The 871,508-nt window shown below is 43.1% G+C and overlaps 1 protein-coding gene and 3 long non-coding RNA genes across 7 annotated transcripts; 2 read left to right on the forward strand and 2 right to left on the reverse strand.

Annotated features, from left to right (window-relative positions):
• Positions 1-143,918: 143,918 nt before the first annotated feature.
• On the forward strand, positions 143,919-347,709 carry LOC116662722. Of its 3 annotated transcripts, none has more exons than XR_004318730.1 (10): positions 143,919-143,938; positions 149,898-150,717; positions 150,847-151,002; positions 179,089-179,215; positions 207,687-207,828; positions 217,972-218,109; positions 219,576-219,667; positions 221,033-221,196; positions 342,572-342,701; positions 347,583-347,709. It is a non-coding gene; the product is annotated as an uncharacterized LOC116662722 (long non-coding RNA). The 3 variants fall into 3 exon arrangements; XR_004318729.1 differs by lacking the exon at positions 219,576-219,667 and adding an exon at positions 345,535-345,681; XR_004318728.1 differs by lacking the exon at positions 219,576-219,667.
• On the reverse strand, positions 334,844-804,606 carry SPOCK1 (SPARC (osteonectin), cwcv and kazal like domains proteoglycan 1). 2 transcript variants are annotated; one of them, XM_032476824.1, is made up of 12 exons: positions 804,444-804,606; positions 803,635-803,820; positions 596,541-596,549; positions 590,547-590,592; positions 480,047-480,161; positions 458,791-458,917; positions 416,513-416,627; positions 349,679-349,795; positions 347,691-347,912; positions 344,515-344,577; positions 338,792-338,929; positions 337,817-338,387 (listed from the first exon to the last, which is right to left on the reverse strand). In XM_032476824.1, the coding sequence occupies exons 2-12, from the start codon at positions 803,818-803,820 to the stop codon at positions 338,197-338,199; spliced, it is 1,329 nt and encodes a 442-aa protein (XP_032332715.1). In that variant the 5' UTR covers positions 804,444-804,606; the 3' UTR covers positions 337,817-338,196. The 2 variants fall into 2 exon arrangements, with proteins under 2 accessions (XP_032332716.1, XP_032332715.1); XM_032476825.1 differs by lacking the exon at positions 596,541-596,549 and having other exon boundaries at positions 334,844-338,387; positions 804,444-804,605.
• Positions 560,968-567,977, reverse strand: LOC116662725. The gene is made up of 3 exons (XR_004318734.1): positions 567,967-567,977; positions 565,479-565,480; positions 560,968-561,144 (listed from the first exon to the last, which is right to left on the reverse strand). It is a non-coding gene; the product is annotated as an uncharacterized LOC116662725 (long non-coding RNA).
• Positions 584,895-587,963, forward strand: LOC116662723. Its single transcript, XR_004318732.1, has 3 exons — positions 584,895-584,904; positions 585,023-585,025; positions 587,789-587,963. It is a non-coding gene; the product is annotated as an uncharacterized LOC116662723 (long non-coding RNA).
• Positions 804,607-871,508: the final 66,902 nt, after the last annotated feature.

An 871,508-nucleotide genomic window follows, 5' to 3' on the forward strand; every position in this document is an offset into this window, starting at 1 on the left:
TCGGGCATTCCATAACCAACAATTGTGGCCGTGCAGCCTCCTTGTCTCCAGAGAGGGGTAGGTGTGACGTGTGACCTGTACCATCTTAGGAGCTCCCCTCTGGGACTGAGCCCAGGCTACCTTCCCTGGGACTTGGCTCTGTTTCACATCCTGTCCTGACCTCTCTCCTTCCCAGTTCCTGCTTCCCCTTCCCCACTTTCTTGAGAACATTTGCCCTTACATCAGTTTCACACAATTGCTAGTTGTTGGATCTGCCTCTGGGGAATGCTCCCTAAGCCACATATAACAATATTTAGAACTTAAAGTGTTATGTCAGGGAAGGTCCCTTCATATTGTGAGCTCTAATGGCTAATGATAGCTACAGTAATTAATGTTTTTGACATTTTACTATGAATCTAGCACTATACTACCTATTACAGCATATGTCTATTTCTTTCCCCAGATGAGAAAATTAAGCTTAGTTCCCTTATGTTTACATAGAGTCTCAGTGGCCAAAATGGGATTTTGAGTCTGGCAGACTCCAGAGCCCAAGCTCTGTAACCACGATGCTGCTCTGCTTCGTAAGAGGCTTGGTGAGCTTTGTGGCAGGCTCAGAAGTTCTTCTCAGGACCCCTGGGCATTCTTGGGCACAATTCTAAGGTGCACACACAGTAGCCAGTCAGGGCAGTGTGTGACTCAGTGTTCTGCTGGTTTATTCTCACATCTGCGCAAGTTGCCTTTAAAGGTTACCCTTGTTTTTAGCTAAGTACAATTTTGTAGGAGAAAGAGAATATGAAAACTCTTTGGCGCAAAGTTAGGATGGAGACATTATTTGGATGGTATAGAACCTGGATCATCAGGGATTTTTTTTTTTTCTTTTCATTTAGTCACCTAAGTCTTCTAATAAAGCAGTATAAATTACAGTTATTTATATGCACATGAACATAGCATGTAAATAATTTTAACTTATTTAGTGAGATGATGCTTTCATTTTGACTTTAGCCTATAGGCTTGGGTCAAAAAAATACTGAGATTTAAGAGACTTCTGTCCATTCTAACTATTTTCTTTTTAGCTAACACAGTCTCCTAGTTTAGAAATCTTTACTTGGAGTGTGCCTGACATGAGAAACACCACCACCACCAAATGCCCAGTTGAATTTGAATTTCACATAAGCAATGAATAATTTTTTAATATAAGAATGTTCCATGTAGGTGGGGAGTGTATAGCTCAGGGGTAGAGTGCATGCTTAGCATGCACAAGGTCCTGGGTTCAATCCCCAGTATCGCCATTAAAATAAATAAATAAAAACCTAATTACCTCCCCCACCAAAAAGAACAAAATAAATTAAAAAAAAAATGTCCCATGTAATTTCCTTCCATGAAATATTTGGGATGTACTTATACTAAAAAACTATTAATTTTTGATCTGAAATTCAAATTGAACTGGTCATACTATATTTTTATCTGGCAGTCCAACTTACTTGGACACCCACCTCCACAGCAATACTCCCTGTGTTACAGCTTCTCTCATGGCTATTCTCATGTACTAAAAAGTGTCCCTGCTCAAGACAGCGGTCTTGGTCACCACATAGAACCTCTTACTGGGTCCTATGCTTCCAAGTTGCTGTCTATAAAGTATCCATTCAGCTGTCTGAATGTTCCAAAACTTAAATCACACCACTCCACTCCTTAAAACCCTTTCTATCACATTTAGAACAAAATCTAAAGGGCTATGCACATGGTCTACAAATATTCACCTGACTCAGCCCTCCTTTGTTCACTGACCTCTTTTCCTGTCCCTCTCCCCAAGCACAGAGGCAATTCCAGGTTAAGTTCAAGCCTTGCCTGATCCCCCAGCAAATCAGGAGGAGAGTCTTTCTCCCCTCAAAGGAGCTGGGCTTTCGTCCTCTTGCAGCAGTGAGTCATTGGCTATGGTTAGCTCCAGGAACACGGTAACTCCCTGGATTTTAGGCTCTCAGTATCTGGGTGAAGCAGCTTCAGTAACTACCAGGTAGTTCTCTGATGAAGATTTCTAGGAGGTATGATGCACTAGGAGCAAACAGTAGGAAAGCTGAGGAATGGGTCCACAGAACTAGTAAGGGGATCTGATTCCAGCAGCATCCACTACCACAGGACTAGGACGGAATCCTAGAGGCACATTGGCAGGGGAGTTTGGCTGCCTTCACTGCAAGTATGTCGCTGACTCTTGGCAGCAGCCTGTGGGATAGTCAGAGCACCTAAACAAGTCGTGGAGAACGAATGGTACATTCTAATCACTCCCAGGGGCAGGGAAAAACTGACTAGTATCTACTTGGTTTCGTTGTGAGACAGAATGAGCTGCTCTCTGGCTGGGCTTCTTTAGGGGAACAAAGCAGAAGTGAGTTCTGTACTCTTGGAGGTTAGCATTTGCAAAAAGGCGTTCAACAGTATAGGGTGCAGAGTATTAAGCAGAGCTTCAGGTGATATAAGCCGGAAGAAGCAGAAAGTAATGCCCTCAAAGTTCTGGAAGTGGTGGTTGAGAAAATTCAGAGTATTTATTATTTCATAGTGGAATAGCCGTATGTAAGAGTCCAATAGGAATATCTACATGCTCTTAGGAATTGTATTACAACTCGGATGTGGGTCTAATCTTAAAAACTGCAGGATGCGTACATATCATCCACCAGAATGTAACAGCCAGACAGGATGAAACCATACTTAAGAATCCTTGACGTATACATCTAAAAACATGCTGCTATGTTTTGTGATCACTGCTTTATAATTGCTATAATCCTTCAGTTTAATATTGTCATGAAAAGTTCTAATAAATCATGACTAAGTCACAACTGACAAGATAGGAATAGCATCTCAAGCTATGCACCGAGTCCCAAGAATTTATTAGCCCATTTATTTGAAATGGATTAAAATTAAAGATCCTTTCTGAATGCTATTTAAGTGGCTTTGGGCAGAATTTTGTCCAGTGTTCAATGAGGAATTTCTTTCCAGGCTGAGTCTAGTTTGAGAGATTTTATTGGAAAACTATTCTCTTCTCCATCTTCTGTCAGAGAGGTGACGAGCCTGGGCACACCTGGTAATGCTCCCATCCTCTGGACTGTGTCCACTCCTGACTATAGCTGGGTAACGGGTACCAAACTAAATAATTCAAGCATTTTCAAGGTAGAAGTTCCTTTTGAATGACATTTTCAGAATTGAATAGACTGATTTTTTTTTGATTAAAAAATCCTCTCGATCAAAAAGGAACAATAAGTGTAGGCCACTCTTTAGAAATCAATTTCCTAAACTATCCTCTTAATCAGAAACTTTGGTTCTTTATTTTTATCAGGTATTACTATTTCAAAAGGCCAGATGTCTGAAATAAAAATCCCTCCGGTTTATGACAGTCAGACTACTTCATATGCCTATTTCAAAGTATTTTTTTCTACAGTTGAATCCATGCATCTGGCTCATTTAGAATGGTATGAAATTATAAAGGCATATGTTTTAAAAATGGGAATTCTGTTTTAAAATCAATAAAATACACTAGTAAACATGTGCCGAGACCCTCAATCTTACTGGTAATCAAAAGAAAATAAACTACAACAACAATGAAATACTTTAAAAGTCTAACAGTGCCAGGTGTGGTAAAGAATGGACTCAGCAATCTCCCTTCTTCCTCCAGACACATGCCAGAATGCAAGTTCCATGAAGTCAGGGGCCATGCTTGTTTAAATGGGAGTGCAAATTTGTGCAAGCAATTTGGTAATAGCTACTAAAATTTAAGATAAGTAAACCCTATGAGCTAGCTACTCCATTCCTGAGAATGTGTCATAGAGAAGTTCATACACCAGGAGACCTAAACAAAGATCTGTTTGTTCCAGAGTTACTTGTTTGCAAAAACTAATAACAACTCAAATGTCTTTCAGTAGATGAAAGGAGAAAGTAACTCTATATTCATGAAATGACATACTATGATGCAGTAAAAAAGAGGAAATAGATCTATTTGATCAATACAGATCTCAAAGACAGTATTTGGTTAAAAGCAGATTTCCCCAGGCTATGTACAGTATAATATGTTTTATATAGAACTGTTGTTAATTAAAGCATGGATACATAGTTAGGTATAAAATGGCCTGGATACACGTCAAATTTATGATAGGTGCTGCCTCCAGGGAGGGAGAATGGGAATGTAACATGGTAGAGAACCAGCTTTATTTTCAGAGTTTTCTTTCAAAAATATGGAGCAAATATGATCTAAAAAAAAACTTAGCATTTGTTTCTCTGAGTGGCAGGTACATAGATTTGTATTATCCTTTGCATTATTCTGTAATTTAAAAATTTCATAATGAAATAGTCAATAGGAAAATAGCAATCACCCCAAAAGAAATGGGAAAAGAACATAAATGTGGAATTTCTAATGTTGCATAAAGAAATACAAATTAAAAGATATGTGCTTCACTTATGAGACTGCCAAAGATTTAAATGAATGATGATACTCAGGACTATAGAAGGTATAAGGAAGTATGAACTCTTAAACATGGCTAAAATTGAAGGAAGTTGATACAATATTTCTACAAGGTAATTTGGCTATCTCTTAATGATAAATAGTTATGTGGATAATTAAAAACTGTGTTGATCCAACAGTTTTTCTTTTATAAATTTATAAAATAACAAGAAATGTATTCAAAATTTGTGCAATTATATGTGCTTAGAAATGTGGAGAGTATGTATTGAATGACCCACAAAAAAGTGGTGAATATGCCTCGAAAAGGGGATGGGGCAATACAAGTTGCAGTGATGTAGGGAATTTTCATTGTATATATTTTTATATAATCTGATTTTTAAGTCAAGTTCATGCTTTCCTTTATAACAGTTTTATTGAACTATAACTCATATAACATAAAACTCACTCTTTTAAAGTCTATGATTCAGTGGGTTTAGTATATTCAGAGTTGTGGAACCATCACAGTTATCTAATTTTAGAATGTTTTCATCAGTCCCAAAAGAAACCTTATACCCATCTCCCCCTTCCCTTGGTGCCTGGCAACAACTACTATATTTCCTCTCTCTATGGGTTTACCTATTTTGGACATTTCATCTAAATGGAATCATACAATGTAGTCTGGGTTCTTTCATTTACCATGTTTTCAGAGTTCACTCATGTGTAGCATGTAGCAGTGCTCCACTCTTTTTTGCACCTGCATAATATTCCATTGTATGGATATAGCACATTTCATTTATCTATTCATTGGGACAAGGGACATTTGAGTTGTTTCCACTTTTTGGCTATAATGAATAAGGCTGCTGTGAACATTTATGTACAAGTATATACATGGCCAAATGTTTTCATTTATCCTGGTATGTAACTAAGGAATGAAATTTCTGGGTAATACATTAACTGTATGTTCAATCATTGAGGAGCTTCCAGGCTGTTTTCCAAAATAGCACTTCATTTTACATTCCCACTAGAAGTGTATGAGAATTCTAATTTCTCCAGATTCTTCTATAAGTTTGTTATTATCTGACCTTGATGTAGCTCTACTAGTAGGTGTGAAATGGAACCTCGTGGTTTTGATATGTGTTTCTGTTATAACTAATAATGTTGAGCGTCTTTTCATGTACTTGTTGATCATTTATATATCTTCTTTCATAAAATGTCTTAGATTAATTTCTCATTTTAAAAATTGGATTATTTGTCTTTTTATTGTTGAGCTATCTGACTTCTTTATATATCCTGAATACAAGTCTCTTATCAGATAGATGATTTGAAAATATTTTTCACCATTCTGTGGATTGCATTTTCATTTTATGATGATATCCTTTGAAGAATACATTTTAAAAATTTTGATGAAGTTCAATTTATCTTTTTTTTTCTTTTGTTGTGTTTGATGTCATATCTAAAAGAATTTGCATAACCCAAGGTTACACAGATTTTCTGGTAAGTTTTCTTCAGGGATTTTTAGTTTTACACTTAGGTCTGTCATCCTATTTTGAATTGATTTTTGTATGTGGTGTATGGTGTAAGGAAGTGGTCCAATATCCAGTTGTTTCAGCACCAGCTGTTGAAAGACTGTGATTTCCCCCAGTGAATTATTTTGGCAACTTTGTCCAAATCAATTAATAATGAGCGTGAAGGCTTATTTATGGACTCTTAATTCTATTTCATTGATATCTATATCTATTGTTAGGTTAGTACCACACTCTCTTAATTATTGTAAGCTAGTTTTAAAATAGGGAAGTGTGAGTTCTCCAACTCTAATTTTTTTCAGAATTGTTTGCTATTTGGTGTTAACTTGCGTTTCCCTGCGAATTTTAGAATAAACTTGTCAATTTTGACAAAAATGCCAGCTGAAATTTTGTTAGGGATTACAATAAATCTAAAAATCAATTTGGGGAGTATTTACCATCTTAAGAATATGAAGTTTTCCAGTCCATGACCATAGAATGTCTTTCCATTTATTTAGATCTTCTTTATTTTACCAGTGTTTTATAGTTTTCAATTTATACTTCTTTTGTTAAATTTCTTCCTAAATATTTTATTCTTTTTTGATGGTATTATAAATGAAATTGTTTTCATACTTTTATTTTGCATTGTTCATTGTTTGCGTAGAGAATGACGACTGATTTTTGTATGTTGGTCTTGTATCCTGAAGCCTTGCTGAACTTGTTAGTTAGCTCTAATAGTTTTGTTTTTGTTTTTTTAATGTAGAGTTTTTAGGATTTTCTATCCAGAAGATTATGTCTTAATAAATAGAATTTTTCTTCTTCCTTTCCAATCTGGGGGAATTTTGTTTCTTTTTCTTGCCTCATTACCCTGAGATCTACTAGAATAATGTTGAATAGAAGTGATGGGAGCAAACTTAGACATTCTTGGCTTGTTTCTGATCTTAATGGAAAAATATTTCATCATTAATTAAAATGTTAGCTGTGGTTATTTGTAGATGTCCATTATCAGGTTGAGGAAGTTCCTTTAAATTCTTAGGTTTTTTGTTTTTTGGTTTTTTTTTTTTTGAGAATATTCATCTTAAAAGAGTTTGCATTTTGTCACATGTGTTTTCTACCTCTGGTGATATGACCTTGTGGTTTTTGTCCTTTTGTTTGTTAATATGGTATATCACATTAAATGGTTTTTGGGTGCTAAGCCAACTGTGATGGTTAATTTTACATATCAGTTTGACTAGGCTAAGGGATGTTCAGACGGGTGGTTAAACATTATTTCTGGATGTATCTGTGAGGCTGTTTCTGGAAGAGATTGGCATCTGAATAGGTGGACTGAGTAAAGATCACCCTCATCATTGTGGGTGGGCCTCATCCAATTTGTTAAAGGACTGAATAGAACAAAAAGGTGGAGAAAGGGAAAATTTGCTCTCTTCTCCTGAGCTGCAACATCGATCTCCTGCCCTTGGACATGGGTGCTTCTGGTTCTTGGGCACTCGGACTCAGCCTGGAATTTACCCCATTGGCCCCAGCTTCTGATTCTTGGGCCACTGGACTTGAACCTACACCACTGACTCCCCTGGTTCTCAGACCTTCAAACTTAGATTGTATTATACTACCACCTTTCCTGGTTCTCCTTGCAGATCCTAGATCTGCTATTTGCAGATCTAGGCCTTCATAAAGATGTCAGTTATTTCCTATAATACATCTTCTTATATACATCTACGTGTATCCAACTGCTCTTTTTTGCTGGAGAATTCTGGGAATTAACCAAAGACTTGGAATAATACAACTAGGGTCTACTTGAGAAAGATGACTGAATCTCAGTAAGAACAACAAGCTTTGTGGAGTTTATTTTGTACTGTTCCCATCCCCGTCTCCTGATATCTATAGTAACCTTGATACAGAAGCCTCACAACCACAGATGTTGAAAACCCAGCAGCTTAGCAGCCACTGGAGGGGGTAACATGGGTTTGGAGCACTCCACAAAGTTCCATCTCCCGAGATTGTCACTATTGACCTATCTGGCCACTCCTTGGAAAATCCCCCATCCTAGCATGTGTCTTCATTTGCCCTGACTCAGAGATGGCTAATCACCCCCAAGGTGTTTATTGCCATTCTAGAGGTTCTTCTCTACATGCATTACTTTTGCAATGAAACAAGTACTTACTTTTTTAAATGTCAGTGCAGGATAATTAAGAGTTATCTATAATAGTGACCAACTAGGAACAACATAAATGTTTAAAAATTGTTTTAAAGAGTGATGTATCCATATCATTTAGAATGAATGCATATGTGTGAGTGTAGTGTGTACAGTATGTTAAATAATAATAATTTTACATATGCCTATAAAAGTGACAGATAAACATATCCCTGGATATTAACATTGGCTATTGGGGAAGAATTGGATTATGAATGATTTGTTTTTATTTTTTTATTTTTTAACTTTGTGTTTTTCTAAATGTATGCCTATGTGTTAAATTTTCTGCCTTAAGCATGTATTTCTGCAATTAAAGATTAATATATCTAAGATAAATTTACTTCTAATCAAAGGGATGCATTCTCTTATAGCACAGTTCTTTTAAAATAAATTGATATTAACTTGCCAGCTACCTGTAATCCATAACTGGACACATAACACTGTTTGATGGGAAATTTTCAGCCTTTATTTTTCCTCTGGAAACCTGGGTCAGGAAAAAGGAAAAACAAAAAGATGCTGCCTCTTTACTGCTAGGTAGAGGATGTTACTTTCTTTGTGTTGTTTAGCTGGGCTCCAGAGACACTGTTACCTACTCTCAGAACTACTTTTGCTTTTAGAATCTGCACAGATCCCTGGGAATGTAAAACTTCTTCATTGCTTAGCAACCATTTCATTATTTTCAGGAACTTGTTAAGTGAATGAATGCATTTTTGATGACAAGACAGCTTTATTCATGTCACACTCTGGGCCACCATGTAATAATAAGAGATAACAAAATGAAATATTGCAAAGATCATGTCCCTAGTCACTCTGCCCACAAAAACCCACAGAAGGGCTGGGATGGAAAAGAAACATTTATGCAAACAGATTTTAAAAGCTAATAGAAAAAGCATATTGATTCTGAAAAAATTATATTGTGGACACACACATTCACTTTTTATCATTTATTAGGTGACCCTCCATGAATAAAGTACAAACAGAAATGCTGTGTGGACATCAGTTTTTGACAGTATCAAAATCCCTAAGATGACTCTGGTTTCCCTGGTACTGTTGCATGTTATAAACTCAGACCTGTCTTGGAAGATAATTGATGATGATTTCCATTTTAAACAAGCTCAAACATTTGGCCAGGAAAGATTGCAGACTGGAGTAATACATTCTACAAAACTAGTTCCTTTGTAAGAAACAAATGCTGAGTGTTAATACCCTGTGAGTAGAAATAAAAATTCTAAACAATTATACCTTAAGATATTTACATTCTGGGTTTGACTCTCAGAAAACTCAGAGCAAAATTTTGGTGCCTAAATTCCAGTAACAAATTTACCCTGAAGTCCTGACAAATCTTATTTCCTTCTAAAAATATCTAAGAAGACATACACACACACATACACACAAAGACTCACATGCACACAGTGAATGACATTGACAACAAATATGAAAAGTCTAAAATGTACTAAGTTATAAGATTATGTCACCTAAAATGTATATGATTGAGCAATGAACTTTTTGGAACTAAATATGTTCTTAGACTTAAAGTCAAGGAGCAGGGATAGGGCTTCATAGTCTCTCTGCTTACTCTCTTCTGTTTAGCTCAGGGAAGCTTTAAACCTTGTTTAAGAAAGATCCAGTGCTGGGAATCAACATTTCTTCTTCTGGTTCATGCTCTTGCAACTCACTGTGCTCCTCTTCCTGCCAGAAATGTTAAAACTCAGTTTTAAAAATAATTTTGAGTTTTCTAAGTAAAACTTTTGTTGTCAAACCTAATACCCTACAAAGGTATGTGGAGTAAAAATGAACCTCTCTCTTGGATTCCTCACATGTGAAATTTTTATATACGTTTATAGTTCTTCTCTTGGTACTTAAGAGAATAGCAAAAATATACTTTGATTATGTGACCTAATTCAAGTTAACAGTTAAATTCCACACCTTGTGTTCACAAGCATTACCATTTGGAAGTGAGGGCAGGGGATGTACAGACGTGTGTGTCACAGTTCTTGTCTTTGATGAGCTTATAGGCTGTTTTGGGAGATAAAGCATAGACAGGATCACAAATACTGTCAGATGTGTAGTTTGAGAAGATTCTGTGTAATTCCGAGAAGGATAGGTCTATTAATGCATGCCTCATGAAGGAAGTAAATTTTTGGTGGGTCTTGAAAAATGGGTAAGATCTGGAGAAGTAAAGGGAAGAAAGAAAAACTCAGAGACAAATTTTAATCTTCACACTACATTCTTTCCAAAAGGATTGTAGTGTGGGTTATAACTACTTAACTTCTTTGTGCCTTCCTTAGTTTTGTCCTTGATAAAAGGAGATAATAAAAATAGAATCAACTTCATAGAGCTATTGTAAAGATTAAATGAAATTCTAGATCTAAGTAGCTTAGAACAAGTGCCTGGAAGATGGTAAGCATTCAGTCAGTGTTCACCACCAATATACAGGGCCACATATAGCTTTGCAAATGTTTCACTCATTTCTGTTCCTCACCAGGGTGAACAATGACACTAAGTTTAGTTTGATTTAGGCACTTGAATGTGGAGGTGATTGCTAACAGAGGAAAAGAGTTCAAATCATAGTTAAAATACCTAGCTACTTCATAGAACATGATACAGGATTTCTTAATACCAGTTACTTTTTTCTGTTGCACTTGGGACTCAAAAAATCCTCAACCTGTCCTGAACTCTCCTAGCTTAAAAGCCATGTCCTTTAGAATTTAGATTTAGGGTCAGTCCACTGAATATCTTGATATGTTGCCTACTTAGACCTTTGAAACCCATAGAGGCTGAGCTCCAACACATTGCATGCTCTGGCCTGAAGTCCTTGAGCTGGTCATCTGTTGAGACTAGACCCAGTGCCTCCTCTCATCTTATATCCTTCCCAGCTCTGTGCACACATCTTTCCTAGTATCATGGTTGCCTATGTTTCCAGTTCTGATAGTCCTTTATTCAGATGTATTAATGAAAACAATAAACCTTGCTGTTACCATATTCCTACTGCAGAAGCATCCTTGAGTCAAGGGTAACTCAGAAAGCTCACGATTACTTCTGCAAGAGCAGACCAGAAAAATCAATCTGTTTCCTCTTAGAGAAATAACACTTAAGTGCAGTCACCTATAATGTGAGCAAGGAAACATTTCTTTAAGAAGAAAAACATTAATGATTTAAAATGGTGGGAATAGGGGAGCTTCAGATCAGCAAAGAGGGTGGCAGTGACTCCAGAGGTGACAGATTATGTCAGTTAAAATGTCTTAAAATGAGCTGCTTATCAAGATTTTTTAGCCTGAATTTGAAAGCAAGAGTTGCATTTTTTTTGCCTTTTCCTTCCATAAACTTGTTTTTAAACCATTTCTATTATAGAATATTGTACACATATAGAAAATGCATTAAATATACTTGTTTGGTTTAACAAATTATTATAAAGCAAGTCATATGTAACTACCTTCATCCCAGAACATTGCCAGCACCCTGTAAGCCTCTCCCAGCCTCTACCCATTATGACCACTTCCCTCCCCCTCCCTACTTCTCTTACTTTTATGGTAATCATTTCCTTGGTCCACTTACTAATTTTATCCCCTAAGTATGAATCTCTAAACACTGTAGTTTAGTTCTGCCTGTTTGAAGTTGGAAGTAAACTGAATCATACAGCATGTGTTCTTTGTGTCTAGCTTCCTGAGTACAACATTCATCCATGTTGTTGTACGTAACTGGGTTCATTGCTTTTTATTGCTGTGTGGCATTCCATGGTATCTGTTCTCCTGTTGATAGACTTTTGGGTTATTTGAAGTTTAGGGCTGTCACAAATGCTGCTGTCATGAACATTCTTGTACATTTCTTCTGCTGCACATGTGCACACATCTATCTTGGGCATATACCCAGCAGTAGAATTGCTAAATCATGGGATAGATAGATCTTCAACTGAGTAAATGATGCCAATGTTTCTTCCAAAGCAGTTGTCCCAGCGTACACTCTCACCAACAGTAGGTGACAATTGTCTCTTGACTTTTAAGGGAGGAAAGAAGATTTGTCAGTTTGTTGAAATATATTGAAGTATATGAAATTTGACTATTGCAGAAATATGGTGAGTTTTGTGGACAGAGTTCCTGCAAATGTTATGAGGGCTGTGCTCAGTAAGTGCTCTTGCTCTGGTCTCTGACACCCCTGAGTTCAAATCTTGGTTCTGCCACCTACTTTCTGTGTTACATTGGAAAGGCGTTAAATATTTCTAATTGTTTTCTTATCTGTGAAACAGGAGTGAAAATAGTATGTAATTCAAAGATTGTTGTGTGAATTTAACAAGATAATACATTTAAGGTGCCTAGTGTATTGTCTGGCCCATAGAAAACCTGAATATAAAAGTTGCCATTATATTGGTTTTATTATTATTATTATTGCTATTATTTGTACTCAGTTTCCTTTCTCATCATAGCAATGAGAAATGTCAGGAAGCAGAAAGTTAGACTTGATCATCTCTATTTGTATATTTTCCAGTAATGTCCAGCCTCAGGAGATAGTCTCAGAGAAGGAAAATAAGGTTGTTTACATGCCAGGAATCAGTTTTCCCTCAGCGGCTTCAGGACTTTGAGCAGATGGATGTTGAGAGAGGACCTCCCAGGTCACTTTGAGCATTCTGCATTTCTTGGCACCTCAGACAAACTAGTCAGAACCCTGAGCTGTTCACCACCTGGCCTGGGAGCTCAAGTACTGTGTTGCCCTCATTCCAGGCACAGCCACCTGGCCTGCTCCTGACTTCCGAGACCACAGCTATGCTAGCAGCATGGCTGCCACATCCAGTTGGGCCTCTGTTCACCAGTCACTCTGGATGCAGCTGCCAGGAGCTGCTCCCAGAAGACCCCAGGGGCTGGTAGCCAGCAGTACTGAGGAGCTGAAGTCACAGAATCCAAAATACAGGGTGGAAATTATTGTAAAATATCCTCCGCTAAGTGAGTGGGAAGGCTGCCAGTGCAACTCTGCACCGAGGTTAACTGATCCCACAGCAGCTTCTCTTCAGCACCTGCTCCTTTTGTCCCTTTTTCTAAGTAGATGCCCAGCGGACATCAGGAGGATTTCATACTCTTGAAACAGGGCTTGATAGTCCTTTCCATGAGAGACCCATCATGGTTTCATGGTGCAGGGCCCTGGGCTGGAACTCCTAAAGGGAGGAGGGCTACGACACCACAGTTCTTGTCCTTTTAAGGTCAAGCTTTCCCACTCCTGACTTCTTTGTTTTAGAGCAGTGATGTACTAGGAAGGACTCAAGAGTCTGCTGGTTAGGGAACTTGGTCTGGGCCAGCCAAAAATCTCAATCAGAACACACACACACACACACACACACACACACACACACACACACACACACACACACACACACATTCAGTGACTCTAAATGGGCTAAATGAGGTCTTGTATTAGAGGATCTATTTAATAAATCTTGGAACCACTCTTAGACTACTCATTCTTTTCATACTGCATATCATATATTTCTCCACTCGAGTCATTTCTCTCTGAAATGTCCCCCCGCAGTGTTTCCCCTTCTTCTTACTTTGAATCTTGTCACCTTTATTCCTTTGTTATTGCAAAGATCTCTCACTCCAACCAGTCCTTTATAGAGCTGTCAATTTAATATCATTAAAACAGTTCTTTTATCATTTCATGGTGAAAAGCTCAAAAGGACTCCCATTTACCTATGCAGTAATACCAGAATTCTTCAGCCTGGAATTTAAGCTTCTTCACAGTCCATCAACTTTTTAATTATCATTTCCCATCATTCCTCAGTAATTCCTCATTTACAGTCATATTAGAGAACTCACTATCCTTATAACAAGCTACAGCCTCTCTTCTTCCATGGCTTACCATTCGCTTTCTTTCTCTCTTTTTCCGTCAAGCTCTGTATTGCCAGCATGTGGTATGTGTATCTCTGGCGTTACACCAGATTGATTGATTATATGATTATCTAATTGTCTAATATCATTAAATGGTAGGACAAACTTTTAAAATTTTTATGTCATATTTTAATCAATATATGTATTAATAAACACATTATCACATCACACTCATGATTTCATGGATATCTTTCTCCAGGATAGGCTAGAGCAGGTAATGCCGCAGTACCTCACTTTTACAGATTGCATAATTATAGGTATTCTGTGTTATTAGGATATAAACAACATAGTCTCAGATCCTTAGCCAGGCTAATAGGTTCAGGAAGGAGCACATGGTTCAGTTCACTCCAGTGAGAAGAGATCTACCAGGGACTTTAAGAAAGAAATTTCCTCACTTGGAAGAGCTAGCCAACAGAAGTAATAGCCTCCCCTCTCTTTTACCGGTTGTAGAGGCTGCAGATCAGAGGACTGAAACAACTAGAGTTACTTTCGTGCCAAAAAGGCAGGCAGCCTGAGGACAAATTCAGCTCCCATGGTGAGGACAAGGTTGAGAGAAGTTCAGAGAGGTCTGCATTAAACATTAAACCAATTCTAGGTGGACTTTTGTGACATGTGCCAACGCATTTCCTGCTAGTCAAGCCAGTTTGTGCTAGTGTCTCGGCCACTTGAGTCCAAAGCATTATGATTGATTCAGTGTGGATGATATAGGTTGCTAATAAAGATCCATGCTTCCTCATTTTTTTTTGACCTGATGACCATAGTAGAAAAATGGCAAACTTGAAACATACTGGTGTAAATGGATATTTGCTCATAATCAGAGGGAGAGGGCCTGGGGGCATTTGGCAACATTAGCTCCACAGAGAACTGAGGGGTCAATATCCTGGAAACTTGTAATGCATTTGCGGTGAGTGTGACAGTCCAGCAGTTGGGAGGCTCTGCTGTAGACAGTCCATGTCGCTGGTTCTCTCTTTTCAGAAATGTGTGGAAATTTCATTTCTGGAAGCTGTCATTTGTTTAGCAAGTGAAACAGAAACATTAGAGATAAGATTTTATGCTTTGTGTTAGGCCCATTAGAGACCACTGGTTAAAAACAAGGTGTTCACAGTGTCAAGGTGAGCCTGTATTGGAACTGTAAGTCCTGGTAGTGCCTGGCGTTTGAATGATTGCCCTGGAAGTTACATCTACTGACCGCTGTGCTCTAGCAAGCCTTATGGAAAGGTCAGTGCACACTAAAACAACTTCTGTTTTGTTCTGAAGTTCTTGGGCTTTTGGATAGGAAAGTCCTGAACATCTATTACAAATCAGTTCTCCACCTGTAGCCCAGCACTCCTTCCTAATCTGTCTGCCTCCACAAAGTAGTGAAAATATGTATGTTTTGGGCAAGCCATAAGCTTTATTTATTTAGAAGATTCTCGCCAGAAAAAAGATGAAGAATTGGGTAAATGAGGGAAATTTATCATTTTTTTCAGCTGCAGGGACAATTTGCTTTAGAAAATAAATGTGGTCCCAAGTAGCTGTGAATGAATTCAGCATTCCTGGGGAATAGAATATTTAAAGAAACCCCATTTATCACATTATTTAAAATAGCCAAGATGAATGGATAAAGAAAATATGATATATCCATACAATTGAATATTATTCAGCCTTTAAGAAGGAAATCCTGCTATCTGTGACAACATGGATGAAGCTGGAGGACATTATGCTAAGTGAAATAAGCCAGCCACAAAAGGACAAAGACTGCCTGATTCCATTCACACTAGTGGTCAAACTCATAGAAACAGAGAATACACTGGTGTCTTCCAGGGGCTGGGGAGGGGTGGAAATGGAGTGGTGGTGTTCAGTGGATATAAACTTTTCATTTGTGCTCAGTGAGTAAGCTCTAACGCTCTGCTGCGTAATACGGTGCCTGTAGTTAACGACACTGTATGCGCGCTTAAAAATCTGCTGAAAGGATAGACGTCATGTTAAGTGTTCTCACCACAAAACAAAAACAGAGTGACAGAAGGAAACTTTCGGAGGTGATGGATATGTTTCTGTACTTGATTATGGTATTGATTTCATGAGTGAGTGCATCTCTCTAAAACTCATCAAATTATATATATTAAACATACCCAAAAGTTTTAGTGTATCAATTGTACCTCAGTAAAATTGTTTTTTTAAGAAATCTCTTTTAGAATCTTTTTCATACAGAATCATATTTTCGAATATGTATGATTGCTTTTTATAAATTATAGAATTTTTATATTTAGCTTGTTTTGTATGCAGTCGGCACAGAAAAGTCTGACTAGAACAGGTCAAGGCTCTCAAAGGGAAAATGTTGTATTATTAACGGTAAATAAATATAACTTCTGTGACAGATAACTTTGAACTCCCAGTGATTTTCACGGTACAATTTATTTCTCTCTTGTGTCATAGTCTGATGTGGATGACGGAGGGTTGGTCATTGAGGGACCTAGCACCACCCTCTTCTGGGTCCTAGGAGTTCTTTCCAGCCCACCAGCCAATGGAGAGGAAGAAAGAGAGACACGTATGGGAAGTTAGGGCAGGACTGAAAATGGTGCATGTCACTGCTGCTCACTTTCTATTGGCCAGAATTTAGTCATAGGACAGATTAGCTACATGCCAGACTTTGTGCCAAGGAAGTAAGGAGCTCACTCAGGAATTTTGGTGAGGACCAGCTTTCTCCCAGTTGTAACTAAAAGCTATGTACACAAATTGGCCAACCTTTACCCACTCTGGCAAGGCACCGTGCCAGACAAGTCCGAGCCCATCATGTCTGTTTACCATGAGAATGCTCTAGGGGCTACAGTATCCTGCTCGTGACTCCTCCCACAGAGTGACAGGATCACAGATGCTTCCTCTTTGGAGAATCAAGGCCTAAGATGTGATATAGCCCTTGAGTACTCGACCTAGGTCACGTCTTTCCAACAAGAGTAAAAATTGTTAGGTGTCAGGCATAGGCTTGAGGGATAAGAGAACCCAGTTTGTTTTCAGAATATAAAACATAGGAAGAAGGCATAATGTCTCTAAAGCTTTCCTGAGACTTCTCAAGATACTAGGCTCTGGACAGTCTGCATGTGCTCAGCTTGAAGCTTTCCTGAATCAACTATGGTTCTGTTTTTCTTTCAAAGTACTTCTTGCTTAAAGATGTGTTTCCTCCTGCTGCTTGAAAATAGAAGTGTAAAGAAGAAATAAGAATAGTGTTGCAATGAAAGGCCAAGGCACACAGCGATGATTGAGGAGGGATGTAAGCTGTGATAGCACAAGAATGCGTTTTACCATTTCCTTACTTTACGGAGCATAATTGACTGAGAGCCCCAGATGCTACTCTTCAAAAATTTTCTTTATTTTGTGCTGAGGTCACCCTTCGCATGAGCAGCTTTCTGCTTCTCACAGCCACCATTGTCTCAGGAACTCCCTGATGGGTTTGTTGAACTTTCCTTTGACTTCATGAAAGAATCAGACATTTCTACCCAATTTTCTCTCACCTGGGGTCTGACTTGCATTGCAGTCTGTTGGCTCTCCAAGCCTATCCTGGCTTCTTTATTTCCTTTTACATGGGGCATTTCCCTTATAGAGTCCCTGCACATCCTTCTTGGCCCCTTCTTCTTGGGAGACCCAGACTGACACAAAAGCTTATGCTTAATATTGCTTTGTTAACTACCATTTACAAAGAAAACACATACACAAACATATACACACCACACATTTCCACAGAGATCACTTCTAATACATCTTTCTTTAAAACTCCCGTGAATTAAGAGAGGAAACTGAATGACCGCGAACTAGCAGAGAGGACTGTAGGAGCTATCCTGAGGCGTGGGCGCACTGTGACGTGGTATTTGGTAGGGGAACCAGGGAGCCTGAGTTCTGTCTCAGAGGTCCTTAAAAAGCAATGGCAATTGGGTAATAATGTACTACTTTAGTATTTATTATGTCGATTATTGGCTGGCCCAAACACAGTGAAGAGATTTCTGGCAGGCTGGGCTGGGCTTGAGCACCCCAGCTAGCCTTAAGGCCTAATGGACTCTTCAAAATCTTTACCTCAACCCTAAATTTCAGAATCTACTTATCTTGTGGCCAGACACATGGACAGGAGACAAGAGGACAAAAATACCCAAGCCCATGTGTTTGAAGAAAGAGAGAGCAAGATGGCTGCACCTCCTCCCACATAGGAGTAGATTCTGCCTTTCTTCACTGCCAGATTACTATTTCCTTTTCTCAAGGGAACAGAGAGAATAAGGAGGAGCAGATAATACTCTGCCTCCTGAGGGAGCATGCCTCGATCCTTGCTAAAATGGACATCAGTCAGCTCAGAGTTTCATTGTGTATGTGTGTCTTACAGGAGGCAGTCTCTTCCCTTGAAGACTTGAAATTTTAATGGGAGATGAAACAAATACAGAACATTCAGATAATTTAGTGCTCAGCTCTGTGGTTCTGGTCAACAGAGTGGGTGGGAACAGCATGAGCCAGACTGACTAACCTGAGCTTCCTAGAAGAGTTGGGCCTGAGCTGCACCATGGAAGTTGCACCAGGGTCAGAGAGATGGGAGAAGGAGGCAGTGGTTAAGTGCTCGGGTCCTGGCATGCAACAGATCAGGGTTGAAATCCTGGCTCCACATCTTGTGAGATTTGGCAGGTTCCAGAATCTTTCTAAGCCTCAATACCCTTATCTATAAAATAGGAATAATCATCTTATGTGACAGGTTGTTGCAAAGATTAAATGAGATAAAACATGGAAAGTGCCCAGCCTTTGTGGTAGACAACCGCTTATCATAATAGGTGGAGGGGAGGAACCATTCCAGCAGAGAACAGCAGTAGTAGCTGAGACGCATGTGAGTGACCTGGAGAGCAGCTGGCCAGAGAGAAGAATGCACTTTGCAAGGTCCTGGAGAGTCAGGCTGGCTGATGCGATGGGCCTAGGTAAAATAAATAGCTGTGCAGGGCTGGTTGATATTCCAACTTGATGCAGAAAGAAATAAGGAAATAAAGAAGGCTTTCCAGTAAACAGTGATGGTGACAGGGGTGGGTGTTTAAACATTTAAATCCCTGGGAACAGTAGGGTAAAAGAGTTCAGCTGGACTGAAGTCAGAAATGAGGTTTGCATTCTTCCTCCTCTAAGGGTCCCCCACAAAGGATCTAAAGCGTGGAAGAGAAGGTTGCACTTCTTCCTACCAATCAATCAAGGAAACTGGCTATTAGGGAAACTTACAGAAGACCAAGTGGAGAGTTTGCCTGTTGCAGTACTAATTGCTTGCAGAATTGTTTTCACTTCCCATAGCTACAGCTGCATTTGCAAATAAGATATGTAAGGAAACTAAATGCAAAGTGAGAGTATGGAGTCTTATTGAAAAGTTATTTCTTGAAAATTTAAAATTTGCATTTGTTTAAATCAGTCACAGCAAACCCCTATAAAGGCTTTTGGCCTCTAATTTGTATTCCAACCTAATTACAAAATGACTAATCTATTTACTGAGCTCTTAATCTTTACCCATATTTTCATATTCCCCCTCAACAGTCTAATACACATCCAAGCCTGTTTGGTTCTTGGACCTACACAGGTGTAATTTTCTATGTTATTTTCACATTAAGTCAAGTATGCTTCGTCCTTATGGCCTTCCTTCTCCATTGGTTTAATCTTGATTTCATCCTAGACTTGACATGCTTGGCTATCTGTTTTTATTAAGATATTTTGGTCTGCCCTAGAAAACAAAAATTGCATGTGATGTAGCCCACTGGGATTTTAATCACAGCGAAAATGACAACAGGATTAAAGACTCGCAGCTTGATTTAAACAGCCTTGTGAATAAACACTCCCCCATCCCCAAGATTCATTCCAGCCAGGGAACACAGGCAGTAAAATTGGCCAGCCCACATCGTTTGATCAAGCATCAGTCTCCTTTTCCCCTGGTTCTGGGCTAGTGGAGAGAAAAGATCTTCGGCCCCACGACTTCTCTGCTTTTCAGTATATTCTGGCTGAGTCCAATTCTAAGTCAACTTGATGGCTGTTTTTGTGGCTAAACTTGAGGGTCAGATTTCTTTCCTGACTATCCCAGTCTAAAGCCTCAATACCACTCCCCACGCTGCAACCAGGGATGCTCCTGAGCCAAGAGAATACAGAAGCAGCACATGGATTCCTTACTCATGGATGGCTTAGCAGAGACATCAAGACTGATACAGATATCATATGAAGACAGTTCTTAGGATCCATCCAGAGCATGCATCAGAATGGTTTAGGCATAACCATGTACCAGTATTGCTCAGTAATTTTCTTTCTAAGTGCTTGATAAGGAAGGAAGGAGCTGTACATGATGGAGCTCTGTGGTTGCTACCAGGAGAGAGAGGAGCGTGAAACTTGGATCTGGTTGCTAATTATGCCCAAGGCTAATTGTGGCTTCTTTGACCACCTGCACAGCCTCATGAAGGGTTTTCCACAACCTCAGAAGCCCCTGGTTGAGAAAATCTGTGCCCAGGAGTGGCTGTGTGCTAGGAGAGGAAAAGAAATGCAAAGAAAATGGAAGGGCATGAACATAAGAATAAGGAAAAGAGGGAGAAAAAGAAGGGGAAAAAAAGATTTATGTCATAGGGAAGAATAGAGAAGGGACATCCAGTGATGTCCACTGCTGCAGCCTTAACTTGTTCTGACCTCCTAGATTGAATGGACATGAAGACCTTTGCACTGGATTTTCCAGGGAAATTTTGATTTCAAATCATTATTCTTATTGTCAAACTATGGATCTTAAATTTAAACTCAGAAAAATAGCCATCAGCTGGAAAGTACATGAAAATAAATGCCCTCCAAGTTACATGGACCCCACAGACATATTTAAAAACCAACCTCTGGTCCTAATGAGCATATTGAGTGTAACCCATTATTGAGAATGAGTGAGTTATGTATCTTACAATAGACAGCATTAGCTCTGGTGATTGCTTTTCTGAATTAATTATGGTTGGCAGGGATTTCTTGGAATTAACTTGTGCTTAGGGATTTTTCTCCCCCCTTAGGGATTCTGTGAGCCTTACTTAGCTGGCATTTCTAATGCCTTTAAAGTTTAGAAGTCAGACTCCTAGTAAGATTGGATAATGACTGGTATGTAGACATCGGTACTTTGGGTTTTCATTTTAACCCAATAGATGCCATTAAAGGAATAACAGTTTTTTAAAAATTTGCAAAATGAATAAATGTTCATTGCAGAAAATTTTCAACATGCAGAAAAGCACAATGAACAAAACAATATTACCAGTAATTCACTCAAGAATAATAACTACTAACATTTTGGATTTTTATTTGTGATCATCTAGTCTTTGCTCTAGTTTGTGTGTGTATGTGAGTGTGTGAGTGAGTGCATACTTCTTCTGTGCTTATAAAAGTTAGGTTCACGTCCTATATACTACTATTTTGTGGGCTGTTTTTTCACTTATGATTGTTGTGAATTTATTTCCATATCATTAACTTTGTTTCCGCAGCATATTTTTTTAGGTTTTTTTGTATATATATTCTTTATTGAAGTACAGTCAGTTTACAGTGTTGTGTCAATTTCTGGTGTACAGCATAATGCATCATTCATACATGAACATACATATATTCGTTTTCATATTCTTTTTCACTCTAAGTTACTACAAGGTATTGAATATAGTTCCTTGTGCTATCCAGTATTAACTTGTTGTTTATTTTATATATATTACTTAGTATCTGCATATCCCAAACACCCAATTTATCACTTCCGACCCCTCTCCACCCCCCGGGTAACCATAAGTTTGTTTTCTATGTCTATAAGTCTTTTCTCTTTTGTAAATAAGTTCATTTATCTTTTTTTTTTTTTTGATTCAACATGTAAGTGGTATCATATTGTATTTTTCTTTCTCTTTCCGGCTTGCTTCACTTAGAATGGCAGTCTCCAGGTCCATCCATGTTGCTGCAAATGGCATTATTTTATTATTTTTTATGGCTGAGTAGTACTCCATTGTATAGGTATACCACTTCTTTATCCAGTCACTTGTCGATGGACATTTAGGTTGTTTCCTTGTCTTGGTTGTTGTAAATAATGCTGCTATGAACATTGGGGTGCATGTATCTTTTTGAATTAAGGTTCCCTCTGGATGTATGCCCAGGAGTGGGATTGCTCCATAGCATATTTTAAATAACTGCATTTTGTTTTATCATAAGGATATACTATAAATGAAACAGTTTTCTGTTACTTGACATTAGGTAATTCTCAGATTTTTGTTTAAAAAATACTGATGTACATATCCCAGACTATCAACTTGAGGTCACATGGATGATTTCCTTAGAGAAAATGCCAATCATTGAACCTTCTGGGGCAAATGTTATTGGCATTTTAGGGTCTTTTTTATGTAATATCTAATTAACCTCCAGAAAGAGAACTGAACTTCAATTTCAGACTTACAAGCAGTGTGAGCAATTGCCTGGTCACTGAACTTTGCCAACATTAGATATTGACCATTGGTATGTTTTCATGTCTTTATTAGTCATATTAATTTAGATACACTGGAGGATTATGAAATAATAATAGCTGTACCCTAGGTCCTTTCTCAGGCTGCTGGATCTCAAGCTGAAAAGATTAAACATAAATATCTCCCTTAAAATTTCCATCCATCATAGGTGTTATTAATATCTCTATCCTTCAGATAAGAATATGAAAAATGGTTAAGTAACTTGCCTAAACTCTCACAGCTAGTAAATGGCAAATTTGAAACTGGGATTGTCTGACTTCAAAGCTTGAGTTTTTACTGACAGAACCATCCTGTTTCAGTAGCATAAGTTTTTAGATGCTACATGAGCTGTCTTAGGTTGGTTCACCAGAAAGGGATTCAGACTTTAAGATTTAAGCACAGGAAAATTATTGGGGAGTACTCTTGGAAACAGTCCCAGAGGGTGCAGGGCAAGGGCAGAGAAGCAGGATGGGCAGAAGGAAAAGTTAAGTAGCAAAGCAGTTGTGACAAAGGCCTCAGTTGATCCCACAGTGAGTTCTGGAGCCATAGTTAGGGTGGGAGATGCTTCAGAGCATCCTGAGTTGGGGCTAGAAGACCAAAACTTTGTCACCCTGTCATTGAATTGTGGGCTTGACCAGGTGTTGGCTTAACTTTGGATGATGCAGCTCCTTTGCCCAAAGGCAAGTCCCAGAGGCACTCAGCCGTGGGCTGTCAGGCAGGCAGTACCCCTGGTGTCTGGGGGAATGAGTGCCTTGGTCCTGAATGGGGTTTGGGGCAGCACACTGCACATCTACTCAAACCAAAAATAGTTGTTCAGGGGACTGATCTGATGAATCAGGCATTGACCCAGAGTCTTGCCTGTGTTTAGCCCTTCTGGGAAAAGTATACTTTCCAAGGAGTTTTGCCTGCTTTTCTAGGAAAAGCTGGGGAAAGTCATTGTCTCAGGTATATTCAACTTCAGAACACTGGTGGTAAGGGTGGAGGAAAGAACTGATGCTATGGTCAGTAGGAATCCAGTGGGTCAGTACTCTTTAGCTGCTGATGTCACCAAGGGCCTTGTAGGAGACAGTTTCTGGTGGCCTGTGCCAAACCCCTCTTTCACTTCAGGAATCATCCCATTCCATTTTCAGTTCATATGGTTCTATGGGGCTAACCCTCTCCTCAGCCCTAGGAATGGGCAGAGGACAAAATGCCTCTGGCTGCAGTGATTGGTTAAAAGATAAACAGGTGACTTCCCCAGGCCAATGAGAGTCAGGCCTGGGACTTTGGGTGGAGCTTTTGGGAAAGAGATTCTCTTTCTACCAGAGTTGCTTCAGCCTAGAGTTGCTTACAGCTGTCTTGGCCTTTACTTGGAGAGTACTCACTGGGAGAAAACTTGAGGAAAAGGACACATGGAGACAAGAGACAGAAACAAAGAGACACAGGACAGAGAGGGACTGATTTCAATGACATGATCTTTTTTTTTAGCACTTGAATTCAGGCACGTCCGGAGTTATACTTTCCTTATCACCATCCTTCAGACTTTTCAACTACCTTAGCAAATAATTTCCTTTTTCTCCCTCTTAAGAAAGTTTGTCTTGGATTATGGCCTTAGCTTTTGACAGAGTTCTGATGATAAGAGAGATAGCTGAAAGTCTCAAAGCACAGAAAACAGGGCTTCTTTGCCACCAGTGGCAGTGGAGTGGGACGGTTATAGTATCCTTGAGCACCATACAGGGCTGTACTGAGGACCAGAGAAAGGACAGCACTTACCAAGGGTCACACAGGTGCTGGAAAATCCAGTCAGAGAACATACCTCTCCACATGCAGAGAATGGGCTTAACCTTCTCCCAAATATTTATGCAATAAATGACACAGGTATTGATGGCTGGCTAGGTGAGATGGGCTCCGTTATGTGCTGAGAGATACAAAGATGAATCAGTCATGACCTCTGGCCTCGAGGGGCTGCCGCCAAAGTTTCTTTCTTAAACTTGATATATTTGAGGTAGAATTAACAAGATTTGTGAGTATCAATGGAATGGAAAAAAGTAAAGGAGTTATAGAGTTAAGAATGACTTTAGCCAAAATGATCAATTAAGGTGGGGAGTACAGGAGACTCTGATCAACTGAATTCTAGTTAACTGAGCCTTACTCATTGTAGGAAGAGCTGTGAACCATGCAGGCTGGTTTCCTTCCTTCCTTCCTTCTCTTCCTTCTCTTCCTTCTCTTCCTTATACCAGAAGTAGATACTCATGAAGTCTAAGAGGCCAGGATTTGGAGTACAACATGTGAAAGTGAAATGGCAATGTCATAAAACTGCCACTGCTAGATTCCAGGAATGAAATAGTGTGTATTTGTACTGATTTAAAGTTACTTATATTTATTTGCTTTTCCATCACTTGCTATTTTAAATAAAAGAAATACTTAATGTGTCAAAGATTATTTTCCTTAATACACGCCTCTTTATTTACCACTCTCCTTCAACTTCTCTCTCTCTTCCCTGTTCCCTCATACTGAAAGCCAAACATGGATAAGAAAGTAAAAGAAAATATAGAAGTTGTGTCTAAATAAACTTAAATTGTGTTCATTTCCCCCCATTTTTAAGATTGTCCAATTTCATCAGACAATGACCTCAATCTAGCCTAGAATAATAAAGGCAATTATCAGCTACTCTGCTGCATGAATAAGCCCTAGTTTTACTTTGCCAAGCATTCCATTAACTGTTTGCTGGAGTCTTCCATTTTCCTTCCTTATGTCAGAATCAAGACAAGCATCACAAGCCAAGTAGCAGTACTGTGGGCTGGAAGATAAGTGAAAAGCCAAACAAGGAAAACAGACGAGGGGACAATTAATTTTCCCTGAACTAGAACAACCTACTCTGATCAGAGAAGACCAGCGTCACTTAACATTTGACAAACCATTATCCACAGAATGAATTACCGTGGTAACCCAGGGCCACAGAGCACAAAACTTCTGGATCAGCCCCATTTTGTGCTCATTGGTCAAATCTTGTGCCATCTCTTACTGAATGTCTGCTATGTGTAAAGAAAGCATGTAGTGAAGCTTATCATTACTAAACAGAATTTGGACAAAATCCAACCACCCTTTCCAATTCAAAATGTACCTTAGGAATATGATTGAGCAGAAATGTTTTTCAGTTCCGACATCCAGAGACTGTGTCCACTTGGAATGGGACAGCGCACATCAGGCTTGGTCCTGATGCTCTAGGTGGGCCCACTTCAGCTCACTCTAGGGGATGAATCCAAAATACCAGGTAGATACAGACACGTGTCCAATTGACTACACGGCCAGAGAAAATACTGGAGAAAAACCAAGCTTAAAGTCAAGGCTGTCTCTTCAGAGGTAGACGTAAACCAGTCTGTTTTTTGACTATGGAATTGGAAAGGATCCTTGGACTTGGCTGATGTCCATGAACCGCAAAAGTTGGAAAAGAACAGGATGACGCTAGGCTAATAGTAACCTTACCTTCAGGGATGTGTGCCAAGCTTTTTGGTCTTCAGTAATTCCCACGAGGAGCTCTAGCCCTGTGGAAGTCCTGCCAAATCCAAATATTCAAATCTTACTGAGGATTCACTATCAACCTGGCACTCTGCCAAAAACTTTATCTCACTGAAACCATCCAGTGATTCTATAATATAGTTTGAAATCAGTCCCATTTTACAGAGGGGAAAACTGAGGCTCAAAGAGGTTAATCAAATTGACCAGAGTCACAAGCTACAAGATGGTAGAACCATCTTATCAGCTCTGCTTTGCTGCCTTAATCCCCAGTTTCTTTACTTAGCAGGGAAAACTGGAAGACTGTGTGTATGGACTGCAGGGCTCACACAGAAATATCTTCCTTGAGCTATCCTCTGATACTGCTCCCCCTCCTTTGCCAGAATGTAAATGAGAGACTAACGTGGCTGAATCATGCTCTTTTATCCTTTGTGGAAATGTGGTAAAATGTATTTGTTCCCTGCTATTCATTAATCTAATACAAGGATTAATTAAATTTATTTCTAAACAGTTTTACAAATTAGTTTGGAGGCAGTGTGCTGTAGCAGTAAAGAGCACAGCCTTAGGAATCAGCCTGCCTGGAATAAGTACCAGCCCTACCTCTTACAGCTAACCTACCTGACCCGCAGATCCTTTATCCTTAGAGTAAAGATGAACATAGTTTCCACTTTGGATGAGTGCTGTGAAAATAAAAATAAAGTACTGAGACATGTGCTGAGCATAGAGTTAGCCCTCAGTTAGCTATTAGGATTATTGCTCTGCTTGCTGTTTTCAGAAAGTAAGTGCAATCCCAGAATCTCTTCCCCAAAAGTCTTACAGCCAGATATGGTTTGGAATTCAGGATTTGGGGGATTTTAGAAGGGTAACAGGCATTTGTACTTATACGCACTATGATGTAACTTCCTCAGTGGGGTCAGGGACAGCACACCATGATCAAATGCCAGGCGTATTTCAGCAGCAAAATGTATGACTTACTCTCAGTGGGATAAGTAGGAATCATGAGACATCTCATCTCAGGTTTTGTGGCCAAGTGAGTTTGCCTGGCACTACAAATAAGTAAACAAACAATTGGGCTTGCTTTCAGGACTCTTTGCCTTTGAAAATTGCGTACAAGAGACTGTAGGTCCTACCTACAGGACGAAAGTCTCACTGGGCATCCGATCCCACTCCCAGCTTCAGCCGTCTCATCTCTGAAATGGACCTCCCATCAGCACTTCCAGGACTCACTCGCATGTCCAAGTGCAGAAAGGACCGCTCCTGGTCGCTTTCTGTTGGCACTGCAGGCCTGACTTATTTTCTTCCCCACCAGACCTTCTCCTCCTCCCATATTTCCTGTCTTGATTAAGGGCATCTCTGGTTGCAGCTCTTCAACTAGTCAACTGCTCTGACCTGCTGCTGATGGCTTTTCCACTCTCTCCAAGTCTCTCCCCCAGTGCCTGTCCGGGACCTCCCTCCGTGATTGGTTGTCCCAGCCTGGCGATCAGACACACGCCTCTGGGTCAGTCTCCCCTCAGTGCTGCTCAGATCATGATCCTCCACATTTGAAAAATCTCTGTTGCTTTCAGGAGAGTCCTAGCTCTCGAGCCAGCTCTTAAACATCTATGGAACCTCCTCTCAACTTCTCTTTCCAGCTTCCCCTGCCCTTGTTCCTCCCCATCTGTGGACTTGCTGTTTGTCCCATGCCCTGTGCACCTGTCTCTGTGTGTTTGCGTGTCCTCACCCTGTGCCTGCTCTACCCTGCCCCATCTCCACCTTTTGAAGTCTTATCCTCCAAGGATGAGGACACTTGCTTGCTTTCTTAAAACTGCTTCGATTGCTCCAGCAGGAAGTGTTCCTCTCCTCCCCTGTTGCCCTTCCGTTGTTGCTTCTCTCATTCTCCATTTGCTCTGTTAATCATGGGTCCGTAGAGAGGATGCATGGCTTCACGGTCAGGGTCCCGGCATTACCTCCTCATCAGGTTGTTTTCAGTGCATTGGCTGGTTTGCTGTTTGTACAGGGAACCGTATAGCACAGTGCCTTTGGGACAGTGAGTGCTCTATCAGTGTTTGATTTTTTTGTTTGTTTGTTTTTATTTCATTATACCATGAGCTCCCTCATGGAAGAAACAGGTCTCATTCAGTGTTCAAATCCTCTGCAGTGCTTTCCATAACCTCTTGCACAGCATGGATAAAATGAACATTTGTCGAATGGAATTCTTATACCTTCATACTCTTCCTTTTTAATATTTAACTTTCCTGCAGCCCTTTTTGGAGTGAAGGTCTCAGAAATGCAAGAGAATGAAAAGGTAGAGCCAAAGTTAGAAGATCCGGTTCACAGATATATTTATCTTTATATACGTGTGTATTGTTAGTATTTATCTGTGTAGTGTTTTGGTATGTTTTAGTATATATCTGTGTTTTAGTATATATAGTATTTTTATTTAAATATGCAAGAGTCACAGGGACTAAATCCATCTCTCTGAATAGCTCAGCCTAAACAAAGTCTGGAAAAGTCTATACCCATCAGTGCTGCTGAGGAATAGCGTGTGAAGAATGAATGAGAAATAAATCAGTTTGAGATACAAGAGAAGGACCACCTGGCAGACGCGATGGGAAGCTTCATTAAGGTCTGTTAAGCCCCAAATACTAGGTCAGTACAGGAGGATTTGTTTTGAGCTCTGTAAAACTATAAGTATGTTTAATTGCACTGTGTAATCCAGTCAGAGCTTTGACCTTTCTCAGATGCTCTGCTGTCAATCCAGCTGCTGTTCCAGCTGTTTTTCTTCATCTCAGAGCTGCTGCCCCAGGTTCAAGTTAGCCAAGGCAGCCGAGGAGATAAAAGACTTTCCTTTTCACCAGAAATGGATGCTTGTGTGACAGACCCTCTGCCACAGCCCTGCAGTATCTGACTAGATCACTTGCTACAGTGGCTATGGGAGGGGCAGCTGGGGAGACTAGTGCAGAGGCATCACAGAGACCAAAACAGAAACACTGCATCTAATCCACATTATCAAATTCAAAGGGAAATACACCCTTTACAAATACAGGGCTTTTAGGCAGTTAAGTTGCAGTGTGAGCAGAGAGCGTTTGCCTTCATCCACCATCTCCAGCCCTTAGGGGTAGCGGGGCACTGCCAGGAACTCTCTCAGAATTCCAAACTGGACACAATGAGGGTTTAAATATGCCTCCTGAGTGCAAGGCTTTTGCTGGGACATTCCTCCACTCACAGTGCATTTCTAAGAGTACCCCTTCTGGGGAATTACTGCATTCCACAATGTGCCATCGTGATGTGATGATAAATCCAAAGCATGTGTCCTCCAACTTGCAGTTGCAAATTCCAAGCCAAATCCTTCAGCCTTTGCTTTGATTCTGCAAGCATCCTCATTGCCTTCAGGAAATTCCCTTTCTGCTAAAGTTTGCCAAAATAGGTTTCTATGGCTTTTAATCAAAGAACCCAAACTCAGACCCTGTCTGATTGATGGCATCTGAACAGAGATTTTTGATTTTGGCCTTTCTACAGACACCATTTCCATTCCTTCTTGTTCTTCTGTGAAAGGTTTTCTAATATAAGGGAGCATTCCCCAGGGAAGAGGACAGAAACAGAAGACTCCCATAAGCCAATAAATCAGGCAGCTAGCTGCAGGCAGTAAGAGCAGCGGGTTTGCGCTCACTCAGCGTCTCTGGAGCAGCGCAGGCTGACTGGACTCTTGGGAATGTGCAGGGTGTGCTATCAGTTCACTGAAGGTTCATCCTGCCTAGCATCCAAGCTGAGTTTATGCCTTTGGGTTGAAAACCTTTTCTAAAATTTGCTGATCTGTTTTAAATTTCTGCATCAAGCTGTCACACAGTGGTGCCCTCAGCGCCCATTGCTTGGACCCCTGAAGATATTTGCCTCTCTGCTAATTCCTGTGCTACTCAAGTGCCTCTGTGCTTTTTAGTCTTTTCGCTCTCCCCACTTCCTCGATTTTGAGTAGTTTTCTCTCACTTCTCATCACTAAATGTATCTTCACACTGTATCACTCTTAATTTTCTGTTGACTTAGAAACCAAAAAGGTCAGGCTGGTTAGAACTAAGTGTAAAGCAAGAGTGAAGACTTTGGTTGTGAGTAAAATACATCTCAGCACATGGACTTGTGGCATCACCTTTCCCCCTATAAGAGGAGCTTTCTGGTGTATTCTGAAATGATGAGGTTCTGAGAGCTGGACTCCAGACACAACAGATGTGACTGTGCTCAGAAACAAATTTTATTTCTCTTGGATGTTTCTTCACTTCCTCAGCTGCTTCCCCCTTCCAATGGACTGTTAGTCATCTTGACAGAAATTGGTGGCAGTCACTGAGTTCTTACAGGCTGTTCTTGATTACATGGACACACCAGAGTCCAGTCTTGTCAGAGATGTATTGGGTACCTTTTGTTACATAACAAGCCACCCTGAGATGCAAGAGTTTAAAATAACAATCTTTGCCTGTTGGTTTGTTCCTGATTCTGTGGATCAGAAATGAGAGCCAGACTTAGCTGGGGTGGCGTGTTCCTGCTTCACTTGATGTCACTTGGGGACTTTGGCTGGGACACCTGGGATGGCTGGGAAGGCTGGCCCTCCCTCACCTCATGGCCTCTCATCCTCCAGGAGGCCAACTCAGGTCTCTTCCTGTGGATGCTGGGTTCCAATAGGGTGAGGATGGACACTATGAGGACACTTGAGACCTAGACTCAAAGTCCCAAATTGTTACCTCAGCCATATTCTGTTGGTTAGAACAAGTCACCAGACTGGTCTGAACTCAAGCTGTGGAGAAGCAGACTCCATCTCTTGATGGGAAAAGTTGCAAAGAATTTGTGGTCATTTTCAATCTACAACAGCAGAAACCCCAAAATTCATTATTTTATAAAGGACCAGTTAGACATAAACTCTTCTAATTCCAAATTAATCATCTTTCCTTGGCCTTGTCCAACTTCTTGTTACTTGATTAGTGCTTGTGGATGACCAGATTGCTTTCATGCTCTGTATTTCAGTTATCCACATGACACACTTTTCAAGTGTGTCATCTATTTTCAGTAAAGGATTAGAAGCCCAGAGAAGTTAAGGACTCACTCAGAGTCCCACAGCTATGAACCAGGACACCTTAAGTCCTGTGCTTTCCCCCCACACTGTTTTTATGAGGAATTCTATTTACTTCAAGAGGTTGGTCTGCTTTATATTTATTATCATGTTTGAGATCAGACTGAAGCTAGTTCTTCTCCGGGGCTAAAGATTGCTGGTTCAGGGCCACCACTGAATCATGGGAGGTGAGCTCACGTTCGTCTGGGATGCACTTCTCCCTAACCCCAGAGCTGGGCTTGAAAATACCAGATGTGCTTCCAGGGGGCTCTTTCACACGAGCAGCTAGATTGGCTGAAGTGTGAACAGACGTATGTATGGTTGGCACTCCTTGCAAAAGCAGGACTAATAGCCATCTCACTGAAAAAAGGGTAGCAGCAGTTTGGGAACTTTTATGGCTTCTAAACATATATAGTGAAAAATTTTAAACCTGTTTCCTTCAGAAACTACAGCATCTAGCTATCCCATTCAATGAGGTATGCATGCCATGGTTCTCCAGCACAAGTGGAGTTTTGAATTGAGCTGAACACGTTTCAGCTGTTGAATACTCATCTTCCCACTTGCGCCTCCCAAAGGAAAGCTCTACCCTCTCTCTTGAGAATCTTGAAGATTTACTAAGGGGGCGCTAAAGAAATGAAATATTCATTAATCAAATTGTAGAACAGAGCCTCCACACTGGACAGAAAGTTCAAGGATACGTAGAGGGATCAGAGGTCATTACTGACAGCCTAAAGGAGTGTCAGCCTTAAACTGACTATGCTGATACATTATTTACTTGTTGTATTTCTGTGCTTCCTCTAGTTTTTCATTTCAGATGCCAAGGAGTCTGATGGTAGGGTTCTTGGACAATCACATGATTTGTGTACCATGTGGCATTTAGTGGTGTGTCATCATTGATGCTGCTTTCAAGCTTCACATTTTACTGTATGAAACGTTCTTACTTGTAATTTCTGTAATTATTCTCAGTTCTATGAGAGAGCCAGGGCAATTTTCCCAGTGTCTGCATGAGAAAGCTGAGACTATGAGAAGTTAATTGACTATTCTAAAATCATAAATCTTGTCAAGTCAAAAGTGAAGGTAAAACCTATATTATAATTCCATCCACCTATCATATGGCTGGCTTTTAAAAATATGTAATAGTTTAGTGGTTGTTATCTGAATATAAAATAAATAAAGGCTCCTATAAATAAAAGTCTAAACAAGAAAATAAAAATTATTTAAGATCTCACTATCCAGAAATGCCCAGTGTCCTTCCATCATCTGATGACTCTATTTTCTTTGTCTTCAGTATCACTGGAATTATACGTGTATACAGATTTTTATCTTGGTTTTTGTTGTTTAGCTTGTTTTGCTTAAACTTAGATCAAGAGCATTTTTCAGTGTTATTATAAAGTCTTTGAAAATATGACTATAAAATGCTGCAGTGATACTCTGTCATATGCATATTCCGTAAATCATTTACTCATTGTCCCCTTGTTTGACACAATATCATGATACTGTCTTGTTTTTACTCTAGTAAATAGCAGTGGGATGGAAAATTTATAAACAAATTTTCTTTTGTATTTCTGAGTTTCTCCTTAAGACATATTCTTATGGGACTATAGGGTCAAAAGCCATTATGATTTTTAAAGTACTTGATATTTCTTAAATATTCATTCTCCCCGTTAACTTCAGGTAAAACTCAGACTGTGCAAGAGAACTTCCAGTAGTAAGCACCAGGGTTCTGTCTACTAGAAATTCTCTTCTAGGAGAGGCAGGAATATAGTCGATGGATAGTGGCTGCGTCTCACAAATTAGACCCTACACAGAGATTGGTAATAATTTCTTTAATGGGCTTTGCGGTCTTTCTTTTGCTCCCTGTGTCCCTGTTCTAAGATTCTGCTATCAGTGCTACAAAATTCACCATGATGAGTCTATAGGGTGGGAGTGTGAGGAGGAACTGAAGGGCAGAAGGCTGTTGGAATTCTCCTGGGCCTGCCTTCCTTTGTATCTGTTCCTCTCACCTGGAAAACTCAGTACAACCTGTTCATTCAATTACTCAGCTCACCTTCGAGTATCAGCCCTCTCTCTCCTTCCTCTGGGAAGCTTACTCTGTCCTCTCCCCACCCCCTCAATAAATCTCACTGTTATTATGGCTTTGCAGTACTTGCTGCTTAATTGTGGTATTTATCACATTTGAAATTTTACATTATTTGAATGCTTATTTAGTCAGTATCTGCCTCACCTGATTCTTGCCCATTACTGTATCTTCATGCTTGGCATATAAAGGTTTAATAAGTATTCATTTAACTAATAAGTGAATGAGTGAATGGATGAGTGAAAACAGGCTGTATAAGTATCAAAAAAGAAGAAGTCAGGGGTCAGGGAGAGGGAGGGTCGAGGGATATGAGTGTGGCTGTAAAAGGGCAATACGAGGGATCCTTATGGTGATGGATTGTTCACTAGCTTGACTGGGTCAGTGTCCATATACTGGTTTGGCAAGATGTGAGTAAAGGGTAGACAGGATCTCTCTGTGTTATTTCTTACAACTGCATGTGAATCTATAGTTATTTCAAAATAAAGTTTAATTTAAAAAATAGAAGTAATGTTCAGTCTGTGGAAGCTGGCCTAAAACTCTTGTCTGTTCACTGAGTTAAAAGGTGAGGAAGGCTCCATGCTGTGAATTGGGCTGCTGGCAGATGTGCGCACTAAGTGATAGTAGAAGAGTGGAAGAGCTGTGCATGTCCCCATGCTCCTGTACGTGCTGGGCTGCAGAAAACCCAGATGTGCAGTTTCTGAGACTTAGAGATGGTATCAAAGTTGAATGGAAGGTTTATGAGCAATGTTTTGTGAGTAGTGAAGGGTGCTAAACCGTCTATAGTCATGGTCTGGCTTTGTTTGCGTTGTAACACGTGAGTATACCATTCAGTCCTATCTTGAAATATCTTGGAGGAAATATCTTCTCCTCATGTTTTTTTTCAATAGAGATTTATTAATCTATGATGCAAGTGACTGTTACTAAGCCCTGATCAGAATGTTGCATGGGACCTACAATAACCAAGTATTTGCTGTTGGTTTACAAAGCTGGGAGAAGAGAACTTTCAAGATGTCAGTGGTAGCTCGGCTGTTCCCTTGGGAGGGAGAAAATTATTGCAAAAATCCCTTACTTAGTGAGAAAACTATTTGGGACCAGATAAAATAGGAGAGAGACCTTATCAATATTAGGGTCATATCTAGAGATTATCTTTTTTGGGGGGGTAATTAGGTTTGTTTGTTTATTTTTTAATGGAGGTACTGGGGACTGGACCCAGGGCCTCATGCATGCTATACATGTGCTCCACTATTGAGTTACACCCTCCCTGCCTAGAGATTATCTTTTGATCTTTCTTTAAAAATACATATATACATATATATATATATACACACACACACACACACATATATATATATATAATATGTCCTGTAACGTGTGTATATATATATACTTTTTAAATGATCTTTCTTTAAAAACACATTAGGCTTTTCTTTCCCTTTAGATTTGTTGTAGTAGTTGTGGGAGGATTCCTTTTAGCTTTGGTCAGTGTCTGCTTAGTCTAAATGTGCATGTTTCTTTTCTAAAGGACAAAGAAAACTTTGTTTTCAGTTCTTATAAACTACATTTTCAAGAATAAATTTTTTTGTGTTTCTTATATAGTTCTTTGAGTATTTCTTTTGATTTTTCTCTCAACTCATGGCCTGCCTCTTTCTTTCTTCTATTTTCTGTGGTTACTATCCTCCCATAGAATTTGCAGGACAAAATAAGGTAATTATAGGTTTTAACTGCTCAATAATTGCAAGCATGGTGCTTGAGTGCATCACACAACAGGTTGGTGCAGAAATAGGACCCCTTCAGATCATCTCTACTGGAGATAGTTATCAGATGTGAATACAATCATCTGGAAATTTTTTTTTAATTAATTCAAAGGATGTTGGGTGAGAGTAGCAAAAATCTCATGATCCACAAACCTCCTAGCAAATGAGAATAACAGAATACAGAACACACAGAAATAACACTTGATTGATGCTAAAGTGAAGGATGGTTCTCAGGAAGAAGGCTGAAGAGCACAGGGTAAGAGAAGTCATGTTGGAGTCTGATTACAAAGAAATAAGAAGGAGTAAACAGCCTATTGGATTAAAGGGCTAGTGGGAACCAATAAGCTGCTCTCTGAGCACAGTTGCCAAGGCAGTAATAAAACCATTGAGATGTACTGAGAGACGGACATAGATCTTATAGCAGGAGAAACAAGAAAAATGGCACTGAGGATTGGCAGATATTTTCCTGCAAACTTGCAGAAGTTCTCTTCTTTGCAACTAAGGGGTAATGTGTTAGTCTTTATAAAACTGTGCTCAAGGTAAATTTTATTTTCCTTGTATGAGGTATTGTAGAAAATTTGACTGGAAAACAAAACATCACTAAGGAAAAGACTTGAAAAACTTGGGGAAGATTTTACAGATAAGTTGTCTACACTTTTCTTCAAAATCTTTGGAATTAAGTGATAATTATGGTAAGGCCACAATACCATATGTTTAGAATGACAGTAGGTCAGTTGAGCTATCCAGTCTGAAAATAAATGAAATTAGAAAATATTTTGAGATGAATGAAAATGAAAATGCAACATATCAAAACTTACAGGCTGCAGTTAAAGCAGTATTTAGGGGGAAATTTATAGCTGTTGATGATTGTATTTAAAAAACAAGAATAAAGATATCCAATTAGTAAGCTAACCTTTCATCTTAAGAAACCAGGGAATGAGGAACAAATAACTCAAAGCAGCAAGTATGGCAGGAATGAAGATTAGAGCAGAAATAGATTAAATAGCAAATAGCAAATAGAAAAACAAAAGAAGTCATTCAATAAATGTATTTGAGCGTGTTGATATGCCAGGCATGGTACTAGGTATAGCTAACACCTTGTGTTTCTCACCCCCTTGACTGTGAGTTCCTTGTGGTAAAGAGTTGGAGTGAATTGCCCTTGTGGCCTCTGCAGTGCTTTGTAGGTAGTAGTCAGTGATGTTTGTTAATGTGGCCCATCTGACTGAAAGATGAGTACTCACTCACATCTTATTTCTATCAACAATACTCAGAGGTTCCTACAGTCTGTGATGCCTCTTTGGGTAATAATATCAATAGCTAGAAATCACTGAATACTTTCCAAGTGACAGACTCTACCTTGTCACTGATGTTCATAGAAATTTTGAAAAAAGTATGAGTATCAGCCCTTTTTATAAATGAGGAAAGTGAAAATTGAGGTGTAGTTCACACACAGTAATGTGTGTTAGAGATGAGTTTTGAACTGAAGCCTGCAGTCCTTTTCCCACCCCACCATGGTGAGTTCTAAGGAAAGCATCACTTGAACTGGACTGAATATTGCATGACAACAAGTCACTAGGGATTCCATGTCCTAGTGGGCCAAACTGCACGACCTGTGAGAACAGCTGCCCAGGTAGCACAGCTGTCCGAGGGGGTACCCCGGAATGTCCTCTTACAGTAGCTGCTGCCTTTCTTGCAAGGCGAGCTTTCAGATTTCAATACTGAGAGCTATGTAAGACCTTCCAAAATTGATTTTTTTTCCCCCTGTATTGGCTTTTGTACCCTTTAGCAACCCAGGCTTATTTTTTGATTGAACTGGACTCTAATAATTTCCAGACTAAATGGGTTTCAGAAGTTCCAAAAGGCTGAACTGTTTGAAAAATCTACAGCCTACATGTGGCCACAGAGGGACTCCGTGTCTTGAGCCAACTGCATTCTGAGTATTGAAATGCCATTTTCCCAGCTAATGCCATTTTTCCAGATGGATTAGTTTTTCAGAACTGGTTGACATTAGCAGAAATATAAATTTTTGTTATTTAAAAACATTTCTTTGAGTTTGAAACAAACCAAAATTAGACATGATATTCTGTGAGTGGAAATGTGAATTAAGATATCTCTAGTGTCACTTTTCCCTGATGCAGTTTCCCTGAAAATGTTATCAGCAAGACACTGTGATTCTGCAGAGTAGGGAAAGGGCTACCTTTTAATACCTAGTAATCTTTCCCCAGAGTTAATTCCATAAGGGTCAGTCAGTATATCCATTTTGGCTAATAACTGTAGTACATGGTATTCATCTGAAATAAGCACTTTTTTTTGCACTTAGAAGGCAAATTTGAAAGCTAAATTCTGGATTTTACTCTTGGTGATGTCTCTTTTTGCAGTACTCTGTGATCTAATTATCAAGTGTTTGTATTGCAAAGCTTTGATTTTAACTTCTTGATTGAGGCATAACATGTATATAGTTAAATGTATAAACTTTCAGTGAACAATCCAATAAATGTTTACATATGTACATACCTGTGTAACCACCAACCAGATCAAGATATAAAACATTTCCAAGCACCCTGAGAAAGCTTCCTTGTTCCCACTTTCAGCCAATAACCTCTTTAGAGGTAACCACATTGTAAATTCTATCACTATATATTTATTTTGCCTATTCTTAAACTTCCTAACCGTGGAAGTCATGTAGAATGTACTCTTTTGTTTCTGGTTTCTTTTGTTCAATATTTTTTTCTGTGAGGCTCATCCATGTTGTATGTAACACTAGTTTGTTGTTGTTCTGTGTGGTATTCCATTATGCCACATTTCCTTTTAAGAATCATAGCCAAAAGGACCATAAATTTAGTCAATGTGATATGCAAAGAACTTATTAATGCCAGAGGAAGATAAATTAAATAAAAATTATCATATGATCTTATCTCATCTTGCAGAAAGAGAGCGAGAGTGAGAGTGAGAGAGAGAGAGAGAGAGAGGGAGGGAGAGAGGGAGAAAGTGTCATCATCTCTCCAGAAGAAGTTCATCTCTCATAGGCTGACAAGTCAGCCCTTTCTTGGGTCTGGGCAGTTTCACTTCACAACTGCCTGTGTGATGATTTGCAATACTCATCGATCCCTGATAAGAAGGTAGTATTGTTAATAGGCAAGCATGGAAGAAAATGTTACCCCTTTTGGTTCAGCATCAGTAAAGCCTATTTAGTCATTTAAACATCATTGGTAGTTTCAAGAAGAGGCAGTTCCTAGGAGCAGTACACTTGGGACAAGCACTCTTGGTATGGAAGCCTGAGTCACGCTGATGCTCAGTACAGAGTTCAGAACACTCAGGACCTGGGTGTATGAGGACCATCAAGAAAGAGGCTCGATAGGTAGTGCTCACCATAGACATGAAGGAGCAGAACAAAGTGAGATAGGTGAGGAGGTTTAACGGAACAAAACTTGAGACTAATGGTAATTTTATGTAAAAATGCAATAGTGTGGTGTGTCTGAACATGTGTCACAGTTACGAGGGGGTGGAGATGAATAGAGAAACGGAAACCACTGTCGCAGATGAGGAGCCTGAGCCACAGGAAACTACAGAGAATCTGTACTAGCTGGGTCCCTTAATCACCTAGCATTGGAGGGTGTTTTATGATCTTATAGGGGAGTGAGGCATTCTGAGTTTGTTCCAGCATAAAGTTTACAGAAGTCTCTACCTTATCAGTGCATTGTCTTGAGCCAACCATCCCAATAGTCACAGTAACTAGAAGCAGAGAGGCATTGGATAAAATAGTCTTAAAAAAGGAGAATGATATAGGATTCATAAATCGTGAAGGATAGAACTTGAGGAGAGAGTATAACTTTTAAACTGTTACAGCTTCACCATTCCAATTATATCATTAAAATAAATATGTATTTTGTCTACATTTCATTCATTCATTTATTCATTTGTTCAACTAGCTTTTGTTTAGAAAGCAAAACGAATGTGCCAGAATTTGGAAAGAGACTTGCAGGTAGCAATGCCTATTGCCAGTGACAGCATCCTGAATCAGCATCTTAGCTATTTTCCAAGGACATTTTATCCCACAGCTGTTTCTGCTGCTTGTACTTTCAAGTCTGTGGCTATATTTGCAGTTTTCTTTTTGCCTTTGACATTTGCACTTCTCAACTCATTGCTTCAGTAACTCTGCATGCCCTTTTCTTATCCCACAGCTGATAACTATGCTGCTTACTTAAGAAAAATAAAAGAATCTTGAGTTGGGAATTCATTGAGAACTATGAGCCAGAAGCTCCTAAATCCTAACTATGCATTTTCTGAGCATGCTTTACAAAGGGAAAGTGTCTGGGTTTACTTGGTTATGGAGGGAAGAGAAAGTGGCATCTTCCTGAACTTTGGGGTGTCTGTAGTGAAGTTCCTTCACTATCAGGGACTGCTACTGTAAGAGGGGGATTTGGTTTTCTTCATCCTTTAGCTTCAGATGGGTGAAGAAATGTATCTATTATCCAAGTTGCTCACTGCCCAGGACAGGAAATTCAATAAGAGGTGTCATTCAGGAGCTGAATTGGGTTCACTTTGGGTTGAAAAAGAAGGTCCATAGAGGAGAAAAGGAGAAGATAAAATGGATCAAGAGAACAAATCTCAAAGGAGAGGAAAGCATCTGACCCTAGTTGAGATTACAGTACTACAGCAGGGCTCTGGTTTGTGAAGCACTTTCTGTTTGTCAGACCCTGTGCCACTCCCAGGGCAGTATCTGATTTAAGCATCCCAACAATCCCACCAGATATCTCCTATTAATTGTGTCATATTAAGAAGAGACGGAAGATCAGATACTTTCTCTAGCTCACAAAGCTGATACGCAGCAGATCTGGGATTTGAACTGTGGCCTGAGTGACCCCAGAAGCCATGGTTTAACCAGGTGGCATGCTGTCCTCAGCTCTACCTGTAGGTTGAGATAAGGGGAGGGCTATAGGACAGAGTGCTTTTCACTGGAAGGTGAAGATAATCAGAGGCAGGGGTACCTGCATGTTTGGAGATGGAGAATTGGAAGGGACAGGTCCTCAAGTTTTGTAAAAACCAGGGTCTCTGCAAACCTCAGAATGTTCTAGGATATCAGATAGCTCTGTACTTGAAGGGGTCAGTATCACTGCCAGTCAGACCTGGATATGTGCTTCTCTGGAACTCTGATTTTATTATATTCATTTCTCAGTCACTCGGAAGCTAAACAAGGACCTGCACACCTGGAAAAGCTCCGTAACTTTCCAAAAGCTCTGTTCTTGTGATGTCTCATCTGCATGTCACCAGGCTTCTGGGGGATACTGAGCATGCGTAGTTACTCCACTGTCGCAGATGAGGAGCCTGAGCCACAGGAAACTGCAGAGAATCTGTACTAGCTGGGTCCCTGCCCCCTCCCGTCCCCCCAGCCCAGCTCAGTTGTTTGTGCTTCAGTCTGTGTGACCCGAGACCAAAGAACCAGTGCCAGTTCTTGCCAGAATTTAGATTCCAAGGGTTCACAGGTTTACTTTCCCCTTTTCTTGTCTTTTTTCCCCCTCCTTTTAAGGAAAATGGTCTTGAAGACTTGATATATTCAGTCATTTGTGCCCTCCCTCCTTAGAACCAGCTCCATAAGCTGTTTCTGAGAAATGCAGAGAGGGTCTCACCCCGCCTCACTGAAGCCTCTGGGATGGGCAGAACAGCCAAGGGCCCCTTAGTGATTCTGGAATCATTAACAACTGCACAACTTTCCCAACTGGCTCCATCTGTGGTAGTCGGGCTGTCGTTGTGCCTTGCTTCCTAAAAAGCATCAACTGTTTATTATGCTGGGCATTATGCTGTGTGCTGGGGATTTAGAGTTAAATGAAACTGTCCTGATCTTTGAGGAGGTCATAGCTCAAGTGAAGTTTGTATGGGAAATAAACCTGTTAACAGCTTGCTCTTAGTAAGTCGTGGTTAAGCATGAAGCCAACTGCATGAATAATGCGCTCCAGGATTTCTGAGGAAGAAAGAATGAATTGTGCTGTGGGTAAGGGGAATGAGTGGGGCAAGCTGTTTGCATTAGGCTTTGGGCCTGAGGAGTGTTTTATAGCAGGGACATTATAAGCAAAAGTGAGAAAACAGGAATAGTTTGAAAATAATCATTCCAAAGAGGGTTCTGTGATTTTAATTATTTCTTTAAGACCTTATTCATTTACTTGCTTGTTCCGTAAATATTTGCTGGGTTGCTGCCTGTGCCAGGGCCTGTCTAAGCTCTGTGGGTGCAGCAGTGAGCGAGGCCGGCCAGCCCCCTGCCCTGTGGAAGATGAAAATCTCATGGAGGGAGGCAAAGGAGAATCGGCTACTTATACCTCTTAAGTATACAGGTACTTAACAATCATGATAAGTAACAGTAAAAGGGTACCAAAAATGTGCCTTAAAAGGGGCCTGAGCTTGTCTTTGCAAAGTGAGGAGGCAGTCAGGATGGGCTTCTTTAAGGAAGTGATGTGTACGTTGAAATCCAGAAGATGATTAGGAGTTAGTTAAGTGAACACGAAAAGCATTCCTGATATAGGGAGCTGTAATGGGCTCAACTGTGTCCCTTCTCAATTCGTAGCCCTAACTCCCAGCACCTCAGAATTTAACTGTATTTGGATATAGGGCCTTGAAAGGGGTGATTAAGTTAAAACGAGGCCATTGGGATGGGTACTAATCCAACCTGACAAGTGTTATTCTAAGAAGAGGAAGTTATGATACTCAAAAAGATGTCAGGGGTGCAGGCTCACAGAGGAGAGATGTGAAAACACCACGAGAAGACACTACTTGCAAGCCAAGGAGAGGGGCCTCAGGAAATCAGCACTGCCAACACCTTGATAGTGGACTTACAGCCCCCAGAACTGTGAGACTATAAATTTCTGTTGCTTAAGCCACCCAGTAGGTGGTATTTTGTTACGGCAGTCCAAGCATCTAATACAGGGTTAGGATGTGCCAAGGCCCTCGGGTGTGTAGGAGCTATGTTTGAGGACTGGAAAGGTGGCAGGTGTAGCTGATGACACTCTTCTACTGTTGACCTGGTTAAGTCTGTCCCCTCCCCCTACAACTCGAGTTCTCTTCGTGTAAGACAAGGGTCCTGGACTGGCTGACCATCTCTGAGGCCCCTCCTGGGTCTGCGATGCTATGAATTCAGTGCATTGAATCCTTATAATCCCAGGACCCTAGGGAATAAATGGGCAAGATGATTATTTGGGGATCTTTCAAAACATTCTTTTTCCCTCAGCTTTACTGAGGTATAACTGACAAATAAAATTATATACTTTTAAGTGTACCATGTGATGATTTAACAAATGTATACTTTGTGAAATGATTACCGCAATCAAGTTGATTATCACATCCATCATCTCACAGTTACCCCAACCTGTTTTTTTCGTGGTGAGAGCACTCTACTCTCTTAGCAAATTTTAAGTATGTATGTATGTATGTATGTATTAACTGTAATCACCATACTGTACATTAGATTCCAGAACTCATTCATCTTACAACTGAAGGCTTGTACCCTTTGTTTAGCATCTTCCCACAAACCCCAGCCCCTGGTAACTACCATTCTATTCTCTACTCTATTTCTGCGAGTTTGATTTTTTGTTTCTTTTTTGGATTACACATATAAGTGAGCTCATAGAATATTTGTCTTTTCCTATCTGGCTTATTTTGCTCAGCATAATGTCATCTACGTTCATCCATTTTGTTGTAAATGGCAGGATTTCCTTCTATATCGTGGCTGAATAATATTCCATCCTCTGTCTCTGTCTCTGACTCTCTCTTCACACCACTCTTCTTTATTCATTCATCTGTTGACAGACACTTAAGGTTGTTTCTATATTTTGGCTTTGTGAATAATGCTGCAGTGAATGTATGAGTGCATATGGAGATACTGATTTCATTTCCTTCAGAAATATAACCAGAAGTGGGATTATTGGATCAAATGATAGTTCTATTTTAAATTTTTTGAGAAACCTTCATATTTTCCTATAAAGGCAATAACAATTTATATTCACATCAACAGTGTAAAACGTTTCCCTTTTTTTAATATGCTTGACAACACTTTCCTTTTGTCTTTTTCATAAAGCCATCCTAACAGATGTGAGGTGATAACTCACTGTGGTTTTGATTTGATTTCCCTGATGATTAGTGATATTGAGCATGTTTTTATGTACTTGTTGACCATTTGTGTGTCATCTTTGGAAAAATGTCTATTCAGTCCTTTCCTCATTCTTGAATTGTTTGTTTGCTATTGAGTTGTATCAGTTTGTTATATATTTTGGATGTTAACCCATTATTAGATATATGGTTTGCAGATAGTTTCTCCTATTTCATGGGTTGCCTTGTCATTTTGTCAATTATTTCCTTCGCTATACAGAAGCTTTTTAGTTCGATGTAGTCCCACTTATTTTTCTTTCTCTTGCCTGTGCTTTTGGTGTCATATCCAAAAAATTATTTCCAAGACCTATGTCAAGAAAATTTTTCCTTATGTTTTCTTTTAAGAGTTTTTCAATTTCAGGTCTTATACAGCAGTCCCCCATTATCCATGGAGGATATGTTTTAAGATCCCTAGTGGATACTTGAAGCCATGGATATTATCAAACCCTGTATATACTATGTTTCTTCCTATACATAGGTAACAATAATACAGTTTAATTTATAAATTAGGCACAGTAAGAGATTAACTACAACAATAATAAAATAGAACAATTATAGCAATATACTTTAATAAATGTTATGTAAATGTCATTTATCTCTTTCCCAAATATCTTACTGTACGATAGTCACTCTTCTTCCTGTGTTTATGTGAGATGATATGCCTATGTGATAAGATAAAGTGAGATGAATGGTGTAGGCATTGTGTCAGGACTACTATTGACCTTCTGATGATACATCAGCAGGATCACCTGCTTCAGGTGCTTTTGGGTCACTGAATCATGATGGTTGGATGTGAGGAGCAGACAATGTCGATGGTTGGGATCCCGAGTAAGACGGAGCAAGATAGTATAAGTTTTCATCATGGCTATTCAGAATAATAAACAACTTGCGAATTGTTTATTTCTGGAATTTTCCATTTAATATTTTCAGATTGTGGTTGACTATTGGTAACTGAAACCTTGGAAAGCAAAACCATGGATATAGGAGACTACTGTGTTTAAATCTTTAATCCATTTCAAATTAATTTTTTGTGAGTGGTGTAAGATAGGGGTCCAGTGTCATTCTTTTGCATGTGGATAACCAGTTTTCTCAACACCATTTATAGAAAAGACTATCCCTTCCTACTCTCTGTTCTTGGCACCCTTGTCCAAAATTAGTTTGCCATTTATATGTGGGTTTTTTCCTGGGCTCTCTATTCTGTTCCATTGGTCTCTGTGTCTAGTTTTATTTCAGTGTTATACTGTTTTGAATTACTATAGCTTTGTAGTATAGTTTAAAACCAGAAAGTGTAATGCTTCCACCTTTGTTCCTTCTCAAGACTGGTTTGGCTCTTTGGAGTCTTTTCTGGTTCCATACAAATTTTAGGATAGTTTTTTCCGTGTCTGTGAAAATATCAATGGAATTTTGATAGGGATTGAATTGACTCTTTATTTTCCTTTGAGTAGTATGGACATTTTAACAATGTTAATTCTTCTAGTCCATGGACATGGGGATATCTTTCTGTTTATTTATGTCTTCTTCAGTTTCTTTCATCAATATCTTAAGTTTCCAGTGAATAGGTCTTTTACCTCTTTGGTGAAAGAAAATATATTTCTAAGTATTTTATTGTTTTTGATACTATAATAAGTGGATTATTTTCTTAATTTCTCTTTCTGATAGTTCATTGTTAGTGTATAGAAATGCAACTGATTTGTGTATGTTGCTTTTGTATCCTGCAACTTTATTAAATTCATGTATTAGTTCTAATAGTTTTTTTGGTGGAATCATTATAGTTTTCTATATATAAGATTATGCCATCTGCAAAGAGAGAAAATTTTACTTCTTCCTTTTCAATTTGGATGCCTTTAGTTTGTTTGGTTTTTTTTGCCTAATTGCTCTGACTAAGACTTCTAGTACTATGTTGAATAGAAGTGTTGTGAGTCGTCATTCTTGTCTTGTTTCTGATCTTAGAGAAGAATTTCAGCTTTTCACCATTAAGTATGATGCTAGCTGTGGGCTTATCATATATGGTCTTTATTGTGTTGAGGTACATTTCTTTTGTATCAAAGTTGTGGATTTTTTTATCATGGAAGGAAGTTTAATTTTGTCAAATGCTTTTTCAGCATCTATTGAAATGTTTGTAATTTTTTAGCTTTCATTCTGTTAATGTAGTGTATCACATTTATTGACTTCTATATGTTGCATCACTGGGATAAATCCAACTTGATCATGGCTATGATCTGTTTAATGTGCTGTTGAATTCTATTTGTTATACCTTGCATTTGATACTGACTTCTGGTCCCCTGGCTTAGTGATATTTCAGATGACTTCTGGTATATTGGATGTCAAAAATGTTGTTGATATTATTTCCCTCCAAAAATAGTAATAAGTAACATGAACTGAGCATAAACCATGTGCTGGGTACCATACAAAATATATTGCATTCATCTTATCTCTTTTAAATGAGGAGATGGAGGCACCAATAGTTTCAGTAACTTGCCCTAGGTTCTACATTTTCATATGGAGGAATGAGAATTTGTATCTAGCAGCCTGTCTCTATGCACCCTACTTTTAACCCCTATTATATACTGCCTCCTATGTAATTATGGTATCTATGTCCCAGGAATATGTGAGGACTAAAAGAGGTATTGTATGCATTGATCTGTGTACACAGAAGGCACATACTGTATTATTACTAGATAAAAGAGAGAACACAGTTTGGCTCTAATTTGCAAGGCTCTGCCATCATGCTTGATGTCCATGTTCTAGCACAGGAAAGAGTCAAACAGTGACAGATATGGATGCATTGATACTCCCATGTCTAAGAAAGATGGAAGAAAGTATGACATTGGATTCTGACGGGCTTAGTGGGGACAGATCAAGATCTGACGGACTTGGTGGGGAGCTGACTACTTGGGAAGACCAGCACCCAGGAGCTCCTTTTTCCAGGCACCTTCAGGAGGTCATTTCCTGGTCTTACCTAGATCCTGTAGGCATAGGCCTGACCTCTGTCACTGCAGCCTGGCTTTCTAGTTTATGCTTGGCTTGGGCAGTCTGCTCAGGTGCCCTTCCAAACTCCCAATCACCTTTCTACCCTAATTAAATTACTATGGTGGGAGCACAGGCAGAGTTAAGCTATTCTCTAATGATATCAAATAAATTGACAAAGTATCTAGGGAAGGAAACTGGGTGATTGGAGTAGTGGTGCTAGAGATACTTTTTACTGTATTTTTTTTTTCAGTGTTTTGGCTTTATATCCAGTGAATGTATTATTTATTCCCACAAAATGAAATTCAAAACTAATGCATAAATAAACAAATACATAAATCTTGTTCCCTCAGTGATTCTGGTGCACAGCCAAGTTTGAGAAAAACTGCATTAACTCATCATAAGGGAGGAAAATAAACTCAAATTGCTTAGCCCATTTATCAGTCTTCTAGTGTAGATATCTGCCTTGTATCCCCAGTGCTTAATGCAGGGCATGGATGAAGGGTACTCAATAAATATTTGTTGAATTTAAATCAGTCTTCACCTCACCTCTACAACAGGGAGGTGAGTTGGTCTGTTGTGTTTGTGGGTATCCTTACATGCCACCTGTCACACTAAGGGCCACATCCCCATCTCCTGCATGAAAAACCCCAATTTCCAAATATCTAGCACTGAAATGTATTTCACTGGTCTTGCCCCAAGGAACAGTGGGGCTCCTTCTCGTAACCTGTTCTTTCAAAATTGTGGCCTTTCCAGGTAAATTTGGAAAGGGCCTTGGGCCAGAAGTCAGAACTCTGTGTCTACAGGGAGCAATGGGTGCTTAGGGAGGTCTCCATGGAGGAGGGCACATCTTGAGCTGGCTTATGAGAAGGACTCAGATTTCTCTGAATAGTGCTGTCATGGGAAAGGGGGTCTTGAGGGTTCAGACCCTCCAGGTGGAGATATGGGAATGAGAAAGTGCAGCATGGGGAAGAGCTTCAAGTGGAGAAATAAATGGGTGTTTAAAAGAGATGGGAGCAACTGGCTATAGGAAAGGAGAGCTAAGAGATGTAGGCTAAAGAGAGTACTGGGCCAGATTGTGGGAGGCCCGATGCAAACAGTGTGGAAGTATTTGACATGATACACACACAGAGGAAATTATAATTATTATATTATTAAAATTATTAAGACATAGTTAAGGAAATAATGCAGATTTTGGCCTTGTAGCTAAATGGGGCTGCTATTTTAAGCAAGAAGTATGCCCTGAAGCTTGCTGCAGAAGCACACAGTACATGTGAAACCACACTCTCCAGAAAAAGAATGAGTTCCTGGGACAGATTCAGGCAGGTTTTGATGTTGAACCTGCTGAGAATAATGAGAAGAGAGGTGGTGAGTGGGAAGAATAAGGTAATCATTCCTTAAAGAAAGAAATGTAGAAGCAGAGAAAATAACTATCTTCTCCTCTCAATGTAACAGGGATAGAAAGGCTGAGAGGGGTGATGATAAAAGGTGGCTTAAGATGAAATGAAGAATCAAGTGACAGAAATCGATTCCCTGACAATTGTATATCCATTCTGGGCTCAGAGGCAGAGCCAGCCTCGACTTTTGTTCTATATCCACAGCTCAGTAAATTCCTCTCCTTTTCCCTAAAGCATTTCTTACAGAGCCTTGGTGGAGAGGATGGGACATGCTCTTCCATCTCGATCTGAAAGCTGCCAGAGTGTGAACCATGTCAGCATGCCTTCCCACAGATGGCAAGGAACCCCAGACAACATGACAGTGTCCAAATTAATGGAAAACAGAGCAAAATAAAGCACTCCATGTGTGAGCCCTATTTGCCCACAAATGTTTTGAGGGAGGAAATAGGAAAGCAATTAAGCAAAATTACTTTCTTTCAGAAAGTCAGTTTCATTCTTCTAGGACAGCAAAGGAACCTGGGGAATATTGATTACAGTTATAAATTTCACTCCCAAACTGGAAACAGGTATTTGTTTTACAGGCTAAGAAGGCTTAAAATGTGGGAGTTAACTTTTTACCTTTAAAATGTGGGATGCAACCTGCACAAGTATCCCGTGCCTAGTCAGTTTCAGGTTTTATAAATCAAGGCACATTCCTTAACAGGATTATTTTTTCTCTCTTTCTTAGTTTTAATTTTCCAATTCCTATTAACAGTGCTTTGCATGGGAGATGGGGATGAATTTAGAAAAGATGTTCTTCAGAGACTAGATGGAGCCCATACTGTTCCCCTGTCTGGCTGAGTGAAATTTCCCCTTAGGCTAAGGCATAGCTGGCTTACTCCAGCTCTGTCTGTAGTGGGGGCTGTGTGATGTAAATTTGCATGGAAACAAGTCTAGGAGCGAAATTAGGGATCAAGACAGTCTGTTTGCTAAAGTGGCTGCAAGAATTAGCCTCAGCAGGGCCAGGATCCCACCTGCAGGCTCCAGAGAGTAGGGTTTAAAGCAGAGCGTGTAGCCCCATATCAACTAGAATTTGGCAAGGTATACCACTTATTTTAATTTTGGTTTCCCTTTTGCTGTTTAAGGGAATAACTGGTAGCAGTTTACCAGAGATTTAGTCAGACTTCAACCCTGGGAGGGGACCATATGGGGTCCCTGTTTCAAGGGTAGATATGGGGGCATCTTTAAGGATACTAACTTGGCAGACTTTTGTTTACAGTCTAACAATCTCTTCAGCATGGAGAGGTAATTCAGATAGAGGATTGGTGGGCTGTGATTACTGAGTAAAGGAGGCTGAAGGGAGCAGTAGGAGTCATGTCAGTCTTATAATCTTTTGTTTTAGGTACCTTGCATCTTTAATTTCAGTAACTTTTTTGATAAATTTTTCAATGAAGCTATTTTAGAATTTTGAAAACTTTTGGAGGCTTGGTCATGCCACTTAAAATAGGCATCCCATTCTGTTTGTTTGATTTGAGAAACTTGCCCTCAGGTGCACCTCTTAAATGAATGAGCTTGTCTAATTAGAACATTTCCCATGATGGCCATTGTAGTTCTAGGTTGTCTGAGTAAGATTTTTGCCATTTTTGTAGATGTCTACAGCTTTCAGGAAAACAGTTCTTAAATATAAACTAAGTAGGTGTGCTGCAAGACGGCACATTCAGTTCTTTGAAACTTGAGGATCCCATTTCTTTAGCTAAGCTTTGGGTCTCTTAGAGCCAAATTAATACCTAAGAGGTATTAAATGCAGGCAGATCGGGACAACCACCAATGGCCACAAGATCTCGATGGTGTTGGCATTTTTGTGGAAGAATGGAACAACAGGGCAGCATCTGATAGAGCTGAGACTCGGAGAACCCCAAAATACTCAGTAGACAGGGCCTGGAAAGCAAGGCAGGCTAATTTGAGAACAGCAGCTGAAATGAACAATGAAGAATGAGTTTTTCTCCCTCCAGTACTGGATGAGTGCAAGGAGTCCACACTAAAAAGCTTTGAGGGAGTAGCAGTGGTCCAGCCACTGTGAATTCTCAAAACCACCCAGCCAGAGCACCTACCAGGAAAGAAGCCTGCCCTGAGGAAAACTGCCAGTAGGATGGAGACAACAGGGACAAGGAAAGAGAAAATGGGGGGATGGAAGAGCCAGGAAGCCCCCTGAAGCCTGCTGCCCTATTTTTGAACATTACAAACAACAGAAGAGAGTGCTCTGAGAAGTTATAAAAGCTGTTCTGAACCAAACCTCATTCTAAAAGTTCAGGAAACCAATTTAACACACAAATCAGCAACAGCAAAGTATGGAAGTCAAATTCATGCCAAGTTATTATAAGATAGAAGAGAATAAAGAGCAGAATAACATCCCTACAGACAGTGAAAGCATGCCAGAAAGATTCGCTCTCAACATGGAATAAAACCATTTCCTACTATTTCAGCACAGACTAAAAGAGATTAAGAAAAGAATATGAGACATTAAAGAACAGTAGAAATCAGAATTAGAAAAACTCAAAAATGACATGGCCAAACTCAGCAAAGGACTAAGGTAATATAAAACACTGTAGTCTGCATATAAACTTGTTTTCACCAAATGACTAGAGAGATAATAGATCTAAGGACCAGTAGTGAGCCTTAGATACACAAGTACCTGTGGAACTAAAACTAAATGAGAGCTAAGGAGAGGTTGTAGTTTATAATTACTGTATGCTATGACAATGTGGGTACAGTGGAACTCCAATTAATATAGGGGAGAACGTATAGAACATGTGCAAAAATAATTTTAATGTTTTCAATAATCATATCATCACCAGTATTAGTATTAGTATCAGTATTGTTATTCCAGTACTGGAATATATATAATTTGTGAAAAAAACAAATGAGTAATTATCAATATTCTTATTCTGTCACCTCTGCTGTCCCCCTAGAGCCAGGATTCTCAGTGTGAAAGAAAGGAAGCACATGTAGAATATGGAAAAGGTTGAGTAAAAGTTCTGCAGGCTTGAATTTGAATTGTAAGTGAAGGAGGGTTCCCTTTTCTCCACAGCCTCTCCAGCATTTGTCATTTGTGGATTTTTGAATGATGGCCATTCTGACTGGTGTGAGGTGCTACCTCCTTTTAGTTTTGATCTGCATTTCTCTGATAATTAGTGATATTGAGCATTTTTTCATGTGCCTATTGATCATTTGTATGTCTTCCTTGGAGAATTGCTTGTTTAGGTCTTCTGCCCATTTTTGGATTGCATTATTTATTTTTTTCTTATAAAGTCGTATGAGCTGCTTATATGTTCTGGAGATCAAGCCTTTGTTGGTTTCATTTGCAAAAATTTTGTCCCATTCCATAGGTTGTCTTTTTGTTTTACTTATGGTTTCCTTTGCTGTGCAGAAGCTTCTAAGTTTCATTAGGTCCCATTTGTTTATTCTTGCTTTTATTTCTATTGCTTGAGTAGCCTGTTCTAGGAGAACATTTTTGAGATGTATGTCAGATAATGTTTTGCCTATATTTTCCTCTAGGAGGTTTATTGTATCTTGTCTTATGTTTAAGTCTTTGATCCATTTTGAGTTGATTTTTGTGTATGGTGTAAGGGAGTGTTCTAGCTTCATTGCTTTACATGCTGCTGTCCAGTTTTCCCAACACCATTTGCTGAAGATGCTGTCTTTATTCCATTGCTTATTCTTGCCTCCTTTGTCGAAGATTAGTTGACCAAAAGTTTGTGGGTTCATTTCTGGGCTCTCTATTCTGTGGGAATGCAGTTTGGTACAGCCACTGTGGAAAACAGTATGGAGATTCCTCAAAAGACTAGGAATAGACTTACCATATGACCCAGGAATCCCGCTCCTGGGCATATATCCAGAAGGGACCGTAGTTCAAAATGACACCTGCACCCCAATGTTCATAGCAGCATTATTTATAATAGTCAAAACATGGAAACAGCCTAAATGTCCATCAACAGATGACTGGATAAAGAAGAAGTGGTATATTTATACAATGGAATACTACTCAGCCATAAAAACTGACAACATAACGCCATTTGCAACAATGTGGATGCTCCTGGAGAATGTCATTCTAAGTGAAGTTAGCCAGAAAGAAAAATACCATATGAGATTTCTCATATGTGGAATCTAAAACAAACAAACAAACAAACAAACAAACCAAAGCATAAACACAAAACAGAAATAGACTACTGTATAGCACAGGGAAATATATACAAGATCTTATGGTAGCTCACAGAGAAAAAAATGTGACAATGAGTATATATATGTTCATGTGTAACTGAAAAATTGTGCTCTACACTGGAATTTGACACAACATTGTAAAATGGTTATAAACCAATAAAAAATGTTTTAAAAAAATTTGAATTGTAAGTAGCAAAATGAACTCATGAAGTCCCCTGTGTGTGTGTGTGTGTGTGTGTGTGTGTGTGTGTATGTATTTCCTAATTGTGTGTACTAAAGAAAACATTTAGCAATAATGACCAACCCAGTAGCAATGAGTTAGTACCCAGACTGTGATCTTGAAATAAATTTTCTCACTAAAAGAAATCTGGGCTTTTTGAAGAAATAGCTGGTTCTAGGCATGAGGCAGGAAAGCTATGAGGAGCTTGGAATGTCTTATGTCACACCCACAGGGGATTGCTAGGAAGCTGCCAAGTCCTCCCTGGATCATGACAAAATGACTCAAGAGCCAACTTAAAGAGGCTCCCACTGGTTAAAGGGGGGACAAATTGTGTTTCAACAATGATAAAAATCTCAATGGGTTGAAACCCAATAAATATATTTAAATCCGTGAGTTTCTAGCATTAAAAAAATTAATCACCTTCAGAGAATGACAGGAAACCACTTCATTATCTTGAAAATCAGTAAATAAGTGAAAAGGATCAAGCATTTTCCTACTTTTCCTTTATGAACTGTACCACAAATAATCAAAGAGTAGATGTGTCTCTCTATAAAATATTCCAACAAATGCACTAATAAAATGTCTGACTCTGTTTTTTGATGTTTCATTGCTGACAGCTGTTAAGCCTCATTTTTCCCCTTTTTGCATTCTGCCCACATCTGGGCAAGCTGGTAAGAAAGATGGGGTGCTCTGTCCTTTGGCACCAATAGAAAGTTCAAACCATACAAGTCCTGTCTGTGCACAGAAACCCTCACCTCAGTCTCACCTTCTAATCACAGTAAAAACCCCAAGCCTGTCTCCCTTTCTTGCCCTCCCTAGACATTCTTGAGCCAGCTGTGAGAGCCAGCCATGCTTCTCTAGAAGCCTCATTATGAAAATAATAAGACTTTTCATTCCCTCTTGGGGTGTGTGTGGTGTTACCAGTCTTAACATCCAAAGTAATTTTGGATGGGAGTCCTTTCTGTCTCTTCAGAACGATCTCATCATAAACTAAAATGAAAAGATGGAATACATGGAAAAAATGTATCCAGGCATTCAACATCAAAGGCTGTTAACATCATAAAATGAGAGGCACATCAGACATTATGTTCCTCCTATAATCTTGATAGAATCTGAATCTGGTGTGTGTGTGTGTGTGTGTGTGTCTGTGTGTTTGTGTGTTCAGAGAAAATGAAGATATAATGGATCAGGTACTTGTACCCTGCTTGTGGAAATTACATATTGGTACTACTTTTCTGGAAAGAAATTTGTCTGTAAATTTTAAAAAACTTAAAGGCTGTTAAGTTCTTTGTCACATACCTTGTAGATACCAAATCTATGGAATGATTGGTGACATGATAAAAAAAATTTATATATGAAGATTTACCGTATTGTAATACAGTATCATACAATGGAATACTACCCAGCCATAAAAAAGAATAAAATAATGCCATTGCAGCAACATGGATGGACCTGGAAATCGTCATTCTAAATGAAGTAAGCCAGAAAGAGTAAGAAAAATGCCATATGATATCACTTATATGTAGAATTTTAAAAAAGGACACAAACGAACATATCTACAAAACAGAAACAGACTCACAGACATAGAGAACAAACTTATGGTTATCAGTGGGTAAAGGGAGTGGGAAGGGAAAAATTAGGAATTTGGAATTTGCACCTCCTGGGGATGGAAATGTTAGCTATCTTGATTGTGGTGGTGGTTTCATAGGTGTATACATCTATCAAAATTCAACAAATTGTACATATGAAATATATGTAATTTACTGTACAGAAACCATGCCACAATAAAGGTGTTGAAAAAAAATAAAGAGGGAGGATGTATAATGTCTAAATGTAACGGAAAAGGCTGAATGATGTGTAATAAATTAAAAGATACTTTTGAAAAAATGTAATAATCATCCGTGTTTGAAATGCATGGCAGAGTGTTGAGTGTTTTAAAAAAGCAAGAAACAAATGAGTGTTTAAGATACATCTATATATATATGAATAGCAAAAAACCTGGGAGAAAATTCAGCAATGCAAAGTCTGTGACTCCTGGTGAAAACCAATGACTGAGCACTGTTCTCCAATCAGCCTGTGAGAACCAAAAGCTCCTCCGCACAGTCTGCAGGCGGCACTCATCACATTCCAAGGATTCCTGTTCACAGTGGACCGAGTCTTTAAAGCTCAGGCCTTGATCCAGATACCCTTGCAGTAAGCAGAGAAAGGAATCTTAACATTCCTTAAAGGGAATGATAGTAGAGAATGCCCTCACCTTTTCAAATAAAGGATGCAGGCCATCGTTGTCATCATCATCATCTTTGTCATCATTGTTTCTGTTCTTGTCAGGGAAGGACTCTTCAATCATGGAGCCCCCGGGGCACTGAAAGGCAACTTTTCCTATCACACTAGAGCACACTCTTGAGAATTTTAGTCTTCCTGGGAAGACTGTAAGTTCCACAGAGCTGAGTATGTCTGTCCTGATCCCTGCTGGAACTCTGGCTCCCAGCCCAGAGCCTGGCACAGAGAGAGTACCTGATTAGTATTTGTCAAATGAATGAACAAATGTCCCTGTAACAGGTGTGCTCTTAGGGAACCAATTCTCCAGTGTTTAAGCCTTCTTTCTCTAGTGAGAAATGGACTGAAATTATTTCTAGGGAAGAATGCTGTATGCCCTATTCCAGCACAATGGATTGTCATTAAATGTGGGAAGCCTACTACTTCAGCATTAAAGCAGTCTACCAGCAGTGCACCCTAGAAGTTATACGCACTGTGCCGAGCAGTTCATATTCATTATGTCTAATACTTAAACCATGTTATCTTCACATTTTGCCTATATGAAAATTGAGATTCAGAGAATTTAAGTGACTGGCCTGAGACCACACGACTGGGAGCTCCTAAGTCAAGGTGACTGTATGTGTCTATAGCCCACATGGAGTCATAGGATCAAATGAAGAAATGAAAGAAGGTGTAAGCTACCTCTAGATGCCTACAGAGAAGGGAATAAATAGGAATATCATCAGTGGGCAGTGAGCCCAAGTTTATGGGAAACTCAGAAAGCTCCCAGATATTTCAGCTAGTTTTCTCTGTTTCATTTGAAAAGGAAATAAAGTAGAATGGAGTTCTTCAATCAGATACCTTAATCCTATCTTCAGAGAGCGTAAAACATGGTGTTAGAGATGAGCTTGAAAAATTTTTGAAAAGATGATACACAAAGGATGCTCAGAAAATGGGGTCTTGAATCAGGCAGAGGCTTGTTTTTTGGGGTTTTTATAAACTTTGGCTGTGTGGAGATTCACTGTTAGAACATGAAGAGGAATGAGTAATTAATGAATGTATTAATAGGACAAAACACTAGCAAAAATGAAACAAATATCCAAATGATTATCAGTTTGAATATTTCATGTAGGAACTTTAATTATTGACACTAAAAGTGGAAATTAAAAGATAATTTCTCTCCTTAATGTTAATCATTTAGGAGAAATGGTTAATAATAAGGAATTGAAATATTTTCATAAATGGGGTTCAAAATAATAATGAAAGTAAAAATTTTAAGGTTAAAACAATGAAAAACTGGTTGTTAAACAGTATTAAGCCTGAGAGTAGTGATAAAAATAATTCATGGGTATTACAGATGCTCAGAGTTTTAGAGGAATTTTAAAGTTCTTCCTTTGAAAGCAGTTATTCTGCCACCCCAAAACAGAAAATGTTCTAGGTGTCTTAAGAAAAGTTGAATAATATACAGATTTGCAAGATTCTTATTGACCATTATAGGCCATTGGTTCTCAATACTGGCTGCACATTAAGAGTCACCTGCATAGCTTAAGCAATGTTCATTCTGGGTCCCTACCCCAGACTAATTAAACCAGAACCTTTGGGAATGAAAATCAGTGTATTTAAAATACTCCCTAGATAATTATATTTTGCTACCAGATTTGCGGATTTAAATAGTGATGAGTAAGATTATATACCTGATGAAAGTAAGAACCATGCATGATTTATTCAGCACAGTCCCTGGGACATGATAGATACTTGATAAAGACTTGTTGAATGAATTGAGCAATTTAGTAATCCTGTGGCAGATCTATAATTAGGAAGCTCTACCAATGCTTTCTATCCCATAATGTCATTTTTTAAATTGCCTGTGCTGAATGATAACTTCTTTTCACTTCGCCTTGAGTATGTGTTCAGATAATATTTTTTGATTCATAATCTAAAGAAATGAAAGTTCCTTTGAAACAGGGCTGAATTTGACTGTGCCTGTTTCTTGTTACCCAAAGGAACCAGCTAACTGCCTTGCCTGTCTTCATTATAAATGGTTCCTTAGCACCTTAACAGGGTGGGACAATGCTGAGATTCTGGCCCCAGGAGCCATGCTTTCACACGTTTTTGGCGGTGACCTGCTGTCGGACATATTCTACATCAGAGCCAGTATATCCACATATTTAGAAAGTCAGTACTTACCTTTAATAAGTGAGGTAATCTCTAATATTTTCTATTCTCTTTTGTTCATTTAAAATGTTGGTAAACACATAATTTCATGACCCACTAGGGGATCTTCACTCACAGTGTGAAAAACGCTACAGGAACTGGACAGTGCAAATAGCATGGCCAAGGCAGGATAGCTTTGCTTTTCTTGCTGTGGAAGAGGAAATGGATTTTCAGTGCTTATAACTAACTCATAGTATCCTGATTCATTATACTTGCCAGAAATGTGTATTTCATTGTTCACTGTCTATTTCTTGCCATATGAATGCATGCTTCTGGGGAAAGAACCCCCAATCAGCCCTGTTCACCACTGAATCACCAACCAGATAGAAACACAGTGCCTGGCTTGTGTTAGGCCCGCAAAACATGCTCATTAAATTAATGAACAAATAAACGAATATATCCGTACTATAATGATTTTCCAGACACAGTAACATTACATGAAATTTTCAGTTGTTTTCCAAATAGCTTTCATTTCCAAAGTCCTAGTGATACAGTTTTCATCCTCTTGAAGAGCCAGCTATGTCATTAGTGTCTTTAAAGTGATTACTAAAGAAATCCAGGACATATTCAGTGGAAAATACTGTGGGGCTCCTACAGCTCATTCCAGGGTTAAAAAAAGATCATATTTGTCTTAACATTCATGGCCCTAAAACCTATGAACTAAGAGAGAGAGAGAGAGAGAGAGAGAGGGAGGGAGAGAGAGAGAATCTATCTTTTGAGTATTTTCCTAGGAGTAAGAATTTCTAAGTGTCTTGGCAGGGAAGTAAGAGAGCCATCAAGTCAGGAGCCTGGGGACCATGAATGTGAATGTTACTGAGGCTGTGCCAAATCACAGGAAGGTCCTGGTCTATGAGGGATGGAGAGAAAGCAGAAATGACCGGTAATAGGTGCATGATGGAGGAAATGAAGAGACAAAGGGCTATGTGGCAGGGGACCTGGTAGTACAAATGAGACCCAGGGGAAGAGAGTACAGAGGAAAGGGTGAGAACATAGATCAACTGATATCCAACACATACAGACACAACATACCACAGATATCACATACGTCTATGTCCACCAGCTCTCATGGAGCCGAGTGACTCATAAGATTCACTTCAAAGATCTATTGAACTTAGAGATTTGTAGTCCAAGCTTCTGGTGTTGATGGAGGTTGCAAATCCATTTGTTGACTTAGTCAATGAATATTTATTGAAATTTGCCTTCTGTAAATATTAGGAATAGAGTGGGCAGTGCAGTAGACACACTACTTGTCCTCATGAAATTTCTATTCTAATGGGGAATTTAGATACAGATATTAATAATTTATACATTTAATCACTGATTGCAATGTTAAAGGTTCTGGACATGGCCAATGGTACTGTAAACATGAGCTACAGTCTAAAACATGAAGAGGAACCAACTAGGGCATTCCAAGTAGAGAGGACAGTATTTGCAAAGGCCCTGTGGCCATGAAGTATGTTCCATTTGAGACCAGTGTGGCTGGAATACAAGACGTGAGGGCAGAATCACTAGGGAAGTAAGCAGGGTCAGGACCATGCAGGAACTTTCAGGGCATGCTGAGGAGTTGCTGTTTTCTCCTGAGAGAATTGGGAATCCACTCAAGGGTTTTGAACAGAGGTCAGAGGGGCAACACTGGGGAGGTATCAGGGGCAGGGATTTAATATGAGTATAGCTGTCTCAGGCTGATTCTGTGGCAAGTGTTACAGCTGACTGGTTGTCAGTTGCTGTGAACATCTCATTCTAACTGTAGCTGACGTGGTTCTGTTAGGTACAACAGCTTTAGTTGTGTTACTGAATGATCTTTCCTGTGTGTCCCTGAATGTGTCCAATTTATTGTGCAGAGAAGTTCCCCAGTTTAAACCATTTCTTATTAGAGGATGATTTTTTAAAAGAAAAAGGCTTTGCTTTTTTTTTTTTTTTTTTTTTTGCTTCAGTCTGTTACTACTGAAGGAAATGTTCTTGAGAAAGAAAAAAGCTTGCTTTAATCTTGGGCCCATAACTAGTGCACTCCAATAATAATTTGCAATAAATCTACTTAAATCCTCATCCAGTTGTCCTTTTAATCCTCAGCTCCTTCCCTACATATCAAGCTCGGGAAGACACAAATCCCCTCATTTATTAAAAGAAACCCACAGCTCCATAACCTGAGAATGTAATTCCATCTGTAAAGAGTGTGGCTAAATGCAGCTTGGTGAGATTCTGATGAAAATAGAATTTTACTTCCCAAATGAGGAAAGTAAGAGCCAGAGGGTTTGGACACCAGCAGTCCAAAGAGCCCTGTCTAGACAGCTAGGATACATCCTTCTAGCATTTTTATATTGCTTTTTGGATTAGATCCAACTGAATCTGACTATGAACCATTCTTTCCAAAAAACCTACTCTTGAAAAAAGCCAGATGTGAGAAATCTGAACCTTTTTGGGAACGTCTGAGTTTAGTCACGACATCTAGGGATGAGGGAAGGTTGAGGACGTTCTTTTAAATATTTAAAAAGCAGTTATTGAGTGTCAGGCATGGTGCTGAAGTTTTAGATGCCCTAACTCATTTCACCCCCATAACTGTTCAGTGAGGTAGGTGCTATTAACATCTCCATTTTACAAATGAAGAAAACGAGACTCAATGATTCACTCACTGCCCTAGAATGCGATAGAGCTGGGATCTGAACCCTGTCTACTAACTCACAACACCTTTTGTTTTCATTACAATACAGTACAATATAAGATAAATTGTTTAAAACATAAAAACATCAGGCCAGTTTCTGACAGGTTCCTAGTCTTGTCCAGTACTGTGAAGTTAATATCTCAGGCTAGCATCTAGGAAGGATTGTGACTTGAATTTAGAAACCCAACCCCTCCCTGCGCTCCCTCCCTTCTCTCCCCTCCCATACACTGACCAAAAAGACCAAAAGAATCCAAAACAGGGGAAGAAAACCTGCATCAGTACAGGAAATCAGAGATGACGACATCCCCATGCCAGAAACATGCAGGAATTTCTGATATGGAACAGAAATTACTTGTGAAAATGGGGCAGTTTTAAGAGAAATAAGCAGAAATGAATGTGCAGAAACCTTAACAGACCCTAATCTGGACTCACATGGGGAGGGGGAACAGGCTGCAGGACAGAGGGGTCTCCCCCAGGGCCCCTTCTACACTGGGGATCAATCAACAGCAGAGTGAGCCTAGCAGGCAGAAGTTCCAGTGGAGATAAAGCCCTGGGGAGGTGGACTGTGTATTGAGAGTTTTAAGAGCAGCTTGGTGAACTTATTTTTCTTCTCTCCATCTATGATACCAGGAAGATAATAAAACGTTACCTAGAGCAAACACTTCAATCAGAACATGCAACTCATTCAGAATACAGACTCCCTAAGTAAGATAGATAGTCCATTCTGTGTAATGGAGCATGCATTTGCTTCTTAGTCCTGGGATTACACAGGGAGGAGTCCGTTGGTATTTGTGATGCAGAGAGAAAGATGGCATGCTGTTTGCTGATTTTTAAGTGTGGCAATTTGATTCTTACCATTCCCTTTTTTCCTGTCTCTAAGTTCTACCCCTGCCCATTGCCTAAGACCCAGCTCAATTGTCCAATCTTTCTTTTCATAAAACCATTATTGACCTCCTCAATATTCATCCCCCTAAACCAGAAGTAATAGCTACATCTTTTTTTGTTTGTTTGCTAATTATTGTTGTTTACTTAATTTTCTGTTAAAGTATAGTCAGTTATAATGTATCACAGCATAATGTCCCAGTCATGCATATATATTCATATATTTGTTTTCATATTCTTTTTCATTAAAGGTTACTACAAGATATTAAGTATAGTTCTCTGTGCTAATTTTTAGAGTTATAGTTGTATAGGGTTAAAAAAGTCAAAATGCTTGAGGGCATATGACGAAAATATGTCTCCCCATCACCCAACCCTCTTCATTCTCCCCTGAGGCGTTTTCTGTTTTCAGTTTTTTGACTATCTTAGTTGTCTGTACCAGTAAATGGACGTTCCCTCTGCACATTGTTCTGCCCCTTCCCTTCCTCAGTTCAGCACGTGTCTTAGATTATTCTACATCAGACATACAGGTCTGCCCCATTTGTCTCCATGGCTGTCGAGCATTATGCTCTCATCTCCCTCTTGAATCTCCATGGTGTTCCTGCACTGCTGCTGGTGAGGTACATGTCTCCTTGATCTTGAACTCTCATGTCCATATACTTCTCTGCTGGCTTCTAATTCATTAGTGGCAAAGACTCCATGTTATTCTTTGTTACATTTCCTTAGGGCTTACTATAATCTTAAGGTAGAAGTACGAAATATTTAAATTGTAAAACTCTGTCAAGGTGCCATTTTGTTATAGGATAGCATTTTTTCCAAAATTTAAATATTTATAAACAATAAAATGGTCAAATCTTAACTGTTCAGTTTGATAAGTTTTGACCATTGTAACTACCCATCAAAACAAGATGTGGAATGTTTCCGTCATTCTGGAACATTCCCTCATGCAGCCTTCCAGTCAGTTTTAACTGTCCCCCCATACCAGAGGCATTGATTTTCTGACTTCTGTCACTATATATCAGTTTTCTCTGTTCTTGTTACTTAATTTAAGTGCAATAATGTGGTATATATTATTTTGTTCCTTTTCATTGCTGAGTAATAACAGCTTTCCTGTATGTCACACAGCAGTGTTCGCTGTAGTCATCATGTTGTACGTTACATCCCCAGTACTTATTTATCTCATAACTGGAAGTTTGTACATTTTGACCACCTTCCTCCAATCCCCCCAACCCTCTGCTTCTGGTAACCACAAATCTGATCTCTTTCTTTTAAGAGTTTGTTTGTATGTTTGTTTATTTTTGAAGTATAATTGACCTACAACATTCTGTTAGTTCTTGTTACACAACATAGTGATTTTTTTTTCTATACATTTTAAAGTGATCACAGTAAGTCTAGTCACTTCGTGGCACCATACAAAGATAGTGCTTAGTTATCAACTATATTCCCCACACTGTACATTTCATACTGATGACTCTTTATTTTGCAACTGGAAGTTTGTACCTCCCTCGTGTATTTCTTTCTTCCCCATACCTCCCTCTCCCCTGGTAACCATTTGTTTGTTCTCTGTGTTTGTAACTCTGTTCCTGTTTTGTTACGTTTGTTCATTTGTTTTGGTTTTTGTTTTTTTTTAAGATTCCACATACAGGTGAAATCATACAGTATTTAGTTTTCTCTGTCTGACTTATTTCACTTTGCATAATACCCTCCAGGTCCATCTGTGTTGTCACAAATGGCAAGATTTCATTCTTTTTTATAGCTAAGTAATAATCTACTGTGCTTTTGTATATTACAAAAAAAGAATTAAAAGTAGAACTACCATATGATTTAGCAATTCCACTCCTGGGTATTAATCCAAAGAAAACAGAATTTTTTAACATTTTTTATTGATTTATAATCATTTTACAATGTTGTGTCAAATTCCAATGTAGAGTACAATTTTTCAGTTATACATGAACATATATATATTCATTGTCACATTTTTTTCACTGTGAGCTACCACAAGATCTTGTATATATTTCTCTGTGCTATACAGTATAATCTTGTTTATCTATTCTACAACTTTGAAATCCCGTCTATCCCTCCCCGCCCTCCGCCCCCTTGGCAACCACAAGTTTGTATTCTATGTCTATGAGTCTATTTCTGTTTTGTATTTATGCTTTGTTTTTTTGTTTTTGTTTTTGTTTTAGATTCCACATATGAGCGATCTCATATGGTATTTTTCTTTCTCTTTCTGGCTTACTTCACTTAGAATGACATACTAATTAGGAAAGATATGTGCACCCTTATGTTCATTGCAGCATTATTTACAATAGCCAAGATATGGAAGCAACCCAAGTGCCCATCAATAGATGAATGGGTAAAGAATATGAAAAGATGTCCAATTTTCCCAACACCATTCATTGAAGAGGCCATCTTTTTCCCATTTCATATTCTTGCCTTCTTAGCTGTATGTTAGTATGCTTTATGTTGTCCTAGAGGTCCTTAAACTATCCTTATTTATATATGTTTTTCTTTTTTTATTCAGCTTCAGTGATTTCCACTACTCTGTCCTCCAGCTTGCTGATCTATTCCTGTCATCTTATCTACTGTTGATTCCTCTAGTGTATTTTTTATTTTGGTTATTTTATTATTACACTCTGTTTGGTTCTTCTTTATACCTTCTACCTCTTTGTTAAACTTCTGACTGTGTGCACCTCTTCTTCTTCTGAGTTCTTTAAGCATCTTTACAATCATTACCATGCACTCTTTATCAAGTATGCTGCCTGTCTCCACTTTACTTAGGTCTTCTTTTGGGGCTTTACCTTGTTCCTTCATTTAGAATATATTTCTCTTTCTCCTCATTTTGCCTGATTTGCTGATTTTATTTTTATGTGTTTGGTAGTTTCTTTATGTTTCCTGACCTTGGAGAAATGGACTTTTGCAGGAGATGTCCTGTGCATTCTAGTGTCTTAAGTGTCTTAAGTGTGTCTTTGGGGAGAACCTCTGCAGTTGTAATTATCCTTCTGTTTATGGGTCACCCACCCAGGGATGTGGGTCTTGACTATACCATGTCTCCACCCTTCCTAACCTTCTTCTTGTGGTTCCTTCTTTATATCTTTGGTTGTAGAAGATCTTTTCTGCTAGTCTTCTGGTTTTTCTCATCAACATTTTCTCTGTAAATAGTTTTTACGTCCCTGTGAGAGGATGTAAGCTCAGGGTCTTCCTACTCCACCATCTTGGACACTCGTCCTTGATTACTATAGGTTTATTTTGAAATTGTAGAGTATAAGTTCTCCCGCTCTATTCTTTTTCAAGATTATTTTTCTTATTCTAGACCCTTTGAATTTCTTTTGTATATAAACATTTTTTATTGAGTTATAGTCATTTTACAATGTTGTGTCAAATTCCAGTGTACAGCACAATTTTTCAGTTATATATGAACATATATACATTCATTGTCACATTCTCTTTCGCTGTGAGCCACCACAAGATCCTGTATATATTTATCTGTGCTACACAGTACAATCTTGTCTATCTATTCTACATTTTGAAATCCCAGTCTCTTCCCACCCCCCGCCCCCCTGGCAACCACAAGTTTGTATTCTATGTCTGTGAGTCTGTTTCTGTTTGTTTGTTTGTTTGTTTGTTTGTTTAGATTCCACATATGAGCTATCTCATATGGTATTTTTCTTTCTCTTTCTGGCTTACTTCACTTAGAATGACATTCTCCAGTAACACCCAAGTTGCTGCAAATGGCGTTATGTTGTCGGTTTTTATGGCTGAGTAGTATTCCGTTGTATGAATATACCACCTCTTCTTTATCCAGTCATCTGTTGATGGACATTTAGGCTGTTTCCATGTCTTGGCTATTGTAAATAGTGCTGCTATGAACATTGGGGTGCAGGTGTCATTTTGAACTACGGTCCCTTCTGGATATATGCCCAGGAGTGGGATTCCTGGGTCATATGGTAAGTCTATTCCTAGTCTTTTGAGGAATCTCCATACTGTTTTCCACAGTGGCTGCACCAAACTGCATTCCCACCAGCAGCGTAGGAGGGTTCCCTTTTCTCCACAGCCTCTCCAGCATTTGTCATTTGTGGACTTTTGAATGACGGCCATTCTGACTGGTGTGAGGTGATACCTCATTATAGTTTTGATTTGCATTTCTCTGATAATTAGTGATATTGAACATTTTTTCATGTGCCTATTGATCATTTGTATTAGACCCTTTGAATTTCTATATAAACTTTAAGATTAGTTTGCCATTTTCTTCAACAAGCCTGCTTATTGCTTATTTTGCTTATTAGGACAATATGAAATCTACAGGCCAATATGAAAAGAATAGATACCTTAACAATTCTGAGATTTCTGGTTCATGAAAATTGTACACCTCTCCATTTATTTGGATCTTATTTAGTTTCTGATGACATTTTGTAGTTTTCAGTGTCTTACATATCACATACATTGGGTTTATTCTAAGACATTTGATATTTTGGTTGCTATTATGAATTTAATTTTATTTTCTAATTTTTGTTACCAGAATAATGCTATCCAATTAATTAATGCATATTGATGTGTATTATAATAGTTATGTTTTGTCAATGCATTGCCCATTTAATCATTATGAAATGTCCTTATTTTTTCCTTCTGTAATTTTCCTTGTTCTGAAGTCTCCTTTGGTATAATATGACTATGCCCCTTCCTTATGCCTTGTGGTATGCATGGCATATCTTTTTCAACCCTTCTACTTTCAAGCTATCTGTTTTTGTTTTGAAGTATGTTTCTTGAAAATCACATGTACTTGGGTCTTATTTTTCTATTCAGTTTGACAATGTCTGCATTTTACATGTAGTGCTAATTGATTTACATCTCCAGTAAGTATCATTATGGTTGGATTTTAAGTTTAGTTTCTTGGTAATTATTTTCTATGTGTCTGTATTAGTTTGCTAGCTCTGCGATGCAGAGAATCACAGACTGGGTAAACAATAGCAATTTATTTTCTCACAGTTTAGAGGCTGAAAGTCTGAGATCAAGGAGTTAGCAGACTTGATTCCTCCTGAGGGCAGTAAAAGAAGGACGCGTTCCATGGCCTCTTTCCTTCGCTTGGAGAAGGCTGTCTTCTCCCCGTGTCTTCTCATTGTCTTCCCTCTGTGCCTGTCTGTACAAAAGTCCTTTTCTTATAAGGATACCAGTCAGATTGGATTAGGGCTCACTTTTAACTTAATTACCTTTTTAATCCCCAAATACAGCCACATTCTGAGGTGCTGGGGCTCAGGGCTTCAACGTATGGATTTTGCAGGGGACACAGTTCAGCCCATAACAATGTCATATAGGTTCTTACTTCCTTTGTTCTTCCTTTCCTACCTTTTGGATATATCAAGTATATTTTTAGTATTCTATTTTATACTTTTTATTGACTTTTTAGCTATACTACTTTGTGGTTTTTTTTTTTTTTTTGGTTGCTTTAGAGATTACTATCTGCAACTTTTCACAGCTACCTTCAAATAATATTATAGCACTTAGGAACATTCTGAGAATGTTACCATGTTATCATTCTATTTACCCCACATTGAGCTCTTTTTGTTATAGATTTTACTTTTATATCAGTTATAAACTCCACAATAGATTATTAGTTTTACGTTAAAAAGTCAGTTTTCCTTTGTGAAAATGAGAAAGAGTTAACAGTCTTTAAACAGTTATGTATATGAGATAATAAAAATTTGTATAGTATTTTAAAGAAATATAATAATATAAAAATATATACATATTTATTTTTATATACATTGTTACTAATTATTATTAAAAGGAAATAAAAGTATGACATCATACATTCGTTTGGCAAGTTATACAAGCTGTTCTGTTGGCTCTGGCCTCCATTAAAACAGTAATTACTCACCTTAGTTATTACAGTCAGAAAGAGATGAATACTAAGGTCAAAGGAAGAGTCCTATAAAGGAGAAAACTCAGTCTTTCATGTAACATTGGACTTAAGAATACCACTCCATGCCCAGAGGTAGAAATACTGCATTCCCCCTCTCCCATGGCCCCATGAGCTCTTTATCAAGGCTTCGTGGGGCTTTTTGCACATGGGAAGAGATATATACCTCCTGAATGTGAGCATCAAGTGAGCATCTGTATAAGAAATCACTGATCTTTATACCCCCATCACTTACCATTTGCAAGGAAATTGGAAAAGGGTAGGGGCAAAGAGAGAATGGGGTCTTCTGAGTATAAGGACGACCTGGTTTGCAGGCACGACTCTACTGGTGGAAATACTAGGACTTAGAGAGGTTGAGTTTTTTGTTTTTGTTTTTTTTTTTTTTTTGATGTGTAATTGTGGAGCTGCTAGTGAGCATGGAGTAGTTTTAATGGTCTTCTGTGTCCTTCTGAGTAGCCCTCCATTCTTCCCATCACACAGCCTTATGGCCTTAATGGTAGAAATGAGAATGGAGATGGAACATGCAAAATGTGTGCATCCAGGTGTTAGCAAGGGTGGTGCTTTGCAAGCTTGCCGTGTCTCTTTGCTTCACATACCCCTGGCCATCACCCGGGTAGTGGCTGCTCGTATTCTGAACCGAGATTCTCATTTGAGGAAACCCTAAGGACTCTAATATTAGGTAGGATCCTGCTGCCTGAATGAAAAGAGAGCCACTAAATTCAAAATGTGGGAGGAGGCTATAGCTCAGTGGTAGAGCGTAGAGCACATGCTTAGCATGCATAAAGTCCTGGTTCAATCTCCAGTCCCTCCATTAAAATAAGTAAATAAATAAACCTAATTACCTTCCCCTCCAAAAATAAAAAATGAGAATGAGTGGTGTTAAGTGCTTCATCTGAATTATTTCATATGCATAGTGCTTCAAAATTTGCCACATGTGAATGTAAATGAAACCTCATTAGAATATGCCATTATGCTGTAATCATTATGATCTGATAGATTTGACAGATATTCTCAAGTCACATTGCCAAATATCAGCTGAAATTGCAAGTATCCATAGTGATTTATGCTTAGAAAATATTGCAAGGTATTTGTTTTACGTGAATGGCTAATACTTGGAGTGAACATTCTCAGGCAGTAAATTGAAGTAAATTGAATAAGCTCAGAGCTTGCTTGTCTCTCATCACCAGTTAGGAAAATTTTGGTTGTAAAAGAAAGAAAAAAGAACTCAAACCAAATTAAGCAAAAATTGGGAGTAGGGGGAAGGGTATAGCTCAGTGGTAGTGTGTGCTTAGCATGCATGAGATCCTGGGTTCAATCCCCAGTACCTCCACCAAAAATAAATAAAGTTAATTACCTCCCTCCCCAAAAATGAAACACACACACACACACACACACATACACACACACACACACAGTAGAGAGTAGGGAGGGCAGTTCTTGGCTGACAGACCTGAAGGATTCAGATATATTTCTGTATTCAGGCAACACTTGATCCAATAACACATATGTTGTAACTGGAACCTGATTTTTCTCTTTTGCTCTGTCTTTCATAGCGGTGACTTTGTCTTCAGGCTCCACACATTGCCCAGTCCCCATTCCCACCTCTATTTTCCCTTTCACAGATGGCTGCTGCTAGCCACAGGCTCACGGCCAGCCTCAAATGACATGGTCCAAGGGAAGAGGAGGGGCCCCCTCTGATTGCGTAAAACAAATCATCGTGTCTCTTATTGGCTCTCGTTTGTCCGTGTGTCTTTCTTGAATCAGTCGTGGTGGTCGGGGAAGAGGAGCCCACGACTGGCTTAAATCCATTGGGATCTGGCCACAGCACATAGTGCGAGTCAGCCCTACCTGAGCCACATAGTGTCACAGGTGAGGAGAGAGGGGTGGTTCCTCACCATGGTCTCAAGACTCTGGCCTGACACCTGTGTTAGCATCTGGCTAACACTGTCTGGGGATGATGACCCCAGAAGCTTAACGGTGCATCACCTTCAGTCCTTTCCTTGTTTTGTAAACGCTGGGCTGTGAGATTTTCCTTATCACGGAAGGCTCAGTTGATGGCTCCACCCAGGGCATCTATAGGTATATTTTGCCCTTAACAGGGGCCTCTCCCTCGTCAGGGGAAGTTTTCCTTCTAGGTACGAAAGTACCTCTAATTCAAAGGCCTCTAGGAACAAAATTAAACAGTGTATGTTCGATTTCAAAGCATGCACTTAGCTATTTTATTCTTGAGCACTCTAACCAGGAGTGTACCTATTTACAAGCTGCTGAATTGCTTAAATTATTATCATTGTTATTTTCACTGTAGGCACTGTGCTAGGCACATTGCATATACTGCTCAATTCCCATCTTGGAAGTCATTCCTTTTTAAGTCCTATACACATTTCAAGGCCCAGCTTCATGTCTTCTTCCTCCAGGAAGCCTTCTATAACCACTGTAACCCTCAGGAATATCTTCCTTGGATGATCTTTTTTGTCTGAATTATTTATCATGCACTGCTTTAAGCTGTCTAACCAACTGGATTGCTAGCTGCTCAAGGGCAGGGACCTTAGGTTCTGCTTCCTTTTTTCAGAGCCTCATACAGTGGCCTTGAACAGTAGGGGCTCAGTAATTATTGACGATCACTCAAGACTGGAACTTTCATTCTCTTAGAGGAAAGCAGGAACCTTTCTGCCACATGAGAAAACTATTTATGGAGGCCCCATCCCAGGACAATCTCCTTTGTGTAAGTCCTTGCAGGTTTATTCTGTAAAATAAACTCTCTGAACACTCTGAACACTTTGCACACTTAGGAGATTGAAGACCTAGGATCAGAAATGTTTCCCTTAGCATTTCTATTTTCAGCACCTTTCCTCGTAATGGCACTGGGATAAGTATTTATAATTTTGACCTTTGTGGAAGAGCAGATTGGCATTAAGCGGAAAGATCACAAAGCTTAGAATCACATAGATCTGGGTTTAAATTCTAGAGCTTTCACTCACTACCTGTATTACTCGATGAGAATTACTTAATGTTTCTAAACACTTGCATTTCCCCTATAAAACTGGAAATACAATTCCTACATCAGAAAGTTGAGAAGTATTCTTGTCTCCATCTCAACTGGATACTCTGCAATACAACTGAATTATGATGCTCACCACCAGGAATTAGCATCCGGCTCCACAGGTTTAAGGGCATGGGCCATGACAAGACTTTCCTTCAGACCCTCATCACTGGGATCCCCAGGCCACCTATACCTCAGACCAATAGGCTACCAGTCCGTGAGTTTCCTCCAGTGCCTATCAAGTTTGATAATTTGCTAGAACCATTCACAGAACCCAGGAAAAGAGCACTTAGGAAACAATTTTATTATAAAAGATGCCCATGGTGTAAAGTCTGGCAGTAACACAGAGCTGCTCTGCCCTCTCCCCCTGGAATCACACACAGATGTGTTCACCAGTCACCAACTCCACTGAGCTTTTGTGTCCAGAGATTTTTTTGGAGTTCAGTTATGTAGGCATAATTCATTAGATCAATGGCCATGTGGTTGAACATAATCTCTAGCTCCCTCTTCTCCCCAGAGGTTGGGCTGGCTCAGGTCCCAACCCTCTAATCATGTGGTAGCTCTTCTTGGTGACCAGCTCAACTAGCACAACTAAAGCCATCTAGGGGCCCCACCATGTGTCACCTTATTAGCACAACAAAGACACTCCTGTTCCTAATGGAATATTGAGGATTTCAGAAGCTCTGTACCAGGAAATAGGACAAAGACCAGACAAATTCTGTATTTTACTTATGGAAGTTTGTGAGCTAATGAAGGAAAACATACTTTTATATTAAGAAAGTGTGAACACAGAATTAATCAAAGCATTGGGTTTAAAGGCTAAGTTTTTTGATTATACTGTTAGCACTGTCGACCCTTTTTTCTGTGTTCTTCAGAACTCTACCAAGATCCCAGCTATTAAAAGACCGAGAATAGGTAGTGGGTAGTATAAATGTGACATTACCCAGTCTGAAAAGGGACAAAAAAATATGAGAAGTTACAACAGTATAACTTATGTTTGGATTTAATTAATGAAGTATAAGACGACTTCTGACAAAGAAACTATTTTAGCCACTCTTCATAAGTAATGTTTCCATAACAAGAAGAGTACAGGGGAGGCTGGGCGAGCTGCTTAGGATAAGGAAGGGAGCAGGAATGACAATGGAAGTAGGCTCCGATCTCATGAAGGTTACAGATATGATGAACATACACACTGAACACTTAGACGTCCCAGAGTGAAAAGCTGTGACCTTCACATTCTACAGTGCTACTTTGCATCTGCATCCCTGGAGGAACTCTTTTGAGATTTCACAAGGTTTTCATATCACCACTGGCCTTGACAGTAGGCAAAAGATGCTTTGAGAAAGCCTTTGGGTGGGACCACTATGGTGAAACCACCATGAGCCACATGTCCGTTTTCCAACCATGGGATACTATCAGAGGTCAGAATGGATGATGTAGACAAAAGTTCATATTAGCACGCTCAGTGAAAAAAATTAAGCGTGAATATGATCCTATTCTTATCCTCATATACACATACAGATGGGCATAAGAATACTGGGAAACATGTCAAAATAAAAATAGTTTAAAATTTCTAAATTATAGCACTACCATTTATTTGTCATTCTCCTCTTTATTCTCTTCAGAATGTTCACATTGCTTATGCATTCATTTTATCATAGTAAGAATATTTTAGGACAACACTGCATGCTTGTGTATACATTCTTCTGTGATTATTTTCACTTTTATTTCCTCTGTGTCTAATTGTAATCTTACCTCCCAAGTGGAATTTAGCTCCTGGAGTAGAGGCCTAATGCCTCCTATCTTAGCGCATGGCTACCTTTATGCTAGATCTCATTGCTGATCAGTTTCTGGGTGGACACGTTTGCTGCCTCAGTTTGCTTTCTCTGAGCAGTTAAAAAAGATAGACTTAGAGACCAAAATTTGGGGTAAATGTGTAAGGTCAGCAAAAATATTGGTGGCTTAATTTTGTCTTAAAACTCAATGCAATCTTCTCAAACCCCTTTCTCAGTAAAGCCCCTAAGACTTTAGAGGGCCATCTATTCATCAAAGTTCCCTACTCACCCTGGACACGGCACATCTCTGATGATTCAAACAAAGTACCTGAGAGCAGATTGCCTTGGAATGGGTGACAGCTCATTTTCAGAAGTAGAAGACTGGGAGGAAATATTGAGGAATGAGTAATTTATTTACATGGACTAGTACAGAACAAACCATTCATTGATTGAAAAATATCATATTAGAGCTTTTAGGAAACTGGTGAGCAAAACAGATGAGGTCTTTATTTCATGGAACTAACCCCTTTGATGCAGAGAAAAATTCTCTCAACAAATATGTAACTTAAGGGCATTTTCCCCATCTCTTAATGCCTCATTGCCAATGGGTGCTGGTTGTAGAAATAACTTTTGAGCTTGAAGGCACCTCATTTTCTATTTTGCTGCATCATTCACGCATTCATTCATTCACTCACCCACTTATTCATACAAACAATTCAAAAAACTCTGCAGGCATCTTCAGTATAATACTGTGCTAGGAGTATAAGAGGCAGAATATTTGCTCTGATGTATTTCTGTTGAAAATCATCACCCAGTAGACATCATGCTTCTGATGCATGTTACCTGGATTTCATAGCTTTTCCAGCTCTCGTAGTCACCAACTTAAAATGGCTAAATCACCTCTTTTTTCTTTGCAATCTTTTAATGTAAACTTGAACATGATTTAGAGTACATGGATTTTGAATATAACAAATTATAGTATATGGGATTCTTTCCCATCTCCAAATAACTGAGGAAACAAGATTTCCTTCTGCGTATTAAGCTTAAAATTGAAGTAATGAAGTTTTCTGTTTTCTGATCCATGGTGAGTGGCCTTGGTGACTGCAGCTGGCCTTCTCCAGGTAATGCCTCTGCAATTGTCATGAATTAAGACAATAGAAATTTCACTATACAGAACCAATTAAAGAATTCAGAAAAGTTAAAGAGACCTTAAGAGGCCTAAAGGTAAAATACATGTATGATTAGGTGAAGAAACTAATTTCCTAGAGGTGTTTAGCAATATGATTTCTTGGTGAGCTCCAGAAGCTTCCTCTCCCTTTGTGAAATTAAAAGAGGAGTAGACTCTGGCAGAAGGTCTTACATCATTTTTCCTGCCAAAGTGAATTCTAAGATAGGCATTTTCTAGTAAATGTCCTTGTTTGCAATAAGTGCTTCTCTGGCATTGTGTGATAAAATGCTGCCGTTTCCTTTAATCTAAGGAGTGTACATTTCAATATCTGACCATTCACGCTATTGTAACAAGAGACACATAAAGGAATTACTTTGGCCGGTTTCCTGAGATGTTAGGGTAGATGCTGTCATTTATAGCTGCAAGCTAGGAGAAATCTTTTTAAAGGGCAGGGGAACCTGTCCTTAAAACCCTATCTGTTTTATTGCAACGTGATTGAATGTGAACACCATCACATATCGTGTTAGTCCTAAGTGGTAATGACAACTACAAATACTCTCTGATACACCAACAAGAGAAATAGGGGTTTACCATCAATCATCTTATAAAAAGCCCAGAATGGAATTTGAAACCACGAAAAGGAATTCAAGCAAAATAGAAATTCCCCGTGGTGCCCATGGGTCTCTCAGTTACATCCTTATGTCTCCATTAAAAGGTACATCTTTCTCTTTCCCTGCAAGATAAGCCCTGGCCCTTCCACCAAGGCCCTGACCTCACTGAGCCTCTGCTTCCTCCCCAGGCATAGCCTCAGGGATTCCCTTTCATTGGCCAATATAATTTGTCTAGGGATAGAGCTAGTGTTTTAACAGGAGATTTACTCTACTGTTGTGCTCTGTGCATAAACAACCAGGTTGACTTTTTCTTTAAAAAGTCAAATAATGGGTCATTTCAGCAAACAGATCACTCAGGCCTGATGTTGGATCAGCATTTATTTACACTTTGCTCGATCTTTCATTTCTAAATATTTATCAAGGCCTTAGTTTACACTAGGTGACATTCTTGGCCCTGGGATTTTGGTGGTAAAAAAGACAGATAAATTTCCTTCCCTCCTGGTGTGTATGTCGGGGGGGGGGGGGGGGGGGAAGAACCACAATGAGGAATTAACAAAAAGAAAGAGAGGAGAGGGAGGGGAAGAGGGAGGAGGAGAGAGAGAAAGGGGGAGAGTGAGAAGAAGGAACACAAAGCAAAGGCTACAGAGAAAGAAAGAGAGGGAAAAAAGAAAGGAGGGAAGGGGAGAGGGAGGGAAGGAAAGAGGGAAAGAAGAAAGGAAGTAGCCATAAGAACCCTGAAACAAGCAAGAGAAAAAGCACATGTGTGAGAACCATGGCGTTTAGAGTATCACAGCTCTAATTTAGAGGAACATGTGAATTTGAGCCCCATGATTTTTAAGGTCAGAAGCCTCTAATAAGCCAGCAGCCCTGAGCTGTTTCATTGGTGAACCACGGCCATGTTGTTTTGCAGTGTCCCTAAAACAATGTGACGTGAAAACAAGACTCCACTCCTCCCTCCCATGATAGAAAGAGCACTAAGTTTCGATTACACTCTCTTCTTGAAGAGTCATAACCATATGAAAGATGCTGGAAAGTTCTCTGATACCTATTCTGTTAAACTTATTTTGATATGGGAAACTTTTTTCCTTTTCTACTTATTAACCTCCCATCTTACTCGTATTCTAATGGTTCTCACATGAGTAGGATGGCTAGTGGAAGACGCATCTTTGGACAGAAAGCATTATCACCTGGACCCTCAACCTTACTAGAGAGATGATAGAAAAGCAGTGTCCACCCTAGGAATTTATAATATGAGAATGGGTCAGTTCAGTTCACTAGCACCCATTCTGTGCCAGTCCTGAGGATTAAGACATGAGTAAGGCACAGTCTTTGCCTTCTAGAAGACACAAGAAGATATGGTATAATAAGCAAGGTATTTGCATGTAAATTAAAATGTAATTCAGCATTGCTTGCTACAGTAGAGAGAAAGGCACAAGATACCAGGGAAGCACAGAGGTTACCTGGCTAAGTCTGGAGGAGAGATAAGGAGTATCATGGAAGACTTCCTAGAGGAGGTGACAGAAATTGCACATGTAATGTTACTGGAGAATAATCCACAACAGTACAGCTGTCATATGGGAAATGCTCTCAGTTCCCAACCCAAAATCTACGGACCTGTTTCCACCTGCCCTCACTTTCTCTTCCTTCTCTCACGCCCACTTCCCTCTTCTCAAGGACTGCACATGGGCTGTAGATTGTCCTTTTTCCTTTCCGTCTTTTTATTGAAACCATCAGTATCTCAACATGCTCAAGTTCCCCTATATTAAAAACAAACAAGCAAAACCAATCCTCCTCTTAAAAAGTCCTCTCCTAATACCATATTCCTCTCCGCTTAACCTTCCCTTTACAGCCTATCTTGTAAGTGTTGCCTTTACGCCTGTCTCCATTTCCTCACCTCTTACTGCTCAGCCAAGTCCAAAATGACTTATGATCACAACTAGCTAGCCATGCAGTGCTTGCTAGGATGACCAGTAACCACCATGTTTCTAAATCCAGTGACCATATTTCAGCTCTCCCTTATTTAACCTCTACCTCTGTAGCATTTCTTGCTGTTAACTGACCACTCCCTCTCCTCTTGAATCACACTCTCTCTTTGGTGTCTGTGACATAACATCTTCCTGTGTTTCTTTAACTTCTCTATTCAATCCCTCTTTAGCTCATTAAATATTAGAATCAGTCAAAGCTTAAACATAGGATCCCTCACTTTTTCTGTGTTTTTTTTTACTCTATACTTTCTGCCTAGGTCTCATTGATATCCATGGCTTTAATTATTACTTATGCATGATGAATCATTAAAATAAATCTTCAGCCTAGCTTCCAACACATAGATCTATCTGCATGGCATGTACACTTGGATGCTTCTAGGTACCTTGATCTCAGTATATCCAAAATACCCCATTTAGTCCCTTTCCAGGGTCCTCTCTGTCTCAGTGACTAGCATCCTTATCCATCCAGTTCCACAAGTCAGAGTTCTAGGAGCCGAACTTGACCTCCTTCTCCCTCAGCTCTGAGTTTCTAATCTAGCAACAGGCTCTCAATTTCCACATCTTTACATGTCTCTTCCCTCTGTGCCAGTCTTAGTCAAAGTGGCCATTTTTCATTTGTCTTCATTATGTGGTTAACCAAGGATTTTCTAAAAGTGAACTGACCAGGCCTTCTGCCTGCTCTTAGTTTGAAGACAAAAGCATTTAGCATGGTCTAAAGACCCTTCTTGTGCTTAATCATGGATTGCTTGATTCATTCCTTTGAGAAATATGTTTTGAGTGCACACACTCTTCAAAGCATCATGGAAACAGTAGTAAACAAAACAAAATGCCTGCCTTCATGGAATATATATTGTAATGGGGGAGATCAATAATTAAAAAGTATAAAAATAGAGATTAATTTTCAGGGTGTAATAAGGACTATGAAGAAATATTAAGTAGTATAAAGGATTTGGGAGTCACCAGCTAGGAGTAATTTTTTTTTTTAATTGAAGTGTAGTCAGTTATAATGTGTCAGTTTCTGGAGTATAGCATAATGTCCCAGTCATGCATATACATACATATATTCATTTTCATATTCTTTTTCATTAAATATTATTTCAAGATTTTGAATATAGTTTCCTATTCTATAGGAAGAAAATTTTTTTAATATATTTATATATATAGTGGTTAACCTTTGCAAATCTCAAACTCCAGAAATTTATCCCTTCCTCCCTTTCCCCTGGTAACTGTAAGATTGTTTACTGTGTCTGAGAGTCTGTTTCTGTTTTGTAGATGAGTTCATTAGTGTCCTCTTCTTTTCTTTCTTTCTTTTTCTTTCTTTTTCTTTTTTTAAGATTACACATATGAGTGCTGTTATATGGTATTTCTCTTTCTCTTTCTGGCTTAATTCACTTAGAATGACATTCTCCAGGTCCATCCATGGTGCTGCAAATGGCATTATGTTGTCAGTTTTTATGGCTGAATAGTATTCCATTGTATAAATGTACCACTTCTTCTTTATCCAGTCATCTGTTGATGGACATTTAGGCTGTTTCCATGTCTTGGCTATTGTAAATAGTGCTGCTATGAACATTGGGGTGCAGGTGTCATTCTGAACTAGGGTCCCTTCTGGATACATGCCCAGGAGCGGGATTCCTGGGTCATATGGTAAGTCTATTCCTAGTCTTTTGAGGAATCTCCATACTGTTTTCCGCAGTGGCTGCACCAAACTGCGTTCCTACCAGCAGTGTAGGAGGGTTCCCTTTTCTCCACAGCTTCTCCAGCATTTGTCATTTGTGGACTTTTGAATGATGGCCATTCTGGCTGGTGTGTGGTGATACCTCATCGTATTTTTGATTTACATTTCTCTGATAATTAGTGATATTGAACATTTTTTCATGTGCCTATTGATCATTTGTATTTCTTCCTTGGAGAATTGCTTGTTTAGGTCTTCTGCCCATTTTTGGATTGGGTTGTTTGTTTTTTTTATTAAGTTGTATGAGCTATTTGTATATTCTGGAAATTAAACCTTTGTCAGTCCCATCATTTGCAAATATTTTCTCCCATTCCATATGTTGTTGTTTTGTTTTACTATGGTTTTATTTGCTGTTTCAAAGCTTATAAGTTTAATTAGGTCCCATTTGTTAATTTTTGCTCTTAGCTCCATTGCCTGGGTAGCCTGTCCTAGGAGAACATTGCTAAGATTTATGTCAGAGAATGTTTTGCCTATGTTTTCTTCTAGGAGCTTTATTGTGTCTTGTCTTCTATTTAAGTCTTTAAGCCATTTTGAGTTTATTTTTGTGTATGGTGTGAGGGAGTGTTCTGAGTTTGTTGATTTATATGCTGCTGTCCAGTTTTCCCAACACCACTTGCTGAAGAGACTGTCTTTTCTCCATTCTGTATTCTTGCCTCCTTTGTCGAAGATTAATTGACAGTATGTCTGTGGGTTTATTTTTGGGCTGTATATTCTGTTCCATTGATCCATATGTCTGTTTTTATGCCAATACCATGCTGTTTTGATTACTATAGCTCTGTAGTATTGTCTGAAGTCTAGGAGGATTATACCTCCAGCTTCATTCTTTTTCTTCAATATTGCTTTGGCAATTCTGGGTCTTTTGTGTTGCCACATAAATTTTAGGATTATTTGTTCTAGTTCTGTGAAAAATGTCCTGGGTAATTTGATAGGATTGCATTAAATCTGTAGAGTTCTTTGGGTAGTATGGCCATTTTAATGCCATTTTTATGATACTGATTCTTCCAAACCAAGAGCATGGGATATCTTTCCATTTCTTTAGGTCATTTTTAATTCCCTTAATCAGTGTTTTGTAGTTCTCCATGTAACATTAAGTAGTATAAAGGTTTCAGGAGTCACCAGCTAGGAGTAATTTTAGAAAGGAGGTGGAGGAAGCCTCTTCAAAGAAAGGACTCCCACACAGAACATTAAAGGTGAGAGCACACTTGGGGCCCCAGCTCTCTACTCTTCTGTATTCTCTGTGCTGTAGGCTGGCTGATGGTTTTTAGATTCCCCAGTGCCAAAGGCTACCCCAGGACCTTTACACATGCCCCCAGCTCTTCATCTTCTCCTCCTCTTCTTCCCCTGCTGTTGCTGCTTCTCCTCTCCTCTTCCTCCAGTGCTCGGAATACTCTTTTCCCCTGCCCTCACTGGACCCTCTTTCCTCCTCATCTTCAAATCTAGGCTAAAATCACATCCTCAGGGAAAACCTTTTTGACCCCCAAGGCCAAATCAGATTCTGTTATTATGTATTCTTATTGATCATGCCTTTGTTTTCATGTTGTCAGTTGAGTTTTGTATTGTATAGGAGTGAATTTTATTCATTCAATGGAATACTTATTATTACTTGTATTTTAATTAATATTAAAATTACTGCAATTGGGCTTTAAAAAATGGGCTTCTCTTAAGCTTTAATCTCAAGGATGAATCACATTCTTTTATTTATGAATCTGTTTATTTTCTGTATAAGAGTAAGAAATGTTTAATTTGGTATTAGATTAATGTAATTTGATTAATAGTAATGTTAGTTATAAATTTAACAGTTAAAGTTCTCCATAACATTTCATTTAACTTCCTCGCTTAATTAATCATGTCTCCTTAGATGTTTCAAATTACAATCACAAATGTAATAGATGTGATTCTCCCAAGGCACAGTTATAGGCAGACCTAAAACTTGAACATAATTTTCTTAGACACTTAAACACTACTTTGAGACTAAAAAACTCAACTTTTGAATGTCATGGATCAAATTATCAAGTAAACGATGTTTGCAAATATAGTCAATCAAGTTTTCCTAAACTGATCAACTTAAAATCATGTGTGTTACCAATTAACCTTTTGAAGTCAAAATAGTAAGTCCAATGTGTCAGTCAGCTTACCCATTTCATATACCTTAAATAGACATTTATCCCCTAGTCTGTGTGCAGTGTGCCTCAAGAATTGATGACCTTAATCTGTGGGGCAGGCAGGTGGGGTTTAAGGTGGCCAGAGTCCATGGTCTGATTGCATCCCAGGAACAGCAGCCTCATATAGGGTTCCAAATCCCTCCAGTTAGCAACCTCAGTATTCCTTTGAAATATTATTGTCTCATAACATGGTAACGGTTGAGGAGCACTGCCACAGACAAACACAAATTATTATGATTGCAAAACCTTTCATAGCCAAGTACAGAAGTGTTAATACTTACAGTTGTGTGTTACATATTTTACCACCTCAAGCTTATTTTCAGACTTTTCAGTGTGCAAAGACACTTACCCAAATAAGGAGAGTAGATTTGCCACCTCTGGTCAACTGAGGTCACTGCCCTAAGACACAGGATGCCGATGGATTTGGCTTCATGTACAAAATAATTCTACCTGAGCCTCAGATATAAAAGCTGAGCCCTATTTTGTAGTCAGACTCTGTGTCCTTTCCTGGTTAATAGAAAACTGTAACCTCTTTCACAGTTGTACTGCCTGATTTGAGTTGGTTCTACTCACCCTACCTGGACTGAAACTAACTCCTTTCCCGATCATGTGGAAAATGTCTACAGTCCTTATATTTGACCTCCTCCTGTCTCTCTCTTGCCACCATCATTCTGTAGTCTCTTATTTATATATTGCATTATCAAAGTTTCAATTTTACATTTAAGTGCTTGATTACTTAGTTATTCTCTGTCTCCTTCACTGGACGGTGAATTACATTAAGGCCCTGACTGTATCTGCCTTTTGCTGAACATCTTATCTCTATTCTGTGGAACAGGATACCTGTATGATAAATTTACCAGTGAGCAAATGAAGAATGAATGAATGATTGTCCAGAGGAGTGGTATCCACTAAAATAGAAAAAACTGTATACAGTGAGCTCTTAGCCTATATATTTCACTGGTCCTTAAGTCTTCCTTACAACTTGCAGAAATCATCATGTAGGTAATACACAGGTATATATTAAGGGCTGTTTTCCCTGGATAAAAAATTTGTCCATAGCAAATATCTGATTGCCTTCTGAGAAATGAGAAAAACACCAAAACATAATAGATTGGGGTAGATATGTACAGAGTCAAAAACAAAATGTTCTAGGCCAGCAAGTTTGGTTTGACTTTTCAACAAGAGGATTTTACTCAGTGGGACACTCACCAAGGGAACCACTGACATTGGCCTTCTTAGCAACGTCCAGAGGGAAAGGTGCATAAGGACACCTGGTCTGGACTCTGAGGAAACTTTATCTCTACTGTGGAAATAACAGCCATCTTGAAACACCCCTGCAGAGCTGAAGGTCTATGGTTAATGAGCCAAGATAACTAGGACTTGTAGGATACGCTTCCCTGCCTCCCTCTCCCTACCATTCCCCGCCAGCTCTCCCCGCTCTTCATCTGCTACATTTAAACCATCCTTTAGGTCTAAGCTCCAGGATCAGTGCCTCTCAACATCTCCCAACTCCCTCCACTTCAGCCCCTCTCAATGGGAGAGATGCCTCTGCCCCAGGCTCCCACAGCATCGTACACTTTCCATGTCACATTATGCAAGTTCTGCATCATTTCATACTTACTTATCTACCTGCTTATGTCCTTTAATACATTTTGGATTATATAATGGAAAAGGTGAAGTATGATTCGTTCCTCTTTTGCAGTGCCTTACGCAGAGCCAGACTCATAGCAACCCTTCAGTGAATGGATATTGAATGAATAAATTGTTCTCATCCCCTGTTGAGGAGCCACATTCTGATTAATACTGGTCCTCACATGTAGGTAGCATGCACAGGTCAAAAGAAGAACATGTGTGATCACCTTAGAATTTCTAATTTCACTGGAAAGTGATAAGGTGGTATTCTGACTTTATAGCAGTCTCTGGGCACCTTAGTGAGTCCATTCCTGAGAGAGAAGTCAGGTTTGGCCAGGTTCTACCCAGTTTCAACAGCAGCCTCCCTCAAGCAAACCCTCTCTCCATCTGCATCTCTTTTTGACCTTAAGCTTTGCTTTTGAAACATTTGTACAGTGGAGTAAAAATGATTCAAGGCTCTACCTGAAGGCAATTCTATACTGAAAGAAATGAGCAAGTAGATGATAAAAAGCAGCTTGCACAAAGACTGCATTCATCAGAGGTGCCCTGACGTTAGATTTTTATTCAATTTACTAGCTGTATAGCTGTTTAGCTATTGAATGTTATGATCTAAATTTATTCTGCATTGAATCTGAAAAGAATTTAATCTCTAATGAAAAAACAGCTTGTCTTACTGGTGTCGTCCCAGGAACCTATTTTCACCTTTGATGAAATACCGTGCAGTGTTTTATTTTTCTCTTTTTCCAGAAGCCTTGGGGTTTAGTGAAAATGAAACTTGAAGCAGAGGTGGGGGAATATGGAAGGGACGCTCACTGCTGCCTTGGGAGGGTGGTGTCCAAGGGAGGGAGTGCTTTCCACTCCAGGCTAGGCTCTTGTCTCTTCATTGCTTTGTTCTGATCTTAACTTCCATATTGATCAGCTCACCAAAGGGAAGGGATAAATAAATAGCAGGTCTTTAGAAGCCATTTGAAAAACTCTATTTTTATTTCAAGAATGGACCTTGGCCATAGTTGTTTTAACTTGTAATTATGATTCGAATGATTATTACCTTTATTGCATGTTTTTAATATCCCAGGCCCTATGCTAAAGCCTTACTCTGCATTTACCCCCTTTAATCCTTTCAATGACCCTATAAGTTTGGCACTAGTGCCATCACTTTCTAAGGCTTAGAGATATTAAGTGACTTGTTCGAAGTCACAGAAAAGGAGTTGGCAGTGCCTCAACTTATATTCATGTCTGTCTGATTCAAAAGTTCATATTCTTTACAGATGCAAAAATCCTCAACAAAATATTAGCAAACTGAATCCAACAATACATAAAAAGGATCATATACCATGATCAAGTTGGATTCATTTGAGGGTCGCAAGGATGGTCCAACATATACAAATCAATTATTGTGATAAGCTCCATTAAGAAAAGAAAAGAAAAGAAAAGACAAAAACCACATGATCACCTCAGTAGATAACAGAGAAAGCATTTTATAAAATTCAGCATCCATTCATGATAAAAACTCTCACCAAAGTAAGTACAGAGGGAACATATCTCAACATAAGAGCCATTTATGACATATGTACAGCCAGTATAATACTGAACAGTGAAAAGCTCAAAGCCTTCCTGCTAAATTCTGGAATACGATAAAGGTGCCCACTCTCACCACTTCTATTCACCATAATATTGGAAGTCCTAGCCACAGCAATCAGACAAGATAAAGAAATCACAGGTATCCAAATTGGAAGGGAAGGGGTAAAACTGTCATTATATGCAGATGACATGATACTCTATATAGAAAACCCTAAAGACTCCACACAAAAACTATTAGAACTAATAAATGAATTCAGCATGGTAGCAGGATACAAAATTAATATACAAAAATCTGTTGAATTTCTTTATGCTAACATTGAAATATTAGAAAGAGAAAGTAAAAAAAAAATCCCTTTTAAAGTTATGTAAAAAAAAAAAAAACCCAAACTAGGAATAAACCTAATCAAGGAGGTGAAAGACCTATACACCGAGAACATAAAACACTGATCAAAGAAATTGAAGATGATTTAAAGAGGTTGAAAAATATCCCATGTTCTGTGATTGGAAGAATTAATATTGTTAAAATGGTTATGCTACCCAAAACAATATACAGATTTATTGAGATCCCTATCAAATTACCCAGGACATTTTTCACAGAACTAGAATAAATAATCCTAAAATTTACATGGAACCACAGAAGACCCAGAATTGCCAAAACAATACTGAGGAAAAAGAACAAAACTGGAGGCATACCCTCCCAGCTGTCAGACAATACTACAGTAGTCAAAACAGTGTGGTACTGGCACAGAAATAGACACATAGATCAGTGGGACAGAATAAAGAGCCCAGAAGTAACACCCCACGTCTGTGGTCAATTAATCTTCATCAGTAGAGGCAAGAATATACAATGGAGAAAAGGCAATATTTTCATCAAGTGGTGCTGGAGAAGCTGGACAGCTGCATGTAAATCAAGGAAGTTAGAACATACCATCACACCATACACAAACTCAGAATGGTTTAAAGACTTAACTGTAAGACATGACACCCTAAAACTTCAAAAGACAGCATAGGCAAAACATTCTCTGCTGTGAATCATAGCAATATTTTGTTAGATCATTCTCCCAAAGCAAAAGAAACAAAAGCAAAAATAAACAAATAGGACCTAATTAAATTTATATGCTTTTGCACAGCAAAGGAAACCATCAACAAAACAAAAAGACAATCTATGGAGTGGGAAAAAATATTTTTAAATGATGTGGTTGACAAGGAGTCAATTTCTAAAATATACAAACAGCTCATACAACTCAGTATCAAAAGAACAAACAACCCAATCAAAAAATGGGCAGAAGACCTAAATAGAAACTTCTCCAAAGAAGACATCCAGATGGCCAACTGGCACATGAAAAGATACTCAGCATCACTATTTATTAGAGAAATGCAAATCAAAACTACAATGAGGTATCAGCTCACACTGGTCAGAATGCCCATCATCAAAAAGTCAACAAATAATAAATGCTGGAAAGAGTATAGAGAACCCTGTGTGCCAATGTCTGAAATATGTATTCCTCCCCCAGGAATCATGCAGGAACCCTTCTGCACTCTTGGTGGGAATGTAAATTGGTGTAGCCACTGTGGAAAACAGTATGGAGGTTCCTTAAAAAACTAAAAATAGAACTATCATATGATCCAGCAATCCCACTCTTGGGCATATATCCAGAAAAGATGAAAACTCTGATTAGAAAAGATACACACACCCAGTGTTCATAGCAGCACTGTTTATAGTAGCCAAGATGTGGAGACAACCTAAATGTCCATCAACAGATGACTGGATAAGGAAGGTATGGTACATATATACAATGGAATATTACTCAGTCACAAAAAAGAATGAAATATTGCCATTTGCAACAACATGGATGGACCTAGATATTGCCATACTAAGTGAAATAAGGCAGATAAAGACAAATATATCACTCATACATGGAATCTAAAAAATAATACAAAAATGAATCGAGATACAAAACAGAAACAAGCTCATAGAGAACAAACCTATGGTTACCAAAGGGGAAAGGGAAGGGCAGGGAAGGTATGGGATTAACAGATAACACACTACTATGTATAAAATAGATAAGCAACAAGGATTTACTGTATACTACAGGGAACTATATTCAGTATCTTGTAATAATCTATAATGGAAAATAATCTGAAAATATATAACTGAATCACTTTGCTGTACACCTGAAATTAATACTATATTGTAAGTTAACTATTCTTTAATTTTTAAAAAGTTCATATTCTTTACCACTATGATGACTTCCACAGAAGCAGTTTAAACATCACTTGGTAAGCACTGGCATTTGCAATCCAGGTGGCCTCTGCCACCAACCTGTTCTAGGCTTAGTCTGTTGTGGTTTCTGTACCTCTTTGAGGCCACAACCTCCAAACTTGCCAGGGATAATACAGCAGAGTGATCATTACTGTAGGACAGCCTGGCCAAAGGTAAGAGTTACATATCATGAATGCTTCCCAAGTACCCTAGAGACAAGAACCACTCAAGGTTAACCCAGGGGAGAATGCAAAGTCTTTCTCTGTTTTCTGGGTTAAAGGTTTTGAGCATTTTAAAGAAGGAGAGACATGTGAGAGCATGTCATGTTCAGGGTGAAACAGAGAAAATAGTTAACATTCATATAAAGCCAATCATTTGTGTTTAGTAGAGATAAAACACATAGCATTTTGTTAAACAAAACCCAATCACATGAAATCAGTATGCATGATTTCAATCTTTTATTCAACAAATATCTGCTGAGTATTTAGTTTACTTTGTGGAAGGCTCTGTCCTCAATGCTGGAGACTTTCCCCTGTATTTCAGTTTCTATTCTGGTTCTCAGAGCATAATGTAATTAAAGACAACTGGTGATAATCAAAAGGTGACCTGGGATCCAAATCAGCTTCCCCCAGAGCCGGGTCTAAAGCCTCCCTCTTTGACACAAGGAGTCCTGCAGGGGGATGCTGTGAACCAGCAAAGCTGTCTTCAGGAGTATCAGATAAGGAGGTATTGCCAGGACACGACTCTGCTCTCTAATTAAGGATTTGGGAGGTGGAAAAAAAATGGTTGTTGAATAACATTTAGCTTTTTATTGAGCATTATCCTGAAATGCTTTTAATGTGCCTTGAAGAAAACTCTTAGAATATAAGGATACTCTGAATTTGCTGTTTAGTTTAGTTTAGTTTAGTTTAGTTTAGTTTAGTTTAGTTTAGTTTAGTTTTTGGTCTTCTAAAACTGAACTTTGTAGATAAGGTCAGTGGAAGTTCAGTGCTTCTTTTTCTCAGGTCTGTGTGTCTTTAAGAGACACAAATCCTCCCTCCACACCAGTGGACTTTGTGGCCATCCCTTCTTTTTAGATTTCCAAGAGGATTTTGCCTTATATGATGTGATAGGTAACATTTTACTTAGGACTTGCTATGTGTCAGGTCCTGTACTGAGCATTTTTATAGAAGCTTTGACAGTGTGGTTTTCTTCTTATGCCCATCATGTAGATGAGGGAAACTGAGAATTAGCAGATTTAGGTAATTTGTCCAAGTAAGTGACAGAGCTGGGGTCAGATCCAGGTCCAACTTCAACGCCCTTGACCTTAAACACTTACTGTACTCACCACTCAGCAAGTCACTATGGAGGGCCTGCCGTGTGCTAGATTCTCTAGACACTGGGAACAAAGTTCTTGCCTGGAGAAATTTCTTTCAGGATGTAGGAGAAACCATAAACAATGAAACAAACATGAAATGTAGTATCAGGGAGTGAGAGTTGCATGAGCAGTATGATTCTATATTGACAGCTACATGTGCATATGTGTTTATTACAAATGTGACTAAGAAAGAGAGACTCTTACCATAAGGGTGATTATCTGGGTGGTCAGATTTTTATTTTCTTCTTTATACTTTTCTGAAAACTTTCATATATTCTGCAGCAGTTGTATATTTCTGATATAATCAGATGAAATCCATAAATATTATTAAAAACAGAGTTCAATCTTAGAAAATCCTGACAAACTGCATATAGTTTAGGCTCTCTCCTCTTAACCTCTTTCAGTTCAGTTCCTTATATTATAAAAGAAGCAAAGTGGTTTTTTTTTTCCCCTATCTCTGCCAATGTTTGAAATATTTATTCCTCCCCCAGGACTCATGCAGGCTCCCTCTGCCCCAGCTCTTCTGAGTTTGTGCAGAGCAGGACTTCTCAGCGCTGGCTCCACACTTGAATCTCCTGGGCAGTGTTTCAAATACTGATGCCGGGGCCTCACCCCCAGAGCTGCTAAAGCAGAAGCTGTGTATATGTATATGTACGTGTATGTGTGTGTGTGTGTGTGTGTGTGTGTGTGTGTGTGTATTTTTTAGTCTCCCAGGTGACTGTTGTACAGCCAGTGTTAAGAATCCTTGGATAGAAAGCCTCCTCCCTCTGCACCTCTGAGCTCTCATTTTCTGAGAAGCTGCCAGAGCCCCAGAGAGCACATCCTCAGCCCCCACTTTCCTCTCTTGTCTCACTGGGTCTGGGATGGTCAAGGAGGAGGAGGAAGTGGAGGGGATGGGCCCAAGCAGGTGGCCACAACCAGGCAGAAGCCCTCCTAGCATGTGACTGCGGCCCCCCCACCCAACGGGTCCTGACCTACTTACTCAGGCCCTGCAGCGTGAGCAACTCAGGCCTGAGGAAGCAGAAATTGTTAACAAAAGCCAAACCCCGTGCAGATGGGAGCAGAGGAGACACTCCAGCCACACTACAGTTCTCACCGTTCTGGAACACAGCACTCCCTGTCTTAGCTTTGGGCCTTTGTCCATGCTGCCCTCAGACTCAAGTGTCCTTTGATGGCAACTCTCTCTTCCCCTGGAGACTGAGTTCTGCTAGTCCTTGTAGGCTAAGCTCTGTGAGCTCCTGCCTGATCCTCTGCTCCCCAGACAGGACGACTCCCTCCCTCTTCATCCATGGCTCCCCGCCTGCAGGAATTTGTTCCCTGCACTAAGGCAACACTTTGGGCCTTGTGGCACCTGGGGAGGTGTCTGCCTCCCTGACAGGGTGGGGAGTCCTCAAGGGCAGCATGTGTCCTCACTCAGCACGATATCCCCATGCCTCACACGACTGACTGGCAGTAGAAGGGCCCAGGCCTTGGAGTCGAACAGAACCTGGTTCAGTCCCAGCTCTGCTCTTAGAACTGATTACATTGCAGTCCACCCAGCCTGTGGTTACTCACCTGCATAGGTTAGAAATGCAGTTTCCCCAGTCCCACCGCAACCAGACCCTACAGTTAGCCAGATGGCCCGTGACTTAGATACACACTAAAGTGTGAGAAGCCTCAGGAGTCTCCTAATCTCCAGCTCGCTGTGAAATGGGAATAGTAACTGCTAAATTGCAGGGTTGTGAGGCTTGACTGAGGCAGTGCACCCAGTGTCTACTGCAGGACGGAGCACAGGAAGTATCTTCATTGGTTCTGCTCCATGAGTGTTGCCCTGGGAGGGAACAGGAGTCTGGTGGCCCACGTTAAAGGTCTAGGTTCTGCCCCAGTGAGCCCTGGGCACTGTAGTGGAGGAGGCTTTGCAGCCCTCCAGTGAAGAGAGGGGGCAGGGGAAGACAGTCTCCCTGTGGCCCAGGTTTGAGTAGGTCCTGTGGTTCCTGCTGTACTTTTTACGGGGTCTTGAGCCCCACAAAGAAAACGTGTGTACTGAGCTGCAGTGCTCTGCCATCCTGAGCCAGCCCCGCAGTGGACCCCAGCTGGTCTCCCTCATTTTGTTAAGTCCAGCATCTAAACTGGAGAAATTCCCTTTAGAATCTCTGAGAGCTGCAAGTGTTTCCTCCACGATCAAGCTGCAGAATGGGAAAGGATGGCTGTTTGGATTGGGCATCTTTTAATTGATTAGACGTTGGTACTGATGACTGATTCCATCTGACACAAGGAATGTACCACATCATCATTAATTTGTGGGGACTTTTTTTTTTTTTTTGCATCTACCGTTTCATTTTACATAGATTTATGTAATATTTGAGAATCATGATGAGTTCTACACAGAGATAAATTTTAGGGGGAGATTAATTATTAATGTTTCAGAAAGGTAGCTGGGGAAACACTGCTCCCATGCAGGGATGTCTTTTTTCCTCAGAATTCCCTGACTCAGTTGCTTCTGGAGAGGTAGGTCCGATGTGTCTGTTGGCCTGCAGGCCGCCTCTTTTGGGGGCAGGGAGAGAACTCAGAGATCCCTCTGCTTTCATCAGATCCTTCCAGCCAGGGCAGATTAACCAAGAGGAATGACATCAGTTCAATGACACCAGCTTTAAGTTTTAACCTTCAGACCTCTCTCCCAGACAAATTAGATCAAGGTTGTTCCTCAGTCCACTCTCAGGGACATGGTAGAAAAGCCTGACTCAGAAAGCCCCTGGGGAGATGCAGATACACTCTGGCAAAAGGCATGTGAGTCTTTCAGCGACATGGCCTGAGGTTGGCTTGGGCCAGGAATGAGAGCTGGGGACTCTGGGCAGCAGGCATTTCTGGCAGAGCCAGGAGGCAGTTGCCAGGGTGGGGCTGGCTGGCTTATAATTACACAGCAGACTCAGGACACACTTAACAGATTGGAGTTGCTCATAAGGTGGCAGAGCAGGGAGCAGGAAGCCAGGAGGTGCAGGATTGGAGGCATTTAAGTATGAGGATTTGCCTTCCAGGACCTTATAATCTAGTAGGAGAGATTAGACTCCCTGCTACAAAGAGTTCAGATAAATGCAGTTGTTGCCAGAGTGAGTCAGCATCTATTCCAGCCTTAATTCTCAGACAGGGCTCCGAGTTAGGAGAGAGTGATTGAAACCAGAAAGTGAGGTGTTCAACTCATTTTTACACAGTGTGATGGAGGGATGATTGACATATAATTATCTGCACATATCTAAAATATACAATTTGATGTGTTTTGTCATCTATATACACCTGTGAAATCAACACCACAAACAAGATAATGAACATATCCATCACTCCCAAAAGTTTCCTGTGCCCCTTAGTAAGCCCTCCCTGCCTTCCCTCCCTGCTCTCCCAATCCCCAGACAACCACTGATCAGCTTTCTGTCACTACAGAATAGTTGGCATTTTCTAGAATTTTACTTAAGTGGAATCATGCAGTATATACTCTCTTTGGTCAGACTCCTTTTATTCAGCATAATTATTTTGAGATTCATTCAAGTTGTTGTGTGCATCAACTATTCGTTCCTTTTTATTGCTGAGTAATATTCAATTATGTACCACAACTTGTTTGTCCATTCACCTGATGGTGGATATTTGAGCTTTTTACAGATTTGGGCAAGTGTTGCTTTATTTTATTTTATTTTTTAAATTTAATTTTATTTATTTTGGGTTAATTGCTGCTATGAACATTTATATACAAGTCTTTGTGTGGACCTTTTTTTCATTTACCTTGGTAAATACTTAGGAATGTAATGACTGCATTATCTGGAACAGGTATGTTTAACTTTGTAAGAAACTGCTGAACTGTTTTCCGAAGTGGTTTTATACATAAAATATTTGGGACATACTTATCCGTAGTTTAAATTTAACTGGGTGCCCTGTATTTTATCTGGAAACACTTTCGCCAAATAAAATCCCAAGATTAGACCATTGTTTCCCAGATCAGGAACTGACAAATTTTTCTGTCAAGGCCCAGGTAGTACTGAATTTAGGCTTTATGAGTTATAGAGTTGCAGTTACTCAGCTGTGCCATTATATTGTGATGGCAGCCAGGGACAGTGTATAAATGGAAGAGCATTGTGATCTCATGAAATTTTATTTACAAAACAAGAGGCATCTGGATTTGGCCCCCAGGTCATAGTTTGCTGACCTCTGCCTCAGATCACTGACTCTCAGAGTGTGATTCCAGGATGAGCAGGATGAGTATCCCCTGGGAACTTGGTAGAAAAACAAACTCTTGATTCCTGCCCCAGACCTACCAAACCAGAAGCTCTAGGGATGGGGCTCAGCCATCTGAGCCCCAGGAAGTTCTGATGCACACCGAAATTAAAGAACCACTGTTATAGATTCTTAGTTCCCATACAGGATGATCACCAGAGTCACCTGAAGAACTTCTTAAACTATGGACACAGGAGCCCCACCAGACCCTCTGAATCAGAAATTTAGTGTGTCAGCTGAGAGGCAGGGAAATCTGAAGGTGTATGTTTTTGTATTTCCACAGCTTATATTTATGCCCAGCCAGAGCTGAGAACATTTGTAATGAGTGATCAGTGAATATTAGATCCAGGGCCCGCTCTTATTTGACGATTTCAAAGCATGAATGTGAAAAGAATGAATCTCCTGCAAATTCACAGACCTTTGATCTCTTGATTTACCACATAATAAAGATATGCATGAAAGTGGAATTAACTTCAGATTAGGAATATTAAAAAAATGTTCTTTATTCAAAGATCTCCTTTCTTTACCCAGAAACTAAGAAGGCATTTAGTCACTCCCATTAACCACATTCCCATGATGCTGTTCCCCTAGGCAGAGTTGGTTAGACTAATGCTCATGCCTCCTCCTTCCCACCGGGTAGAAAAACTAACATAATTTATCCAGGGTAATGCACTACAGTGCTTTACTAGAAAGGATATCACTCTACACAAAGAGAAATAATTAAATCAGCCAGCCACATTTCCTTTGGGCTCATTCCCCCTCCCTAATCTCCCAAATACATGCTATCCTGATAAACAACAATTGTGTCAAAATGTTGTAAGCATTGGAAAGGAAAACATGAAAATTCATTAAATGCCTGTTCTCTTATGAAACAGCCTCAATTAAGGTCCTAGGTGCTGTGATTTCTGCTTTATAGTTAGTGACTTCATTGATTTCATTAACAAGTGATCAAAGGGCTTTGGGCAGAGGCTTTTTGGTCCTTTTTCTGTCTCAAAAAGAGTGTTTTTACTTAGTTGGCGAAATGAAAAGTTTTCTTTTGTTTTGTTTTGTTTTGTTTACAGTAAGGAATGGCTAATGGGAGTGTTCAGGAAATTCTTGGGTCTGCCCCAAAAGAAGAAAAAAGCAAATAAAACCCCATGACACTGGGGAAAATAGCAACTTCCCTTGTCTGCCTTCTTAAGTCTCACTTTGAACACTCCATCAATTTGAACAGGCAAGTGAAAAAGCAGTGATTTGGGCTCATTGTTAATTAGGCAGCTCTGAGCAGGAGCTCTCAGGGCAGGACGAATAAGCCAAGTGATTGGAAACCAGTTTGGCAATATCAAGAGTCACAAAGTGCTTAATGACTTTAAGATCTAAAGGGGAGGAAGGAGGAGAAATTCTTCCAAACAACTGCAAATCTCTTCCCAAGTATCCTTTTTGAAACATCTCATGTGGATTCTTTTTCTCTTGAAAACTCAATTCACTGAGTATGAAGGGATGGAAAATTTTGAAATATGTCTGTAAATGTAAATACGAGAAGACAACTAAATATAGCCATCTGTGGAGAAAAGATGCTCACTTCTGCAAATGAAGGTGAGATTTGTGAATCTCTCTCAGTAGGCTGTTTTCTGAGAAATCTTTCCTAGAGTGGAGCTCCTCCCTCTCTTAAATATTTGCCATTTGATTGACCAGGTTTAGTGCAGTTGTCTTTGAACAACTGATGTGCTTAAAAATAAACCTAGCAGCTGGCAAACACCCAGTACATAGGATGCAGTAAATAGTTGTGAATAAATAATCAAAATGTTCCTAGAGTATACCTCGTGAATGTGATATATATTCTTGGTTCTAAGTGGTTTACATACTTTAAATGTATTTTATACTTATAAGAACCCTTTAAGGGTGATAATCATTTTTGTCAATGGATAAGCAAATTTAAGAGCAGAAAACTAAGTTATTTGCCTTAAGATTTTATAGCTAATTAGTAAACTAACAGAGATTTGAACTCAGATTCATTCAGTTTTAAAATCTTATCTACTACACATTTCTTCCTCTGTTTAGTTTCTGTACAACTGGGTAGATAACAATTGAGTAGCTATTAGTAATAGTAAATATAATAATAATTTTAAAATGTATTTTTAAATTAACTTTTATTCATCCCAGTTAATTTTCTTCTTACCTCAACAGAATACAATCATTATAAACAAGTTCTGAAATGTCAAAGTTGGAAGTAGTCAAAATCAACAGTTAAGACATTGTTCACTTGAGTGCTAGTATTTAATTTTTTTTACTAAAGAAATGCAGAATTTCTTCTACCATTTCTCTTGGGGTCTAGAGACAGACTAATGGTCAAGATAGAAATCCATGTTCTACTGCTTGAAAACTACATAATTTTAGGACTTCTCAACCTCCACATTTTTTAAGTGGGGATAAAATGATGTTTATTTTATGAGGTTCTTAGTGGGGGTCATAATAATTTATGAAAACCATTGGCCTATTCCTAGCACAGAATAGGGATTCAGAGAATTTTATTTTCCCTTTCTGCTTTCTTCCTGATCTAGTTTGCCACTGTTTCTTAGCTCCCATTGGATAAACATGACAGGCAAATAAATACACTCTGCTTATAAAGTTGAAACATTGTATTAATATATATACATATATGTGTGTATAAATATACATGTGTATGTGTGTAAAGAAGTTATTTCTTTAGTTTTGTGACATATAAAAAGTGCTATTATCTAAATAATTTGTACCATTTTTAAGTAAAAAAAATCTTTCTCCAAATATTTCCTCTTCTAGTCTTTCATCCAGCAAGACAAATAGACTAAGGAGATCACAGTCAAAAAGAACCCCAAAACCAAAAACAACCAAACAAAACACACATACAGATACACCCCAGGGAAGGTGATGTACATCAGTTGAAAAGGAAAGAGGGAATCTTGCTGATCTGAGCCCCTAAAATCTCCTTGAAGATTTTTTCAAAACAGAAAAGGCATCTTTTTCATTAAGAATGTGGGAGAAACTCCTGTGTCCCTCTCAGCCAGGTTCAGAACCAGCATATGCCCCAAGGGCATCATTAAAGTGATGAGGAAGCATCATTGACAGGTAAGCCAGACTGGAAGGTTTTCGTGTTCTGGGCAGCCCTCTACACACTCCCTGCCTCAGCTGCCTACCCGCACCTGCCAGATCACAGATCCACTTAGGAGCAGTTTCTGAATCAGGCCAGACTTGTTGAAGGACCCAGCTTTGCTCAGGGTTTCCCAAGTCATCTTTCACCATTACTCAAGTGACTTCAGTCTCCTTCATGGAGCCTTTTTGCAGCACAGGCATTACTCTTTTTCTTAGCATGTCAAAGGGAGATTGCGAGCTTGCAGAAATAAAATTTCCTTTGGAGAAGTAAGGAGAGATGGCAGCAATGAATAGCCCTCACTGTGAGTCAGTGATCTTTGTATCTTCACATGTAACAGCTTCCATGTATGGGGCATTGGCAGATAGGGTACATTTTATACATTGTCAAATTCAACCTGGACAACAACCCCACAGGGTAGTTAGTTATTATTATCATCTTCATCTGCATTTGAATCCAGAGGCTTAGAGAGGCTAGGTTACTTTCCTAGGGACACACAGCCGGTAAGTGGTACAGCCGGGGTTTACACTAGGCCTGTGCTTACTTTCTTTTTCTTAAAGGCAAAACACTAAGTCCTAAAGAGGAAATCAGAGGTGTGGACGCAGAGTAGGCCTACCTGCAGGTGGCTCAGGGTTTCTCTTCAAGTCCTTCCTGGCTTGACATTTTCAAGAGAAGTTTTCATGCAGGGTTTTGGGTTTGGGCACTTGAACAACGGGCAGGATGTGTCTGGGCCGCCCGCCTTCATCTCTGAGCATAGTGTGTGTTGTGTGAACCAATGAGAAACATTGCACAGCCTGTCACTTGGGTACTGTGGCGGGGGCATTCATCCCATTGTGAGCATGGGCAGTACTGATGTGTTCAGGCCCGTTTTATTGAGTTTGCAAGCCTGGAATGGAGAAGCCCTGTGTGCCTTGCTTTGCTCAGTTCTACCAGTACCATTTACCCTGGTTCTTTGGGACCACATGGACCTCAGTTACCTCAAAGACAATAGAAAAGAAGTGGAAGATAGGAAAACTTACAAAAAGGAACTGAGTTTGGAAATAATGAATTGAGATTTGTTCGAAAACACAATGTTAAAACATGGACCGCTGAGGACGTGTTGGTGCAGGCAGGCTGCAGGTGCAGGTGTAGAATATGCATCTGAAGTCGTCGTTCCATGATTCAGTGTGCACTTGCCAGGCCCGGCAAGTCATGTCCAAGGCCAGGGGCTTAGTGTCAAGTAGCAGTTCACAGTCACCTCAGCATGTGTCAAATAAGCAAAAAGAGCAGAGATGGCTTAGCAGGCAGCCAGGCACATGGTAAGTGCTGAGGACATGGATGACTTATGAGTCCATCTTTGGATAAGCAGACAGAATCACTCCAGCCACAGGTGCAGCATTTGTGTGAAAAATGAGGTCTTGAATTTACTACTTAACAGATGGTTCCTTCACAACAACAGACGGTTGTCTGTCCTCACAGGCAGAGACCACAAACGTGGCAAAACTAAATGAGCTAATCCAATCCACTGCCTGAGAAGCCTTCGACCTTGTGCATCCCCCTTGAAAGAGTGAAGTAAACACCTGTCTCCTGGAGACAGCAGAGCTTTCCTGGAAAAGGACTCCAGAGACGGCCTCTCAGAGCCACCAGAGCCTGTGAGATCTACAGAGCAAAGAAAGAGAAGTCACTGTCCTGCTGTGCAGCTGCTCTGGGCATGCCACGGTCATGTCCACCCCCTCCTACCTTTCCATTCTGCTTGTACTGGAAAAGAAGCCGAGGCAGCTCAACAAACATTTACTGAGCTCCTTCTGTGTGCCAAGAGCTGTGTTACCTGTGTATCCTGTGTTTCCAGCTGAGGGCCTGAGGTATTGAGGTTCCGTAGCCTCCCTAGGGTCACCAGTCCAGATCATGAGGGATTATTAACTATTTTATTAATAACAACTACTTAATACATATCCAAGATGTAGTAGGCAATGAGCTAAAGTACGTTACATGTGTCATTTCAATTAATCATACCCCAAATCTAGTGAAGTCAGACCTATTACACATGAGGCTCAAAGAGATGGAATAGCTTAAGGACATAGAGTGAGTGAGTAGTGGTGGAACTGTGTGTGAATGCAGGCTCCAGAGTCCACAGGATTAGCCAGATCAGAAAGGTGAGCCTGGTACCAAAGTGAGGGGGAGGAATGGGGCCTCTCTGTCCCTTGGTCAGAATCTGGGCAACATCAGGGCTGAAGTGTCAATGCCACATGGACTTTCTGGAATGGGGCCATGGCAGGCAACAGAGAGGGGGGAATCTGGAGGTACAGCTTTTGCTCTAAGAATTCTCTACAAGCCTCTGTGCTCCTCCAGACTCCAGCTAGGCCACCTAAACCAGGAGCTATGGAATCAGACAATCCTCTATTCTGTTGTTCCCTGGCCCACTGACCCTGGATAGGTTCCTTAGCTTCTCTGAGCCTTGGTTTGGTTCTCTGTGGAAGGAGATGATATTCCTGCTGCTTCAAGTGCACCAGAGAGGATTAAATGAGTGAACACATGTAAAACAAGGTCTGCCCTATATTAGAAAGCTACAGTAATCAAAACAGTATGGAGTTACTGGCACAAAAACACATAGATCAGTGAAGCAGGATAGAAAGTCCAGAAATAAACCCACTCACTTATGGTCAATTAATCTACGACAAAGGAGGCAAAAATATACAATGGAGAAGAGACAGTCTCTTCAATAAGTGATGCTGGGAAAACTGGACAGTTACCTGTAAAAGACTGAAATTAGAACATTGTCTAACACTGTGTACAAAAATAAACTCAAAATGGATTAAAGACCTAAATGAAAGACTGGATACTCTAAAACCCCTAGAGGAAAACAAGCAGAACACTCTTTGACATAAAACACAGTGATTTTTTTTTTTTTCGAATGAGTTCCTAGAGTAATGGAAATAAAAGCAAAAATAAACAAATGGGACCTAATTAAACTTAAAAGCTTTTGCACAGCTAAGGATATCATCAACAAAATGAAAAGACAACCTACAGAATGGTAGAAAATGTTTGCAAATGATGTGACTGACAAGGGACTAACTTCCAAAATATACAAACAGCTCATATAGCTTAATATTTAAAAAAAAAAAAGCAACCCAATCAAAAAATGGGCAGAAGACCTATTTAGACATTTCTCCAAAGAAGACATCCAGATGGCCAACAGGTACATGAAAAATTGCTCAACATCACTAATTATTAGAGAAAGCAATTCAAAAGTACAATGAGGTATTACCTCATATCAGTCAGAATGGCCATTACTAAAAAAATCTACAAATGATAAATGCTGGAGAGGGTGTGGAGAAAAGGGAACCCTTCTACACTGTTGATGGGAATGTAAATTGGTACAGCCACTATGGAGGACAGTACAGAGATTCCTTAAAAAACTAAAAATAGAGTTGTCATATGATCCAGCAATCTCACTCCTGGGCATATATCCAGAGGGAACTATAATTCAAAAAGACACCCCAGTGTGCACAGCAGCATTATTTACAATAGCCAAGACTTGGAAACAACCTAAATGTCCATCGACAGATGACTGGGTTAAAGAAGCTGTGGTGTATTTACACAATGGAATACTACTCAGTCATAAAAAAGAATAAAATAATCCCATTTGCAGCAACATGGATGGACCTGGAGATCTTTCTAAGTGAGCATAATGTTGTAAACTGACTATGACTATACTTCAGTAAAAAAATGGTTAACCCCCCTGCCCTAAAGCAAGATCTGCCACAGAATAAGGGATCAATAGGAACTTACCAACTTACCAGATCATTTCCTCTTTTTTCCTCTTTTTTTTTCTTTTTTTTAAAATTGAAACATAGTCAGTTACAATGTGTCTATTTTCTAGTATATAGAGGAATGTTTCAGTCATACATATACATCCATATACTCATTTTCATATTCTTTTTCATTAAAGAATACTGTAAGAAATTGAATATAGTTTCCTATCTTACACAGAAGAAATTTGCTTTTTATCTATTTTTATATATAGCAGTTAATATTTGCAAATCTTAAATTTCCGTCCAATTTATCCCTTCCCACCCCCTTTCCCCCGGTAACCATGAGATTGTTTACTATGTCTGGGAGTCTGTTTCTGCTTTGTAGATGAGTTCATTAGTGTCTTCTTTTTTCTTTAGATTCCACAAAAGAGTGATATCACGTGGTATTTTTCTTTCTCTTTCTGGCTTACTTCACTTAGAATAACAATCTCCAGGTACAACCATGTTGCTGCAAATGGCATTATTTTATTATTTTTTATGGCTGAGTAGTATTCTACTGTATAAATATACCACAACTTCCCTTAATTCGAAAGATCATGGCTGGCATCTGAGGCAAGACTTACTGTAATCATTCACTTATGTCTCCCTCCTGGGATGGCACAGAGACCTGATCAGTTTCTTTAACATAATAACACTGGCTCTGGTCTCAGAATGCCTGAGTTTCAAATCCTATCTCCACTACTTACTACCTGTGTGATCTTGAGCAAGTTACTTGGAGCCTTGGTCCTCTTATCTGTAAAAAGGGGGTAGATAGTAATAGTACCTATACTGTAGGGTTGATATGAAAATTAAATAAGGCAGTCCATGTAAAGCAAAGTATCTAGCACTCAATAAATGATAAACAGAAAAAGAAAAAAGCTATAAACAAACATTTATGCAGCAAGGTCTGCGTGTCAGACCCAGCCCTAGATGCCAGGGATACTGTGGTAGATGAACTGGCCTGGTCCCAGCCTCCCTGTCTTAGAGTCAGTGAGGAAGACCCAAACAAGTATACCAAGAAATCAGTCTAACATTACAAATTGTGATACAATCTGGGGAAGAAGTAAACATGGTTTGGTGATAGAAAGAAATAGGTAGGGCCTGCTTTGTAAAGGTCATGGAAGGTTGTCAAGTCTGGAAAATTCTACATACTGTGGTTCCCCTCTTGGAAATTCATAATGTTCATTAACATATTAAAGACAGAGAAGTCCTTGATAAAGAAGTAAAGAAATCCATTTACTTTTGTTTAACCTAGGTTTTTCCAAATTGTTTTTGACTGTCGTCTATTTTTCCCGGCAGAAGACCTTTTAATCATCTTTTTAAATGTTAGCATTCTGCTGAACACATTTCCGAGACTGAACTAAGCTAATATTTCTGTGTAATTAGTTGTTTTTGGCAGCCCCAGGCAGGAATCTTTCATTTGGTTATTCCTCAGACTGCAGTGACAATACTTCTGGTGAAAAATGTTTCCAGGTGTCACATTCATCCTGTTTTTCCTCAGTGCTATTGATTCCTTCTCTCTCTTTGAACTCCTTTTTGGTACATTTCTTCATGTCTCTTTGTTAGCAAACTAGTTTTCACTCTGTCTTTTTGTAGAGGAGTGAAAAAGATCCTTTTCAATGGGCAGTGAATTCAGGTGAGTTATACAGCGGGCATCACAGTGTGGAGACTTGACAGTGTTCTCCTGGAGCCAGCTTGAGGCATCTGTGTGGTGGGAGCAAACGCCCTGTTTAGAATTCAGAAGTGACAATGAGGCTGCATGACAGCCAGTAAAGATGTCCTGGGCATTCCCTGGTCCGCACTAGCAGGTAAGAAGAGAGAGAAAAGAGACACAGAGCAGCAAACCTCACTGTCACTCTCCAGAATAACTGAGTCTCATCCATTGCTGCTAAATATCACAGTAGAGCAGCGAGCAGGCAAAGGATGACCTTGGGGCACAAGAAAATGGCCTTGTGCACAAAATGTTTCATACTTCAAATCTGAGAGGGAATCAGAATTCTACTCTATGTCTACCATTGGGAGGGCTTAATAAAATACAAGTGTTTCCTAAAACTAAACTGCAATTATTTCATGAACTGGGAATCAGATGGTCCTGTATTTGTATCCTGACACCACACTGAAGCTTTGTGACCTTAGTTACCATCTCTAGGCCTCATCTGTGAGGTGGGGGTATTACCACTCACCTCAGGTGAGGATTAGGCAGACAGGTGGCAGTAGTGCAGTGGCAGGCACTTGGTAGGGTGATTTAAAATGGCATTTTGCCTCCTCTGGTCCTGGTGAGCCACAATCAGCTGTTAACACCATAGGATGAGTTCACTCACTAGATTAGTCCTATCAGAGAGCTGGGGCAGGGGCAATGGTAGGGAATAGGAAAAAGGATTTGAAAATGCTTGCTTGGAGCAAGATGTGGGCCTGCAGTGCACAGTGAGAGCCAGTGACCAGTTGTGTGACTGGCAGTGATGTTCTGCTCGGTGCCCCAGCTTTTGCTTTGGTGACTAGGAATGTCTCAGTACCTGGTATGATGTGCAGTGTATTGACAGGCAGTGTATTTGAGATCAGATATTAAGAAGCCGTCTAAAAGACATCTTTTATTCTTCCCCTTTGCTCCTTCCTCTTTTTGCCTTTTTTGAACACGGTGACAATGCAGCAACCATTTTGTGTCCTTGAGGATACCATGAGGGTATTTAACCTAGTTAGACTTTTTTTCTGGAATTTCCATTTCTTTATAATCACATAAATAATTATCGCCAGTCATTAGATACTCTGTGTCAAGAGTTGTGCTGCCCACTTTGCACATATCATAGAATGTCCCCTCCATTGCAGAGATGAGAAGACTGAGGCTGAAGTTGGCAAGTTGTGTAAGCACGGATTCAAACATAGAATTATCAGACTCTGGACATCTGTGGTCTTAATACAACAGGCGTCCATATAGAATGGTTGAAATAATATCTACTCCAAGATTTGTGGGCAGGATTATGTAAAATTGTGTACCAAATGGCACACAGGAGACAGTCCTTAAATGGTAGCTACTATAATAATTCTTAAAGTTCTGTTTATTGGTTTTTGTTTTATTTTTTGGTTTTGTCTGATTTATGAGACTTCAAAAAAAATCTGTGGTCAAAAAGGGAGTAATCCCAAAAGGTAAAGGAAGAGGGTTAGGATAGGAGATTCTATTCCCTTTGCTATTCCTGGCAGTGACCAATTATTTATAGATAATTAGAAGCTGGTACTTTCTACTGTTATCTAGAAGCCACTCAGAAGGCCCTTGAACTGGGAATAGCAGGAAATGTGTTCTAATCCCAATGTATTAGTAACTCACTGTGTGAACCTAAACAAATCTCTTCCATTTTCCAAATTCTAGTTTTCCATTCTATAGAAGATGGTTAGATTGGGTTATCTCAAAGGACCTTTTTCTGTTGCTTCTCGGATAATTTCAAGCTCACATAGAATGGGCATGCCCCCCATAGGATACTTATCTCAATATAGTTTTCTTTGTTATTTCAAGATATTGTATATTCATACTCAAGACCTATGTTAATACCAAGACCACTGCTCATGATATATGTTAATTTTAGCATCTTATCACCAAATCATTTCTTCTTAAAACATGTACTACAGTTACTTCTAAAAATTCCTTTTAGGACATTAGAGGTAGGGAAAACTTACTGATTAAAATCGAGGTATCAATAATCTTAAAATCTGACTTCCCTTCCAAATTATGTTTTGTTCAGTCCACCTATTAAAAATGAGTCAATGTTTCCCGTCTGACAGCAACACAAGATGTGTACAAGCTTTCAGGATAAAGAGAAAGCAGCCCAAATTACATATGCATTCTTCCATAGGCCGTGAATCACTTGAGTGACTCTGGCAACTGTCCTAGTAAAAGCTGCAACCTATATTCGTTCTGGCCCACTATACATTCCAAGATCCTAAGGCAGTGGGAATAATTGTGAGGAAGATTCAGATGCAGTCTTGGGAAAGATGCATATCCAGGAGATGGCAGGAAATTGGTGTTAGCTTTTTAGCACCAAGCCCTACATGCCCATTGGTGCCCAAAGGGCAGAATAAGAACCCAAGGTATTTAAGAAAATACAGGGAAGAAGTTCCTAATGACCAGCCCCTTATAGACAATAACCTTCTTGTCATTGTAAGAAGGCAGGTCACCTTGTAATGATGATGTCAAGGTATCAAACTTTAGGTAGAGGTTGGCCTTGATGAATACCATCTTCCCTTCTGTCGAGACTGACTAGGAGTGCAGGCTTTGCTTGTGTTACTGTTAACTGAACTCCAGACTTTATTTGGATTTCATTAGTATTTTCAGTAATGTCCTCTTCCTATTATAGAGAAATCCAAGGGACCACACTGCCCTTGTTGTTATGCCTCCTTCGTTTCCTCCTGGGGTCTATGTCAGTTTCTTAGTCTTTCCTTGTTTTTCATGACCTTCACAAGATTGAGGGTTACTAGCTAGGTACCCCATAAAGTCCCTCAGTCTGAGTTTTTCTGATGTTTTTCCCTTGTTAGACTGCAGTTACGAGTTTTTTTTGAAAGAATTCACAGAGGTTAAGTCATATTATACCAGGGGACACATGACATCCACATGACAACCCTGGTGAAGTGAACCTTCATCACTTGGTTAAAGTGGTATTAGCCAGGTGTCTCCACTGCAAAGTTACTGTTTACCCATTTCCCTCTGTTCTTTAGATATGAATCACTAAGCCTAGCCCACCATCAGAGGAGGAGGGGCCAGAAATTAAGCAGTAAGATCCATAAGCGGCATCTTATTAAATTGTATGTTTGAGCTATTTTTGCTGGTATTTAAAAATACAATTGATTTTTGCATATTGACCTTGTATCTAACAACCCTACTAATTCACTTATTAATCCTAAAAACTTTCTTTGGATTTTTCTGAAATTTCTATGTAAAAAATCGTCTCTCTTGTGAAAATGACTATTTTACTCCTTCCTTTCCAATTCTTAAACATTTGTCTTTTTTTCTGCCTTATTACACGGACTTTCAGTATAATGTGAAATCAGTGTAGTTATAGCAAGTATCACTGTCCCACTCTCAGTCTTAGAGGGAAAGCTTTCATCATTTTATCATTAGGTGTATAAATAACCTGTGTGATACTTAGAAAGTTCCCTGCTATTTCTACTTTGCTAAGAGTTTTTATTATGAATAGATGTTGGATTTAACAAATCTTTTACTTTATCTATAAAAATGATCATATGATTTTTCTTTTTTTATTTTGTGAAGGTGGTAAAATTTATTGATCAATTCCAAATGCACAACCAACCTTGTATTCCTGGAATAAATGTGGTCAAGATGTATCATCCTTTTTTTGTACTGCTGTATTTGATTGACCAATACATTTCTTTTAGAATTTTTGCAGCTCATGAGTTATTGTACCCTCATTAAGTGAGGTGGAAAGTGTTTCTTTTTTTTTTTAATCAGCAAAAGTTATTCTAAAAATTGTTTAATTCCTTCCTTAAGTGTTTAATAAAATTTAAAGGAGGAGATACCTAAGTCCACAGTTGGTGGTGGGGTTGGGGGCAAGATTTAAAATATGGATTAAATTTCATTAATAGAGGAACATTCACATTTCTATTTCTTCTTCTATCAGTTTTGAAATTTTTGATTTTCTAGGAATTTGACTATTTCATTTAAACCTTCAAATGCATTTACATACACTAGTGTATAATATTCTCATCTTGTGGTCTTCTTTTCATTCCTGATGTTGGTTATTTGTGGCTGTTCTCCATTTTTTCACTTTATCTGTTTTGTCACAGTTTGTCTAATTTATTACACTTATAAGACCAACTTTTTCTCTTTATTTTATTGATTTCTACTCATACCTTTATTGTTTACTTCCTTTAACTTTGGATTCAGTTTACTTTTATTTTTCCAACTTTTTGAGAATGATTTTTCTTAGTGCCTAGATTGCTGATTTTATAACCTTTCTTCTTTTTTTAGCTTATATGTATCTCAGGCTTTTAATGTGTCTCTAAGCACCCCTTTAGCTTCATGTTACAATACTGATGTCTATCTTTTTCATTATTTTTTCAAATATTTTCAAATTTCTACTATAATTTTCTTATTGACCAAGGGTTTATATAGAACCATGCCTCTTAATTTTGAAACATATGAGGATCTTCTAGGACACACACACACATTTTCTGGTTGATCTCAGTGGGAGGGTTGGTCTGAAATATTGAATCCTCACCTCAGCATCTCACACAGAGGAAGAAATGCTAAGAATATTCCAATTCCTGGCTGACAGATTAGCTTGCTACTGGACATACTTCTTGAGTGATCACCAAACACCATCCACTGGTGGAGATAGAACAGTGAATGATTGACTCTGATGCAACTAGTTACCCCCCCAAACACAAGGCTGGCTGCTCTCACTAGAGTAGGAATGTTCATTTCCCCCCCTGGCCTTTCTCCTCATGTATCTAGAGCACTGGCTTTGTTAGCTGAGGTCAGAAGCCCTGACTTCCACAGAACAAGATGAGTCTGAATCAAACCGTGGCCCTTCTGGAGCTCAGATGAGGTTCCCCCAGGAGTTTCTGTCAGCTCAGACTCTTATCACTATTGTTTAGGGAAAAAAATGAGGGTACTCGGGAGTGATTTAATTGTATGGATTGCAATGACTTGCTCCGTTATTGATTTTTGTATATTCAAGGAGTCTTTAAAGTGATTATTCTTGGAACGGACAACCACCACCACGTCGATTTCTGTGAAGTCGATGGTATCTGGAGAGGATCCAGTCCTGCTGGGCAGAATGCATTTAGAAGTGAAGTGTGGCAGACCCTTTCTAATGAGGTTCTGAGAGGAGAATGTTGAATATGGAGGAGCGGGCGAGCATTCAAAGCACATTGCCTTAAGCATAGCTAGCATGATCCACTTATGCTGTCCCCTCTCCTTCATGTGCACGTCCAGTCCTGTCTTTCCGACTGGACATTCATTCCCTGCCCTCTGCCACCTGCTCCAACCCTGGGATTCTGGAAGCTAGGATAAAAGGGGCACCCGAATATTTTAATATAAGAGGGAATTACTTAGTCCTAGTGCCATTTTTATTTGAGTTTATATTTTCACATGAAAAGAAATATATGTATCAATAAATATATTAGCAGTGATTATCTTCTGATAGCTAGAGCATGGTTAATAATTTTTCACAATTTCTTTTATATTCAGAAATATATTAGTATGGCCAAAAATATATTTCAAAAAAGGACTGTATTTTCTGACTCCATGGTCCACTTCTTGGAATATATCCTAAGTTAGTAATCTAAAACACAGAAAGTATAGTCATGTGTAAACATGATGATATATAACAAATTAATTATTTGTAACATGGAATAAGCTGTACTTTAAAAAATACTCTAAATATGCAGTAATAAGGATATATAGGATTACATGTTGCTACAGTTATAGTGTGGCATATTATGCAGCCTTTAAAAATTTTTTAAAAGGTTTTTAAAGATTTCAGAGAAAGCACAGACATAAAAAGAAAAATGCAGCTTACAAATTTAATTCACAATATAATACTTTTTAAATATAATTATAATTCTGTGAAATATACAGAGAAATGTATAGTAGGTAGCTTTGGGTGGCAGAATCCTAGGTGACTTTCCCATATTTTTCTTTTCTACTTTTAAGTTTTCATTAGTGAAAATGGATTATACACAGACACACACACACATTTTCATTGAAAAATTCGTGTCAGAAGGAGCTCTAGATCCTTGGAGTTAGAGCTTTGCTTACTTGAACTCTGAGAACAACTGAGGCTTAAGTGAGTATAAATTTTTATATTCATGTAATTTTCTCTCTAAATTCAAAATTAAATGCTTTATGCAATTATTGAACCGATATCTAGAATAATTTCACCAATTACTTGGAAATCATGTTAAATGGGAATGCAAAGGCACCCATCTCAAATGAGCCAGAGGGTTGAGGTCAGAGGTTATTCCATTTTCAGAAGATGGTACTCCAGCTTGTGCATTAATCAGCCTCTGTCTTTCTCTGAAGACACGCTTACTCCATTTAGAGACCAAGTTCTAATTTGATCCATTTATGTGTGGGGGGATTGGCATTTATAATTCATTGTGGGCTTTGGATTACTGCTGCATTGCTCACATTGCCACCAAACTGTACAACTGTGAGAGCACAGTTCCCTGTTGACGGCACAACCTGGAGCACTCTGTGCAAGGCATCTTAGAGAATTGTCCTCCAGAAAGCATCTGTCACATAGCATTCTGGGGGGCAGTGCCCCCAGACTGGCAGGGGCCCTGCATTTTACACAGACCCCTGCTGTACTTGACTTCTCACCTCTCTCCCCCGATCAAACTTGGTCATTCAGTCGGAAATTGTTTATATTAACCAGAAACTGAAATAAGGGTCAATGTAGACATCAGAGGAGGAAGTGGGGATGGTTAAAAATGTAGGGAAATTTGGTAGTTCTTACCCATATCAGATTCTGTAGTGCTTAAAACAGTGTTTTAAAATCACTTCCTAAATAGAAGACCCCACTATTACGGGAAGTGTTTGAGTAATCAGACCAATACTGTCCATCACCAGTATTATGTTGTGATGTGCCAAGTTTGGGTGGGAACAGAAGGTTTAAAGCAGGGACATTAGTCTGATTGGCTAAATTATTTAAATGGTTACACATTATGGTTGTAGTGTATATGAAGATTCAATCAAAGCTGAGCTTCCACCTTCTCCCCCCCCCCCCCCCCAAAAAAAAGAAACGAAGAAGTTTTTCAAAAAAAAGTGTATTAGTCAGGGAGGCTAGTCTGGTCTGCTGTATGCTGCAGGAGAATAAACACTCCAACGGCTTTGGCTTGCAACAACAAAGGGTCATCTGCCACATCAGTCTGATGTGGACTGGGGACTTCCCTGAGTGACTTTGTTTTTTTTTTTGATCTTTTTTTTTTTTTTTCTATATAAACATTTTTTTATTGAGTTATAGTCATTTTACAATGTTGTGTCCTCAGTGACTTTTCTACAGGCAGTGGCTCAGGGACCCAGACCTCTTCCGTTCTGCTGTTCCACCATCTTGGAGTCCTCTGCTTCTGACTGTGCAGATAGATGACAGAGAGGGGCCAGAGAGAAAGCACTCCCTTTCATGATTAACAGTGACTAGAAGCAGCACATCCTTTGGATTAAAGAATTAGTCATGTGACCCCCCTCCCCCCCAACCAAAAGATTCTGAGTTACTGGCTATTCAGTGAGGATTAACAGCCTCTGCCACAGGCAGTGCATGCGCTGCTGCATTCTAGCTGGAAGAGTGTATTCCATCAGGGAGTTTCTGTACCCCATGGCAGCTTGGTGCCTTCTGGGCTTCTGTGTGGGTCCCCCAAGGAGAGTAAGTCTGTCTACAGGGCCAGAGAGTTCCTGACATCAAACTCAGCTCTCCTTTCAACCATAGCCCACTCTTTAAACTAACCCATGCATTCATACCTTCATACTCCAATACGTGCATGGTCTGATGTTTCAGATTCCTTGAGAATGGAGACATGCACCTCTGGACTTTTACTCACCCTGTTCCTTTCTGCTGTAATGACCTCTCTACTCCAACTCCAAACTCCACTTGTTGAAACTCTTTCTTTATTAAGACACATTTTGAGTGATACCACTTCTTTTATGAGGTCTTTTCTGATCCTATCAACTAAACGTTCATTTATTAACAGATACTTAGTGAGCATCTCTTTAGTGAGAAGCACTGTCTTAGTCCCGGAAGAAATAGCATCAAACAAAATAAAGTCTCTCATCTTGTGGAATTTATCTCCCAGTTGAAGGAGATGACAGTAAAGAAAGTAAAGTTTTTAAAAATCACCAATTGTGGTCACAGCTGTGAGGAAAAGATGGTATTGTGACAAAGGGAGGTGGGCTACTTGAGTTTGGACAAAGGCCTTTTTGAGAAGGTAATGTGTGGGCTGACACTTGAGCATGTGAATGTGTGCACTTCCCTTGGTCTGGGGCTCACGGCAATGTTTGTACTGCTTATAAAATGCTTCTCATGATCTATATAGTGTTTCTTTTCCTCCTACATCCTGGCCCAATCTGTTAGGCTGTATCTTATTCAGGAAAAGAACTACGTCTTATTTATCCCTTACATTAACTTTAAATTTTAATTTTTAATTATGACATTTAATGAAATGATTAATGCCTAACATAATGCCTTGACACTTAGTATTTTTGCTTAATAAATGGAAACTTAGCCTACTGAACACACACACACAGAATAAGTATTCAAATGTGGCTGTTGGATTGAAAATAATTGAATTGACTAGAAATCATCAGAAGTAACCCACAATGTTAAAAACAGACAGTTTCCTCATGTTTAGCTTGCCAGTGAGTCAGTCTCTCTGTGGCCTCTCTCAAGTCAAACAGCCTGTTGACAGTCATCTCCACTTCTTTTGTGTGTCACTCTGAGCACACAGCTAACCCAGAGGGTATTCTTGTCATCCAAGCACATTTCCTCATGTAATTTACTGGCTAGGGCTCATGCTTATAAGAATAGGATAAAATATAGTCCCCTGCAGATCATGGTGTCTTGTCAGAGACTGAATGTGGAGCGGACTGGATTGCTCTAGCCATCCATCAGTACGGTCTGGCCAGTTTCTGGAGTACTGAGTGTGGAAGCTGTGCTGGACTTAATGCCTTGCCATTACAAGGCACATGGCATAATACTATTTTCAGTATTGTTATTGCAATGTTGTTGGTATTATTATTGTTATTGTTGTTTTGTCCCTGAACAAAGCCTTTGACATGTCTTGTTTCATTTAATCCTCCCAGCAGCCTTCTGAGGTCAATTCTGTCATTTCCTCCGTTTTCCGCATAAAGAGCTGAAGCTCTGTGCAGTTAGACCTGCGGAGGTTGCAGAGCTGGTAGGTGGTAGAGCAGTGTTCTGGAGTCTGGGTCCAGAGCCCACGTGACATCACCATTCCAAGATAGGCACTGTTCTCTTCATTAGCTCAACACTGCTTCTCCTGTGCGCGGCAGGGGGCGTTTCCCAGGACTTCCCTCCCCCTGCGATTCTGAGTGAGGGCCGCCGGAGGAGCTTGTGTGCGAGGTCCGAGGTGGAGCAGAGGCCATACCCTCGTGGGTGGCACAGTCAGGCACGATGATGAACGCTGGCCAGCTGCCTGGGAAGCCTCAGGCAGCCCCTGCTCTCTTCCTGTTGCTCATGAAATTCATCTGTTTCTGCCAACCAGCAGCAGCGCCAGGCCCGCTCCCATGTTCTTGGCCATAGGCCACAGGTGAATTCTGAAGTGGCGACTGATTCTACAGAGGCAGGAGTTTCCCAGCCTTCTCCAGACACTTCCCCTTTGTAGCCCCATGTTGACAGCCAGGCGCACACAGCTTCTCCCTAACCCTCATTTGACCCCATAGAATGGAGGGATGCAGGACTCAGGCCCGGGGCGCTCATAAGGAGCTGCCTGTGGTTATAGGCATAAGAGGGACCAGTGATTCTAAAAGTGGCCATCCCACAAGCCCTCTTGAGGGTATAGTGTAATGAAGTGTCTCCTGCTCCCCCAAGTGAATTCTTGACACTATTCCTTGATCACTGTAAGTCTGTAGGTCCAACAGTTAGCTCTCTACCTTACACTCAGACGAAAAAAGTCAGTAAACTGGTAGACAGATGAATGGCAACTGAAAAAAGCTTCTAAGGATCCGCATATGAGAGGACTAAGACTTTTCTTCAAGGGGGAGTATCTTGGATCACAACATAGCAATAAGCGGAGTTTTAAGGGACTTGGGTGCCTGCTTATTAATTATATCTTTTAAAGTAAGCTTCTCTTATACTCAGTTAAAATGTGGCCCTCAAGACTTCCTTTATCCAGCGATATGCACAGACAGTGGCTAAAGTGTCCAACTCACTTATCTGGCTTCCTAGTACTGATTAATGTACCACCTGAGAGACAGGTGTGTTTATGGGATGTGAGTTTGATGGGCAGACCATGACTTTACCGAGACCCTCATGTGACTGGAGGTACATGTTTGCAACTCTCTGAGGTTAGATGGACTAAATGTGCTCACAAGATCCATCAGTCCACCCGCACAATATGGGTCTTGCCTCATTGTCCTAACCCTCTAACTACCTGAATTCCCACAGTGCATCATCCCCATCTTCCTTGATTTGGTGTTGCCTATACGTCCATATGCTTGAAATGAAAATTGGCAATAATAATAATGATGGTGGTGATGATGATAATGATGGTGAGCCTTTAAGAAGTGCTTAAAAGTTTAGGCACCCCTTTGTAAAATTCAGTCTTCACGCAGCAACAGGTATCATTCTCATTTACAGGCGGACCAGCTAGGTCTTAGAGTAAACATCTTGCTAAGATTAATTAGAGCTTAATTTGCTTACTTGGTTGATCCTTTGCACTCTGAGGAAAGCACCCTTATTTTCTGCTGTTTTCTGTCTAATTGAAAATCAATTCTAAAGTCTTACAGAATACCTATTTTATATCTCCTTCACAATCCATAAGAAAAATGAAGTTAGTTAAATTCCATTACAGTTTTTCTCAGTATAATTCAGATTGCTTTCTTGGGACACATTGATCAATAGCATATTAGAGTAAAGATGCTTTAAAGTCTGTGAAGATTAACACAACATTATTTATGACAGCAGCCACAGAAACAGACCGATCAAGCCATCGAGTGTTCAAAGCACTCATCACGGTTCTAAAATCTGAAACATCCAAACAGCATCATTAAGGAGGAAATCGTATAAAACGCGTAAGATTAAAGTGATTTCTGGAATGGCACATATGGATTCTGTCACAAGCTGTGGGCGATGTCAGGAAAGGGTCATCTGTTGATTCTTTTATAAATGATGCTGTTTGGGAATTCTTCCCAGGGTTGTTAGAGACGGATGCCGAGCAGCCATTCCTAGTCTGCATCTCTTTGCCAGCTCTTGTGATCAGCAGTCTCCATTTGCTCTCTAGTAGATGATGGATTTGAGCAGGAGCTGGAAAATTCTATCCTTTCATCTTACACGTCTTTCCTCTTTGGCTGAATATAGGATGAGGACAGCAGTGCGAGCCCCTCGTGGTGTGAGGTGCTGGTGTGAAAAACAAAGCAATGCTAGGTCAAGGGGGTTTTCAAGGCTGGGGGTCCTCATAGAGTTTGGTCAGGATGCTGACTCCAACTCCCACCTCCAACCCCTCATCTGACCAGACCTGTGGGCTCTTCAGAGAAGTACTGGAGCTCCAGGCCTTCTTAGCTTTGGACTGGTTGTTCCGGTACAAGCACAGCACAACTGAACCTCAGGACAGAGAGCGATTATAGATCTGCCAGAGGGCACGTGCTGGGGAGCAGCAAGGCTGCTCTTCCTCTATGTTTCAAACTAGGTCCTCGGGGCAGGATTGAGTTTTGTGAAGGCCAAAGCGTCCAGCTGTGAGAATGATCAGCATTTTGGTCTTCCCAAGCTATTTTTAGGCGTCGTGTGCATTCATTTTTCTTCCTGGTAAGATGTGTTGGCCCTGTAGGTAGCCCACCCAGATCACTGCCCCTGCCTGGTTTAGTAATATCTCACTGCAGGGCAAGCCAGCAAAGTGAAGAACGAAGCATCAGGCCTCAGGGGACCACCCACCAGATTACGGGACAATTTGACCAACTCTTCTAAGTTTCCTCTGTTTCTAAGTCATCTCAGAGATGTTTACTGTCAGATTTATTTCACTGTGCCGTCTTTATTTAGCCGTATTTGGTGAGTTAAGCTTTGTATTTAGAAAGCAAATGGTTTTCATGCTAGTTTTCCCCCTAAGGCTCTTCAGGCAATGTATAAACCAATATTTGCTTTGCTCTAAGGTACAAGAATAATGATATTTATGCAAAACACATTAGCTTCATTGGACCTTTTTCCTGTTTCCAAGATGCACGTTCTTAAACACATGCTTAAAGAATTTTTGCAAATGTATCACTTTTCTTCTTTGTTTGCTAGATATTTATCAGGTTATCTGTAATAAAGTATTCAATTGACTTTCATTTGGCCAGAAGAAAAGCAGGAAGCTGATGTGCTTTGGGAAAGAGGAGAGAGGGCTAATGAGAGGCTTACCCTGAAGAGTGAAGGGAATTCACTCTGACAGTGGACTGGGTGGATGGGAGGCTGTGTTACAGGTAGGTTATGCGCACAGGTGGAGAGTCATAGAGCTGGATTTAATTCCTGCTCTGGTACTCACTGGCTCTGTGAACTGGGCAGGTCTCCTAACCTCTCTTAAGCTTGGGGTTTTCACAGGAAGGAGATTGATTGTCCCTAGGTCATGGGGTTAGTGAAAGGATAATAAGAATATATACCAAAAGGTGACTAGCCTTGAGCCCAGGATATATTAAGCATTCATTACAAGGTAACTTTTATTACTACCAAGGACTTAGTGAAGGGGCTGGCCAAGATTATTAAGACTTGCTTAAGGCTGGCTTAAGACTATTATTTGACTGAGACCCTGATGTCAGGACTTGTGTGAACCTGTATCTGGATTTACAGTTGCAGAAAACTACATATCAGCTTTCCACAAAGCATTCAGTGATTCACTGAAGTCGCAGAACAGTTGGTTATTTTAACACAGAAAATTATATCACGAAGTAATATTTTGGCCATATAGCTTTCCTCAACCAATTCTTAAATCAGTTCTAATACTACTAGATGGAGAGCCCCAAGGTATTCTAGTATCTGATTTTCTAACCTGTTTCTCCGCCCACACCACTCTGTATTTAGACACACACACACACACACACAGTATTACATAAAATTAAGTGGAATAATAACCTACAGAATATTTTGTTAACCCTTTTTATTTCACTGAGTGAAATATTGTAAATATTCCATTCTACCTAATTAATAGCTGTATGGTGTCAACATTGACTTCATTTATTGTTTGAAGTTTATTTTTGTTTTTCTAAATGTTCTAAGTGACATTTTGATAAAGACCTTGAAACATATATATGTGTACATATTGCTACTATGTTCTTATAAAAACTTCTAGATGCAAAAGTTTTGGGTTCTAGGATAAATACATTTTTTAGGGCTTTTCTTGTATCTTGTCAAATTTTCCATCAGAAATCCCAGACCAGTGTATGCTGTTGCCTGGAAAGTTCTGGTTTCTCCTCACCTTTGCTAACTGTGGTATAGTCATTTTAAAAACTTGCCAACTTGAAGGTGAAAATGATACCTCAATCTTCTTTTAATTTGCATATCTTTTAACTTTTTCATACATTTGTTGACACCTCCTTTTTAGTGAACTCCTTTTTTAAAAACTTTTTTCTTTATTAAAAAATTGATATTATGGTAGAAAGTTGGGAATACAATCTCTTAAGATATTTTACTGGCTTCAGGACTGAAAGTAAAGTAAATGTAACAGTAGAGATAGACAATTGCTTCCTCAGAGCAGAAACTATGCCCAGTAGAACACGGTGAGCCCTGGAGATGCCAGGCATGCTTCAGACCTATCTGATGATGGTTAGAACAATGTCTTCCGGTCGTAAACATGGTGATAATTAAGGGTTTAGGCCCCTTAATTACCATGAGACAATGAATGAAAAATAGCTACCATGAGAGAATGAATGAAAATCCTTCCATTCTAAAATGTAAAGGTTTATTATAATTCATCTGTAAATGCTACCTGGACTGGTTTCCAGAATTTTTCAGGAAGTTCAGAGATATATAACATATAAGAAGGTCGTGTGTATTATATATATAATATGTGAGAATGTGTAAATGTAATATATAAGTATATATACATGTATATCATATCCTTATCTATATCTACATAGAGAGGAGGGGTATGATATATAAGAAGGTCATTCTTACATCATTTCTGTTCCTGTTTTATAGTAGGTGTTCCACTAAAGTTGTTACATGAATGATGGTCATGGTGACTTCCATGCTTAGAGTTGCCCCTAGGCTTAGCATTTAAAATGAAAACCTCAAAAGGAAACCTCTGCCATAAGGTAACATGCCCAGGAGATCAGACAGAGCCCACCCATGTCCAGACTTCATTAAGGCTTATAAAGTCATCCTTCCAGGATCCAAACAGTTTAAACTGACAAGTCTTAGTTTGTGAGTGAGCATGTTGTGAGAGTATGTGTGTTCACAGGAGCATCTGGAGAAAACCCATAATTATAGGGTGACAGTCCCACAACTCTGAATCAAGGGCCAAGGATTGCAAAATGAATGTGTAAAATGAGAAATTGCCCATAGAATTTGAGAAATATAGTTACAATTTAATTAGCTTCTCCGTCTAAGGTCTAGGGCCAAGTGAAACACCTGAGTACCTCATCCAAGTGAAACAGGCGTGGTGCTCTTACAAACACACACACACACTTTCATGCACACACCTGAACACACACCCCCATCCCTACCATAAAGGCTCCATCTTTCACAGCCAGCTCTCATCTTCTGCAGCCTTCCTTGGGAGGTAGATAGGTCACAGATACTGTCCCTTCTCTGACCTTCTCTTCACCATCATACCATGACCTTGATCCCTTCTCCCTGAGTTAAAAGAGGAATACAGCAAAGGGGTGGACAATTTCCTCTTCAGAGCCTGACAGATAAGGATACACTCTGGCCTCTGCTACTTATTAGCCCTGTGACCTGAGAAAAGTTACCCACCTCCCCCCAAAAAAGTCACCAACTTCCTTTTCAGTATAAAGAGCATAAAAATAGCATTGCCTTCCCAAGATAGTCATGTGTATTAAATTCAATAAAATGTGCAGAGAATTTAGCAAGGCGGCACAGGGTTAAGTGTGCAGCAGCTGTAAACTCTCATGGTGGCTATTACTGAAACTCTTCCAAATAGAGAGATTCTGCAGTTAATGAAATATTGTTTCCAAACTTTACACAGAAAAGAGGGTAAAAGAAGGGCAGAGGTTTGTTCTATTTAATGATAAAACAAAATTGTTAGACACCTCTGTAGTTTATTTCCCTCAGCTCCTTTCTGTTGCTTCCAGCTGGTTCTTAGAACAAGCTCTGTGTACCTAGTTAAATTTCCGCTTAAAAATAACGCAAAGCCACTTTCCTGTTTCATTTAAGAACTGAACAAGGGAGATAGAATCAGCTAAGGAAACAGTGGTGTGCCCCTGGCTCCAGGGGAGCCTGAGTCATCCGCACACTTGGGCACCGAGTGCTCTGCTGGAATTCACTCCCACCACAGGCTCCTCCTGGCGCCAGGAATAAGACAGCTCCAGCCAAACCCATCTCCTCTGCATTGAGGCAGACATCCCAAACTAATGTAGCTGTCAGTCCCTTTATCTCATTTGTAAAAGGAAAGAAAGAATGTAACAGAATTATTTTTTCTTTTAAATGTTATCTCCATTTTAATTATAAAAATAACATTTATTACAGAAAATGTTGGAAAATACCCAAAAAATACTGTAAAAAAATTACAATAATCACACTACTTATAGCTCACTGCTAAGATATTGGTATATATCCTTTCAGATTTTTACATATTTATTTAATATTTTAGCATCATTTCCCCACTTAATAGAACATGAATATATGTTCATATAAATATATAGAGCGAGCATAATTTTCACAGTTCCTTAGTATTCCACCTTGTAATAATATCCTTAGTTATTTAACCAACCTCTGATTTTTGTACACGTGGCTTGCTTCTGATTTCTTTATTCTTGAAAATACCTAAGTGATGAACAACCTTCTAGCTATGTCTCTGAGCCCATTCGAGAGTACTTCTTCTGGAAGAAGTAGAATTGTGGGTTCATGGGTATACATAGTTCTAACACTTTTGATGTTTTGCCTGGGAAGTTTGCATCAGTTTATCCCCTACTAGCAGTCTGTAAGATTTAATTCGGACTCGGGATAAATCTTAGCTAGTTTAAGCCAGTCGTGGTAATTCCGTATCTCTTTCCGGTGACTCGGTTAGTCATGGGCACATGACACGGTTCTGGCCCGTGACATGTGAAGGGACATCTTGAGAGCTTCTAGGAAATGAGTCCCTCTTTGATTAAAAGAGATACAGAAGGGAAAACTGTCCATTTTCCCAGTTCTTGAAGTGGAAGAGGACATCTAGAAATATCTGCTGCCCCCGTGGAGTGGCCATGAGGGGGCATGCATGGCGGACTGGAGGCAGTGTGCCGAGGATGGCAGAGGGAAAGGTGGGAAAAGTGGGTCCTTGACAGCGTGGTGAGGCACCAGATTAACTACCAGGGACCTGCTCCAGACCACACTCTTGTATAAGGTAATAAATGTTCTGATTTTCTGAGTGACATTTATTCTGGTTTTCTGTAATTTGCAATGAAAAATACCCTTCCTGGGTAATAAGCAAAAAAAAATATATAATGGGTTTAATGTTTGTTTTCTTGATTACAGTGAACTTGAGCTTTTTTCTTTAACTTGGGCTCTTAATGTGGCTTCTTTCATGAACTGCCTGCTACATCTGTTGCCATTTTCCTACAAGTGGATTGCCTTCATATTGATTTACTTAATTATCTTTGTATTTGGAATATTAACCCTTTGCCTTACATGTTACAAATATTCTTCCTACTTCCAAACATTCCAACATATTCAATTTTTAAAATTTTCTGTACTCGATCTTTGAATTTTTTTCCTGATTGTTTGCTTTTGTGCTTAGTATTTTCTCACACAGAGAGCAGGTATTCATCTATATTTTGCTCTAGTTATTTCTTGGTTTTATTTTTTACATTATTCTTTAATACACCTTTAGGTGAATAATTTGGAATAAAGATCCAGTTTTCAAAAAATGTAGGCAAATCCTAACACTATGAAAAGGGCAACACTTCCCCTATTACTCATAGTTTCCTTATCTGCACTAATACTCCACCCGGCCTGTTTCATACTTTCTTATTCTTTTTCTTGACTATCTATCTGGTCTCTGCTTATACTCATCCATATGACTTGAGTAATTGTAACTCTTTAATATGTTTCATTATCTGGCAGTACAAACCCAACTTCGTTATTATTTTACAAACTTTTTTGGTCACTCTCACTGGTTTCTTTTTTATATATGGGTTTAAAAATCATGTTTAATCATGGTTAAATGTCCCCCAAATCCTATGCGGTGTTGGGTTTGTTTTTTACTTTTTTTGAATTACGATAAAATTATGAAATAGTGCAAAGAGAACTGACATCTTTATAACATAGCGACATCCAATACAGGACCACATTTCATCTGCCACATCTTTTACATCTTATTTGATTTTCCCAAGTATTTGGTTTAACTTCTGCATATAGTTTCTGTACATTACTTTCAATATTTTCTCTAAATGATTTTGATTTTTAGAAAAGTGATTTGCCCCATGGTTTATCAGAGAAATAATCATTGCTTTTTAAAAACTGTACAATAGAGATGTCTGTAGCTACTCTTTGGTACTAAATATAGTCAATTAATTATGCAGTTCTTACTCTTTCAAAAATGTTAATGAATATTAGACAGAGCAGTATCAAAGTAGACACTTAGCTTCCACCATTGCCCTCAGTGTTATGAATTTTCTGTTAATGCCACGGTGATAAACAGTCTCATTTTAGGAGGAAGGAAAGATACTATCATCCAATAATCCTAGTATCTCTCAAAGGTTGGGCAGGTTAAGATGATCATACCAATTACTAGATAAATATAGTGTTTGCCTTTTACGTATTTAAGCTCAGATACAATGTGAATAAAACTATGTTTACTAAATGAGTGAAAAGTATTTTTAAATCAGTCTTCCACTTGGCATTATTCACATAAAAATAAGACTGTTTCATAGCACAAGTTAAAAGGATACTATTTGGAGGAACTTTGAAAATTCTACACATTCAGAATCCTGTTTTCTTGGGAGAAATCAACCATGTTAAGAGGAGCCCCAGCCTCTCTGTCTAAAGCAAACTCCCTAAAACTTTAAATTGATGTTATTCCTTACCTGTCTCTCATGTTATAAATTAAAAAATAACATTATAATTTCTTTAGTGTTCTTTTCAAGGTATGTATTTTTAGTTTTATTTTTAGTGGTTACTCTAGGGTTTATCATATATATCTAAACTCATTACAGTCAGCATCAGATTTATATTAGTGATGTGTATAAACGTTACTGCTATACAGGTCTATTCCCTTCCCCTCCTTTTGTGGTATTATTGTTATACATAATACATCTATTAATGTTACACATCCAGTAATTCATTGTTATAATTTTAATTGTGTTATCATCTGTAGTAATTTCCTTATCTCAACACAGCTTTGTTCCTGCCTACCGCCTTTGTGCTGTTACTAGCAAGTGTCTTACACATAGATTACATTTCTGTATGTTATGGGCCCAACATTATGTTATTTACATGTTATTTATATAGTTTCTTTTAAAAACAGCTATCAGGAAAAAATGAGAAAATATGCATTTACACTGTCCTTTTATAATCATCTTTACCAGTGCTCTTTGTTTTATCATGTGGATTTGATCCAGGGTCAGTTCCCTGCGGCCTGGAGAACTTCCTTTCACGTTTCTTTTCAAGTGGCCTGCTAGCAACAATTCTCTCTACCTTGGGCAGTCTTTCTTTCACATTCATTTCTGAAAGATAGCTTTACTGGCTCTAGCATTCTTGGTCGATGGATTTTTTTTTAACTGAGAATTTTGAAAGTTATCTACTGTCTCTGGTGTCCATTGTTTTTGCTGATGAGTCAGCTGTTAATATTATCGGGTTATTCTTCTAAGTAATGAGTCATTTTCCCTGGTATTTTCAGGATCTTCTCCTTGTCTTGATTTTGCATTTTCCCTGTGACGTGTCTGTCTGTGGATTTCTTTGTTTTTATCCTCCTTGTAGCTCGTTGAGCTTCCTGGATATGTAATTACTGTTTTTCAATAAATTTGGGAATTTGGGGCCATTATTTTCCTGAGTATTTCCTCTGCCCCTCTCTCCTCTCTTTCTCTTACTCCCTTTACATGCACGCTGATGCACTTGGTGCAGTCCGGCATTTCTCTGAGGCTCTGTCCACTTTTTCCAGTCTTTCTTCACTGTCCTCTGGCTTATGTAATCTCTCTTGATCTATCTGCGACTATACTAATTTTTCTTCTGCCAGTTAAAATCTACTGTTGCACCCCTCTGGTAATTTTTTTAAATTCGACTATTGTACTTTTCCACTCCAGAATCTCTACTTGGTTCTTTTCTTATGATTAATATTTCTTCATTGATAGTCCCTCTTTGATATGACAATGTCATATTTCTTCACTTCTTCAACCATGGTTTCCTTTAGTTCTGTGAACATATTTAGAATGGCTATTTTGAAGTCTTTTTCTACTAAATCTGACATGTATTTTCTCACAGGCTGTTTGCGTTGTCTTTTTCTTTTCCCCCAGTGTATCCACTCTGGGTACTGGTCTCCTACGTCTGGGGATTGTTATTGTTACTGGCTTGTTTATATTTTAGTAACTGGCTGGATTAGTGTCGTGGAGTCTACTCCCCCCTCCTTCCCCACACCCACACCGTGGGAAGCCTCTGGTTTTGCCCCTCAGGGAGGTGCGGCTTTGGGTGAGCCTAGTCCCCTTGGGATGACAGTTTTGGTAGGGCTCTCTTTCTCCCTTGCCCTGATCACATCCAGGGGTACATGCCATTGATTGCTCTGTTGTTTTCAGCAAAGCCCTGGGCATAAATAGCTCTACAAATTAATCCAGTCAAATTGTGGCTCCATTAAAGGAATAGTTTCTGAGGTTGGTGTTTAATATTTGTTCTAACCTCAGAGGGCCTCATCTCAGCTCTTTTATTCTATGATTTTTTTACTACAAACTCACCTGCCTAAAGTCCAGGATGTATATTCAGTTAATCCACGAATCTCCTCCCAATTGCCTTTCTTCACAACCTCCTCTCATCTTGATTGTACCTTTGAGCTTCTCCACTCTGTTGCAAATGAGGTCAGTTCCTTTGTGAAGATATTAGGAACTATTTGTTTTCTGGTTTTTCACTTCCATCTCAGACAAAATCTCCCAACCAGGGCTGTGGAGCTGGAGGTGGGGACAGTGACAAGCTGCTCTGTGAGTGACATTCCTGTTCTAGGACCTGAGTGCTCAGTGTGTGTGGATGTGGATGTGGTTGGGGTAGGGAGGAGAGGCTAGTGGCCTGAGGTCCTTTCAGCTTGCCTCTCCTGCCATGGAACCACCATCTCAGGAGCCAGGCACGAGTGATGAGGGCATCAGTATTCTCAGCATGCTGCATCCCACAAGTGTGGCCTGGCTGGAAGAAGGGAGTCCCCATCTCTTGGCTGCATTCAGCCGGGACTCGGCATCAGCATCAAGTAGCTTGGGGCAAGATCCCAAGTGCTGAAGCCTTCCTCCTCCCCGGAAGAAAGCCCTCCGTCCAGGAGCCCTGTGTTCTCATGGGCAGCTGTCAGGAGTGGAGTCTCTGCCTTGCTCAGCTAGGACGTGGGGAGGAAGGAATGTTTTGGTTCAAATACTGTAGACTCTAGTCTTTTTTACCAAAGTTTCATAGATTTTCTTGAACATGTGTTTCTTCATTGGCTGTTTTTACGTAGGACATTTCCAGAGGCTTTAAATTGTTGTTTTTATTCATTGTCACCAGTTTTGTTGGGGAGCAAGTCAAAGGAGCACCTTACACTGTCACACAGGAAGTAGTCCTCTTTTAAGAGCATGGACAGAGGGCAGTCAGCCTCGTTCCCAGAAACACAAACACAGGCCCTGAGCCCTTCCTATAGCTTAGGTACCTAGTAAGTCATTAGAGTTTATTTATTGACTTGCCTTTTCCAGTTTAGTAAAAGTGATTTTCAAACAGCATCTGTAATTATAGTTTCTCCTATATACAAGTGGGTGTGATAAAAATCTGTACTTTCTAGAAACATCAAGTAAAAGTTAGCATTTTTTTCCCTTGAAGTAACACAGAGATTTTTCAGAGTTTATATTATTCAGTTGCTTTAAAACTCATGGCATCCCACCGTTTAGTTTACTGAGACTTTTAATAAAAAGTGGTTTTTCTGAAGTTTTTACCCAAATAAGCAATTAGATCAGGAAGACCAAGTCATGCAGCCACTGCTGCAATTTTATAATCTCATCTTTCTAGGTATTAAGGTAACAGATTTGGATTTATTTGTTAATTATGCTGAAGATAATTATATTGCTTTGAATGCTTAACTCCACTCAAGTCCAGTCAGAAAGAGGGGCACGAGGATTCCATGAAGGATGAAGGATTATGGACAAAAACAGGACAGGCCCCTCTATGCACTTAATTCGCATTTAGCTCATGGCCTATATTCAGGACGGGTTGCATCCAGTGGCATTCCATCAGGCTGTCTGCCCCTGCCATTGCTATTACAGTTGAGGGGACTCTCAAACTAGTAAAGCTTGTTAAGTGCAGATTCCCGGCCCCATGCTGAAGATTCAGGTTCAGTAGATTCAGGGTGTGGCACAGGAATCTGCCTCGTTAAGAGGCTACTGGGCTGGTTCTGATGCAGGTAGTTCCCACCAACACTCATGATGAGGGGCACTGAGCCGGGTGCCACTGAGCAAGAACATTACAGAACTCTTCTTGTGCTAAGTTTCTTCCAGCCAACCAGACATACAAGACCTTGATTTCCTAGTTGCTCATTTACTAGGTGGTCATGGTGGTCATGTTGACATTCTGCTTAATAGCTTTTTTCTCATTACAAATGAATAAATTAATATTTAGAATTTATTAAATATCTGTTTACAGATCAAGTTTGAATCCACCCAAATCATCTACCAAATCATCTTAATTTTAAGAGGTAGGTATCTATGTACCTACAGATTGCAGATCATCTGGCCACTCCTGGAAAGAATGTAGTCCCCTTTCTGAGAGGAAGCACCATTAGCGGCGTTGGTAGCCTATATTCTGGCTGTCTTAGTGATCTGTGGAGCACTGCAACTCCCTTTTCTCTTTAGAAAAGGAGATAGGATGGTAAAAAGATTAAGAGTATAGGTTTTTGCTGTCCAGCAAACCTGAGTTTGAATCCTTTCTGTACAGCTTCTGACCAGCGTGGACTTAATTCAGTTGGTTATTCTCTTTGAGCCTCAGTTTCTTCATATGCCAAGTGAAGGTAATAAATTCAGTAGGTAACAATCTCTGGTTGTAAGTGTCAGAAAACCCACTTTAATCTGACAAAATATATACATACATACATACATAGGAATATCTTGACTCAGAAAGCTCTGAGGCAGGACCAGCTTCAGGCAGAATTGAATCTAGGAATTCAAATGAGTCCATCTGAACCCATTTGCTCTCCATCTCTTGTCTCTGTGCTCCTCCCTGTAGACTCCATTCTCAAGCTCCCTGTGGCTGTGGCCAACAGCTCCATTTATACCTATATCCTCTCAAGTTAATAATGTCCGATGGGAGAGAACAAATACTTCTTGCCTCTCTGAGCTATCTCATCAAGCATCTCATTGTAAATCATTCTCTTTGGGTAAATGCCCATCCCTCAGTCAGTCACCATGACCAGGGAAGCATGACTTTCTGATTGGCCAGGACTGGACCACATGACCCTTTGGAGCTAAGGATACATCAACTCCGCATGCGTCACATGGCTGAGAATAGGAAAGAGTGGTCTCCAGAGGAAAATGGGAATGCTGCTACCAAAAGGAAGAACAAGAGAGACTACAGGACCAACAATCTACACTGTCTGATACAAGAAGCCCTACTTCACAGGTCTTAAATGAGAAAATCCTGGTAATGACTTGGCACACAGCAAGCAATCAATACATGATAATTCAGTAAGTAAACCATTTCTTACAGTAAACTGCATCCTCTCTTTGTCATAAGCTGTTACTTGCTAGGAGCTTCATCTCCTAAAGGAGCAAAAAGATGATCTGAAATCAGTCATTTTCCTTAAAGTCTAAATGTAAATAAAGATCTTAGACATTCCAATTCTTGCAAGGTTGAATCCCTGTAGAGGGAGGCCAAAGTAAAACACAGGAAAAGTGGGAAAGAGAAGGGGAAGAAAGATGGGTTTGAATCCTTGTTATGCAGTCCAGTCCCTTTACCTCTCTGACCCTCAGTTTCTTCATCTGTATATTAGAAATGATGAACATTGCCCATTTGCCTCTGTAGTGGTAAGCACACAATACAATAGCTAGAAAAGATTAGAGTCAAATTACTACTAAGAGAATAATAGCTATGTTGAAATGTTAGGCATAATTGAATATTGACTGTGTGGGTGCCAGGCACTGTGTTCAGTTCTTTAACAAAGCTCATTTAATCCTTGCACCTGCCATCCTAGGAGGTAGGTACTATTATTGCATCTTCACTTGACAGATGAGGCTCAGAGATTGCATAGCAAGCTCAAGATCCCACAAATTAGAAACTGGGATTTAGTTTAGGTCTCTGATTACTTCTTTCATTCAGCCTGACAGCCACACTATTCTTTTTATTCTGATGCACCTGTGAATGTGCTGGGCCAATTGTGGGTGGATAAGAGATGGTGGTACACCTCTCCTACTCAGTTATCTCCAGTTTACCTGCACATGCACACGTGTGCACACACACATACACTCTCTCTCTCTCACTTTAGTCCATGCCCTTTCCTATTTCCTCTTTTCACTAGGGTCATTTCTCCTCCACTTCATATTCACTAGTCAAAAGTTCCTGCAGAGGAAAGTGATAGCCCTGGAAATCAGAAGCTACACAGACTACCTTTCCGCAGCAGCCAGGATCTCGGAACCTAGCCTCCCAGGAGCAGAGATGTAGGGGAGTACCTTGCCCACTAGTCTGTGGACCACGCCCATGGGTTCAGATTTGCATGCCTGCTCTTGAAGTGCTACTCTGTGTTTTCCTTCAGTTAAGTGTGCTGCTTGCTAGGGGACCAACTTAATAGAAACTCCATGGCCATTATGAGAGATTTACGATGACATGAACAGTAGAATTTGGATCCGCAGGATTTACAGTATAAAGAACAGTTCAGAGAGACAGGCAGGGAAGAGAGGGAACCGTCCATGTGCCAAGCTCATCTGTAGAGATTGTACAGTCCCAAATTGGTTGCATTTTATAATGAATACCTATTTTATGGCTTCACATAATCTCTTTGTCTCTGAGCCTCCATGCCTTTTAGACATTCAGTGCAGGCAGGCAGTCTAGACCTATCAGAACTCTGTTTACATCTAAGACTTCATGTCTCTCATTTCCCAGGTAGTTCCCATGAGAGTGCTTGAACTTCTCATCCACAAGCCACATGTCCTGATTTTTGTTCTCATGCACTTGGGCTCATTAGGACTTACTACACTCTTGAGCAGGCCTCTCACCAACTCCTGACCTTCCTGGATGCATGATGTGGGGCAGATACAGGAATATTTGGGGGCTGCACTTTTGCTTTGAAATAAGGCAGAAATACAGCACAGAGAATTTAAGCAAGTTGCCAAAGCTCCCTTAGCTGAGTGAGTAGTAATAGTAAAACCATATTTTGATGCTAAAATATCTGGTCTCTGAGGCGGTGCTCTTAGCACCTCTTACTGCCTCTCGTAGCAAGTATTTAACCAGTATCACACCCTCTTTTTCTCCTTTTATACAATAAGTTCTATCTGCACTGGCAGTAAGGCCTTGATTTACGTTTGGAGTCATGAAATACTTAATTCAGGCCACTCCTTTGAATATCAAAATCCCTTACACAGACCCTCAAACTTGGCTTTCCATTGCAATCACCTGGGGAGCTTCAAAAAGTAGTAATATCTGGGTCTCATCCCGCAGATTCAGAGGGATTTGGTCTGGGCAGCGTCCTGAGCATGAGGGTTTTTGAAAGGTCCTTAGGTGGTTCTCGTGTGCGGCACGGCTAAGAAGCCCTGTGCTAACAAACCCGAGCAGCAGGACAGTCACCTGGCCAGGACTGTCTCACCCCATATGACCTGATTTTATCTCCAGGTATTGGTGACACAAGCAGTCTCACACACAATGTGTCCATTTAGACACACAGCTGAAGGGAGAATCCAGGTCCGTCCCAATTCACAACACAGCGTCGCACACAGGCCTGGAGCTGTCGGATCCCCATTTCTCCACGTCCTTCACCACAGGGCTCTTGAAAGATGTGTGTTTAGATGTAATGTCCTAGTGCTGGGTCTCAGACTATTTATACTAATCCCTCCAGCTGGTGAAGCTGCCACTTTGTAAATGCCATGGTAATATGAAGGACTCCCCTAAAAATAGAGTGTTTCTGTCTTCCTAAGTCTGTGCTAGCTTGAACTGTGGAATACACATGGCTCCTGTGCAATGCCAGTAAAGATAAAAACCCACCTACTTCTCTCTGTTTTACACCTGCCAGTGCTCCCCACCTGGTGGGGCCAGGGAAATATTGAGCACGGAGTTTTTACATTCCCAGGTAAAATCACAGCAGAGTAGCCTGCACTAGGGCTGGTGAGAAAACTCAGCCACTCCCAGGAAAGTGACTGGCTCCTGCCTCTGGAAAGACAGCCCCCTTTCTACAGAAAGGACTCTGAAATGCAGGCTGCTTCAGTGAGCTATGTTTGATGGGCTGCCGAGGGAGGTAAGGTGAACAGGGCAAGCTGGGGCGCAGGACTCACTCACCCATCCATCCATCAACACGTTCATGCCACTAGCGCCCGCTCCAGCCCCTGCCTTATGGAGCTCACAGGCTAATGAGGAAGACGGGTGTTGAATGATTAAAGTCAAATAAATACATAGCTATAAACTGTGATAAATGCTGGGAAAGGAAGAAAAAGGTACTATGAAAGAAAATAGTAGAGGAAATCTTGAGATTGGATGGTGGGTGAGGGGCAGGGCAGCCACCCCCGGCCTAAGGGATGAGGCAGGCGTGGCTGGAGGAGGAGGAGGCGAGTATTCCAGGAAGGGGCTTTATGGGGGGTTAGCATAACTGGAGGCAGTGAGAAGGGCAGGAAGGGTATTAGGAGAGGTGAGAGAGGGAGGTAAGGGCAGAACACTCAGGAGGAGGACTTGGGATTGTTTCATGAGCCCCGTGGGAAGCCTTGGGGGTGGTTTAAGTGGGGGTCTGCTGCGGGGAGTAGGTGGAGAGATTGCATGAGTGTGGTTTGCCTTCCCAGAGGAGAAAGAATTGAAGAAGCACTAGCAGATGTGACGACACTGGAGGGAAGGTGAGAGGTGATGGCTCACCGCATCCTCACCCCCATGAGCAACCTCACCTTTCTCTTGCCTGGATCCTCGGGGTGAGGGAGCAGCAAGTATGACCACTGCAAGTCAGCACTTGTGTTTTCTGTATCTGGAGGAACGAGGCAGCCAGGATGGAGGTTGGCCATGCCGTTGTGTCGGTCACTCTCATCCACACTGGCCTCCGGGACCAGCAGGGTTGCAGGTCTGTTTCCTAGCTGACCAGCAGGATTCTTGCCCTGGGGAAGACACAGCGTGTCTCTGCCCTCTGGTGATGTCTTTTTACCCAGTCTGTCTCCCGTCTGTCTCCTTTCTTCCAGCCTCTCTTCAGATGTCTCAGTCTAGGCCTTGACGCCTTCTCACCTGGCTTGCTGGGGTAGATTTCTCACTTGCCTCCCAACTGGTTTTAGAACCACCAGTGTTTTCTGGTAATCAGGCCTTCCTTGAAATCAGATTCCAAACTGTACTTTTCAGAACAATCACCTCCTACCTTCTGTCTTAGGAATAGGCTCTGCCCGTCAGACTGGAGTGATCCCTTCAGTGAGGAGCAAGGGCATATCCTCATGCTCTCTCCTCCCCAGCCTCCATCCTCACCTTTGCCATCACACTGTCCTACATGTTCTGTGAGGGCAGATACCAAAGCTTGTTCCTCACTGTCCCTGCTCGTCTTAGTCATGGGATCTGGAAACATGAGCACATCTGGACACGTGCGCCTGGAATTTTCTTCCCCCCTCACCCCATCCTCAGGGAATGCTGTCAGTTTAGCAGTGGATCAGAGCTGAGAAATACTTCAGTTCTTTATACCTAGAAGCTCTCCTACTTTCCCATCCTGCTTTGTCTCTTTCAGCACCAATCATGGCAGCCAGTGTTTTAACGGAGTAGAAGGCTCCAGAGACTCTTCTCTCTGCCAGTATAACCATATTTGCAGTATCCTTACCCCAGCGTTGGCTCCTCAGGTCCAGAGGTCCCTTCCTCAGTGATGGGAAGGTAGGAGAGGACCAGTTCCGTTTTCACCTGCTCCACTTGCAAATGGCCACAAATGGACAGTGCGAGCCAACTGTGGGTTGACTCAGCCCCACTGGAGGGAGCGAAAGCTGTGTATGTGTGTTACCTTCTCTGGGTCCCTGGAGGATTCGTAGGCTCCCAGGTCTGCAGACCAGTGTTAAGTGGTCATGTCACAAGGCATCAGCAGATTGTTAGCTGATGCAGAAAGTACCCTTAATGAGGTGTCAGAAAACATCACCGTGGCCCCTGAATGGCATGGCTGCCAACGCTGCAGCTTCTGATTGTTGATTTCTCAAGGACCTTCCCAGGCTCCAGGGACATCACAGCTCTCAAACGTCAAAGAAATTGGGGACAGCACCACCCTGAACTTAACCAGGAAAATGTCTGAGGACTACTTGACAAGTGTGGGGCAACATTTACAAAAATTCTGTACTGTCCCCAGCATCCTGCCTTCCTCCGCATGCGCCTTCTTAACTTTCAAAATCAATTAACAACAAATTACGAAAAGACGGACAGTACCAAACATGGTGAGGATTTTGGGCAACAGGAATTCTCATCTGTTGTTGGTGGAAGTGCAAAATTGTACAACTACCACTTTGAAAAAAGGCTTTGAGTTTCTTAAAAGACTAAATATACATCTGTCTTGGAATCCACTCTTAGGCCTTTCCCCAAGAGAACTGAAAGCATGTTCATAGAATGACTTCAACTTAAATGTACATAGCAGCCTAAGTATTCACCCACGGAAGAATGTATAAACCAGCTGTGACATCGTCATACAGTGAAATACTACACAGCAATAAAAAGGAACACACAACTGATAAATACAGCACAGATGGACCTGGAAAACATGGTACTGAACGAAAGGAACCTTACACAAAAGAGGATATATTGTATGATTCCATTTATGTGAAATTCTAAAACACGTAAGACCAACTTATAATAGAAGTAATCACAACAGTGGTTGTCTCTGAGGGAACTGAGGGCAGGGATCGCCTGGAGGGGTGGTGACAGAACTTTCTAGGATGATGGTGAAGTTCTGTATAGAGGTTTGGGTTACTCAGGTGTCTGCATTTGTCAAAACTCAGAATATATACTTAAACTTGGGGCATTTCATTGTACGTACATTTTCATCAAAGGACAAAACTATACACAAATGCTCACCTTCATAGTTTTCATGCTGAAGTATTTAGGAGGAAGTATTCTACTGCCTGCAGTTGACTATGAAACAAAAAATATGAGGTGCATCAGTGGATGGATAGGTGGATAGAGGGGTGAATATGTGATACAGCCAGTATAGTAGTGTCAGGGCTGTAATTTAAATGATGGGTATACGGTCCTCATTGTAAAATTCTTGCAACTTTGCTGTGTGGTGAAAGGCCTGAAAGTAAGATTCAGTATTCTGTGCAGCCTTGACATCTGGTACAATCAGGAGGGCCTCCAGTGGCCTCACCTCCAGTTCCCCTCCCCACTCTGCTCTCATAGGTAAGGACCCTTAGCCAAATAATCCTCCTCATCCAGGGGACAAGATGCATTCCCTGCTTATCCCTGGGTAGGGGTTCAGTTCCCTGCCTGTCCAAGGAATTTTTCAGCCAAGTCAGTCCCATCCTCCTGTGGGGTCAGGGTAGCCCATCTCCTTGATACTACAAAGCCTTCTCTCAGCCCTGGGTGTTCACTCTGTGGGCCCTGCCTCATGTGTGGTGGCCTCCTCCCCCAAGTCATGAGTACATGTGACTAGTAGATCTCACCTGTCCAGTGTCGGGTGTCGCTTGGCCAGCCATCTCCATTACCCCAGGGTGGGAATCCCTCCCTGCAGATGAAGTGAATAGGAAACAGTTAAAACGTGGTGTCTGTTTGAAATTTTCCTAATAAAACATTGGGGAAAAAACCTATGTGCCTAGCAGGAAATCCTTTCAAAGGAGAAAGGATTGCTTCTACCTTTATTGAGCTGATAGTTTACTTAGGGAAATTCGAGCTAATATTAAACCACACACTGGGCACTGAAATGTGGCTCACACTATCCCTGCTCCCAGCCATTTAATCCTGACTTGCCCAGCGTCTGTCAGTGAGTGGAGCAGTATGAAAACCCATGCATGAGAACACAGTGGCCTGGTGCACCTGAAGGTAGAGAGTTCTCCCCCGTACCAGCTCCGTGACTTTTAAGCAGTTGACTTCCCTCTCTGAGCCTCTCTGCTTTGTATAGAAAAATGAGAGGTTGCCACAGTTCACCCTTCCAGCTCTAATAGTCTAAAAATATATAATTTTTAAATCAGCATGGATTACTGCACTTGTAATTACCTATGACAGGAAAGAGGAAAGGGGCATCTTATCTCTGGGCCCCTGGGTCCTGCATTGTCACTCATCTGCGAAATAATTTATTCCATTGCAAACATGCCCCTTAGTTTCCACCTAAACATGAGCCCCTAAAGAGCAGGAATTGAATTGCTTGCCTAACTTAATCATTTGGTTTGGAGAATTTGCACATCAACCAGGGAAAACAGTTTTGTTGTTGTTTGATACTTCCCATTGTGAATCAAATAGTCAAATAATTCAACCCAGCTTTCTTCTGAACAATCACTTAGAGACAAGCCATGGTTTTTTCTAAGTCGCAGAAAGGTTAGTGTGAGAATTTCATACAGGGACAGGCCACATGCGTGCCATGAAGCTGAGTGTGTGACTAAGCAGCCTGGATGTGTGGGCAGAATTGTCACGTGTGGCCAGGACAGAGTCACTGCAGGTCTGCAGAGATAACAGTTTTTTCCTTTTATTCTCCTCAGGCTTAAGCTCTCTGAGGATTGGTGAAAGAGGATGGCTGATCTGGGGCATATTCACTAAGGACAAAGTGAGACAGATTATGCTTTGGACACATCTTTCCGAGGTACATTAAAATCTGGCTGAAAGCTTGTGGAAGAAGGTGCAGAGTGTCCCAGTTACCTGCAGGCACCCACATAGTTTCGCCTATGAAAATGCAGTCAGTTACCCACCACCGGCGGGAATGGGCTTGCTTTCACCCAGGGTTTCTCGGCCCTAGCACTAATGACACTTTGGGGGAGACTATGCTGTGCAGAGGGTGTTTAGCAATGTCCCTGGCCTCTTACTAGGAGATGTCATAAGTACCTCCCTAGTCGTGACAACCACAATGTCTCCAGACATTGTTAGTTTCCCCAGTTTGAGTAGCGCTGCTCTGAACCAGCCACACTCCCTTGACTTTTGAAGACCAAACTAGGCATCTATGGAAAGGCGGGGTAGGGTGAGGGAAGGAGCAGATGGCTTACCACCCTGACCGCAAGTGGCAGTGAAGAAAGCTTGGTTTTGAAAGAATGCTCTCAAATTGGCACACTCTTTTTTTAAATTGTGGTAAAAATACACAGAATATATAATTTACCATCTTAAAACATTTTGAAGTGTGTAGTTCAGTGTTATTAAGTCTGTTCACTTTGTTGTACAACAAATCTCCAGACCTTTTTCATCTTTCCAAACTGCCACTCTGTGCCCATTGAATGAGTTCCTGTTTCTGACTCCACCAGCCCCTGGAACTTACCATTGTACTTTCTGTCTCTGTGAATTTGACTGCTCTAGGTAGATCACATAATTGGAATCATATAGTATTTGTCTTTTTGTGACTGGTTGTTACTTAGCATCATGTCCACTGGGTTCAATCCATGTCGCATGTGTTAGAATTTTCTTCCATTTTAAGTCTGAATGATATTCCATCCTCTGTATATTCCACATTTTGTTTATTCATTCATCCATTGATGGACCCCCTTGGGTTGCTTTTGGCTATTGGGAATAATGAACATTCAGATAGCTCGTCAACACCTTGCTTTCAGTTCTTTGGGATATATACCAAAGAAGTATATACCAGAAGTGGAATTGCTGGGTCAGATAGTAGCTCTATTTTCAATTTTCTGAGGAACTGCCATACTGTTTTTCCTAGTAGCTGTGCCATTTTACTATCACAGCAACAGTGCACAAGTATTCCAGTTTCTCCACATCCTAGCCGATACTTGTTATTTCTGGTTTTTTAAAAAATAGTATCCATCCTAATGGATGTGAGGTGATACCTCATTTGGCTTTGATTTGCATTTCCCTAATGATTAGTGATATGGAGCATCTTTGCATATGCTGGTTGGCCTGTCTATTTTTGGAAAAATGTGCACGTCCTTTGCCCATTTTTTAATTGAGTTTATTTTTTCTTTTTTTTTGGCTGTTGTTTAGTTGTGTGGGTTCTCTGTATACTCTGGATCAACTCCTTGTTAACTATATGATTACAAATATTTCCTCCCATTTCTGGGTTGTATTTTCACTCTGTTAATTGTGTTCTTTGATGTGTTGAAGTATTTAATTTTGATGTAGTCCATTTGATTTATTTTTCTTACTCTTGCATTTGGTATCATATCCAAGGAATCATTGCCAAATACTATGTCATGAAGCTTTCCCCCTGTGTTTTCTTCTTACAGTTTTATAGTTTCAGGTTTTAGGTTTAGGACATTGATCCGTTTTGGGAGGTGACACACACTGTTATAATTAATACTATCATGTGACATAGTTCCCTGAGGCCCGAGGCAGCCAGGCCTCACCTGGTCACTTACACACGGAGTCATGGTTACAGTAATAAGCTGTATTTCCCAGGCCCTTTCTTCCCAGCCTCCTGGAAAGTCCTTGACACCATTCCTGGGAGTTACATCACGGCTTACACATGTGCTCACAGGCAAGTTCAGTCAGCCTCTGTAGTTAAGTGCCACATACTGTCATTCCTTTCACCTGGGTACCACCAGGTCTAGTGAATTCCATTGCCTTGTCCAGACCTAAATCATCTCCAGACCATCGACACTTCTACTAGGCTTGCCTGTACTTTTCATTAAACACAGCCATTTCCCATAATCCACTGCTGCCACTTCCACCAACTTGCACAGGGACTGCCAGAACCATCCTGGAGCTGAGACCAGAGCTGTGTGGTGGATGAGGTTGATGTGAGGGAGCACGTCTCTGCCACCCTATGGTGGAACATTGTCCTCAAGGACCCAGCTTGGATTTTGTCTTTTGTTTTACTTTAGCAATACAGAACATTCAGTATTTGCTGGCAGTGTCCTTTCACCTTAAAACCCAGACATGAATGCATGGGAGTGAGGCTAAGCCTGAGACATCCAATGACAGGCAACCACCGTGCCATGCTCAGACCCAGCGCCAATAGCAAAGCTCAGCAATAGAGTGAAGCTGGTGGAACTTGGCTCCTCTTTCCCTGGGGATGAGTGCTTTCCCATGAGCATCCCCAGTCAGTCCCTCATGCAAATGGACTTTTGTCTGCCTGCCTTGCAATCTTCCAGTGTAGTGCCCTAAGACCCCCGCCTGAATTATATTAGAACAGTCATGTCTCAGGAGAGCAGCCTCACTGCCGGGTTGAGGCTTTGTTGTGACTTAGTCATGGCACTGAATAAAGCACAAGTGAGGAGTATCCCAAGCAGGTACATAAATCTCATCTCTGAAGAATCTGTATGCTTTATTTAGAGGGAATATTTATCATATATCATCCAATGTTTATGAGCTAATTTGAATCCCACAATGGAACAAAATCCAATATCCAACCAGAAAACGCCAGTCCTTCCATTATGCATCACTGTTGACACACTTAATTTCATTCTAACTGCACAGTCTTACCCCTGAAACACTGGCATCTGTGTGGCAATAATTCAAAGTGCTCCAACTTGAGGAGGATGGGAAAACAGTGCAAAATAAGCCAGCAGTGAAAAAAAAAAATGGGATTAAGAATTGTAGCATCTGGTTGCCACCACCAGTGAAGCATGCAGAAGGGTCAGGTGGCACTGAAGTGCCCTAGAACTTTCCCCTGGTTGAAGAGAAAATTGAGACTTTCCTTTGTGCCTAAACGTCTCATTGGAATTGTGAATGGCTTTCCTAAAGTTACAGGTATAATTAATAATCGTTTGAACAGAGAAGTGTTCAGTGAGGCTTTAATGAGAGGATGCCAGGAAAACAAAGCAGCACAGCCTGGTATTTAGCTCAGGAAATACTAGTTTGAAAACCTGTCTGTTCCTTTTTTAATGTACGCTGAGAGCACAGTGTGGTATGGGAAAAAGGAAACATGCTTTGGAGTCCTATAGCTGTGATCCGGTGACACTGCATAACAAAGTAACCCCTCTTCCCTTACCTGGGAAACCTCATCTTCCTCATCTTTAAAATGGAGATGCCATCACCTTCAAAGAATTGTTGCGAAGTTTAAAGGAGATACTACAGTGCCTAGCAAAGTGCCTGGTTTGTCATCATCATCATGTAGCAGTAATAACATTTAATGTTTGTTGGTCGCCAACTCTATGCCCAACCCTTAGCTTAACAGTCTAAGTAGGTACTTTTATTATATCTATTTGGTAGATGAGGGAACTGAAATTCAAACAGATTTAGTAACTTGCCCAAGTCACATAACTAATAAACACTCATTTTTTAACTGGAGCTGTACAGTTTGATGCTCAAGTTAATGAACTTAATCACTCTGCCAAATTGACTTGTCCCTTTGTTGCAGGACTATGATGCTCAGTGGCTAGGAATCTGAGACTCCAGACAGGAAGGCTGACTGTGGGTAGGGATGGATGAGGCAGGAGGATGGGAGAGAGAAAAGTTAATGGTTCCAGGGAGTGCCCTGATGAAACGGCTGTCTGTGCAATGACTCAGAGAACAGGGTGTGTGCATGTGTGGGGTGGGGAGAGAGGGACATAGAAATAGAGGTTAGGAGATTGACATGAAGCCAAGAGAGTAATGAACTGAGGAAACTGAGCAAGTCAGATGATTAGAAGGCAAGGTAAAGTCCCCAACTATCCACCCAAGAGGTCTCTTCTGCAAACAGCTATGGATCCAGCGGCTTCTAAAGGCCCCTTAGTGACAAGTACCACACTTTTGTGTCATGCCAGCTGGATTCTAACAGTGTGATACTTGAGAAATGAAACCGCATCAGGAGGAAGAAAGCATGGTAATTCCAGCATCACTCACAATATCAGTACCTTTCTCTAAAAATTGTATGAGTAAAGAAAAATGCATGGTGGAGAATCTTAACACCATAGGAAAAGTAGAATTGAGAGGACCAACATCACAGAAACACTATGAATGCCCTTATAAAAGTTTCACATCCATCAATACAAAATAAACCCAACTCAATCCAATTAAAAGAAAACTGTGCTTAATACATTTTAAATTAATAGTGACTGGTACTGTACAATTAATTTACGTGTCATGGAAAAATTTAATATAACCCTTCCTTGAGGCTTCCGAAGAATGCTTGGAAATTAATTTTGCTTTGTCATAGATGTATCATTTTTTTCCTATTCGATTTTCAATCTAAATGTTTAATTTCTTTTGGATTAGATGACTCAGACTTCTTGACTCCCATCTGCCTGGTCTTGTTGTGGTCCAGGGACTGAGCCCTAAGCACAAGCACATCCACCAGTATCCTCTTATTAGAGATTTGTACAGCTCAGCTCTCTCATCCAAACACACGTCAGAGTGTAGCTCTGAGCCCTGGCTGACCTCCTTTAGCTTTTTTTATTCTCTCCCAAGTCTTCACCATAAAAACCTCCATTCTACTTTGCTCTTTTCTATTCCCCAAACCTGATTTCTTCTCTATATGATAATAGCTAATAGAAGTGACTCATGCTGTAACTGAAGTTCTTACGGATGGTTGTATAAAGCTGACGCAAGTGAATCTCTGTACACCAGTATTTTCAGCATAGGATGTGCATGTGGTTGGGGAAAGATTACAACCTAGTGCTTTAGAATCAGAATCAAAAATATTTTTATTTTGCTCCCTGGTAAAAAGTTTCTTTCCAAATTCAGCTTTAGGGATATCCACAGAACTCTTCCTCAGATAAAGCTCTGAAGGTCAGTTCTATCCAGTTATCTTACTGTGGAGCCTCGAAAAGACTAAAAATAACCTCTTGATTAGAACTGTGTATGACATTGATTGACACGATACTGCTAATACACCCCAAAGATGGAAAGAGCATTTCAAAATGTCATTTGATACCAGTGGAGATGATGAGAATGGATGCTAGCCTACAAATTAACTAAAAATATCTCAGTTATGACCAGTATTGACAAGAGTCTATCAAAACGAGTGCTGATACACAACCATTGAGATTGTAAGTTAGTATATATTACCCTCCTGGAAAGAGACTTGGCAATATGTCTTAAGAACTTTTAAACTTGATTTCATACCCACAGGAATCTTCTAACTTCAATTTGGATTCTTACGTTTCTCTCTTTTGGGGAGAGAGAGAGACAGCATTAGGAATGACATGGCACAGGGAGAGTGATATTGTCACCATAGAACTGGCCCTCTGAGTCTGCTTCAGGCTGTGAGAGCTGGCATGGGGTGAGTCTGTCCCAGGAGGCAGCTCCCTTTTGGAGAGTACAGCAAAATTAGGCATCTGACCTGGAAGACTGAAGGCCAGCCCCTGGACTGTGGTTAGCTGAACGGACTGAGCATTCCCTGGGGAGGCCTCTTGACAGTGATGCAGTTGACATTCCTTTTCAACACCTTGACCAACTGCTTCCAGGTCATGCAAACTGTAGCAGGGAACTTAGATATAATTTACTGTGAGAAGAAGCTAAGAGGATGATGTGTTTCAGTGCTGGGATGGGAAAAAATGGTCCGAGAGAGCGAAACAGAAATATGAGGAAAAGGGAAGGGCTGCAGTGGACGATATCACATGCGTTTGATGTCATTGATAGTTCTGAGCCTAGGATAAGTGACTGAGGGTACAGGGACAACAGAAGTGACTCAAGAGTCCTAAGGCAGTCAGAGTGTTGAAACAAAGATGGTTTTAGAAAAACAAATTATAAAGAGTTTTGGAATCGTTTCTTGTCCATCGCTGGGGTTGGTGTTGGGTGGAACAAAAGGAGGCAACAGTAGACATTAATGAAAAAGGAACACACTTCGAGGAGACATGAGGTAGTCTCTTGGCTCTCAGGGGCTATAACCATAGAATTGAATGCTGTTGAGGCTAGGAACTTACATTGCTGGCAGTTTTCAAGGAGGAAACTGATAGACCACGTTTCCTGTCTAGTTTAGCCAGACAGGGGCCTGGATTTCCTAATCCCTGAGGATTCTGAACCAAATCTTAAAGGCTCAGCTATGATTATAGGGAAAGCAGCTGGCTTTCTGCCTCCTTCATATCACCTCAGTGTCCACTCTAGACTTCAGCTCCCTATTTATGTCCCAGATTATCTGGGAGCACAAAAACTTTGCAGACTTTGGCTGTTTGCATTTAACAGAAACAAGTTAAAGGAAATTGCTCACTAGAATCACAGTGAATTGCTTACATCTCTCACAACATGCAATCTTATCACTAGTGTATTTACAGAAACAATGATGAAGCCTGCTTTCTTTCTCTAGATTATTTTTTAAGTTAAAAATGGATGCTAGTATTTTTTTCAGAAAGCAAATGAATGTTTTTATATTTCAGTAAGTATTTATTAAACTGTGCAGTAGTTTGACTTACTATTAAAAATGACAATTGGTATATTACTTATTCAAAGACCAAAAGGATGGTGTGTGAAATAAACTAATAACACTACAGCAAGCATTATCAAGATACTGAGAAATGCATATGCTTTCAAAGTTGCAAGTAATTAAGCAATCTTACCATCATAAATGTTATAACAATGAAATAAAGACTAGTATATGTAAACCTGCTGAATGAATATTATAAAATTCCTAAACGGTATATTTTGACAAAAACAAGCTGACAAGAACTTTGATGTATTGAATTTAAGCCACAGACCTTATCAGTTAAGATGATTTTAAATGCAAGAAGTATTAACTCTAACTGACTTTAAAAATAAGAGGAGTGCTGATCTTGCATAACAGCAAGCCAAGAGGTAAGGCAGGATTTGGGGTTGGAGCTGGGGATTCAACCACATCATGGTGGAGCCATGGTTTTTCCATCTGTCTGGACTGCCATGCACAGAAAAGGCCCTAGATAATTTTATCCAACTTTATAGCTTGTTTTCTTACATGTAATACCTCAGTGGTAACACTCTCTGCATTTTCTTACTCAGGCAGATCTTTATGCTTCGAGATTAACTGTGGGAGAATTTCAGCCCTTTGATCTCAGAGGACACAGGTGCAGATTGCAGGTTCCATGGAAAGCAAGTCAACCTGGTCCTTGGCACTTCTAGTTTCTGTTGGCCCCACCACTCCTGACCTGGGGTAATGGGCATGAATCCTCAGTTGTCTTGGCCTCCAAGCAAGGAGGAGAGCAGGCTCTCTGCCTCTCAATCAGGCATTTCTCTTTGAGGTTAAAGATAGCCATATATACATAATAGCTTAATATATATATAGAGAGAGAGAGAGAAAGAGAGTGCTTAATATATATATATAGCTTAATATATATATATAAAGATAGGCATACATATATATATGCACACACACACACACACACACACACATATATATATATATATAAAGGGAAAGAGATTAATTTTTATTTTATTTTTAAATTTTTAAAAATTGAATGACAGTTACAATGTGTCAATTTCTGGTGTATAGCACAATGTCCCAGTCATGCATATACATACATATATTTGTTTTCATATTCTTTTTCATTGATGGTTATTACAAAATATTTTATATAGTTCCCTGTGCTATACAGAAGAAACTTGGTTTTTTAATTTATTTTTATATATAGTGGGTAACATTTGTAAATCTCAAATTCCCGAGTTTATCCCTTCCCACCCCCTTTCCCTCGGTAACCATAGATTGTTTACCATGTACGTGAGTCTGTTTCTATTTTGTAGATGAATTGATCAGTGTCCTCTTTTTTCTTTCTTTTGTTTTAGATCCCACCTATGAGTGATATCATATGGTATTTTTCTTTCTCTTTCTGGCTTACTTCACTTAGAATGATATCTCTAGATCCATCCATGTTGCTACAATGGCATATTTTATGGCTGTGTAGCATTCGGTTATATAAATATATGACAGCTTCTTTAGCCATCTATCGATGGACATTTAGGTTGCTTCTATGTCTTGGCTATTGTATGTAGTGCTGCTATGAACATTGAGGTGCAGTTATCTTTTTGAATTAGAGTTTACTGTGGATAAATATGCAGAAGTGGGATTGCTGGATCAAATGATAAGTCTAATTTTAGTTTTTTTGAGAAATTTCCATACTGTTTTCCATAATGGCTGTACTGAACTAGATTCCCACCAGCAGTGTGGGAGGGTTCCCTTTTCTCCACATTCTCCAGCATTTATTGTTTGTAGACCTTTGAATGATGGCCATTCTGACTGGTGTGAGATGATACTTCATTGTATTTTGATTTGCATTTCTCTGATAATTAGTGATACTGAGCATTTTTTCATGTGCCTATTGGCCATTCGTATGTCTTCATTGGAGAATTGCTTGTTTAGATCTCCTGCCCATTTTTGAATTGGGTTGTTTGCTTTTTGATTATTAAGTTGTATGAGCTGTTTATATATTCTGGAAATTAAAGCTTTGTCAGTCCCATCATTTGCAAATATTTTCTCCCATTCCATAGGTGGTTGTTTTGTTTTATTTATGGTTTTCTTTGCTGTTCCAAAGCTTATAAGTTTAAGTAGGCCCCATTTGTTAGTTTTTTCTCTTATTTCCATTGCCTAGGTAGCCTGTCCTAGGAGAACATTGCTAAGATTTATGTCAGAGAATGTTTTGTCTGTGTTTTCTTCTAGGAGCTTTATCGTGTCTTGTCTTATATTTAAGTCTTTAAGCCATTTTGAGTTTATTTCTGTGTACGGTGTTAGGGAGTGTTCTGACTCTGTTGATTTATATGCTGCTATCCAGTTTTCCCAACACCACTTGCTGAAAGACTGTCTTTTCTTCATTGTATATTCTTGCCTCCTTTGTCAAAGATTAATTGACCATAGGTGTGTGGGTTTATTTCTGGACTTTCTAGTACATTCCATTGATCCATATGTCTGTTTTTATGCTAATACCATGCTGTTTTGATTACTGTAGCTCTGAGAGATAAGTTTTAATGAATTTTCTCTCACAGTTATGGAGGCTGGCAAGTCTAAAATCTGTAGGGTAGGCTGGCAAACTGGAGACCTAGGGAAGACCCTGATATTGGAGTTTGGAGTCTGAAGGCAGTCTGGAGGCCGAATTCTTTCTTTCTCGGGAGACTTCCATCTGTTTTCTCTTAAAGCCTTCAACTAATTGTATCAGACCCATTCATGTTATGGTGGGTAAGCTGCTTTGCTCAGAGTCTACTGGTTTTAATATTAATTTCATCAAAAAATACCTTCACAGCAACATTTAGACTAATATTTGATCTATATCTAGGTATGGTCACCCAGGCAAATTGACATATAAAATTAACCATCACAGATCCAGATGCTGAATAGTGGCCTAGCAGAGGCCTGGTGTTCCTGGGGGCCAGGCAGATATAGAGGAAAAGCTAATAGCCCACTGACCCTGCCTGAAGCATCAGGATTACACCTGGGGACAGAGAGTAAACCCCAGACTGGATGGCACTCCACACCTCCAGCTGCTGTGTCTTGTATCTCTGGTGACACCAAGAAGACCACACTGAAACATGGAAGGAGTCCATGCAAGTGAGGGTCCCTGACACCAAAATTTCATTAACTTAAAAGCAAGTGTATCTCTGTCAATGGCTAAAAGACAATTTTTTTAAAAATTCCCAAACCAAGCCATTATTCAATAGTGAAGAAGGCATGGGTTAATAATCACAACATTTTGTATTTAGAAAGGACGGGGAGGAAGTATTGCACAGTGGTCCCTAATACTAGCATATTTTGCTGTTCAACACAACTGATAAGACCCTTCTGCCCGGGAATGAAATGACTCTTTGACCAATCAACTTGACATCCCTTGATTCTACTACCTGGGACAACACTCCTAGTCTGCTTTCCTCCATGGACACTCCTGCCTTGTGTCCTGGAGGATGATATGTGCTCCTTTGGGGCATGCATAGATTTTTTTAGTCCATTTCCTGATGTGACAAATTCCAAGGTCAAGGAATTGCTTAGACATTAGGATTGTATTGCCAGCCAGATCCGGGATTCCTTTGGCCGTAGAGGTCATTTCTAAACTTAGTAGTTTCCAGCGTATTTGCTTCTGAGTTCTTCCGTGGGCATTCAAGTAACTAAAGTTATTGTGTTCATCCCTTGGCTTAAAGTTTAACTTTCTCAACTTGAATCATTTCAAATCAATGGCCTCATTTGCAAAAGCAGCAACAGGAATCTCTCCTTAACCCCAACTTTCTTCCTAGATATATCTTTCCAATGGACATGATAGTCCCCTCTGTCAGACAGGGAGTATTTATGAGAAGGTGGTGGGAAGAAGCCTGACAACAGGTTTACCTTTTCCCGCAGTCATCTCTTTCTAAACTTTCTTCCTCTTTTATGTCCAATTTTAGGTTGGGTAGAGATTTCAGACTTTCTGACCTTGATTATCTCCAAGTTATTGGGCTTACATTCAACTTGGGTTTTAGGACATGAGCAAAAAGGGCCTCCTTTTAGTAAAGCAACACCGTCTTTTCTCTCTGCTCTTGGAGTCTAGTTAAGCCTCAACTTATCGCTTTTAAGACCTTGCTGAAGGCACTGGCTAAAAATGTACCAGCAGTCTGCACTGGCTGCATTTCAGCAAAGTGTTTCCCAGCTGCATCACCAGCGTAAGTAGTTTGCTAAATGAGAATAACAGGCACTCCAAACTGAGGAGCATAGAGGACGAGGCCAGGCTGGGAGTGACTTTGGTCTAATAAGACTCTGCTGCATACTTCTGTCTGTTAGGATTACTTTGGGCTGCAAGTAACAACACCAATAAACAATAAAGTTGGCTTAAATCTGTAAGGATATTTCTCATTTACAAAAAATACAAGAAGTCTGGAGACAAGCGATTCCAAGTTGATTCAGAGGACTAGCCATGTCAGGGCTGTGTGTCTATACCCGGCAGTGCTCTTGGCCTTTTCACTAAGAGTGACGAGATGATTACTGAAGCTTAAAGCAACATACTCTTTAGTCATACCCCAGGCAGGCTGTAGGGGCCGGGCCAGCAAAGTGGAGTATTCTTTCTTTTATTATGAAGGTCAAGGCCCCCCAGCAGGTGTCCCTTTAGTCTTGTTGGCCAAACTCGGTCATGTGCCTGCATCCAGTGCAGTCCCCGATACAGATGACCGGGATTACCTGGCCAGCTTAAACCACTCAGCCTGGGGATGTGAAAGTGCCAGTCTTCCCTGAGCCCGCTGCTGCCCACCTGCTGCCTACAAAATAAGGTTCTGTTTACAAGGAAGATACAGGGGCAGCTGAAGGAAGGGTGTCTGCCACAGAGCTCTAGAAAGAGAAACTCCTGAAGAATGGAGAAGGTGGTGCTCTGAAAATGTCAAGGATTTGTGGAATCCTTTTGGAGACATATTACATAAGGACTTAAGATCTGCCTGCAGTTTCTGATCCACTGGTTGGGAGGACGTGAGGTACAGACAGCAGAGAAGAAAAACAAGCCAGCACAACAGGGAAGGGGTAGAAATTTTTAAAATATGACAAAAATCTAGAAAAATGATACTGTTTTATTAACTGGCTGAGACACCTCTTGAATAATTTTTCCTTCAGTTTTTGCCCATATACTCCATCTCTCTTCATATTAATAACAATTTTTGATAATTTTTATAGCAAGCATAGAAGGATAATTCAGTCTTCTAGCTTCATTGGTTAAAAAGTGATTTTTTATTATAGTTAGAATACGTAAAGCATATGCCTTCACACACAGCCGTCCTCACTGCTGGTGGCACTGCTTCAGGCATTTTCCCTACCAGCCTGGGTGTTCAGTTACGTTGTTTTACACAGTTCCATTCAGAAAAGGGAAGGACGTGGATGGTGTCATTGTAATTGCATTTCTGACCATTTTGACAGGGTGTCGATGAGAACCAAATTCTCCACTTAGGAGTTTACAAGTCTCATTAAGACGTTTTCCTGAATTGGCTTCGGGCTCTATATTTTCAACCTTGTTCCTCCTCCCTATTCACGACCTTCCTGAGCGAGGCCCCTGAAGCCTGTGTCTACTGATCGGCTGTGCCTTCACTGTCGTGAGTGGGCAGAACGGCAGCGGCAGTGTGCCTGGACGCCGTTCCTCCAGCAGATGGCTAGCAGTGACCATGTCTGGGGAAGATGGCACATTCCGTAAACAGATCCCACTAGACCCAAACTGAATGTGTTCAGAACTCAGTTTCTCTGGAGCCAGATCCAGGAGATTGTCACAGCCACTCCAGCACCACTCGCCCAAGAGGAGAAGTGACAGAAGGGAAGTTGGCAGGGGACAAGATAGTAGTCTCAACCATTTGTGGTTCAAATAATCTGATTTTTTCAGATTTCACAGAAACATATGACAGTGTGAAAACATTGCTAGGCCCCTCCCGGGACCTAAATCATGAGCTTCCTTGGCTTCGGGTGAAACTTTGTATGTCTGGAAGGAGCAGAGGGCGTGGATGGGATGATGGGGTCACTAATAAATAATTTCATCTTCTTCATGTTTATTCCATGGCCCACCATGGAAGTCTTGCTACCAGATTCCTGACTCAGGCACCCCTCTGGGACCAAAGCAAGGCACCAGACTGGCTGACCTTTGCTGTCACCTCAGGCTAAAATGTGTTTCTTCCTCACACATGTGGTGATCTCACCCTTCAAGGCTGCAATTGTTTCTCCATGTAGTGTCTCCGGATCTCCAGGGCAAAGCTGACTTCTCTTCCCTTCCTTTGATTCATCGCTGTACCCCCTGCAGCCCCTCCTAAAGCTCTTTCGGAAATCACTAACTGAGATTTTGGGCTCCCTCACTTTCACAAGGCATTTGAAGGCATCACTATATCCCAGTGCTTAGCCTGGTGTGCAGCATGGTGGAGGCAGCCCTGGTGATGTGTTTTGAAAAGAAGTTGGGGGAGAGTGCATTGATGTTAACATACATAATATTATCATCATTAATAGCATCAAGAATAATAGCAGATAGGAATTTTGAGCATTTATAATGTGGTAAGGCACTTTATAGTTAGTGTCTCATTTATATAATAGCCCTATGGAGTAGGTACAATTATCATTCCTGCTTTATAGGGGTCAGAAAATTGAGATAGACTCACAACTGGTAAGAAGCCAGAATTCCACCCTAGGTTTGTGTAACTCACCAAGTCCATAAATAGCAAATTCACCTTCTATGCTGAGATCATAAGGCTGACCCCAAAAAGATTATACAATCCAGGAAAGTCAAATGTATTTTCTTCTAATCATAGCCCTAGTCATAGCCATAGTTGATCAGGACAGTTTGTCATCGATTTTGGAAGTAATGTCTGCATTCACTTCCAGGTAGCTGTTGTCAAATCCCTGGAGGAGGGATAAGAGCTGAAACTGACTTTTCTCCCTGCACCTTCTCCATCTACTCAGTTGAGAGGAGAAGCAAGCAGATCAGAGAGAGGAGGGCACTTGCTTGTTTACAAAAGGAACTCTTATTGGTTTGGGTCAATGACCTGCACTTTTCATTAGGTTGTCTTTGATCTACACTATGACCACTAACCTCACTTCTGATAATCTATTGTTTATCTTGGGATATATGACTGCTTAGAAGAAGTTCCCAGTGAGTTAGTATGATTTAGACAAGCTATCATAGCTGATTGAGAAATAGGTCTTTCCATAGAGAGCTACATGCAGTATTTCTTCCAAGGACCTTATTATCCTACAATTCGTCTATATATATCTACCTGTATCTATCTATCTACCTATCTGTCTGTCTGTCTGTCTGTCTGTCTGTATCTCCTAGTAGATATAACTGTATAAACACATCAACTCAGTGAATTATAAGTTGGCTTTTGGCTTCTTGATCTTCTTTCCTCTTTCAGGGCAAATAACCTGTTTTATCAAGTTTATGGTGATTCATACTCAGCCAGTCATGTTATATCTACCAGTGGCAGAAACTAATATATTATGAATATTGAAAACTGAACTTGGAAGACAAAATTTGTTTCCCAGAGTACTCCCACCTAATTTGCATCAGAAAAATATAAAATCAGTTTTGGCCAGGATGGAAAGCAAAACGCCTAACCTGAGCTGATGTATAATAATGCCTCACTGAAGCCTCAAGCTGTCTGTCTCTAGAAATGAAGTGCTTGACCAAACTAGAAAGTCAGGCCGTGGTGGCCCCCTGCATCTGCACCTGTGCCTTTAAGGCCGGCCTCCCTGCTGGTTCCCTGAGTGACTCCCTAAGGTTCTTTGGGCACTGCTTGCTCTCCACCCCAGCGACCCTGCTGCTTCCCCCAGGGTTCTAGACTTTCCTGTCTCTGACTCAAACAAGGTGTCTTTCTTCTGTCACCAAGTTCATGTCTCACAGTTCTCTTACTCTTCTCATCTCAAGGCAGTTTTCATTCCTCCATCACATCCTCAAAGGTCAGTTGAGAGGTTGCTTACATCCCCAGAAGTGAGGGCGGAAGCAGTCTCACAGTCTAGCTGAAAGACCGCTGGGTGAAGAGTAGACTCTTGAGTCCTTGACCAAGACCTGCGTTGAATTCCTTTGGTAATACTGAGCAAGTCCCCTGCTAGTCCCTTAAAGTTATCAAGATAAATGTTCTTTCAGAGTCTCCTGAGTGCAAGCAACGTACATGTTAGCAGAGAACCAGTCAGGTTCCAGAAATCCAGTCTGTTTGAAGCCGACACGTTACCTCTAGATCCATGGGGCTCTCCAGCCCCAGATTTGCACATCCCACCTTTGAGCTCTAGACCTTTCTATTGCCAAATCCTAATGCCTCCATTAGGATTTGAAACCTGAACCCTGATTCCTTCTTCTTCTGAAACCTGAACCCTGATTCCTCCTGGTTCTTGTCAGTGGGTACTAATATCTCACTTCTGCTCAATCACAAATTTGTATTCAGCAGGGCCCTTCAGTTCACTTCAATGCAGCCCACATTTAAGGTCCTAAAAATCCAAAGTGTGACTCTGGCCAGCGGGAAAGATAGTCTGAGACTGGTCTTGGTGACACAGCAGGTATCAACAAGTGCTGAGTGAGCTAAACTGAACTGAGAGGTGGGTCTTTGGTACCTTGCAAGTCAGACTTTGGCTATCCCACCATCCTGCTGCAGATGGGAAGGTAAGATTCAGAACAAGAAGCAGGTGAGGCCCAGACATCACCTCAGGAAGGCAGCAAGCCCCTCCCTCTGATTTATGGAATACATGGAAAGGGACAGCAAACTAACATGTATTCTGCACCTGCTGCTTTCCAAGAAGTGCCACATGCTTTCCAGACATGGACTGACTGTGCTCAGCTTTCTAGTAGGACAGACAGTCCTTTGGATTCCAGTGATACCACTGACCCGCGGGCTCAGGTGTGGCTTTGGCCCTTTTTGTAGTAGTAGAGACCTCACAAATTCATCCCCTTCTCTCCCTCCTCCCTGTGCTGCTTTGGTTTGTTTATCCATCCACCTGCTGAAGGCATCTTGATTGTTCCCACCTTTGTGATTATGAATGAAGCTGCCATAAACATCCACGTGCAGGTTTTTGTGTGGACCTATGTTTTGAATACAGTGGGGTAAATACCTAGGAACAGCATTGGTGTGTCTTATGTTTAGTTCTGTAAGAAATGGCCAAACTGTCTTCCCAAATGGCTAGACCTTTTGTATTCCCACCAACACTGAATGCATTCTTGTTGCTTTTCATTAGCACTTGGTGCTGTCAGTTTTTTGGATTTTAACCATTCTAATAGGTGTTCATTTTTGTTTTCATTTGCAGTTCCCTTGGGAAATATGGTGTTGAGCATCTTTTCCTGTGCCTATTTGCATCTTCTTTGGTAAGGTGTCTTCATCAGATTATTTTGCACTTTTTCAATTGGATTATTTGTGTTCATAATGTTGGGTTTTGTATATTTTGGATTCACGTCCTTTATCATATGTGTTTTGCAAATGTTTTCTCCTTGTCTGTGGGTCCTCTATATGATTATTGTATGATTCTAACTAAAAGACATTCTGGAAAAGTCAAGACTACAGAGATGGTAAACAGATCAGTGGTTACCAGGGGTTGGAGGAGAGGAGATGTATGAATAGTTTATGCACAAGGGCTTCTTAGGGTGGTGAAACTATTCTGTACAATATTTTGAGTGTTAATTGTATGTGTCAACTCAGCTAGGCAATGGGATGCCCAGATATTTGGTCAGATACTCTGAGTACGTCTGTGAAGCTGTTTGCATGGAATTAACAATTGACTTGGGTAGACTGAGAAAAGCAGATGCCCTCCCTAAGGTGGGTGGGCCTCTTCCAATCAGTTGAAGGGCTGAATAGAACAAAAAAGCCAATTGTCCCTTGAGTGGAGGGAATTTTCTCCTGCCTGACTTCCTTGAACTGGGATATCAGTTTTTTCCTGCCTCTAGACTCAAACTGAAACATCTGCTCTTGAGTCTTGATCCTGGAGGCCTTTGGAATCAGACTGGAACTATGCCATCAACTCTCCAGTCTCAAGCTCACTAGCTGAAGATCTCAGGACTTATCAGTCTCCATAATTGCATGAACCAATTCCCTTTGGTTAACATTTTAATTAATACTAACATTGACCATTTTAAGTAATATTTAATATTAATAATATAAATAAAATAATACAAGTAAAAATATCTTTTATTGGTTCTGTTGAACCCTGACTAATGCAATACTACAATGGTCAATACATGATATCATGCATTTGTCAAAACCCATAGAGCTGTACAACCCAAAGAGTGAACCATGGTGAAACCATTAAGTTCATAGCATAAATATAAATGATTTCATATAACGTATCAGTATATGTTAATTAATCATAACAAATGTAGCACATTCATCTAAGATGTATAGGGAGGAGGGGGAATATGGGAACTCTATTATCTGCCCAATTTTTTTTGTGAAACAAACATAAAGTCTATTAATTTTAAAAATGTAGAGTATGCAGATCTTGGTGTGTTGGTGGTGTTTGAGGGAAGACTGATGTGCAGGGGATTGATGGTTCATGCTGTGAGATGCCAGAATTTGATAGTTAACTTAGAGAAAGGAAGAGGGTTTAAGTAGAGGTGTCCAGGTGCAGTGCAGTGCTTTCCAGGAATTTCCAGATGAATTGGTAGTGATGGTAGAGGTGGTGGTGGAGATTGTAAGTTTACTAGTACACTTAGGTTTGGAACTTGAACCAATTTTAAGCAAATGTTAAAAGATTAGGTGCTTAAATGGTATTGTGTAACCCCCTCAGTTTACCTGTAAGGTCAAAAATGACAGGTAGGTACCCCATCACCAAAAAGAAAAATAGATGAAGCACACTGAATTTGGATGGTGGTGCAAAATATTTCTTGACCTTCCCCCGATCCACTTGCGATATAAAGTCTTTCTTGGAGGTCTGCCCAGGAGACTCCTCTCTCCCTGTGTTTTCCAGTCACCCTGCCCTTGAGTCTTTCTTCTTATGCTCTTGAGCCAAGCCTCAGTCCTCTTCTCATGACCCTCATCTCCATTCAAGAGAAGGACTGCAAATGCTCTGTGGTCATTTTGACCCTCCTCTGGTTGCCTACAGTGGGTCTTTAGATGCTGCAGTGTGGATGCCACTTGGGGACTGGGATCCTTTCAGCAAAACTTCTGTCTTTCTACTGTCTTAACACAGACACCCTCTTCCTCAGGGAGGTCGGGGGAGGATGAGAGGAAACCCTGTCTTCCTACATTAGCTATTATTATTGTTATCATTATCATTGTTCTTTCTGGCACCTAGAACTGCCTGCTTCCTGACTGTTTCTCCAGCCCTGCTCCAGACCCTGGATATCCCAACGATAAACTCTTTTTTCCTTTGAAGTCACCTGAGTGAGATTCTGGCTGGGACACCAGCTGTTTTCCAAACCCCCTGATCTCCATACAGTGAGGCAGGGGCTGCTTATGCTGCAGGAGGTGAGAAGACAGCTCCATCCAGGTGCAGTTGTGTTCACAGGAGGCAGAACAATGTAGTTTGACATCTGTCACCTCCGAGGACATCATTTAATGAGAAATATATAAGGAAGGAGGCAGCTTTGATGGCCCCTGCTAGAAAGGCCCTGGCTGAATGGCATGTGGTGTAATTATTAGGAGCATGCGCAGAACTGACTCGGCAGCTCTGACTGCTGCTGCATCTCTGAGGCCGTCTCTCCCCACTCCTGCCCTTTCTGCTTCTCTCCCAGGCTGAAGGTTAGCCCCTGAAGGAGCGGAGTTCTGGCCAGAAGACTGGGGCCAGCCTGCCCTTCTGGCATCCCATTTAGACACAGCAACCTTGCATGTCAAAGGAGCATGAGCAATTCTACTTTCTGCCTTGAAGGCCAAAATCAACAGACATTATAATGCTAGCCCTTAGGGAAAGAGGGCAGAATCAGAGCCCTTTTATCCAGATCCTCCATATCAACATTTCCAATCCCGAGGGCCGGGTGCCTTTGTTCGTAAAAGGTCACAAGAAGAGCATGTTTACTCCAGTAAGCATTCTTAAGCAGTCTCACCGGTCAGGCCATTCCAGAAAGGTCTGCCTTTGGAGCCACATCATACAATGCCAAGAAACACAGAAGGAGCACGGAGTTCTCATATCTCACAATCTGTGTCTAATTACCCAGTCCACTGTGCTCCACCAGAATGGGTACTGAGCTCCAGTCCTGTTTCTGTCATGTACCTGGCAGGGGACTCCTCTCTCTGGGGCCTGTTTCCTCATTTGGCAAAGACAAGCTGCACTAGAACCTACAGCTCTGGGTCCACTTTGGAATAACCTGGCCAGCTTTTTAGTTTTAACTTAATGAATGCAGATTCCTGCTCGAATGCCAGGCTTGCCTCGTCAGGATTTCTAGAGGTGTGGCTTAGACCCTTGCATATTTAATGAGCTTCCCTGGAGATGCTGGAGCAGGCGCTGGGCACCCAGAAGAACCATGCTTGGCAGCCACTGAAGCAAATGGCCTTGAAGAACCCTTTGTCAGATGATTATTTTTAATCATAACAACATAAAATATAGGCACTTTTCAGGAAAGTCAGAAAAGTGGAGAAAATAGAATTTTTCAAGGATAATCATTCTACCTGCCAGAGATCTCTATGCTATTGTTTGTCTTTATACAGAGTTTTCTGTGAATTTTGCTTTTGTTCATTTGCCTAATTATAACCACACTACAAATACAAATCTATAGCTTGCTTTTTCATTTAGCACTATCTTAAAAACATTTTCCCGTGTTTTATCTATGTTTTATAACTAACATTTGCAAAAGTGAATGACATAATCTGAGAGCCTGTCCCCCAGCTTACTTTCTCACTCCCTTTTACTAGGCATTTTCAGCTCCATGAATTGAACCACTTGCTTTGTTGCAGTGCTTCTTCTCCGAGGGATGTCAGACCAGAGGGTGGGCCAGCTACACTCCGTCCCTGGCTTGGTGGAACCCTGACAACCCATGTTCTGCCCCAAAACTGCCCTACTTTGGCATTTGCACCAGATGAGGACCAATTCACTGAGTCAGACGCTGCTAAGTGAGACCAGCATGGACGCCTCTCCATTGCTCTTGGACTCCTCCCCTGAGAATCCTGCATCATTGCTGCTGATGGAACAGATTAAAGAGAAACTGATAGATCTGACCCATAAAACATCTCCTGATCATTCCCAGTCAGTTTTCATTTGCTATGGTTTGTTTGGCCACTTAAGGGCTGCAGTGAGCTTCAGGCTTAATTGGTGAAATCTCAGGTTTGGGAAGTTCATTCATCGACCCAATCACAAGCTTCCTCAGACAAAGAAGCAGGAAACTCAGGACTAGGCTTTGGGCAGAGAGGATGCTTAGTATCTGGTGGCTCGGGGCATCACCACTCTCAGCAAACTTCTCCTCATAGATGGCCAAAGCCAGATAATCCAGCTACACCACACATGAGTCAAGGAGGAAGCTGAGACTTTTCTGGGGGAAAGACTTATCTAGGATCTCAGAGTAAGTACGTGGCAGAGCCTCTTGGCCAGGACTGGATGCCTGGCCTTGATGCCTGACTGAAATGCTGATATAAGGTGCTCCTTCAGGAAGGCCTAATCACTCCCCCATGTTCCCCAACCAACTGCTTTGTCTCAAGCCCCGGTTAGTCTGATGTCCCCATCAGTCTGACATCCTCATGGTCATCCTTCCTTTCCTTTTCCTTTTTTCCTTCCTCCCTTCCTTCCTCAAAGTTTTTTGAATGTTAAGCAAATTTCAGGTTCACTACTGGAGAGTCAGTGGGTTCGCCAACTACTGGGAGCGACAGGCCAGCCCACCTATACGGCAGTCTCACCACCAATGTGGTAGATACTGTGATGGGGCTGTGCAAGCATAAGGAGGGGGACCAATCCCTGACTTGCAGAGGGGAAGTGCGTTCTGGAGCAGGTGACTGCTAAGTCAAATCCTGAAGACTGAGTAGGAATGAGCCAGGTGAAGCATAAGGACTATTCACTTTGGGTAAGAAAGCACACGACCCATGTGAGGGACTGCAAGTTATTCTGTATTTAGGGCTCACAGGGTTTGGAGTGATGGGACCTGGCCACTGGTGTGCCCTTTACCACTCATGGAACTCTGTAAGCAGTAGGTTTCCACTCCAGTGGGGGAGAGCTGTGGCTCTGTGCGCTTGGGGAAGCGGAGGGGTCTACCTTCCCACCCTGAGAGGAAAGGAAGTCTCCTTTGGCTGAATAATACTGAAGGCCTCTGTAGAGTGCAGATGTAACCAGGAAGAGGCTGTCGTATTCAGCCATTCCCATTGGCTGACATTGCTGCTCTTCCTGTGCCTGATTATGTGGGTACCCAGCAAGGTACTGAAGTGGTAGAACCTGGGAGTGATGGACTTTGTGGAGAAGAATCAGAAAAGTCTGGAGGAGAACTTGCCCAGGTGGGACATCACTGTGAAGGTCTCTAGGCAGCTGGGCAAGGAGTCAGCACAAGCAGAAGATGCCTGCAGCAAGGACTGACTGAGATAGAGAGCTGAGAGGACCAGCTCTGCATTGTCCTATATCAGTTGTATCCTGAAAGCTGATAGCATCCTTTTCTCTGGGCTCAGAGTATCTAGTTTCTTAAAACCCAGTGTCATAGGTTTTCTTTATCATAGCATCTAACTTATTAAAACTCAAATGCCATGGACAAGTGTTTTTGTTTTATTAAGACAAATGATGGTCTAAGCCTTTTATAAAATAATCTCCTTGAGGAGCTTGGATTTGTCTTTATAAAATCATCTTCACTTGGGGCATGGGCTAATTCTGGATGGTCTCAGCTATCACTACCCTCCAAAAATCAGACCACTGGACATTATCAATTAATCTTTTTTTTTTAAGTCTGCATTTGTTATTAAACATCTCATAGAGTTGTTTCATAGGCATACTGTCCAGCTGGTATCTGTTCTCTAGATAACCTGAGAACAGTTAAGAGACAGGCAGCCCAGAAAAAACAGGGAGAAGAGACCTACAGTAACTAAATGGCTGTTTCGTGTATTTAATTTAGTTTAGTCTTCACCACAAGTCTGGGAGGTTAGTTTATTCATTTTTCAATTAAGGAAACTGTAATGTAGCCTGAAGCGGTGGGGTGAAGTAGATTTCTAAGATAAACCCACTGAACCTTGCCGTTGTATAATTCCTCCCCTTGAGTGTAGGCAGAACCTGTAGATATGATGGGATAGCACTCCTAATTCCGTTATGTTATGTGGCAGAAAGATTGTGCACATGTAATTAAGGTTACTTACCAGCTGACCTTGAGTTAATCTAAAGGGAAAACATCCAGGCAGGCCTGACTAATCACGTGATCCTTTAAATCTATGCAGAGAGGTTGGAGACAGAGGAAGGCAGAGATTGGAAAAGTGAGAGAGGTTGACATGGAGGACACTCTCCCTTGCTGGCTTTGAAGCTGAAGGCCACGTGAGAAGAAATGCAGGCGGCCTTAGGGGCCTGCACCCTACAGCTGCAAGAAACTGAATTCTACCAACAACCACGCGTGCCTGAAAGCCCCGAGCCCAGAAAGGAATTCAATGCAGCTCTCACCTTGATTGCAACCTTGTGAAACACTGATCAGAGAACCAACTCAGCTGGGCCTGGATTTGAGGCCTACAGAAATCAGGAGATAATAAACAGGTGGTGTTTAAAACGGCTCAGCTTGTGTTAATTGGTTCCACAGCCATGGAAATTGAATATAGAAGGTGATGAACGATGAACCGGAACTTAAACCCAGGACACAGGCCAGGCCCCTCCCACCGCGGAGCTGCCTCTTCCGCCCTCTCTCCATCCGGGAAGGAGAGTGAGGGTGCTTATCGGGCAGTCAGACTCTACAAGTGTTTATTGAGCGGCTTTACGTACATAGCCCTGGATTAGGCCGTGGGTTTACAAGATGATTAAGACTCCGTAGCACCCCTCAGGGGGCTCGTGAAAGGCAAACAACAGGCGGCTAGTGGAAGCGTCGCGGGAGAGACCATGGCGGACGCGCGGCAACGCGCTGCGAGAGCGGGACGCCGAGAAGGGAGGCTCTCAAGGAAAGGAAGCTTTGAGCTTGGATTTGAAGACTTCAGTCGGAGGCCACCACAGACAAAGTGGGAAGCGCATATGTGAAAAGTATTAAAAACCAAACTCCGAGTGCAACAAGGCAGAAAGGTGAGGTGTTTGTTTTGCGAGGGTTTCGACCCATAAGCTAGGAAGCTCAGGGCTGTGGGGGCAGTGAGTTCTGAGTTGCTCACAGAGTAAGGGATTTTCATGGGTAAATGCCAGTTTTTGCTTTTTCAGCTGATTGGTTGCCTGGTGGTCTTCCTTATTTGGATCAGTAGCTGAGTTGGGGAGCAGGGAAGTCCCGAGGTGGTGTGAAGAGTTGGCGCTTGGGGATTGGCTGGCGTCCTCTACTGATCTCTGAGGAGAGCTGTAAATTCTTACAACTTACATTGGGTAAGGTTAAGTTTAATTTTCTTTAATGTGCTTGCGTTGGCCAACTGCATTTTATTCCCGACATAAGTGACTCCATTTTAGTTTGACACTACAAAGGGCAACAACATAGGGAAAAGTAGAGACAAAACACACATAGATTTAAATTCTAATACACAGTCATAGTATCTGGACCATCAGGTACATACAGGGCAGATGGGAGCTGGAGCTGGAAGTGTGGATTCTACTAGAGAGGGGCCTTTGATTCTGTGATGCAGCAGTCAGGCCATTTCCTCTAGGCGGTTAGAATAATTTCTCTGCTCTGCCAGCCCTGCTTGCCCAGAGATCTCATAAAAATCAAAAGACAATTTACTAGATGACATTCTAGGCTGTCTTAATATGCATTAAACATCAAGATTGACAGCCTCACATGGCTGCCATTCCTTTGGTCACCTCCTTCTCACTTAATTTAATCTGGGATGCGTTCCACAAACATTTCCTCTGCGGCACCTCTTGCTGGACACCGTCTGGCCGGGACACAGTAGGGAACCACAGGAGGCCCTTCCCCATTGGGAAGCTGCACTGACACTGCCCGGGGAAGGACTGAGGGAGGAGTGTCAAGGATTGAGAAGGTGTTTCCAGAGGAGAAGGGAATTTGACTCCTGAGAAGTTAGGGAAGGAAGAGGCTAGAAAGCATCAAAGGATTTCTTTTCAACATTCTGGAATTTTCTATATTCAGATAACTTGCTGCTTTTGATAAATAGCTATCACGCCTTAGCTGGAAAATATATAGGTTACCAGAACCAGTTCAGAGCTGGGGACTGTGCCCAGCATAATTGGATACTCAGGGCTGAATTATTGTCATTTCTCCACCTTAAGTGTATAAAGGCTTTTTTTCTTCATTAAAATTTGGCATTATGACATTACAGGCAACAAAATAATTCAAGGGGCATTTTGGAAAGGATTGTGTGTTTTTTGGTTTTTTTTTTTTTTCCTCCCTACAGCAGACATTTTTTCCTAGTCTCAAGTTTAAAGTTTTTCAGTCTTTTGTAAAAAGAATAAAAAATTGGGGGTTGGGGTGAAATTGTTCTGTATCGTGACTATAGTGGTGGTTTTATGAGTGTCTTAGCTCAAACTGCCATAACAAAAACCATAGACTAGGTGGCTTGAACAACAGAAATTTAGTTTTCTAAGAGTTCTGGAGGCTTGAAGTCTGAGATCAGGGTGCCAAAATGGTCGGGTTCTGGTGAGGGCTCTCTTTCTGGCTTTTAGATGGTCACCTCCTCACTGTGCACTCACATGTTGGAGAGAGAGTGACAGAGAGGACAGGAGAGAACGGGGGTGGGGTGGAGAGGCCAGAGGACAGACAGAAGGAAAAAGAGAGAGTGCTCTGGTGTCTCTTCCTCTTAGAAGGATGCCAATCCTGTTGTGTCAGGTTCCCACCCTTATGACTTCATTTAACCTTAATTACCTCTTTGTAGGCCCCATCTCCAAATACAGTCACATGGATGGATTAAGGCTTTAACGTAAGAATTCTGGGTGGGCAGAGTTCAGTCCTTAGCAGGGAGTATGTAAATCTGTCAAAACTCATCAATTTGGGTGCTTTAATTAAGTGCAGTTTATTGAAAGGTCAAGTTAGTCCTTACTTTAGAATTGAGCATCTAAGTCATTTGGTCTTTGGGAGAATAGTTGGAACAAGAACCACCCCCTTCCCCAAGCCCTCCATTATCTTGGGCTTACATCTGTGCCTCTGTGACTGGGCCCCAAAGGACAGGACTGGATATTGCCTCACAAGCTTGTTCTGCCTTTTCCCCAGGCAGCACTGGGCACTGGTAACCCCCTGCATCTCATTCAGCTTTGGGGGCTCTCAGGACCCAAATGAAAAACTGACTTTTTGAAAAGCAGGTCCATCTTACTACCTACCCTTGAGCATAAGGAATTTCCAAAGGGCCCTGGAAGAGCTGTGCAGTGGATGAAGGGTCTCGCCTGGTGCTGTCTCCACAGCTCCAGGACCCTCACCAAGGTTGATCCCTTCCAGAGGGCATCATGCTGCAGCATTCCCTACCCCATCCTGGACCACATCAGGACACGTGCTCGGTGTCTTAGGTTCTGCAGACTCAGTGTTCAAATAATGTACTGGGGGATGGTAATGGCTTGTATGACCCAGGATTACCTCTGAAGATAACAGAAGCATTCTGGAGACAGTGTCTGAACCCCAAAGAGTCTTGATGCTTTTTTTCCCAACCCTCTCTGAACTCTAGCCCATCTCCCCTATGATGGAGAGTTTTTTAAAACCTCAAATGAATCACGTCACTTTGCTGATTATAGTCCTTCGTTATTCATTCCTGTAAGCTTTCAGAAATTATATATTAAGTTTCTGCTGTTCTCAGCATTGGGCATACAGGAATGAATAAGACATAGTTCCTTCCCTCTAGAAAATCACTGTCTAGCAGAGGTGGATAGTCTTGTGAATACATAAACGTCACAAAGGGCTTGTAGGTGCTTTGATCGAATTGATTATGGGATTTAGCAGAGCCCAAAGGAGGGAGATGTCATTTCTTACTAGGGAACAACAGGGTGTCAAGCAAGGGAAGCTTCAAAGAAAAAGTGACCCCAAGTAAGGTTTTGAAATGATTGAGTTAAGACTTTCCTAGAGGAGTAAGCTACATGGAGCAAAGGTGTGAAGCAGTGTAGGCGTACTTATTCCCATTTTACTCACAAAAGCTGAGCTCAGACAGGTTAAAATGTTGCTTATAACCATAGTGTTCTTATTGCTAGTAAGAACTTCTACCAGGTTTTATTCTAGGGCTAGGAATATAGCAAGAAGCAAATTCAAACACAAGTACAGGGCTCTCTCCACTACTCAGCACTGAAACTCATCTTTTCAAGTTAACAGTTCTATCAAGCATCCCTACTGTGCACACATGGGGAACATAGAAATGAGCTCCACAATGCTGCCCTCAGAATAGATGTTATATAGGAAAGGAGATTATATACAGGCACAAATAAATAATTGTTTGGTCCTTTCAACTTTGTAATTTTATCTTGAAAAAAATCTTTGTTTTATTTCCTTGATGACAAAGTGCAAACATTACAACAAAACCAAAGTTTTATTGACCCAGTTCAGTACTTAGCACTTGAGCAAGGTCTTGATTTATATGTTCTTATGAACAAAATAAAATGAGCTCTGACCCAAAGGCAGTTGGAAGCTGTTCTGTTTGTTCTCAGACTCAGGCCATGTAGCATGAGTTGTCATTCTGAGAAAGGTCACTCTGTAGTTAAGTTGTTGAGTCTGCCATGTAGATTCCTTGTCCTGTCTCCTAGAGGGGGACCTCTGAATCCATAAATGAGAATCAATACTCAATCTACTTTAATGCCAAGGAGCTTTTCATATGGATGCCTGAACATCTATCTCTGGCTGTCAGAAGGAAAAGCACTGATTAGATCCAGATAGATAATGTCAGCATCCCCCACATGACACTTGAGTGTTAAGTGTAGGTGCATCATGTCATCTCAAGTCATTATGTCCCCCTAGGCCCTCCTGGCCTGGGCCAGTGGTGTCCAGGATAATTGATGTCCTCGACCGTAGTTCAAGAAACTTGAACATCACTTCTCTGGATGGTGATGGGGGCAGAAGCCTGGGAATGATTCTTGCTCACTGAAGCCTGCACAGTGGCATCCCCACCCCAATCCTCAAGTAACCAGTGAGACTTCTGGAAGCCCTACCTGGCCCTACAAGGGAAAATTTTAGGTCCCAAATTCCAAAAGTATCTACATATAAAATATGGGAGATCACAGTAGATTCTATTAGATTTTTTTCAGGGCCATGGAATCCAGGAACATAACCTACCCATAATGTATTACTCTCCATGTGAATCCCCAAGAGAATGTACAGGACAAAGATAAAAGACAGACTCACATTAGTGTTAGCTGGGCCTTTGACCCTAGACCCCAATAAAGAGAATGCAGGTAAGTTAGACTGGGCCACAAGGGGCACTCCTTTCTGCCACATCAGTTGTGCCCTCTCTCTAGCCCTGGGCCCATGGCAGATACTACTAATCGATTATGGCACTCTACTGTTGGTCCAGACTTAGCCTCAGACTCATTTTCAGTACTAAGTTTGAAGAAGCCACTCTAATTCATAAAATTGGCACAAAGACTAAGCCTGTTTGCATTTTTTTGTGGGCCAGAGGATGAGTGAGACTTGCTTTGTACTGTCCTTGTCTTGCTGCTTCCTACTGGGTTCTCCTGCTGTTCTAAGCTTGGCTGCATAACTAGATTTCCCGCTATTAAGAAAGATGTCACATACTTGGATTTTGGTCACTAAAACTCTGCCATGTGTCTCCTCTCCTCCCTCTTTTCTTAACTCCTTCTAGCCAATGATGAGAGATTGCTGTTTTCTCTTCATCTTCATCCATTTGTCTTTTTCCCTTATTTATGAGTTGAGTCATCACTCTTTGCTTGGGTTATGTTTGTTTGTCCTCTCCCCATCAGCTCATATTCTCTAATGGTTTTCATAAAAATCAAATCTTGGAAAGTTTCAACAAAGAGTCATTTAAACCTTCTCTTTCATTGTTAATAACACAGCCAGTCTTACGTGCCAAATGTATTGGTACCTCTGACTCTACTGTCTCTTAACTTGTAACTGAAAATGCTGTCACCCACTGACTCAGGGCTATTTTATGTCTTGCTGTCTTATGATATCTCTGGGGCTCTTGTTAAATAATAATACTCTCACTGAAGCCTCAAACCTGCCTGCCTCCTTTAGAAGACTTCCTTTCTCTGCTTGACCTTATCTCCCCTTGGCTTCCCAGGTTGAGCCTAAATCTCCCTTTGGTGTCCTTGCAGGAAGTCAGGGGAAGATGCCAGTGAGTGGGCATAAGTGATTTCAATTACTCATAAGCCCAAAGGCTCTTAGGAATTGACTAATAATTTCTGCTTCCTTTAGAGGATGGGATTCAAATCAGTGTTTCCCTCTAACTCAACCGATTTCACTCTGAAGGAGGTATTAATCTTGTTGAGATTCCAGGGACTCATTTTGCAATAAAGGACATGTCTGAAGGGCATAAACAGTCCCTAGTGGACAGACACATTCTCTCTTTGATTTCGTCGCTGTAGCTGATGAATTTCTATTTTGTGTGATAATAATAAGGTTCAAGACTTGGGTGCTGAAGGAGTGGTAGGTAGGGAATTGGCAGAATGTTCTCATGGCTTCCTTTATCTGAAATTATTTAAGTTCAACTAAGTCATCACAAATGTCCAGGGACAAAAAGTATCTTCACTGGCCTTATTAGCACTCTTAAAATGACTCTTCAGAAATCTCTAATTCTCCAGCCTTGCCTTCTTCTGATCCATCCTGTACCCTGAAGCTATAGTGATTTTATGAAATGTGAATCTGATCATATCTCTGCTTTTGGAAAGAGGAAACACATTCAGAGCTCCAGGACAAGGATCAGAAACTGATCTTGCTTAGGGAAAAGTGACCCTTGGGTGCCCACAAGCTCTGACTTATTGGAGAAATCAGTTTCTGGTAAAGGGACACAAAGACCTCAGCCTCCCTAGGGGAGACTGTGGTGGTGAGTAGAAAAACGAAAAGGAACTAGAAAACAACTTTAAAAAATTAAAAAATCTAAGGGTTTTGCAAAATAGGAAAACGCTTGTAGGATACCACATTCTGAATTTTTTAGTAAGTACATATGGGGTCTCCTCCTAAGCAGAGAATCCTGGGTCTACTTTTAGACAGGATTATGGGGTTATGGGCCCCAGCAGGGCCGGCTGCTCTGTTCTCATTTCTGGATGAGGCCAGAAGCACAGCTTGGCTGCCCTGTTTCCCCTTCCAGAACTCTGGGCCTGATTAAGAGGCAACTCAGATGTACCCAGGTGGGAAGGAGCCTCCGTTCCTTTGCAGTGCAATTGGAAGCAGTCACAGCCAGCTGTCAGGACTGAGATAGGAGAAGCCAGAGCTGGGGAGCTGAGGTCAGCTGGGGGCCAATGTCAGACTTGGGAGCGTGAAATGAGGCTGAGCTGGGGCAGGGAGGATGGAGGGGTCTAGACTCTGACGTTAGGTCAGCTCTGCAGGAGACATCTGATCTGAGCAGTGTGTGAAAATTGGAATTTGGAGTCAGATTCAAGGGCAAACAGAACTTGTTAGGAAGCTTTCAGGACAGATTCTTGGCCAGCTGGGGAAAAAAAAATCACTTCTGGGGATTAGAAGACCAGAGAGGCCAAGCCCACCTTCAGTCTCCCCTTTGCTCTGAGAGCTTCCACCTCCTCTGGTCTTAAAGGCACAGCCATCCCAAACCAGTGTCTGCTAGAGGTTAAGGTGCTGATCCCCATTATGCAATCAAAAGATAACAGCATTTTGATATCAATCCCAAGGGGGTCCACATCACAGCAGAGGAAAATATCTGCGATCCTTTCCTTTTGAGTGGGACTGACGTTCATTAGCTTGTGGGTCCAGGGGCAAGCTGGGCAGCCCAGCCCCTCTGTGGGTTGTAGGCGTATGTATTAGGAAGTGCCTTTTATTTCAAAACTTAAAATTTTCTGTGATCAATTTTGAAATAGTCATTCATCCTGAGGCATCACAAAGCTAAAATTGAAAATCACAAACATGGTAGCTTTGTCATGGACCAGTGCCACATGCAGCCTCCCCACTTTCTCTTGTCCTCTGTAAGTGCTTACTGGGATCTCTCTGTGCCAAGATGCCCTTCCCCAGCTGAGCATCCACTCTGAGACAAGCTTCTCGAAACACACTGGCAACCTCTCCCCAGTCTTCCAGCTCTCCAAAGACCAAGAGCGCTGACTGATTTTTTTTTTTTAAATACTCATTTTGAAGGTTAAGAACAAAAGCCATAAAATGGGCTTATTTTTTTAATAGTCAAAACGGTGGTCAAAAGGACAAGATAAAACATCCGCAGAACTCAGGAATGCCAGATAAGCACAGTGTTTGTTACAATTTTTTTTCCCCTGGCGGCTTGGAGGAGAACTTTCACATAATTCCCCCATTTTAAATGATAAGTGATTCAACAGGAAAAAGTGGTGGGCAGTCTAGCTTCCCACTGAGTGCTGTGATTCATCCTCATAATTTTAATGGCTTTGATTTGCAGTGTCCTGTACCTGACCTTGAACATCAAGGGAAGGGATGCTCTGATCAGTCAGTGTTGGCAGCCTGAGCTCAGAACCATCTGATGATTGTATGGGAAATCCCCATCTCTGATGCTGGGACTGATGAAGTTATTGGTTAAAGGAATATCTCTGTCTTCATTTTGTGCAGGCATTTCCCCTCCCTGAAATAGCCGTTCCTAACCCCAGGCCATCATCACCTGCAAGGAGCACCATGAGGGCAAGGCCAGCTGCTACTCAGCCCTGCTTGCCTCCCAGGCTTCTCACAGGGTCCTCACGTGCTTGCCGATGCAGCCTTGGTTCAGGCCGGCATTCACCCCCGCTAAGCAGCCTCTGCAACCCCAGGCGTTTGCTGCTACGAGGCAGTTAGTACACTGAGCAGAGTAGTTTTTGGCAAAGAATCATGCAGAATTGAATTTTACTGCTGATAGATACTAGATGTGTGACTTTAGACAAAGAGCCTCATCACTGAACCTGCTGCTTTGTTAAAAAGAAGAAACAGGAGGACAAAAAGAACCCTATGGTAAAATTGAGTTTGAAAATATGAGTGTGCATAAGGGTAACTTTGAGGATAAAAACAGGATGGTGTCTGCACAGTCTCTTGCCTTCCTCCTGCTCTCCACAAGCACTTCTGGACACCTCTCTGCCCACAGCTGAGCTAATGCCAAGGGTGTAGCAGTCAACAAGAAAAACATGCCCTTTACCCCACCCAGCTGACACCTGGGGAGAAGCATCTCACAGATCACTCTGTTGCGGCACATGATAGGTCATCAGAAATGGGTGGTCTCGTCAACTTCATTATTCTCTGCCCTGAAGACATACTGTGTTTTTTTAACTTTGTGTAAATTCACTCTTGATATGTTTCACATTCCCCTGGTTCGGTCTTCTGTAGCCAAGGAAGGAGCCACAACCATTGTTCTTTTCTCTGTAATTAGCATGGAGTTCCCAGTAAGAGTTCCATAAAAGGTTCGTTATTTAACTAACTAGCAAAACTCAGCTTCCAAGAGAGACTTTTTGGAACAGGATACAGTGGCAAGAGTGGCATGTTGAAAATCACTTCTCACACTTTGAGCTCTGGGTCAAGATGAAGAAGGGAGAAAGAAGAAAGGGCTTTGCCCTTTGGTGGGCTGGGTGAGGCAGGTGTCCCACGGACTGATCCAGGTACACGCACATCAGCGAGTCAGCGCCGTTGGGGAGTGGACAGAGAGGAACGCAGCTGCGAAGGGAAAGGTTGCTTTGCCAGGTCTCACTAACACCTTATGTTTACTTTGCCCACTTTACGACTCTTGAGAAACAACTAGAGGAGATTGTTTGAGGGAAAAAAAAGGAAATAAGCCCAGAAAATGTATTTGTTATTCAGCATGGCATAATGTAGGTGATTTTAACAGCAGGCAGAAATAAGCTGTTTCGGTAAATTAATTCAACTGTAGTGACAAAGCATCCTGAAGTCACAGACGCTACCCCTGGCAAACCCTTAGTTCCTTGGCAGCAGTGCTGAAACCCAACTTCATGTAATTAAAATAAGGGAATCTCCTTTCCGGGAGAACTAGCCAGGGAAACCAAATAAAATAGCAACTTCTCCAAATGGCTTTCCTTTTCCTTACTAGTTCAAGAAAACACTGATCAAGTGAGCAGAATCAATTAATTGTGTTTCTAAAATAAGAAAGCTGGTGTCTCTGATAGTGGAGCTTATATGTTAGACCCTTTTTAAACAGAAGATGGTCACAGCCCCCCAGTCAAGTGCCTCCTCACCATCAAGTCCGTGAGCAAAAACCATGCTGTTCATTACTGTTCTGACTCTCAGACATGTAAGGCTGGGAAAAATCTGGAAAACCTAATAGGAGAAACTTCAGGTGGTTTCTAGCTACATTTTTTTTTATGGTTTATACATGTCACCCATGTAGACATACACAGCACACAATTGATTTCAGTTTTGTTACAAATGTTAGACAGTGATTGGATAAATGAATGCTAAATAAGCCATGTGACTGTTGTACCCTCTGTGGTCCAGGGCTGGGGGAGAGCCTGGAACAGCCCTGCTTACAGTCTTTGGTGGCCTCTCCTCACAGGAAGCAGGCTGGCCCTGACCCTTGCCAACCTCTCTATCCTCATCCTGCTCATTGTGAACTGGTCTTGCTCAGCTGTCTCCTTGCCACATGCTTTGTACCAATCATCCTCTCTGCTAGAATTTCTCTTTCTTTGTCTGTCTCCTCCTCCTCGGTGCAACCGAAAAATCCCCACCCATCCTTCAGGCCTGGCTGCAGGATTTCTCTTCTAGGAATCCTCCCATGACTGTCCCCTCCTTCCTGATAGCTGGCCTGGCTGGATGCTCTCCTCAGGGCTTTGCCTACACCTGCCTTGACTCTCTTTGCAGGCGTGGCCTAATTTATAGGTTTGTTTTCAGTTGGTGTCCTGTCCATTACTGTCCATCAGTACTCCTGACCTCAGCTCCTCAAGGGCAGGGGCTATGTTAACACTCGTTTGAATCTCCCACACTTAGGGAAGTACCTGGAACACTACAGTTAAACACCTGGTGGAAGAAGGGAAGAGGGGAGAGGAGAGGGATGGTGGGAATGCCAGGGCAGAACAGTGCAGTTCCCTGAGAAGGTCTGGGGCGGAGGGCGACGGAGGCATCAGTGCTGCTGACGAGAGGCCAGCACAGCCAGGGAATCAGAGTGACTTGTGAAGTTTCACAGACGAAGTGGAGAGTCTGCCTTGCTCACTGAGATGATAACTTGAATGAAAGAGGGAATCCTGGGCGTGTAGAGGTAATTCTTTTCTTCATTATACTCAGGAGCTACTCAGAACTAGGTGCATAGAAGCCATGCTTACTAAAGGGCCAGCTTTATGTTTTAGTCAAGGTTCCCCAGAGAAACAGAGCCAGTAGGATGCATGTATATGTAGAAGGAGACTTAGAGTCAGGAATTGGCTCACATGACTCTGGAGGCTGTCAGGTCCCGAGATCTGCAGGAATTGTCAGCATGCTGGAGAGCCAGGAGAACCACTGGTGTAGTCCTAGTCCACAGATTGGCAGATTAGAGACCAAGGAAGAGGTGATACATCAGTCTCATTCTGAAGGCTGGAAAAAGTCAATGTCCTGGTTCGGAAGCAGCCAGACGCGAGGAAGTCTCTCTTACTCAGGCCAGCACTTTTGTTCTATTTAGGCCTTCAACGGATTGGATGAGGCCCATTCACATTAGGGAAGACAATCTGTTTTATTTAAATGTTTTCCCAGATTAAAATGTTAATCCCATCCTAAAAGACTATCACAGAAACACGCACAATAATATTTGATCAAACATCTGGGTAAGCTGTGGCCCAGTGAAATTGATACAAAGTTAACCTTTACACTTGGTAATGGCAACAAATTGAAAATAATCTCAATATTTTCAAAAGCCGATTGGACCAATAAATTATATATTTGTGCACAGGGATACTATACTGCAGTGAACATTCATGCCAGAGCTTAACTCATCAATATGGATATATCTAGAAAATATAATGTCCAGTGCAAAAAGAAAGTTGCCAAAAGTTAAAACTCTATTTGTAAAGTTTTAAATGCTAAAACAAGTCCATGTATGGATACACATATCTATGTAGTAAGAATATAACAACATGCATGAAAGAATAAACAATTTCAGATTTTCCTTTAAAAAAGGAAAATTTAAAGTAAACACGACAAAAGGCTAACCAAAAATTAAAACTATAAGTAGTTTTCTATGTATTCAAAATAATTTTATAATAAGATGTTTTTGAAAGAGAAAGAATAGAAGAAAAAGGATTCTGCTAGTTTGAGGACTTCCACACATACCCAGCTCACAAGTTTGTCTCAGCAAGGTGATTTCTCATGAGCATATATGCACCTGATGTCAGGTTTGAGTGAATATTCTCAGCCTGTTCCCTTTACTCTCTGGCACTTTATTATTTCGTTTTGTCCTGTTTTTGTAGATAATATTCCATTATAGGTTATTATAAGATTTTGTGTGTAATTCCCTGTGCTATATAGTAAATCCTTCTTGCTTAACTATGTTATGTATAGTAGTTTGTATCTGTTAATATCATACTCCTAATTTTTCCCTCTCTTCCCCCTCTTCCCTTTGGTAACCAAAAGTTTGTTTTCTATGTCTATGAGTCTGTTTCTGTTTTGTATATAGTTTAGTTTGTATTATTATTTAGAGTCCACATATATGTGATATATAGTATTTGTCTCTCTGTCTGACTTTCTCTAAGCATTATATTCTGTAGGTCCATCTGTGTTGCTGCAAAAGGCAGTATTTTGTTCTTTTTATGGTTGAGTAATATTCCATCACACACACACCGTTGCTTTTTAAGCCAATTGTCTGTTGATGGGCAATTGTCTTTCTTCCATGTGTTGGCTCTTGTAAATAGTGCTGCTGTGAACTTTGGGATGGATATATCTTTTTTAAAAAGTTTTCTCTTTTCCAGATACATACACAGGAGTGGAATTGCTGGGTTATATGGTAGTTCTATTTTTAGTTTGTTTAAGGAAACTTCATACTGCTTTTCATAGTGCCTGCACCAATTTACATTCCCATCAACAGTGTAGAAGGGTTCCCTTTCCTCCACATCCTCTTTAGCATTTATTATTTGTAGAGTTAATGATGGCCATTCTGACCAGTATGAGGTGTTACCTCATTGTGGTTTTGATTTGCATGTCTCTAATAATTAATTATGTTGAACATTGTTTCATGTGCTCATTAGCCATCTGTATGTCTTCTTTTGAAAAATGTTTATTTAGGTCTTCTGCCCATTATTTTAATTGAGTTGTTCCTTTTTTTGATACTGAGTTTTATGAGCTATTTGTATATTTTGCATATTAATCCCTTGTCAGTCCCCTCATATGCAAATATTTTCTCCCATTCCAAAGGCTGTCTTTTTGGTTTGTTGTTGGTTTCCTTTGCTGTGCAAAAGCTTATAAGGTCCCATTTGTTTATTTTTACTTTTATTCCTTTTCCCTTGGGAGACTGACCTAAGAAAATCTTGGTGTGATATATGTCAAATGATGTTTTGTCTGTGTTCCCTTCTAGGAGTTTTACATGTTGTTGTCCAGCTTTCTCAACATCACATGTTGAAGAGGTTCTCTTCTCCACTATATATTCTTGCCTTCTTTGTCATAGATTAATTTACCGTATGAATGTGGGTTTATTTCTGGGTTCTCTGTTCTTTTCCATTGATTTATGTGTCTGTTTTTGTACCACAGTACCACACTGTTTTGATTCCTCCCGCCTTGTAGTTTAGTCTGAAGTCTGGAAGGTATATAACTCCAGCTTTGTTTTTGTTTTTTTTTTTTTTTTTTCCTCATGATTCCTTTGGCAATTCTGGGTCTTTTGTGGTTCCATATGAATTTTAGGATTATTTGTTCTAGTTCTGTGAAAAATGTCCTGGGTATTTTGATAGGGATTACATTAACTCTGTAAATCGTTTTGGATAGTATGACCATTTTAACAATATTAATTCTTCCAATCCAAGAGCACAGGCTATCTTTCTACTTTTTTGTATCATCTTCAGTATCCTTCATCAGTGTTTTATAGTTTACAGCATTTAGGTCTTTCAACTCCTTGGTTAAGTTTATTCCTAAGCATTTTATTCTTTTGATGTGATTTTAAGCAGGATTGATTTTTTTATTTTCTCTTTCTTATATTGCATTATTAGTGTATAGAAATGCAGCAGATTTCTGTCTGTTAATCTTATATTTCACTACTTTGCTGAAATCATTTATTAGTTCTAGTAGTTTTTGTTTGTTTTTTGAGAGTTTAGGGTTCCCTGTATAGAGTATCATGTCATCTGCAAATATTGACAGTTTTACCCATCCCTTTCCAATTTGGATACCTGTTATTTTTCATTTCTGATTGCTATTGCTAGGACTTCTAATAGTATGTTAAATAGAAGCAGTAAGAGTAGGCATCCTTGTCTTGTTCCTGTATTTTAGGAGAATGCTTTCAGCTTTTCACCATTGAGTATTATGTTGGCTGTGAGTTTGTTGTAAATGGCCTTTGTTACATTGAGATATGTTCCCTTTATACTCACTTTTATGAGAGTTTTTATCATGAATGTGTGTTTAATTCTGTCAAATGCTTTCTCTGTGTCTTTTGAGATAATCATGTGGGTTTTGTCTTTCCTTCTGTTAATGTGGTGTATTGCATTAATTGATTTGTGTATGTGGAACCATCCTTGAGACCTTGGTATGAATCCAACTTGATCATGGTGTTTAATCCTTTTTAAGTATTGTTGGATTCAGTTTGCTAATATTTTATTGAGGGTTTTTACATCTATATTCATGAAAGATACTAGTCTGTAATTTTCTTTTTTTGTAGTGTCTTTGTCTGGTTTTAGTATCAGGGTGATATCAGGACTCAGAATGAATTTGGGAGTGTGCCCTCTCTTTATTCTTTTGGAAGAGTTTGAGGAGGATAAGTATAAGTTCTTCTTTATATTTTTGGTAGAATTCTCCAGTGAAGCCTTCTGGTCATGGACATTTGTTTCAGGGAGATTCTATTTCACTTCTAGTGATTAGTCTTTCAAATTGCCAGTTTTTTCTTGACTCAGTCTTGGAGGCTGTATGTTTCTAGAAATTTGTCTATTTCTTCTAGGTTGCCCAACTGGTTGGCATATAACTGTTCTTTGAATCCTCTCATGATTTTTTTGTATGTCTGTGGTATCAGTTGTTATTTCTCTCCTTTCATTTCTTGTTTTGTTTATTTGGGTCCTTTGTCTTTTCTTCTTGATGAGCTTGGCTCAAGATTTGTCAGTTTTGTTTATTTTTAAAAAAAAAACCAAACCCAGCTCTTAGGTTTATTAATCTTTTTGTTTGTTTTTTATCTCTCTTTTATTTATTTCCTCTCTGATTTTTATTATTTTCTTCCTTCTGCTGACTTTGGGCTTTGTTCTTTTTCTAATTCTTTTTAAGTGATAAGTTATCTTGTTTAATTGAGATTTTTCTTGTTTCTTGAGAAAGGCCTGTATTACTGTGTACATCCCTCTTAGAATTGCTTTTGCTGCAACCCATAGAGTTTGTAAAGTTGTGTTTTCATTTTCATTTGTTTCAAGGTATTTTTTGATGTTTTCTTTGATTTCATTGTTGATCCATTGTTTTTTTGTTTTTTTTTTTTACTAGCATATTGTTTACTCTCCATGTGTTTGTTCTTTCCTGTAGTTTTTTTCCTTTTCTTTCTGTGATTGATTTCTAGTTTTATACTGTTGTGGTCAGACAAGATGCTTGATACAACTTCTGTCCTCTAAAATTCATTGAGGCTTGTTTTGTGACCTAGTGTGTGGTCTGTCCTGGAGAACATTCCATGTGCACTTGAAAAGAATATGTAGTCTCCTTTTTTTGGATATAGAGTCCTGTAGCTGTCAATTAAGTCTAACTGTTTTAATGTATCCTTTAAGACCACCGTTGCCTTATTGATAGTCTGTCTGGATTATCCGTCCATTGATGTCATGGTGGTGTTCAAGTCTCCTACTATTAATGTATTGATATCAGTTTTTCCCTTTATATCAGTTAGTATTTATTTTATATATTTAGGCGCTTATTTGTTTTATATACTTAGGTGCTCATATATTGGGTGCATATATGTTAACAATTGTAAATCTTCTTGTATTGATTCTTTTATCAGTATATAATGCCCTTCTTTGTTTTTCTTTATGGCCTTTGTTTTAAAGTCTATTTTGGCTGGTGTGAGTATTGCTAACCTTACTTTCTTTCTTGTCATTTCCATTTGCATGAAATACCTTTTTCCACCTATTCACTTTCATTCTCTGTGTGTCTTTCACTCTGAAGTAAGTCTCCTGTAGGCAGCATTTTGCAGGTTCTCTTTTGTTTTTAATCTACTCAACCACTCTGTCCTTCGATCAGAGCATTTAGTCCATTGATATTTAAAGTAGTTATTGATAGGTATGTACTTACTGCCATTTTATTCTTTGTTTCCCAGTGGTTTTTATAGTTCTTCCTTGTTCATTTCTTCTTCTTTTTTGTTTTTCCTTTTCTGGTGTGATGATTTTCTTTTGTGATATGCTTCAGTTCCTTTCTTTTTGGTTCTTGTGAATCTATTGTCTGTTTTTCATTTGTGGTTATTATAGGATTCATGTATGTTGACCCATAACTATATATACTAGCTTTAAGCTGATAGTTATTCAAGTTCAAACACACTGTAAAAGATCTACATTTCTTTATTCCTCTCCCCTAAATTTTGTGATTTTATGTTCTATTTTACACCTTCATGCTTATCCTTTTATTGCTTATTGTAGTTATAATCACTTTTACAATTTTTTGTTTGTTTTTTAATCTACATACTGGCTTATTTAAGTATTCTTTAATCCTCACTATATATTTGCCTTCCTAATGGGATTTTCCCTTTCCTGTAGATTCTTACCTTTTTTTTTTCCCTATTTAGAAAAAACCCTTGAAAATTTCTTTTAGGGAGAAATTTAGTATTGCTGAACTCTCTTAGTTTTTGTTTTTCTGAGAAATTCTTTAACTTTCCTTCTATTCTAGGTGATAATCTTGCTGGGTGAAGTATCCTAGGTTTCAGATTTTTCCCTTTCAGGACTTTGCATATATTATGCCATTCCCTTCTGGCCTGTAAAGTTTCTGCAGAGAAATCAGCTGTTATCTTTATGGGGATTCCCTGAAATATGACTCTTTGTGTTTTCTGTCTCTCTGTCTGCTGTTCTGATTGGGCAATTTACATTATTCTGTTTTCCAGATTACTTATGCATTCTTTGTTGCTTAAGTTGACTATTTATTGCTTCTAGGTTTCTTTTTAATCATAGAAATTGAATTATCTATTTTTGATTGGCTCGTCTTTATAGTTTCTGATTCCTTGTTACAGTGGTCAGCATTTATATTGAAAATCTTTATTAATTCATTTAGCAGTTTTATTACACTTTTTTGAACTCATGGTCTGGTAGGCTGGCGAGTTCTGTTTCAGTACTTATTTTTTTTAGAGGATTTCTGTTGCTCTTTTAATTGGAAGTAGTTCCTCTTCCTTTTCATTTTATTTAATTTTCTCTGTCTCTATGAATATAGAAGAAATAGTTATCTGTTGTGATCTTGAAAGGGTGTTTATAGGTGGGAGCATCCTTGTGTAGACTGTGTCTTTGGTGAGAGGATTGGTTTTGATATGGATGCCAGCCTCATCTTTCCTCAGGGTGTGCTGTCTGCTATCACCTTGATAGGAAGTGTGGTTAGTGTTGGAGGATCTAAATCCTGTGCAGGGTGTGAGGCCGGATTTCCTCTCTGCCTGGTAGATGTAACCACCCTATCAGGGATGAGGTCTGCTCCCCAGATGTTGAAGCAGAAGCCCTGAGGGTCAGGCTTGATCAGGTTCCATTCCCCTTGAGTGTGTGCCTTGCCCCAAAGAGGGGAGTGCTGACACAAATCAGGCCCATGTAGTCAGAGAAGACCAATGAACCACAGGTGTAGGCATCCACAGCTCCATTTAAATGCAGCCCAAGGTTGTGTCTTTCCTCTGTTGTGATCATCTCTGATCTAGTACAAAGCTGTGATGTGGAGTGGGTGGGGCTGGAGTATTTGCTAGGCTGAGGCTGGGGGTTGGAGTGTTGTGGCTGCAGGAATTGACATGGCCATGCTGCTGCCAGAGATCTGGGCTGCCTCTGTGCCTGTCTTCTCCCAGGACCTATCTACCACAGATCAGCACCAAGCTATGGCATGTCGGTAGGGCCAGAGTGGTCACTCAGCTGGGAGATGGACCAGGTACACTGAATGCAGTGTCTCTTGTAGTGCCATCAGAGTAAGTACTGACAGTGGCTGCTACCACCTTGCCAGGAACACACCCAAACCCCTGGGCTGTCCATGCAGTGCTTGACCAGAATCTTTTCCCAGGGCCCAGCTGGCCCAGATCTTGTGCCAAGTTATGGTATGGAGTGGGCGGGGCTGGGGCTGTCCCTTTCATATTGAAAGTGTGATGAGGTGACAGCCACTGGTGCAAGGCGCTCTCTGCCCTGATTGTTGGCAAGCCAGCATGTGCACACTCTTTGTGAATAGAGTCTAAGTTTCTCTAGCCCTTCTCTCTGTCCTGGTGTAGTGGGGACAGCACTGGTTGAGCACCTTCATCCTCTGCACAGCTCTTCCAGGGCCCTTTGGAAATAGCTTATGCTCAAGGGTAGGTGGCAAAATGGAACTGTCTCTCAAAAGCAAAGAAAAGTCAGTGTTTTATTTGGGTCCTGAGAGCCCCTAAAGCCAAGTGGAATGCAGGGGATTACCAGTGCCCAGTGCTGCCTGGAGAAAATGGGGAACCAGCTTGTGCTGAGTGGGCACAAAGCCAACATCCAGTCCTGTTCTTTGGGACCCAGTCTCAGAGGTGCAGATGTAAGCCCAAGAGGATGGAGGGTTTGAGGAAGTGGGTGGTTCTCCCCAGCAGCCAAGGGGGCTTGTCTTTTCCACATAGAACCCCAGGACTGGGACGTCCAGTCCGTGGCTTGACCCATGCACTCCCTAGGCAACGGTCCATCCATGCAGACCTTCTCTTTCTTTCAGATCTCTCCCAGGGACACAGATCCTAACTTTATGCCTTTATTGCATCCTACCCATTTATGTGGAAATCTTTCTTGCAGCTTTGGCTATATAGGAGTTCTTCTGCCAGTTACCAGTTAGTTTTGTGTGAGAATTGTTCCACATATAGATGTATTTTTGATGTGTCTGTGGGAGTATGGGAGTGCCAGGGCCTCCTACTCTGCCATCCTGATCTGACTTCTCAGGCATTTTAAAAATTACCCGTATCTTTCTTTAGGCAGCAGGAGGGTTTGCGGGACCTCAGGGAGTGTTCCATCTGAGGGGGAAAAGAAAGATCCTCTGTGCAGAATAGCTAGACTTAGAGGGCTAACAGGAACTAGGGAATAAATGGAACACTCTGGTGTCTTGAATGGGGGGCGGGGGGAGTCACCCCTGCCCCTAAGATACAGCCAGACTGGCTGGGTTCCAGGCTGGTTTCTCCTTATCCCAATTTCATGATTTGGGGCAAGTTTTATAATTCAGTGCCACTGTTTCCTCATCTGTAAACTGGAGACGATGACATCTCTCTTATAACTTTGTGAAAACAAAAAGAGATTCATAGCCCAGCAGAGCTGTGTAGTCCAAACAGGGCACCAAACAGTTCTTTCTCTCTTCTTTGACCTCCTTCCCATCTTGGAAGGTGAAATTCCATCTGAGTATCCCAGTATTCAATTTTATGGCCACGGGATTTTTGCTTTACAAAAGCATCTCTCTTCTAAAGAGAGATGACATATTCCAAGTTTTTAGTCAAAAACAGATGATTTGGAGCAGTCCTTAGTCTTTCTTAAATGGAAAAAAAGACACTGAACTGGAGTCGGAAGAACTGGGCTGTCACAAATTCTATCAGTTTTTCCATGGCTAGAGGGAAGCACACCTGAAGTCTCTTACAGCAATTTGGCCATGTAATTTTCAGACCAGAGCAATGTAAAATAGCTAGATGTAATGATAACCATAAGAAAAAGTTTTCAGCATTATTATTCCATGCACACAGTCACTGAATGGGTTTATGGTCTAATTCTTATCTACATTGTCTTGATGAAATATGAATATGGGAGCCATAATTAGCATGGTTCTTATTTGATGAATATTATTCAAAAACAAAGCACAAAGTGAACTTGATTATTTTTCTAAGTACTCAGAGATCCATCTAGGCCTTTTCCCCAACTGTGGGTCGGAAAGTGGCAGAGGCAGGTGTATTAATTTCTCAGGTCCCCTCAGCTAGTAGCAAGAACATTCTGTCTAGTACATTTAGTAAACAGTTTGTACTCTGATTTGAATTCTGAAACTTAAAGGTTGTTGAGGGGAGAAGGTCCCGAAAACAGCTTCTCACAATTTATTCAGATCACTGTGATTGAGCTTTAGGTTATTGAAAATTGTCATTTCCCTCCCCATTTTGGAATAATAATTGTCCATATGAACAACATGGCTCCTGAAGGCAGGACAGCCAACTGGTATGTCTTTGGAAGACTTTCAACCCCACAAGTTGAAATTTAAAGCTTCTTTGGTTAAAATAGAGTTAACTAGAGAATTGGGTTCAGAAAATAGTATATTCACTGATATTCCTGGTGACTCAACATTTTGTTATATTTTGCATTAAAATGAAAGATCAGTCATGCACTGTTTGATGAAATGCTGCCTGGCATAATAGTGTGGGCTGCAAATAAAACAACTCAGCTTTGTTTTCAGTCGGCTGTGAGCTAGTTTGGTGGTTTAGGGAAACTGTAACCTCTCTGAGGTTCACAGGGCAGACCTGGAAAGCTAAGATGTCAAGTTAGAGACCATCTGAAACCCTGTGGTTCTTGGTGTCTTGCTTGTGCTGACTCATCCACCAGGTGCTGTAGGTGAAACCTGAGACATCGGTCAAGAGTTATCTTCAAGAAGCTCAATTCTCATCTTCTCAATCCCCTCCCCTAAACTGTCAACGTTTCCCAATCCCTGTTGAATTCTTCCCGCTCCCCCCCACCCCGGGTTTCCTGGCTTCATTTTTTTTAAATTGTGGTCAGTTACAGTGTGTCAATTTCTGGTGTACAGCATAATGTCCTAGTCATGTATATAGATACATATATTTTCACATTCTTTTTCATTAAAGGTTATTACAAGATATTGAATATAGTTCCCTGTGCTATACAGAAGAAATTTATTTTTAATCTATTTTTATGTATAGTGGTTAACATTTGCAAATCTCAAACTCAGTGAAGTTCTGAGAATAACATTGAAAGAGTTCTACTCTGAAGATAAAAGAAGGAAAGGGATTGTCTCTGCCCCCGGGATCTGTAAGTGAGAAATAAAGTCGCTTTCCCATTGTACTCTCTCAGATAGCAATTTCTGCTGAGCCAGCAGTTCAGTAGTGTGATGTGAGGTTTTAAAGGGACATGACCTCTCTCTTCTAAGGACCTCTAGAGTCAATGTCAGGACTGAATGCACTCTGGGATTCTAGGTCCTAGAAGCTATGGCAGAGACTGAGTCAGCTGATGATCAAGGCCATTTTCCCCTCCTAGGAACACAGCTGGATTAAGTGCCCCAGCCTCCGTTGCAGGTAGGTGCAACTTTGCCACTGAATTCTGTCTTATGGAATATGGATAGAAGATACTTTTTCCAGCCTGACCTATGAGAACTTCTGCCTCCATCCTCAAGTCTCTCTCATCAACCTGTCAGCTGAGTACCAATGCCCAGGGTAACTTTCAAAGATGTCACACGCTGAAAGATGGCAGTCTGCAGCCTGGGTTTCTGAACAGATGTCTCCACCACAGACTAGACTTTGCAAGAAGTAAACTTTTGGGTTCACCTGCAGAAAATTTGGAGTTTGTTACAGCAGCTAGCTTCATATAAAAGCGCCTACTTCTAGGCAAAAAAGGGTATTTACATTCTTGAATACTTCACAGCATACAGTCAGTTAAATGCAGCTTTTAAAGAGAATTAACTTCTGTCTGGAAGTTTCATTAAGAAGTCTCATTAAGGGTGGGCTATTCAAAAGACCTGATTATTTGCTTTTCTATTTTGAGGCTAGAAACAGGCCCAAGAAACCCACCAGACTTCATATGCCATATCAATCAGAATTGATGAATTCTCTCTTCAAGATTCTCCAAATTTTATTAACGACAGGCATGCCAGGAATTACTCTTCCACACCTCTTGTGAGACTGAGACTCTCTAAGCCGACAGCGTAACTCAGGCCAGGTGTCCTGAAAGGCCTTTGTAAACCTGGACACCAGATGTTAAGTGTACCTTTTTAAAAGGTGAGCTTGGCAAACTTGATTAAATGGGGTTAATCTTCAACATGACACTCCAGATATAGCCTCCGTTGCACAACTGATTTGTGGAAGTATATCTTGGTAAAAAGGAAACCAAATTCTCAGTGAGCATATGCAAACAACTATATTGCTGTGCAAAATAAAGAAACTCAGTATAAGTATTAGTTTTTGAGTTCTGAGATGTCAGTAAGGATCAGATACCATTAAAGTATCATATTTCAGTTGACTGATGTATAGTCTACATTAGAAATGGATTAAAAGGAAAGAGAAAAAATTTCCTCATCTATCTATCAAAAAGAGAATATTAAAAAATCATAACCACATTCCAAAGTAAATAACTATAATTATATTTCTTTCATCAGTTAATTCAGTCCTGTGAAATTAAGTTTATTTCACTGGGTCTTGAGTCAGCAGCTGCTTTCCTGAAATTCTCTGCTTTTGAACTAAAAGAATTCTGGACATTCTGACCAGTCCGCTGAGACAGCCTGACAGTTGTCTAAATAATGTCATCTTTACCCTGAGGAGCTTATACCCGGAAGTCTAGTCCTTTAAACATTTCTGATTATTGGTACCTGGTACAGTCCTTTCCTCGAGGCTTTGAGTCTCTTCTTTGTTGATGATACAGAGTCTAGCCTATGGGCCTTCAGGAAACTATCAGAGGAAAAGGAAAGCCACCTGATAGTTGAGACCATATATCTGTGGTTCACTTTTTTTCGTAAATAATATCAAAATAGAGGAGAATTAAATTCTCTGTTGGGATATAATATATAACTTTTTCCTGAGAAGTCAGTCAATTTTCCCTCTTGGGTAGGACCATATTATAGACACTAAGAGCATTAGAACACCTCTAGGACCTCCCAATCCCCTCTGTAATGTGTACACTTTCAGAAACATTAATGTCAATAACATTTTACCTATATATACCAAACAGATCAGGTTTTGTCACTCAGCTCTTACAGCTCTGCTGAACTAATTAAGAACTATCCAAAACAAACCTTATTATTTCTAGCAGCCCTTGTTTTATAAGATTAAAGAATAAATCTTTGTGAGTTCCCAGGGGAACTTAGGAATATCACAAAGATGTTTAGGTGTAAAAGAAATCCTAATTTTTTTCTAAGTTATGATCCAATTTGGGGATTGCAAAATCAGGAGTCATTAGAGAAAATCTGGGCACCTGATTAAGATAGAAACAATAGCTTGGTTACCCATTAATCAAAGTGGCAATACAATATTTTAATTAGACAAAGGGGAAGGTGACACAATTTCATGGAACTTCAGCACCTTAAGACTCAAGGGCATTATAATATAAAGTTAGCACAGAAGCATAGAAAATTATTCTGGTGAGAATTGGAATCCTTGGTATCCAGACAGATAAAAGAATGTGAAGAATAACTTTTTACTCTCTTTTTTAGAGCAGACTAAATGCTCTAAGATCAATTTATCATTTTAACAGAGAAGAATCAAATCCCAGCAGTATATCAGATTTGACAGTAAGTAATCTCTGGCTCCTCCCATCCCTTTTATTAAAATTACCTTATGAATAAGCCCATCAACACTAAACACATTTTTCAAAAATTTTAGCACACTTCTTTGATTTTTTTCAGACTCAATATTTGCATGTACTGTAAACTAAGGTAAATAAAATTTCATTTCTGCAAATCCTTTACAACTTTCTGTATCCAGGTTTGTCTTTCATGATTCTTTTCCACATTCAGGAACAGCCAGATACTTTACTTTAGGTCAAAACTAGCCTTTTTTTTTTTTTTTTTTTTTTGAGACATATTCCATTATCATGAAAGTAGTCAAATTTCTTTGCCATTACTCCTAGTATAGTCTTAACCCTTCTTATTGATTAAAACTTTTAACTAAAGTAACCAAATTCTCTTTTAAAGAGAGAACTGAGAGGTAGGTAGGACTTGGACTGAAAAGCTCACAAGAACATATACTACGACCCCTACAGCTACCCACATGCCTTTATACCCTCTCCAAGTGGCAAAAAGGAACACTTTCATTAATATGACCCAAAGATAAAACCACTCTATGATGTATGAAAATAAGAAGCAGAAGTACATATATTTATATAATAAGACTATACTCTGTAACCCATATGTCAGTATTCTATTTTACTTAGAAATTATCCAAATATCTAAAAATGATTTGTTAACTCAATTTAATATTAGTCTGTGGTTTTAAAATTAACTAAGAGGGTTGGGAATTATATTCAAATTGGCACAGTACAATTTTAATTGCTGTTGATATCAAAGGCTTGTCAGGATTATAATTCAATTTAGTTGTAATTTTTACATTTTTCACAATCCTTAATATTATGTAGGTGTAATATTAGCTTATCTGATTAGTAAATTAGTGTAAGAAGTTTAGGAAGTGTAGATTAACTAGTCTGTTCATGAAAACCACACCAAAACCTTACTTTTAAAAGACAAGTTTATACTATATAGCACAGGGAACTATATTCAATATCTTGTAGTAACCTATAATGAAAAAGAATATGAAAATGAATATATATATGACTGAATATATATATGGCTGTACACCAGAAATTGACACAACATTGTAAACTGACTACTTCAATTTTTAAAATATTGCATTATACTTCATACTGATAAAACCAAAGAAAACATATAATTGTTGTTAAGCTAAAATTCTTATATCTGATTTGACCTCAGATTCATCTTGATTACTTGATTTTTTATCAAGATGCCTCTTATATTTTCTGTCAGAAAGGATTTTAGTAAACCCGGCCATTTGAAATATTAGAAGTCCAACTTTTTTATTTTGGGGGGATTCTGGAAATATTACTTATGTAAGGGTTCAAAATCTCTATGAACCAATTAATTAACTTAACCGATGTTGCATTCTAATTTATTAATGGCCTTCAAGAGAAAGAAAATACTTCACTCCCTCCTAATGAGAAGTAAACGCCTTTCTTAACTTCAGATATGCAAACCTACAGAAAATTGCAGCTTCGGTTCTACAAACTCACAGGTCATGAATAGACATAGAAATACAAAAATTCACTGGTCCAGACCTCAAAGAGCTTTTCTAAGAAACACAAAATATTTTTTTTTAGTGGTTTTGAGCTCACAAATAACCAAACACACAAACAGGAAAGACTAACCAACTGCATTGTCTGTTTCTCGCCAACAAAGACTAGATCCTATCATCCCAGTAGAAATGGCCAGATGATCAGACCACACAACTGGAATTCCAGTCATTGCAGTCACCATTGACGGAAACGAACCAGTCATGCATAAGTCAGAATGAGAGCTGAAGTTGGTCAAGGACCAGAAATAAAAAGAAAACACAGAGTTAGGTTAAAGAGAGAGTGTCAGGGAAGATGAAGCACTTATGAACACTTAGGATCCATCCCAGGAGCCAAAATAGCGTACTAGCCTGAAGCAGCCCATGTGGTGCACCTCCCTGCAACACAGATGAATTGGCCCTGATGGGTTAGTCCACTTGGCAGTTTTATTGAAGCCTCCAAAACTGACAATTAGAATTATTCCAATTTTCAAAAAGTTAAAAATATACAAATATAGGATGAATATGTTTCAGAGATTTACTGACTAATCAGTAAGAAAACTAGTAAGATAGTAAAGATAGCTAACATTGCATTTTGAGCAACAGAGGTTATGTAATTTACCCCCAAAAAACATTCTTAAATAACGGTGGTCATTATGATGTGGTAAACTGAAAAAAGATGCCAACTCTCTAAGCCCCTGAACCTGTGAATAGGTTCCCTTAATGGCAAAAAGGATTTTGAAGGTGGAATTTAGGTTAAGGATATTGAGGTGTGGAGATCATCCTGTATTATCTGAATGGGCTCAGTTTAGTCTTGAGTCATTCAAAGTGAAGAGGAAGGCAGAAGAGTAGGTCAGAAGAATGCCCTGTGAGAAGGACTTGCTGCTGCTGGCTTTGCAGGTGGAGGAAGGGAGGGGTCCATGAGCCAAGAAACATGGCAGCCTCTACAAGCAGGGCATGGCCCTCAACTGAATTAGCAAGAACCCTGCGGCCTTTGTCCTACACCTGAAAGGGACTGAATTTGTCCAACAACTGGAATGAGTAGGAGAAGTATACTCCCCCAGAGCCTTCAGGAAGGAACACAGTCTGCCTACAACTGGATTTTAGTCCAGTGAGACCTGTGTCGAACTCCTGACCTCCAGATCTGTAAAATACTACATGTGTGTTGCCTTAAGGCACTACATTTGTAATAATTTGCTATGACAACAGTAGAAAACAAACGCAACTGAGAGAAAATTTGTAATATCCTATAGGCCAATAAAATGATAACCTTTGAGGTTATCTTTTCTACCAGATAAATATCTACATGGTGCATTTAACCTCATAAGAGTCTGATTTCATAACTAATAGTAAACAACCAGGTCAAACCCAAGCATATTACTCTAGATAATTAAATAATCTTTGAATGAACATATTAATCCCTGGTTGACATTGAAAGAATATGCTACTCACTTTTTTGCCTTTTTTACAAGTTTAATGTTTGTTTTCTTAACAGGCAAGACAAGGAAATATCATTAATTTTACAACCAATAGACTCCATGAGGGCATCACTTTATTTGTACCAATTAATGTCTTACCACAATGCTTGATACAGAACAGGTGCTAAATAGTTATTTGTTGAATGGATACAGAAACCCCTACAACCTCATCTCTAAATATTTCCTCCTATGAAATCTGCGATTCAGCCACACTGAATTCTTTCTATTCTTTTAATACAAACAAGCCATGCTGTCTCTCACCATGAGGCTTTTGCATTTGCTTTTCTTTCTGCCTGGAACCCACACCCGCATTCAGCTTGGCTAACAGGTGGTCTGTATTAGGTCTCAGTTTAGAAATGACCTCCTCTGGGAGGTATGTCAGTTGCCTAGTCTTCCCACACATGATTCTGTCTGCTTTTGTAGCTTCTGTACTTAACGCCACAGCACTTATAACACATTATATTTGCCTTGTGTGGACTGCCCTTGATGGTCTAATAAGGTAAACTTTGTAATAATTTAAGCAGCAACTCTAGAGTTAGACTGACCAGATTCAGATCCTGGCTCTGCAACTGACTAGCTGTGTTTTTTTAGGTAAGTTAATTGATCTTTTGTGATTTAATTTTCTCATCTGTAAAACAGGGATAGTGTTAATACATGCGTTACATGCAGCCTTGGTGAGAATTAAATGTTAAGGGCTTAGGAATGTGCCTGGTATATGGCTAGCATGCAGGAAAAGCTTAATGTTTTGTAAGTTCCTTGTAATCAGAACCACCATCTTATTCACCACTATCCTCAGTTTCTGCTGTAGGATGCCTGACACAGAGTGAGTGCTCATTATCCTTTGGTGATTTGAGTAGAACTGTAACCCAATGAGAACCTTTCTTTTATCGGGTCAGAGTTGAATATAAAAGAGTAATATCTTGAGAGTGAGACTGAGAGAGGCTCAACACTCAAGCCAGGAGAGACCTTCCCCCTGAAATGTCTGGAAGTCAGAGTATTGACCCTGGTGTTCCTTGCAGGAGGCTGTTGACTTGAGCCTTCTGAGACATAGACCTCATTACATCACAGGTGCAAGAAGCCTAGTCCCAAAAGGACCATGGATTCTCAGCAATGGCACACCCTCCCATCCCTGCCTCCTAAACACACACACACACACACACACACACACACTCACACACACACTCACACACACACTCACACACACACTCTCACACTCACACTCTCTCCCCTCCCCCCCAATAGGGTGAATTTCCAAGCTTGCTCAGGTCCAGGGTGTCCCTTGGAGGAGTGTAAAAGAGCTTGCTCTGCCTAAGAGAATGCAGTTGCCAGTCTTTTCCTTGTTTGATTATTGGTGTGTACTTGCTGAGCCTCACACTCTTTTTGATGCACAAACTGAGAACTGTCCTCCTTCAGCCCTGCTTACCAGTGGCGTCTGGAAGCACGAGCCTGGCCAGGAACAGTGCAGAGCCATTCACACAGGCTACAGCCTGCAATGACTTCATCAGGCTCACACTCCTGCAGGCATTGGCGTTCAGCCCCCACGGAGTGAAAAGAGACCATAAATTATGAGAAAGGCACAGTCACTTTGCAGAAATTATCACGAGCCAGCATGGAATTTGTACATGGACAGAAACTGTGAGATTTAGTATGAATTTTTAAAGGTCTGGTCTTAGTACATGCTGAAATGGCTATGTGGGCTGCATCCAAATGAGCTCTGAGGAAGCCTCACCGATGGTTGTCTGCACCCTCCTAGTGTCCATCTGTTACTGAGGAAGGTATTATCATTACCTTTGCAGTTCTCATTTTAAAGCTTTGATTTCCCCAAACACTAAAGAGCTTGAAAATAGTGAACAAACAGAAGTATTAAAAATGAAATAAAACAAAATGGTATCCCCCTGAATAATTATCATTATTATTTTGCCTTTGAAAAAAAGTGAGCCAGGAGGTTACACAAAGAATCAAAGGTCACATAGCATAACAGGTGCAGAGACCAGGCTCCTGAGCTCCAGGTTCCTAGAAATGTGACCTTGTCTAATTCTCAGTCTGTGAGTTGGGTGCTACTGTTACACCATTATATAGCTAAGGAGGCCCTCTCATGAATGAGATGAGACTGGATTCTGAGAGTAGACATTTAATAAAAAAAATGGAGATAGAATTTTGCATACCTGGGTGACTTAGAAAATTTTAACTGTCAGTAAAGGCATTCAAAAGACTTAGCAGTTTTGGCAAGGGGTATTCCAAACACTATGCCCAGGCTGACATTCTCCCTCTCATCTCATGAAGATAGTGATTTGTTGAAGTTTGAAGGTTTTTTTCCCAGCAGGCGGCTTGCCTGGGCCTGTGGCACCACCACAGATCCTAAGACCGAGCTGTAAAGACACAGAGAAGTTCCCCCTTTGGCTCCAGACACCTCCTGGTTTGAATAAAAACATAGCAACACTACATTGTGATTTCAGAAAATAGGTTGGCATCATCCCTTTGAAAAATATCATCTTGGGTTTGTCTTTGGCAAGTATAGGAAGCCATCCTCGAAGCTCTCCCAGGTAGCTGAGTCAAAGGGGAGACAGTGATGCTGCAAAAGGGTCAGAGCCACCCCTTGATAAACGAAGAGAAGCATATGATTTGCCAGAGGCCTCCTTTCCCGAGCTCTAACCTGTAGTCTGTCACTGTTCCCTCTCTGCCCCCAGGAATGCCTTGCCGGGCAGAGCCCTATCTGCTCCATCTTTGACATCTTGGCGCCTCCCTCCCCACCTTCACTCCTGGAGAAGACTCACCCTGGCTCCTGTTTCCAAAGAATCTTGAAGCAGCTTTCTGGTGAGTGTTTGAGCTACTTCCTGCCTAACTGGTATTGGTTAATGTGTTCTACCTACCAGGTGATGTATTCCGGTTTTAACAGGGGCTTCTTGAGACAACACCTTTTTTTTTTTTTAGCCCTTAAAACTAAGTACATGTCTTCTTTGATTAAGAGAGAAATGATATAAGAGAAGAAATTCATTGAGGTTTCATATATCAGTTTTCCCCTCTGTGGATCAAATAATTGCAGTTCTTAAACAATTCCTTTTAAATAAGTCATTTTCTAATTTTTATTCTTTAATGTGATTGATTCTCTCCTCTCTTTTCCCCCAGAAGTCTGTCTAACTAAGCTACTTCCCAAAGGACCCTAAAATATATATGATCTGATATATACTTCTGTTCTTAATTTTTATCTTTATCACGTTTTTCTTGGTGTTTACCACTAATGTCTAACTTATTTAACTTTAGAATCATGTAATCTCAATTGTTTTATTAAAATTTTAATGTTATTTATTTTTATTGCAGTATAATTGACATACAACATGTTAATTTCATTTATACAACATTTGATATTTGAATATGTTATGAAATGATCACCACATATAGGTAACGTTTATCACCATATATAATTACAGAATTTTTTCTTATCATGAAAACTTAAGATTTACTTTTAGCAACTTTCAAATATGTAATACAGTAGTATTAACTGAAGTTGCCATGATAAACCTTACATCCCCATGACTTGTGTATTTTATAACTGAAAGGCTGTACCTTTGACTCCCTTCATCCATTTGGCCCACCTCCACCCTCCACCTCTGGCAACCACCAATCTGTTCTCTTTGTCTGTGAGGGTTTGGGGGTTTCTTTTTTGTTTTTTTTTAGATTCCACATATAAATGTGATCATTCAGTATTTTTCTTTCTCTGACTTATTTCACTTAGCATAATACCCTCAAGGTCCATTCTTGCACAATGGCAAAATTTCATTCATATTTATGGCTGAATAATGACCCACTGAAAAAAATATATATAGTCAGCCCTCTGTATCTGCAGGTTCCTCATCCTTGGATTCAATTAACCACAGATTGAAAATACTAAAAAATCCAAAGAGTTCCTAAAAACAAAACTCAAAATTTCTGCATGCCAACAACTATTTGCATAGTATTTATATTATATTAGGTATTATAAGAAATCTAGAGTTGATTTAAAGTATACAGAGGAGTGCATACATTATATGCAAATACTACTCTTTTTCACCTAAGGGACTTGAACATCTAAGAGTTTTGGTATCTGGCAGGGGTCCTGGAACCAATCCCTCATGGATACTGAGGGATGACTGTACACATTTTCTTTATCCATTCTTTCCTCCATGGATACGTAGGTTGTTTCCATATCTTGGCTATTGTAAACAATATTGCAGTGAACATGGGGGTGCATACATCTTTCTGAGTTAGTATTTTCATTTTCACAGATAAGTACCAAGAAGTGGAATTGCTCGATCATATGGTGGTTCTATTTTTAATTTTTTGAGGAAACTCTATATTGTTTTCCATAGTAGCTGCACCAATTTACATGCCTACCAGCAGAGCACATCCTCATCATATCTATTGATAATAGCCATCTAACGGGTGTGACATGATATCTCATTGTGGTTTTGATTTGTGTTTCATTGATAATTAATGATGTTGAGCATCTTTTCATCTGGCCATCTGTATATCTTCTTTGAAAAAAAGTCTATTCAGCTTTTCTGCTCATTTCATAATTGGATTGTTTGGTTTTTTGATGTTGAGCTATATGAGTTCTTTATATTATTTTCAGTATTAAGCCCCTCATCAGATATATGATTTGCAAACATATTTCCCCATTCGGTAGGTTGCCTTTTATTTTTTTTCATTTTGTTGGCGGTTTCCTTTGTTCTACAGAAGCTTTTTAGTTTGATATAGTCTGACTTGTTTATTTTTGCTTTTATTGCCTTTGCTTTTGTGTCAAATTTAAAAAATCATCCCCAAAACCAGGGTCAGGGAGCTTACTGCCTATGCTTTCTTCTAGGAATTTTATGGTTTCAGGTCTTCCATTCAAGCCTTTAATCCATTTTTAGTTAATTCTGTGCATAGTATAAGATAGTGGTCCAATTTCATTCTTCTGAATGTAACTGTCCAGTTTTCCCAACACCATTTACTAAAGAGACTGTCCTTTTCCCATTATATGTTCTTGGCTCCTTTGTTGTAAATTAATTGACTGTATATGCATGTGTTTATTTCTGGGCTGTATTGTTTGATACTGTTTTTATGACTGTAGCTTTGTAATACAGTTTGAGATCTGGGAGCATGATGCTTCCATTCTTGATCTTCTCCCTCAAGATTGCTTTGGCTATTTGGGGTCTTTTGTGGTTCCATGCAAATTTTAGGGTTATTTGTTTTAGTTCTGTGAAAAATGCCATTGGTATTTTGAAAGGTATTGTATGGAATCTGTGAATTGCTTTGGATGGTATGGACATTTTAACAATATTAATTTTTCCAGTCCATGAGCACATAATATCTTTCCATTTATTTTTCTCTTCTTTAGTTTATTTCATCAGTGTTCTACAGTTTGCTTTATAAAGATATTTCACTTCCTTGGTTAAATTTATTCCTAGGTATTTTATTCTGTTTGATACAATTATAAATGGGAATTAAAAATTTTTTTCTCATAGTTAATTATTAATGTATAGAAATGCAACACATTTCTATATTGATTTTGTATCCTGAAAATTTCCTGAATTCATTTATTAGTTCTAATAGTTTTTTGGTGGCGTCTTTACAGTTTTCTATATTTAATATCATGTCACTGCAAATAGTAATAATTTTACTTCTTATTTTCTGTTGTGGATGCCTTTTATTTCTTCTTACCTAACTGCTCTGGATAGGACTTTCAGTCCTTTGTTGGATAAAAATGATGTGAATGGGCATCCTTGTTTTGCTCCTGACCTTAGAGAAAAAGCTTTTAGCTTTTCACTGTTGAGTATGATGTCAGCTGTTGTCTTGTCCTGTATGGCCTTCATTATGTTGAGGTGCTTTCCTGTGGTCTCGAGGATCATATGATTTTTATCCTTCATTTTGTTAATGTGTATTATGTGGATTGATTTTTGGATGTTGTAACTTTGTATCCCTAGAATAAATCCCACCATAGTGTATGATTCTGTTACTGCGTTATTGAATTTGTTTTGCTAATACTGTGTTGAGGGTTTCTGCAGCTACCTTACATCAGGGATATTGGCCTGTAATTTTTCTTTCTTGTGGCATCCTTTTCTAGTTTTGGTATCAGGGTAATACTGGCCTCATAGACTGAGTTTGGAGGTGTTCCCTTCTCTTCTATATTTTGAAAGAATTTGTGAAGGATTGATAGTCTTTTTTGAATGTCTGGTCCTGGACATTTGTTTTTTGAGAGGTTTTTGGTTACTGATTAAATCTCCCTACTGGTAATTGCTCTGTTCAGATTTTCTCTTCGTGATTCAGTCTTGGAAGGTTGTATATTTCTGGGAATTTATCCATTTCTTTTTGGTTATTCATAGAGGTAATAGCTTAATCTAAAAGCATCATGGTAACCAAAGGGAAGATTGCCTAGGGGTTCCTGAACTAGCTTTAAATAGGTAACTGCTAACAATAACCTTCTCTGGCATTTGTTGAATTGTGATGCCCCATCCACCACCCCCAGTACTTGACTGAGTCCTCCCAATAGGGTCGGGAGGAGTCAATATGTCTCAGATGGCAGTGCAGAGCAAAAGCCTGACTTGCCAGCAATGCCTGCTTCTGCCCAATAAGATAGGAAGGATTTCAAGGAGCCCCTTAGAAGCTCCATGTCTCCCAGCCTGTTATCACAGGTTATCACTGGCAGGTATAGACAAAGCATATTCACATCCACACGTGAGTCTTGACTGCAGAGGAGGAGAAATGATTGAGATTGTCAGTAACTCTAGGAAATAAAGAAGGAAAGTCAAACTATGAGCCATGAACTCTCAGGACCTTTGTGACACAGAGCAGCAGAAAATGAGGCCTTTAAAATACAGTGGCTGTTGATGGTGAAAAAAATCTGGGAACTTAACAGACAATTAAAAATCTCAAAACCAAATGAGTGTTCTTCAAAGCATTCTCCTTGGCAGACTTGATACTTAATCTAAAAATGCTTCTTTGCTCAAAATGTTTGGCCAACTCCAGCTTCAAAATTACTTCCCAAGCTCATGACACATTCTTTTGATATCTGCTTAATGATGCCTAGTCTTTGTCTTTGGAGGATGGATAAATTTTGTAAAACAGACAAAGGTCATTAAGAGTCTAACCTGATGGGTAAGTTGAATTATACCATCCCACCTGACCCTCTGCAAAGTGATTAGGAGGTAATGAAGCTAAATTTCTTGTACAGTTTGTAAAGTGACCCTAAAGACTATTTTAAAAGAAGCTATTAGAGTTACTGAAAGGTGTGTTTGGAGCAACCAAAGCGTCTTTGAAATAAGTATACAGTCTTTCAGAGTGATTGCTTCGAAAAGGGTAACACTCCCTAGGGTGCATAGATCTGGGCAAGAATCCTTAAAAAACTACAGTGTCCTTCGGTCAGAGCCACAGGCAAATTGAGCCAGTAGCAAAAACACATAGTATGTTGCCCTTTCTCCATTTCTGAAAACTTGAATGAGAGAAACAATCTCCTTAAGCTTCCAGAACCTTCCAGAAACCCCTCCTCTCTTTACCTCCTACCACGTCCCTGGGAGACAGCAAGAGACCGAGAAAAAGCATGAGATCATGTGAGCATGAGAGAGAAACAGTGAATTTTGTTAGTGGCACATGATGATTTCCTTTTCTTCCAATGGAAACTATTTGTTCACTTGATAATTCACTAATTCATTATAGGAAGGCTGAGGGCTGAGTATGGGATCTCTTGTCTGTAAGCTCTTTAGCCCCAGAGTGTAAATTCTAGCAATGTGTTCACTTAAATTATAAATACAGAATATAATTTGTAAAACACACACATACACACAGATCAAGTTTGTGGGAAAAGAAATCACATTTAGCATTCACAAAGCCCATGTTACTGATTTTAGAAGCCAGATGCCGAGGGAGTAGAGATGTTGCATACTACAGCCCTACTGTTCTGAACTGAGCAGAAGTAAATTTATGTGAGTAGTTTGATGAGATCTTTTTGAGTATATTTTGCGTATAAGTAGAGCACAGCCAGTCCTGGGAGGCCTGACCCACTGCTAGATGGCCCACTAACCAGAGATTGGCATTTGGATCAATTGAAAACCTCCTCATCAGAGTGCCACCTTGCCAAAAGAAGAAGCAGACGTGTGTTGGCCATGGATGGTGCTCACTGTGCTAAGGCTGAGGCGATGTGGTCTAATGGAAATCTGGAAACTTGGCTCCCCTTCAGTCTTCCTTGGTGTGACTGCCTGCAGTGTCTCCCATCCACCATGGGATCCAGACTCAGAACCAGGAGCCTTGGGAAGAACCTACCTTGCAGGGCATGTGTCCAGCTCCCTGGACAAAGTGTGCTTCCTGAAGCCAGTAATGGTGTCCCTCAGTTCTCATCCCTGACATTACAAGTCCAAGCAGAGCCAGACTCCCTTCCAGCTTCTCTCAAGACTGCTCTGAGCTTATGGGCAGAGGGGCCAACTGTCATCAAGGAGGGGAAGACCTAAGAAAGAAGGTGGAGCCAAGATCAAACCCTGAAAGTCAGAGAATTGCCTCATTACCTGAACAGCAACTCCAGATCCCAAGAGTGCCACTGGTGGGCCCTTGGAGTCCCCCAGCTCCCGTTCCCGCCCAGGACACTCCTCTCTCCCAGCCCTTCTGACCTTTAAGGGAATTAAGAGCCCTAGCCCTTAGCTTTCAACTGAGGCTGGATGATGTCTGTAGTGCAGCAGAGGCCAGGAAGGCACAGGCCCTCTCCTCTACCTGCAAAAGAACCAGGATGATGATGGTAATGGTGACGCTGATGATGATGGCAGAATTTCAGAGAGCAAACACCACATGCTAGCCATTTTACAGACTTTATTGTGTTAATTATCCAAAGACACTTTATGAAGAGGCAGTGGGAAAACACAGCTTGGACTCCATGAGTCAGCTGACTCCGAGTCTTCAGTCTTTCTACCTGCTTTTCTTTTGGGGCATGGCCTGAAAATGCCTTCCCTGCCCTCGCTCCCTCACCACAGACTGAGTGTCTTCCCCTGCACACCCACAGCTCCCTGGGCTTCTCTCTTTCAGACCACTTGCCCTCCCCCCACCAGCTGGGTTTGTCTGTTCAATGTGCCTGTCCCCCTGTTAGGCAGTGAGTCACCAGAGACTGGCTTTACGTCTCTCTGTAAGTTCAACCCAGCCCAGCTCTAAGGATGCACTTAGCAAATGGTTACCAGATACATGGATGGATGGATAAAAGTCTACACACAGTGCTTGGATTCAGCAGAAACTGAAGACCTTCTACGTGCCACGCATTTTCTTATGTGCCAGGAATTTACCAGTCACCAGACAGTCGTGGTTCCTGCCTTTTGGAAGCTTCAGGTTGGGTTTCTAAATTTATGAGCTCTAATGCCTTCTCTTCTCCCCACCTGAGAGCCTCTTTCTTAGGGTTTGGGATCCATAGCCCACCTCCCCTGTATGTAAGGATCCATCAGGGGTCTGGGCCCCATTCCCATTCCCACCTGGAGAGAGGATAAGGTAAATGTGGGAAAGAAACATAACTTTCTGTCTTCTGCTTCACTCTCCAGAGGCTCCTACTGCCTGAGACAGTTCCTCTCAGGCTACACTGCAGCTATTCACATTTCCAGGCACCTGCTGACCTCTTCAGTCCTAATCTAGTACAGCAGATGCCAGAATGTTCTGCTCCACGCTGAGTGCACATCACATAGCATCATGTAAGACAGACACCAGCACCACTCACCTTTGTTCCTTCCCCTTGGCAAAGGGAGATGGTAACTGCCTGATTGGAGCACGTGCTCTGTCTCAGACCATTACTTCTCTAAGCCCTCAACCAACGCGCGAGGTCAGCATCACAGAGAAGGGGGTGGGAGCTCTCAGAAGTGGTGCTGACTTGCTCCAGACCACACAGGACTGAACTCCGGTCTGGCTGGATCCATAGCAGGTGCTGATCCCATGGCATCAGACTTAACGGAGCAAAATGAAGGGCCGCATTTTGCAAAACCAGGGGGCAATTTGATGCAAGGAACAAACCTAGATTCTTTGCAGTCTCACTGAAACCTGTGGTATTCCTCTGGAGCTATACATATACAGTCTTTCCTCCTACAACCTAAAGAAAAAAACCAGTATCTGCCGGTAGAAGAGAGCTGACAGGAGGGAGCCCAGGAGGGCTCAGAGGGGTAATGTTAAATCTTCTGTGAACCAGTGAGCTCTGGCCAATGCTTCACTCACGACCAACTTTATAATCCCAGCCCGGGGCGGCACGCTGCCTGTCATGCAGATGAGGTTCCAGAAAGGTGGGCTGAGCCCAGGGCAAACTGGGCCTTATTCCCAGAGATGTCATGAGCTGACTGTTGGGGTGCTTTTGAGTCCCCAGTGGGTCAGGGAAGGTTTCAGTCATGGCAGCCAGTGTGTGGTGGGCACCTGCTCTGTGCCAGACTGTGGGCTGGGCTGCACTCTCTGCTGTGATCCTGCTGGTGCCCGTGGGTGGGGGATGTGGCAGTCAGACGATAAACCGCAGGCAGTGTGAGAAGTGCTGAAGTAGGGTGAGCTCCGTTGCACACCTCTGCAAGTGTGAGTAACAGCTCCTCGCTGCCCTGCAGAGCTTCTAGCTGCTTCTGCCTGCCTAGGACAAGGGCACAGATACCTCACAGCAAGTGGCACTCCTCCCTTCAGTGAACACCTACAGTCCAATGGGAAGACAGGGCCAGTTAGACATAGCTCTTAATCGCAGGCTGCCTTTCTTTTCAGCAGCATTCCACATGTTTTACAATAAGAAGGAAAATTACTGCCAGAAGGCTTGTTAACTTGCCTGGGGTCACGGAGCTTGTGTGTGGCATCAGATGCAGGATTGGAACACTCTACTCTCTGACCGCAAAGCCTCTATCTTTCCACGGCATAACAGATGCTGAAATGATTCTGAAATGGTCCCCTGAGTGAATTTCACATTATCGACCTCCATCTGTAAGCATTTTCTAGTGTTGGAAAAGATGCTTTGATACAAGGCCGGTAGCTTCTTCATGAGCCCAGTCAGGCCAGTTAGCTCAGAGGCCCAGATAGAACCAAGCTGTTGCAGAAGCTCTTCTTGGAAGCCAGTTCTTATCATGCAGAGAGGGACTGTAGGCTCATCTGAGCAGCCCACGACAATTAGGTGCTCTCCATGGAAGACACAGAGATGCACCACCCAGATCCCTTCAAAGAAGGACTTGTTCTTCAACTAGGGCTGTGTAAACAGCAGATACCTCCCGCTGTCAGCTCCTTTAGAATCTGCCTGCACTGCAGAGTGCGGGCTCACCTGGGGCCACACTCTTCTTGGTCAGCATGTATTCAGTGGTGCCGGTCTAGGCCATTGGCTCAACACAGGATGGGTGATGCTGGCTCCCAAGCTTCCCACCAGGTGGGCTAAGGCTTTGTGGGGTCTCTGTCATTCGACTTCTCCCCCTGCCCAACGCTGCTTCCTCCCTTTCCTTTCTTAGGGGTTCGTCCCTCAGGAACATCTTGTACTTCACAGTCTGTCTCAGCATCAGTTCTGGGAGACTCTAGTTTGCAGCAGTGTTGAAGCCTTTAGGGGTATGCACATGTGAGTGGTGGGTGAGGGCAAGTGACACCAAGAAACAGCACAGCCCTTGCTCTTAAGATGCTGGTCATTGGGCACAAAAGAAGCGTAGGTAGCTCTGCTCAAACTCCCATCTGCAGATGAGCTCAGGGTAGAATCCTTCTGCCTCTGCCTGAGAGCTCGCACAGAGGAGCCATCCCTGGTGCTCAGACTGCTGAGGGCCATTCACAGAAGGCTGGGGCCACACAAGGCATCCTTCTGGCCCTGGACACCAGCTTCTTCCCAGCTGATATGCCAACTACTTCTCACAGCTTTCTCATCCTATCCACTGACACCACCCTGGTCCAAGCCCCCAGCCTCTCTCCTGGGCTATTCCACCAGCTCCATCTCTTGGCCCCGGCTTCTGGTCATTCTCCACAGCCACAGTAAATGTAAGGCAGGTCCCTTCCTCCACTGCTCAAAGCTTTCCAGTGGCTTCTTACTACTTTTAGAATAAAATCTATACACTTGAAGTGTTCTTTGTATTCTCCATGGTCTGGCCCTGTCTGATATTTCTGACCTGAACACATAGGTTTTTTTTTTTTTTTTTTTTAATTTTACCTTTTTATTTATTTATTTTTTTGTTAGGGGTGGGGTTAGGTTTATTTATCTTTTTTTAAAAAAATTGAAGTACAGTCAGTTACAATGTGTCAATTTCTAGTGTACAGCTCAATGTCCCAGTCAGGCATATACAGCATATACATACATATATTTGTTTTCATATTCTTTTTCATTAAAGGTTATTACAAGATATTGAATATAGTTCCCTGTGCTATATAGAAGAACCTCGTTTTTTTCCCCATCTATTTTTATATATAGTGGTGAACGTTGGCAAATCTCAAACTCCCAAATTTATCCCTTCCTACCTACTTTCCCTAGTAACCATGGGATTGTTTAGTATGTCTGCAAGTCTGTTTCTGTTTTGTAAATGAGTTCATAGTATCCTTTTTTCCTTTTCTTTTGATTCCACATATGAGTGATGTCATATGGTATTTTTCTTTCTCGTTCTGAGTTACTTCACTTAGAATGACAATCTCTAGGTCGGTCCATCCATGTTGCTGCAAATGGCATTATTTTATTTTTCTGGCTGTGTACTATTCCATAGTATATACCACATCTTTATGCAGTCATCTGTCAGTGGATACTTAGGTTGTTTCCATGTCTTGGCTATTGTATATAGTAGTGCTGTGAACTCTGGGGTGTATGTATCTTTTCAGATTTGAGTTTCCTTCATATACATACCCAGGAGTGGGATTGCTGGATCATATGATAAATCTATTTTTAGTTTTTTGAGGAATTTCCATACTGTTTTCCATAATGGCTGCACCAAACTACATTCCCACCAGCAGTGTAGGAGGGTTCCCTTTTCTCCACACACTCTCCAGCATTTATCGTTTGTGGACTTCTGAATGATGGCCATTCTGATGGGTGTGAGGTGATACCTAATTGTAGTTTTGATTTGCATTTCTCTGATAATTAGTGATACTGAGCATTTTTTCATGTGCCTATTGGCCATTTGTATGTCTTCAGTGGAGAATTGCTTGTTTAGGTCTTCTGCCCATTTTTGGACTGGATTGTTTGTTTTTTGTTATTAAGTTATATGAGCTGTTTGTATATTCTTAAAATTAAGCCTTTGTCAGTCCCATCATTTGCAAATATTTTCTTCCATTCTGTAGGTTGTCATTTGTTTTGCTCATGATTTCCTTTGCTGTTCCAAAGCTTCTAAGTTTAATTAGGTCCCATTTGTTAATTTTTGCTCTTATTTCTATTGCCTGGGTAGGCTGCCCTAGGAGAACATTGCTAAGATTTATGTCAGAGAATGTTTTGCCTAGTTTTCTTCAAGGAGCTTTATTGTGTCTTGTCTTATATTTAAGTCTTTAAGCCATTTTGAGTTTATTTTTGTGTACAGTGTGTTGGAGTGTTCTAAGTTCATTGATTTACATGCTGCTGTCCAGTTTTCCCAGCATCACTTGCTGAAGAGACTGTCTTTTCTCCGTTGTATATTCTTGCCTCCTTTGTTGAAGATTAATACCATAGGTCTGTGGGTTTATTTCTGGGCTCTCTATTCTGTTTCATTGATCCGTATCTCTGTTTTTATGCCAATACCATGCTGTTTTGATTACTGTAGCTCTGTAGTATTGCCTGAAGTCTGGGAGGGTTATGCCTCCAGCTTTGTTCTTTTTCTTCAGTATTGCTTTGGCAATTCTGGATCTTTTGTGATTCCATATAAATTTTTTGATTATTTGTTCCAGTTCTGTGAAAAAGGTCCCGGTTAATTTGATAGGGATAGTATTAAATCTGTAGATTTACCTTGGGCAGTATGGCCATTTTAACAATATTAATTTCTCCAATCCAAGAGCATGGGCTATCTTTCCGTTTCTTTAAATCATCTTTAATTTCCTTAATCAATGTTTTGTAGTTCTCCATGTGTAAGTCTTTCACCTCCTTGGTCAGATTTATTCCCAAGTATTTTATTGTTTTGGATGCAGTTTTAAAAGGGATTGTTTCTTTACTTTCTTTTCCTGCTAATTCATTGTTAGTGTAAAGAAATGCAGCTGATTTTTGTATGTGAATCTTGTATCCTGCTACCATGCCGAATTCTTTTATCAGCTCTAGTAGTTTTTATGTGGAGCTTTTAGGGTTTTCTGTATATAGTATCATGTCATCCACATATAGTGACAGTTTTACCTCTTCTCTTCCAACTTGGATCCCTTTTATTTCTTTTTCTTGCCTGATTGCTGTGGCTAGGACTTCCAAGACTTATGTTGAATAGAAGTGATGAGAGTGGGCATTCTTGTCTTGTTCCAGATTTTAGTGGGAAGACTTTCAGTTTTTCACTGTTGAGTATTATGCTGGCTGTGGGTTTATCTATTTATTTTTAATGGAGGTACTGTGGATTGAACCCAGGATCTAATGCACGCTAGGCCCACACTCAGTTTTTGAGGATCTGCCGCATGCCAAAGACTGCTCAGTGCTAGAAATACAGCAGTGAGCAAAGCAGTTTCTTCCTCTGATGAGACTCCATCATGATGGGGAGAGACAACAAGTAAGCAAACAAATACCAAATGTGTCAGATAACACTAACTTTCATGGAGGGCAAAAAAGAAAGTGCCCAAAGTGGGTGAAGAGCGGCAGCAAGGAGGGGAAGGAGACAGAAAGTCTCTAATAAGTTGGCATTTTAGCAGAGATATATTGACTTTAGGAGACGGAGCCATGTGGATATCTGGTGTGCGTGGGAGTGGGGCAGGGCAGGCCAGCAGAGGAAGGAGTAAGTACAAAGGCCCTGAGGTGAGTGTGTGCTTGGGATGTTTCAAGAAAGCATGGTGGCCACTGGAGCAGATTGAAGGAGGAGGAAAGGTAGCTGAAGAGTTCTGGAGCATGTAGGTCTCATGGTCACCATACAAGCTTTAAATTACACTCTGGGTGAGATGGGAACTGTGAGAGGGTTGAAGCAGAGCAGTGCCACGACTGACATTTTAAGACGGTGTCTCTAGCTGCTGGGAGGTAGGGAGTGAGAGGGGAAGCGGGAGACCAGGCAGGCACACTCCAGGTAGGTGGGTTCTTGCATGGCAACAGTGGAGGTGGGTCTTCCCACCCTCCTGGTGGTCAGAGTGTAAGTGTACAGTGGGGCTGCCTGGACTCGCCCAGAGTTGCCTGTAGGGTGTAAGAGATCAAGGACCAGGGACAAGGTTTGGGGCCCAGCAGTAGAAGCATAGCTTTTCTTTTTACTGTGATGGGGAAGATGATGAGAGGGATGGGTTGTGTAGGGAAATCAGCAGTTCTGTTTGGACACGTCAAGTTCAACGTTTCATCTCCTACCACGCCCCCTAAACTCACTGTACTTTCACCCTGGTCACTCGGCAGTTTCTAGACAGTCAAGCTTGTTTTATCTCATGGCGTTGCACTTGCTGCTCCCGGACTGTAGGCAGTTGGGGGCAACTGTCTGCTAGACGGTGCTCCGACCTTCAGGGCCCTTACTCCTTCAGATCTCAACACCGCTGTCCCTTCCTGCCCGTGTGTTGAAAGTAGCTCCCACCCCCTCCCAATCACATAAACTGAGGGTTTTTTGGCTTCTTTGTTGTTTTGGGTTTTTTTTGGGGGGGGGTAGCGTTGATCACTATCCATTATCTTTCTGTTCCTTTGTTTATCTCTAGTCTTCTAGTTCCACGACAGTTGGGACCCTGGCTCTCCTGCTCCATCGCACTTTGCTCAGTGCCTGGCACATAGTGGTTGCTTAGTTAACATTTGTTAATATAATTTAACAAGGAGCAGAAATCATTGCCCTGTACTCCAGGGGCTCACAGCCCAGGAGAGGAACAGATGTCACTGAGTATTAGTCACATATGAGACAGAACCAGTGCAGACAGGGCCAAAGGGACACGTAGCAGCAAAAGGGCAGAGATGGGGTCTGGCTGGGATCACCTGGGCAAGGCTGGCTCAAGCAGGGAGCTGAGGCAGGTAGGTGGAGAGCTGTAGCTGCAGGCGTGAGGGGTGGTTTTGGACTTCTAGGCCCCGCAGGAGGGGCCCAGAGGCAGGCAGGGGAGGCCCAGCTGGGCACAGCCAGCAGGGGCAGGGTGCACAGCTCTCTGCCAGGACCAGGGCAGGGAGCACCAGAATGGAACTACCAGCATCATCTGCCACCAAGCCATTCCAAAGGCTCCTTCTCCAGGCAGCAGAGGGACGTGCAGTGGCCATAAATCAGAATTAACCATAGCTGTCCTGCAGAGGGTAGTTCCCCGGCATGTCGTTACAGACATCAGAGGAAAGGAACCCCACTGGGTCCAGGTACCAGGGCCCATCCCCTTGTGTGGTCTAACCCCACCAAACCCTGCTGGACCCCTGCAACTGCAGTCACATTTCTCTGCTGACAAGTCCTGTCCTCAAATACTCTTGCTTTGAACACAGTTGGAAAGTAGCCTTCCCGCCAAGGTCAAGGCTGAAAGGAAACACAGTTGCTGAAAAATACTGAAACACTCCTTGCTTCACCTCCCACCCACCCTGTGGATCCTCCCTTCCCAAGCCGGAAGGTTTCTCTGAGGTTGTATGTGGGTGAGGCCGTGGGGAGCAGCTTTTCCACATCAGCAGCAGAAGGAGGCGGGTTGTGTCAGCTCAGAGCAGAGTCAGGGCCGGTGGTGGGACAGGAGAGCTATGCTGGGCACACCAGCAAGGATAAAGCCAGTCTGGCATGCTTCCTGGGAACTATTGGTGCTGGCTGTGTTTAGCAGCAGCCTTCAGAGCAAAGCTTGGTTAAGCCCTTGGATTTCTCTGTTCTGGGGTGTTTTTCTTGGCTTCCTAAGGTCTTAACACAGTGTGGTCTCTCCTCCCTGTGACTCTGGCTGGAGTCTGTGCCAGGGTTAAGCCATCCTCTCTGAAGGACAGGGCCCCACTGTGTCTGGCACAAAGGGGACATGCTCGCATGGATGGGTTTCTGGACACCCCAGGGGCAGTCCCAGGCATTTCTAGGGTCTCAGGGGGCATACCTACAAGTGTGGGGAGATTGGAAGGACCTGGTTCTGGGTCATTTCCTCTCCTGGTTTTTAGCCCTCCTCTAACTCATGGCTGGAGACTCTTCCTGGGTTATCCTCCCTGGCTGTGCTGTGAGGCAGCCACTGCTACCTGAATACCCACCTGAGTTCCTGTCCAGAGTCCCCAGACCTGCTCTCAGTCTGGTCCTCCACTGCCCCCGAGTGGCTGTCTGGCTCACTGCACTCTGACTGCTGAGCCTTCCCATTAATACTCTTAAACAAGGTAGATCCTTCATTTCTTCCATGTGCATAACCCTCTCCCTAGGGCTATAAGAGACCCAGCGTTTGCCCTAAAAAAGAATACATTCTCCCTAGGAAGTGAAGGCATAACCACAAAGGGACAATGAAACCAAATAAGGCAGCATGTGCTCTCAGGGAAAGTCTGAGATTGTGATTTACAATAAGCAATATATATTTGGTCTTTGTCCACTATTCGTAGCACAGAGCTCCTAAAAAAACCTGGAATTTCTGAAGTGATGAGAGTGATTAAGGTGTCTTTTGTTAAGTTAATGTGGTGACTTTTCAAATATCCCAGAGGTTTGGGAATGGTTTCTAGGAGAACCAATCAAGGATTGGAGGGATGGAACTTTCAGTCCCATCTTCACCCCCATCCCTGGCCTCTGGGGTGAGAAGAGGGGCTGGAGGTTGAATAAATGGCAGTGACAAGTGATTTGATCAGTTGTGACTGTGTATTAAAGCCTCCATAAAACCCTAAAAGGACTGGTTGGAGAGCTTCCAGGTTGATGAACATGTGGAGGTTTGAGGAGAGTGGTGCACTCGAGAGGGGCACAGAAACTCCTCACCTTTTCCCCATTCATACCTGGCCCTATGCATCTTTCTGTTCCTGAGTTATACCCTTTCATAATAAACCAGTCATCTAGTAAGTAAAATGTTTCTATGAATTCTGGGAGCTGCTCTAGCCAATTAATTGAACCCAAGGAGGGGGTCATTGTAACCTCCCATCTATAGTCAGTCAGTCAGAAGCACAGGTAACCTGGGCTTATGACTGACATCTGAAGTGTGGGCAGAGGAAATTCTGGTAGGACCGAGGCCTTAACATATGTGGTTTGATGCTATGTCTAGGTGGATAGTTCAGAATTTAGTTGAATTGTAGGACTCCAAGAATTGCTTGATGGTGTAGAGGAAACCACTTCCATCCCCCCAACACACACATTGAGGTTGGGTCCCAGAACCCTTTCAGCTGGTGTCAGAAGTGGAATTTGCTAGATTGGTCCTGGCTTGCAGAAACATGGTTTGGGAAGAACGGGTGAAAGGGGTGGAGGATGTAGAACCATTGATTCTTGGGCGACAGCATGATCACCCGTTGTACGGAGCAGCAGCTGTGCAGCTGTCAGTTACTAACATAAAAGTTACCGATGAAATTTAGAGATGGATACAGCTCCTGGGGAGTTGAATCACTGACTACATAGGGAAATTCAAAATAATAAGCATGCTAAACATATAATCATTTGATTTTTGTTATCTGTAATAGCTAAAATAAATTAAAAGAAAATACTGGGTCAGACCTTGGTGCTAAACTAAGCTCAGATTTAGGTCCATCTGAGCTTCGGCCACCAACCTTAAAGCTGCCTACACAGGGGAAAATTATGCAGGGACAACAGAAAGTATCTCCAAGACCTCTGGTTACCAAGAAAGTAGTCAGTGTAGGGGGAAGGCAAAACCAAGAAACTATTGAAGTTGGAAATATAATTTGAAGGAACTGTCTCATTTTGTGGGTCAGTATCATTGGCTTCCTGAGGAACCTTTATTGAAATTGATTGTGAGAGTAACTAATTTAGAAACTGTCTTTGGTTTTGAATGCTGCAGAGTGGGAGAGCATGTTTGGGTGGACACAGGCCCCACAGCTCACTGTGGAACAATCACAGATGTCTGTATGTGATCTGGACACATAGGAGGTTATTTCCAAAGGAAACACTGTAAGGTCTGTTTACCCTGAGAAGGGGGACTGTCCATCTCCCTCTCTGAATGCCCAGTGGAAATCCCAGGTGTTTCAGCTGATAAGCTTTGCATGCAAGTGATGTGGGACTGGCTTTAGGATGACTGGGATATTCACCTGCTGAAAAATGCCCATTACCCGGGTCATGGTAAATGCTGTGGTTTTCTTTCACATGGGCAGCCCCATATAACCTCATGTTTGCAAAACCGAAGGATAGTTTGGATGACTAAGTGACAGGAATACAATAGGCAGTGTAAAGCCAGAGTTCAAGCAACTCAGGAACAAAACCAGGGCTTGTGTTTATTGGAATCTTACTTGCTAAGCACTGGACATGCTCCACTTCATATAACATCAGTACAACCCAGTGAGGGCAGAATTTTCATATTACCATTTTACAGATGAGAAAAGGCAGGCTCAGTAATCTTAGGTAATTTGCTCAAGTGTTCATACGCCGGTCAGTGTGATTCCCTCCTCTCTTTGCATAATCACTTTGATATAGTACCCCAGAGCAGTGGCCCTCAGAATCACCCGGAAGGTCCCATCCACAGAATTTCTGATTTAATAGGTATAGGGTAGGCCTGAGATTTTGCACTAATGGGTTCCCAGGTGACCAGGAACTTTGAGAACCACGGCTTTAGAGACTGGATGGCTAATGAAGATTTTGCTCAAAACCAACCCATGTGCGTGGCAAAGGGGACTTGTTTCCTTCAGTATATATCAATCTGGTGATACCATTGGGCCTCTTGAGCTGTGCAGTAGTCAGCACTGAACCTGATCCTCACCCTGGTGGCTGGCGCCTGTGGAGAGGGCAGGGAGATGGGCTCTGCGCTGTGGAGCCTTAAAGGAGCCCACGTGGGGAACTCCAGTGGGCTAACCCATCAGGCAAGGGCAGCACCCAAGCTGGTGGCTTCAGGGTCTCTGCCCAGCCAATGAGTTCTGAGCCTAGAGAGACCCCGCCAACCACGAGCATGACTGGGGCAGCCAAACTCTATCCTTCATTTTGTCCAAACCACAAAAATCTGAATCCCTGGGGTTTTGGTTTCACTGTCTCAGGATCAAGGAGCAGACGTACTTGCTCTGCCTGCAGCTCTGAGGGTGTGTGGCCTCCTTCCCACCCCTGCTCCACGCACAGCCCATCAGGAGACAGTGACACTGGGGGAAGAAGAGGAGGTGGAGACAGCTGGGTTGGGAGAAGTGTTGAATGTGGGAGCTTAGAAGACCTCACTTCGTCTTGTCCTGGACACTGCTGAGGTCTGGCCAAGGTCAAGTTGCAGGTGGTGTCAAGAGACTTAAATTCACCGTAAAAGAACAGTAAATATCCTTTCCTACGTGGCTGGTCTCTGTGTTCTTCTTCAGGTCAGGTTGACCCTGAGCTCTTCCTGTGGACAGACAGTCCAGGTGCAGATATACTGTGTGCAGGAAGGTGTCCAGCTGGCAAATATACTTTCTAATGGCTTCACACTCTTGATCTTCTTTAATGGAGCAGTGCAAAGTCAAGGAATCAGATAATTTGTAAGAGCTCTCTGTCTAAAAGCCTGTGTTGAAAATTCATTGGTCTGCAGCTGCCACATGGCACTGTTCTGGGTGCCTGAGTGTTGAATGTCAGCACAGGGATTGGGGGTGCCTTTATGGGTCATGTGACAATATCCAATAGGAAGATATCAGCGTTTTTCAAAAAAAGGTTTTTGTATGTGAAATATGATCTTATAGGGATCCAACGATATAGACTGGGAAGCAGAAGTCACAGTTTCATTTGTTTTATGTCGGTTTAAGATTCATAGAATTTTAAAATTAAGGTAAATACAAAGCAAAACAAAACAAAAAAGAATGAAAAGCAAAAGAAAAGAAGAAAAACTGTGTGTATCTGTGGAGTTGCACCACCAACTGCTCAGATCATGTGCAGCCTGTGATTGCCCAGATGAAGGAGGAACACTTGTGAGCGAGGACAAAGACAAAGTTGTAAATCTGCAGAAAGCAAAAGAGGGGAAGAGGGGGTGCCAGGGGCCCTGCGAGGAGAGACATCACCGTCCACACCAAGGTCTCCCTGTCCGGCTTGACTCAGGCCCAGGGGAAAATCTAGTTCCTAGATTTCCTAGGCTTACAAGAGATTCTGAAGGGATCACAAGATAGTACCAGTTCACTGTTCTGATCAGCTTCTTAGATTAATAGTTCTCAGTCTTGACTGAATATCAGAATTTTCAGGGGCATTGAAAAATCTTAATGTCAGGCCATAACCCAGACCAGTTAATGTTGCTAAGAACTTCGCATCAAAGATTTTAAAAACTGAGTGATTCAGTGGGCAGTCAGGCTGAGAATCCCTGCTCTAGAATACTCTTGTGTATTTGAATTTCCTAGATTATTGGCAGATTTTGATAATCCACTGTATGCTCATCATCCATGAAGCCAGTTAAGGCCTGGCTCCAAATCCTTCTCCTTGTCCATCTTTGATACTCTGTATCCTTATTTACTTGCATTGATTTCCTCAAAACAAGCATTACCTGGAGGCAAATAATTACTTTTAAAGAAGAATGAACAGAATTGTGAAAGTATTTCCCAGTCCTCCCACATCCTACCTAACTTCTCCAGCCACAAATGCCTTTGGAAAATAAACTTCAGTCCTAAAATAACCAGTGAGCTTGATGTTTCTTCTCCCATTTGCAATCAGTTCCTTGATTTTATCTCTAGCCTTAAAAAAAACAAAAAAACAAACAAACAAAAAAAACACCTTTGAGAAGATCTGCCACCTCTTCAGATAACCACTTTTTTTTTCTTTTTGGTCCCTGTGATAATGTGGTAATTCTGATTTTTTTTTTCTAAGAAAAAATTATACCAGACAGACAGGTCTTAGATAATTTTTCCCTCTTCACCGACATTCCCTTGTCCTATTTTTTTAAATGTTCTTTTATAAGTGCCTCTTCCAATCAAAGGAAGGCCATTTATTTCAAGATCTATAAATAGCTATGGGTCTTTAAGATTCTTCTAGCACATTGTATTCCTGTGCTTTCTGCAGTGTTCATTTTCTTCCCAGGTTTTTTTTTTTTATTCCTACACAGCCTGAAAAATATTTCCCTGTGGGGAAAGTTACGACAAATGCCCTAAAATAGAAGGGACTGTGCCTAAGTCTCCAGAGGGTGCTTAATAATTACTTAACAAATGAATGGAAAAATAGCAAAGTGTCTTTCCAGCCCAGGTATAGATTTTACCACTATGAGTCTCCACACATTCCTGAGTAAGTATGTACGTCACAATTCTGGAGGAATACCTAGAGAAAACTGTGCTACTAGAAATTTTGCCAGTGGCCACTATTTTAAGCCCATAGATAAACTGACTATCCAGTCTCTGCTTTCACCTCTGCTCTGAATCTCTAATGCATCATGGGGAAAACCTGTTGGGATTCAGAACTAAAAGAAAAGAATTGCAGTTATTTGATGTCTTAGGGACTTTGTGCATTGCAACCTGAGATAATGAAATTGTTTTTGTTTTTGACTCAATCAATTCATCTTATTTCTGCATTCATGTTTTTGTCTCTTTCCTGTCTTTGAAACGGTGCATATTTTAGTGTGACACACTTAGCCATGCTTCCAAGTTGTCAACCACCTAATCTTTAGGAGTAGCTAATGAGTGAGCAAAATATTCTGTTTCAGGATTAAAATCAAATAAGTCTAAAAGACGTGTTTAGTGTGTCTAAAAGAAAGCCCACCTCCAGAAACGCTGCTCAGATCTTCAGCTGACCCGTCTTGTCTCCTTCCAAGCCTAGGCTTTGATGGTCCCAGGGTAAAAGCCCTTAAATTTGGGAAGACTTGTGTTTCAATCTGTTCTTGCTCTTTCAAAATGTGTTATTACTTTTTCAAGAGTAGTAAGAGTGCATTGTTGGGAAATTGAGTTCTCATTTTGGGTAATAAAGTGGGGTTGGTTATTTATCTGATTGTGTTAATTGTTGACCTGCCCCATGATGGCCAGGCTTAAGGAGACTGTCAGTTTGGAGAAAACACAGATAAAAACAGGCACAAGATTCATTAGCCACCTCTCAGCCAGACTGTCAGCATGTCAATCTATCACAGGCCCTGTGTTTCCAGACCAGAATTCCTTCATGGCGCTTCCTGGGTAATCTGCAGTTTTCTGAATTCCCAGTTCTGAGGAAAAATGGACCAAGAAGTCAGGAAAATGGGAAACAAGTATTACAAACCTCCTTTGAGAATTAAAGCTTAACAAGTAACAGAGACTTGACTGGTTGGAAGGAATCCACTGACTTCAAGTTGAAAGCAAGAGCAGAAGGTGCTAAGGAGAGGGAGAGGTTAAGGAGCATTTCTGGAAACCTAGTCATGGACAGTCTGATCTCTTCCCCTTGTAGCTCTTGCCATGCTTGTCTGTAGGTGCCCCTGTACCTGTCTCCTGCTAATGGTGAGTCACTTTTGCTAATAAAATAAATATTAATAAGCTTATACACATAGTATGCTTTATGCAAATCCTATGAGTGATGTGCTAAGAAATAATAAGTTTTGCAAACAAATGAAGTCCTTAAATTGGCAGTTTTGACCTGTGATTCTGCATCATGTCATTAATCTAAATGCTACACTACTGGAATATTACCTTACAACGTTTATTGGTGTTTATCCAGAATGTGAATATTACTATAAGCTACAGTTCTTTGTAATGACATAAAATTTAAAATTTCTTATTCATCTTATGTATTCTTATAAATCAGACACATTTTCAGATAACCGTAATAATGATGGAGTATAGAGAATGTTGGAAATATTTTGAGAAAAACTTATAATTTCAGGAATTCCCAAGAATTCCTGAGAATTCTGATTTCTTATTGCCTTTATCGCCTAAATTTCTCTTAGAGCTTGGTGCCTTGTCTCTGTCCCCGATCTGAGCTGCCACCCCCTTTGAATTGGACTGCTGAAGCAGCCTGCTGACAGGCTCCCTTCGATCAGTGCCAGAGAGACCTTACAGAAAGACAAGTGGGTTCATTACATCCCCTTACATAAGACATTTTAATGGCTTCCCACATTAAAAGGTGCTCAACCTCCTTAGCAACTTGGGAAATGAAAATTAATACCACAATTAGAGATCGGTACATACCTGTCATCTTGGCACAAAAGGAAAAGTCCCAGCTCCACGAGGCAGAAACTGTTCATTTTTGCTCACCATTTTGTTTATGCTTAGTGCAATGCCAGACATGTATGGTTAGCTCAGTGTCCATCTTTAGATAGATGGATAGGTAGATAAAGGAATGAGAGGGAGACACGCTAGAGCCTTCATGCCGTGTATTGCATGTGGTATCACCCAGACACCTGGCAAAATAGAGGGTCCTTTGGGCATTGCCCAAAGTGGCTTTTCTCTCTGAGGCTGACAGTCAAAGATCTCTTCATTTTTCCACAATGGCATCTCCTATTGCAGCAGAGAAATTGGTTATTTTGAGTCCAAGTTTTCCCATCTTGAATGCAGGGAGGCTGGACAATAGGCTTGGCATTTACTTCCTTCTGAAAATGTATCAAACTGTACCAAATTATGTAAAAATCCAACACATATAACCTAACATTAGCAGCACCATTTCCTCCTGTTTTGTAGAACTGTGGTGAGAAACAAATGAAATAATGCACATAGAAGTTCATCACAAGGCATCACTCAGAAGTTGTATCCGACATGGTTAAGTCAGCATACCTCCACTTTATAATCACTGAGATTATACACAGGGCCTGGGCCAGCCTTGAGCCAACCCAGAGAGATCGTCCCCGTATCTGGAACCCCCTTCTTTTCTGGTCTCTCTAACCTGCTTTTGGTACCTCATATTCTGGAACCTAACTTCCTTAATAAAAGTCCTTATTTTCTCTGGATGAAAATGGATAGTAGAATCAAACCCATCATGTTTTTAATTTTGGCTTTGGGGCTTAGATTTTCTTTGACCCTTGACCAGTTTCTTAGCATTTTTGAACCTCAGTTTATGTATCTGTAAAATGGGAATGATGATCTCTCCCTAACAAGGGTGTTTTTGAGAACTGAATAAAGTTATGTGCTAGAAGGAGCATTCTTACTATCTGGTTCATAATGCATGTAAGATATGCATAAGTTCCCCTCCCTTGCCCTCTGAATGATCTCAACTAATTGAAAAGCTCATCTTCACTAATAGGAGAGGGCAGAAGTGCAGGGTTTGATAAGACAAAGGTGGGAGTATCAGGTTGTCTAAGATAGCCTTCAGTCCCTTAATAAAGCCAAGGTGAGAGATTCGGTCACACAGAAACCTACCAGCCCCTCAGTGAACTTGAACCTTGTGGGTGATAGAAGGATTAGAGTACACAAGAAAAGATGCTGACCTGCTAAGTAAAGACCCTTGTCTGAAAGTGTATGTTCTACAGGCACAGTGGTTTTCCACATCTCAGAATCGTGGCCAGCTGGAGCTTACTCATCCTGCGTTTGCGAGGACCACTTCAGTACATTCTGGGAACCATGTGAGCAAGAACTCTGTACCAGCTGGTCGCCCCCTAATCACTTTTTCCCTAAACCTTGACTTTCAGTTTCAGGAGTTATTATCTTGGACCAAGACTTGAAGTCAGTATATCATAGACCTTCATGGGCTTGCTGTGAGAGTTCACTTAAACCACCCCTTGCTAGGCCATAATCTACCATCCACACACTGAGTAGGTGGGGCCTTGCACTCTCTTGATCAGTGATGTAAACCTCTGCCCATGGCACCTGAGGCCTCAGGATAAGGGAATGTTTCCCTTGTTTTTGAATCAAAATAATCCCTGATGTATTTGAACTTTTTAAAAAAATTTTTTAACAGAGAAGGAACATTTTCACTGTTACCAGCTCCCAGAACCATCCTTTCTCTGATTTCTGATTTTGCTGCACACTCACAATGAGGTTCCTGGCCTCGGCTCTGTGACCACCGGGTGCTGGCTGTCAGCATGATGGATATCAGGTCATCCCTAAAATGCTTTTATTTTGGCCCTCTCTCTGTCACTTTCACACAAATGAGGATTTGATGCACAGTATGTTAAGTTTGTTATTTCCACTCTGACTCAATACATGAGTTGAACCAGAAGGGGCTGTAATCAGACCCAAGACGCTCTTAGATCTAACAACATTATGTCAGGGATTTCATAGCATAGTTCCAATTTCAAATACTATGCTCTGCTTCTAAATCAGGAGTTCTAAATATCTGTTGTGAAAACAGTCACTGCAATGAAGAGTAAGAGTGGGAAAATGGTTATGAAATTGACCTGTCAGAGATACAAAGTCCATTTGTGGTCGTCAGGGCAGAGTCAGCCTAGGCAGGAAGAAAGCATGTGTTTTAGCAAGAGCCTTTTTTTGCTGTTGGAATCCACAGCCACAGGATGTTCATTCTTTAAATGAGTGTGGTTTTACTGCCCTCCAGTGTCTCAGAGCGTTAAGAACTTACTGAACCTAAAAATGCCTTCTCACCACTGGCCCTAGATTTTATAGTCACGGAAAACAAAAAATTTCAGAACTGAATTATCATTAGAGATATTTAGTGAACTTCATCAACCCTTATATAGGTAGGAAACTGGAGGCCAGAGAGGAAAGGCAGGCTCAGCCCACCGCAGTGAGAGACGGCATCGCAAAGATTAATCATCTTGTTCATTTATTCATTGTTCACTTGTAGCAGATGCTCATTTTCTTGTATAATATTGGGGAAAAAATAAATTGCATTTTTTTTGTTCTCTACATTATATCATTTTCTTTCAAGTCCCTAAGGGCAGAAAGTTACTTCTTTGTGACTCCACAGCCAGAGTCCTTAATTCAAACTTTGCCCCTTGATCCTTTTATATCCCTTAGGATCCTTTAGGAGAGAGGAAAGACTGGGTTCTTGTCACTCACAACTTTGTTCCAAGGACTTGACAGAATTTGGCTCATGTTAGGTGTTAAATCATATTTGTTGAATCAACCAACTAATCAATGAATGGAAGGATAATTTGTTGCAGTATTAATTGTGATTTTTTTTGTTCTCATTGCTACGGGTATGCAAGCAATTTGTTGAAAGAGCAGAATTTGACAGGATACAATCATAAAACAACTCTCTCCCAAGTCTTGCCCTTTCATACCTGCTTGGTGAGCTAGTTTTTGGTTTTTTTGGTCCCCTCCCCAACACATACACATTGCTTAAACCTAGGGTGGGTCTTATAACTTATGTAGTCCCTTTCAGATGTAAAAAATGACCTCTGGTCACTTTTAAACACAGTGGTTTAGTTTCCCAGCCACTTGAAGGTGGACTTCTGCACTGTTTTAGTGCTAGCGTTAGACACGAGGAGAGGACAGTGATGAGATAATCACTTATGCTGTCACACTGACCAAGATAAAAGCATCTGGTAGTGAAATTCTGCTTCTGGAAATATCAGGCTAACATATTTCAGGCCAACCTTTCCCCCACAGTTAAAAAGGCTGAAAAAATATTTGAAAAATATCTGCTGAAGATGTTAGAAGAGAGAGAGAAAAATAGGCTTGATTTCTTTCATCAATTTTGGAAAATTTTTAGCCATTAACTCTTCAAATGCTGCTTCTGGTCCATTCTTTACCATCTCAGTTTCTGGGACTCAAATTGTATGTATATATGTTTCCTATACTCTCTTCTGTATTTGGCATTTTTTCTCTCTGTGCTTCAGTCTTGTTATGTTCTTCTGATCTATGTTCTGGTTTATTAACTGTCTTTAACTATATCAGATCTTTATTTCAGTTACTATATTTTTCAGTTCTTGAATTTCTGTTTTATTCTTTCTGTGTTTTATAGCTTCCTACTGTAAGTCTCCATCTGATTTTTTAATGCTTTGAGCACATGAATGATGGCCCTATTAAAGTTCCTATCTGACAACTCCAATATCTGGATCTCCCATGAGTTTGTTTCTGTTGTCCAGTTGATTTTATTTGGGTCATATCTCATGTTCTGTTATGTCTGGTTGATTCTGACTGAGTTGAGGCTTGGCATTTAAACAACTGGAGCGATCATGTGAGGCTCTGGATAACGTTATCCTCCTCCAGAGAGGATTTGCTGTCACTTCTAGCAGGCAGCTAGCCTGAGGGCAAATCATCTTAATGCAGGTGTGGACTGAACTTCATTCTTTATGGAGTTAGCTTAATCCAGTGTGAAGTCTTTGAGGGCAAAAGGGTCAAGACTGAAATTCTGGGATTATTTACCAAGGCCCCCTCTATTTGGCAAGCCCCACAATCCTGTGAGACAGATAAAAATCTCTGCTCAGATTCTCAGCTTGTCACCTACTGCATTCTGCTTATCTTTTCCATCTTTGTCACAGCTTTCTGATTTCTAAATGTTTCAGGGAGAAAGCCTTTACAAACATTAGACTCACCTCTCTGGGCTTCCTGTCTCTTAGAAATCTTGGATCTCTCAAGGTTCACTTGTTTTTATATCCCAGCAGCTCTGCAAACCCAAAGTAAGAAAGTATACAGAAAACCACACCTAAGTACATCATAATAGTTCCCATTTAAAAAAAAATCAAAAGATCTGGGGACAGCGTCAAAAAAAAAAAAAAAGCGTGGACGAAGAGATTGTGATAGAGTCACACTGTGGAATATTATACAGCTGTAGGATGAGCAATTTATAATTATTACAAGAACATTTTTCATCTCTAAGCATAACACTGAGCAAAAGAAGCCAGACACAAAAAGGGCATATATTTTTGAGTCCATAAAAGTCATAAAATACAAAAAGAGAAACAAAATCATCATAGATTTATAGTGAATGGAATCAGAACAGAGGTTAACTTTAGGATGGATAGTCGTAGTTGGAGAATGAGAAGTAAAATGTAGATAAATCTTAAAAAGGTTTCATTAAATAATAATCATAATACTGTCTTGTGAACCTTAAGTATCTGTGCCTGTAAACACTCTCATATATGTATACATATTTATTAAAATATTTTAATTGTGTAAAACATATAAAATTATAATACATGCATAATAAATAACAAAAATATCCAATAAGACAGAGTTAAACTGTTGCAATTAAACTGGAGATTAAATATTTTAAGGTCTTTGTGTTGTCCAAGGAGTATAAAAAATACTACTTATATATGTATATGTGTATATATGTATATATATACACACATATATATTTATATATAATATATATAATATATATAAATACATATATTTCATATATATGAAAATATTAACCAATATTTTAATATTTAGGATGATAAATAAAAGGATAGTAAAAAAGGTAGGAGAAAAATAAAACAATAAAAAGGAATTATCCTAAAGAGAAACTAAAACAATAGAGAAAAAAAAGATTGTAGAATAGATGAAATAAATAGAAAACACAGATAGATAGTAGATTAAATCCACATATGCCAGCAATCACATTAAATATGACCAAACTAAATATGTCAATTAAATGACAAAGATTGTCAGACTAGGTGAAATTTTTTTCAAAAACTATTTGTCACTTACATGAGACACTTTAATACATAAGGATAAAGAAAGATTAAAAGTAAAAATATGAAAAAATATAGACTATGTAAGGAGTATTGCTATGGTCTGAATATTTGTGGCCCTCAAAATTGATCGATTGAAATCCTAACTCCAGAAGGTGATGGTATTTGGAGGTGAGAGCCCTGGGAGGTGATTAGGTCATGAGGGTGGAGCCCTCATAAATGAGATTAGTGCCCTTACAAATGAGGCTCCAGAGAGATCCTTCAGCCCTTAAACCACATGAGGATGCAGTGAGAAGTCTGTGACCTGGAAGAGGGCCTTCCTTCAACCATGCTGACCCTCCAGTCTCAGATTTTAGCCTGCAGAATTGTGAGCGGTAAAATTGCTGCTGTGTTTAAGCCATCCAGTCTGTGGCATTTTGTTACAGAAGCCTGAATGGACTAAGGCAGCTGTGCAAAAGAAAAGCTGTATACCAGATATTTAGCCAAACATTATTCTAGATGTTTCTGGGAAGGTATTTTTCAGATGATAGTAACAAATTAGTAGTTTTGAGTAAAGCACATTACCCCTCTGAATGTGAGTGGGCCTTATTCAATCAGAGGACGGCCTTATTAGAAGACTGGCCTCCCCAGAAGAAGAGGGGATTTCTGCTGGCAGACAGCCTTTGAACTCAAATCACAGCTCTTCCCTGGGCCTCCAGCCTACCCTGCAGATGTTGGACTTGCCAGTTTCCACAGTCCTGTGTGTATATCAGAGATGATATAGTATATATGTATATAAAACTGCCTACTGAGTTTGTACCTTAATCAGGCCCCAGGATATCCTTTTAATAAGTGAGGTCAGTAGTTACTGACGTTCCCATTTATAGACACAAACCAGTACTAAATGGTTGCATAATGTGCTCAAGGACACACAGCTGCTAGTTATTAGGATCAGATCAGAACTCACATCCTTCTGGCACCAAACTCATTTTCTCTTTCCACTGGTTTGTCTCACTCTTTCAATAATCTTACTTAGTCCGGCCTGTCCCACCATTTCATAGATGGAAATAATGGACTTGCTTTTCAGCCTGACAGACCCACAGCCCAGCACCCCGTGTAGCCCAGTGGGGGCCCCGTCTTTCCACACAGGGGCCCTGCCTGCCGACTCCCTGCCCTTGCTCACAGCCCCCTTTGCCTAGTGCACGTTGGATACTTTCAGGGCACTATCACTCTCCAAGTGACAGATTTTAATACTCCTAATTGTCACCCATTATATCATTATTACTTTTTCTGTGGAATTAAAATCCGTTTCATGAAAGGGCAAAAAAAGTTCATCTGCCTATAGCGTATCCCAGACTTCTCTATTGGGAGTAGTTGGTTCTTTAAGATTTCCTGCTCCGACTCCAGAGTGACTTTGCTTATCTTTCCCCCTGGTGGTTTGTGGAAGGATATTGAAGTCACACAGTAACCTCTGTGGTAGGTGTTTTCTTTTTCAATGAAAACTGCTAAACAGCGAGTCCTTGAGGGCAAGGGCACTATCTTACTGGCCTCCGTGTGCCTGGCACCATGCCTGACACATCATAGGTAGTCATTAAACACATTCCAAATGGGGAGTGGGTTTCAGTGGTAGAGTGCATGCTTGACATGCACAAAGTCCTGGGTTCAACCTCTGGTACCTCCATGTAAAAAAAAAAGAATGTAAATACTTACCAAATAAATTAATGGGCCTTCACCATTCCTTTTTTCAAGCACATTTGAATCCTCTGCCTTTGCCTCTATGAGGTGGTCCTCAAGCTTGATAGAATTAGAGTAAAACATGCTTAGAAAGATATAAGAAGAAACTTTATGTCCCATTTTACAGGTGAGGAAACTGAGGCACAAGGCCTGGAGATGCTGAAGCCACAAACAACACAGAAGAATCACAGCAGAGGCAAAGCTAGTGGGAGATGATCAAGTACCCTTCCTCTCTGCATTCTTCTGCCTGGACCCTCCCTGTCTCTTAGGTTGGTTCACCCTTTCTTCTGTGTTTGCTGATTTTACCATTGCAGAAATTCCTCTGTGCTTAAGCCAGTGTACAAGTTACTGGCAGCACAGAGTCAGTGAGGCTTAAGCCCTTTTTCATCTACATCACAGCAGGGACCAAAGTCAAGCACCGTGACCTTCCTTCCCATCTGAGCTTCCAAGGCAGCATCTTTGACCCATGAGTCAAAAAAGAGTGGCTAGTGTCACATTTTGTGGCCATTGTTGCTAGACTGTTTGTCTCCCCATGGGGTGGCTGGAGGCCCCTGGAGAGACAGTGAGCAGTCGCCGCGGGTAGAGTTCAGACTCAGGAATCACAGCCCAGCTCTGGGGCCTCGGCTGTGCTGTCATTTAGTCAACACTGACTGCCAGGCACCATGCTGCCACTGGGGCTGTTGTGGTATCAAGACAAGCATGGTCCCTGCTTCATGGAGCCTTCAGGGTTACATCTAGGAGATGGGCATTTGATGAATGAATAAAAACATAGCTAATACTTATAGGTGCTTGCTACATGCTAGACACTGCAATTTCATGCCTTATTTGAAGATGAACTGGTAGGTGGCAAAGCTAAAGCTTCAAACCACATCCATTTCTGTCTGACTTGAAAGCCCATACTGATGAAAAGAGAATGTATAAAAAATACCAAGTAAACTGTGTAGCACTTAATGAGCATCATGGGAGAATGGAATGAATCTGGGTTTGAGCCAGAGGCTAGAACTGAGTCCTGCCTCTGCCCACTCTGTGATGATGGGCTGCAGGGGTGAGGCCACATCAAGGGGGAGGAAGCCACATGAGGCAGGGCCAGGTAGGCGCACTGCCTTGCCCTTAGCATCGGCACAAAGAAGTTGCTACAATTCAATTACATTGGCCTGACTTAAAACATCCTAGGATGCTACAACATGGATGAACCTTGAAAACATGCTAAATAAAATAAAGCAGATACAGGAGGACAGATATTGCATGATGCCACTTAGATGAGAGACCTAGAATAGTCACATACATAGAGAAAGCAAGCAGCGCAGAAATCGCTGAGGGAGAGGGAGGAGGGGAGAATGAAGAGTTATTTTTTAACAGTTGCAGAGTTTATGTTTGGGATGATTAAACAATTCCGGGGATAGATGGTGGTGATGGTTGCACAGCATTGTGACTGTGCTTGATGCCAGTGAATTGTTCCCTTTAAAAATGGTTTATATTGGTAAGCTTTATGTTATATATTTACTATAATAAAAATACTATTCTTTAGATTAAAAAAGTAAATATCCTAGGAAACCAAGCACTGTCACAAGAGCTTAGAAGATGGAGGGGACAGACCTGCAGGATGCAAATAGGGAAATCACTTCTTGATGAAATGCTGTGGCTCATTACTTACTGACACTGATTCTCAGCACTGATAATAACGTCTTCCCATATTTTGAGGCACTAAATACTCTAGGTACTTTACTGCCACCAGAATAGAAGCTATTACTTCTCTTTGGCACAGAAGAAGAGAGCTTAAGTGCTTTTCTGTCAGCTCCACACTGAGAAAGCCTGGAGTTGAACTCAGGTCCCAGATGGAACCATCTCAGCAGGCGCCTCCTTGGGAAAGCACTCTCAGTCCAAGCAGACCCTATTTGGGGGGACTAATAACTGTCACTGGAAGATGAGCTTTGATGATATTCCAAGGTCTCCTGGACCCTGAAGACTGTGTTTAGTTTGAAAGCAGTCACAGTTAAGGTAACAGGAAAGCTGTAACCAAATCCGTAAGCTCTCTGGGCCAATCAGATCTTCTGCTAATAAGAACTCTATACAAATAAAGATGCACACCATATGAGATTTCTTTTGTGCTAAAGAGGAAGGTTAGTTTTTCACAAATGGCCTAGTCCTAAGTGGTACCTTCTCCCATACCAGAGAAGCAGGCAGGTGCATGAGATTAGGCCCTGTCTTGGGCAGCTGCTGTCCCAGATGTTTCTTGGCTCAGCTGGCCGCATGGTGGAGTGCCTTGGCTGTGGAAAGTGGACTTTGCAAACTCCCACACTGGGGATGCGCTGGTCTCTCCTTGTGGGAGGGTATACATGAGAGTCAACTCGTGTCAGAAAGCTGCCCTCCCTACCACCATGAGAACAGGCTGGTGGAGCTGTTAGCAGTGGGTCACAAGAAAGTCACACACAGGGAAGAAGATAGCCTTCCGTGAATGCTAGTCATAACTTTTCTTCTCGATATTACAAAAGATGCAGTGCGTTCTCTGCCAGATAAGAAGGGACCTACTCCCTGTTAGTCACAGTCTCATCAAACAAAGGTCAGCAGTTTCTGAACAAATTCGATTTTAGAGTAACCTCTTCTGTTTACTGGTTTTGTGCATCTTAGACTGTTTTAAAATGAATGATCAAAGTCATATTTATTAGAGAAGAAGTAACTACAGTGAAGTCCAACAGCATAGAAAAGAATTCACAACTAATCCTCCTGCTAAAGAGAGTACAGCAGACAATTTTGACATTTTTATCATAACTCTGTCATTGGTCTTTTTCTCCTGTGATTTTTATTTGTAGGTTTTTCATTTTAGAAGTAACGTGTGGTATTACTCACAGCCCCAGCAAAAAACGAGTGATACACTTCTGTTGAGAAATTTGAAGAGAGAGTAGTAAGGGAACCACCTGGGGTCTAGTGACAGTGAGATGCCACCACCACCCTCAGCCTAAAGAGGAGGGTGGAGATAGTGATCCGACCCAAGTCAGAGAGAGGACTGAGTGGTGGAGGACTCCTGACAAGATGAGGGGTGATGGGACATCATGGGAAGGGAGTAAACACCTTGTCCTCCATCTTCTCTCTACCTGCCTGTGGCCCCTGACACCAGCGAGCATGGTTGCCCACTGGCATGGTCAGCCTCCCCAGCATGGGGCAGGGTGGACAAGGGTAGAGAGCAGATCTGGAAGAGCAGACATCCAGCCTAAACAGGAGCATGTTCCTGTGGTCTGATATTCAAACATTATGGATAATGCTACACCTCTCTGCAAAGACGTGACTGTTGGTTTAAGTTTGGTCCAGATCCTTCAGACATTTTTCTAGGCAGTTACCTATATGTGTATGCTGTCATCAAATGTGCGGGTTTTTTCTGTGTATGTGTGTGTGGGGGGGTTATAAGTGGTATGATGCAGTGTGTATGGTGAACCTGCTTCTTCACTCAGTCATATGTCTTGGACTCTTTCTGTGTCAGCTCATGTGAAGCTGATACCGTTTTAACCCCCTGCAAGGTGTTCCCTGGTGCGGTCCATGGGAAGGCTGTTTCCCGATACCCTACTTCTTGCTCTCCTTCTGGGGCCCTGACAGGACTGCAGTTCCTCACTGAGTTTAATAAACTCTGGTGTGCCAGTGCACTTTCCTTCAGTCAAGGACATGTAAACCAAAGTCACATGTGTCACTTCCAGGTAAGAGCTTTAAGAGCCAACAAGAACTTCTCCATCTCTCTCTTTTCCTCTGCCTTTGGGACTAGGGAAGTTTTAGACTAGTGTTGTCCAATAAAAATGTAACACTAGCTACTCTGTAATTTGAAATGCTCTAAAAGCCACATTTTAAAAAGAACTTTAAAACAGATCAAATTAATTTTGTTAATATATGTTATTTATCCAGTACATTTAAACTGTTAGCACTTCATCATGTAATCAAGATTAAACATTATTGAGATACCTTACATTTTTCATACAATGCCTTTGAAACCCAGTGCATATTTTAACTTACATTGTATATCAGTGCCAATCAGCCACATCCCAAGGGCCCAGCAGCCCTGTCTTAGTCTTAGTGGATAGCGGCTACCATCTGGGACAGCACAGCCCCACCTGGATCTCAGGTGACACAGAGCTGAGTCCACAGCCTAAGAGTGATAGGCAGACAGTGTGAGTGAGAAATAAGCTTTTTTTGTTTTCTTAAGGCATCGAGATTTGGATGTTCTTTGCACCCACAGCATCTCCTGGTCTATCCAGACGGACCCACGTATCCTAATTCATGCAATTATTTCCTTATGGATGCACATGCAAGTTGTTTCTGGTTTTTCCCATCGTAAAAATGTGTTGATAAGCATCCTTATGTGCATTTCTGATGCTCATTTTTCTCTGGAGTAATTACCCAAGAATAAAGCCATATGTATACATTTTATTTTAACAAATGTGTCTAAAAAGCTGTCCAGATTGGCATTACAAATTTTCACTTCTCTCAGCATTATCTGAAGGTAACTATTTTTCTGTATCCCATTTTAAAATGTTTTCCTATTTTTTATATTTACAACTTTGATGTTACACTTGACAAAATATACAGCCTGCTCTTCTTAACATCATAAATATTTAAACTAATTAACAAATTTTTATAAACCTTGATTTTAAAGGGCAGCATGAAAATATGGTATGGATATGCCGAGTTTACCTGGCTATTTCCTTAGTTTTTTGGCCTTTGGGTTATTTATAACTCGGATTATGTGTAACACCATAATGAACATCTTTGTACATTCATTTTTTTCCGCAGTTTATTTTTCCTTAGGAAAAATTCTAAAAATATAACTATTGATTCAAAAGATCCATACATTTTAAGGTTCTTGATACTTGCTAGCCATTTTTTTCCCAGAAGAATTGCATCAATTATACCCTTTTAGGGAAATTTCAGATTTTTATATAACATACATTGAGCGTTTACTATGTGCAGATGCTTTCAGAAGCATATTGTATCTAATGCTCATGAGGGTCCTGTGAGGGTAGCAAAGGGAAAATGACCTGTCCAGGGTCATGGTGGATAAGGGGTGATGCTGACCCTTGAACCCAACTCTGGAGCACACATTTAGGCTTTTTGTTTGGTTAATACTTCAGCTGTCCCCGTTACCCTACCCATTGAAAAATAGCCTTCTCCTTGATCTCTATTCCAGCCACAACTCTTGTTCCCTGATAATTGAGTAGTTAATTTCAGTCTCCGGGTAGAGAGAAGTAATATTAACAGTGGCTTCTTCCTATAGAAAAACCTCCTTGGTCTTTGGAAAAGGGAATGTTGAGCTATAACTTCAAGATGCCAGGAGAGGGCGCTGCTGGCCCATAATCTGCTTCAGAAATAAACAGAAAAGTTCTCAAGAGGAGGCTGACAGTTTTTGAGATGGTTTCCCTAGGAGAGAGATCTTCTACTGAAGGAATATTAAACTGTTGTTTGGCATACAGAGCTGTTTTCCAATGAGACTCACTGGGGTTCTTTATTTAGGCTATTTATCCGTGCAAACAAACCACCTTGTTTTAAAATGAAAGGGGAGTCATGATCAGGCGGTGAATGGTTGTAAGTGGAAACCATCACAGATGCTTCTTAGAATAGTTCTCACTATCTCAGACAACAGTGAAATGCAAATGGGGAAATAGGACCAAATGCAAAATTTCCTTTTAGACTGCATTGGAGTTGAGTGTGTCAGGACAGAGCAGAAACCATCTCTGGACCTTCTCCCATTTTGTTCCTTGGACAACTGTTGATGTTCTGTATATGTTAGCTAAAGCGGAAGATTTGTGCTCTCTGAGGATGCACAGAGACATCCCTTCCCTGCTGTGATCTGAGCTCCTTTCTTGCTGGGAGCATGGCCATAGCATTCCTGGTTGGTTTTCTTTACCCTGTTGCCACATCTCCAACCCCGCTCCTGTCCTACACCGCAGCCTGAATGAACTCTAAGAATTGGATCCCATCACTTCTCTCTTGAGAACCCTGTAGTGGTTGCCCACCATCTCTAAGGTAAAAGTCTTCACATGTTTTACACTACCTTCAGAATCAAGACTCTACCTGCTTCCCCAACCCCGTTTTACACTGCTCTTCCTGCACCCCCCCCACGACTGTGTTCCCACCATGCTGAACTTCTTGCCTTCCGCATAACATGCTTTGCTCTTTAATATCTCCATGCTTTGCTCCTACTATTTTTCAGCCTATTGAATTCCTGTTCAGTCTTCAAAACCCAGCTAACAAGTCACCTCTTCCTGATATCCTCTCCAAATCTCCAGATAGTCACTTCTCTGTTGCTGCTGCCATGGGTGATCTTAGGTCTACACTGTGCTGCTGTTTCTCATCTTGTTTGTCTATCAGTATCTGTACAGAGAGCTCCTACAGGAAAGGGACCATGTATCATTCAGCTTTTTATCTAAGCTTATGCCTGACATGTATTAGACCCTCCATGAACTACTATTTGCATTTGGATAGAAAGGCTATTCAGGAACTTCAGTAATCTGGCAACATGCCATACATATCATTCAAAAAATTTTGGAGGTTCTAAGCTGTCATTATTTGTAATTTTACAGTTCATACTTGTGGTGAGAACTTTTGTTTATGCTTGCTTTTATTCGTTTTTTTCTGGATGATTTTATTTAGAAAGAGGATATCTGAGGCTGGAATTTGGACCAAGACCAGTATTAAGTCTCTCAACAGAGATGTAATTTCAGTGAAAGGAGAGAGTTTCCAATGGGTAAGAAGCGAAGCCTGCTGCAATTATTTGACAATGAAAACAAAGATTAAAGTGGTGAGGGAAGCAAGGATTGTTGAGAGCTGGTTTGTCCCACTCTAGGGAAGGAGAGATGGTAGACAACCAGAGTGAGTGAGGAAGGAGGGAGAGGAGTGAGGGTGGGCATTTATTCCTCCTTCTGCAGCTTCTATTTCTTTTGCCCATGGCAAGAATTAACATTGGTGAAAGACATTTGCCCAGTTTCTATGAACTCCCTGTGTTCTTTCAGATGGTAATGAGTTCTGAATGATCATTGCATCTTGAAATGTAGAAAGTCACTAAAGGGAACATTATTCACTCAGAGATCTGCGGAGCTTGTCACTTCACAATGGACACTATTTTAATGAGTCTTGAAACTCTTTATACTGGTCCTCTCTGCACACAGAAAGTTATAACTAACAGCCTGTATGACCACATGCCTGCACGTGCACGCACACACACAAACATGGGGTTTCACACACCCACTCTCCCACGGTGGGGTGACTCCGTTTCCTATTGATGGATGGAGCTCGTAGGTTGAGATGAACCATCTGTCTACCAAATGGCATTTCTAGTGCTTCAATCACATCTCCAATAATCACTTCCCCTAAACACATTAGTGGGAAATGATGTAAAAAATAATTAAGTGTAACTATCCATTCCATTAGAAATGGATGATATCTATGTTCAATAAACTAGAGACATGTAGGAGAAAATGACTATTCCCACAACTCGTTGCGACAGGAATGTCTCTTCATTGTTGCATAAAGTTTGTCCTGGCAAGAGGAATATTTGAAAGCTTCATAGTTCAAGGGGAAAAAGTAGAGGCTTACTTTAAATGAAAGAGAGAACTACTTTTAAAAATGGAGAGGCAGAGATACTAGGAAGTTGATGATGAAGGTGAGTAGAAAAAAGGGGTTATGCCAGTAAAACTTGCTTGTAAGAGGAATCAAATACAGTCTAGAATGGATTAGCCTAGCCTCTATGACTCATCAAAGTCAGGTTAGACATTTTGGTTCCTAATGTTGGCTTCTGGCTTAGCCAGATGCAGCATTTCTCAAATTTCCATTAACTCACCTATGAAAAAGCCCTTCTCATCCTAAAGTAAGTGGACAGTACCTTTGTTCACCACTATCCACATAGTTCAAAACACAGTGAAGAAAAGGGGGCAGTCTCTCAATTGCTCAGATACTGCTTTTTGCACAGACGAAAAATTGCCCCTTCATTTCTTCAGTGCGCTATACACATAAACACACATATTTTTGAGCAAATTTTATACTATTCTGGGACATAAACTAAGACAACTAAAGAAAATATGTGGGAGGAGGGGAGTGTGCATGGTCTATCAGTGTGTACAAGCATTTTTTTTTCTCGAGAGGTTTTTTTCGGTTTTGGTTTTGTGTTTTTTTTTTTCAATCATAAGTAAAATAATTCAGATACACATGAAAGAGGTATTCTGATAATAAGACATATTTGGAATCATTGCCTGTGGCGTTCTCCATTCGTTTAGAATAAAGAAGTCCAGGAAGGCCAGTAGATGCCTTCCCAGGCTAGATAAGGGTGCTGGGAAGGTGCCTCATGGAAACAAGTAAATTGGACTGGCAGCTTTGCTTATCATTTTGCTCTTTGGTTATAAAATAAGAAAACAAGGAAAAGTTGACTAGTGTTCAAAGGGACCAAAGATGGGTAACACTTATACCAACAGTTGGCTCTGGATAAAGCTCCCTTATTCAAGCTCATGAGAGAAAAAACATGAGATCCATGAGAATAGATGGGTAAAAGGTACGTTATTTTGTAGATGCAGAGGAATAGCAGATCTTTGAAGATACGGTATACAGGAATCAGAAAAAAAGTTTAGGAAATTATTTGGATACTAAAAAGCTGCCAGGAAATATAGCCTCTGTGGAAAAAAAGCAGAAATCCTCAAGGATAGAATAAGCTAAAATGAAAATACAAGATAAAAAAATAAGGATTTCAGGGAAGATAAAGAAAATAAAGATAGACAAAGATTTCAGGTAAACTAAAAATACAGAATTAAATCTACATTAGAAACATTAACAATCAGAAGTTGCAAAAAGTTCAATTTAGTGATGCAGATAACAACTTTAAAATATATTTGATGATTAGAGGAATGGAACAAATATTAAAATGGGGGTGATAACATATAGAGAAAAAGCAGTGAATAGTAATCACACTTAACAGTTATAAGAAACTGAGGAGAAATCCAGAATCATTGCTATTGAATCAATAATCAAGAACATAATTGAAGGAAATTTTGCAGAGTTTTTTGTTTTTTTTTTTTAAGGAGGTACTTTAATAGTAAGATATTGTGGAGGCAGAGAAGCAGATCTTACTACACATTCCCAGATAGAATCAATTAAAATGACCTACATCTAAATATAAATCTGAAATCAAATATTTTACTTACTTTCTTTATAAATAAAATAATTCTATAAGCATCCTTTCAGATGGCCCCTAAATGACCCACAAATAAATAGTACTTGGCTGGCCCCAAACATTTCTTTTGTTTTTCTGATACTAAATAACAGAGGATAAGAGAACAAAGTTGTTGAGAAGGTAGTAAGATACAGTAATTCATATATGAAAGCAATAGGGAAACACTCTCAGATATCCTGACGTTAAATAAGTATACCACTCACAAAGCTATCCTAATAAAAAAAACAAACTTGAAGATGTAGCTTTAGCTGGTTAAAAAAATCAGGAATGAGGATGACATGTATAAAAGCACTGGAATTTCTGCTGCCATTTGAAGTTTCTGTTCTGAGGAAATAATTTTATATGCTATGTTTATTGTTCAAAGATATAAATTGAAGCGTTATTTCTTTTAGCCAAAAGTTGTAAACAAGCTAAATGTTCAACATCAAAGAAATCTTCAAGTGTTGGATCATTATTCACTGATTTAAAGTGATATTTAGAGGAATTTGAAGGTTGTGAGAAAATATGATACAAAGTTAAATTAAGAAAACATGGTAGACATTTGTGTAGAATAACCTTAATTTTTTTTTAACATTTTTTATTGATTTATAATCATTTTACAATGTTGTGTCAAATTCCCGTGTTCAGCACAATTTTTCAGTCGTTCATGGACATATACACACTCATTGTCACATTTATTTCTCTGTGAGTTATCATAATAGAATAACCTTTAATAATATAAAAAACACTTAAGAAAACAGAGTGGAAGGAAATACAATGAATGTCAACTGTGGATGCCCCTCAGGAGAGGGACTAGGATTGAGCTGTATATTTTTATGCAGTTTGTAAATTTTCTAAGAAAACCTTGAAGGTCAGGATGGAGAAGGCAGAAACAATTACAGAATTTTAGAACCTGAAAGGACTTTACTGATTGTCTACTATTGTAATTCCCAATTAGGAAGACATTTCTGCAACTCCTCAAGCAAGTTTAATGCTTCAGATAATAACAAACTACATTTATTATACACTAGTTGTGGACTAGTCACTATGATAATTTCTTTGCATATAATCCCTCCAAGTTTAAAAAGTGTTATACATTTATTTACTCATCAAAAGGTTGAGAAACTGCATCTGAGTTCTAACAGCTGTTCTCATTGCCCTTCTTGCTCCCTACACTTTGCGTGACCTAGTGTGTTCTCGTACTGCTAACAGCTGGCACACCTTGTTTTCACTGCAGCAGATCATACTCTACTCTGGAGAAGAAGATATGTGGAATATTTTTGCAGAAGGAGACTAGTCATACAACACGCTTAGAGCCTGAAGCTTGAATTGGCTTTCAAATATGACTCAACAACTTAAACCTGGATGATTTTAGGTAAGTCAGTTAACCTTTCTGACCCTATATCCTCATAGAAGTGTTCTAAGAATTTAATTAGGTGATACATGTGGAGTGCCTGGCACATTGCCTGGCATGTAGACCTCTCTTATGTCTACTGATTCTTTCTACCCCTTCCCAGAGTCTTCAACACCCATACTGATGATTTATGTAATACGTTCACCTCATAATCTGAATTGAGGAGCACCCTCTGCCCCATTTTCAGACGTAATGGAACTGTTTTCCTTTGCCCTGTAACTTGCTTCAAGTGCCCTCTTTATTATGCTTTCTAATTGAACACTGAGTGCTGCAGTTCCTCTCGGCAAGAGCCTTAAGTGGCTTCCTGCTTCCTTGCAAATCTGCCTCAGATTCAGCCTGTTTTCTTTGCCTCTCACAATGGCAGCACTCGCCCCTGTGGAGACCTCCAGCAAGGCTGGCTAAACCATGAGGAGCAGGCAGCAGGCAGCTGCCTCACTTGCAGGACTGACATCTTTGTTCAGCTGAATGGACAGACCTCAGGGAAACAGAGGAGGAAGGTTGAGTTTGAGCTGTATTTGGCCGCAGACTGCTCCTTCAACCCTGTCTGTCTCCCGTCTTCTCACTGACTGGCATAGACCACTGAAGCCTTCAGCAATCTTCTGCTCACCCCGCCCTCTATTCTGGAACATTCTTACATCCCCGTTGTAGCTCTCCAGATGGTAGCCATCCTTTAGCCCTCCATTTCCATCCCACTCCCCCAAGGAATCATGCTCTCACTGCCCCAGCCTACCTCATTCCCTGCCTCCCGTCAGCAGCCATGGCACTAGGGTATTTCCATTACCCAGTTGTGTTTGAGAATGAAGACTGTGGAGTCAGGCAGAGTGGATCTGAATCTTAGTTCTTTCTCTTGCTGGCTGTGCGATCTTGAGAAAGAGTAATCTTTTCTAAGAGTTTCCTCATTTGTAAAATAAGGATACTAATAATACATGTCTCATAGAAGTGTTATGAAAATTAAATTAAAAAACACTTAGAAACGTGCCTTGCACATAGTTTAGTGTCCAGTAAACATTTTTAAGTGACTTGCGATTTTCAAAATGAGCTCCTGTAGGACAACATTGATCATCTATCCATCCATTCATCTATCTCTCCAACACTTGGGACCCAGAGGCAAACCAGACCCAGCCCACTAGGAGCTGGCAGGTTTACCAGGGAGACAGACACGCAAGCACGTTTATTATGATATGATATATCTGAAAGGCTTAGGACTTGCCAGCTTGGAACCTGTCAGTCTTCCCCATTGATGTGACAGCTGAGACAGGGTGTCCTCATTTGGCTGCAGTGTGCTGTCTGTCCATTGCTCCTGGCTGCTCACTGAAGCCTCTTGGTCCCAGAGAAAAGCCTCGAAGTTTTGACTACACAGAAGTCTGGAGGGACCCATTCTATATCCTGATTTCAGTGCCACAGTAACCTCCTCTTTTGATGTATAGGAAATGGAAGAACTTTTAAACACAGGCTGCTGGAGCTTCTAGGACCTTTGCCAGGATTTTAATCCATCTGAACCAATTATTCCAAGTTGAAGGTCAGTGGACAAACTCAGGACTTGATCCTTGAATCAGACAGCAAAGGTTACAGGTCACTGTGATACCCTCTCAACACCTTCCACCTACCAGATCTGTCTAAACCATCCCCAACAAGAAGTAAATCCTACCTTTGGAAGATTTTCAGGGGAGTCAGTTCCTGGATGCCCCTTCCAATGTGAGATTAATCATAAAACCTCTGAATCATCATACAAAGATGTGAGAGCACACAAATACAGAAATCCTGTCCAGTTAGCTCAGAGGCTTACAAGAGCCTGTGAGCATGGCCTTAGTCAGGGCTGTGATTCCCACATAAGCCAGCTGCCTCCCTCTGATGCCTGCAGACCTAATGCAGATCAGACAACATGTGGTCTTCAGGGAACAGGGGAGAGTGTGGGCAGCTCTACATAGTCCCCATGACCAAAAATCAAAGGCTGTATCCTGAATTATTTCTGTGCCTTTGCCCATAACACTCTTTCCAATTGGCACTCTACCTGGCAAGATCCCTGGTGTTCTGGAAAAACATAGCTCATATGTCCTCTCTTCTGTGAGGGTTTCCCTAGTACACCATCCGTCACCTGATGCTTCCAGTTCTGTTCAACAGACATTTATGAGGTTCTCTTTTTATGACAATGTGCACATGTCACTGCATTTTATGAGGTGTGTATATGTCTCCACGAGACTTGAACTATCCAGGGTCAGTGCCGTGTCCTCCCTGTTCTGGTGCTAAGCACGGAGTTGGAAGTAGGTGTGAATAGATAGGACCAGATGAATAGATGAGAGATCATAATTCCAACCACACTAGTGGGGAAGGCACAGAGCTGTCATCAGCAAACAGCAAGAGGAATAGTGCCTCTGCTGGTCTCCAGGTGAGAGCTGTTGAAATGGGCTGTTTCTGACCTGAGCTGGAAGATACACTTTCAACCCCTTACTGGCTGTTTTCTCATAGAGCTTAGCAACTCTTTTACCTCCTTGCCATTTGACTTTGCTTTTTCCCTCACTATCTTGCTACATTTTACAATATTTAAGCTCTCAAGCTTATCTAGTATGTCTGTAGGTGAAAATAATATATAATGGTACCATAGGGACAACAGAGATGCTGTAGATGTAAATAAGCTTAAGAGCAAAGATGATAGTAAAAAGTAGCAAAATATAAAGTGATACATTTTGAATACATAGTACCTTTGCTTTAATAAAATTTATTTAATCATAAATTGATATAATTTGATGTTTAAAATAGCTGTGTTAACAGCTAGCTTGGAAAATTCCTAAAAATGTAATGGTCAGCACCTGGGAGCTGGTGTGGGCGGGCTTCAGCCCCATTGTCAGCTGACTAACCCTGATCACTGCCCCCACCATCCTTCCAGGACTCCGCCCAGCAACGGGAATGCTGGGCAGGAGAACCACACTCCCGAGACTAGAGACTTGAGCCTCAGACTTGCTCAGAAGTACCAAAAAGCAAAGAAAGTCTGGCCGTTAGAACTGCCACTCTGCCGTCAGAGAGATTGGAGACTCCAGAGGCTGCAAACAGGTCTGTCCTTTATTCCACTTGCTATAGGTCTGTTGCCGGCGTTGTGGTGGGGGTTGGGCAGTCGGAGGGGTCAGGGTGACTCTGAAATGGGGATGTGTGTTTATTAGGGACGCTGTTGGAAACAACTTCTGGGAGGGAATGATGGCCGCAGACTGGACAGAGGGAGGGGTTAAACTGTGATGTAGGTGCCATGAGGGCCCCAGCTGATCCCCTGGGGAGCCCCAACACTGTGTGGGCTCTCCAGCGCTGTTCTGCTTTGAGGCAGAGGGCCAGGTCTTTGTATGCCACAACGTCCGGTCATGGGATGTGCTGTCCCTGGAGTGGAGGTGGCCTGTAGGACAGGCAGCTCTTTCTGCCCAGGGCAATGCCCAAGGAGGGGCTCAGCTGTAAGCCGTCTAGCAGGCAACACTCGTGGCAGCTGGGATGGGAAATGAATTCCTTGGTCTTGCCGGGGTCTGGTCTGTGCTCCAAGCAGCCTTTACCAGAGTGGGCCCCAGAGCAGCATCGGCTGGGAACTTGTTAGATCTGCACAAGTTTTTAGGCCCCACTGCAGACCTACTGAATCAGAAACTTAAGGGGTGGGGTGAAGCATTGGTTTAACAAGCTCCCCAGGTGAGGCAGATGCTGGCTGGAGTCTGAGAGTAACTGCCTCTCACTGGCAATTCTCAAACTCTGGTCTTAGAACCCCTAACCTCTTAAAACTTACCTCAGACCCCAAAGAACTTTTGTTTATCTATATTTACCAGAAATTAAAACTAAGAGATTAAAAAAATAATCTATTGGTTTGTTAAAATAACAATAAAAGCCTATAATTCTATGAAAAAAATTGTTTTCAAAATTAGAAAAAATTAGTAAGAAAACGGGCATTGTTCCACATTTTTGTGAAATTCTTCAGTGTCTGGCTTAGTAGAAGACAAGTGGATTCTCATATCTACTTTTACATTCAGTCAGTCTTGACATCACACATCATGTAGCTTCTGGAAAACTCTACCGTACACTTGTACACTTGAAAGAGAATGAAAAGGAAAAAAGCCAGATAGCATCTTAGCATTGTAAAAGTAGTTTTGACCTCGTAGACCTTTAAAGTGTCCCAGGGCCCCTCACTTTGAGAACTGTTGCACCTCACCATCTCTCCTGGACCAGGTCTGATGCTATTAAATTTCCACATGTGAAGTAGTTTCGGATTGTGTCTTGGACCTCGTGAATGTCACTTGCAGAGACTCTGGATTATGTTATATCTGAAGAAGAATGTTTTTTGTTTCTGTTTTTGTTCCCTAGCAGACAGTGCACTGGGTTGGGCTCAGAAGGCAAGCTCTGTCTGTTGGGCAGCAGCTTAATCCGTTCCTGCTGTTCCAGTCTGTTCTCTGTGTACATGGTTCAGGGCTCAACCAGAGACCTGGGCAGCGTTTAAACACAGGATTTGGGGCTCTGTCCTTTCTGAGTGCCCCCCTCACTTGTCCAGCAGCCATGGTTGTCCCACCTCAGTTCTCTGGTTTCTGCTGGAGTTTTAGCTGCATGGAGTGTTGATTTCAGCTTGCCCTCAGGCTAAAACTCCCCACAAAAATCTCGACCTCCTGATGCCTTTCCTTTGTTAGAACTGACATCTCCACTTGAGAATCTGCCTGATCTTTGTCACCTACTGATGCCTTTGGATCATTGTTTTGTGGTGTTTTTTTAGGTCTGGGTGTTATTTGTAGGAGGGTAGCATGGTCAGGAGCTACCTGGTCACAGGGGAGAGTAAGGGGCACGGGACATTGCGGGGGACATTCTCAAGCCTCCTCCTTCCCTACTCACAGGGAAGAGTACTTAAAGTAGCTTCTAGGACCCTGTGAGTAGAATTGCTGTGAGATGACACTTGATACATGGGCATGATTCACTTTCTAGCTGCTTCCCTTCCTGTGGCAAAGGGCCAGGCAGACACAGGTCTGCTCCGTCCTGTGGATTCAGCCAGTCACTGTTTCTCTCTGGATGCTCTTCTTTCTCCAGCTTGGCCCCGGGCCCAGGACAGTCTGCATCAGCTGAGGTCCAGGCTGGCTCCGGGCTGAGGGCTGGGACCCTCTCTGGTGCTGTCACTTCTCTCTGGTTGCATTCTTCGTGTTGATGGGTTTTATACTGGACCAGCCTTTGGGCTATAGCTGTTTAGACCTAACTGGCTTAGGAGAAAGATACCTACCAGGTTACCAGAGTTCTCTGTTTTGGGGTCTGAGGCGAAAACCACTGCTGATAATACATCGTTTTGTTGTGTTTGCTGTGTTTTCTTTTTGCCAGGCATTTCCCCATATTTGCCTCTCTCTCTGAGACTTCAGAGGGAGGAAAGTTGACTGGCAGGGTAGGATTAAGGAGTCCCCAAGTGCTTAGCAAAAATAGTATCTAACAGTACCCCAAAGTCACCCTCAGTGCCACCTGCAGACACCATTGAAACTTGTCAGGCATGTGCTTTCTCTCATGCCACAGCCCAGAGTCACAGGATCTGAAGGACTGAAGCAGAGTCCAGAGTCTATAGACATGGAAGACCTTACTCAGGACTTGAGGCTTACCCCAGCCTCATGTGTCATGGCACCTACCAGGTGTTACAGTGCGTGACGTCCTGGGCTGTAGGTGTCTCCTTTCACACCTGGCTCCTCTGCTGGACTAGGAGAACCTCAGCTTCCAGGAGCACATCTTTCTTCCCTTTTACCATCTTGGTGCACATTGTTCTGTTTCTGTTCTTGAACTCAACACGCCCAGGAATCAGGCAGATTAGTTCTATTTCAAATCCTTGCTACAGAAGCTGAAAGAGCCTGGCAGCACCGTTCAGTGTGATCCCTGTTCCAGTCTAGATGACCCTCCTCCCCCAGCCCCGCAGCACCTCTCTACACCTTCCTTCCCTGCCAGGGACCCCACTGCCACCCTCGGCCCTCTCTCTCAGGGATGATCGCAGGCCTCCTTCCCTAACAGCCTCTTCTCTTCCCTGCCTAAAGCTTGTGTTCTCTGTACCAGTCAGGGTCCTAGCAGTGAAAATATGGCATATTCAAGCTGGATAACTTAGGGAGAATTTGATAAGGGGGTGTTTGACAAAGATACAGTCAAGGTTTAAAGAAAAATTGAGGGAGAATGCAGTCTCCAGGACTGGAGAGGGAGCTCTGTGGTGTGGATAGGAACTGGTATGGGGAAAAGGGACACAGCCAACCTGTGGGACACCCAATAGAGAGAGAAGCGAGGCAAGACACCCCAGCATCTCTCTCCTCCTGTCTTCTGATCTGCAGTTGGCTTCACTGCAAAAGATAACTACAGACATCTTCCACTGCAGGCGTAACTCAACCAGAGCCAGCAGGCAAGAGAGCATGTTGAAGCAACATACAGGAGGTCAGGCTCCTGGGCACGGGGCAGGGTGCTGAAGGGGAATGGGAGATGGGCCTGGAGGAGCAAAGAGAGCATCACCCAAGACACTCTTCATCTCATCCTACTTTCTTTCCTGCTGACTCAAGAAAAGGAATAGAGGGACTGCTTTATTCCATTGACGGTAGCACAGTATAATGGATGGACATTTTTGTTTTTATCTTACCTGCTTCATAATGTTGAGCAAACCACTTAATCTGTATGCATCTCGGTTTCCACCTCTACAAAATGATAATAATACAGGGTTTTTTATGAGGCTTCTGTGGTGAGTATAAAGCTCATAGGCTGAGGCCTATCACATAGGAAGCCTCAATAAATGGCAAATATCCTTTCCAGGACAACCTTTTCTTGTGTGCCCTTAATCATATCCATACTCCCTTTCGCTTTTGCAGCTTCGTTCTCTCCAAGGATTTCTTCCCTTTTGTCTACAAATATGTCTGGATAGCCCTTTGCCTAATTCAACTTCAGTTCAGTTCACAAAAATTAATGCATTGATGGGTCTTATCGAAGAGCTGGGTACTCCTGGAGGGACAGAAGGCTGGTATGATGCACAGCCTTTGACCAGCATCATGCCCTTCATTTGTGGTCAACACAGGGGCCACAAGCAGCAGGTTATTTCAGGTATCTGATTGGCTTTGACTGCGGGAACCCAGGTGGAGGGTGATGTTTGTTAGCCAAGGCAGTACCAAAATTGGGCATCCCATCTGGTCAGCAATGATTGTGTTGAGTTTTCCAGCAGAGAGGGAGCAAAAGAGAAATCTGAAAAAGGCTGCCTGTCTTTGGGGTGATTAGTTGTGAAGTGTGTGTTCATGGTTTATTGGCCTTTTCCATTTATGTACTAAGTGTAAACAGTCCTCAGGCCCTGAGAGCCAGGAGAGGCCCCTTATTGGCGATGTGATAAGAAAGTCACAGCCCTTAAGTAGACATCTAGTCACCGTCTGGGTTAGTAGCCAGTAAATGATATAAACGGGCGGTGCCCAGATGCCTTCTCTGTGAGTTTGCTGGGGCTGCTGTAACAGCACTACAGGCGGGATGGCTTACATGGCAGAAATGGACTGTCTCACAGTTCTGGGGCTGGATGTCCAAAATCAGTGTGTCAGCAGGGTTGCTCCTTCTGAGGGCTGTGAAGGGAGGCCCTGGTCCAGGCCTCTCTCCTTGGCTTGAAGATGGCCGTCTTCTCCCTGTATCTCTCCATGTCGTCCTCCCTCTGTGTGTATCTCTGGTCCACATTTCCCCTTTTTGTGAGGACACAGGTCATATTGGATTAGTCACCCTCGTGACCTCATTTAATTGGATTACTTCTGCAAAGACCCTTTCTCAAAATAAGGTCACTGTTTTAGGTCCTAGGGGGTTGGCTTTCAATATATGATTTTTTTTAGGTGGGACACAGTTCAACCCATAACACCCTCTAATGGCTCTTGAGTCAATGGAATAAATATATCTAGAAGATTCTCAGGTTGGTCACATCTCCATAGTTAATTTTCTAACCCATTTTCCTGCAAAGGGCAAACACCTTTTCCATTCTCCTTTGTGATTTTTTTGGGTAGTGCCTGTGCATGCCAAATGGATTAAAGAATTCACATGCAGTGCGGGCATGTTGACCACACTGGCCTTTTCCCTTTGCACAAATCAGAGCAGGTCCCTTGGTATCCTCAAATGAACTAACTGGCAGAGAAATCAGAGTTTCAGCCTGAACCTGTCTGTTTACCTGAGTCTGCCTCTGTCACATCCTTGGATAATACTGTCTGAGAGCCATTATTTGTCTTGTCAGCACAGACTGGAAAGAGAACAGTAAAACTGAGCTCTGTCAACCCTGTCTTTTCCACATCTTGTCCTCTGCGTCGTGTCCAGAATCCAAGGGTATACCTGGCACCTCCCCTCAGGGCAACATGAAGTAGAGGCTTTTTCTCTCCAGGGCTTTAAATGTTCAGATTGATTCCTTTAGCTCCAGGCTGCTGAGTCCATATGTGTTCTGCTGCAGAAAGCTAATGTTTGTCCGGGGCTCAGAGACAGTAGTGAGACAGTACACTTTCAGCTCCCACAACCAGTGTCTCCAGAGATCTGTGTGCTGGGAGTGGGACGAGGCATATGGAAGAGGGGAACTCTGCCCTCAAGGGTCTTAGAGCTTGTCTGAGAGACTTAAGTGGGCAGCGAGGAGATTCAAGCTGGAGGGGATGGGCTGGAAAGTGTTGACCTGGATTCAGGGCCCTGCCTGGACTGGACTGTTTGTCTTGAGACCGAGTAACCCAAACTCTGGGATGTATGGATGTTGGTCTCTGGTATGGTGTTAGGCCCTTAGGGTCGGACTAGTGATGGAGGGAATCCTGAATGGATAGAAAACAAGTACCACTCGTCATCTGGGACAGGAGGTGACTGGGCTGGCAGACTGTAGATTGAGGTAAGGCACAGCCTTCCCCCCTCCCAGGGTCCATCTGACCCCAACTCTGAGACATGGGGAGGTCCTGATTTAGGGGCAGGTAGGGGGGAGATGAGCTTAACCTGCCAGAAGGAAGCCACTCACTTAAGAGTTAAAGAGACAGTGGGATGAGAAACCCCAAAGATGGAGCTTGCTGCCCAGCAGTTGAATGTTGTTCCTTTGTGTTACACATCTCTGTCATAGTTCTTGAAACTTTGGTAAAATTTCAGAGTTACACCTGGCCCATGCCCTCCTGCAGGCAGTGGAGGGGAGGGCAGGTCCCCTCTCATGGAGAGGTAGACAGGACTGGGACTGAGAGTCCTCTGAGGCCAGTGGTGATGGAAGCAGGGGTAAGAGAAACGAAGGCCCTGTGTGCTCAGACTTGAGGCCCCGTGAGGGGCCCCTCTGGACATCAGCCAGGGGACAGGTGGAAGGGGCCATTTCCTGATAGAAGAGCTGCTGGAATGCATGTCACTGTGATTTGAGTTACACACGTAAGCAGTCCGCTGAAATTCGGCCTGATAAATCCTGTGCGACAGGTTAGCACAGATGTGAGAAGCTCAAAACCGTGTGGACAGGGCTCGGAGACTGACTACATAGTGGAGAGGCACAGAGCTTGGGTTCTGGGATCAGACAGCTTGGTTTGAGAGCCATTGGCTCTATTTGCTGGCCGTGTGACTGTCGGTAAGTTAATTTAGCTAAGCCTTGTTTTCCTCGTATAATATGGGGATGATAAGAGTACCTTATGGGACTCCTGTAGGAGTCAGCAAGATAGATAGTCCATGTAAAGTACTTAGCCTCATTCATTTGTTCGTTCATAATTCAGGTGTTTATTGATCACGTGCGTTGTGCCAGGCCTGTTCTAGATACATCAGGGAATAGAGGGTGGTGCTCCCCTCTGCACCACCAGTGAGTTTATATCTATGTGGTGTTTAGAGTGAGCACCCCCAAAAGATAACAATATAATCTTTCTTGTATAAGAAATCTGTACATGAATGAATGAATGAAATCAAGCTCATAGATACAAAGAATAGATTGGTGGTTGCCAGAGATGAGTGCTGAGGGGTGGGAGAAATGGGTGAACTTTTTTTAAGTTTATTTATTTTTATCCAATTTATTTAAAATTTATGAACCAAGCCAATAAGCTGCCAAGTAAAATGTCTTTCTGCCTTACAAATATACTTTTATAAGGGAAAAAACATGTCTTAATAAATGTCTGTTTCTCTTAGGTTAGTGAATAATACACTGAAATATTGCTAACTATGTTGCAATATTAAAAATTCAGCTCAGTATTCAGTAATTTTTTTTTTATTCTTAATCATGAAAAACAATACAGATCTAAGGTGAAAGTGAATTGGAAAATTAGAAAGGCACTTGTAACTTTGCGTAAATATTACTGGCTACTTTATAAACAGGTATAGAGTGAGAAAGTGAAATGGTTGTGGTATGAGTTATAGAAAATGCATACTCCTGTGGAAAACAAAAACAAGTCTGTAATCAGAGAAGCTAAGTGGCTATGAAAAAAAATAGTAAAGGAGAAAGAATTTTTACATCTTGAGCAAGTAATCAAAATTGAAAACTCCAATTTTTTATTGTCCTAGAGAAATGTATATAATTACTCAACAATGTAAAGGTATCACTTGTGTGAAATGCTAAATGGATAAGTACCATTTCCTTGTAGTTTGAATATGTGCCAAGGTGGAAATATGGGGCTACTTCAAGGTGTTAACAATGTTCTGTTCCAGCTGTGAACCATCATTAGAGTCTAAAGATGTCAATTAGAATCAACTTTTCAGAAGATGATTGTCTAGTTCATCTATTTCCATGTCCTTTTTTTTTTTTCTTCCCAGTATTTGTTTTTTCTCTTGCATTGATAGCAAAAAGGACAGACAAATGGTTTTAGAAGTGAAATTAGTCAATTTTGTGTAAAACAGTAACCTACATTTTAGGTATAATTGGGGGTTAAGAAAATATCTTAAAGATTGAGTATCCCTTGAAGATTTCACATACTCATGTGTATTATTCCTGAACAGAGTATTTTCAATCTGTTTGTGTAGATATATACCTTACAATGAGATGCTGTCAAATAATGCCAGAAATACGTTGAAAAAATGAATTTTCTGTTCAGTCAGTATGTGAGTTTGCAATGATGGACAAATGATTTTAATGATACTTTGCACATTACATTCTTGATTATTTCTACAGTTAAATTGTAAAGTGAGGTATTTCCAATTCCAATCAACAAATTGTTACCTGATAAGGGACTTTGGGCTTGGTTTTGTTTTTCTCAGAGGTGTTTATTGTGTATAATCCATGCCATAGCTGCCTCATTTTCTTGCTCTATATCTGACTATGGATTAGTTAATTAATACTATTTGAACAGGGATTAAAATGTTCTCCCTGATTTGCTCCGCATTTTCCAATATACTGTGTAGGTAAAATTCCATTATACTTTAAAATATTTTTATATTGATGATAAGAGTTTGACAGTATTCGCATCAATAAAAGATAACTTCGAAAGTAATGGAAAAAATAAAGATAGATAGCAAGGCTTATTATTCCTGAGGTAGCATTTGGAAAAGAGTAAAAGGGTAGTTGAGGAAATGGGAAGACAGAAAGGAGATGAGGTCAAGTCATTCCAGGGGAGCCATCAGCACAACCAAAACTGAGGGTAACGTAAGGTCCATGCAAATTGGGATTTAAGTGGCCATTAGGCAGTGAAATCCTCTGTGTGCGTCCCTGTGACCAGCAGTCAAGGCAGCCCTTTGAGTTGGAGAGCATCTCGCCAGCTTTGTAGCTGAGATGTCCCATGTTGAATCCCAGGAATTCCTATAACTCATTGATCGCACTTTCATATGGCCCCACCACACCATCTGGCTGACTGGAATGAATTCTATAATGAAAGAATCTTGCCTCACTTTTCAAATTCTGGTAGCACTGTGGCAAGTTTCCAATTATTTTACAGGGTCAAATGAGAAGAGCAATTAGAGAATGAGAAAATTACACAGGACTTTAGCCTGAGAGAGCAGAGAAATTAGCAATTCATTATTGAAATGGAAAATGTGACAAAGGGATTTTGAGAGTGGTGATACCCTAGCTGAGACAGCCAGCCAGATAAAGATTCTGACAACACTGTAATAAACTGCCTCCTAGTTCACCTGATCTGAAGGCTCCCACAGCTTAGAAAACTGTGCAGCATCCTTTCCGTCTCATCGCAGGCCCCCTGCCATTCCAAGCGAGCAAATGTGGATGTGATATTTGTGGGGCTCATTCGCAGAGAATCTCCAGTTGTATTTGGTTTAATCTGTCCTCTCAGTGCCGTAAACCAATCATTACCTGTGATCTGTGGGGGCAGTGTGCAGTGTGTATTGTACAGGAGTATTTACGGGGATCCTAATACCTACTGGGGTCACAATACAGTCTTAACAAAAAACCAGGCACCATTACATTCTGGGAGTCCAACTTGAGTCTTGTGACCTGTCCAGAAGTGATAACTGTGGAAGAAGAATAGCTAACATTAACTACGGAATAATAACCACTAACCTGAGTTCTTGCTGTGAATAAGGTAGTACCATTCTAAGCATTCTGCATAGATTATGTTAATCTTCACAAAACCTCTGTGAGATAGGTACAATGATTAATTCCATTTTACAGATGAGGAAAGCGAGACCATGGGAGTTTAATTAATTTGCCCCGATGAACTCAGCTGGTAAAGGGTGGACCCAGGGCATGAACTCAGCAGTCCATCTCAGGGTCCTTGTTCCTAACTACTATATTGTACATCATCTGGTTTCTCCTCCTGGTGGGCGCAACAGGTTCTGTCTGGTTCCATAAGTTGTATTCATGTAAGGTGCTATGTGGAATCTGACTCCCACCCAATTTTAAGGTCCATTAATCTAAAGCCATATCTTCATGTGAGGTCTGATTCCTTACCCTGATATATGTGATTTTATTTCTCACTCCTTGAAATAAAATTGGGATGATCTGGAGCTAACTCAAAATCATTGTTCAATGGTTTAAACTGAATTGATCCTTTATCTGGAGTCTTTGCATTGACTCTTACATGAGTCAGTCCAGTGACTTGAGGAACTCTGGGTCAAAATATTGCATGATAGACCAGGATTCCTGTCTTTCTGGCTGTGGACTTTATCTTCTTTATTTTATGCATAGATGAGTAGTTTTGTTCAACTAGGCTGCACTGCCTTATTATAGAATAATTGTAAATCTGTGCTCTTAGTTATAGTATTCCACATATGCTTCTAAAATTTAGCCAGTTAAAAAATTATGTAACACATGCACACACCCACCCTCATATTCTGTTATATCGTTAGACTGAAGTGGACAGAGGTAGGGTGTTATGAAGACCTGATACATATAAGACCTGAGAAGAGAGTTGGATGATGAAAGAGATTCTATGAGCATCTCAGAAGGGGCCAGAGAACAGTTTATGAGAGAGAGCAAGTTCTTACAAATTCCTACAAACCCTCCTTCCTCATAAACAGATAAACAGCCAAAGGAACTAGGCCAAGATGAAACTGGCAAATAGGGAGAGAAGTGCAAGCATTTTATTACGAATTGAGTTAAGCATCCACAGGGTACCGCTCTCCTTAGTGAATCTGTGAAGCAGTGGTCATCCTCTCAAGTTGTCAGACACGGAGAGACTAAAGTGTAGCGTCTCCAGCAGCCCCTGCCACCTTGGATGAGCTCCAGAGACGTGCACAGGAGGTGTTGTGGCACCCTGGCTTCAGTCTAAGTGGGTAACTCTTTGCTGTCTCTTCCCCAGGGAGAGGGGATGACTTCTATCAGGCTGGGAGATGTTCCTCTTTCTCTACTTTAGAGAGCAGAAGAATGCTGAGTCTTGGGGGACAAGGCAGTCATCCAAGGTGCAGACTAAGCGTATTCCCCTTAGAGAACCAGAGCTGCCTCCTTCTCAGGGTTAAAGAGACAAGACTAAGACACATAGTAACCCTGGATAGAAAGATCCAGGGTTGCTAAGGTGTCAACACTCCATAACTTCTTCAAAAAAATCAGTGAATTCCAAATCAAAATGCCAACAAGATATTTCATAGAAGCTGTCAAACTGTTCATAAAGTTTACATGGAAGACAAGCTGTTTTAGAAAAAATAAATAAATAAATAAAGAACAATCGAAAGAAAACAGTGAGGGATGTGCTTGACCTAACATATCAAAATATACCATAAAGACAGAGTAATTACAACAGGGAAATTAATGAGTAGATCACCAGAATAAAACAAAATATAGAAATGGTTCCATGTACATACAGGAATTTGGCTTATGGGAAAGATGGAATTTCACAGGGGTAAAAAGAGAATGAACTATTTCCTCTCAAACTGAGAGCTGGTTGTCCCAAAATCATTAACTGAGTGAAGCTGGGCCTTCCCCAAGTCTCCACCCCCACTGCCAAAATACAACTAAGATGAGGTAAAAAGCTCTGTATTCAAAACAATGATAATATTAGGTTAAAATGAATGAGAACATTTTGATAACCGTAGAATAAGTTAGATCTTCTAGGAAGGATGCAAAATACCACAAGTTAAAAGAAAAGTCAACAGATGGGTAAAATAACTTCAACTCTGTATATAGAAAAACATCGTAAGGGAAGTTAAAAAATAAGTAACATTGTTTCAACTTGCTGAATGTTTAAAAATTTTTGTAATAAAATTTTGAAAAACAAATAAGCAACAGACTAGGAGAAAATGTTTATGACACAAATTACAGGCAGGATTAATATTAGGAATATATAAAAAGTACCAATAAATGCCAAAAAATGAAAACTTGAAAAAGAATAAAGATAGGCAATTAAGAAGAAATACCAGCAGATTATAAACATTGGAAGAATTGTTCACATTGACTAGTAATCAGGGAAATGAAAATTAAATCACAATTAGCTAACATTCTTATCCATTAGATTGGGAATAAACAGATTGATGATATTCTGTGTTGTTAAGGAAACAGATACTCTCATCCTCTCTTGCTTGGAGTATTCAAATCTGAGCCTTTGCAGGGGCAACCTGGCAGTATTATTAACATTTTAAATGTGCATACCCCTTAATCTGGAAATTCTGCATCTCAAAATTTATTCTAAAGAAAGACACATTTTCTTCAAGATTCATGTGAAAACATTGGGAAAAATGCCCATTGTTAGAGGAAGAGTTAAACTGTTGATACACATAGACTATAGTTATTAGAAAGAATGTGGTAAATTTATACTTACTGACACAAATTTTTTCCAAGCCATTTTTCCTTGTCAATGAGAAAGGCCAGTCAGTAAACAACTCATAGAACATGATTCCCATTATGTAAAGGGAAAACAAAAATACTTGTTTTTCATGGAACCATGACTGGAAGGATGGTCATCACAGTGGCCCATTTCCCTCTTTCTCTCTCAAAGCCAGCAATTCCCCCATTTCTCACTAACCTCTTCTCTCTCACACACGCACACACACGTGCGTGCACACCACTTACAGAACTACATCTTAGTTAGGTTCTAAGTTGCTTCCCCTGCTCTGTGTTCTCATAGTGCCCCTTACTGCACTTCCCTCATCTATATCATAATTGATCATTGTTGATTCAAACCCTCTTTTTTTTCCACTAGCTTCCAGAAAAGAGGGACAGTGTGTTATATGTGGTGTGTTACAGTTTTGGGACTAACTACACACTAGCCTCAAGGCCCCACACTCTGCTTGACACACAGCAGGAACTCAATAAATACTTGGTGGAGGATAAATAAACTCCTTTGTACAAGGCAACGTTGAAATAGATGAATACATTGCTAATTAATAAATAAAATGACCAATAAATTCACATTCTCGGTATCATATGCCTGATTAGAGGAGAATGAGAAATCTTCAGGTGACAAAGGGTGGAGCAGTTTCTCAAGCACTCCTCAAAGGGATTACACTCAGCATTGTTTTCTCTGACTTTCAATGAGCAGGGCGTCACCTGGTGTCCTCTCCATGAGCCTAGGCATCACCTGGAGTCCTCTCCCTGCCTCTGATATGTGACATCTCAGAGAAGCTTTTTTATTTGTTTGTTTTACAGTTTATTGAGGTGAATACTGGCACCTCAGTTTTTATTAAAGAAAAAGAAAAAAAAGCAAACAAAGATAATGTGGACTTTCAGTTCCAAAACCTAGATAAAGGATAGTGGGAACGCACTCTCCTGTAAACACAGATAATGCATTATGACCAGAGAAACCCTGTATCTCAGAGGTGGAATGGATCTGAGAGGTTATCCATTCCAGTGAAATTATATTTGTTATAACATAGAAGCCTTCAGCAGATAAGTTATCGCTCCAGGTAAGTTTTCAGAGAGGGATAAAGCCGTACGTGGGTATTGGGAGGAAGACTGCCATGTGGTAAGGACAGATGGAACTTGTGGAGAAAACTGGGGAAAATGAGCTCTCTTGTCTTCATCTTAATCTCCAAGCCTGCCTCTGGTCACATTTGAATGTATTTCTAGCAGGCAGTGCAACCATGGGCTTTGTGAAAGCCCTGTGAGGAACGAGGCGAAATCACCAGGCACATGTGTATTATCATGATTGCTGATTGAGCTGGAATTCCCTGTGCACCCTGTCTGTCTCACCAGTCCACAGGAGCCTGTTAATTGTCTCGTTCTCCAGTGCCAGGCATTGCCAGGATGTAGTAGGCAATCTAAAGAAGTTTATTTAATTGATAATGTTTTTTTTTTTTCCCACATGGAAATACAGGGGTGGTTCTTTACTTGAAAATGATACATGGCTTCGGAAGATGAGAAAAAAGACAAAAAGTTTGAATATCTCTGTCTCTGGAATGTCCGTTGGGATTTGGTATGTGGTTTTTGTCCTATTTGAGAAATAAGATTGGAGACCTAGAGATTCAATAGGAAGGAAGTCTTAGGCTCATTATTGCTCCATTCTTACAGGATTGTTGCCTTGCCCATCAGTAGTTTCCCCTTTGGAGGGGATGGATAGACCAGAAGGTAGGGAAGCAAAAAAGTGGTTCCAGGTTTTTCTCTTGTGTATGCTGTATTTTTTCCAATAGCTTTTTTTCCCCTTATTTATTTATTTATTTATTATTTGTTTGTTTATTTTTAGGTTCCATGATTTATATTCTGTCTAGAAAATAGCCCTTTATTCTCTCACAAGGGCTTAACCCACTCTGATGAGATTTGTTTGTTCGTATTTTTTAATGTATATATGTTTTCATTGAAGTATAGTCCGTTTGCAATGTTGTGTCAGTTTCTGGTGTACAGCACAATGCTTCAGTCATACATAAACATACATATATTCATTTTCATATTTTTTCACCATAAGTTATTACAAGATATTGAATATAGTTACTTATGCTATACAGTATGGATTTATTATTTATCTGTTTTATATATATTAGTTAGTATCTGCAAATCTCAAACTCCCAATTAATCCCTTCCCATACCACCCTTAGCCATAAGTTTGTTTACTATGTCTGTTAATTTGTTTGTAAGCTTTCTTGAATTGTGTGCTTCTGCCTGCAGCCCTATTCTCTGGGAATTCCCTCCATCCTAGATAGTATTTTGAAAGAGCAGACCTGAGCAGCAAGCATAGGCAGCCAGGCTGGGTGAGAGTCCATGGAGGGTGAGGAACAAGGAAAAAAAATTCCAGATACCCAAATGCACAGACTCCACAGCTATAGACAGCGACTTGCCAACGGGCACCTGGGAGATTACCTCCTTAGCATGAATGCCCTTAAAGGGGTCCTAATTTAGTTGGGGAGCTGTTCTTTGCTATCAGTAGTCTCTGACTAAGACATTTTTGTTTGATGAAAGTAGTCCATCTTTGGATTAATACTTATGGGTGCGGGTGGTTTTTGTGCACGTGCGTGCGCACGCTCCTGCTCTTCCTTCTGCCCCAAAGAGTTGAGCTCTTAATAGTGTGGCTTCTGTGTATCCCCCACCTGAAAAGACACATGCCTATTACCAAATGGTAACACTTCTGAGTGGAGGAGTTGTTTTTTAGAACTGAGCCCTCTAAGTTTATGATTAATCGGGTTATTAATGCACAGAATTTCAGTGATATTCTATCTAAAACAAGGTCCCTGTGAATACAGATTCCCTTTTCACCTGTCTCTGGCCAGCTGCATCGTTACCTTTGCCTTGAGTGTGTTTACACTATAAGGACCTAGACTGTTAAATCCAGTCCTCTTCTTCACAGATGAAGAAACTGAGGCCCGGTGAGGTCGTGTGACCTACTTATCCAGGGTCACAAAGTGATCTAGGACAAAGCTAAACTGGACCTCAGGTGTCCTGAAATGTCAAGCCCCATGTCACTCCCCTTTCCTCAAGTCGTCTCCTTATCGGGCCAATACTCACGGCATCCCTGGATGCCACCGGCCCCTCCTGGCTGGCTGGATCTAAACTTAGACATTCTTTCTTTCTTTCCCAGTGGAGTTTTTCCATATGGTTCTTTATATAATTGGTCCTCAGCTAGAAGAGAAAATGTATGCTGGTGTCAGGAGGTAAACCCTCTAACTGTTCCAAAGTTAGTTTTCTGCTCGCTACCCTTTTCAGCTACAGAGCCAAGCAAATCTAGGACAGGTGCCCTTGTGAATCACTGATGGGGTCTGTAAAGGAGGCTGTTCCCAGGCCCTCAGAGGCCTGGCTTAAGAAATGCAAGTAGTTTTAGAAAAAGAGGAAGGCTGCCGCTTTTCAAATCACTCCTTTGTCCACCCCCTGAGTCTCTGACCTGCCAGCACAATATTAGCTCAAACAAACATGATCCCCTCAGCCTCACCTGGCTTGTCATCTCAAATCCCCAACTGCGTTTGTGGAGCATCACTGCTGGGCGGCAGAAGACAAGACTACAAAAGAATGAGAATAACAAGCCCGGGAGAAGCCGGCGAATCAAGAGAGAGACTCAGTTGGCAATGGCCAGAATCACTGGAGCTACTGGGCAAGAAGTTCAAGAGCATCAGGAAATCTCATTTTCCTGCCACGTGCCTGCCCACAGCGCAGGCGTCTGCTTCTGCCAGTGTATGTAGGTGGGAAGGGCCAAAAGGAAGGGAACGAAGGCAGCTTGTAAATCCTCAGGATGAAGGAAGCAGGGCCTCAGAAACAGAAACTAATCAGCCATGCCTTTAAACCTGTGCTTTGAACCTGTGCCGGGTCCTTCTAAGGGAAGCAAGTACTTCTGGGTAGGGGCGGGGGTCACCCAAAGCCCTCCCAGCCCTGGTGCACACTGCTGGGTACAAATAGTGTAAAACCCCATGGACTTGGCATTTTCCCTAGTGCCATACTTGGAACTCTTTCCACGTATTAGGTATTCATTTAATCTCCCCCTCACAGTCTGTTATTTTCCCCATTTTCCAAAGGATGAAGCAGACCTCTGCAAAGTTCAAAATCTTCCCCAGTTTACACATTTGTAATGGGGAAAAGCAGAGATTCAAACCAAAGTCTCTCTGACCCTGGAACCCACAGTCTAAATCATTGGACTAATTATCTCTTGCAACGTGCTTGTTCCACACGAACTTGCTGACCTTCTTGGTAACTCTGCTTAGACGCCACCAGAGCTGTTCAGAGGGCCCAGGCTTTCCAATCAGCTTGAAAAACATTGATGATGTTCTGGAGTACCCTGCTTTCTGTCCCCCTTGCCTCTTTCTCTTCTCTTCTTTCTTCTCTTTTTTTCTTTCCTTCTGCATGTCTACTGAAGGGCTCCTGGCCCCAAACAATATTGTTAAAACCAGTATTTGGTTCCCTGTGTCGAAAAGTTTTCTTTTGGGGCCAAAGGTCATACTTTTTCTTTTCCATTTGTAATTTCCAACTTTTTGCTTAGCAGAGCTTACTTTCAAGGATCTGACATGCACAGTAAAATGTAAGTGGTTGATGAGTCTCATAATGGAGCTGCCAAGACCTACCCATGAAGAAATATCACCCAGAGGCCAAGAACTACGGAAGAAATCAGATCAGAATGGAGATTAAGTCACCTAGGAAAGAGACCAGTCACCTAGAAGAAATAAGGGTGTCATCAAGGCCAAGAGGAGGGTGGAAAGAAGAGAAGGTTAGCAGATTGAATATACGAACCTCCTTAGTTGACTTTTAACCACTAGCTGACAATGCTTTTCCTTGTCCCAAGGCTGCCTCCCTGCAGTCAGGTCCAGGAAATGCCAGGTTGGCTTCTCTCCATCAGCCTCCTGCTGTCCTTCTCTAGCTGACCCAGAACCCTGATACATGTCCTACCCAGCCTGTCTCTTCTGGCAGCCCATTTCCTCCTGTCCTGTAACGTGGCTGATTCATGCAGGTCCTGGACAAGGAGCCTTCGTGGACACCCTGCCTCCCTCCACCTTCCAAATCACAAGAAGGAGGAATTGCACTTAGAAAAGAACATTCTCAGAGATATTCTCAAAATGTGCAACTTGTCACTGCTAGGGTGAGCAGCAAGGCTAAGGGAACTGTTATTCTAATCTGTGGAATTACAGAAACAGCCAACATCACTGAGGACCATCTCTCCCCATTCCTGTGTTTTGTTAGTTCAGCATCAACTGACTTAACTAGAACAGACAAAGGCTCATTAAAATATCATGTTGGACGAGATGTAATTCTCAGAATAATGTTAACATCAAACAAGCAATTGGGAGGCAGCATTGCTCTGGCCCTGCAAGGGAGGGGATATTTTGCAGGGTAAGCACTCTTCTCGCCAGTGGGGCTTGGATGCTGGGTGGAGGGAAATGATTATGGATGAAGAGGCCACTGCTGCGAGGGTAGTAACTCTGTGTTGACTAAACCAAACTCTATTCTCTGAATATTTGGTTTCTCAAAACGTAATTCTTTTTTAAACCTAAACCCACTAATTACATCTCTGAATTGACTATTCAGCAATTCTTCCATAAAAATCAACCACCAGTCCACTTTTAAGAGAAGCTGCCAGAATAACTTTAAAGTTTGCCAGAGTCATCTTGCCCATAGAAAGGACCCGTCAGGTGTGAGGCATCACGGGAAAAACACTAGGGCAAAGGGATTCCAGAGGTAGCTAGTTGGATGTAGTGTGAAGATCATTGCCTCAAACTAGATCTAAGTTTTAGTTCTAGCTCAGTCACTGTAGTGGATTGAGGGGTGTACCTTCCAAATTTATGTCTCCTCAGAACGTGACCATATTTGGAAATAGGGTTTTTGCATGTGTGATTAATTCAGTTTAGATGCGGTCCTACTGGATTTGAGGGGCCATACTAAAGACTGGAATCCTTAAAAGAAGAGGAGAGATGCGGAGGAAAGGAGGCCATTTGAAGACAGGCAGAGATTGGAGTAATGCAGCGACAAACGAAGGAATGCTCAGGGTTGCCAGGAGCCTCCAGAAGTTAGAAAGAAGCCAGAAAGATTCAGAGTGAGCAAGACCCTACTCACACCTTGTTTTTGGACTTTTAGTGCCCGGAACTCTGAGGGGATAAATTTCTGTTGTTTTAAGCCACTGAGCTTGTGGTAATTGATTGTGGCAGTTTTAGGAATTGAATATAGTCACTAATCAGCTAAGTAAACGTGAGTTAGCTAGTTATTCTCTCTGGGCCGCAGTTTCTTTGTCTTGACCAGAGTTGGCATCTCTGACTTTGGATAAGTTATATAATCACTCTTTTTTCTCATCTTAAGACGAGATACTATAACTTGCTTTTTGGTAAAGAGAATTAGAATTAACCCTTGTTGAGCATTTAGTAATTGTGAGCATTAATAGGCGTCTCACTAAATATTTATTACCACTTCTATATCCTGCCTCGATCTGAAAAGAAATTGAGATGGCTTAACAAATTCTCGCCGTAAATCATGATACACTTGCACAGAAGTTGATGCTAAGCTTTCCAACATCCAGTGCAAAAAGGAAACATGACATTTTATGTCACTCACATAACCACAGGGCAAATTATCACAATTTTATCATGGCAATCTTAGGGAAGATAGTAGTGGGCCAGGCTGTACACTCCCATGGGCCACAAGTTTTCCTAAACATGTTTACAGATTTGATTTAGCCTCCTATGGTACTAAGTTTCTACTGTGTCTATAAGACTTATAGTAGCAGAAATAAGGAGAGACCTGATTTCCGTACAGAAAGAACTTCTAGTCCATTAGTAGGGTAGTGAGTGGAGGGCAGTCAGATAAGCCTTCAAGAAACTGCTGTGAGGTGGAAGAAGCAGAACTGTCCTCGGTTCTTTTGAGGGTTGAAGAGATGGATTAATCAGTAACATTATGAAACAACACAAAGCCACGTCTCATCCTGCAGCCAAGGAACATGTTACTTACCAAATACTGGTAACGTCATTTCACCTCCTGTCCCCAGCCTAGTGCCCCAGAAGGGCAGTTTGGAGGATAAGGGACTTCATTTTCTTGAAACACCTACTGTGAGGATTGCCATTTCTATGAAAATTAAAGTCTAGAAGTTGAAAGCAAAAAACAGTGTGCTTAGTGCTGGGAACATACCAGTGAGAAAAACAGACACGATCCTTGCCCTGATAGAGTTTATACTCTCACAGGGAGAGAGACATCAGGTGATTATCACCAGATTGAAGGTAAAAATGTCCTGTACTATGAGAGTGGATAATGGAGAGAGTTGTTCTAGTTAGGGGGAGCAGAAAGGTTGTCCTGAAGAAGTGTGTCTGAGCTGAGATCTGCATTTATCTAGGTGAATAGGGGAGAAAAAGCATTCCAGACAGAATAGGCAGCATGTGCAAAGGCCCTGAGATGAGCAGCACTTGACTAGTAGAAAGGATGGAATCAGGCCCAATGCCAGTGCTTTGGAACAACAAGGCAGGGTGTGGAGGGAGGAGGAGGCTGTTGAGTGAGATGGCATCAAGACCATGCAGAACCTTGTCAGTCATGTTAAGTTTCATCTTTATCCCAAGAAAAATGTAAAGCTATTTGCGAGTTTAGAAGTTTGCAGCAGAGTGTGGTTCATGGGTCAGCAGCATGGGCATCGTGGGGCAACATGTTGGAAAGGTAGAACTCAGGCCCAGCCCACACCTGCTGCTGAAACAGTCTGTTCCCCACTTGATTGACATTCATATTAAAATTGGAAAAACACTGGCTTAGAACATTTTCAGGTAGTGTAGGAACTGCACAGTGTGGAACATCTACTTGAAACATCTGTGTTACTGAGTATGCATGCGTGCTTGAGTGTGTGTGTTAGGGAGGGACAATAACACGTCACGTTGTTCTGTGTACAGTCTCCTTGGGATCAATAACTGCATTTTCTGCTGTGCCAGAGCTCCTCCGTGCACTTGAGACGGTGCTGAGTGTGTTCAGCATGCCCCATAATCATTGCATGGCCCAAAGAAGTCTCTGTCCATGGTGGCACATCACACAGACACAGTGCCTCTGTGGGGCTGGCTTCTACTCCTGGCAGACATCTCTAAATGATCAGGCTCCTTTTTACCCTGAGTTTAGACATGGCCTGAGACTCTCTCCACACAGTTCACCAGTGCATATCAATTGATCTCAATCAACACACAAGATGAAATCAATTCGCCATCCCCAATTTCTTTGAGCAAGGCGTGAAAATGAATTTCAGCAACAATCGACATTTTTGAAGCTTCAAATGTATTTGCGCAGGATCCTTTAGGCTTGCAGGCCTAATTTCTGGGAATACTTCTCTGAGTGGTGAGCAGAATCACACCCCCTTGGAGCCTGGCCCCGAGGGGCAGTGACAGTCACACAGCAGGCTCCCTGACCAGAAGTGGAGGAAGAAATCTCAGCTCAGAGAGCCTGCTTCTCACAAGGGCACTGACAGCTCAGGGAGGAGCAGCAGAGACTCCTTCAAGTAGTTGTGTTTTTGAAGCATCAGAGCTGCCTCTGGATCTACAAAGAAGGATGACTGGAAGCTGTTCGGAAATACACTTAGCAGCTGGGCAACTTCAGCTACTGCAAGCTTAGACAGAGGTGGATGGGCTGTCAAACCCCACACAATTAATCCTGACTCTCTGAACCAAGCAAATTCCCAGCAGCATGACTATCCCCCTTCATATGCCCCTCAAATTGTTTATAATAGAAGAAACTAATCTTTCTCTTCCCTCAGCACAGACATAGAGGTGAGTGATAAAACTGGATTTGCCACCAACTGTCCCAAATCCAATATTTTGTCAGTCCTTTCAAGAACAAGCATTTTTCTGGACACTCAGATACATGACTGTAATCAAATGAGATCGATTATGTGTCTGAATGAATCAGCTTTATTATTTTGGAGTCTTTTAGACTTGGCCTGGACCAGCATTTAGGTGTTTGATAAATTCAAAAAAGATTGGTAGATTCAAAAAGACCACTGAGCACTCTCGTATTTGAGTTTCCTTTGAGTCCTAATGGTAAGAGGGACAAGCAAGAAACTCAGGATACAGCTCCAGTCCTCAGCATCATTGCCATGTCATTAAGTGACATTTTATTTATCCATATGACGTCACTAGAGGCAAACACATGGCAGACTGATAAGCAGATCAACCAACCAAACAGGAGAGTTTGGGTAGTGAGGAAGAACCAAGGCACAGTTAATGATACAGAACCTAACTGTACAGTACAAAATGATAAGGCAATACCAGTATAGCATAGTGTTGCTAACTGAGCTGCAGGCTCAGAGGAAGGTGGAGGATGTAAGCTGAATGCTAGGAGTTGAAAAAAGTCAAACTGTTGAGCAATCCATCCAGTAGATATATATGTAGCTTCATTGAGCATGTTCAGAATTTCTGTGTTGACACTGTACACCTTACATCTAGAGCTGTCTTTCCAAGGAGGTTGTCAAGGATGGCTCAGATTGGCACATCTTGAAAGAATGATCATTCAAAGAGGTAAAGATGTTTTCTTTCCAAATACCAGTATCCCTAAGTAACTTCTCTGCAATGTTCAGAAAGGCTGACTCTGAAACACAGAAAGTAAGCAACTAATTCCAGCATTCACGTCGACTCCTATAGTTTCTGTATTCCCCTGGGAGTTAGTCCATCATAGTTTTATTTTATTACTATGTTCAGTTCTATGCACAGCATGAAAGTCTAACTTTGAGCCACCAAATTCCATAATGCTAATTCAATAGATTTTATACTTCAGCTAGCTCCTCTGGGGAAAGTACTATTGCAATATATTCCTGTTTGAAAGCTATGATCGTGCTAATGTACACAAAGCACGTTGCTGAGCAAAAGACATGTATCTGAGTGTGTTCATTATGCATCCTTGGCATGAGTTCAAGGCTCTCTGTACAATGAGGAAAATGTCCATTTATTTATTTATGTATTTATTATTTATTCAAATGGTAACCTGTGATCTATTTTTTCCAACTAAATTGAGATATAATTGACATATAACATGGTGTAAGTTTAAGGTGCACAACATGTTGATTTGCTGCACTTACGTGTTGCAAAATGATTACCGCTGTAGGGTTAGTTAACAATCACCTCACATAATTGCCACTTCTGCTTTGGATGAAGGAAGAGAGAACTGGGTGTCTTTGGCAGTGTCTCACACAGCCGGGGAGGCTGGATGCTCTCTTGCATGATTTCACTTTCGCCTGAGGGGAAATCATACTCAGAAAATCTCTCCTGGCCCTTGGCTGTGCTGCCTTCGGGGAGGGGTGATGTAGGAAAAGCCTCCAGTGTGTCCACACTCCTTTTGTTGTTGTTCATGATGCTCCATTGGCAGGACTTCTCCAAGGGAAACCTGGCCTCCCGCAGCGGCTTTCTTGTCCATGGGTGACTGCCTAAGATGGGATTTTCCAGAGCCTCTTGGACCATACCTGAAGGGGCCTGGAGCTGGGTCATGAATCGCTGCAGGGTTCTTTGCTAGGACCTGAAGTCTGTATGCCAATTACTTGATGCGTGGGTGGGGGAGACCGCTCTCAGGCCCCTTGTCATATGGTACTGGACCCCATGATTCTCAGAGTGACACCTTTTTTTGTGGATGGATGCCAGGTTGTTGTTGTTGAGGGTGGGGGGACATGGCGGGGGATGCCTTATTCAGTCGTGTTGTGGACGTGACCTGTTGGTTCATGTAGAAAGCTGATCAGAGCAGCTGTTGATCTCAGAACATCTGGATGAGGTATGGAATTTAAATGAATTGTTTGAAATTCATCAGTGCAATGATTTGAATGAGGAGTGGGAGGATGTATAAAGGAGCCTTAACTTTATTTAGCTCACTTTCTTGAAGTGGAGAGCTAAAACCAGAGTGACATGATACATATTTTAAAAGTAGATTAAAGTAAATACAATCCAAGAAATAATATTCTGCTCAATTCTATTCAGAATATAATAGGAAAAATGCATTTATATCTGGGCTTCTCTTCTTAACAAACATAAATATTCATGGAAAAGTGTCCAGGGTGAGGAGGTATTTAGAAGTTGCACCATGTGAGGAATGACAGAGGCTATTTAGCCTAATTTTAACCCTGGGAGAAAGCCTTCAGAAAAGTGGCTTTGAATGACTGAAAAACTACTTTGTGGAAGCACACTCATTCTGTGTTGTTCCAGGAGAGCAGAACAGAAAGAAGTAAGCACAGTGATAGAATTTCCAAGCTATTAGAACTGCCCGGTGATCAAATCAGGGGTGGCAGAAGCAGAACAAGATGAGACATAGCAGCAGCAAGAACCATTTGGGACAAAAAAAGGAAAAAAAAGAACTAGGGCGAAGAATGAGGAACTGAGTTCTTTTTCTTGACTCAAATCCTCCTCATAAAAGGAAAAAGAACTAGGAGAGTTGTTTTTTTTTTAAGTAGACTTTAAAAAAAAGTGTGAGATGTACCAAAGAACCAAGGAGACAGTTCAGAGAGCTGCCGTATACCCTATACCTGATTTCCGCAGTTATTTTACTAGCTGACCTTAGTATGGTGCATGTGTCACAATTAATGAACTAATACTGATACAATATTGTTAGCTAACTGAAGTCCATACTTTATTCACATTTTCTTAATTTTACCAAATGCCTTTCCGGAATCCCATTCAGGACACCACGTTACATTTACATGTCCCATCTTCTTAGGCCTCTCTTGGCTGCAAAAGTTTCTCATCTTTTTCTTGTTCTGGATGACCTTAACAGTTTTGAGGAGTAGTGCTCACGTATTTTGTAGGATGGGCCTCAAGGATTTGTCTGATGTTTTTCCCCTAATTAGGTTAGGATTATGGGTTTGGGGGAGGAAGAGCACTGAGATACAGTATCACATCATATCGAGGGTGGACGTGATCAACATAGTTTATCACTGTTGATGTTGACCTTGATCGCCTGACTGGGATAATGTTTGTCACATTTTCCACTGTAAAGTCACTTACCCTTCCCCTTTTCCTTGGTATCCTCTTTGGAAGGAGGTCACTCTGTGGAGCCCCCACTTAAAGGAGGGGAATTTATGCTCTCTCCACCCCCTGACAGGGGAGCATCTACACAATTTTTTGGACATCTTCTGCAAGGGAAATTTGTCTCTTCTCCATCAATTATTTATTTGTTCAGTTATTTATATTAGCAGGGACTCATGGATATTCATGCTATACTTTGGGTTATAATCCAGTACTACTTTATTTACTTGTTCAGATTGTTCTGGCTTTGACTATTGGGAGCTCTTTCTGTTGGCTCCTGTGTCTTTATGACACACACCATCAATATAGGTTTTGTTTTGTTTGTTTTTGTTTTTTGAGCATCCGCTTACTTTTTGACACTTCAAGAAGGTCCAGGCTCATCCTATATATTTACTGCCCTGATAATAGAATCAGCCGTTTCTCCAAGGAGTCCTGGAGAATGGTATAACAGATCAAGTTCTGGGTGTTAGATGTGTTCACTGCTGCTGCAGTCTTGTTGCGTCAGCTGATAGATAAGAGATGTGTGTGTATGTAAACATTTATCTTTTGTCTTAAATATTTCCATACATACCTCTCTGTAGGCATGTTAATACTGAGTTCATACTGATGTCTTCAACTCTAATCTAGTTCCACCTGGATTGTTCCAGCCATCTCCCTTTGCTTTACTATAATCCCCACTGGAATAGTGAGGTAACTGACTCCCACTGTCCATCGTCCATTTACTTAATTGTTCAATTCCAATTTCTGAATTGTTCATCTGAACCCCCATCTGAAACAGTTTTATCAACTAGAATACAGTGCTTACGTGCAGCTCCTTTTGCCTTTATTTTTGCAGACTCCAAAGTTACATAGCTCAGCACCTTTCCTCTCATCCCTTCAGTGGGGTAGTTCCATGTATTTGTTATCCAGTTAAGATTTTTCTTACCACAGTCTTAATTCTTTTCTGGGATTCTTTAACCACATTTTTGCTTTTGCTTTTAAATTTGCCTCCACTCAGGTTCACTCTTTGTTGTGTAAAATTCTATGGGTTTTGAAAATAATGTCAAGAATAATACAGAATAATTGCACCTTCCTACATTCCCTGTGCTTCCCCTACATAACCCTCCATCTCTGCCCCCCAAACCCAGGCAGCCACTGATCTGTTTACCACCTCTGTAGTTTTGTCTTTTCCAGAATGTCACATCACTGGAGTTATTCAGGACAGGACATAGGCTTTTCAGGCTGGCTTCTTTTACTTAGTAATAGGCATGTAAGTTTCATTCTTATTTTTTTTTTTCATGATTTGATTGTTTATTTCTTTTTATCAGTAAATAATATTCCATTGTGAACAAACCACAGCTTGTTTGCCTCATTCACCTATTGAACAACATCTTGGTGGCTTCCAGTTTTTGTCAGTTATGAATAAAGCTGTCATTAAACATTTACTTGTAGATTTTTCTGACATAAGTTTTCAGTTAAGTTCAGTAAATACCTAGGAGTGTGATTCCTGGATTGTCTGGTAAGAATATGTTTAATTTAATTAAAAAACTGCCAAACCGTCTTCCAAAGTGACAGTACTCTCTTTCATTTCCACTAGCTCTAAATAAGAATTCTGATTGCTTTGCTTCTTTGCCAACATTTGGTATTGTCAGGCTTTCGTTTTTTCTTTTTCTTTTTTTTCCACCATTTTAATAGCTGTGGGGTAGTATCTCATTGTTTTAATTTGAATTCCCTAATGACAGATATTGTTGAAAATCTTTTCATATGGTTATTTTCCATCTGCTTATCTTCTTTTATGAGGTGTATTTTCAGATCTTTTGACTATTTTTTAAACTGGGTTGTTTGTTTTCCTATCATTGAGCACATTTACATTTTGGTTATAAGTCATTGATTAGATACATATTTTGCAACTGTTTTCTCCCAGTTTGTGGCTGTCTTTTAATTCTTTTAATAGTATTTTTTACAGACCAGAAGATTTTAATTTTAATAACACTTAATTTATCAAGTTTTTTTCCTAATGAATCAACCTTTTTATGTTGCATCAGAAAACTCACCATCAAACCAAAGGTCACCTATATTTTCTCCTAGAAGTTTATAGTTTTGCATTTTACATTTAGATCTACAAAGCATTCTGAGTTAATTTTTGTAAATGGTGCAAGGTCATGTCTAGAGGTCTTTGTTTTTTTGTTATTTGGTTTAGACATCCTCTTATTCCAGCACTGTTTGTTTAAAAGACTTTTTCTCTATTCAGTGCCTTTGATTCCTAGATCAGTTGACTCTATTTGTGTAAATTTGTTTCTGGGCTCTCTATTCTTTTCCACTGATCTGTGTCTTTTTTTTCTCCATCAATTCCATATTGTAGCTTTATAGAACGTCTTGACAATCTATAGTGTCAGTGCTCTTTATTCTTCAGCATTTTGTTGGCTATTTGGGGTCTTTTGCCTTTCCATATAAACATTAGAATGAGTTTATTGATACTTATAAGATAGTTTACCTGAATTTTGATTGGTGTTGCATTGGATCTGTAGAAAAACCTTGAAGAATTGATGTCTTAGAAATACCAAGTTTTCCTATTCGTGAACACAGAATGTCTCTCCATTTATTTTTATCATCTTTTATTTCTTTTATGAGAGTTTTATAGTTTTCTGCATATAGACCTTGTACATATTTTGTTAAATATATAACTAATTCATTTTTTTTACTGTTGTAAATGATGTTGTGTTTTCAAATTTTAAAACTCCAATTGTTCATTGGAATGGAGAGACTGCATTAGTGTATGGTCAGGATGGGGGGTGTAGTGGGGAGAGGGGTACAGTATGGAGAGGGAGAGAGAAAGGGAGAATTGACTCACAAGATTGTGGTTGGGCTGGCAAGTCCAAAATCTATAGGTCAAGTTGGTAGGCTGGAAATTTAGGTAAGAGCTGATGTTCAGTCTTAAGTCCAACATTTGCAGGACAAGGAAGGCAGGCTAGAAATCCTGGGAGGGTTTATATGTTGCAATCTTGAGGCTAAATTCCTCCTTCTTTGGGAAACCATAGTCTTTGTTCTTGAGGCCTTCATTTGATTCCATAAAGTCCACCATGTTATGGAGGGTAATCTGCTTTACTCAAAGTCTACTGACTTGAATGTTAATCACATCTTTAAAAAAGAAAACAAAAACCTTCATAATAACATCTAGACTAGTGTTTGACCAAACAACTGGGTGCAGTGGTTGCAACAGTTTAGTCAAGTTGACACATAAAATTAACCATCGCGTTAGTGTACCATCTGATTCTATTTTCTGGAAAAGATTTGTAATTATTTTACTCTTAAATGTTTGATAGAATTTACTAGTGAAACCATATGGGCTTGGTGCTTTATTTTTGTAACATCACTGATTATTGATTGAATTTCTTTGATAGGTAGAGGCTTTTTTAGATTATCTGTTTCTCCATGAGTGAGTTTTAGTAGTTTGTGTCTATCAAAGAATTAGTCTGTTTCATCTGAGTTTGCATAGTTTTGGGCATAGAGTTGCTCATAGTATTCTTTCAATGTCCATGAAATTTGTAGTGATGACCCCTCTTTCATATCTGCTGTTAGTTGTTTCTGTTTCTCTTTTTATTCCCCCTGGTTAGCCAAATAATCCTTTTTTCCTTCCTCTGTACAATTTCATTGATTTCTGCTCTAATTTTTATGTGTTTTCTCCTTGCTCTAGGCTTGATTTATTATACTTTCTCTTTTTTTAAAGTGAAACTTTCGATAGATTAATTTTAGATCTTTTTCCTTTCGTTGTATGTATGTATATGCATTTAGTACTGTTTCCCTTTATATGCTGCATTTTGCTGCATCTCACAAATTTTCATGTTACATTTTCATTTTCATTTAGTGCAGAAATTTTAAAATTTCCTTGTGATGCCTTCTTTGATACATTTATTTAGAAACATGTTTAATCTCCATATTTTGGGATTATCCAGCTATCATTTTATTGTTGATTTCTAGTTTAATATCATTGTAGTCTGAAAACACACTTCGTATGATTTTTGTTCTTTTAAATTTGTTATGTTTTGTGATCCAGAATTTGGTCTACCTTGGTGAATGTTCCATGTGAGCTAATGAAAATATGTGTCTGCTAATATTGGATGACGTTCTATTATTGCCAATTAGATACAGTTGATTGTTTTTTGATGGTACTATTTTTTTGTACTGTTTAGTTCATCTATATTCTTACCAATTTTTGCTTGGATCTGTCAACTGAAAAGGTTATTGAATTTCTGACTATAATAGTTGATTTGTCTATTTCTCCTTGTAGTTCTATCAGTTTTGGCCTCATGTATTTTGATCCTCTGTTCTCAAAAGCATATACATTAAGGATTATGTCTTTTCAGAGAATTGGGTCCTTTATTATTATGTAATTACCCTCTATCCCTGCTACTGTTTATTGCTCTGAAATGTACTTTGTTTGCAATTAATATAGCTACTCCAGATTCTTTTTGAAATTAGTATTGGTATGGTATATCTTTCTCCAATTCTTTATTTTTAACTTATCTGTGTCTTTATGTTTGAAGTAGGTTACTTATAGACAACATGTAGTTGGGTGTTGTTTTTAATCTGCTATGACAGTTTGTCTTTTAATTGATTTTCCGTCTTTTATGACAGCTTCTGTCTGTAATACTTAGACAATTTACATTTAAAGTGATTGTTGATCAAGTTAGATATTTACTATAGTTGTACCTGTTTTCATTGTACTGCTTGTTTCTTTTACCTTACTTTTTCCCTGCCTTTTCTGATTACAACCAGAAATTGAGCATTGAGCATGTTATACACTTGCATTTTCTCTCATCATATCAATGGTATTTCTTTTGAAAAAATGTTAGTGGTTTTCCTATGATTTTCAATATACATTTACAACTAATCTAAGTCCACCTTCAAATAAAACTATCCTGCTTCACAGATGGTGCAAATACTTTATAACAGAGTATTCCCAATCCATTCATCCCATCCCTTATAGAAATGGTATCATTCATTTTAATTATCCATATGATAGGTAATACATGGTTATTTTATTATCTGGGACAGTTAACTATGAGATCCATTTGTAATAATTTCCATTAGAGGATTTAACAGATTAATTATAAATGTTTTAAATTTCCATTGCTAATTCTGAAATCTTGTATCATATTTGAGTGTAATTCTGATGCTTGCTTTGTTTCTTTAGACTGTTTTTTCTTGCCTTTTAGCATGACTTGGAATTTTTGTTGAAAGGTGGACATGATATATTGAGTAATGGAAACTGAGGTATTTAGGCCTTTGGCGTGAGGTCTGATGTTAATCTGGCTATGACTTAGGGTGTATTTAATATTTGATGTAGCTGCAGTTGCTAGGAGCTTCAGTTCCTCTCTGGTGTCTTCCTTTCTTCCCGTCTATTGTCATTGTGTTTCCCTAAGTACTCCTTAAATACAGCTCATGCCTTGCAGCTCTCCTAGTTGCCTTCCACCGTTATTACAGTGGAGCACTTTGGATGTGGTGGTAAGGCGCAGGGGGAAGAAAATCTTCGGTAATTTTATAGTTAGACCTCTCGTTAGTGGGCTGTGACCCTCACAAGTGTTTCTTAGCTTTACCTCCTATCTCTTTAGGTGAGACAGAAAGGCTACAGGGGATTGGGGTTGGGTAGTTGCACTTCTACCTTATGCCTTTGTGAGATAAGGTGCTGTTAAAGTTTTTTTTTCCCCCACTGGAGAGTAGCTCTTCGTTATAGAGAATACTCTGAATGCATTTCAGAGTGTACTTTTCTCCTCCCACTGCCAGAACCATGAGGTGTGTGTTTGTTTGTTTGTTTTTCTTTTTGGCTCTCTATCATGAGAACCTGGTGGGTACCTGAAGTTAAAACCCACAGAAGTGTAGCCCACCCAAGAATGCAGCCCCCAGGGGTTTCTTACTGTCAAGTTACTCATATTGCACCTCCAGCAATTCATCAAAATTGCCCTTTAAGTATTCCCACCAGTTGATGGCCCCAAGGGCTTCTGCACTAGGGAAGCAGAATTCCCTGGATTCCTACAGAATCCTGGCTGTGGTTCTCTGTATTTTGGGGTGGTGGTTTGTCCTGCAACCTCCGTTATCTGATAAGTCCAAGGAAAGTTGCTGATTGTCAGTTTGTTCAGCTTGTTTTCTTATTGTTGTTGTAAGTAAGGGAGTGATGATTCCCAAGCTTTTTTAAAATGTTGGAGCTGAGACCAGAAAACTTCGGGAGAATGAGGCAAGGAAATGAATCACGAGGAAGATGCAGATGTATAATTTTCATTTTTAGTCTCATAAAGGATTTTCAGCTGTGTCCTACTTTGTCTCTCATCAGATGAAGGAGGCTGTGAGCATACAGCCTAAGATGTTGATGTTCATCTGTAGAGATGGTTGGTCATGCATTCACTTAATTGGAGGCAACCAAAAATCAGAAAAGGCAGATTTCTTGGGCTTTCCTCAGATGTGGCATGAACTGCTCCTGATGTCTGTGCCATATTGTCTGGATGCTCAGCAGATGGCCCAAACCTGGGAAACATGCTGCTCTCATTTTAGCATTTGTCTTATTTTTTTCTTTTATTAAGGCAAAATTTAATTAACTAATTGTTAATGTTTGTATGATTTGCTTAATCATTCACTATATATAGACATACTTTTTTCTGAACTATTTGAGAGTTAACTGCAGACTACTTAGTGCTTCTATATATATCTCCTAAGAATAAGAATTCTTCTGAATAACTACAATAAAAAATCGTGCTCAGAAAATTTAATATAGATTCAGTATGATTATCTAATATCCAATTTATTTAAACTTTCCCCAGTTGTCCCTGAGAGATTATTTATTGTGATATTTTGATCCACTTTTCAATCAAAGATAATGATTTGATTTAATTGGCATAAGTCTTAAGTTTTCTTTGTTCTAGGATAGTCACCCCCAACTTTTTTTCAGGAGTTCTTTTATGACATTAACAATTTTTAAGAAACCATGACATTTTTCTTTTTAGAGTGTCCCTAAGTTGGTATTTGTCTAATTGCTTTCTGATTACTCGATTCAGGTTAAACATCACAGGCAGGGATTTTACTCTGTTTATACTGTGTCCTTTTAGGAATCACTTCAGGGAACACAGGATCTCTGTTTTGTCCTCCGTTACATTTGATCACTTGTTTAAAGTGTATCTACCAGAGTTTTCTATTATAAAGGAATCTTTTTACATTTGTAACTAGTAAGTAATTTGTGGGGAGGCATTTTGAGATGCTGTGAACCTTTGGTTCCCCAGCAATCTTTTCCTCAGTAGTTTAAACATCATTGATATTTCCTGCCTGAATCAATTTTTACTCTTCGGCTGTAGAATGGTGGTAATTTCTCTATTATTTCCTCTATATTTATTGCTTGGCATTCTTTTGTAAAATAGAGCTTCATTCCCCCTCTCTCTGTATTTTTTAATACTAGTAAATATGCATGTATATCTGTATATGTGCATATATGTTTGTATACATAGTGGGCATTAGAGGAATTTGAAGCCCAGCATCTACAGCTATAAAGAATATCTGCGTGGACTCATGGGCCCCTTTTTATTAAGTGTAACATAATCCATTCCTGTTACTTTTCATTTTTATACCCAGTTATACTCTAATCTGGCCCAGTGATTTCCTCTTAAAGCTGGCTGTGGAACCTTTTGACATGCTCCATTTAGTCTTTGAACAAAGTTCTTATTTTCCATCCCAGCGAGATATTCCAGGTTTGTTTTGTTCTTTCTATTCAGAAGACCTAGAATCAGCCATTTCTCAAAAATCCCAGGTTCCTTTTAGTGGGAAATAGTGTTTAGAAATCCAAAGCTGGGCACTGTGTGTGCTCATTGCTACTGGGGTACCACTAGCCTCTTTCTGTGGACAAAGCCAGAACATATTTTTAAACTCATATTCATACTAATATCTTTAATTCAACTAAGTATCACAGAATTTTTCCTCTTTTCCTGAATTCCATATTTGTATCTCTCTTCTCTCATAGTGAGATCCAATATTGTATAAATAGGCATAGTGATAATTTTGGTTCCCAGCATCAATATAGTATTCATTTGCTCAGATCTATAGTACAGAAAATTAATAGTTCTAGAGTTGCTACATCAATACCACTACCAATAACAAATCTCCTAAATAAGTTTAAGATTTCTTTGCTTGTTTTTTTGTTTTACTTTTTTTTCTTTGTCTTTAAATCTCAATGTAGGTAATTGGAGTAAAGTATTCAAAAGTTACTTGAACAAATCCTGTTTTTCTTTTGTGTGATTTGATATCTACATGAAATTAGGAGAAGACCATTTGTATGAGTTTATATAAAATTTTATCTTTTTTCCCCATCTTTGTCAATATATTTTGATTGTACATGTAAAGCACTAACAGAATCAAAGCCAAAACTATGTGAAAAGATAAATTTGGAGGTGTCCCAGTTCATTCTCACTCTTGCAGCCTATTCCCACCCTTCCTCTCTGGTTTATTAATTAGGTAACTAATTTCATTAGTTTCTATTTTATTTAGCCTATAATCTTTTGCACATTGTTTCTTTTTACTTAAAGACATGTATCCTGAAGGTTGCTCTATTTTGGTTTATAAATATCCTCCTTATTTATTTTTTTACAGATGCATAGTACTTCATTCATTATGTGCATGTATGATAGTTTATTCCACCAAAATTCTAAGAATAGACATTTAGTTCACTTCCAAGTATTTGCTGTAACAAATAATGTCTCAGTGAATAACCTTGCTCACATGCTGTTTGTTTCTAATATTGATGAGTAGTAAATCTTCAGGGTAAATTCCTAGAAATGAGATTGCTGGGTCAAAGGGCTTGTCACTGTTTTTTCTTTTTTACTTGACATGAACACTTAGACTCAATTTTACAAGCCACTTGTTATTTTTATTTTTATTTTTGTACTGTGGAGGTGTGGGGAATAATGTAAGAATATTTTGCTTATGTAAAATTATCAAAGCTGAGTCTATTGAGGAGATAAACTCTTAAGTGTAATAATAATTTAAAAGTTTTACTTAACTATTGTAGAACTACATGAAGAGGCAGGCCTAAAACTGGGGGTAATGAGGAAACTAGATTTATTCTCACTCTGGATCTCAAAACAAAGAGCTGGGGACTAGCTTGGTTGTCACACTGCCAACTCCATGAGTGCTAGTCATGTGGAATAGAAATGGAATAGTGTCCCCCAGGAGTTACGGTATGTGTCAGCCCTGGGTGCTTGGACTCCAGAGAGGGAGAGAGCTGTTTAGATGGTTGACATTGGGCACTAAAAAGAAGCGTATCACTAAGGAGTGGAGAAATCAGGAGCGTCTGGACAGCATCAACAACAAAATTGCTCTGTTTTGGAGGTATTGAGTGGATTCACCTCCATTAGGCTCACAGTTATTTAGCACATGCTGTATACAGCATTTTGCAGGATGCTTGGAAAGCAGACACTCAGTGAGCATCTCCTACATGCCATAGACTGTTCTGCTTATTATTTCAGTTGGTGTTAACAAGTTTGTAGTGAGGTAATACTAATGTCCCCATTCAACAGATAGGGAACTGAGATTCTGGGTATTTTATGTATATTAGATCAACCTATTTCTTTTCGCAGTTCAACTCCTTACCAGCTGTGTAACCTTGGGTCATTCAGATAACCTGATACTCAGTCTTCTCATCTGTGAAAAGGGGAGGATAACAGGAAAATTGGCAACATAATGTAGAGCAGCCTTTTGCCATCACATCTGTATCACTTGGCAATATTTTAGAAATGCATATTCTTGGGTCCCACCTTGGAACCAGAATCTTAGAGAGCAGATATAGCAATTTGTGTTTTCACGAGCCCTACAGGTGATTCTGAAGCTTTCTGATGTTGGAGAACCAGTGATAGCGAGGTTAGGAGCATGGATTTTAGAGCCTGACCCCACGTATTTGAGTCCTGGTAAGACTGCTTTTTAGCTGTGTGATATTGGTTACTTAATCTCTAGTTATTTAATCTGAGTTCACTCATTTAATGGGGAAAATGGGGATAATAACAATAACTACCTTGTTGAGATTGTTATGAGGATTTAATGTACATAAAACACAACAGTGCCTGCACATAGGGAGTGTAATAGTATTTTGTAGCTATTTGTTAACAGAATAGATAAAAATAAGGGCTGCTGAGGGAATTTAGGTGATATGTGCAAATTGACACATAGTAAGTGCTCAACAAATGTCAACAGTTATTATCGTCAGTAGCAATAATGTCATAATAACTTGTTCTAAAGTTCCAGACCAGTAAGGGAAAACACTAGGACTGGAATGAGCTCTGTCCACTTTTTTTTTTTTAATTTATTGAAGTATAACTGGTTTATAGTGTTGTGTTAGTTTCTGGTACACAGCGAAGTGATTCAGTTATTCATATATATGTCTAATATATATGACATATTTATTGTTTCATTTTCTTTTCCATTGTGGTTTATTACAGGATATTGAATATAGTTCCCTGTGCTATACAGGAGGACCTCGCTGTTTATCTGTTTTTTGTAGTAGTTTGTTAGCTGCTGATCCCAAACTCCCAATTTATCCCTCCCTCACCCGCTTTCCATTTTGGTAATCATTTGTTTTCTATGTCTGTGAGTCTGTTCCTGTTTTGTAAATAAGTTCATTTGTATCATATTTTTAGATTCCACATATAAGTGAGCTCTGTCCATTTCTAATGCCTGTACTCTCTCTGTACATTACCCTGTATTCTACATTAACACAGTGTGTGCTTTCAAGGGGAGATGAACATAAAAAGTCCACACTAAGCAGGTGAACATCATGGCAGAGAGAAACCTAGGAACTATGGACAGATGCAGGCAGAGCCACAAGAAACTAAGAAACTCTGTATTGGCCTCAGAGGGAGGACATCGGTATTGGGGAACTGATGGAGGGAATAAGTTGATGACCTGCTGTGTAAGAACTGAAAGGGACACGTCATTTCAGCTGGAAACACTCAAAACATCGTTATTTTGAAATTGCCGAGCAAATTCAACGGCTAGTATTGCTGTGCTAATGTGTTAATAATAATTCTGCAGTTAGAGACAAGCCTGGGCTGTTAGCATTCAAGGCCACTTAAATTTTAAAGAGTCATTTTATGGAAAGTTTTAATTAGCTCTGGATTGTAACTAACATTCTCTTTAAAACTGTTGTGGGCGTTTGATTAGGTCTGGTTTCCAGCGGATGGAAATTAGAGCTGGATTTTACTCATTGCTCTGCCTTTGGGGCCAAAGCAGTTCATCTTTTCTGTGCCTCAGCTTGAGCTTTGTGTAGCCAGGCATTGTGCCTGCCAGAGAATTCAGGCCTGTGTGTCCCCATTTCCTCTGTGCAAAAGGAGAGGGGTTGCAGGGGATTCAAGGATAAATATTGGTCTGATCTCCAACTACAGCCCCCACCTCTCTCTTCCCTCAGCTTGCGTTCGTCCTCCTAAAGCCCAGATGCCCTGCCTGGTCTTCAGGACAGACTCTGGGTACAGATGCACATTCCAGCTTCCTGCTGTCCCTTCACCTCCCTTCTAAAACTCCACCAAGATGTTCAGGCTGAGCTCCATACACCCTTCTCTTTGCGGGATGCTGCAGTGAGACCAACATGAACAAGGTGCTGGAGGACCTATGTTTGAAAACTGGCTTTGCCACATATAAACTATATAAACTGAGGCTTTTTCATTTCTCATCAATAAAATGGGGATTAAACACCTTTACCATGAGGATTGAAAGTAATTCAGTGGTTGGCATGTAGTAAATATTCAAGGAGCAGTCGTCATCACCATCATCATCATCCAGCCACTTCCAACCATGCTCACATTTTCTTCTGCTCTGCCTGTGTACTTCTTAAGTTACTTTATGCAGTCTTCCCTTCAAATTCTGAGGTCAAGGACCTGAAGTTCTTTGAAGCCCCTTTTACTGCTCTCCCTCCCTAGTTCCCCCATGGCAGTCACCTTTTCCTGTTGACTGGAAGACTCACAGCAAATGAGCACCCTTGTTACTGGTGGAATTGGGGTTATTGCAAGCAGCCAGTCTGGATGGCGGAGTGTAAAGTGGCCCTAATGGCGCAGCCCTTAAACAGAAAGAAAAATACTCCAGTTTGAATGTGGAACTTGAAGAGCCCTGCTGACTCTGGCAGTGCGAGAAACGCAGGTCTTAGGGCTGAGTGGTGCACCTCCAGCAGCTGGCTGTTACTTGAAGGTCTGGGAAGCTCAAGGGAAGTCCAGAGATTCAGAGGGGTGAGTGAATCTCACCTACATGTATGACTGGGCAGCAAGAAGCAGAGAGCCACGCGGGGAAATCAACCAGCAGGGAATGGTGTGTCTTCAGTCCTCTGTCTGGCTTGGCAGATAGAAAGGGGAAAACCAGAGTGGGACCAGCAGCTGTGCACTGACTACCCTTGAGTTTCTTCCCGGCAGTGGACCACCTCATACCTCATGACTATCATTTTGCCTCTTTCTGACCAGGTGCCTGTTTCAAATGTGGCTGTGAGTTCCTTGGGACCTAGATCTCTGATTTTTTAGATTCTGAAATTGGGTCCCTGCCCTGTGCCTCACCACAATTGGGAAGCTACATGGAAATATGCAGAGTATGGTCTTTGGAATCAACCAAACCCAAATTTGAATTTGGGCTCCAATATCTACCAACCTAGTTACATTGAACAAGTTGCTTCATGTGTTGGCCTCAGTTTCTTATCCATAACGTGGACAAAATAAGGCTTTTCTTCCAGCTGTGAGGTCTCTTTGTTAAGGTACATGGAGCATTTTGCCCATTCAATGAATGGTACCTACTTGGTGCTCAGTCCCACTGGTGGCTCTGATAAGGTCTTGGCCTAGAAGATTCAGTGACTTGTTGAGGGGATGAAAAACTAACCCCAAATGACTAAGGCTCTTCTTTTTTTCAGCTAATTTAGTCTAATAGACTTTAGCTAATTCAATCATTTCTCATTCACCAGTGGATAAATTGTCCTCATCATAGACTTAACCATGCAGTTAATACGGTTTTGAGAGAGATTGATTAACAAAGCCTTAATTGAGGCTCAATAAATGAGATAAATCCAGAAGTCTATATGATCAACCAGTAGTCCAGAGATGACTACTGGCAGTATTTAGGTACTCAATTCCTTTAGCAGTATTTCAACAAATATTTACTCTGTGTCTACTTCATGTGTGCCAAGCCCAGGACTATCTCCTTTGTCACAGTTGGATATTAAAGGAATGCCAACTCAGCCATAGTCGTCTGATTAGATTATAATTAGGGAAGATGGCCACTGTAGGGGGTCAGAGCTAGAGCAGGAAGTTGAAAGGCAAATCAAGAGATGGAGAAAAGCTGAGAAAGGGACCAGAAGGCAAGGCCAAGAAGCTACAAGGAGTCAACGAAAAGGTCCACACTAGAGGAAAAGGTCTTCCACTAGAGGTGAGAAATGGAGCAGAGATGGAATAATAGGGATCCAGGAGCCATCAGGACCAACATCTGTGTATGTGGTGGGTGGCTGAAGGCTGGGGTTGGAAGATGGAAGAGTGAACACATTGACTTCTTTCATAGCCTGGCTGGGGAAAGGAATATTCGTGCATGTGTGGATGAGTCAGTGTGATTTATAGAGACCAAACAGCCCACCAATTTGTTAGAATCAATATAAGATGCTACATTCTTGAGTCAAATAGGAGCCGTTAACTTTACAGTTGTGAGCCTATTTGTCCTTCGTTCTGAGAATGGGTGACTGCACAGACAAGCATGAATTTGTCTGTTTTCCTTGATTTTAATTGTAGTCTCAGCCCCGAGTCCACGTCATCTAAATTTACTGCACATTGTATTTTCTGAGCTTGTTCATCTCATGCACTTGCTCAGCTTGCCAGGGTCGGATCCCCGGGCACTGTCTATGTGCCTTTTCCAGTCTGCACGAAAGCATTGTACAGGCTGGAAGTAGTCTTGACTCAGTGTCCTCTTATTGTCAGATTCAAATCAGGCTTATCACCCTTTTCCTAATAAAAGTATTTACCAATCTTCACTCTCATTCTAGTACCTCTGTCCCCTCTGACAGCTATGGCTGAAAGCAGAGATGGAGCCAGAGACTCTGCATCATCCCTGGCAGTTTTCAGCAGATTCTTGATCGCCCCTCTCCACCCTGGGCAAACACAGCACAGGCAAGGCATGTGTGAACTTTCCTGCATTTTCCTCCCTCTTCTGTAATCAGTTGATATTCTCCAGTTTCAGCGATTGGGTGGATTTGCTCCAAGCATTAGCTAACAATGTGGCCTATTTCACCTACCCAGGATCTTTGTATCTCAGGTTCTTTGTCCTGTCTCAGAAGGGTGTGTGCTGTTTAAAGGAAATAATGTATTGTGTGATGTCTGCAGTTCTGGAAACCATGGTTCCAGAAAAGCTGTCAGTTTAGAGCAGTCCCAAAAAAGTTCCATGGGGAAATAAAAGTCTTCTTCAGTAATGTGTCTCAGCATCAAATTGGCCCCTGAATAGGACCTCAATTTCTTCTGATATTTGACTTGGTATAGTTAGTCAGGAATGTGGGTGATCAGGGTTTATATCCCACCACTGAAACTCAGGGAGCATCCTGGCGGGACCCTAGGGAAAGGTTCAGAGGGCCTAGAGCTCTCTAATCCTTCCAACTCTTTCTGAGTTTCTTTATGTAAAAGAGAATTTCACTTCTAGAATCGCATTTTAGAAACGCAGCCTAGAACAGAAAGCTTTTCTAATAGCAGATCAGTTTCCCAACTAGTCAGAGGTGAAAGAGAGATCATTAATTTGCGGGAAAATCAGCGTCATCCTTACCTAGCTTCAGCTCTGAAGGTACACAGCTCAGAAGCTTCTATCCCGGAACACATGTATGTTCCCATTGCAGATTTTAGGTATCATCCTTGGAGACCTTAGTGCCACCTGGTTAATATTCTGTAAGGAGAATGGACTAGCTCTTCTAAGTCACATATCATGAGAGCTTGAGGAATAGAAAAACTTGCAGCAGAATGCTTTCCTAGTGGTTCTAAGTAGTGGGTGGGCCTTTGGAATCCTGTGGCATACACCTTAACCTCTTTGCTTTGAGTTAGAGGGCCTTTCCTTGCCCAGAGCATGTGTTGACTTCTTTTGTTAGTTAATTATTTAAATTGGCCCCATGACCCTTCCCTCTCAATGGCTGAAAACCACTCCTACATTCCTGTTTCTCACCTCATCTTAGAATACATTTTTATAACAAGTATGCTTGAAAGTAGGTTTTTGACATTTTCAAATATTAGAGTTTGGAGCCTTATTTTTTCTGTATCAAATGCACAATGGTGGAATAACCCTTGATTTCAAGAAGATTCATTAAAAACTACCATCTTGATACATAATTGTCAAGAGTCAAAGTGGCCATGATTAGTCAAGCCTCACAATTAAAATCCTCTGATGAACTTTTGAAATAAAATGCCATTATCGTCTAAAGCCTCAATCATCTATGATAATGAGGCTCTCAATTAATTCTTTTGTTCCTCACAAAAAGATTAATAATGATAGTTCATATTTTTTAAGTATCAACATCTGCAAGAGGCGCACCACAGAAGCCGTATGTAACTCATCTCTTCTAAGGGGAGCCAGAAACAGATTTAGGCATATATTTTATGGATAGCTAATATTTCCCTACCATAATTGTTCCTGCTAATTGTCTTTCTTAAATTGATTACATTTGCAATAAATTATTATCTTTATGATTATTGCTAGTTTCAGAAAAGTGTTCGAGAATAAACGGTGGTTAGTCTAAATGACCTTGCACCAAGTGAGTGTTTCAGATAAATGCCACGTTAAGTGGATAATTGCTGTGATCTGATCCTTACCTTTAGCAGCTACTTCTGGTTCAGCTGCTATTTTAGAAATCTTGAGCACCAGGCTCTACAATTATTAAGAATACATTTAAACCTATTGGATGTGTCCTTAAGTTTATGTGGAATATTGTACTGGACATTATCACAGCTTTTGCTTAGGTGGCCAATTGTGACCATAGTGATGGACTTTACTTCTTCCAGGGTAGTGATCCCTCATGAAAGCCAAGGACAGATTGATCCTTTGTTATCTACAGGACCCATGGCTAAAAATGGAATAGGCTAAGGCAATATTTGATCATCTCACTATACAAAGTCTTCCAATGTTCACAGTCCTCGCAATAAACAAGATCTTTCTTTATAATTTAAATTTTATTTTTCATGATGTTTTATTCTTGCTTGCAAAAGTAATTAGAAACTAGGTGCTCAAGCTCTATTAGTTGTTGATAGGCCACTGAGAGAGAGAGTAGCTATTTATGGAGCAGTGAGATTCACCTACTGCATGCAGCCACTTAAGTTTTTGTTGGGGGAGCAACTCATGATGTAATCAAGTTCAAATGAGGATATAAGCTAAATGTCTGGATCAACTTTCAGCAGCATGAGCCTGGGATCCTAGTATTTCTCCCATTTTACTTTTGATCTCTAAAATGCCACCAGCACAGCAACGTTCAACAAATACGTGAGCCATTCTTATGCTAGAGCCTGCAGAACACAGTTGTGATTAAATTGGCATCCATTTCTCCTGAGTGGTCTTCTGAGGGAGATCAAATAGGTAATGCGAAAAAAGGTAGTGACAGTACAGCATTATGATGTGATTACAATGTGGGGGTCCATGGAACTGGAGGATCACAGAAGGATGCACCTAGCCTAGCAGGGGTGACAGAAGATGCCTGGTAGAAGTGACATCAAAGTCAAGTTCTGACTGATGAAAAGAAGTTTAAGAGAATTTGACATGAGGTGGGTGAGAACTGAGAAGGCACACAGAGAGAGTTCTGGGTTCTTGACAGTGGAGCACGTATGTTAAGTTCTGAAGGCCAGGAAGAGCATGGCACACTGTGAGAACAATAATGGAAATTAGTTCAGTGTGGCTGGAACAGAAAGTGCAGATAGTAGGTGAGGCTGGAGAGGGAGAAGTCTGGCTTTTACGCTGAAGGTAAAGGAGAGCCATCACAGTGTTGGGAGGAGAATGATGTGATCAGGCGCACATGTGAGAAAGCACACTGGGATAGTGATGTGGACTAACACTGAATGAGGGCCAGGGAGACCCATAAAGATGCTGGAAAAATAACCGAGGACTAAGAATGACCCACTCCAAACACTCTTGCTTTCCCATGTTCCCTGCAAGTAAAAGCCCATTTGGGAACCAAGTTAACAATTCAATGGTGTTTTCAGTTATACTGGAGGAATGCTATAATCTACTTCCTATGAGAAAAATGATATTTGCCATAGCTGAAAAATGCTCAATTGATAGTTCCTTGGGAGAAACTACTCAATTTGCTAAAATTTAAATACCCACAGAGTAAAAACAAAACCAGCTAATAAGAACAAAAGCTAGAAAAGTCCCATTTCTTGTTGTATTTTATCTTTTCAAAAGCTTGACTCTGCTGCAATTTACCCACGTTATCATTCATCCTTTGTATCATTAGCATTTGGGAAAATGCCTGAAACTGTCAACATGAGACAAGCAACATGCAGAAACTAGAAATGTGGTTTGGGGAAATTAGGAAATAAAACTCTTAAGGAGAAGGGTTGAACATTTCATTGAACATAAAGATGATGCTGGAAAAAAGAAATCCTTCCTAACTTCAAGAGTTGCTGGTTACTGAAATGTCATCATCAATTAGGCCTTTTTTTTTGCATGCTCTGTGGTGCAAAAGCAATTACTCTGACAGTCCCTGTCCTTAGAACACACAGGCCACTGATGTAAGCAGACAAAACAAGGGCCAATTTTGAGTCAAACATACATTAAAGCAGGTATTAGTTTTGAAAAGAAAGTCATTGGCATTCATTCATTCATTCATGCCAGTCCATGGCATACATGCAGGGGGCCCACTGGAGGGGGCAATTCCCGGAGAACTGGTTGTGTGTCATGCCTATGATAGACTTAGTTATAGTCTAGTAGAAGCATTAAGTCATGGCCTTAAATGGCAAAAACAAAGTGGAAAGTAGTAAGTGTCAATAGAGACCATACTTTCTGTAAAAGTGAGTGAGGAAAACCCTGGGGTGTAGTGAGTAGAAGGAAGAGAGAAAAAACGGTAGTTAACATTTTCTTGAACCAGGCATTGTATTTAGAGTGTGTGTGTGTGTATGTATACATATATATACACATATATACATGAAATACATATATATACACACACACATATATATATTTCTTAGAAATGGCTTTCGTGTGGTAGGGAGTATAATTACTCATCTTTTGGCATGAGGGAACTAAGACTTAGAAATGAGTCCATAGTTTACTGGCCCTAGGACCTTGGCTACTGTTAGCACTGGTGATCACCCTGGTACTTGTTGGACTTCATGGTACATCATTTTACTTCTTGTCTACTCTGGAGTTTAGGTGTCAGAGGAAATAAGAGATTATGAGTTTGGTTTCAGGGTTTTCGGGCTTTACTAGGTCAAGGAACCATGAGAATTCTATGTGTATTCTTCAGAGAGTAAGACAGAGGGCCAGAAGCATGGAGCTGATACGTTAGAGGGTCTTTTCTGGTGTGGTACCAGGATGGGCAGTTCAGATAGTGAGAACCTCAATATGCCAAGGAGGGCTTTCTAGAAGAGGTGAGGGCATTGCAGGACCTTTGAAAGTAGGACCTGGACAAAAAGGAGAGCAAGGGACACCTAGGACAGGAAGAGAGCTGAGGAAATAAAGCCAGGCCTGTAGCCATTGGAAGGGTAACATTGATTCCGATTCAGATAACTAAAAAAAGACCTCTCTGTACCAGTGTCTGACTTGAGGTGAGGAGACCAAGAAATAATACTATGAAGGTTGCATACCAGAGATGACCTGGCCATTTGGGGTTGGGAAGAGATATGACTCAGAGGAGCAGTTGGTGGTAGACAAGGAAAGACTGAGCTGTTCCCTTCATCTCCACTTGCCCACTCTCCATTTTTGGATGTGCACAGGGGACATTTTCTTAGTTTTGACAAATGCAGTTTTAAACCTCCCTCTCACCCCACCTGACTTCCACGTAGAGTGTATTCCTATGCCCCTCTTAGAGCCAGCACTTCAGAGAAGGATAGATTAGAAGGAAGTGGGTTGGGGATGTTAGAGTGTATCACTGATTCTCTGGTATCGTTGTCTTCCTACATTTTAGATGCACCTGCCTGGTTTGTAGGTTTCCTTCCTTCACTGGTTGAACACACCAATAAATACATTCAGTATTGTAGAGTTCCTTTCTGTCTGAACATGGCATACTCCAGTTTTAGGGTAGTGGGAAAGAGGGCCAATGGTTGAAGGTAGGACATAGGATTTGGAGACCTTGAATACAGTCTGGACATTGAGATCAGTCATAGCTGAGACCCAGGAGAAAGTTTTTTGTTTTGTTCTTTTATGAAAACTAGGGTTGTAAGGAATTCCTCTTGTTCTTCATCTTATTTGTAAGAAAGCAGGTTGGAGGTAGAGTTGTAAAGGATGTCCTACACAAATCAGACAAGCATAGTCTGGAAGGAAGAGAGAAGAGTTGGATTTTCTAAATGGCCCTCTACTCCTCTATCTGAAGTGTGACTCTGTGATACATGGCTTGGATGTCAAAGGCAGGTCACCAATAGATGCACTGAATTCTAAAGAGCTCAGCTCTGTCTGTATAGTGGTAATTCTGTTGAGTTACTCCTGGAGTTCACAAGTGGAATGAACTGCTGAAGTTGAGGATCTTTGATGCACAATTTAAAGAAATAGAATACATTCAGCAGGATCATACATATAGCCTCAAATGTGCCTTTTAAAAGACTTTGGGGCAGCAGGAAATTTCTTTAGTCCTTTACCTCATTTCTGGGATGGTGAAGAGACAAAACTGGCTTCAGGTGGATTTCCTTTGGGCAGGTTGGAATGCATGCTTTCTCCTATGACTACCTTTTGATGGCTTAGATGTCTTATTGGTCAATAAAGTTCTTTTTTAGACACTTGGTCTCTCTAACAGCTTTCCTCCAGCCTTGCTGTCATTCAGTTGACCAAGGATAATTTTATACTCCCACCCAAGAGTAATATGACTCCATTTGTATCAAGAGGAGCTACTATATGAGCCAATCTTCTTCAAAAACTGTCTTAGCTGAGTTGGTGCCCAACACATAGCAAGTGTGCAATACTTCTGTTTGAATTAAACAGAATATTGCCTGAGGCAGCAGAGACAAAAAATGAAGATTAAAATCTTTCATGTTAAATACTTAGGTGGATACATTCTTTCCTTATCCAAAAATTATAAAATATTTACCTCTACCCAAGGCATGTTGAAAAACAAGTCAATGGCACAGTTCTGTTCCTGAAGAGCCAGTCATCTCTACAGATTTGATGACTACATAGGGTTATATATAATGTGTTAGGAAAATACTAACAGCAAACGTGGCCAACTAAGCTGTGCTGTTTTGGCTCTTATGCTTTTCTTTTCCAGTCTTCTTGATCCAATGAGGCTTAGGACAGAGCTGGAGATGTAGAAGAGATTAGGAAAGAAGAGAGGGAAAAGAACCATGGAATATGTTTAAGGATTCAGTAGAAATTATCAAGTAGGGTGTGGGAAAGATTAATTATTGTTATCCTGTCTAACATAATCAGTCCTCCCTACCAGTGTGAACTAAGAAAGCAAATAAAACGTAAGTGAATAAAGCATAATCGAATCTATTTCTTTGAAATGTACTTTATACAGGATTAGTACAAATTCTTGAACCATCTCTTTGTTGAAAAGAATCCACATATTCAATAATTGCTTTGGTACAACTGGATAACTATGAAAATGTTTTAAGCTAATTCTCTACCTTACATTATACATTAAGATAATTTCCAAGTGAACTAAAAGTACTTAAAGAAAACATAATGAATATATTATAAACTGGGGAAAGAGCTGGTCTTTCCAAGTGTGACCCCAAACAATGAATCCACCTAAGAGGTAGGGAGGGAGGAGATAGAACTGACTGCATTAAGTTAGTACTAAAGTTAATACAAGTCCATACAAAAGACACTGTAAATAAAACTAAAATGAAAAATTTAAAAACTGGAAAAAACATTTGCAACATGTGACAAAGACCAAGTTTGGGAGAAGAGAATTTTTAAAAGAAGTTCAAATAGCCAATAAGTGTACACAAAGTAGTCGATTCTCCTAGCAATACAATGTCAAAGAAACAGCAAAACAAAGTATTTGAAAAATAACAATACTAAGAGAAATAGACTCTTACAGTCACTGGTGCTGGGAGACAGTTTTTCTGGGTTACCATTTGGTAGCACATTTCAAATTTGGGTCTATCTTTTGACCTAGAAATTTCACACTTAGGAATTTATTCTATAGAATAATTAAAAAAAAAAACATAGCTAATGCCTACTGCACATTTACTGTGTTCAAGGCCCTCTGCCAAGCAATTTACCTGCTTTATCCCATTTAATCTTCCCAACAATCCTATGAGACAGGGACTGTTATATGCTATTCTTTGTTTGAGGAAAGAAAAGGTCACCCAACTAGTAGGTAGTTAGAAAATAAAATCCTGTGTTTCTTGTTAAGCATTGTTTTAATTATAAAAAAGACTGAAACAGCTTAAAATTCTGATATGGGGATTTGTTAAATTATGTCACAATTATTCAATGGAATTCAGCCATCTTGACATTGTTAATAATAATGTAGAATATTTCTTGACATACTCAGATGTTGATGATGTATTAAGTGTGAGAAATAGGTTACGAGAGAGTTATACAGTATCTCATTTTTGTTTAAAAAATAGTATCTGTATACTTTCCTGTGTATATACAGATATTTTTATAAGCCTCAAAGTATATATACATCTAAGTATTAATAGAATTTGTGTCTGGAGGGTGGAATTCTGCATGGCACTTGCTTTCTTCTTTCTGTTGATTGCTTCTTATTTTTCCTACATTGAACACATTTTTCCTTGTTTAATATATTTGGTTGCTCCCCACCCTGAAGTCTTTAAAAACCAGGTCAAAGTCAGCGAATAGTTGTTCATTTTTATCTCAAGTGAAAAATGGAAGATCCAAAGACGATGTGCTCACTGGACAATAAAACAAAGCAGGCTGAAAACAAATAGGTTTCAGTTGGACTGTCTGAAGATTTTCCTGACTAGTAGTGAGTAAAAATTGAAGTACTCAGCAGAGGTAGATGTAAAGCTACATGGTTTTATAAAGAGCAAGAGGGGCTCTCTGAAACTGAAGTGCTCAGTGATTTACCCAAGTGCTCCAACCTAGAACAGAGATTCTTAACTCAGGGCTCAACAGGTCCCTGGGTAGAATCAGGGATGTCCATGAACTCGAGGAGAAAGAAACTGCATCTTCATCTTCATTACTGTCCAGCTACACATACGAATTTCCTTCCATTGCAAATGTGGGCAGCGCCTATGACTTTGTCACCAGTAAAAAGTCCATGTATTTTCATGTCATAGTACAGGTACTTATGTTGTTACGTTTACTGTTATTTTGAAATTATTGTAGTTATTAGATCTGCTCCTTAGTCTTATTATAGAAGCATACGTACTGATATATCATATTTGGTTTTTAAATATTTTGCTAACCATATTTCAGTTTCTTGGCTTCCTTTTGGGGTCCTGTGAATCTTCTGTGTTTAAAAAGATGCCTGTGAGAGGGGGTCAGTAGACGTCACTGGCGTGCCCATAGAGTCCATGGCACAGGATAGGTTTAAGAGCTCCAATATGAAATCTGTGCATCAGACAGGTCTGGCCTGTCAGAAGGCACCTCTGGCCTTCTAAGATCCTCCTCGGAAGATGGGTCCCAAATCTTCTAGTTGGACTGTGAGCACAGTGGCTGGCAGACAGTAGGCATTTTAATATAGGGGTATTATCTCCCTTTTGGTTCCCCATCTGCCTCTTTGAGTGGCCAACAGCTATCCCTGCCTACAAGCCAGTTAAAAAATAAAAAGTTAGGAATTGGCTGCTTTTTAAAAATGACCATCTGTTTAATTATATCGAGTGGGGCTTTATCCACCTGACATATGCATAAACAGATGACCCATCTAAACATCTGAGCACACATTGGGTACAAAGGGCCACAGTGTAGTCCTTGGAGGCACAAACTGCTGGCCCCTTGTCCACCAGGAGAGCATCATCTGACAGGAGAAACGAGGTACCTGCAAACTTTTCACAGAAGATGGACAGTGGAAGGAGCAACTGAGCTCGATTTTGGGGTGTGGTAGCACACTTACTTCTGGATCTCTGTGCTTGCCTACTTTCTCTTTATAGAAGTTTGGCTTGTATTTGTATTGTTCTTGTGAAAAAGGAACACCAAAACAGCCCCCAAAAACAAAAGAAACAATGCTCACCACTCATTCTCACCCTCCTGCTTGAGTTTATTTTTCTGTCCCTCACTTGCCACTGAGCAACACATAGTAGGCGCTCAGTGGCTGTTTGCTGATGGAAGAAGGTGGCACGCATTCTAGTTTACAGAACACCTTCACTTCCGTTAACTTAAGCCAGTGTTACGTAAGGTGTGATCTAAGAAACAGATTATTAAAAGTAGTAATGAAAACTTCCTAAATCAGAATCTCTGAGCTTAGGCTACAGAAACCTGAATTTTAAACAAATTCTCTTCCCTTTCTGGTTCACTTCATTGGTGATTATTATGCACATAAAAGTTTCAGACCTGCTATCTTACACAATCCTCAAAAAATGCTATAAATTAGGTAGGGAAAACATTATCAGCCCATTCTAGAAATCAGGAAAATGAATATAGGAGAGGTTAAGCAGTTTTGTTTAAGATGACACATTTATAACGTGGCAGCTGGTAAGGGTAGGCTAGGCAGATAGAGGGAAGAGAGAGACGGAGAGAGAGAAAGAGATAGGCAGATAGAGGGAAGAGAATTTTGCAGCCAGAAGCTGTAAATCCAGGTCAAGGGAATGGGAAGGATAAGGTAGACATGGGAAGTCTGAGGTTTGGGCAGAAAGATTGCTTAGGAGAGTCAGTCCAGGCAAGGGGAAGCGAAGGCTTCAGTGAGGACAAGGGTACTGGGTACGAGAAGTGATGCTGAAACCCTGGCCTCTGTGCCCCAATACCGATTGAAATCTGGAGACAGACTTTTGGGTGAAGTAGTAACGAATAGCTTTAGTTCTTTGCCAGGCAAAGAGAGTCACAGCAGGTTAATGCCTCAAGACAGTGAGCCCCCTTGGGGAGGGCTGGTAGGGAGTTTTATAGCAAACGTCCAAGGGAGCAGTGCTCCTGATAAGAATCCGAGTATACACAGGCCTGCATTCTTTTTCTCCTGGCACAGTGGCATTGGCATCAAGGAAATCTGGTGACAAGGCCTCCTGTTCCTGAGGTTATCAGATCACATCCTCCTCCTCCATCAGGGTGGGGTCAGGTGTTTGTCCCCTGTTCTGGGAGTTCACAAACCATGTCTCTTCACATCCCTGTGCCTGGAGCAAAGGGTACTCAGGGAGGGGGTCTGGGGACTTGTGTTCCAAGGAAAAGGAAAATATATGCAGTATAAAATCAAGCTAGTGTGTGTGTTAGCATGAGGGAAGCCACTGTAGGTTACTACTGTGCAGTTACAAGTATCATGCAGTCATGAATTCCCCACTATGAATCTAATCTGTCCATTTGATGTTGTCTTTTAACATCTGAAAAACTCATGGGATACTAGTATCTGGGTACTTCAGAGAGGAATTAAAGCGAGGATATGGGGGAGGGGTGTGTGCCGGGAGGGCCCCATAGGGTCCTGCTCAGTTATAGAAGGAGAATGCACAGTTTTATCATTAGCGTATTCTGTATTTGCCAATTCTCCTGCTCGCTGAAATGTATCTGTAACCCCCAAATCAATACTTGGGGCACTTTCACTGATAGTCACAGACTTACACAAAGTGGCAAAAAAACTCGAGGTGCCCAACATGCATGTTCCCAGCTAAAGTGGAGTAGGGTGATTGTTGTTTCAGCTCTCAGGCTGTAAATGCATGTCCTTTTTCTGGTCTACTTAGTAGTGCCATGTTTTTGCATTTCTGTGCTTTCAGTTGGTGATTTCTCTGTTTCAAATAACCCACCAAGTGTAGTGCTGAAGTGCTGTTTAGTGTTCCTAAGCACAGGATGGCTTCAATGTGCCTTAGGGAGAAAATAAGTGTGTCAGATAAACCTCATACAGGCACAAGTCATTGTGCTGTTGGATGTGGGTTCAGCATTAAAGAATCAACAATGTATATTGAATAAGGTGTTTTAAAATAGAAACAAACATAAAAAAAGAGTATTTATGGATCAGTTGATGACAATGTTGTGATCAGAGGCTGGCAGGAAGGTCACCCTGTGTTTCCCCAGGAGCTGTGGCTCAGTATTCACCACTTCATTGTTCTTGGTGACTTCATAGGACATAACTACCAGGAAGAACAAGACTCAACTGTAATTACTGTAGCAATAGCACCTGGCAGTGTCTACCCTGTCCCAGTCCCTCTATACTTCAGGGCTAGGAACCCGTACAGCTCTGCAGCATGGTTGCCGTGATCTACATGGCAAGGATTGGGAAACTGAGGCTCAGAACTGTGGAGTAGAACTGAGGTCACTTATTAAAGAAATGCCAAGTGCTAGTCTGTCATAGACATTGCAGAATCAGAACCAACAGGGCATTACTTACTTTTGGGGGATGGGGTAAGAAAAAAAGGGAGAGTTGTAAAGACCATCTCAATATGTCAAGTTCAGGACCAGGAAGGTGGTGGTGCCACGAGGAAGAAGAGCCAGCTAAGATTTTAGGTAGCAGAGCAAGACTGGATTTTAGCTCTAGATCTGGAAGTCACCCACAAAGACACGCTTATAGTCATGGGAGAGATTTGACACACTGTCCCCACCCCCCAGGAGAAAGAGAATTCAAGAAAAAAATTTTTCATTCAAGGGAGTAGATGAAGAAGAAGGATGCCAAGAAAGAGAACAGAGATCCCAACCAGAAGTAGGAAAATAATAAAAGACTACAGGACAATGGAAGCAAAAATGCATTCTCCAAAGAGGTAGAGAGGAGATAGCCTGTGGTGTGAGACACTCAGACGTCAAGCAGAACAAAGACTGAGAAAACGTCACCACATTTGCAGATGGGCTGTCACTGGTGACATTTGGGAGAGAGGATTCTGTGATTGTGGGGATGGAGGACAGAGAAAGGAGGAGTGAGTAGGTCTGAGAAATGGAGACTGCAGATGTGGATGGCTCTTCTCCCAGCTCACATCTCTAGGGGGTGAGATGGAAGATGCCTTCCCACATTTCCTGGACTCCATTTCCTTGTCTCCATGGTTACAGGAGACAAGGAAATGGAGTCCAGGAAATGTGGGAAGGCAAAAGAAAATGTCGTTCTGAAAACCCAGGAAGGGCTAAGAGGAAAGGAACATGCAGATTTGTCCTTTGGGAAGAGAAGGTGTTTCTGCTCCTTGAGACAATGTGTGGCTTGCATCTGCTGAGCCCTGGAGAGACACAGGAATCTAAAGTTTCCAAGCCAAGACTCAAACCAGGAACCATAGTCACCTGAAGACAGAGATGAGTAAACTGCAGGAAAGACGGAGATGCCTACCATGTTCAGATTTTCAGTCTCAGAGATGATGACTGGAGAATGTCTAGTCATTTGGGAAAATAAGCTTGTTGGAGAAATAGACTTCCTTTAAAGTAGCTAGAGTTATTTGGCTACTTCTGAAAAGTTTTGACGTAGAAATCTTGCTGAATCTGCATTTGCCATTAATAACAACTATTTAGGGGTTGACATTTTCAGGAAGACACCTTGCTTAAGTTCTTTACAAATAAAACAGAAAGAAATCACTTCAGTCTCTTAAGTAGGTTAAACGTTTCCCATTCTCACTTGTCTGTTTTCCTTATTCATCAAGAAACCTGGTAAACCTTTTATCTCCAGATGTTGCAGAGGCAAACTTCCGCCAGGCTTATGGGAACTTGTCACAAAACCCCAAATTAGCAAGACCTGACTGCCTGACGCCACACGCCAGCTGGACCTGAGTGCCCTTAATTGCCCTGCCCGTGGGAATAGGAAAGTGAGCTCGGCGATTTTGCTATGTCTTGGTTAAGCCTTTTCAATGATAAAATGCTTCCAGATATAGAATGTTCCCAACAGCCTGTTCCCTGGGAAATGCTGCGTAGAAGCTGATGGATAATAGCAGCTTGCTCAGCTGAGCCCAGCCATGAGAATTGAGATGTTAAAGTTTGATATGCTAGGGAAGCAATTCTCAGCCTGAGTCCAGCTCAGAGCTCTTACTGTCCCTGCCCCGCCGCTGGGCACGGAAGGAAATGGCGCACCATCACCTGATACCCTGTTCAGTGGCCTCCAGCCTGAGCTCTTGGTACCTGGCAGCCCTCTGGCTGTACCCTTCCCCAGGGCTTCTGCAGTAGGCCCGACCTGGAGTCCAGCCCCCTATGTCCCTCACCAGTGGTGCAGTTTTAGACCACTTACTAAGCATTTCTCAGTCTGCAGAATGGAAGCCTTGGGTCATTGTGAGATGCAGACAGGTGTTGGTGAAACATTCCACAGTGGGCAAGATGCCTGACAGCGTGCAGGGCAGTGCTTACTGTTGTCATTCGGTACTAGTTGTTATTTTAGATGCTAAGGAAGTTAATATTTCAAATCTTTCTATTCTTTTCATCTCACATTCCAGTAACATGTGCTCATTGTGACAAGTCAAACAGTAAGAGGTGTGCCAAGAAAACCTCATTTTTCCCCACTCCTTTGCTTCCACCATGTTACACACACTTTCAGAAGTATCCATCGCTAAGTTTTGTGGGCATCCCTCGCACCTTTCTCTCTACTCACACTAACACATTCGTAAATATTAGGGATTTTTTTCCCCTAAGTATGTATATGTGTTTCTGTTGTGGGTTTTTTTTTTGGTGGGAGGGTTCACAAAAATGGGATCATACTGTCCTCAACTTTACTCTTTCTGCTTTAACAAATGTCTTTCTAGCTCAATATTCCAAACAAACTTATTCTTTGGAAGAGCCACATGCTACTCCCAGCAGCCTACTAATAATGTAATCCGTGCATAATATGTGCTTCCATAATTGCTGCAACCAGCGTCCCATTGATGGAGAGTCAGGCTGTTTATAGTTTTGTGTCTCTAGCATAAATATTGTCATTATTTATTTTTTCCATCATAGGCATGAAACTGGGCCTCCTGTAATATCACAGGTTGGATGGGAAAATCAGAATCCATAAATTAAGTCTCAGATTCTGCGTTCTTATTTCTTCCACTCTACCCTTATCTGCCCTCACTTCTCTCTCCCTGTCTCCCCTCCTCTCTCCCCACCTCTCTTCCCTCTCTCAAACCTCACCCTCCCTCTTCTCTCCAGACACTTCCTCCTCACATCCCTGATAAACAGGGAAACATGGGGCTCTTGCAGGTGTGTTTTCATTTCTGCATTTTATTTCATCTGGTCTTCAGGGAACCTGTAGTCATTTTTATGATAAAGCCTTAGTTGTAAGAGGACTTTGTGATCTCTTAGCAAAGGTCTTATGTAAATGAATTACTAGGCTGTGGTCTACCTGCCCAGTGGGCACCCTGATGGCTTCGTTTTGTTACATTCATCTCCTAAGGAAAATCAGAAAGATGAGATTCTCTGAAGCAGAGGAGAGCTCTTCACTCTGGAGAAGCTGTGTTGGTAATTTTTGACACTGTCTGCTACAAGCTGCATTTTTGGATCTGTGGGCTTAGATGCATAAACTGCTTCTGAAAATTTAGTTCATTCCCTGCTCCCCATATCCCCTGTCTCTGGCCCCGTGCAGAGACAGAGTTTATTTATTTATTTTTTTATTGAAGTATAGTCAGTTATAATGTGTCAATTTCTGGTACACAGCACAAAGTCCCAATCATGCATATACATACATATATTCACTTTCATATTCTTTTTCATTGACGTTATTACAGGATATTAAGTATAGTTCCCTGTGCTATACAGAAGAAACCTTTTTTTAAAATCTATTTTTAAATATAGTGGCTAACATCTGCAAATCTCAAACTCCAAAATTTATCCCTTCCCACCCCATTTACCCCGATAACCATAAGATTGTTTGCTATTTCCAAGTCTGTGTCTGTTTTGTAGATGAGTTCTTTAGTGTCCTCTTTTTTCTTTTTTTTTAGATTCAACATATGAGTGATCCCGTATGGTATTTTTCTTTCTCTTTCTGGCTTACTTCACTTAGAATGATAATGTCTAGGTCCATCCATGTTGCTATAGGTGGCATTATTTTATTCTTTTTTGCTGAGTAGTATTCTGTTCTGTAAATGTACCACAGCCTCTTTATCTAGTCATCTGTCAATGGACTTTAGGTTGTTTCCATGTCTTGGCTATTGTGTATAGTGCTGCTGTGAACATTGGGATGCATCTGTTTGAGTTAAGGTTCCCTGTGGATATATGCTCAGGAGTGGGATTGCTGGACCATATGGTAAGTCTATTTTTAGGTTTTTGAGGAATCTCCATACAGTTTTCCATAATGGCTGCACCAAACTGCATTCCCACCAGCAGTGTAGGAGGGTTCCCTTTTTTCCACGCCCTCTCCAACATTTATCATTTGTGGACTTTTGAATGATGGCCATTCTGACTGGTGTGAGATGATACCTCATTACAGTTTTGATTTGCATTTCTCTGATAATTAGCGATATTGAGCATTTTTCCATGTGCCTATTGGCCATTTGTATGTCTCCATTGGAGAATTGCTTGTTTAGTTCTTATGCCCATTTTTGGATTGGGTTGTTTGTTTTCTTGTTGTTGTTGTTGTTGTTGTTGTTGTTATTAAGTTATTGAGCTGTTTATATATTCTGGAAATTAAGCCTTTGTCACATCCGTTGCAAATATTTTCTCCCATTCCATAGGTTGTCATTTTGTTTTGCTTATGGTTTCCTTTACTATGCAAAAGTTTAATTAGGTCTCATTTGTTTATTTTTGCTCTTATTTCTATTGCTTGGGTAGACAGCCCTAGGAGAACATTGCTAAGATTTATGTCAGAGACTGTTTTGCCTATGTTCTCTTCTAGAAGTTTTATAGTATCTTGTCTTATGTTTAAGACTTTAAGCCATTTTGAGCTTATTTTTGTGTATGGTGTGAGGGAGTGTTCTAGCTTCATTGATTTACATGTTGCTGTCCAGTTTTCCCAACACCACTTGTTGAAGAGACTGTCCTTTCTCTATTGGATATTCTTGCCTACTTGGTCAAAAATTAATTGACCATAGATGTGTAGGTTTATTTCTGGGCTCTCTATTCTGGTCCATTGATCCATATGTCTGTTTTTATTCCAATACTATGCTGTTTTGATTACTGTAGCTCTGTAGTATTGTCTGAAGTCTAGGAGGGTTATTCCTCCAGCTTTGTTATTTTTCTTCAGTATTGATGAAACTGAGCTTATTTTGAAGCCAGAGACCCATAGCTTTGGCCCATCTTGATTCAATTGTGGTGCCCACAGGTGACCAACATTAGACACATAGAGGCACCAGCCAGAGCTGGCAAAGAGGGATGGGGCCAGTCTCTGGTTTGGGGCAAATTCTAGTTTCTAGAGCAGGGAAAGACCAGCCCAGACAAGCCCATATGTCTCTCCTTGGCAGAGAGAAAATTAAATTCAGCCTAATCCACTATATTCCATTCAGCCTATATAGCATTTTGGTCATTTATAGATTAGAAGTCTTGCCCAGGTATAGAGTCAAATTTACATTTTGTCATTATTTAGGAACCATTCCCAATCCAGAGCTTTCCGTCCAGGTTTTTTACACACACACACGCACACACACACACACACACACACGATTTGAAGTATTTTGAGGCCTCACACCATTAGACCAGAAAGGACGAGGAAGGATCTATGTACGGGGCCTCTCTGGGTACTCCTTCCCCTCCCTCCTGGAACTGGAGGCATGGATGTTTCCACCAGGCTTTGTTACACTCTCTGCGTTGGTCTTCGCCCTGCTGAGGGTCTTTGGTGCTGCCTGGCGCACTGGCCCACATCCTTGTTACTGTCTCACCTGCTCCAGGCCCACAGGAGTCTGCTGTGCCAGCTCGGGCTTGCAGGAGGTTAGGGACCTAACTTTGCTACCTTCTTTCTCACTCTGCCCCTCTGCCGCCTCTGCTGCTTTATTTCCCCACAGGAATGCTGCTCAGGAAGTACCAGCTGAGAAGCAAGTCCCAGACCCTATTTTTGTAGTCACTCCCAAGGTGTCAAGAACATTTTCATGAGGTCACCCAGAGAGGGGAAAAGAGCCCAGATAGGTGATTCGTCCTCCTTGTCGAATCTCCCCAAAGCTCCTCTCCTCTCTCTTCCAGCCTTGTTTCCCTCTGGCTTGATAGCCGAACCCACCAAACCAGTGGTGATTCATTTTCTACTTGGAGCAAGTTGAAAGAGTCTGGTCCCAGGAAGTGTATTTCTTTTCAGTTAGTAAGATGAAGGATTTAACCTCTCTGGTTATCAGCTATGAGCTTGCTCTTCTATAATTGGGTATTGGCTGGGGGAAGGGACCAGTGGGTAATGGGGTAGAGAAGGGGAGGCATCTGTGTGTGATGCTTCACATCACCTTGTCCTGGAATTGCATAGTCAACTATGTGACCAGTTGCTTTGTGACAGTCTCTCATCTGCCTTGGGATGCAGTGTCTCTGTGGTGGCAGGGATTTTACTGTTCACTGTTAATTTCAACACTCTGCACCCCAGGACATGCTGTGTCACAGGACCTCAGTTCACATTTGCTGAATGAATGAAGAGCCATCACATCAGTGCCCTGCCTGCCCACAAAGGTGAGCTCTGGCAATCCAAGAGGACTGACTGGTGCTCCTTCAAGTCCTCATTCATGTGCCAGAATTGGTGAAAGAGACAAGGGCAGCACAGATGAGCAATTGGGAGAAAGAGGAGGGGTGAGGATTTGGGGAAGGAGGTAAGACCTAGCAAAAGAGGAGATGGAATCCCTGCTAAGAGACTCCTGCTCTGAGATGCGAAGGGCTTCTGTCTTGAGCATTAAGGACAAGATTCTTTGTCTGCCAGTGCAAGATTCCGGCTGTCATCAGTGGCCAATTTCTATGCCTTAACTTGGGTTGAATTCATAAAGGAAGGGGAGAAAGGAATCTAAATCCCATCCACTTTGCTCTTTCATTTGAAAGGGCTTTGTCTGTGTGCCTGGGTGCACGTGACTAAAATTCACAAGTGTGGCACTCTCTCTTTATTCTTACACAGCGTTTGTTATTTCTGATTTATGTGGAAGGCAGCATGATATAGTGTTTCAGAGGGTTTGGAATCCAAATTCTGCTACTTGTTAGCTGTGTAACTTGTTACTATACTCTTGAAGCCTCCTCAGTTTCTTTATCAGCAAAGGAAGGGAACGTGCTTGTAATAAACATGCAGTAAATGTTAGCATATGTAACAGAGAGAGAGAAAACGCCCCTCCCACACGTATCTCTGTTGGCTGGTTAGTCTCACAAACATGCCAGTTCAGGTTCATTCGTTCATTTATAAACTCATTGGTCCGACAAATCTTTTTGAAGCCACTGCAGTGTAGTTTCTGAGACCGTAGACTTTGAAGCGCCACTGTCTGGGTTTAGATTCTTAGTCCTCAGGTGCTTGCTGGCTGGGTCACCTTGAGGAAGTTACTTAAACTCTCTGGTCCCCAAACTCATCTGCAAAGACAGTGTACCAATGGTAATTACTTTCAGGTGATCATGAGGGTTAAATTAACACAATAAGAAGATGGAAAGTATCTGACAAATGTAAAATGTTGTTATAAATAACAGCTAGGTACTGTGCTAGGGGGTGGTAAGTAAAAACCATGCAATCCCTGCACTGACAAAGCTTACAATCCAGCAGGAAAGACACTTTACAAATAAATATGTAACCTATAGTGAAAAAGAATATGAAAAGGAATATATATATATATATATATATATATATATATATATATATATATATGTATGTATAAATGAATCACTGTGTTGTACATCAGAAATTAACACAACATTGTAAATCAACTCTACCTCAGAAAATAGATAAAATAAACCCAAGTAATTATACAGATATTTGTAATTACAATTGGAGTAAGTGCTAAGAAGGCTGTGTTAAGGGGGCAGTAGGCCAATGGAGCAGGGACTTGATCTGGAATGGGTAGAGAAAGGCCTGAGGGAAGACCCCCCAGCGAAGTGACAGTCCGGGTTGTGAGGATTGGGGCTATTTGACCAGGCAAAAGGCAGAATGTTGGGTAGAGAGGACAACAGATAAAAAGGCCCTGGCGTGCACAGGAGTTTGGCAAGTTAGAAAAACTGAGACGAAGCTGATGCTGTGGTGGAGAAGACAGAGGGTGACCCAGCTGGACATGTGTGCAGACTTGGGGGACAAGGCAAGGACTTTAGGCTTGATCCAAAGAGCATCAGAAAACAGCAAGGGTTTTCAAACAGGGGGAACAGTATGGCCTCTTTCTCACTGCCTTGTTCTGTCTTTGGAGCTGCAGGATGAGATCAGGACATGGTTCTGTGGCCACTGGGTCATCCTAATGCTTTCCTTCTGCATATCTTCATTAGCTAATCCATCTCAGCAGTCTTAAAGCCGGGCACAAATATGGGAAAAGTCTTGGGGCTGGACCTACAGGGCCTCAGCCATTCCTGTCCGCACTCCCTCAGACAAGGACACGCTCTGAGGGACATGAGGACCAGTACTTTTCCTTCTCTAATCACACACTCAGTGCCTGACACAGTGTCAGGTGTGATGTGCAGGTTCCATCTATAGAGGGTGGATGTTCGGAACCACCCTCACACCTGTCATCAGGGGCTCATCCCGCCACATCTGGCTCCCTTTTCACTCTGGCCTTTTTAGCTTTGGCAGGTGGGTTGGGTTTCTGCCCTGAGCCCCAGCACAGCATAAGTCAAAGTTATTTCTGATTTTAGGAAACTGTGGTACTCACAGAGACAAGATGCTGTGGCACGGCTTCGTTTTATTTCTGTATTTTGCTTTTAGCAGCCATTTGTTCCCTCCTCTTACACCTTTTTGAAAAGCTCCTGATTTCCTAAGAAGGATTGAAGCCATTTGCATTACAATACGTTGTGTTCCCAGCCAAGGTGTCTGTGCTGGTGAAACCCTGCCTTGATCAGACGCTACAACTACAGTTGAGCGTTGGGAATAGTGCCTCACTTTCTTTGCTATGCCTCAGGAGTGTATTTCCAGAGGAGAACATTGCATTCTCTGCGTAACAAATTATGCCTGTCAGGTAGGCTGCCCATCTCTGGGAGCACTAAGCACAAGGCCAGACTCTGCTATCTTCCCTGGACCGCAGCTGATCTCTCGAGCACTGATTAAACGACAAATGCAAAGTCTGTACAGACAAATATAGGTCATCTTCCCCTTTGATGACTGAATTGTGTGCGTGCAGCCGGAGCTCCTGCATGTCAGATCCCTGACAGGGTTTTGTTTTACATTCCAAACATAAGCAGGCTCATGGAATCTTCTGCCACCCACATCGGCTCCCTCTTTTAAGCCCCTACCTGCACCAGCACGGCCCTCCCCTCCTTCCGCAATCCAGGGACTTGAACCAAATGAAATAATAGTACAATTCAATTCAGATTCAGTTTTGGGAATATTTTGATTTTCTGGTTGAATAATTCGAGAGAAGATACAGATTTAGTCCTGAGTCCAGCTGGCTTATTGGATTTATGTATTTAAAAGCAACTTTGACTTGCTTCACTTTAAACTAACCTGAGCTTCATCTGATTCTGGGAATGAGTGAGACCTCTCCTCGTTTTCTGCTCAGTGCTCAGTTTGAGACCCCATGCCCCACACACAAAACTATATGAAGCTCAGTTCTGAAAAATAAATCTTTCAGGGTCCTTGTCTGACTGCCAATCCAGGGAGACTTGAAAAGACCCATGAAGCCCATTTTAAGCAAAGACTTGGCCTATGGCCAGTTTTAATAAAAACAACCCCCCTTTTCAGCAGTGATCATAAGACTAGCCTTCCATGGCACAAGAGAAGCTTACGAGGTAGGAACTACACTGGACGTTTAGCAGGTGATATAAGCTCTTCTCAAACAGAGAATAGCCCAGTTCAAATCTTGATTGTCTGAAGGATTCTCTCTGATCTTTTAGTGTGTGTCTCACTTTTCTTGGTCTCCTATAGTCTACAAGATCATTATTCCTCTTGCTGTCCCCGGAACTAAGCGTTGGGCCTAACATACAACAGGCAATTGCCACATGTGAGTTGAATTGCATCTAAAGCTTATCTTGTAGAAGTTAGCATTAGGTTTGGCTGCAAGGAGCAGACATCTCCTAAATGGTGACTTCAATAAGGTCGAAGTTGGTTTCTCTGTTGTGTAATAGTTCGGAGGTGGTCCAGGGCTGATCTGGCATCTCCACGATGATCAGGGGCCCTATTTTCCCTCTGCCGTCTGTACTAAATAGCCTTCTTCCTCCACTGAGGAAGGAGGGAAGAAGCATGCCCACTCCCTCTTTTTTTTTTTTTTTCTGCTTATTCATTATGAAATGTAATACCCATGAGAAAAATGTAAAGAAAATATATATAACTCAATACATAATCAAAAAACAGACAAACATGTATCCAGTATCCAGGTCAAGGAAAAGAACATAGCCAGCACCCCAAAAGTTCCTTTTCAGGTTCCTGCCTAATCTCTCTCCACACCACCACCCCCACAAAAAAAACCTACCATCCTGGCTTTTACAGTTGTCACTTCATTACTTTTCATTATAGTTTTGTCAGTTCAGTTTGTCCCAATGCACTCGAGTTTTATCCGTTCTAAAGTTTTTAATAAATGGAATCATATAGCATGTGGTGTTATCCATCTGATTTCTCCTGCTCGGCGTTATGTCTGTGAGATTCAGCCATATTGCTATGTGGGGTGCTTATTTATTTTCCTTGTATAACATTCTCATGAGTGAACAGTGGGATCTCATAGTGCTGCTGATTTGCATTTTCCTGTTTACTCATGTGGTTAAGCACTTTTTCATGTGGATTTTAGCTATTTGGATAACTTTTTTTGTGAATCCCCTGCTCATCTTGTTCTTTTTTTTTTTTTTTTTTTTTTAAATATTCTTCGTCTATTTGTCTGTGAGAACTTTTTGTATGTCCTAAATATAGTTTGTCTGTTACTGTATTACAAATGTCTTCTCTTTTGGCCATTTCATGCCCGTAGGAGTGTTGTTAATGGTAGAAATCCTTACTTTTAATGTAGTCAAAATTATCATTCTTTTTTTTTTTTTAAACTATGGTTAGTGTTTTTGCTGTCGAGCTAAGAAATCTTTCTGTACCTTGAGGTCACAAAGAAATTCTCTTTATTTCTCCCGAAGCTTTATTATTTTTGCCTTTCATATTTAGATCTATAATCCTCCTGGGATTGTTTTTTATGTAGTGTGTGAGGTAAGGTTAAGAGCTCCCCTCACACACACTGGATATTCAGTAGTTCTAGTCACCATATATTAAAAAGTCTGTCATTTCCCCTGCTGCTCTGCTCTGCAATGCTACCTTTTGTCTTGTGTCCATATACGCCTGGATCTCTTTTTGAGCTCTCTATTCTACTCCAGTGAGTTGTTTGTCTCTCCTTGATTCACCACCATATTGGAAAAATTACTGTAGTAATTCTACAGTGGTAACTTTACAGTAGATCTTGATTTCTTCAAGTAGATCTTTTTTTCTTCAAGTGTGTCTTAGCTTTTCTTTTTTTCAATTTCTATATGCATTTAAGAATCACTTTATCTAGTTACACACATACGCACACACCTATTGGTGTCTTGGTTGGAATTTCATTAAATTTATAGATGAAATTTGGGGGGAACTGATTTCTGTATAATTTGAGTTTTCAAATCCAGGAACGTGCATATCTTTTTTTTTTTAGTAAGGTCTTAATTTCTCTCAATAATGTTGATAGTTTTCTATCTCAATCTCTTACACATCAGTTATTCCTAGATATTTGATCCTTTTAATGTTACTATGAATTTTCTTTAAAAATTTCACTTTTTAACTGATATATAGAAATGCAGTTAATGTTTGTATTCTCATCTTATAACCAGCAATTTTTCTAAACTTAATTATTAATTTTAAGGATTTTTCTGTGGGTTACTTTGAGTCTTTTACATATATAATTGTATCTATAGATTATCTTAAGTAATGTAGGTCTGTTCAAGTTTTCTGTTTTTTTCTTGTGTCTATTTTATTAACTTCTCTTGTTTTTATCTCATTCTGTCTTCTTGCTTGGTGTTTAATTTGGTCTTCTTTTTTTAGTTTCTTAAGATGGAAGTTTAGATCATCAATTTGATTCCTTTCTTTAGTAATACAGCCTTTTAAACTTTTAACATTCCTCTAAGCATTGCTTTAGCTGCATATCAAGATTTGATGTTTGTATTTTTATTATCATTCAGTTCACATATTTTCTAATTTCTCATGTGATTTCTTTTTTGAACCAAAGATTATTTATAATTACGTTGTTTAACTTCTAACTACTGGGGATTTTCTTGATTACTTTGTGATTATTGTTTACTTCAAATATTTTTTTTTTGCACCTTGAAACTCTTTTCTCCTGTAGCCTTTCACATATATGTATGTTTGCTGTTTGATATCATCTAACAGTTCAGTAAGGTTCTGTAAATTTCTTTTTCAATCCTTCTTTTTCATCTTGTATAGTTGCTGTGATCCTATCTCCAAGATCACTTAACTCTTTCCTTTGTCATGTCCATGTGACTATTAAGTCTTTCCTCTGAATTTTTTAACTTTAGAAATTGCATATTTAATTTCGAGAATTTCCATTTTTTGTTATTTCTGTTTCCCTGCTGAGATGTCCCTTTCTGAAACATGATTTGTTTTGCTTCATTGAGAATAGTTACTGTACTGCTTTAAAATTCTTTTATGTTGGCTTCAACATTTAGTTCATCTTAGACTTGTGCTCAGTTGACTCTTTTGTCTTGAGAAAATGCTCCATTTTCTTGGTTCTTTGAAAGTCAGATTATTTCAGACTATATCCTAGACATTATGAATGTTAAGTTACAAGAATCTGTTACTTTTTGAAGTTTTTATGTTATTTCATAAGTTTTGGAATCTGTTATTTTTACACAATTTTTATTGCTTCTCTAGTTTTAGCAAACAGTTTTCCTGGGTGGGCCTGAATTGCAAATCTGTTTTGGAGGGCAGCAGCTTTGGTCTTAATGTATATGTTTTGTCTTTAGCTTAGCTGCTTTAAATCTGTTCCATGCCTGAGTCATTCAAGGGTGATAAGAGATAGGGGAAAACAGAGTTTAGAGATCCCTGATCTCGCTATTTCCCTTCTGAGGGCCTTCACTCTCTTTAGAACCTGTGATTGCCAAGGCTCACTTTTCTGGTTCACAAGACCAGAAAGACTGCAGGGGTGTTTTGTTTTGTTTTGTTTTGTTTTGTTTTGTTTTGTTTTTTGTTTTTTGTTTTTTCCATGCAGCCTCACCTGTCTTTGTGCATGCAGCTTAGCTCCAGGCTAAAAACTTTGGAAGTGGGAATTTATTTGTATAACTCTCTGGCTCCCTCCTCCAAGCTAGTGTGCACTCCCCACCAGTCAGTCTGCTCCTGTTCACTTTCTTGCACCTTCAGGATTTTGGGCTTTTCTGTTATATCTAGGATTAGTAGTTGTTTTCTGCAGGAGAAGGGGACTCTTCTAGTCAGTCATACCCAGAAGAGGAGGTCTTCTTTCAGAATTCCATCAGGACAGTGAGGAGAGGAAGAATCAAATGGCAGTAAGTCAGGCTCAAGTCTGACCTCTTGCTCCACTTGATATAAATACCTCACCAGTAAATGTCCCTGTCTCTGGCAGTAGGATCAGATCACTTCTCTTCCTATCTGAAGTGCCAAGACACACTGGCTTTCTGAGCAGGTGGCCTCAAAGTGACATACCTACACTAGCCAGTGGAAGTTTTTGGCTTTCAGGTATGTTCAATAGGACGTGAGTTAAGTCTGGCAATTAGAATCTCCTGTTCCATGAGTAAGAAACTCCCCTGACACTTGTCACCAGTATTCTCCAGTAGGGATACTATACCTGGTCATGTAGAACTCAAACCCAGGAGAATTAATTGGGAAGGACTGGAAGTTGGAGAAAGACAGGAAAGACCCACCATGAAATTCACATAAGGAAATAGAAACATAAGAAGCACTAGAGTTTATTTAGAATTGTCTTACTGAGCCATCTGAGAAATAAAGTCAGGAGCAAGTTATGGGCAGACAGAGGGCTGCTCAGTGGGTCCTTTTGGGACTTTTATTCCCAGGGGAGGAGACAGCTGGCTATTGAGTGCCTGACATTTTCTGGGGCTGCAGTAGCTGCCTCATAGCCCCTGTTGGCAGAGAAAGAAATGGAGCCTCAGAGTTTTTATCACCTGCCCAATATTTCATGGCTAGGGAGTGGCAGATTCAGAGTGTGAATCATGGTCTGCTTGGCCTCAGAACAGGCAGGAAATCAGGTCAGGGGAGAAATCTTTGACCCATCATCTGAATCAGAGGTTCTCAGTCTTTACTGTAGTATAAATAAGACAGATAGTGAATTCACTTTATCATCCATTAAAGGAAGCATATTGAGAAGCAAATGAGCAAGACTGCCGATGTTAAAAAAAATCAGCCATGAATTTCAGTTTACTTAAGAAAAAGTGTCATTTGCACATTGCAGTATCTTGATCATTATTCGTAACGAATTACTAGAGCCATCATTTCATAACTTATCCCCACGCATGGCATCATGGGGAAAGCACTCAAGGGCTAGAGGACATTAACCTGGGGAAAGGGAAATGGCCTGTATTTGGATGCAGGGACTCAGCGAGAAAGAAGCTGAATCAGACAGTTTCCTCCAGGCCCTTGCAGCACAGCAGCAAGAGGCAACCAACCAGCAGCCTGGTTCTCCCATCCACCCCCAGCCCCTCTCCAGCTCCTCGGCTCACTCCTGCCTGCAATCAATCAGGCCTCTTAGAGCTATTGACCGGCTGCCTGAAAGTCATTGCCCAAATTCCATCTCCTCTCAAATCCATTTTCCCCGCCTCACAGAGAGCCAATTGGATTTCTCAATTATCAAATTGTACAGTCATGAGCTTATATACTTCTAAGAGGTAATATGGTGTAAGTTTCCTTTCCGTGGAAATGTCATATTGGCTCCTCTGGGGAGTGAATGGAATATTTAAAATACTCTTCCAGTCTCAATAGCCCATTAAGAGGGATACAAAGGTGAAATGTGACTTTGCTAAGGCTGGAATAGAAATAGGTGTTCTTTGAGAAGCTCTGAGGCAATTTGGTCATTGATAGCATCACTGCCTAATCCTGTATTATCTGTTTCTTTCTCCTTTCCTACTTGAATTAGAATGTACATAGATGGGCAAATGAAATTTTTCTGCTAACACACGCCTTTAATAAACATAGACTAATTTTTGGCAATATATTTAGCACATTTAATTACATGTTAATTAAATCAGTATTGCATGTTTATTTTTTTAAAATAATAAATGCAGCTACCATTTGCTGGGTGTGTACTTTGTGCCAGGCAATACCTAGGCACTGTATGAATGCAGTATAATTGTATAAATTAATTTTTAGCTATAAAATGATACACAGTTACATTCTCCTTATAAAAATTAAAGCAATTTAAAGAACACAAAAGTCTAATTTGATCTCAGTCCCTCTCATCACCCAAGAGTCTTCTGTCCTACCAAAAAGTAACAGCGTTTTCAGCTTTTTGTGTCCTTCCAGAATTTTCTAGTGCTTACATACATATGTTCCTGTAAAATAGATATAGTAGTGATTTTTTTTGGTGTATATTTGTTTTGTAAATAGAATCATACTCTGTTTCATGCTGCAATTTGCTTTTCACACTCAGCAGTATGTCTTGGATACGTCAGCATGTTGGTAAGAGTGTCCAGGCTCCCTTCTTTTAAACTCCTATTTTATTGTTCATAACAGGGTAGCAACAAACTTTGGTTATCCCATATTGGAGAAGGTTTAGGTTGTTTTTTCTTGTCTTTTTCCTCTTGGTATTACACACAAGGGTAAATTTCTATAATTTTCAGATATATAGTGTTTGTTAGCTTCCTTGTTAGCAATAAGAGGATGTCAGTAATCAGCCAAGCCTAGTGTGTAGGTCACATGGACAGGTTTCAAAACCCCAGGCCTAGTACTAGAAGACAGACAGGATAATCTGCATTTTATCTGGGGAGTGGTAGGGGGTAGGAGGAAGGGAGGAAAAACTCTGAAAACACAAATGATAGCTATTGAGATACCACCTCTGGGATGAGTTACACGTTTTCCAGACAATAAAAAGTACAGCCAAATCATAGGAAACGCATCATTGTTGTTTTCATGTTGGTTTGTTTATGTTTTTAATTGGAAACCTGCAGAAATCTCCTGCAGAGATGAGGAAAACAAACTTTTAAGTAAGAAGAGTGTGTTAGGTATGCGGAGACCCTGTTTCTCTCCAGATCCTCCATGTAAATGCCACTTCCTACATGCCCCACAAGCTTGAGGGGAAGCAGAGTACACCGCCTCCCAATACGCCACTTTGGCATGTGAATTGTTTTGAGCTGAAGGCAGTCAAGACCCAGAAGACTCAGGAAAAACTTCTACCTCTTCCTTAACTACTGAAAAGAATTTAGACACGACGGCTTAATGAAGGAGAGCTATTAGCAGAGAAAACTTTCTAAATCTGAAAGACCTCTCTGCCCGGCAGAGCAAACTTCTCCTTACCGAGCATCTGCTCTTCTTTTGATTCTGAGAATTAACGTTCCTCCTCTTTGAAGCCCCAGGCCTCTATCACGGTCCTTAGTTCAGGATGGCATAGGAGTCTCATTGTCTGACTTGCTCTTGGGTCTCATGTTTTTGGGCAGCCCATACATATGAAACTAAATTTGTTTTTCTCCTATTAATCTGTCTTACATCTTTAATTATGACAGCAGCCAAAGAAGGGAAGAAGGGAGAAATTTTCCAGCCCTGTGCTCTGATTGCACTACTGTTTTTGTGGCTCCTGACCTCAAGTAGCTGTCCTTCTATCCTGCAGGCTTCAGAAGAGCAAAACACAAACACTTGTGTTTATTTATCTGTCCAAAATTAGTAGCGTTGTTTAGGAGATTACGTTACAAATCTGACTGATTTTCATATGAGATTTTCAGGCATTATGGAAATGTTTAAAAAGAAAGTAAAACAAAAAAATTCCCCCAATTTCTATATCTCATTATTTTAACATTTTGGTAAACATCTTCCAGACAGTTCATTTTCTCTCTTCTCTGAGAAATAGAATTTTCTAGAAATGGGATTCTAACACTCATGCATTTTTATAGCTATTTTTTTTCACTCAGCAGTGTGTTCTGTAAATCTTTAACAATGATAATAGATGTGATCACTGTTTGATATTGATTAAATCATAATCAGTCACATGGTGGTATGGTACATTTGACCCTTCGTTTACTCCCTTAATCCCTCATCCATTTATCCCCTAAATCTTTGTTTTGTGGCTTGTTACAGGTCTGGTATCATACTAAGCCTTGGGCACACAATGGAGAGCAATACAGGAACAGTATGAGGGCCTCAGGAATTTATGTCTAGTAGGGAAAACCAATAATGGCAATGTGTGATAAACCTTACAGGACTTGATTTAGAAGATGTGATTAGGGGAGGCTTCTTGGAAGAAGTAATGACCATGCTACAAAATCACAGAGGATGAGTGGGAATTTGCAAGACAACAGGAGAGGGAAGGGGTGTTTATGCAGGGGGAATAGCATTTGCAAAGAGGGAATGAGGAGGGATCCTGGCCCTGCCATAGAAATAAATACATTCCATGTAGCTGGAGCGCAGAAGTTTGAGGTTGTGGAAACAAATGATGCTGGGCTTTGGGCAGTAACATTAGTCTTGCTCAGTGGCCCTCTAAACTGATTCAGCAGTTATTTTCCCAACATGAACATATTACACACCTAAATCACCTCATTAAACTCAGACCTGGGCATGACTCAAAGAAGCTGGAAGAGCAGGTTAGTTCCATCTATTTTGATCCACTTGTAGAAAATTGTAAATAGGACCAGACATTCATAAGAGTGTTCAAAAGGAAGCAGAGCACATTAGCAAAGAGAGAACATGGATTGGGTCTTTATTGGGTGCATGGTACTATTGAATGGGACTGTAAAAGAAGAAATTGGGTACTTATGGGAATAATTGCCAGAATACCTATGTCTCCATTGTTCAGATCTAGCTGGTTTTATGAGGGATGGTTTAGAAGTAAAATAAACCCCATGAAGAATATTAAAGTATGAATATTATAGAGATAGTTGACCCCTGAACAGGCTTTCAGCACTCAGGGGCACAGTGAGTTGAATAAAAGTGAGCAGTCATGACGGCTGTGCTGGCTGGAGCAGGATGAGACCAGCAGGCCACCTGTAACCCAGATGTGGATCCCCTTACTTAAGGAGCATGTACACATCTGGAATAAATTGAGTCAGGTGAGTGGTCGACATGAAAGACTGGGTGTATATGGCAAGCATGAGGAAGAGAAGACCCCCACCCCCACAAGACTAGCAAAAGCCAAACAGCTGTGGATCATGTGGCCCCCAAAGCATCCAGGAAGCAGGTCCGGCACAGGGATTGGGCTGAGGAATAGGCTTCTCTTTAGGAGGCAGAAGAGGGCTGGAAATGGGCCCTTGGTTCAGGCCTGCCTGCGTGGGTGTGACTGCAGGGTCATTAGAAGTCTGCTGGTAAAGACCGTGCCCTACTTGGGCAAGAGTGGTTTAAAAGTACTTGTTCTACAGCAGACAAGCCAGGGTTCTAACCTTGGCCAGGTCCCTTGCCTGGGCTGTGTTCTTGGGTTGGCTGCCTCTTGGTCTTTTTAATGGGTTGTCAACACTGTCTAGCTGAGGTCAGTGATCTGTGGGGCTGGTGGTGGTTGGCAGTGGGAATGGTACCCACGCCATTTCCTCATGGCTTTGGTATTTGGCTAGAAAGAGAAGATGTAAGTAGGAAGCAAGAGCACTTCCTGTACCATAGGACAGGGTTCCTTTCCCATGAAGCCAGCTTCAGTAGGGAGAGCATAAGAAACCACGGAGAAGGGGCCTTCCCCAGACCCCCAAAGCTCCAACAGGCTCCCAGCAGCCTGGGTCCCCACAGGGTCAGAGTGAACCTGCTGGGGAGCAAGGGGCCCACTGATCATGCATCAGTGTCGGAATCGCTGGTTTTGACAGACCAAGGGACCATTAGCAAGATTCTGACCTCAAAGATGGGGATAAAGAGACTAACACAGGGAATCTGGAACTACACGATAATTTATAATTGTGGCATTTGAAGGTAGTGTCATTGCCTCAAGTATGGCTTTGAATGGGTATTTTTATAACCCCAACCATGCAAAATTCTGATGAATATAAGAAGAGCCACGATCCTCCTTGCTTTTCCAAATTCTAATTCCCTGAGCTTTCTGGTTAAAATATCCATTTTTTCTCTATGTTGAATAAGACTGTTGAGTGCCTAGCAGGACACTGATACAAGCTGGGCAGTGTTCAAGTATCAAAGGAAAAAGTATCTTTGATCCCCAGTAGTCAGGTTGGAAGCATATCGTCCCAAGACAGTGGGAAAGGATTTGCAAATGAATTAAATTCCAGTGAGTGATACTGCAGGTAGCTGCACATCAGAGGGAAATGTTTATTGACTACATGTTACACTGAGAAATAGAAAAGATAAATATTTGCACTTCCGTTGACACACATTTAAAATTCCCAAACAGCCGTTGTATAATCTGCTAAGCAATTTGCCCAATTGTTTTACATTTTTTTTTTCCTGAACAGGTAATTATAATGATATTTATTCTAGTCTGTGTGGATTTGTTATTGGTGATTATTTGTAGTTGTTACTCATCTGTGGTTGAGGTTTTTCTCTTTTTGAGGGGATAGTAACAACTTAATACAAATTACATATAAGGTACTATAATAAACGTCTTCTGATTTTTAAAATCAGAATCAATTTGATGTCTCCACTGACAAAATATACAAATCCACAATCTTGAAAATTGTTTGCAGGACAAAATTACTGATTAGGTAGCATAAACTCTACTCTCAAACTTATGGAACTAAGGTTCCTGGTTACTCAAGTACACTGGTTAATAAAGAGTTACCACACATGTACTATTCCTACTATACAACAAAATGCATATCACTAAATTAGGATCAAACAGGTATTTTTCTTCGATGTTAAGTAGGCACCTCAGGATCTTGGCATGCCTTGGGGGGTCACCATTCATCTTTCCTTACTACATAGCAAATCTGTGGAAATGAAACATGATAGAGAGCTCTCATTCTCCAAATACTGAAGAGCAAGAGCTCACCATTCATTTTGCTCATTTCCCATTTTCATATTCAGAGATTGATTTTTCAGGAGACTAAATGGGGTGAAATATTTTAGGAATACTTGCCTGGCAAGTATATGTATGACGGACAGAATTAAGAGGAAATGGGAATAGTAAAAGGCCAATAATGAGCTTCCAGGATCAACCCAGGCAAGCAGTGAAGTGAATAGGGTTTTGATCAACATAAGGGCAGTAAAAGCAAAAGGGAAGAATAAAAGTTGGCCGAGAAAGGAGCCAAAGAGTAGGGAAAAGGAATCCAAGATGTTCAAGTTTTAGGGCAGCAGGAATATGTGGGTTTAGGGGAAAAGAGGCATTTGGTTTATTACTCGCAGGGACTGCCATCATGAGGACGCTCCATGCCCCTTTGGGCCCTACTGGCATTTTGTATTTCTGAGAGCTTTTTTGGTAGGGTTTAGTCAACGGGAGGAATTTCCCTTTGTCCTGTGATTGCCTTTTGTATTCTCTTTCCCCCAACCATGACTTCTTTGATGGTAAAGCCTTTGTCTTTCATCTTTGTATGCCTAGAGCACCTAGCACCATACAAGGCACATGATAGATATTTAGTTAATGTTTGAAAAAAGAAGGATGTGGTGAGGAAATCAAAGGAAGTGGGACTAAGTGGGCAAGGGCATGTGTCATTTGATATTTGTCTTCCAATTTAATAACCAAAAGGAACAAATGCTAGAGCAACATCCTGAGTTTACAGAATGATAAACTGAGACCCAGGCAAAGGAAGCAAGTTGTCCAGCCAAGGTCAAGGTCAAGCAGTTGGAGGCAGAGGTAGGCTCAGAAACTAGGTTCGTGCTGTGCACTGTCCTGTCCACACCTGGTGAGTTCTGCTCCTTCAGAGGCAGTAGTGCCTGTTTGAGCTCTCTCAAGGAGAACAAGGATTGGGACATGAAGAGACAACTCCAGGAAGATATGTTTTAACAGAGAGTGGGCCAGGATGACCCTGACAGGTCTAGGTTCAAGCCAGTAAGACTGACCCCCAAATACAGGATAGCTTCCAGAACACTGAATTTTTGAAATTATTACTTGATTCATTTTTGATAGGTAATACAATCACATGATTTGAAACGTTAAAAGAATAAAGAGGTATAAATAAATAGGTAATGAGAAGTCTCTTTCCCTTGCCTTACCCCACCCAGGCCAGTTACTGCCCGCCATACAGGCATGTACTTTTTTAGTTTCTTATGCATCTTTCAGTTTCTTTACAGTTATATTAGCCAAATGTGAGTAAGTATTCTTATTTACATTCTTTTGGGGACTCAAAGTATAGCTTGTTACAGACACTGGTCTGCATCTTGCTTTTTATTTAACTTAAAATAGATCTGGGAGAATGCCCATGTCAGTACCAAAAAAAAAAAAAAAAAAAAGAACTACTTTACTATGCTACAAAGTAGTCTGTGGAACGGATGCAACATAATTTAATTAAATACCCCCTTATTGATGGATATTTGGGTTATTTCTAATCTTCTGATGTTGTAAAGAAAAATCCTTTAATTGCTAACATGGTACATAAACCAAGGATTTGTGCATTTGTAATTTTGACATATTGCCAGGTATCCTCCTAGTGGTTGTACCCATTCACATTAGTACCTGATTCTTCACAGTGTCTACATCAGAGTGTGTTATCAAACTTTAGGATGTTAGCCAATCTGATGGGTGAAAAATGCTGTTTCAGGGTAGTTTAATTTTCATTTCTCTTAGGAGTGAGGTTCCACATCTTTGAAATGCTAGAAAATGAAAATAAAAAAACAAAACAGGATTTCCTCCGCTTACCAAGATCAATAACTGACACACAGTTGGCCCCAGAGAAGGAAACCTCTGCTGCCTCTGAGAGGCATTTGTAACAACCACCCCTCAGTGCCAGCACTTCCACGTGGGTTATCTCATTCAGCTCCACAAGACCTTGAATAATAGGTACCGTATCTCCATTTCACAGATGAGGAAACTGAGGTTGACAGTGGGTAACCTTCCAAGATCTGGTAAATAACAGAGCAGGGGCGTGAACCCCGGATTGGAGGGCTCCAGGACCCTGGGTCAGCCACCGCCCCACACCGTTTAGGATGCTGTCTTTATGCAGAGTGTGAATTAGGTAATTTGTATGCTGTTCTACTCCCATTGGATATATGCTCTTCTCCCTGGCCTGGCCATCTCCCTGCCCTGCTCCTGGTTTGGAAGGATATATTTTTTCTGTAATGTAGCTGCGGTTCATTGCTTTTCCCTGTAGGATTTTGAGATGCAGCAAGTTTATTCTCGGGCCATCTTTCCCTCTCTGCAGTTTACCCTTTTTTGCTGGTGTCTTTATAGAAGCCACTGTGTTTGTAACAAATTATAAATATTGATCTGTTTTCTCTCTCACCTTTTTTTATAAATAAAGGAGTTGGGGCATTGGACTGTGTAACGATGATTATAAAAAAAAACTATTGGGAAAATGTATTACTTTCTTGGTTATCTGTGAGGGATTAACTCAACATTATCATGTGAGAGCAAAATAATACAAGACTAGTTGACTTCTAAGCTAACCACAATTGGACTTTCCAAAATTACCCAGGAAAGGCTAGTCCTCCCCAGGTAGAACTATTGCTTTGAAAGAGATGAAGAATTTAAAGTCAGAGAGAATTACAGGTCTTCCACCAGAGCAGTGCTCACCCCTTTAGAGTTGGATTGGGCGCCTTATCCACTGCAGCTGTCTGTCTAGGAAGCTCTGAAATAACTAAGGTGTGCCTGCCTCTCTCCTCTACAGATATGTTTGCAAACCGTTCCAGGTTCCCTTGGTCTAATTATTGCATGTAGGTATCTGCCGCTTGTCCCAATAGCCACATTAAGAATCCCATCTGTAGGTTCCCTGGACAGCACTTCTAGAAACCACTTCTGCCTTCCCAGTCTGGCCCTAGAGTGTGTCCTCCTGTCCCAAAGCCTCAGCATGCCTGCTGGAGGAAGGTAGGCTTATGGAAGCCACGTGCCATCCCCATGAAATTTGCACCGCCACCACCTGAGTATCAGTCTTGGGTCATAGATGTCCTGGGAACCAAGTACCAGATTAAGGCTGTTTCCAATCCAAATCACCTAGACAAACCAAATCACTTGAAAATGGACATGAAGATATACTTTTCAGGTGTCTGACATGCACTTTAGTTTTGGGACAAAGGGATTTAAAGGACTGCCAACCCAGGGCTTACCTCAAGGCTGTTGTTTTCTGTCCTGGGGAGTCAGGAAGAAAGACTTTGCAGGAAGAGAGGGAACAGGGACCAACATGCAAATACTTCTGTTTTTTCTTATCTCTGCTTCTGCTGTAAACAGCCTCCTTTTACTTTAAATGGTGGTTCTCTCCCTTGGATGCACATTGGAATTACTTGGAGTGTTTTTAAAAATACTGATGCCTGGGTCCTATCTCAGAAGTTCGGATTTGGGTAGTCTAGATGCAATCTAGATACTGAGTTTTAAAACTCCCTGAAAGTACACCCATGTTCACAACAACACTATTCACAATAGCCAAAAGATAGAAACGTCCCAAGTGTCCATCAGTGGATGATTGGAGAAACAAATTGTGGTATGTCCACATAATGGAATATTCAGCCTACGTGCTACAACATGGATGAAACTTGAGGACATTTTGTTAAGTGACATAAGTCAGACATGAAAAGACAAATACTGTATGATTCTATCTACATGAGGTACCCAGGGCAGGCATGGACTTTTGTCTCCCACCGTGGACATCAGTGGTACCCCCATGACAGTGTCCAGATTAGCTCTGTGAGAACCTCCAAGGGTCTCTGGATTCCTTCCTTAGATTATGGAGTCAGAATTTCAATGGATGGAGCTTGAGGATATGAATTTTTATAATCTCTCCCAAGTAACTTCCGATGTGCTGCCAGGATTGGAAATCATTGGATATTATAAAATCCAAACTCCTTGGTTTCACCTGCTCAAGGCCTTGGGCAGTCTGACTCTAGCATGCTTTTCCAGCCTTCCTATCTTCTTGTGTCCCTCAGATAGGGCTTTTTATCCCCACCATAACACCCTGTGCTTACATGATGCCCTGGATCAGAATTTTCTTTCTACCTAGAGTGCCTTCTGCTGCTTCTTTGCCTGTTGCAATCCTCCTCAGCCTTTGAGACTTGGACCAACTTTTACACCTTCCTGGATTTCTTTCCCATCTTCATTCCTTCTCTGTCTTCTTCCTCCCGCCCCCGATTGGTTACCATAGTTCTGCACTTCAGGGCCCTTTCCATTGCTCATGTGTATCTCACTGTTGGCATTTCCAGCATATGGTCTTATGCTTGAGTCTGATTCTCTGGGAAGAAGAGGCCCAAGCATGATGCTTGCCTCAGAGTAAGTGTTCAGTATTCATCACATGAAATTGAATTTAACTTTCCAGCCCTGACCTTACTTCTAAGCTCCAGATAAATATATCCAGTGGACTACATGATGTCTCAAGCTTTTCAACCAAAACACAGCCAAAAAGAGGTTTTAATTTAGCCCTGCACGTCTTTCCTTCCCACAGTGTCCCCCTGTGTCAACAGTGGCATCTCCAGCAACCTGATTGGTTGTTCAGCTCAGAATGTGGAACATCTTTTATACCTCTGTATTTCTCACCTCCTACGTCCAATCAGCTGTCCAGACCTGACAGTTCCATTTCCAAGATAAAACGTAAACCTTCCCCTTTCTCTCCATCTCTACTGTCTCCACCAGGCACCAGTTCTCTCCCTACAGTGAAAATCCAGCTGTTCTCAAACACTACCCCTTCCTCCCTGCCTCTTCCAGCTGGTTCTCCTGACTGCGGTCAGACTGCAGTGTGTAACATGTCTGGCTTGTCCCTCCATTGTTCAGACACTCTCACTGGCTCCCACTGCTCCTGAGAGTCTCTGCCTGTGCCTCCTGCCCCTCATCTGGTTTTTACTTCCAGTTCTAGCCACGCCAGCCCCATCTCTGTTCTTCATTTTGGCCTTATGTCCTTCCTTCCTCAGAAAATTTGCTCATAAAGTTATTTCTGTCTAGAATGCTTTTACTGTGTCCCAAACCCTGACAACTGGCCACCTGCTACCTTTCTTTCAGACTTGAAATGTCAGTGCCTCAGGGAGACCTATCCTCAGCCTAATAGCTTACCTTTTCAGAGCACCCGTGATTTGTCCGTCTTGGTGTGTAACACAAGTGTGCTTATAAAAATGGTGATTTTTTTATACTCTCACTTCATCGGCTTTCATCCCTGATTGTATCCCTGGATTCAAGCATCTACAAGTTGTTCAATCAGTGTTTCTTGCATAAATCAACTCCATACCGTCTGCCTGCCTTTGTAGACCATACTCATTTTCTGGTCCCCACTCCTTTCCAACCCCAAAGGAGAGAAAATCATTAATGTATCTGCTGTAGAATTGCTTCTTTCTTGAGCTGACCCAAGATAATCCTTGCGTGAGATTGTGGGGCGGGGCTGTCTTAGGAGGGAGAAGTGCAGGAGTGGGTCCCTCATGACCACCATGTTGAAGCACTGGAGTCCTCCAGCCCATCTCCTTTGAGCTCCTGTCATGGCTGGGAACACAGTTCTGCAGCCTCCAGCCCCCTAACTGCCAGACTCCCTGCCTAGAGATAGAGGGTGGGAGGGAAGAAGGCCCTACCCCTTTCTCTTTCCCTCTCTGAGCACATTATCATGAACAAAGAAGGGAGAGGAGGATTGTTTTCTGGTGGTGAATGCTGCATTTTAAACACTGTTCCTTAAGCATTTAAGCAACCACATTTATTCTACATGCAACAATAGTTTCATTATGTATAGTGAAAATCCTTCTAAATGTTAATGTAACATTGGCCCAAGAAGCTCACATTTGGAATAAATAAGCCAAGACATGGCCTTATGTTAGTGAAAATTTACTGAGCCCAGTTTTTTCTTTGCTGTGACATATTTTAGAGAGAAAACACTTTCTCACAGTTGTAAAGAATACAGCCTCTGAGGTTGAAAAGACTTGGGTTCAAATCCTAGCTTCTAACCGGGTGCCTTTAAGAAAATTATGTGTGTTTATATATGTATGACTAAATCACTATGCTGTACACCAGAAGCTATCACAGCATTGTAAATCAAAAATTTTTTTAATATAAAGAGAAAAAAATTATTTACTATTTCTGAGCCTACTTTGTAGGATTTTTGAAAAGATCACATGAGAGAACATATTATCAACTGATTGGTATAGAATGCTCTTAGTACGTGGTGTATGTAAATAGTTATATTATAGTGTATAGCATCCATCATACACAGTCAATACTCAGTATAGGGTAATTAGTAGTAATTAATATTAACAAATTCTCTGTCTTCTAGCTCAGTAATAAAGCTTACCTTGGGTCAGATGGAAACTTGCCTAACATCCATAATTTATTCAATAAATATTTCTCAAGCCCCTGTTATTATGCTCAGGCAGTGTACTAGGTACTGGATAAAATTTTGGTGAATAAAATGGGCATGGTTTTACCCTCATAGAGCTTAAAGTTCAGTGAGAGACAGTATAACAAGTAAGCAGACCAACTTATTTATACAGCTGTAAAATATGCTGAGCCTTGCAGGAGGATGAGCAGTGTGCTCAGAGAGGAAGTGAGGGAGAGGGGCTGAGCAGATGGGGTGGTCACAGAAGTGCCAAATGGGCAACTGTAGCTCAGCAGCTAAGTCCAATGGCTTATTCCTGTTCCCAACCCCATGACACGGTATCAGAATACGCTTGGTCAAACACCTTTTTTATCCATTGTGGTACTTTTCAAATTTCCTGGGCATTTTACAAAGGTAGCCTAACTCTGATGCTCTAATCTGACTGAAAAGGATGAGTGTGGAACACACACCCAACCTATAAATTAGATTAAAAAAAAATCCCTAAATAAAATGCTAGCAAATTCAGTCCAGCAGCATTTGAAAAGAAACAAACTCCGAAGAAATCTGCTAGCATCATTTATTCTATCAGTTGGTCAGAGGAGAAAGACTCTATCCTCATCTCCTACAAGTAGAAAAATCCTTTAAATTGTGTTCAGCGTTCAGCATCAGGATTTCCTTTACTACTCATTGCTGTGGTTGGTTTGTCTGAAATTCTAAGGCCACCAAATATGATGATTAAAATAAGAAAACCTTCAAAGCTAGCAAAAGAAAAAAAAATGTGTGTATGTGTAGATGGGGTGGGGTGTAAACTGGCCATCTTACCAGGCTAGTTTAGTTTATATCAATGTGCATAAGACTTCAAACCAGTGTATTCACCATTTCTACCCAATTGGGACAGTCTGCTCAGCCCAACAGTTTTGACAAAAGCAACAGAAATAAACCCCAAAAGCTGGAGCTGCTCACTAGCAATGTGGTTTATGCCAGCATATAACTGACTGGCAGCCTCCATTTCTGAAATTAATTACTTTTCTTCTTGAGTTAAATTTGCTGATGATGCTTCTCACAAAAATATGAGGTCTTCACAAAGCAAATGCTCTAATTAAGAATAAAGGCAGAAAACTTCCAGACCTAAATGAGATACATTTATTCTGTGCCTGTGGTTGAATCTTTAACAATTGGAAATGTAACAGTCTCTTTCCTCCTGGGATAGTGATGATATCTTGCTCTTTCCTACATTTGCATCTGTCTCCTTTCTAATGTTTATTTATGACTGTGGTGAGGAGGGGAGGAACATTCACTTTGTTCTTTACCTGCCATTCCCTGCTCATTCTCTCAAACCCTGGTGCCATAGACTGAATCATGTCCCCATGAAATTCATATGTCGAAGCTCTAACTGTCTATGTGACTGTATTTGATAGGGCTTTCAGGGGGTAATTAAGGTTAAATGAGGTCATAAGGGTGGGGTCCTAGTCCAATAGGATTGGTAACTTTATAAGAAAAGGAAGAGCTTTCTCTCTCTATCCTCCCTAACCCCCACCTCACCTCTTCCTTATCCTGTCTTAAACATTCTTTTCTGCTTTTGACACTCAACCCACTCAAGGAAGAATGCTTGTTTCCTGTGTCCTTTGAATGGCTTCTATCCTTTGAATGGCTTCTAGGGGTCCAAGAGCTTGTGCACATTTCCCGGCATTAAGGATCTCAGGCATTGTTTGAAATCAACATCTCTTTCCTGCATTCCCTCTCTTCTCCTTTATTCTTTCACATGAGGATGCATGGATGAGACCATGAGCACAGTATGCAGGTCACTGGGCGAGGCACTGCAGCCCAAGATTAGCCCCTTTAATCCTCATATCTGCTGCATTAGGAGAAAGACAATAAAGGAGCCCCATACCATACCTCCTATAAAGAATAGATTTGAGCTCAAGTCTGTCTCTCTGGCTTTGAAGCCATTGCTCTTGGCACAGTTCCCTACCTATATTATGATGCTCTCAAGAACCAATGATCAGGGGAGCCACTGCTGGCCAAGAACAGGTATAGTGCAGAGACAAAGTTGATTTCCAAATGGCCAGGCTACTATCACCTTCCACTCTCCCACACCTCCCCCCTCTCCCTTACCCCTGACCTGGATCCATTAGACGAAGAGCTCTGCACTGTCCTATATCAGCTGTATCCTGAAAGCTGATAGCATCCTTTTCTCCAGGCTCAGAGCATCTAGCTGGTCCTCTCAGCTCTCTTTCTCAGTCAGTCCTTGCTGCAGGCATCTTCTGCTTGTGCTGACTCCCTGCCCAGCTGCCTAGAGACCTTCACAGTGGTGTCCTACCTGGGCAAGTTCTCCTCCAGACTTTTCTGATTCTTCTCCACAAAGTCCATCACTCCCAGGTTCTACCACTTCAGTGCCTCGCTGGGTGCCCACCTAATTAGGCGCAGGAAGAGCAGCAATGTCAGCCAATGGGAATGGCTGAATACGACAGATTTGTATTTGTAGTATGGTTATAATTAGGCAAATGAACAAAAGCAAAATTCACAGAAAACTCTGTATAAAGCAAACAATAGCATAGAGATCTCTGGCAGGTAGAATGATTATCCTTGAAAAATTCTATTTTCTCCACTTATCTGACTTTCCTGAAAAGTGCCTATATTTTATGTTGCTTGACCAAACTAGAAAGTCAGGCCGTGGTGGCCCCCTGCATCTGCACCTGTGCCTTTAAGGCCAGCCTCCCTGCTGGTTCCCTGAGTGGCTCCCTAAGGCTCTTTGGGCACTGCTTGCTCTCCACCCCAGCGACCCTGCTGCTTCCCCCAGGGTTCTAGACTTTCCTGTCTCTGACTCAAACAAGGTGTCTGTCTTCTGTCACCAAGTTCATGTCTCACAGTTCTCTTACTCTTCTCATCTCAAGGCAGTTTTCATTCCTCCATCACATCCTCAATGGCCAATTGAGAGGTTGCTTACATCCCCAGAAGTGAGGGCGGAAGCAGTCTCACAGTCTAGCTGAAAGACCGCTGGGTGAAGAGTAGACTCTTGAGTCCTTGACCAAGACCTGCGTTGAATTCCTTTGGTAATACTGAGCAAGTCCCCTGCTAGTCCCTGGATAATTTTAAGGTAAGACAGAGAAATCCCAGCACCCCACACCCTCAGAGTCCCCCACGGTTGCTCTTTTATGTATTGGCAGACAGGGAAACAAAAAGAAGATATCAAATAAGAATCTTTGACTTGTAAGCCAGCTTGGCTAGAGGGGTGGGGAGGGATTTAATGAAAGAAGAGGAGCATCTCACACAACCCAAAGCAGAAAGGTGTCTGGGCCTTGGGAGGGGAACTAGCAGAACTGGGATCTGGAAACTGGGTAGCACGCCCTCCATCTCTTGTTCTCTACCCTTGGCTACTTAACTGCTTCCTCCTCTTCTCTTTCCATATGATGATTGCTTTGTCCAATCTGCAGGGTGGAATGTGGGTGCCCACAGAGTCAGGGTTACTTATTCTTATCTCAGCTCTCCCGAAACTTCTAGAATATCTTTCAGTTCCATTTAACCCTGTGTGAGAGGACCTGATTGACCCAGCCTTCCACCCTTGGTCCGCATTGCTGTGGCCCAGATAGGCAAGATTACAGAGTAAAGCAAGACAGTGGGCGGGGGACAAATTAGACCTACCCCTCAGGCGTGTCTACCACAGGATAAGGAGAAGGAGTGCAGATGAGGAAGCCAGCTGGCCACCTTTTGTTGAGTTCCTGCCAGATGACTTACTGTGTTCTAGATGCCCTGATAAACACAAGGGGGTGAAGGCTGATCCTCTAAGGGCCGAGCTGGGGAGACCAAGCAGACCTAGAAGAAGTAATTCCTGGGCAGTAGGAAACTGTGTTTACCCAAGAGCTGAATTACATGGCCCAGACATGGTCCTCAGAAGTTCAGAGAGTGATGAAGTTCTGTGACCATGAGGAAACTCAGGTTTACCGAGACAAGCATCTGTTAGATGTGTTTACATGTTTTGTCGGATTCCAGCCTCTGAATAACCCTGTAAGATAAACATCATAGGAGAAAACTTCCCAGAGGATGGGAGGAAAGGACGTTCTACTAGAGCTAATGGTATGAGCAAAGGCTTGGCAGTGGGAAAGACCATGGTCTGTGTAGGGAAGACGCAGGCGACCAGTCTACATGAAGCAGAAAATGCTTTGGACAGGTGCTATTTGTAAGAAAGTTTAATAAAGGCACAAACTAATACAGTTACCACCATTCATTTATTTGATTTACTTTCTTTTCCTTTTTTTTTTTAAATTGAAGTGTACTTGCTGTCCAGTATTATATAAGTTACAGGTGTACAATATAGTGATTCACAGTTTTTAAAGGTTATACTCCATTTATAGTTAGTATAAATTGTTGGCTGTAATTCCCCATTTTGTACAATGTATCCTTGTAACATATTTTATACCTAATAGTTTATACCTCTTACTCCTCTACCCCTATATTGCCCCTCCCCTCCTCCCTGTCCCCACTGGTAACCACTAGTTTGTTGGTTCCTAATGGTAAGGCAGGTTCAGGAACTTGGGGATAAGAGATAAATGAGATGCAGCTCAAACTGAGAATTTCACAGTCTAGTGGACAGAGTAATAATAATAAGTAAAGGAAACAACAGGCACACTTTGCACACATTTCAGAGATGGAACATCACTTGTGGATTCAGATTTCTCAGGATATGAGCCCTGTTTTGTCATGGCAAATAGGGAAGGCAGAGGCTTAAACCCAGAATGTCTCTACTACAAGTCCCCAGTGTCTGCATCATTTTAAAGGGCAGATAAGGAAATTTTAAAAAGAGATGCAGGAATCTAATAGCCAAAACTTTGGGGATTTTAGAGTGACCTGGTACCCAAAAAACACTAATCTGCAGTACCAACTAAAAAAAGTTGATGCCATACCATTGGGCAGCACCTTCGCAATGCTATTCATATAAAATAAATCTCATTTTTAATAAAAATGTATCTTTAAGATATACACAACGATTACCCTAGAAATAGATTGGACTGTCTATTATATTGATATATACGCAATCTTGGAAATTTGTCTCTAGTGCCTGGCTTACTGTATGCCAAGAGAATTTAGAGCTCAATAAAAATACTTTATAGCATTCAGGCAGCAATGTTTCTATTTCTTATGCGGATACATTGGAAATGTGGTCAGGGCTGTCATTCTTCCGTGACACTTAAATGTTTTTCACAAATAGTTGGTGCCTTAAGAAAGCATCACCAAATTAAGTGTTTTTATTTGGTTCTTTGATGGTATGTCAATAGAGATTAAAATAAAAACTTCCTTGTACTGATGTGCTATAGCTCCCTTCAGAATGTTTTCAAGGGGAGCCAGAGGGTCTCCAAGGACCCATCAGTGGGGATGAGGAGACAGAGCTGGGGGGTTATATTACCTCTTAAAAGGATGGCTCTTCTATTCACCACTTCATCTTTATTGGGAAGAGGGGGAACATAGAATAGATATGTTATTAAGATGTACGTCACCTGTCCAGAGGGGGATTGCCATATCCCTGTGCCTCGTATCTCTGCAGCATGAGAGGGAGGACCTGCAAAGCACATGTGTCCCTCCTCTCCAGTATGAAGGTGTCTCTTTCTTCAAACAAACTTGGTCCATGATGGCATCTTACCCACTGGATGTGGTTGAGGAGGAGGAGATGTGCAGACTTTACAAAATCATTTATCTATGATCCATTTAAATAAGGAGGCTTGGTAGGACCTTGACAATAGACTTTTGCGTTTAGAAGTTACATTTGCCTGCCCAGTTGTATTACAATCGGCCTTCCGTATCCATGGGTTCCACATCCACAGGTTCAACCAACTGCAGATCAAAAAATATTTGAAAAAACAATCCCTAAAGTTCCAAAAAGCAAAATTTGAGTTTGCTGTACACAGGCAAATATTTACATAGCATTTACATTGTATTTACAACTATTTACATAGCATTTACATTGTATTATGTATTATAAGTCATCTAGAGATGATTTAAAGTATATGGGAGAATCTGTATAGGTTAATATCCAAATACTACGCCATTTTACATAAGAAAATTGAGCGTGTACAGATTTTGGTATATAAGATGGTTCTGACACCAACTGCCCCCCCCTTCCCCCCCCCCCCCAGAGGATACTGAAGGACAGCTGTACTTGGAGTGGGTCACATAAATATAATAATAATAGTATTACTGCAAATAACAATAGCACTCTGGTAAAACCTCTTCTTTGCCTTGGTTTCCTGCATAACACTTACCATATTACTATTTATTTTATTACTTATTATTTACCTTTCTTCAGTAGAATATACGTCCTATACAGGCAAATGATTTTTTTTTTCCCTCCTCTACCCAAACATGTCTGGCTCAAAGAATGTGCTCATTAAATATTTTTTGAACAAATGAAATGGGTGATCTTTATCAGATCTTTATTATATCTTTGATTCATTTAATTAGTATAATACTGTGAGTAACACTATTTATTATTCCTGTATTTTTGACTTAAGAAAAGCATACATGAATGTATATTGCACATAAAGAGTTAGAATACTACTAGGGCCCAGACTGCGGTCTTAAAATACCATTTCCCGGGAAAATAAACAAGGTTTCTTAGAGAAATCGCTGATTCCGGCTCTGGGGTAGGAGGTACATGGGGTGAGGCTGGAATATCTTGTGGTACTGAAAGCAAGGAGGCTTTCAAAGACTACTGCATTGTATCAAAAGGTTAGGGAAAGTTAAGGGTAAAAAGAATAATTGCAGTCTTGAAAACCTGGAAGTCTTAAAATCCATTAGTTCATAGTGGTAGTTTTAAAAAAAAACCTTATGGGTCACCTGAAAGTGGTCAATAAGAGAATTAAGACTTCTTGTTTTGCCTCAGAGATCTAGAGAGCTGGATGCAGCCCTGTTCCCACATTTTCACCTGCAAATGAGTGTCTTTTGATCTTTGAGAGAACTGAGGTTATAAGGCAAATAACTGACCTGAAATCTAGTGTCAAAGACATAAAGCATGGGGCTGTTAAGGAGATGATTTTATTCCGACTATGGCTAAAGGGACAGCACCTAGATTCAAAGATCAGGACTCTGAGGGGTGGCTTTACCTTAGACTTCTGCAGGGGGTGATAGACAGGTTATAGGTGGGGGATTTGCAGGCAGGATTGTTTTGCAATCAGGGGCAGTCTCAGCTGAAGTCGAAGTGTTCATTTCTGTGTCTGGCTGGTTTCAGGGGGACAGACAGTTCTAACTTTGGCTATTCACTCAGGAGGCAAAGAAAGGGAAGGTGGCCTGGGGTGAAAGGGGAAGAGTCTATGTCTGGCTTTGTCAGCAGGTTCAGGCAAAAGGCTGTGTTTGGCCCTGTCTCTGGTAAACACAGTAGTCATCTTGTGTCCTTAAGGCAGTCATGACAAAGAGTAAGTCTTATCTGAGTCACGCGGGGAAGGATGGTTCTTTGTGGTAATCATTTGAACACAGAATGGTGGGGGGATTTCTTAACTGTTGCTGTTTGATGGGAGCACAGGGCTGAGGTAAAGTTCAATGTTGTCACTGGAGAGACTTGTGTCTGCAGGTATCTAACAGTCTGCAGCTGCTTCCCTGAAACAGACTACCAGATATTACAGAAGTCCACAGGAGACTCAGGCAGAAACTTTAAAAAAATTCCTAAAGGCTGGGAGCGGGCTCTGTGAAGAGTGTGAATCCCAGACATAAGGAAGGTTTGCAGAGTCTTACAGGGGTGTTTCTCTTAGGAACGTTCAGCTCCATGGTGGCCGGGGAAGGCGGATGGCAGCCCTGCTGAAACTCCTCTGAGACCTGTCTCCCCTATGAAACAAGGCCCTAATCTTGCCGAGGAAGAGAGGGCTGGAGCTGGATATGGGGAAGAGAAAAAGCTCTACTCCTGGGAGGAGGGCAGGCATAGTGTAAAGCTGAGCACTGGGCCTGGAGGAGGGGCAAGACCACTTGTGAGGCCACGCCCCTGTCCCAGGTGCACAGTGACTGCCCGTGGCTGAGCCTCAGTCCGGGATCAGAGAACATCTCCATCCCTGCATCTCTCACCACCACACTAACAAGTGTCAAGGAAACATAGCAGTGGCACATGTGTGGGAGAAGCACAAGAGAGAGGTTATCTCTGAGAATCAGGGGAAAGGGAAGACCCAGTACCAAGCAGACAACAGACTCAGAAAAATACCCCCAAACCGGGTGGGACTACTCATGACTGTAAAAGGTTTGTGGTTGGTTTTTCTTTAATCAGTATAAAATATTTTTATTTCGTCTTCTTTTTGCCTTATCATACATTAGCAATTAACTTAATCTTGTTATTGCTTGCTTGCATTTTTTTTTTCATTCCTTTATTTTCCTTCTTCCTGTGTCACTTTGTTTCAGATGAACTCCTTTTGAAAGCTTATCTCTGCTTCTGTCAATCCTTGTTGGTTGTTGTTGCACTGATATTTTATAAAGGCCTTTTTGATTGTCTCCAGGCATGGATTCTCTGAGGGTTTAGATGGGGTCCTGACCTTGGTTAAATACCTTGTTTGGCACAATGATCTATTACAGTATTTGCTTTTATCTCTTTTTATGTGGGCTCAGCCTTTATAATAGCCACCTCTCTAGGAAGCAAGAGTGAGGCTAGAAGTTGCTTAACTTGCTGTCCATTTTTGATGGGGCTTCCAGCAGAGGTGAGAAACCCCCTTTGTTTCCAAAGCATCCCAAAGCCATGTGCCACTCTTAAGCATACCTGCTATTTGTGTATATGTTTACTCCCTGGTCTGTGGCTAGTTGGAAAGCTCTAATGAGCACAGTAATTTCTGCCATCTGGGCTGCTTTTACCTTAGGTAGAGGGCTGTATGCTAAGGCAGAGCTTGGATTAGTGGTAGCATATCCTGTTTGATAATCTCCAATTTCACTTTGAGGTTCGATCCATCAACAAATAACAGTCAGCTGAGGTTCTCAATTGACGTCTCTACTAAATCTGAGCAAGGTGCAGAGAGTCTCTTAATTGAAGTACTACGATGATGAGGCTCCCCCTCTTGTAGGGGCAGGATTCAGGGTGAAGCAGTGGTGAACGGTAAAGCGAGAGAGAGAGAGAAATAGAATTTCATAAGAGGTTCATCAGTTGGCTGACAAGTGCTGTGAGTTGTCAGTAATGTCTGTACTGCATGTGGACCTGTGAGGTCAAGCGGCGAGCCTAGACTGGTTCAGCAGAAGCATCAAGTGCTGAAGCGGCAGCTCTTGCCTTACGATGAGGAGGATAGGCCTTTGCAGCGAAGTCAACCATGAGGCTGTACCAAAGCAGTCTGTTTTTGATGGTGCAGATGGGGTTGAGTTAAAACCCTGAGAGCTTGTTGAGATCGCTCATACGCAAATGGATGAAGCAGCTTTTTCTGGTTAGGGATGTGTTGGGAAGGAGGCTGTTGGAGAGACTTCTCCAGGTTATCTACGTCCAGTTCTCATTTGAGCTCTCAGAGCAGAGAGGCTCTTACTGAGGATTTGGTCAATTCATAAAGAGGCATTGCAATTTCAGAAAAATCTGGCATATGTTTTCTGCAATATCCAGTAAAACCTAGAAGCTCCCTCAACTGTTGTTTGTGAGCAGTCTAAGATACATTTGAACAGACTTCAGTCCATCAGGAGAGAGTAGTTTTTCCCTCTTAAATAGGTCACGTCCTAAATAATAATCTGTTTGGCAGAATTCAAATTTATCTTTTCAAACTTGATGTCCCTTTTTCTGCTAAGAATGAGCAAGCAAATGGCATCCTTTTCATAGGCTTCCTTGGACTCTGAATAAAGTAGGAAATCATCTACGTTTTGTATCAGCACTAAATCACAAAGGGAATTTAGATCTTTTAAGCCTTGATTGAGGACCTGGGAAATGTAGGAGGGGGCTTCATTGAACCCCTGGGGTGTGCCTGTCCAGATATACTGTTGTCCTCCCCAAGTGAAGGCAAAGAGAGGCACTGACTGTCCCAGTCTAGAGGCATCCTGAAAATAGCAGAGATCTATCGTGGTGAAGCAAGTGACTTCAGGAGGAATTGATGACGGGATTGTATCTGGGTTAGGTACTATAGGGAAGTAATGCATAATAATTTTGCTGATGGTCCTTGGGGTCTTGAACAAATGGATATTGCCATCCACTTGGTTTCATTAATGGCTGGATGGAAGTGTTACAAGGACTAGTGTAGGGTATAAGACTTTGACTCTAAGGCTTCCAGATAGATTTGATCTCTCTTCTTTGCTTTTGACTTCAAGGAATATTGGGGAAGTGTAAATGATGGCATGGGAGGGCGTATCTGAACTTACAGAGATTCTATTCCAATTATTTTGCCTATGCATGTGAACTTTTTAGCCCATAGTGTCAGGGACAATGTCAAGGTCCTTATTTGTGGTATGCATTAAATATAACTGAGGAAGCAGAAGTATATTCAGAGCAGACACAATTTAATTATGAATAGACAAGTCCTCTAGGACCTCAAGAAATAGTCCCTCTGGTGTACATTTGATATTACAATTCCATTGGCAAAGTAAGTCTCTCCTTATTAAATTTAAAGGGGTGATACCACAGAGCAGGAAGAATTTTTATTGGCAAGGGATTGGAGATATGGGAAATCTGTGGCTTATTTGAAATACGTACCCCTTCTGTGATATGTTTACTCTGAGGAAGAGATTGTGGAAAGGTGGCAGGGTTTAGTGCAAAAAGAGTAGCACTCCTATCTCTTTGAAAATGGCTAGCACCAGGGATTGGTGAGAAAGACTTTGTATTTGTAGTTCATTAACCCTGACTGTTTAAGATATGTGTCCATTGTTTAGCAAAACTACTACATAATATTTCTGCCTTGGTGTTCGTTTTTTTTGGCCAAGTGGCTGGAAGGGGCTTTGAACCGACACTAACCCTCCCACCTGTGCCTGCTCTTGATAACAGCCTGCAGGGTCGCAAGTGAAAGAAAGCTCCTGATGTGACTCTCCCATCTCCCAGGGCCTTCACTGTGAACTCCATGGATTAGCAGACTGCCTCATTGATCCTAAGTGAGAGATCTTCCTTTGTCTTGGTTTTCTTCCTTAAGCTGGGACAATCTTTCCTCCATATTCTTCTATAAACAGTATCTACAAGCTTCCTTGTCAGTAGGTGGTTGGTTGGGTTGCAGGCCATCTGGGTGTTTGATCTGCAGGGCCAAGTTTACTTTCAGTCTTATTTCGTTTTTGTTCTAAAACTCTGTTAAAATATCCTGCTGGGTGTTGTAGTTTATCTCAAGTGGCTATTTTCCATTCTAATTTCTGTTTTTGAATTAGGGCTCCAATTTCAGGTTTAACTCCATCATCACAATGAGGTGGAAGGGCTGCTGCTACATAAGCACCTTCTTTAACTCACAAGTGTTATCAGGAGTTATTTTCTAATCAACCCTGAAAATCTATAGTTTCATCCTGTTGGTTTGCATACTTGAATTGTGGTTCAATCAGTTTTGGAAGGGAGAATGTTTCAGGTGTGGCTTTTAGGAGATGAATTTCTTTTCTTTTTTTTTTTTTTTTTTAACCTCTCAGGTCTGTTGTAGGGAAGGGGATCTACAGGTCCCTTTCCATATCAATCCAGTCAGCTTTTGCTACCCAGGATCTAGCATCTGAGTTTCCGACCAACATGTATACAAGTTGATGTAAGTCAGGTAATCCTAGTTCATATATACCCAAAGAATTTTAAGTTCTTCTGTGAATATTTGTGATCTTGTTTGGATTTAGGGAAATTGTTAATTATAGCTCTTAATTCAGCTCAGGTCCAAGGCTTAAGTTCCACAATTGCCCGTAAGTCAGCTCATGGGAAGGATGGTTCTGTACAGGCAGTTGACCCTTTGAGGTTTTAGGTAAGTGGTTGGGAAAAGGTAGGGTATTTGAACAAGAGGAAGTGGGAGGAGGAAGTGTGGAAGGAGAGAGAACAGTAAGACAAAGAGGAAGAGTGAGGGCTGGATGTAGAGAGGCAACCAGAGGACAAAGAGGGGAGGATGTTCTAGGGAAGGAGTTGTCCTTCCTTCTTGCCTGTGTGTCAGATTTCCCTTAGCTTTGGCCAAAGAATCTGTTAGTGAAGTGATTGCTTATTCAGAATTGGAGGCTTCTGTGTATCAGTCAAAAATGCTGCTCATTGGGATTGTGGAATTTTATTTCCTTTTTTTTCTAAGGCATCTCTCAAATGAGCAGTTTTGTTTAAATCAGACGTTCCCTAGAGAGGCCCCTGAAGGCTCAAATCATCCTTTAGAAAGTTAGATGCAAGAATTAGGATTTCAATCAGAGTACGTGTAAGAAGCAGGAGCTTTTCTAGGCAGTGGAGAGGATTTAGACCTAGACAACTCCAGGAGAGCTGGTCATAGTTGGCAGGAATGGAATACTTATACTCCTTATGTCTTGGGTCCCTGCCTGAGAGCCTGGCCACTTCCTAATGCAGACCTAACAGTCCGTGCCCCTGTCAGGTGAGAAACCAAAGAGAATACTCTCTTTAGATCAAAGTCAACCTCTTAGAACACAACATGTAAGGGAAATCTTATCTAATTCTATTGGTGTCCCACAGCAAAGTTTATTAAATGGGACCGATCTGGTGAGAATAGAACTCTCAAAGGTCTGTGAGACCAGCTTAGATAACAGGCTTATAAGGCCTTTGCCTGTATTCTGCCCTATAAGTCTCCTCCTTAGGACAAATAACACTTCGGACACTGTAGCACAAAACAGTAACACAAAAGACAGCAAAAAAAGATGAAATGGAATGGTCTGGTTTGGCCAAATAGGCCAACAAATGTAAACCAATAACAAAGTCCATGTAAGAGGGTTCTAGACTTAGGCCTAAAGATGGCACCAGAGGAATCTACAAAGAAACTTCACTTCATTCTTTTCCCCCCATATATTAATATTCCCACAGTTTCCCACCCTTGGAAGCCTAGAAATATTTCCCTTTGTCCTGTAATTTCTGTACAGATTTCTCTGTTAAGATGCTATGTACACCCAAGTTCTAGCCACCCCTTTGAGTTACTCATCCATGAATTTCTTTCATGTATATTTGAGATAAACATAATAATAAACATCTCTTTATTTTTCTCTTCATCTGTCTTTTGTTAACAGAGACCCCAGCTGAGAACCTACAAGAGTAGAAGAAAAAAAATTTTTTCTTTCCCTACATAATAGGTAGCCAAGGAACTCAACACAAAGAGAGCATTGTTCAGACCTGGTGTTGGGTCATAGAGTGGACAATCAGCAAAACACAAGGGGGAGCTGTGGGTACCACACGAGTTGAAGGTTGCGGTCCATGCAGTGCACAGTGCAGACAGGGCTCGGTGGTCCTCCATGTTAACTATGGAAATACACAAGGACCAACCAGATGAGAACAAGCAGATGTTATTCAGAGCTTGCTCTAGCAAGGGAGCCAGCCACTATCACTTGAATTTTGGCAGAGACTCAGAGGCAGACAGAAGAGTGGGAAAGCCTTATAGTTGAGAAAAAGGGAAGGTTTCTATGCCCTAACTGTAGGCTGTTGGTGTGAGAAAGCTGAGGATGAGCTAACTAGAAATGGGACATGTATGCGGTTGGTTAGGGGTATATATTTTGCTTCCTCTGGTTGGTCCTAAGTTGGAAACAGGAAAGCTATCAGTTACTAATATGGTCACTTGGGGATGATTATTGCAGACTGACTTCCCATAAGTCTAACCAATAGAGAGCTGTCTGCCTTCCTAAGAGGGATACTGTTGATCATGGGTTGGCTTCCTGGGCTGGTTACTGCAAATGGTGGGTGAGAGTTCTGTTTATTTGTAGTCTGCCCATTATTGTCTGTCTGTTCAGTCTCTCATGTCAATCTGATGTTTATTCACGTGGAGGTATTCTGTCTGAGTTTCCTAGTAGATTTTAGAGTTGTCCATGCATCCTGGATATTACCTTGCTTGACACTCAGTGGTCTCTTTCAATCTGAAGACTCATCAGTATCCATCTTCAGTTTTTGGCTGTTCTTCCTTTTCTTGTTGCTGTCTCTCCATTATCAGTTCTCACCCTCTCAAGAATTTCCCTTAGAAACTTACTAGTTTCTAAATCGATTTTTCACGTTCTTAAACTTACCTTTCCACCTTTTCCTCTTAACTCTTTGGCTGCATTCTGAAAGAATTCCTCAACTCAGTCTTCCAGCTCACTGATTTCTTTCTCTTTATGTTATTTATTTGGCTTTTTAATCTATCTATTAATAATCTCCACCAGCAGTTACATTTTTCACTTGAATAAGTTTATAAACAATGTGTTTTGTTTTAAAGTTTCTCTCTGAGTAATTTTTTTAAAAAGTCCTCTTCTGAGTGCTTGTATTAATTCTTTGCCCTCAGATATAAATTCTGCTGTTGGTTGAGTTTGTTGCCTCTTTCAATATTAGATGATTTTCCTGAATTTCCTTCAATATTGGATGATTTTTTATTATGTTTATCTCAGTGATTAAAATTTTGTGTTAAATTTTATTTATGCCGTGGGACTGTTTTAGATGAACTATGTATGGTGAGAATGGGCAGGTGTGGACTGATGACTGGGTGGAGTCGTTGGCATTCTGTGCTTGAGCACCTGCTTTCTCCAGAGGTTCTGTCTAGCCTTTTTATCCCAGCTCCCACCTGCAGACAGATACCCCTCATTGCTGCTGCCTGGTCCCAGAGCAAGGCAGGAACGATGCACACGGTTCTATCTGCCTGGAGTGCCTCAACTTAGCTAGCACCCAAATCATTGTTCTGGGGTCACCTTCAGGTTTTGACTTTCACATGTCAATGCAAGGGTTTTTTTTAATGCTTGAATTCTCCTTCAGTGACTCCACCCCCACATTCTGTCATGCACACATACCAAGTTTTTTAAGCACAGCCATGCATTTTTATTTTAACATATTTTCTGTAATTCAGTTTGGTGTAGGAAACAGTAGATTGCTATATGTGTCTACTTTGCAGTCTTAAAACTGGAAACTTTTAGTCTAGTGGTTGTTAAAGTGTCATTCAAGGATCCTTGATGAGGTGTAGGGGGGTCCCTGGGACCTTTTCAGGGTTCCACTGGGTCCTTCCTTTTTTCAACTTTATATTTGTGTGAAGCTGAATTCTCTTCATATACTTCAGCTAAAACAACATACTGCAACAGTTTGAATGCTGAAGCAGCCATGAGAACTCAGCTGGCTTCTAACTCAGACATTAAGAGATTTTTATAAATGTGGAACAGTCTGCTCTTCTCATTAGTTATTTTTTGTTTTAGAATGTTTTTTCATAAAATACATTACTGATACTAATATGCAGTAAGTTTGTCATCATATTTGATGGATTAATAAACAAAAAATATTGATAGATATACTGACCCACATAAATAATAGATCTTTGAAGCCCTTAATAGTTTTTAAGGGTTTAAAAGGGTCTTGAAACCAAAACATTTGAGAACTGCTGTGTTAGTCCCATTTCACATGTGAGGCTGCTTGCCCAAGAGTCTCAGCTAGAGAGTGGTGGCACTGGGAGCCACACCCATGGAGTCTGGTCACAGAGACCATGTATATTGCGGCCGTCTGCCAAGTATCTGCAAATGTTTATTTTTATTTTACTCATAGTATTACAGAGAAACAGAATGTTCTTGTGCCAAAGTAGGTCCTGTGTGTCTGGTGTGTGTGAGGCGCACGTTAGTCTATCCCCATTGTAAGGGGAATAGAAATTGTTTATTGCTTTGTTGTTAGTGCCTTCCTATAGAGGACTTTGGAGTTGGAACTTAATAGCACTAACATCATGTATTCTTAGATTCCGTAGTCTTTCACATGCCCTCTTTTTTGGCCAGCAGCTTTCTATCCCAGTAAGCTGTTTATGTTGTTTTAATTAAATACTGAATACATACAAGAGATTATCATAAGCACAAAGTATAAAGCAAAACAGTTGAACTCAATGGTAGAGACACGAACAGCAAAGAGTACAGCCCCGAGGTCTCTTTTCTGAGTGCTGTCTCACCTCCTACCACCCTGAGGTACCTTCTTGCATATAGTATTTATCATTTTTTGGTTTCCCTTCATAATTTTACCACATATGGATGCATTCTTAACCAAAATAGTTCCTTAAGTTTTACCTGTTTATAAACCATATATAGCATCATATTAATTCTTCTGCAGATTTCTTTTTCCCACAATTAGACTTTTTTTTTTTGGAGATTTACCTATGTTGATGTGTGTGTGTGAAGCTATAAATTTTTCATTTTCCTGCTGTACAGTTTTCTAGTGCCTAAATATATCATGATTTATTAATTCATTCTACTACCAAAATGACATCTAGATTTTATACAAGATTTTTTCACTATTAAAAACAGTTTTTCTATAAACAGTTTAAAACTTTTTGGAAATTATCATACATTCACATGCACTTGTAAGAAATCATACAAAGAGATCTTTATGTCCCTTTCCCAGTTTCTCCAGTAACTATTACTGGAAGTAATAGCAACATCTTACATAACTATAGTGCAGTATCACACTCAGGAAACTGACCTTAATATAATCCATTTACTTTATTTGGACTTGACCAGTTCTTATGCACTCACATGTGTGTATGTGTGTGTATGTGTGTTTAGTTCTATGAAATTTCATTACACAGTCAAGAAACAGAGAAGTTCTGTCATAATCCTCTTTTATGCTGCTCTTTTTTGGCCATAGCCACCTCCCTGCCTTTCTCCTTCCCTGGCCCCTGGTGACCAATTTGTTCTCCATTCCCATAATTTTGTCATTTCAAACCTGCTATATAAATGAAATTTCACAGCATGTAATCTTTTGAGATGGCTTTTTCCCCCTAGGCATCATATTTCCCTTGAGATCCATGCAAGTTGTTGCATGCACCATCAGTTTGCTCCTTTTTTACTGAGTAGTATTCCATGGCATAGATGTACCACAATTTAACCATTCACCTGTGAAGGATGCTGGGGTGGATTCCAGGATGGGGCTAGTTCATAAAGCTGCTATGACCATTTGTGTACTAGTTTTTGTGTGAACATAGTTTTGTTTCTTTGCTATAAATGCCCAAGTCTGGGATACCTGGGTGGTATGGTAAGCACGTGTTGAACTTTGTAGGAAACTGCCAAACTCTTTTCTGGAGTAGCTGTACCATTCTACATCCCCATCCATGAACATTTTTGTATGTCCTTTGGGTGTAGACCCACAAGAGTATGTCCCAGGCATGTACCCAAGGGTAGGTTTGCTGGGCTGTGGCATCCATACATCTCTACCTTTGCTAGATTGTTTTCCAAAATGCATACAGCAGTGTATTCTTCAGGATATAGGAGTTCAGCTTACTCCTTGTCCTCAGTGATGCTTGATAATGTCTAACATTTTCCTTTCCTCTCTTTGGAAGAAGTGTAGAATATCTTATGAGATTAATTCACACTTCCCTAAACATTTTTCTTATATTTTGTTTTCCTCTTCTATGATAACCTGTCCAACTCCCTTATCCTTGTTTTTCTTGGGTTCTTGTCCTCTGCCTGGTGATTTTTAGAGCCAGGATACTAAAATTTTGTCAGATGTAAACATAACAGGCATCTCACAGTTGTACTTTGGTTTTTCATGAAGCATTTTAGGAAGAAGATTATTAATTTTCATATAGTCAAATGTATCAGTATTTTCTTTTATAATTAGTTTTCTCAAATTTTAATTTGTTTTCCTATATTCTAAGCTTTATAAGCTTATCTTCTCTATTTAATCCACTTGGTATTTATTTTAAAGCATAGTGTGAGGTGGGAATCCAAATTCACTTTTGTCCAAAAAGATGCCCAGTTGTTTTCGTACTTTCTTGCATTCCATACTCCATTCCCAATCATCTGCAGCATCAGTCTTGTTGTATGTCAAGTGTCCATTTTAGTGTGATTCTACTGTTAGGGACCTCTGTTCTGTTGTCAGTCACTGTGCTAATTACATGGTGCCTTCTATGCAGTATTAGTATAACTGTATACTGAATTTTGATACGTGGGTGAGTTAAGTCTACCTTCCTGCCCCCAGCCTAGTGCTTTTCTCCCAGGAGTGTTTATCCATTCTTCCCTCTTTGCTCTTCTGTGTAAATATTTTGAAACGGCTTATCAAGTTTCATAAAAGCTTAAAATGATTGGACTCACAGTGAAGCCATAGAACAATCTAAGGAGAAATGCATCTTTATGATTATAGTTTTTCAACCCATGCGTATGGAACCACTACATTTTTTAGATATTCTGTGAATGTCTTTCAGTAGAGTCTGTTAATGTACTCTAAATGCATTTAGCAGTATCTTCTACTTACTTTTATATAGGTAACACATAATTGGTTGCTATTATAAGTGGTTTTTCTTTATTACATCATTTAAGAATTTGCTAGTGTACAGAAATGCAATTAGGTTGCTAAACCACTCTCTTTCCATAGTACTCCCAGTACTTATCCTTTTCTTTAACTTGAGCTTTTTCTGTACTTATCATTTTCTAATACTATATAATTTTACCATTTTCTAACAGTATATAATTTTCTTCCTTATTTTGTGTATTGTACATTTCCCCTCACTACATTGTCAAATGTAAGCAACATTGGGGCAGGTACTTTTTTCTCTTTGGTTTGCTGTTGTATCTCCAGCATTGAAAACTGAGGATTTGAGTATTCTCCTTATGGTGTATACTCAGAAATACTTGTTAAATGAGTGGATGAACTCTTATTAATTTTAATGTATTGTACATATTTGGGGAGACGTTCCATGCAGTACAATTACATTATATTCGACTAATGAAAATTTAATTTTTTCCTTTCGGCTCATGTATTTTTGTTGTCTAGTTGCTCAGGTTACTTTCCTTCATATAACATTAGATAGAATTGGTGATATTGGTAATGGTGATTTTCTTTTCTTGCTACAGATTTTAAAAGTAAATCTTCTAATACTTCTCTCATGTATGTGTGTGTGCATCTGGATTTTTTTATGATGGGGAGCTTTTCTTTATCAGTTTAAGAAAGTATTTTTTAAAATTTACCTATATTGATTATTGAAGTATAGTTAATGTACAATATTGTATTTGTTTCAGGTGTACAACATGATTCAGATACACACACACACACACACTTTTTCATTATAGGTTCTTACAAGATACTGAATATAGTTCCCTGTGCTATACAGCAGGTCCTTGTTGTTTAGCTGTTTCATGTGTAGTAGTGTGTGTCTGCTGATCCCAAACTCCTAATTTATCCCTCCCTGCCACTTTCCCCTTTGGTAACATAAAGTTTGTTTTCTATGTCTGTGAGTCTGTTTCTGTTTTGTAAGTAAGTTCCTTTGTATTATTTTTTAGATCCCACATATAAATGACATTATATATTTGTCTTTCTCTGTCAGACTTAACTTCACTTAGTAAGATAATCTCTAGGTCCATCCATATTGCTGCAAATGGCATTATTTCATTCTTTTTATGGCTGAGTAGTATTCCATTATGTGAGATATGTATGTGTGTGTGGGTGTGTGTATCTATCTATCTATCTATCTATCTATCTATCTATCTATCTATCTATCTCACATCTACTTTATCCATTCATCTGTTGATGGACATTTAGGTTGCTTTCATGTCTTGGCTGTTATAAATAGTGCAGTTATGAACATTGAGGTGCATGTATCTTTTTGAATTAGAGTTTCCTCTAGATATATACCCAGGAGTGGAATTGATGGGTCACATGATTGCTCTATTTTTTAGTTTTTTGAGGAATCTTCGTACTGTTTTCCACAATGGCTGCACCGAACTACATTCCCACCAACAGTGTAGGAGGGTTCCCTTTTCTCCACACCCTCTCCAGCATTTATCATTTGTGGACTTTTTATTGATGGCATTCTGACTGGAGTGAGGTGTCACTTCATTGTAGTTTGGATTTGCATTCCTCTGATAATTACTGATGTTAAGAATTTTTTCACATGCCTGTTGGCCATCTATATATCTTCTTTGGAAAAATGTCTATTTAGGTCTTCTGCCCACTTTTGGATTGGGTTGTTTTCTGGGTTTTCTTTTTGTTGTTACTGAGTTGTATGAGCTGTTTGTATATTTTGGAAATTAATCCCTTGTCGGTTGCATTGTTTGCAAATATTTTCTCCCAGTCCATAGATTGTCTTTTCATTTTGTTTATGATTTCCTTTGCTGTGTAAAAGCTTATAAGTTTCTTTAGGTCCCATTTGTTTATTTTTGCTTTTATTTCTGTTGCCTAGGGAGACTGACCTAGGGAAATATTGCTATGATTGATATCAGAGAATGTTTTGACTATGTTCTCTTCTAGGATTTTTATGGTGTCCTGTCTTATATTTAAGTCTTTAAGCCATTTTGAATTTATTTTTGTGTATGGTGCGTGGGAGTGTTCTAACTTCTTTGATTTATGTGAGGCTGTCTAGCTTTCTGAACACCACTTGCTGAAAATACTATCTTTTGTCCATTGTATATTCTTGCATCCTTTGTCAAAGATTAATTGACCATAGGTATGTGGGTTTGTTTCTGGGCGCTCTGTTCTGTTCCATTGAACCATATGTCTGTTTTTGTGACAATAACATGCTGTTTTGATTACTGTAGCTCAGTAGTATTGTCTGAAGGATGGGAGAGTTATGCCTCCAGTTTTGTTCTTTTTCCTCAGGATTGCTTTGGCAATTCTAGGTCTTCTGTGATTCCATATAAATTTTATGATTGTTTGTTCTAGTTCTGTGAAAAGTGTCATGGGTAGTTTGGTAGGTATCACATTAAATTTGTAGATTACTTTGTGTAATATGGCCATTTTAACAATATTAATTCTTCTAATCCAAGAGCATTGGATATCTTGCCATTTCTTTAAATCATCTTCAGTTTCCTTTGTCAATGTCTTATAGTCCTCAGTTTATAAATCGTTCATCCCCCAGTCAGGTTAATTCCTAATTGTTTCATTTTTATGATACAATTTTTAAAGGGATTTTTTAAACTTTCCTTTTCTGATATTTCAGTATTAGTGTAAAGAAATGCAGCAGATTTCTGTATGTTAATCTTGCATCCTGCTCCCTTGCTGTATTCTTTTATCAGCTCTAGTAGTTTTTGTGTGGAGCTTTTAGGGCTTTCTATATATAGTACCATGTCATCTGCATGTAGTAACACTTTTATGTCTTCTCTTCCAATTTGCATCCTTTTTCTTTTTCTTATCTAATTATTGTGGTTAGAACTTCCAGTACTATTTTCAATAGAATTGGTGCAAGTTGGTATCCTTGTCCTGTTCCAGATTTTAGCAGGAAGACTTTCAACTTTTCACCATTGAGTATTTTATTTTTTTATTTTTATTTTTTCAGTTTTAATATATTTTTATTGAAGTACAGTTTACAACGTTGTGTCAGTTTCTGGCATACAGCACAATACTTCAGTCACATAGGAACATACATTCGTTCTCATATTCTTCTTCATCAGAGGTTTCTACAAGATATTGCATATGGTTCCCTGTGCTATACAGTAGAAACTTGTTGTTTATCTGATTTTGTGAGAATCCTCCTGTGTTTTGAAATGAGAGACACTCTGCCAGAGTATTTGTGGGAGAAGGTGAGCTGTGAGTCTCTCTAGTCTGCTATCTTGGCTCCACACCCCCTAGACTCACTTTAGTAAGAGGTTTTATCATGAGTGGATTGAATCTTATTAAGTGCTTTTTCTGCATCTATTGAGATGATCATATGTTTTTTGTCTTTTTTTGTTGATGTGGTGTATCAGATTGATTGATTTGCATATGTGGAACCATCCTTGTGACCCAGGGATGAATCCAACTTGATCATAGTGTATGATCTTTTTTATGTGTTGTTGGATTTGGTTTGCTATTTTGTTGAGAGTTTTTGCATCTATATCCATCAAAGATATTGGCCTATCATTTTCTTTTTTGGTAGTGTCTTTGTCTGGTTTTGGATCAGGGTGATGGTGGCTTCACAGAATGACTTTGAGAGTGTCCCCTTCTTTTCAGTCTTTTAGAAGAGTTTAAGGAGGATTGGTGTAAGTTACTCTTTGTTATGTTTGGTAGAATTCCCCAGTGAAGTCAGCCAGTCCTTGTCTTTTGTTTGCAGGGAGTTTTTAAAATTACAGATTCTATTTCACTTCTAGTGAATGGTCTGTTCAAATTATCTATTTTTTCTTGATTGAGTTTTGATGGACTGTGTATTTCTAGAAAGGTCCCCATTTCTTCAAATTTTTTCTGATTTTTGGTATATGTTTTTGGTATTGTTCATAGTATTCTCTTACTTTTTTTTTTTTTTTTCCTTCTGTTTCTGCAGTATTGGTTGTTATTTTTCCTCCTTCATTTCTTATTTCATTTACTTAGGTCCTCTCTCTTTACTTCTTGGTGATCCTGGCCAGAGATTTGTTGATTTTTGTTTACTCTTTCAAAACACCAGCTCTTGATTGATTGGTTTTTCTGTTTTGGGGTTTTTTTGTTTTTGTTTTTTTAGATCTCTATTTTATTTATTTCCTCTCTGATATTTATTATTTCCTTCCTTCTGCTGACTTTAGGTTTTATTTTTTCTTCTTTTTCTATTTATCTTTGATAGTAGACTAGGTTGTTCATTTGAGATTGTTCTTGTTTTTTGAGGGAAGTCTGTGTCTCTATGAACTTCCCTATTAGGGCTGTTTTTTCTGCATCCCATATGTTTGGTATGGTTGTGTTTTCATTGTCATTTATCTCAAGGTATTTGCAAATTTCCTCTTTGAGTTTGTCATTGACCCATTGATTTTTTTAGTAGAATGTTACTTAGTCTCCATACAATTGTTTTTTCTTTTTACTTCTCTTTCTATGGTTGGTTTCTAGTTTCATGTCATTGTGGTTAGAAAAGATGCTTGAAATAATTTTTATCCTTTTAAAATTTGTTGAGGTTTGTTTTGTGTTCTAGTATGTGGTCTGTCCTAGAGAATATTTCTTTTGCATGTGAAAAGAATGTATATTCTATGGGTTTTTTGTGGGGTTTTTTTGGGATGTAATGTCATGAAGATATCAATTAAGTCTAGCTGTTCTGTTGTGTCATTTAGGATATCTGTTGCCATTTAGTGATTTTCTGTCTGGAAGATCTGTCCATTGATGTTAGTAGGGTGTTAACATCTACTATTATTGTATTCCCATCAATTTCTCCCTTTATGTCTGTTAGTAATTATTTTATGTGTTTAGGTGCTCCTTTATTGGATGCATATATGTTAACAAGTGTAATATCCTCTTCTTATATTGATCCTTTTATCACTGTATAGTGTCCCTTTTTATCTTTTTTATGGCTTTTGCTTTAAAGTCTATTTTGTCTCATGAGAGTATCGCTACCCCCACTTTCTTGTCTTTTGCATTTGCATAAAGTATCTTTTTCCTGTCCTCTCACTTTCAATCTGTATGTGTCCTTAAAGTGGGTCTCTTGTAGGCAGCATATTGTAGGCTTTTGCTTTAAATTAAATAACGTTTCTTTTTACTCCTAGATTGCTAATTAAAATATACATATTTTAAAAACCTGGACATTAAATTATTGCTATTTTATTTGTATCTGTTGATAGATCATATGGGTTTTTATCTCCAGTTAATCTGTATGGTGAAATGGATGAATAGTTTCTAATACTAAACCAATCTTACATTCCTAGGGTAAACCTGACTTGGTCTTGCCTTGGTTTACTTGGGCTTAAATCTGACTTTTAATTCTTGGTGTTATATTCTTTCCTTGTGTTGCTTTATTTGGTTTGCTTACATTTTTTGAAGAATGAATTTTATATCTCTTTCATGAGTAAAATTGGTCTCAATTTTTTATTTCCTGTAATGTCCTTTCTTGGGTTTATTGTCAAGATTATGTTAACTTGATAAAAGAATTTGGGAAGTGTTCTTTTCTATTCTTGAAAGAATTTGCTTAACATTATAATCTGTTTCTTCAGTTTCTTTGAATGCTTGTATAAAATCATCTGATCTTTGAAGGAAGTTGTTCTTTTTTAAATTGTTTCATTTTTAGATAGTTGTAAAGTTTTTGAGTCAACTATCATAGTCGATATTTTTTTGCAGGAAATCTTCCATTTCATCTAGGTGCTGAAATTAATTGGCATAAGTTTCATTTATTGCTTTTAAATCTCTGCTCCACCAGTGGTTATGTACCATTTTCATTCTTAATATTATGTATTTGTATTTTTGCCTTCTTTATTCTAACTGAATGAATTGTCATTTATATCTTTTCAAAGAATTAATAGTGATCCTTCATTTAATTTCACCTTTTCTATTGTATCCTTTTTTCTCTATATTATTAGTTAGTCCTAAATTCCAAACATAGAAATTTTTTTTCTATTTACTTTTTAATTATCGATTTCTAACTTTGAGCAGCGAGAATGAGGTCTATCTGATATTTATGGCTTGAAATTTATTGAGCTCTCCTTTATGCTCTGTCATGTGTATGTACTTTCTTATGTACAATTTATTTCTATACTTGTCTATTAAACCAGCTATTAATTATGGTATACAATTCTTTTATTGCTTTACTCTTTTTTCCCATTGTTTGATTTATCAGAGAGGTGTTTTTATTAAAATCTCCTATTTTTATGGTGAATTTGTCAATTTCATCTTGTAGTTCATTGAACTTTTTACCCTTTAGAGTTTGAAGCATGTTATTAGGTGTATACAAACCTAGAATTTTAAATTTACTTCTTGTGAGTTTTTCTGTTTTGTTTACTGCTGTATCCCCAGTGTCGGAAATGATGGTTAGCACATAGTAGACTCTAAAAATATTTTTGAATGGATAAATTATATTTTTATCAATATTTTTGAATGGCTAAATTATATTTTTATCAATATATATCAATAAAATTTTTTTATCAATAGCAATCCTGTAAATCCCAGTAATTTCTTTTTTTGTAAAATGTACTTGGTTTGAAAGTAACATAGTTATAATAACAAAATGTTGTTTTGTATTTACTTAATAAATATTTTTGTATCATTTTTCTTTCGATTTTTCTAAATTCTTATGTTTTAGCTATATCTTCTATATAGCAGGTGCCTGAATCTTAATTTTGATCTATATTTTAACTGGAGAGTTTAGTCCATGTATATTTACTGTGAATATTGATATGTGTGCATTCTTCTCTATTATTTTTTTTTTTCTTTTTATAAGTTCCTTTGGATTATATGTTTTCTTTTTGTTTCACTCCATAGTTTCCCTTCTACTGATTTTGTTTTTGTATATTCTGTTATTGTTCCTACAGTGAATAGACTGGACATTTTAAATTTATATTTAATTTTATAAGTCTAGATAAAAATGCATTCTTTCTCCTCAAATAAAATAAGGATCTTAGAATGTTTTCAGTTTGACCATTCCAATCTTGACATGCATACTTTTGTATTCTAGGATATTCTAGGATATTAATTCTAAATTAATTTTTATAGCCCTACAGATTAGAGAGTAATGTTTTTGTTTTGCATAATTTATTTAAGTTCACCAACACTTTACCATCTTCTGTACTTCCACCCTCTTTCGTCCATCTCAGATCATCTTTCTGGGATAATTTTTCTTCTAAAAGCACATATTTTAGAAGTTATTTCAGTGAAAGTCTATTGTTAATAAACTGTCAGTTTTTATTTGTCCAACAGTATCTTTATTTTGTGCTTGTTCTTTAAGGATAGATTTCCTGGGTATCAATTCTAGGTTGACAATGATTTTTCTCTTGGTGCTTTACAGATACCATTCCATTTTCTTTTGTCTGACACTGTTGCTCTTTATAATGCACCTATCAGTGTAATTCAGTGGTTTTCAAAAGGTGGCCCCTAGACCAGCAGCATTTATATCACCTTGTAGCTATTTGAAATACACTTTTTTCAAACTATTCCAGACCTACTAAATCCAAACTCTGTGGTTGGAGCTTAGGAATATGTGTTTTAAAAAGTCCTCCAGGTCATTTCAATGCATAGTAATGTTTGAGAGCCATTGATATAATGTTATTCCTTTGAAGGGGAAAGGTAATCTTTTATTTCTGGCAGCTTTTAATGTTTTTTCTTTGTCTTTAGTGTTCTATAGATTATGATGGGTATAGGAATTTTAAAAAATTTATTTTGATTAAGATTTCTTGTGCGTCCTGAATCTAAGTATTTGTGGCTTCCTTAATCCCAGAAAACTGTAACCTATTACCTCTGTAAATATTGCTTTTACCCTTTTTTCTCTACTATATTCTTCTGGAACTTCAATAAGACTTATGTTGGATCCTTTCATTTTATACTCCTTATTTTGAACTGTTTTCCCATATTTTATATTCATTGTTACCTTTATTATATTTCACCTATCCCCCGAAGATGATTTGCATTTGCTTCTGCTAGGGGCACATTAAATTTGATTTACATCTTGGGGTGGTTGGACCACATAGGTAATATGAGTCCTGCCCTCAAACCCATGTGAATTCACATTGTGTTAGATATTCTCATGGAAATGTTTTCTCTTCTTTCTTTATCATTCTATTCTAAAGTGAACCAAAGCCAAGACTTGCATATGTAGCTTCCTCCCCTAATTTCCTATTTTTTTTAAACAAATTCATCCACTGAGGTAATTCATTGCCTTTTGAAGGTCTTGGCTTCCCTGGAGTTTCTGAGCTTAACCCCATCTTGCTGAGGCCTAGTCTTTGTCCCCTCTCTCTGATACCCATGGACCATAAAACACAGCTAGAGACCACTGAAAGATTAGCAAAAGCTAGCTCTCATATTAGGTTAATCCTGTGGATTTTTGCTTTTTTGATTTCTGTCCTACCAATTAAGGAATTAATATATCAATCAGTAAATGGTTAATGACTGCTTGATGGCTGAGCTAGCAGGAAAGTAAATAAATTTTATTCAGTAGTTGGGGAAATACTGTTCCAGGAGTGCTTTCTCTGAGCACCTTGTCAGCCATATTACCAAACATTGAGATCACTTGAATTGTTTATTCTAACCTGTCTTACCACTCTCCATACTCCTCATGGAGTATCCTGGACCTAATAACCATGCTGGCCCCAGACTCAGTGGGTAGTTTGGAGAATTTACTTGCTAACAGGCTTGGGAGGTGCAGTGGTAGGCAGGTTCAGATGCCTTGGGTGACCTGTAGGTGTTTTGTCCAAAAGAGCCCAAGCTTCACTCTCGCTTCCCCAAAGTGTCCTTGCCTGAGATAACCTGGCAGTCATTTTGAAGCGGGTGGCCTTTTGGAGGCCATACCTCCCTTGTCCCTTCTATCTCAGCTCAACAGGTGCAGGCCCAAATGTGTCAGGCCACCACAGACAAGCCAGGCTGCAGGTCAGAAGCAACAGATTGAAGGCAACAGTGCATTGGGGGTCCTAGATATAGTAACTGCAATATCCACAGATGTGGCCCCAGAGTGTTGACACTGTCTCTTCTCTGAGTGTCACAGATCCTAGAGTGGAAAAAATAAAGAATCCATCAACTAATACAGTACAAAATTGGAGCACAAAAAATACTTGTCAAATGGTTGAGTTCACAGAGATTTCTCTGAGCCTTGGAAACTTACCTGATGTTCTAGTCCATCCCTGGCCCTGGTTTATTATTGTTTTCTTTGTTCTTTCAAGATGAGTTTGTATTGAGCATCATGTGTTGTACCTTGTTCTGTGCCAGCTACATAAAAATAGCCTTGGTACCTGCTCTTAGGAGCTTGGAATGTGTTCAGTTCAGAAAACAACCCCTAAGCGCACACTGGCCAAAAGACCCAGGGCTGTGTTTTTGTGGGGCAGTAGAGAGGTGGCCCATTCTGATGGCTGAGGGGAACCCTAACAGGTGGGTAGATGGCAGGGATGAGGCATGTGCTTCATTCAGTCAAGCACAGAGTGAAGAAGTAAGAGTACACCAGAAACAGAGAAAACTACTGTCAGATGCAGGTAAAGCAGGCTGAGAGAAAGGATTAAAATGGAAGAGGAAGTCAGGGTACATTGGAGAGATGTTATGGAGTTTGTGTATTCTTTATATTGCAAAAGGGAAATACGGACTTCTGACCCAAAATGGTCAAGGATATTTTCGTGTTTACAGAGATGTCTGACTGAACCCACGCACAGGCCAGACATCAGGGTGGGAGGATTTCAGGGTGTCTCTAGAGTTCCCCTAGGAGTTGGCTGGTGCAGTTGGTTTCAGGTGAGAAGGGACTCTCTGGTGTCAGGAATGGACGGTTGTCTCCCATAGCCAGCTGGCTGTGACATTAAGTAGTGTCATTACATTCAGTGTGACTCTGGAATGTGGTTTCAATTGCTATTGGTTAATGTTAGCCAGCTCCTAAATCCTGGCTTGGTGCTCATCCAAAGTGCTAAGATCCTTTGTTGGTGAACTATTTGTTAAAATATAAAATGACTCAGGAATTATTCTGCACAAAATGTCAAGTGGCAGAATAAATAACCATTCTCTTCATTAATCCCTATGGGCAGCGTCAGTTTGAGAGCTTGGCTTTTCCGTAATGAAAATATGTCAGCCCTGAATATATGTTTGCACTATTGAGACTGAACAGTGAAATGAAATGAATTCTCCACTCAGCCACAAGTGAAATATGGCACTTTGTGGTGAACGAGGCGCTGAGTGCGGTGGAGTTGAGATCGGACTTGGAGAGACCATGGGGAGGCTGAGCTCAAGCTAGAGGGGAGGGCAGTGTGTGATTAAAGTGAAAAGCAATACCAAGTGAAATTCATCTTAATCTGTGCCTATTTATAAGAGAGGGATGCCACATAATATAGCTGGGTGTTTAAGAAATACGTGAGTCTTTGTTCCTGAAGCTGAGAAAATCAGCAGAAGGCCTGTGGTTCAGGGTTTGAGGTGCAGAAATGGTGTTAACACAGGAAGCAGAGACTACAGGCTGCTGTGAACACAGAATCCTAGGGGCTCAGAGGCCAGAACACCCAGCCCGTTCATTTCACAAGTGAGAAAGCTGGGGCCCGGAAAGGGAAGGGACTTGCCTAGGGAGTCACTGGAGCCAGTGAAGTTCTTAATTCGTGATGGCCTAATCTCAGACCGGCCTGTTCACTTGACATTGGGCTCAGGCTGTCTCTGTATGTCCTTTGCTCTAGCACAGACATCTAGAGGTCTTTGAGGACCAGGTCTAATGTCCTCAGCAGATAGTGGAAGGTGCATGGTAGGTGGTAAATGTTGTGAACTGATGTATTGCCAGACCTTTTCCCCAAGGTCTAGGGTGTCTCTTGTGTGTGTGGTTATGTTTTATCTCACTTATGTATCTATATTTCATTTTTTAAGTCAGAGCACACAGCCTCACAGCATAACTTAATAGTTAAGAATATGCGATTTGGAGACAGCCCATCCTGGGTTCACATCTGCACTCTGCCATTTACTGGCTGTGCGACTTTAGATAAGTTGCTTAACGTCTCTGTAAAATAGGAAGAGCAGTCCTGTCTATGTACGGAACTACTGTGAGACTTACACGAGATAGGATGGTTACGGCAAAGATGGCTCCAGTCAGTGTTCCCACTGGGGGATGAGTTGAGACACTGAGCTGACTTACATTGACACCTTCACTGATTTCTGAAAATGAGCCCAGGTGACCAGGAGGTAACACAGGCTGTGTAGAGTTCTGGGTCCACTAGCCACAGAACAGCATCATCTGGGTCCCTGGTTTAAGAACTGGCCACAATTTTCACTGTTTCTTTTGCCAGAATGTGATTAGTATTACTGCTTTAAAAAATTAAACTTAGATTTATATGAAGAGTTCAAATTTGTGAAAAATAAGTGAGAAGGAACCACTTTTCTATATAATCAAATGGTCTCTAAGTCCTTAAAAAACAAAGAGGGAAGAAAAATGGTGAACAGTAAAACTGGGAGTAGTAGGGCAGAATAGCAAAAACAACAGGAATGTCAGGAAAGCAGGATGGCTCTGTCATTTTTGGACAACATGTGCTACCAGCTGTTTAGAGTGTCAACACCTGCTGTTAAGAAGACTTGCAAATCATTATTTGGCACCAGGTTGGCCATCTGAGCTTGTAACTTCCAAACTGGTGACTAATAAAACTCATTGGCATGGAGCATTTGTCATCAGTAGTGTACACAAAGCCCATATGTTAGAAGATTGCATTTGTATGAAATGTTCAGAAAAGGCAAATCTACAGAGGCAGAAAGTAGTTTGGTGATTGCCTGGGGCTCAGGATGGGAAAGAGGAAAAATGATAACTGGGCAGGAGGGTGTTTTTTTAATGCCACATAAAATTAGATGTGATGTGGTTGACAACTCTATAAATTTAATAAATGTCACACTTAAAATGGATAGATTTTATACTAAGTAAATTACACCTCAAAAAAGCTGTTTAAAAAATTCAACCTATGTGAATTGATGGAAAAATTCAACCTGTGTGAAGGTATTGATCAAATGTCATCCTTTCTGTGAGGTCTGTTTTAAAAAAAAAAAAAAATCCTTCCAGAAAGAATTAAATGGTCAGTCTTTTTTTGTTCCCATTGCTATTTGCTTGTATTCAGTACTCATCCAACAAACAGTAATTGGTAACCATGTGTTGGCTACTGAGGAATGAGAAAGAGCAGGACAGAAGGACATCTCTTTCCTTTTTTTTCCTCCCTTTTTAACTGTTAAAATATATGTGACACAAGTTACTATTTCAGCCGTTTTTAGGTGTGCACTTCACTGGGGCTAACTAAGTACATTCACATTGTTGTTCCGTCATCCCCACTCTCTCTCTCCGGGACGTTCTTCATCATCCCATGCTGAAACTCTAACCGTTAAACACTAGCTCCCCTCCCCCATCCCCCCGTTACTCTAGTCTACTCTGTCACTATGAGTTGAACTATTCTGGGGACCTCATGCAAGTAGAATCATACAATGTATGTCCTTTCGTGTTTGGTTTATCTCATTTAGTATAATTTCAAAGTGCATCTAAGTCGTAACATGTATCAGAATCTCCACATATTCTTTACCCCATACATCACTGATGTATGTTTGTATTGTTACCTTTGGGCTCTGGCGAATAATGCTGCTGTGAACATTTTTATACAAGTATTTGTTCAAGTTCTTGTTTTCAGTTCTTTGGAATGTACACCTAGGAGTGATCTAGGATTACTGATCATAGGTAATTCTATGTCTAACTTTTCCAGGACCTGCCATAATGTCCTTCACAGTGGTTGCAACATTTTACATTCCCACCAGCAATGCGTGAGAGTTTCCATTTCTCTACATGTTTGCCAACACTTACTATTATTGCTAACAGTCATCCTAAATGGTATGAAGTGGTGTATCATTGTGGTTTTGATTTGCATTGCCCTAGTGATGTTGAGCACCTTTTCATATGCTTATTGGCCATTTGTATATGTTCTTTGGAAAATGTCTTAAGTCTTTTGCTAATTTTTTTAATTGGGGTGTTTGTTCTTTTGTTGTTGACTTGCAGGCATTCTCTATTTTAGATATTAATCCCTTTTCAGATATATGATTACAAATACTATCTCCCATTGGCTCTGTTGATAGTGTCTTTCGATACACAAAAGTTTTAGGTTTTGGCTAAGTCCAATTTATTTTTTCTCTTGTGGTCTATATTTTTTGGTATCATATCCAAGAAATCATTGTCAAATCCACTGTCATGAAGCTTTCTTCCTGTGTTTCATTCTAAGAGTTTTACAGTTTTAGCTCTTAAATTTAGGCCCTTGATTTACTTTGAGTTAATTTTTGTAGTATAAAGAAAGGGTCCAACTTCCATCTTTTGCATGTGGATATGCACTTTTCCCAGCACCATTTGCTGAAAATACTATCCTTCGTTCAATGATACTGGCATTCTCATTGAAAATCATTTGACCGTATATGCAAGGGTTTATTTCTGGGCTCTCTGTTCTATTCCATTAGTCTGTATGTCTGTCTTTATGCCAGTACCTCATAATTTTGATTAGCATAGCTTTGTAATAAGGTTTGAAATAAGAAAGTGTAAATCTTGCAACTTTGTTCTTTCTCGAGGTTGTTTTGGTCTCTAGCGTCTCTTAAGATTTCATAAATTTGGGAATGGAATTTTCCGTTTATGTCAGAAACATTATTGGGGTGTTACTAGGGATTGTGTTGAATTTGTAGATCACTTTGGGTTATAGTGATATCTTAACAATATTAAGTCTTCCAGTCTGTGAACACTAGTTGCCTTTCCATTTATTTGTCTTCATTAATTTTTAGCAGTGTTTTTTAGTTTTCAGTCTACAATTATCTCACCTCCTCAGTTAAGTTTATTCCTAAACATTTTATTCTTTCTGGTGTTATTGAAAATCAAATTGTTTTCTTAATTCCCTTTCAGATTGTTCATTGTTATTGTTTAGAAGCACAGCTGAATTTTTAGTATTGATTTTGTATCCTACGATTTTGTTGAACTGGTGTATTAGCTCTAATTTTTGTGGAACCTTTATGGTTTTCTACATGTAATATTATGTCATCTGTAAACAAAGATAATTTTACTTATTCCTTTCTTATTTGAATGCTTCTAGTTAATTTTTCTTGCATAACTGCTCTGGCTAGTACTTCCTATATTATGTTGAATAGAAATCATGAAAGCAGACATTTTCATCTTGTTCATGAACATAGAAGAAAAGTTTTTCAGTATTTTACCATTGACGATAATGTTAGCTGTGCTGTTTTCATATATGGATGTTACTACGTTGAGGTAGTTTCCTTCTATTCCTTGCTTATTGAGTGTTTTATCATGAAAACAGCATAATAAATGCATCATGAAATATCATGCATCATTTGAGATAATCATGTGGGTTTTTTCCCTCTGCATTCTGTTAAGATGTGGTATATTATACTGATTTTTTTGTATGTTGAATCATCTTGCATTCAGAGGAAATATGGTTTGGTCCTGGCTTATAAACCTTTTAACATGCTTCTGAACTCAATTTGCTAACATTCTGTTTAGTAGGAGTTTTGCATGACTAGTCATAAGGAATAATGGTCTATAGTTTTATTTTCTTGCAGTGTCTTTGTCTGGCTTTGGTATCAGAGTAATTCTGGCCAAAAAGTATGAGTTAAGAAGTTTTCCCTCCCTTTCAATTTTTTGAGAAAAGTTTGACAAGAACTTTGTTAATTCTTCTTTAAATGTTTGGTAGAATTCAACAGCGCAGCTCTCTGATTCAGGGCTTTTCTTTTTTGGGTGATTTTGGATTACTAATTCGATTTCCTCATTAGTTATAAGTCTATTCAGATTCTCTATTTTTTCATAATTCAATCTTGCAGTTGTATCTTTGTAGGAATTTGTTCATTTTGTTTAACTTACTCAGTTTGTTGTACAGTTGTTCACAACACTCTCTTATGATCTTTTTTATTTCTATAAAATGAGTAGTAATGTCCCCTACTTGCATTTCTAATTATACTGAGTCTTTTTTGTTGTTGTTAGTCTAGCTAAATTTTGGTAGTCAGTTTTGTTAGTCTTTTTGAAAACCAACTCTTGGTTTCATTATTTTTTCTAATTTTCTGTTTTTTTAATCTCTGTTCTAAACTTTATTTCCTTCTGCTAGCTTTGGGTTTATTTTACTCTTTTTCTAGTTACTTAAGTATAAAGTTAGATTGTTGATTTGAGGTCTTTTTGAATGTTACCATATAGAGAGAGTTATAAAATTCCCTCTTAGCACTGCTCTTGCTGCACCCTGTAAGTTTTGGTATGTTGTGCTTTCATTCTCATTTATTTCAAGGTATTTTATAATTTCCTTTGTGATTTCTCTTTGACCCATTGGTTGTTTAGGAGTGTTTAATTTCTACTAATTTGTAAAATGTGTGGCTTTTCTTTGGTTACTGATTCCTAGTTTCATTCCATTGTGATAAGAAAAGATGCTGTATGATTGCAATCTTTTAAAATCGAATTTACAGTTTAAAACCTTAAAACAAGAAGACAGACTAGTTTTGTGGCCTAACATATGCTCTATCCTGGAGAATGCTCAGGTGCACACTTAGGAAATGTGTATTTTGCTGATGTTGGATAGTATACTCTGTATATGTCTGTTAGGTCCAATTGGTTTATAATGTTGTTCAAGTCCTTTCCTTATTGATCTTCTGTCTGATTCTGTTACTGAAAGTGGGCTAGTGAAGTCTGTTATTTTAGGGCTATTTCTCTTTACAAGTCTGTCTTTATTATCTTCATATATTTTGTAGGTTTAATTTTTGTTTCATATATGTCTATAATTTTTATATCTTTCTGGTGATTTGACCCTTTTATCATACCATTCTTTGTCTCTTGTAAGAGTTTTTGACTTAAAGTCAGTTTTGTTTGATACTTGTATAGCCACTCTCTCCCTCTTTTGGTAACTCTTTTCATGAAATACCTTCCCGTATCCTTTCAATTTCAACCTATTTTTCTCCTTATATCTAAAGTGAGTCTTTTATAGACAACATATAGATGGATCATGTTTTCATTTGACTTTTTTAATCCATTCTGCTGATCTGTGACTTTTGACTAAGGAATTTAATCCACTTGCACTTAAGTAACAATTGATAAAGACTTACTTTTGAAATTTTGTTACTTATTTTCTGCATATCTTAGAGCTTTCTTGTTTTTATTTCATTCATCACTGCCTTCTTCCTTTAGGTTTAGTTAATTGTTTTGTACTGACACATCTTGATTTGCCCCTTATTTACTTTTGTGACTGTTCTATAAATACTTTATTTGTGGTTACCATGGAGATTACATATAGCATCCTAAAATTATAAAAATCTATTTTAAATTGATAAGACCTGAAATTCAATTGCATATAACAACTACTCTTTTATACCTTCATCCCTCCTCTTTATCTTATTGACATCACAAATTACGTACTTATGTATTATGCGTTCTATATTTATGTATAGAGATATATATAACAGATTTATTGTGATTTTTATGCATTTATCTTTTAAATACTGTAGAAAATAAAAAGTGTTACAAGTCAAAATTACAATACTAGTTTTAAAATATTTTCCACGTGTGTACCTTTACCAGAGAATTTTATGCTTTCATATAGTTTTGAGCTATTGTCTAGCTTCCTTTCACTTCAGCCTGAAGGACTCCATTTAACATTTCTTGCTTCTCAGAGTAATTGAGAAGAGTTCCTAGAGGAGCAGTAATTGAGCTGAGAGTCCGAGGCAGTACAGGTAAAGGAACTATCAGGAACACAGGCACAAGCTTGAGAAGGGTGGAGGTGCTCAGGGAAAAAATTAGAATTTGAGAAGTGAGGCATGCAAGGGAACAAAGAGGTGCAAAGGAATCAATTACAAAGGAACGTATCTGCCAAGCCAAGTAGTTTATATTTGGTCCTGAAAGTGATGAGAAACCTTGAAAATTAAGTAGGTCAGTGACATGATCAGATTTGCCTTTAAGAATAAATTATTCTGGCAGCAGCAGCAGCATGTAGGATGCATTGGAGCTGGGCGAGAATCAAGCAGGGTCACAAAAGTTCCTAGGACAGTCGAGAGAGATGGCAGTGGTCAGAAGCATGACAGTGGTGTTGAGATAAAGCAGAAGAGATATTTAGAAAGAAAAATTAACAGAATTTGGTGACTTATTGCAGGTTGGGAGTTGAGGAGAGGGGTGTAGATGGTGGTGCCATTCCTGAAGTCAAGGAGTGTAGGAGGAGAAAATTTGAAGAGGAAGCTGATGAATTATTTTAAAGTCACAGAAGACATTGTGGTGTATTGCTTTTGTGATAAAAAATAAAAGTGAAACATGGGGATGAGGCTCATACCCCCATTGGCTATCAGAGAAAATTGGAGTCCTTTCCTCAGAGGTCACTACTGCTACCAGCTTGGTGTGTGTCCTTTTAGGCCTTGTTTTATGTATTTCCATACTTAGAGAAGATGGATAGTCTTGCCTTTTACATATCTGACTTACATGTTTCATACTCTGTATCACTTGATTTTTTCCCCCCGTACAACTGATGTTTTAGAATTTTTGCCAAGTCAGTGCATGTGAAAGTACTTCGTTATTTTTGACTGCTGCATAGTATTCCAGAGCAGAGAGTCGTCCAGTCTGCCCACTGATGGATGTTTAGTTTTGTACCAAATGTTCTGTTCTAATAAATGATGCTACAAAGGACATACATACATTTAACACATATGTTTGTAAACTAGTATGATTTTTTTCCCCTCTAAGAGTAATTATTGAGGAGTGGAATTATGGGTCCTAGGGTGTTTACTCTTATTTATATAGTTATTACCAAATTGCGCTCTACATGGTTGTTTTGAGTGCATAGTGTCCAAGAGTGTTCCTTATACTACACTCTCAACACAAGACATGATCATGATATATTTTTTCTAAGTCAGACTGAGAGATAATTGCTTTAATTTGTTTTTCTGGTCATGACTGAGGTTATCGCTGTTCTTGGCCATCTGTTGTGCATCTTGTATGGATCAGTTGTTTTTGTCTTTTCCCATCAGTCTGTTGAACTGTATTTTCCTTACGGATTTGTAGGAGTTGAAAAAACTTTATATCCTAATACTGCATCTGTTTTATGTCATCAGTATCTTTAGTTTCTTGTTTATCTTTGAAATTTGTTCATGTGCTATTAATTTTGATGGAGGAAAATTTATTCATCTATTCCTTCATGGCTCTTGTATGCTAGGACTTGTTTTTTAAAAAAAGCCTTGCTGACCCCTATTGTCGTAGGCATATTCACTCTATATTTCATTCTCTCATTTTGATTTTGTAAGGTTTAAAATGGTAGTATCAATGGGAAATTTGAGTAGAATTACTTACATGTCAGGTGATGATTTCAGAATGGAGCAGAGAGAAACCTACACTTGAGACATAGACTGGGGCTTCTCCAAGTGGATGAGTTGGTTGAAACCACCGACAGACTGTTCAGAGAAAGCATGTAACGTTAAAGAGAAATAGGCCAGGGACACAGATCTGAGGAACACCAACATGAACAGGACTGGTTGAACAAAAGGATATATGGACCTAAAAGGAATGGCCAGATAGGATGAAAACCAGGTAAGGATGTATATAAGAAACCAAGAAAGGTGAGCTTTAACAAGGGTGCGATAGCCATTGGTGTCAACTATGACATCCACCAACCTATACTGTAATAGTTACTTGTCTCTTTTTCGAGGAGATAACTGTACAGAGCAGGCCCCAGGTCTTACTTTACTTTTATATTCCTAGCACTGAATGTGGTGCCTGCCCATAGCGGCATTCATCTACCCAGCACTCATTAATCTATAAATCTGCAAGTGTACTCATTCATCTTTAAAGCCTTGTTGAATGAATACATTTTGAAACCTTCCTCTTTTCTTGAGCCAGTTTGTCAAAGCAAACTTTCCAACTGACCGACAGTTTTGAGAGGTGCTGGGACCTTTTTACTCACGCTATGTAACTAATATCCCTTTGGTCCTGGTCTTTAATGGATCAAGGTGGCTTCCATGATGGCATGACTTGAGGAGACCTGTGGGGTTTGACTGTAAATCTGCTGATTTAAGAGGAATTTGGGGTGTGTCCACAAATGCCAGCTGCTCTTTACAGTACCCTTTACCTCCCCGCCTCCCCTGGAGGCTTCATGTTGGCCATTGCTCTCCTGACATTAGTTATTTTGCGGATTTCTGAAGCACGTTTCCTTAAACTGTCAATCTGTAAATTGTCTGTAAAATCCAGTCCATGGGGTAAAGGAATGGAATTATTCATAACATCGTTTCTACCTCAGTTGGTGGTGAAATTACTCACTCGGTATAATTAAGTCATAGATATACTAGCCTGAATGTGGATAAAGGTGGAAAGGAAGCAATTCCTCTTCCAATTTGGGCGCTTTCTGATGTTTGACAAGCATCTGTGTGTCAATCCATGAATGGGGAAGGAGAACTCAGAATTCCTGTAAAGGAGGTTTTTTCTTCCTTTCCCAAGAGAACTGGAGAATAACTGAGGAGCTGGGGAGGGAGGAATAAGAAATAAAAGCTTAAGGTTGTCAACAGGGTGACAACAGTGACCTGATGGGTAAGGACTGAGTAACAAGTCAGGGCCTGAGACAGGAGAAGGCAGCCCAAAGGGGGCCAGGTGATAGGGTTCTAGGGTGAACAAGCACAGGGCCCGGGTGTGCCGAGGGGTCAGGACATGCTGGGCCTCAACAGAGGACCCTGCACCGGGGCTCCCCTTTATCTGCCCATGCTGTTCCCCAGAGAGCAGGCGTGGACACGGCCTGTGAGTGCACGTGCAGACGAACAAACACAACACTCAGATGTTGGAGACAAATTAAAATTTATTGAGACAGACGGAAATGCACCTACTCAGGACTACAGTTAAGCATTTATTATTAACCAAAGAGTCGTGTTCACATTCCAGATAAGTCTACATGGAAAAGCATTCAGAATTTACTAGGTTTTCTACTTTACTATTTCATCTACAAGAGGGACGACAGACTGGCACTCAGGATTTGGTGGCTGTCATTACAGTGCTACACAGTGGACAGGGACGAACAGCAGTGACTCTGACGAAAAGGTAGAAAAAGACCAAAACCACCCACTGTAGAAAGGGCTCTTGGACGTTACTGTACAGTGTGGTCAAAGTGAAGAAGAAAAGAAAGCGACAGCCGTAAGTGGTGTCCTGGGAGGAGCAGAGGGCAGAGCTGGACAGGCACGGCGCCGCTCACTGCTGGGTGGGGGGAGACGGGCGTGAAGGAGAAGGAACTGATACGAAACCTCAAATTTAGTGTGAGGGTATTCCCATGCTTAGAGTATTTGTGGAAATAAAAAGACACTGATATGGCAGAGAACTAATTGTGGAAGAAAATTCTAGGGTTTAACTTGGATGCCAAGGAAATGGTATAAAATCAAAGATCCACTTATGGAATAAGGATAAAACTATTTCACTAAGGAGGTTCCAAAAATGAGTCTGCAAAGATTCACCTCCATACTTTTCTGCAACAAGGGAATGATGGTCACAGCACTATTTTTTGTAAATCAAGATTTTTATGTATACTTAGTCACCTGCTAAAAGACTCCTGCCGAAAGAGAGGAAAACAAAATTCTGCTAAGGCTAAGGTAACTAAAGACACGAATCTTTAGTACTGATGAAAAGTACCTTTAAAAACTAACGCTGTCTTGCCAAAGTGAGGCACAAAAAGTGGCCTTAATGTTGCTCCATTGATTTTGGGTTCCAGTCATAAGAGGGCTTTTTATTTAATATCTTAATGAATCAAAAATACCTTCTTGGAATATCTCTGAAGATGAGCATCTCATTACCTCACTGGGAACTGACTACTGAGCACTCTTCTCCATCAGTAAGTTAATGCCAAGGGTCTTTAAGTGTCATCTTAATTTGACACTTGTCATAAGATAATTAGGCAAATTAAAATCAGTAGTTTGCTCTGTTGCTAGAAGTTTCTGTAAGTGAAATCAATTTGTCAATTTTAATTTGTCCTCTTGTGTGTTTCCCAGGCTCAGAGGAGACAGTAACAATGGTTTTCTTTGTTGGTCTAAACTGAGATTTTTTAAATACGCCTCGATTCTTTTATACACTTGATTGTGTTTAGCTGCAATTATGCAGCTGTTTTCTAAATTACTATCTCAGAGTTTTTGTTCAAGTGAGAAAAAAAAGTACTGAAATGGAGGTGATGGAGTTGAGAGATCCCAGTACAGAGCTTGCCTGTGGTCTCCCTACAGCTGGGGTCCTGGCTGTCTTCCTGTCTGTCAGGCCAAACGGGTTTGCTGTATCCAAGAAGTTCATTTCCCATCTGAGCCAACTCCAGGGATATTGCCAGTGGGTCTGGCCAGTGCAAAGACTGGAAAATACTAGTTAGAGGTGGGCTGGTAAAGTACAAATGGTCAATTTGGGGTGAAGACTGGTCAGCTGCCCCCATGATCTCAGTTTGATTGACTATATTTGTTGCCTGAGTGTATGTGGTCTTCTGGTGGCCTGGCTGGAGCTCAGGAAGGGAAGAAAAACATATGTGGGCCAGAGAGCCTTGCAGGGTGGCTGATTAGGACATCCAGGTAGGCGGACACCAGGTGGGACAGGAGCTTGAGGCCCTGTACTGAACTGAATGGGGCCACTTTGAAGACTACTCTTTGGTACTTGTGCCTGGGCCAGCTTGATAGGGAGAGGAAAATCCTAAAGACAGTAGAGATGATGACCTTACCAAACTTGGAGCTAGAGTTGGACAAAAAGAAACGCAGTGGTGAAGGGCTTTCTTCATTTGTACCTTGATGCGGCTTTGGGTGGGGGGGGTGGGGCACAGACTAGCTCTTAAAAATCTAACCCTACTTCTCATATGCTGCCCTGAAGTTCTTTTCTAGGCCTCCATCTGAGATTCTTTACAAATGATGAGTGATTGAAAAAAAATCGGTACAGTTTTGGTACCCTCATCACGATGACGATTTATGGATAGATAAGGGGCAAACTGAAACACCGAGTTAAGAATCCTGAATTTTCTTCTGCTATGGAACACCATAGTTCCATCTTCCCGGAGAGCAGGGTGTACATGGACATGCCTTAGAAAAAGCCCTTGAGTAGGTAGGGAAGGGAGGAACGTGCCACAGACAGGCCTGCTGCAGCCCAGGGGAAGGTTTGAGCTGAAATGAGAGAGATGGCTTGTGAGGCTGCCCACGTGGGAGTCGCATGGCTTCTGCGAGAAAAGTGATTTAGGCAGACAGAGGCTCCTCCATAACAAAGAGGCTCCCAGTAACTCTGCCGCTGCATAGAGAAGCAGCCTCCTCAGCCTGCAGGCTACACGTGCCAGCCATTAGTGCAAAGAAAGGACTTCGGTACAAATTCCCTATTCCAGAGACTATGACCCAGGTCTGGACATACTGACAAATGTGTAATTTTTTTCCAAGTGAATTTTCAGTAGACACCCAAACCCTCTTTTCTGAGAGGTGTGTACAGTCTCTTCTGTACAGACTCACATACTGATGCACGTACAGAGAGAAGTATCTTTTAATAGAGAAGATCAGTTCCCCAAAGGGACTCTTAACTGAATTAAGGCTGTTGTTTGTAGGAAGCCAGATCGAGTGATGTGAAAAAATAATGTGTAATAATAAACACCAGGGTGGGTGGGGAGGGGCAGGGGGGAAAGGTACAGTGTGGTGTGTTTTCCACAACATCTACAGGACACAAGAAAAGCACTTAGACACAGTAAGGCCAGGAACCATGCTGTAATAACCACCGGGTGTGGGTGATGGAAAGGGTCTTTGATGTTTAGAGGGTGGGGGCTCCCTGCGCTGTCAGAATCCCACATACATCACATGCTTGTTGCAGAAAACTCACGGGAGGGAAGGAGGCTCTAATTCAACCAGCCATTCCCCTGTCTAAAAAAGAAAACCCAACACCCTTCTTCCCACACACCGTATGCAAAATCAGAATGCTCTGGGAACAAGGAGTCGTCTTCCAAACCTTAGGTTGGGTAGAGAGGGCAACAATGGAGAAGAGGCCGTGGGCCATGGAGTCTTAGATACAAACGCAGGAACAGGAAGTGAGTTGCAGTTGTGTGCAGAGCTCGCGTCCTCCTCCTCAGTGGGGACTACCATATGTACCCAACCTCATCCTCTTTGTCGTCATCCTCGTCCTCGTCATCCTCTGTCACTGCCCGGGTGTGCACCCGCAGCCTCCCCAGTCTGTCCTGTGGGCCCAGCTCCTGCTCATCCTCTAGGTCATCCAACAGGACCACAGAGCCGCCACTGCCAAAATCCCCTGAAGTTTCCTGCTCCTCTTCTGAAACATCAGGAAGGAAGAAAAGATTTGAGGTTAGTTTCTGCTCGTGCCTCACTACCTCCTTCATGGGAGGGCAAAACCATGCCATTTACCTTCTGAAAATGGGATCATCCCTGCCCCGGTGGGGCTAGTCTGCGTGGCATGGACCATAAGCTCTGTTTTGATGTGAGCCGCATAATTCTAGAGATGCTTCTACCTTCTTGTTAATGCAATTCACTAGTCATGGTGAGTTCCTGCCACTCGAAAAGCCAGGTCTTATGCTTCATCTCATGTGATGTCAGGGTTACTGTGTCTGCATTGTAAACTTGCTCACTGTAGACCTCAGTGACCTCTAGAAATTCTGGTGCCCAGAGCCTTACACAGTGAGAACCTACAAGTCATCAGAGGCCATTGTGTGTACTCACCACAGTTCACGGCACCTTGTTTCCTGGAGCCGGCCAGCTCGTTCCCGTACTTATCCACACACCAGCACTGCCCCGTGCTGCCGTGACACTGTGTGGCTCTGTAATAGCCCTCCTCGTTACATCGAGGTATGAATGCTCCTGGGGGGACAAAAGGTCCAACTTGAATCCGAGAAGTGAACAGACACTCAGAGTTAATGCCCTCGAAGAGAAGAGGGAGGGCTCACACCGCACATGGGGCATCTGCTGCGGAGCTGACAGGACAGGATGGGCTGCTTGGTTATTACTCAGTCCAGATAACACGGTTCTAGGACTTGCTCAAGGTTAGACAGCATTCCTTCTTTGATGAATTCTTATTTTTCTCTTTGGTACTACTCTTATTAGTAACTTGTTTTATTTTGGAAGTTTTTATGGTTTTACTGAAATATAATTGACATATAGCACACCGTGTAAGTTTAAGGTATACAGCACAAAGATCTGACTTATATCATATAGCATAATGATATGATACCACAGTGAATTTAGTTTACATCCATCATCTCATACATATTGAAAGCTTTTTTCCCTTACGATAAGAACTGAGGATTTACTCTGTTAACAACTTTCATATATACCACACAGAATGTTCACTATAGTTGTCATGTTGTCCATCGCATCCCCTGTACTTATTTATCTTGTAACTGGAAGTTTGTACCTTTTGACCACCTTCTTCCAGTTCTCCCCCTGCCTATGGCGGCCACCAGTCTCTGCTCTTTTTCTATGAGTTTGTTTTTAAGTTACACATAAGTGATCATACAGCATTTGTCTTTCTTTGTCTGACTTACTTCACTTAGCATAATGGTCTCAAAGTCTGTCCTTGTCACAATTGGCAGGATTTCCTTCTTTTCTGTGGACTGAATGATATTGTGTCATGTATATACATGTAACAACTTCTTTATCCATTCATCCATTGATGAACACGGGTTTCCTTGTCTTGGCGATTGTAAATAATGCTGCAGTGAGCATGGGTGTGCAGGTATCTCTTTGACATAGTATTTTCATTCCCTTAGGATATATTCTCAGAAGTGGAATTTCTAGATCATATGGTAGTTCTATTGTTAGTTTTTGGAGGAACGTTCATACTGTTTTCCACAGCGGCAGTACCAGTTTATAACCCGTCCAACAGTGCACAAGGGCTCCCTTTCCCCGCATCCTTGCCAGTATTTGTTATCACTTGTCTTTTTGATGACAGTCATTCTCACAGGCACAAAGGGATAATGCATCGTGGTTTTGATTTACATTTCTCTTGTGATTAGTGATGCTGAGCACCTGTTCATATACTTGTTGGCCATTTGAATACTGTCATTTGAAAAAATATTCAGTTCTTTTGTCCATTTTTCAGATTAAAATATTTGTGGGGTTTTTGTTTGCTATTGAATTGTATGAGTCCTTTATATAATTTAGATATAAACCCTTATCTGATACATGGTTTGCATATATTCCTTCCCATTCTGTAGGTTGTCTTTTCATTTTCTTGCTAGTTTGTTTTGCTCTGCAGAAGCTTTTAAATTTTACATAGTCCCAGTTATTTATTTTGTGTATATTTATTGAAGTATAGTCAGTTTACAATGTGTCAATTTCTGGTGTACAGCACAATGCTTCAGTCATACATGCACATACATAGATTTGCTTTCATATCCTTTTTCACAAGTTACTACAAGATATTGAATAGAGTTCCCTGTGCTGTACAGTATAAACTTGTTGTTTACCTGTTTTATATATATATTAGTCAGTATCTGCAAATCTCAAACTCCCAATTTATCCCTTCCCACCCCCTCCCTGCCGATAACCATAAGTTTGTTTTCTATGTGAATCTGTTTCTGTTTTGTAAATAAGTCCATTTGTCTTGTTGCTTCTGCTTTAGGTGTCATATGCAAAAAATCACTGCCAGGGCCCATGTCAAGAGCTTTTTTTCCTGTTTTCTTCTAGGAGTTTTATGCTTTCTAGTCTTTGATCCATTAATTTTTGTGAGTGGTGCAAATTAGGAGTTTAGTTTCATTCTTCCGTATGTGAATATCCAATTTTCCCAGCACCCTTTATTGAAGAGGCTGTCTTTTGAATATATTGATTTTACCCGTATGGGTTTGTTTCTGAGCTCTCTGTTCCGTCCCATGGGCCTGTGTGTCTGTTCTTATGCCAGTACCACACCGCTGTGATGACTGTCGCTTATGTTATAGCTGGAAATTCGGAACTGTTCTTTCTTAGGATTGCTTTGACTATTTGGGGTCTTCTGTAGTTCCACATAAATTTTAGGATTGTGTTTCCTGCTTCAGTAAAAGAAAAACAATGCCACTGATTGCATTGAATCTATAGATGGCTTTGGGTAGTTTGGACATTTTAACAGTATTAACTCCTCTAATCCATGAACATGGGATTCTTTTCATCAGTGTCTGCAGTTTTTAGTGTGGCGATCTTTCACCCCCTTGGTTAAATCGTTTCATCTCCGGACAAAGAAACTTTTTACTCCTCTTTTTTCAATTTGGATGACTTATTTTTTTCTTGCCTTTGGGTAATCTTCTACTTTTATTGTGTTGTAGAGAGTGAATATGAGCTATGATACTTTTTTGAGATATATTTTAGTTTTAGTTGTCTTTTGTGGTATAATCCATGACATATTAATGTGTCTTTGAAAGGACTATATTCTATGCCTGTGTACACAGAACTACATGTATAAGAATACTAATTATGTTACTTTTTTTGTCTACTTGAACTGTAAGTTTCAAGAAGAGGTTACAGTGAAGTCTCTGATTGGGATGTAAATATGACAATTCTTCCTTGCAATTCTGTTGTCATTAATTAGAATACCTATAATTTTAATACAAAACATTATATGGTAAAAAATGTTTTAGCAAGATGATATTCCCCCTTTCTTTTGAGAATTCAAAACAATTTGCTTTTGTCAGATTTTAATAGTCTGTCTCATAATAATTGACTTTTAGCCCATTCACATTTATTGTGATTACAGGTATGTTTTTATTTCTACCACTGTATTTTGTATTTACTGTTTCTTCCTTTCCTGCTCTTTGTTGAAATGGTCAAGTATTCTTTATTCTATGGTTTTCTTCCATAAGTTTAAAAGCTGTATATTCTATTTCCAATATTTTTGTTGTTACCTTAAAATATGCAGAGAAGCCTATTTTTTCCCCTAAGAGCTAAAGTTAACCAGAAACTCAACACAGTTTTCTCACTGCCCCCTACAGTATGAAATTTTAATTCTAGCTTATTAGCAAAACATTTATTTGTATAGTTGATGTTTATTAAGATTTAGCAGTATGCCTTTTTCCTTTCCACAATTGCATCTCAATAATAATTCTGGGATCATTTGTTTTCTGAGTATCACAGGCTTCAGTGATGCGTTTCAAGTCTGGGCCATGCGTCTTTAGTTTGAGAATATCTCTGTCATGTGATCATGGAAATAAATATCTAGGTGCAAAGTGATTTCCTCTCAGCTTTGAAGACAGTATTCCCTGTGCTTAAACCAGTGTTACCAATCTGATCCTCACTCAACTGTAGGTAGTAGCATTTATGAGTTTTTAGTTTTAATTTTTCTTTGGGTGTGTGCATGTGTTTGTGAGCTCATGTACTGCGGGAGAACTCTCCTTAGTGTGACCTGAGTAGTAACACTGTCTACCTCACCCATGTGAAGATGGAGGTTTCTGCTTCCACTCTGGTTTTCTACTCTCTAAATTTGTGTGTTTTTTTAGAGTGACTGTTTTTAAATTTACTTTTTATTTTATGAAATAGGGGAGGCAGTAACCACAGATCCAGCTGATTCTACCAACTACTCACTGTTCACCAGGCTATTCCAAGATGACAAGGCTCTCAGAGATCAAGGATCAGAAGTTGTCCCAAGAAAACCACTCCTAAGGGACAGGTAAGTCAAGTCTGCTAATGCCACAATTAGAAGTGGTGCCCACACTCTAACTTAGAAACTCAGCCAGTGCACAGCACCTCCAGTCTGCAGAAATAGGAGGAAGGAAAAAAAATGCCTTCAGTAACCAAAAGGCAGATTTGTTAACAGATTGCCAGTCAAGCTCTGCAAAGATGGACAAGTAAAAAGCTGGGGAAACGCTGGTCCTCCTCCTCGCCCTGCAGCTGGAAAACAATAGTACTTAATAGACACAAAAAAATGCATGCTGGGTTGAGCCTCCAGGTTGGTAAGAAGCAGGTGCTACTCTATCTATAATGTAATAGAATTACCATTTTTTTCTAAGGCAGTAATTATAAATGTATATTCAGGGGCATTCAGACTCAGAAAATAAAATGAGAAATAACAAATTAGAATCAGTTATATTAATTTTCTCATGTAAAAAATACCTTGTAAGCAGATAGTATAAATGGTATTTTTATGAGTCAGCTAGCGTAATCTCCCTATGTGGGGAGATGTGATAATGCCTAGTCAGACAAAGGTAGGCCTTTCATTGATTTGTGCTGGGGAAGAAAAAGTCATCTTCTAGTCTCAGACCACATCCGTTACAGTACCTCATTCATTATTAATGGAGCAGTAGGCCCGAGTCCTTGCACTGGAAAGCCGTATGGAAGGGAGAACCAGAAGGATGTTTGTTTTTAAAAAACACTGGAGAAGAACCGACACCCAGACAGGTCAAAATCACAACTCTGGAGCTCTTTCTGAGTTGAGTTGAAAAGGGTGTTATCAGAAGTGGAAAGTGTGAGGCAAGCCAGGGAAATAATAAGTAATTTTCAAAAGTAGAAGAAAGGACAGGGATCCACCGTAAGGTGACCCGAAACTCAAAGTGAACAGCCAGAGGTCACAGACCATCTGTATTTGACAATCTGCAAAAACTTGCCCGTTTCCTTCAGGTAAATAAATAGATGATAAACACCTGAAATGGCAGCTGTTTAGGGGGTGCACCTGCTTCTGAATGTGGAACAAGAATAATTGAATTATTGTGTTGCAGTTGCCAGCTCTCTTTTTAAAAAGCAAGGGAAGCAATGCAGGCTCTTTTTAGAGCAACAGATAAGGTTCCCCTACTGTGTCGGCAATGGCATGGTCTGAGTGCCACAACCACAGGTGAGTCCTGCAGGAAGGAGGGTGTGGGGCTAAAGGGACCTTTACCTTGGCTACAGGGCAGCACTGTCAGGGAAAAACATACTCACACAACCCACTTGCTTCTGCCTCAACATCTGGACAAAGATAACAGGAGGAACATGGAGCCAGAGTCCAGGGATCACGCACATGAAACAGAAATGTCTTTAAGTACGCTCAAGTCCTTGGACCCTGTCTGATAAATTTAGAAGGAAATCAGCTTATCTTCCTCCTTGAATGTACAACTTGATCTGGGGAATGTAGGAAGCTCTTTTATCTATTGGGCGTACTTGAAAAAAGAAAAAGTCAAGGTCCATTGGAGCCCAAGGCCAGGGAGGAGTGAGCAGTAGAGATGGGGCTCAGTGTCCACCCAGGCAACCTGGCCCACAGGTGACCTCTGAATGCTGTCCGGCTGATGGAGCCTGCAGCACTTCTCAGCTAGTTACCTGGGCCTCGGGTTCTGTCCAGCTGCCTAGGGCACATCACCAGCTTCCTGGAAGAGCCCTATGTGGGGTAAGACGGGGAATTTCTTTCACGAAACACTAGTCCCTAATTGAATAACCATTGCTGTGCTCAATATTACAAGAGACATGGATGGTTTAATTAGTTGTCTAAATGAGTGTCAAGAAATGGCACTTACCCAACAGGCTTTTCCCTTTGCTCAACTTCTGAATCCTGTTCATTTCATTCTGGCAAGGGAGACCTAAAAATAATTTATGTAAGTCAGTTTCCAGATGGTAAGGGATATAATCTCTAATGATTGGCTTCACTCTTGACGTGAAATGTACACAATGACACACCTGGGAGTGGAATTACTCCATGTGCTATTATTACTGTGCGGCAAAACAGATTCAGGACATTGGTGTTACTAAGTTTAAGAAATCTTAAATACGTAGGTACACAAGTACCTGGTGCTGTAAGTATTAAGTATCAAAATAGTATTTGTGGGCTACTTGCACTGTACAGGAATCTTTCTCCCCACCAGCAAGACAAGCAAATAACAAGTGTCTCTAGGTGATTTGATGCTTTACTTCCTTACCTAAAGCAGAAAGTCTGTTATCAGCTAAGATTTCTATGAGCTGAGAACTAGGACCAAAGCTTTAAACTAGAGGGCACGTGTACTGAATCCAAAGACTTGGAAAAATATTTAATCACCCTCCAGTCTTGCTGCAGTTTAGAAAGAGGATTAGAATGCCCACTTTAGCCCTCACACCCCAAGAAAGTAAAACAGAGGGCTTCAGGGGACGACTCTGAAGGGACAGAAGAGACCTAGAGAGACAGTGAGGACAGAAGAGTGAGACCTTGACGCCGGGCTCTGCCGCTTCCTAGCTGAGTGGCTGCAGCCGGTCTCTGTAGCTCTCATCCTCCACGCCCTCAGGTATCAAGCACATGTTGCTATGGACGAGCTCCAAACTGGCAGTTCTCAAGTGAAAGACTGATACAGTAGGAGCCTGCGTGGCTAAGCAGCGCATAGGCAAGTGTGTGCTACCCTGGTTCCTTCCCCTCCAGGCAAGAAGAAAGGTGACCTCGAGTCTGGAGTTTTACCATGACTCACCTTTGCCGAGGCTGTGGCTCTAGGAGGCCCTGTTGGCTCACGGTCCTCCAGCGCAGACCATGAATTCAGATTCTCCAGACACTTATACCATCTCTGTACCTGCAGGTGTGGAACCTGGAGGAAGCACCTGAGCACCCATTTACATCTGTTACCCTGGGGCTTTCACAGTGCCGCCTGGTCTCGCTGCTTGTTCCTTGAGAGAATCTGGCTATCGAGTATATTTTGTTGCCTTAGGATTTAAAATGATTAAAGGTAGCACTTGCTATGACAAATAATGAGCAGTGATTGAATTCTTAGGCTGCACTAGACCGTGTATTAGAACTGTCTTACGTGTTTACACCAACCAGTTACAAATGGAAATGCTCATCTCTGTCACTGCGCAGAAGGAACGTCCCAGTCATTCCTGTGAGCAAGGTGTCTGTTTAGTATGAAGTTTCTAATTGTCAGGCCCTTTCTCAAGTTGTCGTATAGTCATTTTTAAAACGCTACTTATTGAAAGATAAGGGGAAATGAATCAAGACTGAGACCTACTAAAAATGCTGCAAGAGAAAACTGCAGATGAAAAATTCACAGCAGAAACCGTTTGCTGCTAAGCAGAGGACAATATTTGCCAAAGATTTTTTCCAAGAAAGCAAGGATTCTAATGAAAAAAAGACTGTATAAGGCAGAGACGCACTCAGGGATATAAATGACATAAGGAGGAAAGTTAAGCAATAAAGAAGGAAAGATATACCTGAAGCAGCAAAACTGAGCTGAGACATCCATATTACTGGTGCTCTTAAGATTAAAGTTTTAATTCTAGAGCTCAAAGGAACACACTGTGTCTCAGGAAAAAGTGACAGCAACCAGGATGAGCAAAACTAAGGTATGTCCTAGGAAATTTATGTTCTTGAAAGGTAAAGAATCCTTTTGGCTTCCAGGCAAAAAGATTACATCACCACTAAAGGGAAGAATTAGATGAATCTAGAGAGAGTTGACAGCGCTACACTATTGAGCCCTTTTATCCCAGCACAGGGTCTGCCTGTAAACCAGTGGAGCTACAAGTTTTGTTCTCAGATACACTGCCCTGGTGTTGACTGTTATACCAGCATAAACGAAATCCATTTTTTTCCCATTGTATTTCCTCACTGGTGGTTGTTTCAATACTAAATTTGTTCCTGGCCACCTTACTAAATTCTCATTTTATTTATGATAGTTACTCTGGTTGGTTTCCTTGAATTTTTCAGGTGTGCAGTCCATATTATCTGCAAATGGTGATAATTTTTTCTCTTCAGTTTTTATACCTCGTATCTTTCCCTTTTCTAATCACATCAGCTGTTCCTTCCAAATCAATGTTAAATAACAGCTGTGTTTTTTACTTCAACAGAAATGCTGATAGTGGCTCAGCATTAAGCCTAGTGAGCTTGGGGCTTGAGATCATACAGAATTGTATGGTTTTATCCTCAGGGTTCAAGGTTGAGGCTCATTCTTCACCTGGAGGTATAATGCCCGATTCTGCCTTGACCAGGAGACAGCGCCGACTCCCTGGCCACCTGGGATGTTTCTGGGTAGCTTGCCCTCTCAGCAGGTGTCCAAGGAAGTGCTGCCTGCCTCTCTGCCTCTCTCTCACGGGAGGATCGAACCCAGGCCCTCCAGCATGCTAGCCATGCACTCTACCACTGAGCTATAGCCTGTCTACCTGAGTTTCCTCAGAATCACCTTTATCTCCCCAATTCAGGGAGTATGCTGGGTTCCAGTTTCCTCAAAAAAATTCAAATTTCATTTTAAGATGAATGCACTCAGAGTCCTGCATACCTTTCTAGGTTGCTGCCTATGCTTATAAAATTTCCCAAAACATCTGAATTAACTTAGGAATCTGATTTCCCCAACAGACGTCTCTGCACTTGATAGACACTGATTGACTCTTAGGATCAGTGGTTGCTACTCATTCATCCTTTTGCTTAATCACAATGATCAAAGGTGGAAGAAAGATTGGTGAATGCATAAATCTGGCCACTTCTGCCCTTCCATAATGCCAGACAGAGTAGAACAACCATTTGTTAGCTTGTGAAGTTGTGATTCAGCCCATGGACATGGAAGTATGACTTACGTACGTTTGTTCTTTCTTCCTTCCTTCCTTTCTATGTATCTACCTACCTGTCTACCTAATGGAGGAGGAAGAGGCGACCAATGTCTCTGTCAGTGTGTCCGTCTTTCTTTGTAATGGACTACGAAGAGGAGGCCTCCTGAATGGCCAGCCCAGCCCAGCCCCTGGGCCTTACCTCCAGGCTTCTGGAAGCAGTAGCACCACTCATTGTTAGAGAGCTTGCCGTCCTTGAAGGAGTCACAGGAGTTGAAGAGCGGCTTGATACAGGGCTCGTACTTATCCAGGTACATGGCGTTGATCTCTGCGTGGTCAAGCAGGAGGTCGTAGTTCATGTCCAACTTGTTGAACATCCAGCCCAGGGAGTCCTTGCAGATGGGCAGGATGCTGGTGTCGAACCCTGCCGAGGGAAGGACACATCTCAGCTGCCACCGAGCCTGCTCCCTGACTCTGCCCCGAAAGGAGGCCCAGCCCCTCCCCCGTCTCCTCCCCTGATGCTTCCCCCCTCCGCTCGTGGTCTGAGCAGCACTCTACCAGCATAGCTGGTAGCTGTTGTGAGTTTTAAAATGAAAGAATTTAAAATGCACTAAAACAGAAATCAGCATTTGAGGAAATTATGTTCTAAAGGGAAAAAATCCCTAATATGAATTTATCTGTAATGTAAATGTGGGTTCATTTGCCAAACTTGCTTACAACAGGGTATACCTGACAGGAAGGGTCCCAGCGTGGTGAGTACAGAGGACTGTGACGGTACCACAAACTATGCTTTTATATTTCGGGAAAAAAATTATTTGAAAAACCAAAACAAAGGAAACTACCATATAAAGGATGGCAGTGAAATGAAGGTAGGTGGTGGCCCCGTTCAATCCAGCTGCTTCAGGACATCAAACCCGAAAACCTCTTCGGGGGACTCCATTTGCTTGTGCCCAAAGGCAGATTTTTTGCAGGCTCCCCAGCAATCAGAAGGAGTCTCCTGGGACTGGAGGCTGCAGGAAGCAGCTCTTCCTTATCAATCTGCCCTTCACTGAAAGGTTGCTCAGAAAGCCCAGGGGCTCAGCAGCTCCTGGAGGAACCCAGGGAAAAGCTGTGAATTAACTGTCCACACACCCCCAAGGAGGCCTTTGGAAAGAATGGAAAGCAACCATTTTATGTTCCCCTTTCCACAGATAAAACCACCAGGACCTATTTTTTGGACACTTAACATTTGCTCCCCCAGAATCTTTATCTTTCCACTAAGGTTAAAGATCCAAACTGGTAAAAGAAGTGTCCCCTAGTTGAATATTCTCTACTAATATCTCTAAATGGCCATGAACAGCAAAGAATAACCAAAAAATTAGGAAGTTCATTCTAGTTTAGGCTGAAGACCAGATGCTGGTTAACCCCTGGGTCCCTGGGTCCCTCAAGTTGCCAGTGGCACTTCTTACCTATTTAATTCAGTCCAGGAGCATATCACGTTCAGAAATCCTGTCAGGACACGTGCGGGATCAAAGATGGGATGCAATACTCTATGCTTTAAACAACACGTGTTTTGATATCACTCTGTCACAGCATAAGAAGTGCTCTGTAGAAAAGGCCGTGGCAAGGCTCTGTGTATCTGAACAATTGCACTGCTCAGTACGTCACTCTGTGCCCATCAGCCACGGGGTGGAGGGGCTCACCGCTCGTGACCTTTGGGTTAAAGGCAGTGAGAGACTCCATCAAAGTGCAAACATCCAGACCCACTCTGAGCTTCTCCAGCGTATGAAGAGGCTCTGAGCATTGTCTCTGCCAAGTCAGTAATGGACAAAATGCACTCTGACTAATGTTCTGAGAGATAAATTATCAAATATGTTTGCTACAGCGTTGCTTATAATAGCTGAAAGTTAGGGACAACCTTCAAGCTCCAAAATAAAGGTCTAATGATGCAAATTACGTTGTATCTATATACTGAGATTTTTTGTTGCTGTTACAAAGGAGAATACTAGTTTCTCAGCAACAGAGACAGACAGCCCCAGCATGCTGTGAAGGAAGGCCATGGAACAGCCCGCACAGTCTGTGCACACAGGGACCCTGGTGTTTCCTGCCCGCCCCCACCCCCCAAATGCTCCTGTGAAGTCACCAATGTCCAGTAACTGAGGACACATGGTGTTTACAGTGAAATCAACTAGAAGAGCGAAGCCATCTTACTGCCTTGCGCTGCACCAGAGCCAGTGGGCTTGATGGCCCTGTCAGCATCCTCGTGAAGGGCGCCAAACCAGTCTTTCAGCCGGGAAGCGAGGTTCCTCAGGTCCTTGTCTGTGCAGGCTGGAAAAAAGCAGAGGGCACAAAATAGTGAGCCCTTGGGTTTTCTCCTCCTGTGAGCTCTCTGCCCTCAGCATGTGATGCCCCCAGCAAAGCCGTGCTCCAAACAGACTTCCCTCTGCAGCCAGGACAGGGCTCCTTCCTCCACTGTGACAACGCCCCCAAGATGCTGCTACTCCAGATAAAGAACATGACAGCGAGAGCCGAGACCCCAGGCAGGCAGCACTGTGCATAGCTGGGCCTGGCCTGCCTCGGGACCGTGAGAGCCAGCTGTGGTGGCCTCCCACTTGTGCTCCGGCCTCCAAAGACCATCATGGGTCCCTTTCGCTAACCTGATCAAACTTGCTACCGCGGTCTGCCAGAAAAGATCCACATTTTCCACTCACGCCAAGAGATTAACACTCAGAAATAGCTAATGCTCTTAGGGAAAGGCTGCCCAGGACACCAAAAGATCCCAGTAACAGTGACTCTCAATTTTGCTTTAGCCCAAGTTCGGATTTGTGGATGTGACATATATTTTGTTGGCCTTTGGACACACTGACACGACATTCCCTTGTGGGCAGATGGATGCCTTCACCCTGGAAGAGTCTTTTCTGTTGGCAGCCCATCTGTAACTCTCCAGCTCATCTTTCAGGGTATGACAGAGTACTCGAGGCCACCGAATACTCCCTCTGAGAACAAGAAAACCCAGGTGCGTGGCTGAGGAAGTGGGTGGAGGCTAGCTGAAGTTCTCATAGAATGGAGATAAGACTTGAGAGGAGAAATTCCCAAAGGAGGGGCAATGGTGCAGGGAAGGGAGCTGACCTGCCCCAGCTCCCTGATTTTACCCTAATTCTGGGTACTGAGACTCCTGACAAAGGGTCCAGGCAGTGGCCACTACCAAGAGGCAGAAAAACTAGCAATGCGTTTAGCAGTTGTTAGCATCTGGAGAGATACTTAATAAAGACCTGAGCAGCCAATGTGCCAAAAGAAAAGCAGCAGCAAAGAAGTGAACCCCAAGACTGTCCCTTTCCCCAAATTCTAAACCTGCAGTAGTAGGAGTCAGGCTGCCAAACCAAGCAAAACACCATTACAAGTGCAGAGCCAAGTTCTGAATGTCTTGTGGTGCTGATGAGACATGGATGAAGGCTGGGATCAGTCAGTGAAGAGAGACCCCAGCAAACCCCCAGGCTCTCCACTGGAAGCATGGGGCCACTGATGAATGAGCAGAGGGTCTCACTGACACTCCAATCCAGCCTTCAGTCGGTGCCTGCTCTCACTCAGCGGAGGCGATCGGCCCGCTTTTGCCCTCAAAGGGATGACTCCTCTCCAGAAGGAAATAATATGCAGATCTCCTCATTTTTATAGCCCATGTCTGCTTTCAGGAAAGCCCATCTCTCCTGAGCCCTAGGGGCTGGTACTGGAGAACAGAGCCAGGTTTCCCAGACCTCAGGCAGGCAGGGTCCCTCCCGCCCTCCATCTGAGGGGAGATGAGCAGACGCAGGCTGGGCCAACCTCACTGCTCTCACTGATCTGCTGCGCTCACAGCAGGCGGGAGCCAGGTGTAAACTCAGCAGCTCAGGTTGTGCGTAGCCAATGTTTACATCCAGGTTGTTAATGACCTCAAGACACTGCCTGGCTTTCAACAACCAGGGCACGACTGTATCTTAGAACAGCAGCCGGGAAACGGCACCGAGGAGCATCGTACCAGCAGCAGAGTGTAAGAGCTCTGCGGTCACACCGCTGGGGTGAGTCCCAGCTTCACGGCTGACTGGCTGGTGACCCCAACAAGCCACTCAGCCTCTCAGTGCCTCTGTCAACTCCCCATGTCATCCTGTGACTACAGAGTCGACCAGGTGTGTAGAGTGCTTGGCACATGGTGTGCAGCCATGACTCAGCATGTGCCAGCTATGATTTTTATTGCCACCACTATTGTTTTTATTTTTAAATGGAAGATTTATAGCTAAGTTGACAGCAAACCTCACAGCATTCAGAAAGCCAGGAAGACAAATAGACCTAAACAAACAAACCTGGTTTTGGCCACACAGGACGCAGGTGACCATGGATGCCTATGCTATGCAACTCAGCTGCCGTTCGCCAAATGTGGCTGTTTTCATTTAAATCAATTACAATGAAGTAAGAGTTAAAATCTAGTTTCTCAGTTGCACCCATCCCATTCCAGGTGCTCAGCAATGGCTAGTGAGCCATACGGGAAAGCACAGAAGCAGGGCATTTCCGTCACGGCAGAATGTTGGACAGAGGGCTCTGGATGAACCCAGCTCTCCCTCTGGGAGGTTCACGATCATGTCCTGACATCCGAGCCTGTGCCTCCTGGCCTGTCCTTCAGCGCTTAGAGATGGGCTGAGGAAGGCGAGCACAAGTCCTCTGAAGGTGGGGACCAGCATCGCGCGCTGAGCCATGTGTGCACACAGGAGGAGGAGCAGGTGCTGACGGCTTGGCTGGGTACCAGGACTGGGCCCCCGGAGCCGGGCCCCACTAACACACTTATTGGCCCCAACTCTGAGTCTTGGGGGAACAAAAGGCCCTCTTTTTTGACTTTTCAAATGGCACACAGCTCTACACAGGAGAGGATGTGGTCTGTCTGGCTGAGGGGAATAGGACGTAGGCTCTACAGTCCATCTCACATTTGAAAATGGAGAATTAACAGCAGCTCTTTCTTTTCGATTGCCATGCACACCATCTAGTCTACATATTCTTTGAGCAGAGAAAATTGCCAAGTCAACTTGCAAAGGAAATGAATCCTCATCTCACACTGCAGGATAAACTAGTCAGTCTTGTCTAACTAGCCCCTGACAGAAGTGCAGGTTGTCTGTATCTTTAGAAGGCGGCTGCATTTCCCACAGGCTTCCCAAGGTCCCCAGGCTTCGCATGGCTCCTCCCCCCATTTGTACACGTGGCTCAGTGTGCGATGCTCCCTCCCAACCCCCCGCCACCGAGAACACTTGTGATCTACTTCCTCAGCCCATCTCTAAAACAGGGACTGGAGTCTGGAAGGACCAAATCTGTCCCTCAGGGAAAAGTCCTCAAGTAGGATGCCACCAGCCTGGGTAGAGAGAGATCAGAGAGCTGAAATGGAGATGGGAGGCACTCAGTTAGTGGGCCCTGTTCACTCACAGTGTCCTCAACCGAGTGGTGCTAATGAGGAGACCGTCAGGCCCAGTCTGCCTGCAGCCAGATACGTCCCAGAGGAAAGAATGATCCCAAACAGCAGCCCAGGGGGTCGTCTTCTCTGCCTTGGTGTCCTGGCTGTGACAGACTGGCAGTGGGCCACCAGTGCTGGCCTCCTCAGGTGCCTGTCACTGCCCCCGCTAAAGCCATGAATGAGGACTCATGTCTTCAGGAAGAGGGGAACGGAGGGGTACCTCCCACACACACTCAGCTCCTTTCTGGGGAAAAGTAACTTGTGTGTGGAGAAAAGCATAGAGCCACATCCACCTTCCATCTAACCAGTTCCTGTCAGAAACCCAGAGCGGGGTTTCTGATGGTCTCTTTATTCGTCCTGGGACAAAGCCAGGGTCGTGGGGCCACAAGCATCAGCTCATCAGCAGGAACTATGGTGCTGTCTTGGGAGAGGATCTGGCGCGATCATGAAGGCGAGGACCCCACCCCCTTGCGCTGCCTTCCCTTCCCAAGTGGGTGGGCGCAGTCACTCCTGTCCTCCCACTCCCCTTCTCTCCCCTCCTGCCCCCAGCCTGGCTTCAGCTCACTTTAATTGCTCTCATCCTCCTGATCGTCTCTGCCCAGCATCCTACTCCTCAGTGTTTCCATGGTTGCCCTTTTGTTTCTACAGGTCACTCCCCATCTTTCTTCCATGACCTCAGTCTACTCCAGCATGGCTACTGTGTTGGTGGCATCTCTGAGATCCACTGACCCCCATCTCCCTCCTGTAAGCAGAGAATGGCACTGCCAGGCACTCATAACCTCAGGGCAAACTCCTGGGATTGCTCGTCTCGGACTCGTACAAAACGTTCCCTGCTTTGTGCTATCACCACTGCCTTTATTCCAGCCCATGCTGCCACCAGGACCTCCCACCAGGACCACGGTAATCACTCTCCCAGTCTTGTACCCCATTTTCCCTTCTCCATCAAGCAGCCAAAGTGATTGTGCTAAAGTGGACATCTGATCAAGTCCTTTTCCCACTTAGCTACTTCACAGGCTCCCAATCCCTCTGCAGCCAGGCCACCCACACTAGTGATCACGGTGGCCTCCATCTCTCTTCTCCCCTCCTCCTTGGCCTCCAGACTCTGCCCTTACTGTCCCTTCCACACAGGCTCCCCCTGGAACCCACCTCTTCTGTCTGTCTTGCTAATGCCTATTTCTCCATCAGATCTCTTGCTTTAAAGGTATTTCCTCTTCGACTACTCCAGCCCCCAGACTAGGCGAGCTTTCCCTTCATATGCTTCCAGCGTCTTGCTCCTCCCTGGCACACACCGCCCCTGGAACGCCTGGCTCAGTGTCCCTCTGCCCTTCTAGATTACAGCAACAGGAAACATGCCCTGAGTCTGGCTCAGACTTCGGGGCCCAGCACCTTATGCAGTCGGCTCCTGGCATGAAGCATACTCTCCGCGCGTAACTCAGTAAAACTGCCCTCTTGTTGCCTTTTGTCAACTTCAGCCCGTCCATCTGCAAAATGGCATCATAAAGCTGAGCCTATAGCATCGCGGCGTGGAATGAAATGAGAGATTATCAGTAAAACAGCTCACAGCTACTGGCGTACAGCAGGGACTCAATAAATTTATGTTCCCCCTTCCCAGATCCCAGTTGTCTGCATAATATGTTAGAATTTTATTGTTATGCTTTTTTTTTAAAAAAAGCCTAAGGAGATGCCTGTGATACAAAGAATGACAGCTCTCCTTTACTTATTTTGTAGGTAGGTCAGTACAAGTCCAAGTGATTCAGCTTATAATATATGTCTGCCTCCTTCCAGTGGAAAGCTCCGTGGCAGGAGGGGTTGGTCTGACCTGCCCACACCTACACTGTCAGCCTTAGGGTGAGGGCAGGTACATAGTTTATGTTCGGAATGTACATATTGAAGGAAAACATGAACGCACTGGTGATAAACTCCCCAAGTCAAATAGCTATCAAGTGGCAGAGACAGGACTTGGATTCTGGCTGCTATCTTGCTGGGCTGCCCCTGGACCAACTTTTGGGATTGATTTGGCGTGTGGGTAGCCAGGACTGCCTGAGGCAATTAATACTCTTGGTCCATGCTCTGGGTTGAAAAAAATGGAAACATCAGGCCCTCACAGGTACAGGAAGCTCTGACAGTGACGCAGGGGAGGCGGCTAGAGGGGCATCAGAGGAGGGAGGGGCGCGTCAGGCTCTCGCCTTGATCAGCTGTGGTTTGAGAACAGTGGTCCTCTGGAAGGACTGCTTCCCGCCTGCTGCCTTCCTCTCGCGCTCCCAGAAGCATGTGTCACACGCACTGCTGCTGGGGCTTCATTAGAGAACAGTACAGCACCCCTGCATTACTCCAGCTGTGCACAGGAAGACAGCTCCCTCCCCCATGAAGACACCACACTCAGGCAGAGAAGGCCCAGGGAATCTGGTGTTCTCCCTGTGGACTTCTCCTGTCTATTTGGGAAATATAAACAGAAAGCAATAAGCAAGAATAAATAAGGCACATGCAGCCTCCATGGAAGGCAGAGCCCTGGTAAGAAAATGTGATCACTTTCTCTACCCAGGCACTCTCTATCCCCTGCACAAGCTTTAAGGGGGATTAAGTGAGACTGGCTGTGAATGCGGAGTGTTCCAACAAAGGCTGGAGTCCATCACAAGTGGCCAAGCTCATGAGAGGGAGAAGGGTTCCCTGTGGCTAACATCATAGGGCAGCAAGCGGTGACAAGGTCACTGCAGCCCCGGGGGGTAAGCGCTCCTAGGGGAGAAAGAGGACTGCTCCTTAACTGAATCGGTATCAGTAGCCTGGCTCTGCCCATGCCCGTCACCCCGTCACCCCTTCTTCCCTAGCTCCTCTGTCTTCCTTCAGACGAAGCCAAGGGCTATTGAGGAAGTTTTAAAATAGGTAATGGTTTTGGAAGGGGAAAGACATGAGCTGGGAAATCTGTGCTGCTTTGAAAAAGTGCTCCCAGGGGCCAGGACTGGTATTCCAGGCTGTTCTGAGCTTACTGCTGACTTTGGGGGTGGCATGACACTCAGCAAAGCCCTCCTCTCAGAGGATGAGAACAGGCGAAGGTGAGGAAGCATTACAAGGTATAGAACTTTTAGTCTTAGCAACGTTCTCCCAGGGCAGTCCACCCAGGCAATGGAAATGAGAGCAAAAAATTAACAAGTGGGACCTAATTAAACTTAAAAGCTTTTGCACAGCAAAGGAAACCATAAGCAAAACAAAATGACAACCTATGGAATAGGAGAAAATATTTGCAAATGACGTGACTGACAAAGGCTTAATTTCCAGAATATATAAACAGTTCATGCAACTTAATAACAAACAGCCCAATCCGAAAATTGGCAGAAGACCTAAACAAGCAGTTCTCCAATGAAGACATACAAATGGCCAATAGGCACACGAAAAAATATTCAATATCGTTAATTATCAGAGAATTGTGAATCAAAACTACAGTGAGGTATCATCTCACACCAGTTAGAATGGCCATCATTCAAAAGTCCATGAACGGTAAATGCTGGAGGGATGTGGAGAAAAGGGAACCCTCCTACGCTGCTGGTGGGAATGCAGTTTGGTGCAGCCATTATGGAAAACAGTATGGAGATTCCTCAAAAAAATTAAAAATAGACTTACCATACAATCCAGCAATCCCACTCCTGGGTATATATATGGAAGGAACTCTTAATTTGAAAAGGTACATGCACCCCAGTGTTCATAGCAGCACTATATACAATAGCCAAGACATGGAAGCAACCTAAATGTCCACTGACAGATGACGGGATAAAGAAGTTGAGGTATATTTATACAATGGAATACTACTCAGCCATAAAAAAGAATAAAATACTGCCATTTGCAGCAACATGGATGGATCTACAGCTTGTCATTCTAAGTAAGCCAAAAAGAGAAAGAAAAATACCATATGATATCTCATATGTGGAATCTTAAAAAAAAAAAAAGAAAAAAAGAGAAAAGAGGACACTATGAACTCATCTACAAAATAGAAACAGACTTGCAGACATAGTAAACAATCTTATGATTACCAGGGAAAGGGAGTGGGAAGGGATAAATTTGAGAGTTTGAGGTTTGCAAATGTTAGCTACTATATATAAAAACAGGTGAAAGACACATTTCTTCTGTATAGCACAGGGAACTATATTTAGTATCTTGTAATAACCTTAAATGAAAAAATACGAGTATGTATATGCATGACTAGAACACTGTGCTGTACACCAGAAATTGAAACATAACTGTATTTCAAAAAAAAAAAAACTTCCTAGAAGATGATGTAAAAATAAGAGGTGGGGACAGACTTGAGAAATTCATTTTCAGAGTGTTAATATCTAACAAAGAGTGTGTGTGAGTGTATCTCTGTGTTACAACTCCTAACTGAAGCCACATTTGAACCCCTCATTGGGGATGTTTGAAAATGGCAAATCTGACACTCAAGCTGTAAACCTCTGCTCGGGAACCAATTACTGGTTGGTTCTTGTAACTCATAAAATCTTGCAGCTGAAGAATCAAAGGAGAAAATGACCCCCCAATCACACAGACCCTCTGTCCCAGACCTTAGCCTCACCAGTGCTTAGCTCAAGGCTCGGGCAGAATCTAATATGAAAACAATGAGAATGTAATTTAAACTTTAGTGCCTCTGAAGGTAGTTAAAGTGTTGGGCCGGACTGGATTCTCTCTGGAGCAGGCCAGAGGCCTCTTGGAAATGGAGACCTGGTGCTGGCCCTTTCCAGCTCATCTCCTTCAGCCCTCCTAGGTGCCGCTGTGCATAATTACTTAATCAGAGCAGCCCTGGATCAATGCACTCAGAGTGTTTGCAGTTAGCACATTCTGTAAAAGGTCCGGCTGAGCCCTCTTCAGGGCAGAATTAGATGATGGGCAGAGCCTGGAATGGAGCAAACACAAGAATACCTTCCTGAACTGCCTAGCCCAGGATCCAACCTCTTCCTTCTACCCTGGTATCCTCATGCTGCTGGTGGCCTTCAGGCACAGGTAGCTTCTTCTTCCCAGTAGGGAGTGGGTCCCTTTTGCTGTTGAATATCCAGTACACAGCAAGTGCCCCAGTGCTGGGGGTGGGGGTGTGGAGGAATGCTGAGGAGTCATCATATGATACAAAAATCCCACTCCTGGGCATAAATCTGGAGAAAACTCCAATGTGAAAGATACATGTATCCCAGTGTTCACAGTAGCACTGTTTACAGTCGCCAAGGCATGGAAGCAACCTAAACATCCATCAACAGATGACTGGATAAAGAAGTTGTGGTATATTTATACAATGGAATACTACTCAGTCATAAAAAAGAATGAAAATTGCCATTTTACAGCAACATGAATGGACCTAGAGATTATCATACTAAGTGAACTGAGTCAGACAGAGAAAGACAAATACTATCTGATATCACTTATATGTGGAATCTAAATTATGACACAAGTGAACTTATTTACAAAACAGAGACAGATTCACAGACATAGAAAACAAACTTATTTTCCCAAAGGGGAGGGGGAATGGGGGAAGGAAAAGTTAGGAGTTTGGGATTAGCAGAGACAAGCAGCTATATATAAATAGATAAACAACATGGATTTACTATTTAACACAGGGAACTATACTCAATATCCTGTAATACACCATAACAGAAAAGAACATATATATATATATCTGAATCACCTTGCTGTACACCAGAAATTAACACAATGTTGTCAGTCAAATAACTATACTTCAGTAAAAATAATAAAGGTTACACACTTGAGTATAGGGGCAGAACTGCACCCCCTGTCTTGATTACAAACCGGAGGCTGGCGCTGCAGTTAAGAGTGCAGGTTTCTGGGTTTGAACACCAGGTCCCAGGGTTACAAGTGGTTGTTTTCCACTTACGTCACTGTTCTCCAAGCTTCTGGCTTTCGTCTATAAATGGTATATCAGCAGTATCAACCTCATGGGATTGTGGTAAGGATTTCATGAGAAGATGAAACTTTCAAAAACCAGCAGGCAGCTGGTTCTCTTCTGAGGAGTTTCAAGGGCTGGTACCACTTACCCTTGGGAAGCTGAGGTAAGCTCCCGGCTACAGCAGTTTTAGTGACAGAGAACACAATCCGGGCTTCATGATGGGATTTTTAAAGCATATACAAGGTGAATCCCCATTTCTAATTGGAGATCATCTAACAAAGATTTGAGCCAGGTTATGCCTGCTCAAATTAAATTGTGTTATTACATGTAATTCCAGTTTTTCCTTTTCAGTGCCTAAAACATCAGTATATATGCATGTTCTCTTATCCTTAGAGAATGCATCGTTTTATGTAAAAGCAGTCATGAGCAAAGGAATTAGGGCACCATTATTCAGGAGCTCGCTAGTAAAGTCCTTCTGAGAAAGCAGTCTTTGAAAGAGCTTAAAATACTGACATTAAACTGGGAGGAAGATGAGTTAAAGTAAGTGATGGTACAACCTACAAGAAAAGATGGATAAATTTCCCCAATAAACCCATTAAGACTATTCTTAGTAACCTGATTTCAGGAGACCTTAATGTTTCTCTTGATTCTAATGATAATCCTTCATCTGGAAAAAGAAACACATTTAGAATTTGTGCAACATTTGTAAATGTGCATTAGTGGAGTCACACTTATTTCTTCCTCCTGAATAATCTAGGAGCAGGGAAGTTAGCTCGATGAAATAAGCTGTTAAAGCTGCTGAAAAAATCCACAGATTTTCCACACTCCAGGGTTAAAAAAAAAATATTGAATACACAAAATATTGGTTACAAATGCAAACTTTGGTGTTACTTGTGTTTCCCAGGCAGTGGGTAAGCACTTCCCTACATGGGAAACCTAGAATAGATAAGCAGCAGTGCTGCGGGAAACAGCATCACAACCTGCAGATTTACTGAAGGATTTCATAGCCAACCAGACTTCCCAGGTCCTCAACTAATAAAGACTAAATTGGAGAGATGACAACTCCTGTTCTCACCTAAAATAGCAGTGACAGGTACTTTAGGACAAGGTATGGGATGTAGCCTCCACCTGGACTTCTGAGAGCACCATGGGTGGGCAGAGCCCTGGCAAAGGGGCAGGGTTGGTGGTGCCAGTGCCTGCATGGGTCATCCCACTGCAGAGAGGCAGGCTCCGTGTCTGCAAGTCACTTAGTGTTTTGTTAATATAGGAGCACAAATGGCTGATGACAGTCAGGGGAGGCTTCCAGAAGGAGGCAGGACTTGAGCTGAGACGCCTGTGCAGGGAGGACTTTGCAAAGGAGAAGACATTCCAGGCAGGTCTTAGAAATAATGAGGAAGCCAATTTGAATGAAGTGACTGTTTGGTTTTTACAGCTGATTTATATTTAAATTAGCTCTGCTCAAATTAAACACACCGGCTTTAGCCTGATGAGCTCTAATTCTAAATCATAAACATATATAAAAATCAAACATACATAGATGTGTATGTATATATAAAATCTTCTGTATATTTGCTTAAAGATACTCCATTATATTGCACATTACATAAATGCTTACATACATTCCAAAGACTGTTTTCTGACTAGTTAACACTGACTATTCCAGGACTGATGCCCAAGCCTATATCTGCATGAGGTTACAGTAACAGAAAACATATTTTGAAGGTACATATGAGTCTCCATTCATAACTGGTGATCTGTGTCCAGTTTAATCTGTTCAAATTCAGTGTCCAAATCTGGGCATTATTAAATGTAATTTCAGTTTCTGTGTTTTTCAATACCTAAAGCACCAATACCTGCATGTATGTTTTTTCCTTGAAATATGAAATAAACTTTACTGTTATTTAATGGGACAGGATGCCACAAAGGATTCGTCGAAGACCTTGACTTCCAAGCTTGGGATGGAGATCTGATCCTAATGGCCCGGTATGTGTACAGAACCTGGGGTGGCCTCTTTAATTTGCAGGTGAGGGGGGGATGTCGACACACTTTCATTCACAGATTAGGTTGGGAACCGGGAGTGGATTTAGCCCAAATGCAGAAAACCATGAGCTCCTCTCAGTTCCTCCCCACAACTTCTCCCCATCCTGGTCAAGAGTGACAGTGGCTGGAAGGATGGTAGCACCACTCCCTTCTTGTGACAATGGCCCAGCAGTCCCCTCCAGGGTGCTGGAGTCTCCGATACAGGGGAGAGGTTGGAGCTGGAGTTGAAAACCCTCAACTGGAACAGAGGCTGGAACAGAATAATCCTGGAGATGCCTGGAGCAGCCACAGCCTGGCATCTTCACTCTCATGCTTCTCATGGACAAAGTGATAGATCAGGGTAAGCGAAGCAGTGTCTAAGGAAGAGCTGCCTCCTGAGACCATGAAGAGTGTCTTAAGATCTTCCAAATCCTGCTAGGTGCAGCGTTTGACTCACTATTCTCACCCTTCGGGTTGTACAACTCACTCTAAATTTGCGTCCACCCTGGACCTTAGGGCATGAATGGGTGTAGTGGCTTGACATAAAAAGAAGATGGTATCCAAGTCTCAAGAGACCTCCTCTGGGCTCAGAGAGGACCTCATGACCGGCACAAAGATGAAACAGGAGCTATTACTATTTCTAGAAACACGTCTATAGATTTGATCAAAATTCCCTGTTTAGAGATCTAGTATCTGACAAGGCAGCAAGACCCAACTAGCAGTTTCCGTCTTCCTAAGTACCATATATAATCAACAGTGTAAACAGGAAAGATAGAAATTCCATTTCCAGTAAAACTAGAACCGAGGTACGATCCCTAGCTTTGAACAACAGCAGAAGCCACCCGGGTGGAAGTAAAATGTCCAGGTGGACCAATAAAAAAGTACCACAAATATGTGTCTGATGGGTGAAGGACTCCTCCTGAAGTGACAGACCAACATTTCCTGTTCAGCTAAGGCATCTGAGGAAAGAACAGGGCACAAGCTACACAGGCAGAAGAACCAATAAGAAAGCAGGGGAAGTGCAGTGGCCTAGGGGCACGTCTCAGAAAATGCTCGCAGAATTGTTACTCCTTATAGGCAAGAGGCACTCCAAAGTGCACCTTTGAGACAGCAAGAGAAACAGAGACAGCTAATGATAAAAACCTACTTGGGCCTGATCTGTTTCAGAGAAATGGAGAAGATTGACAACACAGAGCAGCCATTTTAGCAGGAAGCCATCTGTCACTGGTGACTCACTGAAGCAGAGTGGTTTTGGACTGTGACGGCTACAAAACTGAACAGGTTTCCCCCCTCCATCCACAGGACTCCATTTTGAATAGGTAGGCCATTAAAGTCTAACTTATTCCAATAATATGTTTTTTAAAAAGATGTCATATTGATAACCATATCTATCTAAATTATGGAAAAGAGCAGCAGAATAAAACTCACCACAAAATATTCGGCAGAAGAATGGAGAAGGTGAAAATACAGACCGAGTATAACACCACAAATTAAGATAAAACAGTCACTTATGAAGAAAGACAATAACGTAGTACACAGAAGACTCAGAGGAGAGATGAAGAGACAACAGAGGAGACAGCACGTGAGCATTCAGGTTCCAGGGAAGAATTAGAAAGAAAAACCAAAATCATCACAAAAATTAACCCGAACTGGAGGAAACACAATTGAGGACAGACACTATGGGAAACCCAGTAAGAGAAGATGCCAGAGTGAGAAGAGTGAACAACATGGAAAGGAAATAAGGAATTACAAATGATTTGAGAGAAGATGACAGCCACAGAGAGGAGGCAGAGGAAATCCTACATGTGCATAATTGGAGCGTCTGAAGAAACAAAAGAAATGGGACATATGTTTCAAATACAATTTGTTAAACCATTCCTGAAATAAAAGAAGAACTGAACCTACATATTGAAAAGGCACAGTATTAGCCAGGGCAAATTGACCTAGAATCGTCGATACTAAGATCCATCCTAATGAAGTTACTGGATTGCAAAAATAAAGAAGAGGGGACTTAGTAGCAGAAAAGATAGCCAAGTAACTTATGAGAAAAAAAGAAGGCAACCCTCAGATTTCAGAACAGCAATATCCAAAGCCAGAATCCAGTAGAGCAATATGTATAAGATAGTCAAGAAAACAAAGTTGAACCAAGGCTTTTCTATCCACCTGAGCTTACCTTCCAATAACAAATATACAGAAAACCAGTTTTGAACCTGCAGTGACTCGGGGAATACTGTTCTCCTGAGCCCTTCAGAGGGGCTATGAGGGGGCTCATTGGACCCACCCATGGAGATGACTTGGGAAATACACATATTTAGGAATGAACAAACCTGTAAATTAGAGTGACAGATAAGAATGCAATGATACATGCCCTGATAATGAATAAATGATACAAAAAAAAAAAAAAAAAAAGGAGGTGAAGGGGAAAAAGATACAAGGCAGACCAAACTTGCTGGTTGCCTCTTAGGGTCATAAAAACATCAAAAGATGACAAATCAAGTTAACAGAAGATTGAATATATTTTACAGAACAAAGGTAAGCTAAGAGAATAATTATATTAACTATTATTAAGTGATAGAAGAAAGGGAGGGATAAGAGAAAAAATGGAAGTGAACAGAGAATATTTACTTCATTGCCTTTGAAAGAGAACATTCCTGAATATCAGAAGAATTATACACACACTTGCCCTCCCCCACACAAAGGAAATAGAGCACACAGTGGAAAGGAAAACAAACAAATAACAGAGCTGATAGGACCAAACATAATTTTTATATCAATACATCTAAATGTGTTAAAATTCATCCTTTAAAAGAGTAAAATTTTATTTTCAAATTGGGTCTTGGAAACTAACTGCATACAGATTATAAGAGACATAACAGCTACAAAGTGATTCAGAAAGGTTGCTAGATGTTTTGACTCCAGAATTACACTCTAGGACTATAATCTACAAATATGAACATTCATGCATTTGAAACAACATATATAGAGCTATCTGTTATAGCAGTATTTGAAATAGCAAAAGGCTGGAAATGATTCCAATGTCCTTGGTTAAATCGATCACAGTACATCTGCCCAATGGAAAACTTCACAGCTATTTGTATGATATGTAAGGATCTCTAAGATATATGAGGTTAAAAAAAGCAAAGTGCAGAACAGTGTGTATCATATGCTACCATCTCTATTAAAGATAGGGGAAGTAAGAATTTGTATTTGTGTTTACTTCTGTATGCAGCAAGAACCTCTTCAAAGACATGCAGACAGCTAATAATAATGAACTCTGTTTTGCAGGGAGGTGGGACAGTAATGGAAAGAATTCCTGTATTCCTTTTAATACTTTCTGGTTGCATTGTGATGTGAATGCACAACTCTTTGAAAAATTAAGCTTTTTTTCCTGATTCGTCTCCTGAAGTCATGTGCTCCCTGTGTCTCTCTCACTCAGTTCTGTCCCCAGCACTGAGCTCAAGGTGGAACCCACACAGGTGGTGGTTCAGGTTTGTTGAATGAAAGAACAAATGAATGAACAAATGCAAGGCAGAGTGGTAACCGCGAGGTGGGAAAAAGTTCCAGTGATAGGACCTCAAGAGGCCTGTGACTTGTGTAACTCAGAATACTTTGCACCTCTCCTTCAGTTCTAATGCCACACGCTAACATTTGTCTTTTTAATCCAAAGGGAAAAAATAGTCCCTAAACGTGGATTTTTTAATCAACACGATCTGTGTGCTGCTCTCCATCCTGCCTTGTGACCTTGGGCAGGTCTAAATTCAATTCCAGCACTCCCTGAGTCAGACACTCTGGGGATGCAGATTTGATTAAGACATGGTCCTTGCCTGGTGTTCAGTCTCCCCTCTCCTTATTTGTAAAAGGACAATGTTTTCCTTTCACTGAATTGGTGGAATTTTAACGACAAAGACCTGAGCTGATTTCTCTCCCAGAATGTTCTTTTCTGGAGAGCAGGCTCCATTGAAATATGTGTTCATCTATGGAATCCTCTCTGTACCCACCCACGAAGACTGGACTGTCCCCTCATGGGGTATCCCCAGAGCCCTATATTTAGAATTCCGCTTCTGCTTTTCTGTGCTGTGTCACAACCTGTCATCTTTTCTGGACTCTGAGCCAATGCTGCAAGGATTCTCTAACAGTCACATCTGTATTTAACCCTCAGTTCCTGGCAGAGTGTCTGGTCAAAAGTAGGCACTGGTATGTATTTGCAGAAGGCACAAAGAAAATAATCTGAATATTCTGAGCTAAGTGAAAACACTGCTCTGGTCACCATGTAAGTACCAAGCATAAATATGGTGAGGAGAGTAAGAAAGAAAGTGACTGGCATGGATAAAGAAGGAACCACAACAAGATGGGTAAAAGGGGTGGACTTGTGATATAATCAAATCCCATAACCCCTGGGCAGGTGACCCCCGAACTGGAGAATAATTCTGTTGCAGAGGCCCTCCCACAGGAGTTAGAGTTCTGAGCCCCACATCAGGCTCCCCAGACAGGAGGTCTGGCACCACAAAGAAGAGCCCCTAGAGTATTTGCTTTGAAGGCCAATGGGGCTTAACTGCTGGAGTTCTATAGGACTGGGGGAAATAGAGACTTGACTCTTAAGGAATGCACACAAAATCTCATACTCACTGGGACCAAAGGCAAAAGTAGTAATTTCATAATAGCCTGGGCCAGACCTACTTGCTGGTTTTGGAGGTTCTTCTGGGGGAGGGGGATGGCTATGGCTCACACTGTGGACACAGAAATTGGTGTCAGACATACTGGGGAGAAGTCATCTGCATGAACTCTCCTGGAAGCTAACATCTTGTTTCGGCCATTAGCTCCAAGACCTGGTGCCACTCAACAGCCTGGGACACCTCAGGTCAAATAACTAACTGGGAGGGGACACATCCCCACCCATCAGCAGACAGAATCGTAAAGAATTCCTGAGCCCACAGCTGCCTCTAGACGTGCCCCTAGACTTGGCCCCACCAAGGGCCAAGACCCAGCCACAACCACCAGTGGCCAGGCACCTGCCCCTACCACAGGAAGCCTGCACAAACCTCTAGACCAGCGCTACCCACCAGGGGGCAGATACCAAAAGCAAGAAAACTATGATCCTGCAGCCAGCCAAACAGGTCTGCAAATGCAGGCTAGACCCTACCCCAGGACCAGCTAGCACCTGGCCCTTGGGTGATGAGAGGGGAGTGCACTGCTGGGGCACAGAGGACGTCTCTTACAGATGGCTACTTCTCCAAGGTTGAGAAACATAACTAACCTACTACGTATATAAAAATACAAATTGAAATTTAAACAAAATGAGGTAGCAGAGGAATGTTTCAGACAAAGGAACAAAATAAAATCCCAGAAGAAGTAGTAAGTGACATGGAGATAGGCAGTCCACCTGAGAAAGAGTTCAGAGTAATGATCGGAAAGATAAAAGATCTCAGGAGAAGAGTGGATGCACAGAGTGAGAAGTTAGAAGTTTTTAACAAAGAAAAGAAGAAAATACAAAGAACAATCAAGAGTTGAAGAATACAATAACTGAAATGAAAAATACACTAGAAGGAATCAGTCATAGCCTAAATGAGGCAGAAGAATGGATCAGAGAGCTGTAAGACAGAGTAGTGGAAATGACTGCTGCAGAACAGAAAAAAATGAAAAGAAATCAGGAGAGTTAAGAGATCTTCGGGACATCATCAAACATACTAATATTTGCATTATAAGGGTCCCAGAAGGAAAAGAGAGAGAGAAAGGACTTTGAAAAATACTTATTTCAAGAGATAATAGCTGAAAACTTCCCTAACCAGGGAAAAGGAAATAATCACTCGAGTCCAGGAAGCAGAGAGAGTCCCATACAGGATTAACCCTATGAGAGTTTTCTGATTTTCCAGCAGAAACTCTACAGGCCAAAAATGGAGTGGCATGATATATTTAAAGTGATGAAAGGGAAAAACCTAGAACCAAGAATATTCTGCTCAGCAACGCTCTCATTCAGATCTGACAGAGAAATGAAAAGTTCTACAGATAAGCAAAAGCTAAAAGACTTCAGCACCACCAGACTAGCTCTACAACAAATGCTAAGGGAACTTCTTTAGGTGGAAAAGAAAAGGCCACATCTAGAAACAAGAAAATTACAAAATTTGGGGGAAAGCTTACTGGTAAAGGCAAACATACAGTAAAGGTAGGAAACCATCCACACACCAACTGGTAAGGAGGTTAAAAGACAAAAATAGTAAACCCATCTGTCCACAATAATCAATTAAGAGATAAAACAATTAGAAGTAAAAAATGCTATCAAAAAACAGTAATCGTGAGAGGAGGAAAGTACCATTGCAGGGTATTTAAAATGCATTTGAAATTAACAGATCAGTAACTTAAAACAATCACAGACTGCTATACAAAAACCTCTTGGTGACCACAAACCAAAAATCTGTAATAGATGAACAAACAAAAAAGAAAACAGAATCTAAACATAACACTAAAGAGAGTCACCAAATCAAAAGAAAAGAAACAAAAGAAGGGGGAAAAAAGACGTACTAAAACAAATCCAAATCTATTAACAAAATGGCAGTAAGAACATATATATCAATAATTGCCTTAAATGTAAACAAATTAATGCTCCAATCAAAAGACACAGACTGGCTGAATGGGTACAAAAATAAGACTCATATATTTGCTGACTACAAGAGGCTCACTTCAGATCTAGAGACATATGGACTGAAGGTAAGGGGATGGAAAAGGTACTGTACACAAATCAAAATCAAAAGAAAGTCAGAGTAACAATACTTACATCAGACAACATAAACTTTAAAATAAAGACTGTTACAAGACACAAAGAAGGACACTGCATAATCATCAAGGGATCAACTCAAGAAGATAAAACTGTAAATACATATGCACCCAATATAGGAGCCCCTCAATATATAAGGTATATGTTAACAGACATAAAGGGAGAAACTGACAGTAACACAATAATAGTGTGGGACTTTAACACTCCATTTACATCAATTGACAGATCATCCAGACAGAAATCAATAAGGAAACAGACCTTAAATGACACATTAGACTTAACTGATAACTTATAGAGGATTCCATATGAAAGCAACAGAATACAGATTCCTTTCAAGTGCACACAGAACATTCTTTAAGATAAATCACATGCTGGGCCACAAAGTAAGTCTCAGTAAATTTGAGAAAACTGAAATAATATCCAGAATCTTTTCCAAACACAACACTATGAAATTAGAAATCAACTACCAAGAAAAAAAATGCAAAAAACACAAACATGTGGAGGCTAACCAATATGCTACTAAACAACCAATGGATCACAAAAGAAATCAAAGAATAAATTAAAAAAATACCTAGACACAAGTCAAAATGAAAATACAACAATCCAAAACCTATGGGATGCAGCAAATGCATTTCTAAGAGGTAATTTTATAGTGATCCAAGCTCACCTCAGTAAATAAGAAAAATCTCAACTAAACAACCTAACCTTACACCTAAAGCAACCAGAGAAAGATTAACCAAAACACAAAGTGAGGAGAAGGAAAGAAAGAAAGATCAGAGCAGAAATAAACGAAATAGAGACTTTAAAAAAAAGAAGGAAAGATCAATGAAACTAAAAGCTGGTTCTCTGAAGACAAATGAAATTTACAAACCGTTGGTCAGACTCATCAAGAAAAAAAGGGACAGGGTTCAAACCAACAAAGTCAGAAGTAAAAAAGTTACAACTGACACCACAGAAATACAATGGATCGTAAGAGGCTACTACAAGTAACTGTACCCCCAATAAAATGGACAACCTAGAAGAAATGGATAAATTCTCAGAAGGGTACGATCTCCCAAGACTGAACCAGAAAGAAACAGAAAATATGAACAGGCCAACTACCAGTACTGAAATTGAATTAGTAATTTAAAAACTCCCAACATACAAATGTCCAGGACCAGACTGCTTCACAGGTGAGTTCTCTGAAACATTTATAGAAGAGTTAACACCTATCCTTCTGAATGTATTCCAAAAAATTACAAAGTAAGGAACACTTCCAAAATCATTATATGAGGCCACTATCACCCTCATACTAAACTGAGACAAAAATATCACCAAAAAAAAGAAAAGAAAATCACAGGCCAATATCACTTATGACCATAGATGCAAAAATCCTTAACAAAATACTACAAATCGAATCCAACAATACATTAAAAGGATCACACACCATGATCAAGTGGGATTTATCCCAGGGATGCAAGGATATTTCAAAATCTGCAAATCTGTTAATGTGATACACCACAGTAACAAATTAAAGAGTAAAAATCAGATGATCATCTCAATAGATGCAGAAAAATCTTTTGATATAATTCAACATCCATTTATGATAAAAAAAAAAAAACCAACTCTCCAGAAAGTGGGCATAGAGGGAACATACCTCAACATAATAAAGGCCATATATGAGCGACCCAATAAACATCATACTCAATGGTGAAGCGTTGAAAGCAGTTCCTCTAAGCTTGAGAACATGACAAGGATGCCCACTCTCACCACTTCCATTCAACGTAGTTTTGGAGGTCCTAACCACAGCAATCAGAGAAGAAAAAGAAATAAAAGGAACCCAAATTGTTAAAGAAGAAGAAAAACAGTCACTGCAGATGATATGATTTTAGAAAATCCAGTTCTGTGAAAAATGCCATTGGTAATTTGATAAGGATTGCACAGAATCCTTGGATAGTATGGTCATTTTAATAGTATTGATTCTTCCAGTTCAAGGACCTGGTGTATCTTATTCTCTGTGTCATACTAAATTTCTTTCATCAGCATCTTACAGTTTTCAGAGTTTTGTGCTAGTACACAGGCAGAACACTCTTTGACATAAATTGCAGTAGTATTTTTTGGATCCATCTCCTATAGTAATGGAAATAAAAGCAAAAATAAACAAATGGGACCTAATTAAACTTACAAGGTTTTGCACAGCAAAGGAAACCATAAACAAAAGATAACCTATAGAATGGGAGAAAATATTTGCAAACGATGTGAGCAACAATGGATTAATTTCCAAAATACACAAATAACTCATATAACTTAATATCAAAGATAATCCATTAAAAAAAATAGGCAGAAGACCTAAATAACCATTTCTCCAAGGAAGACTTACAGATGGCCAACAGGCACATGAATAAGATGCTCAATATCACTTATTATTAGAGAAATACAAATCAAAACTACAATGAGGTATCATACCAGCCAGAATGGCCATCATTAAAAAGTCTACAAATAATAAATGCTGGAGAGGGTATGCAAAAAAGGGAACCATCCTACACTGTTGGTGGCAATGTGAATTGGTGCAGCCACTATGGAGAACAGTATGGAGATTCCTTAAAAAACTGAAAATAGAGCAGCCATGTGATCCAGCAATCCCATGCCCAGCAATCCTGGGCATTTATCTGGAGAAACTCTTAACTCGAAAAGACACCTGCACCCTAATGTTCATGGCAGCACTATTTACAATAGCCAAGACATGGAAGCAGCATAAATGTCCACTGATAGATGACTGGATAAAGAAGTTATTGTATACATAGATGGTGGAATATTACTTAACTATAAAAAAAAGAATGAAATAATGCCATTTGCAGCAATATGGATGGACCTAGAGATGATCCTATTAAGTGAAGTAAGTCAGACAGAGAAAGACAAATACCATCTGATGTCACTTACATGTGGAATCTGAAAAAAACGATACAAATGAACTTATTTACACACCACAAATAGACTCACAGACAGAGAAATAAATTTACACTTAGCAAAGAGGAACGGAGAGGGAGGGATAAACTAGGAGTTTGGGATTAGCAGATATACACTACTGTATATAAAACAGCTAAACAAGGACAACAAGGATCTACTGTAGAGCACAGGGAACTATATTCAATATCTTGTAGTAACGTATAATGGAAAAGAATCTGAAAGAGAGAGAGAGTGTGTGTGTGTCTGTGTCTGAGTGTCTCAATCACTTTGCTGTATACCTGAAACTAACACATTGTAAATCAACTACACTTCAGTCAAAAAAAAAAAGTGACCAGCACATGTCTTTGAGGATGAGGGGGAGCATTATATCCACCCTCAAGACAAGTAACTTCAGTCAAAAGACTGGGCTTGAGTGGGGAAAGAGGCAGGAAGAGATACTTGTGTCCCCGACTCTATGATTCCAACTATATAAGAACACATAGTCTTAATGAAGCCTCAGGAGTCCTAGGAGGGTGATCCTGTGGCCTCTCCTTCACATGTGAGGATACCAAGTTCTAGACAAGTTGGGGCCTTGCCCATTCTCGCCTCACACATGTGAAGACCAAAGCCGACATCTGAACCCAGGACCAGATGATTCCAAGCCAGCCTCTTCCCTCCATCCATGCCAACTCACTTACTGGAAGGATGGCATGATTCTCCCACCACAGACATCACACTGACTCCCCCTGCCCAAGGAAAGGAATTACCAGAAAGTCTGACAACTCGGAGTTTAGGATCCTACAAGCTGAAATCAGGCCCATGGGCTGACAGATGAGCGCCAACCCACCCTGCTGACACCTCAGCCAGCCTGGCAGCGGCCAGGGGTCCCTGGGATCTCATTTTTCTGTTGCTTTGCATACTGTGACAGCAGGATGCTGGGATGACCCCCTAGACCTGGCTTGTTTTAGCACTGGCTTCTCATTCCTGTCTGGATAGTCACCACTAAGTAATTTAGTTTATCTGTGTCTCTGCAAGCTTATTTGGAAACCATGGAATGCTGCTCACAGAAAATTAAGCTTCATTTTCTTTAAGCATTCAGCCAATAATGCAGGCAGGAGAGGTGATTTGGAGGTAGCTGGCTTATGCATATGTAAACATGATACATTTAGCAAATTACGTCGACTTCACACTTCAGAGCATTGAAGAAAACAAAGGTACCTTCCAAGGAAGCTTCAGTGCAGTAGAGCCATTCTGAAAGGAATAGAGTTATTGGTTTGTAAGAAGAGTTGAACTCAAATACAAGTGGAAAACGGTGATTTACACTGTGGAGTAGAGGGTAGGCAAAAGCAGAGTTTGAATAGGTCTAATTTTAAGTGATGTTAAGGTGTCTCTAAGGACTTCAGAAAATTACAGCCCATAACATGCTTTGAGATTGAATTTATGGTGTGATGAGGTTGTACATTTCAAACTCAATTCCACTGTGACTCCTCATGTTTCACACAATTTCCCAGCATATGTTTTTCTCCTTGGGCTTAGAGAAAGAATTCTAGGTCTACCTTTCGCTGAAAAAACACTGCAACAGTTAAAGCCTCCCTGCAATCGATGATGTTTGCTATTCTCCACTAAGACCTGCGGCCTCAGTCTCTTCTAGGACCTCATCAGTAGTTAATTGCGCTGAAATTTTAATTACAAGTATCACATCACAAAGGGCAACCTTCAAGCCATGCTGTGGACTCAGAACTCCTGGACAGGGCAGGTCAGAGTGCCTGACCCTGAGGATTTCCAGCCTACAGACCCAAGCATAGGTGCTACGTTGGTCCACAAGCAGTGCATCCAAGGGACTCGCTGACCTGCAGAGCCTGAACAGCCAGCTGTTGACTGTGAGAGACAGGGGCGTCGGTGCAGCTTGGCTGCATCGCTTTCCTCAGTACTAACACCAGCGGTAATAGTGTGTCCCAAGAGCTACCACGTATTAAACCCCTGCTGTGGCCAAGAACCATGCTGGCATCTTGCCTTCATCTTTTTTCATTCAGTCCTGGTGATAATTCATCACAGTCGTCATTATTACTTCTTTCTTACTGTAGAAATAGGTTAGGGAGGTTAAGTGACTTCTTTTCTGGCTGCCAGTGAGTGCTTGTGAGCGATATGACAGGCACTAACCACACAAACACGATCTCACTGAATCATCACTGCAACTCTCTACGAGGTAGGGAGTTTCATTAATATCCATTTCCCAGGCTGTAACACCACATCTCAGGACAAGCTGATAAAGGGTAGAGCTGGCAGTCCCATTCAGGTCACAGCCACAGCCATGTCAGTCCTGCTGTGTGCTGCATTCTTCCCACTTGAAAAGAAGTCCCCACTGACGGAAGAGGAAGAATCGGGAGGAAGCATCCTGGACAGGCAGAAGTCATGCTGGCCTCTGGTACCCAACACTTCCCCTTCCCCCCAGATCTTCCCCCTAGACACACACCGTTCCCAGTGATAGACTTGTACATCCTCGCAAGAACTCTACGAGGAAGGTACCCGTATCATTACTGCTTTATAGCATGGAGACTGAGGCGTGGAGAAGTCACATTAACTATTCAAGGTCAGTGAACGTCAAACAGCAGGGTCAGGGTTTGTATCATGGCTGTCTGATTCTGTTCCTGTACTCTCAGCCAGGAGGTGGCAAGAGAGTTAATCTAATAATTAGAGATGTAGTACCTCTGGCCCAAGAGTTGGGTCTAATTCGGTCTCTGTCTCAGGATGAAAAATGCACAGTGGAAAGTATGGCCGATTAGCAGATTTTATGAGACTTAAGTCAAGCAAGCACAGATGGCTACAAAGATTTAGTTGTATCATTACAACTGCAATGGTTACCACACATACACAGACACACACCAACTGACAAGCAAATGTCCAGTGAGAAGGACTGGATTATGGCTCATTAATATGCCAGAAAACCGAGAAGGCGTTAAAAAGTGTGAGAAGAAACGATATCATGACATAAAAAGGTGTACAATAAATTAAGTGAAAAAAAGAATAATACAAAAGTACTTATGGATGGATTCCACTTCTGTCACACGAAATGCGTAGTGTGGACACGCGGAGTGAGTGAGAGAGACAGAGGCAAAGGGTCAGAGGCGGGAAAATGCACAAAAGGCTGAGGACGGGTCTGCGCGGGAGGCCCTACACGGCTGTTTCCCCCTTGCCCCTTGAGGTTGTCTAAGTGTCTGCATTGAACAAATACCCATTATTCTGTGAGTTTTAAAAAGCCGTTTTTCAGACCTAAGATAAAAACAGTCCAGTTAGGCTCGATTGCTGGAGATCAGAGCGGCATTTCCCAGAGTTCGGAGTGCATGGATATTTCTAGAAAAGAGTTTCATGGAGAAATGCATTTGGTGACTTGCACTGCAGAGTCTCATGTTAAAGAGAGTTTAAATTTAGCCTGGAGGATTCCAAATCTTTATGGTCACAAAACACTTTGTGTGTGTGTGTGTCTGTGTGTCTGTGTGTCTCTGTCTGTGTGTGTGACATAATTAACATCTAGCAGCTCCGAAGAGCCCAGTTTGGAAAATGTTTGCCTGTGTTATTTCTTCATCTCTACAATTTATTCATAGACCTTGGGCCAACCTTTCCCTCCCAGGAATTCCCTTTCTCGAACACCTATGACACTAATTAATTGCTTCCTCTCAGTGTGCCCCCGTACTTTAAGAATTTAAGTAAAAAAAGAAGAAACATCCTTGCTCCTTTTACACATGGGACACCTGGACCTGGAGACATCATCTCAGGTCCGAAAACTTTGTGATGCGTGAAATGCTTTTATTTTTCCCCCAGTGCTGCTGCTGTTGACACCAGTGTCAGCGCTGAGTGGTCTACTTTCTGTTCGAAGCCATATTAGAAAGACTGCATACTACTCAGAGAGGGGCAGCTGGGGGAGACAGTGGTGGCCTGATCCAGTGGCATCATGTGCAGTGGGGCAGAAGCAATGGCTCTGATTATATGGGATCCCTGCTGAACCCAATATTACTTGGCCATGTGGTCCCCAGTGATGAGGTGGAGTGAAGACATTCAGGTCCACACATATGTCCTTGGAGTCCCTGGGTGGGGGTCTCAGGACATTGAGATTTGGGGTCTTATTAGAAATGTGGCCTCAGACATAATTTTTCAGCTAGTTAAACCTCAGTGTCCAGACTAAGTGCCCAAGAAAGAGAGGGAAGGACCCTCTGAGGTCCCTGAGCTTTCTGTGTCTGTGTGCCCAAGCTTATCGCCCATCATGGAATATGTACATAGCTAAGACTCATTAATCCAATTTTCTGTCCCAAGGGATATAAAAACCCTGACAGGAACATAGTCCTGAGAGGGTCAGAATACATCATCTTTTCTTTAGTTTGTTTTCCTTTTTAAATCCTGTGTAATTATGTGAAAACCCCCCTTGACTCCTGCAGAAACCACCCATTTCTCTGATGGGAGTTATTCAGGATGCAGGGAGGGTCTCCCCAAGACAGCTGGCAAGGGATAAAGACAAAGGCCAAGTGGTGTGGAGGTGACGTCCCCAAGACAGATGATTCTTATCCTGAGAAATTAGGCTGGAGCTGATTCACAGTCTTGGGGTAAAAGTGCATTCTTAAAGACTCATTTTTTGACTTTTCCCAAGAGGCTGCTTAAGTAGCTGTGGAGAAGAGTTTGTAGCGTGGTTATCACATTCGTCTTGGGAAAGAGAAATCTGTGTGCTGCTTAAAGAGCACAGCAGGGATTCAGATGCTGGTGTCGGGAACCCTCACTCTCACATCTGGGTACCTTTCCATCCCGAGTCTCCTCTCCCAGACCTGCTGGAAAAGCAGTCAGGGCCCTAAGCGGTCCTGCTTCTGACGCTGTCACCCCCTTGCCGGGTCTCAACAGGAAGACAAAGGCGATCTGCTGAGTCACGGTACGCACGTGTATGTAACAGACCCCACTTCCGCAGTCACATACCCACAAGTTGCCAGATTTATTCTGGGCCATGTGTATGGGCCCTGCTTCTGGGGGTCGGGGGAGGAGGAGACACCCGGGAGGACTGTTTCTTCATGCCACCAGGTCAGGATACTGTTTCAGAAGGGCCTGGCACTGGAGAACATGACGTCGAGCCTGACGACACGAGGCTCTGAAGGGGGTCTCACCAGGTAGAGGGGTGTGGAGGGAAGGAAACAGAGCATCCACGTTCTGGACCCAGGATTTGGTGTCTGAAGGTTCCTTGGAATGAAGTGGCTAGAGTCCAGCAGGCCACCGCTGCTGAAAGGGGGAGAAGCTGGGGCAGGTGAGGGTGTGGACACAGGATGCAGGTGCCCCTTGGCGACAAGGCCTCCCGGCCTTGCACAACCAGACCACTAGCCAACACATGTGCATTCCTGTCCTGGGTCCTCGGCAGACGTGAGCATCACTAAGGAGCCACCGGGCTCTCCTGTGACCTCTGAGATGGCACTCGTGCACATGGGCAAAATAGTGCTTCCACCTCACACTCTGTCAGGAAGGGCACTAAACGAAGGTCACGCAAAGCCTCAAGCACGAGCACAGCGCGTGGGGGGGGTCGGCAAGTCCAGCGCCCGACAGCGCTCGCTCCTGGGCTTGCTCACCCAGGGCTCGTCCAGAGCGAGGCGTCTGCAAGCTGATACCTTTGTTACGTTCGAATTCAATGTGTACCCAAAACAAGCAGACTTAGAAATCTGTAGAAAACGGTCTCATACCAAAAAGCAAACCTCAGCTTGTAAGGCCTTGGGACAATCAGCTAGGTCAGCTTGATGCCCGCCAGCCCCTACCAGCTGTAACAGGAGGGAGGTACCTAGGTCTCACATGGTTCTGACCACAGGAGACTGGTACATTTTTTCGACTTCTGGAGGGAAACCAACTAACCAACTTTGGCGTTAAAAGTTAGGTCAAGGAGGGATGGCCTGGGGACCCAATGAGGCTGCCCAGGACTCAGCTGTGTGCCATAATTTAAAGAATAAAGGACCAGAAGTACCAGCCCAGTGTAACCCCATGAAGACAGCATTGGGAGACTGCTCTGAGGAGGACCTATGGGGAGACGAGGAATGAGGGGCTTAGTTTTGGGTGCCAGTGTTGAACCAATCCTGTCGGCTGTCCATCTGGGGAGGTGGAGAGCTGGGGCTCCTCCTGCCGACTCGGCAGGTCCATGAGGCCACAGAGCAGGCTCTGGCGGACAGTGTCCCTCCCTGTTCTCCTAGTTGGCATCACTGACTGGAGGAACAAAGGGCTGAGAAAAGGGGCTCTGGCTGAGCTGGCCTGTGATGGGCGCTCACGAGGCTGCCTGCCGTTCACGTGATGCAGGCGCCTCCCGCCGGGGTGGGGGTGAAACAGTGAACATGGGCCAGAGGAGACTCCAGTGTGACGTCTCTCTCCCAGACTCCAACTTAAAAGTCCCCAAAGCCTAGAAGGGAACCTGGAGCTTTCACTGTCCTGTGTCGGCTTGAGCCTGGAATAGTGGTTTTCAGCCATGGCCAATTTTACCCTCCAGGGACATCTGGTAACATCTGGAGACACTTGTGGTTGTCACAACCACAAAAGTACTACTAACACCTAGTGGGTAGAGGCCAAGGATGCTGCTAACATCCTAAAATGCATAGGACGCCCCCACAGCAAAGAATTGTATGACCCAAAATGTCAATAGCAACAAGATTAAGAAGCCCTGGGTTGGAAGAGAAAAAAGAGTTACTTTGTGGTTTTTCATGACTAACAGTGACGACGACTACTCAGGTGATATAGATGAAGAAACAGATTGAGGTCCAAACCTCAGGACGACCAGTATAAAGTGGAAAAATCATAGGGTGAATTCCTGCTCTAAGCTGCATAAACCTTTATCTTGCATACAGTGTAGTTTGCTGCTGCCTTTATTTTCTGTCTTTGTCTGCTCCCGCTAGTGTACTTCATAGGGATCATGGATAACCACAAACCTTAGGAAGGTATTATGACAGCCGACTAAATATATAGATACAATGTAATATATCTGTATGTCCAGAGAGGGGTATATGATGAGACAAATCACCCCTATCCTCCCGCCAGTTAAAAACTCTCAAGGAGTACTCTGCCTCCTTTCCTTATGTTTTTGTGCAACTTCTTTTAGAGGTATATTGTATTTCATTTTTCTCCCCTAATTACCCAAAGGTATATCAGAATCTTTGTGAATGTATATTTCACCTTATTTATAATTATTTCTATCCCTTTTTTCAAGATGTATACCTGAATAATTTTAAAAATGAAGTATTAAAAACAACCAAGTTATTATAAATGATATTTAAAAGACAAGTTGGAAAACACTCTGAAAAGAGGCAGGGTCAATATTCTTAATATATAAAGAGTTCTTTCAAATCAATAGGAAAACCATTAAGAATGTAATTGAAAAATCGACAAAGGGTTATAAACAAATGCTCTAGTGGGAAAAGAAATACAAATGGCCAATAAACACACATAAAAATGCATTCTACTTCAATACTAATAAAAAGTATAAATGGAAATAACAATGAAATACTAGAGTATACATACAAAATTGGCAAACATTAAAAATATAATTGCTACTCACACTGCCAGGGTGGACTGTGAGTATAAATGATCTAACCATCTTGAAAATCATTTTGATTATGGTTAATTTCTAAATAAATAACTGGTTCCTAATTATAAATGCTATATAGATAGTCTTCAACTTACAATAGTTCGACTTACAATTGTTTGACTTTACGAGGGTGCAGAAGCAATATGCATTTGGTAGAAACCATGCCTCAAATTTTGAGTTCTGATCTCCTCCAGGGCAAGTGACATGTGGCACGATCCCCTCTCGTGATGCCGGCCATGGCAGTGAGGCACAGCACCCAGTCAGCCACGCCGTCATGAGGGTAACCAGCCGATACGCCTACAGCCATTCTGCGCCCACACAACCACCCGGTTTTTCACTTTCAGTACGGTACTCAGTAAATTACATGAGCTATTCCACTGTTCAACGTTTTATTATAACATAGGCTTTGTGTTAGATGATTGTGCCCCACTGTGGGCTAATGTAAGTGTTCTGAGCACATTTAAGGTAAGCCAGGCTAAACTATGATGTTGGGTAGGTTAGGCGGATTAAATGCATTTTCAATTCATGATGGATTTATCAGGACATAAGCCCATCATAAGTCAAGGAAGATGTATATTTGTTTTTGCAGAAAGTGTGTATAATACTGAAAAGTAGAACAATGAAAATCAGAATCACCCAGCACTTCAACACCTGAGGAACAAAGAATTTTCACTTCTTGCTGCGTTTCCCTCAGCCTTTTGTTAGGGTATTTATGGTGAGCGTGTATGTACTGTACATACAGTTTAGTATGTCGCTTTTTTCACTTAGTATTGCTATTGAGCATGATCCTATGCCATCACATTACCTTTAAAATATGGTCATTTATGATTGTATAATAGGCCATGTGGATGTATCTGTATGATAAACCACTCCCCTTCTATTGGACCTACAGGTTTTTCACTTTTATTTTTGTCTGTCATAAACAAGATTGTGATGACATCATTGTGACTCAGTGTTTTTTGTATCTTCAATAATTTCTATTTGCCCAGATTATTCTTAGAATAACAAGAAAACAAAGCCATTGTGAGACAAAAACTGAGATACACTGCCACCCACAGACCCTCATCGTAACAATTTCCGAAGAATATGCTATAGATAGAAGGAAAATTACCCGACAGAACTTCTGAAGTGCAGAGAGGGATGGTGGGCAAAGAAAAAGGCAAATATTTGGGTAAAACTAAATAAACATTAACCATAAGTATAAACCAACAATAACATCTTGGAAGTACAAAGAATGTAGAACTCAAACACGTACCGACAACAGCATGTCAGAGCGGAAGTACCCGAAGGTTCTTCCTCACACCGTCTGGGAGCAGAGTGGGGAGGCAAAGATACTGATCAAGTTTAGATCCTGATGAATACAGTATGATGTCAGAAATTTCTGGATTAATCTTGAACAGAATAGAAACAGAGTGACTAGCTTCAAAACTTACGGACCACATTTAAAAAATAGGAAAAAAATTCCAAAAGAAGGTAAGAGGGAGAGAAAAAGAATCATGGAAAAGGCAAAATAATTAATGAGGAAGGAATTATCATAAGTATATGTGAGTTGAATAGTTAAGATAAAGATTGACACAAAATGAAAAATAAAACCCAGCTATTTGCTGTTAATAGACAAATAAGACTAAAAGACAGAAGGAGCAAAGAAGAATATCCTAGGCTCATACTAAGAGAGCTGACGTACCTATAGTATCAGAATTATTGGAATTTTGACATCAAAATTCTTAAAATTACCAAAACTTATAGCAGAAGAGCTACTGAAAATAAAGAGCCAAAACACATTGGTAAGACTTCACATCACCAGGAAAGCAGTCTTCCTCATCATGCATGCACTTAACAACACAAAAGTCAATCCATGTGTATTGGACACTGAAACATCAAAGAAAACAGTATAAAGCATTCAGACGAAGCTATGATAGAATATATTTACAACCTCGAGGCACAGAAGGAGTTTTAGGTTAAGACCCAAAAGTGCAAACAATAGGAAAAGTTAAAAAAAAAAAAAGGGGCAGTATTAAATTAACAATTTCTATGAATTAAAAGACACCACAAAGACAGTTTAAAAAAAGGGGGGCTCACAGCCTGGGAAGAGAATACTTGGAGCATATAACTGAAAAAAGGTTAGTATCCAGAATAGAAGAAGAACACTCCTATAAATAAGAAAAAGACAGCTCAATACAAAAATTAGCAAAAGGCCTGAACAGGAACTTACTGAACAAGAAAACTAGATGAACAATAAATACAAAAAAAGATATTTATAAATGCCAAAAAAAATCACAGTAAGACATCACTTCATATGCATCAGGTTGACAAATATTAAAAAAAAACAAAAACAGAACCCAAACTTTCATATGCTGATGGTACAAATATAAATAGAACAATCACTGTAGGACACAATTTGGCATTTCTAATAAAGTTGAAAGCAAGCATTTGTTATACCTTGACAATTTCATTCCTAGGTATATGCCTTGGGAAACGTTTGCACATGTATACCCGGAGGCATGTGTAAGAATGTTAATACCAGCACTGTCTATGATTTGAAAAATGGAAAAATGAAATGTCCATCAAACAGTAGATTATGTTATTGTTTACAATGTTGAATACTATATAAAAGTGAGTGTGATTGAAATCCAGCTACGTGCAGCAGCATAAAATCTTAAGAATACAGCATTTAACATTTAATGCAAATCAAGACTACAATGAGGTGTCACCTCACACCAGTCAGAATGGCCATCATTCAAAAGTCCACAAATGATAATTGCTGGAGAGGGTGTGGAGAAAAGGGAACCCTCCTACACTGCTGGTGGGAATGTAGTTTGGTGCAGCCATTATGGAGATTCCTCAAAAGACTAAAAATAGACTTATCATATGACCCAGCAATCCGACTCCTGGGCATATATCCAGAAGGAACCCTACTTCAAAATGACACCTGCACCCCCATGGAAGCAACCTAAATGTCCATCAACAGGTGACTGGATAAAAAAGTTGTGGTATATTTATACAATGGAATACTACTCAGCCATAAAAAGAATAAAATAATGCCATTTGCAGCAGCATAGATGGACCTACAAATCCGTCATTCTAAATGAAGACAGAAAGAGAAAGAAAAATATATGATATCATTCATATGTGGAATCCAAAAGATAAAGAAAAAAAAAGGACACTATGAACTCAACTACAGAACAGAAACAGATGTGCAGATATAGTAAACAATCCTATGGTTACCAGGGAAAGGAGGGTTGGAAGGGATAAATTTGGGAGTCTGAGATTCACAAATGTTAGCCACTGTATATAAAAACAGATTTTAAAAGTTTCTTTTGTATAGCACAGAGAAGTATGTTCAGTATCTTGTAATAACCTTTAATGAAAAAGAATATGAAAACAAGTATATGTATGTATATGCATGACTGGGAAACTGTGCTGTATGCCAGAAATTGACACATTGTAACTGACTGTACTTCAATTTAAAAAAGTATTATCTACTGCATAGGGGAAATATGAGAATTAAATTAAATGATTTAACACAGAGTGCTTAGAACCTTGCCTGGCACATAGCAAATTCTTCACAAGCATTGACAGTGCTTAGTTACTAAGCTGGAGGGAAGTGCCTTATTTTGGTAGTGCAAAGAGTAGAACTCAGTAAAAACAGAAGAGCTGTCTTTACTCCCAAACAGCCACCACCAGAGAGCAGACACTGGACTCTGGCCAGGGAATGTGTGCCTCTGCAATGCCATCTGGAATAGAAACACCAGTAGCCATTGCTCAGGAGCCACCAGGGATGGGTTTGAGGGCAGGGTGTGATCTGCTAACAGTGGCTGTACTTCTGAAGTCTGCAGCAGACAACACATGCCCCGAAATAACTGACATGAAAAGTGTGACTCATATATCAGACAGTGCCTAGAACAGCTTAGAAAATGAGAATCAAATTGGGCTACTGATGGAGAGAAGGCACAATGAGGAAGATAACCTTTCATCGGCAATGTAGGGCCCAGACATGTTCAATACCCTAATTACCACACAGGAGAGAAAATGCCAATTCTTCGTCATCCTAAGTGGTATTCATCCCCTGTCCCTTCATCCTGTCTGCTCACAGAAATGAAGAACATGGCTGATTTGGCTCTTTTAGAAGATTGCTCCCCTTGAATACACTGAGGGTCGTCAGCAGGAAATGCTTCTATAGCACAATGCAAATAAAGGTAGTAAAATTCACATAACCACAGCAGGCTACATGGTGAAATCCGATCCAATTAGCAAATGCCAATAGAGTATTCCTTGCTAACTTTAACATTCGAACCCTTGCTATTTCAGGAAGTCTACAGGAGATTTCTTTAGATACGCAACCTAACAGCTTGTATTTCCTGTTAAGTCTCTTTATATTAATAAGGTAGCTTCTCTCTGAAATTCAAGGGCCAGGAAGCTCCCTAAATGACAAGAAAGCAAACTTTGGCTTTTGAGTAGCAAAATCCAGCAGCATAACTACTGCAACTCTGAGAAGGTTAGCACAGAATGAGGGAAAGCGGCCGAGGGTGACAGGTGTAATTAAAATTATGTTCAGCTGCTGATCTTCCAGACATAAATTCCATAAGCACTAAATTGCATAAGTTTACAAAAAAAGTTACAACTGACTGCTCACTTCTTGTTAAATACAACATTGATTTAAAGCTGGGATTCTAGAACTTCACTGTGATTAATGAAACCTCACCAGGTCTTTGGAATAAAAACAGCACTAACCCTTGACCCACAGAAATGTTTAAGGCATCAGCGCAGCTCACGTGAGAAAACGCCCTGCTTACGCCACCTACCCCACTGCCGCTCTACAGCTTGGACACCTTAATCATAAAAACTAATCTCCCATTCCAGTAGAGAGCAATTCCTAGGAAGGGTGCCTCCTAGCTTGAAGGAAAAGTAGGAGAACCAGAAAGGTAGGCAGGGAAAAGAAAAAAGATGGACTAGCCATGATGTCACGGTCTGTCAATCATCTCTGCCATGCAGGTGATGTGAGACTGGGGACAGCACAGGTGAGATAAGGCTTGGAAATAGGGCTAAAGACAAGCCCAACTATAGTGGGAAGCAAACCTGCATGTACAGTGTTTGCTAGTAACTGATGCTCTGCCTGTGTCGCCCCCTTTCCATTCATTCATTCAACATTTAATCACCAGATATTTCATGAGCATCTATTATATGCTAACAGCTCTTCTATTTATGTGATGCATAGTTTCTGGCCTCAAAGAACAAGCAGATCAAGAGGCAGTTCCACAACTGAATAAAAAGTGCTACAAAAGGGTCCATGAGACAACAGTTATCCCATTTTACAGATGAGAATGCTAAGGTGTACAGAGGTTACAGCAGGCCGGCAGTAGAACCAAGGCTGCAGTCCACATCTGCCTGACTCCAAACTCAGTGATACTTCCCCTCTGATCATGAGCTTCCCTCTAGCTAAAGGAGAGAAGAAACTGCTCAAGGCAGCTAGAAAAGTGGGACTTGGGACTGACTTGGGACTACATGGCTAATGAAAATAGGGCTCAAGGAATAATCTATAAAAACTAGGTGGGAAGCTGGCTTGATGAATGGTGAAATGATTGCTCAATAGAAGACACACAGAGAAATACAACTGCAAGAGGTGTACTTCTAGGCACCTGAGGTCATCTGGCCACCACGAGGGACATCAGAGGGAACAGGCCTGGCCTGGGCAAAGAGCCACATAAGGAAGAACAACCGTGCTGGGCGTGGTCGGGACCAGGATAGGAACAGCATCCCACCTCCTCCAAACAGAGGGAAGACAAGACCACTGTGATGGTTACTTTTATGTGTTAGCTTGGCGAGGCCATGGCACCCAAACATTATACTAGATGGTCAACATTACACTAGATGTTTCTGTGCAGGTATTTTTTTTAGATGAGTTAACATGTAGTTCAGTAGACGCTGAGCACAGCAGATTATGTTCCATAATGTGGGTGGGCCTCATCCAATTAGTTGAAGATCTGTTAACAAAGACTGACCATCTCCAAAACAGAAGAGGAATCCTGCCAGCAAACTCTCTTTGGACTCAAACTGCAGAATCAACGCTTCCTGGGACTCCAGGCTGCTGGTCTACCCTGCAGACTTTGGACTTGCCAGCCCCTACAACTGCAATTCCTTAAAAGCCATCCATTAATCAATCTCTGCACACACACACACACTCAATACATCCTGTTGGTTCTCTCTCTAGAGAACCCCAGACTAACACAACTACATTAAAATATGGAACTAGGGAACCAGCTTCCAGAGCCCTGAGAATCCCACGATGCCTAGAACAGGATGAATCTGCCTCCCAATTGTTGGTCTGAATAGCTGGGCCTAGGACCCTCAAGATTCACGGAGAGCAAAAGAGAAAAAGCAGACTGAATGGCTTAGTGGACTTTTTTATGGTGAATAATATATTCACTCACTTGATAAATGCTTACTGAATGCCTACTATGTGCCAAGCCCTGGGTTAGGTGCCAGAGCATCTGGGCTCTGCCTGGTACTCAGTAGGCATTCAGTAAACACCGACTGAGTAAGTAAAATCTTTGCTCTAAAAACTTAAACTTACTTATTTTTATAATTGTTACATTTCATAAAGAACTCCAAACCCAGGTGACTGAATCTGGAGCTCGGGACAAGATACCTGGAGGGCAAGGATCACGTACAGGCTAGGGTGACAGTGGCAAGAATTTCTAATGAGAGGCATGGGGCTCTGGTACCCCGCTTCTCAGTCTGGACATTTTCTCCTCTAGTTTTTTTGAGGAGAACTTGATTATTTTATTAGTAGGAATGTGTGTTTGTCAAAGAGGCAACATGTTCAGAGACAAACAGGTCCCAATTTACACAATGTAGTTGTTAAAAGCTCTAAGGCGAGTTTTATATAAAGCCAATGCTTACAAAAACACTCTAGCATTAAAGGACCTCCAAGGTGGAGTCTTTTGTAGAGCCAGTGATCACTCCCCAGAGCAGGGCTAATAGAACGTTCCAGTGGCAACAGAAAGGTTCTACACCAAGCATCCAACATGGCAGCCACTGGCCAAGTGGGCCACCCGAAATGTGGCTAACGTGGCCAAGTAACCGAACTTCCAGTTTTTCTGAATCTGAATTCATCTTAGTAGCCAGATGTGGTGGTAGCAATCATATCGGGCAGCCCAGTCCCAGACTAACCGGAGGAATCACTAAACGGTGTTTTAACAGAGTAGGTCTGCCCAGGCATGGGGACACTTCTCCCATCAACCCTATTACTGCTGGGTTAGCTTGTCAGCCATCTGGCAGTGGCCTCCCCTCTGGCCTGGTACCCACCACCCCTCTGTGCCCCTCTTTCTCCTTGCAAAGGAGCAGGCAGGGACCTAAACCTCAAGGGAAACTCGTGGCTGCCCCCCACTGAAAAGCCTGCTGGGTAAGGAACTGGCCAGAGTGATGGGATGGGCCACCGGGAGAGTGGGGTCTGTGGCCAGAATGAACGTACCACCCTCAAACTCTTTCAGATTGTAGGAAGCCAACTTACCCATCTTCCCCAGAATTGCGACAGTGAGAGGGAGGGGATGTTCTGCCGCAAGGCACCCACACCTCCTCTGCTCCCTTCTTTAAGTCAGGGTGCCTGTGGCAGATCAGAGGTCCCACTTGTTGGAGGAGATGTCACCACGTCAGAGCTGTGAATCTCCTCTGTGGGAAGCAAGCTGCCTTCCCAGGAACTGAGGGCAGGGCTGAGTGAGTGGCAATTGCGGTGAGAGGACGCGGGCTCTCTGGCCAGGTGAGACAGAGGAGAAAAATCATCTCAGCCAGACTCCCCCCGGGCAAAACGCTATGTCTCAGAGGAAAGGTAATTCCTGCCACCACCACTTGCTGGCTCTAAACGACAGAAAACAGGACCTAGCAGAGAATGTTCACACAGCCAGCACATGGAGGCTTTTAGTGTGTTCACACAGTCAGGGGCACCTTGAGCAGGAGGAAGCCCTGAGACTTCTCCCAGCTTTCTGGGACATCAAGAGATGCTGTGTGTGTTGGTGGGGATGTCATCCCTGGGGGTGGGTGTCATATCCCACACCAGGAAGGTAGGAAATTTGCAGATGGGTCACGGGTAGGGAGGACAGTGAGGTGTGTGCCTCTCTCCCGCTCACCCACTCAAGGGCTCTCTAGAAATGAAACTGGCCTCACAGAAGTGAATGACAGAATCGATGTTCAAGTGAACATGTGCAAAATCTCCTACCGATACTCAATTCTAGAATGAAAGACTTAGTGGTAATTCATAGCTGGTTTAAAGACAATGACACAGCCAGACAGGCGATGTGTCGATCAGAAAAGGAAATGGTCAGTGTAGAACCAAGAAGAAAATGAGAGTTTGAGAGACAAGTACGGGCAGTGCCCATCGAAACTGTCCCTGAAGGATCCACGGTTCATGGATGGTCGTGTAAGACTAATCCTGTAAGAAGAACAGGTCATCACAGTATCCTAGCTGGAGCAGGGGTGGTTAAGTTGGCTTCTTCCCATCAACTAAGTTCCCTTGCTCCAATTCCCTGCTCACCTAACAGGCACTAACTATAATCTGGCTCTCACAAGGCTCTCCTGGAGGGGAGAAGCGCTGACCTGTTCGTGGGAGGACTCCAGTCTCCACCTATCTGACAACCAGCTGGACGTGATAAGCTATCCTGTTTTGGGTTTATACAATGGTTTCTTGGAAACTTGGTTAATACGACCTCATACCTCAGGGATTGAGCCATTCTCAGTGAGAAGACAAAATCAAGTTTCAGATCTGCGAAACTAAGGTCCAAACAGATCCAGAAAGGGGCAAATGTTGAAGCCAACTACACAATCTTTTGTTATAACCAACCAGAGATTTCCTTCATGGTAAACTTATGTGACTTTACTACTAATAATGATACTGAGAATTATTAATTATCTACTCTGTACCAGATGTTTGAAATCAGCACCTAGACTGATCCTTACAACAGCACTGGTGAGGTAAGGTTGATTTCCAGATCTTATGTGCTAGGAAATGGAGACCCAGAGAAGATGAGTCACAAGCCCAAGAGCTGGGGTTAGACTCCGTGTCTACCTGCCTCCAAAGTCTTTGCACACCTGACTCCAGCAATGCTTTCCAAGCTTAGTTTGGCAGACAGGTCAGAGATCACGCAAAGGGGCAAGGTGGAGGTCAAGAAGAAACCACATTTATTAGCTTCTAAAAAAAAGGGACTCAAGAATGGTTTGGTTTTGTTTTCTACAAAATGAATTTGATCTGTTTGGTGCTTAAATTTGCTTCTCAGGAAGCACTTAAGAAAAGAAGGCGGACACACCCTCCGAAATAAGGTGTGCTGAGAAGCTTCTGCCTGTTCATGAAAACATGTGTACTTTCTATGGGTCAAATGCATCCTCTTAAGATGGACTGGTGTGCTGAAGGGTTTCCAAATTAACACTGTATCGTGAACTCCTCTCCTTCAGACCAAAGCTCTTGAGCGCAGGAACTAAAAGCCTAAAGCACAGCCCTGCACACTTAAAAAGGATGCGGGGCAGAGTGGTGGGTGAGCGGAGGAGCAGATGAAGTAACGTCCTGCCACTCCTGGGGAGGGTGGCCGTTAGCTCTTGGCCCTACAGCCATCCAACGACCGCAGTATGACTCACTGAGCATTATTCCACAGACGTTTATTGGTGGACAAATGACCGGTTTAAAGATCTGATCCAAGATGACTCAACACAGCTTAATGAACCGTTCATGACTGTGCCTCAGCAATTCAGGGCAGGAACAAAGATGTTTAACGCAGTCTCTAATTACAAAGAGCCAAACAGCAGTTCACACAAGAACTATAGACTGCCAAATAAAAAAGAAAAAGCGTTCAACCTTGCTAGTGAGCAAAGGAATTCAAACTAAAATAAGAATCGATTTTAGGGGGTTCTAGCAAATAGCCCATATTAAAAAAAAATTGTCTCTTTTAAAGCAATACTCAGGACTGGAAAGGATGTCAGCAATTGGCTGGTATGACATGGTGTAAGTTGGTTATTTGGGGGCAGATAGATTGGCAATACGGACCAAAAGGCCTAAAATCATCTGTATCTTTGACTTAGTATTTTTATTACAACTGTTTATCCTATCAGAGATGTGTACAAAAACTTATTTATAAAGATGTTCATTTAGAATAGGAAAAAAAACAGAGCAAACAGTTTGAACCCAGAGATGGCTTAAATACATCATATAATACAATGCTATGCAGTCATCAAAAACCAATTTCTCAAAGAGTTGATGTGGGAAATGTTTGCACTAGATCTCAAAGTGAAAAAAGCAGATTTCAATGCACAACAGAACATCATTCAAGTTTTGTTAATAAAAATCTGCCTTTTCTGTATTTTATCTGTACTTTCTCTTCTTCATGTTCAATAATATATATATATTATTTATAATTTTATTGTAGAAAGAATGTAAGTCTCAAAAATCAAACCAACAGTAACCTGTGACACTCGTGGGATCTCATCCTGTTCCTTCAGTCTCTTTGTACTGCCCACGGGAGCCCAGACTTGGAAGAGATGAAGAGACGCAGCCATGCTTTCTACTAACTGCACATCAGAGCCAGGCCTCACACTCAGCTCCCTCGCTTCAAGAGTAGACTTCTCTCCATTACACTATAGCTGGGCTTACCCTTAACCAGTACCAGTTTCCAAAACGCACCAGATCTCATGGTGAACTTCTTACGAGTTCACATAACCCAAGTGCCTCTGCAAATGGCAAATGTAATTACGCCGCGTGCCGAGATGTACGTACTCCCTAGTGGGAGAACCGAGCAGCTACTGAGTGTGTGTTTAATTCTAATTCTTCCCAAAGAATTTTTTTAAAATTTTAATATGTACAGTAATGAAGAGTTTTGTCTTGTAAACATTTCCCCCAGAATCATGAAAGCACACTCTTCCTTGTAAATTATACATAGCATAATTACAACAAGGTGGGCTGTGCTTTGGGTCTCATTTCAAAGTGTTTCCACTTTAAAGCATCCCCCTTAAAAACACTCGCAGTCTCCCACACGGAGCCATCCAGAGTCAGTAGAGTACCTTTTTGAAGGATAGATACTAACCCCAAGCTCTCAGGATCCTATGAGAACACAGTTTTTCTGCAGCCTCAGCACCTGCTCCTAAGGGCCAGGCCCCACTGAGGAAGCAGGGAGACAGTGGGGAGTGAGACAGACACAGACTCCTCTCTGCAAAGCACCGTGGGGGGAGCCTCTCCCACCTACAGAGCACCCAGCAGGTGCCCACATCACGGCAAGCACTTCACAAAGATGGTGTCGGCAACCCCTTACACCTCCCCTAAATGAGCCACGAGGTGGGGTCTCCGTGGTGGGCTGTAAACCCCTACAGGCCGCTACTGAAGACCATGGCGACAGCAGGCGGCCTGACTGAGCATTTCCTGGCTTCCAGCCCCATGTGAAGTATTTCACAGGCAGCATCTCATGGTCTTGGCCGCTCCCGTGGACTGAGCATTAGCGCCCTCCTCGTGCCCCTTTCACAGCTGAGAGACCTGAGGTTGGCTCGGAGGTTAAAGGATGCATCCAAGCTTAAAGCTGCGGTCTAAGAGAACTAGAAATGAAACGGAGGTGAGTGGGACTCCAGAGCGAACTGTTAGGCCGTAGTTAAGGCAGCTTGTGGTCCTTCGAGGAACCACGTGGTGATGACAGACCAAGAGCTGAGAAGGGGCACTGCAGATCTGGCATCCAGGGCAGGGCTGGCATGGACGATACGGATGACAGGCAGCTGTCTTTTCCAGATGACAAAGCTTGACAAAAATCAGGTAGCACAAAAGGGTAAGTGCCGGTGGTCCAGAGGGATCCAGGAGCAGGCTCGCACAGCCTCGGCGGGGGTGGGAAGGGCGGTGCAGCTGCAGGCAGCGGGCCACTATGGGTCCTTCCACGTCCGGCCTCCTTGCCCACAAGTGAGACCGTAAGCTGCTCCTCAGGCCCCGGCACTGGCGTGCAGAGGACCACCCGTGTTAGCCTCTGAACTTAAGTCAGGCCAAGTTAGTGCTATTTCAGCAGGTGCCTGTGCTGCAACTTCTTCCGTCCCCGCCCTCGGCCCACTGGAGGACAGGGAGAGTGGGAGCCGCCAGCAGCGTCGCTGCATCAGGACCAGCGTCGGCTGCCTGCCGGCCTCCCCAGCCCTGAATCAGAGAAGCCCTGACGAAGACACAGGATCTTCACGCTGTCCAGAAAGCCTTCTTTATAAGGCACAAATACCTGTCTGCAAGGCGCCTGATTTTCTAGACGGAATGGACATATGAGAAGGATGGCGAAACCACAGCAGGGTGAATGTAGGTAGGAGGGGAGGGGGTGAGGGCCAGGACCAGAGACGATGCTCACCTAAGGCCTCTGCTCTGGGAAGCCTCTGGCCACTGCTCTGCATGACTGACTGTCTTGTTTACCAATGCCCTCGGGATGGCCGTCCAGCGCTTTGACTTGATGGGAGGAAGGTATGGTCCTGAAGTCACTGTAGGCCCTTGTCACATGAATGAGTCCTAACCAAGCCTTGCTGGGACTGTGCCCAACCCAAGCTGGGGCGTGAGGGTGGGCCCTAGGTCTGCTGGCAACTCCTCACCCTTGGTGCCCGGGTGACCACCCAAGTCACCGTTGCCCTCAGCTAAGCCTTTCGAGGGTGGTGAGAACATGCAGAGAGGAAGTCCAGTCACCAGGGTAGGGGCAGGGCTGCCTTTTCTCCGGCTTGGATGCCCTCTGCGTGTCAGATGCTGCTCCGGGCTGGCTCCCCAGGGAACCAGACAGATGTGGAGCCTGCCCAGAACGCAGAGCCTGGCAAAAAGGAAGACAGAGGGGCGGGGAGAGGGGTGGGGGGAAAGCTGGGTGGGCGCAGGGACTGAGGAAGAATCTATGTGCTTTCCTGAAGGGAAGGGACCTACATTCACTGGGCCCCGCTCTGGTCCACATCACATTTCCTAACCCTTCTCCACCGAGTAACCTGAGTAGCGGCTGATCACACAGTCCCAAGTCTCTCTGCTTGTCACGCCCTGACCCATATCTTTTGCCACACTTGGGGGTTCTGGAGAAATGGCAGGAAAGCCAGAGACTTCCTCCTCCTCCATTCATGAAGCCCTCTCTGCCTATCCCCTCTCCCTCCTTCCCCTGTGCCCCAGGGTCCTCCTCTGGGCTCCCTCAGTCTCTCTACCTCCCGTCCATCAGGACGCAGGACACACGTTACACAACCATCACGACTGATCAGCCTCCCTCCCTCCCTCCAGCAGGGAGCTCTTTGCGGGCAAAGGTGGTGAGCCCGGGCGTCAGTACAAAGCTCAGAAGGTATACCATGGAGCTCACGGGTGAATGAATGAATACTGCCTTTCCTCCTTACCCCCTAAGCAGGCTGGTTCGTGTGGCAGCTCAAAGAGCCCAGCCCACTCCTGAGCCGGGGCGAGAATGAGAGCGAAGCGGGGTGGGGGTGGGGCTCTTGCACCTCAGCAGCTTTTCCTGCTCCAGGCCTGCCCGCTGCTGCTCTGAGCGCTGCCCCGGGCTAAGCCCCCAGGGAACCTGCTTCATAAACACTTACTTAGCAAGACATTTAAAACGCTATTGATTTCTCTCCTCAAAAGCAGAGGTGAGACAGTGATAGACATGGTGAGCAGTTAGCAACAATGAGTCCCCTCCACCCCCCAAGCAGAAGTTATTTCCCTTTCAGATTACCAGCCTGGCAGCCCAGGGAGAAACGCAACACACTAATGGAGGCTTCTGCGAGAACCAGCAGGTGCTCTGGCTCCGACAGGAGCAATTAGAGGTTTAAGCTCCCTTTTCTATGACATGGTTAAAAATAAAGCTGATTTTTCAGACAGTGGACTAGCTTGGAAGGCCTCTTTCTCTCCTATTTAGGAAGAAAGACGGGAGGTCACACCTTTTCAGTAGCCAGGATCAATGCGAGGCCACCAGGGACACATTTTCAAACCCATACTACATTCCACACATGGAAACCCATGGGACTAGGCAGCAGGGACATGAAGGTGCATAAAAACAGAGCCCTTGCCCTGCTGGGGACAACCTGTGTATGGGCAGAGCACCTGCACATCGTACTGGCCAGATGCTGCTGCCCTAGGAAATCAGTTCCATGACAGCAAATCTTCCTCCCCATTCTCTGTCGCTGGGGTCTGTTATGGACTGAATGTTTGTGTCCCCCTAAATTCATATGTTGAAGCCTCAGTGTGATGGTATTAGGAGGTGGGGCTTTTGGGAGCTCATGAACTTTAGATGAGGTCATGAGGGTGGGAGCCCCCATGATAGGATTAGTGCCCTTACCAGAAGATGAGATCGGAGCCCCATGTCTTTCCACCATGACATGAGGGTACAGAGAGAAGGTGGCCGTCTGCAGGCCAGGAAGAAGGCCCTCCCCAAGAACAGACTCTGGTGGCACCTTGATCATGGACTTCCAGCCTCCAGAACTATGAGAAATAACTGTCTGTTGTTTAAGCCATCCAGTCTGCGGTATTTTGTTAGAGCAGTCCTGAGCTAAGGCAGGGTCCCAGCCCTTCGCACAACTCCTGTCTCCTAGCAGGTGCTCAATCAACATTTTTTTAATTAATTTCTGCATGAGTTAGGGTAATAGTCGCTACTGCAACAGATAATCCCCAACACCTAGTGGTTTAGTATTAAAAGAAGTATCTAACCATTCATTGTCCCCTCCAACTAAGACAAGTGGGCAGCAAGATCATTATGCATATACTGTCCTTCTCATTGACAGATGTCTCAGGGGTGGGCTTTGCCTCTTAAACTCATAGGAGTCCCCCCCACCTTACAAAAAGTCTCCTGAGATATAAGTGTGCATTGGAAATAATAAATGTAGACATGAAGTTTCCGAAACCCTGGTCAATTATACCCGATGTTTTAGAGCCAAGGCACAGCTGAGCAGGGAGCGGTAACCCAGAGGTGCTGGCTCGTTCAATGTGGAGTGCTGCCAGGGGCTGGATTTACATATTTTAATGATCACATGAATGGAAAAGGCAAGGCTGGATGTGTCACAGAATAGAAAAAATGCCTTTCGACAACAAGGCATTAGGTACCGCTGAGACGGATGCTCGCCTGAGGGTGGAGCCAGCTCTCCAGTGGGCCTCCTACGGGAAACACTGCGCAGAATCCCTCAGGAGTGGTTTGAAGGAAGAAAAACTACTGAATTCATTCTCTCTCTCCCCTTTTGACTTGGAGGGGGCAGACAGCTGAAGCTGCTATTCTAAATCCAGATTTCTGGTCACCAAACTCTGGGACTCGTGAATGATCTCATGGACTAAACTCCTCCGTCTCAGGGGAAATCTGCAGCTCTGAGGCACCCACGGCACTTCCCTGGATACGGGATGCTTGCATCTGTTCAGGAAGGTGCGAGGAGATGACAACACCCGAAGCAAGTGCAGGCAGAGGCGGAGATCACAAGAGACATGATCTGCATCTTTCCTTTTTCTCCTGAAGAAATCTTTGGAGTGCCCAGGTTTCAAATGGCCGTGTGGTTGGGAGTGAAGGAAGGAGGAGTGGAACGGGAGGGGGAGGTCCAGGAGGCAGAAAAGGGGAAAGGGAGTATCTACTGAACGCCAAAACCAAACAATGGGCAGGAGCTTTGCAGTCGCTCTGATTTACTTCTCTATGCCTCACTTTTCAGAGCAACAGTATTTTTGTGACACAGATTGACAGTGAAATAAACCACGAAAAGACCTTGTGGGTCATGGCTGTTTGTCAACAGATGAATATCATTACTTTACTTTTCCCTGCAATTAATAACCACGTGGGGCATTGCTTATTTTTATACTTATGATTGAAATTTAATAAATGTACGAATTTTTACCCCTAGAAGGTATAAGTTCTATGACAGCAGAAACCAAAGCTGTGTGGACGTCCCTGTCTTGCCACACAGCAGGAACCAAGAAGGGTTTTATGATTTTGACTGAATGCAAGGTGCTGATGACAGAGAATAGAAAGGTTGCTGTTCAATGGACCTTCCTATTACCAATTATAATGTAGCTGACGATGCTGATGATGATGACAGTGGTGGAAATAATGGCATTTACTGTGAGGTTATGTACCGGGTCCCATTCCAAGTGCTTTACATTGATTACTCCATGTAAACCACCACACAATTCCATGAGGAGATACCATCGTCTGTATCTCCATCTCTCCAGTGAAGACATGAACTCAAACTGGTTAAAGTATTTGCCCAAAGTCATCCACAGGGTAGGTTTCTGAACTGAACACAGATCTGCCTGAATCTAGAAGCAGGATTTTCCACCCCTCTGCTCTCTGCCTGCCACGCCATGCTTCTGCAACAGGGATATTCTGCTCACAGCAGGAGCCCTGGGCAGACCAGGGTAAACCTGAGACACGTGAAGACAAAAGAAATTACGAACCTTGATCCTGGATGACCTCAGTGCCCATGTCTGTGCTGATGCTCTGCTGGGTGCTTGAATTTCAGTTAGTACTTCTCTGCAATGTCATTCCGCCCTGCACACTGCCTTGCGTAAGACCTCCGTCAGAAGATGCAAATTCAGATTACAAATCCTCAACATTCATCCTGCACAAACCCAGGGCACCCTTGCACCAGGCCCCCTCAGCCATCAGCAGGCATGGATTTACTAACCATGGCCCAGAGGGAGGCATGGTCCTGGCATCAAGGCCCTGAGTAGGATTTAGGCTATCCACCCTCTGTTGCTGGTAGCTACTACTGGCTATTGCATTGGGCAGACCCAGCAGAAGAAGAACAGAGCACTCAAAGGGAACACTGGCTCCTGCCTCCCAGGCACCCAGGACAATGCTGCACATTCACAGGTAGACAGGTAGCTGGTTGGTCACCTGAACAACAGTTTCCTTCCCATGCCAGGCATCCTCAGGTCACGGGTGGACCAAATGCTCCAGGCAAGTAACCCGTTCATTGTTCAGAAGGTTTGAAAAGTCATAAACCCAGCTGCTGGCTTGGCTCTGCCAAGGCTTCCTTCCAGGAGAGCTTCTGCGAAGGTTAATGTGGAGCTGTCGTGCATAGCTAGATTTGCACTTGGGCTTCTGTTGTTCCTCGTGCACTTGTCTCCCTGCTCTGCCTCTGCCCAGCAGCTGCCCAGTGCCCGCCGAACACTGCTGCCAGCAGAGACTGGGCTCTGAGCCTGGAGCAACAGGGCCATCAGTACCGACTGGCTTCCAGCTGAAGTGGGCACGCCCAGTAATCCAAAGAGGCGGGAAGGATGGTGTTAACAGCAGGCTAGCACTTCACAAGGGCTTGGACAACTGTTCTGATGCATCCTGATGAGCTCCATCTGCTGCCAATCTATACTGGGCATATGTCTCCTCGCCCTGGCCCTGCATTTTGGCTGGAAAATTCATCACAAAGTATGTATCTGCCTTGCAGCAAGGAGACAAGTGCTGGAGACAGTCTTCAAGCATGCCTTGGAGCAAAGGAAGGCAGGTGGGGGCGAATATTCTGCAAAGATAGATCCGCAAGATGCATAAGGGAAGGATGGATCCTTCCTGAAAGATTCGCCAGCACCCAAACTGTCAGACAATAGCAAAGCATAAGTGACCCATAGGAGTCTTTACACTGGCTGGAGGCTTTGCTGAAACCAGTTCATGAACTGCTTTCCTTGTTCCTGCTTTGTGGAGTCAGTGCTCTCATTCTCATGCAATTCTCAGCTCCAGTTTACTTCAAATCTCTATTTTTGGGTTAAGAACCATCATTTCACAAACCTCTTCACATCTCTTCATGTTAATGATCTTCACTAGGCATCCGTTTTCTTCTGGGAATCACAAGTGTTGATCACCTCATGAGAGGTGCTGAGACACAAGGGCCCACTGAGGTGGCCATGCCTGACCATGTGCTAGACTCACGCACTGGCCAAGGGAGCTGTCCCCTACACTGTCTTTCCAGGCAGTCAACAAGTCACAAATGAGGGCCTACTATGTGCTTGGCCAGCACTGGATTACCCAGACCAAGTACATGTTTCAGGCAAAATGGCTGAAAACCATATTTCCTTCTTAAGAAATATTTTATATTACCAAATATTTTTTAAAAGTAGTAATACTGAAGAAGAAAACAAAGTAGGAGTGCCCAGACCGCCAGATTTCAAGACTTACTATAAGGCTACAGTAACTAGATGGTGTGGCAGTGGTTTAAAAAAAGGTCGGGGGAGAAGTAGATAAATAGATCAATGGCACAGAATAGAGGACTGAGATGTAGACCCACACAAATATAGTCAACTGATTTTTGAAAAAGGAGCAAGTCAATGGATTCCATTCAATGGAGAAAGGATAGTTTTTTCTATAAATGGTGCTGGAACAATTAGATATCCAAATGCAAAAGAATGAACCCAGACAGAGACCTTATATGCTACACAGAAATTAACTCAAAATGAATGATCAGCCTAAATGGAAACTGGAAAACTATAAAACTTCTAGAAGAAAATACAAGAGAAGATCTATACGATCTTGGGTTTGGTGATGAATTTCTAGATCTAACACCAAAAGCATAATTCATGAAAAAATAGAGAAGTTGGGCTTTAAAAAATAAAAAAGACTTCTCCTCTGTGAATGCCACTGGTAGGAGAAGTAAAACACAAGCCACAACCTGAGAGAAAAGATGTGTAAATGCATAGCCAACAAAGGACTTGCACCCAATATGAAATAACTCTTAAAACTGAACAACAGGAAAAGAAACAATCCAATTAAAAATATGTAAAGACCTAACAGATACCTCACCTAATAAGATGGAAAATAACCACGTGAAAAGATTCTCACCAAGAGTCGTCATTAGGGAAATACAAATTAACACGACACCGGCACACCACCACACACACAGGAGAATGTCAGGAAAAAAAAGAAAATGCCAACTGCTGGCAAGGATGGGAAGCAACAGAAACTCTCACTACCACTGCAGGAATAAAATGGTGCAGCCACTGTGGAAGACAGCTTAGCGATTGTTTTTGAAGTTAAACATCTTACCATATGATCCAGCAATAGCATTCCAAGGTGTTTACCCAAGTGATCTGAAAATTTATGGCAACACAAAAAGCTGCACTCAAATGTTTGTATCAGCTTTATTCAAAATTGCACAAACTGGAAGCAACCAAGATGTCCTTTAACAGACGAATGGGCAAACAAACCATGAACCATCTATACAATGGAATACTACTCACTGATACAAAGGAATGACATACCAAGCTACAATAAAACATGGATGAATCTCAAATGAAACTTAAATGAATACTGCTGAGTGAAAGAAGCCTGTACAAAAAGGTTATATGCTGTATGGTTCCATTTATATGACATTCTAGAAAAGGCAACACAGTAGAGACAGTTAACAGATCAGTGGTTCCCAGGGACTTGAGGTGGGTGAGGGAGGGTGGTTGAAAAGTGAAGCACAGAGAATTTTTTTTAGAGTGGTGAAACTATTCTGTATGACACTGTAAGAGTGGCTATATGACTTTATGTATTTGCCGAAAGTTAGAGAACATTACAGCACAAAGAGTGAACTTTAATACATGTAAATTAAAAAAATCATTTAGGGGGTTGGGAGTTCCCAGGATGAAAACCAGAAGGTGACAAAACTAACTATATGACAGAAGTGCTGACCTGAGCAGCTTTGGAAACAAGCGGAGCCTATAAGACGAAAGGCCAAAGGCCTGAACACAAGCACTGTGCACTAGCTGATAAAGTCGTTTCCCACAGAGATAGAGGTCAGCAGTCTGATACCACCATATGTACATGCACACAATGGTTACAGAATTACCTGAATGGATGGCGGACACAGGGGCCAGGTTTCTCACTGTGGGAGTGGAGATCTTAGACAAGCAAGGGAAGAGGCTCTAACGATCCACATGGTGATAGATGAGAGCAGGAGACACCAGTAGGATCTCATATTTGGCTTACAAGAGATGCAGACGGATACATTTTACAGAAGAATTTACAAATGTGTGTGTTAGTACACACACATACATTCCGTGTTCTGTCAGCTGAGAGAGCAGAGATGTGACACTGCAGCAGCAATGAGCACACCTGGGGCCCAGGAACTCAGATCTTGGCGTCTAATACTCTTCTTCAGTAAACATAACCAGGGCAGCTTGGATAAATGGCTGACTGCAGCTGGGATAAGGATGCTCCAGACTCATCTTACAGTGCCAGAAAGTTAAGAAGTACTCAAAAGTAAATGAATCAAATAAACCACAGCAAGGGTACATCAAAGAAACAGAGGAGACCCCAGAAAGAGCTCCCTGTGTCTGAAGCTGGATCAGCATGAACAACAAAATCTTAGCAATGGATTAGTCTACTAGTTTGAGATTTTAACCTCAAGTACAAAGTAAATGTCTATGAACCCATAAATATATGTTTGATTGATTGAATGAATAAATGCATAAATACATAAATAAAAACTTAACTCAGAAGAAGAAACAAATCTTTGGTACAGAATTTCAAATAATTTACGTAGACGCTCCATCCTCAACGAGAGAGAGCGTTAACTCCCCACTCCTTCGGCGTGGATAGTGCATAGTGACTTCTAACCGAAGAGCACAGTAAGAAAAGAGGGGAAAAGAGTAACATTACAGCAGAGAAACCTGACCAACACCACCTCAGCCAGGTGACCAAGGTTCGCATCAACAGCGGTAAGTCACGGTGACAGCGCGTACCCTCGAAATGATGAGATGAACATGGTACTTAGCTCTGTGGTCCTCCTCCTGAAAACCCACAACCCCCGCCTAGTCACAAGAAAACCATCAAACAAATCCCAATTAAAGGACATTCTAGAAAATAACTGACCTGTGCACCTCAAAACCGTCCAGGTCATCAAAACCAAGGAGAAACTGAGAAACTGCCACAGCCCAGAGGAGCCTCAGCAGACCTAACAGCTAAGCACAATACAGTGTCCTGGGCGGAATCCTGGGACGGAGGTAGGACATTAAGTTAAAAACTAAGGAAATCTGAACAAAATGTGGACTTTGATTGATTATAATGTATCAGTGTTGGTTCATTAACTATGACAAACGCGCCGTCCCAGTGTAAGATGTAAGGGGAAAACGGCTGCGGGGTATATGGGAACTCTCTGTACCCTCTTGGCAATATTTCTGTAAATCTAAAACTTATCTAAAATGAGAAGTTTATGTAAAAAGTGAACGTTGAATTAAGAACTTTGGGAAATGGCAGAATTTTGCTGGCTCTCAAGTGCTCAAAAAGAGAGGTACACAGCGCTCTGAGCGTGGAGGATGAGTGAGGACTGACGAAGCCGAGGCAGCGAGGAAAGGGCCTCTGCAGGCAGCGCCAGGGAGACCAGGCACGGAGGGACCGACAGTGCCAAGGCCTGCACAGCCCTGATTCACCCGGGTGCCCAGCAAAACTGAAAATCACTGCACCATGGCAACTTAGTGAAGAACTACTTCATTTACTCCATTCTGGAAGTTTCATCCAAAGCCACGAGACACAAAAGAGACGTATAACATACAGAGAGGCAGTACAGGGATGTACCGAGAAGCCCAGGTCTACCAGTCAGACTGATCTGGGTTCAAATCCCACCTCTGCTGTTTACTAGATAAATGACCTTGAGCCGCTGGAATCAAAAAGGTCTATTTTCTCAGCTTTAAATGGAGATCACAGTACCTCCCATTACTGGGCTTTCGGGATGATGATGATACGGAAACATACACATGATACACAGTGTTTAACAACAGCAAGTCATCACAAAATAGCAGCTGTTTGTTAAAATTATTTATACAATGGAATATTACTCAGTCATAAAAATAATAAAATGCCATTTGCAGCAACATGGATGGACCTGGACAATGTCATTCTAAGTGAAGTAAGCCAGAAACAGAAAGAAAAATACCCTATGATATCACTCATATGTGGAATCTTAAAAAAAAAAAAAAAAGATGAACTTATTTACAACAGACATAGAAAACAAACTCATGGTTACCAGGGTGGTAAGGGGGTGGGAAAGGATAAATTGGGAGTTCGAGATTTGCAGACAGTAACTAATATAGATAGATAGACAGACAGACAGATAAACAAGAAGTTCATACTGTACGGCACAGGGAACTATATTCAATATCTTGTAGTAACTTATGGTGAAAAAGAATATGAAAACGAATCTATGTATGTTCCTGTTTGACTGAAACATTGTGCTGTACACCAGAAATTGACACAACACTGTAAATTGACTATACTTCAATAAAAATATATATATACAAATTTTGCACTGGAGAGGAGGATAAAATGCCCGTTCTCTGCAGAGGAGATCATTTTCTATAGAAGATCCAAAATGATAAAGTAAAACTATCAGAATCAAGATTTCTTCTTTGAAAGAAATAATCATTTTAACAAAAATAAAAAACTCACAAAAAGCAATCACAGACATCAACTACCTCGTCAGAGGTGTAATGAGAAATCTAGGAGCCCGGAAGAGGGGAAACGGCAGACGTTTCCCGAGGAAGCTGAGAAGAGAGGTGTGCCACGTTTCCAGATGGAACAACTTAACTGTAAAGTTATCACTTCGTCTCAAATTACTTTGTAAATCCCATCTAAAGCTCATCTTCTGCAAGTTTTCAAAATGGTTTTTAGAATCATCTGGGAGAACAAGCAAGCACGGCCATGAAAAATGTGAAAAAGAGGATAGCGTGTAGTTAGATGAAAAGATGAACAGCAGAGTGAAAATCATGAAGAAAACTGGCTGTTTAGAAAAGAAAAACAACAAACCCTTACAGTTCCATTTCTCATAGTATACCCCAGATTAAGGAATTGATTGATTGAAGCAGTATTTTTTCAACTACTGGCACAACCTGTGAGTGGATGATGAACATAACTTTCTGAAATATAAAGTATAATGGCAGAGAGCAGGAAATATACAAAGTAAGAGTGAGTATCACTTGGTGGAAGCTTTAAGTACTGGCTCACAATATAAACTCTTTCTGTCTGAATGCCACTGGCCTAATGCATCAAATATGAAAAATTCAAGCCATGAAAGAACAAAATGAAAATACAGGTGAAATTTTTCTCTGGCCTCAGAGTGGGAGAGATTTCTAAACATACATCAAAGCCAGAAACTCCAAAGGAAAGAATGATACACCTAACTGGATAAAAACATCAAAATCTTAGTCTATCAGAAAACACCATTAAAGGCAAGCAACAAATTAGGGGGGGAAAGTGAAACATATATTAAGGGTATGAATCAATCATTCATCAATATATAAATGAATCAATGATTGATTCATAGCCTTACTATATAAAATAATCACCTTATAAATTATTGAGAAAAAGACCAATACTGTGAAAGGGAAAGAATAGAATATATGAGGCAATTCAGAAATAACAATTACAAATAGCATATATAACATATGCTATATGTTATACATGCATATGAAACACACATGAAAAAAAGTTAAACCTGAAATGTAGTCAAAGAAGTAAAAAAAAATCAAACTTCGATGGAACCAGATAACTGTCTTCCCAAGATACATTATTCTATTTTTCTTAGTAATCAGAACCCTGTCTTTTAGCTGGCATATTGTTTTCCAGCTTAAAACTCTACATTCCCAGCATCCAGGTAGGACCATGCAACTAGACTCTGACTGCATTCAGACTGAGTTGGCCCCTGAAGTGTAAGCTGAACTATATCCAGATTCACAGAGGTCACCTTGAAGGAAAAGTACTGTGCCCTTGTTTTCTTGTCCCCTTTTCCTGTTGAGTGGACTCCAGATGAAATGGCTGGAGCTCTAGCAGATATGCTGGACCATGAGGCTGCATGCTAAGGTCATCAGAGCAACAAAATGGAAAGGTTCTTGATGACTGAGGTGTTCCTACCAGCCGTAGATTTCCTACCATTTGATTTATTTTGTATGAAAATGAAATAAACTCTCTTTTGCTCATACCACTTATTTGAGCACCAGAGTGTTGATTATGTACCACTGAGCCAAATCCTAACTAATAAAAGGACCTTTTTTTAAATTTACACAATAGAAAACTTCTTTTAAAAATTGATGTGTCCTCTGAATAGGCATTCCCGTACGTTACTTATGATATACATTTTCTGAAAGAAATTCTGCCAGTATGTAACAAGAGTTACTATGCACATACTTTTACCCAGAAATTCTACTGCTAGGACTGTATCCTCTGAAAACAAATAAGATGAGTACAAAATTAATACCTCATGTTGTTCATAAAAGTGGTGTTTATAATAATGAAAAACTAGAGAGAAGTTAAATGCTCAATAGAGGACTAGTTATAAAAATTACACTGCATTTATAAAATCAGACACCAGGAAGCCATTAAAAATCAGGTTTTAAAAGAATAATTGATGATATGGGAATATTATTAAGTAGTATTAAGCTAATAATAACAATTTTAAAGTAGGATGTGATTATACTCAGTTTGGAAGACTATGGGTAATTTAAAAACTTTATTCCTTGTACTTTTCAGAATTTTTAAAATATTCTATAATGAACATGTACAGCTCATACAACTTAATAAGAAAAAAACAACTCAATCCAAAAATAGGCAGAAGACCTAAACAAGCAATTCTCCAAGGAAGACATACAAATGGCCAGTAGGCACATGAAAAAAAATGCTCAATATTGCTAATTATCAGAGAAATGCAAATCAAAACTACAATGAGGTATCACCTCATACCAGTCAGAATGGCCATCATTCAAAGTCCACAAATAATAAATGCTGGAGAGGGTGTGGAGAAAAGAGAACCCTCCTACACTGCTGGTGGGAATGTAGTTTGGTGCCGCCATTATGGAAAACAGTATGGAGATTTCTCAAAAGACTAAAAATAGACTTACCATATGCTCCAGTAATCCCACTCCTAGGCATATACCCAGAGGGAACCTTAATTCAAAAAGACACATGCACCCCAGTGTTCATAGCAGTACTATTTACAATAGCCAAGACATGGAAACAACCTAGATGTCCAACGACAGATGACTAGATAAAGAAGTTGTGGTATATTTATACAACGGAATACTACTAAGCCATAAAAAGAAAATAAATGCCATAAAATAATGCCATTTGCAGCAATATGGATGGACCTGGAGATCGTCATTCTAAATAAAGTAAGAGAGAGAGAGAGAAACATACCACATGATATCACTTATATGTGGAATCTAAAAAAAAACAAACTTATTTACAAAACAGAAATAGACTCACAGACATAGAAAACAAACTTACGGTTACCAGGGGGCAAAGGGGGCGGGAAGGGATAAATCGGGAGTTTGAGATTTGCAGATACTAACTACTATATATAAAATAGATAAACAACAAGTTTATACTGTATAGCACAGAGAACTATATTCAATATCTTGTAGTACCTTATGGTTAAAGAGAATGTGGAAACGAATATATGTATGTTCCTATATAACTGAGGTATTGTGCTATGTTCTGGAAACTGACACAACATTATAAACTGACTATACTTCAATAAAAATATATTTTTAAAAATTTGCATGTGTCTACTGCCTTTCACCACACACCTGACTCCTCCAGCTGGGTGGTTCCTCCACTCCCCTTCATGTACATTGTGTTCTGGTCCAACATGCCTCACTCATTTGTACCACAGAATATCCTTTCTGCTTTCTTATCAAAAATCTTTGTAAGGATGAGGAACACCTGATACACAAACATACTTTACTTACAGGTCAGATGCTCCCACTCCAGGACAATCCAAGCCCCTGTGCCTTGTTCTGGGGACTAGATGTTCCTGAGACACCCAGCGTATCTCCTGACACTCTGAGTGATGCTCCTGAGTTCCTCTTGGGTCTCCCCTTCCCTAGATACCAAGGTGCCACTGGCCCTGACTTCTTGGGGGCTCCTGACCTCACACCAGCATTGCCTGTCTCTGAGCAAATGATCTGTAAGAGGAATGTGGTCTGTGTCAATAGAAAAATGTGTTTAGCTGCAAGTACCAGAAAGCTTGAAGAACAGTGGCATAAGTCTTCCTTGGGGGTTTACCTTGTGACACAAGTTTGGAGAAAGGCAGTCAGCAGGGATGCAGCTTCTCGCTACGCTTTTGCCCATCATCCTTCATGAGCAGACTTTAATCCTCAGGCTTGGCACCTTGTAGTCACACAATGGCTGCTCCAGCTCCACACAAACCTCTACAGGGAGGAGGGACAGCACCAGCTGTGCCTTTCCCTGATTTTCATGAAAGTAAAAAACTCAGAAAGCTCCAGAGGGCCTTCCTTGCATTTCAATGGCCAGGACTGACTCACAGGCTGACTTCACACCCCCAGCTGGAAGAGAGACTGGGAAAATAAGAATGTAGCTGGGCACATTCTTCCTCAAACAAAACCAGAACCGAGTGGGTCTGCGATTGACAACCAATGGTGTCTGCTACGTGTTGGCAAGACTGACTGTAGAACACCGAGGTCTTTCAGAAGGCAGTGTGTTACCAAACCACACACAGTGCAGTCCAGACTATTCATGTGTGTGTGTATGTGCTACCTAAAGGAAGAAGGGAAACCTGTATTTATTGAGCACCTTTCAGAACCACCTGCTTTCATAATTATCTCATTGAGTTCATTTCATTCTTATAATAACCTTTCAAGATAGGTCTTATTCTCTTGGTTGTCACAGATGTGCAAACTGACTCTCAGAGAAGTTAAGAAGCTTGCCCCAAACCACACAGCTAGGAAGTCCTGGGGCTGGGCTTCAGTTGCATGGCTATCTGATACCACAGCCCATGTGCTGACCAGTATACAACACTGGCCTCTTGGCAAGTTCCATCATATATATCTGGAGGGTATATAATGGATTAGGGGAAGGATAAATGAGTTTGCATCAAAACTTGAAGATATACAGTTAAAGACTCATGGGAAGTCAGACGGAGAGCAGCCTTCTGTGGGAAAGAGAAGATATTGGGTACGCTAGTGGCCATGACTGTGATCTCCCTCTGCTCCAGGAGGCAACAAATCAAGTACACTAGACCCCAAAGAGCAAAGTATTCAGGACAGTTATGACAGGAAGAGACTGGGTAAAACATCCCAGACATTTTAGATGCCAATTGGAACCAGAAGCCTCAGAGTAAATTGAGAAGCAGGTGTGTCTCCACCATATGTAGAAAGAATAATAACTCATAACAGACAAGGGGAAAGGCACCAAATTTAACCCGGATATGTATTTATTTAAATACTGCTGCCATTAAACATGTAACAGATAAGCTACAAATTCCTGTTTATACTTAGTTGTGTCCATGCATGCAACAGACCCTACGCTAGGGATATAAAGACAAATAAATGGGACATAATCCTTGCTTTCAAGGTGATGATCTAGTGGATATATGATTTTTAAATTAGGTTAGTTTTCTTGTCTCAGCCACATGAGGTGAAGTCTAGCTCTTCCAACCACTGAGACTACAACAGTAGGTCAAAATTCTAACAAATCTACTCAGAAAACAATAAAAAACCTCCAGAGTCCCAGACAAAAATCCAACTCCATAAAGAGTTGGAAAACAGCCCAGCTGTAGATAATTGTTACTTGGGACAGAAAAGCACTCCCTACGTGGACACTCAAGTAACATATTAGTGATGTATTTGGTGTCGATCTCTTGTCATCTTGCTTAGGGGAGAGACAGCACAGGACCTGGCACAGAATAAGCATTTACAAAATGCTGGATGGCTGGATGACAGATGGATGGGTGAATGGATGGACAGATGCTGGGTGGATGAAGACATTACTCACTACCTCCGGATTCAATCACTGCTCTCAGTTTTAGAAAAAAACCAAGCCAAAGCAAAACAGCTGTCAGAACGTTGTCTTAAGCTTTAAATTTACATTTTAAATAGGGCTTAGAGGTCTTCAGAAGCAAGGCACGTGAAGTCACAGATCAGTGTCATTTTAGCTCACTGCAGTTTTCCTGAATAGGCAAGTTTCCTATTGGACACCGAAGTAATCAGTGTTTAATCTAGTGTTTAATCTCACAAAAGAAATATATATGGTTCTTGGACCGGAAGCTGTCAACCCAAATGAGGACAATCTCTTGCTACCTCCAGGTACTCCCTCCTTTGTCCAGAAATGTTCTCTGTGTGGTCATGAGAGACTGAGGAAACACTGTAAGGAATGTTTTATTCCAAGGGATACTACACTGCTGACATCAAGGCAAGAAACGTTTGCTTCCTGAGATACCCTGAGTCTTCTTCCTAAGTCAGGGAGGCAGGATACAGGCAGACAGAAGAACTGCCAGGGCTCAGGTTGGATGAAGCCATCTGTCCCAAACCAGAGAAGCCAGAAACACACACAGCAGTTATGGTCCAGCCTGAGGTCACGTCCCAGAACGACTGAAGCAAACAAGGCCAGAAATGGGTGTCTCCGAGTCCCTGAAACTGCCTCTTCACAACCTAGGGACCTAAGTCACCCACAATCCCCAAGCTTTGCAAGGACTGCAACAGCCACAAGCCCGAGTCCATGAAAGTACTCCGAGAACCTTAAGAGCCTATACATTTCCCCAGTTAAGTCACTGCACACATGATTGAAGATGGCCTAATCTATGCCAGGCATTGGCCCACGTACGTGCTGCACACAGTGCTCATGGAGGGGAACAGTCTGCAGGGAAAGCTGAGGCAGAAGATCCGGTGGAAAGGACAGACTGGCAGGTGCAGACTCACAGACCGGAGCCTGGCAGGTGAAGGGACCCCACAGCAGCCACCGTCCAACACCTGGGGAAGCAAGGTGGGGGGAGGGGTCTGAGAGAAGTGTAGATGCCACGTCCCGGAGCCGGGGGAGGCCCTGAAGGAACTGAGCCACAGACTGGGATCCAAATGGGGCCAAAAAAATAAGGGGATACAATTCTACGCTCTCCAAGCTACTGTCTGGAAGCTCTGAACACTTCCCAGGGATTAGCCTGGTTTCAGACAGAGTCCCCTAAGTTCTAAGGTCTGGAGGGATGCAGGGACAGGAATCTAGACCTCTCCAGCCTCTGTAATACCTCTCAGGGTCGTACTTCCATAGGATTATCAGTTCCCATAAAAAGGAACTTTTTTAAAAAAAAAGCTTGGTTTCAAGTAATTTGTGACAGTCTTTTGATAGTCTTTTTTGTTCTGGAGTGTTACTTGGCCCCGTGCATTGGTACTTGACCACAATTCTGATCAAACCCCCTGTCAGCACTAATCTTCTGGTCTTTGACATTCAACTTCTAAATCTGGTTTCATAGCATCCGTTGTGCACATCCCTTGCTAGGGTGGGATGCAGAGGACTCACATGGGTGTTAGCCTCACCCTACTCCCAACGTAAGATATGCTGGAAAGAGCCACTTAGGAGATTCAAGCTTGGACAAAACATAGCCAGGTCAAGGATGCCCAAGTAAATGGATACGCTCTAGGCTGGGGTGGGAGGACACAGGCCCCTGAAACTGTCTTCTTGAGATTCCCAGGCAGATATGTAACAGGACAGCTGCACTGGTTCCTAACGCAGAGCCTTCTGTGTGGTAAAGTTGAGTCAAATATGAAGGACTTGCCCCCAAGGCAACTCGCTATTGCATTCCTGGAAAAGCAGAGAGCAGGGAGTTTTCCATTCTAGGGACCCATGATCATCCTCCTCATCTCCTCCGCCCCAGTGTCGTGGAGCCTCCACCTCTCAGAATTGCCCCTCAAGTGTCCTGAAACTAACTCATTTGTTAGCTCACTCTATGTCTCGAAATAATGAGAATCACGAACAGAACCCCTGCTGTGTAAGACCGACTGACCATCTCTCCCAAAAAAGCTTCTTTTCAAGCAAGAGGGAGGGGCCCTGGGACTAGGAGAGGCCAGGAGAGGCGCACAAGGTTTCACCCTCATGACATCACCGTGATGTGCAAACGTCTCTCAGATGCCTCTTCTCCCTTGGTCTCCCTTGGCTGAAGAGGGCTCACTGTTTCTGTCGTGGCTACACTCCCAAGCCATCTGCAGATGTATCCCCGTCTATTCAAAAAACTGCTTCTTCTGAGCTTTCTCTGGCATCGTGATATATTCCTCAAGTTAAATAATCAAACTGACATGACATCCTGCCTCCCTTATGTCTAATTGCCATTTTGAGTTTCTAAACAGAGAACCATGATCACGATAATAATGACGACGGTATGGCTCTATTTTTTGAACACTAACCACATCTATAGTTAAAACTGAGCTTGTGCAGTTCTCACCACACCTGTCATGAAGGTGCTGTACCTTCCCCCGCTCACCTCTCCAAGGTCCAGGCTCCCGCTACAACCCTCGGCTCTAGGAAGGAAGAGGCAGACCAAGATTTGACTAAGCAGCTGGATGGGGTGAGGGTAGGGTGGGCAGCCACTCGCTCTCTCTCAATTATAATTTCAATTTATTTTGTATTGTAATGCTGTCTTTTCTTTTCCCCGCAACAGATAGCAAGGCAATGGAAGAAGAGTCGACTTCAGGACAGATTACAAATGAATTTTTATCTTTCAGAAGCTGGGTCAGAAACTTGTGGCTATCAGGAAAGCATAGTAGAGTGGTAACAAATGAGCCTACACCAAGGTTTTGATCAACGTCTGAGAGCTAAGTGTGCTTACAGAAAGAAAGAGAAAATGAGAGAGGATGCTGAAATTCTCTCACCTTGGAAAAATCCCATGAGAGAGGGGCCGCGGTATTGGTGCAGCATTCTCTGAGCACTGAAAGCACGGGGAAATGTAGTTTCAAATTTGTGAACGTGTGTGTGTGTGTGTGTGTGTGTGTGTTTTCTTTCAAAGGAAGCCTACCTTTTCAATGGACATTCAATTTAGGTTAAGAGCACAGTACAAAGGGCGGGTAGGACCTCACATTGTAGGAAAGACTTCAAATCCTTGCTCTTTTATCAGCTGTGTGGCCTTAGGCAAAGTACTAAAATGTTCCAAGCCTCAAATTTTCTCCCCAGAGATATAGATGAAATTATTTGCTTGTTAGAAGAATTAAACACACACACCAAGGGCTTAGTACATACATTAAGCAACTTCTACACATGATCTCTTGTCACAATAAATCTTTTCATTTGGCCATTTTAAACATTATAATCTAGGGTACATCTATGTAACAGTCAAGGCTTTAAAAAGAATGAGGTAGATTCCTTCAACATTTGACAAATAAGTGTTGAGAATCCAGACAAAAAGCCCTCCTGTAACTTCCATTCTAGCTGGATAAGTCAGACAGTAAAATAGGGAAATAAATGACCTAATCCATTAGAAGGTGATAAATGGTATGGAGAAAAATAAAGGAGGAAAGAGAGATGGAGAACCCTGGGGAGGGTATCCTGAGAAGGTCACATCTGTGTAGAGATTTAAAGGAGGCTGATGCAGGGAGCCATCTGGGAAGATGGAGACGTCTAGGAAGACAGCCCAGGCTGAGGGGACCATCTGGGCCAAGCCCTGAGGCAGGGGGGTGATGGTGCATCTGAGGAACCAGCAGGGGCCCATGTACCTGGAATGGAGGGAGCAAGGGGTACAGGAGCAGAAAGCTGGGGCAGGGACAGATCAGGGAACGCAATCATCCTCAGCCTTGCAGCTCACTTAAAGGATTTTATCTTTTCCTTTTAACGAGATGGGAAGTCACTGGAGTGTCCTGACCAGGGGACAATACTATCTGACTTACATTTTACAGAATGTTTAACTACTATGTTCAAAAGAGAACGTGGGCGCCAGGAAATCAATTAGGAAGCTATGGAAATAAAAGATGAGGCTGTCTTGGACCACGCGGGTGGTTAACAGTGGGGGTGGTAAGAAGTGGATATATTTGAAAATCTATTGGAAAGTAGACTCAACATGATGATTAATATGTGGCACATGAGAAGATTTTTTTTTTTAACTTCAGCAGCTCAAAATATGGATGGAGCTGCCAATAATTAAGATGGCAAAGACTGTAAGAGGAAGGAACAGATGAGGGAGGAAGATCGGGAGTTTCACTTTGGACATGTTGAGTTTGATATGCCTGTGGGCATCCAAATGGAAATGCTAGGCAGTCAGTATAGATTTAAGTCTGGAGCTGAAGGGAGCAGAGCTGGAAGGTTGGTTGGAAAGAGAGGTGGGCGGGGAGGGAGGAGTGGGCAGCGGGAAAGAGAGAGAGACACTCACAGACAGACAGGTGCATCTGTCCATGAAAACACGCCTAAGATACACATAAAAGGCAGGGCACAAATCATTACGCAGAATAAGATCTTGATTCTGAGCGAGTACAGTTTTAAAAGTCCATTAGTACATGTAAATAAAAAATAATTAGATGCATATGCAATAGAAAGCTAACAGAACTGGGAATATGAGATACTTTTGCCATAGTATTTGGATTTTATATAAGAATGTGGATTGATTTCTAAGTAAAACACAAAGGCAGGAGAAAGACTGCTGTTTGAGTGAATTATCATAGCCATTAATTTCTAGCACAGAACTCTGTTTCCTTCTCTGGACTCCAGCAGTGACCCTGGCCACCCCCTACCTCAGTTTGCCCTTCTCTCTCTTCTCCTTTAGCTTTCCCCAGTCTGTTGCTACCAAGTAGGAATGACCAGGAGAACCTGCAGTCTACTTCCCGCGAGCTGAACTCACAGGAGAGAAACCCGAGTCCAAAGTCAAAGTAATTTCAAGAGACCTGACGACTATGCTTTTCTTCCTGGACACAGTTACCAGTTTAATTCTTGAGCTTTTTTTTTAAGGTCATGACATTTAGAGTAACTAGGCCCTAAACACTACCTGTTCCTTTACATGTTTAATTTCTGACCATGATGTAAGAACGAGCAGTAAGTGAGTGAAGCTGAATTGGGTACAGGAAGGTTAACATAAACTGCTTTCAAACTGCAAGTTTGCAAGCCCGAGGCCTTCAGCCTGTTACACAATAGGCATTAAAGAAAAATGTTCTTTCCTGGATGTGAAGATAAATCTTCATTTTGCTGGGAGCCTCTGCAGCAGGATTCTTTGCGGATTTTTCCATAGAGACATTACAGCCAGGAAGAACTCTTCATCCCGTCTCTTCGGCACCACCTTCTGTTCCCCTTTAAACACATTTCCCCAGCTCTCCTTGTGATAAGTAATGGAATTAGACAACCGTCTGTCAACCCACGACTTTCTTCCCCAGAATCTAGCCCTCAGGTTGAAATCACCATTTGAGAAGAGAAAATCACTGTAGACTATTTTTCTACTGTTCCAAATAGCTCAGCTGGAGGGAAGTGGTTATTTCCTCTTTAGCAAGCCCTGCTGGAAGGATGTGTGGCATCTTTCCTCCCCTGCACGCACCAAACATGCCCCGCTCTACCCTCACCTCCCGGCACCTCCAGGCCAGTGAGGGGTCGCAGCTCCACAGCCATCCCCAGAGCCCCCGAGGCCGACTGGCTGGGCCTGTAGCCCTTCTTCAAAAGCTACTCTGTGACAACAGAAGCCAAGAAGGAGCTGTCCTTAGCGACACTGCTGCTCTCTCCACTTCCTCCTCCAAAGGTGGAGGAGAGGGGTGGGAGGGGCCCTGCAGAAAGCCTTCCAAACACTGCCGGCTGTGGCTGTGGGAACACAGGGATATTTTCTGCCTGACGGTTAACACTTCAAGATTCAGGCAAGTGACATCAGGCCCCAGAGAAATAAATCTACCTCCCACCAAACTCAGCTACAGACCCTCTACCATCTTCAGGCCACAGACTTGGCTGATGGTGACTTAAGGGTGGACACAAAGGGGGACAGAGGGACTAGCCCAGGAGTCAAGAGGCCCAGGGCGTAACCCAGTGACACACCAACCCATGGTCTGACCTTAGGCAAGATTCTCCCTCTCGGTGGGGCCTCCAGTTTTCTCTTTGGGTAAATGGGTACTGAACAGGGCTCGCTGGTGGCCACACTCTGATGTGGTCAGGCATAAAAATGGAGTTGCTCCTGCGGAGGCTGGAGGCGCCACCCACTCGGCCTTCCCCTGGTCCTCATGGGGAAACCTGAGTTACCTTCCAGGAACACAAAGGTCCCCTCAATATGGTATGGAGTCAGAGAGCTGAGATCTTTCCCGCTCTGATATCTTCCAACTGCAAAATTTCCCCCCAGCAGTGAGGGAGTGCCAAGTCCCTCCTCCAGAAGGACTGAGGCTGCCAAGCCCAGGCCAAGGGGAGGGGTCTGTCTGTGAATGACGCCAGGGGAGTCAGGTTGGGAACAGGAGCAGGTTTGGAAGTGGAGAATGGCTAGAATGGCTGGCTAGTTTAAAAATGTGTCTTAAAGACTCTTAAGTTTAAGAGACTTCTATTTTACTCTTACATTTTCAACCCCTGTAAAAAAAAAAAAAATCAAGAAATGAGGGCTGCAGGCATTCCTCATACTCTTCACTGAGGACTGAAGAAAATGCAGCTGCAAAACCCAGAGCTGAAGAGTCACTGTCAGATGTAAGAGGCGACTTCCTGACTGGGCTGGCCGCTGGGCACTAGGAAATTCCAAGAGAAACTGGGGCAGGATCTTTCCTGCGAGGTTCTTAGAAAAGGCTCAGAAACCCAGGCCTAACACATGGCTTTCAATTTCACCTCCCTCTCTTTAATTTGCTCCCTTTCTCTGGACAATCATTACTCTATACTCTGGAGGGTGTCATCATAGAGAAGAGAGATAAAGCAATTAAGTAACTTGTCCAAGGTCATGAGGTAACTGAGAGGTGCCCGAGGACGTATTCACAGATATTCAAGGATGACTCCACCCTCCACCAACTCTTCAAGGGCCCCATCAAAGGAGCGATGTCAGAAGAAACACAGAGAACAAAACAGTAAGTCAACCATTTGTCTCTGTCTTCCTAAAGATGGTTTTGAAACCAAAGCTGAGACAAGAGACTTCAGATTTGCAAGAACTGGATATGTTGTAACTCAAATGGCCCAAGGAGAGAAGAAGCAGAGACGAGAATGAGGTAGACCCCGGCCTCACACACCTTCAACATGCACACCCAGTGCTGATCATAGTTGGAGCTACAAGAGGTAACATTTGGGGAGGAAGCACAGGGAGAGGCCGGTGAGTCCCTAGGAGAGGTTCCGCTCGCTACAGCTTTCCCCATCGCCATATGCATCTCTGGGTTCTGGGCAGGGAAGAGGTGCTCCTGAAACCCCAGGCAGCTGGCAGCCCCAGCAGCAAAGAGGACCTGTCCTGCTCCCAATATGAAATCTATTTTGCGGTAAGCCTCATAAAGATGTCCTCTGCATGGAAGAGAAATGGCTGCCAGGCAGATCCAAGGAGACAAGGCTTCAGGGAGAAACTCACCACAGTCTTTCTTGGCACCAGAAGGTCACTGAAGGGCATCCTCAAATTTTCTGTGGCCCTGAAGGGGGCCAAGGAGGGGCCGTGAGAAAACTAGTGAACCCCAGAAGAGTATGACTTGAAAGAAAGATGATTCAGTATGACCTTACTGGAAGCGGGGAGCAGAGGTCACAGATAGGATCCTAAGCTCTCCTCGGACGCACTGAGGATGAATACTGCTGGATAACTCATTAAAAATAGCAAACTCTGCAGAGGTAGATGCCAAACAGACACACCACGAACCACCTCACACCAATATGGTAGCTTGTAAACCTTCATCCAACCCCCTACTTCTTCAAGTTGAGATACAATCCTGAATTAACAGAATTTACCTGGAAGTAACTAACTGAATACTTGTGTTACCGGACGGAACTAAGGTTCAAAATAGAGGCAAGGTTAAAAATGAAATATCATCACCACCAACAACAATGCTATGTTTCTGACCCGCCGTATTTGTAGGACTATGAAATGTCATTTCCGCAACAGGCACAGACACAAGACTGCTCCTCACATCGCTCAGAGGCACGATGCACGGCCAGTGGACAGTCTGCCTGCAGGTGGCACTCCCATTGCCTGCAGCTTCTGAGGGAGGCGGCCGCCAGGTAAGGGAAGGTGGACTGATGGGCACACTGTCTCCACCCTCCACCCCAACAGCGACGTGGCCAAAGGAAGGCTGCTTTTCATTTCACCTCTGATCTCTCTTGTGCACCCATCACCTCCTCCACACCCCACTGCCCCAGCCTCAGGTCTGCACCAACTGCCCGTCACAAATGGTTCTGAGAGATGTGTGGAGAGAACTGTCAAATCAAAGGAACAAGTCAGCCCTCCCTTGATGGAGTCTGTCCAGGTAAAACATGATGAATTTAAATGTTTCATTTCACATAAGGACCCTGGGGATCTATCAGTGCCCTCACTGCCCGTAACATGTCCTCATCCTTGTAGAAAACAACATTGATCAAATCCGTTTTAAATAGTGAAGCATTCACCCTGATGGGGATTATACTCTCCTTCATTAGGATATTGTTGGATATGTAATAAATTAACTATAGCCATTCAGTCTTATCACCAACAGGAAGTCCCTGCTTCCCCTCATGCTTATATAAAAACTCTGCTTTAAGTCACACTGAAATTGGGTCTTTAGCCAAGAAGGACAGTCTCAGAGCCTCATGGAAAGAACTGTGCCGAGTCTGATGGGCACTTCCATAACAGAGCCCTTGCTACAGGCTTCCACGGTGGTATTTCTTAGACAATCACCAGATGACAGGAGAGACTGAGTGTGGAGTTCCAGGACTCTTCAGTCCAGAGGTCAGTCTACTTCATAAAAGTTCAATGTTGACCCAAGAGCCAGTGGCACCAAAAATAATGATACAGGACTGCAGAAACTGAAGTGAAGGAAATAAACCTTTGACCACTGGTTTTGGGATACTGCTGGTATTATTTTTACTGTCCTCATTTCTGATAGGCACATAATGAAGTCCTTTCTCTTGCTTCCTGATCTCTCAGTATGAAGTCAGTGGTCTATGCTTTTACAAACATGTGGAAATGAAACACTTCCAAGTGGTACCCTTGTTCTCACTGACCCCCCAGAATTCTGTAACAACACGTTTTTGTCCTGAGTCTTTTTACTTTTAATGGCAATGTAGTTACTTGCATAGGTTCAGTAAGAATTTGTTCTCGTTTTCACGAGTAACTCATCAAATAGATGGCACAGCCAAGGCCACACTTGCAGTGTCATATTTGAGAGCAAATCTCATTTAATCAGGCATAACAAGCCTGCCTTGAGGAAACAAGGTGTATACTTTGTCTGGAGAACCACAAAGCCCTCCCCGAAAACTGGTCTGTTACCTTACTGTGACAAGTCAGGAAACCTTAGCAGATTTGGGGGTACTTGAGGAGAGACGCATTCACCCCCATGTGTAGATACCACGGGCAAAATGGTAGAAACGACTTTCTTGGTTTGGCTTCCTTGCCTCAGAATAGAAGAGTAGATAAAAGTAACCAACAATTTACCTGGAGTAAGAGACACTATTAAGACTTACTAAGAAAGGAATCTCCAGACAGTTAATTTTCTAGACTTTGTAGTTGCTTAGCACCACGGGCTTTAGGTTTTCTGACCAAACTACAAGGAGGTTTGTATAGATGAGTTAACCCTTCTTACTGCAGTTGCATAAATGATCAGCCCAAAATGCAACAAGACCAGCTTTTTGGTAATCAAGAGTAACCTATGGAGATTACTTGCGACCACCGTGCTTTGCAGTTTACAATGTCCACATCCCGGGTTAAACCTTCCAAAGAAATTTTTAACACAATATTCCAGTTGTCACCACCATGAACAAATTTAGACTTGAACATCTCCATCTATGTGCCCTGGAAAAGACAAGACAGCTTAGGAAGAGACAAGTGGATAAACACTCACATCCTATTCATCTCCCTCCATCACAAATAGTTGCAGGCTTCAGAATACATGCATGAGCACGCTCGTCCGCACACACGCACACACACACACACACACACAGATGTCCAACATTTTCCATGGAACAGCCAGATCCAGCTGCAAAAGCCCAGCTCCACGAAGGCCAATGCAAACTTCCATCTTGGGTCTCATTACAGAAGGCTCAAAAAGGGGCTAAGACCAGTGGGATAAAACTACTTTCTCCATCATGAAGACACCAGGATAAGCCCACCCTTTCCTGCCCTGCTCAGCCATGAGACACCAAGTCCCCTGAGGAGGTTTCTTTTCATCTGCCCTGGCTCTGTGCCGCATGCCAAGCAGAATATATTAATAAAGAAATGCTTTTCGGGGGGCGGGGGACACTCTCCACCATTGTGACATCTCTGCAGTCTCTGTTTTGAAATCCGGCCTTGAGAAGTTCAAAGGATTTAGAGATTAGAGTTCATAGAAGACCAAGATGCACCCCTCAGCAGGCCTAGTCTGACCGCGGAAACCTTGCTCTCCCCATACGAGAGCCAGCGTGACCTCTGAAAGAAACTAGTGCCTGTCTTGGTCTAACAGAACCTCATTCAGAGACTCTCAGTTCATCCTTTTCTATTTAATGGAGGCGGAAGGGAGCTTAGTTTGGAGTTCCTAAACAAGATGGAGTGCCCGCCAAGTGCGCCCACCTCACCGGCCTGGGTAGAACAGCTCTGTTACAGCCCAGGTCCCTGGCGTGTGCGGCGGAGCCAGGCCTCATCAGGCCACCCCGACCCCCCAGCCCTCTGTCAGGGGGTCTCCTGCGATGCCCACTCACCATTCTTCTCTGCCCTGGATTTTGGTGGCTCAGGCTCCGGGAGACAGGGACAGGGCCCATCGCAGAGGGTGGTGAGGCTTCTCCCAGTAGAACAAGCATGGAACTCCAACTTGCACTGCAAAAGACAGACAGAACAAGCCTTACGAATACTGCCTGGCAGACCCCTCCTCGGCTTCCCCAGGACACAGCCAGCACCCTTCTAACCACAGAACCAAAGGCAGAGAACGGAGGAGTCTATCTCTGTTGGAGGACTGAATTACACAAGACTAAATGAGAAATGGACTTTTATGTTTCCCCCACTGCACAGGATAATGTCTAAAAGCACCCCACGAGAGGCTAACTTCAATAAATGGTAAAGTCAACTGTAACAGTGTATACAAGTGTTAGTACAAAACTGAACGTCTGTGGAGTCCCATAAGGTCCACAAAGGCCCCCACTTTCCAGCAGAAGGCTGCTCTGCCATGTACCCCTACCAGAGGAGCTGCCTATGCAGCACCTGCCTCCGGTCTCTCCCAGCTGCCCGCACTCTGCCCGGGAAGGAAGAGCAACCACTTATTAAGTTTGGATGGTGGATGCAAGTGAGGAGTGAATGCCTTTGCTTCAACCATCCCAAACCTAAGTTTTACACAGTCTTTCTGCCCAGAGGATGCTTGTGATTATCTAACCAGCCTGGGACTCGGTGGAAACATTCACCAAATTCTAGGATTCAATATTAGAAGCCCCCAAACCACACATCCTCTTGCCAACCCCTTCGTCTGTGACAGTGGTAGTATTTTGGCTACTCTCTGCCAGCTCTTTACTCTTAAGTCTGAACTAGTCCAGAACATGAGGGAAAGAAGGATGCTATTGATAGATGCAAAAGACCACAACAATGAACGGCATTTTATTTCTACGTTGTGAAATAAGAAATGGAGACTTAGAGGCTACGCAGCTGGTGACAGACCATGACACTCACAGTCCAGGATTCCAAGCCCTGTTTGGCTGACCCCAGGGCTGAGCACTGAGTGGTCCCACATCACTGTTCCCAGCACGGGGAGGGCCCGAGAGCACTCAGCCTGCACTGTACTCTGAGAGAGGCGAATTATGCAACTTTGCTATTGGTCTGGGTCTGAGTTGCCTGATAGTCCCCTCCCTTTTTTACCTGTAAAATTCTCTAGATCAAGGCCTGTGTGTAATCAGCCTTCTGCAAAGGCCCACGGGCCCAGAACCATGTTGGGGATCTGCTGGAGGTTCAAAGGAAGGGGAGATAGGCAATAGCGAGGGGGCACCCACTGTGTGTGCAGCTCTTATCGGTGCCACGGGGAATCTTTCAAAGGGAAGAAAAGAGGAGATACGGTCCTTGCCCTTGGAAAACACAAATGCATCCCTTTGAAAAAGGCCACTAGCATTTGCAAAGCAACCCATGAGCGCAGATGAATACCGCCTCCTTGTGAGAGGACAGCCTATTCAGTCCCTGAACTGGCGGAGAGAGGGCTTTCAACCCAGATGTACTGGAGCCACTCTTGTGTAACTCCCACTGTCACCCACATAGCTGCCGGCTACCCTTGCAGAGACAGCAACAGATAAGCCGACAGGGTGCTGACTTTCACGTGATGTAAAACTCCCTTTTGACAACATTGTGGGGTGTCTGGTAAGTGCTCATCATGGTGGTAGGAGTCGGGGGATGGGTGGGGGAGCGTATGAAAGGAAGCCACAGCCTGGGCCACAAAAGTCAAGTAGCTCAGTGAGGAAGCAGAAAACGTGAGCCCTTATAAAGTCACGTGGATCTGAGTATGAGGGGAGGTGGGACGTATGTGGACGCAGCATCAAAGAGACCCCAGGCAGAGATGTGCCTGCAGACAGTCCAAATGATTGAAAGGTGGCCCAAGAGGCATGCCTGAAGGTGGCAGCTGGGCCACCAGTACAAGAAGCTTCTTTTCAAACTAACACAGCCTATGCACACACGCCCAGGGCTACCGTGGAGACCATTGCAGCCCCCCTCCCCACCTTCCTCCTCCTCCCCACCTCTCCTCCTCATCCTTCCCGGGGTAGCTCTCCAGAACACTCCTCAGGCTCAGACTAGTGATTCTCAAACGACTTTCTCAACAGGATCCCTAAAGCTAATTTAGGGGGAAATAGATGTATTTTTTACATACAAATTTATTTTAGAAAGTCAAAATTAGTACAGTGACTTGCTCTAAAGCTTTGTAATACAGTGACTGCAACTGCCTGCTTATATGTGTGATAGATGGTAATTCTCTTCCCAAACGTTCTCTGGGCCCCCCAAAAGAAGAGTCTACACTGCTCAGTGTCCTGTGTCTTTGCAGCACAGCACCGCCCTGTGTGAAAGGTGATGTCCCCACCCTGGTGACAGTAGTCTTAGCCACTTGACTTGCTCTGGCCAGTAGATTGTGAGCAAGAGGGATGCAAGCCAGGTTTGAGTGGATGTTTTGGTTTCATTTCTTGCCCTTTTCCCTCTATTATGAAAATGACACGTGCCCAATAAGGGCTGCTCCTTCTGCCTGGGACCCAGATGGCAGAGGACATGGAACAGAGCTGAAGCTGACCCACAGCCGACAGGCAACGTGAACAAGGAGTAACGTTTGCTGTTGTGAGCCCTGATGTTTGGGGACTGCGTGCTACCACAGCAGAGATCAGTAAAAGGCGACTTCCTATGAGACTCTAAAGTACTGAACAGCAGGGAAAAGTCTTAGTCACTGTCTCTCCCTGGTATGATATGATACACACATACCCCCGGCACAGAGTAGACATTCAGTAAACAGCTGCTGAACGATACAGGCAGGAGAAAGGGTGGCCCTGTTCGCTCTGCAGTTCTAAACCTTGCCCTGGCCACCAGGAGGCACCAGTCTGCCTGCACTAGGAGTGTAGGTGCTGGAGCTTGGTTTCCAGATGCCCATCGCGAACCACCCTTCACCCACACCCCTCCTCGGTCCTCTCTGGGAGCTCCACATTTAGCACTCTGCCTTTCAGCCTCCCCCCTCATCTCAGTCCATCACTGGAGTTGGGATTCCTGTCCACTTGCTCCCCAGATGCCCAGAACAACTGTCCCCCTGAATGGCCTGCCTAGGGACTCCTGTGGGCTGTAATTCCAGTGACTCGGCATCCTCGGCCAGCCCTGCACCCCTCTCCTGCGGTCTCAGTCTGTGCGGGCGGCTGGGCCGCTCCCTCGACTCCAGGAAGATGCCACCAGAGAAAACAGTATTTATCTGCAGTGGTGAAAATGCATGTTTCAAGGGCACAGATCTGCTTTTTATCATCCAGAAGAATATGTGGCATTTAAATGAAGCTCAAAGGCTATAATTTCATTTTTTATAAAGCTCAAAATGCACTATTTGGAGATACACACGTAGATGGTAAAGGCTACTTTACAGGAGGGGGAAGGGTTGGCAAATACCATCAAGACAGGGGTTACCTCCAGAGGAGGCAGAGGATGGCGTCAGACAGGAGCCCCTAGAGGCATTGTGGGGAGTGGGGATGGTTTAGTGCACGAGGTGGGTGTTGGATTCTGAGGTTTGTTTTGTTAGTAGGCTTGGCAGTGTATAAATAATACATATGTGTCAAGTATTTTATGATAAAATATAAAACAAGAGTTGATAGGCTTGCATTAAGGTGACGACCAAGCTCTAACCGCATCTCCCGAGGAAGCTCATTAGGAGGAATAAGGGAGAGCGTGTGTCTAGGGCGCCCTCTGGGGAGGGTGGGGAACCCTGAATTATCCACGGGCAGAAGCATGCTGAGGGCCCACGGCTCAGCCACCTCACACACGTCCCCTCCCCACGGCTCCTCTCCGCATCCTACCAGTGCTGTTACTACTCACCAGTCTCTCACCCCACCCCCTCCCCAGCTCCCAGCACACGAAGAGCAGATATGGAAGCTGAAAGGTGAGCACAGTGCCACTTTGCCCAGAGGAGACACGTAGCTCTCAAAGCACAGGGCTTCCACTCAACTGGGCTGTCCAGCATGCCTGGGACCTTCACACCACGGAGAGGCCTCCAACTCCCTCTCCCAACATGCAGGGAACAGAGATCCAGGAAATCCTGGTCTGCTTACCCGAGGATCGCAGGTAGAGATAACACACAGACCTGGCTGGACCTGGAGGAAGCGTGCCCTGGTCTGTGCACACAGAGATTTTGGAACCACAAGGCAGGTATGCTGCCCCTTGAGTGTAGACCGACCAAGAGAACAAAAGCCAAGAGAAGAGGAGGCGCCCACGTGGCTGGGCCAATGCACGGATTCTGCTCCTTGCTGTGAAATGTGCACCTGATCCAAGAGCCACTGGGTTCCCACCAATCAGGACACAGGCAGCTTTCCTGGGAAAGGGGCAGTGAGCAGCAGAGAGCAAGACAGTAAAAGGATCCTGCCAGGAAGATAAGAAGAGGGAGAAACAAATGTCCCCCAACCCCACAGGGACATCACTGGCCCCACCTCACTTCAAGACCAAATGATAAAGCTTCAGAACTCCCACACATTGTTCTCAGAGCAGGAGGGGAGAACTGACAAAACTGAGGATGCTGAGCTCTTTGCAGTAAGGACTGCCTCAGACAGCACATATCCACTTCCTCCACGTGTGCCCCACAGGTCCTGAGGACCCAGGCAGCCAGCTGGCACCCCACCCTGCCCCACCTGGGCTGTCGTCCTGCATCAGAACAGGGTCTGCAGAGCTCCAGGAGACACAGGGTGGAGTGTGAGCCTGCCTCTTAGAGTCCACAGCCTGGAAGGAGACTTGAAAAACAAACTAAAAATGACATTCTTGGGACACCCAGAACTCCTCATTTTAAGGGAAAAAATGGCATTGGGTGGATGAAAGAGAAAGAAACAGGTCTAAACAAAGCTTTTGCGTGTGGAGAGGAGAGCCACTCAACTGCTCAAAGGTCGCCAAGAGCACGGGTGCCCCCTGGAGCTCATCCCTCACACGGGGAGAGAGTCACGGAGCAATCCATATGGAGGTCCCACCAGACGGTCGCTGCGGCCCCTGGGGGAGAGCCCTCCACGCCCCGGCCAATGCCAGGAGCTGGTCTAAGCAGAGAGGAACTACTGCTGTTCTGCCCCCACTCTCCCTCTGGAAGGGAAAGCTTGACATCTCGTGCTCTGAGTTGAATTCTGTCCCTCATGTTGGACTCTCGGTGTCTGAGACTGTGGCGTATTTAGAAAAAGGGTCTTGACAGAGATAATTAAGTTAAAATGAAGTCATTAGAATGGGCCCTAATTCAGTATGACTGGCATGCTTGTAAGAAGGGGAAATTTGGATAGAGACAGACACTCGCATGGAGGGAGGAGGATGTGAAGAGTCCCAGGGTGAAGAGGACCATCTACTAGAAATGCCTGAGGCTGCCAGTAGCTGGAAGAGGCAAGAGACGGCTTCTCTCTCGCAGCCTCAGATGGAACCAACCTTGCCCACGCCCTGATTTCATTCTCTGCCTCCAGGACTGTGAGACGATGAAATTCCGTTGTCTAAGCCACCCAACCTGTGGTCCTCTGGTACAGCTGCCCTAGGAAACAAGTATATCTCCCACCCAGATCTGCAAAAAGAGACAGTCTCCAAGGCTTGCAGCACCTTGTCATAGGTTTATAAAGCACAGGTCTTTGCTCCAAGATAGCTTAATTCTCCTAAAAAGAAAGAAAGTAACATGGAACGGCCGCCTTGGGATATGGGCAGTTGGACACAAAGAATTTGCCCAATGTATGGGCTAAGATTTGTGCCCAGAAAAGAGGAAGCATGGAGACTTCAAGGCTTTGAATTGATTTTATGATAAAGCAGTTAAATGAATAATTAGCCATGACCACTGAAAGGGGGAGAGTGGAAGAAGTGAGAAATAAGTTAAGGACTTTAAAGACAGTACTGGAACCCGTATTCATATGAAGACAAATATAAAAATAAACACACACCCCCACAGCTTCTAGACCCCTCTGGACCTGCCGGAACAGAAAAGCCTTCCCCAACCATCACAGAAACAGAGAAGACAGAAGAAGAGCCAGAGATTTCACAAATGGGCAGAAATCTTCAAAATGTTGACCTACTTAAAAATAAATGCTCTAGCAGATTTCCCAACCAATCTTCCCTTCCGTTTTGCATAACACGCCAACACATCACAATGAGTGAATGTTTTCCCGCAAATGGCCAGTAAATCTCTCTCCTCTGTGATTTGTAAAGCACCTCTAATAACCTCTCTCTGGTTCACTGCTCACGCAGGTCTCCACCGAGCGTAGTCTCCACCACGTGGCACTCTTTCTGACGCCTCACAGCCTTTGGGTATTATTTTTAACATTTTACTTAAATTGCTTTCTCCACTGTATTTCATCAACCGATCTTCTATTTTTAAACCAGACTGTTGACAGTTCACAGTTGACAATTTTGTTCACAGTTGATGAATTCTGATTTGTTTTTATTCCCTAAAAATCATGTCAAGGAAGGGGTGGGGGCAGATAATCTCACAGCTCTGCTGGCTTTTGTAACTGGGCGCCAAGTGAGCGACTGCTGACAACACACGTTAGCCCTGGGACCAGGAACAGGCGTCTGTCTGCCCAGGGCTTGAGTGTCTCTACGGTCATCTGGAGGGAGCACAGAGGAGAAACAAAGGAAGGAGCTCTGGTCTTATTCAGAGATTGTGTGTTCCTTTTCACATTCCACAAATATTTACTGAGTGCCCAGTGTGGGCTGGGCCCCATTCTAGGCTCTGTTCTCATGCAGCAGGTGCTGATGAGGGCTGTGAGGACCACAATGGAGAATAAGGCACAGAGAGTAATGGGGAGGGGGCGGGACATTATACAGGTGACCAGGATATCTTCTGGCAGGATGATATCTGTGCAGGGAACAGAATAAAGTGAGCCATGCAGCTATCTGAGGAAAGAGGTTCCAGGCAAAGGGAAGTGCAAAGGCCCTGAGGTAGAAGATGCTGACTGCACTTGGGAAGTAGTCCCGAAACCAACGTGGCTGGAGAGGAGTGAGCGGTGGGGAGAGGGGAAGAGATCAGCTCAATAGGCCTGATGGTCAGTCTTCTGAAGAAGCCCTGTGTATGTCCAGGCTCAGCCTTTAGATCTCATTCTCCATCTCTCTTTCTCTCACAACACACACACACACACACACACACACACACACACACACTTTTCTTTTCTCAAGTAAGCGTTCCAAAGTAGGAAGAAGCTTAAACTTTAAAATCAAGTTGCTAAAATTTTGTTTTTTTAAAAGTTCTTCTTTATGGAAGAATGCCAGCCAAATAAATTTAGAAGAAATGTTAAAATTTGAAAACCACCATTTTGCAACCCCCTCTATGTAATAATTGAGTCAGGAAGGAATCATTTGATGTTTGCTAAAAATATTGGGTGAAAATTACTGGGGAACAGGACATTCACATAGCCTTGAAGTGTCACCCTCATTGGGTACCTCATTAAAAGAGGAAAATGGACATTTTCAATAAATATTTGGCAGTCACCCCTTAACAAAGGGACCAAGGGGCCAAATGAGTGCAGCCAGTAGTGGGACCACATGGCATGTGTCTCCTGAAGTGCCTCAAAAGGGAGTAATGATAGAGCCTTTGAAGGATCAGTGCCAAAAATGCTTAGCTTGAAGCTGTTCATTAGAAACCAAAGCCAACATTGAGGACGTTTTATAAGACAACTGCCTGAATGGCTCAAAACCTAAAACAAACACGAAAATCCCTGGAGTGAGCGGGTTGTTGTTCTAGAAGACATTAAATAGACGAAACAAATGCAATGAGTGAGACTTGATTGGTTCTTGAATAATAATAATTATACGAAGCTATAAAAAGGCATTCTGGGGAAAACATTGTGATTGTAATGTGGATTATATATTAGGTGATGCTGAATTATTGCCCTCGGAGGTGTAATAACACCTACTAAGGTGATCGTACAGGAGAATGTCTGTTTTCTTCTCTAAGGGGTGAGACGTCACAATGTCTACAAATTACCTGTAAATGGTTCAAGGGAAAATTGCACATGTATATATATAGAGAGAGGAAATGCTGCAAAGTGTTAATAACTGTCAAACCTCGGTGATGGGTATATGAGTATTCACCGCAATATTCCTTAAACTCTTCCATACGTTTCCTAATTACTAAACCCATCTCTAGGGGAAAGCAAATAGAGCTTGCTTTGCCCGGCGGTGCTAGAATTCTTCGCAGAAACCACGCCTATTTGTTCCCCTGAACTGCTCCCTCCCTAGTGTGCGGCCACCATCTACTACACTGACTTTTTCCTCTTGTGCTTCCCCGCTAGGGGGCAAGCAGTGAGGCTCCTACACTGCTGCCCAAAGGACCCGGCCTGGAACGGCGAAGAACCAGACTTCCACAAGGATTTGTCAGACAAATGAATGAGGCTGTCCTGAAGCACAAACTATCTCCATAGACTTAAGCAGCTCCCTGCAGTGAGAGGCTTGGCAAGGCACCCTGAACTGCAGCATTTTAGGTCTTGCAAAGCCGCTCTTCCATGCTGCACAGGGGGACACTGAGGCTGGACGAAGACGGGCATCTTGCCTGAGGTCGCTCTCAGCTGCTGCTGACCTCCTCTCAGCCCCAGCACACAGCAAGTATTAACACGTGCCCGCTTATTTATAGGATGCACCTCACATAACACTAGGTGAGAGCTGCTGTTGGTTTTACAGGTGAGGAAACTGAAACCTCGAGAAAGCAAATGACTGCCTCTAGGTAGTCAGGCTTTTTTGGGCAGATTTCATTTTTAGTCTGGATCATTCAGCCTCCCGCTCGTCAGCTGCTGTGTGTGGTGACTCACAGACTTCTCCATGGCGAGGGGCCTGGTTAAGCCTTTCCAGGCATCCCAGGAGGGCTGGATGAAGAGGCAGAGGACAAGAGGAGGGAAGAACCAGAGCTGGGGAGCTGGAGGAAGGGGCTACCACCAGGCTGAGCTCTAGCAGGGAAATGAGCCACTGGCCACGTCTCCCTAAATTATGCCAAATGGAACCCTCACTCGTCAGCTGCATCACTGACAGTGATGTGACTCAAAGTCACTGTACATTGGTACAATTAGCTAAGATAACTTCCAGAAGTCAGGCTGGTTTGCCAACACACCTGGATATGGTGATGTGGGCACCTTTCCTTGGCCTCCAGGAGCTGAAGGTCGCAGGGGCCCCTACCCTGGAGGCGCACACGATTGCAGCTCTTCCGGGCTCACAAGAGTAACTGCTGAGCAGCATGGCAGGCGGGCTCTCCTCAGCAAAGCATTTCTGGGGCCTCAAACAAGAGATAAGGCCTTTGAAGTTGACTCCCATCTGATGGGAAGCCCCTTGAGAGCAAGAACTGGAGGCTGGTCATGCTCACCCCCCCCCCCCCAGGGCCAGACTGAAGCCCCACACCTCAAAAGTGGGTAGAAAGGGCTTGCTGAAAAAATTAAGGAACGAATCATCCCCCCAGCACCTCTTGGGGATCAGGGACCACCACTCTCATTTTACAGATAAGAACAAACACAGGTCAGGAAGAGAGAACACAAAAAAGAATGAAAGGAGGAGAGGGGAAGAGAAGACAGCAGGAGAGGTGGCGAGGCAGAAGGAGAGATGGGAGCGAAGTGAGGAGAAATATGGGGAGGAGGATGGGGGCGACGCTGCAGGTGCAGGAAGAAGCAGAAGCCCTCCCGGAGAGACTCCAGGAAGTGCGAGGGGCGGCAGGAGCAGGGCCTCCTTCACAGTCTCTTGCCCAGCCCGGGTGTGTGGGCGCAGGCAGCGCCAGGAGAAAGGAAGTCTTCCGAGGCGCTGACACCTGCTTAAAATAAAACCTTTCCATGGCTAGCAGTGCCCTGGGGATGCCTGTCTCTCTGGCTCTCCAGCTTCCTTGGGGGCTGTGCCCGTGCTAAGCATCTTCTCCCAGCTGGCCATCCCCCTGCATGGCTGAGGCGGAGTCCCGACAGGACTCATGGGAGGGGGCAGGCGAGTCGAGGTGGCATCTGATTTCCATGACTGTCACCTCTCAGGCTGTGACAAGGAAGAGGAGAGGCTTCTGCCCTGGGTCTACCTGCCTCTCTCACTGTAAATCTAGCAGGGGATCTGACACTCAGGGCTCCACTGCTTACTGGAGGTGACCACCGGGGCAACTGGCACAACCTGTCCAAGTCTCCCTTTCCTTATCACTCAATAAAGAGAATCCCTCGTGCAGCTGTCAGGAGAGCAGAAAGGACAAGCCAGGGATCCTTCGCACTGGCAGTACTGCTGACACACGGGAGACAATAAATCTCCATCCCTTCCTCCAGCCCTCCCAGCCCTGCCTCCAGCCCTCCTGGCCTGCAGTAGCTTCTCCACACCCCAGTGATCTCTGTCAAATGCAAATGTGTTTGTGATGTTCCAGCCCAGCTTACACCCACTCCTTGTTCCCTGTCACCCTTAGATAAGAACAGAAATTTGAGCCCAGCAGAAAAGGCCCCTGGTGATCTACGGCCCACAATCCTTCCACCCTCCTCCCTTGCCTTCCCTCCCAAACCTGCCCCTCTGCTCCAGAGTACAGACCCCCATGTGGACAACACATGCTCCACCTCAGCCCCTCCTTCCCCACACCTTGCTCTGTCTGCAGCCCCCCATGGAGCCTGTGGACGGTGGCCCCCAAGGCTCCCAACACCTGTGACTACCTCACCCCAACACCTGCCCTGTGCTGCAAGGGCTGCTTTCTCATCGGTCTCTCTCGTGAGCTCCACAAATCAGATGTTTTCATTCACTTGTTTAACCCCAGTGCTGAACAGACCATCTGAGAAACAACAGGTACTAAATAATGAACTCATCTACAAAACAGAAACAGTCTCACAGACATAGTAAACAAACTTATGGTTACCAGTGGGGAAAGGGGGTGGGAAGGGATAAAGTGGCAGTTTGAGATGTACATATACTAACTACTAGATATAAAACAGATAAACAAGTTTCTGCTTAATAGCACAGGGAACCATATTCAATATCTTACAGTAACTTACAATGAAAAAGAATGTGAAAACGAACGTATGTATGTGTATGTATGATGAACAGTGTGCTGTATACCAGAAATTGACACAACATTGTAAACTGACTATATATCAATAAAAAATAAATAAAAATAAAAACTAAATAAACACTGGATGGATGAATAGATGCTCAGGCAGATGGATGGATGGATGGACCATCTCACTGCCTCCTGAGCAATTCCACACGGCCCTGGGGTCATCACTTGCAGTCAAGCTGCCTAAAGGAAGTCATCTCTCAACATACAACTCTGGGCATTGATGCTCCTCAGCCTCATGAGTGACATCCGGGCTCTTGGGTTCTACCGGAGGCAAAGCTCGGATGATTCCTTCTGCTACCTTGTGATTCTCCCCGCTTCCCGGGGAGTCAGACCAAAGATCCCCAAATACTGACACTTTCCTCACATGCTCACATCCTCATTTCTGAGGCCCGTCACCTCTGGTTCTGGTGCAGCTTCTCCAACTACAAGGGCTGCGCGTTCCTTCAATAGCTCTTCTCCGCCCTGCTCCCCAGTCCTGGCTTCACTCTGACGTTCCTCTCCCCCAGAGCCTTTCTCTTTTCCTATCGCAGCCTCCCCGCTCAGGCCAAGGTCCTCACAGGCGCCAAGCGCTCCTGCTCCAGCAGGACCCCCTGCTCCAGCCACATTTTCAGCCATCGCAGCCCCAGGCTGCTCCTCCTGCTGCCTCTGTCCCCCTGTTGTGTTCTTCCCCTTTCTGATTCAGCTGCCAGACTTCAAGGCTTCTGAGTCATATGTGTAGCCTTCAGAGTAAAGCTATGAACACAAAGTATATTTGTATTCTCCATGGTGCTGGGAGAAATGGATTATAAGGTCTTAATAATATGTATAATGTTCAGTTATATATAATATGCATAATATGTATAATGTTCAGTTAGTCGTGGAACCAGGCACTGTGCTAAAAGCTTTACCTACACTTCTTTTTTAAAAAAAATTTTTTATTGAAGTATAGTAGATTTACAATGTTGTGTTAGTTTCAAGTACAGAGCAAAGTGATTCAGTTATACACATACATATATATTCTTTTTCAGATTCTTTTCCATTACAGGTTATTATAAGATACTCAGTACAGTTCTCTGTGCTATACAGTGGAACCTTGTTGTTTATCTGTTCTATATACTGTGTATCTGTTAATCTCAAACTCCTAAGTTATCCATCCCCATCCTTTCGCCTTTGGTAACCCTAAGATTGTTTTCTATGTCTCTTACACTTTCTTCTTTAATTTTCACTCCAGCTTCTACAAGGTAAGAACTATTGTAACAGCCATCTTACATAGGAAGAAATGGAGGCTCAGAAACATTGTTTCATTATGGAAAACAGTATGGAGATTGCTCAAAAAACAAAAAACAGATTTACCATATGATCCAGCAATCCCACTCCTGGGCATATATACAGTGGGAACCTTAATTCAAAAAGACACATGCACCCCAATGTTCATAGCAGTACTATTTACAATAGCCAAGACAGTGAAGCAGCCTCAATGTTCATCAACAGATGACTGGGTAAAGAAATTGTGGTATATTTATACAATGGAATACTACTCAGCCATAAAAAAGAATAAAATAATGCCATTTGCAGCAGCATGGAGGAACCTGGAGATCATCATTCTAAGTGAAGTAAGTCAGAAAAAGAAAGAAAAATACCACATGATATCACTTATATGTGGGATCTTAAAAAAAAAAAGACGAACGAACTTATTTACAAAACAGAAACAGACTCACAGACATAGAAAATAGACTTACGGTTACTGGGGGAGAAGAGGGTGGGAAGTGATAAACTGCAACTTCAAAATTTGCAGATACTAACTAATATATATAAAAAACAGATAAACAACAAATTTCTTCTGTATAGCACATGGAATTATATTCAATATCTTATAGTTAGCCTATAATGAAAAAGAATATGAAAACAAATATATGTATGTATATGTATGACTGAAACATGCTATACACCAGAAATTGATACAACATTGTAAACTGACTATACTTCAATTAAAAAAAAAACGTTGTTTGCCTAGGGAAAGCCAGTTCTTGTTGCAGAGCCAGAGTTCATACCCAGGCTATCTGACTCTAAGGTATGTGTTCTTAAGACACTTATTATATGGTCTCATGTCTAGATGCTTACCAAGTTCAGAGCTGTGCTGACAATGGTCCATTTGGTCAGCCCATCCATGGTGCCTGCAGGAACCACTCTCTTACAAAGACAACTAAGTCACACAAACTGGGAGCATTCCCTGTGAAGTGCAGCAAGGCAGCCTGCCCCGTAGGGTTAAACTATTCTGCATCTGGAAAGGCAGAAAGGCAGTGTCCCTCCCTAGTGTCTCTATAGGGCTCTTGGCATGATCCCACTGGACCGTGGGCTCCATGAAGGCAGGGATCTTGGACCTCTCCTTCCCTGCTGCCTCTCAGACACCTAAAGATGTGCCCAGCACATGAGGGACCCTTATTTGTTCAGTGAAAGAATAAAGAAACGGCATAATCAGCACACTCCCAAGCCCTGGCAGACCCATCACCAAAGAAATAATAAGCTTCTCAGAGAAACGAGGGAAGAAAGCAAGACATCTGACGTGGCTACAGCAGAGAAGGTCCTTCACCACCACGAAAAGCCTGGGAGGACCAAGTCACTCATGAGAAGGAAGGTCCAAGTGAGAAGTGTGTATCAGACCCACAACTGGGGAAGGCAGCCCAGTAAAGGCCTCTTCTGTGGCTTCCAATTAATTTTCTCCTGTTCTGAACTCCTGAGAATGTAGGCTTTGTAGGCCCTTAATCTTGTGGAGTTCAGACAATGGTGAAGTCACCTTTCTGTTCTGGTCCCCTCGACAGGAGGACACGCCGCCTCCAGTCCCAGAGCACCTCTAAGGGGTGGTCCCAGGGCGCCTTCCCGTGTTGTCTGCGTTTCTCCGTCATCACTGACACGCTGCAGAGACGGGCTCCTGCATCTTGGTTTCTGAGGGGACGACCCCTTGTAGGGCCTCTTCATAAAAACCCCTCTCTTCACTTAGATACAGAGACTCCACAGAGGAGGGAGAAGAAATACAGACAGAGAAAGAGGAGCAGATTTCTAGAGGGATAAAGCATCCAGTCTCATCCCCAGCAGCCACTGACATTCTGAAGAATGAGAAAACAGATGCCAACTAAGCTTATCCACCAGCTCCTTTCCCAAAGCTAACGTGTCTTGCCAAGGTCAGAAAAAGCCATTAACATCTCACCGTGGCCTCACAAGATAACCATCACCAACCACTTGGCCTCACTTTACCTCTGCTCTGCAGCCCAGTTTCTCCCCCCATCCTTTATTACCTGCTTGAGAAAATAAACTTCAAGTACCTTTCTAAAGAAAAGGCTGCTTATGTTCATAAGAGCCAGCAAAATAAAGCTACAGGTAAAGGTGACCAAAAATGCCAAAGCAGACTTTAACCAAGTGCAACAAGATTAAGGTGATATTTAAAAAAATGAAACATTAACTTAAACTTTGAATTGCTGCCTGATTTTAGTGCTTAGAGATGAAAGCCCCCAGAGTGCTGAATGAAAAAGCCGTAAACTCAAAGAGGGTTTTCTTTGCTCGGCATCGCCTCTGTGAAAAATACATTTAAGTCATAAAATGCCCTTGCAAGGGTTTATTCTCTGAAACTGGTGAGGGCTGGACAAAGGCTGTCATTTTCCCTTACTTTTGCTTACATAGTTCCCCTCCAATGAATCTCATCTCATTTCTCTAAAACCTGAGGAAAGGGGAACTACCTAAACCAGGTGTCCCCTGAGGATGACCCTTGTGACCATCCTGCCCCGGAGGCAAGCTTGAGCTGATGGTTCCTATGACTCGTCCCACAGCCAGAAATGTCCAAGTCCCATCACCCTTGGGGACCTCCTCTCCTTTTGTACTTTCCCGTGAGGCTGTAACTACAGCCCCAGTGATGCTGAGATGGCTGTGACTTGACACAGGCAAACTTATAAGGTAGGTGAGGTGCGGGCATCAGATACTGGAATATAGTACCTGGCTAACTTCTCCAGATGTACAGGGAGAGGCAGATCTGAGGGGGGACGCTCAGCCCTGGGGACAAAGGGAGCAGAGACATGCCTAGCACTTGCAAAAAGCTCTGTCTTGTGACGAGATGCCAGGACCCAACCAGGTGGGTGGGATGCTCAGGCAGGTAGATCCAAGCAGTGAGCAACTGACATGGGTCCAGACAGGAGGGGCAGGAACAGGGCCCCAGCTGAGGCAGGACGCCACTAGAAGTCCTCATGCAGAATGCAGGGGACGGTGAATTTAGATAAGTATGCAGGACCGTTATCCAAATGCTGAAGGAATGGGACACGAAAGAAGCCGTTGGTACAGCTTTTGAGGGTCAATCAGCCTTAGATTTCCACCCCCAGCTCTGTGTCCTTGGGCTCAGAACACGGCCAGGAAGGCCTCAGAGTCCGGGCTGGGCCTCAGTCTGCGGGAGTCTGAGCAAAGTGGTGCAGCTTCAAAGATCCGGGAGCTCATTACACACTCAGGCCTCAGCTCCAGACTCTACACAAGCCTTTCCTTCCACCAATTTCAGAGTGAGAAAGTTCAAACTAGTCTCCTCCCACCTGCCAAGCTTCTACTACTTGCATATTTTGATGTCAATCCAGAACCTGTGTTAATCAGGCCAAAACTTATTAATGAAGGCCAACTGTGATCTCCAGGAAACGAGCTGCTCTCCAGCTAGGATAATTTGTTTCATACAGTCGAGTGAGTTTTCAAACACTGTAACACTAAGCTCCGAGGTGGGGGGAACCTTGTGAACAAAACGGGCCAGCTCCTGTCTCACGACACGCGTTGTCAGATGTGGGCTCCCTCCCATTCCAAGCAATTCTGCACCACAAAGTGATAGCGCTCATGGTGCACACCCCCCACCCCATCATGTCGCTGCCACAGATAATTAAGCTCATCAATTATCTCCTTCCCTTTGCTGCCCGAGAAGGACACCACTTGTGAAGCTCCCAGGAAGCCCATATATTCAAATCCTCGGAACCACATTGCTCACTTCCCAGAAGAGCTGAGAGCTCACAGCAGACGCTCTAGAATGAGCCACCCCGGGTTCCAGTCCTCCTAGGCTCCAGACTTCCAAGCTATGGGAAAATTAGCTAATTTCCTAATTTGTAAAATTGCAGGGGGATGATAATAGTGAGCTCAGGAGACCTCTGTAATCCACTCATTCAACTGAAGTTTGCTGAGCAGCTACTGTGTGCCAGGCAGTGTTCTCGGTGCCAGGAATGCAGCAGGGAACAAAACAGGTACCCTGCCATCCTCCTGAAACTTACGTTCTAGAGAAGGAAGCCAGATACTGGGAAAGATCAATATGAAATGAAACGATGTGTACACAGCGCTTAGCACAATGCCAGACCTGAGTACGGGCTTGTGAGAGCGGGGAAACGTGGGCCATGCTTGGGTACACACCTCCCCCCTGCCTGTCCACGGAGGCGGGCCAGGCTGCCATCCCTCCAGGGCGGCAGGAGTGAACAACGATAGGGAAGAAGCTTGCTGGGGCTAGGGGTGAGGCAGTGTCATGGAGACAACAGAATCTGGGGACAGACAAACCCAGACTGAAATCCCAGCTTGGGCTTGCTCACTCTATGACCCTAAGCACTTCACGTAACCCCCTGAGGCTCAGTTTCTGCATCCATAAAGTGGGGGTGATAGTGGCACCTGCCACCTTCAGTTGTGAGAATCAGCCAGGATTATGGTCAGGGCTCAGCCCCATGCCTGGCACAGCGTCAGCGCTCGTTCCCTCTGCCCACTGCCCTCCCTCAGCACTGATGTGGGCAGCTGGGCTGTGACAGTCCCTCCATCCCACTTCTGAGACTGTGCCCAGGGGCCTTGAGTCACTTCATTTGTCATCCACAAAAATGCCATAAATTCCATCCCCACCAGGCGGCTCTGCCCCCTACTACTTGGTAACGATAGCACTGAGCACACAGGTGTACCTTGAAGCTACAGAGGGGCCAGGGGTCGGCAAAGCTGGGGCAGCACATGGGCTGTAACTCCCCGTTCAACTCGGAGCCATGGCAGGCGGCCGCTCTCCCCTTCCTGCCAGGCTGTGAACTCCTGCAGGGCAGAGGCTCACCGTCTTGCCCCGAGCACCCCCTCAACCCCCAGATGGTGTGGGGACACAGAGAGTCCCTGAGGGATGGAAACAGCTGAAGCAGGACCAGGCCAAGGGGACATGGAGAAGCCACTGTTAGAAAGGCCCTTGTCACCCCGATTCTCCCACAAGAAGTTCTCTGTGAGCAGCATTAGTGAACACGAATGTTCTGCTAAAGACTCTGGAGGGCCACAGAGGAGAAAGTGACATCATGGGCCCCACACCTAAAGCAACCGGAAATCTCTACTAGATGCTTTGGTCTCCCCTAAACGTCCCTCTGCCCCTGCCGCTGACCCAGCCTCTCCTTCAGCTCTCCAGGCCAGGCCACCCTTCACTGGCTCCAGATGTTTCTCCTCTGGATCCTCATACTCATATCCCTCTAAGGAAGCAAGGGGTCCTTTTAGGGACCCACCATCTGCAGAGCACAAGGGATTAATACCAGGCCCATTAACTGTCCACCATCACACACACATTCTATATTTATTACAATTCTAATCAGAGCAAAGCAATAAAACTTGTGTAAAAAATAATAAAATTTCCTTGTATCTAAGAGACAACCCAACAGGTGACTCTAACAGAAGGGACTTTCAGGGCCCAGAGTGACAAACCACGGGCGGAGGTCACAGATCAGAGGGTTCCCTAAGGGGCACCTCTGAGACCATCCAGAACTGCCCCACCTGACTTCTCTACACACACAGGGCAGGCGACCGAGGACAGACCTATGAAGTGGACCTAACGGCAGCTATCAGAAAGGGCCCATAAGTTATGCAAGAAAGGAAAAACCAAGATTTAAATTTAGGGCCATGACAAACCACAGCTCTGAGGCATTTGGAGGCAGGGGCAAGAGAGTGACACTTCCCCAGGCAGAAGCTCAGCTCCAGCACAGTGACCCAACTCACCATCTGTAATGGGGGCCAAGTGCTGGCCGGGCCTCCCTCCGGCTTTCCCACACCAGGAGGAGGAGGAGGCTACCGATGAGAAGGCTGGGAGGACACAGTCTTAGAGAAAGAGGTGTGGAGGTGCTGGTGAACACTCCAGTGAGGAGAGAGACCCATACCTTTCACAAGGGAACAAAGAAAGATAAGGCAGAAATAAACGGCTCACTCCACTCCTGTTCACCCTGATAAAAGCAGACGTCCAATGATGATGACAATGATGGAAACATGAGGACAATAACTGCTATATGTCCATGAGGTTTGTGTCCATGAGGTCATTTGAACCTCACAACAAACCTCCAAGGTAAGCAAGCCTGGTGCTTAAAATATTTGCCAATCTGATGGGTGGAAAATTGCATCTAATAATCATTTCACCAATACAAACCCCTCCCTTCCTGTTCCCACAAGGCAGTGCCACTCAGGGCTGGGCAGTCAGACAGACCTCAGTCTAACCCCAGTTCAGCCACGTTCTAGGAAAGTCTGGTTCTTCCAGCCATAGACTGAATGCAATAATAATGCCTACATCAAGGGCTGCTACAGTTAAAGCAAATGAAATAAAAATGCTCATAAAATTGTTCAGCACAGGGACTCCCCATCTGGTCCTCCTCCCTCTTCCTCACTAAGAAGACCTCTGCATCCTCTCCCCAGGTTAACCTCTTTCCCGACAGCTGGTGACACCTGAGCCCCACTAAGGACCCAAAGAACTTCTGCCCGAACCCCTGGCTCCTCCCCTCTGCTCCTCTCCGCCATCTCTCCCCACACCCACACTCTGCCCAACCACAAAGTTTCTTTGTAAGGAAAAAAATAAACCAGCCCAAAGGTGATAAGGGGTCAAGGGCTATTCGTCCCCATCAGCCCCCATCCAAGTGCAGAAACTGGGCAGAGACCACCGCAGCGCCTCTGTCATCATTAGCTTTGTTGGACAGATGAAGAAAGTGAGACCCGGAGAACTCGTGTGATCTGTCCAAGGTTACCAGGAGAATACCAAGTAAAGCTGAGATCTGAGTCATGTTTTCTAAGTCCTAATCAAATGTTCTTATTGTGGAGCAAGCTGTCATCTCCCCAGCTGCTGGGGGAGTCCTTGTAGATATTTGTTGAAATGAATTAAAGCAGTATAATATGGATACACCGAGAAAAGCTTCCCAAAGAGAAATGGTCTGTTTTCCTTTCCGTCTCCACTGATTACCTGCAGCAGGACCAGAGGGCAGAAGGGTCACTGAGTGACCTCCCTTCTCCCCTCAGGTAAGAGTCACATCTGCAGGCTGAGCCTAGAAGGGCTGAGCAGTGCGGGGCTCCCCCCTCAGACCTCCGCTCCCCCCAGAGACCCTGAGTAGGTCCAGATAAGTCCTGACGCGTGAACTCAGACACGTCACCTCACCTCTTTGAGCTCCCACGTCTTCCTGCAGAAAACAGAGACCACCACGTGAGATGTCTAAGTGAGACCACAGAGGTCAAGCTCTTGGCCTGGGGCAGGACTCAACACGCAGTAGCCATTTCATCTTTATCGTCATCAGTCCCGTCATTATCACTGACATTGTCCTCCAGGTCATCACGTTCTTCTGAAAGAGGTTATCTCCCCTGAGATCTCCCATCCTCAAAATCCCTGCATCCTAAGGCCCCAGGATGGCAGGGAGGACTGGAGATTTTGCTTCTCTCTCACTGAATGGCACGGCTTGTGTGTCAGGGCAGGGGGACCGGGGAGCACTGTGACCCTGACATGCAGGAGAGGCTGGAGACAGAAGTGCAGCACCAGCTGGATCTTACAGGGGCCCAGAGAGGGCTCCCCAAGCCACACGGGAGGGAGAACACTGAGACATCTCCAAAAGGAGGTCAGGAAACAGGCAGAAAAAGAGGAAAAAAAAAAACCTCTGTCATCTGGGGAAACACATGAGTAGCTCTATTTAAGTGGAACCTCCCACCCAGGATTTCTAAGCTTACTGGTGCCCAGAAGTGTCTACCACCCTCCCATAAAAAACTCTGGGGTGGAAGTCAGGTAGCAGCTTCGAGACTCCGCTCGGACAATAACCTGACTTCACGGGTCTCAGTTTCCACACCTGTCAACGTTGTTAGAGGGTGGGAGTGGGGATCAGGAGAGGCTGGACTAGCTGGGTTCTAGGATTCCCTCCAACTCAAGTACACTGAGCCTTCACGAGCCGACAGAGCATCCTACCTCAAGGCTGATGTGGATTCCTCTCCGGGGAGGGGCTACATCTTCTATTTCTACAAAGCTTCCCAGGGAATATGACTGAAGTCTCCCCAAGCAGTGTTTTGCATCTGAATTCACGTCCCTGCCCCCTGCATATTTATTAGGAAAATTTAACTTCCTAACCCCACTGGTTTTATCCATGTGAGTGGGTGGCATGTTTTTCATTTCCTCAGCAATCTCTCATGGATTTGAAAAATGAGTAGTATCTGTCTCCTAGATGGGCTCACTTCTACTTTTGGATATAAATCACCTGATCAGCTTGCTTCAAGGCATTTATAAATAAAAACCAAAATTAATGGTATCAGGATGTCAGACCCATCAACCTCGTGAAGAAAGTGTGCTAATCCTCTCACCTCTCTTCCTACCCACCACCACCCCCATCTCTTGGGATGCCCTTAGTTTTTCAGGCCAAGCACTTTTGTTTTGGGGGGACTATGTGTTGAGAGATACACAAAGAAGTGGCAGGGTCATGGCCCTGCGCTCAGAGAGTTTCCAAGTAGACTAACAAATGAAACGACCAGCATGTTACACCAAATTGGCCACCATTACATGGTGGACCATGGCAAGTGACCTTAAGCTCTGTGAGGTTTGAGAGACAGAACACCTAGTGGGGAGAAGTCTTCTGGGTGGCCTTGCAACTTGGTGCAAGCTTCTGAGGTTGTGGAAAGAAGGAGGCATGTGGGAGACCAGGAACAAAGAAAGAGATTAGGAAGGAGGCTTAGAATTCAAATTGGAGCCTCATCTTGTTGTGAGGAGTAAGAAGCAGCTACTGCGTTTGCTCAAGCAGAGGAGAGGTCCAGTTCATGTGCCAGGAGGGGAGACCAGGAAGACACTGACAGGGGCCAAGAGGAGGCATTGGAGAACTGGGGAGGGGACAGAAACGGGGAGGTAGCACAGACCTGCAGGCACAGGGAGAGGAGGGGAGGGTGTGTTCCCAACAGAGCCAACCCATCGCCACCCCTCCCTGGCCTCCCATCCCTCCCCTGTTCCTGCCCAAGAGCATCAGAGTCTTTGACTCTCCCTCTGCTTCAAACTGGAAGAACACAAAATCAAAAACCCTTAGAGCCACCCTGTCTCAACAGCGTCTTCTAATTCTCTGGGTAGCTGGGGAAGGCAAGGAGAAATGCCTTTAGGCTTCCAGACTCAAAACTGAAGGGAGAGCTGATATCTCATACTGAATGCACTAACCCTAGAGGCCAACGTGTTAATTCCCACGATGTGACCACCCTCCCCTCTCTCCCACACCTGCCACAACGTGACAGCCGAGGGCCTTCATGCCACTGACCAGAGGGCAGGAGGACACCAACAAGAGCTCCTGCACACCCAGGATCTGGAGGGCTGCGCTGCTGTCTCTCAGTCCCTTCTTAGTGACGTCGCCCAGCCAGACCTGCTTGTGACTTGAGTCACCAAGAAAATCAGGGGCTGACTTCAGGAAGCCATACAAAGCAGATGAAGCTTCAGAAAGGAAGCATTCTCCATTGAACCTGGACGTCTGCTCAACCTCCAAGACCCATTAGATGCATCAACTCATACTGAGACAAAAACCTCCAAACCTTCACTAATTTTTAGTAACAAGGTAAGTGCAGAAATTGAGGGTAGGCTTTTAAAAACCTTAGTTTCAAAACACGCTTTGTGAAGTCCTGGGTTAGAGGGCTTCGTAACTACAAAAAAAAACTCCACAGTTGGAGATGGAAGGAAGAAAGGAAAGATAAATACACCCTGGAAGTGAGCCAGGAATAGGACAGAGGCCGTCAGCAGGCTGGAGTGTTCCATTCCCCAAATAATCGGCTGGGATATAAGCATAGGATCTAACACCCAGATGCTAGACATTTTTTGCTTGCTGACTTAGATGAGAATCCACGGAGAAATGGAATGATGGAATCAACGTGGAGATGGTCCACCATTTAGAACAAGAGAAATGGGAGCAATACTTTCTCTAACAAAGTGTGCAATTCTCCTGCGAGACAGGATGCTAGTTTGAAGGTTCTATTTCAATGACAAAGGGTGGAGCTTGCCTCGAGAACAAAACAATTTTTTTGCAAAACAGCAATTTGAAGTTCATCCTTTTGTGAACAAAATTGCTGTGTAATTTCCAAACTTCTCACAGAGAAGCAATTAGCCAACAAACACCTCCAGGAGTCAGAAGACAAGGAAAGAAAGAGAAGAATCCCTGCTCTGTTCTCCCCACCCTCTCCAGCGTGCCTCTCCTGTCCTGGTCTGCAGGAGAGCATCTCACCTCCAGGCTCTGCCTCTAGCCATACCCAGGCGTTCCCCCCTGCGCTTGGCGGGCATCTGGCACACAGACATTAAGGGCCTGGGAACACTTGAATTTCCATGTTCAGTACCGCTCGCTGCCCAGCCGGCAGAAGTAAGTAGCAGCTAAGACTGCCAACTCTTCCAGGACAGGCACCGTGTCCAATGCATCACCACGCATGCCAAGTATGGGGACCAGAACTCTGCAAGCCCTTTTGCTGGCCAAAGGTAGTCAAAGATGAGAATCAGTCCAGTTCGGTTGCTACATGGGATCATCTTGAAAGCATGAAGCACCTCTCAAATGCTCCATGGTCCCCAAGCTGGGAGAGAAGAAGGTCGTGGCACAAACAGAATAGGGAGATTTTGTAAAAGGAAAAATCCCTTTGTTCCCCCGGGCTTCTAAGCTAGGGGCCTTGACAAGATGCAGCGTGATTCTCCTGAGACTCAGGCACCTGTAGTCATGAAGCGATTCCTCTTTCTTATGGTCCTCGCTGGCTCAGTTTCAGGTTCCAGCCTCCCCTCTCCCCCACCTCCTCATGAGCTTCTACAGCCTTGGAACTGAGCCAGGCCCAGGGGAAAAAGGCATCCCAAGAGCAATGGAAATTGGGTCACAGGTTCCCTTTCCCTGCTTCTGTGTTCAGGGGCCAAGAGGCACAGGGGAGCAGAGGGGCAGGAAGGGAGACACAGAGTGAAGATGGCCATATGGAGTGCAAAGAGGTATCTCACAAATCTGCTTCTTTGTGTGTCCAGGGACTCTGCCCTCAAACTTGGCCTCCTGGAGGTCATCTCCTCCTTCTTTCCCAGGACTATCCCTTGTCTACTCCATCTTTTCCTTCCACCAACATTTGCTGAGCACACTAGCTGCTAGGCAAGGGAGTAGGTTGCCAGGGATATAAAGTAACAGCTCTAGCAAAAGTGTCCAGACAGGCGCAGAAGAGACTCCCAAGGGTGACACTAAACTGAAAGGCTAAAACCCTTGCCCTGGCTGCAGCTGAGAAACAACCCCTTCATAAAACAGCATCAACTCCAGGCAGCTAAATGGCCCAGGCTGTACTCAGAAAAACCCCGTGCACATTTCCACCGAGAGATGTGCCTGCCGGCAGCCCCTACATTCAGGTTTGGTTTCTGGGTAAGGCCAAATAAAAATAACAGTTTTGTGCACAGCCAGGTTTAATTTAACTGCTGGCTCTCCTTGGCTCCCAGGCTCTCTGAGCTTCCCTCCGCCTCAGCAATCCAAGTTTGCTCACTGTTGAAGAATCACGGGTCTGCTCTGAGCCCCCAACAGACAGCGCCTGCAGGCAGGGGCCTTGAATTGTTCACGTCCGTCATTCCCAGGACACAAAGCCCGGTGTGGTGGTGCACACCTGAGGAACAGTGAACCTAAGTTCATAAACCGCTTTCTCCAAGACTGAAAGCTCTTTGCATATGGAAGTTCACCTGTCCTAAGAGATTCTTTATTATATTTGCTCACAAAGCTACTCCATCCACTGAGACAAAATAGAAATCTCAAAGCGCTCAATCGTATCGGTCTTTATAGACACGATCAACTCACGTTTCCATTATTTTCCTGCCAAGTGCCACAGAGGGCCACACAAAGGCCTTCCTGATCTGTCCCTGCTCACCTTCCTGGCCCCCTCTCTCCCCTGTCCCCACCCACAGCCTTTCCATACATAGCTGCCTACTGACTCATTTCTCTGTGCCAGACACTGTGTGAGCCCCAGCCAAAAATAAATATGGCTCCAACTCCCAGATGCTCAGAGTTCACTGGGGAAGAGCGAGGCTAGTTAAATAATGTTACAAATACAAAATTAGATGGTACCTGCGGTGAAAGCCAAGAATAAAAGCTACAGCAGTGTTGCTGAGACCCACAACAAGCGGCTCTGACCAGCCCGAGGGCATCAGGGAAGGCACTCCTGAGGGAGTGAGGTAGGGGCTGAGGGCGGGAAGATGAGCGGGGCTCGCTACAGGTGTGTGAAGTGGCGCCCAGCAACCAGGGCTGGCCCCCCGTGTCCGTGCTTTTGCCTACACTGCTTTCTCCTCCGGGCACCCTTCCCATTTCTCTGACACACCTCAGCTAACACCTCCTCACGGGGCCCTCCCTGACTGCCCAGGTGAGGTCGACACCCTCCTGTGGTGCTCGGAACACAGCCACCTTTCTAGGCCACAGTTTGGGGCCCGAGCCCCTGGATGTGGGGTAGAGTCCCAGCCGATGAGGGGAGGCCCGGGGGAGGAGGAGGATCAGGAGCCATTCTGGCCACCTTGAACGTGGTATGTCAGTCAAGGAACAGCTCCCGCTGGCCACTCAAAAGGCACCCTGTAAATGCACCGTGCTACCGTGACTCACTGCCACTAGCCGGCAAAGCTGAGTACTTCACACTCTTCAGGCACTGACAAAAGACCCAAACTGTGTAGGTTTCTTCACCCGTAAAACTGAGGACAGAACTGCTTCACCCGGGGCTGTCAGGGCAGACCGCACATCCCGAGAGCCAGGCCCTGCCTCCCAGTGAGAGGCTGGGTGGGGTCAGCTGTGGTTCTCCACGCTTCTCATCAGCTCTGATTCTCCCTAGGTTGACAGAAAGTTCATGGAGGAAAAAAGCCTGAGAAATTCCAAAGCAATACAGTAATACTGTTCTGAGTGACTGAAATAGCAGGTCAAGAAAAATGACAGCTACAGGGATAAAAATGTGGACCTACAAAACATGCAATCAGGGAAAGCTGTGGGCTGTGAAAACCAAGTAACCTCAGGAACCCTCCTTCCCTCCCTGCAGGAGCACTTCCCAACAGTACACAGAAATCTGGAGGGGTGGGCAGGAGAGAGGGAGAGGTGAGCCACCAAGGAGACTAGACTCAGGGAGCTGTCAGTGCTGTCAGCACCCAAGGCATGTGAAAGAAGCCCTCTGCGCATCTGACACAGTAACGGGGTGGTGTGGACAGGGTCCTCCCTGCGGGAGCCCGTGGCCCGCCCCGTCCTCAGCCTCCAGCTGTCTGCCGGGACCCCTGAAACCGCTCTGTCACATGCTCCGCTCATTTTCCGTGGGTGGGAGGGCTGTTTTCCACGGGTGGGCGGGTTCTCCACCCTTTCCACGTGGCTGTAATAAAATAATGACTTCTATCCAAGCCAAAACAAACAAATAAGAAAACAGGTTCCCATGACAACCACTTCTGAGCGAGGAGGCACTTGGGATGACACCACGCAGAGGCAGCGTCAGTGGGGTGTTCTGTGGTCCATGGAGAACCGGCCCTCCACTGCACCCCTAACACCCAGGCACCTGTTCAGAGCTCTGGGAAATGCCATGCTGGGTCCCTCCCATCACCAGGAGGGGAAAGGAAAGGTCTGCTGAAGGGCAGGAATGAATGCAGACACAACTGCCAAAGGACCATTTTCTCTACTCAGGAAAAGGGGCGGCTTGTGACAGGTGAAAACAAATTATCACAGCAGCACAGCTGTATCTAAGAAATTGATGAGCCAGCCCACGCCATTATCTGTAGGCGTTTGCCAAGGCAAGATTAATAGACCTTCTACACTGCAGCCATAGTATTTCTTGAAAGTTAAAGACAAAAAATTCTTTTAAAATAGGTATGATTAAAATCCAGTTTCCTTGCCAGTTCTGACTGAATTCTGCCCCTCCTAGATTAGGCTGAATTGGGCAGTTGTGTTGTACTGCCTTGAGCAGTGTGGGAATTGTGTCTGTCTGGACATGGCGAGTTGTCAGGGTGATGTTGGGGGGAAGCCTGGCGCCTCGCTTAGCTGGTGGGGGACCACAGGAGCATTAATAGCTGCGTCTGACCTACTTCAGTATCTCAAGAAGGGGTTTAACACTAGGGCCCATCTCGTAGGATCAGCACGAGAATTTAGCAAGATCACATCATGTTCACATAGCACAGCAGGTAACACAGGGCAGATGCTCGATGTGGAATGGGCACTGGTGTCTGTGCGGTCAGCGGTGCATGTGGAGGGGCTGGGACGTGACACTGGCCCCCAGAGAGATTCTGGAGCAGACTTTGGCCCCTGGCCTTGTGAGGAGTGGGGCTACCTTTGTTTAATTCCTTAAAGTGGGCTGCTTTCCAGGCAGAAGCAGGCCCGAGCCCAGTTATCTACTCCCCATGTCCATCCAGCAGACTTGGTCAGGGTCACATTTCTGCCCAGCCCTTCCAGTAAATGTATCAGGCCAGCAAAAATGCTGCTGGTCACTGAGACCTCCAAAAGGGCCCTGTCTCAGAGCTACTTAAATCTGGCTCAGAAATACCAGGAAAGCTCCTCTGGCTCTAGAAAGTGCAGCCAGTTCACCTGCCTCAGCATCTCTACACATGTCGAGTGTACAAGACGGCCTCAGCAAGCGTGTCATGAATGAATGACTAAATGAACAGTGGAGGGAGGATGAGGTGATGTCGGGGCGAGATAAGGAGAGGAGTGAGCGTGCAAAAAACACTCCCACCTGCAAAGCTGTGCAAGTCTTCATCCATTTCCTACTGCCTCCTCACCAGCTCTGTAAGGCCATTCTGATGGCCTTACACTCAGGTCCACCCTGAGTCCACCAACAGCAGCACAGCCATGCCCAAAGCTGCTGGCCCTCACACTCACGACAAGTGGACAGAACGAATGGAAATGGACCTCAGCACCATTTCACACCAACAGCTGCAGCACCTACCACGGTGGGCACTGCCACGGCATCAAAGTGAGTAACAGAACCCTCCCTCACGCTGGCCAGCGCCCACTGTGGAGAAAGCCCTCAACGAAAGGTGCCTTCCACCTTCACCCCCACCACCACCTCCACAGCCGAGACCATGAAGCTTCCCACCAACGTGGGAGACAGAGGCAGAAAAGACCTCAGGAAGAAAATGAAAAATGTGATATAAAAGTGTTGGAACCACAGGGAGGACTAGCTTTCCAGACAAGGACACTTAGGCTTCTTTGGGGAGGGGCAATTGATATTGATTTTGCTTTTCTATGTGCCATGGACTGACCTAGGAATGCAATCCGTGATAACTAATTTAACCCCTGCAAAAACTCTTAGAGGCAGGTAGCATCATCCTCTTTCATAGACAAGGGAATGGGGACAACCAGGGGTTTCATGACTTGTTCAAGGCCACAGAGCTACAAACCCAAACCAGGATTTGAGCCAATGCCATCCGGCTTCACTGGATAAACTCTCAACCATGACAATGATGTGTTAGCCCCTCCCCTGTCCTCCCACACAGCCACACCTCCACCACACCGCCTCACCTGGCCAACTAGTGAACAATCTATGTAGACATGCCTATCTTCCCTAGAACCAGGGGACAGCTTGGGGACAGGACCAAGGGCTGGCATGGGCCTGGTTCATAGTGGGTAAGTCTGATGACTTGAGAGGCCACCCTGGAAGAGGGTCCCACAGTAGACACCAGAAAAGTCTGCAGCCTTTTCCAACTCTGCAGACTTGGAGGTCTGAGATAGGAATCTGTGAATGAACTACACACTTGTAGTCAGAAGATGAAACGGCCCCTTCTACCCACGTGGCCTTCAGAGGTGCCATCTCCCTTGTTCCCTTGTCACTACAGGGTTAATGGCTTTCTCACATGAGTAACAGGGACCAGGTCAAACATGTCACTCTTCTGTTACTTGCATGGACCACAGATTCTTATCTCCCTCATTTACACATCTGCCCCCCCCCCACCATCCCAGCCACGCCCTGGGTGGCCCTTCTGGCTGCCACTCAGTGTCCCCCAAGATCTCTGCTTCTCAAAGAGAGGGCAGCAGGGAAATGCTTACAAATGAAAACCGGGCTCTGTACCCAAAGAGATGTAAAAATCCAGACGCACTTTCAGTAGAGAATTCTCCTGGAGTGAAGCCTCCAAAGTGACTGGGTGTATGGGGTTCTGTATCCTTTTCATCTTCTGATTTTTCACTGGAAGAAGTCTTTGAAAACTGTCAACTCTATCTTCTGACACTGCCCATCCTAGATGAGGCTACAGAGTGGGATCTTTCTAAATAATGGAGGGTACCAGCATCAAAAAAGAGAAACACAGAGACAAATGCGAGTATGTGGAAGAATGTGCTCATCTCAAGGCATACTCTACAGGTCTGGTCATCTTTTTAAAACTTTTTAAACTGTTGTATTAAGGTATAGTTGACACATGATAAACTATGCATATTTACAGAGTATAATGTGATAAATAAAATATACACACACATGAAACCATCACCATTATCAAGAAAATTAAGGTATCTTATCATCCCCAAAAGTTTCTTCATGCCCCTCCTATCCTTCCCCAAATAATAGGAAACCACTGATCTGCTTTCTCTCATCAAAGATTAGCTTGAATTTTCTGAAGTTTTATATGTGTCATCAAGTATTATCTGTCCTTCACACAGCATAATTATTTTAATATTTACTCATGATGCTACACGCATTAGCAGTGCATTACTTTTTATTCTGGGAAGTATTTGACTGTGTGGATAGACTACATTTGTTCATTCATTTGCCTGATGGACATGTGGCTTATTTGCAGTTTTTGGTTATTACAAATACAGTCTCTAAGAGCATTTATGAACAAGCATTCCTATGGACATATTCTTTCATTTCTCTTGAGTAAAGACCTAGAATTAGAATGGCTGGATGATATGGTAGTTTTTCTTTAAGAAATTTTCAAGCTGTTTTCCAGATGGGTCAGATCATTTTACATACCCACCAGCAGTGTATGAGAGTTCCAGTTCTTCCGTATCTTTACTAACATTTCATATGACCTATCTTTTTGATTTTAAGTATTCTCATGTAGTAGAATCTCCTTGGGGTTGTAACTGGCATTTCCTCAATGACAAATAATGTTGATCATCATTTATTGGGCTTATTTACCATTCACATATCTTCTTTGGTGAAATGCCTGCTCAAACCTTTTGCCTATTTTTACTAGGTTATGTGTTCACTTACTATTGAATTTACAGAGTTCTATATATATTCTGGATGCTAGTCCTGTATAAGATATATGATTTTCAAATATGTTGTTCTAGGCCATGGCTTCATTTTTCATTCTCTTAACAGTGCCCTTCGAAGGCAGAATTTTTTTTAAATATCAATTTTTTATTTTATGTATCATGCTTTTGGTTTTTTATCTAAGAAATATTTGCCTAATCCAAGGTCACAAAGATTTTTCTACTTTTTTTCTAGAAGTACACAGTTTTAGGATTTATACCTAAGTATATGAGGTGTATATTTTTACACTTTTACAGATTTATCACTTTTGCTTTTCCTAAAACCATCCTGCAAATATAGCTTCCCTTCTCCCACTAACATTCATTTTATGCATTCAGTGCTGGAGACAATAAGATTAGCAGGAGACAGTTTCTCTTCTCAAAGAGCATACTTTTTTTATTTAGGAAAATCTGTGAATATATGACCAAGTAGAGAAATTAATACAATGAATTTCCACAATTTCAGTTCAACAATTTTCAAGATTTTGCCACATTTGCTTGATCTTACCTAAATTACCTTAAATTATCTCAAAGCAAATCCTCTGTGTTCTTCACGGGAGGTCTCCTTAAAAATGTGTGTTTTTCTTACTCAACTACAATGCTATCAACATATCTAATTGCCAGTTCATAATCAAGCTTCCTTAAGGTCCCCAAAACATCCTTTACTTCTAAAATTTTTCTTGGCTTATTTCACTTTGGGTTCAACCAGTGCTCACAAAACATTTAGTAGCCAGGTTTCCCACTCCACATTTTTATGCAGAAACTGGGTCCATTTTCTGGCTCCTCCAATACCTCACATTCTGAATGTGTCTGTTTGCCTCTGGGTGGCCTCTTTTAACACAGTCCTCAACCCCTGCACATCTGGAAATGGATCTGAATTGGCATTTTTGCGAAGAGGACATACAGTTGGCCAATGGACACATGAGAAGATGATCAACATCAGTAATCATGAGGAAAATGCAAATCAAAACCACAATGAGACAGCACCTCACGCCTGTTAGAATAGCTATCATCAAAAAGACAACAAATAACTAGCATCGGCGAGGATGTGGAGAAAAGGGAACCCTCACACACTGTTAGAGCGAATGCAAATTGGCGTGGCCACTGTGGAAAACAGTATGGAGGTTCCTCATAAAATTAAAAATAAAACTACCACATGATCCAGCCATTCCACTTCTTGGTATTTATCTAAAGAAAACAAAAACACTAATTTGAAAAGATACATGAACTCCAATGTTCACTGCAGCATTATTTACAATAGCCAAGTTATGGAATCAACTTAAGTGGTCATAGATAAATGAAATGGATAAAGAAGATGTCTCTCTCTCTCTCTCTCTCACTCTCACACACACACACACACACACACACACACACACACAGGAATATTATTCAGCAATTTAAAAAATGAATCTTGCCATTTGCAACATCATGAATGAACCTGGAAGGTATTATGCTTAGTGAAATAAATCATACAGAGAAAGACAAACACTTTATTTTCACTTATACATGAAATATCTAAAAAACAAAGCAAAGGAATAAATATAACAAAATAGAAACAAACTCACCAATACAGAGAACAAACTAGTGGTTGTCAGAAGGGAAGTGGGCAGGGGGATGAACGAAATAGATGAGGGAGATTAAGAGGTACAAATTCCCAGTTACAAAATAAACAAGTCACAGGGATGTGATACAGAGCATAGGGAAAACAGTCAACAATACCATGATAACTTTGTGTGCTGTATAATCTATAACAGTGTCAAATTATTAGGTAAAAAAATAACAGGAGAGAATTATTTTTTATGACTTCAGATACGGTTTTAAATTACACTGGAAAAATCTACTAAATACACAAGGTTAATTGCTGTTGAGTTTACTGTGAAATAAAATCTAAATATTTGAAAAAATATAATAAATATAATGTACTTTAATGATTTTATTTCTCACTTCTGTAAGTTTCAAATTAATCTGGTATTTTTGATAGTATATCATTCATCGCTTAAGTTTTCAATTGCCTTTTTCTTAAACATTTAAACATTTTGAACACTTGAACTGATTTTACATCCTGTATCTGAAAAATTCATTTCTCAAGTTCTTGGGGGGAGAGGGGGTCTAATTCTGCTATTTATTACCTGTGCTGCCTCTTGCTCATGGTGGCTTATTTCCTTCTATGCTTTAAGGATTTATGAGCCATATTTGGCAGGGTTTTGAGGGAATCCCATGAAGGCTGGGTTGATGGTTCCACCTTCCAGAGAAGATTTACACATGTTTCTTCCAGGAGCCCTTGGGGATCCCATACCCAGGGTCACTTTAAGTCAGCTTACAAGCCTCAGGATTCCTACACAACCCAAAGAGGATAAACTGGGACCACACCCTCAGGTTGCCATTCACATGGCATGCCATAGGACAGCTTAACAGCAGTTCCGGTTCCAGTTGGTTTATATCTGTGTCCTATATTGGTCACCGAATATTCTGTGTACCAACTGTGCTCTAACTGAACAAATGCAGGTTCATGTTAAAAGTTTGGCAGGTCATCTTTTCTGCCCAGGCTTAAGTGGACAAATGTTGTCTTACTTTACTAACAGGCATATTTAAATTTTAAAAACAATCATGCTCATTCTTTAACTCGAGATTATCATCTTTTTTGAACCAAGCTCACTCTTCAACTCAGGGCAAACATACTGAAAGTTTTGGATTTACATGTAGGGTCTCAGCTCCAATATCTCCCCTTGTAAGAACTGAAGGCATTATCTCCAGTCTGCAAGCAGCTGTTACTTCAAAACCTGTTAGTTAGATCAGCTGCCTCCTACCTCCTTGACCCCCAGGGAAGTGGTCAGTATCCATCCTGGCTTTTCTTCCCTCTACCCCTCAACCAGAGATTCCCCTCACATCTTGCAAGATCATCTACTTAAAAGGATATTTATTGTATCTAGGAGTTTTGCATCACAGAGTTTAAAGGCTCTCTAGCCCAACATATGGCTGGATATACACACTTATCTACAGAGAATTCCAACACAGTACAATACATGCTCTAGCAAACATATATACATATGTGCTATTGTAGCTCACAGAAAAGAAATGGTGCATCTTGCACAAAGGGCTCAAAGATGCTTCACTGAGGAGATGGTGCTTAGCTGAACCTTGAAATTGAAACCCCAGGAATATGGTTACTCCATTTTTGGCAGAGGTGGATAAGGGTAAGGGAGGCTCGCTCCATCCCAACCTGTTATGTGTATTAAAATGCAAAAAAATTTATGCATCCTTTCTACTCCACCGCTATCTTGCTTTGTTTGGTGGCAGGGAACTGGGTCGTGTGGAGATGTGCTATAACCATGGGGCAGGTGGCTGGTCCAGAGAGCTCCCAGCAGGAAATGGTAGAAGACATGAGAGATATAGCAGATCTTGCTCAGGACCACTTGTGGGGAGTACACCCCCCCCCATCGCTTATATTTCATATCATCTTTTGGTCTCTCTACTAGGAGATAGGAAAGCAAATAAACCCTTATAAGGAGCTCCACCTGATCAATGTGGTCAGGGTCCCTGGGTTCCCATAGCACCTGGTCTCTTGCCTGGCCGCCACTGCACAGCCTGCCTTTGGGGAGACTGGCATTCCAAAGTAGTCCTCAGTGCCTCTGGGTTAAGAACTTGGGAAAAACTGCTCTCTGGGACACAGGGTCTTCCCTACTGCTGATGGTCTGCTATTCTGAGAACCTCACTGGACAGAACCCAGCATCTCAGCAAGGCTATCCTTGGCCAAACGATGAGAAAGTTCTGTCCCATGCATGGTAGATAAAGATGCAAAAATGTTTCATCTACTTCAGAAAGGGAAAAATACCAACCACCTGCTATGGTAAAAAGGAGAGCATCATTAAGGTCCTATCCTCAATAGGCAGTGAGGACATCGAGTCATGGTAAATGCTGACCCAGCAAATACTCCCTCCTTCCCCCATGTGACATACAGGCTCCAGCCCAAGGCTCAGAGCATGAGATCGGCTTCTCTGAGCATCATCCCTGTCTAGTAGTGAAATGTACTCTTGGAACAACATGTTGTAAACAAGTCTGACTGTACTCACTTGAGCATTGTTCCAACAAGGACCATTTTGTTTGTTTCTTTTTTTAAAGAAAAACAAAAGCAACATGATCCTGAACTTAATTAAACTTGTTTGTAATGATTTAATTAGATTTATAGCACTATGTGTATCCATTCTGGCCAGGGACCTGTCTGTCTTCTAAAGGATTGGTTGGCAGAGATCTCATGAGCTTTGCAATTTTTCCTAATCCTTAATTTCATCTCCTGATGCGGTGAGGATGAGCATAATCATGTTCAGGTAATTGCTTTATCAAATCATTTAATTGTGCATTCAACAGAGCTGACAACAAGAAGGTTATTCTTCCTAATGTGTTTTTAACAATAGTGCTAACTAATGACATGGCATTCTACTCAGGGCATGTGAGAAGAAGAAATGGAAACCTATTCTTCAAATCTTGGTTAAACATATGTTTGCATACAGAACACAGAAATAAGTGGTAAAATAATTAGCTGAATTGCTTCCTTCTGCTGTAACTTCATCATTTCTCTGCATGTGGAAGGAGACTCTGTAAATTCTGCAGGTGCCTTTTCACCATGGACAGTGTCTGAACATCTGTGCTTTCTGAAAATGTCACAATAACCATTTTGCCTGAAACTTCATCCTCAGGAGCCAAAAAGACTGCGTTATCTTGGCAGCTTCCAAAAAGAAAGAACTATTTAATAGAACTGAGGACAAGATGTGCCTCATGATTAGAAAGAAGTAGTACGACAGTAGGCCAAATAATTTAAAAGATATCTGAATTAAAATGGTGCTAAATCAACTTTATTTTAGATGAACTTTCTCTTTAACTAGGTAACTAACATATCCCTATAGACCCATCTTATTCGTCCCTTTGGTCTATCATTCCTAGAAACACAGTGTGCTTTTATACCTCCTTCTAGGCTCGAGCACTGTTATTTAGCTGAAGCCTTTCATGACACACATATTTAACAATATTTGATATTTTAAAGGTGATTATGTAGTACACTTCTTTAAAAATTTTATTCAGCCCACTAAATATTCTTTCCCTCTCTCTTCCTCTGGTGAAAAAAAAAAAATACTACCCTTGATCAAACTGAGGGTAGGAGTAAGGAGGGTCACATGACCACGGTATTTGATTAAGGGATGAACACATGATTCAGAAACAGCCGACTGGAATCCTTCCCTGGGATTGAAACACAGACAGTAGCAAAATTACTTTGCAGTTTCCAGGCTACAAGCAAATGCATCTGGGGCTGTCAAAATCCCTATTCCCTGCCAAAGGGAGAAAGCCTCCTGGCAGAATGAAGCCAAGCAGAGACGGATAAAGATGAGAAGGAAGGAGACAGAGGGTCGTCAGCACTGAATCTCACCTTCTTTCTCTAAGGTTTGCCTCCCCCCAGCACACTTTCCAGCCTCGTATGCCACGAAATCTTCATCTTCTGATTAAGCTAAGGTTGAGTTCTGTTTCTGTCACTTGAAATCAAAAGCATCCTGATGATACAGCTCGTATTTCGTACTACTGTTCAGACAGCATTTTACTCATAGACGTAAAGACTGTGTGTCAAGAACCCGACAGACCAGGGTTCAAACATCTACACTGCTACTAAGCACTGTGTTAACCTCGGGCAAAGCTTTACAGCTTCAGTTGTCCCATCTTTGAGACTACTAACTACCTACAACTCATAGCTTTATTGCGAGAATTAGACAGAATAATAGAGGAAATAAAATAATACTCTGGCATTGAGCACAGTGTCACAGTACTTAACATAGGCTCAATAATAAATTACTGTTGTTTTGCTGTGATTGTCATTAGCATTTAAAATATGACCATGGTAGAGTCTGCTAGGTGACTCCAACATCCACCCTATCCTTTCTTTTAATAATATAACTCTCACATTTTAGCTGGATACACAGCTGCCCAGAATAAAACCCGCATTTCCTGGCCTCCTTGGCAGCTTAACATAGCCTTGGGATTAAGTTGTGGCCACTGGGATGTGAGCAGAAGTGACACCAGTGACTTCCACAATGTGCCTCCTTCTACTGGCAGGCGTGTGGCAGCCATCATGGACCCAGATGCAGAAGCTCAACCGTTTCAGCTGCTGAGGATGAAGCAACAAGAAGGGAAAGGACACTGGCCGTCCACCATCCGGAGGCAGCTTATCAGCCCTGGGCTGCTGATCTTCTCAAAAAAATTTTGTGTACAGTTTTTAAGGTTACTTTCCATTTACAGTTATTACAAATATTGGCTCTATTCTCCGTGTTGCACAATACATCCTGGAGCCTATCCCTCCTCCCCACTGGTAACCACCAGTTTGTTCTCTGCATCTAAGAGTCTGCTTCTTCTATGTTGTAGTCACTACTTTATTGTATTTTTTAGCTTCCCCATATATGGGCTGCTTACCTTTAGAATGTTTGCATGAGAGAGAAAGTAGAACTATCCTATTTAAGCCTCTCTTCCATTTGGATTTTTGTTCTAGCAGCCAGAACATATATCCTAACTCACACACAATAAGTATTTTAAATATTATTTATACCTGTTCCTTCCAAAGAATGCTCTGGAAGAGAAAAGGGGATGATAACCCAACGAGGGTAAGAACTCTCTTGAAATGAATAGTTGAGGGTTTCCATACTATGAAAACTAGCTTCTTATGATCAAGTGATGTTTGGCTATCCCAGATTGAAGAAAGGACACTGAAAATGAATAAGGCCTGAGGGGAACAGGCAAAGCTGGAGCATATGCCACATGGATTTGTCCCCAAACCTCAAGCTGTTTAATGGATACAACATAATTTCTTAGAGTTGGTTAGATGCCACCTCTTGCGTTAGCTTGTCCTCAGCAAAAGTAAAGCAAAATAGTGAAATCTGTGACCCGAATCCCTCATCAGACCGTTGGTGTCTATGTGGTCCATGGGCACAGGACTGCCCCTTTTCTACCCCTCTACACCTGAGAGCGTGCGGGGATGGGGGCAGGAGACTTACTCCTTCCTGTCCCTCCACAGGGCTGCCAGATGGCAGCATCCAATGTCTAGCCTAATTGCTGCCACTCCTCCTATTCCTGGGGCCATTACTAGTGCCACTGTGCTCCAGCTTCACATGCACAAAATGTGCAAAAACATGCCTTCCACTCTCAGTGTCCGATCATCTTATCTTCTGCCTAGTCAGAAGCAAGGCCCTCACCAATGAGCCACTTGCCAGTGAAGACAATTCTCACCCAGCAGGTTCTAGGAAGGTAGGGCCATCCAAAAATAACCCTGAAAATACTGCCAGCCTCAACTGGGCCAAAAACCCAAGAGGAAGCCACACATAAAAATCTCCCATGCCTGTCGTGGACGCAGGGCCATCAAGGTCTGGGGGAAGGAGACCAAGAAGGCATGCCAGGCTCAAAACTATCTCGAGAGGTCTTACAAATCCACACCCTGGATTGGCTCTAACCCTCAGAACAGCCTGTTGGTGGGAAATGCTGGCCAAAAGAGACTCCACTTGCCAAGAACTTCAAACATGACCTTTACGTGGTAGCAACTGTTGGAAACTATTAAGATGACTCTGAAAATAACATAATCCGCAGCAACAATATGTTGAAAGAAATGCCAACCCTGTAAGGCAAGCTCTCTCTCCTCCTCCCTCACATGTGCGAGCTCAGAACAAAGGAGAACCATTTTCCTCCACGGTGTTCTTAACTCTGCATCTCTCTTCTGTGTCTAGACAGAAATGAGCCATTTGCTAATTGTTTAACGGCAGTTAAGGGAGTAAATGTTGTGGGGGGAGGGTGAGAGCAGACGGGTGATTGCCTGCTTGTTTTCCCATTACCAGCAGCCAGGCTGATGCCAGTGAACTGGGGCTCCCAGCTGCACTCCCAGAGCCCTTCCCTGGGAGGCCAGGCCGAGCGCCCTGCGCCTGGCACATGAGCAGTCCTGGCCCTGACCGCTGAGCTCTGGTCACGTGGGTGCAGGTGGAGCAAAGTCAAGGGAGTCCCGTTGAAAGAGGCGTGTAATGAGAGACCCAACAGGGCCTGTACCTGGAGCAGTGGAGACCTCCACCCCTGCTCACTTCTCAGCTGGTAGGACGCCAGCACCATCCAGATGTGCACCTAAGTTTCCAGAACAGCTCTCCCCTCTGGAAGGAAAAAAAGCTGCGACTGCCCTCGTGAAGCCTGGGTGGACAGGCTGGATTCAGCCAGGGATGCTCCCTCTCCTACTGGCCAAATTAAAAGTTGGCAGCCAGGACCCCAAAAGTTTTCATCTTTCTGTGCAGATAACAGTGGAGAACGGAAAGGCATTCACAGACGACAGGGTCCCTCTGGTTTCTGCTGAGGCCACAAAGCTGTTGGCAAGACCAAGTTCAAGTCCCAACAGGACCTAGATGGTGAAGACGTAGTTCCAGCTGAGCTCAAAGCTGAAATGACTTCCTGTATTTGAAATTCGGTCACCAAGTCCTGCTCTGACTTCCCGAATGCCTCTTCGGACTGTTTTCTATCCATTTCTACAACTGCCATACAATTCCAGGCCTCGCTCCCACCAACAACCTCCTCACGTCCTGCCTCAGCCACTCCCAGCCTGCAGTCAGCATAAGCCAAGGCAAATACACACCTTTGATAAGATCCCGAGTGCTCTTCAGGTAAAGTCCAACCTTTCTCATGTGGCCTTCAAGGCTCTGGAAAAGTGGCCCCTGATCCTTTTCTAGACCCCAATCCACATGCGCCCCAGCCACAGTGACACTGTCACTGGTTCCTGCAAGAAGGTCATGCTTTCTTTCATCTCTTCAAGCCCCTCTTACCTCTGATGGAACGAGCTGTCTATCCTTCTTATTCTGGGCAACTCCTTCCAGCCTTAAGATCTCAATGGAACCATCGCTTCCTCTAAGAGACTACTCACACCTCCTAACTGGTTGAAGCGGCCCTGTTCTGTGACCTACAGCACCCCAAACATCCCTTATCTGGACACCTACTTTAATGGAGAGAGAATGATTTTTAATTTGTCTGCCTTCCTTGTAAGTTCCATGAGAACTGGGGCTTTGTCTTTGGTCATACCCCCCAGTACTCAGCACAATGAGTAAGCACATAAAGAAAGAACGCAATAAACATTTATTGGATTTCTGCACTACTTGGGTTTCCCTGGCCAGGAGACTGTGACATTAGGGCTAGCTAAACTGTGAGGGTGAGCCTTACTGCCTAGAATCAAGTCAAGGGGCAGGCTCTGAGGCTCTGTCCGGCAGTACCTGGAAGTCATTTCTTTTGAAAAATCGGAAGTCATTGCAAAGGAGTCTTCCAAATGCCGATCCTGCCTCTTAAACATGGTATTTATCACTACCTATAAGCAGGCAAACTTCTCTAACAGAAAAAGTCAACTTTCCAGCCCAAAATGCAGGAGGGCCCTGGCTGGCTAGCATTGACAGAGACACTCCCTGAGCAACTGACAGCATTTCAAGCTATGTCTGACAAGTCACCTCTGTTCCTTGTAGCACAGGGGTCACAGGGAGCTGGCATTTCAAGCTCCTTCTGCAGATGAGAGACAGAGGCAAGCAGGCAGGTTGTTGCTGGAGTTTGATGTGTAACATGCCACTTGCCCAAACAGCCCTGATCACTCACTGACATTTTATGGCTCATCTCTAATCACAGGCTCCAGGATCAGACAGTTCACTCCAGAGCTGGAGGGAATAACTGAACAGCACAAACTGCATCTTCACAAAGACAGAATCATTGCAAGGAGCCTCTCTCTGCCAGGGCCCCAGGCTGGGGGTTTAGCTAAGCACCTTGGCCCAGAGTGGGGATGGCTTATTGCTCTTCATCACTAAGCTCTCTGCAACCCATTCACTCAAATTCCAGAAGAGTTGCAGAGACAGGAATCTCACCATCCTAGCTGGCGTCCTTGGGGGCTCTCATCCATGACACTTACAGAGCACCCACTATGTGCCCTTGGCCTGGTGAAGGTGGATGGGCATTGTTTCTGCCTCTAGGATCGCACACTCTTAAGGTAGACGCGGGCAAGAAGGCACTCGCAGTAATCAGTGCCCTGAGCCTGGCACTGCCCGACCACCTGCTCACCTGCCAAGCTTTAGCTGAACGTCTCCTCTTAGACCATTCTCACATCCTCCATGCCTCTCTTATCTCCTGCGCCTCTCCGCTCAACATCAAAGCCACCACTGGTGCATCCTCTCAGTTCTTCAAACTCATCATCCTGCCTTAGAGCCTTGGCCCATGCTATTTTCTCTACCTAGAACATTCTATGCCCCCACCCCCCACTCACAGTTTAAAGGCCCCCTCAGAAAGGCCTTTCCTCACCATCCCCTATAAAGCAGGCCCCTCTCTCTTTCTCAGCACCATATGTATTTCCCTGGTCATACTTAGCAAAATTTGAAACTCTATATTTGTTTGGTCAGTTAGTTATTTCTGTCTCCCCTCCCAGAGTGTAACCTCCTGGTGATCTGGAACTGTGTCAGTGTGGTTCCTCACTGCCCATCCACACACTCTGCACAGTGCTATGAACAATGACAAGTGTCCAAGAGATAGCTGCTGGACAAATGAATGAAGGTCTGTCTCAAGGAGGTGACTATGGAGACAGACTCTGGAGGGCTTTGCTAATGACAGTGAAGGGTCTGAGCTTATTTGGAGCTGCAAGAGGAAAGCTCACCATGCCTTTTAAGTAGGGGAGACGCTCAAACAGAGTTTTATCACAGAATTATCCACACCTTCTGCCGTGTGGAAATGGACTTTGGGAGCCAGGGAAAGGCATACTGGAGGTAAAGAGATCTATTAGGAGATAGCTATGAAAACTGAAGTTGTCACTACTCAAAGTGTGGTCCGTGGCCAGCAGCATGGACCTCACCTGGAAACGCGTCAGGTCCCACACCAGAACTGTTCTATCATAACCTGCATTTTAACAGAAACTCCAGGCAACTGTTCACATATCTAGAAGGTGGGCTTTGGGAGAAAGACAATAATGCCCTGATGTGCCTTTGTAGAGCAGAGGATAGAACTGATTCATCAATGTTACTATGAATGCACTACTCCGGACATGTGCAGGGTGTCAGAAGTCACAAACTATCTCCAACTGCAGTCCCACTGGGGTCAGGGAGAGCAGAGAAGGGGAAAGGTGGGCACGCTGAGCCGAGGTGGCCTGGCTGGGACCTTGGACAGAGAAGCTGCAAAATACACAGCAGGTCCAAAGATACGGAGGTAAGGATTACTGACTCTGGCCATGAAAGAGCCAACTGTTCTATTTCCATTGTGTTGTAAGTGTCTCAAGCACCTGGCACAGAGCCTGGTGCATAAGAAAGGCTCCAATAATATGTGTTGAAAGAACAAAAGAACAATCAAGCAGTGATTATGATGTGGAGGTCCTACAGCAGATCACAGGGGTCTGGGTACAAGCAAGACAGACCTTCCGGCTTCCTGTTTTGTTAAATATATTCCCTTTGGTTAGAAAACTGTGAAAATCTGAGAATCTAAGACTCTACTTTTGGTGAATAAAAATATAGGCCTTGTACAACAGAGAATCAGTAGGAAAGCCTGGCACAGTCTTATAATAATCCAAATGAGCTTCTGAGGACAGCAGGCAGTGAGGGTCCCCCAGGCCTGCGCAGTCTCCCTGGGTCGAGCCAGGCTGGTGAGGAGATCACAGAGAACAGAAGCTGTCAGCGCTGGGTGCAGTGGGGAGGGGAGGGGCAACCAGCAGGAAAGCCGAAGCCAGAGGACCACATGACAATGTGGCCACAAGGGACCAGGGACTCACCAGTTTCAAATCTCAGCCCCAGACTCCATCCTGCAAATGAACCTTCCATAGAAAACAAGCACGGAGATGAGAGCGGAGCAGCTCTGGCTGGAGGAGATGGGAGGGGCAGAGCCCCACTCCTTATCCCCGACCCACGTCTCATCAAAAGCTCTGGGGACACGCATCTGGGACTTTTCACGCCTAGCACTAAGGGGGTGCTGGTTTATGTTTGTGGAATAAGAGAACAAGTAAGCAAACCCCTGTCAATTCCGTGGTTTTTCTTTCTTTTATTATCCCAATGAAATGTGCCACACCTGCTCAAAACACAAATGGGTAGCCTTATCCCAAGGAAACTGTTTAGAGTTCCAAGAACAAATTATTACCTCCTTTCCTTCGTCCACCCTGATGATCCCTGCCTCCCTGCCTATTCGATAGTTCCTTTGATTAGAACCCCGATCACACACCCCTCCTCTGGAAAACTTTCCCTCTTCGTTCTTCCGACAAGAATACACAGACCCATTTTATCCCTCGTCCCTTTTTCTATGAAACAATTTTCTCTTCATCAGTTTGAGTTCAAATGACCTGTCACCATACTAGCCACTGCCCCAGTTGGACAATAAACCCCTGAAGGCCCCAGAGAAAGGAACAGTAGCCCCTCTAGCCCCAGGGCCTGGTGTCCTGCTGGATGCATTCTAGATACACAATAAATGCAGCTTAAACATGTGCTGACATCACATGCCTTTTCTTCACCATGCTGTCCCTAAAGCAGGCATCCTAGGCCTCCCTCACATCTTCTTTCTCCGTCAGCAGAGCTGAGTGACTCACATCTTTGGAACAGCTTACAAGCTCACCTCCCCCAGGAAGCCTTTCTAGATTCACTTCAGGATCACACACCACTCTCAGAATCACCATTACCCTTAGCCTTCAATCACTCCAGTTACAAAGGCGGTAACATTTTCATCTTGTCTCTTAGGCCAGAGAGTCTGTTCATGTGACAGCCTTCTCAAAGGCAAGTCTCAAAGCCCACTGAGATTCAGAGGCCCCAGTTTTGGCCCAGAGACGCCAGAACAAGCAGACATAGGATACTTTTTCATGACAAAAGATGAGAGCACTGACCTTGGATGTGTAGGTGTGGCCATCGGAGCCGCAGACCATGGCTGACTGCGCCGCCGTACAGGGCTTGCACTTGACCAGATTCGAAGGTCCAACCCAGTGTTTGTGGGCCACGTTTCCTTTCTTTTGCCTGAGGGTGAAAAAAGAGGGGTAAATTAACTGAAACTCTGGTCCCAGGGGTCTTTCTTCCCGGTTACCTGGAAAAGAGCCACATAAATAAAGGCCAGTCAAACATCCAGGTGCACCCTGAAGGCACCTGGCCAGCACCCCCATTTGTTCTGACTTGCTGATGGGGCAGGAGACTCTTTTCCAAAGGTCTGGGTTCAGCCCACCAGATGGACCGAGGAAGGCAAGTGGCCATTAAACATGTTGTAAAACATCACTTACTGACACGAAGAGACGTTCACAATGCATGAAAGAGACAATGAGAGGACTCTCCCAGCTCTCCCAGCCCCCGTGAGGGCTAGGGCAGGTCACGAGGCCTTAAACCACGTCCCAGAGCAGCACACTCCTCGGGTCAGCCTCCGAGGGGGAGGGCACACAGCTGAGACAGAAACGCATCTCCAAACACAACCGAATGACTTCATCACAGCTGTGGAAAACCATCTCTGGATACGTTTTAAAGCCATTTCAATCTGGCTTTCAATTTGCCATTTGATAGAGGCTCTGAGGTGATGTCACTTTCAACTGCTAAAATAATCAGAATTCTCCTCTTTCATTCCAGCTCCAGTCCCCTCATCCTAACCTTTGTCATCATGATGAATGGTGCTATTAGGATGGCTTATGTCCACGGAAGGAACCCCATCCCTGTATTGTAAACCACCAAAATAAAGGCCTACAGTTACTGCCGCCCTTTCCCTCTTAGTTGAGGCTGTTTTCCCAGCAAACCACTGGGGGTGACCCTCATGGCCGAGGGGCGAGTTCTGGTGGAGGACAAGTGACTGTGAACTGCCCACCAGTCAGGCGAATACTGTGCCCTTGAAGTATCTGGCTCAGGCGGTCCCGCGTGGTGCTTAACATCCGGCCTCTGGAGCCAGAAACACGAGTTCACACCTCAGCTCTGCCACTTAATGTGTGATCTCAGCAGAATATTTCACTCTGACATCCCAATTTCCTCACCTGTAAAATGGGTTTGAGGGTGGAAATACAATCTCCTTCAAGCAGATGGTATGAAGATTAAAGTGAGCTGATGTATATAAGGGACTCGGTATAATGCCTGGAAGACAGGAAGCAACAAAAATGGTAGCTGCTGTCATCATTATTATTTGCCCCAATAGATGAGGGTATTGAGAATGAAAGTAGTGTTGCCGTAGACATGTGATTTAATTCTAGGGCCAGAGGTCTGCAATGGCACTGAAATCCCCAGGACTCATGGGCCACAAGGAAGGAACCCCCTCTTTCAGGTGTGTAATGAATTGCCAGCTCCTTGAGGATTTGGGTCTCTCATATGAGGTAACCCATCCTCTTCCAAATGAAGGCAAGTAAGCATGAACACCACCCACCAGCCTGGCTCTTATTCCACCTGAACCCCGCCCCCAGGGATCTGGGGGAGGCAGCTAGAGGAGGAGGGTCTGTTTGGGGAACTACCTCTGAGGATGACATCAAGGAGGATGACCACGTACACACAGCACAACATGGAGCCAGCGGGGATCCCAGGCTGGACAAGCTGTAGGGCTGAGCCTGCCTGACCAGTGAACTAGGAAAGGCAGTCCTATGAGGGCACTTAGAGATCACCCAGTCCGGATGACTCACTTGACCAATGGGGGCAACTAAAGCCCAGCGGGGGAAGTCTGGAGACAAGCTGGGGCTAGGCTGTGACGACATTCACACAACCGCAGAGTGTGCAGAGGTGACTCTCTTCTTCCACTCATCTCAGTCCACCTAGGTTACTAGTCTGAAAGTTCTTGGGGGGCACCAACACGTCTGTCATCAGGGTCCTCTCTCTGAAGCCTCCCTGTTTCCACAGCCTCTACCCACCTTGTCCTGGCCTCTCCTACCACTGCCTTTCTAAATCACACGGACATGAGGTCTCCCATTACCCCTAACCAAACCCACTTTATTCTTTCCAGGTTTGTTCTGGACTACTGAAACAGGGAGGGGAGGTGACAGGACTCCATGCAGTGGATGAGCAGGTTGTTGGCACGGGGTTAACCTTAGAACATCTGATTCCTTCAGGAGGACACCACGCATTTATCATTCACACAGCAGTTTGTCTGACACTGATAATGAATCAGCAAATACATGCAGCAGTTCTGGCACCTGGCAGCCCCTCTCCTGGATCAGTCCCCAGCGTACATGCCCATAGCTGAAGCAATTCGTGTTTTGAGTTTCCAGAAAGGGGCTATAAAGTCCAAAGAGTGGGCAGCTTTTGCTGGAGTGGACATAACCATGTGCAGTGATGTCCCAGAGGAAGTCAATCTGCAGGAGCTTAGCCAAAGGCAGACAAAGGAGAAATGAACACTGAGCCACTGGCTTTGAGGACAAGACAGAACCACCTATTAATCACTAGTTAATGACAGGTCATCCCTGTCTCTGGATCTGAACTTCACCATTAAATTAAGTGCATTAAGGGCAGGCAAAGAGTCAAGGCTGGCCACTGCTTACTAGTGGGTGCAACAATATATCCTTGTTGGGTGAGTGGGGGTGGGAGGGCTGACCACTGCAGCGGTTACTCGGCACTTAACCACAAACTCACAGGCTATCTATCAGAGCCAGAAAATACCTTAAAATGAATCTAGTCTAAGAACTTTATTTTATAAACGAAGAATCAGAGACATGGGGGAGTGAGTTGCCTAGTGTCACAAAGAAATATGGCAAAGTTATTTTATATCTATTTGTCAGACTGATGTTATCCTGGAAATGATTGCATTGCACTGAGACCATTTTAATTCCCTTTTTTGGCATCTATATTTTCACTATCAGGGCTCGGTTTTACAAATAAAGCCCCTCTGAATCCCTGTCCCTGGCTCTTCATCTGCGGAGGAGCAGGCTTAGCATACGCAAGGCCACGTGGTCATGGATCACGTCCAGGAGGAACCACGGTGACCTCTCCTGGGATGCCTTGGGGGCTAGAGGTACAAAGGCCAAACCACTCTGAATTTTCTCAATTCTAATGAAACAAGCATACCTGTTATACTAGGGCAAAACCAGGTGTTACTTACTCCACTAGGACCCAAGTGGAGATGGCATCCAACCTGTAGTCTCTGACCAGAGGCCAAATTATGCAAAGTTATGTACCAAGTACATGTGCACCTAAGGAGGCGTAACTTCCCTGGTTATTGTGTATATATTTCAATCCCCACAATTCAGTGCAAACCATAAAAAATAACCAACCCAGTCGAGGCAAGGGACTAAGCTTTCTGATTGTAAGATATTTCACTTCTTGAGTCAATGAAGAGTGAAATCCGATGAAGGTGTCTTGATGGGAAGGCTATTCCCAGTGTCACAGACATTCATCAACTGGGGCGACACAAGCAATTTAGTCTGGGAGGCAGGTCCTGCCAGTCTTTCCTTTGGCCACAAAGTCCGAATTCCACTGCAGCCTGGCTGCTGCTGGGGGCAGCCACACCTCCTACCCTACTCACAGTGCCACACAGAAAATCCCAGCCTACACACACAATGGAGAGAAGACAGACACTCGGCGGATCACCAGCATTTCTTATGCTCTTTTGCTCAACTGCTTATTCTCAGTCTATTTCTTTTTCTAAGTTTACCAAAATTCCCAGCTTGTCTGTTTTTGGAAGCAGAATAATGATTCTTAAATACAAATCTGGTGACGTGACTCCCCTGCTTAAAGCTTCCATCCTCTCCCCACCTCCTAGGGTATCGTCTGAACTCCCAGTTTTGGTGTTAAACTGACTGAGACTACCTTCATTGGGTCACTGCCTGCGCTGCTCCCCTCTCCAAACTGCCTACCACACACACACACACAAACTCCATGTGCACGCACGCACACACACGCACACACTAATCACCAACACCAAATATTTTTGCTTCAGCCACCCTCTGCTATTTCCCAGAGCCCACCAAGGATCTTTGTGCCTCTGAACTATCATGAAGGTTTTTCCCAGATCGGAAACACCTTTATTCCCACCCACATTTCTCCCCTCCACCCTCCACTCCTCTCTGTCTCATGAGGCTTTCTTCAAGCCCCAGCTCAAAAATCCTCTCCCCCTGGAAGTCTTCTGCCCTTCCACAGGCAGTCAGGCTGCACTCCCAGCCCACCATGGTCCTCTGATTACTTCTGGTCAGGCTCCCTGACTAGCCTCCAAGCAAGCACCTTGATTTGGCCAGACAACATGTTAAGATGCTACTATTATTCAGATAGGACATGGGGTACATCCAAGCTAAAAGCCCTGGAGCCCATCCTGGACACCTCCCTTCTCTGCCCTGACCACTTCTCCCCATCACTCAGTCCTACTGATTTGACCTCCAGCTCGTCCTATCAGCCACATACGTGTACCATGCAAACTCAAGTCCATGTGACTTCGTAAATGCGTTCTACTCACAGAGCAAATGTCTGCCCCTAGTCCAAGCTTCAGATTGGCTGCCTTTCATTAAGTTTCTCTTCCCCCTGGGAGCCCTAACCCACGTAGAATGAACCATGACATTATTTGTTCCAACATTACGCCTTGTTCAGACCCAACTGTGACAGTTACCACAGAACAAAACAGGTCATTTTGCGTTTATCTTCTGCGATATAGTGTATGCCCCTCAAGCGGAGTAACTGGATCTTAATCATTTTTGTGCTTCTTGTGCTTGGAAACATGGTTGACCCTCACCACATGGGTTCGCTCAGTGAAATAAGTGAATTTATTAATTGGGACATTTAAAACTTTCTCCTTTTATTTCTGGAAACTATTAGCACTAACTAGAAGGAAAAATAAGCAACAAAAATTCAACAGACCCAGAAATCCTAATACAGACTAGAAAAAATTAATTAGCAAAAATTTCTAAAGACAGCATACAAGTGGGTAGGGGGGACTCTCATGGTCATCTGAGGGCTGAAGGACCCCCCGTCCTCTCAAAGTCAGACAGCTTCCAAAGCTGCAGAAGGACCTCTGAGGCAGTTGTTCCACAGTCCCAACAGATATTAATTTTCAAGATTTGAGAATGAGAAATCAGAATTCTCAGGAATCCTCAAGAATTGCTGAAATAGTACATTTTTTCCTGCATTCATCAAAATATTTTATTTATTTTTTTAAACAAATAGGGAACATTATGTTTAGTAGTATTTATAAAGAAATGTAGCTTAAAGTGAAAATTCAAACACTAGGAATTGTCAGCAAGCATTATTGGGTAGTATTCAAATAATGGGACATTTGGATCTTCTAGAAAGTTAACAGCATGGCACTTAATTATACGTTGGTATTTGTTCTAAAACTACTTCTGGGAACACCATTCAGAGCATTTCTATAAGGTATACTATGCAAATGCACTTAGGAATAATCATTTTATTTGTAAAAGCAACTCACCATTGGCAGCAGAGTGGACTATGAACACACCCTTTGAAGATGGCCCCAGGCACAAGCGAGGCAGGCCAGATCATGACTGCTGCTTCCTTCCTAGTCCCTAGAAATGTCAACCTCAACCTTCAAGTCCACATGTCAGGGTTTCCTGCTCTTGCTTTCCACTGGACTCTGCTGCTCCTCACTCAGATATCCTCACCCTCACCAATCAAGCCCCAAGTTGACAGTGAGGGAGTCTTTGATGACATCAGTTGTGACCCAATATTTCATTCAACCACAGGCAGAGAAGGGCCAGAATCAGGGCCCAAGTCAAGCAGGGTCAGAACAAAGACTTCTGTCGTAATTTTTCCAGCCAGAAGTACATATGCAGGTGTAAATTTCCTGTTATCAATTGCACAGGATGACATTCAACAATGTGTGTCAAAAATATTTGAATGATGTGGTGGGTGGGGGCTGTTAAGTCTGTATAAGTGTATATAGAATTGTTGACTTTTTTTTCAGTTATTGAAGAAGGGCCCTTCATTTTATTCAATACCCTGTGCATTCTAACACGTCTGCGTAACTTTAGAGAGAACTCCTCCACCCCATGTATGAACAGCTGGTGAGAGAGAAAGGCAATTCCAGACCACAAATGACAGCAGCAGCACTCCAGTTGTTCTGTGAGACTGTCACATGCCTGTCGCAATCCTGCACACATCTCCCTGATTCCTCACCCACAGCGACCCCCTGGTGGTAGAGGCTGTCATTACCTCCGTTCTACAGAAGGAAAATAAAACGGAGGCTTACCTAACTAGCCCAGTCCCAGGACCTTCTCTGTCCTGTCTTTGTTCTCTCACCCAATCTCTAAGGTAGACCTGTCAGCTCAGAGGCACGGAGAACCTACCCAAGAATCATCCCTTTCAGCAGCCACACTGTGTGTTTGCTGGCCGCCAGCACTACATGCATTTTATTTTCATGTTAATATCAAATTGCCCATTCAAAAACAAGATTAAATTTACTTGCAAAATCAGAACTAATTGCTTCCCAAACAAGGCTGGAAGATACTCAGAGAGTTGATGTGGTGGCTATTATTTTGAACCAGAGACAAAATCATGAATGTTAATTGAAATGAGAAACATGTTAACCATTGAAATAATCTGTCATGTAAAATGAGGCTATCATTCCTTCGTTGTTAGGGTTATTTGAGCCATTATACTCAGTCATAAAATTACACAGAAGAGCATAATGGCCTGTGTCATTTACAAAAGCAGAGAGACAGGTTCCCACATGAGACATTCTCAGTCCTGGTACCCACGGGCTCAGAAGTCTCTCTCTTTTTCCAAACGAAGGTCTCAGACACCAGATCCTCCAAAGAGAGTCCATGTCTCCTAATAAACAGATGTCTATTAGAGAACTGCACAAAGAATGTGTCCAGAGAGTAACTGCTGTGCCCCTAGGAGTGCCCTGAGTGCTACTGGGCACTCCCTGGTACAAAGACGCACTGCTTACAGAACCTGGAAACTGAAAAGGGCAAATGTGCAACTATGACAGTGGCAGCTGAGCACTTCTTGAGGACATATCATTCTGCTGACACTACTACTATTACTACCAGCAACAATAACAAGCACATTCTTAGCTCTCACAACGCTCCAAGCACTGTTTTAAGCCCTTTACGTGAACTGTCACACCAACTCCTCCCCACAGCTCCAAGAGGGAGGAAAGGGACAGTGGGCCTCGGGAAGCTGTGCTGGGAGGGAGACGGGGAGACTTCATGAGCAAAGCAGACCCACGGGGATGGGAAGGACTCAGGCTCACAAGGTGGGCCCTGCTCATCAGGGGGGAGCATCTACTGATTCCAGCTGGCAGGTCACTCACAGGAAAGCCAGCGACCTTGCATGGCTTCCCCTCATCAGACATGGCCCAGATAAGGAGGCTGGGTGCCTCGACATACCCCAGGTCAAGGCTCAAATGCATTAGAAGAGATAAACAGATGCCACATAAGCCAAGAGCCATCAATCCACAGGCATGCTTCCAAACCACCACCAAGCCAGGTTTCTAAAGCACCTGCAAATCCACAGGAAAACTGCATATTTTGAAAGTTTTTAAAGAAGAATAAGGGCCACCAAAAAGATGTGTGTCTGGAATGGATGCAATTCTACAAGCAGCAACATCTCTCTGGGTGATGTGAATGTCAGTCAACCTCTGGACTGCAGCCCATTTCAACTGGAGGCTCCATGACCTGCCTTTCACCTGAGCTGTGTAATGGCCAAGGCAGCTGGGGGAAGAAGAATCTAGGCTTCACAGATGACAGGATTCAATAGCCAGACAGAAGTTTCCAAAAACCCTGTCCGTGCACGTGTAAAAGAACTGAGAATGATTAAGGGGGCACACTGCAGAGGGAACACACCCTCAGCGAGAAAGGAAACTTTGATTTTGTTACTCTAAATGTCTATTATGCGAGTCTCTTACAATTAGGTACTGCTGGTTTAATCTGTTCAAAATTTAACACATTTTCAGAATTTTTAAAGAAATGCATGTTGTCAAGTCTACCCTGTCTGCCAGTCTTCCATTGCTCCAGGAGTGTATGAAAAAGCTAACCTGATTGAAACAGAAGAAAGATCTCCCAGGTGCAAGAAGGAGGGCGGAAGAAAAAATAAAAAAAGTTCAGCTAGATATAAGCCCCCTGACCAGTCCTCAAAGGTTTCAGTGAAGATCAACTTGTCAGAGCTAGCAGAACTAAGTTTCTATATTATATTTTGAAGGTCTGTTTAAGCAAAGCTATCGAAACTAAAGGTATAAATATTCCAAAAGTGGTTAGGATCCTAGAGGCAGTCTTTTTCAGTAAACATGTATTACATACCTACTATGTGCCAGAAATTGGGCAAAGAATCAAAGATAATGCTAGTGTGTATTAAATGTACTTCCTATAACACCCATTACATGTAACAATTATTAGTAAGCACAATGATATTTAATGAACTCTGAATGACTGAGTTTATCTGGGGCTGGGTGTTACCTTAAGTGTTTTTATTTTTACTCACATCTTGAGACAGTGAAGATTCTCATAGACTACTAACTTACCCAAGAAAATTTCTACATGGCAGGACATTTGCTGTTAATTTCAGGACTCCCCATCAGCACCCCCAAGCCATTCCACATTTAAGAATGTCAGAAGCAATCTATGTGGCCAATGAGTAAAAGACAAGGTAAAAAGGAACTTGCCAGATTACAAACCCAGATCTTTGATGTTTCTCACATTTCTGAGCATTACTTCGATCAAGGTTTCCTTCTACCTGAAACCAAACAGATATGGCCAGGGACCCTAGTCAAACCTACTTCTGGCCTAAACTCACAATGCCCTCAGTACTTTCTGACCAGATCAGGAAGATTAGCAGGCTGATGTGATTATGCAAATTTCACTAACTGGTTGGAGACTGCCTGCAGTCACCTTCCATTAAGGGGACAACAGAGCATGGCCACTGGCACCAAGAGGCTCTGTAAGGCAGAGACAGTGGGGTTTTTAATTCAAAGTTCAGCTTGTTGAAGAGCACAGCCACTGGGACCTGCACATAAACTTGTGTGCATGGACACACACACACACACACACACACACACACACACATACTCACAGGGCCCAGCTACAATTTTGCTTTGTTAATGAAAAGTGCCAAGCCAGCAGTGTAATAGCAGCTATTAGGGAAATGTAAGAGAACCACTGAGCTTTCTTTATTCCCTTAGGATAACGGATAGCAGTGCACTGTTTTAAAAATCCCTTTCTCCTAAAAAGGGGCAGAAAAGAAACTGTTACTATTACCCACTGACCTTTGGCCTCCCCATTGGATTTCTTATTTGCTGATCTTCTTTGTTGGCCCAAGAAAAAGCGGTCCCATTTTGCCCTGAGACCTTAGAGGAAATCTTTAGCAATGGACATGGTAATTGGAAAAAAATCAAATGATAAGCTAGTAAAGCCCAGGGCCGAGAATTTCATCTGCCTCCCTCTCTGAGTGTTCATAACCCTGCCTCTTTGCAGGAGGGGCCAGAAGTACTGAGGGCTTTGCTAACACAGCTTCCTGCTAATTATCTGTAAGCTCAGGTGTGCACACAAGAGTGCGTGCAGGCATGTGCAAACCTACCACGGGCTCTGCTGCTACAATCTTAGAAAACACACGCTTGCGTGTGTTTAATTACTGTGAGATGTGTGGATAAGAGAAAGTGTACCCACATTTGTTTTCTGGTCACAGGCAGCAAAATGACCCCAGTCTGGGAGGGCTGCATATGATCTACTTTAGGAAGAACAAGTCAGCAAAATGGAGAAGTGGGGAGATGGCACTGGGGACACTGCCTTTTACAGGACAGGCACAGAGACAGGCTGGAAGCTGACAGAGACACAGTATCCAAGGAGATCCAGCTGAACACCATCATCCGCAAACAACCCACGTGGGGCCACTCACCACAAGTGCGGCAGGATGCAGGTACAGCCACATCCACAGCATAACTCTCACCTGCTCTGAAAGCGTTCTTCATGGTCAAGGTCAGAAGAGAGAAGCCAGAGCCCCTGACAAGCTCCTTCGCGTCTCTGTGGCCCTCACTGGTAGGGAATTTTCTGGGTGGGGGTGGCCAAGAACTAAGCCGAGCTCCCTTGGTCTTATGTTTTCTCCAACACTTTTACCTTCTCCTGCCAGGCTCCCCTCATCCTTTCCCAAAGGCCAGCTCCAATGCCATCCCTCTCAGAAGATGTCTCAGATGGCCCCTCCCTTCCTCCAAGCACATCTGCCCCATGTTCCCAGCCCCGTGTTCCTGCCCTGCAGCTCTTTATCACTGGCCACTGTGGGTGACACTTATTCAGGTACCCAGTGGCTCCTACGTAGAGACAAGATGCTCAAGAATGTGCTGGCACAAGGAGCAGTAACCCTGTGTCCTAATGCTATTCCAGACTAAAGCCTGGACCAGAGGATAGACTGTGACCAACAGAAAACCTTTTGACTCAATACAAGGAAGACATCTTACACAGCGAGTGAGAGCTGTCCAAAGACAGAAGGTCCATCTCAGAAGGCTGCGAAGAGAGGTTCCCCAGACTGCAAAAGTTCAAGCAGAGGTCACTTAGATGAAAGGGATTCTATAGAAGGCATACTCTGATCTGTGCGTATGTGAGAATGTGAGAAGCATTCTTCTATGATGGACAAAGAGGAGGTTGTTTCCATTTCTTGAATACTGTAGTCCAGTGTACTGAACATCCTTGTATATAAATCTTTATGTGTATCTCTACTTTCTTCCGTGAGATAGATTCTCCAGTGTGGAATCATGGGGTCAATGAGGCCAAAATATCCACCAGAAATGTTGTAACCAATTTACACTCCATCAACGGCGCCCTGCAGGGAGCATTACTCCATTATCCCAACCCTCCACTCTGCAGACATCTACCAAGTATTGCTCTGAGAGCTGCTCTGAAACAAAGCGTTTAGATTCTCCACCAAAGGTCCATAAGTAATCAACAGAGCCATTAAGAGCAGCAAGCCAACTTCACCCATTGCACAAAGTGAAAGAAAAAAAAAAGGCACAAGTAGAAAATGCTTAAGTTGGAGAGTGAGTAGATTCGCAGGAAATCCAGTGTCACCCCAGCATGTTCCAATCGGTCTGGCCCTGCCTCCCTCACTGGCATCATGCAGGCAGGCCCCCTCCATCACTGCCTTCCTGCTACTCAGGTCTCTCTCCTCTCACTGCCTTTAGGATACCAAGTCCCTCCCCCTTCCCTGACCCAAGGCCTCTGCGAAGGCTCTCGCACCCTCCAAGAACACTCCTCCCTACTCTGCACCTTTCACCCCCTTCAACCACCCTCAAGTGACCCTCTCACGGTACCTGCTCTTATCCTACTTAATGCACATCACAATTCATTTGATACTTCCTTTTCATCTGTCTTCTCCAACAGACTTTAATCTCCACGGCATCCATTCATCACAGAATTCCAAACACACAGCAGTGGCTGGCAGATGGAAGGCACCGGAAATACTTGTTAAATAAAGAAGTGATCAGACTGCAGCTTATCTGAATGAGTGACCTTTAAGCCGTCATCACCAGGGCACGGGAGCCACTTCCTGAGAACCAGTCCTACCAAAGCAACGGCAGTGGGGACTCAAGCCTGAAAGCCCTTCACTACCATCACCTTCACAGATGGCCTTCCTGGTACCTGCCAGACAAGGACACTAGTTCCAGGCCGGAGGGGAGCCTTGCCACTTCGCCCTCCACTTGGGAATTCCTTATAGCAGTGGAAGCTTGAGCCGGAGCCTCCTCCCTCCCACCAAGCACATGGGAAGCAGGGGCTCAGCACCGCCAGCTGTGGCAGGGCTGCAGACAAGACAGGAGGGAAGAGGCGCCTTTCACTCCTCAGTAAGACAGCCACATTCATGTCAGCGTGCACCCATGAAAACTGTCACTTAAGAGAGTGCTTTGGAAAGGTATCAAGGTCCCCAAACTAATTAACTTTCATCTCTCCTGTCCCTCTGTGCATAGAAGGCCTTGCCCTCTGCCCACCCCCTTCATCAGGAACATTAAAAACGGGACATTAGCTTGAGAACATCCTATTTAAAACAAAAGTACATCTAAAGATAGCCTTGGATGCCCGTCTAAATCATCCCGAGTCCATTTTCTGGCCCCAGAACCCTCATGGTCAGTGCCTCAGATGGGCCCTACTCTGGTGCCTGACATCCATAAAGAATGTCTTTCACGGTTCATTGGTTGAGTTAATCTTAGAACAAACATCTAAAGTGAAGACCTGTGAGGTGGGATCTTGATGAGTTTCGGCAGAGCAGCAAGCAGGCCACAGCAGACTCAGTAATAACAAAGGCGAAGGAAAGAGGTCTAAGAAAATTAAAACAGACGTAAGTGAATGCGGGAAAACCAATCTGATCACCCCTGCAATAGATGATGGTTGTGTTCTGAGGCCACACTGGCACTGCTCCCCTGGATCCTGGAAAGCACCCCAGAATGTGCAGGGGCCCCTGTGGACAGAGGGGCAGAGAGAGCTGGGTCAGCGCACAGGGATAGAGCCAGGCTGTGCGAGATGAGGGGTGGGGGTCGAAGCCACCAGGAAACACAATGGGCAGGCAGAGAACAATGCAGGATCCATGCACAGAGTGGCCAGAACACAAGCCCAGACGAGGGGGGCTTCACTGTGGGTGGAGGACTAGGCGAGGGAGGGTGATGGAGGCAGGTCTGGGCTGGATCCAGAGGAATCAGAGAGACACAAAGGCGGGAGACCACGACCCAGGGAGGCAGAGGCCATACTGTGGGAGGTGGCCAGGGCGGGGTGTTGGGGCATCCATGATCTTGGGAACATCTCTGCCCGGTGTCACACCGACTGGCACAGCAGCCCGAAGACATCTGCACTGGCTGCTCAGAGGCCCAGGTCATCCGTGGTCCATGCACGAGGGGCTCCTCATGTGCCCCCGGCCGTGCTGGTGGAGTCAATGCCAGACAGGAAGGGTCCACCTGCTTGGACAGACACGGGAGACTGGAGTCCCAGGAAGACCATGCATGGGACACAAGTCCCCTGGAGCAATTCAAGGACCCATTTGTGGGGACAGTGTAGGGGATGCTATAGCTCAGTGGCAGAGCCTGCTCAGCATGCGTAAGGTCCTGGGTTCAATTCCCATTAGTAAATAAATAAACCTTATTGTCTCCCCCAGAAAAATAAAAAAATTAAATAAAAAAAAAAAAAAAAGGACCCATTTGTGCACAGACGATGCCACAACTCCAGCTACCCTGGTCCCAGACACACTTCTCTTGACAGATTCTCCAGGTTGAGCCTGGCCTGCGTCAGGCCTACGCGAAGGTAACACAACAACAAAGGGTGGCACACCCACCTCAGCCTCCACTTTTTCACCCACTTAAATCTGATGCATGAAATATACCACTCTGTACATTCCTTCTTATGCAAGGACACCTGGGAACACAGCAACTGCAGCCCCGTGATCTGGGGCAGAACCACAGAGCAGGGTGGTGCACTGAACGCTGTGTAAGAGATGGGGAGGAAATGAGGGAGTGGTGTTCCATCAGTCCCTGGCCCTGTCCACAGCCATTCCCAGCTCCAAGAACTCTGGGCTGACTAGCTCTCCAGCAGCTTTGCACCTGGGCACACGCATATTCTGAGAAGTCCACCACAAAACATTCTCCATCTCCTCTACACAGAACCTGGCTCAAAAGAAGGAAAAAAAAAAAAAAAAAAAGACAAGGATCCAGTGCTTTGGGGTCCAATGGAAATTGAATGGCTCCCTCTGGAAGGAGGCCCTTCTCCAGCAGTGCAGCCCAGGAGGTGGAGACGGCAGCCTGGAGGAGGGTGCCAGACAGGACTAGAGCAGGGCAGAGGGTCTGTTCCTTGAGAGCCTCACCCAGAAACTGCCCAGTCAGGCAGAGGCCCTGAGACGTACTAGGAGGCTCACCTGGTAACCCTGCCACACTCCCCTGCCCCCATATCTTCAGATGTAACACTGTTTTGGCACAGGCAGCATGGTTTAAAAAAAAAAAAAAAAAAAAAAAAAAGAGGAAAACTGGGCAGGGCAAGATATGGGTCTGGGACATTTTACTGGCAGTCATGATTTTGATTTTCTTAATTGAAGTATGATTGATTTACAATGTTGTGTTAATTTCTGGTGTACAGCATAGTGATTCAGTTATACATACATATATATGCATAATGTATTTTTAATGCATTTATAAAACTTGCCTAGTGAATTTGCCTTCCAATGTAAGATGTGCCTCTCACTCCTGTCGCCCACCAGCAGCCCCCAACCCTGCCCCACTCCAAGGGACTAAAAATTCCACCCAATTATTCACATCTCCATTATGAACTGTTTTTTACTCTCTGCTGCTCTTGTCCCCAAGCTCATCTAATCAATACCTTCAGCTTCAGAGAGGAAAACGAAAGAAGAGAGATGGTAACTGTGTTGCTTGAGTTAAGAAATCTTGCTCAGTGAGGACGCGGGTAACACCCGGGTCCTTACAGGGAGAAGGAGATAGTACTTCAGTTGTTGGGGTTTTGGTTTTTTTGTTTGTTTGTTTTTTCAATGGCTGTGGTTTAAAGTAATTAAGTATCTATTTTTCAGTGACATGTGGTTGGAATGACTGCTTTTGGAAAAACCACAAAGGGAAAAAATGAACCCAGCATTATCGCTTTGGGCACAGAAAGGAGGACATGGGTTTAATACTTGAGACCCCACCAATGGCTCTGAAAGGGGCAGGAGGCGGGAGAGAAGGGCCCAGGCCTGTGTGCGGCAGTGAATGCAGGATCAGGAACAGGAGGGCTGGTAGGCCTGTGGGCTGCAGCACCGTGGGCAAAAGTCAACTAACTAGTGAGAGCTCACACCCACGACTCCACAGCCGAGGAGGCTGCATGGCATCCCTCCTTCCTTGTTCCAAAACTGCCCCTGTGCCACCGAGGAAGTCACTGATAGAAACTCGACAGCCCCATCTGTAAATGAGGACGGTAAGAGACCTGCAGGCTGTTGCGAGACATCAGTGAGGTCCTCTCTGCCAAGAGAGCCCAACATGGGAGGTGATCAGTGAGTGGCCGCTCTGGACCCTACGACCCTCCCTACGTCTTCCTTAGGGCCTAGTGGTAGGTATTCCCAAAACAACAGACCCCAGCAGCAGCAGTTTCTCTGTTTAGAAAGGTGACTGATTCAAAAGGGGGCCTCAACTCGAAACCCAGCGGCACCAATTCCACAAATAGCCTAGAAATAGCACTGTGCCCTCCTGAGCAGCCTACCGAGAGGACACGGGACCTGAAGATCCCTCGAGGTGGGAACAGAATGCAAGGGCATTCATAGGCTCCTCGGAGAAAGGGTATGAGCCACATCAACTTAAAGTCATAGCAAGGGCTGTGGGTGTGATCACACGTTGTTGGTAACTGGGAACAAGGCACCAGAGAGCCATCCAGGCATCTAGGAACTACCCACCTTCCTCGTGGCTGTGTGTCTCCCAATCTGAGACAAACGTGTGTGTATAATCAACCCATTCAAAGCCCCTGTAGTGGGAGGCAGTCCTTTGTTGTAAAACAAAACTGAGATGAAATAACCGTCATTCCTTTCAAATATCCTGTGAGAGTTTGGTATGTGAGGCACATTCTGTGATGTACTTCTCTCTGACCTCAGACACTTTGATTCTTTTTTTCAAGTTCACATAAAAGACAGAGAGCTCTCAGATTGGTCTACTGCACTGCCAGCCTTGACTGGATCTGAATTCTTTGCTGGGTGCGGAGGAGGATTCGTTGTTATTCCAGATAATTATTAGGAAGTAGAGATAAAGGGCTATTACCTTAGAGAGGCCTAGACCATCGGGAGGACCAGCCATCAACTCCTGGTTTAAAAACAGGTTAGTTCCCACTGCTGCCAGGAGGCTTCCAAGGATACACTCAGACACCGCAAGTCCCACCCTGACAGCTTTTCCTCCCATTCACAACGCATGTGCAGAATCTGAGAATGCGGCTTGTCTGGGAGACTTAAAACAAATGCTTCAATTTTCCATTCACCAAACGAAAATCAATGGCAACAGAGAGGTGAAATCAATGTTCAGCGTTCTGTAGGGAGAAGCCCTCCCCCTCTCTCGCCCACCCAGAACCATAAATCAGAGCGGGCCACCCCACTGGCAGTGAATTCCTGACAGCCGGTCCCTCCGCAAGTTGTATGACTTTCTGTCCACTTTTTTTTCATGAATCATACCCTAAGGGGGTATTTTCTTTAAGAAGGCCTAAGAGAATATTTTTTAAACTTAAGTCAGGAAGAGTAACACATTGCTGTATTGAAAACTCTTCTTCCTCAAACAAACCCATCTGCCAGTAGCATCTTTGGCACCTAAGGCCAATGCTTGACTTAACTGTTTCCCAAGGTCCATTTTGCATTATCAAGCATTACATCAAGCACCCCGCCAACCTGCTCCCCGAGACAAACAATGATCTGCTTTTGGTCACCAAAACTTACTTCCACCACAATTTCATGTAAATGAAAATCATACACTTTTTTTTGTTTTTGTCTTCATTTAGCATAATTATTATGAGATCTGTCCATGCTATTGCATGTATCAATAGCTTTTCTTTTTTAATTGCTATTAATCCACTGCAAAGAATATATACCACAACTTGTTTACCTGTTCACCCATTGATTTCCAGCTTTTAGCTATTTATTTTTTGGGGGAAGGGAGGGTAATTGGATTTTTAAAAATTTATCTATTTATTTATTTTAATGGAAGTACTGGGATTGAACCCAGGACCTTGTGCATGCTAAGCATGCACTTTATCACTGAGCTGCACCCTCCCCTAGACTTTTAACTATTGTAAGCAAAGTTGCTATGAACATTTATGACTGAGTCTTTACACGGACATATGTTTCCACTGCATATTCTAGAAACAAATCTTTTGTTGGACATATGTTTTGCAAATATTTTCTCCCATTGTGGCTTTTTATTAGTCTAACAGCGTCTTTTGAAGATCAAAGTTTTCACTTCTGATGAAATCCAATTTGTAGATTTCTCTCTCTCTCTTTTTTGTTTTTTTGGAGTTTATAGTTCATGTTTTGTGTGTCCTATTTAAGAAATCTTTGTCAAACCCAAGGTTACTACTCTTCTTTTCTTCCAAAACTTTTATAATCTTAGCTCTTGTATTGAGGTCTATGATCTGTTTCAAGTTAATTTTTTAAATCATACATTATACAATCATTAAGATTTATATCTACAAAGAGCTTCAGTATCATAAAATACTCATTTATACATATTAACTGAAGAGAGCTCAATACAAATTTTTATACACTGGAAAGGTACCACTTGATAATCAAACTTTGACAAAAACAAACCAATGGACAAAACCTACAACTAGAAGAATGGAAGAAAAGGTGCTGGAATATTTGAATTACTATTTTTAGATTATGTGACCATTGCCTATTTCCTGTTCCTTTTTACTTGTCTATACTTTTAGTGTTTTCTGTAATAAGCATCAACTACTGTTATATCAAAAATTAATTAGAATATTAAGAAAAAGTCATTTAAGAGAAGGCTCCCTGAGTCTGGGCTGCCTTCACACTGCTCTTTAGTGTGTAAAAGGCCCCGTTGGAGAACCTAAAAGATGAACATCCTACCAAGAATTTACCCTCTCCCAACCCCAATCAATATCGCTCAACAGCAAGAAGAGATGAAACACAGAATTTCCAAAGAGAATCCTCCAAAGGGAATGTGAGTTTAGCTGAAGCCTCTCAAGGAAACCAAATACAAATCCCAATACCATCCCAATAAAGGAGAAGTGTCCCAGCAGAGGGAGGGCTGGTTGCCCCACCTGGCCCCCCGCTGAAATTGCCTGTTCACCTACCAGACACTGTGAGTCGCAGGTGTGCGTGTCCAACAGCGTCTCCACTCACTCAATCTCCGAGGGCAAAGAAAGCTTATGAAATTCTCTCACGGAGGCACTCACTGTCCTTCTGCCTCAATCTGCTTGCAAAGAAACAGCCCAAGTCTGCAGCCTCGTCATCTGCCCGAGGCCGGCCCGGCCGCCTCTCCCTGTGAGTGCCTGCCTGGCGGGCAGGATTTACCTCTTGAGAGGCTGCAGAGGCCAGACTGGCTGATGGGATTGCCTACAGATGTCTCACAGACAGAAAGATTACTTTCCTGACTGATGAGTAAATGGGGTTGTCAACATGATCTCCCTGGTCAGAGGGGACCCCTGAAGTATAATGTGGGAGGACAGATGTTTCATCTGGGAAGGTGTCCAAGACCCTAAGAGGAGGTCTGCACTTGGCTGATAGGGCTGAGTAATTCTGCCTCGGGGTGGGGAGGCCGGACCCACAACCACAGCCAACACCGTTGTGGAGCCTCCCCAGGTGTAGGTCTCCTCCCAAATCCTGATGAGGCAGTGGGCACCCGCCTCAGTCAAAGTCTCCTCTTAGGGCTGCTTTTCCAGGAACAATCGGTATCCATCATCAAAAATGCAATCTTCTTGCAAGTCCTACCTTGCTGAGAATCACAGAGGGCGGCACAAATGGCATTGGGACCCTCCTACAACACCTCAAGGTTTCCTAGGGCAGGAACTCCAGAGGCCAGAACAGTCAGACCGGGATGAGGGCAGGGCTGCTGCATGAGCTACTTCTTTCTCAGGGGCATGCGAATGGGAGGTTTGGTGGCTGACCTTCCAGAAGGAATCAGACAGTAACAGTAACTATCATCACAATTGTTTTAGTAACTGTCAGGTTAGCTGTCATTATGTTACTACGTACCTCACACACCTCCATCTTACTGACCTCTCATCAAAAATGGACACAAAATACCCTACGCAAGAATGAGTAAAACTTAACTGCCCATAAACCCTCTCCACAAGAATTACTAGAGGATGTATCCCAGCAAATGAGACAGAGGAAGGGGGTAAGTGCTTTCATTAAAACCACTTTACAGAGGAGAAGGCACAGATTCAGGACAGTAAAGAAACTTGCCAAGGGCACACAGCTAGGAAGGAGCCAAACTGGGAACGGAGCCTTGAAGGGTCTCAGTCCGAAACCTATGCTCTTGGCCACTGTAATTTTGTGGCCACCAGGAGATGTGGGAGATGAGAATTACACTTTCAACACACAAAAAAAGTGGCGGTGTTTCCAACACAGAAACACGGGGTACCCCGGAAGAACCCCATTTACACTTGAATAGGCCTGAATACCAAAAAGGATGCTGCCTCGGTCTCAAGACAGACTTGAGCTTAAAACTAAAAATCTCTTGTCTGGCACTTACAGAAAGGGCTGTATTCTAGAAGGAAACAGGCAATGGACTGTTCACGTTACACACACACTCGTGCACACACACAGACACAAAGCCAGATGGCTGAACAACCTACAGCACTCTACCAAAGGGTATTTGGGTATTTGCAGCAAAAGAGGCTGCATCTTGCCTCCTTCAGAGATGGAAGAAATCATGGGTGGCAGAATCATCCAGGATAGTTTGCTCAGGGCATGTATGCCTTAAAAGGATGTTTGAATAATAATAACAACAAAAATCTGTTTTTTAAATCTCACTCTGCATTGAATGTGATTTCCTTCAGGGTAGGAATAGGGTCCCTTGTTTACCTCTGTAGCCTCAGTCCTAACACAAGCCTGGCACATAGTAGGTACTCAAGACCTTTCTGTTAAATGACAACAAATGACAAAACAGATTGAATCGTGAGGCCAACACATGGTACGGACGAAAAACACAAGCTTGGGAGCTAGGCAGTCCTGGGTTTGAGTCACGGCTGCCACTTACTGGCTATACAAAAGCAAGCTACTCATGCCTCTCTCTGCCTCAGCCCTCTCATTTTTAGAGCGACGACAAAAATAAATACCAACTTGACACAATGGTTGGAGGAATTCAAGGCTGCTGGTTCTGAGCACAATGCCTGCCGCACACTGAAGGCTCAGGGATGAGATCTATCTTTACTTCCAGGGAGGACACTCCGGTCTGGGGGAAGAGCTAATGTGTTGTAATACCTCAAATCTGATTTGAGCTTGGCTATTTTAGGTGATCACAGAGCCTAGGTCTGTTGCTGTAGGTGCCAGGTTTGCAGGGGCAGGGGCGACGGGGGTTCTGTTCCGTGCTGTCCCACCACCCAAGGAGCGCTGGTCCTCAGCTGGGCCATGCTGTCAGAGGATGGGTGCTCCCCACGCAAGTTCGGAGGGAACCACATAGGGGCCGAGGGAAATTAACGCATGTCCCAAGAGAAGTAGCCAAAGTGGCAAGCGTTACTTAGACTTAAAGAACTAAGAGACGGTAGAGGACGCCTTCTGCACGGTCCCAGGGTCAAACTGAAACCAAGGAGCAAAAGTTACAGGGAGGCAGAATTCAGTGGGAATCGAGTTCCAGTAGGCTACTTTCTTCGCCTGTGGTTACGGTGAAGTACAGGTGAATGGCAGAGAAAGTTGCTGAATCCAAGTGTGTGTAATCAAGGGTAGTGACCCAAGGGTGTGTGACTCCAGTGCCCATCGCTGCACCTCTCCACTGTACAGGCGGTACACTGGCACCGAAATCACCCTTCTCCCACCCGTACCCCATCCAATCCCATTCTTTCAAAAAGCCTACTTGTGTGTGCGCGTGTGTGTGTTTTCTTGCTTCAAGTATCTGCAGGACTGAAGGCAGGAACGGCCTGAGTGCAAAGGCTCTTTCTGTCACTTGTGTGAAAGCCTAAGCCCACTGGGTGCTGGGAGTGGGTGGGGCAAGAGACAGAGGCTTTAACAGCTGTGAAGAGGAGAGACCTCCTCCTGGCCTGGAGAAGGCTGTGCCCTGAGGAAACAGCAGTGCATGTCCTCGGGAGGAATGGTGGCCTCGTGGTCTCGAGGAGGCAGGACCCAGGGCTCCAGCCTGGCGGAGATGCACACATCCCATACAGCATGGAAGCAGACAACCCTCCTCCTTCCTCCCCAGCCTCAACAGACCTCAAAGGATCATCAGGGTGAGGATGTCAGTAGCAACCAGGAGACTAAATGTACAGCTTCTGTCTCCTTAGCTAGACGCTTCCCGGATCCTGGGGTCATCCAAGGAGGAGGAAAGCCCCACCACAATGGCCAGGAAGGGACTTTCTGTGCATTTTCTTGAATGAGGGCTCAGAGTTAAATAAAGTTGATTCAAAGGAAATCAAGATGTTAACATTCTTTGCAAATATGTCTTTGAGACCTGAGATTCATACCATGGCAAGAGTTCAGGTACCACGTACCATGCAAGACACAGATACAGACACCTGCTCCCCCTCACCCCCAAGTCCCCCAGTCAGAGATCAGGAACCCCAGCTCTGCCGGCAGCAGAGCGCCTCCTAGCCCTCGGCTTACCTGGGGAGCAGGTGCTTGCGGCTGACACACAGGGCGGTCTGGTAGTCCTGGGTCACACAAACCTTATGAGGGCTGCATTTCACCTTCAGGCAGGGGTCCTTGGATGGGTCCAGGGCTGAGTGAAAAGAACACAAAGAGGGGCGTTAGGACCTCCTGGGAAATTTAATTTCCAATTCTACTCAAATAAACGAGTGGGAAATAAACAGACCATGTGTTTGCACTCTAAGCCGTTTTCTTAGGCTGGAGGTGATTGGGATGAAAACGCAAACCAGGGGGAATTCTACGTCTATGGCACGTGTTTTTCTTCAGCATCAGGACAGTGATTCTTTCGTGCTTTGGGGAGTTTCAGCATCTTCTTCTTGGCAGGAATTACTTTTAAAAATCCTTTAGCATCTTGAGTGTTCTAAGGACCAAAAGTGATATTTCCTTCTTTGGTTATTTGTCTGCTATTGCTTTTTATGACTTTGTGCCCAATTTTGCTTATTTCCTATGGTGCAGTAAGTCCCAGAGGATGGAGTATTGAGATCTTCAGTTCAATCAAAATAGACTATATGCATAAGTAAGTCTCTTTTAAGTTTTGTGAAGAACTTCAGGATGCACAAGCCAGTCCAGTCCAGTGCCACACAAACTTACAATATAATCAGGCAGGAAAAAAGAAAGCTGACATATAAATATTTATTGTGCAAGGGAGAATTAGATAAGGGCCATGCCGGGCATAGAAAATGATAACAGAGCTTGAGAGCAAAAGAGAGATCAATTTCTGGGGCAGGGATTAATGAAGCATTAATATGTGAATTGGATCTTGAGGGATGGGTAGGATTTTAAAAAGCAAAGAGAGGAAAGGCAATCTAGGCCAGGATGAGCACCACACTCCAAGGTAGGGAGGCATGTCTGGGCAATCCTCAAATATTCAATCTGACTAGACTGTGTGCTTTGTTGGGGGGAATAATGGGGCAGGCGTGGGTGTTGATTCAGCCAAGTCACTGCAGAAAAGGTCTCCAAAGACAGCAGTTCGTATATTACATTTCCTAGAACAGGCAGAGCAGTCAGCCCCTGGCTAATCAGCACTTGCAGGCTGAGGTGCATGTGCTCATCAGGGCAGAGAAGAGCCTACAGGGAATTCTCTGCAAAACAAAAGCAATTGTGCCATCTCCCAGCTCTGGGGCCTAAAGCCCATCGGGCGATAAATCTTTTGTAACTGCTCTCCACAGCCTGGGGAGGGAATGTTTCCCAGTCCTCCCCACACAAACATTTGGTTAAACAGACTGGCATCCCAAGCAGGGACAGCACCACTGCTGTCATAAATGTTGTGGTCCCCTCAACCTCTGGGCTCCCCAGTGATCACGAGCTCCCTGCACTTGGAGGAAGTCACGCTTCCTATCAGCCCACCCAAACCCAGAATCTCAATGCCCTTCTCTTCAGATGGCTGCTGGTAATTCCTCCAGGGACCTGCATACACGCTATCCAAAGGCATTTTTCTGTTGCTTGAACTGTGCAGGGCACAGCTTCAGCCTCTGCAAACAGAAACCTGGGTGTATTCTCAGGCCAGTCAGGTGAGCAGCAAGACCCAGGTCCTGGTCCCAGGGAGTCACCCAGCAGAGCTGACTCCCCAGGGGATGGGATGGACCTAGCAGCCCAGAGCTTAGCAGCAGGAAACATGCAGCAGGATAAAGAGAGGCTGACTAGAGCCCCAGAGACAGGGCACTCACTCTGAGCTCTTAAGCTGAGGGTTTCACCTCTGCGAGCTGAGAGGCAGGGGGCCTGTGTCTGCCCTCAGAGTCCTCTGAGGCTGGGCCTTCCAGAAACTTCCAGCAGGAACTTCTGGTCCCAGGTGGAGGTCTGGCTTCCTGGAAACATCCTCAGGAGAGGCCAGGAGGCTGGTGCGTCTTAGGCCAGTGGCCTCCCTGTGCACCGCCCACCACCCCAACCCCAGGGCGGCAGCCCAGCCGGCTGTGACTTGCTCTCCTAGACTCACACAGCATCAAGCTAGCAATGAACAACTACCAGGTGACCACTGATGACGACCACGCTGGCCTTCACGGCCCCTTTTCAGACATCCAGGCACCAAAGGATGAAGTAAGACACGGACGGATCCCAAGAAACTCGGGGACCAGCCCCAAAGCTTCAGCTGCAGGTGCCCACCGAGGCACTGCCCTGACAGGTGTCAGGTGTCCTGGAACCCTTGGGATTTTCCCCGGAGGGGATTTCAGAGATGGGGAATGCCAGGCTGGCCTAGGGTAATGGGTGTCCAGATCCGCAGAACTAGAGGACAAGCTTAAGGGCTGAATTTCAGCTGGTCTTTGCTTCTGCAGCCAACTTCAAAGATCTGCAGGGTCCACGCTGGGATCCAGACAGCCTCGTGGGCAGCACGATCTCAAGGAAAGTAAGCCAGCTGAGCCTGGTGGGAACAGCAGACTCCAGGCCCAGGGTTCAAGGTGAAGGCTGGCCGCACTGCTTCCTAACCTCTATACAGCCCTTCCCTCGTCTGTGAAAGGGAGTAGTAACCATACCTGGTATCGCTTTCGGTTGTCATGAGGGTAAGTGAGTGAATCTTTTAAGGGCTTAGAACAGACGTGGTTCAGGTTAAGCACCTCGTGGCTGATGGTTAATTTTTGCGTGTCTGTATTTTGTTCCCAAAGTGCATAATAAGCCTTGATCATAACAAGAACGATAGCTAACACTTACCCAGCGCTTTTGAAACATGCAGGCAGTGAACTGTAATTGGATTACCATCCTTAATTCTCACAAACACCCCAGAGCTGGCTGTGGTTCGTGTGCCCATTGCACAAAGAAGCTGAGAGGTGCAGACGGTGTTGGACACCTGGTCGGCTGACTCCAAACCCCAACTCCTCACCACGATACGCCAGCGGCCTGAAAATCACCTAGAGTCTCCTTTTAAAAGTTGATGTGGGGCTCCACCTGACACCAAGTAGAGAGCCCAGATGCACCACGTTCCCGAGAGGATGCTGGGGCAGAATGAAACTTGAGGAGAAAAGTAAGTGGCAGCCAGGGGGTCCTGAGCTGGGCCACACAGGACTGCCCCAAGTTGATGCCACACACAGCCCTAGCGCTCCCCAGACGGTGGGGTGCTGACCCTGGGCAACTGTGTCCTCTGCCTACCCGCTGTGAATGCAGTGGACCCCAAAGGAGTCATCTGACCAGTAGCTGTCAATTTTCTTTCTGCAACCTTGCCATCTGACACCCTACCATTAGGCAAACGGCCCCCTCCAATTCCTGAAGCTACCATTCCTAAAGAAAGAGAGAGAAAGAAAGAGCAAGAAATAAATCCACTTTAACCAGAAATAGTCATAAATAAAAATCATCAGTTATTTAACTCCATACACAAACTTACTTAACAATTTGCATACAGAAATCAAGTCTGCTAAAAATTAATTACCAGGGTCTGAAGACTTCAAACATGCATGGGAATTATTTAAGAGTAAATGAACTTCACAGAACAACAAAACAGTAACAAATCAAGCTGTCAGGGTTTGTTTAATCACCAGGACGCATGTTGCTTTTGAAAAACAGCAATATTGGGATTGAAAGGGGATGAGGATGGTAAAGGAGTGTGTCATTTACATGTAAATGCTGCCTCTCAAATTCGCTTTTCCCTCCCATACTGGACAGGGCTGGGTGGCTCCACTTTCTCAAGGGACTGATAGGAGATCAGAATAATAAGTGGAATTTGAAAGGCGCTTTAATAAGCCGCAGGGAAATTGTGCAGGTGAGGAGGGAGGGAGAGAGGGCTGAGGGTGAGTGATAACCCGGACCAGGGGTAGAAGCTTCCTTGTCAAGGTCCTAATGAATTCTGGAGACTGTGCTCCAAGTTTCCCTCTTTCCAAGCATGTGCTTGGTGATAGGACGCAGCCATCCCCACAAGATACCAAAGCCCCACCTCCCGCCCACCTCTTCTACCATAATACCTGCAGGACTCATGTGGATTGAAACAGGAGATTGTGCCTAGCACGGAGCAGACAGGCATGGAAGGTTAATGCCATCTTTCCTGCTCCCACACACAAACCAATCAAGTGTCAACTGGCAAAGACACATGTCCAATTAATTTTTTCAATAACTTCTACAAAAATTTTTTTCAAAGAAAAAAACAAGAATGAATTAATTTAAACAAATTTGTCAAGCTGGAAAACACTGAATTTAAAAGCCAGTTAATTACAGGCTTTGTGTAAGTTTTTTTTAATTAATTTTATTTTTTAAGCTCACTGCTTGGTCTCAATTAAGGTAGGGATATTTTAATTATTGTAATTGTTTCTGAACTTTTTTTTCCAGTACAAGTTAATTTTTAATTAGCTATATTGATTTTAAAATTCTGAATCAAGCCTTTCTGCTGCCCGTAGGCACATCCTATAACCTCACTGGCAAAGGGTCATAACGCCTAGAACAGCAGAGCAGGGTACCACCTCAGAGATGCTGAGATGAGAAGATGTTCCATTTTGTGTGCTGATCAAAGGGCCCCTAAGAGTCACCTAAGAGATACATCTTGGGTTTATTCCATTCATAGACATAGAGCATCTGCTCTGTACAGGCTCATTTTATTTCAGGCTGGAGGCTGGGAGTTCTGGAGTGAACAAGATGTCAGCCCAGCCCTCCAGAAGCTCACAGCTCAATAGAGGAGATAGGAAATAAGAGGGTAAGTTCTATCTGTTACAGGAGTCAAGGAAGGTACCTCTTCCAGCCTTTCAGTGGGTCAGGGGAGACCTCCTGGACAGACTGCTATCTATGGAAAAATAAGTTTAACCAGGTAATAGGATGAGGAAGAACTTTTCGGGTAAAAAGAAGCTCCCTTTCCAGATGTAAGAGAAATCACAGCAAGTCTGGGGAACAGCAGTGTTCCATCAGGCTAGGCGGCGGGCTCGGGCTGCGGTGGTGCAAGAAAGGACCGCAGAACGTGGCAGCGTCATCCTGGGAGGCCTTGAAACCACAGTGAGGACTCCAGGGCCCATGGCCACCAAGTTTGACAGTGACAACAAACATGGCATGCCCTTCCATGCTGAAGTTGCTAGAGAAGGGGTAGAAGAGAGAACCCTTTACACACATTTTACATGGAAAGTGGACCTTGGATCAGAATAGACACACCGCACACTCTCATCCTCCAAATGAGAGGGGCTGTCAGGGTGGAAGTACCACTGGTCAGCTCTTAGTGCCCCTTTCCTCCTGTGAGGCATCTCCGTGATCCCTTTCCCTGGGGACGTTAAGCTGCAAAGGATTCTGGGAGGCAACAAGTCTACATGGGTTAACCAAGACTCAAAGACTTAGTCTAAAAGAGTCATGTGAACTTGTGATCCACTCCTGTGACTCATGGAAACTTCCTCTGACAAGAGGCCACTCAGTTTGCAAAGAGTTGACAAATTAATGACACTTTGTTGTCTCCCTGTCCCTTTTAAGATTGCTCTCTGCCCGAACCATGCTCATCGGAGGTTCATCTGAAGACCAAAGGCACTCCCAGTGATTCATTAGGAGTGACTTAATGGATGACTGACAAAGAAATTACTCCAAACTGCTAAAACCTCATCAAGCTAAGATCCCAAGCATTTATTACAGCTTGTCTGTCCCCATGGTAACCCATGCATGCATCGTGCATCCCCCCTCTCCAGAGGGGCTTGTTTACTAGCTGACAACAGAGCCTCACAGAATACAAAACAGGAGATTCCACCCATCGGATTTTGCTGGAACTAGGGAAGAATGGCAGTTTGGAAATCCTCCGTCACTGTTCTCAGCTTTCAAATCAAAGTGTTGGCCATGTTCTCTGAGGCCAAACAAAGGGGCGTAATAACCATGTGTCTAAACAGGACAGACAGTTGAGTGATACTGAAGGCTGACCGTGTGAGCCCAAGGACTGGGGGATGAGGGTGGGTGGGGACATAGGATAGACAAGGACAAAGGGGAAGAGGATAAGAAGATGCATCTGACCAAAAATATCCTCCTGGAAAGAGACCTTTACCTTCCCCTTCAAACCAAGGGTCTGAGGACTCATTTCTTTCTGTGTTAAAACTAAAAGTACCCTCTCTCTTGTATTAGTGTGTATGTATGTGTGCGTTTGCAGGGGGTGGTATCAACTATGAACAGCCTCTCTGGAGGGCAATTTTTCAACCATGCCCCTAAATGATAACAACCATGAAACTTAGCTGGGATAGGTGTATGGGAAGTGATTATATCATTCCCTCAGCTTTTTGGTATGTATGAACATTTTAATAATCAATGGAAAAATGGAAAAAAGAAGCATCCTATGACCCCAGCTGGTGAATGTGTTAGGCAAAAATGTATATCCTAATGGTGCACAGTAAGGGGAAATTGTAACCAACCTGAATGTTCATCTGCCATAACAAAATACCATTGATTGGGTGGCTTGGATAACAGAAATGTATTTTCTCACAGTTCTGGAGGCTGAAAGTTTGAGGTCAGAATGCCAGTATAGTCAATTTCTGGTGAGGGCTCTCTTCCTCACTTGCAGACGACCACTTTCTCACTGTGTCCTCACATTGGTTTCTCTAGGTGCACTCAGAGAATGAGCAAACTCTTCGATGTCTCTTCTTACAACTACTGTATTGGGGCCCCATCCTTATGACCTCATTCAACCTTAAATACTTCCTTAAAGGCTCCATCTCCAAACACAGCTACAGTGAGGATCAAGGCTTCAACACAAACATTCAGTCCATTATACCACCTATAGGGAAATGGTTATTTATAAGACATTCGTTTATGAAATACTCTCCAGGCATTATAAAGGAAAAGTAGGTTTATAAGTATTAACAATAGATTCATGTTTATGGTACATTAAGTGAAAAAGGAAGGTAAACATGAGAAAATGGATTTGAAATCGCCAAGTAACTTCCCAATACTACACAGCTAATAAACGTCATAGCGAGTGCTCAAAATCAGGTCTGTCAACTTGCAAAGGAGATGACCTTGCCCTTTCCTGTCCTGCTTCCTTTGAAAAGAAGCACTAGACCCAGCCTCCACCCTCTCACACACCAGGGTCCTCAGTTTCTCCTAAATGTCCTCTATCTTCTGGGGCCAACCCTGCAATACACTGTGAAGGAATTCAGACTCCCTATACCTGCGGGCGACCACCACAGCTGCCTGTCACTGAGTAGTCTAGAAACATCACCCACAAAAGGCAGAGTCTCCTTCTGCCTCTTGGAGAATCTCAGCAGCAGGGAGACAATGTCAAGTCACGACCATCACCAGGGACAAGAGCAAGTGTCCAGCCCTGTGAGACTATGGAACTTTTGCCTCTGAGATTGAAGAGTAAAGGACACCCTGTGCCTGGCTGGAACTAATGGCAGTAGCTGGAAAGAGCTTTAACCCTCTGCTCATGTGCAAAAGAAGACATCAGGAGAGGCCACGACTAAGTCCAATGTGGCTAATTTATATGTCCTGATCTATAGAAAAGAACACGTTAAGAGGGGTTGACTAGAGCAGCTGTGGAAATATGCTCCATAAAATCACAGACCCCAAGATATTATTAGCCTGGCCAGCCAATGCCCTCTTCTCAAAGTTCTCACCCCACACCCTCCCCGGTTCTCCAGCTGCTCTGGGATGGTAACAACAAGGACCCTCACTCCGCGTTTTCACCAAGAAACTGATTTCTCTTTAAAAGTGGGATAGAGGGAGAGGAGGGAAAACAAGAGGTGAGGAGAAGAATTAGGTGGGAAAAAGGGCAGAAAGAAGCATGTTATTAGATAACGCATCATCCCATCGGGGGCTGACAACAGATATTGACATCCACCAACACGTAGAATAATGTGATATTATCCCAGTTCACCACTGAGGTAACTGGTATAGAAATCAGTTTATTATTAATTTACTAATGAGGAAATGGGCACAGAGACATTAAGTAACCTGTCTGAGTCACACAGCTGTTAAGTCTGGATTTCAACCTAGGTGAGTCTCACACCAAAGATGATGCTCCGAGTCACTACACCACTCACGAGAACAACTTATGATGGGGCTACAACTGACGAGTACAGCACCAAGCAACAGCGTACGAACCCCTCTCTCCATCTCCCATAGGACCCATCCACTGGATCCCCAAGAGAACTTCCGACTGTGACGAAAACATTGTAGCAGCAGAAGTCAAAGCCAAATGCTTGGATATGTGAATAAACTTATATGATGTTTATAATGAATATAAAAGTCAAAGTTCCTTTCCAAGGCAATGCTAATGGCCAGTGAATTTATCTCCCTCTCGCTCTCTCTGTGATGTAAGATACGGGATGGAACAGATGAGATGTGAGGTTCCTTCAGTGAGAGGGTATTTGAGAAGTGTACCATATCACTGTTTAGGGAAATGCATGATGCCTTGTGGTGACAGGGTATGGGACCAGGCAGCATGAACAACAGGACCTGAGAATGGTCACAACTCTCAGTAGAGGGACAAGACACCATGCATAGAGAAGTCTTAATCTTCTCATCCATCAAAATGGCCAGAATTTATTAAAGTGTTATAACAGTAAAAACATGTGGGTTCTATTTCATTGTAACTGACAGAAATTATTCATAAGACATTTACGAACAAAGGAGACAGAACTACTTAAAATATCTAAGACCAGTTCCATAACCTAGGAAGATAAGACGGTATAAAAAAGCACAGTAAAAATCAAATATTTCCAGGAAAAAGGTATACTTAAAAGATAGCCGTAGCTCATAAAGTCTATCTTTTGTACCTGTGCTTCACTTTAAAGCAATTAAAATGCCTATAAAACGTGGAGCTTTTCCCAGAGAACTAACTCCTTTGGTGTTAATGAGCATGATTCTGCCATTATTCTGCAGCCATAGTAGTTAATCATGTAAGAACAGGGAAGTTCAGAAACTCTACAAACTTCAAAATTAAAAATTAGTGCACTTAGCCAAGAGGCCAAGGGTTTGGATCAGAGAGGTGTGGGTTTGAGAGGAGAGGCATAGCGGGCTACTTCCCACCGATGTGATCTCAATGGGTCACTCACTTCTTTAGGATTCAGATGCAAACCAACCGATGTACCTCCCTGGGGTCTCATGAGGATCCAATGAGATGATGCGTGACAGGTGCTGAACATGGGGCCTGGCATGTGGTGTGTGTTCAGTTATCATCTTCATCTCTCCTACCGGCTTTTCAAATAAAGAAAGGGGAGGTACACCAAGGGCAAGGGACCCCAGGCATTTCAGAGACTCAAGATCCTGGAGCTGTGATGCTGTTTAGCCTTTCCAATCTCAAATGTTAGACTCCACAGGAAAAAAACGTTTAATTTCTTTCTGAACATTAAGCTCAGGTCCTACTTTACCCAGAAAACTTTTGCTGATTAACCAGATCGACACCACTGCTGAAACCAACATATGACAGCTAAGGTGTTCGTGTATCTCTGGCAGAGCTACGCTCTGCTTTGTCTCATCTCAGAGACAGACAAGTCTGGAAACAAAGAATAAAAACCTTCTCTTGCCCTAAATTATGTTCACTAAGAGCACAACATACATGGTCATACCTTTTTTTTTTTTTTTTCTTTTTCGAGAGAAGGTCTTTGGGCTTTTTCAAGTCTCTACCAGAGAGCCATGGAGTTTGAGTGTTAAGGTATCCTAAGAGCCGACATTCAGGCACTATTAGTAAAAAGTTATTAGGAAGAAAAGAGAATGATCGAGGAGAAAGAATCTGGCAAACACTGTTGATCCTAGCAGACAAGGGCTCAACTCCAGGGATGGTGGTAACATGCAGGATGTGAGGGATAAATTCACAGCAAGGTTCAGCAAGGCAGGTTTGCTGGACAAGGCTGGTGCCTTCTGATCCTCAGCCAGAGGATGTCTGACTGACTGCTTTCCACCCTGCCCTACAGAGGTTGGCAGGAACAGGTGTTAACTGAAACCAGAAGAGAAAAGTCTGAGGAATGCCTGCCCCAGATGGGAGACAGAGATGCTCATATGACCTCTCAGATCCCCAGGTAAGGCTGTCACTTGTGTAGTGTGGCATTCTGGGGAACAGAAGCTCAGCACAGAGCTCTAGTGGGGCAACGTGGTGTTCATTCACTGGCCACCCACCGGCAAATCTAAAAATCAGGGGAAGATGGGGAAATAGGCAGTCCCGCACCATGTGTATCTATCATGGCTTGGTCTCCTTGTCCTGTTTTCCACAATCTAACCTAAATCCTTCCTTCTTAGACTGTGGTGGGCTAAGGAGAATGTAAACCCACAGTGAATCTCCCTGCAACATCTTTTTTACTAGATAATAATTAGTAATTTGAAACTTTTTAAAAAATTAAGGCAGTCATTGGTCTACTGTGCAACAGAATGCAAAATTCACATAAATTTGCACCAAGGAGATTTTGAAAATGTGTGTTTAAAGTGTTAACCAAGTTTAAAGGGTCCTAGAATGAAGGGGAGAGCTCTCCAGGATACTGATATCTAAGATGGAAAATCAACAGCAGTAAAAGTACATACAAAGAACCTTCATAAACAAATGTTCTTCCTGCAAAGGCCAGAAAGCAGCTCCAGTTAAAGCTGGTTAATAAAAAAACGTATCCCATATCCCCTGGAACAGATTCCCCATGCCATCTGTTCCAGGGATCTATCTCAGTCCCACTGGTGAAAGGCCCCAAGGTTTTTGAGAGAACTGATCCTACAGAATCCAAAGCCTTTTTGAGAGCCTCCATGTGCCAAGCATCGGGTGAGGTTTACAAAAGAGCTACAAAGCTTTTGTGGCTCTCCAGGTATGACCAACAAAATTAAAGCTGTTATCACTTTCACCCCTCCCACTGCTTTCAGAAACTCTTGGCTCTGGATTTATAAATGGGTAATCGGAGACTATTCATTTCCAAGTTCTTTCTTTCTCCAATTAGGGCAGACTCATTTCTGCTTTCTTGGGTTGGTTCCCAAGGTTATTAAATTCCATTCCTTAAATGATAACATCGAAGCAATCATGACAAAGTTAGTGGTGCCTGGAGCTGTGGTTTCTTGGGGACACCTTTTAAGCTATTAGAAATCACCTCAAGCCGAGAGAAGCATGGTTGCACCTCCCACTATAGACTTGAGTAAGTGCCATATCATTTATATCTTGTGTATTCTTGTTGTTCCTCTGTTTTGCACATCCCACGCTGTTCAATCATTGCAAAATACAATTTTTCATGCGCTAAGCAATTCAGTTTCAACCTTGCCCACAACTAGCTCTCTTTCCTGCCTATCTCTTCACCAATGTACCACTCAATGGCCAATTCCCTTCCTTACATTACTCTAAGCTAAGGCCGATAGTGTTAATATAAAATATAAATCAGGTCTAAACTGCACATGGAAGACAGATGCAATGATAAGTTATGGGCAAGTACCTATGAGGTTTCCTAAGACAAATGTGGAATAAACACAAAGAGTAAAAGCTTTCATTTTCATTCTTTAGCAATAAATACTGAATACCTAGCAGGTAAGACAGAACAAGGAGATAATCATCTTTAGACACTATAATGGCTGCAAAGGGTTTTTTTTTTTCTCCCACTAAAGGAAGGGGATTGATGTTCTTGTTTTTGTTCAAGTTACAGATTCTAAATTTATTATTATTTTTTTTAAGGAAATAGCTTCATGACTCTGTCTTCCACTAACCTGGCTTCAAACCTCCCTTCTAAAATGTAGTTCCCCTTCCCTGCCCATACTCTCCTCTTCCTCCAATACTCACCCTGCCTTCAGTTACATCAGTCAGCTCATAAGCCCTCAAACATCTGGTCTGCTTTCAGGCCTCTAGTGTCTAGACTGCAACGTCCCATACAAAGAACCATTCCACCTTTACAATTACCTTGTGAAGGCAATCTCACCTCCACTTGATAGAAGAGAAAAAAAAAAATCAGAACTTGCCTTAGGTCAAGCAACTAATAAGTGGAAAAGCTGGGATGTGATTCTAACTCTGTCGAAATCCATTAGAAGCCTCAGGAGACCAGCAGATAGCATCTTTCTTCCTCACTGCTGCCTGCCCCTCACCTACACACAGTCTGGAATATCATGGGGTTCCATAACAGTCAGTGAATGAGCACGTGGATGGTCCCCAGCCCATGGGCTTAGTCACTACTCAGTTCTGCTCTGAGAGCCTAGGGACCAAGCCTGGCTCATCATTTCTGAACCCCAAGTCCCCTGACATGTGTCTGCTCCAAGGGACATGCTCATGTAATGCTGAATAAACTGTCTGAGCCAGGAGTATCTCTGGATAACTCTTTTATTTGTAGGTCACAAAGATTCAGAGCTAGAGGAGTCCCTGGAGCATCTGCCTCTAGACACATACGTTTGTATTGAACATAGGAAAGACTTCAGCCCATCAATCCTGCAAACATTTGTGAAACTCACTGTACATGCCAAGTACTACTATAAGCACTGGGCATTTGAAGATGGGCAAGATGGAAGTCCTTGCTCTTAAGAAACTGACATTCTCAAAGAGGAGTAATAGGAAAGGGAAAGAAGAAAGAAAGGGAGGGAGAGAGGCAGGCAGGCAGGCAGGCAGGCAGGCAGGCAGGGAGGGAGGGAGGGAGGAAGGAAGGAAGGAAGGAAGGAAGGAAGGAAGGAAGGAAGGAAGGAATGTTAGATAGAGATAAAAGCTAAATAGCTTATTTTGAAAGAGTGAGACAAAAGAGAGCTCCTGAATAGTCACAATGGATTAAGGAGTCAGGGACGACCTCTCTAGGAAGTGACATTTAAGTCATGATGTGACAAAAAGGAAGATCCTCTTTTGAAGGCCAACAGAGGAACATTCTAGGAGAGGGACTGCAAAGGCATCAAGATGGGAACCAACCCTGGAGTGTTGGAGAAAGAAACAGGTCTCCACAGATCTCACGACTTTTCTGAGGACACACAGTTTAGGGTAGGACCAGGAATTACCTCTACGAAGACTCATTCTCAGATGTGTACCCTGAGACCAATGAGTCTCCAGACATCGCCTCAGCAGGCTGAGGTCTAACTGAGGTGCCTCAGCAGCCACATGCTGGCCTTGCTCCAGACCCGGACTCATCTCCATGACCACCACCACGCCATGACAGGCCAGCGGCTCTGCTTTCATACAGGGCTCTTGGCTGGCCATTGCTCAGGGTGCTGATGCTAAAGGTGAACAGACTGCAGGAAACCGAAATCTCTGGACATGTCTTTGCTAATATGAGCAAATTACCTACCTGCGTGATACGGATGCTATGGAAAGGTCAAAGGAGCATGAACTACGGGCTCCAGGCAGATCCCACTTCACATCTCAGCTCAGCTCCTTGGGTGCTGTGTGACCCTGGGAAAGTTATGCAACCTCTCTGAGCTGTAAAGGCAAGTGGTAACAACACCCTTACATGGTGCTTAGGAGGACTGCACGAGACAACCTATCAAATGCTTAACATTATTCCAAGCAAGTACTCAGTAAATGTGAGCTTCAACTCTTTCCCACATGATTCCTCTTAAACATTCCTTAGAGTCACACCAGACCAACTGGACCCATTTTCTTCTCCCAGTTTTTCTACAAGGTCATCTTTAAGCCAAAGTACAGCCCTGAAGTCCTCTTGTCTCTTATTCTCTACTTGCCAGGAGACCTCCGGAGATCCACCTCTACGGCCAGCCTGGTCTTACTCTCCACAACAACTCCCACTAGTGACTGTCCCTCCAACCCACCCCATTTGGTCCCCTCCCCTTCCCACCCCCCCCCCACATCAGCAACCAGCTCTCTCCACTCAGCATCCACCATCACCCAGGTAGCTGGTGCAGGAAAGGTGACCAGATGGATTCTTCCCCCTATTCGTTGAGACAGAGCTGGAAACATACCCTCTGCACTCCATACATGTGTGGAACAGAGTGAAAGAAGACCATTGATGAGATTAAAGAGATTCCCTTTGTCCTCAAGGCTGCTTCCGTATGCAAATGCGTAACAGATTTTCTGGCACCAGATCCCACTGGCTGGAGCTAAATCAGCCATCAGGCCTTTTGTGATCCTGAAAAAGCTAATGAGAAGATGTGTTTCTCTGTAATCCAAACAGTATCCATTTCATGCCCAATCATTTTCTAAATGGGCAACAAATCTCCCTGGTGTGTTCCTTCCTCTGACAGATGAAAACTCTGTCTGGTCCGTTTGCGGACCCTGTTCAGTCAAAGGGCCACAGGTCCTGATGCCAATTCAAAGTCCCAGTCACAAAGGCAGCCCTGCTGGGTCATCTCACTCCCACTCACCGAACAAGCTGCCCTCACTGGAAGCTAAGCCCAAATCCAGGATTTTGAACTCAGACTGGTAAAGCAGCCCACACTAATTTTTAACTCATTTCTAAATTGCAAGCTGACAACATCTCAGACTAAACTCACTACTGTGAGAGGCGATGGCATTAACAAGATGGGGTGTGACAAAGCTTCATCAGATATGGTAGAAATTCCCAGAACTACAGAGTAAGGAGCCTCAGGACCACATTCATGGGGAAGCAGGAGAGGCGCCTTTACATCCTGAGAAGTAGGGAGGGGCTGTGGCAGGACGACCACCAAGTGTTGCTGCAAAAATGAAGTGACACGTGGGTCATGATCTGACGTGTCCTGCTGGCATGTGCCACTGTACGCTTCCCAGGCCCTAAGTCCCATCTCAACCCATCCCTTCCCCCACCAAGAGTCTGCATATTCATCTCTTAGGGGATCGTTCCTCAGAGGAACACATCTCCTTAGCAACTTTCCCCCTTTGACTTCAGAAAGGAAATCAATAGGAGAGCACAGTTTACTGTAAAGGAATTTGATATCTAATAACTCATCAACTGGTTAATAAGCACAGACCCTCAGTGAGTCCTAGTATGTGCCAGGCAACGTTCTGGGTGCTGAACAAGAAAGGTCCTCCCCTCATGCGTGTGGCCTGGGAGTGCCACCAGCTACCTGCCACATCTGATCTCAGAGAATATCTACAGCAACCTCATGAGGCAGGTGGAACCATCGTGTTAGTTTTATAGCTAAGGAAATGGAGGACCTTGTAAGAAAGGACACAGAACTTGCCTGAGCATCTAGCAAAAGGAAGAGGGCAAGAATTCAGACAGAAGTGGACCCAAAGTCACATTGCACCAGAGGCTACAAAGAGCAGAGGGCCCATCATCCCACAGCTGCGCTCTGAATAGCCTAGACAGCGCTGTTACAGTTTTGAATATGTTGGTAGCAATAACAATAGAGAATATCATACAGAAATCCAGTATACATTTCTGGGTTATTTTTCATTGGAAGAGCTGGCCACTCTTGGGCTTGCATTCCCACGTGGCCGCCTCCTCCACGTTATCGTCTCCTTCTGTGCCCTTTTTACACCCGGTTTCATCTGGGTCCATTGCTTCCTCCTCTCTCCTCCATGAATCGCTTGCCTGGCGTCTGCACCGCCCACAGCTCCATAAGAACATGTCTTTCCTTTACAAAATAAACAGCACCATGCAAATTCTATACTTCCTTCTCTCACTGAAGACTCCCAAGACAATCGGAATGGAATGTTCCTGAAGGGGTTAGTTTTCTTAAGCTTAAAAGCACTTCAGCTTTTGGCAAACAACATGAGAACTTTATTACTATTATTATTTTTAGCTTTAAAAGACTCATTTTTCTTCCTTTGAATTTTCACGTCTACGTAATTAATTTAGTGATCCTCTGCCCTGGAGAATTCTCCCCTTCTAACAGGCTTTCCTGTTTTTTTTTTTCCTTAGAGTCATGACTGTGCTGAACATCAGTCTCCGTGCTGTCAGATCCCAGAGGTGACTCTGGTGGGGGAGCAACAAAGGGGCCTCGTGCCCCCGCCATTCTCCCCCGGCCAGGGCTTTCACTGCCTCCGCATCCCAAAGTGGCAGCTAAGGGCATCTTCCAGATGGTTTCCCTCCCTGTATAGGTTTCTGCTATTCGCATGGTCTGCAATTAGCATCCTCTCCACGTCACAGCCCATAGACATCCTGGGCACTGACGTCTGAAATGATAGGAATAAACAGAAAGTCCTTTGGATGAGAGGTTGTTTATTGGGATTCTGTGGACAGGCTTTAGAGGATATAAAACCTGCACCCCAAATTTTATGTATGTTTCTGTGATGCAAAGGACCCAGGGTGGATGTTTACCTTAAGTCCTCCAATCCCCTTTCCTAGCAGCATCCTGTTTTCCTTGCACAGAATCATCTCTCCCTATTGTGTGCAGGCTAGGTGGGCCAGGGGTTCAAATTGCCTACTTCCTGCTAAAGAGACAGGAGTGACGGGTGCCAGCTAACCCTTCCTCTCCCTGCCCCGGTTCATTCAATTCCAGACTTTCCCACGACTCTGTGAGGTGAAAGGGGCCCAGGTCAGAGGGGACACTGGGCATCATTAGCCTGTGGTTCCCACCGCCTGGCCCTCTGGCGCTGCCTCAGTCCCTTCCCATTTCCAGGCCAGCCTCGCGCAGCCCCTATGAGTCTTTGATACCCTTCTGGCAATGTTTGAGCCAGGCTGTGCTGCTACCATCCAGAGAGCTCTTAAGCAGCACAGACTCGGGGTCTCTAGAGAAAGCCACAGGGTCTGTGGTTATAAACCATAATTTTAGGGTATTGAACAGTCCTTTTTAGTAGAAATGCAGCCACACCTGGAAAGTTAATGCACTGACCCATCACTGCCATGAGGCTCAGAGGGGCTGGGGTGAGCAGACCTTTCTCAACATTAGAGCTCTCAGCCAGCTGCTCCCTGGAGATGAACAGCACTGCGCATATCACGGGAATGTGGATAATGAGCTTTCCTCAGGACCCTCCCCTGAAGGGCAGCAGAGAGGGGGCCTCGGCTGTGCCACAGAAGGGCAGGAGTCCAGGGGGCACTGTGACAAGGGAAGATGCCTGGGGAAGGGATAGGCTGGGCATTAAGAAGACCTCTAGGCAAACCCCAAGTTCCACAGAGTGGCCCTATGATCACCTGGTCCTCAGGGTATCGGTGACCAGTACACCCAGGGTCTTGTTCAGAGATGGCAAACTACCAGCTTCTCATGTGTCTTCTCGGGCTTCACAGGGGAAAGGCAGCAACAACTCCCAGACTAACAGGCACAGTTGTGGTCATGGGCCTTTTCATCCTAAGTCCAAAGTCTCAGCCAAGGATCAGGTCCAGCAGAAATCAGGTGTCCTCCTCAACCCAGCCAACTACAGCCTGGGGTGAGGGGTCTCACCTCAGAAAGCAGGCATGGCTGCCAGAGGCCCACCCATGGGACTTCAGCTTCTTCTTTCTGGATGGAGATAGAATATTCCTGGAGAATGGGTAATTTCGAGTTGGGAAGATACTTCAAAGAGTATCAATCTCAGGAAGTACATGAGACATGCCTTTTAAAATGGGATCAACTCTGTTTCGAATAGTCTTAGCCACTAGAATAAACACATGAGGGTTGACACTTGATGTCAAGTGTATGTTGTCTCACCAGTCTCCAAAGAGAGCTAATTAGGATCTTAATCAACCCCCCCAACGCTTTAGACAAAGCACGTCAGAGTAGCTTTTGTTCCTCGGAAGCCTTTAAACTCTCTCTGCAGGTAAGGCTGACTTTCTGACCTCCTTTCCTGTCAACCTGAGCTCACACTGGTATCTCTTGGGGCTGCAATGGCTATTACTGCTTACGCTGTAAAATCATTATTGCCTTCATCTACACATTAAGTTATGGTTTAAATTTCCACCAACTTTTGTCTTGCATCACCTACCAAATTGTGAGCTCCTGTCTTATAAACAGTTTTAACTCCTCTCAAAGTGACCGATATCCTACCTCTATTGACAAAACATTACCATCAAGTTTGTGATGAACAAAATTGTTTATATTATCCCGACACCACTGAAAATATCTTGACCAAAATGTTTTTATATTCAAAAATCTCTAGGATGTGCCTACATCTACGATGTGAGCAAGATGGAAGATTTTAAAACCCTGTCTTTTTCATCAAGTATTCAGCGCCACCGCTACCCAATTTCCATGATGTAAAAATAAGATCCAATAGCTGTCACGGTCAGGGTAAGATCTAAGAGATGTCATTCTCTATGCTCATCTTTGGTGATATATTACACGTGGAATTATGTCGGTGTGAATCCAGAGCCCTAGCACAATGTTTGGGGTAGCTCTGCATTTCTACTTTGAAGTGGCTGAGAAAGTTGTTTTCTTTTTCTTTTCTTTTTCCCTATCTCTAGCGAAAAGATAATTCTGATCAATACACTTTCCCCATTTGCTCTAGTTTCCTGAAAAAAAATCGTCTGTCTTCTTACAATGTCATCTGAAATAAGACTAGGGAAGAATGTGTGCTTACATCAGGGATTATTTGCAAAGCCCCCACCCAGACATTTGGCAATGTCTGGAGACAATGCACTTGTCAAAAGTGGTGGTCGGGCATTGGGGAGGATGCTACTGGCATTTAGTGGGTACAGATCAGGGTGATAAACATTCTACAATCTATAGGACAGCCCCTCACAACGAAGAATTATCTGCCCCAAATGTCAACAGTTCTGAGCTAGAGATACCCTAGCTGAGATATGTAAGGTGTGCTGGCTGGAGCTACTATCTAAAACAGTCTCTGGTCTGGATTCATTTCTATCTTGGGGCTGAGAAGTAAGTTAACCTGGTAGCAACTGGAGGTCCAAAAAAGAGGGAGCAGCAAAGTGGGGCTTGACCTTAAAGAACCTTCAGAGAAGCCATCTGTCCAAGGTCAGCACTGGAAAGTCGTTCTGAAATTAACAAAGCATTTCCAGATGATACCACTGAGGAACTGAAGTCCAGAGAGGGGAGGCTAGTTCGTCCAAGGTTCCTGCAAGCTGGCTGCAGAGCTGAATCTGGAGCCTGGGTCTCATACCCCCAGCCCCGTGTTCCATCTACTCTATCATGCTGATCCCCAGGAAAAGAGAAAAGGAAATACAGCTCTGAAACTACCACTGGCCTTTAAATTCATTAAGAGAGATGGGAAGTAAGAAGACACCTTTCTGACCTAGGGAGGAACCAGATGCACAATCTGAAGATTGGAAGGCAGTGGATTTATTCAACAAAAAATACGCATTTTGCATCTACTATATGCCAGGCACTCACTGGTTTAGGTGCTAGACACACACCAGTGAATGGGACACAAAGTGCCTGCTGCCACGTGGCAGACTTTTCGGTGACACGTGCAAGAGTGGCAGTCATGGCCACCAGGGAACAGCAGGAAAGCTAAGACCAAAGGTAAATAGAAGTTTAAAGGTAAGTGTGGTACCTTAATATCCCCTCTAGGGCTCAAAGACCTATGAAAAGCAAACTCCCTAAGTACCTTTGAAAAGGATGTTTTAGGATGATGCAACATTTTGTTTCAAGCTCTAAAACTTTCACAGGTAGCTAACTATTGCATTACCTAGTAACAGCCTAGGAACACACGACTAGGTAGTGCAATAGCAGTAGTAATAATAATGGCCAACACGTGCTGGACACGGATACACGCACAGGGTACTGCACCATCCATCTCATGAAATCCTCTTAATAACGCTGTGACAGAGGTATCAGCGCCCCAAGTGACAGATGCAGGAGGTAGGGTCAACGAAGTAAAATAACTAGTCCCAGGTCACAGAGCTAGGGGAGCTCATACCCTGGTCTGTCTGTCTCCAAGACCTAGTAGGAGGCTGGATGACATCAAGACTTTCTCAGCTTTCAGCTTAAGACCCACAGTCAGCATGGCAGCCACTCTGTGCCAGTGTGGGACTCAATTCTCCTGTCCCTCCTATGGAGGACAAATGGCATGCCTGCCGCTTATCCATAAGATCTTATACCAAACAACTACACATCTTCACTAATACACATTGTATTTCTTTCTGTTCAATGTGGCTTCTCAGAAAATTTAAGTTGTCAGCAGACCATGTATTTCAAACTCATGTATTTCACACAGGCCATAAAAAGACACACTAGCCTGAGGACCATCTTGTTGGAAATGTAAATGTCCTTACACTGTTGAACTCTGAAAAGCAGGGAGGTTATAAGAAGACTTCATTTGCACTTTTGAGCACCATCAGGCAAGACAGATTGCCTGCTGCCCCATAAATTTTCACCACTAGATTAGATTTTGTTAATGGGACCAAGAACATTCAAAATAACCCATTTTTTTCTATGTGAATATTGGATCTAAATCATTACTCCTCTACCAAATTAAGTTCATCTTCATATATTTTTTTAATCCCTCGCAAGAATCTCATCAAATGGCTATCTGCCCAGGCTCACATCCACTGGGTCTCGAAGGCTCATGTGAAGAGCAGGAGCATCAGGGCAACGTGGGAATTAAGACCACAAGACAAAGAGCAGAGCAGTTCCATCAGATCTAGGGACACCTTGTGGACAAACGTTTGAGACTCATTCTGCCAACATTTAGAGGACACTTGCTATGTATCAGAAAATATAGGTACATTCACACAGGTCTCATTTAAGCCTCCCCCAAATTCTGGGAAATAAAAGTTAACTTCTTCCATCTCAGGGATCAGAAAAAAAAATTATCCAAAATGAGGTTCAGAGAGGTTCAGTCACTGCCCTGGGGCACACAGCTAGGACATGGCCAGGCTAAGATCCCAACCTATCTTTCTAAATCCAAGTTCTTTCTCTCCTTTCACAGGTGGTTCCTTACACCAGCCACTTAAGAGAGGCAGCCATAAATAAAACACAGCCTTGGCCTTGAGAGCTTATGGTTTTACAGGGAAAGAGATGCACGCACACCGCCCTTTACCAGAAGTCAGCTTTTACAGAATGCTTACCACATGCCAGGCACTGGCCAAGGCTCTCCGCAGACGTTACCCTACAGCGACCAGATGATGCAGGTGCTGCTACGGACTGAACTGTATTCCCCTCCAGGTTCATACATGGATGCTTTAACTGCCAATGTGATGGTATCTGGAGATGGGGCTTTGGGGGCTAATGAGAGCTAGATGAGGGCATCAGTGGAGGGCTCCTGGAGGGATCAGTGCCAGTTTAAGAGGAGACACCAGAGAACTCACTTGCTCACTCTCTCCACGTGCACACAGGCGAGAGGCCACGTGAGGACAGAGGGAAAGGTGGACAGACATCTGCAAGCCAGACCCCAGGCTGCTGGAACCTTACCTTGGACTTCCAGCCTCCAGAACTGTGAGAAAAGAAACTCCTGTCTTTCCAGCCCTCCAGTCTATGGTATGTGATCATGCTCGCCCAAGCTAATGTAGGTGCCGTGACGATTACCAGATTAAAGATAAGGAAACTGATGTTCTGAGAGACTAAAGAAGCCCCTGAGTGCAGTCATAAGCTCTGATTCAGAACCCCCCGTGGGGGTCACACAGCCCTTTCTACTTAGCACGTGTCCTAACACCGCCACATGCACAGTGAACCAGATGTGAGGTGGGGATGGAAACCGCAGGGATGTGAATGCATTATGTTCCAGGCACCCCAGGGATGGAGTGTCCTATGGCGTGAATGGGAAGAATGCAAGTAGGAGCAGGTGTGCATAGAGAACAAGTACCCACCATGGACCTGAGACCCCCATGGGCACTGCCACCGGGCATCACCCAGCTGGGCTCCAACCCTGCGCTCCCCATGGACAGGCCCACTTCCGAATCAATTCTTATCTCTGGACAGCCTCCTCCGGCCTGCATCCTATCCCTCACATGGTCACAGGATGATCATTTCTGCATACTGCTCTGCCTGACCCGTGAGCTCCTCCTGGGCGGAGAATGAATCTCACTGGTCTCTGTGTCCCCACTGATTTCCGCCATGCCTCCCGCACAGCAGGGACTCAAACGTTTGCGGCACTGAACCGGGAAGCAGTTCTTGAAACCACACTATGGGATGTGAAGAGTTGGATTCGAGCTCATGATGGGTGCTCTGCAAAGATTTGCTGAATAAAGGAAAATGCACTCATCAGTTTTAAGCAACTTAGAGCTATCTGCATTTACTTTAAGACATGCATGTTATTTTTGGAACAAAGTATCTTTCTAAAACATTAAAAATGACAAAAAGTAAAAAAATAAAACAAAAAATGAAGACAAGAGAAGAAAGCCCACGCTGGCACACAGTAGGCATCCAAGAACATTTCTTGGACTGCCGAACCCATCTGCTAACAATTCCTCTGAAGAGAAACACCTGCTCGAGTTTGAACTGCCACTCCAGTCTGAGAGAGCAACATGACAATGATGGCACCTTTCTAATAAACATGTTATCTGTGTGCCTCCAATGATGAAGGTTAATGCCACCTACAATTCCAGTCAGAGCACCTGCTCAGGTGCCCCGTGCACGTCTCACACCTTACATCACCAGGGACCATCCTCCTCCTTGGCCAGCAAATGGTCTTGAGCATCTGACATTTGAATTGTGGTTCTCATATTTCGCTTCCATAGAACAACAGCCTTCTCCATCAGTGATGACCGTGCTGAAATCCTCAACAGCACATCATGTAGCCCCTGCCTGCAACACTAGCATTTCTCAATTTTCCAGATCAATTAAAAAAAAAATACTCCACCAATTTCTAAAAAGATGGTCAGAATGGCCCACAAACTGAACTCAAAGCTGATTTCTGATCCTGCAAGCTGATTTAAATGAAAACATTGATACCGTGCTGTGCCCCTCCATTCTTTTTGCTGCCCTGGTGACAGCAGGATAATAAGCATCTGGAAAAGAAGACTCACCTGACCCCATCCCTCCATTAAAACCCAGACAGGGTTTGATATGGTGAGGGAAACAGTATTTCCAAGCTATCTTAGTTGTTGCCATGTCAAAAAACCAATTATCCAGAGGCCCCTCTCCCCTGCAGGAGGACAAGCTCTCTGTGCATCCATAATTCACGCCCTGTCGTCTGTGCACTATTTAATAATGCAGTTGAGGGGATGAGCTTACTTTACTTTTCATCCTCCCCATCAGAGACCCAGGCCTACGCTACATGATGCTGAAACTCAGTTGGCAGAGAGATGTATTTGCCTATGTTCCAAGGCCCAGGGGTGTTTCTAGTCTTACCTACACACTCCCAGTGTCTCATACACACTCCAGAAGCCAGGGACACCCGATAGTCATCTGTTCCTGCTGACTGAGGTGAACTCACTTCAGAATTCAACCAACAGTGATGCAATCGGTTACCAGACACTGAGTGCCATTCTGGGGGTTACATCGTATCAACTGGGGTCCCTACCCTCATGGAACCTAGAGGCTCCCTGCAGCAACAAGATGAAAATACACAGATAGGCAAAGGATGGAGACTGCAAACCAGCTAAGCATGTGACTATCACGTGGGTGGTGCACAGGGTCTGGCTTCTAAATACGGCATGTGAGTATCCACCTGCCTTCTTTTTTTTTTTTTATTAAAATATAGTCAGTTTACGATAGTGTGTTGATTTCTGGTGTACAAGATAATGTTTCAGTCATACATATGCATGCATATATTCGTCTACATATTCTTTTTCATTATAGGTTACTAAAAGATATTGAATACAGCTCCCTGTGTTACACAGTAGAAACTTGTTTATCTACTCTATATACAGTAGTGTCTGCTTTCTTCTTTCCCTCCAATATTTAACTTCCTTCCTTCCAGCACCCAGGTTCCCATTTGTTTAGCGTTCCAGGGAAGGTGCTTTCCAGTGATGCACACTGTTCACCCTGCGGTGAAAGGACCAGATCCTTCTTTTCCCTGAGGCCAGGTGTAGCTTTGGGAAGGCACGTGGTCTGAGCCCAGCCCCACACCTCCTTCAGAGTCTTCAGGGAACGTCTCAGAGAAAATCCGAAGATCACATTCACCACAGCCAAGGCGAAAGCACTTGGACCTCATGGCTTGCAATATATGGCCTCAGTTTCTACCCACTGGTTAAGCCCACCCCCAGCTCCAGCTGTTCTTTGAGCTCCTGCCATCCCTCTCAGAAATCACCTGCTTCTGAAGCTTTCTTAAGTCAAGAGAATTGGCTCTGTCTCCTGCAACCAAGACACTGCCTGATCCACCACTGTTTGTTGAGCAACAGATTGAAGCTGTAATCCGACTGCCACTCTATCTCATCACCAGGCCAGATTATTCAACCAGCAGATGGAGCATGTGCTTAGGGTACCGAAGATATTTTTACAAGATGGATATTTCAAAAACAACTCAATACCACCAAGCTGTGGACTAGTATCATGGTAAACATCAGAACTGTGTTGGTCTTTCTTGCATTTCTTTTGTAGTTTAGTTGTTTTGTGTTTTGGTGGATTTTTTAAATTGCATATGGGGTCGGGGCTTAAGGATCTGAAAAATTCTAGCCTGGCCCTGCCCATGGAACACATACCTCAGCATTTATCACATCTCCTAAATAGGGTACCAACTCATTTGGGATTTCTTGTCATAAAAATCTAGCAACTACCTACCTAGGACCATTGATACGTTAAGTAGTTACAAAATTCTGTGTATACCTGTGACCATTTAATCCTCACAACAATGACACAGAGTGTGCCTTATTATTACCATTTTATAGTAGCGGCAAAAGAGGCCCAGAGAAGGTAAGTGACTGGCCTGAATTTACACAGCTGGTACAAGGCAGAACTAAGAGCTGTTGAGTCTAACCTCACCACCAAGCTATGCCACTTATCGATTGCTCTCAGGCACATATTATGATGCCCCCACAGTCAAATCCAATGACCAAGTCCTGGAGACCAAAAGAGAGCTGAGCCGAACCTGAGCCAGCCCCCAGTTTCTGCTTAACCTTTTCCTCCAGAAAAGGGGACACCTTCTCCAATTTGTTTCGTGACAGCTCGTGCCAGCAGGGAACAATCCCACATTTAGCAGAAACCCTTCCTCTTCATGTTTAAACATATTTCTCTCCTCTCCATGTGGAAGAGACAAGCTGACCTGACTCGGTGGTATAATTGGCTTCCATATGCTTGAAGACAATTACTAGGTCTCCCTGCAGGCTTCTTTTCCTGAGGCTACAATTCCTAATTATTTTTCATACATGCCCTAATTTCCAACTCCACAATCAAATTTGTTGCTCTCCTTTGAACCATGTCCTGGCTGTCCTTTGTAGTTAGCAGTCCTCACACATGGCATCACGCCCTGGTGCCTGGTCTTGCCCATCCTCTCATGCCTGACTCCGGCGTCTGTTATCAGAGGGGCAGAGGTAAAAAGGTTCATGCCCAAGGTGGGTGATAGCCCCCACTCCAAAAGGGGGCATTTGCCTTGATCATGAGATTCTGCTCCAAAGATGATTCATTGGCAGATCCAAGCATCCAGGAATTGGTACTACACAGGGAAGAAATACCATCCTGGTTTAGAGTCAGGGAAGTCCTGGCCCTTCACCGCCCCAGTGTCCTCCAACGAATAACAGGCACTGCCAGAAAAGGGGGGTCCAGCAAATGTCCACAGAAAGGAATGAAGGGAGAAGGGGTACCAAGTGCCCTAGGGAGAGGGCATCCCCAAGGAATGATACCTTGCCAGGCCACCACCTTCTTACACGTGCTGTGTCTTAAACACCACATCATGCATGCACGCAGACACACACACACACACACACACACCCCATGCAGATCTAATTTCTACTCATTCTTCAGGTGTCTAAAATTCAGTTAGTCCCTGCCCTTGGGGAGCTGATAAAATTACAAAAAGAAAGGTGCCAGGCGTCACAAAAGAGAAAAAGCAGCAGACCACTGTGGAAGTAAGAGTTATGAAGAGAGAGAAACTGCTACCTACACCAGGCATGAAGAAGGCCTATAGAAAGGGGGGGGGGGGGGCATCAGAAGTGGGAGTGCTGGAGGTGGGCTCTGAAAAACGGGTCATCTAAGACACACAGAATTGTGGGTAGGGAAAAAAAGTGATCAGAGGTGACAAGGTTGGCTTGGCGGGGGAAACTGAGGCTCTGGAACAAAATCAAGATATAACTGGAGCTGCAGATGATTTAAAGTAAATTAAAGGCAAAGCCCTCACAAGTGCAAATATTCGGTCTCTGTAGTTCCCATGTAAGCTACCTGCAGCAGAGTACAGTTGTGCCAGGGAAAGGGTACGGTAGGAGACTGACAACTGTGTGTTATGGTTTGGTGTATCCCCTACTGGGAATTGCTGGATTGTTCTCTGAAGTGTCACTGTCAGTCAATAGAGTGTAGTGATTAAGAGCTTAGGCTCCAGGTTCTAATCCCAGCTTTACCATTTACTTGACCACGGACAAGTCACTTAACTTTTCTTGACCTCAATTTCTTTATCTTTGAAGTGGAAAAATAATTATAGCTATCTCCCAAAGTTGCAAGTAATAAGGCAGGCAATCCACACAGCATGCTTTGCAGAGTTCCAGACATCTAGAATGTGTTTTAAAAAGCTCCTAAACCAGCCCCTCCATCCCTCCATGATTATCCATTTGGATGAGCATGATTTAGATCTGTGTATGTAGATATATACTCTCTCTCTCTCTCTCTCTCTCTCTCTCACACACACACACACGTTTATGACAAGCAATAACCAGTAACTCCTCTGGAAAAAAACACACATTGTTCAAAACTCACAATATAATTAAATTGTATTTTCAATAATAGTAAAGGCAGAAGGCTTGCACTGCCCACACTCATTTTTGACTACACTGATGCTATTTCTAATGTTATAAAAAGGGGCTTCTGGACTTGGGTAGCCACCCCAGGGGACTGCCAACAGCATTCAATTTTTACCCAATCTTCCTAATGACTGAATTAATCTAAAGCAACAACCATTGAAATCACCAACCCATCTTGCTTTATAAGCTCCTATAATGAAAAGCATGAAGCAAATTCCACGAGGTGTTTTACTTGTCTTCAAGGGAGAAAGATTCAGCTCCTTAATCACACAAATGGCCAGGATGCCCTCAGTTCTCTTAGGCACCTGCCATCAAGGTCATCTTGATCAAGCACAATGTGAGGCTCTCTTCAGGCTGGGAACCACTGGAGGAAGGAGCCCTGCTCCCCCCTTGGCAGTAGACACAGTAGCCAGTGGGTGGTGACATGACTCAGCACACGCCCCAGGAGCTGGGAAGATCCCTGCATGTCTTCACCGATATTTTAGAGTCTGGTAAGATGAACTTGAAATATGACTGAAAGGCTCAGAATCCTGACAGGCTTCCATGATTACAAAAATCTCTCTCACCACAATCAAACCCACCGTGTGTTTCTGCTTGTGTATAAGTACGTACACATACACACACATGCACATATATACATACTTTTTTCATCAGTAATTAAAGTTGATTATAAGAATCCATCACCTGTTAAGTTCTCAGAAAGATGATTCCCTTCTCAGAAAAGGCAATAACTCCAAGTGATGTTCTCATCAATACAAATCAGCCACAGGGGCAGGAAAGGCTGAAGACTAGTGGGGATGAAGAAGAAAAATGACACTAATCAACGGCCTATGGTTAATCAAATGTAACAACAGATGCAGTGACAACAAAATTCCAAGGATCCCACATCCCATTCTTGTGACCTTCTCCTAAAAGGCATTCCTGATGGTGGAGGTGGTGGTGGTCGGGGATGGGGAGAGGGGTGGTAACTAAGCGTGACAGTGTAAGAGTATAACCACAATTCCCTTTGCTTCCCTTTTCTTTCCTTTTTGTAAGTTCTAATCATGCCCTCCTCTGCCAGAAATTTTTTAGTAGCACCCAGTGCCTAGAATTGCAACTTACAGAAAGGAGTAAATCCCCAGTGGCTGGAGGCATTAATAAACCTAAAGCCGGACAGAGTGTGCTCAGGGAGCAAAAGAGAACGGACAGCCTGTAAAGCAGTGTCTCTCCCTCAATGATGGAATGAGCGGTGTGCATTTTTCTCCGTATCTGCAAAGTCCTCCCAGAGAAAATCCACCATGTGGAGTTAAAGATAACATTTGCTTTCTCTGAAATCACGGCAACCTCAGCCAGTGGGCAAAGCAGGTGTCCTGTGGCCCAGGTGTGCTGGGGGCCATCCCACATTATCAAAGGGATCTTCAAAGGGATCCAGGGTGGGCGGGAGCCCAGAGGCCCCCTCACGGGGAAAACAGCCCTTGGCAGCCTCTGGGTTAGGGAGCTCAGGGCGTCCAGCTTGGGCGAGAGCGAAGATAAGAGAGAACCAGGGAGCAACACACCAGAGTGAGAGGCAGGAATCAAGAGCGTGTGACAAAGAGAAGAGGAGGAAAACAGATAAGGGAAGAACAGATGAAAACAGTTTGGGAAAAGAAGCTTAGGGATGCTGTGGAGGGGAGGGAGAAATGTAGGGGTTCAGGAAGGAGGGGCATGAAAACGGAGAGCTTGTAAGCTAACCAAGTTTAAAACTCCCTTCCACATGAACGCACGCTGAAAAAAGATCTTCCACAAAAATGCTGTCAGACTCAAAGATAAGAGGAAGGGGAGCCCCAAGCATTCACTTTGAAGAGTCTCTTTAAGAAATGTCTTTGGTGTTAGCCAGGGAGAGAAAGGAGTGGAGGGATGGAGAATGCAAGGGAGGGGACCCGGGAGCGGAGACTCATCCCCAAAGCCTCCCAGATCGGGGCTTAGAGAAAAAAATCCCATGGCCTCCTGTTCTAAGGAGCCAGGGCAGGTAAGAGAAGGTGTGGCCATTAGGCCAAGGAAAGGGAAGGACCTCTAGGGCCAGAGGTTATGGGAGAAACACACCTGCTCTGTGGCCGCCTTCCAGAATTACCCCCACACTCAGGCAGGATAGCAGCTTTGGAGAAATGAATCTCTGAGGCCATTTCATCCCGAGCCCTGAGTCAGCCCATGTCCCTGCCCAGTTCGCAGCCGGGATGCCTCCTCTCAGAGGCCTCCTGACCACCCAGCAGCTTCACACGAAACTGCCCAGCAATCGGCTCATCTATTTGTTTGATTACTGACCATTGATTTCCCAGCTAGAACAAGAGTTCCACAAGAACGGGAATTTGTCTGTTTACCCCTCAAACTCCTGTGCTTAATACATGGTAAACACACACTCTGTGGAACAAGTGAAAGAATTTCTCAACTCTTCCAATTTGTAGTCACAGGACCACCGCTGAGGGCACCACTTTCTTAGGGGCTGAAGAGAGGAACCCTCATGCAGGTCCCGTTAGTGACATCTGTTAGGCACCAGACACCTGACCACAAGCCATCCCTACAACTTCGCAGAGGAGGGCAGCATACACACATCTTACAGCAAAGGAGACTTAAGCTCAGGGAGGTCAAGGGACTTGACTCCCTGCATTACTGAATAGCAGAGCAAGAATCAAAATCAGAAGCCCATGGTCCTTCTCTGCACAGTTTGGCGGGAACGACAGAGTCCAGCACCAGACAGCTCACCTGGCCCTGCGAGAGCCCAGCTGGAGCCACTTTCATCCCAGTCCTGCACCCTCAGGGTAGAAAGGAGGCAGAAATAAACAGCTTAATTTGTTTATTCAGACTCCCACTGACCCACCTCTGCGCTGGCCTGACACTGACAACATCTCTGCCTCTGGATTCCCACCCCCAGTGGATGCAGGGATCAATTCTGCAATGACAGCAAGTGTCACGGGAGAAGCTTGTAGGGGCATGTGAGTGGCATTTTAGTGCTACCTCGGTTACACAGGGAAAAGGGCGTCCGGGGCTTCTATGAGTGGACTGGGCCCTAGCTCTGCGTTTCCAGGCCTGACCTCTCCTGAGTACCCAACTGGGAGATTAACTGCTGATATGACACCTCCACGTGTCCAGCAGGGAGCCCACACTTACTGTTCAAAAACAACATTTCCGATTCTGCAAAACATATCCATCCAGTCTTTTCCATCTCAGTCAATGAGAGCACCACACACTCGGCCCTGAAGCCAGACACCGGGGAGGCCACCTGATTCCGCTCTTCCCTCCCTGCCTACGTCCACATCACCCATCAGTCTCACTGGCCCTCCTCGCACACATCCCCTGCACATGGCCTCTTTTCTCCATCCTCATTGCCTCTCTGGACCCCTGCAGCAGCATCCTAACTGGACTGGACTCTGTCTTCCCACCTTGGGCCCTTGGTCTCCCCTCCATGCAGCTTTCAGAGTCATCATTCAGAAATGTGAGCCCCACTAGAGCTTGAATCCTCCCGGAAATCTTCCCCAGTGACTTGCAAAGCCTCTCCCCTGGCCAACGAGATCCTACACAAGGTGGACCGTTCACACTTTCCTGCCCTCATCCCCGGCACTGCTCACCCTCTGGTCCAGCCACGTCTCACCTTCCTTCTGACCCTTTCTCAGAAGCTGGTTCTATCCTCAAAGCCCTCACTATCCCTGGAACGCTCCTCCCCAGGTCACTGCATGCTGGCTCCTTCTCAGCATGCACACTGTGCTTCCTAAGGATGCTCCCAGACCACCCTTTATAGAGAAGCTGCCCCTGTCACATCATCCTGACTTTTCTGTGATATTTTGTTTATCTCTCCTAGTAGAATGCAGGCCCACAAGAGCAGTGATCTTTCTGTCATCTATTCCTGGCCTGGAAAAGTGCCTGGAACATGGCAGGAGCCCCAGGAACCTTAATAAAGGGCTCCGTGTCCCTCAGCATTCCCAGGGACCCGCACAGCACCTGGCCCAGAAGGGCAAGTGCCGTGTTGGGTAGTGGACAGTGACTTCTGTTTCCACACTGGTTACGAAGTGACTGTCTATGGAGCATTTTAAGGACATTCAGGTTATTCAAACTCCGATATTATCTTCCCTCCAATAGGAAAAATAGGTTTTGATTATGAAAATGGAACAGTGCAGAAAAGGCAGACTTCATCCTGAGGCTGCTAAGAACCACACCCATAATGGGTTAAAAAAAATGAAAGGGACCAGTTTTCTATCCACACTCAGTGAAAAGGCAAGATATCTGTCCTCTTTGTCCCATTTGATCTAAAAATAAAGTCCCTGGCTCTGAGTTCCTGGGAGAGAGTCTGATCTAAGTTCTGGTTTTGTCTTAGAAAAGGCTCAGCCATTTGCTCACCCTTAACAGGGTCTAACACCACCAATTAGTTACCTTCCACACTGAAGCCGTCACACAGGAAGTGCGGCAGCCCTGCAATGGTCCTCCTGCTCCCATTCTGCTTTGTCGGGGTGTCTTAGAGCCCTAAGAACCATTCCTGCCTTTAAGGGAGGGATCCCTTCTCATGAAACCTATTTTCCAGCCACTTTTACAGCCCAAAATTCCTCCAAGTAGCAACCAGAGTCTCGCAGAGCACTAACAGATTGCCCACACAGCTCTTTCCCCAGCTGGGCCGGAGTAAAGTTCATTCCCAGGTTGGGGAGCAAGAAGGCGAGGCAGCAGAGCTGCTCCCAGCCCCGGCTCAGACACCAGCCAGTTGTGACATTTATGGCAGGCCACTGACTCTACTGAAAAGGATGGGTTTCTAGGACTGGCTCTTTCTAAGACACAGGGCTTTTGTGAGGACTCATCCTAGGTGAGGCCACCTCCCCCTTGGGCCAGCCACAACTTGGAGCCTTACCTCCCTCCAACAAGGCCCCTTACTGATGTGTGCTGTGCCCCCAATATATGCCAGATGCCAGGGCTTGACCAGAACCATCTCATTTTCTCCTCAGAGTAATTCCACAAAGTGACTGTCGGTATCATGATTTCACAGGGAAGAAACTGAGACCCAAAAAGGTTAAATCACTTGCCAAAAGTGATCTAGACACCAAGGGTCTGAGCTGGGGGCCACAGGAAGCCGGCAGCAGTGAGAGCCCTGGTTCACTCCGCCCTCACCGTCCCGCACAGCTGGCTCCGCAACGCCAGGCACCTGGTACTCACGAGGACTTGCTGAGGGAGGCTAACACATTTTGCAATGCAAGTGAGAAAGATGCGACAGTAAGATGCCACTGTTCACGGATATTACCTTTTTTAAGGATAATGTTTGTATGTCTCCCCTGAGCAGCTTAAATAAGGGGGTGAAGTAGGAGAGGAAGAAGAGATACTCGACTCTCAGAAGCGCCAGGCTCCTTGTAACATCTTACTACTCAACGACTCTGGACATTACGATCCCTGTTTTACAAGAGAGAACATCAAACTCAAAGCAATCTCCAGCTTCTTAAGCCTGAAGCCAGTGGGTTTTATTTCCCAAAGGCCTTTCTGAAAGATTCTCAGGGATGACAGTGCTCCTCGAGGTCTGTCTGATTCCCTGGCACCATGCTCCTGGCCATGCCATGGCCCCCTCCGGCTATGACCAAGACCCCCTCCCCTCCAGTGCTTGGCTAGAAGAAAACTAGGTGAGCTGGTAGCTCCAGAATATTCAGGTCAGAGCTGAGAGGAGGCCCCCTTTCCCCTCCTCAGTTTTCCTCCTTCCCACACTCTGACTAGCTCAGTCTCAAAATAGAAACCCCCAGAGCTCAGGCACTGGGATAATGGAAACACACAAAAAGGCCACAAACGAGCTGCTAACTGTCCTTGTCCTCGAAACAAAAACTGAAATAAGGTGAATAAAGTGCGATCTAGGTTTGACTTGGGATAGAATCCAACCCTGTGTACATGTGAGATCCTGGGCTGGGCACTGCGGGGAAAGGTGGGGGGTAAAGACGACCTCAGGCTCATAAACTCAAGGATCTTCCATCCCTCACAAACAACTCTAACAAGGGGCTGGAAGCACCATGAATGTCCCCAGGGGAAAAGAAAGGCTCAGGGGAGGAAACAGTGCTATGTGGGGCACTGAGAAGCAAATGCAATTTCCAGCAGGTGGGAAAGAGGCCTTCTGGGTAGAAGCAGCAGCCTGAGTAAACGTGGGAAGAGAGGAACTTGAAGATGTGGAGCAAATGTTCTATTCCGGGTATGTATCAGGGTGGTCCAGTCCGGAACTACAACAGAAGCATGGTAAGCACTGCACTAGTACGTCTGGTCTTTATTCCATCATCAGTGCAAGCCCCACTGGCAGTTTCTGGGGAGGAGGATGACGCAAGGGATCTGCTTGAGTTTGTTCTTCACCCCATCGACCATGGGAGTTGGGGTGAACTGAAAGGGCCAGTCAACAGGGGACCGTGGAGGCTGTGGTTCTGCCTCAGGGCTCTCTCAGATCCCAGCCTTAGAAATGAAACATCTCAGCTGGATGGAGGGAATGACAAAAACAGTCACAGGACAAGACTGAGAGGGGCCCCAGGGCTAGTTTCCCAACTCTTGAAGCTTCCAACTTGCCATCAGCTTTGTATCTTTCTTTTGCTGCATTTGAATAGAGCATTCAACAGAGCCAGAAGTGTGGTCCCCATGGAGGCTGGAAACTTAGGAGCATTAGCTGACAAACAGGCTTGCTGCTGTGCAAACTCCCAGGGCAAATGCAAAGCATGAGCTAATCTTACCATCATCACAAGTTCTCTGAGCTGAGGATCATGTATGATAATCTAAATCTGGCCTGGCAGATGCCTGCCTGGGAAATTTGATTAGGATTTGCTTGATGTTTCTCTTCCATCCTCCAGGACATCACAGGACACGACAGACAAGACCTGGTCATGAAGTTGACATGTCCCCAGTGAGACAGGAGGGAAGAGGGCAGAGCACAGCCATTGAAGGAATGACACAGTAATTGAGGACAGGATAAACTGGTTATAACCAAGATGGCGGAAGATTCGACTTCCAGTAGGCCGTGAGCCTCACAGCACACCCGCAGGCACCATGACAGCTCCTAGGCTGACCATAAAAGGTCCAAAAATTTGGCAGGGCCTAATCTCGAAATCCTCACCCCCTCCCCACCCAAATAGTCGGAATAATCCTTCTACTTGTTAGCATTCGAAATTACCGAGCCCACAAAAACTAACAACTCCAAACCTCATGGTCGCTCTCTCTTGCCTTCTGAGATAGTCTACACTCTGTCTATGGAGTGTGTATCTACTTTTAATTTAAACACCCCGCTTCTGCCTGTGGAGTGTGTATCTCCTCAGCCTCTCTCCCTTCTAAGCGAGACGGACTGCACTCTGTCTATGGAGTGTGTATCTCTTGAAATAAACTTGGTTTCACTTTACTATGCCTTGCTCTTGAATTCTTTCCTGAGCGAGGCACGAACTTATTCTCCGGCAACACCCGTGCTCCAGTCCCCCAGGAACTCATCCGCCAGACCTTCACTGTTGGCCAAAAGGGACACAAGGACAGTAATCTGCAAGTAATTCTGCAGCAGCAGGTTCTTAGGAAGAAATTCAGTTTGATCAGTGCACAGAGTTCAGAGTCCCCCTCTGTTTACAGACCATATGTAAAGCTCAGTTGTGCCCCTTCTTTACTTACCATCTTTCAGAAGACACCATCAATTCTGTAACAAAGTTTAAAATGCTCTGTGGGGCACACCTCTCCAGCCCTTGCCACCCGTGGCTCCTTGCCACCTAAAACTCAATGCCCCTAATAATGAACCGCTTGCAGCTTCCTTCCTGTAACACACACAACCCCCTCCATGCTTTGGCTCTTATAGTTCCCTCCTGTAGGGCTCCTCTTCTCCTGGCTAAATTTTATTTGTTTTTCCAAATGCAACTCACACATCTCCTTCTCTGGGAAGTTTCCTGCACGGTTTTCAGCAAATACTTGTCAGTGTCCACTGTATGTACACTGTATGTACTCCCTACTTCACCATGAGGGAGACCAGAGAGGTTAACTTGCTGAAGTTGCAGAGACACAACCTGCCTTCACCCAACACTCCAGACTGGATTTTGGAGCCCTTGTCTAAATGATCTCCCTGTTCAACTTAACCTCTGCACCAACATTTCTCTTTCTTTGTCTTTCCTACCAGATGGTCAAGTCTTTGAGAGCAGAGATGGCACAAACCATCCCTCTAGCCAGTGCAGGGATACTGGACTGTTGCAGGGGCTCTGTCAAGAATCCCAGAGCTCATGGTCCAAAAAGACCATCAGGCAAAGTTCCTCAGCTCTGGATGCCTTTTCCCTAGACCCATATGCCCTGGCCAAACACCTTCTAGTCCCACTTCAACACTTTCCAGGGAGACTAGGTGCAGAAGTATGAACACTTAGTGGACAGCCACTCCCACAATTTCAGAACGAATCCCTAGTGTATTATTTAGGTACAAAGTACCAGCACTTGTTCTCAGTATGAAGGGCATGAGAACCCCAGAGTCTCAACCAGGAAATAACAGGTAACTCTCTGTGTAAATACCTGACATTTCATTATATAAACATATCCCTTTCACACATCCCTTATTCCCACAAATATTCTACAAAGTTCTCAATATGTACAGAGACTATGGATAAAAAAAAATAAATAAGACACCTGGTGAGGCAGTGACCTGCCTGGGGATGCAAGTGGTGGACTGGCCAATCCTGCGATACAGTCAGTAAAAGGGAGAGGGAAGACATCCTGGCCTGCAAACCATTACTCTGTGTAAGTATCTGTGTCAGCACTCTAAACGCAACTGCATGACCAACTATGGATTCCTAGATCTCACCTCCTGAAACCAGAATATGGGTGGCAACTCTCCAGGCGACTCTTCGGCAGCCTGTTTGGCGCTGGTCTACGGATGAGACCCTGGACCACTGCTCTGGGACACAGAGACCCCAAGAACCTGAGGGGACTGCAGGTGGTCTGGGGAAGGCTGGAAGGGGCTTAGACTCCAAGTGAAAAGACGTGTTTACATTCAGCCTCCAGCTCTTGCTGGCTGTGTGGCCAAGGACAAGTAACTCAGCAAATCAGAACCCCTGTCCTCACAGGCAGGCTGGAAGTCACACTGCCTGGATGGAATTCCCAGCTCCGCTATTTCCCCTGGTAGGTGACTCTGAGCAGGTCACACTTGCCCTCTCTGTGCTAGAGCTATTCTTACTTATAACATCGAGCTATGAAAATTATAGAGAAGAAAACCCACATAACGCACTTCACACAGTGGATGACACCGGGCACTTACCAAACGCTTATCTGCCATCACGACCGTCATCCTCACTGTAGGATAGTGGTGTAGCCTTAGGATTTAGCCCCGTGACTGTCAACAGAAGGAGGGTTCCCCAGGACTGGAACAAACTTTATCCAAGTTTTAAAACATAGCTTTGCTTTCCTTAATTACTATGCAAAGTAGGCATTCTCCAAGGAGCTTTTGGGGTTGAGCTTTCTCCTGAGGGTACACAGCTGTGTTTAAGAGGCTAGTAGAATAAGCTCCTGAGTAGATGTGACTCAGATATCCAGAGCCAAAGGAAGCTGCTGAGGCCAGCACCAGGCTGATCCAGGAGCAGTCAAGCCGCTCCCCTAAATTGACCCCAGCACACAGCTACACAAAGCCCTTCTCTTTCTTGGCCCCACATGAGTTACTCCTTTTTTTTTTTTTTTAAACATTTTTTATTGATTTATAATCATTTTACAATGTTGTGTCAAATTCTAGTGTTCAGCACAATTTTTCAATCATTCATGGACATATACACACTCATTGTCACATTTTTTTCTCTGTGAGTTATCATAACATTTTGTGTATATTTCCCTGTGCTATACAGTGTAATCTTGTTTATCTATTCTACAATTTTGAAATCCCAGTCTATCCCTTCCCACCCTCCACCCCCCTGGCAACCACAAGTCTGTATTCTCTGTCTGTGAGTCTATTTCTGTCCCGTATTTATGCTTTGTTTTTGTTTGTTTGTTTGTTTGTTTTTGTTTTTGTTTTTTAGATTCCACATATGAGCGATCTCATATGGTATTTTTCTTTCTCTTTCTGGCTTACTTCACTTAGAATGACATTCTCCAGGAGCATCCATGTTGCTGCAAATGGCATTTTGTTGTCAGTTTTTATGGCTGAGTAGTATTCCATTGTATAAATATACCACATCTTCTTTATCCAGCCACCTGTTGATGGACATTTAGGCTGTTTCCATGTTTTGGCTATTGTAAATAGTGCTGCTATGAACACTGGGGTGCAGGTGTCATCCTGAAGTAGATTTCCTTCTGGATACAAGCCCAGGAGTGGGATTCCTGGGTCATATGGTAAGTCTATTCCTAGTCTTTTGAGGAACCCACATGAGTTACTCCTGACCAGACATCTGTCCCCTTCCTTGCCCAGGATGTCCCATCATCTCCTGGCACCTGCCACCCACCATGGCTCACACTCATGTCATTTTGGGAGAAGGTGAAGGCCTCCCCAGGCTGGAGCTGTGTAGCCTTTCAAATAAAATCAACACCATGTCCATACATGAAATCAAACAAGAGCTCTCTTGCCCCTCACAGCCCAGGGCAAAGAACATTAGGACAGCCACTCAAAACCCGGCAGCCAGCTCCGGGGCATGAGCACGGAAGACCAACACCACCAGGACAATGAACTTCTCCCTGAGAACCAAGAAGTAGGCACGTGGGCGCCAGCATCCCTCCAACCTCTCCTCCAGCACCCCTCCCTCCCTACCCCCTGTCTGCCTCAACCTCAGTGCCCCTCTTCAGTTCTGAGAAGCATCCAAGGTCTGCCCTGCTTGGAGGCCTTGGGAGTGCTGCTCCCTCTGAGAGCCCTTCCCTCAGGACAGTCTCGCACCTGTGCCCCCGCATCCCCGGCCTCATCTTCAACAGCTCCGTCTCAGAGAGCCCACCCTGGACCACCACGTCACTGTCCCTGTCCCTGTCATTCTCTCTCACCGTAACCGGCATGTTCCCTCACCCTGCTTGCGATTATTCTGTTTTGTGTTTGTCTTATGGACTGTTGTATCCCCGGCAACCAGCAGAGCAGATGGCATAGACAGGATGAAGGAAAGGACCCAACAAGGGAGGGGGTGGGGCGACATCAAGGCAGGACAAGGAGGAAATGGAAAGCCTCAGTCGGGAGAGGGAGGGAAGAGAAGAAACATCAAGACTGAAGCAGAAGAGACAGTGCCTGCCCTGGGCCCTGGGTAGCCAGGGGTATTTTCACGTTTGGCTTTTTGCTTTGGAGGCACTACAAAGATTCCACTCCATTTCAAACTGACTTGCTCCAGTGCTAAGGCTACCTTTTCTGAAGCCCCTACCACCTGGCGACAGCCACTGGCTGCCCCCTCCACCGCACAGCTGCCCCTGGGAAGAAACCTGTGGACCCTGAGCCACAGCAGGACCCAGAAATTTATCAAGCAGATGGCGCCGGCTCTAGCACCGAAAGAGTCCTAGCAATTATTTTAATTTGTTGAGTTTCTCTTTTTAATTCAGGAAATAGAAGCAGACAAATAGCTACACTTGTATGACTTCAATACCTGACAGTTTCGCAGCAATCGCCTTTTCAACCCAGCGCCCTCTGAGGCTCCTTATGTCTTAATAAAATAAAGAAATAAATAAAGTCATTCAGAGAGGAATGAGGTGAATGCAGGGGGGCTTGCTGTGTGATTAGGTGATGGAGTACAGCGGTGCCAGGGTGCCCAGAGGAGGCCAACTCACTAAGGGGGCAGAAAATAGATGTGAGCCAGCCCGGCATCTAAGGAGGCTCCTGCAGGACCACAGAGCGACGCCGCGCAGGGAAGATGCAAGCTGTGTCTCCGCCAGATAAGGCCTTTCAAGGTACAGCCCAGTAATTGAAAACAAAATGAATGTGGTATTGCTACAAGACAGGCAGTAACAAAATACAGTGTTCCAGCCCGATAAGTGATGAGAAATGAAGTCTTCTTAAGGGGCAGAAGTGGGGATGGCAGCATGTGGAAGCCAATTCCCTTTGAGACCAAATTTATCTGCACCGCAGGACAAAGGTGACTGGGGATCCAACGAGTCTCTGTCCCCACAGGCACGGAGCCTCCCCAAGTCAGGATGTGCGTGTGGGACAGCGGAACGGGACGGGTCGCCCCCATCTTCACAAAACAACGCTGGCCCCACACCCGTGTTCAGTGCTTTCCTCTTGCGTACCTTTCACAACCAACCTTCTAGACAGAGTCTGAAGCAGTAACACTGATGACCATACAGACTGGTAACCAAGGCAGAACCTTCCATCCAGGCAGAAGATCCTCTGGGGGGAACAGCTACATACTAGAGCTACAGCTGTTTGGATGGCACCTGTTGTCACCAACACTGTCCTGAAGGACTCAATTTCACTCCAGGAAGACGCCTTCAAAACCCTGGACCAAACTGGACTAGCTAACATTGGTAACTTTCCTCTAGTCCCACAAGACAACAGGGAAGGGACAGAAGCTTGGGGGTTAGAAGGGGGTAATTACTGCTGTAAACTTCATCAAGGCTCATCACTGGGTCCAGCTTAAACAAGGGCAAAACACACATGGGGCCGGCCAGAGCCCCAGCCTGTGAGTAAGTGTTCCCCATGTTCCCTGCATCATCCCAGAATCCTCAGGTGTCCAGCATGGGGACAGATGAGGCAGTGGACATGTTCTCTTCTGCATCTGATCTCATTCCATTGGTGTAGATGCCTGAGATCCCACCCAGCTGTCCTTCTCTATCATTTCACTCCACAGACACGGCTCTTACCAGGGGACCAACGACCTCCAGGCCCCTAACTCCAAAGGCCACATCTGCATCCTTACCTGGCTTGGCTCACAGCTCCCTCTGGTCCCCTGTCCACATTTTCATTCCTGAATGCATCTCTCCCTATGGTTTCCATGGCATTCTGGCTCTGCCCATCCCAGTCAACTTCCTGCCTTTCTGGCACCTCCTTGGACCCCTGTAAGCACGCCTCCTGCTTTTTATCCAGTGGCCTGCCGGTCCTTGTCCCAAGGATGATCCACAGGCATTATGAGAGTGACCCAGGCCCTACACTTAGCTCATCCCTTTTCTTCCCAAACCATCTCTTCTTTCTGTGTTCCTTTCTAGTCATCCTGTAACTACAGAGACTTCATCATCTCCAACTCCTTCCTCTCTCTACTCTCCACATCCAAACTCACCCTTCTCTCTACCCTCTGGGACCCCCAGAGTTATCTCTCCCTTCCTCACCAACCCATCACAGTTTCTCATCTGATCTACAGCAACTACCTCCTTATTGAGATATTGCTGGGTTCAAACTCAATCTCCCTTGGACCCACCTTCCGAAGTGCCATGATTACCTATCTATAATTCACACACTCATTGAGCGCCTAGTGTGTACTGGGTACTCTGAACCAAAAAACACTCTCACTATGGATATCTTCATGGTGGCAGTGGATTCTAGGTGAATCGTTAAAATTCAATATATTAAAAACAGGAATCTATATGGAGCTCTGCAGGGGTCTGGAAAGGAGACTGAAAAAGACATTCACATCTCTTCATATTAACAATCTTCAGGGACTCCCCTTCCAGATGCCCTCAACAGAGCTACCAGTGCTGGTGGGAGAGGTTGACCCATTATGAGGTATCCCAAGTAATTAGTGAGCCTGTATTAGGGAAAACAATTACGGCCCAAGAGCAGGAGTTTTGAGGGACCATTACCTTCCTGTACAGTAGAACAGATACAATGCTGTCTAGTGAGGACAGCACTCTCACTTAGTTGCAATCTTAAGGGGAAGAAATACAGTCCCATAAGGTGAGCATCACCCCAGGCAAGTCCACAGGACAACCTAGGTCGGGCAGTCACCGTAGAAGAAAGGATGGAAGCTACTGGCCTTTTAGATATTCTCATTATGGTGTCTAGGGTCCACATAACACGGCCCCATCCATCCCATCTCACATCTATCCCCAACTTGCTCCTTGCTCTAGCCACACTTGAGCATCATTTTTATGACCATACTCTGCTTCCAAGACTTGGAGACCTTTCTTATATGGTTATCCCATGCCTGAAATGCTTCTTCCACTGTCTACCATCCTTCAGGTCACATGTTACAGCCCAGGAAAGAATGACCAACCGTTCCCCTCCTTGGGGACTCCAGAGGAAGAGTCTGTGGTCTTCCTCCCCCATCCTCCATGATATCTAGGGCACAGCTGGGAGAGGCTGGTGTCTGGTCCTGCCCTGTCTACTCAGGCCTTGGTCCAGCCTCTGGCAATGGATACAGCCCCAGGCATATTTTCTGAGCAAATCAAGAACTCATTGTAGGGTTCACCTGATGCAGAGCCAGAAGAAGCACGCCTGCCCAGGACAAGAAGGGAGCTTTGAAAGGACTTTCTGTCTGTGTCCTCTCTTTGCACCTAAGGATAGAATGTTCCACGGTGTTTTTTAATCCTTGTCTCTCTGAGTTCTTCTGTTTTATCTTCCCCCTTAGGAGTTGCAGAGGGCCAGGACCTGGGAGCCACAGAAGCAAGACTCCAACTCTTCCTGGCTACGTGACCTTGAGCAAGTTATTTAACCTCTTCGAGTGCTTCCATTTCCATAAATGAAAAACATTAAACATCCCAAAAGTGGGTTGTAAGAAGAAATAAGTTACCACGTGTCTTATTAAGCATATAGTAAGCCCTTAGTTCCTGTGACATTCCTTTTCCTCTGTCCTTTTTTACTATAATCCTCACTAAGCAAACTACAGAATCTCGTATCCACTTGTGTCCAAATAAGGGCCACTATGTGATGGGAACTCTGACCGTGAACTCCGTGACACCACACCTATTGGGGGCCTAGGCTGAGAAGTTAGAGCTACTTATATTTTGGACATATAAGCCTTGGTTTAAAATAAGCTAGGTTTCATCTGGTGGTTCAAAACCCTTGCATGAATCACAAATCTCCTTTTCAAGGACTGTAGAACCTGACTTTTAGTATCAGTAGGTCAACCATAACCCTCCAGTCTCCACACAGTATCAATGGCCCCCAAGGTGGAATGGGCTTGGAGCTGCCTTTTCATTATGGAAAATGGGCTCACTCACACCACTGACTGGGCCTTACTGCCTTCAGACAAAGTCACTGTAGATAGTAGGGAGCAGAGTATTCTGAGGGGAGCAGTCCCTAAAGTCCATAAGTCTTAATTAAAGCTGAGATGCTTGGCTCCAGAAAATTCCCCATATCTGTATGCAACAAACTCATCACCAGTCTTCATGAAAGAGATATAGGAAAGGGGGGATCAAAAAGAGAGTAGAGAATACAAAACAAGCTCAGAGAACCTCCTTCCCAGGGCTGCATCCTGCGTGGAGGGACTCTCCTACTCTCTTGCAGGAGAGCCTGGTGTGTGTGAAAGCCTATCAGAAGAATACAGAGCTCTCTAGACCTCAAGTCCAGGGCACCCTAGTCCAATGTGATCTGTTATTTACCCACCAAGAGCAGCCACTGCCAGGCGAGAATAAAGAGAAGTCTAGAGTTAGCCTAAATTAGAGGATTTCTCCCACTCCCAAGGCTGCCTCCCCTCTTGGTGTCTGCTTGTGTTGGGCTGTGCAGTCACTAGCCTGGGCACAACTGAGGCCACATGACATGGGACAGCCGCCTCTCAGGGACCAAAGTGTTTCAGCAAGGAAGAAATGCAATCTGATGTATACTTTAGAAAGATGACTCAATACCCATCAACAGAAGGATGGGCAAATAAACCGTGTACACAACAGACTACCACCCAGCAGCTAAAGTGAATGAGTTAGAACGACATGAATCAACATGGATAAACCTCAGAAAATGTTGAGATGAAAAAGCACAGTATGATACCATAACGTGAAGTTTAGAACATACAAAATGATAGTATATATGTCCACTTACTGGATACATCCACAGTAAAATATATACACATACAACAGAAAGCATACAGTGAGAAATTCAGGATTGTCGTTACCTCTCAGGAGGAAAGAAGGAAATGGTATCTGGGAAGATCCTCCTGGGGTCTTCACTAACAAATCTATGATCTTTTTCTTTAAGTAAATGATATGAAACTGACATAGCTATGTTAAGGCTGGTTGGCAGGTAGAGATGTACATTTTAAAATATACTAGTTATAAAAAAAAAGACAGTGTCACTGGGATGGCTCTGGGGCAAATGGACTGGACAGAGCAAGACAAGAAGCAGATGGGCCAACCAGGAGGTTACCACAATAGTCCAGATAAGAGATGGTGGGAGAGAGGGGAGGCAGTAGAGATGATGTAACGTGGACAGACTCAGCGTACATCCTGGAGGTGACCCAATAAATAGGCTTTGGGTATTGATGGGATGCTTTGGCTAGGTGGAGGTTGATGGATGGAGAGGAGATATTCAGATGTCCAGTTTCCCAGTTAAAGTAGGCGGTGGAAACACTAGACAAAGCAGAAAGCATTGGAGGAGAAACATCTGGTCAACCCAGGGACTGACCCAGAACCAACCACCCCCAGCACCATTCTCTAGCAAATGAAGTGAGACATACCTATAATGGGCCGTCAGCAGAGAATATCACAAGAATTCTTTTATAAGCCATGCTTGGAACCTGCCTTTGATGAAATAACCCAATTAAGAAAAGGATGAGAAGAACAGAGCTGAAGCCCCCTGTAGTAAAGCAGCCAGCACTTAATTCTGCCCTCAAACCTTTGGGTACAACCAGCAGAGAAAAATAGGAGGTCTGGATGGTGTCCATGAATACTTGATAGCTCAGTATAGCTTTGGGGGTGCCAAGGACTATGAAATATGAACGGCGCCTGGCTGCCCCTGAGAAGTTACATTAGCGGTAATAACATGGTGGGCTATATGTACTGGTAATTTATTTCCCCTTTAAGGATATGTTAGAAAAGGCAGATTTAATAGTGTGGAAATGAGAATGGATGAGAGATGACATTGCGATCGTGTAGATAACCTACCAGGCTACCTCAGCCCCAAACGGCCCTGTGTCTGCTCTCCTTTCCTGTGGGCACGTCTGAGGCTCCCCTGCCAAACCTCCTCCTCCACACCCCTCCCAAAAAATGTATACCCTACTCTGTTAGGCTGAATGGGGAAATGTTTAATTGCTCACTTAATTCACAAGCTGCCCGAGGTCTTGGTTTTTGTGTACCCGATACACCAATGTGCCTGTTTCAGTCTGAGTATGCATAGAAGCAGGGGTACAGCCTGGACTAGCCACTCTGTACAGTATCACCCATAGATGGAAAAAGAGATGGACGCAAGAGCAACCTCTTGTCCCACACGCTTTAGAATCAATCACCTTTTTTCATCGCCAAAGGGAGAGAAGCAATATTGAAGAGCCTTGGTCATTCATTCGTTAAATAAGGCAGTAAGTATTGACTATGTCTGGCACTGTGCCCAGCTCTCAAGGGGCACAGGGGACAGATAGACAAGTGAGCAGGCAACCAAGAAACTGTGTGAGGAGGGTGACAGCACAGGGGGTCACAGTGTGTCTAGGGGAGTCCACATTGGAGCCGGGAGGGCTGCCCAAGGGAAGCTGAGACACGAAGGACCACAGAGTGTTACTCAGACCAAGGGGGTGGAAGAGTATTTCAGGCAGAGGGAACAGCATGTCCAAGGGACAAGGAGCCAGGCCTGTCAGTGGAACTGCAGTGATTCAGTCTTGTCAGAACAGAGAGGGGCAGGTGGCCATGCAGAGATGAGGGCGGAGGAGTATATGGGGGCAACAAATCTTCACTTTCCCCAGACTCAGCCCTGGGCCACCCTGCGCTGGGCAGAGGGAGACATCCGGAAGGCCCTGCCCTCCAGGATTTCACAGAGCAGAGCCAAGTCTTCCTCCCGGCTCCCTCCTGGCTCCCATCTCAGATGCCTGCTCCCTCCATCAAGCCCCACTTGACTTCCCTCCAGGAAGGTAGCTCTCACCCCTCTACTGAAGAGCCCCTTCTGATCACTATCCATCCAGGTCCAGAGGAAAACGAGGACTCAGCAGAAAGACTCCCTCTGACCCCTCCATAAACACCACTTTTTGGGCCAGCAGCTACAGTCCCATTTTTGGTCAAAGACTTCTGGAAAGGATGCCGACACTGCGTACGGTAGCATAAGGGCCCCAGTCCTGTCTGGTCAGGGTCGACAGGTTTAACCATAATGAAAACAAAGTTCTAAGAGCGGCCTCTCCCCAACATGATTCGGGCTCCCTCCATGTCCAACATGTGAATTAGGAAGACAGAACAGCCTGGCAGCAGCCCGTGATTAAATTCACCATGCAGCAGAGGCGTCATCCATCACTCCTTTTGTTTTCTTCTCACTCTAACGATGTAAAATGACCCTCTTAAAAAACTGAAGTGAGTAAGCTGATCTGGCCTCTCCTTTCCTTTCCCCTTCACTGAAAGCATACCCACCGCCTGTGCACAGCTTTCCGATATCCCCTGCTCTGAGTTTTAACTATAACTTTCTGACTGTAATGATTCTCTGCCCACATAGTTGCATGGATTCCAGGGAAGGCACTCTCTACAGGTACCACCCTGCCAACCTGCCCTGATATAGGCAATTAGCAATTTACCTGAAATTCACAGATATTTTAAAAGGTAACTTTGCAGAGCTCTGGTTTTGCCTAATATCAAGTTTTTAAAAAAGTATCTTAACAAAGCACACAGGTGACTGTGGAATTAGCTGAGATGCAGCTCAAACGTCACTATCATCCCCACGAGGCAGGAGGCAGAAAACATGTGGGAGCCAGGGCAATGGATGAAGGCTGGGATCCAGGAATGAGGGCTGCTTGATGTGGCCACAGGCTCCAGCAGGTCAGCCTTCAGACTGGACAGCTGCTAGTGGGTATGACATGACATGGGGGTGGCCCACATTTCCAGATGTGTGCACTTTACATCAGACATCACCCAAACTGTCCGCTCCAAGGAAGGTGCCTCAGCTCAGCCAGGTTCACTACCCTCTATACTTGGAAATAAGAAAAGAGTTCTGAGTACATGTTGGTTGGATGCTGCAAGGTAACATCCCTCCAGAGACAGCTGGTATACACTCCTCCACGCCAGGGACACAGATGTCAGCACTGTGGATGGTAGCGAATTTGCAGAATCACATGTACCACCATGTATACTGTGATTTATAGTAAGTATGGTCTTCAACTCCATTTCTAGCACAAAGCTCCTAAAACCATTGGAATTTCCTAAGTAATGAGAGCAACATAGGCGTCTTTTGTTATATTAATGGGGTGACTTTTGGAAAAGACCTAAGGATGGTGGCTCCACGGAGGGGAGAGGGTAGGGGCTATGCACTCTAAGGGCTATATTGAGTGAAGGCCCTTCAGGACATGAAAATAGGCTTGTTTCCCAAACACAAAATCTATGTGTTCCCAACAATGCAGATGAAGGAATTTTACACAAACGTTTGTTTCCCAAAATGGAACAAGGTTCAGTCACCCATGGTCAATGATTTAATCTATCATGAGTATGTAATGAAACTTCCATTAAAAATCCAAAAGGATGTGGTTTGGAGAATTTCCAGGTGGGTGAACCCAGGAAGAAGCAGGGAGAGTGGTGCTTTTGGAGAAAGCATGGACATTCTTCCCACTTGCCCCACACCTCGTCCTATGCTTCTCTTCCACCTGGTTGTTCCTGACTTATATCCTTGTATAATAAACTGGTAATCTAGTAAGCAAAATGTTTCTCTGACTTTTGTCAGTTGCTCTAGCAAATTAAATGAACCCAAGTTGGGGGTGCTAGGAACCACAAATCTACAGCTGGTTGATCAGAAGCCCAGGTGATAACACAGACCTAAGATCGGCATCTGAAGAGGGGTTGGGAGTTAAGGTAACTAAGATGCCCTACCCTGAGGAAGTGAGAAAAGCTACTGAAGAAAGAGAACTACTCTTTCAGGCCACTCAAGTGTCCCTGAGTCAACTGAATTAACATTTACTGTGTGCCCAGAATAATGACAAAAGTTGTAAAGGATACCAAGAAATTGGAGCCTCAGAAACTCTCCTTTACTACCCATTATTTCATCAATCACAGCCTCAGTGGCCCCTGCTCTCTCCCCTACACTAAGTCCATCTCCCTGGGGAACTCCCTCCCAGCCCAACCGCAGGCTGATCTCTGACAACAACCTCCAAATGACAGACACCAAACCACAGCCCTCCTTGTCAAATGCATCTTCCACCTGGCAGCCAGTGGGTGCTTTTTCAAACTGTAAATATGTCATCCAACCCTCCACACCCACTGGAAAAGCTTCCAGTGGGCTCCCATTGCTGATAGGATAAGGACCACACTCCTTAAGATGCTCTGCCTGGCCCTGTGTGCCTAGCCCCAGCCAGTCCCTCCTCCTCATCTCCTACCCCTTCCCCTTGCTCTCTGTACTCTGGCCTTCTTCCAAACCCTCTTACTTATCCCACCACCTTCCATGAGAGGACATTTCAACATGCTATTCCTTGTAGCTGCAATGCTTTTCCTTGCCGCTTTACTGATTCAGCTCCTTCAAGTTTCAGCTCCAAAGCAACATTCACAGGGAGGCCTCCCAGGCTCATCTCTAAATATGTCAAATCTTCCTTTAATAACCTTCCAGAGCACTGTGTATATAGCTGACACTCATCACTGTTTAAACACTACATTTACCTACATGATCATTTGATTACTATGTCTCCTCCCTTAACTATAAGCTCCAGGAGAGCAAGAGCCATGCTTGTTTCTGTCATCACTGCATGGCCAAAACTCAACAGGGTGTCCCACATGCACTATGAGTTTGGTGTGTACCTGCTGAGTTAAGGAATCTTGGCCTCCAGGGGCTTGCAAAAGTTGGTCTAGTTCATGAGATGACCCACAACCAGCTTCATGCAAACTGACCTCCAGTGCTGAAAATAACACAGGAAGCTGGCGGACCCAGGCGAGGAGTATGACTCAAGTTGCTCTAGGACCTCAAGAGAATGTTTTGCGCAAGATACCCCTGAGAGGACCATCACCGTCATCTGGACAACACAGTCAGGATCTCAGGCCCTTTAGACCACTCTGGGAAGCTCATTGATGCTGCAAAGCCCTCGGAACCCACATAGGCATGAATCTCTCCAATCACACAACCAAAACCTACTCTGGACCCTGTAGATGCTGGCATTTTCAGGGTCACCAGGCATCAGAATGAGAGACTTGCCCTGAGCAAACTGCTGATGTCTGCTGATGTCGCTCCACTAAAAAGATATTGCTCAGCAAACACCCACAGGAAAACCATGCTACCCCAGGGGGATGTCATATGAGGGTATCTGCTTAGAAAGGAAATAGAATTACTCAGAGTCCCAGCTCTGCTCTGCACAAGCTTTGTGACCATGGACAAGGCACTGTGCCGCTCCGGGTCAGTCTTCTCATGCATAAAGTCAGGATACGTATCATAACATCTCCCGTCCAAGGACATTCAGAGGATTAAATAAGATAATGCATGTGGCATGCTGGGCAGAGAGCAGATACTCAAATTCCAGTTTCCACTATAAGAGAAAAATTCTGATACTACTTCTCTACAAAAATAGACGAGCTTAAAAATAAAATCTGGGAACACATTGTATTCTTTTAAGAGATGATTTGTACAACTCTTCTTTTCTGATTATCACAGTAAAGCATTTTCATTGAGAGGCAATCCACAGGAGATGAGGACCCACTAAGTGGATGCAAGCCCAGCACCAGTTCCTAACAGCTGTTTAGCTCTGGGCAAGCTGCTTAACTTCCCAGAGTTCGGTCTCCACATCCGTAAAAACAGAGATGATAACATGTCCCAGTTTACAGCCTAGTTGTAGCCATTAAATGAGATAATCTATGTGACGTTCTTGATCCAGCACCTGACGCGTTGTAAAGACTCAGTAAACATTATTTCAATCATCATCATCACTGCTATTATTGAGACTGTAAGTCAGAAAGACATATATACAAAAAAAAAAAAAGGGAAGGTAAGATAATTGGAAATGCCACCAATCATAAATAAGCATTTTCACATTTTGGTGTTTTTTCTAATAATCACATCAATATTTAAATTTTACAAAATTGGGGTCATACAATATAAACCTTGCTGTGTGCCAATGTTTTCACTTTTCTTAGGTCCTAATTATTGAGAATATGATGTTAAACGTTCCATAGTACTCCATCAGATGGTAGTACCAGAATTAATTCATCGTAACTTTTTACCAAATGTTGGTGTTATAAGTAATGCTGCAATAAATGTCATTTCTACATATGCCTTTGTCTTCATTTCAAATTTTTTTTTTAGGACAGACTGTTAAAGGATGAATTACTGTTTAACAGAGCAAATGGTTATTTATTTATTTTTAATTCTCGGTGTATGATGAATTGCTTTCCAGAATGTATATGGTGCCTAGCACAGTACTTAACATATTGAAGGGCTGGATAAAGAGCTATCAAAAGGAGAGAGGAGAAAAATATTGTCTTTTTAAAAATATAGGCTAACAACAGAAGAAAGATTACATCTTTTTATTTTATATTTCTTTGAATGCCAATGAAGTTGAGCATTTTTTCATATTAATTATTTGTATATATTTCTTCCATGAAATTTCGTATTCATGTGTTTGTCCATCTTGTAAAGTTTTAGTATTTTTTATTAATGTGTAAGTGCTTTTTGTATATTAAGGCTATCATCTCTTTGACTTACATGTGGTGATATTTTTCTTAATTTGTTTTGTGTTTTATTTTGACACAGATAATATTTTAATTTTAGTGTATTCAAACCTTCTGGCTTTACTTTTAAAACCTAGTGTTCATAGATTAGATGCAAATTCAATCGTGACTTCCTCTTTTATATGTTAATTTTTTTACGTAACTCTTACGAATAAATATTTAACAATCTGACTAAATGTGTTTTAGTGGTATATGTGAGAGAACAACCTATCTTAAAAGTATTTTGCAAAATCTCCCAGCACCATCTGTAAAATCATCCTTTTTGTACTGCTGCAGTAACCACATGCCAAAGACCTTCCAATGACTATGGTTTATTTTTGGCTTGTGAATTCTAGTCCAGTGTTCTGTCCATTGAGTTTTACATCATTCACACTGAACTTTTAAGGGAGAGGGGAGACTCATCTTCCTCAGATCCTGAGTCAGTGGATCCTGTCACATTATGACCCAGAGGACGTGAGTCACTGCTGCCTTCCTTCAGATGACAGTTACCTATCACAGGACCAGCCTGGGCATTAGTATGAAGACCTCATGCTACAGAAGAATGTGTGTCAGTCTGACATGTGTCTTTGGTTTCATTAACACCATTCAGGCCCCAGCACCTCACCTCATGAATTCTCTTCCAAGCCATGGTTTGTTTTGTTCTGTATATATTACTAAGGTCTAGGCTGGTCAGGAAAGAGCCTGCTGGTTTGCCTGAGTAACCAGAGAGCTAATTTCTTGAGCAAAGGTTGATGATGTCAAGGATGGCTCTCAGCTATCGGTGGCCACTACTTAAACCTTGTCAGACCTAAGTCCTTATTTCACTTGCCCCACCAGCCACCTTTAACCCAGTTGATCTCCTCTCCCTTGAATACTTTCTCTGCTTGGCTTCCAGGGCTCCACACTCTCCTGGTTTCCCCCCACTCTTGAGAAATTTCTTCTCAGCCTCTTCTAATGCTTCTTCCTCATATTCCTAACTTCTGAATGTTGGGGACCTGAGTCATCAGTCTTATTCATCAGACCTCTTCGCTTTTCTGCCTACATTCACTCCCAGGGCAATCTCACCCAACATCATGGTTCTCAACACCAAGATAGGCTGATGATGCCCCAAACCTTCACATGTCCAACTTGGGTCCCTGCCTGATAGTCAGACCAGTATCTCCAACAATTCAACATTTGAACTTCTAATGTGTCCTAAAGGGAACTCCTGACCTTCCCAAGGCAAGCCAGCTCCTCCTACAGTCTCACCCCATCACAGACCATCAGCAGATCCACCAAAACACTGCCAGAATTCAAATTCCTCTTAACGTCCCCACCAGCACCACCCTGGTCCAAGCCACCGTCATCCGAGGCTACGTCAGAACAAGTCTCCTAAGTGGTCTCCCTTCTTCTGCCCTTTGACCCCCTTCAGAGTAAAGTCAAAGCCTCCCTACCTTTACATGGCCCATCACTTCCGTTCTCATTTCCTGACACTCCCCTCTCTGTTCCCTCTCCTCCAGAAGTTCCTGCAATTCCTCTGATAAGCCAGGCTCACTCGCTCCTTTGGGCCTTTGTAACTGCTGCTCCCTCTTCCCAGTGACCCTTTCACCTGACTTGTCACTCCTTCTGGTCTTTGCTCTTTGTCACCTTCTCAGAGACTTTCCAAAACGTCAAACTACCCCTACACACAAATAAGGTTATTAACTCCCCACTTTATATCTCCATCCGGTCTTATTTTTCCTCCTTGGTACTTGTACTAAAAGATTGTAGATTTTACTTATTTAGCTTGACTCTTGACTGTCTCCCTTGCCAGAACCTAAGCTCATGAAGGCAGGCATTTGTCTGTTTACTGCTGTACGTGCAGGAATATCATACCAGAACACAAGTTGGCGCACAAGAGGTAACCTAACTACTCAGTGAAGGGAAGGATGCATAGATGGATGGGTTTATGAATCCCTCTTTTATAAACAAGCAAGCAGGGGCTTAGAGTGGTTAGAAAGCCTCTCTAGGTTGAGACCAGAATTTCTGTAAGGAGGCCTCTGCTCATCACACCATTAATATGAAGTGAGGGGTTGAGATGATGACACTATGAATAGAAATCAGATCTGTTGAGTTAAGCCTGCTCTGTTTCCCAATGCACTGGACAAGCTTTCCACCAACATCTTTAGAATATAGTTTTCCTGGGGGAAAAAAAATTAAAAGGAACAATGTAGACATGGAGCAACTGTCCTCTTAAGTTGGCCCAGTAAGAAAAAAGGCATCAGTAAAGACAATGCCCAATACTGAGTGACAGAGCGAGTGAGGGATGTGACTGACAGAAAAGGAGAGGAATTAACTCATGGGAACAGAAGAGACCAGAAGGCCTAGACCAACAGAAAGGCATGATGCACATGTAGGAGCACCATGAATAGAATGGTGATTACCAAACAAAACAGTCCTAATAAGATTATAGCTGATAATGAATCCACTACAAAACTCTGGAACGAGGTTAGGATTTTAATAAGCATCCCCCGAAGAGCACTCAGTCAATTTCACAAACGCCCATTCTCATCGCTTAATTCTAAGTAAGGAGGAAGACAGCTCTACCTAGCTGTTCCTAAATTAATAATGTGCTTCATTCCTGTTATGCCTTAGAAACAAAGCCACTGTATTGTTTCAAGCTGTTTTAGGGAGAATTTTAATATTCTCCTTGCTAATATAAACAGAACCTTATTAGCTGAGTCCCAGAGATGCCACATTTGGGATGTAATCCAGGCCTTGGTGCCAATCCCAATGTTAACATTTGAAAATACCTCATGTACACACTTCACTTGAACAAATAAGGCAATAGAAGCTTCCCCTGGAAAAAATGAAAAGGAAAAGAAAACGCAATTCTGTACCCATGAGAAAGGCTGCTTAATCCCAGTTTGGACAAAGACTACAGTGAATGGTACATTCTGTCTCTCTGTCTTCATCATTTCATAACATCAACTGTCCTGCAGCTCCAAAGAATCTGTATTATTAATAGAGTCAGTTTCATTCCACGGCAGGGGAAATAAAAAAGAAGACCCACGTGACTTACACAGACACTGAAACTGCATCAGAGCAGGCCATGCAGACCCTCAGCCCGGTCAAGGTCCCCATGTGTTGCCCAGACCTTGGTCCTCTGCCTGGCAGCTTCTCAGGGGAGTGAAGATGCTCATGGCATCGCACACGGATGCTCTGGGCATCAAGGCACAATGTGCTGCCCACCATATAAGCAGAACACAGCTCTGCATCATTGGATGCCATCATTTCCAAATAATCCTGATCCCACGCTCACGACTCAGTCTCTCATGACAGCTCAGCCTCCTGTTACCACAGCAAATCCTCGGGACTTCCAGTTCCAACAGACGAAAAGCGAGTAACAGAATGGTGAAAAGGAGAAAGTAAAATGATGAGTAAAAGGAGGAGTGGGAGTAGGGAGAGTTGTCTGCTCATTCATAATCTGGACAAAGCATTTGTCATGTGCATATACTGCATATATGCATGTGTGTTTAATGTCCTTCTTGTATTGGAAATAGAACAGAAAACCAGACGGCATCATGCGAGAGGACAAACCAGAGAAGCCAGACCAAAACTCACGACAAGCCGGTATGCAGCTCCACTTGAGACCTGATTTCATGCCTCCTGATAGAGATGTACACAAGAACATATATACACAAATGCACATGACATATCAATTTCTTGGTGTTTCCAGCATGTATAAATGCCTCCGGGAGAAGCAATGAGTAAAAATTGTGTTGAACAGCACTTGGAGGCTTTATTTGAGCTCAAAAATCATTTCCTCCATTTGCACATGACTGAGATGTTCACAGGCTGAGATGTCTCCTTCGTTTGAGGAGCTCAGATTCTGAAAAGGAAAATAACAGCAAAGCATTCTTTCCCTGGAATGCAAAATCAGGTCACGGTAAACTCAAAAATAACTTTGTAAAGGCTAAGGATGGGAATAGAAGAGTTATTCTGTAAATAATCACTAGCATCCATATTCATTGTGAGCCTTTGAAACTGGCTGGACAAGCCATCTCAGAAAAGCGGCGGCAACTGTGAGCACGTGACTTGCAGAACGTCATCCATATGCACGTCCTGGATGTGCTCTAATCAACAAACCAAGTGCTCAACTAATTAAATGCTGATTGCTTCGTGCACAAGGGTGAAAGTCAACCATCTTAGCCAAGGGTGGAGTTATTCTAAGAAATGATGATAGTTAAGCTTTTTCAAGCCAGTTTATGCCTAATGAGTACATCACCCTTAATGAAACTTCATTTAGGCTAATGATTACGTTGGTTTAACACATAACTAACAGATGACATTCTGTAGTTTCATGCCCTAAATTCGGTAACTGACACTGTGGACATGGGTGACTTCTTTGGGCTTGGCCACTGACACTCAAAGACGATGATCTGGTCCCACTGCCCCACAAAGTGACTGCTCAGCCTCCTGACAGAGGGAAAGCGGTGCCTGATCTGGTACCTTCAATGATGAGGCTCACGAGAGCTTTCACATCACCATCCACTTGGGATGAGGGCATTTCCTAAAATCAAGGTGGTGAGGCTAAAGGCATGAGATTACTCTCTCTCAGTAAAAAAGGGCAACACAGGGATTCCAGGCCTGAGCATCTTACTATTACCTCCTTGGGGAAGTCCCAAGAGCTGCTTCTAATTACTGATGTTCAGTGTATCATTTCCTGATCATTACTGCTATTTACCCTTTTTTCCTCAGGATGGCATTACCATGTTTACCTGAAGGGTAATGCACGCTTTAGCTAAATGAGAAAATCATTCTGTCTCTCTAATCCTTAGGAATTTTGCATATGATGCCGCTTAAATGAATTTAAAGTATCCCACCAAGTCATCAACAAAAATTATTTACTCTACCTGGCTTACAACTTTTTGATTTGTAGCGTGCTTACTAATGTTGCATGTGTCAACAAGAAACTACTTAGATCAGGAGAGATGTCACTCTTGCATAACTGTCTCTCCTTCATAAATTAATCAGGCTGATTAGAGGGACATCACAGAAAATCCCTGTCAAGTAATGTGGATTAATGATGTGCTGTCACTTCCTAAAGGATGGGGAAAGTAGAATTCTTCCAAAAGATGGAATACTGGCAACATGAGAAACACCTCTGGCTAGTGGGTAAGAGCTTAGGCTCTTGAAATACAGATTTCAATCCATGCTATTTATTTGTTTGGCAGCCTTGGGCTAGTTAGTTAGTTAAATCAGCTCAAGTCTTGGTGTCCTTTTCTGTGAAATGGAAATCATTACCCCTAACTCCTGCTTTGTTACAAGGCATCAATTAATATCATGCCTACGAAGTCCTTAGCACTGGCTTGATAAACATCAGATGCAAATATTATTTTTAATTCCATTCTCAATATTATTAGGCATGTCCAGCCAGCAGCACAACAACTTTCAAGAGAGCAGAGATTTTTGTAAACTTGATCAAACAGAACCTAGACAGCTGCGTGCATCTCCACAATGGTGTCTGGGAGAGAGTCCGACACTGCTAGAACCGGCTCAGCTCTGGTGGGGAAGCAAGGCAGCAGGCGGACAAAAGGCAAACGCATCGATCGGTTTCCAAGAGTCATCAATAAATAGCACCACCCCCACCTCACGGTCAAGGTGGAAATCTAAGAGTCAGCCTTAATTTCACCTCCTTTCTCTCATTCCCTTTGTTCAACACGTCATGCTTTCCCACAGGTTCTGCCTTTAAATCACATCCCAATTCTCCATTCCCCTCGACTCCAGGTATCATTGATCTGCTCACCTGCACTATTGCAACTAGCCTTGCACCTAGTCCACTTCCTGTCTCACGTCAAATCTAGTCTCCATCCAACAGCCAGACTCATCTGCTTAAAACCCCTGAATGGCTGCCCATTACCTTTGGAGCCAAGTCCAAATCCCAAAGAGAACTCCGCCAACCCTGCAATCTCACGTCCCACCATGGTCCCCTCACCCTGTGTGCTCCGGGAGCACCGCCTCCACTCCTCAAACACACTCAGCCTGCCCCCACCCCTGGGCCCATGCACAGATGGTTTCCCCTGCATGACAGGAGACTCCCTGGCCCCTGGCTTAGTTGGCTTCCTCCTTGTCATCACGATGCAGCTGAAACACTTCCTCCCAAGAAGTGAGAATCCCAGTGACACCCAAGAAAATGACTTATTCCCTGTCATGCTAACCCATCTGTTTCTTTCCAACAGTCCTCTCCACCTGAAAGCCATTTCTTTTAATTTACTTGTATCTCTCCCCTAGACTGCAGACTTTGCAAGAGCAACTGGGACCTGTCTTTCATTTACTGTTGTGCTGCCTGCACTTAGCATAGTATTTGGCAAATAGTATTGATTAAAAAAACACACACAAAAACAATTCTGGTGTCATGGGCTCAGGTAAGATTTAGACTTTACTAAGCATGCTTTCAAGGTGAAGGGAAAACACATGAGCAGAAGTCAGGAGGCAGTAGACACATCTAAGAGAAAGGCAGGCATCTTTGTCTCAAAAGAGCTGCCTGCTCTATGAGTAGTGAGGTCCCCATCCCTTAGAGGATTCAAGCAGGAACTAGTCAACAGTTCACAGGAAATCACTAGTTGGACCATACAACCTGGCAGGTGGCTTTCACCTCTGTGACGCTATGAGATGAAAAAACTCAGCCCTTGGTCATCCTCCAAGTAGAGTGGCAGAAAAAGAGATCCTGTAGTTCTACCTTCTGCAGCTGTGACGAAAGTGTCCAGTGTCCTCAGATCCTGAAATGTGGCTTCCTGGCCTCAGTTTTAGAAAAGATGCACCATCAAGTCCAGCTACTGGTGAAGGCACAACAGCACTTCTCACTGCTCAGCCAACCAGACAGAGGCCCATCTCTGCTAGGCTGGCCCAGGCCCATCTCCAGAAAGAGCACAGTTAAGTTAAAGGAAAAACAAACAGCTAACTAAGCTTTACAAAGGACTTACACGTGCCTGGCAAGGTTATAAGCCCTGTGTCCAAGTCAACTCACCTCCTCCCCACCAGAGCCCTGTGGGAAAAGTACTACCACTGCCACCACTGGATGGACAGATGACATCTAGATACTGGGAGAGGTCAACACACAACACCCAAGGTCAAACGCTCTACAAGTGTAAAGCCCAATAAAGACCTGGGCGGACGGACCAGAAAACACACTCATAACCTTAACACTACCCAGCAGCACAAGAATTGGAAAGGCAAGATTCACAATGTATCATCCTTTTCAACTGCCCTAGAAGAACCACAGGAGTTGCTCAAAAACCCACTTAACACTGGAAGGTTGGCAGGCTGGGTGGATTCCAAGAAGCCAACAGGAACCCCTGAGCCGGAGCACACTGAAGGGCAGGTTCAAGGAAGGGGTTCTCAAGATTGCACACTGAATCCCCCCAGGGGGGCGTGCTGAGAACTCGGGGCAAGCCCCTGCGGCTGCGCGCCGAGCCGCACCAACCTCCCAGACGGCCTGCGCTGAGCCCACCTGCGCGCCCCCCACAAGGCCATCCGGTTCACAGGGGCTGGCCAGACACACCAAGAGTCAGGTAGGAGTCCCTGCTAGCAGGAGAAGTCAGACAAGGGGAAGTTATTTTAGAGAGGCTCGCAAAAGAGTGGGAGAAACGCGGGCTGCCCCTCAGCTGAATTCTGATCCTGCTCTTTACCCAACAGGCACATGAGACAAACCAGTGATTTCCTCTTCTAGGTCTGTTTCCTCACCTGTGTTACTCGACTGCTCCTTGGGGCTATTATGAGATACAAGGTAACATATTTAAGAAAGGCTAATATAATCCTACAAATTGAAGTTGCTTGTAATATGTTACAACCAGCATAATTAATAGAAGCAGGAAAACCTTCACATAAATATCATCATAGCTGACATTTATTAAGCATTAACTCCTTGCCAGACAACGTCTTATGCAGTATACCTGGGTTGTTTTATTTCATTCTCAAAGGCCCCGTAAAGAAAGGACAATTAATCCCACTTCACAAGTGACAAAACTGAGAATGAGAAATTAAGGAACTTGCCAAAGGGACACAATGCCTAGTAAGTATCAGAGCCCAGACATGAATACAGACAGCCAGGTGACTGCAGAGGGCACATGCTAAACCACAACGTCACCAGCCTATCAGGAGTATGACAGCGTGGCATGCTGTCACTGAACACACATTTTTTTTTTTAAAGTATAGGCCTTTGTCCTAAGTGACACAGATTTTCTCAGATCTGGTCTCAATTCGCTGCAATCTCCTTCTGTCCTGGTTCTCCAGTATCCAGCTTGGGAACTCGGCATGGCCTGTCAGTGAATCCCTTCCACTCCTGCCAGAGGCCAGCACAGCTATCCTTCTACCTGGGTCACTGACAACCCTCACTCCCCATGAAGGTCACCTCCAGGCCTGGAACAGGCCTGCCAGCAAAGAGCCCTTCCAATAAGGTTTACTTTAAGTTGGAACCACGACACTGGCACCAGCATTCTCTTGATTTATTATTATGTGTAAGGGATGGTGAGTAAATGATTTACAGATGCATATATATTTCCTTCATGATCTTTTCAATCAAATTTTTTATTTTGCCTGTCAGGAAAGAGGTGTAGGCTCGGTTCCAGCACTTCATCGCAGACTGGCCCGGGGTCTGTGCTGGCTTTACCTCCAAATTATAGCAGGTCACCTGGGTGATATGGTAAATGGGACACTGCCAGGGGCTGAATGAAGGACAGCCGGCAGCAGGGGCAGAGGCAGTGGAGGAGGCGGCCACCCTGCATTGTGACTTGGGGACTAAGGGAAAGGGTCAAGAAGGAACATTTTCTGCGCTCAGGCAATGTGCGGGGTCCCTGTGCTGGATGCTTCCCGGGGCTGTGTGAGGATGAAATGAGATGACGCGTGTGAAGGACTCTGCACTGGGTCTGCTCAGCACACGATCCATCCACGCTGACGGTGCTTCCTGTCATCCTCTATCATGGTAATTATTTTTAATCATCATCCCCTCTGAATCCCAAACCCTCCATGGCTTAAAAATCAGAGCACAGCTCATTTATTTAACTTAAACAATGAATTCCATCCTTTAATGTCTCCAAAAAGCACTTGAAAAAGGATCAAAACAGAGAATCCCTGGCAACAGTGTTTCAGATTCCATCCCCTCCCAGCCCCCAGGGGAGCTGGCCTCACTATGTGCACTCACCAAAAATCCCTCATCTTCTCCCAATCTAGTTGTTGTGGTTTTTTTGGCCCTAATTATTTTGACTAGCTTAGCCTCTCTCCCCACTTTATGGAGGTTTTTTTTTTTTTGGGGGGGGGTGCCCTATTTACAAGGAAGGAGGAGAGAAAAAACACAGTTGGCAATTATAGGATTCTCTTTGGCCGCAGGCAGAGAGCTCCACGGACAGGCTCACACTGATACTCCTGTCCGATCCCATAAGGACACCCATGTGAACTTGGGAAGAAAGTTCCCGTGTTTAGAGAGGGGGAAATGAAACCTAAGAGGGGTTCAGAAAACTGCCCAGGCCAAACTCCCCTAGACGGGTGAGACTCAGCCTCTCACAGTGCTATTCTGCCTTCCTGAAAGAGGCTGTACAAACTCCTTTTCTGTATCTGAAATCCAACCACACAGAATTCTGCCTGCAGAGTAGAAGGAGGAACACTGATGTGAGCTAGCTCCGCCGGAGCGGGAAGCCCCGTCTCATCCCTGCCTGATGGCGTGACCATCAGTGACTTTCCTGATCCCTTCCACCTCTGTTTCCTCATTTACAAACCTGGGATAATAATTCTTATTTCACAGGGTTGTTGTGAGAATTCAAAGAGCACACTCAATAAGTGTTGTTTCTTTCCTTCCACCTGAAGAGCCAGCTTAAAAAAAAAATTCTATTTGTAGTCTCCTGAATGTGGCAGCAACAATGTTTTCTTCCTTTCCATATCAAGTCCCACACCACGGTAAGAATTATTTGCAAAGAGTGCTTATGATTTCCTATTTCCAAAATATATATTTCCATTAGGTAATTCAAAGCTATTAAGGCTGCCAAAGCCCTGAAGAACCAGGTGACATTGGAGCCAGCACTGCAAGACCCACACGCTGTAAATGAATTGCTTTTAAACGTAAATAAGTATGGAAGGACTTTGATTTTGCTCCGATATGACTCAAACTGATAGAAACACTGTAAATATCCTTCCCAAAGTTGGAAGCAGGCAACATTATCACTGGCAGCAAATGTGAAACCATTTCCATAATCATTTGTTGAGCCAAGAACTGCAAGACAGATGAGAAGGCACCGGATTTGATTGAATCAGATCAACCACATATTGCTTGACTGTACTTTGCTTCTATTCTGGCCCCTAGGAGTTCAGTCCCTGTGTCCATCAAATCAGATACAAAAGAAAAGCCAGCCTGGGAAGGGCCAGGAAAGTTATGTTTTGTTAGAAGGTGGAAAACTGATTCATATGGTCAATTAGCACCTGGTTACTGGGATCAAGCTTAAAAAGATTCATCTAATATACTTTGTACACAAATATAAAACCACAAGAAAAGCAGGAAATATAAACTCTTCAACCACTAAATGTAATAAATCCGTATTTTATGTCCTTCCCTGGGCATTAAGACTCAAGCACTTTTATTGCTTTCAATGTTCCACCGTAGTCTTTTCAAGCTTCTGTATTTGCCAACACAACTAGATTTGATACTGACTTTCTGTTACAAAGCCAGGAACTGAAAGAGCTTGGGACGAAACACAGGAATCCAGGATGGCTGATTCTTTCCCTCGTGTTTCCAATTCTATAGAATTTTAGGGTGAAATTTCCAATGAAGCAAAGTGATGGGAGATGTCAGTTGTGTATCAGCTAGGCAAGCTTCAATTTCATTCCACGTTCTGTCAGCTTCCCTTTTTACACATGTGCTCACACATACCCACCCCCCCCCCGACACCATACAACAGGCAAAAGAAACTGGGCCAAGTTTTATATGAATTCATCTCAAAGAAACTGAAAATGGGATGATCAAAAGAACAGAGAGTTTCCTTGCTTTTTTGTAGCCTCCCAGGCTACCACTGAGTCTTGGTGTTTAATTTAGTAGGGGACTCTTAAAGCAGTATCACATCCCAGTCATTGGAGAATTAAGACTGAACAATGGGCACTTGTTTCTGAAACTCTTTCAAATGATCCATTTTGTTTATGAGTCATATCATTCTATTCTTTAGAACCTCCTAGTAACCCTGTTTGTCAACTCAAGGAGGTACCAGAGAGAACACCAAGTACAAAACACATTTATAATACAGGTTGGGCCCCTAGTCTGGGACAAAGGGGAATCTGGAAATGAAAAGGAAGCTTTTCCCCAGTAAGTCAACACTGTGAGTCTCAGAGCTTTCATGTCCTATACAAGCCATCCACCAGACAACATGTGCAGGAGCGGCTGTCGGGGGAGGGAAGGCTTGCCCAGGGTTCTACGCAACAGTTTTCATCTTCTAACTGTCTGATTTTCCTCTCCTAGTCCTATTTCATTCCAGTAAGGGAAGAGAGACACCCAGACCCTGAACGTTCAACAAGCTGGGCCTGCACAATGCGACTGGAATCTGTGGGCTTACTTCTAAGGCTGTTCATTCCCCTTAGTAGTCTGTCCACAAGCCAATTAGCTATAATTCCCACCAATGAGCCAAAGCAACGTGGAAACACAGTTCTCCTCACCTCTGCAGCCAAAACAGCAGCAGGGAGACAAGCCTGGGGTAGTGCTCCAAGCCCTATGCACGCTTGATGCCCAAAGAGAAATCAGACCCAGCATGACAGCTCTGGAAGGAACTTCCAAGCCCCCATTTCTTTAAAGATGAGGAAACTAAGGTCCAGAGAGGTAAGAGACTACAACCCCTCACTTGAGCTCCCATTAGCCTGGGTCACATTTTACCATAATAGGTAAGAGCAAGATCTTTAATGTCAAACATATCCCTGATTTCCACGTCAGCGACTCCTTAGCTGTGTGACCTTGTGCGAGTGAGTCACTAAGCATCTGAGATTCAGGTCCCACAACTGTAAAATGAGGGGACTAATGGCACTGACGTCAGCAGGGGTGTTGCTAAGAATCAGTGATGATTTGCATAAAGTGTTTAGCATGTAATAAGTATGCAATACAATGTAGCTAACATGATGGTGTAATTTCTTAGCATTCCTTCAAACCATGGCAGGAATCTGTCATCAACCATAGCCGCTTGAATTGCTTACATGATGTCTGGTTAACAATCTCATCTTGATCAGGTCAGGGGGACCCCAGGTGGTTACCTGTTTAGTCCATGACTGACATAGAAGCCGGGGCTGGGGGTGAGGAGTCCTAGCCCTTTCTGGCTGCATTTGCAACATTTCCTGAATTTGTACTTTGTGTGTTGCCAGATTTACTTCCCCTGTCGCTGAGCTTCCTTGCAGTAGACAAGGTCATAAGCTCAGTGAGTTACACACGGTTAACAGCTCCAGGCAGCGGCTGGACCAAGGACTCTGGGTTGTCTGTTGAAGGAGGCACGGGCACTGGGAGGGACGCATCCACAGCCCCAGGGTCCCCCTTTGACCTCCCAGACTCACGCTGCTGCTGTCCAGGAAGCCAGTGCTGAGCCAGGCCTAGGAGAGGTCAAGGCAATAAGCCCTGGTTTCAGTGTACCAAAGCGGCTTCTGGACCTCACTGAGGGCCCTTTTGGGAAGGCAAGAGCCAGCTAATGCAGCAGCTAGGCATCACAGAAGGCCCAAGTCTGAGGCCCACAGTCAGGTTTCATTCAGAGTCAGGAGGAAAGAGTGGAGAGGTAAAGCAAAATCACCAGCGTCACCGCCATCAGAGGGGTTACTAACCTGTGCTGAGCACCTGCTGTTCACACTGCAGGTGTTAACTGTCACTGTCCCCATGTCACTCATGAGGACACTGAGGCTTAGCAAGGATCAGTGACTAATCCAAAGTCACAGAAACAGACTCCATCCCAGGGGGTCCCAGAGAGGCTCTGCACAGCTGTATTGATGACAAGGCTCCCAGAGGCTCATCCTCAGACTCAGGAGCCACGCTCTGTGCAGAGCCACGACCGTCTCTCATGTCCTCTCCATCAAACCTCAAGAAGTAGGTGCTATTTCCCAGTTTACAGTAAAGAAAACTGAATCTCAGAGTGAGGCTGGTGTCTGACTGTACACCCTGAGTCTCCAAAGCATCAGGAGAGGACCAGATTAGGAATCAGGAAACCTGGCTCCGGTCCCCACTCTGCTACTCACTGACCACACATGCACAGCTAAGTCAGTAATCTGGATGGGCCCTTGGTTTCACCTGTGAAACAGGGCACCAGCATCTGCCTTCTAAAGGTCCAGCAAGGCTCCAGTGGAAGGGTGTGACCCGCACACCCAGGACAGTGGCTCTCACTGCGACAGCAATGACTCCTCCCATCTGGGGTTGCTGCTGGATGCAGCAGGGTACCCAACCAGACCCAAATATCATCCTGATGCTACCATTTCAATTCATTCTACTCCTAAAGCCCGAAGAATATCAACAGAACATGACATCAAAAAAAAAAAAAAAAAAAACCCTGCATATTTACTGTACATCCATTCATGTCTGCATTCAGTTTATATCAGTGCTAGGAGACTTAGGCCAAAGAAAATCACTACCAAAAGTCTTGAAGGGAAAGGAGCTCTGTCACCATGTAAACACAGACCCCAACACTTAGCATGGCATCTAGTCCAGGATCTATCACACAACAGGAGCTCAGATATTTCTAAATGACAGCAAATAGTCAACAAATTACTACAATTTACTAAGAACCAGGTACTGTATTATCTCAATTAATCTTCCCAACCTAAGAAAGAGGCTTTGCTTTTATTCCTACTTTATAAATGAAAAAATTGAAGCTCAGGGAGGAGAAATAAGTTAGCCAAGGCCACAGGGCTGGTCAGTGGTGGAGCCAGAATTGTAACCCAAGTCTCAAACCCAGAGCCCTTCTACAGTACTGCCACCTAAATACAATCACAACCATTCAGATGCCAGAAAGTGAGGTCACTCCAGGACTACTGTGTCCTCACAGGGGCACCGGCTTCATCACCCGCTCAGGAAGAAGGGATCATGCTTACCTAGCTCACTGTTATTTCCCTAGAGCACACTCTTGGCACACTGCAGTCAGTCAACAACAACAACAACATATTCAATGACAGAATAAGCATTTCTTGGTAGCTGTGGTCTGTCTACAGCATGAAACCAATTAGGATCAATAAAGAGACAAAGGCTTAATAAACAAAAACAATGCCTCACACAACAAGGGCCAGTTTCAGGACACAAATGATCATGGCTAAAGGGGGTGGAGGGAGAGATGAATGGGGCCTGAGGAGGCCACCTAGGAGGAATCTGCACTTGAGCTGATTTTGAAGGAAGTGAGTACCTGAATAAGACATGACGGGAGGCAGAATTCACAGCACAGTAAGTCATAATTATTTAGTTGTAGAAATATTCCATTCCTATGCAAATAAATGTTTTAATTAGCAACTTCTACCTCAATTAAAAAAAATTCAGTGTTTCCATTCCAAGGGGAAAATAAACATTTGCTCCTTAATTAGGTGCAGACCAAATGAATACCGTACACTAAACAGTAACAAGCACTATGACTCAGGCAAATGCAAGATAAACCCTTGCCCTATGATGGATAAATACGAGCTGGGGTGAATGGGTGGCAGGGTCAGTAATTTCAATTGGAGAAAACAACATTTTGAACATTTACTATGTGCTGAGAACCAAGCTTAGCATAGGCTTTCTCATTTAGGACTTAAGACGAAGCTGTTTCTGCTCCCATAGAAAACAGGTATATTGCTTCCAAGGAAATGTCAAGAATCTGGTTTCTACTTGGGCAAAGAGGTAGAGTCTTCTAAGCAGCCTCAAACCCTTGAATGAACTCACCCTCCACCAAGGTCTGGCCTTTGAGCCAGCAAAGGGACAACCATGCTCTATAGGGCCCCTGAGATCACACTCCCTCCACTCACCTAGAAAGACTCTCATCAACCAAGCTCTTAGGATGAGGGGCACCACCATATCTAGTGTGCAATGAACACTACAGCAGCTATATAGACAAACAACAGGGCCTACTGTACAGCACAGCAAACTATATTCAGTTGTAATGAACTATAATGGAGAAGAACCTGAAATAGAATATATACATATGTATATATACAACTGAACTCAATCACTACGCTGTATACCAGAAATGAATACAACATTGTAAATCAACTACACTTCAATCACAAAAAAGACATTAGGTCAGACAATCTCTTTCCCCCACCAGCAAAATAAATAATAAATAAATAAACAAACAAACAAACAAACAAACAAACCAGAGCAGCTATGATGAGAGCACCTTCCTGAAATGTAAACTTTAGTGGGTGGTCATTTTACACATTTTCATACCAAAATAACCACAGACATTAAGGAATAAAATTCCTAATGTGCATTAAGTTTTTGAGATGAAACCTCAGACTTGAAAGGAATTTAGGGTTTGTGTGGAAGACTGCTTCAGGCCACACCCCAAAAAATCCCAGCAATATGGCTCCTATTCCTTGAAATGGGGTATGTGTGGTGGTAAGTTCTGTAAGGCTCTGGGTTAGTCAAATTTTGCAGATCTAAAAACAACAAAGTATCTCAGAGGTGACTGCCCATTTCTGATCTGATGCATGAGGGTTCATTGTGGAGGTGAATCCCCAGACACAAGGCTAATTACAAGTGCCTGGGAACATATAACTCCTTATTCTAGAGATAAAGCAACTCAGATTTAAAGAGGTTAGTAACTGGCCCAAGGCCACAAAGTGGCAGAGCTTGGGGGTCAATTCATGTTCCAATTCAAATATGGTCCCTCTTGGATAAATTATGATTTGAGGATTAACACATACACACTACTATATATGAAACAGATAACAAGAGCCTTCTGTGCTATACAGCATACAGCACACATATACAGTATACCACAGCATTATTTCCTTTAAGGATTGTGCAATGTACTGGTACAATAAACAAGGATGAAATGAGAGCAGAGTAAAGGTGAGCAAAATTCTACCCAATTTTGCCTGGAAGGGCCCAGGTTGGGGGTGATTTGTGAAGCCATCAGGGGGAAAGCTTGAAAGAGTGACATTTAGGCTATCTTTCAGGATACATAGGAAATCAGAAGGAAAAGAGCAGGAGAAAGCCACAAAGGAGTGAGGAAGGCATGGGTAGAAGCCAGAGCCTGACGGATGCAGCTTGGTGGGACTGTGCTGGGGTTGGGATGCGCTGGAGTTGGGACTGTGTTGGGGTCGGGCTGTGTTGGGGGTTGGGGTGCAGGAGGCCACAAGGAGCCAAGCTTTAAGCAGAAACATAACATGGTCAGATGTATGTTTTTAAAATAGGCATCAGGCAGGAGTTTGGGGGCTTCAGGGCACCAGAGAGAGTCCAGAGGGTAGGAGGTGGTTAGGAGACGAGATTCTGTAGGTGTCCTTCTGCAGAAGACTAGGGAATTGGAGCTTAATGATGGGAAGAGAGAAAAGACAGGGGGTGCTGGGGAAGCCACAGGGACTCAAGATAAACTGACAGAGAAAATAAAACTCAGTTGACTGAAGCATTTCTTTCCGGTACCGGAGGCTCTTCTCAAACATGATGAATAAATAAATATGCTTCCAATGACTACAAAGCAGCATTTTGCTTCCCTTTAAATTGCTCCCCAGAGCCAGTCACATATGAGCCCTGAGTGGGGCCCAGCACACTGAGCCATGTCTCTGTCTGTCCCTGCAGGCACCACCAAGCTGGGCAGCTGGAAGCAGAGGGGAGGGAGGCCATGGTCAAGGACAGGGCCCACTGTGCCTCTTCCTCAGCTGGTGAACTTCCACAAGACCCTCCCCTACGAGGGCCTCAGAGTTCTGTTACCTCCTGTAAAATATGCCTCTCTGATTCCTTGTAGCTTACATGCACGGTGATTGTAAAGCTGGGATTGCCCTTCCAGGTGTGGCCATGACACCTCTGTACTGCTCTGAAGTCATCATTCACACCCACAATGTGGGAAATCCACTGCAGTTTAGAAACAGAGACTACCTGGCAGTCAGCCACTGTTACCGGAGGAATTACTAACCATACTCCTTACACTTGTAATAACAGCTCCATCACATTTTTACTAATCATCTACTATGCAAAATACTTAAAAATGTCTGACTCAATCCTCCCAACATTATTATGAGGTAAGGACTATAGCCTTTTGCTTTTGCTAAAGAGGAAACTGCAGCTTAGAGAGGAGAAGTAACTTATCCAAGGAACCCCCGCTAACAAGCAGCAGAGCTGGGACAGCAGTTAGGCTGTGTGGCTCCAATGGCACTCCTATTTCTAGGTTGCACTATCTCACTCACACAGTCCCACTGCTCCGATGCTTCTATATAGGTACAGAACATCAGAAGTGGAAGGGGTATGACATTACCTGGCTCAGGGATGCCACCCCGCATCGTTTCCTTACCTGTGGCACAAATGGCTAATCAATCACAGAATTTTTTTCCAACTGACTTATGACCACCGATCCATTTATAACTGATCAAAATTCAAGATGATGACTGATCCTTTGTCTTCATCTTTGCCTGGGAAAACCAAATCCTAACAGAGGGATGTGATTTAAGGTAACAGCTTGTTCATGAGAGCTGGAACTGGCATCTCTGTCTCTGGACTCCTGGCCTAGCAAGCTGATAGACCTCCCTATGCGGAGGACAGGGCCTCTTTAATGGACTAGAGATAAATAGAAGAGCTATACCTAAGGTGACCACATCATCAAGTTCAGAAGGCGAATGTCCCAAGTCTAGCCCTAACATACAGCTCTCAGATACAAATCCTCCAACTAATGGCCCACTACAGAACAGCATTTCTGCTTGCTTCTGATTGAAACAATAAAGCTGAGAAAGTAACTCTTTATTTTTTTCAAGCTAACAAGTAAACTGGGAATCCCAGAAAACTCATGAGTTAAACAAAAGAATAAGGCTCCTTATTTAGCCCCTTATAGAGGAGCTAGATTTTCCTCAAGTTTTGTAGGGAAAATTGACAAGTTCTGTGACTCAGCTACATCAGAAGGGGGAGCCATCTATTTCCTTCCCAGGACATGGGAGAAGCAGACTCCCAGAATCAAGTCCTTAGGAACCAGCCAGAATCTTCCTCTGAGACACAAAGAACAGGTGGTCCCAGACTTGTCCAGAAGGAGTTTTCCACATCAGACACTACATGAGAAGAGAGCCCAGAAAGTATCACCAGAAGCCTGGGACAGGTAGCCAGCTGCTGGGCGCCTGGGCAGAGGCAGACACAGAAACCGGAAAGAAGATCATCCACAAGGAAGGAAGCAGGGCCCAGGAGGGCAATCAGAAGTGGGGCAGTCACATCATTAAACAGGCCATAAACGATAAATGCTGGAGAGGGTGTGGAGAAAGGAACCCTCCTGCACTGCTGGTGGGGATGCAGTTTGGTGCTGCCGTTATGGAAAACAGTGTGGAGATTCCTCAAAAGACTAAAAATAGACTTACCATATGCTCCAGCAATCCCACTCCTGGACATACATCTGGAGGGAACTCTAATTCGAAAAGATACATGCACCCCAGTATTCATTGCAGCACTATTCACAATAGCCAAGACATGGAAACAACCTAAATGTCCATCGACAGATGACTGGATAAAGAAGTTGTGGCAATATATATACACACACACATATACATATGTATCTATATATACACACACATATACATATATATGTATATACACACACACACATATATACACACATACACACACAATGGAATACTATCCAGCCACTAAAAAGAATAAAATAATGCCATTTGCAGCAACATGGATGGACCTGGAGATCATCATTCTAAGGGAAGTATGTCAGAAAGAGAAGGAAAAACACCATATGACATCACTTATACATAGAATCTGGAGAAAAAAAAAAAGACACAAATGAACATACTTATAAAAGAGAAACAGACTCACAGATATGGAAAACTTACTGTTACCAGGGGGAAAAGAGGGTGGGAAGGGATAAATTGTGAGTCTGAGATTTGCAGATACTAACTACTGTATATGAAACAGATAAATAACAAGTTTCTACTTTATAGCACAGGGAACTATATTCAACATCTTGTAGTAACCTATAATGAAAAAGAAAATGAAAAGGAACATATGTATGTATATGTATGACTGGAACATTATGCTGTACACCAGAAATTGGCACAACATTGTAAACTGACTATACTTCAATAAAAAATAATAAATAACAGGAATGGGGCAATCAAAAAACTCAGGGTTCCCTCCAAGGCACTCCTCTTTGCAATCCCTGGGTGGAGGGATCTTAAGCCGGCACATCAGAAGAAAGCTGTTTGATACAGTCTTCTTCCCTGGAAGCTTCCCTGGAATCTCTTCAAAGAGATGAGTCCTGACAAATTTGCACCCAGGAAATGCTATCTTCACCCTACCAATCTGTCCACGGGCCTGTTTACACAAATACACTGTGTTCCTTGTGTAACCAGGAATAATGATGCTAGGATTATAAAAATCACTCATCCAAAATTATTTGCAGAGTAGTCAGCAAGCAGGATTCTGACAGTGGAAGTCTCAAAGGTCCCTTCATTAAATATTAACTCTTACTTGTGAAAGGTAGAGCTGATGAGGGGCAACAGGGATTGGAAAATGGAAGAGTGTCCTCAAACTTGACAGGGCCTGCCCCAGGGAGAGTCACGCATCTCCAGAGCTAGAATGGGCCTAATGAGGCAGAAATTGGCATTTCTGCAAATAAGTTTCTTTCTAAAAGGAGAACTCATTATTCCCAGAATCGCATTCCTGAATTCATGGAGGTAAAATTACACCAATTAAGAATCATGCCTTTTCTTCGCCAAATGAATAGAAGCCCAAAATACTGCCAAACAAAATCCCAGGTCAAATTCCACAAGAAAGTACAGCTAAGTACCAGAAATACACACAGATGTAGAGAAACACGAGTTAGCATAGAGCCTCTACTTAATGTCCTCTACCTCATCATGGTCAAAAGACTCATTTATTCATTACCCATTCATTCAGTCCACAAATGCCTGTCAAGTACAGCGTCCTGTGATAAACGCTTAGGAAGCTGAGGTCTCAGCCCTGGATCAGTTCCCAGCCTAGTTTCCTAAAGGTAACTTGTTCCTAGAGTGATGGGATGACTTTATAGGGTTCTAGTCCTGCCTTTTCGAGTTGCTTTGCCTCCTAAAAGTGAGGAGGACTTCAAGAGCCACACTTTACAGTGTGAACCTTTGAAGAGCCACAACCTTCAAGATTCTCTTGCTATAAGTGTCAGCCTGGGGCCTCACACCCTGCCTTGTCTCCCTCAGCAGCAGATTCTGAAGGAGTCTGAACAGTAAGCCCTCCTCTGCTGGGGTCACCTGCATCTCCTGACCCTGGAGGCTGGCACTTCTGGGCCAAGCAGTTGGAAGAGGAGGGGTGCAGAGACAGAGCAGTGAAGAACAAGACCAAACAATTTCCAAATCATCTCCCACACATCCCACAGTGATCATCCCTCATTCCCCCAAAGCACTATATTGCTAAGTTTAGTGGAAAAAGAAAATGCCCTTCCTATCTTTTTTTCCCTATGGGCACACAAATGACTCTGTCACATGAGTTGCTCTGCCTGGTGGCACATCCCTGGCTGTGTTCTGAATCCCCCTCTATGGTACCTGTCTGCCCATCCACTGAGTGGGTCTCCCATCATCTCCTGGGCATTCCCAGCTGCCAGGCACTACACTTTATTTGGATTTACCTCATTTAATTCTCAAGGTACCCTGTGAGGTTGGCACTATTTTTAACCCCACTTTTAAAATGAACAAATTAAGCTAAAGAGGATATTAATTATTTGGTCAAGATCACACAGGGCTTACACCTAAATCTAGTCTCCAAACCACTATGAACTTCATTGCCTCCTAGTGTAATTATTGGGCCACATGACAGTCTCCATTCTACTGTGAGGATACTAAAGGCCAGGACTGTGTCATTTTCATCTCTGCCTCCCCAGGACCTCATAGAGGGACTGGTGTGCAGTGGGCACTTAGCAGATGACCACCGAACAGATATGTGAGTGAATCAGTGAATGTTTCTGTTCTCCATGCTGAATCCTCAGCCGTCTAAGAGTTCCAAAGTGGAAACATGCAACATCCAAATGAAATTCAAGCCAAAAAGTCTACCAACTTTATTTATTATTAAGATGTTGGATTCAATATCTATGTTTTCAAAGCATTTTGCAATTATTCTCTTTTCATATGACTTGCTTAAATTAACACCCCCACCCGCATAGTACAACAATGGCCACAGAAACACGGCCAGCAGAAACACATCTGCTTAGACAAGTATGCCTCGCTTTAAGAAAAACTGGGGTAGAAATCCCAAGTATCTATGTAGAAGCAATTATAAGGATAGACATTCAGTTCTAAAAAGGATTCATCATAGGTTTCCTCCAAATAGCCTAGTGCCTCAGAAATTTTGTTTTTAAATGTCTTATTTCAACACCTTCCAATAAACACGTCTTTTAAACTATGTCCATCTTAAGGGAAAAGGCCAATTTTCTTACTAAGAAAAGTACAATGCTTCGTGTTATAAAAGTCCAGGACAATACGAGGAACTTACAGGGACATCTGGCTCCCAACAACAAAACTCCAGAAGATATAACAACATCCCAACCTCACTAAAATGAGAATTCTTACAAGGTAGTGTTAAATGGCCCACTTAGGTTTTATTTCAAGAAACCTAACTACTGTATATAAAATAGATAAACAACAAGTGTCTTCTGTATAGCACAGGGAACTATATTCAGTATCTTGTAGTAACCTATATAATGAAAAAATATGAAAACAAATATATATATATATGTAAGTAAGACAGAAACACTATGCTGTATATGAAAAATTGAAACAACATTTTAAACTGACTACACTACAATTAAAAAAAAAAAAGAAATCTGCTCCAACAGAGCAAATAAAAAAATTCAGTCTTTTTATTTTAAGTCAATGACTAAGATTACAATAGATCCCAATTTTAGGAATTTAACTTTATTATTACAGCCATGAGGGTCAGACTATCAGAACCATTCATTATGGTATTTGCTTAGCTTGTAATTAAATTCACTTTCTTCACATGAATATTCATAGTTTTCTATAATTGTTGGTATAAAAGTAAATGAAAATGTCAGTCTTCTCTCCTAAGCAAATTAGCAACTGAAATACTTCCGTGGAGAAACAAGGCTACCTAAAATGATGAATGAACACTTTCCTTTCTGAGGATACACACAACCAGTTATGTCTCCCAAAGCATCTCAAGGAAAGCGGTCCCTGCCCCTTCATAAGGCTTCAGGCACTGAAGTTTGTCTGTGTCTGATGGGAGAGCCTTGGTCAGACTCCAGTCTGAGAGGGTCTCCCTGGTCTCTGGCATCTTAAAGGACACACACTAGTTGTCTTGCTTCTATTACTGCGTCCAACACACACAGGACAGCACGAAGCTGCAAGTTTTCTGATTTTATTTAATGCAATAGAATGTGCTGGCTTTTTATCATGCCATACACACAGGCCATCACTAAGGGGGCCAGAGACGCTGTAGATTATCAAGTGATCTGGAAACATCCACCGTGCCCGGGTAAGTCCAGGGCATAAGATCTGTTGAAGTGTCCCTGTTTGTTTCTCAATCCCATTTTGGAGTAGAGCTCTGTCTGGGTCAGGCCACCATCGGGGGGGGTTCTGTCATCAAACAGGTCAGTTTCAGGACCACAGCTTAAGTGGGAACAAAGGCTAACGCCAGGCGCTAGTCAGAGCAGTTAGTAAACGAGAGCATTGGCTTTCTGTTTAGGTATCAGTCGTCAAGGATAACCGTCTGTAAGTTTAACCGAGACCAACAATCAAAGCATTCCCTCTACTGGTTGATCATAGATCTTAGAAGAATAAGAACTTGACACACTGTGGGAAGGATCCTTTCACGCACCTATCAAGTGGTTAGCCAGTGTGTGTTTGGCCTCTAATGGAAAAAAAGAAAAAAGAAAATTTAGGAATAGGCTCAGGTCGGCTACCACAGCCCACACGAGCTATGTTTCAGGCACCTTTGTTGGCACCAGGTCTAGAAGGCATTCTGCTCTCCACAGGCAGGAACCTGGTTTCTGAGGGATGAGAACACTCTTACTCTTTTTACACATAAAGTACAGATATACATCTTTACATAAGCAAATATATGCACATGTGTGATATTAAAATTTCACAGAGGGGGCAATTAGGAAAAAAGAAGTCTAAAAAGTCTCCTTAGGAAAGTGGGAAAAATGAGTTGAGAAACACTGGTCTAGACGAGTGAATACACAGAAATTCTTACCCTCATGGAGCTAATACTCTACTAGCAGTGGATAGATGATCAACAAGTGAAACGTAGTTGATTGAGGGTAAGTGCTCTAGGGAAAAATGAAGCAGGGAAAGGAAGTAAAGACTGGCCAAGAATGGACAGGGAGGATGGAAATGCGAGGAGACTAAAATTTCTATTGATTTTTTAAATTTTTTTCCCAATTGTGGCTGCTGTCACTTCAGTGTGAGAAAAATTAAATTCTGATAACAAATTAGAAGGGTAGTCCCTATAACTTAGGACAGCTCCATTATATAATACACGTACTGTGTTATAATATAGAAAAAAGTGAAAAGTGTGATGCTCAAACTAAAGATTTATACCTTGTGTTGAGGGGGAAGTTGTTGAAAACCAGCATTAAATTCCTCACGACACCATTTTTAAACACCACCTCTGATGACGTATTTTCAGCAGTTCATATGAGTCCTTTAACTTTCTCTTTCCTCACAATTGAATACCCAGTTGACTGTCTTAATTCCCACGTCCACCCATTTGTGACTAATGATTTGCTATTTGGGGCATGTCTAATGATTCCCAGTGTTATCTTCACATTTATGAGATCCAAGCTTCAACACCATTATTCTCATTTTATCACACATTTCTATGAAATAATGAGAAAAAAATGCACTGCAAGTTCAAAGAATTGCTGGAACATGAATGGCTGTACAAGCAAAGGTGATGATCTTGCCAGAACACGAACCCTCAGCTGTCAGGCCCCGCCAGAACTCAGACTCTCTGTCTGCTAGGGCACATCTGAATAATGATATAAAACTAGTGGATGTAAAGATGTTTGTGAGCCTCAATTCATACTGTACTAAAACGAGGTTTATGGAAACGTTGAATCTGACAAAGTGGGGACCACCTTAGCGCATCCCCTGTTGGATAATAAGAGAAGTTTCAAGAGTCACTTCATTAAGTTTACTCCAGAGGTGGTTTTCTCCTAACTAAGAATGCCACAAAGTTTCCAGTTTCCCATAGCGCTGGAACATCTTTACAGACGCTAAGCAGTTATTCTCCAAGGGAGCAGCTTATGATCTGAAAGGAAGAACAGCATAGCTCAGCACTGTTTGTAGGCTAAGTTCAGCCTCCCTGTAGCTTTGCCACATAGTTTCTGTGGGGAAATTAACAAGAAAAGCTCCCGGCTTAATTCATTATCAGGACTTGGCTACAAGCTAATTGGGAAAGAGAGATCACAGGGAAATGCAGTTTACTGCTGGGTGTCTCCAATACAAATCTGGAAAATGGTGAGACACTTAGTGGACAGAGGGTTGCTTACCACATAGGCAGAATATGTGGGTCCACAGGACTCAGCTGTGCATTTAGCCAGATTCTTCCTTGGAATAAGTGACAGGCTTTCAAGGAGCAGATTGCAAAATCATGGTCCATAAGGAAGAAAACAGCCAAATGGAAATCCTTAAAGAATGTTAGCTAGGAAAGGAAGCTGGTAGAAATCAAAAGGCCGGTTTATATCAGAGTCCCAAAGCACCTACCTTCCTACAGATTTCAGAGACAGCAAGAAACTTGAAAAAGCATCACCGATCATCCTGGAAGCAGCAAGCTGAGATTCAGAAACTGTCTCTGCTAAGCCTAATAAAACAGCAACCTCACACACATGCCTACAAGAAGATTTCTAAATCTCAATCTGAGTTTTTTACCCCTCCCCTTAAATAAAATAAAATCATTACTGCTGCCTGCTTAATAACAGAGGAAACTCCATGGGGAGATATGCAGACACCATAAGGCCCGCACCCCTCTTTCAGGCTGTTCCAATAACCTGCGAAAACAATTACCCAGCCCACCCGCACACTCCAGCTCCTTATTTTAAGGGCCTCAATCACTGGGGACTGAGAGCTCGGGCCTAGCCCGATTTAATAGGCACTCATTCACACGTTGTGCATTTCAAGGGTAAAACAGCTCACTTCCTTTTTCTGGTTCTTGTTTATGTTTCTAAAGTAACTTGCTGTGGAGAGGGGATCAAGTACCATTCATTCCCCAAAGCACGACAGTCCTCAATGCACAATCCCTTTGCAGGACTCTGTATTGAAACATGTCAACCAAACCAGCCCAAGGACCACACAGGAAACCCAGGCGGTGCTGAAAGCAGCCATCCCCAGAAGCGCCCTTCCCTGAGCAGAGCAACAGGAACGCCAGGCTGCAGCATCAAGGGCACGGGCTTCTGAGTCGGCGCAGACCTGTGCTTGGGCTCCATCTCTGCCACTTTCCAGTGGGGTGATCTTGAGCAAGTTCAGTATCTGCAATAAGCCTGACTTCACCTCACTGTAGAATGGGGATGGTGAACGTAGCTACCTCTTAGAGCTTCTCATGAGAATAAAATGATGTAACGCACACAGTGCCTGGCAGAGTGACTGGCACATTCCACTTAACAGTCATTAGCTTCCATCATCAACATCACTATTAGGAACTACAGATATGAAAGATCCCTCGAGCTTCACTCAGCCCTACCCAGGTGCTCCCCACAGTTACTTTCCTACACAGAGCCTTTCCTAAGTGCTCAGACACGTGCACCCACCCCCAAACACACACTTCCACCTTCTGCACGCCTGCACGCTAAGGCATGGAGTATGGCACCTGAGCACCCACACTTGCTGAAGCAGGGGTTTCCAGCTCGAGCATGCACCAGAATCACCTAGCAAGCTTGTTCAAACACAGGTTTCTGGGCCCCAGCCTCAGAGATGTTAAGTCAGTATGTCTTAGGTGGGACTCAAGAATCTGACCGTCTGATGCGCTGGTCCAAGGACTGTATTTTGAGAATCACTGCACTAAAGGAAGGAGAAAGAGGAGACAGCTCAAGAACTGAGAAAGGGAAACATGCATACAAAAGCCACCTTTGAGAAGCTCAGACCCAGGGGAAGTCCAGCCCTTGACAAAACAAAACCAGGGGGTGGTCTCCCGTGAGCATCAGGGAAGGCTGCAGGCAGGCATCCTCCCACTGGTAGCAGGCTCGCTGCACTCCTGGAACTTGGACTGCAGAACTGACCCCAGGTCACAGCCAGCAGGGACATCCAGACCACAGCTGGGCCCTGAAGAGAGGTGGGTTTCTGGAAACAAGGCTCCCAGTGGGCCGTACACCAACCTGTTCCGTTATCGCCTCCTCCTCCGTGTTCACACACTGCCGCAGCATAATGTTTCTTCACAGGGAGATTGATGGGCACATTTCATGCTAATTCTTTCTGGAGTTGGGAAGCTTTTATTTTCCTCATGTCAAGAAGAAAATGATGGCAGACATTTCCAGTGGAAATGCCACTGCATTCTTTATAATGTCATTCGGCTCCTGCCAGAATTAAACTATTGACCAAATTAATCTGTTTACCACATATACTGTGGCTTGATCTTTGTGCCCCGAGGGCTGAAGTGTCATGCTGCAGAGGCATCCACATTTATTCTAAGTAAGTGATGCTGGGCCATCAAGTGCCACAGAGACAGGCGGGCGCTTTCAGGCTAAGAAAGCAACATGGAGTGAGGGTCTTCCCTGCCCCTCATGCTTCACCCTTTCAGGGGCTCCTCCCTCAGAGTTAGGCCGGACCCTCCAGCATGGCCTATGAGCCCACGTGATCTGACTTGTCTACTCCCACAGCATCCATGGCCTCCGTCCTCATTTTCTGTGCACTAGGTACCCATCCCAAGGGCTCAGGACGCCCCCATCTCTGGGCCTGTGCACAAATGGTCCTCTCCTCCCTTCTCTGTGTTAAACTAATACTAGAAGTTTGAGTAGGGGTTAAAGTATCACTACCATGTGCCCCAATAGTGCATGCTATGGACTGAACTGTATCCCCCACCAACAAAAAATTGAGTCCCAAGTTCCTATATGATGGTATTTGGAGACGGAGCCTTTGGGAGATAATTAGGGTTAGATGACCTGAACCGAGGGATGCTCTTAGAAGAAAGGCCGATGTCTTCAGAGCAGACCTGGGGACTTTGCAAAGAGACATCAGGCACAATACTTTAGGGCTCTGGGAACAAAGCAATGACAGCCAAGACTACTATTAATTATAGACTACAGACCACCTAAGTGGTTGGGGAGATACCAGCAAGCCTCTCAGACCCTCCCATCCCCGGATCTTTGCTGCCCTATTCCCCCAGGGGCTGCCATGGTTAACAGGGGCTGTTGTGAGGCTGAGACACTATGAAAAGGAACAGCAAAACACTGCAATCTGGACATTTCTCCATCAACATACAACACAGAGAAAGTGTCAGTTCCATTTCTTTAGCAAAGCTGGTGAGACCAAAATGCAATATGAGCAAACCATACCTGTTTTCTTCTCATTCCCCGCTTCTCCACTTTTCAACAGAGGGGGATGTGAGACTTCTGACTGCTGCCAGTTGACCTGAGAACCCCTGAATGACTCAAACAAGCTTGGGGACTTACAAAGGGCACGCAGCTGGTCCAAGTGCAGCCTCCTCCAGGCCCTCCGAGAGAGACTCACACTGTACACACCACAGAAGCAAGACCCCACACAACACATGATAGAAACACTGATCATCTTCAGAATATTTGCTTCTGTGTTACTCAAGTGAAATTGCCAAGATTTTAAAAAATCACTCCTATGAATATTTTAAGTATGTCTTGCCGAGGGGCAGAAAGCACATACAAATATAATATTTTCAGTTTAATTACTACGTAGCAGCTCTTGCCCAGATAATGGATTTACCTCCAAGCAAAGTCAGAATTTAGGAACAATTAAATATACCTCTGCAATCACTCTGCGGTCTCGATACACAAATTTGTTAGGACTGGGTGATGACATCAGTCCCTTCTGTAACAAGATGAGCTCGTCACTGCAGATAACAGCACTGGGAGAAGCCTGGGCTGCACTGCTCTGAGCCCTCAACTGATCTTGTCTGGGGCACAGCAGGAAACTTAAAGAACAAAATTAAATGAAGTACTTATTTTGGCCCTTCTTTCTATAGCTAAGAAAAGTAAGATGTAGGGGAGGAGAGAGAAAGAAATATTGATCTTGGGGAGAGTATGAATGAGGAAACTTGAATGCATGTGAAGGAAACTCAGCATGAACCAGCTAAGCCAAGGAACACACTTTCCCAGCTTATGTAAACAGCCAGCTCAAAGGGGGGCTAGTCTGGGGAGTGACTGGTATCAGGGGCTGCTTTATCACTATGTCAGTGAAGCATGGAAGCTTCTAGGTCCCTAGTATCATCAGGGTGCACAGATTCCAGTGGGAAGATGACACTTTGATTGAATCACAAGTTTACACAGGAGGAAGGCCTATCTCCTAGAAAGTATGATGAGATGGCTACTGTTCTGGGCAGGCAAAACAACAGATGTCCAGGAATGAACTCAGAGGAGAGAGGTATTAGGCTGAGAGCAACTGTGTGACTGCTGAAGAGTGGTGGGCAACGGAGATAGCCTTTTACCTCTGAATGAAAAGCAATCCAAGACTCTAAGAAGCAAGAGAGAAGCCCTTATACGAAAGGGGGTAGTCAGAGACAGGATTAGATATTCTGGATCCTAAGCTCTCCCCATCCTTCTTTACATACAAACAGCCATTGGCACACCTTCAGTTACCACTACTATCAGCCCAGACTGCTTAAGGGCATGTAGGCAGCTAGCTTCAGAAATGTTGTGCAAGAGCCTTGTCTCAAACCAAGAGCATCCCTTGAAGACTGACCTAGTTCACTGGAAACAGACCTTCCCACACAAGGACTTGGGGATTCTCTTTGGAAAGGAAAAGTCACCCTACCCACCCACTGCAAAAGGAACAGTAAGAGGAACCAGTGAAAACAAAAGAAAGGACTGCATACTGAGATGTCTACTAAAAACAAACACACACAGGTAATGTCTACTTTATTGTTTGGGCTTACTTGGAAATTCCAAGTACAATGAATCTCTAGTACTTTTTTAAGAAAAAAAATGGTGCTTCATTTAAAAAAATATATTGCATCATTAGATCAGAATAAAATTGATACATGTTCATTTTTACTCATCTATCCACTTTGGGATAGGAATTTTCAATGGCATATTGCTCACACCTGTTCTATACACTTTTCTGAAAATTTCATAGGACTCTGAAGTGCTTTCAAAAGATATTAAATGCTTCTGAAATGCTTTCAAAACATATTAAATCTGATTCCATCACATTGTGTCTCTTTTTTCATTGAAATTTTTATTGAAATCACTGTAGATTCACAAGCAGCTGTAAGAAATAATTCAGAGATCCCATACACAGTCTATTTGAACGGTAACTTCTTGCAAGACTATAGTACAACATCACAACTAGGATATTCACACTGATATATCCCATCCATCTTACTCTGATTTCCCCAATTTTACTTGCACTGTGTGTGTGGGGTTCAGTTCTGCATAATTCCATCACACGTGAATTTGTGTATCCACCACCACAGTCAACATACAGCATACTTCTGTCACCACAAGGATCCCTGGCATCACCGTTTTACACCACCCCTTTTCCCCTCCTGAAGCCTCTTAACCCTCCTGCCATCTCTAACCACTGGCAATGACTTCTCTTTCTTCCAATTCTAGAATTTCGACATTTTGAAAATGTTAAACTCTAAATGGTACCATACAGTATGTAACCTTTGGGAATTGGCTTTTTTTCACTCAGCAAAATTCCCTAGAGATTCATTAAGACCACTGCATGTATCAATACTGTGTTCCGACTTCATTGCTGAGTACTACTCTGTGGTGCGGACCACAGTCTGTTTAACACTGATTCACTGAAGCATCTCTGGCCTGGTTCCAGCTATTACAAATAGACCTGCAATAAACATTGGTGTGTACACCTTTAACTTGCACAGGGTTATATTCAAATCTATCTCAATAAAGCTGGGGGGAAGTAACAAGAAAAAAAGGGGTAGGACTCATCTGGCCATTTGGAAACTGGTATGAGTTTCTGTATGTGAGCTATGTAATACACTTTTGCTATGCTTTTAAAGCCACTGGTTACAAAATTCATTTGACTTAGATTATCTCCTACACACTCCGTCTTGCCTATTCATATAAAACAATCTCTTAGGTTAAAAAAATTTATGTGCAAGTTTTTGTATGAACGTAAGTTTCCATTTCTCTGGGATAAATGTCCAATTGCGCAGTGGCCGCTTGCACGGTACTTGCATTTTAGAGTGAATGTGCATAACCACCAACGACTATGGGTAATTTTTTTCCTCTACATCCTCACCAGCATTTGGTGCTGCCACTATTATTTTTTCATCTTAGCCGTTCTGCTAAGTGTGCAACGGTATCTCGCGGTTATTTTAATTTGCATTTCTCTGATGGCTACTGATACTGAAGGCCACTTCATGTGGTTTTCTGCCATCTGTGTACTCTCTCCAGTGAAATGTCTCTTCATGACTTTTGTCCATTTTCTAATTGGCACATTTTTCGAGTCTTAAGTTGTGAGAGTTCTTTATACAGTCTCGATACTAGTCCTTTGTTGGATATGTGGGTTGCAAGTATTTCCAGTATACAGCTTGTCTCTTCATCTTCTTAGCAAGGTCTTTCACAGACTACTAGTTTTTGATATTTTGATGAAGTGCAATGTATCAAATTTTCCTTTTCTGGATCATGATTTTGTTGTCAAATCTAAGAATTCTTTGTCTCGTTCTTGATCTTGAAGACTTTCTCCTACGTTTTTTTTTCCCCAAAAGTTTTATGGTTTTCCATTTTCCATTTAAGTCCACAATCCATTTTGAATGAACTTTTATTTCAGGTGTGAAGTTTAGGATTTTGGCTCACAGATGTCCAACGGCTCTAGCACCATTTATTGAAAAGGCTACATTTCCTCCATTGAAACGCTTTTGCACCTTTGACAAAAATCACTGAGCATATTAGTCTGGTTATAATTCTGGGTTTTCTATTCTGTTCCATTGATCCACACGTCTATCCCTCTGCCAACACCACACTGCCTAATTACCGTAGCTATGCAGTAAGCTTTAATACAAGGTAGAGGGATTCCTCATATTTAATTCTTTGTCAGGATCATTTTATCTATTCTAGGGCCTGTGTCTGTCCACATAATTTTAGACTAAACTTATCTACATCTACAAAAAACCTTGCTGCAATTTTGATTGGAATTTCTTTAAAAACCTGTGTATCAATTTGGGGAGAACGGACATCTTTACTATGTTGAGTCCTCCAATCCATGCACAAGATGTATCTATTTATTTAGGTCTTCTTTGAGTTCTTTCACCAGTATTTTGTAACATTCAGAATATAGATCCTGTGCATGATTTCAGTGTATACCTAAATATATCATTCCTTTGGAGTGAACATAAATGGTATTGTATTAATTTCAGTTTTCCTATATTCATTGTTGGCATACAGAAACGTGACTGGTTTTTGTGCATTCATCTTGTATCCTGTGACCTTCATGAGCTTACTTCCTGGTTCTAGGAGATTTTTTTAAAAATAGTATTCTTTGGGGTTTTCTACACAGAACCCCATGTCATCCACAAATAGGCACAGTTTTATTTCTTCCTTTCCAATGCTTTTTCTTTTTCTCATCTTATTGCAATGGCTAGAACTTCCAGTACTATGATGAGTAAGTGGTGACAGCAGACTTCGTTGCCTCACTCCTCAAAGCAAGGGAATCTCCCGTCCAAGCCAGTCGGTGTTTCTTGGTTGGGAAGGAGAGTCTTGGGCTCGTGGGGATGAAGAGATGCCCCTGAGTGCTTGTTGGGGAGGGCATCCTCCAGCTGTCCAGGTGTCTCTGGGTAAGGGATGGGAGTCTCAGGCTCTTGAGAACAAAGAAGCTTCCCAAGCTACCACTGTCGGTGGAGCCAAGACACTGGGTTCACCCAGTGTTGTTGAAGGGACTCTTACTGTATCAAGAGAGGAAGAGCGTACCTGGGCTACTTTTTGGTGCTACATTGTAGTTCAGGAAAAGCCATGCCTGGGTGGCCTTCTGTCGGGCTCGTGGAGGAGGACATAAGGCAGTCTGCTGTTGAGCTGTTCCTCCAGTCCTGGGTCCCAGACCAATGAACCTTCCTTTCAGACTTCTTCTCTGGTCACCTCTTGTGCTATTTCCAGGGTTTACTGTCACTCTTAGTAGGGAGGAGCAGGGATAAACACATCTATGACATTCTGTCCAAACTAGAAATTGCACCAAATATCTTCATATCTTCTTAAAAGTGAGAAGGAGAGAAAACTTTCTTTCAGTAGAATTCCAAAGAATATCTGTAGATACTGCTCCTTCCAGGAGGTGGAGCTTAACTCCTCCCTCCCCCATTGATGATGGACTAGATGTAGTGACTTGCTTCCAAAGAGGAGTGTGGGGAAAGGGAAAAACAGCCTTACAGAGGAGAAGACTGGAAAACTCTGCTTTTTCCAAGTGATGAAAGTCTGAAGTTCAGCTAGAAGTCATGTACCAGTATCAGCTTCTTAGTTTTGACGAGTGTGCTATGGTAATATGGGATGTTATCAATGGGTGAAATTGGGTGATGGATATATAAGAACTCTGTGTATCTCTGCAGATACATTTCAGATGTACCGTTCTGTAAATCTAAAGGCATTCCAAAATAAAAGTTCATTTTTCAAAAGTTAAGTCACATGAAATATAATCCTACTATTGAATACAAAACCCATTTCAAACAGAAATGTCCCATTACACAGTTGGACATCTTTTACTGTAAGGCAGACAAGACACTGATACTAAAGGGCTTTTGCCCGACTATTGCTGACCTGGAAGCGCTTCACTAACAACACACTGTTCCATCGCAGAGACGGTGCTGCTATGAAAGTGACAAAAAAGAGTAAACTATTTGCATCTGCCTTCCAGGCAGTGACCGGGAGATCAGATTTTCAAAGCCTTATGTTGGGCTAAGTGAGAGCTGAGGCCACAGGAAGACCCAGGGTCACTCAGTCTTCCCTGCACGAGTTTCTCTGTGTCCAGGAAGCAAGGCCGCGGGATGCTATAAGGAACTGTGAATGCTGCTCCTAAAACATCCAGTCAAGGGAGCCAGCGCCAAACGCTCTGCCCTGCTGGATGGCACACGACAACCTTTAGTGGGACTGTGCCACCCACGGAAACACAGCTGATGTCTGAGGTTTTGTGTCCAGACTGCTTTATGGTCATCAGTAAATGCAACAGGTTCAGTTTTCATTGTCTGCTAATGAGTCCTAAGTAGAATCTCAATAAAATCACCATGCCTAAAATCCTGCAGCCTTACTTTAGCTGCGAGTGTGAACCTGATCCTCGATGACAACTGCTGACAAGAGAAACATGCCTGATGAAGTAAGTGTGGCTACGTGTTAGAGAAGCGAGTATGTGCAGAAGGAGGCCCAAGAGGTCTGGAGATGTGTGGACAAGCAAAATGCTGTGGGTGTGCACACACGTGCAAGGCTAACAGATACACGTGTCTGTAAAGATTTATGACAGGTATGTGGGTGCCACAGCAGACAGGTGACAGTTGCTGAGTGTGTGTATGTATATATAAGAGGATGCACATACGTCTGCTAGGAGTATAGGAATGTGCCCATATGGTGTGTGTGTGTGTGTGTGTGCGCGTGCATGCATGTGTAAGGGCAGAGTGTGCGAGGACCACATAAGACTCACACAGGTAGCTCCGTGTCTGGGCACAGGATGTAAACGTCGGTGGGGATGTATGCATGAATCCACAAGCCTGTGTTTAATGGCTCTCCCTTGATCAAGGCCCTAGATAAATGAAATCCTACTAACATTTCACAAGCTCCCCTAGACGCAGTTAGACCAGGCAGAGAAAGATCTTTCTCTGGCTATTGTCTGGCTGTGCCCAAGTTCTCTAAGCCATGCATACCCAAAGCTCATGCTCCCGCTTCAAGGCCGTGTCCTTGTTCCCCAGAATAAGAATTTCCTGCTAAAATGCTCCTGAGCCAATGTTCAGGGCCTTTTCTTTGGGTGCATCCTTTCAGATGGCCTGAGCCCAGGAGGGCCCCCCAGGCCCAAGAGGCGACAGGGCAGCAGGCCACAGTGAAGATGAGTTGAGGATCAGAGTTTGGACCAGAAGGCTGGGCGTCTGCAAGCAGACCCACAAGACCCTTCATGGAGCAGGAGGAAGCTGAGGGAGGGATGACAGGGGCTCCCTCTCCACACACCACAGCCAGGTCATTAGGAAAGTTCCTCTGTCAAGGGAGGAGGACAGAACATATGGCACCATTTAGGTGTGAGCTTGATTATATTATAACTTAATTGTTTAGATATAAGGTAATAACACGAGCCTCCATTTACACTCTTGCCATAGCCCCCACAATTATTAGACCCTCCTGTGCATAGATGTCTGTGCAGGCATCTCTGAGCTTCCCAGAACTCTACCAACTCGTCTCCAGCCCTCAGACCTCGTATTAGAGGAAAAATGAACTGTGGGTGTGGTAATTTCTGACCTGGATGGTGGGCGCAGGTGGTGGTTTATTTAGAGTCAGCACATACAGAGGCACAATACTTGCAGTCCCTGGAAAGTGGTTCGTTTAACACATGCATCTGCACCCACCATACACACACACACCCCCCCCACATACCCACACACACACACACCTAACAGGAAGACATCCACTGAGCACAGAAATATGTCAGTCTCGAAACTCCTAGACTTAGATAAGACACCTAAATATAATTAAAAGCTAGTTTCAGCAAACTACACTTGGCTGTTGGTAAACCCACAGCATCCTCACAGCCCCAAGCTGACGCCATTTGATCTAACCACTCTGGGGGTGACAAGCAATGTTGGGGCGAGAGGCACGTTATCGAGAACCACTTTAGCACTGCTCCAGCTCACAGACATGCTGCCCTCTGCAACGGCTTTACCCGATTAGCTTGCAAGCCGTCTGCCTTTTGTAAATCCGTGATGCCAACGAAATGAATTCTACACCCGGAAGGGAAGGGCAAGCAATTGGCAATTGGATAGAAATCATTAACTGGCTTGAGACTTTCAGGTTAAGTAAATTATCATTATTTCCTCACTCTGGTGGCATTGTGCGGAGATGCGGTCAAGCGGGCAGGTTGTCATCACTGCACCTTCCTCCTGGCATTGACTCATTCCAGGAAACAGAACACATGCCTCGTGAGCCTGTCAGAGGCAGCGAGCTGAGGCTGCTGGGTCCCGGCCCTGCTAGCCCCTTTCCCACATCTAGTTGGTCCCGGAAGGTACATCCTGCACAGAGGCCATAGGTAGAAAACACGCAAATCTTTGAACTGCTCATGCTCCTAAAATGAAGTCTAATTAGTTAAATAAAGACCTTAAATAAAGACCTCTGCCTGGACTGAGGCTGTGAGTAAATGATGCTCTATTGACATTTCACGAAAATGTTTAATTTTCACAAGTTTCCTAAGGAGCGAAGCTCAGCAAATACTCCCTTTTGTGAACAAACCATAAGGTGTCAAACAAAGGATTAGCTTTTATTTCTGAAGAGTAAATGGAGGAAATAAAGAATACCTGCCCTCTTCATAGTCAACAAGCTAGCAATTCCTAAAATTCAGACTGCACAAGGGAAAGGTCGCCTGCAGTCGAACCCGCTGGTCCTCAAACTTGAGTGTCTGTAGAGATCTTCACCCAGAGGTCTTAGTAAAACACAGACTGTTGGTCCTCACCCCTGAGTTTCTGCTTCAAATCTGGGTGTGGGCTTGAGAATGTGCATGTCAAAGAAGCTCCCAGGTGATACAGATGCTACTGGCCTGGAGATCAGACTTAGAGGCCACTGCTTAAGGAAACTGTTTTCTTACTTCCCATTACCTATAACAACTCAAATTTATTTAAACAACAGTTCATCACCAAGGTTGAGCGTATGTATGCGGGGTCAAACAGACACAAGTTTAAAGCGTGGTTCCATCCCTTTCTAGCTGTGTGATCTTGGCCAAGTCATGCTCACCTCTTCCAAGTCGGTTTTCTCTTCTGTAAGTTAAAGGCATTTCCTCTTTTAAGGATTATGGGAGACTAAAATGAGCTAATATATGTAAAGCCAACCTACTACATATTAAACTAATTGATTTAGTTAACTAAGGGTTGATCCTGTTAGTTCTTATTAGTAGTAATAAAATGCTAATAAATTATTTTCCATGGTTTGCCTACCCAAAGAGACAAAGCTTACCTTCATTAATGGTTTAAATTTGCACCCACATACATGAACACATTTATAAGCAGTCCTTGAAACTCCTTGTTCCTTTAAGCCAAACATGTTTCTTAAAATCTTGTTCACAGTATAAATTTATTTAGAAAACCCTCCTTCACACAAAAAGTAGCTTTTTAAATCAAGTAAGTACAAAACCTCCCAACTATAGCACATGAAAGAAAACCCAAGGCCAAACTTATTCATGAATATCAGTGCAAAAAAATTAACACATAGTTTTCAAGAAGCACAATAAAAGAATATTACATCCTGACCAAGTGTAATTGATACAAGGAATGCAAAGATTGCTCAATATTAGTCAATCCATCAAACTAGTTCATTATGATAATAAAGCTCACGAGTAAAATCATATAACCATCCCATAAACAGTGAACAAGTATTGGGCAAAATTCAACAACCATTCTTAACAACAACAACAATCAATGAGGAATAACTGTATTCTTCTTTGCCATAAAAAAATATATTTATCTCAGCCCCAAAGCTAGGTTCATACTTAATGAGGCAACACTACATACAAGCCAGTAGGAATCTGGGCCAAGACAGGATCAAGACAAGGATGCTCACTACCACCACAAGTATTTCACAGCATATGAGGGGAAAGCTAGGAAGACCTAAAAGAGTAAAAAAATTGGGGAAGAGTAGATAAAACTAGGACTGCTTAAAGACAAGTTGTTTATATTCTTGGAAAGCCCCCAAAAAGACCAAATAAAAACCATCAGACAATTCAGAAAGTTCACAAGATACAAAAATTAACCTGAAGATATTGATAGCTTCCTAATATGCAAACCTCCACCAATTAGGAGATCTACTCCAAGAAAAAATTCCTTTCAAGATAGCACACATGAAATAAAATATCAAGGGATTGACTAAATAATAAATGTGCACACCTGTAAAAGAAAACCTTCAAACAGACACAAAAATACTTCCACAAATAAGAAATACACAATTTTCATGGGCAAGACAGGTAAACTCACAGAGATGTCATTTTTTTCTAAAGGGTAATTTATAAATATAATACTCTTCTAATGAAAACATTGTTTTCAGCTGGAGAATGACACAAGTTTATCATTAAGTATACTTTGAAAAATAAATAAATGAGACTATAAAGAAAAGAAAAAATAGACAAGACTGAAATAGAAGGGTAAAGAGGAAGAGCAGTCCTATCAGAGAGCCTAACATATTACAAAGCCATAATGTTATGACAGCGTGGCCCTGGAATGGGAATACGATTATAAACACATACAAATTCCAGAAATCAACCCAAATACCAACTCAGTATACAGTAAAGGTGGTGTGGGCATCTCATATCAGTCGGTGGGGGGAGGAATGTATATTCAACTGGTGATGTAAGGACAAGTGAACAGCACCTGAAGGAAAAAGTTGTTTCTGCATCTTACAGTACTCACTGAAATAAATTCCAAATGTGTAAAAACATGATGGGAGGGGGAAAGATGAGAAAATTCCTTATTAACCTTGGTGTTGAAAAGGTCTTTTGAGTCATTCCTAAAAATCCAGATGCCAAGAGAGTCAAGGTCGATAAATGTAATACATAAAAATGAAGCTGTTACCTGGCAACATACCCTAAGTAAAGCCAGAAGGCAAACATCACCACTGGGAATCTCATATTCGCATTCAAGTAAGAGGCAAAGGGCTAATCTCTCTGGATATACAAAGAGCTCCTGGAACTCAACAAGTGAAAAACCAAGGACCTGCTAGAAAAACAGGCAAAGGACTTGAACAGACATATCTATTGGCAAGGTTGTTTGGAAACACTCTCAAATATTTACCATTATGGGGAAGGGGGAGCAATTTAACAATAGGCATCAAACTCACAAATGCATGTATCTTGTGATCCACTAATTTCTCTTCTGGTGATTCAACACACCGAATATCCTTGCACTTGATGTGTGAAATGACACAGATACAGGGTTATTCATTTCAGCACTGCTTATGATAGCAAAATACTGGAAGCAACTTCAATGCCCACCAACTGGGAATGGATTAGATTAATGACACTACATCCGTACATTGGAAGGAGAAGAAAAAAGCTGACAATGATGTCTACATACAGATCAAGAAAGAGCGCCAAGATATACTCACAGTTGTAAAAAGCAGGTAAAGAACACTGCCTATAACATTCTTTTATGTTTTTTAAAAAAGAATATACATGCACACACAAACTAATAAATGCCTGAAAATATCTCCAGAAGGATAGACAATAACAGTGGTTATTGGGTGAGAAAAACAGGCACAAGGAGACTTTTTACTGTACCCCTTCCTATTTATTTTTACTTCTGAACCGTCTGAATGTATACCCGACTTTAAAATCGTACTTAAAGAACAAAGAAAATTAAAATGTATGTGACCATCTTTTATAGGATGATTTTTTTAGAAACTGTTACCCACACAGGCCCCGGGAGGTGCCTCATCCCACCTGTAACTGAGCCTCTGATGCTCCCTTTGGCTCTCTCTCGAGCCCCCTGTTCCCTTTCTCATCATGGCTGGCACCTACGGGAGAGCACACCAAGGTCTTAGAATACCACATAATCGGGAGTTATTTTATCTCTCTCCAAATTACAATAAAACCCACCCAAATGTCAGAGGCAACCTAGTATTCTGTATTTTAAATGCAGCGCTAGAGCCTTCCTATTTTCCCCTGTTTTCAGTCTCATTTTCCTAGGACCAAAGACATCATCAAGAAGGTGATTTTCTGAAATCGACAGAAAAATGGTTAGTATCTAAACGTGCACTGGCACATCGGTATGGGGGTACCAACCAGAACAAACTGGTTTGGAGTCTCTGAGATAATGGAGGACTTACTCATGGAGGAAACTTCCTATCTCCCTGTCTTACTACATAAGAAATGGTTCTGTCGAAATCTACTGTTACATTTTTACAGGAATTCTGCAGGAAAATGCCATAATTTAATGCACCGATGGTGCTGCTGATTCAATTTTCTGCTTGCATAAATATCTGCTAAGTCCCTTATTATGAATGAATACGGCTGGCCTCAGGTATGAGACCCTCCAGTTCTAATCACCGCAGCCACCAGAACTAATGATTCTGTAATGAAACTGATCAACTGGTGGGCCAGCCTCACCCACCACACTGTTCTGAGGGCTTGCATTAACAGCACTGGCAAGGAGAGTCAAAATCTATGGGCAATGAACAGGGATTAAAGGATTATCTAACGAGATAAAAGCAATGAGGATGAAACCATTTCCAATAAGGTGGCAACAGCACTCTTTCCAAACAGTGACAGCAATCTCAGTATATATTTGAGAGAAAGGTGCTGCAGCTTATGTTATTATTGATGAAAGATACAACTCTAATAAAAATTCAGTGAGTATAAAAAATGTCAGAGATGGTTTCATTTCATGTGTAATAAAGTAAGGCACATAAAAATAACATGTTGGCCATAAAGAGACTATACCGCGCTTGATACAGGTACGCAAAGGCACAAAGCAAGGGGCGTAAAGAGACTCCCAGTGGCAAAGGGATCCACAGAAAATCCACAGAACACCCAAAGTTCAACATGAACAAAATTCAGACGGATGCAGGGACCAGGAGACCACGCTGGGGTACATATTGTCCGGCAGGTAACTGAGTCTACAGCTTCTACTCTTGGATTTACAAAATGAAGTGCACTAGGAGGGAAGACACATCGTAGAATTGGAAAAAAAAAATTTTTTAAGGTGTGTGAAAGGAATCAGCAAAATTAGGTCTAATTTCTAGGAGATCTTCCCAAAGCCATGGCACCAAAATGGAAAAATGAATTTCTCAGAGGAGAACTGAAAAATGGGGTGAAAAGTCTTGAGCTTAAAATCGGGAGGCTGTCAAATGTGTGGGTCTCAATTTCAGAGTGTCCTGCCACAAGACGGAGACCCCCGACCCTGGTCATCAAGGTCTTCTTCCACCATCAAAGGAAGGTGCTCACAGCCAGAGGAAAGGGATGGGGGCTGCCAGACCTGCATTTGTGACTGCAAATGACTATGCGGGCAAGGCTGTACATGACTGATGGCCCTTGGCATGCTTGTTGTCACCAGATGCTCTGTGGTGCCAGCATCTGTTACCCTGGCCTAGTGTCCTCCAACACACGAACACCCTATAGACTGGGGTAGCCAGATTCTTTCCAATAAAGATCTCTGATAAATTATTTTTTAAACACTGATGTGGTAAGTCACTAATGTCTAGGACAAAGTTTACCTACATCTATCAATAGAAAATAGCTCATAAAAATGGATAAAAAAATTTAAAGGTGTGATTTTAAACTCTGAGCAATACAAAATAATCCTCCAAGGATTTAAACAAAAAGATAATCTCTCTCTCCTTCCAACCCCCACAAAGTTGAGGAGAATATGAGTGAACAATACCACTTGTCCCACTAGAACTAGAAAAGAAACATTATTGGTATTACGCTGCCAGGTGAGAGTTAACATAATTAATTATAAACACGTCATGTTTCATTAGGAGTCTCTTTGATGCTAGTATTAAAAAAAATCAATGATCTTTTCAACTTAATAGCCAATCTGAAAAGCAATTTTAGAAAAATAATTGGTTTCAGAAATGGAAAAAACAAATGGTTATAAGTATCTGTCCTTTACTTTCTGGAGTTTTACAAGGCCATTCCCAGGACTCATATAACATTTATAAGACATAATTATACTTCAAATGATTATTATACCAATTGTTGGTTCTAATCAATAGTTAAGGACATAAGCAGGGGAGGGAATTAATTACACATTCAATATAGCTCCTTAAAAATGAAAGCAAATTTTAGGTCAACACAAGCATCAAGAACTTGTGGGAGTAAGAAAAACACAAGTTTCGTAAAAAAAATCACCCAGGCACAGAGGGCTCATGCTTTGCAAAGTTGCCCAGCTGGTTATGAAATCAGAATCACAGTGACATCAGCAAACTCAAAGGATCTATGGTCAGATGGCCCAATCATGAAGTCTCTGAAGAAGAAACTCTCAAAGCTGTATTTGTTAAAAAACAAAAACAACAATAAAAACAACCAAAAAAAAAAAAAAAAAAAACCCGACATCCAAACATCTCAGGAATTCTAACTGCTCTAAGATATTCTTCAAGAATGGAATCCATGATCAACTGAGTTTAGGAATCACTGTGATGCCCGTCTTTGGAGAACCACAATGTGCGTTAGTGTATTAAAGGCTCTGAGAAGTCTAACGGTAAAGCACTTAATTAACTTTGTTTAAATCAATGTCACCACAATACACCCACATATATAAATATTAATACCTATTATTTACAGTACAAGGAAATTCTGTAGGAAGTTTCTTTCTGGTTTCCCTGGTGGTCTCCCCTGTTCTACGTCACAAGTCAGTGATGAGACCTCAGCAGCCCACATCATTACAAACAACTCCAATCATCAAAAGTAAACTGCACAGGGGGCACACTTCCGGTTTCAAAGTGAATCTGATCAATATGTGAGTTATCACTACCATTTAATCACTGTATAATCTTGGCAACATTTTTAATGGCTTCTGAGTCCCCAGTTCCAAAATCTACACAGTAGGGTTCTAGTAACTACATACAGTGACGCTATAAACATCAGAGACACTATGTATAAAGTGACCAGTCAATTGCCCAGCACCCATTACTACTGTCGTTACTATACATGCTCCATACACTAAGCTAAAGCTGACCTCCAAGTTATAGCCACTGATCACTAGTCCCACCTCTCAGAATCAAACAGAACATATCCTATCCCACTTCCATTCTTCATGATGGTTTTTCCTAAATTAAACTAACTCTCAGTTCTCCCAGCTCTCCTCCACGGATTCTAGACCCTCCACTGCCACCTCCACAATTCACTGCTTCTCTTTAGCTGCGACTTTGTTACTCACTGTTGTTGGACTCTCTAAACATGGTGGCCCTGGTGTGCTCCAGGTGAGGACAATGTGATTTGAGGGGCTCTTCACATCTAGAGTCTGCCATGAATGATGACCCTCACTCACCACTCAGGATCTTATTCCATCACACACATGTTGCCTGAAATTGGCCAAGCAATCATGCCCAGTCTTTGGTCAGGGCAGATGGGGCAGTGGAAGCAAGAAGCCAGGGAGAAGAACCTAAAAGCTGGACTGGGTTTCTGACAGCTCTATTCAGCCCCATGTATGGAGCTCCTGCTGCACCAGTTCTCAGGGTGAGTCCTCAAATCACCTAGATCAGAAGCTCCACCCTAGACTTACTAACCTCCGTAGGGGGAGTCCAGGATCTGCGTTTTAACCATATGTTAGTGATTAAATTTGGAGGACCAAGACCCCACAATTTGGATGACATCAAAGCTGGACTGGACTTACTAAGAATCTGCAAGACCTAGCTGAAGGATGAAGAAGAACTAACCAGGTCAAACACAAGAGCATGGAGGTCAGAGAGAACACAGCAGGCAAAGGCAGCACATGGCCAAGACGGTGATACAAGGCCGGGGGTGCGAGGTGAAGGCGGGTGCACACCCAGGACCTGGAATGGAGCAAGCCCTCCCGGGGCTCCTCCAGGCCCGCGGAAGGGCTTGCAGTTCCTGGGCGGGCCAGTGGCAAACACATCAGGGTTACACGCACCCCTGGTTTAGGTGCCACATGCCACCTGCCACCCAGAAATTTTGTTTCTGCTTCAGTTAGAACCCACACCACCCTATGGCTGTGGAATTAACACAACTGCAAGTTTTCTTTGCAATATCCCTTCTGTTTATTTATCCATAATGATCCAGAGCGCAGAAAATATAGCAGATACACCTCTTCTGAACCCCAGCTACACCACTGGTCATCACCATAGAAGTTTACAAAACTCACACACACACATAATGTGAAGGAAAAAAAAGGATTGTATTAATGCCTATCTATTTTCCTACATATAACTTGGAGGCTAAAAGTTGCTACCAAGCAAACTATCAACATACCAAAAATAAAAATCCACTATTCTTTGGGTTACATTCATAGGTGAGGAAATGTAGAGAAATATAAGTTTTCCTAGCTTTTTTCACCCTTAAAAACCTGTAACATCTTAATCTGTATACCATACTACTTAACCCCTTGTCATATAAAGGCTTAAAGTGTTTTCTAATCACTTTACATGGATTTGCCTCATTCATTCATTCATTCATTCATTCACCATTTGTTGAGCACCCTTCTGTGCTGGGTCACAAGTGTAAGTCACATACTATCCTAACCTTGGAACTCACAGTTAAAAAAAAAAAAAAAAAAAAAAAAAAGCCCGTTCCCACCACGAGGTATGGAGCAGAAGGCAGACGCAGCATCTGCTTCTATGCACTCCCTCGTAATGACGATCTCTATCATGAAGCTCAGCATATTTACACTATTTTTAGACAACAAATGACACGCACCAGCGTGCCTGGAGGTCAAGCATGGGAGTTGTGGATTCAGCGCCTGGTTCAAAGCCTGGACTTACTACTTACTTGCCATGTGACTCTGGCCCTCTCTGAACCTCGATTTCCTCGTCTGAACATAGAGATGAGAATAGTTTCAGCCTTTTAGGGTCACTGTGCCCAATCAAGGAGGTAATTCATATAAAGAGCTTACTACAGAAGCTGGCACAAAGGCAATATTCAAAATTAGTAGGTTGAATTGATATATAAGCTATTAACAATCCTCCTTCAGGCTTCAAGAAAACTTCATGGAGATTAACAACAATTTTCACAAACCACTGTTGCTTCATCAGAGAATTCTGGCCAGGCAGGCCAGAACACGTTTTTCTTATGTTCTTAAAAAAAAAAGGTGACTGTTCTTTAAAGAGGAGTCAAAGATCATGATGAGACCCAGAGCCTCAAACCTCAGTGTCACCATGTACTAATTCTCCACCAACTGTTCTAAAGATGAAACATGACCTATTTTCTCACCAAAAAAAAAAAAAAAAACAGACAACTGGAAATATTACAAGAGGCAGGCAGGAGGGAGTCAATTTTCCCAACAGCAATGCCATTCTTTGCAGACATTCTCAGCTCTGGCGTGTAACTTGTTTGAAATTCCATGTAAGAAAAACATTAATGTATCAAAAAAGCACATCTCCTTTGATGCAGTGACTTTACTTCCAGCAACTTATCCTATAGAAATATTTCGAGAAGCATGATGGATTTACTTATGGCAATGTTCAATGAACCATTTTCGGTAATAACTAAAGAACCTGGAAATGATTCAAATCCAAAAATGGGAACATGGTTAAATAAACAGCAGCGCTTCAAGAGTACTACACTGTAGAATATTATGCATCCGTTAAAAATAATGTATTGATGGAGGAATGGATAAGGAGAGCTCTCTAAGATGTAGTATATGAAAAAGAAAGTACGCAGATAGAAATGAATATGCATACACACATGGCTGGAGTCACACACAGGCAACTTCCAGAAGGATGCCCAAGAAGCTATTAATAGTGGTGCAAGAAGAATTTTGTAATAAAAAGGAACAAGGGAGAGAAAGAAATTTACTTTTCATTTAATACTTTTGAAGTGAATTTTTCCAACCAAGTGCAAATCTGTTTTCCTTCTTATAACTTTATAATTTCAAGCTGTCAGTTCAAAAGTCAAAATGCATCTCCAGATTATAATTAACACTGAGCTAAGAAGAAATAGGTTCAGAGGGAATCAAAACCAGACGTCCTTTGAAAAACTTGACCAACTCTGTGATTAAGGCAAAGAGTACTTCTAGTACAGCAATTTTTGTTTGTGTTTTGAAAATAAGTAAGTTGACAATCAGCTACCTCTCCTTATTATACATAGCATAGTGTAGAGGAGATTAAACTCAGGTTGTGGAGACACACCTGGATTTGAACCCTGACTCCAGGTGACTCTAGACCAAGGTTCAAACCCCGTGGCCCTGGGGCTACACTTGGGATCTGGCCTGCCACAAGTTTTTGTACAGCCTGTGAGCTAAGAATAAATTTTCACATATTTAAACAGTTGAAAATTAAAACTAATGTTTCCTGACACAAGAAAATTTTATGAAATATAAATGTCACTGTCCATAAATAAAGTTTTATTGGAAGACAGCCACACCTATTCATTTACATATCATTACAGCTGCCTTCACACTGCAAGGCAGAGTTGAGTAATGGTGGAAGAGACCACACAGAGCCTGAAATATTTATTATCTGACTCCTTACAGAAAAGGTCTGCAGACTCTGTGCTCTACACAAGTGACGCAACTGAGTCAGTATCTTACCTGTAAAGTGGGAACAATAATAGCACTAATTTCACAGGGTTGTTGTGAAGGCTGAACATGACAATGTGCGACTAGCACTCAGCACTTACTGTTTTTTTTATTCAGCTTTCATATTTTAACACTGAAATTGTAATAGAAAAAGAACAAATCTGACTCCATATTAGGTCTGTTCCTCTGACTTTAACCCTGTGCCCAGTTTCCTAGGCTTAGTCTTGCTGGTTCTGCACCTTTTGTAAAAGAATGTTGCCTAGAGCCTGAAATATACAGGAGAGCCCATCCTCAAGGCTCTGACTTTTGAGGATATTAACACTTTTCCATTCATATAATCATAACAAGTGGCAGAATAGAAAACAGCATTTGTTTGTTGCAGGTTTTACAGGGACGCCATGACCTGACCCACATGGACAGCTACAAGAACAAAGAATTCCTACACCAGGAAGTTTGCAACAACCAACCACACCCTCTCCCCTTTTTTGTATAAAAGGAGCCTGAATTCTGATTTGGGGAAGATGGTTCTCCAGGACATTATTCTGCCATCTTCTCGGTTTGCCGGCTTTCTGAATAAAGTCGTTATTCCTTGCCCCATCACCTCGTCTCTCAATTTATTGTCCTGTCGTGTGGTGAACAGAACGAGTTTGGTCTCGGTAACAAGATCAAGATTTTTTTAAACAACGGCAAATCAGTTTGATTAATATTGAGTATTTGGGGGTTTTTTTCTGTGGTACATAAACTAATGTATTTTTTAATCCATGGTATCTGAGATTCAAGAAGGCTGAACCCGTCACATACTGGTTATCTGATACTTTTGACTATAATTGTGATGACCACCATCTCCACTAAGACCGACTGGAGGCAACCTCACCACGCAGGCACCAGCAGAACGGCGCTCCTGACTGGCTTGTGGATGCCTGCATGACACCTGACTTCAGGTAGTACGTATAAATTATTACAGGAGATGATGGGGGAAATCCAAACATCATCATCCCTTGTAAAAGAACTCTTAGTTTCCCTCAGGTTGTGCTAAGGCACACGGAGGATCCCACCCACCCTGCACCTCCTCAGGACCCTCTCCCTCTCCTAGTGATTGCCTCCCTAGAAGCCCAGTTAGCATCTGTCTGTCTGTCTGTCTGTCTCTCTTTTAAAACTTTGGTTGGGGGCAAGGCCGATACCTAGTTTAACTTTGGCTGTTTCCACTGGGCACTGAAATTACCCCATGTGCCCTGGGCTCCTAAGTCCAGTGCTGGGCATCCCATGGCCACCTGGCTGACATTCCTGGAGGGCTGAGCTCACCACAGCTGAGAGAGGACTGGCGGCTGAGGTCCCTCAGCCTCAGTAGTGCTGACACGTCAGGTTGGGTACTGGGGGAGTGGGGAAGTCCATGCAGTACAGGATGTTAGCAGCATCCTTGGCCTCAGCCCATCTATGTTAGTAGCACCCTCCCCCAGTGTGAAAACCAAACATGTCTACAGACACGGCGGAGGAGGTGGGGGTCCCCCCAGCTGAAGCCACCGCTCTAGACACATAACGAGTATCAGGAGCAGTACCCAGGCCCCAGAGCCATGTGGCCTGGGGTTTCAATTTCCCCTCAGCCACCCCACCACCTACAATACCTTGGCCACAGCCTCTTCTGTCTTTTACTTACTTTTTATTTTAAAACAGAGGCTTGCAGTAAACATTTTAAAATGACAATATACAAAATACTATAAAATGAAAAGTAAAATTCCTCACGCCCCTCCCAGCCCATTCCTCAGAGATAAATGGTTACATTTGGTGTTGATTCAGATATTTTGTATGCAAATGAAAGTATTCATCGGTTATATACATATATAAACACTTTGTCTGACATAGGGAAAGGCACATTAGGTCCAGTTTTGCTTTTTTATAATTATATCACGGATACTTTACCAGATGACTACTTACGAATTTCCCAAACCCCTTTAAAAGCTGCTGAGTATTCTACTCTCAAGATTTCAACCAACTTTCCCAGTTGTAAATGGGAGTAACCATGTTTTCTTTATAGAGTTGTCAGTATTAAAAGATTATGTGCCTGTGCACACACATTTTTTTAAAGAGGAATCAGTAGTACTGGCATGCAATAGATGCTCAATAAATGGTAATCATTTTTTCCAACAATTATTAACTCAGTGCTTACTTTGTATCCAAACCTACACTGGGCCCCGAAGATACAGAAGTTCACAAGACAGACCTAAGCCTGCTCCCAAGTAGATCACAGTTCACCAGGGATACAAACAGTAAACAATTCTGAAAATTATTAAATTACAATGCAAAACATAAACCATTAGGAAAGTGTGATCTAATCTAGTCAAGGGTCAATGAGAGGAGGTTTCCCTGAGTAAGTGACATACACTGAGACCTCTGGGTCAGGCCACATGAAGGGAGCCAGAAATACACTAAGCAGGGGGTGCAGAAAGTGCAAAGGCCCTGGTGCAAGCTATTTGCTAATAATTATAGTATTAAACTCTTAAAAGGAACAGTCAAAGTGCCAAAAGATGAAATAACTATAATTTGCTTTCTTAGTTACAAATTTCCTATCTTCCTTCACACTATCTGAAGTTATGCCACCCAGATAACTTTTCATTTCGTGCATGTAAAGAATCACACTCACGTAGGAAAGCACGATTCTCAGATAAATAGAAAACATACAAGGAAGGGAATGTCAACAGCAGACTTATGAACACAGCAAGAACTGCGACTATCCTAGAGAAAACCTCCTACAGCACGATTAACCTGACAGCTGGCATTATCCTGTGACTGATACCCCACCCCGCTGATCTGATGGTTCTCCAGAAATGTCCCTGGAGGCAGGGATGGTCCCTCCCCTTTCTCCTCCAGAGCAAACCAGCTGATTGTTGACCAGATGTAAACACCAGGCACAGACTTTCCAAACACAATAATCCTTCTTTATCTGAGGGTTGCAGGGTCTGAGATAGCATGAGAGTTATGACATATGCTAACAAAACCACATTTATCCTGCCTGCACTTGAGCTTTCTCCAATAACACAAGCTCAGTCAGTTGACAAGCATTTGGAAAAGCATGCCCTGGGGGCTGTGGCAGGGGATCCAAGGATGTGGCACTAGCCTTTGAATCTGGACAACAGCAGACTACAGGGACAAGGTGTCCTTGAGGGCAGAGACCAGCCTAATGGACTCCTCCAGACCCTTGGGGGCTTCTCTATAAAGAAGACCCCTGGTTCCCCTTGATTCACTGCTCCCAACTCGATCATCTGAATGTAAGGCAAAAACATTTTCTTCCCCACAGAGGACACCATTCTCTCTACAAGAGTCTCGCACGGAGAAATCACACTGCATTTGGAAATTTTTGCCTGGATTTGCAGCTCTGGCAAAATAAAACATGGCACCAGGCTATTTACTCTGCTGCCATTCTTGCCAAAGACATGAGACTCTATCTCAAGGAGTAGGCTAGTTTCAAATGCATAGAACTGAAGCCTTAAACTGAGTGGATATATTACTTTCCTTTACTAGGCACACCCAGTAATCCAGCCATTTGTATTCCTCAGTTCCCTGTATTTGCAGTGAATGAGGCTTCAACTCCCATCTGCTCAACCCTGTTGACTGATTAGGAATCCATACTCAGCTGCATAGACATAATTTTAGTAAACTGAATCTATCTCAGCTGTACCAATTAGGCAGGTTGTTTGAGGAAAACCTATAGGGAATAATTTCTATTATGAAATAATCATTTCTCAACAGACCTGCCTTATCACAGAACTACATGAACTCAAAATCAGAAGCAACGTCAATGTTAAATACGCCCAACTCCACCCAAGGTTTGGCTCCCTGAACACCCAACCAACCATGTGGCTGCCCAGTCATAGGTGTCTCTATCCCAGCGATGGTGACTAATCCCCCAGAGGTGGCCTGTCCCATCCTCACATCCCCCGCACAGCTTGGGCTGTGAAGAGCCACACTTGACCTCAACGTCCATTCGTTTGTAACTCCCACCCACTGCGTCCAAGGCTGTCCTTTGGAGCCAAACTCCCTCTCCACAAGCAACCCAACAAATATTCGAGTACAGGTATTATATCCAAAGGAGGTCCAAATTCCATGCAGTGCCCTGGCTTGCATGACGGCTGGCCCACATCCCTGTGCTTTATCACCATGCCCCTACTTTCAGATCCACACATAAAGCACTTGAAACCATGTCTGGATGAGGAACTCTATACATTGTTATGATAACAGAATGATGAGTGTTCATCCATAATCTGACAGTGTAATTTTGTCAATACAAACTGGGCCTTTCTGCTCCTCCCTAATCCCTGCTAGAAAAGACCTGGGATCCACCTCAATAAAAGTGAACATCCTAATTATTAAACACTTAAATAGCTCATGCCCCCAAACTGTATTTTTTCCTAAGGGTATATATTTTTATTTTTACAAATAATTTATCTTAGCAGTGTTGCAGAGAAGAGTTATGGCTTAAAATGAGGCATTCTGGGAGTTCCTACTGAGTTCTCTAGAGTGTTTCCTAACACTTGTGTGAGAACATTCCAGAATAAAACTCCTGCATCTACGTGCTGTGGCAATATGCCCAAATTCTCCTGCCATGAGGATCCTTTTAAACTGCAAAACACCTGTAAACCACATGCTCCAAAGGTCACCATTGTACTAATAGTTCTGTTGGTGGCTGAGAATTTTGTAACAACTAAATCTGACAGGAACTGGGTAATACCTTTAAATAAAAGGTGAATTTTACTGGGGACATCAGCACCTGCACACATTTGAGAAAAAGAGGTATAAACATACACGTGTGCAAGGGAAGCCCTTCCCAACCACGTGAAGCCCAAATCCCATTATAAAGCCCCCACAGGACACCTCTGTAACCCCGGGGCTCCAGTGGCATAGAGGGCAGGGTGCTGCTCTTCCTAATCATCCAGTTGCCTGTGGGCCTCAACCCACCTACAGACTCGTCGCGGAGGAAGGGGCCTATGCATTCAGGTAGCGCTGCTGTGGGTCAGATTCTGTGTGTCTGACTGAGGACACTGGCTCTAACCACCACTTGGCTGATGAAGGAGATCATATGCTTCCGCTAATTGGCAGCACAGATCATCTGAACTCCTTGTTTCTGCCAGGAAAAGCCCAGAACTCTCTGTTCCCAATGCTAATTAGTTACCAGAAACAAAACAGTCAGAGTATTCCCTGATGGAGACAGGCCATCCATTCTTCCTGCGGTTGGAAATTTTACCCCCATATCAAGCAGACCTTTAGAAGACTGTGTACTCTGTATTAGTCTGGCTTATCATTGAATTAACTTACAGAATTGTACTTTGGCACTAAGCCATTGGCATACACCGAGAGACCCTGAAGGAAGCAATTGTAAAAACGCTGTCAGGAACGTGGTCCACGCTCACATAACTCCCTTTTTAAGAACTCACTGGAAGAAAGCATCTTTGGCGTCAGTACAGGAACATCTTATGTTTCTCACGAACAGCTGCCCTACTCTCATCTCACAGCACATAAGATGGGTGCTTCCTTCCGCTGGTTATTAGGAAGCCCCAGGGTCAGCTCTAGAAGTGCAAGGAAATGCACTGTGCACGTGTTCTGAGCATTACACCTGCTGCAGCTTTAATTCACTTATATTTTTCCTTAGATCCAAATATAGTCATCTATTTGCTTATCACAAGATATCATATGTTCCTGAAAGTCACCTTTTCCTGAATGAGACAGAAAAAAAAATTTTTTGAGACAACAGAAATGTCAGGTTATCATCATTTGGTTACAATCTGAGGACAGCTGAGTGACATTTCAAGGAAGTTCCTGCAGGAAAACCAAGCACTTACAAACCTGAAGTAAACATCAGAGGAGAACTCAGGTGCATTTACTGCCACATTTTGAAGTTAGAGGAAAAGACAGGGGCTGGAGGAGAGGACCGGGCTCACAGGTGGCACAAACTCTGGGCCAGTTCCAGGCTAGAATGCCCCAGTGGGCTCAGAAGGACAATCTTTCACCTAACTGGGGTCTTCTCCTCTGTGCACAGGAGTGCATCTGGTATTTCCCACCTGTCCGATCCCTTTCTGCCATTCTTTTTTGGCCAAAGGAGAGCAGGAGCAGCACAGAGCAACTGCTGTCCCCAGCACTCACCTCCCACTGAGGGCTCCTCAGGACAGGCAGCCACTGCCCCAACCTGCCCCAGAGAAGGAACCTAATACCGTCACCCCGAGACAAAAGGGGCTCAGCTCTTCAGGATGTGGTGGGTGTTTCTAAATCCCCATGGCACCTCATTTCACGTGAGTTGTGTGAGTGCTTGTGTACCTGTGAGAGGACAGCGGTGTTGTTTCCCTCTTCCTGAGATTAAAGCAATCCATCTGAAAGCAATGCAGGCGGCCACCGAGAACCAGTAGGAATAACCCCAAGCTCTGCCGGGGTTCAGCATTCATGCTCATCACATGTGACTTCGGGCCTCCCTGTGTCAAAGTGCAGCTGGGCAACAGTGACTCCACCCACTTGGGTCCCCACTCTGCTGGTGCTGCCTCTCCCCTCGGGCCACCCTCCTGCTCCAGGACAGTGGGACCCCAGGGTCTCATCAGCCTCCAGAGCACACATGCCGCAGGCAAAAGACAAGGCTTGACAATGGGGCCCTTGGCTTTTGTCTGGAAGAAGCCACAAACCAGTCCAAGGACACATCTACCCTCTTGTTTGGTTTTTAAACAATGGATTTAATTGCTAACACCAAAGAAAGAGTTTTCATACACAAAGACTGATCCTCTGCAGAAATCAGAATTCCTAGAGATGTTGCACTCCAGCCCCTCAAGACCACCCTCAGCGAGAGCTGGGTCATGGTCACTCTCCCGAGGTGGAGCAGGTGCTAGCTTGTCCCAGGCCCCAGCCCCTCCCCATGTCCTTGCACCAGATCCACCTCATTATTTGCAACCCCTGCTCTAGAGGGATTTCAACATCAGAACGATCTGGAGAGACAGCTGGGGACAGAGGGAAACAACCTGCTGGAGTCATGACTTACATTTTCTTCCTGTCTCTTAAGAAACATCTTTTTTAGAAAAGCAGCCTGTGAAATATCCCTTCTGTAGCAGCTGAAGTCTCAACCATCAGGACACATTTCTTCCCATCAGAGGCTGCTCCACCCACTCCTCTCCTGGCATCTACCCATCCTTAAAAAGGCTCCAGGTCATGTCCTCCAGGACCCTTTTCCAGACTCTCACCCAGGAAGGGCTGACTGTCCCCCTGCTTGAGCTCCCTGTCTGCAAGATTCTGTCAGGGCTCCTCAAGGACACCTCTGAGTTATTCCACGTCACACGTCTCCGTCTCTCTCGGGGATACACAGACTACACACGCCCTGAGGAACGCTTCTGTCACCTTCCATATCATGTCCCTGCGTGGAACCAGCTCAGCACTACTGGTCAGCGCTGGACTGAACAATTCACTGATCCAACAGCTCACACACTCAAAGGGAGAAGTGGGCACTTCAAAACCACTCTGCAAACTGAGAATCCGAACACAACATTCATCCTCTTTTACCAAAGCATCATTGCCTTTATCATACACACAGTAATAAGACTGGATCAGGCACTACATCAGGAGATTCACAGACCCCTCACGTCACAGGGCTGAAAAATGCCATAGTTCCTGTTTTACAGATAAGGAAATCGAGGCCCAGAGAAGCTAAGTGCTTGCCTATTAAAGGGAAGAGCTAGAGATGAACCCCATCTGTGAGACTGCAAAGCTCAGGGTCGTCCCAATACATCACAACGCCTTTCACCACCACGGCTACCAGGATAGAAGGAACATTTGATAGGCCTCCAGCAACGAATTGCTGCATAACACAACCAATGACCTTAACAAAGGAAAACCCTTCACCTCAGGCAGAGGGGCTCTGGGAACACAGGTGATGCTGGCAGTGTTTCTCCAAGCAGCCATCTCTCTATTGTGAAAATGCTCTAATCCACTCTACAATCTCCAATGAGGAAAATCTAAACAGCATTATTGATTGATTTTAAAATTCAGCTGACATTTTTTTCCCTATTGAGAATTTCCCCAAACCCAGGCTGTTTCATTAGGACTCCACAAATACAACATAGTTAATTCAGGGGCTGCTGTTCTCGCAGGTAGAAAAGCAGGAAGGATTTTTTTTCTCTCTTTTTTTATATAACTAACACTACGTTTTACGAGTTTAGGGAAAGGTAATAAACCTGTCTTTTAAACGGATTTGTTCTTGCTGAAAGAACCTCTTAAACATAGTAATAGAAAGCCACGGGGCCCCGTTATTGGAAGGTAAATTTTACTAGCCTTCGTGATTCCCCCAGACTCCATCCAAAGGGTGGAACAGCCTAGAATGGCTTTGGCTCTTAGGTTCTGAAGACACAGGGCGCTGGGAGCTCCTAGAGAAGCCTGAGGAAGCTGAAACCTTAACACCCACGCAGCCGCGGCTGCGTTTCCATGAGGAAATGGAGCCACACAGACACTATGGGCAGGGCTGAGCTCAGAAGAAAGTGAGCGTTCCTAAGCACATGCTGCACACCAACCCCCAGCTCTTTGCAAACATGAGCTCGCTCAGTTTTCCCAAATGCCCACAAGATGGATTTCATCAGCCTAGGTAAGTCAGATTACTCAAAGAGATGCCTCAAGTTCATGGGAAAGCTGAGATGTGAACTTGAGCCTTTTAATCCCTGGCTCTTTTCTCCACTCCTTGCAGTGCTCACAGGACTCGGTGACAAGACAAAGTACCTTCTACTTTGGCCTTCTTTGCTTTTTACTCTGAGCCTCCCACCCTACTCCTGGCAGTTAAAAGGCCCATTTAATTCCATTGGTTTTATTGAAGTGATATTCATACCTCATTGGTTCAACTGTAACCTGTGAAATAAGAGCATTGGACTTCAAATTTTACGTGTTTCCTTCCTTTATGAGGAAAACATATACAGACTCTCTGCTGCCTGAAACCATGAGCGCTTGCTTAGCTATCAGATGGAAGGGACCTCAGGAGCCATCCCACCCACCCCTTTGATTGCAGAGGCAGGTAAACAAAAGTCAAGAAAGGCGCCATGACTTGCTGAAAGTTGCACATTTTAATACCGGTAGAGTTGTGTCCCACCTGGGCCTCCCTCCTGAGACATCACACTCTGGGCCAAGGGGCCTGAAGGAAGAATCATTCAGCGTGTGTTAGAAATCTTAAGATAAGGCAGCCCCAGTGGCAAAACAGATGAGACAATCTAAATGGCCACCAGTAGGGGACTAAGTGGATAAACTGGAGCATAGCAAAGTAAAATAGAACTCTTCAATATAAAGGAATTAACTACATGGACAACTATCCAAACAAAAACCCTCAAAAACAATTTTCAGTGAAATTAACAGGTTAGAGAAGAAAACATCCATTTCTGCTGGACAACATATAACAGAGTTTACAGACAGACACACGGGACATGAAAGGATGAGAACACAGAGAGAAGAGCATGTTAATGACAGGGTCAGCTTTAGGAAAAAGAAAATGGAAAAGAGGGCCAAGAAGGGGCACCCGGAGGATTTCAATCTTACCTGTGATGTTGTATTTCCTTAAAATAAACAAACAGGCAAAGGCACCCAGAGATCAAAGATAATGCTTTTAACTTGATCTAACTTCAAAGCGGATAGGCTGAGTAAAGCAGGAGCAAACCAATATTTGAATGAGTAGTTTTCTATTTCTTCTCTGGCAGAAGCGACTTGGAAAATTTAAAAATCAATACTCTAAATTTTTTTAACTAGTAACTATTTTACTGTCATACTCAAGAAACAGAAGAAGGGCTGGCAGTAGGAGAGAGGCCGGTATGGATGGAGCGGAGTATGAACTGGTTGACTTGAGAAAGAGGCGCTGTTCCTGTTAAGGGGAGGGAATGGTCCTTGAATTACACGGAAAGGCAGATGTGAGAGGGGGAAACCAACCAGACCAAACATGAGAGAACCTGGAGAAAATTATTAAGATGCTTCCCACAAAGTAGGCCAGCTGCCTCTGAGAATCGGTAGCCTAAGAGATCAGGCAGGATGAGCAGATCCTTCAACACCAAAAATTTTTCAAGGTCCTCCAAATGCAAATCAGAGGGTCTTTTAAGGGGTGAGGTTGAGTTTCATGTCAAGAGGAAAGCTATGGGGATTTCAGACTTCTGTTAAGCCCATCGTGTAAAATTTCAGATTAATCTAGAGGGAAAAAAAAATCTTCTGAAGAACAATTTCAGCAATAAGCAATCTTGCCTCCCCAAGCGCCCTTTAAAACTGTGACAAAACACGATGCTGTGACAATCCATAGGGCTCTGGCTCCAGAAACACAGCTGGAAGACGTGAAGAACTCTTCCCTTCTGAGTTTTAGAATTTTCACCTGAAAACAGTTCAGGGCTTTGGGCAGGATCTGAGCTTGTCAGGATCCGGGTATTATAGATTGGACGTCAAAGGGCAAGGTTTTTCTTCTTTAATTCTACTCAAGTGAACAGCATGAGTGAACAGGGCCCCTGCCTTCTCGAGCTTTATTTTTATCTGGAGATCAATTTCTACAAGTTCCTATTCTGCTCTGAAGATCACCAGCATCATCTGAGATTTAGTCACAGTCAGGCTGCTCTGGAGGAAAAATGATTAGTATTCACTCCAGAAGGGAAGACATTATCCTTTAAACCAACACCTATACACTTTACCTAAGACATTCATTTATTCCATATTAAAGGAACCCACTCATCTCCAAAAAGTTCCATGATAAATCCCCTTCAACCATTTTTCCTAAAATGGTTTGTCTCATCAAGAGGACCTTCCTATCCTAATAAATCAGCGGGTTCTTTCCTAAGCAGACCACAGCTACAGTTGAGAACCGAGATTAATTTGTGTCCCATCACTTTAAGACATCTTCAAGTTATCAGAATTTTACATTAAAGTCATGTATTGGTTATATACATAAATTACCTTCCCAACTCCCCAATGCAATAACAACAACAAGGATAGCCTTTCACTCAGCAAAAGCATTGTGAATAAGCTTCAATTTTCTTTTTCAGAAAGGACTGGTCTAGAAGCTTTGAAACTGCTTGTTAGAACTCACTTTGTTCCTTGTTCATCCCCTCCCTCAGTGAACCCCCGAAGCACTACCTTTTATTTCTGTACCACAGGGCTGGGGTTCAATCCATGATCTCTTTCTCTCCCCTCAGGCCTTGTGAAGAAACTTCGTCATCAGCCACCCAACTCCAGGGGAAAAGAGAGTCTCTACAACAGCACCTGATCGTTGCCCTGAAGGGGACAGTGCCCAGCTGAGGTTGGCGGTGCACCGATCCACATTCCACAGACAAGACGAGTGAGGCCGAGTGGTAGCAAAATCTCACCTCGACTAAAAGTGACTATGTCACTTGTGTAAATACGTGACATCATACGGATTCCCCAGTTTCCCAGACCACCCTTTTTGCATCCCCACCCTCACCAGCACTTGCTCTTGCTCCCTCCCCTCTGCCCCCATAAGAGCCTGGATGGATAACCAATGATGGGTAACCTCGAGTGTCCCAGGAGAGGCCCTCCTTAGTGTGGGCCCTATCATCTAGCACAGGGGGAGATAAACATCAGCTTTTGGTAATTGTGCACAGAATGAATGACAGAATGAACACATTAAGAGCCTGAACCTTTTCAGCCCCAATCATGAGGATATGGGATGGAATAATGCAAAGACCCACCTACCAGAAGACAGGCCAGCTCCAATTTAGCCTGGGAGCTTCAGAGCATGACAACTGTGAAGGCCCCCAGAAGGAAATATAAGAAAGAAAACCTGCGTGGAGGGAGAGAGGCAACAAGGAGAGGCAGCTAGACAGAAAGGAGGGAATGAACAAGATCAATTACTGGCTAATCAATTACAACACTTAGGGAGCTCTTACTATCTGTGAAAACATTAACTCATTTAATCCTCTCAAGGATTTTATTGTTGCCATTTCCAGATGGGAAGTCACAGAATCAGAGAAGTTAAGCAACTTGCCTAAATTCACACAGCTAGTAATTGGCAAAGTTCCAAATTTAGAGGCTCTGACTACAAACCCCAAGACCCCATACTGCACTTGGCAAAGTGTATCGCACAGCATACAATACTTTCTCTGGGTACCTGATAGGAGTGGGGTGAAAAAAGAAAAAGAAAAATGTGATCCAAGGCAAATTTAGAAAAAGGTAAGTTAAGTGGGCTTCTTGACCAGAAGACTTCTCAAAGCAAGCACAGTGAATCTCCAAGAGATGAACGGAGCATATGTATGTCCCAAATTTATCTGCACGGTGACTGTTTTCTTAAGGAAGCATCTTGCTGGATCAGATGTCACTTTCAGAAGCATAACCTCATGTCTGCTCAATACCCACTCTGTGCTCCGAGGTCGGCTAGGGGGCCAGTGGAAGGAAGGTGCCAAAAGGACAAAGCGGCAGAGACCACCCAAAAGTCTGGAATCACTCCACAGCCCTACAGGTTCGGCCAGCCCCCTGCAGAGGTCCCCTCAAGGGCCTTCGCCCCTCTGCCCACACAGAACAAAGAGCTGCTTGCCTCTGCCCAGTGTCCTCGTCAACCATGCAGCCCGTGCAGCTGCCTGCATGGCGTCAGTCTTTGTGGACTTCACAAAGGAAATTTCTCACCTGAGTTAATCATTGTTCCTTCAATTCCAAACTCAAGTCTCTCTCTTCCGTGTGGAGATCTGGCATGAAATCATTACAATCAAAAAGCATTACTCTGCCCAAATCTCAGAAAGAATTCTTAGAAAAGCCTGAAGTTGCTGGCTATTACACTCCACTGCCAGAAGTATTCATGATTCTCTTAAAGATAACAAGTTAAGGACATGTTCAGTCTCGTGGAAGGAGACCTCCAGGTAAGGAACTTTTCTTCTAACTACCTTGGAGTAATATGGTAAGTGCTGGCTCTATAAAGCCCTGTTGTTCAAAGTTCAGTAAATATCCTTCATCAGAGCACACAATAACAGGTAAGTATTTCTTGAATACTATGGGTGCCCTTACTATTCACCCCAATACTTAAGACAATCAGGAGCCACATGGGCATTTCAGAGGGCAAGCTACAGAGTTGAATGATGATGTCTGACCCTCTGTGACTAAAGCCCAGGGCTCCAACGCAATGAATGGAGCAAAAGAGAAGTAACCCAGGAGTTCTGTAGGAGGGACATCATTTAGCAGATCTGTCTCAGGCTCCTAACCATGGCTGGTGAGCCACCAAACTAAGTCCTGTAAAGTATTGCTCTCATCACATCACTCCTGTGCTCAAAAACTTTCCATGGCTCCCCACTGCCAAGAAAACAAAGCGTAAACTCACAGATTGGTATGAAATGCCCTTCACAACCTGCCTCCAATCCACCTTTCTGGCTTTACCAGCATCCCCCACGTATGGCCTTCCTTCCCTTTTCTCCCTACATGTCATGCCCACCCCACAGCCACTCCATCATGAAGCCTCCCTCGGCACCATCCTAGAACGTATGTGTCATCTGGAGCTCCAAAATGTTTTCCAACGAGTTCCATCTCTATCAACCCAAAGTTTTCCCCAACCACAAAACCACCAGAACCACGTTTGATTTTTTTCCAGCTCCGGAGGGGAAATGACTTCTCCCTGCAGCTGACAGTCTCTGCTGGAGTTCTGCTATCCCCCTGTTTTCTGGAAGATGAAATGCTCTACCTCCTCCATGCCTGTGGTTTATATTTCACCCAGCCGTGTCGGCGCTGATCTAGTAACCTCCCATTTTTATTGAGAAGCACACAATGTAATTGATGACATCTGCTGGGGCTGACATTGTAAGTGAAGGCTATTCTCAGGCCTCCCTGCTCTCCCCCTGGCTCTGTATATAAATAGCCAATGGCAGCTACACCTGAGGCACAAAGTGGGGCTTCTCGGCTAAGGTCCTCAATTATACCCCATGAAGTCATGCAGTTTTCCGGGAGGACTTATCTTAGCAGACCCAGTTCTCCAGTCTGCAGAGCTAGAAAAAGAGGGAGCCAGGACAGGACACTGCTGGATATAGTTGCCAACCTTCTTTGGAGAGAAAAATCCCTATATGGGCTTTTTGGTTAAGCAGATTTAAATACCAGGTTCAAAGGAAGTTATCATTTACATCCTATGTATCGTTTACATGTATCAAATGACAAAGGATGCCGACCTTCGTGTGTAACCTTTCCCAAGGTGTATTAGGAAAAATAAAAATGGGACTCACATTTTTTTCCCTTGGGAAAGTTGTCATATTTGTTTGCAGTCCGCGGGGAAGAATAAATTGCGCAGTTATTTAGGCAACATTTGATCCTTACAGGATGAGAACTTATTTCTGCACCTGAGCCAAATGCTTCAGTTCACGGCCAGCATTAGTTGAGGTACCTCCATAAGCAAGAGCCTGGTAGAGGTGTTTACAGAAGGACTCATTTACCAGGCACACACAGTGAATGTGTTGCTCTCTATCCAAGTGTTCTTCCCCAGGAAGGCACAGCCTTTTAAAAGAAATTTTTTAGAAATTGTGACCATTTTTGATGGAAAATTTCTAAATTAAATTACAAGTACCTTCGTGTGATTTCCTGTGATGATTTAGTCATTGTTAGAGTTGTCGAAATGTGGACCTTGGAGACTCAGATGTACAGCCTAGGAGGTCCTCCAAAAGAAAGCCTTCCCTGGCACCTGCCCCCTACACACACACACGCATGCTCACCAAGTCTCCACCTAAAGACTCACCTACACACACCTGCATCACAGTCATTAGCACAGCCCACTGCAATTGCTGACGGAGCTATTTCCCCACTCCCCACTCTGAGCTCCTCCTGGGCGGGCACCACAGATTTTTTGCCTTATCCCCAGCAACCACCTTGGTGCTTGAACACAGAGCACTAGGTCCATGGGTGTTTGAGAATGAATAAATGTAGGCATGTATGAATGAATAAAACGCTGCACTACTGGAGGATACAAGCTAAATGTACATGTGGATATTTTAATGCCAATTTTGCTTATAAGAAAACTAGAGTCCAGATGGAGAGACCCATTAAAGTGACAAAGGAGAGGGCAGAAAGGGGCGCCTTCTATTACATTACTGGGCGATGCCTTCCTTGACTTTGTGTCAAGGGGACCATCAGGATTCCATTAAACACTCAAGCTACAGAACTGACGCTGATTCTCAGAGGTATGGACATTTGAGACTCGGCAGGGAGTGTTTTCCCTCTGAGTTCCAGCATTAACTGCAGGCACAGACTTGAAGTCCAACCTACCAGCATTCTGGCAGCAGCCTGTGCCAACAGCAGTGACACATGGAACAATAAGAGCAAAGGCACAATTCACAGCAGGGCCTCACTGTGTCTTAAACAACCCGCAGGAGGACAGTGGTGGGGATGTACAATTGCCACCAGGAAACTGGCTTGGTGCTTGCTGGTGTGAGCAGAAATGGTCCTGAGGACCCAGCTTAACCCCAAGTAGGTCGGGGGCGGCCTCGGAAACAAGCTTTCATTTAGAGACCACGAAGAAGTTATTTAACAAATGAAGTATCAGTGCCCTCGAAAGCCTCTCGGGATTAGCCTGTTTCCAGAGAGAAAGCTTCATGTCTGTGGCTCATGTGAACTGGACAGCATCTCCAGGCACAGTCTGTTCCATGAGGGAAACGACTGGATTCAGCCCAACAATCCACCAGGTTAGCCTGATAACCACTTTACTATTTTGGTTTTTTAAGTGTTTGTTTTTTACAATACCAACCAATGATTAAAGTGGTCAATTCAATCAAAAAATGTCTTTTAATCTGTCTTAGTAGCAGACAAATAACCAATTTGATAAAAGAATCTCTATCAGTCCCCGATGTCAGTAAAATAAGACAGCGAGCTGGCCTCTGTGGGAAGAGCAACTCAGCATGCCAGGAAGGAAAAATGAGATAGCATTTCCCAGGGAACATACAGCAAGAAATCGTGCATTCTTTACCTTGGTCAAAGGGCTTGTTGGGATTCCAGTTTCTGAAATAATCATCCTATATAAGGAGAAAGAAACAGAAAACAAAGGTCAGATTTCAGGACGCTTCTCGCATAATTGCATAAAAACCTGAGTTTCTCCCCACCTCCCAAAACACAAAGGAAAACACTAACAGCTTAGAAATCGTTCTGAGGCATTCACGTGCAATCAAAAACAAAACAAAACAAAACAAAACAAAACAAAAAAAAACTTGTCTTTCAAACAGTACAGATTCAACACTGGGAACAGTTAATACATTTCAGGCTAATATGGAAGCAGCACTGCTCTTCCTGGTTTGACAGATACACCTAAGTGCAAGAGATATTTGCTATCAATTATACTGAAGGCGATGCCTTGCTGTTCCCACTTAGGATTAAGCCTCTGTGTTTGTAACCACTGATAATTCAACCATCAACATTCCTTCTACATGAAGACATGTAGTTTGTGGTGCACACTGCCAGTTTCCTAACACTCACAAAAACCTAAAAAGAGAGGGCCATTCAAATGTTAGAATTAACCACAGGCATATATTTAGCTTAATACTATTTGTTCCGGGCATGTAAAGATAAAAAACAAAGGCTGGCCCATCTAGTTGATTCATAACCGTGTCTCTCGTACATGCAGGCTTAGACAGTTCATCACTCTGGATTTGCAATGGGCTAGGCCACTCACTTCTCCACTGTCACTTTAACGTCTTCTCCACATCTAATAACCCTTTCCTTCCAAACCTCGACTATCCACTCTGCCCTCCCTGTCAGCGCTCACCCGTCCCCACTTCGGCCGAGCACCCCTACTCCGTCAGCTCAGCTCGACAATTTACAACACACAGAGGCCCCACCCGTGGACATCATCCCCACCCCATTATTAGGGCATGTGCCCCTAGGTAGTTAATTTTCTCCTGAAAGTACTCAAATTCTTTACTCTATGTGTTTTGGGCTGGTATTCTGCACACTGCAGTTTCAGAAAGTGGTCCAAAATGAGGCCTCAGTTTCTCTTCTAGAAAAGTTCATTTACATCAAAAGTGCACAATTAGTCCAGCTTATCTCCTGCTGCAGTTTATCTCCGTCACCATTTCCTGTGAATTTTATTGGCCTCTGTGTCATTCAGTTACCTGGCTTTATTAGATTCTTGTTGAGTTCACCTAAGCCCTGCAATAGATTTTAAGAACCTGGATTTAGAGTAAAATCAGAACATGACTTCTTGGGTAGTGATTCCATTTTCCAGAGCATGAATAAACATGATCAGTTGCCTCTGGATCCTTGGGATTTGGCATTAAACTATTTTTAATTCCAAGGAATTGGCACCTTTGCTCTGGCTTTAATTTTATGGTGTAACTGGCTTTCTCATCTACCCAGTTTGGAAGTGAGAAAGTTGAAAAGAATCCCTCTGCCACATCTCTCTTCATTTATTATTTTAAATAGAATCCTAATCTTTTGAACTATGTGGTTTCAAACTCAGAAGCCAGAGTTAAATGATTCTAAGTTAAGGGCTGGATGATCAGTGGGAAATTTAGCACCTGATTTCTCCAGTTTGACAGCCAATATCCTCTTGGTCCTAAACACAAGCAAGTTATCTAGACACTCTGCTTTTCATAAGAGCAAGGGAAGAAATAACCCAAGAAGAATTCATCCTCACCACTGGAAAAAAAATAAATAACAAACATCCATCCTTCCAACAGTGGTTCATCAGGGCCCTCTGAGCTCCAGACAGAGGCATCACACCAACAGCGATCTGGAATCATGTGAAATATTTTCTCCTTGAACATGCTGTTTTAATACACAGAGTCCTCGGAAGCTTAGGATGTGTGTCTGACAGGCAAGGGCTGGAGCCAAAGACAAGTTCCTTTCCTTTAATTTCACGTGTCACATTCTCTTTCATGTCCAAGGAAGGTTCAAGCAAGTCTCAAGAACTGACTATTCCCTAATGATCTCAACATACGTGATGGCTTGGATGGAATGTGAAGCATTCTTCTGGACCTAGTCACTTTTCCAGGCTAACTATCCTTGCCATTTTTACGTGTTTCTTAGGGAAAAATCATGGTTTTAAATATAAAGCCTCTAAAAGCAGATATCTGCATTAGAATATTTAAAAGTCATTGTGAATGTAGTATTGCCTAATTGCTGCCCAAATGCGAAAGTACACCTTGAGTCAAAGCTCATTATGCAACATAAGCCCTTCAAACAGCCTCTTGCCCAGCAAGGCCAATCGAGAAGGAAAATGATTCCCTGAATCTGATTGCTTTCGCCCAGCCTTTAGGAAAGCTGATGGCCAAAGCAGAACCCAATGAGCCAAAAGCTGAGAAAACCTTGGGTGTAACTGCTTTGGCTAAAGCTGAGAGAGAAACGGCTTATCAGGGGCCAAGATCCTGAACACGTGGAGGGTGCTCACGGAGGGGAGAACCACCCCAGAGCCTACCTGGGGGGTGGTCAGTGAGCACGGGGGAGGGGACTGCTTAGCAGGTCCTGCTACAGTGAGGTTGGAGCTCACAGGTCAGCCTCCCACACTGTACCGGCAGCTGGGACTGGTCTGAACACGTGGCCAGTCTAAGCAGCGGGGGCTGTGCCCATCAACCCACTCTGTCTCTGCGGGAAGTTTGGTGAGGGAGCATCCAAATTCACATGGAAAAAGCCAAAGATAAAAGAATGTCCTTCTAGAGGCCCATGTCATCCCTGATTCCCACTGAACAGTCGGTACACTCAAGGGACAAAGATGGCTAGCTGGTCATGTCTCCAGAGCCTAAGAGCCAGGGAAACCAGCCCAGATCTTCTTGTATCTTATTTTCTAAGTCTTCTAAACATATTGTATTTAAGTAAAGTGTATATTTTACGTTATCCTAAAACAGACCCAGGACTTCCTGTGCTGTTCACAGTTCTGTTTTCTCAGTTATAAATCCCTCCATGGGAAGCAGCGTGCCTGCCCTTACCTTATCCCAGTGCTGCATTGTATCCCAGGGCCTTCCCGCTGTGGGGACCTCAGGGTCTGATCTAGAGAACAGTAAAGGGCGGAACTCGGAGAGCCCTCACCCTTGATTTTCCTTCAGGCCCAATAAAATTGCAGCCAATTAAAATCCAGACTGTGATGGAAGACATGTGGAATGTCTCAGACCACAGTTGCCAGGAGAGGTATATCTGTCTTAGTTGGTCTCTTAACTGATAATTTTACCATCTAGTGATGATGCTTTTAAAAATGACTTGCAAGGACCCCAGTAGCAGTTCATTTTTAAAACATACACCTTAATAGAAAGATGCATACCTAAATACAGTCATTTATTATATTCATTAACTCCTGTTAGTGCATTCTTCAGGATGAGGAATGAAGGACAGCCATGTTACTATCCATGTGTATTTCATGGGCTACACAGCACAAGCTAATTATGCCAAGCCTCTATTGGACAGAGCAGAGAACAGTCTTCCTCTAAATTCTAACCATATGAGGAAGGCTGATTCCATTTCACTGTACCACTTCAAAAATGAAAATTACCCAACTCTTTAGGGACTGTTAAAACCTGGAAGAACTTGTAAATTTTAAAAGTCTCAAATTTGAACATATTGACTTATGTCCAAAATCATGAAACATCTCAAGTTACAATAAAGTCATAGTAAAAAAACATCAAAAGTCAGCCTACAGATCACAATAAGAAAGTGACAAATCATAAAAATGAGGAAGGCAGGGGTGGTACTGATGGCAGAGGAAGAATCATGGGAATGATCATGACCCCAAATATTTGTTTTAAATCCTCCACAGCTGATCAATATAGATAAAATCATCTTTATCTCACTAAATAAATAACCTACTAACATAATACTGGATCCTGTGAAATTACTGGCACCCAGTGGCTGGTACAAAGGACCTTACCTCTGAGTTTTCAACATTAGAGATACACTATTTTGATAAGCATTCTTGGAAAGGGAAATTTATTTAAAATACATACATGTATAACACATATTGGATATTATCTAATAGATATTAATAAGGATATACCATTTATCCATGTTAATAACATATAGATGTACATATATACGTATATGCCAAAGAACATTCTGCTCTATAATGCATATTCCAAGAAAAACTTTTAAGCCTCCCTACCATGAAATGAGGCAACAACATTCCTGCCATAATTTACCATGATTAAGCCTCTTCATCATGGATGTCACAGCCAGTTTTGAATGGGAACCTGAATTTTTCTTCCACTGTTCCATAGCCCCAAAATGGCTCATGCAATTTAGCTCAAATATTCCCCAAGGGTTTGCCTTTCCGGAGGTGTTTATTTCAGCTCCAAGAATGTCAAAGCAACTCTGAGGAAGAGATGGAATGGCATAATCACATGGAAACCACTTTTGAAATCCGCCTGCTTTACTCCCACTTACAAAGATGATGATGCAATTTATTATATACCTTACAGCTTTAGATACTGCAGATCAAAGACACTTTGCTCCCATGGAACAGATCATTTCTCCTTCATACATATTTCAGCTAAGTTGTTTGAACACTGCAGCTTCATCTGAAGATTACCTGAGATAATACAAATTACCAGCCTAGAAAATAAATGGGAGCCTCATTTGTCTCAACCAGGAGTGAGCAACGGAGACGTGTATAGAAGGAAGTAAGGCAGAGCGAGGGCAGGCAGCCCCTTTGGGGTCATCTAAGACCCCCTGCAGATAAATACAAAAGGGGTTTATCAATACCAAGGTCAGGTGGACTAAAGTCACGTTCACAGTTCCTAGATGGAGGTCAATCCCACTTTATCGAACCCAAAACCTTTACAAACAGATCAATTAAGGGACTATAGGCAAACTGCTCTCAAAAGGATTCAGTGCCAACTAGTTAATTTTCACTCTACTTGTCTGGAGAGAATGGGAAGGAGGGCTGTCTGGCAGGCAGGATGAGTGTCCCTGAAATGATAATAGAAGTCACTGGACATGTGAGATTCCCAGATGACATTATACACATGCATCCCCTATATAAGGTGAAACTTGCCTGCAATTTTAATTTGTGTGCACTGGAAATCCCTACCTATCATGCTGTCAGGAGATACAAAACAACCCATCAGGAAAGGAAAGGGGCTAGCTTCCCAGACACCACCTCACCTCTGAGCTATTTCTGGTCACATTTCTGGGCAAGCAATGTGCTGTCAGTCTCCTCTCAGTCAGGCCTGTCCTTCCCATCCTTGGTGAAGAGCCCCAGTGAGAATCCTTCCAAATGAAGCATTCAACCAACCAGCCCAGCTTGAGCAGTGACTTGAGCCCCGTACCCCAGCAATCCCATCACAGACCGCACTCTTGAGAGCCCTGTTCACCAAGGACTGGTGCACAGGTCATTCACACATTCCCATGTGCACATATCATAGCCATACACCTGGGCCAGGTGACTTCTGAGCTGTGGTGGGTCTTACTCACCTGCATAGTCCCCCAAGGCATCACTCAACAGTACACAGTAAGTCCTTACTTAGACTGCATATAATCTAAATCAGCTGTTCCAACTTTAACATCTCTGTATCCATGTGAATTGCCCAGAACTGCTCTTGCTGTGTGTGTAAGGACAGGTGGGTGTATGTTTATATAGACACTCTAAATCACTTTCTTCCTGAACAGAGTGATTCTTTGATAAATTGGGCTGACATTTGGTATAAAGTCCTGCAGGCCTCAGACAAAATGATTTAGACAATAGCAATGTCAGTTGCTCTGCTCTTTCAATAAATAACCCACCAGTAAAACACAGATAATAACTGACAATCATACTTGCACTGTAACTAATGAGAAAAGATAAAGCAGCAAATGGACTTTTATATGCATTTGATAAATTGCATCCCCTGGATATACCACTGAAAAATAAATGTATGCAGCGCTGGTTCACTGAACTAAAACAAATATTTATCACAGAGATTTAGGATTCAGAGTGAAATTTACATTTTATTTGGCAACTATTTCGATGCTATGTCTACACACAGTTGAAAAGTCAAAAACCTACCTCAACTTCCTGAGTACGAAAGCATTATAAATGAGAAAAAAAAATAAAAGAATCACATCAAACAATAGGAAGGAATGTAAACATTTTCGATAATTGCATCACAATTTCAAATTATCATAACATTACAAAAGTCACAGGCAGATATTCTCCCTTAAGTCACTGACCATCATCCCCTTGAAAAGGTCCCCTCGTTCACTAGTTCATAGGCAAGAACATTAGATTCTCAGTGGAATAATTTAAGAGCGGACAAATCTGAGGGTCCTCAGGTGATCTGTGTCATTACTGTAGAACAGCTAACAACATCCTGATTAAATCCAAACTCTCAGTCATGATTATTATCTCTGAGAATTTCCTATGCCATTGGTCCAAAGGGTGAAATTCAATAAATGTCTCCTGTGATGACATCAGAGAGCAAGAGTAATAGACCTTCTACGTTGCTGCAAAGAAACAGTTTTCCCTTGCAGCTCCAAAATAGCTTGAAGGGGTCTAAAACCTGAGAAAGACACGGGTCCAGGGTCCTGGGTTGTAAAATGAGTAGGGTTGTCATGGCCCCTCCAGCCAATTAAGGGGTTATAACCACCACAAAGCGCTCACCCTCCCCAGGACTGTCTGTCTATCCCGTCTATCCATCCAAGCTGGCGTCGGGGGGAGTGACTGCTGGCTTGGGCTTTCTCAGACACAAAAACTGAGTCTGACGTCCCTTCCAGAAAGCATGCCCTACATTTGGCTTTTCTTGTGGGAATACAAATGGATCTATGATGCTCCATCTGTACTCTGACCAAGACAAGGGGTGTCTCCCAGACGCAAAGCCATCCACACCCTTGATCTCACAAGTACAATGATTGAAACGTCTGAACTGGCCAGGAGGGGGCTTATGAATGTCTAGACGGGTGAGAAGCAGGCAGGACTATGGAGTTAAAGGCAGAGGAGACGCTATGAACAGGAGAGGCTCTGAAGCAGATACAGGTTCAGATCCTGCCCTGAGCACTCACCAGCTCGGTGGCCTTGCACAACCCCCTCAGCTTCTGAGCTGTGGTTCCATAGGACAAGACCGCTGCACCTACCTTGGAGGATGGGTCACAATGATTCACGAGGACGTGGCAAACTGCCTGGGATACTATTAAGCACATAGAATGACTCAATAAATACAAATTTTGTGTCCACATCCAGAGGTTTTTAATACTGAGATGAACCAGGAACACTGAGAGAAACAGGCATTACAGAAAGAATGATGTGTTTAAAGTTTCAATAATGTGACATCTTGTGCATTTGAACCTAACCAAATAGGTCCAAATGAAGGGAGACTGATTACACTTGGGAACAATAGTTATGAAATATTTTAAATGCATGCAATTGTATTAGTCTTATGTATGAAGAGTGGCTTAGAAAAAATGCAATGAAATGGGAAAACATGAGATGCAAGCTCGTCTGTTTAAAGGTCAGGCTCCCACTCTCTAAGATTTAGTGACTCCATTTGTGGAAAAAAGGTAATATACCACAGAGCTGTTCTGTGCAACCAATGACGCGTTTTGAACCACTGTTAGCTATTACGTATCATTTAATTCTAAGTAAATTGAAGTTTCCCATTATGACTCACTCACTATGAAGTGAAGTGGGCCTACTCTGAACAGGTGAAATTCCTACATAATCATTAATTTCCATGTAGAAAACAGATAAAGGAACTCTGAAAAGGTCCATTCCATTGACACACCAAATAAGACCTTTGCCATCTTGGCACACATAAACCTGTACTTTACAGAAAATCCAAAGTATGCTGGCCTGAGGCCCAGCTTTGTCCAAGTATCACAAACTCCTAATTAATCAGGTCCCACCATCTTTCTCAGAATGCCACTCCTGCCACACCCTAGTATGGCAGGCCCCTGAACATCCAGATGCTGCCTTTTAGGGTATAAAACACTGGGTACTAACTATCACCTCCCTCCTGCCTCCCTGCCACCCTACACGGGAGGTGCTGACCACAGGGACTGGGGAAAGCTGCTCCTATGGTGACCTCCTGAAGGGACGTTCTGGCCTCATCTCTCCCTGGTATCAGATACTCGAGTTGCTCCCCCCAGCTCCCAGGTGAAGGCCAAGCTCACTAGCAGCTTACAGGGCCCTGCAAGGAGCAGCCCCTGCTGAGTCCTCCAGTCCCCCTGGGCCCACATCCCAGCTCCCACACTTTATTCCAGCCATAAGTGAACTACTTCTTGGAGCCACAACAGCCATGCTCACTTAAAAGCTCCGAAATTCCACACTTGCTGCTGTTTCTGTGCCTGAAACAACCTTCCTCGCCCTACTTCGATTAACATTTACTGTTCTATCAAATCCCAGTTTAGATGATGCTACCTGTGGGCTGCCTCCCTGTCCCTGATTCCCTGTGGTCTGCAACCCCACCGTGCTACCCACAACAGGGCACGGACTCTGCAGTGTCTGGCCACTCTCCCACCAATCAACCACACAGATGGCAGCCCCCAGAGCCACGGGCGGCCGTCTGTCTTCACCTCTAAACCTCCAGGGCCCAGAGGGGTGCTCGTTAGGCTACAAGTACTCAGTAAGCATCTCCCATGGAGAAATAAAACAATTCAACCTCTGTTGCTTTCTTTATGCCGGTATCTTGAGCTGCAGCTCCCTAGTTCATTCCCTTTTGATGCAGAGCTGCAGGCTCTGTGACCTGGAGGTTTCCAGGAAAGTGAGACAGGCAACGAACGCCCTTTGTGTGACTTCAACTAGAGCAGGAACTGGAACCTGGGGCCAGCGGGGATGATACTGGAAGACCTTGCACAGATGACCAAGGAGGAAAGGCAGACATCTGTCGGACATCCTCACCCCACATCTGCTAAGGCCCGGAGTCACCCCAAGGAACAAAGAGACTTCATGACTTGGCCTGTCACAGCTGGCAAAAATCTGAGTGAAGATTCAGGACTTGCATCCAGTTACAGTTCAAGTGAAGAAGTTGAAATTAAATTAAAAAATCAAAATGATAGGAATATTAACATGAATCATATAGAAATATAATGGCAGCTACCACATTCTGAGGCCTGGTGCTAAGCCAACTGTGTTAGTTCACCAAATACTTACAGTTACCATGTACATAAGGTGGGCACAGTCAGCATGCCTATGTTCCCAACTATGATATAGTTGGGAAAACTGAAGTTTAGATCAAATTACTGCACAGGGTCACACAGCTAGTGAGAAGTAGGAGGATCTGAACTCGGTTTTGCATGACTCTGAAGATCATGCTCTAAGCCCTAGACACACTGTTCAATGGCACCATGTGAAGGGAGGACAGTGACGCAGGTGAAGACCGGAAACCCTGGAGAGAGGACATGAGGCTCGCTCCCCTCTAGAGATGGAACTCAGTGTTCACAGGAGATACCAAGGGGTAGGAGATGAGCACAAAGACCAGAGGCTGCCCAAGATGCTCTGTCTACCAATGCAGTGACCCATAGGGCAGCTGAGCCTCAGCTGTCCCATCTGTTAAAGGGGGATGCAAACACCTGCCTCACGGGTCTTTGTGAGACTGGACAGCTAAGCTCATCTGTCTCATGCCTGGCTCTAGAAAAGCAGTCAGGACACCCAGATGTCCTGGTACCCACCTCTCCCCCAAACTGCCAGATGGCTTCCTGGGATTGAGCATCATGGCCGTCAGCCCTGATGACAGCAGCCTCAGCAGCAAGCTTTGTGAGCTGTGGACGGAGCGCTTACACCTGTCTGCCACTGCACTCTCTGGGGCCCACTTCAAAGTGGAGCATCCAACACCGACATCAAGGTACCGCATAGAGGATGTGGTGGCTTTGGCACCGGTCACTCTCTGGGAAGCCACGGCCACAGACTTTGCATGAAATTTTCATTAGCAGCACAGCCAGGCCTGCTGCACTTCCTCCCGGCCCTGCCACTCAGCCTTTTCTCTTGGAAGGAACATCTGGGAAAGCTAGCAATAAAAACTCCCTCATGGGGTCCCTGAAAGGATCCTAGCAGCCTCCCTGTCTACCCTCCTGTGCATCCTGAGGCTCTAGCTCTTGGACCATGCCCACAGCGGAAGCTCCTCATCAAAGCCCCAGAAATAGATCTGGGCAAGGTCTTTGCCCATTTCCAAGCAATGATGTCACAGTCAGAATCTGAGAGGGTTCACTTAAAATCTGCAGCTTCCAAAGTGGCGCTTTCCCTCTGGTAAGAGGTCACCAGTGTAGACAAGCCTGCCAAATAGATCCACAGTCCCAAGCTACAGTTTCCTTCTGCAATCACTGGCAAAGCTTCCACAGAGAAGGGGGGTGTGCCCTGTCTGAAGTGCAGCCACTGCTTTAACTAGGGTTTGCCACGAGGTAGAACAACCCTCTCACCCTGACTGAAGACCCTCCACAGGACCCACGCTCCCAAAGACAGCTGGGTCCAAGCAACACTGGATCGTGGAGATGGCTCATTTTCCTCTCAGCCACCAAGCCTTTATGCAACTCTGTGATGGATGTAATCCAGTCCCTCACCCCAGCAGTGCCGCAGAGATGCCTGGTAGACTCAGGAGACTTAGAGAAACAGCCGCAGAGCATTTCAGCCAGGCTCCAGACTTGGGAACATGCTCACCTGGCCACTCAGACATGTAGATAATGAATTTATGTCATGTGACAAGACAGAGTGCCCAGAGAAGCTGCAAGAGAACAGTCCTCGTACCAAGAGCAATGTGCACCCATCCCTGAGAGCCGTTCAGGCCCCACCACTTGGGGACCCATGAACTATTCTACTCCACGAACATCTAGATTTCCTGTTGCCCTTCAGAGGGGGTTCCATCATCTGGCTGTGCTCATTTAGGGCCTGGCACACTCACAGAAACAGAGCGAGGTTGCAGCTACCAAGGAAGCTGGGACTAGAGGCTCAAGGATGTCAGTGCCTGATAAGACATCCACATCTCATCTACAGGCACTAAGGAGCCACTGGAGGGCTGATATGGAGTTGGACCTCATCACATCACATCACATCACATCACATCACATCACATCACTACTTTCTGTAGCACGCTGGGCTGACTGAGTGTGGGGCAGATTAGAGAGAGCCCAAGTGTAACCAAGGACACCAAGGAAGAAGTTCATTCCACGTGTACACAAACATCACTTATGGAGCATGTGCTGCATGTCTGCCCTTGTGCTAGAAAACAGACATGAATAACCCCCAGCCCCTACCCTCAGAAGCCCACAGTCTGGCTAGGGGATGGGGAACAAGAAATGTCAGGAGATGAAGTGTAATATTACCAGGCAATGTGGTCATTACATGAAGAAAGCAGCTACAGAACACAGAGCAGGAAGCCACAAACTACTCCAGGGAACCAGAGCAGACTCTACTGAGGAAGTGGGACTTACACTGGGTCTGGATGGACAAGGAGTTTTCTGGGCAAGGGACACACAGCAGGGTGGGAGAGAGAAGCCAGCAAGGGCAACAAGCCTGAGTCTTTGCTTCAACAGCCTTGGGCTCAGGCAAAAAGTGGGGATGCCTGAGCCCAGGTGCAGCCACAGAGACCGGACAACAGGTCACACCTGCCTGCTTTGCTCAGGGTCCCCAAATCCCCATGGCCACACCACTCGGTCTGCCCTTTGTTTTGGGACCAGGAAGCCTGTAGCTGCTGTGGCTGGTCATTGGCATCACTGCGACCTGCTCACTCCAGCTGCAAGGAGGAGCAATGACACAATGTCTAGAGGAGCCACACTGACCCATGGCATGCCATCCCGGGAACCAGAGCCAGCTCACTCCCCGGCCCTTCCAACCAGCAAGCATCCCCATGCCACCTCTTAAGGACATGTGTGAGTCATATGGGCCACAACTGGAACCAACTAGTCTGTGTGCCTGTCCCTCTCTCTGTCCTGCAGAGACATACTGCCAGCTTGCTACACCTTTCTTCATTAAATAAACATCCCTCCCTGTGAACAAAGAACATGCCAGGTGACCACACTCTGGGAACCAAGACCCTGGAGGCCCCCCTCCACCCTCAGTAACAACACTTAAGGGCCTCTTGCTCTCACTGAGCCTTCGAAAGGTCCCACTCTTGTCTGCAGGGGACAGGGGTAAAGGAGACGATGAACAACCAGGATTCCTGCATGATACCTATCTTTTAAAGTCAAAACCCTCCAGCGCAAAATTATCAGGTGAGATCATTCACATCATAACAAAATACACATCAATAAAAACGTATTTATTTCTTGTGGAAGAGTACTCAGCTGGCAGACACCATACAATATTTTAATTTTTATGCTTTCTTTTCATTTATTATTTGGAAAACAACAGGAATGTTAGTAATAATCCAGGTCCCTTCCAGTCCTAAAATTCAATGATTCTATAACATGTCAGATAATAAATCAAATATGCCTGAAAGCTCTGTGTAAATAAAGTGGGAGCAACTTTCACAGACTAGCAAGGACTAGAATGTACTGGAAGAATCCAAGATGGACCAAAGCAATAAGCTGCTTTTTCTTTGATTTTTAGTTTTGCTTCCAAATCTTAAGAGCCTAATATGAACACAAACAATAATTATGTCCTAGATCTTTAAAATCTCCTTCCTACTAAATGACTTATGAACATTGTAAACTGACTATACTTCTCTCACTCCCTCTCTCTCTCTCTCTATATATATATATATATTCCAAAAATTTCCAAGATCAAGTTCTTTAGCCAAATTACCCTATTCTAAGAACTGGAGACTCCTAGAAGGTCACATACAACATGGGAAGGAAGAAACCAAGAAGCAGTAAAGAGGACCAAAGATGTAGTGGTGACAACTTCATCCACTCCATCACCACATCCTCTCCATGCCCAGAGCCCACCTCCTCAGAGGCCAATGAAGAACAAGGAGCAGCCACGGCCACCAACATGCATGAGGCCAGGACAACATGGCTACACTGGAGGCGAGGGGTGTAGTGCTGGGTCCCATTCATTAAAATTGATGTTTTCATGTAGTCACATTTTATAAGTATCTCAACTATCCTTAAAGAGTGTCCACAACCCACCATAAGGAAAAGAAAATACAAAAAGGACTAGAGAAAAACCAAAGTGGCAACAATGGTTATGGATGGTTGGGGGAATATAACAGTTTTCTTCCTGCTTCTACTTCATTATTTTTCAATAAAAAATTACATGGATTATTTCATGTATTTATACGCTGTTTATGTATTCATCCCTTTACCCATTCATTCATTCATTTACAGTTCTACGGGAAGGGAAAATGAAGACAGCATTACCCTAATACTATGGTCAGGGCAACTCTAGCCAGCAAGGTAAAATCATTTTCATATGAATTCGCACAGCACTAAAATCTGCAGTATGAGAGCCATGTACACTGAGAGATTTAGAGTGAGAAATGTACCCACATCCCAGACATGGGAATTAAGAAGAAAGGACTTCTGTGCCATGGCCTAGAACCTAGGACCCTTTCCAGGTAGCTCAATGGAATCACAAACCCTTATAAGTAGCTGGTCTCTGGGCTGGCACACAAGGTCAGCGTTCATTTACTCCTTTTGTCTTGACACCCTATTCAGGAATGAAAGATCTGGAATAAATCAGGGTGTGACCCCTCAGCTCACTCACCAGCACACAGCCTATGGTCCCCACCAGAAACAGGCAGGCGAAGGACCCAGAGCTCACAGCAGAAATCATACATTTACTCATGAGGCAGTCAATTTGGGCAAAAAACCCAAATTGTGGCTTGATTTAATAAGGCATCTGAGGCTTGCATCCCTCATCTGATTTACCAGCAGGATACACAAATCACAGTTAGAATCAGAGGCACCTTGTCAGGGCTGCCCGCCAGAATTATTTGGGAACATTACTGCATGGGTTATTTTGGTGCTGCCCATCAAAGCCTCATATGTCTGCTTCACACACCTCTTTCACAAAACTCAGCTCTTAACCCAGTTTGGAGCTGAAATCAATGGCTCTGCTTCTAGATCTGAAACACACACACACACACACAAAACATTAAAGCCTACAGCAGTTTCTTAACTTGTTACTTCTCTTGACGTCTCCACTGTCTTTGCCGAAGTGATTCTGGGCAAACATTCCAACCTTTTTGAGCTTCAGTTTCTTCATTTGTATAACAGAGCAATGGTGCCCATTCCACTGGGATTACTGGGAGGATTACTCAGGACATAGATGCAAAATATCCAGCACAGAGTATACACCAAAAATCCAAACATGGTCACTGCATTTTTAAATTGACCTCAGCACATCCTCTGCTGTAAGCTGATAACAGAGTTTTAAAAACAGATCGCCAGTTTCCTCTGGATTAGGATATTTGTGATGCTGCCATCCTGACTCTAAGGAGAGTTTTAAGGAATCAAATCTGGGTAATGGCTGCTTTAGAAAAGCAGCAGCCACTGCTCGGTGAGAAAGTGTAAATAAAATGCCACTTAAGTAATCACATTACTCACAGCTTAATGCATGTGATTCGGAGCTGCAAGCAAGCGTGTGTGTGATGGATTTCTCATTATCTGTCGGCTGCCGCTGCAGCCCTTCTAAGTGTCTGCAGGCATCCCTGACTGGGAACGTCTACATTAGCTCCGGATGGGACCCGCATTCCTGCTATCAGTGGGAACAGACTCAGCAGGAAGGAGGCGATGCCTTCAAAATGAGGTGGTAATACAAACAGACGTGTTTGCTTGGGGAAGAGCTGCGAGGTTCTATGTCAGCCATTAAATGTCTCTTCCTCAGCTCTCAGGGGCTTCTGAGATAGTTGGGGAGAAAGGAAATCCCTAGCTGAATCCTCCCAGCCCTGCCGGGTGGGGATAGAGCCTCCTCAGAGGCTGTGATAGAACTTATTTTTGACTCAGCAGTGTTGACTGCTGAACTAAGCGCCAAGGAGAGAACCGACAGTGTGGCGCTAAATCTACCTTCTCTCTGAGGAGCGCCTCTGAAATCACAGCATTTTCCATTTGACCAAAGCCACCCTCATGGGTGCCAAGCACTCAGTGGGAATGTAGTAGGTTCTTAGACCATTTATGCTCTGGATAAACACAGAACTTCTAGAAAAGCTACTTCAGAATCCAGCCGCGAGCATGCTCTCAGTATGTGGATGTCTGCAGGGGCAGAGGCTAGAATACCCACAGGGAAGAACGTGAGGGTCACTTCATGTTAAATCCAGATTCACCAAGGCACCTGCTGCCTTTCCCCAGATGGGGAGCCTCAGTTGCAACAATCAGAGACTGCCCTTCCTGCCTCCACCTCCCAGCAGGGCGGGCATCTGTGCCCTTATGGTCTTCTCCCCGACCCTTGCTCATCACAACCAGCTCCCTGATCTTCCTTCAGAGCCAAGTAAAGAGGACTGTGACAGCTCCACTCACATTCAATAAGGGATCCAATCCCGTGGTGACAAAATCCTGCCAGGATGTCTGCTGGGGGAAGGTGAGGAATATTTGGGGAGAGGGCCTTGGCTAGCCCCTGAACTTATAGCACATCTGTCAACCCAGATCCAGTTAAAGATGTGCAGGTAAAGATGACTAAGAACCAGTGGAGAGGAGGAAAGGGACTGAAAAGAGACTGCAAATAGTCCTGAAGGGAAAAGATCTAGAGACAACGTGAATGAACACGGGCAATATGAGACTATTTTCTACTCCAGACCCAAAATGGAGCCAGTGGACAGAAGAGCAAGGACCCAGGTCCTAGGGAGGTGCTGGGACCTCACCATTTTTTAAAGGAAGATCAAGGAACAGCAACTCGAGCCTGTGTTCAACCTACAACGAGAAGCAATGGATATCTACAGAGCGCCTACTGCCAGCCAAGCACTGCACTCTGCACATTATGTGAATCATCCCCCATAATCATCACAATGATCCTACAAGGATGGAGGCTTCCCCTACATTTCAGCTTTGAGGAAACTATGGCTCAGAGAGGTTGAGTAACTTGCTCCAGGTCACACAGCAAGAAGCAGCCAGGCAAGGATTCAAATCCAGCTCTGTCCAACTGCAGAGTCGTGGGCCCTTTCCATATGTCACCATGGCCCAGCACCCCACGTTGGCTGAGTACCCCACCGAGCTCTAGGCCATCAGTTCCTGAAGGATGGACTCTGCTGGACCTAACTCAGACCTGATCAACCTGCAAAGACTCAGAAGAGCTATTGTTTGAATGTCAGGGCAAATATGTGGAGAAATCAGGATTCTCTTGGCAACTTGTAATTTAATTATTTTAAGGGAAAGGCCCACCTTTGACAAAGCCCAGGGAAACTAAGCCTGTAGTGCTAAGATATGGGAGGAAGCCACAGTATGGAAAGAGAGGGGAGAAAAACTGAAACCCCAGGAAACACCAGAGGGAGGGGGGAGGAACAAGCTATTACATCAGAATGCCCGTGGTGGCTGGGGTATAATTGGGGCTGAAGGACAGAGGATGAAACAGGACCTTGCCCCTAAGATGTACAGCACAGATCAGGTTCCAAGAGGGGCCAATTCCCATCCTATGTGAAAGTAGCTGGCTGGGTGCACCAGTCTTCAGTCTGATCCCTGAATCACCCCAGATTAACGAGCCATCTCTCTGGGCAGCAATGCGAGCTCAGACTGGCTAACAGGCACGCAGGCCATGCGTGGCTCCCAGGCGATCGCATGTGAGCACACACATCTTAACAAAGCTGTAGTCTGCTTTACCAAAAATCTGATTTGGGTTGTTGCTTGCCTTCCTGCTGGTCCTCACTCACATTTGGGCCCACAACAGTTAGGCCTGAATGATAGAATTGGAGAAAATCTTGAATAAATTATGAACACATAGTCAACCACAGCTACCCAGACCTTTTGTGCTTATTAACAACTACTCTTTGCTACACTATTCTTAAATCTTTCACAACTAAAATCTACCTGGGAACATAAATCTCCCTCACCAGAATGTGAACAGGTCCCGTAATAACAGCGGCAGTTCATTACTGAACCATTTTGGGTTCTATTTCTCCAAGAAAAATAAATAACCAGTTTAAAGATTGTCAGAAAAATGTTTCACCGGTATTCAGCTTAAACATGATTATTTATTAGAAATTATCAAAAGCTACTCACACCTGCAGTAACTCTAAGCACACATGGTCCTCAGTGAGCTTCATACTTAAAAGGCAGGAAGAAGACATAAAACACCTAACTGCTACAGACTTTCGCTTTGAGCAGATCTTCATTTCTTCGGCCTCTGTGGCTGATCTTGGTGATGGAAGCCTCCTGCACCAGATGCTCAGACAGAGAGAGCCCTGGGGAAAGATGTGGAAGAGGTGGAAGAGGGGAAATGGCACGTGAAGAGCTGGAACTGTGGCCCACAGGGCTCAACCCTCCGAAGTAGGAGTCAGCAAACTTCTTCTGTGGGCCAGGGAATAAATATTTTTGGCTTTGTGGGCCACACACAGACTCTCCTAGACATTCTTTTCCCTGTCTCCCTTTAAAAATGTACAAATCACTCCAAACTAGTGAGCTCAGCTGGATTTAGCTTTCGGTCTGAGTCTGTCCACCCCTGCTCTAAACAGACTTCTTAACGCTCTCTACCCCCATGTGGTAGATGCAGTGTGTGGTCCTATTTTCAACACAAAGGGAACGAGGTGCTAAGATGTTAGGAAACCTGCTTGAGTTCACACACTTGGCTTAAGTGTGCTAATCTAAAGCCAGGCAGGATCCAAGCCTAGACTGACCGGTTTTCAAGGGTCATACACTCCCCATTATACCCCATGGCTTCAAAAATACTTCGAATTTGGCAACTGTCTTCTCAGCATTATAAGTACAAAGCGATGACAAAGGAACTAAGATTTGTTGAGCATCTACTGTGTATTGAGCCTTACCCATGGACTTGACACATGAGAGTCCCCAGAGACGGCAAGGACGGTTGTAGAGGTTGCTCACTGTATAAGAATGCCTCGTCAGGAAAGGAGCGAGGGCTAAAATGCTGTGTGCACTGCATGCATCAGCCACACCCTGAAGCAGGGCTGTTCCTACCCAGACAGGACACTTCCTCCTATTCTAAGGGCACCATGCTGGCTGCAATAGCTCTGCTCACGTACCCCTCAGCGGGCAGGGGGCAGGAAGAACAGCCTCGCCAAAAGCCATGGAAACCTGTAGCCTGGAACAATGAAGGGGGCCAGAATACAGTCCAAGTACACAGACTCCCATGGCAGGGTGGGGGAAGCCAGTGACAGGAATCCAGGCACCAAGCCTCAGGTGCTAAGGAAAATCAAGCTCACCTCCACTCTGAAATGTTAGGATGGAGTTTTGCAGTCAAGAGAAAGACAACTGTTTCACACACAATGTGAATTAATGGACTTCATTACTCTAAAAGGTGATAACGGTGGAAAATAGGGATTTTAAAGGAAGATTTACACAAATTCTATTTAGTTCAACAAACAGTTATGGACTCTCTTAGTGATCACGACCTAAGAGTTTATTACCGGAAGCCAGGAGCAGGTGCAAAATTTTCCTCTCATCATGCAATTTATATGCTATCAGTGTCATCCTTAACAAAAAGGGACTCTTAATCACAAAGCAAATTGGGTGAGACCCAATGTGACCCAGCACACTTCAGGTGTTCCCCCAGGCTCCTCTGCCCCAATTCTCCTGACCCCTGTCTCCCAGGCCATCAACATCCCTCCCATCTCACCCACACAGTACAGGGAATGCAGACCTACAAGGGCCCTGCACAGCTGTCATGTCATAAACTGCTGCTGCCTAGACTTCCCGGGAGGAAGACAGCCCAAGCCCAGTCCTGAGACGGCCCATGGGTACACGCCTCACGCTCTTCCTCCTGGACTCAGACGTCCAGAAGTCAGACGTCACTTGCAGGAAGCAAGCTCAGCCAAGGCTGCAGGAGGTCCTGAAACACAGAGGCCTGCTCCTGCCTAGCACATGGGGACAGCTCCCCAGAGCGACAGTGCTGATAAAGAGTCCTTCAGGTCCCATGAGACTTCCTTTCTCCCACACCCTACCCAAATGGCAAAATAAATAAAAAACATTCAATGACTGTCTTCCTGAGACCTCAGCAGGAAAAAACTTAGTTAAGTTATTGGGAATTAGTAAAAGAAACTGCATTTTCTTTCCTTTTTCAGCTCCAGCTCCAAGGATAAGATTTTTCTCACGTGCCCCTAAAAGTTTTTGCAATTGTCTCTAGACAGACACTAGTGAGGAGAGAAAGCAAATTGCCCTCTGCAATTACTAAGCTCTGAAGTCCCTAAACAGCCCATCTTTATGCTGCCAGTGTAGCTGTGTCCCTGGGCGGCTGGTTTAGGCTAGGGCAATCATCCCCAGAGCCCACCCCTACTGCTCAATGTTCAAAAGGCGAGGTGGAAAATTACCCAGAAAACAGCTGTTTATGCTTTAGGCGGTACGTACATGGAGAGAGAAGCAATGGGTGGGTGGAAGTCACAAGCCGTAAAATTGAGAAAATACTATTTTCAAGTTAAGTGTGCAGGGAAGTTCCTTCATGAGAGGTAACCAATAGTCGAGTGGAAGCACCAGAGGACAAGACCCTCTGGTTGGAGAGAGAAGGAAAGGGGCAAGGGTCACCTCCAAATGACAAGTCACTGAACTTCCCCACTGTCATGGTGCCCAGAGCACTGAAGATGCTTCACCCAGCAAGAGGGAGTCAGGCCCAGCCCCCCACTTCTGGATGACTTTCTCCCTCCAAGCACACAACTCTACAACATAGACAGAGCATCCAAACATCAATGGTGGTCAACTGCACTGTTCCAGGCACAGTGCTATGACATTTTGAAAAAAAAGAGGTAATGGCAAAACTACTACTTCCCCCAGCCATAAACCAAAAATCTATGAGATATCGGAACCCCTGGAATACCCAACCCAACCTTGACAATAAGCTGCCCCCAACATAGACAGCCCAGCACAGAATCCTGAATCCTACTCAACACCTTCCCTCTAAAGGTCTTATCTCCCCAACCAGGGCCAATTCCCACCCTCATGGCTATGAGAATTTGGTCCAACAGGCTGGAAATTAAGGGTCTTTTAACCAATGAACAGAGAGATAATCTGGAAGCATCTAGAGGTTCTAATCCCTGGCCACTCCTAGGTTCCTGAGACCAGGCAGTTATTTGCCGCCAAGCCTGAACATCAGGTTCCATTTAAAAAACAAATCTGAACTCACAATGATTTTTCACATACATTATTCTAGACCAGGTTGTGACTAAGCATTGAAGTCTACCATATTTTACTCAAAACTTGCAGGTCCTCCTGTTTGCATCCAAGGAACAAGATACACTGCCTTCTGTAATGAGGAGAAATAGAAGCACTTTGAAAGGCACTGAGGAGACAGTCAGCTTCATCGATTTATTTCTGAGATGGAGAACTGGGGTAGGAGAAGCTACCAATTGTTCATCAGTACAGAGCTTTTCATAGCAGGAGGCCTGAAACGTGGTTTGATTGGCTTGATCCTGTAAAGCTCAAGGATGCATCTTAACCAGGAGGACAGCACAGCAGAGCACTGAGCTTGGGAGTCCAACAGAGCCCACTTTGAATCTTGGCCCCAACATGTGTTGACTGTGTGTGACCTTGGAAAACTACTGAACCTCATTTTTCCAGTCTATAAAATGAGGTTATTAATGGAGCCAACTTCATAGAGTTTATAAAGTTCAAAGGAGGTAATCCATGTAGAGCACTCAGCAAAAGGACTGATGAATCCTCAGAAAGAGTAACCACTAGAAATAGTCATTGTTTAATATATGATTCTCATGTATGTGCATTTTAACCCTTAATTACTCTTTCTTTCAAAGCTGGCCGATCATATTAGGATCTTAGGTGGAAAAGTTTAAAAGGAACACTTGAATGGCCTCTTGCTTTTCTTTGAAAAACAGCGCTCTGGCTCCATAGTCTGAAAACAGGTCCAAAGAATCACTGACATTCAAAAAGAAGGAAGAAAAAAACAACAAAACAAAATCCTAACATGTAAGCCAGAGGCAAAGGTGAGGGAAAGTGGTTCTGTTTTCTCAAAAAGAAAAAGCAGTTCAGGAGGAAAGAGCCACACGTCTGTGTTGGTTGAAGCCAGAATAACGCCACAGAGAGCTGTACACTCTGCTGAACAAGAGCAGGGAGCCACGCTTTCCTAGATGCTTCTTTAAAATATGTAAGGGAAATGGTATGCAGAGATGAAAACTCATACAGCATCTTCCTCATCAAAAACCACCATAAAGAGAGTGAAAAAAACCAAGCCACAGAGAGAAGATACTTGCATCATTCCTAACAAATGAATGGCTAGCATTCAGAATGTATAAAAGAATTTAGATAAATCAATTTTTAAAAAGACAGACAACCCAGTTAAAAGTAAAGCGCAAGAGATCTGAACAGGCATTTCACATAATAGGATCCCCCCAGGCCAAAATGTACCATAAGGGCTAAAACACTGACCTTTGGCCATACCAAGTGTAAGAAAAGATGCAGAGTGACTGACACTCACACCACTTGCAGGAGTGTAGCATTACAATGGCACAGCCTCTTCAGAAAACCACCCAACAGTTGAAACTAAAGATATTTACATGGACCTGTGACCCAGTAACCCCACCCCTAGGAATACACCCAACAGAAATGAGTACAGGTATAGAAAAAAGATGGATACAAGAATGTTCATAAGCAGTAACACTCAAAATAATCTTCACAGCAAACAACCCAAATATCCTCCAAGAGCAAAATGGATAAATTACAGTCTGTTCACACAATGGAATACTAGGCAGCAATGATAACCAACTGGATGAGACCACTTGCATAATACAGAGTGAAAAAAGACCAAAGAAGAATATAAAATGCACAATGTCATTTAATTTCAAAAAAGGACAAAACTAACATACAGTGAAAAGTTAGACACATGGTAACCTCTGGGAAGAAAGCAGCAGAAAGAAGTCAGGAGAAGAGTAAGATCATAGGAGGATGACTGAGGTTTCTGGGGTGCTACTCATGTCCTGTTGCTTGATCTAGGGCCAGTCATATGGGTGTACTCACTTGGTAAGAAATCTATTCTATTTGTGCACCTTGTTCACTTGCATATTATACTCCAGTACAAAAGTTTAAGAAATGAGTGAAACAGAGATAGTCTATTCTGCTGTATTTATGTGATCTTAGCTGAGTAAGTGCTTAGCTGGAAATAAAGAAAAACAGTTGACCCCTCAACGACATGGGTCTGAACTGTGTAGGTCCACGTATCTGCTGATATTTTTTTCAATAAATATGGACTATAGTACGACATGGTCGAGGGTCAGCTGAAGCCATGGATGCAGAAATGCAGACACAGAGAAACTGCTTCTAAAGACTACGAGCTATATGCGGGTTTTTGGCTGTGCAGAGGGCCAGTGCCCCTAACCCCCACACTGTTCAAGGGCCAGCTGTGCTCTGAGCCAGAAACACGCATTTCCAAGGAAACATGCACATGGCAGAGTATGTTCTTCTGACACCAGGTGAACTGCTGGATGGGCACACCCCCTAGTCAGTGCAAGGGAGGGGCACCACCCTGTCTCAACCCTGACAAGTCCGGGAAGCCAAAAAAGCATACGGGAAACCTGACAGTGGCATAAATAATAATAAATGTATTATCACTTACTAAGTGCTGGTATTGTTTTCAATACTTTAAATGGATTAACTCATATAATTTTCCTAAGTCCTGACTGCACTTTTCAAATGAGCAAACTAAGCTCAGAGGAGTTAAGTGGCCAACCCAAAGTCACACAGCTAGGAAGAGCTAGAGCGCAGATGGAGTCCAGGTGTTCCTGCTGGAGAACCCACACACTTAGCCACATGCTGTGCCACCTCCCTAAACTACCTGACAATCTGAGGAAGAACAGGAAATCCAAGCATCTGCCTCAGCAAAGGCATTCATGCCAGTGATAGGGAGAGAGAAGACAGGCCAAGAGGAGAGGAGCCACCATTAACAGAGCACCTACTGTGTGCCAAGCAATGGGCTAAGGGCCCTCTTCATGCCAAATGTGATTTAATTTTCACAACAGTGCTATGAAGTAGCTAGTACTATTATCCCTATTTGAGAGATGAGAAAAATGAGGTTCAGAAAACTTCACTAGGCCAGTGAAGGGCACAGGCAGGATGTGAACCCAACACTCCCCTACCTGAAAGGTCAGTAGTCTCCCAGGTCCTACCAGCCAGAATGGGCCCGGACATCATGGTGTTTCCATGGCAACTCCAGAAGGTCAACCTATTGAAGCAGCATCCGGGGATGCTCCTGCCTGCGTGGTTGCTTCATAGACCCAGGTCAGAGCCAAACTCATAGTAAGAAAGGAGTCTGGAGAGGGGGCAAGCTGAGGTGGAAGAATCCTTCCACAAACAAAAGCTGGAGGGAGGCCTGAGGATGCTCCACCTGGAGCAGTGGAGTAGACATCTGTTTTGTCTGACCCACAGGGTCCCCCTCTTCCTCTAAGAGAACCCTTTACCTTTGGTCCAGGTCTAGCTGACCACACCCCTAGCCACACAGAGAACCACATGACCCAGGCATGGTCACTGTGGGTTCTCCCTCCTTGCCACACGACAGGAGTTCACACAGGAATGGGGAAACGCAATCCCACAGCTCAGTAAGAGTCCTCCCTGGGTCTGCATATGGATGCCAGACAGACAGGGTTCTCCATTAGGAAGAGTTGTCCTGGAAGTGCTGGAGAACATTTTTCAAGTCACATGGGAAAAGCATATCTGAGAATAAAGCCAACATGCCAAAGCCACTGCAGCAGAGAGATGAGGACAGTGTGAGAGCAAGCCCTGGGTGCAGCCCTGCCTGAAGCCCACAGCTAGGCTTTCAAATTAAGTAGACCATAACTTGGCTTTGTACTTAAGCTAGTCTAAATTGGGTTTCATTTGCTTGCAACCTTTAAAGTCCTAACACAGCAGAGGTCTCTGAATAAGGTAAGATGTATGGTAGGGACCTTTTTCAAAGCAAGTGGTGGCAAACTGGATGGGGTGAAGTCAAGCGGTCTGAATTACCTCCAAGGCCTGTTTCAAATGGAAAGCACCCTAAGTGGAATCTCCAAAACCCTGATTCAGCTTCCGAGAAAGGAAAGCAACATGGTTTCATCATAAAACTCTATACTGTCCCTATTCACTAGTGTAGTTAGAAGGAAAAAATAAAAGGCAACCAGACCAAAATGTTGGGGCAGCTACCACGGATGCAGACAGAACCTGCGACAGCTGAGTCACTCATCACCTTCCAGAGCAAACAACTGTCAGAATTAAGCCCTTCAGCAGCAGAACTGAACACATAGCCAGGCTTGTCTCTTACAGATGAATCTCTATGGAGTAATGAATCAACCCATCTTTAATGAGATTTTTTTGGTGATTTTAATTCGTACAAGACTCAGCCAGTGAGAATGATCAAAATGGTATTTTACTACCTGTAGATACACACCTTACCTTTTAAATTCGTATCTTCAGATAGGAAGAGGGTTAGTAATAAGAGGAAATTAAATCCATAAATCCACTGATTTATCACTGCACAAACACCCAACAGGCACTATGACAGTAAACTCTTTGCAGGCGGTATTTTCCCCAGAGTCCTTGCTGCAAAAACAGTGGAAAATCCTGATTTGGAATGAGAAATAATTCCATTTTAATCTTGTTTATCTTCTTGGTCTAGTAATCCCGTGTGGCCACTGCCAGTCTGGCATGTTCCTATAGCAAAACCATGGCCACTGTTGTATAATTCAACTCTGTGGTTGGTTTGTGGCCTTTTTTTTCTTTTCACTGTATACTACAGGCCGCTGGGTATTGTTTTTTGGGTTTTTTTTTTTAATAAATCTAATAAACCAACACAGAGTACCATTTACTTCAGGAATATTTTGAAAGTACAAATAAGACACAGGCAGCTTTTATGAGAACACATGAAACGCTATCTGCAGGGAGTTAACAGAGCCCAACAAATTAGTCTAATCTCAAGTGGACCAGGAGGAAAGGAACTGATTCACCAAAGCAATTTGCAATTAGTAATAATATTCTGCAGTTCTGGAGCTCACACCATCAGAGCATCTTAGGACGTGCAACACGCCTTAATTAATTCTGACAGTGCCCTTTAGAGCCCCAAATAGCACACTTTAGCCTGTGCTGGAATCACAGAGGGCATGATTAAGAGACAGATCCCTGGGCCTTACCCTCAGGAATTCTGATTCAGGAGATCTACCACGGGGCTTAGAAATGCCACCCCACTTCCTCTCCCAAGTGACTGTGATCATGGAGATCTAGGGGCAACATCCTGAAATGCCACCACAAAGAAGGGTATTAGCACTCTCCCCACACACATGGACCAGAGCTCAGCATGAGCAGGGGTCTGTCCGTTGCTCTAGAACAGCACTATCCAATGGAACTTTCCAGGATGATGGAAATGTTCTGAAGTCTGCACTGCCCACACAGTAGCCACACATGGAGTAGTGAGTGCTCGAAATATAAGGAGTAAGATTGAGGAAGTGAATGCTTCATTTTATTTCATTTCAATTAATTTTAACTTAAGTGGCCACATGTGTCTATTGGCTTATGTGTTGAACTCTGTAATTCTTGATGGCACAGCAGCATTTATGGAAAAATTTGGAAGTCAACTGGATTAGACCATATTCCTTTCTATCTTTGGCAAATTTTCAGCAATCTCTTTAATATATGCAAAACAGCATGATCTGAGTACCTACTATTCTCAAAAACTCTATCAGATAAGTTTTATAAATGAAGAAACTCAAGCTCAAAGAAGCTAAATGATGGGTCTGAAGTCACAGGGCTGGATATAACAGACAAGATTTGAATCCAAGTCCTGCAATTCCAACACTGCAAAGCTGCCGTTACAACTTGCTGCCTCCATTTATACGAGCTCAACTCAACACACAAAGAAAAAGTAATGGAATTGTCACTTCCCTTATCCTAAACTCCTGAAATTTTTCATTACTTTTCACCTATCAATTGGCATTCCTATTCAGGGTTCTATGAATAAACAAATACAGCATCACACAGGGAAAGAAAAGGTTCCAGGGGCCAAACACACCCCACTGGATCTGGTCCTCAATGTTCCTCCTGTTCTCCAGCTCTCCCCTCTGCTCCAGCCATACTGTGCAGGAACAAAGTAGGCACTCTCCTGCCTCAAGACCTTTGCACTAGCTGTTTTCTCACCTGAAATGTTCCATCTTCAGATATCCACATGGCTTACTCTCTCCTTCCTAACAACTCTGCTCATTTGTCTCTTAGAAGTGAGTCCTTCCTTCCCATTTTTTTTTAATTCCTCCTTCCACCCCCACAAGCCACTACTCCTGGCACTGACTCCCTTTATTTTCCTTCGCAGTATGAGATTACCACTTGTTTATCATGTCTCCCTCTGCCCCCACTGGGATACAAGCTGTCACAGGGGCAGAAATCCTGTCTTGTTCACTGATGTATCCCCATACCTGGCCTGTAAGAGGCACTGAGTAAATACGCTGAATAAATACATAAATATACAACAGAAGTTTGCCTGCATGACTGCAATATAGAGGTTTTTTGTTGTTGTTATTTAGACTACTCTATTTCCCCAATATTCCACAATAAACATCCATGTCCCCTGCGGTCATAAATCAATACATGTTCTTCACAGACTCCTAATCAGTTGTCACTGTGTTGCCCTAATGTCAGTATCCCCATGAAGCCTTATCTTTTACCTGTCCCTCCTCTCCATCCTTCCTCCTCCAAGCTCCACGAACAATGGCACAGAGCTAATGGGCCCTTGAAATGGTCACGTCTATATTTCATCATAACTGCTGGATCCAAGGAGCTCAACCAGAGAGGCTGCTAATGAATCATACTTGACTTTTTTCATTTAGAAAATACACCTCCATCATTCCCGACGACTTTACAACTGTACCAGAAGCTAAGAATTAAAGGGCCCCGTACTTGCTGAAACAGCTACCCAGTTTCCCCCCAGTAAAGGACAACTGTAAACAATGTTTATAATGCTGGCATATGGAAGTTGAGGGTAGATTTCAACCTCACTAACCAAGCAGGCTTAGATAATGTCTTTTTTACTGAAAAAAAAAAAGCACTGTTTGATGTCAATCAAGTATCCACTGGAGTTGCATCATATACAAAACAATAAAGGCACATAGTGTACCCCTTCATTTTACAAAGGGTTTTTCCTCCTGTATCACCTTATTGAATCTTAACAACTCAGTAAGGTAGGTTTTATTTGTATTCCAGTTAAGTGGAGGAAACTAAAGCACAGAAAAGCAATATGACTTCTCACATGTCCCAAGTCACAGAGGCAGACTGTCATACAGGTGGAGCTGGGACGGAAACTCAAGGCCTATGTGGAGTTAAAGGCATAATCTCTAGTAAGAGTTATGAGCAAGGCAGCAAGGAAGGGTGTCCAGATAATAGAGGGGCTATGATGGGCAGCTACAAAGTGCGGCATGGCCGACTGAAAACGAACTAAAGAAGCATCCAGGCTGTGAAATTGCGCTCCAGGTTCTGCCTACAAACATTAGTGTTTGACAAGTGCAGCCCTGTGAATCAGGAGATGGAAAGGCTTTCCCACTGGCCTGACACTAACGCAGGCCTCATAAGTAAATAGCATTCATCTGTGACAAGCTACAGATAAATCCCAGTTTAGGGGTCTCCTCTGGAAGGGCTGGTGGAGGTGTCCTGACACACCACTAGGACAATTCATCATCCCAGGGAGACAGGTTAAAAGGTGCACTCAGCACCACGTAGAATCTTGACATGAGCTCATGCAGCAGGGACTGGGGACGTGGGATTTGATGAAGCACACAGACAGAAGGCACAGACCTCCACAGCAGGCCTCTGACTCGAGGCTGCCTGAGCCCTCCAGAAAAAGGTGAGGGGCACTGCCAAACCCAATGAACTGTAATACATTTGCTTACAGAATTTTAGCATGAGTGAACCTCAAGAAAAACAGGAGACCACATCTAATTCGTGTATATTATTTGTACGATACATATATGCATGTATACATACATATGTATATGGGTGCATATACACAACATATATACATCCGTATGTGTGTACACATATGCGTTAGAGATTACATCATCTACAACTAGAGGGGTCAGCGGGTACCTTCAACTGAGGTGCAAAAGGATGACTTCTGTGCAAACTTAATTTAATAAAAACAGAATCATTACATAAAATGGGAAACGTACAGCTTTAAGCTATAAGGGTAGACAATGGACAAATTTTCATCTAAAAAGACCATAGTTCCCAAATCTCATCAAAAAAGGAAACGCAACCATACAAATATGACTAAGAGACCATATTTAGAGGTGGTTCAGAGAACAGCCTCTAGAGCCAGACAGACCTGGCCCTAATCCCAGCTCTCCCACCCAGTAGCCATGAAACTAGCAAGTCACTGAAGTCGCAGCTCTCAGAGATGGCTGTGTAAGGACTCCATGAATTAGTGCATTTAAGGTACTTTTTAACATACTGCCATGTGTGCAGTGAGGACTTGTTGACTGTCAGTACCTTCCCCTCTCATTGTGGTGGGCTGACCATACCCAACTCCGAGTACAGGGTGTCCTGTTTTTGGACACCAGAATAGGGTCTTCCCAGAGCTCCTGTGGGGACTGCACACACAATGTGATTTAATTTCCATATATCTGGGATGTGGTTGATATGGATTTCTAATTCAATTCCACTGTGGTCGAAGAACTCCTAAGATTTCAATCTTTGAAAGATGCGCCTCATTTTATGATACAAGATGGTCTCCCTCAGCAAACGTTCCACATCCACCTGAAAAGTAAATATACTCTTCTATTTGGTGGAGTGTTCTACAAAAATCTAACAGGTCAAGATGGCTGGCAGTATTTATCAGATCTTCAGTATTCTGATGTTTTTCCTCTGGTTGTTCCACCAATTACTGAGAAAGTAGAGTTGAGACTTCCAGCTACAGTGAAGAATCTATGCCTCTCAATAGGTGTATGTTTTTGTTCAAGTATGTTGAAGCTGTATTATCAAGCACACACACAACATACACATTCACAATTGTTAGGTCTCATTGGTGAATCGACACTTTTATTATGAAGAATGTCCCACTTTGTCTCAGAGAATACTTCTTGTCTTGATACTCATCGTTTTTCTAATATTAATCTGCCACTCTAGTTTTCTTAAGCTTATTTTTTTCATGGTAGATCTTTCTCCATGCTTTTGCTTTCAACCTATCCATTCCTCTATATTTAAAGTGTGCCTCCTGTAGACAGCATTTAGTTGTCTTCCCTTTCTATCTAGTCTGACGATCTCTGCCTTTTAAATGAATGTTTACTTACATTTAATGTAATAATTATACGGCTGACCTCAGGTCTCACATTTCCTCCTCCCCTATTCTGTTCCTATGAGCTATTGTTGATGTTAATAAATATGAATATATGTACATATATTTTATATTCATCATCTACATACATTATATACCAAATGCACTGTGTACTTTTTATTTTAAATAGCTATATGTCTTAAACAGATCAACAGATTTTAAATAAAGCAAGAGAAGACATTCATTTCTGTAGATCTGTATTGACATCTAGTGTCAGTTTCCTTCAGCCTGGAGAACTTCCTTTAACATATCCTGCAGTACAGTTATGCTGGTGACAAATGTTCTGCTTTTACCTCTCTGAAAATATTTCACTTTCATTTTTGATGGATATTTTTCTTGGATACAAATTTTAAGAGGTGACAATTTTTTTTAGTGTTCTTTTACTATTTTAAATGTTCCATTTTCATGTGGTATCCATTATTTCTAATAAAAAGTCAGGTTTTTAGTATCATTCTCACTATAAGTAATGTGTCTTTTTCCCCACTGTGGCTGCTTTCAAGATTTCTCTTTCTTTGGTTTTTAACACTTTGACTATAATGTGCCTACATGCAGCTTTCTTTGTATTTGCCTTGCTCTGGGTTTACTGAGCTTGCTCTATTTTTAAGTTCATTTCTTCCTCCAATTTTAGGAAATGCTAGGCCATTATTTCCTCAAGTATCTTTTCTGCCTCACTCTCCCTCCCTCCTTCTGAGATTTCAATTACATATATATTAGACTTCATATTGCCCACTGTTCCTGATGCTCTGTTATTTTTTCTATTTTTCAGATTGATTTTTTATTGATCTAACATTAGGTTCAGGGGCTCTTCTGCCACTTTCAATCTGTTCTTAACAACATCTAATAAACTTTTTATTTCAGATACTATACTTTTCAGTACTAGAATTTTCATTTTAAAAATAGTTTTCATTTCTCTGCTTAGATTCCTCAGTCTGTTATTATTAGGACTTTTTCCTTTAAGTCTTTGAACACATTTATACTGGCTGTGTTAAAGTATTTCTCTCTTACTCCAGTATCTGGATTATCTCAGACTCAGCTTTATTTGCTTTGTCTCTTAGCCATAGCTTATACATTCCTGTTTCCTCTAGCAAGTTTTATTGTACAGTGGATATTGAGTAGGATACATTGCTGAGGATCTGGATTCTTTTATGTTATTTTTGAAAGTATTTATTTTTATGTTCTAGCAGTTAATTTGGCTAGACTCAAACTTCAAATTCAGTTTCCCCTGCAATGGGTACGAGCTAAAACTTCCATTTCTTCAGCCTTAAGGCTGTTGCTTTTTGCTGAGAATCTTGGAGTCTCCTCCATTCGTGTGAGCTCAGAAGTCAGCCAATGATTTGGGCAAAGTTCACAGTGGTTTTTGTACTCCCCCTTCTGTGGTTCTCTCTGTTCAGAAATAGCTCCCCTCATTTTCCAGCTGTTCTGGCAGCTCTGAACTCTGTCTTTCAACCCCCCAACTCAGTAGCAGCACAGCTTTTTGCTTGACTTCTAACTACCCACGCTGCCGTGACTGGAGGGGATAAAAATTTTACCAAGTGCAGTACTCTTCTTTCAAGGGTGAGTTCCCTTTCAGTTTCTTCTGGCACACCTAAGCCCATGTGTTTGCTCCTCTTTAGGAGTCCAGTCTAAGACTATGAGGTCTTGATAAAGGGAAAGGCTCTTCCTTAGCCAAACAGGAAACAAATACAGACATATCCTTGGGAAACTTCCAGTCCCCTAACTGACTCCTTGATCTCTCTATCCTTGTCTCCTCTGGACTCTTACTGCCTTGCAATCCCCACTTGGGATGTCCAGGGCCTATACAGGGCAATTCGTTCCCTCCCCAACAAAGCAGGATGGCTCTGTTCTATTTACACAGAAAGACGAAGAATCACAGTTTTCTAAATATATGTTGCTGGCAAGATGATTCTATGTCTTACACAATCTCCTGTACATAAGTGGAGACAATCTAGACAATAAAGGAAATCAGTATGATTTCAAGTCTATATTTTGACAAGTCCAGATTCACAAATTTTCCCTGAACAGTACTGTTTCAGAGTCACAGATGAATAATTTAAATGCTGGGAGGATAGCAAGGGCTGTAAGTATGGTGACTGACATCCACAAGCACCCTCCAGGTGACCCATAATGCTGAAGGTCATGATGTTTCTAAAACAATGTGCTTCCAATCGTTATAAAATTGAACTGCCTCTTGAAGAGGCATCTTATAAGTGGCTTGAACTTACTACTAAATAATACTGCAGGACCTATAAACAGACTAACAGAAATTCAGGCTAGCCCTCCTTCATGGACCTCTTAGAATTCGAATGTAAAGGCAAAGAGAAAAATCAAGTTACATTTTAAATAGCTTTGAAAAACTAAATTGTGGGAGGGCATGCATATTGTAGAAGACTCCTATAGTTTATAAAAGGCATTGACCTTAGGGTTCCTTTAAATCTGTTTTAGATCCCATTGAAAGTCTATTTACATTACAAGTTCTCTCCCAAGGGAAAAAAAGCATATATCCACACACATACATTACAAATAATTTCAGTAGTTTAGTACACACTCCAAAGTGCCCATGAATTTTCACATTCATCAGGGGTTCATGACGCAAAGTTAAAGAATTCAGTAGTGCATCCCTAGTTTCCCATCCTGTCACTCCATCCTGGGGCATAAAAATGGGGGTTGTAAGGCTAGAACCATTGCAGTCACTTTCAGCACCCAATGTCCAAGTCTTGAACAGGTACAGGATAGAAATAAAAGCAAAAATAAACAAATGGAACATAATTAAACTTATAAACTTTTGCACAGCAAAGGAAACAAAAGCGAAACAAAAAGACAATACATGGAATGGCAAAAAATATTTGCAAAAGATGAGACGGACAAGGGCTTCATTTCCAGAATATATAAACAGCTCATACAACTTAATACAAAAAGAAAAAAATTCAAAAATGAGCAGAAGACAAAAACAAGCAATTCTCCAATGAAAACATACAAATGGCCAACAGGCACTTGAAAAAATGTTCAATGTTGCTAATTATCAGAGAAATGCAAATAATGAGATATCACCTCATACCAGTCAGAATGGCCATCACTCAAAAGTCCACAAGTGATAAATGCTGGAGAGGCTGTGAAGAAAAGGGAACCCTCCTACACTGCTAGTGGGAATGTAGTTTGGTGTAGCCATTATGGAGTTTCCTCAAAAGACTAAACATAGACTTACCATATGATCCAGCAATCCCACTCCTGGGCATATATTCAAAGAGAACTTTAATTCAGAAAGATACATGCACTCCACTGTTCATGGCAGCACTATTTACAATAGCCAAGACATGAAAACAACCCAAATGTCCATCAACAGATGACTAGATAAAGAAGCTATGGTATATTTATACAATGGAATACTATTCAGCCATAAAAAATAACAAAATAATGCCATTTGCAGCAACATGGATGGACCTGGAGAATGTCATTGTAAGTGAAGTAAGCCAGAAAGAAAAAGAAAAATACCATACGATATCACTAATATGTGGAAATCTAAAAAAAAAAAAAAAAGGCAAATGAACTTACTTATAAAACAGAAACAGACTCACAGACATAGAAAACAAACTTACTGGTTACCGTGATGAGGGATGAGGGTGGGAAGGGAGTTCAAGATTTGCAAATACTAACTACTATATATAAAACAGATAAACAACAAATTTATACTGTATAGCACAGGGAACTATATTCAATATCTTGTAGTAACTTATGGTGAAAAAGAATATGAAAACAAATATATTCATGTTCATGTATGACTAAAGCACTGTGCTGTACACCAGAAATTGACACAACACTGTAAACTGACTATACTTCAAGAAAAAAAGTATATACATTAAAAATAAAACTGGTACAGGGTTGGTACAAGGCAGATGCTCACTAAATACAGGTGGCTGAAAATACTGTTATTGAATCAGAAAACAAACTTCAAACAAGGAGAGCAAAAATACATACATACATACATACATAAAAGCTAAAACATTAAAAAGCCTTTACCTTCTGATAACAGAGAAGACATTACTGATAAATTTATTGAAATATTTGTATCCATAAGAAATCAGACTTTGATGTTCTCAGGCTTGAATCAACACCTAACACTGAGAGCAAGAAAGGAACAATGCTCCATTTACCTCTGCACCTCACGCAGGCCCTGGCACACAGCGGGTCTGCCAAGAAGCCCCTGTGAACAGCCAAACACAAACCCCGCTGTAGCTGCATTTCCTCTCAGGCTTCCCAACGCTCTGGCCTCCAGAGCCTTCCAGAGGCTCTCAAAGGGAAGGCACGGGATTTGCCAAGTTTAGCAGTTTTAACTGTCCAGTGAGATGTCAGTGGAGCTGCGTAGGCCTAGGGGGGCAGAAGCTGCAGAACATGTGGTGCAGTCATGGATAGGACTATTTATAGTGATAGGAATAGGGAGGTCTCCCAGAAGGCACCGCGGTGCGATCTGTGCCACTGGGAACCAGCAGAGCGGACAAGGGAGCTGCTCCCGTCCTGATGGCTGGCTGGGCAGGTTGTCCTGGCCCAAAGAAAAGCAAAGTCCACATGCTGCTCTGGGCCAGTGATCCACTTACTGCACAAACAGCACCAGGACAGCGTTTCCCAGAGAAGAGAGGCGAGAGCCGAGCAGGCGTTACCATGACCAGCAGTGTGCCCTCAATGAGTGACTTACCCTTTCTCCCTCACATGGTCACTGGGAAGCGTATTAGTTTCCTAGAGCGGCTGTAACATGGTATCACAAACTGGGTGGCTTAAAACAACAGAAACAATAGAAATCCAAAAGCAAGGTTGCACTGCCCCTGACGCCTGCAGAAGAGGATCCTTCCTTGCCTCTTCTGGAGGTTGACAGCAGTCCCTGGCATCTTTGGCTTACAGCTGCCTCTGCCTCTGCTGTCACACAGATCCTCCCTTATGTGTGTCTCTCTTCTTACAAGGACACCAGTCATACTGTACTACAGTCCACTCCAATGACCCCACCTTGACTTGATTACATCTGCAAAAGCACTATTTCTGAATCGGGTCATACTCACAAAATCCAAGGTTAGGGCTTCAGCACAGCTTTCTGGAAGCCACCATTCAATGTTTAACAGGGAGATTCACTGAAATTAGGCAGGAGGAGCTCTTTGCACAGAACCTGGCCACAGGAAGTACTCAATGAATGTCAGCAGCTCCAATGACTCTTATCAGTAACGTGCAGGTTTCAGGCTGGCCATACCCATCGTCTCTGCTCTCCTCCAGCTCACTGTTGCTGGCTTCCTGATCGCTGAATTAGGACCGCTGTTATAAAACACAGCTCCTTCCCTTAGGCTGCTCCCAGGCCCATCACCTTCATGCCCAGCTCAAATCAAATTCCTCCACGGAAACTTCTACAGCCATGGCAGTCCAGGGGATCAGAGTTCCCCCGGCTGAAAGCAGACATGCCGTGAAAATAATAAGCCTCAGGCCCCTCTGTGCACATACTCATGAAGGTAATAAGCCTCAGGCCCCTGCATGCACATACTCCCTCCAGGACCTTGAGACGGCCTAGCAATGTGCTCACATGGATACATGTTTACATAAAATATGTAGAAGTAAGATTTTGTTACCACAATCAATTAAGACCTCCTCTCCTTCCAGGCCACAGCCCCCTCTGTCACATTCCACCTGGTTCAGCTACCACTGGAATCCAGCCAAGAGGAACCAGGTGGAGATATACCCAAGGAGGATTCAGCAGGATGGACTGTGCAGCTTCTGGGCACTTCTATGTAGAGGCAAAATTACCACTAGCCACCATGGTATGAGGGTGGCTTTCAGTAATGATCCCATTCGCCAGCTTTCATGGTAACACCTAAGAACAGTGTTGGAAGTCAGGTCAAGATAGGAACATGTCCTACAGGGCCCAGCACTGGAAGCACGTGGGTAGGGAAGAAACTAAGGTCTGAGACATACAGAGACATAATCCAGGCCACAGGACAACCGTAAGAAATCTGATACGTCCAACAGCGCTTGTTAATGTCTATTCAAAATGGAAGCTCTCTCCCAACAGGAGGGTCCTACGAACACCCAAGCTTCATTCCTTCCTTCCTTCCTTGGTGGGAGTCACATGACATCAAATTAATCAGAATCCCTGGGGTACGGCAGGACCAACAGTGGGCAGAGGAGATCTGTGTGAGAAGTCTTGTGCTTCATGCACCCGATCATCAAAAATAACAAACCCGGGGCAGGTGCCAAGATGGCAGAGCAGAGACTCACCGCTCGCCCTCTCCTACAAATACCCCAAGAATTACATCTACAGACCCACTGAATCGCACAGAACACCTATTTAACTCTGGCAGAGTGAATCTGATTTCAAAATGCAGGAGGATTCTCACAAAATCCGATAAACAAGTTTACACTGTATAGCACAGGGAACTATATTCAGTATCTTGTAATTTTTGGTGAAAAAGAATATGAAAGTGAATACATGTATGTTCATGTATGACTGAAGCATTGTGCTGCACACCAGAAATTGACACAACACTGTAGACTATACTTCAAGAAAAAAATATATATACAAAAAAATAAGAAAACAAATTTCATCAGCCATGTTAGAGGAAAGACTGAATTATCTTTCTAATCTCTCTGAAGATGTTACAAAATTAATGTCATATAAAGAAGCAACCAAAGAGCATGTAGCAAAAAAAAAAAATTATTACAGAGGTGTGTCAGGCAGTTAACTTATAATATCAATCTGTTATTTTCTGGACTGGGTCATGACTGCAATATGTGCCAGCCTTATAAAATTTGTAATTTTGCAACGATTTACTTTCTCAGCCTCAACAACAAATAATTTTACTTCTAAATGTGTGTATACACACAATTCAGTGTTCTTTTTCATTACGAGGGACCCCTACACGGCATCAACTTCAGACCCCACAAAACCTGAATCCACCCAGCCTTGTGCTACTGCAGGTCTCTGAATTTACTCTCTCTGGAAAATTGAGTAGTCTCGGAACACACTGGGCTCACACACACCCTCACCTCAGGCAGGACCACTCAGGTGTCCAGACAGACCCCCATCTTTATCCAACTCTATCACTTGATGGATGTTTATCCAACTGCTTTGAGCCTCGATTTTCCTGGTTGTAAAATGAGGATAGTTTATATGGCAGTTTATATATTCAGTCCCAAATATGTATTTGTTGCTTTTCCAAATACTGTGCCAGGAGCTAGAGACAAAATCAAGCGAAAACAGACAGAAAGACATAGTCCTTGTTTTGAGGCACACAGACCAGAAGGGCAGCAGATCTTCGTTAATGCAAGAGCCATCTGCTTTCACTGAGAGTGGGAGAGGGAGGCAGGGAAATATAGAATTTTTTTTTCTTTCTTTTTTAAATTTTTTTAACAGTAGGATGGGTTTGAAATCATGTTACTATCAGTTTAATAAAAACAGTTATAGTAATGGGTGGATAGATTTACAAAAAAGGGTAACCACAAGCCAAAAATTTACAAAGGAGTCACAAAAATTAAATAAAATCCAGGATAATACAAAGGAAAACTACCAAACCACAAAAGGAAGAAGAAAGGAACAAAGAGGATATACCAATTCAACTGCAAAGATAAGTTCAAAATGGCAATAAACACACATCTATCATTAATTACTGTAAATGTTAATGGACTAAATGCTCCAGTCAAAAGACACAGAGTGGCAGACTGGATAATAAAGCAAGAACCTTCAATATGCTGCATACAAGAGACCCACTTTAGGGAGAAGGACACATATAGATTGAGAGTGAAAGGATGGAAAAGGATATTCCATGCAAATGGAAAAGCCAAAAAAGCAGGTGTTGCAGTACTGATTTCAGACAAAATAGACTTTAAAACAAAGGCCATAAAGAAAGATAAAGAAGGACATTTTATAATGATTAAAGGAGTGATACAAGATGAGGATATTACACTCGTTAATATATATGCACCCAATATAGGAGCACCTAAGTACATACAAGAATTACTAACAGAGATAAAGGGGGATATTGATGGGAATACAATCATAGTTGGAGATTTTAACACTGCATTAACATCACTAGACAGATCTTCCAGACAGAAAATAAACAAGGCAACAGAGAAATTAAATACTACAATAGAAAAACTAGATTTGGTGGATATTTTCAGAGCATTACACCCCCAAAAAATAGGATATACATTCTTTTCAAGTGCACATGGAACATTTTCCAGGATCGATCATGTACTTGGACACAAAAGAAACCTCAACAATTTTAAGAAGATAGAAATTATCTCAAGCATCTTTACTGACCACAATGCCATGAAACTGGAAATCAACAACAGAGAAACAAAGGAGAAAAAAAGGAAAGCATGGAGATTAAACAATATGTTATTGAAAAAACAATGGATCAATGAGGAAATCAAAGCTGAAATTAAAAAAATACCTTGAGACAAATGAAAATGAAAGCACAACCACTCAACACCTATGGGACACAGCAAAGGCAGTGCTAAGAGGGAAGTTTATAGCGATACAGGCCTTCCTCAAAAAAGAAGAACAATCTTAAATAAACAATTTAACCCACCACCTGAATGAATTAGAAAAAGAAGAACAAAAAGCCCCAAAAAGCAGCAGAAGGAAGGAAATAATGAAGATCAGAGAGGAATTAAATACAATAGAGATTAACAAGACCATAGAAAAAATCAACCAAACCAAAAGCTGGTTTTTTGAAAAAGTAAATAAAATCGACAAACCTCTAGCCAAACTCATAAAGAAGAAAAAAGAGAGAGCACAAATTAGCAAAATAAGAAAGGAAAATGGAGAAATTACAACAAACAAAATAGAAATACAGCATATCATACGAGAATATTATGAAAAACTATATGGAACCAAACTGGATAACCTAGAGGAGATGGACAAGTTTCTGGAAACATACTGTCCACCAAAACTGAATCAAGAAGAATCTGAACACTTGAACAATCTGATCACTAGAAAGGAAATAGAAATAGCAACAAAAAACCTCCCTACAAATAAAAGTCCAGGACCGGACGGCTTCACCGGGGAATTCTACCAAACATACAAAGAAGAACTCATACCAGTCCTTCTCAAACTCTTCCAGACGATTGAAAAGGAGGGAATACTCCCAAACTCATTCTATGAAGCCACCATCACCCTGATACCAAAACCAGGCAAAGACACTACAAAAAAAGAGAATTATAGGCCAATATCACTGATGAACATAGACGCCAAAATCCTCACCAAAATTTTAGCAAATAGAATCCAACAACACATAAAAAAGATTATACATCACGACCAAGTGGGGTTCATCCCAGGGACACAAGGCTGGTTCAACATACGCAAATCAATCAGTGTAATACATCACATCAACAAGAGAAAGGACAAAAATCACATGATCATCTCAATCGATGCAGAAAAAGCATTTGATAAAATTCAACACCCATTTATGATAAAAACTCTCGCCAAAGTGGGTATAGAGGGAACATATCTCAACATAATAAAAGCTATATATGACAAACCTACAGCCAGCATAGTACTCAACGGTGAGAAACTCAAAAGCTTCCCACTAAAATCTGGGACAAGACAAGGATGCCCACTATCACCACTCCTATTCAACACAGTCCTGGAAGTCCTAGCCACAGCAGTCAGGCAAGAGAAAGAAATAAAAGGGATCCAAATTGGAAAAGAAGAGGTAAAAGTGTCATTATATGCTGATGACATGCTACTATATACAGAAAACCCTAAAAGGTCCACACAAAAGCTACTAGAGCTGATTGAAGAATTCAGCAAGGTAGCAGGTTACAAAATTAACGTTCAAAAATCAGTTGCATTTCTTTACGCTAAGGATAAATCAACAGAAGAAGAAAGTAAAGAAACAATCCCCTTTAAAATAGCACCCAAAGTAATAAAATATCTGGGAATAAATCTAACCAAGGAGGTGAAAGAATTATACACAGAAAACTATAAACCATTGATGAAGGAAATTAAAGAAGACTTTAAAAAATGGAAAGATATTCCATGCTCTTGGATTGGAAGAATCAATATTGTTAAAATGGTCACACTGCCCAAGGCAATCTACAGATTTAATGCAATCCCTATCCAATTACCCAGGACATATTTCACAGAACTAGAAAAAATCATAATAAAATTCATATGGAACCATCAAAGACCTAGAATTGCCAAAGCATTACTGAAGAGAAAGAAAGAGGCTGGAGGAATAACTCTCCCAGACTTCAGACAATACTATAGAGCTACAGTCATCAAGACAGCATGGTATTGGTACCAAAACAGACATATAGACCAATGGAACAGAATAGAGAGCCCAGAAATGAACCCACAAACTTTTGGTCAACTCATCTTTGGCAAAGGAGGCAAGAATATACATTGGAATAAAGACAGTCTCTTCAGCAAATGGTGTTGGGAAAACTGGACAGCAGCATGTAAAACAATGAAGCTAGAACACTCCCTTACACCATATACAAAAATCAACTCAAAATGGATTAAAGACTTAAACATAAGACAAGATACAATAAACCTCCTAGAGGAAAACATAGGCAAAACATTATCTGACATACATCTCAAAAATTTTCTCCTAGAAGAAATAAAAGCAAGAATAAACAAATGGGACCTAATGAAACTTACAAGCTTCTGCACAGCAAAGGAAACCAGAAATAAAACAAGAAAACCTACGGAATGGGAGAAAATTTTTGCAAGTGAAACCGATAAAGGCTTGATCTCCAGAATATATAAGCAGCTCATACGACTCAATAAGAAAAAAATAAACAACCCAATCCAAAAATGGGCAGAAGACCTAAACAAGCAATTCTCCAAGGAAGACATACAAATGATCAAAAAGCACATGAAAAAATGCTCAATATCACTAATTATCAGAGAAATGCAAATCAAAACTACAATGAGGTATCACCTCACACCAGTCAGAATGGCCGTCATTCAAAAATCCACAAATGACAAATGCTGGAGAGGCTGTGGAGAAAGGGGAACCCTCCTACACTGCTGGTGGGAATGCAGTTTGGTGCAGCCACTATGGAAAACAGTGTGGAGATTCCTCAAAAGACTAGGAATAGACTTACCGTATGACCCAGGAATCCCACTCCTGGGCTTGTATCCAGAAGGAAATCTACTTCAGGATGACACCTGCACCCCAGTGTTCATAGTAGCACTATTTACAATAGCCAAAACATGGAAACAGCCTAAATGTCCATCAACAGGTGACTGGATAAAGAAGATGTGGTATATTTATACAATGGAATACTACTCAGCCATAAAAACCGACAACATAATGCCATTTGCAGCAACATGGATGCTCCTGGAGAATGTCATTCTAAGTGAAGTAAGCCAGAAAGAGAAAGAAAAATACCATATGAGATCGCTCATATGTGGAATCTAAAAAACAAAAACAAACAAACAAAAACAAAGCGTAAATAAAGGACAGAAATAGACTCACAGACAGAGAATACAGACTTGTGGTTACCAGGGGGGTGGAGGGTGGGAAGGGATAGACTGGGATTTCAAAATTGTAGAATAGACTACACTGTATAGCACAGGGAAATATACACAAAATGTTATGATAACTCACAGAGAAAAAAATGTGACAATGAGTGTGTATATGTCCATGAATAACTGAAAAATTGTGCTGAACACTGGAATTTGACACAACATTGTAAAATTATTATAAATCAATAAAAAATGTTAAAAAAAAAAAGAGCCATCTGCTTAACTACGGCCTCTGAAATCTTTTTCTAACAACCCAAAATGTCTGTATACCCCAGCCCCACCAGTACAGCTGTAATGTGCATCTATTTTTCTCCAAGAGCTACTCATGTTCCCAGGCAGAGAGAACCAGCACGGCTCATGGGACAGCTGAGTCTCTCAGCCAGTGTGCACTCCACTACATGATCGTGAGTTGATCCTACTCTGCAGTGTGTTTACTCTGCTGTGTGGCCTCTTTTTCCAGCATGGAGTTTGTGTTCTGGTCAACAGTTTTTAGTCATTGTGGGTTGCACCCTTAATGGTTGACAAAAGTAGGTAGCAGAGGAAGACTCTGACACTTGATGATAAAATGCAAAATTTCAGATGAAAACTTCAGGGACACAGGGAGCAAGGATGAGCAGACCCCAGGGAAGACATCATAAAAACCACTGCAGCCTGGGTGGACTAGCACACAACCTTCAGAATTTGGGACTGGACGGAGAACAGGTGGATGCCTGGCCCGACCCTGGGGCGTCTGTGCTGAAGGGTGACTGCAGGCATCTAAAGCCCAGAACCCAGCACTATGGGGCTCGTGCACCGCGACCTTGCCAAGTGCTGATTCAGGGAGCGCTTTCACCCTGCACTGAAAGAGGTCTGTATTTACATAATGACAGGATGAGATTCACTGTTAAGAAGAAACCAGATGCTATTCTAGAGCCATGAAGATTAAAATAATAATATACACAAAGTACTGAGCACAGTGCTTGGCAGTTAGTAAATGCTCAACAAACAGCAGCCGTTAGCAATTCTTATGATGCCCCCTGCGGAACTTAGCTACAGAGCCGGGGTAACAGCCTGGAGTGCTCTGTATTCCCAACCAGACTCCGGCCAGTGCAGGGCAAGCAAGAGTGCTAAAAAGATAGCACTTGATTGATTCAACCAAGTTTTTTACAGACACACAAAAAGCCTTCAGACTAATGTACCCAATTCACATCTATGCCAGTCATTTGCCTGTTTGAACTCAGAACAATTCCTTGCTCTTCCTCTGCTGTGTATCAGGGGCAAAGACATTTCTAGACTCCTTTGACCTCCTGGCTGCAGGGTGTTCCCCCGCCATCTTCCTCTGCTTCCAGTGGCCCTTCTGCAGTAACTATGTCTCCTCCGTGACCCTACTCCTGCAGACAGCTGTCCCTGAGGTCTCCGCGCAGGCAGGGCAGCCCTCACCATTGTCCTGGCTCCTGCCTCTGGTACCACCACCTCTTCCCGTGTGCCTCTCAGCCCAGGAGTGGAACAATTTCCAGCTCTTCTCAGCTTTTCCATCTCCCACGTACCCAACTCTGTACTCAACTCTCTTCCTTGAGAACACCCAATGTGGTTTCTGTTTCTCTAACTGGACCCTGACTGATAAACCACCTTAAGAACTTTTGTACAACCATTCAATGGACCACTCAGCAGCCATTAGAAACAATGACAAATAATAAACGTAGAAACATATAAAGAGGACTGAAGCTACGGTTAAGAGAATAAGATGACTGTGAAACAGTAGAATACTTAGGAAAAGGCCAGCCATGAGAGAGGCATGTTCATTTAAGCACTGAAGAAAAAAAAAAAAAAGCACTTAAAAAAAAAACACTAAATATACATGAAATTTTGACTGTGGTTATCTCCAGGTAGTGAGAGTATTGATATATATATTTTTTTACATCCTTGTGCTTTTCTGAAGAGTTTCATTCTTTTCTAATAAGTAGGAATTACTTTTATATTGTTTTTTTATGATTAATATATTTTTTTAAAAGGCAATTCTCTTTTGGGGGAAAATAATCACATAAAAAGAGATTGATCCTTGGGAAAAACTGAAGGATCATTCATTCCACTGCCATTTATCAGTCTCCTGGGCATAACTCCTCATGGAGATGGCTTTCCAACCTTGTTCTGGTACATGGAGCAGGGAAAGACAGTGTGGGCCATGACCAAGGGTGCCCAAGAGTCGCCAGAACTCCTGCTCGGGGCAGTAGGCACCAGGTACCTGCTCCGTGCCTCTCCTGATCACCCCAGCCTGGTCTGGAGAACTCTGTCATCACCAGTCACTTCTCCACCAGCTCCCTCCAGCTCCCTCCCAGGAACCAAATCAACCAGCTCCTCTCCTCCAGAAGCCTTCCCCGCCCTTCTAAGCCAAGGCTGTAATTTTCCCCAAGTGGGCCCACTCCTTTTCTTCTTGGTAGAGCAGAAGGCACAATATGAATGTTTGCTAAAATACGCTCCTTCTCCACCGTGGCCTGAGCATGTGATGGCATGATTCCCACTGACTGTGATCATGTGTTTTTAAGAGGCTCAAACATGAGCCCAAACCCTGCTTCTGCCACTTTAAATCTGTGTCCTCTGGCAGCATATTCTTCACTGAGTTGTGAGTTCAGACCATTTATCACATGAGCTGATCATGAAGATTAAACAAGAAAACTCAGGTGAAGGATCGAGCGTTACACCCACCACGTAGTAGGGACTTAGACGGTAGGGCTTCCCTGCCATCCACAGGTCCAGCCTCACTAGAGGGGCTGGCACACTGCAGGCATTCTGTCAACAGCTGTTGTTCACTGTCCCTTTGGACACACAGACTTCATTAATCTTGCCCTCAAGGAACCCTCACGTGAAAACGCCTGCCTCTTTGCACAATAACCCCAGAGGCACAGAAGCTTGGAAACAGCACAGACTTGGGATACAGGGTCCTTTGGTTCAGATTTAGGTGGTCCCAGTCACTGGCTGTGTGCCTCGGGCAAGTTACTGAATCTCTCTGAGCCCCTTCTATACAAGGGGGATGATACTAACTTCCTTAAAAGAATTCTTAATAAAGATTATAGGAAAAAATGTATACCCTGGGCTTCACATAGCTCCTGGCAGGGAAGGATGCTACAATATTAGCCTCCATCCCTTCCATTTAAATGGATGACACAAAATCTTCTCTCAGCTCATGAAAAAAAGCAAGCCAACCTCGCTGCAATTATAAACACCACAACATAACAGCACTCAGGTGGAACCACACAAGTGTCATCTTCATTTAAGAATTTTATATTGTCTACTGATTTATTAACCATAAGAAGCCATTCCCCAGGGGAGATTACAGTTGAAATAATTGTTTTCAAGAAAACTGGGTGGATCAACAAGCTGGAATCATTAATCATCAAAACAGTAACATAAATTTGATGAGCTGGCCTCGGCGGAAATGTCTTTCTGCGATGAAAGGAGAATTTGCACAAAAATCTACTATATAGCTGTGTCATCCAACAATTCATCAGCATTTCCCCCAGCCCTGCCCCACTCCACAGCCATGGAAATCCGAGCCTGGGAGTGACAGTACCAATGGAGACTGGGCCTCCATCATTCATCACTGCAAAGCAGCAGGAGTTTAATGGGTTTATTAATGAATTAATAATTTAGCAAACATTACCGGCTATTTTCTCCTGAGTAATGTCCATGAAATACTGCAAAAGCAACCCAGGAAATGAGAGGCTATGAGGCTGAATGTGAGAAAAAGCTGCCTCTTCCAGATGCAGGTAAGACAGTGTTAAAATCAATTTTGCGCTTATGAGCAGGGAACAGAAGGATCGCTCTGTTCCGGAACACAGGCACTCCTCGCGAGAGGACAGGCCTCAGGGATCCCTCTGCTCATTCAAGAACAAACCTCCTACAGGCTGGTTTAGTATACAGCCAGGACTGAATCTATGTTGTTTTCATGTTAAAAAGCACATGTTTCAAAGCAGATAGTAATCTCTCAGGCCATAAGACAGAGCCTCTGGTGTTGGCCGAACAAACTTAGTTAATTCAAAGGGACAAATTCAAAGTCATTTCTTTTTCCCCATTTGCTTCTGAATGTCATGGTTTTACTGTAATTTCCTGATTTCAGAAAATGATGGCTCACCATTTTCTATGACTTACTATGTGCTAAGTACCACCTTAGATTCTGTTTTTTTGGAGGGGAAGGGGTGTTGTTGGAGAAGCAAGGAGAAGGGTGCTAAATTGATGGTTATTCCTGGGCCCCAGCTAATGGTTGGTATTCAGTCCTGGCTGTATACTAAAAGCCCCTGGAAAAAGAATTCAAAAGTACATGTCTTAGATTCTTTACAAAGATGTTCTCATTTGATAACAAATAACAAGCCTGGAAAATAGACAAGGTTATTCCCACTGTGCTGAATCTCAGTTTCTTCATCTATAAGCGGAGCCATTGGTCCAACATACTTTTAAATAACTTCCAAATACCAACTCCTTTCCTCTTTTCTCAAGTCTAATCTTTCTACACACACATACTTTTCTTGCTTTTCTCTCTCTAGTATTTGAGTAACATCACATGTATACTAAAAGTTAACATACATGTAAAAGTAAGAAAAAATCACCATCACCTGCAAAGTGAACTCTAGGAAGAGTCCCTGTTCACAGGTGATGCCTGTCTTGTCATTCGTCTTCTATACTTTTTCTACATTACAAGAGAATAGGGTAATTCTGCACCCACTCTTTTGTAACCTGCTTTTGACACTTAATAAAGCATGAACTTCTCTCCGTGTCATTAAATATTCTACAGCATCATCTGAGTGGCTGTCTAGGATCGCAGCAGAGGCCTGTGCTCTCATTTACTTAGCTCGTCTGAATTAATTAGGTGCTCCTGTCTGACAAAAGTTAGTCTTCCATTTCTATACCAAATCAGAAAAATCAGGTACTTGGGTATTTTAAAATGTGGAGACCCTTTCATTTCTCAACACGTCACTGCCTTCATATGCTATTTCTTTAGGGCGCTTCTTTTTCAAAGGGCTCCAAGACACATCTCATTGCAAAAACTGCCTAGAAAATCCCCTAGGATGTGGCTCCAAATTCAAACTCAGCCCCCTCAAATCTTGAGCAGCAGGACTGGGCTGAAAGGGTTCACACACCAGAAATGCCTACTTACGAGTAGATGGGAATGACTAGGGCTAAATAGATAATGGTGACCTGGGCCAGGCCAGCTTTTCCATCATCAGCTGGACATACATCTCTAATGCTCAGTGTCCCTGCCCAATTCATAGTCCACAGTACTATAATTCCCTCTTCATACCATCTGTCATCCCCAGGAGGCTGTGAGCTGTGATCTGTCTTCAACTCTACACCAAGTATGATTGGGGGTATAGAGTAGATGTTCAACAGACTTTTACTGAATGATCTGAGCCTGGGAAGTCTATAATGCTTTTCCCCTGCATTTTGTACACAAGAAAACAGAAGTTAAGAGAGGCTTAGAAGTTCCACTGGGGCCCCTCTGCTTTACACAGGAGGAAAACAAGTCCTCCACACCAGGACCCTTGCCACCAAAGCACACTGGGCAGCATCCTGCTGCCTTGAAGGCTTGAGACTCTCAGAACACACTGATGTGATCAGTTTATCTTGTTTTAGGATTATTTGCCTTCTTCCCCCTCTAGATGGTAAACTCCTTAAGACCAGGCACTGTGTCTGTCTCCTCTGTGTCCAGCATGAGCAGGGTGGTCAGGCTAGGTTCCCATAAAATTTGCTTTATGAATGCAAAAGCTCACCTGTCCCTCAGTGCCTGTCAGACTTTTCTGTGCCTTCAAATCCCTGAGGAATCTGCTTAAAATGCAGATTTTGATTCAGTAGGGCTGAGGTGGAGCCTTAGAGTCGGTCCGTATTTCTAATAAGCTTCGGGGATGAGCTGGAAAGCAGAGCGCATTCTGAGATGCGAGGCTGTCATCGGGGAGGCTCAGCTAGCTCAAGCCAGTCCTCTCCTTTTCAAAAAACAACTTCTGGTTTTCATTCCTAGGCACTTGGAGTCGTCCTTTCTTTCGGCCATGTCATGAGAATACCCCACTGATGCTTGGAATTGCGATTCCAAAAAATCAGAGGCAGAAGCTTTGGTCCTGAAGACCTAAGGCAGAGGAGTCCCCAGCCCTCCTCCCTTCTCTGCCAGTTCTGAGGTCCCTGGCCAGGACCCAGGGCCCACACAGCTCATTACTAACAACCTGGCCACGGCCACAGAGGTGCGAACAGATGCGATGGCCTTCCAATCCTTGGAATTCCGAACTGTACACACCAAGCCTTATTCTAATGATTTTTTTCCCCTGTAGGTTTCACCTCTGGCTCCTCTGCCCTTTGAATATTTCATTCATGCCCAGGACGGAGTCTTAAATTGCAGGAAACCAGAACTCTACAGATCAATTAGCCTAACTCACAACATGTGGTTTTTCTCATTTCACAATTAGAATAGCGTGGTTTCTGCGCTTGGCACGGGCCGGCCACGTACCCACCAGGGAACACCGAGTGGCCTTCGGAGGAGACACGCTGAAGAGCCAGAACCCCCACAGTGCCCTGTCACAGGAGACAGGGGACACTGTGGATCCCTCTGAGGATTATGCTTTTGTCCACGTTGGCAAGGTCTTTGAACAGTCACTGGGCCAGGAAGAGAAGTCAGCCCACCTTTTTCGGAGGCCTCTCGGTATAACACAGCTACTCCCTCATGTGCTGCATGGCGGAGGAGGGGGGACGGCTCTGCTGGCAGAGCTGAATGCCGACCTCCTCCAGACAGCCCCCATCACCAATCTACAGCCCTTATTTCCCTCCCTGGCTTCCACTAGATAAATTAAGTCTTCAGAAAAAAATCTTTTAACTGAAGCAGAAAAGACCTCTGTTTTGCTAGTCCCTCCAGTGAAACTGCTGGAAACTCTTACCTTCTCATCCCTCCCATCCCACAGCCATAGAATGAGGGAAGGGAGAACTCATGGTCTCTGACCTTCAGGGACTCCAAGGATTTGTCCCTGACCTATACTCGTGCTGCTGTAGTGCAGGGAGAACTAGGGAGAACACTAGGGAGAACATGGCCTTCAGCTTATCAGGAATGGGTAAGTTCCAAAACAATGGATGGAGGGTGATTTTTATGAAAGTCGGGTGAGAATGTTTAAAAAATTAAAAATTTAACAGTGTGATTGAACCTACAGTAGATTCAAACTATGTTAGTCAAATGAGCATCTTCAAAACATCCTGTTTCAGGAAGTGAAGGTTCTGGTCAGCAGGTACCGTTCATCATGTCTGGCAGGCAAACCAACCCAACAAGTCAGAGGCTGGAGGAAAGTCTAACACCCACGGAAATAAAGCATGACTGCAAAGGATGCCTCCTTCCACCAGCGTATGATGCAATTATGACCAAAGACGTAATTCACCAATCATAATCCACTAATGAAACCAAGTTACAATATTTTCTCTTCTTTTACTCCATCAAATGAAGCTAACTTCCAAGATCTACATTTAGCTATAATTCCAGGCCCCACACCCCAGCAATTTATATTTTTCTTTACCCTGGTAGACACTTTATTTTTGTGAGTTGTCTCCAGTTCTCTTTTGATAGCTCACCAGGACCTAGGGTAACAAATACTTTTAATTTGATTATTTGAAAAGTCTCATTAATTTTTCAAGCCACACAACACACACAGGCACAAACGTATTCACCAGACATTTGCAAGCAGTGAAGGTTAATAGTCACTTAATGTAACTGCATACGTTACAAGCAATCTTCCTGTCCCATTGCATTTTCAAAGACCACATAGATATGTAATCTAGTCCTCTCTTCTTCTATCATAACATTCCAGTGGGGCAATTCTGATGCACTGTCCCCCTGTAGCCTCCGCAGTAAAGTGCTGCACGATGCCTGATGGATAGATACTGGGTGTGAGTGAGGAGGATTTCTGCAACCATCCATAAACCTAGCTCATTTAAATTGCTAGCTGTCAGCTACCTGAAAAGAAAGAAATAAATGTCTTTAAATTATTAAAAAAAAAAAAAGTATGGCCCTTTTGTCTAGAATACAAGCAGAATTCCTATTTCCAGGCAACAACAGCAAAGGACCACTGGATCATCATGCGAGGCTCTGTCTTCTCAGCTCTCTCCCAGGAACCGCTCTCAGTGCCTTGAGAAGAGGTAAGAGGGCTCAAGGTGGTTTCTCCCTATAACTAGGTCTCTGCTGAGTGATGAACCAATAACTGTCTAGTTGCCCAAGTGGATCTGAAGTCGGTAAAGAAACAGATTCAGGATGTCACCAGGAAAACCACCCCTTGACAAAACAGGAAATCAAAGATGAAACAAGCACTGCCTACTGCAGACTATTCCCTCTGATATAAGTAAGGTACTAAGAGAAAAGCTAGGACTCATAAGAACCAGAGTACGCATAGGAAAGCACCGAGCAGGCCCATTCTGGACATCCCCTGGTCGAGGTAAAATTTCTTCCTAACCCCAAAACATGTCACTGAGCGCAAAGACACTCAATAATTTGGGTTTGCTGACCGATTCACCTGCTTCTCTGCAGGAAATAAAACTTCATTCATCTACAGCCTTGCTCAGTCAGAGGAGGTCTCACGAACACCATTCTACCAGGCTTACAAGTCACATTTTTGCCCCTAAAATTTGCCAACCGATGCAGCTATAGACTCAGAAATGTAATAAGTCACTTTCTCCACCTCAGCAGTTAAAGATTGCTAAATCTCTCTGCCTTACAGAAAAGAGGAGGTGCACACAAACTCCAAGGCTGTATATCACAAAGGTTATGGAGCCTGTTTGAGACATCATGAAAACTACCTGGCTGAATTTTAAGCTGCTTCTCCCCAAAGAACTGAGGACTCATGGACTCTGAGATAAACTACATTTGGAGGAAAATCTCTGTAAGTAAAAACCCAGAGAGAGTTCAACGATTCAGCTCTCCTTTGGCCTTTAATTGATTTGCAAATCACACTCTATGGCTAGTGTTGGATGAAATACCTATTAATTTCAAGCCATTTATTACCCCTTTCCTTCTTTCAACACATTTTTTCCAATATTTTTATTGCTCATTATAGGTAGAAGATTGACATCCCCTGAAAAGAAAGTCTTTTTAATACTTGTAAAATGGTTTCCTGGAAGGCATAAATTATAAAACTACTATGACACCACTAAGAGTAATGGTGGGTTACGATTTTAGGAAATGCCATAAAACAATACTTTGTGTTCAAGTGGCATCAGCAAGATGGCAAAACAAAGTCTAAGACTTCATTTCCTGACAGAAAATCCAACTTAAGAACAACAGAGGGTCCAAAAAGCCTTTATAAGAACTCCGTAAATCAATCAGAAAGTCATAGTACCCCAGGCAAGCTAAAAGCCAAAAAGAAATGCATTAAAAGAGGTTATAAAAGTCATTTCATTACAGCCATGTCAGCCCCTCCCTAGACTTGGTACTGCTCACAATTGGGAGGAAAAGCCCAATCTGTAGCTTTTCCCTTGGAAGGGAGAGGAAACAGTGGAACATACATCAGCGGTCTGGCTTTTGGCGGGCCGCTCAAGGGAGTGGCTTCTGTCTCACCTAACTCAGAGCACTGATGAGGAACAGCATACCTTGGATGCCTGGGAGCAGCAGAGAACAAAGAAGAGTTCAGCAGCTTGTGGCAACACCAGAGAACCTGTAACACTGCAAAGAGAAACCAACACAGCTCGCTGCAACTGGGGAGAAAGCGCCCAGCTTGTGGCTCCTCCCTTGGGAGAAGAAGAAAACAGTGAAACACACATCAAACATTCTAGCTTTTCAGAGGGCTGCCTGAGGGACTGGTTTCTGACTCACATGACTCAGAGCACTGACAGAAATGGCACAGTTTGGGTACCAGGGGGCCACAGAGACAAAACAGAGCTCAGTGGCTTGTAGCAGTGCCAGAGAACCCGCAGTGCCACAGACACACATGAGAAGGATCAAGAGACAACTAACTGCTGGAAAAGAAACTGGCAAACTTCTCTAACTGGGAAATTACATGCACAAGCCCAGAGATTACACATGCCCAGAAAAGGTGTGAGATGCTCTGCAAATATCCAGCCTGGTTGATTGATTACAGTCTTTCCCTATAGAATGCAAGTGTATAAAGACTGAGAGAAATGAGTGTTTATTTCAAATATGCACATCCCAACACAAAATTACTAGTCACATGAAGAAACACGGCCCAACCAAAGGAACAAAATAAATCTCCAGAAACCAACCCACAAAAAATAGAGGTATATGAATTCAATACAACCACCATAAAGATGCTCAACAAGCTCAGGAAAATGATGCATGAACAAAATGAGAGTATCAACAAAGAGACAGAGAATTTTAAGAAAAGCCAAGTCAAAATTCTGGAACTGAAGGACATAATACATAAATTGAAAAATTCACTAGAAAGGTTCAATAGCAGACTTGATCAAGCAGAAAAAAAAGATCGGAGAATTTAAAGAGAAGTCATCTGAAATTATCGTTAGAGGAGCAAACAGTAAAAGATAATAACAATGGAAAAGAGTGAAGAAAGCCTGATGGAGTTATGAGACAGTAAGAAGATGATCAATATACACATCGTAGTATTCCCAAAAGAAAAGAGAGAAAGGACCAGAAAGCTTATTTGAAGAAATTACAGCTGAAAACTTCCCAACTGGGGAAAGAAATGGACATCCAAGATTCAAGAAGTTCAAAAGAGCCCAGAAACATGAATCCAAAGGAGTCCACAAAGACACATTATAATCAAACTGTCAAAAGTCAAAGAAGTAAGTTTGAAAGCATCAAGAGAGAAGTGACTCATGATGTACAAAGGAACTCCCATGAGACTATCAGTGGATTTCTCAGTAGAAACCTTGCAGGCCAGAAGGCAGTTGGATGCTATATTTCAAAAGCTTAAAGAATAAAACTGCTAACCAAGAATACTATATCAACCAAAACTGTCCTTCAAAAATGAAGGAAAAATAAAGACTTTGTGAGACAAACAAAAGCTGAAGGAGTTTATCACTACTAGATCTGTGCTAAAATAAAAGCTAAAGGGAGTCCTTCAAGTTGAAATGAAAGCTGAAATGAAAGGATGGTATACAGCAACAAGAAAGCATATCAAAGTATAAATCTCACCAGCAAGAGTCAATTTATACACAAATACAGAATACTATAATACTGCAATGATGGTGCATAAATCATCTTTAATTCTGATATAAGAATTAAAAGACAAAATAACAAAAATAACTATAAAAATAAGTTAGTGAATGCACTATATAAAAAATTTAATTTATAACACCAATAATACAAAAGTACATTGTGGAAGAAATAAAAGAGTAGACTTTTTGTATGTGACTGAAGTTATGAGCTCAAAATAGATTATCATTATGTTTTATTTAAGTCCTACGATGATCACAAAGAAATTATCTGAGAAAGGAATTAAAGCATCTCAATACAAAAAAAAATTTTAATGAAACAAAAATAAGATATACCAAGAGAGGAAAACAGGGACAAAAAGGCTACAAGAAAGAAAAACAATTTTTAAATGGCAATATTAACGCCTCCCCTGTGAGTAATTGCTTTAAGTATAAATGAATTTAAACTCCCTGATCAAAAAGACAGTCTCTAAATGGATTTTTTTTAATACAACAATATGCTGTCTAAAAGAGACTCACTCAAGGTTTAAGGACATACAGGCTGAATGCTGAAGGATGAAAAAAGATATTCTACACAAATGGCAACCAAAAGAGAACACAGATGATCATACTTAATCATACAAAATAAAGACATTGAGATAAAAAGTATCAAAAGAGACAAGGAAAGACTCTATATAATGATAAAAAAGTCAATTCACCAGGATGAAAAAACAATTACAAATATACAGCTGACCCTCAGACAACATGGATTTGAATCATGCAGGTCCATTCATACACAGATTTTTTTTTTTAATAAATATACAGCTCGCCCTCTATGTCTGCATCCACGGATTCAACAAACTCAACCGTGGACTGAAATTTCCATCCACAGTTGGTTCAGTCTGCAGAGGTGAAACCTATGGATACAAAGGGTAGACTGTATTAATTGTACTATGGCATTTTATATAAGGAACTTGAGCACCCACAGATTTTGGAATATATGGGAGCTTGTGGATACTGAAGGATGACTGTATATGCATCAACATCAGAGAAATCAAATATATGAAACAAATATTGACAGAATTGAAGGAAAAAGCAGGAATATGATAATACAAACAGATCTTAATACTCTAGTTTCAAAAATGGGTAAATCATCCAGAATGAAGATCAATAAAAAATAGAACTGACCAACACTATAGACCAAATGAATCTAAAAGACATATATAGAACATCCTACCCAACAAGAAGATGCTACCCAACAAGAACAGAATATACATTCTTCTGAACAGTACACGGAATAGTCTTAAGGACAGATAACATGTTAGTCAACAAATTTAAGAAGTCTGAAACCATATGAAGTATCTTTTTTAATCACAATGTAGTTAACCTAGAAGTGAATAGCAGAAAGAAAAATAGAAAATTTAAAAATATGTGGAAACTAAACAATACAACAAACAATGGGTCAAAGACATCAAAAAGGAAATTAGAAAATACCTTGACCCAGAAAATGCATACCAAAACTTACGGGGTACAGCAAAAGTAATACTAAAAGCAAAGCTTATAGCAGTAAATACCTGATTTAAAAAAGAAGCAAAAACTCAAATAAACAACCTAACATTATACAGCAAGGAACTAGGAAAAAAATTAAGCTCAAAGTTAGCTGAAGGAACAAAATAACTATTAGAACAGAAATAAATAAAATAGAGAAGAAGAGAATAACTGAAAAAAAAATCAATGAAACTAAGTTGGTTTTGGGGAAAGATCAACAAACTTGACAAGCCTTTAGCTAAGCAAAAAAAAAAAAAAAGAAAAAGAAAGAAAAAGAAACTCAGTTACTAAAATCAGAAATAAAAGTAGGATACATTACCATGAATTTTATAGGAATAAAGATTATAAGAGAATACTGTCAATAGTCAAAAGCCAAAACTTAAATTAAACAGAAAATTCCTAGAAACACACAACCTAGCAAGACTGAATTATGAAGAAACAGAAAATCTGAACAGATCTATGAGTAGGAAGACTAAATCAGTAATCAAAACCTTCCCTCAAAGAAAACCCCAGAACCAGATGGCTTCACTAGAGAATTCTAAACATTTAAAGAAGAATTAATGCCAATCCTTCTCAAACTCTTCCGAAATACTGAATAGGAACACTTCTTCCAAACTTATTTTATAAGGCCAGCATTACCCTGATACCAACGTCACACAAAGATAATACAAGAAAATCAAACTATAGGCCAATATAAGTGATGAATATAGATGCAAAAATCCTAAACAAAATACTAGCAACCTGAATTTAACTGCACATGAAAAGGATCACATGGTAAGTGCTGATTATCCCTCAGTTGCAAGAATGATTCAACAAATAAAAACCAATCAATGTGACTGACAGAAAGGATAAAAATCACATGACCCTTCAGGACATTATGCTAAGTGAAATAAGCTAGTCATAGAGGACAAATACTGCATTATTCTACTTTTGAGGTATCTAAAGTAGTCAAACCTTAGAAGCATGAATTAGGATGGTTGTCAGGGACTGGGGGAAGGGACACATGGGAACTTCTATTTCAGTAGGTACAGAGTTTCAGTCACGCAAGACAAAGAAGTTCTAGAGCTCTGCTGTTCAACAACATGCATGTAGGGAATACTATACTGTACACTGAAAATGTGCATAAGGTATATTTCAAGTTACATATTTTTAGCACAGTAAAAAACAGAAACAGTAATTCCTGTCTAAGCTGAAAGTCCCAGAAGAATCTGAACCCTGAAACATTTCACAAGCAGGTTTCTCCATCCTAAATTCAGCTTCCAAAGGGCGAAGAACAAGGCACCACCATATAGAAGTTCTATGGTTCCAACCCTAAAGCAAAATGAAGGGTCAGCACCCATCCAGAAAGCTTGATGTTTATCAATCCACTTGCAGACCCTGAGTCTGATATACACGTACAAAAAAAGTATGTCTGGATATAGAGATGTCAAACGGCACTGACATTCTTGGGGGGTGAGGGAGAAGGTGGGGGCAACTGGGTAAGAGGTGGTCAACGTCCGTTAGCCTTGGGAGTAATGTTACAATCTTTCAAAAGAAAAACATTAATGACTTAATTGTGTAATTTAAAATAGTGAAAATAAAATATCTTCATTAAAAACACTATTTATCAATCAGTTACAGTATTCTCTCTCCGTATATGTCACTGACACATGAAAAAACCTAAGCCCTCCTTTGCATGACACCCCTTTTCAAGTAAGGGAAATGTCACCTTTCTGGCATTGACAAGCCACAAGGTTTCTGGCCACTGGGTTCACTGTCCTTAGCTCTTTGAGACCAGGACAAAGTACCACACCTGCTCCTTGTCAGGGCAGCCAGATCTCAGTAGAGACACTTCTTTTAGTGTCTGTCACATCTCTGTCTCTGCTCAAACTAATTGCATGTATGCGGCTCCCAAGAGCTAATACCCTAGCTCTGTGGAATGTTTGCCCAAAGAGAACCTCAAGGGAGTAACTTTTAACTGTATCATTCAGCAATTATTTATCAAACACCCACTCTAGGCCAGACACATCACTGCAGTCAGCACTGGGTACACAGCACGGAACAAATCAAAGACCCTGCCTTCGTGACTCCCCTTTGTGAGTGGTATGGAGATGCAACAGTCATGGAGAGGTAAGAGCTACAGAGAAAACAAGGAAGGGTAAGACATCTATAGAGTGACAAGTGGTGCTAGTTTACACGGGGTAGTTAGGCTAAGAAAGTCATGCCAGAGCCAAGGCCTGAAATAAAGAGTGAGCCAGCCATGCAGACAAGTGTGAGTAAAGCACTCAAGACCGGAAACAGCAAGTGCCAAGGCCCTGGGGCATTTTCTTCTGCTGGGTATCAACAAGCTGACCTCTAAAAAGACTGCACCAATTCACACTCACCTGCAGCATCCAGGAGTACCTCTTTCCCTACATTTTCAGAAGCATCTCATTTATTCATATTTCTTTCTATTTTCTATAGAAAACAATGACCACTGTATTTTCTTCAAGAGCTTTGGCTAGATGGATTCAAAGGAGTGGATGATGGGAGTAGAGAAAATGAAAGGAAGGCAGCTTCCATCTAGTGCTCCCCATACCATGCACTTTGCTCCTTATTTGACAAATGTTTGGATTCATCCTAGCATCAACCGTTTGAGAGAAGCACAGGTACCCTCCTTCACATGCAAAAAAGCTGAGGCCTAGACACTTTGGGAAATCAAATCAGCCCAAGGGCACGCAATCATTAGGACATAACTGGAACTGACCTCCACTAAGCCTGACTCCAGAATGTGAGCTCTTTCCATGACACAGGGTCTTGGAGTTCAGAGGCATATAGGAGCCCTCTAGATGATGCCCTACAAGGGACATGGGCATCTACTCACTCAAATCTCCTGCCTGAGTGGAGCTGATTATCCTAGGTAATTTCTTGCATATGCATTCAATTTTCCATTCACTGTATTTTTTTTTTTTTTTTTTTGCCAACAGTAGAAGCCAGTATTTCCCCATGCAGCAGGAATTTATCTACAGCTGAAGTAAGTTACTGTCAGGAAGATGTGGATATGAATAATTAAGCCCCTATTAAACATGCACACATCTTGTAATAAATCTCAAATTAGAATGTGCCAAGATCTTGTTAAACCTGCCAACACATATTCTTAAATAAGGTGGGAATATAATTTGGAGCTTGTCAGGAAATTCAACCTTTTGTGCAAGATGCCCTTTGACTGCTCAGAATTTTAATCCAGAGATTACCTGAATTCATGTCGTCTATCATTCCATTGTGTTTCTGCCCACTGTAAAAATCAACCAAGTAATTTCTTTCAGGATGCCCTCACATGGGGTGCATTTTAATATACATTGCATTAAACCTCATTATTGGGGATGAGACATTGTCTAAAAGAGCCGCACTCTGAATACACTTCACCTGAATTCTGAAAAATAATCATTTGCATTCATCACTGACTTAAATAGAACCTTCAAAGAGCCCAAGTGTTACGCTTTCTGGTGTGGGAGGGACGGAGCACTATGGTTAAGAACACAAAATCGTGAGTCGGATTGACTCCCTGCCACAGCTCCAACACTTCCTAACACTAAAAGGAGAACCATACAAGTGCCTACCATACAGGCTGCTTTTAAAGATTCCAGGAGTTTATCACCTAATAGGCTGCCTGCCCCATGGTAAATCCTTAGTGTCAGCTGCAATGAATATTGTTCGGTGTATCCCAATAATGCAGACTGATATTAGTCAAAATATGTAACTAATAGTTTTTTATTACCCTGTATTTTTCTGATAAAAAACAGTAGCAGTTTATTTTCATAATCTTAACCTATAAGAATAAATTTTAAAAAATTCTTAAATATAATGAAGTCTTAAATATCCCGCCTGACACTGGCAAAAGCCAACACAATTACCTCCATTAGGCTATCAGGGAAATTAAGACACCAATGTTGAGAAAATGATTCTTAACATTCCAACAAAGAGAAAGGAAATAATCCTCCCCAAATTCTCTGTATGGACGCTCGGGGCTTCCTATCCCAATAGCCTGGTACATTCTTTAAATATAACCCTTAATCTTATATACAAGCTGTGTAACCTTGAGCCAAGCAAATAACCAGGCTGTGCCTCGAAGTCCTCATCTGTAAGGTGGGGAATAATAAAAAATGCATAATTGCCAGAGATGCTGTGAAGAAAATGTACTATGCCATCAGAGTGGAGAAATCTGGCCACCCACACACAGCGTTGGCCAGCTTCATGACTGCTGGGAAGGTACGTCCACCTGCCTTTTCTAGAGCGGGTCTTCATAACTCAGGAAATAATCCATATTCTCTAACTAAAGAAACAGCAGGAAAATGTCTTGGCAAGAAAAAAGAACATGAATATATTATTCCTGCAGAGACCCCGAGATTAAGATCTCACCTTAGAATTAACCGTCCATTGTCCATGCCTATCTGTGATGCCACTTAAGGTGAAAACAGCAGCAGCTCATCACAGCCTTTTCTGCTGCCTGACAGCCAACTGATGGCTGAACTACTCTTCGCAGATAACTGGGGAACCAATTGTGAAAGGTGATTGGACTGACCAGTGAGTATGTGCCTTCCAGGAACCCACTTGAAGGACAGCATGGTGATTTTAGAGAATCTGTAAATCCTATCCAACTGGATGGCAAAGGTGCTGGCGTCCCTGGGTCAGGGACCTCGATCCCTGGGCCATGTCCCCATCAGGGCGCTTGCCCCCAAACCCCCATCTTCCTCTGCACTCTGGAGAGGGGGATGGCAGCACGAGGGTGGCCTCGCAACAATGACAGTCGGCCAAGGCCATCCAAAGGATGGCTGATCCCCTCCCCAAAGAAATAAATCTCTTCCTGTTTAGGAAGGAAAGGAAAATACTAGAAAAGGAGAAACAATCCAAGCGGCCTGCAGGGAAGAGAACAGATCATATACTAAGACCTGAACCAAGAGGCCGCAGGAGTTCTCACCCAGAAAGCACTTAACACTGCACCAGGCCCACAGCATTTACTTCTGAAATACCGGCCCTAGTCACGACCCTCCTCCTGAAGGCAGAAGACAGCTGAAACAGCAGCCAGCATGCCGCAGACCAAGGCGCGATGCTAAGTGCTTTCATGTCTCGGTTTATTTACTCCTCAGAACAACACTAAGGAGCAAGTGCTATTATCATTTACACATTCCAGCTTACATAACTGAAGCTCAGCGAGCCTAGGAGACTGGCCAGCATTACACTATTAGTCAGTCCACTGCAGAGCTGCACCGCCAACCCAAGCCTTCTGCATTACTACCTCTAAACCGCAGCGTCTCCATACACCATATGATTCTGTTTTTTAAACAATGGTTCTACTACCTGAAAGTCTTCTGGGAATTGGAAATGAGAAAATGACGTCATAAATGGTCCTGAATCTGGCAGGCTTCCCCCACACCAAACTTTGGATGCTGTGACAGTTACTCGTATATGTCAACCTGACTGGGTCATGAAGCACCCAGGCACTCGGCCTAACATTATTCTCAGTTTGTCTGTAAGGGGGTTTCTGGAGGAAATGAGTATTTGAATCAGTGAGCATGTTGCCCTCCCTAACCTGGCTGGGCTTCATCTAATCAACTCAAGAGATGAATAGAAAACAAAAAACAAAAACAAAAACAAAAACAAACAAACAAAAAAAAACCCCAAAACAACAAAAACACCTCCATTCAAAAAAAAAAAAAAAAAAAGAAGTAGGTTTACAGATATAAAGAACAAACTAGTAACCACTAGTTTGTGGAGAGAGAAGGGGGAAGGGAAATATAAGGGTAAGAGGTTAAAAGGTAAAAACTATTACATATAAAATAAGCTATAAGGATATATTATACAACACAGGGAATATAGCAAATGCATTATAATTCTAAATGAAATATAATCTTTAAAATTGTAAATCACTATATTGTATACCTGTAACTTATATAATGTTGTGTATCAACTATATGTCAATAAAAAAATTTCTCGATAAAAAATGAGAAAAAAATGAATAGAACAAAAGTCTGAATAAGATGAAACTCCTTCTGCCTAAATGAGCTGGGCCATGGGTCTTGTCCTGCCTTAGTAACTAAATGGAAAAACTGATTCCCTCTAGATCTCAAGCCTGCCAGTTTGTGGACTGGAGCTAACACCATTGGTTCTGAGGTCTTCAGACTTGAACTTGAACTACACCAGTGGCTCCCCTGGGTCTCCAGCTCACCAGTGGCAGATGTGGGGACTTCCCAGCCTCCATAATTGCAAAAGCCAGTTCTTATTTTATTTATTTTTATATTTATATTTACTCCCCTGGCTCTCCCAATAGCCCTCCCTAGGCTCAGTGGGGAATTACCTGTCATCAGACTCATGTCAGATAAGCGATTGCTGCATGTTGCATGGATATAACTCTCTCCATCCTTTTGGTCCTGTTTCTCTGGAGAACCCTGGCTAATACGGATGCCAAGTACCACAGAAGTCCAACTGATGGCTTTGTTAACAGTGAAGCTTTTCTATGGGTTGTTTAGACAAGAAGCATCCAACAGACCAGTTTTTAAAACTAAAACTTTAAGTAAATGTCCAACCTGAAGACATGTTGCTTTGAAAATGAAATGGGAAGTGACTGGAAGAGAGGGATAGATGAGGGGGACCCAGGAAAGTGATGCCACTGCAGGACCTTTTCAGGTTACTGCTGTTCTGTCAGCTCCTCTCACCCAGCACTTCCCTTTGAGGACAAAGTCTCTCTGTGGCTCACTCAGCGTATCTCCCACAGGTCTCCCCATCTTCCTGAGTCTGCAGAAGGATCTGGATGAGTCTGAACAAGCAGTAGAAGGCCAAGGCATGGTTGGGTCAGAACCTTCTTTGCAGCTTCTGTTTCTCTCTCCCACTTAGAAGACAGACTCCCCTCCCTGGCCCTCCAACTAGGCTTAGGGGGGATTCATCTGTCATCAGGCTGGAGTCAGATCAGCCATGATTACACATTGCATAGAAAGCAGACTTGGGACCTCACTTCTGCCCTGTCAAGTCTCCCGCCAGGCCACTGCTTCTGAAAATGAGTTCTTTCATCACAATGAGCTGCCCAAAGCACAGAAGCTAAGAGATGACCTATGGGACCAATTCTTAATATTTATGTTCCTGCCGTATCTCTCTGCTCAGTAACTTTGGCTGGCTGAATCAAAGGTCCCCAGACATTGTGGCAATGTCAATGGTAACTGCAATTTCCAACTGTGAGCAACTTTTAAGATGAGAGCTGCAGGGCTACAGTGCTCCTAACATTTCCCAGCCCCTTCCACCAGCTTCAACTAAAATGCAAACTGACACTACCTCTGTAGGTAGATCAGGATAAAGCCAGGTGAACTTACTCATGAAATACATTGGCACTTATTTCAAAGTCACCTATCTCTTAGATCTCAACACATGAACCTGCTCTAAGTCTACCATCAGCCACACTATGAAAAACCACATGGAAAGCTAGAAGGAGAAATAAGAAATAAATGTAAATGCAGGGCTAATACTTGGTTACGTAACCTGTTGGAAGTTCTTGATAGTAAAAATATTCATCCATGTAACACTTCAATAAACACGAGTTGAGGAATTACCGCTGGCCAGGCCCAGGCCATGGAGGCACAGATGGAGACAGGAGGACTGCAGAACTCACCATCTACTAATGGACTCTGCCCAACCCCTTCTATTTGCCAAGAAAGGGTTCTGTAAATTTTTGCAGAGACCTGCCCAGGCCTATATTCACCCTAATAATTACAGCCTTCATCTAAGGGAGTCACATGTTAATCATTAGTCAGCCACACGTATTGGCACCAATCCATTCATCGAGCACCATACGCACTGCGATAAGTATTATGCATGTTCTACCATTTAATCCACCCTACATCTCTGCATGGTAGGCATTAGTACTCCTACTTCACAGCTGAGGGCCAGAGATATTCAATGAATTGCCCAAAGTCATAGAACTAACAAATGGTGGTAGAGCCAGGACTCAAATTCCTCATCTGTCTGATGGCCAAGCTCTGGTCTTCTGGGGATCCACCATGATGGCCAAGGGGTTCAGAAGAGGCCTGCTCCTCACTCAGCCCTGGGATCACCTTCATATCATTTTGTCTACGTGGCTAAGGGACAGTTTATTCCTCTGAGAACAGCTATGTGAGTGGCAGGGCTGTAGCTGCAGGTCCTGGAGGAGTCGCTTCCCCTCTCTGGAGCTAACCTTGTCATCTAGCAAAAGAGGAAGTGGAATAAGGGGATCCAAAGGCTGTCTTTCAGCCTCAGGGTCTTCTGAATCCCTGCAGTGGAGGACCTGCCAAGGGGTTCTAGCTCATTTTCAGGGCACACAGTCCCACAGCCAGGTTTTGACGGGCAGCCACGCAGAGAGGACTCGATTCCAGAAACACCCCTCAGCCACATGCCAGTCAGACATGGACCGGCAGGCTCCTCCTCTGATTCGCCTCCCCTGCCGACAAAGCACCCTTTTGTTAATATTTGAGTTTCACAAAACTCAGATCACATCGTTCCCCTGCTTGAAAGGTCATATCCCCCAGTAGCTGGTTATGGAAATTCCTGGGCACAACCTGCAGGCCCCAGGGGCTCACCCCGGCCCCCGCTCCCTCCCTGGGCTCACCAGGGCCCACAGCCCTGGCTCCTCCTCCAACCTCACCTTGCTCCCGCCTTTGCTCTTCTGTGTCTGCAACACTCTTCCCCTCTCCACAGCACAGTCCCCCTGACCTTTAGACTTCCAGGTCCTTCCAGGTCCCCTCCTGAGAGAGGTCTTCCCGCTGAGTATTCACTATCTCAGCTCTGTCTGGTTCCTCACAGCAGATAACACAATTCATCATTTTTCTGCCAAGGCTCCCCAACAGAGGACTCAACTTCACCTGCCACCTACACCCAGGAGAGTGCCCAGCACAAAACCAGTCTCAGTAAAGACTCACTGAACATCCGAAAGAATGACACTGCGTATCTCCATAAACCCTATCTGCTTGCTGCAGCAAATGTCCAGCCAACCCCGAGGGTTCTTCTCAGCCGCTGCAGGCTGCCCAGTGGGAGGAGGTGATGGTGCTGAGACCCGTAAGAAGAGTAAGCCCCCTGCGCCGTAGGAGCTAAGTCACACACACAGCAGTGTTTCCAGACTCTAAACTGCCATGCAAATATCAGGTGGTTCTTTTAGATATGCATAACTGGTGTAAAAATACATAGAAGACAAATATTGAAATCATGGTCCAAGGCAGAATATGCTAAGTACAAAGTGAGCATCACCAACAACGAAGCCAAGAGAGTGCAAGAGGGAGCAGGCGAGGCTTCCCAGGGAAACAGGACTTTGGAGAGGCCCTAAAACGGGTGCAGACTTGACTCATCAATAGTTGAAGTAGCTGAAGTGTGGCCCTACCCCTGCAGGCATGATCACTGGAGGCGCTGGTTAACGGCACAGATCCGGGTAGCTTAAGCTCTGGGCGTCTGTCCATTTCATCACAACCCCAGGTGATTCTGATACACATTAAAGATATCACCCAATACCACCCAGCTAAACGGAAGCTCACCAGGGAAAAGGGCCTGATGGCACCCAGTCATGTCTGTAGGACAGTAACTTGGAAGAACCTAGCATAAAGGGAATAAAAAGTTGGAAATATATGTCAAGGCTAACAATGGGGGGCTTTGGAATGTTAGGTACAAGAGCTAGGTCTGGATTCTATAGGGAAAGGCCTTTGGGGCAAAGGAGTGACATGGTAAATGCAATATTCCAGAGGAAAAGGAAAACACCTCAGGAGGGATGGGAAGAGAGCTGGGTGCGAACAAAGGGAGACGGTGAGGGGGTCACAGAAGGCACTGGGCCAGCAGAGCCCTCCCCAGTCCCCCAAGGCCCCACACAGAATTTCATGGAGGCCACCACTGGCCACCACCAACCACAGACAGACAGCAAGTCTCCTTCACAGGCATCCTCTCTGGCCTTCCTGTTAAGTGCAGGCCTGAGGATGCTCTGACAAAAGAAACACATAGGATCTCATGGCACAAGTGAGAAAATCTTATTTGCAGGCCAAAAAAGTAAGAGATCCTTCATAATTCAAGTGCTCAAGCACTGGTATTTGGCAGAGATATGTGGAATGCCAGGAGCACAAGTTCCTGGAAACAAACAGTAACTGCAATCCGGTCAAAGCAGAGAACCTGCTTTTGGAGGAGAGCTGGCATGTGCCTGTATATCTATAAATATACAAAGATTTACATGAACACTAAATGTAAGTGTGATATCTTCTCAACAGATGCATCTGTTTGTTGGGAGATGAATCCCAATGGCCTCTACTACTTAATAAAAAAAAAATAAGAAAGAAAAGGAAAGAAATCAGGAGTGGGAGGATATATAAACATCACATCCAAAGCATCACTATTAAATGAAAGCACATTGGGTAGTTTCTATCCTGACTGGGGAGTTTAGAAGAGGCCCCTTTAGAGCAGAGCAGAGCCTCACTCTCCGGGGGTCTGTGCCAAGGAAGCCCTCCGTCCTCCCCTACCTCCCTCTCTCCCCACGTCTACGTGGCTCTTACACTGTGAGCTATGCAAACTGACTGCCTTTAGAAGAGTACATGGATTCGGTGAGATAGACTTGCCTCAAAATAATGTAGATACATAATTTCGACTCAAAAAGATAAAGTGTATGAACATCCAAACAACTTTCTTCTCTGCTGAGATAAATAGAAGAGGTGACTTTTAAAAAGCTTCCCTCTTTAGAATGCATCAACAAGGATCCAGCCAAAAGAAGTGACATCGTTTCCACTTCTCTAAAAGCAGACAGGCTGTAAACACTCCAGCAAGATTTGAGGGGGGAGTCCTTTAAGCTCTACATAAGAAAGGAAATGGTTGGAGAAAGGTCACTCCAATTAGCTGAGGGCAAAGAGAGAGCAAACTGTCTAAATTCCAGGCACATGGGAAGATTTCTGTCATGGAACCAGGTCCCTGTGCTTCTTGCCCTGTCGCTTCCCATCCTCTCCAAAGCAGACAAGGCTTTTCTGGCCCTTCTGGTTTCAAAGATAACCTACATGGTGAAAATCAATAGCTGTAACGCAGCATTTGGTTCAGAATGAAGCAATAACCCTGGCCCGAAGATGAGGTCCCCTGTTGAGGTCGACAGAATGATGACACAGACACCTCATTTTCTCTGCACAATCATTTTAACATTTGTAATCACTGCTCTCTTGGCACTTAGGCAGGAATCCAACCAGATCCTGAAGAAAGAAACCTGGGCTGCACTGCCTTTCTCTGAATAGAGAGAAGCCCCCACCATTCAGATTGCACTGCCCACTTAAAGCAAAGACTGCTGGCACTCCAGGGCTGCCTCTGAAGGAACCCTCCTCAGTGACAGGGAAGCCATCATCATGCTCAGGGAAAGAAGCCAGATGCAAAAGACTGCATATGGGATGAGTCCATTATGTGGCATGTCCCCAGAAGGCCCATTTATAGAGATGGAGAGACCGGGGGTGGCAGTGGGAACTTGGGGGATTTAGGAGGCTGATGGAAATGTTCTCAAACTGGATTGTGGTGATGGTTGCACAACTCCAAAATTTTACTAAAGTTCATTGAACTGTGCACTTAAAATGAGCTAATGCTATGATATTAAATTAGACCTCAATAAAATTAGAAAGTGCATTCACTGAGGAGTTAAAGATATAGAACATAAGTAAAAAACAAAAACAAAATAAAATAGAATACTGCCATCAAATTGTACAGTAATTTACTAAAAATACATATTGACACATACAAGGGCATAAGAGAAATAAGAGAAAGAAATTTACTGATTTGAAAAGATATACACACCCCATTGTTCACGGTAGCATTATGTACAACAGCCAAGACATGGAAGCAACCCAAGTATCCATCAACAGATGACTGGATAAAGAAGATGTGGTGTATGTAATGGAATACTATTCAGTCATAAAAAGAGCCAATGCTGCCATTTGCAATAATGTGGATGGACCTAGAGAGTATTATGTCTAGTGAAATGAACATACAAAGTATGTTATCATTTCTATGTGAAATCTAAGAAATAAAACAAAGATACATGTATATATGTATAAAATACAAAACAGAAAAAGACTCACAAATATAAAAAACAAACTAGTGTACACCAGTGGAGAGAGGGAAGGGGGAGGGGCAAGACAGGGACATGGGATTAAGAGATACAAACTACTATGCATAAAGTAGGTAAACAGCAAGGATATATTGTCCAGCACAGGGGAATATAGCCATTATTTTGTAGTATCTTTAAAGGGAGCATAATCTATAAAAGTGCTGAGTCACTATGCTGTATACCTGAAGCTAATATAATGTTGTAAATCAACTATATTTCAATAAAAAAGATAAACCAACATGTTTAGAGTGATTAGTTTCTATATAATTAGATTCTATTATAGATACAGCATTAGATTTTAATCACCTTTATACTTTCTGTATGCTCCAAATTTTGATCATAAACATGTACTACTCTCATAATTAAGAAATTAATTTATTCAATAATGTATGTATGAAGTAGTCATCCCAGTGCACAGAGCTAGAAGAGTTAATAGCAATGTTTGAGAAGATACCACTTCGGGCCCCATCAATCGAGTACATTCTCAATTCCCTGCCTGTTACTGAAACTCAGGGGCTTGGAAGAGTTAAGGCCTCTCTCTTCAAGCAAGCACATCCCTCTCCCCTCCGTGGGTCCACAGTGTGTGCTCCCAGAAGGGGGTCGGCAACAGGGAGAGCAAACATTAATTAAGTGACATCTTGCACACGCCTTCACTGGCTCTCTGTTAATACGCTGGAACAAATTTCAGTGTGTTCAATTCAATTAAATATGGACAAGAGGGGCTGGAATGACATTAGCAAGCGTGAGTCCTGAGGTGCCCATCCCCAACCTAGAACACAGTCTATTTGTACAAATGCTTTGTTTCCCCATGAGAAGGACTCTTTATTTTGTTGGAATACACAGTCTTACTGTAACAGAGGATTTACTGGCCCCAACTAATGATTTCCTATCCTTCAGAATTAATATCACACGCTGGACCTCGAGGTACTTAGCTGATACAGAATTTTCTCAAACAATAAATACTTTGTACCATGCTAACACAGGAGTTTCTCCATCACAGGTGCTACGATTGCGGATAAGGGTCAGCTGAGGTCCTTCCTACCATTTGCTGATGTGAAGTATCCTAAACTTAAGCAAACAGCATGTTTCCTTGACCAGGCCCAGGCAGAAAACCTTGAGCGTAGAACCCTCGGCCTGTCACCATTTTTCTAAGAAGTGCCCGTCACCTATCACAGGGATGGGCCCTACAGCGTGGTTTGCAATACAGGTCCCCACATGCCCTCTCAGACCACAGCTGCAGGGGCTGTGGGCAAAACTCTGACCCAATTATCCTCTCTCTTGACATTAGAACCAGGTTTTGCAATACAATGCTCTCCACTGGTCCTTTGAAACATGGATCTATATGTTCCAGAGCTCTGGGCCAGCCATGTGCCCCAAGCACATGGTGAAGCCGATCAAGTCAGGCCCAGGAGACATTTCGGGAATGTAGAGACCACAGATGTGAGCAAGTGAGAGCTTCTTGGTCTCCAACAGTTTGCTGGGTCCTGGTGACAGTTCCTGTGAGGTCAGCTCTCAGGTTGTGCAAACTGCTACTTTATTCCTAGTTTTGACTTAACCTATCCTGAGTTTGTATGACTTACATCCAAAGGAGCCTTAGAATAAGAACCTACAAAATACATTCCACTCTGAGAAGAGGAAATACTTCCCCTGGCTCTCTGTCTGAAGTCATTAACAAAAGGACAGCCAGAAGAATGAACGTTTTCCTCCCCAGAACTGAAGGCAGAGAGGGCTTCAAATACAAGTTCCTCCAGGAAGGGCTCCCAGGGCAGGTGTCCAGGCTGGAAGCCCAGTGGAGCCTTCAGCGTGATCGATTCACTCAATGGATCACAATGAGACTCACCAAGGACAAGGACCAGGGACAGCACCTGCTTTGCTCACCACTATATCTCATACACCTAGAACAGCATATGGAACATAGAAAGGGCTCAATTGGTACCCTCTGAATTAACTAAAAAATGCCTAAATAATTAGTGAGCATCGACTTTCTGCAAAAATCTATTCCAGGCACAAGCTCCACAAGTTCCATGTTTCAAGAAGGAAGTAGAAAAGTATAGGGTCTTTCCGGGGAGCAAGAAACAGCTCCATCTGGGGGGAACACTAAGCATGTTTGCAGAGCTATAGACTGTGACAAGAGAGAAAGCCTTGAGTGTCAATCCTAAAGTTATCTCGTCTGTAGTTCAGATCACACCATGGCTAAGAAATCCATGGGACAGAACTCATTTTCACTGCAGTTCTTCAAATCATGCTTCCAACTTTGCTTCGTCACTCTGCCTTCTGGGTATTCTTACTTACCTGGAAGATTTCGTAGTGTCTTCCCTTTTTGTATCATGTACCATGAAAATCCTAAGTATACTGAGACCTATGTGGTCTCAGGCAGGCCAGCACCCTCCACCTCTGTCTGGATGTTCTGACAAAAGGCATCTAGCAGCTCAAGGTAAAGGTGAAGAGATGCCACATCAGCTTCAGCAACAGTCAGCTGAAGGCAGAGAACAAGCATCAGTCCAACGAAGGCCAACGGTTCAGCTCTCCATTCTTACATCAGCAGGCTGACACGCACGGGTACACTCAACTATGTATGCACGCACACACGGGGTACCCCGCTGACAACTGTGCAGAATCCTGGCCCTTCAGAAGGAAGATGCTTCCTGGTTTCTTTTTGTCTAGCAAGAAATATTAATAAATACCTGACTATCTTTCAAACCAGTATGTCTACAGGACAAGGTGAGTGATTTGGGAGAGAGTACTGGCCACTAGACTAGAATAACTTCTCACTGTAGCCTCTCCACTAATTAACCAAAGTAACTACAAGACTTTTCAAGGCATTTCATCACCCAGAGTCTGCTTCTCCATCTGTAAATTGGGGCTATACCCCTTTAGAGTGTTATTTCAAAAATGAAGTCAGAGAATGCACATCACAGTGTCTAGCCGTAACTGTCACATGGCAGGGACTCAGCAGATGGCAGCTGTGGCCATCACTACTGATTTTATTCAGTGTGAATTGTCGTGTCAGTATAAGCAGATGGCCAGGGTACCACCACATACCTACTTCTGGAATATAGTCATGAGTGCACACACAGGCCCTCCTCCAGCAGCACACATAACCCCTGGTATGGCCAGTGACCAGGGACCGAAGAGACCCAGCAGGACAGCAAGTCCAGTGAATGGTTTTTACATCGTGGCCAACAGGATCCACCTCCTCCTGTTTGGGTTCCTCTGGAGAATCAACTCTCCCCCACACTTAGTTCCTGGCTTTGGGCCACACTCGACCCCAGCTAAGGACAGAGCATGTGACCCAAACCTCAGCCCTTCAACTGCACTTTTCTGGCCATGGGGATGGGCACGTGATACAATCATAGCCACTGAAATGCAACAAGATGTGTGCTTGGATGGCTGGAAGACATTTTCTATCCCACGTAGCTGTAAGAGCCTGGAAGCCTGGAGCTGCTGCTGCCAACTCAGTCCATGAGGACACAGCGCGCCTGAGAACAGACCAATGCACACCAGAGAAAAGAGCTAGAGAACAGAGCTGGGAGGTGGAAGGTGGGAAACCAGGCCCTGATGACACCTATGAGCTGTCATCAAGCTGAATCTCAAGCCAGAACTCCTCCTGAATTCTTGGTTTTGTCTTAATGGTCTTTCTTTCTTCCCTTCTTCCCCCCTCTAATCAATTTCAAGTCAGAATTGTGACTCCCGACAGAGCCCTGACTGACATGAGGAGGGAGAGGATGGGGGCTGGTTAGGTGGGGGAGTGCACGGAGAGGCCCAGGTTCACCATGGACTGTGGGGAAGAACCCTGAGGACAGGACTGTGCCTGACCCACAGCAAATCAACAAGCCCCAAGATGTGTGCTCCCAACCCGAGGACGCCACCTTCTAACTCGCAAACCCCAGATCTGTCATGGGGCCCAGTTCAGGTGTGATGCATGAAGCACAGGACAGCTCCTGACTCCCTCCATGCCCCATCCTTCAGGTGGGAGGTACCAGGACATTCATAAGGGCCATGGTCTCTGCAGCACAGTGTGGACACTCCTCACAAACTCTACTGACTGCTCTAAAGGGAAAACAAACAACACGTGGTTAAAACACACAGAAGAAGATGGACCATTCAGTGACCCACGATCTCCAGCTGGTGTTGCTGAAGGAGCTCTTGATCCTGGACTGTTCCAAGAAAAAGGAACTTTGAACACCAGGGCAGATGCACCCTCCATCACTGCACAGGTGCAGGGTGTCGTCACCCTGACACCAAGGCCATCTGAACTCTTGACAACCCTCTCTGGCCCCTGCCTGTAGTTCCCCCCTTAAGCTGGTCATTATCCAGAGGCCATGTAGGAGAGTGGTTAGTGCTGCACTGGGAGCCTCGGCACCACTGGCACTGGATTCCTGACTCGGCTGCTTCCTGACTGTGTCCTATACCACGTCGTGGTACCTCTCTGAGCCCCAGACTCTAAATCTGTACAAGGCTCATAATTCTACCCTCTCACAAGTTTTTTAAAAAGATAAAATGAAGGTTGACTTATTGGTCAGGTGGAGAGCAGGTCTTGACTTAGTTCTGCCTACAAGATGACGGAGGCCAGACTGGGTGGGTGACTAACCCAAGGTCCCGGAGGTAAGGACTGCAGGACTGTGGACTTGCACCCAGGTCTGTCATCAGAGCCCTGACCCTCTGCATCCCTCCCCGTTGTGGCAAGGCTGGCCCTCTGGCATCCCACAGCTCTGACAGCCACAAGACCACATTTGTGACGCTCCCACATCTCTACTCATGCACTTGCTGGGGCATCCAGGCTGCGGTCTCTCAAGGGGGGAAAATTCCAATATAAAGACCCTGCACACATGTGAGAGCGACTTTCTGCTCTAGGAAGCAGGGTCTCAGAGACAAGAAAAAAGCTCTATCTCCTAAGGTGTGTGCTTGCTCAGGATGCCTTTCAGTAGTATTATAAATGCCGCTGTATTTTAAGGTCTTCTCCTAATAAACAAAATCTGTTCCTGGAGGCTTTACTCTTCTCATGTGTCAAGATGCTCCAGCAATCGAACAGATGTATCACCATACAAAGGGAATTAAGATGCTACCAAGGAAGATGGTCTAGGCCTGAGGGATGCAATCATTGTGTCTCAGATTTGGAAAAATTGTGGCCAAAAAAAAAAAAAAAAAAAAAACCCAAATGTGTCAACTCTTTGAATTTTGAGGCTATGCCTTCCAGCACAGAGGACATCTGTGTAAACCATAAAAGTTTCACAGGACCATCAAATTTTTAACACAAACCTTCTTGTGTTGATTTCTTCCAAGAATTTTCACTGAGACCCTATGCACCAGGCCCTGCAGGAGATCCACAGATTATAACCCTAAATATGCCAGGCACAGCCCTTGCACTCCCATGGGAAGCAGAGACAACTCCCAGGGCCCTGCGTTCCCTGCCAGTGGCTCTAACAGGTTTGCAAAAACTGCATGTTCACAGTGATGTGGGGAACAGCTAATCCCAAGAGAAAATCATTTCATGCAGCAACATTTCTAAAAACTCACTCCTTCTAATAAGGTGTCAAGGGAAGAAAACAAAAAAGCTTTGGTGGCCAAATTAGTTGAGAAGGGCTGATTTTTAAAGCTGGCACACCCGTTTCTTTAACTGCAGGATGTCTCCCATCCTTCACCTCGGGAATGTGCTTGGTGACATCCCAGGGGGGTATCAGGGCTGCAGCGTGTGGGCGCACGGGGCCTGCCCAACCCGACCAGGCAGGCGAAGGTTTGCTAAAACCTATGTAATTAGGCAAACTCTTATCCGTGGAACATTCTGAGGGACTAGTGTTTCCCAGAAAGCCCTTTGTGAAAACAATGCCGTCAAAGATGGTGGCTGAGGCAGACCCATCGCTGCAGGAAAATTCTGCATCCCCTGTCCCTGTTCCCCTGTCTATGCCGTCTCCTCTGTGTGCCAAAACTCACTCCTATGTCCCTCTCAGAACAAAAATCTCTCTCAATGGAAGAAAGTAGAATTGAGAATCTGAAAGGCATTTTATCCCTCATGTTATCAAGAAGTACCTTAGATTCTCCTTTCAACTCACCATGTATAACTGATCACCGTCAAGAACTGAAAATACAAATAAATCCATTTAGTGGCCCAGCCAATCTCTATTGCAGCCACTGAAGGTGGTAATAACTGTCATCTCAAGGAGCATTTTTGTGACCTCCTTCCTACCCATTTAGGACCAAGTAAAGTGGATTTCCAACAGACAGTGTTCCGCATAAGTGATGAACAGAGTTGCAGAGCAACAGAAACTGTAGGCCCGTGCAAAGGAATGAGGGTCTTCACGGATTATTTAAAGTAAGAACACCTGGCTAGAGTTTCAGACCAGAAGAGAAGAGCAGGGTGAAATGCAAGATGCTCAGCTGGCTACTCCCAGTCCATGACCTGTGGCCGAGAAGTCCGAGAACCTTGCCCTCTGGCAACACTGGGCAGTGGGAGTTTCTTTTATCAGCGCTGGTCTCCAAGTCACGTGCCCTTTGGGTTCCTCCTGGCTTTTTTGTTCCGCTCCTTGTGCTCACCTGATCCTCTCGGGAGTGCAATGTCTACATCCTCCTCTCCCAGCACAATCTCATCTCAGGAAATAAGCTACATTTCATTCACATGAGAATGTAATGACTAATACTGGAGAAATGATTTGTCCTAGATTCGGTAATAAACCAAAAGATCTGCACTCCCAAGACAGATTTTTAGACATCAGAGAGCTGGTGGGTGAGTTTCTTTGAGCTGAAGTGCCTTCGATCAAGCCCAAGTACATCATGAAGCTTATCCACCCCCAAGGGTGTCAGAGGAAGCAGCTGCAGGAACACTGGACCCCAAGGGGAGGTGTGGGAGGACCCACCAGATCTTGTCCAGGTCAAACCTCTGCATCCGCAATGGGGCAGAGACTAGCTTTATCTGCAAACCTTCAGGAGGGCAAGAGGAGTCGAGAGGGAAGAACAGAGTAGACTGAGATCAGAAATTACACAGCATTTCTTTCCCCTCTTGGCTCAGGACCCTCTGGTCCAGCCTCACCCTGAGCAGAAGAGATGCAAAAGCCACAGTCCTTCTCTGCACAGGAGCCACACACAGAGGAGTTGTAAGAGCCTCAGAAATACCCAAGTTCACTGTTCCTGTTCAACAGGGGAAGACATGAGGCCTGAAGGAGAGGGGCTTCATGGGGAAAGTACCTTGGTGCTTCCAACCCACTCAGCTGCCTCTACTCAAACTCCCCATCACAGCCACCTAGGGGGCTCCAGGTTCTCAGCTCTGGTGTGTGAAATCCTACCTCAAACTGGAAGCACACTCACAAAGACCCTTCTTAGTGTCACTCCCAACCCTCTGCTTTTAGAGAACAAGATGTCATCCCTTCTACAACATGCAGGTACTCATCCTATGACAGGTCCCGGGGCATCAGGCTGACAACAAGACCCTCTATCCCAGCATGGGGAGACCAGAAGGCCCGGCTATCATTGTTGTCAAGAGCAGTGAGGTGCCCTCACCAGCCAACTGACTCTCCCTGGAGGTGTTAAGTCCAGGTGTTCCCCTCTGGACTTAGCAGGTGCACACCAGAGAATTCAGCTCTACTTCACAGAACAGTCTTAGCAACATTCACTTAACCAGACTGTGGTCCTCACAGACACTCAGTGCATTCTCTGCCTCGCCATGGGTCCCCTTTGTAATGCTCTTAGAGTACGTGTTTGCAGTGCAGAAGGATATTTCACACAGTAAACAGTCCTCTCTCACAACAGAAAAAGCTCAGAGAGTTTAATTATTTCAGAGGGATTCTAAGAGAAACCAAGTTGCACTTTCCCCACTCCCTCCTCCAAGGTTTCCATGCACCAGCAGTACGAAGCCAACATATGAACTGGCCCTGTGCATGGCCTCCGTGTCCGTGATCAGATGCCGCAGTCCAAGCGTGCAGAGCCATTAATGCCAGTCCCTCCTTCACGACTCTCCTCTATGACTATTTAAAAATCAAAACAAAGATCATAAAGCCAGCATGTTTATTCTACTACAAGTCAGAAATCATTTCACATTTGCATTAATGACCTCCTGTAAAGACAGCTGACATATCTCAGCTTTCAGTGACCTGGTGACACGTGCTATCACTGAAATCGGCTGGATGGTCACAGCACACTTCAGAGCAGTCGTGCTTAAGCACGAGAATTTTGCCCCTAGGGGACACAATTTTGATTGTCACAAATGGGGAGTAGGAGCGGCTACTGACATTTAGCGGGGAGAAGCCAGGGATACTGCTAAACATCCTAACTGCACAGGACAGCCTCCCACAACAAGGAATTTTCCAAAAAGTCCGAAACGTCCAAAAAGTCAACAGTGCCGAGATTAAGAAACTGATGTACAGCAATGGGTTTTCAAACCACACCGGGAGTAAGGTTTACATGAAGGGTTTACTCTAAACGCAGGTTTCTGGATCCCCTCCATCCCCGCCCCCCTGAGACTCTGTTTCAGGTGGTCTGGGGTGGGAGTTTGCTTTAAAAAAAAAAAAAAAGGCAAAACCTCTTCCCTCTCCCCAAGTGGTTTTGATATGCTTTTGCTAATGCCACAGAAGCATGAGCTTACAATTCCAGGTTCTGCCACCAGGTAGCAGTGCTTTTAGCTTGCGTAACAAATAATTCCCATCAAGTTCTTAGGCAGAATCTCATGGAACCATACATGCGCTATCTTCCCCACAAAAATACAACCACAGTTAAGTACCAACATGGACTAAATAAAGAAATTGAATAAACTCACATAATACAGTGCAACACTTAAAAGGAATGCAAATATCAAATGCTGGGGGCACTCGGCTAGCAGCAAATACTCACTTCTGCCTAAGTTAACTTACACGGAATCTTTTAGAGTGAAGCAGCTTCAGAAATGAAAGGACTAAAGCCATTCAGTCCTACAGCCTCATTTATCAGATGAGGACATGCTGGCTTCTAGAGCTTGTGACCTTGCCAGACTGCTTGCCCAGAGTCCCTGCTGTGAGCACAACAGGGAAGACAACAGAGTTCCTTCCATGATGGGCTCTTCATTTATGGGCTGAACCTGTCTGCCTTAAAAACATGCCCCCCAGCTGCTTGAACCACTTGCACAAAATACCCTCACAGAGGTGGCCATTACCTGAATCTCACAGCCCAGGGTTATCCAAACTTGCTTTGTCCTGAGAATTGCCTGGGGCTTGGTGAAAATATAGAAGCTCCCTTTGTCTGCATTCTCAACCTTCCCAGAACATGGTCCCTATGAGAATCAACTGGGCACCATTCAGATCAGACCCTCTGGGGGCTGGGCCCAGGACTGCCTCTTCCACCAAGCTCCTGGATGATTCCTTTGCATATTAAGGTTGCAAACCCCTACATTCTATATGGAAACAATTCATAGCCCAGTGCCCTCCCTTGTCTGATGGAAGCATTATCTCTAGCAAGGGGTGGGAAGAGCCGGAGAGACAAAAATGTATCAGATTGGTGCAGGCGCTCCACCAATACCGGGGGCACCTTGCTTGTTAGCAATCATCTCTGCCTTATCTGGTCCTCACACACCTGTGTGAAAGGGACTGTCACTGCAGTTATAACATGAGGACATGGGGCTAGTGAGTGGCAGAGCCAGGATTCAAACTCAGGTCTGTTGTACCCAAAGCCCCTTTCTTCATTTGACAGACAAGAGGCAATGTCAGTGAGGTCTCGACTCCCCCTTCCCCTGCACTAAGTTCCTTTAGGCGACCTCTCCCAGGGCACAACAAAACCGACCCCAAAGAACGCAGAGACCAGGAAGGCAGGGAGCTCCCATTTCCCCAGGGTCTCCTCCCACCCTGGGATTCAATTGCCAGTTACCTGGGAGCCTGAACCACAAAATGAGTAGGTAACTGTCCCCTCTCCACACTCAGCCTCCTTTCCACCCCCTCCTTTCTCCTGGATGGCTCATTCACATGGAGAGAATCTATTTGACTCAACTCTGCATTGTCTGACCCCAACCTGCTTCCAGCTGCAACTCCCCAGTCAAAAGGCAGGAAGTCAGAACAGGGAGGAGAGCGAGACTGAGATAATCAGGCCTTGATTAACATTGAGCTGTGAAAGCACAACCTTTTCCAAAGCTGCAGGGAGGGCTGACGGGTGGCATGCAAATGAGACAGCAGTTAGGAAAATGCTGTGTGAACTGCAGAGCACCAAACAGGAGTCATCATTCACATGAAAGAGAAACAAGCAGGGAAACACAGCCTTCTCCAGCCCATTCTTTAACCGAAGGGCAAGTTCTTTGGGAAAATGGGTCACAGCTTGAGAAGAGGACTCCAGATGGTGCCCAGTGGCAGGCTCTGTGCTAAGCAGCATAAGGAAAACCCAAACGTGGGGAACACAGCCCTGGCTTCAAGAGGTAATGATCTGGGCAAGAGAGGAGAAGAGAAATACCCCTAAACCCACATGGCACATGTCTATAAGAAGTGAGAGTCAGAAGACCTACCCAGACCTCCCAGTTCCACCCACTAGGCACCTCTCACAGGCACTCACTCACTCCACCTTAGGTCTTACCTTGGTCCAAGCACACCATCTGTTGCCTGGAGAGCGCTCCACTCTCCTTGCACCAATCAATCTCCTGTACTGCAGAGAAAGTGATCTTTCTACTATCCATCGTGTTTTAAAATCCAACCCCACTTAAATGCCTCAATGGCTCCTTGTTACTTTCTGGGGAAAGTTCAAACTTCTTGTTTTAAGCCCTCTGAAAAGTTCACTGCCTCTCTTCTCCCAGCCTCCTGTTTGTACTCTGAGCTCCCCCAGAAGGCTGTAATCTCCTTCTTCTGAGGTGAAGCACACACGGCTCTCTGGGACCTAGGATCTCACACACCCACCTGAACTCTGCCTGGTTCTGAATCTTTAGATTTCAGCTGAAATCGTCTCTTCCTTCTGAAGCCTTCCCTGAGCCCCTCTCATTCTAGCACAGGCATTACCTGCTCTCAGACTGCCCTACAGGTGAGCATGTCATACCTGAGCATTTTCGTATCATATTACAACGCTCACTGATTTCATCCTTCCTCTTCTATAATGAATAGGCATCACATGTAGATCTTGCTAAGTGGATTCAGTAGGTCCAGAGGGGGACCTGCAATGCTGCCCATCTAACCAGCTCCCAGGTGATGCTGATGCTGCTGGGCTGTGGCCACAGATGGTCCACGATGGACCAAGCAGGGCTATGCTGGTCCTGTTCGCCGTACATCCCTAGCACCAGGCCCAAACCTAGCACATGTTGACACTCAGTAAACTATGATCAAATGAATAAATGAGGAAGGTGGAGGGGATGGAGACTCAGAAGTTTGGAGTTCACATAACAGTGTCATTAAAGCCACAGGAGATAGTGCTGACCATGTCCACAAAATTAAAATACTGTCCCTTACAGATCAGACCTTTCTGGAGAATACAGAAGTATCCATTTATAAAGATGATTATTTGCCTCAATCCAATCCATAAAGCAAGTACAAGACCAAAATAGAACAGCTGAACTTGGTGATTCTGTGGCCTTTACCAAAGCTAAACAAATCGCTACTTGCTGCAATCTCAGACAGGGGGCCACAGTGCCTGCACTTAACTGTGAATTATTAATGTGAAAGATTTGCATGTGCTTTTTATGATTATGGCTGACTTTGATGTCTTTTTGCCCTGCTTAGGGCTTCCACACACAACTATAATTCTTCGTGCTCCCCCCAAAAAAAACCAATTTGCATAGACCAAGTTAGGAAATGCATTGACGTACTTTCAATATAAAATGAAATTGCCACAATTATATTGCTCCTCCATTGCCAAGGGTAATCCGGATGCCCTGAAAGGATGGCGCACAGGGACTTGTTTGAATCACTGTCAAGAGAAAAGTAGCACAACATCTCTTGGGAAACCAGACTCTTAATTCTGCAGACCAATGATTTAAGTATCACTGAATGGGAAAAATGGAGGCAAGCATTTGCAACAACTTCAGTAACCGGCAGCAGATCAATACAGTTCCAAAGCTGCCCTCCTCGCCTTAAGCCTTCCAAAGAACTCAGTCCAACTTGCAAGATTCCTTACAAAGATCACATTGTAGAACTTAACATACTGGTTCAGGTTGTACACAGTGAAGAAACTGGAGAAAAGAGAACTTTTGGGTAACTCTCCGAAGTCAAAATCAGTATCTCTCAGAAGAATAAAAAGGCAGGCATGCTGCTGCGTCCTTATTTACATACACGTGGCTCTCAATACACCCCTGTCGCATGGCAGAAAGAAGAAATCAATAGTTTCTCGCAGGAAACCTGAAGTACAAAGAGAGAGGATAGATATAAAAGGTGTTTGGGGTCTCTATCTCTTTTTAATTCCAATTCTGCATATTCTCAGGGTAATATCTGTAATTGACAAAAGACCTGCAACATTTGAGGGCATATATTTAAATAGTCAATATTATTGAGCACCTAACTTCAAGCAGGCACAGTTCTTGAGGCTGAGAATTCAGGTTTCTGTCTTGATCAAGTGGAGCGATGGGGGAGCCACTGGCTGAAACCAGGACTATAGGAGGAAGAATAAATTGGCAGCATGGATGGGGGGTGGGGAGCATATGTGTTCCCTGCAGCTGATATAACAAACTAGGTGGCTTAAACAATCGGAACGTATTGCCTCACAGTTCTGGAGGCTAGATGCCCAAGATCAAGGTATAGGCAGGGTTAGTTCCTTCCGAGAGCCACGAGAAAGAATCTGTTCCAGGTCTCTCTCCCAGACTCCTATGGTTTGCTGGCAATCTTTGGCATTTTTTGAACCTAGATCCAACACCCCAATCTCTACCCTCATGTTCACAAGGCATTCTCCCTATGTTTCTTCACATCATCTTCCCTCTGCACATGTCTATCTCACTGTCCAAATTTACTCTTTTCAATAAGGACATCAGTCATACTGGATTAAGGGGTAATGAGCTCATTTTAACTTGATTTTAACCTCTCTCAAGACCCTACTTTCAAATAAGGTCCCATTCTGAGGTCACAAGGGTTAAAAGTTCAATGTGTGTTTTTTGAGGGACAAAATTCACCCTCTAACATGGACAAGAGGAGATGTGAAGCCTAGTTCCCAGCATGCTGAGAGTGAGCTATCTGTGCATCATGGGTCCTCAGACCAAGAGGAGAATTTGCAAGAGACAGAGTTGAGAGATGTGCATTCCTTTATCTGTATCTGTTCAAACAGAAACAGATGTGTGAAGGTCAGGTTCTGGATAGAGAAGGTGTGCTAAAGCCACACGATGAATGAGATTGCCCCAAGAGAAGTTATAGGGCTTCACAGAAAAGGGGCACTGAGCAGGGAACCCTCAGCACATGAGCACTTCAGATGAGAGAGGGACCCACAGAGCAGTCCGAAAGGCTACCAAGGAGGTAAGAGAAGACCTGGGAGGGTGACATCACTGAGGCCAAGGGAAAAGAAGGTCTGAAGGGAAGGGTCACTGCCTCCATTAAGGGATCCCGGTTATCTATTACTGCACAGCAAACTACACCAAAACTCAGCAGCTTAACACAACCACCACCTGTCATCTCTCAGTTTTGTGGGCAGGAGGATAGACAGGGCTCCACTGAGCCATGCTCTTGCACCACGTGGCACCAACTGGGGGATGAGCTGGTCTGGAGGGCCCAATATTGCTCCCCTACATATCCAGCACCTGGGGTGAGAGATGGGCAAGGGAATGGCTGGACTCAGCAGCACATGTCCCACAGAGTGCCCACCCACGGACTCTGAAGCATGCTGTCTCATGCTCCTCTGAGACAGTCTATCTGGCTCCTGCTTCTTTATCCTCCTGGTCTTTATCCTTCCCCAGTGGAAGCAATCTTCAGCTGCAAAATGAGAATGTGGGACTTCTTGTACAAAAAGAACGAAAAAGTTATTAAAAGTTAAAAAAATAATAATGTATTGTACACTTAAAAATTTGTTAAGATTTCATGTTAAGAATTCTTACAATTTTTTAAAAAAGAATTAAATAACAGGTGGGGACTGTACAGTCTGGTACATACTTATCATCCATTGTGTGGTAGCTATGACTTAATCAGTTCTACAAGACTTGTTATGCAAAGCAATATACACACCCACTTCCCTGTCCCCAGGGCCATACTGGTAGTTATTCTTAAAAACCACCATTATTTTATGTGAAGGATGGTTTTGGCATAAAGGGAGTTAGGGAATAAGCCTGTTCACATTCAAAAATAATAAAGCTTTCAAAATGGTTAAGACCAAAGAAGAAAAAAAAAAAAAAATCCTTGAAGACCTGCACATTCCCGGTTAACTACAGGATGGCTTACTCTCCTTGAAAAACTGCTCTGACAGTGAGAACAGCACTGCTGCTGAGTGCATCAGAGGGGAGAAACTTAGTTCATTTAGGCATGACTTATTTAGAGTACCCAAGTTACCTACACACATTGGCTTAAGAGGCTATTTAGACAATGTAGTTTCACGTTTGTGTTTAAGTATGTTTGACAGCATTTTACTTTGTCAAATGTCAAAAAAAATTTTTTTTAATCAAAAGTGAAAAAATATAAAACTTGGCACCAAAGTCAGCATGAAAGTACCACTCCACTAAAAGCACTAAGTCTGATCAGTTTTCATGCCATTTCGCTGGGATGCGAGTTTCTATCTTGTCAACAGGCAGGCTTCTCGTGAATTCCAGATGAAGGACATTATTTCATTCTAGGTCAAGACAGCTGATGCCATCAGGACCCAGCTGAGTGCAGATGGTCACAATTTCCAAGTAGGACTCGGCAGCAGACTCAGCAAGGGGCCACATCTGTTCAAGAAAACATGTAGAGAAACAGCCCTGACCCACCAAAGACCACAGCCCTTGAGGTGACCCCAGTTAGAGAAGAATCTGGATCAAGACAAGAGCATCAAGGAAGCAGGCTGCTGGGATGGAAAGAGGCAGGCCGGGAAAGGGAGAGCATCAAGGATGCAGTCCCACCTCCCAGCAGAGGAGCGGTCTGCAGAAGGAGCCCGGCCAGAAGCCTGACCCTGTCCCTCACTGGGTATGTGCTGGAACAAGGCCCCCAGCCCCTCAGTCTCCTCACTGATCAAATAGAAACACAACACAGCTCCTCACTAGGATGTTGTGACAATAGGCTGGTTGGTGGAAAGCACCCTCTACAAAACATACTCTCATTGTCATGGTCATTTTATTGGAGTCCAGGGGTCCTCCTTAATCCATCTGTTGTCTACCTCCTCTTGACAGAAGAACACAAGCTGAGCCAGAATCCAGCTTGGGAATTATCCACCCTCTGTTCTCTGAAGGGAAGAAACCCCTGCATCTTACCCTCCAGGCCCGCCCAGTTCTGTTTTACCACCAGCCACCCTCTTGGGGAAAAGGCCTGACATTCAGTGGTGTGATGGCATAACCATGACACTTCATGGGGTGACCACATCAGAAAACAGTCATTTTACATACATGGCTGCAATCATATGGAAATAAAACCTCTCCGCAACTTGCCAAATGTCAGCACCCTTTAAAACACTTAAAGGATACATCACTGTCACGCAGATCAGAGTATCTACAAAACCCCGATTTAAGGAGGGCCCAACTAAACCGAAGTTATGTGACAGCCATAGGGAAACACCAGTCATAACTCAGCCTCACATCAGCCTAGCTCTGGAAGGCAAGGCAGAGACGCTGCAGGAGAAGCTTCCCTCTCTGAGGCTCTCGAAGAGCTGATGGCCAATCGCTCACAAGGCTGTGTGTCATGACGTGACAGGCTCAGGCTCTGGAATCAGAACAAGGTTGGGACCCTCTCTGCAATTTACTGGCTGTGTGACTTGAACTAAGTCTCTCAACTTCTCTGTGCCTTCACTCATCCTCATGAGTTAAAATCCAGGCGTGTCAGATTGTTGAGAAGGTCTGAGAAAAGGGAGAACTTTCTAGAATGAGAGCTAATCTACTGCAGGTCCCTACAGATGGCAGCTACTATTATTGTGATTATTGTGCTAGCAGGTATTTTAATAGATTAGATTTTTTCCTTCAAGGCAGAGAACTAAATTCCATCGAAAAAGACATCTTTGTTAATCACACATTAAATATTTAATGAGCCCTTAATACGGTCCAATATGGCAGAGGAGAAAAACAAGATGCATGGTATCTCACCTCAAGGGAGTTATGTCATGACTGCTGGGGATGCTCAACTTGGTCACGTGATTTGTAAAGAAGTTTCTCTATTTTCCACCAAATTGTGAAAAATCTTTTTAAGCATGTGGCAGTGGCTTCCACTAAAGGAAAGCCTCTGGAAGGACCAGACCACACCTGTCACAGAGCTGGGGGCGTGCCCAGCACAGCGCTTGGAGGAAGAGCTCACCCAGCAGAGTGGGGGTGGGGGCAGGGGGCACTCAGGTCAGAAGTTCCCTGAAAAATGCAGCTACACCACGTACTGATAGACGCTGATAGGCCACAGCCAAGGAGAACTTGGCCTTCCCTGTAAATGCTAGTGAAGTGACTTCTCTAGTCCAACACAAAGCTAGGGAAGGGAGGAGTGGGTGATTCTCCATGCATGGGTTGGACGAGGTGGGCTTGGCAGTGACCTATCTCCATATTGTCTTTTTGCTTCATCCACACACACATTTCCTGTATTTGCCCCCAAAAAGTGTACAAAGTCCTCTCGAAGGTGGTTTTCTGTCATTTACACAGCAAACAGCTTTGTAGTTCTGGATTCACCAAGTTCCACCACCGTTCTGGTCAAGTCAGAGAAGACAGACAGACGAAGCACAAATACAAGGGACTTAGGGAACACTTTCCCACAAGTGACGAAGGATGACAAGCGGACCCGACCCGTTGGCTTATTCCCAAATAAACAAGAAGGCAGCCTGATCACAAAGCCTTCTGCTGGCCCCGCACCTGCCAGCAAACACCTCAGTGGCTGGGTTAACTCTGCACATCAGAAACAAATGCCTCTGATCAGGTAACACAGGGCTCCTGATCCAATAAGGCAGCCCCTGTAACAGACACCAATTATTCAGTCCATCAGAACTCTGTCATCCCACCAGATTTCCCATGGGAACCAAATTATGATCCCACCAGCAGGCACAGTAGCCATGTACAAATGAAAGGTCCCCAGAACACAGCACACTCAGGGAGCACAAGCTCGTGACCTAAAACTCCTTCCTAGGTGGGAGGCCCAGCAGAGGTGAGCAGAAGCATCCGCTCCCCAGTTCTCTGTCCCAAGTCTCCCTGGAAGGCCCATCTCCTTCCCGGGTTTTATTCCTGGCCCACATCCTCCCTCTGCAGATACTCACCGGCCTCTCCAGCAGCACATGGAAAGCTGAACATCATCTCTTCCTTCTCAAGTCGCAATGCAAACTGGGCTTCTGTGTGTGTTAAAGGCGTCCTCGGGGTCCTCTCTGAGGAACCCCCGTGTCACCCACAGTCCTTAAAAAGCTTCAGGGAAGCTGCCTCCAGGAAGCTCCTGTAGCCCTTTTCTCTCCATTCCCACGATCCTCACTCACTCTCAGATCTATCGGAGCTCTAAAATCACATCTCCCTAACTCCACCATCCTCCCGCCTTCCAACATCATCCACAAACTCATCCCAAAAAGGGCTTCCAACCCATCCACCACTGGAGGAACCCTGGCCTCCGCCTGTCCAGTCTCCTCCACGTACACCCTTCACTCCAGCCAAACCTTCCCAGCCCTGCTCTCCACATTCCTCTGGGGCTGCCTGGAAGCAGAGCTCCCCTGAGACCCAACCATGTGCTCCACTTCTCCCTACAACCCCCAGCTTGGAGCTTCTAGAAGATAGGACTGAGTCCCAGTCACCTCTGCCTACGTCTCTTGCAACGCTGAGAGTTTTACACACCTCAATCTTTCGATCAGTGTTTGCTGAACATACCATCTAATCAATCAATACAGCGCAATATTTAGAGTGAGGGCCCTGGCACCAGCCGCAGAGATTGGGTACTTGCCTGTCGACAGCTTTATTTTGTGTCTCCACCACTAGAAGGTACCCTGCCTGAGGAGGGAGTCCTGTCTGCCTAGTCCCCCCTGCACCCCAGCATCGAGGGGATGATCTGGTCCCCAGAAGGCACTCAGTGAATATTTTATTAACTTGCTGATCTGCTCTCAGGTGCCAGCTCTACTGGTTATTAGCTGTATCACCTTGGGTAAGGGACTCACTCTATGCCTTGGTTTCCACCTCTTTAAAACATGAAAACAGTACCCTCTCCAAGAGCTGTCATGAGGTGCCAATGAAATGATGCAGGCCCAGGGCTCGGGGTCAGTCCAGTGACATCCTGGAGATGCACTGTCATCGACACAGTGTTCCCGCCACACCTGTCTCACTGCCCGTTTGCTTTAAAGATCTAATAGGTAGTTCAATGTACCTTGAAGCACTCTGGGGTGTGTCTCCAGCATCCTCCACACCCCTGCAGCAGCGTCTCTGGCCCTCAAGCCTCCCCTCCACTTCCCTCAGCCCAGATCACACCCTGGCTCCCAGGTGGGCTCCAGTACACCTCACTCACACAGGCCATGCAGCTCAGAGGCCGGGCTCCGGGAGCTCATCCACCTGGAAGGAGGTAGGCTGGTAGGGCAACCAGTTCTCCAGCTATCTCTTACCCTACCCTCCCATGAGAGGCAAGTTGTGGGACACAGGGACAACAGCTGAGGTGCCTGGCTCAGTGAGCCCCGAGCTCAACCTCGGAGAAGAGGCTCCTCTGAGCCAAAGCATCCCAAGCTCTGATCCTCCTCCCACAGGCTTGATCTCACTGCTGCAGGTTGAACTAGGCCAGACATCCCATTTCTATCCACTAACAATAACTCAGGCCCACTTTGGCCTTTCAAGCCTACCGCCACCAAGTCTACCTACTAAGGTACACTGCCAAGAGACGTCAATTCATAATTTAAACTGCACTGCATAATGCGTAAGATATCTGTTATAAATTATTCATCCACCAATTGCCATCTGGACGTTCGGGAACTTGGGGGGACACTGAAGAGGGAAGCGGACATCTGCCCAGCATCACGTCAATGAGTGGAGAATACTTGCTTGGGTTGATGCTGCTGTCATTTTATCTCCCAGGAACACAAGCAGGTGGATTCCACTCTCCTCCACCTAAAGCCACTGGAGAGCTGTGCACTGACCACCCTGAGGGAAGCTACTCTCCCACCCACTCTCCCTCCGCAGATCCCTGCCATGCTCCACCTTCAGGGCAGCTACAGAGCACCTGTCTCACACAAAGGGAAACTTCACCTACCGCTGACCTGGTAATTAGCAGACTTCTCTCTTCCCCTCAAGTCGATACAAAGGAATGACTTTCGCTCACTCACAGCTCAATATTTGTAGTGGAAGCTCCCCTAAAAAGAGGGTAAGCACTGCCAACGGAACCCAATAAGAGGACCATTCATCGAGGTGGCCATGAACACTAGTACGTCCTTCCCATAGGCCGCCGTGCTGAATCCATCCATGTGATTAATCATAACTGAATGTCTGTTACTAGGATCCAGGCACTGTGCTATTCGCTAAGTCACAAAGATGAAGAGAACACATTCTCTGTTGTTAGGAAGTTCAGAGACCAGAGGGTAGGTGCTCATGCAAACCAATCATTACAAAGGAAATTAGATCTGAGGTCCACTTGTTCTAGGCACAGACTGAGGAGATGAGAACTGTGTGAGACAAATTTACGTTCAAGGTCAGTGGAGATGCAAAAGATACTGTGTTCAGCTCTGCCGGTATGGGGTCAAGGAAGGCCACAGAGAGAGAGATGCCTGAGCTGGGTCTTGAGGGATGAGTAGGAGTTTACCAGGCAGACAAAGTGAAAGGGCATCCTGGGAAGGACCAACATGTGCAAAGGCCCCAGTCAGGGAACTGCATGCACACACAGAGAACTGCAAGTGGGTTAGCACACATGAACACTTTAAGGGCAAGATGCAGCCTCGAGCGTGCTGCTGGGGCAGGCAAGACACGTGCTCTTCCCTTTAAAAACGCTAGTGTGTTTCTACTTCGTCTGTGACTACTGATTCTCACAGAACCTTCACAAAGGTGGAAGGAAATAGAATTTTTCTCATTCTTTCATAACAGAGTAATTGGAACCCCTGCAGCCTGCTCTTCTCACCATCCATTAATAACCTATCCTTCACCAGAGTAAACTCTTATGACTCTAAGGTACCATTCCATTTAAACCTTACAGATAGATCATCCTGGCAACCAAGCAATTATTGCCAGACTCACCCCATCCTGAGATACAAATGTGAAAGAAACAATGGAAGCTTCACCTTCAAACGAGGACTTCCAGAGCCCTGTTTCCTTTCTCAAGACTGTACCGGTCACTGCAAATCCTGACGGTTTTTCCACGCAGACATCAGAGAGCAACAGGTGACCCAATTAAGTCTGCTTAATAGGGAGGGCAGGGTGAAAGGGCTTTGTGGATGCATGCTGTGTGTCCATGAGACATCACAGGGCAGTGACCAAGTAAGACCAGTCACTTTCCCAAAGCAAAGCATCTCTTTACTTTCCTTCATACCTGCCCTGCAGCAGGTGCTGTGTCCAGGTGAGGTGCAGCCAACACCACTGCCCAGCTGACAGAAAGGGACCCAGTGCTGACCCGGGGCATTGTTCTTTGGTCTCTCACCTGTACACCACATTTGGCCCTGTTCACTTTCAGGCAACAAATTAGATAGGTAGATAGACAGATAGACAAACAGATAAAGATCTGCTTTCTCCCTCAATAACATCTCCCCAGACAGCCATGACTTTCCACCAACTGTGAGAAGAAACTGAATCCATCCAACAGTTCTTCATCCATTTCCTCCAAAATTTGAATGTTCCAGGTGGCTGTGTATTTAAGAGAAAGTCTCTGTTGGTTTTTGATAAACTGTTTATATCACAGTTTGATATTCTTTGGCTAAACCCTTTCTGAGACTGTGTTCAAACAGATTAAACACTCAAAACTTTGAAGGGTTTTTCTGTGCCTCGCAGACAAAATTTCAAGACTTACATGATCAAATCAAGAATCTAGATGCCCTGACCTCCAATTTAGAAAGTTTCAGATGGTACTGGAAGTATGAACTCATCACAAAGCCTGCAGTATGGAGAATAGAGGACAGCTTCTTAAGGTATCATTTCTGGGATGAAGGCTAAAAATTGTCTATCACAGTCAGTTAGCCTCAAAGGAATCCTAAATAAATTGAGCCTACTAGGGAGCTGGTGGTAGGTAAGGCCTGTATTAGGAGCACTCTTTTGAGCATCAAGTCCATATGAGGTAAGAATTCTCTAACTGGGGCTCAGGACCCTCTTAAGAATAAAATTTTGGATTATGTTACAGTAATGTAACTGAATCTCAGAAAGCAACCTAGAGACTGACTTGGAAATCTGCATTTGGATGACAGTCTCCTTTTGCTATAAAATATTTTTCTGACTTTGCATCATCAGGGCAGCAGCTACTACCCCCAGGAAGGGGAGCGAGACACAGGCGTGTATGCGCATGTACAGCTCCACCTGATTAAAAACCAAAAGGCAGGTGATCCAGAGCATACGGAATCAATTAAGAGAGTTAGAACACAGAAAGCACTTTGAACCCTGAATGAAAATTAGCTATTATAGCAATAGAAATAATAGCTTCCATTTACAGAGTACCTACCACATAGCAGGCAACAGGTCCAGGACAGGTGCTCTCTAATTTAATCCAACAGCAAACCCTACAGCATCATGATAACACCCACATTGTACAGTTGAAGGTGAAGAAATGCAAACTGTGTTCATTTCTGCCTTGCTTGCAGGCTTTTGTTAATGAAAAGTCATTTTTATTTTTTTTATAAAATATTGCAATCCATACTAAGGAGCAAATACAGCCAGCATTTTTATATCATCACCCAGTTTGGGTAAAGATAAAAAGCCAAGAGGAAATACATAGACTGATACATTTCCTGAACTGGATTTTATCCCTCTGTGATGGACCTAACATAGCGCTGAGCTTTCCCAAATCACTTACACATCTGTGTGCTGGCCCTGTCCACTGCTGGGAGGTGGTGATGAGCCACAGATTCACCCTGTGACAACTTCAGGGATCCTAGTGGTGACAAATACGCTATGGACTAAGAACCTACCAGGCTCTCCCTGACCACTTCCATCCTCTGAATGTCCAAGGAACAAAGAGGGCCAGCTTCCATTTCCATCAGTCAGAGAGGATTCATGAAAAACAGCCAATTGGTGCCACTACTCCCTTGTTGCAGATGCACCACTCCAGGGCCCAGCTCAGCTGTCAAACAAAAATGTGCAAGATTCAATCTGCAATCAGTTTGTCACAACAGCCATCGTTCACTCTGTCGTTCCCCAGGGGAAACATGTAAAAACAAACACACACGCAAGAAGCAAGACAAAAGGCACAAGGCGGCAGCATACGTACGCTCAGAACTTTGGAAGAGCACTGGGTCTGAGTTTGGCCCTTGCTAAAAAATGTCGGTGTCACCTCACCTCTTACAAGGCACACAGCCTCTTCCATGGTAACCCCATGGTCATCTGGGCCACATGGGTCTGAAGCATCTCCAAAGTCACCAGGAAACACCTGCTGAATCTTCCAAACACAAGAGCCTCTCCAAGTACTACCTATCCTAGCACATGCTCTTATGTCTACAAAGGGGATTCTCTCTGGAACTGCTGCCTCCTATTTCAGGAATAAGTTCAGCATCTCCAAATGAGCCTGCCTGCTTTTATCTCTTCATTGCCTTACTTTATTTCTAAAGTGCCCCATGCTGGGAAGACTGTCTTCATAATAACATAGTACAGAAATTTGAGGGGTTCTACCACTAATAGGAACTACTAAGTTCTTCTTCTTCCATACCATTCAGGTGCACATTTCTCAGAAGACTGTCTGCCATTCCAAGAGAGCTTGTAGATCAGGATTCCTCAAGTGTCCTCCAAAGAGATAACTATGATCAGCTTCCTGTGGAAAGGCTACTTGCACCACTCCAAGTTCAATGATGGGTTCCTTATATACATGTTCCTACAGATCTTTATTTTGCCACATTAAAGCATTATCATATGATGTTAATTATGGACTGAATCTGTGTGTTCCCCAAAATTCCTACGTTGAAGCCATAACCTTCACTGACAGTTAGGAGGTGGGGCCTTTAAGTTTAGAGGAAGTCATGTGGGTGGGGCCCCATGATAAGATTAGTGCCCTTACAAGAAGTGGAAGAGACATTAGAGCTTCTCCACTTTCCCACATGAGGACACAGTCAGAAGACAGCCACATGTAAGCCAGGAAGAGTCCTCACCAGAACCCAACCATTCTTATCTCAGCCTTCCAGCCTCCCAAACAGTGAGAAGTAAACGTCTGTTTTTAACCTACCCAGTCTGTGGTACTTTGTTATGGCAGTCCAAGCCGACTAAGACAATAGATTACTTCTCTCTACTCTCTACTAGACTGTGGTCTCTGTAAAGAGGGGGATAAGGTCTATTTGTGCTCACCACTGCATCCCTGGCATCTGGCACAGGGTTTGGGATGTAAGAGGCACTAAGGAAATATCTGTTAAATGGATGGATGGGTGTAGGCATGCATGGGTGGGTGGGTGAGCGGCTGTATGTGTGTATGCCTAGATGAAAATTACAGTTTTGAAACAGTCAAAGCTGGAGGAAATGGTTATGACATAATAAATAAAAACACAGGAAATAAAATTATATAAACAATGTGATTCCAATTATGTAAACATTTACACATGATTATGGATCTGGAAGGAAATGTGCTAAAAACGCTAATAGTGGTTATCTCCGGGTGGTAAGATTAGGACTGATTGTTGTAGTTTTCTCCATTTCCCATGTTTCCATAAACTGCATGCATTACATTTATGATCCAAAATAAGATTACATTTTTTAAAAGGAAATTACTAAGAAAAAAATAGCAAATGCCTTCACATTTTAGGAAATTTTCTCCTCTACCATTAAGGCAAAGAGATTTGGGGTGGTGAAGTCCAGACTTGGGGAGATTCTCAGGCCCAGAGTTGAGATGCTCACACCTCTCCAGAAGCACGAAGGAGCCTCACACATAATCTTCTTTTCACAAAGAGTTTCCCCATTAAGCTTTCTTTTGGCTCTAACCATTTAGAAGGAAAAGTTATGCAGATGGAGGTGGAGGAAATGCCACCTGTGAGGACAGACCGAAAACTAGGAGGTATCACCAGACCAGGAGGAAAAGATGGGGAAGGAAGCTGACCCAAATCTCAAGAGCCATGAAGAGCAAGACTAAGGGAATCATCAATGCTTTCACCAAGCCATTGAAGAGTTCCTCCCAAAGCTCTAAAACGCAGAGGAAGGTCACTGCTCTAAAAATAACTTTTTTATGGAGTAGAAGGGGCCGAAGTTATAGGTAACGACAATAACTGTAACAGCTGCAGCTACCATTTGTTAAGAGCATTACACGAAGGTTGGCACACCTCTGCAGTAAAGGGCCAGATAGAAAATATTTTTGGCACTGTGAGCCACAGAGTCTCACAACTACTCAAGTCTGCTGTTGTAGTGCGAAAGCAGCAACAGGTAACACGTAGAAGAATGAGCACTGCTGTGCTCAAATAAAACTCTATCCACAAAAGCAGGCAGCAGGCCAAATTTGGCCTAAGGGCTAGTTTGCCAACCTCTGACTTGACATGAGCAGGCACTGTGACATCTCTAATTCCCACAGCCTCTAATGGGGAAGCAAGCTCTGACACACAAGTCACTTGCCCAAGCTACACCATCAAGAAGTGGTAGGGCTCAGCTCAAGCCCATCTCAATTTAACTCCAAAGAGCCTACTCCTTACTCCGAGGTCACACTGAGCACACCCTGCAGCCAGCAGCACGCTCTTGGTGGGGGCCCAGGGCTGAGTGAGATCCAGGCCTTGCCTTCTGAAGTTCCTAATTTAAGACGAGCATTTGCCGCACAGGTACCTACCTGGTACCCGCTCCCCAATACAGGTATGTCCCAATGGCATAAAACAGGTGTCAGGAAGGCTAACACCGACAGCACAGATGCACAACAAGTGTACCAATTCCTTCCCAATAGTGTTTGACGTTCTCCACAAAGGGTACTGCTAGGAAGTCAGCTCACTCAAGGCTTTTAAATACTGGTTTGTACATCTGTAATCCTTGAGAATAGAAACCAAGAGACAAAGATAGAGCATGAGGAACTTCCAACAGAAAATCACTGTACTGGGTCAGTTTCACTTCATAGTTAAGAGCATAGGAAAAAAACAAACAACCCAACCCAAAAATGGGCAGAAGACCTAAACAAGCAATTCTCCAAGGAAGACAAACAAATGATCAATAGGCACATGAAAAAATGCTCAATATCACTAATTATCAGAGAAACACAAATCAAAACTACAATGAGGTATCACCTCACACCAGTCAGAATGGCCATCATTCAAAAATCCACAAATGACAAATGCTGGAGAGGATGTGGAGAAAAGGGAACCCTCCTACACTGCTGGTGGGAATGTAGTTTGGTGCAGCCACTGTGGAAAACAGTATGAAGATTCCTCAAAAGACTAGGAATAGACTTATTATATGACCCAGGAATCCTGCTCCTGGGCACATATCCAGAAGGAACCCTACTCCAAAATGACACCTGCACCCCAATGTTCATAGCAGCACTATTTACAATAGCCAAGACATGGAAACAGCCTAAATGTCCAAGAACAGATGACTGGATAAAGAAGGTATGGTATATTTATACAATGGAATACTATTCAGCCATAAAAACCGACAACATAACGCCATTTGCAGCAACATGGATGCCCCTGGAGAATGTCATTCTAAGTGAAATAAGCCAGAAAGAGAAAGAAAAATACCATATGAGATCGCTCATATGTGGAATCTAAAAATAAAAAAAAACAAACAAAACATAAATACAAAACAGAAACAGACTCATAAACATAGAATACAAACTTGTGGTTGCCAAGGGGGCAAGGGGTGGGAAGGGATAGACTGGGATTTCAAAATGTAGAATAGATAAACAAGATTATACTGTATAGCACAGGGAAATATATACAAGATCTTATGGTAGCTCACAGAGAAAAAAAAATGTGACAAATGAATATATATATGTTCATGTATAACTGAAAAACTTGTGCTCTACACTGGAATTTGACACAACATTGTAAAATTATTATAAATCAATAAAAAATGTTAAAAAAAGAGCATAGGACCTGAGGTCAGAGACATCTGGAAGGGAATCCCTGCTCTGCCTGACAGTGAGCAAATGATCTAAGCCTCAGCTATCTCCCCTGTAAGCCAAGGTCAGGAATCCTCACTACCTTGGAGCCATTAGGAGACAACACGGGGACAGGGACTCTGTTTATTTTGTCCATGATCATATCCAGAACACCAGGATCACTGGAAGTACAAAAATAAAGGGAAGTGAGACAAATTAAAATGGAGACTTTCCGAAATAAGCTAAGTCATCAGAAAAATAGGATGAGCACTGGAAGCAAGGCACAGCTGTCTGGCAGAGCCAGGGAGCAGCCTGGAGATGCACAAAAGCACCCTCTGAGTGATCCCGGGAGGCCCTCCTCTGTCAGAGGCAGGTGTGGATGGCAGTTCAAGTGAGCGGTGAGGGTACAGCACAGCTTCTGTTTACCCATCTCAATACAAACAAGCCTGAGGTTCCAGGACCCTGGCTCTTTCTCCAGCCCCTGCAATTGGTTCACCTCCTGCTTTTTACTCTAGGATAAACTCTGACCTCATCAACCTCCAGCAAGCAGGGCAGTTAACACCCAGCCTGACCCTCCCCCAACTCCCCTACCTGCCACTGGCCTTTCCGGGAAGCAGCCTATTTGGAGGAGGGCAAAGGTTAAACAAAGATTTGTGAGCATTTTCCCCTAATGCTGACCCACCGTTTGCACACCTGTGGCTGGTTCATCAACTCTAAAGCTAGAGGAAAGGGAGTGGGCAAGAAAAGTGACATTTCCTGTACCTACAGCATGCCAGGGACCGTGGGGCTAGGCACACAAATTCTGTGATCATATCTGTATAGCAACCTTTAGAGTATTTTCATCTGCATTTTAAAAGAGGGGGCTACAGCTTAGAGAGGTTATGTCATCAGTCCAAGATCACACAGCTAGCAGGTGGCACATGCAGGTCCATGTGAGTCCACGGGCTCTCCACCTTATCCAACGCCCACGGCACTGGGGGTCCCTTGCCCATCTTGCCCTCCTTCCCCCTCGTCTACTGTACACCAGTCACGGTGGTCTCCTTTCTGTTCTAGGCACTTGCTGCTCCTCTTCCCTGGAATGCTCTCCACCTTCTCTTTACCTGCCTAACGCCGGTTCAACCTGTAGCTCTCAGCTCAGTTGGCACTTGCTCAGGAAGGTCTTGCTGGCCACCACGCTTGGCAAGAATCTAGGTTAATCCTCCACCCTCACCTCTCTCTCCTCTGCTGTGGCTCTGGGTCTTTCCTTCATAGCTTTTGTAATCCAACAGCAATGTGGATGATTGTTTGTGGTTTGTTTCCACACTAGGTCATCAGGTTCCAGGAGGCAGTAGCATCACCTGACCTCTACACCACTAAACCCAAGCCCTTCCCACCGTGCTCAGCATGCAGTAGGTGTTCAACTGAGTCTGATGAACAAACGGACAAGCTGCCACCTACACATATTCCCAGGACAAGAGGCCCAAACATCATTTTCCTTGAGTTGAGCACAGGCATTATCACACGTACACGTGTCCACACAATTTACCTCCGGTGGTAAATCTGAAAAGCAAGACCACAAATCACCCACCAGTCCTTTCAGAGTACAGCAGAGCCCCTAGCCCTGCAGTTTCCATCCGGAACCCTGTGCAGCTCATTTCTAGGGGCCAGTGGCACTTTGGTTTGTCTGCCATTGCTACTCAGGTGACCTGAGAGAAGAATCCACACAAAGCTGGAGAAAAGTGGAGTCACTCTTTTCAAGCACTTGGGTGAGGAGTGGGTACACAAAAGGCTGTAGAACATGAAGAGCCTTTATACAGAGCTCCCCCTGCCCTGGTGATGCCTGGCAAACAGACCACGGGGCCAATTCACTCACTTAACACCCAGAGGATCAATGTATACGAAGGACAGGACCTTGTCCTCCCTCCCTGCCCGCTGCTCCTGGGCTCTGTATTGTTGGGACTGTGCCCAACACTTTCACATCTAGGATGAGGCAGGATTTAAGAGCCAAGGCTGGAGACAGGCAAAGCTGGTGAAGTGTGGCTCCGTCAGTTACCACTGTCTGTGTGGCCTTAAGGCTCCTCATCTGCAGAATGATATTAACACTAGTGCCTCCTTCCAAGAGGTGCTGTGAGGACCAGGTGACTGAGATGCATGCAAACTGCTTGTTAGTACTCACCACCTGACCACTGTCATTCCATCATCTGTGGTCCCCAGAGAAATGTAGCTCCTCTCAGGGAGCAACCATGTGAGGTTCTAGTCAGTGTCCCAGCACCCAGCATGGGTCCTGAGAAGCAGGAGGGCCTCAATTCATGCTTTTGATGACGACACTCACACAAGCTTGTAGGCAGCAGAACACCCAGCTCTCAGCAGCTACTCCCCTGCTCAGCCTCCCTCCTCCTCCACACTACAGTTCCCAGCCCAGGGTTCTCCATGAAGACCCCTAAGAGCAATGCTGTGGCTGGTGAGCAGGAGAAGAGCCTCAGCCTCTTCCTTCATCAACATGGGAGTCTCTGGCCAACCTGAATGAATCTTGGGTTCTTCCCAGCCTTCCCCTCAACCCACCCATAGCCCTTGGACTCAAAGGTTCACCCCCTAAGGGGGAGTTCTGACTTTCTCAACCTTACTAATTAAGTCAGGTTTGGGAGGTGAAACTCAAGCGTCTACCGTGGAATTGACAGAAGTGGGTAGCGCCTCTCCCCTGCAAACAAGTTTTCCCTCATAAATAAGGAACCCTGAGATAGGTCCTTAAAAGTAACACCAATATCGGGGCAAACCTTTACTTTTTAAGAGTCTTCGACAGCTTAGTAAGCTAAGATCTTCCTTTAAAAAAGCCGGTGGTGGAGCAATCTGCCTCCTGATGCATTCATAAATCAGACATGCAAGTCTTAGAATAATCTTCCCATAATTCATGTTAATCATTCCACTCTCATAACATGAATCATCTGTTTAACGGAAACTTGTACCAAGACGGGCAAGAGCCACTGGGTCTTGTTTTAAAAATTTCTCCAGAGCTCAGAAGGTTTTCTATTATTGACAGAAAAGTCACTGTGTTTTTAACAGGCACTTTAAATATTACTCATGCAATCAAAGCTGTTTTCCTAACTCATCTTATACAGTTTTCAAACATGTATTACGGTTGACCTTGTTAAACATTCTGTAGCACCATTCACATACAATGGCACTCAAAAGTACAGTCCCAAAATTTCTGGCAGCACCAGGAAAAAGAGAATCCCCATAAATTGTCCCAGAGGGAGCAGCAAAGGCCCTGAGCATGGCGTGGACTCCCAACAGATACTAGGGGAGGCAGAGACAGGAGACGGGTCCCCAGAAGACCTCCCCGTACAGGGGTTCAGTGGGCAGGCAAACACACAAAGATGGGGCTCTCTGTACTTCAGTCAAGAATTTCATTGACTTGTCTCCAAGAATATTCTCCAAGTGCTTCAAGGACAAGATAATATTTATGAAGGTCCAGAATGTCATGCAGGTAAGCGGACAATGTGATGTTTCCAAAATGGAAAATTTGGAACGACAGCTCATCAAAATCTATAAGCAAGATAATGACACCACAAATAGCTACTGTTTACTGAAAACCCACTGCCAGGTGTTGTCCTAAATAATGTAGAGATACAAGATCTCCCTTAATATTCACAACAATCCTATGAGATAGGCATTATCATCTTCATTTTTCAGACAAGAAAAGAGACAAAAATATTAACAGCCAGCCCACAGCCACTGCACCAAAGAGTGGTGAAGCCAGGCTGGGCACAGAGACCTGTTCAACCCCAACACTCAGGCTCTAAATCCTTACTCCGAACTGACCCAGACGGTCAAAGCTAGAGTCCCACCCAATCCCCACTGTAAGCATGCAAGACTACATTCAGGCAAAGCATCGTTGCCATTTACCACCAGTCAACTGTTTGTCAAAATAGTTCAGCTGCTTTGAAGAGGCAGGTCACTGAGTAAGGTGAAGACATCGAGGATTAGGCAAGAGTTTAATCAGAAAAACAGGTGGGGCAGGGAGCCCATCACAGCCTCCAGTGTGAAATCGGGAGGCCACCAGAGGGGAAAGAGCATGGCTCCAAGTAAAGGGGACAGAAAGGGAGACAGATGCTCCAGCTAAGTATCTGTGGACCAACTGGCAGCAAAACAAACAAACAAACAGAATCAGACCAAGCAAATGAAGAGAACAGCAAACAACAGTGGTTGCAATTTTTAAACAGCAGACCTTGCAATGCTTACATTGCTGAGCCAGAGACGGGGGGCGGGGCGGTGGGGGGAGAGAGCGCGCGCGAGCACGGACGCACACACACGCGCACAAGGAAGAGAGGGACAGCACAAGCTGTGACAACTGAGTCAGACGGCAGGGATTCTGTGCTTTTAGTGGCGTTGTTTTGTTTGTTCACCTATTCAATATGTTTTAAAGCAGATGAAATGAAATTACTTGGATTATACTGACTTTCTATCAATCTGGATACAGGGGAAGGAGTTTGCCTGTAATTTCTGGTTTGCCTTCCTCTACAGCTTCCCTGCCTAAGGTTCTACTCCTCTGCTTCCCAAAGTGAACCACTGACAATCACCAGACAGCAACAAGTGGTCAGAAATGTGTGATGCACTGGAGCAGCCTGGCCTCTCCTGGACCCCCTTAAGCCAGCAACATCCCTGAACCATCCCACCCAATGCTGTCAATAGTCAGGAGGCAGCAGCACTGGAGCACTGTGCAGGGAAGAAAACAAAGCCAAAGTTTAAAGAAATCAAGTCTCTGGGTATTTCTAGAGCAGCTTCAAGGGATCATGGCCCCAGATGAAACATTTAGAAGACTCTTTTGCTTAAGAAGTTTACAGCTTAATGAAAAAAATATAAATAATTCCACTAGAGACATGCCTAAAAACATTAAATTAGACAACGGGCATATAGTAAGCAGAAAATCAGAAGCGCCAACATACAAGACCTATTATTATCATGACTATCCCATGTTAAGCTCCTCTAGCTCCCCATTTTTATCTGCCCATTGTCCTTCACGCTGTCCCATGTAAACCACACATGCCAACAAATTTTTTTAGCATAAAAAGTTTGGAAATCTCTCTATACATCTCCTCTCTTTCACACTGTTTCAGTCAATACCTGTTAGGCACCAACTACCTGTCCTAAATCTACTGAGCTCTTGGGACACTTAGATAAAGCAGAAAAGGCATTTGATAAAGCAGAAAAGGCATTTCATAAAATTCAACAACAACATTGCTAATTACTAGAGAAATGCAAATCAAAACCACAAAGAGGTATCACCTCACACCAGTCAGAATGGCCATCATCAAAGCCTCAAGTAATAAATGCTGGAGAGGCTGTGAAGAAAAGGAAATCCTCCTACACTGTTGGTGGGAATGTAACGTGGTGCAGCCACTATGGAAAACAGCATGGAAGTTCCTTAAAAAACTAAAAATAGAGTCACCATATGGTCCAGCAATCCCACTCCTGGGCATGTATCCAAAAATGATGAAAACTCTAATTCAAAAAGATACATGCAACCCAATGTTCACAGCAGCACTACTTACAACAGCCAAGACACAGAAACAATCCAAGTGCCCAACAACAGACAACTGGCTTAAGAAGATGTGACATGCGTACATATGTGTGTGTGTGTATATATATATATATATATATACATATATACACACACACAGAGAGAAGAGTATTACTCAGCCATTAAAAAGAAATAAATATTGCCATTTGCAGCAACATGGGTGGGTCTAGAGATTATCATTCTAAGTGATGTCAGATAAATATTATATGGTATCACATATTTGGAATCTAAAATATAATACAAATGAATCTATATACAAAACAGAAACAGACTCACAGACATAGAAAACAAACTTATGGTTACCAAAGGGGAAAGGGTTGGGGACAGGGATAAATTAGGAGTATGGGATTAAGAGATACACACTACTACACATAAAATAGATAAGCAACAGGGTTTTACTGTATAGTACATAGAACTACATTCATTATCTTATAATAACCTATAACAAAAAATAATCTGAAAAATATATACATAACTGAATCACTCCACTGTATACTAGAAACAATATTGTAAGTCATCTATACTTTTACAAAAAATAAGTAAATAAAAGAAACAAGCAAACAATACCACCAAAAAAAAAAAAAGATAAAGAGCTTATCGTTGCCCTCAAAGCTTAGGGCAGAAGGCAGAGAAGCTACTGCTTTAAGCAGCAGAAGGGCTGTAACTGAGCTGCAGACAAGGGGATACCTCTTGGTTTTCCACCTCTGGTTAGGAAACCGCAGCGGGACTATTATCCCATGTGCCTTCCCACCCAGGCTTCCTTGCCCTGCCGAACCTACCCAACCGACCCCCAAAAGATAGTTTCTCTAACTCTTGACCCTCTCCTCACAATACTGTCTGAAGTGGGCATAACACCTGACCCTAGAAGACACACTCAATAGCCCAAAATAATCCAACCAAAGTTTTCCTCAAAAATTGTGGATCGCTAACGATCGGCTTTTGAACCAGAAGATGATGCTGAGAGAGGGCTGGGAAAACTGTTTCCAGATGTGAACATACTAATGAATGAGAAGTGAATTCCAGTTTACCTTGTGAAGTGAGAGAACAAATAAGATAAGCAAAGAAGGGGGAAGGGAGGTTACAATTTAAGGTAAAATTACAACTATGCAAAATGTCATAAAGGCAGGGACCGTGCCCCCTGAGTCTGAACAATGGGCACCTGCAACCTAGTCTGGGGTGTCTGGGAAGCTTCCCCTAAGAAAGGAGACCTGAAGGAAGAGTGGGAGCTCCCCGGGCAGAGAGGGAGAGGATGCTGCAGGCAGGAGGAACAGCACGTGCAAAGGCCCCATGCAACTCACACGAAGCCGGCCAGGCGGGAGGCAGCACGCAAGGGGGCACACAGAGCACTCAGCACACCATCTCAGGGCGTCCCAGCACTGCCAGGAACTCAGGCTGGACCCAGGTTTGATACCCTTGCCATAGTCTACCCTTCCTCCCAGGAAGTTTCCTGGTCTGGCCTCTCAGGTTGCTGCCCTGGGTGCCTCCCTCTCCCTGCCCCCATTCCATCCCTGCTGCTTCTGCTTCTCCCCGTGCACAGGACAGTGGGTTCCAGGGGAGGGTGTATCTCCCTTATTAATCTTGGTGTATTTTATTAAAACGGCCTGGTGCCCGCCTGGTGTTCTTCTGCACAGAGCAGCAGGGTTCTTGCAGCAAGCAGCTGCCAGCAGCCGGGAGAGCTGTATTTCATTTCTTTTGTGTTGGAAGAATGACCTAGATGCTGCTCTGTATAACAGACTTGCACTTGCAGGCTTTAACCCCTCTTTCCCATCCTGCCCGGTGCTCAAATGGAACCAGCGATTTGGGCCCCCATGGGGCGCTGTCACCTGAGCTGACAAGGAGGCGGAGCTGGGCCCACATGGCACAGGACAATGTGAGACCACTCGGGATTGTTCCAGATGACCAAGGCAACACCTCCCGATGTGGGGAGTCTCTGGGGAGGCCAGATGCAGTGGAGAGACAGCTCCAGGGTCCCTTGTTCATGGAGAGGGATGCACACAACCTGAGGGAAGGGTGGTGAGTGACTTGTGGTCCCCTCTGTCTGTCTCCTTCCTTAGCTGGCTTCCATCCCAGGCTAACATACTCACTCATTCATTCACTCCATGCCATGCATTCATTCACTCTTCTGGTATCTTCTCGGTGCCTATGATTCCAGGCTCTGCGAAGGACCCAGGGCTCAATGACAGAACCATGAGAAATCCTCCCAGGGAGAAAACAAGCAGAAAAACCCCAGCAGACACTAACACCAGGCACATCCCAGAGGGGAGAGGAGCCAGGGAGCCCACACTGCAGATCACTACCCAGACTGACCTGGGGGCACTGACTAGGGAACTTGGGTAAGCTCCTCCAAGTGATGAAACGAATCAGGACCACTGTCTGTGTCAGCTCAAGCTGCTGTAACAGAATACCATGGACCAGGTGGCATGAACAACAGAAATTTGTATCTCACAGTCCTGGAGGCTACAAGTCCTAGATCAAGGTGCTGACTCACTCGGTTCCCCTGGGAGGACTCTCCTCCTGGTTTGCAGATGGCAGCCTTCTCACTGTGTCCTCACATGGCAGACAGAGAAAAGCAATAAGCCCGCTAGTGTCTCTTCTTAAAGGAACATGCATCCCATCATGAGCGCCCTCTTGTAGAACTAGCATGGGGACTACTTGGGATCCCACAGGGTCACCACTTAGACCAGCCCCAAGCCCACATAAACCCCTACGACTGGCCTGTTCTTGTGGAGATTGATGCGGGCCGGGTGCCTGGGGTGAATGGCAGGTGGAATGTGTCTCCCAGGCCCCAGCATGCCTCTCCACACACTCAGAACCAACAGCTTCTACATCCCCTCCTGGCCCCTCCCTCCTGCCAAGCCAGAGCGTGACTTGGAATTGAACTTTCTCCCTCCAGGAGTAAGAAAGGAAAGGGAACACACAAAAGAGATGATTAAATGCTGAGCTGGTCATCATGCCACGATCTGACAGTCACACACGGACAAAGTCTGGCGATTTTCCACCTCTTAATCACGTCCTTGCTGGATTTAAAATGCAATGAACATCAATGAGAACAAATGCTAATAAGGCTCTAACAGGCATTCGATGTCAAGGGGTGAGGAATATGCCTTGCATATTTTGGCAGAAAGAGGGTCAAAGAGGAAATAACTGGGATACTAAAGAAAAATCTTTTATTCAAGAGCAACCGCTTCCCTGAAAGGCAGCTGCTCCAATCAGCAACACTCGCTCATTGAAGAACATTCGCACCACTTGGTGTCCCGCGGCAACGGAAGGGCCCAGATCATGACATGGATCTTTCCTGACATTTAGCTAACACTGTAAAGTCACCAGCAAATCTACATCAGACCTCAACGAAAGATAAGGTCCTTTCCTGACACACATGGTCATTAGGAAAACACTATGACCTTGCAAACATCCTATCAAATGCCTCCTGCAGGCAGCACTGGGGAAGTTAATGCATTTGTCAAGTGTGCGGGGCTGCCTTTTTCTCTACGTCTGCAGGGTCTCAGGAAAGCCTTTCTGGTGGAAGGACTTCACATCCATGCAACGATCAAAGAACATCCACCTGGTTTTGATGGAGGGATGGCCCAAGACCAGGGCTGTAATGCTCTGACTGCTGGTCACAGTACCTGGCCACAACCTGTCACTGGTGACTGTGCACTTCACTCTGGTTCCAGAACCCAGTTCAGCCTCGGCCTGAGGATGCTCAGCCATTTCCTGGGCTTTCCGCACCTTCAGACGTATGACCCTCCAGTTTCCCAGACACCATGAAATAGCCAGTCTGCAGCTGCTTAGGGTTTCCTGATTAAGAGAGGCTTGCTCTGAGTGCTAATGAGGCGGAATGAAGAATGCAGTAACTTCCAAATCAGACAGATCTGGACTCGAAGCCCAGCTCCCTCACTTGCTGGTTATGAAATTTGAGCACATTCTTATCCTAAACCCAACGCAACCTGGAGAGGCCTGAACTATGGAAAGCACTTGGCTTGAGGCCAGGCATGGGGTGAGCACTTCATAAAGGTTAGCTATTACAATTGGTTTCATAAAAAATGGGCTTTTCACTCCAATACAATAGTGAAAGTAGCTGGGTAAATAAGGAAGCCCCAGGGGCGCTACAAAGTAGTGTGCAGTGAGAAGTCATTCCTTTAGGTAATAGGGTTCACCATGAATTATACAAAGAACCTTTCATTAAAAACACAGACAGGAAGCCAAGGGGAGCAGGATTCTTGATAGCAAGAGAGAACCCCCCAAATCACACATAACTTCTCTGGAGGAAGGAGATGATTTTACCTCGAACCATGATCCAAATGTCCCCAAATCTCCTCTTAGCTTAGATTTCCACCCTTGATGACAAAATGATGACCATGTTGACTATGACAGCCTCTCAGATTCCCTGAATGCTCACTACATGCCAAGTACCAAACTAAACACATCCATCTGTTTGCCCATTTCACCCTCACAAGAACTCACAGAGAAAGGGATATGACTGTCCATCCAGATCAGCACTGACCAACAGAAACAGAACGTGAATACAAATGTGAGCCGTGGACGGCACTTAAATTTTCTAGCAGCTGCTTTAAAAAGTAAAAAGAAGCAGGTGGAATTAAATTCAGCATTTTATTTAACCTAACATATCCAAAATATTATTGCAACATGTCGTCGGTATTTTAAAGTATTAATGATCTGTAATGTTTCTTTTCATACTAAGGCCTTCAAAATCTGGTGTGTGTTCTACACTCATTGCACATCTCAGTACAAGTGCTCAGTAAGCACATGTGGCTGCTGGTCACCATGGTGGACCATGAGAGCCTGAAGAACGAGGAAACTACAAGAAGAAACTTGGCCAGGGCCCCACATGGACCCAGGCAGTCTGTCCAGCGCCAAGATCTTAGCATCTATGCTCTCCTGCCACTTGTTTGCTAAGTCTGTTCAACCCCATGTTCTGCAGTCCACCACCTGTGCCAAGAAATAGGGGCTTCATCTTTCACTCCAAGGACTGGGTGCAAATTCCTGCCTGCGCCTGCAACCTGAGGGAAAAGTACAAGGAGACACCTGCAATTTCACTTGTAAAGAAAAGATCCTGACAAGGCACCATCTCTAAAAGCTGCTTAAAATGACCCCAGGGTGGGAAACAGCTAAAAAGGGGAGACACGTACCTTTTTTTTTTTTAGCAGCACCCCACTGATGTCAGAGGACAGTTTCACAACTGTCCCCCCAAAAAGTCCAACTCTGTGTCAGAAATTCCCAGGAAGGGAGGAGAGAGTGAGTGATAGGGATGAGTTACAGTGGAGTAAGGATCCCAAAGTAAAACACCAGAAAATGACAATGCTAAGCATGGGAAAAATGGAGAGTCAAAGAAGAAGGAATACGCACTTACCCGGGAACAGGTAAGTGGGATTTTCACAGGAGATGGAGCCAGGGTGGATAAGCAGCAAGTGAAGAGGCCTGGAGGTGAGCAGCCCCTCTCTGACCTGCACCTCACTTCAGAGAGTCCTGAGTTGTCTCCTCACAGACATGGAAATTACTCAGGCCAGAAACTCCTGGCAGCTATGATGTCTGGTAGAACAGCATAGTGGTAATTACTCGCTGCCCATTGTGCTGTGAGCAAAACTGGACTCAAGAACCAGGATGGCTTGAAAGGCCCCCAGGAGACTGACCACCCAACAAAGTTTCCAGCCCAGAGACAGCCGCTGGGAATACCCAGAGTTTAAAGAAAAAGAAGGTGAAAACCCCCAAGGGTGAACTGCTTTGTCTCAAACTAAGCACAAAACTGACCTGAGGTCCCTGTCAGACAGGGCAGGTGTCACCTCCTGCCCCATTACACCCTTCAGCATCCCTGTAGAATGGTCCAGGACAGAGACATCTGCCCAGAGCCCGCGGCAAGTGAGTGAAGGGCCAAGCCTGAGGTCCCCCTGAAAGACCCCAGCTGGCTGATGGGTGGCAGGTAATCCCTGCAGCACACTGGGTTCATTACCACAGGTATACGCCAACCCTGAGCTCAGGGTAACATCACTCCATCCCACTCCAAGCCTGGACCTCTGTCCTTTTGGGAGAGGCCTCCAACTCTTGCACAGGCCACAGTTACCAGCAGGAGCTCAGCATCAAACACACCCCAGCTGGACTTAACTCACAGCATGACCATGATTGAGTTATTTAAATTCTCTGAGCTGCAATTTCTTCTTCTTTAACAGAGGGAGTCATTCATTCATTTCACAATTATTTACTGAGCCTGGACTATTCAAGTTTCTGGGGATACAATGGTGAAGAAAAAAAAAAAACCCTCCCTCATGGAACTTAATCCTAGTTGGAGGAGGAGGTGCCCAATGGGCAGATCAACGTGTATCAACAAATGTAACAAGAGTGCCTACCTCACAGGGCTGTTGTGAAGATTCAATTAAACAGCACATCTAACGCAGACAGCACGCACTAAATAAATGGTAGCTATTGTTATTATGAATGGTAAGTAACAGTTACATCTAATCCTTTCAGCTACACCTTGGCCTGGCTCCAGAAGTCCAATCTGGCTGGAAGCCAGGGTGGGATAAAAGCCTGACAGGGCTCCATTCTCCCCATCCTAACATCTTTCTGGACTCACGCCACAAGAACATCCTGACACAGGGATGGAGCCCCAGAGAGTCTTCATTTAGAAAACGCAACAGTCCCAGCAAGCCCAGGTACACAGCAAAAGGTGGGTCTGGGATAGCGCTCTGGGGGGTACATTTCCACCGCCCAGTGGAGGGCCAGCTTCCAGCCAGGCTCCGTGAGGTGCCATGTGCCTGACTCCAAAGAGCTCACACACGGCAGCGAGAAGCGCCTCAGAGCCACATACCAAGGCGCTGTAGTGTATGGCATCTTCATGGGCCTGGAGGAATCGTTAAGGGCTGCAATCCCGCCACTGCCGTGAATTCATGGCTTTGCAACAGCACTCCAGGGAGCACTAGGCCCCCGCGAGACGGAAATGACGATGCCTACAAGGATGGCAACAGCCCTTAGCATGCCACTTATCAAGCACTCGCTAAGTGGCAAAGCTGTGTGTCACGCTTGCTTTGCACTGTCTTAAGGTTTTCAATAACCTTAGGATGTCAGTACTGTTTTCTCAATTCCCATTTTGTAAATAAGAAAACTGAGATTAATTTATCCAAGGATGTACAGCAAGGGAAAATCAGGCAGGCAGTCTGACTCCAGAGACCAGATTCTGAGACAATGAGCTGAACCTCCTCACCTGGGGCCCCCCCCAGGGGAGAGGGAAGGGAAAGAAGCAGGGCTGGAAGCCACCAACCCACAGCAGTCACATTCAATCTCATTCCTAGGTATGAATTTTATGTGGAATTTCACTTGGAAATAAAGAAAGCATCATTGCTAATATGTAAAAAAAATCATGGACAGTATCAGAGGATGGCTTACATGCCCAGCTATTAAAAAAAAATGTCAAGCAGTCAAATGCCCACTAACAGTAGAATAGATAAATTGTGGTAATAAGTTCATATAATGGAATACAATGCAACAATGAAAAAGAACTTCTAGGATAGAAAAAGAACTTCTAGGATACAACATCCTCACAGACGTGATGAGTGAAAGACAGATACAGAAGGATACATACTGGATGCGTTCACTCTAGATCAAATTCAGAAACAGGCAAAACCTGTCAATGGTGATAAAAGTCAGAGTGGTGCTTCCCCTTGGCAAGGGAGCACTGCCTGGGAAGGGCATGACAGAGCCTTTGGGGGTGCTGCAAATGTTCCTATATCTTGATCGAGACAAGGTTGTAGAGGAATATTAGAAGTAAACATTTATTGACCTGTACACCTAAAATTTGTGTACTTTTCTGTATTACACCTTGATAAAAATATAAAGTAAAAACCCAAGAAAATCTTAATAACTTATTTAATCTAGGATCCCATCTTTAGGAAAGAATGAACCCAAACTCCTTTAAGAAAGAAGGCAACTGCCTATCTTGGTTGTTAAAATTAAAACAAGGATTTTTTTTTAAACCCCAAAACAAAAATACAGCCACAACCATCAAACAGTCAGCAGTAGAATTAGCCAGTGAGGGCCTCATGCTCCAGGTCTGCATGGGTTATACATGACCTCCAACTACCCCCAGCCCTCCCCACTGAGGAGATCCACAGTATGATTCTGGAAAGACATGTCTGCAGAGAACAAAGCCCATGCCCTCCACTTCAAAGGGGCTTAGAAGCATATACCCTCCCCGGCACCCAGGAGCATCGGGCCTTTTCAGACGGCGCCACAAGAAACTCAAAGGCAATCTTGAAAGCACTGAAGGCAATAAAACTGCCGCTGGCCATCTAAACAACCAAGTACACGAGGCAAAATGGGCATCCACGACAAAAGCCAGCGGCCACCAGGCTTTCACACTCGGCAGACCACTCTGGGCACACTCGCCTCTAATTATTTTCAGGTCTGTGAACCAGTTGGGTTTAGAATAAAAGCCGGGGAACCCACCCAGTCACAGCCCCCGGGAACAGTCCAGGCTATTCATGGTCCCAGGAAGAGAGCAGTACAGGCAGAGCCTCACATCCCCAGGCAGCAGGTACAGATGCCTGCCCCTCCTGCTCTCCCCCGCTTAGTAAATGTGAAGCCCGTCAGAATCACAGGCTGCGTGCTCGCCTTTGCTGCCGTCACTGTGAGTGGTTTTGATGCAAGAGGCCAAGGAGTAATGAGAGTCGCTGAGTTTGATCACAATCACACTCTAATTTGAATCGCGGTTCAGCAATTACAAGGTCCTCAGCCAACAGAGCTCCCTTGGGATTGGTGGGGAGAGACAGAGCTTTTCAAAAGGAAATTAGACCCACCAAACAAACAGGTTTTCCTTCCAAGCTCCCTGGAGAAGACTCTTTTTCACAGAAACCCCCTTCTAGCGCTGGGGGAAGCAAATAAGTCTTCTGAGAAAAGTCAGTCCTGGATTTGCTTTATTTTCATACCCTTATTTTCCTTTCACATGGGTTTGTTCTTTTTTAGGTGCCGCTTTATACTGGATCTCTGTCCCCAACCTTTCTTGTGCACATTCATACATGTGCATAGACAAAAGACAAAATCAGCAACAAAATGCTAACAGCTGTGAAGCCCAGGTCACAAAATCAAGGTTGACTTGTGCCTTGATCGTTGTGTGGACTTGTACATAAGAGGGAACTTTATTAAGAACAGTGTCGGTGTCTTTTGTTGTTCCTTTGTTTTGGCTGCAGTATTCTCACCAAAGCAGCACCTCACTTCCCTAACCTATGAAGAAGAGACCAGCTCGAACTTCTAAAGATCTGGGTTCTCCTGTCTCCACAGAAAAATAGATGTTGTTATCTGTGAGTTTCAGAACAAGAGAGGAGGAATGGACAGGCAGAGGACAAGCCCTCCTCCAATTTCTGTGTATTCAATTTCTTGGCCCAACAAGGAAAATTACCTCTATGAGCATCTCCACATGGCAAGGGGTGACAGCCTGAGCTTAAGCGCAGAAGCAGGGCATGGCCTCACCCAGGTTGTTGTATGGGGTGGGAGTGAGCAACTGGAGGCCTCCACAGGGGAGCTTGACTCCTCTGGGCTGCAGGACCACAGTGTGGGGTGTGGGAGGCACCTGTATGGACCAGGCCCTGTGCGGCATTCAGCACCAGGGCCTCTGGGCCCTCCTCCCTCCCTCCCTCCATCTCCTGAGTCTCTCTCCAGGGAAGGACCTTGAGAAATGTCTGACACTAGGCTCCTTGTCTATCTCAGCAAGTTGTGCTTAAAGTTGATTTACTGTAGTAAAAACAAAAATTGAATGTGTGATGTCTTGCTCTCCAAGTATCAAGGAACAATTTGTTCCTGTTACTTTTTTTTTTTTAATTTTCTACAAGGAACATGTATTACTAGTGGAAAAATTAAGTTTTGGGAACAAGACAAGACATAAGCAATTAAATAAGCTGACAGATCAATTGTTGGGTGGTGGAGGTCTACTTCTTATGCTTCTGCACGACCACCAGCTGTAGCAAAATTCAGGATTCTCTGCTAACGTGTTCAGAAGAAACCCCTTGATGTTCTGTATCCTGGACAGAGTCCAAAGCCAACAAATTAACGAGATCAGTCCCGAAAGTAAGTCCTTATCCCAAAGAGAAATTAGCCTGGGTCTGAAAGAAATCAGGAAAGACTGAATGAGAATCAGGAGACAGAGCTGGAAGAAATGCAATCCAATCACCTACTCTCTTCCATTTGTTGGTTTTGTTCTGCATGGGAATTGCTGCCTGAGGGACACCCAGCCAGAGACAGATATACAGGCAGATGCTTGGGCTTTGGGGTTGGAGGAGAAAGGGGAGAGGAAAGAAAGAGGTGGCACTGGCAGCACAACTGGGACAGGCACAGCCACCCCAGCTCTGAAGACGTAGACAGGCCGGCTGATGAGCAAAGCCAATCTTGAAGGTTGAGCTAAACAGCAGCAATTTGTCTCAGGCACGGACAGCTTCAGTTTCTGAGCTGGAAAACGAAAAAATCCAAAGGCCCTTCATGGAAATGAGGTCGGACTCCCCAAGTGAGCTGGAGAGGCTAAGATGCTACAATCAGCTCCATGCAGACGGCTGTCCCCTTAACTGAGCACAGTAGCCAGACAGGGTTCCAGGACCACAGTTCTGCGTGTCTGACACTGCTGGACCAGAGTTCAGTGCCTGAGGCCCAGGCTGTCCTCCACAGACTAGCCAGCAGCCAATGGTGAGCATAAGAAGTAACTCAGTTCCCTCTTGGGGAGCTGGAATGTGAGACCCCTCCAGCGGAAGGAGAGAGAGAGAAGCAGCAGAGGGGAGGAAAGGAAGCCTACTACAGGCTGCTACTGTATCCTGAGCCACCTCCCAGGACTTCGCAGGCTCAGCTGTTCAGTGTTTGGCTTTTGCATAACTGACACTGTTTCCGGAGCTCCTCCCCTCCCTGGCTAGCCCTGCCATACGCCCTGCTCTCCTGCAGGGCCCCGAGTGAGCCTCTACTCCCAGCAGTCTGAAAAAGCACAGCACACCATCCCCACACCATCCCCACACCATCTCACCTTGGTGGCCTGCCTCCAGGGCTGGGGTTGTTAAGTGTGGTGGCGGTCTGATGGGTGGGCAGGGAGCCTCTGCCAGCCTCCCACACCCCCAGGACTGATGGGGTCGGGATCCTGTTTTGAAGCCACTAGCATGAAAACTCATTTTGGCTTTCCATCACAACAAAGACAGATACCCATGTGAAAAGAGTTTCATCATAATGAATCTATTTTAATCTCCTTCAAACATGAGAGAGATCAAACATACACGGATTCATCTTTACTGCAAAGGAAAAAAAAAATCCTGGGTAATAAGCCAATGTGTTTCTGTGCCATCCTGTGGCTTTAACTACAATAACAAAACCGGGAGGGTTTCATGTTCAGAAAGACACTGCTTAAGTGACAAGGTCTCTTAATGCTTTTTTTTTTTTGCTTCCCAAGCAAGCAAACACCACTGAGCAGCCTCCACTGCCCACAGGAGGGTACTGGTGCTGCTTAAAAATCACACAAGATGAGCCAATGATTTTAAACTTTTTACTCATTGCTCTGCCTTAATAGCTATAAATCATACATTAAGCCAGCATATGATGTGAATGTGAAATTTTCCTTCCATAAGCTGAGACACATCTGGTAGTACCATCACCCAAGTCACCGCCCAGGGCTTGATCATCAGAGGCTGTGGGGTGAGTGGGGTTGAAAATGATCTTCTCTTTCCAGAGCCCAAATAAACTCATCTCTCAGGTAATTCAGACCTCAGTGGTGGATCAATTCATGAGCCCCAATGGTGAGAGCACTAAAACCAATTCCCCTGCACAGACTGAATCATCAGACTAAATATTGCCACTTTAACACTTAGTGAGTAAGAATTAGAATGTCAGGAAAGAGCTTTTCAGGCATTCATCATTCTCCACTTTTTCCTCCAAAGATATTCATATACCAACTCCCTAAGACCCACACCAAATAAACTCACCAGACTGACAGCTTGACAGAGCAAGTGTCCTGTGCGTGAGTCACACTCCATCTGCAGTGGAAGACAGCTCCTTTTCACCAGAAGGACTAAGGTCAGATAGGTGGGAATTGAGAATGTGGGGGACTGGCAGAGGGGAAATACGTAGAGAGGTAGTATGACACATTGGACAACACCCAACGTCAAAAAGGTGGGTAACTCAACAGAAGATGAACTAATGTAATTAGTGGTACAGTCATTTGGATGCACTTTCCTAAGCAGGTAATGTGTATCTAATATGTGACTGTGAGCATCTGAAAGAGGCCATGGCTTAGGAAGAGAGACCCCAGGGGGAGGGATTTGGTAGCACTAACCAGTGGTAGGAAGTAGCTTAAACATATTCACCTTAAAATGAAAGTGTGTGACCTGATAAGGTCTCAGAAGTTTGATTAGCTGCTGAGACAGGACTGGTTCAGACTGTGAAACAAGTAAAGATGGTCCCCTTGTCTTTCAAGCCCTCTTCCACCATCTCCACATATGCCACCCATTGGTCCTGCCCCTCCCAGACAGCATTGGCTCCAGAAGCACAGTGAAGAGCATGGCCTTGGAAGTCAGAAAGACCTTGGGTTCAAATCCCAGCACAACCATTTACAATGCATCCTTGAAACAGTCACTTAAGCCTTCAAGCCTCCTTTTCCCATCTGTAAATGGGGATGTAAGAACATCTCAAAGAGCTACTGTGAAGCTCAAGCTAAATAAGAACATGCAGAAATTTAAAAATCTCAGCACACTGCCCATCCCATGGAGTGCTCCACAAACGGCAGCCCCCACTGTCTTTCTCTCACCCACCCAACCATTGGTTTCCACAGCTGACCTGAAAAATTAATTTTTCCTTCAACACCAGCACCTGACTTTTACCTACCTCTATTCATCAAGAAGAGAGAATGAAAGGGGAGATTAGGGGGAGCCATTCACATCTTCCTCATCAGGCTCCTCATACCCAAGGATGCAGGCTGGCTTCACAATGCAACTTGACTCCATCCCTCCAGCAGTTCAGGACCAAGGACAGCACACAGGCTCAGGCAGATGGGAGGACCTGAAAGTCAGGTCAGCACTGACTGAGATGGAAATGACCTGATGTGCAGTGGAAGCCACAGGTAAACATAAAGCCTCAGAGGCTGTGACCCAAGGCATCGCTTAGCTCATCCTCTGTGCCAGCAGGTACCTGTGACAGGCTTTCTGATGCTGCAGCCTGGGGAGACAATCAGCCACCAGCTCCCTCTCAGGAAATGCCTTCAGTCTTTCAAGCCTTGGGGTCTATTCCACCTTCTTTCTCCCCAAGGAGCACTGAATGAACAGCAATTTTAAACTGCCAAAGCACCCGCAAAGACTCAGCCACTGCTCCCTCCCTCCTCATCACCAAACCAAGGTCAGTGTTCTTTCAAGGGCCACAAAAGGCAATGCTGTTCTCACCATCTCCCAGAACAAGCACAGAGGCCTCTGTCTCCCGCCAGCTCTGTGGCCTGTGCCTCAAAGAGCCAGTTGGGATGGAGGCCACATTTTCCAAAGCTGCCCTCTGTGTCCCCAGCTGGCATAAGCCACACGGCTCCATTCCAGGCACAGGGCTGTGAACACAGCAGGGACATATGGCCTGGCCAGTGCCCCATGGGGACAAGGGGAGGGGCCTTCTCTTTGGGGCCAGGATAATCTCAGAGGTCTCTTAGAAATAATCATGAACACTCATGGAGAATCGACAGCAGGGCTGACCAGTGAGGCTCTGCCCACAACAACGGTCTGGTAATCAGGTTTTGCCCCACCTTAAGCCCAAACCCCTCCCACTGGCTAAAGCACACTAAATCCTGAGTTTGAGTCCCAGCTCCCGCACTCACCAGCTTTACAGCCTTGGGCAACTGACTCGACATCTCCCAGTAGGATGATCACTGTGTCTATATTTGTTTCTTGTTGCCATCCCAAACCACCAGAGTTTTGGTGGTTTAAATTTATTTTTTTCACCTTAGTGGAAAGAAGTCAAAAAAATCAAGGTGTTGACAAGGCCATCGTCCCTCCAAAGGCTCTAGGGGAGAACCTTCCTTGTCTCTTCCACCTCCTGGGCTCCCCGTCATTCCTTGGATTGTGGCTGCAAGACTTCAGTCTCTTCACATGACCTTCCCCTCGGAGTCTCTGTGTATCAAATCCCCTCACTCTTTCTTTTAAAAGGACACCAATCATTGGATTTAGGACCCCTGTTAAATCCAGGATAATATCATCTCAAAATCCTCAAATTAATGACATCTGCAAAGACCTTATCTCCAAGTAAGGTACTAGAAGTTAGAGCGTGGACCTTTCTTTTGGGGAGACATAGTTCAACCCTATAGTGCTTATCACATAGGGTTACTCAGATTAAAAGAGATAATGTCCATAACATGTTTTGCTGAGACCAGGCATAGGGTAAGCAATAAACATTACAAGATGCTATTATCACAGTGATCATCTTTATCTCCTTCTCTGGGAAGCCTCTTTGATAACTTATTCCAAAAAGAATTCAAGATGATTCAGACTCCCCCTTTAGATTAAAACCTCCTTAAGAGCAGGGGCCACATTTGTTGATATCCACTTTCCAAGCATCCCTAAAAGGGTGGGTGGACGGGGTCCTAGCAGCAAGATCTGTTGGACTCCCACGGACAGACAGACTCATTTGGAACTTGGATCCACCATCTTCTAATCATGTGACCTTGGACATGAGTATCAATGACTGGTATCAATCACTATCATCTGAAGAACAGGACTATCACAGCTGGGCAGGAATATAATGCACATCTCAGACAACAGATACATAACCCAGAGTGATCAGCCAACAGTATGTGCTCCATAACTAGAATAATAATGTATTCTTCATGCTCAGCAACCATGCGTTCCAATAAATATCTGATAACGGAATAAGTGGATGCCACCAGCCACTCCTCCTCACTGTCCAGTCAAGGCACCAGATCACCCTCTGCCAATCTACATCCCTGCAGAAACCTCTCAGGCAGGGCCAGCATGGAGCCCATCACCTCACCTCCTCTAGCGCCCCAGGAATGAACACCCACCACACATAGATGGATAAACCACTTCCTTCAACCAACCTACAGGCATTCACCAAACACAGGCTCTGCCAGGGAGGTACCTACCATGTGCCAAACACCTCTAGGATGCTCATGAGCAGGGATCAGCAAATTTGTTCTGGAAAGGGCCAGACAGCGAGTATTTTAGGTTTTCTGGGCCATATGGATTCTCTCACAAAGACTCAACTCTTCGTTATGGCATGAAAGCCGCCACAGACAATGTGTAAACAAATGAGCATGGCAGGGTTCCAGAACAGATTTATTTACAAAAACAAGTGTTGGGCCATTGTTTGTGACTCCTGCTTCTGAGGCTTTACCAATGAGTAAGACTCAGTATCCACACAGAGAGGAAGGGACACTCAGAGAACAGAATCCAGGTCTCAAACTCCCACAACAGGCTGCTGAACTGTGTCCTACCTTGTCCACCCAGCATCAATCAAAAGTACGCTTAAAAGTAGACTCACAGGCACAGAGAACAAACTAGTGGTTACCAGTGACGCGGGGCAATAGAGGGGTAGGAGAGTGGGAGGCATAAACTACTGTGTGTAAGACAGGCTCAAAGATGAACTGTACAACAAGAGGAAGATAGCCAATAGTTTATAATAACTGTAAATGGAAAGTAACCTTTAAATTTTGTATAAAATTAAAAAAAAATTTTTTTTATTTTAAAAAACGTTTTTTAAAATACACTTAAAACGAGGGAGAAGGAGAAGGGTACAGCTCAGTGGTAGAATGCATGCTTAGCATTTATGAGGTCCTGGGTTCAATCCCCAGTACCTCCATTTAAATAAATAAATACACAAACCTAATTACTGCCCCCTCCAAAAAAAAGAAAAAATAAAGAATCAATTCTACATCTCAAAAAAATATAGGAAGAGTTAAACTGAATATATATGTCAATGGCATAGACGAAATATTTATAATAAAAAATCCAATCAACATTATCAGAAAAGTCTGCTCATACACACACTCAGTAAGTATTTAGCGAGTTCTTACTGTGGGCCAGGCCTCTGATAGGCATTAGGAATAGAACAGCAAGCAAAGCACACCCAATCCCCCAGGCGGCTGGCAACCTAGTGGGTGAGGGTTTCATCTCCTGGATGAAAGCGCTGAGCTGGATGCCAAGCGAAGGCACGTGAGTTATACAAACCCATGGCACACAAAGAAATCCACTCAACACTCACATCCTTCTCAAACCTGTGTTCTCTGATGTGATCTCTGAGGAACAGGGTCATGGAGAGAGATGATGTTGAATTCACAAGATACTGTACAGAAGAAGCAAGGGCACAGACTATATGCTTAAAAAACTATTTTTCCTGAAAGGCAGCCAAACGTCCAGAGTCCATAGGCCTATGCTAATACATGCCATTTCCTGCCCTTGAAGTCCACATGGTGTGATGGTATTTAAGGCTCCGACCTCAAGGGCTCCCCACCCAGGGCTGCTCAGTGGCACAGGGGCTACTCTGACCTTCCAGCTCTTCATGGGTGTGCACCCAGTTTCCATCTTGGTGGGGCACTCCCGCATCCCACTGAATCCGCGGCTCTCTCCTCCTCTGCCAGGGCCGCAGATTCTGTTTCACAAAATCCTCTGACTGCTCGACAACCTCTTCAAAATCATTCAAATTAATTTTAGACAAACATTTCAAAGGAGAAGAAAATCTATCTGGAGGATGTGCCAACACTCACAGCTGTGACACTGACAAGAAGAGGGGCTGTGGAACCAAGAATTCACTGCAGACCATTCACGTGTCATCATGTACCGTGCTCTGTACAAACTGGGATAATTCAGGCAGGCAAGAAAATAGGCCAACAACAGCAAAATACCTCAGGCTCGTCCCGAAGACCAATCAAGATAGGAAGCGATGGGTGCAAATAAAGCACCTTGCCACATGCTTCCTGGGAGATGGTTTTTATCTATCCAAGCTTGCAAATGATAATCCAAATAAAACTTGTAGTTCCAAGTATATCATCAGCCCTCTTTCAAATAGTAAGCACCTCTGAGTTCTCACATGCTCCAGAGTCTCACAGTACTACAAGAAGGGCCAAGAGCTTTCTAGACTTTCAAGAATACTTTGCCAAGGTCTATCAGGCCCTCAGAATCTTACAGCCCTCTCCTCTGTTGGGCACTGCCTTCCTTTGTGGACCCCAAACATGTCTATTCCTGTGCTCTAATACTACTTTGACTTGTTGTAAGCTAGGACAGCACAATAGATCACTGGACCACACCCTGCAATGGGATTCAAGGGGTCACTGCCAAGGTGAAAGAGAAGCAGGAGGGACACCTGGCTTTGTGGATTTGACATGTATGGTCCCAACACTTGACAAGCAATCCCAAAGCCAGTGGTGGTGGTGAGAGCCACCGTTTAGGACTACAACTACTGGCCAAGCTCACACAGAGCCCTCTACAGCTGGCCTCAGCATAGCATCATCCTCATCTCACAGACTTGGAGCCACAGAGCAGCAAGAGGCAGGGCTGGGGCTCAAAGCCAGGCTGCTGAGAGGCCAAAAGAGCTGCTAAGGAATGTATTTGATTTGAGCTCCTCAGCACTGGGATGTGGGAGAAAAAAACTACATCATTTTGGTTGACCAAAACATCGTGGGCTCCACATAGCTTAGCTGGGCTGTCCCAACTGTCCAGAGCCCATGAACTTTCATTAGGGTTCAGACAGGGCATGGAGGTTTCAGGCATGCTTGACTGCACTTTTGGGAGGAAGTCCTAGGTAATAAGTGGTACCAACAAATTCTGGGACGTGAGAATGTCACATGACCACTCAACATGCAGGGATACAACTGCCTCTGTCCTATTCTACCCTCCAGTGTCCTTCCCACCGAGATCCATGCATCTGAGCCAGCGACATCTCTACAGCCTCCTGGCTTCACGCAGGATTTTGCATTCTTTTTTTTTTTTTAAACTTTATTTTCTATTGAAGTGTACTTGATTTACAATGTTAGCTTTACATGTACAGCAAAGTGATTCAGTTATACATATACAGAGACACATATACACATATATATTTTCAGATTCTTTTCCATTATAGCTTATTATAAGAAACTGATATAGTTCCCTGCACTATACAGTATGCATTCTCTCTTGCTCTTATATAAAATCCCATGTCTTTGTCCCGGGTTCCCTATTAGTTAGAGGAGACCCTTCCTCCTCTTGTCTGTACAAGGGACTCTGCAACCTAGGGGTATGAAGGGATTTTCTATTTAATAAAAAAGGGCAAAATAGAACACAAGCTGGCAGACAGAAATCCCCCGTGGTCTCAAGCAAGGTCACAAGAAGTCACCGTGAGGAAATGATGCTTGCTGGAAGCTGTATTTTTAAGCCAATAAAGGACATTTGTTCCCGTGGCTGCTAACACAATGACCCCGGGACCCAAACAGCCTCCCAGCCTAATTCATATATATTTTTAATGAAACATTGCAAATTAGATTAGCCTAATTTGACCACATCTGCCTTTTTAAACAAAGAAAATTAGCATTTTAATAGGAATACCAGCTATTTGTCTAAAGGAAAAAGGTCCTTGTGAGGTCTGCTTTGCCCGTTCTGTTTCCATTTTCAAAAAGAAAAGAGAAAAGGGGGATCGCAGGGCAGAGGGCAGTTGGTCAGGCTTGAAGAACACACGGTAGTTCTCCTGGTGAGCATCTCAAAGGGCAAGCACCAGAAAACCCCCGCCCTCAGAGATGTTCTCAGCTACCAGAGGCAGCAAGGGGCTCCTGTGTGTTCACACTGCCCATCTTGATTTCCTTTAGCAAAGTTGTACTGAGCCCGTTGATGTTGAGAGCTGAGGATTCGGCAGAGTAAGCACTTTCCAAAGCAGAAATGCAGGAGAGAAGCCAGAGGTCAACTGTCCAAACTGAGGCCCAGAGTTAGAAAGGAAGGAGTGGGTGGAGGTACAGGGGGTCGAGCACTCCAGGCAAAAGAACAGGGTGGGTGGAAGTACTGGGGGAGGGTGGAAGGGGCTGAGGGGCGGCAGGAACCCTGATGTGAAGGACAACTAGCATGCAGGCCACCTTAAGGAGAGCAGGCTTTACTCGGAGGGCAAGGAGAATCTGAATGGTCTTCTTTTCAAAAGATCCGCAGGCTACTGTGTGGGACGAGGGCAACTGCGGGGGAGTTTAAGCAAAGATACAGACAGCAAGGTGCCACTGTCCTGCAACTGGATGGGGCTCACCTCTCCTCCCAGCCCCACCGAATCTCAACCCACTCACAGTCTTCGCAGATGGCCTCCACCCACCCCTCCCTCCTCTCTATGGTTAATCACTCCTCCTCTGCCTGTTCTTGATGTCCATCCTTCACGTATCCCTCCTGGACATGCCCTGTTGATTAGCTCCACTTTCTCGGGCATCCTCAATCACCCCCACCATGTCCTCCTGCCTTCCCACTCTGTGACTTACAGGACCCCTTGGTACTGCCACCCACAGCCATCCTCGCTGGGTTGCCAAACGCCCTCAGTAAGGCTCTAAAGCAGACACACAGTAAGAATTCAACTAGTGAAAGGTATAACTATCAATTCAATTGTTTTGGTCCATCCCTTCCTTTGCATTTCCTTCTACCTCTAGCCCCACACTTTGTTATTCCAATACACAGTGACTTGTCTCCCTTTCTCCAAGCCTCTGTTCACCTAATACATGCCAAATACCACTTTTAGATTTACCTTTTCAGGTCCTACTTTGATCGTATTATCCTGAGTTACTCACATGATCAAGTCCCACCTCCTTCTCCCAGCACATGACGCTTTCCACCCTCTGATCCTGGCAGATGGGCAGACCCAATCTCCACAAATCCAGGGCTGCCTCCACATCTTTGCCACAAACACCCTGTAGTGGTTTCCCTTACACTAGCAGACATGGCACAAGCAGAGGTTTGACACAGCACTCAAGCAATTCAGTGTCTGCTCTTGTTCCTTGGCCTTGACCATGAGAACATGCCTGAGCTAGCTGCTGGGAGATGAGACACGTGGAGTTGTCCTAGCCAAGGCCATCTTAGATCAGCTGACAGCCAGAGGACTCACAGCAAGCAAGACCAGCCAAGGTTTCAAGACAAGCTAACTCCAGACATCAATGCTCATTGTCACATATCAGTGAGGCTCTATTTGACAGGCAACAGGTAACTGATAAATATACTAACCAAATGGAGAAAAGATCACAGCACAGAACAGAGGGAAAGGGGAAGTGACTGACAGCAAAGCACTAACATAGAGAATACACCAACTGACAGAGAGTGAGTGTGTATACTGTACTTTTGTTCACAGAAAGTGACCCAGACGCAATTATATATTCATTTTACTGTCTCTCACCCTAGAGGACTATGTCATGGAAGAATCTTATCTACTATGCTTACTACTATAGACTTAAGTGCCTAACTCAAGGCCAGGAACACTAGTATACTATGAATAAATACCATTAAATGAATAAATGAGTGAATTTCCATATATGTACACACATCCAAAGGTCTAGAGGTTTTACACCAAATGATCAAAAGTGGTTACTTCCATTGTTTATATAATAGATGGTTGTCACATAATAGATGGTATGTGTTTTGGGGTTTTCTTTTTTTTTTTTTTTTTGGTTTTTAGTAAACAGTATGCTCTATTTTTCTATAATTAACATGATGATTTCTACAATAACAGACAAAAAGTTCAAATAAAATTCTTCAAGTGAAGACACTGGATTCAGGGCAGAGGCCTCTTCCATCAGCCAAACCTCAGAAGTTGCCTTCCTTCTCTGAACTCGCAGTGTTGTTTGCCATCATCCATTCTTACATTTTTATTTGCTTTTTTATTGAAGATCTTGTTTCCATGGGAATATTGCAAAACTCTTAATTAATAACACGACTTTAATAATTTAACCCCTTTAAACATTACAGTCCCAGAGCAGTTAACAATTTTATTTAAATTAATACATGAGCATATCAGATTCTCACAATAATTCTGAGAGGGAGAAAGTTCTAGAATTATTGACCCTATTGTACTTATGAAGAAAATGAGGCACAGTGGATCTTCTAGGATCACAAAGGACAGAATTAGACTCTTCACGAGGCTGGAACTGGACCTCAAATCCTGACTCTCTCCCCAGTGACGGCACCAGCACCCTCATGGCCTTCACTCACAACGCTCGTGACCACATGAACCACCTCCCTTAGGAGATTTACTATGTTTCTCCTCCACTTTGTATCTCCCCACCTGGCCCAGTGCCTCACATACAAAAGGTGCTCAATAAATGTTCCCTGAGCTGAAGCAGGCAATAAAGCCCATGGGAGCCGAGGAAGTCAGCTCTGAGGACCAGGTCTCCTTGCCTCCTGCAGTAGAAGAGTGTTACAAAGCCAAGTGAGCCTCAAGATGGCCTCTAAGGCAGGGGGAGACTGTAGGGCTCACTGGGTCTGGGAGCCCTCAATCTGAGGCCCATGGATGGGCTTCAAGAGGTCCCTCAATCCCCAGCATTGTGCAAAAAATAATTTTTATTTGTGTCCATGTTTTTCAGGGAGAAGGCAAACTGTTAATCAAATATTCAAGGGGAGTCACCAACCCAGCAAAGCTGAGGTCCAGCAAGGTGCAAACAGTTCTGCACAACGGCAAATGACGGGCAGTGGGCAGATCTGGGCCAGAACTCAGACCTCCTCATTTCTATCCTGGGGTCTCCTTCTTACAAACTGTCCACCATGTGGCGCGTTTATGTCAATGACATGGTCCCCAAATGCTGCATTTCTGCAGCCCAGAAAGATGGCCAGACAGCTTTACAGCTTTATTGGATTTTGTTTTCCGCAGACCACAATTTTTTGTAATGGTAAAATATTTCTGACGTGATCTGGATCCATTCCTTTAATTCATCAGCCATCCATACAAATGTCAAGTATGCCAAAGCAATTTTCTTTGAAATGATTTATCAGCCATATGAACACAAGTCATCCCATCTGATCTCTGAAATTAAAACCACATTTCTCTTCAGAAGAGAATGAAAGCACAGTCCTAACAAACAGGATGTATTTCCATCAGTCTGGGATGAGCAGGTCTCTGTCAGGAAGCAAAGTGATCAACAGGAGGGCACTCCAACCAGACCTGCCAACTCCCCACATCCTACCAACATCAGATCTGGCACTCAATGCCTGGCGACTTCTTCCCAATGCTGACATTTAATAGTGACAACAATCACCTTTCTAGGGCCAAAATGCAGGCAGGTGCTACGCTGTGTGTGCACTGGAAAAGAGGAGGTAGGGTTATGTTGAGGGGAGGTGGGTGACACAGAAGAAATAACATTCCTGCGATGCATCTAGACAGACACAAACTCAGTCCCTGCAAAGCCTTGAGGCTGAATTCTTGGGAAGTGAGGTGATAAGCCAAGGGGCTAGTCCAAAGACATGCTGCTAGCCTGCTAGGATTCTCTCCTGGGGGTGCACCTGAACCCCGAGAAGAGCCTAGAAGGAAATGTCAACCAGAGGTCCTCCTCTTAGTTTACTCGCAAAAGGATCCCACAGCCCACAACACCACGTGAAGGATATGATGCCGTGGTAGTGGTACCCATTTAGAGCTCTGAAAGTCTCCCCAGTACAGGTGACATTTCTTTACAGCCTGTAATACTGCTCAATTTTTTGTAGCTCTGTCAAGGACTACCTCAGATGAGACTTTTGGGTTCCACTATCTGGAGCAAGATGGAGATTTCAAACCAGAACCCAAATGCCAAACTGGGGTTGGGATTCCACACTGCAATTCAGTTGGTTCTACTCCTTAAACTCTCTCAGAGAAAAGTGTTTCCTCCACCAGCCAACCTCCAAAATGACCCCAGTATTTATTTGTGAGAAGCAAGAGAGAGAATACTTAGAACATGCATGAAGTTACCATAAACCAATCCAATCTGCATAGTGCTTTTCTAAATGTGGTACATACACCGCTGGGAATTTTAGGGAGTACCCAAAATTTTTTACCTAAATAATTTGCTATGTGTGGTAAATCTGTGGTTTCTTACATAGAAAAGGAGAATTGATTTTTTTTTAATTTCTATTTTTATTTTATTTTTAAAAATAAATTCAGGTATTCAGCAATGTGGCAGAAATCAGGCCAGTGGTACCCACAAGTCTGAGAGGCACTGGACTGGGCATGAGATGGGAGAGCCACGCCCACTGCCCCTGCGGCTGCCTGTGAGCACACACACAACAGCTGGGGGTGATGGGGGAGGGCAGCTAACATTCTCTAAGCACCTACTCAGCTTCAGGAGCCTTTCATGCACCATCTGATTTAATTTTCAAGATGATCTGGCAAGGCAGAACTCAGTCTCCTCACTTGACACTCAGGGGAGAAACATAGAGAGGTTAAGCAGTGATCCATAGTAACATGCTCATTAATTCCATGAATATGAAGTGGGTCATCTGGCCTCAAAACATGGCTAGACTAATGCACTGCCATCCAAGAGGGCATCTCTGTGGTGAGTCACCCCCTTACAACCAGCAGGAAGAGAAAATATTACAACGTTAAGAATGTATTCTGCATTACCATATGATTCAGCAATCCCACTGCTGGGCACACATCCAGAGAAACTCTAATTCAAAAAGACAGATACACCTCAATGTTCACAGCAGCACTATTTACAATAGCTAAGATATGGAAGCAACCTAAATGCCTTTTGTCAGATGACTGGATAAAGAAGTTGTGTATGTATACACATACACACACACACACACACACACACACACACACACACTGGAATACTACTCAGCCATAAAAACTTTTTTACATCCATCAACATCTACTTACCTTAAGGTAAGTATTCTTCTGTTAAATGAAAGTAAAACAGGCCCAGAGATGGTGAATAAGTTACCTAAGATCACCCAGTAAGAGAGGCAGGAGCAGAACTGAGGTTTCAACTAGAGCTTTTGCAGCCTTATCTTTCTAACTAGATTATAAACTCCTTAAGGAAGGGGATTGAGCCACTCTCTCCACCCTAAACTGCCCTCCTTTCATAGAACCAGCCCTGAAGGAGGTGAGGTTTATTCATCATCCTCTCACTCATCACAGATGCTCCTTCTTTTCCTGGCCGACACTGAGTCAAATTGTGGATTTTGCCTGTCTGTCTACTGTGAAGTTATAGTTACTGAGCACGTGGGCTCTGGACAGAGAACTTCCAAGTTCAGGTACCAGTTCTTACCCTCTTCTAGATTCAGTTCCTCCTCCATCAAGTGGAAATAAAAAAACATCAATGCCTACAACTCATGACTGTAAGGGGGCCAACTGAGTTAATCAGCCTGAATCATTGCACCTGGCTCTCTTACACATTCTTCAAGACTCAGCTCAGACATCACCTCCCCCGGGAAGCATTTTCGGACACACCCACCCTCCTGCCCACAAAGGCTAGTACCACACCCGAAACACAGTAAAAGCTCAATAAATACTTAGCAGTGAATGTTTAATGATAATTTCCAAAAGAAAGAGAATCCTCAGAACCTGAAAGAAGGAAGATGAACTATTAAAATGGCAATGGGAGGGTGGATCTTCCATAGCCCAGGGAGCCCACCCAGGACACCCTCTCCCACCAGCTCAGGCTCTGCATGCGGCTGCCTCTGTCATCCACATATAGGCCCATTCTGTTACCTGATGAGACTTTCAACAAGATGTGCCTGCAATTTCTGGGTAAGTGCAAACCTCAGTGAGGCAGCCTTGTTAGCTGATAGGTTGCGACAAGGTGGCACCATGACAGTAACTTGTGCCTTTGAAATAATTGGTGCGTGGAGACTAAGTGTTCAGTCCAAGATAAAGTGGCATGAGGCAGGTCCCCATCACCCTGGGAGACAGGCCAGAGAAACCTGAACTGCCATCCTTCCCCCAACTCCCCCAGGAAAAGCAGAACTTCACGTGATTGTATCTGGCACTAAGCAATGTCTCTGGCCTTGGATCATTAACTTATATGGCTCATGAAAATACAGTAACGACTCTGAAATATTTGCTTAATTTATCTCTATGCCCCTATCCCTTCAAACAGCTCCTGATAGGATATGCAGAACACATCCTTCTCTCAGGAAGACAGAAACAAATCTTTGGGGAAATTATGAGCGTAAATAAAGCAGGAGTCACCTGGAGACCACAGCTAAACAAATACTCAGCAAATCTAATTGATTCTCTAATTTGGAAATTTGGCAGATTAACAGGGTGTTATGGGGATTTTATGGATAATATTTCCATAATTTCTTCCTAGTTAAGTGATCGATAAAATCTAACATCCTAGCACCTGTTTACTCCTGAAAAGGAACAAGCAGCATGAAAAATACTTAAGGGTGGATTCCAAATGCACCAACCTGCTGTCACCTGGAACCCACAGTTAGAGAGAGACCAACCTAGTGGGGACATCGTGCACCAAGCCATGTAGCTTTCCTGACAACCTGACACTGCAGGCAGCTAGGAAAACCTAAGATGGCCAGAGGATCTAGCCAAATGAATGGGTGGGGGAGGGTCATGTACAAAAGGGTACATAAGGGCCACAAGGACAAGATGCATGCCTCCTGGGAGATGTGTACTTATCAGCAACATTTCAATAAGCTATTTATTTTTCCTAAAGGTTCTGTTGTTCTGAAGCACAGCAGCCCACATTGGATGCTGAAAGTGATGCCAGAGCATGTATGAAATATGCCAGGGTTGAGGATGTCAAGGAACAACTGTATCATGGACCATGATAACTAATAGTTACTGAGGGTTAGGCATTGTGTGTTGCAAGCAAGAGCTCATTTAATTCTAATAAACCTACCAGGGAGTATCTATCTAGAGTCCAGGTTTTTCATTGCTGGGCTATGCTGACTCTTTAAGTGTTAAAAGAAAAAAAAAAAAAGAAAAGGAAAAAAGCTTTTGACCTTGTCTCCATCATTGAAAAATGATACCCTGCAGAAGCCCACGACCACCACAGCAGCTCCCAACCAGACGAGGTCTGGGGTGGAGACCAGAGCATGCGCACTGTAAAAGGAAGACCCCCACTAACAGCAGAGGAAAGCCTTGTGGAGGGATTAAAAGTTGACCTTTTGAAACTGTATTTTAAAAATAGAATTAATTTAAAATTATTTTTAATAAAGAATAAAGACATAAGGTTTGCTAACTCTGGGAAGATTTAATATCTTTTCTAGACCATATCTGGGGTCAATATTCCCTGGAAATCAAAAGAATTACTTTTCAGTCTCAAAACTATCTGTCCTGAAGCAAGTCTCATCAACCAAACTACAAATCAGCTGGCTGCAAAGGTCCCTCTGCAAGCAGCTGTGTGTCAAAGTCTATGGCCATGAACCTGGCAGCTTCTAGCCGGCTCAGGTGATCACCAGATCACCAGGTGGAAGAGGACAGTGCTCCACATGCAGCCCTGATGGACCGATCCTTGTCGCCTGTCTCTGCAGGCAGAGACTGTACCTAGGAGCCCACCATAACCCCAGCCATCCTATGCAGATCCTGCAGGTCCCCACAATGCCTACAAAAGACTCAGGGAAAGATCCTTATTGCTATCAGAGCTTCCACTGAGAAGGGGCACGGGTCTGTGAATGAGAAGATTCACAAATACACAGGGAGACCACTGAGGTCTGCAAGGAAGCTATGCAGGGTCTTGACCCCTACCTGTGCCCACAGATGCCTGGCCCTGCCCTGTCTACCCTATCCAGCCAGAACAGGAAATCTCCAAGATACACTGCACTTTCTAAAGGGGGGGGGGGGGGCTTTAAATTACAACATACTACTCTTACTTAGAGGGATCAAGAGGAAGAGGTTTTACTATAACTGGTCTTTAGGGTTTTACAGACAGCGTGCAGGGTGAGCAGCATGGGGGCCCGCACAGTGTCCTTATGGGACTCTCAGCACAGCACTCACAACTCTAGAGGGCTCTTTAGAAGACTCAAGCCCCACTCCCTGCCAAGGAGCTAGGTGCTGTGTGGGCAAACACGCACACACAGATGGTCCCAAAAACAGCTGGCAAAGACAGAGGAAAAGGGTGAATCAAAGAGAAGTCCAGCTCCAGATTAATCAGGGCCTCCCCAAGCCATGCCCTAGTGTCCTGCCTTCGCTAAAGAGTCAGTGGATGGGTGTGGAGCAGAGCAGAGAGAGGACCTGTCTCTCAATGGAGAGGCTGCAGATCACCCTGGCACCACACCCACCAGAGAACCAGGAGATGGGAATCAGGGACCCTCCGATGGTTCCATCAGACCCTGCGTCAGGGGAGGTGTGTACCAAATCCCACTCAAGGAAACACCACAGCTGGAGAAAAAGCAGCAGTTCTAAGGGTGTTTAGATCTCTTCATTGCTCCAACAAGGATAAGAAACAGTCTGAGGCAAAGAGCGAGGGGCTGGCGGGACAACTTGGCAAACTGATAGCTAATAAAAGCAAAACTGATTAAGTGCTAGCCATGTGCTGGCTCTACCTACATCATCGTATTTAGTCTTCAGAATGACCCCGTGCAGCAGCTACTGTTAACATTCTCGTCTTCAAGTTATGAAATGGAGGTACAGAGGTTATATGACTTGCCCGAGGTCACACAGCAAGGAAAATCTGCTTGTGGGAACACAGGTGTGCATATGAGCCCAAATTCTCCACGCCCCTCCCGACACTGCACACCCCCTCCTCCCAGGAGCCCTGGCACTGCTTTCTTTTAGGAGAAAGCTAAAGAGGCCTTCCCTCAAGAAAGGCTTCTACTCTATCTGAGATCTTAAGATCTGAGCCTCAGAGGTTTCTCCGGGAAGAAATGGGCACTTTTCAAAAAGCACATTTATTAGTGTTATCTCAGAAGCATTTCTACCTCCCTCCCCAGGAGCTCTGAGGGGCCCCATCTGTTCATGAAGATTTCACCTTGAGGCCGGCACCGAAAAGCCAGGGAAGACAGGTTACAAGTGCCATGCTGCCGTGTCTGAGAGAAAATAGGCCCATTTATTTCAGTTCCCCTGAGTCAGAGGGGGTTTTCATTTGTTTCAGGAGACACTGTTAGGTCTCTCTTCGAAAAGCTTTTAGGAAAATGTACAACCACTGCAAATATTCTAGTTCTTATGAGATTAATACGCTTATAGGCATTATAACAAAACAGACTTGCACATCCCCCCCAAAATGAATTTAAATTATGGAAGACAGCGTTTCACAGGTTTGAATTTAGTCAGCGTTTTTAAATGCCACTTTTTATTGACAACCATCTGGAGTGGGGAATGAAGTGTATTTTACGCCACTTGGCCGAGGTGATGGGTGGCCCGTACTAGTTCATATCTGACTAATTGGTTTTCTATTAGTAAGTAGGCATGGAGGTGAAAATCCACACAACTATACTAGACACCACAGTGTAAATGCCAGGCTCCCAAAAGCAGCCCCAGGGGGTCAGAACTCAGCATGTCCCCACGAGAGGTGACACGAAAGCCACGTGGAGTAAAGCAGCTCTTTGGAATCACGTTGTATTTCACTGAGTGGAAGGAAAGTGTCTGATCCCAAGAGGAATTTCTAATGGAAATATGAAAAGTGAGAAAAAGCTTATTTTTCATAGTATGAATCCAGCTTTAGGACACAATTCTGGATGTGACAGTGACAGAGAGGCACAAGTGACTCTACCTGGAGGTTCTCTTCTGAAATGTGAAATACAGTCAGTGTGGATCAGACCCTGTCAGAACTGTTGACCCACAGTAGTAAAGGGCTGAGATATCCTCAGAGATGTTCTAAAGCAACAGGCTCATTTCACAGATGGTGATGCTGAAGCCCAGGAACGTGCAGGGGTCACACAGCTGGATCGACTCAGAGCTGGAGCCACTGACACATGCCCTTTCCCCTGTCCTCCTCCATTTCTTCTTTGCTTTGTGTGACAAAGATGCTGCCACTTCCTCTTCAGTCACAGAGCAAGAGACGGAGGAGGGAGAAGATCACAGAGGAAACAAGATCCAGGGAAGTCCTGGAAACTCGGCCCTCCCTTTTCAGGCTCCATTACATCCACGCTACCTCTTCCTCTGGTGAGCTCACCTCCTGGGTGGCGTCCACTGAGACAGAAAAGCATCTCCCCACTTCCACCATTTTAAGTCTCAAGCACCTTGGAGAACTCGGAAAACACTCCACGATTTTAGCCACATCCAATGACAGACATTTATTATGGTCTGCTGCGTGCCAGGCATTGGTCTAGATGCTGGGGATAAAATGGTGCACAGAACAAAGATTCCTGTCCTTGTCAAATTCACATTCTAGCAGAGAGAAGAGGCGAACAATCAATGCGATAAAGAAAGCATCTTGTGTATTAAAAGGGAATACGACAGAAAAATGGAAATACAGAACCAGGTAAGTGGGAATGACAACTCGGAGATGGGCGGGGGTGCGATGCAGTAATAAATAAGAAGGTGATGGGAGGCCTCGCTGAGAAGGTGAGCTTTGAGCCAAGACCTATAGGAAGTGACAGAATTAGCCAAGCAGGTATCTAGGAGAAGAGCTTCCAGGGAGGTGAGGCAAAGGCCCTGGGGTCTGGCTTGCTTAGGCAATAGCAAGGTGGTCAGTATGGCAAGAACAGGATGAGTGGAGGAGAGAGAAGGAGACGAGCTCAGAGAGGTGACAGGAGGCCAGATCAGGACGGGACTGTAGGGCGGTGAGCACTTGGGCTTTCCTCTGAGAAGCCAAAGCAAGGTTTTGAGCAGAGGAGGGACATGTCTGACATGTTTTAAAAGGACCAGTGTGACTTCTGTGCTGAGCCTAGCCTGGGGAGCAGTGAGGATGCAAAGGCAGAAACAGCAGGCAGAACTGTTGGAGGGCGTCTGCACTAATCCAGAGGCAAGATGTTAAGCTAAGCAACAAGAGCTGATGAGCAATCACTGGGCACATATACCCACACTCACCAGTCTGCTCGTAGAGTCACAAACACAAATGCCAGATATTGCCAAACTGATAAATTAAATCAACAACATAGGTAAGGTCTAACAGAGGTAAGTTGACAGAGAAGGTGCACTGCCCCATCGGAAGGGGCAGCCTCACCCCGAGCCAGCCAACAGTATCCTTCATGGACCATGTAGCTGTCTGAGGATTTCCCAAGAGAAACAGGAAATCCAGATATATGGGGTTTTGAATGACATCTTCTAATTTTTTAATGTTAACAAGTTGTTCAAAGCACTTTTTTAAATATACTGTCCAAAGAAATCATATCTGCAAGCCAGATTTAACCTACGGGTTTGTCACCTCTGGTGTACCTTTGCTAACAGATTAATCACTGAAAAACTGGCCAACTAACATCTGAAAGGTTAGACTGCACCGGCACCCTTCCCAAAGTTATGTTTCCAGGTGCTTATGGTTTTTATCTTCAAGGATACCCCACAACTCACTTTGAACCTGGCTGTAAATGCAGCAAGCACTGACAAAAGGAATCAGCAAGCTCAAGTCCTTCCAGGTAATGCTCTTAACATTTAATAATTAGGAAAATAAAAACAACACAACCTTATCAAAGATGCAGGGCACCTCTGTCACCTCTGATGCTAGAAAACTTCATCAGAACCTCACCTAAGACAAGTACAAAGGGATGGATGCAGAGCTCAGAAGTTATCCTGAACTGAAAGAAACTCATGCCTAAACCCATCTCTATTTAGGTCAAGAATGCAAAATCAACCTGAAATGATCCTGCAAGCATCCAAGGGAAGAAACAGGGAAATCCTCTCATCAATTCATATAATTACTGACAACTCACATAATGAACTTATTTTAGTCCCATAAATCAGCTGAACTGTAAGTTATTACATCTCTGAAAGGGGAGGGAAGCTTGAGGCATGATTTGTGGGAGAAGGGCCAGGGGTGGGAGGTCAAAGGCAAAGATTTCTCCCAAGTCCTGTCCTCCAGGCAGAAACGAGGGTCTTCCTGGGGACAGCTTAGGGGCAAGTGCCACAGCCCTGCCCCAGTCCCATCTCTCTCACCAGAAGCAAACCAAGGAGCTGCCCTAATCCCTTCTGGGTCAAAGGGGGCCCCTCCGTTTCCTGACCTGGGGCTCCAGACTGACCCAGACCTCTCAGGAATAAGGACCAAAAGGAACAAGTCTGCTAACAAGACCCAGTTTAGAGGCAAAGGACAATCTGGCCAATTCCTTCCACAGTTTAGCCAAATACATTGAAATCCCTAATTAGAGGGGACACATCTTTACTCATGGTTAGAAAAGGAAGCAGGGAATCCACAGCTGTGATGTAGATTGAACATGCAGCCTCACCACGCCTTTTGGGAACACAGACCAGACAAGCAGAGTCATCATCCATAGGCTTCCTGCAGGGGCTGAGCTCCACTCCACTCTGTTTACCAATCTAGCCCAGTCAACTCAGAAGGGAGAAAAAACAGAAACCCTGGTGGCCGGGCAGTAGCCTGACTCCTTCACACTTCAATTCAGTGCCCAGGAGCAAGCTGCTGCCCTTCAGGCTCCTGCCCCACTCCTGCTGAGAGCACGTCCACAGTTCCAGGAAGCAAAATGAGAAGACGACGCAGTCTCCCAACCCAAGGAGCCCAGCATCCTACAGAAGAGACTCTCCACTGACAGAAACCCGCAGCCCAGGGCCAGGCATCCTGACAAAGGGAGCCTCTCAGCAGGGCAGTCACGCTCAGGGACACACAGAAGTGGCATCAGCCTTGGTGCTCCACGCCTGTGCCAAACCCCGTGGGCGCTAAAGACATCTGCAAGAAGGTATTAATTCGGGGACTGAGAGGCTTGTCAGGGAGTGAGGACTCCAATGGGAGCAGCCAGGCCAGGAGGGATGCCCACCCAGCATCCTGAAGGCAGCTGAGAGGACTAGGGGTCTTGGCAGAACACCAGTTTCCTGACAGCTCTACCATGTCAATGCCTGCTGGCTAAGCAAGCAATCCCGCTTGAGCACAGGGTGCTAAGGGACTATCACCATCATTTGGATCCAAGACCTCTGCCCTTCTAAGAAGGCTTCCAAGGGGACAACTCTTCAGAATTAGAGGAAAACATGGGAAGGGCACAGACTACACGCCAGGTACCGTGAGAAGGTCAGTGCTCGCATTTTCCACTGATGTCTCCAAGGGAGGATCTACGCATAGTTTGGTTAGGTGCTAAGAACACAGGCTCTGGCTTCACATCACAGCTCTTTTCTTTCTCAGCTGAGTGACTCTGGGCCAATAACTGAACTAGGCCTTAGTGTTCACACCTGTAAAATGGAAATAATGGTAGTACTTGCCAGTTGGATTACTAAGAGGATTAAATGAACTATTCAAGCAAGTGCTTCCATAGAGTAAGTATGAATGTTAGCAACCATTAGCTTCTGCTGTTCTATCAATTTTACACGGAGGAAACTGAAGCTTGCAGGAAAAAGTAATTTGTCTTAGGTCAAAAAGCTAGTCAGTGGCAGAGCAGGGTCCTGAACTGAAGTCTCACCCTTAACCACTGTGAAATATTAACAGTAGCCCGGATGCTGCTGAAATGTGGTTGAAATAAACTCAGAGAGAATTAACAGCTTAATTATATCAGTGAAATATGTAGTGGCACAGGACATAATTTCATGGTCTGGAAAAAGAGATATAAGATCTTTGCTTCAACTCCATGGCTGTCACTTGAAACCAGCTCTTGTCCAAGGAGAATGGGCCATTTTAGTGCAATTGATCTTTTCTTTCTGCAGGGAGAGATGACAACATTGTGCTTTTGTACTTTAAACTAGTTTCACAATTGGGGAGAAACTTCGGAAGAGACAGTAGACAGAGAAAGGGCAGCAATGACAGGCTTAAACCAGAGGGCAGGATGTGATAATAAAAATGACACCTGCCTGGCACCTAGGCCCTGGGGTTCTCACAGTCATTTACCAGCTGGTGCACCCAACAAGGGGAAGCAGTGAGTATGTTAGGGAACTATCCGGTGGTCCCATTAGCGAGTGACCCAGGGATACCTAAATCCTGTCCAGGCCCACCTTGCCCTCCTCTTCAAGGTCTCGGCCAAGTAAGCACAAAGTACTGCTTTTTTGAGTCCGATCCCCAACATAACCAGTGACCCAGGCGAGACGACTAGTTTTACTGAGAATTCATATCACTCAAGCTAACATAAAGAACTTCATTCTTTCCCTAACACAAAGCTGGATCTCAGGTCCTTCTGCTCAGCAAGAAAACAGTCCATTGTACACCTACCAGTGTCAGAGAAAACGGAGACAGAGATTACGAGAGTATCTGAAACACAGATCACTCCCTATCTTAAAACCCACTTGCAGTGTTCCCTGGGCGTAGAATGACACCCAAAGTCCTCCTGCCAAGCCACAGGCTCTGTGGAGTCTGTGCTGTTCACCCCTTCTCCCACCTTCCCCCTTCACTCACTCTGCTCTGACCACACAGGTCTCCCTGGCTAGCCCCCAAAGCAGCCCCACCTCTCACCAGCTTGGAGCAAATGCCATTTCATCTCCCCGGAAGGTTATTTCATTTCATCTTGATTTATTTCCTTCCTAGCTGTCAATACCTTCTGAAAACATGATTTATTTGTTTTCTGGCTTATTGTCTATTTGCCCTACTAGACTGTAAGTCCCACGAGGACAAAAACCTGGTCTGTGTCATCCACTGCTGTGCCCCGGGAACTCGGCATGTATCACAGAAGGCAGAGAGGCTAGCTCCCCCCCGGTTCACCACGAGGATGCAGGCTGGCTACCAGATGGGAAGAGTGGGGATGAGGAGAGAACACAGACAGGGATGCACAGGTAAGATGTCTGACCTTCTCAAACCATTACCTAAGTCCACTGATGTCAAAGAAGAGAGACCACGCCCTTTTGCTGTGGCCATCATCACCTTGTAAGCTCCACCTCTGGAATGCAATACATCTTAAGTGTTCTTGACTTTGAAACACATCACTCCTTGCCCTCCTTCTCAAGGATAAAAGAACTTGTCTGTCATTGAAACCTATCCTTAAAAAAATAAGAAAAGGAAGAGGGGAAAGAGTTCCCAGCAGTGGCCAACATGTAAGGAAGAGAGTCTCTGGACCCTAATTACTTTATTTTTCAGACTGCATGACTTTTAAGGTCACTTGCAGCTCATATATTCTGATTTTTTTTGTCGTGGTAAAGGACACGTGGTAAATCTACCAAGGACCGATTCCCTTGGAAAGTAGAACAAGATTTCAAGGAAAGATGAATTCTGACATGAAACAGACTGGGGGACACTGCATGTCTACCACCTACTAGCTGTGTGGCCTTGGCCATGCTTCTTAAATTCTCTGAGCCTCAACTTCCTCAACTGTAAAATGGGAGGATAATTCTGCCCTCCTCCACGGGTGAGTGAATAGGGTCCAGCAATGTGCCTGATGCACAACTTATGTTCCATGAAGCTCAGTCCGTTCCCCAAACACATACCTCAAAACACTGCCCACCAGATTCCTGAGCAGAAACTTACAAGTCTGAGAGGATCCAGGCCCCCAAAGTGTCATGACAACCAATCCCAGCCCCATTCAGGAAATCCAGACATGGTCCTCCACCTCCCCATCCTTCAAGAGGATTTCCCTTTCTTCATTCAAAGCCTGGGTGGAGATGGTACTGCTGAGGTGCCAAGAGAATGTGTTCTAATCCTATTTGTCCTCCCCTTTGCAGGAGGGATGTGCTTTATAGCCTGAGACACTGAACAAAAGCCATGGGTTCAGGGAAGTCTACATCCAGGAGCAGTGCACAGTGGGGAAGGGAGGCTGCACTGAACACGCTGGCATGAGGCTCCCAAACCTCTGTGTATTGAACTAAAGGCCACAGGCTATCTGGGTGAGGCAGTCTGGCCAAGTGACTCGGAACACAGCTAGCCTTAAATCCCAAATCTGCCATGTCCCAGCTATGTGAGCCTCTGTTTCCCTTTCTGGAAAATGGCATAATAGTACCCACCTTCTAGGGTTTTTGTGAGGGTTGAGATGCTGCATGTACAGCACTGAGAACACAGTAAATAACTGCATGGATAAGGGGCATATAGCAGCTGCTCATGGAAGACCAGCTGTGAAGTTAGCAATCACTGGGTTGGTAACCTTGGTTTTATTTTGCTTTGCTTCCTGATGTTCCTGTTTCTCTGTCGGTTTGGAGGGGTATACATGCAAGCACTTCATTCACTCAATCATTCAACATCTGTTCAGTTCTAGGCTCACCAGGGAGTGCTGAGCAAAAGAGATGTCTGGCCCTTGGGGAACTTAACAGCTGACTGGAAATGCATTTTAGCTCAGTTTGGCATTTACCAGGCACCTCATACATTTCAGGCCAGGGCTAAGGACTGGGGGTCGGAAGCAGGGACGCTCAGATGAATCAGATCTGGATGGTCCGGCAATGGACCATGGTGGGCTGCCTTCTCACACCATCACTCAGCCATCACTGGGTCCCTGCTGCCTCCTCACACCCTGGAAACTTTACTGCTTCCCTTGGCACCGCCTCATCTCAAATCATTGCACCAAGAACTTAATACCTTTTCAAGTCTTCCCATTTTGTATCCTTTTATCATGCTCCTGATACTCGGTGTTCACAGGCACTTAATCAAGGTGCTGTGCTGGTTTATTACAACTTCTTCCAGCTGATCTATTTCCCCTTATCTAGGAACTCCACCACCGCGCCTGCTAGTGTTTAAAAAGATCTTTCTGAAGTATCATCTCACTTGCTCCTGATGATAATTAATTTTAAGAACTGATCAAGATGTTATGGGGAACCAGCCTTTGGAAACTGATGGTCATGTAGGTTTATCGTGACAACAGAGCCTTTTTAAGATGTTACAAGCGGCTGCGGGAGGCAGGGTAAAGGCTGCTTTCTGATAATCATCTCGGTGCCTGCTTGATCATTGCTGTTGGATTCTGTTATCAGTTTCACTATTGCAAACAAGTTGCGTTTTCTGCCCACTAGATAATTGGCTAAGAAAACATCTCTGCTTTTTTTCATGGAGCCAACAAGTATTAGAGAGTGAGCCCCACACAGCCTAGGACACATCACAAAGAGCCAGTAAGTAAGGTGGATGCTGACTCCAGTCTTTACGGCCCTGAGCATGAGCTCGCGTTGGGAGGGGCGTGTACCAGGCCAGCGTTCTAAAAGGTACTGCCCAGGACACACACAGAGATACCCTAGGCAGAAAGAAGGGTGATCTTCTCTCCTTGGAGGCCAGGATGGAGAGGTATACAACCAGAGGAGGAAGGGAGAAGGGGCGCACGTGGTGGGAAAGGCAGAAACGCTGCCTGAGAGGAACACAATGTTCCCAGATGAGCACCCCAAATTCAGGGACCACAGGAAAGGATGTTTCCCAGCATCTCACTTTGTATAAAACCCAGAATTAAGTCACAAATTCCCTTGGCACTGGTACCAGCGGCAGCACAGATTCCAACAGGAAGGTCCTTACCTGGCCCCTTCTCATAGACGGGACACAGTGCTGGATGCTCCTGAGGATCCAGGGAGAACAGGACAGCACAGTCCCTACCCTTAAAGTCCACATGGGTACACACACCAGCACAGCACAGTGGAAACAGGGTGCTGTATGTGCAGCTGGAAGAGCTATTTAACTCAGATCGGGATTTAGCCAAGGCTTCCCAGACCAAGGGGTTCTAAGCTGGGGCCTGAAGGATGAGTCGTGGGTATCCATAGAGAGGATGGAGCAGAGAGATGAGCGTGTTCACAGGTCAGGAGGCAAGACAGAGACATTCATAAGACTTTGGGCTTTACTCTTGAAGGCAACAAGTTGCCCTGAAGGATTTCAAGAAGAATAAAGACAATTAGGTTGGCCTCGTAAGACAATCCTTCTGGGGAACCAGTAAGTTGTTTTGGAATATGCTGTGAACTTAGAGCCAGGAGACCGGGTCTTCTGCCCACTCTGCTGCTTGCCAGCCATGCATTTTTGGATGACTCATGTCCCCTTGTGAGCCTCACTTTATAATCCATAACATGGGGCTAACCACAGCTAGATCTATTGGCCTCACCAAGCCATCATATGCCTCTAGTCACCAACTGAGAGCATCCTGAACTGCAACAGGTCAGACCAACGCAACAGTAATGACAGTCCCCTGAACATCCAAGTCTCCCTTCATCCCATGGCTCTAGCCTTCTCCAGGAAAAAGAAAATCTATTTAGATCTAAACAAATAAATAAATGTTGAATGTGAGTTTCCATTGCTTTCTCCAACCCTTACCCTCGCAGTAAAGAGAAGGTTTGAGGGGCTAATGCAGCCGCCCAGAGGAACTCAGGAAAAGACACACTCGAGGATTCTGTGAGGCAGAGCCCTTGGACTCCAGGTCACCCCCAAAATAAATAATCCATCCCAACCACAAAGCATTGAGGGAAATAACCACATGTCACGAAGACAGAGTGCATGACCCAATGCAACAGTAATCTCATGTATTCCTTCTCCCACCAGACAATTATTTTCTGGAACCACAGAGTCCCCCTCAGTGCAGATGGAACTGTGCAGTTGTCAGAGTGCAGGTGTGCACCCTGGAGACCCTTCTGCCCCAGGACCTCACTGAAAAGTGGCTGGTGGGAAGCTGGCGCTGTATCCAACTGCTGCCAGCTGTAGCGCCTTGCTCCAAGTGAACATCTGGCAGCCTGACAGAAGAAGTTGGGCCAGGGTCGGAAATTAGTCGGACTTCCCTTCTACAGCTGACTGGCCTGAAAAAGGTGACTCACAGGAGACAGGCAAGTGTGGGGAGATGCTCCCCAAAGTATGCCCCCCTGACATGAAGGAGTTACAGAAACAATGGATTGGCTGGCCACTTTATTTTAGGGAGGAACATGCGGAAGCACAAGGTCTCCACCTGGAAAGCATCATTCCCAGACCAACAGGAAGAAACCCCACTGACACTGAGACTCCTTCCCCTACACACTGAGGCACAGAAAGAGGACAGGTGGCCCCCACCCGCTACAATTCCCCACATTAGGGGAAGCCTGAGAATGTCTGTGGAGTCTCCACGGGGGCCTGAGACCCAAGGCAGAGGGTGTGCATTGCCCCATTCAAGGCCTCAAGTGAGAGAGGTAGAGATGTTGCCCCACAGGAGAGTGTGGCAAGGACACTAAGACACAAGAGCAAGAATGTTCTCCAACGCCCTGGAAGGGGAGACAAGCACAGAAGACCTAAATTTCATCCGACAGAAACTTTAGGGAAAAAAATGAGAATCCAAGCACATTCTGACCATCTGATTAGATCTGCATGTTCTAGTTTAGAAAGCTGGACAAAATCTAGTGTTAAGTGAAAAAAAATGGTACTTATGAACACAGTGTATATAGTCTGATCCTATTTTTATGAAATCTTAAGAATTCACATTTTTGGGTGCTGTACCAAAAACTTAGTCAACATCTCATTTAATCCTTTGTGAGAGTTATCTCCTTTTATCTCATTTTGTAATTGAGAACATCTGTTCAAAACTCTTCTCTCAAAAAATTAAATTAAATTAAATTAATAAAATCAAATTAAAAAACTCTTCTCTTGGACAATTTGCTGAATACAGAACCATACTACTTCCCATGGACCAGTGCAAGCACTCTGAGTCTATCTTGAGGTTTCCCCCCCACCAGGATTGTTCTTAATTCTAAACATGAGCTCTCAAAAAAATTATAATGTACATACATATCCTGATTCTCTTTTGCTTGTAGAAACAACATACACACAAGCAAAAAACATATATACCATAATCCATGATTTTACTTACTTCGTTCTTTCAAAGGGGATTTTCCTATATTGAACATTTTTAATAAGTTGATAATTAATGGGTGAGTGGTTAGAGGGTTGGAATGTATAGTTACATACCTGGGCAGCTCCAGCTGATCTTACTCTGCCTTCCTGAAAGTTCTCTGTCACACTTACTCATTCCTAGTTCCTGGATTTAGCTTCATCCTACCTGGACACAAATCATAGCCCTCCAACCAAGATCTGAACTACACTCTTGGCTTCTCTGAAACCACAACCTTTGGAGGGAGCTGTGTACACCCACACTTCACTTATATGACAATCTTCTGCCTGAAGACAAACCTCAGTCCCAAATTCCTTAACAAATTTTTACCCCTCACAATCCTGAAATATCAAATAACTCACAGTGAGCCCATACCTGTTCCTCTGAACCACCACCAGTTTGTCAACCATCAGGGTCCAGCAGGTGTGTGGATGATAAGAGGCTGCTATTTACTCACCTCTGCACCCATTTGGTTTTTACAGAGATCATCCCCCTCCACTCACCTGTTCTCCCTAAATCCTCTCTCCAATTTTGCTCCCCAAAAACAAAATTTGAGGTTTTTGCTGTCAAACAGCCTGTCCCCAACTAATGGTTCAAGAAAAGATCATCTGTACACCACAGAAAATGCTCTGTCCAATGCATAACAGTATGAACAAATTTCATATAGAAGAGGAAAAAATTCATTCTAAGGAGTTAGGTATATTTGACCTCCCTCCTATCCCCACTCCATCCTTCACAACAGTGTCTGCAGTCTCAGGCCCTTCCCCTCCCAGGAACCCCCTTGGCCAGGTTAGGGGGAGGCAGGCCAGTGTCTCTGGATGGCGAAAGACAGTGACCAAACACGCCTGTCCTTTGTCACTAACCACCTTTCTTGTTCCCCTTCTGCCGAGCCATCTGCAGGAAAATGTCAACATGTGCTGCAGGGAGAAAATGTATTTGCTAATTTATGTGCCGGGTAAATTCACTTATCCAGTAGAATAATAAAAATGTGACTGCTCACCGCCCTTCCCTTCGAGGGTAAAGACATCTTTATTAATGATTTTAAAACCTAAAGAAAGGGGACTGCTTGCTCTGTTTACATTTCCCTACATTACATGGAAGACATTCTCTTGCTGGTGGCAAAACATCAAAAATACCCTTCTGGTCATGATTTATTGCTGGAGAAATTTTATTAAATTGGGATGTGACACTGTGTCTAGCAATCAATTACATCACTGGAAAAAGAAAACAACAGAGATTTACATTTTCAGTAATTCCTGCAATAAGCGCTCTGTGTTCCTGGGAGATGTCAGAAAATATTTTCCTAGACTTCATATGTTAACTCCTAAGGTCCAGAGCCTCAAATGCTGCATATTTGGTGCTACAAGGAGTCACAGATGATCTCCAGTATTTCTCCCCCTCTTACTAACTGGAGGATATTACATCTCATCTCCCACGTGCTGCAGCTTTACAAATCAGTAACTGCTCTACCACAGACCTCCTGGATTCTGAATTTGGCCTGAATCCACAAATGAATATTCAATTAGGGCCAAGGAAGCCTTCAGATTTAGGAACTAGCAGTTATAAGTAAACCAGAGAAAAAGATACAAGGTAACATTTTTAAGTCCTAATGAGAGGATATGAGCCATTTAGGGGGTCATATTTCAAGTAGATAAGGAAAAAAGGGTATTTGAGAATAAATGTAAATAGATATATATGAGTAACTCCTGGATTAGGGAAAAAGGCAAGATAGATAAACAAGGTCCCAACGTTTTTGATATTCCTATCACAAAAGGCAGTCTTTTCCTATTAAAGCACGTAGATCCTTCCAAGTTGAATCAGTGCTACTGGTAACCCCCTGGGCTGACTGTTGAAACAGAATTTGTTAGAGGACAAGAAATCCAACCTGTGTGTTTTGTGTGGTTGCCGGAGGCTACTAGCCAAGGGGAAACTGAACTCTACAGACCCAGGGTGGAGTGACTGGCACCAAAGGTAGTAGCAAAGGTTGTTTAGGATGGGAACAAGGTGACAGCCAAGTCTTGTCTTCTCCCTCCATTGTGAAGAACAGTGGAAACTGCCTGGATTCCCATCATGGAATAAACAGGCAATCATTCCTGGGTCCAGACAAGCTGGTCATTACATCCCAGAAGCTATACCCCAAGAATCTCTGATTCAGAAAGCCACAACTGGGAAATCTCTAACTAGTAGATTGTCCAAATGAGTCAAAATTTAAATTTCTTTTAATTCCATTTTCTTAACCCAGAACCTGGCAGCAAACCCACCTTGCTTCTGGAAAAAAATTTACTGAACCACATCCACTTACTTCCCTGCTAATTCAACTGAATGAAAATTCATTAGCTAGCACAGTTGATTGTTACCCTGGCAACCCTGAGAAATCACACATTCTTCAATATTCTATAACCTCAGGTCATCTTGTTAGTTCTCAGAAATCTTAGATGAAAACTATAAACCCACAGACTCAAGAATCTCAACAAATCTCAAGAACAAGAAACATGAAGAAAACTATCTGAAGACACATTATAATCAGTTGCTCAAAACCAGGGGTAAAGAGAAAATCTTTAAAATAGCCAGGGGGAAAAAAGGTAAGTTACATACAGAAAAACAATGGTAAAGGAAAAGAAAAAAATTTCTTGATGGAAACAAAGCAAACAAAACAACAAAAGAAGGAGCAATATCTTTAAAGATACTGAAAGAAAAAACTGTCAACCTACAATTCTATACCCAGCAAAATGTCTTCCAAAAATGAAGTTAAAATATTTTTTCAGACAAACAAAAGCTAAGAGAATTCCTCACCAGTAGACCTAAACTGTGACAAATGTTAAATGAAATACTTCAGGCAGAGGAAAACTATAGCAGATGGAAATATGGACCTACACAAAGACACAAAGAGCTCTAGAAATAATTACATGAGCTGTCAGAATCAACACTATTCTATATATTTCTTTATATATATATATATAAAAAGTATATATATATACTTCTTTAGAGTAATTATCCTTTTGAACATATGTTTTAACCTTTTAACTCCTGCCTAAACAGTATGTCATTCTTTGGCATTGCATGAGTTAAGAAGAGCAAGATAATAACTGTATATAATCCTGCTCAAAGACAACAATACTCAGGACTTGAGAAAACATATTACCCTCCCCCAAGAGTTATAAAATTGGGGGAAATGAAATAAAACATACAGTGATGGAAGCAATCTATAACTCACTGAAAAAAAAACAGAAGACTATCAATAATAATATGAATGAGAAACTGTCAAACATTTTTGAAAGTGGTTGTACCATTTCACACTCTTGGCAGCTTTCCATGAGAGCTCCAGGTGTTACACATCTTACCAGCACTGGGTACTGTCAGTCTTTCGAATGTTACCAAGTACAGTGGATGTGAAATAGCATATTATTATGGCTTTAATTTGAATCTCCCTGAAGACTAATGGTTACCTACAGAAGAATAGGAGTAAAGGAAAAGAAAAAAATTTCTTGATGGAAACAATGCGAAGAAGACAAAGAGCAACGTCTTTAAAGTACTGAATATCTTTGCCAATGAATACTTTGCATGCACTCCTCTGTACATATCCTTCTGTGAAGTTTTTATTCAAATTTTTTGTCCATTTCCTAACTGGGCTGTCTTCTCATTATGAAGCTGTTACATTTCTTTACATATTCCATATTATCTTTTGTGATACACACATACTCACCATATATATATATTTGTTTATCCATTCATATACAATATATCTGTATTATATATATATGTAAAATATTTCTTCCAACCTGTGACTTGTTTTTCCTTTCAAAGAATCTAAGTTTTTAATGGTGACAAGCTCTCATCCATTTTTTTCTTATATAAGTGTTTTTTTTTTTTTGTAATCTATCTAGAAAACCTTTGCCTACCTCAACGTAACGAACACTTTCTCCTATGTTTCTTCTAGAAGTTTTATAGTTTTATACTTTTTTATGTTTAACTGTGCAATCCATTTAAAGTTTTTTTTTTATGTGGAATGAGGTATGTTCATTTTTTTCCGTACAGATACCTGGTTGTTTCAGCACTGTTGAAAAGTCTGCCCTCTTCCCAGTGAATTACCTTGGTACTTATGTTTCTTAAAAACCAATTGACCATATATGTGGAGGCCTGTTTTTGAACTCTCTGTTCTGTTCCACTGATCTATAAATATGACTCGGCAATTACACTCCTAGGTTTTTCCCTTTCAAAATTAAAAGATACATCCACAACAGCTTTGTAAATGAATGCTCATGGCAACCTTATTCGTAACAGACCCAAGCTGGAAATAACCCAAATGTCCATCAAAAGGTGAATGGATAAACCAATTATGCTTTATCCATGCAAGGGCACAACAGTTAGCAATAAAAATAATCAATTACTGATACACACAATAACACGAACAAATCTTAAAAAGATTATGTGAAAAGAAAGAAGCCAGACAAAAGACAAAACACTGTATGATTTCATTTAGATGGCAAACTTATCTACAGTGACAGAAAGTAGATCTGGTCTCCCAGAGCTAGGAGGTTGATTACACAGGAGCCAGAGGAAACGTATGGTAATGGAAATGCTCTAAATCTTAATTGTGGTGGTATTTACATGGGTGTGTACATTTGTTAAAACTGAAACTGAACACTTAAAATAGCTGCACTGTACTGCAGGCAAATTCTTTCTCAAAAAAACTGCTTTTTAAAAAGCAGTCTTCACTGTTATCAATATGGGCCTTCTGTTCTAAAAGTTTACCCAAGGGTCTGTCTATATTCATTAGTATGAAAGATCACATTTATAGATATAAGGATGCTGGGTTACCCATCATTCTATCGACTATTTCTAGAACGCTTTCACAAGGCTAATATTTTAAACTAACACTTAAGATTGGACTTGGCACAATGGATGGCCTTACCTAGCAGAGACACATTTATTACTAATGTACTTATTGATCTGCCCTGGTTATTTTCCAGAGTTCCATAAAGCCATTGGTATGGCAAAAGACTATGATGCTAGAGACACAGCAGAAATATTCAACGCAAATATAGCCCACTGTGTAACATCTTCTGCTCATGTGCGTATCTTCCCATCTGGGCCACCAGGCAAACATCCTTCCCAATTTGCCCTGCAAAAGAGAATGATCTGGAACTTCACTGCCAAATTCACCTCCAAAAAAAGAAACATGGTTTGCATCTTCTGCAGCAAATATGTTGATGAAAAAATGTTGATGAATCACGACACAATCCAGCACTGCAGAGCACTGAGGCTTGCCCAGGCAGCCACGTTCACATCCCAGTTCCTGAAGGCTGATAACCCATCTATTACCTCTGGTTTAGCCAGCCATGTACAGGCACTCAAGCTGGGAAGTGCTTACCCCTAGCAGTGCCCTGCATTTGACCAGGTAGCACAACAAACCACAAAATAACATAGCACATTTCTTCCGGAGCATCAATTTTACATGGAAATTTAGGATGGAGAAAAAGTTTTTGTGGTAAAACAGTCATTCTGTATTATGGAATAGAAAGCACTATTCCCATAATTGGTAAAGATTTCAAAAAGACACTTCCAAGACATTTCCTACCTGCAACAGCTGCTTCAGATTAAAACTCCAAAATCCTCAAATCCTTTTAGGGTATATATTCCCTCTTCTACATTGTCCAGGGGGAAAAAAAGAAGCTGTCCAAAGAACCAGAATATGATTAAAGCCACTAAACCTATGCAGATCAGAAAACCCAGATTCCTGCATGTTTCAAGTCTCCCACCAACTCATTCTACCCCAGTGCCTATGCAGAGTCAGGTGCTAAATCCAACAGCCTGGATACCAACCCTAGCTTGGCCACAGGTTTACATTACCACGTGGGAAGATCTACCATAGTTTCTGCGTTCACAAAATAGAGACGACAGCAGCACCTAGTTTATAAAGTACCATGCAGTTCAACTGCCTGGCCAACAGTGACTGATCAATGAATGTTGCCTGCCTATCATCAATGCTGTTTTATCACAGTTTTTAATTTCTATATACCATAGCATAACCTTTTTGTGTATCAACTGCAATCCATTCAGTAACAGATTATTGACTATTCACTCTCAAATGCAGAGAGAAGTAATGAGAATTCTGGACACCCAATCTGGATACACAGCCTTTCAGGAACTCTTTCTCAGACATGGTATGCTCCCTGGATAGCAGGTGACATCTGCAAAAGAAATAAGGACTCTGGCTGAGCTTCAACAAGTGATCTGAAACAAGCTTTGGTGCTCAGTTTCGCAACGGAGATGAGCTTAAGAACTCAATCTTTCTGAACAAACATAAAACCAATGTATAATTCAGAATGCCCACTTATGTATTTCATATGCAACAGGAATATTTATGATCAAAAGTCAGCCATTCACCCAAGGAAATCCCTTCATCCTGAATGGGGTTTTCCAGGAGACCAAAGCACCCATCAGAAGTCTGCCTTATGAGTACAGAATGAGAGCCAAGGCAATGGCATGTTTTCAAAGGATGTTTCTAATAATGACAGCCAATGAGTTATTCTCCTACATTTCAAGGGTATTTCTACTTAAAGAATTCAGATAGTCTCTCCTAGCAAAGCACTGGAAAATTCTCATTATGTGTAACCTGAGTTTCCTGAAACCTCATCAACATATGGACCTTTCCCCAGTGCCTGCACCAAGATGTAAGACCTCCAGCTTCCAGAAGTCTCATTCAGTTACTTCTAGGAATGTCTGGGAGTAAAATACACAAGCTCACAAACAATCATTCCCTGTCTGGCTCCTCTTTACTGTAGTGTTATACTTGAGCAGTATCTTGAGTGTGCTGATACCTCTATGAAGGGGATGGTCTCCAAGGGCTTCAAAGGCCCCCAACCCAGAGGTATACTACAATACTACTGTGTGTGGCAGAGAGAGCAGTGGTCCACTGAAGACTCATGTTTCTCTTTCAAAGACTAGAGGTGTTGCTGAGAAGCAGCTGCCAAGCCATGGATCCAATCCCCAGCCCCTTCTGCATCTAGGTGGTGGTAGACTAGATGATCACATGACTAATCCTCACCAATGGAATAGAAAGTAGTCATGAGTGCTCCCACCAGGTTGAATGGTTAAAAAAAAAAAAAAAGTGGAGATGTATTTTCCATGCTCTCTCTTTCCCCATTGCCAACGGACATATGTTAAAGAGAGCAGACTCTCTAATAGCCTGGGTCCCTGAATGACTCTGGGAAGCAGGGCCTTCCCCTAACCCACTGAGATTTGGGGATTTCTCTCTTACAGCAGGCAGCATTACCTTAACTAAAACACTATGTTGACTGCTAGAGTGGAGAGAAGCCCCTTCTCCCAGCGTTGGTTGATAGTTTGATGCTTGAGCCCCAAAGCAGTGTGGACTGTTCTCACACGCCAAGGCCCCAGTGAGAACAACGTTGATATATTTTTTTTTTACTCTGGAAAAATCAGACAAGCAGTGCCAGGGTCAGGAAGAAGCCAAGGATACAGGTGAGGGCCGAGCTCTCCACTGTCTCCCTTGTTTTCTCACAAAGATCCATTCAGAGCAATGCAGTCATGGACTCCCCCCTGAATGAAGGTACCCACCAAAACAAGGAATCTCAGAACTGTGGTCTTACTAATGCCTCCAATCACATCAGCACCGAGAAACAATTTAAACCACCATAAAGGGCAATATTCTTCTTTCTCAGGAAATCACATCACCCTGGCTAAAGTCCAGGTTCCATGTTCTGAATCACTGCTGTGCCAGGAGTCACCTCCCCTTGCTTGTACCCACACTAGGAAAAAAAACCCAGAGGTGTTCCATTTCTGTCTACTTCAGGACTTTCTCTGCAAAGCCAAGCCATGACCTACCAAAAGCTGCTTCCTGGGACCACCACGAGACATACCAATCTCTATAAGCTGGACTGGATTCAGCTTACAAACACATTAGCACTAGCAGGTGAGGGAGAAAATGGAGACAGCAGTGGGAGAAAAAAGGCTGAGAAGGCAGGTTGGATTCTTTAGATAATGAGGAGCCTTCAGAAGTGTTAAGAAAGAGGTTCCTAAGATACAGTCACATCTGTCTTTCTGTTTTGCCATGTGACTTTCCCAGTGAAAGGTGGGGAGCCCAGTTAGGAGGCTGTCAGGGCCATCCAGGAAAGATGGCCCTGCGGGAATCAGTCCCCAGCCTGCCTTTCCATGCAACTCTCCCAGCTCCTCCTACATTTACCTTTGGTTTGCTTAGATTCGTGGGACTGAAGATTTCTTTACTCTGTTTGCAGCCTCCACTCTCATCCTGTATCTTTCCCTGAAAAATTGGTAAGCTCTGTCTATTCACTGAATGGGAGTTTCGTGTTCTCCCTCAAGTGCACTTTAAAGGAAGAGCCATCTATCCCTGTTAGATATTAAGCCATTCCCTCAGAGTCCTTCTACCAGCCCTCTGATTCCCTTCTGGCTCTCCTCACTGGCCTCAGCCCACTCCCAAAGACAGGTGACCAACAGGAACTGTAGGAGGCATCCTGATAACTCTGTCTCCCTAACTTCCCCACCTGGGGGTAAAGCAACAAATCTTACTGAGTCTGCCTCCTGAATCGCTCCTAAGGCCTTCAACTTCTCTCTGCCCCGACTGCTGCCACCATAACCCATGGACTCTCTCCCACGGACTGATGAGATACCCTCTGTCTCGAAGGCCCACATCTACTGCTGCTCCCCTCCAACCCATTTTCCATCCTGCAACTAGAGTGATCTTTAAAAAACTTACATCTGATCATGGCATTTTCTACTTAAAACTTTGAGCATTTTCCTTTTATTCTCAGGATAAATAACAAAATTCTCCACATGGTATTCACAGCACAGTGCCATTCTAGTCCCTGCCTACCCTTCCAGTGGTCTTCCTGCTTCTCTCCTCTTCACTCATTCTGTTCCCACAGACTGGTTTCCTTCCGGTTCCTGAAATGTCCCAGGATTCCGACTTTGTCAGACTGCTCTGTCTCTGGGAAGACGTTTGTGACCATGCCCCCAGATTTTCCCTCTTCACTCCTATGTATCCTTCATCTCAGCCTAAGGTACATCTTTCTCAGAGAGGCTTTCCCAGCCCACCAACCCTACCACCATTCCATTAGGCCTCTCATTCATATAATATACATCATACTGTGCTTCAAACACAATAAATGTAAGTAAATTATATATAATGTAATGGAAATAGTTAGATGTATGTAAAATACATGAAACCCCCTTACGTGGCACTCTTCCTTTGTAGCACTGATGACAACTGTAACTAAATACTTATTTGGGTGATTCTTTAACAGCTGTCTCCTCTACTAGAATCTAAGCTCCATGAAGGCAGGAATATGTGCAAACTGTTCCATGCTTCAATCCCACAAATCTCAGCAAATCTAGGTAAATGCAGGACGAGTTGGGAGAGCCGCATGGAAAGGCAGGCTAGGGACTGGCTCCCTCGGTGCCCAGCACCCCCACATATGGTAGACACTCTGTAAGTCTGATTTGGCTTAGTCAATTCAACCTTCCCATGTACTAGATGAAGAAACTGTAGCCCCGAGAAGGGAAGGGGTTTTCCAAAGTCTTGCTATCTTTGTCAGAGCTGTAGTTTAAACCCTGGTCAATCCTTAGTAGATACTGACACCTAAGTCACTCTAGCACCAAGTGATCGATCCAACCATAATCCAAAGGAGAGACTAAAACCTCAACTACAGAGACCAAAAAGCCATATTCAAATCCTAGGTCTGCCACTTAAACCTTACAAGGCTGTGGTAGGGATTAAATGAGGCGATGTGTACTCTGTGATTGGCAGAGGATCGGGCATAGATAATCTCTCCAGAGACCAGTTGTTCTAAGGACAACTTTTGAACTGTTGATCAGGCAAGAACAGCCAAGTCCTGAGGCAGGCAGGAAAGCATTTCCTAACAAGCAGTCACTGTTGCCCCCCCAGGCAGCCAGCCCACAGTGTTCAATGAAGATGATAAACACATGATACCCATCTTACCACACAGGTGTGTGTTTAACAGCAGGCACACAGAGCCACGTGGCAGGTGATCCATCTTAAAAAGATGGCAATGGATTTCTGCCAGCCATGTGTTCATGAGGAATTTAAATTCTGATTTAAATGTCCTCACAGCATTATTATTAAATATACCAAAGGCTTGATTTCCACATGGACAAACAAGACAATCCATCACCACAGCTCATACTCAGTCAATGCCCAGATAGCCCCAGCTTCATGCAGGAAAATCCGTGTCCTGGAAGCTTTTCACCACTGGCATATTAAAATGATGTTTCAGCCAATTCAATAATCACCTATTTTTCTGTCCATGATGTTTCAGGCCATGTGCTTGGCCCTGTGGATTCAGTAATGATGAGAGGCAGCCTCTGCTCCAGGAAGCTCACAGTCTAGTGAACTACGTTTACATAGAACTTTACCATCTACTAAATGATTTCATTTAAACCTTTATCTGTCTTACCCAGGATTTTTATTATTGTTGTTTCTCCTTCTTTGGTCTGAGAATAGTTTGACATGAAATTTGTTTCCAGTTAAAATCAGGCAGAGGAGCTTAATTACCCTCATTTTGGCCAAGTATTTCAAGTAGGCAGGAAAAAATCAATAGATTCTTCTAGAAACATACAGGGTGGCAGACTGCTGAGCGGCTATCAAAAGGCACAGCAAACCCTCTTTACCTTTGCTGCCTCTCACAGCAGAGGTTGAATAGTCAGACCCTTGCCAGCCTCCTTTTCACTGAATGTCATCGCACAACCTCGTTCCAACCACTGCAACATCTGTTCCAGGGCTTTTAGGAAAGCTTTTGGTCTGATTTTAAGAACAGACAGTTCCCACTAGGCTGGCCCAAATCCTCGTCGCTGTCTTCACAACACATAGATGGGATGCTTGGAGCAGTAACAGCCAACTTTCAGACAGGAGGCGACGAGCCAGTCAGAGGGGAAAGACCCAGAGAATCAGAGTCATTCTTGTTGCTGCTGTTGAGCCTCTGAGATGACAGCAGCTATATCCCTTCACACTACTTACAAAGTAAGAAAAACCAAGCTCTGGGTGTTTAAACCTTTGGCCAAGAGGCTTTCTGTCCCCTGCAGCCACATAGTCCTGGAATACATAGCTGAGGGCATGACTGAGCACGTGACTTTGAACTAGACACACCTGTGTTTATGTACCAGCTCGGTCACTGACAAGCTACAGGAAACTGGACAAGTTATTTAATTCCTCAGAGTTCAGTTTTCATCTTCTATGAAAATACTATAACTGCTGGCGAAATTATAAAAGGGTGCAGCCACTATGGAAGACAGTGTGGTGGTCCCTCAAAAAAGTAAACATAAAATAACCATAGGACCCCACAACTCCACTTCTGGATATGTATACTGAGAAGAACTGAAAGCAGAAACTCAAAAAGATATTTGTACATCCATGCTCACAGCAGCATCACCCACAATAGCCCAAAGGTAGAAGCAACCCAAGTGTCCATCAACAGATGAACAGATAAACAAAATGGAGTATTATTCAGCCTAAAAAGGACATTCTGACACATGCCATAACACAGATGGGCCTCGAAGTTCTTTATGCTAAGTGAAATAAGCCAGTCACAAAAGGACAAATACTATATGATGCTATTCCTATGAGGTACTTAGAGTCATCAAATTCATGGACATAGCCAAATTCTTAGCATGGTGGTTTTCAAAGACTAGAGCAAGAAGGAAATGGTATCTCCATTTTGCAGGATGAAAAAAGTTCTGAAGATGGACAGTGATGATGGCTCCTCCTAATGTGATTATACTCAATGTGACCAAACTGCACACTTAAAAATGGTTAAAATGGTAACTTTGTCGTATACATTTTACCACTATTTTTAAATAAAAATAAATAATAATAAATAACTTTAGAAATTAAATAAAATGCCAGAAATATCTGAACGAAGTCATAGTCAGTCAGCCCACACCCCAGGCAGGCCACCACTCTTAATGGAGCCCAGCAATGCCTGCCCCCATTGTGGATTTGTCCCAGATCAAGGGATCTAAAGGGCATTTCATTCAAAGGCAAACAGACACAACTATTTGCCTCTCTAAGAAACCAGAGTTGAGTCAAATGGTTTCCTGCCCTGAAGAAGGCAGAAAGATTTCCACAAATAGCCCCATGATGAGGGAGAATATAACACCTGCCCCAGAGAGAGGTAGAAACAAAGCAGCGTCTTCAGGGGTCAGAGCCACTGCTCATGGCTTTGGAGTTTGAGAAAAGTTCCCAGGAAGAGAGAGCTGGACTTGACTAAGAATGTTTATTGCAGAAACAGAAGTGGTTTTGAGGATGTTTCCAGCTAGCAGTAACAGCCATGTGAGCAGAGGTGGCTGAGCCGTCATCTGGTTGGAGAGAATTGAGCACAGGGGTGGGCAGGAAAAAGATCAGCGCCAGATGAAGCCCCCAGCACCAGGCAATGAAGTTGAATCTTTACTTCAATAGAGGATGCCTGTGATAAAGATGTGTGTTTGTACCCACAGCAGCTAAGACTCATGGAAGCAGACCACGAGTTCTCAAACTGTCAACTTATTCAATGGACTGCAGCATCTGAAGAGAGCCTGAAAATGACTAGCATTGGTTATCAGAGTGAGCAGGCCCCATTCAACTGCCAAGATACTTCCTACAGTGGTACCTGGGCTACTTCTGAAAAGAATGAGGAGCCACAACAATCACCTACAAAGGCTGAGTTACTGATGGATCCCACAGGGCGGTCTTAGCCCCCCAAAGCCTTTAACATGCATGCTCCCACCAGATAGATCAGGGCTTCCCTTCTAAAGGAACACGGGCCCCTTTTCCTTACAGCTCAACTCCCATTCTGGGCATCTGGCTCCTTCAGAGCATTTCCCCATCTCCTTCTCTATACTGAAGGCAAGTAAAGTAGCACAAATAATTGAGAGAAAAAAGAAGAAAAATGGATATGGAGGCCCAATGCAAAACAAAAAACTACTCAGTTGAGTCCAATTTTAAGAAATTATTTCAAAGTTCTAATTGCTGTAAGTGATGAAACAATTCATGACAGAAATTGCAATTACCAAAGAAATTATCTGTTCTGCAACGGCAATTTTAGTGACATTTATAACACACAAGAAATCATGAAGCTTAATTATTTGAATTTACTGGGGCTACAGATGCCATGTTGAAATCTAATTAAATAGATTCACCGAAACTGGCCAGCTGAAGAAACGGCAAAGTTGTTGAACCGTGCTCTGGTTTTTAAAAGCAGTTCGTGAAGAGCCTCCAAATAGGCAGTGAGTAATGATCTATCTTTCTTCCTCAACTGTCATGTGGGAAAAAAGAAAGACATTTCTATATTGATCTTCAGTCCTTCACAATAGAATTTACTTCAACTCGTAAACACATCCCCCCGTCCAATAATCTTCAATAGACTCTCCAGGATAAATGGAAACTCCCCCTACTACTTACCTTTCAACCAAACTATCTCAGGTCTCAGAAAAGTAGGTGCAAATCATTAAGTGGTCAAGAAAAATATTTCCTCCTTCAATTTCTCAAGAAGGTTAACAGTCAAATACTAATAGCCTCAAGAAGTTATATAATTCCTGAAATATCAATGAATTGCTGTTTCAAATACTAAGTAATCTATCAGGGCAAGATTCTGATTAAAAAACTAATAAGTTCTCAAAGAAGAAAATACAGAAAACACATCAAGGTACAAAAAAGAAAATTAAAATTACCAACAATCCCACCAACCGCCATATTTAATCATTTTGGTCTCTTTCCTTTCAATGTATTTTTCTAAGCAAACATATTTTTAACAAGGTAAATATGTTCTATTTATAAGCTTATATCCCATTTTATCATTAAACATCATCAAACACATTTAACATGATTTTTTAAATAATCCCCTGTTTTTGGATTTATAGTTTGTTCCCGAGTTTTAACCTTTAATCAGTAAACTGACTCACATCCACTTACATAAAACTATACCTGCATCTCTGATTCACTCCTTAGGAGGGATTCTCAGACACAAACTCCTGAGACAACATTCATTAACTTTTTAAGATTCTTAATAAGAAGAGCCAAATTGCTTTAACTAAAAGTTATACCAATCTACATTTCCACAAACAGGGTAATGAATAGCCCTAATTGAGAACCATCTTTTTTTCCTTCCCAACAGCATTATTAAATTTTCAGTGACTGCCCTGCCAATTTTTTTCTATATGTTTCCCTTTGTGTTTACCAATTTTGATACACTATTTTGTCCCCTATTTTCAATCAACATACAAGTAACATCAGGATCTTAAAGGTTCTTTGAAAACATGATTCCTTTGAACTTTTTGACTATCATATGAAATGTATTTCTTTCAGTAAAGGGAGGGGTATTAAAAGGTTGAAAAAAATTTTTTACGTTTATTAGCTATTTTTATTTCCTTTTCTGTTAATTACCTGGTTAGTCTTTGCCAATTTCCCTGCTAGGGTTTTAGTGTGGTTCTTATTTCTTTATGCATTAACAAAATTCATCCTTCATTGGGTATGCTTTCCAAGATTTTTTTTTAATCAGCATTTTGTTTTCCTGAGGAAGTTTTTTTATTTCTAGAAATGTTAATTTTATGTAAACATTTTCTTCCTTTGAAATTTTCTTTCTGATGACTCTATCATCTGTATCAGAGACATCTACAATTTTCCTTAGTTTTTACTTTTTATGATGGTAACTTTTCCATTCAACCCTTTAATCCAACCAAAATTTATTTTGGCATATTGTATGAGGAAAGGCTGTAATCGTACTTCTTCCAAGTAGTTAATTCAGAATTTATTAAATAATTCATCCTTTACCTCCATCATGCACTAAACCCTCTTTCATGTTAGCTTTGTTTCTAGACTATCCTGTTCAACTAATAACCACATGGTCTTATAACCGTGTGCACTAATAATAACCACATGGTCTTAATTAGCATAGTTTGAGTGCATTTTATATATGGAAATGCAAATCTCCTCTGATTATACATCATTTTCAAAATTTTCTTGGCAATTCTAGCCAGCTGATTCTTCAAGAATTTGAGAGTAATTTGACACATCCCAAAAAATTCCAAAAAAAGAAGGAAGGAAGGAAGGAAGAAAGGAAGAAAGAAAGAAAGAAAACCCCAGCTGAGATGTTGATTGGACTTGGGTGAAATGATACATTATTTGGGAAGAATTGACATCTTTATCACACTGGGAGAAACCACAGCCCTCAGCCTCACTTATTCAAGTCTTCTTTTATGGCAGTCAATACGTTTTTGTGATTTTCTTCGCATGACCTCTGCAACATTTCCTGTTACGCTATTCCTGTGCGTCTTATTTATTTTTACTTGTAACTAAACTACACTAAGCAAGGAAAGTCTGAAATAACATGCCTAAATTTCAACACTACATCATAAGATATGCTTATCTCTCCAGGCCCTGACAGAGAGGGTCAATGTTTCACAAATGAACCAGAGGACAAACAGCGAATGAATGACAAATGGGCCCCAAAGCCCTGGTACTGAAGAAGAACTGGGTTGACTAGATCACAGAGCAGACTCTTGATGGTTCTCTCATGATCAATAACCACTTCAACATTCTCAAAAAAAAAAAAAAAGATCATCTTAAAACATTTATGCAACGACCTGATAGCTCTGCCATCACAGTACAGACTCTCCCCAACAACCCCTGATCTTCCACGCAATTCCAAAAGGTGGGCACAGACAAGCCAAGGTTTTCCAGGGAGTTTCAGTTCTAAACAGAATGACACTGATCTTTGGAACTGAGTCAGGATGGTGTCAGTCCTGATGGATATTATAAAAAGGTGGTTGGAAGTAAATAAAAGAGAGAATTTTATTGAGATACCATCCACATGTCATACAAATCATCCTTTTACAACATACAATTTTATGTATGTAGTACACAGAATTGTGCAACCAGCATCCCAAAAAGAAACCCTGTAGCCATTTTAACCTTTTTTAAAATTGTGGTAAAATATACACATAAAATTTATCATCTTAACTATTTTCAAGTGTAGAGTTCAGTAGTGTCATGTTAACTCCACTGTTCTGCAACCAACCTCTGGAACCACTTCATCCTGCAAACTGAAACTCTGTACTCACTCAACAACAACTCCCTATTTCCCCCTCCCTCCCCACCCCTGGCCACCACCATTCTACTTTTTGTTCCTACGGGTTTGACTCCTCAAGGTACCTCATATAAGTGAAAGAAACCACACAGTATTTGTGACTTTGGGACTAATGTCACTCAGCAAAAGGTCTTCAAGGTTTAACCACGTTGTAGCATGTGTCAGGATTTCCTTCCTTTTTAAGGCTTAATATATTATAAGCTTTTTTAAAGGAAAGAAAAGGGAGGGAGGGAAGGAAGGAGGGAGAAGCAAGGAGAGAAATAGGGAAGAAGGATGGAGACCAGCAGCTGGGAGGCTCCTGCACTGGTCATGACAGGAGATGGCAGTGGCTGGCCCTGGAGCAGTGATGGGGACGTGGGGGTAGTAGATAGATTCAGATCTATATTGGATTAATAAAATATACTTAAAGATAGGATGACAATGCATCGCCTATAGAAAGGGTGAAAACTGTTTCATGAAATTCTTAGCCTCAGTTGTGTGTGTAGTGAGGGTCTGAAAACTGGGTGACCATGTCAAATACATTTCTTACGGTAACACCAAAAAGTCAGAAAGTCTTTAGAAGAATAAACCTTTTTTAAGTCTTTTTAATTTAAGACATAAATTACTGTGTTCAGTGTTCTTCTTTGAAACTTCCCCAAACTAAATAAAAAATAAAAATACCTTAGAACTTAAAAAAAAAAAAGATAGGATGGCAGGACTTGCTGATAGGTTCATTGTGGGACTAAGGGAGAGGAATACTCCAGAAATAATATTTTGAGTACCTGAGAGACTGTAGGGGACAGATATAAGAGGGAGGGGAAATCAAGAGTCAGGTACCCCCAGGAGCTACTTCTAAGTAACCCCAAGAAGAAATAAAAGTGTACAAGTGCCTTGTTTCATTGAATTCAAGGAGGCCCTGGAAGGGACTGTCTACAGTCAATTTCCCTAAAATATATTGGCCAATTCACCACCCTGTTTCCTTTATAAGAAAACTTTATTCCTAAGATTTCCTACACATAAATAGTGTGGACAGTCACACAAATGTGCACACACAGAAGCTACGAAGCTTAACCTCATCATCTGCCTGAATTCTCATCGACAGGTTTAAAAGGAAGATCAAGAGTCCCCTCTTAGGCAAAATGAGTTGAAGGATGAGGCTGCTGCACTGCAGAGGGAGTAGCAAGAAGTAGACCAGATAGTCACACCCAGTTATAGGGGAATAGCCATTTCTCAGGTTTCCCAAAAGCCATCACAAAAGTAAGGAAGGCATTCAGATAGTCCGGGTTTTTCAGCAGGACCCAACAACCCAACACATGACTTAAGGGTGTACATGTAATGGTTAAGAGCATGCACTTTGCAATCTGACACTGGCTGCACCACCAAACAGCTCTCTGTAATGGGCAAATCCTACCATTTCTCTGAGTTTCCCTTTCTGAATGTGCAAAATCAAGATAATCAAGCCTACCCTACAAGATTGGTGGGAGAGTTACATGAAACTGAAAGGAGGAGGGAGGAAGGGAGTGTGAGTGTGTGTGCGCGCGCACACACGCATTACGGGCTGGTCAAGTACACCGGGTGGTTTCAGTGCTAGACAAGGAGTCAAAAGACCTGGTTTCTACTCTAGTTCTGTGTTAACCAGTTATGTGACAACAGACAAATCTCTTCCCTTTCTTGCCTTGGGCTTCCTCACTTGTGAAGTCTCAGCTGACCTGATAAACTGACTTGTAAACTGGCAGCAGGGAAAGCTAAGATCCAACCCATTAACAATGCAAATCCAAAAGGCTGAGGAATTTGCTCTATTAGGTTCCTCCCAAGATATGGGGTGGGGACCTAAAGTAAGAAGGATTAATCGAAATTCTGATCAAGAAGCAATAAGGCCCCAGATGCCCTCAGCCACCCTGCAGATCTGAGTACTGCCCTTTCTCTACCAGGGCAAAACACAAGAGGTTTATTACAGGGGAAGGGATATTGGGTCTCCTCCTTGAGGGACCCCAGTGGAGGGGGAGGGCCAGGGTAACTCACATAAAATAGGGGGTTAAGCAAACAAAGAAGAATGCTGAGATAATCCCACACATACGCACACTCCAACCCTCTCATCCCCACTGGCTGCCAGTAACACTGTCAGTCTGTCCTTCAGTCTCCAGGCAGGAGATGGTAAGAGTCTTCTCTGGAGAGTCTGAGCACCCCAAGAGGAAAGATCAGAAGATAGCAACAATGATTTTTTTTCTTTCTTTTTTTTTTTTTTGTGTGTGTGTAGGGGAGAGAGTAGGTATATGTGTGCTGTATTGTGTGTAGAAGGCTGTGGGGTTTAGAGTGTGTGTGTGGTGCATGTGGGTGTAACGTGTAGGGTGTATGTAGGTGTGCAGTGTTATGTGTGGTCCTGTAGGGGTGTGTAGAGGTGGTAGAGGTAAGTGCATCGGTGTGTGTGGTGTACGTAGGTGTGTGTAGTGTACGTAGGTGAATTTGAGTGTGCCTGGCAGAGTGTGTCTGATTCTTTTCAATTGAGGTAACACTGGTTTATAGCATTATACAAATTTCATGTATTCAACATGACATTTCAGCTTCTGGATATGCTTGCTGATATGCATACACATCACCACCAACTACCAGGTACTAAGGAAAATAGTAGGGAGACAGAAAAAGAAAGAAAGAAAAGAAAGAAAAGAAAGAAAAGAAAGAAAAAGAAAGAAAGAAAGAAAAGAAAGAAAAGAAAGAAAAAGAAAGAAAAAGAAAGAAAAGAAAGAAAAGAAAGAAAGAAAGAAAGAAAGAAAGAAAGAAAGAAAGAAAGAAAGAGAGAAAGAAAGAGAGAAAGAAAGAGAGAAAGAAAGAGAGAAAGAAAGAAAAGGAATAGAACTATCATATGATCCAGCTACTCCAATTCTGGGTATTTATCAAAGAATACAAAAAAAATTCTAACTCAATAAGACATATGCACCCCTATGTTCATGACAGCATTATTTACGACAACCAAGATACAGAAACAACCTAAGCGCCCACTGATGGAAGAAGGGATAAAGAAGATGTGGTCTATATATAGACAATGGAATAGAACTCAGCCAGTACTGATTCTTTATCAGATATCCCAGAGTCAGCAAGCCCCACCCACACACGAAAGACTCCAAACAGCTTCGTAGTCCCTTTTACAGGTGAACCAACAACTGAATATTATCAGACATTGGAGGAAAGCCTTGAATGTGAGAGACAGAGATCAAAAAGGGGGGGGGGGGGGGGGAGAAAGCGAGACACTGGAAAGAAAAAGGACTCTACAGGGAGGGAAAAAAACAGAAATAATTAACAATTAATATCCTCAGAGGGATAAGACAAGATACTGTAACTATAAAATATGAATAGTATGGTACAATAAAAGACCATCTGGAAAATAAAAAAAGGTCTTGGAAAGTTAAATTTATGTACATGTGTGTATTCAAACTAATAAAAATGGTTACCTGGGGAGGCAACAGTAGAAACAGGATGGATGGTTGATGGGATGAAAATGAATCTCTCCATTTAGACCTTTTCAAACAATGTGAATGTATTATCCATTTTTTAATGATGCCTAAATACCATGTGACACCTTATGCCATTTAGCTGCAACACGGCTTATACAGATTTTTCAGGACCACCTGGTAACCCAGTCATACCCTAGAACATGATTTCCAGGGCAAAATGCATCCAAAACTGCCTAAGTTACAGACCTAAGTTGGAAATGCTGACATGAAATAAGATAGAAGGAAAGAAGGGAGGGAAGGAGGCTTGGTCAGCTTGGGCTGCCACAACAAAACACATAGCCTGGGTGGTTTAAACAACAGAAATTAATGTTCTCACAGTTCTACAGACCAAAGGTCTGACATCAGCACGCCAGCACAGTCGAGCTCTGCTGAGACTCTATTCCTGGCTTGCAGATAGCTGCCTTCTCACTGTGCACTCACGTGGCAGAGAGAGAAATCTCTCTTCCTCTTCTTTAAAGGCTACCAGTGCTATCAAATTAGGATCCCACCATTTAGCTTTAACTACCATCTAAAAGCCCTACCTCCAAATACAGTCACATTGGGGGTCAGGGCTTCAACAACTGAATACTGGGGAGACCACAATTCAGTCAATGCAGAGGGAAGGTTTTCATGGCCCAGGAATGTAATTGTAGGACAGAGTATGTACACGTAGCTTTGGAAGGATATTCATCAAAGAACAAAACCAAGATCCACAAGAATGATCAGGTAACTGGGACTCCCACAGGCAGAATCTTCTGATCATGTCAGGGGTTAACCCCCTACCATCTGCTGTTCATCTTCCTTACCTGCCCTCTCCAGCCTCCCTGAGGACCATTATTAGTGGGCCCACCTGCACCCTTTCTTGCAGAACTCTGAACTGACTTTTGAATCTAAACCTCATTGCGGCGAAGCGTTGATATAAATGGAAATGGTACAGTGCTTTGTTGCCCTGGAAGTTACATTTTATTTTTTATACCTCAACTTGATTCAAGCTTTATTCTTATAATCTGTCAGTTTTATTTTTTCCCCAAAGCCTATTGCCCGAAAAGCAAATTCCAGAAAAAAATAAGCCAGTCTAATATGAAAAAGAATGATAAATGTCTTATGAAAATGATGTCTATTGACCCAGATCCTGCTGAGTGAGCAAGCGAATCCTTGGGTGCAAACGAGGCACTTATTACTGCTATTCAAGCCTCTGGAGGCTCCATTTATTACTTGCCTGTCGGAGGGCACTAATAGTTCTTTAATAACCTGAAGAGCAAGGGAGTTGTCTAACATGACAACTGATCCTCGTTTACTTGGCAGAAAGTGGATGAGTATTCGTCACAACCATTTCGGTGATTCTGGATAGAAATAAGTGAGGCAAAATCAAATGTTCAACATCAGAGCATCTGAGGCAAAACCCACCCAGTGTCCACTGGGAGACAGAGATGGGGTTCCTCCAATCTCCTTATCACCCTCTTTCCCCCTTTTCTCAGGCAACAGCATTAGTCTTAGAAGCCTTTGCCACTGAGATATCTGAAGTGGAATCCTAGAAAAATTGGGGGTCCAAGGCAGAGGGCTGCCTCAGCTTTCACCCTTGAGTCTCCTACAAGACACAGCCAACGGAATTACCTCCTTTCTCCAGACTTTGTTTTCTGAGGTGCAAGATAAAGGGACTGAACCATGGTTCTTCCAGCTCCCCAAGTCTGGGATTCCAACATTTATCAAATCATACTACCTAGTAAAATAAATCCAATCAGAAGTCTTAGCCACCTGCCAAGCTTAAAACCACTGCTCCCCTCACGCTGGTGAGCAAATGCGTGTTTGCAGGACTCCCCGTGGACAGGAAGGGACAGGGGGAGTGGCTAATGGAGCAGCTTTGTATTCCCCTCGGAGGCTCTGACCTCAGGTTCCAGTCACACAGGGCTGGCAGCTGTGTCTTAAGCCGCATGAATGGCAAAACCAATCCACTGTGAACGGGCCATTAACTCCTGGATAATTCATTAGCAAGAGGGCACAGAGCCACCCTGGTGACAGAAAAAAAACCCATAAGCAAGAGGCCTCAAACAAAGGAAATGTTTCTAAGTATTAAGACACTGGCTTTCAGTAGGACACTCAGTCCAGGTCGCTGGGGATGAGCAGTTACCTATTCACAACCAGGCAGGTGCAGAGCTTCCACAGCCAAGCCAGAAAGCCTGCTCCCTGCAGGAATGAGGGGCCCCCAGAACTGCCCCTAAAGGTCACAGGGTATTCAATCACATCACAATTTCCGGAGTCTCGGTGACAGCCATATTCCATCTCTCAAGAAGCCAAAGAACAAAGCTTTGTCGATGACAGGCCTGGGAACATCACTGGTGTTGCTCCCACAGAAAGTGACCCACTCCTTCTGGGCCTTCAGCTCACCCCCAGGTGTCAGCTACTCCAGCCGCTGAGGAAGGCCTCTGCTCAAGTTGCTTTAACTCTTTCAGGTCATTCAACCAGTTACTTCTTCAACAGCCTAGATATCCCCTCAGTCTTCTAGGGCAATCATAGTTGAGGGCCAAAGAAAAACAGATTCAGGCCAAGGAGATTCTGACTAGACAAGACACCGGCCCATGACAAAGGAGGGGAGATGCAGAGAATGACTGGGAAAGGTCAGAGAGCTCAGTTCAAATACTGAATTCACCACTATTAGCTGTAAGATCTTGGGCAAGTTGATAACTTCCCTCAGTATAGTTTCTTCATCAGAAAAAAATGATACTTACATTACCTAACTCATAGGGTTGCGCCAAGAGGTAAATGAGATAATTCATGGACAACACTCAAGTACCATCCCTCGCACACAGTAGGTGCTCAATAAATTGTAGGCACGGGTATGTGCCCACACTCATACAAAGTAAAGACCCCTCCAAACACTTCACAGTACAATGAGATAATGCCAACACGAGGACTTTAGATAAAAGCTGGTCCATCATGTGTGCTCAAGGAAGAAAAAAGAGAGAGGCACTTGCCAATAAGAAGGGAAAAAACCAGAACTAATTATAGTAGGCCCTCTGCGTCTTGTGCCCAACAGAAAATGAGTTTGTTGCTAGGCTCCTTTTCTGGCCACAATTCATGATGCAATTACATCACCAGCATTGTTTTCTGTATTCTACTTTAAGCAGCCTCCTTGTCCAGGTCCCCAGTACATGGCCTACTTAGTGAGGCCAGCAGAGAAAGGAGGGCAGCCCCTCCTGCCTCAGACTTGTAGCTGCAACGGTTAAGTTCCCTGAACTTGATGTCTGCCAAAATTGCTGAGGTCACCTGAAGGAGAAGGGTTTTCTGGCCTCTGGTGCCTCCATCTCTCCTGCAACCACCACTCCCACAGGGTGGAAAAGAACGTGGTCTTTGAAAAATGTCATGTCAGCCATGTTGGCTGGAAAGCTAACTGTGGATATATTATTTAAACTCTGAGCCCATAACTGGAGGCTGATACCCACTTGGCAAGGTTGTTGCAAGTTTAAAGAGTGAGGGACATGAAGCTCCCAGCATATTGCTTCAATCACATTAGACCTTCAGTTGGCAGTAATAATTAATGATAACAGATTTCCTCCTACCTCTCCCACTAGTACTTCTCAGTGTCCTTTGTAGACTCATCTTTTCTTGACTTCCTCTTCAACACTCTCTCTCCCTGGACAGTCCCATCCATGCTGATGCCTTCAAAGATCACCCACAGCCTAATGACTCCCAAGCAGCTGTCTCCAGCCAGTCTTCTCATCTGGTCCCCAGACCCCTATTTCCAGCTCTATACCTGACTTCTTTATCTGGCTGCCCCATGGCTCCTAAACCACGTATCTAAAATACAGCCTCAATATAGCTCACCAAGCCTGTTTTTACTCAGCTACCCTTAGAAGTCCCCTCACTAGACAGTCATAGATTCACAGAGTTCCATGGTCTGTACCTTCTTGCTGGTTTTCCCATTAATGCTCTCTCTTCCAATTCCATTACCATGGCTGACTGCAGTCCATTATCATCATCCTGTTTCTAATTGTGCTCTCTGACTCACCATCCTCTCCACTGACCCCTGAATCATCTCCCCATCTTGGAATCTCACCCTGTCGCTCTGATGTTTAACATCCTGCAGTAGAGCTCACAGCCTACAAGTAGGATGAAGATACTATTTATTATCAACCTGGACACTTATAAGAATGAGAGGGGAGCACTGTTATGTTCCTCCTACTGGACTCCAGCTGTGGGTAACAGCAACATCTAGTACAGAACACAGTGGAGACAGCCAAGTTTCAAATGAACATGTAAACATCCAACCAATGATCTCCTCTCTTGGTTCTGAGTCCAGATCGCACAGGAAGTGCCAAGTCACAGCGGAGGTGACAGACTGACCTAGGCATACTAGGAATAAGCCACTATGCCTGGCTGCCAAGGAGGGTAAACCCAGACCTCCCCAACAAGCTTGTGAGATGCAATCTGAACTCGAATTCTTCCTCCTGAGGCTCCCTCTATTCCTTAATACTCTTTTAGGTGCAAGTAACACAACCACCCTCATTCCACCCCAGAGGTGACCTAAGCAGAAAAGGAGAATCAAATGATGCAGCCACAGGGGTGCTGAAGGGCGTGGGCACAGAGGGTTGTAACCTGGCCCTAGGATAGGGCTGGGTCCCAGGGACTGGAAAACCACCCAATTTATTCTTGTCTCTCACCTCTCCCTCTGCTAACCATCCTCTTTCCCTTCTCTGGCCTCTGGGCAGGTACCAGATGTCCACCTTCCAGCTTCCAAGCTCACATGACACAGACCCACCAGCCCAAGCTCCTCTCCAAGTTCCTAGTCCAAATTCCCAGAAAAGAGGCTCTGATTGGTCCAGCTTGAGTCAGGGGCCCAACCCTGACTGCATCAACTATAGGTATCAGGTAGGATGCTTCAAGATAGAGTGGCCATTGAGGGGCCCACTACTATAAAATGGTGGGGAGTGAGAGGGAGTGACAACGCTCACGATGAGTTAGCTCAACAGTCCAAAGGAAACTCACTACCCATCTCCACCCTGGACAGTTTGCTTTTCCCCTCATTTCTATATTGCCCTCCTCCTAAGTAGGCTATTTTTCCTCTACAAGAGTTGCCTTCATGAATCTTCTGCCTATTCTTCAGAACCAAGACAAAATCTCACCTCACCCATGAAGCCTTCTGGGGCTAATGCCACCTAGTTGTCAAACACTATTCACATTGCTTAAGGAAACTACACTTAATTTTTCGACCATACTTTTCCCTCAACTGTGTGAATGGTCTACTTAAATCCAGTATAACCAGATTTTAGGGGCCCCTCCTGTGGACTGGGCATGAGCTAGAAGCTGTGGGAGGACCTCGGGAAGCTCATAACCACACAGGAAGTAACTTACAAGGTCTCTAAAGAGCATCACACACATTGCAGAGAGTAAAGGTAGGAGGGGGTGAAAGATGAATGCAAACATTATTTCCCATAAAAGGTTAATTCAAGGGTGATTTTTTTCTGTGTTGGGGAAGTTTTCCATTTTCAGAATGACTTAATCCAACAATCCTCTAATAGTCAGCTCCTTGGAATCGAAAGTTCAAAAGATGATTTTTGCATATGGCATCAGTGGTACATCTTTTGAGGAAAGGGAAGGTAACCCACAGAGGACTCCATAGTGAGAAGTCACTTCTCACTGGTGACAGACCCAGCTCATGATCACTTCAAGCTAACAGATATATTATGCTCTGAAATGGATGGTGTTCAGATACGTGGCACTGAACACAATTTTATGAATTCCAAGAGGACACATCAAGGAATACAAAGAACCCACAATACAAACTGGGACCTTGACCTAATTCTGGCTCTGCCACAATTGGTTCCCTAATAAGAATCCCCAATTCCTCCTCTATAAAACAAGGAGGTTGAAATAAGAACCCTCAGAGATTTTTTCCAGCACTAAAATTCTATGTGCTACGTTAAATCATACATACGCAGGCTCCACAATATCCCTTTGGACTTAAATATCACACCAAAAAGCAGTGCCAGGCATTTATTAGCAGTAAAAATTCAAATGATGCAGGAAAATGGTTACATTTTCTCTTTGGGGGAAATGGAAGTACCCTAAGACTTTTTTTTCTTGCTCTACCTGCATAAATTTGTTAACAGCAGAATCACTGCAATTAAACCAAACCCAGTGATACAACTAATCAATGCAGCTGCAGAAAACAACACAGCATTTGGATCTCTGGAGAATAGCTGAGTCAGGAAAAAACATCATAGATGGTACCCACTGACACAGAGGAGAAACCACCACAGGGGGGCCCCAGAGGGGAAAGCAGTCTTCTCTTTGGTCTCTGTAGGATGCCACAGGTGAGAGATCTCAAAATAAGTCTAACCTGAATTCTGGGGCATTCCCACAGGGGGAAGGTATGTGAGGTGCACAGTAAGGGAAAATTGAAAATGTGCCAACACCAGGGAAGAGACTATTGACAGGCACAGATCAGCATGGCTTAGAGACTGAAAAAACTAATTACTTTTGTTTAATTATGGTAAAAACCACATAGAATAAAAAATTTACCATTTTAACCACTTTTAACTGTATAGTTCAGAGGTGTTACATACACTCACATTATGGTGCAACAGGTCTCCAGAACTTTTTTATCTTGCAAAACGGACACCCTACCCATTCTGTTGCCCCCTCCCCACCCTCAGTTCCTGGAACCCACACCATTCTACTTTCTGTCTCTATGAGTTTGACCACTCTAGGTACCTCATATAAATAGAATTATCTAATATTGTCTTTTTTGTGACTGGCTTATTTAACTTCACATAACATCCTCAAGGTTCATCCACGTCATAGCATGTGTCAGTATTTACTTCCTCTTTTAGGCTGTATTCTATTCCATCATGTATTTATAGCACATTGTGTTTCTCCGTTCGTCTACTGATGGACACCTGGGAGGCTTCCACTTCTTAGCCACTGTGAATAATCCGTGATTACATCCTGGATGTATGAATGTGGCAATGATTCTTCTAAATAGATTCTCATAAATAGAAACACCTGTTTCGAACCAAAGGGTCAGACTAATTTCTTTACTGTTTCCTAACATAAACTATCACTCCTTCTTCCCTAAGGTGGAGAAAAGGAGGGAAAGAGATGAGAAAGACCTTCAGCAGAGAGGAGAAGACTGTACTGGAGGAACATCCTGGTACTTCCTAAAATGCGCCGTCAGGTCCCAGCATCAGGAGTGATAGCTTTCCCCTAAACCAGAGGTCCACATTTGGTGGTTTTTGTTTATTGTACAAGGAGACTCCTTTAAACATCAAAAAAAAAATCTTTAAAAAAAAGTACACAGTGACAAAAAGCTACTAATAATTCAGAAATGTTAAAGTAAATTGGTATTGGATTACATCCATAGCATCCTCTAACATATATAAATAAAATAAGCAAAGCTTGGCAGGCATAAGGAGTCAAAAACCTGAAATCACCCACCACCACCACAGCCAGGGATCTGAGGTCCAGAGGTGGGAAACGTCTTCCCACACCATCCTTGTCCACCTAGTCAGCCATCTGTGAGCCTGCCACCCAAACCTGTAAGAGGAATGACAAGGATTCCACCTAGGCCTGTAAAAAATCCCTAAATAAACTTAACCCACCTCTGAACGGCCAGCCAGAAACACTAATAACTCTGAAGTATATGACATAATCTGTCTACGCTCAAAAGACAGGAGCCTAATGCCTGGTTTTCCCTAATATTTGCATTTAGTTTCTCACATCAAGCAGGCCTTAAGCACTAGTACTAAGTAAATAAATACAAGCCCACTGGCATCACAGTAAGAACCACACCTGACCTCATGTTCATGCCATGGAGAGGCACTCACTCCAAGATCAAGGCACTGTCCAAACATCAGTTGATTAGAAATCTGGCAGTTTCTTCAGGTCCCCTGCGATGAGGAAAACTGGATGGATGAATTCCACTGTGAAGTGCAGCCCAAGATCCCCAAACCCTTGTAAAGGCCACCTGAGCCTCTCCGCACTTGGGCCAGTGCAGCTGGGACTCCGCAGACCCCTTTCCACCAGGCACAGCCACCACAGAGCATCCAAACACAGCTAAGTTAATGTGCAAGTGAGTGAAAAAAATCGGACATGTTTTTAAAATTTTTCAAGTGAGACACCCTTGAACTTCTAAGTTTTCAAACAGCCGTGTGTTTAAGACCTATTTTTCCTATCAGTCAATGTGAACCACTAATTTAGAATTAATTCAATGATGGATTTCAGATTCTGAAACAATCAGGTTCTCCGTTGTTCTGATATTCATAGATTTAGCCGACACTTCGTACAAACACATCCAGCATTTGGCAGCTGTTCTGCTTTCTACCCCCTCCCAGCGCTCCTCATTCAGATCCTGCAGGGCCCCTATTAGGGAGAGCCAGGCCCCAGGCAGGAAGGTCTGATGTGCAGCAGGAATCTGGCCTGAGACCTGATTTCCCCGAGTTGTCAGCTGGGCACCCAGGGTAATGAGACAGCCCTTTCTGTTTGAGTGCTGAGTTCTCTTTCACAACCTTCCAATGATCCCCTTCACTCGGGCCATGCTCCCAGGCACGAGCAGCTGAGAAGTCAGGAGGAGGAAGCCTGGTTTTGGGCCCCCAGGGTGCCTGAGGACCAGCTGTCCCCCTGCTCCTTTCAGCCAGCTGACTGAACAAAATCCACCAACTGGAAAATGATTTCTCTTCAACTGACCCCAGGGCCAAACACTTTTTCCCAGTGATATAAAAAGACAGCCGCCTTCTCCAGCAGACCACAGGCCTCCTGGGCCACTTTGTCAGAGGTGGTACCACCTGACTACGATTTTCACTCCAGAACATTCTCAGCCTCTCTTCTCCTCTCCCTAGGTCCTGCATCCAAAAACCAGTCAATTCCCTCAGAAAATACTTTTAACGTTAGCTCTGCTACAACTTTTTTAAAAATCTTGAGCAGCCTATTTGTTTTCTTGACCAGCAAAGGAGGGCAGCATCACGCAGAGATGGATTTCGCTAACTGGTAGCTGTGAGGTGGCAGAGTCTCTTGCCTCTCTAGACCTCAGTTTTATCTGTGCAATCCAGTAGTAATGCCCACATCCAAAAATTAAATAAGGTAGCATTCACAAACAGTCCTAGAAGACTGTGTCTCACACAAATATGGTAGACATTCAGGAAAAAAAGGTATCTTCTTCCCCCAACACAAAAGCGCCCAGAGAATCTTCAAGCAATACACATGGGAGAGTGAGATGCTAGTGTGGAGAGCTCTTCGCTTTAAGAGTTTTTATTCAAATTTCAACTGAGACAAATATTTATCAGAGGACTTCTGGGTCCCCACATATTCTGAAGAATTAATCACCTCTGCTAATGAGCTTATCACCAAAAACTGGGATATAACGGACTCAGTTCTACTCAGAAACTGCTGTTGATTCTGGTCCTTCTCAGCCATGGTTCCAGCCCTGCAGCACCCGCACCAGTGCATGCTGCCCTACTTTGCTCCCTTCCTCAGACATTCCCAGGCATGCGAGCAGGTGTCCAGGGAGGGTGCAGGGTGCACCTGCATTTCAGCACCTCTGGTTCAATCAGGGCCAACTTCGTGGGTGAGCAATCTATGCATTCCCTCAGAGTCCATGCTTAGAAGGGCCATCCCCTGCTATTGCCACCTGGAAAGTCTTTTTTTTAAAAGGAGGCCTTGCACTTGGTCCAACAAATTATGTAGACAGTCTCAGGCTCTGTTTTCACAATATTCACCTTTTCTCCCAAACCCACTCTCCCGTTCCTGATAATGGCATCACTATCTTCCCCATTACTTGGACTGGAAATCATAGACCCTCTCCACCCATAAGCCCCACCTCCACCACACTGAAAGCTGCCAGGCACTGTCAGTTCTATTCCAACCCTGCATTCACAGCTTCCTCTCCATCCCCACTGTGGCTGCTCGCTGCACTCTCTCCCTCCTGGTTTATTAAAATACCCTTCCAACTACTCTCCCCTCCTCCAGGCTCTTCTCTCCCTCATCCACCCTGCCCGCCCATGTCAGATTGATCTCTCCCAGGCGAGAGTGGCCACAACATTCTCCTGCCCACTGCCCGTCACAGTGCCCCGCTTTCTCCCAGGGCAGAAGCTCTGTGGTTCTGAAGCCACTGACAACCCAACCTTGGCCCAGTCTAGGAACAGACCCACACTGCCCAGGACTCTTCAGAATTTTAGGAAAGCCACAGGCTAGGGGCAAGGTCCTCTCTCCCTCCTTGATCCTTATTCTACAACAGAACCACACCCTCTTTCTGATTCAGGTACCAGCCTTATTATACCGTATGCTCCTTGCAGTCAGAATGCACACTTGATCCACTACATCTCTACTTACCCCAAACACTCCAGCACAATGCAGAAATTTTAAAAAGTGACTTCTCACAATGCACATTTTCCATCCTGCCCCAAACTCATGTTTCCACCTTAGCAGGGGTGAACACAATGCTATCATGGTACTTTTTACACTGTATTTAACTCTGCAGGACATCTGTCATCTCCTTTTCTCCTTCATTTTTTCATGACAATAAACACAGAGGAATTACATTAAGCATCAACAGACTCTTGAAATGTACCTCAAAGTAATACGAAAGATCTTTACTAATCCAGCTAATGTGCGTTCCCTCCAACATCCACTGAAATACAGTTCTCATTTGAATATTTAACAAGCATCATCTTGGTAAACCTCTCTCCCTTGATCTTTGTAGAAATAAAAACTGGATTTAGCCCATTCAGGCAGTGTTTGGTCCTGCACATACATTTTATGCCTCCATTTGAAATCTTAATTCTATTGCAGCACATTAATTCTGGTTTGTATGAAATGCTGCCAGCAGAATCCACTGATTTGCATCATCCATTTATATGAGTTCCCTTCAGTGAGTCCTATCACTTTTTAGCTAAGTAAATACACATATATGTTTTCTAATTCTACAGATTAGGATAATTTCAGACACTATAATAATTACTAATTTTAGATCACTAACAATAGAGAACCTTGAAAATGTGGTTTGTAAAATAAACCAAGATCTAATGATCCATATTTGCAGTACATAGTCTCACCACTATGAGATGTGCTTTTTATATCACAACAGTGGTATTCTGATGAGACAAGCTTTTGTCAAAGAAATTTATTTTTGTATCAGTTTTGCTGTTTTACTGTTGCACGGACAAAAAAATAAAGGAAAACAGTGCTTTGCCAAATTATTATGAAGCTGTCATTTTGGAAAGGGTGGGGCTTTCTTAACTCCATGTAACTCAGTCATCCTTTGTTCCATCTGAGTTGGCTATTGCCTACTGCCACTTGGGAATGGATCTGAGTCAAGGTTTGCAACCTAATGGTTTTGGGAAAACTCTCCCTTTTTACTTCGGATATGTCTAGGAGAAATTCTAATAACTGAGATTGTAATGTGCATGGGTGACATGCCCCATTCAACATCCATATAATTCTTAGTGGGAAAAAAATTCCCAGGACATAGTTCTGCAAAATGGCATTTGTACTGTTATGACTAGCATTTCAAATGCAAACAAACTGCTACTCTCTTTACTGACATGGCATCCATGTACTAACAAGGGCAATTATTTATCCTATGTCTGTTTTTCCTATGGCACTGTTGGCTGTTAGAGGGGCCAGCTACAAAAATATATATATGTAATTGAATATCACTTTTGATCCTGGTGTTGGTATCAAAGTAGCACAGGTATATAGGTGAAAAAGAAAGCCTTCCCTTGCTTCCTAAGAATCTTCTAGGGCACTAGTAGCCTACAAATTCAGGACACCTTCAAGCTATGAATCTGAGTTTTAGGAAAAGAGAAATTGCAGATTATTTAATTTTTTAAATCCCTTTCCACCATATAGTGTTCTTTACCTTCATTAGGTGGATTGTCTTTTCCTCAAATATTAGATGGCTTGTCTTTTCCTCAAATGTCACAACTAGTTGGTTTGCTTATGAAAAGAAGGCAAGCTTCTGAAATAAAATTCAAAACCAGAGTCCATTTGGGCCTGCCAGAAAATAACTATGGAATTCACTGTCAACACAAACAGCATCAGAAGCACATCCCAAACCCCCTGATTCCACTAAAAAGCAGTGCAGGGAATTCAGAATGAGACACTGCTTCACATACACCTCTTATTAAAAATAATTGTCAATTCCCTGTGTGCTCTCTGTGATCCTCTGGGGGTAGCTACAAGAAAGGGAAAATGAAAACATGAGCTGTATCTACCAGAAACAGCCCAGAAGTGAGAAACTCTCCTGATATCTAGAGCCAAGAGAACTTAAAACCAAAATATCCATGTACTGAAAGAAAAAAAATATTAGTTTGCCTCAAGCAAGTAAAATAATTATCCTTAATTCTCTACTTCTTTCAGTATGGCAAACCCATCCATAGAAATCTAAAGCTAAGTTCAAGGAGCAAAAGTTTGATTTCATGTGAGACTGCGTTCTAGCTCAAGAATTGTTTTCTTGTAAGCCTTTCAGCACCACGGACAGTTCACAGGGAGGTTCCTGAGAAATAAAGCTTAACCACTGCACCACAGATACCTACAAGACTACAATGATGCATTTAGGAAGCAAACTGAGAAGGGATGAAGATGTCACTGTGTATTTTACTTTGCCCCGTTTTGCTGAGAGAGGACATGGGGGAATGGAGTGATAAAGTAAATGAAAAATCAAGGTTTTAAAAAAGTCTAAGATGACCCCTGGGTTTCACTTTTCCAAACTAAATTTAGCTGTTTGTGTATGGATTAGTACAAACACATACCATGTTCCCTAATGGTATATACTATGATTCAAAAGGCTGTCACAAGCAAAAATAGAAGACAGATATTATTTGGAATCAGGAAAAGAGAATATAAGAGAAACAAAATCTGAGTCCATCCACTATATTCAAAGATAGAGTAGGCGAGAATAGTGAAGGATAAAATAGGATCATATTTGTTCCAGTTAATATGGTCCAATCTGTACAGCTTGAGGTTTGCTTATATGACATGCAAAACCTGGGTGTGGATAGGTGTTTATGAGAATTCAAAAAGAGACAGAAACACCTACATTGGAATCACCAAAGTGGATTCAACTACAAAGACCCTCCAAAATACCTAGGGGAGTGGAAAACACATTCAGAGGATCACTGACCTACTGCTTAGAGGTGGTTCAATAACAATCACAGGAAGGAGCATTTAAAATCTCCTTTACATGGCCAGTAGACTCTGAAGCAAAGGTCACATCCCTGTAAACCCATAGAAACACCTCAGAAGTCTGTGATGTCGGGGAGGTAAACAAAGAGATCTAACTTGCTGGGATAATGAGGTGAGTTCCTTAGAAAAATTCAAAATGATTTCTCCCAGCAATGTTTGAGAAGGGTTCACAGTGACTAGCACTCTCATTTAAGAGTGGATAGTGATTCCTCCATGGAAGGATTAATATACATGAAAGTAACATGATTTGCATGATGAGAATGTTGTTTTCCCTTAATTTTGTTTTGGCAAAGTACAATGAAGGCCCTTGAACAATTAATCACAATTGCTGAATTACAGCAATAAATGACAGCTCTTCTACAATCCCAGGCCAAGAATGCTGTCAAATCATATATATGCCAAGAGTTTAGTTTTTTGCCTTTAGAGACCAGCTTTTTTAAGAGCTGTCACACATAATTTGGAGCACTTGAAGATAAAGCATAAATCTGTTTCTTTTTTTAACCCAGAGAAAATAATACACAAGAAAACAATCCCTATTTCCAAACTAAATGTAGCACCATTGTCTTAAAGAGGTTTTTCAGATTCATATTCAATTCTTACACCTTTGTATTATGAGTTCATTTAGCTACAAGTTGTGGAGAAATGATGCTGAGTTTTGAAGCATTAACAACAGATTTTGCATCTTACACGAGAGAATGCACCCATTTTTCATCATGACAACACTGCTTCACTCCCACCTTCCAAAGCATATTTACTCAAAGGATCTGGGTCTAGTCACAGATATTACCTTATTTTAAGGGCAATAAGAAGTTATTTTCTCCAACTAAGAGGGATGAGTGGCCAGACTAAGTGAAGGGACTTGTCTTGAGTCTCACAGTAACTCATCAAGAAGGAATGATCCTTTCTACAGATGGTTTTGTTTCCAGGGCAGCACTATAGACACTGTGCTACCTGAATCAGACCAAGGTAGGTGCTCTCAGAATACTGAGCATGTCTCCTAGAAGACCAGGCCCATGCTGGCTTAACAGGGTATATGACAGGAAAAACTGCTTCATAGAGCCTAAATGAACAATGCTAAAGATATAGTGGCCAAAGTCACCACCCTGTGATGGCCTGGAGCAGCAGAAACCACCTTTCATGAGGGTGTGTGCTCATGTGATCCACAGCAACAGGTTGCTCCTTAGCTGTACCATCTGTAGCCCCAGAAATTGGAGACATTCAGAGGACTCACTCTTGAAATAGGATCAATCCTTCCTGGTGGCCACCAACTTTCTTCATGGCTTAAAATTCAAAGACTAGTTTATTTTCCCAGTCTAATTTAATACACTATACTGGTCATATGAGGAGCCTGAGAAACCTTGTGGCTGTCCGTGGTCCTTATCTGCACTGTTGCTTGATACTCAATTTCTTCTCCTAATCTTCAGACACTGGTGATTCCTGCCCATTCCAGTGTTCATAGTTCTCATTTTGTCAGGAGGGAAAATTCTGCTTGTATAGAACTACAAAACTAACATAACCAATAACTCATGCATCACAATTTATGTAGCTGCTTGCACATCTTTTAATATGTACTAATATGACTTCTTCCCCCCATTCAGTAAATTGAGAGGCAATGTGCCCCTTATGCCTTCCCTCTGATTCTCCAACCATATTGGAAACAATAAGAATCTCAGTGACTCCTGATCCCAGATGGTATCTTCATACCCAAACACCCAAAGATGTTCTGACCCACTGGCTTAACAGTTTTGATATTTTTTTTCAATCAACAAACACTTATTAAACAGAATTGTTCTGGCATAATTATCACTACTGGGAATGTATATGAAAAGAGACTATTCTTGTCCTCAAGGAGATAATGATGAATGATGGGGCAAGAGCCCATAACCAACCAGTAAAATGATGATCTAGAGGAACTACAACAGAAGTCTGCCACAGATGGCATGGTGGACCTAAACAGTAATGGCCACCTAAAGCCAACAGTAAATCTGTGTAAAATTTATTTCATCTATGAGACTACAATAATGACATCAAATAGTCTACTTCTACACAAGATAGTTTGACATCTACAGAAGAAATTCATTGTTAACACAATACCAACTACTGTACATCTGCTAGTTGGCATATTAACCTTTGTTTCAAGAGGCTAGTCAATAAATCTGAAATAAGTCTGCAGGCTGCCGAGTTACTAGTGTCTTTCCACTACTCATTCCACTTAATGGTCCAGGGCTTTTCAGTTTAGCTTGATATCTAGGAGAGAGAAAATTGAAATTCAAGAGCAACTCATGGGGAAATCACTAGGTAAGACGAGGCTTCACCATCAAGGAGGAGTTTCACATATGGCTGGTTCTGAGCAGAAACCCACACATAAGCAGATACCTGCAGAGGTACTTAAGAATTTTTCAGAGGAAGATCAAAGAGAAAATAGACATGAATGGGTTGGAGCAGAGTGATATGAAGTGGAAGCAGTGCTGGCATGGATTGGAATTTAGATAAAGTCTATCCATGCAGGGTGAGCTCGAGCAGAATACAATGTTTCTAGGCTCAAGTAGACAAATGGGTCATCTCAGTGTCGGGCAGTGGGAGAATACGGCACTTCCCAAATATTCCAACCCAATGCCTCTCATGGAGATTGTTAAAACCATACTAAGAATCAAGAAGCTACTCAAACCTCATACCCTGGATTGACCCCAGCTTCTAGACAAGGCTCCTACATTCAGCCACACAGGCAGGATTATGCATGTGAAAGATGGCCCAGGAGTTATGCAGCATGACAGCTCTATATCAAAGAAATAAACCAAAAAGGACGTATTGATGTATAATTCAGTAATTCAACCAGCCATGGTTGAGTACCTACTGTGTGCAAAACTGAAAAGTGCTGGGGATTCAAAGATTAAAAAACACTTGAGGCCCACACTCACAGAATTACCATGACCCTTTTATTTCAATAAAAATAGGTTGACTTTTCTAATTTTCTCAGTGAAACAAAAAGAGGAATTTGTGCCTCGAACAAGATAAATATCCTTCAGTTCTGAACAAAGTAGGAGCTGCAAGTGGGGGATACACCAAAGGGCACGAAATGAGAAAAGCCGCAGAAATGACTCACTTCTGTTCTGTGCTTACTGAAAACAAAGACAACAGTGGCAGTCAGGCATGGCATTACCAGGAAAGACAAGCAGGTACTTAGAGAAATGGTGAGGTGTCTTCCAAAGACTGTTTCTTTGAAAACTAAGCATCATCATTCCAGGGACGACTCATTCTAGATTAGGCTGAATTCTCTTACACAGGTCAGAGCCTCACATTTCAGAGGGAGGACGACATGGGTGAGCTGAACCTGGCAAAGGACCAATGTAAACAGTCACTTTTCTGTGATGTTCAAGACATAGGCACCGAGCCAGTCAAGTATTCCTGAAGAAGTCACAAATGTTGGTCAGTATTTCCTGAAAAAATGGCTACAAGATCAAGTTATCTTGACAAGTCTGGAAGAGTTTCAGAAAAAAAAAAAAAATCAAGGGTTAACTTTATTTTCTAAACTTCCTACAGTGCATATATATTACCTTTAAAATAGGAAAGATAATTTTTAAAAAACAGAAAAATACTAAACATTGCCTGAGGCAACATCTTTGGGCCTAGATGCCTTCAATTTGGAAAATAACCCATTCTTTATGGAAAAGTCCATGAGTCTTGGCCTTCAGTCAAGTTTTCATAGTAAGAACTCATGCACTATGAAATTTGGGAAACATTTCTGTTGTTCAATTATCTCATTTTCCTCCATCTAAATTTCTCCTGCAGTAAGAGTTCCATTTCTTGGCTTTTGGCTTTTACCAGTAAGCTATAGGAAAACACCTAATATTCCTGAGTATATCTTCTTATCCCTTTGAGAAAACATGTGCGATCTGTGGATACAAAACACTTGGCCACCAAATGAAAGCACACTGATTAGCCCCCAAACTAATACAAAATACTATTTCTAATACTTAGAAATGCTGATGCCAAAATAAGTATTAGAGAAAGCTGATTTTGATGGTTTTACTATCTTCTCAGCCCATAAGGGTAGACCACCAACTTGGTTGTACCTAAGTGAAATGATGTTATGAACAGAGAAACAGAATACACACAAGGAGGGAAGAGTGTGTGTTCCTCAAATTCTGACCATGTCATGTCATTCTTCACTGAAGCTGCACACACAACTCAATGTGAGCAGGCAGCCCAGGTTAAACGTCCTGTACCAAATGAGTGTGTTGGTGACTGCATGGTGAGCAAGAAGGGTGAACAAGATGAGGGGATATGGAGGTATGTGTCCTGTAGCCACCTGAAAACAAGACTCATTACTGAATTCAAGAGCAGAGGAAGCTCCCTGAGGTCTGAGACAAGAACATTAATCAAATCAATGCCAGAAGCAACAAGACAGTTCCTGTGACCAAGCTCAACCAACTCCAACTCTAGAATTGACCTTCCTCCTCAGACAAGAAGGGCACCTCCAACTCCAAGCCTTAAGGGAGGTTTTCCATCAGTGAAGAGCTGGTTCCGAGAGCAAGATGTCCTTGCACTCTACAAGGGAGAGAGGCTAACTGAAGGCTATGGGTAAGATCATCATTCCTCACAGTTGTAGTTCTGAGGAGGTATTTCAGCAAGGACTCCTTTTGAAAATTATTTATAAAGATGACCAGGAATACCTGCAAATTTAAGCAACGCTGCTCCCTTTTTTTGGACTGTTTCATCTGGAAGAGACTCCCAGGCCTGACCTGATGGAGGTGCATGTGGTTTCCAGCTTGTTCACAGATTTCTACCATCCCTGAGCTTTTTACCACCACCATCATCAATAAGGCACCTGCTTTCTGTAGGAGCTGATGGTACACTGGGGGAGATACAAAGAAAAAATAACTTATCTTGCAAGGCATTACAACTGAAAACTGTAAGCCCTTGAACTGTTCAGAGGTATATGAAAGATCTTCATCAACTAAAGCAAACAGGAAAGGATTCCTTTGAGGGACAGGTTTGGAACAAGACATGCAACGTGTGCCTGGGGTGTTAGGCCAATAGAAAGACGTGTTGGGAGAGGGGCTTGTCTTGCACAAATGCATGCAGCCAGAAAGTGCAAGTGGTATTTAGAGATTGCAAATAAATAAGTCTAAGGGGCCAAATCTGGGGCAGTAAATAGGACTAAATTGTAAAGGGCCTTAAAGGCCAAGCTAAGAGTGTGAATTTAATTCATCAACAATAGGCAGTTTTTGAAAGCACCTGAGCATGTCCATTTAAACACGATATGGAAGATTACTAACCGAAAGGCCTAAAGATGGCCGGAGTGGGAAAAGCCTGTGCTGGAGAACAGGGAAAGGCTCCAGAAGTCCGCGATGCCTGGCTCCTGCATCTGCAGGGCTGAGGAGGTTACTGACTATGATTCTTCTGAACCTCCCGACCCCATCTGCTTAACCATCTTCCTGGCAGGGGAGCAAGCCCCTTGGATGTGAGGCCCCCAGAAAGAATCTAGGTCAAGGAACAAGCCAAGGACTAGTCAGCTTAGTGCACTTAGGGGAGCCAAGGAGTAGAGCTTAGCAACTACTCCCTGCCCCTCCCCTTGTGCCTCAACCCTACAGGAGACAAAGCCAGTCTGTGCAATCAGCCAACAGGTAAGGCCAGGCTCCAGGCAGAGGATCCCTGCACACACAGGGAGGACCACGGTGACTGCCTCCAGCAGACAGGCAGGTAATATAGGGTCACAAAGACCCCCCAGAAAAGTGCACTCTGTGGGATTCTACCTGTTACACCTGAACCTGAAGGGCAGAGAAGGTGATCTCTAATTTCAAGCAAAATCTAACTCCTTATACTGTCTACAGGGCCTTGCATGATCTGTAAAACCCTGCCTGCCTATTCCACCACACCTCTGCTCACTGAACACTCTCCAGACAGAGCACGTCCTATTCTATTCCTCAAACATGCCAAGATCAATCCCACCTCTGGGCTTCCGCACATGCAGCTCCCTCCATCTAGAATGCTTTTTCCAGATTTAACCCAGCTGCCTCCACCTGACTTTCATTTCTTTAGTAAGACCTTCCGGGGCACTCTTATGTAAGTTTTGTGCCCACAGAAGGAGGATGCAACAACACACCTACCTTATTACCCTGCTCTACCAGAAATCCTAACTTATCTAAATGTATGGATTATTGTCTGAGTCCCTGTTAGAATTTAAAACCTAGAAAAGCAGGGACTTTTTCAGTCTTATTCACTTCTATCTCCTCAGTGTCTATAAAAGTCCCTGGCACATATTAGAGCTCAATAAATATTTGCCAAGTAAGTGAAATAATTAATCAATCCATCTCGTGGGAGCTCTAGGACACTTCACCTCTCTGAGCAGAAAATCTTTTGAAGGGTGTGTGATGCTCAGGCAGATCTCAAAGAGACTAGAGCTACAGAGCTTCTAGTTTCTTTTAAAACATCTGCAACCAAAATGTTGGCAGCTGGGTATTATGTGTGTTCACATCAAATGGGGGGAAAGCAATGGGGAACTTGAGCACACAGTCACTGAAAAAAACTCCCAGAAATGTCTTCACTAACGATGTGGCTATTGGGGGCAGCCCCTTGAAACGCTGTCGTTGTTGGTAATAAAACTCCCCTAATTGTGAAGTTAAGGGCGGGATGGAGAGGGATGAGATGGCTGGCATTCCACCACAATTGAAACAAGTCTGGAAGGCTTAGGCCAGAAGTCACAGCATGCTCTCAGACCTGCGCCTTGTTCTGCTCCTGCATCCAGGCTTTATGAAAAGCAGAGTTGCCTTTTAAGAAAATTTCAACCTAACCTGGAAACAGCAAAATGCAGCCAAGGCTCACTTACACAGACTAACGAGGTGGAGGGACAACACATGAAACCTTCATATTAATTCAGAAGTATCTTCCAGCAAACCTCTCTGTGGTCGAATAAAAACTACTACCATTTCTGTAGCATGGGATCACTCCCTGGGCACTTTCACATCTTATCCTCTCTTGGGGTTCTCAAACTCCCCATGAGGCCACTGTCTGTATCATCAACATTTTGCAAATGAAGAAACTGAGGCTCAGCCAGACGGGAGACATGCCTGAGTCCCAGACAGGAGGCAGAGCAAGAAGCAAGACCCCTTCCTGCTGAGGGAGTAACTCCCCACCCAGCCCGCCCGCACCTCCTCGCCGGTGGTGGGCAGGAGAGTTCCTGGGAAGGTCCCTGGCAGGGCCCTGTGCTCTGTGCCGGCACCAGAGCCTCCCACCTGGGCTGCCCCCGAGTCCTCACAGAAACGTTTATTTTCTCTTATTTTTCACTGCAGGACCTTGTTGTTTCCTAACTTCCTCCAATTGTTTCCAGCACATTCCTTTCTCCTCAACAACCAGAACACGGAAAGGCCCAGAGGCAGGTCCGCTGTGCAGCAACCAGCACCCTGCACCTCCAGGCTGTCAGGTCGTGGGGAACTCTGTGACTAGACACAGACAAGGCTACAGCTGACACACTTAGGTGACAAGACCTCCTTGGGTCAGGCGGACCCCTGCGGGCCACAGCCCTGGGAAGTGAAGGATGCACTGGTCAGAGAGCAGACTTGTGGTCAGACTGCCTGGCTCAGAAGCCCAGCTCGGCCACCTTCCAGCTGTATGGCCCAGGGCAAGTTATTTAGCCTGAGCCTCAGTTTCCTCTGAAAAAATGAGGTTTATAGGAGCACCAGCCTCAGGGGGCTACTGTGAGCATGAAATGAAAAAACACCTGCAAAGCACTTTGAACAGTGTCTAGCACTGTTAAGCAGGGGCTTAATAAATGTTAGCTGTTGCCTTTAATTGTTCTCATTTCATATACAATGTTCTGGAAAGGTTAAGAGAGTCTACAAAGGATGAGGGCTGGGAAGAAACATGCACACTTGTCAGAAAGCTTAATAATATTACAGAGAGATGAATGAAGTAGACTGGGAGGCAAATACAAAACCAACCACTCACTGGAAGAGACAGAGAAAGCTTCCCTGAGAACATCGAGCTTGTTCTAGCTTCAAAGTCTTTGCACTTGCTTGGCCGGGTCAATGTCCACATCCTCCCATGGCTGGTTCCCACATCCCCTTCTCAGAGTGGCTTCCCTGACCACCCATCTGAAGGGACCTCTCCCCACCACTCTGTCACATCACCCTGTTGCCCTGTCTCTACAGTATCCATCACTCTCTGAAATGATATTACGGGTCCACTTGCTTAGCGCCCAATTCTTCCGCCAGAATATCAGCTGTAGGAAGCCAGAAACTTTGTGTGTTTTGTACTGTTGCTTCATCAGGGCCTAGAACAGTGCCTAACATGAAGTTGATGCACAAAAGAAAATTTGGCTGAACCAATAATGACACTGGACTGAGCCATGAAGAATAAGTAGGAATTTTCCAAATTGAGAAAGGATGTACCAGGTAGGGGACCATGAAGACAAATGTGCATTTGACTTGAGGTTCTGCCCATATGAGTAGTCCCAGAGGACTCTCTAATGTCAAATTAGACGATCTCCTGTGACATGGGCTCCAGAGTGTGATAAAACTCTCTTCAAGCTCTGAACCTCCACTCAACCTTCCAGAGCCTCCCATTGGACAATTCAGCCAGGCAACTCAGGACCCCCATCCCAATATTCCCATCACAGCAGGGGACTGGGCTCTCCAGCGCCTAGTGGACCTCTGCCATGTAGAACGGAAAAACCTGAGTCTTCGTCCACTTCCCTGAGGAAAGGACCATGTATGTGCAAGTGACAATCTCATATCATGGGTCTCCTCCAGCTAACTGCCAAGATCCCAAGGGACCCACAGTCCACCACCAGACTGTGTCCTCGGCCACATCCTTCGTGGAGAAAATCCACTTGTAAGGAAGTGTTGACATCAAAACATTTCAAGTGTTTAAAAATTAAGACTTATTTTAGGAGGGAATTATATTTTATCTAACAACAATTATAAATTATATCAACAATTAAATACTAATGGCAATACCAAATATTTATTAAGCCCCTGCTTACCAATGCATAGTACTGATTTTGTACCAGTGGAGAACTCTGAATTTATAACATAAAAACATATGCAAATGGAATCATTCATTCATTCAGCAAACATTACTTAGGTGCTTAGTGTGTGCCAGGCACTGACATATAGATGAAGAAGTCAAGGATCATTTCCTCATGGTGCTCACAGTCTAGGTGTGGCAGGGAAGGAGTGTTCAATTCTGCTTGAATAGGAAATATAATAATTTAAAAATTAAAGAATAGAGTCAATAATAATGATGGCAATAATAGCAACTAACATTTACTGAGCAATTACTACATCCTACACACTATCCTAACATACTCTTCATTCATTTAATCCTCACAACATACATTTGAGGTTGAATTATTATTATTTGCATTTTACAGATGAAGAAATTGAGACACAGAGAAGTTAGGTCACTTGCCCAAGGTCACAGAGCTAGTTAAAGGCTGCAAGAGTGGACTGTGCTTGACCTGAGACAAAGTAAAAGGAAGCCATCAAGCAGTATGGCAGTGTTTCTCAGCCTCAGAACTACTGGCATTTGGGGCCAGTCAATTCTTTGTTGTGCAACTGTTCCATACACTAGAGGAAATTTAGCAATATCTCTGGCCCCTAGATGCCAGTAGAAACCCCTCTCCCCACCAACTCCTGTTGTGACAACCAAAAATGTCTTCAGACATTGCCAAATGCCCCCTGGAGAGGAAAACCAACCCCAGCTGAGAAGCACTCGGATAATGGAAGAGCATGCCCAAGGTGTCCTGGCAGGGAATGGCACGGTGGTCTGGGGAACTACATGTAAGTAGCATGATGTGGCTGGTGGCTGGGGAAACTCAGAGAATGGCAGAGAAGGAGGTTAAAGGACTGAGCAGGAATGAAACCCCAGAGAGGTCTCAGAGCCCACAGAAAGAATCTGGACTTGACTTAGAGGACAGTGGAGAGTCAGTGAAGCATTTTAAGCAGGGATTGACAAGATCAGATTTGAGCTTCAGAAATACAGATCTGGAAGGAAATCAGCTGAAAGAGGGTGTGTCAAGAAGTAGGGGTGGAGGTTCAAGGGAGGAAGGGCAGTACTAAATTAAGAGACTCAGAAGAAGCCAGGGAAGAAAACATGATTTGAGAGCAGAGGGGGTATAATGGATGGGTTTGGGGAGGGAGGACCCAGGATAACACCAGCCCACATACCCGGGTGACCAGAGGGATGGCAACACCACTCACAATGACAAGAAGCAGGAGGAAGACGAGCTGAGTTTTGCACATGCTGAATTTGAGCTGCCACAGCAGAGAGACCACACCAGTGGAGACATCCCTAGGCAGCTGGATGGATAAGCAATGTCTTGACCCTCTGACCTGGGCTGGAGAGACCTATTTAGAGTGTGAGCAGGTATGTGGATGTAACAACTTCCTTAGTGAATGAAATGATCCAGGAGAGATGAATAAAGTGAGAAGAGGCCCGAGGACAGAAGCCTGGGTAATCATTAATATTTAATTGTTGAGAGGAGGAACGGGACTCAGGTAAAAAGACAGAGCCAGGGACACCAGGGAGGCCATGTCAAAAAACCACTAGACAATAATGCTGCGGAAACCAAAGGAAAAGAAGGCACTATCAGGTGATGCTAGAATCTAAGATTATGACTGAATGGGAAGAAATAACTGTTAAACACCTAGGCCATCCATTTTGATTATAGTCATAAAATAACTCCATGAGGAAAACATAAGTTACAATATAAAGAATACATTTCTTCAAATTTAAATACTCAAACGAAACACCAAATCAGAAACTCATTTAATTCACTTGTGATCTCGCTCCAATTAGAAAACAACACCAGTGTCAAAAGGCTGCCAAGATCATGACGGCCGAAAAGAAGTTCAAATCATGACAGACGAACGTTGTAGGCAAAGCAGAGCCTTGGGATATAAAATCCGAGCTCCATCCAAACTCTGGCACATAAAAACATTAAGACCAATGTACAAGCATATACTCTTGACAAACTGTAAACTGATCTTTTCATAAGAGCCCAAACTTGATCCTTGTTTATCTAGAAAAGTTCTCTTGAACTGTCAGAGGGTTTTACCTCAGACACCCAGGTATGTTTGCAGAATATGAGGTCTTATCTGAAGCAATATTTCCAATAGTTATCCATTCAACATATTTTTTTTTATCCAACATTTATTTGCAATCTGTACATGCCTGGTTATTTGTCCATCACTCAAAGTGAATCTATTTGAGTGAGCAATTATGATGCAACACCACAGCACTCAAGAAGTGGACAAAAATTGATTCTGAGGCGAGAGATACACAAGCACACCAGGGGACAGAGAAATAGACAACAATGGAGTCCTGGTCTTCCAAATTTCTCTGGAGGAACATACATTCCAGAATCCAGGACTCAGAATTATTCTGCACACAAAATTCATTCCCAACACAAAGCGTTAGAACTGCATAACCTAAATCCATAGTGATCTTACACCACATTAGCCTTTCCCCCAAAACATCTTTTGTTCTGTTCTGTTGCATTTTTAGGTCTACAGATAAATGAGATAAAATGGAACATAAGCTTAAAGGGCTTTATTGCTGGTTTAAACATTCACAATGCCACAATCTGCTGTAGACAGATCAGAGTCATGTGGTTAAATGTGCAAACAATTACTCAATTTAATTTCATCTTGCAGAAGTTGAAAAACAAGCTGTAATCATGGTGGATGCTGTTCATTTTATTCCAAAAGCCACCATCTTTTATTTTCCTGATTGGATTTTATTCTTGGACACAGGAGGAGTGGGCTTCCACACTAAGCATGCTAATTCACATGGCATTAGGAGACCGACAGCTGGATGGCTCCTAAAGGGGCTTGTTCCAGCTCCTTAAAGAGACAGGGTCCAGGCTGAGCCACTGTGCCAATCATCATCCTGAACAATGGCACACCCACTGCACTGAGTCCTGGAAGCCCAGAGAGTCAGCAGCCCTAATCTCTAGATGAGGAAGGAGCCCAGAAACGTTTCAGGTTCTATTCCATCTGTGGTGCAGGCTCCAGGATCACACTACCTGGGCTCCACCAAGACCCTTGGACAAGTTACTCCACCTCTATTTGCCTCGTTTTTCTCATCTATAAATTGTAGACAACAGAACCAACATCAGAGTTCACGTGAGAAATAGACAAGAGTATGCATATTAAGTGTTTAGCACCAGACTTGGCATATATTTAGTTATCATCATTAATATTATCTAACAAGCTCATAGAGAAAAATCTGTGTGTTCATGATTTATGACTGCAGAACAAAATCACCCCAAAACTTAGTGGCTTAAAACCACAAGAATTTATTATCTGTTTCTGTGAGTCAGGAATCTGAGCACAGCTTAGAGCAAGGTTGTCTCACCTGAAGGCTCAACTGAGGGAGGGTCTGCTTCCAAGTTCACACACGTGGTTCTTGGCAGGATCCAGGTCCTCCCAGGCGACTGGACTGAGGGCCTTAGTTGGCTGGTGACCAGAAGCCTCCCTTGGTTCCTTGCCAAGTGGCCTGGGCGTCTCAGTGGACAGCTCACAAAGCAGCAGCTGGCTTCCATCAGAGCAAGCAGACAGAGCAAGAGAGGACCCACAAAACAGAAGCTACACTCTCCCTGTTTAACCTAACTTCAGAAGTGACATCCTACACTTTTGCCACATTCTATCTGTCAGGAAAGAAGTCACTAGGTCCATCCCACACTCAAGGAGAGGGGCTCACACAAGGTGGGGGTCACTGAGGGACATCGTAGAGCTCTGCCAACTACTGTCTGAAAAGGCACAACCTTCACAAGGAGCTTCCAAATCTCTCTGTCCTTCTTTCAACAAATATTTCAGCACTTACTTTGTGCTCAGCCCTGCACCAAGGCCCCGAGAATATACTGAAGAACAGAGATATGCCTTTGCTCTCAGGAAGCAGATCAAGCAGGAGAAACAGATATTTAAGAAAAAAGACAAATTATTATTGTATTAAAGTTGTGACAATGCCAGGGGGGAAAAAATCATGTAAAAGTGCGGGAAGAATGTGATCCACTCCGATTCATATAAGGCCTCCCTGAGGAAGAGAGTCAGCTGAGCCCAAAAGGATGAGGAAAAGTTAACCTGGTCAAGGGCAGGGCCAGGAAAGAGGTCCAGATGTCAAAGAACAACAGGAAGGAAAGCCATGAGGTCAGGCATACCCTACACATGGTGGACTCAACAAACAGAGGGGTCGGGGCAAGACAGTGTCCAAGCAGCATTCAAGTTTCTAACTGGCCACTGATCTCAATTAAACTGAATTCACCAAATGCAATTCAGACAGACTGGCCCTCCATGATTCGGGTGAGATCGACAAACTACCACAGAAACAATTAATAAAACCCCACTTTGGTCTCAATTTTCCAGACCTTCAAACCTCCAGTGTCTTGAATACTTAGGGTTATTTTAATAAACAGCTCATGAAGACAGGCTTCCATAAAGGACATGCTACCCCTAACCAAAATCAGAGCTCATTCTGATGGATTATTGCTAACCCAAAGCACTCAATTCGAACCATGAAGACTCGTTCTCATTGCATTTCATTAAATTCAATCAATTTTTCCAAAAATAATGCTGCAAAATGACCCCTGGAGTTAAAGAGAACACGGGAATGCTGATCCATGGCCGAGGTAGAATGAAATACTCAAAATAAAGATGCTTCTGTTGATTCCCAAGGTTAGAGAACAGACCCAGAAACAGATGCAGCCCAGTGGGGGTTTAAATAAAGAACTTTCCTTCAGGGCACTCAAATTCTGCTCAATGCCATCTCGTGCTTACCAGCAAGCTGCAGGTTGAAGTGTCAAACAGCCACAAAAGGACACATTTCAGTACATCAGAAATCCAAAACATTTGCACAGGAAAAGAAATTCGTAGATTCTCATTATCTGCATGCTCACCTGGGCTGAGATACCTATGATAAATGGCATATATTGTAATCCTATTGACAAAGAGCCAACTTTCTTACTGATGCTGTGAAAATCCCTAGTAGGCCGCCAGTAGTTAAACCACATGTAAGAATGCAATTAAGGTTTGGGGGTAAGTGACACATTTATTATGCTCAAAAACTAAATGTCAACTGTAAGGCAGCTCTGAGACCAGCAGGCCTCCAGCCCCACCTCCTCACACCTGGCAACAGGATAGAATTCCTAAGGTAAAACTCACAGGTAGAACAAAGCAGACCAGATCAAAGCTGCATGCTTTCCCGGGGCAAGAAGGTATAGTGGGGTACAACTGAGGAAGAAAGGCTGCCCATAAAAAAATCTCCGACATGTTGTTCCATCATCCACATCCTTCCACACACACATCATCCCAGCTTCAGCCATGATAAGGTGGAGGAAGGGAGTCAAGAATGATGCACCAGGAGAAAACCACTCAATGAGAAAGCTCGGTAAGCTTTTTAAAGCAGCTTTGGGAAACAGCAGGAGACTGGAAGACCCTAAATTCAGAGTTTGTTGGCTGGTAAAACAAGCCTCTGGCTAGAAGTTGAAAGAGCTGGATTCCAGCCTCAACTAATTAACTTTTTGGCCTTTAGCAAACATCTTCAATCAAGCAATTAGCAAGTAATTATTGAGTAGCTACTATATGGTCAGTGCTGAGCAGGCTGAGGGGGTGATACAAAGGAGGTTAAGACTCCATCGCTGCCCTCAAGGAACTTAACTTTTTAACTCAGGGTGAAAAACGAATATGCAATAAAACCTCAACTTCCCAGAACTTGCCAGGAATGACTCTTTGTTACTGAGTCTTCTATGAATTGAGAGTTAAAGCTTTTAAGTATAAGAGCTTTTTAACACTTAAGTGCTTTTAAGATGGAAGTCTTTCAGAAATATACGATCTCATCATTTCCCAAGTTTTGAGACACACATACACACCAACACCGGTTCTACTGTGTATTAATGATTCCCTGAAAAAGTTGGGAGGTCTCATGTTCAGTAAGTTTTAGAAACAATGACGTGAAAAATTAAACAGATTTCTTTATTATAGGACTTCTCAGAGCCTTTTAAAAAATTAATGTGTGTTATGAGCATCTAAAGGAGAGACATGACGTATTTCTCCAGGGAATCATTTTACTCATGGGACTAAGGTTCTGCAGCACGTACTCTGGAAAGACTGTGCTGTGCACCTGCCTTTCTCCTCCAGTAAACACTCCTGATGCTCAGGACTGTCTTAGCCTGGGCCTGAGTCCCTGGGACAGGCTCCTGATGAGGACAAACGGCTGCACAGGAAATGCCTTTCCTCCATGGGCCACCATTGCACAATGAGCTGTGTCATGGCAGCAGCACCGGACACCACCCAGTCAAGCTCCACAACTGACTGTGCCGCTCGGGTGGGCTTTCTGGGCAGCACAGCCTTCATACTTCAGTCTGGAAACCAGAGGCTGGCTGTGAAAACCTTTCAGGACCTGGAATACTCCATCCCCTCATATGAAACTCCACCCCAAGGTGTCCTTCACCCTCAAAAACCCACCTCCTCTAGGAAGATTCCAGACCACACTGCCCTCTTCCCACTCCTCTCAGAGCACAGATGGCCTGCAAGATGTTCTTGGCACTTACCCAGGCACTACCTTGTCACACTCCCTGTGTTTCCTTTTATGACTCCTGTCCTCTTGGATCATCTCTTTGTAGGAGGATTTGTAGGCACATCCTCAACTAAACAATGCATTCCACAAGGGCAGGGACTCTATCTCCCTGCAGCACTGAGAATAGAGGCTTTCAAGTTTTTTATTGACTGACCAAGAAAACTCTAAAGGAAAATGCAAGGTACTGTTATGAAAAGGGGTCAACCAAGCTTGACCAGCCAGCGCAGCACTGGCCCTCCCGAGATAAGAGCTGTGTTGTTTGTCTTATCCATGGGGACTGTGTGGGAGGCAAGGCTTTCCCCCTGCTGTGATGGGGGTACCAAGAAGAAGGGCAAACCAGACCAGAGGGAGAGGAGGCCACAGGCACACGTGGAAAAGGCTTCAAAAGCAGTGGCTGCTGGGCATGGGGCACCTAAGACCCCAACAGGTCCAGCCAGGGACCAAGCCTAGTCATGCCCAAATCCAGTCTGGTGGCTCATGTGCTCTGTAGCTTTCAGAGACCACCCTGGTACAGGCTCGCCAGAGGCAGAAAGGAAACCACCAACAGGTCCTGGCCTCCCGCCCTCCAATACCAGAAGGGTGGGTTCACCTGGGGGAGGCCACCCAGAGGTCTGGGGGAACCCCCCGAGCCCCTACGGGAGGCGGAATAGCGTGATAGGAAGGAGCATAGGTGTCTGGAGACAGGCACCCCCCGCCCCCATCTGAATCCCGGAGCTCTCATGATTAACCACTGTCCTTGGGCAACTTGGTTAATGTTCTGAGCCTCAGTCTTCTCCTTATGTAAATTGGGGTGAAAAAAGTTCCTTTATCCTAAGGTTGCTGTGGGAATATACAATAATTGCACAGAGTGCTTATTAGCCCACACTGGGCACAGAATACATGTTCACAAAACACTAGCCGTTATTATTAATCACCACTTTCCCAACCACAGTCTACTTTGTGCAAGACTTACCTCTGCCCAACGTTCTACCCCAAAGTGAGGTCCCCACAGCCACAGGGGTGATCAGAGCTAATCTACTCAGATTACCTATGCTCAAGAAATGAAAATTATTCACTGCATAATTAGATTGGCAGATTTTGCTGCCCTCCCCACCAGATTATAATACTCCCCAAGGTCAAATGACTTGTGTACTTTCTTGCTTTGCCACTTAATAGGTGTTGAGGGCTTGGGCAGCCTTCCCACCTGTTAAAATGCAGGTGATAATAGCATCTACTTTGTTCCATGGCTGCAAAGGTTAAATGGAAATATACAGCGAGTAATCGGCACAGAGGAAATTCTCAACCACCAATAGTTGCTATTACTATTTGTGTGGTTACCTTCTCCAGAATCAGGAGAAAGATCTACCACCATGGCATTTGCTGTCATTAGCTTGGTGAACAAGACAGCTGGAAACTGCAGGGCTTTGGTGGCTGTTCTGAGCTCACATGAAAACCCAGAAGCAGTCCCTTAGTACCCTGCATGATGATGGCTCCTGAGGGCCAGCTGGGGACCAGGAGTCAGTAGATGAGACCCAGGGCAAAGGCAGCCAAGCAGGAAGGTAGAGTCACAGCTATAAGAAAAGGAGCACCTCCTCAGAGCAGGAGGGGCCTCGGGACCCTCTCCACCTCTCAGCGGGGAAATGAGAGGCTAAGAACAAGGTGATCAGGGAACTCTGCAGCCTGGCAATCAGCACCAACGTAATCACAGGTCTACGGGCCCTGAGGGCATGGAAAATAATGGGGCAGAGTGATTTAGCCTGGGTAGATTGGGCAGGAAAGGGGAAGCAAGCCGCTGACAAGGTGAGCAGAGAGCAGGGTGATGAAAATACTCCTCCAGTCCCGAGCTGCGGTCCTGGAGGCAGGCGCTCTCTCCACTAAGGAATTCATCAGAAGAGCAACTCGTTGTGGACTCGCTGCCATGAATTCGTGGGAGGCTATACCATCAGGGAGACCTGGCTCGAGCACCGCCAGCAGACGGACCATGTGCAAGCTAAGAGGGGACCTTAGGAATGCGGACACTTCAGGAACGATTTGGTCTGGGGCTGCTGTTCTCCAGAGGCAACTGTCCTGGTCTGAAGGAGACACCTCGGTCATTATGATTCTGTGACACCCCTAAAACCATGTCCAGGAAGAAGTGCAATCTGCCAGGAAAAAAGGGGGGCAAACCTTAAAAGAACAGAAGATACAGTGCAGGAAGAGAAATCCAAATATCTCAAGTATACAAAAAATGCTCAATACAAATTAACACTTCACTGAGATTGCATGTTTCACATGTCAGGACAAAAATATAAAAGTCATCACCCAGTCTGGGAGGAAACAGGTACTCACACTGCTAGTGGGGGTGTTAACTGGGACAACCCATGGGAGGGAAGCAGCATTTGGCAATACCTACTGACATTATTAATGCATGTACTCTCTGACCAAGCCAATCCACTTCTGAAATTTAACCTACAACTACAGCTGCACATGAGTGAAATGAGGTTTGCACAAATCATTCACTGCAGCATTGTTTTTAACAGCAAAACACAGGAATGAATCCAATTTCTACCAACAGAAAACTAAGTCTCTAAAGTATGTATATCCAGACAATGGAATATTATGCAACTTAAAAAAATTATTAGGACCCAAGAGAAAAACTGGGCAAAATTCATAAACAGTCCACAAAAGACACACAAATACATGAAAAGATACTCTACTTCATTTGTTACAAGAGGAATGCAAATTAAAACTACACTGTGGTACCATCTCTCAGCTATCATATTCAGAAAAATCCAAAAGTCTTATCACATATTTTGACAGTGAGGCTGTGGGGAAACCAGCTCTGTCCCATGTTGCTGGAAGAAGGTCCAAATGACTCAATGCCATGGAGAGGGATTTAGCAATACCTGACACAACTGCACAGCCTTCACTCCGACCTAGCAATCCCACTTCGAGGAATTTACCCCAAAGATATGACTCCACAAACGTGAAACAATAGACACACATAGGTCTTCACTTGCCTCATGAATATGCCAGAAAACACTGAAACAACCTAAATGCCCTTCCACAGAAGACTGGCAGAATCGATGACCATAAATCCACACAGTGGAAAAAAACTCTGCAGCCAAATTAAAGGAGAAAGAACTTAATCAACTGCTATGGACTCATTCCAGGATACACTGTTAAGTGGAAAAAGCAAGGTGCAAAAGTACATGTGATATATATTCATATACCCACACACACACACAAAAAGAGGAAATAAAAACATACACATATGTGTACTTGTAGAAAGAAACACAGAAATAATAAACTATAAGCTAAGGAAAACACTTACCTGTCAGAGGCAGGTGTAACAGAGGAATGGACAGCAACAGGGAGTAAGATTTCTAAATAGCCCCTTTTACAGTTTTGATTTTGAACATGGAAATATTTTATATGTTCAGTAAATACATTTTAAAATGACAAAAAAGTAAACTCTAATGTTGCATATGAACAAACAATAATAAATCTAAGTGTTTGTTAAAACGGTAACAAAGTCACTTAGAAGTAAGAATTCAAGTAATTTTGAACACACTACTCTGACCATAGTCCCTTAGTGGGACATAGTTTAAGGGCAACAGAACTGCAAACAAATCTTGAACTTTACTTAGCAAGTTTGTCATGAGTAGTGAGTGGCATTGGCGCTAAAATTCCTAGACTCTTCCGTGTCAACAGGAGGATAAAATACATGAGTAACCGTGCTGATATTATTAGGAATTGGGATTCTCACTGGGGGAAGAATAAATTTATGGCATCTAGCAGTGTGGTGTCAGGTTTACTTTGAAAGTATGGGTATGAACGCATAATTTACGTAACTCCTACTTCCATGCACTTAAAGACCCTAGTAGTAACAAGTTCTAGGAGTGACAAGCACACCCAGTACCCAGATCTTGGTTTCTAAATACAAGTTCTCATTAGAAGGAACCAGGATTCTTTGAATCAATGTCTGATTCCAAGACTGGGAAGGGAGGAATATGGGATAAGCCTGTAACATCTTATTATGCCAGAAAGCAAGAGAGTGCCCAAAAGGACATAAAAGCAAGCTTGAATGGGTCCCCACTGTCAAACCCGGGACAACTTAAGCATCAAGAGGAATAATGATGACAATACACTGAATGGTAACAGACTCAACTTCTGAAAAATCCATGTGTCCATAGTGTTACTGTAATAGAAAATAACAAATCTGACTCCGTATTAGATCTCTTCCGTATTAGATCTGTTCCTCTGACTTTAACCCTGTGCTGTTTCCTAGGCTTAGCCTTGATGGTTCTACACTTTCTGTAAAAGAATGAAAGAGCCTGAAATATACAGGACAGCCCATTCTCAAGACTCTGACCATTAAGGATATTAATACTTTTGCACTCATATAAAGGTAACAAGTTGCAGCATAGAAAGTACTATTTGTTTTGTTGGAGGTTTTACAGGGACACAATGACCTGACCCACGTGGACAGCTACAAGAACAAAGGATTCCAAGAACAAAAAATTCCTACGCCAAGAAGTTCACAACAACCAACCAAACCCCCTCCCCTTTTTAGCATAAAAGGAGTCTGAATTCTGACTTGGGGAAGATGGTTCTTCAGGACATTAGTCTGCCATCTTCTCGGTCTGGTGGCTTTCTGAATAAAATCACTATTCCTTGCCCCAACATCTCGTCTCCCGATTTATTGCCCTGTCATGCAGCAAGCAGAATGAGTTTGGACTAGGTAACATTACTAAAAAGCTTTGTTTCTTTGCTGAAAAATATCAGCTAAAAAATATAGAAAGAATAGAACTGGAAAATTATCACTTTGCAATCCCTGATACAGTAACTGATACAAGCAAGGACCATCGATGGATGCCGAAACTATTGGGTAAAAGGTTTTTAAGAACCTCCACATGGTCTTGAAATTCCATCCCACAGACTGTTCATTGAATATAAAGGGGATAAGGTATCTTAACAGTGAGAAACCTGGCAGACACCACCTTAACCAAATGATCAAACTAGGCATCACCAGTAGTGAGACAAAGTGGTATTAGGTGTCGTATGTGATACAGTAGTAAGTGTAAAACATCACCAAGGTGGGAGCAAGAATATACACTGTGTACTTTTTTAAATATTTGGAACCATGAGTAGGTATTGTCTACTCCAAAAAAATTGAACATTGTTTTTTAGAAAAGAAACAAAAAGATCTAGAAAGTGGAAGGAACAGGTCAATGAGAAAACTTAGGGACCTTTAAGGGGAGGTGTCAGTATGTCCTCGGTACTGGAAAACATGGTCTTCCCAGGCTGAGTGGGGGTGAGTAGGTGTGCCGTGTAAGAGAACACGTCGAAAGTCTTACATGTTTGCATATTCGTGCTCCTGGCCAATTCAGTAGCTCTTTTTCTAAAAATCTGCCCTAAGGAAATAATTATAAGAATGAACAAAGATTTACTCACCAAAAATGTTCATCACAACATTGTTAAAGTGGGGTGGGGGGGGGGGCTAAGTGTAAAAACAACAAGCAAACAAACAATACAGGCTTATTTAAATAAACTATGGAATATCTTCCCTAAGGAATATTAGGAAGATGTGTTCAGAGTATATGCCATGACATACAAAGATGTTTATGGAGCATTTTTAAATGAAAAGAGCATATGCATTACATCATTTCTTTTAAAATTGTACACATGTAGGTATACAAATGCATAAAGGAATACAGCTATCTTAGGGGATAGGAATACAGATACTTTACTTTTTCCTTTCATTTTTTTTAATTTCCTCAAAAAATGAGACTTTTTAACTATAATTTTTTTAAGGCAGTGAATTTATTTTTGTAAGTAGGACTGGAAAAGCCCTATGCAGAAAGCTTCAGAAGTATAATCCAGACACCTTTCCTACCAACTTCAAGGTTGGAAAGAGACTTGTAGATCACTCAGAGTTTGGGGACTGCCAACACACATCTCTGGCTCCTATAACATTTCTCAGTATAACCTGCAGGAAAGGGAAAGGGAGGGGGACCAACCTACTGGCTAGGATATCAAAACAAACCTGTCAGTCTGCTGACAACCCCTAAGAGCAGCTCTGCACAAGAGTAGGTCAACGTCCACTGGACCATGACAATGCTTCCCCCATAACCCCCCAGGGGACAATCACACTTGAGGGGGAAAATGTAGCCTCGTGTCAACCCCTTGCTAAGCTCCACATGTCAGCTCAGACAGCACTGGAAGCCAAGGACCCCTGTAATAAGCTGACAGAAGCAGCTCCCCACACATCAGCATATCTTTGTGACTCTGGAAGGAGAGATGCTTGGCTTCACGTAATAAAGCTGAAAAAGTCCCAGTTTCCGTCAACTTGCTGGCTGCCGAGCCAGTTAATAGAATGAGGCCTCTTTCCATCAGCAGCACAGCACGCTCAAGAATGGAGGTTTGGACAAGTTTCTACTGTGTAATAGCACAGGGAACTATATTCAATGTTTTGTAGTAATCTATAATGAAAAAGAATATGAAAATGAATATATGTATGTACATGTATGACTGAAACATTATGCTGTGCACCAGAGATTGACACAACATTGTAAACGAACTATACTTCATTCAAAAAAAAAAAAAAAAAAAAAGAATGGAGGTTTGGAGCCCAACCCAGATTTGAAGTTCCCCTTTTGCCCTTTAGCTCCACTGTTTGGCAAGTGTCTTAACCATTCTGAGCCTCAGGCTCTCAAGGATTTTGAAGGAGAGTGGTGAAGATGAAACAAGCTATGTGCGAAGTACTTGGTAGAGAAGCTTAGTTTGTGTGGGCGTACACATGTGCAGGAAGAGGACAGATAAACACAAAGCAACATGGTGACAGGACGACCTCAGAAAAGCACCTGGCACATACTAAGTCTCAATAAATATTAATCCTAGAGCAAAGATTAGTGAGCTAGAGTCATCCACCAACAGATCTGAAACCAAACATGAGGGCTTTAGACAGTCACCTGTACCTACACTCAGTCTCCAGGACATAAGGCTGGTATTGGTATCTCAAAAAAGGAAGAAGTTACTGGTTTAAAAAAAAAAAAATCAAACCTAAGTCCTACATATATCAGAGACATCAGATCTGAAATAATGATTGCTTTTACTTTAAATGGAACATAAACTAAAACCAATAAAATGTTTGTTTTAAGAAATTAAACTAACTCTCTCCCATGCCCCTACTTAATTTGAACAGAAAAAGACAACTGCATTCAGCAAAGATTCCAGTGTTAACCAACATAAGCTAGGTTGCAAGTCTAGAGACTGTTTAAATTAGTAAGTAAATATATTAGTAAGACTTTTTGCCAAGCTGATGGGCAGGCTCCTTATATCAGGAGTGTGTTGTTTGAGTGGGTCTTGTGTTGCCCTCCAAATACGACTATGATCAGAGTTGAGCACCAAATTCCTACATATTCTACCAAAAAAGAAAGTGTCAGGCAACAAGCTTCCAGATGTTGAGGAATGATTCGTACCTAGAGGGCTTCCTGAAGGGGACAGAACTGATCCCACCATCACCCAGCTCTGGCCCTCGCCTGCTCCCCAGTCTGTACAAGTAGAGGACCAGAGTGGGAAGAAGGTGGTCATCAGTCTTTTGGAACATGAGATGTTCACCACATTCCCCCAATGAGGTATACTTCCCCTTTCAAGTGCAATTTAAGGGGGTATTAGAGGAGCACAGCTTAAAAACTGGGGGCACTTGCAAGAGGGGAAGATTTGTTTCCCCAGTTAGAAATCGTCCCAAACAATGGGCTTGCCCATCGTCCTGTGACTAATTGATCAGGAGAAAGAGAATTCAAGAGGACTGGCCAAACAGAGAACAGGCAGCACTGGGGAAGCATCTGTCCGTATTATTTAGCAGAACAAGGAGATGAGAGCTTAGGGAATAAAAGAACATAGAAGGCAGCTCAGCTGGAGCCATCCTGTGTGTATCCCTCCATGGGAACCACCTACCAGGTGAGAGGACCTTATTAGCATAAGGCTGTGGGACAGACATCTCAGAGAGGATTATCCTGGAATGGTAAGGTCATTGGCCAAACATGTGACTTCCCCTCTTTCCAGGTACATGGTAGGATTACTCTTAACTACCCCGTTGATGTGGTGTCACAAGAATGCCTCATTTAACAAGAGGCACTGAGTTGCTAAAGCAAAGCCCCACAGCACACACTTCCTCCTGCCACACTGATTGTGAACACATGGAGTTGGCAGTCTACATCATCCTGCCATCCTGTGGACAACACAGATCAGAGCTCCACCAACCCACAAGAAATGTGTGTCATCATGAGGGAGAAATAAGCCCTTGATTGTAAGCCATAAATATGATTTTTTGGAGTTATTTGTTACTACAGCATAACCTAGCCTATCCTGGCTAATTTTTCAAAAATGGATAGGAAGGAAGAGGCTGATCTGGAGTCAAACTACCCCATCAAGGAATTATGTAGCAGGCAGGTCCCCTGCCTGGCCCTCCAGAGACCCCACCTTGAGGCCAACCCTGCGAGGAAAAGAAGTGAACAATCATGCAGTCATCACCACACCAACACCTCAAGCCTCAAGCCTAGACTATGCAGGCTAAAAGAAAAAGAAAACTCTCAGTCTGTTAGGAGACGGAAGTTTTCAACTCAACTCGCCTTAGTTTCAAAGCTAAAAATGATGGAAAACTATGGAATGTGCCCAGGATGTTATAAAGGGAAAGCAGCAATTAAAAATAAACAAAATTGTCACATGTTTATTTCCCAAACTGAAGTTCCTCAATAAGCCAGTTGCCCATACATGTTTGGTAAACAGGCACATTTGTTTATGACTGGTCTCAGACAGCCACAGCTGCTCACGTTTCCTTAAAACACAAACATACACACACACACACACACACACACACACACACACATTACTGAACTAATCCGAAAAAGACAACCAATATTGCCCCAAGACAATCAGCTCTAACTGGCCCTACCAGCCATAGTATTCTAATCCAATTATGTGGCCTTCCTGCTTCTTTGAGCAATAGAGTTGTCTTTCCCTGCAAAGAAGGTACCCCCTGTAGGGAGAGAGGATTAGGGTATCTGGAAATACTGCATCTAAGAGAAGTAGCTGAGAGCCCAACGACTGCTACTGAGAAGGGTGTGCACCGAACAGCCAAAGTGTGGGTCACAGATGTCACAGGGAAGAGACCCATTACCGTGGAAAGGGTCCCGAACTCTCCACTCCCCATGTTCAGCCAAGAGAGGCGAGGTCCGGCTACATGGTAAGTAGCCGGAGGAAGAGGAAGGAGAGAAGGGGAAGGGCTTTATGAGGCTGTCATGTAAAAGGACTCCTGAGTAGCAGAGGGACCAGGAGAACACAGAGAACAGAGCTTTTGAGAACTGCTGTTGTGGGTTATGAACTAGGTCTTCTCTCACATGCTTTCAAAGGTAGAAAGACTAGAATTCTTCCTGAAATCCTTTGGCTGCTGGACTGTGTATCTGTAAATGGGACTTCGAACAAAACCTTGATTGTGTGGGGCCCTGGGATGTATTTGGGTGACAGATTCTTCTGCAGAAACTTCTCTGCTCATAACATCCTTCTTTCCCTCTTTATCTGATCTTCCCCAAAAGGCACAGCACAATTCAGAAAAGGTGTCCTTCTCCCACAAGCCTCCCAGACCTTTCCATGAGACCAGATGACCTCGCTCGGGTTCCCCCAGTATCCTGTGCGTTAACTCACATCACCTCTGTTAGGATCGTCTATTCTTCTGTTTATCCAAGCAGAACATCAGCTCCTTAGGGCCATGATTTTGTACTGAATTTCCACATTGCTGAGCCTGGCACCACACCTATCACACAGGTATTCAATAATTAAGATCATCTAGTCTCTCCCAAGCTCAAAAATTCACTTGACCAAAATAATGAGAGGGAAATGATTCTTACCTGCTCCCCCACCCCTATTTCCCAAGCTCAGTCTCTTGCCCACTTGTCAGCATCTCTGTTATTCTGCAGGTCAGTTTTATGGCTATGAAAACATCTCACACAAATACTTACTCTGTTGAGAGGAGAGGAGAGAAGAGAGGGTGTGAGACTTAAAAACTATGAGTGAAGAAAATTACCTAAAGTTACCGCAGGAGATTAGTTTGGGGGTCATGGTGCCACATGAGACAACTAGTAACAGAGTGGCCAAGTCAGCTACAGGTCTGAATAAATGCCACAAAGACAGGGGTCCTCCTGGGTTGCGGAAAGGGGAGCAGAGGTATGGCAACATGCATTTTCTTCTCTTTGCTCCTTGCCCCTGAAAGTACGCCCATGAACTCAGGGGGCCTTCTGACACTAACTCAAGGCTAGAAGAGAATTGTCCACTTTAAGCTTAGCATCACACAGGAGTTATGTCGGCAGGATGTTAATCGTCAAAGTGGAAAGGGTCTTTCAGACGAGACCCAAAAGAAGCCCTTCTCTCCACACTCCTACCAGTGCCTAAGACATTCAACCTTCCCCAGGGGCGAGACCTGGCAGGGCAGAGAGAGCCACTAACGATGGATGGAAAGGACAGTGATTGGTGGCCCTTGAGGAGGGAAGAAGAATAAAGGAGAAAAGGCACTCTTTAACGGGGAAAGGGGACATAATGGAAATGCCCAGTGGGACAGGGCACATGGTATACCTGTCATCCTGACCTAAGGCTTCACATCCATGAAAAGATGCTATGGAAAAATCCAAGTAGGTGAGACACATTACTCTCCTCATCTCTGCCAGCAAATGGGCTCACCGCAGACTCTTGAACCAGGAGTAAAGGCTAACCAGATATTCTCTGGGAGGCTGAGTGAGCTTGATGGCTTCCTTACGCACTGGGTCCCCTTTTCTGTCCCCAAGTGCTGCAATTACACAGGGAGAGAGAAAAGGCCTCCTAGTACATCCTCAAATGTGTAATGAACATCCAGCAGCCTCAGAGAGGATGGAGTGCATGAGCCAAGGTCCTGGAAAACAGAAGCTCACAATCCAGGTGCGCCGCCAACAGATCAAACAAGAACCCAGTGTGAGGAAGATGTTCTCCAGTATTGAGCTGTGAGACTCGGGCTGTCACTGCTACAGAACTCAGAGGAGCGGGTTGTTAAAATTGGCTGTGCAGCATATGAGAAAGTAGTGAGTTGTGAACAAGGATTATCTTGTTGGAAATAACGGCTACTACCCAAGATATGCAGCAAAACAAGATTCCAGGGCAAGTCACCAGCCCATCCATCTGGAGATAGTCAGTTCCTTGGGGGAATAGAAATATTTTTGTGCTGCATTTTCCTGTTCCTCAGGGAGACAAAATCAGTCTCTCTGATTCACAGTGCAGGCAATTTACTGTGACTCACAGGTAAATATACAACATCTCACACCAAAACTCCCTGTGACCGTTTACCTTGGCACAAAAATAATAAAAATCATATGGTCTTCATTTACCTGTCTGCAATAATGCATCAGACCTGCTCAAGATATAAAAAATAATGTATGTGTCTGATTCATCCTCCCTCCTCTTAACTCTGTGGCAAAGTCAAGTATCTCGTGACCCAGAAGGTAAGTTCCACTAGGGCAGAGAATTTTGTCTGTGGTGTTCGTGGCTGTGTCCCAGAGCCTAGGAGAGCAGCTGGCACATCGATCTCTTAAATCAATGATGGGAAGAATGACTCCCCATGTGCCCCGGCCCCTCAGCCGCATCCACCTGGACTACACCTCACATTAAAAAATCATCATCATCATCAGAGCAACCGTATCTTCAGGCCAGCATTTCTCAACCTTGGCACTACTGACATTTGGGGGGTGGGGGTGGGGTCCTGTGCATGGTAGGATGTTTATCAGCGTCCATTCACTAGATATCAGTAGCACCAACCCTCCTGCTCCCTCTGGTTGGGGCCATCAAGAAATGTCTCCGTCCACTGCCAAATGTTCCCTGGGGGCAAACCCTTCCCTAGCAGGCAATCACTGCTCTCAGCCTGCAGACAGCTCCCCAAGAGCTGACAGACACAGGGAATGCATGCTTCCAGTCTCCAGCATGATGCAGAGACAGCAGTCAGGGGCAACTCTTCTCCCTGCCTCCCCTGAGATGAATGCACAAGACAGGCCTGCGGTGGGAGGAAATATTGGGTAATGAAAATCAGGCAGATGTCTTGAACACAAATGAAGACTGAGATGTGGGTCCAGGCCTTGTCTGTATTCGGCAGAAGAAACCACTTTACCACCGTGGTGGGGATGGACTTGGTTTTTAATGATCTCCTCTCACCCTCCTCCACCACAAGGGCATTAAAGCATCTATACGTAGTACCAGTAGCAGGGGATCCGTCAGCAGCAATTTCACTTGAAATCTGGCTTGAAGCATCTGCTCCTGCTCCTAATTATGGACAAGGCTGGGATTCTCCAGTATCCCCACAACTAGTTCAAAGTGCTCCTCAGAGGACAGGCTCTGCGATGCATTCACAGGCCAGGTTCAAATGGGAGACTGGGCAACAGCTCCTGCTCCCCAACTCTGGGCGAACTGTTGACCTCTCATACCTTGTTCTCTGACAAAATCAGGAGGGATCAGAGGAACATCCCTCCCACCTAGGACTCTCAGATGCATCATCTTACCTGCAGTGACTCAGCACTTGCACCTATCTTGGCATGCCAAGATTTCATCACATTCTTCTTCACTGAAAAAAAAATTACTAGTAGCCAATGCTGGCAAGGGTGCAATCAAATACACATTCTATAATTTGGGAGGTAGAATCAATAGAACTTGGTAACATACATCAGTGGCCTTTAAAATGCACATGCCAGTACACCACATATTTCTACTTCTGGGAATATACTGTAAGGAAATAATTCTAACTGTTGAAAGGCTCATATGCCCAAAATGCTCATCATGCCATTATTTAGATTAAGGAGAAATAGAAACAACCAATTGTCTGCTGTCAGATATTTTAGTTTGATATATTGCAGTATATACATACACCAATATACACTATTAAAATGTCATTTACAAAGAACAGCATCATACTATACTACAATGTTTATGCTGTGTAATTAAATGAAAAGAAAAAAGAGGGAGAAACAGAGAGAACACCAAATCCTATTAACAGCATGTTATCAACCATTAAAAGAAAAACATTAGGAAGCCTTCAGGAAGCAAACAGATCGCACCCCCACCCCCTGCAAATTTAACAGTGATTGCATATAGGAGGGAAGTAAATTATTTCTCTTCTATATTTTATAAACCCTTTCCAAATTGTCTATTTCTTTAAATTGGAAAAAGAACAATTTAAAGTCAAAAGAACCATGGTAAACCCACAGCTAGAGCATAAATACCTCCCCTCCATACTCCCTTTATGCTAATTTACTCCCCAATGTTACAAAATATCATTGTGTAAGGTACACAAAGTGATGATTTTACACAGACATTTTTGAAATGATTACCACAATAAGGTTGGTTAACACACCCATCACCTCACATAATTACTACTTTGATGTGGTTATTATGGTGAGAACATTTAAGATCTACTCTGTTAGCAAGTTTCAAGTATACAACACTTATTTTCAACTATAGTCACCATGATATACATTAGACCCTCAGAACTTAACTGTAATTGGAAATCTGTACCCTTTGACCAACATCTCCTTATTGCCTCCACCCCCGGGCAATCAGCACTCTATTCTCTGTTTCTGAGTTTGGCTTTTTTAGACTCCACATAAATAATATCATAACAGTATTTGTCTTTCTGCGACTTATTTCACTTAGCATAATGCCCTCAAGGCTCATCCATTCTGTCATGAATGGTAGGATTTCCTTCTTTTTCATGGTGGAATAATATTTCACTTTGTACATATATCACATTTTCTTTATCCATTCATCTGTTTATGGGCACTTAGGTTGTTTCCATACGTTGGTGATCGTGAATAATGCTGCAATGAACACAGAGGTGCAGTTATCTCTTCAAGACAGTAATTTCACTCCTCCAGATATACACTCACAAGTGGGATTGCTGATCCCACTCCTGTGCATATATTCAGAGGGAATCTTAATTCAAAAAGATACATGCACCCCAATGTTCACAGCAGCACTATTTATAATAGCCAAGACATGGAAACAACCCAAACGTCCATCAACAGTGACGAGATAAAAAAGTTATGGTATATGTATACAACAGAATACTACTCAGCAATAAAAAAAATAAAATAATGCCATTTTCAGCAACATGGATGGACCTGGAGAATGTCATTCTAAGTGAAGTAAGCCAGAAAGAGAAAAAAAAATACCATATGGTATCACTTATATGTGGAATCTTTAAAAAAAAAAAAAAAAAAAAAAAAAAGATAAATGAACTTACAAAACAGAAACAGACTCACAGGCAGAAAAACAAACTTACGGTTACCAGAGAGGGAAGGGGATGGGAAGGGATAAATTAGGAGATTGAGATTTGCAGATACTAATATATATAAAATAGATAAACAACAAGTTCATATTGTACAGCACAGGGAACCATATTCAATATCTTGTAGTAACTTATGGTGAAAAAGAATATGAAAATGAATTTATGTTCCTATATGACTGAACTATTGTGCTGTACACCAGAAATTGACACATTAGAAACTGATTATACCTCAATAAAACTATATTTTTAAAAAATAAGTGGGAATGCTGGATCATGTGGTAATTCAATTTTTAATTTTATGAGGAACCTTCACACTTCATGTTTTCCATAGTGGCTGTACCAATTTACATTCCCACCAACACTGCACCAGGGCTCCCTTTTCTCCACATCCTTGCCAGTACTTGTTATCACTTGTCTTTTTGATGACAGCCATTCTCACAGGTGTGAGATGAAAACTCATCATGGTTTTGATTTACACTTCCCTGATGATTAGTGATGTTGAACATCTTTTCATGTACCTGTTGGCCATTTGTATATCTTTTTTGGAAAAATGTCTATTCAGGTCCTTTCCCCATTTTTAGTTGGATTTTTTTTTTTTTTTTTTTTTTTTGCTATTGAGTTGTATGAGTTCCTTATATATTCTAAATATTAACCCCTTATTGGATACACTGTTTATAAATATTTTCTCCCATTCCATAGGTTGCTTTTTCATTTTGTTGATGGTTTCTTTTGATATATGGAAGCTTTTTAGTTTGATATTGATTTTCCCATTTGTTGATTTTTGCTTCTGTTGCTTATGCTTTTGGTGTTATGTTCAAAAAAAAAAAATCACCGCTGAGACCAATGCCAAGGAGTTTTTCCCTGTTTTCTTCTAGGAGTTTTACAGTTTCAGGTCTTATGTTTAACTCCTTGATCCATTAATTTTTGTGAATGGTGTAAGATAGGGGTCCAATTTCATTTTTTGTATGTGACTATCCAGTTTTCCCAACACTATTCATCCAAGAGACTATTTTTCCAAATTGAGTCACCATAGTTTATTTTTGTCATTAGCACCTACAACCAATGGTTTTTATCTTAACCTGTGTGTTGTTTTTTTCTCTCAACTAGAACACAGGCTCCATAAGGGTACCTGATATGTAACAGATGCTCAATACATTTTGGTTGAATTGGATTATGAGTTAGACTGTAGGCTTTTTTTTTTTTATTTCTCCATCAGCAAAACAAAAATGTTGCTCCCAGTGAACTTCCATACAATTTAACCACACCTCTGAAAGCTGAACATTCACCTATCTTATGACCAATGGATTCCACAGGTATGTATGTATACACCTGAAAAAACATATATGTAGGTTCACCAAAAGATTGGCCCAAGGAAGTGCTATTATGCAGTAGCCAAAACCCAGAAACCACCCGAGAGTCCTTCCACAAAAGAACAGGTAACTTGTGGAATATTTACACAGCGATGAGAATGAACAAACTACAGCCACACACAACAATGCATCACAATTCAATGCCAAGCAAAAGAAGCCAGACACACCAAAAAATACATCCTTATGATTCCATTTATAAAAGCATGAAAACAGGGCAAAACTAACCTAGAGCGTTAGAAGTCAAGAGAGTCTTCCCTGGGAGGGGGACAGGCAGTGAGTGCAAGGGGCACAAGGCGGACTTCTCAGATGCTGATACCATTCTGTCCCCTGACCTGGCTGCTCGCCTTATGTTGTGTTCACTTTGTGAACATCAGGTGGCACACTCATGACTGGTACCCTTGCTCTGTACATGTTCCACTCCAACGAAACATACTCCCTGCCTATCCAGCACTGCTGAGCACAGGGGCTCTTCTGTGATTCTCTCTACACTCACTACAGGCCTTGACCTGAAGCCCTGACAAGGCTCAACTCACTGCACTTCAGCATGCATACACATCAAGTCCTGTCTCAGCTAAATGCTCCACCTCGATCGTACAGACCAGCACCCTTCTGTTGTCAGTGTCTGGGTCCTAAACTCAGGCAAAATAGCAGGGACCACTCATGTAGGTCAGCAAGAGTTGAATTAAGCTGAAGAAGTTTGACCACAGAACACATTCAGAGATGAAAATTTATGTGACTTTTCCCCCAAGACACTGCCCAGGTCCCAAGGCCTCCGGACATCCAGCTTGATAGGATCACTCTGGTCCTTTTGTAGACCAGGCCTATCCCTTTGTAGAATAACCCCTAACAGGTTTCCCTGACCACCAAGCACCTCTTTTCTTCATTTGGTCTCAGACAAGAAGACTGTAGACTCCAGAGAAAAGGAGTAAGAGCTGTTGTGCTCTCTGTTACATCCTAAGTGCCCAGCACAGTGCCTGGTGCATAGCAGCCTGGCCAGTGAGAATCTGCGGTATGAATGTATGAACACATGAACAAACAAAACTACTGAATCTGTGTACCAGCATCTGCCTATTAGAAAGGTGAGGATCTAGGTTCAGGATGAACATGGAAACAAACAAAAGAAAATATTTTTTAAAACATATGCAAAGGTCTTTCCTAGGTAGGAAAAGTTTTAAACCACCAACCCTGCCATAAAAATCACACTTTTAGCACCAGTAAAGACAGCACTATTTTAGCTCTACCACGGACCGCGTTTCTACTCTCTCATTCACCAAGAGTGACATGGGCCTCATTCAAGATGGCAGGTCAAAGGTAACAGACCACGTCCAGAGTCACAGCAAGGCTATTTGGCTCAGAAGGAAGTGATGCCTTGGCCTGATGAAAGGACTGGACACCAACCAACCAAGCCCCCAAAGCCACAGAGGAATCGGCATGTCCAATGAGCACAGAAACAAGTGGAAACTACCCAATTATCCCTTAACAACATGGCTATAGAGAGACTCCAAATAACCACAGAAGTCTGTTCAGTACACTTGACTATTTTCTTCCTCTTGGCAATAGTTTTGTCAATTTTAGGTGCCATTAATTAGAGGAAATTCAGCAACATAAAGCAAAGTTTGAGAGTTTGTACAGTGGACAATGGAATAATGCCATGTCTTGCTAATCCTCATACATTTCCTAAACTTTGACAAGTTTTTGCTTTTATTGTCCTCTGATTTTGCCACAATTATCTGGCCAACTAAGCAAAAAAATTTACTATTCCAAGAAGAGAGTCACAGGTAGTTATGACTGTCCAGACCATATCTCTCAGAACTTCTCTGTGTTTTCAACGGATAGTAGTCTTCCCTCTATATCCTCTATATGGGGAGCAGAACCCATGGATATGGAGGGCCACATGTACTACATCATTTTATATAAGGGACTTGTACATCCGTGGATTTAGGTATCTGCAGGGGATCCTGGAACCAATCCCACACTGACACCGAGGGATGAGTGTACAGCCTCTCTATGCCCAAGGACACACCTCCCACAAGGGTGAACACTGTTTAATACATCCACCATCCCTTGTCTACTACATACGCTTAGCATCATTTCAGCTTCAATATCCACTTCTCCAAAAACTAAAACCAAGGTCAGAGTCAATGTCCTTCAGTTCATCTGTGCACAAAACATTATCAATTCTGCTAGAGAAGATGCAAAATCAGACCAGAGTTGGCAGTGATCAGGTCCCTTTGGAGAAAAGAAGATTTGCTGGGACTCTGTCATGGAGAAGGTCCCACATCAATTCCAGCATGCTCATATGCATAAGCATCTCTGACATCCTAGAAGCCAGGGAAGAGTCAAACATCATTCCACTCCAAGAACACTTCACAACACCTGCTGCTGAGACCTATGGACGTGCACACACTGGAAAGCAAGGCCGTTCTTTCTACTGATGTCAGTGGTAGCCCTGTCAGTCTAAGGCGGAAAACGGCACACATAACAATTTACTCCACATCTTCAAAATAAAATGCTCATTTTTGTCTAAAATTGTATTATTCAGTGGAGCTAATGGTGTTGTCTATTTGTGATGAGTAATAATTCTCCAGAGTTTTTCTGAAAATACATTCTGAGAACTACCTGCATCAGAATCGCCTGGATTGCTTATTCAAAATGCAGGTTCCTGGGTGTGGCCTTTGACCTACTGAAGACTCTGCTCTGGACTAGGAAGCTGAGATCTGCATTTTAAATGAGCACTGCCAGTGATTTTTCAAGATTATAAAGATGTAAATCTGAGAACCACTGCTCCAACACCTTGCTCTGGGCATCTGCCCTTTTGCCTTGGTCGCAAAAGGTCATCAGCATCTTGGCCTAGCCTTTCTTAGAGCTGAGTTAGAGCAACTAGATTCACATGGTGGGACAGGAAGGGTAGAGCTGAAACAGAAAAGTGAGGCTTCTGCTCTCTGCAAAGATAAAGTATGGAGGAAACAAATATGCAAAAACTGCCTAGAACACCGGCGTAAGTTCTGCTTCCCTGCTTCCCTGCTTCAATCACCGGCATCGATGGACTTCACATAAAGGCCTGCTCACCCACCAATTATGCTGGGGAACACTGACAGTGTCTTCTGTAGTGTGACATGTCACAAATCACACAGGAAGAGTTTGAAAATTATTACAAGACAGTTGTATAATGTGTCCTTCCTTCCCCATTGCACCAAAGAAAAGTTCATCCTAAAAGATCAAGGGAAGGGTCTCCTGAGGGACATAGCGGCATAGAATCCCAACCCAATTAGGTTAATTTGGTGTGTTATCCTTCCAGGAGAATCCCCAGTAATTCACATCACTAGTCTGTGAGTGCATCTTTCCTCTTCCTCAGGAAAAAACCATTATCCTCATGTCTGCCACAAGGACATGAGAAGGACCCAGGCCCAGGGGCTATGATGCCACATACCATCCAGCACGCCAATGTGTCAGTGTAGAAACTACATGCATGTTTGTCTCTTGCCCTGAACTGTGGTGTGAGCCTTGTGTGTGGAAATCTTGGTTTCCATCTTAAGCTTCCAAGCCTGGCACCTAGCTGGTTCTCAGAGATGGTAGCAGGGGAGGAGAATGGGGAGGAAAGCAAAGAGCAGCCCACCTATACCAGTCTCATTTCTGAAGCAGAGACTTCATAATCACTCTGTCCAAGAAATTCTAGGGTACCCTTATTTCTGAGGAGCAGTGGGAACAGCAGGAGCTCTTGACCACAGAGAGAAGGAGACACTCATGGGCCACAGACTCCAGAGAAGTGGGAAGTCTTTTTTAAAGTGGAAGGCAGGGTGAGGGATATTTACACAACAGAGATGGCTGCCAAAGACAGCAGAGAGGCACCGAGAGGGGCAAGAAGAAACCAGGCCATAATACTTGTATCAGACAAAGACGACTTTAAAACAAAGGCCATAAAGAAAGATAAAGAAGGATGCTATATGATGATAAAAGCATCAATACAAGATGAGGATATTACACTCATTAACATATATGTACCCAATATAGGAGCACCTAAATACATAAAACAAGTACTACCAGCCACAAAGGGAGAAGTCGATGGGAATACAGAAACCGGGCCACCATTCCCAGTACTTGGCCCCTCTGTGTACCTCACTTTCCACAGGCAACTGATTCCCCTGCCCCAAAATGTGTGTGAAATTGAAAATGTACAAAGCATGCTTTTTAAATAAAATCAGGAGAGAGCTTGCTACTTAAGGGAATCAATCCTAAGACAAACACATCCAGGTCTTTCCCATCTCAAGACCTTTGGATCTGTCTTCCCACCTGCTGCCTGGAACACACCTGCCTCTGCTCTCAGCCGGCTCACCTGTCATTCATCTGCCATGTCTCAGGGCCAGTGTTTTTCCCAGGGACGCCTTCTCTGACAAGAAAAATTAATTAGCCCTTTCCCCTCCCCATTACATATTCTCAGAGCATCTGTGCCTCTATCTCGTAGCACTTTTCTCAGCTGTACCTAAATGATTATTCTGTGATTGTTTATCTGTTGTGATGCTAGACCAAAAACTCCAGGAGGGTACACACCATATCTGTCTTCTTCACCCAGCACCAAGCAAAGTCCTGGCATGAAGCTGGCATTTGAAGAACATTTTTGCATCAGCAAAACACCATGCCCTGTATTAACTGTTCGTTATTGTTTGGGTTTTCCTAAACCACAGCTAACCTGCTTTGGCTGTAGTGAATTACAGGTCCTCTGATGGCCTGTAATGATCTGGAACTGAAGAGGTGGATCTGTAGAGAGGAGGAACAAAGGCCTGGCCAGTCCTACTAGTATCTTCCTATTGGTTCTAAAGCCAAACCTGGAGCTCAGGGACACCTGAACACCAACAAGAAATATTTGCCAGACCCTGTAGGAGCTTCCCTGAGGACACCGATGCAGAACCCCACCTACCAAAGCCAGCCTGGGACCACTCTGCAGGACAAGATGAGGCTTTCACCTTCGAGATGGGCTGAAGGCAACCCATCAGAGCTTAACATTAGAAGTGACATGAATTAGGGCTCAGCATAATAGGGCCCCGGGAGCCCTTCACATTACTAGGACTTGAGGTGTGGCTGGGCACAACCCCCCTCTCAGATATACTGTGATGAGAGCTGCCAGTTTCAGAAGAGGTCCAGTGATAATGTGAAATATGATGGGATGGTCTTCTGTGCCAAGAGCTGCAATGGGAAAATCAGAGAATAGGCCATAGAAGCTCAGACAGCCTTCCAGACCAGCAAGGGATGAAGTAAAGACAGGCTCAAGGCAAATGGAACAAATGTCTCCAACATTTCTCTAAGACATAAGACAGAAAACAACATCCATTGGTGTGTGCTCCCAGGACACAAGTTACGAGAAATGACCCTCAGAAAGCAAATCAGAACCACAGGTACACCAATTACTGAAAGGTCATGAGCATCTACTTTGTGCCAGGAGCTCACTCAATGCTCCCAAAACCCCATGAAGTATGTATGATCACTCCACATCTTACAGATCAGGAAACTGATGCTGTAGCCAACACCCAAGCTTATCCCTGACAAGACTGGAAGGTAAGCTCAGGTTAAGAGGAACCTCTTCACCAGGACATGACCCAGCCTCAGAGAGCTTTTCACAGGTCCAGGGACTGTACCTGGATTGTGAGTGGGTTGAGTTTCTTTGTCAGGTTCCCCTGGCTCTCAATAGCATGTCTATCTGTTGATATGTATAATCATTGTCAATTACTAAACAGAATGAGAGACATGTCCAAAGCCAGCATGACTTACTGGGGCCGGCCCTCTGCAAAGAACACCTCTTCCTCATCCTGGAGGTGTGGAAAGTCCTGGTCCAGGATAATTCACTCACTCATTCATTCACTCACTCAAATTCATTCAAGCATTCACTGAACAGATTTCTGTGCTGGGCTCAGTAGTAAAAGTCTAGGGGACAAGGAGCTCTGTACCTCAGTGTATCCCAAAAAGGGTTATAAAGTTGTGAGGTCCTGGCTTAAAGACAGGGTTAGAGCAAAAAAAAAAAAAATTTTTTTTTCCAATGTATGTGTTAACCCAGAATTTCCCCCTACCAAACACTATAAAAGCCTATGTGCCAGTAACTCTAAAGGTTTCCCTCTCTCAGGAACTCATCTAGAGGTGTGCTTAGGCTATAATTTAAGTCAGCAAAATGCTAACTGACCACCAACTGTGTGCAAGGCATAATAAGACTCGGGCTCTTCAGGAAGAATCCAACTAGTTAAGAAGCTAAAACACAAATATATACAACTATAAATTGAGGCATAATGCATAAAGGCATAACAGGACTTGTTAATATTAGTAAAAATAACAGCCTCCATTTATTGAGTATTAAGCCAGACACTTCACTGAAAGCTTCACTTCTATTATCCAGTTTACTCTTCATGCCAACCCTGTGAGGCTGATCAACATAGTGGACACCTTTGATGTTTGCCCACTAGGCATCCATTTCCCCTAAGACACTTAACCATGTAATCCAATGAAGTCCCAACCACCATTCTATCCCCAGATCCCAGGCCCCACGCTAGGGCTGGGCATGTACCAGCATATTCTACCAACTTGGCCAAAGCGACTGACTGGGGTATGGGTGTATAACACAGGTACAGCAACATCCATTTATGGTAACAACTCTCCAGAAAGTGGGCACAGAGGGAACAGATCTCAACATAATAAAGGCCATATATGACAGACCCACAGTTAACATTATATTCAGTGGTGAAAAGCTGATAGCATTTCCTCTAAGATCAGGAAAAAGACAAGGATGCCCACTCTTGCCACTTTTATTCAACATAGTCTTGGAAGTCCTAGCCACAGCAATCAGAGAAGAAAAATAACAGGAATCCAAATTGGAAAAAAAGAAGAAAAACAGTCACTGTCTGCAGATGGCATGATACTATACATAGAAAATCCTCAAGATACTATCAGAAAACTACTAGAGCTCAATGAATTCGGTAAAGTTGCAAGATATAAAATTAATATACAGAAATCAGTTGCATTTCTATACACTAACAACAAAACAGCAGAAAAAGAAATTAAGGAAACAATACCTTTTACTATCACATCAAAAAATTAAATACCTAGGAATAAACCTATCTAAGGAGGCAAAGGACCTGTGCTATATATAAGACATTGATGAAAGAAATTGAAGACAAAACAGAGTAAAGACATACCATGTTCTTAGACTGGAAGAATCAATACTGTTAAAATGGCCAAACTACCCAAGGCAAAGTACAGATTCAATGCAATCCCTATCAACTTACCAGTGGAATTTTTCACAGAACTGGAACAAAAAATTTTTAAACTTGTATAGAAACATATAAGACCCCAAGTAGCCAAAATAATCTTGAGAAAGAAGAAGGGAGCTGGAGAAATCAGGCTCCCTGACTTCAGACTACACTACAAAGCTACAGTAATCAAAACAATATAGTACTGACACAAAAACAGATAAATTTGACAAGTCTCAAGTTCTAGGACTTTCGTGGCAATACTGAAACATAAAAACTACAGGATGATGTAAATTTGTAGCTGCCATGAGCCACCACATTGAACTAAACAGTCTGAGAATACAACCAACATGGCGAAAATAAATCCCAAACATTCGGGGGAGGGGGGAAAAGGGGAGAGAAAGACAACAGATATACACAACCGAGTCCTATGATGCAACCTGAGCCCAGGGATCCAGCCATACCTAAATCCATTGCTTATCAGTAGATTTTCCAGTTACACAAGTGAATAAGTTTTCTTTTCCATTTAAGCCAGCTTGGACTAGATTTCAGTCATTTGCAATCCAGAGTCCTTACCAGTACTGTGATCATCCCCCATTTAACAAATGAGAAGCCAGGAATTCAAAGACGACAAAGAGCCTGAGACTGAATTAACTGTCTAAGGTTTGGTGAGCCGCAACAATAGTGTGCATTTAGACCAGAAACCTTAGAGTCAGTCCATTCAATCGCTCAGAGCCTATTTTTCCCCTTCACCCACTAGTACCAAGGTACAGACAGATGAGTCGCGTTGCTATGGACCCTTTACAGCATAGTGAGTTTATACCTCTACACTGAGGGGTGGTCCTCTGGGGTCCCACCTTTACCCAGGAATCTATTACACTCTTCCTTCTGGGCACTGCCTTCTTTCTTAGTAGTGCACACAAATGGAGCGTCTTACAATGGATGGCATCTTATACTGGACGAAATGTTAAAAAAAGAAAAACACACTTGTAACCTTGGGCAAATTATTTCGTCTTTTACAGAAAATTTCCTCTGTTTGTTAACTATCTCACATGGGGAGTTGAGACCAAGCATGAGCTTGGGTCTGAGGAATTTCCTAAGGAACATCAACAGTCACCTCACCAAAGGAAAGGTAAAACAAGTCATCCAGAAGGTGTTCAGGTTTAGATATTGAGTGTGTTATCTCTGAAATACACTATAGTGGGTGAGTAAGAAAGGATGTATTATAAAATACTTAATTACTAACATTACTGTGTCTCCTCAAGCACGAGAAAAGAGTTGAGCTAATGATTACGTCCCACTCTTCCAGGGGAGGAGCACAAGTCCGATGAGCCATTTGGGATCACTTCTTGCTTCTGAAAATACTCTCATCAGCGTACAGGAGAGCTCTTATCCTCCTAGCTATCCAGGTCAGCGGAAGCACTGTGGGGGCAGGGTTCAGAGGACCAGGAGAGGAGGGGGACCCAGCCCGGGAGGCTCACCTAGGGCAACAGCTCAGCCATCCTTGCCAGGCAAAACTAGGTTCTCCCTGTAAGGGCAAGCAGATGGTGAGGATGGAGAATACAAGAATGGTCTCAAGCCTATCAACTTGCAGACAGTCTGTTTATAATGATTCCCATGAAATAATTCTATCAGTGGTCATCTAGTACAGGGGATTTAAGATACTGGGTTCATTAAAAAAGAGTCAGGATCACAAACTCATTTAATTTTCCTTGAACCTGTTTAATCAAAATGATTTTCTGCTACTCTCTATTACAAGCTGAGTTTCTGTGGTGACAGATTAATGACTGATCCACTATGCCATACCACCTCTCTTGTCACCAACCCCACACACTGAGCCAGCCACGGTTCTGTCAATAAAGCCTCACTTGCCCTTGAAACTCATTATAGCTGAGCCGTTAAGATCCAATGAGCAGATCAGATGCTCACCACTACCCCAGTTCTGCTACAGAGACCACCAAATCCCACAGAGCGTGCACAAGAAGGAAAAAGCACGTGGGCTGGTCCTTGTGGTCTCATTAGCATTACAAACTCAGGTCACTCCAGAGTAAGATAAATGCCAGCCAAGGCAACACTTCTGATTCTTCGAGCCTGCTAAAGGTAATTATCCTGGAGTTAAATGTCAGGACCAGTATCGGGAGTGCAAAAGAAAGAAAATGTCATGTTTGGTGTAAGCAACAATATTATTCTAATCAAATCAGAAGCTCATTATTAGCAGAATAGAAGCCCTGATGTGACCCCTACAATAAGCTGTGTCTACCTGGATTCCCACTCCACTTTGTCTCAACCCAAGGCTCTTCACTGGTGGCCTTAAGACATAAATAAGGAAAGACTTGTAGTGTGATACCCATGGAAGCTCACAGCCAAAATCCACTCCACTTCTGATGGGCTGCAGTGCACAGCATGAGTCTAGAGTCAGACTGCATGGGTCCAACCCAGTTCCTCCAAGGCCCACTTCTGCAGGCTCTAACCTCTCAGTAAGTAAGAATAATAGTACTTCTCTCCGAGGACTGTTATCAAAATTAAATGACAATATATCTAAAGAGTCTTAAACAATACCTGGCGCACTAAGTGTTCGATGAATGTATGAATGAGATATCACCTATTTCTGCAGTGTTTTCACTTTTTAATTTCAACCAACATATATTATCTTTATTAGAAAAAAACTTATTTTCAAAAACAGAAAACAATAAGAAAGAAATAAGAACAGCCTAACTTAAAGAATTTCATTCAGTAGACAAGAGACCACCTGAGAGGAGAGATCACATTTATTTATCTTACTTACCCCTCTAGCCTATTGCCTACAAGCACATGGTAGACAGTCAAACATTTGTTGGAAGAAATGAACAAACAAATGAATGCAGGAATGAAGAAAGAAAAAGTTTACAGAAAAGGTTATGGAAAGCCAAATCAGATTTAGAAAAAGTCAGGAGACTGGTGGTGGCATCCTGGCCCCTCAACCTCAAACCATGAAGGAATTAAAGGCGTGACAGCTGGAGCAGGGAAATTACTGTACAACCTAATACACACATCTGCCTTCTTCATCTTCTCCTTCTTAATACTGTTATTTGTGCAAAAGTCTGGGTCTCCATCTGGCCAAAACATCCCAACTGCTACTCTTTATAAAAGAATAATGACCAAAGTAGCAGACCACCAGTACACTTAGGAGCAAACATTCAAATGCTGTTGTATTTCTCCCGGCTCCATCACTCCAGGCAACAAGCCCGGGAGTAGTTGTTAGTTTTACTTCTGGAAAGAAGTAAACAGTGATTATTTGTGTATCTAGAGCAATAGGACTGCTTCAAAGCATTAAGTAGTGTCTGTCAGCTCATCTCTGGCAATGTCACAACACAATCAACAGATAAGGGAGCATGGAGCACATGGTCCACCATCATTGCCATTTCAAAGTTTGCTGGTAACACCCACCAATGGTATCATCAACTCTCTTAAAGGAGCCCTTAGTTTCTGGTTTCACAAGCTCAAAAGTCACTTCAATCTATCCCTCTCCCAAGTCCAAAAAAGTGACAAGTCAAGGGAAAGGCAAGAAGTTTTCCTCCATGAGGACTTTCAAAAACTGACAAGCATTGTAACAATAACCTCAGGACACAGTCTTTGAAAGTTATCAGTAGCTTCAACAAAACTGAAAGAAGGCAGGTAGGCTTGTCAACCTCAAGCAAGGCCTGGTTCAGCAAAAATGATCAGGTAGGCTGAGCAACTGCACCATTAGCTGGGGCTTAATCAACGGTCCACTGAATTGCTGGTTTCTAGAGGAAGCAACCCTTTAGTCCCTGGGCCCACGGGACTGAGGCTTTGTGGTTATTCTAAGGAAATGACCCAACTGAAGACACTCAGACTTGGCCTGAAAGGGCATCTAGTCTGAGTTTCACAACACTTTAGAAAGGTTACTGGCATTACATTATATCTAACCCATAGCTAGCATCAGAAGACTCTATGAAGCATATAAAATGGTTGATGACTAAAGATATCTAAGGTTATTTTAAACATTTTTAGATGTTTTTAATGGCATGCTAGATTAAATTATCTTTTTAAAAGGATATATGCTGCTAAAAATATTAGTTTAACACCTTAAAATGCTCCAGAAACAAAAAAGTAGTACATTTAAATATAGAAGCTCTTCTCTTTTTGTTACACTTTGTACATTTTTATAAGGTGGTATTTCCTAAACATTCTAAGAATTACCTAGAATGTTCATTTAAATATGTATTTCCAGCACTCATCCCACAACTATGGAATTAGAATCTTGGGGTGGGGATGTGTCTGGGTGCTACAATTTAACAAGCACCCCAGGTAAGAGCTTCATGATCAGTCAGGTTTAGAAAAACACTGATTCAAGAATTTAAAATGTCACCACTTGCAAGAAATAAAAGCTCAATTTTTCAAAATTTAAAGCTGAATGGGAAATAAGAATGATGTCAAGTTTATGATACACTGAGACTAGAAAACTTTAAGAGGCAGGAAGGTACATATCCAAAGACCAACAAGCATAGCTGCTTTCCACTTGACCCAGCTGCCACTCAAACCAAGCCATGTGCAAAGATGCCCTTCTCCTCCAAGCCTGCCCCAATTCTCCCAGCTCTAGCCAAGTTAAGCATCTGCCCTGTTCCTCAACTCTATCTAAAACACAATGGCAAAAGAAACAAAAAGCAGGATAATTTCTACCCTAAGTAAGTCTGGGAACAGAAGCTTCCTTGGAACATCTTTTGGGTAGTTTGGCCATTTTTTTCAGCCACAGGCAATGGTAGTCAGGGCAGGGCTCCTCAGAGCCAAACAGAGAAGGTATCCAAGATGGTTAAGAGAGCAGGTCAGGGACAGGGGGAGGTGCAGCAGGGATCATGTGGCGGGGGTGGGGAGTTGCTGTAAGAGTAAGGCCCCAAATGACTGTAGAAGCGCACTGAAAGAGTTTGAAAGCCCCTTTCAAAGAGAAGACCCCCATCAACTGAAGGGAGAGGGAAGAAGAACAGAGACGAGAGATAAGCAAACCCCCACTCATGGCCCCTGCTCCTCTTGAATGGAACATGGAGAGACGCGCTTTAGAAAATATCTAGAGTCACAGGATGCATCAGACCCTCTCTGTGCAAGGGCTGGGCATACTGGGCACGTGGCTAAGAGGAATCCAGTACACTCCCACACACCTCCCACCTTCAAGAGCCCTGTGACCAGAGCAGGGGCTCTGTGGTATGGGTCTCTCCTCAGAGCAGGAATTCCTAATTTTAAGTATCATAAAAGTTATTTCCTAGTCCCTTAGAAGCGCAGGGCCCCAGTCACCTGGGGCAGCCTTTCAAAGAGCTGGCAGTGGCTCCCACAGCACAGAGGGGGTGCCATCTGCTGGAAAGACTGCGCCAGGTGCCTCTTGTCCAGCAGGCATCCTCCGGGGCGTACCTGGAGAGCAGCACCAGCCTGGGGCAGAAACAGGCAGCAGATTGCCTCCGGGTGCCCAGAAATAACTTTCTCCCCTCCCATGGCTCCCTTAGAGGAGCAATCCTCTGCCACCCAGGCTCTGGTTCAGGGCAGAACAACTCCATGAGCTGCCTGTTCCTTTTCCCTTCCCCTAAAGACACCAAGGGTCAAAACCACCACGCTCTCATCCAACATTTTATCAGGCCCATGGCCACTACTCTCCAAACCTGGGACACCTGGGTCTTTTGTCAATAAGCTGGGCTCACCCCAAACCTAGCCTTGGCAGCACGCATTCTTCCGGAACACCCTAGGGGTGGTCTAAATCACTGCTGCCCAGGGAGGTTCTCCAGGGGGCTTGGCAAAGCCAGCCATTCTTGTTAGGAGAACTCAGCAGCTCAGGGAGCCTCTCCTTCCGCAGCTGCTCACTATTTATACCATGTTTAGTGCAGTCACCTCCCCCAGTCCTACAAATACAACACACCTGGACCACAGGTAACAGGCATCAAGCCTTAGAAGTTCTCTTTAAAGTTCCTCTCAAGCAAGACGAAGCCCAGGAACCCCGGGCCGACAAGCTGCCTGGGAAGTCTGCATCAGTTCCCTCCCCACCCGCTTCAGAGGCCCTCCTCTGAAAGGCTCCCCAGCCCTGCGGGGCCCGGCGGCGACCGTACTCACGTCTCGAAAGCGGTTCCAGTACTTGTCCCGGTCATACTGGGAGACTGTGCTCAGCCACTGGTCATTGTCTAGGAAATTGCCGTTGTTGGGGCCCGCGCCTCCAGCCAGCGCGTCCAGGTGCCGGCTCTCGACCTGGAGGAAGCACCACGCCGCGGCGGCCGCCGCGAGCACCGCAATCGCCGGCATCTGCGGGGCAGGGGCACGCGGGGGCGGTGAGCCGGGACGCCAGGGCGGTGGCGAGCCCCTCGCCCGGCGCGGAGGGCTGAGTGCCTCCGCCCCCGGGCCCCGCTGTAGGGGCGGGGAATCTCCCAGCAGGGCCAGGGTCAACCCTCGCACACCTGGGGCGGCTCTACAGACCGAGACCCTTCGCACGAATGGGGAGCGGGGGGCTCAGTTACAAATGAAGAGGCTGCGTCACAAATTAGGCGCTGCTACCAAACTACAGAGGACCTGTGTCATCTATTCTCCGGGCGCCCCACTGACCGCCACTCTCGGATAGGGGCTTCAGTATCCCTCACCAAAAATGGGGAGCCCTCAGTCCTCAAGCCGCACTCCCAGAGACGGTGCCCAGAGCTCCGGGGTAGGGAGAGGGTAACAGGGCTCCTAGCAGCAGTCCAGGCTCTCGCAAAACGAGGAATGGTGGGGGGGGATACCCGCAGCTGGGGTTTCTCCCCTCGCCCGCCCAGCCGCCTCGGCGAAAAGGGGGCGAGTGGAGATAGTCCCAGGCCCTGACCCTGCCAGCCCCTCAGTGGCCGCGAGGAGGTCCCAAGTACGCCAAGTTGGGGCGCGGGGTTCCGCGGGGCACGTACCTTGGGGCCCGACCCGGGTCCCCGCGTCCGAGTTGCTAGGTTCCTGTGGCGCGGTCACCGAGAAGGCTGACGGGCTAGCTAGCTTCCCTGCGCTCCTGCCGCCGCCGCCGCCGCCGCCGCCGCCGCGCGTCCGGCCGCTTTGTGAGCCCGAAGCGCTCTGGCTCCGCTCGCTCGCTCGCTCGCTCGCTCGGGCGCGGCGTCCGCGGGCGGAAGAGCCCGAGCGCACGAGCGGAGGCCTCTGGCGACCCCTGGCGGCCGCGAGCTGCTGTAACGCCCGCCCGACAGCCCCGCCGCCCCTGGTCCAGCAGCCAGGAATCTGGTTACCCACATCTTATTGCAGGGCTGAAAGAAGCTTTCAGGCCCACGCTAGTGAGAGACAGCTGAGAGTACTGAAGATCTAAGGCCAAGAAGCCGGCCAGCGTTGAGGCATTCTCAAGAGGAAGTTTGGAGGGCCATTTAAGTCAAAATCACCTCGATGGGGGGAGGGGAGGGCTTCTTTAAAATAGGGATTCCTGGCTCACGCCCCAGGCTTGCTGAATCAGCATTCCTTAGGAAAGTCTCCCAGAGGTGATTGGATTTCTGCAATGCTCCAACTCAGATCACGAACCCACCTGTATCTCTGGTCTCCCATGCCCTATACCATGCCCACTGCCATCAATCCCTTAAGACAGCCTTTTGGCCTCCATCTCTATCATTTCTATAGCCTTGTGTCCCCACACTGACCCTGTGGCGTCCGTTGGTATTCTGCACAGAAGCCAGTTCCTGCTTCTGCCCCTCCCCACTTAAGAGCCGGCCCCAGCACCAGCATGTTGGGTTTTTCTACGGAGGCAGGTTGGGAGGGAGGAGAACCAGGCCAGGCTTCAGGGGCAGGCCATGAGGCTGGAAGCTGGCCTTGCCTCCAATCCCATCAGCTTTCCAGATCCCCAGGCAAGTCTGATCGAAGGGGCTGGAAGGGATTAGTGCGGTCCCTGCCTGGGTGCAGGTGACACTCACCCGCCACCTTTCTCTTGTACAACCACAACCCATTCCCCAGACAGCTGAGTACTCCTTTAGAAGACATACGAATGGCCAATAGGCACATGAAAGAATGCTCAGTATTGCTAATTATCAGAGAAATGCAAATCAAAACTACAATGAGGTATCACCTCACACCAGTCAGAATGGCCGTCATTGAAAAGTCCACAAACGATAAATCCTGGAAAGGGTGTGGAGAAAAGGGAACCCTCCTACACTGCTGGTGGGAATGCAGTTTGGTGCTGCCGTTATGGAAAACAGTATGGAGATTCCTCAAAAACCTAAAAATAGACTTACTATATGACTCAGCAATCTCACTGGTCATATATCCAGAGGGAACCTTAATTCAAAAAGACACATGCACCCCAATATTCATAGCAGCACTATTTACAATAGCCAAGACATGGAAACAACCTAAATGTCTATTAACAGATGACTAGATAAAGAAGCTGTGGTACATTTATACAATGGAATACTACTCAGCCATAAAAAAATAATAAAATAAGGCCATTTGCACCAACATGGATGAACCTAGAAGATGTCATTCTAAGTGAAGTAAGCCAGAAACGAAAAGAAAAATACCACATGATATCACTTATATGTGGAATCTAAAAAAAAAAAAGACAAATGTACTTATTTACAAAACAGAAACAGACTCACAGACATAGAAAACAAACTTATGATTACCCCGGGGTGGGGTGGGAGGAGGGATAAATTGGGAGTTCAAGATTTGCAGATACTAACTACTATATATAAAATAGATAAATAAGTTTATGCTGTATAGCACAGGGAAACATATTCAATATCTTGTAGCAACCTATTGTGAAGAACATGAGAACGATTGCATGTATGTTCCTGTGTGACTAAAGCATTGTGCTGTACACCAGAAATTTGCACAACATTGTAAACTGACTGTACTTCAATAAAAATATATTTTAAAAAAATAGAAAGCTTCCAAAAAAAAAAAAAAAAAAGAACAGATCCGACATCCTCACCCATCTCCTCTCAATGCACACTTTGGTCTCTTCATGTTGCTTTCCTGATAAAGACTGAATTCACATCTGGAGCTCTGGGCCCAGCTCACCTGGCCCTGCCCACCTCTTTGGCTGCCTCTGACGCCTCCCTGCCCCACCCACTCCCCTCTCCTTCCCTGACTTCCCAGACAGGCTGGCCTTTGTATGGACCTCAGTGGAGATGGGCTCCCTCTAGCACCGGGCATTCACTTCTGCTGGGGCTGCTGATCACACCCACCTGCAACACAGGCCTCAATGATTCACCTCTTGGCTTATGCCCCCTGACCTCTTCAGACAGTGCGCCAGGCCAGGACGCTGGTAACTCTTGAGAACACAATGGTTCTCAGCTGTAAGGTCACTGCACTTGAAATCACTTACTCCTTATCTGGGTCCCTGCCTGCCCGGAGCTCCCTGAGGGCAGAGGCCAAATTTAGCTGGTTCATCACTGCCCCCGGTGCTCAGAGCCAGGCTCCTGACACGTAGCAAGTGCTCAGAAAATACTGGATGAGTGAACAAATGAGTGGCACCCAATCAGGGTCTGGAACCACGGTTCTCAGCCCACATACCCCAACATGTGTGACGCAGTCAGTTTTAAGTTGTGCTGCAAATTTGGTTGCATGCAGTTTAATGTTTGGAAATTCGATTATGATTTTTTCCTAAAAAGTAACAGATGCTTATTCCAATATCACTCTGACTGATTTACATTCCTAGAAGCTTTCTTCAAAGGGAGAAAAAGGAGTAGAGTCACAACTATTATACGGGGGACTTCATGGCATCCACGGCTTATTTTATCATGGGAATATCTTAGGTAATTCAATGTCATGTCCTGGGGGTATCACAGCAGAAGAGGGGTGTAGAAATGATGGAGAGAACATTTCTAACTTTCATGGAAACCCAAGGAAGTAGCTACTGCCCCATTTCTCTGCCCAGTTTGTTGGCAAAACTTTTCCAGAGTTGTCCCCTGGCGTCCTTTCTGTCTTCTCAGCTCCAATTCTTTTGTCCACTCCCACTAATCATCCTTTCACCCTCACTGACCAACTGACATGACTTGTTACCATCAGCAGCCTCCTCCAAGTCACCCCACCAAGAGTAAGCCCTCAGTTCTCCCCTCCTTGACCTCTGAGAAGTTCCTTTAGGCTCCATCCCTCCTGGCTTTCCTGCTCCCCATGTACATACCAGAGGTTCTCGGGGCTCAGGCCAAGGCTGTCTGCCCTTTCTAGGTGTTCATGTCCTGTCCTGTGCTGAGATTCTCCAGTTGCATTTCCAACCCGGAAGTATGTGATAATTTCCAACTCGATGTCCAACATCATACTTGACATCTCCTCCAGATGCCCAGGGGCATGTCAAACCTTACCAGGTCAGATCAGAAGTCTAGATTTCCCTCCACAAACCTGTGCTTAGAGTCATCCCTATAACAATAAATGTATCCCCATCCACATAACTGCTAAAGCCAGGAACTTACAAGTTATCTTCAATCCCTCCTTTTCCCTGGTCCCTCGCTGCCCATCTGTCAGCAAGATGGTCCCCTCCACTTCCAAACTCCCCTCCAGTCCAGCCTCCTGATTCCACACCCATGGGCACCACCAGGTCTACTTGGCTATCACTCCCCACCTGGAGGACTACAGTGGCTTCATGGCTAATTTCCTTGATTCTTTCCTTTCCCTTCCAACCCATTATCCACACATGGGTCAGAGCAATCTTTTAAAACAGAAATTACTCCTTCGTATAAAACTGTTCAGTGGCTCTCCAGGACACTAACACAAAAATCCGGACTCCTTCCCGTGACCAATAAAGCCCTGTACCATCCGCCCCCAACGCATCCCCTGGATTCCCTGGATTTTAGCCACGCTCCTGTTCATGGCTTTGCACACATGCCAAGCATGTTCTCACCTCAGTCCTCTGCACTGGCCACACCCTCTGCCTGAATGGTCCTCTCCCTGCTCTTCACAGCTCAGCTCCCTCTTAGCTGTCAAATCTCAGCTCACATGTCACCATCTCTTTGAAGCCTTCTCTGACCACCCCATCTAAAACAAGCCCTTCCCATCCCAGCCACATCACTACTCTCCATCTCTGTACTCAGTTGTTCCCTTAAGAGTTATTTTGTCCTGTTGTCTCTCTCTCTTCCAATTCAAATATCAATTCCACAAAGGCAAAAATATTGTCTTTTTCACTCCTATATCCCCTGGCTTATCTCACAGCCTGGCATGCAGCGGGCATTCAATAAATTTTATCCAATAACTGAATGAATGATTGATGCCAGCTCTATAATCCTTAACTGACCCTAAAGTTTGAAAACTACTTGTCTGGGGACGTTTCCTTTGATCGCCGTCAAACTCCTTGTTCTGCAGATTCAAGCTCTGCTTTTCTGGCTGAGCCTGTCCCAAGTTTAATGAGAGGGCATCTGCCTTTGGCCAGGCTCCAACTTTACAACTGGAATCTTCCCTGTAACCACCCACCAGGGTGGAAGGGCAGCCAGAGCAGCCCAGGCAGGTGTCAGGGTGCTGGATCTGGCCCGAGCAGAGAAAGGACATAACCTTGGAGCGGGGGCAAGGAGCTAGAAGCTGGAGACCTGCCATCAGCTCGGCCAGCGCTTGAGGGGAGATGTCAGATTTATTCAGCCATGGGAAGCACCCGGGACCAAAATCAATACTGAGCCTCGGGGCTGTATTTCTGCTTGTCATTGGCTTACACACAACTATAATAACTCCTTGTTTTAACATAGTTCTTATTTCCAAAGAGCCCCACATGTTTTATTTTCCTCTTAATGGATCCTCAAACATGGGTAGTCTGAAGCAGACATAACTATCACAATTTTATGCTGGGGACAGGGGCGCACAGAAATGTTAGGTGAATTGCTCAAGGTCACGGACAGAGAGAAAGACAGATCTAGTCGTGGAAGGTTCTAGGTGGAGCCCACACTTTCTGATGCTCTGCTGGCTGGAATGAGAATCACGCATTGGGCCCCATCTGATAAAAGAGGAGCCTGTGATACTTGTCCTCAGCCTAGGTTTGTGTTGAGTTGTAGACTCATATACCAACCTGCCACGTGGCATCTCCATTTGGCGCCTGACTCACTGGTATTTTTGAACTCAGTAAGTCCAAAATTGAATGCTGAAGCCGCATCCACCAGCCAAGCCTGCTCCCCTGCCCACATCCCTGCCCCAGGAAAATGACCACCAGCACCCCGGATGCTAGCGTCATTCTGACCTCCTTCTCAGCCACCACTTTCAATGAGTCACCAATCTGTCCAGTCTACCTTTGCAGTATTTCTAGTTCCACCCACTCTTCTCCATTGCTCTGCTTCTAGAGTCCACTTTCCAGACACCTCTCACCTGCACTCTGCCAGGCCCCTGACAAGGGTCTCTGCCTCTCGGCTGGTTGTGTGTAATTCATTCTCCATAGAGGCTCCAGAGTGGTCGTCTCTTGGTATAAACATGATTGCTTCTCTCTCCTTACTGACCTTTCCAGGCTCTCAGGGTGAAGATCAGGGACCACCCCCCATGACGACCTATGCACCTACTAGGGCTGGGGGCTGCCAGCCCCTCCCCTAATGATCACCTGCACCCTGCCCCTCCACCTCAGGGCATTTTAGGGGGCTCCCTACAGCTGGATGCTCTCCTCGCTCCCTGCCCTCCTCCTAGCCAGCCCCATCACCCTTCAGGTCACAGCTTTACTCCAAGTCCTCAGAAAAGGCTCCTGTGACCCCGACAACCTCATGGCACTCATCACAGCTGTCCATCTCCCACCAAACACTCAGGGCACCAGGGCGGGGTCCAGGTGTGTGTCTGTTTTGTTTGTTGCTGAACCTGCAATGCCTAAAAAAGCATCTGGTCCATAGAGGGTACACAATAAATACTGAGTGAATTGGTAAATGCCCATGGCTCAATGTATTTATTTCCTTTTCTTCTCAGAAGCAAAGATACTGCCAGGTTTATGTTGATATCATAACTCCCCAACACTCTGCGGATGGAAGGTGGTGACAGAGGGGGATGGTGTGACCTCTCCACTCATAGGCTGTTCTGTTGGTTTGAGAGTGATGTTGGAACACTTCCTGGCCCCAAGAAGAGGAAAAATGAAATTGATGCATTTCTTGGCACCATTGAAAACAGCTGCCCAGTAGGGCCTGTAACTTTTATGAACATGTCAGTTTCACCTATTGATTATGTGTGTTCAGCAGAGCCAGCCTCCCTCCATCTCTCTCCATCGCCCGCATCCCCCATTGCCACCCCCACCTCACATGCCTCCTTGCTTTCTTCCCCCAACGCAGTGCCATGGCAAATGGGCAACTTAGTTTGGGGAAATTGATTTTAAGCAAATGAAGACTGCACAAAGAAACGAAAATAACTGTCAGAAAAGCCTAATGGCCAAGTAACTACCCAGGGACAGAGCTGAGGGAGTCAAAGTCCTGACCACAGAGAGAAAAGTCACGAGGGTGACAGTATTAGTAACATTTGCTGATGTGCACAGAGCACTTATGACATGTCAGATACTGAGATCCTGTGTGTTATCTAATGTAATCCTCACGACCACCCCCGGGAAGTAGGCACTGAGATAAGCCCCATTGCACAGAGGGAGACACTGAGTCCCAGCATTGTGTGGTCCCTCATTCGGGATCCCTCAGAGAGTAAACAGAAGAGCCAGTATTTCAACTGGCCACCACCTGATATCAAAGGCCCCACTGTGACCCACCACAGCACTCAGCCCCACAGGTGCCATCCCCACTGCCCTCTGTTTCCCCCACCTCCCACACTAAATTTCACACTAGTGCAAAGTCACCTTCTGACGCGTTACTAGTTCATTTATACACAATATATATCTTTGTCATGAAATCTAGTGTCCTGTCCCATGAAACAAGATTGAAATGGAATATCATACTAATTATTTACAGTTGTGATTTATATGCTTCAAAAGGCACTGACAACTATGACTCACTGAACATGGCACCAAAAAACTTGATCTGCTGCAGGGTCCATAATGGTGATGTAACCTCATCATCACGGAGCGAAAGATAGTACTTGGCTGCCAGGGGTCACACATTTGATCCTCACCCAGGAATACTGAGGCCCTCTCTACCTCTAAGAGTGACGGCCGCTGGCAAGATACATGGTGAAACAAGGTAAGGTGGTGTCTTGACCCACCTCTGCAATCCTCCAACTGAAGTCCAATGAGGTGTCCAGGGATCATGGGAGAGAGACTTCCAGGCACTGATGCATTTGTGAATAGTCACTGGGGATGAGAAGGAAGGGCCTGAGTTGCTCTGGGGAAGGCCACCTCTGAATCGTCATTTACTCATTCAACAGTCAGCTGCTGAGCAGGCCCTGCGTGCCAGGCAAGATGATGCCAGGGGCACAGCAGGGGGATGGGACAGCCCCTGCCCCGTGGAGCTTCCTCCAACTGGGAAGACTTCAGCACCTGTTTGTACCACTGGAGGTAAACTGGCTTGGCCCAGCTGGAGAGAATTCACGTTTGATTCTTTTGTGCTCCTGTAGGTTCCCAAAAAGCTAGGACATCCTTCTGTCTGGAACATTCTCTTAGTTCTGCAATGGCTAAAACAATCCCTGGAGTTTGTAAGGCACTGTCAGCTGTTGGCTGCTTCCATTTCAGAGAAGTTAAAACAGCATGCATCTTAGAATCAATAAAACGGTGCAGTGCTCACCTCATAGGGTTACCAAGAGGATTAAACAAGTTTATATCTGCAATGTGCTTACACAGAATACATGTTATATGGGTGTTTGTTCAATTAAAAGTTCCTCACCCAACCCTGGGAACCAAGTGCCACAGTTCTCCCACCTTGTGGTTGAGGACTCTGAGGTGTGGAGGGGTTAAATGACTTGCTCAAGATGACGAAGGATCTGAACCCAGGCATTCTGGCTCCTAAGTTGATGTCTGCAGCTTGATGCAGGCCTGCCTCACTCTCTTTCCCTTACATTGTGCTCTGAGATGGAAAATATCAAGATATTTGATCTCTGTTGACTAAATAACAAGCTCTCAGAGACTTGAAGACAATTTTCCTTTCCTCTCCCAGAAAAGCCAGCCAAGTGTCTTTTCTTTTTCTCATTAGCTTTTTGTTCATTTAAAGCAGAGAAATATACCCTGTGTTGGCATCAACCTCCATACACACGGCAAAAATTCGAAACAGGCTGGCAGGGGCCCCCTTCCCTTTCAGGTCAAAATCAGGTCTCGGCCTTTAGAAGGGTTTCTGTTGGGGGTTGATGCAGGTTCATACCTCAGGGAGATGGAGGCTGGAGATGCTGGGTGGACAGAGAGCTTGGCTGTGCCTCCAGAGAGCAAGGCTGCTCAAAGAGGCCCCAACGCAGCAAGAATCCCAAGACTGAGAGCAAAATGGAGGAAACTCTCCAGTGGAATGGAAACAAGAATGCGAAACTGGAACTAGGGAAGTCACGCAGAGCCAGGTGAGCCTCGGAAACACAACCCAATGAGCCAGACTAGCTCACTGAGCCCCCAGAGAAGTCGGAGCATTCAGTCTTATTGGAGCATGAACAACTCAAAAGGACTTCTAAAACCACCCAGGAAACTAGCTTGACCCAAAACCAAACCTCCTATAAATATTTCCTACTATAACTTCCAAAATGGAATACAGATGGGTCACCAAGTCCTACACACTAAACTGAATCAGCTTAAGCCCCCAAGAGTGAACCACTCTAAGAAGGCATCGTCTAAGGGCAAGACAGTCCCAGAGGTCTGCCGTAGACCCAAATCTCCATCACTGTGCTGCCTGCACAGAGCACCGAGGCTATGGGGAGCTTGGTTCAAACACCAGGTCGGCCTCTTACTCGCTCTGGACTCTCAGACTAGTCGGTTAACCTCTCTGGACCCATTTTCTTGCCTGTAAAATGGGAACAATGATGGCGTGCCTTCTTTATAGAGCTGTGGGGAGGATTAAGAAGTAAAACTCCCAGTGCCGAGTGTCTGCACATGAGAAGCACTATAAATACGATGCAGCAGTGTCACTGCTGTTCCTCTAAGATGCTTTACAACTTACACAGTGATGTCTTATTAAAGTCTCACACATGAGGCTCACATAAGCAGGTCATTCGCCCCTTTATGGACTGAGAAACTTAGAGAAGAAATTGTAATCACTTATACACTCTTCTCCACTAGATTTTTTTTTTAAGTCAAAGTGTTAAGAAGAATTTGCCTGGCTACACGCATATTCGTGTATAATTTACAGATGCCTACAATTATGAAAGACATCTTTAGGCAATTTGCAAGTTAAATTTGTATTATTTCATTCAAGGCATGAAGTTATCAAGTCATGAAGAACTATAGAATAGACAGCGGGGGTCCCCAGAAGTTCTCCCAAGATCTGCAGTGGGAGAACACTAAATTCAAGAAGTTAGCATCTGCCCCACAAAGAAAGATTATGCAGGTCATTAAAACGATGCCTATAAAATCCATGAAGCAATATGGAAAAACACAGAGTGAGAAAAAGTCAAGTTACAGAATTGGATGTACAGAATGATTGCAGCAGGAGGAAAGGGAAGAAAACACACTGCGGGGACTGGCAGTGGCTCTATTAGGGGAGAACTGTGCATAATGTTCTTTTCCGTCTCCCAAAGATATCTCAACGTGGAAGTGTAACATAAACAGCACAACCTTCGTGAAGATCACATATTCTGGAGTTAGAGAGACTGGTTCGGGGATCTCAGCTCCATCCCTTAACGCCTGTGAAGTTACTGTAAGTTTTTCACTCTCTGTGAGCTTTGGCTTGCTTATTTGCAGGATGGGGGTAATGGTAGCACATACCCATCAGGACCTTGAGACGATGGTAGCACATATACGCAGTGCTTGCAGCACGTCTGACACGTACCAGGTTCTCAGTGACTGTCCAGTGAGGATTCAGAAGAAGGGGAGCCTCTTTCCTCCTTACCCCTGGGGATTGGCCAATAGTGGCTGCTACTCTGTCGATTCTTCTGTCCTTGCTTCGGACAAAGGTGGTAGAGAGAATTGAGTTGGGAGCTGGGAGACCCAATTCATGCCATACGTTCCCGGCTGTTCCTCATTTCTCCTCTCTAAAACGACGGGAGAGGCCGCAGCACCTCCACCCCAGCATTCTACCCCGGGGAGGTGTGAGGCGCCCTTGACGTTAACCACTGACAGCTCCCTATACTTTGAATCAACTACAAGGAGAGCTCAAACAAATCAAGGAGGGAAGGAACACATCAGTGGGAAAACAGGCTAAGGCCTGGATTGGGCACTTCACCAAGAAATACAAATGTCAAACTATGACCCAGTCAACTGCCTTGTAACCAAAATAAAGCACATTGAACTAACAAACCACCTATCAAATTGGCACATTTTAAAAATCATTATTCTCTAGATACAGGGAAAAGTCATAAACTGTTTGTGGGCTCATACACTGGCACAATCCTCCTGGAGGCCAAGTTCGTGACATTTATATTAACAGCCATGTGAAATGTTTCTGACCTCTGACTTCACAACTTTGCCTATAAGAATTGAACCTAATAAGCTCATTTAGAATGTTTACAAACATTTAGCAACAATGCTGCTCTTCTCAGCATGATTTATAATAGTGAAAACTTGAAAACAATCTAAATTTTAGAGACAGGACTAGTTAAACAAATTACATTTCTATAACAGAACTTTATGCAGCTGTTAAGTTATGTTATTTGGTGTATGTTCATGTGTGACTGAAGCACTGTGCTGTGCACCAGAAATTGACACAACATTGTAAACTGACTATACTTCAATTAAAAGTACATATATATACATATGTATTTTTAAAAAAAAAAAAAGCTTTCCAGAAAAAAAAAAAGTTATGTTATTTGGGAATATCTAACAGCCAGGAACATATGCTATTAATTGTATAAAAAATAATCAATCAGGATTATCTGAGGGTGGTTCCCTAGAGTCACAGCCTTGAGGACTGGATTTGTTGAGAGATTGCTGTGGGGAGAAGCGAGTGAAGGGAACAGGAGAGGTCAGAGGCAGAAAGCCAAGCAGGGTGTGGTCCCTGCAGGAGACCAGCTTCAGCCCAGTCCCTCACAAAGCTCTGGAACAGACTTGTACCCCCTCATTGGTGCCCCTGGTGGGGCTGGTCTTCTGCTTCCCCAAAGCACTGGCTGCTGACTGCGGGGAGGCAGGGAAGTTAGGAGGGCATAACCTCCCCAGGTATCTCTGCCAAGGGCAAGTCTCCTGGAAGGGGCACCACTCATACCCACTGGCTCTTCATGGTAAGGTCACCCCATCCACCCAGAGCTTCTGCAGGATTCTGACAGGTGACACTCTCAAGGAAATCATGTACGGGGTGGGTTACTGAGTGGCTGCTGACCTTGGTCTTGAAGTCATGACTGATTCTTGTCCTCCCCTCCCCTGTCTCACACTTCTGCTAGCCTAGGTGACTTTCCCAGTGGAGCAACCCAGACCCTTATCCCTGAGTCTGAGCCCTTACTGGCCTGTGGCTGCTGTACGTGCCCACTTCCAGTGACGATTGACAATGGGAGTCCCAAGAGACCTCAGGGGATCACCTGATACAACCCGTGTTTCTTTCTTTCTTTTTTTAATTGAAGTATGGTCAGTTACAATGTGTCAATCTCTGGTGTACAGCATAATGTCCCAGTCATGCATATACATACATATATTCATTTTCATATTTCTTTTGATTAAAGGGTACTACAAGATATTGAATATAGTTCCCTGTGCTATACAGAAGAAATCTGTCTTTTACCTATTTTTACATATAATGGGTAATATTTGCAAATCTCGAACTCCCAAATTTATCCCTACCCTCTTTCTCCCTCGTAACCATAAGATTGTTTACTACGTCTGCGAGTCTGTTTCTGTTCTGTAGACGAATTCATTATTACAACCTGTATTTCTTCTCACCGCCATCACATAGCAGCTGTCCTACCTCCTCACGATGATGTGGATCAGTTCCTCCTTTCTGCACTTGCTGGTCTTCTGGTGTGAGATGAGGAACCCAAAGTGACAAGGCAACAGCCGCAGCTTAAGTTTAATGGAATGCCTACCATGAACCCTGACGGAAGCATCTCCCTTCTGGGACCCAGGATCTCTAGATGGACAGACTGAAGTTGCAGACAGGAAGTGCAAATTTTCCATCTGGGTCAGAGAGAGTGATGATGAGCAGGGACACTCCTTCTTACACCCCTTGATTCTTAGACCCTTGTAATCTGTCTATTGGAGACACGGCACCATATGATGGCCATTGGTTTGAGATGTATACTCAGCCCAAAGGATATTGCCCCACCCTTGCAGGATATCATCTCTAAATTGATACCTCAGCTACCCCTTCAAGAGGCCATCCCAATCCTCAGTCAGGCCAGCAGCTTCCAGATGATACAGTACAGAAAAGGAACAGTGGATCCCACAGCTACGTGCTCACTGCCATACTCCTTTGACATAAAATGGGGCCCTGGTCCAAGGCACTGTTATGTGGTGTCCCACATCAGTTCATCAACACTGGTTCCATCCTTATACTGGCTAGAGGTGCTGGCTGAGATATGACAGGCAGAAAAGGCAAATCGGAACTCAGGGTATGTGTCAGTGCAAGTCAGAATGAAATGCTGCCCATTCCAAGATGGAAGAGGCCTCATGTAAAGGATTCAGAAGTGATTTCTGTTCCTGGCAGGTCAAACATTCAGCAGTGGCAGGAGCTAAGTCAACCTTAGGGAAAGAAAACCCACGTCGTTAGGACTATGAATAGCCTTCTTCTTCACCACCGTGGCCACACCATACATCAGCCCACTGTGCAATTTACACAGATGTAGGTACATGCATGGGATTGTCCTCACACCGAGACTTCCTAGCCCTGTCTGCTGAGCAGGCTAGAGGAATCACGTGCCAGTAGCAATGAGCAGACCTTGTGCCCAGTCATGGTTTCTAAACACTATTCTCCAATAAAAGAAACTAGGGCTCCTTACAAAGTGTCAATAGTAGGGCTACAGCCAGGAAAATAGAAGATGAGCCAGAAACATGTTGTAGTGCCAGAAGGTAAGAAAGTGCTCCAAAAGATGTGGGCTTGTCCAAAGAACAGAGTCAACCTGAAGGGGCTCCTAAGGGCCAAAGCTGGGAAATTTTTGGAAGCAAAATAAATAATGACTGTATTGGATTTAATCCATGGAACAAAATAAACATTAGTGAATTCATACTGACATGAATGAGTGAAGAAAGGAAGGAAGGAAGGAAGGAAGGAAGGGGATGGAGGAAGGGAAGAGAAAGGACATCTTTTCTTACGGCAGATTTCAATTAACAAAAGTAGAAAAAAGAGGGAGATAGAAAATCATCATTACTGAAACAGTACGGTAGTAACTGTTGCAGACGAGATCTACCAATGTGTGGTAACATCAGTAGGTGAAAGTTTGAAGAGAAATAGGGCATGAATAGCTTCAAAATATCTTGATCAAGATTGTAAGTAAAAAAAGAAGTTAGTGACTTTACAGAAACCAACTTAACCAAGTGATGAAAGTCAAACAGCAACTGTAATAAGACATTTTGACATTATGAACCTCTTGATTCGGTGCATGAGAAGGACATAACCAATTTCTTTGGTACTCTTGCCCCTCCCCCCAAAATGCACAACCTCATTCCAAACACGAGGAAACATCATACGAACAAAACTGAGGGACATTCCATAAAATAATGATCAGTACTTTTCAGATATGTCAAGATTATGAACATTTTTTTAATTCAGAATTGTTGAGAATTAGAGGACACTAAAGATAGACAATAAATAAATGTGAGATTCTGGAATAGAAAAAGGACATCGGTGGAAAACTGATAAAATTCAAATGCAGTGTTCAGTTTGGTTCAGAGTATTGTGCCAATATTAGTGTCATTGTTTTAGACTGTGGTTTTGTGTGATATTAACATTAAGGGGAACTGGGTAAAGAACAGAAAGGCACTCTCTCTACTAATTTTGCAAGAATCCTATATGCCTAAAATTAGTTCAAAATGAAAAAGTTACACCATCAACTTCCAAAAGTAAAATACACTTCACATTTTATAAACCCAGGAAAAGAGAAGAAAGAAGGTGTAGGCCCAGATAACGCACATTCTTTTAAGTGTTACCTAAGCCCAAGCAAAACAAATAACTCAGGTAGAAAAATAAAAAATTATGTTCACCCCCTGAATCAAACAGAAACTGTACTTAGAGCCTCTGCATGCTGTGTTCTTCCATTAGCATGGATAATTGGAAATTGACTGCCTTTAGAAACGATGCACAGTTTCTCTCTCTGGGTACAACACAAGATAAATTCCCAGGGCAGTGGCCTATGTTATTGAATCCAACAGTAATTAAGTTAATGTATCCTATCTTGTGTGTAGAGGTGTAATTCAGGTGGTACAAATCCTTTATTGAACTCAAATTCAATAGTCATGTACAATTTCCCTGTTTGTGGTGTGTACAAAGGTTGCAGGAAAATTATAAAAGGTGATACATTATAATTATATTCCTATGAAGGTCAGGTGTTTTCACTGACACAAGCCATTCAGGGGGCACCCTTTCATTTGCACAGAGGAAAATGCTCAGTTGAGTAAACATTAGCCCATAATCAGTGGAGCAGAGGCCTGCGGCTTTTGCCTGCTCAGTATTCTTTTCTCTTTCTTCTACTAACTATACCCCATTTTTCCTTTGAGAAACTGCCTCCTCTCTTCTCTTAGCCTGTGTGATTCAGGCGGGCAGGTCCAGACATGCACACAGGCCTCCAACCTGACCTACAAGACTCCCTTCGAGGGCTTTCGTTAGAACTATTAGGAAAGAGAATGGCTCTTCCTTTCCAGGGTTGTACTAAGGTGATAGGAGGTTAAGGCAAGAGTCAGGGGTGCCCACCTTGCTGGTCTCTTGGAAGAGATGCTGAATTAGGCCAACAAGGAGGAAAGTGGAGATAAAGAGAGGGTGACCAAGCAGATATATTTGTCCACATACTCCTGCTCTTCCTTCCTTCCTTTCTTTCTTTCTCTCTTTCTTTCTTTCCTTAAGTCAGCTTCAGTTGGGTTTCCAATACTTACTAATAGCATAAGTAATTAAAAATAAAGATTTCCAGGCCCCCAAAAATGTCTTTTCTTTGAAATCTCAGCACCCATTCTGTCTCTAAATTCACCTACTCTGCTATACCATTATAATAATCCTCTCTTTCTAATTCTTTTAATTCTCCCCTCTCTCACTTTCCTGGTCTTCCCTCTCACCTCACACCTCAACATTTACAAATCTGACGTCTCCCCAGAGCAACCAAGTGTCCCACCTGCCTTCTTCCCCAGGTGTCACATACTCAAAACCTCTGTAATGCAGATTTTGGATTTTTTTCTAAGCGCTAAAATAAATGGTAAAAATACAGAGAGAAAGATAGAGGAATGAGGAAAAGAGAAAGATGTGCATGGTCATTGTGGGGTTCACCTTGGAGGTTCATTCTATCAGGAGAGACAGCCAGACTGGAAGTTGGCCATGGCTCGTGTTTTCACAGCGACCACTAACCAGCTCAGAAGTCTTGGGCAAGACACCTAAAGGCACAGGCTCCAGGTCTTAGGCCACAAAAAGAAGGGTTATACTAGATGGGAAAGGGAGCTTTTCCCACTAACATGGTTTTCATCAAGTCAGATCATCCCCCAGAAGGGGAAGTTGCAGGGAGGAAACATCTTCCAGGGTAACAAGAAACTTTCATTTCCTAAGACTGTGTCCCAAGGTTACTACTCAGCCTTAACATTTTACCAACCTTCCTCCATCAGCCAACCTCCTATAGGGCAGAGACCATCTGTCTGCAAGCAACAGCAACATTGGTAACAAACACTTTCTGTGTACCTACTACATGCCAGGCATTGTTCTAGACACACTTCTAACTGTACCTCCAATCCTCGCAACAACTCTTCAAGGTAGGTCATTTAAGTCTCCATTGTTAAACAAGAAAACTGAAGTTCAAAGAGGTTAATTAACTGTGATCCCACAGTGAGGAAATGTCAGCACCACTGTTCTAACCCAGGTCTGTCTAGCCACGAAGCCCCTCCCTTTCCTCTGTGCACTGCCCCTTCTCAGCTTCCTATCTGGCCAGAAAAGCCACAAGCAGGAGCATGTGTGTTGAGCTGGTGCCACTGGAGGTGAGCTGGAAGAGCTGGGTCAGCCCAACGGAGAAAGGACAAGACAACTCAGCTCCATGCCTTTCCCCCGGCAACCCAAATAAAAGACTGTATCCCAAACAGCTCAGATTAACAATGGTGAATAAAAATGCATACCAAGGGGCAAATCATGACCCTATAATGAAGGAAAAAAATTTGGAACCATCCACATAGGAAACAGCTAAGCCAAGTGTCATAGATCACTAGGATAAGATCCTGTAGATCCCCAAAATGATCCTCGCTATTGTGCACATGGAACAAGATCAAGCAAAAAGAAAAGCGGGAACCAAAAGAATAACAACATTGGTTACAACAAAATAACTTTTTTTGATCATCAAGTATGTGCAGATACAGTGACTAGCACACTACCTGGTTTATCTCACTGAATCCTTAACTATAACTCAATAAAGTAGGTATGATTACTCCTCCCATTTTTCAGATGAAGAAACTGAGGCTCGGGTTAAGTAAAATGCCCAAAGTAACTAAACCGGAACTCATTTTAGAAGCTAGGGAAATTTTACTCCAGAGCCTTCTCTTTTAAGCATTTACCACTACTGTATGAAAACACAAACATGAAAATGCATTAAAGGACAACTGGATAGGAATGCTTATATATGCTAGGCCCTTTGCAGGGCTCTGGGATACAGAATTAACAAAACAGACAAGGTTACATGTCTCATGGAGCTCACAATCTGGGGGAGGTAGAAGACAGACAGATGTGAGGATAGAGATAAGGACTAGGAAGAAACCAGAGCAAGATAAGAGGATGGGGAATGATGGGGAGGGTACAAGTTTAAATGTTTGAACAAGGTCAGCCAAAAAGGCCTTTTTGGGAAGGTGACATTTGAGCAGAGTAAGAAAAGGAGGGACCAAGCCCACAGCTGGAGCTGGGGTAGGTGGTGGAAGTGTGGGCACTCCAAGCGGGAGAAACATGGAGAGTGATGGCGCTGGGGAAGGGGGCAGCCAGAATGCCAGTGTGAACATACAAGGAAGGGAAAGCGGGGAGGGGAGTTCAGAATGAGGCGCAAAATCCTGAAGGACTTTTTGGGCCATTGCAAGGCCTTTGGATTTTATGAAATGAGAAAAACCTCAGGAGGTGATGAGTGAGGAGTGACATGATCTGAGTAGGTGGGCCTAAAAGGGACACAGTGTAAGGTTGGATTTCTAAAACATCTAAAGTCTGGGAGGTCTCTTGAGGGCAACTCGTCCATCTACAGATGGGCAACCTGGTCCCAAAGATGACTGACCCAAGGTCAAACAGCAACACGTACAGAAGAGTTGGTTCCTTTGACTATGTGTGACTTTGGGCAAAGGAAAGGAATGAACAAAGGAAAAGAATCTCATTGTGTGAAATCAAAAGAAATAAGGGACTGTAGGTCCCCTCAGGCACAAGGTGGGGGGCCTCCGACTCTCAGTGTTCTTATGCGTAAAATGGGAGTAACGATTACCTTACAGAGATTTTTTTAAGAAAATAAAACATGTCCACTTATCTAGGTGGGGTCATAGTTTATTGACTACACTGCACTGTGCTCACCCAATCGGGAAACTTTCACTGGTTCCCAGTTGTCTGTAGGAGAGAAGCTAAATGACTTGTCATCCAGAACTCCTCTTAAATATCACCACTTTCAAAACCCACCCCTCTCTTGCCTATTCTCTCACAAGCTGTATCAACCCCGAGCACCTCTACCACGTGTTTCTGTTTCATTTTCCTGAAACAATCCCTGGTTTTCTCATTTATTCCCCTGCCCTGCTCCCTGCTGTATCCCAAGTACGTGAAACCATCCCTGTTACACAGTGTTGTCGTCTATAGTTGTTGGTGGAACTGGCTTGAAATTAAAGACCTTGTGCAAGACCCTCTAGAGAATAAAATGATTCCCAAAGCACATTGTGACATCCCCTTTTCTACCTGGAATGGCTTGAATGCAATCCTGCCAGTGGACAGAGAGTTAGAGCAGGACACCTCTTAAGAACCCTTCTACTTTTTAGAGTTTAGAATAGTCTCCCTAGGTCTTGTAGCCACTGGAAAATCTGTCATTTGCAAGAAGAGATAATGAGCCAGGCACATCTCCACTTTCCTGCGAAGCCTTAAACCCATGCAAAATTGTACAATCTGGTCACGCAGTTGAGACTCAACTCTTGGAAGAGAAGGAGGGAGAGAGCTTTTTATACTGAAGAGCTAAGACTAAAATACGTAAAGAAAAATAACAACGGTGGCAGTAAGTATTGGCAGCTTCTCTGACAGCAAAATTCAATTTTAAAATAAATCAGGCAATTCTTCAAACTAGAGCTAGACTTCAGGAAATGAGGGTTTGTGTTCAAGTGGGCGCATTACAATTTCATAAAAATTCTCTTAGCTCTTTCTCTGCTGTGGCCTTTGGAAGATAATGATGTACTTAATGTTTCTGACGATGTTGCTGGGCAAATCAGGGACCATGGAATAATTGGAGAAGCAGGGACTGAAAGGTATTTGGAAAGAAATAAACCAGAGGCTGTCCTGTAACACTTGTGTCTTCAGCTCACAGGCTGGGCCAGACCTTAACATCACACCCCCACCTCACTCCCACGTCTACTTTGGATCCTTCACATCCAATTTAACATAAAGAGACAGAAGATCCTAAGGCCATTCTTAACAAGGATTGTTCTGTTTTCAAATACATGGTGACAAAGGGGGGGGAAAAACCCTGCTGTGTGACAAACATCACAATGGGTAAGAGCAGCAGGGAAGCCCTTTCTCTGAGAGCAAAGGGTCACTGCACCTTCCTGAACCAAGATTATTCCAAGTCAAAAAAAAAAAAAAAAAGGAATTTAACAAGAGAATTTAAAATTCATCTCCTAGCCAGGAGACTCCATTAGCTTAGGTCCAGAAACGCCTTGCCTTAAAAGCACCCAACATAAAGAAAACCAGATGCTATGTGCTGAAAAAGTAGCCAGAAAGAAGCTCAAAGTCAACCCTCTCATTTCACAGGAGAGGAAACAGAGGCTTCAAGACCTTGATCATGCCCAGGGGAACTCTCCAGAGCCACAAGAAAATCCAGGTCTCTGCACTCCCCAGTAGGGTGAACCACCATCCTGGTTTGCCTAGAACTGAACTCATTTAAATACAGCAAAGGCCCCCCTCTGACTTCCAGTTTCTGGTCTGGCATGTAAGGAGTTTGGAGCCATCACCCCAGTCCTAACAAGTAAAAAGCTGAATAAACTGAAAAAATCAACCACTCTTCTTAGGTCTATCAGAGAAGTGAGGTCACAGGGCAAACCACTGCACCCCACATTGGAGAGACAGACAGGCAGATGCAGAAAATCACAACTCAGTGGAGGAGAAACTCAACAAGCAGAAACCTCTGCAGAACAAGTCCTGGGATAAGAAAACCTGAGCTGTTACTGATGAAGTACTAAAGGATCATAGTGGACAAGTCTGAGAGTTAAACCCCCTAGCAGGGCCCAGTCACAGGGAGGTCCTCACATCTGTGACTTTTCCCTCCAGGCAAGCTCACAGTGAGGGGGAAAGAGTCATCCTTCCAGCAGGGGGAGGGGGAGGTAGCCATTTTGAAATACACCAGTGCATTCTGTTCTTTCTAACAAGGCCTGCCCACATGAGCCCAACTGACCTGAGGGAGGGAAACACCAGCTCCAACCTGCTCCAGTCTTCTACATGGGAGAAGAGAAATACACCACTCAGCCCCCTCTAACCATCTTGTCTCACATAAGCGCGGGGGTGGGGGGGGTGTTCTAAGACACATTGTGAAGTTCACAGTTCAGAGACTCACGTTCATGAAAAGACTATGACCTAATCATAGGACTATAGGATACTTCTGTTTCTCCACCCCTCACCACCACCCTACTAAAGACCTGTTTATCACAGTTCCTTTGGCCCTGTACATCAGATCTGGCTATCAAGAAAAAAGGGATGGCAAAGCATACTAAAACGCAAAAGAACACAGTTGGAAGAGGCTGGACAAGCATCAAAACCGAAGTCAGAAATGGCACAAATGTTGAAATGATCAGGCCAAGAATTTTTTTAAACTCTGATTTATATGCTAAGACCTCTATTAGAAAAGTAAACAACATGCAGGAAATGATGGACAGCATAAACAGAGAGATGAAAATTCTAAGAAAGAATAAAAGAGAGATGTTACAGGTCAAAAACACTGTAACAGAAATAAAGAATTCTGGTGGGGAGGGTACAGCTCAGTGGTAGAGTGCATGTTCAGCATGCACGAGGTCCTGAGTTCAATTCCCAGTCCCTCCATTAATAATAAGTAAATAAATAAACCTAATTACTTCCCACGCCCCAACCAAAAACAAACAAACAAACAAACAAAAAAAACAAAACAAGAATTCCTTCCATGGGCTGAGTAGACTGGATATGGCTTAGGAAAGAATCTTTGAGCTTGAGGATATGTCAATAGAAAGTTTCAAAACTTAAAAAGCCAAAAGAAAAAAGACTGAAAAAAACTGGAACAGAATATCCAAGAACTGTAGGACAATTACAAGAGGTGTGGCACACATATAACAGGAAAAACCAAAAGGAAAAGAGAAAAAGAAAGGAACAGTAGTAATACATGAAATAACAATGATTCATAATTTGCCTCAAATTAATGTCAGACGCCAAACCACAAATCCAGGAAATTCAGAGACAACCAAGCAGAATAAATGTCCAAAAAACCACACCTCAGCAGATGATATTCAAAATGAAGAAAATCAAAGCTAAAGAAAAAAATCTTGAAAGAATACAAACAAACAAAAAACTTACTTATAGAGGAACAAATTAAATCTAAATTCTTAAAAAACATTCACACAAGAAGAGAGTAAAGTGAAATATTTAGTGTTGAGAGAGAGAGAAAAAAAAGCAAAACAAAAACCACCAACCTATAATTCTGTATCCTACAAAATTATCCTTCAAAAGTGAAGGGGAAAAAAGACTTTCTCAAAGAAACAAAAATTGAGTGAATTTATTACTAGTAGACCTGCCTTTACTTTGGCAGCTAGGGTGAATTCTGCTTGTGCCTTACTCAGAAAAGGGGGCAAAGTGTCTCTAGAACCATCACACAGGTTCATGGGGAAATACAGCTTGATTTCTAGAAGTTACAGTTAAGGAGAAGCCTTCTGAAATGGGTCTCCTACATATAGCAAGACATACCCAACAACCCCCATAAATCAAATATTTGAAAGTAGATTTCTTAGATCCCAGGTTAAAATTAATCACTTCAGAACCTCTGTACTCAGGCTGTGAGCCAGCCTCTCAGAAGACAGCATCTAAAATAAGTCCACTTACTTCCACACACAAAGACTTACTGATTATTCTGGCACGTACAACACTGAACCATAGGGGGGAGAGGTAAACTTGCCTTCCAAACTACATGTTTTTAAGACTTTTAGAGAAATCACATGTTATCTGTCAAGAAACTTAACTCTGCTCACCTGAGGAGCCTATAGATCCTTAAGGGCTGCGAAAGTTGTAATCGTTGCATGGGGAAGTGGAGAACTGACACTGGAGGAAGAGAAAACCAGCACACAGACCCCTTGCCATGAAAAGCCTGGAGTTAGGATCACTCCTCGCCTCCCAGTATGTTCCACACACCTGTTTCCCTTGAAGCTGATGCGCCTTGCTGGACCATGGGGTGGGGGGCTGCTTTTTAGATTGCAATGATGGAGGGGCCAGGATGTCACCAGAACAAAAGTTTGGCCCTTTCCTATAGAACGTTCCTTACATTTTTTTCTCACCCCAGCAGGCATGCTTAATGTTCCAGAAACTCTAAATTAAGCCCATGCCTGAAACACCCCAAGTGAGGTCAGTAATTATACTGATAAGACCAGCACTTCGCAAACTTCAAGTACATTCAAATCATCTGGGATCTTGTAAAATGCTGTTTCTGATTCCATGGGTCTGGGTGGGGTCTGAGATTCTGCAGTTCTAACAAGCTCCCAGGTGATGTCAATGTTGCCGGTCTGAGGAAGACCAGAACTTCAGGGTCTCATCCCATCGACTATAAGATCATCCTTCACAGACAAACTGGATCCCACAGTTTCCCACACAGCTGAACCCTGATTCCTTGAGATTTAGAAACTTCGTCTTGTCTTGGGGTTTTAGATACCTTCCATACACTGACAATGCCCAAATTCACATCCCTGTCTAGATGTCCCCCCTCAGTTTCAGACTTGTAAATACCACTGCCTGCTTCATATCTCCACATAAGTGCCCCACAGACGCTTCAACCTTATGTGTCAAAGACTGACCTCCAGATCTACACCCACCAAAAACATTCAAACAGCTGATCACAGAAACAAAAATCTTCTCCACCACCAGCCTTCCTCAATCCAGTGGAAGGCAATCCCATCCTTTCAATTTTTCATGTGAAAAACTTGACGTCATCCTGACTCCTTTTTCTCTCACACCCACATCCCAACAGTCATCAGATCTTTTGGGCTTTTCACAGTTTCTCCCGGTACCACTACGGGCTAAGCCATCATCACCTCCCGCCTGGATTGCTGCAGTAGCCTCTTTGCCGGTCTCCCTCCTTCTGCCCCTGACACCTATAGTGGGTTGAGGGCCCCCCCCCAAAAGGTATGTCTGTGTCCTAATCCCCAGAATCTGGGAATGTGACCTTCTGTGACAACGAGGTCTTTGAAGATGTAATTAAGATCTCTAGATGAGATCATGCTATATTATCTAGGCATGCCCTAAATCCAATGACAAATGTCCTTACAAGAGTAAAGCAGATTGTAGAACTAAGTCAGTAAACAAAATACACTATTACAGAAGAGAACCATCAGCCAATCAGTGCCTTAGAACTCTCTGTGTCTCCACTGTGAAGACTCCATCCATTTAGATGGCCTTGTAACTGAGTCATAGGGGCCACTGTAGGTTGGCCAAACTTGGTGCTTCTGTGGAATTTAGTAGCTGTTTATTAGGTGATCCCAAAGAACCATTGCTCTGTAACCACAATAACTTCTAAGAAAAATTAAAAGATAGTATCACAAGATTAAGGAAATATTACCAAATAAGTACATAATTAGTTTCTCCAAACATAGTTATTTTCATTTTTCTGCAGTCATTTCCAAATGGGATGCCTTTATCTCTTATATCTATAATAACAGTGTATATGCTACTTAAACACCAGATCTTAAACATTCTCCATGCAGTGTGAAGTCATCACTGCATAATGGCTGTATAATATTCCCCCATGTTGATTTACTCTAACATAGTAAACCACTCACTAAGTTGAAAAAAAAAAAGTAAATCAGAGGGAGATTTGAGAGAGAGAGAAGATAAGGCCATGTGAAGACAGAGGCAGAGACTGGAATTATGCCCCCACAAGCCAAGGAAAGCCTGGACCCACCAGAAGCTGGGAGAAGCAAAGAACAGACATTCCCCTGGAGCCCTGGAGAAGTGCAGCCAGCCAATACCTTGATTTCAGGCTTCCAGCCTCCAGAACTGTAAGAGAATACCTTCCTGCTGTTTTAAGGCACCTAACATGGAGTAATTTGTAGTAGCAGCCACAGGAAACCAATACATCCCTCTAAATCTAATCTCAACCAGCAGCCAGAGCATACATTTAAATCAAAAGTCAGATCCGATCATTCCTGTGGTCATAAGGGAAGTTCCCATGTGGCTTCCCATGTCCTTCATCATGTGCTGGATCCCGGGATGCCCTGCTCCCCACCTCTCCCACAGCGTGAGGTCTCTGACATCTTCCCGGCTGCTCTCCCTCTGCCTCCCCACTCCAGCCACACGAGCCTCCTCCTGTCTCTTCCTTGAACACACCAGGGACACTCCCACAACACAGTCCTCTGCAGAGGTCGGGAAGGCAATCCTTTCATCTCCTTCAAGACTTTGATGAAATTTCACTCTCTCAACAAGGCCTACCCTGATCACTGTTTTTAAGATTACAAGCCCCAGCTCCCAAACACCCTTACCCTGCTCTGCTTTTTCCCGCTCCTTGGCACTTGTCACCTTTTAACATATGATGTAATTTCCATATTTGTCATTTTTACTGTGTATTATCTGTCTCCTCTGAAAGACTAGAAGCTCCAGGGTGGCAGGAATTTTTACTCCTTTGTTCACTGATAAGTGCCTTAAGTAGTGCCTGGCCCATAGCAGGCTCTCAATTCACGAAAAAGAAAGAGAGAAAGAGAGAGAGAAAGAGAGAGAGAAAGAGAGAGAGAGAAAGAGAAGAAAGAGAAGAAAGAAAGAAAGAAAGAAAGAAAGAAAGAAAGAAAGAAAGAAAGAAAGAAAGAAAGAAAGAAAGAAAGAAAGAAAGGGGGGAAAGAGAAAGAAAGAAAGGGGGGAAAGAGAAAGAAAGAAAGGGGGGAAAGAGAGGGAGAGAGGAGGGAAAGGAGGAGGGAGGGAAGAGAAAAAGAAAATTTTTTCTAACATCCTAGTAGAGCTGATACTCAAACCCAAGGCTGTTTGGCTGTAAGGCTTTACTATTTCTAATCTATGCCATCTTCTTAGATTTTTGTTACAACAGTACCCTTGAAATACCTGCTTTCTGACATCCTTGTAGGTGAAATCTTCCAGGAGCAAGCCCTCTTGGAACTCTCATTATAAACACACTTGGTGAGAGTCCAGGGCAGACCTACCTTAGCCATAGCAGGAGCTACAGAGCAGAGTGAGATGTGGGCCCCATGCAGAAGAAGAGGGGGGTACAGGAAAGGGCAGACAGAGGTGAGATGTATTTGAAATATGTCAGCAAATAAACCCAGAAGTAATTTAAGTAATGTCACAAGGCAGTAAATCAGACAATTCCAAAACTGGAAAGGGATCAAGGGTCACCTGAGTCCAAACACCCACCAATGCTTAAATCACCTCTCAATCAATCTCACCAAGATGATAACTCAACTCTTACCTTCAATTAATATCTTAAATTTAACTTTTCTTCCTTTTATTGTATAAAAATAAGCCTTTTTAAAGTGTTCACCATCAAATCCTCCAAACTAGGCCTTCTTCCCACACAGTAGACCAGGGGTCAGAACATGTTTTTTTAGAAAGGACCAGATAGTAAATGGGCTTCGTGGACCGGTCGGTTGCTTTGGGAACTATTCAATTCGGCTATCGGAGCACAAAAGCAGCCATAGACAATATATAAAGGAATGGACACGGCTATTTCAAATAGAGCTTTATTTACAGAGGCAGCCAGCAGACCTTAGTTGGCCAACCCTGGCATCACACCATCCAGAACAAGTCAAGTCTCTCTTTCACAGGTCAGTCCTGCAGATACTTTAAGGTAAATTCAATAAGCCCTCTATTCTCTAAATCAAAAAATCCAATTTCTTCCTTTCTCTCTTGTACAGTCTCCAGCTCCCCGACTGGAATACCCTCCATTGGTCTGTGCAGTGCTCAGTGGGGGTCCTGAGCTGGGAAGCATTTCCAGCATGACCAGGCTGCAATCAGCTCCTTCACTCCAATTGTCCTGCCTCTAACACACTGCCACAGATCACTTGCTTCCCTGAATCCCACAGCCCACTGTTGACTCAAAATACACTTACAATCAGCCAAAACCCCGAATTAGATCCATGTAGGTCAAGTCCCTCCATGCCGTGTGTGTTCCCTTGGTATTTTAGGTGTGACCTTCTTTGCCCCCTTAGCTTTGGCCTCGTTAGATTCCAGGCTTTGGCTCCAGCCAGTCAAGATCTGACTGACTCCTACATCTGTCACTCAACAAGGTGGTCATCCTCTCATCTCTGTCCTCCACAAACTGATGTGCAGACCCTCTCTATCTTCACCAAGTCCTGGATAAGACATGTCTAGGTGGACATTGTCCCCAGGGTCCCTGGCATGTCTACTCTCCCATGCAGTCCCTTCCATGGTTCAGAGTGAGTCACGACAGCCCTGTCTGCCTTCTCTCTCCTTCAGAGCCTGCATTACAGTGGGTAAAAACACCAGACAGGATAGGAGAGAATTGTGTGGAACTTGTCCCCATGTGAGTGGCACTCAGAGGAGGGAGGGAGGAAGGGAGAGGAGCCTCTACTGGGATATAGCAGTCAAACTCCAGCACATTTAAAATCCAAAGATGTGCCTGGGCCGACATTTTTGAGAAACAACACAACTGCAGTAATTTCAGGTGATTATCTCTGATGTGATATTGGATGGAGAAAGTCAGCTATCAGTGTTTTTTTTTTCTCATTACCATTGAAAATGGAAACTTGTTCCAGCTTCTAGGCTGGCTAGGCTTTTAAGAGATTGGGAATGTCTGCTTTTTCTTTCTGAAGTATTTTTAAGTGAAAAACAAATCATTATTCAGTAGGTGCTGAGCTGTTTTCACTCACCACACTTCTGACACCAACTGTGTGGGGTTTCTTCATCACATCAACCAATTCTCCAACTCTCTGGACCCTGGCTGGGTGTCCTACAATTCAATTCAATTCTGGCGCTAACCACCTGGAGTTAGCATCACGTCGTACAGGTCCCACAAGCCTGCCCCTACTTCAGATGCTAGTTGCAAGTTCCAAACCATCCATACTTCTGACCAACCAGCTATAAACTGGGGGGGCCCACGACCCTCATGTTCAATAATTCGCTAGAATAACTCACAAAAGTCAGGAAAGCGCTTTACTTGCTATTACCGGTTTGTTATAAATGATACAACTCAGGAACAGCCAAATGGAGGAGATACATAGGGCAAGGTAAGGGGAAGGGGGCACAGAGCTTCCATGCCCTCTCCAGACTTACCACCCTCCCAGCACCTCAGTGTATTCACCAACCCCAAAGCTCTCTGAACATTGTTGTTCAGGAGTTTTTATGAAGGTTTATTCAGTAGGCACAACTGATTAAGTCATTGGCCATTAGTTATTGAACTCATCCTCCAGCCCCTCTTCCTGGTCAGGAGGTACCCTGAAAGTTCCAACCCTCTAATCACATTGCTGTTTTCTCTGCTACCAGCCTGATCCTGTAGCTCACCAACAGTCACCTCACGAGCATAAACTCAGGTCTGGTTGAAAGGGGCTCATTATAAATAACAAAAGACACTCCTCTCACTTAGGAAATTCCAAGGGTTTTAAGAGCTCTGTGTTGGAACCAGAGACAAAGACCAGTTCTGTTTTTTACTATATCACAGGTACAAATCATTGACTTCTAAGTTTTGAGACAAGACGGAAGGGTGCAGGGCACAGCCATTCAAAGAATGCTACAGCAATTTACATCAAAATGGTGAAAGATTCAACCCCCAGTAGGCCTTGAGGCTCAGGATGATGAGAGATTTAACTTCTAGTAGATCTTGAGCTTCATTATACGCTTATTGTAATATATTAGCATGGTGAACAACAAGCCCACAGGCACCGTGGCAGTCCCAAGGCTAGCCACAAAAGGTCAAAGAGTGGGAAATGGCCAACTTCCTGGGAATCCCAGCCCTTTCCCCAGCCTACTTAGACTGGTCCTTCCACTTATTAGCATATGAAGCCACAGAGCCCATAAAAACCAGCAACACTGCGCTTTGCGGCAGGCCCCTCTCTCTCCCTCTTTGGAGACGGCCCACATTCTGTCCATGGAATGTGTACCTACTTTTAATCTGAGCACCCAACCCCTACACCTTGTGGCCTTTCTCTTGCCTTTCAATGTATCTCTCTGAATAAATCTACCTTCACTCAACTGTGGCTCGCTCTTGAATTCTTTTCTGCGCGAAGCCAAGGACCCACACTTGGCGGGGCACGTCCCAGGGGCTCAACCGAAGCCTGGCACAGTGGCCCTTCTCACGCCCCACATCTGTTTTCCTGTATCAGTTTCAAACATCACATCTACTGGGTCCCAAGGGAAAAGCAACTCAGAAGAAATGTTGGTCTCTCTCTTGTCAGTATTCATCTGGAGTCATCTTGGGTTTCAGGCTGCAAGAGGGAATCAGACTTTCAAAATCAGAGAGAACAGAAAGAGCCAGAAATACAAAGCTCTTCATTGTAGCCCTAAGGAGTGAGGCTGGAAATTCATCAGACCTGAGCCAAGACTGATGGTGGCTTTTTCTTCTGCTTGAATAGACAAGAGACAGGCTCCGAGAGTGTATGCGTGAATGTGTGTGCTTCCAGCCAGTTACCCAAATAGAATTTGGTATTCATGAGTTTTATATTTGTCTGTTTAAGGATGCTCAGACATAAATGGATCTTTAATTACACGGGTCTAAATATAACACCATCTCCTCGCACATGAACCCCACCTTTCACCATATACATTCATTTGCTCTGACTAACACAAGCTCTTTCTGAGCTTTCAGAGAAAAGCCTAGGGTGAGTCAGAGAAGGAACTTCTTGCGTGCAAAGGGAAGACCCCTCCCCCAAAAGGAAGCCCTCCCTCTTTCCTGTAAGTCCTCCTCTTTCTAGGAAAAGGAAGTGTGAGGAACCAGCAAAGCCTAATTGTGGCCTGGCCTGCCCTGCCCATCTGTTATTTGTGAACATCAGTGTTTTTCAGGCTAAGCAGATTTGCCTTAATGGGAGGTTGTTACTCAGGACAAAAAGGCTCCACTCCATTGCCATGACCGGAGGTACTGAGATCCAGGTTGGAAGTGGGCATCTCTGAGCAAAGTAGGACTTTCCTGGTACCTGTCCCCAGGGAACTCCTCCAGCATGGATGTCCCCCATCTACTCTGATTGCCCGTCTGAATGCAGAGTTGATACTGGGCTGGTGGGGAGGCAGTGAAGGCTGCAGGGCAGAGGAATGGTGGGGTGAGAGCTGTGTTTTAGGCAGAAGAACCTGGCTGTGTGTGCCCTTCGGTTTGCTGTCACTGAGCATCTTCCTGGAGACAACCAAGGCTCTCCTTCCTCCCTCCTGCACTCCCTGAGCGCACAGCCACACCCAGCTCCCAACCACACACTCCAACTTTCTTAACCCAGGCCTTTGAACCCTTTCTTGGCAATCCTGGGTTCCTTTTCTCCCTTTTCTTCTACAGATGAGCTCAGATCACACAAGGGAGTAAGACAAGGCAAGATTCTAATTTATTTCCTTGAGCTCCAAATCTGAGACTTGTTCATCCCTAGAACTGAGAGCTCTAATAGCTTGCCTGCCTTTACAGCCACCCGACACTGCAGCTGAGGCAATTTGCGCTTCAAAAGTAATAGACGGCAAATTGCGGAGGAAATATTTTATGCAAATTAACCAAGCTTAACATTTTGATAAAGGGCTTTTTTTTTTTTTTCAAATGAACCAAGGAATCCAATACTCCATTGCAAGTTTAACACAAAGGAAAATTTCAAAAGCCTGAATTTTTTAAGTAGGTGACAGCAAGAGACATTAACCACCCGTAGGATGGAACATAGAAGGCGAAGTGCAGAAAACTATTAGCTCAAAACAATATTGATGTGAGCTGATGGATTAAGGTGTTTCAATAATTTAAATAATACTCTCACTTCTTTGGAGTGGACTTTGTCGCTAAGCCAAAACATATTTGCAGTGGGATCAATGCAGCATCTGCAAGTGAGCTTGGAACCTGCTGTCAAACGGAGGAGGAGGAGGAGTGGGATGATCCCTCGAGCGTGAGCCGAGGGCCAGGCCCTGTGCTCGCTGACTCACACGTGCTATCGCCTTGTAGCAGGCGTGCTCTGAATGCCCGCAGAGAAAACGACAAAGGGACCGGGAAAAGCCACAAGCTGATTATTCTGGGAAAAGACACTTCCATTTGGAAAGAGGATGGCTGAGAAGAGTATAGTGAATGTCTTTCTCACCTGGTACCAGGACACCTGCATAAGATACTCCCTCAAATTTGAAAAGGGTGGGTGAAGAAAAAATTTTTTTAAAGATTACTAGGACTCCCAGTTATCCCAAATTCAGGCTTCCCAGAAGCCCCAAGCCCACATCCTCACAATTCCCGGCTAAAAAGTTTAGAAGAAGAGATAGGCTTCAGCATAGGCAAAAGTTCTGAGTCTCTGCTCCACCTGGTTAGATATGATTCCCAACAGGGGTTCCCAAACCTGGGGCCTCAAAATATTACAAAGGGATCCAGCATCCACATGCACAGCAAACTTTGTAGACAGAATACAGGCTTCACACTTAGGTGCACTGTTTCCCAAATGTATGTCAGTGCTGTGATGGTTAGTACAATGCAAATTCATATTTAAAATTAACTGAATGTGGTTTTGGTCATTATATATTCTCCATCAACCGCCACTAAAAGTAGAATCACTATCATGTGGGGCTCCACAATGTTATTTTACATTAAAAAGAGTTCCTAAACATCATAAACTTGGAAAGCAATGACCTCAAAAGGGCTGGAACAGCTGTCACCAAACTCATACGCATTACTGTGTAGAAAAAAAGATCACAGGCCCACGCTACAGCCTCAGTGACTCTTATTTAGTAAGAAATCTTAAGAGCCTTGATTACCTATTTTTCCAGAGGTAAAAGTTGCAAATTAGGAATGTGGGCAAACGTAAAGGAAACACTCAATTGATTTCACTATAGAACTTTAAAAACTTCCTGTGAATCAAAAATTCTGTATAAAAATTAAAATCACGACCTAGGAAAAAAGTATCCAAAATAAATATAAGCAAAAGTTTTAATAATCTTTACACACACACACACACACACATATATATGTGTATATATATATCCAACTGGTCAGAGATGCTTAAAAATTATAATATTTAAGAGTGTCAAGAATCTACTGAGAATATGAGGGGGGTTAACTTTGTGATAGGGTGAGTGCTTAGCATGCATGAGGTCCTGGGTTCAATCCCCAGTACCTCCATTAAGTAAATAAATAAATAAATAACCCTAATTACCTCCCCTACCTAAGAAAATAAATAAGTAATTTTTTTTAAAAAAGAACCTACTGAGAAGGGCATTTAGGGCATTTATTTTTAGTTGGAATATAAACTGGTACTGTGTTCTAGAAAGAAATTTGGCCATATGTAACAAGATCATCTTTTTAAAACAGCTTTATCCAGGTATAATCAACATACAATAAACTATATGTATTTGAAGTGTGTACTATTGATAAAATCTGACATATATGTATACCTCTGAAATCATCACCACAATCAAGATAGCAAATACATGCTTCACCCACTGAAAGTTTCCTTGTGTCCTTCTGTAAACCCTCCCTACCAGTTCTTCCCACCCCCCGCCCCCATTCCTAGGCAACTACTGAAATGGTTTCTGTCTCTGCTAGATTAGTTTTTACTTTTCAGAATTTTACATAAACAGAATCATATAGAATGTGCTATTTTTTGGCTGGCTTCTTTTACTCAGCTTAGTAATTTTAAGATTCATCCATGTTGCTGCAGGTAGAAATAGATTGTTTCTTCTTTTTGCTAATAGTCCATTGTATGGCTATGCCACAATTTGTTTATTCCTTGTCCAGTTGAAGGGACTTGGGTTATTTCTAAATTTTGGCTATCATAAATAAAGCTGTTATTGACATTTATGTACAAGTCTTTGTATGGACATATATTTCCTTTTTTCTTAAATAAAAACCTAGGAGTGGAATGGCCATGTCATATGGTAGGTGCATACTTAACTTTTTAAAAAACTGACAACCTTTCTTCTAAAAGGTTGTACCATTTTACATTCTCACAAGCAATGTATCAGAGTTCCAGTTCTTCCATCACCAGCAATTGGCATTGTCAGTGAAAGAAAGGTGGCCACATGTATCAAGAGCTCAAAACAAAACTCTACAATCTGATCTAGTAATCTCACACCTGAGAATCTATTCTTTAAAAATTTTCAAATGAGAATAAATGTACTCAAAAGTGTTCACTATGAAATTAATTAGTAAAAAAAAATGTAAATCATCTGATGTTAAACCATAAGAGAAATGGTGACTTAAATTTTTACATCTTATAATAAAATAGAATTTCATCATTTTGTAAAATATTTCAATTATACTGAATATATGTATGGGTATATATTGTGTGTACACATATGTATGTCTATATTCAGTATGATTGGATTTATATACATACATGGAAAAAGGAAGGGAGGGCAGGAAAGAGAGAGGTGGGGAAGGATTAGATGGAAAAACCAAAATAAAATGCTCCTTCTTATTACTTATCTGTATTTTCTCCTTCATAATCATATCTTCCTAATTTTCTACAGAAATGTGTTTTACCATGAGAAAAATATTAACGTTTCTGAAAGAGTAAGAAAAGGAAAAAATAAAAAGCTAAGGCACAAAAAGTGACAGCCAAATGCCCGCTAGTAGATGAGAAACGGACAAAGAGCAGGCACAGAAGTAGAAAAGTCCAGCTCGAGGGCGCACAGACTTGGAGGTCAGAGAATATATTTATTTTACAATAGGACTAATAAAATTATTCCTAATAATAATATTGTACCAGAAAAGAACAAATCTGACTCCATAATAGATCTGTTCCTTTGGCTTTAACCCTGTGCTCTGTTTCCTGTGCTTCATCATGCTGGTTCCACACCTTTTGTAAAAGAATGTTGCCTGGAGCCTGAAATATACAGGAGAGCCCATCCTCAAGACTCACCTTTAAGGGTATTAACACTTTTCCATTTATATAAAGGTAAAAAGTTGCAGAATAGAAAACAACATTTGTTTTGTTAGAGGTTTACAGGGACACCATGACTTGACCCACGTGGACAGCTACAAGAACAAAGAGGATTCTGACACCAAGAAGTATGCAACGACCAACTATACCCCCTCCCCTTTTTAGTATAAAAGGAGCCTGAATTCTGACTTGAGGAAGACGGTTCTCCAGGACATTACCCTGCCATCTTCTCGGTCTGCTGGCTTTCCAAATAAAGTCGTTATTCCTTGCCCCAACACCTCGTCTCCTGATTTACTGGCCTGTTGTGCGGCAAGCAGAACGAGTTTGGAATCAGTAACAATATCAACACTCTCATTATAAAGACAAGAAAGTTTATAATACAATATTTAAAGATTTCTGTCAAAAAATGGTTGAAGTAGGAAGGTTTTGTCCTTGAAAGGAATAAATTCCTGGGTGATGTCAGGTTCCTGTTCATGTGCAATCTATCACCCCAAGAGGGGACACTTGACAATATAAAGAGATTTAAGAAAGATGTAAGGACCCCACTAGATGTTTCAGGAGGAGATGTTCACTTAAGCATTCACAATCACCCATCAAAGTATAGGGCCCCTGGCCACGTGGTGATGGGGAGGAGGGTGAGAGCAGGAGGAACTGCCCAGGAGGACTGGGAGACCGGGGTGAGAGCCTCATCAGATACTGGGCACTGAGTACAGTGTTGCCAAAAAGAGATATGGGACCTAAAAAAGGAAGTGAGCCCTGCAGGTAGCCCTACCCTCATCTCTGGCCTAAGGGCTAAGAAATCTGCCCATGTCAGACCAGTCCCCCCACTTCTCCCCACATCTTATTCTTCCTTGGGGCAAGTGGGGGGTAGTTATGAAGATAACGGAGAGGTGAGGTCTGTCCCTCTGAGCAGGGGCAGCAGAAGGTGGGTGCTTAACGGGAGTGAAAGAGGAGACCCAAGAATCCAGCCCCCAGCCAAATGTCTACACCCCAATTTGCTGGGACTTGGTCAGACTGTAAACAGAATCAGTGGATTTCAGAGCTGACCAGACATCTCTACCCAGTAGGTTTTTTGGAGCTCAAATCTCATGTGGTGGGCTGGGAAATGAATGGCCCTTCTCAACAGAGGGTTCCAGACATTTCTACCTGCAGGGTCACATGCCAGGGGAAGACAGACCTGAGGAGGATTGTGAGGCAATGAAGCACCAAGAGATGGTTCTGCTTCAGTGGGCTGGGAAAGGCTGAGAGGCTCCCCAGCAATGGGCTCTTCCTGCCAGGACACAGCTCTGAGATGCAGATTCCTGCTTAGAGAGAAAGCATTTCCCAAAAGACTGACTCTACTGACTAGCAAAAAAGAATCACGTTATCAATGGAATCCCCAAACTCTTGAACTGAGTGTCCTCGAATTCAACATTCAGATAGCTACTATCATTATCCAAAAATCCCCTGGCCTCTCCAGCCTGCAGATGGAGATAAAAGCACACTGACCTCAAAAACTCAGATTCCCTACCTTGCCCCACCCTCTTACCGAAGTCCTTCAGTCCTTGGAGATCTTCCATTGCCAAACAGCCCCTGAAGAGTATCCCTTAAAGGCTCATAGGCTCGTCGATCATCTGCAACCACTGTGCAGGACCTGTCACACCCCTCCTCTGCCTAATCGATACCCTCTCCTCAAGTTGCAGCAAGAGACCCTCACCCCTGTTGCTGTTGACAGCGTCCAGCAGAACTCACCAACCCCTGCCAACATCCAACATAAATGCTCTCTCTCTTGACACCCCCAGGCCTACACAGCCACCCACCTTCCACAGCCACGTGGGAGAATGGCCCCGCCCTGACCCTGCAGCAATCTGCCTGGTGGGTATCAGAGCATCCTCCAGCACTGCCATGGCTCATGAGGTCCTTTGTGAAAACAGCAACTTCAGCTTCCATCCCTAAGCCCTGTCACCATCAAGTTTAGGAACTCAGCTGGGACTGGACCCCAGAGCCTTCTCTCCACCACCCTCATCCTCTCTTCTCTCTGCTTCAGGCGTTCTGGCCACCAGGTGTCAATTCCCTTCTTTCAGTCAAAATCCAAAACCCCCACAAATTGCAACTCAGGCAAATAAAGAACTAAAGGGATCCAAGACCTATATCTCCTGCTAGATATTTCCACTTATATGGCCAATCTCTCCTCAGACTCAACATAGGGAAACTGAACCCCTCCTGCAAACCTAACTTCCTCCGCGCACTGCCCCCTTTCTGCATCTGCTAGCAGAATGTTCATTCTTCTCTGGAAGGAAACAGACCCTCAGAGTTCTCTTGACTCCTGGCTCTCAAGTCCACTGGCAGTCACCAAGACCTAATGAGTTTCCTGCTTGCTTCTCTTCCTCCAGCCCCAGCACTGCCAACCTCAGGCCCAAACAATGATAATGGTCTTTCAGCCATCCTCTCTCTCTCTCTCTCGCCCTCTGGCCCATGGGACCACCACTCAGTGAGAGCAAAGCCCATTCCACACGCACACTGTGATGAAGGAGTGGACGATCACCCATGAGCAGAGAAAAGTCATGCTCTATTAGCCTGTGAGCATCAGTAAGAGTAGCCATTTACTGTACACCTGAACCAGGCACTTTGAATACCTTATTTTCCAATCTCCACACAACTCTTTGAGGTAGGAGCTATTGCTCCATTTCACAGATTTTAAAAATGAGGTTCATATACTGAAATTATTTCTCCTCCAAAATAGAGGTTCTCAACCTATCTGAGGTCTCAAACCCTGTGAGAATCTAATAAGAGCCATGGACCCCCCTGCCCAGAAAAATTCATGTTCTTAAAAACTATAATACAAATATAATATATCTGTATCATATATAATATGTATTATATATGTATATAATAATATGTATTATATATGATATGTATGTGCATGTAATACAAAATTCTGCATACTATTTCAAGGGATTGGAAAATACAGTGAAGGAATCCATATAACCCCCCACTGGTGTACCCCAGGTGAAGGACCCCAGCTTAACAAAATCTTTGACTCTCCCCAGAAGCAGGCATCTAGAATTTTAACTTTATTTTAAGTTAATGGTCTAGAATGGTTGGGATTTTTTTTTCCATCTTTATGTTTTTAACACATTCTATCCCCCTGGAATGGGGCTAAGGCACCCAGCTCATAGCTCTAAAGAAAGACAGGAGGGTAGAGGAACCATCACTCCTGGCACTGCCCCCAATGCCAAAAGCCAATTCTTGTTTCCCTAAATGTGTGAGAGGCATCCCCCCTGGCAGCCTGTGTGGCTTTGGAAGACATGAGCAGAGGAGAGCCCGTAACAGCATGGAAAGTAACCCACAGGGTGAAGAAACCAAGCACTTTCCTTCAAGAAGATCAGAATTTAATGTGATTGGTGTCAGAAATACTTCCTCATGGCCCCAGGATTTAAACTCATGACACCAAAAGAACAGTGAATGTCCAGCTTTATAATCACTGAAATGCCCTCACCAGCCACGGGTTAATAGGCTGTCATTCAGAACACAGGTTTAGCCAGAAACAAGCCATAGCAATGACAAAACCTCTTCCTCTCCTCACTCTCTCCTCCATCCATCGAAAATTTACTGGACACCTTGTGGATTCAGAATGTCCCTGCTTTCAATGAGCTACAGCCTACAGGGAAAGATAGATGATTAAATGGATAATTATAGTGCCATCTGAATGCGGATAAATGTACATCATAAGGGACAGGTTAAATTAATCATGAAAAAGCCATACAATAGAGTCCTATATAGCCATTAAAAAGAATGATGCAGCACTATATTTATTGACAGGGAGAGATCTCTACAGTATATTAAAGTGGAGCAGAAAAAAGCAGATTACAGAACAGTATCTATAGTATTTTACCCTTCGTAAAATTCTATCTTACACACACACCGATGTTGGAAGAATGTTCACCAAATTATCTACCAGTTGTCTCTGGGTGGTGTGTTATCAAGTGATTTGCACTTTTTCCTTCAGGCTTTTCTGTTTTGTTTATACAATTTAATTTTTTTCAAAAGGGAACATCTTTCTATGGTACAAATGAGAAGCACTCACTGCAGAAAATTCAACATGCTAAGTTCAGTAACGGAGATACATGCACCCACAGACACACACGCACCAATACACACTCCACTCACTGAGAGTGCAAGATTCTCTAAGGATATGTGAAAGGTGAATGGCTATGTCTAGGGTTTTCTTCTGTTTTTAGTTAGCTAGCTATGTGGACCAGAGTTTTCAAAGCTAAAGATTTTGGGAAACAAGAAATGATACCAAATGACCCACCATGTTTGCTACCATCAACAGCAATGATTTCTCCATTCTGCAAAAGTGAGCTTCCCTTGACTAATCAAAGCAGCTTCCATTTGATTCTACAAGAGGAACCACCCTGCTCCCCCCCCCCACCCACTCCCACCACCATTCGGGCCAGCCCCTCATGCACCCCAGCCCTCCAGACTACGTCTCCAAAAGCCCACAGCAAATCCACTCAGCCCTGACCCTCTGCCTTGGACCCACCTTTCCTGCCCTCAAATCCAAGCAAGGTTGGGGGTTTAAGTTTATTTATTCAATTAACAAATACTTACTGAGCCTCCCCTGTGTGCTTGGCTTCTGTTGGGAACTAAGGTATGGAAATGAGCAAGTTAGTCATCATCTCCATCCTTGTGGTCAGGACCTGGTGGGAAAGGGTGCTGAAACAAAGGTGGCTCTGGAGTCAAACTCCCGGCGTTCACGTCCCGGCATCCCACTGACCAGCTGGGTCGCGTGGGTATGTTGGTTAACCTTTCTGGTTGTCAGCTTCCCTGTCTGTTAAAGGGGCATAATGAACCCCGTTAGGTTGTCATGGGGACTAAATGAGACGATGCATGTGAAATGCTTGGCACACAACCTAGCACAAAGTGGCCCCAGATAAAGGTTAATTAATAATGTCATAAGCACTTACATGTGTAGTGTGTTGTATAAAACAAGAGAGGGTAGAGAGCAGAGCCTGGGCGCTCACGGCAGGGAAAGCACTGAGCGTGTCCCAGGGTCACTGCCCACCCTTCCAGATTAACACTGGTCCAATAGGAAAAAGAAAAATGTCATCAGACTTGGCACCATCACTCTCTTTCGTTAAAATCGTGGTCATCAAGGATCCACAGCACTGATGCAATTTTCTGACCACCTGGGTCAACTTGGAAAGGAATGAGGAGGCAGAATGTTAATATCTCTCATTCTGGGAAAATATATAGTAGGAGCACCACCACGCTGACCTTTTCCACACAGAATATTTTGATTAACTGGCCATCCTATTCCTCCCCTGCAGGTCTAGAAGGCTATAAACAGAGACAGGGGTAACTGGTCAGCCAATCACACTTTTGGTCCTCTGAGAAGGTTAAGAGGGAGCAATAAAGCACAGTGTCTGGAGGAGGAGAGGGACCACATCCGCAGTCGTGAAAGGGGGACGTGACAAGACAGAGCTGCCCCACCTTGGCTCCTGGTCCTGAGCCAGGCTCAGACCTTCTGCTGGCCAATTAATTCCGAGCACCAACATCTGCCCTAAATTCTTCAAGGTAATTAGTGCCACATGTTATCAACAGGGAGCTGGTACCCGCAGGCGCTTGAGATAATTGTTTCAACACTGGTATATCTCTGCCTACCATGAAAGGTCACTGCAGCCAATATATTCCTACCACCCCTATCCTTCTTATTAAATGAAAAAAGCTGTCCCTTGTCATGGCAGTTCTATCAGTTCTTTGGTGCTGGGCTCAGGGCATCCGCACAAAGGCTTCGTAGCAGGAAGCACACTCCAGGAGTTTGCAATGATTACTTCATGCAACTTCTGGCATCGCAAGCGTCGCAATCCCCTCATATACGCAGTAGATGAGAAACACAGCTTGGTTTGGTGTGTCTGGGACCTGGTGTGCTCAGAAGGAAAAATACAACTGCATTATATAATTGTGACCAAGACTGCTCAGGACCTCTGACAAACTCCAGGGAATGTCTTCAGGAGAGCAAGGGAAAGTGGAAATCTTAAGTGTCCCTGCGAGCCCTGCACCTGGGCTCCAGCCACATGACTAAGCCATGCTCTCCTTCCTCTAGAACCATGTCCATTCTCTCCTCCCTGGCCTCGCCCCAGTGGCGCATCCTCCTCCCTTACCTTAGTCAACATTGCCCCCGGAGCTTTCCCTGAAGCTGTCCGGATACGGTCAGGTCCTCCCACAGCCCTCAGTCTCATCAGCCTTGTTTCACTGCCTGTCCCACTCCCACCCAAACCGTCCCCATGCAAAGTAGAGCCCAGTGAAAGCTGGGGTCTCAACTGTCTTTTTCACCTCTCTACCCCACCCCTACCCCGTGCCCTGAATAACGCTCAATAAACACTCACTGCATAAAATGTGGAACACAGGGAGGGCATCGCTGATGCTCTGCTGCTTTATGTTTTATGAAATTCAGGAGAATATTAGTCCCCGGGGGGCACAATCACCAAATTCTTGATTCCAGAGCAAATAGGAGCAAGAGGAACGTAATTGTGAACAGAGTCACCAGCTGGAGGCCCCAGCACAAGTTTCCCAGCAGGCAGCTGCATCCTTCCCAGGGAAACAGTCCGTCTGCACGGAAAGCTGACAGCACTCACAGGTCAGAGCACCGTTCTCGGCAGCAAGAAACTCAGCACTGCCCCAGGCAGCCAGCGTGTGTTTGTTATTCTGTGCACCCAGCCCATAGAGGCCTCCTGCACCTCTGGGCATGAGGGGAATCTGCCTTGCGCAGACAACCCCACCCCCACCCCCCACCCCCCGGTCCCAGCCAGGCGATCACTGTTCCCTGTCATGGCTGAGGAGAGCTTGGTGCCTTCCCCACCTTCTCCACCAGATCCCCACAAGCCCTCACCCTCCAGAGCTCTGGTCGCAGTGGCTTCTCCCCACTTCTGGAAAGTGCCTGCACCCTGACTCAGGGCTGCTGGGGTTGGTTAATGTCTCTGTATCATTCACAGCTCCCTCAGCCCTCCCTCTCTACACAGAGCGGGCAAATCCCTGACGGGGCCACACTCCTCTCTTGCACGCACTTTCCTCTGCTGTCATTTTACACCCGGTGTGTGCTTACTTGATTAAGGCTGGCTTCCCCCACTGGACTGTCAACATCGAGAGGGCAGCGTCGAGCCTAGGTCTGCTTTCACTCACCATCTTGTCCCCTGTGCCTGGCACTCGGGTGGCACACAACGGAAGTCAACGGAGTGAGGAAATGATCTGCCGACCTAGGTGTGAGTTACCCAAAGCGAGTCTTAAGGAAATGGTAGCCCGTGCTCAGTAAACAAAGGCTGGAGAAATCATATCCTCTCACCTCCCAATACACGTCAGCATGTTATTTTTAAAACTCTGAGGGGTCTGCAAGAAACACGGTCATTCAACTTGAATACAATGTTTCCCAATTTACCTGAGTATGAAATCCTTTTCTCATTCCTTTCAAAATCCTACTGAGAAGAGTGTGCCTTACAACACCAGTTTGGTAAACGGTACCCTGGATAAGGTTTCTGGTTTTAAATATTCTACTTAAACAAACCGGTGATCCCACAGTTTTTCAAGAATGCTCTGAGCCATCACAGCCCAGTGGGGTGTGAAGGGATCTGCTGTTCCCCAGCTCTGCCTGCCCCATCCCTGCCCTTCTGTCTGGGGTCCGTACCCTGCTGGATTCAGAAAAAAAAAAAAAACAGGCTGACAGATGCAGACAGAAAGCCCCAAGCCTCACTTTCCCTGGGTTGAAGTCAGGACTAAGAACCAGGCTGGAACCTGGACATGTCTGGAGTAGACAGTTCCTTCCAAGTTCACAATTCCTTCATATCACGTGCTGGCCACCCAAAAGAAGAACAAGAATTTACACTTTTTAAGTCACATTACTTATGTTACCCTATTTGTCTCACAAGAAAACCAGTGGGAAATTCAGATATAATTTTCCTTATTTAAAAGAATAGAGGAACGGAGACCCACAGGGTGTTAAGTGACTTGCTCAAGGTCACCCAGCCCCAGAAGTGGCAGAGCATGAACAGAAGTATAGATCCCAGGCCTCTCTGGCCCAGGCTCTTCCCTCTACATGATGAGGTCACTCTTTCAAATGAAAACTCTTCCTAGAAGAGATAGCTGCTGGCCCACGCAGGCCTGCGAGCAGAGAGGAGAGGGGTCCCTTACACCGGGAGGCAGCCCCAGCTTATAAATGGGCCCGGAGAGCCCAACACATCGACGGCAGAGGCTGCCAACAGGTAGCCTTGGAGATGAACCTACTGGATTGTATTCAGTCCACACAGTGGTGTCATTTCTTAGCTGCCAACATTTTAAAATCAACTCGAGAGACATAGCCACCCTGGGACTGCATGCCTGTGGGCACCATCAATGGCACAGTAGTCTCCATCCTTCCGGACAGGCACGACCCCTCCAGGGCACCCGAGGTTCCCCAGCCTACGTCACTCATTTGTTTATCTGCGGGCCCTGTGGGCATTGGAGTTTGAGTCCCTGCTTTGTAGACAGACGATGGTCTCATTTCCAAGACACCTGACTCAGAGGTGGGGCAGAGGTGAAGGGACACAGGGGCAGCTAAAGAAAGAGGGAGAAAGCACCAAGAAGGACCTCTTCTGAAGTCTGGAAGAACAGCCTCTGCCAAAATAAAAGCATGTTTCTGCAACAAAGAGAAAATGCAGACATAAATTCTCTTTAACCAGCTGCCAAGCGTTTTAATATTTATGCCTAGACTTTCCCAGGCAATTTTAATTCACATTTGCACTTTTCCTATAGAAAATAAAAAGGAAGGCAGAGGGTACACAGTGTGAAAAATACTCAAAATACCATGATTTCAATGGAATTGAATCCTTTTCAAAACACTGTGTCCAGTGAAGCTGTTGCCTTGAGAGGTTTTGTTTTTGTTTTTTTTTTTTTTTTGTCAGTTCCATGCACCATTCAAAATCCGTTGAAAGCTATAAAAAGCACCTGCTGTCTCAGTGAACTCCAGATTCATTTGCTCTGGGGTTGGATTCTAATGTGGCCCCTTTGCAGCAGGAGCAGAGCCAGGGGTGACAGCTGAGGACCTTCTCAGGCCTGTGACAGGCGAAGTTGTCATATTACATTTCAAAGCCGCACACTAATATAAAAAGAGGCAATTCCATCCTGGGGCGGCAGCATCCCAATCCCAACTCTGTCAGGCCTGGCTGGCATCGGGGGAGAATGCAGAAATAGCTAAGCACAATTTTTTCAAGTCCTTCAAAGTTCAGGAGTTCAAGTTGGCTCTTTCTTCCAGTAAATTCACCTCACATGGACTGTGCAGTTGGCCAGCTGGGCAACGCATGGATATGGGATTAATTTCTCTCCAAAGTGAACTGTCAAAGCAGCCCATCTTCCTGGTTCAGGTTCATTGTTCTCTCCTCCAGGGAGCCCTCCCCACCATCTCTCCAACCTTCTCCACTCTCACTTTCCTCCCAGCTGCTGGAGTCTTTGGTCTTTTTAACACTTGGTCTGCTGCCTTGAATCATTACTTATCTTTTTTACATATGGATTTTCATGACTGGCAGCTAAACAGGCTGGTCCCTCAGGGCAAAACAGGGTTTCCCATTTCTCTTTGTAAAAACAACACGTGGTGGGTGCAGGAATGGCCACCCTTATGCAGAAGGCATTCGGGACATGAGATTCAGGGGCTCCAAGTGAGGCAAAGAAACAGCAGAGGCACAGGCCTGGAGGCACAGGCTGATTTCTGCAGTCCGTCCAAATCATGCTTCCTTCTTGTCCCTCTGAGATTCCACACACGCAGCTATGTCCACTGGAATTTCCTTTCCGTTCCCTATTCCCCCTTTTCTTTTGCTAATTAGAGTCACATAGGATGCCTTAAAAATATGCCAATGCCTGGCCCCCAATCCCCCAGATTCTGATGTCATCGGTCATGGTGGGTTGACCAACTACATGTCCCCCAGGTAACTCTCATGCACAGTCCAGGGTTGAAAAGCCCTGGACTCACTCCTGCCTGCTCAGCCTTCAAGTTCATCTGAAACATCCCCTCCAGGAAACAGGAAACATTCTCTCTCTTCCAATCCCACCGCCACCTCAGTATACACACACATACACACAGACTAGGCGGCCGTTTCATGAGCTTCTAAAGCTCCCTGGTCCGGTCTCTGTAGCGCCCATCACATGTTACTATCCTTGGTGTTCCATCTGCCTCCCTCTAGATGGTAAGTGGTTTGAGGGCAGAGACTGTCACATCTTATTCCTGTAAACTCATGATGCTCAGCACACAAAGTGTGCTTAGGAAGTATGTGCTACGTGAACCTGAGAGGAAGGTCCCATTGTTATTCCATTTTACAGATAAGGAAATGGATGTTCCAAAGGTTAAATAAATTAGCCAGTGCTGTACACCCAGAAGTGGCAGAGGTGGGTGAGAACTCAGATCTGCCCAGTTCTAAGGTCAGAATCTGCTAACCAGCATGGGAGCTTCCGTCCTAGCCTGATAGACAAGAGTCATGGTAAGTCCACAGACCCAACTCACAGCTGGTGCCAGTCCTTAAGGATGAAGATCTGTTAGTATACAGCAGGGCTGTTTCCTGCTGGCCCTTTTCCAGCCCTGGGTTCACACAGCATCCCGCAGGGACCTGGTCCCCAGTCCTTTTATATTTCCACTCTGCCCTCTCACCAAGGATGACCCAACCCAGCCCCCATACTCCTGATGCTAACTGAACACTTCCACATGGACATTCTCAGATAGTATGACTCATCCCAAACTCATGCTCCCCCTCCTCTCATCCAGTCCCACCTCTCCCGGTCTCTCTTAATGCTTCCAGTTAACTAAGTTCAAAATCTCCCAACCCCAGCACAGCTGACCTCCCCTCTCCTCCCCACTTCTCCAGACCATACCATCCTGCTAGGCACCTGGTATCCTCTGTTGCTGCCTCCCACACCCCACTTCTCAATCCCACATTCCACTGGCCTGTGGCCAGTTCATCATCACTTTCCCTGGACAGCAGGAGTGGTCTCTGTACATCTTACTGCTTCCAGGTGCTCCCCACCTATTGACCCCTACAAAGAGGATGCCTGACAAATCTTCCAAAGCCCCATTCTGGCCAGATCTCTTCTTCATTCAAAATCTTCCAGCGACCCTATACTAGCCATGCTGCTAGATAAAACCCCAGTTCAGAAGTCTACTGCTGTGAGCAGGTAGTATGGGACCTTTCCAGCCACGTCTCACCATGGCTCTGCCACAGGTGCCTGTACCACCAACTAACAGGTCTGCCAGGCGTGTCATTTCCCTGATATGCCTCCTGCTTCCACCCCGTCCAGGCACCAGTATCACCCAACTGCAGGAGAAGGGCTCAAAGGGAAATAATACCACCAGGAGAACCAGTCCAAAAGCCAGACGATTCAGACTTTAACCCCCTGCTCTCCATGTTAGGACCATGACATCAAGTCATAGCTTGGGTTCATGTATGAGCTCATAGCAGGGCCATGGGGTCATGGAAACCTGATCATGTTAACTGTGAAAAAATAAGGTGGGCATAGTAACGGTCTCTAGTGGGGCCATGGAGAAGGTGGCTGTAGGTGAGGTAGCACGAAACTATGGGAGTAAGGAGGGCTGGCAGCCTGAAAATTAAACCAGGTCACGAGGCCTCTGTGGGCAATCCGGGAAGGTAATCAGAGAAGAGAGTTGCATTTTCATAAGGAGAGAAGGTTATTCCAGGGTGTCTGTCTATTCTCAAGTAGATAAGACTCAGAAGTCTTCAGGGAAATATTATTCAGAGCTTTCTCTCCTCCCAGAGCCCGGGAAGGTTGGGACCATCCCTCTTCCATCCCACCACATGTTAGGAATTGATCCCGAGGTGTCCCATCCCAGGGAGTCCCCAAGTCAACCCCTTCCTACTCTGCACCCTGTCCCTGGTTCAGACCTGATGTGCCCTTGCCTGGGTTAAGTTGATTGGGGTCCCTACTTTGGCATTCCAAATGCCTAATTGGAAATAATTACAACTCTTAATTATACTTCAGTCATTACATACAGACACCACAGCTGCATTTAAGTTTTATTTTTCATTAAAGCAATGTTTTCAAGAGCCTGTTTAAAAAGGAGGGGGAAAAAACCTACTGAAGAATCATTTATCATTTATAATTTAGAATTAAATAAGAACAAATTATGATCATGTTTGTGAAACAAAACGCTCTGCCCAATCTGGTTAGTTATTAACCTAAAAATGTCTTTGGGTAACCTGGATCTTCAGACTCATGCACAAGGCTCAGAGACTCTGAATCTAAGATTCCAGGGTTAGTTTCCAAGAACCATGGACCCAAAGATATTTTGGGTCCATAAACCTAAAAGCTATGGTGTTTCCAAGAAAGGATGGCACCATAAGGTATGGTCAGCTCAGAAGAATGCCTATTTGAAAGCAGGAGACACCTACAGACAAAAATAATAACACCTTGCACCGACAGAGCACTTCTTATCTTAGAGTGTATATTCAGATGTATTTGTGCATAGCTCCAAGCCTCATTTTTTTTGGTGGTTCTTAACGTTTTAAACATAAAGCTATAATAACTCCTCCCCAGAAAAATGCACATATACCAAACATACGCAAGACTTTGCATCCAATTTTAAGAGGCTCTCAAGTTCTGTAAGGCCATCCATGAATTCCTTAAGATTCATGATTTGCAAGCTTCTCAATGTTCATCTGTTTGTTTCTAGGAATCGGCTAATGCACGGAGGCACTTGAAAACTATATGCACTATGAGATTTTTAGGCATAATTACTTACAATTCACTGATTAAGTGCCTACTATGTTTCAGGCACTGGGCTCCTTGCCAGAAGAGTGAGGCTGTGGTGATGAATCAAATACAGTCCCTTAAGGAACTCACAGTGGGAGAGGCAAGGGGGAGATACATGTTCCAGTGAGGGGGAAGGAGGAACCGGAAGAATTCTGGTCCCTGTGATGCTGCCAAGCTTGGCCTTACTACGGTAGGAAAGCTAAAAGTGGGGTGGGAGGGCAGGCAAGTGCCTGAGCACAGACGTGTGACTTTGATATTAATACCAAGACCTGAGTCTCACACTAAGAAGGCTGACCCCTTGAAGGCAAGCCCTTGAGCCCGGCCCAGTGGCCAGAGCATATAACCAGTTCATCCATTAACTACCAGGGATGTATCGAGTATTTTCTAAGGGCGCTACAGTCCAGAAGAGACCCTACAGGCTACAGAAGAGCATTTGGAAGCTACCACAAGAGAGTGTGAAAAAGAAAACATGACCAAAGCATACAGTTGACCCTTGAAAAACACGGGGTTAGGAGCTCTGACCCTCTGCCCCATCTAAAATCCAAGTATAATGTCTAGTCCGCCCTCTGTATACAGTGCCCTTGTGTACCCGGTGCCTCTGTATCTGAGGTTCTGTATCCGCAGATTCAACTGACCATGGATCACGTATTACCATAGTCTTTACTACTGAAAAAAATCTGCGTGTAAGTGGACCCACCCAATTCAAACCCTTGTTGTTCAAGGGTAAACTGTATAAGAAGCAATTAGCCCTGCCCAGGATGGAAGAAGGAAGGCTTCCCAGGGGAGGAATTACCCACTGAAGGATGAAAAGGGATCCCACCAGTGCAGTTGCTAGAGTCCCACAGACACACTGGAAGTGAGGCAGCTGGTGAGAAGCACTATGCCAACCTCGTTTTTTTAAACGTTCAAATCTCCCAGCAGTCCTTATTGCCATGTCTGTGACTTTCGTACCTCACACATTGTTATCTCTACACTGTCCTTTCACCCCAAAGCTGGGCTGTCTAACTCATGGACAAACACTTCAAGCTATTATTGGGTGGCCTTGCTCCCTAAACAACAGTTTTGTTTGCTTTACTACATTTGAGTGTAGTTATTTTTTACAAATATTTGAATATTAGATTATGAGAGGAAAATGCCAAAGGCCATTGTGAGAGGGGAAAAAAGCATATAAATTTTGTACAGCTTCAAGACACAGGAGAATTATTTTGTGAGCCCAAAGCAGTCCATCTTTAATCCCAGTAGTACTCACTGGACTTAAGCCAATCACCTATGTATTCAATTTTTAAAAAGACCATAAACGTAAGACTCCAGTTAAATATGCCCCATGGACCATAAGCATTTATCTTTGCTCCCTCTGAAAACCCCACTCAAATAATAGCAAAGTAATGTTTAAGTATAATTGCCAAGGGAAAAGAGAATGAGAAAGGAGATACCAAGGAATAAAAATTTTCCACTGATTTTGGGAAGACAGAAAGTGGTTGCAGGGTTGGTAATTTGCACAGCTGAGCAAAAAAGCTACCACCAATGTGCCCACAAAATAGAGATACCTATATATACAAACTAATCTCTTCTTCCCTCACCCCAACACAGAAGCGCTGAAAGGCTCAGGACTTAAGCTTCTAGGTTCTACTGCCCTAAGGCAGCAGGTAGGGAGCATGAGCTGCAGAGCTGAAAACAGAAGGACACGTGGAGAGTCAGAATACAGAATTACTGCACCTCCACAGCCCCAAACAGCCGGGTGACTCGCTCCACCCACCTTATTCCCAAAGGTTTATTCTCTGGAGAAATCCACCCACAGGCTCTGGATGCAAGAACAGCGGGCCTATTAGAGATAAACATAGGTTACCTTTAAGTCCTCAGGCCCATTTTCTCCACTCTGGGAACAAGGCATTCTCCTCCCAGGCTGGAGTCTAGACGATTCATATCCAGAGAAAAGATGGCCAGGTTCCTACATCTGCCTGGTATTACTACAGTGACATGTGCTGACTGACCAATCACACACACGCACGCACACACACGCACATGCACACATACTCACACACGCACGCGCACAGCAAACAGCTTTTTAGAACCCTATTGTGAAACATTGACAGCCAACTAAATATCACTTAACTTTTGAGGAATTCTTCTGATATGACAGAGAGATCAGAACAAACACAAAAAAGTAAAGGACAGGCAAACTAAGCTACTCAAGAGACATAAACGTCAAAATTAAAAAAAAAAATAGATACGGCTTCCAAGAAAAAAATAGGATTCCCTTTCATAAGGGCACAGAGTTGAAAGAAAGAAATCTAAAATTAAAAATAAGATAGCCCAAAGAAAAAGAATTCAATTGAAGGCTTAGAAAACAAAAGTAAAGAATTTACCTCAAAAGTAGAGTTTCCACCTAGTTTCCTCTTTTCTACACAGAGAGACCAAAGAAAGGGAGAGAATTGAACATGGGATGCAGAAGATAATGGAGCAATGCTTTCAAATAAGTTTTTAACCTGAGATTTCATAGCTGGCTAAACTATCAATCATGTGGGAGTCAATAAATTCATTCTCAGACTTGGAAGAACTCAAAACTTAAGCAGGAATCTGAAGCAGGGAAGCTGCAGTACCTCTGGGTGACACTGTGCCGCAGGCCTAGAGAATATTCAGTCCAAATTAGGAGCAGGAAGATGGAAGCTTCCAGGAAGGAGGACTCCAGGAGGAAACAATGCAGAATGGATAGAATATCTAGGTGTTATTCAGAAAAAGTTTTCAATAGGAAAGTGGAGGATGCTAATGAAAAGAAATCAAGGTTATATAAAAAGAAAACTCTGCCAGTAAAATATAGGGGGGAAAAGACATTAACTCTAGGAAGAAACAAAATTAAAATTCCCCCTCAAAAGAAGACAACCATAGTACTGTACTTGGCTTGTCCATTAACTACATAATCATAATCATGTAACCATTGACTTCAAATTCAAACAAAATACGTTACCTACTTGTACTGGAAGAACAGGGAAGTGGCAGTGAGGTGGGGAGTGGGAGGTGGGTAGAGGGCTGTGTACAAGCGTCCTAAACCTACCCGCACTCTAGCAAGAGTTCAGTAACGTCCAAGACATAGATACGCTAAGAAATGGTAAAATAAATAAGCTACAATGGTATATTGTACAACACAGAGAATATAGCCCATATTTTATAATAACTATAAATGGAGGATAACCTTAAAAAGTTGTGAATCCCTATGTTGTACACCTGTAACTTATATAATATTTTACATCAATTATAAATAAAACAATAGAAAGAAATGGCAGTATTAGCATATTATCTATTGAATTCCCAAAGAAATATTAAAGATGTGGAAAGCAACCGACTGGGGGACAGAACTGAAAAGGGATGGGGGGGCAGGGGCATTTAACTGCTAATTTCTATTGTAAGTATTTTATAGCTGTGAATATATTACTTTGACAAAAGTAACTTTTATCTGAAAAGGAAATATATATGTATGTATATGTATAACTGAATCACTTTGCTGTACACCTGAAACTAACACTGTAAGTCAACTACACTTCAACAAAAAATTTAAAAATAAAAAAAAATAAAATTTTCAAAATAAATTTTATATTTTAGATAACACACATGAAACATGACATATTATTTAAGAGTATGTTTAAAAGGTAAGAGGGATTTTGTTCTTAATTTTTTAATTGAAGTATAGTCAGTTACAATGCATTGTTCTCCGGTGTAAGGATTTTGTTTTATATTTTGTTTTATCTTCAGTTCTCAGAGAACAGAGACACGCTTAGATGTCTATCCTTCAACATCTACCAGATCACTTTGGACTTTCACCTGCACATCCAGGCACATTTAGGCACACAGGCAGGGGTATGACTGCTGACATTTTCCCACCACTCAGTAGCTAACGGCTCCCCAGGCTTCTGCAGTTCTGAGTCCAGGCCGGCACTGACAGTTTCATGATTGGCCCAGCCTGTCTGGCCCACATGCTGATGACCTCATTCATTGTTCCCTATGATAACAACGGCTGAGCTGTGATTTTCAACAACTGGAGCCCTGAGCAGCCTGCCAGGCCTGGCCAACACTCCTGTCTGTTAAAGAACCCACAGGGCCCTCAGCAGGAGCTGGGAAGCTGCTCATGCCAACTGGCTCCCCTGGCTCAACACTGAGAAAGCACCAAGTCCTCTCCCAATACATCCTCAGTAATAAAAGTGTCTTTTTTCAAGGTAATAATCACAGGATTGTGACGACAATCTCCCGACAGTGAAGGGCACATCTTCCCAAGACGTCAGCAGCAGCCAGGTCCCCACAATCTGTGAAACCCCCTGGGGCTCACGTCCTGACTCTTCATGGCACCCAGATATGCCTCCCTCCAGAGGTGCCAGAGGCTCTCCTTCTGTTCTGATGTGAAAGCCAGCCTGTGTCATACAAGCCTGCCCTTGAGCGGACTAGCAAGTGGGCTGGGCTTGGCTTGGACAGTCTCAGCCCAAATCGAATCACATCCTAATCAGGTTTAATTGAGATTAATAACCTCACACAACCGGCTCGCAGGTATTTCATCATCAGACATCCTGCTAAGGGAACAGCTCTGCCAGCCTCCAATCTGGCCACGCCATTGCTGCCCTCCTTCTTCCCCACCCTGGCTCCCAGCCCATCAGACCACCCGACCCTGCAGGAACAGAAGAAAATACCAGGGGCACTGTCAGGACTCAAAGAGGAAGGGAGAAGCAAAAGCAGGACTACTGTCGAGTCAGAAATATCACAGCCCTGGCGTGCGCCTCCTGGCCCCACTCCGATGGCCCCTAAAGGGCAGGAAAGTCCTAGTTTCTGGGATGGACCAGACCTAGACTGTGCTGCAGCTAATGCTTTCCAGCACTGCCACCTCAGCTGCCACGCTGGGCTAAAAGTTTACACCAGGCATTCATTTCCACAACAGACATTAGTTAGGCACCTAGTAGGTGCCAAGCACTGTGTTGCAGAGTTGAGCAGCGGATAAAACAGACAAGGTGCCTGCCCTCTGGAGTTTAGAGTCTAGGCAGACAGACTAAGTCAATAATCTCGCATGTAGATGTGGCCCAACAAATTTTAATAAGGGCCGTGAAGTGAGAGTGTGGGGTGGATGATGGCGTGGAGAAAGGGAACCTAATTCAAATTAGCGATCAGGTAAGACCTCCGTAGGGCCTGACTGAAGGGTGAGTGAGAATTTGCTGGATGTGGAGAAAAGGAACATCTCAGTCAGAGGAACAATCGTGCTGTGTCCCTGGTGGGACAGTGCAGCTGACACAGAGCCAGCAAAGGGGACAGACAGCAAAGCAAGAAGGGGCCCCAGAAGTCCAAAGAGGCCCGATTATGCCAGACCAGGTGGGCACGAGAGGAAGCTACTTGCTAAGGTAGGACAGCCCTCTCTATGGTTTTGGGGAAATGTCTGGGCATAAACTTAATAGCACAGTCCCTACTTTTCCGTTTGGAAAACACTTTTGCAGAATAAAGTATAAAATTCATTCATTCACCTAGCAAGTATAGACCAAGGTAATAGACTCTTCCTTACCATGGGTGAAATCAGTGTCACGCAGTCAGTGGAAAAGCTTGTCCTACAGAAATTCTAAAGGTGTTTCACTGCCTGGGCACATGAAGGCCACAGGGGAAAACACAAGCTCCTGACTTCAAGAGGCTGGGAGAGAAGGCAGGTCGGCCTGTGGTTTCCCAGACAGGAAGGGCCCTTCCAGACTCCTACTCTAATGGGTTCTTTTAACTCAGGACTTCAGAAGGAAACAAAACAAATTGAAAGGGACTGAGTTTCACTTAGGAATGAGAATTCTAAAAATGTACCAAGCAATACTTTCCACATAGACACACACTTTCCAATCTTAGTCTAAGGTCTTCTCTGACAAGGGGTGGTTCATACAGTGAGTGCTGTAAGAGTTAAGAGGGGGAGGGATGGGTCTCTGCTTCTTCAGATGGAAAAGCAAGAAAACCCCCTGCCTAGTTTACCTCATCCCCATTAGCTCACACTCTGCACACAGGCTATTCAAAGAAGCACTTTATAGAGAATCGTAAATGAACACTTCAAAAAACTTCAACCCTGAAGATGCTTTTTGACGAGACCTAGAAGGTAACAGCTTTAGTCCCAAGAGTTTGCATTGGCCCCAACAGCCTGTACCAAGCCTTTAAGGTGACCCAACCCTGGGGAACAACTTTTCAAAAAATTGGAAATGGACTCCTACCTTATCCACTGAGGCATGAATGCTGGGCCTATTACCCAAACTGCCAGGTATGAAAGGAGAAAACAGAAAATGACAGCCACTGTGAAAGCTGCAATTACCGCCGGCTCCAGCTCACCTTTGTACTTCCCCATCTCGGCTGCTTTTCAATCTAGTGTTTGTTCCAAACCCATTGCAACTCAAGCGCCAGGCTGCGTTCCCGTCTGTTGCCAGCGATCTCTTTCCTGAGCCTCCTGGGAAAGCCAGAGGCCCCAAAGTCTCGTCCTATCTCACTCCCCTTGTCCGAGGACACCAAGTGGTGAGTCCCAGGGCTGGCCAAAGTCTCCTTTGGAAATTCAGGTTCCGGGAGCCTCTCTCTGCAGAGCAAAGGGTTAGAGCAGGTAAAGAAGAGTCAGCAAGAAGACTTTGGCTAAAAGGGAAGTAAAGGCCAGAATGAGGCTGTGATTCCAGAGTTCTCAGGAGCTGAAAAACATAAACACCGGCAAACAAAGCAGTCTATGATACAAACTCCAATCAGGCCCTCCTCTCACTTCCCACTGGCTTTGCCTGAATTTAGGGACTTGCCACCCATCTTCTGGACTGTCACCGCAGTCTCCTTGTCTCCAGCTTGGTGTCTCCAACCCAGCTCCCCCATCAGGACCACACTTCTATCAGAGCAACTTTTCCCAAACTCAGCTGTGACTCTTACTTCCACACTGAACACACTTCAACAATCATCCACTGCCTATGGGAAAAAGCTCAACCAAGCCCCTAGAGTAACGTGTCTATGGCCTCTCACGATCCATCTCCTGTGACCTTCCATGTCTCGTATTCCCCTCACTCTTCTCTTTCCCCCAAATGCACATCCTTCCCACTCAACAGAGGCCCACCACCCGTGACGACTCTGGTGGACCACAGGGTTTGCGTGCCCGCACCTTTGCATCTGCTCTTCTCTGGGCCTGCGATGCTCTCTCCCTCTGCCGTAACTGTTCATAAAACTTCTTCTCTCAAAACTCTCCCTTAAACATTATCTGCCTCGGAAGCCTGCGCCATTCTTCTCTGATGACTGATCTGCTCCCCTGTTGTACAGTACGACCTGTAACACCAAAAGGCAACTTTTGATTTACAGGTTTGTCTACCTCACCAGACTGAGTTCCTTAGAATATAGTTGAAAATTTCATCATTCTTCAGTTCCTTACCCAGTACCTAGAATGAAAGTATCTTTTCATTGTCCATAATTAGAAAGAACTATTCCCATTTTACAGGTGAAGAAACTGAGGCCTAAAGAGGTGAATCACAATGCCTGTTGGCAGTAGACTTGGATCCGGAAATCAGTTTATCCAATTCTTAATCTAGAGTATTTTCTGCCAGGGCTCCCTTCCCCCATGGGTCTCTGGGGTCTGAATGTCAAGATCAAAACGCAGGGCCTCTCCTGGGCATTGCCATGTTACCTCAGTCCCTTCTTCTCCCATCTCCAGGGAGCTCACTAGACTCCCAGGCAGCAGCTTAGCTCCAGATACCTAAATTCACTCAAGGTCCTAAGAATCCATGGAAGACCTCACTCAAAGCACTGTTTGCCAAGGAGTAGGAAGGTGACCTAGTTGAAAGGCCTTGGACAGAGGGTCAAGGCAGAGATGCAGCACAGGTTCTGAGAATGCCTGTATCCTCCACATTGTCTTATTATCCCAGAGTCTTCAGTACAGAGAAGGCCATCAGGAGGGAGCCTTTAATTACCTGCAGGTGTCCCAATTAAGCAGCACTGCCACCCCAATTAGCAGTCCCTTCCATTGGAAATCATTAGGCTTAATTCCATTTCCCAGGAAACATCTTAATCAAGCAAGCTCTGTCCCCAACTCTTGAGGCAGCCAGACTTCTGCTGACGTCAGCCTGGCCCTGTCTGGCCTAGATGATGATGCTAAATTGGGCTCTGGGTCAATTTCCCGATTAAAGACATTCCTTTAATTACACCATCTTCTAATGTTTAGCCAGACCAAGGGTCGGTGTTTCTTAAATTACTGACTAAAGGTAAGAGCATGTTCAGAGAAGGCCCTTCCCTAAAAGAAGTAGATATATTTCTAAGCAAACACCAAAAAAGCATCTCTGTTAAAAAAAAAAAAAAAATCTCAGACACCACGGGCTGAGAGCAGCAAGGCAAAGCCTATTTTCACAAAGTGAGACAGGAAAGCTACAGGTGCCTTTATTGTCAAAGTCTGAGGAGTTCCATTTCTCTCCTCCACTTTATCTTCCTTCACTATTCCTGAAAATTATTAAATTGAGGGAGAGAATCTTAGGAGAGAACTTTCCAGGTGCCGAAAGCCCACAGAACTTCTCAAATTCTTAACCTTTGAATCTAAAACATTGCTGTTGGAAAGTGAGGGAGAGGGTCCAGAGAAACAAGAGGATTTGGAGTTGTCTCCAACCTGGATGACTGTCAATGGAATTGTAGCCTGCTACATGTCAGCACTAAAGCCATCTGCTGACCACCAGATTTACAATTTTTTAGGGACGTTCCTTCTTGGTTGTGTTCAAATTACTTGTTCCAAATTCAGAGGGCCCACTCTCATGCTGACAAAGGATTCATTGCCAACCAAGGGGCTCATTTCCCCTGTCTACACCAGCCTGAACTCCTTCACAATGCAATGTTGTCAAAGCACCTCTCCTGCCCAGCCCCAGCCTGCCATCCTCCTCGCGCTCCTCTGGTTCATTTCTTTCTCCGCCTTGCTTCATTCTCAGCAGAACTAAACCTCCAGGAAAGGGGAAAGGGAGGAAGGAAAAATACAAGATGGACTTGGTTCAATCACAATTTAGAGTCCCTGGGAACTCATCCATGGAAACCCGACAAATACATCTTAATTTTCGCTCTGAAACAGACTATGAAGTTAAAATCAAATTGTTTCCTTTAACTTTTTTCAGATCTGTGTTAATCACATTCCTATGAAATTGAAGAGAGAGAAGTTCCCCTCTCCTTGATACTAAATTTAATATGGAGATGATTAGAAGTGCATTTGTCATGTTGCCTGGAGAGCTTCATGGATTAGCCCTCCAGAAATTAGATCAACACAAACCACTCTTGCCGCTTCCCGAGTCCTCACTGCAGCACCGGCCGCGGCAATAATCACCCTCTACTGACTTTTCCCAAATTATTTACTTTTAAAACTTATAATCAGTTTACCTTAATTCATTACAGTTCAGCATTTAGGAACAAACTTCCAAACCCCAGGGGACTTTGACACTGTCCCCTAATAGGCTGAGGAAAAAAGACATATATATAAATTTTATCTGAAATCAATTGTTTTCTATTAACTTTTACCATTCTTCCCTCCCTTCCCCAAAGACAAAGCTATTTAGATCTGATAAAGCATCTGGCCTGTTAGATGAACTTCCCTTTCTCCCTTACAGAAATCCTGATGGAAAGTGTCTCTGCTCTGGCAGTGGTCTAGAGACAGTTCCCAGGTGCAAGCCACAATAGTGGTAGGTATTACTATTACTCACATTTTACAGGAAGGGAAACTGAAGTTTAGAAAAGTCAAGTAATTTTTTCAAGAACACACAACTATTAAGTATGCATAGAATTCAAATCCAGTTTGTTCTATTGCCAAGTTGTCTGAAATCTCAGAATTGACAAGAGAGGGAATTAACACCGAGCTGGGGTTAACATTTACTATCTTGTATACTAAACCTCAATTCCTGCCCTGCTTACACAACTGCAAATTAATTCATCATATTAGATCTCACCCTGGACTCTGGTTCTGACTTCAGATGAATCACTTTCCCTCTGGGTATTAGTTTTCTCATCTATGCAATGAGAATATGGGACTGAGTGATCCCATGGGAAACTTTCAGCTCTCGGTCTAGGAGTCTAGGTAGAAGTGATGTAGATAGTGCTATGGACAGATATTTGAAGTTGACATAATCTAGGTATGTCAAATGCATAGTATATAAGCTACCTCTTCCCTCTGCTGCACCCATGGCAGACATCACTAATGGATCACAATCTTCCTTCTTGCTGAGCCCAGTTCTAACTTCAGGATCTGTTTCCATTCTATGCTAAGAAAGCAACTGAGTGAGACAATAGCATTTTGGACAAAAATATTTGTTTTCCCAATTTACAAATAAGGAAACTGGGACTCAGAGAGAGTATGGAATGCAATAAATATATTTGGGGCAATTAATACATGCTAGGTTTTGTGTTGGAGCCCAAAGATAAAAGATGAACATGACATAGTCTTGTGCTCTAATGACCTTCAATTCAGTGAAAGATGTAGACTGTTATATAGGCAATCATAATACTGTGCAATGAGTATTATTTGGCCACATGGGAAACCACCTAACCTAGACTAACAAATTCATGGAAATCCTCCTGCAGGAAGTAGCACTCAAGCTAAGACTTGAAGGGAAGTAGGAATTTGTCAGATGAACAAGTAAGAAGGTCACTCTAAACAGAGGGTGGAACCAATAGTGCAAGAGAGCTCAGACTACTCAAGGAGTTATAAATTGCTAAGGATGGCTGGAGCCTGGAGAATAAAATACAATGAGTTAGGGAGTGCTGAGTAGAGAGGAGGCCATGATACCAAAGCCATCCTCTAAAGGCATGGCTGCATCCCTCCCATTGAGATGTAGGGTCTTTGTCTATTCTCCTGGGAACTTGGCAGGCTTGTAATTGCTTCAGCCTATACAGTACCTGGAAATGATGGCATATGACTTGAGGCTGAGCCATGAAACACCATGCAGCTTCCACCTTCTTCACTGGAACTCTCACTCTTGGAGCCATGAGCCACCATGGAAGACCAACTACCCTAAGACCACTATGCTGGAGGGGCCACATGTAGGTGCTCTAGATGACAGACCCAGCTAAGCCCAGCCTTTTGGCCCTCTCCACTAAAGTGCCATATATGGGAGTGAAGCCATCCTGCACTGTAGACTAGCCCATTACCAGCTGAATATGACCAAATGACCTCTGTGGATGCCCCATGAACCAGAAGAAGTACCCAGCTGAACCCTGCCTGAATTCCTGACCCACAATTTATGAGATATAATAAAATGGCTGTTGTTTTAAACTACTAAATTTTGGAGTAGTATTTTCATGCAGCAATAAATAACCGGAACAGAGAAGGAGAACTGAAGGTTTTGAGGAAGGAGAGTGATGTGATTAGATTGGTTATGGAAGGAGCATTTAGGCTACCATGTGGGGAGAGGATTGGGGAGTGGGGAGAATGGATCAGAACAATTCTTTGGGCCACTGCAATTGTATAGGTAAGTGATGAACAAGAGAGTGGCAGTGAGGTGAAGAGAAATGCTGAGCTGATTTGAGATATACGTAGAAGGTGGAATCAAGTGAAAGCAGTAACTGATAGGAGAGGGGAGAGTCAAGAAAGATTCCCAGTGCTCTGGCTCAAGAGACTGGGTGGATGGTGGTGCCATCGCTGGGATGGGGAAATCTGGAGGAGAAGCATGTATGGGCATCCTGGGGAGAGGAGGGAGTACATTTCAGACGTGTGAGGTGAGATCATGTAGGATGGGGTGGGTAGCAGCGAGACAACTCAAGAAATCCATCTGGAATGGGAACCCAGATTTGAGACTCATGCCCTAAGGGATGGTGATGAAAGCCCTGAGAGGGATGGAAGGAGCAGGGTCTCACTGCAAAGAATAAAAAGAGGAAGACAGGGGTCAGAATTACAGGGAGTAGCAAAGCTGAGACTGAGAAGGGACAGAGCACAGCCTGGCCACTTGAAGCTGCTCCTCCTGCCCCAAAATTTCCACCACCTCCCTTCTCCTGTCTTCTGACCCCTAGGAACTTTGGGGCTTTGAATATGACAAACACTGAGGCCCAGGCAATGTGGGACGAGGCTCTCTTCCCCCGGTGCTCATCAGAAATGCATATGGCACCCCATGCCAACTTCTTTAATTTTTTAAATGCTCTGCTTTATTCTGCTCTCTCCATTCCCTCCAGCTTGATTGTTTTCTTTTAAATCCTCCTCATTTCTTTCCCATTTCATTTTCTTTCATCTGCAACTTGCTATTAAGGTTGTTTTCCCCACAGCTATTTTGACACCAAAGCAGCTTAATCTATTCTTAATTAGCTTGTGATATGTACACAGAGTCCAACATCTCTTGCACAATAGTATTCTCTCCAGTCATCCTCCCACAGCTCCCTGCATAATGGAGCTTTCCTCCTTCTCACTTTCTTTTTCCCTCCCTCCTCTTCCCATGGCTCTTCCAGCCAGATCTTTCTCTCCATGGTCAGGAGCCCCTGGATCTGGACCGTTGGCCTTCCCAGTGACTGCAGTACTCATCTTTGGAGTTCTTCCTTGGAGTGAGACATTGTCTCCATAAAGTGAGTGTTAAACAGTATTAATGGTATGTTAGAGAAGTTTTCTTTGAGAGTAAACAAATTCCAAGGGAGTAAGGAAACTCACTCAGAGGGGGAACTCAATTAAGACATTGAATGGAGGAACCAAACTCAAGTCCAAATATAGGAAAATGTAAAGATGAACCTGGATAGTGGACAGCCAGGTCTGGGGTGTACAGTGGGGTAGGGAATGGGAAAGTGAGCAGCTCAGAAGTAAGACAGGGTTCCCCCTGCCGTGGGGTGCCTATGCCATGTAGAGGCAGTTCGACAGCCTCACAGAATCTCACGGGCCTTGACTCCTCCCAACTGCCTTCTAGATACACACACACACACACACACACACACACACACACACACACACACTGTGTTTCCCCCACAAAACAGGTTGCCTGACAAAGCTAATGAGCCTAAACTGGCCAGGCTCACCTTAGAATTTGTATGACTGGCTGGGCACAGCCCCAGCACAAGAGTAAAGAGGAAGGACCTGAAACGGAGACCAAAATATCATGCCTCTCTTCACAAACCCCTACTTTGTTGAACTTGTTGACAACTGACTTCATAGCCTACAAAAACTCCTTTTAGCCTCATGACAATCCTGAGAATCTTTCTCATCTTAAAGAGGCTTAGAGGCAACTGTCTGAAAGCTGGACAAAGTCGTAGCTTTTCCAGTGTTCCCAGGGTTCCCCTCCATCATCGGCAAGACTCTGAGGCCCACCCCTAAGGGAGATGTTATCATAGAATAATACAGGTAGAGGGATTTAAGACATGCTCAGCCCCCATGAATGGTTCTCTAACTTCAAATGCCCCAGCTCTTTCCACAGTGCTTCACAGTGTACTGAGAACTAAGGGTTCTCACAGCATTGCCCATGATATAACCTAGGGGTGTCACACAACCGTCCCTTAACATAATCCAGAGATCTCACAACATTGCCCTTGATATAACCAGAAACTGCACCAGTGCTTCATCTGAAAATATCTGGTTCCTTGATGCCAAGAACAGTCTCTGTGGGCTAAGCCCCCTCCCAGCTGCCCATAAAAATACCACCAGCCTCCAAAAGGAGGAATTCTGTTATTATCTGGACTGCAAACAATATCTGTAAACCCTCTGAAAACCTATAACCACTTGTGGTCTGCATTTCTTTTTCTGAAGCTCACACAACCTCCCATCCAGCTCCCTAATTCTCTACAGGAGAATGACAGAAACTCCTCATTACACTTCAATACACACCTCCTGCTCTTTCCCTAAGGAAACCTGGGCTATTCCAAACTCTGCCCAAAATATATCAGGCTCCCTTCAATAAAGCTTATGGAACCTGAACTCCCAAAATAATTATAGAAAACACATTTCCTAGACAAGAATATATTTATTCTAAAAAGCATTACCTTCTTAATCTGCTTGGCCCTTTGCACTCCTAATGACTTCCCTAATTGAGTTTTGACAATACTATATATTAAATCATAGCTAATACAGTTAGAGCAGTGTCCAGGCCTCCACGGCCCCTTCTGCCCTTGTCCTGTCAAAGCTGTTGGGTAAACACACACCTGCAGCTTCCGAAACATCCCAAACCTCATTTCTGAAAGCAGAAAAGTACAGAAACCAAAGGGATGTGTTCTTGCCCTCAGAGGTAAAATACTTGTTGCAGGTGGCTGATCTGGAGAATATACATTGTGGCCAAGAACATGGGTTTTCAACTCCATCAGACTGGAATTAAAATTTACTAGCTTAGCCACTTACCAGCCCCATGGCCCTAGGCAACTTACTAATTTTCTCAGCACCTGTTTTTTTTTTTTTTAACTGTAAGATGGAGTACTTATCTCAGAGGATTATAGGAAAGAACATTATAAAGCTCCCAGCACTGAGCAAGGCACAAGGGAAGCACTTAATAAATGACAGTTATTAATAATACATTATGCTGGGGATGCCTTTTATAAATTTTGAGCTTTGTGGTTTGGTGAAGGGGCTGTTCTTGGGATGAGAGAACCAGGTGCCTTTCAAAATAGTGCTGGGAAGCATCTATAATTCATCTTGATCTCAGGAACCATCTTCACTGCCTGGTAATGAGCTTTGGTGCCACCAATCTTCAGACACCCCTCCAACCTCAGATTGCTCAGAGCTGTCACTGTCCTCCACATACACTCCAGTCCATTCTGAGCTGCAAAACTGCCATTTTGTTGTGTTACTTCAGAGATGATTGGATGAAAATGGGCATCAGCAACCAGCTAGTTCAAAACCCAGACCCACACACGGGGGAGTTAAAAACCACTCAGTTCAATAAATGGCCTATCCACCTCATATCCCAGCTCCTGTCTTCTTCCTAAGTCACTCTGACTCATCCTCCAGGTCAGCAAATATTTAATAAGGACCTACTACGTGTTGGGAAGTGTCCTAGGCAATGGGAGTAACAACAGTGAACAAAATGGGCGAAGTCAGCTCTGACTTCACGAACTTACATTCTACTTGGGGAAGACACAATAAATACATAAATAAATGAGCGGTATAGCAAAAATAAAGCAAGTTCTGGTGGAGAGGGAACAGGGAAGCAGTCTGTTAGTTTCTGTAGTCAGAGAAGGCCTTGCTCTCGAGGGCTTTGAACAGAGGCCTGAACAGAGTGAGGAAATGATATCTGGGAAGAGCATTTTGGAAGAGGAAACCATACATACAAAGGCCCCACGTGGGAGCAGAATGAGTGTGATGTGTTGGTCGACCAGCAGGAGTCAGAGTGCGTGCAGTGGTATGATGAAGACAGAAAGTAGGAGAAGAGGTCAGAGAGATAGTGGAGGACCAGATCAGGGGAACTTGTGAACCATGTCACAACTTGGGCTTTGACTCTGGAAAGGCAAGCAGTCGGTCTGGGCTATGAGTAGAAGACAGACATAAATATACGTAAGCTTTTAAAGGATCACTCCAAATGGTGTACTAAGAACAGACTACATAGGTAGCCAGGTAGAAGCAAAGGGGTCAGTTAGAGGTTCCTATATCATTCTAGGAGAGAGCTGATGGCAACAAGGAGATGGCAATGAAGGTGGTGAGAGGAAAGCTCCGACCCCACTTGCTACAGGAAGCCTCATTCTCTCCCCTTCTGCAGTGGTTGCACCACCATACCACTTTCTCTGTATTTTTTTAATGGAGGTACTGGGGATTGAACCCAGGCCCTTGTGCATGCTAAGCACATGCTCTTCCACAGAGTTATACCCACCCCCTCACCCTGTATTTTAATTGTCTCTCTACCTCCAATGATTCTGAGATAAGGAACATATTTTATGCATTTCTATAACCTCAGCAACTAACACAGAATACACAGTCCTAATAAAATGAACAAACTTTTTTTGTTCTCCCACTACATGCCAGACACTGCAGGGGTGAACACCAGTGGTCTGTGTTTATTCCTGCAGTATGAGAGAATGTAGCAATGAATGTTTATGCTATTCAAGAGTGATCCTAAGGTCCCTGGTTTGTTGTTTTGCTGAAGCGCAAAATCAAATTACTTGCTGGAAGATTGGTATATAAGAAAAAGATACTTCTCTGGTGATTGGGCTCCAATGACTACCCAGAACACACAGCTCAATCCAATTTGTTTTTCTCTCCTTTTTCCTCAGTGGCATTTTGCAGAGGGATTCAGATATTTCAGTATCCACAAATATCTCCCTCCTAAAAGTCAAGAATCTATCGTGGATGCAGTTTCTACCTTCATCAAGCTCATACTCTAGTGGGGAGACACAGACGATAAAAAATAAAACTGCTATAATAAGATGGAAATATGGAAGAGAAATGGGAAGGATATTTAACATCTGAAAATCAATTAATATACCATATCAATAGAATAAAACATGATTATCTTAATAGATGAAGAAAAGGCATTTGACAAAATCCAAAACCATTTCATAATAAAAACCTCAACAAACTAGGAACAGAAGGGAATTTCCTCAATATGATAAAGGGCATCTATAAAAACTCCACAGTTAACACCGTACTTAATGGGACCAAAACTGGGGGCTCTCCACCTAAGATCAGGAACAAAAGTATGTCCACTATGCCACTTTTACTTAACATTTTCCCAGATGTTCTGGCCAGAGCAGTAAGACAATAAAATTAAATAAATGACATCTAGATTGAAAAGGGAGAAGTAAAGCTATCTCTGTTCACAGATGACATGATCTTGTATGTACAAAATCCTAAGAAATCCACTAAAAAACACTAGAACTAATAAATGAGTGCAGCAAGCTTTCAGAACACCAAGTCAATTTTAAAATCTATTTTATTTCTATGCACTAGCAATAAGCAATCTGAAAATGAAATTAAGAACGCAATTCAATTTACAACAGCATCAAAAAGAGTAAAAATAGGAGTAAGTTTAACAAAACATATGACAAAGCTACAGTAATCAAGACCCTGTAGTACCGGCAAAAAGACAGACGTACAGATCAACAGATTTGAACTGAGAGTCCAAAAAGAAATCCATACTTTATGGTCAGTTGATTTCAACAAAAATCTAAAATCATTCAACGGGGAAAAAGTAGTCTTGTCAATAAATTGTGCTGGGACAACTGGATAAGCCAATGCATAAGAATGAAGTTGTACCCTTATTTTGCATATACAAAAATTAACTCAAAATGGATCAAAAACCTAAATGTGACAGCAAGATTATAAAACTCATAGAAGAAAAGACAGCCATAAATCTTCATGACCTTGGATTAGGCAATGTATTCTTAGATGTGACACCAAAAGCACAAAGAACAAAGGAAAAAATAGTTAAATTAGACTTAATCAAAATTTAAACTTTCTTGCTTCAAAGGACACTACCAAGAAAGTGAATGACGACAGACCATAGAATAGTAGAAAACATTTCCAAACCACATCTGTTAATGGACTTGTGTCTAAAATATATTTAAAAAAAAACACACTCAACAATAAAGACAGATAACTCAATTCAAAAGTGGTCAAAATATATGAAGAGACATTTCTCCAAAGAAGATACACAAAAGACCAGTAAGCACATTTAAAATATACTCAATATCATTAGTATCAGGGATATGGAAACTGAAGCCACTTCAAACCCAGTAGAATGGCTATAATTGAAAAGTCATATAAAAATAAATGAGGATGTGGAGAAACTGGAACTCACACACTGCTAGCAGGAATGTAAAACAAAAAATTTTGGAAAGCAGCCTAGAAGTCCCTCAAAAATTTAAACATATTTACCATTTGACTCAGCAATGCCACTCTTAGGTATATATACCTAAAAGAAGAGGAAATATAGGTCCACACAAAAACTTGTACATCAGTGTTTACAACAGCATTATTTATACTAGCCTGAAGATGGAAACAACTCAAATGTCCATCAATTAATGAACAGATAAGCAAGATGTGGTTTATCACAATGGAATGTTATTCAGCCATAAAAAAAGAATGAAGTGTGGGTACAAGCTATAACACTGATGAACCTTGAAGACACTATGCTAAGTGAAAGAAGCCACTCACAAAAGTCCATATATTATATAATTTTTTTTTTACATGAAATGTCAGAACAGGCAAATAGAAAGAGACAGGAAGTAGATTAGTGGTTGCTTGGGGTTGGACAGTTTCTCAGTCAGTGCATGCTGCTATTTCAAACTACCATAGACTAGGAGGCTTATAAACAGACATTTATTTCTCATTGTTCTAGACCCTGGAAGTCTGAGATCAGAGTGGTAACACTGTTGGGTTTTAAGGACCTTCTACTGGGTTACAGACTGCTGGCTTCTTGTATCCTCACATGGCTAAAAAAGGGTAAGTTAGCTCTCTGGTCTCTTATAAAAAGGGCACAAATCCCAATCTTGAGGATCTCCATCATGAGGATCTCCATACCTCCTAATGGCCCCACGTCCAAATACCATCACATTGAGGAATTTCAACACACGAATTTTAGGGGGAAACAGACACTTAGTTCATAACTATAAGGATGAGATGATAGCTAAAGGGCATGGACTTCCCTTCTGAGGCAATTAAAAGTTCTAAAATTGATTCAGTGCTGGTTTCACAATTTTGTGAATATACCAAGAAACTACTGAATTGTATACTTTAAATTGGTGAACTGTACGGTATATGAACTATATCTCAGTAAAGGTGTTTCAAAAAAACAAAGCAACAAAGGGGAGGAATAAAAATACCTAACATGTTTAATGAGTTCTAAAAGTAGGATAAAAGAGAAAATGGGTCAGAGGCAAAATTTAGAGAGGATTTTCCAGAACATATAAGAGATACCAATGCACAGATTCAAGGAACCAAACAAATCCCAAGAAGGGTAAGTTTGTTTGCTTGTTTGTTTTTTAATCACCTGGTATATGATGATATAGTGAAACCACAGAACACCAAAAATAAAGGGGAAAAAATCACAAGAGTACAAGAATACTCAGAAGAAAATGACAAAGAGGAATGAGTTAGCTTAATAGCTGGCTTATCAACAGCAACAAGAGAAGCCTGAAGATGGAGGAATTAAATGTACAACGTGGTGAAAGGAAATCACAAATCTAGATCTAGGAAAAATAAAGACAAATGAACACAGAAAATTCAGCTCCAACAGAATAAGGTGACAAGGAAGTTTCTGTGGAATATGTGGTATAATTTTTGTGTGTAATGAAAGAAGAGTGTTAGAACTGGAACCACAAGGCCTGAATTTAAATCCCAGCCCTGTTACTACGAGGGAAAATAAAAATTGTACAAGCTGCTGAACCTCTAGACAATTCAGTTTCCTCAACTGTATCACAGGAATGTCTGCTCATAACCTCACAGAGTTGATACAAAGCTTGAATACAATCACATATCCTAGAGATATCTGAAATCCCTAAAGAATGAGGCAACTTGATGGTGCTGATATGAAACTACCTCAAAGACATTTTGTTAATTGAAAAAATTAAGATATATTAGAGTGTGTTCAGCAGGCTATTACTGGTATATAAAGAGGGAGAGAATATAGAAAGTATTTACTTTTATATGCACAGATTGCCTCTAGAAAGATTCGCAAAAAACCGATCACAGTATTGCCTCTGGGTAGAAGTACACGGCTGGGAGACAGGGAGAAGAGAGGCCTACTTGAAACTTTTCATAATAACATCTTTAAAAAACAACATTAAAATGCTTGACAAAACATATGGCAAGGTATATTTTTATAATTTTAAAATCAAAGGCTTTTAAAAATATGACACAAACCCCAGATATCATAAAAGAAAAGTGACAAATTCAAATATCCAAAAGTTAAATGATCCTGCATGATGATGATAAAAATATCACATCTTTCACATGTCCTACCTATTCAAAATTTAACAGTAAAATAATTAATATTTAAATCTCTGACATTAAGTGGTTCCCAAAACATCCCTGTCCCTCTCTCTGCCTCACCATTCATCCTAGGACCGGTTCCTCTGGGTAGCAAAGTATCTCAGCCTTTGTCCCCACAACAGAGGGCCTCCTTCAATCATGGCTACTTAGGAAAAGGTTTTGTAGCCCACTGGATTCTCCCTTACTTCTGGGTGATGTCCTTGATGTTCAGGTTATACTCTTCTGGCTCTGTGACATTCTGCAAACCACATGGGCTAATGGTGGCAAAACAGTGGTAGCCAATTTGCATGTCATTTGATACTCTATTCCTCTGAGGACAAAATGTGCACTGATTTCCCACCCATGACTCCTATAAATGCCTACGTGTCTCCTTCTCAGGCAGGCTGACCAAGACTCTAGACAAACTGCTTACTGCTCTCCACTAAGGAATACGCAGTTCCAGTTCAAGCCCCACAACCTCTGGTCAAAGTCAACTCTGGATTTTTTTTTCCTTTTTCAATCTTACCAGGTGTCACATCCTCCCTCCTTGCTCAAAGCTAGCAACAATTAACCTTCTGCCACAAAGTTTGGCTGGGGCAGTCAGGGACCTAGGAATCAAACATTTTCTTTCCTAGAACAACAGAGGACACAGTAGTCCAGTTTCAGCTCCATAGCTTCTAAATGAATATTAAATTTTTTCTATAAGTTTCAATCCTGTCCTAAGATGACAACATTAAATATATTTTTATTAAAAAGACTCAACATCACTAATCATTAGAGAAATGCAAATCAAAACCACAATGAGATATCACTTCACACCAGTCAGAATGGCCATTATCAAAAAGTCTACAAATAATAAATACTGGTGAGGGTGTGTAGCAAAGGGTATCCTCCTACCTTGTCGGTGGAAATGTAAGTTGGTGCAGCCACTATGGAAATCAGTATGGAGTTTCCTTAAAAAACTAAAAATACTGCTACCATAAGATCCAGCAATCCCACTCCTGGGTATGTAATTTTGAAAAAATAAAAACTAATTCGAAAAGATATTTCCACCCCAATGTTCAGAGCAGCATTATTTACAATAGCCAGAATATGAAAGCACCCTAGTTTTCCATCAACTGATAAAATGATAAAGATGATGTGGTATATACACAATGGAATATTACTAAGCAATAAAAAGAGTGCAATTGTGGCATTTGCAGGAACATGGATGGACCTAGAGGGTATTATGCTTAGTGAAACAAGTCAGACAGAGAAATAAAAATATTCTATATTATCACTTACATATGAAATCCAAAAAATAAAATGAATGCTTATAACAAAACAGAAACAGCACCCCAGTGTTCATAGCAGCACTATTTACAGTAGCCAAGGCATGGAAGCAACCTAAATGTCCATCAACAGATGACTGGATAAAGAAGTTGTGGTATATTTATGCAATGGAATACTACTCAACTATAAAAATTAATAAAATAATGCCATTTGCAGCAGCATGGATGGGCCTGGAGATTGTCATTCTAAGTGAAGTAAGCCAGAAAGAGAAAGAAAAAATACCATATGATATCACTTATACATGGAATCTTAAAAAAAGACAAATGAACTTATTTACAAGACAGAAACAGACTCACAGACATAGAAAGCAAACTTACGGTTACTGGGGTGGTGAGGAAGGGGGTGGGAAGGGATAAACTGGGAGTTTGAGTTTTGCAGATACTAACAACTATACATAAAATAGATAAACAACAAGTTTCTACTGTATAGCACAGGGAAGTATATTCAATATCTTGTAGTAACCTATAATGAAAAAGAATATGAAAAGGAATGTTTATGTATACATATGACTGAAACACTGTTCTGTACACCAGCAATTGACACAACATTGTAAACTGACTATATACTACAATTAAAAAAAAAAACAGA

The sequence above is a fragment of the Camelus ferus genome, chromosome 3 (genome assembly GCF_009834535.1).
Source record: "Camelus ferus isolate YT-003-E chromosome 3, BCGSAC_Cfer_1.0, whole genome shotgun sequence".
Classification (NCBI taxonomy): Eukaryota; Metazoa; Chordata; class Mammalia; order Artiodactyla; family Camelidae; genus Camelus; species Camelus ferus.

What these genes read in the sequence shown, in the direction of transcription:
- SPOCK1 (XM_032476824.1), bottom strand. Translation starts at nt 803,820, where the DNA reads ATGCCGGCGATTGCGGTGCTCGCGGCGGCCGCCGCGGCGTGGTGCTTC. An exon ending in GCCACACCTACACATCCAAG is followed by an intron (nt 416,628 to 458,790) that starts GTCAGTGCTCTC and finishes TGTCTTTTGCAG; the next exon opens with TGCAAGTTGGAGTTCCATGC. An exon ending in CAAAGGGAAAAGCCTGTTGG is followed by an intron (nt 338,930 to 344,514) that starts GTAAGTGCCATT and finishes TTGTCCCCCCAG; the next exon opens with GAGCATTCATACCTCGATGT.